Source organism: Bufo bufo, chromosome 5 (genome assembly GCF_905171765.1).
Source record: "Bufo bufo chromosome 5, aBufBuf1.1, whole genome shotgun sequence".
Taxonomy (NCBI): Eukaryota; Metazoa; Chordata; class Amphibia; order Anura; family Bufonidae; genus Bufo; species Bufo bufo.
In genome coordinates this window covers 265916409-266947741 of record NC_053393.1, presented here as the reverse complement: position 1 = coordinate 266947741, position 1031333 = coordinate 265916409, and the positions used below count along the sequence as shown (strand labels likewise).

At 44.1% G+C, this 1031333-nt stretch overlaps 2 protein-coding genes and 1 long non-coding RNA gene across 14 annotated transcripts; 1 reads left to right on the top strand and 2 right to left on the bottom strand.

Moving 5' to 3' along the window:
• Positions 1 to 184225: 184225 nt before the first annotated feature.
• LOC121001878 lies at positions 184226 to 192735 on the bottom strand. The gene is made up of 3 exons (XR_005779164.1): positions 192725 to 192735; positions 186908 to 186914; positions 184226 to 184425 (listed from the first exon to the last, which is right to left on the bottom strand). It is a non-coding gene; the product is annotated as an uncharacterized LOC121001878 (long non-coding RNA).
• A 77467-nt stretch (positions 192736 to 270202) lies between these two features.
• On the bottom strand, positions 270203 to 578332 carry BAG1 (BAG cochaperone 1). 7 transcript variants are annotated; one of them, XM_040433104.1, is made up of 8 exons: positions 578233 to 578332; positions 507867 to 507995; positions 469661 to 469743; positions 436996 to 437109; positions 435902 to 436009; positions 343447 to 343509; positions 272061 to 272091; positions 270203 to 270744 (listed from the first exon to the last, which is right to left on the bottom strand). In XM_040433104.1, the coding sequence occupies exons 1-8, from the start codon at positions 578270 to 578272 to the stop codon at positions 270728 to 270730; spliced, it is 585 nt and encodes a 194-aa protein (XP_040289038.1). In that variant the 5' UTR covers positions 578273 to 578332; the 3' UTR covers positions 270203 to 270727. The 7 variants fall into 7 exon arrangements, with proteins under 7 accessions (XP_040289038.1, XP_040289037.1, XP_040289044.1 ...); XM_040433103.1 differs by lacking the exon at positions 270203 to 270744 and having other exon boundaries at positions 271090 to 272091; XM_040433110.1 differs by lacking the exons at positions 270203 to 270744; positions 507867 to 507995 and adding an exon at positions 536712 to 536844 and having other exon boundaries at positions 271090 to 272091; positions 578233 to 578301.
• A 234-nt stretch (positions 578333 to 578566) lies between these two features.
• Positions 578567 to 956688, top strand: LOC121001875. Of its 6 annotated transcripts, none has more exons than XM_040433099.1 (17): positions 578567 to 578620; positions 591701 to 591769; positions 606869 to 606937; positions 647929 to 647959; positions 648867 to 648950; positions 709299 to 709429; positions 746922 to 747044; positions 780741 to 780780; positions 791142 to 791270; positions 793984 to 794029; positions 826908 to 826944; positions 854726 to 854830; positions 854905 to 854961; positions 860564 to 860683; positions 896338 to 896428; positions 943349 to 943579; positions 956471 to 956688. In XM_040433099.1, exons 2-17 carry the CDS (start codon positions 591716 to 591718, stop codon positions 956545 to 956547), a joined length of 1425 nt encoding a protein of 474 aa, XP_040289033.1. In that variant the 5' UTR covers positions 578567 to 578620; positions 591701 to 591715; the 3' UTR covers positions 956548 to 956688. The 6 variants fall into 6 exon arrangements, with proteins under 6 accessions (XP_040289033.1, XP_040289032.1, XP_040289036.1 ...); XM_040433098.1 differs by lacking the exon at positions 578567 to 578620 and adding an exon at positions 578839 to 579001 and having other exon boundaries at positions 956471 to 956687; XM_040433102.1 differs by lacking the exon at positions 578567 to 578620 and adding an exon at positions 578847 to 579005 and having other exon boundaries at positions 826911 to 826944; positions 854741 to 854830; positions 956471 to 956687.
• The last annotated feature ends 74645 nt before the right edge of the window (positions 956689 to 1031333 follow it).

Sequence of the window (1031333 nt, the reverse complement as noted above, 5' to 3'; positions counted from 1 at the left end):
AAAGGTACCCATTGGAATTTGGGCCCCTTTGCGCACCTAGCCTGCAAAAAAGTGTCACACATGTGGTATCGCCATACTCAGGAGAAGTAGGGCAATGTGTTTTGGGGTGTATTTTTACATATACCCATGCTGGGTGAGAGAAATATTTCTGTAAAATGACAACTTTGTATAAAAAAATGGGAAAAGTTGTCTTTTAGAGAGATATTTATCTCACCCAGCATGGGTATATGTAAAAATACACCCCAAAACTCATTGCCCTACTTCTCCTGAGTACGGCGATACCACATGTGTGACACTTTTTTTGCTGCCTAGGTGCGCAAAGGGGCCCAAATTACAATGAGTATCTTTACGATTTCACAGTGCATTTTTTACGCATTTGGATTCCAAACTACTTCTCACGCTTTAGGTCCCCTAAAATGCCAGGGCAGTATAAATACCCCACAAGTGACCCCATTTTGGAAAGAAGACACCCCAAGGTATTTCGTGAGGGGCATGGTGAGTTCATGTAAAAAAAAAAAATTTTGGTCACAAGTTAGTGGAATATGAGACTTTGTAAGAAAAGAATAAAAAATAAAAATCAGTTTCCGCTAACTTGTGACAAAAAATAAAAAGTTCCATGAACTCACTATGCCCATCAGCGAATACCTTAGGGTGTCTTCTTTCCGAAAAGGGGTCATTTGTGGGGTGTTTCTACTGTCTGGGCATTGTAGAACCTCAGGAAACATGACAGGTGCTCAGAAAGTCAAAGTGCATAAATTCACATTTTTGCACCATAGTTTGTAAACGCTATAACTTTTACCCAAACCAATAAATATACACTTATTGCATTTTTTTTTTGTCAAAGACATGTAGAACAATACATTTTTAGAAAAATTTATATAGAAATGTAGTTTTATTTGAAAAATTTTACAACAGAAAGTGAAAAATGTCATTTTTTTGCAAAAATTTCGGTCAATTTTGATTAATATCAAAAAAGTAAAAATGTCAGCAGCAATGAAATACCACCAAATGAAAGCTCTATTAGTGAGAAGAAAAGGAGGTAAAATTCATTTGGGTGGTCGGTTTTATGACCGAACAATAAACCGCGAAAGTAGTGTCGTGCAAAATTGTAAAAAGTGGTCTGGTCATTAAGGGGGTTTAAGCTAAGGGAGCTGAGGTGGTTAAAACAATTCTCCCATTAATAGAGAAATTCAAAGAAGGCATAGTAATTATGGGTGGAGACTTTAATATTTCACTTGAACCCCTATTAACCACCTCAGGACCGCCGTACGCAGGATTGCGTCCTGGCGGCGGCCCTGTTGTTCTGGGTGGACGCGATGGCGCGTCCTCTCGTGAGAGGCGAGATTTCCTGTGAACGCGCGCACACAGGCGCGCGCGTTCACAAGAACCGAAGGTAAGCGAGTGGATCTACAGCCTGCCAGCAGCGATCGTTTGCTGGCAGGCTGTAGATGCGATTTTTTTAACCCCTAAAAGGTATATTAGACGCTGTTTTGATAACAGCGTCTAATATACCTGCTACCTGGTCCTCTGGTAGTCCCTTTTGCTTGGATCGACCACCAGAGGACACAGGCAGCTCTGTAATAAGTAGCACCAAACACCACACTACACTCCACCCCCCCTGACACTTATTAACCCCTTATTAACCCCTGATCACCCCATATTAGACTCCCTGATCACCCCCTGTGAATGATCACCCCCCTGTCATTGATCACTCCCCTGTAAGGCTCCATTCAGACGTCTGTATGTGTTTTGCGGATCCGATCCGTGGATCCGCAAAACACATACGGACGTCTGAATGGAGCCTTACAGGGGGGTGATCACCCCATGTAGACTCCCTGATCACCCCCTGTCATTGATCACCCCCTTGTAAGGCTGGCTCCATTCAGAAGTCTGTATGTGTTTTGCGGATCCACGGATCGGATCCGCAAAACACATATGGACGTCTGAATGGAGCCTTACAGGGGGGTAATCAATGACAGGGGGGTGATCACCCCATATAGACTCCCTGATCTCCCCCCTGTCATTGATCACCCCCCTGTAAGGCTCCATTCAGACGTCCGTATGTGTTTTGCGGATCCGATCCGTGGATCCGCAAAACACATACGGACGTCTGAATGGAGCCTTACAGGGGGGTGATCACCCCATATAGACTTCCTGATCACCCCCTGTCATTGATCACCCCCTTGTAAGGCTGGCTCCATTCAGAGGTCCGTATGTGTTTTGCGGATCCGATCCGTGGATCCGCAAAACACATAAGGACCTCTGAATGGAGCCTTACATGGGGGTGATCAATGACATGGGGGTGATCACCCCATATAGACTCCCTGATCACCCCCCTGTCATTGATCACCCCCCTGTAAGGCTTCATTCAGACATTTTTTTGGCACAAGTTAGCGGAAATTAATATTTTTTTATTTCTTTATTTTTTTGTTTTTTCTTACAAAGTCTCATATTCCACTAACTTGTGACAAAAAATTAAATCTCACATGAACTCACAATACCCCTCACAGAATCCAAATGCGTAAAATTTTTTAGACATTTATATTCCAGACTTCTTCTCATGCTTTAGGGCCCCGAAAATGCCAGGGCAGTATAAATACCCCACATGTGACCCCATTTTGGAAAGAAGACACCTCAAGGTATTTTGTGAGGGGCATGGCGAGTTCATGTAAAATTTTATTTTTTGTCACAAGTTAGTGGAAAGGGAGACTTTGTGAGAAAAAAAAAAAAATAATCAATTTCCGCTAACTTGTGCCAAAAAAAATAAATTCTAGGAACTCGCCATGCCCCTCACGGAATACCTTGGGGTGTCTTCTTTCCAAAATGGGGTCACATGTGGGGTATTTATACTGCCCTGGCATTTTAGGAGCCCTAAAGCGTGAGAAGAAGTCTGGGATCCAAATGTCTAAAAATGCCCTCCTAAAAGGAATTTGGGCCCCTTTGCGCATCTAGGCTACAAAAAAGTGTCACACATGTGGTATCGCCGTACTCAGGAGAAGTTGGGCAATGTGTTTTGGGGTGTCATTTTACATATACCCATGCTGGGTGAGATAAATATCTCGGTCAAATGCCAACTTTGTATAAAAAAATGGGAAAAGTTGTCTTTTGCCGAGATATTTCTCTCACTCAGCATGAGTATATGTAAAAAGACACCCCAAAACACATTGCCCAACTTCTCCTGAGTACGGCGATACCACATGTGTGACACTTTTTTGCAGCCTAGGTGGGCAAAGGGGCCCACATTCCAAAGAGCACCTTTAGGATTTCACAGGGCATTTTTTACACATTTTGATTTCAAACTACTTGTCACGCATTAGGGCCCCTAAAATGCCAGGGCAGTATAACTACCCCACAAGTGACCCCATTTTGGAAAGAAGACACCCCAAGGTATTCCATGAGGGGCATGGCAAGTTCCTAGAATTTTTTATTTTTTGTCACAAGTTAGCGGAATATGATGATGATTTTTATTTTATTTTTTTCTTACAAAGTCTCATTTCAGTAACTTGTGACAAAAAATAAAAACTTCCATGAACTCACTATGCCCATCACGAAATACCTTGGGGTGTCTTCTTTCCAAAATGGGGTCACTTGTGGGGTAGTTATACTGCCCTGGCATTTTAGGGGCCCTAATGCGTGACAAGTAGTTTGAAATCAAAATGTGTAAAAAATGCCCTGTGAAATCCTAAAGGTGCTCTTTGGAATGTGGGCCCCTTTGCCCACCTAGGCTGCAAAAAAGTGTCACACATGTGGTATCGCCCTACTCAGGAGAAGTTGGGCATTGTGTTTTGGGGTGTCATTTTACATATACCCATGCTGGGTGAGATAAATATCTTGGTCAAATGCCAACTTTGCATAAAAAAATGGGAAAAGTTGTCTTTTGCCGAGATATTTCTCTCACTCAGCATGGGCATATGTAAAAAGACACCCCAAAACACATTGCCCAACTTCTCCTGAGTACGGCGATACCACATGTGTGACACTGTTTTGCAGCCTAGGTGGGCAAAGGGGCCCACATTCCAAAAAGCACCTTTAGGATTTCACAGGGCATTTTTTACACATTTTGATTTCAAACTACTTCTCACGCATTAGGGCCCCTAAAATGCCAGGGCAGTATAACTACCCCACAAGTGACCCCATTTTGGAAAGAAGACACCCCAAGGTATTCCATGAGGGGCATGGCAAGTTCCTAGAATTTTTTATTTTTTGTCACAAGTTAACGGAATATGATGATGATTTTTATTTTATTTTTTTCTTACAAAGTCTCATTTCAGTAACTTGTGACAAAAAATAAAAACTTCCATGAACTCACTATGCCCATCACGAAATACCTTGGGGTGTCTTCTTTCCAAAATGGGGTCACTTGTGGGGTAGTTATACTGCCCTGGCATTTTAGGGGCCCTAATGCGTGAGAAGTAGTTTGAAATCAAAATGTGTAAAAAATGCCCTGTGAAATCCTAAAGGTGCTCTTTGGAATGTGGGCCCCTTTGCCCACCTAGGCTGCAAAAAAGTGTCACACATGTGGTATCGCCCTACTCAGGAGAAGTTGGGCAATGTGTTTTGGGGTGTCATTTTACATATACCCATGCTGGGTGAGATAAATATCTCGGTCAAATGCCAACTTTGTATAAAAAAATGGGAAAAGTTGTCTTTTGCCGAGATATTTCTCTCACCCAGCATGGGTATATGTAAAAAGACACCCCAAAACACATTGCCCAACTTCTCCTGAGTACGGCGATACCACATATGTGACACTTTTTTGCAGCCTAGGTGGGCAAAGGGGCCCACATTCCAAAGAGCACCTTTAGGATTTCACAGGGCATTTTTTACACATTTTGATTTCAAACTACTTGTCACGCATTAGGGCCCCTAAAATGCCAGGGCAGTATAACTACCCCACAAATGACCCCATTTTGGAAAGAAGACACCCCAAGGTATTCCGTGAGGGGCATGGCGAGTTCCTAGAATTTTTTATTTTTTGTCACAAGTTAGCGGAAAATGAGACTTTGTAAGGAAAAAAAAATCATCATTTTCCGCTAACTTGTGACAAAAAATAAAAAGTTCTATGAACTCACTATGCCCATGAGTGAATACCTTAGGGTGTCTACTTTCCGAAATGGGGTCATTTGTGGGGTTTTTCTACTGTCTGGGCATTGTAGAACCTCTGGAAACATGACAGGTGCTCAGAAAGTCAGAGCTGCTTCAAATAGCGGAAATTCACATTTTTGTACCATAGTTTGTAAACGCTATAACTTTTACCCAAACCATTTTTTTTTTTTACCCAAACATTTTTTTTTTATCAAAGACATGTAGAACAATAAATTTAGAGAAAAAATTAAATAGAAATGTAGTTTTATTTGAAAAATGTTACAACTGAAAGTTAAAAATGTCATTTTGTTTGCAAAAAAATCGGTAAATTTCAATTAATAACAAAAAAAGTAAAAATGTCAGCAGCAATGAATTACCACCAAATGAAAGCTCTATTAGTGAGAAGAAAAGGAGGTAAAATTCATTTGGGTGGTAAGTTGCATGACCGAGCAATAAACCGTGAAAGTAGTGTAGTGCAGAATTATAAAAAGTGGTCTGGTCATTAAGGGTTTAAGCTAGGGGGGCTGAGGTGGTTAAACTCATCATCTCAAAAATCCTCCCTCTCCCAAAAAAAACTTAGGGTAATTCGAAAACTATTCCATAATTCCCAATTAATATATCCATGGAGACTCCTAAATCCACTTTGTAGGGATTACACCTTTTTACTCTAAGGCCTCTTTCACACTACAGTATGTCCATTTCAGTGTTTTGCGTTCCGTTTTTAACGGATCCGTTTTTTGGTTCCGTTGTGTTTCCGTTTCCGTTCCGTCGTTCCGTTCCGTTTTTCCGTATGGCATATACAGTATACAGTAATTACATTGAAAAAATTGGGCTGGCCATAACATTTTCAATAGATGGTTCAGAAAAAACGGAACGGAAACGAAACGGAAGACATACGGATGCATTTCCGTATGTGTTCTGTTTTTTTGCGGACCCATTGACTTTAATGGAGCCACGGAACGTGATTTGCGGCCAAATATAGGACATGTTCTATCTTTCAACGGAACGGAAAAATGGAAATACGGAAACGGAATGCATACGGAACACATTCAGTTTTTTTTGCGGAACCATTGAAATGAATGGTTCCGTATACGGACCGTATACGGACCGCAAAAAACGGACCGCAAAAAACGGACCGCAAAACGGAAAAAAAATACGGTAGTGTGAAAGAGGCCTAACTCACATCATTCCTATCATAGGATTGATTACCTATTTATATCCAGAGAACACCTTCAACTCTGCACTAAGGCTGAATTAGGGTCCATTCATCTTTCAGACCATGCCCCAATTCATTTATCTCTCAACTCCCCCCTTCACGCTCCCAAATCATTCAAATGGAGATTGAATGAACAATTAATCACCATACTAGAATTTAAAACCCAAGTACAAAACCTTCTGGATGAATATTTCCATCTAAATAATATTCCCAAAACATCCCCCCACTGGGATGCCCACAAAGCATTCATTAGAGGCCGATTTATTAAATTAGGAACATACTTAAAGAAGAAAAGAATGGCTCGGATGGAGATGCTCCTATCAGAAATCCAAAGGGTTGAGGGCCTTCACAAAAAAAACCCTATTAGAATCAAAGCTTTCCCAACTTAACGATCTCAGATCAGAACTAAAAAATCTTCTTAACTCCAAAATGGCCAAATACTTTCTACACTCTCAATTTAACAACTTCAGCCTCCCTAGCTTAAACCCCCTTAATGACCAGACCACTTTTTACAATTCTGAACTACACTACTTTCACAGTTTATTGCTCGGTCATACAACTTACCACCCAAATTAATTTTACCTCCTTTTCTTCTCACTAATAGAGCTTTCATTTGGTGGTATTCCATTGCTGCTGACATTTTTACTTTTTTTTATATTAATCGAAATTTACCAAAATTTTTGCAAAAAAATGTCTTTTTTCACTTTTGGTTGTAAAATTTTTAAAATAAAACTACATTTCTATATAAATTTTTCTCTAAATTTATTGTTCTACATGTCTTTGATAAAAAAAAATGCAATAAGTGTATATTTATTGGTTTGGGTAAAAGTTATAGCGTTTACAAACTATGGTACAAAAATGTGAATTTCCGCATTTTGAAGCAGCTGACTTTCTGAGCACCTGTCATGTTTCCTGAGGTTCTACAATGCCCAGACAGTAGGAACACCCCACAAATGACCCCATTTTGGAAAGTAGACACCCTAAGGTATTCACTGATGGGCATAGTGAGTTCATAGAAGTTTTTATCTTTTGTCACAAGTTAGCGGAAAAGGATGATTTTTTTTAATATTTTTTATTTTTTCTTATAAAGTCTCATATTCCACTAACTTGTGACAAAAAATAAAAACTTCCATGAACTCACTATGCCCATCAAGAAATACCTTGGGGTGTCTTCTTTCCAAAATGGGGTCACTTGTGGGGTAGTTATACTGCCCTGGCATTTTAGGGGACCTAAAGCGTGAGAAGTAATTTGGAATCCAAATGCGTAAAAAATGCCCTGTGAAATCCTAAAGGTGCTCTTTAAAATTTGGGCCCCTTTGGGCACCTAGGCTCTAAAAAAGTGTCACACATGTGGTATCGCCGTACTCAGTAGAAGTAGGGCAATGTGTTTTGGGGTGTATTTTTACATATACCCATGCTGGGTGAGAGAAATATCTCTCTAAAAGTCAACTTTTCCAATTTTTTTTATACAAAGTTGTCATTTGAGAGAGATATTTCTCTCACCCAGCATGGGTATATGTAAAAATACACCCCAAAACACATTGCCCAACTTCTCCTGAGTACGGCGATACCACATGTGTGACACTTTTTTGCAGCCTAGGTGCGCAAAGGGGCCCAAATTCCTTTTAGGAGGGCATTTTTAGACATTTGGATTCCAGACTTCTTCTCATGCTTTAGGGCCCCTAAAATGCCAGGGCAGTATAAATACCCCACATATGACCCCATTTTGGAAATAAGACACCTCAAGGTATTCCGTGAGGGGTATGGCGAGTTCATATAAGTTTTGTTTTTTTGGTACAAGTTAGCGGAAATTGATTTTTTATATTTTTTTCTCACAAAGTCTCCCTTTCCGCTAACTTGTGACAAAAAGTTCAATCTTTCATGGACTCAATGTGCCCCTCACAAAATACCTTGAGGTGTCTTCTTTCCAAAATGGGGTCACATGTGGGGTATTTATACTGCCCTGGCATTTTCGGACCCTAAAGCGTGAGAAGAAGTCTGGAATATAAATGTCTAAAAATTTTTACGCATTTGGATTCTGTGAGGGGTATGGTGAGTTCATGTGAGATTTTATTTTTTGTCGCAAGTTAGTGGAATATGAGACTTTGTAAGAAAAAACTAAAATCTATTTCCGCTAATTTGTGCCAAAAAAAAAAAAAAATCGATGAACTCGCCATGCCCCTCAAAAGTGATCTTTTTATAGCGCCACAGCGATTTTACGGTGTTTTTGCAGTGATCAGAAAAAAAAATTCGGTCACTGCGGTGGGGCGGACTGAACGCAAGTGTGTGCACATGATCAGGCCTGATCGGGGGAACACTGCGTTTTTTTGTAGAGCCTATAGAACATGTCCTTTCAAGAAAAGGCATTTTCTATATAGTTCTGGCAATGTGCGGATCCGCAAAATGCGGAATGCACATTGCCGGTGTCCGTGTTTTGCAGATCCGTGGTGTCCGTGTTTTGCAGATGCGTGGATCCGCGGCTCCGCAAAACACATACGGACGTCTGAATGGAGCCTTACAGGGGGGTGATCAATGACAGGGGGGTGATCAGGGAGTCTATATGGGGTGATCACCCCCTGTCATTGATCCCCCCCCTGTAAGGCTCCATTCAGACGTCCATATGTGTTTTGCGGATCCGTGGATCCGCAAAACACATACGGACGTCTGAATGGAGCCTTACAGGGGGGTGATCAATGACAGGGGGTGATCAGGGAGTCTATATGGGGTGATCAGGGGTTAATAAGGGGTTAATAAGTGACAGGGGGGGTGTAGTGTAGTGGTGTTTGGTGCTACTTTACAGAGCTGCCTGTGTCCTCTGGTGGTCGATCCAAGCAAAAGGGACCACCAGAGGACCAGGTAGCAGGTATATTAGACGCTGTTATCAAAACAGCGTCTAATATACCCTTCAGGGGTTAAAAACATCGCATCTACAGCCTGCCAGCGAACGATCACCGCTGGCAGGCTGTAGATCCACTCGTTTACCTTCGGTTCCTGTGAACGTGCACTCCTGTGTGCGTGCGTTCACAGGAAATCTCGCCTCTCGCGAGATGACGCGCCGGCGCGTCCAGGAGGAATAACACGACTGCCGCCAGGACGCAATCTTGCGTATGGCGGTCCTGAGGCGGTTAAATACTTCGCCCATGGCAGTAAAGCCTCCAAACTGATGATGAGTTTTATTAAAAAAAAGAGGAAACCCCAAAAAAATATTACTAGAATAGACAAACAAGAAGGTGGATCAGCCATAACATCCGTGGAGATTGCTATCCAATTTTAAAAATACTACCAGACACTTTACAATATCCCTCAACCTCCCCTTGAGAACACTAACCTAACAATCTCAGACCCGATTAACTCCTTTATTAGCTCAATCTCTCTCCCTAAGTTGGATGCTGCCCAAAAATTAGCCCTGATGAACTTGAAAAAACTATCCACAGACTCCCAAACGCCAAAACTCCAGGCCCTGATGGCCTCCCTGCTCTTTATTATCGTACCTTTAGTAAATCCATAATCCCCCACCTCATACCTTTATGTAACCAAGCCCTCCAGGGTTATCCCCTGTCAATGGATATGACCAGAGTGCATATCACCATCCTGCCCAAGGAAGGGAAAGATCCAGCCCAGTGTGCAAGTTACCGCCCCATATCGTTGTTGAACCTGGATTTGAAATTAATGGCCAAAATGCTTGCCAACCGCCTCTCACCTTTCCGTCCCTCTCTGATACACAGAGACCAGACGGGTTTCATCAAGGGTAGGGAGGGGAAAGATAACTCAACGAGAATTATTAATGCCCTCTACCACGCTAAAAAGAATTCCATCCCTCTTGCATTGCTGAGCACTGATGCAGAAAAGGCATTTGATAGGGTCAATTGGGACTTCATGCGCCATGCGATGATCAAATTTGACCTTCCAATGCCATTCATATACGCCACATTCACCATGTATACAAATGCTTCTGCATCAGTGCTGGTTAATGACTCTATTTCCCCTTCTTTCTGTATCCGTAATGGTACCAGACAGGGGTGTCCCCTATCCCCCCTATTATTTATTATGACTATGGAACCACTCCTCCGAACCATCAGGCAAGAACCTAAAATAAAAAGGAATTAAATTGGGAAAACAAGAACATAAGACAACCGCCTTTGCTGATGACTTGCTAATTCTAACTGTAAATCCGCAATCCTCCTTGGCTGTCATCTACAATTTGCTAGAAAAATTTAGCCCACTATCCAATCTCAAGATAAATATGAACAAATCTCAGGTCATGGGCGTGGGCCTCCGCCAATCCTTAACTAATTCTCTAAAAGACACTATCCCTTTAAGGCCTCATGCACACGACCGTTGTGTGCACCCATGGCCGTTGTGCCGTTTTCCGTTTTTTTTCGCGGACCCATTGACTTTCAATGGATCCGTGGAAAAATCGGAAAATGCACCGTCTTGCAGCCGCATCCGTGATCCGTGTTTCCTGGCCGTGAAATAAATATGACCTGTCCTATTTTTTTCACGGCCAACGGTTCACGGACCCATTCAAGTCAATGGGTCCGTGAAAGAACACGGATGCACACAAGATTGGCATCCGTGTCTGTGATCCATGGCCGTAGGTTAGTTTTTATACAGACGGATCCGAAGATCCGTCTGCATAAAAGCTTTTTCATAGCTGAGTTTTCACTTCATGAAAACTCAGAACCGACAGTATATTCTAACACAGAGGCGTTCCCATGGTGATGGGGACGCTTCAGGTTAGAATATACTAACAGAACTGTGTACATGACTGCCCCCTGCTGCCTGGAAGGTGCTGCCAGGCAGCAGGGGGCAGCCCCCCCCCCCTGTAGTTAACACATTGGTGGCCAGTGTGGCCGGCCCCCCCCCCTCCCTCCCCTGTAGTTAACTCATTGGTGGCCAGTGCGGCCGGCCCCCCCCTCCCCTGTAGTTAACTCGTTGGTGGCCAGTGGGCCTTCTCCCCTCCCTCCCCCTCCTAATTAAAATCTCCCCCCTATCATTGGTGGCAGCGGAGTGTACCGATCGGAGTCCCAGTTTAATCGCTGGGGCTCCGATCGGTAACCATGGCAACCAGGACGCTACTGCAGTCCCGGTTGCCATGGTTACTTAGCAATTTGTAGAACCATTATACTTACCTGAGAGCTGCGATCTCTGCGTCCGGCCGGGAGCTCCTCCTACTGGTAAGTGACAGGTCCGGCCGGGAGCTCCTCCTACTGGTAAGTGACATGACCTGTCACTTACCAGTAGGAGGAGCTCCCGGCCGGACCTGTCACTTACCAGTAGGAGGAGCTCCCGGCCGGACCTGTCACTTACCAGTAGGAGGAGCTCCCGGCCGGACGCAGAGATCGCAGCTCTCAGGTAAGTATAATGGTTCTACAAATTGCTAAGTAACCATGGCAACCGGGACTGCAGTAGCTTCCTGGTTGCCATGGTTACCGATCGGAGCCCCAGCGATTAAACTGGGACTCCGATCGGTACACTCCGCTGCCACCAATGATAGGGGGGAGATTTTAATTAGGAGGGGGAGGGAGGGGAGAAGGCCCACTGGCCACCAACGGAAAGGTGAGAGGCGGTTGGCAAGCATTTTGGCCATTAATTTCAAATCCAGGTTCAACAACGATATGGGGCGGTAACTTGCACACTGGGCTGGATCTTTTCCTTCCTTGGGCAGGATGGTGATATGCACTCTGGTCATATCCATTGACAGGGGATAACCCTGGAGGGCTTGGTTACATAAAGGTATGAGGTGGGGGATTAGGGATTTACTAAAGGTACGATAATAAAGAGCAGGGAGGCCATCAGGGCCTGGAATTTTGCCGTTTGGGAGTCTGTGGATAGTTTTTTCAAGTTCATCAGGGCTAATTTTTGGGCAGCATCCAACTTAGGGAGAGAGATTGAGCTAATAAAGGAGTTAATCGGGTCTGAGATTGTTAGGTTAGTGTTCTCAAGGGGAGGTTGAGGGATATTGTAAAGTGTCTGGTAGTATTTTTAAAATTGGATAGCAATCTCCACGGATGTTATGGCTGATCCACCTTCTTGTTTGTCTATTCTAGTAATATATTTTTGGGCTTTCCTCTTTTTTTAATAAAACTCATCATCAGTTTGGAGGCTTTACTGCCATGGGCAAAGTATTTAACCGCCTCAGGACCGCCGTACGCAAGATTGCGTCCTGGCGGCAGTCGTGTTATTCCTCCTATACTTACCTGCGATCTCTGCGTTCGGCCGGGAGCTCCTCCTACTGGTAAGTGACAGGTCCGGCCGGGAGCTCCTCCTACTGGTAAGTGACAGGTCATGTCACTTACCAGTAGGAGGAGCTCCCGGCCGGACGCAGAGATCGCAGCTCGCAGGTAAGTATAATGGTTCTACAAATTGCTAAGTAACCATGGCAACCGGGACTGCAGTAGCATCCTGGTTGCCATGGTTACCGATCGGAGCCCCAGCGATTAAACTGGGACTCCGATCGGTACACTCCGCTGCCACCAATGATAGGGGGGAGATTTTAATTAGAAGGGGGAGAAGGCCCACTGACCACCAACGAGTTAACTACAGGGGAGGGGGGGGGCCCACTGGCCACCAACGAGTTAACTACAGGGGAGGGAGGGGGGCCGGCCGCACTGGCCACCAATGAGTTAACTACAGGGGAGGGGGGGGCCCACTGGCCAACAATGAGTTAACTACAGGGGAGGGGGGGGCCGGCCGCACTGGCCACCAATGAGTTAACTACAGGGGAGGGAGGGGGGGCCGGCCACACTGGCCACCAATGTGTTAACTACAGGGGGGGGGCTGCCCCCTGCTGCCTGGCAGCACCTGCCAGGCAGCAGGGGGCAGTCATGTACACAGTTCTTTTAGTATATTCTAACCTGAAGCGTCCCCATCACCATGGGAACGCCTCTGTGTTAGAATATACTGTCGGATTTGAGTTTCACGATGTAACTCAAATCCGACAGTATATTCTAACATAGAGGCGTTCCCATGGTGATGGGGAAGCTTCAAGTTAAAATATACCATCGGATTGGAGAAAACTCCGATCCGATGGTATATTAACTCCTGACTTTACATTGAAAGTCAATGGGGGACGGATCCGTTTGAAATTGCACCATATTGTGTCAACGTCAAACGGATCCGTCCCCATTGACTTGCATTGTAATTCAGGACGGATCCGTTTGGCTCCGCACGGCCAGGCGGACACAAAAACGACTTTTTTTTCATGTCCGTGGATCCTCCAAAAATCAAGGAAGACCCACGGACGAAAAAACGGTCACGGATCACGGGAAAACGGAACCCCGTTTTGCGGACCGCAAAAAAATACGGTCGTGTGCATGAGGCCTAACTGGGATTCCCCACACATCACATATCTGGGAATTAAAATAGGCCCAGATCCCAATGATCTCTTCAGAATCAACTACACCCCTCTTCTCCAAGCTATAACAGAACAACTGACCCAAATTGATCTTCAGACTTTATCATGGTTTGGCAGGAAAAACTTAATTACATCCCTGGTCATTCCCAGACTTATTTACAACAAGTACTCCCTATCCCAATACCTAAAAATTTCTTCACTGCTTTAACAAAACATATCCGCAGGTTCATCTGGAAACAGAAAAACCCAAGATTAGCAACATCAACCCTAGGCCTAGAGATATGGGGGGTATTGGTCTGCCAAACCCCCAGCTATACAATAAGGCCATTCACCTGGCCAGAACACTAGATTGGTTTCGTAACCCCGCACACAAATCCTGGGTCGAGATGGAATCTTCGATCTTTCACTTTTCATTTAGCTCACTTTTAATTGGAGACTCCAATCATATCAATCTTCTCTCCAAACCCAACCCTGTGATAAAAGCTACACTTGAAGTTTGGAAATGGTTTCAAAACTCTGACTGGGGTTTCCCACTCCCTTCTACGCTAATCCAAGTAAGGGACCTGATAGACCTAGCTCCAGTAGAACTAAAACAAAGTCTCTCTCCTCAGCTAAAAATATCTCAAATTCCCATCCTGTCACTTTTTGACAAAGGCGATCTGATAAATAAAGGAGAAATCGCCAAACTGCTCTCCTATCCGAACGCTTTCCCCTCCCTAACTTCCTACCTCCATTCCTATATATCAAAGAATATCCCTTTCCAGGCCCTTCTCAGGCCTATTTTATGGTTTGAGAGCTGGATTTGCAATCAGTACAATTTCACATATATATACAAAAAACTTACTGTACCTATTATGATGCCGAAACCTGCTTTTATAGGTCACTGGGAAAGAGACTTGAATACATCTTTCTCATCTCAAGACCTAACAAAGCTTTTTAGCTCTCCACACAAATCATCAAGATGTGTATTTATTCAAGAGAATGGATATAAAATCCTCACAAGATGGTACAAAACTCCGGACATTACATCTAGATATGATAGCTCTAGTCTGGATAGGTGCTGGAGATGTGGAGAAGAAAGGGGTACTTTCTTCCATATTTGGTGGTCATGCCCCTCATTGCTCCCTTGGTGGGAAGAACTATTTAAGAATTGCAACAAAATTAGCAAAACCAATATCCCTCCTTCTCCACATCTAGCTCTTCTGAATCTTCCATCCTCAGATCTGGCTCACAATATCCCTCCCCTGTTCCACATTCTTCTTACGGCTGCGCGCCTCCTTATTCCACGTTTCTGGCTGTCAACTGGACTTCCTACCATAGTCCAGTGGACAGAGAAGGTAGATTCTATATACAGGTTTGAAGAGATCGCTGCAGCAGAATCTCGTAAACCACTGGTCTTCAGATCCAAATGGAAAAATTGGATAAATCACAGAAATATTACTTTTTGATGATTGTCATCGGTTTAACCAGTCAATCTCTATGATATAATATAATATACATTATATGCTTCTAATTGCTTTTGATTGCTGAAGGTTGACTGTTAACTATTATATTACCTGCTGTAATACTATTGCTCACTCACCTGACATATTCTGATTGATGTATTACTACACGCCTTTTCATAGTAAGTACCCATCTCTGTACATGTTAGGCTACTTTCACACTAGCGTTCAGAGCGGGTCCGTCTGATGTTTCATCAGACGGATCCGCTCCTATAATGCAGACGTTTGCATCCGTTCAGAACGGATCCGTCTGCATTATAACTTAGAAAAATTTCTAAGTGTGAAAGTAGCCTGAACGGATCCGTCCAGACTTTACATTGAAAGTCAATGGGGGACGGATCCGTTTGAAGATTGAGCCATATAGTGTCATCTTCAAACGGATCCGTCCCCATTGACTTACATTGTAAGTCTGGACGGATCCGCTTGCCTCCGCACGGCCAGGCGGACACCCGAACGCTGCAAGCAGCGTTCAGGTGTCCACTTGCTGAGCGGAGCGGAGGCTGAACGCTGCCAGACTGATGCATTCTGAGCGGATCCGCATCCACTCAGAATGCATTAGGGCTGGACGGATGCGTTCGGGGCAGCTTGTGAGCCCCTTCAAACGGAGCTCACAAGCGGAGCCCCGAACGCTAGTGTGAAAGTAGCCTTACAATTGTTGTACAAGTTACAATTGTTGAATCGGTAAGATTCTTCTTTCCTTTTAAATGTATGCATATTTACATTTAATAAAGCTTTTTAAAACTCAAAAAAAAAGAAAAGAAAAAAGAAGTGAAATCTGCCGGTTTTACTGTTTTCAATAACTTATTGTTGAACCAAAAAATTTTTCTATATATTTTTGTTGATTTTCTCATATATATTTTTTTTTTGTAAGTAACTATCTGCTGGCGTTCTTCTGTTTGCTAGGAGCTTGTAGCTGTACACTGAGAGGCACAGGGTTCCTCAACTCCAGTCCACAGGACCCACCTACTAGTCATGTTTTCAGGATTATCTTATTATTTAGCAGGTGATATAATTGGTGTCAGTGCATCAGGACTTACCACAGGTATTCATCCTTTGGGATATTCTCAAATCCTGACCGGTAGGTGGGTCCTGATGACCGGAGTTGAGGAACACTGGCCTAACAGACACACACACACACATTACACAGCCCTGCTGACTGCTGCTGGTGATTAGCAGCAGTTACCTCTATAAGGGTACTCGCTGCATTGTACAATGCTTTAACCACCTCCGGACCGCCTAACGCAGGATCGCGTTCCGGAGGTGGCAGCGCTGCGCACAATCACGCATCTACGCGTCATCTCGCGAGACGCGAGATTTCCTGTGAACGCGCGCACACAGGCGCGCACGCTCACAGGAACGGAAGGTAAGAGAGTTGATCTCCAGCCTGCCAGCGGCGATCGTTCGCTGGCAGGCTGGAGATGTGTTTTTTTTAACCCCTAACAGGTATATTAGACACTGTTTTGATAACAGCGTCTAATATACCTGCTACCTGGTCCTCTGGTGGTCCCCTTTGTTTGGATCGACCACCAGAGGACACAGGTAGCTCAGTAAAGTAGCACCAAGCACCACTACACTACACCCCCCCCGTCACTTATTAACCCCTTATTAGCCCCTGATCACCCCATATAGACTCCCTGATCACCCCCCTGTCATTGATTACCCCCCTGTCATTGATCAACCCCCTGTAAAGCTCCATTCAGATGTCCGCATGATTTTTACGGATCCACTGATAGATGGATCGGATCCGCAAAACGCATACGGACGTCTGAATGAAGCCTTACAGGGGCGTGATCAATGACTGTGGTGATCACCCCATATAGACTCCCTGATCACACCCCTGTCATTGATCAACCCCCTGTAAAGCTCCATTCAGATGTCCGCATGATTTTTACGGATCCACTGATAGATGGATCGGATCCGCAAAACGCATACGGACGTCTGAATGAAGCCTTACAGGGGCGTGATCAATGACTGTGGTGATCACCCCATATAGACTCCCTGATCACCCCCCTGTCATTGATTACACCCCTGTCATTGATCAACCCCCTGTAAAGCTCCATTCAGATGTCCGCATGATTTTTACGGATCCACTGATAGATGGATCGGATCCGCAAAACGCATACGGACGTCTGAATGAAGCCTTACAGGGGCGTGATCAATGACTGTGGTGATCACCCCATATAGACTCCCTGATCACCCCCCTGTCATTGATTACACCCCTGTCATTGATCAACCCCCTGTAAAGCTCCATTCAGATGTCCGCATGATTTTTACGGATCCACTGATAGATGGATCGGATCCGCAAAACGCATACGGACGTCTGAATGAAGCCTTACAGGGGCGTGATCAATGACTGTGGTGATCACCCCATATAGACTCCCTGATCACCCCCCTGTCATTGATTACACCCCTGTCATTGATCAACCCCCTGTAAAGCTCCATTCAGATGTCCGCATGATTTTTACGGATCCACTGATAGATGGATCGGATCCGCAAAACGCATACGGACGTCTGAATGAAGCCTTACAGGGGCGTGATCAATGACTGTGGTGATCACCCCATATAGACTCCCTGATCACCCCCCTGTCATTGATTACACCCCTGTCATTGATCAACCCCCTGTAAAGCTCCATTCAGATGTCCGCATGATTTTTACGGATCCACTGATAGATGGATCAGATCCGCAAAACGCATACGGACATCTGAATGAAGCCTTACAGGGGCGTGATCAATGACTGTGGTTATCACCCCATATAGACTCCCTGATCACCCCCCTGTCATTGATTACACCCCTGTCATTGATCAACCCCCTGTAAAGCTCCATTCAGATGTCCGCATGATTTTTACGGATCCACTGATAGATGGATCGGATCCGCAAAACGCATACGGACGTCTGAATGAAGCCTTACAGGGGCGTGATCAATGACTGTGGTGATCACCCCATATAGACTCCCTGATCACCCCCCTGTCATTGATTACACCCCTGTCATTGATCAACCCCCTGTAAAGCTCCATTCAGATGTCCGCATGATTTTTACGGATCCACTGATAGATGGATCGGATCCGCAAAACACATACAGGCGTCTCCCTGGAGCCTTCCAGGGGGGGTGATCACCCCATATAGACTCCCTGATCACCCCCCTGTCATTGATCACCCCCCCCCTGTCATTGATCACCCCTCCCTGTCATGCTGCATTCAGATGTCCGTATGATTTTTACGGATACATGGATCGGATCCGCAAAACACATACGGACATCTGAATGGAGCCTTACAGGGGGGTGATCAATGACAGGGGGGTGATCACCCCATATAGACTCTCTGATCACCCCCCTGTCATTGATCACCACCCCTGTCATTGATCACCCCCCCCTGTCATTGATCACCCCCCTGTCATTGATCACCCCCCTGTCATTGATCACCCCTCTGTAAGGCTCCATTCAGACATTTTTTTGGCCCAAGTTAGCGGAATTTTTTTTTTTTTTTCTTACAAAGTCTCATATTCCACTAACTTGTGTCAAAAACTAAAATCTCACATGAACTCACCATACCCCTCACGGAATCCAAACGCGTAAAATTTTTTAGACATTTATATTCCAGACTTCTTCTCACGCTTTAGGGCCCCTAGAATGCCAGGGCAGTATAAATACCCCACATGTGACCCTATTTCGGAAAGAAGACACCCCCAGGTATTCCGTGAGGGGCATATTGAGTCCATGAAAGATTGAAATTTTTGTCCCAAGTTAGCGGGAAGGGAGACTTTGTGAGAAAAAAATAAAAAATATCAATTTCCGCTAACTTGTGCCAAAAAAAAAAAAATTCTATGAACTCGCCATGCCCCTCATTGAATACCTTGGGGTGTCTTCTTTCCAAAATGGGGTCACATGTGGGGTATTTATACTGCCCTGGCATTCTAGGGGCCCCAAAGCGTGAGAAGAAGTCTGGTATCCAAATGTCTAAAAATACCCTCCTAAAAGGAATTTGGGCCCCTTTGCCCACCTAGGCTGCAAAAAAGTGTCACACATCTGGTATCGCCGTACTCAGGAGAAGTTGAGGAATGTGTTTTGGGGTGTCATTTTACATATACCCATGCTGGGTGAGATAAATATCTTGGTCAAATGCCAACTTTGTATAAAAAAATGGGAAAAGTTGTCTTTTGCCAAGATATTTCTCTCACCCAGCATGGGTATATGTAAAATGACACCCCAAAACACATTCCCCAACTTCTCCTGAGTACGGAGATACCAGATGTGTGACACTTTTTTGCAGCCTAGGTGGGCAAAGGGGCCCATATTCCAAAGAGCACCTTTCGGATTTCACAGGTCATTTACCTACTTACCACACATTAGGGCCCCTGGAAAATGCCAGGGCAGTATAACTACCCCACAAGTGACCCCATTTTGGAAAGAAGACACCCCAAGGTATTCCGTGAGGGGCATGGCGAGTTCCTAGAATTTTTTATTTTTTGTCACAAGTTAGTGGAAAATGATGATTTATTTTTTTTTTTTTTTTTTTCATACAAAGTCTCATATTCCACTAACTTGTGACAAAAAATAAAAACTTCCATGAACTCACTATGCCTATCAGCGAATACCTTGGGGTCTCTTCTTTCCAAAATGGGGTCACTTGTGGGGTAGTTATACTGCCCTGGCATTCTAGGGGCCCAAATGTGTGGTAAGGAGTTTGAAATCAAATTCTGTAAAAAATGACCAGTGAAATCCGAAAGGTGCTCTTTGGAATATGGGCCCCTTTGCCCACCTAGGCTGCAAAAAAGTGTCACACATCTGGTATCTCCGTACTCAGGAGAAGTTGGGGAATGTGTTTTGGGGTGTCATTTTACATATACCCATGCTGGGTGAGAGAAATATCTTGGCAAAAGACAACTTTTCCCATTTTTTTATTCAAAGTTGGCATTTGACCAAGATATTTATCTCACCCAGCATGGGTATATGTAAAAAGACACCCCAAAACACATTCCTCAACTTCTCCTGAATACGGAGATACCACATGTGTGACACTTTTTTGCAGCCTAGGTGGGCAAAGGGGCCCATATTCCAAAGAGAACCTTTCGGATTTCACTGGTCATTTTTTACAGAATTTGATTTCAAACTCCTTACCACACATTTGGGCCCCTAGAATGCCAGGGCAGTATAACTACCCCACAAGTGACCCCATTTTGGAAAGAAGAGACCCCAAGGTATTCGCTGATGGGCATAGTGAGTTCATGGAAGTTTTTATTTTTTGTCACAAGTTAGTGGAATATGAGACTTTGTATGAAAAAAAAAAAAAATCATCATTTTCCACTAACTTGTGACAAAAAATAAAAAATTCTAGGAACTCGCCATGCCCCTCACGGAATACCTTGGGGTGTCTTCTTTCCAAAATGGGGTCACTTGTGGGGTAGTTATACTGCCCTGGCATTTTCCAGGGGCCCTAATGTGTGGTAAGTAGGTAAATGACCTGTGAAATCCGAAAGGTGCTCTTTGGAATATGGGCCCCTTTGCACACCTAGGCTGCAAAAAAGTGTCACACATCTGGTATCTCCGTACTCAGGAGAAGTTGGGGAATGTGTTTTGGGGTGTCATTTTACATATACCCATGCTGGGTGAGAGAAATATCTTGGCAAAAGACAACTTTTCCCATTTTTTTAAACAAAGTTGGCATTTGACCAAGATATTTCTCTCACCCAGCATGGGTATATGTAAAAAGACACCCCAAAACACATTCCTCAACTTCTCCTGAATACAGAGATACCAGATGTGTGACACTTTTTTGCAGCCTAGGTGGGCAAAGGGGCCCATATTCCAAAGAGCACCTTTCGGATTTCACTGGTCATTTTTTACAGAATTTGATTTCAAACTCCCTACCACACATTTGGGCCCCTAGAATGCCAGGGCAGTATAACTACCCCACAAGTGACCCCATTTTGGAAAGAAGAGACCCAAGGTATTTCGTGATAGGCATAGTGAGTTCATAGAACTTTTTATTTTTTGTCACAAGTTAGTGGAATATGAGACTTTGTAAGAAAAAAAAAGAAAAAAATAAAAATCATCATTTTCCGCTAACTTGTGACAAAAAATAAAAAGTTCTATGAACTCACTATGCCCATCAGCGAATACCTTAGGGTGTGTACTTTCCGAAATGGGGTCATTTGTGGGGTGTTTGTACTGTCTGGCCATTGTAGAACCTCAGGAAACATGACAGGTGCTCAGAAAGTCAGAGCTGCTTCGAAAAGCGGAAATTCACATTTTTGTACCATAGTTTGTAAACACTATAACTTTTACCCAAACCATTTTTTTTTTACCCAAACATTTTTTTTTTATCAAAGACATGTAGAACAATAAATTTAGAGCAAAATTTATATATGGATCTCGTTTTTTTTGCAAAATTTTACAACTGAAAGTGAAAAATGTAATTTTTTGGCAAAAAAATCGTTAAATTTCGATTAATAACAAAAAAAGTAAAAATGTCAGCAGCAATGAAATAGCACCAAATGAAAGCTCTATTAGTGAGAAGAAAAGGAGGTAAAATTCATTTGGGTGGTAAGTTGCATGACTGAGCAATAAACGGTGAAAGTAGTGTAGGTCAGAAGTGTAAAAAGTGGCCTGGTCTTTCAGGGTGTTTAAGCACTGGGGGCTGAGGTGGTTAAAGGGAACCTGTCACCTCCTAAAAACATCCCAAGCCAGCAGCAGTACCTGAGAGTAGCCAGCAGCGTGTTTGTAACAATCATTTTTTTCCTGCAGTTAGTTGAAGCAAAAGCTGTAAAAACGATCTTTAATCCCTTGCTGGCGCACTTCTGTAGTCAGGCTTGAAGTCACAGAGGCAGCAGCCTTCTTGCTTCAAGTCACGGTAACCATGCCCCCCTCGCTGTGACTGACAGCCGGCAGTTCGGCAAAGTCAGCTGTCAATCACAACGAAGGGGCAGGCAAGGGGGGCGTGGTTACCGTGACTTGAAGCAATGAGGCCGCTGCCTCTGTGACTTCAAGCCTGACTAGAGAAGCGTGCCGGCAGGGGATTAAAGAACGTTTTTACAGCTTTTGCTTCAACTACCTGCAGGAATAAATCGATCGTTACAAACATGCTGCTGGCTACTCTACGGTACTGCTGCCGGCTTGGGATGTTTTTGGAGGTGACAGGTTCACTTTAACCCCTTCCTGACTGCCCAATGTAAATATACATCGTGGTTGGGTATTTAAATATGGCACCTGCTCAGGAGCACCATAGATGCTGGGTGCTGCTGTTTTAAACCTCAGACACCTGAGGCTAATGTATGCGATTGACAATAACGTCTATTGCACACATTAGGAAAGGTTAACCAAGTTCTATAATGCCTCTCCATATGCCCGGGCCCCTCACAGACATTGTACTTACCTCGCTCTCCAGCACCAGAGCCGTATCTCATACCAGCACGGCCACCGCTGCATCACCTCGTCGTGCGGATGAAAACATTGGGCGTCTTGGGCAGCCAATAGCAAGCTGCAACAGGTACGAGCCTCCTTAGCGAAACCCATAAAAGTATATAAATGTGGTATCCATAAAAACACAAGTGGTCATATATTAAGACCAGCGTTTTAGATGCCGGTTTTAATAAAGCCCCTGCGGTGGCAGTGGTTCCACCAAAGTTATGTAGAGGCGCAGACTTCTACATAAGTTTGGCATATCGTAAGACAATTTCCATGTTGGCTTACATTTAGACCATTTTGTACGCCTTGAACAGGCATAGAAAATAATGACTAAGATGGGCTACTGGCCCTCCCCACCCATGCCACTCCCACTTTTTTTTTTAGACCTGACGTGAGCCGGGAAAAGTTGCAGATTGCGTAGCAACTAACCATCGTGCCGCAATCTGTGCCTGAAATACACCGAAGGCTACTTTTACACTAGTGTTACTATTTTCTGGTATTGAGATCCGTCATAGGGTCTCAATACTGGAAAAAAAACGCTTCAGTTTTTTCCCCATTCATTGTAAATGGGGACAAAATGTAACTGAACAGAATGCTCCAAAATGCATTCCGTTCCGTTCTCATACGGGAAAGCAAACCACAGCATGCTGCGGTTTGCTTTCCGTCCTGGGATACGGAGCAAGATGGATTTGTCATGACCAACAATGCACGTCAATTGGGACAGATCTGTTTTCTCTGACACAATAGAAAACGGATCTGTCCCCCATTGACTTTCAATGGAGTTCATGACGGATCCGTCTTGGCTATGTTAAAGATAATACAACCGGATCCATTCATAATGAATGCAGATGGTTGTATTATCAGTAACGGAAGCGTTTTTCCTGAACCTTGTCATATCCAGCAAAAACGCTAGTGTGAAAATAGGCATATTTCAGGTTAACAAATGACCCACAAAACTGTATAGATGTGGTATCGCTGTAATCGTACTGACCCGGAAAATGAAGGGAAAAGTTCAGTTTTATCTCATTGGGAATGCTGTAAAAACAAAATTCATAAAACGATATAAATGTGTTATCACTGTAATCTTACTGACCCCGAGAATGAAGAGAATGGGTCAGTTTTATCTCATAGGGACCACCGTAGGAACAAAACCCATTAAACTATATATGTGTGGTATCACTGTAATCATACTGATCCTGAGAATAAAGAGAACAGGTCAGTTTTATCTCATAGGGAACGCTGTAAAAACAAAACCCATAAAACTATATAAATGTGGTATCACTAATCGTACTGACCCAGAAGAGAATGAAGAGAACAGGTCAGTGTTAGCTCATAGGGAATGCTGTAAAAACAAAACAGATAAAACTGTATAAATGTGGTATCGCTGTAATCGTACTGACTCCGAGAATGAAGGGAACAGGTCAGTGTTAGCTCATAGGGAATGCTGTAAAAACAAAACAGATAAAACTGTATAAATGTGGTATCGCTGTAATCGTACTGACTCCGAGAATGAAGGGAACAGGTCAGTTTTATCACATAGGGAACACTGTAGGAACAAAACCCATAAAACTATCTAAATGTGGTATTGTTGTAATCATATTGACCCAGAGAATGAAGGAAACAGGTCAGTTTTATCAAAGAACCAATCAAAACAAAACCCATAAAACTATTGTGGAACTGCCATTCAATTTTCCAATTTCATCTCATTTTGATATTTTTTTTTCCCCATATGGAATATAAAATTATTAGAAAGTACAACTTGTATTTCTTACAGTAATTTGGGGACATTAAAAAGAAAACAATCTGTATTAAAGGGGTTATCCCATCTTTGACAATGGGCGCATATCCTAGCGATATGCCCCCATTGTCTAAGATGGGATAACCCCTTTAATGATTGAAAGGTTTGTGCAGCGACACACCGCCTTGATAACTGAAAAAACAAAACTATGCTTTTGATAAGGGGCTCCTGAGGAGGTTTAGAATTAGGAAACGCATCGAGCCAAGGATGTATAAGCAATTAGCATAGTTAGATTATCTCAGCTTCTATATGAGCAGTTAGCGGTAGCAGTTAAGAGTCCCTGACTCAGTGCAAGTGTTTGTATGGGCTGACGCCAGCTGTGTGGAGTGTCAGCATGTGTGGTGTATTCAGCCTTCTGAATTCAAAGTGATTGAATATCACAGAAGATACATTGTAGCCAGTCAGGTATTTTAATTAAGTGGCATGCAGTGTTCAGCCTGTGTTTTTTCATCATACCAGGCTGATGCTGCGGCTTATGATTAATGGTGCAGATTGGATTGGTTTTTAGCTGTGGGGATGATCAGCTAGTTCAGGGATGGCCAACCTGAGGCTCTTCAGCTGTTGCAAAACTACAACTCCCAGCATGCCCAGACTGCCTACAGTTATCAGCCTACAGCAAAGCATGGTGTGAGTTGTAGTTTTACAACAGCTGGAGAGCCACAGGTTGGCTAACCCTGATTATAGTAGCTGTGAATTTGTGATGTAGTCCCACATCTACACCGCAATCCTGCACCATTGATTGACACACACACAAGAGTGAAAGTATTTATATCCCCTTCTGATTTTTATCTTTCAGTCATTAATAAAGATTTTTTTGTTTTCTTTTTAACGTCCCCAAATTACTGTAAGAAATACGAGCTTAAAGGTGACGTAAATCAGTGTTGGCGCAAATAGCCTTTTGTAAGCAAAGTACAACTTGTCTCACAAAAAGCAAGCTGTGTGAATGGAAAAATAAAAAAAGTTATGGCTCTGTGAAGTCTGGCAGTAAAAAACAAAATTAGAAAATGGTCCCGTCCTAATAGGTTTATCTGAGACCAAACCAGACCTGCACTGGTGATTAGGGATGATCGCATTTCATATTTTGAAGTTCTTGTGCTGGAGTAAACCGTAAACCGGACGGATTCGTTATGCAGGCCATGGACTTCTATTATGACGGAATGAATAACTGAATGCCTAACGGCATTTCGTCATGGAATTGTGTTATGGTCCGTGGTAACGGAATCCATAACGCAATTCAGTAAATACCACAACAAGAACCCGCGCACAAACTTCAAAATATGAAATTCGCTCATACCTACCTACTTATACTCACCCAGTCCCCCCACAGGATTTGGTCTGTGGCTCCCGAACCAGCACTTCCACTCACTTCTGTCCCAGCATCAACATGCGTCATTGCCAGTCACAGGCCTCAGTGGTGACCTGCTCCCCTTAGGCCTCTTTCACACTTGCGTTGTCCGGATCCGGCGTGTACTCCACTTGCCGGAATTACACTCCGGATCCGGAAAAACGCAAGTGTACTGAAAGCATTTGAAGACGGAACCGTCTTCCAAATGCTTTCAGTGTTACTATGGCACCCAGGACGCTATTAAAGTCCTGGTTGCCATAGTAGGAGCGGGGAGCGGGGGAGCGGTATACTTACAGTCCGTGCGGCTCCCGGGGCGCTCCAGAATGACGTCAGAGCGCCCCATGCGCATGGATGACGTGATCCATGCGATCACGTGATCCATGCGCTTGGGGCGCCCTGACGTCACTCTGGAGCGCCCGGGGAGCCGCACGGACGGTAAGTACACTGCTCCCCCGCTCCCCGCTACACTTACCATGGCTGTCAGGACTTTAGCGTCCCGGCAGCCATGGTAACCACTCTGAAAAAGCTAAATGTCGGCTCCGGCAATGCGCCGAAACGACGTTTAGCTTAAGGCCGGATCCGGATCAATGCCTTCCAATGGGCATTAATTCCGGATCCGGCCTTGCGGCAAGTGTTCCGGATTTTTGGCCGGAGCAAAAAGCGCAGCATGCTGCGGTATTTTCTCCGGCCAACAAACGTTCCGTACCGGAACTGAAGACATCCTGATGCATCCTGAACGGATTACTCTCCATTCAGAATGCATTAGGATAATCCTGATCAGGATTCTTCCGGCATAGAGCCCCGACGACGGAACTCTATGCCGGAAGACAATAACGCAGGTGTGAAAGAGCCCTAACATAATGTGTAACGTCACACAGACTGAATCCAGCGGTGGGGACTGGGTATGTATCATCACCAGTGTGGGACTGTTTTGGTCCCAGATAACCCATTTAATCATAATTGATTGCAGCATCAAATGTGCTTCCTGGTGGGATCGTCGATAACCAGAACGATGCCATTTTGTGCAGAAGGAAAAAAAGAGACCAGGCGTCATCATGTATGTGCTAATCTGCTAGCAGAGAAAGTGTAAAAATATTAATAATCAGTATAAAACATCCACAAAGCAGACAGAAATAATGTAAGAAGAGACCAGACACATCATGTATGTGCTAATCTGTCATGAGCGAAACTATAAAAACACTAATAATCAGTGTGGCGAAACCAACCTTGCCACTGGGTTTTGGAGGGGCCTGGCTACTAGCCTCTTGCCCCAGGATTATGCGCCCTCTCATCAGCCAGGCCTCATTTGTTCACAAAGGACTTGGACTAACTTGAACCCTGGTCTAATTCGTGCCATTTTGGGATGTTAAATGTCTATGTGTATTGAAAAGGGTGGGACATTGTATACGATGAGTAGGGAGGTCTGTTCCATTGTCTCTCTGTGTGTATTGGCGATATCCTTTGTCCTGAGAGATAATTGAATTACTTCTCGGTTGTCTCCAGGACAGAGGATATTGTGTATTCGCCTGCCTGTGATGATTGCATCAACCCAGTGTGAGGTAATTCTATCACGGGCAGAGGGAGGATTTTGTGTGGGAATGTCTGAGTGTATTGTACGTGGTTATTGGCTGTTTTTACAAAACCCTGTGGGTGGTAACCTTGTTGGAAGATGTGTATAAAATGCTTGTGTGTTAAAATAAAGAGTTCCTGTTTTTATACCTTTATGAAGTTTTGGCTCATGTTTGGGGAATAGGATAACTACACTCTTGGGGATTGCTATATCACAATACTCCCCTGAGTATAAGCTCTTGTAAGAGCTTGTTCATGGTTCCTGCTCTCTGCATTTAGGAGAGGTTCACCCACTGGAGCCTGGAGCCTTGTCGTAGGTCCAGGGTGGGTAGGAGACGGCGAGACCTCCACCAAGCTTCCGCGGTTCGTGGGGTCTGCAGTGCTGACGGTGTCAAGTGGAGTGCTTGGAGTCCTCTGGAAGCACTAGGAGCACCTATCAACGGAGGTACCCGGTCGGGGTGCTAGGCGTTCCGTTACATTGGTGGCAGCAGTTGGATGGCGTCCTAGTGTGAGGAGAAGCAGCTCAGAGACACCATTCGTGGAGTATATTGAGGGCAACGCTAGTATCCGTACAGCGCCCCTGGCTACAGCAATATGGATGCCGTTTGTTCCTGCACAGCATTCCATGAGGAAGATCACCCGGATTACAGGGATGCCGAGCGGAAAGGCGTATGGCACCAGGCCCTGGAGGACGTGCAGCGTCGGAGGGGTGAGAGTCTTCCCAGTGAGGAGCAGAGATTGCGAATGCGATTGGCGCTGCGACTACCTCTACTGGGAGAGTGTAAAGGGGGAATATTAATCACCAATATTTATGCAAATATCGGTAATTAATATTCATAAATAAGAGGAGGCGTCTAGTGATAACTCCGCCTATTTATGCCTTTATATAATAATAACAATATTTTCACTATGCCTTACACTGATCGCTACACTAGCTGCATGCGCCTTACTACCTAACTATCGCCAATAATTACACGTTACACAGATAGTTACAAGTAACAGTATTTATTACTAACAATACACTACGCACGCAATACTAACAATACAGCACTATAATATACAATCCTAAACTACACTACACATTCCCAAATTCCACCCACAAACTATCTATACGATACACACATTCAATATTAACAGCCCACCCACCTAGTACTATATACTATCCCTATGGGGTAGACGAAGGTTGACGGTGGTCTTACTAGGGTGTAAGCCGACCACAAAGCACAAATATACCGTGGGAGGTGATTAGGGCAAATCAGGGATCAGGGCAACAAGGAGTTTAAAGGGTTACCAGGGGTGTAGGATTACCAGGGGTAATGGGTAGGGATACAGAGGGTTACCAGGGGTATGTAGGGTAGGGTTACCAGGGGTATGTAGGTTTAGGGTAGGGTTACCAGGGGCAGGGGAGTAGCAGGGGGGTGTATATAGTGAGTGAGCAAGGGGGTATATAGTAGGGGGGTATATAGTGGGGTATATAGTAGGGGGGTATATAGTGGGGTGGTATATAGTGGGGTATATAGTAGGGGGGTATATAGTGGGGTATATAGTAGGAGGTATCAGAGGGGTACTTAGGTATAATGCGCGTTGTCCAGGGGTTGCTCGTTCGTCTAGGGGTGCTCGTTAGTCCAGGGGGTCTCCTTTCTTCAGGGTGGGCGGCCGGCTCTCTTCTACTTAGTGCAGGGCCTGCCGGACTTATATGTCCGGCCGCCCGCACTGCCGTACCGCCCACACAGCGGCGTGCGAGCGCGCACCACCGTGAAGGACACGTGGGCCGGCGCGGTGAGATGACGTCACCGCGCCTGCCATCGCCTCCCTGCACGCGCGCCGCAGGGCCGCGTGCACTTGCTGACAGGCGGGAGATCCTTTGATCTCCCGCCTGTAGCTCTCAGCATTCCGGACATCGCAATGGTAATTGCGATGCCAGAATGCACATAATAGAGTGAGCAGAGGTATCTCCTCTCTCTCTATTATGCTTAATTATCTCCAGCAGGGCCGCAGATAATTAGAACAAAAGGATTAAAATTCTATTGAATTTGAATACTTTTGAGTTCACCAGAATGACCGGACCTTGTCCGGTCATTCTTGTGCCTTCACCCAGATTACATCAATGTAAATGCTTGGGGCACATTTACATTGATGCATCTGTGTCCATGTAGGGGGGGGGATTCATATGGTATGGGGATATATATGATCATTATAGGATACAGGGGGCATTATAGGATACAGGGGGCATTATAGGATACAGGGGCATTATAGACATATATATCTATTAAAGGGGGCACATACATATATGAATTCCCACAGGGGCATGAATGAGCCCCTGGGGAATATTAGAGGCAGATGGGCGCAGGTGCTGGGCACATCTGCGCACATCGCCCTCTGAGTGGATTATGCACCTCTAATATATACATATATATATATGCATGCCCAGTAGGCATGCATATATATTTATGCATACCTGCCACCCTTCCTCAACAGAGAGCAACCATTGATGGAGTGGGTGTCAGAGCTTGAGACACTGGTATGGCAGGAAACCTGGCTGGATGACGCTTACCAAGCACTATGGTGGGACACAGTACGACAGTCTCCATGGATGGAGGAGTACGCCAAGCCTGAAGGTGAGGAATATAATTGCCCTGGTTTATTGTGGGAGTCTTTTGAAGACATTGACTTTGGGAGCACAGAAGAGTCTAGATTTTGGGACATTACTGACTACAGGTGGGACTTGCACAATTGGCCTACAACTAGTGGGGTGAGGGCAGATCTGACCTTTCTGGTCCAAAGGGAGTGGGAACTGGAGCAAGATTATCAACAGTTGTTTCGCTCCATTCAAGCCCAGCGCAAGATACAAGACAGTTGGATACCAGGCCCAGACCTGCAGCCCTACCCCTGGCAAGTCACAGCTGAGGTATCCTCTACTTCCTCACCAACTGTGGAGGTAGGGGACTTCATAGACTGGTACTAGGAGGAACCCCAGTCGGCAGGTGGAGATGGGACCGTAGTCACTCCACCGTCCCAACAGGGTGGCTGGGCAGGCGGCCCAGATCCCCAACTGCCACTGGAAGTACAGGGAGAGGAGATTGTCGGTCCCTCATCTCTGCAACAACCAGAATCACTGGTAGTGGAGACAGCCGGTCTCACTACCCAGCGGCAGTATACTCTACAGGGAGAGGAGACAGTTGGTCTCTCTCCCCAGCGGCAGATGGGGTATCCAGAGGAGGGGGTAAGTGATAGCCCCCCTCCACAGCTCTCTCCCAGCCCAATACTGAGGGTAGTGGGTAAGTCTTTAAACCCCACTGACCCCTCTCCAGCAGAAGAACTGGCATCAGAGCAGAGCGCCGCTGGCCTCTGCCCTAACCATTCATTTACTACCCAGCAGGAGTTGGCACCATGCACCCCAGCTGCAGTGCTGGCATCAGGGCAGAGCGCCGCTGGCCTCTGCCCTCCCCTATCCCCTTCTTCAGAGCTGGACTTCCCACAGGCTACCCCAGCGGAAGAGCTGGCATCTGGGCAGAGCGCAGTCGGCCTCTGCCCACCAAGTACCTACAGCTCCAAGCTAGAGAACCACAAGGAAGCAAGGAGTCGCAGATGCCCACTCAACAGCTGGGGACATACAGAACAGAGCCAGGCCCCAAAATTCAACAGGTCCAGTATTGGGTTGTGGTTGGACTGCCAGACTAACTCAGGTACTGACCGTGAGGTCAGGTATCTGGTTAGTCTTCCCTGGGAGGGGGAGATGTGTGGCGAAACCAACCTCGCCACTGGGTTTTGGAGGGGCCTGGCTACTAGCCTCTTGCCCCAGGATTATGGGCCCTCTCATCAGCCAGGCCTCATTTGTTCACAAAGGACTTGGACTAACTTGAACCCTGGTCTAATTCGTGCCATTTTGGGATGTTAAATGTCTATGTGTATTGAAAAGGGTGGGACATTGTATACGATGAGTAGGGAGGTCTGTTCCATTGTCTCTCTGTGTGTATTGGCGATGTCCTTTGTCCTGAGAGATAATTGAATTACTTCTCGGTTGTCTCCAGGACAGAGGATATTGTGTATTCGCCTGCCTGTGATGATTGCATCAACCCAGTGTGAGGTAATTCTATCACGGGCAGAGGGGAGGATTTTGTGTGGGAGTGTATTGTACGTGGTTATTGGCTGTTTTCACAAAACCCTGTGGGTGGTAACCTTGTTGGAAGATGTGTATAAAATGCTTGTGTGTTAAAATAAAAAGTTCCTGTTTTTATACCTTCATGAAGTTTTGGCTCATGTTTGGGGAATAGGATAACTACACTCTTGGGGATTGCTATATCACAATACTCCCCTGAGTATAAGCTCTTGTAAGAGCTTGTTCATGGTTCCTGCTCTCTGCATTTAGGAGAGGTTCACCCACTGGAGCCTGAAGCCTTGTCGTAGGTCCAGGGTGGGTAGGAGACGGCGAGAACCCCACCAAGCTTCGGCGGTTCGTGGGGTCTGCAGTGCTGACGGTGTTAAGTGGAGTGCTTGGAGTCCTCTGGAAGCACTAGGAGCACCTATCAACGGAGGTAACCGGTCGGGGTGCTAGGCGTTCCGTTACAATCAGTATAAAATATCCACAGAGCAGACAGACATAAGGCTCATGCACATGAAAATGTGCCGGGCGTTCCGAAATTTGCAGTCCCCAATGCACAAGCATCATCTGTGTGGCCGCCGCAAACGGATGCTAACCCATTCAACTTGAATGGGTCCATGAAGGTATGGAGAGAGACCCCAAGGTTCCGTGCCTCCATCCCTCACTTTTCCTTCCGGATTGTGGACCCATTCAAGTGATACGGTGTGCATGCGGCCGGTGCCTATATATATTGCTGATGTATATATTGCGGACCCGCTGTTTGTGGGCCGCCATACGGGCACGGCTGTGTGCATGAGTGCATAGTGTGAGAAGAGATAGTTATTAATAGCTAGATAGATTTAGGGAGTAAAAATAGTGTGCTTAGGGAGGGAGAGGAGTCTCAGCTCCTGCAGTTTCTGCACAGTGTGCCAGGCAGGGTCATAGCAGTCATTTACACAGGCTGTGTGTGTCACTGACTAGACTGCATCACTATCACAAATTCTCACACAATCCATCTGTGCAAAAGAAAACTGAATTTTGCGCCAAACCTGCATTTTATACAGGTAATCATCACACACTATTTTGGTGTGTATTTGAGAAAACTTACATTTCAATATAAAATTTTCAAGGACGTCCCCCATGACAGCACATGGGAGGATTTCCATTCCCATCTCTGTAGAGACAGGAAGTGAAACAAGTTTAAAAGCCCCCCCCACCCCCATTCACCAGTGTCTTCCTGTCCCTACAGGGATAGGGAGTGAGATCCCATAGCAGGGAGACGAAGATACAAAGATAAAGAAGAAGGAAACTTATATGGGCTCGAGCTGTGTTGGGGGATGTCCGGTCTACCCTCACAGCTCGGAAACAAGGAGCCCATCTAGCTACCCCTCTGGGGGTTATGTAGCACGCCTCATCATACCTTAAGGGCCGTGGTAGATGAGGGGCTGAGGCTGCTTCCCCTCTGGGGGCTCTCGGCTTGGAGGACAGCTTCTCCTTCACCCAGGCTGCGGCACACGTGACGGCCGCGCCTGACGTCACTTCCGGGGTTGTCGCGCGTACCATAAATGACGAAAAGAAAATGGCGGCGCACAGCTAGTACACTGGAGACCCGGCAAATGCGGTCTCGCGTATGGGTCGATTACCTCCCTTGGGGGGGGAGGTTGAGTCCCCTGAAGACGGAGGAGGAGCTTCACAGCTGCAGAGGGTGGGCAAGAAAAGTAAGCCCCATAAAAAGGGGGAACCGCTCCTAGACATGTCTGTAAACCCTACCATGGAGGTCCTTATGTCTTCTAAGGCTGAGACAGTCTCTGACACCTCTGCACAGGGGCATGTAAGTTTCTTACCTTCCCTTCTCATAAAACAGTAGACAGGTGTGCCTTTTTAACTAAAGATATGGCTTTGTCAGGAATCATCCTTCTATGTCTGTTTAGTCCAGATTGTCTTGCCCTCAAGTTCTCCCTCAGTTAAGATGGTGAATGGTGTCTCAGCTGGGTGCCATCTTACTTCCTGTTTCACATTTAAAACCTCTCAAGCCTGTTACTAATTGCTTGAGTATTGTGTTTTAGCTTCTGCTTGTGCAGCCCTCCTGCTTGGAACTTGCTCTCTGGTTTGTTCCTCCTCCTTGCAGTTTACCCTGGTACTCTGTGACATCCTGCTACCTGTTGCTGACTCGGATTGCCTTACTACGTTCCTGTGCCACCTGCCCTGACCCATTGCTCGTCTGACCTCGGCTCTACTGCATCCTTTGGTCCTGCACCATTGATACCAGTAACTGCTACGCCTGTCTGGCTCTGCTGCATCCTTGGGTTGTTCACTGTTGCTACCGGTAACGGCTCCGCCTGCCTAGCTCTGCTTCATCCTTCAGTCCTGCAACCTCCTGTTCAAGACTCCGGTGCTTCCTGTGTATAGTCCTTGCCATTGGATTCCAGCAGTATTCCACTAGTATCGTGACAGAATACTCAAGCCAAAAATGGAGTCCGCCGGGACTGGGAGTTCAGAGGTTCACATTAAGCAACTGCAGACTTCTATGTCTTATATGCGCACCCAGATGCAGACTTTAAAAAATAAATATGACGCCTTTGAAGGACAGACTTCCCACAATATCCAAATTAATGGACAAACGATTCACGAGCTACATGGTACAGTGCAGAGATTATCCGACCGGATAGTCCACTTGGAGAATCAAGTTTCTGTACCACCCGCTATAGTGCCTGCAATGACCCCTAAGTTACCACCCTTCAGATTTGGCGGAGACCGCGACAAGTTCCGGGGGTTCCTTAATCAATGTAGGCTATACTTTGATGCTAATTCAACTCAGTTTCCTACTGATAGATCTAAAGTCTAATGCATTATTATGCTGCTGACACATAAAGCCATTGCCTGGGCTAGTCCATTGATTTAGACTCAAGACGCCCGGCTAAATCACTTAGAGAACTTCATCAATGCCATGAGTCAAATTTTTGATGATCCCAATCGAGGTGCTACAGCTGAAGCAGCATTACTAGCATTGTGCCAGGGCAGACGCCCTGTCACAGAGTATGCAATGGAGTTCAAGAGGTGGGCTGTCGACACTGATTGGAACGATGCAGCGAAAATGTCTTTTTTTAGGAAAGGACTATGCAGCAAATTAAAAGATGAACTTGCTCGTGCAGAGGCCCCTTTAGGTATGGATGCTTTCATTAACCATTGCATTCAAATCGATACCCGACTGTCTGAATGACGACAAGAGAAATGGGCTACCTTGAATTATGATACTAAGCATCTCCCTCTTTTCCTGTCTCCACTTCCAAAGAACCCCAAGGAAAGATTTACAGAGAATCTGGAAGTGAGCCTATGCAAGTAGATTCCATACTAAGACGTGAAAGCGTTGATCGAAGGGAGCATAGGCTCTGGGAAAGTCTATACTTTTACTGTAGAAAGTCTGACCACTTCCTTATCAACTGCCCTAGCGGTCCGCGGAGGTTGGTGGCAGCCATTACAGATCCTGACTTTTCAGATGGAGAATCAATTGCTTTGGAAATAGAATTATCTGAGAAAGGAATCATCCATTCCATTTCATCTGTGGCCCCTCATATTAAGAAAGAGAATAAAGACTCCCATTGATTCCTTCCCATTAAGTTCTTAATTAACTCTCAGTGGATATCCCCCTCTGCTATTGTGGACTCTGGGGCTAGTGGCAATTTCATGGACCTATCTCTTGTGCAAAGGCATGAGGTTAAATTTCTGAAAAAACTCACCTTTGGTAATGGACACTGTAGATGGATCCCCACTGAGCTCAGGGCCGGTGGATCAAGAGACAGAACCACTTGAAATCATTATAACACCTCATCACCATGAAGTTCTATCGTTTCTATTGATCTCTTCTCCACATTTCCCTGTCATTCTTGGCCTACCCTGGTTTCAAGCACAGAACCCTGTTATCAACTGGGAGACCAAAGAAATAAGCTTCCCAGCCAAGGATGTTCTTTCGACAGCTCAGTCTGGACAAGGCTCGGAAAATCCGCCTCAAGATAATAAGGCAATAGAGTTACCCTCTGCATATAAGTAATTTGGGGACATTTGCGATAAACAAAATGCGGACAAGCTCCCCCCACACCGACCCTATGATTGTCCTATAGAATTACTTCCTGGTGCACCTATACCTTTTGGAAAACTCTACCCTTTGGCAGGCCCTGAACTAAAAGCCCTCAAGGACTAGATAGAAGAAAATCGGGCTAAGGGGTTTATCCGCCCATCTTCCTCACCGACCGGGGCTCCCATATTCTTTGTTAAGAAGAAGGACGGTTCTCTAAGACCTTGCATTGACTACCGAGAACTTAACAAAATTACAATCAAAAATCGTTATCCTTTACCATTGATCCCTGAGCTTTTTTGAGAGAGTGCGACATGCAAAAATGTTTACCAAGTTATACCTGCGAGGCGCCTATAACCTGGTCCATATCAGATCTGGAGACAAATGGAAGACAGCTTTTAGGTCACGATACAGACATTTCAAAGATCTTGTTCTGCCTTTTGTTCCTTGCAATGCCCCAGCCACTTTTCAACATATCGTCAATTATATCTTCAGAGATCCTCTGGACCAGTTCATAGTCATCTATTTGGACAATATCTTTATCTTCTCTAACTCTATGGAAGAACATCAAAGATATGTGAGACTTATTTTGGAACGTCTAAGGAAGAATCAACTTTAGATTCAGATTGAAAAATGTGAATTTCACCAGACTGAGATCCAATTCCTTGGCTATATAATTTCACCTCATGGTCTACACATGGACTCTAGCAAAATTAAAGCAATTGTAGACTGGCCTACCCCAAGGAGCATAAAACATGTTCAGCGTTTCATAGGTTTTGCCAAATTTTATACACACTCCATTAAAAACTTCTCAGAAATAATTACTCCTATTACACAGTTGACAGGAATCCTTTTGTCTTCTAAAGTCCAAGTTCACTACAACCCCTGTATAAGTTCATCCCGACCCAGAACTCGCCTTCATTGTGCAAGTAGATGCTTCAGACTGTGCTATAGGGGCTATTCTGCCCCTATAGAGAAGGGATTATTGCATCCGTGTGCTTTTTTCTCCCAACGTTTATCCCCTGCTGAGAAGAATTATGATGTGGGGAATAAAGAACTGTTAGCTATCATTGCAGCTTTTAAGGAATGGAGACATCATCTTCAAGGAACCTCACAGCAAATAATAATTCTAACTGATCACCGTAATTTGGAATTCGTTAGATCTGCCAAATGTGTATCCCCTCGCCAAGCTCATTGGAGTCTCTTCCTCAATCAATTCAACTTCGTAATCTCGTACAGGCCCGATTCCTGTAACGGCAAGGCAGATGCTCTATCTAGAATCTTTTCCAATGATTCCACTTCTACAATTCCGCCCAAGACCATTGTTCCGAAGTCTAATTTTGTGGGAGTAATCCATAATAAGGACTTGCTTGAAGAGATAAAACAGGCCTATGACACCGACTCCTTGCTGTCTCAACCACCTGATGATGTGCATTTGGTGCTTAAGAACAAGGTGTGGACCTATGGGCAGCAGCTATACACTGCGTGCAGAATTATTAGGCAAATGAGTTTTTTGACCACATCATCCTCTTTATGCATGTTGTCTTACTCCAAGCTGTATAGGCTCGAAAGCCTACTACCAATTAAGCATATTAGGTGATGTGCATCTCTGTAATGAGAAGGGGTGTGGTCTAATGACATCAACACCCTATATTAGGTGTGCATAATTATTAGGCAACTTCCTTTTCTTTGGCAAAATGGGTCAAAAGAAGGACTTGACAGGCTCAGAAAAGTCAAAAATAGTGAGATATCTTGCAGAGGGATGCAGCACTCTTAAAATTGCAAAGCTTCTGAAGCGTGATCATCGAACAATCAAGCGTTTCATTCAAAATAGTCAACAGGGTCGCAAGAAGCGTGTGGAAAAACCAAGGCGCAAAATAACTGCCCATGAACTGAGAAAAGTCAAGCGTGCAGCTGCCAAGATGCCACTTGCCATCAGTTTGGCCATATTTCAGAGCTGCAACATCACTGGAGTGCCCAAAAGCACAAGGTGTGCAATACTCAGAGACATGGCCAAGGTAAGAAAGGCTGAAAGACGACCACCACTGAACAAGACACACAAGCTGAAACGTCAAGACTGGGCCAAGAAATATCTCAAGACTGATTTTTCTAAGGTTTTATGGACTGATGAAATGAGAGTGAGTCTTGATGGGCCAGATGTATAGGCCCGTGGCTGGATTGGTAAAGGGCAGAGAGCTCCAGTCCGACTCAGACGCCAGCAAGGTGGAGGTGGAGTACTGGTTTGAGCTGGTATCATCAAAGATGAGCTTGTGGGGCCTTTTCGGTTTGAGGATGGAGTCAAGCTCAACTCCCAGTCCTACTGCCAGTTTCTGGAAGACACCTTCTTCAAGCAGTGGTACAGGAAGAAGTCTGCATCCTTCAAGAAAAACATGATTTTCATGCAGGACACACGCGTCCAAGTACTCCACAGCGTGGCTGGCAAGAAAGGGTATAAAAGAAGAAAATCTAATGACATGGCCTCCTTGTTCACCTGATCTGAACCCCATTGAGAACCTGTGGTCCATCATCAAATGTGAGATTTACAAGGAGGGAAAACAGTACACCTCTCTAAACAGTGTCTGGGAGGCTGTGGTTGCTGCTGCACGCAATGTTGATGGTGAACAGATCAAAACACTGACAGAATCCATGGATGGCAGGCTTTTGAGTGTCCTTGCAAAGAAAGGTGGCTATATTGGTCACTGATTTGTTTTTGTTTTGTTTTTGAATGTCAGAAATGTATATTTGTGAATGTTGAGATGTTATATTGGTTTCACTGGTAAAAATAAATAATTGAAATGGGTATATATTTGTTTTTTGTTAAGTTGCCTAATAATTATGCACAGTAATAGTCACCTGCACACACAGATATCCCCCTAAAATAGCTAAAACTAAAAACAAACTAAAAACTACTTCCAAAAATATTCAGCTTTGATATTAATGAGTTTTTTGGGTTCATTGAGAACATGGTTGTTGTTCAATAATAAAATTAATCCTCAAAAATACAACTTGCCTAATAATTCTGCACTCCCTGTATATACCCGAAACAATAAGACTGAAAATTCTAAAATTAGTCCATGATTCTAAGATCGCAGGTCACAAAGGAGTGCAGAAGACACAGGAATTTTTATCCCGTTTCTTTTGGTGTGATGTTTGTGCTAGATGCAAGACTCCACGTTCTTCACCCATGGGTTTATTACAGCCTTTGTCGGTCCCCTCTCGTCCCTGGAGTTCTATTTCCATGGACTTTATCGTAGCTCTACCTACCTCTAAAGGAAAAAACAAAATTTTGGTAGTACTTGACCGGCTCATTAAGGCTGCACATTTCATTTGATGTACCGGCCTACCCTCTGCTAAAGATACTGCTGACTTTGTTGTTCAGAATGTGTTTCGTTTTCATGGAGTCCCTGATTAAGTAATCCCGGATCGTGGTGTGCAGTTTACACAAACTTTTGGTGTTGTTTTTGCACAGCACTTGAGATCGATATTAATCTATCAACCACCTTTCACCCACAATCTAATGGAGAAACTGAACGCACAAATCAGACTCTGGAACAGTATCTTCGATGCTATATCTGCCATTTACAAGATGATTGGGTCGTTCTGCTTCCTGTGGCTGAGTTATTTTACAATAACTCCCAAAATGCCTCCACCAAGCAAACTCCTTTCTTTGCAAATTTAGGGTATCATCCAAATATTGTTCCCAAATTCCCCGCTGTTTCACCTATTCCAGCAGTCGCGGAAAGGATCTCTGCATTACAGCAAAATTTAGAGCTACTAAAAGGAGCATTAGGGAGGGCTCAAGAAAATTACAAGAAGGCGGTAAATGTCATAGACCAGCACCAATGTTTAAAATAGGGATAAAGTATAGCTTTCCACTAGGAATTTGAAACTTAAGGTTCCGTCACCAAAACTTGGACAGAAATTTATTGGGCCTTATAAGATCGGGATAATTAGTCTAGTAGCTGTTTGGCTCAAGGTCCCACGATCTATGAAGATTCATCCTGTTTTTCATGTGTCCCTACTTAAGCCTGCCATATCCAATCCTTTTCTTGAACGTATCCGTCCTCCTCCCGATGCGGTGGAGATAGATGGGCAAGAACAATTTGCTATAAAGAAAATCTTGGACTCTCCACAACTGATCAGTTTCATCAAAGACATGGATTGTGTCTCAGCTGGGTGCCATCTTACTTCCTGTTTCATAAATCCCTGCCAGATCCGAGGAAAAGAACAAGGAAATATGTGACTTGTGGCAAAAAATTACAAGAAGCACACAAAAAACAACTATGTACTGACTGCATAGCCAAACTGCTTAAAGAGGAACAACCGTCTTTTTTAATCGGATCAGATGTATGATTCAGGAAGAGGTACAGTTTCTTGTCTAACCCCTCCTCCTCCGGTCTCCCCTCCTGCACCCAAAAAGATGAGAATTCAAATAGAGCCGGATTCAGATGAGCATTTGGAAGGGCCGTATTTTTCTGAAGGTGAGGTAGAGGAAAATGAATGTCCGCCTTCATTGGCTTCGGAAGACTCAAAAAAATATATTTTTTCCTTAGAGGACTTAGACTCCTTGCTATCAGCAGTAAGAGAGACTATGGAGTTGGAAGAGGTGCAGCAAACTAAGTCAATACAAGATGAAATGTTTGGGGGCTTGAGGGCTAAGAGGAGGAAATTATTCCCTGTTTATTCCAATTTAAAAGAATTTTAAGAGAATTTGGAAGAGTGGGAAGATACAGAAAGAAAATTATCTATTCCAAGAAAATTCTAAAATCGTCTTTTATTCAATCCAAACTATACGAAGCTATGGGACGACATCCCAAAAATAGATGTTGAGGTGGCCAAAGTCGCAAAAAAGACATCTATTCCCTTTGAGGACTCCTCGCATTTGAAGGATCCTATGGATAGGAAAACCGAAGGCCTTCTTAAAAGAGCATGGGAATGTTCTTCAGCTCTGATAGCACTAATATTGCGGCTACATCTGTAGCCAGAGCGATGGGGCTGTAGTTAAATCAGTTGGAAAACCATCTTAGACTAAAAACACCCAGGGAAGATATTCTTGACTCTGTCCCCCTCTTAAACATGGCTACAACTTTCTTAGTGGATGCCTCAGCCGCGTCTATTCGGTTCGGGGCCAAAATGGTACATTAGCAAATACTTCCAGGAGGGCTCTATGGCGACATTGCTTCAAAAAACTAATTATGTTCCATTCCATTTTCGGGGTTCCTATGTATTTGGGCCAGTATTTGACACAATTCTAGAAAAGGCAGCTGATAGGAAGACCCAGTCCTTTCGGAAAACGCCAAGACAAGCGCAAAAATTTTTGGGACGAGGAAAGGGTAAGACCAGAAGATGGAGCTACCCTAAAGGTGGAAAGGGCAGAGGGTTCCTACTCAATCAGAATACCAAAAAACGCTGTGATTCTTCAGTCAGAAATGGACTCTGATCACACAAAACCCTTGGGTAATCTACAAATTAGAGTTCAGATCCCAAAAATTTGGTGTAACGATTCCGGTTACCCGGTAACTGACTTTTGCTCTGCTTAACCCTGTTGTACCTATATAACCTGTATCCATAACCTCAGACCACTGTATATATTCTCTGTGTATACTGTGTTATATCTAGTGTGCCCTTAGGGCGATTAAATATATAATTTAATCTTGTGCTATCTTGTCTCTCGATCACGAATCCCCACGTCCATGTTTTGGCCTAGTTATAAGCTACCGCGGGTTGGTTTCACACCCTATATAATCCCGTTAGCGGACCAGGCTTATATCAAACGAGAAGCTAGTGGCAGATATCCGGGCTGAGACAGCGCTGTTTTCACTGCGGCAGTGAAACGGCTCTCTCATCTTGATGCCTCTGTGCCCGCGTGGACAGGAGGTGTCTGTGTAAACTGTACGAAGCTGACCTTACCTGCTCCTCTGGAGGGCGTAACGTCACGCTTTGGTAACAAGTGACCATACTGCGTCTCATGAGCTTGACGTAGGTGACATCAAGCGGGCACGAGGCGTAGTATTCGTCACATATTGGTGGAAGCAAAGTGGGATCGAGATACTAGCGTGTGTGAGTGTGAGACCCATACTCCCAGACACTAAAGACGACCAGCAGTAGCTTTTGCCGCTGGAGTCTTAAGATCAGCTCAACACTAGACAGTCTGAGTGCAAATACAATAAGGTGTGGGTGCACCAGGTGGCAGTCTATGTCAATGACTATCCGTGGCAATGATGGCCAGTTACACACGGAGCTAAGCTAAGGAGATGGTCGATGCTTTGAATGGTGGTGGGGAGGACGCAGTCCAGATAATGGGCCCAGAGGTGGTGGAAGGCGAGGGGGAGCACAGCCAAAGCTCCCCAAGGAGCCAGTTGCCGGAAGTGAGGTCCGCGGTGGGCCTCACTCCACCTGTCTATCCCCCCAGCCAAGCTGGCCCAGCTGCTCTCCTACAAGCTGCCATGGACCGTCTCCAGGCCGGAGACCAGGCAGTCTCGGAGCTCCTCCTGGCGGCTGCAAAGCGTCGCGAGCAAGCAGAGCGTCACGACCGAGCAGAGGCTGCAGAACATCGTGAGCAAGCACAGGCCGAGCGTGAGCACCAGCTACAAATGCTTCAGCTGAAGCTCCAATTCCAGCAGCCCTCCCCTGCCCGATGTGAGTCTCTAGAGGTCCGGACTCCCAAACTGCGGGCAGAGGACTTTCCCCTACTGAACAAAGATGGGTACCTGGACACCTTTTTGTTGGCATTTGAGACGGCCTGCCATCAGTACCAGCTACCAGAGGACCAGTGGGTCAGATTCCTCATGCCACGGCTCAGGGGAAAAGCCCTTGAAATCTTCGGGTACCTGCCCAGCAAGACCATCCGGAGCTATGAGGACATCAAACAGGCTCTGGTCAGGCAGCATAACTTAACCCCTGAGTCGTACCAGAAAATGCTCAGGAATTTGCAGCAGGGTTATACCCAGAGCTGGGCCAATCACATGCGGGCCTTGCTGAGAACGGTCGACCAATGGACCACAGGATTGGAGCTCACCACCGTCCAGCAGCTGAAGGAGCTCATTGCCACAGAGCAGTTCTTGTGGAATTGCCCGGAGGATCTCCAGCAGTACCTCCATGACCGGAAGCCAAAGGGGGCCTCCGCAACAGAAGCCCTGGCCGATGAATACACCAACAACAGGACTTCAGAGGCCCGGAAACCTGTCGGGCGGAGAGTGGGTAAGATGCACGCTGCACCTGCTACCCCTGCCCCTACGCCCAAGTGGGCACCGGCCCCAGCTTCACTTTCCACGTCGGTGGGGGAACACAGATTTTGCCACCTGTGTAAACAGCCAGGACACTTCAAGGCCACGTGTCCACAGCGCCCGAGGGACCTGTCCCAGTCATGGGCCAGGCCGTGGCCATGGGACTTAGAGACACCGGCGCTGAGATGACACTGGTATGGCCTGAACTGGTGGCACCCCATGATTTACTGCCCGGGAGATCCCTTACTGTCTCCGGGATTGGAGGAGTAGACCTGGCGATGCTCGTCGCCAAGGTCTATATGGACTGGGGCGCCGGTCGAGGAGTAAGGGAGGTGGGGGTATAGGCAAATATCCCCGCCAGTATTTTTCCAGGGACGGACCTGGGGTGGCTTGTGTCTAAGTATGTGGCCGCTGACACCCCAAGGTCCAATTCCCCAGAATGTGATGTAACTCTTTTATTATGAAAATACAAAACTTTACAGAAGATAAAACAATATATATACCGCAATGTCCCCACTGGCCCAGCTACATTCATACCCCCAGTCATACCTTAATAACATACAAAACCTAATAATTAACCTTATTACCGCATTACTATAAACCCCCAAACTAAAACTTACCTGGCCGCCCGGCTGTAAAACCCAAACAAAAATAAGACTAATTTCGTCATAAACAATATACATAACAAATTATATGAACATAAAATAACAGAATAAACCATAAATATAAATGAATAAGGGCGACCTTTGCCAAAGGAAACAATAACAAGTCGACTTTGCCAAATTCTATAAATTTTTTTTTTTTTTTCACACCACCTTTTTATGAAAAGATCACCAAACATAACTTAGCCTAACCTATTCTAACCCTACCCACACTTTCTTACTGGTCACCCAACACCCAGGGCTGACCTCCGCCTCATGTTTCTATCATATCCGCATAGCCCGAGGCCAGCCTTACCTCCCCCACCCACATCTAGCCCCTCGCCCCATGTCCTCTCATGTCTGCATAGTCCAGGACTAGATGCAGGCCTCCTCACACAAAAACACAGGAAAACACCCCCCTTCCCTCGCCCACCCAACCTAACTAACCCCAACTCTCCCTCCTCTAACAAACATAGCAACTAACATACATAGCTGCAATTACTTAACTGTACAAACTCCCGAAGGCCCAAGTTCAGTCTTTGCAAGCCTCTTTTAAAAAAAATAATAATTCATTACAAAACAAAAATCGAAGGTGAAAGCATCAGCCCACCACCAGGAACAGTATGATTAGACTTACGGTATGTCGAAAGCAAAGCCTCTCCAGAGGAGAGAGGCCCTACTAGTACCCAGTCTCTCATACTCAAGAGAACGCACCTTCACCAGGTCACCCAGGATGTTCCTACAAACCTCGTCCACCGGGAGGACTTTCTGCTGCTGTAGAAACTAATCACCGTGCATTCCACGTGTAGAACCTAACCACTATACTGACTAGAAAAACTGTGCACGGGTCCCTCCTCCGCAGGTCTCTGAACACTCCATGTCATGGTCTTACCTTCTTGCTGTTCTCCTTCGTTTGACATGTGCTGGCGGCCATCTTGGTTTCTGGGTTTCTTGTAGCCTTCCACCCTGCGGCTCCTCCTTCCCACTGGGAGGAGCTGGATGCCTAGCTCATATATATAGGAGGTCTGTGGCTTCAGTTCCTTGCTTGGTCCTCCTGTGTTCACATGCTTCTTAGACTGCTGCTGCTTCTGGTTCCTGATCCTGGTTTCGTCTGACTACCCTGCTGGTTCCTGATCCTGGCTTCGTCTGACTACCCTGCTGGTTCCTGATCCTGGCTTCGTCTGACTACCCTTCTGGTTCCTGATCTCTGGCCTCTCTAAGACTCTGCTTCGGTTTCACCATTCGTTTGGACTTTTGCTTTACAGCTTTATTTTCAATAAAGCCTTCTTATTTTCACTTATCTCTTGTTGTACGTCTGGTTCATGGTTCCGTGACACTCCATAGGCCCATTCAGCATAGGAGAGGCTGGCTAGCCTAGGCCAGCCAATGAAAGCTCCCACCTGATTGTCCCTTTAATACAGAGGAGTACAATGAAGCAGGAAGTTCTCTATACTTTCCAGTATGGAGCCACACTCCTCCCGGGGACAACCCCTTTCATCAGAGTTACTGTACTTCAAGTTGTCCTTTACATATAGCCTCCCGTGAAAGCAGCGCCAAGCCAAGTCCCAAAACTTCAAGGGGATCCTTGCTGAATTTAGCAACTGTAACCCCTTGTCTAGATCCCGGCTTGGGCAATCCTTGGGGGCCAGGGGCTTCTGAAAGTGGGACAACAGGACCCTCTCGTCGAGGGATCTCCTCAACAGAGTCCTGATTTCCCTCACCTCCAAACCCCACCGGCGGATCACCTTCAGAATCGGGGTGACATAAGTCGGAAGATATACATGAGGCTTACGCAAGTCCTTCACTTGCCCTCCTGTCTTCCATTCCTGGAAGAAAGGCCGAAACCACCCCCTGCAGGAGACCATCCACGGAGGAGCCCTCTCCATCCAGAGGTTCACCAAATTTATCTTAACAAAGGTGTTCACAAGAAACACCACGGGGTTGACCATAGATAACCCCCTTAGTCTCCTTGTGCGATAAGTCACCTCTCTCTTGATCAGGTTCAGCCTATTCCCCCATAAGAGCTGGAAGAACAGGCTATAAACCCGAGTCCAGAGAAGCTCTGGCAAGATACACACACTACCCAAATAGATAAGCAAAGGGAGAAGGTAAGTCTTGATCAGGTTCACCCTTTCCCTGAGGGTCAAAGACAAACCCTTCCAATGGTCAACCTTCTGAGCGGCGATCTTAAGCCTGTCATCCCAATTTTGGGTGGGATAATCCCCATGGCCAAATTGGATGCCTATGACTTTTGCTGATGACTGGGGCCCTGGAAGGGTGTCTGGGAGATCGAAAACTGGATCACCCCCTCCCAGCCAGAGACTCTCACACTTATCCCAATTGATCATGGACCCGGATGCCTCCGAGTAGCGGTCCACCTCAGACATCACGTACTCCGCCTCCCCTCTCGATAGTGACATCGTCAGCGTACGCTACTGCCCTCAGAGAGGCTTCTGGTGCTGCCGGATCCATCCTGACTCCCGCCAACGGACCACGACCGATCCTCTTAAGAAAGTGATCAGTCGCGAACACATATAGAAGCGGGCTCAAAGGACAACCCTGACGAACGCCAGACCCAACCTCAAAAGAGCAGCCAGACCAACCGTTCACAAGCGGGAAACTCTCCGCCCCCGCATACAAGATCTTTAACCTATCAACAAACCCCCCTGGCAGGCCATCCTTCAGAAGGACCGACCAGAGGTACTCTTGGTTCACCCGATCAAACACCTTTGCCTGATCTAAGGATAGCATGTACCTCTTCCAGTGACCTGCTCTACTCTGTTCCACTGCCTCTCAGACACTGAGCACAGCACTAAAAGTGCTGCAGCCTGGAACCGAGCAATGCTGGGCCACCGAAAGGAGTTGTGGTGCAAACTTCACCAACCTGTTGAATAGTATCTTGGCCAGAATCTTTCTGGCCGTATTGAGAAGTGCTATGGGTCGCCAGTTCTCAATACGACTCGGATCTTTACCCTTTAACAGAAGGATCAGGGCTGACCTCATTGACTTCGCCAGAGTCTTCGGCCGAGGATAGACACTCATTGAACACCTCAGTCAAGAGGGGACTTAAAGAGTCCTTAAAGGTCTTATAAAACTCGGATGTTAAGCCATCCAGACCTGCCGACTCCTTCAGAGCAAACCATTCCATCGCCAGGATAACTTCCTCCTTTCTGATCTCTTCCACCAAAACGTCAAAAGAGAGGTGAGCTCCTGACTCAGGGGTGATTTTAGCCAGGAAAGCCGACATCTTGTCCCGATCTAGATCCTTCTTTCCCAAGAGGCACGAGTAGAAGGATCTGACGATTTCCATGACCCCTGATCTGGACCTGATCAGGGATCCTGTACTATCAACCAGTCCCGTCACCAACTTACTACTCACTGACATCTTGCAGTTTCTGTAAGGGTCCTGCGAGCGTTACTTCCTGAAATCCCAGTCGCCTTGAAGCCCATCCCAAGCAGGAGCTCTGCCACCCTCTTTCTTGTAGGGCAAGCTTCATCGCTACTCCACTTGAGACAGACAACATTCCGTCTGACTCCAGGGCCAGGGGTGGGTGACGAACAGGCGGTCTCGCCCCCATTCTGCTCTCGGAAAGCCCTCATGCCATGTCTGTCGAACCAGAATGACAGGTCAACCTTCTTTCCCTCTATAATGATGGAGCTCTCCCCCTTTTTGAGGAGCTCCAGCAGTCGCCACTGCAAGTCACCATCACCAGACCCTGAGAGCGAGGAAGCCAACGAAGACTGCCCCTCCCCCCTATGGCCACACTGGCATAACTTCTGCCAGGCGCCACGGACGCAGGAGGGGCAGCCGAGCTGGCCCCCTCCCCCCCTACTCTACCTACAGCCGGGGCAGGAGCCACCCCAGACCACCCTGAAGGGGGCACACGGGGAGCCCCTGCCACTTTTACAGCGGCTGACCGCTCCCCCGCATCCACCCCACCACCAGAGACCGGGCCAACAGCCCCCACACTCTTGCAGTCACTGACCGCAGGAGCCTGAGAGGCCACAGAGGCAACAGCTGGCTGAACAGGCGCACCAGCAGCCACCAGTGTCCTACCGACCACCACCTCCATAGCCCCCCCAGCCCCAGCGGCCAGCGACACATCACATGTTTGCCCGCTAGAGGCGACTCCTTGTCCAGGAGCCGCCTCCCGCGAACAAATCGCTGAGCCAGCTGACACTACAGTATTCATTTTCACTTTATTATTCAGGACTTCTTTTACTTTGCCATTACTGCCTGCCTCCTTCAATACCTGGGCACAGGTCGTGATTACCCTCCCCTCTCCAGCGCTTGACTCAGTGCTAGAGGAGGAGGCAGGGTCCTCAGCAATAAGCCCAGTTTTCACAGATTCTGCCACTGCATTGGGGGACACAAACCCAACTTTCCCAAGCCACTCTCCCCTCCCACAGGGGAACAGAGCCAGAGGCTCCCAACTGGCCAGCACCACAGCTGACCCCGCCTCCTCCATCGCCGGCAAGACCAGCGTCCTGTGCCATCTTTCCTCTCGAGCCCGCCATGACAGCGGGACCCAGGGAACCAGCCTGCAGCTCACCTCGCACGGACCCTTCAGCCCGCACATTCTCTCAGCTATGGGAAGCCTTTTCTTACTGAAAGTCATATTGGCTTTAACTCGCTCTGACTTCAGCTCAGTCCGCAGAGATTTTAGGTGTTGCCCCAGCTCCCCATACCTCTGCAGGTGGGACGTGATATGGGAGCTGTAGGTGGCGGTTGATTCTCCCAGCCACCGGGACCCCCAACCTTCCTGGGACGGCACCTCCATTGCCTCGACCTGAGCTTCTTCCTTCCTTCCAGGGTCCTCAGGGGGGACTCGGCTGTCTCCTTGTCCTGGTCTTCCTGCCCCTCACCTCCACTCTGGGCCAGGCACTGTGTCTTCTTGCTCCCCGTCGACCCAGAGGGTAGGCTAAAGGGGCCAAAAATAACAAACATAGCTCAGGGCAATAGTGTTATTAACAAAATTACAATACCAGATTCCTGAAAGCATTAAACATTTCACACTGCGGATTTGGTATATATCGTCATGACAAGCCGTCTGCTATCTGCCCAACTTCTTAATAACATGCACTGAGACATTGTGCTTGGAGGTGGCGACGCTGCACCAGTGCTAAAGGAATGCCCTGTGATGGAACTGGGACTGACCCCAACATTCCTCAATAATATTCGGATGAATTTGAGAAAGTTCTGACATCTCAAAGGAGCAGAGCCCAGCCTTAGCAGAAGAGCCTCCCCTGGGGTTGCTTCGATAAAGCGCGTCCAATCCTGCACTGCCATAACTGTGCACCACTTATTACCAGTGGGGAAGTATCTAACCTCTGTGAGCTGACCCGCTCGGGCCGTCTTTGTGGATGTTAAAGTAAGAAGTTAGCATGACCCATCCCATGAAAGCTGCTCCTTCCTCAGATAGCTCTTGCATGTTGTGGCGCAGGTGAACTCGCCTGGTCTGAGGAAGCCGTAGAAGGTTAGGTACATGGTGTCTTGATCAATAAACTAGTGTGCTTACTGAAGGGGTTTTGGAAAGTTTACCTGAAAGCAATCTGAACATTGACCCTGTAAATGGCTGTTGTGTAGGGCGGGCCACAGCGGACCCCTTCTGGATACCCTTCAGTAAGATTCTAATTGGATGGGCTGAAAACAAGGAGGGTTGATTAGGATGCCATAGATACAAATGATGTTGAATCCCAGCCGGGTATAACTTAATAATGCTAAATGACAGCTTGTGGTGAGAGTGGCCAAAAAATGCGGCAAAGGCCAGTAGGTGAGAGATGTTGCCCACTCCTGCCAAAGAATGGGTTCTCTTAAAATTACAGAACGAGGTCCATGCCTTCTTATATATCCTCAGGGTGTTACAGGACAGGGCTTTAGTCATAAGGGACCTGGCGGTGGCGAGATGAACCGTTAGTCCATCATTAGCTGGTCGAGTCTGGGCACTGGTGATGGTACTCGGTCTGCTTGAGGAGAGACCTGCAAAAAGAAAAGAGCCAATAGCCCTGTATGGAAACCTGCGGAAAGACCATTGATAACATACTGTACCCAGTCTGCATGTGGATGGGACCCGAACAGGATAAGACAACAACCTTGTACAGACTAAAGGCTAAGGCAAACTCTGGTATGCTGAGTTTCTATTCAACCTCACGTCCTTAGATTTGAGGACCACCGAGACCTCCCCACAGACTATGGTCTTGTTATCTGGCGCCTCATGAGCTGTTATGAGTAGGGACGCTAAGTTCACATCCTTGCCGTCAATTATTTCCTATCGATCGTTGGCTGGAACGAAGTGGAACGGTGCGATAGGGGGTACAGAACCTGACCCACCAGCAACACTAGCCTGGAGGCTAGAAGAACCTGCCGGACTTTGGCACACCAAACGGGCAGCTCTATCGCCTGCCTCGACCGACTCTAGCCTGGCCTGAAAGTTCAACATTGATGATGCCATGGAATTGATGGCCACGTGCAGTTGCGTAAGCGAGGTCTGAATAGTGTTCATGGACACCACCTGCGGATTTTGGACCTCCGGAACTGAAGACAGAAGACGGAACAGTTCCGCCTGCCTTGCAGAAGCTGGAAATAAAATGCCTATTTTGGATAACTCTGCCATCAACTTGGGCACAGTCCATGACCTAATGATGGTGTGGAGTCTCTTGCGGAATGTGATGATTATAGTGGATGGCACTCCTGGTTTGTGGTTGTCGGTGCTCAGTGGAGGAGGTCAATCAGAATATACATATAGAGACCACGGCACTCGATATGTTTCAAAGTTAGATTCTTTTATTTATTGTCCATCCCAAATGGATCTTTTGTAAATGCAATGGCCAACGTTTCGGTCTACTAGGACCTTGATCACGGCCTTGATGCAGGAGATCGGAGGTATCGGGAGGAATGTGACTCCCACGGGATGATGATGTATCGTCCATCAATGATTCTTGAGACATCCTACTAAAACACAACATGATTAATGCAGAAGATGAATACCCCACACCAGTTTGTGCCATTCACCTGTATCACGGACCACCGATGTGCCAAGAACCGCCGTACCAGCACGCGAGATGCCGTCCAGCATGCAGAGCACCCCTTCACCGAAGTGACTGAATATGGGAAGATGTGTACATAGCGGAATAGAATGTGAACTAAGTAACCTTGCAAGCCCCGAACGAGTGTAGACTGAGACATGAGAGTGGACGAGGCATACAGTGTAGGACCGTATCCTGTGGTCGTGACAGGACTCAATGTGACTGTAGACTTGACGGACGTATCAAATTCATGCCTGTAGTCGTGACAGGACTTAAGGTTTTATTTTATTTGAAATATTTTTTTTTTCCCTTTTTTTTTTTTTTTGGGCAACTGCTGTCTTGCTGAAATGACTGAACCTAGCTGAACATGTTAAAAACGGAGTATTAGCAACTGTACTAACCCCCTAGTCTTAAATCTACTCCCGTGATGCACCATAGCTTACTTTGACCCTGATGCTAAATGTGCCTACTAAGAATAGCTGCATCTGCTGGTATGAAGCCGTGCATCAGGTGAATAGAAGGAGTGTCACGACGGGGAGTGGGGGAAACCCCCATCGTGCAATGTCCTAGGCTACCGGGCTGCAATGCAGGGAAAAGGGAGCTGGCCAACTCCTTGCATTGCCCTACAACTGATGACAGGGCAGAGAACACCTGTTCATCCACGACACGGATGACAGATGTCTCCAGAGGCCCAGTAGCTGGCAGGGTGCAAGACTTTAAGAGAAACAGTACTGCAGTTAAAAAGCACAGCAACACACTAAATGCTACCAACACTTACCTGCTGCAGCCGAGATGGAAAGACGGCACAAACAACAACCCGGACCTCCCTGCGGCAACAAGATGCATGGAGGCTCCAGACTGGGAAGCACACAGTCTTGCTTTTGCTTAAACCACTCCGGGAAAGCAAGCCCCTTCCGGAGCAACATACACACACCAAAAGGAACACGTCAAGCAGCCATGCTGGTCACAACACCACAAATACCAGACATGGCACACCACACTAGACATACAACAAAACCAGAGAGGAAGGGTACAGGAAACAGACACTAAGGGGTAAGCAATGGACATAGATAACAACATTGACAACTAAGGGTGTCTCACACAAAAGTTAAACAAACAGACCAGGAGCAGAGCTTCACACCAAGCTGACAACAAACAAACTGACCTCAGGCTCCAATACATCAGAATATAAAGAAACCTGAGGCCACACCCAACACACTCTGACAAGTTTAACCCCGTGCAAACCAAAGCAAGGGAATACACCATTAAAAGGCAAAGACACGCACATGTAAACAACATGTTGACCAGGCAACCACATGCGCGACAACCGTGCCTCGGCCAAAACAACCAGCCGAGACATTTGTTGCCAATGGCAACCGCATGTGAGGCAAACATACATAATCCACACATGCAGCAACCATCAACCGTTGTCACAGGCAACAAGATGAAGCCACTACCTTAATACAAGGTCGTGACAAGGAGCCACGAACCTATGGACGCATATATGAAAGAAAAACCTGTAGACAATTGACCCAACAATTGATAAGTAACGCACTGCTTGAGATGACCCCACTGATGGTCAATCAACTTGCGACACACGCTGCGGAACCTTAAAGAGTCCCCTTGTATTTGATTTTATTTATTTTTTCTTCCAAACTGCCACTTTTTTTTTCTCAACCCAAACTCCCACTTTTTTTTACATATTTTTTTCCAACCCAAACTGCCACTTTTATTTTTATTTCTTTTTTTGAACCACTATCATCTGCTGTTTGGAGCATGCAGCAGACCAGATGAATCAAGAGCCTACCAGAAGCAAAACAGCCTTGCATGCACCCCTGCCTCACTACGATCACGGCGGCCCGTGCTATACATTACAATGTGTCGAGAGCGGAGTCGCGCTGACTCCTGCAACCTGAGAGACTGCCGCGTGGGGGGCCGATGCTGCCAGGCAGAAACGTTCCGGTGCGGTGGTGCTTCCTTACCTAAAGGAGCCGACATACCGCCGGCCAGACTGAGAGGACAAAAGACCGCAGTAAGTCACTTACATTTATGAATCAGGAAAAGCAATGCAACCAAGGTCCCTGTGCGGCCAGACATAAGCCTGATGGGACTGAATATAGCCTATGTACTGCACCGACCTATGATGTAACAATATCTGGTATACATAAAAAACACTCCTCATCATTTTTAGCCCCTTTAATTCATTATTATCCTCTTTTCCTGTAACACACCTTACCCCCCCTTTTTTTTTTATATCACTGTAATACTACACAACCATAACCAGAATGTATCAAGACATGACAGGCAAATGTAAGCTGTAATAACACCGCTGACCACAAGATGGCATGCTGGGACAACCTAAGGCAGTAGAGCGCGGCACTGAACACATGGAAGTCAGCTCTGCCGCCCGCCGAGACATGCAGGTAACAGCATGCAGCGTGACGGTGCCGATCCCTCTCCCCCTGCCCAGGAATTAAGCCGCAAGGCCCCGATCTTACCGCTGGAAGACGTGAACGCTGGGATGTAGACGTCGATGCCGATGAGAGGCGGAGACCGTATACTCACATGCGTACAGGCGCCCGGAAGGGACGCAGAAACGAGCCGCCGGTAAGGTGAGGAGGAGGCTGCGGCTTATAAGCAGTATAGCCCTGCCTCCCCTCACACAAATGCGGCAAATGGCAATTTGCCTATAACATATATATATATATATTTTTTTTTTCATCACAATTTAATATAAAAATACACAAGAAACAAAACAAGACCATTCTACATTGCCTAACCTAGCCCTAGCCCCAAACTACCTAACCCATCACCCTTCACCCAGGGATGACCTCCGCCTCATGTCTTTATCATGTCTGCATAGTCCGAGGCCAGCCCTTCCTCCACCACCCACATCTAGCCCCTCGCCCCATGTCCTCCCATGTCGGCATAGTCCAGGGCTAGATACAGGCCTCTCCACTCATATAAAACACCCCCCTCCCTTACCCCCCCCCCCAAACTAACTGGCCCCAACTCTCCCTATCTCTAACAGAAAAAAGCAACATGACTACATAACTTACAACTATACAAAACTACCCGAAGACCCAAGTTCGGTCTTTGCAAGCCTTTTTCCAAAACTCAACATATGCACAAAACAAAAATCTAAGGTGAAAGCATCAGCCCACCACCAGGAACGGTATGACTAGACTCGCGGTACGTCAAAAGGAGGCCCTACTGGTACCCAGTCTCTCATACTCAAGAGAACGCACCTTCACCAGGTCACCCAGGATGTTCCTACAAACCTCGTCCACCGGGAGGACTTTCTGCTGCGTAGAAACTAAGCACCGTGCATTCCACGTGTAGAACCTAACCACTGTACTGACTAGAAAAACTGTGCACAGGTCCCTCCTTCCCAGGTCTTTGAACACTCCATAGGCCCACTCCGCATAGGAGAGGCTGGCTAGCCTAGGCCAGCCAATGGAAGCTCCCACCCGTTTGTACACCTCTGTATAAAAGGGACAATGAAGCAGGAAGTGCTCCATACTTTCCAGTATGGAGCCACACTCCTCCCGGGGACAACCCCTTTCATCAGAGTTCCTGTACTTCAAGTTGTCCTTTACATACAGCCTCCCGTGAAAGCAGCGCCAAGCCAAGTCCCAAAACTTCAAGGGGATCCTTGCTGAATTTAGCAACTGTAACCCCTTGTCTAGATCCCGGCTTGGGCAATCCTTGAGTGCCAGGGGCTTTTGAAAGTGGGACAACAAGACCCTCTCCTTGACAGAGTCCTGATTTCCCTCACTTCCAAACCCCACCGGCGGATCACCTTCAGAATCGGGGTGACATAAACTGGAAGATATCCGTGAGGCGTACGCAAGTCCCTCACTTTCCCTCCTGTCTCCCATTCCTGGAAGAAAGGCTGAAACCACCCCCTGCAGGAGACTACCCACGGAGGACGCCTCTCCAACCAGAGGTTTGCCAAATTCACTTTAACAAAGGTGTTTACAAGAAACACCACAGGGTTAACCATAGAAAACCCTTGTGCAGTAAGTCACCTCCCTCTTGATCAAGTTCAGTCTATTCCCCCATAAGAGCTGGAAGAACAGACTATAAACCCAAGTCCAGAGAGGCTCTGGCAAGATACACACAATGCCCAAATAGATCAGCAAAGGGAGAAGGTAAGTCTTGATCAGATTCACCCTTTCCCTGAGGGTCAAAGACCAACCCTTCCACTGGTCAACCTTCTGAGCGGCGATCTTAAGCCTGTCATCTCAATTTTGGGTGGTATAATCCCCATGGCCGAAATGGATGCCTAGGACTTTGGCTGACGACTAGGGCCCTGGAAGGGTGTCTGGGAGATCGAAAACTGGATCACCCCCTCCCAGCCAGAGACTCTCACACTTGTCCTGATTGATCATGGACCCGGATGCCTCCACTTCAGACATCACATATTCCGCCTCCCCTCTCGAGGATACGAAAATGGTGACATCATCAGCGTATGCTACTGCCCTCAGAGTGGCTTCCGGCGCCGCCCGATCCATACCGATTCCCGCCAACGGTCCACGACCGATCCTCTTAAGAAAGGGATCAATCGCAAACACGTATAAAACCGGGCTCAAAGGACAACCCTAACGAACGCCAGACCCAACCTCAAAAGAGCAGCCAGACCAACCGTTCACAAGCGGGAAACTCTCCGCCCCCGCATACAAGATCTTTAGCCAATCAACAAACCCCCCCGGCAGACCATACTTCAGAAAGACCGACCAGAGGTACTCGTGGTTCACCCAATCAAACGCCTTTGCTTGGTCTAAGGACAGCATGTACCCCTTCCAGTGGCCTGCTCTACTCTGCTCCACTGCCTCCCGGACACCGAGCACAGCACTAAAAGTGCTGCGGCCTGGAACCGAGCAATGCTGTGCTACCGAAAGGAGTTGGGGTGCAAATTTCACCAACCTGTTGAACAGTATCTTGGCCAGAATCTTTCTGTCCGTATTGAGAAGTGCTATGGGACGCCAGTTCTCAATACGGCTCGGATCTTTACCCTTTGACAAAAGGATCAGGGCTGACCTCCTCATTGACTTCGGCAGAGTGTCCGAGCATAGACTCTAATTAAAAACCTCAGTCAAGAGGGGACTTAAAGTGTCCTTAAAGGTCTTATAAAACTCGGATATTAAGCCATCCGGGCCTGGTGACTTCTTCAGAGCTAACCCTTCCATCGCCAGGATTACTTCCTCCTTCCTGATCTCTTCCACCAAAACGTCAAAAGAGAAGTGAGCTCCTGACTCAGGGGTGATTTCAGCCAGGAAAGCCGACATCTTGTCCCGATCCTGATCCCTCTTTCCCAAGAGGCACGAGTAGAAGGATCTGACAATTTCCAGGATCCATGATCTGGACCTGCTCAGAGATCCTGTACCATCGACCAGTCCTGTCACCAACTTACTAATCACTGACATTTTGCAGTTTCTGTAGGGGTCGGGCGAGCGGTACTTCCCGAAATCCATCTCAGAAACCAAAGATGTGTGCCTATCATACTGGCACCTCTTGAACAAAGATTTCACCCTGGAGATATCCTCGCGGCTCCCTCCAGTCGAGACCATATGCTCGAGTTTCCTCCTCAGACCCTGGAAAAGGTGGTACCTGTCCAGGGACCTGAGGCTCGAGAGCTGGCAAAAGAACTTTGCCGCCCGATCTTTGAATATCTCCCACCACTCTGACTTAGTATCACAGAGATCCAGCAAAGTTACCTGACTCTGAAGGAAATCCTCAAAGGATTGTCTCACCTCTGCTTCCTCCAGGATTCCCGAATTCAACTTCCAGAAACCTCTTCGCATTTGGGGGACTCTGAAATATTTAAAGAAAACATAATCAGACAGTGATCGGAGAATTCTACCTCTACAACCCTTAAGGGCGAGAAAGTAGCCTCCTCCTTCAAATAAAATCTATCTATTCTAGACCTAATCTGACTACCTCTATAGAAAGTGAAACCCCCGTTGCCTGGGGTATGCCTGATGTGGACATCCACCAGACGAGCCTCACTAGCTACACTATTTAAAGCGATACTATCATAAGCCAGCCGGTCTCTGGCGCCTCCCCTATCTTGGGACCTCGTGGTGGTATTGAAGTCCCCTCCAAAGACCACCTGCCGGCTCGTAAAAAGAAAAGGCTTAATCCTCATAAAGAGACTTTTCCTGTCCCATCTGGACTGGGGCCCATAGATATTAATTAGGCGCAGTTCTTGTCCCTTCATGATGATATCCAGGATCAAACACCTCCCCATTTCCAACTCAATCACTCGTCGGCATTCTACCGGTGCGGTAAAAAGGACCGCCACTCCACTATACGGCTCAGCTGCAAGAGACCAGTAGGAGGGCCCTGATCCATCCTCTTCATCCAAACTTAAGTTAGCATCGTTGTTTTACCTCACATACAGTGCCTTGCAAAATTATTCACCCCTTGACTTTTTTCGTGTTTTGTTACATTACAGCCTTAAGTTCAATGTTTTGTTAATCTGAATTTTATGTGATGGATCAGAACACAATAGTCTAAGTTGGTGAAGTGAAATGAGAAAAATATATAAATAAAACTATTGTTCAGAAATAGAAAACAGAAAATTGGCATGTGTGCATGTATTCACCCCCTTTGTTAGGAAGCCCATTAAAAGTTCTGGTGCAACCAATTACCTTCAGAAGTCACATAATTAGTAAAATTATGTCCACCTGTGTGCAATCTAAGTGTCACAAGATCTGTCATTACATGTACACACCTTTTTTGAAAGGCCCCAGAGGCTGCAACACCTAAGCAAGAGGCATCACTAACCAAACACTACCATGAAGACCAAGGAACTCTCCAAACAAGTAAGGGACAATGTTGTTTAGAAGTACAAGTCAGAGTTAGGTTATAAAAAAATATCCAAATCTTTGATGATCCCCAGGAGCAACATCAAATCTATCATAACCAAATGGAAAGAACATGGCACAACAGCAAACCTGCCAAGAGAAGGCCACCCACCAAAACTCACGGACCGAGCAAGGAGGGCATAAATCCGAGAGGCAGCACAGGGACCTAAAGTAACCCTGGAGGGGCTGCAGAGTTCCACAGCAGAGACTGGAGTATCTGTACATAGGACGACAATAAACCGTACGCTCAATAGAGTTGGGCTTTTTAGCAGAGTGGCCAGAAGAAAGCCATGACATTCAGCAAAAAACAAAAAGGCACGTTGTGAGAAAAGGCATGTGGAAGACTCCCAAAATGTATGGAGGAATGTGCTATGGTCTGATGAGACTAAAATTGAACTTTTCGGCCATCAAAGAAAACGATATGTCTGGTGCACACCCAACACATCACATCACCCAAAGAACACCATTCAGCAGCCAGGACTGGGAAACTAGTCAGAGTTGAGGTAAAGATAGATGGTGCTAAATACAGGGATATTCTTGAGCAAAACCTGTACCATTATGTGCGTGATTTGAGGCTAGGACGGAGGTTCACCTTCCAGCAGGACAATGACCCCAAACACACTGCTAAAGCAACACTTGAGTGGTTTAAGGGGAAACATGTAAATGTGTTGGAATGGCCTAGTCAAAGCCCAGATCTCAATCCAATAGAAAATCTGTGGTCAGACTTAAAGATTGCTGTTCACAAGCGCAAACCATCCAACTTGAAGGAGCTGGAGCAGTTTTGCAAGGAGGAATGGGCAAAAATCCCAGTGGTAAGATGTGGCAAGCTCATAGAGACTTATCCAAAGCGACTTGGAGCTGTAATTTCCGCAAAAGGTGGCTCTACAAAGTATTGACTTTAGGGGGGTGAATAGTTATGCCCATTGACTTTTTCAGTTATTTTGTCCTATTTGTTGTTTGCTACAAAATAAAGAAAAAACAAACATCTTCAAAGTTGTGGGCATGTTCTGTAAATTAAATGATGCAAATCCTCAAACAATCCATGTTAATTCCAGGTTGTGAGGAACCAAAACACGAAAAAAGTCAGGGGGTTGAATACTTTTGCAAGGCGCTGTATCCTTTCAATAAAGTCAATGTCGTACGTTGCTCCTTTGTCGATTCATTGCTGGGAAAGGTTTAGCTGTCTGTCAAGCTATGTACTCTCACACATAAGGAGTACAGAACAGTGAAACAGCGGCTTCTTACAAGCTGGATAAGAGAAACTGCGACTCCTTAAATCCTGGCCGCAGTGAGTCAGCAACCTCTAACAGGCTGGACCACATAATACTGAACCCTACAAAGTTCTACGGTGCAGCATCGCCACCCGCAACAGTTGCAAGTGTGCAAACCTGTTCACAGTGTCATCATGTCAGCAAGAGAATCTGGACCGTTCGAGACAAGGTCTCGCATGTCAGTTAGCTCCAGAAGCTCAAAGAGATCAGTGAGCAGCTCCACTGTTGCCATTGCCTGTGCAAGGGCTGAAGCTGCCAAAATCCACGCAACATTTGCTGAACAAGAAAAACAATTAAAAATAGAGACAGCACGCATGGAAGCAGCTCTAGCTGAACAACAGGCAACACTGGAAAAGCTAACTGTGGAAATGGAAGCTGCAGCTGCTGTAGCAGAAGCAGAGGCTTTAGAGCAGGCATCTCAAACTCGCGGCCCTCCAGCTGTTGCAAAACTACAACTCCCAGCATGCCCGGACAGCCTACAGGTATCAGCCTACAGCAGGGCATTGTAGCAATTAAGGATAAATATCTAAATAATGGGTTAAAGGTCAGAATTATTGTGGTCCAGCTAAAGCATAACCCTTACAAAAAATATATTAAACTTTATTACAACTTTTACAACTACATGCCCTTATGTGTCCAGGCGCATACCAGACCACCCAGACAGTACTGCCAGGATGCGGGATAGATAACCCTACTATCGTGTCCTAAAACTAGGCCCTTAGCCCAGGGGCGACTCCTGATGGTGGAGCCCCCCTGTCCTCGAACCTGGCTAGCAACTCCTAGTTTACCCTAAGGTGATGGGTTAAAGGTAGTTACCAAAGTGGTGGGCTGGTGTGGGCGTCGACAGAGAGGATCAATAATAAAATGCACAGTGTATACAACCCTGATGATATAATATACCAACAGGTACACGGTGCAACCAATTACAGAATTAGAAGACACCTAATTACGATATCTATTGATGCTACAGGAATTAACTGTGGTAAACCCCAACGCGTTTCCCCCACGGTGTGGGATCATCAGGGGGTAAATGAATAAAGATAATTATATAGATACAAAAGAAAAACAATGTCGAGCGAAGGGAGGCCCAGATAAAATTGGCGCATCCGTATTGTAACCGTTCAACATATAGTGTCAATAGTGACATTCAGTAATAGGATTAGAACTTTGGACCAGATGACAATCCTGGGAGGGAAAAATTGAGAGACAAATACCAACAGTCTTAATGTATCAAACGCGTATACCATACGTAAGAAGAGTGGATTTTATGTTCTGAGGAAATTCAGTACACAGGCACAGCCAGGATAGGTAACATAGATAATGCAACTAGCAGCCTTATAGATAATGGAGTTTGCAGAGGCCAATCGTGTTAATGATGTACACAAGGGGCTTCACATGTGTCAATCGCAAGGGTAGACTTCGGATACATGCTGGATCACAGACATCAGCCACTTAGGGTAAGTTAGCCTGTTAAGTATAGGTCCACTATCTGACAAAAAAGTATGTGTCACAAAAACACCAGTGCAACCAGCTCATGTCTAGGGGTGATGCAGTCAAGTTACTTACTGTTGGTACTTCTAGATGATAAAGCCCTCCGATACCGCTGACGTATAACCCCTCCCAGGGTCCAGCTATAAGTCTCTCAAAGTAGCCCCCTCTTATAGTAATCACCTAAGGTACACTAATTGAGCATACCTGTGTCTGGGTGGAAACCCAGACCACTCCTCCTCAATTGTCCAGTACAGGTGCCGTGTTGAAAAGCATGTTAGCTCCGTTATGGTTAACGTGCGTTCCAGAGTGGAACGCACGCCGCACGACCTCTGGTACGGGCGCCCGGATGTGGCGTCATAAGGACATGCGTCCCAGCCCGGAGCGCACATCCACAGTTGACTGATCGCCTAGAAAGGCGTCCAGGTATGACGTCATCACCTAGGGCCTTGCGTTCCAGCGTGGAACGCATATGGCCGGATCAGGCAGGTCACTGTGGACCAAATGGGGGAGTGAAGGCTCCTATTAGGTATATGAGGTCCACATCATTAAAGCACCTAGCAGATATAGCACTCAATCGGACCATAGCTAATATAGATAAACAATAAGATCGCCATACAAAGGTAATAATACCATCAACCTCAATATTTCTTTTAATTTATATATAGAGGATAAAGGTACCTAAAAGAAGGGTAGGTGAACAGGGGGACAGACAAAAGGACAGAAAAATGTCGCAAAAATCCATAGAAAACGATAGACAAGTGTATAATTAAACCAGTGAAACCATTTATGATCACTGTTCAAGATAACTACAATTTAGGTGCTTCACGCACCAAGCCCAGTGAAGGGACACATATAACAACCGAGCCCATATGTTGCAGGGACAAGGGAATAGATTGGGATTGGGTGGAGGGGAGGGGGGGAAGGGAAGGGGGGAGGGGGGGATAGATGGAAAGGAGGGAAGATAAGGATAGAACAGGAACAGGCTAAAAGGCCAGACGGCAAAGCAGGTCACAAAAAGCATGAAAACGTCAGTCTTTCATTTAGACCATGGGGGGATTGGGACCGGAGTCTATGAATCCATTCACTTTCCTTTTGTAGGATCCTCCTCTCCCAATCCCCCCCACGTGGAGATGGATGTACCATTTCAAGTACAATGAAGCGAAGGCACCTGGGATCACCCCCATGGAACTCGTTCACATGTGTCGCAATCGGGGTAGCCTCCTTGTTTTTGACATCGTTAACGTGTTCAAGAATACGTCTTCTAAACTCTCTAATAGTCTTCCCGACATAGTCCAGAGGGCAGGTACACTGACATAGGTAGACAAGACCCTTAGATCTGCAATTAATAAAATCACGTATCTGAAAGGTCTGACCCGATACTGATCCAGTGATGGTTTTAGCTGTGTTCAAGAACGCACATGCCTTACAGCCACCGCATTTATGGATACCCACTGGCTTACGATCAAGCCAGGTACCCACCTTAGCGGGAGGTGTAAAATGACTGGCCACCAGCCGGTCCCTAAGACTTCTGCCCCGTCGGTAGGAGACAGATGGACGTTCAGTCACGACATCAGAGAGGTCGGGGTCCATTCTCAGGATAGGCCAATATTTGCTTAGGATTTTCTTGACATTCTGATTGGCATTGTCAAAGTTAGAGATGATTCTCATCGGTTGGGGGCTGTCTGTTCTCCTTGTTTTAGGGATAAGTAGATCATTACGTTCTCTAGTCTGTGCGTGCTTAAAGGCTTCCCTGAGTATCGGTTGTGGGTACCCCCTGGCTACAAATCTATCCTGAAGGACCCTCGCTTCTCTGAAGAAGGCCTCATCACTGGAGCAATAACTCCGCACCCGGAGGTATTGTCCCCTAGGGATACCCCGTTTGAGGGAGGTAGGGTGGTAACTTCTGCAGTGAAGGAGAGAGTTGGTAGCTGTAGTTTTCCTGTAGATATTAGTAGATAGCCGATCCCCCACTATTGTGACCTTAACGTCAAGAAATGTAATACTAGACGGATGTTGTTCAAAGGTAAAGTGGAGTCCAATCTCATTCGTATTGAGGTCAGATACGAATCGTTTAAGCTCAGTTAAACCTCCTTTCCAGACAACGAACACGTCGTCTATATAGCGAGTCCAGAACTGTATGTTCCTGGACCACCAGATGTCATGGTCGGGGAAGACAAGAGTATCCTCCCACCAGCCCAGGAAGAGGTTGGCGTAGGTGGGGGCACAAGGGCTGCCCATCGCCGTCCCCCTGAGCTGGTGGTAGAATTTGGAGTTAAATAAGAAAAAATTATGGGTAAGGGTATACTCAAGCAGCCTGATGATAAAGTTGTTATGTAAGTCATATTGAATACCCCTAGCGCATAAAAAATACTCAATGGCTTTGAGGCCATGCTGGTGTGGGATTGAGCTATACAGCGACTCAACGTCAATACTACATAATATACAGTCAGGATCAAGAGTTAGAGCGTCAATTTTGTTGAGGAAGTCCATTGTGTCCCTCGTATAGGCTGGGAGGGACACAACGAACTCCCTCAACACTTTATCCAGATATATCCCACAATTTTGAGTGAGTGAATTGACACCTGACACTATGGGGCGGCCCTTCAACGGGTTAGTCCCTTTATGGATCTTCGGGAGCCCGTAGAAGGTCGCTATCAGGGGTTTGGTGGGTAAGAGGAATTCAAACTCCGATGTTCCAATCACTTTATTCTCAAGGCCATACAGCAAAATATGTTTAAGCTCAGCCAAAAATGTCAAAGTAGGGTTAGAGGGTAAGATACTATAACCCTCCCGGTCCTTCAACAGTTCAAGGCACATACGCAAATAGGCCTCATTATCGAGCACAACCAGATTCCCGCCTTTATCCGAAGGTTTTATTATAATAGTGCGGTCTTTTTCAAGGGATTGTAATGCCTGCATCTCTGAGATAGAGAGATTGAAGGATTTAGGGACTAACCGGTCAAGTTCTTCGAGGTCATTTGTCACCTTCTGCAAGAAAACATCTACTTATTCGTAGTTAGCAGGAGGGGGCATTTTCTTACTTTTTGGTCTCAATGCAGTAAAAGGGCCTGATCCGGTGATGCGGGTATGATCCCTGTTTAGATCAGTGAGGGTTTGGAGGTCATCAAAGTCCTCTTCATCCAGGCCCAACCTACTGCATGTATCTCTATTTGAGACCCTAAAAGATTTTTGCCACTTAAGTCTCCTGCAGAAGATGTGAAGGTCCTTGGTCCATGAAAATAGACTAAAGTTAGAGGTAGGTACGAATGACAAACCTCTCTTAAGGACCTCCACCGGAGTGAGACCTCGTGTAGACAGATTAACAATTTGAAGATCTGTCACTGACCCTTGTCCAGACGGCCCCGGTCGCGTAGCTGATATGGCATCACTTTCTTCTCTAAAAAAGAATTAGCAGGCTGTGGTTAAGTTTGAGTATTGGAGTAACCAGAGGGAGGCGAGGAGGAGGAGGTATTCGGGTATCCTGATCCCCGCGTTCCCCGTCCCCTTCCTCTGTAACTGCCTCCCCTTTGCCATCCCCGACCACCGCGTCGTCTTGTTCCTTGGCGACCTGAGTAGGAAGAACTACCGTAAGATTTAGAATACGAGTCGGTATCTAAAGAATCGAACTCAGAGGAGGAAGGTTCTGGTCCCCCTACTGGTCCCTGTGTTACAGTATAAGCACGATTCTTGTCACGGGGTTCCGAAGGTGCACTCGGTCCCCCATTGCCCGCAGAACTGTTGCTTAGCTTTTGGAATGAGGTTCTGTGTTTGACCTCATTCCCAGGGCGGCTTTACTAGCTGGGTGGCTCCCTGCTCCTAGTCTGCCTTGAGCGCCGAGCTGATCACTCGGTGCTCGACTGGTTGGTCTGTCGGTCATGTGACGCTGGCCATGTCACATGACCCTCACTCCCCACTATAAATACAGGCAGCCTGCTGGCTACAGGTTGCCTGTTAATTTCTAGGTTCCTGGCTATTTGTTGGACTGCTGAATACTTACCTGATCCTGTTCCTGACCATCCTTTTGCCTGCTCCTCTTGTACTGCACTTCCGTCCTGGTATTGTGACCTCGGCTCCCACCTGACTACTCTCTTAGGACTCCTCTTGTACTTCTCTGCTCTCCTGGTATTTATGACCCCGGCTTCTCCTGACAATTCTCTGCTTGCTCCATTTGTACTTTGCAGCTTTCCTGGTATTGACTCGGTCCGTTCACGTCCTGTTGTTTGTCTGTCTGTCATCCCTGCACTTACTCCAAGTTAGGGATTGCCGTCCAGTTGTCCCCTGTCATTAGGACTCGCGAGGCAAGTAGGCAGGGCCAGGGGTAAGGGTGGAGCGCAGTGGTCACTTCCCTCCCCCCTGTGTGTGTGTGTACGCGACCGTTACAGATTAACAGGCCCAATAACCACTGTATTATGAATCCTCTGGTGACCCTGACTGACCATGTCTTTAATCTGACGCAGAGGGTGCAGGAGTTAGGGGAAAAACTCAGTTCTTTTGAGTTAGGGCAAGGTTCTTCCACTCCTCAGGCCTCCAGTCCGCATTTTGAACCCCAGATTAAGCTCCCAGAACCCTTTTCTGGAGACCGGAGGAAGTTTCTCTCTTTTAAGGAGAGTTGCAAACTTTACTTCCGTTTGCGCCCCGTGTCCTCTGGCCCCGAGAGTCAACGCGTGGGCTTTATCATTTCCCGATTACAGGGTGATCCCCAGGACTGGGCGTTCTCTTTACCTGCTGGCACCAGTTGTTTATATTCTGTGGAGGGGTTCTTTCAGGCCTTGGGTACCCTCTATGATGAACCAGACAGGGCTCTAGTAGCCGAGACGGCTCTAAAGGCACTGGTTCAGGGCAATTTACCAGCGGAGGATTATTGCACCCAATTCAGAAGGTGGTGTGTCCCCTCAGGATGGAACGAACCAGCCCTGAAGAGTCAGTTCAGGTCAGGTCTCTCTGATAAATTAAAGGATCTTCTGGTCAGTTATCAACTTCCAGAGACCTTAGAGGAGATGACGACCCTTGTTGTCCGACTTGACCGACGGGTTAGAGAGAGACGACAGGAACAACAGTTCTCTTCCCAGATGGTGGTCCAGCCAGAGGCCTATCCCAGAGACAATGCTGAAGTCTCCACCGAGAAACCCATGCAGGTTGGCATGACCCGAGGGAATCTTCGCCGCAGACGTGGAGAATGCTTTTACTGTGGAGATCCTGACCATTGGATCAACCAGTGTCCTAGGAAGGTCCTCTCTGTCAAGTCTCCTAAGACAAGGCAACCTAAAGACCAGGTACACCCTGAATTTTCTAAATGTAAGCTTTCGGTACCCATTACGATTTCTCTGGGAGTAGATAAATGGCCGGGTAAGGCCTTTATTGATTCTGGCTCAGCAGCTAGCTTTATTGACTCTGAGTATGCTGTAAGATTGGGTATTCCTATGTTTGCCTTACTAACTCCTATCCATGTCATGGCTATTGATGCTACTCCTCTTATTGGTGGTACGGTGAGCTTATGTACCTCGGAGATTTCTCTAACCATGGGTGTGTGCCACTCAGAGAGATGTTCGCTTCTAGTCCTGGAGAACCTACCTGCTGAGGTGGTACTAGGGTTGCCTTGGCTCCGACTACATAACCCCACTATAGATTGGCCCAATGGGGAGTTGGTGAGATGGGGGCCTAAGTGTGACTCGTGCTTGTCCGTGGTACAGGCTGGGGTCTCAGTAAAGTCTGATACTTTACCCTCTGTTGTTAAAGAATATTCTGATGTATTCTCATCACCAACCCCGGAGGTTCAACCCCCCCATAGACCTTATGATTGTACCATAGAGTTAGTAGAGGGGGCCAAGTTTCCTAAAGGACGAATTTATAATCTTTCTATGCCCGAACGCAAGGCCATGGAAGATTATATTAAGGAGAGCCTTGGTAAAGGGCATATTAGACCTTCTGTCTCTCCTATGGGGGCGGGGTTTTTCTTTGTTAAGAAAAAAGATGGTGGTCTTAGGCCATGTATCGATTACCAGAGATTAAATAAAATCACTGTCCAGAACAGATACTCCCTCCCATTGATTCCGGATTTATTTAACCAGGTTCTGGGGGCAACCTGGTTTTCCAAAATGGACCTGAAAGGGGCATACAATCTAATCCGAATCAAGGAGGGAGAGGAATGGAAGACATCGTTCAATACTCCGGTAGGACACTTTGAATATCAAGTGATGCCTTTTGGACTCAGCAATGCCCCAGCTGTGTTCCAAAACTTCATGAATGACATTCTTAGGGAGTACTTAGGTAAATTTGTTATTGTCTATCTTGACGACATTTTGATATTCTCTCCTGACTTCGAATCCCATGTGTCTCATGTTAAACAAGTATTAGAGGTGTTGAGGGAGAATCAGCTATCCGCTAAACAAGAGAAATGTGTCTTTGGTGTACAGGAGATTCTGTTTCTAGGGCATGTTCTGACTCCTCACGCCTTCAAGATGGATCCTGGTAAGGTACTAACAATTAAGGAATGGGTAAGACCTTCATCCTTAAAGGCCTTACAACGGTTCTTAGGTTTCGCCAATTACTATCGTAAATTTATTCTGAATTTTTCCGTAATTGCTAAACTGTTGACCGACCTTACTAAGAAAGGGGCGGATTTGGAGAATTGGTCTACTGAGGCCATTTCTTCATTTGAAAAATTAAAAGAGGCATTTAGTAGCGCTCCCATTCTGATCCAGCCTGATCAGGAGAGACCTTTTATTGTGGAGGTGGATGCGTCCGAGGACGGCGTAGGAGCAGTCCTTTCACAAGGTCCTGCTAGCCTCACTAATCTGAGACCATGTGCCTTCTTCTCCAGGAAATTCTCTCCCACGGAGAGAAACTACGACATAGGGAATAGGGGGCTGCTGGCCATTAAATGGGCATTTGAGGAGTGGAGGCATTTCCTGGAGGGGGCAAGACATTGTGTAACTGTTGTCACTGACCATAAAAACCTTATGTTTCTCGAGTCTGCTAAGAGGTTGAATCCCCGTCAAGCCAGATGGGCTCTGTTTTTTTACTCGTTTTGATTTTTCCATCACGTTCAGGCCGGGAAGTAAAAATGTGAAGGCGGACGCATTATCTCGGAGCTTCCAGGCTTTTCAACCTACTGAGGTACCACCTGAATCCATCCTACCAGCAAAAATCTTCTTAGCAGCTCTTACCCAGGATATCTCGGCTCGCATTAGGTCTGAACAACATCTGGCACCAGTATCCACCCCAACAGATAAGTTGTTTGTTCCCGTACAATTTCGTCTCCAGCTGTTGGGTGAGTGTCACGATTCTGCCTTTTGTGGACATCCGGGTGTTGAGGGCACTAAGGATCTGGTTTCTAGATCTTATTGGTGGCCCACTCTAACTAGGGATGTCAAGTCCTACGTGTCAGCCTGTGAGGTTTGTGCCAGGTCCAAGACACCTAGGACTCGCCCTGCTGGTAACCTACGACCCCTACCCATTCCCAGTAGACCCTGGTCCCATATCTCGATGGACTTTATAACTGACCTACCGCTGGCGGAGGGTAAGACTGTGGTTTGGGTAGTGGTCGATAGGTTTAGCAAGATGGTTCATTTCATTCCCCTGTCTAAACTTTCGAATGCTAAAACCCTGGCATCTATTTTTGTGAGAGAGATTGTTCGTTTACATGGCATCCCAGAAAATATTGTTTCTGACAGGGGTGTGCAGTTTGTGTCCAAATTCTGGAGGGCCTTCTGTCAAAGATGTAAAATTTCATTGTCTTTTTCTTCCGCCTACCATCCTGAGAGTAATGGGCAGACTGAACGCCTTAATCAGTCTGTGGAACAATTCTTGAGGTTGTATGTTGCTGATGACCAGCAATTATGGGTCAAATTCCTTCCGTTGGCTGAATTTGCTTTGAATAACCGTGTCAATTCTTCTGCTGGGGTCTCCCCTTTCTTTTGTAACCATGGTTTTCATCCCCGTTTTCATTCTGGGTCGTCCGTCTCCTCCTCTAACCCTGAAGCGGATAAACTCTCCTCCGAACTGTGCACAGTTTGGGCCCGGGTTCAATCGAACCTAGAAAAGGCTCAATGTTCTCAAAAACTCCGATAGGAGACGTTCAAGGGGGGTAAACTTTTAGGTTGGGGATAAAGTATGGTTGTCCTCCAAGAATCTATCTCTCAAGGTAACTTCTAAAAAATTTGCTCCTCGTTTTATTGGACCATATACAGGGAGTGCAGAATTATTAGGCAAGTTGTATTTTTGAGGATTAATTTTATTATTGAACAACAACCATGTTCTCTATGAACCCAAAAAACTCATTAATATCAAAGCTGAATATTTTTGGAAGTAGTTTTTAGTTTGTTTTTAGTTTTAGCTATTTTAGGGGGATATCTGTGTGTGCAGGTGACTATTACTGTGCATAATTATTAGGCAACTTAACAAAAAACTAATATATACCCATTTAAATTATTTATTTTTACCAGTGAAACCAATATAACATCTCAACATTCACAAATATACATTTCTGACATTCAAAAACAAAACAAAAACAAATCAGTGACCAATATAGCCACCTTTCTTTGCAAGGACACTCAAAAGCCTGCCATCCATGGATTCTGTCAGTGTTTTGATCTGTTCACCATCAACATTGCGTGCAGCAGCAACCACAGCCTCCCAGACACTGTTCAGAGAGGTGTACTGTTTTCCCTCCTTGTAAATCTCACATTTGATGATGGACCACAGGTTCTCAATGGGGTTCAGATCAGGTGAACAAGGAGGCCATGTCAATAGATTTTCTTCTTTTATACCCTTTCTTGCCAGCCACGCTGTGGAGTACTTGGACGCGTGTGATGGAGCATTGTCCTGCATGAAAATCATGTTTTTCTTGAAGGATGCAGACTTCTTCCTGTACCACTGCTTGAAGAAGGTGTCTTCCAGAAACTGGCAGTAGGACTGGGAGTTGAGCTTGACTCCATCCTCAACCCGAAAAGGCCCCACAAGCTCATCTTTGATGATACCAGCCCAAACCAGTACTCCACCTCCACCTTGCTGGCGTCTGAGTCGGACTGGAGCTCTCTGCCCTTTACCAATCCAGCCACGGGCCCATCCATCTGGCCCATCAAGACTCACTCTCATTTCATCAGTCCATAAAACCTTAGAAAAATCAGTCTTGAGATATTTCTTGGCCCAGTCTTGACGTTTCAGCTTGTGTGTCTTGTTCAGTGGTGGTCGTCTTTCAGCCTTTCTTACCTTGGCCATGTCTCTGAGTATTGCACACCTTGTGCTTTTGGGCACTCCAGTGATGTTGCAGCTCTGAAATATGGCCAAACTGGTGGCAAGTGGCATCTTGGCAGCTGCACGCTTGACTTTTCTCAGTTCATGGGCACTTATTTTGCGCCTTGGTTTTTCCACACGCTTCTTGCGACCCTGTTGACTATTTTGAATGAAACGCTTGATTGTTCGATGATCACGCTTCAGAAGCTTTGCAATTTTAAGAGTGCTGCATCCCTCTGCAAGATATCTCACTATTTTTGACTTTTCTGAGCCTGTCAAGTCCTTCTTTTGACCCATTTTGCCAAAGGAAAGGAAGTTGCCTAATAATTATGCACACCTAATATAGGGTGTTGATGTCATTAGACCACACCCCTTCTCATTACAGAGATGCACATCACCTAATATGCTTAATTGGTAGTAGGCTTTCGAGCCTATACAGCTTGGAGTAAGACAATATGCATAAAGAGGATGATGTGGTCAAAATACTCATTTGCCTAATAATTCTGCACGCAGTGTAAGATCACGGAAGTGATTAACCCAGTATCTTTTAGGTTGGAGCTGCCTGAGTCATTCCACATTCATAATGTGTTCCATAAATCTCTGCTTAAAAAATATTTTGAACCGGTAGTACCATCAAAAGCCTCGCCTCCGCCGGTTCTTGTTAATGATGCTGTCGAGTATGTGGTGTCTAAAATAGTGGATGTCAGGAAGGTGCGTAATTCCTTGCAGTACCTGATTCACTGGAAGGGGTATGGACCTGAAGAAAGATCTTGGGTACCTGCCAGGGAGGTTCATGCTCCTAGACTTGTTCGTAAATTTCATTTAGAACACCCTGAAAAGCCATCGCCTGAAGTCTTGGGTCCGGTGGCCCCTCGTAAAAGGGGGGGTACTGTCACGGGTTTCCGAAGGTGCACTCGGTCCCCCATTGCCCGCAGAACTGTTGCTTAGCTTTTGGAATGAGGTTCTGTGTTTGACCTCATTCCCAGGGCGGCTTTACTAGCTGGGTGGCTCCCTGCTCCTAGTCTGCCTTGAGCGCCGAGCTGATCACTCGGTGCTCGACTGGTTGGTCTGTCGGTCATGTGACGCTGGCCACATCACATGACCCTCACTCCCCACTATAAATACAGGCAGCCTGCTGGCTACAGGTTGCCTGTTAATTTCTAGGTTCCTGGCTATTTGTTGGACTGCTGAATACTTACCTGATCCTGTTCCTGACCATCCTTTTGCCTGCTCCTCTTGTACTGCACTTCCGTCCTGGTATTGTGACCTCGGCTCCCACCTGACTACTCTCTTAGGACTCCTCTTGTACTTCTCTGCTCTCCTGGTATTTATGACCCCGGCTTCTCCTGACAATTCTCTGCTTGCTCCATTTGTACTTTGCAGCTTTCCTGGTATTGACTCGGTCCGTTCACGTCCTGTTGTTTGTCTGTCTGTCATCCCTGCACTTACTCCAAGTTAGGGATTGCCGTCCAGTTGTCCCCTGTCATTAGGACTCGCGAGGCAAGTAGGCAGGGCCAGGGGTAAGGGTGGAGCGCAGTGGTCACTTCCCTCCCCCCTGTGTGTGTGTGTACAATTCTCCTTGAACTCACTCAGGTCCCTGACAAATTGTCTATGCTTGCGTTCTTTAATCAATCCCTGGAAGCGTTCGACGGCAGTTTGGAGGGACACCTCGCGCCTAGAGAAATCAGGGTCCTCTTTTAATTTAAGGGCATTCTCTATTTGCTCATGTAGTTTTTTAGAAGACTGCTCAAAGCCTTGCTTCTCTTCCTCAAGAAGTAAATTCATTAAATTAAGTGAGCTCTGTGTTAGTAACTCCTCCCACTTAACTAGAAGAGAAGGTGAAGATATTCTGTCTGCTGGTTTTACTCGAAGGTGTAGCCCTCGCGGGACAATTTTATGTTCAATGTAACTTTCCAGGGATTTAATCTCCCACCATGATTTGATATTTTCTTTATAACCATTGTACAATTAGTTAAAGACCTGCTTACTCGTGGCCTGCTGGCCTAGACCCGGTACATCCCTATCAGAAAATATATCCCTTGCTTCGATAGCTAGAGCCTCGGTGAAAAGAGTCCCTGAGAGAAAACTGGCCATAATTTGAAATAGAAAATCAACATCCAGCAATTAAGGATAAATATCTAAATAATGGGTTAAAGGTCAGAATTATTGTGGTCCAGCTAAAGCATAACCCTTACAAAAAATATATTAAACTTTATTACAACTTACAACTACATGCCCTTATGTGTCCAGGTGCATACCAGACCACCCAGACAGTACTGCCAGGATGCGGGATAGATAACCCTACTATCGTGTCCTAAAACTAGGCCCTTAGCCCAGGGGCGACTCCTGATGGTGGAGCCCCCCTGTCCTCGAACCTGGCTAGCAACTCCTAGTTTACCCTAAGGTGATGGGTTAAAGGTAGTTACCAAAGTGGTGGGCTGGTGTGGGCGTGGACAGAGAGGATCAATAATAAAATGCACAGTGTATACAACCCTGATGATATAATATACCAACAGGTACACGGTGCAACCAATTACAGAATTAGAAGACACCTAATTACGATATCTATTGATGCCACAGGAATTAACTGTGGTAAACCCCAACACGTTTCCCCCATGGTGTGGGATCATCAGGGGGTAAATGAATAAAGATAATTATATAGATACAAAAGAAAAACAATGTCGAGCGAAGGGAGGGCCGCGAGTTTGAGATGCCTGCTTTAGAGGAAGCAACAAACCCCACAAGTGATAGACTCAGCAACATAATTGGGCCTGAACCTGGTCTTCACAATAACTCGTAATGCACTACAGATTACGTACTGCAGCATGCTAAGTCAGATGACGGCCTAAATTTAGGTCCAAGAGCAGTGTCAACTCCTGCTAAAGAGCCCCAGCAGACTCCTGTCACACAACAAGCGACCTCAGCTAACCAAAAACCCTGCAATGAACGAGTCAACAGTTTCATAGGGCATTAGCCCTCAATCGCAGTATAGTCAAATCCTTTTAGAAAGAACAAGTAGATGGTAGCTATTACAGCAACAATCCATCAAACAGAGATCCAGGAATGTCAGATTTTCTAAAATGCTTTGCCCGACGTGAGTTAATAACCAAGGGGCTTTCCAAGTTTAATGACAGACCTGAAAGCTATAAGTCATGCCGATCATCATTCAGGAATAGTGATGGACGAACATCAGCCGGGACGATTCACGAACGCGATCAAATGTTCGCAAACTGCAAGTTCGCGGTGGGCCCCATTCACTTTAATGGCAGGCGAACCTGAAAAAACCTTCAGATCATTATTGCAGCCACCAAATAGTTACAAGAAGTTCACAAATCGTCCTACAACATGGACAGTGACATACCAGAGGGGGATCAATGGCAAGAAATTCCCACAAAAAAATATGTATTTTTATCAGGGGCCATTTTTATGTGTCTTAAAGGGAAACTGTCAAAAATGTGGCCTGCTGGAGCCTAGAAAGTACAGGCGCCAAACATTAGGCATTCAACGGAGAGAAAACATCAAGTGATTATGTGGCTGGAGGTATATTAGACTGTCATTGGCTAGCAATTTTACTGCAGGCCAGTACAAATAAATGTCAAATACATATGTTTAAAAGAAATAAAAATATTAAATTTGCTTAAAAACATGGCTAACGAAATCCCCCCCTATTTGAATAAACCCCAAATTATAGTAGGTGAAATTCGATAACACATGGCTGTCACAGGTGTTCAATTCCTCCGAGGCCCCAACAATTAGGCATTCTCCGTACAGAAAAGATCAAGTGATTATGTGGCTGGAGGTGTATTAGATTATGTGGCTGGAGGTATATTTACTGCATGTCAGTGGACTACAGGCCCCAAAAATGATTCATTCACCGGACAGAAAACATCAAGTGATTATGTGGCTGCAAGTATATTAGACGGTCAATGGATATCAATTTTACTGCAGGCCAGTGGACTACAGGCCACAAAAATGATTCATTCACAGTACAGAAAAGAAAAGAACAATTGATAATGTGGCTGGAGGTACATTAGGTGGTCACCTTATAACAATTTTACTTATGGCCAGTTAGATTACAGGCCCCAAAAATTATGCATTCACCGTACATAAAAGATCAAGTGATTATGTGGTCGGAGGTATATTAGACGGTCAATGGATATCAATTTTACTACAGGCCAATGGACTACAACCCCCAAAAATTATTCATTCACCGTGCAGAAAAGAACAATTGATAATGTGGCTGGAGGTACATTAGGCGGTGTAGGAAGGCACAAGGCTCCGTCATTGACGTAAGGTATGTGTCACCAAGGTTCCTGGCCTCGGTGAGGTAAGAGCCGGTAGTTTCGAGCGGCAGCGGCAGCTAGTTCTGACTGACACTGTTTGCTGTTAGTATGGCTGTAAAGCCAATCTGGGCCAGCTCTTATTGGGAGCAGCCAAAGTGCTGGGTGGGTGGCTGCTTCCCACGTTCCAGATCGGGTCTTTACTGGCCTATATCAAACCCGGCCAGCAGTCTCAGCTGGGTGTGGTTTTCTCCTCTCTGACAGTGGAGCGCTGTCAGTCTCTGTGTGTTTGGGAACTGAGAACTTTCCTGGGAGTGAAAGAAGCCACATCTCACTGAGAGACGCCTGCTGGGAAATGGGCCCTAAAGCCTCCTGTGGACTGCGGGTGGAAAGACTGCTGACCAGGTGAAGGCTTTTGTTCTGTGAACTTTTTAGGTGTGAACAATCTGCAAACTGTTACTTTTTGTTTTTCCTTATGTATGAATAAAACACTGAACTGTTTAAGTTAAAGACTTTGTGATTGCCTCTGTACTGCGTCCGCTAGCCTGTCTACCAGAGCAAATACACACAGTGATCACCATATAACAACTTTAAAGTTGGCCAGTTAGATTACAGGCCCCAAAAATTATGCATTCACCGTACATAAAAGATCAAGTGATTATGTGGCTGGAGGTATAGAGATGGCCTTTCTGTTCGCCCGGCGGTAGTTTCGATGTGAACAGGCAAGCATATGGCGATGTCCGCATATTGAGATGTTTCAGCACATGTACACACCCCCTACCCTATAAATAAACTTGATCTGACCGCCATTTTACATTCTGTTTTTTGCCAGTGTAGGGAGAAGTTGCTGTGTGGCGCAGGGACAGACTGTACAGAGTATAGAGACACCAAACGCTAGCTAATAGGGCCACAAATGTCCTTTTAAGGACTGGTATAGGTGTGCTATCGATAGGTGTGACATACTGAGGAATTTAATATACTTATAATATACTTTCTAACATAGAAAGTATATTATAGTGCATTTGTATTGTGCAGCAGTTGTGTGCGGTTCTGCTCTGATACTGCAGCTATACAGAGGGACAAACGCTATTGGAACAACTAATTGCAACTGGTGTGCTATACCAGTTGCTCCCCCAAAAATCTGATTGAGGCAGGGGTGTGATATACCTATAATATAATTTCTATATAGTGCATTTGTATTGTGCAGCAGTTATGTGCGGTTCTGCTGAGATACTGCAGCTTTACAGAGGGACAAACAATATTGGAACAACTAATTGCTACTAGTGTGATATACCAGTTGCCGCCAAAAATATCTGATTGAGGCCGGGGTGCGATTCACCTAGAATATAATTTCTATATAGTGCATTTGTATGGTGCAGCATTTGTGTGCGGATCTGTTGAGATACCGCAGCTATACAGAGGGACAAACGCCATTGGAACAACTAATTGCAACTGGTGTGATATATCAGTTGTGGTCAGGACCTAAACGAGTGGAAGATGCCCAACCACCACCCCCCTACCTAATTGGCCTGAGGTGTGCCTTGGCCTCACTAGGTCGGTATGCCTGAAAAAGGGGGCATACCCTGAATGTGATGGTTGAATGACTGAACGAAGAATGGGAATGGGTGGGCAGGGGACGTCCGAATGCCGACGTGCTGCCTGGGAGAGCCAGACTGCTTAAGACAGGTACCGGCCCCTCCCACAAATCCAGGCTGCCTGGGAGAGCCAGACTGCTTAAGACAGGTACCTACCCCTCCCACAAATCCAGGCTAGCCTGCGGCCAGCCTTAACACTTGTGGTCAGGACCTAAACGAGTGGAAGATGCCCAACCACCACCCCCCTACCTAATTGGCCTGAGGTGTGCCTTGGCCTCAATAGGTCGGTATGCCTGAAAAAGGGGGCAAAACCCACCAGTGAGGGAAGGATAGGCCTGAGGTGCTAGGTGCTGAATGCTTGGACCAGCTCCGCTTGTGGCTCCGGGATATACCGTACAAAGCACCCCGAGCGCCAGCGCCCCAAGTGTTTAATGATATGCACAGGGACTCCATGCTTGGACGCTGCGGATGCCGCACCGATGCGGAAAGAATGCCCCGAGAATTGAGCCGGATTCAATCCTACACTGGTCAACAGGATGCGAATATGTTTGATGAACTGGCTGGACGTCAGTGGACCAACAGGGAATGGAAGTAATGGGTCGGTGGGGCTGTGAAGACTAAGGGCCAGCAAGAGGTTGTCCAAGACTGTCACTGGACACCATGCGTTTGTGGTCTGGAAGAACTTAACTACATGGCCGGGACCTACCTGCCTTGTTTTGTTGTGAGGCAACTGCAATGAGTTACTGCCCATCCTGACTAAATCTCCCTTGCGGAGAGCCACCGCCCCTTGTCTGGCCTGTGTCACTTCACCTGGTCTTAAAACCCGTAAAACGCCAAGTACATTGCCGCCTTGATCACCAGGCTGGGAAGGACTCTGAATGGTGAGAATGTGAGAACTTCCGACAGGCTAAGAAACGTGTCCCCCTTAATAGGTCGACGGACCGACTTGACCGTGACCTGGCTCTTTTGAATGCCTCTGAGGATGGCCTTGATCGGGTGAGCTGAAAATATAGAGGGTCTGTCTGGCTCTTGAAGTGCCAAAAAATGCAGCACCCCAGCCAAATATAGCCAAATGGTGTTGTAGGATAAAGCCAATACCGAATGACAATAAGGCACGAAAGCCACCATATACTTGACCTGACCTGTGTCACCTCTAGGATATGCCAACTTAAAGTTCGAAAAAAACACCCACGCTCGGCGGTACGACCGCAACGTACTGGCCGACAAAGACTTGGTAATGAGTGAACTGGCGACCACCATCAGAGAGTCTAATCCAAGACCAGCAGCCGCCAGTCCGGTACCGGGGTGCCCACTGAGTCTGCTTCTGGGTTCTGTAAGAAAAAGCGAGAAAAATCAAAACGAGATAAAGCATCAGCTGCAACGTTGCTGACCCCGTCCAAAAACCGGGCATGAAAATGAAACCCCTGTTCCAGAGCTATCCAGGTCAATCTACGCATGAAAGACATGATAAGTAACGATTTAGATCTGCCCTTGTTAATGATCTCTGCGGTCGCCATGTTGTCAGTGTGGAAAACCACCGTGTGACCCGACCACCTATGCCCCCAGACTATAGCAGCTGCTACGATAGGATAGATCTCGAACAATGCCGACATCTGAGAAAACCCCGGCAACTGTAGCACGTGTGTGGGCCATGAGCCGGCGAACCAATGTGAGCAGATATGGCCGCGAAACCTACCGAGGCAGCTGCGTCTGAAAATACGTGAGGAGAATCAGAAGTGGCCCTCGGAATAAACATGGAAATGCCGTTCCACCCACTGAGAAATCTGTCCCACATGAACAGATCTTCTCGGGCGTTAGCATTAAGATGCACTGATGCGTCCAAATCACTGGTCTGTTGTAATAAGACTAGCAATCTTAAAATGAATGATCTACCCTGAGGAATGATCCTCATGGCAAAGTATAACATGCCCAACAGAGACTGCAATTCTCTCTTGGTGCAAACCTGAGACATGAGCAAGGAACGGACACCTGATTTGATTCTGTCGCGTTTGTCTTGTGGCAGACTGGCTGACATGGCACGTGAATCCAGAGAGATCCCCAAGAAAGTGACAACCTGCGCAGGCCCTTCTGTTTTGTGTTCGGCCACTGGAATGTTTAACTCCTTGAAGACCTGCAAGAGAACCTGCAAGTCAACAGGTGCCTGTGAGGGTTCTTCGATCAACAGAAAATCATCCAGGTAGTGAATGACACTCTGGCAACCCTGTTCCAACAAAATCCATTCCAGTGCCTGCGCTAACCTGTCAACAGACTGGGGCTGCTCTAGGAACCAAACGTCAACTTGGTGGTGAAATAGTACGCATCTCTCCATTTGATGCCATGCCACTGCCAGAGATATGGGCTAATGGGCAGCAGTTTGAACGCATCAGAGACATCTGCTTTGGACAGCCAAGCCCCCATGCCTGTCTTGAAGAATGACCTGGATAGCCTGGTCTACGGAAGTATACTTCAAGGAAAATTCCTCGGACGGAATCAACGAGTTGAGACTAGGAACGTGGGAAGAATGTGGAGCAGACAAATCATAAATCAAACGAAATTTATTGGAATATTTTCCCTGCACCACCAGGGCCGTCTTTTCCAACCTGTTAACCCTACGACCTGCTGCCCGTAAGCTGACAAACAAGATGACGGAATCTAAGCCCCTCCCCTTCCCCCCCCCCAGCAGCGTGAAACGATTGAACGAAAAGCCTGCGAGGCTGACAGGGAGTATGATAGTTGTTTCCACTGACGTATGAAGCGAGCCCGAGTTTGTGTGAATCTGTGACGTGGCAGATTAATTAAAAACGAATACTGCGGGCTAAAGAACCTACAGACGTGGTAGGTGATGTATGTAAGTATAGGATTTGTGGAAAACAGACCGTATGACGTATGACACTAGTCTACGAGATGAAACGGGGTGTGTATGTCGTGCGAGCGTGTAGCTGTATTGGCGGATGAACCTGTGCTAGAGGTGTATGGATGAAGCTTTGTGGATAAAGTTTTTTTTTTTTTTTTTTCTTTATTTGAACAACCCACTTTTTTTTTTTTTTTTTTACTTTATTTAACAATCCACTTGTACCCTTTTTTTTTTTTTTTTTCGTCAAACTGCCTGATGTGCGAACTATGTGTCTAAGGTATGTATGTAGTGTATGACGAGTGTCAAACATGTGCACAAGCAGCAACCTTGTAAGTAATCAACTCAGTAATGGCACCAGGACCCAGCTGACGGAATCTAAGCCCCTCCCCCCCCCCCCCCCCAGCAGCGTGAAACGATTGAACGAAAAGCCTGCGAGGCTGACAGGGAGTATGATAGTCGTTTCCACTGACGTATGAAGCGAGCCCGAGTTTGTGTGAATCTGTGACGTGGCAGATTAATTAAAAACGAATACTGCGGGCTAAAGAACCTACAGACGTGGTAGGTGATGTATGTAAGTATAGGATTTGTGGAAAACAGACCGTATGACGTATGACACTAGTCTACGAGATGAAACGGGGTGTGTATGTCGTGCGAGCGTGTAGCTGTATTGGCGGATGAACCTGTGCTAGAGGTGTATGGATGAAGCTTGGTGGATAAAGTTTTTTTTTTTTTTTTTTCTTTATTAGAACAACCCACTTTTTTTTTTTTTTTTTTTTACTTTATCTAACAATCCACTTGTACCCTTTTTTTTTTTTTTTTTTTTTCGTCAAACTGCCTGATGTGCGAACTATGTGTCTAAGGTATGTATGTAGTGTATGTGATGAGTGTCAAACATGTGCACAAGCAGCAACCTTGTAAGTAATCAACTCAGTAATGGCACCAGCACCCAGCTGCCAGAGTTTAACCTGCTGAGCCCAGATGACTCGCAGCCCCTGTATGAACTTAGATACAGGTTATGCTGAGACAGGCAATGAGCTCCAACTATGTGACAATGCTGCCCATTGGTGCCAAAACTTGAATTGCATGTGCCTGAACGCAGTGAGGAGAAGCGATCCTCCGGCACACTTCCCCCTCTCTACACACCCTCCTACCCTCCTCCACGTTGCCACGCTCCCCAAACAAAGCAGTTATCATGGAAAACGACCTGAACAGCTTGCAGACTGAAGTGAAAGGTACACCCGGCTTCTCTGAGATCCGACTCGTGCAGCACGCTTGCTGATGACGTCACACCCGGAAGTAGCAGACGTCCGAATGCCGACGTGCTGCCTGGGAGAGCCAGACTGCTTAAGACAGGTACCGGCCCCTCCCACAAATCCAGGCTGCCTGGGAGAGCCAGACTGCTTAAGACAGGTACCGGCCCCTCCCACAAATCCAGGCTAGCCTGCGGCCAGCCTTAACACTTGCCCCCCAAAAAATCTGATTGAGGCAGGGGTGCGATATACCTAGAATATAATTGCTATATACTGCATTTGTATTGTGCAGCATTTGTGTGTGGTTCTGCTGAGATACCGCAGCTATACAGAGAGACAAACGTCATTGTAACAACTAATTGCAACTGGTGTGATATACCAGTTGCCCCAAAAAAAATCTGATTGAGGCAGGGGTGTGATATACCTATAATATAATTTCTATATAGTGCATTTGTATTGTGCAGCATTTGTGTGCGGTTCTGTTGAGATACCACAGCTATACAGAGGGACAAATGCCATTGGAACAACTAATTGCAATTGGTGTGATATACCAGTTGCCCCCAAAAAAATCTGATTGAGGCAGGCATGCGATATACCTAGAATATAATTTCTATATACTGCATTTGTATTGTGCAGCATTTGTGTGCGGTTCTGCTGACATACCGCAGCTATACAGAGGGACAAACGTCATTGTAACAACTAATTGCAACTGGTATGATATACCAGTTGCCCCCAAAAAAATCTAAATGAGGCAGGGGTGTGATATACCTATAATATAATTTCTATATAGTGCATTTGTATTGTGCAGCATTTGTGTGTGGTTCTGTTGAGATACCACAGCTATACAGAGAGACAAAAGCAATTGGAACAACTAATTGCAACTGGTGTGATATACCAGTTGCCCCCCAAAGAAACTGATTAAGGGGTTCTATATACCTGCTTCCACAAATACTGCTCTTCTATAGGGACTTTGTCACAGGGTCATTTTGAAAATTACACGCAGAGGAAGATGCAGGCCATTCCGCAGGGGTGGTAGGGGTTGGGCAGGTGGTCCAGGCCGGAGCCTAAGTGGGAAGTTTGAGAAGGTGTGTGCAATTACGTCAAAGAACGCCCCAGAATTGGTTGAGTGGCTCACTCAGCATTCCGCTTCTGCACCCTCATCATCCTCTGTATCTTCACCCTCCTCACTCTCTGCTGTGTGCACCCCCAAATATACCACCACCACCATAGCCCCTCCACTCGAGTCAGAGGAATTATTTTACCATCCATTGCAAGACCTTACCGATGCGCAGCCATTCTTGGCATCGAATGAGGAAGAGGAGGTAGCAACGGCCGCCACCCAGCGGTCTGACAACCGTACCCAGATCAACCCAAGGAGGGTGGTCCCCACTGTTGCTGCCTACTCCGAGATCTCTAATGTCAGTGGTGGTGAAGGTGACGATGATGACGTGTCGATGGACGTCACGTGGTTGCCCACAAGAGAGGAAGAGGAGGGGAGTTCAGAGGGAGAGACAGAGCAGCAGGTAGGGAGGAGAAGGAGGAGAAGCAGGCAGAACTCCCAGTGCACAGGAGGCAAAAAGCAGACTGCAAATGTATCTGGAGCGAGCCATCCACCATGCACGGTCACATCTTGCGCTCGGCACATGGTTCCGCAGTGTTGGCTTTTTTTAATGTGTCAGCTGCTGATAATAGTGTTGTCATCTTCAACCTGTACTGTCAAAGCATAAGACGCGGTAAGCCCAACACTCACCTAGTGATGACCGCCTTAAGAAGACACCTGTTCTCCCATCACCGAGCCCAGTGGGAGCGATGCTATCAGAACCCACAAAGCTACACTTCCGGCGCTCCACGTCCTGCCTCTTCTCCTTCTCCTCCCATTTGTCCTCCACTCCACCTTCCACCGTGCCGTCGTCGCGTTCATCTGGCACAAGGCAGGCTTCCGTGGCCCAAATGTTCAAGCGTAAAAAAATGATGACGCCGGATAATCCTCTTGCCCAACAGCTGACCGCTGGCTTGTCGGAACTGCTAGCCCACCAACTACTGCCATATAAACTGGTGGACTTGGAGGGCTTTAGGAAATTTGTGTCCATTGGCACACCGCCATGGAAGGTCCCTGGAAGGAAATATTTCTCCCTGAAGGGCATCCCTGAACTATATGGCCACGTTCAGCGGCAAGTTAATATATCTCTGGCACACAGTGTCGGTGCCAAGATATATCTAACCAAAGATACGTGGTCTAGCAAACACGGCCAGGGAAGGTACATAACTTTTACTGCCCACTGGGTGAACCTTCTGACTGCCGTCAAGCATGTAACCCGTGGCACCCGTGTGGATTTGGTGTTACCACCCAAAAATTATTCATTCACCGTGCAGAAAAGAACAATTGATAATGTGGCTGGAGGTATATTAGGCGGTGTAGGAAGGCGCAAGGCTCCGTCATTGATGTAAGGTATGTGTCACCAAGGTTCCTGGCCTCGGTGAGGTAAGAGCCGGTAGTTTCGAGCGTCAGCGGCAGCTAGTTCTGACTGACACTGTTTGCTGTTAGTATGGCTGTAAAGCCAATCTGGGCCAGCTCGTACTGGGAGCAGCCAAAGTGCTGGGTGGGTGGCTGCTTCCCACGTTCCGGACCGGGTCTTTACTGGCCTATATCAAACCCGGCCAGCAGTCTCAGCTGGGTGTGGTTTTCTCCTCTCTGACAGTGGAGCGCTGTCAGTCTCTGTGTGTTTGGGAACTGAGAACTTTCCTGGGAGTGAAAGAAGCCACATCTCACTGAGAGACGCCTGCTGGGAAATGGGCCCTAAAGCCTGCTGTGGACTGTGGGTGGAAAGACTGCTGACCAGGTGAAGGCTTTTGTTCTGTGAACTTTTTAGGTGTGAGCAAACACCAAGACTGCAAACTGTAACTTTTTGTTTTTCCTTATGTATGAATAAAACACTGAACTGTTTAAGTTAAAGACTTTGTGATTGCCTCTGTACTGCGTCCGCTAGCCTGTCTACCAGAGCAAATACCCACAGCGATCACCGTATAACAACTTTAAAGTTGGCCAGTTAGATTACAGGCCCAAAAAGTATGCATTCACCGTACATAAAAGATCAAGTGATTATGTGGCTGGAGGTATAGAGATGGCCTTTCTGTTCGCCCGGCGGTAGTTTCGATGTGAACAGGCAAGCATATGGCGATGTCCGCCGGAGCCATATTGTTTGCATTGTGCAGAACTTTGACCCATGACACATCCATCAGGTGGGACAGGACAGCCAATTGAGATGTTTCAGCACATGTACACACCCCCTACCCTATAAATAAACTCGATCTGACCGCCATTTTACATTCTGTTTTTTGCCAGTGTAGGGAGAAGTTGCTGTGTGGAGCAGGGACAGACTGTACAGAGTATAGAGACACCAAACGCTAGCTAATAGGGCCACAAAAGTCCTTTTAAGGACTGGTATAGGTGTGCTATAGATAGGTGTGACATACTGAGGGATTTAATATACTTAAAATATACTTTCTAACATAGAAAGTATATTATAGTGCATTTGTATTGTGCAGCAGTTGTGTGCGGTTCTGCTGTGATACTGCAGCTATACAGAGGGGCAAACGCTATTGGAACAACTAATTGCAACTGGTGTGCTATACCAGTTGCTCCCCCAAAAATCTGATTGAGGCAGGGGTGTGATATAATATAATTTCTATATACTTCATTTGTATTGTGCAGCAGTTATGTGCGGTTCTGCTGAGATACTGCAGCTATACAGAGGGACAAACAATATTGGAACAACTAATTGCTACTGGTGTGATATACCAGTTGCCCCCAAAAAAATCTGATTAAGGCAGGCATGCGATATACCTAGAATATAATTTCTATATAGTGCATTTGTATTGTGCAGCATTTGTGTGTGGATCTGTTGAGATACCGCAGCTATACAGAGGGAGAAACGCCATTGGAACAACTAATTGCAACTGGTGTGATATATCAGTTGCCCCCCAAAAATCTGATTAAGGCAGGGGTTAGATATACCTATAATATAATTTCCATAGAGTGGATTTGTATTGTGCAGCATTTGTGTGCAGTTCTGCTGAGATACCACAGCTATAGAGAGGGACAAACAATATTGGAACAACTAATTGCAACTGGTGTGATATACCAGTTGCCCCCCAAAGAAACTGATTAAGGGGTTCTATATACCTGCTTCCACAAATACTGCTCTTCTATAGGGACTTTGTCACAGGGTCATTTTGAAAATGACATGCAGAGGAAGATGCAGGCCATTCCGCAGGGGTGGTAGAGGTTGGGCAGGTGGTCCAGGCCGGAGCCTAAGTGGGAAGTTTGAGAAGGTGTGTGCAATTACGTCAAAGAACGCCCCAGAATTGGTTGAGTGGCTCACTCAGCGTTCCGCTTCTGAACCCTCCTCATCCTCTGTATCTGCACCCTCCTCACTCTCTGCTGTGTGCACCCCCAAAGATACCACCACCACCACCATAGCCCCTCCACTCGAGTCAGAGGAATTATTTTACCATCCATTGCAAGACCTTACCGATGCACAGCCATTCTTGGCATCGAATGAGAAAAAGGAGGTAGCAACGGCCGCCACCCAGCGGTCTGACAACCGTACCCAGATCAACCCAAGGAGGGTGGTCCCCACTGTTGCTGCCTACTCCGAGATCTCTAATGTCAGTGGTGGTGAAGGTGACGATGATGACGTGTCGATGGACGTCACGTGGTTGCCCACAAGAGAGGAAGAGGAGGGGAGTTCAGAGGGAGAGACAGAGCAGCAGGTAGGGAGGAGAAGGGAGAGAAGCAGCAGAACTCCAGTGCACAGGAGGCAAAAATCAGACTGCAAATGTATCTGAGCGAGCCATCCACCATGCACGGTCACATCTTGCGCTCGGCACATGGTTCCGCAGTGTGGGCTTTTTATTAATGTTGTCAGCTGCTGATAATAGTGTTGTCATCTGCAACCTGTACTGTCAAAGCATAAGTCGCGGTAAGCCCAACACTCACCTAGGGATGACCGCCTTAAGAAGGCACCTGGTCTCCCATCACCGAGCCCAGTGGGAGCAATGCTATCAGAACCCACAAAGCTACACTCCCGGCGCTCCACGTCCTGCCTCTTCTCCTTCTCCTCCCATTTGTCCTCCACTCCACTCCACCTTCCACCGTGCCGTCGTCGCGTTCATCTGGCACAAGGCAGGCTTCCGTGGCCCAAATGTTCGAGCGTAAAAAAATGATGACGCCGGATAATCCTCTTGCCCAACGGCTCACCGCTGGCTTGTCGGAACTGCTAGCCCGCCAACTACTGCCATATAAACTTGTGGACTTGGAGGGCTTTAGGATATTTCTCCCTGAAGGGCATCCCTGAACTATATGGCCACGTTCAGCGGCAAGTTAATATATCTCTGTGTCACGGCTGAGGATGGGGGAAATCCTCAGCCGTGCGTGCCAGGTGATGTTATGGCTGCTCAGCCAGGAGAACAGGATAGGGAGCAGGTCACCTCCTAACAGCGTCCCTACCCTGACCCTAACTCCTAACTGCATGGGCCGACCTTAAAGGTAGGAGGACCCATGCGCAGGAACCTCGGATCCCTAACTCACCCTCCGTCCGGTCCCTGCGCTAGGAGTCAGGGTAAGACGACCTACTCCTCCTAGGCACGGAGGAGCAGGAGTCTCACTGGCCAAGCTGTTGGGAAAAGGGGAACAAATGCAAGCCTATGTATATGGCAGGTGCTGCACTAGTTCCAGCCACCTGCCACAGCCCTGCTGACTGGATCCGTGTGCAGGAAAGCTGAAGTCCACAAATAGCAAACAGAAGTCAGCACAAACTCATCCACACACCGGAACCCAGATACATTGCAGCACTGAATAATACAGGAAAACATAAACCGAACATCACACAGACTTAGCTAAACTTAAACTTAAACTTATGACCACAGTGGTGGCACTCACAGGCGGATAGAAAAGACAGGAGGCTGCTCCAGCTAGCAAGACTGAAACAACCTACTGAGCTCTGCTAAAGAGAGGGTCTATATAGGCCCAAGTGGCCACACCCAAGGGTTGGACACACCCAGTGACATCACACACACACTGGGAAGGAAGTTAACCCTTCCAGTACCACAGAAGGGAAAGACACATAAAGGGGAAGTGCACACAATACAAAATACACCATGCACACAACACACACACCTAACATAAAGAAAGTCAGGTGAGACCGCATGCCAGGGCAGCAAGCTGCCTAGCGACGCTCAGGCTGCTCTGCTGCTTAATACAACACTAGTTGCCCGCGGCAACCACAAGTGAGGCCACAAACAAGCGGCCCTCACCCGTGGTTGAAGACCCATACAAAACCGCAGGCAACTGCTTATGGTAAAGAAGTCACTGTCATGGGCATGGCCGTGACACTCTGGCACACAGTGTCGGTGCCAAGATATATCTAACCACAGATACGTGGTCTAGCAAACACGGCCTGGGAAGGTACATAACTTTTACTGCCCACTGGGTGAACCTTCTGACTGCCGTCAAGCATGTAACCCGTGGCACCCATGTGGATTTGGTGTTACCACCATGGATTGCATGCAGGCCTGCCTCTTCTTCTCCTCCTCCTACTCCATTCTCAGTCTCCTCCTCGGCTGACCTCCTCCTTTTCACTGCTACTGCCTCTTCCGCTGCACCCCCAAGCTCCCCAGAACCTATTTGACGTGCCAGGTGAGATGTTGACATGCTGTGCTGCGGGTGTTGTGCCTGGAAGCCAAGAGCCACACCGGTCCTGCACTGCTTTCAGCTCTGCGGTCACAGGCCGATCAGTGGCTAACCCCACTCAATTTGACAGTTGGTAAAGGGATGTGCGACAACTGTGCCAATCTGCTGAGCGCGCTGAAACAGATCAAAATGATACACGTGCCGTGCATGGCACATGTCATGAACTTAGTCGTGCACGGATTTGTTGCCAAACACCCTGGGGTCCAGGACGTCTTGCGGCAGGCCAGGAAAATCTCTGGCCATTTTAGAAGATCTTACATGGCCATGGCTCACCTTGCTGATGTTCAGCGGCGACACCACCTGCCCGTCATATGTCTGATTTGTGACTGCCTGACGCTCTGGAACTCCACCTTGTATCTGCTTGATAGGCTGCTCACGCAGAAACATGCCATTAACGACTACTTGTACGAACTCTGCAGCAGGACAGATTCTGGGGAGCTTGGTTTCTTTTCACCGCAAAAGGGGCTGCTCATGCGCAACGCATGCAGACTTCTGGGGCCATTTGATGTAGATAGAATGGCATAAAAGGCCTTTTATGTCAGGTGAATGCCTAATTTTTGGGGCCGACAGTTACATATTTATCCTGTGACCGCCTAATGCACCTCCAGCCACAGAATCCAAAGTTCTGTGCTGTCAGGTGAATGCCTATTGCATCATTTTTGGGGCCTGTACTGGCCGACAGTTGCATATTTATCCTGTGACCTCCTAATGTACCTCCAGCCACATAATCCAAAGTTCTTTGCTGTCAGGTGAATGCCTATTGCCTAATTTTTGGGGCCTGTACTGGCCGACAGTTAAATTTTTTATCTCTAGCCACATAATCACACCCCTGTCTCACTCCTCTACCTTTCATTATGGTGGCGTATGAACCACATTTACCATAAGGACCTTCTAATGTCACAGGGTCATATGACTGTGCCCCCCACCCCGTACTGTGCCCCCTTATACCCTGCATTGTGCCCTCTTACCATACCCTGTGCAGTGCCCCTGGTCATTCCCTGTACTGTGCCCTCTTATACCCTTTTATCCCATCACGGTATGGCGGTGTTATCCGGTCACTGTACAGAGGTGTTATCCAGTCAGTGTATGGCGATGGTATCCAATAACTGGATGGCCGTAACTGTATCCCTTTCCCTGACCACGCCATCCTATTTTTGACCTGGCATGAGTGGGAAAAATATGCAGATTGTGGTGCTAAGGACCTTTGTACCACAATCTGTGTCAGAAATACACCTAACTTAAGCGTATTTCTATATATTAAATGACCACCTAATTGTATTATTATTCGGGGTAGGGCTAATATCTTTATATTATATAGATTCTAGTGTATTATACTGTGCCCTGTATTTCTCATTAGAAAATGATCCTTGGGAAACACAGTCCTCATCCCTGACCACCAGGACCGGGTAACGCTCTGTCACTACATGCCGGCCTCCCCTCACCGCCATGCTGCTCCGCTGTGTACTGGTGCTTATTATTACACTAGGGCTGGGTTCACATCCTATTTTTGCCATCCATTTAATGCATACAAAAAATGTATACGTTATCAGATGCCTCAGACTGATGCCGTACAGTGCCGTTAGCCATACAGTTCCATGGTAGAAAAAAAAATTACGTTAACGTACGCTTTTTTTTAATGGACTCTGCAGGATACAAAAACATGGAGTGCTGCACATTTGTATACATCAAACCGATTCTAGGCTCCAGCAGGGCACATTTTTGAGAGTTTCCCTTTAAGATGCATAAAAATGGCCCTGATCAAAATACATATTTTTTTGTGGGAATTGATCCTAATGTTTCCCCTCTGGTATATCTCTGTCCATGTTGTGGGACTATTTGTGCACTGATAGTTTGTATTTGGTGGCTGCAAATATGACCTGAAGGTTTTTCAGGTTCGTCTGCTATTAAAGTAAATGGGCGCGATGCGATTTGATGTTCGGCCATCACTAATGGGAAAAAGTCACTTCTATGTAATCGACTAATCAACGAAATCCTGAAGGGTTAAATAGAATAAGCTATATGATCTGTATGAAGGTATCACGACCGGCGTGCCGATCACATATGTGACGCAAAGGGAGGGAAAAGGAAGGCCCTGTCCAAGGGAGAGGGAAAGATGGTGACCCCCTAACTCACCTTGAGGCTGGCACCTGACTGCCCTGACGTCCCTAGACGGGTTTCTCACCCGTACGCCGATCACGTTTCCTAAACCCCTGGCTTTCCCTAAGATGAGCCCTACGTAGTGAATAGGGCGGTGGGAACACTAGTCCTCACCACTAACACTAAAGGGAAACACTAGGGAGAAGACAGACAATACTGACAAAACTTATAAAACATATAGTCCCAGGTGGGCGACAACAAACAACCAACAGGGATCCGGAGGGCAACTCAGCTCCAGTGGGTCAGTATAGAAGTCCAGACAGGAAGCTCTATATCTGGCAACCAGAGAAGTGGGAGAGGGGAATATAAGGAGGTTGGGAGTGCTGGACAAGAAACAGCTGAGGAGAAGAAGTTATGATCCCTGAGTGAGACAAAAAGGATTGCAAGGCAAACCCAGAAAGCTACCATTAAGTAACAGCACTATCTTTAGACATAGAGTGCGCAGCCACCTGCTGCGACTTCCTGACCCCGGGTATAACGGAGTCAGACGTGGCTCTTGACACCCTCGTGACAGTACCCCCCCTTTCCACAAGGGGCCTCCGGACACTCAGGACTAGGTCTCTCAGGATGAGAGGCATGAAAAGCCCGAACTAACCTGTCTGCGTTTACCTCTGATGCTGGAACCCACATTCTTTCCTCGGGACCGGACACCCCTCCAATGCACCAGATATTGAAGAGAGCGGCGGGACCCGACGAGATCAACAATTTTGGATATTTGAAACTCTAGATTACCATCAACAACAACAGGAGGGGGTGGCAGCGGTGACGGTTCTAGAGGTGGAACATACTTTTTGAGTAACGACTTATGGAAGACGTTATGGATTTAAAAGTTTGAGGTAGCTCCAGGCGAAAAGCCACGGGGTTAATGATGGCTACTATTTGTAAGGACCAATGAACCTAGGACCCAGTTTCCAAGAGAGAACCTTTAACTTAATATTCCTAGTAGATAACCACACATAGTCATTCACTCCTAGGTCCGGACCTGGCGACCGTTTCTTATCAGCCATGCATTTATATTTACCTCCCATATTTTTCAAGCTAGCTTGCACTTTCTGCCATACAGATGAAAGAGATGAGGAAAACCGTTCCTCTTCGGAACCCCAGAAGAGCCCCCTCTTTGAAAGTACAGAATTGGGGATGAAAAACCATATGCACCAAGAAATGGTGACTTGCCAAGTGGATTCCTGATGGCGATTATTTATAGCAAACTCGGCTAACGGTAAATATGATGACCACACCTCTTGGTTTTCAGACACAAAACACCTTAGGTATGTCTCAAGGTTTTGGTTGGTACACTCAGTCTGTCCATTCGACTGAGGATTGAAAGCTGAGGAAAAGGACAAGTGTAACCCCAAACGGGAACAAAAAGCTTTCCAAAACTTAGAAATAAACTGGGTTTCCCGATACGAAACAACATCGGAAGGGACCCCGTGAAGCTTCACGATTTCACTGATGAATACCTGAGGAAGAGTCTTAGCATTAGGTAGTGTGGGTAACGCAATGAAGTGTACCATTTTGCTAAATCTATCTACTACTACCAAGATAACTGTTTTACCCGCAGACAAAGGTAAGTCAGTGATGAAATCCATTGACAGATGTGTCCATGGCCTATTGGGAATGACAAGTGGCAATAAAGACCCTGCAGGTCGTGTATGAGAGACTTTAGCGCGTGCACAAGTCGAACAAGTAGACACAAAATCCATTACATCCTGACGCAACCTTGGCCACCAAAAACGACGAGACAATAGCTCCAAGGTTGCTTTACTACCCGGGGTGCCCAGCAAGTGCCGAATTATGATGTTCCTTTAATAATTCGAGACGCAGGTTTAAACGGTACAAAAATTTCTCTGAGGGACAAGAGACCGGGGCGTCCCCCTGGGCCTCTAACACCTTCCCCTCCAGAACAGAGTGTACAGCGGAGACAACCACTCCTCTTTGTAGAATGGGTACCGGATCACCCACATTACCCCCTCCAGGGAAACTACGAGATAATGCGTCTGCCTTGGTATTTTTTGCCCCAGGACGATAGGTGATGAAAAAGTTAAACCTGGTAAAAAAATAGAGACCACCTAGCTTGTCTAGGGGTGAGACGCTTAGCTGATTCGAGGTACAGAAGGTTTTTGTGGTCCGTAATCACCGTGATGGGGTGGATTGCCCCCTCCAAAAAGGAACGCCATTCTTCAAACGCTAGTTTAATAGCTAATAGTTCTCTATTGCCAATATCATAGTTCTTCTCCGCTGCAGATAGTCTTTTAGAAAAGAAAGCACAAGGATGCCATTTGCCAGGAGACGGACCCTGAGACAGTACAGCCCCCACTCCCACCTCTGACGCATCTACTTCAACAATAAAAGGCTGGGAGACATCAGGTTGGATTAGTACCGGTGCCGAGGTAACCTCTCTTTTAGAGAGGAAAATGCCCATTTTGGCGGCGTCAGACCATATAAAAAAAATCAGTCCCCTTCCTAGTCATGTCAGTAAGGGGTTTGACAATCACAGAATAGTTTTTAATGAATTTTCTATAGAAATTTGCGAAACCCAAAAACCGTTGCAGTGCTTTAAGGTTCTTAGGAAGATCCCAATCTAGAATTGCCTCGACTTTCCTAGGATCCATACGGAAACCTGAAGCAGATAATAGATATCCCAGGAACTGTATTTCCTGAACGGCAAAAACACACTTCTCAATTTTCCCATATAATTTATACGTCCATAGGACCTGCAGTACCTGTCTGACATGTACCTCGTGTGTCTTTAGATCAGACGAGTAAATTAAAATATCATCTAGGTATATCACCACAAAGCTGCCGATAAGATGACTAAAAATGTTATTAACGAAATGTTGGAAGACAGCAGGAGCATTGGTCAGACCGAAAGGCATGACTAGATTTTCATAATGCCCCTCCGGGGTGTTAAAGGCTGTCTTCCACTCATCCCCTTCCTTGATACGAATCAGATTGTAGGCCCCCCTAAGATCAAGTTTGGAGAACCACTTAGAACCCGCAATCTAATTAACCGTTTCCGGACCGCCTAACGCAGGATTGCGTTCCGGAGGCGGTCGATTCATTCCGCCTGGACGCGCCGGCGCGTCATCTCGCGAGACGCGAGATTACGCTCACAGCCGGCCAGCGCATGCGCATCGCGGGCCGGCAAAAGTTAAAGGACAAGTTCGTCATCAGTCTGCCAGCCAATGATCATCGCAGGCAGGCTGATGATTTTCAAAAAAACAAATCACAAGCCAGTTAACACATTATATTTATAAATATAATGTGTTAAATGGCTTCTGTGCTCCTCTGCTGGTCCTTTTCGTCGGTTGGTCCCAGCAGAAGAGCACACATCACTGTGAGTACACACCAAACACTTCACTTAGCCCCAGATCACCCCCCATCACCCCAATTAACCCCTTGATCACCCCTTGATCGCCCCTGTCAATCACCTAGTGAAAGGGAAAAAAAGTGACAGTTTACACTGATCACTTTTTTCCCTTTCACTGGTATTGACTGTTAGGTTTTAGGATAGTTTAGGCCCCTTTGTTAGGTAGTTAGCGTCGGTTAGCGCCTAGCCCACCGCAGTCACTGATTCGCTGATTAGCGTATCGCTAATCAGCATTTGTACTTTTATAGTATCTGTAAGTGATCAGAACTGATCACAGTCAGATCTATAATAGTATTAGTGTCACCTTAGTTCGCCCTCCACCCAAAACGCAGTGTTTGCCCGATCAAGCCTGATCGGTCGCCCACACGTGCGTTCACCCACGCCCGCCCCGCCGCAGTGACAAAAAAATATATTTTTTTTGATCACTGCACAATCACTTTACAAGCGCTGCGGTGATAAAAAAAAAAATCTGTTTTGATATTTTTTATTAATCGCAGCGGATTCCGGTACTTCGCTAGCCTCCCATTTGTAAGACAGGCTTGCTTTTTTTCTTGGGTAGTCTCAGGGAATACCCCCTAAATTTAGTTGACCAAATGGCAAACAAGGGGTATTCTTCTGAAGAGGCCTACAGGATTCTGACCCAGTCGGATGAGGAATGGGAACCCTCATCTGATGAATCTAGCGGGTCAGAATATCAACCTGTAGAAAGCAGTGGCAGTCTGACCCAAAGTTCGGATGAGGAGGTTGAGGTCCCTGATAGCACCAGGCGTGCCAGGCCCCGTGTTGCTAGACCACAAGTTGCGCAGGATCCGCTTCAAGGGCAGCAGAGTGGGGCTGGCGCTTTCGGATTACGCGGTGAGGCATACACCAGCAGCGCAGCCCATCCTGGACCTAGTACCAGCACTGCCGTACAACATGGTGAAGTGGCAAGCACCAGAAGGGCAGTTGAAGCTGGTACGGTGGCACGTGCATTAGTTCCCCCGTCACAGCCACCGCACAGACAGGCCCGTAGAGCCCCTAGAGTCCCTGAGGTGCTGGCAAACCCTGATTGGCAGCCCCCAACTTCAGCCGCACCAGTAGTTCCCCCTTTCACCGCCCAGTCTGGAGTTCGGGTTGAGACAGCTAAGATCGGTTCGGCACCGGGATTTTTTGAGCTGTTCTTGACTGCGGAGCTCTTGAACTTAGTCGTGGCAGAAGAACAAATCGGTATGCCACTCAATTTATAGCCGCCAACCCGGGAAGCTTTTATGCCCAGTCTTTCCGGTGGAAACCTGGTCCAAGTTTCCAAAATTAAAATTTTTTCTGGGCCTTCTCCTCAACATGGGCCTGACAAAAAAGCATGAATTGCGGTCATATTGGTCCACGAACCCAATTAATCACATGCCCATGTTCTCTGCTGCCATGTCCAGGACACGATTTGAGACCATCCTGACGTTTCCTGCACTTTAGCGACAACAGCACTCTCGTCCCAGAGGCACCCAGCTTTTGACCGGCTCCACAAAATTCGGCCCCTCATAGACCACTTCAACCAGAAATTTGCAGATTTGTATACCCCTGAGCAAAACATCTGCGTAGACGAGTCCCTTATACATTTTACCTTGGCTTCAAACAAATACATCCCAAGCAAGCCTGCCCGGTATGGGGTCAAATTGTAATAAGCTCTGTGAAAGGGCCACAGGCTATACCCACAAATTTCGGATCTATGAGCGAAAAGATCAGACCCTGGAGTCGGTTGGTGCCCTGACTACCTGGGAGCAGGTGGGGAAGACAGTCTGGGACTTGGTGTCACCCTTATTTGGCAAGGGGTACCATCTTTATGTGGACAATTTTTTACTCAAGTGTGCCCTCTTCAGGCATTTGTTCCTAGAACAGATTGGCTGCTGTGGCACCGCGCGACCTAGTCACCTGGGCTTCCCCCAACGGCTCGTTACCACCCGTCTTGCAAGGGGGGGAGAGGGCTGCCTTGTGTAACGAAGAACTGCTCGCGGTGAAATGGAGAGACAAGCGTGACGTTTACATGCTCTCCTCCATTCACGCAGACACGACAATACAAATAGAATGGGCAACCAGTGTCATTGAAAAGCCCCTCTCAGTCCACGACTATAATTTGCTCATGGAAGGGGTGGACTTCAATGACCAGATGTTGGCTCCTTATTTAGTTTCCCGACGCACCAGACGCTGGTATAAGAAGGTGTCTGTATATTTAGAATTACGGAACTGATGATGCCTTATTATATTTAAATTAATATATAACTTTTATTTTGTCATATAAAATAAATGAGACAGTTAGGTGTAGTAGAACCTGCACTATAGAAGATAGGGGGCGCACTGGGTCTGTAATGGCAAATAAGGCCCAGTATCCTAGTCTATTGGGGGGATACTATGGAGGAGCCTATTAGTCAGGACCCTAACTCTCCGTAGATGCTCGCCCTACTTGGCCTAGTCTACTGAATGTGGTTACCTCAATGGCTGTAGTCGGGGTTATGTATATAGTCACGTATGGTATATTCTATATGTGTAGAGGAACTTGTAAAGTTCTTGGTTTTCAATATTTGACTACAGGCCGTGCACCTTCCGCATTTAAAGGTACCTGTCGGCCTCCTTGACAACCAGTTTCCAGGGTTCTGAGGGGGCTGGTAGTGACTGTTAACCAGTCTGTCCCTTAGGCTCCTACCCTTCCTATAAGTTATTAGGGGATAAGGTCCTATAATGTCTTCCAGGTCTGGGTCTGTTTTGAGTATGTCCCAGTGTCTGGATACCACCTGTCTGACTTGCTGGTGTGCGTCATCAAAGGTGCCAATGATTCGAGCAGAATTCTGCATCTTCATTGGTCCCCTCCTCTCCTTGTTTGGTATGAGCAGTGTGTCTCTATTTTCCGAGCATGCTGCCTCATAGGCCAGAGGCGGTACCTCATGATGTGTATCTCCGTCTGAAGAGGGGGAGGAGCGGCGCGTTTAAAAGGAGACGCAGGAGTATCAAAGATTGCCACTGCCATGAGAAGAGAACAGACGCACAGCCAGGGCCGGACTGGGGATAAAAACCAGCCCTGGAAAAAGTTGCACACCAGCCCCACAGCATTGCGTCATTATTTACTTGTTTATAATAGGAGAAAGCATTAATTTTAAAACACGTGTGTAAACATGAATATGAACTTTGCCCCACGATAGCTCTTTTGTAGAACCTCCATAAAAACTTACAGTTACTTGACTTGGCCCTTGGGGATCTCGGACGCCACTTCAACACTTGGCCGGGGGCTCGGCGGAGCTGATGTTGTGCTTTATCCTAATGAGAAAGATTTCATAATAAGGATTTGGAGAAAGGGCAGAGGGATAGCAGAGCAGGGAGAGGCTGGTGCTGCTACTAGGGGGTCATACCATGGGGGAGTAATAAAGCCCACCATAATGCCCCCCCCCCCCCAGTAGTAATAATTCTCCTTATAATATGCAAAACATACCCCTTTGTAATGCCCCCAGTTGAGCTAATGTTCCCATAATGTGCCAATATAAAATACCCCTTCTCAGTGCCCCCGTAGATGACCCCCATAGTGATCCCCCCTTCCCCATAGTACCAAAATGTGTCCCAGTATAAAATGCCCCTATACAGAGCCCCCATATAAAATATCTTCTTTTTAGCCTCAGTAGATGCCCCTATAGTGTCCCCCAATAATCTGCATTAAGATGTGCCCCCATAGATGCCCCCAATCATGTGCCAGTAATAAGAGCCCCCCCCACCATCATGTGCCAGTAGCCAGAGCCCCCCCATATCATGTGTCAGTAGCCAGAGCCCCCCATATCATGTTCCAGTAGCCAGAGTGCCCCCAATCATGTGCCAGAAATAAGAGCCCCCCCCACCATCATGTGCCAGTAGCCAGAGCCCCCCCATATCATGTGCCAGTAGCCAGAGCCCCCCATATCATGTGCCATTAGCCAGAGCCCCCCCATATCATGTGCCAGTAGCCAGAGCCCCCCCCATTATCATGAATGTGCCAGTAGCCAGAGCCCCCCCATTATCATGTGCCAGTAGCCAGAGCCCCCCCCATTATCATGTGCCAGTAGCCAGAGTGCCCCATATCATGTGCCAGTAGCCCCCCCATATAATGTGCCAATAGCCCCCTTATGGGCCAGTAGCCCCCCTTATGGGCCAGTAGCCCCTCTTATGGGCCAATAGCCCCCTTATGGGCCAGTAGCCCCCCTTATGGGCCAGTAGCCCCCCTTACCATGTGCCATTAGCCCCCCTTATGTGCCAGTAGTCCCCCTTATGTGCCAGTAGTCCCCCTTATGTGCCAGTAGCCCCCCTTATGGTCCAGTAGCCACCCTTATGGGCCAGTAGCCCCCCTTATCATGTGCCAGTAGCCCCCCTTATCATGTGCCAGTAGCCCCCCTTATCATGTGCCAGTAGCGCCCCTTATCATGTGCCAGAGCCCCCCACCATCATGTGCCAGTAGCCAGAGCCCCCCATATCATGTGCCAGTAACCAGAGCCCCCCATATCATGTGCCAGTAGCCAGAGCCCCCCCATATCATGTGCCAGTAGCCAGAGCCCCCCCATATCATGTGCCAGTAGCCAGAGCCCCCCCCATATCATGTGCCAGTAGCCAGAGTGCCCCCATATCATGTGCCAGTAGCCAGAGTGCCCCCATATCATGTGCCAGTAGCCCCCCCATATCATGTGCCAGTAGCCCCCCTTATATGCCAGTAGCCCCCTTATGTGCCAGCCCAGTAGTCCCCCCCTTATCATGTGCCAGCCCAGTAGTCCCCCCATATCATGTGCCAGCCCAGTAGTCCCCCCTTATCATGTGCCAGCCCAGTAGTCCCCCCTTATCATGTGCCAGCCCAGTAGTCCCCCCTTATCATGTGCCAGCCCAGTAGCCCCCCTTATGTGCCAGCCCAGACCAGTAGTCCCCCTTATCATGTGCCAGCCCAGTAGCCCCCCTTATCATGTGCCAGCCCAGCCCAGTAGTCCCCCCTTATGTGCCAGCCCAGTAGCCCCCCTTATCATGTGCCAGCCCAGCCCAGTAGTCCCCCCATTATCATGTGCCAGCCCAGTATTGTACCTATATAAAAAAAAAAAATAAGAAAACACTTATACTTACCTCCAGCGATGTGATGCGATGCAGGCCGCCTCTTCCGTCTGTGTCCCTCGCTATACGGCTCAGGCGACGCGATGACGTCATCGCGCCGCCTGCACCGGCTTCTGATAGGCTGCCAGCACTAGGCCGGCAGCCTATCAGAGGAACAGGAGGGGACACACCTCTCCCTCCTATGCCGCAGCACAGGCATCTGTATTGCCGTCCTGAGGACGGCAATACAGATGACTATGGAGATGAGCGCTTCCACAATGGAGGCGCTCATCTCCTGCTCTGCCCTGCCGCCGGCCGCGGCCGCCCCCACTTGTCACCAGGGCCGCGGCCTTGCGGCATTCAGGCTTGCCGGCCTACCGGGAAATTTCCCGGTATCCCGGCAGGCCAGTCCGGCCCTGCGCACAGCCACTGCATCCGGTGCTCTGTCAACCAATATCCGTGAAGAGCTGAGTCTACACTCGGTGAAACGAGTAGGATAAAGGTACAATCGACAATCATTAGGGAGGTAAGAGCACAGGGCTGCATAGCACAGGCCCCCTGAGGCTGGGGGTCGTCCTTATAAGGACGAGTGCCCCGACTACAGCCATTGAGGTAACCACATTCAGTAGACTAGGCCAAGTAGGGCGAGCATCTAGGGAGATTTAGGGTCCTGACTAATAGGCTCCTCCATAGTAACATAGTAACATAGTAACATAGTACATAAGGCCGAAAAAAGACATTTGTCCATCCAGTTCGGCCTGTTATCCTGCAAGTTGATCCAGAGGAAGGCAAAAAACCCTGTGAGGTAGAAGCCAATTTTCTCCACTTTAGGGGAATAAAAAATTCCTTCCCGACTCCAATCATGCAATCAGAATAACTCCCTGGATCAACGACCCCTCTCTAGTAGCTATAGCCTGTAATATTATTAAGCTCCAGAAATACGTCCAGGCCCCTCTTGAATTCCTTTATTGTACTCACCATCACCACCTCCTCAGGCAGAGAGTTCCATAGTCTCACTGCTCTTACCGTAAAGAATCCTCTTCTATGTTTGTGTACAAACCTTCTTTCCTCCAGACGCAGAGGATGTCCCCTCGTCACAGTCACAGTCCTGGGGATAAATAGCTGATGGGATAGATCTCTGTACTGATATATTTATACATATTAATTAGATCTCCCCTCAGTCGTCTTTTTTCTAAAGTGAATAACCCTAATTTTGATAATCTTTCAGGGTACTGTAGTTGCCCCATTCCAGTTATTAGTTTAGTAGCAGGAGTGGAATAAGGCGTGACCCCCGCTATTTCTGTCCTGACTGCCCTGACCACCCTACCCTATGCTTAGGGGAGTGTTTCCGGAAGTACCACACACAGGTACACTTAGCATAGGGATTGCGTTCCACAGGACAGGCACACAGGGCTATTAGGGCCCTTTCACTCACAGCTGCTGCAAACCTCTCCTTTCACCTGGGACAAAGTGCATAATGTACTTCACCACATCACTGGGCGATTTGCGCTTTGCACATTGTCCCATGGGGAAGGAGAGGTTTGTCCTAAAAAGGTAAAAAAATAAAAAATAAAAAAAATCACCGGTAAGCAAAAAAGTTAATGTTCCGTTCAAATGTTATAAAAACTTAATGTTAATAAATTTATTGCGTTGTGGCTTGTTTTTTTTTTATTATTTTTTTTTTTTTACCTTCTAGGTGGACCAACCGATGAACGAGCTGCAGCACTGATGTGCATTCTGACAGAAGCATTGCGCTGCTGTCAGATTACACAAAAGTCAGTGTATGCGGCGCTGCAAGACGAGATTTCTCCTCTGCAGTAAAAGATATGTTTGCCGAGGCATATGAGCTGAGGGGCGCGGTGTTCATATGCTTTGGCAAACACTTTGTATATAAAAAATAAATAAAAATCCCGGCAATGATTTATTCATCCACATCAATTGATGTGAATGGAGAAATCGGGTTTGCTAGGGCATACGAGCTGAGTGGGTTTGGATGTTGGGCGGAGCTCCTATGTCCTGGCAGACGCCTTTCCCCTCCTTTTTTTTTTTTGACAGAGATTTTTTCATCCACATTGATCGATGCGAATGAAGTAATCTGTGCCGTTCATTTTTTCTTTCAGCCCAGAGGCTGAACGAAAAAAAAAAATCTCATTACCCGTATGCTCAATATAAGGAGACTAGCAGAAACTCCTAATGCTGGCCATACACTTAATGATTGTGGAGACCCTCAAATGCCAGGGCAGTACAAACACCCCACAAATGACCCCATTTTGGAAAGAAGACACCCCAAGGTATTCGCTGAGGGGCATATTGAGTCCATAAAAGATTGAAATTTTTGTCCCAAGTTAGCGGAAAGGGAGACTTTGTGAGAAAAAAATAAAAATAAAAATTTCCGCTAACTTGTGCAAAAAAAAAAAAATCTTCTATGAACTCGCCATGCCCCTCATTGAATACCTTGGGGTGTCTTCTTTCCAAAATGGGGTCACATGTGGGGTATTTATACTGCCCTGGCATTTTAGGGGCCCTAAAGTGTGAGAAGAAGTCTGGGATCCAAATGTCTAAAAATGCCCTCCTAAAAGGAATTTGGGCCCCTTTGCGCATCTAGGCTGCAAAAAAGTGTCACACATGTGGTATCGCCGTACTCAGAAGAAGTTGGGCAATGTGTTTTGGGGTGTCATTTTACATATACCCATGCTGAGTGAGATAAATATCTCGGTCAAATGCCAACTTTGTATAATAAAATGGGAAAAGTTGTCTTTTGCCGAGATATTTATCTCACCCAGCATGGGTATATGTAAAAAGACACAGCAAAACACATTGCCCAACTTCTCATGAGTACGGCGATACCACATGTGTGACACTTTTTTGCAGCCTAGGTGGGCAAAGGGGCCCACATTCCAAAGAGCACCTTTAGGATTTCACAGGGCATTTTTTACACATTTTGATTTCAAACTACTTCTCACGCATTAGGGCCCCTAAAATGCCAGGGCAGTATAACTACCCCACAAGTGACCCCATTTTGGAAAGAAGACATCCCAAGGTATTTCGTGATGGGCATAGTGAGTTCATGGAAGTTTTTATTTTTTGTCACAAGTTAGTGGAATATGAGACTTTGTAAGGAAAAAAAAAATATAAAAAATCATCATTTTCCGCTAACTTGTGACAAAAAAATAAAAAGTTCTATGAACTCACTATGCCCATCAGCGAATACCTTAGGGTGTCTACTTTCCGAAATGGGGTCATTTGTGGGGGTTTTCTACTGTCTGGGCATTGTAGAACCTCAGGAAACATGACAGGTGCTCAGAAAGTCAGAGCTGCTTCAAAAAGCGGAAATTCACATTTTTGTACCATAGTTTGTAAACACTATAACTTTTACCCAAACCATTTTTTTTTTTTTTACCCAAACATTTTTTTTTATCAAAGACATGTAGAACAATAGATTTTTCGAAAATTTTTAATATAAATGTAGTTTTATTTGAAAAATTTTACAACTGAAAGTGAAAAATGTCATTTTTTTTGCAAAAAAATCGGTAGATTTCGATTAATAACAAAAAAAAGTAAAAGTGTCAGCAGCAATGAAATACCACCAAATGAAAGCTCTATTAGTGAGAAGAAAAGGAGGTAAAATTCATTTGGGTGGTAAGTTGCATGACCGAGCAATAAACCATGAAAGTAGTGTAGTGCAGAATTGTAAAAAGTGGTCTGGTCATTAAGGGTGTTTAACCCCTTAAGGACTTAGGACGTATCGGTACGGCATGGATCCCGAGTCCTTAAGGACCCATGACGTACCGGTACGTCATAACTTGAAATCTGTATTCCGGCGCCCGAGGGGTTAATCGGAACGGGATTTCGGCTGAAATCATTCAGCCGGCATCCCGTAACAATGCAGGGGGGGGTCATTTGACCCCCCCGCATCGGCGATCGCAGAAAACCGCAGGTCAATTCAGACCTGCGGTTTGCTGCGCTTTGTGCAGTTTCTGATCCCCGCGGGCCCTGACCGCGGGGATCAGAAGCTTTAGTGTCCCTAAAATATATATTTTACACCCCCCCCTGCACCCCTGCATGATTTTTTGCCGGCGGGTGGTGCAGGGGGGAGTTGTGGGCGGTGGGGGCGGTGCGGGAGGCGGGCGGTGCGGCAGGCGGGATCGCGATCCCCCGCCCGCCTCCCTTTGTATAATCGTTGGTCTCTAGTGGGTATACCAGGGTGCCAGCACATTGCTGGCACCCTGGTATAAACGGCTGACATCGATGATGCGATGTCAGCCGTTTAACCCTTTCCATACAGCGGTCCGTACAGACCGCTGTATGGAAAAAGTTAACAGTAAGAGGGAGCTCCCTCCCTCTCCCATCGGGGGGCTGCTGAGCCTTTGCAGGCCCCCGATAGAGAGGGAGAGAGCCCCCAGACAGCCCCCCGAGAGATCCCCTCCTTACCCTTCCCCGTCTGCGAAGTTCTGAGCAGACGGGGAAGGTTCCCATGGCAACAGGACGCCTCTCAGGCATCCTGCTGTCCATGGTGCTGAACAGATCTGTGCTAAAGGCAGAGATCTGTTCAGACAAAGTGTAAGTAAAATACAGTACTGTACAATATATATTGTTCTGTACTGTATTATACAGACATCAGACCCACTGGATCTTCAAGAACCAAGTGGGTCTGGGTCAAAAAAAAAGTGAAAAAAAAGTAAAAATCCAAAAACACATTTATCACTGATTAAAAATGAAAAAAATAAAATTCCCTACACATGTTTGGTATCGCCGCGTCCGTAACGACCTGATCTATAAAACGGTCATGTTACTTTCCTCGCACGGTGAACGCCATAAAAATAAAAAAATAAAAACTATTAGGAAATTGAAATTTTGCCCACCTTACTTCCCAAAAAAGGTAATAAAAGTGATCAAAAAAGTCGCATGTACGCCAAAATAGTACCAATCAAACCGTCATCTCATCCCGCAAAAATCATACCCTACCCAAGATAATCGCCCAAAAACTGAAAAAACTATGGCTCTTAGACTATGGAAACACTAAAACATGATTCTTTTGGTTTCAAAAATGAAATCATTGTGTAAAACTTAAATAAATAAATAAAAAGTATACATATTAGGTATTGCCGCGTCCGTATCGACCGGCTCTATAAAAATATCACATGACCTAACCCCTCAGGTGACCACCGTAAAAAAATAAAAATAAAAACGGTGTAAAAAAAGCTATTTTTTGTCATCTTACGTCACAAAAAGTGTAATAGCAAGTGATCAAAAAGTCATATGCACCCCAAAATAGTGCCACTCAAACCGTCATCTCATCCCGCAAAAAATGAGACCCTACTTAAGATAATCGCCCAAAAACTGAAAAAACTATGGCTCTTAGACTATGGAGACACTAAAACATTTTTTTTGTTTTAAAAATGAAATCATTGTGTAAAACTTACATAAATAAAAAAAATTGTATACATATTAGGTATCGCCGCGTCCGTGACAACCTGCTCTATAAAATTACCACATGATCTAACCTGTCAGATGAATGTTGTAAATAACAAAAAAAAAAACGTGCCAAAAAATCTATTTCTTGTTACCTTGCCGCACAAAAAAGTGTAATATAGAGCAACCAAAAATCATATGTACCCTAAACTAGTACCAACAAAACTGCCACCCTATCCCGTAGTTTCTAAAATGGGGTCACTTTTTTGGAGTTTCTACTCTAGGGGTGCATCAGGGGGGCTTCAAATGGGACATGGTGTCAAAAAAACCAGTCCAGCAAAATCTGCCTTCCAAAAACCGTATGGCATTCCTTTCCTTCTGCACCCTGCCGTGTGCCCGTACAGCGGTTTACGACCACATATGGGGTGTTTCTGTAAACTACAGAATCAGGGCCATAAATAATGAGTTTTGTTTGGCTGTTAACCCTTGCTTTGTAACTGGAAAAAAAATATTAAAATGGAAAATCTGCCAAAAAAGTGAAATTTTGAAATTGTATCTCTATTTTCCATTAAATCTTGTGCAACACCTAAAGGGTTAACAAAGTTTGTAAAATCTGTTTTGAATACCTTGAGGGGTGTAGTTTCTTAGATGTGGTCACTTTTATGGAGTTTCTACTCTAGGGGTGCATCAGGGGGGCTTCAAATGGGACATGGTGTCAAAAAACCAGTCCAGCAAAATCTGGCTTCCAAAAACCATACGGCGCACCTTTCACTCTGCGCCCTACTGTGTGCCCGTACAGCGGTTTACGACCACATATGGGGTGTTTCTGTAAACTACAGAATCAGGGCCATAAATAATGAGTTTTGTTTGGCTGTTAACCCTTGCTTTGTAACTGGAAAAAAAATATTAAAATGGAAAATCTGCCAAAAAAGTGAAATTTTGAAATTGTATCTCTATTTTCCATTAAATCTTGTGCATCACCTAAAGGGTTAACAAAGTTTGTAAAATCTGTTTTGAATACCTTGAGGGGTGTAGTTTCTTAGATGGGGTCACTTTTATGGAGTTTCTACTCTAGGGGTGCATCAGGGGGGCTTCAAATGGGACATGGTGTCAAAAAACCAGTCCAGCAAAATCTGGCTTCCAAAAACCATACGGCGCACCTTTCACTCTGCGCCCTACTGTGTGCCCGTACAGTAGTTTACGACCACATATGGGGTGTTTCTGTAAACTACAGAATCAGGGCCATAAATAATGAGTTTTGTTTGGCTGTTAACCCTTGCTTTGTAACTGGAAAAAAAAATATTAAAATGGAAAATCTGCCAAAAAAGTGAAATTTTGAAATTGTATCTCTATTTTCCATTAAATCTTGTGCAACACCTAAAGGGTTAACAAAGTTTGTAAAATCAGTTTTGAATACCTTGAGGGGTGTAGTTTCTTAGATGGGGTCACTTTTATGGAGTTTCTACTCTAGGGGTGCATCAGGGGGGGCTTCAAATGGGACATGGTGTCAAAAAAAACAGTCCAGCAAAATCTGGCTTCCAAAAACCATACGGCGCACCTTTCACTCTGCGCCCCGCTGTGTGCCCGTACAGTAGTTTACGGTCACATTTGGGGTGTTTCTGTAAACGGCAGAGTCAGGGCAATAAAGATACAGTCTTGTTTGGCTGTTAACCCTTGCTTTGTTAGTGGAAAAAATGGGTTAAAATGGAAAATTAGGCAAAAAAAAGAAATTCGCAAATTTCATCCCTATTTGCCAATAACTCTTGTGCAACACCTAAAGTGTTAACGAAGTTTGTAAAATCAGTTTTGAATACCTTGAGGGGTGTAGTTTATAGAATGGGGTCATTTTTGGGCGGTTTCTATTATGTAAGCCTCGCAAAGTGACTTCAGACCTGTAGTGGTCCCTAAAAATTGGGTTTTTGTAAATTTCTGAAAAATTTCAAGATTTGCTTCTAAACTTCTAAGCCTTATAACATCCCCAAAAAATAAAATATCAATCCCAAAATGCTACAAACATGAAGTAGACATATGGGGAATGTAAAGTAATCACAATTTTTGGGGGTATTACTATGTATTACTGAAGTAGAGAAACTGAAAGTTTGAAATTTGCTAATTTTTCTAAATTTTTGGTAAATATGGTATTTTTTTATGCAAAAAAAATTAACTTTTTTGACCCAATTTTAGCAGTGTCATGAAGTACAATATGTGACGAAAAAACAATCTCAGAACGGCCTGGATAAGTCAATGCGTTTTAAAGTTATGAGCATTTAAAGTGACACTGCTCCTTAAGGTGAAATAGGGCTGAGTCCTTAAGGGGTTAAGCTAGTGGAGCTGAGGTGGTTAAACAGGTCAGGAATGAGAGGAAGAGGGTATGGGTCTCGGATGGTTATCCGGTTTAGTTCACGGAAATCTAGGCAAGGACGTAGGCCCACATCTTTCTTTTTAACAAAGAAAAACCCTGCAGCCACGGGTGATGAAGAGAGTCTGATGTGTCCCTTAGCCAAGCTCTCGGAGATATAATCTTTCATGGCTTGTCTCTCGGGACCCGAAAGATTATATAACCTGGTCTTGGGTAATTTTGCAACGGGAATCAGGTTAACCGGGCAATCATAAGGACGGTGAGGTGGTAACTTCTGACACCCCTTTTCAGAGAAAACGTCCTCAAAGTCTGAAACAAAAGTAGGTAGAGTAGCTATGGAGGCGACTAAGGCTACTTTCACACCTGCGTTAGGTGCGGATCCGTCTGGTATCTGCACAGACGGATCCGCACCTATAATGCAAACGCTTAGATCCGTTCAGAACGGATCCGTTTGCATTACCATGAAAAAAAATAAAAAAAATAATAATTATTATTTTGTTTTTTTTGTTCATGATAATCCAAACGGATCCGTTTTGACTTTACATTGAAAGTCAATGGGGGACGGATCCGTTTGAAAATTGAGCCATATTGTGTCAACTTCAAACGGATCCGTCCCCATTGACTTACATTGTAAGTCTGGACGGATCCGTTTGCCTCCGCGCGGCCAGGCGGACACCCGAACGCTGCAAGCTGCGTTCAGGTGTCCGCTTGCTGAGGGGAGGACAAACGGTGCCAAACTGATGCATTCTGAGCGGATCCGCATCCACACAGAATGCATTAGGGCTGGACGGATCCGTTCGGGGCCGCTTGTGAGAGCCTTCAAACGGAACTCACAAGTGGAGCCCCGAACGCTAGTGTGAAAGGCGCTAAGCAATTGCTATTTAAGCAATTTTCTCTGCAATGCTCACTCCACTCCAATATCTCCCTGGCCTGCCAATCCACCACTGGATTGTGCACTACCAACCAGGGAAGACCCAATACCACAGGAGTGGGAAGACCCTCCAGAACATAACATGATAGACACTCGTTATGGTGGTCCCCTACCCGAAGTTGTAAGTTATGGACAATATGAGTAAGGTTTCTCTGAGACAGAGGAGCAGAGTCGATAGCGAAATTGGGAATAGGTCTCTGTAGCGTATAGAAAGACAAACCCATAGTCTGGGCAAACTGGGCATCTATCAAATTTACTCCTGCTCCACTCTTTAGGAAGAAAGAAATAGTCTCTGTCTTAACACCAACAACAACAACCGCTGGCAACACAAATTGAGATGTTCGTATGGAGGAAACGTATACCCCCGGCTGACAACCTCCACACAGCCTGGGGTTAGTAGTTTTCCGACGGTCTTTTGTTTTTGAGTATGGAAGGACAGACATTAATGAAATGACCCCTCCCCCCACAGAAAAAACAAACCCCACGCCTACGGCGAGCCTCAGTTGGACGGACCTGACGAGTAGTTCCTCCTAGCTGCATAGGCTCTTCTAGGTCCGTATAGATTAGCTGCTGCTTGGGAGGGGTTACTAATTGCTCAGGATCTTTCAATCTGTCCCTAAGAAGTCTATCTATTCTGATAGAAAGGGACATAACCGCATCAAGGGAAAAGGCGGTCTCATACAGCGCAAGCGCATCCTTAACACTTTCGGATAACCCAGAGCAAAACTGACTCCTGAGAACCGAATCGTTCCACTGGGTATCCGTAGCCCACCTACGGAACTCTGAGCAATACTCCTCTGCTGGCCGCTCTCCCTGTAGGAGTCTCCGTAATTTCGACTCAGCCAGGGCGACTCGGTCAGGGTCATCATATATGAGACCCAAAACCCCAAAAAATTCCTCCACAGACCGGAGAGCCGGAGAGCCGGAGAATCAGTGGGTAAAGAGAACGCCCAGGATTGCGGGTCCCCCTGAAGCAGGGAAATAACAATCCCCACCCGCTGTTCTTCATTACCAGAGGAGTAGGGGCGCAGCCTAAAATATAACTTACAGGCCTCACGGAACATTACAAATTTGTCCCTTCCCCCAGAAAATCTGTCAGGAAGAACAACCTTGGGTTCCGGAGCAACCTGGTTACCTATAGCAACTGCAGGACTTGTGGTCTGCTGCAATTGCTGCTGTTGCTGGAGGACCGACGCCTTCAATCCTGCCACCTCCAAAGACAGGCCTTGAAGTTGCTTTGTCAAAGCGGCAATAGGATCCATGCTGGATTCTAAATAGGCAGAAGAGAAAAAAAAAAAGATTTATTTTGTTTAAAAAAAAAAATAATTAAGGGCCAGATATAATATCACGACCGGCGTGCCGATCACATACGTGACGCAAAGGGAGGGAAAAGGAAGGCCCTGTCCAAGGGAGAGGGAAAGATGGTGACCCCCTAACTCACCTTGAGGCTGGCACCTGACTGCCCTGATGTCCCTAGACGTGTTTCTCACCCATACGCCGATCACGTTCCTAAACCCTGGCTTTCCCTAAGATGAGCCCTACGTAGTGAATAGAGCGGTGGGAACACTAGTATTCACCACTAACACTAAAGGGAAACACTAGGGAGAAGACAGACAATACTGACAAAACATATAAAACATATAGTCCCAGGTGGGCGACAACAAACAACCAACAGGGATCCGGAGGGTAATGCTCTGATACGACAACCAGGGATAACAGCAACTCAGCTCCAGTGGGTCAGTATAGAAGTCCAGGCAGGAAGCTCTATATCTGGCAACCAGAGAAGTGGGAGAGGGGAATATAAGGAGGTTGGGAGTGCTGGACAAGAAACAGCTGAGGAGAAGAAGCTACGGATCCCTGAGTGAGACAAAAAGGATTGCAAGGCAAACCCAGAAAGCTACCATTAAGTAACAGCACTATCTTTAGACATAGAGCGCGCAGCCACCCGCTGTGACTTCCTGACCCCGGGTATAACGGAGTCAGACGTGGCTCTTGACACCCTCGTGACAGGATGTTGGGTGACATCATACTAGAGGGTGAATATATATTTACATTGACCTTCTGTCTGTATAAGGAACTGTTCCTAGTCAGCACTATTGTAATGAGAGCCGCAGCTGTTCTTGTATGTATGGATGGATGTATAAAAGGCCCGTATGGTCAAGAATAAACTCAGAGCTGTTACTGACATCAGACTATGTGTCACTGATAGTTCTCCAGGCCTGTCTCCGGGGACAAAGAAAGGAATCAAGGTGCGTTGAGAAGGAAAGGATACTTTCAGCTGGGGGCTCTGTCCGGGTTAGTACAGTCGTGGCCAAAAGTTTTGAGAATGACAAAAATATTAGTTTTCACAAAGTTTGCTGCTAAACTGCTTTTAGATCTTTGTTTCAGTTGTTTCTGTGATGTAGTGAAATATAATTACACGCACTTCATACGTTTCAAAGGCTTTTATCGACAATTACATGACATTTATGTAAAGAGTCAGTATTTGCAGTGTTCGCCCTTTTTTTTCAGGACCTCTGCAATTCGACTGGGCATGCTCTCAATCAACTTCTGGGCCAATTCCTGACTCATAGCAACCCATTCTTTCATAATCACTTCTTGGAGTTTGTCAGAATTAGTGGGTTTTTGTTTGTCCACCCGCCTCTTGAGGATTGACCCCAAGTTCTCAATGGGATTAAGATCTGGGGAGTTTCCAGGCCATGGACCCAAAATGTCAAAGATTGGTACCCGAGCCACTTAGTTATCACTTTTGCCTTATGGCACAGTGCTCCATCGTGCTGGAAAATGCATTGTTCTTCACCAAACTGTTGTTGGATTGTTGGAAGAAGTTGCTGTTGGAGGGTGTTTTGGTACCATTCTTTATTCATGGCTGTGTTTTTGGGCAAAATTGTGAGTGAGCCCACTCCCTTGGATGAGAAGCAACCCCACACATGAATGGTCTCAGGATGCTTTACTGTTGGCATGACACAGGACTGATGGTAGCGCTCACCTTTTCTTCTCCGGACAAGCCTTTTTCCAGATGCCCCAAACAATCGGAAAGGGGCTTCATCGGAGAATATGACTTTGCCCCAGTCCTCAGCAGTCCATTCACCATACTTTCTGCAGAAGATCAATCTGTCCCTGATGTTTTTTTTTGGAGAGAAGTGGCTTCTTTGCTGGCCTTCTTGACACCAGGCCATCTTCCAAAAGTCTTCGCCTCACTGTGCGTGCAGATGCGCTCACACCTGCCTGCTGCCATTCCTGAGCAAGCTCTGCACTGGTGGCACTCCGATCCCGCAGCTGAATCCTCTTTAGGAGACAATCCTGGCGCTTGCTGGACTTTCTTGGACGCCCTGAAGCCTTCTTAACAAGAATTGAACCTCTTTCCTTGAAGTTCTTGATGATCCTATAAATTGCTGATTGAGGTGCAATCTTAGTAGCCACAATATCCTTGCCTGTGAAGCCATTTTTATGCAACGCAATGATGGCTGCACGCGTTTCTTTGCAGGTCACCATGGTTAATAATGGAAGAACAATGATTTCAAGCATCACCCTCCTTTTAACATGTCAAGTCTGCCATTTTAACCCAATCAGCCTGACATAATGATCTCCAGCCTTGTGCTCATCAACATTCTCACCTGAGTTAACAAGACGATTACTGAAATTATCTCAGCAGGTCCTTTAATGACAGCAATGAAATGCAGTGGAAAGGTTTTTGTGGGATTAAGTTAATTTTCATGGCAAATGCAACTATGCAATTCATCTGATCACTCTTCATAACATTCTGGAGTATATGCAAATTGCTATTATAAAAACTTAAGCAGCAACTTTTCCAATTTCCAATATTTATGTAATTCTCAAAACTTTTGGCCACGACTGTAAATACAGGAATTCGGTAAGTACGGAAGATTCCTGTCTTTAAAGACTTGGGACATTCCGATGCTTTCCGAATTTTTTTCTGTTGCTTCTATTTTGAATCCACTTTAGACACACTGAAAGGAATAGTATCTATCTTTAGACAAGATAGACTATAAATAGACTACTGGCCAAGTCTAACAGATAAATTCTTTAGGGAAGGATTTAAAAGAGGAATTCTTTTGGGAAGAATTCAAATAGTGTCTGCACCTTGATTTCTCTTGTCATCCAATTTCTATAGTAAGAAACGATAGAAATTGGGTGTCGCTTTCTTCTGCTTTTTGTTATGTTATGAAGCATTAAGTAATTTTTATGCTGAAGGTAAGCAGCAAATGATACTGTGAAAAGTGTATTAACTCTATTGTGTGTGTCCTGGATAACCGTAAGACGCCCCAATTTTCTGGCGAGGTTAAACCCGCTAACCCAGGAATTAGTGAACGCAAGTGACGGTTTGAAGGGATAATACTAACAGTCCGTTGAGAAGGAAGTTGAACATAGACATAAGTCCTCTGACCCAGTTGACAGGAATTGGCGGAGCCTTCACGGTTCAGTACAGCCAGTCCTGGGGAGAGTTTTGCTCTGCCTCCGTCTCAATTAAGTTATAATAAATGGGTGCAAAGCAAGGAAAGGTCTCTCCACCCCCTCCGAATGTAGGAGAAACATGTAAGGATTATGTAGCCTGGGTCTGTAGGACTGATTATTATTTAGTTACTCCCTGGGTGGATAATATGGCAGGATGGACAGAGGGGATGAAGAGTATAAATTCGTTCCCTCTGGAAGGGGCTAATGACACCTTCCATATGGATATGGTAAAAGGGTTATGTTTGGGTGACACTGAAGCTTACCCATATGATGGTCCAGACCTCCAGTGGGACATGCAGTATATGAAGTCGGGATGGGAAAATTGGCTTATTTATGCACCATATTGGTATGATAGACCAAATAAAAAGGTTAACAAACAGAAGGCAGAGAACCAGGAGGGATATAAAAAGAAACATGAGTTAGAAAAAGAATTGACAAGGGGTTCACTCCAGAAGCCCCCTCCTCCCTATTTAGGAAATATCCCACAGATCTATCCATCCCTTTCAAAAGATGACTTAGATTTACTGGCTGCATATACTGCTACCAACATCCAACCACCTACAGCTCCCCAGCTCCCGCAGCCACCTCTGCAGTTACCCCAACCTATGCCTGATCAGAGTGGTCAGGATCCAACGGCTGGTGCTGTTGGTGATGGGGATGCCATATCTCCCAGACGCCTTAGATCCCAAAAGTCTTTTCCCAAACCTGAACATATACCTGATCATGATGAGGACAGTGACCTTGAGGAACAGTTCCCTTTTATGACTGTAGGGGACACCTTGTTAAAGAAACCTATTGAAGTAAATGATATTAATAAGATTGTTAAACACTGCCCTAAACCCTCTTCATCTTCATCTGGGACATTTCATTATTTGAAGAGAGCTTGTAAAGGGAGATGTCTGACTCAGGGGGATATGCGCCTTATAATAGATGGGATAGTTGGACACAATTCCCCCTGGGATTGGAGTAAGGTCCCCTCTATAAGCACTGTAGAGCCTCCGAATACACCGGCTGGAAATTAAAAATTAAATACTGAGGCAGGCATAGACACAATGTGGGAAGAAATTAAGTGTGAAATGGAGAGGTGTTTTCAGACTAGGTCCTCATTGCCGACTGCTGTAGGAGAGTCTGTTATAGACATTTGGAAGAGGTTCAATGAAGTTTGGACTCTGGAGGCAGGAATTAATATTCAGGATAATATGCATTCTATGCTCATTCAGACTTTCCTTACCAATCTACAGCCACATCTCCAGCTTACTGTTAAACAAATGTTCGCTGAATGGCCTAGTCTTAATAAAGATCAATTCCAAAATAAGTTACTGGAGAAAGATACAGCGGGTTGTTTTGAAATAGTAAGACCTAAAGAGGCCCATTACCAAACTCAGGATAGGAATTGTCCCTCAAATCAGCTCAATAGGGGAAATAGCAGAAGAAGGGGTAGAGGGCCATGCTCTGGGAGAGGAGGGAATAATAGAAATCGTCCTGCAGGTTGCTTTAATTGTGGTAAGACTGACCACTGGATCAGTTGATGCCCTTACCCACTCAGGCAACATGCCCCAAATGATACCCAAGCTCAAGGCACCCAACCTTACCCACAAGCTCAGATCTGAGATCTTCCCCCACCACTGCCACAGCCCCAGAATAATACCCCTCGTTTTCCCCGTAGCCTGGGGGCAGCAGACATCACAATGAGGATGCCCGGGGGGACAGTATCCCAGCATTCACTCTCATCACAAACCACTATAAGGAATCACCACTGATGGTGTTAACCATAGAGGGACGTCCTCTCCCTTTTCTTGTGGATTCTGGTGCTACTAGTAGTACTATATGTGAGGATTATTATAGTGGTCCAAGAGAGAATGCTGAGCCCTCTGTGGGAATTAATGGGATACTGACCAGATCTTATAAAACTCCTCCCCTCTCGATCCAACACCCATACCAGCACCAGTCAATGTTCACACACAGTTTTAGGATTATTCCAAATTGTCCTGTGAATTTATTAGGGAGAGATTTGTTTGTTCTTTTAAAGTTGCAGTTGGGGATTAGCAAGACGGGACACCTACATGTCACATCCTCAGTTATGCCCATTCATGTTCCAAAGGATAATTGTTTTTTATATTTGGAATGCCAACCTCAGGATCTGCTACTTGTTCCAGTACCTCCTGAGGTTTGGGCAAATACTGACCAAGATGTTGGCCTTATCTCTTGTACACCATATAAGGCAATGCTTAAGCCCGGCGCTGCACCTGTTTACATTAAACAATAGCCCCTTTCACCAGAAAAAGAAAAGGGGATTGAGTCTATGTTGATGGAATTCCTAGAGGCAGGGGTTATTGAGGAAATTATCTCCCCCTATAATACACCTATCAACCTAGTGAGAAAGGCAGATAATACCTTTAGGTTTGTCCAGGATCTTAGAGCGGTAAATGCACAGATCATACCTATAGTCCCTGTTGTTCCAGACGTACCATCTCTGCTATGAGCTATTCCTGCCCATGCAGAGTTTTTCTCTGTTATTGATTTAAAGAATGCATTTTTTTCTGTCCCAGTTGACAAAGAGACACGGCCACTTTTTGCCTTCACATTTAAATTTCGCCAGTATACTTGGTGTAGAATGCCTCAGGGTTATGTAGACTCCCCAGTAGTCTACTCCATTGTCCTCCAAGTTACACTGCGCCCTTGGACTGCTCCTTATGGTTCTGTCCTTCTACAATATGTGGACGATCTCCTCATATGTAGTTCTACTCGAGAGGCCTGCCAGGCAGACTGTGTTAGTTTATTACTGTGGTTATGTGAAAGTGGTCACAAAGTTTCTAGGAAGAAATTACAATGGTGTATGGAAAGTGTTGAGTATTTGGGCTTTGTTCTCAGTAAAGGTGAGAGGAAAATCAGCCATGCCAGAATTACCGCCGTACTGGGTCTGCCCCGCCCACAAACCAAGAAAGACATGTTGACCTTTCTTGGCATTATTGGTTACTGCCGCCAATGGATTGCTGATTGTTCCTACTATGATAATAATCTGAGACAAGCCACTAATACTGAGATGCCTGACTTCATTAAATGGTCTGATGAAATGTTACAAGTTTTTAGTCATTTTAAATGTTCAATGGTTTCAAGTCCTGGTTGGGCCTACCCGACTATGGCATGATGTTTCACTTATTTGCCGGGGACAATTGTAAAACCATGGCGGGAGTCCTGGCGCAAGATCATGGAGACAAATTCTGCCCTGTTGCTTTTTCTCAAAAGTGGTTCCCGTACAGGTTCAGGGCATGCCTGCGTGTCTCAGGAGTTTGGCAGCCTGTGCTATGGTCGCTGAGATGGCCACGCCTATCACCCTAGGTCTTCCCACCACTCTGCATACCTCACACAATGTTCAGGCCCTATTGAGGAACATACATACGCAACATATGTCAGCACAAAGACTGAGTGGATATGAAGTTTTGTTGCTATCTAATCCTCAACTTCATATCAAATACTCAGCATCCACATTCGGTCCAATGGCTATACTGAATGCCGTCCTTGGCTACAAGCGAGAGCAGGATGATTTACCTCCTCCCCATGCATGTACTGAACTTATACATGAACATACCTCACCTAGGCCTGACTTACAGTCCACACCCATTGAAGGAGCACCTGATATTTTTGTGGATGGATCCTGTTCCCGCCCTAATGACAACACTTATGCAGGATACGCTGTGGTTCAGCTCCCTGTTGTTATACTGGAATCGAATCCTATACCTTTTCAGTCAGCCCAAGCAGCTGAACTGATTGCCCTCACTAGAGCTTGTTATCTTTTTGAGGGGAAAGATGTAAATGTATACACCGATTCCAAGTATGCCTTTGGGGTTGTACATGATCATGGGGTAATCTGGCAGAGGAGAGGCTTCATAGCTGCAGATGGGAGACAAATCTGACATTCCACCCTAGTACATGATCTCCTGGCCGCCATCCAATTACCAAGCAAAGTTGCTATTATCCATTGTAAGGCACATACTGGTCTCCAAACGCACATAGCTAAAGGGAATGGCCTAGCTGATCAGGCAGCAAAAGAGGCTGCTATTAGAATGGCAGCAACAGTTCAAATGCCCTCCCTAGTTCCAGACATTACCCTTACTGACAATCTATTGCTCAGCCTCCAGGATTTGGCTACCAGTAGTGACAAAATACAATGGCAGTTGGTAGGTGCAGTACAAGACCCTAATACAGGTCTTATCTGCAAAGAGGGGAAACCATGTATCCCAGTTGCAAGCGCCCCGATTTTAATTGCACAATATCTTGGCCATAGGGGAGCACAGGCAACCACTGACCTCATTCGGAGAGATTTGTTTATACCAGGTCTTAAAACAAAGGTACAATCTTACGTTTCACTGTGTATTATATGTCTTAGAAGCAACCCAAATAATTCAAAGAAGGCCCAACATCAGCATCTGAATTACCCGACTTCGCCATTCACTCACTTACAAATTGATTTCACACATATCCCAAAGACAGGAAGAAAGCAGGAGTATGCCCTTGTAATTGTGGATATGTTCTCTAGATGGCCGGAGGTCTTTCCTACCACCAATGAAACCACACAAATTGTGGTAAAAAATGTTGTTACAGGTGATCATCCCTAGATGGGGGTGTCCTGTTCAAATTGACTCAGATAATGGCCCAGCTTTTGCGTCCAGGGTATGTAAGGAGCTTTCCAAAGCCCTTAGGATTGACTGGAAGTTTCATCTTCCTTATCACCTGCAGAGTTCAGGGGTAGTAGAAAGAATGAATAGAGCAATTAAAGAGAAAATAAGGAAAATTACTGGAGGTACATTCACTAATTGGAAAAAGTTCTTGCCTATAGCCATAGCAGAAATTAGGATGCAGCCTAATAAGAATACTGGTTACTCACCATTTGAGGTCCTAATGGGAAGACCCTTCCCCACCCCTTGGGGTCCAAAGGCCCCTGTGATAGAAAAAGGAGATCTAGAAGTAGTACAGGCAGAATATGTGAGGAAACTTGTAGAAACTTTAGATCAAATTGAACGAGATGTTGCTCGTGCCTCTCCTTTCTCTCCACAGGAACCTACGCATCCTTTCCAACCAGGAGACGTGGTGATAGTCCAGCGCCTGGCAAAAGGACAAAAACAGACTGAGTTCCCGTTTGGACCACCCACCCGAGTTATAGCAGTCACCAGAACAGCGATTCTCACAGAAGAGGCTCCAATCTGGATTCACACTAGCAGAGTGAAAAGGGTCCCTGAGGCCTCTTCTCCGGTGACAGACAAAGAGGGTGAAGCAGGTGTGAATTCCCTGAACAAAGAGAGGAGCACAGAAGAAGTTTCCCTGAAAAGTGCCTTGCCACAGGCTGAAGATGATGACCCCACAATATTCTGGGAGATTTGTTTGTCTGCTGATAATTATTAATCTTTGTGTTTTCTTGCCAGTCTGGCTTATTACTTCATGTATTTATCACCCAGAGGAGATGAGTTTCTTCTGCGGTGCACCAAATAATCGGCCAGTATATAAAAGAGCTCAGGAGCAAGATCCCTTTGCTCCCGTCCCCTTTTATTCTGAACAGAATAGTATAGTCAGGATGGCAAATGCCATAAATGTTAGTTCATTGTGCCTTAAAGACTTACAGAGCCCACGGGATCTTATACAAACATGTGTTATTGCTGTGCCTACACCCGATGAATCCCTCCTTGAAGTCTGGTCAAAGGCTAACAATACACCATCTTTTATTCCCTTGTATGACTTCTGTGGGGAGTGTCAGAAATTAGGAAATAGCAGGGATAATATTAGAATAACTACTATTAACGTAACTGCAGCAGAGACTTGTTTCACCTTTTCCCAGGATATGACTTTATATTGTGATAATATTGACATAAAAAGTGGATTACCTAAGAATAGTGTATATGATTATATTGACAACACTTGTAAAAAGAATAGTAGGCTTGCTAGCTGGATAATTCCATGAGTTGTAATAAGACCATTGTGACTCCCAGTTTTATCTATAATATAATGCTCCCTAAGGGATGTTTTTTGTCTTGTGGTAACAACACTTACAATTACATTCCTGCTAATGCATTATCCAGGCTGACTTTGGCCCTTCCCAGTTAACCCCCTATCAGGAGAGCTTACAGATCATTTACCAAGACTTTATCAGAAGACTGTGACTCTACTTTACCCCTTCTCAGCCGTACAGAATATACAAGTTTGGGCGCCTCTATATTAGGAGTGCCTGGACTGGCTATATATAATACTCGTACTATAAATTCTATTGCATGTGACTTAGCTAAATCTCTGAATCATACCTCTATCGCCTTATCAGACATGCTTTTAGATATAAAAGGCGTAAGAGGAGCAGTGCTAGAAACTAGATTTGCTGTGGATTATCTGTTACTTAAACATAATATAGGATGTCAAGATTTTAAAGGAACGTGTTGCTTTAATTTATCTGACCATTCCAGATCAATCCAGTCCCATATTCAAGCATTACATGAAATTGCTAATAATATCAAGAAAGATGTTGATTCATCCTCTTGGTGGGACTGGTTATTGAGCTGGCTGCCGGATTTGAGTTGGTTAAGAACATTATTGATCAGTATTATAATTATAATTGCTTTCTTGCTTGTCATATGTTGTTGTATCCAATGTATCCCTTCCCTCATACAGATGTTTTGTGTAATGCGTCCAAAACACACAGACCCTGGACAATCATATGCTACTTACCTCTCTATGAGAGAAAAAAGATAAGTCATATTCATTACTTAAGAGGGGATTGAAGGGTTAAATAGAATAAGCTATATGATCTGTATGAAGGACAGGAAGTTGGGTGACATCATACTAGAGGGTGAATATATATTTACATTGACCTTCTGTCTGTATAAGGAACTGTTCCTAGTCAGCACTATTGTAATGAGAGCCGCAGCTGTTCTTGTTTGTATGGATGGATATAGAAAAGGCCCGTATGGTCAAGAATAAACTCAGAGCTGTTACTGACATCAAACTATGTGTCACTGATAGTTCTCCAGGCCTGTCTCCGGGGACAAAGAAAGGAATCAAGGTGCATTGAGAAGGAAAGGATACTTTCAAATCCCATCACAGAAGAGGACCTCACCGGCATGAAAACTTCTCAGTAGATAACATAAGGAAATCTTTATTTCCCATACCCCAGATAGACCTTTTCCATGTGTTATCTACAGAGAAGGTTTCAATCTGGTGAGGCCCTCTTCAGGCATGGGATTTAGCCTACTCACATAGAAATGTATATTTCCCAAACCCCAGATGGACATTTTCTATGTGAGCAGACTAAAACCTATGCCTGAAGATGACTGCACCAGCAGAAAAACTTCTCAGTAGATAACAAATGGAAAAGACCCATCTGGGGTATGGAAAATAGTACACTGTGAGCAAACTAAATCCCATGCCTGAAAAGGAGCTCACCAGCAGGAAAACTTCTCTGCAGTTAACATATAGAAATGGTCCATCAGTGGTGGCTGGCAAATTTTAGCCTGGGGGGCAAGCACACAGCACTGGCCCATGTGTAACGGCCTATCCCTAACCTGTTTAACTCCACCAATCATATAAAGGCGGTATAGGTAAATGGGCTTTAAATAGTTAAAAAGTGGCAGCTGGTTGTGTTTTCATGTTGGGATTGTACATGTGCAATCCCCAAAAAAGTACATGATTGAGCAGAAGGGACTCCGTTGACTATAATGGGGCCTGCTCAGGAACCTGCTTATTTACCAGACAAAAAAATCTTGCATGAAGGACTTTTCTGTTCGGTCTTTTTGACAGAATCTGTGACAGTGGCCCAAACTCAGCTGCAAATGGATGGTAGTAGATGAAAGTATAGCATCAGCTGCACTATTAACACACATATACAGTGCCAGAACCAAGATCGCTCTATATATGCAGCACCAGAACCAAGCCTATAATTCAAATACTGCAAAAAACCCAAGTTCACTTTATGACTACAGCACCAGAACCAAAACTAAGGCCTCATGCACACGACAGTACTTTTTCACGGTCCGCAAAACGGGGGTTCCATTGTTCCGTGATTCGTTTCCGTGTTTGTTTCCGTGTGTCTTCCTTTATTTTTGGAGGATCACCAGACATGAAGGAAAAAGTCGTTTTGGTGTCCGCCTGGCCGTGCGGAGCCAAACGGATCCGTCCTGACTTACAATGCAAGTCAATGGGGACGGATCCATTTGACGTTGACACAATATGGTGCAATTGCAAACGGATCCGTCCCCCATTGACTTTCAATGTAAAGTCAGGAGTCCCTATTATACCATCGGATCAGAGTTTTCTCCAATCCGATGATATATTTTAACTTGAAGCGTCCCCATCACCATGAGTTATATAGTGAAAACTCAGATCCGACAGTATATTCTAACACAGAGGTGTTCCCATAGTGATGGGGACGCTTCAAGTTAGAATATACTAAGAACTGTGTACATGCCTGGCAGCACCCGATCTATTACAGGGGGCTGTGATCCGCACAATTAACCCCTCAGGTGCCGCACCTGAGGGGTTAATTGTGCGGATCATAGCCCCCTGTAAGAGATCAGATGCTGCCAGGCAGGAGGGGAAGATCCCCCTCCCTCCCCAGTTTTAAATTCATTGGTGGCCAGTGTGGCCCCCCTCCCTCCCCTGTATTACATTCATTGGTGGCCAGTGCGGTCCCCCCTCCTTCCCTCCCCTGTATTACATTCATTGGTGGCCAGTACGGCCTCCCCTCTCCCCCTTTCCTAATTAAAATCCCCCCCCCCCATCATTGGTGGCAGCGGAGAGTTCCGATCGGAGTCCCAGTTTAATCGCTGGGGCTCTGATCGGCAACCATGGCAACCAGGATGCTACTGCAGTCCTGGCTGCCATGGTTACTTAGCAATTTTAGAAGCATTATACTTCCCTTCGCTGTCTGTGGCCGGCTGGGCGCTCCTCCTACTGGTAAGTGAAAGGTCTGTGCGGCGCATTGCTTATAGCACAGACCTCCTGCCTGGCACCTGAGGGGTTAATTATGCGGATCACAGCCCCCTGTAAGAGATCGGGGGCTGCCAGGCAGCAGGGGGCAGTCATGTACACATTTCTTAATATATTCTAACTTGAAGCGTCCCCATCACTATGGGAACTCCTCTGTGTTAGAATATACTGTCGGATAAGAGTTTTCATGAAGTTAAAACTCAGATCTGAAAAAGCTTTTATGCAGACGGATCTGCGATCCGTCTGTGTGAAAGTAGCCTATGGACACGGATCACGGACGCGGATGAACAATGGTGCATTTTCCGAGTTTTCAACGGACCCATTGAAAGTCAATGGGTCCGCAGAAAATCACGGAAAACGGAACAACGGACACGGATGCACACAACGGTCGTGTGCATGAGGCCTAAGTCAAATACAGTGAAAGGACCTCAAAATATCTAGATAGAGTATGGAATACAAAACTTTAGTATAAAAAATTACTATACAAGTTTATTGTTAAAAATTAGTACACACAATTAGTGACACATGGTTAATACACATAACACCTGCATAAAAACATCCTTATATATTAGGTAATCACTTCATGAATTTGTCCATAGGTGATTGAGGGTCCCGTTAATATTAGAAATTAGGTTAATACTTGTGATATGGTCATATAATCGAAAATACGCTTATAGCTATTTATTGAAGTTGTAACAAAAAAATCTTTGTTCATATGATCATAACGCGTTGTTGTAAAAAAGGACCGCGACATCAATCAGTCAATAAATCATGTTTACTACCTTCAGTCCATTATGACTATAAAGTGGCCACTTAAATCTTTCTTTAAAAAGTCACGAGATAATAAGTTTAAAAAAAAAAAGGTATTTTAAGCAAGCGGCATAGTTTACATTACCCCTCCTTCTGGCTGGGGTGCCCGTCTCTGCTTGGATATGTGGAGCGGTGCCTGTTTGCAATATCTCTCTTAGTTCAAATATGTGAGGCAGTGTAGGAGACGCTGGCGTCTCATGTGGTCTATCACACGGCGTCCCACATGATCAGAACTCCGGACCTGGAAGATGAAACGCACGGCGCCTTGCTTATTCCCGACACTTAAAAATTGCTTCTATTTGTAGAATTAAGCCTCTAGTTGTCTGGCATTTGCCGCATTGTCACACTGCTTATTTGAAACCAGACGCGTTTCATAGTGTCACACTCCTATTCACTGCATGAATACAGCACCAGAACCAAACCCATAAGTCAAATATAGTACCAGAACCAAGTTCACTACATAAGTACAGCACCAGAACCGTGTGTAGTACATACAGTGTATACATCACCAGATTTAAAAGCTCAATACAGATACCGTTTGAGTAGTCAGGTCAGCCCTCGCCATATAAGCTTGTACGGTGTGAAACTTCAGCTCCCAGTATGGCCTGAACAGCAGTAAAGGGATGCAGGGAGTTGTTTCACTAAACAGCATGCTACCACCCATCATCAGCTGTAGATCATCCAGGTGACTACAGCACTCATCATACACAGTCAGTAGCAGAATAATCATTTCCATTTAGTGACATACAGGTGACGTCTCCTCCTGAGTTCAACTCCATTTGGTTCAGTCCACCATGATGACATCTCCTGTATGGGTCCGGAAGCGTGTACAGTCGTGGCCAAAAGTTTTGAGAATGACACAAATATTCGTTTTCACAAAGTTTGCTGCTAAACTGCTTTTAGATCTTTGTTTCAGTTGTTTCTGTGATGTAGTGAAATATAATTACACGCACTTCATACGTTTCAAAGGCTTTTATCGACAATTACATGACATTATGCAAAGAGTCAGTATTTGCAGTGTTGGCCCTTCTTTTTCAGGACCTCTGCAATTCGACTGGGCATGCTCTCAATCAACTTCTGGGCCAATTCCTGACTGATAGCAACCCATTCTTTCATAATCACTTCTTGGAGTTTGTCAGAATTAGTGAGATTTTGTTTGTCCACCTGCCTCTTGAGGATTGACCACAAGATCTCAATGGGATTAAGATCTGGGGAGTTTCCAGGCCATGGACCCAAAATGTCAACGTTTTGGTCCCCGAGCCACTTAGTTATCACTTTTGCCTTATGGCACGGTGCTCCATCGTGCTGGAAATGTATTGTTCTTCACCAAACTGTTGTTGGATTGTTGGAAGAAGTTGCTGTTGGAGGGTGCTTTGGTACCATTCTTTATTCATGGCTGTGTTTTTGGGCAAAATTGTGAGTGAGCCCATTCCCTTGGATGAGAAGCAACCCCACACATGAATGGTCTCAGGATGCTTTACTGTTGGCATGACACAGGACTGATGGTAGCGCTCACCTTTTCTTCTCCGGACAAGCCTTTTTCTTTTTTCGGAAAGAGGCTTCATCGGAGAATATGACTTTGCCCCAGTCCTCAGCAGTCCATTCACCATACTTTCTGCAGAAGATCAATCTGTCCCTGATGTTCTTTTTGGAGACAAGTGGCTTCTTTGCTGCCCTTCTTGACACCAGGCCATCTTCCAAAAGTCTTTGCCTCACTGTGCGCGCAGATGCGCTCACACCTGCCTGCTGCCATTCCTGAGCAAGCTCTGCACTGGTGGCACTCCGATCCTGCAGCTGAATCCTCTTTAGGAGACGATCCTGGTGCTTGCTGGACTTTCTTGGACGCCCTGAAGCCTTCTTAACAAGAATTGAACCTCTTTCTTTGAAGTTCTTGATGATCCTATAAATTGTTGATGGAGGTGAAATCTTAGTAGCCACAATATCCTTGCCTGTGAAGCCATTTTTATGCAACGCAATGATGGCTGCACGCGTTTCTTTGCAGGTCACCATGGTTAACAATGGAAGAACAATGATTTCAAGCATCACCCTCCTTTTAACATGTCAAGTCTGCCATTTTAACCCAATCAGCCTGACATAATGATCTCCAGCCTTGTGCTCGACAACATTTTCACCTGAGTTAACAAGACGATTACTGAAATTACCTCAGCAGGTCCTTTAATGACAGCAATGAAATGCAGTGGAAAGTTTTTTTTGGGATTAAGTTAATTTTCATGGCAAAGAAGGACTATGCAATTCATCTGATCACTCTTCATAACATTCTGGAGTATATGCAAATTGCTATTATAAAAACTTAAGCAGCAACTTTTCCAATTTCCAATATTTATGTAATTCTCAAAACTTTTGGCCACGACTGTATACAATGAAGGGAACACATGATGGCATGGTTCCGTTCATTGTATAAGTGTATGTGGTGTATAATAAAGTTACTGATTTCTTACCTGGCAACAGGATTTGATTGGTAAAGTCATTGGCGAATGACGTCTGGGAAAAGTTGCAGGTGCCCTTGGAGAATGGTGATTGGTCCTTCTCTTCAACGGACGTTCCAGGTACCTGTAATAGAAGGAGATAACGGTCAGTGCGCATTCACAGCACTGGACAACAAACTGACAGGACCTATGTCATACTTACCTATCGAAGAACTTCTCATATAACTCATCTACAAAGCTGAATCTGAAGGAGGAGTCACCTGGCTACAAAAATGCTTATCCGATGAACTTACCTTTTCGGATGAAGCTCCAGGATCTTCTTCTCAGGTCTTCTGCGCAGCCCCGAGCACGAGCCCAGAGAGGATCGATATCTCAGACGTCACTGGTGCGCAGTGACAGCCCTAAAGAAAGCTTACCTTCAAAATGGAGTTGCCAGGAACCAAAGAACTTCTCTTCTCCACCTTCTCCAAAAAAATAAATAAAGATAAAACAAGAAAAGAAAAAAAAGACACCTAAGACACCTAATACCCCTTCGTTTCAGGAAGCAGGTGATACAGAGCTTCTGCATCCTTCCCTTGAGCCTTCTACAGTTGAACCTATTAACAAGGGCGAGATTAACAGTCAAAACAGTCAGGTTGGCACACAGATGCTGCGCAATTTTATTAACCAAATACCACAGAGTGATGACACATTATATTTACTTAATGTGTTAAGTTGTTATCAAACATAAATAAGGAGGATTCTGACTCCTTAACTCAGGTCTGGGTGGATAAGACATCTGTCAATCCTCAATCAGACAATTACAGATTTATGGGCATAAATAAAGATCTTATCTCTGTTTTTAACCCTCAAATGAATAATTTAGAGGGTATACATCATCAATCCTGCCTTAAATAGGTGTTGATTTGTCATATTTCACCTCTTGGATATCACCTGTCTTTCACAGTAAAAGAAAAAATATGGAACAGGGAATATATTGATTTATATTCCCTACTCCCATTTTACGGTAATAAAACCGAATTAAAGGACAATAAGGATCCGGAAATAAAAAACACAAAAAACAAATCTATTTTTAATTGGTTACAGGCTTTCACTATTTATGCGGCAGTGATGTGTGAACGTAAACCAGAGTTCTGCTGTGGATTATTTTATCACATGGATTTAATTTTGGAAGCCTATCGAAGTTTCTGTGGATTGGCTTGGAATTCATATGATGAATCTTTCAGTTTAGTCTAATATGCAATGGGGATTTAAGGACGTTGGCCTATGGCTAAATCTAATGTTACCACAAAAGAATACTAATTTTCACCAAAAAAGTAACAACAACAAGAGAGGCCTATGCTTTGCATTTATGAAAACATATGCAGATGGGATGCAAATTGCAAATATAGGCACGAATGTTCCTTTTGTGGCGGAGGCCACCCAGTCTTCAAGTGTTTCAAGAAGCTTGGTTCAGCTGGGGCCTCAACTTCAAAAGATACTCAAGGAAAAAGCAACAACTCCAGTGAAACTAACAAAGTAAGGGCTCTTTCACACTTGCGTTCTTTTCTTCCGGCATAGAGTTCCGTCGTCGGGGCTCTATGCCGGAAGAATCCTGAACAGTTTTATCCTAATGCATTCTGAATGGAGAGAAATCCGTTCAGGATGCATCAGGATGTCTTCAGTTCCGGACCGGAACGTTTTTTGGCCGGAGAAAATACCGCAGCATGCTGCGCTTTTTGCTCCGGCCAAAAATCCTGAACACTTGGCGCAAGGCTGGATCCGGAATTAATGCCCATTGAAAGGCATTAATCCGGATCCGGCCTCAAGCTAAACGTCGTTTCGGCGCATTGCCGGATCCGACGTTTAGCTTTTTCTGAATGGTTACCATGGCTGCCAAGACGCTAAAGTCCTGGCAGCCATGGTAAAGTGTAGTGGGGAGCGGGGAAGCAGTATACTTACCGTCCGTGCGGCTCCCCGGGCGCTTCAGAGTGACGTCAGGGCGCCCCACGCTCATGGATGATGTGATCGCATGGATCACATCATCCATGCGCATGGGGCGCTCTGACATCATTCTGGAGTGCCCCGGGAGCCGCACGGACTGTAACTATACTGCTCCCCCGCTCCCCACTACTACTATGGCAACCAGGACTTTAATAGCGTCCTGGCTGCCATAGTAACACTGAACGCATTTTGAAGATGGATCCGTCTTCAAATGCTTTCAGTTCACTTGCGTTTTTCCGGATCCGGACAACGCAAGTGTGAAAGAGCCCTTAACTCCCCGGTTGAATTGCTATCCAAACAAAGCGATGGCTAGGTTATTATTATCTGGTTATTCTTCCGGCTTCTATGTCCCTGAATTTTCAGGGACTTTCTGTTCCTGGGTGGAGAACCTCAAATCAATTAAATTATATCATTCCATAGTTAAAGATATTTTTTTTTTAAGAAATTGAAATAGGCCGTGTTGCTGGCCTTTTCTCTTCCCCTCTTTTTCAACATTTTCATTTGTCCTCTTTAGGACTAGTCCCTAAAAAAGAAACTAACTCTTTCCGTTTAATTCACAATCTTTCCTTCCCCAAGGACCAGTTATTAAATGATGAAATAGATAAAAGTCTCGCTTCTGTTTTTTATTTATCGTTTGATATGGCCATTGTCAAATTAAGGCAAGAATGCACTCCTAGCCAAAACAGATATTAAATCTGCATTCATATTTCTTTCTATTCACCCTAAAGGATTTAATTCTCTTGGATTTCAATTTGAGGGCCAATATTTCTTTGATAAGACTCTACCAAGGGGTTTTACCCTCTCATGTTTTTACTTTAAAGCCTTCTTATCTTTTCTACAATGGGTTATTGAACAATTTCACATAGATGGAGATATATTACATTACTTAGATGACTTCTTATTGATGGGAAGAGGAGATTCCAATAACTGTCAATTATTACTGGAATTTTCTTTCCAAATAACTAACGTTTTCAATATCCCATTAGCAGAAGAGAAAACAGTATTTCCAACTAACAAATTAATGTTTCTAGGTATAACTATTGGATAGGTTTAAAAGAAAAAAAGTGAACCTAATAAAAAGCGACGCTGCTGCAGACCACAGGACTCAGGTAGATAAAATAAAGTGGGTCTTTATTTATATTGGTCTACGCGTTTCATGGGCGGACTGCCCCCTTCATCAGGACAATATGTCAGTACATTGTGGGTGTGATCATTATGTCTTTTTATTCTGTTTGTTTGGGCGCGATAATTCCGGCCTCTGGGGGCGTGGGGGGGGCGTGGGTAGGGGGTGGGAGACGGAGACATGGATGCACGTGTTGTTCTTGTTGATATAACACCCACAAGAGGTCTGCTGGGTGCCTGCTAAGATGATGTGTTGGAGGACCTTGCTGACGTCTTTCTTGTGGGTGTGGTCTTCGTGATGTAATTCGTGGGCGGAGTTAAGTACTTCCAGTAGTGACTCTTATGGTTCTTCTTGATGTTTTGTGGGCGGTGTATTTCCTTGTGCCGCACTAGTTCGGCCACTCGAATATTTTCTTTTGCGGGCATGGTATGTTTAATCTTGTTGGTATGCCGGCCACAGATGGTCTGCTGAGTGCAGACTTGATGTTGTGTTTGAGGACCTTGCTGACGTCTCGCTTCTGGGTGCGGTCTTCGTGATGTAATTCAGGGGCGGAGCTATGCACTTCCAGCAATAAGTATTACGCTACGGTTACGATGTTTTTTGGGGTGTGTGTATTGTTTGTGCTGCGCTAGTTCAGCCACTACAGTGTGTTCTTGTGCGGGCATGGCCGTGTAAACGCAGGAGTATAAAAGAATACAATGGACTTCAATAAGAATTTATACATATCAATATATATGTAAAAAGTGCGGGACATACAAACTGCGGGGCATGTGAATGAATAAATAGATGTATATGTATATATATGTGTGTGTGTGTGAGTTAAGAAACCCACACGTACAGGTTCATATAAAAATGAGAGTGGGCATTAAATAAAAATGGTTAAAAAATGGAAAATATGAAAATACGAAATAAATTAATAAATAGTAATAGTGGACAGCCATCTAACGGGGATATTCCAATTGGCAATATGTGGGCCGTACCACACAGCCACTACATTTCAGAGTCAACCAACACAGATATAATATACGGAAACAGAATATAAAACATAGCATCTCCAGACACTGTATGACCACAACAGAAAAAGATAAACATGCAATAAAAATCACACCTATTGACTATATACCTGAAAATCCCTACAATAGGTTCAATAACCTCCAAAGAAGGGAGGTCTTCTGGATATTCCAACTGGATACTCTAACCCCCTTCGGACTAAATGAAATCAGCGAAACCATTCTGTAAAACTAAATACCCCACCCATACCCCACAGTAACTGATGGCTGCATTTGATGCCATCAGTCCATGCACAGCTGGAGGTGTACTCTACTGACCTTTATTTATAGCACTAGTACAAGAAAGTAGACTAACAGTTGAGCAGGAACCCACTGCCAGATGTAACAGCCGACTGTCAGGCAGGAAGCATTCCTTCCTGACAGTCAGCTGCTCGTTCAATGAAGGAGAAACATTTATATGCAGCGATCTCCTCCACAGTATAAGGTCATGTGATGGCTATTGCGATCCCTCGTCCTGCTATAGAATCATGGCCTCTGAGCAGCAGATCCCTGTTTAGACCGTACAGTCTGCTGCCCAGAAGTCATGATTGGTGGTGCCTGCATGAACGACAAGATCACCCGATGGGTGAGTGTTTTAGATGGGCAGATTGTCAGGAACGATCATTTGCAGGAACATTCCTACCCGATAATCTGCCTGACTATCGGGCAGTGTAAGTCCACCTTCAGAATAGTTGTTTTGTGCAGCAGCATTTTTCTGCCTGCAAAAATGCAGTGTAAACATACCTTTCCAGTGCCAGGAGCTCCAGGGTAAGTAGGTTGGGGTTATGCTCCCACCGTTAAAACCGTTCCCAGTTTCAGTAACGTTACATCTGGCATAAGTGCAATGCTTTGTCAATTTATCAAAAGTGTTCCAGAAAACATCATGGCTGAGCAATCCTATGAGTCACCTAAGAAAAGGGCAAAAAAGGCTCTCCCAGTTTAAGGATGCATGGATGAAAGAGCACCCATTTATAAAGAAATCACGGTGAGAATTATATGCTTTCTGTGAACTTTGTGCAGCCGATTTTTCAGTGAGCCATGGTGGTTATAATGATATAACCAGGCATATTAGCACTGACAAACATGTGGGATCAGCCAATGCTGTTGAACAGTCCAGACCAGTCTCTGCTTTCTTTCCTGCTTCTGATTCCATATTAGCAGAAAATACAATCAAAGTATTATTTACAGTTTTTTTTGGTTGAGCATAATATCTCAATAGAAACAAGTGACCATGTACGCCTTTAATCAAAAGGATGTTTCCTGATTCGAAGATTGTGGAAAGATATGCATGTGCATCAACTAAAACAACGCACAATATTCAGGGTGCTATTGCTCAAGAGGCTCTTAACAATGTCAGAGACATCATCCAAGGCCAGAGAAAATATTTTGGCATATCACTGGATGCGAGTTCTGATGAATTTGAAAAGTTCTTCCCTGTGCTTATTACGTATGAACATCCAGTTACAGGGCTAATTGTAATTGATTTTTAGACATGGTCTCATGCCCATCACGGAGAGCGCGGTTGAGGCGGCATGTTACAAAAACATAATGTGGCCTGGAATATGTGTGCTACATATTCCGCTGATAATGCATCCTACATGCAGGGAAAGCACAACAGTGTATTGTCAAGAATAAGGAGTGCTCAGAGCTCTGAACAAAAAATGTATGCTGTTGGTTGTCCCTGCCACTTAGTCCGTTTAATGCCTGAACATGCAGTAAAGCCTCTGTCCATAAATGTGGAAGACCTTATTATTGATATTTATTATAATTTTCAAAAAGTGGCAAAAGGGTAGACACTTTGCAGGAATACATGCCATTCTGCAACACTGGTATTAGAAAAATAGTGAAACATGTGAAAACCCGCTGGCTGTCACTTGAAAAGGCAGTTGAAAGGACATTGTTTAATTGGGACGCTCTCAAGGCTTATTTTTCAAGCATATTTGAAGACAGGAGTTCTCTTGGTGCTGGGGAAAAGAGCATTCTTGCAAGCGTCAATAATCCAATGACAAAAGTCTATCTTTTCTTTTTGCACTCTGCCCTACCAGTGTTCAATTATTTTAATGTACTGCTACAGACAGTAGCACCAATGGTCCATTACTTGTAGTAATGTCAAACCTGTACAGAGATCTGCTGGTCAGATTTGTCCAGCCAGCTGTAATATTTAGAGCTGAAAACATCATGGACATTGATTATTCTGATCCATCTGTACTTCTGGCCCAGGAAGTCGCACACAACAGCCAGGCCCAAATGTGTATGAGAGTGTAACTTCTGTCAGGAATACACTATATGCTATACAGGCCAGCAAAATTAATATTTTTTCTACAACACCTTGTCATAAGTGGCAGCCTTCCATGCAGCTGCTCAAAAAGGGCAAGTCCGCTACATCTGTTGCTTTAGCCAGCAGAATAATTTCTACAACAGGTCTTCAAGAAGAAGCCAGTAGTGCAGCTGGCTCTAGCAGGGAAGAAAGCCTAAGTGTTATTACTGAGTCCATAGTTGAACTGACATGTACAGAATCCTCAGGTGTACGACCAAAGCAGGTCCTTCAAGTGGATCAAGTTATCAGCAAGGAAGGAGCCTCCTTTCCTGGCAAGAGACCAGCACCTTTGTTTACTCAGTTTGCCTCCGTGCTATAAAGAAAGGGTTCCAGTAGTTCAGAAGCAAAGAGAAAGTCTACAACAGGACAAACGAAGGGACACAAAACTTCTGCTGAAATATCCACATCTGTGCCTAGTAGTGCACAAGCTGCTGATGATGATGATGACGATGATATTGTGATCCTTGATTAGAACAGGGATGGACAGCATAACTTTCCTTTATTGATGTTTTTGCACATTATTTCATTACTATACCAAAAAGTTATTTTTTTAAATATGTTTAAGAGATATAATATAACCACCTCAGCTCCCCTAGCTTAAACACCCTTAATGACCAGACCACTTTTTACACTTCCGCACTACACTACTTTCACCGTTTATTGCTCGGTCATGCAACTTACCACCCAAATGAATTTCACCTCCTTTTCTTCTCACTAATAGAGCTTTCATTTGGTGGTATTTCATTGCTGCTGACATTTTTACTTTTTTTGTTATTAATCGAAATTTAACGAAATTTTTGCAAAAAAATGACATTTTTCACTTTCAGTTGTAATTTTTTTTTTAAAAACGACATCCATATATACAGGGAGTGCAGAATTATTAGGCAAATGAGTATTTTGACCACATCATCCTCTTTATGCATGTTGTATTACTCCAAGCTGTATAGGCTCGAAAGCCTACTACCAATTAAGCATATTAGGTGATGTGCATCTCTGTAATGAGAAGGGGTGTGGTCTAATGACATCAACACCCTATATTAGGTGAGCATAATTATTAGGCAACTTCCTTTCCTTTGGCAAAATGGGTCAAAAGAAGGACTTGACAGGCTCAGAAAAGTCAAAAATAGTGAGATATCTTGCAGAGGGATGCAGCACTCTTAAAATTGCAAAGCTTCTGAAGCGTGATCATCGAACAATCAAGCGTTTCATTCAAAATTAGTCAACAGGGTCGCAAGAAGCGTGTGGAAAAACCAAGGCGCAAAATAACTGCCCATGAACTGAGAAAAGTCAAGCGTGCAGCTGCCAAGATGCCACTTGCCACCAGTTTGGCCATATTTCAGAGCTGCAACATCACTGGAGTGCCCAAAAGCACAAGGTGTGCAATACTCAGAGACATGGCCAAGGTAAGAAAGGCTGAAAGACGACCACCACTGAACAAGACACACAAGCTGAAACGTCAAGACTGGGCCAAGAAATATCTCAAGACTGATTTTTCTAAGGTTTTATGGACTGATGAAATGAGAGTGAGTCTTGATGGGCCAGATGGATGGGCCCGTGGCTGGATTGGTAAAGGGCAGAGAGCTCCAGTCCGACTCAGACGCCAGCAAGGTGGAGGTGGAGTACTGGTTTGGGCTGGTATCATCAAAGATGAGCTTGTGGGGCCTTTTCGGGTTGAGGATGGAGTCAAGCTCAACTCCCAGTCCTACTCCCAGTTTCTGGAAGACACCTTCTTCAAGCAGTGGTACAGGAAGAAGTCTGCATCCTTCAAGAAAAACATGATTTTCATGCAGGACAATGCTCCATCACACGCGTCCAAGTACTCCACAGCGTGGCTGGCAAGAAAGGGTATAAAAGAAGAAAATCTAATGACATGGCCTCCTTGTTCACCTGATCTGAACCCCATTGAGAACCTGTGGTCCATCATCAAATGTGAGATTTACAAGGAGGGAAAACAGTACACATCTCTGAACAGTATCTGGGAGGCTGTGGTTGCTGCTGCACGCAATGTTGATGGTGAACAGATCAAAACACTGACAGAATCCATGGATGGCAGGCTTTTGAGTGTAATTGCAAAGAAAGGTGGCTATATTGGTCACTGATTTGTTTTTGTTTTGTTTTTGAATGTCAGAAATGTATATTTGTGAATATTGAGATGTTATATTGGTTTCACTGGTAAAAAATAAATAATTGAAATGGGTATATATTTGTTTTTTGTTAAGTTGCCTAATAATTATGCACAGTAATAGTCACCTGCACACACAGATATCCCCCTAAAATAGCTAAAACTAAAAACAAACTAAAAACTACTTCCAAAAATATTCAGCTTTGATATTAATGAGTTTTTTGGGTTCATTGAGAACATGGTTGTTGTTCAATAATAAAATTAATCCTCAAAAATACAACTTGCCTAATAATTCTGCACTCCCTGTAAATTTTTCTCAAAATTTATTGTTCTACATGTCTTTGATAAAAAAAAATGTTTGAGTAAAAAAAAATGGTTTGGGTAAAAGTTATAGCGTTTACAAACTATGGTACAAAAATGTGAATTTCTGCTTTTTGAAGCAGCTCTGACTTTCTGAGCACCTGTCATGTTTCCTGAGGTTCTACAATGGCCAGACAGAAGAAAAACCCCACAAATGATCCCATTTCGGAAAGTAGACACCCTAAGGTATTCGCTGATGGGCATAGTGAGTTCAGAGAACTTTTTATTTTTTGTCACAAGTTAGCGGAAAATGATGATTTTTATGAGACTTTGGAATATGAGACTTTGTAAGAAAAAATAAATAAAATCATCATTTTCCGCTAACTTGTGACAAAAAATAAAAAATTCTAGGAACTCGCTATGCCCCTCACGGAATACCTTGGGGTGTCTTCTTTCCAAAATAGGGTCACTTGTGGGGTAGTTATACTGCCCTGGCATTCTAGGGGCCCTAATGTGTGGTAAGTAGTTTGAAATCAAAATGTGTAAAAAATGACCTGTGAAATCCTAAAGGTGCTCTTTGGAATGTGGGCCCCTTTGACCACCTAGGCTGCAAAAAAGTGTCACACATCTGGTATTGCCGTACCCAGGAGAAGTTGGGCAATGTGTTTTGGGATGTCATTTTACATATACCCATGCTGGGTGAGATAAATATTTTGGTCAAATGCCAATTTTGTATAAAAAAATGGGAAAAGTTGTCTTTTGCCAAGATATTTCTCTCACCCAGCATGGGTATATGTAAAATGACACCCCAAAACACATTCCCCAACTTCTCCTGAGTACGGCAATACCAGATGTGTGACACTTTTTTGCAGCCTAGGTGAGCAAAGGGGCCCACATTCCAAAGAGCACCTTTCGGATTTCCCTGGCCATTTTTTACAGATTTTGATTTCAAACTACTTCGCACGCATTAGGGCCCCTAGAATGCCAGGGCAGTATAACTACCCCACAAGTGACCCCATTTTGGAAAGAAGACATCCCAAGGTATTTCGTGATGGGCATAGTGAGTTCATGGAAGTTTTTAGTTTTTGTCACAAGTTAGTGGAATATAAGACTTTGTAAGAAAAAAAAAGAAAAAATCATCATTTTCCGCTAACTTGTGACAAAAAATAAAAAATTCTAGGAACTCGCCATGCCCCTCACGGAATACCTTGGGGTGTCTTCTTTCCAAAATGGGGTCACTTGTGGGGTAGTTCTACTGCCCTGGCATTCTAGGGGCCCTAATGTGTGGTAAGTAGTTTGAAATCAAAATGTGTAAAAAATGACCTGTGAAATCCTAAAGGTGCTCTTTGGAATGTGGGCCCCTTTGCCCAACTAGGCTGAAAAAAAGTGTCACACATCTGGTATTGCCATACTCAGGAGAAGTTGGGCAATGTGTTTTGGGGTGTCATTTTACATATACCCATGCTGGGTGAGATAAATATCTCGGCAAAAGACAACTTTTCCCATTTTTTTATACAAAGTTGGCATTTGACCGAGATATTTCTCTCACCCAGCATGGGTATATGTAAAATGACACCCCAAAACACATTCCCCAACTTCTCCTGAGTACGGCAATACCAGATGTGTGACAATTTTTTGCAGCCTAGATGCGCAAAGGGGCCCACATTCCTTTTAGGAGGTCCTTTTTAGACATTTGGATCCCAGACTTCTTCTCACGCTTTAGGGCCCCTAAAATGCCAGGGCAGCATAAATACCCCACATGTGACCCCATTTTGGAAAGCGGACACCCCAAGGTATTCAATGAGGGGCATGGCGAGTTCATAGAAATTTAATTTTTTTGCCACAAGTTAGCGGAAATTGATTTTTTTCTCACAAAGTCTCCCTTTCCGCTAACTTGGGACAAAAATTTCAATCTTTCATGGACTCAATATGCCCATCAGTGAATACCTTGGGGTGTCTTCTTTCCAAAATGGGGTCATTTGCGGGGTGTTTGTACTGCCCTGGCATTTGAGGGTCTCCGCAATCATTACATGTATGGCCAGCATTAGGAGTTTCTGCTATTCTCCTTATATTGAGCATACGGGTAATGAGATCTATTTTTTTCCGTTCAGCCTCTGGGCTGAAAGAAAAAATGAACGGCACAGATTTCTTCATTCGCATCGATCAATGTGGATGAAAAAATCTCTGCCAAAAAAAAAAAAAGGAGGGGAAAGGCGTCTGCCAGGACATAGGAGCTCAGCCCAACATCCATACCCACTTAGCCCGTATGCCCTGGCAAACCAGATTTCTCCATTCACATCAATCAATGTGAATGAATAAATCATTGCCGGGATTTATTTTTATTTTTTTATATACAAAGTGTTTGCCAAAGCATATGAACACCGCCGCCTCCTCAGCTCATATGCCTCGGCAAACGTATCTTTTGCTGCAGAGGAGAAATCTCATCTTGCAGCGCCGCATACCCTGACTTTTGTGTAATCTGACAGCAGCGCAATGCTTCTGTCAGAATGCACATCAGTGCTGCAGCTAGTCGATCGGTTGGTCCACCTGGAAGGTAAAAAAGACAAAACAAAAAAGAAAAAACCAGGCCGCAACGCAATAAATTTATTAACTTTATAATAACTTTTGAACAGAACATATAAACTTTATTTAACTTTTTGAACTGAACGTTAACTTTTTTGCTTACCAGTGTTTTTTTTTTTTTTTTTACCTTTATAGGACAAACCTCTCCTTCCCCATGGGACAATGTGCAAAGCGCAAATCGCCCAAAGATATGGCGAAGTACATTATGCACTTTATCCCAGGTGAAAGGAGAGGTTTGCAACAGCTGTGAGTAAAAGGGCCCTAATAGCCCTGTGTGCCTGTCCTGTGAGATGCAATCCCTATGCTAAGTGTACCTGTGTGTGGTACTTCCGGAAACACTCCCCTAAGCATAGGGCAGGGTGGTCAGGGCAGTCAGGACAGAAATAGCGGGTGTCACGCCTTATTCCACTCCTGCTACAGACACAACATTTTTTTCGGGGTGACGGTTGGGTTGAGGTACCAGCAACGACATTGGGGAAATGTCGCTCGTGTAGACGGCTCACTACACTGGTGGTTGGGGCCACGGAACCTCCTGGATACAGGAGGTTCTCGATGATCTCTTCCTGAAATTTGAGGAAGGATCCTGTTCTCCCAGCCTTACTGTAGAGAACAAAACTATTATATGCAGCCAATTGAATCAAATATACAGACACCTTCTTATACCAGCGTCTGGTGCATCGGGAAACTAAATAGGGAGCCAACATCTGGTCATTGAAGTCCACCCCTCCCATGAGCGCATTATAGTCGTGGACTGAGAGGGGCTTTTCAATAACACTGGTTGCCCGTTCACTTTGTATTGTCGTGTCTGCGTGAATGGAGGAGAGCATGTAAACGTCACGCTTGTCTCTCCATTTCACAGCGAGCAGTTCTTCGTTACACAAGGCAGCCTTCTCCCCCCTTGCAAGACGGGTGGTAACGAGCCATTGAGGGAAGCCCCGGCGACTAGGTCGCACGGTGCCACAGCAGCCAATCTGTTCTAGGAACAAATGCCTGAAGAGGGGCACACTTGTGTAAAAATTGTCCACATAAAGATGGTACCCCTTGCCAAATAAGGGTGACACCAAGTCCCAGACTGTCTTCCCACTGCTCCCCAGGTAGTCAGGGCAACCGACCAGCTCCAGGGTCTGATCTTTTCGCTCATAGATCCGAAATTTGTGGGTATAGCCTATGGCCCTTTCACAGAGCTTATACAATTTGACCCCATACCGGGCGCGCTTGCTTGGGATGTATTGTTTGAAGCCAAGGCGCCCGGTAAAATGTATTAGGGACTCGTCTACGCAGATGTTTTGCTCAGGGGTATACAAATCTGCAAATTTCTGGTTGAAGTTGTCTATGAGGGGCCGAATTTTGTGGAGCCGGTCAAAAGCTGGGTGGCCTCTGGGACGGGAGGTGCTGTTGTCGCTAAAGTGCAGGAAACGCAGGATGGTCTCAAAACGGGTCCTGGACATAGCAGCAGAGAACATGGGCATGTGATGAATTGGGTTCGTGGACCAATATGACCGCAATTCATGCTTTTTGGTTAGACCCATGTTCAGGAGAAGGCCCAGAAAAGTTTTAAATTCGGAAACTTGGACTGGTTTCCACCAGAAAGGCTGGGCATAAAAGCTTCCCGGGTTGGCGGCTATAAATTGAGTGGCATACCGATTTGTTTCTGCCACGACTAAGTCCAAGAGCTCCGCAGTCAAGAACAGCTCAAAAAATCCCAGTGCCGAACCGATCTGAGCTGTCTCAACCCGAACTCCAGACTGGGCGGTGAAAGGGGGAACTACAGGTGCGGCTGAAGTTGGGGACTGCCAATCAGGGTTTGCCAGCACCTCAGGGACTCTAGGGGCTCTACGGGCCTGTCTGTGCGGTGGCTGCGACGGGGTAACTACTGCACGTGCCACCGTACCAGCTTCAACTACCCTTCTGGTGCTCGCCACTTCACCATGTTGTACGGCAGTGCTGGTACTAGGTCCAGGATGGGCTACGCTGCTGGTGTATGCCTCACCACGTAATCCGACAGCGCCAGCCCCACTCTGCTGCCCTTGAAACGGATCCTGCACAACCTGTGTTCTAGCGACACGGGCCGGGTACGCCTGGTGCTATCATCGACCTCAACCTCCTCGTCCGAACTTTGGGTCAGACTGCCACTGCTTTCTACAGGTTCATATTCTGACCCGCTAGATTCATCAGATGAGGGTTCCCATTCCTCATCCGACTGGGTCAGAATCCTGTAGGCCTCTTCAGAAGAATACCCCCTGTTTGACATTTGGACTACTAAATTTAGGGGTATTATCCCTGAGACTACCCAAGAAAAAAAGCAAGCCTGTCTTACAAATGGGAGGCTAGCGAAGTACCGGAGGCCGCTGCGATTGATAAAAAATATCAAAACAGATTTTTTTATCGCCGCAGCGCTTGTAAAGTGATTGTGCAGTGATCAAAAAAATAATAATTTTTTGTCACTGCGTTGGGGCGGGCATGGGTGAACGCACGTGTGGGCGACCGATCAGGCCTGATCGGCAAACACTGCGTTTTGGGTGGAGGGCGAGCTATGGTGACACTAATACAATTATAGATCTGACTGTGATCAGTTTTGATCACTTACAGATACTACACTGCTCAAAAAAATAAAGGGAACACAAAAATAACACATCCTAGATCTGAATTAATTAAATATTCTTCTGAAATACTTTGTTCTTTACATAGTTGAATGTGCTGACAACAAAATCACACAAAAATTTAAAAATGGAAATCAAATTTTTCAACCCATGGAGGTCTGGATTTGGAGTCACACTCAAAATTAAAGTGGAAAAACACACTACAGGCTGATCCAACTTTGATGTAATGTCCTTAAAACAAGTCAAAATGAGGCTCAGTAGTGTGTGTGGCCTCCACGTGCCTGTATGACCTCCCTACAATGCCTGTGCATGCTCCTGATGAGGTGGCGTACGGTCTCCTGAGGGATCTCCTCCCAGACCTGGACTAAAGCATCTGCCAACTCCTGGACAGTCTGTGGTGCAACGTGACGTTGGTGGATAGAGCGAGACATGATGTCCCAGATGTGCTCAATTGGATTCAGGTCTGGGGAACGGGCGGACCAGTCCATAGCATCAATGCCTTCGTCTTGCAGGAACTGCTGACACACTCCAGCCACATGAGGTCTAGCATTGTCTTGCATTAGGAGGAACCCAGGGCCAACCGCACCAGCATATGGTCTCACAAAGGGTCTGAGGATCTCATCTCGGTACCTTATGGCACTTAGGCTACCTCTGGCGAGCACATGGAGGGCTGTGCGGCCCTCCAAAGAAATGCCACCCCACACCAATACTGACCCAATGCCAAACCGGTCATGCTGGAGGATGTTGCAGGCAGCAGAACATTCTCCACGGCATCTCAAGACTTTGTCACGTCTGTCACATGTGCTCAGTGTGAACCTGCTTTTATCTGTGAAGAGCACAGGGCGCCAGTGGCGAATTTGCCAATCTTGGTGTACTCTGGCAAATGCCAAACGTCCTTCACGGTGTTGGGCTGTAAGCACAACCCCCACCTGTGGACGTCGGGCCCTCATATCACCCTCATGGAGTCTGTTTCTGACCGTTTGAGCAGACACATGCACATTTGTGGCCTGCTGGAGGTCATTTTTCAGGGCTCTGGCAGTGCTCCTCCTGTTCCTCCTTGCACAAAGGCGGAGGTAGCGGTCCTGCTGCTGGGTTGTTGCCCTCCTACGGCCTCCTCCACGTCTCCTGATGTACTGGCCTGTCTCCTGGTAGCGCCTCCATGCTCTGGACACTACGCTGACAGACACAGCAAACCTTCTTGCCACAGCTCGCATTGATGTGCCATCCTAGATAAGCTGCACTACCTGAACCACTTGTGTGGGTTGTAGACTCCGTCTCATGCTATCACTAGAGTGAAAGCACCGCCAGCATTCAAAAGTGACCAAAACATCAGCCAGGAAGCATAGGAACTGAGAAGTGGTCTGTGTTCACCACCTGCAGAACCACTCCTTTATTGGGGGTGTTTGCTAATTGCCTATAATTTCCACCTGTTGTCTATCCCATTTGCACAACAGCATGTGAAATTGATTGTCACTCAGTGTTGCTTCCTAAGTGGACAGTTTGATTTCACAGAAGTGTGATTGACTTGGAGTTACATTGTGTTGTTTAAGTGTTCCCTTTATTTTTTTGAGCAGTGTATAAAAGTACAAATGCTGATTAGCGATACGCTAATCAGCGAATAAGTGACTGCGGTGCGGTGGGCTGGGCGCTAACGGACGCTAACTACCTAACCAAGGGGCCTAAACTATCCTAAAACTATCAGTCAATACCAGTGGGAAAAAAAAGTGACAGTTTACACTGATCACTTTTTTCCCTTTCACTAGGTGATTGACAGGGGGCGATCAAGGGGTTAATTGGGGTGATGGGGGTGATGGGGGGTGATCTGGGGCTAAATGTGGTGTTGGTGGGTACTCACTGTGATGTCTGCTCCTCTGCTGGAACCAACCGACCAAAAGGACCAGCAGAGGAGCAGAGAAGCCATTTAACACCTTATATTTATAAATATAAGGTGTTAGATGGCTTGTGATTAAATTTTTTAAAAATCAGCAACTTGCCAGCGACGATCATTGGCTGGCAGGTTGCTGACGAAATACTCCTTGAAGCTCTGACCGAAATCTCGCGTCTCGCGAGAGGACGCGTATATACGTCCAGGAGGAATGAATCGACCGCCTCCAGAACGCGTCCCTGTGTTCGGCGGTCCGGAGGCGGTTAAAGTGCATCTGTCACTTACACAATCTGCCTACAGAGACAGACCTACCCTCCTACTGTATATAAGGCTAGTGGATGACAGGGACAGGTCAGCACAAAAATATAGCAATAGAGTGGATCTGTCCCTGTAATATTCAGCTTTTACATAGGAAATCATCAGTTCCTGTTAGAGCTTATAGTGGAGTTATTATTTATAGTAGGTGAAAAACTGACTGTAACAAACTATTTTGGATAGTTTTCTACTATAAGAAATTCAAACTTGATAGTTATATTTTGAAGGCTGCTTTGATATTCTCATGCAGAACTTAATAAAATGTTGTTGTTGTTTTTTTTCCACTGAGAAGGTCATGTCATTAGCTGCAGCACTATACTCAATATGTTTCAAGAAGGCAGGGTGTGAATTTGTGTCAGTGGGTGGGGAAATGGGTGTGTATGGGGTGTGGCATGGACGTGCCCTAATTTTCAAATATTTTGCAGCGCGCTTCACGCAACACTACTTTTGTCCCTTTTTTTTTTTTTGGAATGTTGGGAGGTATGCTGTAGCAGTATACTGTCCACTTCTGTGTTAATTACTTTACACAGTTTAGTGTCATAAATTGATATTTTACTGTGCAAGCCTTCTACAATATCATTAATAACTATATTGAAGAAAATAGGGCCCAATACTGACTCATGAGGTACCCCACTAGTGACAGTGACCAATCTGAGTGTGTACCGTTAATAAACACCCTCTGTTTTATAGTACCTCTTATATGTGCCCCCTTAATGTATAGTGCCTCTTATATGTGCAACCTTTATGTATAGTGCCTCTTCTATGTGTCTCCTAAATACAGTGTACACACACTGTATTATAATACTTGGTAGAAGCTAGAATGCAATGGGTAACAGAAGGTGTGACGTCATCGGTTACATGTTTCTTATGGTCATGTGGTAAGAGGTATAATAGATGCAGTGGGTATATATAGTATTGTAAGCCATAGATCCAGGTTTGGGTCGGGGTTGACGCAATGATGTAGTGACGCTACGTTGAGCCCTCCTCCTTCCCCTTGCCACGCCGATCCATGCGTCTATGATCTCAGCGCTCCACCACCCTCAAGCTGTCACGAACCGGCAGGACAGGTAGTGAATCCTCTGGACCAGAGAGGCGATGGCGCGGGTAGTACTAGAGGACCGGTTCTAAGCAGTTACTGGTCTTCACCAGAGCCCGCCGCAAGGCGGGGTGGATTTGCCGCGGTGGTAACTACCAGGTCGTGTCCCCTAGTAACAACTCGACCTCTCTGGCAGCTGATAAGGCGTGGTACACAGGGAGAAGGTAAGAGCGTAGTTGGACGTAGCAGCGGTCAGGGCAGGCGGCAAAGGTTCAAAGGCGAGTGGACGGTAGCAACGGGTACGGCAACAGGTAAGGCAAACTAACATCGTAGGGAACGCTTTCTCTGAGGCACAAGGCACAAAGATCCGGCAGAAAGCTGTGGGAGGAGAAGGTATAAATGGGCAGTGCACAGGTGCAGCCTAATTAAGTCAGCACTGCCTCTCACAACCTTAACCCTTAATAACCCCTTTGGACCAGGCACCAATCACTGGTGCACTGGTCCTTTGAATCTAAGAGTCCCGGCGCGCGCGCGCCCTAGAGAGCGAGGACGCACACGCCGAGACGCTGGAGTGCTGCCTGGGGGCATACGCTGTGAGCGCTCCGAGGCCAGCAGGGGACCCGGAGCGCTCAGCGTAACAGTACCCCCCCCCCCCTTTGGTCTCCCTCCCTTTTGGGTACCGAAGAACTTGCGGATGAGACTGCGGTCCAGGATGTTCTCCTCCGACTCCCATGACCTCTCCTCAGGACCGCAGCTCTCCCAGTCGACCAAAAAAAATCTTTTCCCCCGGGAGATCTTGGTCGCCAAGATCTCCTTGACAGAGAATATATCGGAGGTACCGGCGACAGGGGTGGGAGAAACAAGCTTGGGAGAAAAACGGTTAAAGACAGCAGGTTTAAGAAGGGAGACATGGAAGGAGTTATGGATTCGGAGGGAGGGAGGAAGATGGAGCTGATAAGAAACTTGATTGATACGACTCTTGATTTTATAGGGTCCCAAGAAACGAGGGCCCAACTTGCAACTTGGGACCCTAAATCGGATGTACCTAGAGGAGAGCCACACCTTGTCACCCGGACGAAATTCCGGTGGAGATCTGCGTCTCTTGTCAGCTTGAACCTTCATACGGGCGGAAGCCCTGAGGAGAGCAGCGTGGGTTTCTCGCCAGATGGAGGAAAAATCCTGTACAAGACTGTCAACGGCAGGTACAGAAGAAGGAGTGGGAGACTGCGGCAGAGGTGGAAGAGGATGACGGCCAAAAACTACAAGGAAAGGATACTTGTTAGAGGCAGAGGATTGTTTGTAGTTGTAGGAGAACTCCGCCCAGAGAAGTAGATCAACCCAGTCATCATGGCGTGAGGATACAAAGTGACACAGATAGTCACCCAAAATCTGGTTCACCCGTTCTACTTGGCCGTTAGACTGAGGATGGTACGAAGAAGAAAAGTCCAATTTGATCCTGAGCTGAGCACATAGAGCCCTCCAGAATTTGGAGACGAATTGTACCCCACGATCCGAGACAATATGTTTGGGAAGGCCATGGAGACGGAAGATGTGTTGGAAAAATTGTTTTTCCAACATGGGTGCAGAGGGTAGACCGGGCAGGGGTACAAAGTGAGCCATCTTGGAGAAGCGATCCACCACGACCCAAATAACGGACTTGCCATGGGAGGAGGGAAGAGCTGTAATAAAGTCCATGGCGATGTGAGACCAGGGAACTTCAGGAACAGGTAGAGGCAAGAGGAGACCCGCTGGTTTCTGGCGAGGCGATTTATCCCGGGCGCAAATTGTACAGGCCTGGACGAAGTCCGAGACATCTTTCTTCAGAGAAGACCACCAATACCTTTGGGAGATTAGTTGGAGAGACTTTAGCACCCCTGGATGACCGGCAAAAGGGGAGGCGTGGCCCCACTTGAGAATTCGCAGCCGCTGACGTGGAGGTACGTAGGATTTGCCAGGAGGAAGAAGGCGCAGGTCCACGGGAGCGACTGTAATAATGCGTTCTGGAGGGATAATATATCGAGGTGTTAACTCGTCGCCCACCACATCAGAGGAGCGAGACAGAGCATCTGCCCTAATGTTCTTACAAGCCGGACGGAAATGGATCTCAAAGTTAAAGCGGGCGAAGAACAGAGACCAACGAGCCTGATGGGGATTTAATCTCATAGCAGACTGGAGATAAGCCAGGTTCTTGTGGTCCGTGAAGATGTACACAGGATGTGTGGCGCCCTCGAGTAAATGTCTCCATTCCTCCAGTGCCAATTTAATAGCCAGCAGTTCCCTGTCCCCAATGGAGTAATTTCTCTCTGCGGAAGAGAATGTTTTAGAAAAGAAGCCACAAGTTGAAGTCTTGCCCCGGGAAGACTTCTGGGTGAGGACAGCTCCTGCTCCCACCGAGGAGGCATCCACTTCAAGAGAGAAGGGCTTGGTGGAATCTGGTCTAGAGAGAATGGGTGCAGAGGCAAAGGCGGATTTCAGGGACTGGAAGGCTTCCTCGGCTTGGGAAGGCCAGGATTTGGGGTTAGCTCCTTTTCTAGTGAGGGCCACGATAGGAGCTACCAGAGTGGAATAGTGAGGGATGAATTGCCTGTAGTAATTCGCAAAGCCCAGAAATCTTTGTATGGCTCGGAGACCAGAGGGACGTGGCCAATCCAGAACCGCCGAGAGTTTGGCTGGGTCCATTTGAAGTCCTTGGGCTGAGATAATGTATCCCAGGAAAGGCAGGGAGGTCCGTTCAAAAAGACATTTTTCAAGTTTAGCGTACAGGCGATTTCTCCTAAGACGAGTAAGAACTTGTTGCACATGGACCCGGTGTTGATCCAAATTGGAGGAAAAGATGAGGATATCATCCAGGTATACGACCACGCAGGTGTAAAGTAAGTCCCTGAAAATATCATTGACGAATTCCTGAAAGACAGCAGGTGCGTTGCAGAGGCCGAAGGGCATCACCAAATACTCTAAATGCCCGTCCCTTGTGTTAAAGGCGGTCTTCCATTCGTCTCCCTCACGGATACGGATCAGATTATAGGCCCCTCGAAGGTCCAATTTAGTGAAGATCTTAGCCCCTCGGAGACGATCAAATAGCTCAGAGATGTAGGCAGAGGGTAACGGTTCTTGATGGTAATTTTATTAAGATCTCTGTAGTCAATGCAGGGGCGGAGGGAGCCGTCTTTTTTAGTCACGAAGAAAAAACCGGCCCCAGCAGGAGAAGAAGATTTTCTTATGAATCCTCTCTGTAGGTTCTCACGTATATAGTCGGACATGGCAAGAGTCTCAGGAGGTGAGAGAGGATAAATTCTGCCCCGAGGTGGAGTAGAACCGAGTATCAGGTCGATCGGGCAATCATAGGATCGGTGAGGAGGAAGAACCTCAGCTTGTTTCTTGCAGAAGACATCCGTGAAGGAATGGTATGGCTTGGGCAGCCCAGAAGGCGGAGAAACTTGCGGGTTCTGTTTGACCAGAGCAGGCTTGAGACAGCGGTCCGAACAGGAGGAGCCCCAACGCAGGATCTCACCGGTGGACCAATTCAGGACAGGGCTATGACGTTGAAGCCACGGCAGACCCAGGAGGAGTTCGGAGGAACAGAAGGGAAGGACAAAGAACTCTAAAGTCTCGGTATGAAATATTCCGCTGTCCATCTGCAGAGGCTGGGTACAGAACTGCACGGTGGCTGAGAGTCTCTCACCGTTAACAGTAGAGATGAAAAATGGCTTGGGTAGATGGATTACTGGAATACGGTACTTGTCAATCAAGAAGGCGTGAATGAAGTTGCCATCTGAACCGGAATCCAAGAAGGCGGCTGCGGAGAAAGAGGACTTGGAAGAGATGATCAACTGCACGGGTATGATGAGACGTGGAGAGGAAGAATCCACACCTAGCAACGCCTCTCCCACGCTTACTAGGTGCGAGCATTTCCCGAACGCGGTGGACGGAGAGGACAATCTCTAAGGAAGTGCTCGGTACTGGCACAGTACAGACACAGGTTCTCGTTTCTGCGGCGGCTTCGTTCTTGCGGAGTCAAGCGTGACCGATCCACCTGCATGGCTTCCATGGCGGAAAACCCAGTAGCGGGTTGAGGTGGATGCGGAAAAACGGGAGCCAGACGAGGAAAGCGTCTAGGACGAGCTTTTTCCTTTTCAAGGAGGAGTTCCTCTTGTCTTTCGGCGAAACGGTTGTCTATCCTAGTGGCCAGCAAGATGAGGTCACTAAGAGTGGAAGGAAGCTCACGTGCAGCCAGAACGTCCTTTACTTCACTGTTAAGTCCTTTCTTGAAGGTGGCGCAAAGGGCTTCATTGTTCCAGTTCAGCTCAGAGGCCAGGGTGCGGAACTGAATGGCATAGTCACCCACGGAAGAACCTCCTTGGGTCAAATTTAGTAAGGCAGTCTCTGCGGAGGTAACCCGGGCAGGCTCCTCGAAAACATTCCGGGAACTCTAGGCAGAAGCTCTGGACGGAAGCGGTGGCAGGATCTGCGCGGTCCCATAGTGGTGTAGCCCAGGCCAGGGCCTTCCCGGACAGTAAACTGAGTATAAAGGCTACCTTGGCTCGCTCAGAAGGAAACTGGTCGGACAGAAGCTCGAGGTGGAGAGAGCACTGCGACAAGAACCCACGGCACTGCTTAGAATCTCCATCGTATTTGTCTGGTAAGGACAAACGGATTCTGGAACCGGTGGTAACTGCAGGCGGAGGTGATGCAGCAGGAGCAGACGGAGGAGCTGGCTGTTGCAGAGAAGGCAGGAGCTGCTGCAACATAGCGGTCAACTGGGCCAGCTGTTGACCCTGCTGGGCCACAATGGTGGTGAGGTCCTCCAGGCTTGGCAGGGGAACATCAGCGGGATTCATGGCCGGATCTTACTGTCACGAACCGGCAGGACAGGTAGTGAATCCTCTGGACCAGAGAGGCGATGGCGCGGGTAGTACTAGATGACCGGTTCTAAGCAGTTACTGGTCTTCACCAGAGCCCGCCGCAAGGCGGGGTGGATTTGCCGCGGCGGTAACTACCAGGTCGTGTCCCCTAGTAACAACTCGACCTCTCTGGCAGCTGATAAGGCGTGGTACACAGGGAGAAGGTAAGAGCGTAGTCGGACGTAGCAGCGGTCAGGGCAGGCGGCAAAGGTTCAAAGGCGAGTGGACGGTAGCAACGGGTACGGCAACAGGTAAGGCAAACTAACATCGTAGGGAACGCTTTCTCTGAGGCACAAGGCACAAAGATCCGGCAGAAAGCTGTGGGAGAAGAAGGTATAAATGGGCAGTGCACAGGTGCAGCCTAATTAAGTCAGCACTGCCTCTCACAACCTTAACCCTTAATAACCCCTTTGGACCAGGCACCAATCACTGGTGCACTGGTCCTTTGAATCTAAGAGTCCCGGCGCGCGCGCGCCCTAGAGAGCGAGGACGCACACGCCGAGACGCTGGAGTGCTGCCTGGGGCATACGCTGTGAGCGCTCCGAGGCCAGCAGGGGACCCGGAGCGCTCAGCGTAACACAAGCCTTGCCGTACCTCCCGATCTCCCTTCCACCTGCCACACCGGGTCTGCTTGTTGCTACTTTCTCCCTGGTTCTGGATCACCCCTGCCCTTCATTACACCTCCGCCCTTGGTCTCTCCGCCTCCTCGCTCTCCATGCTCCTCAGTCTCTACCTGCTCTAGGATCCAGGTTTGAGAGACCGGTCCCGTCTCCTTCCTTGTGTCCCCTCTTGTTTGTTCGACTGTTTTATTCCTCGCTCCCTTTCCCTGTGTATACGCCTCGACACTTCTGGTTTTGCTCTGGTAATCAGAATTGCTGGATTTGTGATTGCTGTATGAACTAGATGAACAGTTTTTTATGTACTCTTTTCTTCGGGGTTTTATTTCCTCTCCTGGCAATTAGAGTGAGTAAAGTAAGGAGGGGAGGGAGAGGAATATAGATTAGAGAGTAGCAAGATAAAGGATGAAAGGATGAAAAAAAAAAAGTGAGGAGGAGAAAAGGAAAGTCACTATTAAAAGAGTAAAAGGAAGAAAGATAAATGGTGGAAAAAAAGGGAAAAATGGCCCCCAAGCAAAATAGGCATTCTGCTAACTATAGTCAAAACTGGTCAGAAATCGACAGAATCGGCTTGGTTTTCATCTAATGCTTCAACTATGTATACATAGTTTAGTCTTGTTGATAAGATTTAAAGCTATGAATATATCCTATACAAACAAAGAAATGGCTCAAGGTATGGGGAGAATGGAATATTTAAATTCTTTTGTTTTAATCTTCTCATTATCCCCCTATATTCCTCCTCTGCCATGGTAATGGGAGATGCATAGCAAAGGGGTGGGTTGGGAGAGAACTGGGGGGGGGGGGGGCGACATTAGGGGTATAGAAATTATAACTTTGATGTATTATTCTGTATGGAATTAAGAATGTTTAATAAAAAAAAAATTGTATTGTAAGCTGTGTACCGGGGTGGGCCCCCCAGGATACAGCGAAGTCACGAACAAGGAAAGCAACTGAAACAACAGTTTTGCCAAAACCGGATTTTTCACTGAAAAAATCAACCACAGATGCTGGTTACACACAAATAAATTTTACATACATCCAGACAGGGGCTGGAGCCCTTGTGCTGTACAGCACGGATACTCCGGTGGATGCTGGAGGTATTACTGTAACTGTAAATGTACCTGCTGGAGGGCTCAAATAGACCAGCCACGCCTTACCTGTTATTACCCTAGAGACAATTGTTGGGTGCGTAATGCAGGCTAGCTTGCGGTACAACACAACAGTAACAATTTTATTACACGCTATAATAATTCCCTCCCCCAACAACTGGTTAAACAGCATGTACTATAGTTTTTCTTCTGAATACACACCAGCCTTGCTTGAATTAGTTGTGAAGCTTCTCAGTTTTCCGGTGTGAACTGACACTTTAAACTTGTTATGAACAATTAACACTTGTGGCCTGACACAAACAGAAAACTTAACTAACTAACTAGGCCTGGTCTCAGTCTCCTGGATCCTAGGCGCCAACTCTGTATGAGATGCATGAACGACCCGGGTCTGCTTTGTGTAAGATGGTGACTGTGGATAGAACAAGGGTTCCGCAGAGTCTATAGCTTTACTCCTCACCTCTCATCCGAGTTCCTGGCAGCAATTCCCCTTCCTCTAGACAAGATCAGGGTAATAGACACAATCAGTTCCCCTTAGCTGCAGCTCTGATCCCTGGAGGATGCCCTCAGGGCCGTTTCTAGGACCGGGCGGGCCGGGCGACCGCCCTTGGCGCTGTCAGAAGGGGGGCGCCGGCAGGGGCGCCCTCTTGTTGTCGTTCTTCTGTTATTATTACACATTTACTCTTGTGCGCCCTGGCCCCCCCTCTGAGATCTCTCCTGCCGAGTCCTCTCTTACAGTGTCCGTACGTACCTCCTCCTCCAGTACGTGCGGACGGCGCTCACTTCTGACATCATGCGCCTGCTCCTCCCACTAGGCGGCGCAGGCGCGTGTGACGTACAGTGAGTAAGTGAGTGAGCGTCGGCGCCGCACTGCCTGCCAGCCTGTTACCGCCCTGAACAGTGCTGAAAAGAAGCACTGCTGTGAGAGTGACAGTCCAGAGGCGTTCAATGTTATGTGGTTACAACATAAATTCTATAATGGGGTATGGGGACACTGTGGTCTGTGGGTGGGTGGGCATTAATTACAATGGGGGGCGGGGGCCACTGTGGGAGATATCTGATTTATGAAAATGGGGGCCACTGTGGGGGACATTAAGTTTAATAAGGTAGGATCACTATGGACATTAGAATGGAGGCTGCTGTGGGTGTCATTACTGTATAATGTCTGATAGGCCTAGTCCTGAGCTGAGTTATATTACCCTGCCCATGCCCTGTATAATAATGTACCCATCCCTGATACCCCGTCCCCTTAGTTATATTACCCCTCTGGGGTAATATAACTAAGGGGTATCAGGGTGCATTATTATACAGGGCAGGGTAATATAACTCAGGACTAGTCTAGGCCTATCAGACATTATACAGTTATAATGACACCCACAGCAGCCTCCATTCTAAATAATGTCCATAGTGATCCTTATTAAAAATAATGTCCCCCCACAGGCAGGCTCTGCGGGCGGTGGCGCTCACTCACTGTACGTCACGCGCCACGTGACGTACAGTGAGTGAGGTGAGCACCGCCGCCCGCAGAACCTGCCTGTTACCGCACGCCCGGAGCAGTGCTGAGAAAGAAGCCTGCTGTGAGTGAGAGCCTGAGTCTGTGGGACAGTGGGTCACTGGGTGCGTCACTGTGACCGTCCGTGCAATGTGGTTACACATTTTTTACAATGGGGAGACACTGTGGGTGGGCATTAATTACAATGGGGTGCGGGGGCCGATGCGGGGTCATGAAAATGGGGGCCACTGTGGGGGACATTATTTTTAATAAGGATCACTATAGACATTATTTAGAATGGAGGCTGCTGTGGGTGTCATTTAGGGCTGCAACGATTAATCAATGTTATAGATAATATTCAATAACGGGATTCGTTGTCAACGGATCCCGTTATCGAATAATCGGCCGATTCGTTGCTATGCGGGCGGGAGCAGGCGGTCAGGCGCTATGCCTGCGGGTCCTTGAACTTTAGATCACTGCATCTTTATTACCTTACAATGAAGCTTCAGTAAAAGACAGAGCGGGCGGCGGCGTAACGTCACTTACTTCAGTAAAAGGCAGAGCGGGCGGCGGCGCAATGTCACTTACTCACGTGACGCGCATGCTCGCCTGCTTCATTCATAAAGTAGGTGGAGCAGGCGCGTCACGTGAGTAAGTGACGTTACGCCGCCGCCCGCTCTGCCTTTTACTGGAGCTTCATTGTAAGGTAAAAGCAGAAGTAAAGTAAAAGTAAAGTAAAGTAAAAGTTACTGCCGGTTAAGGAATACTGCTGTGAGCGGCGGGGCCAGGGCTGTTATGGGAAGGGTGATCTGTGCATGGCACTGTTATGGGGAGGGGGATCTGTGGATGGCACTGTTATGGGGAGGTGGACCTGTGGATAACAATGTTATGGGGAGGGGGATCTGTGGATGACACATATAGCATAAGATGCTATATAGTGTCATCCATAGATCCCCCCATAGCATAGTCATCCACAGGTCCCCCTCCCCATAACAGTGCCATCCACAGATCTCCCCATAATAGTGCCATCCACAGATCCTCCATAACAGTGCCATTCACAATTTGTTTTAATAATTTTTTAAGTAAGATTATATAAACCCCTTTTTTGTCATTTTTAGTTTTTTTCCCGATTAATCGATGAAATTATCGACAACTAATCGATTATTCAAATAATCGTTAGCTGCAGCCCTAGTGTCATTATAACTGTATGATGTCTGATAGGCCTAGTCCTGAGTTATATTACCCTGCCCTGTATAATAATGTACCCTGATACCCCTTAGTTATATTACCCCTTGTTACCTCATGTACAGAGTCTGAAGAGGAAGAACCAAAAAAACATACTGCCCAGTGGACGGCATGTTCTTAGACGTTGCCCCCCAGCCGAAGTGGTGTCCGAGATCCCCAAGGTCCAAGCCAAGTAACTGTAAGTTTTCATGTGGAGTATGTTTATGTTATACACATATAGCCTACACTGTGCCACACAATATACAGTATACCTCTACATTGTGTAGGGGTTATACTGTTTATTGTACAGCATGGCACAGAGGTTATATTGTTCGGCATGGTGTAACCTCCATACATTTTATGCACAGTATACAGTAATCCTTGCACTATGCCATACAATATACAGTATAATTCATACACCATGCTATACAATGTACATATAATCCATACACCATGCCAATATACAGCATAGTTCATACACCATGCTGTACAGCATATATTATAATCCTGTACATCCTGTATATACTGTACAGCATGGTGTATCAATAAAATAAATAAATGAATAAAAAGGTATCTCTGCATATCGCAATACTCTCGTATTTTATCTTATTTATATATACTTATTTAGTTTTTTTCAGTATGATTAACTGGTGAAAATTATTAGTGCCCCCCCATTTTTGACTGTGTATCTTCTGTGCCCCCCACCCTATATATTGCTCCTAGAGTTGCCGCTGCTCACTGCTGTAGGGTACCGGCTGGATAGGGAGCTCAGGGAGGAGGCGCCGCAGGCAGGAGGGAGGACGGGCGAGCGCAGGGTGACTCACTACGTCACACGCACGCTGCCGACTTTATGAATGAAGCAGGCGGCGCGGGCACGTTACATAGTAGTCACGCTGAGCCCGTTCTCCAGGCCTGCCTTCAACCTCCTACCTCACATGGGACTTGACTGTTGGCTGTCTGTGTGGCTGCTATAAATGCTAGCCTAAAGTAAAGTAATAAATAAGGAGGTAAGCCTACAGGGCCCAGCTGCCCAGGGCTGGATGAAAGATTTTTTTTTTTATTATGCCTAGCGCCTAGTTAGTGTACTGTGTTACACATTAGGCAAGTCATCAAGATTATACTAAGTGAGTGGGGCCCCATGTAGTAGAATAGTCACTGCTCGGGTCCCCGCGTTGTCATTATAAAAGCAGATGCGATGTATGCTGAGTACTCACTTCTTGGCGAGTTTAGCTATTTTGTTTACTATATTATATTTGATCTATTTTTAATGAAGTACCCTGGTGTCTCAGTACGACTATTGATGCACTGTGGGCCGAAGACTTCCAATGACAGCGTGGCTCCATGACTAAGATCCGATTTCTTTAAGGACTCTGTGATCACGAAAGTACATTTTGTACATGGAAGCGTCTTCTTTTCTTTATAATTTTGCAAGCAACAATAAACAAACATGACTGGATCTCCAAATTGGCATTATATTCTTGACAATAACACTGCAGATGAAGACAAACATAAGACGCAACCCTGTAACAGGCATTCACAAAATGCATGTCTATGGGCTTTTTGCATTCATTTTTTTTTTTTTTTTTAGTTTTTGAAATTCCTGTTTTCTCCATGGCCAAAATGTAATTCAATGATGAGGCAGTTTCTCTTCATTCAGTAACCTAAAAATGCAAACATAGGTAAAAAATGCAGAATCAAAGACGCGTCACGAAGTATGCGATTACGCATAGTTTGTGTGAAACCTACCCAAGTGCAGAAGTTGGTACAAGATGGAAAATAAGTAATGTTTTCACTACAATGGAGAAATCTGGAGTTCTTGTTAGGCTTCTGTATGGATCTTCATGGGACACTTACATTGGATGGTTCATAACTTCCCTTATCCTGTAATGTATGCTTCTGACCATCACTTCACTAAGAAAATTACATTTTTTCAGCAGCTACCCAGGTGGCAATACAGATTTAAATAGACTTCGAAAGGCTTTCCATCTGGACAAGGAAAGCTGGCGAATCTCGGTAGTCCTACCAGGCATACTACATTCTAAGTATGTAAGTAGCAACTACATTAGAACTTTACCTAAGTACCTAATTCTTTTATACAATTTTATTGTGTTTTTCTCTTTGCAAGACCATTCAAAATGCCACCGCCTAAGCCTTCAGGCGCACAATTCCGCAAAAGGAAACAGAAAGAGAAGAGTGAAGATGAGAAAGGTGCTAAATTCATGGCTATGTTCTTGCAGAAGGAAAGTCCAGCAGCTAATCAAAATCAACAGAATCTTTCTACTGAAACTGCACCAAAAGATTCTGAAGGTCAGACCACTTTGTCACTTCAAGAACATGGTACTTCATCTGGACATGTGCAGCAGACTTCAAGTAGTGTGCTCTCTACACCTGAACCTGAAATATGTGGCCCAGAATTTCCATCAGAAACTGAGCAATCTGAACCAGAAAACATAGATGCATTGTCCTGTCCTCAACCAGAAAGTAGTGTTGAAGAAAGGGATTCTGTAAAAGCACCTGAACTCCCACAAAGTTCACAAAATAAGACAGCTTTCCCCAAACAAGATATTTCATTATGGCCAAAATCAATGAACAGTCGTATGCGAGACCACATTGTCTTGCAAGGACCACAACCCTTACCTGCTTCAAATTTTGTGTACCCAAAAGACAGGGACAACCGTCATTTTTCATCATTCTATGGTTACGTTGTGCTACCAAACAAGGAGCAGGTACTTAGGCGATGGCTTCAGTACTCTGTTTCCGCAGACAGAGTTTACTGCTTTTGCTGTAAATTGTTTGATCCTAATCCAAAATCTAAACTTGGAACTGAAGGCATTAACAACTGGAAACATGTTGGTGATTACATTTAATCTCATGAATTATCTAGTGCACATATAAAAGCACGTCATTTGTGGATTGATGCAGAGAACAGCCTTAAAAAAAATGCAGGCATTAATACAGATTTGCAAGCCCAGATAACACAAGAACGTAATCGCTGGAGAGAAGTGTTGGAAAGAATTATAGCAGTAACTGTATATTTGGCAACTAATAATTTAGCTTTTCGGGGCTCATCAAATAAATTGTATACACCAAATAATGGACTTTTTCTTGGGCTTATCCAGCTTCTTGGCAAGTTTGAACCAGTAATGCGAGATCACTTAAAACGAGTTACCTCAAAAGAAGTCCATGCACATTACTGTGGAAATATAATCCAAAACGAAATAATCAACTTAATGGCCTCTCAGGTGAAAAACTGTATTTTAGAAAAAGCCAAAAAAGCTAAGTACTTTTCTGTGATGTTAGACTGCACACAGGATGCGAGTCATACAGAGCAACTATCGTACACCTTACGGTTTGTTGACATTGATAGTGAACATGTTTCAATAAGGGAGCACTTTATTGGCTATCGCCCTGCTAGTGACACATCTGGTAAAGGTCTTGCTAGCCTCCTTTTAGAGGAAATTTCTAAATGCAGCCTGGATATGAACAATTGCCGAGGACAAGGATACGACAACGGTGCCAACATGGTTGGCATGAACAAAGGAGTACAGTCAAGAATCTTACAACAGTACCCTCGAGCATTTTTCAACCCATGCGGTTGTCATAGTTGAAATTTAGTTACTGGTGATGCTTCAAAGTCATCAGTGAAATCTGTCAATCTGTTTGGTGTTTTGCAGAGACTTTACACACTATTTGCCTCATCTTCTAAACGGTGGTGTATTATTAGTGATCATGTCAAGCATCTCACCCTGAAGAAAGTGTGTGCTACACGTTGGGAATGTCGAGTCGAGAGCTTAAAAGCAGTAAGATATCAATATGTCGAAATTCATGATGCTCTCTTAGACTTAGAAGAAAATCTTGATGATCACACTCTTGCTTCAGAAGCAAGATCTCTTTCTGCAATGATGGAGGACTTCAGCTTCATTGTCACTCTTATCATATGGTATGATCTTCTCTTTCAGGTACACATTGTGAGTAAATCCATGCAGTCCAGAGACATGGAAATAACTTGTTGTAATAATTTGTTACAAAATTGTACTGCATTTGTCAAGAAATTTCGGGATTCTGGATACGAATCTGCAAAGATTGCTGCCATAGAAATAGCCTTGGCCTTGGGCATTGAAGCACAATTTATGACAAGAAAAAGACCTAGCAAGAAAAAAAGATTGTTTACCTATGAGAGTCAAGATGAAACTATTACTGATGCAGAAGAGCATTTCAAAATATCCGTTTTTTATCCCTTGATAGACAACATGACTGTTTCATTGGAAAGGCGTTTCTCCCAGCTATCTAAACACAATCAACTGTGGGGCTTTTTGTACACCATTATGAGTTTGCCAGAAAAAGAAACACTACAAAATATGTGCAAGACATTAGAAGACATTTTAACCCAGCCTACAGGGGTAGACCTTGAAGGGAAACAGAGTGACATCGATGGGCAACAATTGTTTGAAGAGCTGAAACAAATTCAGCCAATGATTTCCCAATCTTCAATTACACCTTTGGAAGTTTTGGAACTCATAAATTACACACAGTCACATGATCTTTACAGAAATATATGGATTGCAATGAGGATTTTGCTGACTATTCCCATTACCGTTGCAAGTAATGAAAGGAGCTTCAGCAAACTTAAATTGATAAAAACATATCTACGTACCACAATGACGGATGAAAGGTTATCATCACTTGCAATTCTTTAAATTGAAAGTGAACTAGCTGAAAAGCTAGACTATTCAGCAGCTATAGATGCTTTTGCAGCTGCAAAGTCTAGAAAGGTGGATTTTTTATAAAGCTTTTTCCATCTGGTTGGTCTGGTTGGTTAATGCCATTCTCCTGTATCACAAAGCACTTTATCAGGCAAGAGGTGTGCATCATTGGTTTCTCAAAATTCAGTCGGTTTTGAAGCATTCCCTGCATTCTTCCATATGAGCCTTGCCATCTATGCTTTGAAACTGGTTTTATATGTTACTTGGTTTTTGTACATTTACTTGCGTGTATTATTTGAGACCTGCTGTGATTGGGTTTTAGTTAGTTATTAAATGCTAACATGACAGTTTTTTGGTTTTGCACATTATTGATGATTGTATTTCATGACTACTGTTCTAAGGGCATTGCCTTCCTTTATACTGCAGTTCTTCTCTATCACTCTGCCTAGGACTTTTAGCAGTTTAAGCAGTAATTTATGATTTTCTTTTGCTCTAAATAAATCTTGTGTGCTCTAAAAAAATAAATATATGGTGAGACGGTGAGACGTTTTTTTGACACTCGCCCTGAGAGAAATTTTACCTAGAAACTGCACTGGATGCCCTCATGCCTGGTTGTCGAGGGATTCTCTTCACACACAGCTCCTGGATGCCTCATTCTAAGATGCATAGGTGTCGCATAGGCGCGCTGATTCCCCTTTAAAACGCTGTCCACCATTGCTAGTACAGCCAGGGCCGTCTTTAACAAGGGGCAGCTGCCCAAGGCCCAGTTGCTCCTGAGGGCAGCTGCCTCTTGAGCCCCACTGGCCACTGGTGACGTGAGGGGCAGTGGCAGGGCACAGAGAGATGAGCACTTCCATTGTGGAAGCGCTCATCTCCATAGTCATCTGTATCGCCGTCCTCAGGACAGCGATACAGATGGAAGTGCTGCGGCAGGGGAAGGAGAGGCATCTCCCTTCCCCGTTCCTCTGATAGGCTGCAGGCTATCAGAGACCGGTGCAGGCAGCGCGATGATGTCATTGCGCCGCCTGAGCCGTACAGCGTGGGACACAGGCCAAAAGAGGGCTGCATCGCATCGTTGTCAGCCTGATGGAGGTTTTATATGGTACTAACTACTACTGGCACATGATTGGGGCGCATCTATGGGGCACTTGTTATTGGCACATTATTGGGGGCATCTATGGTGGCACATATTACTGGCACATTATTGGGGGGCACTGTGGGGGCATCTATGCAGGCACTTCTTACTGGCACATTATTGGTGGCACTTTTTACTGGCACATTATTGGGTGGCACTATGGGGGCACTTCTTACTGGCACATTATTGGGGACACTATGGGGGGATCTACTGAGGCCACAAAGAAGGGGTATTTTATATGGGTGAAGGGGGAGAGGAACACTATGGGGGCTTCTACTGGGGCCACAAAGAATGGGTATTTTATATGGGGGGCTCTGTATAGGGGTATTTTATACTGGGGCACATTATGGTGGGTACTATGGGGAAGGGGAGAGAGGAGTACTATGGGCTCATCTATGGGGGCACTAAGAAGGGGGACACTGTACTTGCAAATTACGGGGGGCATCTACTGGGGCACTATATATGTGGGGCATCTTATACTGGTACATTATGGGGGGGACTAGGAAGAAGAGGGGAGAGGAGTACTATATAGGGGTATTTTATACTGGCAGATTATAGGGGCGCTATCGGGACATTAGCTCAACTGGGGGCATTAAAAGGGGGTATTTTTTGCACTGACACATTATAAGGATAATCATTACTACTGGGGGCATTATGATGGACTTTATTACTACTGGGGGTCTATGGGGAACATGATTACTAGAATGGGCACTATGGGAGCATTATTACTTCTGGGCACAGTGGGAACATGTTGGGGGCACTGTAGGATCACTATTACTACCATGTGTGCTCTAGCAGAGAATTATTCCTATTGGTGGGACTTTTGGTAGCACTATTACTGTGGGAGCGCCTTGGCACAGTATCAGCTTACCACAATTATTTTTGGGGGACGTTATGTTTACATTATTAGTGTCAGGAGCACTATTTGCTGGGCGCAGTTATTTTAGGACACTGTGTGTCAATAATTATTGAAGGGCACTATCTGCATGGTACTACTATTATCAGGGAGGTATCTGTTTCTGCAGTATAGTATTGGGGAGCACAGTGGCACAGTATTTGGGGTGGTAGGATGATTTGTCCAGAAGATGGGAGGATGATGGAAAATTAGTAAACTGAGATTTTGTTTGTCAAACTGCAGAGACGAGAAATGGCAGAAAAATGGTGGTCCGGTCTGAAGGTCTGAAAGGAGATGAGGAAAGAGAACATCTACATCAAAGAGACGTCACTAAATGTAAGAGGTATGTGGTGCTGTATTACCCTGTATGTAGGTATATTTGTGTCAGAAGTTGTGCTTTTTTAATTTTTAGAATAATGATACAGCCATTTTATTTGATACTTTTGTGCGGATTCTTTATTTTTTTTTCCTCTATATTAACCCCTTCAACCCCGGGCCTGTTTTCACCTTCCTGCCCAGGCCATTTTTTGCACTTTATGTGGTGATAACTTTAAAATGCTTTTACTTATACAGGCCATTCTAAGATTGTTTTCTCGTCACATATCATGCTTCATGACAGTGGTAAAAATGTTTAAAAAAAACAAACATTTTTATTCATGATAAAATATCAAATTTACCAAAAATTTAGAAAAATTAGCAAATTAGCAAATTTCCATTTCTCTACTTTTATAATAGATAGTAATACCTCCAAAAAAAGTAATTACTTAACATTCCCCATATGTCTACTTCATGTTTGGATCATTTTGAAAATGACATTTTATTTTTTGGGGACGTTAGAAGGTTTAGAAGTTTGGAAGCAAATCTTTAAATTTTTCGTAAAATTTCCAAAACCCACATTTTAAGGACCAGTTCAGGTCTACATAATAGAAACCACCCAAAAATGACCCCATTTTAGAAACTACACCCCTCAAGGTATACAAAACTGATTTTACAAACTTTATTAACCCTTTAGGTGTTCCACAAGAATTTATGGAAAATGGAGATGAAATTTCCGAATTTCACTTTTTTGGCAGATTTTACATTTTAATCAATTTTTTCCAGTAGCAAAGCAAGGGTTAACATCCAAAAAAACTCAATATTTATTACTCTGATTCTGCGGTTTACAGAAACAAACGGCAGGGCGCGGTAGGAAAGGAACGCCATATGGTTTTTGGAAGGCAAATTTAGCTGAACTGGTTTTTAGATGCCATGTCCCATTTGAAGCCCCCCTGATGCACCCCTACAGTAGAAACTCAAAAAAGTGACCACATTTTGGAAACTACGCCCAGTTTTATTGCTTTTTTATTTTTTGACCGATTCTCTTAGGTAGGGTCTAATTTTTTGCAGGATGAGGTGACGGTCTGATTGGTACTATTTTGGGGGGCATACACCTTTTTGATCGCTTGCTGTTGCAATTTTTGTGATATAATGTGACAAAAATGGCTTTTTTTTACCGTTTTTATTCAGTTTTCACCTGAGTGGTTATAGGTCATGTAATATTTTTATAGAGCTGGTTGTTACTGACGTGGCAATACCTATTATGTATACTTTTTTATTTATTTTTTCACTTTAGCACAATAATAGCAGTTTTTAAGCAGTTTTGAAGCATTGTCAGAGTGATAGCTTTATTATTTTTTGACCGATTCTCTTAGGTAGGGTCTCATTTTTTGCGGGATGAGGTGACGGTCTGATTGGTACTATTTTGGGGGCATGCGCTTCACTTGCTGTTGCAATTTTTGTGATGTAATATGCCAAAAATTGCATTTTTTTTACACAGTTTTTCTTTTCTTCTGTGTTCATCTGAGGTGGTAGGCCATGTGATATTTTTATAGAGCTGGTTGTTACGGACGTGGCGATACCTAATATGTATATATTTTTTTATGTATTTCACTTTAGCACAATAATAGCAGTTTTGAAACAAAAAAAAATGATGTTTTAGGGTCTCCATGTTCTGAGAGCTGTAGTTTTTTTTATATTTTTTGGGCAATTGTCTTAGGTAGGGGCTCATTTTTGCGGGATGAGGTGATGGTTTTATTGATACCATTTTGTGGGACATATGCCTTTTTGATGGTTTGGTGTTGCACTTTTTGTGATGTAAGTGTCACGAGTTGGAGGTCCCAGGAGAGACCGCTTCGTCAAGCAATAAACAAACATAAATCAGGTACAGATACACAAGAGTTTATTGCACAAACAAAAACAGGGAAGGCAGCACAAACAAAACAAGAGCTCTATGTACCGTCAGCACAGTGGGAGAAAACCCCCACTGCGCCACTGTCTAGTAATACTCCAGAGGGGCGTGACTAAGCAACTCCTGGTTTTCACTAGAGCCCTAGATGGTAGGGTTAGACTTTGCCGCAGGAAGTTGCCAGGATCCACTCTGGAGCGTGAACTAGACAGTGACAGCAGGAACGAATGGACAACAGGTACCAGAAGGTACCGACGGCACATAGGCAAACATAACAGACAGGCAAATACAAAACAGGGCAACTAATAACACAAGCAGAAATACATAGCAAGGAAACAGGAGTGGCAATGAGCAGAGAAGGACTTGCTCCACCAGTAGTAAGCTGCATGGCCTTGCGCATGCCACTCTGCTGCAAAGGCTTGCTGAACACAGACATATGAATACACACAAAGTAACTAAAACATAACTGACAGAACAGATAACAGAAAGACAGGAAAGAGGACGTCAAAGAGGAGGGGAAAGGACGTAAATGAACAAGTAGGGAAACCCACAGAGCACAGACAGACACGGATCCCATGGGTCAGCAGCATGGGAGAGAGAGTACAAACCAGGAGCAGGACAAGACAACACACACCAGGAGAGCTGACACAGAACTGAGGAAACCTCAGCCTTATATACAGGTTCCATGGGTGCAGCAGAGAAGCCACACCCATGGAGCAGACAGAGGATTAACTCCTAATATGAACACAGGGGAGTTAACCCATACAGAACCACAAATAACACACAGGAACGGAACTTCAGCGAGGAGCGCTGAACAAGCAAGGACGGAAGGTCACAGTCAGAGGTAGTGACTGTGACAGTAAGGTGACAAAAATGGCTTTTTTTACACTGTTTTTATTTTAATTTTTTTATGGTGTTTTTATTTTTTTCTGTTTTTTTAAACATTTTATTAAAAACACTTTTTTTTAACTTTATTTTCTTTACTTTATTTATGACATTTACTTTTGGGGGTCTGATCCCCTCTGCAATGCACTACAATACATCTGTATTGTAATGCATTGCCTGTTAGTGTATGACACTGAGTCATACACTAACAGGTTGCCTAGGAGACCCAGCCTGAGGCTGCATCTCCTTGGCACCCATATAAGGCAGTTCCTGTAGAAGACATTGGGCAGCCTCTGCACGGCATATGCCACTCCAGGGTTAATAAACAACCCTCTTTGATAGCCAGAGGAATAAAAGCCGGATATCCAGGCAGTTCTTACCAAAGCCACTGAGGAAGAAGGTAGTCCAACCTTCGAAACGCGTCTGGCGTGGACGGATAAGAAACTAATCCTGGCAGAAAACCGGCAGAACTAGATTTTCAATATGATGATTGATATCTAGAAAAAGCGCTTCCACCAAACTAATACCAGATCTACTGGCCATAGTCTGGTAACACATGGATAGCAGAAATCAGCTGGAGTAATTAAACCAACCACATGGAGCAGTGAGAAACGCCCAGTGCAGACGCATCCAGATTCTGCCCTTGATTCAATCAGAGTGAGACCTGGGAACCACGGTCGGCTCTGGACAACTGCGGTTAACAGCGAAAGCGGACCATAGAGTCAAGACATACCAGCAAGGTACCTCCTTATATCATACGTGAGGTAAGCCTTCTTACAGCCACGCTACAGATCGGACTATACCATCAAGCGTGAGTACTACTACAAGGTGCAGCGATTGTTAAATAATTGACATTTCATTTTCTCTGCATTTTTTCTGGTTGATTATGGAGAGCATTTAACACTGACCAGACCATTGGAACAAAATAGCTATACCCGGAGGTATTAGCTACAGTTGTGGAATAGCCACTACAAAATCTTGTTGAATACGGGCAGCATATGCACTTTAAATAGTGATTGACTATCACCTATTCATATACAGCAACATTGCACAATTCAAACTGACTTTTTTGTCTCTTTTTTCACGAAAAGTGATCACCAGCATCTTATAATTTTTATTTATTTCTATTTTACCCCCTTTTCCTGGTTTTATTTGTATTATATTGCACTTGGATTATTGCATTATATTGCACTTCACGTTTATATATTTCTTTGTGTAACACATCACTTGGGGATTATTTGCAGGTGCCTATTGAATACCCGCCCGACTCATTCAACCATTGTAACCGGAGATTGTTCTGGTGGCAGCTTATTACTAGTTTTATCTACCCCATCTATAGCGGCTATTAGAATTAATATAAGATTGTTCATATTTTGTTTGTAGGCCTATTTTAGATATTGGATTCATTGATTGTATTTTATGATATTGCTATTATTTGTTTTACTCTGATTAAATATTATGAACAAACTACTCGGTGGTTCTGGATATTAGAGTGCCCATCTACTATTGTTATAAAAGTTATAGAGATACACTCTATCTCCTACCTCATATTCCTTTTTGGTAGTTTTCAAATCGTAATAAGTTTTGTTACTTACGGCGGCTTTCTCAAGATTCTTCTGCTCGAAAGCAAACGAGTGTTGAAGATACTTACGAAGGTCCTCCACATACTGATGTGTCGTGGCTGCATTAATCAGGTTATGATCTGATGTGCGATACAACAGATGTTGAGGAAGTACCATTCTTCTCCCCGTCATCAGCTCAAAAGGTGACATCTGGGTAGCCGTGCTTGGAGTAGCTCTAATGGCCATGAGTACTAATGGTAACCTTATATCCCAGTCTTTACCCGACTCCTTAACATATTTCTTAAGGATGTTGACAATAGACTGGTTATAGCGCTCAACGGATCCGCTAGATGCTGGACGATAAGCAATGTGTAATTTTCTCTTCACACCCAACATCTTCCACATCTTCGCCATTACCTCACTTACAAAGTGTGATCCACGGTCTGAATCAATCCTTAACGGTAACCCAAATCTGGAAAATACATGGTTAATCAACAAAAATGCGCAGGTCTCGTCTGTGTTATTATGGGCCGGTAGACACTCTACCCATTTTGTAAACACACAAGTGACGGTCAACATGTATTTATTCCCTCGGGATGACCGGGTAACAGGACCAATAAAATCGATTTGGATGTCAGACCAGGGTAATGAAAAACCTTTCTTCTGAAGTGGAGCACGATGTTTAGGACCTTGAGGTTGAAATTGCGCACATACCAAACAACCTTGACAATAACTCTGGACATCCTTTAACATATGAGGCCAGTAGGCATAATCACGTAGTGACTCATATGTAATCTTCTCTCCACGATGGCCAGCTGTAGGAGCATCATGGGCATGCTGTAACATTAAACCTCTAAATGTAGTAGGAACTACCCACTGCTGAATACCATTTTTAGAGGTTCTCATTAATAACCCATCCTGAATACTAAATTGGGATTTGGATTTCATAAGTAATCTGAGGTCTTCTTTTTGGGTATAATTATCCTCCGATATGGGATTATTATTAGGATCCTCAATATGCTTATAGAAGATTCCCAATATAAGATCTTCCTTCTGGCTTTTGATCAGATCCTCACTAGAAGATTCTTGGCTCCATTGAACTACACTATTTTCAGTTTGGGCCTTAGCCTGTTGTCTAGTGATAGCGTCAACGGGAATCATCTCTAGTAAATTATCTATATTCACATGATCCCCATTTATGGCTCCTTGTTTGGCTAGTTTATCAGCTAGGTCATTACCCTCTTTATCTTTATTTTGGGTTTTGGAATGACCTTTAGTCTTTTTCCAATAAATGGTTAGATCATTATGTCGGACCAGCTCATCTATGGTACAAAACAACTTGGCGTGTTTCACTGGTTTGTTATTGGACCGTAACATGTGACTCCTCTTCCATGTAGGCATGTATTCTACAAAACTGTTCCGCACATAATTTGAATCAGTAACTATGACGAATTCCTTTATATTGTGCTCTATAGCAATTTTAACAGTTTGGTAGACAGCTGCTAATTCGGCTACCTGGCTACTCTTAGCACCAATACTGTAACCTATTGAAATACTCGGGCATTCATCTATCCAAGTAATGCCAATTCCTGCCACTAGTTTTCTTTCGTCCTCTATAGTGGTGTGGTAAGCACAACCATCTATGTACGCACAGGGGAGTAGAGAGCAAAAGTCTTCGTCATACACTTTGTAAGGGGAAGATTTTTGTTCCTCCAGAAAATCATCTATCAGCTCTTCTGAATGAGAAAGAGCTGCGCAATTATGCAGTTCAGCAAGTCCTTGGGCTACTGGACACTTTTTATTTTGCTTGTACCGAACCTCCAACGGCCATCCTTGTAAAGACAAGGTCCAAGCAGTGATCCTGCTGTTAGACAAGTTACCATCCCTAATTTTATCACTCTGTAGATATTGTAGGGGTTGATGGGCCGTTTCAACAATGATTCTCTCACCCTGTACAAAACTTCTAAAGTTTTGAAGTGCCCAGACTGTGGCTAGTAAAGCTTTTTCACAGTCACTAAACTTTATTTCGACTGGTGACAAGGATTTACTTGCATAAGCTATAACTTTATGCAATTTATCCTGTTTTTGGCATAGGACAGCACTAATACTAAGATTCGTAAAACCAGTTTCCAGATAAAAGGGTTTACCCCCCTCTGGATAAGCTAGACATGGGGCTTGGGTGAGTCTCCTTTTAAGCTCCGACATAGCTTGTTCCTGATCCTCCCCCCATGTCCAGGGTACACCTTTCTTTAACAATGTCAGCAACGGTTTACTGATCTCTGCATAGTTATCAATGAATTTACGGGAGTAATTCATCATTCCCAGGAATGACCTTAGTTCACTGATATTGGTGGGCATTTTAGATTTCATCACAGCCTCCACCTTTTTCTTCTGGGGATTCAGACCTTCACAGGTAACCTCATGTCCAAGGAAATTTACCTTGGTTCGACACCACTGGGCTTTCTGTAAAGAAATTTTCACACCTGCCTCTTTCAACTGATTCAGTACATGTCTAATTTCTTGGATATGCTGGTCAAATGAAGTACTTTTCATCAAAATGTCATCTACATAAGTTAAGTTTCCTCTTTCTGTGGCATCAGGCATAGCCTTATGTAAAAACACCGCAAATTCATGACCTGAATTTATGTACCCAAACGGTAGTCTAGTCCAGGCAAACTGTTCTTTACCAAAAGTAAAGGCCAATTTGTATTGGTCTTCAGGACTCACTTTGATGGTCCAATATCCCTGAGCGCAATCTAAGGTGGTAAAGATCCTAGCGCCTTGCATTTGTACCAAGCATTGGTCTATATATGGCACGGGCCAGCCGGACATATATACACATTTATTTAGCTGACGAAGATCAGCACATAAACGCCATTGACCATTCGGTTTAAGAATTCCAAGAATAGGATTATTATAAGAACTGTGCACTGGTCTTATAATACCTCTCTCTTTGAGATTACGAATTATTTCCGCTAGCGAGTCGTAACAAGCTAGTGGAAGACGATATTGCTTGATATAAACGGGAGGTGCCTCAGGATCAGTCTGAATCCTGGCAATGTGTATGTCAGTCAGACCACAATCAAAGGAATCTTTAGCAAAGATATCCTTGAATTCTAGGAGAACTTCCTTTAGTTGTTGTCGCTCTGGGTCATTGGAGCATCCATCAGCTAATGAGATTTGTTGCTGTACCATTTCCATAAACCCTGGGAAAACTTCTGGTTGACCTATTTCATAGGTTTCCTCCAACCTGTCAGTGAGGTCATGATTTGACTTACCTGCTTTTTCAGCAAACTCATGATATTCCTGGGCTTCCTGCTCATTGATTGTATGATCAAAGGTAAGGGAGGATTCCTCTACCTTGCACGTACATTCTTCAAGATTAAAAGGATATACTGAACTAATGGTGAACAATCCTTCAGGAGAAGAATAAAATGTTTGTTCAACCAATTGTTCTTCTGTCAGATACGATTCAGGTATTAGGCCAATAATTACATTCTGAAACCCAAACGTATAATAATCTGAATCTAATGCCATACCAATGATAGTGTCTTTAGACAAATGGACTTCATTTGGCATACCATTATTCACAATTATTTGGGTTTTGAAGGTTTGTAAATTCACCATAGGGGTATGATTTACTGAAATACCTAATTGTTGCATTCTGTTTGATAGGCATATCAATGCATCACAATTCTTTAATTTTTGGCCTTTTGACACCTGAATGGGTAACAGGAAATTACTAGTACCTGGAGGGATTATTTTATCTCGTGGCACTCATACATTAACTGCATAAGGCAGTATCTGGGATGACTTGAGTGCTTCAAGTTCATCCATAAAACCATCAGGATTCCCTTTTAATCTTGTCCACAACGTGGAATTCACTATATCCACATGGATAGCAAAACGATGTAAAATATCGTTGCCAATGTACATGGGATATCTGGGCTCATCAAGCACCAGGAATAAATGAGTAGCCGATTTTCCTGCAATAGAAATGGTTAATATACATTTTGCAATTATATTATGATTATCAGAATCATTATCCAAGTCATGTATCCAATTATCCTGTGGATTTGGATATCGAATCACTTTAGAATGGGCCACTTGATTTAGTAGACCCCTACTAATATAACTATTTTCATGGCGCAAATCTAATTTAGCCCTCTTAGTTCTTCCTAAGTCATTCACCTGTACTGGGAAGAACATCTCATCACCCACCTTTTCCATTCCCACTAGGAATTGTTCGTGACCATTAAACTCAGTAGGGTCAGTATTTTCTGGGTGTAGGTGGATTGTAAGAACATCCCCTTCTAAACAGACATCTTTTACTCGTTCAGGAGACACACATATGGTGTTATCTTCCTGTTCACCTATAGTGGAATTTGGAGAGGTTTGCAGGAAAGAGACATCAGGGACTTGGCTATTTCGGAAATGTACCTCAATGGAATCCGGCCTTTCCTCTATCACATGGCAGTTATGCCTATTGTGATAGGATTGTGATTGTTCATAATTAATGGGCATCCTCACTTGAGACCATATCACCTTATTAACAAAATCAATAACTGGGCTTAATCTTTTCAGGAAATCGATGCCAATAATTAATCTATCAATGGGCATATCCACAATCAATGTAGGATGGCTAATTACTTTGTTTCCTACTTTAAAATCCAGCCAAGCTTTACCTAAAACCTTGAGGGCATTGCCTGAGACACTTACCAGGTTAGCATTAAAACTTTTTAACTTATACCTGTTAGAAGATACATCCTGCAATTTTTGGAAGTACTTTAAAGATAATAAAGTTGCTTGGCTACCTGTATCTATCAAGGCTATAATTGGTGAGAAATTATCAAATAATTCAACTTTCATATAATATCTATTTTCTATTTCCTGTATGGAACAAAGATATTTGGAATGATTATTGAAATTATTTTCCTGCTTGGCATTTATACTTGTCCTTGACTCCACCTCCTTCCTTTTATTAGCAGGATCATATACCTTCATCTGTGCAGCTGAAGACTTTGTGTGCTGTAAGACAGAACAAACAGGTTTCCCCTCCCCCTTGCCATGTGGCTTTGTAAGGGTTAAATTCCTTTTATGGGGAAAGACAATTACATTAGATTGCTCCATTTCACATACATTTAAGTCATCAACCTCTGCAACATTTGACATACTTACCCGCTTCTCCCCCTTTATATTTGGGGAGGACTCTTTACAGGAGGGGTTACCCCTAAAAAAGGATTTTTAGGGTTAGCAGTGATGGTTTTAGATAATTCCTCCATCCGTTGCATTAACATACCAAACTGATTTTGGATTTGATCCATTCGATCATATAGGTTACTTTTCTTTCTCCCATAATCTTTGGGAGATTGATTTTGGGACCGATATGATTGTGACCTCCCAGAACCGTCTGACTCAGAACCACTTTGAGCTCTTTCTGGCCTACGCTGATATCCCCTATAATAATTATTTTGATATCGTTGAAAAGGAGGGAACCGTCTATTTCTAAACTCCTTCTGGTGGTTTGGGTTCTTTTCAGCAACATTTGGACCCTTATTCCCATCTGGCCTATGCTGAATTTTATTTGGCTGGGAAGGTCTAGGAGTTTTCAACACTTCAGCATAACTCCTTTTAGGGCTCTCAAATTTTCCCTGATCTCTTTTTATGTGAGTTTCTGCTATTTCCTCACTTGCTCTTTTGAATTTTCTATCAGGAGACTCATCACAATTTTGTATTGCAGCATACAGAGTTGTACTCTCGGTGAGTAACCAATCCAAAGTTTTTCTAGGATGGTAATCCCTGGCCAAAATAAATTTTATTTTATTGGGCAAAGCGTCATAAAATAACTGGATGAATTCACTACCTTCAAAATTGGGATCTTTTTCGGACAAACTATAGGCATTTTTGAGGACTGACAAAAATTCCCTGGGACTTTGATTAGGTCTACATTTCAGGGTAAATAAGGCCCTCCTTGCAGCAGTAGCAGACTTATAGGGACCAAATTCAGTTTTTATTTCTGCGACCACATCTGACCAAGAATTCCTACCCATATCTCTAAGGGAATTAAAGAAATACCGGTGTTTTGGTTCGAATACCCAGGTAATAAATTCAAGTTTCTGTATGTCCTGTTCTAAATGTAAAGTTTTCATGGCCTCCTCATATATTTCCAAATGATTTATTATGGATGGTGATCCCTATTTAGCAAATTGACCCACAGTTTCCTTGAGAAACTTGATCACTTTAGTAGTGTCTATCATGGGTTGAGAAGATCTCTGTACTGAACTTTTAGAGGACCTAGGAGGTGAAATTGGTTTTAATTTAGGAAGAGAATGTTCTCCCAAAGAAATTAGCTTTTCTCCATTAAAGGGGTTGTCATATTTACTTTCTGCATCTGATTCCCCCCTGGAATATTTTACCTTCAGTCTATTAGAATCCTTAGGCTGTCTGAATTGTAAATGATCAAGATCCCTGTTACCTAACTCTGTTTGTAAATGTCTATTGTCTTGATACAACTTTTTACATTCCTCATCTAGATCCACCATAGACAATTGACATTTAGACAGTTCATTAGTAGCTTGACTTAATTTCCATTCCAGAGTTCTTATTACTTCTTGCTCTTGATTGTCTCTGTCATTATATTCTGAGAATTTAGCAGACCATTGTGCTAATTCACTAGAAACCGTGGCCGCCTTAATTTCCATTTCAGATAGGTCTTTTTGAAATTTATCAATTTCATATGCCTGTTCAACATTTTTACATTTTGCTTTTTCTAATTGTTTTGCTATTTCAATAACTAAATATACAAATTCAGGCCAAGATTGAAGGATTAATGAATCCTTATCTTTCTTATGTTTAGCCTGGGAAATGTGACAGAGAAAATCAGCAAACCGGGATTTATCAGACCAGACATCATCTGCATATTCTATAGCTCTCCTTTCCAATTCAACCCTCCAATCCTTTAACTCTCTCTTAATATCCAACCTGTCATGCATATGACACATCACAATATATTCAATTAATTCTTGAGTCTTTTCATCATGCATATCAGTCTTTACTACTACAGCAGCAGCCTCACTGTTGTTCTCAGACATATTTTTACTTGTTGCACTACAAGTACCACAATAACTTTATCAAATATATATTTTGCACCCCAAAATTTAGTTTCTATTACAAGCAGATCTCGGTGGGACCTCCAGAATATGTCGGAATATTTATGCTGTCTCCGATTGACAGTCTATATTATTTATGTGAATAAATTAAAATCTATAATGAAGGAGATTATAATTTATTATCATAAATATCAAGCTAAAACAAGCTCGTGATCTGCGTTGAATTGAAGACAAAACCCAGTTACAAACAAAATATATATGTAATTTATTAATACAAATTTTAGTACAAAATAATATATAATAAAATTGGTGATAATAAAATTCAATCAATGATATGCAAAATAGTGAGAAAGTCAAAAATAATTAGGAATATATATCTACACAATTATGCCTTCTTATAATGATACCCCTCAATTATATTTTAAATCAATTTAGTACTTGATTTCTCTCAGCCGACAAATGTCCGATTAAACCCAAATCTGGTTTATCTTTTATCTATACAGATATTTATACATATATAATCAACCGTACCGGTCTAGAACTGAATTCAGTTCCTTGGAGATAATACCGTGTTTTCACCAGTATATTTTTAATCTCCCTGCATTGGATTTATTTTCAGGATGATGCTGCAGGTACACCCCAATCTTATTCCAAAACAGATACTATACGCAAGGTATGGTTAATTGAATATATATAGATATGTATTATATTAATTAATTATCCTATAAAATATAGGTAAGGTTATACTATACCCAAAATGTCAGCTAGCAGAAATCAGTTTCAATGGTTCTAAGATGGCTGCCTCCAATGACTGAAAAGGTGGTCAGGGTTGGATCTGGTCTTTTCCCTTGATGATCGTCCCTTGATGATGATAGTTAGAGAGAGAGCTCCAGAGATAGATTGATGGATGGATCGATGGATCCTTTCTGTCAGCTCAGACCATCTTTTTATCCTATCTTAGAAAGGGCTTGGCCAAGCTTTATCATTAACTAGTGACCTCACTTATAACCAATAGAACCTCCCTCTAGGGAAAATACACCCGAGATCTTTAGGTTACCCTAACACTAGATGGCACTAGTACTCCATACAAAATCAAGGCATATTATTAGTTCTCTTATTCATTTACTAATGATACACTTTAACTAAGGTTTCAGACACAACCTTGAGGAGATCTTGAATAGACAATGACTTTTGTATCTGGTCAAACACCTCGCATATCCCTTAATCTTTTGACCAGACCTAATTAAATCAAGATACACATGACTATACTCAAGTCATTGTTCTGGGGAAAAGACAAGGTTTGTTTATGGTCACCTGTGTACACATTTCTCCATACAAGAAAACCTCAAGCAAAGAAATAATTTACTTGAGTTTCACACTGAGAGAAATTCTACAAAAAAAATGACAGAGTAATTTCTAACCTTAAAACTGAATATATCTATGAGGACCACACTCTTATATATACAGTACAACACACGTATTTAAATTGATGATATAAAATCAATCTACTCATACATTGCTTAATATAAAAACCCCAAAGAAAGATTAGAGTCTTTCTATACACTGAAAATCATCAAGACTCAGCATATGTCTAATACATTGTCTTATCTATACAATTACTAAAAACAGACTTGGGTAAACACCTTGGTACAGATTGTTAATCTTAGGTTAGTAATTCTGAGTTAAAATCTTGAACTCACTCTGCCCTCTTAAAATAAGACAAAATGGTTGTTCTTTAGGCTCATGTTCAGACATCTTATATAGGCCTTATACTTTATTTATACCCAATAGTTCTGACAACTTTAAGTACCTTTTCTATCTGTGATGCACCCCTGACCAGCGCCCCCTGCGTTATATGCACCCCAGACCAGCACCCCCTGCGTTACATGCACCCCTGACCAGTGCCCCCTGCATTACATGCACCCCTGACCAGTGCCCCCTGTGTTACATGCACCCCTGACCAGAACCCCCTGCGTTACATGCACCCCTGACCAGCGCACCCTGCGTTACATGCACCCCTGACTAGCGCACTCTGCATTACAAGCAGAATAAGTAGCATTAGTTGCACACACCAACAACACCCAAAGGGTTATTTCACAAAAGGGTGAAGAGTTTGGAGAAGTCAGGAGACGTAAACAATATAGGACAACATAGTTGATTTGAAAAAAATTCTCTAATTTAGCTCACTTTCCTATTCAGTTATGTTTCCTAGATTGTTCCCTTCTCCAAACTCTACACCATTCTGTGAATAAGCCTGTGAGCGTATTCATTGGTCTTCTTTAGTGACATGTTTAACATATGGGATTATTTACACAGGCCTGGTGTTTGCTGAAACTGCTTTAAACTATAAAGAAAAGTTTGAGTGTGTTTCTCTCTTTCTCAGGTCTGAAGCAATACCGAGGAAGAAAGGAAAACTCTTGAAAGCTTGTCTTTCAAGTATTAGGTTAGTACAATAAAAAGGTATCCCTGCATACTGCAATACTCTCGTATTTTCTAATCTTATTTATATATACTTATTTAGTTTTTTCAGTAGTATGATTAAGTGGTGAAAATTATTAGTGCCCTCCATTTTTTACTGTGGTATTTTATGTGCCCCTCTATATATTGTTCCTAGAGTCACCACTGCTAAGATGGCTGCTGCCTTCCTCCTCAGGCTTTGTAACTCCACCCCCTGAGAGTTTTCAACATCACATAAATCTAGAAATGCAGTCCTTTTTAGCTATGCATAGGAAACAGCGGCCTCTTGTGGACAAAAAGCAAAATGTCAGTCCAAATCATTTAACCTAATTTACACAAATACGATCACAAAATGAGAGCTGTTTCCTCATCTCACATTATATAAGACAGTATTCTGTGCGGTACTAGGTAAAAATTACACCTTGTAATTCACAGTGTTCACAGTGCAGATGGAAAAAGTATGTGAACCCTTGGATTTAATAACTGGTTGGCAGCAATAACTTCAACCAAACGTTTCCTGTAGTTGCAGATCAGATGTGCACAATGGTCAGGAGTAATTCTTGACCATTCCTCTTTACAGAACTGTTTCAGTTCAGCAATATTCTTGGGATGTCTGGTGTGAATCGCTTTCTTGAGGTCATGCCACAGCATCTCAATCGGGTTGAGGTCAGGACTCTAACTGGGGCACTCCAGAAGGCGTATTTTATTCTGTTTAAGCCATTCTGTTGTTGATTTACTTCTATGCTTTGGGTCGTGGTCCTGTTGCAACACCCATCTTCTGTTGAGCTTCAGCTGGTGGACAGATGGCCTTAAGTTCTCCAGCAAAATGGCTTGATAAACTTAGGAATAAATTTTTCCTTTGATTATAGCAATCCGTCCAGGCCCCAACGCAGCAAAGCAGCCCCAAACCATGATGCCCCCACCACCATACTTCACAGTTGGGATGAGGTTTTGATGTTGGTGTGCTGTGCCTCTTTTTCTCCACACATAGTGTTGTGTGTTTCTTCCAAACAACTTAACTTTGGTTTTATCTGTCCACAGAATATTTTGCCAGTACTGCTGTGAAACATCCAGGTGCTCTTGTGCAAACTGTAAACATGCAGCAATGTTTTTTTTGGACAGCAGTGGCTTCCTCTGTGGTATCCTCCCATAAAATTCATTTTTGTTTAGTGTTTTACGTACCGTAGATTTGCTAACAGGGATGTTAGCATATGCCAGAGACTTTTCTAAGTCTTTAGCTGACACTCTAGGATTCTTCTTCACCTCATTGAGAAGTCTGCGCTGTGCTCTTGCAGTCATCTTTACAGGACAGCCACTCCTAGGGAGAGTAGCAGCAGTGCTAAACATTCTCCATCTATAGACAATTTGGACTGATGAAGAGCAAGGCTTTTGGAGATACTTTTATAACCCTTTCCAGCTTTATGCAAGTCAACAATTCTTAATCGTAGGTCTTCTGAGAGCTCTTTTGTGCGAGGCATCATTCACATCAGGCAATGCTTCTTGTGAAAAGCAAACCCAGAACTGGTATATATTTTTTATAGGGCAGGGCAGCTGTAACCAACACCTCCAATCTCATCTCATTGACTGTACTCCAGTTGGCTGATACCTCACTCTAATTAGCTCTTGGAGATGTCATTAGTCTAGGGGTTCACATACTTTTTCCACCTGCACTGTGAATGTTTACATGGCGTGTTCAATAAAAACATGGTAACATTTAATTCTTTGTGTGTTATTAGTTTAAACAGACTGTGATTGTCTATTGTTGTGACTTAGATGAAGATCAGATCACATTTTATGCCCAATTTGTGCAGAAATCCATATCATTCCAAAGGGTTCACATACTTTTTCTTGCAACTGTATATCTGTACATAGTGCATCTATTATACCTCATACTTCACATATCAGTACACTGCTGTGTATACTATAAACCTGTACCCGCTGCATCTATTATACTTTTATAATACATGCAGTATATACAGTGTGGGGATTCGCTCTGGTAGGCAGGGTGAGCAGACGCAGTACAGAGGCACATAAACAGTTCTTAAACACAAGCAGGTGCAAAAGCAAAAGTCACCTAAGGTTTTAAGTCCCGATGCTCAATTAACACTGTGCCGTGGGTACCGCTTAAGAAGTTCCAGTCCTGGTGTTTAAATCACACCGTGCTGCAGGTACCGTGGAAGAGGTGTTCGCCGACCTGTTATCCCAGACAGGCCACAAGCCGACATCCAGCTGGCCTATTAACCCCTTAGGGATACAGCCTTATTTCACCTTAAGGACCAGGCCATTTTTTGCAAATCTGACCAGTGTCACTTTAAGTGCTGATAACTTTAAAACGCTTTTACTTATCCAGGCCGTTCTGAGATTGTTATTTCGGCACATATTGTACTTCATGACACTGCTAAAAGGGGTCAAAAAAATAAAAAAAAATTCAGAAAAAAATACCAAATTTACCAAAAATTTAGAAAAATTAGCAAATTTCAAAGTTTCAGTTTCTCTACTTCTGTAATACATAGTAATACCCCCAAAAATTGTGATGACTTTACATTCCCCATATGTCTACTTCATGTTTGGATCATTTTGGGAATGATATTTTTTTTTTTTTGGGGATGTTACAAGGCTTAAAAGTTTAGAAGCAAATCTTGAAATTTATCTGAAATTTTCCAAAAACCTAATTTTTAGGCACCAGTACAGGTCTGAAGTCACTTTGCGAGGCTTACATAATAGAAACCACCCAAAAATGACCCCATTCTAGAAACTACACCCCTCAAGGTATTCAAAACAGATTTTACAAACTTTGTTAACCCTTTAGGTGTTGCACAAGAGTTATTGGCAAATGGGGATGAAAATTTTTTTTTTTTTTGCCACATATTCCATTTTAACAAATTTTTGGGGTGGTTTCTATTATAGAGGGAAAGGTGCGCCATTTGGTTTTTGGAGGGCTGATTTTTATGGACCGGTGTATTTACACCGTGTCCTGTTTCAACCCCCCTGATGCACCCCTGGAGTAGAAACTCCCTAAAAGTGACCCCATTTTGGAAACTACGGGATAAGGTGGCGTTTTTTTGGGACTATTTTTAGGGTACATATGATTTTTGGTTGCTCTATATTACATTTTTGTGAGGCAAGGTTACCAAAAATTGAAATTCTGAAATTTCATCTCCATTTGCCATTAACTGTTGAGGAACACCTAAAGGGTTAATAAAGTTTGTATAATCAGTTTTGAATACCTTGAGGGGTGTAGTTTCTTAGATGGGGTCACTTTTAGGGAGTTTTTACTCTAGGGGGGGCATCAGGGGAGCTTCAAAAGGGACATGGTGTCAATAAAAAAGGCCATCAAAATCGGCCTTCCAGAAACCGTCGGTCCTTTCCTTTTGCGGCCTCCCTTTTACTGATACAGCAGTTTACGACCACAAATGTGGCGTTTCTGTAAACTGCAGTATCAGGGTAATAAATATTAAGTTTTGTTTGGTTGTTAACCCTTGCTGTGTTACCGGAAAAAACGGATTGAAATGGAAAAGTGCCAAAAATAGCGGTTTTGGCACAGTTATTTTTTTTTGACCGTGTTAATCTGGGGGGTTAGGTCATGGGGTATTTTTATAGAGGAGATTCTTACGGACGCGGCGATATTTAATAAGTCAACTTTTTTTTACAATTATTTAGGTTTTAGACTATGTTATCCTTTTTGATACAAAATTTTATTTTTTTGTATCTCTAAAGTCTGAGTCATTTTTTATTAATTTTTTTGCCGATTATCTCATGTGGTGGCTCATTTTTTGCAGGGTGAGAGGACGGTTTAATTGGCACTATTTTGGGGGTATATGACTTTTTGATCGCTTGCTATTAAACTTTTTGTTATGTAAGGTGACAAAAAAAATTCTTTTTTTGCACCGTGTTAATCTCGGGGGTTGGGTCATGGGGTATTTTTATAGAGGAGATTCTTACGGACGCGGCGATACCTAATAAGTCTACTTTTTTTTACAATTATTTAGGTTTTAGACTATATTATCCTTTTTGATACAAAAACATTTTTTTTGTGTCTCTAAAGTCTAAGAGTCATTTTAAAAAAAAAAAATTTAGCCAATTATTTTATGTGGGGGGCTCATTTTTTGCGGGATGAGAGGACAGTTTTATTGGCACTATTTTGGGGGCTATATGACATTTTGATCGCTTGCTATTAAACTTTTTGTTATGTAAGGTGACAAAAAAAATATTTTTTTGCACCGTTTTTTTATATTTTTTTTGGACCGTGTTAATCTTGGGGGTTGGGTCATGGGGTATTTTTATAGAGGAGATTCTTCCCGACGCTGAGATACCTAATTTATATACTTTTAATAAATTATTTTAGTTTTTACAATTTTTTTGGGTGTCTCAAGTCTGAGAACCAGTTTTTTTATCCGATGTCAGTGCTAAATTGGGATATAAATTTAGTACTTCATGGAAGTGTGGTACTCCCTGAAGCAACCAATAATGCAGAGGCCCGGATGATCGGGGCACGTGTCACATTGAGTAGTGTCCTTCCGTATCCCCCTCCTGTGACACACTCTGCACCTTTTTTGGGTTCGTCCCTTCTTTCCAGTATGGGGGACCAAACCTGGAAAGTGTTGGCCAGGGACGATCCGGGCGCCAACAGTTCCCGAGGTACTCCGGCCTGCTCTTTCCCGGTCCGAAAAGATCAGGGCCTTGAGGACTGCCTCATAGAACTGAAGGAATGTCCCTGTGTTGCCAGCGCTCCGGGACAGCATAAAAGAGTTGTACATGGCAACCTGTACCAAGTAGACCGCAACTTTTTTGTACCATGCCCGGGTTTTGCGCATGGCATTATATGGCTTGAGGACTTGATCAGAGAGATCAACTCCTCCCATATACCGATTGTAGGCGACGATACAATCGGGCTTGAGGACCGTTACCGCGGTACCTCGCACAGGGACAGGGGTGATTCCATTACCATGAATTGTGGACAGTACAAGGACATCCCTCTTGTCCTTATACCTGACCAGCAACAGGTTTCCAGTGGTAAGGGCACGGGTCTCACCCCTGGGGAGGTACCTGGAGGGGGAGGGTAGGGAGGCCGCGTTGATTTTTCCGCACGGTCCCACAAGCGGACGTGGATCTGGCGGCAAGGGACTGGAACAAGGGGATACTAGTATAAAAGTTATCCACGTAAAGGTGGTAACCCTTATCTAGCAGTGGGTACATAAGGTCCCACACAAGATTCCCGCTAACACCCAGAGTGGGGGGATATTCTGGGGGTTGAATACGGGAATCTCGCCCCTCGTATACATGAAACTTGTAAGTGTACCCTGAGGTACTCTCACAAATTTTGTATAGCTTCACGCCATACCTCGCCTGCTTGGAGGACACATACTGGCGGAAAATGAGTCTCCCCTTGAACGCAATGAGCGACTCATCAACCGCGACCTCCCTTCCAGGTACATAGGCCTCCATGAATTTGGCCCCGAAGTGATCGATGACCGGCCGTATCTTATACAGACGGTCATGGACAGGATCACCTCGGGGGGACGACATGCTGCATTATCTGAATAATGCAGACATTTCCGGATGGCCTCAAACTGGGAGCCTGTCATGGCCCTACTGTAAAGTGGGGTCTGGTAGAGGATGTCCCCACTCCAGTACAGCCTGACACTGGGTTTCTTGACCAGGCCCATATGCAGCACGAGGGCCCAAAATATCCTCATCTCGGCTGCACTGACCGGCGTCCAGCCACTGGGCCTGGCCAAAAAGGAGCCCGGGTGTTGAGCAACGAACTGTTGGGCGTACAGGTTTGTCTGCTCCACCATCAGATTTACCAGTGGGTCACTGAAAAAATTACAAAAAAAGTCATATTCAGTGTAGCCCACTGTGGAAATCTGGATTCCTGATTGGCCTACAAAATCAGGAATCACAGGCTCGTATCCCTCTGGGGTACACCAGACAAGATCACCGGCAGGGTGCGCCAGTGGATTTAACTGGTGGGCCGGAAAACTAGTACGAGCCCCAGAGCTGCTCGTACTAGGGTGGGCCACAGGGTCCCTAACATGGCGGTCCCCTTGCTCTGCCTGGTGGCGTCTCCGCCGCCTTGGGGGCTCATCATCATCGCTAGATGATGAGGAGGACGCGGATGACAACAGGAAAGTGGGGTCATCCTCATCCTCACTGGGACTCATGGAGTCGTAGGCAAGCTGGCGTATGCCTCCTCGGCCGAGAACGTCCGGCGGGCCATAGGGGAGTGTGTGTCTGCGTGTGTATGTGCGTGTGTGTAAATCTTTATTTGGTGTGCGTGTGTGTGGGGGCACGGGTGTTCACGAACTCACCCTAAAACTAACAGAAAAAAAACTAACTAAAAAAAAGGGCAAAAAATGTAAAAAAAATAAATCAAAACCGCCAATCAACCGTCCGTCAGTTGATCAGCGGTGGGGTGTACGATGCGCTAACAGTGGCCGGACGCTAAGAGTCCCGGCCACAGTCAGCGTACACAAAAAAAAAAATCCTGCACCCCAAAAAAGTTGGGGGGGCAAGCGGCAGCAAACCTGAGGGGTCTAGGGTCACACAGCTGTGCTGTGGACCCCAGACACCCTAACTTAGGGTGATGCAATCAAAGTTTTTTAAACTAACTTTGCCTTTATTTTCCCTGCCTAGCCCAAACTTTCCCTATACTTTCCTGAAGTACCTGCTGTTCGGATGGGGGGTGCTGGGGCACATATCGGGTCCTGGGAGGCACAGATGGGGTGATGCTGGCACAGATCGACGACGTGCAGGCATCTCCTCTCTCCTCCGGCTCCGGAACACAAAAGGAGGAGGAGAGGAGCGCTGGCAACATTTGAATCTGCCGCCGGCCCACCCACCAACCAATTAGAGGCGATCCTGAGAGGTGATGTCACCATCACCTCTCAGGATCGCAGGATGGTGGTCTTCAGAGACCTGAATAACCCGGAAACGCAGAAAACCGCAGGTCTGAATTGACCTGCGGTTTTCTGCGATCGCCGACATGGGGGGGTCACAAGACCCCCCGGCGCATTTAGCCTAGGTGCCTGCTCAATGATTTGAGCAGACACCGGGTTCCGATCAGAACCATACATGACGTACCAGTACGTCATGTGTCCGGCGGCGATCGGAACCATACATGACGTACCGGTACGTCATGTGTCCTTAAGTACCAGGACAACATGACGTACCGGTACATCATGTGTCCTGAAGAGGTTAAGACAGTCAGCTGTCAGCAAAGCCCGACCGGAATATGAAATCCGGTCCGGTGCTTGACCTTACCTGGATGTCAATCAGTCCAGCGGCACATGCTAGGAGGAAGATACCTTGCTCTCCACACCAGACCTTTCACTGTGTGACATACTCCCCCCCCCCCTTTGTTCAACCTTAAGAGGGTGAACACTTGCCAAACAGTGCACCCGGAACAGGGCATCTGTGTTTCCCTGTAACCAGCCTGCTCTGTGCTCCACTGTGAACTTGAAGTTCTGCAATGACAAGAACCATCTGGTGACCCGGCATTCCTCTCTTTGGCTTGACTCATCCACTTGAGAGGGGAGTGGTTGGTCACCAGGCAGAACTTTCTCCCCAACAGATAATAGCGGAGAGACTCGGTTGCCCATTTGATGGCCAGGCACTCTCTCTCTCCACTATGCTGTATCTGGTCTCAGCTGGGGTTAGCTTGCGGCTCAGGAAAACAACGGGATGCTCCTCCCCATTGATATCCGGAGACAGTACAGCTCTGAGGCCTACTTCGGAGGCATCGGTCTGTACCACAAACTCCCTCTTGAAGTCGGGCGTCACCAAAACTGGTGACCCGCACATGGGTGACTTCAAAGCAGAAAAAGCCTCTTCCTCCTGATCATTCCAGTGAACTATTACGGACTTCCATCCCTTCAAGAGCCCTGTCAATGGAGCCACTAAGGTAGCAAAGTGGGGAACAAACCTCATGTAATACCCCACAGTCCCCAGCAACGACTTTATTTGCCTGGTGGTGACAGGTCGTGGCTAACTCCGTATCGCCTCTATCTTGCTCATCTGGGGTTTGATGACTCCATGCCCAATGACATACCCCAAGTTTCGTGCCTCCTCCAACCCTATGGCACACTTTTTTGGGTTAGCAGTTAGCCCAGCCCTTTGGAAGAAGTCCACTACGGCCTGTACATTTGCCAGTGACTAACCTAGTCAGTACTAAAAACAACAATATCTTTGAGGTAAACCAAGGCATACCGACGATGCGGATGAACTACCACGTCCATTAATTGCTGGAATGTGGTGGGGGCACCATGCAGGACAAAGGGTAACACCTTATACTGATATAGCTCCTCGGGTGTGATAAAGGCCGTTTTCTCTTTGGCAGCCTCCATTAAGGGCACTTGCGAGTACCCTTTTGTGAGGTCCAAGACAGAAAAATACAGCGCCTGCCCTAATCGCTCGATTATCTCATCCACCCGGGGCATGGGATGCGCATCAAATTTAGAGACCTCATTCAGTTTACGGAAATCGTTACAGAACCGTAACATCCCATCTGGCTTGGGAATCAGGATTATTGGGCTTGCCCACTCACTCTTGGACTCCTCAATGACATCTAGCCGCAGCATCAGCTGTACTTCCTCCGAGATGACTTGTCGCCGAGCCTCGGGCACCCGGTACAGCTTTAACGGGACTTTCGTCTGGGGCTCTGTAACTATATTATGGTGTATTACAGAAGTACGTCCAGGGAAGTCAGAGAACACATCCGTGTTCCGACTAACGAACTCCCTGGCTTCCTGAGCCTGCTTAGAGGAAAAGCTGTCAGCAATACGTACTGTGGTAGCCACTTCACCTGCAACAGACAGAGGTGCTGGAATCTCTTCCCCTAGACAAACAGGCCGCGGGTTTTTCTCCGTACAGGTCTCCCTATCCTTCCAAGGCTTCAGTAAATTGACATGGTAGACCTGCTCTTGCTTTTGCCAATCTGGCTAGCGTACCTTGTAATTTACGTTGCCTACTTTCTCTAGTATCTCATAGGGCCCCTGCCACCTAGCAAGGAACTTACTTCAACGGTCGGTACAAGAACCAAGACCTGATCTCCCGGGTTAAAGTTCCGGACCCGAGCCGCTCGATTATAGACCCCACTCTGGGCTGGCTGAGCTGCCTTCATATGCTCCCTAACAAGTGGCAACACTGCCTATCTGCTCTTGCATTTTGGTGATATAATCAATTACAGTCTTATGTGGAGTGGGCTGTTGTTCCAACAACCCCTGGGGATATCTGCCATAGCAGTTAGAAGGGCAAGAACCCAGTAGAGGCCTGGGGCAGCTATTGCACTGCGAACATTAGATAGGGCAGAAGGAGGCCCCAGTCCCTCCCATCTTTGGACACCACTCTTTTTATCATATTTTTTAACGTTTGGTTAAATCTCTCCACCAGATTGTCCGTTTGTGGATGGTAAATGGACATCCATAACTGTTTTATGCGCAGCAATTTACACAGTACCCTCATAACCTTCCACATGAAAGGTGTCCCCTGGTCTGTCAGAACCTCTTTAGGTATTCCTACTTGGGAAAACATCTCCATTAACTCCTTAGCTATGAGTTTGGCAGATGTATGACGCAGTGGCACAGCCTCCAGGTACTAGGTGGCGTAGTCAAGGATGACTAAGATGTGTTGGTGACCCCTAGCGGACTTAGGTACTGGTCCTACCAGGTCCATGGTGATTCTCTCAAAGGGTACCTCGATAATCGGGAGAGGTACTAGGGGACTACAGAAGTGTGGCTGGGGGCTATTTTTCTGGCACGTCGGGTAAGACCTACAAAATTCTTCCACCTCTCTGAACACACTGGGCCAGTAAAACCATTGCAGTATACAGTCCTGGGTTTTCTTTAGCCCCAGGTGTCCACCGAGAACATATTGGTGGGCCAGATCTAATACCAGCTTACGATATGCCTGGAGCACCAGCAACTGTTCAAGATTCTCACCTCGTAGTTGAGTGACCCGATACAACAAATCGGGGTTAACCACAAAATGTTGAAAAACCGACCAGACTCTGGGTTGTTGTGGTTCCCCATCAACTACTAACACATTCCCCAAGCTCGGGACAGAGTCTCATCCCAGTGTTAAGCCATGTCGAAGTTATCACCTGAGACATTTAGGTCTGCAAATTCAGGGCCCGGCAAGTCCTCCACCTCCCCAACCATCACATTCAGCAGGGTTGTCTCCCCCTCATCCACAGGAGTGGCGGTCACCCCTACCGCTGGCCCTTCTGCCTCCGGTTCCCAGGATTTTGGCACCTGGTTTGAGCAAGGTCAATCCGCTGGGGCTATACCTGACTCTTGTGGATTGGGAGGTCTAACTGCTGGCCATAGGGCCGGGAACAACAGGAATTCCTAGTATTAAATCATAGTGCATAGTGCAGACACCAGAGCAGTGGGGTAGTCTTTTAAGTCTCCATGTATACATAACACGCCAACTTTCCAGCCAGTAAACTCAGTGGGTCGCACCAAGGTATCCCTCACAAGGTCACCAGACTCCCCGAGTCCAGCAGAGCCACCACTGGAGTGACTCCTACTTCAACCTGACACAAATGTTTGTTATCGAGAGTCTCTGGGGTGCCTGTCGCACACACCTTTCTGGCATACAGCAACTGTCGGTATCCAAAGTTTGTGTCCATGGGCTCAGCAAGGTGGGGACAGTCGGCCCTTGCATGGCCAGGCTCATGACACCACCAGCAGGTTATCGGGGCCGGATCCCTCGTCGGTACGTCTCGAGCGGTCTTTCTCGGCTCTGGCCGCCGGGTCTGGTGCAGGGATTTTCTGGGTTTTATTGAAACCCTCCCCAGAGAGCCCCCTTATACGTTCTCGGTAGCCTCATACTGCTCTACCAGGTCCACCATCTCAAGGGCACTAGCAGGAGACACCTGGCCAACCCAGTGCTAGATGGGGTATGGCAAAGCCCTCCAGAACTTGTCTGCCACAATACGGTCCAGCATGGCAGTAGGATTCAGTACCTCAGGCTGAAGCCATTTTTGCAGCAGCTGCAGCAAATCATAATATTGAGGTCTCGCTGGCTCAGCCGGGTTAAACTCCAACTGATGCACACGCTGGGCTGGGACCAAACATTCACCCCAAGTCATGCCAGGATCTCACCCTTGACTTTATTGTAGTCCGCTGCTTACTCGTCTGGTAAATCAAAGTAAACCTGTTGGGGTCCTGATGCCAGGAATGGAGCAATCACCTCAGCCCACTGGTCTTGGGGACTCTACCTCATGGCCACCTTCTCAAACACCGCCAGCTAGGTCTCAACGTCATCTGAGCCATTTTGGGGATTGCAGTGCGAACTGCTTTCAGGGCATCATGGACCCCTTGTAATGCCCCTGCCGTCTGCAAGGCCATCACGTGTTGCATCAGCAGTTGGTTCATTTTTTGCTGTCGCTGATTAGGTCCTGCAAGGTATACGATGCAGTCCAACATGTCAGTAATTTTATTAATTTTAATATGTTTAAAAGTAAAATGATATTAAGCTTGTATTAAGCTTATATTAACCTCTTACTAAGCTATTATAAATATTGGCATCGGCTAATTGATCCTTCTATTAAAATCTAAAAGACCTTTGATGATGTCACCGAAACGCCCCATTTTCCGCCCATAACCCAACCCACTCTTAGCACAACCCCGCCCATCGTGATGTCATCAAAGGTCCTGCAAGGCAGCAGTCCATTTGTTAGTGGACCTGCGATCTTTGAAATTTGCTTTTAATTATATGGCATCATGTTTAATAAATCAAAGGCGTACGCGATTTTAGCATAAATATATCAACAGAATATGAAGTTATCTAGCTAATCTATCTATCCAGCATCTATATATTTATTAGCTAAAGGACCTTTGATGAGTCCCTTTCCCCACCCATAAACTGCCCCAAGCCTCCCACAAACCCACACAGCTCCGCCCAAAGCTGATGTCACCACCTACCAAATTTAGAAGCCAACAATTTTTATACATGTGTTACGAAACATAGTCATCCTAATGTTCGAGCAGCTACTACAATAGTAAACAGTAGTCAAAGCATTCAACGGACAAGTCCTGATATCTTTAAAAATAAAATGATATTAAGGCTCTATCAATCTCTTTATCAGGCTATTATAATTCTATTAATCACATCTATGAATCTTATAAAACCTAAGCTATCTATCTTTCTATATATCTATCTTTCTATAGATCTAACTGTCTATCTTTCTATCTCTCTATCTATCTCTTATCTATCTATCGCATATCTATCTTTCTATCTATTTATCTATCGATCTTTCTATCTATCTCATATCTATCAAATATCTATCTCATATCTAACTAACTTTCTATCTAACATTTTATCTATCTATCTATCTATCTATCTATCTTTCTATCCATCTATCTAACAATTTATCCATTTATCTATCAATTTATCTAGCTTCTAACAGCTATCAATTTATCTATCTATTTATCTGTCTATGTATCTATCTATATCTGTGTAAAGGGGGAATATTAATCACCAATATTTATGCAAATATCAATAATTAATATTCATAAATGGGAGGAGCCGTCTATTGATGACTTCGCCCATTTATACCTTTATATAATATAAAAAGCCTAACTAGGTTAACCTATTTAGCTATGTTAACTAACTAACTACCTCTGTTACCTCTACACTCCACTGAACTACACTACGTGCGACTTACTACTATACTACGGCGGCGACTACTAAAAACACCATACACTGTATTATGAACAATAAAGAATATTTATTACACAATACAATTATACAAGTCCAACAATACGCTATATCTATATACACTGCTCAAAAAAATAAAGGGAACACAAAAATAACACATCCTAGATCTGAGTTAATTAAATATTCTTCTGAAATACTTTGTTCTTTACATAGTTGAATGTGCTGACAACAAAATCACACAAAAAAAAAAAAAAATGGAAATCAAATTTTTCAACCCATGGAGGTCTGGATTTGGAGTCACACTCAAAATTAAAGTGGAAAAACACACTACAGGATGATCCAACTTTGATGTAATGTCCTTAAAACAAGTCAAAATGAGGCTCAGTAGTGTGTGTGGCCTCCACGTGCCTGTATGACCTCCCTACAACGCCTGTGCATGCTCCTGATGAGGTGGCGGATGGTCTCCTGAGAGATCTCCTCCCAGACCTGGACTAAAGCATCTGCCAACTCCTGGACAGTCTGTGGTGCAACGTGACGTTGGTGGATAGAGCGAGACATGATGTCCCAGATGTGCTCAATTGGATTCAGGTCTGGGGAACGGGCGGGCCAGTCCATAGCATCAATGCATTCGTCTTGCTGGAACTGCTGACACACTCCAGCCACATGAGGTCTAGCATTGTCTTGCATTAGGAGGAACCCAGGGCCAACCGCACCAGCATATGGTCTCACAAGGGGTCTGAGGATCTCATCTCGGTACCTAATGGTAGTCAGGCTACCTCTGGCGAGCACATGGAGGGCTGTGCGGCCCTCCAAAGAAATGCCACCCCACACTATTACTGACCCAATGCCAAACCGGTCATGCTGGAGGATGTTGCAGGCAGCAGAATGTTCTCCACGGCGTCTCCAGACTCTGTCACGTCTGTCACATGTGCTCAGTGTGAACCTGCTTTCATCTGTGAAGAGCACAGGGCGCCAGTGGCGAATTTTCCAATCTTGGTGTTCTCTGGCAAATTCCAAACGTCCTGCACGGTGTTGGGCTGTAAGCTCAACCCCCACCTGTGGACGTCGGGCCCTCATATCACCCTCATGGAGTCTGTTTATGACCGTTTGAGCAGACACATGCACATTTGAGGCCTGCTGGAGGTCATTTTGCAGGGCTCTGGCAGTGCTCCTCCTGTTCCTCCTTGCACAAAGGCAGAGGTAGCGGTCCTGCTGCTGGGTTGTTGCCCTCCTACGGCCTCCGCCACGTCTCCTGATGTACTGGCCTGTCTCCTGGTAGCGCCTCCATGCTCTGGACACTACGCTGACAGACACAGCAAACCTTCTTGCCACAGCTCGCATTGATGTGCCATCCTGGATAAGCTACACTACCTGAGCCACTTGTGTGGGTTGTAGACTCCGTCTCATGCTACCACTAGAGTGAAAGCACCGCCAGCATTCAAAAGTGACCAAAACATCAGCCAGGAAGCATAGGAACTGAGAAGTGGTCTGTGGTTACCACCTGCAGAACCACTCCTTTATTGGGGGTGTCTTGCTAATTGCCTATAATTTCCACCTGTTGTCTATCCCATTTGCACAACAGCATGTGAAATTGATTGTCACTTAGTGTTGCTTCCTAAGTGGACAGTTTGATTTCACAAAAGTGTGATTGGCTTGGAGTTACATTGTGTTGTTTAAGTGTTCCCTTTTTTTTTTTGAGCAGTGTATATTTATAGATCAATGGATATAAATATATATATACATATAGACGTACACACCGCAGTATAGAAACAGTACTACAATAAACACAATACAAACCTAACTACACTACACACAATTACCATTCCACCCACACACTTCTACATTGCAATAATACATTCATACACACAAATATCAGTAACCCACCCGCCTGACTAATCACTGTCCCTACGGGGTACAAGGGGTTAAACACAATGGTGGCTCTGCAGGGGTTAATACCTGCAGGCCAAGGAACACAGGGTTCTGGGAAAGGCAGGGCAAGGGGTCACTCAGTAAAGGGTTAACTCCTGGTATGGCAAGGGTTATTAGGGGTTAATGCTCTGCAGGGACAGGGGAGCAGAGCACTAAAAGGGTTGTTTGCAGAGCAGGGGAATGCTCTGCAGAGAACAGAGCACTGAAGAGGTTAATGCTCTGCAGAGACTTGCAGAGCAGGGGAACAGAGCATTGAAGGGGTTAATGTTCTTCAGAGACCTGCAGAGCAGATGCAGGGCAGCAGGCTGACTGTGGACTGGGGCAGCAGGGCAGGGGTTAAGGGCAGCAGCAATGCTGCTGGGATTACAGGGTCCACTGGGGGACTGCTGGGCACTGAAGGGGTTAATGGCAGGGGGCAGTGAGATCCCAGGGCAATGCAGGAAAGGATTAGGGGTTCAGGGCAGCAGGGGTTAAGGAGGAGGCAGGACAGGGAAAGCGATACTTAGTCTGTTCAACTTCTGCTCCGTCCTTCTGCTCTCCTCCTCTGGGCTGCTCTGGGCTCAACTACTCAGCCCTCTCCAACTCTCTTCTGAGCACTTGTTCCGGGTCAGGTATGTGCAGGGCTCAGTGCTGCCTGCGCTCTCTCTCCTCTCTGTGGGGGTGGTCGGTCATCTCTTCAGAGCGCAGCACATCGCTGCCTGCGCTGTCCTGTATGGAGGGGTCCCGTCCTGAGCACCGGATGCGCTCTCCTTCAGGGGGGGGGGGATCCCAATCTGCCCGAGCACAGTGCTGCTGGGGTATTTAAACCCTGCAGCGCTCGCGCCCGTTTTCCCGCCCTGCACCAGCCCGCGCTCCCAGGCAGGGGGATCCTTTGATCCTCCCGCCTGTGGAGATATCGCACATCTCTGGCGCTGTAATTACAGCGCTGGAGGTGAGCGGCACACAGGGGCATGGGAACTCTGTTCCCATGTCCCTGTTAGGCATACCATCTTCAGCGCTGCCGGAGATGGTGACAAAGGGCAGAGGATCTTTATTGATCATCTGTCTTTTGAAGAGGCCGAAACTGGACATAATTGTCCAGTTGTCAGTCTCTCCCCACCCACCAGGCAAATTCCAGAGGGGGGCATCCATGGGAGCTTCTGGGCACAGTTTAACTGTATATATATGGGGCACATCCATAAATATATATATACACTGCTCAAAAAAATAAAGGGAACACTTAAACAACACAATGTAACTCCAAGTCAATCACACTTCTGTGAAATCAAACTGTCCACTTAGGAAGCAACACTGAGTGACTATTCATTTCACATGCTGTTGTGAAAATGAGATAGACAACAGGTGGAAATTATAGGCAATTAGCAAGACACCCCCAATAAAGGAGTGGTTCTGCAGGTGGTGCCCACAGACCACTTCTCAGTTCCTATGCTTCCTGGCTGATGTTTTGGTCACTTTTGAATGCTGGCGGTGCTTTCATTCTAGTGGTAGCATGAGACGGAGTCTACAACCCACACAAGTGGCTCAGGTAGTGCAGCTTATCCAGGATGGCACATCAATGCGAGCTGTGGCAAGAAGGTTTGCTGTGTCTGTCAGCGTAGTGTCCAGAGCATGGAGGCGCTACCAGGAGACAGGCCAGTACATCAGGAGACGTGGAGGAGGCCGTAGGAGGGCAACAACCCAGCAGCAGGACCGCTACCTCCACCTTTGTGCAAGGAGGAACAGGAGGAGCACTGCCAGAGCCCTGCAAAATGACCTCCAGCAGGCCACAAATGTGAATGTGTCTGCTCAAACAGTCAGAAACAGACTCCATGAGGGTGATATGAGGGCCCGACGTCCACAGGTGGGGGTTGTGCTTACAGCCCAACACCGTGCAGGATGTTTGGCATTTGCCAGAGAACACCAAGATTGGCAAATTCTCCACTGGCGCCCTGTGCTCTTCACAGATGAAAGCAGGTTCACACTGAGCACATGTGACAGACGTGACAGAGTCTGGAGACGCCGTGGAGAACGTTCTGCTGCCTGCAACATCCTCCAGCATGACCGGTTTGGCATTGGGTCAGTAATGGTGTGGGGTGGCATTTCTTTGGAGGGCCGCACAGCCCTCCATGTGCTCGCCAGAGGTAGCCTGACTGCCATTAGGTACCGAGATGAGATCCTCAGACCCCTTGTGAGACCATATGCTGGTGCGGTTGGCCCTGGGTTCCTCCTAATGCAAGACAATTCTAGACCTCATGTGGCTGAAGTGTGTCAGCAGTTCCTGCAAGACGAAGGCATTGATGCTATGGACTGGCCCGCCCGTTCCCCAGACCTGAATCCAATTGAGCACATCTGGGACATCATGTCTCGCTCTATCCACCAAAGTCACGTTGCACCACAGACTGTCCAGGAGTTGGCAGATGCTTTAGTCCAGGTCTGGGAGGAGATCCCTCAGGAGATCGTCCGCCACCTCATCAGGAGCATGCACAGGCGTTGTAGGGAGGTCATACAGGCCACACACACTACTGAGCCTCATTTTGACTTGTTTTAAGGACATTACATCAAAGTTGGATCAGCCTGTAGTGTGTTTTTCCACTTTAATTTTGAGTGTGACTCCAAATCCAGACCTCCATGGGTTGAAAAATTTGATTTCCATTTTTATATTTTTGTGTGATTTTGTTGTCAGCACATTCAACTATGTAAAGAACAAAGTATTTCAGAAGAATATTTAATTAATTCAGATCTAGGATGTGTTATTTTTGTGTTCCCTTTATTTTTTCTGAGCAGTGTATATATACACATATATATATAAAACAGGGGGTCTGAATGGGCAGCAATAAGCCCACCCATACATATATTATATACATAGAGATGTATGCTGACAAGGGGCATACATACATCTCTATGTATACACCTACCACCTGGACTGGCCCATGCAAAAGGGCCAATATATATGCATATATGTAAGGGCATATATACATATATATTTAAATCCAACACTTCCCTCAAAAATCTGTTTATCTATTATATATCTATATATACACTGCTCAAAAAAATAAAGGGAACACTTAAACAACACAATGTAACTCCAAGTCAATGACACTTCTGTGAAATCAAACTGTCCACTTAGGAAGCAACACTGAGTGACAATCAATTTCACATGCTGTTGTGCAAATGGGATAGACAACAGGTGGAAATTATAGGCAATTAGCAAGACACCCCCAATAAAGGAGTGGTTCTGCAGGTGGTCACCACACACCACTTCTCAATTCCTATGCTTCCTGGCTGATGTTTTGGTCACTTTTGAATGCTGGCGGTGCTTTCACTCTAGTGGTAGCATGAGACGGAGTCTACAACCCACACAAGTGGCTCAGGTAGTGCAGCTTATCCAGGATGGCACATCAATGCGAGCTGTGGCAAGAAGGTTTGCTGTGTCTGTCAGCGTAGTGTCCAGAGCATGGAGGCGCTACCAGGAGACAGGCCAGTACATCAGGAGACGTGGAGGAGGCCATAGGAGGGCAACAACCCAGCAGCAGGACCGCTACCTCCACCTTTGTACAAAGAGGAATAGGAGGAGCACTGCCAGAGCCCTGCAAAATGACCTCCAGCAGGCCACAAATGTGCATGTGTCTGCTCAAATGGTCAGAAACAGACTCCATGAGGGTGATATGAGGGCCCGACGTCCACAGGTGGGGGTAGTGCTTACAGCCCAACACCGTGGAGGACGTTTGGCATTTGCCAGAGAACACCAAGATTGGCAAATTCGCCACTGACGCCCTGTGCTCTTCACAGATGAAAGCAGGTTCACACTGAGCACATGTGACAGACGTGACAGAGTCTGGAGACGCCGTGGAGAACGTTCTGCTGCCTACAACATCCTCCAGCATGACCGGTTTGGCATTGGGTCAGTAATGGTGTGGGGTGGCATTTCTTTGGAGGGCCGCACAGCCCTCCATGTGCTCGCCAGAGGTAGCCTGACTGCCATTAGGTACCGAGATGAGATCCTCAGACCCCTTGTGAGACCATATGCTGGTGCGGTTGGCCCTGGGTTCCTCCTAATGCAAGACAATGCTGGACCTCATGTGGCTGGAGTGTGTCAGCAGTTCCAGCAAGACGAAGGCATTGATGCTATGGACTGGCCCGCCCGTTCCCCAGACCTGAATCCAATTGAGCACATCTGGGACATCATGTCTCGCTCTATCCACCAACGTCACGTTGCACCACAGACTGTCCAGGAGTTGGCAGGTGCTTTAGTCCAGGTCTGGGAGGAGATCTCTCAGGAGACCGTCCGCCACCTCATCAGGAGCATGCACAGGCGTTGTAGGGAGGTCATACAGGCACGTGGTGGCCACACACGCTACTGAGCCTCATTTTGACTTGTTTTAAGGACATTACATCAAAGTTGGATCATCCTGTAGTGTGTTTTTCCACTTTAATTTTGAGTGTGACTCCAAATCCAGACCTCCATGGGTTGAAAAATTTGATTTCCATTTTTTTATTTTTGTGTGATTTTGTTGTCAGCACATTCAACTATGTAAAGAACAAAGTATTTCAGAAGAATATTTAATTAACTCAGATCTAGGATGTGTTATTTTTGTGTTCCCTTTATTTTTTTGAGCAGTGTATATATCTATCTATTTATCTAGACATCACATATCTATTTATCCATATATCTATCTATGTATACGCATATCTATTTATCAAGCTTCTAATATCTTTCTAACAACCTATCTTTCTATAACATGGCTATCTATCAAACATATATATATTTATCTTTCTATCTATCAAACATCTATTTATCTTTGTATCTAACTGTCTATCTTTCCATTATCTTTCTATCTATCTAACAATTTATCTATCTATTGCATATCTATTTAGCTATTATCTATCTATCTATCTATCTATCTATCTATCTATCACATATCTACTTATCTAGCCATCTATCTATTTATCCATATATCTATTCAAATCAAATCAAATAAGCTTCATTGGCAGGACTAAATAAATGTTATCATTGCCAAAGCAAGTGGGAAATAATTGGGTAGGGTTGGGGGGTGGGGACACGTCCAGGGTGGGGATAAAGGAGTCCATGGTATATCAGGCTCCTCTCATTCTACGGCAGGCAGTAATATATTGTGCTGCTGTGGCCGCTGTGTTCTCCTCTCCCCCCAGCAGTATGGAGAGTCTCTCTTCCTCCTCCATGGAGGTGATGTCTGGGCAGAGATTAGACAGTCTCCTGAAGTGAGTCTCCCTCACTGCTAAGTATTTGGGGCACCGCAGCAGGAAATGAGCCTCATCCTCCACGGCCTCCTGGTTGCACTGCTGGCACAGTCTGCTCTCCCTGGGCATGTACCTCTCTCGGTGATGCCCGGATTCAATGAGTAGGCTGTGGGTGCTCAGTCTGTACTGGCTAAGGATCTGTCAGTCTCTTGGATTGGGAAGTTTCTCCAGATATGGGGCCAGTTTGTACTCCCTCTGCAGGCTCTGGTATACTGTCAGCTTCTGGGATGTTCGTATGTTGTTCCTCAGAACGCTAATATACTCTTCTTTGCTCTTCTATTTATCTATGTATACATACACTCACCTAAAGAATTATTAGGAACACCATACTAATACGGTGTTGGACCCCCTTTTGCCTTCAGAACTGCCTTAATTCTACGTGGCATTGATTCAACAAGGTGCTGATAGCATTCTTTAGAAATGTTGGCCCATATTGAAAGGATAGCATCTTGCAGTTAATGGGATATTTGAGGGATGCACATCCAGGGCACGAAGCTCCCGTTCCACCACATCCCAAAGATGCTCTATTGGGTTGAGATCTGGTGACTGTGGGGGCCATTTTAGTACAGTGAACTCATTGTCATGTTCAAGAAACCAATTTGAAATGATTCGAGCTTTGTGACATGGTGCATTATCCTGCTGGAAGTAGCTATCAGAGGATGGATGCATGTTCTCATTCTGTTTACGCCAAATTCGGACTCTACCATTTGAATGTCTCAACAGAAATCGAGACTCATCAGACCAGGCAACATTTTTCCAGTCTTCAACAGTCCAATTTTGGTGAGCTCGTGCAAATGTAGCCTCTTTTTCCTATTTGTAGTGGAGATGAGTGGTACCCGGTGGGGTCTTCTGCTGTTGTAGCCCCTCCGCCTCAAGGTTGTGCATGTTGTGGCTTCACAAATGCTTTGCTGCATATCTCGGTTGTAACGAGTGGTTAATTCAGTCAACGTTGCTCTTCTATCAGCTTGAATCAGTCGGCCCATTCTCCTCTGACCTCTAGCATCCACAAGACATTTTTGCCCACAGGACTGCCGCATACTGGATGTTTTTCCCTTTTCACACCATTCTTTGTAAACCATAGAAATGGTTGTGCGTGAAAATCCCAGTAACTGAGCCGATTATGAAATACTCAGACCGGCCCGTCTGGCACCAACAACCATGCCACGCTCAAAATTGCTTAAATCACCTTTCTTTGCCATTCTGACATTCAGTTTGGAGTCCAGGAGATTGTCTTGACAAGGAGCACACTCCTAAATGCATTGAAGCAACTGCCATGTGATTGGTTGACTAGATAATTGCATTAATGAGAAATAGAACAGGTGTTCCTAATAATTCTTTAGGTGAGTGTATATCTATCAAGCTTCTAATATCTATCTAATGACTTATCTTTCCATCTAGCTATCTATCTTCTAATATCTATCTAGCTACCTATATTTCTATCTAGCTATCCATCTATAATATGGCTAACTATCAAACATCTACCTATATATCTGTCTATCTAAAACATATCTATTTATCTTTCCACGATCTATACATCTACATTTATCTATTTATCTAGCTATTTATCTATCTATCAATCCATCTATATATATATCTACCTATCTATCTATATATGTTTCTATCTAACTGTCTATCTTTCTACTTTCTTGCTAGATATCTATCTATCTAACAATCTATCTATCTATGAAGCTATCTATTTATCTATTATCTAGCAAGTTTCTTTGAAGTACCCAGCTTTCCCGAAGCTATTAAATCCCATCAAGCTAATAAAAGCCTATGAAGCTATTAATAAAAGTGTATGAATCACACAAACCTCTTAGAATCTTTAAAAGATCTATCTATCTTCCATCGTCTTTTTGCTGATGACACAAAGATTTGTAACAGGGTTGATGTTCGTGGAGGGATACACCAAATGGAAAAGGATTTAGGAAAACTAGAGGAATGGTCAAAAATCTGGCAACTAAAATTTTATGTTGATGTAATGACCGGCGTCACGCACAGGGAGGGAAAAGGGAAAGCCCTGCCCAAGGGAGAGGGAAAGGTGGTGACCCCTGACTCACCTTGCGGCTGGCACCTGACTGCCCTGACGTCCCTAGACGGGTTCCTCACCCGTGCGGCGATCACGTGCCTAAACCCTGGCTTTCCATAAAATGAGCCCTAGATAGTGAACGGGCTGGTGGGATCGCTAGTCCGCACCACTGACACTAAGAGGGAAACACCAGGGAGAGGACAGACAATACAGACAAACACATACACCCAGGTGGGCGACCACAGCAGACCAAAAAGGTCCAACAGGGATCCGGAGGGTAGCGTTCTGAACCAACAACCAGAGAACGCAGCAATACAGCTCCAGAGGGTCAGAATAGATGTCCAGGCAGGAAGGTCTATATCTGGCAACCAGAGAAGTGTGAGATGGGAATATAAGGAGGTTGGGAGTGCTGGACAAGGAACAGCTGAGGAGAAGGAGCTACGGATCCCTGAGTGAGCCAAAAGGGTTTGCAAAGCAAACCCAGAAAGCTACCATAAGGAAACAGCCCTATCTTACAAAGAGCGCACAGCCAACCGCTGTGACTTCCTGACCCCGGGTATAACGGAGTCAGGCGTGGTTCTTCTTGACACCCTCGTGACAGTACCCCCTTCTCTACGAGGGGCCTCTGGACACTCAGGACCAGGTCTCTCAGGATGAGAGGCATGAAAAACCCGAACTAGCCTGTCGGCGTTTACCTCAGACGCAGGAACCTACATTCTTTCCTCGGGACCGTAACCTCTCCAATGCACCAGATATTGAAGAGAGCGGCGGACCCGACGAGAATTAACAATTTTGGATATCTGAAATTCTAGATTACCATCCACAACAACAGGAGGGGGTGGCAGCGGTGACGGTTCTAGAGGTGGAACATATTTTTTGAGTAACGACTTATGAAAGACATTATGGATTTTAAAAGTCTGAGGTAACTCCAGGCGAAAAGCCACAGGGTTGATGATGGCTACAATTTTGTAAGGACCAATAAACCTAGGACCCAGTTTCCAAGAGGGAACCTTCAATGTAATATTCCTAGTAGACAACCACACATAGTCATTCACTCCTAGGTCCGGACCTGGCGACCGTCTCTTATCAGCCATGCATTTGTATTTACCTCCCATATTTTTCAAGTTAGCTTGCACCTTCTGCCATACCGATGAAAGAGATGACGAAAACCATTCGTCTTCGGGAACCCCAGAAGACCCCCCCTCTTTGAAAGTACAGAATTGGGGATGAAAACCATATGCACCAAGAAATGGTGACTTGCCAGTGGATTCCTGACGACGATTATTTATGGCAAACTCAGCTAACGGTAAATATGATGACCACAACTCTTGGTTTTCAGACACAAAACATCTTAGATATGTCTCCAGGTTTTGGTTGGTAAACTCAGTCTGTCCATTCGACTGAGGATGGAAAGCTGAGGAAAAGGACAAGTGTACCCCCAAACGGGAACAAAAAGCTTTCCAAAATTTAGAAATAAACTGGGTACCCCGATCCGAATCGGAGGGGACCCCGTGAAGCTTCACGATTTCACTGATGAATACCTGAGCAAGAGTCTTAGCATTAGGTAGTGCGGGTAACGCAATGAAGTGTACCATTTTGCTAAACCTGTCCACTACTACCAAAATAACTGTTTTACCCGCAGACAAAGGTAAGTCAGTGATAAAATCCATTGACAGATGTGTCCATGGTCTATTGGGAATGACGAGTGGTAATAGAGACCCTGCAGGACGTGTATGTGAAACTTTTGCGCGCGCACAGGTAGAACAAGAAGACACAAAATCCAATACATCCTGACGCAACCTTGGCCACCAAAAATGACGAGACAATAGCTCCAAGGTTGCCCAGCAAGTGCCGAATTATGATGTTCCTTTAATAATTCGAAACGCAGGTTCAACGGTACAAACAATTTCTCTGAGGGGCAAGAGACCGGGGCGTCCCCCTGGGCCTCTAACACCTTCCCCTCCAGAACAGAGTGTACCGCAGAAACAACCACTCCTCTTTGAAGAATGGGCACCGGATCGCTCACATTACCCCCTCCAGGGAAACAACGAGATAGTGCATCAGCCTTGGTATTCTTTGCCCCAGGACGATAGGTAATCACAAAGTTAAACCTGGTAAAAAATAGCGACCACCTAGCTTGTCTAGGGGTGAGACGCTTAGCTGATTCGAGGTACAGAAGATTTTTGTTGTCCGTAATCACAGTGACGGGGTGGACTGCCCCCTCTAAAAAGTAACGCCATTCTTCAAACGCTAGTTTAATAGCTAATAGTTCCTTATTGCCAATATCGTAGTTCTTTTCTGCTGCAGATAGTTTTTTAGAAAAGAAAGCACAAGGACGCCATTTGCCAGGAGACGGACCCTGAGACAGCACCGCCCCCACTCTCACCTCTGAAGTATCGACTTCAACAATAAAAGGCTGAGAGACATCAGGATGGACTAGAACAGGTGCTGAGGTAAACCTCTCTTTTAGAGAGGAAAAAGCAACTTTAGCGGCGTCAGACCATTTAGAAAAATCAGTCTCCTTCTTAGTCATGTCAGTAAGGGGTTTTACAATAAGTGAATAATTTTTAATGAATTTCCTATAGAAATTCGCGAAGCCCAAGAACCGTTGCAGTGCTTTGAGGTTCTCAGGAAGATCCCAATCTAAAATTGCCTGGACCTTCCTAGGATCCATACGGAAACCTGAAGCAGATAAAAAATAACCTAGGAATTGTATCTCCTGAACGGCGAAGACACATTTTTCAATTTTAGCATATAATTTATTCGTCCGTAGTACCTGCAGTACTTGTCTGACATGCACCTCATGTGTTCTCAGATCAGACGAATAAATTAAAATATCATCTAGGTATATTACCACAAACCTGCCGATTAGATGACTAAAAATGTAATTAACGAAATGTTGAAAGACAGCAGGAGCATTGGTCAGACCGAAAGGCATAACTAGATTTTCATAATGCCCCTCAGGGGTATTAAAAGCTGTCTTCCACTCATCCCCCTCCTTAATATGAATTAGATTGTAGGCCCCCCTAAGATCAAGTTTGGAGAACCACCTAGCACCCGCAATCTAGTTAAACAGGTCAGGAATGAGAGGAAGAGGGTATGGGTCTCGGATAGTTATCCGATTTAATGCGCGAAAATCTAGGCAAGGACGCAGGCCCCCATCTTTCTTTTTAACGAAGAAAAACCCTGCAGCCACGGGTGAAGAAGAGGGTCTGATGTGTCCCTTAGCCAAGCTCTCGGAGATATAATCTTTCATGGCTTGTCTCTCTGGACATGAAAGATTAAATAACCTGGTCTTGGGTAATTTTGCGCCGGGAATAAGGTTAACCGGGCAATCATAAGGACGATGAGGTGGTAACTTCTGACAACCCTTTTCAGAAAAAACGTCCTCAAAATCCGAAATAAATGTAGGTAGGGAAGTTATGGAGGCGACTAAGCAATTGCTATTTAACCACCTCAGCCCCCCTAGCTTAAACACCCTTAACCACTTCAGCCCCCAGTGCTTAAACACCCTGAAAGACCAGGCCACTTTTTACACTTCTGACCTACACTACTTTCACCATTTATTGCTCGGTCATGCAACTTACCACCCAAATGAATTTTACCTCCTTTTCTTCTCACTAATAGAGCTTTCATTTGGTGGTATTTCTTTGCTGCTGACATTTTTACTTTTTTTGTTATTAATCAAAATTTAACGATTTTTTTGCAAAAAAATGACATTTTTCACTTTCAGTTGTCAAATTTTGCAAAAAAAACTACATCCATATATAAATTTTGCTCTAAATTTATTGTTCTACATGTCTTTGATAAAAAAAAAATGTTTGGGTAAAAAAAAAATGGTTTGGGTAAAAGTTATAGCGTTTACAAACTATGGTACAAAAATGTGAATTTCCGCTTTTTGAAGCAGCTCTGACTTTCTGAGCACCTGTCATGTTTCCTGAGGTTCTACAATGCCCAGACAGTACAAACACCCCACAAATGACCCCATTTCGGAAAGTACACACCCTAAGGTATTCGCTGATGGGCATAGTGAGTTCATAGAATTTTTTTTTTTTTGTCACAAGTTAGCGGAAAATGATGATTTTTTTTTTTTTCTTACAAAGTCTCATATTCCACTAACTTGTGACAAAAAATAAAAAGTTCTATGAACTCACTATGCCCATCAGCGAATACCTTGGGGTCTCTTCTTTCCAAAATGGGGTCACTTGTGGGGTAGTTATACTGCCCTGGCATTCTAGGGGCCCAAATGTGTGGTAAGGAGTTTGAAATCAAATTCTGTAAAAAATGACCTGTGAAATCCAAAAGGTGCTCTTTGGAATATGGGCCCCTTTGCCCACCTAGGCTGCAAAAAAGTGTCACACATCTGGTATCTCCGTACTCAGGAGAAGGTGGGGAATGTGTTTTGGGGTGTCATTTTACATATACCCATGCTGGGTGAGAGAAATATCTTGGCAAAAGACAACTTTTCCCATTTTTTTATACAAAGTTGGCATTTGACCAAGATATTTATCTCACCCAGCATGGGTATATGTAAAAAGACACCCCAAAACACATTCCCCAACTTCTCCTGAGTACGGAGATACCAGATGTGTGACACTTTTTTGCAGCCTAGGTGGGCAAAGGGGCCCATATTCCAAAGAGCACCTTTCGGATTTCACAGGTCATTTTTTACAGAATTTGATTTCAAACTCCTTACCACACATTTGGGCCCCTAGAATGCCAGGGCAGTATAACTACCCCACAAGTGACCCCATTTTGGAAAGAAGACACCCCAAGGTATTCCGTGAGGGGCATGGCGAGTTCCTAGAATTTTTTATTTTTTGTCACAAGTTAGTGGAAAATGTTTTTTTTTTTTTTTCCATACAAAGTCTCATATTCCACTAACTTGTGACAAAAAATAAAAACTTCCATGAACTCACTATGCCCATCAGCGAATACCTTGGGGTCTCTTCTTTCCAAAATGGGGTCACTTGTGGGGTAGTTATACTGCCCTGGCATTCTAGGGGCCCAAATGTGTGGTAAGGAGTTTGAAATCAAATTCTGTAAAAAATGACCTGTGAAATCCGAAAGGTGCTCTTTGGAATGTGGGCCCCTTTGCCCACCTAGGCTGCAAAAAAGTGTCACACATCTGGTATCTCCGTACTCAGGAGAAGTTGAGGAATGTGTTTTGGGGTGTCTTTTTACATATACCCATGCTGGGTGAGATAAATATCTTGGTCAAATGCCAACTTTGTATAAAAAAATGGGAAAAGTTGTCTTTTGCCAAGATATTTCTCTCACCCAGCATGGGTATATGTAAAATGACACCCCAAAACACATTCCCCACCTTCTCCTGAGTACGGAGATACCAGATGTGTGACACTTTTTTGCAGCCTAGGTGGGCAAAGGGGCCCATATTCCAAAGAGCACCTTTCGGATTTCACAGGTCATTTTTTACAGAATTTGATTTCAAACTCCTTACTACACATTTGGGCCCCTAGAATGCCAGGGCAGTATAACTACCCCACAAGTGACCCCATTTTGGAAAGAAGACACCCCAAGGTATTCCGTGAGGGGCATGGCGAGTTCCTAGAATTTTTTATTTTTTGTCACAAGTTAGTGGAAAATGATGATTTTTTTTTTATTTTTTTTTCATACAAAGTCTCATATTCCACTAACTTGTGACAAAAAATAAAAACTTCCATGAACTCACTATGCCCATCAGCGAATACCTTGGGGTCTCTTCTTTCCAAAATGGGGTCACTTGTGGGGTAGTTATACTGCACTGGCATTCTAGGGGCCCAAATGTGTGGTAAGGAGTTTGAAATCAAATTCAGTAAAAAATGACCTGTGAAATCCGAAAGGTGCTCTTTGGAATGTGGGCCCCTTTGCCCACCTAGGCTGCAAAAAAGTGTCACACATCTGGTATCTCCGTACTCAGGAGAAGTTGAGGAATGTGTTTTGGGGTGTCTTTTTACATATACCCATGCTGGGTGAGATAAATATCTTGGTCAAATGCCAACTTTGTATAAAAAAATGGCAAAAGTTGTCTTTTGCCAAGATATTTCTCTCACCCAGCATGGGTATATGTAAAATGACACCCCAAAACACATTCCCCACCTTCACCTGAGTACGGAGATACCAGATGTGTGACACTTTTTTGCAGCCTAGGTGGGCAAAGGGGCCCATATTCCAAAGAGCACCTTTCGGATTTCACAGGTCATTTTTTACAGAATTTGATTTCAAACTCCTTACCACACATTTGGGCCCCTAGAATGCCAGGGCAGTATAACTACCCCACAAGTGACCCCATTTTGGAAAGAAGAGACCCCAAGGTATTCGCTGATGGGCATAGTGAGTTCATGGAAGTTTTTATTTTTTTTCACAAGTTAGTGGAATATGAGACTTTGTATGAAAAAAAAAAAAAAAATCATCATTTTCCACTAACTTGTGACAAAAAATAAAAAATTCTAGGAACTTGCCATGCCCCTCACGGAATACCTTGGGGTGTCTTCTTTCCAAAATGGGGTCACTTGTGTGGTAGTTATACTGCCCTGGCATTTTCCAGGGGCCCTAATGTGTGGTAAGTAGGTAAATGACCTGTGAAATCCGAAAGGTGCTCTTTGGAATGTGGGCCCCTTTGCCCACCTAGGCTGCAAAAAAGTGTCACACATCTGGTATCTCCGTACTCAGGAGAAGGTGGGGAATGTGTTTTGTGGTGTCATTTTACATATACCCATGCTGGGTGAGAGAAATATCTTGGCAAAAGACAACTTTTCCCATTTTTTTATACAAAGTTGGCATTTGACCAAGATATTTATCTCACCCAGCATGGGTATATGTAAAAAGACACCCCAAAACACATTCCTCAACTTCTCCTGAGTACGGAGATACCAGATGTGTGACACTTTTTTGCAGCCTAGGTGGGCAAAGGGGCCCAAATTCCTTTTAGGAGGGCATTTTTAGACATTTGGATACCAGACTTCTTCTCACGCTTTGGGGCCCCTAAAATACCAGGGCAGTATAAATACCCCACATGTGACCCCATTTTGGAAAGAAGACACCCCAAGGTATTCAATGAGGGGCATGGCGAGTTCATTGAAAAAAAAAAAATTTGGCACAAGTTAGCGGAAATTGATTTTTTTGATTTTGTTCTCACAAAGTCTCCCTTTCCGCTAACTTGGGACAAAAATTTCAATCTTTCATGGACTCAATATGCCCCTCAGCGAATACCTTGGGGTGTCTTCTTTCCAAAATGGTGTTATTTGTGGGGTGTTTGTACTGCCCTGGCATTTGAGGGTCTCCGCAATCATTACATGTATGCCCAGCATTAGGAGTTTCTGCTATTCTCCTTATATTGAGCATACGGGTAATGAGATTTTTTTTTTCCGTTCAGCCTCTGGGCTGAAAGAAAAAAATGAACGGCACAGATTTCTTCATTCGCATCGATCAATGTGGATGAAAAAATCTCTGCCAAAAAAAGAAAAAGGAGGGGAAAGGCGTCTGCCAGGACATAGGAGCTCCGCCCAACATCCATACCCACTTCAGCTCGTATGCCCTGGCAAACCAGATTTCTCCATTCACATCAATCGATGTGGATGAATAAATCATTGCCCGGATTTTTTTTTTTATATATACAAAGTGTTTGCCAAAGTATATGAACACCGCCACCTCCTCAGCTCATATGCCTCGGCAAACGCATCTTTTACTGCAGAGGAGAAATCTCGTCTTGCAGCGCCGCATACACCGACTTGCGTGTAATCTGACAGCAGCGCAATGCTTCTGTCCGAATGCACATCAGTGCTGCAGCTAGTCGATCGGTTGGTCCACCTGAAAGGTAAAAAAAACAAAACAAAAAAGAAAAAACCAGGCCGCAAAGCAATAACTTTATTAACTGTTGAACAGAACATAGAACCTTTTTTTAAACTTTTTTAACTGAACGTTTAACTTTTTTACTTACCGGTATTTTTTTTTTGGTTTAGTTTTTTTTACCTTTATAGAACAAACCTCTCCTTCCCCATGGGACAATGTGCAAAGCGCAAATCGCCCAAAGATGTGGCGAAGTACGTTATGCACTTTATCCCAGGTGAAAGGAGAGGTTTGCAGCAGCTGTGAGTGAATGGGCCCTAATGGCCCTGTGTGCCTGTCCTGGTGAGATGTGATCCCTATGCTAGGTGTACCTGTGTGTGGTACTTCCGGAAACACTCTCCATAGCATAGGGCAGGGTGGTCAGCACAGTCAGGACAGAAATAGCGGGTGTCACGCCTTATTCCACTCCTGCTACAGACACAACATCTTTTTCGGGGTGACGGTTGGGTTGAGGTACCAGGAACGACACTGGGGAAATGTCGCTCGTGTAGACGGCTAACTACACTGGTGGATGGGGCCACGGAACCTCCTGGGTAAAGGAGGTTCTCGATGATCTCTTCCTGGAATTTGAGGAAGGATCCTGTTCTCCCAGCCTTACTGTAGAGAACAAAACTATTGTACAGCGCCAATTGAATCAAATATACAGACACCTTCTTATACCAGCGTCTGGTTCTGCGGGAAACTAAATACGGAGACAACATCTGGTCATTGAAGTCCACCCCTCCCATGAGCGCATTATAGTCGTGGACACAGAGGGGCTTTTCAATGACACGGGTTGCTCGCTCAATTTGGATTGTCGTGTCTGCGTGAATGGAGGAGAGCATGTAAACGTCACGCTTGTCTCTCCATTTCACCGCGAGCAGTTCTTCGTTACACAAGGCAGCCCTCTGCCCCCTTGCAAGACGGGTGGTTACAAGCCGTTGGGGGAAGCCCACGCGACTAGTTCGCGCGGTGCCACAGGCGCAAATCCGTTCTAGAAACAAATGCCTAAAGAGGGCCACACTTGTGTAGAAATTGTCCACATAAAGATGGTACCCCTTGCCGAATAAGGGTGACACCAAGTCCCAGACTGTCTTCCCACTGCTCCCCAGGTAGTCAGGGCAACCGACCGGCTCCAGGGTCTGATCTTTTCCCTCATAGATCCGAAATTTGTGGGTATAGCCTGTGGCCCTTTCACAGAGCTTATACAATTTGACCCCATACCGGGCACGCTTGCTTGGGATGTATTGTTTGAAGCCAAGGTGCCTGGTAAAATGTATTAGGGACTCGTCTACGCAGATGTTTTGCTCAGGGGTATACAAATCTGCAAATTTCAGGTTGAAATGGTCTATGAGGGGCCGAATTTTGTGGAGCCGGTCAAAAGCAGGGTGGCCTCTGGGACGGGAGGTGGTGTTGTCGCTAAAATGCAGAAAACGGAGGATGGTCTCAAATCGTGTCCTGGACATAGCAGCAGAGAACATGGGCATGTGATGAATTGGGTGCGTTGACCAATATGACCGCAATTCATGCTTTTTTGTCAGGCCCATGTTGAGGAGAAGGCCCAAAAAAATTTTAAGTTCGGAAACTTGGACTGGTTTCCACCGGAAAGGCTGGGCATAATAGCTTCCCGGGTTTGCGGTTATAAATTGTGTGGCATACTGGTTGGTCTCTGCCACGACTAAGTCCAAGAGCTCCGCAGTCAAGAACAGCTCAAAAAATCCCAGGGCCGAACCGATTTGAGCCGTCTCAACCCGAACTCCAGACTGGGCGGTGAAAGGGGGAACTACTGGTGCGGCTGAAGTTGGTGACTGCCAATCAGGATTTGCCAGCACCTCAGGGACTCTAGGGGCTCTACGGGCCTGTCTGTGCGGTGGCTGCGACGGGGTAACTAGTGCACGTGCCACCGTACCAGCTTCAACTGCCCTTCTGGTGCTCGCTACTTCACCAGGTTGTACGGCAGTGCTGGTACTAGGTCCAGGAAGGGCTGCGCTGCTGGTGTATGCCTCACCACGTGATCCGGCAGCGACAGCCCCACTCTGCTGCTCTTGAAGCGGATCCTGCGTAACCTGTGGTCTAGCGATATGGGGCCGGGTACGCCTGGTGCTGCCAGGGACCTCCACCTCCTCGTCCGAACTTTGGGTCAGAGAGCCACTGCTTTCCACAGGTTCATATTCTGACCCGCTAGATTCGTCAGATGAGGGTTCCCACTCCTCATCCGACTGGGTCAGAATCCTGTAGGCCTCTTCAGAAGAATACCCCCTGTTTGACATTTTGGACTACTAAATTTAGGGGTATTCCCTGAGACTACCCAAGAAAAAAAGCAAACCTGTCTTACAAAGGGGAGGCTAGCGAAGTACCGGAGGCTGCTGCGGTTGATAAAAAATATCAAAACAGATTTTTTTATCGCCGCAGTGCGTGTAAAATGAATGTGCAGTGATCAAAAAATATATATTTTTTGTCACTGCGGTGGGGAGGGCGTGGGTGAACGCACGTGTGGGCGACCGATCAGGCCTGATCGGGCAAACACTGCGTTTTGGGTGGAGGGCGAGCTAAGGTGACACTAATACTATTATAGATCTGACCGTGATCAGTTTTGATCACTTACAGATACTATAAAAGTACAAATGCTGATTAGCGATACGCTAAACAGCGAATAAAAGTGACTGCGGTGCGGTGGGGTGGGCGCTAACTGACGCTAACTACCTAACCAAGGGGCCTAAACTATCCCTAAAACCTAACAGCCAATACGAGTGAAAAAAAAAAAGTGACAGTTTACACTAATCACTTTTTTTCCTTTCACTAGTGATTGACAGGGGCGATCAAAGGGTTAATTGGGGTGCAGGTGGGTGATCTGGGGCTAAGGTGTAGTGTTGGTGTACTCACAGTTCAGTCTGCTCCTGTGCTGGATCCAACCGACGAAAAGGACCAGCACAGGAGCAGACAAGCCATATAACAGATCATATTTACTAATATGATCTGTTATATGACTTTGGATTGGATTTTTTGAAAATCGCCAGCCTGCCAGCCAATGATCGTTGCTGGCAGGCTGGTGACGAAATACTTCTTTTAATTTTGCCGGCCCGCGATGCGCATGCGCGGGCCGGCTTTGAGCGAAATCTCGCGTCTCGCGAGATGACGCGTATATGCGTGACTCTGCGCAGCGCTGCCACCTCCGGAACGCAATCCTGCGTTAGGCGGTCCGGAGGTGGTTAATGACCAGACCACTTTTTACACTTCTGACCTACAGTACTTTCACCGTTTATTGCTCGGTCATGCAACTTAACACCCAAATGAATTTTACCTCCTTTTCTTCTCACTAATAGAGCTTTCATTTGGTGGTATTTTATTGCTGCTGACATTTTAACTTTTTTTTGTTATTAATCGAAATTTAACGATTTAAATGGCAAAAAAAATGAAATTTTTCACTTTCAGTTGTAAAATTTTGCAAAAAAAACGACATCCATATATAAATTTTTCTCTAAATTTATTGTTCTACATGTCTTTGATAAAAAAAAAATGTTTGGGTAAAAAAAAAAATGGTTTGGGTAAAAGTTATAGCGATTACAAACTATGGTACAAAAATGTGAATTTCCGCTTTTTGAAGCAGCTCTGACTTTCTGAGCACCTGTCATGTTTCCTGAGGTTCTACAATGGCCAGACAGTACAAACACCCCACAAATGACCCCATTTCGGAAAGTAGACACCCTAAGGTATTCGCTGATGGGCATAGTGAGTTCATAGAACTTTTTATTTTTTGTCACAAGTTAGCGACATCAGTGCTGCAGCTAGTCGATCGGTTGGTCCACCTGAAAGGTAAAAAAAACAAAACAAAAAAGAAAAAACCAGGCCGCAAAGCAATAACTTTATTAACTGTTGAACAGAACATAGAAACTTTTTTTAAACTTTTTTAACTGAACGTTTAACTTTTTTACTTACCGGTATTTTTTTTTTGGTTTAGTTTTTTTTACCTTTATAGAACAAACCTCTCCTTCCCCATGGGACAATGTGCAAAGCGCAAATCGCCCAAAGATGTGGCGAAGTACGTTATGCACTTTATCCCAGGTGAAAGGAGAGGTTTGCAGCAGCTGTGAGTGAATGGGCCCTAATAGCCCTGTGTGCCTGTCCTGGTGAGATGTGATCCCTATGCTAGGTGTACCTGTGTGTGGTACTTCCGGAAACACTCTCCATAGCATAGGGCAGGGTGGTCAGCACAGTCAGGACAGAAATAGCGGGTGTCACGCCTTATTCCACTCCTGCTACAGACACAACATCTTTTTCGGGGTGACGGTTGGGTTGAGGTACCAGGAACGACACTGGGGAAATGTCGCTCGTGTAGACGGCTAACTACACTGGTGGATGGGGCCACGGAACCTCCTGGGTAAAGGAGGTTCTCGATGATCTCTTCCTGGAATTTGAGGAAGGATCCTGTTCTCCCAGCCTTACTGTAGAGAACAAAACTATTGTACAGCGCCAATTGAATCAAATATACAGACACCTTCTTATACCAGCGTCTGGTTCTGCGGGAAACTAAATACGGAGACAACATCTGGTCATTGAAGTCCACCCCTCCCATGAGCGCATTATAGTCGTGGACACAGAGGGGCTTTTCAATGACACGGGTTGCTCGCTCAATTTGGATTGTCGTGTCTGCGTGAATGGAGGAGAGCATGTAAACGTCACGCTTGTCTCTCCATTTCACCGCGAGCAGTTCTTCGTTACACAAGGCAGCCCTCTGCCCCCTTGCAAGACGGGTGGTTACAAGCCGTTGGGGGAAGCCCACGCGACTAGTTCACGCGGTGCCACAGGCGCAAATCCGTTCTAGAAACAAATGCCTAAAGAGGGCCACACTTGTGTAGAAATTGTCCACATAAAGATGGTACCCCTTGCCGAATAAGGGTGACACCAAGTCCCAGACTGTCTTCCCACTGCTCCCCAGGTAGTCAGGGCAACCGACCGGCTCCAGGGTCTGATCTTTTCCCTCATAGATCCGAAATTTGTGGGTATAGCCTGTGGCCCTTTCACAGAGCTTATACAATTTGACCCCATACCGGGCACGCTTGCTTGGGATGTATTGTTTGAAGCCAAGGCGCCCGGTAAAATGTATTAGGGACTCGTCTACGCAGATGTTTTGCTCAGGGCTATACAAATCTGCAAATTTCAGGTTGAAATGGTCTATGAGGGGCCGAATTTTGTGGAGCCGGGTAAAAAAAAAATGGTTTGGGTAAAAGTTATAGCGATTACAAACTATGGTACAAAAATGTCAATTTCCGCTTTTTGAAGCAGCTCTGACTTTCTGAGCACCTGTCATGTTTCCTGAGGTTCTACAATGGCCAGACAGTACAAACACCCCACAAATGACCCCATTTCGGAAAGTAGACACCCTAAGGTATTCGCTGATGGGCATAGTGAGTTCATAGAACTTTTTATTTTTTGTCACAAGTTAGCGGAAAATGATGATTTTTTTTTTTCTCACAAAGTCTCATATTCCACTAACTTGTGACAAAAAATAAAAACTTCTATGAACTCACTATGCCCATCAGCGAATACCTTGGGGTGTCTTCTTTCCAAAATGGGGTCACTTGTGGGGTAGTTATACTGCCCTGGCATTCTAGGGGCCCTAATGTGTGGTAAGTAGTTTGAAATCAAAATCTGTAAAAAATGGCCGGTGAAATCCGAAAGGTGCTCTTTGGAATGTGGGCCCCTTTGCCCACCTAGGCTTAAAAAAAGTGTCACACATGTGGTATCTCCGTACTCAGAAGAAGTTGGGCAATGTGTTTTGGGGTGTCATTTTACATATACCCATGCTGGGTGAGATAAATATCTTGGTCAAATGCCAACTTTGTATAAAAAAATGGGAAAAGTTATCTTTTGACAAGATATTTCTCTCACCCAGCATGGGTATATGTAAAATAACACCCTAAAACACATTGCCCAATTTCTCCTGAGTACGGCGATACCACATGTGTGACACTTTTTTGCAGCCTAGGTGGGCAAAGGGGCCCACATTCCAAAGAGCACCTTTCGGATTTCACCGGCCATTTTTTACAGATTTTGATTTCAAACTACTTACCACAAATTAGGGCCCCTAGAATCCCAGGGCAGTATAACTATCCCACAAGTGACCCCCTTTTGGAAAGAAGACACCCCAAGGTATTCCGTGAGGGGCATGGCGAGTTCCTAGAATTTTTTATTTTTTGTCACAAGTTAGCGGAAAATGATGATTTTTTTTTTTTCTTACAAAGTCTCATATTCCACTAACTTGTGACAAAAAATAAAAACTTCCATGAACTCACTATGCCCATCAGCGAATACCTTGGGGTGTCTTCTTTCCAAAATGGGGTCACTTGTGGGGTAGTTATACTGCCCTGGGATTCTAGGGGCCCTAATGTGTGGTAAGTAGTTTGAAATCAAAATCTGTAAAAAATGGCCGGTGAAATCCGAAAGGTGCTCTTTGGAATGTGGGCCCCTTTGCCCAACTAGGCTGCAAAAAAGTGCCACACATGTGGTATCTCCGTACTCAGGAGAAGTTGGGAAATGTGTTTTGGGGTGTCATTTTACATATACCCATGCTGGGTGAGATAAATATCTTGGTCAAATGCCAACTTTGTATAAAAAAATGGGAAAAGTTGTCTTTTGCCAAGATATTTCTCTCACCCAGCATGGGTATATGTAAAATGACACCCCAAAACACATTGCCCAACTTCTCCTGAGTACGGAGATACCACATATGTGACACTTTTTTGCAGCCTAGGTGGGCAAAGGGGCCCACATTCCAAAGAGCACCTTTCGGATTTCACCGGCCATTTTTTACAGATTTTGATTTCAAACTACTTACCACACATTAGGGCCCCTAGAATCCCAGGGCAGTATAAATACCCCACAAGTGACCCCATTTTGGAAAGAAGACACCCCAAGGTATTCGCTGATGGGCATAGTGAGTTCATGGAAGTTTTTATTTTTTGTCACAAGTTAGTGGAATATGAGACTTTGTAAGAAAAAAATAAAAATAAAAAAATCATAATTTTCCGCTAACTTGTGACAAAAAAAAAAAATTCTACGAACTCGCCATGCCCCTCACGGAATACATTGGTGTGTCTTCTTTCCAAAATGGGGTCACTTGTGGGGTAGTTATACTGCCCTGGCATTCTAGGGGCCCTAATGTGTGGTAAGTAGGTAAATGACCTGTGAAATCCGAAAGGTGCTCTTTGGAATGTGGGCCCCTTTGCCTACCTAGGCTGCAAAAAAATGTCACACATGTGGTATCGCCGTATTCAGGAGAAGTTGGGCAATGTGTTTTGGGGTGTCTTTTTACATATACTCATGCTGGGTGAGAGAAATTTCTCGGCAAAAGACAACTTTTCCCATTTTTTATACAAAGTTGGCATTTGACCAAGATATTTATCTCACCCAGCATGGGTATATGTAAAATGACACCACAAAACACATTGCCCAACTTCTCCTGAGTACGGCGATACCAGATGTGTGACACTTTTTTGCAGCCTAGATGCGCAAAGGGGCCCAAATTCCTTTTATGAGGGCATTTTTAGACATTTGGATCCAATACTTCTTCTCACGCTTTAGGGCCCCTAAAAAGCCAGGGCAGTATAAATACCCCACATGTGACCCCATTTTGGAAAGAAGACACCCCAAGGTATTCAATGAGGGGCATGGCGAGTCCATAGAATTTTTTTTTTTTGGCACAAGTTAGCGGAAATAGATTTTTTTTTTTTTTCTCACAAAGTCTCCCTTTCCGCTAACTTGAGACAAAAATTTCGATCTTTCATGGACTCAATATGCCCCTCAGCGAATACCTTGGGGTGTCTTCTTTCCGAAATGGGGTCACATGTGGGGTATTTATACTGCCCTGGCATTCTAGGGGCCCTAAAGCGTGAGAAGAAGTCTGGAATATAAATGTCTAAAAATTTTTACGCATTTGGATTCCGTGAGGGGTATGGTGAGTTCATGTGAGATTTTATTTTTTGACACAAGTTAGTGGAATATGAGAGTTTGTAAGAAAAAAAAAAAAAAATCCGCTAACTTGGGCCAAAAAAATGTCTGAATGGAGCCTTACAGGGGGGTGATCAATTACAGGGGGGTGATCAGGGAGTCTATATGGGGTGATCACCCCCCTGTCATTGATCACCCCCCTATAAGGCTCCATTCAGATGTCCGTATGTGTTTTGCGGATCCGATCCATGTATCCGTGGATCCGTAAAAAACATACGGACATCTGAATGCAGCCTTACAGGGGGGTGATCAATGACAGGGGGGTGATCAATGACAGGGGGGTGATCAGGGAGTCTATATGGGGTGATCACCCCCTGTCATTGATCACCCCCCTGTAAGGCTCCATTCAGACGTCCGTATGTGTTTTGCGGATCCGATCCATGTATCAGTGGATCTGTAAAAATCATACGGACGTCTGAATGGAGCCTTACAAGGGGGTGATCAATGACAGGGGGGTGATCAGGGAGTCTATATGGGGTTATCATCCCCGTCATTGATCACCCCCTGTAAGGCTCCATTCAGACGTCCGTATGCGTTTTGCGGATCCGATCCATGTATCAGTGGATCCGTAAAAATCATATGGACGTCTGAATGGAGCCTTAAAGGGGGTGATCAATGACAGGGGGGTGATCAATGACAGGGGGGTGATCAGGGAGTCTATATGAGGTGATCAGGGGTTAATAAGGGGTTAATAAGTGACGGGGGGGTGGGGTGTAGTGTAGTGTGGTGCTTGGTGCTACTTATTACTGAGCTACCTGTGTCCTCTGGTGGTCGATCCAAACAAAAGGGACCACCAGAGGACCAGGTAGCAGGTATATTAGACGCGGTTATCAAAACAGCGTCTAATATACCTGTTAGGGGTTAAAAAAATCGCATCACCAGCCTGCCAGCGAACGATCGCCGCTGGCAGGCTGGAGATCCACTCGCTTACCTTCCGATCCTGTGAACGCGTACGCCTGTGTGCGCCCGCGTTCACAGGAAATCTCGCGTCTCGCGAGATGACGCGTAGATGCGTGACTGTGCGCAGGGCTGCCGCCTCCGGAACGCGATCCTGCGTTAGGCGGTCCGGAGGCGGTTAAGCAATTTTCTCTGCACTGCTCACTCCACTCCAATTTCTCCCTGGCCTGCCAATCCACCACTGGATTGTGCGCTACCAACCAGGGAAGACCCAGCACTACCGGAGTGGGAAGCCCCTCCAGAACATAACATGAAAGCATCTCGTTATGGTGGTCCCCTACCCGAAGGTGTAAATTATGAACAATGTGGATGAGGTTTCTCTGAGACAGAGGAGCAGAATCAATAGCGAATATGGGAATAGGTCTCTGTAGCGTACACAGAGACAAACCCATAGTGCGTGCAAAATGGGCATCTATCAAATTTACCCCTGCTCCACTGTCTAGAAAGAAAGAAATTGTCCCTGTCTTATCACCAAAAACAATAACCGCTGGCAACACAAATTGCAATGTACGTATGGAGGAAACGTATACCCCCCGGCTGACATCCTCCACACAGCCTGGGGTTAGTAGTTTTCCGACGGTCTTTTGTTTCTGAGGAAAGAAGGACAGACATTAATGAAATGACCCCTCTCCCCACAAAAAAAACAAACCCCACGCCTACGGCGAGCCTCAGGAGGACGGACCAGATGAGTAGTTCCTCCTAGCTGCATAGGCTCGTCTAAGTCCGTACAGACTAACTGCTGCTTGGGAGAGGTTACCAATGGCTCCGGTTTTTTCAACCTGTCCCTAAGGCGTCTATCTATTCGGATAGAAAGGGACATAACCGCATCAAGGGAAAAGTGGGTCTCATATAATGCAAGCGCATCCTTTACCCTTTCGGATAACCCAGAGCAGAACTGACTCCTGAGAGCCGGGTCGTTCCATTGGGTATCCGTAGCCCACCTACAGAAGTCAGAGCAATACTCCTCTACCGGCCGCTCTCCTTGTAGGAGTCTCCGTAATCTTGATTCAGCCAGTGCGACTCGGTCAGGGTCGTCATATATGAGACCCAAGGCCCCAAAAAACTCATCCACTGACCGAAGAGCCTGGGAATCAGTAGGTAAAGAGAACGCCCAGGACTGCGGGTCCCCCTGCAGCAGGGAAATAACAACCCCCACCCGCTGTTCTTCATTACCAGAGGAGTAAGGGCGCAGTTTAAAATATAATTTACAGGCCTCACAGAATGTCAAAAACTTGTCCCTTCCCCCAGAAAATCTGTCAGGGAGAGGGACCTTGGGTTCCGCAACAACCTGGTTACCAGTAGCAACCGCTGGGCTTGCGGTCAGTTGTAATTGCTGCTGTTGCTGGAGGACCGACGCCTTCAATCCTGCCACCTCCAAAGACAGGCCATGAAATTGTTTTGACAGAGCAGCAATTTGATCCATACTGGATTCTAAGTAGGTAAAAAAAATAATGTTTTTTTTTTTTTACCTACACAAAATAAGGGCCAGATATAATGTAATGACCGGCGTCAGGCACAGGGAGGGAAAAGGGAAAGCCCTGCCCAAGGGAGAGGGAAAGGTGGTGACCCCTGACTCACCTTGCGGCTGGCACCTGACTGCCCTGACGTCCCTAGACGGGTTCCTCACCTGTGCAGCGATCACGTGCCTAAACCCTGGCTTTCCCTAAAATCAGCCCTAGATAGTGAACGGGCCGGTGGGATCGCTAGTCCGCACCACTGACACTAAGAGGGAAACACCAGGGAGAGGACAGACAATACAGACAAACACATACACCCAGGTGGGCGACCACAGCAGACCAAAAAGGTCCAACAGGGATCCGGAGGGTAGCGTTCTGGACCAACAACCAGAGAACGCAGCAACACAGCTCCAGAGGGTCAGAATAGATGTCCAGGCAGGAAGCTCTATATCTGGCAACCAGAGAAGTGTGAGAGGGGAATATAAGGAGGTTGGGAGTGCTGGACAAGGAACAGCTGAGGAGAAGGAGCTACGGATCCCTGAGTGAGCCAAAAGGGTTTGCAAAGCAAACCCAGAAAGCCACCATAAGGAAACAGCCCTATCTTACATAGAGCGCGCAGCCAACCGCTGCGACTTCCTGACCCCGGGTATAACGGAGTCAGGCGTGGTTCTTGACACCCTTGTGACAGTTGATAAGTGCAAGATAATGCACCTGGGGCGTAAAAACCCAAGAGCAGAATATAAAATCAGTGATACAGTCCTAACCTCAGTATCTGAGGAAATGGATTTAGGGGTCATTATTTCAGAAGACTTAAAGGTAGGCAGACAATGTCATAGAGCAGCAGGAAATGCTAGCAGAATGCTTGGGTGTATATCGAGAGGAATTAACAGTAGAAAGAGGGAAGTGCTCATGCCGCTCTACAGAGCACTAGTGAGACCTCATTTGGAGTATTGTGCTCAGTACTGGAGACCATATCTCCAGAAGGATATTGATACTTTGGAGAGAGTTCAGAGAAGAGCTACTAAACTGGTACATGGATTGCAGGATAAAACTTACCAGGAAAGATTAACCCCTTAAGGACCTAGGACGTACCGGTACGCCCTATTTCCCGAGTCCTTAAGGACCCAGGACGTACCGGTACGTCCTGACTTAAAATCTGTATTCCGGCGCCCCAGGGGTTAATTGGAACGGGATTTCGGCTGAAATCATTCAGCCGGCATCCCGTAACAATGCAGGGGGGGGTCATTTGACCCCCCCGTATCGGCGATCGCAGCAAACCGCAGGTCAATTCAGACCTGCGGTTTGCTGCGCTTTTTGCAGTTTCTGATCGCCGCGGTCCCTGACCGCGGGGATCAGAAGCTTTAGAGTGGCTAAAATAAATATTTTTCACCCCCCCCTTCACCCCCTGCACGATTTTATGCCGGAGGGTGGTGCGGGGGGGGGTGTCGCAGGCGGTGGGGGCGTTGCGGGAGGCGGGCGGTGCGGCAGGCGGGATCGCGATCCCCCGCCCGCCTCCCCATGAACGATCGTTGGCTTCTAGTGGTTATACCAGGGTGCCAGCACATTGCTGGCACCCTGGTATAAACGGCTGACATCTGTGAAGATGTCAGCCGTTTAACCCTTTCCATACCGCGGTCCGTACGGACCGCTGTATGGAAAAAGTTAACTGTCATCGGTCAGGGAGCTCCCTCCCTCTCCATCGGGGGGCTGCTGTGCCTTTGCAGCCCCCCGATGGAGAGGGAGAGAGCCCCCAGAGAGCCCCCCTCAGCCCTGTGCTTACCCTTCCCCGTCTGCGAAGTTCTGCGCAGACGGGGAGGGTTCCCATGGCAACAGGACGCCTGCTCAGGCGTCCTGCTGTCCATGGTGCTGAACAGATCTATGCTGAAAGCACAGATCTGTTCAGTGTAAGTAAAATACAGTGCAGAGCCCTATATAGTGTACTGTACTGTATTATACAGACATCAGACCCACTGGATCTTCAAGAACCAAGTGGGTCTGGGTCACAAAAATGTAAAAAAAAGTGAAAAAAGTTAAGATAAAAAAAAAAACATTTATCACTGAATAAAAATTAAAAAAATAAAATAAACTACACATATTAGGTATCGCCGCGTCCGTAACGACCTGATCTATAAAATGGTCATGTTACTTTCCCCGCACGGTGAACGCCATAAAAATAAAAAAATAAAAACTATGAGAAAATTGAAATTTTGCCCACCTTACTTCCCAAAAAAGGTAATAAAAGTGATCAAAAAAGTCGCATGTACGCCAAAATAGTACCAATCAAACCGTCATCTCATCCCGCAAAAAATGAGACCCTACTCAAGATAATCGCCCAAAAGCTGAAAAAACTATGGCTCTTAGACTATGGAGACACTAAAACATGATTTTTTTTTTTTCAAAAATGAACTCATTCTGTAAAACTTACATAAATAAAAAAAAAGTATACATATTAGGTATCGCCGCGTCCGTATCGACCGGCTCTATAAAAATATCACATGACCTAACCCCTCAGATGACCACCGTAAAAAAATAAAAATAAAAACAGTGTAAAAAAAGCCATTTTTTGCCATCTTACGTCACAAAAAGTGTAATAGCAAGCGATCAAAAAGTCATATGCACCCCAAAATAGTGCCAATCAAACCGTCATCTCATCCCGCAAAAAATGAGACCCTACTCAAGATAATCGCCCAAAAACTGAAAAAACTATGGCTCTTAGAATATGGAGACACTAAAACATTTTTTTGGATTTAAAAATGAAGTTATTGTATAAAACTTACATAAATAAAAAAAAAAGTATACATATTAGGTATCGCCGCGTCCGCGACAACCTGCTCTATAAAAATACCACATGATCTAACCTGTCAGATGAATGTTGTAAATAACAAAAAAAAAAAACGTGCCAAAAAAGCTATTTCTTGTTACCTTGCTGCACAAAAAGTGTAATATAGAGCAACCAAAAATCATATGTACCCTAAACTAGTACCAACAAAACTGCCACCCTATCCCGTAGTTTCTAAAATGGAGTCACTTTTTTGGAGTTTTTACTCTAGGGGTGCATCAGGGGGGCTTCAAATGGGACATGGTGTCAAAAAAAACTGTCCAGCAAAACCTGCCTTCCAAAAACCGTATGGCATTCCTTTCCTTCTGCGCCCTGCCGTGTGCCCGTACAGCAGTTTACGACCACATATGGGGTGTTTCTGTAAACTACAGAATCAGGGCCATAAATAATGAGTTTTGTTTGGCTGTTAACCCTTGCTTTGTAACTGGAAAAAAAATATTAAAATGGAAAATCTGCCAAAAATGTGAAATTTTGAAATTGTGTCTCTATTTTCCATTAAATCTTGTGCAACACCTAAAGGGTTAACAAAGTTTGTAAAATCAGTTTTGAATAGCTTGAGGGGTGTAGTTTCTTAGATGGGGTCACTTTTATGGAGTTTCTACTCTAGGGGTGCATCAGGGGGGCTTCAAATGGGACATGGTGCCAAAAAAACAGTCCAGCAAAATCAGCCCTCCAAAAACCAAACGGCGCACCTTTCGCTCTACGCCCCGCTGTGTGGCCGTACAGTAGTTTACGGCCACATATGGGGTGTTTATGTAAACAGCAGAGTCAGGGCAATAAAGATACAATCTTGTTTGGCTGTTAACCCTTGCTTTGTTAGTGGAAAAAATGGGTTAAAATTGAAAATTAGGCAAAAAAATGAAATTCTCAAATTTCATCCCCATTTGCCAATAACTCTTGTGCAACACCTAAAGGGTTAACGACATATGTAAAATCAGTTTTGAATACCTTGAGGGGTGTAGTTTCTTAGATGGGGTCACTTTTAGGGAGTTTCTCCTCTAGGGGTGCATCAGGGGGCTTCAAATGGGACATGGTGTCAAAAAACCAGTCCATAAAAATCAGCCTTCCAAAAACCAAACGGCGCACCTTTCACTCTACGCCCCGCTGTGTGGCCGTACAGTAGTTTGCGGCCACATATTGGGTGTTTCTGTAAACGGCAGAGTCAGGGCAATAAAGATACAATCTTGTTTGGCTGTTAACCCTTGCTTTGTTAGTGGAAAAAATGGGTTAAAATGAAAAATTTGACAAAAATATGAAATTCTCAAATTTCCTCCCCATTTGCCAATAACTCTTGTGCAACACCTAAAGGGTTAACAATGTATGCAAAATCAGTTTTGAATACCTTGAGGGGTGTAGTTTCTTAGATGGGGTCATTTTTGGGTGGTTTCTATTATGTAAGCCTCGCAAAGTGACTTCAGACCTGAACTGGTCGCTAAAAATTGAGTTTTTGTAAATTTCTGAAAATTTCAAGATTTGCTTCTAAACTTCTAAGCCTTATAACATCCCCAAAAAATAAAATATCATTCCCAAAACAATTCAAACATGAAGTAGACATATGGGGAATGTAAAGTCATCACAATTTTTTGGGGTATTACTATGTATTACAGAAGTAGAGAAACTGAAACTTTGAAATTTGCTAATTTTTTTCAAATTTTTGGTAAATTAGGTATTTTTTTGTGCAAAAAAAATAATTTTTTTGACTTCATTTTACCAGTGTCATGAAGTACAATATGTGACGAAAAAACAATCTCAGAATGGCCTGGATAAGTCAAAGCGTTTTAAAGTTATGAGCACTTAAAGTGACACTGGTCAGATTTGCAAAAAATGGCCTGGTCCTTAAGGTGAAAATGAGCCCGGTCCTTAAGGGGTTAAAGGACCTTAACATGTATAGCTTGGAAGAAAGACGAGACAGAGGGGATATGATAGAAACTTTTAAATACATAAAGGGACTCAACAAGGTAAAAGAGGAGAGAATATTTAAAAGAAGAAAAACTGCTACAAGAGGACATAGTTTTAAATTAGAGGGGCAAAGGTTTAAAAGTAATATCAGGAAGTATTACTTTACTGAGAGAGTAGTGGATGCATGGAATAGCCTTCCATGCATGGTAGCTGCAAATACAGTGAAGGAGTTTAAGCATGCATGGGATAGGCATAAGGCCATCCTTCATATAAGATAGGGCCAGGGGCTATCCATAGTATTCAGTATATTGGGAAGACTAGATGGGCCACATTCTATATTTCTATGTTTCTAATAAGCCAGCTGGCAATCACTTTGTACAAACACCTGCCAAATTTAGAAGTCCACAATGTATAGTCAGCCTAATGCACGAGCAGCACCAATTTTTACAGCGTCTTTTCTTATTCCAATTTTTTGGACTTCTGTGAATAAGGTTCAACACCTCCATAAGAACTGATAGCTTTTGTCATGTAGTACTCTTATTCTCAATATTTTGGATATGTAAAACAAATACAAACCCGATTCCAAAAAAGTTGGGACACTATACAAATTGTGAATAAAAACTGAATGCAATAATGTGGAGGTGCCAACTTCTAATATTTTATTCAGAATAGAACATAAATCACGGAACAAAAGTTTAAACTGAGAAAATGTACAAACCGGATTCCAAAAAAGTTGGGACACTATACAAATCGTGAATAAAAACTGAATGCAATGATGTGGAGGTGCCAACTTCTAATATTTTATTCAGAATAGAACATAAATCACGGAACAAAAGTTTAAACTGAGAAAATTTACAATTTTAAGGGAAAAATATGTTGAATCAGAATTTCATGGTGTCAACAAATCCCCAAAAAGTTGGGACAAGGCCATTTTCACCACTGTGTGGCATCTCCCCTTCTTCTTACAACACTCAACAGACGTCTGGGGACCGAGGAGACCAGTTTCTCAAGTTTAGAAATAGTAATGCTCTCCCATTCTTGTCTAATACAGGCCTCTAACTGTTCAATCGTCTTGGGCCTTCTTTGTTGCACCTTCCTCTTTATGATGCGCCAAATGTTCTCTATAGGTGAAAGATCTGGACTGCAGACTGGCCATTTCAGTACCCGGATCCTTCTCCTACGCAGCCATGATGTTGTGATTGATGCAGAATGTGGTCTGGCATTATCTTGTTGAAAAATGCAGGGTCTTCCCTGAAAGAGATGACGTCTGGATGGGAGCATATGTTGTTCTAGAACCTGAATATATTTTTCTCCATTGATGGTGCCTTTCCAGACATGCAAGCTGCCCATGCCACACGCACTCATGCAACCCCATACCATCAGAGATGCAGGCTTCTGAACTGAGCGTTGATAACAACTTGGGTTGTCCTTGTCCTCTTTGGTCCGGATGACACGGCGTCCCAGATTTCCAAAAAGAACTTCGAATCGTGACTCGTCTGACCACAGAACAGTCCATTTTGCCACACTCCATTTTAAATGATCCCTGGCCCAGTGAAAAAACCTGAGCTTGTGGATCTTGCTTAGAAATGGCTTCTTCTTTGCACTGTAGAGTTTCAGCTGGCAACGGCGGATGGCACGGTGGATTGTGTTCACTGACAATGGTTTCTGGAAGTATTCCTGATCCCATTCTGTGATTTCCTTTACAGTAGCATTCCTGTTTGCACCATTCCTGTTTGTGGTGCAGTGTCGTTTAAGGGCCCGGAGATCACGGGCATCCAGTATGGTTTTACGGCCTTGACCCTTACGCACAGAGATTGTTCCAGATTCTCTGAATCTTCGGATGATGTTATGCACAGTTGATGATGATAGATGCAAAGTTTTTGCAATTTTTCGCTGGGTAACACCTTTCTGATATTGCTCCACTATCTTTCTGCGCAACATTGTGGGAATTGGTGATCCTCTACCCATCTTGGCTTCTGAGAGACACTGCCACTCTGAGAAGCTCTTTTTATACCCAATCATGTTGCCAATTGACCTAATTAGTGTTAATTGGTCTTCCAGCTCTTCGTTATGCTCAAATTTACTTTTTCCAGCCTCTTATTGCTACTTATCCCAACTTTTTGGGGATTTGTTGACACCGTGAAAATTGGAATCAACGTATTTTTCCTTTAAAATGATACATTTACTCGGATTAAACGTTTGATCTGTCATCGTCGTTCTATTACAAATAAAATATTGACATTTGCCATCTCCACATCATTGCATTCAGTTTTTATTCACAATTTGTTTAGTGTCCCAACTTTTTTGGAATCCGGTTTGTAAAAACATTATCAGACATTACATACAAATACATTTTTATATGCATTCAAAGTAAAAGTTACTACATTACCGAAACCTTCTGTAACAAAGTTATGTAAAACAAATAAAAACATTATCAGACACTACATACAATTACATTTTTACATACATTCAAAGTCAAAGTTACAACGTTAACCAAGACATCTGTAACAAAGTTATGTAAAACATTATCAGGCACTACATACAATTACATGTTTACATACATTCAAAGTAAAAGATACAACGTTAACCAATACGTCTGTAACAATGTTATGTAAAACATTATCAGACATTACATAAAAATGCATTTTTATATACAGTACAGACCAAAAGTTTGGACACACCTTCTCATTCAAAGAGTTTTCTTTATTTTCATGACTATGAAAATTGTAGATACACACTGAAGGCATCAAAACTATGAATTAACACATGTGGAATTATATACATAACAAACAAGTGTGAAACAACTGAAAATCTGTCATATTCTAGGTTCTTCAAAGTAGCCACCTTTTGCTTTGATTACTTCTTTGCACACTTTTGGCATTCTCTTGATGAGCTTCAAGAGGTAGTCCCCTGAAATGGTTTTCACTTCACAGGTGTGCCCTGTCAGGTTTAATGAGTGGGATTTCTTGCCTTATAAATGGGGTTGGGACCATCAGTTGCATTGAGGAGAAGTCAGGTGGATACACAGCTGATAGTCCTACTGAATAGACTGTTAGAATTGGTATTATGGCAAGAAAAAAGCAGCTAAGTAAAGAAAAACGAGTGGCCATCATTACTTTAAGAAATGAAGGTCAGTCAGTCAGCTGAAAAATTGGGAAAACTTTGAAAGTAAGGGCTATTTGACCATGAATAAGAGTGATGGGGTGCTGCGCCAGATGACCTGGCCTCCACAGTCACCGGACCTGAACTCAATCGAGATGGTTTGGGGTGAGCTGGACCGCAGAGTGAAGGCAAAAGGGCCAACAAGTGCTAAGCATCTCTGGGAACTCCTTCAAGACTGTTGGAAGACCATTTCAGGGGACTACCTCTTGAAGCTCATCAAGAGAATGCCAAGAGTGTGCAAAGCAGTAATCAAAGCAAAAGGTGGCTACTTTGAAGAACCTAGAATATGACATATTTTCAGTTGTTTCACACTTGTTTGTTATGTATATAATTCCACGTGTTAATTCATAGTTTTGATGCCTTCATAGTCATGAAAATAAAGAAAACTCTTTGAATGAGAAGGTGTGTCCAAACTTTTGGTCTGTACTGTATAGGCAAAGTAAAATTTACAACGTTAACTAAACTTTCTGTAACAAAGATATGTAAAACAAATAGAAATGTAGGCCGTTTTTCTTTTGACAATAAATACACCGCTAATTTGTGTTATAGAGGTTTTGTTATCTCTGATGAAGTGCCTTTTTTTACTGAATACTTGTATTCCTCATGAAATAACAAGGCTGTTTCCTTTTTTTCTTAGAACTCTATATTGTTCCTCTGTTATTTCTTCCTAGAAATTAAGATATAAATGAATAACTGACACATGGATATTTATGTCAGCTGTTTGTCCCTACAATTACATATTTATAAATAACTAGACATTATGCTGCGTTACAATAACTGCCGCTAGAATTGGCTGGCGCGCATAGCAATCATCACCCCCGCGCTCCGGCCGATCAACGCCGCCCCACATGCCGTCCGCACCGACCACACCCCGAGCTCCGGCTGATCAACGCCGCCCCACACGCCGTCCGCACCGACTACCGTCCGCACCGACCACTCAACTCCGCCCCACATGCCGTCCATGGAATACGGGGGTGATGATTGCTCTGCACCCCGGCCAATTCTAGCGCCAGTTATTGTAACAGGGATAATGTCTAGTTATTTATAAATATGTAATTGTAGGGACAAACAGCTGATATAAATATCCATGTGTCAGTTATTCATTTATATCTTAATTTTTAGGAATAAATAACAGAGGAACAATATAGAGTTCTAAGAAAAAAAAGCAAACAGCCTTGTTATTTCATGAGGAATACAAGTATTCAGTAAAAAAGGCACTTCATGAGAGATAACAAGACCTCTTAAACACAAATTAGCAGTGTATTTATTGTCAAAAGAAAAAGGGCCTATATTTTCTTTTGTTTTACATATCTTTGTTATATAAAGTTTGGTTAACGTTGTAAATTTTACTTTGCCTGTATATAAAAATGCATTAGTATGTAATGTCTGACAATGTTTTACATAACTTTGTTACAGACGTCTTGGTTAATGTTGTAACTTTTACTTTGAATGTATGTAAAAATTGAATTGTATGTAGTGCCTGATAATGTTTTACATAACGTTGTTACAGAAGGTTTGGTTAACGTTGTAACTTTTACTTTGAATGTACAGAAAAATGTATTTGTATGTAATGTTTGATAATGTTTTTATTTGTTTTACATATCCGAAATATTGAGAAAAACAGTACTACATGACAAAAGCTATCTGTTTTTATGGAGGCGTTGAACCTTATCTTATAGATAGATCTTTGAAAGATTCTAAGAGGTTTGTGCGATTCATATGCTTTTATTAATAGCTTCACAGGCTTTTATTAGCTTGATGGGATTTAATAGCTTCGGGAAAGCTGGGTACTTCAAAGAAACCTGCTAGATAATAGATAGCTTGATAGATAGATAAATTGTTAGATAGATGGATAGATAGAAAGAAAGTGGAAAGATAGACAGTTAGATAGAAACATACATAGATAGGCAGATATATAGACAGATTGATAGAAAGATAGATAGAAAGATAGATAAATTGCTAGATAGATAAATTATTAGATTTATGTATAGATAGATAGAAAGATCGTGGAAAGATAGGCATTTAGATAGTAAGATAAATAGATATGTTATAGATAGAAAGATAAATAGATAGATGTTTGATAGTTAGCCATGTTATAGATGAATAGCTAGATAGAAAGATAGGTAGCTAGATATTAGAATATAGATAGATAGTTAGATGGAAAGATAAGTCGTTAGATATTAGAAGCTTGATAAATACAGGGTGGGCCATTTATATGGATACACCTTAATAAAATGGGAATGGTTGGTGATATTAACTTCCTGTTTGTGGCACATTAGTATATATGAGGGGGGGAAACTTTTCAAGATGGGTGGTGACCATGGCGGCCATTTTGAAGTCGGCCATTTTGAATCCAACTTTTGTTTTTTCAATAGGAAGAGGGTCATGTGACACATCAAACTTATTGGGAATTTCACAATGGTGTGCTTGGTTTTAACGTAACTTTATTCTTTCATGAGTTATTTACAAGTTTTTGACCACTTATAAAATGTGTTCAATGTGCTGCCCATTGTGTTAAATTGCCCATTGTGTTGGATTGTCAATGTAACCCTCTTCTCCCACTCTTCACACACTGATAGCAACACCGCAGGAGAAATGCTAGCACAGGCTTCCAGTATCCATAGTTTCAGGTGCTGCACATCTTGTATCTTCACAGCATAGACAATTGCTTTCAGATGACCCCAAAGATAAAAGTCTAAGGGGGTCAGATCAGGAGACCTTGGGGGCCATTCAACTGGCCCACGACGACCAATCCACTTTCCAGGAAACTGTTCATCTAGGAATGCTCGGACCTGACACCCATAATGTGGTGGTGCACCATCTTGCTGGAAAAACTCAGGGAACGTGCCAGCTTCAGTGCATAAAGAGGGAAACACATCATCATGTAGCAATTTCGCATATCCAGTGGCCTTGAGGTTTCCATTGATGAAGAATGGCCCCACTATCTTTGTATCTTCACTATCTGTGAAGATACAAGATGTGCAGCACCTGAAACTACGGATACTGGAAGCCTGTGCTATCATTTTTCCTGCGGTGTTGCTATCAGTGTGTGAAGAGTGGGAGAAGAGGATTGCATTGACAATCCAACACAATGGGCAGCACATTGAACACATTTTATAAGTGGTCAGAAACTTGTAAATAACTCATGAAAGAATAAAGTTACGTTAAAACCAAGCACACCATTGTTTTTCTTGTGAAATTCCCAATAAGTTTGATGTGTCACATGACCCTCTTCCTATTGAAAAAACAAAAGTTGGATTCAAAATGGCCGACTTCAAAATGGCCACCATGGTCACCACCCATCTTGAAAAGTTTCCCCCCTCACATATACTAATGTGCCACAAACAGGAAGTTAATATCACCAACCATTCCCATTTTATTAAGGTGTATCCATATAAATGGCCCACCCTGTAGATAAAAGTATACATAGATAAATAGATATATGGATAAATAATTAGATGGCTAGATAAATATATATGTGATAGATATATAATAGCTAAATAGATAAATTGCTAGGTAGATGGATAGATAGAAAGATAGTCAGTTAGATAGAAACATAAAAGATAGATAGATAGATAGATAGATAGAGTCAAAGCGGCTGGGCAGCACTGCAAACAATAGTAGAACAAAGTAGAAAAAGGGGTGCCAGCAGCTGTGACGGTGATCCTCCCGTCAAACCATAAATGAAAAAGGAAATTCCACGGCACTTCCCAAAAATAGATACGTGTTTATTTCACCAGTTTCGGTTCTCCCTCTGGAACCTTTCTTAAGCAGTGACAAATTCATGGTGCAAATTACATATATTTATACCACACATGTGATTATTGGATAATTAAAACAACCAAGTACAAATATATTAAAAGTGCATGATTATAATATTAAAAATACATATAAAACAGTGTATAATATAATACATATAATGTGTATACATTCATATATGAAATATCCAAAATAATTGAATGTACAAAATCACTGAATTCATAAGTGATCCATAATTCATTAATTACAAACAAATGTGAATAACCCCTGGTTTGTGATTAAAAACATAATTGATGTGTGGGGGAAAGGAGGAAAAACCATACCTGTCAGCATAGAAACACCATCAGACACAGTGTCTCAATAGTATAAAACGCGCATGTCAGAAGGACCTATGATGATCATATGGGATGTGCAGTCATGTGACAAAACATGGCTACTTCCTGCCAGACGGTTATGTGAAAGGTGCAGTCGCATGACTGAACGTCACATGATGCATCCTGATCACATGGCCGCTTCCATCCACAGCCTCACACTATGCTGCTTTGCCTCAAGCACATGATAATAGTCACGGGATCAGACAAGATCATATGACCGTGTATTATGCAAATGTATTATGTCTTATTCAGCTATAATGGTCGTAGTAAGAATAAGAATTAATTGAAAATGAACCCCTCTTTTTCATTCACTACTCAGTTACAAATAAAAAATATATAAAAAAAATAAGTATACTAATAAACGACTGAGTGCCTTCCCTTCTCCGGGATAGTTCCCTCAGTGCATAAAATGAACAACAATCCACAAACATCAGCAGAATTCATGGAAGACATAAAAAAAAACTCAGCGAGGACCCTCCTGCAACTCTGGTACATAATAGGTCGCCACCAAGAGAATGTGTAGGATGTTTTTGTGGTGCATGTGGTCCACTGCCAGCATCCTCCATTGTATGCATTTTAGCTGGGGATTGCTGTTAGCAATGGATCACTTGCGGAGGAATTGCTCCCCCGATTATAAACATGCTACAGAATCCATATTCTTTTAGTCAGGATCAGCAGTCACACAAGGGGAAACAAGAAACATCCTTTCAAGTCTCCCGACTCAATACTTTCTTGAAATGACTCAAATAAGGCTTTCCTTCAAGCTTCACTGATGTGCTTGTGGTCAAGAACACTTGGAATGGATCATCAAACCAGGATTTGAGGACAGGGTTTTTGCAACCTGTCTTTTTACCACCACCCAATCTCCAGACACAAGTGGGTGGGTTCCTGGTGCTTTATCAACATCTGGAAGTGAAGCAAAAACTTGACAATGTATTTTAGTCAAATACTTATGCAAACTGATCACATAATCTGTCAGACAACCATGTTGCATCTGGAGCCACTGTGGGAAATACAATCCTGTCCTAGGGCCTGACCCACTAAGGACCTTATAGGGACGAAGGCCTGTCTCTAGAGATGGCCCGAATAGTTCGCCGGCGAATAGTTCCCGGCGAACATAGCTTGTTCGCGTTCGCCGCGGCGGGCGAACATATGCAATGTTCGGTCCGCCCCCTATACATCATCATTGAGTAAACTTTGACCCTGTACCTCACAGTCAGCAGACACATTCCAGCCAATCAGCAGCAGACCCTCCCTCCCAGACCCTCCCACCTCCCTCCCAGCATCCATTTTAGATTCATTCGGAATCTGCATTCTCAGTGAGAGGAGGGACAGTGCTGCTGCTGCTGATTCAATAGGGAAAGCGTTAGCTAGGGCATTGTTCTGTGTCCATAGACTCATCTGCTGTAAGGACAGCGTCCTGACAGCATCCCAAAAAGCCCTTTTCAGGGCTGGTACATCAGTCTGCTTTTTTTTTTTATATATACATATATTGCAGTTGCCTGCCCGTGTGTGAGAGGAGGGACAGTGCTGCTTGAGAGGCTGCAGGCAGTCGCCTGTGTGAGAGGCTGCAGGCTCAGTCACAGACAGTACTGTGTGCACACCATTCATACAGGGTGTGACAGAAAATACCTCGCAGATTAAAAAAAATTCTATTTAATATTTTTCTGTGATCTAATCCCATTTGCAGGCCCGTGTGTGTCAGGCCCACACAGACTGTATTGTGGCCACTGGCTAGTGGCTAGACTTCCACTTATACTGTTACAGGGTGTCATTTACTCACAAATACCTCGCAGATAAAAAAAAAATTCTATTTAATATTTTTCTGTGATCTAATCCCATTTGCAAGCCCGTGTGTGTCAGGCCCACACAGACTGTATTGTGGCCACTGGCTAGTGGCTAGACTTCCACTTATACCGTTACAGGGTGTCATTTACTCACAAATACCTCGCAGATAAAAAAAAATTATATTTAATATTTTTCTGTGATCTAATCCCATTTGCAAGCCCGTGTGTGTCAGGCCCACACAGATTGTATTGTGGCCACTGGCTAGTGGCTAAACTTCCACTTATACTGTTAGAGGGTGTCATTCACTCACAAATACCTCGCAGATAAAAAAAAAATTCTATTTAATATTTTTCTGTGATCTAATCCCATTTGCAAGCCCGTGTGTGTCAGGCCCACACAGACTGTATTGTGGCCACTGGCTAGTGGCTAGACTTCCACTTATACTGTTACAGGGTGTCATTCACTCACAAATACCTCGCAGATAAAAAAAATTATATTTTATATTTTTCTGTGATCTAAAACCATTTGCAAGCCCGTGTGTGTCAGGCCCACACAGACTGTATTGTGTCTGCTGGCTAGTGGCTAGACTTCCACTTATACTGTTACAGGGTGTCATTCACTCACAAATACCTTGCAGATAAATACAAATTCTATTTAATATTTTTCTGTGATATAATCACAGTTGCAAGCCAGTGTGTGTCAGGCCCACACAGACTGCACTGTGCCCACTGCCCACCACTTATATAGGGTGGCACAGTACCTTGCACGCATAGTAACACTTATCTAATAAAAAATAACAGGCAGAGGCAGGCCACACCGCAGGGGCTGTCGTGTTCGTGGTGCTGTGATTTCCACTGGCCCTGGAATAATGCCCAGTGTTCAGAGGCCACGTACCCTGAACCCAAAAAATTCTGAGAAAATAGTTGACTGGCTTACACAGGACACCCAATCTTCAACAGCTTCCGCTAAGAACCTTGACGCACCATCCTCCTCCAGCTCAGCTTTGGTCACCTGCTCTCAAGTTACCACTCTCCCGCCCGCCGCCACCACCACCAATACCACCACAGCCGCCTCACTTGATCCCTCAGAGGAGTTATTTACACATCATTTGGATGAAATTAGTGATGCACAACCATAATTGCCAGAGGATGGAGATAACAGGGATATGTCTCAGTCAGGCAGCATTACACACATCGACGTACAGTGTGATGATGATGATGATGTTGTACCCGCTGCTGCTTCCTTTGCTGAGGTGTCAGATACAAGTGAAGTGGTTGATGATGACGATGTGTCCGTGGATGCCACCTCGAAGAGAAGAAAAAGAGGGGGAAAGTTCAGAAGGGGAGACAGAGAGAAGGAGGAGACGAGCAGGAAGCAGGGGGAGGTCGTCGCAAGGAGCTAGTGGCACAGTCAGACAGCATGTATCGGCACCCGGGGTCAGCCAGACAGCACGCTAATCAACACATGCTGCTGCCACCACCAGAATGCCATCATTGCAAAGCTCAGCAGTGTGGCATTTTTTTTGTGTGTCTGCCTCTGACAACAGCGATGCCATTTACAACCTGTGCCAAAAGAAACTGAGTCATGGGAAATCCAACACCCACCTAGGTACAACTGCTTTGCGAAGGCACATGATCGCACATCACAAACGCCTATGGGATCAACACATGATGACGAGTAGAAGCAGCACACAACCTCAAAGCCACCATCCTCCTCCTGGTCCAGCATCTTCAGCCACGTCAACCACTGCTGTCCTCCTTGCCCCCTCTCAACCACCCGCCACTCAGCCTCTCACCTTCAGCAGTTCCATCTCATCTGCCCACAGTCAGGTGTCTGTAAAGGAAATGTTTGAGCGTAGGAAGCCAATGTCCCAGAGTCACCCCCTTGCCCGGCGTCTGACAGCTGGCTTGACGGAACTCTTAGGCCGCCAGCTTTTACCATACCAGCTGGTGGAGTCTGAGTCCTTCAAAAAATTTGTCGCTATTGGGACACCACAGTGGAAGGTACCCGGACAAATTTTTTTTTCAAAAAAGGCAATCCCAAACCTTTACTCAGTGATTGAAAAGGAAGTCATGGCATCTCTGGCATACAGTGTTGGGGCAAGGGTCCATCTGACCACTGATACCTGGTCTTCAAAGCACGGTCAGGACAGATATATCACCTACACTGCGCATTGGGTCAACCTGCTGACGGCTGACAAGCATGGAATGCGTGTCTCTGCAGCGGAGTTGGTGACACCGCCACGACTTGCAGGCAGGCCTACTGCCACCTCCTCTACTCCTCCTACTCCATCCTCTTCCATAACCTCCTCGGCTGAGTCCTCTTCTGCTGCGGCGTCTGGCTGCACATCAACTGAATCCCCCCAGCTCCCCAGGGGCTATTCCACATCCCGGATACGACAGTGTCACGCTGTCTTGGGGTTGACTTCCCTGAAAGCAGAGAGCCACACCGGACCAGCACTCCTGTCCGCCCTGAACGTACAGGTGGATCAGTGGCTGACCCCGCACCAACTGGAGATCGGCAAAGTGGTGTGTGACAATGGATGGCACACGTGTTGAATCTCATCGTACAACGCTTTGTGTCTAAGTACCCAGGCTTACAGGACGTCCTCAAGCAGGCCAGGAAGGTGTGTGGCCATTTCAGGCATTCCTACACGGCCATGGAGCACTTGTCAGACATTCAGCGCCGAAACAACATGCCAGTGAGGCGCTTGATTTGCGACAGCCCGACACGTTGGAATTCAACACTCCTAATGTTCGACCGCCTGCTCCAACAAGAAAAAGCCGCCAACGAGTATTTGTATGACCGGGGTGCTAGGACAGCCTCAGCGGAGCTGGGAATTTTTTTGCCACGTTACTGGACGCTCATGCGCAATGTCTGTAGGCTCATGCGTCCTTTTGAGGAGGTGACAAACCTAGTCAGTCGCACCGAAGGCACCATCAGCGACCTCATCCCATTTGTTTTCTTCCTGGAGCGTGCCCTGCGAAGAGTGCTGGATCAGGCTGTAGATGAGCGTGAAGAGGAAGAGTTGTGGTCACCATCACCACCAGAAACAGCCTTGTCATCATCGCTTGCTGGACCTGCGGCAACGCTGGAAGAGGAGTGTGAGGAAGAGGAGTCAGAGGAGGAATGTGGCTTTGAGGAGGAGGAAGACCAACCACAGCAGGCATCCCAGGGTGCTCGTTGTTGTCACCTATCTGGGACCCGTGGTGTTGTACGTGGCTGGGGTGAAGAACAGACCGTCAATGACATCAGTGAGGACGAGGAACGGGAAATGAGTAGCTCGGCATCCAACCTTGTGCAAATGGGGTCTTTCATGCTGTCATGTCTGTTGAGGGACCCTCGTATAAAAAGGATGAAGGAGAACGACCTGTATTGGGTGGCCATGCTACTAGACCCCCGGTATAAGCAGAAAGTGGAGGAAATGTTACCAACTTACCGAAAGTCAGAAAGGATGCAGCAGTTAAAAACAAAACTAAAAAATATGCTTTACACAGCTTATAAAGGGGATGTCACAGCACAACGGGAATCTAACAGGGGAAGAGGTGAAAGTAATCCTCCTCCTACCACGACCACGGCGGCAAGGACAGGATGCTTTACAGATGTGTTGTTGATGGAGGACATGCAGAGATTTTTCAGTCCTACACCTCGCCACAGCCCTTCGGGATCCAGCCTTAGAGAACGACTCGACCGACAGGTAGCAGACTACCTCGCCTTAACTGCAGATATCGACACTCTGAGGAGCAATAAACCCCTTGACTACTGGGTGTGCAGGCTTGACCTGTGGCCTGAGCTATCCCAGTTTGCGATAGAACTTCTGGCCTGCCCCGCTTCAAGTGTCCTGTCAGAAAGGACCTTCAGTGCAGCAGGAGGCATTGTCACTGACAAAAGAAGTCGCCTCGGTCAAAAAAGTGTTGATTACCTCACCTTTATTAAGATGAATGAGGCATGGATCCCGAAGGAACTGACAGTGGGGGATACGTTTGACTAACAAAGGGCCTGATGACATGCCTTGGCCTCAAAATGGTCCCCACGCTGCTGTATTTAATGTCTGCATACCGGATGACTTTCGTGAATTCTCCGCCACCAACTAGGGTTCAAGCCGCAATGTTTTAGTCACCTTTCTGCCTTGAAAACATCAATTTTTTCCGGCCGCTGCTACAACTGCGGCTGCAACAATAACATTATTTTTCAGGCATGTGTACATGCCTAATTTTTCTGGCCTCTGGTGCTGCACTGTGGCTGCAAAAACAAAACAAAAAAAAAAGGCACATACAAGTGTCAATTCCCCTTCGTGATCGTTACCTTGTTGTGATGAAGGGGCTTGCATATCACAATGAAGCGATCATCACCTCTATGAGTGTGTTGGCAATGTTGCCACACCCCAGATGATAAGGCCGTTGCTTTATTATGATCAGACCAAAAGCGATCGGCTGGATAATTTTTCATAGAAAAAACATACATTTTTTTTAAGTTGTATGGGTGGGTTTTTAATACATAAAATAAAAAAATCATAATAAAGTCTCTTAATAGTTTATTAGAAATAATGCAGACAATTTCAAAAATCTTCATCAATTCCAATACAAAGCAAGTACAAAGCTCAGAACAAAATTATTCCAGGATGTCGTAATGGTTCGTTAATTCGACAATGGTTAATCAATTCGACACACGTCCCCGGATAGGGGACGTAACAGGGATTAAACTGATAGGAATAGTACTAGTTAAGACACCACTCATATAGGGTGTCACAGCACATTGCTCCGTGCACGCGCAGTGCCCCAACTTGGGACTGAGTAAGAGGACCGACCAAGCTGCTTTTTCCATCTCCGAGTTCCTAAAATCAATTCATTTTGGTGTATCAGAGTTTGGTCTGTCACTGTGAAGGCAGTCGAAGGTACCCGGTCTAAATTTTTTTTCACAAAAGGCAATCCCACCCTGATATGGGACGTAACAGGGATTAAACTGATGAGAATAGTACTACAGAAAATACCACTCATATCCGGTGGGGCAGTAAATTGCACGGTGCAGACGCAGTGACCGTGGCGTGGGTTCAAACAAAGGGGAGGGAGCCAGCATTTTTTAACCATCTCCCCGTTCGAAAAATCTATTTAATAAATTGACCCTAGATTGGGGACGTAACAGGGATTAAACTGATGAGAATAGTACTACAGAAAATACCACTCATATCGGGTGGGGCAGTAAATTGCACGGTGCAGACGCAGTGACCGTGGCGTGGATTCAAACAAGGGGGAGGGAGCCAGCATTTTTTTTAACCATCTCCCCGTTCGAAAAATCTATTTAATAAATTGACCCCAGATTGGGGACGTAACAGGGATTAAACTGATGAGAAGAGAGAACTACAGAAAATACCACTCATATCGGGGTGGGGCAGTAAATTGCACGGCACAGACGCAGTGACCGTGGATTCAAACAAAGGGGAGGGAGCCAGCGTTTTTTTAACCATCTCCCCGTTCGAAAAATCAATTCAATTCACCTTTCGGGGACCCTTGGTGTTGTACGTGGCTGGGTGGAGGAAGAAACCTTCAATGACATCAACGGGACATGGCTAGCTTGGTATCCAACCTTGAACAAATGGGGAGTTTGCGATTGGGCAAATGGACTGTTTGCGGTTGTTTGCGGTGCATTAAAAGGGGAGTTTGGTCTGTCAATGTTTGTGAAGCGGGCGTAACCCTAACACTACCTGATCGATACAACATCATACCTGATCGTATATACACACTGGATGTTTTAAACCACGTTGTTCAAAAAAAAAAATTGGATTGTTAGGTGATTTATGCCCTTTATGGATTAAAATACAACTCTGCGTCAACTACATAATTTTCCATGGGAGTTTTGCCATGGATCCCCCTCCGGCATGCCACAGTCCAGGTGTTAGTCCCCTTGAAACAACTTTTCCATCACTACTGTGGCTAGAAAGAGTCCCTGTGGACTTTAAAATTCGCCTGCCTATTGAAGTCTATAGCAGTTCACCCGGTTCGCCCGTTCGCGAACATTTGCAGAAATTCGCGTTCGGCGTTCGCGAACGGAAAATTTTATGTTCGCGACATCACTACCTGTCTCATGGTTAGGGGTATACCTTACTGAAAATACGGCTAACAGCAGGCACTCTGTTCATGGCTTACCAGTCTCTGCCATGGCTTTTTTAATCTTTACCTTTATTGTCCCATTCAGTTCCTTTTTTCCCTACTCCACCGCTGCTTTGTGGATGGTATGAAGAATGTAAGGCCTGTTCTACACCCAAAACCTTCATTATCTTCTGCATCACTTCACCTGTGAAGTGAACACCTGTGTCACTTTCAATGGTCTCAGGTATCACATAACTGCATACAACTTCGGCCATAATCTTCTTTGCTGTGGTCTTAGCTACCGGGTATGCTTCTGGCCATCCTTAAAACAAGTCATCACACACCAATACATACTCATACATGCCCACCTTGGGTAGTTAAAGGTAGTCTGCAAGCGTTGAAACAGATACAAAGGGCAAGACGTGTGTTACTGGGGTACCTTAACCACCTTGTCTCACATTGTTCTAGGCAAAAATCATACATCCTTGAATATATATAACTGCTACAGTGCTAAACCCTGGGGCGTACCATGCTCTATGTACTAAATCACACACAGCAGCTTCTTAGTGGTGCGTCACTCCATGGGTTGCCTGTGCTATTGTGGATTAGAGGGACCTGGGAAGGCAGAGTTTCCCTTGGAACTGTGTTAAGCCTTCCTCATTTGTAGTCCTCCATTTTTCCATCCACCGGTCCCTTTCCTCCTTTGCCACCTGGTTCTGTAAGGTCTTAAGAACTTCCAGCGAGACAGAAGGAATTATTTCAGGGACCTGAGCGGTGTCCACTAAGGCAGGGGTCTGCCTTGGCAATTTGGCAGCCATTGTTGCCGCCTGATCTGCTTGGCTTTTTTCTTTGCATCATCTGAGTCTGTTTTACGGTAACCTTCGTTTTTTTATCACCGCCACTCAAGTTTGGCGACATGAGGGCTTCTATAAGAGACATAAGAGACCTCACTGCTTCCCCATTTTGATGGGTTTACCTGAAGCGGTCAGGAAGTCTCTGGCTTTCCAAATGGGCCCATAGTCATGGGCTGTACATGGAATCAGCGTAAATGTTGGCTGCTTTTCCATCTGCATATCTGCAAGCCATCTCTAGAGCCCTTAGCTCTGTTTCTTGGGCAGACATGTGTGGTGGTAAGGACTCTGCTTTTTAGTGTCATGTTTAATCATCACTGCCCAATCTGTGTAGTAACTGCCATCCTGGCCACACCTCAATCCATCCACAAAGAGCGCATGATCTGGATTATCGAATAGCTGATTTACCAAATCCCGCTGTCCCTTGTGACATTTATCTGCAAACAGTCATGAGCCTCTTCCTCTGGATCTGGAAGAAAAGTTTAAGTGCCCTAACTCTTCCCTCCTCCCTTTCTCCAGAGAGAACACAGGATGGCTGGATCCAAAATATTACATCTTTGAACATTTCAGGCTTCATATGAATACCCTTTGTAGAGTTGTTGCGATACCAAATTTTTGATTCAGTTTCGATACCATGAAAAAGTATTGCGATACTTGATACCATTCAATACCACGTGAAAAAAATAAACCAAAAAAGCCACGTGCATTCCGCATTTTAAAAAATGGCGAATCGCGCAGTTTTTATTTATTTTTTCTGTTCCGGTGTTCACCACATAGATTTTTTTAAAATATTTTAATAGTTTGGACTTTTCTGACGTGGCGATATGTAATATGTTTATTATTTTTTATTTTTATTTTTAATTATAATATTTTTTATTTTGAAAATATACAAAGTTAATACATAAACCAATTTAAAGTAAGTCAATATATAAAACAGACATACATATCCTTATTTCCCACCCCCCCCCCCCCCATTGGCTGTCGTTCTCCTTAATTCTTCACATACAACATAAGAGTAAATACATTCAAAAATATCTACCTACGTGGCTCTGCGTGCTACTCTCCGCTGCCTTTCCATATCCTCATACATTTTTATTTGCTGAAGGTATAGATCCCACTCCCTTGAAGAGGGCTGGGAGACTGAGCCCCAGTACTTCACCAATATAGCTTTCGCCACCATCAAACCCCTCATCCAAATCTGTCTAACCTGGGGGGGGACTTCTGCCTCAGAACCATAATCTCCTAAGATCACTGTCGATACTCCCGGGTTATATTTCATTGAAGATTCCTTTTGTAGAGCAAAGAATACCTCCTCCCAATATTTACTTATTTTATTGCAACTCCAGAGCATATGAACATAGTTCGCATTTACATGGCCGCATTTAGGACAACAGCAGTCCCGTCCCCTATTTTGGGGAAATTTTCCTTGGATTTGGGGCGTATAATAAAGCCTATGGAGGATCTTAAATTGTATTAGTCTATGTGCACCGGAGACTGTCGCCCTTCTCGCGTTCCTATAAATAGAAGACCAATGCAAAGGGGGGCAATTCAAGTCTTGCTCCCATTTACTTGGACTTTTGAAAGGCGTTACAGCCACCAGCGCCATACGGAGTTTAGAATATAATCTAGATATTTTCATCTTCTCATCCTTCTGGGCATAACAGTAATCCAGGAATATATTCTCTCGTAGGAGAATACACCCCCTATTCCTGTGGGCTTCAAATAAGTGTTTCAAACGTGTATACATAAATAAATCCAATGGTGAACAATAATTAAATCCAAATTCCGAAAGTGTTTTAAACCGACCTAAGTAAAAAAGGTGAGACACCATATAGATGCCTTTACGTGTCCAGTATCCAAAATCTGTAATTTTGAAGAACTCCTCCAGCGCCCCGTTCCCCCACAGAGGAGTGAAACCAAGCGGGCCGGAGACTTTAAGAATCTCCTTCAGCCTGTTCCATACCCTCTGCAGTGAGTAAGGGACCAACAAGGACCTCCTCATTCCCATAGTACCAGTTTCCAAACATACAAACATATTATCTATTGGTGTGTCAATCACTTTATTCAAATATCGTGATAATAAACTCTCTTTCCAATGACAACACCGCTGAATCTGTGCACAAAAATAGTAACCCTGAAAGAAGGGTAGTGCCAGCCCACCATCTGCCTCCGACAACCATAGATATCTCTGCTTTATACGAACTCTCTTCCTGCCCCAGATTAAATCATTAATCAGAGTCTCCAATCTATGAAAGAAGATGTCATCAATCCAGATAGGGGAAGCACACATCGGGAACAAGACTATAGGTAGAATAATCATCCTGATCAGTGCAATTCGGTCCTGTCTGTGCCAATCTTAGCTTCCGCCAAGCGCCAACTTTAGTTCTCACTTTATTCAAAACTGGGGCGAGATTCAGATCGTAAAATCTACTTATGGGACCCCGATCTTAAACCCCCAAATAATTCAGAGAATCGTTAGGGGCCAAAATACAGACTCGGCTCCCCACATCTACAGCTTTCCGGTTCAGAGGGAGGAGCGATGACTTTGTCCAGTTAATCATGTATCCTGATAGTTTACCGTAAGATTCTATTACCTCTATAACATACGGAAGGATTTTCCATCCCTGGTCCAGGAACAGAATCACATCGTCTGCATATAGGCTTATTTTATCGCTCACGTCCCGCCACTTCCGAAACCTTCTATACGATTCTCCAAACGGATCCTACAAGCCAATGGCTCGATGAAGAGAGCGAAAAGGAGGGGAGACAGAGGGCACCCCTGTCTCATCCCTCTAAACATCGGCACAGGAGAGGAGCTCATACCATTTATACTAATACGTGCAACTGGCTGTGCATATAACATCTGAGTCATTTCCAAAAATGGAATTCCGAAACCAAAGTGGGACATCGTAGCCCAGAGAAAAGACCACTCCATCCTGTCAAACGCCTTTGCGGCGTCTAGTGACAGGATGGAGTGGTCCACACCTCCCCCAACAGACAAGTTCAAATAGACCCTATATATGCTCGTCTGAATTGGCGGCTAGGGATAAAGCCCGTCTGGTCAGGGTGGACCAGACCGGCTATAACCCTCTTCAAGCGATTAGCCAAAATTTTGCAAAGATCTTATAGTCCATATTTAATAGCGATATGGGTCTATATGACCCCACATCGCAAGGGTCCTTGTCCTTTTTCAGGACCAGAATAATTACTGCCTCTTTGAATGATGATGGTAACGAGCCAGATATGCAGGATTCATTAAAGACCTGTAACAAAATTGGCAGGAGAGACCTAGCATGGAATCTATAAGTTTCAAACGGTAGCCCATCTGGGCCAGGCGAAGAACTATATTTTAATACCGGGAGAGTCTCTTGAAGTTCCTCCAAGAGGATAGGGGAGTCCAACATCGCTCTCTCCTGGATAGATAACTGGGGTAGCGCCAATTGTTGGAGATATTGATCCGTATCCGTACGTCCAGACATAGAGTCGGATTTATAGAGGGTAGAATAATATTTCACGAATTCCTCTCTTATCTCCTCTACGGATCTCACCCCAATTCCTTGGGAATTCCTGATTTCTTTTATATTAGTGACCTCTCTCTGGTTGGCCACCAAACGGGCCAAAAATCTACCTGTTTTACCAGACTCACAAAATCGATTCTGGCCTTGGAAGAAGAGCTTATGTTGTGCTTTTTTATATAGCATTGTCCTTAAGCTGAGAATTAGCCTCCTTTAATTGAGCAACAAGTGCTCCTCATGACAGTTAATCAATGCATCACGCAGACTCCTTATTGAGTCTGTCAACTGTTTTTCGCTCCGACGTATTTCAGTTCTAAATCTATGAATTTTATTAAAGTACAGGCCCCTAATATATGCCTTCAGCGCGTCCCACACAAAATGGATGTGTGTTGATCCTACGTTGAAGCCCCAGAATTCCTATATGTTTATTATTGATATATTTTATATGTGAAATTGGGAAAAGGGGGTGATTTAGACTTCATATTTGGTGGGGGTTTTTTACTTATTTTTTTTTTACACTTTTTATTTAATAACTATTTCCCCCCTTAGGGGCTAGAACCTGGGATCTTTCATCCCTTGTCCTATCACCCTGATAGAGCTCTATCAGGGTGAATAGGACTTCACACTGTCCCTGCTGCTCTGTGCACACAGCATCAGGGATGTTACCATGGCAGCCAGGGCTTCTGTAGCGTCCTGGCTGCCATGGTAACCGATCGGAGCCCCAGGCTTACACAGCTGGGGCTCCGATCAGAAGCTGTCAACTGCACCACCAATGAGGGGGGAGGGGAGAGGACCCTGTGACCACTGTGGTACTGTCACGACTGTGACTGATCCAGACAGGGTCTGGGAGGAGAAGGTCGCAGCGACTTGCTACTCGTGATAGCTTGTGAGTTTGCTCCGTGGTTCAGGGTATGTCATCTGGGTTTGCCTTGTGAACCTTTTTGTCCTGACTGGGAGTTTGTAGGCATCCTTCTCAGGTGAGTCCTGTCTGCCACTCCCAGCTACTATATTAGTTCAGTTTCACTTGCAGTCATTGCCAGATATAGTCCTTACTTCCAGTGATACCTTGGAAGGAGATCGTTTGATGGTGTTGGCTGTGGAGCTCTTGTCCGGCGTGGACTGTCGTGTTTGGGATCGCTTTCTCTGCTCGTGACTGGATAAGTCTATCTCTGCTGTTGTTTGTTTGTTGCTGTCTTCCCCTGTTGTTTTCCTAGACGTGAGTGATGGTGACTAGCGCTCCCATCAGCCTTCCCCAGTCCAGTCTTGTTAGGGCCACTGAGGGTTTAGGAATCCTGCTCGCCGCACGGGTTCACACCCCGTCTAGGGTATCAGGGCAGACAGGTGCCAGCTTAGGGTTAGTCAGGGGTGGCCATTCTACTTCCCATCCGTAGATAAGGGTCCCCCTTCCCCTCCATCTGGTGCGACACTACTTCTGCTGGGCTAGCGGTCGTGACAGTATATCTGGCCTTTTAAAAAAAAAAAGTGACATTTCTTTTTTTTTTTTTTTCTTTTTTGCTTGCTGTTTTGCTTTGTATTTTGTCTGTTCCACTATGGAACCGGTTTCGGTTTTGGCGAAACAATTACAAGGGTTATCCCTTGAAGTGGCAGGATTAAAAGCAACAGTGCTGCAGCAGCAATCCTTGGGTTCCACCGTTGCTACGGGAAAACAAGGTACTCCTGAGCCAAAAGTGGCTTTACCTGATAGGTTCTCAGGAGAGAGAGACCAATTTGTAACCTTCAGAGAAGCTTGCAGATTGTTCTTCAGTTACGCCCTAGATCCTCCGGCGGTGAGGAACAACGGGTGGGCATTGTAATTTTCTCTCCTGCAAGGAGATCCGCAGGCTTGGGCTTTCTCCCTACCATCAGACTCTCCGGCCTTACGATCAGTGGAGGAGTTTTTTGAAGCCCTGGGTCTCGTATATGATGACCCGGACAGGGTCTCACTGGCTGAGTCTAAACTACGTAGACTTCGGCAAGAGAACCGGTCTGCTGAACTATATTGTTCCGAATTCCGTAGGTGGGCTACTGATACGTTATGGAACGACTCGGCCCTTAGGATTCAGTTCTGCCAGGGTTGTCTGAAAAATGAAAAGACGCGCTGGCGGTATACGAGGTCCCTGGGTCTCTTGAGGCTGCTATGTCTCTGTCCATAAGAATCGACAGACGGCTCAGGGAGAGACTATAAAATTTTACGGAGGCCTCTATAGGGCAGGGATCGGTCTGTTATGGTCCAGTCGAACCAATGCAAATAGGGGGGCGCCACTAGACGAGTGAATCCTCCTAAGTTCCGCCGTAGGTCAGAGGTTTGTTTTCGTTGTGGGGGGAGGGGTCATTTTGTAAAGGTTTGTCCCTCAGAACCCAAGAGACCACAAAGGAGCCGCCGGAAAGCTAGAGTCCCCAGATTGTGCGGAGGAGAACAGTCTGGGCGTATTCGTTTCCTCCATACGCATGTCTCAGTTTTTGTTGTCCGCTACCGTTGAGGCGGGCAATAAAACTGAGATCTGTTCCGTCTTTTTGGACAGTGGGGCGGGGGTCAACTTGGTGGATTCACGGTTTGCTCAGGCTCTGGGTTTACTCCGGAACCGGTATGCAGAACTATTCCTGTTTTTTGCCATTGACTCCTCCCCTCTTACTCAGAGAGAGTTAACTCAGATCATCCATAATATCCATCTGCAGGTAGGGGACCTCCATAAAGAGCATATCTCTTGTTATGTCCTGGACGGTCTTCCGGCTCCTATGGTATTGGGGCTTTCCCTGCTGGTGACTCACAATCCAGTGGTGGATTGGCAGGCCGGGGAGATTGTGGAGTGGAGTGAACATTGTAAGGACAACTGCTTGAGTAGTAGGTGCTCTACACTCTCTGTAACATCTTTACCTGCCTTTCTGTCAGATTTTATGGATTGTTCTCTGAGAAGGGTTGTCAGGGGGTTACCACCTCATCGTCCATATGATTGCCCGATTAATCTACTACCTGGGGCAAAACTACCTAAAACCCGGTTATACAATCTTTCCGGCCCGGGGAGGAAGGCTATGAAAGATTATATTTCGGAGAGTTTGGCTAAGGGACACATCAGACCCTCTTCTTCACCTGTGCTGCAGGTTCTTTTCGTTAAAAAGAAAGATGGAGGCCTACAGTGGGGGAAATAATTATTTGACCCCTCACTGATTTTGTAAGTTTGTCCAATGACAAAGAAATGAAAAGTCTCAGAACAGTATCATTTCAATGGTAGGTTTATTGTAACAGTGGCAGATAGCACATCAAAAGGAAAATCGAAAAAATAACTTTAAATAAAAGATAGCAACTGATTTGCATTTCATTGAGTGAAATAAGTATTTGAACCCTCTAACAAAAAAAGACTTAATACTGGTGGAAAAACCCTTGTTTGCAAGCACAGAGGTCAAACGTTTCTTGTAATTGATGACCAAGTTTGCGCACATTTTAGGAGGAATGTTGGTCCACTCCTCTTTGCAGATCATCTCTAATCCCTAAGGTTTCGAGGCTGTCTCTGTGCAACTCTGAGCTTGAGCTCCCTCCATAGTTTTCGATTGGATTAAGGTCCGGAGACTGACTAGGCCACTCCATGACCTTAATGTGCTTCTTCTTGAGCCACACTTTGTTGCCTTTGCTGTATGTTTTGGTCATTGTCGTGCTGGAACACCCATCCACGACCCATTTTTCAGTTTCCTGGCAGAGGGAAGGAGGTTGGTCGCTCAGGATTTCACGATACATGGCTCCGTCCATTTCCCGTTTATGCGAATAAGTTGTCCTGTGCCCTTAGCAGAAAAACACCCCCAAAGCAAAATGTTTTCCCACCCCATGCTTGACGGTGGGGACGGTGTTTTGGGGTCATAGGCAGCATTTTTCTTCCCCAAACACAGCGAGTTGAGTTAATGCCAAAGAGCTCTATTTTGGTCTCATCAGACCACAGCACCTTCTCCCAGTCACTCTCTGAATCATTCAGGTGTTCATTGGCAAACTTCAGACGGGCCTGCACATGTGCCTTCCTGAGCAGGGGGACCTTGCGAGCCCTGCAGGATTTTAATCCATTGCGGTGTAATGTGTTTCCAATGGTTTTCTTGTGACTGTGGTCCCTGCTAATTTGAGGTCATTAACTAACTCCTCCCGTGTAGTTGGAGGATGCTTTTTCACCTTTCTCAGAACCATTGACACCCCACGAGGTGAGATCTTGCGTGGAGCCCCAGAGCGAGGTCGATTGATGGTCATTTTGTGCTCCTTCCATTTTCGAACAATCGCACCAACAGTTGTCACCTTCTCTCCCAGCTTCTTGCTAATGGTTTTGTAGCCCATTCCAGCCTTGTGCAGGTCTACAATTTTGTCTCTGACATCCTTGGACAGCTCTTTGGTCTTTCCCATGTTGGAGAGTTTGGAGTCTGCTTGATTGATTGATTCTGTGGACAGGTGTCTTTTATACAGGTGACTAGTTAAGACAGGTGTCCTTAATGAGGGTGACTAATTGAGTAGAAGTGTCTAACCACTCTGTGGGAGCCAGAACTCTTAATGGTTGGTAGGGGTTCAAATACTTATTTCACTCAATGAAATGCAAATCAGATGCTATCTTTTATTTAAAGTTATTTTTTTCGATTTTCCTTTTGATGTGCTATCTGCCACTGTTACAATAAACCTACCATTGAAATGATACTGTTCTGAGACTTTTCATTTCTTTGTCATTGGACAAACTTACAAAATCAGTGAGGGGTCAAATAATTAATTCCCCCACTGTACGTCCTTGCCTGGATTTCCGGGAATTAAACAGGATAACTATCCGAGATCCCTATCCTCTTCCTCTCATTCCCGACCTCTTTAACCAGGTTGCTGTGCTAAATTGTTCTCCAAAATGGATCTCAGAGGAGCCTATAACCTGGGTCGCATCAAAGAGGGGGATGAGTGGAAGACGGCTTTTAATACTCCGGAAGGGCATTATGAAAATCTGGTCATGCCATTTGGTCTTACTAATGCGCCTGCGGTATTCCAACATTTTGTCAACGATATTTTTAGTCACCTTATCGGGAGATTGTGTTGTGATATATCTTGATGACATCCTGGTCTATTCCCCGGATCTGGATACACATAAGATCCATGTGAGACAAGTGCTGCAGATATTAAGGGCCAACAAATTGTTTGCTAAGTTAGAAAAATGTGTCGTAAAAGAACTGCCATTTTCTGGGGTATGTGTTTGTCAGATTCAGGTTTCCGCATGGATCCAGAGAAAGTCCGGGCGATTATAGACTGGGATCTGCCTGAGAACCTGAAGGCATTGCAACGCTTCCTGGGTTTGCTAATTTTTATAGAAAGTTTATAAAGAACTATTCCTTGGTGGTCAAACCACTGACGGACATGACCCGAAAGGGATCCGATTTTTCCAAATGGTCACATGCAGCCAAAACTGCCTTTGCATCTCTGACGGAGAGATTCACCTCGGCCCCTATTCTCGTACAGCCAGATGTCTCGCTTCCTTTTATTGTAGAGGTTGAATGCATCAGAGGTGGGGGTGGGAGCGTACTATCTCATGGCCCGTCCCCTGGTGAATGGCGTCCGTGTGCTTTCTTTTCGAAGAAATTGTCTACTGCAGAAAGGAACTATTATATTGGCAACAGGGAACTTTTAGCTATTAAGTTGGCTTTTGAGGAGTGGCGTCATTTTTGGAGGGGGCGGTTCATCCCGTCACGGTGATTACTGATCACAAAAACTTATTATATCTGGGGTCTGCTAAACGTCACACCCCCTAGACAGGCTCGGTTGGTCGTTATTTTTTACTAGGTTTAATTTTGTAATAACCTATCGCCCGGGGCAAAAAATACTAAGGCGGATGCATTGTCTCGAAGTTTTCCTGGGAGGGGGGGACGTTGAGGTACCAAGCCCATAATGCAAAAAGGGGGGTGGTGTCTCTTGCATTACACTCAGGTTTGGAGGGGAAGGTGTTGGAAGCTCAGGGGGACGCCCCGGCCTCCTGCCCCTCGGGTAAACTGTTTGTGCCAGAAAATTTACGACTGGAGATACTAAAAGAACACCATAACTCCACACTGGCAGGACACCCAGGTAGTAGGGCAACCTCTGAGTTAGTGTCTCGTCGGTTCTGGTGGCTAAATGGCGCCAGGAGGTGTTGAAATTTGTGTCTGCATGTGCTACCTGTGCTCATTCTAAGGTAGATCATACTCGTCCGGCAGGGTGTCTTTTACCTCTGGCCATCCCCAACAGGCCGTGACGCACCTGTCAATGGATTTCATTACGATCTACCAGTATAGCGGGGGAAGACTGTTATTCTTGTAGTTGTTTGACAGATTCATAAAATGGTGCACTTTATTGCTCTTGCCGCATTGCCTAATGCTAACACACTGGCTTAGGTTTTTATTGACCACATCGTGAAGCTTCACGGGGTCCCTTCCGATATTGTTTCGGATCGTGGTACCCAATTCGTTTCTAAATTTTTGGAAAGCTTTTTGTTCTCGTTGAGGGGTTCATCCTGTCTTTTTCTTCATCTTTCCATCCACAGTCCAACGGTCAGACTGAACGTACCAATCAAAACCTAGAGACATATTTGAGATGCTTTGTTTCCGAAAATCAGGAGAATGGTCATCTTATTACCGTTAGCCGAGTTTGCCAATAATAATCGTCGTCAAGAACCACCGATAAGTCACTATTTTTTGGTGCGTATGGTTTCCATCCTCAGTTTTGTACGTTTTGTGAGGGGGGGGGGGCCGTCTGGGATTCCCGAGGAGGAACGATTTGCGTCTTCACTTTCTTCAGTGGTGTGCAGAGTGTGCAAGAAAGTTATGAAGAGAATTGGTGGTAGATACAAACGTGCGGCTGATAGGAAGCGCTCTGAAGGTCCGGACCTTGGGGTGAATGACTTGGTGTGGTTGTCTACCAGAAATATCAAGTTGAAGGTTCCCTCGTGGAAATTAGGTCCGAGAATTATTGGTCCTTATAGGGTAATTAAGATCAATAACCCGGTGGCTTTTCGTCTGGGAGCTACCTCAGACTCTAAGGATCCATAATGTCTTCCACAGATCTCTGCTTAAGAGATATGTAGAACCTCCTGAACCATTGCCACTACCAGCCTCCACCGGTGGTTGATGTGCAGTCTTGAGTTTCAGTAGAAAAGATTTGTTGATTCACGATATGTTCCCCACTCTCTTCAGTACCTGGTGCACTGGAAAGGTTATGGTTGCGAAGAGAGAATGTGGGTTCCAGCATCAGAGATAAAAGCGACAGATTCATTCGGGCTTTTCATAGCTCCCATCCGGAGAGGCCTGGTCTTGAGGGTTCCAGGGCCCCTCGTAGAAAGGGGGGTACTGTCACGACTGTGACTGATCCATACAGGTCTGGGAGGAGAAGGTCGCAGAGGCGACTTGCTACTCGCAATATCTTGTGAGTTTGCTCCGTGGTTCAGGGTATGTCATCTGGGTTTTGCCTTGTGAACCTTTTTGTCCTGACTGGGAGTTTGTAGGCATCCTTCTCAGGTGAGTCCTGTCTGCCACTCCCAGCTACTATATTAGTTTCAGTTTCACTTGCAGTCATTGCCAGATATAGTCCTTACTTCCAGTGCTACTCTGACCTTGGAAGGAGATCGTTTAATGGTGTTGCTGTGGAGCTCTGTCCGGCATGGACTGTCGTGTTTGGGATCGCCTTCTCTGCTCGTGACTGATAAGTCTATCTCTGGCTGTTGTTTGTTTGTTGCAGTCTTCCCCAGTTGTTTTCCTAGACGTGAGTGATGGTGACTAGCGCTCCCATCGGCCTTTCCCCAGTCCAGTCTTGTTAGGGCGACTGAGGGTTTAGGAATCCTGCTCGCCGCACGGGATCACACCCCGTCTAGGGTATCAGGGCAGACCGGTGCCAGCTTAGGGTTAGTCAGGGGTGGCCATTCTACTTCCCATCCGAAGATGAGGGTCCCCTTCCCCTCCATCTGGTGCGACACGACTGCTGCTGGCTAGCGGTCGTGACAGGTACTGGCAGATCAGTGGCACCTGAGGGGTTAACCTGCCGCTGAACGCAGCTCCCTGTCAGGGGCAGGGTGCCGGCAATGCGATTCGCTGCCGGCACCCGCCTCCTGTAATTATGTGTTAAAGACTGACTGACTACTTTCCTAGGTCCAGACTAAGTATCAGGCCACACAGAGCGGCACCCAGCGATGTCCCAGCACTCACCATTATTCCTGGGCGCCGCTCCGTTCGCCCGCCGTGCCCCATTAACTGTCTCCTCTCCTGCTCCATATGCTGATTTCTATCGGACCGATGGGGAGGAGTACATCAGCTTCACTAGTGGGCGTTCCTTCTCCCTGGCTGTAGCGCTGTCCAATCGCAGCGCAGGGAGAAGGAACGTCCACTAGTGAAGCTGATGTCTCCTCCCCATCGCTCCGATAGTAATCAGGCCATGGTTCAGGACTATCTCAGAACCTTTATCAAGCATGGCTTGTACAACTGCTACAGCTCTGATGCAGAAAGGGGCACCTCTGGCCACAGGGTCAAGTCTGGCTGAATAAGATGCCACAGGGCGTTGTTGCTGCTGGCCATGCAGTTGGGTGAGGACAGCTGAGGCATGGCCATTCACTTCTGTACCATACATCTAAATGTGGGTAATCTGATAGGCCCAGTGTGGGGGAGAACAAAACTGGTCATCTTTAGGCAAAAAAGGCATCTACCACCTCATCTGTAAGGTGGAAAGGACTAAAAGACAAACAATCATAAAAGAAAACTGCATCAAACGTGCGTATCTAAGGTCTGCAATAAGAAACAGGGCCTAAATATGATGTCCTCAGTACATTCATGTTTTTGGGCAAAGGGATGTCCTCCACAGTCTCTTACATTCAGGGATCAGATGTTCACCCCAGGAAGGCAACAGTAATGCAACAAAACTGACATTTTTCTATTTTTTTTCTCTCTCACTTGCAGCCATGTTGTAAAAAAGGACAGGAGTGGACATGGCTGCAAATATACATATTAGGTGAGTTCTAGGCTCCCTGTGGCAGCAACACCCAGGTATACTGTTTACCCTCATGTGTGAAGGCAAACAACTACCAACTGTCTGAATGTAGTGGAACTCAAATGAAAACATTTGTCAAATCAATCACAGTGGAGTGGGAAGGGTAGTGGGAACCTGAGCCAACAAGGTGTGTATTGGACACCATGGGCTGTTACAAACTGTGCTTCATTGACAGCAAGTAGGTCAAGTACCAACTGGTATCGGGTTGGTTTGCCCTTCTCACTTTCCTTTTTACAGGGTACAAAAGAGTGTTAGAAGGGGATACAATCTCCTTGATAACCCCTTTTTCAAAAAGTCTCGGGACTGTTTGAGATATGGCATCTGACTGTGCCATACTCAAGATAAACTGCATCTTCTGTGAAGTAGGGCACCAGGTTTCATCACCACTTCCTCAGGAGGAACTGGGAGCTTGCCAACATCCGTGGGTCCAATAGTCCACAGATGGCCCGACATTCCCGCAAGCAGTATATGGACCAGGGAGTTTTATCAAGCAAGCAAATCTGTACCCAGGAGGGCAACAGGGGAGGTTACCACTGACCAGCAACTGGGCAAGCACTTTTTGGGTAAGGACAAATCTAACACGGATGGGTTCTGTTGAAAGGGGAGTGTACTACTTTTCCATCCACTTCTACCCAAGGACTGGTGTTCTTGTAGATTTAAGTCAGGGGAGGCCCATATTTGCTGGACAATTAACTTGGCTGCTCCAGTATCAATCAAAACGGGACTATTTTTTATCACCCAGAATGAGGGATATCATTTGGACTAGACTTGAATCTGCTAAATGTTTAAAAAGCACAGCCGATATGAGGTACTGGATTGCCTGTTTCCTAATCTTTGTCTAAATTTCCCCCTTCACCTGTGTCATCCTAATGACAAAAACATGGGTGTCTGAGGGGGACAGACAGTGATCCAGGCAACACAGAATACTATCCTTTCATGTGGTGTGGACGAAGAGTGCCACACACAAGCACAACTCTCTCTCTCATCTGGGTTCTGTGTCCCGCAGTACTCTACCCAGGACCATTATAGGGTGGCAGACCTACTGTTTCCTTTCTCTGTTGGGGAGGTGGGTTTAACATTATCCTGATAACATTCACAACCCGACTTTCTCTGTCCTCTCCTACACCTCCTCCTCTCGCAGGAAGACTTCTGTCTGTTCTGCGAGCTTGTTATCTTTCAGCCACCCTATATCTCCCTACCTTGCTTTTTCTCTCTACTACTCTCAGATTTACCATCAGAGATGGGGGGGGGGGCATGTTTACACCTTTCATTAGCAGTGCTGATGTTTACATTCTTTAATAATTCTGCAGTATCTTATCTCACGGTAAGCATTTTCAGTAAACATCATAATAAAAGACAGAAAAAAACAGAATCTGTTCGGCTTAAATATACAGTTTACCACAGTTGAGACTCTCTCCATCACAATCCCCTCCTTCTGCGATTCTCGCAAATGAGCAGGAGGGGGGGACTTCACTTGAAAAACAGAAAACATAGAAGTTAAAACATTTCATCTGAATAAACAATGAAACAATACTACCGGTCATGACTAATTATAGGTGTATTGTGTATCCTTCATGTACTGACTCAAGTGAGTACCCCTTGTGGTGCTACTTGGATCTATGTGTATTGTTTCACGATTGTAGCCGTATCCGGAGAAATACTAGTAACTAAGATGGCTGCCTGGCAGGACGTTCCCTCAGTTAAGGATGGGCGCTGGGCCGGAAGTTAAGGAGTTAAAATGGCAGCCAGGCCGAAATCGGATTAATTAAGAGTCCGCTGGTGAGAAAGTTACCTCAGTAAAGAATGCTGCTGGGGGGGTGTGGAAGGGGTCTCACAGCGCCATCTTGGAGATTAGTGTCAGTGGCGTCAACATTCTGTCCAGCCTAATTTCTTATACTTAATTATTTTCATGTTGACGCTTGCATTCCGTTTTTTTATAATATCAAGAATATAAGTTTTTAAATTCAAGGCCGAATATCACTCCTTCACTCTGCGAGAAACTTTGTAATATTTCACTCCTTTTTGGCCTAAAGCCTGAACACACCCACCCTCCCTGTGTGATGAATCTTTTTCATTCTCGACTTAACTCTTAATTTGGGCCTCATCATCACATCAGTAGAGCGATTTCACTCACAGTAAACTTGGCTGCGTGACCTTCCCTACTATTTTTCTAGTTGGCAACAAACCAGGTCAGATTCCCAATCCACACAGACATAACATTTAGATGTCAAACAGACATATAGAACACTTTTCTCATACCCACGCACAATTGGGCTTTTGATTATAACCAATATATCTTAGTATAGAAGTGTTCTCGCTATCACACATTCCAATATGTCATGAAGTCACTCCCCCGTGCAGATACAGCCACCCTGTTTCTCCCTCTGTTCTTGATCTCAGCAAACAGAGATCCCTTCAAGAAAAACATGATTTTCATGCAGACAATGCTCACCATCACCACGCGTCCAAGTACTCCACAGCGTGGCTGGCAAGAAAGGGTATAAAAGAAGAAAATCAATGGACATGGCCTCCTTGTTCACCTGATCTGAACCCCATTGAGAACCTGTGGTCCATCATCAAATGTGATATTTACAAGAAGGGAAAACAGTACACCTCTCTGAACAGTGTCTGGGAGGCTGTGGTTGCTGCTGCACGCAATGTTGATGGTGAACAGATCAAAACACTGACAGAATCCATGGATGGCAGGCTTTTGAGTGTCCTTGCAAAGAAAGGTATATTGGTCACTGATTTGTTTTTGAATGTCAGAAATGTATATTTGGTGAATGTTGAGATGTTAATATTGGTTTCACTGGTTTCACTGGGTAAAAATAAATAATTGAAATGGAGTATATATTGTTTTTGTTAAGTTGCCTAATAATTATGCACAGTATAGTCACCTGCACACACAGATATCCCCCTAAAATAGCTTAACAAAAAACAAACTAAAAACTACTTCCAAAAATATTCAGCTTTGATATTAATGAGTTTTTTGGGTTCATTGAGAACATGGTTGTTGTTCAATAATAAAATTAATCCTCAAAAATACAACTTGCCTAATAATTCTGCACTCCCTGTACTTGGGGAAAGTGACAACCAGGAAAGAGCGGGCCTACTGCAGGCCCCAGCAGACAGCGGAACACAGATGTGCCTATTGCCAAGGGGGCACTAAACAAAACAAAAAAAAAACAGCAGCAAGGCATCTCAGTAGTATCGGAGTCTCAAGCGAAACCACAGGTCCGGCTCAGGAAACAAAGTCCGCGGCAACTTGAGATCTGCCAGCCCGTCCAGAGGGGGGTCGGTAAAGCTGTCATCGGCAATCTGGCAGAAGCTGACAGGAGTGGACGAGTCGGACCCTGCCGGGTCGGTGTAGGTTTTAGCACAGAGGGCCAGGGGCCTAACTCGACCATTGGGAGATCCAGGAGGCGCAGGAACTCAGGAAGGTCCGCGGGTTTGCGGAGCGTCACGGCTTGGTCTTTGAGACCCGCATAGAGAGCAAAGGGATAGCCCCACCGTAGGGGGATGCCTCGTTTCCCTGAGAAGATCCAGGAGGGTTGCAGGGCAGCTCTCTGGGCCAGGGTGTGGCGGGGAGAGATCCTGAAGAAGCCGGAGGGGGAGCAACCATCAAAAGACAAAGGCGAGGATTTCTGTCCCTGTTCAGGATCTGTTCTTTGACCACATAGAAGTGGATTCTGCAAATGACATCCCTCGGGTTGGAAGCCATCCGGTCCAGGGGGTCTAAGGGCCCTATGCGCCCGATCGATCTCGACGTGGGAGCCTGGCGATCGACCAAGGAGTCTGTTAAACAGTCCAGTGATTGTACTTAAAAGGTCAGGCGCCTTTACAGATTCCAGTAGGCCGCGTATTCGTATGTTATTACGGCGGTTACGGTTTTCAATGTCGTCCAAGTGCTGGTGTAGGATATATAGCTGGGTCTCGTGGGACTGGATCGTGTCCCGAAGGGCTGAGACCGTAGTCACCAGAGATGTGTGGTCTTGGGCGACAGAGTCAATTTTGGTATCCAGGACGGCCATTTCAGAGCGGACTTGTCAGAATTCGCGCTTGCATTCCTGCAATATGTTAGTGGCAAAACTGGACAAGTCCGCTTTGGTAGGGAGAGAACAGATGAGAGTTGCGCAAATCGGCCATCGTTGGCGGGCCTGGTGTCATCATTAAACAGGTCGGCTGAGGCAGAAGGGGCCCTTGATCAGGGAGAAGGATGTGTAAGGCCAGGTTTTTTGGGAGAAACCCCTGACGAGGGCTGATGGTGCCCGTCCCAAGAAGATCCAGTGGACCAGTGCGGGGAGGCAGCCAGGGAGGGCCCAGGGGAGCGTGATGGGGGCCGGAAGGGGTCCTGAGCAGCATGAGGGTCCTCAGTGAGATGGGGCTGCGCACCAACCGAAGAGGTCAAGGGGTCCCCCAGGGGATTAGGGGCGATCGGCCGGTTAGATGGCCAGAAGGGAGAGGCAAGGGGTCTCAGTGAGCATGTCAGCTGGGTGGGTGATTCCCCAGCATCAGATCCCCAGTTGAGGGCGTCCAGGTGGGTGCCCCTGTGACTGACCTGCTGGATTGGATGTTCATCAGTGCTTGCGCCCCCGGCCGGAGCTGGTCCAGGCTTGATAGAGTTGCGCGCTGGGAAGGTCCGATGGCGGCAGGGGAGTAAGGCAGCAATGGAAGCCGGGAGAAGGCCCGATCCGGAGCATGCGAGTCCGTGGCCGCGTCAGGTGAGGAGAAGAGCTGAGGGGGCCCCGAGGAGGAGCGGTGCCGAGAGAGCTGTGCGGTCTGGGCCTCCTGGGTTGCCGGCCGGTGAGCAGGTGAGCGCGCGGACTGAGCGCCGGCGCCATGTTGCGATCCGGCATGTGGGCCAGGTAGGCCGGAGTCCGGGGGAGAGATGAGCCGGGCGAAGAGCTGGGGCAGATCTCCTTGAGATGGCAGCTAGGGGAGCCGATGGACGGGCTTTACCCCACTTTTTAAGTGTTTTCCCCATCTTGAGCGGCTTGATTGAGGCGGATTCTGCCAGGGGTGCAGAGGAGCTCACAGAGAGCGCGTCCTCACTTGATCATGGCTGGCCACGCCCCCTTATTTTATCATTTTTTACGGTGTTCATCTGAGGGGTTAGGTCCATGAGGTATTTTTATAGAGCAGGTTGTCACGACGCGGTGATACCTAAATATGTTTACTTTTTTTTATTTGTTTTACATTTAACACAATAAAGCATCTTATTAAAACAAAAAGATTTTGTGTTTTAGTGTCTCCATAGTCTGAGAGCCATAGTTTATTTTTGGAGCGATAGTCTTAGGTAGTGGCAAAATTTTGCGGGATGAGGTACGGTTAGATTGGTGCTATTTTGGGGGGCATAGGCCTTTTTGTTCTTTTGGTGTTGCACTTTTAGTGATGTGTGATGTTCACCTGAGGGGTTAGGTCATGTGATATTATTATAGAGCCGGTCGATACGGACGCGGCGATACCAAATATGTTTTTATTTTCCCTTTTTTTTTACAATTTTTATTTACTTTATTTTGGGAAAAGGACGCTTTTTTTTTTTACCTGAAACTTTACATTTTTTTGTAAAACTATTTTTTTAACTTCTTTTTTCAACTTTTGGGGGGTCTGATCCCATTTTACAATCCATCACAATACTTCTGTATTGTAACACATTGGCTGTAAGTGTATTACACACTGTTATACACTTACAGCCTGGTTCCTGTGAGATCCAGGGGGCTGGATCTCACAGGCCGTCACGAAAGACAGCCACAATGCCTAATGAAAGCTTTGGGCTGCCTTCCCTGCCATCGGGTCCCCGTCACAGCAGCGCGGGGACCCGATGGACACCCCGCACCCGGCAGGATCCCGCCTGTGCCGCGGTCAGCACTGACCGCAGCAGTGCGAGGGTTAATGCGCCAGCATCTGTGTTTTCACCAATGCTGGCGCATAAAGCAGGGGTCCGGCTATCAGTGACTGCTGGACCCCTGAGCCCGCCCGATGAGCCCACCGTACATGTACGATGCTGGTCTTTAAGTCACGTCCACCAGCGCCGTACATGTATGGCGTGGGTCCTTATGGGGTTAACCAATGTTTACTACATTTTTATGATTAAAAAACAGTGAAGACAAACAATTGATCTCTGTAAAATTAAACTTAGTGTAAGGGCTCTTTCACACCTGCGTTCTTGTCTTCCGGCATAGAGTTCCGTCGTCGGGGCTCTATGCCGGAAGAATCCTGATCAGGATTATCCTAATGCATTCTGAATGGAGAGAAATCCGTTCAGGATGCTTTAGGATGTCTTCAGTTCCGGAATGGAACGTTTTTTGGCCGGAGAAAATACCGCAGCATGCTGCGCTTTTTGCTCCGGCCAAAAATCCGGAACACTTGCCGCAAGGCCGGATCCGGAATTAATGCCCATTGGAAGGCATTGATCCGGATCCAGCCTTAAGCTAAACGTCGTTTCGGCGCATTGCCGGAGCCGACATTTAGCTTTTTCAGAGTGGTTACCATGGCTGCCGGGACGCTAAAGTCCTGGCAGCCATGGTAAAGTGTAGCGGGGAGCGGGGAAGCAGCATACTTACCGTCCGTGCGGCTCCCCGGGCGCTCCAGAGTGACGTCAGGGCGCCCCAAGCGCATGGATCATGTGATCGCATGGATCACGTCATCCATGCGCATGGGGCGCTCTGACGTCATTCTGGAGCGCCCCGGGAGCCGCACGGACTGTAAGTATACCGCTCCCCCGCTCCTACTATGGCAACCAGGACTTTAATAGCGTCCTGGCTGCCATAGTAACACTGAAAGCATTTGGAAGACGGTTCCGTCTTCAAATGCTTTCAGTACACTTGCGTTTTTCCGGATCCGGCGGGCACCTCCGGCAACGGAAGTGCACGCCGGAAACCAACAACGCAAGTGTGAAAGAGGCCTTAACCTTTTCATAAAAGTACCAGGTAATGAATAAGTGATTCAAAACAGTTGTACTGTAACAGAGTTGTAGGTGTTTGATTCTGTGGACAGGTTGAATGATTGCAAATTAAATATAGCAGGGATTTTTTTTTACAAATTGTGCTAAAATGGCAAATGGGGTGGTAATGATGCAGTTTTGGGCTGCAGTGCAGCTACAGTAGCATGCAGTCGGTGGTTTTCAAATTAAATGTTAAAGGGGTATTCCGGTTACCATAAATGTAACTTAGGTTTTAGACCAGGGATGCTTAACCTGCGGGCCTCCAGCTGTTGTAAAACTACAACTCCCATCATGCTCTGCTGTAGGCTGATAGCTGTAGGCTGTCTGGGCATGCTGGGAGTTATAGTTTTGCAACAGCTGGGGGAGGGCCCCGCTGGTTGGGCATTCCTGTTTTAGACTAATTCATCATCAATAATTACCTAATATAATGTCATTTCCACTGATTTACCGTTCAGTAGTTATAAAAGTAGTTTTCTGCTACCCACTGTGTTTCCTCATAAATTACCATGATATCAACCTGTAGTTCTGAGCCTTTGTTAGGTCGAGCATGCTCAGTGTGTTGCTATCAATTCTCTAGCTAAATGTCTTGTGAAACAAAGGGAGTGTTAGTGTGCTGGTGATTACAGAGTAGAGGGGGCGTGACTGGACTGTATATCAGGCAGCCAATCAATAAACATCAACACTCACACCAGAAAGCTAGGGATTGTGGGGGGATTGTAGTTTTGTGAGGGAAGATCAGGCCGCCATGATACCCTCAAGTTGTGTTACAGCTCACACAGGAGCTAGACAAATCAAGTTGCAAGGTAAATTGGAAACTCTGGTTATATGTATAGGTATGGGTTCTGGTTGGGTCACAGCTTGCAGCCTTAAATGCAGTTTTTTAAAAATGAAGTTACTTTATCGGAATAACCCTTTAAGCGGATACTTCAGTCTAGTGTGAAACTATTTCACACATAAAACATGTGGTGGTTACAATCAACCAATTTCAATGGTTTTCAGCTCTTGTTGAGGCTGCATAAGTGCCCCTCTGTTTAGTCTTTTCCTCTATTTTGCTGTGCACCTAAGTTACATCCCCCATTGACTGCATACAGATGAAACTCTGCCCCCACCGCTGCACAATTTTGCAGGTAAAGCAGGTCAGTGGTCACTGCTTACAGGGTCAGTTTCATTCACATGCACCCCAATGAGATTTGACTGTTCTCAGGTGATTTAATTTAAATTTCTGGACTCATTCTGAGCGTGCTCATTTGGCTACTTACACTAAGAAGAGTTATAAATAAAATAAAAATAGGATAGGTCATCAATATCAGATTTACGGAGGTCCCACTCCCGGGACCCCCGAACAGCTGTTTGAAGAGGCCGCAACACCTCAGTGAGCACCATGGCCTCTTCCTAGGCCAGTGATGTGACATTCATCGGTAACATAGCCTAGGCACAGCTCAGTCCCATTCAAGTGAATGAGACTGAGCTGAGATACCAAGCACAGCCGCTATCCAATAGACAGTGCTGCGCTTGGTGGCATTCACAGGAGTGCTGCAGCTTTCTCAAACAGCTGATCGGTGGGGGTCACAAGGATAGGTCATCAATCAGAATCTTGGAAAACCTCTTTAAAGTTTATGTAAGCACTTTACTACTACTTTTTATTACCCTTTATAGTTCCTTGTAATTGAGGTAAATCGATAGCAAGATTAGAGTTTATCTTCGCTGCACAGTTTTGCATATGTATGAAAGACTACAGCGGGATAAATACTGTTGTGACAGATGTAAGCATGCTGCCCACCTCGAAGCCTGCACTAAGGATGACTGGCAAGGGGGCGTGGCTAACGGGCAAGGCAGCAGGACGCAGACTCTGAGCGCTCCGTACCGCCGCCCCCATCATCACCCATCCGGGCACCGGCTCACCCCCGTCGGACCCTCTCTGGTGTGGTGAATCCTGGGGGCTTAGTACTGCACCTCTTGTGGCCACCAGTCTGACGTTTCCAGCCCCTGGCAGGGCGAGGCCTAGTGGCATGGTGCGGTCCTTCCCTGCAGTGGTGGTGCGGCCTCCTGCCTATTTCCGGCTTGGCCGCCTCACTGCTTCCTAGGAGCACTCTTGAGGGGACGGAGTGGGAGGGGTGGGAAGGTGCCAGCCTGGCAATAAAGTGCCCAAGCCACCTGGACCTGCGGCCCTTGATTTCTACAGGCACGTTGCCGCCATTATCAGGAGGTACATCCCTGTCTCTGCAACCCCCAGTGGGGTACCCCTACATCTGGGACACACTTTCTACAGAAGGCACAACCTTCCAGCCATAGAGTCCTACACAACACCTACTGACCCAAGTGGACTTCCCTGTGCATCAAGGTACTGCCACTCTTTTTTCAGCCCTAATTGCCCTAAATGTGGCTTCCACCATTTCTGCTATCTATAGGACCTTGAGCTCGCAGCTGCTGGTCTTTATCTGAAATACTGGATACTTCCTATATTTTACACTACTCTAAACTGGTTACACCACTCTGGCTCCTTCTTTTTGTGAAATAATAATATGCGCCTAGCTCCTGCTGACATGCCCTGCCCCATCCACAGCAATGGTGATCTTTTGCGTTCTTACCTTTCTTTTCTCGCCTGCTGGATCCTTCTTCCTGTGGCCTAAATATAGAATCTATTCTAAGCACCCCGAGCGAAACAAAGCCTGCAAGTCACAAAAAAGAAGCTGCAAAGACAATCTTTCTCCTGGTAAACTTTTCCAGCGCTCTTTCACACTCCACAACCATCAGACATGGACCGCCCTGACTCCCCAACAGGCAGTACTAGTTTGCTGCTGCCATCTGAACCTGAACCCACAGTGGATTCTCCAGCCCCAGCATTTGATCCATCTGAACTTTACTCAAACATTAAACCCTTTTCTACCACGGAACTGTGCAAGGCAGTGGCGGACTTCAGCCGAACAAATTCAAGAACTGGACTCACATGTCTTTGACTTGGAGGAGATAATAGAATGAGGTAGTGGATGCCACGGAAGTGGATAACTCGCGCCTAGATGATCATGGACATAGACTGGAGGCACTGGGATATAAATTGGAAGATCTGGAAAACCGGAACCGCAGAGCCAACCTCAGAATCAGAGGTATGCCGGAGTCCATCACAGCTCTACAGCCCACAGTTCTTAATCTATTCCAGGCATTACTGCCCCAATTGGATCCTAAAATGTTTGGGATTGATCATGTTCATAGAGCTCTGGGACGTTCCGAGAAAACCCTAATGTTCTTCGAGACATCGTACCAAAGCTGCACTACCCTGAGATTCAGGAAAAACTTCTAGCGGCAGCACGCAATTTACAAGCTCTTCCAGGGGTTGACTCTTCCGTACAACTGTTCGCTGATCTGGCTCCGGTCAGATTGGAAATTTTGAAGAGCAATGCGACCAGTTACTATGGCCCTTCAAGGAGCACAAATACGCTACCACAGGGGATTTCCTTTCCATGTTGCCTGCAAGATTGGAAACCATGATTACATGATCAGGGATCCCAAGGAAGGTTTTGAAGTGCTGCAACCGGGAAGGGGGGCGGGGTATTTAATTTGACCAGTCTGCTGCTTCTGCTCCCCTACCACAACGTCCAACAAGATTGGGGCAAGTCCGTAGACGGTGCCCTCCTGCTCTACCAGCACCCCCCAGGCATGCCTAATTTTATGGATGATCCGAGGAGAAGGTGAACCCCTCTGCTACTACAAGAAGGACTTCTACCCGGTGGAACTGTATGTCTATACTAACTGACTAATTTGACTGATATTGTGGTTCAGAAACAGTCGGGGTCCTGTTTCATTATCCCGTGTTTTTTGTGTTGCTGTTAGGTTATGACGGTGCCCCCCTTTGCCACAAACTGCAGCTTGAGGTCATGATCCATTGTTGCTGGTTGGGCAGTGGGGTATACCGTATTATTTATACCTATTTATTTTGAGCTCTTTTGGTTCGGGTTACCAGGATGACGCCCTTGTCCAGTAGAGCAGGAAGTGTTTGCGTATATTTCTTGATACCCGATCTGGAACTGCCTCCTGGATGACTGGAGTCATCTGCGATTCCTATACAGAGGACTGTCCGATGTCATGGATGATCCAAAGAGAAGAGGAACCCCCTGATGCTACACAGAGGACTTTTACTCTGCAGAAACATATGTCTATACTGACTGACTATTTTGATTCTAATTTTATGGTTCAGACAATGTCAGGGTTTTGTTGCCTTATCGCGTGTTTTATGAGGTGATGTTAGGTTCTGACGGTGCCCCCCTTTGCCACAAACTTCAGCTTGTGGTCTTGATAAGTGTATATTTGACACCCGATCCACTGTTGATGGGGGACAATGGGGTATACTGTATTATTTAGGCCTTCCAATGGGCCTGGATCTCTTGAGCTCTTTTGGTTCCTATTAATGGGCTGGCCTCCTCGCCCAGTAGAGCAGGAAGGGCTTGTGATTGGTATTTTTATTGAAGCCCAAGCTGGGACTGCCTCCTGGAAGACTGGGGCCACCTCACGCTTTTCATTGTTTGAAGTCCTTAGAGGCTATATACCTGTTGTTGTCGATTTCATGTGTGGCTTTGTAGAGGTATGGGCGGGGTGGATGCCGGGACCCTCCTGGAATTGATAAGTTAACCATGATCTGGCTGTTATTCATCATTAGTGTATCACCTTTGGCTATATAATGAGGGGGGTCACGGCGCCCATCACACTTTTTATTATGGCATAACACGTTTTGCTCTGTCATATTAGAAGCTCTATTCTCAACTCTCAAAGTTGGCTGTGGGTGGGGCCTCTCGCCCCTTCTCCTCCCCCTTTTTATTTTATTTTCTACTTTCTTCTTCCTTCCCTCTTTTCCTGACCCTTCCCTAATCTGCCTCTTCTATTAATACCCCCTTTAACGATTGCCACAGATCTGGACTCCATGATCCTCCCACGCTTTAGGCGTTTCAGGATATAACATCAACGCATTTTGTTTGACAGGTAGTTCCTGACTGTTAATGTTCAAATAGTTCTGTTATGTTTATCCTTATGAGTTGCTGACTCCTTTCTTACGAAACTGCTGCGCGGCTCTCGATCGGCTCTCCTGGTCTTCTTCTCTCTCCTCTCCTATTACACTCCTTTTTCTCTTTTACTATGCTCTGGACATGACTCCCTGTTTCAGGGCCCATGTGCCACTTTATAGTCATGTGTAAAATCATATCTCATAATGTCAGGGGATTTAATTCTCCACATAAGAGACGTTTCCTTCAATATGATTGGCTTAAACCCAATATTATCTGTATTCAGGAATCTCACTTTACTACGACTACTTGTCCCAGGTACTTCAATAACCTATACACCCTGTTGACTCATGCACCATTCCCCACTAAAAGCAGGGGCGTTGCTATTTTTTATTAGGAACTCCTTGCCCTTCCAGATTGAGTCTACAATTGTAGACCCTGATGGACGATATATTATTGTAGTAGGCTCTTTATACAATATCTGGCAGTGGTGTGGTGTATAACTTGGGTCAGTATGTATTGTAACTTTTTAACCATATATATTATATTGTGGTATAATCTAATATAAAACTCTGATCCTGCAGTATCAAATGTTGCATGATACCAATTGGGCATCAATATAATAACCATTGTTTGATGCCCCATTGAAATACTTAATTGAAGCATTTTTTAGATTATCTGGTCATTTCACTTCCCCTATTTATTGCTGCTTACCCCTTCTAAGGGTGCGGTTTATATCTTCACTTTCTGGACTCTGGGCTAGCTGATTGTTGGATCTCGGTTGAGCTCCTGCCACTGCCTTTGCTCCACGTGAAGTTAAGTGTTGTCTTCCCTATTTGTATTTTGTTTGTTGTATTTCCCTGTTTTTTGGATCTAGGCCTGAGGGAGACTCCTGTTCGTCCTTCTGGTGGAGGAATAGCTTGTCTCAAGTCCTGTCACTATACCAGGGCCCTACAGAGTGTGTTAGGGCTCTAGGTTCCTGTGTATGAACTTTCCTACCATCGAGGGTTGTTCTAGGAGGTGACCTTCTCCTCTACCCTAGTTTCCAGGCCTTGTTCCTTTCCACTTTCCTCTTGTGCTCGGTGTCGAGTTTCCAACCCACAACGAAGCCATGACATTATAAACCGCCGAATAATCGTCAATTTTGTTGCATCAGTTCAGCCATGGATGCTATCGCTGCACTGGCCGCACAGCTGCAGGGGCTGTCTCTGGAGGTAACTGACCTCCGCACGACCGTCTCACAGATTCAGAGACCACAGGCGGCTGATCCTAGTGGTGGTTACCAGGCCTGTCCTGAACCTAAGGTTGACCTCCCCGCAGTGGCCTGCCCAGGAGGGGGCGGTCCACGCCGGGTGCAGGCTCTCAGGGGGGTGCCAGAACAGAAGCAATGAGCTCTTTCATCAATACAGATGGAAGCATCTTATAAAGGGAATACTAGTCTGCAGGAAGAGGGGGAGAGAAGCGCTGTGAGCGCTGTACAGTACTTACCCCTCCTCCTGCTTGCTCTTCTCAGGGCCGGCGCTGCTGTGTCCTGGCTGCCTGCAGCGTCAGGACGTACAGAGCGCACTCTGACCTAACACCGCAGGAGGTCAGGTGACTGCAGCGCCGGCCCTGAGAAGACAGCCAGGACAGGGAAAGTGGCGACAGAAGAGAAAAGTTACTTTATTATTTTACATTCTGATCTGAGGTCTGATATGGAGGTCTAATGGGGGGTCTAAAGAGGTCTAATGGGAGGTATAGAGGTCTGACTGGGGGGTCTGGAGGTCTGAATGGGGGGCTGGAGGTCTAATGGGGGTCAGATATGGGGGGCTGGAGGTCTAGTGGGAGTTTGGAGGTCTGAAATGGGGGTCTGGAGGTCTAAAGGGGGTCTTATCTGAGGTCTGATATTGGGTCGGGGTCTTACATGGAGGTCTAATGGGGGTCTGATCTAAGGTTTAAAACTGGGGTCTTATATGGGGTCTGACAGAGGTCTAAGGGGGTTTGGTCTGAGATGGGGGATCTCATTTAGGGTTTTATATGGGGGTCTGATCTGAAATGAAGGGGAGATTTTTTTGTACTACAATATAAAGGGGTGTTTTTGTACTGACGCATCTGTGTGGTACCAGTATTTTCAGGAAGACTGTTTTCTCTGCAGGAAATTACTGGGGAGCACGGTGGACACAGTATTGGGGGGGTGGCAGGATGGGGGTGTTGAGAAGGTGGGAGGATGATGAAAAAGTAGGAAAATAAGATGTCTGTTTGTTAAACTCTGCAGAGAGGAGGCGCGGCTGAAAGAAGTCACCATGGTGGTCTGGTCTAACAGGAGAAGAGGAGGAAAGAGAATATCTACAGTTGCAAGAAAAAGTATGTGAACCCTTTGGAATGATATGGATTTCTGCACAAATTGGTCCTAAAATGTGATCTGATCTTCATCTAAGTAAAATACAATAATCCGCAGCACTCGCCAGTATGGAAAATCAGGGTGGTGATTTATTCACAAATCAGCATGGTACAAGCGACATTTCGACCTTTATCGGTCTTTCTCAATCAGTGAGACAAGTTGTCAAACAAGTGCCTTAAATAATGCAAAAGTGGGTGGGGATGTCCCTCCCCAAAGTGGGATGATACACCAGAACCTATACACCTATGGATCTTCATATAAACATATAGAGGGTTATACCCAATCTAAACCAATGTGATGTATTAAAACATACGTGAATCATTCGATACAGTGAATGGTCTAATATAACTTAAAAATACCTCACAAACGGAGATCGTATCACTGAATCCTCGCTCCACGTCCATGTAATCCATGGAAAGCGCGGCAAGTATCGGCGTGCCTGTGTCCTGAATGCGCATGCGCCCGCATCTGTATTCAGCCAATAGGAAAAAGATGCCCCTGTGAAGTCAGCTGTTGCCAAAGTCCGGGTAGGCAGAAAGCTCCGCTCCACAGCACTGCATACAGCGGATTGTGCCGCATGGGGATGACGGCAGTGGTTGCCATGGGGACGCGGACGCCCACAGAGTAAGTTGTGAGCCATCCTCGTCACCAGGCAATCATCCGTAGCCCCAAGTTATGCGGCATGCGTCAGGGAGAGCGTTCTGCGGAGATCTATTGCTCTGAGTTTAGGAGGTGGGATACGGATACTGAGTGGAACAATCCGACTCTCCGTAGTCAGTTTATTATCAGGGATTATCTGAGAGGTTGAAGGACGCTTTGGCCTTTCATGAGAATCCTGAGTCTTTGGAAGCTGCTATGTCTCTTGCTGTACATATTGATAGACGCCTGAGAGAGAGATCAAAGGGCCCACTCTCTCAGGACATTCTATTACATAAAGTATCGTCTTCCTCTGACACTTTGGGTGAAGCTACTCCTGGGTTTGGGTCGGGAGACGAACCCATGCAGTAAGCGTGATCTCCCTTTAGATCCACTAGTAATAGGAAGGGAGTTTGTTTTTTCTGCGGAAAAAGGGGACATTTTATCAATGTATGTCCAGACATGCAACTGCAAAAGGAGAAAAAAATACATTTAACTCTCATTTGACTCTTGGAGGAGAGTCAAAAAAATTTCATTTCTCTTTTACTGGTAGTACCCGATTTCTCCTGACTGCCGAGGTGGCGCTAGAGGCCAAGACTGTGGGGATTCAGGTGTTTATCGACAGTGGGGCAGGGGTAAACCTGATTGATGCTTAGTTTGTCTGTATGCATGGTTGTCACCAAGTGTATTAGAAAAAAACATTCCCGTATTCGCCATTGTTTATGCACCTCTTGCTCAGAAGTTTTTGTCTCAAGTGGTGCATGATATCAGATTAAGAGTGGGTGACTTTTATCAAGAATTTATCTTGTGTTTTGTGTTGGAAGGTCTCCCTGCTCCGGTGGTTCTGGGTTTACTGTGGTTAAAGAGGACCTTTCATCAGTCCAAACATTGTGAACTAAGTATCATGACATATACAGCGGCGCCCAGGGATCTCACTGCAGTTACTATTATCCCTGGGCGCCGCTCCGTTCTCCCGTTATGTCCTCCGGTATGTTCGGGGACTTGGTTATAGTAGGAGGAGACTGCCCTTGTTCTGCTGGGCGTCTCCTTCTCCTAGGCTGTAGCGCTGGCCAATCGCAGAGCTCACAGCCTGGGAGAAAAAACCTAGAAAAAACTTAGTTCACAATGTTTGGACCGATGAAAGGTCCTCTTTAAGCAAGCACAATCCAACTATCGATTGGCAGGCTAGGCAGATTCTGGATTGGGGTGATTATTGCATTGACAATTGTCTTAATACATCTTTTTCTGTTGTAACTACCAAGAATTTACCCTCTTTTATATCTGAGTTTGCCGACGTGTTTTCTGAGAGTGGATGCCAGGAGTTACCTCCACCTCGGGAATATGATTGTCCTATCAATCTTATTCCCGGAGCTAAGTTGCCTAAATCTAGGGTGTATAACCTTTCTGAAACTGAAAGATAGGCTATGAGAGAGTATATTACCGTCAGTTTGGACAAAGGACATATAAGACCTTCTAAGTCTCCAGTGGCAGCAGGATTCTTTTTTGTTAAAAAGAAAGACTGAGGTCTTCGGCCATGTCTGGATTTCCGTGTAATTAATCAGATTACTGTCCGTGATCCTTACCCTCTTCCTTTGATTCCCGATTTATTTAACCAGATTATTAGCGCCATGGTGTTCTCCAAGTTGGGGGGCATATAATCTGGTTAGGGTCAAGGAAGGAGATGAATGGAATACCTCTTTTAATACTCCTGAAGGGCACTTTGGGAACCTGGTCATGCCTTTCAGGTTGACCAATGCTCCTGCAGTGTTCCAACACTTTGTGAATTACATTTTTCATCACCTGGTGGGGAGGTTTGTAGTCGTGTATTTAGATGACATTCTACAGACGAGGAAACACATCAGGATCATGTGAGATCAGGTGCTACAGATCCTAAGGGACAATAAATTGTACACAAAATTAGAGAAATGTGCTATTGCTGTACACGCGGTACAGTTTTTGGGTTACCTACTGTCATCTTTGGGTTTTCAAATGGCTCCAGAGAAAGTTTGTGCTGTATTGGACTGGGATCGACCCGAAAATCTGAAGGCTCTTATGCGGATTTTAGGGTTCACCAACTATTACCGAAAATGTATTCAGAATTATTCGACAATGGTAAAACCCTTAACTGACATGACTAAGAAAGGGACGGATGTCTCAGTGTGGTCTGATTCGGCGTTGCAAGCCTTTTCTGCGATTAAGGAATGCTTCTCTTCTGCCCCTATATTGGTGCAGCCGGATAGATCACAACCTTTCATTGTGGAAGTGGACGCATCCAAGCTGGGGGTAGGAGCAATTTTATCGCAAGGCCTGTCACCTGGTAAATGGGGACTATGTGTATTTTTTTCTAAAAAACTCTCTCTCTCGGAGAGAAATGATGATGTGGATAACAGAGAGTTATTGGCCATTAAATTGGCTTTTGAGGAGTGGCGTCATTGGTTGGGAGGGGTGATTCATCCGATTACGGTATTCACGGATCACAAAAATCTGACTTACCTGGAGTCAGCCAAACAACTGAACCCGAGACAAGCCAGATGGTCATTGTTTTTCACCAGATTAAATTTCATTGCCACCTAATGTCCTGGGGTTAAGAACGTCAAGGTGGATGCCTTGTCACATAGTTTTCCTGGAGGTGGCGATTTTGAAAATCCGAGACCCATACTGTCTAAAGGGGTGGTGCTATCTGCTCTTTACCCTGACCTAGAGGTGAAGGTGTTACAGGCTCAGGGAGACGCACCGGATTTGTGTCCCTCTGGGAACCTATTTGTGCCACCGGAATTGCATCACAAGTTGTTTGAGGAACATCATTGTATGGTTCATCATTGTACCCTGGAAGCAGATCCACTGCGAACCTCATATCTCGTAGATTCTGGTGGCCGGGGTGGCGTAAGTGTGTTAAGGACTATGTGTCAGCCTGTACCACCTGTGCACGTGCTAAGGTGACACATACTCTGCCTTCTGGATATTTACTTCCGTTACCTATCCCCTCCAGACCAGGAAACACAGTTATTCTGGTGGTAGTTGATCGCTTTAGTAAAATGGTGCACTTTATTGCTTTACTGGGACTACCTAAAGCTAAAACACTTGCCCAAGTATTTGTTGACAACATTGTGAAACTCCATGGCATTCCCTCTGACGTGGTTTCAGATCGTGGGACTCAGTTTGTTTCCAGATTCTGGAAAGCATTCTGTACTCTACTGGGTATACAACTGTCCTTTTCTTTGGCTTTTCATTCTCAGTCGAACAGACAGACGAAGCGCACTAATCAGAGTCTGGAGATTTACTTGAGAACCAGGAGGAGTGGTCTTCCATTTTGTCATTGGCAGAGTTTGTCATAAACAATTGTAGTCAGGAGTCCACTGGTGAGTCGCTGTTTGTTGTGGCATATGGGTTTCACCCACATTTTGGCACATTTTCTGGTTCTGATACTTCTGGTATCCCTGAGGAATAACGTTTTTCGTCATTATTGTCATCAATATGGCAAAAAATGCAAAATTATTTGAAGAATATGGGCAATAAGTATAAACATGTGGCTGACAGGAAACGTATGAATGGCCCGGACATAAGTGTGGGTGATTCTGTGTGACTGTCCACAAGAAACATTAAGTTGAAGGTACCTTCTTGGAAGTTGGGTCCAAGATTTATTGGTCCATATACGATCACTGTCATCATTAATCCTGTAGCTTTTCGTCTTGAACTTCCTCAGGCCCTGAAAATTCACAATGTGTTTCACAAATCTTTGTTGAAGAGATATGTTGAACCTTTGGAGCAGTCTTCCTTGCCAACCACTCCTGTCATGGTGGACGGTAGTTTGGAATTTCAGATCGCCAAGAGAGTCGACTCTCGAGTTCTCAGTAGATCTTTTCAGTATCTTGTCCATTGGAAGGGTTATGGCCCAGAAGAGAGGATGTGGATACCAGAATCCGACGTGAATGCCAGTCACTTGTCTCACCCGGATAAGGTAGGTCTTGGGTGCCCGGAGGTCACCCGTAGAATGGTGGGTACTGCCACGGACACTCCCGTGACAGGAAATCAGAGACAGGCAAACATGTGGGTTAATCTGACTGGTTCCTTGTGGATCATTTGCATCTGTTGTTTTGGTAATGACCACACCTCTTGCAGGTGTTGTTGATTTGGTCATTTAACTTCCCCTATTTATTACTGCTTACCCCTTCTGGGGGTGCGATTTATAGCTTTAGTTTCTGGACTCTGGGCTAGCTGGTTGTTGGATCTCGGTTGAGCTCCTGGCGCTGCCTTTGCTCCACGTGAAGTTACGTGTAGTCTTCCCTATTTGCATTTTGTTTGTTATTTCCCTGTCTTTTAGATCTAGGCCTGAGGGAGACTCCTGTTTATCCTATTAGTGGAGGAATAGTCTATCTTAAGTCCTGTCACTATACCAGGGCCCTACAGGGTGTGTTAGGGCTCTAAGTTCCTGTGTATGAACTTTCCTACCATCAAGGTCAGTTCATACTTATATTTAGTCAGGACTTGGATTAGGGTTGTTCTAGGAGGGGACCTTTTCCTCTACCCTAGTTTCCAGGCCTAGTTTCTGTCCCCTTCTCTCCTGTGCTCAGTGTGGAGTTTCCCACCCACACTGCATCCGTGACAGCGTTCCTTCACCTGGAGATTGACTGAATCACTTCTCGCAGACCCCTTTATAACCAACCGTATATCTGCAGCACTTAGGAACTACTTCAGTATTAATGTATCCCCTGATACCACCACTGCAGGGCTGCACATAAAGAGGTTATCCGGGGGGGGGGGGGGGGGGGGGGGGGGGGGTCATCATAGCTGAGGCATCCAAATTAAAGAAGGAACATTCTAGGGTTCAGTCGGACCTAGAGTCTAACCTGTTCCGTTTAGAACTACAGTGAGGAACAGAAGTATTTGAAACACCTGCAATTTTGCCCAGTTTTTTTTGCTAGCTGGCGAGTTCTCTCCACTAGAATTCATGGAGGGGTCTGAAATTCACATTGAGGTGCATTCCATCTTCAATGCTTCAATAATGGCCCCATTCATCCTCTCTTAAAGGGTTTTTCTACCCACTTCGTTTTCACATAATTAGCTTTCAGACACTAGCGATCCGCCAGTGTCTGCTCTACCGAACCATCCTTATATAATAGCTTTTGGGCAAGCCGTTTCGCATAAAAAAAGAACTTATATTGATATGGCTAATGAGCCTCTACGGTGCTATGGGGGCGTCATTAGCACCTAGAGGCTCCGGGACTACCTTCACAAATGCCGCCGCCAGCGCGTCCCTCCAGCCCGCCCATCTCCTCTGGAATGCGATCCTCCCTGTGAGCGTATGTATTCGGCGCATGCGCACGTGAATGTCTGACCGCTTCCCTGCTCAGACATCTCCACTACGCCTGCGCGATGACGTCATAGTGCTCCGAGGAACAGGCGCAGTCGAGATGTCTGTGCAGGGAATCGGTTCAGACATTCACTGCGCATGCGCCGATATACATACGCTCACAGGGAGGATCGCATTCCGGAGTAGATGGCAGGTTTGGAGGGACGCGCTGGGCGGCGCATTTTGTGAAGGTAGTCCGAGCCTCTAGGTGCTTAATGACGCCCCATAGCACTAGAGGCTCATTAGCATATCAATATAAGTTCTTTTTTTAGCGAAACGCTGCCCCCAAAAGCTATTATATTAGGATGGTTCGGTAGAGCAGACACTAGCGGATCGCTAGTGTCTGAAAGCTAATTATGTGAAAACGAAGTGGTAGAAACCCTTTAATACAGTGCAGTCGTCCTGTCCCCTTCGCAGAAAAGCACCCCCAAAGCATGATGTTACCACCCTCATGCTTCACAATAGGGATGGTGTTCTTGGGATGCAACTCATCCTTCTTTTTCCACGATGAGTGAAGTTTAGACCAAAAAGTTCTACTTTGGTCTCATCTGACCAAATGACTTTCTCCATGCCTCCTCTGGATCATTCAGATGGTCATTGGAAAACTTCAGACAGGCCTGGACATGTGATGACTTGAGCAGGGGGACCTTACGTGCAATGCATGATTTGAAACCATGACGGCGTAGTGTTCTACCGACAGTGACCTCTGAAATTGTGGTCCCAGCTCTCTTCATGTCATTGACCAGCTCCTCCTTGTAGTTTTGGGCTGATTCCTCACCTTACTTATCATTAGTGACACCCCACGAGGTGAGATCTTGCATGGAGCCCCAGTCCGAGGGAGACTGACAGTCGTCTTTAGCCTCTTCCATTTTCTAACAATTGCTCCAACAGTTGATCTATTTTCACCAAGCTGCTTGGCAATTGCCTCGTAGCCCTTTCCAGCCTTGTGGAGGTCCACAACTTTGTCTCTCTGTGTCTTTTGACAGCGTCTTTGGTCTTGCCCATGGTAGTAGTTGGCATCTGACTGACTGTTGGATGGACAGATGTCTTTAAAGAGCTCAGACAGGTGCTACTAAGTTAGATTAATGAGTGGAGTAGAGGTGGACTTTTAAAGGCACAGTAACAGGTCTTTGAGAGCCAGAATTTCTTGCTGTTTCTCAGGTGTTCAAAATACTGATGTTCAGCAGTGCAAGACAAATAAATTCTTTAAAAATCATACAATGTGATTTTCCTGATTTTATTTTATTTTATTCTGTCTCTCAGAGTGGAATGCACCTACAATGTGAATTTCAGACCCCTCCATGATTTCTAAGTCGGAGAACTTGCAAATCGCAGGGTGTTCAAATACTTCTGTTCCTCACTGTAGCTACTCAGAGGACAACCCTCCCTGTATCTTCATTAAAGCTATTAGAGTCACAAAGCTTCAGCTTGATGTAACCCTTCTACACAGCACTGAGAAGGCTGTGAGGTGGACTTAAGCAAGGTTTTATAAGTGAACTAATAAACTGGACAAAATGCTAGCAGCCAATTAAGAGACCGGCAACGTCTTAACACGGTATATCAAATAAAGATGCGAAGGGCAGGTCACTTCCAATTCCTGCTAAAATGTACTACAATTTAACGCTTTATATCAGAAGCTATACTCCCACCGACAGACGCTCATACTACTGACATCACGTCCCTCCTTACGACGTTAACTATTCCAGCCTTATCCCAGTCTGAAGTGGAATTTCTTAATCAAGATTTTATGGATGAGGAAATAGACTCAGCAATAATGTCCTTTAAAACTGTAAGTTGCCGGGAACCGGAGGATTTTCAGCATTATATTCAAAAGGTCAAAGATATTTGGCACGTCAATTTAAAAGCTTCTGCAATCATATCGTACAAGGGGGCACTGCCCTTGGATATGCTCACTGCTTTAATTTCAGTGATTCCTAAACCTGATAAGGACCCTTCAAGCCCGCCGAAATACCGTCCCATCTCCCTTCTCAACATAGACCTTAAGCTTTTTACTTCTATACTAGCAATACGCCTCAATCGCTACCTCCCTGCTTTTATACACTCTGATCAAGTAGGGTTTACTACCGGGCCAACAGGCACCTGATAATATTAAGGAAAATCTGTAATGTTTCCAGTGGCCTAATAGAAAATCACAGCCTTTCTCAATGCTGGCCTTAGACATTGAAAAGGCTTTTGACAGCCTTTCTTGGTCTTATCTTTACCAGGTTATGACCACTATGGGTATCTCAGGAGCCTTCTTACACTCTATACAAACCCATTATACGACTCCACCGCATTCCTTAAATTGCCCACAAGTCATCGATCCCTATTCACATTAGTCGAGGCCCACATCAGGGTTGCCCCCTTTCTTCTGCCCTTTTTGCTTTGGCTATTGAACCGCTGGTATAGTGATTTGTTCAATCCAAATATAACGGGGGTAAGATTGGTCCCCGTTTACACACAGTAAGTCTCTTTGCAGATGATATGCTTCAAACTATTACGCACCCTTAACTGCACCTACCTATTTACTGCACTATGTGTATTTGGTAGTTTCTCTGGCCTTGGATCAATGCTAAATCCGAGACTTAATCACACTCAACTTTGCTTTTAACAACAGGGAACATTATATTCTTTTATTTAGGGATTAATCTACCGAAAACTCTTGATACCACCTTCAGATGGAATTACATCTGTCCCATCCTAAACTCTGCCAAGAACTGCTTACGTGAACTTCCCTACTCTCTTGTGGATAGCAGAATACATACTATTAAAATAGTCCCCTACCCTCGGATATTGTAATTTGAGCCCTTCCTGTGCCAGTTACTGTTCTGCCCTTAAAACATTACAGAACAAAAATGTTTGCTTTTTGTGGGCATATAAGAGACTTCGAATAGCCAGGCACATTATGCACTTACATAAAAGGGTAGGTGGCCCTTTCAGTGCCCCATCTACATAAGTATTATCTTGCAGCTAGACTTTCACAATTAGTATCATTCCATGTGCTTTCTAAACCTCCACAGTGGGTGCTACTTGAATCTGATTTGTTGATGCCAGTTTCCCGCTAGCGCTGATTTGGTCACCTGATATCTCCTTAGGGACAGTTGACCCCTCAGCAAACATACCCTATCTTATGCTACAATTTTGGAGGAAAGTTAAATTTAAATATAAATTATAGAGCCCTATCTCGCCAATGCTCCCCATGTTCAGAATCCCCTGTTTCCACATAGATTATCACCAACAGCGTTTGGTGGAAACAAACGAAGCTACACTCTGTTGGTGACTTCATAATCAACTCTCAACTCATGTCCAGAGCACACTTCTTATTTCACTTTCTTACCCCCAAATTCTGAACTCTTAGAGTTACTCAAGTCTTCCATTTCCTATCTTCCAGATCTCAACAAATAGTACAAAAGACACCACAATGTTATGAAAGGCTCCCTTCTCTATTCTACCCTGAACGCACCTAACTTCTGAAACTAAGTTAGCCTTTATGCACGATTGAAGCAAAAATAAAAAATGGAAATGCTGGAACCACTTGTTTGGCGCTGTCAGGCACGATGTCACAGGCAGAGAATGTGCAATCACACAGATTTATTGAGGTTGACGCGTTTCAAGGGCATGTGGCCCCCCTTTATCCGGACAATATTTACATGTAGCACATTATAAAACACACTTGTATTTAAGCCCAGTTTGGGCACACTATTGCAGGAGGAGGAGGTGTGTTTATGGGCAGCTTACCTGATTGATGTACAGGGACGAGCTCTCCCCCGATGCTGATGCGCTCGGGATGCTTGGCTGACAGCGGGTTCAGACATGCCCGTTGACGTCAGGTGATGATGCGCTCATACTCGGAGAGTTCTCGCAGGGCTTGGCTGGTGAAAGAAAATCCTGAAGGTTCTATTATCTATATAATGTGACAGTACCCAGACTGTTAGATGGACAGCGTAAACCGTCTGGGGCCGATCCACATACTGGACTGAAATGTAGCACTTGTCTGGGGGTACTTAAAAAGTATACCTTGCAATAAAAAGAGCATATAAAGGAAACAAAGGTATCTAATCCACGCTCTAGCTGGTGGAGATGATACAAAGTTACAATTGCTTAAACACACAGTGTTATGGAGCACAGTGTATAAAAGGCTCTAAGGTCATATTAGTTGTGGATAGAAATAATATATACACATATATACAGGGATAGTATATGTCCATAGAGGGGGATCTCGTCCCTGTTCAGCAATCAGGGTAAGCCTGCCATAACCTACACCTCACTCCTCCTGCAATAGCGCGCCCAAACTGGGCTTAAATACAAGTGTGTTTTTATAATGTGTTACATGTAAATATTGTCCTGATGAAGGGGCCCACATGCCCTTGAACGCGTCGACCTCAATAAACCTGTGTGATAGCACATTCTATGCCTGTGACATCGTGCCTGACAGCATTTCCATTTTTATTTTTGCTTCTACTGTATCACTGCACTGAATCCAGAAAGTGCAGCTGGTAACCAAGGCTGCAGCCAGGCCCTCTCCCGGATCCTGGTCGCGATTTATCAACAGCAAGGCAATTTTAGTTATGATGTCATCACAACAATTTCGGTTATCGCAATTTTCGGTAAGCGCAATTTCTCCTTCCTTTGTCAGTGGTCTCGAGAGACTTTGGATCAGCGAACTACAGGTGCCAGGAGCGAGACTCCGGCAGTACCCCCGCGCCGCTCGTGTTTCCTCTTACGTCCCACAAAGACGCTTATATGGTATATACCAACGGAAGGTAGGAAGACTCTACTTGTGGAATCTTATGTGATGGGCATGAAACTAAAACCAGCATAAATAACCCACCCTATACATTTTGTGCTCAACGATACTGAGGTGCGAGACACCATATGAGCAGGAGTTTAGTTGGTGGATTCATATTGCCCACATTTGAACCCTCAGACGATATAAGCACCGGACTAGTGTGTAGGGCTGGGTGCCTCATTACCAACTTGTGCGTGCGCACTGGATATTGAAGTTCAGTAACTGTTAAGCAACCTATATGGTATAGATATACCTACATTCCAGCGTGTTGTGAATATAAGGGACTGATTTCATTTATTAAACTCCATTGTGTGTATCCTAGTACTATTATTGATTTTAATCTCATTGATTTTATTTGTATTTTAGGGAGCAATGCTAATTTTAGATTTTATATTATACACGTGTAGTATGATTGTGATTTAATTAAATTTTATTCACATTATTCAATATTGTGGTCTAAGTGTTGTGTGCCTCAGCCCTAACCTTGGTTATATATTTAATGTGCACATCACCACATCTGGTCCTGTCAATCAAAGTGCAGTAGGGTGCAGCAGTTGCAAAGAGATGAGAGCCTCTAGGAGTAACAGCAATGCCCCGTTGCTCCTAGAGACTAATTTTGCATATACTACGACTTGTTTATCTCTACAATGCGGGCACATATGAACATGAAACCAACACAGATGCCCTTCAGCTGCCAAGAATACATGCAACAGCCAGTTTGTTAGGTATAAATCTGCTAATAGATGCCCTTTAAAGCACTTGTCAAGGATTGCCTTTATTTATTTTTTTAAATACCACCCCTTCCCAACAGCCTGTGATTAGAAGCATACCTTACCTACTCCTGCCTCCGTCATTCCCTGTCTGTCTTCACTGCACTTCAGTTCATGCATGTAAATTCCCAGCATGGATGGAGGGTCCTGTGAACTATTACAGCCAATGACTGGCCCAACAGTGATGTGTCATATCACAATTGATGCCAGTCATTAGCCGCAGCCACGCACGTGACCTCTGTCCATGACAGTCGTTTATAAGGGGTGGGAATTGTATAGCTCCTTATTCCTAAATATGAAAAACTGACACCAAAACAAACTATTAAATTAGGTTCCCTATTTGAGTCAATCCTTTTGATATACAATACATTTGCAGAAAATGTAAAAAAATCTGCTAGAAAAATAAATGCGATTGAACTGAGATGGGACAACTTAACTTCTTTCATTTTCTGGTAGTGTATGTAAGTTTTGCATGAACAGATGATTATAGTGGCTACTGTATTTCAGTTGGCATGAGTGTTTTTATTTTTATTATTTGCATTAATTTATATTTTTTTTAATATATTTTTGCCGCATAATATGCCCTACAAGCGGTCCCTAAAAAAGACTTTTTATTTTGCCTTTTCTACTTTAAATCGGACATATAAAAGTGCATCCAGTTACAAGAGAAAACAGCCCCCTATTGGAGCCTTGTACATATGCATATCTGATCTGGGTCTGGATGACCCAGCATCTCTGCTCAAGAACACCTGGCAATCATGTGATCGTCTGGTCCAATAGATGAAGCTGCATACCGTATATGCGTCCTTTATTCTCATTGAGCATATGCACCAAGGAAAGAAGAAGACAGAAACAGTAAATCAATCATTTGTCATCTCCTTGGGTCCCTGTCTGTCAGTGCACAAGTAAGTGGAGGTCCCTTTAGTGTACTTAAAAGGGTTGTGTCACCCAATATATTTATTAACTATATAGATAATGTGTGCCCCCCTTTTAGTATTATAACTCTTTGCATTTTACTATGTTATTAAGATTTTTTCCTTTTTTTTTTCCATCTTTAAAAAATATTGGAATCACCAATCCGTTTTAAGAAAGAAAAAACTCCCAGTGGATCACAATGACTATAATACAGTTTATGTTGAGTTTCTGTCAGGAAAGTCGTGCATTGTACTGGACAAAGTAATGCAGTGTTCTGTCCAGCTTTTATTAGTGGCCTCAAGTGAGACGCCAACAGAGTTCTGAACAGAGCCTAATGGTACAGTTGATTCTAATTGTGTACCTTGTGACTTGTGGCAAGTTTTTCGCCCTGCCCTTCTATGTGCAAACTTAAAATTCTATGAGTAAAATCAGATCAAAGTTTTCTGAGGTAAATATGATTAGGTTACTAAGAATGAGGGGGCAAAGGATCCAACTGAGCCCTGTACCATGCTGCAGTAGCTACATCACTGTGGGACATATAGAAGTGTTTAAACCAAACTGAATATTTTGTTTCATTTTAGATACTTTAAATATAATTGTTGCAAAAGTCACATCGTGCCTTTTAAAAAACAGACTCTAATAGAACATCAACGTTAATTTACATTTTTCAGCCCATTGTCAAATTACAAAAACAGATGTATGAGTGCCTTGAATAAAATTCTATTATAAACACGCAATATTTTACAAAGAAATATACTGCAGAAGAAAAAAATTTACATTTACAGTACTTTTCATTTGAAAATAGAAATGAAGCCAGGTATAGCTAATGTTTACTATGACTTGTTTTAAGTCAGCTTTCACTGCATACCGTTTTTGATGTGAAAATTACATATATATCTTGTATTTAAGGAATTGAGTCTCACTACGATACATCTTGCACATACACATTGCATCAGCAGAGTGATCACTTTAATGAAGAAATCAGCCAAAATCTCATCACTGTCAGATCACATTGAAAAAGAACGTGATGTTAGACGGGCACCGATTCTAAACAAGTACAAGAATGTTGTGTTAAATTTTCAGTAACTGATACTCTGAACATTGTCAAAATGGTTTGGAATAATGTATCAGAAGATCACTGTGAGTTAACCTTAACTAATTTTTTGCCCCGCTAACACGATGTTTTGGGGTACAGCTTAAAGGGGTTTTACACCTTGGATAACACCTTTTAACATGTCCTATAGGGAATAAAAGAGTAAGACTATGTTAGGACTTCTCTCTATCAGGCAGTGCAAAGCTAGGCTGTCAATCTAGAGGTCTTTATATTTTTATGTGCACTGTTTAATTCTTCAGTTCCTCTGCACCAAAAAAACTGAATGCAGAGGGCCCCCATCAGTATAGAAGTAAACAGTGGTAGTCCTTCCTTACTACCATCTTTTATGTATAACATAAGCCAGATCCTAAATTTGCATGGTTCCCTACTCGTATATCAGCTGATGGTTTAGTGCATATACCTGAAAAAAAAATTCAAACGGCTAACAGTGTTGTTATTTAAAAAAGGGCTTACAGATTCCCCGTTGCTCTGGTTCCCAGATGCTCTCAGCTTCCTGGTCCAGTAATGATGTCCCGTCAAAAAGATCTGATTGCTGCAGTCCCTTTGTTGGGACGCAATTGCTGGACCAACATGCATAGAGTAGTGAGGGAATGAGTATCATCGGTAAGAATACAGCAAGTGATTTGTGAGCTGACATTTTTTAATGTTTAAACAGGAATGTTACCAGATTTAAATATACTTTTTTTTCTTCCAGAAATCACTTTAAATACTCTTACAAGTGTGTTTTTAAAGAAGTAAGCACAGTAAATTTAACAGGTACATCAGATACATTAGAAAAATGTGGTGCTGTTTCGCCATTATTCCTACTACATGTTTGTGAATAAATTTACAACTGTTACGGTTTGTCACGGACCATTGTGCAGGGGGCATACAAATCCAGTTATACATTTATTATAAAACTTCTAGCAGGAGTGGAACAACACAACATAGTTACGTAAAGAGATGCTCCAGAGTTCTTACTGCACTGGGGAACACAAGTACTCACCAACAGTCATTTCAGGATAGCAGACATGACTTAATTTAAATAAACAAATTGCAGCAGATCTCCACCAGGCAAAATATAGCAATACAGCTAACAGAAACTATAATGTAATGCAAACTAGGTATATACTGCAATGTAAAGAGTGAATCTCCTTAAAAATTGCTCACAGAGCAATTTCTCTGCTATTGTAATGCATTTCATCATAGCCTTTACTTTGATAAAGCAAAATTCTTGCACTGAAGCTTGTCCATCTCTTGGCTGATATACCTTCTACTGTGTCACATTGAGCAAGTAGACCTATAAAATAGAAAAAGTAATTGTTGTAGTTTAGTCAGACAGAAAACCTGATTATCATCATTGTATTTCCTTGAAAGTTCTTTATATTTAGACAAATACATAAACTGGACATACACATTATACAAGGATCCTATTATGTATAGGGGCAGCTCTTAAACTTCCCTTAAACCACTTACCCGTCACACTAACGCCGAAAGGCGTCATCTCTGCGGCGCTCCCAGGTCACACTAACGCCGATTGGCGTCATCTCGCGTGAGCCGAGATTTCCTGTGAACCGCGGCACACAGGCGCGACGCGCTCACAGGAACGGAAGGTAAGAGAGTTGTTCTCCAGCCTGCCAGCGGGCGATCGTTCGCTGGAAAGGCTGGAGATGTGATTTTTTTAACCCCTAACAGGTATATTAGACGCTGTTTTGATAACAGCGTCTAATATACCTGCTACCTGGTCCTCTGGTGGTCCCCTTTGTTTGGATCGACCACCAGAGGACACAGGTAGCTCAGTAAAGTAGCACCAAGCACCACTACACTAAACCCCCGCCCCTGTCACTTATTAACCCCTTATTAGCCCTGATCACCCCATATAGACTCCCTGATCACCCCCCTGTCATTGATTACCCCCCTGTCATTGATCACACCCTGTAAAGCTCCATTCAGACGTCCGCATGAATTTTACGGATCCACTGATAGATGGATCGGATCCGCAAAACGCACACGGACGTCTGAATGGAGCCTTACAGGGGCGTGATCAAAGACTGTGGTGATCACCCCATATAGACTCCCTCATCACCCCCCTGTCATTGATCACACCCCTGTAAAGCTCCATTCAGACGTCGCCATGATTTTTACGGATCCACTGATAGATGGATCGGATCCGCAAAACGCACACGGACGACTGAATGGAGCCTTACAGGGGCGTGATCAATGACTGTGGTGATCACCCCATATGAGACTCCCTGATAACCCCCCTGTCATTGATTACCCCCCTGTCATTGATCACCCCCCTGTAAAGCTCCATTCAGACGTCCGCATGATTTTTACGGATCCACTGATAGATGGATCGGATCCGCAAAACGCACTACGGACGTCTGAATGGAGCCTTACAGGGGGCGTGATCAATGACTGTGGTGATCACCCCATAGAGACTCCCTCATCACCCCCCTGTCATTGATCACACCCCTGTAAAGCTCCATTCAGACGTCCGCATGATTTTTACGGATCCACTGATAGATGGATCGGATCCGCAAAACACATACAGGCGTCTCCCTGGAGCCTTCCAGGGGGGGTGATCACCCCATATAGACTCCCTGATCACCCCCCTGTCATTGATCACCCCCCCTGTCATTGATCACCCCCCCTGTCAGGCTGCATTCAGATGTCCGTATGATTTTTACGGATCCACGGATACATGGATCGGATCCGCAAAACACATACGGACATCTGAATGGAGCCTTATAGGGGGGTGATCAATGACAGGGGGGTGATCACCCCATATAGACTCCCTGATCACCCCCCTGTCATTGATCACCCCCCTGTCATTGATCACCCCTCTGTAAGGCTCCATTCAGACATTTTTTTGGCCCAAGTTAGCGGAAATTATTATTTTTTTCTTACAAAGTCTCATATTCCACTAACTTGTGTCAAAAAATTTAATCTCACATGAACTCACCATACCCCTCACGGAATCCAAATGCGTAAAATTTTTTAGACATTTATATTCCAGACTTCTTCTCACGCTTTAGGGCCCCTAGAATGCCAGGGCAGTATAAATACCCCACATGTGACCCCATTTCGGAAAGAAGACACCCCCAGGTATTCCGTGAGGGACATATTGAGTCCATGAAAGATTGAAATTTTTGTCCCAAGTTAGCGGAAAGGGAGACTTTGTGAGAAAAAAATAAAAAATATCAATTTCCGCTAACTTGTGCCAAAAAAATAATAATTCTAGGAACTCGCCATGCCCCTCATTGAATACCTTGGGGTGTCTTCTTTCCAAAATGGGGTCACATGTGGGGTATTTATACTGCCCTGGCATTCTAGGGGCCCCAAAGCGTGAGAAGAAGTCTGGTAACCAAATGTCTAAAAATGCCCTCCTAAAAGGAATTTGGGCACCATTGCGCATCTAGGCTGCAAAAAAAGTGTCACACATCTGGTATCGCCGTACTCAGGAGAAGTTGGGGAATGTGTTTTGGGGTGTCATTTTTCATATACACATGCTGGGTGAGAGAAATATCTTGGTCAAATGCCAACTTTGTATAAAAAAATGGGAAAAGTTGTCTTTTGCCAAGATATTTCTCTCAACCCAGCATAGGTATATGTAAAATGACACCCCAAAACACATTCCCCAACTTCTCCTGAATACGGCGATTACCACATGTGTGACACTTTTTTGCAGCCTAGGTGGGCATAGGGGCCATATTCCAAAGAGCACCTTTAGGATTTCACAGGTCATTTACCTACTTACCACACATTAGGGCCCTGGAAAATGCCAGCGGCAGTATAACTACCCACAAGTGACCCCATTTTGGAAGGAGACACCCCAAGGTATTCCATGAGGGGCATGGCGAGTTCCTAGAATTTTTTTTTTTTTGTCACAAGTTAGTGGAATAATGAGGATTTTTTTTTTTTTTTTTTCTTACAAAGTCTCATATTCACTAACTTGTGACAAAAAATAAAAACTTCCATGAACTCTCTATGCCCATCAGCGAATACCTTGGGGTGTCTTCTTTCCAAAATGGGGTCACTTGTGGGGTTGTTATATCTGCCCCTGGCAATCTAGGGGCCCAAATGTGTGGTAAGGAGTTTGAAATCAAATTCTGTAAAAAATGACCAGTGAAATCGAAAGGTGCTCTTTGGAATATGGGCCCCTTTGCCACCTATGCTGCAAAAAAGTGTCACACATGTGGTATCTCGTATTTACGAGAGTTGGGGAATGTGTTTTGGGGTGTCATTTTACATATTCCCATGCTGGGTGAGAGAAATATCTTGGCAAAAGACAACTTTTTACCATTTTTTTATACAAAGTTGTCTTTTGCCAAGATATTTCTCTCACCCAGCATGGGACTATGTAAAATGAACCCCAAAACACATTCCCCAACTTCTCTGAATACGGAGATACACATGTGTGACACTTTTTTGCAGCCTAGGTGGGCAAAGGGGCCACATTCCAAAGAGCACCTTTCGGATTTCACAGCCATTTTTTACAGAATTTGATTTCAAACTCCTTACCACACATTTGGGCCCTAGAATGCCAGGGCAGTATAACTACCCACAAGTGGACCCCATTTTGGAAAGAGACATCCCAAGGTATTCGCTGATGGCATAGTGAGTTCATGGAAGCTTTTATTTTTTGTCACAAGTTAGTGGAATATAGACTTTGTAAGAAAAAAAAATCATCATTTTCCGCTAACTTGTGACAAAAAATAAAAAGTTCTATGAACTCACTATGCCTCAGCGAATACCTTAGGGTGTCTACTTTCTGAAATGGGGTCATTTGTGGGGTGTTTGTACTGTTGGGCATTGTAGAACCTCAGGAACATGACAGGTGCTCAGAAAGTCAGAGCTGCTTCAAAAAGCGGAAATTCACATTTTTGTACCATAGTTTGTAAACGCTATAACTTTTACCCCAAACAATTTTCTTTTTTACCCAAACATTTTTTTTTATCAAAGACATGTAGAAACAATAAATTTTTGAGCAAAATTTATATATGGATGTAGTTTTTTTTGCAAAATTTGACAACTGAAAGTGAAAAATGTCATTTTTTTTGCAAAAAAATCGTTTAAATTTCGATTAATAACAAAAAAGTAAAAATGTCAGCCGCAATGAAATACCACCAAATGAAAGCTCTATTAGTGAGAAGAAAAGGAGGTAAAATTCATTTGGGAGGTAAGTTGCATGACCGAGCAATAAACCGCTAAAGTTGTGGAGTGCCGATTTGTAAAAAAGGCCTGGTCTTTAGGGGGGTATAACCTGTGGTCCTTAAGTGGTTAAAGGACACTAAACATAGAATCCAAAGAAAAAGAAAGAAAACAATAAAACATAAAACACAACTCATTATTTGTCTTTTTTTTCAGTTTCACAATTACAGACCATGAAAAAATAAAGTAGAAGGGGGGCGTGGCCAACTGCCGACATGGACGCACGCATTTGAGAGCTGCTCCGGTCCCAGCTTACAATCCTGGCACACAAACCTACTGCCAACATAGAATGGACGGTAAACAGGGGTCGGAGGAGGCTCGGAGACAAGACATGGGTCCAAGTCAAGCCAGGCGGGTGCAGAGAAATTGAAGGACTACACAAGACACGAGGCCTAACATGGCGCCGCGGCCATCTTGTCATCGAGAGCCGCGACTACTCGTGGGCAGATGCGCAACAATCTGAAGCAGAGGAAACGGGGGAGCCCAAATTTACCTTAAAAGCTGCCCATGATCAGCTACTTTCTGCGATCTCAGAGTGTCAGACATCACTTACAACAAGATTGAGGAGATGAGAGTGGACCTAAGTCTGTTGAGGCTTGATATGCAGCAATTAAGAGAATGTGTGCGCCATACTCAAGACAGAGTATCAAACCCTAGAGGTGAGGGTCCAAGATATTGAGAGCTCAATGAATCTCTGGAAGCAAAAGTGTGATGATCTAAAGAATAGAGCTAGACAGAATAATGTAGTAAAAGAATAATGAGCGAGCACTCATACACTTGGCAACCAAATTGACATATGCAGAAAATATTTATTAAATCCCCATAAAATACAAGTAATAAAATTTATAAGAACAATGTAGCAATAATATACAACATTACAGTCACATATATTGTGGTAGATATGATCGACACTATATTCATATGACTCAATAGTGTCAATAAATTCAATAATATATATCACACCAAAAAAGTATTGTCCAGATCTTATATATGCTGTTATTTGGGAAGAGGGGGTATTATCTTCTAGCGCTCTATCCCAATTTGGGAAACTGAATGTCACTGAAAATGTTGTAGGTGTATTCACTGGGAGCGCAACATGTTAATAAAGTGTCCACAGGAATCCTGATAATGTGAAAAGTCTCTTATAGCATATCCTTTTAAGGTCGATATGAGCTTTGAATTGAAGAAAACTTTAAATCGATATTTGGCTTACCGTCTAGCGTCTGCTGTCTCCCTATTGCTATAATGGAGCTTTAAATATTTGCCGCTTATTCAGTCGCTCCAACAGCAAGCTGGTTTAAATTCGCGGGAGTTCCAAAGATCGCGGGAGTTGCCACTCTGTTCCGGCAATTTCCTTTGTGCAGCTTTCGACGATCAGAATAGTTAATCCTTTACTGTATGAAATTTCTTCTGTAATGGGCCATACCAGTATTAGCGGAGCTTTTCAATGCAGGTACATCACTTGTTTCACATACGCGTTACGGTAGATTCACTCTCCCTTCCTCTGTGGTCAAGTGTCTGCCTGCCTCTGCCTCCATTTTTATCCATTCCTTTAATTGCTTCCCAATCTCAGACACCTGTTGTTCATGCTACTCCAGTTGGCCAGGGGAATTCTCCCACATAATCAGGGGATAATTCTATACAACCTTAATTTTTATATATATATATTTTTTTCTATTTTTTTCTTATTTTACATGCGTTTTTTATGCGTTTTTTTGGGGACACATGCGTTTTTGGCCCAGATGTCCCAATTGGTGTGATATATCATTGTGTAAAAATATAACCTAATATCTGATTGCTAACACTTATAAAATGACTTTTTATAAATAAAATATTAAACAAATTTTCAAGATTAAAAATATCAATATAAAAATGTAAAAACAATAAATAATAAGGCTACTTTCACACTAGCGTTAGGGTGTCCGCTCGTGCGCACGTGTGAAGGGGCTCACGAGCGGCCCCCGAACGCATCCGTCTGGCCCCAATGCATTCTCAGTGGAGGCGGATCCACTGAGAACTGCATCCGCCTGCCAGCGTTCAGCCTCCGCTCCGCTCAGTGAGCGGACACCTGAACGGCTGCTTGCAGCGTTCGGGTGTCCGCCTGGCCGTGCGGAGGCGAGCGGATCGTCCACACTTCAATGTAAGTCAATGGGGACGGATCCGCTTGAAGATGACACAATATGGCTCAATCTTCAAGCGGATCCGTTCCCCATTGACTTTCAATGTAAAGTCTGAACGGATCCGCTCAGACAACTTTCACACTTAGAAATTTCTAAGTTTTAATGCAGACGCATCCGTTCTGAACGGATGCGACGCCTGCATTATCGGAGCGGATCCGTCTGATGAAACATCAGACGGATCCGCTCCCGAACGCTAGTGTGAAAGTAGCCTAAATGTGAGGAATCTTGAAAGTTTCATAGGAATCCTAGAGTTTGATACAATTATTCGGATTTGATAGAGAAAGAAGGGTCGGTATCTCGGAGCCAAGGACCCGTCGCAGCGCCGATAAACGGTCTAGCATGCGACGTGCCGTTGGCCACGAGACACCCAACCCTACATAAATCCAAGAATTTCCAACTCCGAATTAAGGCCTTTCGGTTGTAGAGATCCAAATTCATAAATGCGTCTGGATTCTATCCTAGACATTTGTCTGATAAAATCACCGCCTCTCCAGTGTTCTTCTCACCTTCTCCAGTGCCGTAAACACCAGGCTCGATGGATCCTGATTATGCATCTCTTTATAATGTTTAGATAGGGAATGTTTATCATAACCCTTCCTGATGTTGGCAATATGTTTGGCCACTCTTTTTTTGAATGGCCTCTTAGTACGTCCTATATAGTGTCTGTTACAGGGCACTGGAGAAGGTAGATAACTCCACTGAAGTCACATGTAAGACAATCTTCTATCTCCCAATAAAATTGTTCTGAGTCAAGGGGACATTAGTCGTCAGGCGGGGTTTTTTATTCATTCTACAACCATACACCTTCCACATTTATAAAAACCCTTCAAACTCAGCCAAGTTCCTGAAAAACTCAACTTATTCTGTTTCCCACGGTTTTACGGTAGGGGCCACCTTGATACCTAGATTGGGTGCCCTAGTGAAGGTAATCGTTGGAACAGTCGGGAGTAAGTGTCCCACAATTTGTCATTCAACACATGGTGCCAATGGATTTTAATAATTTTCTGAATCTTCCTATAATTCTCATTAAATGGAAGAACAACTCTCATGGGTTCTTTATTTTGTGTTTTATCTTTCTCATTATCCATCTCATTTTTTATCTTTATTGGTCCTCCTTATTAAAGAACTCTCTTTCTATCTAATTTCCTAATTTTGGTTGAGTGACTCCTCCACTAAGTTTTCAGGATATTCCTTCTCAATAAATTGTCTTTTCATCTCAATGGCTTCCATCTCAAAAGTATGTCCCTCTGTGCAGTTCCGCTTAATCCTACGGAACTGACCAGAGGGAACATTTGTCAGCCATTTCGGCAGGTGACAGCTAGAAAAATCAATATAACTATTTCTTAGCTGTGGATTTACAAAATGTCTCACATATATATTTATTACCAGATTGTGTGATTAATAAATCCAAGAATTCGGTGCTCTCCTGTATGTTTGAGGTAAAGACCAGATTTAAATTATTAATATTAATTGTTTCTAGGAATTTTTCCAATTCTTCTTTACTTTTTTTCCAGATGAAGATCACATCATCTATGTAACGGCGCCACAGGGCCAGATCCGTCCCCAGCCTTGGCTTGATGAGGTTGTACTCCCACTCAGCCAAGAACAAATTAGCATAGCTGGGGGCGAATCTGGTCCCCATGGCGGTACCCCGCTTCTGCAGGAAGAATTCCCCCTAAAAAAAAGAAGTAGTTGTGGCTCAGGATATACTCTATTCCTTTCGTTATAAATTCTTTTTTTATTGCTCCATACGAGCCATCTCTTATTAATTGCATTTTTACAGCATCAATTCCTTGCTGATGTTCAATCACAGTATAAAGTGACTGAACATCAAGTGTACCCATAATCCATCCAGACTGGACATCTAAGTTTTCCAGAATCTGTATGATTTGGGTGGTATCTTTAATATAGGAATTGGTTTTCTTGACTATTGGCTGTAACTGTACGTCTATATATTTGGACAGGTTGGATGTGATAGATCCAATCCCTGAGACGATAGGGCGTCCTGGGTGATCATTCGGATTTTTATGCACCTTGGGCAGGCAGTAGAAGCATGGTAGCCTCCTCTGCGTGCCCAAAATGAAACCCAGTTCCTGCTATGATATTGTACCACTATCCAATCTGTCCATACTGTATCTCCTGAGCTCCAACTCAAATCTCTCAAGGGTCTCCCCCCAATTTTTGATAGGACTCCCCATCTGAGAGTTGTCGGAGACATTCCCTATTATAATTAATTGTGTCCATCACCACTACCGCACCTCCCTTATCCGCGGGGCGTATAGTGATGGAGTGTTTTTTTTGTAGTTGTTTCAATGCCTCAAACTCTCCTCTGGTAAGATTGTTTGTGGCTCTTGGTCTAGCTTTTAGTTGCAAATATCTTCCTCTACACACTTCTGAAAGGCTCCTATTTCTTTGCTGATTTCACTCTGTGTAAGCCAAATATCGATTTAAAGTTTTCTTCAATTCAAAGCTCATATCGCCCTTAAAAGGATATGCTATAAGAGACTTTTCACATTATCAGGATTCCTGTGGACACTTTATTAACATGTTGCGCTCTCCAGTGAATACACCTACAACATTTTCAGTGACATTCAGTTTCCCAAATTGGATAGAGCGCTAGAAGATAATACCCCCTCTTCCCAAATAACAGCATATATAAGATCTGGACAATACTTTTTTGGTGTGATATATATTATTGAATTTATCGACACTATTGAGTCATATGAATATAGTGTCGATCATATCTACCACAATATATGTGACTGTAATGTTGTATATTATTGCTACATTGTTCTTATAAATTTATTACTTGTATTTATGGGGATTTAATAAATATTTTCTGCATATGTCAATTTGGTTGCCAAGTGTATGAGTGCTCGCTCATTATTCTATTACTACATTTGCCTTTAAGAGAGGGTGGGGTGATTCCCTCTATATGAGCTTGCAGCACCATACCTTAACTACTTGCTAGTGAGCCACCACAACCTACCACTATTTTTTTCTAGACAGAATAATGTCAGAATTCTTGGCATGCCAGAGAGGGTAGAAGGCTCTGGATCCAGCCACATTCATTGAACTATAGTTGAAATCCACATTCCCTGATGCGGCTTTCTCGGCAGCTTATACTGTGGAAAGGGCCCACAGAGTGCCTGCTCGTCCTCCACCACAGGAGCACCACCTAGGCCCTTATTTGGCACGCCTGCTTAATTGGAGAGACAGAGATCTCATTCTAAGCAAGCAAGAAGCAAACCAGGCATCACATATCAAAATGCGAGCTTCAAAAGAAACGGGCTACTTTGTCTCTGTAAAAAGGCGCCTAAGAGAGTTGAATTTGCAAAACTCAATGGCTTACCCTGCAAGGCTCCGTGTGATTGATGACGGGAAATCCTTCTTCTTTACAAGCCCAAAGGAAGCAGAAGAATGGGTCTCCAGGCGACCAGGTCGTGCGTCGCCTTAAGAAGATCAGTAATCTCCGAGAACTTCTTGGCATCTTGTTCCTTGAGCGGGATACTCCTGAAACTGGACTGATCGGTTAACCATAAGGGTCCATTCACACATCCGAACACGGAGAGCGGCAATGTGCATTCTGCATTTTGCGGACCGCACATTGCCGGCACTAGAGAATATGCCTATTCTTATCCGCTATTGCGGACAAGAATAGGACATGTTCTATTTTTTTCAGGATCGGAATTGCGGACCCGGAAGTGCGGGTCCGCATTCCGGATCGGGGCTGAACGTTGTGCGGCCCCATAGAAATGTATGGGTCCGCATTCCGTTCCGCTAAATGCGGAATGGAATTACAGATGTGTGAATGGAGCCTTACTCCGCGATCAGGTACTGTTGGTATAATATTTGTTATGGGTAATACCTACCTGATTGCTTATCCCCTAGTTATTGACAGTAGGTTGCCTTCACCCTTTATTAAGACTAAATGTTCATCGCCACACTTTAATGGGCAATGGGGACATGGGCGGATACCTGCATAGGAAGTCCAACTAGTTAAACTATGCAGGTCCCTGACCATATAGCCACAAAGCAAGATGGAGAGTTTTCCATCCTTACTATTTGGTTTTGGTTCTATATGTTTTGTATATTGTATTATACAAAGTTTTTCTTTGACAAGGTACGGTTTGTTATCACTATTGACCTGCAGTTGCTGATAAGTGGATATAAGGAGAGAGATGAGGAGGGCTCAGCTCAGATTTTAAGGTTGGAAGACATTTTGAGAGGTATCTACAGCTACAACTATGGCAGCTCTAAAAGTTCTGACGTGGAATGTGAGAGGATTAGGGGGCCCCAGAAAGAGAATAGCACTGTTCTCCCACATATGTCAATACATTAACCCACATATAGTGGGACTTCAGGAGACACATCTAACAGGTGAAACTGGAGGGAGGATTCAGAAACCCTGGGTCCAATGGTCTGTTAATGCATATCGGAACTCGTGTTCTAGGGGGGTAGCCCTATTGGTACATCGATGTCTCAGATGGGAAGTGCAGCAAACAGTAATAGATCCGGAAGACCGATACATTTTTATATATGCCTTTATCAATTGTGTTCCCTATAAAGTAATAAACATATATAATTCCCCTCCCGCTAATCCCCTGCAGACGGAATATGCTTGCTTTACCCCGGCTAGGGGGGCATTGTCCAGAATTGATTACATCCTGGGTAATGCCGATGTGTGTCTGGGTTTGGAGGACATACGGCATGGCCCGCAGGGAGTCTCAGATCACGCCTCTGTGTTAGCAAAAATCTGATTGCATGATAATATTAAACATGGAAATAAGATGCGTATACACCCATTTTGGTTATCTCTTATGTCCATCAAGGATAGAATTCCAGACCAACTTAGGATGTTTTTTGAAGTGCATGATGGGATGGCGGATGAGCTTTAATTTGGGAAACACTAAAGGCATACTTGCGGGGCTGCCTAAGGTCCTCCATATCATATATTAAAAAAGACTCACAGCGCAAAGAGATAGAACTGAGTATCAGCTGTAAAGAGGCTGAGAGCTCTTACACATCTGACCCCTCTAAAGGAGAATAGGAAAGAGTGGATGCGCAGAGGTAGATTGTATTTGATGCATCTTAAGGAAAAGAGTGAACGTAAATTATTCTTCCTTAAACAACAAACATTTGAGTTGGGTAATCAGGCGGGTAAACTGCTTGCTCATATACAGTACAGACCAAAAGTTTGGACACACCTTCTCATTCAAAGAGTTTTCTTTATTTTCATGACTATGAAAATTGTAGATTCACACTGAAGGCATCAAAACTATGAATTAACACATGTGGAATTATATACATAACAAACAAGTGTGAAACAACTGAAAATATGTCATATTCTAGGTTCTTCAAAGTAGCCATCTTTTGCTTTGATTACGGCTTTGCACACTCTTGACATTCTCTTGATGAGCTTCAAGAGGTAGTCCCCTGAAATGGTTTTCACTTCATAGGTGTGCCCGGTCAGGTTTAATAAGTTGGATTTCTTGCCTTATAAATGGGGTTGGGACCATCAGTTGCGTTGAGGAGAAGTCAGGTGGATACACAGCTGATAGTCCTACTGAATAGACTGTTAGAATTTGTATTATGGCAAGAAAAAAGCAGCTAAGTAAAGAAAAACGAGTGGCCATCATTACTTTAAGAAATGAAGGTCAGTCAGTCAGCCGAAAAATTGGGGAAAACTTTGAAAGTAAGGGCTATTTGACCATGAAGGAGAGTGATGGGGTGCTGCGCCAGATGACCTGGCCTCCACAGTCACCGGACCTGAACCCAATCGAGATGGTTTGGGGTGAGCTGGACCGCAGAGTGAAGGCAAAAGGGCCAACAAGTGCTAAGCATCACTGGGAACTCCTTCAAGACTGTTGGAAGACCATTTCAGGTGACTACCTCTTGACGCTCATCAAGAGAATGCCAAGAGTGTGCAAAGCAGTAATCAAAGCAAAAGGTGGCTACTTTGAAGAACCTAGAATATGACATATTTTCAGTTGTTTCACACTTGTTTGTTATGTATATAATTCCACATGTGTTAATTCAAAGTTTTGATGCCTTCATAGTCATGAAAATAAAGAAAACTCTTTGAATGAGAAGGTGTGTCCAAACTTTTGGTCTGTACTGTAGTTCGAGGTAATAATGTTGCTCCACCGGTTCTTCGTATAAAAAATGAGGCGGGGGCGATGGACACAGAAGAGGGCATTATCTCAGGTTTCCAAGGTTTCTATCAAGATGAGATGCAGTATTCTGATTATGAGTTGGAAATGTATCGTCAAGAAGTGTTATGTCCACAGTTAAGTAACCAAAGCAGGGAGCTCCTGGAAGAAGATATTATATTGGAAGAAATACAGACAGCTATTAAGGAGCTGACCCCTAGGAAGGCACCTGGCCCGGACGGTATCCCGCTGGAGGTATACTCAAAATATATAGATATACTAGGTCCCCAATTACATAAAATGTACAAGGTAGCTCAGCAAAGGGAACAACTCTCAGAGTCATTGTATGACGCCACCATAGTGGTGATATTGAAGTCTGGCAAAACTCCAATAGAGTGTGGATCCTATAGGCCAATCTCCTGTTGAATTTAGATTATAAAATAGTTACCAGGGTATTAGCTAGCAGATTAAATAAAGTTATCACAAACTATAGTGCATGCAGACCAAACCGGTTTTATTCCTGGAAGATCGACATCTAATAAATCAGACGAACACAAGTCATAGCACAGGATTGGAGTGGCTGAGAATAAGCAATGGGCTCTGGCATCATTAGACACGGCTAAAGCCTTTGATTCTGTGGAATAGCCATACCTTATAGGAGCATTACAAAGCTTCTGTTTTGGCCCAAAAATTTATTAAATGGATCCACATACTATATAAGAATCCCAGAGCAAATATATGAATCAATGGCACCCAATCATACTCATTCCAATTATATAGAGGTAAGAGGCAAGGGTGTCCTCTCTCGCCTTTATTATTTGCAGCAGCAATATAACATCTTGCTATAAGGTTACACCAAGACTCTGTGTTTAGAGGAATCGCAATAGGAGGGAGAGAGGACAGAGTAGGTCTTTACGCGGATGACTTCATATTATATATGGATAATGTAGAGATTACTCTTCCTAGAGCAATAGAACTTATAGAAAAATGTGGGTATTTCTCGGGGCTCCATATAAATTGGACTAAATCTGCAACAATAATAACCTCCCCGTAGTAGATCACTTCAAATATTTGGGTATAGTTATTACCAGAGACTCCCTCATGTCATTTATTAAAAAATATAGCACCATTGGAATCCCTTTTCACTGACAAATTTAAAACGTGGAAAAACCTTCCTTTATCAATTATGGGGGTACTGAATCTTATTAAAATGGTTTTATTACCCAAAGCATTATATTTATTAGCGCATGCCAGTACTCAAGTCCCGTGTAGTTGATTTGACCGCCTTCATGCCATGGTGGCGACCTTTGTGTTGGGGAAGTTAGAAGAAAACTTGCTCTGAGGAACACTGCAGAGGACAAAACAGCAAGGAGGTGCAGCTTTGCCTAACTTTTTCTGTACTTCCTAGCAGTGATGGCCAGTTCGCATTGTTCGCCCGCGAACATATGCGGGCTGCCATCTTTTTTCACAAGTCCGGCGAGGCACAGGTAATCCCTTACCAGTGCCTGTACCGCGAGCCGGTCTGAAAACAAATGCAGTCACCGGGAGCAGGCAGTTCCAAGAACAGCCCGATGAAGGCCCCGGTGGCTGTTCTCGGAACTGCCTGCTCCCGCTGACCGCACTTGTTTTCAGACCGGCTCGCGCACAGGCACAGGTAAGGGTTTACCTGTGCCTCGCTGGACTTGTGAAAAAAGATGGCAGCCCGCATATGTTCGCGGGCGAACAATGTGAACTGGCCATCACTGCTTCCTAGCAGGCCACTTGAAATATTTTTCTGCCTGGACATCACAAGCAGAACTCCCGAATGCTGAATATTATCTGCGGGAGTATTTACAATTATCTACCCTGTGGCTAGTATTAAAAGGCATACACTTATTTCCTAGACGTGCTCTTGAATTACACAGGTTGGCACACCAGGTATGGAAGGCGTCAAAGCTTCAGAATTATAACGACTTTGCAGATGTAATTCCATTATGGGATAACCCCATGTTTCCACATTTACAAAAGCATGAGGGGGCTGGCGCCTGGAGGGAATATGGAATACTCACCTTGAGAAAGCTATATCTTGAGGGAGTTTTGCGCTCATTCATTCAAATACAAGAGAAATTTGAAGTGCTACGAAGCTTCTTTTTCAGATACCTCCAGGTGAGGCATGCCCTTTGGGCATAATTCCGGAACACAAACCGTGTCATCTCGACATACCCACGGGTATTATTTCAGCTTTATATACACATCTTCTGGGTAACCAAATGAATATGAACCCTCTGGCTATTGAAAACAAGAGAAGAAATTCTATAGCAAACCTGACAGCAGAGGAATGGACAGAGGCTTTAGAGGCTCCCACGAGAGTTTCCCCCTCAACAAATAACAGATTAATACAGTTGTTTATACTGCATAGAAGCCATCTTACTCCTACTAGTCTGTATAAAATGGGAAGGATAGATGTTCACACGACAATGCAGATTTTTGGCACATGATGTGGGAGTGTAGATATCTGCAGTGTTTTTGGAGAGAGGTCACAGAGGTTCCATCAACTATGGTTCCAACTCCGGTACCTATATGCCCTAAGATGTGTATACTAGGAATATTGGATGATGAGATATGGTCTCACTATAATAGAATATTCCTGAGTGAAACTCTGTTTTTAGCCAGGAAAGCTGTAGCGATCAGATGGATGGCAGACAGATCGCCTACCTTGGGACAATGGAAGTCCTTAGTAAATCAAATTGTCCCCATGGAAAATATAGTCTTTGAGAATAGAGGCTGCTCACAAAAATTTCAGAGAGTATGGGGTGATTGGTGCTCATCCTTCTTGACATTGACCAACACTCACATGCACACCGTAGAGATATCTGGGTAATACATCACTCTATAATGGAGAAGAGTCTCATGCTATCTCTAAATATGTCTTTATTACAGTTGACCTGTGGATCTAATTCTCAGTCATGAATATGTACATCATTATGTCTGATAACTGTTCATTTGTCTTGTCCTGCAACAAGTCCTTTGTTATCTATTTGCTTCTGATAGCATAACTATGTACCGTACCTGAATTGTTAAACTTCAATAAAACGAGTAAAAAAAATAAAAAGTAGAAAAGCTTTCTTCTCTTAGGCCACAGCCATGTCTTTTCCCCTTCCCTCTCTGTTGCTAGTAGTGCACGAGCCAGAAAGTTCAGGAGATGCGGGCTGGGTTTAGTCTACTTCATTTTTGTCTACAGTCGTGGCCAAAAGTTTTGAGAATGACACAAATATTAGTTTTCACAAAGTTTGCTGCTAAACTGCTTTTAGATCTTTGTTTCAGTTGTTTCTGTGATATAGTGAAATATAATTACACACACTTCATACGTTTCAAAGGCTTTTATCGACAATTACATGACATTTATGCAAAGAGTCAGTATTTGCAGTGTTGGCCCTTCTTTTTCAGGACCTCTGCAATTCGACTGGGCATGCTCTCAATCAACTTCTGGGCCAATTCCTGACTGATAGTAACCCATTCTTTCATAATCACTTCTTGGAGTTTGTCAGAATTAGTGGGTTTTTGTTTGTCCACCCGCCTCTTGAGGATAGACCGCAAGTTCTCAATGGGATTAAGATCTGGGGAGTTTCCAGGCCATGGACTCAAAATGTCAACGTTTTGGTCCCCGAGCCACTTAGTTATCACTTTTGCCTTATGGCATGGTGCTCCATCGTGCTGGAAAATGAATTGTTCTTCACCAAACTGTTGTTGGATTGTTGAAAGAAGTTGCTGTTGGAGGGTGTTTTGGTACCATTCTTTATTCATGGCTGTGTTTTTGGGCAAAATTGTGACGGTGAAGAATTGAACCTCTTTCCTTGAAGTTCTTGATGATCCTATAAATTGTTGATTGAGGTGCAATCTTAGTAGCCACAATATCCTTGCCTGTGAAGCCATTTTTATGCAACGCAATGATGGCTGCACGCGTTTCTTTGCAGGTCACCATGGTTAACAATGGAAGAACAATGATTTCAAGCATCACCCTCCTTTTAACATGTCAAGTCTGCCATTTTAACCCAATCAGCCTGACATAATGATCTCCAGCCTTGTGCTCGTCAACATTCTCACCTGAGTTAACAAGACGATTACTGAAATTATCTCAGCAGGTCCTTTAACCACCTCAGCCCCCAGTGCTTAAACACCCTGAAAGACCAGGCCACTTTTTACACTTCTGACCTACACTACTTTCACCGTTTATTGCTCGGTCATGCAACTTACCACCCAAATGAATTTTACCTCCTTTTCTTCTCACTAATAGAGCTTTCATTTGGTGGTATTTCATTGCTGCTGACATTTTTACTTTTTTTGTTATTAATTGAAATTTAACGATTTTTTTGCAAAAAAATGACATTTTTCACTTTCAGTTGTAAAATTTTGCAAAAAAAAAACGACATCCATATATAAATTTTGCTCTAAATTTATTGTTCTACATGTCTTTGATAAAAATAAAATGTTTGGGTAAAAAAAAAATGGTTTGGGTAAAAGTTATAGCGTTTACAAACTATGGTACAAAAATGTGAATTTCCGCTTTTTGAAGCAGCTCTGACTTTCTGAGCACCTGTCATGTTTCCTGAGGTTCTACAATGGCCAGACAGTACAAACACCCCACAAATGACCCCATTTCGGAAAGTACACACCCTAAGGTATTCGCTGATGGGCATAGTGAGTTCATAGAACTTTTTATTTTTTGTCACAAGTTAGCGGAAAATGATGATTTTTTTCTTTTTTCTTACAAAGTCTCATATTCCACTAACTTGTGACAAAAAATAAAAACTTCCATGAACTCACTATGCCCATCACGAAATACCTTGGGGTCTCTTCTTTCCAAAATGGGGTCACTTGTGGGGTAGTTATACTGCCCTGGCATTCTAGGGGCCCAAATGTGTGGTAAGGAGTTTGAAATCAAATTCTGTAAAAAATGACGAGTGAAATCCGAAAGGTGCTCTTTGGAATGTGGGCCCCTTTGCCCACCTAGCCTGCAAAAAAGTGTCACACATCTGGTATCTCCGTATTCAGTAGAAGTTGGGGAATGTGTTTTGGGGTGTCTTTTTACATATACCCATGCTGGGTGAGATAAATATCTTGGTCAAATGCCAACTTTGTATAAAAAAATGGGAAAAGTTGTCTTTTGCCAAGATATTTCTCTCACCCAGCATGGGTATATGTAAAATGACACCCCAAAACACATTCCCCACCTTCTCCTGAGTACGGAGATACCAGATGTGTGACACTTTTTTGCAGCCTAGGTGGGCAAAGGGGCCCATATTCCAAAGAGCACCTTTCGGATTTCACTCGTCATTTTTTACAGAATTTGATTTCAAACTCCTTACCACACATTTGGGCCCCTAGAATGCCAGGGCAGTATAACTACCCCACAAGTGACCCCATTTTGGAAAGAAGAGACCCCAAGGTATTCGCTGATGGGCATAGTGAGTTCATGGAAGTTTTTATTTTTTGTCACAAGTTAGTGGAATATGAGACTTTGTATAAAAAAAAAAAATAAAAAAAAAAATCATCATTTTCCACTAACTTGTGACAAAAAATAAAAAATTCTAGGAACTCGCCATGCCCCTCACGGAATACCTTGGGGTGTCTTCTTTCCAAAATGGGGTCACTTGTGGGGTAGTTATACTGCCCTGGCATTTTCCAGGGGCCCTAATGTGTGGTAAGTAGGTAAATGACCAGTGAAATCCGAAAGGTGCTCTTTGGAATATGGGCCCCGTTGCCCACCTAGGCTGCAAAAAAGTGTCACACATCTGGTATCGCCGTATTCAGGAGACGTTGGGGAATGTGTTTTGGGGTGTCTTTTTACATATACCCATGCTGGGTGAGAGAAATATCTTGGCAAAAGACAACTTTTTCCATTTTTTTATACAAAGTTGGCATTTGACCAAGATATTTATCTTACCCAGCATGGGTATATGTAAAATGACACCCCAAAACACATTGCCCAACTTCTCCTGAGTACGGCGATACCAGATGTGTGACACTTTTTTGCAGCCTAGATGCGCAAAGGGGCCCAAATTCCTTTTAGGAGGGCATTTTTAAACATTTGGATACCAGACTTCTTCTCACGCTTTGGGGCCCCTAGAATGCCAGGGCAGTATAAATACCCCACATGTGACCCCATTTTGGAAAGAAGACACCCCAAGGTATTCAATGAGGGGCATGGCGAGTTCATAGAAATTTTTTTTTTTTGGCACAAGTTATCGGAAATTGATATTTTTTATTTTTTTCTCACAAAGTCTCCCGTTCCGCTAACTTGGGACAAAAATTTCAATCTTTCATGGACTCAATATGCCCCTCACGGAATACCTGGGGGTGTCTTCTTTCCGAAATGGGGTCACATGTGGGGTATTTATACTGCCCTGGCATTCTAGGGGCCCTAAAGCGTGAGAAGAAGTCTGGAATATAAATGTCTAAAAAATTTTACGCATTTGGATTCCGTGAGGGGTATGGTGAGTTCATGTGAGATTTTATTTTTTGTCACAAGTTAGTGGAATATGTGACTTTGTAAGAAAAAAAAAAAAATTCCGCTAACTTGGGCCAAAAAAAAGACTGAATGCAGCCTTACAGGGGGGGGGGGGGGATCAATGACAGGGGGGGTGATCAATGACAGGGGGGTGATCAGGGAGTCTATATGGGGTGATCACCCAACTGTCATTGATCACCCCCCTGTAAGGCTGCATTCAGACGTCCGTATGATTTTTACGGATCCGATCAGTCTATCAGTGGATCCGTAAAAATCATGCGGACATCTGAATGGAGCTTTACAGGGGGGTGATCAATGACAGAGGGGTAATCAATGACAGGGGGGTGATCAGGGAGTCTATATGGGGTGATCACCACAGTCATTGATCACTCCCCTGTAAGGCTGCATTCAGACGTCCGTATGATTTTTACGGATCCGATCAGTCTATCAGTGGATCCGTAAAAATCATGCGGACATCTGAATGGAGCTTTACAGGGGGGTGATCAATGACAGAGGGGTAATCAATGACAGGGGGGTGATCAGGGAGTCTATATGGGGTGATCACCAGTCATTGATCACGCCCCTGTAAGGCTGCATTCAGACGTCCGTATGATTTTTACGGATCCGATCAGTCTATCAGTGGATCCGTAAAAATCATGCGGACATCTGAATGGAGCTTTACAGGGGGGTGATCAATGACAGGGGGGTAATCAATGACAGGGGGGTAATCAGGGAGTCTATATGGGGTGATCACCACAGTCATTGATCACTCCCCTGTAAGGCTCCATTCAGACGTCCGTATGATTTTTACGGATCCGATCAGTCTATCAGTGGATCCGTAAAAATCATGCGGACATCTGAATGGAGCTTTACAGGGGGGTGATCAATGACAGAGGGGTAAACAATGACAGGGGGGTGATCAGGGAGTCTATATGGGGTGATCACCACAGTCATTGATCACTCCCCTGTAAGGCTGCATTCAGACGTCCGTATGATTTTTACGGATCCGATCAGTCTATCAGTGGATCCGTAAAAATCATGCGGACATCTGAATGGAGCTTTACAGGGGGGTGATCAATGACAGGGGAGTGATCAGGGAGTCTATATGGGGTGATCACCTCCGTCATTGATCACTCCCCTGTAAGGCTGCATTCAGACGTCCGTATGATTTTTACGGATCCGATCAGTCTATCAGTGGATCCGTAAAAATCATGCGGACATCTGAATGGAGCTTTACAGGGGGGTGATCAATGACAGGGGGGTAATCAATGACAGGGGGGTGATCAGGGAGTCTATATGGGGTGATCAGGGGTGATCAAGGGCTAATAAGGGGTTAATAAGTGACGGGGGGGGGGGGGGTGTAGTGTAGTGGTGCTTGGTGCAACATATTACTGAGCTGCCTGTGTCCTCTGGTGGTCGATCCAAACAAAGGGGACCACCAGAGGACCAGGTAGCAGGTATATTAGACGCTGTTATCAAAACAGCGTCTAATATACCTGTTAGGGGTTAAAAAAATCACATCTCCAGCGTGCCAGCGAACGATCGCCGCTGGCAGGCTGGAGATCAACTCGCTTACCTTCCGATCCTGTGAACGCGCGCGCCTGTGTGCGCGCGTTCACAGGAAATCTCGCGTCTCGCGAGAGGACGCACCGGCGCGTCCACCCAGAACAACAGGACCGCCGCAAAGACGCAATCCTGCGTACGGCGGTCCTGAGGAGGTTAATGACAGCAATGAAATGCAGTGGAAAGTTTTTTTTGGGATTAAGTTAATTTTCATGGCAAAGAAGGACTATGCAATTCATCTGATCACTCTTCATAACATTCTGGAGTATATGCAAATTGCTATTATAAAAACTTAAGCAGCAACTTTTCCAATATTTATGTAATTCTCAAAACTGTACACTGTGAGTGTGACCATTTTGACAAAAAGGAATCTCCTGGTTACTAATAGTACGAAATAGATTTGGTAATGACAGACATAGTACCAGCTGTAGTACACACATAGTAAAAGCCATAGTACATACAGGTGAATAGCTAGTCTACTTAGTTATGCAGTGATAATTTGGCCCTTCACTGCATAATTGGGAAGATTTGGAAAACTGGGTGGAATATGTAGTTATGCTAGAAAACAAACTACGCACATATACACACTAATGGAAGCTGAAAAAAGAACATTCGGAAAACTTAAAGGGCTTGTCCTATTTCTCTGTGACTAATGGTACTTTCACACTTGCGTTGTTGGATTCCGGCAGGCAGTTTCGTTGCCTGAACTGCCTGATCAGGAAAACTGTATGCAAACGCATGTCATTTGCAGACTGATCAGGATCCTTATCAGTCTGACAAATGCATTGAAATACCTGATCCGTCTTTCAAGTGTCATCCGGAAAAAACGGATCAGGTATTTATTTTTTTACATTTTTAAAGGTCTGCGCATGCGCAAACTGGAAATTCAGATCCATTTTACCGGAACACTTGATACCGGATCCGGCAGTAATACATTTCAATAGAAGTTTATGCCGGATATGGCATTCCGGCAAGTGTTCCAGAATTTTGGATGGAGAAAATACAGCAGCATGCTGCAGTTTTTTCTCCGGCCAAAAAACCTAAGAGCGACTGAACTCATGCATCCTGAACAGATTGCTCTCCATTCAGAATGCATTAGGATAAAACTGATCTTTTTTTTTCCAGTATTGAGCCCCTAGGATGGAACTCAATACCGGAAAAGAATAACGGTAGTGTGAAAGTACCCTGAGGCTGAAGGGGACTAAGTGCTGACCACCAGGTGGCTGGGAAACATGGGAGCGGGCTGGCGCTCAACGGTTTCAGATGCTCCTATTGCAGTGCTTGGGAGCTAAGGAACTTGCGTAGCACAGCAAGCTATATTGTTTCCAAGTCAGGGGAGGGAGCTGGCCTGCTCCCTGTTTCCCAGCCACCTGGTGATCAGTGGCTAGTCCTATCGTGCATTAGTAACAGTGAGATGGGACAACCACTTAAGTGTGATTGAGCTTGGATTAACAAAGTATAAACTGCTAGTGATGCTTGGTCAATGATCACACAATCAAATTGACCATTTATTTGGGGTTTTGCATCAGGGGATATGTTGAGGCAAGGTCACATTAATACTGGGTGGCATTTTCCCTTTTTGAAATACAGGCTATCACTCTGGCATGATAATGATCTTACAGTTGCTCGATATCCTCCTGTGGTACAGTATCATCAGTATGTCACTCCAAGCTCTTTCAACCTGGAATTCTAGTTCAGTCAAGGAAGTTGTTGGCTGCTGTGCATGGGAGATACATTGCACCTACCTAATTCTAGACATTGAGATAGCCAGGGGAGCTGCTGGATACCCAGAAGAGCATGTTGTGCAGCATGGGCAATATGTGGGTAAGCATTATTGGAACACCATGTCTCCAGAATTAAAAAAAGGCACTAGGACTGGTTCCACAATGTCCCGGACCTACCGAAAGTTGGTCAAGGTTCTCTCCCTGAATATCAGACAGGAACGGCAATGATCACTAATTGCTCCTGTGGGGATTCGCTCGGATAGGCAGGGTGAGCAGACGCAGTACAGAGGCACAAAAACAGTTCTTCACCAGAATTCAACTTCACAGTCACAGTTCACACCGTAGTGCGGGTACCGTGTATAGAGATCAAGTCCTGATGTTGGGTCCACACCGTGCTGCAGGTATGTGGTCACCATGGGTGTCCGCAGGGGGGGGGGGGGGGGGAAGTGCCCCCCCGGCGCCGCAACTAACCCAGGAATATTAAGTAAGAATAGAAAGTTACTAATTAGTTGCGAGGCACGGGCGGGCGGCGGCCGGCTAACAACAGCTGACAGCACACTGACTGAGCGCACGCCCGGCCTGAAAGAGTGAGCCGAGAGCTGCTCTGAGCTCCGCTGCCTGGCCTGCCTGTCTCTAGTCTCAGACAGTGGCGGAGATGAGTCCAGCGGAAAGGAGCCCAGCACCGCCCCGCGTCCTCCGAATCTCCTCCTTGCTGGCTGACGTCACAGAGCTGGAGCGCCGAAATATTGCGATGCGCGAGCTAGCGCATGCGCAGTGTAGGCATCATGTTCATTCCCTGTGCTGGCATCAGCACAGGGAACGAACTATGCATGCGCTAGGTCGCGCATCGCAAGATTTCAGCGCTCCAGCTCTGTGACGTCAGCCAGCAAGGAGGAGATTCGGAGGACGCGGGGCGGTGCTGGGCTCCTTTCCGCTGGACTCATCTCCGGACACAGGACACATATCAGGTTCATTTGCATATTGATCAAAACGTTTTTTTAACACAATAAAAGCGCAGAGAGCTATGGGGACTGGGTATTGCAGATGTGCTAGCGGCCATCTAGCAGCCCATGTCCCCAGCTCTATGCACAAAATCCTGGTGACAGGTTTCCTTTAAAGTCAGCAAGTGTCATGTGGGGGAGGGGGGGGGGGTGCCCTTATTGTTTTTCGCCCCAGGGCCCCATTTGACCTAGAACCGGCCCTGCCCCCTGGGGCCCTTCGAAATCTGTGAACTGAGTTCGGCCTCTGCTCTGCAGCTGCTGCACTGCGCAGCACCGCAAAGTGAGGAGCGGTACGCAGGTATCTATCAGGAGCATGCACGCGCCCTGATGAATCACCAGGGCCGGGCGCGCACGGCAGTACGAAGCTCCGTCCACCTTCCGGGTGGGAAAGACATTGCGGAGCCAGAGCAAGAAGAAGAGCCGCAGTGTGTCGGCTGCTTCAGGACTCCACAACCACAGGCAGCCTTAATGAATGAGCGAGAGCGACACTAACACAGTGAGTGACAGTCAGTGTCACAGACCAGTCAGTGTGACAGTACTCCCTGACTCCTGAGTGTTAGGTGTGGGGTGACCAGGCGGTATATGAAGGGGCAATACTGCCTGGTATTATATGGACAGCAGATATGGCATCCTCTGGGCAGTACTGTCTATGGTCAATTCATCCTTAACAAGCACCCTGACTGCCACCTGCTTGGCTATCAGTGAGTGATAGTCAGTCAGTGTCACAGTGTGACTACTGAGTCACTCACTGACCCTGAGTGTTATTACGTTGGTAAATCTCCATCCTCTCAAGGGTCTATTATATTATAAGGGGCTATTATAATAAAGAGGGGGCCATAATAATGCAGATGGGCCATTATAATACTACTGAGGGACTATTATAGAACCGAACACAGCCGGTCATGGCTGGTCCAGCAGTGTTCGGGAGTTTCAGTGTCTGAATATATATATATATATATATATATATATATATATACATACACACACAAAATTTGTGGATGTCCATTTCTAAAGAAAAAATGGGGTTCATTAAATACTCTGCTGTATTCAATAAATAGAGCATTGTAGGTGAATTATTTAAAATTTACAATCTCATTTTTCCAACAAAGCTATGTGTTATGCAAGGACAGGCTGGACAGCTTGATTCTAATGTACAACGTGTTACATACATGTTTATTGAATCCAGCAAAGTATTTTGATCCCCATTTCTTTTTAGAAATGGACATCCGCAAATTTTTTGCCAAAAGAAAATTGGATGATCTTGAATCTGATAAGGAAGCAAGAGAAGAATCCGGACTTGATGAACAAGAGGCAGTACCAAGCACAAGCAGTTCTGCAGATCCAGTTACAGCCGCAGCATCAACCGAATGTAGCCATCTCGATGCTCCGGTAAATGATATCGGATTGTATTTGAATTCATCCAAAAAGCTAACAGATGATCTGAAATACAATCTGTTAATACATACATACACCCCGCCAGAAAATTATGACTTCAAAAAGGATTCTAGTGGACCACGCTGTTTCCGTTGGGTATGGTTAAGTCAATATTCACCGTGGCTTAGCTACTCTCCACAACTAAAAGGTGCACTTTGCAAATATTGCACAGTTTTTCCTCAGCCGGTACATCGTGGGACACAAGGAGCTTTCATAACGACACCTTTCACCAAATATAAAGATTTCCATGAAAGTGCACGCAACCATATATCAACATCATGGCATAAAAATGCTCGTGTGAATGCAAATCACTTTCTGGAGATCAGAAAGAAACCGGAAACCAGTATTGTTTGCCAAATAGATAGCGCTGTGAAGCGTCAAGTTGAAGAAAATCGAAGAAAGTAATTTCCAATTCTGTCCACTATCTTATTTTGTGGCACTCATGACATAGCTTTGCGTGGGAAAAAAAGTACAAGCAGAAATGTTCAAAGTCTTTATCAATTTCGCATTGAAGCAGGAGATGTAGTCCTAAAGAACCATCTGGAGAATGCACTATTAAACGCACGGTATACATCAGTTTGAGTTGAAAATGAATTGATATCGTTGTGCGAAGAAACTTTAAGAGATGACCTAGTTAACCTAGTCAATAGGTCAAATGGTTTGTCATTTATTGCTGATGAAAGTGCTGACATATCTGGAAAAGAACAGATGTCAATTGGAGTACGTTTTGTAGACACAAGTAGCACCTTAGCTGTCATCAAAGAAGAATTCCTTGGATTTGCAACCTTAAAAGAAATGGATGCTGCCTCAATTGCAAATATGATTATGGATTAATGTTGTAAATTTGGATTAAACTTAGACAAACTCCATGGCTAAGGATATGATGGATGCTCTACAATGGCAGGAAAGGAAGGTGGCGTTCAAGCCATAATAAAAAGAAAATATCCTAAAGCTACTTTTGCTCACTGTGCTTCACATAAATTGAATTTGGTTGTGAATGACCTGAATGCTGTTCCTGATATACGGAATTCTGTTGGCACAGTGAAGGCCATCATCAAGTTTTTCCGTGAGAGTCCAAAAAGAAGATCTCTTATTTCCAATGTGCCATTGCTGAGTGAAACACGCTGGACAGCAAAATATAAGAGCATTAGAATTTTTTGCTCTAACTTTGAAAAAAAAATTCAACAACTAAGCTTTCTGGTCACTACAGCATGTGGTAAGACACGTCAGGACGCATATCAATAGCAATGTTCCTGTAGCACAGTGAGCTTCCTCTTTTGCTTGAATATCATTGCACAATACTCCTCAAGATTAGAAGCTGTAAGCCAGGCTTTCCAAGCTGTTCAGCTTGATATTCTCCAAGTATGTGATCATGTACAAGACCTCCTAACCGTGTTCCATGAACATAGAGAAAAAGCGGAAGAAAAATTCGCTGAAATATTTTCAAGCGTTCAAAGAATGGCAGAAAACTTGAACATCGAACTTTCTGTTCCCAGGCTGTGTGGCCGACAAGTATTTCGTTCTAACTTTATTTGCTCTTCAGTGGAAGAATATTATCGACAATCCATATATGTGCCATACATGGACTCTATCATTTCAGCATTAGAAAGTCGGTTTGGAAATGAAAGTAAGAAAAATTTCAGCCTGTTTTCACTTTACCCAAAACAAATGGCAAAAATGACACTTGAGCAATACAAATGCCAGATTGCAAACATCAGAGAAATTTACAACTTCGAAAATCTGGAAGCCGAAGCAATCACGTGGTATGAGATCTGGTCAACAAAGGTAGAACCGTTTGATAATGGATTTTTAGATTTGTTAAATCACACAGATTTATTTCCACTAGCAAAAATGTGGGTGGACAGCACTCCTAAGTGGTGATGTGTCGGGTGCTCGTCTCCAGGAGGGGTGGTAAAAGGCCCCTAGTAAAGCAATTTGTAGAAATCCAGAAAAATAAAAAAATGGAGACAGCACGTCCAAAAAAGGTGCAAAAGGTGGAATTTATTCCGGGTGCAACGTTTCGGCTGTGTTAGCCTTTTTTTGCTTGAAAAAGGCTAACACAGCCGAAACGTTGCACCCGGAATAAATTCCACCTTTTGCACCTTTTTTGGACGTGCTGTCTCCATTTTTTTATTTTTCCATTTTTTTATTTTTCTGGATTTCTACAGATTTATTTCCATCACTCCGGCAAGCAATTCTTGTTGCTCTCACATTGCCAGTGACCACCTGTACAGTGGAATAGTCATTCAGCACTATGAGGAGGGTGAAAACCTGGTTGAGGTCAACCATGGCAGATGATCGCTTATCGGGTTTGTGCATGATGAGCATACATTGAGCAAAAATTGAAGAAAACAAACAGCAGATGATTAGAAAAGTAATTGATAAATTTGCACAAGACCACAGACGTTTGCAGTACCTTTTTCGAGATCATTAACCAGTGAACAAAAACTGTTCAAACGTACTCATTGAAAAATGGCTTGTGTTGGCTCTGCCCCTGATCTGTCTTCTTGACAGTCTCAGCAAATCCTATGCTTTTCTATGGGAAAACATTGTGATTGGCTTTTGATCAACATGTCTGAATCTGATGATGTCAGCCAGGCAGGCAGATTAGAGGCCGAGCCAGCAGCAGCTGACTTTAATAAAGTTAATATTTTATTATATTAAAGGCTTAGCAGGGGTGGGACTAGGGGATGTTTTTAACACTATAAGTTCATCAGGAATACATGTTTGTGTTCCTGACCCTATAGTGATCCTTTAAATTTGAGAGTAGGTGTTTACAGTTCCTAATCTACAACCGTTATACTGTTAAAGTTTATATGTTTATTTTCCAATTTGGAAGACAATGGTTATCTCTAGTCCAGTCAAGTTCATCCTAAAAGGTGTTCAATGGGGTTGAAATCAGGGCTCTATGGGGCTGGGCCAGTCAAGTTCTTCCACACCAAACAAATCTAACCATGTCTTTGAGGACCTTGCTTTGTACTCTGGGGCACAGTCATGCTAGTTAAAGGGAACCTGTCACCGGGATTTTGTGTATAGAGCTGAGGACATGGGTTGCTAGATGGCCGCTAGTATATCCGCAATACCCAGTCCCCATAGCTCTGTGTGCTTTTATTATGTAAAAAAAAAAGATTTGTTACATGTGCAAATTAACCTGAGATGAGTCCTGTCCCTGACTCATCTCACCTACAGGACTCATCTCAGGGTAATTTGCATATGTATCAAATTGGTTTTTTTACACAATAAAAGCACACAGAGCTATGGGGACTGGGTATTGCGGATGTGCTATCGGCCATCTAGGAACTCATGTCCTCAGCTCTATACACAAAATCCCGGCGACAGGTTCCTTTTAAAGTGAAAACAGACTTCCTCAAATTATTCCCACATCATGGCTGGAAGCATAGCATTTTCTTGGTATGCTGAAGTATTAAAATGTCCCTCCAATAGAAGTAGCCCAATCCCTGAAAAACAGCCACATACCAGTATCCATCTTCCATCAAACTTTACAGTTGGCACTTGGCACAATGCAGTCAGAAGTAACATTCTTCTTGCATCTGCCACACCTAGACCCACCTATCAGACTGCCAAATGGAGATGTGCATGCACTGTGTATATGTATATACAATTAGTATATTTAATGTTATTTATTTTAATACATTTCAAAATAAATACAGTTGTCAATATTTTAGTTGTCATATTTTTTGTTTACGTTAACACCAAATGCAGTTTCTACATTTTTTATTCGGTTATAGTGCCTTGATCATGGGTGTATGACTAATGAGGTGCATTGAATAATGTTTACATTAAAGGCGCACTATAGTCACCAGGTCCAGAACAACTACAGCTTATTATATTAGTTCTGGTGAGTATAATCAGCGCCTTCAAGCTTTTTGCAGTAAACCCTGTGTTTTCAGAGAAAATCCAGTGTTTACATTACTGCCTAGGAATACATCCACTGACCACTCCTCATATGGCAGTTAGAGGTACTTCCTAGGGCAGTGCTGCCCACTGTGACTGCAGACTAGAATAAAAGTACGATTTTATTATATATGAGGGAGCAAGGAGGGAGAGGGAGGCAGAGGGAGCTATAGAACCAGGGATGCAACTTTGTATTCCTGGCACTTATAATATACATTTAAGCTTTTCAATCACGTTGCACAGCTCATGCGTTATTAGACTTTGTGATAATGAATATGCCCCTCCCCTTCATTACATTCTCAGAAACAAGCAGAGCATGGATGTCAATAAAATTATGCCCCCCCCCTGGAAAAATTTCTGCGGACGCCCATGGTGGTCACACCTTGCAATGGATCTGCTTAAAGGGTTCAAGTGCTGAACATCGTCGACTAGGGGTGCAGCTATCGACTATTTTTGTAATTGAGTATTCTATAGATTAATCCAACGATTAATCGAGTACTTTAATAACAAAAACTAATTAAAATTATGTTTTTCTTTATAAAAACTCATCAGCCCACCTGTGCCACCAGCTTGCCCCCCCAGTGCCATCATCTTTCCCTCCTAGCCATGTCCCCCAGTGGCAATGAAATAAAATACTTACCTCTCCTGTAGGGGCGCTGCTCCACAGCTCCTCCATCTTCTTCTCCGCGCGCTGCACTGTTGTCCCGACGTCAGACAGCGTCGGGTCATAGTGCACGCTTACGTGCACTATGACCTGACGATGTGTCAGGATACAGTGCAGCGTGGTGCGGGCCGGCGGTGAGTAATAGCAAGCGCTTCACTCCCGCTCCGTGGTGACATGACACAAACGCATCCTCGATGCAAAAAATTAGCATCGAGGATTGTTTTGTGTTGAATTACTTGATTCAATCGAGTAATCGTTTCAGCCCTATTGTCGACTTGTCCTGCCAGACAGGTTGCAAACATCCATCCAGGCGCAATCACCTTAACACAGACAGGCCTGCTGCACTCCAGCTGGCTTTTAAGACAGTTACTGTAGGTGTCTGCAAAGCCCGGGCCGCCACGCAAGATCCAGTCCGGTGCTTGACCTCACCTACCTGTCAATCAGTCTCAGCAGCACATGCTGGGAGGAAAATATCTCCTTTCTAGCAAGCAAACTTGAGGGGGTGAACACTCGCCAAACAGTGCACACAGGACAGAGCATCCGCATTCCCCTGTAACAGGCCTGCTCCACAGTGAATTTGAAGTTCCGTAAAGACAAGAACCATCTGGTGAACTGGGAATTCCTCTTTTTGGCTTGACTCATCCACTTGAGGGGAGTGGTCAGTCACTAGGTGTAACTTTCTCCCCAACAGATAATAGCAGAAAGATTTGAGTGCCCATTTGATGGTCAGGCACTCTCTCTCCACTATACTGTACCTGGTCTCGGCTGGGATGAGCTTGCTGCTAAGGAAAACAGCAGGATGCTCCTCCCTGTTAATTTACTGAGACAGTACAGCCCCGAGGTCTACTTCGGAGGCATCGGTCTGCACCACATACTCCCTTTTGCAGTCGGGTGTCACCAGGACCAGTGACCCACACAGGGCCGACTTCAAAGCGGAATAAAAATATCACATGATCCACCCTGTCAGGTGAATGTAGTAAAAAAAACTAACAAAAAAAATAAACTGTGCAAAAACAGCCATTTTTGGTCACCTTCCCTGTGTAATACCAAGCAATCAAAAAGGCGTATTTATCCCAAAATGGTACCAATCAAACCGTCATCTCATCCGCAAAATATAAGATCCTACCTAAGACAATCGCCCAAAAAATAAAAGGCTCTCAGAAAATGGCAACACAAAAACGAGATTTAATTCTGTTCAAAAATGCATTTACTGTGTAAAACGTAACAAAAATAAAAATAACCCATATAGCGCTCCTTCCATTCTGAATCCTGCCATGTGCCACCCCGCAGCAGTTTACCACCACATACAGGGAGTGCAGAATTATTAGGCAAGTTGTATATTTGAGGATTAATTTTATTATTGAACAACAACCATGTTCTCAATGAACCCAAAAAACTCATTAATATCAAAGCTGAATATTTTTGGAAGTAGTTTTTAGTTTGTTTTTAGTTTTAGCTATTTTAGGGGGATATCTGTGTGTGCAGGTGACTATTACTGTGCATAATTATTAGGCAACTTAACAAAAAACAAATATATACCCATTTCAATTATTTATTTTTACCAGTGAAACCAATATAACATCTCAACATTCACAAATATACATTTCTGACATTCAAAAACAAAACAAAAACAAATCAGTGACCAATATAGCCACCTTTCTTTGCAAGGACACTCAAAAGCCTGCCATCCATGGATTCTGTCAGTGTTTTGATCTGTTCACCATCAACATTGCGTGCAGCAGCAACCACAGCCTCCCAGACACTGTTCAGAGAGGTGTACTGTTTTCCCTCCTTGTAAATCTCACATTTGATGATGGACCACAGGTTCTCAATGGGGTTCAGATCAGGTGAACAAGGAAGCCATGTCATTAGATTTTCTTCTTTTATACCCTTTCTTGCCAGCCACGCTGTGGAGTACTTGGACGCGTGTGATGGAGCATTGTCCTCTATGAAAATCATGTTTTTCTTGAAGGATGCAGACTTCTTCCTGTACCACTGCTTGAAGAAGGTGTCTTCCAGAAACTGGCAGTAGGACTGGGAGTTGAGCTTGACTCCATCCTCAACCCGAAAAGGCCCCACAAGCTCATCTTTGATGATACCAGCCCAAAGCAGTACTCCACCTCCACCTTGCTGGCGTCTGAGTCGGACTGGAGCTCTCTGCCCTTTACCAATCCAGCCACGGGCCCATCCATCTGGCCCATCAAGACTCACTCTCATTTCATCAGTCCATAAAACCTTAGAAAAATCAGTCTTGAGATATTTCTTGGCCCAGTCTTGACGTTTCAGCTTGTGTGTCTTGTTCAGTGGTGGTCGTCTTTCAGCCTTTCTTACCTTGGCCATGTCTCTGAGTATTGCACACCTTGTGCTTTTGGGCACTCCAGTGATGTTGCAGCTCTGAAATATGGCCAAACTGGTGGCAAGTGGCATCTTGGCAGCTGCACGCTTGACTTTTCTCAGTTCATGGGCAGTTATTTTGCGCCTTGGTTTTTCCACACGCTTCTTGCGACCCTGTTGACTATTTTGAATGAAACGCTTGATTGTTCGATGATCACGCTTCAGAAGCTTTGCAATTTTAAGAGTGCTGCATCCCTCTGCAAGATATCTCACTATTTTTGACTTTTCTGAGCCTGTCAAGTCCTTCTTTTGACCCATTTTGCCAAAGGAAAGGAAGTTGCCTAATAATTATGCACACCTAATATAGGGTGTTGATGTCATTAGACCACAACCCTTCTCATTACAGAGATGCACATCACCTAATATGCTTAATTGGTAGTAGGCTTTCGAGCCTATACAGCTTGGAGTAAGACAACATGCATAAAGAGGATGATGTGGTCAAAATACTCATTTGCCTAAAAATTCTGCACGCAGTGTATGTGGTGTTGCCGTATTCAGGAGAAAATGGGTTACAAATTATGGGGTGCTTTTTCTCCTGTTACCCCTTGTGAAAATGAAAAATTTTATAGGAAGAAATGAAACTTTTCATTTTCACAGCCAAGTGTTTCCAAATTCTGTAAAACACTTAGGGGGTCAAAGTGCTCAGTACCCCCCCTTAATATATTATTTGAAGGGTGTAGTTTCCAAAATGGGGTCACTTTTTGAGGGTTTCCACGGTAGGGGTATGTCAGGGTCTCTTCAAATACAAAATGGTGCCCAAAAACCATTTGAGCAAAATCTGCCTGCAAAATCCATATGGCGCTCCTTTCCTTCTGACCCCCGCCACGTGCCCATAGAGCAGTTTACCACCACATATGGGGTATTTCTGTAAACTGCAGATACAGAGTAATGCATATTGAGGTTTAGTTTGCTGTTGACCATTGCTGTGTTGCAAGAACAAATTGAGTAATATGAAAAATCTACATAAAATGTTTTCCATTTTCCTTTAATTCTTGTGGAACACCTAAACGGTTAACAACGTTTGTAACATCAGTTTTGAATAATTTGAGGGGTGTCATTTATGGGTGGTTTCCATTATGTAAGCTCCTAAAAATCACTTTATAACTGAATTGGTGCTTACAAAATGGTTTTGGAAATTTTGTTGAAAATTTGAAAAATGGCTTCTGAACTTCTAAGCCTTCTAACGTCCTAAAAAAATAAAATGACATTTACAAAATGATGCCAACATAAAGCAGACATATGGGAAATTTTGACTGATAACTATTTAATGAGGCATTACTATCTGTCTTAAAATTTATATTTAGAAAATTGAGAATTTTCCCAATTTTTGGTACATTTTGGATTTTTTTTTATAAATAAAGGAAAAATATATTGACTCAAATTTAGCACTGCCGTGAAGTACAATGTGTCACAAGAAAAGTGCAACACCAAGGTGTATGTCCGACAAAATAGCACCAATAAAACTGTTACCTCATCCCGCAAAAAAATGAGCCCCTACATAAGAAAATCGCTCAAAAAATAAAAACTATAGCTCTCAGAACATGGAGACATTAAAACATCATTTTTTTGTTTCAAAAATGCTATTATTGTGTAAAAAATAAGAAAAAGTATACATATTATGTATTGCCATGTCCGTAATGATCTGCTCTATAAAAATGTCACATGACCTAACCCCTCAGGTGAACTCTGTAAAAATAAATAAAAACTGTGCTAAAACCACCAGTTTTTTGGTCACCTTGCCCCATAAAGTGTAATAATGAAGGATCAAAAAAAGTCATATGTACCCAAAAATGGTACCAACAAAAATGAGCCACTGCATAAGACGATAGGCAGAAAAATAAAAAAAATATGGCCAAACAAAGAAAGTAGACATATTTGATATCATTGCGTCCGTAACAACCTGCTCAATAAAAATAGCACATGATCTACCCTGTCAGATGAATGTTGTAAAAAATAAACAGTGCCAAAACAGCAATTTTTTGGCTACCTTGCCTCACAAAGAACGTAATATAGAGCAATTAAAAATCATATGTACCCCAAAATAGTACCAGTGAAACTGCACCTTATCCCCTAGTTTCCAAAATGGGGTCACTTTTCGGGAGTTTCTACTGTAAGGTTGCATCAGGGGGGCTTTAAATGGGACATGGCATCTAAAAACCAGTTCAGCAAAATCTGCCTTACAAAAACCATTTTTCTTCTGCGCCCTGCCGTGTTCCCTTACATCAGTTTACATCCACATGTGGGTTGTTTCTGTAAACCGCAGAATCAGGGTAATAAATATTGAGTTTTATTTGGCTGTAAACCCTCCATGTGGGTTAATGGATTAAAATGTAAAATCTGCCAAAAAAGTGAAATTTAGAAATTTCATCTCCATTTTCCTTTAATTCTTGTGGAACACCTAAAGGGTTAACAAAGTTTTTAAAATCAGTTTTGAGTAACTTGAGGGGTGTAGTTTCTACAATGGGGTCATTTATGGGGGGTTTCCACTATGTAACCCCACAAAGTGATTTCAGACCTGAACGAGTCCTAAAAACTGGGTTTTGGAAATTTTCTTAAAAATTTTAAGAATTGCTTCAAAAATTCTAAGCCTTCTAAAGACCTAAAAAAATTAAATGACATTTACAAAATGATGCTAACATTAAGTAGACATATGGGGAATGTTAAATAATAAAGATTTTATGAGATATCCCTTTCTGTTTTAAAAGCAGAGACAAAAATATTTGGTAAATTTTGGATTATTTTATAAATAAAGGTGAAATATATAAACTCAAATTTACCACTGTCATGAACTACAATGTGTCACGAGAAAACTATCTCAGAATGGCTTGGATAAGTAAAAGCATCCCAAAGTTATTAACACAAAGTGACATATCAGATTTGCTAAATTAGGCTTTGTCGGGAAGGGGGTAAATGGCCCGGATGTGAAGTGGTTAAGGACTCTATACTGACAGGGAGTGTTCCACAGGATTGGTGCATAGCAAATGTGGTGCCAATATTCAAATAGGGTAAAAAACAGAGCCCGAGACTATAGGCCGGTAAGTTTAACATCTGGCGTGGGTAAACTGTTTGAAGATTTTCTAAGAGATGCTATCTTGGAGTACCTCAATGAAAATAAAAAAACAATGCCATATCAGCATGCCTTCATGAGGGATCGGTCATGTCAAACTAATTTTATCAATTTCTATGAGGAGGTAAGTTCTAGACTTCTGAGCATTATCTCCCATTTAGGCTACTTTATTCAGTGATTTGTCTCTATATGTATGGAATGTGCAATTTTTTTTATCTTTGGTGACATTCTGGTGCACCTGGTAGCCTGTGTCACACTAGCCTGTTAGAGGTGGGGCTCACAGCCTCCTCCCTCCTCCCATTGTATTTGTGATCTCACTTTGGAAGTTTGTGGAAGCTTGGCTGTGAGTCGGACCTCAGCACCTATCAGACAGTGCTTACACACTATAGAACGGTTTAGCGGTAGGTCCGGCGCCAACTGAGATACCTTGATGGGGTGCGCGGGCTCTGATATGTTCTTGAATGGAATATATTGGCTGAAGTCTCATTTTAATATCTAGCGTGAGGCTTTAGCCTTGCATTTTAATTTGCATATATTGTAGTGCACCTTTGCAGTGATTTATTTATTCTCATAGTCTAATCCACACATTATTCCATCTTGTGTAGGATTTTTTTGTGGCACATGCCAGCATCCTTCATTGTATGCATTAATTGCTGGGGATTGCCGTTAGCAGCGGATCACATGTGGAAGTTTTGATCCCCCGGTTATAAATACGCTACAGTATTTGGGGTTCTGAGCATTTCCTCCCATTTAGGCCACTCTATTCAGTGATAAGTTCTAGACTTGACAGCAGCGAATAAATGGATGTATATCTGGACTACTCCAAAGAATTTGACACTGTACTGCATGAAAGGTTAGTATATAAAATGAGAATGCTTGGACTGGGAGAAAATGTCTGTATGTGGATAAGTAACTGGCTCAGTGATAGAAAACATAGGGTGGCTATTAATGGTACTGCTACAGAGGGATCCGGAAAGATTGGAGGCTTGGGCAGATAAGGTTTAACAGTGACAAATGCAAGGTTATGCACATGGGAAGGAATAATGCAAGTCCCCCGTACCTACTAAATGGTAAAACTGCAGGTAACACGGACATGGAAAAGGACCTAGGAATTTTAGTTAACAGCAAACTAAGCTGTAGAAACCAGTGTCAGGCAGCTGCTGCCAAGGCCAATAAGGGTATGGGTTGCATCAAAAGGGGCATAGATGACTGTGATGAGAACATAGTCCACAGACCACACATGGAGTACTGTGTACAGTTCTGGGCTCCAATGAACAAGGCAGGCATAGCAGAGCTAGAGAGGGTTCAGAGGAGGGCAACTAAAGTAATAACTGGAATGGGGGGAGTACAGTACCCTGAAAGACGACTGAGGGGAGATCTAATAACTATGTATAAATATATCAGGGGTCAGTACAGAGATCTCTCCCATCATCTATTTATTCCCAGCACTGGGTCAAGGGGACATCCTCTGCGTCTGGAGGAAAGAAAGTTTGTACACAAACTTTCTAGAAGATGATTCTTTACGGTAAGAGCAGTGAGACTATGGAACTCTCTGCCTGAGGAGGTGGTGATGATGAGTATACTATAAAGAGTTCAAGAGGGGACTGGATGTATTTCTGGAGTGTAATAATATTACAGGCTCTAACTACTAGAGATGGGTCGTTGATGCAGGGAGTTATATTGATTGCCTGATTGGTCGGGAAGGAATTTTTTTTCCCCTAAGTGGCGAAAATTGGGTTCTACCTCACATTTTTTTTTTTTGCCTTCCTCTGGATCAACTTGCAGGATAACAGGCCGAACTGGATCGACAGCCTTATAAACTATGTTACTATATAAATCTCTCCACCAGACCGTCCGTTTGCAGATGGTAAATGGACGTCCATAATTGTTTTATGCCCAGCAAGTTACACAGTTCCCTCATGTCCCCTGGTCTGTCAGAACCTCTTTAGATATTCCCACTCCCAAACATCTCCATTCACTCCTAAGCTATGAGCTTGGCAGATGTATGACTCGGTGGCACAGCCTCCAGGTACAGGGTGGCGTAGTCAAGGACGACTAAGATGTGTTGGTGTCGCCTGGCACTGGTAGTGATGTTCGGGTGTGGGAGTGAATGGTCCCCTGCAAACAAATGTGGATAGGGAAATTAATTAATTTTTTTTTTTTTTACTAATATCAATTGGAAAGAGGTCCCATAGCAGAGAATCAGGCTTCATGTCACCCACCAGGCCTGGAAACTAGGGAAGAAGATGGACACCTCCTAGTAAAACCCTAATCAAAGTCCTGACTAACTACTAAAGTTGAGCGAACACCTGGATGTTCGGGTTCGAGAAGTTCGGCCGAACTTTATGAAAATGTTCAGGTTCGGGATCCGAACTTAGCCCCGAACCCGAAACCCATTGAAGTCAATGGGGACCCAAACTTTTCGGCACTAAAAAGGCTGTAAAATAGCCCAGGAAAGGGCTAGAGGGCTGCAAAAGGCAGCAAAATGTAGGTAAATCCCCTGCAAACAAATGTGTATAGGGAAATGAATTAAAAAAAAAATAATTAACCAATATCAATTGGAGAGAGGTCCTATAGCAGAGAATCAGGCTTCATGTCACCCACCACTGTAACAGGCCACTGTGAGATATTTAGGGCCCGGCACCCAGACAGAGGAGAGAGGTCCCATAGCAGAGAATCAGGCTTCATGTCACCCACCACTGGAACAGGCCACTGTCAGATATTTTTAGGCCCCGGCACCCAGGCAGAGGAGAGAGGTCCCATAGCAGAGAATCAGTCTTCAAGTCATAGCAGAGAATCAGGCTTCATGTCACCCACCACTGGAACAGGCCACTGTCAGATATTTTTAGGCCCCGGCACCCAGACAGAGGAGAGAGGTCCCATAGCAGAGAATCAGGCTTCATGTCATAGCAGAGAATCAGGCTTCATGTCACCCACCACTGGAACAGGCCACTGTCAGATATTTTTAGGCCCCGGCACCCAGACAGAGGAGAGAGGTCCCATAGCAGAGAATCAGGCTTCATGTCATATCAGAGAATCAGGCTTCATGTCACCCACCACTGGAGCAGGCCACTGTCAGATATTTTTAGGCCCCGACACCCAGACAGAGGAGAGAGGTCCCATAGCAGAGAATCAGGCATGGGCGTGTCTGTTTCCTGCAGCTGAAGTGGAAAGGTGTGTGTGCAGCAGCTTCTGAGAACTTCCACCTCGTTAAGGCCCCAGGGAGATTTTTCATCATCTTAATCCCCTGGGAGGGACCAGGCTTGTGGGGAGATTTTCCACCTTTCTCCCCAGCCCAGGCCCTGCCTCTCCCTAGGGAGCTGGTAAGGGCCTGGGCCATGCGCTCAGGCAAGGCCCAGGATCCTGCTTCCCGGGGTAGGCCGGCGGGGAGTAGGGGATGTGAGTTACCGGCCTCTGCTACATCTCCCGCCCCGGAGGTCAGAAGATCCAGCAGGGGTCATGTGGATGTGTCCCCTGTGGCCCCCAGGGGCGAAGCCGTGAAGATCACCGGCAATTCCAGGAGAATGGAGTCTCCAAAAGGTACGCGGGGTGCTCCTGGAGATGGGTTGGGAGCGGTGGAGGCCGACTGGAGCTGCATATATATATAGCTCCCGTATAGCAGCCTACCTCCAGGAGTACGAGGAGGCTGGAAAAGTCTTAAAGAGGCTCAGCAGCGAGCTAAAGTGTGAAAGGCGGAAAGCGGACAAAGCCTCTAAGGTGAAGAGGCCAGAAATATCGACTAAGATTAGAGCTCTGAAAAATGAGATATGTATATTGGAGGACAGGAGGGCCGCTATCCTCAAGAATAGTGGTCCTTTTGAGGAAAAACTGAGAAACGAGAAAAGGTTTAAAGGAGAACTGGAGGAGAAAGTATTGGACCTCTCAGATAATGAGGAGGAAAGGTCTGTGGTGAGCCTGGGGGGCCAGTCTGCAGGGCCTGCGGACTCAGGGATCCGGCCTGAGCAGGTCTGTCTCCCCCCCACGAGCTCAGAGGAGGAGGAGGATAGTGAGAGCAGTGGGGTAAAGGGGCAATTAATGGAGCAGATAAGCCACCTGGAATCCCCCCGGGCTCACCTTGAAGACTTTGTTTTCGGGAATGAGCTCCTGGAGGATGAGCCTGCAAGAAAAAAGAAAAGGAAAAAGGCAAAGCAACAAGAACAGAACAAAGAAATTAAATTGGTTTATGTTTCTCACCCACTGCCCTCTGGGCTGGCTGCAAAGTCAGTCCAGGGGGCTAATCCCACTACCCCCCCTAGCCTGGTTTCTGAAGTGAGACCAGAGCGTGGGAGTGGGGAGAATATAGCTATTAAAAAGATGGCGCAGGACGCCGTCCTTGTTTGCAGTAACAAGGGCGGTTTGATGTTTATGGGTGGAGCGGCTGAAAAGCCGAACAGTGAGGAGTCAATGACGGGGGGGAGGCGTGGCTACATCCGGTGTGGCTCCGCCCACCGTCGCATCACCTATAGCACTGGAAAAGTGCTCGGTTGAATTGCGGCGTTGTGGTGGGGTTACCTCCTCCTCCCCTGTGTCTGCCCGCAAATTGGAGGGTGGTCCCGCTGGTTCTGCAGCTCCCATTGCCCCCTCTGCTCCTGGGGTCCCCGGTACCCCTCTCCCTGCTGTGGGGGGGGGGGGATGGAGCGGGGTGTCGGGGGTGCATTGGGGGAGATCGCGCCGCCGGGGGGCGTGGCCAAGAGCGGCGTCCCGGCTGGAGCAAACATGGAGCACTTGCTCACAAGAACTGTCAAGGACATGATAAAAAGTGCTGATAATATTGAGTTAAGTGAAAAAAAGCTGGCTAAGCTAGTAAAACACCAGAGGTACAAGGTTCTCAGGGCTGTGGACGCCCCTGCATCCTCTCTGTCCTCCTCTGAAGAGGGGGGGAGGGGGGTGATAGTGGCGGAGGCCATGGTCCACCACAATATAAATGATGTTAATGAAGCCAAGGAAGTGGCGACAAGGGCCACTGAGGCTGAGGCAAAGAATAAGAATGAGAATGTTAATATTAATAAGAATGTTATGGTCCCTGCTGGCCCAGCGGAGTGCTTGGGGGTGGGAGAGGAGATTGAGGTGACCACTGAAAAAGTGGTTACCCAAAAGAGTGGTTACAGAAGGAGTGTTAGGTTAGGGGTCGCTCCGGATCCTGATGGAGGGGTGGATGCCGGGGGTTGTCCTGCTGCTGGGAGAGTGGCAGGGTCCCCCCGTGTGGCCCCCTCTGAGGGGTCTGGCGTGACAGTTGGGGGGGGGGGCGGTTCTGCTGCCCCTCCTACGTCCGTGGCGCCTGGCAGAAGTTATGCAAGTGTGGCTGCGGCTGTAGGGGGGGAGGGGCTGACTTCCTTGGCTTCCTCGCTCTCAGGGTCTGGTAATGGTGACTTGCAGCGGCGACTGCTGGAGGCCCTCAAAAAGGGGGAGAGCTCCTTTTCCGTAGAGAGGAAGAAGGTGGATTGTTCATTCTGGTTCAACAGACATGGCGTTCAGGCCTTCCGAGAACAGAACGGGGGCGAGACCACCTGGTCTTCACCCACAACTGGCCCTGGAGCCAGACGGAATGTGGTCTGTCTCAAGTGGAGTAGCGATGAAGCTTGCCCTACTAGAAAGAGGGTAGTGGAGCTCCTGCTTGGGATGGGTTTCAAGGCAACCGACATCTTTGCCTTGATCCATCCTTTTGGCTCCAAGGAGTTTGACATCAGCTTTGTCCGGCCAGAGGGGCTTGAGCTGTTCTGGTCTGGGTATGAGCTGGTGAAGAACATGCCAGACTGGCGTGGTTTCATTGCAAAAGCGATAACCCGCCAGAGTGAGGTCAAGAGAGTGACCGTGCTGACCCGTAACGAGTCGCTCTCTTGTATTGACATCATGACCTGGCTGGGAAGGTACGGAGAGGTCCAGGGAATACCAGCTAAAAACCTGGACGAGTTTGGCATTTGATCGGGAACCTGGACGTTTAATATCAAGCTTAAAGGGTTTCTATCACTTCGTTTCACCTATTTAGCTTTCAGACACTAGCGATCCGCTAGTGTCTGCTTTATCTAACCATCCTAATATAAGAGCTTATTGTCCTGCCGTTTAGCTAAAAAAATAACTTATATAGATATGCAAATGAGCCTCTAGGTGCTATGGGGGCGTGATTAGCACCTAGAGGCTCCGTCTACCTTAACAAACTGCCGCCGCCCAGCGCGTCCCTCCAGCCCGCCCATCTCCTCCGGAATGCGATGCTCCTCGTATTCGGCGCATGCGCAGTGAATGTCTGATCGCTTCCCTGCTCAGACATCTCCACTGCGCCTGCGCCGATGACGTCATAGTGCTCCGAGGAACAGGCGCAGTGGAGATGTCTGAGCAGGGAAGCATCAGACATTCACTGCGCATGCGCAGAACAGAGACGCGCACGGAGAGGATCGCTTCAGCTGGAGATGGGCGGGCTGGAGGGACGCGCTGGGCGGCGGCAGTTTGTTAAGGTAGACGGAGCCTCTAGGTGCTAATCACGCCCCCATAGCACCTAGAGGCTCATTTGCATATCTATATAAGTTATTTTTTTAGCTAAACGGCAGGACAATAAGCTCTTATATTAGGATGGTTAGATAAAGCAGACACTAGCGGATCGCTAGTGTCTGAAAGCTAAATAGGTGAAACAAAGTGATAGAAACCCTTTAAAGGGCTTCTGTCACCCCACAAAAGTCATTATTTTTTTTTTGGATAGTTACATTCCTTATAGCGCGATATAGGAGAATATAATCTTGTCACTTACTTTCATGCGGCCGTTTCTTTAGAAAACAAAGTTTTATAATATGTAAATCCGGTCTCTACCAGCAAGTAGGGCGTCTACTTGCTGGTAGCCGCAGCAGAAAACCGCCCCCTCGCCGTGTTGATTCACAGGGCCAGCCGTGATCTCCTCCTCCGGCCGGCCCTGTCAGTATTTCAAAAATCGCGCGCCTCTGTTCATTCGGCGCAGGCGCTCTGAGATGAGGAGGCTCGTCTCCTCAGAACTTCCTCAGTGCGCCTGCGCCGATGACATCACCGAAAGAGAAGACCGGATTTACATATTATAAAACTTCGTTTTCTAAAGAAACGGCCGCATGAAAGTAGATGACAAGATTATATTCTCCTATATCGCGCTATAAGGAATGTAACTATCCAAAAAAAAAAAGAAGACTTTTGTGGGGTGACAGAAGCCCTTTAAGCGTCTGGGTAGTACAGTTTCCCACATTCCATCATCTGCCTTTATCGGCCGAGACAAGATCTTGGTTTTCTACAGGGGGCAGCCTAAGCTCTGTCACAAGTGCGGCAGCCCCACACACATCAGCGCCAGCTGCCAAGTGCAGAAGTGCGCGTTGTGTGGGGGGACAGGTCATCTTGCTGCATCTTGTGAGGAGATTAGATGCAACCTGTGTGGGGAACTCGGGCACCCCTTCAGTCGCTGTCCTCTCTCTGAGGCCAATGCGGCCCGAGCTCATGCAGGAGCGGGCCGGGAGGACCCTTCGGCTGAGGCGGATACTGGCAAAGGCAGTGGAGTTAAGGGGTCAGTGAGGAACCGAAACAACCCGTCCCGGCAGAGGCGGAGAGAGAGGCGTCAGGCGGAGAGGGAGGGGGAGGAACCCCGTCCTGGGGTGATGCCCGCTCCTTCCCAAACGACCGCCCCTCCTGAATCCGAGACCCTAGGGGGCAGCGAGCTGGAGGAGGAGATTGAGAGACTGGATTGGGCCGAAGAGACTCTGTCCTCGCACTACGAAAGTTCTGCAGAGGGTAGTGGGGCAGAGTCCCAAAGTAGACGGAAATGGCGTACTAAAAAAAGATCTAGCCTGACCAAAGTTGCCAGGGAAGGTGTAACCGGCTCCCCTCTGGAGCTCTCCAACCGGTACCTCATCTTGGATGAGACCTCTGCCTCCTCTGCTGAGGAGGAGGTTGAAGGTGAGGGGCCGGGGGCAAAGGAGGGAGGGCCTTCAGGGGGCCCCGCGCCCCCCTCTGGTGGGGATGCAAGGTCCTCAGGAGGGGTGGCAAAACTGGGCCCTGAGACTGAGAAAGCCAGGAGTGGTGCGCAAAGAGAGGTGGTGGTGGCAGAGATGGATACCACCATCTCCCTCAAGAGAGGTCGTGCTGCTCTAGAAGGCAGCCCCGGGAGGGGGGGAGAAGGACGGGAAGAAGGCCGTCTAATTTAACTACTCTTTATGGCGGTACCCGCTCTGCTGACTCTGGTGACCATTAATGTCGCCAGCATTAAGTCGGATGCGGCTTGTTTCACAGTCTTCGATTTTCTCAGCCGTGTTGAAGCTGACAGTTTGTTTTTGCAAGAGACCAGGCTGCCAGATTTGGCAGCGATTTATAAAGCCAAGAGGGAGTGGAGACCAGGGCCCTCCTACTGGTCTCTTGCGGCTGAGCCGTATAGCGGAGTGGCAGTCCTTTTCACCGCACCGGTAGAATGCAGACGAGTAATTGAATTAGAAATGGGGAGGTGTTTGATCTTGGATGTCCTCATGAAGGGACAGGAACTGCGCCTGATTAATATCTACGGGCCCCAGTCCAGGTGGGACAGGAAATGTCTCTTTATGAGGATTAAGCCTTTCCTTTTTACAAGCCGGCAGGTGGTTTTTGGTGGGGACTTTAATACTGTCACAAGGCCCCAAGACAGGGGAGGCACCAGAAACCGGCTGACTTATGATAGTATTTTTCTGAATAGAGTAGCTAGTGAGGCTCGTCTGGAGGATGTCCACATTAGGCATACCCCAGGCCACTGGGGTTTCACTTTCTATAGAGGTAGCCAGATCAGGTCTAGAATAGATGGGTTTTATTTGAAGGAGGAGGCTACCTTTTCGCCCTTAAGGGTTGTGGAGGTGGAATTCTCCGATCACTGTTTGATTATGTTTTCTCTGAATATTTCAGAATCCCCCCAAATGGGAAGAGGTTATTGGAAGCTGAATTCGGGTGTCTTGGAGGAAGCAGAGGTGAGACAATCCTTTGAGGACTTCCTTCAGAGTCAGGTACCTTTACTGGATCTCTGTGATACTAAGTCAGAGTGGTGGGAGATATTCAAAGATCGGGCTGCAAAGTTCTTCCGCCGGCTCTCGAGCCTCAGGTCCCTGGACAGCTACCACCTGTATCAGAGTCTGAGGAGGAAACTCGAGCATCTGGTCTCGACTGGTGGTAGCCGCGAGGATATCTCCAGGGTGAAATCTTTGCTCAAGAGGTGCCAGTATGATAGGCACACATCTTTAAATTTTGAGAGGGACTTCGGGAGGTACCGCTCGCCCGACCCCTACAGAAATTGTAAGATGTCAGTGAAGAGTAAGTTAATAACAGGACTGGTCGATAGTACGGGGTCCCTGAACAGGTCCAGATCAGGGATCCTGGAAGTCATTAGATCCTTTTACTCGTGCCTCTTGGGGAGGAGGGATCTGGATCAGGACAGGATGTCGGCTTTCCTGGCTGGGGTCACCCCTGAGTCAGGAGCTCACCTCTCTTTTGACGGTTTGGTAGAAGAGATCAGGAAGGAGGAAGTTATCCTGGCGGTGGAAGGGTTAGCTCTGAAGAAGTCGCCAGGCCCGGATGGCTTAACATCCGAGTTTTATAAGGCCTTTAAGGACTCTTTATGTCCCCTCTTGACTGAGGTATTCAATGAGTGTTTATCCTCGGGCACTCTGCCTCGGTCAATGAGGAGGTCAGCTCTGATCCTTCTATCAAAGGGTAAGGATCCGAGCCGTATTGAGAACTGGCGTCCCATAGCACTTCTTAATACGGACAGAAAGATTCTGGCCAAGATACTTTTTAATAGGCTGGTGAAATTTGCACCCCAGCTCCTTTCGGTGGCTCAGCATTGCTTGGTTCCAGGCCGCAGCACTTTTAGTGCTGTACTCTGTGTCCGAGAGGCAGTGGAACAGAGTAGAGCAGGCTACTGGAGGGGGTACATGCTGTCCTTAGATCAAGCAAAGGCGTTTGATCGGATGAACCATGAGTACTTCTGGTCGGTCCTTCTGAAGTATGGCCTGCCGGGGGGGTTTGTCGATTGCTTAAAGATCTTGTATGCAGGGGCAGAGAGTTTCCCGCTCGTGAACGGTTGGTCTGGCTGCTCTTTTGAGGTTGGGTCTGGCGTCCGCCAGGGTTGTCCTTTGAGCCCGCTTTTATACGTGTTCGCGATTAATCCCTTTCTTAAGCGGATCGATCGTGGACCGTTGGCGGGAGTCGGGATGGATCGGGCGGCGCCGGAAGCCACTCTGAGGGCAGTAGCGTACGCTGACGATGTCACCATTTTCGTATCCTCAAGAGGGGAGGCGGAGTATGTGATGTCTGAAGTGGATCGCTACTCGGAGGCATCCGGGTCCATGATCAATCGGGATAAGTGTGAGAGTCTCTGGCTGGGAGGGGGTGATCCAGTTTTTGATCTCCCGGACACCCTCCCAGGGCCCCAGTCGTCAGCCAAAGTCCTAGGCATCCATTTTGGCCATGGGGACTATCCCACTAAAAATTGGGATGACAGGCTTAAGATCGCCGCTCAGAAGGTCGACCAGTGGAATGGTTGGTCTTTGACCCTCAGGGAAAGGGTAAACCTGATCAAGGCCTACTTACTCCCTTTGCTTGTCTATTTGGGTAGCGTATGTATCTTGCCAGAGCCTCTCTGGACTCAGGTTTATAGTCTGTTCTTCCAGCTCTTATGGGGGAATAGACTGAACCTGATCAAGAGAGAAGTGACTTACCGCACGAGGAGACTAGGGGGGTTATCTATGGTCAACCCCGTGGTGTTTCTTGTAAACACCTTTGCTAAAGCGAATCTGGCAAACCTCTGGATGGAGAGGGCTTCTCCGTGGGTAGTCTCCTGCCGGGGGTGGTTTTGGCCTTTCTTCCAGGAATGGGAGACAGGAGGGCAAGTGAAGGACTTACGTACGCCTCACGGATATCTTCCGACTTATGTCACCCCGATTCTGAAGGTGATCCGCCGGTGGGGTTTGGAGGTGAGGGAGATCAGGACTCTGTCAAGGAGGTCCCTTGACGAGAGGGTCTTGTTGTCCCACTTCCAGAAGCCCCTGGCCCTCAGGGATTGCCCAAGCCGGGATCTAGACAGGGGGTTACAGTTGCTAAATTCTGCAAGGATCCCCTTGAAGTTTTGGGACTTGGCTTGGCGCTGCTTTCACGGGAGGCTGTATGTGAGGGACAACTTGAAGTACAGGAACTCTGATGAAAGGGGTTGTCCCCGGGAGGAGTGTGGCTCCATACTGGAAAGTATGGATCACTTCCTGCTTCAGTGTCCCTTTAATACAGAGGTATACCAACGGGTGGGAGCTTCCATTGGCTGGCCTAGGCTAGCCAGCCTCTCCTACGCGGAGTGGGCCTATGGAGTGCTCAGAGACATTGGTAGAAGGGACCTGTGCACATGTTTTTTAGTTAGTATAGTGGTTAGGTTCTACACGTGGAATGCACGGTGCTTAGTTTCAACGCAGCAGAAAGTCCTCCCAGTGGACGAGGTATGTAGGAACATTCTTGGTGACCTGGTGAAGGTGCGTTCTTTGGAGTATGAGAGACTGGGCACCAGTAGGGCCTCTCTCCTCTGGAGAGGCTTTGCTTTTAGCGTACCCTAGCCTAGTCATACGTTTCCTGGTGGTGGGCTGACGCTTTCACCGTAGATTTTTGTTTTGTGGGATCTTGAGCTTTGAAGAAAGGCTTACAGAGACCGAGCTTGGGCCTTCGGGTAGTACTGAATATTAGAATATTTTGCAGTGTGTGTTAAATAGTTATGTTGTTTATGTTGTTTATTAGGATAGGATGAGTTGGGGCTAGTTAGGTTGGGTGGGTGAGGGAAGGGGCCTTTTATTTGTGCTTTTATGTGTTTTATGTGTGTTTTGAAGTGGGGAGGCCTGCATCTAGCCCTGGACTATGCGGACATGGGAGGACATGGGGCGAGGGGCTAGATGGGGGTGGTGGAGGTAGGGCTGGCCTCGGACTATGCGGACACGAAAGAGACGTGAGGCGGAGGTCAGCCTTGGGTGATAGGGGAAGGGTGATGGAGTAGGTAGTGGGGGTTAGGGCTAGATTAGGGAGGTAAAAAGATTTGTTTTGCTTTATGTGTTATATTAGTAAAAAGGTAATATATATAAAAAAATAATTAAAAAAAAATTGTTTGTTTTGTATTATTATTATTATTATTATTATTGTTATTGTTTTATTAGTCTTATTTGCGTTTTCGTTTTATTGACGAGTAGTCAAGTTTTTCTTTTTGGGTTTTACAGCTGAACCGGCTAAGTAAGTTTCATTTCTTTTTTAGCATTTGTATATAGTTTGTATATAGTTTTTATAGGGTATTGGTATGAATGTGAGTATGAGTGAGGCAGGGCCAGCTGAGAAGCTGTTCTGTTTGTTTTCTCGTCTGTAAAGTTTTGTATTTTTCTAATAAAAAAGAGTTCTCATAGCAGAGAATCAGGCTTCATGTCATAGCAGAGAAACAGGCCACTGTCAGATATTTTTAGGCCCCGGCACCCAGACAGAGGAGAGGTTCATTCAACTTTGGGTTGCCCCGCAATATAATGGTCAAATTAAAAAAAGAGGATTGAATGAAGAAGTGCCCTGGAGTACAAGAATATATGGTTAAGGGGAGGTAGTTATAAATGTCTAATCTGCACAAGGGATGGACAGGTCCTGTGGGATCCATGCCTGGTTAATTTTTATGAACGTCAGCTTGTCCACATTGGCTGTAGACAGGCGACTGCATTTGTCTGTAATGACGCCCCCTGCCGTGCTGAATACACGTTCAGACAAAACGCTGGCCGCCAGGCAGGCCAGCACCTCCAAGGCATAAAAGGCTAGCTCTGGCCACGTGGACAATTTGGAGACCCAGAAGTTGAATGGGGCCGAACCATCAGTCAGTACGTGGAGGGGTGTGCACACGTACTGTTCCACCATGTTAGTGAAATGCTGCCTCCTGCTAACACGTTCCGTATCAGGTGGTGGTGCAGTTAGCTGTGGCGTGGTGACAAAACTTTTCCACATCTCTGCCATGCTAACCCTGCCCTCAGAGGAGCTGGCCGTGACACAGCTGCGTTGGCGACCTCTTGCTCCTCCTCTGCCTTCGCCTTGGGCTTCCACTTGTTCCCCTTAGACATTTGGGAATGCTCTCAGTAGCGCGTCTACCAACGTGCGCTTGTACTCGCGCATCTTCCTATCACGCTCCAGTACAGGAAGTAAGGTGGGCACATTGTCTTTGTACCGGGGATCCAGCAGGGTGGCAACCCAGTAGTCCGCACACGTTAAAATGTGGGCAACTTTGCTATCGTTGCGCAGGCACTGCAGCATGTAGTCGCTCATGTGTGCCAGGCTGCCCAGAGGTAAGGACAAGCTGTCCTCTGTGCCGAGGCGTATCGTCATCGTCCTCCGTTTCTCCCCAGCCACGCACCAGTGATGGGCCCGAGCTGCTTTAGGTGCCACCCCGCTGTGAACATGCTTCATCCTCCTCCACCTCGTCCTCCAGTAGTGGGCCCTGGCTTGCCACATTTGTACCTGGCCTCTGCTGTTGCAAAAAGCCTCCCTCTGAGTCACTTCTAAGAGACTGGCCTGAAAGTGCTAAAAATAACCCCTCTTCCTCCTCCTCCTGGGCCACCTCCCCTTCCATCATCGCCCTAAGTGTTTTCTCAAGGAGACATAGAAGTGGTATTGTAACGCTGATAACGGCGTCATCGCCACTGGCCATGTTGGTGGAGTACTCGAAACAGCGCAACAGGGCACACAGGTCTCGCATGGAGGCCCAGTCATTGGTGGTGAAGTGGTGCTGTTCCGCAGTGCGACTGACCCGTGCGTGCTGCAGCTGAAACTCCACTATGGCCTTCTGCTGCTCGCACAGTCTGTCCAGCATGTGCAAGGTGGAGTTCCACCTGGTGGGCACGTCGCATATGAGGCGGTGAGCGGGAAGGCCGAAGTTACGCTGTAGCGCAGACAGGCGAGCAGCGGCAGGATGTGAACGCCGGAAGCGCGCGCAGACGGCCTGCACTTTATGCAGCAGCTCTGACATGTCGGGGTAGTTGTGAATGAACTTCTGCACCACCAAATTCAGCACATGCGCCAGTCAAGGGATGTGCGTCAAACCGGCTAGTCCCAGAGCTGCGACGAGATTTCGCCCAGTATCGCACACCACCAGGCCGGGCTTGAGGCTCACCGGCAGCAACCACTCGTCGGTCTGTTGTTCTATACCCAACCACAACTCCTGTGCGGTGTGGGGCCTGTCCCCCAAACATATGAGTTTCAGAATGGCCTGCTGACGTTTACCCCGGGCTGTGCTGAAGTTGGTGGTGAAGGTGTGTGGCTGACTGGATGAGCAGGTGGAAGAAGAGGAGGAGGAAGCCGAGTAGGCTACAGGAGGCAAAGAATGTTGCCCTGCGATCCTTGGCGGCGGAAGGACGTGCGCCAAAGAACTCTCCGCCTGGGGCCCAGCCGCCACTACATTTACCCAGTGTGCAGTTAGGGAGATATAGCGTCCCTGGCCGTGCTTACTGGTCCACGTATCTGTGGTTAGGTGGACCTTGCCACAGATGGCGTTGCGCAGTGCACACTTGATTTTATCGGATACTTGGTTGTGCAGGGAAGGCACGGCTCTCTTGGAGAAGTAGTGGCGGCTGGGAACAACATACTGTGGGACAGCAAGCGACATGAGCTGTTTGAAGCTGTCTGTGTCCACCAGCCTGAATGACAGCAATTCATAGGCCAGTAGTTTAGAAATGCTGGCATTCAGGGCCAGGGATCGAGGGTGGCTAGGTGGGAATTTACGCTTTCTCTCAAATGTTTGTGAAATGGAGAGCTGAACGCTGCCGTGTGACATGGTGGAGATGCTTGGTGACGGAGGTGGTGGTGGTACATCCTCTTTGCTGGGCGGCAGGTGCCAACGTTCCTCCAGAGGCGGAGGAAGAGGCCGAGGCGGCAGCAGCAGAAGAGGTAGCAGGGGGAGCCTGAGTGAGTTCCTTGTTTTCAAGGTGTTTACTCCACTGCAGTTCATGCTTTGCATGCAGGTGCCTGGTCATGCAGGTTGTGCTAAGGTTCAGAACGTTAATGCCTCGCTTCAGGCTCTGATGGCACAGCGTGCAAACCACTCGGGTCTTGTCGTCAGCACATTGTTTGAAGAACTGCCACGCCAGGGAACTCCTTGAAGCTGCCTTTGGGGTGCTCGGTCCCAGGTGGCGGTGGCCAGTAGTAGGCGAACTCTCTTGGCAGCGGGTGTTCTGCTTTTGCCCCCTGCTCCCTCTTTTACTACGCTGTTGGCTCGGTCTCACCACTGCCTCTTCCTCTGAACTCTGAAAGTCAGTGGCACGACCTTCATTTCATGTGGGGTCTATGACCTCATCGTCCCCTGCATCGTCTTCCACCCAGTCTTCCTCCCTGACCTCCTGTTCAGTCTGCACACTACAGAAAGACGCAGCAGTTGGTACCTGTGTTTCGTCATCATCAGAGACGTGCTGAGGTGGTATTCCCATATTCTCATCATCAGGAAACATAAGTGGTTGTGCGTTAGTGCATTCTATTTCTTCCACCGCTGGGGAAGGGCTAGGTGGATGCCCTTGGGAAACCCTGCCAGCAGAGTCTTCAAACAGCATAAGAGACTGCTGCATAACTTGAGGCTCAGACAGTTTCCCTGATATGCATGGGGGTGATGTGACAGACTGATGGGCTTGGTTTTCAGGCGCCATCTGTGCGCTTTCTGCAGAAGACTGGGTGGGAGATAATGTGAACGTGCTGGATCCACTGTCGGCCACCCAATTGACTAATGCCTGTACCTGCTCAGGCCTTACCATCCTTAGAACGGCATTGGGCCCCACCAAATATCGCTGTAAATTCTGGTGGCTACTGGGACCTGAGGTAGTTGGTTCACTAGGACGTGTGGCTGTGGCAGAACGGCCACGTCCTCTGCCAGCACCAGAGGGTCCACTAACACCACCACGATCATGTCCGCGTCCGCTACTAGATATTTTCCTCATTGTTACCGTTCACCACAATAAGAAAAAAATTATTTGGCCCAATGTATTGAATTCAAATTCAGGCCTTTTTTTACAGGCACCTAACACTATCTGGCTATCTATTTAAGTACGGTATTACACTAATACAGGCACAGCAGTAACCACAGATTTAGCTGAATATAAATTGTAGGCCTAGTATTTAGGCCCTGGATGAAAGGTATCCTTTTACGGACAGAATTAGACTTGGAGATGCACGGTAGCGTGTGAATTTATTGAGGATGACCCTATCTGCACCTTCAATCTAATATACCCTTTTATGGATAGATTTAAAGTAGGCCTGATACAGCAGAAACCACCTTAACCACCTCCGGACCGCCGAACGCAGCGACGTGTCCTGGAGGTGGTTGATTCATTCCTCCTGGACGCATATACGCGTCCTCTCGCGAGACGCGAGATTTCCTGTGAACGCGCGCACACAGGCGCGCGCGTTCACAGGATCGGAAGGTAAGCGAGTGGATCTCCAGCCTGCCAGCGGCGATCGTTCGCTGGCAGGCTGGAGATGCGATTTTTTTAACCCCTAACAGGTATATTAGACGCTGTTTTGATAACAGCGTCTAATATACCTGCTACCTGGTCCTCTGGTGGTCCCTTTTGCTTGGATCGACCACCAGAGGACACAGGTAGCTCAGTAATAAGTAGCACCAAACACCACACTACACTACACCCCCCCTGTCACTTATTAACCCCTTATTAACCCCTGATCACCCCATATAGACTCCCTGATCACCCCCCTGTCATTGATCACCCCCCTGTAAGGCTCCATTCAGACGTCCGTATGATTTTTACGGATCCACTGATACATGGATCGGATTCGCAAAACACATACGAACGTCTGAATGGAGCCTTACAGGGGAGTGATCAATGACAGGGGTGATCACCCCATATAGACTCCCTGATCACCCCCCTGTCATTGATCACCCCCCCTGTAAGGCTGCATTCAGATGTCCGTATGTTTTTTACGGATCCACGGATACATGGATCGGATCCGCAAAACACATACAGGCGTCTGAATGGAGCCTTACAGGGGGGTGATCACCCCATATAGACTCCCTGATCACCCCCCTGTCATTGATCACCCCCTTGTAAGGCTCCATTCAGACGTCCAAATGATTTTTACGGATCCACTGATACATGGATCGGATCCGCAAAACACATATGGACATCTGAATGGAGCCTTACAGGGGGGTTGTCAATGACGGGGGTGATCACCCCATATAGACTCCCTGATCACCCCCCTGTCATTGATCACCCCCCTGTAAGGCTGCATTCAGATGTCCGTATGCTTTTTACGGATCCACGGATACATGGATCGGATCCGCAAAACACATACAGGCGTCTGAATGGAGCCTTACAGGGGGGTGATCACCCCATATAGACTCCCTGATCACCCCCTGTCATTGATCACCCCCCTGTCATTGATCACCCCCCCTGTAAGGCTGCATTCAGATGTCCGTATGACTTTTACGGATCCACTGATACATGGATCGGATCCGCAAAACACATACGGACATCTGAATGGAGCCTTATAGGGGGGTGATCAATGACAGGGGGGTGATCACCCCATATAGACTCCCTGATCACCCCCCTGTCATTGATCACCCCCCTGACATTGATCACCCCCTTGTAAGGCTGCATTCCGATGTCCGTATGATTTTTACGGATCCACTGATACATGGATCAAATCCGCAAAACACATACGGACATCTGAATGGAGCCTTATAGGGGGGTGATCAATGACAGGGGGGTGATCACCCCATATAGACTCCCTGATCACCCCCCTGTCATTGATCACCCCCCTGTCATTGATCACCCCCCTGTAAGGCTGCATTCAGATGTCCGTATGATTTTTCGGGATCCACTGATACATTGATCGGATCCGCAAAACACATACGGACGTCTGAATGGAGCCTTACAGGGGGGTGATCAATGACAGGGGGGTGATCACCCCATATAGACTCCCTGATCACCCCCCTGTCATTGATCACCCCCTGTAAGGCTCCATTCAGACATTTTTTTGGCCCAAGTTAGCGGAAATTATATATTTTTTTCTTACAAAGCCTCATATTCCACTAACTTGTGTCAAAAAATAGACATTTATATTCCAGACTTCTTCTCACGCTTTAGGGCCCCTAGAATGCCAGGGCAGTATAAATACCCCACATGTGACCCCATTTCGGAAAGAAGACACCCCAAGGTATTCCATGAGGGGCATATTGAGTCCATGAAAGATTGAAATTTTTGTCCCAAGTTAGCAGAAAGGGAGACTTTGTGAGAAAAAATAAATAAATATAAATTTCCGCTAACTTGTGCCAAAAAAAAAAAAATTCTATGAACTCGCCATGCCCCTCATTGAATACCTTGGGGTGTCTTCTTTCCAAAATGGGGTCACATGTGGGGTATTTATACTGCCCTGGCATTCTAGGGGCCCTAAAGCGTGAGAAGGAGTCTGGGATCCAAATGTCTAAAAATGCCCTCATAAAAGGAATGTGGGCCCCTTTGCGCATCTAGGCTGCAAAAAAGTGTCACACATCTGGTATCGCCGTACTCAGGAGAAGTTGGGCAATGTGTTTTGGGGTGTCATTTTACATATACCCATGCTGGGTGAGATAAATATCTTGGTCAAATGCCAACTTTGTATAAAAAATGGGAAAAGTTGTCTTTTGCCGAGATATTTCTCTCACTCAGCATGAGTATATGTAAAAAGACACCCCAAAACACATTGCCCAACTTCTCCTAAATACGGCGATACCACATGTGTGACACTTTTTTGCAGCCTAGGTGGGCAAAGGGGCCCACATTCCAAAGAGCACCTTTCGGATTTCACAGGTCATTTACCTACTTACCACACATTAGGGCCCCTAGAATGCCAGGGCAGTAAAACTACCCCACAAGTGACCCCATTTTGGAAAGAAGACACCCCAAGGTATTCCGTGAGGGGCATGGCGAGTTCCTAGAATTTTTTATTTTTTTGTCACAAGTTAGCGGAAAATGATTATTTATTTATTTTATTTTTTTCTTACAAAGTCTCATATTCCACTAACTTGTGACAAAAAATAAAAACTTCCATGAACTCACTATGCCCATCACGAAATACCTTGGGGTGTTTTCTTTCCAAAATGGGGTCACTTGTGGGGTAGTTATACTGCCCTGGCATTTTAGGGGCCAAATGCGTGAGAAGTGGTTTGAAATCAAAATCTGTAAAAAATGGCCGGTGAAATCCGAAAGGTGCTCTTTGGAATGTGGGCCCCTTTGCCCACCTAGGCTGCAAAAAAGTGTCACACATCTGGTATCGCCGTACTCAGGAGAAGTTGGGCAATGTGTTTTGGGGTGTCTTTTTACATATACCCATGTTGGGTGAGAGAAATATCTTGGCAAAAGACAACTTTTCCCATTTTTTTTTATACAAAGTTGGCATTTGACCAGCATGGTATATGTAAAATGACACCCCAAAACACATTGCCCAACTTCTCCTGAGTACGGGGATACCAGATGTGTGACACTTTTTTGCAGCCTACGTGGACAAAGGGGCCCACATTCCAAAGAGCACCTTTCGGATTTCACCGGCCATTTTTTACAGATTTTGATTTCAAACTACTTACCACACATTAGGGCCCCTAGAATCCCAGGGCAGTATAACTACCCCACAAGTGACCCCATTTTGGAAAGAAGACACCCCAAGGTATTCGCTGATGGGCATAGTGAGTTCATGGAAGTTTTTATTTTTTGTCACAAGTTAGCGGAATATGAGACTTTGTAAGGAAAAAAAAAATAAAAAATCATCATTTTCCACTAACCTGTGACAAAAAATAAAAAGTTCTATGAACTCACTATGCCTATCAGCGAATACCTTAGGGTGTCTACTTTCCGAAATGGGGTCATTTGTGGGGTGTTTGTACTGTCTGGCCATTGTAGAACCTCAGGAAACATGACAGGTGCTCAGAAAGTCAGAGCTGCTTCAAAAAGCGGAAATTCACATTTTTGTACCATAGTTTGTAAACGCTATAACTTTTAACCAAACCATTTTTTTTTTTACCCAAACATTTTTTTTTAGCAAAGACATGTAGAACAATACATTTAGAGAAAAATTTATATATGGATGTCGTTTTTTTTTGCAAAATTTTACAACTGAAAGTGAAAAATGTAATTTTTTTGCAAAAAAATCGTTAAATTTCGATTAATAACATAAAAAGTAAAAATGTCAGCAGCAATGAAATACCACCAAATGAAAGCTCTATTAGTGAGAAGAAAAGGAAGTAAAATTCATTTGGGTGGTAAGTTGCATGACCGAGCAATAAACGGTTAAAGTAGTGTAGGTCAGAAGTGTAAAAAGTGGCCTGGTCATTAAGGGTGTTTAAGCTAGGGGGGCTGAGGTGGTTAAATCTAATATACCCTTTTATGGATCGATTTAAACTTGGCCTGATACAGCAGAAAAAAATTATTTTGGGAATTGCTAAGTTGGGAATTGTATTCAACCCAGAACAAAAACTGTGCTTTGGCGGACACTAAATGAATTGACCAGCCTCAGCAATAAACACAGATTTAGCTGAATATAAATTTTAGGCCTATTATTTAGGCGCTGGGTGACAGGTATACGTTTACGGACAGAATTAAACTTGGAAATGCACGGTAGCGTGTGAAGTTATTGAGGATGACACTATCCGCACCTTAAATCTAATATACCCTTTTATGGATCGATTTAAACTTGGCCTGATACAGCAGAATAAAATTATTTAGGGAATTGCTAAGTTGGGAATTGTATTCAACCCAGAACAAAAACTGTGCTTCGGCAGACAGCAGACAGTATTACAATTGGCTAGCCACAGCTGAAACACCAGATTTAGGGTACTGCTATTTTGGCAATTGTATTTTACCCCTCAATAAAATAGCAAGCACAGCCAAGCCCCTGATGTAGGATATAGCAAAAAAATAACCACACTATTGATGGTTAAATAGACTTGGTGGCAGCTTGTGCTGGCGCACCACAAGACACAAAATGGCCGCCGATCACCCCAGAAAAAAGTGACATAAAACGCTCTGGGCAGCCTAAAAACAGTGAGCAATTAAATAGCAGCAGTTCAATGATCACAGCTGTAGATCGATCACTGAATTAAGTGTTTTTGCAGAGTTAATCACTGTCTAATCTGGCCCTAACAGCAGCTGCAACCTCTCCCTACACTGATCAGAGCAGAGTGACGTGCGGCGCTACGTGACTCCAGCTTAAATAGAGGCTGGGTCACAAGTTGCACTGGCCAATCACAGCCATGCCAATAGTAGGCATGGCTTTGATGGCCTCTTGGGGCAAGTAGTATGACGCTTGTTGATTGGCTGCTTTGCAGCCTTTCAAAAAGCGCCAAGAAAGCGCCGAACACCGAACCCGAAACCGGACTTTTACGAAAATGTTCGGGTTCGCTCATCCCTATATATGAGCCATAATCCTGAGGCAAAAGGCTGGCAAACAGGCCTCTCCAGAACCCAGTGGCGAGGTTATTTCCACCACAATCTATATGGAGTGGAGAAGTGAGCTGCTAGAGACAGGAAAAATGTATTTTGTAATATATACTACAAAGTTTCTTATATTTATTTGTGCCATTCTTTATGCAAAGTTTGTTGAATTGTTACTGACCATTTAAACAAAAAGTCCTTTTGTGATGACATATTCCTTTTAATATTTGTTGTCTAGAGGTTTCATCATGCTTAATGCTTTGTTCTCGTGGTAGATAAGTGCTACCACAGATGCCACACAGCAAGTTCTCCTCCTGTACCTATGACAGTAAACATGAATGTTTAACCCCTTCATGACTTACACGGTACATGTACGAGAGTGAACGGCTCCCCTACACCAAGATCGAGGGAGCTATTCAGTTGCTATGACAGACTTGGGCCTTCTCAAGGTTCTGAGGGCTGTCATAGAAAACTTCCTATAATGCATAATATCCTGTATTGGAAATGGGGGGAAAATCTATAAGGGGTGATATTAAAAATGTGCCCTAAAAATGACAAGACAACCATATTCTGACAGTATAATTACGGAGATAAATTTAATCACTGAATATGTCCCACTGACACAGGTGCATACACTGTAGAGCTGAAACAATTACTCAATTGAGTAAAGTAATTAGACAAAAAAAAATCCTTGATGCAAATTTTTGCATCGAGGATTTGTTTGTGTCATGTGACCACGGAGCGGGAATGAAGCACTTGCTGTTACTTACCGCTCTGTGGTCACCAACCGGCCCGTACCGCTCTGCACTGGATCCTGACACATCGTCAGGTCATAGTGCACGTAAGCACGCACTATGACCCGACGCTGTGTGACGTCAGGATCCAGTGCAGCGTGCGGAGAAGAAGAGAAAGAAGCTGTGGAGCTGCGCCCCTACAGGAAAGATAAGTATTTTATTTCACTGGCACGGGGGACATGACACTGAAGGGGGACAGCCGGTAATGGATGGCATGGAGGGGCAGATAGGAGTGGGGGACATGGAGGGGCTGACTGATGGCACTGGGGGACATGGAGGGGCTAATCTGATGGCACGTGGGGAGTGGGGGACATGGAGAGGCTGATCTAGTGGCACTGGGGGAGTGGGGGACATGGAGACGCTGATCTGGTGGCACTGGGGACATGGAGGGGCTGATCTGATGGCACTGGGGAGTGGGGGACATGGAGGGGCTGATCTGATGGCACTGGGGAGTGGGGGACATGGAGGGGCTGATTTGATGGCACTGGGGGAGTGGGGGACATGGAGGGGCTAATCTGATGGCACTGGGGGATATAGAGGGGCTGATCTGATGGCACTGGGGATATGGAGGGGCTGATCTGATGGCACTGGGGGAGTGGGGGGACATGGCAATGTATGGGATGGAGGGGCTGTTGGCACTGGGGGAGTGGAGCTGAAGGCACTGGGGTGGTAGAGAGCTGAAGGCACTGGGGGAACGGAACTGATGGCACTGGGGTGGGGGGGGAGCTGATGGCACTGGGGGAGCTGATGCACTTGGGCTGATCACACAATCACAAGTGGGGGAATGAAGGGTGTTGGGGGCTGATGGCAGGGGGTCTGCTGAGTTTTTATAAAGGAAAACAGCCTATTAATTCATTTTTTCTTATTAGATTACTCGATTAATAGTAAAAAAATAATCAATAGAATACTAGATTACTGAAATAATCGTTTACTGCAGCCCTAATACACTGTGAGCACAATTATTAGGCAAGTTGTATTTTTAAGGATTAATTTTATTATTGAACAAAACCTCAAACCTGAATATTTACGAAAGTTCAAGTGTCTTTAGGCTGATAGTTGTACACTAGCGTTTACTGATCCGGCATTGCCGAAAGCTGCCAGGAGGCCATCTTGCCCCAATAAAGGCGTTATCCAACCCCTAAAATGCCTCCCCATATTCCTGGGACCCACACACAGGTTGTGCTTACCTCAATCGTTGGCACTCGCATAGCTTCTGACGCCCGCTGCTGAATCTCCACGTCACGCAGATGAAAACTTCCGGCCTGCTATTGACTGCCCTCTCCCGGATGCCGGATCGACGGGGAGATGTAGTGGCGGCCATGCCGCCATCAAAAGCAATGTGGGTGCCAGGGAGCCAAGTAAGCACACCCTCTGTGAGGGGCCAGAGCGTATGGGAAGACATTTTAGTGGTTGGATAACCCCTTTAACTATAATTGGATCCGGTGGTGATCCAGCTGCAATCTGGCAAATACACAACTCACAGAAAGTTAGGGATATTTGACTTGTGGGTGAAATTTTAGGATGAACCTAAAATGCACTCTAACCTTTACAGGTGAACTTAATGTTACCCTCTCTAAACTTTTGAATGCGCATGTCCAACTGTTGAGTGTTTCAGTACTTTTTGCACAACTTGCTGTTCTCTAACAAGGAGCTTAACGTCAAAATTCAAGTGTTTAATCCATGAATAGCCCCCAATAAATTTCCAGGCTAGTCCTCCTTATCATGCTGTTTAGATTTTGACATCATGAGACCAAGACAACACCTAACAATTGATCAACAGTACCTCACCATTGCGAATCTTCAAGCAGGATGTTCTCAGACGCAAGTGGCCACTGAGCTTAGAAAGTCACTGTGTGTCATCAGCAGGTTGCAACAGAGATAAAGAGTGTCTCGAAGAGTCACAGAAAAGCATAGAAGTGGAGAGTTTGGGCACATCCCACACTCATGACCATTTCATTGTGAACAATGCCTTGTGGAACCGGATGATGAATGCCACACAACTTCAGGCACATTTAGGGGGTGCAAGAGGCACCCACTGTCACGTCAGACCATTTAAAACAGTTTACATCAGCGTGGTCTGCGTGCTAGATGACCTGAAAGGGTACCTGACCATACAACCAGGTACAGGCCTCATCGAGAGCATCTATGCTGGACGAGGGCGCTCCGGGGGCTGCTACGCAGAGAGGACAGGGCTAAATAACGGTCGCTGTGCTCCGGAGGCTGCTGCACAAAGAGGCCAGGCCGGGGACTGAGCTAACAGTCGCTGTGCTCCGGGGGCTGCTAAGCAGAGAGGCCAGGGCTGGAAAACGGTCACTGCACTCAGGGGGCTGCTGTGTGGAGAGGCCGGTGTTGAGGTAATATGGCTGCAGTGTGTAGGGACTAAGACCCATATGTGAAGCGCTGGTCTTTAGTAAATGACCCCCAATGTTTCATTTGACTGAAAGGCATGTTTATGATGCCAAAGTGCCCTTCCTGACAATGTGCAGCTGTGATGGGCACACTCTGAACAACCCACTTATCAGGGTTTTCAGCTAGCGTGTCTATGGGAGCACTGAAGATGGCTGATTGCTGCTATCTCCAGTATTCCCATAGAGAATGAATATAACAGCAGGGCGCATGTTCGACTGGCGACTCCATCAGACTGGCGGGGAACGGTGACCCCCCCGTTCTTGGTAGGAAAACTAAGAGAAATTACTGTATGGGGGCATCAAGGAGACATTATAATGTAGGGGGCGAGAAGGAAACACCAGTACATGTTTTGAGTGCTATTTTATTCTAAATGGGTATTTATCGCGATAAATTTCTTAATATCGTTATCGTGGGAATATTTTTGATATCGCCCAACCCTTGCTGAGCCTCATAGGTCTCCGTAGATGCCGGGCCCTAAGGCTTTTGAAAGGCTTGGGGCTGCCATGGCAACTATCGTGTCCCTGTCACCGCAGATGAAGGACCTGATGGATCAGGAGAGGAAGCGCGAACCTCCCACATGCCATGGTCAGCGCTGACCGCAGCATATGAGGGGTTAATCCACTGGCATCGGTATTGTTATCATGGCAGAGGAAGGACCACAGGACAAGAATGCTCGTCCTGGGGTGCCAAGTACCGGAAATTTAGGAAAAGCATTCTTGTCCTAGATCCATAAGGTGCATAGGTCCTTTACTTGCTAGCAATACAGTGTGTACTTTGCTGCAAGTGATAGAGCATGGTCCTGCATAAAAAAAATATGGTTTTCTTGAAAGATGCAGACTTTTTCCTGTATCACTGCTTGAAGAAAGTGTCTACTAAAAACTGGCAATAGGTTTGGGAGTTGATTTTGAGTCCATCTTGAATACGAAAAGGTCCAACTAGCTCATCTTTAATAATACAAGCCCATAGCAGTTAAAGTGAAGCTCTGTGCCCATTACTGAATTAGTCACAGGTTGATCCATCTGGTCTGTCAAGAGTCACTCTCACCTCATCAGTTCATAAATATGCAGTTTTAGAATATTACAGCACTGGTGGATAATGGGTTCCTGGTCACCTCACATTAGATTTTTCTCAATTATTTGGCAGTTAATTTGTGTGTATTTTCTCAACATGTTTATTGCGACCCTGTTAACTATTTGCAACAAAATATTTGTTGGTCCCGTGATCATGTCCCAATATCTTAGGATTTTCTAGAATACTGCATCCCTTTTAACAATATTTGTCTTTTCAGTCAGTAAAATCAATTTTTTTGTCCCATTTTGCCTATGGAAAGCTGCCTAATAATTATGCACACCTTAACCCCTTAAGGACACGGCCATATTTCACCTTAAGGACCAGGCCATTTTTTGCAAATCTGACCAGGGTCACTTTATGTGTGAATAACTTTAAAACGCTTTTACTTATACAGGCCATTCTGAGATTCTTTTTTCGTCACATATTGTTCCTCATGACACTGGTAAAATGGGAGTCAAAAAAATTCATTTTTATTTATAAAAAAATACCAAATTTACCAAACATTTTGAAAAATTAGCAAATTTCCAAGTTTCAATTCCTCTACTTCTATAATACATAGTAATACCTCCAAAAATAGTTATTACTTTACATTCCCCATATGTCTACTTCATGTTTGGATCATTTTGGGAATGCCATTTTATTTGTTGGGGCTGTTAAAAGGCTTATAAGTTTAGAAGCAAATCTTGAAAATTTTCAGAAATTTTCCAAAACCCACTTTTTAAGGACCAGTTCAGGTCTGAAGTCACTTTGTGAGCCTTACATAATAGAAACCACCCACAAACTAGAAACTACACCCCTGAAGGTATTCAAAACTTATTTTACAAACGTCGTTAATCCTTTAGTTGTTCCACAAGAGTTATTGGCAAATGGAGATAAAAAATTTTGGCAAATTTTCCATTTTAATCAATTTTTTCCAGTAACAAAGCAACGGTTAACGGCCAAACAAAACTCAATATTTATTGCCCTGATTCTGTAGTTTTTAGAATCAGCCCATATGTAGTCGTAAACTACTGTATGTGCAAATGGTAGGGCGTAGAGGGCCGTGTGGTTTTTGGAAGGCAGATTTAGTTGGAATGGTTTATTTACACCATGTCCCATTTGAAGCCCCCCTGATGGACCCCTAGAGTAGAAACTCCATAAAAGTAACCCCATTTTGGAAACTACGGGATAAGGTGGCAGTTTTGTTGGGACTATTTTTAGGGTACATATGATTTTTGGTTGCTCTATATTACATTTTTGCGAGGCAAGGTTACTAAAAATTGAAATTCTGAAATTTCGTCTCCATTTGCCATAATCTGTTGAGGAACACCTAAAGGGTTAATATAGTTTGTAAAATCAGTTTTAAATACCTTGAGGGGTGTAGTTTCCTAGATGGGGTCACTTTTATGGAGTTTCTACTCTAGGGGTGCATCAGGGGTTCTTCAAATGGGACATGGTGCCCAAAATAAAAGGCCATCAAAATCTGCCTTCCAGAAACCATACGTCGTTCTTTTCCTTCTGCCGTTTGGTCATACAGCAGTTTACGACCACATATGGGGTGTTTCTGCAAACTGCAGACTCAGGGTAATAAATATAAAGTTTTGTTTGGCTGTTAACCCTTGCTTTGTTACTGGAAAAAATGGATTAAAATGGAAAATTTGTCAAAAAATTGCTGTTTTGGCACCGTTTTTATTTTATTTTTTTGACCGTGTTCATCTGAGGTTAGGTCATGGAGTATTTTTATGGAGCAGATTCTTACAGACGCGACGATACCTAATAGGTCTACTTATTTAAAATTTATTTCAGTTTTACACTATATTATCCTTTTTTAAACAAAAAAAAACATTTTATTATCTCCATATTGTAAGAGTCAGCTTTTTTTTTTTTTAGCCGATTGTCTTAGGTAGGGGTTCATTTTTTTGCGGGATGAAAGGACGGTTTTATTCGCACTATTTTGGGGGGCATATGACTTTTTCATTGCTTGCTATTATACTTTTTGTGATGTAAGGTGACAAAAAATTGCCTTTTTTGCATTGTTTTTATTTGATTTTTTTTGACAGTGTTTATTTGAGGGGCTAGGTCATGGGGTATTTTTATAGAGCAGATTCTTACGGATGCGCCGACACCTAATATGTCTACTTTTTTATTTATTTTAGTTTTACAAAATATAATTTTTTTTTATTTTTTTTTGGTGTCTCAAGTCTGAGAACCATATATTTTTTTTTCGATTGTCAGTGGCTAAATGGAATTAAAGTTGGGGAAGCGGATTATAAATTTAGTACTCCATGGAACTGTGGTACCCCCTGAAGCAACCAATAATGCAGAGGCCTGGATGATCGGGGCACGTGTCATACTGAGTGGTGGTGTCCTTCCGTATCCCACTCCTGTGACACACTATGCACCTTTTTTGGATCTGTCCCTTCTTTCCAGTATGGGGGACCACACCTGGAAAGTGTTGGCCAGGGACGATCCGGGCGCCTCCAGTTCCCGATCCGGCCTGCTCTTTACCGGTCAGAAAAGATCAGGTCTTTGAGGACTGCCTCAAAGAACTGCAGGAATTTCCCTGTGTTGCCAGCGCTCTGGGACAGCACAAAAGAGTTGTACAAGGCAACCTGTACCAAGTATACCGCAACTTTTTTGTACCATGCCCGGATTTTGCGCATGGCGTTATATGGCTTGAGGACTTGATCAGAGAGATCAACTCCTCCCATACACCGATTGTAGTCCACGATACAATCAGGCTTGAGGACCGTTGCTGCGGTACCTCGCACAGGGACAGGGGTGATGCCGTTACCGTGAATTATGGACAGTACAAGGACATCCCTCTTGTCCTTATATCTGACCAGCAACAGGTTTCCACTGGTAAGGGCACGGGTCTCACCCCTGGGGATAGGTACCTAGAGGGGGAGGGTAGGGAGGCCGCGTTGATTTTTCCGCACAGTCCCACAAGCGGACGTGGATCTGGCGGCGAGGGACTGGAGCAAGGGGATACTAGTATAAAAGTTATCCACGTACAGGTGGTAACCCTTATCTAGCAGTGGGTGCATAAGGTCCCACACAAGTTTCCCGCTAACACCCAGAGTGGGGGGACATTCTGGGGGTTCAATACGGGAATCTCGCCCCTCGTACACAAGAAACTTGTAAGTTTACCCTGAGGTACTCTCACAAAGTTTGTACAGCTTCACAACATACCTGGCCCGCTTAGAGGGAACATACTGGCGGAAAATGAGTCTCCCCTTGAAAGCAATGAGAGACTCATCAACCGCGACCTCCCTTCCAGGTACATAGGCCTCCCAAAATTTGGCCCCAAAGTGATCGATGACCGGTCTGATTTTGGACGGTCATGGGCAGGATCACCTTGGGGGAAAACATGCTGTATTATCTGCATAATGCAGGCATTTCCGAATGGCCTCAAAACGGGAGCGTGATTGGCGGTGTATTATCACATCACCGATTGCCATCCTATTCCAGGTTATCGGGTCACCAGAGACCCGAATAACATGGAAACGCAAGAAAACCACAGGTAAATACACATGATGCACTGGTATGTCATGTGTCCTTAAGTACCAGGGCATCATGACGTACCGGTAAGTCATGTGTCCCCCAACAGGTTAATAGGCCACACCCTCCCTCATTACACAAATACATATCAGATGATGTACTTCAATCCAATAAGAATTCAAGTTTATACAGCTTGGCGTTGGAAAATGTTCATAAAATTATGATATGGTCAAAATACTCACTTGTCTAATAAGAGTGCACACAGTGTAAAATCAAACATCTAGCCATGCAATCTCCCTTTCTGAACATTTGTGAAAAAATAGGTTGAGTTAACTGAATTTTGTAATAGTATGTCACCACTGCAAAAAGTCTGAACTTTCTTCCCTCCTAGATATTCCATGATCAGCTGTGAGTGGTATTACTGTAATTTGGAAGCTCTGCTGACTTAACTTCAGGGTTCCAAAACTCAACTAGAATTAACATTGGGAAAAAAACTAGGCGCCTGGTGCTTTATGGCATGGGTTTTCATTGCCACTGCACTCTGGAGCAGTGGAAATGTGTTTTGTGGAGTGATGAATAGCGCTCCTCCATCTGGTAGTCGGTAGATGAGTATGGATATGGAAAACGCCAGGAGAACATAATCTGGCTGACTGAATTGTGCCAACTGTCAAGTTTGGTGGAGGGGGACAATATTATGGGGTTGTTTTTCAGGGGTTGGACTACTCCCCTTAATTTCGGTGAAGAGAAACCTTAAAGAAGCACTCCCACAAGCATTTGTATTCTCTGACCTGTTAGACAGGTACATGATGTAAACTGTAGTGAAAGTAATCTTATCAGTGACTATATTTGAGAGTTATAACCTCCCTTCTGATCGTCAGCTGTGTCATGTGACTCTCCACATAACAGAATATCTTACGTGTAGACAGGAAGCCAGTTTCACCTTGTATTCCTATGGGAGGCATCGGAATTTTATTTTTTTCAATCCCAACATTATCGACCGCTGAACCGCACTAAGGATGTCTGTCAGCTTCTTATCCACTAATTCTATCTTCTCATCTGTTGCAACGTTCTTATCTCTCTCTCCTTCTGCACTATCACTAATTTCCTCTATATTTGGTGGATCTATTGGGTCAACTTTATTCTCCCTATTGCCCTTCTGATTTGTCCTAGTCTTATATTGCGGAGATTTCAAAAATGTATCCATTTTTGAAATTGGGCTACCTCCGCTTGCGCCCAAAGACTTCCTATTCTGGACTTTTGCTGGCATTGTATAGTCAAACACACATCGACGACAAGGATCCAGAAAGAAAAAGCCCAAAAAAAAAAAAAGAACCTTTCTGGGTGCCAGAAAATTATATAACATAACAGTCCAGCAAATATATACACTGCTCAAAAAAATAAAGGGAACACTTAAACAACACAATGTAACTCCAAGTCAATCACACTTCTGTGAAATAAAACTGTCCACTTAGGTAGCAACACTGAGTGACAATCAATTTCACATGCTGTTGTGCAAATGGGATAGACAACAGGTGGAAATTATAGGCAATTAGCAAGACACCCCCAATAAAGGAGTGGTTCTGCAGGTGGTGACCAAAGACCACTTCTCAGTTCCTATGCTTCCTGGCTGATGTTTTGGTCACTTTTGAATGCTGGCGGTGCTTTCACTCTAGTGGTAGCATGAGACGGAGTCTACAACCCACACAAGTGGCTCAGGTAGTGCAGCTTATCCAGGATGGCACATCAATGCGAGCTGTGGCAAGAAGGTTTGCTGTGTCTGTCAGCGTAGTGTCCAGAGCATGGAGGCGCTACCAGGAGACAGGCCAGTACATCAGGAGACGTGGAGAAGGCCGTAGGAGGGCAACAACCCAGCAGCAGGACCGCTACCTCTGCCTTTGTGCAAGGAGGAACAGGAGGAGCACTGCCAGAGCCCTGCAAAATGACCTCCAGCAGGCCACAAATGTGCATGTGTCTGCTCAAACGGTCAGAAACAGACTCCATGAGGGTGATATGAGGGCCCGACGTCCACAGGTGGGGGTTGTGCTTACAGCCCAACACCGTGCAGGACGTTTGGCAATTGCTAGAGAACACCAAGATTGGCAAATTTGCCACTGGCGCCCTGTGCTCTTCACAGATGAAAGCAGGTTTACACTGAGCACATGTGACAGACGTGACAGAGTCTGGAGACGCCGTGGAGAACGTTCTGCTGCCTGCAACATCCTCCAGCATGACCGGTTTGGCATTGGGTCAGTAATGGTGTGGGGTGGCATTTCTTTGGAGGGCCACACAGCCCTCCATGTGCTCGCCAGAGGTAGCCTGACTGCCATTAGGTACCGAGATGAGATCCTCAGACCCCTTGTGAGACCATATGCTGGTGCGGTTGGCCCTGGGTTCCTCCTAATGCAAGACAATGCTAGACCTCATGTGGCTGGAGTGTGTCAGCAGTTCCTGCAAGACGAAGGCATTGATGCTATGGACTGGCCCGCCCGTTCCCCAGACCTGAATCCAATTGAGCACATCTGGGACATCATGTCTCGCTCTATCCACCAACGTCACGTTGCACCACAGACTTTCCAGGAGTTGGCAGATGCTTTAGTCCAGGACTGGGAGGAGATCCCTCAGGAGACCGTCCGCCACCTCATCAGGAGCATGCACAGGAGTTGTAGGGAGGTCATACAGGCACGTGGAGGCCACACACACTACTGAGCCTCATTTTGACTTGTTTTAAGGACATTACATCAAAGTTGGATCATCCTGTAGTGTGTTTTTCCACTTTAATTTTGAGTGTGACTCCAAATCCAGACCTTCATGGGTTGAAAAATTAGATTTCCATTTTTAAATTTGTGTGTGATTTTGTTGTCAGCACATTCAACTATGTAAAGAACAAAGTATTTCATAAGAATATTTAATTAACTCAGATCTAGGATGTGTTATTTTTGTGTTCCCTTTATTTTTTTGAGCAGTGTATAATGATATGATATTAATTTGAACATATATAACATAAATAATTAAAAAAGCAAAATTCAGCAGCCCAGAAAAAAATAAAAATATAAACGCCGCCCAGAGTCACAACTGATTATATAGCATTGTAGTCCACCGAGCAGATATAATGGTCCGCCAGGGAGGTTAATATCCCAAATAGCAGCAGATGTTAACAGGTGCTTATTTTAACTTTCTGTATTGTTTCACTGCCGTACTTAAATAACATGGTACACTAAATCGACCCTCAAATAGCTCACATAGTCCAGACCATAGACCATGAGGATCTATAGGATGACTGTATTAGGCAGCAAGTGTTAATTAACCAGAGAGGGTTTGTTAGCATTTTCTGATAAATTCTCTGCCGTACATGCAAACAATCCAGCAGACATATATAGCAGGGATATAGCAGGGATATAACAGACTTATATAACATACACTCACCTAAAGAATTATTAGGAACACCATACTAATACGGTGTTTGACCCCCTTTTGCCTTCAGAACTGCCTTAATTCTACGTGGCATTGATTCAACAAGGTGCTGATAGCATTCTTTAGAAATGTTGGCCCATATTGATAGGATAGCATCTTGCAGTTGATGGAGATTTGATGGATGCACATCCAGGGCACGAAGCTCCCATTCCACCACATCCCAAAGATGCTCTATTGGGTTGGGATCTGGTGACTGTGGGGGCCATTTTAGTACAGTGAACTCATTGTCATGTTCAAGAAACCAATTTGAAATGATTCGAGCTTTGTGAAATGGTGCATTATCCTGCTGGAAGTAGCCATCAGAGGATGGATACATGTTCTCATTCTGTTTACGCCAAATTCGGACTCTACCATTTGAATGTCTCAACAGAAATCGAGACTCATCAAACCAGGCAACATTTTTCCAGTCTTCAACAGTCCAATTTTGGTGAGCTCTTGCAAATTGTAGCCTCTTTTTTCCTATTTCTAGTTGAGATGAGTGGTACCCGGTGGGGTCTTCTGCTGTTGTAGCCCATCCGCCTCAAGGTTGTGCGTGTTGTGGCTTCACAAATGCTTTGCTGCAAACCTCGGTTGTAACGAGTGGTTATTTCAGTCAACGTTGCTCTTCTATCAGCTTGAATTAGTCGGCCCATTCTCCTCTGACCTCTAGCATCCACAAGGCATTTTTGCCCACAGCACTGCCGCATACTGGATGTTTTTCCCTTTTCACACCATTCTTTGTAAACCCTAGAAATGGTTGTGCGTGAAAATCCCAGTAACTGAGCAGATTGTGAAATACTCAGACCGGCCCGTATGGCACAAACAACCATGCCTCGCTCAAAATAGCTTAAATCACCTTTCTTTCCCATTCTGACATACAGTTTGGAATTCAGGAGATTGTCTTGACCAGGACCACACCCCTAAATGCATTGAAACAACTGCCATGTGATTGGTTGACTAGATAATTGCATTAATGAGAAATAGAACAGGTGTTCCTAATAATTCTTTAGGTAAGTGTAGATGATTAGTGGTTAGTCTTCGTATGTTAATCAGCCGGAAGCTGATCAGGCGCCCAGCACTCCCTTTAACAGTAGGTCAGCAGTCCGCAGTATTGGCAGGTATTCATTTTGCTTACTTAGCATTCTTGTATTTTCCCTGCCCTGCATTCCAAAAAACTGGTGCTCGGGGATCACCCCTCAAGCTACTCACGTGCCTCAGGACAGCCACATTGGTCAGTAAGGATATGTCCACGAGACGCCTGGCACGCACCCAGCCACCTTCAGCATAGCGTGTGTGCTCTCCACGGAAACTCCGATATCCAAGCAGGCCAATAGGGGCCGCAAAGCGCAAGAGAATTCGGCAGCCACGACGCTGACCTCATTGCTGGTTCAGAAGACCGTCATGCTGCCAGCCCCATCAGCGCCATTCGGACATCAAGACTGCAGCCGGGACTCTTCTCGCAGTGGCAGGCTGAGAGCGATCCCCAGCGTCTCCGATTCTCACCAGTCAGGGCCGAGGTAGAGGAAAGCGCCAGGGAATAGCAGGTGCAGGGGATCCACGCACATGAGCCGGGTAAGAGGGGGAAGGTGGGAGGGATCGCGGCAAGCCCACGTCATGCCGCTACGCCATCCTGTCGGAGGCATTGGAATTCATAGAAATGAATAGAGAAGTACTGCACTTCCTGTCTTTTGTCATTAGAGTGCTGGTAACCTGATTTAGCTGAGGATCAGAAGGGAGGTTATACCTCACAAATACAGTCACTGGTAGAAATATTACCTGCACTACAGTTTACATCATGTACCTTCCTAACAGGTCAGAGAATAAACATTTTTGTGCGAGTGCTTCTTTAATGCTTCAGCATACCAAGACATTTTAGAGAAATGTATGCTTTCAACAGTCTGGAGAATTAGGGCTCTTTCACACTTGCGTTGTTCTGTTCCGGCATAGAGTTCCGTCGTCGGGGCTCTATGCCGGAAGAATCCTGATCAGGATTATCCACATGCATTCTGAATGGAGAGAAATCCGTTCAGGATGCATCAGGATGTCTTCAGTTCCGGACCGGAACGTTTTTTGGCCGGAGAAAATACCGCAGCATGCTGCGCTTTTTGCTCCGGTCAAAAATCCTGAACACTTGCCGCAAGGCCAGATCCGGAATTAATGCCCATTGAAAGGCATTAATCCGGATCCGGCCTTAAGCTAAACGTCGTTTCGGTGCATTACCGGATCCGACGTTTAGCTTTTTCTGAATGGTTACCATGGCTGCCAGGACGCTAAAGTCCTGTTTGCCATGGTAAAGTGTAGTGGGGAGCAGTATACTTACCATCCGTGCGGCTCCCAGGACGCTTCAGAGTGACGTCAGGGCGCCCCACGCGCATGGATGACGTGATCGCATGGATCACGTCATCCATGCGCATGGGGCGCTCTGAAGTCATTCTGGAGCGCCCCGGGAGCCGCACGGACGGTAAGTATACTGCTGCCCCGCTCCCCACTACTACTATGGCAACCAGGACTTTAATAGCGTCCTGGCTGCCATAGTAACACTGAACGCATTTTGAAGACGGATCAGTCTTCAAATGCTTTCAGTTCACTTGCGGTGTTACGGATCCAGCGGGCACTTCTGGCAAATGGAGTACACGACGGATCCGGACAACGCAAGTGTGAAAGAGGCCTTACTTTTTCTGTTCCAGCATGAAGTGATACAAAAATGATATAATTATGTTATACTTCTTTAAAAAAAATAAGTTCCCTTTTGCATCTGCATATTCTGACATCCAAAACTTCTTTTTTTTTTATACTTTCTTCTACAGAGCTGTGTCAGGGCTTGATTTTTGTGGGGTAAGATCTATGGTAGTTTTGATTGGTACCATTTGATTGCTTTTTATTAAATTCTTTGGGGGGGGCAAGGGGACCAAAAAAATGTTGAATCACACATTTTTTTTCATTACGGAATTCACTGCACGGGATAACTATTTTTATATCTTAATATAGTTCTGATATTTTCAGATGTGCCAACAGTTACGTTTTTATATGTAAAATTGGAAAAAGAGGTTGAGTTGAATTTAAAGTTCTTTTTTAAATACTTTTAAAACATTATTAAAAATCTTTTTACTGTAATTTTCAGTTTCCTTAAAGGGTTTCTATCACTTCGTTTCACATATTTAGCTCTCAGACACTAGCGATCCGCTAGTGTCTGCTCTGCCAAACCATCCTAATATAATTGCTTTTGGGGCAGCCGTTTTGCTAAAAAAAAGAACTTTAATTAATATGCTAATGATCCTCTAGGTGCTATGGGGGCGTCATTAGCACCTAGAGGCTCCGTCTACCTTCAGAAACTGCCGCCGCCCAGCGCGTCCCTCCAGCCCGCCCATCTCCTCCTGAATGCGATCCTCCCCGTGCGCGTCTGTATTCGGCGCATGCGCAGTGAATGTCTGACCGCTTCCCTGCTCAGACATCTCCACTGCGCCTGTTCCTCGGAACACTATGACGTCATTGCGCAGGCGCAGTGGAGATGTCTGAGCAGGGAAGCGGTCAGACATTCACTGCGCATGCGCCGAATACAGGCGCTCGCAGGGAGGATCGCATTCAGGAGGAGATGGGCGGGCTGGAGGGACGCGCTGGGCGGCGGCAGTTTCTGAAGGTAGACGGAGCCTCTAGATGCTAATGACGCCCCCATAGCACCTAGAGGCTCATTAGCATATTAATAAAAGTTCTTTTTTTAGCAAAACAGCTGCCCCAAAAGCAATTATATTAGGATGGTTGGGCAGAGCAGACACTAGCGGATCGCTAGTGTCTGACAGCTAAATATGTGAAACAAAGTGATAGAAACCCTTTAAGGAACTTGAACATGTGATCTTCGATTGCTTAAACCAGGGATGCCCATCCTGTGGCCCTCCAGCATTTGCAAAACTACAACTCCCAGTATGCCTGGACAGCCTACAGCTATTAGGGCATGCTGGGGATTGTTGTTTTGCAACAGCTGGAGGGCCACAGGTTGAGCATCCCTGGCTTAAACCATGGACTGCAATAGTTATCTCTGATCCCGATAATAGCAGTCGGATGTCAGTTGTATTACACAGCCTGCACCAGTCATGAGTGTGCTCAGCTTGTGAGCCTTCTCCACAAATTCCCCACAAACAAATCAAGTTTATGCATGTCATTCTGCATTAAGGGGTTAATTCATGAATGCCAGATTCAAGACCATCCAATATTAGAGCAATACAATAATTTTCTTTTTCCTTGCTTCTCACCTGAACTTTTTGTACCAGTCCTTTTCTTTTCATCTTACAGTCACAGAAATTTTCTGGCATAGTCTATGAGGCAACACAAGAATGATTATTATTTTAAAAAAAAATTCTGCACTGAAGAAGGAAACAAAATTTTTTTACATTTTATTAAAAGGCATAATATGAAAATACAAACAATTATATAAAAAAAGGAACAATAAAGACAAAAATAAAGGAACGCATGTAATACTAAAATAGGCATTTTGGTAATTTCAAGCTACCTCCTATCCACAGAATAGGGAATAACTATTTCATTGATGGGGACCTACCAATGGGACTGCACCAATCATGAGAACAGTGACCATGTACCCTGCAAGGCCTCCTAAAATGAATGGAGTAGCTTTTTGAACATGCGCACTACTGATACATTCATCTCTATAGGACTGCTGGAGTCAGGCCTAATGTGAAAATTAGGCCTATCAGAAACATATTTTTATTTGTTTCTTAGCATTCCAGCAGTATCGTTATGACTTTTTTGTATAATGCCCTTTTTTGAAGGACAGATTGTACTTTTTGTGCTATTTTGTGGTACATGCACTACAAGGCCACAAATATTAGGAGACACTTCCATCACTAAACTCATGTGTCTCATTTAGTCCCATTGTCACTTCAACTATGATCTGAGTGGCTACACAGTGCGGGTCTCCCTTTGTCACCCATAGTCATGCAGAACCTGACTGGCCCACCCAGAGCTCTGACCTCAACCTCACTGAACACCTTTGGGATGAACTAGAATGGAGACTGCGAGGCAGGCCCTCTTGTCCAACATCAGTGTCTGATCTCACAAATACTTTTCTTGATTAATGGGCAAAAATTACCACCACAAATTCCCATAGACACACTCTAAAATCTTGTAGAAAGCCTTCCCAGAAAAGTGGAAGCTGTTTCAGCTGCAAAGGGGTTACCAACTCCATAACAAGGCCTATACATTTAGAATATAAAGTGATAAAAGCATCTATAAGTGTAATGTGTAGGTGTCCCTACTGCTTGCCAATTACCCTTAATAATGTTATAGATAAATAAGAATAGGTGTTTATGGCGTGTAGGAAGGCGCAAGGGTCCGTCATTGACGGAAGGTACGTGTCACCGAGGTTCCTGGCCTCAGTGAAATAAGAACCGGGAATTTTGTGTGTCAGCGGCAGCTAGTGCTCTCTGACACAGTTTTTTCTTAGTGTGGCTGTAAAGCCAATTCGGGGCAATTCTTATTGGGAGCAGCCAAAGAGCAGGGTGGGTGGCTGTTCCCCACGTCCAGGCCAGGTTTTGGGCTGGGGTTTAAAAACCCAGCCAGCAGCTCAGCTGGGTGTGGAATGAACCTCCAGGTGATAGTGGAGCTCTGTGTTTTGGGAGCTGAGGAGTTCTGCCATACTGCAAGGCTGAGAGCCACATGAGAGCTGTCAGCTGGAAGCCAGGCGCCCTAAAGCCTGCTGTGGACTGCCAGGTGACGTGTTTTTGAGTTCTGTGGACCTTTGCTGTATGAATTAACACGAGGATTCCTGCAGTGTGAATTAACACCAGGGCCCTGCCAAGTATTGTGTTTCTTTTCTGCCTTTTTGTGTGAATAAACACTGACTTTTGCTTTTCAACCGTGGTTATGCCTCTGTATTCCGTCCGCTTACCCTGCCTACCAGAGCAAATCCCTACAGGCGATACTAAATGGATGGCTGCAATATGTAATAAAAAAAAAGTTGTTCGCATTCATGTCATCTGTATTATGTATTGTGTTATTTGCATTTGCAGTACAAAAAGAAATTTAGATGAAATATAATAGAGTAGAACAAAACAATACAAAATAATGAACTAGACACAATAAACATCCCCAGATTTTATTTTGCATTTACATTTTAACTACTTAACCACTTACGGCATATGGACGTAACTGTACGTCCTGATTGCATGTAACTGCAATTGGGCATGCAGTTACGCCCTAACTGTTGCTGTGACACTATAAAGTGTCACAGCCTCGGAGTCTCCGCTGTAAGGGACCAATCCGAGTGGTCCCATGCAGGCGATCATTCTTGTTGATTGGAGAGTCTGTACAGGCTAACCAATCAGAGCGTAATGGTTCTGATTTCAGGATCTGAGTGCCACAGTTTGTGACTGCAGTGTGCCTCTCCCCCCCCCCCATCAGCAGCGGGTGTCGGCTGTAACATACACATGTCCCTTATCAGCCAATAGAAGCTCGCAGGCCTTTACTCTCCACATAGGGCACAACTACACTGCTATATGGATGGATTTTTTGCAACTGTCATGTCTCAGTGCAACACCATAGCCTATCATTATAAAAAAAGTTGTGCGACACATGTAGTCATGTAGCTCTAGCCTTAAAGGGGCAGGGCGCTGTGGAGGACACTGTTAAGTTGGCAGGGGCCACAATTAAAGGGGCAGGCCGCTGTGGAGATCACTCTTAAAGGGGCGGACACTGTGGAGTTCACTGTTAAGGGGGCAGGGGCCACTATTAAAGGGGCAGCTGCTGTGGAGGTCACTGTTAAAGGGGCAGGCCGCTGTGGAGGTCACTGATAAAGGTGCGGGCACTATTGAGATCACTGTTAAGGGGGCAGGCCGCTGTGAAGGTCACTGTTAAAGGGGCGGGCACTGTGGAGGTCACTGTTAAGGGGGCAGGCATCACTGTGGAGGTCACCGTTAAGGGGGTGGGCACTGTGGAGGCCACTGTTAAGGGGGCGGGCACTGTGGAAGCCACTGTTAAGGGGGCGGGCACTGTGGAGGCCACTGTTAAGGTGGCGGGCACTGTGGAGGTCACTGTTAAGGTGGCGGGCACTGTGGAGGTCACTGTTAAGGGGGCGGACACTGTGGAGGTCACTGTTAAGGGCGGGCACTGTGGAGGTCACTGTTAAAGGGACGGGGTACTGTGGGGGGGTCAGTGTTAAGAGGCGAGGGGCTGTGGAGTTCACTGTTAAAGGGGCGGGGTGTTGTAGAGGTCACTGTTATGGGGATACTGTCGATATCTTTTAAAGACACACACAAATATAAGTGAAATAGATGAAATATACCCGTGTGAAACCTGGTCCCTCTGCTAGTATCATATATACTGCATGAAGAACTGTATCTAATATATAAAGCTGAGTGTATGTGTGTATGTCTGCTAAAGGAATCCGCAACATCGCATTTACAATCACAAAATTTGGCACACAGCTATACCAGGTGTCCAGGAAGGCATGTACTGTTCCTGAGAAATTCCCAAAAAATGCTAATATGGCACATCACATAGCCAATAGAAGCCTGCAGTTCTTTCTCTTCATATCCCAACTGCCATACACACAGTCACATGTCCCTTATCAGCCAATAGAAGCTTGCAGGTCCTTTGTCCTCACATACACACAGATTCACATCAGGTTTTCCATAACAACCCAGCAATCTTTCTTCACTGCTGTAGGTCAGCTTTAAAAAGGGCAGGGCACTGTTGATGACACCTTTAAGAAAGCCGAGTGCTGTGGAGGTCACAGTTAAGGGGGCAAGTAGGGTGGCCATTCAGGCCATCCTCAAAAGATGGATTTAAAAACCCCGCCCCCAGGTTTGCTAAGCCACGCCTAGACCAGATTAAGCCACGCCCCCTCCCACTCTGCAGCCCCTCTGCAGGGGTGGAAGGGAATGTGACTTTCTCCCTGTAGCTAACGCTCAGACAGGACAGTGCTGTTGTCTAAGAGTGAGCTGTTCAAAAGGACATCCCTGTGTCCGTCCAGGCCCTGCGAGGGACGGAGGACAGGGAGTCTGAAAGCCGGACAGTCTGGCTCAAAACTGGACCTCTGGCCACCCTAGGGGCAGGCTGCTGTGGAGGTCACAGTTAAAGGCTATGAACACCTTTGGGCATTAAAATTAATAATCCCATATCTTACTGTAATGCAGCACATAATAAAATTGCACTTGTTAGTTTACTGGTATCGGCCTTTGCTTCACATGCACTCAGAAATGCTCTGATATGAGATTCACTCACCGTTCTCATCTGCTCTGAGAGTCTGTGGGCGTTCCTGTAGATTTCACATGCACAAGCACAGCTCTGCTGCCCAACCCCAATATCCTGTTACATAGCACAGCTAGCAGCTAATTACATACAGACTGCCTGTAATCAGCAGATCTATTTCTCACTTTACATTCTGTAGAAAGACCATTATTTGTAGACAGCAATAGATAATTCTGCTGATAACGTTAGTACAGCGATTTACAGTCAGAACCATGGCGTTATTGTAACGGGGCGCCGAAGGCGCACTCGGTCTCCCGTCAGCCACAGACCTGCTGCTTAGCTTCGGGAGCAAGGATCTGTGTTTGGCCTTGTTCCCAGGGCGGCTTTGCTAGCTGGGAGGCTCCCTGCTCCTAGGTCTGCCTTGAGCTTCGATCTGATCACTCGGCGCTCGACTTGTCTGTCGGTCATGTGACGCTGGACATGTCACATGACCCCACTCTAAATACAGGCGTCCTGCTGGCTACAGGTTGCCTGTGATTTTAGGCTCTTAGGCTGTGTGTATTGTTAGCTACTCTATTGATTGACCTCTGGAATTTGACCTTGACAGTTTCCTGACCTCCCTTTGCCTGCTCCCTTGGTTTTGACGCTACATCTCGGATTCTGACCTCGGCTCGTTTTTGGATTTGACACCTGCCTCTTCCCTTGTATTGTCGTGACCTCCTGGACTGACCTCGGCTAGCTGACCCGCCTTTGCCTTCTCCTTCACAGGGTACCTCTCTCTTGTCCACTTCCTTGTCCATTTGTCTGCCTGCATCTCGCGTACCGTTCTCTGCCTAGCTGTCCGGTACCCTCTCAGTTCCTTCCTCCCCTACACGGCACTTACGGAGGTTAGGGACCGTCGCCCAGTTGCGCCCCGTCAGATAGGGTGGGTGGTGCAAGTAGGCAGGGACAAGGTTGAGGGTGGCAGTCTAGGGGGTGCACTTCCTTCTACCTTCCCTTCCCGTGACAGAATCACAGGCCTAATTAGCATGGACCCTCTACAGAGTCTTACCGAGCATGTGCAGGGTCTTGCTCAAATTGTGCAAGAATTAGGGGAAAGGTTACAGGCACAGGAGACCGCCTGTACACCCCCGTTCTCACTCCCGCCGCCATTTAGGTGGAACCGCATATTAAATTACCCAATCGGTTCACGGGTGACCGAAGGAGTTTTTTAACTTTCAAAGAAAGTTGCAAGCAATATTTCCAACTACGACCTCACTCCTCTGGTCCTGACCAACAAAGGGTTGGGATAATCATCTCTCTACTTCAAGGGGACCCCCAGGAATGGGCCTTTTCCTTGCCGCCAGATTTCCCGTGTCTTAATTCTGTTGACCTCTTTTTCCAGGCCCTAGGGGTCCTTTACGATGAGCCTGACCGAGCGTCTGTGGCTGAGTCTAATCTAAAGGTCCTTACCCAGGTGGATCGTCCCGTGGAGATTTATTGTACCCAGTTCCGCAAGTGGTGCGTTCCTTCGGGTTGGAACGAAGCAGCCCTTAAAAGCCAGTTTAGGGCAGGGTTGACAGAAAGGTTAAAGCAGGGGTGTCCAAACTTTTTTCGAGGAGGGCCAGATTTGATGAAGTGAACATGTGCGAGGGCCGACCATTTTGCCCAACATTCTTTGAACCATTAAAATTACATGCAAATTAACTATTTTATGGAAATTTTATTGCAAACGGCATACCTTTCATTTTGTGACTTGGATGACAAATCTAAACAGGTGTTAAATCACTCTGCCTTCAATATAAAAAACAGGAGGCAGAAATATGTTGGAAACAGTACATTACAAGGTTGTCTGTTAACTTTTAAATTCCAAATATGTGAACAGGAACATAACACCAAGTATACACATATGTTCAAATATATTTATAACTGATTGACCAACTGACATTAAAGAGGACCTTTCACTACTCTACAAACTAAAAACTAACTATATCAGTGGGCAGAGTGATTTCTTGTATGAGGAGTGTCCCTTGCTGGAGCGCTGGCCAATCGCAGCGCACAGCTCATAGCCAGGCTATGAGCTATGCGCTGCGATTGGCCAGCGCTGCAGCAAGGGACACGCCTCATACAAAAAATCACTCCAGTACAGCAGAGGGAGCGCAGACACCGGAGCCTATACCGGGCGAACGGAGCGGCGCCCAGACATACTAGTAAGTGCAGGGGGACCCCTGGGCGCCGCTCTGCCCACTGATATAGTTAGTTTTTAGTTTGTAGAGTAGTGAAAGGTCCTCTTTAAAGGGAACCTGTCATCAACTTTATTCCGCCCATACTATACTAAAGGCAGAATAAAGCAGAGACAGGTGAGTTGATTTCAGCGGTCTGTCATTTATAAGTTAAAAGTAAGTGGTTGCCGAGAACCAACATTACAATCATTCCAGACTGGGCCTGGAAAAGAGTCACGGCCACCTGAGAAGAGTCCTGGTTATTCATAGATTCCTGCTCTCCCGCCCTCCTGCTGATGACTGACAGTCTTCTACCAAGTTCCCTCTCTCTAGGAGAGGACTGCCAATCAGCAGACGGGTGAGAGAGCAGGACAATATGAATAACCAGGATTCTTCTCAGGTAGATTTGACTCTTTTCCAGGCTCAGTCTGCAATGATTATGATGGTGGTTCTCAGCAACCACTTACATTTAGCTCATGAGGGGCACACTGCTGAAATCAGCATTTCTGTCACTAATTTATGCTGCCCTCAGTGAGATTAGCATAAAGTTGATGACAGGTTCCCTTTAACTGAGATTTTACAACGTATTCATGTCAACTGAAAAAAATCTTGCCTGCACTAATGTGAAGGGTGAAACTGAGATCTGGACTGTAGCAGATAGGCTAGATCTGGTTCAAAGGCTGTGGTTTTGATGCGCAAAATATCGCGCAAGTGAGAGTCACTTAGTCTTGTCCGCATGCGATTCTTGTTAAGGTTCATAACAGAGAATGTCTTCTTACACAAATATGTTGAGCCAAACAAGCTCAGCATTTTCTTTGCCAATGTTCGAATCTCTTTAAAACGGCTCTTATCCAGTTGGCTGTAAAATTTCACAAGAGAGAGCTGTTGGTGCCGACTGCGTAACTCACTGTCACAATGCAGGTCAATGAGCTCGAGCTGCAGCTGATCTGGAGCATTGTCGGGGTCAACAGAGAATGGAGAGGAGAAAAGGGTGATCTCCTTTTCAATAGCTGCAAAATCTTGAAAGCGCTGTCTAAACTCCCCAGCAAGAGATACAATGTCTGCTGCATACCTGCTAGTTTGCACACTGATATCATCCTGTGGAAAACTGTTCATTATTTCCTGCAACGCTGAAAAATGAATGGTATTGGGCGGTGTTTGTGACAAATGCTTTTGGAAAAGTTGCAGCTTTGTTCCAAAGGCTTTGAGGTGTGAATAAAGCTGGTTCACCGCTGCATCTTTGCCCTGAAGACTCATGTTCAGTACATTCAGATGCTTTGTTATGTCGACTAGAAAACCTAAATCAGCCAGCCAAATAGGATCAGATAGTTCTCGCATCGGTTGTCCCTTTGTTTCCAAGAATTCTCCAATTTCTTTTCTGAGAGAGTAGAAACGCTGCAGTGCAGACCCTCGACTGAGCCATCTTATATCGTTATGATATAAAACATCTTCGTATTTAGCCTGGATATCCAGTAGAAACTGTTTAAACTGGCGGTGGCACAGGGCTCTAGAGCGAATAAAATTAATGGTCTTTAGCACCGGTTTCATAACATGGTCATATTTGAGATGTTTAGCACAGAGAACTTGTTGATGAATGATACAATGCAGTTTAATAGCTTTGCCTCCTTCTTCGATCACCTTGTTACAGATTAGGGTTGATAATCCACTTCGTTCACCAGCCATGGCAGGTGCCCCATCAGTAATTATCCCAGTAACTTTGTTCCAAGGCAGTTTCATGTCATCTATGGCAGAACTAACAGAAACAAATAAATCTGTTCCTCCTGTTTGGTCCTTAAGGCTCTGGAGGTCAAGTAGCTCTTCAGTCACATTCATTTCATCGTCCTCCCCTCTCAGAAAAATCAGCAACTGAGCTGTGTCGGAGAGGTCCGTGCTTTCATCACAGGCTATTGAAAAGAAGTCAAAATCAACTCCTTTTGACGTTAACTGTCTCTTAATATCTGATGAAATTTCTTCTACTCTCCGTGCTAGTGTTACGAGCCAGGCAAATGTTGGAAAACTCTGACTTCTTCTCGGGACAGATATTCTGCACCATTTTCATAACGCATTCCTTAATAAAGTCACCCTCAGCAAAAGATTTGCAATTTTTAGCAATTAACGTTGCTATCTCATAGCTAGCCCTTGTGGCATTTTCATTTGACTCACAAGCTCTTGTAAAAAATCGCTGTTGTGACATTAAAACAGCTTCAAGTTGCTTCACCTTGTCACTGCGGTCGCGCCCTGTTAGCTTGACGTATGTGCTGTGTCTCGACTGGTAGTGTATCTTGACATTAAATTCCTTATTAACAGCCACAGTCTCTTGGCATATTGGACAAACACAGTGATTCAGTATTTCAGTGAAAAAATATTCCACTTTCCACCTGTCCTGGAAGCGGCATCCCTCACTGTCAACTTTTCGTTTCTTATTTGTAGTTGCCATTATAAAAATTGGCCAGATGGGGAGAAGTTATTTGTAGAGAGTACTAGGAGCACAATCAGATAATCAGATTCTAGCCCAGTGACGTACAGTGAGGGGTTAATGAAGGGTATGACAGCTTGCTACCACTGATTCGGATTGCCCCCTTTTCTGCTTTAGTTCACAGCCCAGCCTGCAAGTGTGTGTTTTTTTCCTCAATAGACTCAAATAGGCTCAATAGCCCTTATGGTTGCCCTAATTGGTGATGACTTTGATTATGATGTTTGGACCTGGAACTCAGCGCTAGAACGCAGCCAGAAACGTTTTAATACATTTTTTCTTCTACATTTGTGACCTTCACACTGAATAAATGTCCTCTGGGGGTAATGTGATCCGTGGAGGTAGGAGACCTCAACAAACTGCTACTTAACCGATCACAATTATGTTTTATGTGCAGTAAGATAATTTGGGCCGATATTCTGGCCTTACAAGAGAAGAAAAGCCGAGATCTCGTGACATCTGAGATTTGGGCTTTCCTTCTCCCTGAGCCCAAATCCCGCGAGATCTCGGACGTTGTGAGATCTCGGCTTTCCTTCTCTGTGAAGGCAAAGACCAAATCTTGCGTGATCTTGGACGTCACCGTGAGATTTGGCCTTTGCTGATGCAGCCTCTTCCTGTGAAGCTGTGGGCTCCTGGTGAGTAGCTGGCGGTGACTGGTGAGAGGGGCCGGAATACCCATGATTTAATCAAACCTCTGGGGGGCCCTTTTACTCCGGACTTTGGACATGCCTGGGTTAAAGGTTTGCTGGTCTGTTACCCTAGTCGTGACTCCTTAGAGGAAACCATGATGTTAGCCATCAGACTAGACAGACGAATTAGAGAGAGATAGCGGGAGCATTTGTTTTCTCCTCATAGCCTTCCGAGGTCTGAGGTTTCTCCTATCGAACCCAAGGTGGAGACTTAGATGGATGAACCAATGCAGCTCGGGATGACACGAAGAGAAATAAGCCGTCGCCGGGGCTCTTGTTTTTATTGTGGCGAATCCAACCACTGGGTCCGTCAGTGTCCCAAGGCTCCTCCTTCCCGAAGATCTTCCAAGTCAGAGGGATCCAAGGACAAGGTACTCCCGGAGGTGGTAAGAAGCAAACTATGGCTGCCTGTCTCAATTGCCTTTGGGGTCCTAAAGGTGTCAGGAAGTGCTTTTGTGGATTCAGGGTCAGCATTTAGTTTTTTTGATCTCAAATTTGTTGAACGGTTAGGGATCCCAATACTAAAATTGTCCACCCCGTTTCAGGTGGTCGCCATCGACTTTACCCCCCTGCTGGGGGGCACGGTAAAGCTCCGTACTCCTGAGATAATCCTGTCTGTTGGGGTCTGCCACTCAGAGAAATGTTCCTTTTTTTGTTCTAGAGAATCGTCCTGTTCAAGTAGTACTAGGCATGCCCTGGATTGAGCAACAAAACCTGGTCATCAACTGGAGTTCGGGCGAGTTAGAGAAATGGGGTTCCAAATGTACTTCTTGCTTAACTGTAATTCAAGCTGGGGTTTCTTTAGATGTCATTCCTCACTTTATTGTTGACTTTCAGGATGTTTTTCCACTGCTGAGACAGATATTCTCCCTCCCATAGGTCTTATGACTGTGCCATTGAGTTGGTTCCTGAGTCTAAATTTCCTAGGGGGCGGATTTACAATCTTTCTGGACCTGAACGCAGTGCCATGAGAGATTATATCCAGGAAAGTCTTAAAAAGGGGCATATTAGGCCCTCCACCTCTCCTCTGGGAGCAGGGTTCTTTTTCGTTAAGAAGAAGGACGGTGGTCTCAGACCCTGCATTGATTATAGAAACTTGAATAAAATCACTATTAAGAATCAATATTCCATCCCGTTGATTCCTGATTTATTCAACCAGGTATTGGGTACTTCTTGGTTTTCTAAACTCAATCTGAGGGGGGCTTATAACCTGATTCGTATTAAGGAGGGTGATGAATGGAAGACTGCCTTTGAGTATCTTGTTATGCCATTTGGTCTCTGCAATGCCCCAGCTGTGTTTCAGAACTTTATGAACGACATTTTCAGAGAGCTTATCAGCAAGGTTTTGATTGTTTATCTTGATGATATTCTTGTCTTTTCATCGGATTGGAAGACCCATGTTTCGCATGTCAGATTGGTTCTTAAAATCCACAGAGAGAATCATCTATCTGTTAAATTGGAAAAATGTGTATTTGGAGTTCAAGAGATTCCCTATCTCGGGTATATTCTTACTCCTCATTCATTTAAAAAGGATCCCAGTAAGGTTCAGGCTATCCAAGACTGGGTAAGACCATCCTCCTTAAAGGCACTTCAATGCTTTTTAGGATTCTCCAACTTTTATCGTAAATTCATTAAAAAAATTTCGGTCATTGCCAAACCCCTTACTAATTTGACTAAGAAAGGGTCTGACCTTGTGAACTGGTCGTTGGATGCCTGCCAAGCCTTTGAGACTCTAAAAATTTGTTTTCAAAAGGCCCCAGTCCTGGTTCAGCCTAATCCAGAGAAACCTTTTGTGGTGGAGGTGGATGCCTCGGAGGATAGTGTAGGGGCCCTCCTCTCCCAGGGGTCTTCCAGCTTCACAAATTTAAGACCATGTGCCTTCTTTTCTCACAAGTTCTCTCCCTCAGAGAGAAATTACGATATTGGAAACCGTGAGTTACTGGCCATTAAGTGGGCATTCGAGGAATGGAGACATTTTTTAGAAGGGGCTAAACACTGTGTTTCTGTTCTCACAGATCATAAGAATTTAGTGTTTCTGGAGGCGGCCAAACACCTTAATCCAAGACAAGCTAGGTGGGCCCTGTTTTTTTTTTTTTTTTTTACTCGTTTTAACTTCTCTGTTACTTTCAGACCAGGAAGTAAAAATATTAAAGCAGATGCCTTGTCCCGAAGTTTTAATGCCGTCCAACCTCCTGAACCCATCTTGCCGGCAAGCATCTTTGTGGCAGCGATTTCTTTGGATCTTTCCTCGGAGATTCAACGGGCTCAGCAACTTGCTCCTCCACAAACACCTTCAGATAAGTTGTTCGTTCCCGAGCATTATCGTTTTCGACTATTGGGTGAGTGTCATGACTCCGTTCTGTGTGGTCATCCAGGCATCGATGCCACTAAAGAATTACTCTTGAGGTCTTTCTGGTGGCCCACTTTATCTAAGGATGTGCGATCTTATGTTTTGGCTTGTGAGGTATGTGCCAGATCTAAAACCCAGAGGTCACATCCCGCTGGTGAACTACAACCATTACTATTCCCTGAAGTCCATGGTCACACATTTCCATGGATTTTATCTCTGACCTGCCCTACTCTGAGGAGAGGTCAGTGGTTTGGGTGGTGGTTGACCGTTTTAGCAACATGGTGCACTTTGTTCTCTTAAGTAAGCTCCCTGATGCGAAACCCTTAGCATCCTTGTTTATTGAACACGTGGTACGCCTGCATGGTGTTCCTGAAAATAATGTCTCTGATAGGGGGGTTCAGTTTGTCTCTGGATTTTGGAGAGCCTTTTGCCAAAGATGCGACATCACTTTATCCTTTTCGTCCGCCTTCTATCCAGAGACTACTAATGGACAGACGGAACGGTTAAACCAGGCAGTGGAGCTTTTTCTAAGGTGTTATGTATCGCACAATCAGCTCTTGTGGGTGAGACACCTCCCGTTGGCAGAGTTTGCCATCAACAATCGGGTTAATTCAACCACGGGGGTATCTCCTTTTTTTTGTAATGGTGGTTTTCATCCTCATTTTTGCTCTAATTCTTCTGTGTTCTCACTCAACCCGCAGGCAGATTCTTTTACCTCTAGACTGTGCACAGTCTGGGCACAGGTTCAAGCGAACCTGGAAAAGGCCCAGGAGATTCAGCGTAGACAGGCCAATAAGAAACGCTCTAAGGGAGTTTTGTACTCGACGATAAAGTGTGGTTATCGACAAAAAATCTTTCTTTAAAACATTGTTCTAGGAAATTCTCTCCGCGTTTCATAGGACCATATAATATTATTGAGGTTATTAACCCGGTGTCTTTTAGAGTGAAACTAACCGACTCCCTTCGTATACATAATGTGTTCCATAAATCGTTACTCAAGAAATATGTGTCACCAGTGGCTCCTTCCAAAAAACCTCCCCCACCTGTGGAGGTTGAAGGTCAGGAGGAATTCATCATCTCCAGAATTATTGATGTTAGAAAGGTTAGGAACTCCTTTCAATACCTGGTCCAATGGAAAGGTTTTGGACCTAAAGAGAGGTCGTAGGTTCCTGTGTCTAGTATGCATGCCTCCAAGTTATTTGCTAAATTTCACCGGGAACACCCTGAGAAGCCCTCTCCATTATTGTTGAGTCCAGAGGCCCCTCGTGGAAGGGGGGGGTACTGTAACGGGGCGCCGAAGGCGCACTTGGTCTCCCATCAGCCGCAGACCTGCTGCTTAGCTTCGGGAAGGGAAGGGGGATCTGTGTTTGGCCTCATTCCCAGGGCAGCTTTGCTAGCAACCTGCTCCTAGGTCTGCCTTGAGCGCCGAGCTGATCACTCGGCGCTCGACTTGTCTGTCTGTCGGTCATGTGACGCTGGCCACGTCACATGACCCTCACTCCCCACCATAAATACAGGCGGCCTGCTGGCTACAGGTTGCCTGTGATTTTAGTCTCTTAGGCTGTGTGTATTGTTAGCTACTCTATTGATTGACCTCTGGAATTTGACCTTAACTGTCTCCTTTTGCCTGCTCCCTTGGTTTTGACGCTACATCTCGGATTCTGACCTCGGCTCTTTCTCGGATTTGACACCTGCCTCTTCCCTTGTATTGTCGTGACCTCCCGGACTGATCTCGGCTAGCTGACCTGCCTTTGCCTTCTCCTTCACAGGGTACCTGTCACGAGGGTATCTAGAGCCACGTCTGACTCCGTTATACCCGGGGTCAGGAGGTCGCAGCGGGTGGCTGCGCGCTCTATATCTAAAGATCACGTTGTTTCTTAGTGATTGTTTTCTGTGTTTGCCTTGCTATCCTTTTTGTCTTAATCAGGGATCCGTAGCTTCTCCTCCTCAGCTGTTTCTTGTCTGCCACTCCCAACCTCCTTATATTCTCCCCTCACACTTCTCTAGTTGCCAGTTATAGAGCTTCCTGCCTGGACATCTATACTGACCCACTGGAGTTGTGAATCCTGGTTGTCGTTCCAGAGTGCTACCCTCCGGATCCCTGTTGGGCTTCTTGTTGTCTCCTGTTGTCGCACACCTGGGATTATATGTTGAGTTTGTATTGTCTGTCCTTCCCTTGGTGTTTTCCTTTAGAGCTAGTGGTGCGGACTAGTGTTCCCACCGCCCTGTTCACTATCTAGGGCTCAGCTTAGGGAAAGCCAGGGCTTTAGGCACGTGATCGGCGTACGGGTGAGGAACCCGTCTAGGGACGTCAGGGCAGCCAGGTGCCAGCCGCTAGGTGAGTCAGGGGTCACCACCTTCCCTCTCACTTGGTCAGGGCCTTCCTTATTCCCTCCCTCTGTGTCACGTATGTGATAGTCACGCCGACCGTGATATTATAACTGGCCTTTACTTTTTGAGAAAAAAAAAAATTTTTTTTTCTTTTTGTTGTTTTTTTTTTTTTTCTCTACTTAGAATCCAATATGGATCCTATTGCTGCCTTGGCAAAACAGCTTCAAGGCCTGTCTTTGGAGGTGGCAGGATTGAAGGCGTCTGTCCTCCAACAACAGCAGCAAATGCAGCAGACCGCACCCCCAGCGGTTGCTATGGGTAACCAGGTTGTTACAGAACCCAAGGTTGTTCTTCCTGACAGATTTTCTGGGGGAAGGGACAAATTTGCAACGTTCCGTGAGGCCTGCAAATTATACTTTAAGTTGCGCCCTTACTCCTCAGGTAATGAAGAACAGCGGGTTGGGATTGTCATTTCCCTGCTTCCCTGTTCTCGTTACCCCCTGGTTCCCAGGCTCTCCGGTCAGTGGAGGGATTTTTTGGGGCTTTGGGTCTCATATATGATGACCCTGAACGAGTCGCCCTGGCTGAGTCGAAGTTACGGAGACTCCTACAGTGAGATCGGTCAGCAGAGGAATATTGCTCAGAGTTCCGTAGGTGGGCTACGGATACTCAGTGGAACGACCCGGCTCTCAGGAGTCAGTTCTGCTCTGGGTTATCTGAAAGGGTTAAGGATGCACTGGCGCTGTATGAGACCCCCCTTTCCCTTGATGCTGTTATGTCCCTCTCTATCAGAATAGATAGGCGTCTTAGGGAGAGATCGAAAATTCCTGAGCAATTGGTTACCTCTCCCAAGCAACAATTAGTCTGTACTGACTTAGATGAGCCTATGCAGCTAGGCGGAACTTCTCTTCAGGTCCGTCCTCCTGAGGTTCGCCGTAGGGGGGGGGGCTTGTTTTTTCTGTGGGGGGAAGGGTCATTTCATTAATGTCTGTCCCTCCTTTCTCAAAAACAAAAGACCGTCGGAAAACTACTAACCCCAGGCTGTGCGGAGGATGTCAGCCCGGGGGTATACGTTTCCTCCATACGAACATCTCAATTTGTGTTACCAGCGGTTATTGTTTTTGGTGTTAAGACGGAGTCTATTTCTTTTTTTCTAGACAGTGGAGCAGGGGTAAATTTTATTGATGCCCATTTTGCCCGCACTATGGGTTTGTCTCTCTGTACGCTGCAGAGACCTATTCCCGTATTCGCTATAGATTCGGCTCCTCTGTCTCAGAGAAACCTCACCCACATTGTTCATAATTTACACCTTCGGGTAGGGGACCACCATAATGAGTGTCTTTCATGTTACGTTCTGGAGGGCCTTCCCTCTCCTGTGGTATTGGGTCTTCCCTGGTTGGTAGCGCACAATCCAGTGGTGGATTGGCAGGCCAGGGAGATATTGGAGTGGAGTGAGCATTGCAGAGAGAATTGCTTAAATAACAATTGCTTAATCGCCTCCATAGCTTCCCTACCTACATTTATTTCGGACTTTGAGGACGTTTTTTCTGAAAAGGGTTGTCAGAAGCTACCACCTCATCGTCCTTATGATTGCCCGGTTAACCTGATTCCCGGTGCAAAATTACCCAAGTCCAGGTTGTATAATCTTTCGGGTCCCGAGAGACAAGCCATGAAAGATTATATCTCCGAGAGTCTGGCTAAGGGACACATCAGACCCTCTTCTTCACCCGTGGCTGCAGGGTTTTTTCTTTGTTAAAAAGAAAGATGGGGGCCTGCGTCCTTGCCTAGATTTTCGTGAGCTAAACCAGATAACCATCCGAGACCCATACCCTCTTTCTCTCATTCCTGACCTTTTTAATCAGATTGCGGGTGCTAGGTGGTTCTCCAAACTTGATCTTAGGGGGGGGCCTACAATCTGATTCGTATCAGGGAAGGGGATGAGTGGAAGACAGCTTTTAACACCCCTGAGGGGCATTATGAAAATCTAGTTATGCCTTTCGGTCTGACCAATGCCCCCGCTGTCTTCCAACATTTCGTTAAGGATATTTTTAGTCATCTCATCGGCAGGTTTGTTGTCATATACCTAGATGATATCTTAATTTATTCGGCTGATCTGAAAACACATGAGGTGCATGTCAGGCAAGTACTGCAGGTCCTACGGACGAATAAATTATATGCGAAAATTGAAAAATGTGTCTTCGCCGTTCAGGAAATACAGTTCCTGGGATATCTATTATCTGCTTCAGGTTTCCGTATGGATCCTGGGAAGGTCCAGGCAATTTTAGATTGGGATCTTCCTGAGAACCTTAAAGCCCTACAACGGTTTTTGGGTTTCGCAAATTTCTATAGAAAGTTCATTAAAAATTATTCAGTGATCGTTAAACCCCTTACCGACATGACTAGGAAGGGGACTGATTTTTCTAAATGGTCTGACACCGCTAAAAATGCATTTTCCTCTCTAAAAGAGAGGTTTACCTTGGCACCTGTTCTAATTCAACCTGATGTCTCCCAGCCTTTTATTGTTGAGGTAGATGCGTCAGAGGTGGGAGTGGGGGCTGTATTGTCTCAGGGTCCGTCTCCTGGCAAATGGCGCCCTTGCGCTTTCTTTTCCAAAAATTATCTTCTGCAGAGAAGAACTATGATGTTGGAAATAGGGAACTGTTGGCGATTAAGCTGGCGCTTGAAGAGTGGCGTCACTTCTTAGAGGGAGCAATCCACCCCGTCACGGTGATTACGGATCACAAAAACCTTCTGTACCTAGAATCGGCTAAGCGTCTCACCCCTAGACAAGCTAGGTGGTCGCTATTCTTTACCAGATTTAACTTTGTAATCACCTATCGTCCTGGGGCAAAAAATACCAAGGCAGACGCGTTATCTCGTAGTTTCCCTGGAGGGGGTAATGCTAGTGATCCGGTACCTATTTTACAAAGAGGAGTGGTTGTCTCTGCTGTACACTCTGTTCTAGAGGGAAAGGTGTTAGAGGCCCAGGGGGACGCCCCGGCCTCTTGCCCCTCAGAGAAATTGTTTGTACCGTTAAACCTGCGTCTTGAATTATTAAAAGAACATCATAATTCGGCACTTGCTGGGCACCCGGGTAGTAGAGCAACTTTGGAGCTATTATCTCGTCGTTTTTAGTGGCCAAGGTTGCGTCAGGATGTAATGGATTTCGTGTCTACTTGCTCTACTTGTGCACGCGCGAAAGTCTCTCATACACGTCCAGCAGGGTCTTTATTGCCTCTTTTTATCCCCAATAGGCCATGGACACATCTGTCAATGGATTTCATCACTGACTTACCGTTGTCTGCGGGTAAAACTGTTATTTTGGTAGTAGTAGACAGGTTTAGCAAAATGGTACACTTTATTGCGCTACCCGCACTTCCTAATGCTAAAACTCTTGCTCAGGTGTTTATCAGTGAAATCGTGAAGCTTCACGGGGTCCCTTCCGATGTGGTTTCGGATCGGGGAACCCAGTTTATTTCTAAGTTTTGGAAAGCTTTTTGTTCCCGTTTGGGGGTACACTTGTCCTTTTCCTCAGCTTTCCATCCTCAGTCGAATGGACAGACTGAGCGTACCAACCAAAACCTAGAAACATATTTAAGGTGTTTTGTGTCTGAAAACCAAGAGTTGTGGTCATCATATTTACCGTTAGCTAAGTTTGCCATAAATAATCATTATCAGGAGTCCACTGGCAAGTCACCATTCCTTGGTGCATACGGTTTTCATCCCCAATTTTGTACTTTCAAAGAGGGGGGGTCTTCTGGGGTACCCGAAGAGGAAAGGTTTTCTTCAAAATGAGTGGTAAATATAAATGCATGGCCGATAAGAAACGGTCGCCAGGTCCGGACCTAGGGGTGAATGACTATGTGTGGTTGTCTACTAGGAATATTAAGTTGAAGGTTCCCTCTTGGAAACTGGGCCCTAGGTTCATTGGTCCTTATAAAATAGTAGCCGTCATTAACCCTGTGGCTTTTCGCCTGGAGCTACCTCAGACTTTTAAGATCCATAACGTCTTCCATAAATCGTTACTCAAGAAGTATGTTCCACCTCTAGAACCATCACCGCTGCCACCTCCTCCTGTTATTGTGGATGGTAATCTGGAGTTTCAAATAGCCAGAATTGTTGATTCTCGTCGGGTCCGCCGCTCTCTTCAGTATCTTGTGCATTGGAGGGGTTACGGTCCCGAGGAAAGAATGTGGGTTCCAGCGTCAGAGGTAAACGCCAACAGGTTAATTCAGGCTTTCCATACCTCTCATCCGGAGAGACCTGGTCCTGAGTGTCCGGAGGCCCCTCGTGAAAGGGGGGGTACTGTCACGAGGGTATCTAGAGCCACGTCTGACTCCGTTATACCCGGGGTCAGGAGGTCGCAGCGGGTGGCTGCGCGCTCTATATCTAAAGATCACGTTGTTTCTTAGTGACTGTTTTCTGTGTTTGCCTTGCTATCCTTTTTGTCTCAATCAGGGATCCGTAGCTTCTCCTCCTCAGCTGTTTCTTGTCTGCCACTCCCAACCTCCTTATATTCTCCCCTCACACTTCTCTAGTTGCCAGTTATAGAGCTTCCTGCCTGGGGACATCTATACTGACCCACTGGAGTTGTGAATCCTGGTTGTCGTTCCAGAGTGCTACCCTCCGGATCCCTGTTGGGCTTCTTGTTGTCTCCTGTTGTCGCACACCTGGGATTATATGTTGAGTTTGTATTGTCTGTCCTTCCCTTGGTGTTTTCCTTTAGAGCTAGTGGTGCGGACTAGTGTTCCCACCGCCCTGTTCACTATCTAGGGCTCAGCTTAGGGAAAGCCAGGGCTTTAGGCAAGTGATCGGCGTACGGGTGAGGAACCCGTCTAGGGACGTCAGGGCAGCCAGGTGCCAGCCGCTAGGTGAGTCAGGGGTCACCACCTTCCCTCTCACTTGGTCAGGGCCTTCCTTGTTCCCTCCCTCTGTGTCACGTATGTGATAGTCACGCCGACCGTGATAGTACCTCTCTCTTGTCCACTTCCTTGTCCATTTGTCTGCCTGCATCTCACGTACCGTTCTCTGCCTAGCTGTCCAGTACCCTCTCTGTTCCTTCCTCCCCTACCCGGCACTTACGGAGGTTAGGGACCGTCGCCTAGTTGCGCCCCGTCACCTAGGGCGGGTGGTGCAAGTAGGCAGGGACAAGGTTGAGGGTGGCAGTCTGGGGGGTGCACTTCCTTCTACCTTCCCTTCCCGTGACAGTTATAAGCAGGATACAGATCTCATTACCGACAGCTCTCACTACATGCACTCTCTTCTGAACACAGTAGTGTGTGCAGTCCGCACAGTGAGCGGTCACTTGTCCCACACAGATTAGTACAGTGTGACGATACACAATGCTATATATACACTCACCTAAAGAATTATTAGGAACACCATACTAATACGGTGTTGGACCACCTTGTGCCTTCAGAACTGCCTTAATTCTACGTGGCATTGATTCAACAAGGTGCTGATAGCTTTCTTTAGAAATGTTGGCCCTTATTGATAGGATAGTATCTTGTAGTTGATGGAGATTTGAGGTATGCACATCCAGGGCACGAAGCTCCCGTTCCACCACATCCCAAAGATGCTCTATTGGGTTGAGATCTGGTGACTGTGGGGGCCATTTTAGTACAGTGAACTCATTGTCATGTTCAAGAAACCAATTTAAAATGATTCGAGCTTTGTGATATGGTGCATTATCCTGCTGGAAGTAGCCATCAGAGGATGGATACATGTTCTCATTCTGTTTACGCCAAATTCGGACTCTACCATTTGAATGTCTCAACATTAATCGAGACTCATCAGACCAGGCAACATTTTTCCAGTCTTCAACAGTCCAATTTTGGTGAGCTCGTGCAAATTGTAGCCTCTTTTTCCTATTTGTAGTGGGAATGAGTGGTACCCGGTGGGGTCTTCTGCTGTTGTAGCCCATCCGCCTCAAGGTTGTGCGTGTTGTGGCTTCATAAATGCTTTGCAGCATACCTCGGTTGTAACGAGTGGTTATTTCAGTCAACGTTGCTCTTCTATCAGCTTGAATCAGTCGGCCCATTCTCCTCTGATCTCTAGCATCCACAAGGCATTTTTGCCCACAGGACTGCCGCATACTGGATGTTTTTCCTTTTTCACACTATTCTTTGTAAACCCTAGAAATGGTTGTGCGTGAAAATCCCAGTAACTAAGCAGATTGTAAAATACTCAGACAGGCCCGCCTGGCACCAACAACCATGCCACGCTCAAAATTGCTTAAATCCCCTTTCTTTCCCATTCCGACATTCAGTTTGGTGTTCAGGAGATTGCCTTGACCAGGACCACACCCCTAAATGCATTGAAGCAACTGCCATGTGATTGGTTGACTAGATAATTGCATTAATGAGAAATAGAACAGGTGCTCCTAATAATTCTTTAGGTGAGTGTGTATATATATATATATATATATATATATATATATATACACACACACACACAGCTCTGTATATATACCCCCAGCAATATATATACCCCAGCTCTGTATATACCCCCACCCTCCTCCTCATGCTCAGAACTTTTTTACAGGCATGGGCCAGGTGGGCACAGGCATGGGCCAGAGGGGAGCAGGCAGCAGGCGCATACCTGAAAAAGTGAGCGATGTGTGCTGCTCATCTTCACTGCTGCTTCTCCTGCCTGCAGCTCCATCTGGTCTTCAGGAACTTGGTGAGCATAGCGCGCTGCCAGCTAGTACTGTTCGCTAGCTGGGGGCACGTGGCAGGCACTGGCTGACGAATAATGAAGGTAAAATGGGCGGCCTTCTTTTATTAATTGTGTGCGAGTGGGAGGATGAACAAGGGGTAGGGAGCGGTCCCCCAATGTGACCGCACTGTATGTTAAGGGGGAGGGGTCAGGGGCACTGACACATGACAGGCCAGAGAGCTGTAATTATCATACAATGGGTATGCTAATGACAGCACTGGCCTGGGATGTGTTTTTACAGCCCCTAAGGCCTCATGCACACGACCGTAGTTCTGGTCCACATCCGAGCCCAGTTTATGCGGCTCGGGGTGCGGACCCATTAACTTCAATGGGGCCGCAAATGATGCGGACAGCACTCCGTGTTGCTGTCCACATCTGTTGCTCCGTTCCATGGCCCCGCAAAAAAATATATAAGATGTCCTATTCTTGGCCGTTTTGCGGACAAGAATAGCCATTTCTACAATGGGCCACAAAATAATGGAACGGTCGTGTGCATGAGACCTAATAGAGATGGCAAAGTGCCGACGCCTGGGGTGTGTATTGGGAGCTGTAAAACACATCGCAGACTGGGGCTGTCATCAGCATTGAGAAAGATACAGTGTGCGCTCCCGTCTGGAGCAAGGAGGAGTTACAGAGAATCCATCAGATGATGGATTCTCTGTAAATCCACTGAGAGCAGCCTGCTGTGCATAGGAAGCACAGCAGGCTGTAAAAGGAAAATGAAAAAAATAAAAAACACAACAAATTGGAGAAATTATTTTCTCTACAAAATAAATATAGTACAAAGGTGTCCATATCCTTTAAGGGGATGGTCCGCTATGGAGGTCAGTGTTAAGGGGCAGATTGCTGTAGAGGCCACTGTTAAGGGGAAAGGGGGGTGTTGTGGAAATCACTGTTAAGGAGATGGGGTACTGTGGAGGTCACTAATAAAGGGGCGGCCTCTGTGGAGTTCACTGTTAAGGGGACGGGATGCTGTGAAAGTCACTGTTAAAGTGGCGGGCACTGTTAAGGGGGCAGGGAACGGTGGAGGTAACAGTTAAGGGGATGATCAGCTATGGAGGTCAGTTTTAAGGGGCAGGGTGCTGTAGAGGTCACTGTTAAGGTGGATGGGGTGTTGTGGAAGTCACATTTTAAGGGAACGGAGCTCTGTGGAGGTCACTGGGGTGGGTTATTGTGGAAATCAATGTTAAGGAGACGGGGTACTGTGGCGGCCGCTGTGGAGGACACTGTTAAGTGAGGAAGGGGTTTTGAAGGCCATTATTAAAGGGGCAGCGGGGTACTGTGAGGTCACTGCTAAGGGAAAGGGGTACTGTGGCAGTCACTGTTAAAGGGGAAGTCGCTGTGGAGGTCTCTGTTAAGGGGGCTGGGAATGGTGGAGATCAGTTAAGGGGACTTTAAGCTATGGTCAGTGTTAGGGGGCTGGTGCTGTAGAGGTCACTGTCAAGGGGGTGGGCTGCTGTGGAACTCACTGCTAAAGGGGCATGCTGCTGTGAAGGTCAAAGTAAAGAGGGTGGACTGCAGTGGAGGTCCCATTTTAAGGAGATAGGGCCCTGTTGGTGGTTGTGGAGTTCACTGTTAAGGGGACGGGATGCTGTGAAAGTCACTGTTACAGTGGATACTGTCGATATCTTTTAACGACAAACACAAACATTAAATGAAATACAGGGAGTGCAGAATTATTAGGCAAGTTGTATTTTTGAGGATTAATTTTATTATTGAACAACAACCATGTTCTGAATGAACCCAAAAAACTCATTAATATCAAAGCTGAATATTTTTGGAAGTAGTTTTTAGTTTGTTTTTAGTTTTAGCTATTTTAGGGGTATATCTGTGTGTGCAGGTGACTATTACTGTGCATAATTATTAGGCAACTTAACTAAAAACAAATATATACCCATTTCAATTATTTATTTTTACCAGTGAAACCAATATAACATCTCAACATTCACAAATATACATTTCTGACATTCAAAACAAAACAAAAACAAATCAGTGACCAATATAGCCACCTTTCTTTGCAAGGACACTCAAAAGCCTGCCATCCATGGATTCTGTCAGTGTTTTGATCTGTTCACCATCAACATTGCGTGCAGCAGCAACCACAGCCTCCCAGACACTGTTCAGAGGGTGTACTGTTTTCCCTCCTTGTAAATCTCACATTTGATGAGGACCACAGGTTCTCAATGGGGTTCAGATCAGGTGAACAAGGAGGCCATGTCATAGATTTTCTTCTTTTATACCCTTTCTTGCCAGCCACGCTGTGGAGTACTTGGACGCGTGTGATGGAGCATTGTCCTGCATGAAAATCATGTTTTTCTTGAAGGATGCAGACTTCTTCCTGTACCACTGCTTGAAGAAGGTGTCTTCCAGAAACTGGCAGTAGGACTGTGAGTTGAGCTTGACTCCATCCTCAACCCGAAAAGGCCCCACAAGCTCATCTTTGATGATACCAGCCCAAACCAGTACTCCACCTCCACCTTGCTGGCGTCTGAGTCGGACTGAAGCTCTCTGCCCTTTACCAATCCAGCCACGGGCCCATCCATCTGGCCCATCAAGACTCACTCTCATTTCATCAGTCCATAAAACCTTAGAAAAATCAGTCTTGAGATATTTTTTTGGCCCAGTCTTGACGTTTCAGCTTGTGTGTCTTGTTCAGTGGTGGTCGTCTTTCAGCCTTTCTTACCTTGGCCATGTCTCTGAGTATTGCACACCTTGTGCTTTTGGGCACTCCAGTGATGTTGCAGCTCTGAAATATGGCCAAACTGGTGGCAAGTGGCATCTTGGCAGCTGCACGCTTGACTTTTCTCAGTTCATGGGCAGTTATTTTGCGCCTTGGTTTTTCCACACGCTTCTTGCGACCCTGTTGACTATTTTGAATGAAACGCTTGATTGTTCGATGATCACGCTTCAGAAGCTTTGCAATTTTAAGAGTTCTGCATCCCTCTGCAAGATATCTCACTATTTTTGACTTTTCTGAGCCTGTCAAGTCCTTCTTTTGACCCATTTTGCCAAAGGAAAGGAAGTTGCCTAATAATTATGCACACCTAATATAGGGTGTTGATGTCATTAGACCACACCCTTTCTCATTACAGAGATGCACATCACCTAATATGCTTAATTGGTAGTAGGCTTTCGAGCCTATACAGCTTGGAGTAAGACAACAAGCATAAAGAGGATGATGTGGTCAAAATACTAATTTGCCTAATAATTCTGCACGCAGTGTAGATGAAATATACCCGTGCAAAGTCGGGTCCTTCAGCTAGTAAAAAATAAAAAGCACTGACAAAATTGCAATTTTTACCCACTCCACCTCCCAAAAAATATATATAAAAAGTGATCAAAAAGACAAAAGTACCCCCAAATGGTACCAATAAAAACTATAGCCCGTCCAGCAAACAACAAGCCATCACACAGTTACCAAAGTTTACGTTTTATAAGACGCACTTTTATGCAAGAAAAAAATCTAGCCAAAAGTACCTGCGTCTTTTAAAAAGCAGTCACGGAGATCCCACATGGCCAGAACCTCTGACTGCTTCCTTAATGATCCAGAAGAGTGCAAATACCGCGTTTTGTTGGATCAGTCAGGGAGCTGTGCATCTGCACACAATTCTCTCTTCCTGGCTGACACTGATCTGTGTGATCAGCGGCAGACAGCAGAGTAGGCTGAAAGATTAGTTCAGCGAATAGGGAGGAAGGTCCTACATGCTGTACTGAATGTAAATTAAAACTTGAAGTACAGCTTAACCCCTTAAGGACCCTGCCATTTTTCACCTTAAGGACTAGGCCATTTTTAGCAAATCTGACGTGTCACTTTATGTGGTAATAACATTAAAGGGTTTCTATCACTTGGTATCACATATTTAGGTGTCAGACACTAGCGATCCGCTAGTGTCTGCTCTAACAAACCATCCTAATATGATAGGTTTTAGGGCAGCCGTTTTGCTAAAATAACAACTTATATCTATATGCTAATGAGCCTCTAGGTGCTATGGGGGCGTCATTAGCACCTAGAGGCTCCGTCTACTTTCCTAAACTGCCGCCGCCCAGCGCGTCCCTCCAGCCCGCCCATCTCCTGCTGAATGCAATCCTCTCCGTGCGCGTCTCTGTTCTGCGCATGCGCAGTGAATGTCTGACCGCTTCCCTGCTCAGACATCTCCACTGCGCCTGCGCCGATGACATCATAGTGCTCCGAGGAACAGGCGCAGTGGAGATGTCTGAGCAGGGAAGCGGTCAGACATTCACTGCGCATGCGCAGAACAGAGACGCGCACGGAGAGGATCGCATTCAGCAGGAGATGGGCGGGCTGGAGGGACGCGCTGGGCGGCGGCAGTTTAGGAAGGTAGACGGAGCCTCTAGGTGCTAATGACGCCCCCATAGCACCTAGAGGCTCATTAGCATATAGATATAAGTTGTTATTTTAGCAAAACGGCTGCCCCAAAACCTATCATATTAGGATGGTTTGTTAGAGCAGACACTAGCGGATCGCTAGTGTCTGACACCTAAATATGTGATACCAAGTGATAGAAACCCTTTAAAACGCCATTCTGACAGTAATACCTTTTAAAAATAGTAATTACTTTACATTCCCCATATGTCTAATTCATGTATGAATCATTTTGAAAATTATATATATTTTTTTTGGGGGGGACGTTAGACGGCTTAGAAGTTTAGAAGCAAATCTTAAAATTTTTAACAACATTTCCAAACCCCAATTTTTTCATGACCAGTTCAGTTATGAAGTCACTTTTAAGGGGCTTATATATTAGAAACCACCCATAAATCACCCCATTTTAGAAACTACACCATTTAAGCTATTCAAAACTGATTTAAAAAACTTTGTTAACCCTTTAGGTGCCCCACGAGAATTAGTGAGGTGTGTAGTGAGTGAGCACTTTGACCCATCAGGCGTTTCACAGAATTAGGAAACACTTGGCTGTGAAAAAAAAATAAAAAAATGCACATTTTTCACGTTCACAAGGGGTAACAGGACAAATTGCACCCCACATTTTGTTACCCATTACCCCCCGAATACACCTAGACCCCATATGTGCTCAAAAAATTATGTATGGCCGCACGGCAGGCTTCATAGTGGAAGGAGAACCATATGGCGCTTAGGAGAGAAGTTTTAGCTAGAATGGTAATTGGGAGCTATGTCGCATATGAAGACACCCTGAGGTGGCCCTATAGTGGAAACCGCCCGTACGAACATTTTAAGTGATAGAAAGGGTACTTTTTACCAAACAGGTGTCTCACAGAAGGAAAAATTACTAGCAGACCCCAATTTTTCACTTTCACAAGGGGTTAAAGAAGAAATTGCACCCCAGTATATGTTCCCCATTTTGCGAACACCCCATATGTACTCGTAGCCTGCTGTATTGGCGCACAGCAGGCCTCTAAAGGCAAAGTGCAAAATATGGTTTTTGCAGGCCTGAATTGGCAGACATGGATTTTAGCTGCCATATCGCATTTAAAAAATTTCCTGAGGTCCCCAGAAATGAAAAACCCCAAGAGGTGACCCCACTTCGGAAACAGCACCCCCGTACGAACATTTTAAGTGGTGGTAACGGGTACTTTTTTCCAATCAGGTGTCTCACAGAAAAGAATATGTAGTGGTTGTTGGAAAGTGGATATTAAAGTGAGGTGGACTAAATCAGATATAAAGTGGAAATATTTCAGGGAGCATAAAAATTTATATTCCATGGAAGAATGGTAGATTCTGAAGCAGTCCTGCATGCACAGGCCAGGTTTTTCAGGGCAGGTTTCACATTGGTAAATGGTGTCTTTCCTTATCCCTCTTTTGTGACACACCCTGCATCTTTTTTGGGTCCTTCCCTTCCTTGCTGTCTGGGGGACTTGACCTGGAAAATGTTGCCCTGGTACAACTCGGGCACCATGACTTCCTGAAATACTGGAACCCTCACTGGCCTGGGTTTGAAAAATTAGGGCCTTGATTACCACCTCTTGGAACTGAAGTAAATAAAGTTCCTCTGTGGCCTGAAGATTGAAATAAGATGTACGCATTGCACATTGCCATCTGTACAATGTCTATGGCCAGATTTTTGTACCACACTTTTGTTTCTCGTGTGGCACTGTAGGGCTTCAGAACTTGATCTGCAAGATCCACCCCTCCCATGTGCCTGTTGTAATCAAGGATGCAGTCTGGTTTGGGGACAGTGGTAGTGGTGCCTCGTACAGCGGTAGGGGAGCTGGCGTTAGTGTGAATGGTGGTCAGTACAAGGACGTCCCTCTTGTCCTTGTTCTTAACCACCAGCATATTCTCATTGCGGAGAGACCTACTTTCGCCCATTCTCAGTGGTTGCCCTGAATAGGGGGATACTGGTATAATAGTTATCCACATAGAGGTGGTAACGCTTATCCAGCAGTGGGTGCAGTAATTCCCACACAATCTTCCCACTAACTACTAGGATGGGGGGGCATTCTGGGGGTTCTATTCTAGAATCTTTCCCTTCGTAAACACAGAATTTGTGGGTGTACCCGGATCTACTCTCACAGAGTTTGTATATTTTTATGCCATACCTTGCCCGTTTGCTAGGGCAAATCCTCCCTTTGAACAATAATAGGGACTCATCTACACTGACATTTTTCTCTGGGTTGTGCACCTCAGCAAACTTGTTGCTGAAGTGGTCAATGACAGGCCTAACCTTGAACAGTCGGTCAAATGTTGGGTCATTTTGGGGTGGGCACTGTGTATTGTCATTGTAGTGTAGGAATTTTCGGATTGATTCAAATCGCTTCCGGATCATGGTATGACTGTAAATTGGAGTCTGGTAGAAAATATCAGAACTCCAATATTGCCTAATGTTTGGCTTCTTCCATATGCAGTACGAGTCCCCAAAACTTCTTAATCTCTGCAGCATCTACTGGGGTCCAACCTAGGGGTCTAGCGTATGGCGAACTAGGGTTCTGAGCAATGAATTGTTGGGCGTACAAATTGGTTTGTGCCACCATTTTGAAAAAATCTAGCTTAGTGAAGTCCGCACAATCTATCAGAATTCAACACAAACTCAGGAATTTGGGGCTGATAATTGTCAGGGGGTGGGGTCCATGTGGGCTCACTCTGGGGGGGGCTACCTCTGCTGCTACCCTGGGGTGCCCTCAGTGGATGATGATGATGAGATGGGAGAGAAATAGAGGAAAGTGGCATCCTCTTCTCTCTCACTGGCAGACTCAGTATCGGAGGCAAGTTTGGCGCATGGCTCATCAGCTGAGTACACACATTGGAATGAATTGGACATTTATAATTTTATTGGTATGTGATGTGTGAAACGTGTAAACCTTTATTTAGTGTGAGGGGTGTGTATGTAGTGTTTCTTACATGTGAAGGGGCTTGTAATAAACATAAAATAAAATTTTGAAGAAAAGTTGTAAAAAAAAAAGTATTTTCTGCACAAAAAGTCTTCGGCAAAAAGTATTTTCTGCAGAAAAAAAAAACTTGCAGCGCAAACTGAGCAGACACGATCAGTAATGGACACTACTGATCGGTGCTCAGTGGTTGCAAAATGCACGTACGCTGATGGTGCGTTCGTACAGAAATCTAAACTGACACTAACTGAAATTGAAATATATATATCTATACATACACATATATATACAGTCAGGTCCATAAATATTGGGACATAGACACAATTCTAACATTTTTGGCTCTATACACCACCACAATGGATTTGAAATGATACGAACAAGATGTGCTATAACTGCAGACTGTCATCTTTAATTTGAGGGTATTTACATCCAAATGAGGTGAATGGTGTAGGAATTACAACATTTTTGCATATGTGCCTTCGACTTGTTAAGGGACCAAAAGTAATGGGACAATTGGCTTCTCAGCTGTTCCATGGTCAGGTGTGTGTTATTCCCTCATTATCCGAATTACAATGCGCAGAAAAAAGGTCCAGAGTTAATTTCAAGTGTGCTATTTGCATTTGGAATCTGTTGCTGTCAACTCTCAAGATGAGATCCAAAGAGCGATGTCCCAATATTTATAGACCTGACTGTATATCAATGTGTGTGTATATATATATATATATATATATATATATATATATATATATATATATAAAAAACTATCACTAACTGCAGTTATTTTTTCACACACAAACAATGTGGAAAAAAAAAACTCAAAAATGTGCAGATGCTACGGAGCACACTACTGATTGTGCGCGCAAAAACTGTAGTATAAAACTTTACTACACTGGCTAAAAATTTAACTTATATCTATATACACTGCTCAAGCAACACTGAGTGACAATCAATTTCACATGCTGTTGTGCAAATGGGATAGACAACAGGTGGAAATTATAGGAAATTAGCAAGACACCCCCAATAAAGGAGTGGTTCTTCAGGTGGTGACCACAGACCACTTCTCAGTTCCTATGCTTTCTGGCTGATGTTTTGGTCACTTTTGAATGCTGGCGGTGCTTTCACTCTAGTGGTAGCATGAGACGGAGTCTACAACCCACACAAGTGGCTCAGGTAGTGCAGCTTATCCAGGATGGCACATCAACGCGAGCTGTGGCAAGAAGGTTTGCTGTGTCTGTCAGCGTAGTGTCCAGAGCATGGAGGCCCTACCAGGAGACAGGCCAGTACATCAGGAGACGTGGAGGAGGCCGTAGGAGGGCAACAACCCAGCAGCAGGACCGCTACCTCCGCCTTTGTGCAAGGAGGAACAGGAGGAGCACTGCCAGAGCCCTGCAAAATTACCTCCAGCAGGCCACAAATGTGCATGTGTCTGCTCAAACGGTCAGAAACAGACTCCATGAGGGTGATATGAGGGCCCGACGTCCACAGGTGGGGGTTGTGCTTACAGCCCAACACCGTGCAGGACGTTTGGCATTTGCCAGTGAACACCAAGATTGGCAAATTCGCCACTGGCGCCCTGTGCTCTTCACAGATGAAAGCAGGTTCACACTGAGCACATGTGACAGACGTGACAGATTCTGGAGATGCAGTGGAGAACGTTCTGCTGCCTGCAACATCCTCCAGCATGACCGGTTTGGCATTGGGTCAGTAATGGTGTGGGGTGGCATTTCTTTGGAGGGCCGCACAGCCCTCCATGTGCTCGCCAGAGGTAGCCTGACTGCCATTAGGTACCGAGATGAGATCCTCAGACCCCTTGTGAGACCATATGCTGGTGCGGTTGGCCCTGGGTTCCTCCTAATGCAAGACAATGCTAGACCTCATGTGGCTGAAGTGTGTCAGCAGTTCCTGCAAGACGAAGGCATTGATGCTATGGACTGGCCCGCCCGTTCCCCAGACCTGAATCCAATTGAGCACATCTGGGACATCATGTCTCGCTCTATCCACCAACGTCACGTTGCACCACAGACTGTCCAGGAGTTGGCAGATGCTTTAGTCCAGGTCTGGGAGGAGATCCCTCAGGAGACCGTCCGCCACCTCATCAGGAGCATGCACAGGCGATGTAGGGAGGTCATACAGGCAAATAGAGGCCACACACACTACTGAGCCTAATTTTGACTTGTTTTAAGGACATTACATTAAAGTTGGATCAGCCTGTAGTGTGTTTTTCCACTTTAATTTTGAGTGTGACTCCAAATCCAGACCTCCATGGGTTGAAAAATTTGATTTCCATTTTTTTATTTTTGTGTGATTTTGTTGTCAGCACATTCAACTATGTAAAGAACAAAGTATTTCAGAAGAATATTTAATTAATTCAGATCTAGGATGTGTTATTTTTGTGTTCCCTTTATTTTTTTGAGCAGTGTATATAGAACTCTATATATATTTATAGAAAGCCCTAACTACCAGTTCTTTTTTAACCCCCAAAAAATGAAAAAAGTTGGCAAAAAAATTAGCCCAAATAATCCGCAGGTGCTGATCAAGCAGGTAAGCACTGAAAAGCACTTGGCGGTCACAGCTCACACACAGAAAAAGTGATGCAGAGCTGGAAAATACTAAAAACATAAAAATAAATACCAAAAAAAGTGCACGGATTAAATGGCATCCGTAAAAAAAGGATGGAGGGGGGACAGAGGGTGGAAAGGGACAGGGATGGAGGGATCTAGAACAGCTGCAAATGAAAAAAAAAATCTGTGCAGCTATTCCAGATGTTGTTGTTGTTCTTTCCAGCAGCAAAGGGGTTAAATTCACAGTGGTGGTGCACCACAAGTCCCAGCAAGCCACAGCAGCACAGAAAATCTCTGCAAGCAGTCACCAGCTAAAATGGCTGCTTGCAGGGTAGTTCTGCCTCTTCCTGTGTAGCTAATAGTGCTGCCATTGGCTGGAGCGTTGTTCCAGCCAATCGCAGCGCTGGCAGGGGACCCAAAACACTGGTGTCCCCTGCCTCACCTCGGATGTGAGCGGTGCTGACCAGTTCAGCACTGGCCACCGTCCACTGATCTCCTCCTGACCCTCCCCGCAGCTGCTGACAGCTTCCTATGCTGCGATGTGACCGACACATTGATCGGCCAATCCCAGCGCTTGGAGCTGCAGGGGGGTGGATCGGCCCCATGCTGCTCTTGTGCAGTATCCTGAAGTGCATTTCTCTCCACGTCTCGCTACTAATCGCTTGTCTCACCCTCTCCATCCCCTAATTTGGCTGTCACTGATTCCTCCCCTAGTTCCACTTCCCACCATTTGAACATAGATTCTGCCAAAGGGGTCGAATGAACATCTTGGATCCTCCTATATAAGTCGGATAAGGAGGACTGTGGAGATCCCACCAAGGCATCAAACCAGGATAATCTTTCCGACTCTCCTAGTGTCGTGGCTTGTGCTAAACAAAAGGATTTTATTTGACAGTATGGGAGAAAATGAGAGCTGGGTAACCCATATTTGGCCTGGGTGTCAGGCCATGACAGGAGTTCAGTTCCCGTCGACGATAGTAGGTGTTTCATCAGGGTGATCCCTTTATTCTTCCACAGAGCAAACATCTGGGAATGTCTGCCCTCTGGAAAAGCAGGTAATAACCATAGAGGCATATATGGTGTAATATACAAACCGGATTTCAAAAAAGTTGGGACACTAAACAAATTGTGAATAAAAACTGAATGCAATGATGTGGAGATGGCAAATGTCAATATTTTATTTGTAATAGAACGTAGATGACAGATCAAACGTTTAATCCGAGTAAATGTATCATTTTAAAGGAAAAATACGTTGATTCCAATTTTCACGGGGTCAACAAATCCCAAAAAAGTTGGGACAAGTAGCAATAAGAGGCTGGAAAAAGTAAATTTGAGCATAACGAAGAGCTGGAAGACCAATTAACACTAATTAGGTCAATTGGCAACATGATTGGGTATAAAAAGAGCTTCTCAGAGTGGCAGTGTCTCTCAGAAGCCAAGATGGGTAGAGGATCACCAATTCCCACAATGTTGCGCAGAAAGATAGTGGAGCAATATAAGAAAGGTGTTACCCAGCGAAAAATTGCAAAGACTTTGCATCTATCATCATCAACTGTGCATAACATCATCCGAAGATTCAGAGAATCTGGAACAATCTCTGTGCGTAAGGGTCAAGGACGTAAAACCATACTGGATGCCCGTGATCTCCGGGCCCTTAAACGACACTGCACCACAAACAGGAATGCTACTGTAAAGGAAATCACAGAATGGGCTCAGGAATACTTCCAGAAACCATTGTCAGTGAACACAATCCACCGTGCCATCCGCCGTTGCCAGCTGAAACTGTACAGTGCAAAGAAGAAGCCATTTCTAAGCAAGATCCACAAGCTCAGGCGTTTTCACTGGGCCAGGGATCATTTAAAATGGAGTGTGGCAAAATGGAAGACTGTTCTGTGGTCAGACGAGTCACGATTCGAAGTTCTTTTTGGAAATCTGGGACGCCATGTCATCCGGACCAAAGAGGACAAGGACAACCCAAGTTGTTATCAACGCTCAGTTCAGAAGCCTGCATCTCTGATGGTATGGGGTTGCATGAGTGCGTGTGGCATGGGCAGCTTGCATGTCTGGAAAGGCACCATCAATGCAGAAAAATATATTCAGGTTCTAGAACAACATATGCTCCCATCCAGACGTCATCTCTTTCAGGGAAGACCCTGCATTTTTCAACAAGATAATACCAGACCACATTCTGCATCAATCACAACATCATGGCTGCGTAGGAGAAGGATCCGGGTACTGAAATGGCCAGTCTGCACTTTTCAGATCTTTCACCTATAGAGAACATTTGGAGCATCATAAAGAGGAAGGTGCAACAAAGAAGGCCCAAGACGATTGAACAGTTAGAGGCCTTTATTAGACAAGAATGGGAGAGCATTCCTATTTCTAAACTTGAGAAACTGGTCTCCTCGGTCCCCAGACGTCTGTTGAGTGTTGTAAGAAGGGGAGATGCCACACAGTGGTGAAAATGGCCTTGTCCCAACTTTTTGGGGATTTGTTGACACCATGAAATTCTGATTCAACATATTTTTCCCTTAAAATGGTAAATTTTCTCAGTTTAAACTTTTGTTCCGTGATTTATGTTGTATTCTGAATAAAATATTAGAAGTTGGCACCTCCACATCATTGCATTCAGTTTTTATTCACGATTTGTATAGTGTCCCAACTTTTTTGGAATCCGGTTTGTACATCGGTAACTTGTATAATTTCCGTATTCCCCTCTACGCCGCCATAGTATCCCTAATCAGGGTATAATGCTTAGTAGTCGGGGGGGCGTCACGTATTCTAGTATGCATAATTGCCACCAGGTCCCAAGGAGCCACAAGTTCCTTTTTTAATGGGGTGTTTGAAAAATGTGATGTTCCTTTGATCCAATCCCTCACATGCCTAAATATGGAGGCTAAATTATATCTCCTTACACTTGGCATTTGTAGCTCACCTTCCCACTTCGTCAAGCAAAGTTTATCATAGGCAATTCTCGGCAGCTTCCCTTGCCATAAACAACGGGTGAAGGCCCTCTGAACCCTATTTACGTCTACATGCGTTATTAATAAAGGGATGGTCTGCATTGGATATAATAATCTGGCAAAACTAACCATCTTTATCAGATGGGCCCTACCAAACAGAGAAAGCGGCAATTTAGACCACCTTTCCGTTTCTACCTCTATTTTCCTTATTAGTGATTTATAGTTCAGCTTATATAAGGAAGATGGTAGTCGTCCTATTTTAATCCCTAGATACGTCAAGTAGTAGGACATCACTTCAACTTTATTAGAATCCGCAGGCGCTATCGGACCCTGAGGTGGGCCGCGGAGATAAAGAAGCTGGCTCTTATTCTCATTTACCCGATAACCCGTAGCCTCCCCATAATATGATATAGTATCCAGGACTTTTCGAAGATGTCTAGCTGGGGAGTCCATAAATATCAAAATGTCATCTGCAAAGCAAATGAGCTTAATTTCCTTCTTCCCTACTGTTATCCCTTGAAACGTGTCCGTTTGAAACAAAAAGCGAACAAGTGGCTCCACAGTCAAATTAACCACCTCAGCTCCCCTAGCTTAAACACCCTTAATGACCAGACCACTTTTTACACTTCTGCACTACACTACTTTCACCGTTTATTGCTCGGTCATGCAACTTACCACCCAAATGAATTTTACCTCCTTTTCTTCTCACCAATAGAGCTTTCATTTGGTGGTATTTCATTGCTGCTGACATTTTTACTTTTTTTGTTATTAATCAAAATTTAACGAAATTTTTGCAAAAAAAATGAAATTTTTCACTTTCAGTTGTAATTTTTTTTAAAAAAAACGACATCTATATATAAATTTTTCTCAAAATTTATTGTTCTACATGTCTTTGATAAAAAAAAAATGTTTGGGTAAAAGTTATAACGTTTACAAACTATGGTACAAAAATGTGAATTTCCGCTTTTTGAAGCAGCTCTGACTTTCTGAGCACCTGTCATGTTTCCTGAGGTTCTACAATGCCCAGACAGTAGAAAAACCCCACAAATAACCCAATTTCGGAAAGTAGACACCCTAAGGTATTCGCTGATGGGCATAGTGAGTTCATAGAACTTTTTATTTTTTGTCACAAGTTAGCGGAAAATGATGATTTTTTTATATTTTTTTTTTTCCTTACAAAGTCTCATATTCCACTAAATTGTGACAAAAAATAAAAACTTCCATGAACTCACTATGCCCATCACGAAATACCTTGGGGTGTCTTCTTTCAAAAATGGGGTCACTTGTGGGGTAGTTATACTGCCCTGGCATTTTAGGGGCCCTAATGTGTGAGAAGTAGTTTGAAATCAAAATGTGTAAAAAATGCCCTGTGAAATCCGAAAGGTGCTCTTTGGAATGTGGGCCCCTTTGCCCACCTAGGCTGCAAAAAAATGTCACACATCTGGTATCGCCATACTCAGAAGAAGTAGGGCAATGTGTTTTGGGGTGTCTTTTTACATATAACCATGCTGGGTGAGAGAAATATTTCGGCAAAAGACAACTTTTCCCATTTTTTTATACAAAAATGGCATTTGACAAAGATATTTATCTCACCCAGCATGGGTATATGTAAAATGACACCCCAAAACACATTCCCCAACTTCTCCTCAGTACGGTGATACCACATGTGTGACAGTTTTTTGCAGCCTAGGTGGGCAAAGGGGCCCACATTTCAAAGAGCACCTTTAGGATTTCACAGGGCATTTTTTACACATTTTGATTTCAAACTACTTCTCACACATTTGGGCCCCTAAAATGCCAGGGCAGTATAACTACCCCACAAGTGACCTCATTTTGGAAAGAAGACACCCCAAGGTATTTTCGTGATGGGCATAGTGAGTTCATGGAAGTTTTTATTTTTTGTCACAAGTTAGTGGAATATGAGACTTTGTAAAAAAAAAAATCAAAAAAAAAACAAAACATCATTTTCCGCTAACTTGTGACAAAAAAATAAAAAATTCTAGGAACTCGCCATGCCCCTCACGGAATACCTTGTGGTGTCTTCTTTACAAAATGGGGTCACTTGTGGGGTAGTTATACTGCCCTGGCATTTTAGGGGCCCTAATGCGTGAGAAGTAGTTTGAAATCAAAATGTGTAAAAAATGCCCTGTGAAATCCGAAAGGTGCTCTTTGGAATGTGGGCCCATTTGTCCACCTAGGCTGCAAAAAAGTGTCACACATCTGGTATTGCCGTACTCAGAAGATGTAGGGCAATGTGTTTTGGGGTGTTTTTTTTACATATACCCATGCTGGGTGAGAGAAATATCTCGGCAAAAGACAACTTTTCCCATTTTTTTATACAAAGTTGGCATTTGACCAAGATATTTATCTCACCCAGCATGGGTATATGTAAAATGACACCCCAAAACACATTCCCCAACTTCTCCTGAGTACGGCGATACCACATGTGTGACACTTTTTTGCAGCCTAGATGCGCAAAGGGGCCCAAATTCCTTTTAGGAAGGCATTTTTTTTTAGAAATTTGGATACCAGACTTCTTCTCACGCTTTAGGGCCCCTAAAATGCCAGGGCAGTATAAATACCCCACATGTGACCCCATTTTGGAAAGAAGACACCCCAAGGTATTCAAGGAGAGGCATGGCGAGTTCATAGAAAAAATTTTTTTTTGCCACAAGTTAGCGGAAATTGATTTTTTTTTGTTTTTTCTCACAAAGTCTCCCTTTCCGCTAACTTGGGACAAAAATTTCAATCTTTCATGGACTCAATATGCCCCTCAGTGAATACCTTGGGGTGTCTTCTTTCCAAAATGGGGTCATTTGTGGGGTGTTTGTACTGCCCTGGCATTTGAGGGTCTCCGCAATCATTACATGTATGGCCAGCATTAGGAGTTTCTGCTATTCTCCTTTTATTGAGCATACGGGTAATGAGATATTTTTTTTTTCGTTCAGCCTCTGGGCTGAAAGAAAAAATGAACGGCACAGATTTCTTCATTCGCATCGATCAATGTGGATGAAAAAATCTCTGCCAAAAAAAAATAAAATGAAGGGAAAGGCGTCTGCCAGGACATAGGAGTTCCGCCCCCAACATCCATACCCACTCAGCTCGTATGCCCTGGCAAACCCGATTTCTCCATTCACATCAATCGATGTGGATGAATAAATCATTGCCAGGATTTTTTTTATTTATTTTTTTATATACAAAGTGTTTGCCAAAGCATATGAACACCGCCGCCCCCTCAGCTCATATGGCTCGGCAAACGTATCTTTTACTGCAGAGGAGAAATCTCGTCTTGCAGCGCCGCATACACCGACTTTTGTGTAATCTGACAGCAGCGCAATGCTTCTGTCAGAATGCACATCAGTGCTGCAGCTAGTCGATCGGTTGGTCCACCTGGAAGGTAAAAAAAATAAGAAAAAACCAGGCCGCAACGCAATACATTTTTTAACTTTATAATAACATTTGAACGGAACATATAAACTTTATTTAACTTTTTGAACAGAACGTTAACTTTTTTGCTTACCGGTGATTTATTTTATTTTTTATTTTTTCTTTATAGGACAAACCTCTCCTTCCCCATGGGACAATGTGCAAAGAGCAAATCGCCCAAAGATGTGGCGAAGTACATTATGTACTTTGTCCCAGGTGAAAGGAGAGGTTTGCAGCAGCTGTGACTGAAAGGGCCCTAATAGCCCTGTGTGCCTGTCCTGTGAGATGCAATCCCTATGCTAAGTGTACCTGTGTGTGGTACTTCCGGAAACACTCCCCTAAGCATAGGGCAGGGTGGTCAGGGCAGTCAGGACAGAAATAGCGGGTGTCACGCCTTATTCCACTCCTGCTACAGACACAACATCTTTTTCGGGGTGACGGTTGGGTTGAGGTACCAGCAACGACATTGGGAAAATGTCGCTCGTGTAGATGGCTCACTACACTGGTGGATGGGGCCACGGAACCTCCTGGATACAGGAGGTTCTCGATGATCTCTTCCTGAAATTTGAGGAAGGATCCTGTTCTCCCAGCCTTACTGTAGAAAACAAAACTATTATATGCAGCCAATTGAATCAAATATACAGACACCTTCTTATACCAGCGTCTGGTGCGTCGGGAAACTAAATAAGGAGCCAACATCTGGTCATTGAAGTCCACCCCTCCCATGAGCAAATTATAGTCGTGGACCGAGAGGGGCTTTTCAATGACACTGGTTGCTCGTTCTATTTGTATTGTCGTGTCTGCATGAATGGAGGAGAGCATGTAAACCTCACACTTGTCTCTCCATTTCACCGCGAGCAGTTCTTCGTTACACAAGGCAGCCCTCTCCCCCCTTGCAAGACGGGTGGTAACGAGCCGTTGGGGGAAGCCCCGGCGACTAGGTCGCACGGTGCCAAAGCAGCCAATCTGTTCTAGGAACAAATGCCTGAAGAGGGGCACACTTGTGTAAAAATTGTCCACATAAAGATGGTACCCCTTGCCAAATAAGGGTGACACCAAGTCCCAGACTGTCTTCCTACTGCTCCCCAGGTAGTCAGGGCAACCGACCGGATCCAGGGTCTGATCTTTACCCTCATAGATCCGAAATTTGTGCGTATAGCCTGTGGCCCTTTCACAGAGCTTATACAATTTGACCCCATACCGGGCGCGTTTGCTTGGGATGTATTGTTTGAAGCCAAGGCGCCCGGTAAAATGTATAAGGGACTCGTCTACGCAGATGTTTTGCTCAGGGGTATACAAATCTGCAAATTTGGTGTTGAAGTGGTCTATGAGGGGCCGAATTTTGTGGAGCCGGTCAAAAGCTGGGTGGCATCTGGGACGAGAGGTGCCGTTGTCGCTAAAGTGCAGGAAACGCAGGATGGTCTCAAATCGTGTCCTGGACATAGCAGCAGAGAACATGGGCATGTGATGAATTGAGTTTGTGGACCAATATGACCGCAATTCATGCTTTTTGGTTAGACCCATGTTGAGGAGAAGGCCCAGAAATTTTTTAATTTCGGAAACTTGGACGGGTTTCCACCGGAAAGACTGGGCATAAAAGCTTCCCGGGTTGGTGGCTATAAATTGAGTGGCATACCGATTTGTTTCTGCCACGACTAAGTCCAACAGCTCCGCAGTCAAGAACAGCTCAAAAAATCCCAGTGCCGAACCGATCTGAGCTGTCCCAACCCGAACTCCAGACTGGGCGGTGAAAGGGGGAACTATTGGTGCGGCTGAAGTTGGGGGCTGCCAATCAGGGTTTGCCAGCACCTCAGGGACTCTAGGGGCTTTACGGGCCTGTCTGTGCGGTGGCTGCGACGGGGGAACTAATGCACGTGCCACCGTACCAGCTTCAACTGCCCTTCTGGTGCTCGCCACTTCACCATATTGTACGGCAGTGCTGGTACTAGGTCCAGGATGGGCTGCGCTGCTGGTGTATGCCTCACCACATAATCCGACAGCGCCAGCCCCACTCTGCTGCCCTTGAAGCGGATCCTGCACAACCTGTGGTCTAGCAACACAGGGCCGGGTACGCCTGGTGCTTTCAGGGACCTCAACCTCCTCGTCCGAACTTTGGGTCAGACTGCCACTGCTTTCTACAAGTTTGTATTCTGACCCGCTAGATTCGTCAGATGAGGGTTCCCATTCCTCATCCGACTGGGTCAGAATCCTGTAGGCCTCTTCAGAAGAATACCCCTTGTTTGCCATTTGGTCAACTAAATTTAGGGGGTATTCCCTGAGACTACCCAAGAAAAAAAGCAAGCCTGTCTTACAAATGGGAGGCTAGCGAAGTACCGGAGACCGCTGCGATTGATAAAAGATATCAAAACTGATTTTTTTATCGCCGCAGCGCTTGTAAAGTGATTGTGCAGTGATCAAAAAATAATAATTTTTTTGTCACTGCGGCGGGGCGGGCGTGGGTGAACGCACGTGTGGGCGACCGATCAGGCCTGATCGGGCAAACACTGCGTTTTGGGTGGAGGGCGAACTAAGGTGACACTAATACTATTATAGATCTGACTGTGATCAGTTCTGATCACTTACAGATACTATAAAAGTACAAATGCTGATTAGCGATACGCTAATCAGCGAATCAGTGACTGCGGTGCGGTGGGCTGGGCACTAAACGATCGCTAACTACATACCAAAGGGGCCTAAACTATCCTAAAACTATCAGTCAATACCAGTGGGAAAAAAAAGTGACAGTTTACACTGATCTCTTTTTTCCCTTTCACTAGGTGATTGACAGGGGCGATCAAGGGGTGATCAAGAGGTTAATTGGGGTGATGGGGGGTGATCTGGGGCTAAGTGAAGTGTTTGGTGGCTAGTCACTGTGATGTGTGCTCCTCTGCTGGGACCAACCGACGAAAAGGACCAGCAGAGGAGGACAGAAGCCATTTAACACCTTATATTTATAAATATAAGGTGTTAGATGGCTTCTGATTCGATTTTTTGAAAATCGCCAGCCTGCCAGCGATGATCATTGGCTGGCAGGCTGGTGACGAAACGCTCCTTTAACTTTTGCCGGCCCGCAATGCGCGGGCCGGCTGTGAGTGCAATCTCGCGTCTCGCGAGATGACGCGTATATGCGTCCAGGAGGAATGAATCGACCACCGCCAGGACGCATCCCGGGAAGCAGTTAAAGAGGAGGGGGGATAAGGGGCAACCCTGCCTCGTGCCTTTACCAAGCCCAAAGGTCTCTGACAAAAAACCTGGTGTGCTCACCCTCGCCTGGGGATATCTATACAAACTACTCAAGAAGGATCTGAACAGTCCTGTGAGACCAAAGGCATCCAGGGCTCTCTGGAGCCACCGCCAGTTCACATTATCGAATGCCTTCTCGGCATCGACAGACAAAAAGATACAAAAGATAAAAACGAAAACATAGTCTTGGACTGCTAGCACCGTCCGGATATTTGTCACCGAGGCACGCCCCTTTGTGAACACTACTTGGTGGGGACCTATTAACTCTATTGATACCATTTTGGAGTGTGTGTGACTTTTTGATTTTATAAAAAATAATAATAATTTGGGTAAGAGAAGCAATGAAAAAATGGCAAATCAGCTATTTCAACCCTTTTTTCAGTTATTGGAAAAATATTTTTATATTTTAATAGTACTGGCGTTTTCAGATTCAGTGATTTTTTAATGGAAAGGAGGGATGATTTAATATTTTTTTTAATGATTTTGTAGCTCGTGTTTGAGGATACAAGATCTGACTGTGTCACTTTATGTGGTGATAACTTTAAAACACTTTTACTTATCCAAGCCATTCTAAGACTGTTTTCTCGTCACACATTTTACTTCATGACAGCGGTAAATTTGAGTCAAAATATTAAATTTGCAACTTTCAAAATTTCAGTTTCTCTACTTTTAAAACAGGTAGTAATACCTCCTAAAATTGTTATTAGTTTACATTTCCTATATGCCTACTTCATGTTTGGATCATTTTGTAAATGGCATTTAATGTTTTGGGGACATTGGAAGGCTTAGAAGTTTAGAAGCAAATCTTAAAATTCGAATGGATAGGTAAGCACTCAACTACCATGGAGCAGGCACAATATTTAATATAAGATATAGGTACAATAAAATTGGAATAAAATACACTCTAAAATTGCTAAAATAGTATAAAACTAGAATATAACTATAACACACTATATAGAAATAAGATGCAGATTAAATTCACATTCCAACAGATAATGTCCTTTTCAACTGATATCAATGTTGAATGGCCGGCACCTGTATCCTTTGGTGTAACGTTACATCCAAAAAATCGCGAAAAGATTCGCGAGAAAAATCGAGAAAAAAATTTGCGAATAAATCACAAGTAGCAATAGTCCTATATTCGATTGATATAGCAAGTCAGTGGTTGCCACTGCACACTCACCTAACCTATGGATAAGGGATCTTCACATTAGCTAGTGTGCATTCGAATATATTTTCAAGTAAATTGTTACTTTTATTGGTAGCAACCTTTGCGTTTGGATATAACGTTGCATCCATCACAATCGCATCCAAAAGAGGTACAAATGATTATGTTGCCGCACTATACTGGTAACATGCGGATAATCGATTGCTCACTGAGCACTCACCCAACCTACTGATGTGTAGTCCTCACACTGGCTGGTGTGCGCTCAGATGTATATTCTCAGGGTGGGTTTGAACCTGTGTTCCGGTGAAAACTTTCAGGTTGCCTTCACTGTCTCTCTGTCCCAATCTGCATGCAGTTCTCACGAGAGTTGAAGTGCAGGTTCACCTGATTCAGGTCTCTCCTTGTCTTTGCTGTTCCAGATTATTGAAAGATTATATTCGGATAATCGTAGAGTTAAAATCGCATGGCCATGCTTCAATTGTTTGTGGAATCTTTCATAGCATCGGTATCCAGCACCAGACGCGTTTCGAAGTCTAGCTGACCTCTTCCTCAGTGGTTATACTCTGTATGCTTAGATCCCACTCTTTATACTCTACTAGGTGGTAAGTAAATTATGGAAAACAGATTCCAAGGAGAGCCATTTGATCATAAATAAATCCCGGATTAGTAGATTTAAAAAAAGGGCAAAATCGATTTTAATGCGATTTTTCAAATACATGCGATTTTTTCGACAGAGGCATTTTAATCGCCAACACTTCTAAATCCAACTAGTGTTCTTTCTCATGTGTCAGGTGTTCTATTTTTGATTTATTTATTTTTTTTATATTTCTTTGAATATTATTTTCGAATCGATTTTTCTTGCGATTTTCTTCAATGCGTTTTTTCGATGTGTTTTTTTTTCCCTATACTCTGGTTTGGTCATCGGATTCATTCTAATGCACCAAAATAATTAAAAATACTTTTATTCCTACAATATGTATAAAAATATATAAAATATATATTAAAAAACCACACAATTTGGGATATGGACTCAATTGATGAGCGATCGACATCCGGGATCCTGCTGGTGTAATGGGATGGAGGCCTTCCTCCGAGGGGACCGCAGTGCCAACTTAATATCCACACCGCGGTCTTACGTCAAAAGCAGGCGCCCACCCCCTCACAGAAAACCGAAGATCTCTAGCTCAGCATTAAGACCTGCTGGAAATAAAGTCCCGAACTCATAGATTCGTCTAGATTCAATCCTGGACATCCGATGGATATGATCACCTCCCCTCCAGTGTGGATCTATCTTCTCCAGCGCCGCAAATGTCAGTTTAGTGGGGTCTTTGTTATGAAATTCTTTAAAATATCTCAACAAAGAGTGTTTGTCGAACCCATTTTTAATCTTAGTTATATGTTCGGATATCCTTGTTTTTAGTAACCGTTTTATTCGTCCAATATATTGTTTCTGACATGGGCACTGGATAATGTAGATGACACTGGAGGAGTTGCAGGATAGACTGTCCCTAATTTTCCAAGAGAACTGATTTTGTGTGGATGTCACTTCTAATGTTTTTTTTAGGGAATACTGTGTGTTTACATGCAATGCATCTCCCACATCTAAAGAAACCATTAATGTTTGTCCAATTTTGGAATATAGAGGTTTTCTTTACTTTTTGTTGCTTGACGGAGGGCGCTATTTTTAGGCCAAGATTAGGCACCTTCGTAAAAGATATCAGAGGGACCTTTGGAATCAAATGGCCTATTGTTTTGTCGTCCAATATATAATGCCAATGTTGTTTTAAAATATGTTGGACTTTCTTATAATGTGCATTGAATGGTAGAATAACTCTCAATTCCGTTTCTTTCGATGTTGTATTTATATTCTCATTTTTATCCGAGAAGAAAGTTTTTCTCTCTAACTTCTTTACCCGATCCAATGCACTATTAACTATTTCTTCAGCGTATTTTTTATAAATAAATTGGTCTTTCATTCTTATTGCCTCTTCATCAAATTTGCTCTCATCTGTGCAGTTTCTTTTAATCCGACGGAACTGCCCCACTGGAATATTAATTAACCAGTTTGGCAGATGACAGCTAGAAAAAAGTATAAAACTATTCTTGGACGTTGGTTTCTGAAATGTGCTACATGTAAACTTATTATCTCGTCTAGCAATTTGTAAATCTAAGAATTCTGTATTTGTATTATTCACATTTGATGTGAAGATCAAATTCCTTGTATTATTATTTATTTCTTTTAAAAAAATCCCCCAAAGTGTTTTCTGTGCCTTTCCAGATGAATATTACATAATCTATGTAGCGCCGCCATAGGGCCAGGTCCGCCCCCGGCCCTATAGTAACACGTTCCCAGTCGGCCAGAAATAAGTTAGCATAACTGGGGGCGAAACTGGTCCCCATGGTGGTACCGCGTTTCTGGAGGACGTAATCCCCCTCAAAGAAAGAATAATTATGGTTTAAAATGTACCCTATACCTTCCACTATAAAATCTATTTGGAGGAGATCTAATCTTAAAATTTGTAAGAGAATTTCCAAAACCCACTTTTTTAAAGACCAGTTCAGTTATGAATAGAGTTGAGCGGACACCTGGATGTTCGGGTTCGACGGATTCGGCCGAACATCGGAAAAAAGTTTGAGTTCGGGACCCGAACTTGAACCGAACTTGACCCCGAAAACGAACCCCATTGATGTCAATGGGGAACCGAACTTTTGAGCACTAAAATGGCTGTAAAAATGTCATGGAAAGGGCTAGAGGGCTGCAAATGGCGTCACAATGTGGTTAAGAGCATGGCAAGTGCTCTGCAAACAAATGTGGATAGGGAAATAACTTTAAATAACATAAACATAAAAATAAAAAATAATAATCCACCGTCAGCAACCCAATCTACCTACTATCGCCTATACTTGTTCAGGCCTCACCATTCGTAGAGCAGCATTAGGCCCGACCAAATACCGCTGCAGGTTTTGTCGCCTACTCGCACCTGAGGAAGGGGTTTCACTTGTGCGTGTAACTGGCACAGATCAACCACGTCCTCTCACTGCAACAGGAGCTCCACCAGCAGCACCACGACCTGGGCCACGTCCCTTATTTGACACACTCCTCATATTTTTTGAATTTAGGATCTTGCCCTAAATGGGTGTTTAATTATTAGTAGAATAGAATGACAGTATGTAAAAGGGGGTATCACACAGGGCCTGAACCACTGTAGGCCTGAAGCAAATATATCTTTGCACAAAATGGCTGTATTTCAAATGCCTAATTCAAACCCCCGTATGTAGAGGGGGTATCTCACAGGGCCTGAACCTCTGTAGGCCTGAAGTAAATATATCTTTGCACAAAATGGCTGTATTTCAAATCCCTGAATCAAACCCCTGTATGTAGAGGTGGTATCTCACAGGGTGTGAACCTCTGTAAGCCTGAAGTAAATATATATATTTGCACAAAATGGCTGTATTTCAAATGCCTAATTCAAACCCCTGTATGTAGAGGGGGTATCTCACAGGGCCTGAACCTCTCTAGGCCTGAAGTAAATATATCTTTGCACAAAATGGCTGTATTTCAAATGGCTGTTTTTCAAATCCCTGAATCAAACTCCTGTATGTAGAGGTGGTATCTATCAGGGCCTGAACCTCTGTAGGCCTGAAGTAAATATATCTTTGCACAAAATGGCTGTATTTCAAATCCCTGAATCAAACCCCTGTATATAGAGGGGGTATCTCACAGGGCCTGAACCAGTGTAGGCCTGAATTCAATATTGGTGCATCAAATGGCGGTATTTAAAATCTCTGAATGTAACCCAAATTTATTAAGGGTGTATCTCACAATGACATCTGCATCAAAGGCTGCCAACTAAAATTTTAGTGCTCAAACGAGTGTTTGTTTAACAACTGAATTTGACAGCAGTATATAAGCCTGTAATTTCACACGTGCTGATGCTGCAAGGCCTGAATATAGTGTTTTTTTGTCAAAAAAATGTTTTTCAAACCCCAGAAAATGATGGGTATATTTCTACTTTAAATTGCACACTGACTAATCCAGATGTTGTAGATTGCCAAAAAAGTATTTTTTTGGTAACAGAATATAATAGCTGTATATATTAAACTTGAATTTAACACTTGCAGATCTGGAAAATACTGTTTTTTGAAAAAAATAAGTGTGTTTTTCAAAACCCAGAAAATGATCGGTGTATTTCTACCTTAAATTGCACACTGACTAATACAGATGTTGTAGATTACCAAAAAAGTATTTATTTGGTAACAGAATATGAAAGCTGTATATATTAAACTTGAATTTAACACTTGCAGATCTGGAAAATACTGTTTTTGTGAAAAAAATGTGTGTTTTTCAAACCCCAGAAAATGATGGGTGTATTTCTAGCTTAAATTGCACACTGACTAATACAGATGTTGTAGATTGCAGATCTGGAAAATACTGAGTTAGATTCTCTCCTATTCTCTCCCTGAAATCACAAGTCCAGTAGCATCCTCTCCCTACACTTTTAACAGCAGAGTGATGTGCAGTGCTATGTGACTCAAGCTTATATAAAGCCTGGGTCACATGCTGCTCTGGCCAATCACAGCCATGCCATTAGTAGACATGGCTGTGATGGCCTCTTGGGGCAAGTAGTATGACGCTTGTTGATTGGCTGCTGTGCAGCCTTTCAAAAAGCGTGAAGAAACCGCTCAACACCGAACCCTAACTTTTACGGAAATGATCGGGTCCGGGGTCCAAAAATCCTAAAGTTCGGTACGAACCCGAACTTTACAGTTCGGGTTCGCTCAACCCTAGTTATGAAGTCACTTTTAAGGGGCTTACATATTAGAAACCACCCATAAATGACCCCATTTTAGAAACTTCACTCCTCAAGGTATTCAAAACTGATTTTTACAAACTTAGTTAACCCTTTAAGTGTTCCACAAGAATTAAAGGAAAATGGAGATTAAGTTTTTTGGCAGATTTTCCATTTGAATCAATTTTTCCTGTAACACAACAAGGGATAACAGCCAAACAAAATTCAATGTTTATTACCCTGATTTTGTAGTTTACAGAAAAACCCCATATGTGGTCAGAAACTGATGTATGGGAGTACAGCAGGGTTCAAAATGGAAGGAGCACCATATAGCTTTTGGAGAGCGGATTTAGCTAAAATAATTGGGAGCTATGTCGCATATGAAAACACCCTGAGGCAGCCCAACAGTGGAAACCCCAAAAAAGTTACCCAAATTTGGAAATTACACCCCTCAAGGAATCTTTCAAGGTGTGTAGTGAGCACTTTGAGCTCAAAGGTGTTTCCTAGATTAGGAAACACCTGGCAGTGAAAATGAAAAGTTTAAATTTTTTCAAGAAAAAGTTGCTTTACACCCACATTTTTCACTTTCACAAAGGGTAACCAGACTAAATGCACCCCACATTTTCCCCTGAATACTGCAACACCCCCATATGTGGTCAAAACCTGATGTATGTGTTACCCATTTTCTCCCCATTATGGAAACACCCCATATGTGCTTGTAGCCTGCTGTATGGGCGCACAACAGGCAAACTGCAAAATATGGATTTTGCTAGCCTGAATTGGCAGACATGGATTTTAGGTACCATGTCACATTTAAAAAATTCCTGAGGTCCCCAAGTCCCCAAAAATTAAAAACCCTAAGAAGTGACCCCATTTTGGAAAGTGCACCCCTGTACAAACATTTTAAAGGGATGGAAAGGGCACTTTTGACCTAACAGGTGTTTCTCAGAAAACAGAAACTATTGTCAAAGGATTTAAAAGCACACAGCTGTAAAAATGAAAAATGACTAGCAGACCCCAATTTTTCAGTTTCACAAGGGTTAACAGGAGAAAATGCACCCCAGTATGTTAGTTATTTTCCCCATTATGGAAACACCCCATATGTGCTTGTAGCCTGCTAGATCGGCGCACAGCAGGCAAACCGCAAAATATGGATTTTGCCGGCCTGAATTGGCAGACATGGATTTTAGGTGCCATGTCGCATGTGAAGAATTCCTGAGGTCCCCGGAAATTGAAAACACCAAGAAGTGACCCCATTTTGGAAAGTGCACTCCCGTACGAACATTTTAAGGGGTGGAAAACACATCTCTGAACTAACAGGCATTTTTTGGTTGGTGAAAAGTGGATATGTAAACTATTCAGACTAAATCAGAGACATAAGAAGGTAAAATTACAGGTTACATAAAGAATGAAATTAAATTAATACTCCATGTATGTGCGGTAGATTTTGAAACAATCCTGCATCCACAGGCCCAGTTTTTCATAGCAGGTATCGCAGTGGTAAATGGTGTCCTTACTTATCCCCCTTTTGGAACACACCCTGCATCTTTTTTGGGTCCTTCCCTTCCCTTGCTGTCTGGGGGACTTGACCTGGAAAATGTTGCCCTGGTACAACACGGACACCATGACTTCCTGAAGTACCGGGGCCTTCCCTGGCCTGGCTTTGAAAAATTAGGGCATTGATAACCACCTTTGGAACTGAAGGAAAGTCCAGTTGTGGCCTGCAGATTGAAATCGCACATACGCATTGTACATTGCTGTCTGTACGAGGTGCATGGCCAGCTTTTTACACCACACTTTCGTTTTTCGTGTGGCACTGTAAGGCTTCAGAACTTGATCTGAAAGATCAACCCCTCCCATGTGCCTGTTGTAATCAAGGATGCAAACTGGTTTGGGGACAGTGGTAGTGGTACCACGTACAGAAGCAGGGGGAGCTGGTGTTAGTGTGAATGGTGGTCAGTAAAAAGACATCCCTTTTGTCCTTGTACTTAACCGTCAGCTTGTTCTCATGGAGTATAGCCCTGCTTTCACCCATTCTCAGTGGTTGCCCTACCAGGGATCTGAGGAGGATTCTCTGTGCCGCAAGCCACAGTACCTCTGGCAGTTAGGAACATGAATAGGGGGATGCTGGTATAATAGTTATGCACATAGAGGTGGTAACCCTTATCCAGCAGTGGGTGCAGTAAGTCCCACACTATCTTTCCACTAACTCCTAGGACGGAGGGGCATTCTGGGGGTTCTATCCGGTAATCTTTTCCTTCGTAAATGCGGAACTTGTGGGTGTAACCAGAGCTACTATCACAAAGTTTGTAAATCTTAATGCCATACTTGCCCGTTTGCTAGGCAGGTACTGGCACAATCTAACCCTCGCCTTGAAAAGATGGTTAAATGTAGGGTTGTTATGGTGTGGGCATCCTGGAATAATTTAGTTCTGAGCTTTGTACTTGCTTTGTATTGGAATTGATGGGGATTTTTTAAATTGTCTGCATTATTTCTAATAAACTATTAAGAGACTTTATTATGATTTTTTTATTTTATGTATTAAAAACCCACCCATACAACTTAAAAAAATGAATAAAAAAATGTAAGTTTTTTCTATGAAAAATTATCCAGCCGATCGCTTTTGGTCTGATCATAATGAAGCAACGGCCTTATCATCTGGGGTGTGGCAACATTGCCAACACACTCATAGAGGTGATGATCGCTTCATTGTGATACGCAAGCCCCTTCACCACAACAAGGTAACGATCACGAAAGGGAATTGACACTTGTATGTGCCTTTTTTTTTGTTTTGTTTTTGCAGCCACAGTGCAGCACCAGAGGCCAGAAAAATTAGGCATGTACACATGCCTGAAAAATAATGTTATTGTTGCAGCCGCTGTTGTAGCAGTGGCCGGAAAATTTGATGTTTCCAAGGCAGAAAGGTGACTAAAACATTGCGGCTTGAACCCTAGTTGGTGGCGGAGAATTCACGAAAGTCATCCGGTATGCAGACATTAAATACAGCAGCGTGGGGACCATTTTGAGGCCAAAGCATGTCATCAGGCCTTTTGTTAGTCAAACGTATCCCCCACTGTCAGTCCCTTCGGGATCCATGCCTCATTCATCTTAATGAAGGTGAGGTAATCAAAACTTTTTTGATCGAGGCGACTTCTTTTGTCAGTGACAATGCCTCCTGCTGCACTGAAGGTCCTTTCTGACAGGACACTTGAAGCGGGGCAGGCCAGAAGTTCTATCGCAAACTGGGATAGCTCAGGCCACAGGTCAAGCCTGCACACCCAGTAGTCAAGGGGTTCATCGCTCCTCAGAGTGCCGATATCTGCAGTTAAGGCGAGGTAGTCTGCTACCTGTCAGTCAAGTCGTTCTCTAAGGCTGGATCCCGAAGGGCTGTGGCGATGTGTAGGACTGAAAAAGCTCTGCATGTCCTCCATCAACAACACATCTGTAAAGCGTCCTGTCCTTGCCGCCATGGTAGGAGGAGGATTACTTTCACCTCTTCCCCTGTTAGATTCCCGTTGTGCTGTGACATCTCCCTTATAAGCTGTGTAAAGCATATTTTTTAGTTTTGTTTTGAACTGCTGCATCCTTTATGACTTTCGGTAAGTTGGTAACATTTCCGCCACTTTCTGCATATACCGGGGGTCTAGTAGCGTGGCCACCCAGTACAGGTCGTTCTCCTTCATCCTTTTTAAACGAGGGTGCCTGCTGTGGTTGATCTTCCTCCTCCTCAAAGCCACATTCCTCCTCTGACTCCTCTTCCTCATACTCCTCTTGCAGCGTTGCTGCAGGTCCGGCAATCGATGATGACAAGGCTGTTTCTGGTGGTGATTGTGACCACAACTCTTCCTCTTCACGCTCATCTACAGCCTGATCCAGCACTCTTCGCAGGGCACGCTCCAGGAAAAAAATCAAATGGGATGAGGTCGCTGATGGTGCCTTCGGTGCGACTGACTAGGTTTGTCACCTCCTCAAAAGGACGCATGAGCCTACAGGCATTGCGCATGAGCGTCCAGTAACCTGGCAAAAAAATTCCCAGCTCCGCAGAGGCTTTCCTAGCACCCCGGTCATACAAATACTCGTTGATGGCTTTTTCTTGTTGGAGCAGGCGGTCGAACATTAGGAGTGTTGAATTCCAATGTGTCGGGCTGTCGCAATTCAAACGCCTCACTGGCATGTTGTTTCGGCGCTGAATGTCTGAAAAGTGCGCCATGGCTGTGTGGGAACGCCTGAAATGGCCACACACCTTCCTGGCCTGCTTGAGGACGTCCTGTAAGCCTGGGTACTTAGACACAAAGCGTTGTACGATGAGATTCAACACATGTGCCATGCACGGCACATGTGACAACTTGCCCAAATTCAATGCCGCCAACAAATTGCTTCCATTGTCACACACCACTTTGCCGATCTCCAGTTGGTGCGGGGTCAGCCACTGATCCACCTGTGCGTTCAGGGCGGACAGGAGTGCTGGTCCGGTCTGGCTCTCTGCTTTCAGGCAAGTCAACCCCAAGACAGCGTGACACTGTTGTATCTGGGATGTGGAATAGCCACTGGGGAGCTGGGGGGATTCAGTTGATGTGAAGCCAGACACCGCAGCAGAAGAGGACTCAGCCGAGGAGGTTATGGAAGAGGATGGAGTAGAGGAGGTGGCAGTAGGCCTGCCTGCAAGTCGTGGCGGTGTCACCAACTCCGCTGCAGAGCCACACATTCCATGCTTGTCAGCCATCAGCAGGTTGACCCAATGCGCATTGTAGGTGATATAACTGCCCTGGCCGTGCTTTGAAGACCAGGTATCAGTGGTCAGATGGACCCTTGCCCCAACACTGTATGCCAGAGATGCCATGACTTCCTTTTCAATCACTGAGTAGAGGTTTGGGATTGCCTTTTTTGAAAAAAAAATTCGCCCGGGTACCTTCCACTGAGGTGTCCCAATTGCGACAAATTTTTTGAAGGCCTCAGACTCCACCAGCTGGTATGGTAAAAGTTCCGTCAAGCCAGCTGTCAGACGCCGGGCAAGGGGGTGACTCTGTGACATTGGCTTCTTACGCTCAAACATTTCCTTTACAGACACCTGACTGTGGACAGATGAGATGGAACTGCTGAAGGTGAGAGGCGGAGTGGCGGGTGGTTGAGAGGGGGCAAGGAGGACAGCAGTGGTTGATGTGGCTGAAAATGCTGGACCAGGAGGAGGATGGCGGCTTTGAGCTTGTGTGCTGCTTCTACTCGTCATCATGTGTTGATCCCATAGGCGTTTGTGATGTGCGATCATGTGCCTTCGCAAAGCAGTTGTACCTAGGTGGGTGTTGGATTTCCCACGACTCAGTTTCTTTGGCACAGGTTGCAAATGGCATTGCTGTTGTCAGAGGCAGACACACCAAAAAAATGCCACACTGCTGAGCTTTGCAATGACGGCATTCTGGTGGTGGCAACATTCTGGCTGACCCCGGGTGCCGATACATGCTGTCTGACTGTGCCACTAGCTCCTTGCGACGACCTCCCCCTGCTTCCAACTCGTCTACTCCTTCTCTCTGTCTCCCCTTCTGAACTTTCCCCCTCTTCTTCTTCTCTTCGAGCAGGCACCCACGTGGCATCCACGGACACATCATCATCATCAACCACTTCACTTGTATCTGACACCTCAGCAAAGGAAGCAGCAGCGGGTACAACATCATCATCATCATCACACTGTACGTCCATGTGTGTAATGCTGCCTGACTGAGACATATCCCTGTTATCTCCATCCTCTGGCAATAATGGTTGCGAATCACTAATTTCATCCAACTGATGTGTAAATAACTCCTCTGAGGGATCAAGTGAAGCGGCTGTGGTGGTAGTGGTGGCGGGCGGGAGAATGGTAACTTGAGAGCAGGTGACCAAAGCTGAGCTGGAGGAGGATGGTGCGTCAAGGTTCTTAGCGGAAGCTGTTAAAGATTGGGTGTCCTGTGTAAGCCAGTCAACTATTTTCTCAGAATTTTTTGGGTTCAGGGTACGTGGCCTCTGAACACTGGGCATTATTCCAGGGCCAGTGGAAATCACAGCACCACGAACACGACAGCCCCTGCAGCGTGGCCTGCCTCTGCCTGTCATTGTTTATTAGATAAGTGTTACTATGCGTGCAAGGTACTGTGCCACCCTATAAAAGTGGTGGGCAGTGGGCACAGTAAAGTCTGTGTTGGCCTGACACACACTGGCTTGCAACTGTGATTATATCACAGAAAAATCTTAAATATAATTTTTTTTTTTATCTGCGAGGTATTTGTGAGTGAGTGACACCCTGTAACGGTATAAGTGGAGGCCTAGCCACTAGCCACAATACAGTCTGTGTGGGCCTGAGACACACTGGCTTGCAACTGTGATTATATCACAGAAAAATATTAAATATAATTTTTATTTATCTGCGAGGTATTTGTGAGTGAGTGACACCATGTAACGGTATAAGTGGAGGCCTAGCCAGTGGCCACAATACAGTCTGTGTGGGCCTGACACACACTGGCTTGCAACTGTGATTATATCACAAAAAAATATTAAATAGAATTTTTTTTATCTGCAAGGTATTTGTGAGTGAGTGACACCCTGTAACAGTATAAGTGGAAGTCTAGCCACTAGCCAGTGGCCACAATACAGTCTGTGTGGGCCTGACACACACGGGCCTGCAAATGGGATTAGATCACAGAAAAATATTAAATAGAATTTTTTTTATCTGCAAGGTATTTGTGAGTGAATGACACCCTGTAACGGTATAAGTGGAGGCCTAGCCACTAGCCAGTGGCCACAATACAGTCTGTGTGGGCCTGACACACACTGGCTTGCAACTGTGATTATATCACAGAAAAATATTAAATAGAATTTTTATTTATCTGCGAGGTATTTGTGAGTGAGTGACACCCTGTAACGGTATAAGTGGAGGCCTAGCCACTAGCCAGTGGCCACAATACAGTCCGTGTGGGCCTGACACACACTGGCTTGCAACTGTGATTATATCACAGAAAAATATTAAATAGAATTTTTTTTTTGATCTGCGAGGTATTTGTGAGTGAGTGACAACCTGTAACGGTATAAGTGGAGGCCTAGCCACTAGCCAGTGGCCACAATACAGTCTGTGTGGGACTGACACACACTGGCTTGCAAATGTGATTAGATCACAGAAAAATATAAAATATAATTTTTTTTATCTGAAAGGTATTTGAGTAAATGACACCCTGTAATGGTATAAGTGGAGGCCTAGCCACTAGCCAGTGGCCACAATACAGTCTGTGTGGGCCTGACACACACTGGCTTGCAACTGTGATTATATCACAGAAAAATATTAAATATAATTTTTATTTATCTGCGAGGTATTTGTGAGTGAGTGACACCCTGTAACGGTATAAGTGGAGGCCTAGCCACTGGCCAGTGGCCACAATACAGTCTGTGTGGGACTGACACACACTGGCTTGCAACTGTGATTATATCACAGAAAAATATTAAATAGATTTTTTTTTATCTGCAAGGTATTTGTGAGTGAGTGACACCCTGTAATGGTATAAGTGGAGGCCTAGCCACCAGCCAGTGGCCACAATACAGTCTGTGTGGGCCTGACACACACGGGCTTGCAACTGTGATTATATCACAGAAAAATATTAAATAGAATTTTTATTTATCTGCGAGGTATTTGTGAGTGAGTGACTCCCGGTAATGGTATCAGTGGAGGCCTAGCCAGTGGCCACAATATAGTCTGTGTGGGCCTGACACACACGGGCTTGCAACTGTGATTATATCACATAAAAATATTAAATAGAATTTTTATCTATCTGCGAGGTATTTGTGAGTGAGTGACACCATGTAACGGTATAAGTGGAGGTCTAGCCACTAGCCAGTGGCCACAATACAGTCTGTGTGGGCCTGACACACACTGGCTTGCAACTGTGATTATATCACAGAAAAATATTAAATAGAATTTTTATCTATCTGCGAGGTATTTGTGAGTGAGTGACACCCTGTAACTGTATAAGTGGAGGTCTAGCCACTAGCCAGTGGACACAATACAGTCTGTGTGGGCCTGACACACACTGGCTTGCAACTGTGATTATATCACAGAAAAATATTAAATAGAATTTTTTTTATCTGCGAGGTATTTGTGAGTGAGTGACACCATGTAACGGTATAAGTGGAGGTCTAGCCACTAGCCAGTGGCCACAATACAGTCTGTGTGGGCCTGACACACACTGGCTTGCAACTGTGATTATATCACAGAAAAATATTACATAGAATTTTTTTTTTCATCTGCGAGGTATTTGTGAGTGAGTGACACCCTGTAACGGTATAAGTGGAGGCCTAGCCAGTGGCCACAATACAGTCTGTGTGGGCCTGACACACACTGGCTTGCAACTGTGATTATATCACAGAAAAATATTAAATGGAATTTTTATTTATCTGCGAGGTATTTGTGAGTGAGTGACACCCTGTAATGGTATAAGTGGAGGCCTAGCCAGTGGCCACAATACAGTCTGTGTGGGCCTGACACACACTGGCTTGCAACTGTGATTATATCACAGAAATATATTAAATATAATTATTAAATAGAATTTTTTTTATCTGCAAGGTATTTGTGAGTGAGTGACACCCTGTAACGGTACAAGTGGAGGCCTAGCCACTAGCCAGTGGCCACAATACAGTCTGTGTGGGCCTGACACACACTGGTTTGCAACTGTGATTATATCACAGAAAAAGATTAAATAGAATTTTTATTTATCTGCGAGGTATTTGTGAGTGAGTGACACCCTGTAACGGTATAAGTGGAGGCCTAGCCACTAGCCAGTGGCCACAATACAGTCTGTGTGGACCTGACACACACGGACTTGCAACTGTGATTATATCACAGAAAAATATTAAATAGAATTTTTATTTATCTGCGAGGTATTTGTGAGTGAGTGACACCCGGTAATGGTATAAGTGGAGGCCTAGCCACTAGCCAGTGGCCACAATACAGTCTGTGTGGGCCTGACACACACTGGCTTGCAACTGTGATTATATCACAGAAAAATATTAAATATAATTTTTATCTATCTGCGAGGTATTTGTGAGTGAGTGACACCCTGTAACGGTATAAGTGGAGGCCTAGCCACTAGCCAGTGGCCACAATATAGTCTGTGTGGGCCTGACACACACGGACTTGCAACTGTGATTATATCACAGAAAAATATTAAATATAATTTTTATCTATCTGCGAGGTATTTGTGAGTGAGTGACACCCTGTAACGGTATAAGTGGAGGCCTAGCCACTAGCCAGTGGCCACAATACAGTCTGTGTGGGCCTGACACACACTGGCTTGCAAATGTGATTAGATCACAGAAAAATATTAAATATAAAAATTTTTTTATCTGAAAGGTATTTGAGTGAGTGACACCCTGTAACGGCTTAAGTGGAGGCCTAGCCAGTGGCCACAATACAGTCTGTGTGGGCCTGACACACACGGGCTTGCAACTGTGATTATATCACAGAAAAATATTAAATAGAATTTTTTTTATCTGCGAGGCATTTGTGAGTGAGTGACACCCTGTAATGGTATAAGTGGAGGCCTAGCCAGTGGCCACAATACAGTCTGTGTGGGCCTGACACACACTGGCTTGCAACTGTGATTATATCACAGAAAAATATTAAATATAATTTTTTTTATCTGCGAGGTATTTGTGAGTGAGTGACACCCTGTAATGGTATAAGTGGAGGCCTAGCCAGTGGCCACAATACAGTCTGTGTGGGCCTGACACACACGGACTTGCAACTGTGATTATATCACAGAAAAATATTAAATAGAATTTTTATTTATCTGCGAGGTATTTGTGAGTGAGTGACACCCGGTAATGGTATAAGTGGAGGCCTAGCCAGTGGCCACAATATAGTCTGTGTGGGCCTGACACACACGGGCTTGCAACTGTGATTATATCACAGAAAAATATTAAATAGAATTTTTATCTATCTGCGAGGTATTTGTGAGTGAGTGACACCCTGTAACGGTATAAGTGGAGGCCTAGCCACTAGCCAGTGGCCACAATACAGTCTGTGTGGGCCTGACACACACTGGCTTGCAAATGTGATTAGATCACAGAAAAATATTAAATAGAATTTTTTTTATCTGAAAGGTATTTGAGTGAGTGACACCCTGTAACGGCTTAAGTGGAGGCCTAGCCAGTGGCCACAATACAGTCTGGTGGGCCTGACACACACGGGCTTGCAACTGTGATTATATCACAGAAAAATATTAAATAGAATTTTTTTTATCTGCGAGGTATTTGTGAGTGAGTGACACCCTGTAATGGTATAAGTGGAGGCCTAGCCACTAGCCAGTGGCCACAATACAGTCTGTGTGGGCCTGACACACACGGGCTTGCAACTGTGATTATATCACAGAAAAATATTAAATAGAATTTTTTTTTTATCTGCGAGGTATTTGTGAGTGATTGACACCCTGTAACGGTATAAGTGGAGGCCTAGCCACTAGCCAGTGGCCACAATACAGTCTGTGTGGGCCTGACACACACTGGCTTGCAAATGTGATTAGATCACAGAAAAATATTAAATATAATTTTTTTTTATCTGCAAGGTATTTTCTGTCACACCCTGTATGAATGGTGTGCACACAGTACTGTCTGTGACTGAGCCTGCAGCCTCTCACACACTGGCAGGCAACTGCAATATACACTGCTCAAAAAAATAAAGGGAACACTTAAACAACACAATAGAACTCCAAGTCAATCACACTTCTGTGAAATCCAACTGTCCACTTAGGAAGCAACACTGAGTGACAATCAATTTCACATGCTGTTGTGCAAATGGGATAGACAACAGGTGGAAATTATAGGCAATTAGCAAGACACCCCCAATAAAGGAGTGGTTCTGCAGGTGGTGACCACAGACCACTTCTCAGTTCCTATGCTTCCTGGCTGATGTTTTGGTCACTTTTGAATGCTGGCAGTGCTTTCACTCTAGTGGTAGCATGAGACTGAGTCTACAACCAACACAAGTGGCTCAGGTAGTGGAGCTTATCCAGGATGGCACATTAATGCGAGCTGTGGCAAGAAGGTTTGCTGTGTCTGTCAGCGTAGTGTCCAGAGCATGGAGGCGCTACCAGGAGACAGGCCAGTACATCAGGAAACGTGGAGGAGGCCGTAGGAGGGCAACAACCCAGCAGCAGGACCACTACCTCTGCCTTTGTGCAAGGAGGAACAGGAGATGCACTGCCAGAGCCCTGCAAAATGACCTCCAGCAGGCCACAAATGTGCATGTGTCTGCTCAAACGGTCAGAAACAGACTCTATGAGGGTGATATGAGGGCCCGACGTCCACAGGTGGGGGTTGTGCTTACAGCCCAACACCGTGCAGGACGTTTGGCATTTGCCAGAGAACACCAAGAATGGCAAATTCGCCACTGGCGCCCTGTGCTCTTCACAGATGAAAGCAGGTTCACACTGAGCACATGTGACAGACGTGACAGAGTCTGCAGACGCCGTGGAGAACGTTCTGCTGCCTGCAACATACTCCAGCATGACCTGTTTGGCATTGGGTCAGTAATGGTGTGGGGTGGCATTTCTTTGGAGGGCCGCACAGCCCTCCATGTGCTCGCCAGAGGTAGACTGACTGCCATTAGGTACCGAGATGAGATCCTCAGACCCCTTGTGAGACCATATGCTGGTGCGGTTGGCCCTGGGTTCCTCCTAATGCAAGACAATGCTAGACCTCATGTGGCTGGAGTGTGTCAGCAGTGTCTGCAAGACGAAGGCATTGATGCTATGGACTTGCCCGCCCGTTCCCCAGACCTGAATCCAATTGAGCACATCTGGGACATCATGTCTCGCTCTATCCACCAACGTCACGTTTCACCACAGACTGTCCAGGAGTTGGCAGATGCTTTAGTCCAGGTCTGGGAGGAGATCTCTCAGGAGACCGTCCGCCACCTCATCAGGAGCATGTACAGGCAATGTAGGGAGGTCATACAGGCACGTGGAGGCCACACACACTACTGAGACTCATTTTGACTTGTTTTAAGGACATTACATCAAAGTTGGATCAGCCTGTAGTGTGTTTTTCCACTTTAATTTTGAGTGTGACTCCAAATCCAGACCTCCATGGGTTGAAAAATTTGATTTCCATTTTTGTATTTTTGTGTGATTTTGTTGTCAGCACATTCAACTGTAAAGAACAAAGTATTTCAGAAGAATATTTAATTAATTCAGATCTAGGATGTGTTATTTTTGTGTTCCCTTTATTTTTTTGAGCAGTGTATATATATATATATAAAAAAAAAGCAGACTGATGTACCAGCCCTGTGGTGCTGTCAGGACGCTGTTCTTACAGCAGATGAGTCTGTGGACACAGAACACTGCCCTAGCTAACGCTTTCCCTATTGAATCAGCAGCAGCAGCAGCACTCTCCCTCCTCTCACTGAGAATGCAGATTCCGAATGAATCTAAAATGGATGCTGTCCAGGAGGTGGGAGGGTCTGGGAGGGAGGGTCTGATGCTGATTGGCTGGAATGTGTCTGCTGACTGTGAGGTACAGGGTCAAAGTTTACTCAATGATGATGTATAGGGGGCGGACCGAACATCGCATATGTTTGCCCGCCGCGGCGAACGCGAACAAGCTATGTTCGCCGGGAACTATTCGCCGTCGAACTATTCGGGCCATCACTACCTGACAGTGCTAGAAGTTCAGGGCGGGAGCTGTGTTATACTCACGCTCCAAGTCCGAGTGTACAACTCGCTTGTGTGAAAGCAGCCTTTGTCTTAAAAGAAGAGAAATTCAAACTTAGAAAATTGCACATTTTAAAAAAATTTCTGTAAATTTTAGGTTGTTTTTTTTTTATACATAAAGGAAAACTTATCAACTCAAATTCACCACTCTCATGAAGTATGATGAGTCACAGGAAAATCTAAGAATCACTTGGATAAGTAAAAGCATTCCAAAGTTTTTACCAGATAAAGTGACATGTCAGATTTGAAAAATTGGGCTTTGGCATTTGGTTAAAACTGACTTTTGTCTGTTGATCATGTTTATTAAAACGATAACGGGGGGATGTGCAAAGCACAGGGTTGTTACAAAAGCACTGCTCCAAGGATTTGGCCCAGCCCCCTGGTTCTCATTTGCAGCATATTTGGTTAAATGGGGTTGATAATGCTAACAGAGGCTCTTTCATTACCGGATAGTTTACCCTACCCCGTCTCAAGATTTATTTATTTTTTACATTTATTTATTTTTTGACTTGCCACATTGAGAGAGTCAAAAAAGCAATTCTGGAGGGGGGCGGAGCCAACTGAGCATGGTGGAAGACGTGTGAGCTCTGAGCTCCTCACCATACCACCCAATCTAAAGCTTTTTTACAGCCCTGACCGATCTAAATATGGGCAAAATCAACAAGGAGAGAGGGGGAAATGTCACCCAGGTGACAAAAGCAAAGAAATCGCACGCAGATCTGGATAAATACCGTTACAAGAAGACGGCGTCTCCAGCAGTCAGGGGGAAGATGGCGGCGGCTGAGGAAAACGCCGCAGCCCTGGATATAGATTCGGATGACGCAAGCTCCTGCGCTCCTTCAGAGCTGCCTGACGAGCCAGACCCTGCTCCGATCACCAGAGCCTTTCTGCAGCATTCTCTACAGCAGTCCCTAGCTCAAGCCTTATCTCCAGTGTTGTCGGAGCTGGCGGTCATCAGAACGGAAGTAACTCATGTGGGGCAGAGAGTGGAAGCGCTAGAGGAATTTCAAGCTGCTGTGGTACAACATAGCAAGGGCTTACAAAGCCATGTGAGATCACTAGGCTCCCAAGTGGATAGTATATACCTCCACTTAGAAGATCAAGAGAATAGGGGGAGAAGGAAAAATGTGAGGATAAGATGTGTCCCAGAATCGGTGGCGGCAGAAGCATTGCTGGACAGTGTTAAGCAAATATTCGCCATACTTGTGGGAGCAGAGCGGGCTGAAAAATTCATCATTGAAAGGGCGCATAGAGCGCTTAGGCCTAAGCCTGCTGCAAGTGAACCGCCCAGAGATATCATTTGTGCCCTCCTGAACTACCTCAATACAGCTGCAGTGCTCAAAGCGGCAAGAGAAAGTGGAGAGGTCGCCTTTGAGGGGAACAAAATCTTGTTCTTTCAGGACTTGGCAGCAAGCACTCTAGCTAAAAGAAAGGCACTGAAACCCCTCACGGCCGAATTAAGGGAGAGGAGGCTGCCCATGAGGTGGTTTTTTCTGTTTGGTTTGAGTACCACTATTAACGGCCGGCAAATTGTAGTGCGTCATCCAGATGAACTTTCCAAGATATGGGAGGCCCTGGAGATTTCTCCCCTGGATATCCCTTCATGGCTCCCTTCGGCTAATATGGAGAAGTTGCCTAAGCTTTCTGGCCCGTTACCCTGGCGTGATACGCCTAAGCACAAGCATCCGAAGAAGAAACCGCTGACAGGGGACTGAGTTGCTGTCTTCTGATGTTGGAGGTTGAGATTTAGCTTCCCTCATGGCGGTCATTTGCCCCAGAGAGAGACGTTGTTTATCTACTTACTATGAGTGTGCTCCTTAGTAATAGGTATTTAAAGTTGTCACTGTTGAGAATTGTTCGGGTTCAGCTATTACTTGCAATCTAATCAAATGTTCAGTTTGATATGCCTTGGTACTGAGAGAGAGGCTTAGCTATTTTAATACCACCATAGGCCTTAGGGGTCGTGGGATAGCAATTTCTTGGTCCATACATTTTGCTTTATCACAGATTGAACATAATCCTGTTCAGGGAATTCTATAGTAGAACGTGATCATAGACACAAGAATTCACAGTAGTATCATCATTCTAAAATATAACTTTTAATATTAACGTATAATAAGATCAATACACCCTTCATATATAGTAAATAGTAGATGATGAAAAGGAAACGAAAATAATAACCTCGGGGCAGGTAAGATGTTAAGTAGTGCGATGTTAGTAATCCGGTTAGTAGATGTTAAAAAACCTGCTAGGGGCAGTAGCCCTAGTCCTAGCCCTATTGTAGCAGCCATGCCTAATTACGGAATAGCCGCCCCGATAGGGGCGACCCCGTCTCTCGTGCCTCCTGGTGTCCCTAATAGACCCTAAAACGGGATGTGTAGCTATCTAGTAGGGAACCCTGCATGAAGGCCTGGGCTAATCTACACAAAAGAAAATAATAAATGTATAAAGATACAAAAAATAGGTGACTACGACACCCAATTACCAAATGTGATATACAAAAATAATAAATCAAAATAGTCAATTGTCCAATAGCGTCCCTACGCGTTTCGCCTGGTTGGTGTCAGGCTCATCAGGGGACATATTTGACAAGCAGTACCTATCACCGTGAAATACTACAATTATTATTAAACATATATAAATTTATTTTCTTTTTGATATATTTTATATATTTCTCTATAGAGATATTCAGAGAAATCTTGAAACATATAATAAAAAGGCCAATAGCAGGAACGTGCTGATCAATCAATTTGATACAATGATCCGGTCAGTTAGTATTAGCAAGAAGATAATGAATAAGTAAATGAGTAGAGTAGGTCTCAATATTATTATAAGAGACCCAAAGACCCCCTCACATCTCCTGCTAGTACATTATGGCCAGACTGAAGTATACCACACCAAATATCCAGGTATATAACCCTCAGTCAATTATAGTGCAACTGTGCCTCAATAATCATACCAGGCCAAAAGTTATACCGATAAGTAAATGACATATAGAATGCAAGTCCATATTAATGATGCAACGATATGGACTGTTCAAGTCATAACCATCAATCCACGTCACAATGATATAGAGTCACTGATGAATATGCGATACTGTGTGGTATCAGATAGTTTTTATCATTACTACTTGCGTGCCCCTTAAAGGTAGAAGCGGCTGATAGTGCTCCCCATGGGTCAAGATGTTTGTTGCACTGGCAGCATCCTGTATGACCGGCGTTCGGTGGTGAAGCGGCCGTAATGTCTTATTATTTCACATTTTTGAGTCGAGTCACTAGGTTCACTGCTATCAATTGGAAGGTTGGTCTGGATACCAAGTCTTATTGATATGAAACACATTACACTTTATTCACTTAATGTGAATGGAATGAACATTCCACAGAAACGTAGCCAAGTTTACCACACACTTAGGAAGGAAAACCCTGATATTGTGTTTTTACAAGAAACACATTACAGACATGATCATGTCCCCAATAAGTCCAGTAAGCATTTCCCAGATTGGCTCCACGCCACCCACTCCTCGGCATCTAGAGCTGTCTCTATTGGTTTTTAGTAAGAATATCCCTTTTCAGTTAACACCGAAATTAATCGACCCCAACGGCAGGTACCTATTTATTAAGGGGAAAGTCTTAAACTCAATGGTCACCTTCGCGGTTATATACGCCCCAAACAAGGGACAGATTAAATGGCTCATACAGGTTTTGGATTCTTTGAAAATATTCACTGAAGGGATTTTGGTACTAGGGGGGGATTTCAATCTTGCACTAGATCATGGGATGGACTCCACATTTGCCACGCCCCAGTTATCGGGAAGACAGAAGCGTAGATTTCAGATAGCTCTGGCAGATATGGGTCTATCTGATGTGTGGAGGTTGATTCACCCTGAGGTGAAGGATTTTACCTTTTTCTCTAAGGTTCATGGCTCTTACCAGCGCATAGATTATATATTTTTATCTAACAATGTTATTCCCATGGTTAAGGAAGCCTCTATAGGGTCGATAATGATATCAGATCATGCCCCGGTGAGCTTGAAGTTATTGTTGAAAGCAGGGCTGGGACAAGGCCATTTGGTGCCCAGGGCGAAGATGGCAAACTGCGCCCCCCCCCCCCCCCCCGTTTTTAAGAAAGAATCAATGTTGTTTCAAAACAAGAATATACTTAAAGCAATAGAACAAAGGACTGTGGGACCTTGAAAGTCACAGACACTATAAAGTTCCCCCCCATCATCATGTGCCAGTATAAAGTCCCCCCCATCATCATGTGCCAGTTTTGTAATAAGCCCCCCCAATGTGCCAGTAACACTATTGTAAAAAAAAACAAAAAAAAAACACTTATACTTACCTAAGTGTCAGCGATGCGATGCAGCCTCTTCCTGTGTCCCACGCTGTAATGTAAGGCTCAGGCGGCACGATGACGTCATTGCGCCGGCCTCTGATAGGCTGCCGGCCTAGTGCCTGCAGCCAGGGGCGTACATAAAAATCACTGGGCCCCATAGCAGGAATCTAAATTGGGCCCCCATTCCCCTTTTATAGCCCCTCCCTTTGTTCCATAAACTATTCTTGCTGCTGCGTTTTATAATTTATGCCATCAGGGCCGGAATGGGATTACAAAACAGCCCTGGCACACAAAAGAGGTATAATAGATGCAGATGTATATTATATACAGCAGTGTACAGTTATGTGAGGTACGCGGTATAATAGATGCAGTGTGTACAGGTATATAGTATATTCCCTAGTGTTCTGATATGTGAGGTACAGGGTATAATAGATGCAGTGTGTACAGGTATATAGTATATACAGCAGTGTACTGATATGTGAGGTACGGGGTATAATATATGCAGTGTATACAGTATATACAGTAGTGTAATATGTGAGGTACGAGGTATAATAGATGCAGTGTGTACAGGTATATAGTAAATACAGCAGTGTATTGACACCTCGTACCTCACATATCAGTACACTGCTGTATATACTATATATCTGTACACACTGCATCTATTATACCTCGTACCTCACATATATAGTATATACAGAAGTGTACTGATATCTGTACACACAGCATCTATTATACCTCATACCTCACATATCAGTGCACTGCGGTATATACTATATATCTGTACATATTGCATGTATAATACTGTGTAATATATGCAGTGTGTGTGCATGTATGTGTGTGTATATATATATATATATATATATATATACAGAGCAGTGTATTGATGTGACACATAGAAGGTATAATACTGTAGATGCAGTGTTTATAGAAATATGTGGTCAGTTATGCATTATAGTCACTGTGAGGTACATGAGGTAGTGGTAACTGTCTGAAGTAGTATACATGAGTGAGCAATGAGTAAAATCAGGGCATGGAGGGGGGGGGGGGGTAAATGATGAAAAGTGGAGGACCTCCTCTTACCTCTCCATTCCAGTCTGTATGGATCAATACAGAGCTGCTTGTGAACTTTTAATACTTGCTGTTAGGGGTTGAAGGACCTGTGATGATGTCATCACAGGTCCTGGCAGATGTACCTTTGAAACCTAGGAACTACACCATTTTTGGTGCAGTTCCTTTGCTAGATTCTGCAGGACCTGTGATGTTGAAGATGATGTCATCACAGGTCCTGGCAGATGCACTGTTCTAACCTGGGAACTACACTTTACACTGTGCAGTTCCCTTACAGGACCTGTGATGACATCATCAAAGGTCCTTTAGCTTTAGAAAGGTAAACAGGAGTAATTAGGGGGCGGGGCCTCTCCTCCACTTCGGTGCCTGCCTGCAGCCTATCAGAGGAAAGGGAAACGACACGCCTCTCCCTCCCCTGCACCTCCGCTGGCACAGACAGTTTACAATGGAGATGAGCGCAATGGAAGCGCTCATCTCCCTGTGCCCGGCGGCGGCTGCTCACTTGGGGGGGGGGGGTCATTTTAGTTGGGGGGGCACAGCATGATGTAGGGGGGGCCATGGCCCCCTCTGGCCCCCCCCTGGCGACGCCACTGCTGCTGGCACTTCACCTGCGCCCCCCTCCTGTCCGCAAATGGTAGCGCCCAGGGCACCCGCTCCTTCGGCCCCTGCCTTGTACCGGCCCTGGTTGAAAGGCATGCCTGAGAGGTCCTGGTCATGGAGGCTCAATTCAACCCTTATGGAGGAGAATGATCATAAAGATAGGGTTAAGAAGGTACTGTTAGACTATTTTAGCTTAAATGAAACCCCTCAGATGTCACGCCCAATATTGTGGGAGGCCCACAAGGCTGTAGTAAGGGGGTAATTTATTAGCCTAGGTTCCAAAGTTAAAAGACAAAGAACACAGTTAATAAATTCTCTGCTCTTGCAAATATCCACTCTGGAAAAGCTGCATAAAAAGTCTCAGACAGATGAGGTGTTAAATCAACTAAAATCCCTAAGGTCTCAGCTAAAGGACAAACTGAACATTAAATCGGCTAAAATACTCCAAGCTCTGCGTTTTAAATACTATTCGCATGGCAATAAGGGCTCTAAATTGATGTCGAATCTGTTAAAGACCCAGAGGAATAAGTCCTTTATTCAAGTAATTAAATCTAAAGAAGGGCACAGGTTAACTGCTACACCAGCTATAGCGAAAGAATTCTGTAAGTTCTACACCTCGCTATATAACCTGGAAGGAGAAGGGGGGCCCGAAAGCAGAAATAATACATCACTGCAAAACAACATAGATGATTTCCTGAAATCTATTGATTTGCCTGCCTTGTCTGCCGGAGACAGGACAGATCTATTAAAGCCGTTCACTAGAGAGGAAGTTGCTAAGGTTCTCCATAGCATCCCATCTGGGAAAAGCCCTGGACCAGACGGTTTCCCTATAGTGTATTATAAGAAATTTGCGGAAATACTGAGTCCACATTTCACCAACCTGTGCAACTCCCTCCTCGGTGGCTCGGTTCTCCCTCCGCAGGCCCAGGAGGCGACTATCACTATCATTCCCAAGGAAGAGAAAGACCCTGAAGCATGTGGTAGCTATCGCCCAATTTCACTCCTTAACACAGATTTAAAATGGTGGGCTAAATTGCTAAGTCATCGTATAGCGGGTCTGCTGCCTGGGTTGGTGGGGGAGGAGCAAGTGGGGTTTGTGCCTGGCAGAGAAGGCAGGCATAACGTTAGCCGAGTGGTAAACGCGGTTTGCTACGCTAAGAAGAAAAACATGCCTTTAATATTGCTAGGGACAGATGCGGAAAAGGCATTTGATAGGGTTGGCTGGCCTTTCATGCGTAGTACTTTATTGGCGTTTGGCTTCCCTGATACATTTGTCAGAGTGATTTTCTCCCTGTACACAGCTCCCACAGCCCGTATTTTAGTGAACGGTACATTGTCTGATCCCTTCATTATTAAAAATGGCACTAGGCAGGGGTGTCCCCTCTCCCCATCTTTATTTATATTAGTCCTAGAAACGCTTCTGCTAAAGTTCAGGCAGGATCCTAGTATTAGAGGAATTAAATTTAGAGGTGATACACAGAAAATGGCAGCATTTGCTGACGATTTGCTACTAATGGTCACCAACCCTATTGAAGCAATGAAGCAAATATTAGACACCTTTAAAGCCTTTGGAGAGATTTCCAATTTTAAAATTAACATGGATAAGTCTGAAGCCATTGGAGTTTCTCTAACCCCTTCCCAATTGAAAAAAGATAAGAGGTATGTCCCCTTTTAAATGGCCCTCCTCAGCGATTAAATACTTGGGAGTTATGATACCAGCCAACCCTACCCAGCTGTTCCATCTTAATTACTCTCCTTTATTAACAAAAGTTCAAACGTTTCTGAATAAATCCTTGTCACCCAGGATTTCATGGTTAGGATGGAAAAACGTATTAACCTCATACATCCTCCCCCAAATACTAGGGGTGCACCGAAATTCCGGCAGCCGAAAATATCGGCCGAAAATGTACCTAATCCATTTCGGCCGATATTGTTACATATCGGCCGAAAATATGGGGTGTGGGATTTGTCACCCACCAAGAAGCTCACCATCTGCGGGCGGGCGGTTTACTTTAAGTCACTGCATCTTTATTTTACCTTACAATCGTGACGCTCCAGTAACAACTCTGCAGGCAGAGCGGAGGGCGGCGTAACGTCACTTACTCACGTGACGCGCCTGCTCCGCCTCCTTCATTCATAAAGTGGGCGGAGCAGGTGCGACACGTGAGTAAGTGACGTTACGCCGCCCTCCGCTCTGCCTGCACAGTTGTTACTGGAGCGTCACGATTGTAAGGTAAAATAAAGATTCAGTGAGTGATTAGTCTGCTGTGAGCAGCAGGGCCGGCGCTGTTATGGGTAGGGGGATCGGTCTATGGCACTGCTATGGGGAGGGGGGATCTGTGGGTGGCACTGCTATGGGGAGGGGGGATCTGTGCACTGTTATGCCCATAACAGTGCACATATCCCCCCCTCCATAACAGCGCCACCCACAGATCCCCCTCTCCATAACAGCGCCACCCACAGATCCCCCTCTCCATAACAGAGCCACCCACAGATCCCCCTCACCATAACAGAGCCACCCACAGATCCCCCCCTCCATAACAGCGCCACCCACAGATCCCCCTCTCCATAACAGAGCCACCCACAGATCCCCCCCTCCATTACAGAGCCACCCACAGATCCCCCTCTCCATAACAGCGCCACCCACAGATCCCCCTCTCCATAACAGCGCCACCCACAGATCCCCCTCTCCATAACAGAGCCACCCACAGATCCACCTCTCCATAACAGCGCCACCCACAGATCCCCCTCTCCATAACAGAGCCACCCACAGATCCCTCTCTCCATAACAGAGCCACCCACAGATCCCCATCTCCATATATAATATGATTTATTAAATTCATGAAAAATAATTATTAATAAAATCATTAAAAAAAAAGTATTTTAAAAGTATTTGGGCAAAAAGGCAGTTTCGGTTTTCGGTCAAGGGCATCCAGAATTTTCGGTTTCGGACCAGAATTTTCATTTCGGTGCACCCCTACCAAATACTATATATGTTTCGTTCCCTTCCAATAGCAAAACCCAGATCATTCCTGAATAGATTGAGATCTATTATGGGGAAATTTTTATGGGGTAACAAAAAAGCCAGATTACCTTACTCCCTACTTATAAGGAAGAAGAGGCATGGGGGAATCTCTTTGCCAGATATTTCTGCCTATGTCCAGGCTATTCATCTAGAGAGATGGTTAACTTTAACTAGATCTGGAGGTACTCCCCTACATGTACGCTTTGAAAGAGAAGTTTTAGGAAAAAAAAGTTCGCACTTTCTATGGCACAAGCCTCCAACTCTAAGCTCTCTGGAACTTATAAGCGTTATAACTAAAAGCACTATTAACTGCCTCCGGACCGCCTAACGCAGGATCGCGTTCCGGAGGCGGCAGCCCTGCGCACAGTCACGCATCTACGCGTCATCTCGCGAGACGCGAGATTTCCTGTGAAAGCGCGCACACAGGCGCGCGCGTTCACAGGATCGGAAAGTAAGCAAGTGGATCTCCAGCCTGCCAGCGGCGATCGTTCGCTGGCAGGCTGGAGATGCGATTTTTTTTAACCCCTAACAGGTATATTAGACGCTGTTTTGATAACAGCGTCTAATATACCTGCTACCTGGTCCTCTGGTGGTCCCTTTTGTTTGGATCGACCACCAGATGACACAGGTAGCTCAGTAAAGTAGCGCCAAACACCACTACACTACACTACACCCCCCCTGTCACTTATTAACCCCTTATGAACCCCTGATCACCCCATATAGACTCCCTGATCACCCCCCTGTCATTGATCACCCCCCTGTCATTGATCACCCCCCTGTAAGGCTCCATTCAGATGTCCGTATGATTTTTATGGATCCACCGATACATGGATCGGATCCGCAAAACGCATACGGACGTCTGAATGGAGCCTTACAGGGGGGTGATCAATGACGGGGGTGATCACCCCATATAGACTCCCTGATCACCCCCCTGTCATTGATCACCCCCCTGTAAGGCTGCATTCAGATGTCCGTATGTTTTTTACGGATCCACGGATACATGGATCGGATCCGCAAAACACATACAGGCGTCTGAATGGAGCCTTACAGGGGGGTGATCACCCCATATAGACTCCCTGATCACACCCTGTCATTGATCACCCCCTTGTAAGGCTCCATTCAGACGTCCGTATGATTTTTACGGATCCACTGATACATGGATCGGATCCGCAAAACACATACGGACATCTGAATGGAGCCTCATAGGGGGGTGATCAATGACAGGGGGTTGATCACCCCATATAGACCCCCTGATCACCCTCCTGTGTAAGGCTCCATTCAGACATTTTTTTGGCCCAAGTTAGCGGAATCACGGAATCCAAATGCGTAAAATTTTTTAGACATTTAGATTCCAGACTTCTTCTCACGCTTTAGGGCCCCTAGAATGCCAGGGCAGTATAAATACTCCACATGTGACCCCATTTCGGAAAGAAGACACCCCAAGGTATTCCGTGAGGGGCATATTGAGTCCATGAAAGATTGAAATTTTTTTCCCAAGTTATCAATTTCCGCTAACTAAAAAAAAAATTCGATGAACTCGCCATGCCCCTCATTGAATACCTTGGGGTGTCTTCTTTCCAAAATGGGGTCACATGTGGGGTATTTATACTGCCCTGGCATTCTAGGGGCCCTAAAGCGTGAGAAGAAGTCTGGGATCCAAATGTCTAAAAATGCCCTCATAAAAGGAATGTGGGCCCCTTTGCGCATCTAGGCTGCAAAAAAGTGTCACACATCTGGTATCGCCATACTCAGGAGAAGTTGGGCAATGTGTTTTGGGGTGTCATTTTACATATACCCATGCTGGGTGAGATAAATATCTTGGTCAAATGCCAACTTTGTATAAAAAATGTAAAAAGTTGTCTTTTGCCGAGATATTTCTCTCACCCAGCATGAGTATATGTAAAAAGACACCCCAAAACACATTGCCCAACTTCTCCTGAATACAGCGATACCACATGTGTGACACTTTTTTGCAGCCTAGGTGGGCAAAGGGGCCCACATTCCAAAGAGCACCTTTCGGATTTCACAGGTCATTTACCTACTTACCACACATTAGGGCCCCTAGAATGCCAGGGCAGTATAACTACCCCACAAGTGACCCCATTTTGGAAAGATGACACCCCAAGGTATTCCGTGAGGGGCATGGCGAGTTCCTAGAATTTTATAGTTTTTGTCATAAGTTAGCGGAAAATGATGATTTTTTTTTTTTTCCCTTACAAAGTCTCAGATTCCACTAAAATAAAAACTTCCATGAACTCACTATGCCCATCACAAAATACCTTGGGGTGTCTTCTTTCCAAAATGGGGTCACTTGTGGGGTAGTTATACTGCCCTGGCATTTTAGGGGCCGAATGCGTGAGAAGTGGTTTGAAATCAAAATCTGTAAAAAATGGCCGGTGAAATCCGAAAGGTGCTCTTTGGAATGTGGACCCCTTTGCCCACCTAGGCTGCAAAAAAGTGTCACACATCTGGTATCCCCGTACTCAGGAGAAGTTGGGCCCTGTGTTTTGGGGTGTCTTTTTACATATACCCATGCTGGGTGAGAGAAATATCTTGGCAAAAGACAACTTTTCCCATTTTTTTATACAAAGTTGGCATTTGACAGAGATATTTATCTCACCCAGCATGGGTATATGTAAAATGACACCCCAAAACACATTGCCCAACTTCTCCTGAGTACGGGGATACCAGATGTGTGACACTTTTTTGCAGCCTAGGTGGGCAAAGGGGCCCACATTCCAAAGAGCACCTTTCGGATTTCACCGGCCATTTTTTACAGATTTTGATTTTAAACTACTTACCACACATTAGGGCCCCTAGAATCCCAGGGCAGTATAACTACCCCACAAGTGACCCCATTTTGGAAAGAAGACACCCCAAGGTATTCGCTGATGGGCATAGTGAGTTCATGGAAGTTTTTATTTTTTGTCACAAGTTAGTGGAATATGATACTTTGTAAGAAAAAAAAATTAAAAAAAATCATCATTTTCCGCTAACTTGTGACAAAAAATAAAAAGTTCTATGAACTCACTATGCCCATCAGCGAATACCTTAGGGTGTCTACTTTCCAAAATGGGGTCATTTGTGGGGTGTTTATACTGTCTGGCCATTGTGGAACCTCAGGAAACATGACAGGTGCTCAGAAAGTCAGAGCTGCTTCAAAAAGCGGAATTCACATTTTTGTACCATAGTTTGTAAACGCTATAACTTTTACCCAAACCATTTTTTTTTTACCAAAACATTTTTTTTTAATCAAAGACATGTAGAACAATAAATTTAGAGAAAAATCTATATATGGATGTCGTTTTTTTTGCAAAATTTTACAACTGAAAGTGAAAAATGTCATTTTTTTGCAAAAAAATCATTAAATTTCGATTAATAACAAAAAAAGTAAAAATGTCAGCAGCAATGAAATACCACCAAATGAAAGCTCTATTAGTGAGAAGAAAAGGAGGTAAAATTCATTTGGGTGGTAAGTTGCATGACCGAGCAATAAATGGTTAAAGTAGTGTAGGTCAGAAGTGTAAAAAGTGGCCTGGTCATTAAGGGTGTTTAAGCTAGGGGGGCTGAGGTGGTTAAAGAGTGTCAGAGGTCGTCAGCGTTAAACCTTAGCAAAGGATGTCTATCCCCTGTCACCCCCCTTAATATACTGCCTTGTGTCCTTTCAGATAGAGTTATAGAGACCAATCCAGTGTGGAATTCTGTATCTGAGCTCAGAGTGGGGGACCTTTTAAAACTGCCTCTCTCCACTGATATCTATGAATCTCTCAGAGGGGAACCACCGAGACTAGGGTCAGATATACAAAAATGGGACTTTGAAGTCACATGTAAGAAGTTTAAGGTATCTAAACAACACCACTCGAGGGTAGATCCATCTTGGTTAGAGACCATGGTCTTATTGCCAAAATTGCCAACTAAAACTTTATCTTTAATATACAGACAGATTCTGGAAAAAAGAGGGGATAACCCGCCCACTTACCTTAAGGATTGGGAGAGAGAACTGGAGATAAATCTTGATGAACCTAGTAGAGCCTTTATTTTGTCACACTCGCATGGGTTCTCCAGATGTGTCAGAGTGCAGGAGAATTCACTTAAAACCTTAACCCGATGGTACCGTACACCTGAATTCCTCCAAAAAATCCACTTAATCAACTCAAGTGAGTGCTGGAGATGTTTGGAGGGAGTGGGTAGCATCTCCCATATATGGTGGCATTGTCATAAAATTAGACAGTCTTGGGACTCAGTGGAGTGTATTATGAATAAGATCTGTATTGGAAACTTGTCACTTACTGCCCCCCTAGTACTGTTATGGAAACCCGAGGGCAAATTTACTCCTCATAAAAATAATCTTCAGACACATATGATAACGGCAGCCAAGTTGCTGGTTCCAGCGTTGTGGAGAACTACAGAACCGCCTAGTATTTCCATGTGGTATGAGAAAATGAATCACCTCTGCAGAATGGAGGAATTAGCAAGTTGGGAGTCTCATAACAGACAAAGTTTTCTGAAAACTTGGCAACCTTGGCTGTCACACATAGAAACTCAACAGGAACAGAGATCCTGAGATCCCTCCATCTGGAAAGGTGATTGAGGAATGGAGGTACCTATCAACCCTGGGGGGAACAGGCCAGAGAGCAATGATAGGTATCCATCTTAACTTGTGTCTCACGATTAAGCTACTAGTTCAAGTGGAAGATAAATAGGTTTAAAACACACACTACTTAGCATACAGATTTCAGATCACTGCTGATCAGGTTAGGGAGTGAACCGACTCGACTTTTAGGTTTTGTTCCATGATTATGTTTTTTGTCCAATTTTTGGTATGTGAATTATTTTCTGTGCTACAAAGTGGGAAATCTAGTGTATAAAACTTGCAATATCACAATGCATGATAAGTTAGGTTTGTAAACCACTTGTTGTCTTTTGATAGAGGTTATACTTGTGACTTGTAATATTCTGCTATATAGACCAGTTGCACTGGTCCTGTCTTTTTCCCAAATACTCAAAAAGCATATGTGATATTATGCTTTTATTGATGATTATTATAATAAAAAGAGAATGTTTTAAAAAAAAAAGCAATTCTGTATTTCAATTTAATGTTTTTAAGGTAAACCCTCTTTTTCATAAACTTTATTTAATTCTTTTATTTTGTCCCACTAGGGGATTTCACAATATGATCACTAGATCGCCCCTGTAATGTGTTATTGTACAGCCTAATAAGCATGTCGTTAAGGCAGGTTTAGGGTCTTTGTCGGGACCTCAGTTGTTATGGACAACCATAAGCACCCCATCATCATGTTTCTAAGGGGATGATGGGTCACAAAGGGAGCCCTGTACTTGGTAGTCACATGGTGGGGTGATATAGGCTGTGGCATCTAGGCAGGGCCATCTTTAATATTGATTGGACCCTGGGCAAGAATTTACTTGGGCCCCCTGGATCCCACGCCCCAACCTCCCCCCCGCTCCCCCGCACTTTGCTGTACTTGCTATACAGCAGGACACACCTGTCACGTCCAGGGCCTCCAGGTGATGTCTCCTCTCGGTCATCATCTTCTCTGTAGATCTTCTCTCTCATCATCTTCTCCACTCGGTCTGGACAACTTCTCTCAGCCGCCTCGTCTCTGCAGAGTGTGACACACAGACATCTTAGCTTCCTCACATTCTATCATTATCCCCCAACTGGTGTCCCCACAGTGTTATCCTGCTGCTTGCTGTGCCACCCCCCCCCCCCAGGGGTGTAGCTATAGGGGGTGCAGAGGTAGCAGTCGCTACCGGGCCCAGGAGCATGAAGGGGCCCAAAGACACTTGTGCCACATAAGAAGACACACAAAGCACTGAGGGAAGGGTGGCCCAAGCTGAACTCTTGCACCGGAGCCCATGAGCCTTTAGTTACGCCCCTGCCCCCCCCCCCCAATACCCCCAAATACTATCCTGAAGAAACATTACTGCCCCCATAGTAATAGTGCTCCTCATAGTCCCACCAATAGTAATTCCCTTCTAGAATGCCCTCATTAGTAACACTGCCCCAACCGTGATAATGCTCCTCAACAATGCCCCCATTATTAGAAGAGCCCTCCCATAATAATACCCTCACAGAGTCCCCAGTAGAAATAAGGCCCCCTATTGTTCCCCCAGTGGTAATAAAGCTCCCTACAGACCCCTCAGTAGTAATAAGGCCCCCATAGTGCGCTTAGTAGAAAAAAGGCGGATCTATAAGACCCTCCTATAGAGCCCCCAGTAGTAATAAGACCACCTATAATGTCCCCTGGATCTGCAGTGCCCCTTGCAGCTATAATCCTCCCTCCACCATACAGTCCCATGTAAATAACATCACCTCCTCCCCAGCCGCCTCCAACGCACAATCCCATGTAAACATCACCCCCTAAGGCTACTTTCACACTTGCGTTCGTGCGGATCTGTCCTGTACTTGTACAGGACAGATCCGCACTGATAATACAAACAAATGCATCCGTTCAGGACCGATTCGTTTGTATTAGATTTGAATTTCTAAGTCCCAATACGGATCCGTCCTGACTTACATTGAAAGTCAATGGGGGACGGATCCGTTTACAATTACACCATTTTGAGTCCATGCAAAGGGATCCGTCCCCATTTACTTACATTATAAGTCAGGACGGATCCGTTTGGCTCCGCAAGGCGATGCGGACACAAAAACGCTGCTTGCAGCATTTTGGAGTCCGCCTCCAAAACGGAACGGGAGGCTGTATGGAGCCAAACGAATGCATTCTGAATGGATCCGCATCCATTCAGAATGCATTGGGGTTAAACTGATGCATTTGGGGCTGCTTGTGAGAGCCTTGAAACGGATCTCACAAGCGGATCCCCAAACCCAAGTGTGAACGTAGCCTAAACATTAAGTCCCATGTACATAAACATCATTCCCCCCCACCATCCACTTTCAACATACAGTCCCATGTAAATAACATCACTCCCTCCCCAGCCACCTCAAGCACACAGTTCCATGTCAATAACATCCCTCCCTTCAGCCCTAACATACATCCTAGTTAAATAACTACAACTCCCAGCATTGCTCTGCCTCTCACTTCACTTACCTCTCCAGTCCTCATATACAGACATCAGCATTAGGCTCCTCCTCCTCTTCACTCCGGTCCAATCCTGCACTGGTCACATGATGGTGACATCATCCAGGTCATCCTATCACAGCCTGCTTTGCTGATCACATGACCTGTGATGTCACCACAGGTCCTTCACCTCTACACCCAGTGTATTAGATTCAATTGTATTGCCGTTCTGTCTACGGCAATACAGTTGTATCTAGCAGGCAGGCAGGACATTCGGGGCCTGGGACAAAACATCAGGGGCCCAGGCCCCGAATGTTTTAACCTAGCGACGCAGTCACTAATGAATGGGAGTCGGGAAACAGAGCTCCCTTGGGCCCCCAGGAGCAACTGGGCCTGGGGCAGCTGCCCCTTTTGCCCTGCGGCAAAGACGGCCCTGCATCTAGGGGGTTACATATTGATGACCTACCCTCTGGTGCCAGAAACTATTGCGTAATGGCCATACCAGGGTAATACAGCTCAGCAGTAAATGGGAGATGAGCTGCAGCACTCCAAAACCTATGCAGTGGACAGAACCTTCTGTAAACTGTATAGTATCCAGCTCCTGCCCAAAATAGCTGTTGGGGATGTTGTTGGGGATGTCTGTATCCTTATAGTTAGAGCTGAGGGAGGAAGAGATGCTGTCCGTGATTTCTGGGAAACAGCTATATGTAGTGATTATGTCAAGTCTGCAAAGAGTAATTTTTCAAAAGGGCAAGTGGATGAGAGTGATGAGGGATCCGGAAATGTGTCAATGTGAGTTATCTAGTAGCAACAGCTATCCGTTACTATGTGCGAAAAAAGAGAAGCCAAAATGTTGGTTGTTAACGTTGCCTTATGGGGAAGGTTCTTGTTTGTTTACGGGAAGGGCTAGGGAGGGGGAAAAGGTGATTCTGACATTGAGGAGAGCTATAGGTTCCGTGATTCGGGATGGGACGTATTTAGTAAGGGGTAAATTTACAAATCCGGGCCTGTCTTGCTTGGGTGTGCCTCCTGCAGTTACCCTTTTATTCTTAACATCATGCGTGTAGTGACCTAAAATGTGAAGGGACTGAGATCCCAATCTAAACGCACCACTATTCTAAGGCACCTTAAAAAATTGGATGCTGGTGTAGCCTTGCTGCAGGAGACACATCTAGAGGAACCAGATTTCTGGAGACTTCGAAAATTATGGGTGGGTCAGGTAGTAGGTTCCCCATCATTGGGGAGAAAGGCAGGGGTTATTATCCTTTTGCACAAACGCTTACAATATACTGTAACAATCGTCACATCAGTTGAGGAGGGTAGACTACTGAAACTGTTGTTAGAATCACCAGCAGGTCCTATCACAATTTATAATGTGTATGCTCCAAACTCCTTTATCCCCACTATTATTCAACATAGCTTTGGAACCACTTGTTTTATACCTAAAAAAATCCGACCTGTTTAAGGGAATTGAAGTAGGGTAGAGAGAGATCTAATTAGCATGTTTTGCTGATGATCTTTTACTTTATATAGATTCCCTGGACTCATACCTTAAAGTGATATTAGATGGCTTTATTTATTACGGTTCGGTAACGGGTTATAAAATAAATGTTTCAGAAAGCCAGATCCTTTTTCTCAATCACAAAAAAAAAGACAAGCGGCAATAACAATGTAGAGGTCAGAAAAGATTATATGAAATATTTAGGGATAAAGATTGGTCGCTCCTCGAAAGCACTTTACTCCCTGAACTATCCTGCCTTGATTTAAAAGATAATACATGACTTGATTAAATGGAAAGATCTTCCCCTCTCATTAAGTGGAACTGGTTAAAATGTCATGTTTCTCTAAGCTCCTATATCCCTTACAGACAATCCCTCTACTATTGCAACACAACGATGTCAGAAAACGCCAATCAGTATTTAGTGCCTTTCTGTGGAAGCACAAAAGACCACGTATAGCTTATGAGAAACTTACTATGTTAAAATGGGAAAGTGGCCTCCAGTTGCCAAATGTCAGGCACTAAAACTTGGCTGCTTTGTTTCGGCACGTTAGGGACTGGATATGAGACACCTCCTTTTTCTCAGCTACTTCCCTGGAACAAGAATTGGCCCACCCGTGGCATCTGGCAGCGTTACTGCACACGAAAAAACGTGACATTCCACCTCAGATCAAACAAAATGTAGTCCTGAGAGATACGATTATGTCATGGAAAGCCATTAGGAAGATTTATAGGCTTCCATTCTATGTGTCACCACAGATGCCACTGTGGTCTTTGCCATCTTTTCCCCAGGGAAGGAAAAACAAGATGTTTTAGGTTTGGAGAGATAAAGGTATACATAGGTTACACCATATGTTGGACACCTCTCTGTCAGCCATATATTACAAAATCCACAGTACACAAATGTTGGGTCGGTAGATAGAGCCTTCCATGCCTGGGAAAGGGAGCTGGAGGATCAAAGCGTATGCAAAAAGCTGAGGGAGGGTTTTGAATTTATCAGGAAAGCAATCCTAAATGAACAATGGAGAGAAACACAACTGCAAATACTGCATAGGGCTACTTATGCATTCGACTTGTCTTACAGAGAGGCCCCAGACCATTACCTGGGACACTGTCCTAAATGTGCTTTGCCAAAGGTGGGACTTTTTCAGTTTATTGACTTGCCCAAAATTGCAACACTATGGTCCCTGAACGTTGATTATATTCGGAGGGTGTGGGAGATAGAGGTGAAGTCTAACCCTTAACAGTGTATTTTCCAGTACATCCTGAGGGATCAATCTGAGGAGCAAGGCCTGGGAGTAGCAGAAGGCAGTATGCACATTTTACTCATGTCTGTTAAAAAAAAAATCAATCTTGAGAAAATGGCTGCAACCGGAGGCGCCAGAATGGGAAGAGGTCATGGGAACGATGAAGCATATGCTTTATATGGAGAGACTGGAGATAGAAAGACATAAGGAAAAGACAGTAGGCAGGTTCACAAAAAAAAAAATTGAAGAAATTTATTTCAGACAAAGAAATACAGGAACTAATGTCCCCTTTCAAACAAACGAAATGGTACCTTGTTTCCCAATTAAGAGGCAACTTGGGAAGGTTAGCAATTTAAAAGAACGTTTGGATAGGTTAATAGAGATTATTTTCGAAACCTTATTGGCACATCTTCACAGTGCGATCTTTGAATCATAATAATACGGGTTGTCAGAATCACCTTTGGGGTCAAGGGACTTTGGGGATAATGGGGGGGAAAGGGGTTGGGGGGAAAATAAAAATGTATCAAGATGTTTTAACATAATTTGTACTGACATGCCACATATATTGTATCAGGTTATAAATGTTGTGAAATGTCAAAGGCTTTTAAATTGATCAAAATCTATCAGTTCGCAATGCACAACAGGTAGAAATATATTGTTTGGATTAGGGTTGTTACGATAGCAAAATTTTCATTCGGTTTCGAAACCATAAAAAAGTATTGCGATACTCGATAAAACGCGAAAATAATAAAACACCAAAGAAAGCTGCGTGATCACGAGCGCAAATGGGAGATGTAAAGCAATGTCAATTATTAAGTTGTACTTTAACTTTTCTATTATTATGACAAGACATCTGAAAATGTCCAAAAAGGCATGTGGTATGACTAAATCTGTATGTTTAACATGCTATGAAAATGTGTAAAACAGATTTATAGAAAAAAAAAAAAAAAAGCTGTGTGCATTCCGCATTTCATGGAACGTCCGGCCCATAATAGAACAGTCCTATCCTATTTTTTGGGGGGAGGGGGGGTCAAGGTGCCAAAAAATGGCGAATCGCGTCTTTTATTATTTTTCAGTTACGGCGTTCACCGAATAGGAGATATATTTAAATATTTTAATAGTTTGGACTTTGGACTTTTTTGGACGAGCGATACTGAATGTTTTTTTTATTGTTTAAATATTTTATATGTAAAATTGGGAAAGGGGGTGATTTAAACTTAATATTTTGGTGTTTTGTTTTAAGATTATTTTTTTTTAAACTTTTTATCTACCGTATTTTTTGCCCTGTAAGACGCACTCCCCTTCCCCCCAAAAGTGGGGGGGAAATTATAATGCGTCTTAAAGGACGAATACAGGAAGAAAAAAAAATGGCTGCCGTATTGCATGTGCCCGGTACATCGCAGGCTGTACTGTATGAGGATAGCAGCCTGCGATGTACCGGACATCGATCCAGACATGTAGGGTACCTGTGTGCTGGGGAGAGATGGGCGCTTCAATGTGCAGGGGAAAGCTCAGCCGGCAGCGCTCTATGCTTAGAATATGTGCAGGCAGTGCGCTGAAGCAGGGAGACGATGGACGGGAGCAGGTTTTCCTTTCATACTTGCCTGCTCCACCTCTACGCCGTCCCATGTGACAGTTTGTCAGTGCTGTGCTCTCCGGAGAAACAAAGGTCAGCGGGAGCAGCCGCCTGAGGAGCAAGGGCTGGTGTTTAGGTACAGAAGAGGCGCTACATAAAAGGTTATGTGCAAATCCTCCACATCTTTCCTATATGATCAGGCCTGGGACAAAACTGAAAGATTTAACCCCATAACAACCACAAGATTTTGTTCTTAAACTGCAGCGTAACTGGGAAGTAATGTGCAAACTTCTGCAAGCCCCATTCAATTACTGGGTCATGTTACCTCTACTATATAAAATATTTGCACCCATTACTTACATTTTACCCCAATAGACCGCTTAAATAATACAGCCATATAGTGCACCAGAATATTAAAGGAGCTGTCCCAGTATGAAAACAGCCCTCATCTACAAGATACCTCTATCCAATGTTAATAATGTCCATCTCTTATGAATTTGCATCTGTAAACTCTACCAGATTATTATATACTGTAAGGAGGAGGGGGGGGGGGGGGGGGGGGGGGGGGGGGACTCTTCACAACTGCTCCTCACTTCTATAGATAATTCCAGTGCTGTAGTCCACAGTATCTACAGTGCTGTTTACACTGTACAGTCACAAAAAGGTACCAATAGTGTTATAAAGGGCCCCCCATAAGTGTGTCACTGAACACCCCACCAATAAGTTTCAGCCACCCCATAAGTGTGTCACATCAGATCCCCCATAACATTGTCAGCAGCAGATCCCCCCATAATATTATCTCAGCAGCAGATCCCCCCCTTAACATTGTGTCAGCAGAAGATTCTCCCCATAAATTTGAACACACCTTTATTTCAAAATATATTTTTTCTTATTTTCCTCCTCTAAAACCTAGGTACATCTAATGGGCAGGTGTGTCTTAGAGCGAAAAATACGGTAATTACTATTAGCCCCCTTAAGGGGCTAGAACCTGGGATATTTTAATCCCTTGTCCTATTCAGCTCTATTAGGGTTGAATAGGACTTTACACTGTCCCTGCTACCCTGAGCTTTGTGCACACAGCAGCAGGGAGCTTACCATGGCAGCCAAGGCTTCACTAGCGTCCTGGCTGCCATGGTAACCGATCAGAGCCCCGCGATTTCACTGCTAAGGCTCTGATCGGAGGCTGCCACTGCGTCACCAATGAATAGGAGGAATGAGGAGGGGAGGGGACCCTGTGGCCACTGTGCCACCAATGAATACAATATTTGGATTGTGGGGGGGCACTGCGCCACCAATTATTACAATACTGTCGTGTGGAGGAGCGCACTGCCACCAATGAAGATAATTTACCGCTAAATAAAAATATAGGCTATGGGTGCCAGACATATCACATACCCCGCCTCAATGACAGGGCGCTGGTGATCAGCCATACCGCGGCAATTAACCCCTCATGTACGGCGTCGAGATGTCACGGCGCAGTGTGGTAAATACACTCCACACTGAACACAGAAGGGAAGGAAAAAGGTATTAGGCCTGGAACCTAGGGAAGGGAAATGGTCACACATAGTGAGCCCTGACTGCTATCAGTATGAACAGACCTTGATGGTAGGAATGTTCATATGCAGGAACCTAAGCCCAATCTCACCCTGACAGGGCCCTGCAGATAATGTCAGGACACGGATGGCCTATTCCTTCTCAGATAAAGAAATAAGAGACCCCCTCAGGCTTAATATCAGGAGGTAGGGGAAAACAACAAACAACAAAGTAGATACACTTAACTTCCAGAAGAATGCGGACGAGCAGGAACTCAGAGAGAACTAATGTAGCTCTAGTCAGGAATGCGTCCCCTTCATAGTCTACAAGGTACAACACAGTACTTTTAGTAGCTGCTGTGCCTGGTATTACCAGTTGAGTCAGATTCAAAACTCTAATACTAGACACATCCGCAACTAAAAGTACAGATCTGTGCTGGATAAACAATGAAGGAGCTCAAGCCAGCTCAATGAACCCGTCAAACAGTTGATCGTGTGGTTGCAGAGTTGGACTTCCCCCTCCAATTGAAGGCTACATACACACAACAAAAACTTGAAAAAAAGGTCTGTTAAAAAACGGGGACAACGGTCAGCTTTTCATGGCCATTTTGCATCAGTTATTTTTTTACTGTCCCCAGCTTTAATAATGTCCCCCATGTAGGCCCCATGGTAAAATAATGTCCCCATAGTGTGATTTATTTATTTTTTACGCCCCCAGCTTTAACTCCTTCAGGACACAGCCTTATTTCAGCTTCGGACCAGGCCATTTTTTGCAAATCTGACCAGTGTCACTTAAAGTGCTGATAACTTTAAAACGCTTTGACTCATCCAGGCTGTTCTGAGATTGTTTTTTCGTCACATATTGTACTTCATGACACCGGTAAAATGAAGTAAAAAAAATAAAGTTTCAGTTTCTCTACTTCTGTAATACATAGTAATACCCCCAAAAATTGTGATGACTTTACATTCCCCATATGTCTACTTCATGTTTGAATTATTTTGGGAATGATATTTTATTTTTCGGGGATGTTACAAGGCTTAGAAGTTTAGAAGCAAATCTTGAAATTTTTCAGAAATTTACAAAAAAACAATTTTTAGGGACCTCTACAGGTCTGAAGTCACTTTGCGAGGCTTACATAATAGAAACCACCCAAAAATGACCCCATTCTATAAACTACACCCCTCAAGGTATTCAAAACTGATTTAACAAACTTCGTTAACCCTTTAGGTGTTGCACAAGAGTTATTGGCAAATGGGGATGAAATTTGAGAATTTAATTTTTTTGCCTAATTTTCCATTTTAACCCATTTTTCCCACTAACAAAGCAAGGGTTAACAGCCAAACAAGACTGTATTTTTATTGCCCTGACTCTTCCGTTTACAGAAACACCCCATATGTGGCCATAAACTACTGTACGGCCACACAGCGGGGCGTAGAGTGAAAGGTGCGCCGTTTGGTTTTTGGAAGGCAGATTTTGCTGGACTGGTTTATTTACACCATGTCCCATTTGAAGCCCCCCTGATGCACCCCTAGAGTAGAAACTCCATATTTTTTTTCCAATTACAAAGCAAGGGTTAACAGCCAAACAAAACTCATTATTTATGGCCCTGATTCTGTAGTTTACAGAAACACCCCATATGTGGTCGTAAACTGCTGTACGCGCACACGGCAGGGCGCAGAAGGAAAGGAATGCCATACGGTTTTTGGAAGGCAGATTTTGCTGGACTGTTTTTTTTGACACCATGTCCCATTTGAAGCCCCCCTGATGCACCCCTAGAGTAGAAACTCCATAAAAGTGACCCCATATAAGAAACTACACCCCTCAAGGTATTCAAAACTGATTTTACAAACTTTGATAACCCTTTAGGTGTTGCACAAGATTTAACGGGAAATAGAGATACAATTTCAAAATTTCACTTTCTTGGCAGATTTTCCATTTTAATATTTTTTTTCCAGTTACAAAGCAAGGGTTAACAGCCAAACAAAACTCATTATTTATGGCCCTGATTCTGTAGTTTACAGAAACACCCCATATGTGGTCATAAACTGCTGTACGGGCACACGGCAGGGCGCAGAAGGAAAGGAATGCCACACGGTTTTTGGAAGGCAGATTTTGCTGGACTTGTTTTTTTGACACCATGTCCCATTTGAAGCCCCCCTGATGCACCCCTAGAGTAGAAACTCCAAAAAAGTGACCCCATTTTAGAAACTATGGGATAGGGTGGCAGTTTTGTTGGTACTAGTTTAGGGTACATATGATTTTTGGTTGCTATATATTACACTTTTTGTGCGGCAAGGTAACAAGAAATAGCTTTTTTGGCACCGTTTTTTTTTGGTTATTTACAACATTCATCTGACAGGTTAGATCATGTGGTAATTTTTAATAGCAGGTTGTCACGGACGCGGCGATACCTAAAATGTATAAAAAAAAAATAATTTATGTAAGTTTTACACAATGATTTCATTTTTAAAACAAAAAAAATGTTTTAGTGTCTCCATAGTCTAAGAGCCATAGTTTTTTCAGTTTTTGGGTGATTATCTTAAGTAGGGTCTCATTTTTTGCGGGATGAGATGACGGTTTGATTAGCACTATTTTGTGGTGCATATGACTTTTTGATCGCTTGCTATTACACTTTTTGTGACGTAAAATGACAAAAATTGCTTTTTTTACACCGTTTTTATTTTTTTTTACGGTGGTCACCTGAGGGATTAGTTCATGTGATATTTTTATAGAGCCGGTCGATACGGACGCGGCGATACCTAATATGTATACTTTTTTTTATTTATGTAAGTTTTACACAATGATTTCATTTTTGAAACAAAAAAAATCATGTTTTAGTGTTTCCATAGTCTAAGAGCCATAGTTTTTTCAGTTTTTGGGCGATTATCTTGGGTAGGGTATGATTTTTGCGGGATGGGATGACGGTTTGATTGTTACAATTTTGCCGTACATGCGACTTTTTTGATCACTTTTATTACCTTTTTTGGGAAGTAAGGTGGGCAAAATTTCTATTTCATCATAGTTTTTTATTTTTTATTTTTATGGCGTTCACCGTTCGGGTAAAGTAACATGACCGTTTTATAGTTCAGGTCGTTACGGATGCGGCGATACCAAACATGTGTAGGAATTTTTTTTTTTTTTTTTTTTAAATCAGTGATAAATGTGTTTTTTGATTTTTACTTTTTTCCCACTTTTTTTCCCACTTTTTTTTGACCCAGACCCACTTGGTTCTTGAAGATCCAGTGGATCTGATGTCTGTATAATACAGTACAGTACACTATATAGTGTTTTGTACTGTATTTTACTTACACTTTGTCTGAACAGATCTATGCCTTTAGCACAGATCTGTTCAGCACCATGGACAGCAGGATGCCTGGGAAGGCGTCCTGTTGCCATGGGAACCTTCCCCGTCTGCTCAGTTGTGGCCACAACTGCGCAGACGGGGAAGGGTAAGGAGGGAGGCTCCCTCCCTCTGTCACCCCATCCTGTCCGGGGGCTGCAAAGGCACAGCAGCCACCCGATGGGAGCTCCCGACTGTTAACCTCTGCTCTTCCATACCGCGGTCCGTACGACCGTGGTATGGAAAGGGTTAAACGGCTGACATCGCATCACAGATGTCAGCCGTTTATACCAGGGTAAATCACAAGAAAAATAGTCGGCACTCACTCTGTTTGCACGTTGCACGGGATAGGAATCAAATCCACATATGTTCAAAGAAGAATCCCAGCAATCGTGTCTTCAGTCAATAGGATATTTATTTCATCAAATTAGAAATGTCCACAATCCTGGACGCGTTTCGGCTAGCATGCCTTCATCAACAGATACAGGTATATAAAATGACCTAGTTTATATAAAGGAATACACTCCTCCCCTTATGACAACATCACCTACTCCCATTACCTGCACAGGTGATGGGAGGGGTGTATGACTAACAAAGAAAATACGCCCATTAGTAAATCACTAGAAATGGGTCTGTGCCTCAGATTATGCTTCACAATCACATATATGCAAAAAATAATTGCAAAAAATATGCAAAAAATAATTCCAAATCATGTATACATTTCCAGGTATATAAGATCCCTCACCGAATATTAGATGTCTGAAAAATAAAACATAAATATAATGTTAGCTTATTAGATATGCATGATCTCATAATCCCTATTAAGGCCTCTGGGATGTAAAGTATCCAACGTATGGATCCAATACGCCTCTCTGCGCAATAACAGCTTCTTCAGATCACCTCCTCTCCGAGGTCTTTTGACCTGTTCCAAAACTTGGAACCTCAACTGAGCTATCCCATGTTTGCACTGTTCAAAATGAAATGGAATAGGTAACAATAAATTTTTTGTACGAATGGTAGATTTATGTTTCCCAATGCGATCCCTAATCGCTTGTGTAGTCTCCCCAATATATAATAGGCCACAGGGACACTTTATCAAATATATCACATTAGTAGATTCACATGTGAAAAAACCTTCAATGGAAAAAGGGCGCCCACTATGGGGATGAAAGAATGTAGAACCTCTGATTATATGGGAACATTGGAAACAGTGCAAACATGGGAACGTGCCCTTACGTTGCGTCGCTAATACCGATTGTTTTAAGATCTTCTTTGTACTTACAATATCCGAATGTACCAATTTATCCCTAAAACTAGAATTCCTCTTATTGCATATCAAGGGTGGATTTTTAAACTCCTCAATAATAGGATAAGCCTTCTGCAACAGAGGCCAGTGTTTCCGGATGATATTATCCAATTTCTGGTTATAGGGATGAAATTTGTGTACTAATGCTACCCTAGATGATGTATTTCTGGATAATTTACCAGATTCAATGAGTTTTGTTTGTGTTTGACTCAGGATGGAACGGGGATAACCCCTTTGTTCAAATCGCTGAGTCATCTCATTCATCCTGATTATATAGGTTTATAGGGATAAATTGGTACATTCGGATATTGGAAGTACAAAGAAGATCTTAAAACAATCGGTATTAGCGACGCAACGTAAGGGCACGTTCCTATGTTTGCACTGTTCCCAATGTTCCCATATAATCAGAGGTTCTACATTCCTTCATCCCCATAGTGGGCGCCCTTTTTCCATTGAAGGTTTTTTCACATGTGAATCTACTAATGTGATATATTTGATAAAGTGTCCCTGTGGCCTATTATATATTGGGGAGACTACACAAGCGATTAGGGATCGCATTGGGAAACATAAATCTACCATTCGTACAAAAAATTTATTGTTACCTATTCCATTTCATTTTGAACAGTGCAAACATGGGATAGCTCAGTTGAGGTTCCAAGTTTTGGAACAGGTCAAAAGACCTAGGAGAGGAGGTGATCTGAAGAAGCTGTTATTGCGCAGAGAGGCGTATTGGATCCATACGTTGGATACTTTACATCCCAGAGGCCTTAATAGGGATTATGAGATCATGCATATCTAATAAGCTAACATTATATTTATGTTTTATTTTTCAGACATCTAATATTCGGTGAGGGATCTTATATACCTGGAAATGTATACATGATTTGGAATTATTTTTTGCATATTTTTTGCAATTATTTTTTGCATATATGTGATTGTGAAGCATAATCTGAGGCACAGACCCATTTCTAGTGATTTACTAATGGGCGTATTTTCTTTGTTAGTCATACACCCCTCCCATCACCTGTGCGGGTAATGGGAGTAGGTGATGTTGTCATAAGGGGAGGAGTGTATTCCTTTATATAAACTAGGTCATTTTATATACCTGTATCTGTTGATGAAGGCATGCTAGCCGAAACGCGTCCAGGATTGTGGACATTTCTAATTTGATGAAATAAATATCCTATTGACTGAAGACACGGTTTATACCAGGGTGTCAGCAATGTGCTGACACCCTGGTATACCAACTGGCCACCAATGAATATTCAAGAGGAGGCGGGCGGGGGAAAGCGATCCCGCCTGACGCACCGCCCGCCTCCCGCACCGCCTTCAATCCACCCTGCACCTCCCGCCGCCGTAAAATCATTCAGGGGTGCAGGGGGGGTGAAACATATATATTTTAGGCATATCAGAAACTGGGGATCATAAACTGCAGAGAGTGCAGCAAACCGCAGGTCTGAATTGACCTGCGGTTTGTTGAGATCGCCGACATGGGGGGGGGGGTCACGGGACCCCCCCGGGCATTTAGCCGAGGTGCCTGCTCAATGATTTGAGCAGGCACCGGCTTCCGATCACCGCCCGCTGTGCGGCGGTTATCAGAAATACACAGGGCATACAGGTACGCCCTGTGTCCTGAAGAGGTTAACCGCCTCCGGACCGCCTAACGCAGGATTGCGTTCCAGAGGCGGTCGATTCATTCCTCAACGATTACGCGCACAGCCGGCCCACGCATGCGCATTGCGGGCCGGCAAAAGTTAAAGGAGTATTTCGTCACCAGCCTGCCAGCCAATGATCATCGCTGGCAGGCTGGTGATTTTCAAAAAATCGAATCACAAGCCAGTTAACACATTATATTTATAAATATAATGTGTTAAATGGCTTCTGTGCTCCTCTGCTGGTCCTTTTTGTTGGTTGGTCCCAGCAGAGGAGCACACATCACTGTGAGTACACACCAAACACTACACTTAGCCCCAGATCACCCCCCATCACCCCAATTAACCCCTTGATCACCCCTGTCAATCACTAGTGAAAGGGAAAAAAGTGATCAGTGTAAACTGTCACTTTTTTTCCCCCCACTAGTATTGACAGTTAGGTTTAGGATAGTATAGGCCCCTTTGTTAGGTAGTTAGCGTCGGTTAGCGCCCAGCCCACCGCACTGACAAAATTTTATTTCTTTTTTTATCACTGCACAATCACTTTACAAGCGCTGCGGCGATAAAAAAAATCAGTTTTGATATTTTTTATCAATCGCAGCGGCTTCCGGTACTTCGCTAGCTTCTCATTTGTAAGACAGGCTTGCTTTTTTTCTTGGGTAGTCTCAGGGAATACCCCCTAAATTTAGTTGACCAAATGGCAAGTAAGGGGTATTCTTCTGAAGAGGCCTACAGGATTCTGACCCAGTCGGATGAGGAATGGGAACCCTCATCTGACGAATCCAGCGGGTCAGAATACGAACCTGTAGAAAGCAGTGGCAGTCTGACCCAAAGTTCGGACGAGGAGGTTGAGGTCCCTGATACCACCAGGCGTACCCGGCACCGTGTTGCTAGACCACAGGTTGCGCAGGATCCGCTTCAAGGGCAGCAGAGTGGGGCTGGCGCTGTCGGATTACGTGGTGAGGCATACACCAGCAGCGCAGCCCATCCTGGACCTAGTACCAGCACTGCCGTAGAACATGGTGAAGTGGTGAGCACCAGAAGGGCAGTTGAAGCTGGTACGGTGGCACGTGCATTAGTTCCCCCGTCGCAGCCACCGCACAGACAGGCCCGTAGAGCCCCTAGAGTCCCTGAGGTGCTGGCAAACCCTGATTGGCAGCCCCCAACTTCAGCCGCACCAGTAGTTCCCCCTTTCACCGCCCAGTCTGGAGTTCGGGTTGAGACAGCTCAGATCGGATCGGCACTGGGGTTTTTTGAGCTGTTCTTGACTGCGGAGCTCTTGGACTTAGTAGTGGCAGAAACAAATCGGTATGCCACTCAATTTATAGCCGCCAACCCGGGAAGCTTTTATGCCCAGTCTTTCCAGTGGAAACCAGTCCAAGTTTCCGAATTTAAAACTTTTCTGGGCCTTCTCCTCAACATGGGCCTGACAAAAAAGCATGAATTGCGGTCATATTGGTCCACGAACCCAATTCATCACATGCCCATGTTCTCTGCTGCCATGTCCAGGACACGATTTGAGGCCATCCTGCGTTTCCTGCACTTTATTGACAACAGCACCACTCGTCCCAGAGGCCACCCAGCTTTTGACCGGCTCCACAAAATTCGGCCCCTCATAGACCACTTTAACACCAAATTTGCAGATTTGTATACCCCTGAGCAAAACATCGGCATAGACGAGTCCCTTATACATTTTACCGGGCGCCTTGGTTTCAAACAATACATCCCAAGCAAGCGCGCCCGGTATGGGGTCATATTGTATAAGCTCTGTGAAAGGGCCACAGGCTATACCCACAAATTTCGAGTCTATGAGGGTAAAGGTCAGACCCTGGAGTCAGTCGGTTGCCCTGACTACCTGGGGAGCAGTGGGAAGACAGTCTGGGACTTGGTGTCACCATTATTTGGCAAGGGGTACCATCTTTATGTAACAATGTTTACACAAGTGTGCCCCTCTTCAGGCATTTGTTTCTAGAACAGATTAGCTGCTGTGGCACCGCGCGAACTAGTTGCCGGGGCTTCCCCCAACGGCTCGTTACCACCCGTCTTGCAAGGGGGGGAGAGGGCTGCCTTGTGTAACGAAGAACTGCTCGCGGTGAAATGGAGAGACAAGCGTGACGTTTACATGCTCTCCTCCATTCACGCGACACGAGCAACCAGTGTCATTGAAAAGCCCCTCTCGGTCCACGACTATAATTTGCTCATGGGAGGGGTGGACTTCAATGACCAGATGTTGGCTCCTTATTTAGTGTCCCGCCGCACCAGACGCTGGTATAAGAAGGTGTCTGTATATTTGATTCAATTGGCTATGTACAATAGTTTTGTTCTCTACAGTAAGGCTGGGAGAAAAGGATCCTTCCTCAAATTTCAGGAAGACATCATCGAGAACCTCCTGTATCCAGGAGGTTCCGTGGCCCCATCCACCAGTGTAGTGAGCCGTCTACACGAGCGACATTTCCCCAATGTCGTTGCTGGTACCTCAACCCAAGCGCCACCCCGAAAAAGATGTTGTGTCTGTAGCAGGAGTGGAATAAGGCGTGACTCCCGCTATTTCTGTCCAGACTGCCCTGACCACCCTGCCCTATGCTTAGGGGAGTGTTTCCGGAAGTACCACACTCAGGTACACAATTAGCATAGGGATTGCGTTACACAGGACAGGCACACAGGGCTGTTAGGGCCCTTTCACTCACAGCTGCTGCAAACCTCTCCTTTCACCTGGGACAAAATGCATAATATACTTCGCCACATCTCTGGGCGATTTGCGCTTTGCACACTTTATAGGAGAGGTTTGTCCTATAAAGCTAAAAAAAAAAAAAAATCACCGGTAAGCAGAAAAGTTAATGTTCTGTTCCAAAAGTTCAATAAAGTTTATAAAAGTTTATGTTCTGTTCAAATGTTATATAAAGTTAATGTTAATACATTTATTGCGTTGCGGCCTCTTTTTTTTTTTTTTACCTTCTAGGTGGACCAACCGATGAACCAGCTGCAGCACTGATGTGCATTCTGACAGAAGCATTGCGCTGCTGTCAGATTACACAAAAGTCGGTGTATGCGGCGCTGCAAGACGAGATTTATCCTCTGCAGTAAAAAAGATACGTTTGCCGAGGCTTATGAGCTGAGGGGCGGTGTTCATATGCTTTGGCAAACACTTTGTATATAACAAAAAAAAATAAAAAATTAAAATCCCGGCAATGATTTATTCATCCACATCGATTGATGTGAATGGAGAAATCGGGTTTGCCAAGGCATACGGGCTGAGTGGGTTTGGATGTTGGGCGGAGCTCCTATGTCCTGGCAGACGCCTTTCCCCTCCTTTCTTTTTTTGGGCAGAGATTTTTTCATCCACATTGATCGATGCGAATGACGAAATCTGTGCCGTTCATTTTTTCTTTCAGCCCAGAGGCTGAACGAAAAAAAAAAATCTCATTACCCGTATGCTCAATATAAGGAGAATAGCAGAAACTCCTAATGCTGGCCATACATGTAATGATTGCGGAGACCCTCAAATGCCAGGGCAGTACAAACACCCCACAAATGACCCCATTTTGGAAAGAAGATACCCAAGGTATTCGCTGAGGGGCATATTGAGTCCATGAAAGATTGAACTTTTTGTCCCAAGTTAGCGGAAAGGGTGACTTTGTGAGAAAAAATAAATAAATATCAATTTCCGCTAACTTGTGCCAAAAAAAAAAAATCTTATGAAATACCTTGGGGTGTCTTATTTCCAAAATGGGGTCACATGTGGGGTATTTATACTGCCCTGGCATTTTAGGGGCCCTAAAGCGTGAGAAGAAGTCTGGAATCCAAATGTCTAAAAATGCCCTCCTAAAAGGAATTTGGGCCCCTTTGCGCACCTAGGCTGCAAAAAAGTGTCACACATGTAGTATCGCCGTACTCAGGAGAAGTTGGGCAATGTGTTTTGGGGTGTCTTATTACATATACCCATGCTGGGTGAGAGAAATATCTCTCTAAAATGACAACTTTGTATAAAAAAATGGGAAAAGTTTACTTTTAGAGAGATATTTCTCTCACCCAGCATGGGTATATGTAAAAATACAACCCAAAACACATTGCCCTACTTCTACATGTGTGACACTTTTTTGCAGCCTAGGTGGGCAAAGGGGCCCAAATTCTAAAGAGCACCTTTAGGATTTCACAGGGCATTTTTTACACATTTGGATTTCAAACTACTTCTCACGCATTAGGGCCCCTAAAATGCCAGGGCAGTATAAATACCCCACAAGTGACCCCATTTTGGAAAGAAGACACCCCAAGGTATTTCGTGAGGGGCATGGCGAGTTCATGTGAAATTTTCTTTTTTGTCACAAGTTAGTTGAATATGATACTTTGTAGGAAAAAAATAAAAAATAAAATCATTTTCCGCTAACTTGTGCCAAAAAATAAAAAATTCTAGGAACTCGCCATGTGGGGTATTTATACTGCCCTGGCATTTTAGGGGCCCTAATGCGTGAGAAGTAGTTTGAAATCCAAATGTGTTAAAAATGCCCTGTGAAATCCTAAAGGTGCTCTTTAGAATTTGGGCCCCTTTGCCCACCTAGGCTGCAAAAAAGTGTCACACATGTGGTATCGCCGTACTCAGGAGAAGCAGGGCAATGTGTTTTGGGGTGTCTTTTTACATATACTCATGCTGGGTGAGATAAATATCTCTGTCAAATGAAAACTTTGTATAAAAAAAATGGGAAAAGTTGTCTTTTAGAGAGATATTTCTCTCACCCAGCATGGGTATATGTAAAAATGTTGATTTTACAAAAAAAAAAAACTCCCCTTATCCACTTGCTCACGTTGCAGCAGTCTCTTCTCTCTTCCCTGAACAGGACCTGCGATGTGCATGATGACGTCACTGAGCGCTCCCACGTGGTTACGTCACCATGCATATCGCAGGTCCTTCGGCAGGTCCTGCTCAATGAAGAGAGAAGAGAGCCCGAGCAAGTGGATGAGGTGAGTTGTTTTTTTTAACCGCTAAATGGCCATATAGATAAGGTGTACCCATTTTTAATGGCCGTTAGACGGGTGTACTCCTGTCAATCGGCCATTAAAAACGGTCCCATTGATTCCAATGGGGTCCGTCTGGCCGTGGAAACGGCCAAAAATAGGACATGTCCTATTTTTGGACTGACGCTATTCACTGGCCATTAAAAGAACGGCCATGTGAATAGCCCCATAGACTTTCATTGGTGCTAAAAATATCTGTGTGATGGCAGTTACTTAAACGGCCATCACACGACCATTATTCACAGTCATGTGCATGAGGCCTAATCCTAAGGAAAACTAGTGAATTTTTGTCTCAGACCAGTTAAAGCCTTACCATTGAGTCTATCTGTTCCAGGACCTTCATGAACTGCTCCACAGTGGTCTTTATTCTTTTGTCAAGCTTGCCAAGAGCTTCCACTTGAAGACTTTTAGTGAGAAAACCCTGCACAGAAAATTTAAATAATTGTCAAGTTGACGGTTTACATTTACACACTCAGATGAGCAGCAGACTGGTCATGAAGGAAGCATTTCTTCCCAACTGTCGGCTACTTGTTTAGTGGAGGTGAAGCACTGCAGTTACATGCAGAAATCACCTCCACAGTATGAGTATGAGGGATCGCTATTGCTTGTTCTCATACAGCTGCACTGTTTCTGGGCAGCAGATCACTGTTTAGACAGCAGGATCTGCAGCCCACAAACAATAATTTAGGTGCCTGCCCTAATGACAGTTTCACCCGATGAACAAGTGTTTTGCTGATTCATCAGGTGATCTGCTGCACCTTTACACGGGCAGATTTCCATGAACGAGCTTTCGCAGGAACGTTTATTCACGATTATTGCAAAGTGTAAATCTAACTTGAAAAAACAAATGCATAGCACCTCACCTTAAGTAACCAAATATCTTCATCTGCACTTTTTATAAGTCTAAAAGATAGCTTTATTGTACAGTACAATTAATAGGAACATAAATGTCACTAATATAACTACCAGCATTGGACATCAGAAGACTGTAAAAGCATTATACCTTTATGTCATCTGGGTGTTCATTTCATAAATGAAACACTTTTATTCTGATGAAAGACAGCTCCAGTGTCCAGCTGGGTGGGCATTCAATTTCAAAGTGCCCAAGCCTGCCACCTTTTCTGTCTGCTGTGCCACTAACCTCCAAAGGCTTCCTCCTCTCTCCCCTGACATCACAACAATGTCGGGGAGGAAGCTTTGGGAGGTTAGGGAAGGAGCAAACAACTGGTAGGTATACAAGTAAAACTTATGTGACAGATTCCCTTTAAGTGAAAATCTTTCAATGCAACAGACTAATACTTATTCTGCTTCATATAAAGTTTAATTCATGCTGCTACAGCACAGTGCTTTACATACTACATGATTCTAGTAAACCAAGAAATATAAATGTATAAGTTAACATATAACCTTCTGGATTGCCAATAGTTCCTTGTTAACATCTTCTACTTTGTTTGCTATCTGTTCCACAGATCTTTCAAAATCTTTTAGCTTCTTTAATTCAGATTCCTCCTCTGGACAGTTCTGTTGGTCACATGTATGTATGAATAGTTAAGGATAAAACAGCACATGAAATTTACTGGGGAGCTTCAAACAATCAACCTCTTTACTGGGAGCTACTGCAAAATGGACAACCACTTTAACCCCTTAACCTCTTAAGGACATAGGGCGTACAGGTACGCCCTTGTGCCCTGGTACTTAAGGACACAGGGCGTACATGTACGCCCTGTGTATTTTCGATCACTGCCGTGCGGCTGGCAGTGATCGGAACCCGGTGCCTGCTCAAATCATTGAGCAGGCACCTAGGCTAAATGCGCGGGGGGGGTCCCGTGACCCCCCCATGTCGGCGATCGCGGCAAACCGCAGGTCAATTCAGACCTGCGGTTTGCTGCGATTTCTGAAGTTTCTGGTCCCCGCAGTCCCTGACCGCAGGGATCAGAAACTTTATATGCCAAAAAAAAAGTTTTATTTACCCCCCCCCCTGCACCCCCGAATGATTTTTATGGTGGCGGGAGGTGCAGGGGGAGGGTTGCGGGCGGTGTGGGCGGTGCGGGAGGTGCGGCAGGCGGGATCGCGATCCCCCGCCCGCCTCCCCTTGTATAATCGTTGGTGTCTAGTGGGGATACCAGGGTGCCAGCACATTGCTGGCACCCTGGTATAAACGGCTGACATCTGCGATGCGATGTCAGCCGTTTAACCCTTTCCATACAGCGGTCCGTACGGACCGCTGTATGGAAAAGGTTAACAGCGCAGGGAGCTCCCTCCCTCTCCCATCGGGGGGCTGCTGTGCCTTTGCAGCCCCCCGATGGGGAGGGAGAGAGCCCCCAGAGAGCCCCCCGAGAGATCCCCTCCTTACCCTTCCCCGTCTGCGAAGTTCTGAGCAGTACTGAGCAGACGGGGAAGGTTCCCATGGCAACAGGACGCCTCTCAGGCGTCCTGCTGTCCATGGTGCTGAACAGATCTGTGCTGAATGGCATAGATCTGTTCAGTGTAAGTAAAATACAGTACAGAACAATATATATTGTACTGTACTGTATTATTCAGACATCAGACCCACTGGATCTTCAAGAACCAAGTGGGTCTGGGTCAAAAAAAAGTGAATAAAAGTGAAAAAAAAGTAAAAATCAAAAAACACATTTATCACTGATAAAAAATGAAAAAAATAAAATTCCCTACACATGTTTGGTATCGCCGCGTCCCTAACGACCTGATATATAAAACGGTCATGTTACTTTACCCGAACGGTGAACACCATAAAAATAAAAAATAAAAAACTATGATGAAATTGAAATTTTGCCCACCTTACTTCCCAAAAAAGGTAATAAAAGTGATCAAAAAAGTCGCATGTACGCCAAAATTGTAACAATCAAACCGTCATCTCATCCCGCAAAAATCATACCCTACCCAAGATAATCGCCCAAAAACTGAAAAAACTATGGCTCTTAGACTATGGAAACACTAAAACATGATTTTTTTTGTTTCAAAAATGAAATCATTGTGTAAAACTTACATAAATAAAAAAAAAGTATACATATTAGGTATCGCCGCGTCCGTATCGCCCGGCTCTATAAAAATATCACATGATCTAACCCCTCAGATGACCACCGTAAAAAAATAAAAATAAAAACGGTGTAAAAAAAGCCATTTTTTGTCATCTTACGTCACAAAAAGTGTAATAGCAAGCAATCAAAAAGTCATATGCACCCCAAAATAGATGCCAATCAAACCGTCATCTCCTCCCGCAAAAAATGAGACCCTACTTAAGATAATCGCCAAAAAACTGAAAAAACTATGGCTCTTAGACTATGGAGACACTAAAACATTTTTTTGGTTTTAAAAATGAAATCATTGTGTAAAACTTACATAAATAAAAAAAATTGTATACATATTAGGTATCTCCGCGTCCGTGACAACCTGCTCTATAAAATTACCACATGATCTAACCTGTCAGATGAATGTTGTAAATAACAAAAAAAAAAACGGTGCCAAAAAAGCTATTTCTTGTTACCTTGCCGCACAAAAAGTGTAATATAGAGCAACCAAAAATCATATGTACCCTAAACTAGTACCAACAAAACTGCCACCCTATCCCGTAGTTTCTAAAATGGGGTCACTTTTTTGGAGTTTCTACTCTAGGGGTGCATCAGGGGGGCTTCAAATGGGACATGGTGTCAAAAAAACCAGTCCAGCAAAATATGCCTTCCAAAAACCATATGGTGTTCCTTTCCTTCTGCGCCCTGCCATGTGCCCGTACAGCTGTTTACGACCACATATGGGGTGTTTCTGTAAACTACAGAATTAGGGCCATAAATAATGAGTTTTGTTTGGCTGTTAACCCTTGCTTTGTAACTGGAAAAAAAATATTAAAATGGAAAATCTGCCAAAAAAGTGAAATTTTGAAATTGTATCTCTATTTTCCATTAAATCTTGTGCAACACCTAAAGGGTTAACAAAGTTTGTAAAATCAGTTTTGAATACCTTGAGGGGTGTAGTTTCTTAGATGGGGTCACGTTTATGGAGTTTATAATCTAGGGGTGCATCAGGGGGGCTTCAAATGGGACATGGTGCCAAAAAAACAGTCCAGCAAAATCAGCCCTCCAAAAACCAAACGGCGCACCTTTCACTCTACGCCCCGCTGTGTGCCCGTACAGTAGTTTACGGCCACATATGGGGTGTTTCTGTAAACAGCAGAGTCAGGGCAATAAAGATACAGTCTTGTTTGGCTGTTAACCCTTGCTTTGTTAGTGGAAAAAATGGGTTAAAATGGAAAATTAGGCAAAAAAATGAAATTCTCAAATTTCATCGCCATTTGCCAATAACTCTTGTGCAACACCTAAAGGGTTAACGACGTATGTAAAATCAGTTTTGAATACCTTGAGGGGTGTAGTTTCTTAGATGGGGTCACTTTTAGGGAGTTTCTCCTCTAGGGGTGCATCAGGGGGCTTCAAATGGGACATGGTGTAAATAAACCAGTCCAGAAAAATCAGCCTTCCAAAAACCAAACGGCGCACCTTTCACTCTACGCCCCGCTGTGTGGCCGTACAGTAGTTTACGGCCACATATTGGGTGTTTCTGTAAATGGCAGAGTCAGGGCAATAAAGATACAGTCTTGTTTGGCTGTTAACCCTTGGTTTGTTAGTGGAAAAAATGGGTTAAAATGAAAAATTAGACAAAAAAAATGAAATTCTCAAATTTCCTCCCTATTTGCCAATAACTCTTGTGCAACACCTAAAGGGTTAACAACGTATGCAAAATCAGTTTTGAATACCTTGAGGGGTGTAGTTTCTTAGATGGGGTCATTTTTGGGTGGTTTCTATAATGTAAGCCTCGCAAAGTGACTTGAGACCTGAACTGGTCCCTAGAAATTGAGTTTTTGTAAATTTCGGAAAAATTTCAAGATTTGCTTCTAAACTTCTAAGCCTTATAACATCCCCAAAAAATAAAATATCATTCCCAAAACAATTCAAACATGAAGTAGACATATGGGGAATGTAAAGTCATCACAATTTTTTGGGGGTATTACTATGTATTACAGAAGTAGAGAAACTGAAACTTTGAAATTTGCTAATTTTTTTCAAATATTTGTTAAATTAGGTATTTTTTGGTGCAAAAAAAATTTTTTTTTTGACTCCATTTTACCAGTGTCATGAAGTACAATATGTGACGAAAAAACAATCTCAGAACGGCCTGGATAAGTCAAACCGTTTTAAAGTTATCAGCACTTAAAGGGACTCTGGTCAGATTTTCAAAAAATGGCCTGGTCCTAAGGTGTAAAAAGGCTGTGTCCTTAAGGGGTTAAGGACCAGGGCTGTGGAGTCGGAGTTGAGGAGTCAGAGTCAATTTTGGGTACCTGGAGTCGGCAAAAAATGAACCGACTCCGACGAAATTTAAATTGAAATAAAAAAAAAAAAAAAGAAGCAAGTTTAAATGTCCCAATTCACAAAAAGTTATAATTAATTACTTCTCTACTGTAAGAATAAAGACCAATGCATGCAGTGCGTCACGTTACCGCAAAACGAACACGTTAAGTGACCGTGAAGAAGCATGCTTTTCATATGCTTCACTATATGGCATGCAACGCACAGTTAAGGAGCGGCAATACTTATACTTTCCATTGTGTTGTGTTCCGCTGTTACAGGGAAAGCAACGCCCATCGTTAACCTAGCCTCTCACTGATAACTGATTAAGTAAATATGTTTTTTAAAGTACTAAAAGAAGTTGAAAAGTATGATCGCTCATCAAAACTTACTGTAGAAGAAGGCATCCTTGTTTATCCAGAGATCATTAGTGATGTGGCCAGAATTGTTACTGCAATGTCACCCACCCAAGTCAGTGTTGAAAGATTACCGTATTTTTCACCCTATAAGACGCACCGGCCCATAAGACGCAGCGGCCCATAAGACGCACCTATGTTTTTGAGGAGGAAAATAAGCAAAAAAATATTTTGAACCAAAAGGTGTGCTTTTGGTGGGCTTTGAACTAATGGTAGCCTGTGAATGACACTGTTATGGGGGTCTGTGGATGGCACTGTTATGGGGGTCTGTGGATGGCACTTTTATGGGGGTCTGTGGATAGCACTGCTATGGGGGTCTGTGGCTGACACTGTTATGGGGGTCTGTGGCTGACACTGTTATGGGGGTCTGTGGATGACACTGTTATGGGGGTCCGTGGATGGCACTGTTATGAGGATCTGTGAATGGCACTGTTATGGGGGTCTGTGGCTGACACTGTTATAGGGGTCTGTGGCTGACACTGTTATAGGGGGTCTGTGGCTGACACTGTTATGGGGGCATCTGTGTGTAAGCCGTGTACCGGGCTGGGCTCCCCAGGATACAGCGAAGTCACAGACAAGAAAAGCGACACTGACACCAGCTTTATATGCAAGAACGGAAACTTTACTTTGACAATAGTAATAACACAAGTATAAACAGACAGAGTAATACCCCAGGCCCACAGTCACCGTCCCTGTCTGAGGGACAGGCCTAGCCCATTGGCGCACACAGCAGAGCCTGCAAGTCGTGCTGTGCCGCTACAGAGGACACACCTAACTGGTGGCAGACGCAGCAAGTCAATTACTGCGCTGCAGTCCAGTACAGTAAGGCCTAACAAAAGATATTACCCTAACTATCTAACTAAAACAAGGCCTAGGCTAGTCTCTGTTACTTCAGGCGCAACACAATATAATGCAATCAGTAATTAGGTGTACTGACCTGCGTCCGTTCTGGGCCCGAGGATACCGCTTCCCGGGATGGCCACCAACCTCTCAGCAACCATGCGGCCTTGCTTGATAATATGGCTTCTTTTCCACACACTGAAAATGGTGTTCCTGGGACAATCTCTCTTTCAAAGAGCTGGATCCAGTAAGGGGACGACAGCTACTCTTCTTCCTCTGCATGTCCACTCACTGCCGGACATCCACAAGCCAGGATGGAATCGGATTCAGTCCCTCACAGCACACTCCTTTCCCCATGTCAGATCAACACTTCCTGGTTCACACAGAAGCATGAGTCATCATCTGCTTTGCATATGCAGATCCCAGAGTGTGCTGACTGTGCTGCAAAATGGTGGCCTCAAGTGCCCGGAAAGCCAAATGACAGCTCCAATACAATTTAAACATAAATATCATACAGGCAGAGCTTATCCACAATCTCACATGCCACCCCACTAGAAGTTGTCGTCCTCGGCAACTCTCCCCATAGAAACTCATCCTGGGCATAGCGCTGTGGAGGCACACCAGCTTTGGGCCTCGCTGACCTTCTCAAATTGGGGGTTTCAGAAATACTGGGGGCATCAGGCATGTTTGACAAGAGAGGAGCTGTTGATTGCTCATTATTGGATCTGGGTGGCAAACCTGCCATGGCCGGAACCTCTGTGGACACTTGGGCGGGGATGACCCACCATCCCTCCTCTTCCTCATCTGAGGGACTTTCCTCCATACCCTGAGCGTGAGAAGGCACCCCCTCCACGCACACTGGCTCATCAAAATTGCAACGTCTCAACATATTACGGTGTAAGTTCCATGAGGGTCCCCCTGTCCCTACTGGCTCCACCTCATAGACCGGAATAGCGGGGTCTACCCTTCTCTTCACCATGTATGGAACTGCCTCCCACCGTCCATCCAACTTCCCAGACGGCCGTTTGGCTTTGACCATCACCCGGGACATACCCATCTTTCTGCACTGGTCTTGGGTTAGGGTGTACCACCTGTCCCAGGCGCTCCCCCACAACCTTGTGGACCGCTCTCAGCTGGCGGCGGTGCTCCTGCACCCATGCGGTGGTACTTCTCGTGGGGGATCCATCGGGTTGGGCATGTGGAGATCTTCAATCTCCTGTCCGGCTCGTCCAAACATGAGCATATGTGGAGAGTATCCGGTGGTACTGTGTACGCTGTTGTTATAGGCCCACATCAACTCAGGAAGGTACGCAGGCCACTGGGCTTTTTGACTGTCTTCCAGAGTCCGCAGCATCTGAAGCAAGGTGCGATTGAAGCGTTCACACGCCCCGTTTCCTTGTGGGTGATACGGAGTGGTGTGGGAGCGTTCAATCCCATACAGTTGTACAGTTCATTCATTAGAGTACCCTGAAAGCATGCTCCCTGGTCAGAATGTATCCTCCGTGGACACCCGAACACCTGTATAAAGTGTTTACAAACAGCTTCGGCGGCCGACTCTAAGGTTTGTTCTCTGGTGGGAACAGCCACCGCATACTTGGTAAAGTGATCTGTCATAACTAGACAGTACGAGTGTTTAGAGGTAGAGTATCCAATCTGCACATAATCGATCATCAGAAGTTCTAGGGGCGCTGAGGTGCAGATGGTCTGCACAGGAGCCCGCTGTTCAGTACTCTTACTCAACCCACAGGATCGACACTTAAGACATGCCACGGCCACCATGTCGGCCAGATCTGGACAGTATACCAGCCGTTGGAGCCACTTGAACGTTTTGTCGCTCCCAAAATGAGCTCCCTTTTCATGAGCTTCCCTGGAGGCCTCCGGTCCCAACGACATGGGAATGACAATCTGTTGCCGGTACTGCAGCTCTGACTGTAAGTATATGATCCGGCACAGGAGGCCCTGGGTAATTGTCAGCTTATCCCACTGCCTCAACAACTTCTGACCCTCTGGGGTCAGACGGGCTCGTTCTTCTGGCCGAGGCCAGATCTTGCTCCGAACCCATTCTTTCACTTTCCACAAGTCTCGGCAGCTATCCTGGACTCTCTCCCAATCAGTCAACGTTTTCCCCAGCACCAGCGTCATTCCAGACGCCACCCCACTTGAATGTGCCACATCCAGGAACAGAGGTAAGCGACCAAGGTCAGAAGTTTCTGTATCCTCCAACTCCTCATCAGCTCTCTGAGTCGACTGTCCTACTGGAACTCGAGAGAGTGCATCGGCGTTGCCATTCTCCCTACCGGACCGGAACTTGATGTGGTATTGGTACTTAGAAAGGCGGGCCAACCATCTTTGCTCGAGTGCACCGAGCTTGGCATTCTCCAGGTGTGCCAACGGGTTGTTGTCCATCATCACGGTCACTTCTGCACCAGTCAGGTATTCTGCATACCTTTCGGTCATGGCCCACACCAGTGCCAGTAGTTCCAGTTGGGTATCAAACCACACGTAAGCCAAGATCGGCGCATTTATCAGAGCCTCTTTTACAGCTTCAAAGGCCTCTTGTTGTCGGGGTCCCCAGTCGACGGGGCGTTTCTTCGGGCCCCCAGCTGTGCCTCTTAGCAACTCGTTCAACGGGCCCACTAGATGAGCGAATTTGGGTATAAACCTCCTGTAGTAGCCGGTCAGTCCCATGAAGGCCCGTACCTCCAGTAGCGTACTTGGCCGGGGCCACTTCTGAACAGCCTCCACCTTGCTGGGGGCCGGTTTTACCCCCTCCTGGGTGACCACATGTCCTAAGTACTCTATCTGCTGTCGGAACAGCTGGCATTTTTTTGGCTTGATCTTGAGCCTATGGTCTCGTAGCCGTCCCAAGACTTGTTGCAGCTTCTGGAGGTGATCTTCAAAGGAAACCCCAAACACTACTATGTCATCCAGGTATATCAATACTGATTCGAAGTTGAGGTCCCCCAGACAGTGTTCCATCAATCGCTGGAATGTCCCTGGAGCATTGGAGAGGCCGAAGGGCATCCGGTTGAACTCGTAGAGTCCCATAGGTAGAATGAAGGCCGTCTTGGCTTTGTCCTTCTTGGCCACCGGCACCTGCCAGTACCCACTAGCCAGGTCAAGAGTTGAGAAAAACTTTGCTTGGCTTAGGGCTGATAATGACTCCTCAATCCGTGGAAGGGGGTAGGCATCCCGGACGGTCTGAGCATTCAGCTTCAGATAATCCACGCAGAACCGGAGACTCCCGTCTTTCTTCCGCACCAAGACTACCGGAGCCGCCCAGGGACTTTGACTCTCCTGGAGTGGCCACCATGTCTTTCACCTCCTGATACATCTTAGGTGGGATCTGCCGGCAACGCTCCCTGATTGGCGCGGCATCGCCGGTTGGGATTTCATGTTCGATGGCAGTATCACACCCAAAGTCCTCATCATGTCTTGAGAAGGCCTCCTGAAGTTCCCAGAGGGTGTCTTCCAGCAGCTTTTGTTCCCCCGGGGTCAGGGTTCTGCAGTCCACCCCCATACGGGCCATGATCACTCGACCGTTCTACTCTGCTGTCGGGGTTTCCCTTGAATGGATCTCCACAGCATAGGTCCAGGCTGATCTCCTATCCGGCTGCAGCGTGAAGCCCCTTCGTTGAGCGATACCCCCTTCGGACACATAAACTTTGGCCAACAGGGTGTTTGCGGGGACGGTTAATTCGCAGTCCTCAACATTACAGCAGCGTATAGGCACACATCCGTCCTTCACAACTGCGAGGGCCCCGGCTACCAGTGGGCGAATCTGCGTTTCTTCTTGATAAGCGGGCTCGATCAGGACCTCCAGTTCATTCAGTCGTCTTCCAGCCCCCACTGGCAGCATCAATATTCACTCCTGTCGAGGTGGAATCTTTAACGGAGTCCTCCGTAGCACCCTCACGTCTCCAATGGCCCGTCTGGACAGGTTACTCTTTTGCAGGCTACAGCTCCTCACCATTTGTTGTAAGACCTTCTGGGTAAGCCGGTGTGCCGTGGCCCGTTGCCAGTACTTCGGAACTTCCTTGGCATAGAGATGATGGTCTAGGTCTCTCAGTATATTCATGCCCAGGGTCACGTCCATTCCTTTCCGGGACGAATGGTCCACCAGCACGACCCCTTTCTTGCCGATGTCTTGCCCAAACAGTCGGACCCGCATCCAGACTATCGCTCGAACATCCATCTCTCTATTATGGGCAGCCGTCAGCCTGATGACGCTCCCGTCTTTGGGCTCCATCATATGCCCTAAGTGTCTCTCGAAGAACTCTAGAGGCATTAGGGTACACTCTGACCCTGTATCAACTAGGCAGCAGACCTTTCGGCCTTCCAACTCAGCTTCTAATACGGGCTGCTGGCATACAGATCACATTCTTCACGCAGAGGGCTTAACTTCTGTTGCACCGCCGCAGGACGCCCAGCTACTGCAGCGGTCGGAAGTTTAAAGAGGACCTTTTACTACTGTACAAACGAAAAACTAACTATATCAGTGGGCAGAGCGGCGCCCAGGGGTCCCCCTGCACTTACTAGTATGTCTGGGCGCAGCTCCGTTCGCCCGGTATAGGCTCCGGTGTCTGCGCTCCCTCTGACTGATTTTTTGTATGAGGCGTGTCCCTTGCTGCAGCGCTGGCCAATCGCAGCGCACAGCTCATAGCCAGGCTTTAACGTCGACTCAGACGCTTCCTGTTCTGGGCACTCTCTGGCCATATGGCCGTACTTTCGGCAGTCATTGTATTCCATTACACCGGGCCCCGCTCACTGTACTAATGGTATCTACTGTAACTGCAGGCAGGCAATGGTTAACTATAGATATGTTCGATCCAGCACTGAGCCGCCTGTACTTACGATCATAGCAGGCTGGAGGCAGGAAGCTGGGTGGGCGGGCACTGGCAACGTAACTTCCTACGTCACGTGCCTGCTCTGCCCACTTTATGGATGAAGCCGGCGGCGCAGGCACGTGACGTAGGAAGTTACGCTGCCAGTGCCCGCCCGCCCAGCATCCTGCCTGCTATGATAGTAAGTACAGGCTGCTCAGCGCTGGATCGAACATATCTATAGTTAACCATTGCATGCCTGCAGTTACAGTAGATACCATTAGTACAGTGAGCGGGGCCCGATGCAATAGAATACAGTGACTGCACCGGGCCCCGCTGCCATTACAAAACTAAAGGCCGGCCCCCAGCCCCTCCTCGCTGATACACACACCGGCCGCGCTGTGCAGCTTGCGGTCGGCGGTGTATCAGTGTAAAAATGGCAGCCTTCGCCCCATAAGATGCACTGCCATTTTCCTCCCACTTTTTTTTTGGGGGGGGGGGGGGGGGGGGGGGGGGGGGGGGAGTGTGTCTTATAGGGCAAAAAATATAGTATTTTCAGCTCTAAAAATAATAAAGTCTGATTTAAGAGCCTCTATGAAAGAGGATCTGGCAGAGGCAATTCTCTTCCTTAGAACTCTACATTGAATTGATTTTAAACTGCATTTGCTATAACTACATAACAAGATTAATATAAACCATTTCTAGGTTTTACAGATTTAGTTTTTGGTTCATATAGATAAGCTTTGTTTTTGTTCTAAAACAACCAAATAATGTGGTTTGCATTTTTGAACTGGTAAAGTTCCTGTTCCTGATGTTTATGCCTGCTGCTACTATCCAGCCACTTGATAAAAAAATTAAATAAAACTTAGTTGTTTTCATTGTGTTTGTCTTTTGCTTAAACTGTTTAATACAGTAGACTGTTGGCTTCCTAGCCAGTAGTTCTGTGGTAATGACATATATGTTGCCTTTCTTTCCTTCAAGGAATGTATAAAATACATTCGCATGTTAAATACAGGGTCGGAGTCAGAAGTACCAAAAACTGAGTCGTCGGAGCATTTATCTACCGACTCCACAGCCCTGTTAAGGACAAAACCTATTTTAGCCTTAAATAGGTTAGCTCATCTGGAACAGTGGTGGCATATCTGAAACAGTGGTGGCATATCTAGAACGGGGCCCCAAAAGCAAATCAAGGCGAAATGCTCATGCGCAGCGAACCCCATTCACTTCAAAGGGAGTTCTGAAAATAGTCGAGCAGTCCCATAGATGTGATGTGCATGCGTGGTACTCTCTTGTTCACTTTGGAGGCTCCATTCTAGAGACAGGTGCAGGTCCCAGAGGTGGCAGCCCACAAAACAGTTAATAATTATTTACCATGTGTCTACATAATGTTGGTATCATTATTCAATTGTACTTTTGTTGAAGAAGTTAACCTCTTCACGCATGATCATGTATATGATAGTGTGTGGGGGAATGTATGGAGAGGGCTGCTGCCGTTAGTCTGCTCCATAGGCGGCAGGTGCAGGCTGTATAATACACCAGGCACCCTTCCGCAATGAAGAGGAACGGCGATCACACCGAACACTGTAATTTAATAAGAACTATGTGGACGGAAAATGAAAGAAGTTATGGCTCTTGGAATGTGGGAGGAAAAAATAAAAATGGGCTTTGTCTTGAATGGGTTAAAAGGCTTATAAGCTCAGCAGCAATTTTACAAGTTTTCAAGAAAATTTCCAAATCCTATTTTATTAGGGACCAACTCAGCTCTAAAGTGTCTTTAAGAGCCCTATACTATAACTCCCCCAGAATTCACCACATTTTCAAAAATTCTAATGGCATTTAGGAAGCTTGTTAACCTATTGGGTGTTTCACAAGAAATCATGCAAAATAGAGATAATATTTAAAAACGTAATTTTTTTTCAAAAGTTCAATTTTAATCCTTTTTTGGAACACAGCGGCTAATAAAATAGAACAAATACTCCAAATTTATTACCCTGATTTTAAAGATTTTAGAATTATCCCATGTATAATCTTAGAGTGCTACTTGACTCAAAATTGAAGAAGCACCTTGTGGATTTTGGAGTCTCTATTTTTCTAGGACGTTTTACAGGCACCATTTTAGGTTGTAGAGGCCTTGAGGTGCTAAAACAAACACCAACAAAAGTCCCCATTTTGGAAACTACACCTCCCAAGGATTAACATAGGGGTGCAGTGAGCATTATGACCCCACAGGTGTTTCACAGAATTCGTTACAATTGCGGCATGAAAATAAAAAAATGCATGGTAACAATTTGCAGTTTTACAAGGGTTAAAAAGGAGAAAAAGCACAGAGTATGAAAATACCCCATATGTGGTCGTAACCTGCTGGTTGGGTACACAACAGGGCACAGAAAGAAAGGAGCATTATTTGGCTTTTGAAGTGCAGATTTTACTGGAATGGGTTTGAGCACAATGTCAAACGTGCAGGACCCCTGAGGTACCAGTAGAGGGAAAAAACTAAGAAATGACCTAATTTTTTAAACTACACCCCCAAGAAATTCAGCTAGGGTTGTGCTGATGGTTTCTGCCCCACAGGCATTTCATAGAATGTATTAAAAGAATGTCTTGTATTAAAAGACAAAACAATATACAATAGAAAGTATTCTGGTGCAAATGCTACGCTAATAAATTTGAGATGCTTGGCAAATAATTTTGTACAAAATTATTTGGGCCCGTCTGACAAACGTCAAGGCGATCTCGGTAAGACGGAAACCCGACACTGCCATTTGGCACCATAAGAGGCATAATATAATATGGGTTTCCGTCTTACTGAGATCGCCTTGACGTTTGGCAGACGGGCCCAAATAATTTCGTACAAAATGATTTGCAAGGCTGTGGCAGGTTGGTTGAGCTACTGAGTTCACCTGCCATTTCCGTTAGTCTGTTTATGTTTCCCCTTTTTCCCAACAGCTTGGCCGTTGAGACTCCTGCTCCTCCGTGCCTAGGAGGAGTGGGTCGTCTTACCCTGACTCCTAGCGCAGGGACCGGACGGAGGATGAGTTAGGGATCCGAGGTTCCTGCGCATGGGTCCTCCTACCTTTAAGGTCGGCCCATGCAGTTAGGAGTTAGGGTCAGGGTAGGGACGCTGTTAGGAGGTGACCTGCTCCCTATCCTGTTCTCCTGGCCGAGTAGGCCATAACATCACCTGGCTGCACACGGCTGAGGATTTCCCCCATCCTCAGCCGTGACAGAGGCCTTAGTTGTGTACTCCACAATTCTGGCCTGTTTGCCACAAGCCATGTAGAGGACACAAGTGCTCTAGTCAGATGAGACCAAAGTTAAACTTTTTGGCCCAAATGCAAAAGGTTATGTGTGGCAGAACACTAACACTGTACATCACCCTAAACACACCGACCCCATCATGAAACTTGTTGGTGGCAGCATCACACTGTGGCGATGCTTCTCTTCAACAGGGACATGATGTGATGGATGCATATAAACACAGGGCAATTCTGGAGGAAAACCTGGGAGTGGCTGCAAAAGACTTGACATTGTGGAAGAGGTTCGCCTTCGAACAGGACAACTACCCTGAACATACAGCCAGAGCTACAATGGAATGGTTTAGATCAATGGTTTAGAATGGCCCTGACAAAGTCCAGACTTAAATCCTATTGAGAATCTGTGGCAAGACTTGAAAGACTTGTTGTTCACAGACACTCTGCATGCAATCTGACTGAGTTTGAGCTATTTTGCAAAGAATGGGAAAAGATAGTCCTACAACATACTGTATACAATTTCTCCTGAGTACGGAAATTTCCCAAATGTGGTCATAAACTGCTGTATGGGGACACCGAAGTGCTCAAGAGGAAAGGAGCAGCATTTGGATTTTTTTTAACATGGAATTTGCTGAGGTTTTAAAAGCCATAACTTTATTTTATTGTTGGCTGGGTGAGGGCTAATTTTTTTGTGGGACAAGTTCTAGTTTTTACTGGTAGCACTTTGGGTATATATATATATTTTTTTTAGCACTTTTTATTTCATTTTTTTGGAGGTGAGAAAAAAATTGCATCTTGTAAGCCATGGGGTGTACAGTCGTGGCCAAATGTTTTGAGAATGACACAAATATTAGTTTTCACAAAGTTTGCTGCTAAACTGCTTTTAGATCTTTGTTTCAGTTGTTTCTGTGATGTAGTGAAATATAATTACACGCACTTCATACGTTTCAAAGGCTTTTATTGACAATTACATGACATTTATGCAAAGAGTCAGTATTTGCAGTGTTGGCCCTTCTTTTTCAGGACCTCTGCAATTCGACTGGGCATGCTCTCAATCAACTTCTGGGCAAATTCCTGACTGATAGCAACCCATTCTTTCATAATCACTTCTTGGAGTTTGTCAAAATGAGTGGGTTTTTGTTTGTCCACCCGCCTCTTGAGGATTGACCACAAGTTCTCAATGGGATTAAGATCTGGGGAGTTTCCAGGCCATGGACCCAAAATGTCAACGTTTTGGTCCCCGAGCCACTTAGTTATCACTTTTGCCTTATGGCACGGTGCTCCATCGTGCTGGAAAATGCATTGTTCTTCACCAAACTGTTGTTGGATTGTTGGAAGAAGTTGCTGTTGGAGGGTGTTTTGGTACCATTCTTTATTCATGGCTGTGTTTTTGGGCAAAATTGTGAGTGAGCCCACTCCCTTGGATGAGAAGCAACCCCACACATGAATGGTCTCAGGATGCTTTACTGTTGGCATGACACAGGATTGATGGTAGCGCTCACCTTTTCTTCTCCGGACAAGCCTTTTTCCAGATGCCCCAAACAATCGGAAAGAGGCTTCATCGGAGAATATGACTTTGCCCCAGTCCTCAGCAGTCCATTCACCAAACTTTCTGCAGAAGATCAATCTGTCCCTGATGTTTTGTTTGGAGAGAAGTGGCTTCTTTGCTGCCCTTCTTGACACCAGGCCGTCTTCCAAAAGTCTTTGCCTCACTGTGCGTGCAGATGCGCTCACACCTGCCTGCTGCCATTCCTGAGCAAGCTCTGCACTGGTGGTACTCCGATCCCGCAGCTGAATCCTCTTTAGGAGACGATCCTGGCGCTTGCTGGACTTTCTTGAACGCCCTGAAGCCTTCTTAAGAAGAATTGAACCTCTTTCCTTGAAGTTCTTGATGATCCTATAAATTGTTGATTGAGGTGCAATCTTAGTAGCCACAATATCCACATTCTAACTTTATTCTAGAGGTTGATTTTTTTTTTGTCAATGTATCTGTATGAGGGCTTGTTTTTTGTGGGACAACTGGTAGTTTTTATTGGTACCATTTTTGGGGTACAAATAGCTTTTTGTTCACTTTATGTAATTTTTTTGTGAGTTGAGGTGGGCAAAAATTGCAATATATGATATGTTAACTTTATTCTGCTGGTTCATACGAATATGGCAATACCAAATTTATATAGGTTTATTTTGTGTTTTACTACTTTTGAATTATAAATTCACCTTCTTATTAAAAATGATTTTTTCTTTGCATCACCATGGACTTGTCGCTTGCGGGATGGGCTGTAATCAGATTTTATTTTTAACATCCCACTAGGGGACTTGAACATACAGTTTCCAATCACTGGCACAATACTCCACAATAGCTATCTATTGCAGAGTAATGTAATTGTCAGTTTAACATTAACAATTAGCTTACGAGACCCTGCGTCTAGCAAGGCCTGGCAGGCTTCTGTACATCGCAGACCCAGAGTCCTTTGTAAGGCCTCTTTCACATGGGCGTCATGTTTTTGGCCCGGATAAGAGGCGGGTGCGTTGCGGGAAAATGCACGATTTTTCCGCGCGAGAGCAAAACATTGTAATGCTTTTTGCACGCGCCTGAGAAAAATCGTCATGTTTGGTACCCAAACCTGAACTTCTTCACAGAAGTTCGCGTTTGGGATCAGGGTTGTGTAGATTGTATTATTTTCCCTTATCGACATTTTAATAAGCATTATGCATTAAGAATGCAATTTTTTATAATAAAAAATAATAAAATCTACAGAATACCTAACCCAAACCCGAACTTCAGTGAAGAAGTCCGGGTTCGGGTCTGGGTACCACATTCAGTTTTTATCACGCGTGTGCAAAACGCATTGTACCCATGCGGTAAAAACTGAACAACTCAATGGAATCGCAGTCAAAACTGACTGAAATTGCACACTCTACGCATCCGGAGCAAATCCTGGACAAGTGAAAAGAGGCCTTACAGGTACAGGATGTGGTGTAGGCATGCAGGCAACAGCCGTTTGCACCTTGAGGAAGCACAAGCCACGCAAAATGGCTGTTGCCTGCATTCCTACACCGCGTCCTGTAACTGTTTGATTTTTAATGAAGACAAGTGGTGGTCGTGCTTGCACAATATAGGAAAAAGCACCAGCTATGTGCACTCCCATGGTCCCGGCCAGCAGAGAGGCTGTTGCTTTTTCCTATATTGTGTAAGCACGACCACCACTGATGGATTGCAGGGTGGTCTGTAACCATGGAAACAACATGGTTGCTAGGAGATGATCGGGATGGGGACCCGATCATTATTATTTTCCCTTATAAGATGGTTATAAGGGAAAATAATAGCATTCTTAATACAGAATGATTAGTAAAATAGGGCTGGAGGGGTTAAAAAAATAATTTAACTCACCTTAATCCACTTGTTCGCGCAGCCCGGCTTCTCTTCTGTCTTCTTCTTTGCTGTCCAGGAGGAAAAGGACCTGTGGTGACATCACTGCGCTCATCACATGGTCCATCACCATGGTGATGGATCATTTGACGGACCATGTGATGAGTGCAGTGACTTCACCACAGGTCCTTTTCCTCAAAGAAGAAGAAAGAAGAAAAGCTGGGCTTAAGGTGAGTAAAATTATTTTTTATTATTTTTTAACCCCTTCAGCCCTATTTTACTGAGCATTCTGTATTAAGAATGATATTATTTTCCCTTATAACCATGTTATAAGAGAAAATAATAAAATCTATACAACACCTAACCCGAACTTCTGTGAAGGAAGTTCGGGTTTGGGTACCAAACATGCGATTTTTCTCCCGATTTTTCTCAAAACGCATTAAAATGTTTTGCACTTGCGCGGAAAAATCACGCATTTTCCTGCGACGCACCCGCATCTTATCCGGCCCAAATCCATGACGACCGTGTGAAAGAGGCCTTACTTGAACTTTAAATCAGCGCATCTTTATTACCTTACAATGAAGCTCCAGTAACAGGCAGAGCGGGAGCGGTGGCGTAACGTCACTTACTCACGTGACGCGCCTGCTCCGCCTTCTTCATTCATAAAGTGGGTGGAGCAGGCGCGTCATGTGAGTGAGTGACGTTACGCCGCCACCCGCTCTGCTTGTTACTGCAGCTTCATTGTTAGGTAATAAAGATGCGCTGATTTAAAGTTCAAGTAAAAGTTACTGCCAGTTAAGGAATAGTCTACTGCTGTGAGCGGCGGGGCCGGGGCTGTTATGGGGATCTGTGGATGGCACTGTTATGGGGAGGGGGATCTGTGGATGGCACTGTTATGGGGAGTGGGATCTGTGGATGGCACTGTTATGGGGAGTGGGATCTCTGGATGGCACTGTTATGGGAAGGGGGATCTGTGCACTGTTATGGGAAGGGGGATCTATGCACTGTTATGGGAGGGGGATCTATGCACTGTTATGGGGAGGGGGATCTGTGGATGGCACTGTTATGGGGGAGATCTGTGGATGACACATATAGCATAAGATGCTATATAGTGTCATCCATAGATCCCCCCATAGCAGTGTTATTCACAGATCCCCCTCCCCATTACAGTGCCATCCACAGATCCCCCTCCCCATAACAGTGCCATCCACAGATCCCCCTCCCATAACAGTGCACAGATGCCCCTCCACATAACCGTGCACAGATCCCCCTCCTCATAACAGTGCCATCCACAGATCCCCCCTCCAAAACTGCGCCATTCACAGATCCCCCATAATAGTGTCATCCACAGAACCCCCATAACAGTGTCATCCATATTTTTTTTTAATATGGCCTTTGAACATAACTTTTCAGATAAAATCACATAAACCCATTTTTTTGTCATTTTGGTGTTTTTTCCCGATTAACCACCTCAGCCCCCCTAGCTTAAACACCCTTAATGACCAGGCCACTTTTTACACTTCTGACCTACACTACTTTCATCATTTATTGCTCGGTCATGCAACTTACCACCCAGATGAATTTTACCTCCTTTTCTTCTCACTAATAGAGCTTTCATTTGGTGGTATTTCATTGCTGCTGACATTTTTACTTTTTGTGTTATTAATCGATATTTAACGATTTTTTTTGCAAAAAAATGAAATTTTTCACTTTCAGTTGTAAAATTTTGCAAAAAAAAAAACGACATCCATATATAAATTTTTCTCTAAATTTATTGTTCTACATGTCTTTGATAAAAAAAAAATGTTTGGGTAAAAAAAAAAAATGGTTTGGGTAAAAACTATGGTACAAAAATGTGAATTTCCGCTTTTTGAAGCAGCTCTGACTTTCCTGAGGTTCTACAATGGCCAGACAGTACAAACACCCCACAAATGACCTCATTTTGGAAAGTAGACACCCTAAGGTATTCGCTGATGGGCATAGTGAGTTCATAGAACTTTTTATTTTTTGTCACAAGTTTTTTTTTCTTACAAAGTCTCATATTCCACTAACTTGTGACAAAAAATAAAAACTTCTATGAACTCACTATGCCCAGCAGCGAATACCTTGGGGTGTCTTCTTTCCAAAATGGGGTCACTTGTGGGGTAGTTATACTGCCCTGACATTCTAGGGGCCCAAATGTGTGGTAAGTAGTTTGAAATCAAAATGTGTAAAAAATGGCGGTGAAATCCGAAAGGTGCTCTTTGGAATGTGGGCCCCTTTGCCCACCTAGGCTGCAAAAAAGTGTCACACATGTGGCAGGGCTCCAGCTGGCGACCAAAATGGTCGCCAATGCGACTTAGAATTTACAAATGGCGACAAGACTTTTTAGTCTTGTCGCCATTTGCGACTAGTGCCGCAGCTCTGAATACAGCGGCGGGCACAGAAGCTGAACTATCATGTTCTTATCAGCAGCGCAGTGGAAGAGTCTCTCCCTCCCCCTGTGCTGCCGCCGCGGCCAATAAGAAGAGGGACAGGGAGAGGGGCTGTGGCCACTGCGCCACCAATGAAGATACCTGAGCTGTTAATACAAATACAAGAGGCGGGTGCCGGAATCAAATAGCGGCACCCGACCTCTATGACACTGGGAGTGGCACTTGAGGGGTTAACTGCCGCTGATCGCAGCTCCCTGTCATAGAGGTCGGGTGCCGGCTATTTGATTCCGTCACCCGTCTCCTGTATTTGTATTAACAGGTCAGTCATCTTCATTGGTGGCGCAGTGCGCCCCCCCCCAACACCCCAGTATAATAAACATTGAGTGCGCCCCCCCCAGTATAATAAACATTGAGTGCGCCCCCCCCCCAGTATAATAAACATTGAGTGCGCCGCACCCCCCCCCCCCCAGTATAATAAACATTGGTGGCACAGTGGGAAGTGCCAATGAGGGTTAAAAAAAAAAAAAAAAAAAAATTAACTCACCTTCTCCAATTGATCGCGCAGCTGCCGGTCTCCTGTTCTTTCTTCAGGACCTGTGGTGACGTCACTGAGCTCCATCACATGGTCCATTACCATGGTGATGGATCATGTGATGACAGGTCCTGAAGAAAGAACAGGAGACCGGCTGCTACGTGATCAATTGGAGGAGGTGAGTTAATTTTTATTTAATTTTTTTAACCCTCATTGGCACTGCCCACCAATGTTTATATGTTTATTATACTAGGGAGGGGGTGGGGCGCACTGCGCCACCAATGTTTATTATACTGGGGTGTTGGGGGGGGGGGCACACTGCGCCACCAATGTTTATATGTTTATTATACTAGGGAGGGGGGGGGGGCGCACTGCGCCACCAATGTTTATTATACTGGGGTGTTGGGGGGGGGCACACTGCGCCACCAATGTTTATATGTTTATTATACTAGGGAGGGGGGGCGCACTGCGCCACCAATGTTTATTATGTTGGGGGGGCGCACTGCGCCACCAATGTTTATTATACTGGGGTGTTGGGGGGCGCACTGCGCCACCAATGTTTATTATATTGGGGTGTATATAATGTTTATTATATTGACCTTCTACTACGCAATCTGCATTAAAGAATGCTATTATTTTCCCTTATAACCATGTTGTTATAAGGGAAAGTAATACAGTGAATAGACTTTCATCCTAGCAACCATGCGTGAAAATCGCACGGTTCAACCGGAAGGATGGATCCGGCATTCCGGTATTTTAAATGCCAGATACAGCACTTATACATTCCTATGGGGAAAAATGGCGAATCCGGCATTCAGGCAAATCTTCAGTTTTTTTCACCAGAGATAAAACCGTAGAATGCTGCAGTTTTATCTTTTGCCTGATCAGTCAAAAAGACTGACCTGAAGACATCTTTTCCGGTATAGAGCCCCTGTGACGGAACTCTATGCCGGAAATGAAAAACACTAGTGTGAAAGTACCCTAAAATATTAAGTTTAAATCCCCCCTTTCCCAATTTTACATATAAAATATATAAACAATAAATAAACATATTACATATCGCTGTGTCCGAAAAGTCCAAACTATTAAATTTTAAAACAATTCTCCTATGCGGTGAGCATTCGCCATTTTTAGTCACCTTGTCACCCCAAAAAATAGGATCGGACTGTTCTATTATGGGCCGAACGTTTCATAAAATGCAAAATGCACGCGGCTTTTTTTGGTGTTTTCTTTTTTTTTGCACGGTATTGAGTATCGCAATACTTTTTTAGGGTGACGAAAGCGAATCAAAACTTTGGTATCGAAACAACCCTACGCCAATCTGACCGGCGTAGCGTTGTCACGATACCAACATTTTGATTCGATTTTGATTTGGCGACTAAAAATTTTATTTGGCTCCTAAATTTTTCAGTTCAGGAGCCAATGGCTACTAGGAATTTTTTTTAGTCTGGAGCACTGTGTGGTATCTCCGTACTCAGGAGAAGTTGGGCAATGTGTTTTGGGGTGTCATTTTACATATACCCATGCTGGGTGAGATAAATATCTTGGTCAAATGCCAACTTTGTATAAAAAAATGGGAAAAGTTGTCTTTTGCCAAGATATTTCTCTCACCCAGCATGGGTATATGTAAAATGACACCCCAAAACACATTGCCCAACTTCTCCTGAGTACGGCGATACCACATGTGTGACACCTTTTTGCAGCCTAGGTGGGCAAAGGGGCCCACATTCCAAAGAGCACCTTTCCGATTTCACCGGCCATTTTTTACAGATTTTGATTTCAAACTACTTACCACACATTTGGGCCCCTAGAATGCCAGGGCAGTATAACTACCCCACAAGTGACCCTATTTTAAAAATAAGACAAACCAAGGTATTCCGTGAGGGGCATGGCGAGTTCCTAGAATTTTTTATTTTTTGTCACAAGTTAGCGGAAAATGATGATTTTTTTTTCTTTTTTTTTTTCTTACAAAGTCTCATATTCCACTAACTTGTGACAAAAAATAAAAACTTCCATGAACTCACTATGCCAATCACGAAATACCTGGGGGTGTCTTCTTTCCAAAATGGGGTCACTTGTGGGGTATTTATACTGCCCTGGCATTCTAGGGGCCCAAATGTGTGGTAAGTAGTTTGAAATCAAAATCTGTAAAAAATGGCCGGTGAAATCCGAAAGGTGCTCTTTGGAATGTGGGCCCCTTTGCCCACCTAGGCTGCAAAAAAGTGTCACACATGTGGTATCGCCGTACTCAGGAGAAGTTGGGCAATGTGTTTTGGGGTGTCATTTTACATATACCCATGCTGGGTGAGATACGACTATTGCACGTGCCACCGTACCAGCTTCAACTGCCCTTCTGGTGCTCGCCACTTCACTATGTTGTACGGCAGTGCTGGTACTAGGTCCAGGATGGGCTGCACTGCTGGTGTATGCCTCACCACGTAATCCGACAGCACCAGCCCCACTCTGCCGCCCTTGAAGCGGATCCTGCGCAACCTGTGGTCTAGCAACACGGGGCCGGGTACGCCTGGTGCTATCAGGGACCTCAACCTCCTCGTCCGAACTTTGGGTCAGACTGCCACTGCTTTCTACAGGTTCATATTCTGACCCGCTGGATTCGTCAGATGAGGGTTCCCATTCCTCATCTGACTGGGTCAGAAGCCTGTAGGCCTCTTCAGAAGAATACTCCCTGTTTGACATTTGGACTACTAAATTTAGGGGGTATTCCCTGAGACTACCCAAGAAAAAAAGCAAGCCTGTCTTACAAATGGGAGGCTAGTGAAGTACAGGAGGCCGCTGCGATTGATAAAAATATCAAAACTGATTTTTTTTAATCGCCGCAGCGCTTGTAAAGTGATTGTGCAGTGATCAAAAAAATATTTTTTTTTTGTCACTGCGGCGGGGCGGGTGTGGGTGAACGCACGTGTGGGGGCGACCGATCAGGCCTGATCGGGCAAACACTGCGTTTTGGGTGGAGGGCGAGCTAAGGTGACACTAATACTATTATAGATCTGACTGTGATCAGTTTTGATCACTTACAGATACTATAAAAGTACAAAAGCTGATTAGCCATACGCTAATCAGCGAATCAGTGACTGAGGTGCGGTGGGCTGGGCGCTAACCGACGCTAACTACCTAACCAAGGGGCCTAAACTATCCTAAAACCTATCAGTCAATACCAGTGAAAAAAAAATGTGACAGTTTACACTGATCACTTTTTCCCTTTCACTAGGTGATTGACAGGGGCGATCAAGGGGTTAATTGGGGTGATCTGGGGCTAAGTGTGGTGTTTGGTGGCTACTCACTGTGATGTGTGCTCCTCTGCTGGGACCAACCGACAAAGGACCAGCAGAGGAGCACAGAAGCCATTTAACACCTTATATTTATAAATATAAGGTGTTAGATGGCTTCTGATTTGATTTTTTGAAAATCGCCAGCCTGCCAGCAACGATCTTTGGCTGGCAGGCTGGTGACGAAATACTCTTCTAACTTTTGCCGGCCCGCAATACACATGCGCGGGCCGGCTCAGACCGAAATCTCTCGTCTCGCGAGATGACGCACGGATGCGTCCAGGAGGAATGAATCGACCGCCGCCAGGATGCATCTGTGCGTTAGGTGGTCGGAAAGGAGTTAAATGCAGCTTTCTTTTGGTTTGCAGTGTTAGACTGTTCTGATGTCTCATCATTGGGTCTTTCTCCCTTTTCAAAGAAACTCTGCAGCAATGTTTGTTTTTTACTCATTTTACAAGGGTTAATTAGCTTGTGGCTTTATTTTTTTGGTGCGTGGAGTGCACAAGGGAGAAAAAATGTAATCTAAAATGTCCATTTGTTACGGTTCCTCCCCTGAACATAGTTCTGTTTTTCTTTCTTCTGCTACAGCCCCTGTTCCTTTTTCACGGCACTATTCTTGTTCTCCTATCTAGCGCATGGCCCTCCTAATTAATCCTGCAATTAAGAATTTATTTTATTGGAGAACCACCACATATGTATATTCACATATTGCTGTAACGTTTTGGGCAACAGTGGATACGCCCTTTGTCAAGCTTTGATTGGCATGTAGTGTAGCATGATATAGGACGGTATAGGCAACGCCGTATATTTAAAAATCTGTATTTCTACAGTCGTGGCCAAAAGGTTTGAGAATTACATAAATATTGGAAATTGGAAAAGTTGCTGCTTAAGTTTTTATAATAGCAATTTGCATATACTCCAGAATGTTATGAAGAGTGATCAGATGAATTGCATAGTCCTTTTTTGCCATGAAAATTAACTTAATCCCAAAAAAAACTTTCCACTGAATTTCATTGCTGTCATTAAAGGACCTGCTGAGATCATTTCAGTAATCATCTTGTTAACTCAGGTGAGAATGTTGACGAGCACAAGGCTGGAGATCATTATGTCAGGCTGATTGGGTTAAAATGGCAGACTTGACATGTTAAAAGGAGGGTGATGCTTGAAATCATTGTTCTTCCATTGTTAACCATGGTGACCTGCAAAGAAACGCGTGCAGCCATCATTGCGTTGCATAAAAATGGCTTCACAGGCAAGGATATTGTGGCTAAGATTGCACCTCAATCAACAATTTATAGGATCATCAAGAACTTCAAGGAAAGAGGTTCAATTCTTGTTAAGAAGGCTTCAGGGCGTCCAAGAAAGTCCAGCAAGCGCCAGGATCGTCTCCTAAAGAGGATTCAGCTGCGGGATCGGAGTGCCACCAGTGCAGAGCTTGTTCAGGAATGGCAGCAGGCAGGTGTGAGTGCATCTGCACGCACTGTGAGGCAAAGACTTTTGGAAGATGGCCTGGTGTCAAGAAGGCCAGCAAAGAAGCCACTTCTCTCCAAAAAAAACCATCAGGGACAGATTGATCTTCTGCAGAAAGTATGGTGAATGGACTGCTGAGGACTGGGGCAAAGTCATATTCTCCGATGAAGCCTCTTTCCGATTGTTTGGGGCATCTGGAAAAAGGCTTCTCCGGAGAAGAAAAGGTGAGCGCTACCATCAGTCCTGTGTCATGCCAACAGTAAAGCATCCTGAGACCATTCATGTGTGGGGTTGCTTCTCATCCAAGGGAGTGGGCTCACTCACAATTTTGCCCAAAAACACAGCCATGAATAAAGAATGGTACCAAAACACCCTCCAACAGCAACTTTTTCCAACAATCCAACAACAGTTTGGTGAAGAACAATGCATTTTCCAGCACGATGGAGCACCGTGCCATAAGGCAAAAGTGATAACTAAGTGGCTCGGGGACCAAAACGTTGACATTTTGGGTCCATGGCCTGGAAACTCCCCAGATCTTAATCCCATTGAGAACTTGTGGTCAATCCTCAAGAGGCGGGTGGACAAACAAAAACCCACTAATTCTGACAAACTCCAAGAAGTGATAATGAAAGAATGGGTTGCTATCAGTCAGGAATTTGCCCAGAAGTTGATTGAGAGCATGCCCAGTCGAATTGCAGAGGTCCTGAAAAAGAAGGGCCAACACTGCAAATACTGACTCTTTGCATAAATGTCATGTAATTGTCGATAAAAGCCTTTGAAACGTATGAAGTGCGTGTAATTATATTTCACTACATCACAGAAACAACTGAAACAAAGATCTAAAAGCAGTTTAGCAGCAAACTTTGTGAAAACTAATATTTGTGTCATTCTCAAAACTTTTGGCCACGACTGTAGGTTCAGGGAGGAAGAAACTTCATCCCTGCTCAGTGGACATTGTAATTGGCAAAGTATTGCAACACTCAATACCAATTCGATACCATGTAAAAAATAAAAATACTCACACGATAACCCCAGGTTGCATGGTGTTAACGTGTGAGTATTTTTTATTTTTTTGCAAAGTATCAATTACTTGATGGGGTCACTTACTATTAATGTGAAGCAAATAGAGGTCTAAATTCATAGAGCCATGTGCCTCATATTAATAGTAACATCAGCAAGTACTTCCTGATATAATGGACATTGAGCAACATGGGGCTAATGTGTGGGTTGGTGTTGGGTACTACGGTATGATAAGGTTACTGGCTATTAATGTGAGGCACATGGAGCCTAAATTGATAAAACCATGTGCCACATATTAATAGCAACCTCGTCAAGTACCCCGCTTAACATAATGGACAACATTGGGTTAATGGAATCAGGTACATGCTGGAGTAACTTGCTGTTAATATGAGGCACATTGTTTTATCAATTTGGACCTGCATGTGCCTCATATTAATAGTAAGTAACCTCATCATGTGTACCTCACATTAAGTTGCCCATTATTTGATAAGGGGCAGGCGGTATATGAAGGGGTAATACTGGTAGGCCTAGTATATGGACAGCAGAGATGGCATCCTCTGGGCATTACTGTCTCTGGTCATCCTTCACCAGCAGCCTGACTCACCCCAAACCTAACACTCAGGGAGTGACTCACTGTGACACTGACTGTCACTCACTGCTGATAGCCAAGCAGGTGGCAGTCAGGGTGCTGGTGAAGGATGACCAGAGACAGTAATGCCCAGAGGATGCCATCTCTGCTGTCCAGCCCTGCTACCAGTATTACCCTTACTTAATATACTGCCTGGTCACCCCACACCTCTCAGGGAGCTGTTACACTGACAGTCTGACTGACTCACTATCAGTGTCGCTGGACCCTCATTCAAGCTGCTTGTGGAGTCCTGAAGCGGCACACTGCGGCAGCCATTTTCTTCTTGGCCTCCGGCTCCGCAGTGTCTTTCCCGCCGGGAAGGTGGGCGGGGCTTCCTACTGCCATGCGTGCCCTGGTGATTCATCAGGGCGCGCTCGTTCTGTTGTCAGACTCTGGACATGAGCCTTCTCTCTGTAGGCTGGCGTCTCCGCTCCCATATTGCCGCGGCCCGGCAAACAATCCTCCAGGGCCCTGCCCCTGGGCCACGGCCCGGCGGTTGGGGACCGCTGAGCTAGAGGATTTACATTTTATTCCTCAGCACACAATTCTCATACTCGAATTTACTTAATTCTGTCCTCAGCCAATACACTCCCTCTTCTCCTTTACAGTGGACATATTGTCTCAGCTTGGTCTGAATACGATATTGTTTTTTCTGTTTTTAACTTAACACCTAGAAGGTCACTTCCTTTTTCTTGGCGCCTTAATGAAGCCTTGCTTACAGACCCTGCAGTCCAAACTCAAATTGCCACTGATCTGACCAATTTCTTTACCGAGAACACAACCACAGACTCCTCTCCTCACTGGGTATGGCTAGCCCATAAGGCATTTATCAGAGGTAAAGTAATAGCTATTGGGTCAAAGAGGAAAAAGGATAGAGAACAGGCACAGTCCCATTTAGAGTCTAAGCTAGCTAGACTAGTCCATGCTCATCAACAACATCCATCTTTATACCTCCAACAGGCCATCAAAACCTTTAAGTTACAATTGGACTCTATCCTGTCAAACTGAACTGAAAAAGCCCTATGCTGGACCAAAGCTAAGTACTATAAATGGGCCAACAAACCTGATAAACTATTGTTAGAAGGCTTAAATCCCAGCAACGCATTAAATAAGTCCTGCAGATTCAAACTCAAGAAGGCCAAGTCACGAGTAACCCTAACCATATCTATAATACTTTTCATGATTTTTATCAAGCCCTGTATAAACATTGAAAGCCCCAAATGTCTACAATTCTCCCAAATTCTCGCTCCACACATTAGAACATACTGTAACCATCTCCTCCAGATAAATGCAATGCCTAATGAATTCCTTGATGCTCTTATTACAGTTATCCCCAAATCTAATAGGAATCCTCTCTCTCCAGCTAATTATAGACTGATCTCTTTATTAAACCTTGATGCTAAGATCTTCACATCTATTCTAGCCCGCAGATTAAACCATTTACTTCCCCTCCTGATCCACCCTGATCAAGTTGGATTTATCCCTCAAAGACAAGCCCTGGATAATGAGCACAAAATTCTTAATGTAATCTCATGGTCACATCAACACCAACATCCCCTTACATTGCTTTCATTGGAACTGGAGAAAGCCTTTGATTGTCTTTCTAAGGCTGGGTTCACACCTGAGCGTATTCGATAAGCGCTTTTTACAGGCGTTTTTGTATTTTGGAAACGCGCGTAGTACGCGCGTTTGTGTGATTGACCACAGAGGCATCCAATGAATCTATGGGCGGGAACGCGCGACAATACGCTCCTGTACTTCTTGGGGCGTAGGGCGTTTTACAGCGCGTTCGTACGCGCTGTAAAACGCTCAGGTGAGAACCATGCCCATAGGGAAACATTGGTTTTTGCCTGTTGAGCGTTTTACAGCGCATAGGAACGCGCTGTAAAACGCTCAGCTGTGAACCTAGCCTTAGGAATACATGCTATCAGTCCTTAGAATTATGGGTTTCCATGGACCCTTTACTCACACCCCACAGCTTTTCTAAAATTACCCTCTACTTCCCCCTCTCCTGTCATTATTGGAAGTGGCACGAGGCAGGGATGTCCTTTATCCCCAGCCCTCTTTGCCTTGGCAATGGAACCGTTAGCTGCCCTTATACGTCAGGATCCTAATATCACTGGCATTACTATTACTGCCCCCCGCCCCAACCTTACTGCCCTCTTACAAGAGTTCTCTGGGGCTTCTGGTTTGAAAATTAACCCTTCTAAATCTGAGGTCCTCCATTGTAACACCCCTTCCAGTGTTATCGCCCTGATGGAAAGGGAATTTGGATTCTGCACCTGCCCTAGCAAGTTATCCTATCTAGGAATATATATCACTTCACAACTGTCCAATATGTACAAAGTAAATTACACTACCCTCTTCAGAGAGATTAGGTCTCACCTTTATTATCTTGGCTAGGTAGAATTTATACCATTAAGATGGTGGTATTACCACGTGTGTTGTATCTACTTAGAACCTTACCCATCCCCGTTCCCTTAGCAGACCTACATCGGCTACATAGAAATCTCTCTTCTTTCATCTGGGCTTATCGAAGACCGAGGATTAAACTTGAAGTTAAGTTTCTTCATAAACGAATGGGAGGTCTCTCAGTCCCCAATTTCATCAAATATTAAGAAGCAGCTCGTTTAGCACAGCTTCTTTTGGTCCATGGTCGTCAACGCCCTCCGATGTGGGTGGCCCTGGAGGCACACGATTGCCCCATTTTCCTGGTCTGCATTATTCTGGGATACAAATCCCCTCCCTATTGACCTCAAATCTAAGGCCCTACTACCTTTCTACGCTATTAAACTATGGAGGTCAGTCCGTTTTAAGGCAGGTCTCCAATCCAGACCCGCTCCCCTTACTCCTCTATTCGCTAATCCGGCCTTTCCACGTGGAATGGACTTGAGTGAATTCTCATGGTGGTCCGCCAAACGTCTGACAAGACTACATGACTTTCTTCTTGCTGGTAAACTATCATCTGCATGCCCTGTAGCAAGCTTTTTTTGGTCAGTAGTATGCACAATTTTATCAAATGTTCTGGGCACTACTTTTCATAAGACCCCTAATCGAGCCTATAAGCTTAAAATACGCCCCATTTAAGCTGGCCCAATACATTTTGCTCACGGCACGTATACACATCGCGGCCAAATGGCGAACCAACGCCCTTGGTCTTGCTGAGGTTGTGCAACAGATGGATAGAATGGCTATATACGAAAAGATTACAGCTACAGATACGGTTGAATCATACTTAAAGGGAACCTGTCACCGGGATTTTGTGTATAGAGCTGAGGACATGGGTTGCTAGATCGCTGCTAGCACATCCGCAATATCCAGTCCCCATAGCTCTGTGTGCTTTTATTGTGTAAAAAAAAAACGATTTGATACATATGCAAATTAACCTGAGATGAGTCCTGTATGTGAGATGAGTCAGGGACAGGACTCATCTCAGGTTAATTTGCATATGTATCAAATCGGTTTTTTTTACACAATAAAAGCCCACAGAGCTATGGGGACTGGATATTGCGGATGTGCTAGCAGCGATCTAGAAGCCCATGTCCTCAGCTCTATACCCAAAATCCAGGTGACAGGTTCCCTTTAAAACTCTGGCAGCCGTGGCTGGCCCCCTCCCACACATCTCATAGGATATCCTACTTGTCAATGTAACTTTGGTGAGAGGTTATTGGCTTCTTCTACAGTCTATTTTGGGATGCATGAGACATTCTATGTCCGTAACACCTGCCCTCTACCTTTATCTGAGAAATCCAAAGCTTTGCACTCTATGCTATGTTTTTGTTCCTTGATGTATATGGATTTTTTTCTTTTACTTGTTTCTGTTTGTTAGATGTTATGATCATTAAACTTTGTATCTATCATTAACCACCTGCTGCGTGAGATGCACTTCTATGATAATGTTTTTGGTTTCTGCAACCTTGCCTTATTATATACCTTAATAAAATCAACTATTTGAAACTAAAATGGGGTGATTTATGGGTGGTTTCTAATATGTAAGCCCCACAAAGTGACTTCATACCTGAACCGGTCCTTAAAAATTTGGGTTAAAAATTGGGTTTTGGAAATTCAAACGTCCCCAAAAAATTAAATGTAATTTTCAAAATGATCCAAACATGAAGTAGACATATGGGAAATGTAAATTAATAACTATTTTTGAAGGTATTACTATCTAATATATAAAGCTGTGTGTGTGTATGTCTCAGCTCTCTAGGACTTACCGTTCCTGAGATATTCCTCAAAAAAATACATTAGCCAATAGAAGCCTGGTCACATGACCCTTTTTATCAGCCACTAGAAGCTCGGAAGTCCTCCAGCCTCCACATACACAGTTTTACTCCAGGTTTCCATAACAACCCAGCCATTTTTCTTCACTGCTGTAGGAGAGCTTTAAAAGGAAATCGGTCACCAGGATAATCGCTATTGAAGTAAAGCCATGGCCTAATAGCACTTAGTACCTTATTTCAAGATGTGCCTTTGTTCCAGCAATAGATGTTTTTATCCTCTGAAAATCCAGTTTATTTGGTATGCAAATGAGCCAGTAAGGTGCCCAGAGGGGCGTCACTCTTGCAGGAAGGTGCCCAGACACGCCCCCTGCCACAACGTGTCCACACTCAAAAGACTTAAAACCTCTCCCCCAGATCCAGCTAAACCACGCCCTGATTTGTTTAGGCCACGCCCCCTCCCACTCCTGAGCCAACAGGGGTTAAAAAAATGAAGGTAAAAATCAACTTCTATCATTTGCAGGGGTGGGAGGAAGGGTGACTTTCTCCCTGCAGCTTACACTCAGACAGCACAGTGCTGCTGTCTTAGAGTGAGCTGGTCAAATGGACATGCCCCCAATCCGGTTAGGCCACGCCCCCCCCCCCACTCCTCACCCGAATGAGATTGAAAAAATGAAGTGAAAAATCAACTTCTAGGTCCCACTAAGCTACGCCCAATCTGGTTAGGCCACGCCCCCTCCATTCCTCAGCCGACAGGGATTGAAAAAATGAAGGTAAAAATCAACTTCTGTCTAAAATCTTGCGATTTATTTCACATAAAGTCTAAAATCATGCGATAAATTTGACATAAAATAAAATTACATAAAACAATGGATAAAAGAAAGAATAGATGAGGATAAATTACGTTAGATTGTCCAATATCACCAAAAAAACTGCAGCTGAAGAAATGTGAGTCAATAGCACATCCAATCTTAGGTCATTATTAATCCATAAATCGTGTGTGCACAAGGACTTTCGATGTACAGTATCGTTAGCTAAAATTTCGATATATAGTACGTATAATATCGTGAGCTACAATTCAGTCCATGCTACAATAATTCGTGGCGTCCAACGTTTACGTATAGTAGCAATAATCGACAAAGCAGCAATAATCGACACAGTAAAGTGTTGAAATCTGTACTTCGCTTTCTACGTGTGGTCTTTTATTCAGCCATCCGCTTATAGTCTCTGAATCAGCAATAGGGCTGTGGAATGCGGAATGTGGTAAGTTTGTGTACGGCATCCCACGTGTCTCCGCCTTCGATTAGGAATTCGGTAAGCTCTTCAACCCAGACACTACGAATTTGGAATCCCACATATTAAACTGATCTTTTTTCGCGTACAGCAAACCACCGTTTACCTCTTTCTTGATCCTATGGGTATTATTCTCCAGAATCTGTGTCTTTCGGGTGTTTCTAAATAGCGATTTTTTTTTTTTGTCATTTTATTTGATGTCAAATTTATGGGTATTATTCACCAGAATCTGTGTCTTTCGGGTGTTTCTAAATAGCGATTTTGTTTTTTGTCATTTTATTTGATGTCAAATTTATCGTACCCGAAAAAAGATCAGTTTAATATGTGGGATTCCAAATTTGTAGTGTCTGGGTTGAAGAGCTTACCGAATTCCTAATCGATTTTAGACTTTATGTGAAATAAATCGCAAGATTTTAGACTTTACTATATTTCAGTGTGATTCTGACTGCTGAGTGCCCTCCTACATTTTTACATAACTTCTTATGATTCTATTGATTTGGGCACATCAATTTTAGTTGGAGCACCGAAAGATCCCTAATATATGTTGAGCCGTCCCATATACCTACTACCTTAAAAAAAATAAACTTCTGTCAGCTGCCTGCAGAGGTAGGAAGGTGGGTGACTTTCTCCCTGCAGTTCACACTCAGACAGTACTATGCTGCTGTCTTAGAGTGAGCTGTTCAAAAGGACACACCCCCAGTAAAGGCCACTGTTAAGGGGGAGGGCCCCTGTGGAGGTCACTGTCAAGGGGGTGGTATGCTGTGAAAGTCACTGTTAAAGGGTAAGGCTGCTGTAAAGGTCAAAGTTAAGGGGGTGGGGTGCTGTGGAGGTACAATTTTAAGGGACGGGGCACTGTGGGGGAAATATGTTGACTCAAATTTACCACTGTCATGAAGTACAATATGCGATGAGAAAACATTCTCAGAATGGCCTGGATAAGTAAAAGCGTTTTAAAGTTATTACCACATAAAGTCACATGCCAGATTTTCTAAAAATGGCCTGGTCCTTAAGGTGAAAAATGTCAGGGTCCTGAAGGGACATATTTATTGCCTATTGTTATGTACTTCTACAACAATACTCACTATTTAACACAGATAACCAGACAACAAATACAGAGATGCAAGTAACAAGAAAAATTAAATATCAAACCTTACCTTTTTTCCAATTAGCATTACTTTACAGCCATTCTTGATACCCAACACTGAAAGTTTCTGTTGCATTTCCTTAAGTGACTTTCCTTAAATGCAGAAAATAAAATAAAAAAATAACAAAACTAGCTTAACAAAAGGAAAATTGGTTAATTTTCAAGATATAGATAGATTGCAGGCTTCCTCACTGCACCTGCGACGAATACGTCGCAGTGAAAAAGCCAGCGAGAGCGTCCTTCCCTCACTGCGCCTACGCCGTATAACGGACAGGACGGCGCAGGCGCAAGATTTCCCCGGCAAACAGGGCCGGCAGGAGGAGATCAACGCTGGCCTGGTCCTGTCAATCAAGAGTAGAAGAGAGTGGAAAGAGCCTCTAGGAGCAGGTGCAACGCTTCCCCCTGTTCCTAGAGGGTAATTCGCATATCATAAATATTATAATTGCACAAAAACAGGGGCACACTGAAAAAAAAGAAAAGCAGAGTTAAATGCAGGTGACATTTGCTCATGTATAGTGTCAGCCTGTTTAATAGTGAAAAGTGTGGTAACAAAAAACCCTTTAAGCTGACAGCTTAGGGGATGTGTCCTTTCTGTTGCAGCTGGTGGCAATTTAAGGATGGAACTGAACATGTGCATCCACCTTAGGAGTTGGACAGAGGAATTAGAAAAACTGCAAACAACAGGTGGTGCTATAGAGATTTCACTGCGGGGGCTAATACGAAATCTCAGTCACTATCCCTTTTGGCTTAGGACATAGAGAAGGCTTTTGATAGCATCTCTTGGTCATATCTATATAGAGTTTTAACTACCATGGGTATCACGGAGGATTTTTTGCTTTCTATCCAAACTCTCTACTCAAACACTGTTGCGTACCTTAAAGAGGTTGTCCGGGCTTTTTAATATTGATGACCTATCCTCGGGATATTTCAGGTCTGTGGGGGTCTGACACCCGGCAGACCAGCTGATCAGCTTTATGGGGGAGACTGGGAGCGCAGTGTGCACATGCCGTCTCCCGTCTCTCTTCCTGTCCGCTGCTGCAGTCCCATAGACATGCATACACCAGCAAAGCAGGAAGACAGAAGGGAGAAGACGCGTGCCATCTCATCATACAGCTGACCGGCAGGGGTGCCGGGTGTCGGACTCCCACAAATCTGTTATTGATGAACTATCCTGAGGATAGATCATCAATATTAAAAAGCCTGGACATCCCCATACCTATTAACATTTACTGTGGAATGAGATAGAGTGGCTCCCTTTTCCCTGCCTTATTTACTTTAGTTATCAAACCACTGGCTATTTTAATATGTCGATATAGGGTCCTACGAATACAAAGTCAATTTTTTTGCAGATGACATGCTGCTTACCATTACTGACCGTTTTTAGTCATATGGGGTTTAAATATAAATACTTCAAAAGCTGAAATTTTTCACTGTAATACTCCATCCTTGACATGAGGGTTAACTGCCCCTAATTCTGGATTTAAAACTTAAGATGATTACCTTCCATATATGGGAGTAAATATACTCAAATCTCTTGACTCCATTTTGAAATTTAATTATGCACACCTTATTCCTAAACTACATCAGGAATGGCTTTCCTGGAACTTTCCTTATCTTATCCTGGCTGGGCAGAATCCATACTATGAAGATGGTTACACTACTACATATTTATATTATTTTAGTACCCTTCCTGCTTCAGGATCTGCACTTAAGCCCTACAAAATGAGAATTTACTGATTATATGGGCATATAAATGCCCCCGAATATAAGGAGCCAAGGGGCTGCACTAACCTTCTTGGAGCCCAGCCACGCCCCGTTGTGAAGAAGCCCAGCACCGCCTGCGTCCCCTGAATCTCCTCCTTGCTCACAGTTAGATCGCTGTAATCTCGCGATTGTGGAACAATTTTTTTTTCAATTTCACATGTTAAATTAAACCCTTGACTACCAGAGGAGTTTTCATTTTTGCGTTTTTATTTTCCCTCCTTGCTTTCCCAGAGCCATAACTTTATTTTTCCATTCAGATAGCTGTATGAGGGCTTGTTTTTTGCAGGTCAAGTTGTACTTTCTAACGGCATCATTTATTATTGCATACGATGTAGTGGAAAGTGGCAAAAAAAAAATTCAAATGGTGTGGAATTGGAAAAAAATGCTATAATGTCAAAGTTTTGGGTTCTGACTCTATGCTATTCCCTATGCAGTAAAACTGACCTGTACCCTTCATTCTCTGGGTCAGTATGATTATAAATATCACATTTATATGCTTCTTCTTGTATTTTAATACTGAAAAAATATAAATATCTTAGCGATATGCCCCCATTGTATGTGATGGGAAAACCCCTTTAAGATGGCCATGCACATTCAATAGCTGTTAGCTGAATGATTGTTCAGTCAACACCTGTCTCTCCCAACTCCTCCATGCATACACTACTGGGTGAAATTTGAGGATAAACCTAAAATGCACTCTAACCTATACAGGTAAACTTAATGTGACCTTCTCTAAACTTTTGAATGCACATGTCCAACTCTTCAATGTTTCAGTACTTTTTGCACAACTTGTTGTTCTCTAACAAGGAGCTTACCGGCAAAATTCACAACAGATTTTTGATTCATGAATCACCCAATAAATTTCCTGGTTCTATTAGAATTGATATTTCAACAGTCGTCCTCGTCATGCTGTTCACATTTTTAAATCATGAGACCAAGACGACACCTAACAAATGATCAACAGTACCTAGTCATTGCGAGGACTCAAGCAGCATTTTCTCAGATGGAAGTGGCCACTGAGCTTAGAGTGTCATCAGCAGGTTGCAACAGGGATACAGAGAGACTGGAAGAGTCACAAAAACGCATAGAAGTGGACGTCCTTTGGCCACACCACACACTGATGACTGCTTCATTTTGAACAATGCCCTAAGGAACAGGAGGATGATTGCCACACAACTCCAGGCACATTTAAGGGAGGCGAGAGGCACCCCAGTATCACATCAGACCATTTCAAACCATTTACATCAGCATGGTGTGCGTGCTAAACAACCTGCAAGGGTACATGACCACAACACCAGGCACAGGCGTCATCGTCTTGCATGGGGCAGGGAGCATGGGAACAGTGGGCCTCAGTGCTGCTTACTGATGAGTCTATTCACGCTGAGCAGAAATGAAGGCTGCCAACGATTTTGGACATGTGAAGGAGAACGCTATGCATCAGCCACTGTCGTCACTATATGAGCCTATGTTGGTGGTGTTAGTGTGGGCAAGTGTGTCTAGTCAATACAGAACTGTCCTACACTTTGTGACAAGCCCATGCTACTTTAACAACATTATTAATCCAGTTATTGTGCCTTTGCATGAACAACACAGGCCTAATTTCATCTTCATGAATGACAATGTGCTATCTTATTGAGGCTGCATCATTAGGGAACAGTGTCGCCAAAAAATTGAACCATAATCTTCACAAAGTGAAAATCGATAAGCTTTATTGATCACACATAACAATTACATACATGATGGTAAAAGGCAGCACAAAGGTGGAACACAAAGATGAGGAACAGGACCCAAGGGGGGGCCGAGAGGTCAGCACACCAAAAAGCAGGGAAAAGAATACAAGATGGTAAACACCAAGACACCTCAGAATAATAAGCCCCAAACAATGCTACAATGGAGGCAAATATGAGGATAAAAAGACTTGGTGATTAAAAAAGATAATAAGCATTCCCTGAATGGTGTGTCGATCTCTCAGCCACCTCCTGACCCAACGCCGTTTCGCCAGTAAACTGGCTTCTTCTGGGAATATGGAACAATGGACAAACCCTCCCCTATTATAGTGCTCACACAGGTGTGTAGAGAGATAATTAAAAACCTAAATAACACCTCCACCAATGGATATGGAGCTTGAAGTATTGTGGACCAATCAGCAGTATCACATGCTCTGGTAAAAAGGGCCAATGCAGTTGAACTGTAGGTGATGCAAACATGCCAATAGGTGGCAGCAGCCCAGCCTAAGGCCTTGCACCCTCTATATCTTTTATATACTGAAATGAGTATTAAACTTACTGGTAATCCTGGATATCTCCATGACACCACATCCTGAGACTGACTTCCTCCTCTGATAGGACAGGAAAAGCACAGAGGTTTAAATCCCACCCATCCCCTCCATCAATAGTGTATTTTCAACGTAAACCAGGATAAAGGGATAATAAGTAATTTAGATGAAGAAAAAACATAACACAGGTCTGCAAAAAAAAAAAATTTCAAGAGCTGTTTTGGTTATTCCACATAATCTATGTTTTTTTGGTGCGCTGAATCCGAAAATGACCTCCATTTTGTCATAGGAAATCACATTTCCTGACAATTTAGGTAACTATGTTAAATAAGGCAATACCTCAAAATAAATGGAAATATAATTATAAAATTAAAGTTTTATTACAAATTTTTCATGAAAATCCTTTTTTGAACTGAAATTAGCTCACCTACACACACTAAACTCAATTCTTCTTCCCTGTGAGGCTCCTTTTGGTGCATTTACACTTGCGAGTAGCAACTGGAATGTCTCTCTGAAGCATCCAACAGTAGTCTGCGATCATTGTAATGCTCCATTTTCCCTGGTATCTCCTTTCCATCTCTTTAATGTTTTGGTGGAGTCGTTCACCTTGTTCCTCACTCACAGCTCCCAAATTTTCAGGAAAGTAGTTAAGGTGGGACTGAAGGAAATGCACTTTCAAACTCACCAGGCAACCTAAAGCTTGAAATGCTTTCAGCATTTATCTGACAATCTTTTTGTAGTGAGGAGCTTTGTTATTGCCTAAAGATTTCTGAACAACTTCTTTAAATGCAATCCACCCTTTTTTTGAGGATCCATCTTGGTATTGACAAACTCTTAATCAACTATAAGCCTTCTAATGTCTGGTCTCACAAACACACCTTCCTTCAATTTTGCCTCTGACAGGACTGGAAATTTGGTGACAAAGTATTTGAAACATTCTCCAACTCTTGGAAGTGATTTTACGAATTGCTTCATCAATCCCAATTTTATGTGGAGAGGCAGTAGAAGAACTTTATGGGAAGGTACCAAAGCTTCTCAGAGAACGTTTTTTTTCACCGACTGTTAGCACCCTTGTCTGCCAACTCCTCTTGGTCCAGTGATTTTTTCGGTCTCGACTGTCCCATAGACACAGAAAACAAGGGTATTTGGTATATCCAGCTTGTTGCCCGAGCAGCATGCACAAGACCTTCAAGTCCCCACACACTTGCCAACCATGATCTTCATATTTAAGTTTACGAAGAACTGATTCCAAGTTCTCAAAGGTTTTCTTCAAGTGTACAGAATGACCTACAGGTATCGAAGCGTAAAAACCACCGTTGTGGAGTAAAACTGCTTTGAGACTTCTTTTTGAAGAATCTATAAAAAGACACCATTGCTCTTAATCATATTGGATTTTAAATTGACCCATCAGACCTTTGACATCGATGCCATAAACCAACTTGTCTTCCTAGGCGAAGTAAGGAACAAACTCTTTTTCACGATGTCTGAACCATGAAGATGACACTCCTGGCAACAATAAATTCCTGCTTTTCAGCCTTGATCCGAGTAAGGCCTATTGCACACGACCGTATGGCTTTTTCAGTGTTTTGCGGTCCGTTTTTCACGGATCCGTTGTTCCGTTTTTTGTTTTGTGCTTCCGTTTCTGTTCCGTTTTTCCGTATGGCATATACAGTATACAGTAATTACATAGATAAAATTGGGCTGGGCATAACATTTTCAATAGATGGTTCAGCAAAAAACGGAACGGAAACGGAAGACATACGGATGCATTTCCGTATGTGTTCCGTTTTTTTTGCGGACCCATTGACTTGAATGGAGCCACGGACCGTGATTTGCGGGCAATAATAGGACATGTTCTATGTTAAAACGGAACAGAAAAACGGAAATACGGAAACGGAATGCATACGGAGTACATTCCGTTTTTTTTTGCGGAACTATTGAAATTAATTAAATACGGGCCGTATACGGAATGCAAAAAACGTCCAGTAAACGGGAAAAAAAAAACGGCCGTGTGCAGGAGGCCTAACTCAGCGGCCTCTTTGGGAAGATTCAAGTCTCTTACCAAATCATTCATCTCCTCCTGAGAAAACAATTTTGGTCTTGTATCATCTTCAAAGTCCGAAGGCTTACACATACAGCATTGCTGCTGAGTATCCCAGTAGTCAGACATGTCACTCAGAGCAGCACTTATATTCACCCTCTTTGCAGAGGGGGAGGGGCAGATATTGTTTACCTGCAAATAACAACAAAGGGGTAGAAGAGAACTAGGGAAATGAGGAAATAGAATTTTTCCCCCTAAAACTTGCTTAGCCTATGTATATATTGCTGACCATCAGATTTACAGTGCTATATTTTTTTTTACACAACTCGGACAACCTCTAAGTTTTTTTTTTGGCATTTTATATCTTAAATGCACTTATGTGAATTAATTAATAGTAATTTGGACTTTAAATTTGGTTCAAAACCCAGCTCAGCTATTTCCGTCGGCCCCACAGAAATAAATGGGAGCATGCGTGGTCCGCTCCCATTCACTTGTATGGGAGCAGCGGAGAGCTGCGCTTGATGGAGGCCGGACCCCAGAAAACCCGGGGTCCTCCATCCACAACTCTCCCCGATCTGTTCTCGTTGTAGGTGTGGGTTCCAGAGGTGGGACCCGCACCCATCAGACAATGGGGGCATATCCTAGCCATATGCCCCCATTGTTTGTAATGGGAATACGCCTTTAACTTCCACTTTATAGGATTCTAATCCAGCGGGAAATAGAACTTTTCGCCACTCTTACCTTTATTTAGCCCACAAAATTGGATAACAAGATTTTTGTCAATCCTCCAATCCTTTGTTGCTTCTAAATACCTTAGAAATACCCGTCTAAGGTATGGAAAATGGCCTCTTGTTCATTTTTGGGGTTGGTACAAAACTATATCTTGAGATCTATGAAAAGTAGAAACAACTTTTGGCAAAAAAACTGGGATCTAACTTAAACACTAATTTGTCTTGAAAAATACTAAGGAAAGGATCCTGAATACACAAGCCTGGAGTTCAGACTCATCTCGCTGATGTTATTGCTATAAAAAAAAATAGTTTTTACGGTAAGCCATTTTATGGAAATAGATTTTAAGGGTTCAAAAGTGTCGGAAGTTAACCCTGACAAAACTGTTAAGATTCCAAGGGGCTACAATATTCCTGATTGTTGGTCTGAGCCTGTCTGCTGCTTTCAGGAACCTGGCTATCCAAGAAAATTCTGCCAGACTGGTATTATATAATGCCCCTAATGCTGAAACCTGAACCCTGAGGGTATTAGGAGAAAGTCCCAGGTCTAATCCGTCCTAGATAATCTAAGATCGCTGATATATTGGGCTTAAACTGATCAAAAGTATCTCCACACCAAGAGACGAATTTCCTCCAGACTTTAACATACGCCTTGTGACGAACCAATGTAACGGATCCCGTTCCGTTAATGGACGCTTCCTAGCTTGCGCTGAGGACCACAAGCACCGCACTGGACACCACAAGCACCGCAGACTCCACAACCGCCGTAGCTTAACTGGAGCCGCGCCGTCTTCCTTCCACCCTGAATGAACCTCCAGCATTCAGGACCGTGTGGGAAAGATCTCTCCTCCAGGGAATATGCAGAGCATAGCAATCCCCAGCATGACAAAGCAACTCCCTCCAATAACGAGACGAGGCTGCGTTTTCAAGGGTTAGCAAAACATGAACTGAACTGAACTCTTTATTGAGGGCTACCCGCCCGTATTTATGCAGGTCCCCACAATGCATCATGGTTTCCTCCTCTCTGCCCTGGAGACACCCGAAGAGCAATTCAATTATCTCCCAGGACAAAGGGAAATCACGAATACACATGTGGGAACAATAGGGCAGGAATTTCCACCCAAATACACAAAATTCTCCCTTCTGTCTGGGATATAATTATGGATTAACATAACTATCACAGACAGTAAAAATACAGTTTTTAAACATACAATGTAACTTTAAAACCATACATTCCATCTCCATAAAAAATACATATTTAAACTCAGCATACATCAAACATAAACACTTTCAAAAATCACACAAATCCCTCCAGCGGATCAAAAGTTAAGCGGAAGTCCTTTATGACCGACCGCAAGCACAATTTCCTGCCCAAAACAGTTCCATAGATTTGGGCTGTGCGGTCGGTCAATTTCATGCAGAAAAACGACTAAGTCCCATCTTCGAACGGGACTTAGTCTCTGGAGCTGAAAGTTCAGTATGGAAGAAGGTAAGGGTCAGCGGTGTTCGTGTATTTGCGCATCCGATTTTAGTTCCACAGAATCTTTAGTATACACCGCTGACCGCGTTCGGTCCTATTAACAGTGCAGACATGCGGCATAGTTCTGTTCTTGAAGGGTAATATGTCCCGGGGCCATAGTCGTAGGGCAGGAGGCTAGCCATAAGTTTTCTACAATGCCCAGTGGCAAATGGCAGTTTGTCACACGCCTTATTTGAATTCGGTTTCCTGCTAAGAAGTAAGGTGTTAACCACCTTCTTAGATCATCCCAATTTTAAAAGGATGGATTCCTCAGAATCCAAGCCAACATCTTAAGGATTTTTAAGTTTTTTGTACCAAAATCAAGGTACATCTTTCTCGTAAAAATTTCTGAATGACATTGGGAATTAGGGGAATGGGCGGGAATCCGTAAACTAGGCGAGATGTCCAGTCCTGATTGAAGGCATCCACCGCAGTTGGGAAATCTCTCGGGTTGAGGGAAAAAAAAAACTGATTTATTTGATAATTTTTCCGGGAAACAAAAAAAATCTATTGACGGCTTGCCCTACATTTCTATTATCATCTGAAATACTTCTGGACATAATGTCCATTTCCCATTGTCCAGAACATGACAGCATAGTTAATCTTCTTTCGTATTTAAAGATCTCTTGAGGTGAACCACAGAGATAAAGATTATTTTGCTCCGCCCAAGAAAATATTTTGTTTGTTAAACCTTGAAGCAGATGGTGTCTCGTTCCTCCCTGATGCTGAATGAAGGACACTGCTGTTGAATTGTCCAAATAAATTAGAACACAACGGTGATGCCCTGGTAGGTTTCTTGTTGAACCACAGCCCCCCATCCATGAAGAATGGCATCCGTCGTGATTTGAGGGGTCGTTCCTGATTCCAGTATACCCCATTCTTTAGGTTGCTGTCTATGAGCCACCATTTTAGAGAATTTTTTACATTTCCATCTAGGAATATCTGTTTGTCTAGGGTTGTTCGTTACCTGTTCCACCTGGATAGAATGAGTTTCTGAAGGGGTTTTAAATGAAATTGAGCCCATGCTACCGCCAGGATACATGATGAGACTTATTCATCACTGTCTTGATGGAGCAGAATCTCTTCTTTTTGAATTCTCTTATCTGGTCTTGCAACTTCATTAAACTTGTGAGACAGAAGAAATGCTCTCTGAGAAATGAACGCTAAGGATATCCCTACAAACGTTTTACGGTTGCATGGGGATAGGTTTGATTTCTCCCAGTTGATGATCCAGCCTAACGATTAGAGTTGGTTCAGTACTATCTGTAAATGGCTCTCTAATAAACCCTTGCTGTCCGCTATCACTAAAAGATCGTCCAGATATGGGATGACACCAATTGTTTCTTGTCTCAGTGCTGCCCCTACCTCCACTATGATCTTGGTGCTGAGGAGATTCCGAAAGAGAGACAGACAAATTGATAATGGTGAATGTAACCCTTCATCTGGATTGCAAATCTTAGGAATTTCCTTGATGTTTTGTGTATCGGGATATGGTAATAAGTAGGGCTGCACGATATGGGAATTTTGTGCGATTGCGATTAGGGCCCTAAAAATTGCGATAACGGTATGCGATGCGATATTTTAAGGGAATTGTGCTAGAGATCTATTTGCTTGGATTTTCCCATATGAGCCGCTGACGCGGCTGGGTATGACATAGTTATGGGGGATCTGTGGATGGAGCTGTTATGTGGGGGATCTGTGGATGACGCTGTTATGTGGGGGATCTGTGGATGACGCTGTTATGTGGGGGATCTGTGGAGGTGTAGATCTGTGGATGACACTGTTATGTGGGGGATCTGTGGATGACGCTGTTATGTGGGGGATCTGTGGATGACGCTGTTATGTGGGGGATCTGTGGATGACGCTGTTATGTGGGGGATCTGTGGATGACACTGTTATGGGGGATCTGCGGATGACGCTGTTATGTGGGGGATCTGTGGAGGTGTAGATCTGTGGAGGACGCTGTTATGGGGGATCTGTGGAGGACGCTGTTATGTGGGAGATCTGTGGAGGACGCTGTTATGTGGGGGATCTGTGGAGGACGCTGTTGTGGGGATCTGCGGAGGACACTGTTATAGGGGATCTGCGGAGGACACTGTTATGGGGGATCTGCGGAGGACACTGTTATGGGGGATCTGCGGAGGACACTGTTATGGGGGATCTGCGGAGGACACTGTTATGGGGGATCTGCGGCGGACACTATTATGGGGGATCTGCGGCGGACACTGTTATAGGGGATCTGCGGAGGACACTGTTATGGGGGATCTGCGGAGGACACTGTTATGGGGGATCTGCAGGGGACACTGTTATGGGGGATCTGCGGAGGACACTGTTATGGGGGATCTGCGGAGGACACTGTTATGGGGGATCTGCGGAGGACACTGTTATGGGGGATCTGCGGAGGACACTGTTATGGGGGATCTGCGGAGGACACTATTATGGGGGATCTGCGGCGGACACTATTATGGGGGATCTGCGGCGGACACTGTTATGGGGGACCTGTGGAGGACACTGTTATGGGGGATGTGTGCTATGACACATGGGGCCACGAGGGGGGCCAGCATAAGACACACATATAGCATCTTATGCTGGTCCCCCTCATGGCCCTATGTGTCCTAAACTGCGCACATAACTCTCCTATTCATAAAATAGCCAGCCTCTGTACTTTCACTATGAATGCACTGCAGAGAGCGGCAGCGAGCGAGCCGGCCGGCGCGTGACTGACGTCACTGTCACGCTCCTCCCACTTAATTCAGGAAGCAGGAGCGTGACTAAGTGACGTCAGTCACGCGCCGGCCGCCTCGCTAGCTCCCGCGTGACTGACGTCACTGTCACGCTCCTCCCACTTAATTCAGGAAGCAGGAGCGTGACTAAGTGACGTCAGTCACGCGCCGGCCGCCTCGCTCGCTGCAGTGCATTCATCGTGAAAGTAAGTACAGCGGCTGGCCATTTTATCAATAGGACAGAGGTCATTTTATCAATAGGGGCCCCTTCATATATAATCGCAGCATTTTCGGGTCGGCCGAATCGCCAAATCGCATTTGCCGATTATCGCGATTCGATTATTTTTGTGATATATCGTGCAGCCCTAGTAATAAGCATTCTTTAAACTGATGGAGGCCATTACCACTTTCCTTTTTATTAACTTTACTGCTGTTTTTAGAGTTTCCATCTTGAACTTTTGATATGTAACATGTTTGTACAAGGGTTTTAGATTCATAATAATCCTGGACTTACCTCGTGTTATTTTTTTTGTTTTTTATAATTGTATTTTTATTGAAATACAACAAAACATTTCAGTTTCTGTATGAACAATTGTACAAGGTAAAGTGAGCAAAGCAATATACATGACAAACAGCAGATGAACATGTACTATAACTTCACATTTTATGTGAAATGTAAATTAGACAAGAACCTATAAAGGTTACGTGAGAAACCTGCGATTTGTCGCATTCATTTCTTAGATAAGTATAGATATTAAGAAACAAGAAGGACAAATGCAAAGTAAATTAAAGAAATAATCAGTGGTATCCTAGCATATGAGGGGCTCTTGTGAGAGAGTAGCTACGGTAATCTGATCTTGGGGTGTTTGTGGTCTAAGCCAGATCTTATATGAATAACCCTATAAATCACTTTTTTTTTTTTTTATTATTATTATTAAAAATAGGCGAGAGTAGTGGCCCTCTCCTAGTTGACCGGTTCTATTGCTCCTAAATTTTAGTAGATGATCTATGACTATTCTCAAGGTACCTTGTTGAGAGGGAGGAAGAGTGGTCATAACAAACTTTTGTGGAGGGAAGACTATATGATAACCCTCTCTTATAAGGTTTAGAATCCACAAATTTGATGTTACTTGTTCCCAGGTGTTTAAAAAGGAGCTAAGTCTTCCCCCTACCTGTATGGTGTCATTGTTTCGGATTAGGGGAGGTTTCCCCTCTGTTAAGGTTGAAAAGGAAATTTTTTCCCCTACCCCTTTCTGCATAACTTCACCTTCCCGTTTTTCCCTCATCTTTCCTCTGTTCAGACTGGTACGGACGGCCTTGAAAATTCTGTCTTTATGATTTATATCTTTCTTCAGGGAACCCTTTCTTCCTGTTGGTGGAATTTTTCAAGATCTTGTCTAGATCTAGACCAGAAATCTATTGGCCATGAAAGGGAAGGGAAATGAGCTTGTTTTTGGATGTTATATTCCCCGCCCATGGCTTGAGCCATAGAACATGTCTGACTGGATAACAATGCAGTGCATGCTGCATCTTCAGTAATGGAATTTGTTGATTAAATGAGTCTCCAATTGCTCTAACCATTGATTAAGGGTTCTAAGAACACAAGTAAAAGCCACCCCTGGCTTAAGAAGAGCTGCCGTGTCAGGTCTTTCTTAATAGGCTCTGCCTTCCTATCCATGGGTTATTTAAGTTGCGCTGAATCTTCAAAGGGCAGGACGGTATGTTTTGCTATCTTTGCCACGCGTGCGTCCACTCTGGGAATGGATTCCCAATCGGCACAATCCTCATCATTAAAAGGATAGCGCCTCTGGAGCATGTGTGCGGACTCACTCAGGTGACGTGGGCACCTTCCTTCTGGCCGCTGATCCCCAGCCTGATGTGAGACAAACTATCCGCCGCCCTGCCTGTGGGACACTGCCCAGCAGACCTGCCGATTTTGGAGAGATAACTGGAGCCGTTCGATTATAGAAGGCCAGGGGTTGTATGCGGGTGGCTGTCCCGGAAGCGCAATGTGCCTGCCTCTCCTCCCCCCTCCTGCTACGATTCAGCATCAAAGTGAGAGGAACTGTCGCTGTTGTTTGGACTGAGTCCCGACTGTTAAGTAGGATGCTACAGCGGTTGAGGTGAGGCGAGACCGTCTAAAGTGGTGGGTGATCATTGAGGGGAGTTGAGGCGGCCAGGATAACTGGACCCTGAGTTTACATCCGTGAAGCGGGTGGCGCCCCCCGACAGCCCATATCCAGAGGAAAGAGAGCGGTCTTGAAGGGGGGGCATCTGGAGAAGAGAGAGTCGTAATACAGACTTTCCAAGCATGTGACAAGGTGGTATTGAGCCTGTCTTTGGAAACAGGGGAAGGGGGGAAAAATAAAGAGGGAAAGGAGGAAGGAAAGAGAAAAATAGAGGGGGAAAAAAAAAAAAAAAAGGAGGGTGGTAAAGCAAATGAAAATAAACGGGGCTGGAAAGGTCCATATATATCCTCCTCCTGCTTCCATACCTGGATGCTGCAGCAGTCTCACTCTCTATTGGGGGGGGCCTCAGAGTGCGAAGCAGAGTCGCCCCTTTGAATGTGAGATGTTCGGGAATTTGTTGTCTGTCCTGTAACTGGAGGGTCAGTGGTTTGGATGTATTCTCCCCTCCTCATGCCAATAATGTTGACCTTCTGGCCACGCAATATGTGGAAAATTGTTTGTTTGCCTTATCACTGAAAGACTCTTCTCTTAATATTCCCCTACTAACTGTGGACATAAAATTAAGGTGGTTCAACCACTCTAACCATATTAACTTGAACGTTAGTTTGCCATAACAGGTTTGGACCGTTATATCTATATAGCGGGTAAAGAGGAGTTGGTTTGAGGAATTGACACTTTGTGCATGAATTAACTGAACTAATCGATTACTCCTATTGCGGGCTGTGTTACTAACTTCTTGGGAGTGTAATTTGGACTCTTCGTTTGGCCGTTCCTCCTGTTTGCGTGTTTGAGCTCCGGCTATATATCTGGGGCGAGGACAGAACGAAAAAAGATTTAAAAAAAAAGGGAAAGGAGAGAAGGGGGAAGAAAAAATAATATTTTTGGAAATGTCTAGGCAGGGGGTAGGGAAAAAGGGGAAGGGGCAACTAGATTTAAATACCTCAATTTCCCCAATGTTTAAAAAAGCAGAAAGATCTAAGCAACAATTTGTGTGTCTAATATGAGCAGACAGACTAGCCCCCTAAAGAAAAGAAAAGATGACATATCTCAAGATCAGGAGGTCATGTCTTTCTGCTCGGTAGATAATGCAAACCCGAAACTACTTGAGGAAGATTCCTAGGCTGGAGAGAGAGGTAGCAAACATCTAAAAGATGCAGAGAAAAACACTCTCACTAAAGAGGAGCAGGTACCTAGCCTGCAGGATATATTTATAAAAACTGTACTTCGGCAATACAAGACCTCTCTCTCTCCAGATGTTAGGGAGTCTGTAGGCTCTTCAGAGCGGATTTACAAAAATATAAAAGATAGATTGATAGAAGTAGAGAAAAGAACATCAGACTCTGAGGACCTCATGCAGACAATGATTAAAGAAAAAAATATATTAAAGGAAGAAAATGGGAAACTAAAAAAAAAAAAGAAAAAAAAAAATAGGTCCAGAAGGGCTAATCTGACATGTTTGGGAATTCGGGAAGGTGCAGAGGGCCAAGAATTCTGTGCCTTTATAGAAACCTGGCTTATGGAACAATTGGGACACGATATTTCAAATCCTAAAAATTTTGTGGAACGGGCCCATAGAATGCCGGCAAAGTTTCCTCCCCCGGGAACAAGACCTAGACCAATAATCTTTAATTTACTATCGCTCAGGGATAAAGATGAGATACTATGTAGGTTAAGGAAGAAAGGAAAGCTGGAGAATAAAGGAGCAGCAGTAAAGGGAAAGAAGCCAGTTTATTGATGTAAAAAAGATTTTGTGTTTAAAAACAATGTAAAGTACTCAATGATGTTTCTGGCTAAGTTAAGGATTGATTGGGAACAAAAAAATCTTTTTTTTTTTTTGTTAACACCTTGGAGGCAGTTGGGAGAATGGATTAAAGAAAAGATAAAGACCTGATGTGTAAGAGGGCTGGGTGTGGGCCGGGAGGGGGCAATGCTAAGGTAGAGAGCCAGGGCTAGATGCTATTCTGGGTCATTCAGAAAGGGATGGGTAGGGTAGGATACTTGCTGGACTGCTCTTCCTCTGGTTTTGTGCTTCCTTCTCCATTCTCCTTTCTCCTTTTCTTTGGGACCTCTGTTACATTCTGGAGATGGATAGTACAGATCGGTTTTATGACAATAATTTCATGGACTATTAGGGGTTTGAGTAGGGGAGTAAAGAGAGTCGCTCTTTTTGATGCAATACAAAGGTCTCTTCCTGCTATAGTTTGCCTGCAAGAAACATATCTGACAGGTGAGACTGCAGTTGGGGTGAGCAGACTGTGGGTGCAGGACTCCTTCCGTTAAGTCTACTGATCATATGCAAGAGGGGAGTGAGTATATTAATACGCCGAGATCTACTGTAGATCTAAAAATATTAAAAATAGTTACAGATAAAGAAGGTTGCTATGTGCTGATGGACTGTATATTGGAAGGAAGAGCATGGGTAACAGCAAATGTTTACATACCCCCACCTTTTAAAATAGATGTTTTCTAAAAAATGTATGATTTTGTGCTTAAGGGGGGCACAAATCACTCTTAATCACAGGAGATTTTAATAACGTAATGTCCGGCAAATTAGATAGATGTAGAATAGGAAACACTCCGAATTTTTGCACTTGATCCAAACTAAAAAGCATTACAGAAGAATTGGGTTGGATCGATATTTGGAGGGTAAGTAAAAAAAATACTCGATATTGAAGGACACCGTGGGATTTCGGATCACAATCCAATCATTATTAATATAAAAAAAGTAACAATAAAAATAGAGGGATGCAAATAAAAATAGGGTGGATAAATATAATGGGTATACAGTCGTGGCCAAAAGTTTTGAGAATTACATAAATATTGGAAATTGGAAAAGTCGCTGCTTAAGTTTTTATAATAGAAATTTGCATATACTCCAGAATGTTATGAAGAGTTTTCAGATGAATTGCATAGTCCTTCTTTGCCATGAAAATTAACTTAATCTCAAAAAAACCTTCCCACTGCATTTCATTGCTGTCATTAAAGGACCTGCTGAGATAATTTCAGTAATTGTCTTGTTAACTCAGGTGAGAATGTTGACGAGCACAAGGCTGGAGATCATTATGTCAGGCTGATTTGGTTAAAATGGCAGACTTCACATGTTAAAAGGAGGGTGATGCTTGAAATCATTGTTCTTCCATTGTTAACCATGGTGACCTGCAAAGAAACGCGTGCAGCCATCATTGCGTTGCATAAAAATGGCTTCACCGGTAAGGATATTGTGGCTACTAAGATTGCACCTCAATCAACAATTTATAGGATCATCAAGAACTTCAAGGAAAGAGGTTCAATTCTTGTTAAGAAGGCTTCAGGGCGTCCAAGAAAGTCCAGCAAGCGCCAGGATCGTCTCCTAAAGAGGATTCAGCTGCGGGATTGGAGTGCCACCAGTGCAGAGCTTGCTCAGGAATGGCAGCAGGCAGGTGTGAGCGCATCTGCACGCACAGTGAGACGAAGACCTTTGGAAGATGGCCTGGTGTCAAGAAGGGCAGCAAAGAAGCCACTTCTCTCCAAGAAAAAACATCAGGGACAGATTGATCTTCTGCAGAAAGTATGGTGAATGGACTGCTGAGGACTGGGGCAAAGTCATATTCTCCGATGAAGCCTCTTTCCGATTGTTTGGGGCATCTGAAAAAAGGCTTGTCCGGAGAAGAAAAGGTGAGCGCTACCATCAGTCCTGTGTCATGCCAACAGTAAAGCATCCTGAGACCATTCATGTGTGGGGTTGTTTCTCATCCAAGGGAGTGGGCTCACTCACAATTTTGCCCAAAAACACAGCCATGAATAAAGAATGGTACCAAAACACCCTCCAACAGCAACTTCTTCCAACAACAGTTTGGTGAAGAACAATGCATTTTCCAGCACGATGGAGCACCGTGCCATAAGGCAAAAGTGATGACTAAGTGGCTCGGGGACCAAAACGTTGACATTTTGGGTCCATGGCCTGGAAACTCACCAGATCTTAATCCCATTGAGAACTTGTGGTCAATCCTCAAGAGGCGGGTGGACAAACAAAAACCCACTAATTCTGACAAACTCCAAAAAATGATTATGAAAGAATGGGTTGCTATCAGTCAGGAATTGGCCCAGAAGTTGATTGAGAGCATGCCAAGTCAAATTGCAGAGGTCCTGAAAAAGAAGGGCCAACACTGCAAATACTGACTCTCTGCATAAATGTCATGTAATTGTCGATAAAAGCCTTTGAAACGTATGAAGTGCGTGTAATTATATTTCACTACATCACAGAAACAACTGAAACAAAGATCTAAAAGCAGTTTAGCAGCAAACTTTGTGAAAACTAATATTTGTGTCATTCTCAAAACTTTTGGCCACGACTGTACATGATAAAGTTTTGAAAGAGATAAGGGAATATTTTGATATAAACGATGGTTCAGCGGAAATTAACACGGTATAGGAGGCCGCAAAGGCCTTTATTAGAGGGATTTTTAAAAAGCACACAGCAACATACAAGAAAGGAAAAAGGAAAAAAAATGTGGAATTAGAACAAGAGGTTGGAAAATATGAAAAAAAGTATACTGAAAACCCCACAGAGCAAAACTACCAAGAGTGGACAGATAAGCTATCCAAATTGGAAGACGATCTGTTCTTGCTGGCGGAACAACAAAAACAAAATTATGTTAGGGATAATTACATCTATGCACATATACCCAGTAAAAAGCTAGCGGCGTTAATAGTAGCCCAGACAATAAAAAAAATCATATCCATTGTTTAGTGGATAAATTAGGCCATAATATTGTTGAACAAGCTGCCAAGATAAACTTGCTCAAGGAATACTATGAGGACATATATAGCAGTAAGATAAATAAAAATATGGCACAAATACAACAGTTTTTGGATAGAATCACTATTAGTCTGTTATTGCCAGACCAGAGGGAAAGTTTGGAAAACCACCTAAATTTCGCAGAAGTGGATACAATTTTATCATAGATCACTAAGAACATGACCACAGGAATTGACGGTATTCCGTTTGAAGTCTATGCCCAATATAAAGAAATATTAATAAAAAATTGCTTGCAATGTGGACTGCTTCAAGGGAGTCTGGGAGATTTCCAGATTCCTTGAGAGAATCCCTAGTTCACACTTATTTTAAAACCTGGAAAAGATTCAAGTCTCACGGATTCATATTGCCCCATTTCATTAAAGGGGTCCTGCACTTTGTTTTAACTGATGATCTATCATCAGCTTCTGATCGGCGGGGGTCTGACACCCGGGTCCCCCGCCGATCAGCTGTTTGAGAAGGCAGCGGCGCTCCAGCAACGCAGCGGCCTTCTCACTGTTTACCGCCGGCCCACTGATGTCACAACTAGTATCCACTAGCGTGGGCGGGGCTAAGCTCTGTTCACTTGAATGGAGCTTAGCCGCGCCCACGCTAGTTGATACTAGTCGTGACGTCAGTGGGACGGCGGTAAACAGTGAGAAGGCCGCAGCGCTGCTAGAGCGCCGCTGCCTTCTCAAACAGCTGTTCGGCGGGGGTCCCGGGTGTCGGACCCCGGCCGATCAGAAGCTGATAATCTATACAGAGGATAGATCATCAGTTAAAACAAAGTGCAGAACCCCTTTAATTAATGCTGACAATAAAATATTAGCAAAGAGCTTGGCAGCCAGACTTAAGAATGTAATCTCGGTACTTATACATGAGGATTAATCGGGATTTATCCCAGGCAAAACTACAACTGATAACATTATGAGATACTTTGTGAACACCCAGCTTGAACCCACAAATTGCGGTGAACGAATGATTGTAACCATAGATGCTTCAAAGGCATTTGATACTATAGAATGGCCCTTTTTAATTTTAGCATTGAAGAAAATAGGGTTTGGTGATAGCTTTGTCTCTTGGGTTAAGCTATTATATCCGGATATTTCTGCAAGGGTAATGGTGAATGGTGAATATTCAGACAACATACAAATAGGCAGAGGGGTCAGATAGGCTGCCCCCTCTCTCCTCTGCTTTTTGCTATAGCCATTGAGCCTTTAGCCGATATGATTAGGCAAGATAAAGGAATAGTGGGTTTCAGGTTGGGGGCTCACGAGGAAAAAATGGCTCTATATGCAGATGACATTTAGTTGTTTGTGGGCTCTCACAAGTCACTCATTAGGATTTTTCAGGTTTTTGATTATTGTAGTGAGTATCCTGGACTTAATTCAAACTGGTCCAAATCGGCCTATATCCTGATTGACCCTCTAAACAACTTTATACCGGGGCCTTTGGAAATTAAGAGCGAGAAAGAACCTGTTAAATATTATGTTCAGTTGAATGTGGTCCCCAAAATAAAAGAAATAAGGAAGAAAATAGATGTATGGAAAACATTATATATCTCGATGGCAGGCCGTACTTCATTAGTGAAAATGTGCCTACCTTCTTTGAACTATACCGTATTTTTCGCCCTATAAGACGCACCTAGGTTTTTGAGGAGGACCGCCCCTAGTTCCGAACTTCAGCCCCTCCTCTCTCCCGGCTCATACATCGCAGTCTGCGATGCTGCAGCATCGCAGACTGCGATGTAAAATGGAAGCATTCGCCCCATAAGACGCATAAGTGCGTCTTATGGGGCGAAAAATACGGTATTTTATGGAATGCACCTGTAATAATTCCCAAAATAATTTTTAAAATAATAGCCAGCATCCTAGAGGACCCGATATGGTGAGGTAAAAAAACAAGAATAAGAGCACAAATACTGTATATCCATGAGAGGGGAGGTGGACTATCAGTTCCGGACTTGGAACTTTATTTTATTTCTGGTCATATTAAAAATATGATAAGATGGAGTAACTCGCAAAGATATAAGACTATAATAGCAGAGATTTATAAAAGGTTGGATAAATGTAGTATCTTCCAATTAGTTTAAGCTGGCATTCTAGCACAACAGCAATCTAGTAAAATACAGATAATTGAGCTGCTGTCCAAAGAATGGAAAGAAGCCAGAGAGTTATGGTCCCAAAATATAGTACATACGGACACCTTATTGTGGGATAACACTCATCTTACAGGATTAAAGTCAATTGAACAGAAAATTTGGAGGAAATATGGAATTTTTAAACTGGGTCAGGTATGGAAAGAGGGGGATATAATTCCATATCAAGAGCTAAAAAATGGGTACGGACTGGGAAATAAAGATCTGAGGTTCTTTTATTTACAACTGAAACAAGCGACGCTAGGAAAAGGAACATAGATTGCTACCCTCCCTCGACCACTAGTTAATATTTCCAAATTAACAGCAGGGGGAAAACTGGTTTCTAAAATATATAAGTGTCTGTTACACCCAAAAAAAAAAAAAAGAGCAGTTAATAGTTTAATTTATAAATGGAAGGATGTCTTAACCCCCCAAAGGGAAGAGTTTTGGGAATTGGCTATACAGGCAAAATAGGGTTTCAAATAACTTTTCCCACAGAACTACTCAATTCAATATATTATACCGTCTATACTACTCCCCTAAGATTCTAATGAAATTTTACAAATCTAAAGAATTTAGTTGCCAAAAATGTGAGGAGGTAGGAGTGGATGATGTTCATATACTCTGGACGTGTATAAATATTCAAGAGTTTTGGAAGAAGGTAATTGCAAGAATAGAGAAGTATCATCTTTTTAACCTGTTGGGGACACATGACGTACCAGTATGTCATGATGTCCCGGTACTTAAGGACACATGCGATCCTGAGAGGTGATGGTGGACATAACCTCTCAGCATCACTTCTGATTGGCTGCACGGGCGGGCAGGAGCTTTAACTTGATGCAGCTCTGCTCTCCTCCTCCTTTTTGTGTCCGGGAGCGAGGAGAGAGGAGCCAGACCAGATCCTTCACTCCAGATCTTATCTTACATGCATCTTGAAAGGGATATAAAAAGAATCACAGGAAGTTGGGATGTCACCACTGAGGAAGGAGAAAGGAGATCCCTGAAACGCGTTTGGTGCATTTCAAAGACATCCCCAACAAGAGACCCCCACTGGAAGTTCGTTTATTAATATCCGGATACATATAAAAGAATCGTAGCGCTCCAAAGACAAAGATCCGAAATTTCAGCTATTCAAACTGGTCAGTACAAGTATAAGTTTACCTCTCGCGATATTACACCCTGATCGTATGACCAGATCCGAGATTTGTGGATAACGATCGAGAGAGACCAGTGACGAACGAACCAGGTGGGACGCTAAACAATGAGAACCACGGGAATATGAACAAATACCGTGAGTAAAAATCAAAAGGATCGAATATTGTGACTGCAGGATAATCGACACTCACCTGTGAGTAAAAACTTTGTGTCCGATTGGATACTCTATTGAATATTTATATTGGACAATTCCGAATATTTGAAAAAGTGCCTTGCATGGATTTTCATGTTATATTGCATATAATAAAGAAATGCCAATACTATTATAAGGAATAGACTGACACTTTTGGCTTGCGATATTTTGCACATCCAGGACGTATGGTCCCCTTCTTTTTGGACTTTTTTTTTTTAGTTTTTATTGAAGTTTTAGATTTTAGGTATTTTTAGGGATTGATATTGTCATTGTATATCCGCTGCAGTGACTGTTAAAGGGTTTCTACCACCAGAAATACTGTTATGTAGCTGACTGACATTAGCGATGCGCTAATGTCAGCACTACATAACAGTATGTTTCTAACGTTAGTCCCTGCAGCCGTTTTTATTAAAAAAGCACTTTTATAGATATGCTAATGAGCCTCTAGGTGCTATGTGGGTGTCATTAGCACCTAGAGGGCTCCGTCCACTAACCATTTCAGCCGCCCATCGCGTCCCTCCAGCCCGCCCCGCTCCTGTTGATTGACGTGAAACTTCTCAGTATCTCGTACCAATTCCCGCGCCTGCGCCGTGCGCTTCTGTATTCTCCCGGCGCCGGCTTCCTCACTGCTTAGTACAAAAATAGATTACAAAGGAATGGAGTGAAAAAACAATAAAGCCCCTGACTGGAGCTTAACTCAGAAGATAACTAAATAACCTATAGAGAGACACTGAGAACTACTAAGCTAAAAAATATTATTTTATTGAGTATATATATATATATATATATATATATATATATATGCGCCTGCGCCAACTACGTTACAATGAGGAAGCAGGCACCAGGAGCGCGGCATTCACTCACTGCGTTTGCGCCAAACACAGAAGCGCACGGGGCAGGCGCGGGAATTGGTACGAGATACTGAGAAGTTTCACGTCAATCAACAGGAGTGGGGCGGGCTGGAGGGACGCGATGGGCGGCTGAAATGGTTAGTGGACGGAGCCCTCTAGGTGCTAATGACGTCCACATAGCACCTAGAGGCTCATTAGCATATCTATAAAAGTGCTTTTTTAACAAAAACGGCTGCAGGGACTAACGTTAGAAACATACTGATATGTAGTGCTGACATTAGCGCATCGCTAATGTCAGTCAGCTACATAACAGTATTTCTGGTAGTAGAAACCCTTTAAGTATTTTAACATTGTATTGTAACATTGCATTTTAATATATTGTGCCAATTAAATATTGTGTATCAACACCACTATTATTGCTCTATTTCCATGCGAGTGCCAGTCTCATAATATATATTTTCCATTACGCTTTTGTTGATTTCAGTGAATCAATTTGAGACTAGAGCACCCAATCCAGAATTGCAAGGGGAGTGAGTGGTTTGTCTATACTACTTTTTCCATTATGCAGATAATGCAGCATGTCCCCCACAAGGTGATCCTGCCTATGACCGCCTGTACAAAATCAGGCCGGTCATCGATCACTTTGGGGCCAAATTTTTGGAGGCCTATGGACCTGGAAGGGAGGTCGCGGTTGATGAGTCTCTCATTTCTTTCAAGAGGAGACTCATTTTCCGCCAGTATGTTCCCTCTAAGCGGGCGAGGTATGGCGTGAAGCTGTACAAACTTTGTGAGAGTACCTCAGGGTACACTTACAAGTTTTGTGTGTACGAGGGGCGAGATTCCCATATTCAACCCCCAGAATGTCCCCCCACTCTGGGTGTTAGCGGGAAACTTGTGTGGGACCTTATGCACCCACTGCTAGATAAAGGTTACCACCTGTACGTGGATAACTTTTTGATGAGGGAATTTTTGCTTCTTGGAAATTGGAGATTTATGTCTATCTCCGTTTTCCATCCCTTCTATTCTATTCCTAGCATGTTGCCCTTGTTTCCCATATAACCCGATTATTCTGTGTATAATTACACCTCTTCCAGTCCTTCATATACCCCAGGAGCAACAAACAACCCTCGCAGATACTTATATATATATAAATAGTTTACTGATAACATAGAGATGACAAAGCAATGGACATTATACATAAAGATACAGATAACACAATACATGAAAGACACCACCACACACAGACACCTCAGTCCCTGCCCACCCTGGATGCTAAGCAAATGTGGCCAATAATGTGTATGTATATACAGTATATCCAGAGTCCACCAATATACAGTCTACTGGATCTACTCTTCTAACCAACTCACATCCAGTACCTGACCATTAGTACATGTACATATAGAGACTCATGCATAAACAGCATATATAATCTATTGGTAATACAATTGCAGACTACAAATATCTATATGTACACATATAAAGTCTACTGAGATATTATACTTAGATACATGCCCACATAAGCACACATATAACTTAGCTTGCTCTTGAAATGCTGTTCATCCATGGGTGTCCAGGAAGAGAAGAGAGAGCCCCACTCACAACTTTCACCTATATGTTCCTGTGTCCCAGCCCCCCCACCATAGACTCCACCCTGTGACCACCAAAATATCTTCCCCCATCTCTTGGACAAGAGAATGTTGTTCAACTGCTTTTACAATGTGCCCTTCCTGCCTTAAATATGCTATCAAGGGACACAATGCTACTGGCCATACTGAATGGGTGAATACCACTGGGTCCAATTATTAGGCATATTTGTGTGGTCATCAGGATGAGGTTCTGGCTGAAAGTCATATTTCCCTTAACACTTTTATACTAGTATCCCCTTGTTCCAGTCCCTCGCCGCCAGATCCACGTCCACTTATGGAAAAATCAACGCGGCCTCCCTACCCAGCCCCTCCAGGTACCTATCCCCAGGGGTGAGACCCGTGCCCTTCCTTACCAGTGGAAACTTGTTGCTGGTCAAATATAAGGACAAGAGGGATGTCCTTGTACTGTCCAACCCCTGTCCCTGTGCGAGGTACTACGGCAACGGTCCTCAAGCCCGATTGTATCGTCGACTACAATCAATATATAAGAGGAGTTGATCTCTGATCAAGTCCTCAAGCCATATAATGCAATGTGCAAAACCCAGGCATTGTACAAAAAAGTTGTGGTGTACTTGGTAAAGGCTGCCTTGTATAACTCTTTTGTGCTGTCCCGGAGTGCTGGCAACACAGGGAAATTCCTCCAGTTCTATGAGGCAGTCCTGAAGGCCCTGATATTTTCTGACTGGGAAAGAGCAGGCCGGAGTACCTTGGGAACTGGAGGCGCCCCGGATAGTCCCTGGCCAACACGTTCCAGGTGTGGTCCCCCATACTGGAAAGAAGGGACGGACCCAAAAAAGGTGCAGAGTGGGTACAAAAGGACACCACCACTCAGTGTAACACGTGCCCCGATCATCCGGGCCTCTGCATTATTGGTTGCTTCAGGGAGTACCACACTTCCATGGAGTACTAAAATAATAATCCCCTTCCCCAATTTTAATTCCATTTAGCCACTGACAATCGGAAAAAAAAAACTATGGTTCTCAGACTTGAGACAGTAAAACAAAAAATATTTTTTTTTCAAAAAAATTTTTGGACATTAGACATATTAGGTATTGCCGTGTCCGTAAGAATCTGCTCTATAAAAATACCCCATGACCTAAATCCTCAGATGAACGCAGTCGAAAAAATAAAATAAAAACTGTGCAAAATTTTTTTATTTTTTTTGTCACCTTACATCACAAACAGTGTAATAGCAAGCGATCAAAAAGTCATATGCCCCCCAAAATAGTGCCAATAAAACCGTCCTCTCATCTCTCATTTTGGTCTATAAACGGATAATATAGTGTAAAACATAAATAAATAAAAAAAGTATACATATTAGGTATCACCGCGTCTATAAGAATCTGCTCTATAAAAATACCCCATGACCTAACCCCTCAGATGAACACGGTAAAAAATAAAAACGGTGCCAAAACAGCTATTTTTTGGCAAATTTTTCATTTTAATACGTTTTTTCCAGTAACAAAGCAAGGGTTAACAGCCAAACAAAACTTAATATTTATTACCCTGATTCTGCAGTTTACAGAAACACCCCATATGTGGTTGTAAACTGCTGTATCAACAAAACGGCAGAGCGCAGAAGGAAAGGAACGACGTATGGTTTCTGGAAGGCAGATTTTGATGGCCTCTTTTTTTGGCACCATGTCCCATTTGAAGAACCCCGGATGCACCCCTAGAGTAGAAACTCCATAAAAGTGACCCCATCTAAGAAACTGCACCCCTCAAGGTATTCAAAACTGATTTTACAAACTTTATTAACCTTTTAGGTGTTCCTCAACAGTTTATGGCAAATGAAGATGAAATTTCAGAATTTCTATTTTTGGTAACCTTGCCTCACAAAAATGTAATATAGGGCAACCAAAAATCATATGTACCCTAAAAATTGTTCCAACAAAACTGCCACCTTATCCCGTAGTTTCCAAAATGGGGTAACTTCTATGGAGTTTCTACTCTAGGGGTGCATCAGGGGGGATTCAAATGGAACATGGTGTAAATAAACCAGTCCAGCAAAATCTGCCTTCCAAAAACCCCACGGCGCACCTTTCCCTCTACGCCCTACCGTGTGCCCGTACAGTAGTTTATGGCCACATATGGGGTGTTTCTGCAAACGACAGAATCGGCAATAAATATTGAGTTTTGTTTGGCTGTTAACCCTTGCTTTGTTACTGGAAAAAATGTATTAAAATGGAAAATTTGAATTCTGAAATTTTATCTCCATTTGCCATTAACTGTTGTGGAACACCTAAAGGGTTAACGACGTTCATAAAATCAGTTTTGAATACCTTGAGGGGTGTAGTTTCTAGAATGGGGTCATTTTTGGGTGGTTTCTATTATGTAAGCCTCACAAAGTGACTTAAGACCTGAACTGGTCCTTAAAAAATGGGTTATTGAAAATTTCTGAATAATTTCAAGATTTGCCTCTAAACTTCTAAGACTTGTAACATCCCCAAAAAATAAAATGTCATTCCCAAAATGATCCTAACATGAAGTAGACATATGGGGAATGTAAAGTCATAACTATTTTTTGAGGTATTACTATGTATTATAAAAGTAGGGAAATTTTGGTATTTTTTATAAATAAAAATGAATCTTTTTGACTCCATTTTACCAGTGTCATAAAGTACAATATGTGACGAAAAAACAATCTCAGAATGGCCTTGATAAGTAAAAGCATTTTAAAATGTTATTCACACATAAAGCAAATTTGGCTAAATAAACGGTAAACAAGGCGCTCATAGGGTAGTAAGTTTTGGGTACCAGATTTAGAGAGTATGCTGTGTCAAATGTTAAACTCACCTTCTGGTGTTGTGCGTGCGTCAGTACAACACTTGCAAAGGCGGGGGGAGGGAGGGGGGGTTATGCTGTCGGTATCTTCTCAGTCCTTGGAGTTGCCAGCACTCCAAAGGAATGATGTAGAGTACTGTGAAAAGCTGTTGACTGGGTCGTACACGATGTGATACCTCTTAGCGCAAAACCACAATTGCGAGTGACGTCTTTTTAAAAAAGGTATTTATTAAGGTGACAGCGCGTTTCGGAGTAAGGGTACTCCTTTTTCAAGTCTAAAAGAAATACTAGTATGTGATATAGTAGTGCTAACAGGCAAAACATGAATGAATAAAATGAAGTAAAAAATATAACATAAAACGAATAGACTTGTATTATTTATCAGCAAGGTGCGAGGGTAATAGACAATATAATATTCACATAAAATAATCACATAAATGTAAAGGACATAGTCAGAAGGATCCGATATAATCTTAAATTGGGTATCTATATAGTAATAAGAATTTCCTTCGCAATTAGGGAATATTAATAATCTTGATAATAATAATAACATGATAATAATAATGATGGTAAAAATTATGTTAAAAGTGGTGGCCTTGATACAAAAAACGGGACCCAAAAAAAGAGGGCGACTGATAAAATTTAAGTACCAGGGGAATCAAAATTATCACTGATAGGATTATAATTGCACTAATAAAAATGATACTCACAGCAATAATGACAATCATAGCGATAATGAATAACAATAATCACAATAATATAATGACATAATAATTCCGGCAGGATTAAATGAGATGATGTGAAAACAAACACATCTATATATATATATATATATATATATATATATATATATACATATACACTGCGTGCAGAATTATTAGGCAAATGAGTATTTTGACCACATCATCCTCTTCATGCATGTTGTCTTACTCCAAGCTGTATAGGCTCGAAAGCCTACTACCAATTAAGCATATTAGGCAAAATGGGTCAAAAGAAGGTCTTGACAGGCTCAGAAAAGTCAAAAATAGTGAGATATCTTGCAGAGGGATGCAGCACTCTTAAAATTGCAAAGCTTCTGAAGCGTGATCATCGAACAATCAAGCGTTTCATTCAAAATAGTCAACAGGGTCGCAAGAAGCGTGTGGAAAAACCAAGGCGCAAAATAACTGCCCATGAACTGAGAAAAGTCAAGCGTGCAGCTGCCAAGATGCCACTTGCCACCAGTTTGGCCATATTTCAGAGCTGCAACATCACTGGAGTGCCCAAAAGCACAAGGTGTGCAATACTCAGAGACATGGCCAAGGTAAGAAAGGCTGAAAGACGACCACCACTGAACAAGACACACAAGCTGAAACGTCAAGACTGGGCCAAGAAATATCTCAAGACTGATTTTTCTAAGGTTTTATGGACTGATGAAATGAGAGTGAGTCTTGATGGGCCAGATGGATGGGCCCGTGGCTGAATTGGTAAAGGGCAGAGAGCTCCAGTCCGACTCAGACGCCAGCAAGGTGGAGGTGGAGTACTGGTTTGGGCTGGTATCATCAAAGATGAGCTTGTGGGGCCTTTTCGGGTTGAGGATGAAGTCAAGCTCAACTCCCAGTCCTACTGCCAGTTTCTGGAAGACACCTTCTTCAAGCAGTGGTACAGGAAGAAGTCTGCATCCTTCAAGAAAAACATGATTTTCATGCAGGACAATGCTCCATCACACGCGTCCAAGTACTCCACAGCGTGGCTGGCAAGAAAGGGTATAAAAGAAGAAAATCTAATGACATGGCCTCCTTGTTCACCTGATCTGAACCCCATTGAGAACCTGTGGTCCATCATCAAATGTGAGATTTACAAGGGAAAACAGTACACCTCTCTGAACAGTGTCTGGGAGGCTGTGGTTGCGGCTGCACGCAATGTTGATGGTGAACAGATCAAAACACTGACAGAATCCATGGATGGCAGGCTTTTGAGTGTCCTTGCAAAGAAAGGTGGCTATATTGGTCACTGATTTGTTTTTGTTTTGTTTTTGAATGTCAGAAATGTATATTTGTGAATGTTGAGATGTTATATTGGTTTCACTGGTAAAAATAAATAATTGAAATGGGTATATATTTGTTTTTTGTTAAGTTGCCTAATAATTATGCACAGTAATAGTCACCTGCACACACAGATATCCCCCTAAAATAGCTAAAACTAAAAACAAACTAAAAACTACTTCCAAAAATATTCAGCTTTGATATTAATGAGTTTTTTGGGTTCATTGAGAACATGGTTGTTGTTCAATAATAAAATTAATCCTCAAAAATACAACTTGCCTAATAATTCTGCACTCCCTGTATATATATATATATATACATACATACACACAGTACAGACCAAAAGTTTGGACACACCTTCTCATTCAAAGAGTTTTCTTTATTTTCATGACTATGAAGGCATCAAAATTATGAATTAACACATGTGGAATTATATACATAACAAACAAGTGTGAAACAACGGAAAATATGTCATATTCTAGGCTCTTCAAAGTAGCCACCTTTTGCTTTGATTACTGCTTTGCACACTCTTGGCATTCTCTTGATGAGCTTCAAGAGGTAGTCCCCTGAAATGGTCTTCCAACAGTCTTGAAGGAGTTCCCAGTGATGCTTAGCACTTGTTGGCCCTTTTGCCTTCACTCTGCGGTCCAGCTCACCCCAAACCATCTCAATTGGGTTCAGGTCCGGTGACTGTGGAGGCCAGGTCATCTGGCGCAGCACCCCATCACTCTCCTTCATGGTCAAATAGCCCTTACTTTCAAAGTTTTCCCAATTTTTCGGCTGACTGACTGACCTTCATTTCTTAAAGTAATGATGGCCACTCGTTTTTCTTTACTTAGCTGCTTTTTTCTTGCCATAATACAAATTCTAACAGTCTATTCAGTAGGACTATCAGCTGTGTATCCACCTGACTTCTCCTCAACGCAACTGATGGTCCCAACCCCATTTATAAGGCAAGAAATCCCACTTATTAAACCTGACAGGGCACACTTGTGAAGTGAAAACCATTTCAGGGGACTACCTCTTGAAGCTCATCAAGAGAATGCCAAGAGCGTGCAAAGCAGTAATCAAAGCAAAAGGTGGCTACTTTGAAGAACCTAGAATATGACATATTTTCATTATCATTTGTTATGTATATAATTCCACATGTGTTAATTCATAGTTTTGATGCCTTCAGTGTGAATCTACAATTTTCATAGTCATGAAAATAAAGAAAACTCTTTGAATGAGAAGGTCTGTCCAAACTTTTGGTCTGTACTGTATATATATACACATAGGAGAGGGAGAGAGACATCGTACAAATGAGTGTGTAGATAGTTAATTGATGAAGGTGGCTGATATTGGGTAGATGTAATAGTGATGATGATTGTGATAAGAAGCACAGGTGAGGGGGTGGTGGGGGTAGTTACCTTTGGAGCCGGGCACATAATTTTTTTTAAAAGACGTCACTCGCAATTGTGGTTTTGCGCCAAGAGGTATCACATCGTGTACGACCCAGTACACAGCTTTTCTAAGTATTCACACATAAAGTGACACTGGTCAGAATTGCAAAAAGTGGCCTGGTCCTTAAAGTGAAAATGAGCCCGGTCCTTAAGGGGTTAAAGTCTCTAGGCACTTTGAAATATGTATTTTGGGGGGTTATGGATAAAATAGATAGCCCCAAACATCGTGATATAGCATCTAAACTTTTATTTCAGGCTAGGAAGTGCATTATTGGACATTGGGGGGATAGTGCTGCTCCCACGGTTAAGGAGTGGGAGAATCTCACTAGAGTTTCGCTTGCCAGAGAGGAATGACATTTAGTAGCTATTAAGAAAAAACATAGATTTGCCAGAACATGGCATAAATGGCTAAAATAGTTGCTGTTTGTGGTGTTGAAAGGTTTTTGTAAGCAGAGGTCCATGGGCGGGAAGGAAAGAAATGTATTTATTTTATTTTTTTCTAGGGGAGTAGCAGGCAGCAAGTAAAGGGAGGGCGGGTTGGTAAGAAATTAAGTTGTTTATATATTGTTTTATAGTTAAAAACAAAATTAACTGTTTGTTAATGATTATGTAAGAATTTTATAAGCTTTAGGCATCATGCACACGACCGTTGTGTGCATCCGTGGCCGTTGTTCCGTTTTCTGTGATTTTCTGCGAACCCATTGACTTTTAATGGGTCCGTTGAAAACTCGGAAAAAATGCACCGTTGTTCATCCGCGGCCGTGATCCGTGTTTCCTGTCCGTCCAAAAAATAGGACCTGTCCTATTTTTTTGACGGACAACGGTTCACGGACCCATTCAAGTCAATGGGTCCGTGAAAAAACACGGATGCACACAAGATTGGCATCCGCGTCCGTGATCCCTGGCCGTAGGCTACTTTCACACAGACGGATCGCAGATCCGTCTGCATAAAAGCTTTTTCAGAGCTGAGTTTTCACTTTGTGAAAACTCAAATCCGACCGTATATTCTAACACAGAGGCGTTCCCATAGTGATGGGGACGTTTCAAGTGAGAATATACTAAGAACTTTGTACATGACTGACCCCTGCTGCCTGGCAGCACCCGATCTCTTACAGGGGGCTGTGATCAGCACAATTAACTCCTCAGGTGCCGCACCTGAGGTGTTAATTGTGCGTATCATAGCCCCCTCTAAGAGATCAGGTGCTGCCAGGCAGGAGGGGGCAGACCCCTTCCCTCCCCAGTTTTAAATTCATTGGTGGCCAGTGCGGCCTCCCCTCTCCCCCCCCCCTAGTTAAAATCACCTTCCCCCATCACTGGTGGCCAGTGCGGCCTCCCCTCTCCCCCCCCCCCTAGTTAAAATCACCTTCCCCCATCATTGGTGCCCAGTGCGGCCTCCCCTCTCCCCCCCCACCCTAGTTAAAATCATCTTCCCCCATCATTGGTGGCCAGTGCGGCCTCCCCTCTCCCCCCCCCCTAGTTAAAATCACCTTCCCCCATCATTGGTGGCAGCGGAGAGTTCCGATCGGAGTCCCAGTTTAATCGCTGGGGCTCCGATCGGTAACCATGGCAACCAGGACGCTACTGCAGTCCTGGTTGCCATGGTTACTTAGCAATTTTAGAAGCATTATACTTACCTGCGATGTCTGTGACCGGCCGGGCGCTCCTCCTACTGGTAAGTGAAAGGTCTGTGCTATAGGCAATGCGCCGCAAAGACCTTTCACTTACCAGTAGGAGGAACGCCCGGCCGGTCACAGACATCGCAGGTAAGGCTACTTTCACACTAGCGTTCAGAGCGGGTCCGTCTGATGTCTGCTCAGACGGATCCGCTCCTATAATGCAGACGTTTGTATCCGTTCAGAACGGATCCGTCTGCATTATAGTTTGAAAAAAAACTAAGTCTGAAAGTAGCCTGAACGGATCCGTCCAGACTTTACATTGAAAGTCAATGGGGGACGGATCCATTTGAAGATTGAGTCATAGGTGTCATCTTCAAGCGGATCCGTCCCCATTGACTTCAATTGTAAGTCTGGACGGATCCGCTTGCCTCCGCACGGCCAGGCGGACACCCGAACGCTGCAAGCAGTGTTCAGGTGTCCGCTCACTGAGCGGAGCGGAGGCTGAACGCTGGCAGACTGATGCAGTCTCAGCGGATCCGCGTCCACTGAGAATGCATTAGGGCTGGACGGTTGCGTTCGGGGCCGCTTGTGAGCCCCTTCAAACGGAGCTCACGAGCGGACACCCGAACGCAGGTGTGAAAGTAGCCTAAGTATAATGCTTCTAAAGTTGCTAAGTAAAAATGGCAACCAGGACTGCAGTAGCGTCCTGGTTGCCATGGTTACCGATCGGAGCCCCAGCGATTAAACTGGGACTCCGATCGGAACTCTCCGCTGCCACCAATAATGGGAGAAGGTGATTTTAACTAGGGGGGAGGGGGGAGAGGGGAGGCCGCACTGGCCACCAATGAAGTGAGAAGGTGATTTTAACTGGGAAGGGGGGAGAGGGGAGGCCGCACTGGCCACCAATGATGGGGGAAGGTGATTTTAATTAGGGGGGGGGGGAGAGGGGAGTCCGCACTGGCCACCAATGAATATAATATTGGGGAGGGAGGGGGGCCGCACTGGGCACCAATGAATATAAAACTGGGGAGGGAGGGGGTCTACCCCCTCCTGCCTGGCAGCACCTGATCTCTTACAGGGGGCTATTATCCGCACAATTAACCCCTCAGGTGCGGCACCTGAGGGGTTAATTGTGCGGATCACAGCCCCCTGTAAGAGATCGGGTGCTGCCAGGCAGCAGTCATGTACACAGTTCGTAGGATATTCTAACTTGAAGCGTCCCCATCACTATGGGAACGCCTCTGTGTTAGAATATACTGTCGGATCTGAGTTTCACGATTTAACTCAAATCCAATGGTATATTCTAACATAGAGGCGTTCCCATGGTGATGGGGACGCTTCAAGTTAAAATATACCATCGATTTGGAGAAAACTCCGATCCGATGGTATAATAGGGACTCCTGACTTTACATTGAAAGTCAATGGGGGACGGTTATGTTTGCAATTGCACCATATTGTGTCAACGTCAAACGGATCCGTCCCTATTGACTTGCATTGTAAGTCAGGACGGATCCGTTTGGGTCCGCACGGGCAGGCGGACAGCAAAACTATTTTTTTTTTACTTTCCTTCATGTCCGTGGAGCCTCCAAAAATCAAGGGAGACCCACGGAAGAAAAAACGAACACAGATCACGGACCCCGTTTTTGCGGACCTTAAAAAAAACGGCCGTGAGCATGAGGCCTAATAAAGATATAAAAAAAAAAAAAAAGGATAGCCTCTTAATACCCCTAGGAATTAACAATCCTTTATCTTTTTTTTCCCATTCTGATTTGATTAACTTTTGACTAATATCTGAAACTGGGAACACAGATTTCCTTTTTCCCCCAAAAAATCTCTTTCTGCACCAACTTTCAACTTTTTAGGCACCTCCATCTGTATTGTGGCTCTAATCACTTTTATGAGCGCATCAATGTCATCCGGATTGAATAAGAAACGTTTATATTCGTTATTTTCATCAGAAGATGCATATGTTTCAAAGTCAAAAATCAAAATCCATTGCTGAATAGAAATGACAATCTAAAGTCTGCTTGTTATAGTTACCTAGGGTGACTTAAAAAAGTAAAAAATATGAAAATATTACAAATTTTTAAAAAAATTAAGTTTAAATCATTCCCTCTTTTCTCAAAATAAAAAAAAAATATTAAATTATAGACATTGCTGTGTCTGAAAACGCCAATACTATAAATAAATATTTATCCGTTTCAGCAAAAGGATTGTCAGAAAAAAATTCAAAAAGGCCAATTCGCCATTCCCTTCATCTTCCCCAAAAAATATCAATAAAAAGTGCAGATCTTCACGCTAAAAATGAGCCTTCACAAAATTTGGAAGATGTAAATATAAAAAAGTTATACGGGTAAGAATATGGCAATGAAAAGAAAAAAAAAAGAGAGAAGGAAGGGAACTGGTGTGATTTATCGCATAGTGAACGCTATAAAAACAAAACCCATAAAAACCCATAAAACTGTGATAGAATTGCATTTTCTTCCCTATTCCACCCCAACTGGAATTTTTTTTCTAGCTTCCCACATTATATGTTGTATTAAATGGTGCCATAAGAAATTACAACTTGTCCCGCAAAAAAACAAGCTAGTTCTAAAGCAGCTATAAGAAGAGAAAAGTAAAACAGGAAGTAAAAAATTAAATAAAAAAATTTGAAAATCAATGCATCCTGAAAGGGTTAAATGACGTTCTCCCACCTTTCTAGCAGCTAGAAGCAGAGGTTGCAATAACGCCTGTACAAGCGTCATTGACGCCTGTTCGGGCCATATTAGTCCCTGGAAAAAGTCTAAGGCGTACCAAAATGTCTTAGACTTTTCCCCCACATTCATCAGCGCAGGGAATGGCACAGGCAGCGCAGCGATGCTGCCTATGCCTGAAATGACCAATAGCAAAGCTCCATACAGTAAGGAGCTTTGCTATTGGTTGGTTTGGGCGGGGGCTGGAGCGATTCAGCGCCAAGCAGCAGTGGAAGCCAGCGAGAACTGGAAGGAGGAGGGGCTGGCTCCCCAGAGTTTCTACAGTAAGGAGAGCAGGCACGCTGGACAAGGACCCCGGGAAACATGGCGGTGGAGGAGCGTTAGAGTACTTCTCAGTGTTGACAAACAGCCACAGACATCAATGTAACAGCAGTTTGTAGTGCAGTGTGTGATCATCACTGCACCACATGCACCATACAGTCGTGGCCAAAAGTTTTGAGAATTACATAAATATTGGAAATTGGAAAAGTTGCTGCTTAAGTTTTTATAATAGAAATTTGCATATACTCCAGAATGTTATGAAGAGTGATCAGATGAATTGCATAGTCCTTCTTTGCCATGAAAATTAACTTAATCCCAAAAAAAAATTTCTACTGCATTTCATTGCTGTCATTAAAGGACCTGCTGAGATCATTTCAGTAATCGTCTTGTTAACTCAGGTGAGAATGTTGTCGAGCACAAGGCTGGAGATCAGTATGTCAGGCTGATTGGGTTAAAATGGCAGACTTCACATGTTAAAAGTAGGGTGATGCTTGAAATCATTGTTCTTCCATTGTTAACCATGGTGACCTGCAAAGAAACGCGTGCAGCCATCATTGCGTTGCATAAAAATGGCTTCACAGGCAAGGATATTGTGGCTACTAAGATTGCACCTCAATCAACAATTTATAGGATTATCAAGAACTTCAAGGAAAGAGGTTCAATTCTTGTTAAGAAGGCTTCAGGGCGTCCAAGAAAGTCCAGCAAGCGCCAGGATCGTCTCCTAAAGAGGATTCAGCTGCGGGATCAGAGTGCCACCAGTGCAGAGCTTGCTCAGGAATGGCAGCAGGCAGGTGTGAGCGCATCTGCACGCACAGTGAGGCGAAGACTTTTGGAAGATGGCCTGGTGTCAAGAAGGGCCACAAAGAAGCCACTTCTCTCCAAAAAAAACATCAGGGACAGATTGATCTTCTGCAGAAAGTTTGGTGAATGGACTGCTGAGGACTGGGGCAAAGTCATATTCTCCGATGAAGCCTCTTTCCAATTGTTTGGGGCATCTGGAAAAAGGCTTGTCCAGAGAAGAAAAGGTGAGCGCTACCATCAGTCCTGTGTCATGCCAACAGTAAAGCATCCTGAGACCATTCATGTGTGGGGTGGCTTCTCATCCAAGGGAGTGGGCTCACTCACAATTTTGCCCAAAAACACAGCCATGAATAAAGAATGGTACCAAAACACCCTCCAACAGCAACTTCTTCCAACAATCCAACAACAGTTTGGTGAAGAACAATGCATTTTCCAGCACGATGGAGCACCGTGCCATAAGGCAAAAGTGATAACTAAGTGGCTCGGGGACAAAAACGTTGACATTTTGGGTCCATGGCCTGGAAACTCCCCAGACATTTTGGGTCCATGGTCCATGGCCTGGAAACTCCCCAGATCTTAATCCCATTGAGAACTTGTGGTCAATCCTCAAGAGGCGGGTGGATAACAAAAACCCACTAATTCTGACAAACTACAAGAAGTGATTATGAAAGAATGGGTTGCTATCAGTCAGGAATTGGCCCAGAAGTTGATTGAGAGCATGCCCAGTCGAATTGCAGAGGTCCTGAAAAAGAAGGGCCAACACTGCAAATACTGACTCTTTGCATAAATGTCATGTAATTGTCGATTAAAGCCTTTGAAACGTATGAAGTGCGTGTAATTATATTTCACTACATCACAGAAACAACTGAAACAAAGATCTAAAAGAAGTTTAGCAGCAAACTTTGTGAAAACGAATATTTGTGTCATTCTCTAAACTTTTGGCCACGACTGTACACTGCACCACATACATCACACACTACACCACATGCACCACACACACACATCACACACTGATGCATGTAGTGTAGTGTAGTGTGTGTGATGTGTGTAGTGAATGCAGGCAGGCTATTATAGCCAAGTGATAAAGTGCAGGGTTAAATATGCTATATTGGACTGGACTTTATCACTTGGCTATAATTGCCTGATGTTATTTAGATTAGTAATGGTTCCCCCGCATAAATAACCACCTCTTAGTCCACGTTCACACCAGTGCTATTTATTTCTGTTGTTCTGCATTAACAGATGCCTCAGACATATGCCATACTGTAGCATACGTCACTATAGAGTTCCATCGTAAAAAAAATAAAAAATTAAACTTTTTTGCAAAAAAAAAATGTAGGCCTAACTGACAGGGGAAAAGCTGAACAGACTCTGCCGACTATGATGGGATCCGTTCAGGATCTGTCTTTTTACCAGACAAAAAATTCCTGCATATAAGGCTTTTTTGTGTGGTCTTTCGACAGAATCTGTAACAGAGCCTCCAACGTAGATGTGAAAATGTTCAGAGGAGTATTTTTGCTCTTCTGGAAAAAACGTAGTGCGACTTCTGGCTACAAGCAAGGGACAGTAACTCTTGTCACTGATAATATGTACAGTAGGAACAACATAACACATCACTAATATTCACATGAGGTAATGAAAGTACAGCAGTCTGTTGCAATGCTCTAATAAATGTTTCAAGAAAAAGGACAATGGATGGCAGCATTGCTCCAACGTTTAGTACTTTATTGAGCTATAAATCTTGCTCCCACAGACGTTTTAGCTTCAGAGGCAAATGTGCCAGTACTGTGGAGCGAAGAGCCAGAACAGCATAGAGGAGGGAGGAGACGGCCTGTAAAGTGTCTCATCCTCACTGAGAGCAAGAACTTTGGGCAGTTAGCTGACAGCAGTGCTGGAGCGTGCTGCACTCTTGAGAATATCAGGATCCTGTCAAGTAGTAAGTAGCGTCAGCACTGCCAGAATATTTTAAAAAATGCAGGACCGTGTCCGGAACACTGCTTCTTGCCGGTTCTGTGATCCAGATTACAGAACCTAAGAGAATAGACAATCTCATCCCTGGCTGCGATGTTACAATCTGTAATACACATTGCAGGCCATTAACCCTGCGTTACTGTTCTTCCAGTGTATGATAATGACAGCACAGGTCCGCCAGTGGCTTGCCATCTGTATAAGAGAGAGGATGGCGGACCCCGGTGCAGTAAAAGGCAAGCGGCCCGCCGGGAATTTTCCCTGTGGATTACATTCCCTTCCGCCCTTGATGGAAAGATAAGAGAACCGTTGCCAGACATCTCTGGTGGAGGACTCTCTTGGTAAAAAAAAAAGGATGAAGTGAAAAACACAATCATTCTCTCCTACATCATCATATGTTGGGGGAGGGTAGGTAGATATCCATACACATAACACTGTCAGCTGAAGAAGATGGCGGGTACGGCCAACAATACAATAAGTGTATGGGGGACTTTATCCACTCTTCTGCAATCCTAATATCCACACATGCAGTTCTAGCAAACAAACCATATTGCATATTAGCAATTTACCTTTGTATATAAGTTTCTGTGAAGCAAGTGGTACCCCAGTGACTTTCTCCACAGACAATGCCATGTCCTGAAGAGTGGGCTCATTGTGATCCTCTTCAGCCTCAACTTGCAGTTTGTGCTTTTCACTTCCTGGGGAAAAAAAATGCTGAGATTTGTAGCCATAAAGGACATAAATCTAGGGTGTCACACTGAACAGTATGTTTTCTAGCCATAAATGGCAGCGGATGCAATCACAGTAAAGCAAGAAAGGGGTTTTCCAGTGAATTGATTTTTAACAAGTTCTTGCAGCATGGTCCCTGAAACAGAAGATTCATACTTGCCTGCTCCTTTCTGGTCCCGGCACTGTTTACATCTGGCTCGCTATGGGCATGGTCACATGCTCCCTTCAACCAATAACTCAGTGTTTCCCAACCAGTGTGCCTCTAGCTGTTGAAAAACTACAACTCCCAGCATGCCCGGACAGCCTTTGGCTGTGCAGGCATGCTGGGAGTTGTATTTTTGCAACACCTCGAGGCACACTGGTTGGGAAACACTGCAATAACTTACTTCAACGGTGATGTGCTGCTTGTGGCCACATCACCGCTGAAACCAGTCACTTACTGGAGCGGTGCATGCGACCATGCCTTTAGTCAGCCGGATATAAACAGTACAGAGATGGAGAAAACACAGCGGCACGGACCAGGTAAGTATGAATCTTCTGTGTCAGGGGCCATGCTGCAGGAACTTATTAAAAAAATAATTTTTACAGAAAAAAGACCCTCATCACGTACATCATTAGCGTCAAGTGGTTGAATTAAGCAAGCTCGCTTGCTCAATCTGCATGGGGTGAAGGCTCCCGCCTGCAGGGATGCCAAACCTGGTCATTTAACCCCTTAGATACTGCTCTCAATAGCTCCCTCTGTCGTCTCACAGAAAAATCATGGGGCTCCAAACAGTTGCCAAGACAGCCTGGGGCCTAGTAAAGGTTCCCAGGGCTGCAATGGCTAAATGAATGAAAAGCCGTGGCTGTGAAAATCCCAAAAATAGCAATAGTATTCTACTATCTAAACTATACTGTAACGGACCGTTTCAGCAGACAAGGGGTTAAAATCTGTTTAGGCGATAAGCCCCTTTCTGAGAGACAGGCACAGCTACTGCAGGATACACCAAAACTCCCGAACTGGATACAAAGTAGCACTCCAAACTGGAACCTCACGAATAGCTGCTAGCAGACGAACAGGGATCAGCTTACAATCCTGGCAATCGGTCCTCTAACAGCATACAGTGAATCCCCCCAATAACGAGACAAGGCTCCGTGTTGAGGGTCAAACAGTGGTCTGACTGTACTTCACGTACAGCCTCTTTTATTCATAAACCACAAACATAGTACTGCCCACAGGGGTTTGAAATACAACCAATCAGTAATTTACAACACATACAATGTAACTACAGCAACTAATCGTTCACGCCCCCAGAGGACCAGAATGAAGACTGTGACATAGGACAGATACAACATATCCCCACAATGCATCATGGTCTCCTCCCCTCTGTCTCGAGACAACCTGAGGAGCAATCCAATTATCTCTCAGAACAAAGGGAGATCGCCAATACACATGTAGATACAACAGGACAGACATCACCATTTAAACACACAATGGGACAATGGCACAATAGAAACACACCCAGCATTTTCCTCCCAAGCTGACAAGTTACAATTATTATAGATTGTTACAACTTTGTGAGTTTACATTGGCCATACATATAACTTACATCAATTTAAACAGTATAACTTGGGGACAAACCTATCCAAAATTCACTTGAATCGGTTCAGGGGTTTAAAAGTTAGTATATGGCCCATAATCCTGGGGCAAGAGGCCAGCAGCCAGTCCTCTCCAAAACCCAGTGGCGAGGTCGGTTTCGCCACATATACATTTTTGGTATTGCTCTAATTGTGCTGACACACAGAATAATGAAGTCATGTCTTATTTAGCACACAGTGAACGCTGTAATATCAAAACAAAAACACCATGGCAAAATTGTTTTTTTATTTTATTTTTAATTTCACCCCAAATTTCAATACAAGATATGGTAAATTCAATGCTGCTATTACAAACTACAACTTGTCATGCAAACACTAAGACCTTATATGTGAACGAAAAAAAAAAAAAAAAAAAATTGGCCTGTCCTTATGGCGTTAAATAATGCTTAGGTAGACAATCTATCTGTTTTTCTAATTCTGCACAACCGCTTTAAGAACAAGACATTATGAAAAAACCATATTACTTACCAGTAATTTCCTTTTCATGAATCCTCCATGACGGCATACCATGAGATGACCTGCCTCCAACCAGGTAGGGACAGGAAGTATAAAATAGACCCTCCTCCAGCATATCCTCAGTGTCTTCTGGACCGACAGCCTAGAGAATCTATTCTTCCAAGTCATATATATAATTTAATTTTATTTTTTTGCACACACACATACCTAATACCTACTTTTTATACAGTTTTTGTTTATATATATATATATATATATATATATATATATATATATAATTATTATTTTTTTTTGGGGGGGGGGGGAAGAAATCCCTGCCATCATGGAGGATTCATGAAAAGGAAATTACAGGTAAGTAATATGGTTTTTCATCCTCCATGACGGCATACCATGAGATATATCAGATTAATACTATTCTAGGGAGGGACAATGGCTTCTAAAACTCTCCTACCGGAGGAAAGCTCCTGCTTTGACCGAGTGTCTACCCTATAATGCTTTATAAAGGTATGAGGGTTGGACCATGTTGCTGCCCTACAAATCTGTTCTATTGAAACATTTGCCTTTTCTGCCCATGAAGTGGAAATCGATCTTGTGGAATGGGCTTTGAAATTTTTGGGCGGAGAGACCCGCATAGAGTAGTAAGTTTCTAATATTGCCGACTTAATCCACCTGGCTAAGGAGTCTTTTGTGGCTCTATGACCTTTTCAATTTTCCCTGGAATTGGACAAACAAATAGTCAGATTTTCTGAAATCCTTAGTGGCCTCTAAATAAACTAAGATGGCTCTGCACACATCAAGTTTGTGAAATTGTTATTCACCTTCGCATTTTGAATTGGGACAAAAGGAAGGAACCACAATCTCCTCCTGTCTATGAAAATTGGTAACCACTTTAGGTAGGAAGGAAGCATCCAACCTAAACACCATTCTGTCTGGAAATATCATGAGAAAGGGTTCCACTATCTTCAGTGCCTGGATCTCACATATTCTGCGAGCTGATGTGAGACCTTCAGTGTGATATATTTTAAGGACACATCTGACAATGGTTCAAAGGGGGCTACCGTTAACCCTGAAAGGACCAACTTAAGGTCCCAAGGAGAGACATAAGGTCTAAAAAAGGGTTTCAATCTATCTGCTCTTTTCAAAAACCTGATGATCCAAGGGTGGTCTGCGATTTTTATATAAAAAACTGAACTCGGTGCTGATACATGCACCCTTAAAGTATTAGGACGTAACCCTTTGTCAAAACCAGATTGTAAGAATCCTAATCCTGTCTGAATGGAAAAAATCTGGCATGAATTTTTAGATTGAGAACACCAGGCACAACATTTTGACCAGACTCTGGAATAAATCTTTGAGTTCACTACCTTTCTGCTAGCCGCCATTGTATTTATTATATCATCTGAAAGTCCCTTGGCTTTTAAAGTTAACCTTTCAGATTCCAGGCAGCCAGATGTAGTTTCTCTACCCGGGGGTGACAGATTGGACCTTGGACTAGTAGGTTTTTTGTCCAGGGAAGAATCCATGAACTCTCTAATGACAGAATTTTTAACAGAGGGAACTATGATTTTTTTGGCCATAGTGGGGCTATCAGTATTACATGAGCCCTTTCTTGTCGGATCTTCCTCAATGCTCTGGGAATTAACGCTAGGGGAGGAAAAGCATATGCTAGGCAGAATTCCCACTTTTGTGCCAGCGCATCCACCACTATGTTTCCGTCAAAGGGATTTAAAGAGAAGAACTTTTCGAGTTTTGTATTTTGTGCTGTAGCAAAAAGGTCTACTTGCGGAGTCCCCCACATTGAGGTTATTTGTGTAAAGACCTGCTTCTCCAGGCTCCATTCTGTTGATTTTAGAGGTACCCGACTTAAGAAGTCCGCTTTCACGTTTAAAGATCTCTTGAGATGTACTGCTGATAGGGAATTTACGTGACTTTCTGCCCACGAGAAAAAAAATTCCGCCAATTGGCCCAGACTTTCGCTCCTTGTTCCTCCTTGATGATTTAGGTAGGCTACTACCGTTGTATTGTCGGATCTTATTTGTATATCTTAATCTATTATATCCTGAGACAGAGCTTTTAATGCTTCCCAAACCGCCCAGAGTTCCCTCTGATTTGATGATTGACTCATCTGATCCATGGACCATCGTCCTTGGCAGGTATGGAGGGAGCAATAAGCTCCCCACCCCCACTTGCGTCGGTGGTGATCGTTTGAATCTGATCGGGAAACCAATCTACTCCTTCTTTTAGGTGGTCCGGGTTTAACCACCACTGGAGTGAGTTTTTTTTACCCAAGGAGGAATGGGGATTATTTGATCTAGGGCCTCTTGCTTTCTGTTCCAACATCCTAGTAACCACTGTTGCAGGGTAAGAGTGTGAAATTGGGCCCATTTTACTGAAGGAATGCACGATGTTAGGGAGCCTAACAGTCTCATGCTTTCCCTGACTGAACAACTTGCCATTTCTGTAAATCTTGATACTCTTTTTATTGTTTCCGATACTTTCTCGGCCGGGAGATAGTCTTTTGAAGTATGGATTCCAGACATACGCCTAAAAAGAATAGTCTCTGTGAAGGGGAGAGTTTTGACTTTTCCCAGTTTACGATCCACCCTAATTGGGACAGAATCTGACATGTTTTTGATATATTTGTCTCTAGATTTTCCTCTGAGTTCTCTACCACAAGAATGTCCTCTAAGTAGGGTATTATTAAGATATTTTGTCTTCTTAAATGTGACCTCTGTCATCACCTTCGTGAACACTCTCGGCGCAGAGGTGATCCCGAAGGGAAGAACCTGGAATTGAAAATGATACAACCTTTTCCCCAGAAATACCGCAAACCGCAGATATCTCTGAGCTTCTTTGCATATTGGTACATGGTAATAGGTAATAAGTCTCTTAAATCTATGGATGCTGAGAAATCGCCTTTTTTTAATAAGTTTATGATTGACCTTAGGGATTCCATCTTGAACCTTTCCTATTTTATGAATTTGTTCAATTTTTTTAGATTTAGGATCAACTGGAACTTCCCACTGGGTTTTTTCACCAAAAACACTGTTGAGTAGTATCCTTTTTCTTGTTGAGAATAGGGTACTGGAATAATGGCTCTTTGAGATAGAAGATTCCAGACACCCTCTTCGAGAGATTCCTGAAGGAGGGATGTCTTTTGAATGGGTGTTACCCTGAAATAATTTTCTGGGGGAGGAAGACAGAAAGAAATATCAAGACGTTCTGCTGTGATGTTTAGCACCCATGCATTTTGAGTGATATTTTCACCAGTTTTTTAGAAAAAATTGTAGCCTTCCCCCCCACTTGAATCTTGGCGTCATTGTTTAGAAGTTTACGCATTTTTGGGGGTGAACATGAAACCTTTGTTCCTTCCCATATTTTGATTTTTCCCTTTTGACCACTGTCTGTTCTTTTAGAATGAAATGGACCCCTTTTCTTTGCCTTAGAAAACGGAAATTTTCTTTTATTTGTTTCTTTTGGAAAGGATTTTTTAGAATCCGCTGCTTTTTCTAATATAGTTTCTAAATCCTGCCTGAACATCAAGCTGCCATGAAAGGGCAAATTACACCATTTTATTTTTGATGCAACATCCCCCGTCCAGGATTTTAACTTTAGGGCCCTCCTTGCTACTACCGATAGACTAGAGGTTCTGGCGGCTATTCTAACCGACTCCGCTGTCACATCAGATAAGAAGTCTACCGCTTTAATAAAAGAGGTTAACAATCTTCTAGGGGTATCATAAGGTCTACCTAAGCAGGACTTCTAACTGCTGTAACCATTTTTTCAGATATCGTGATACTGAAGTTGCAGCTAAATTGGGCTTAAATATGGCCGTAGCAGCTTCGCAGGCTTTTTTTTAGAGTGGAATCTACTTTCTTGTCCCTAGGATCTTTTAATGATCCCATATCTTCAAAAGGGAAGAGAATTGGATCCCTTAACTAATTATGAAAGGGAAACATCGACTTTGGGGCAAGAGGTTAACAGCGTTTCATCCTCATCATTAAAGGGAAATCTACGACTCATGGTTCTGGAAATAAATAATTTCCTATCTGGAGATTTCTATTCTCTTTTAATAATTTCTAACATATTTTTATGTACTGGGAAGACCCGTTTTTTCTGTGCTCGAGACCCCCGTACATTATATCTTGAACAGACCTATGAAATTTTTCATCAGAAAGATCCATAGTCGTCCTAATTGCTTTTATCAACTCATTTGTATCTGAAGAAAATAGAAAGCTTCTAAATTCTGTGTCTGAGCCTGAAGAATCAATAGAATCATCACTGTCTGAAACTGAATCCTGATCTGGGTTTGATGAAAAAGATTTGTAATTTTTACCCCGCGACTAAGTTTTATGCATTGTCGGGTCAGGGTTAGATGTGGACTGTTCCGAAAAAACTGACCGCATCTCCTCTCTAATCACATCCCTTAGTTCCTCTCTAATGGATGGGACTAAGTCCTTGGCCATGTTAGCAGTGCAAGATTTGATTTAGGCCTCATGCACACGACCGTTGTGTGCATCCGTGGCCGTTGTTCCGTTTTCTGTGATTTTCTGTGGACCCATTGACTTAAAATGGGTCAGTTGAAAACTAGGAAAATGCACCGTTGTTCATCCGCGGCCGTGATCCGTGTTTCCTGTCCATCAAAAAAATATGACCTGTCCTATTTTATTGACGGACAACGGTTCACGGACCCATTTAAGTCAATGGGTTTGTGAAAAAACACGGATGCACACAAGATTGGCATCCGCGTCCTTGATCCGAGGCCGTAGGCTACTTTCACACAGACGGATCGCAGATCCGTCTGCATAAAAGCTTTTTCAGAGCTGAGTTTTCACTTCGTGAAAACTCATATCCGACAGTATATTATAACACAGAGGTGTTCCCATAGTGATGGGGACGCTTCAAGTTAGAATATACTGAGAACTGTGTAAATGACTGCCCCCTGCTGCCTGGCAGCACCCGATCTCTTACAGGGGGCTGTGATCGGCACAATTAACCCCTCAGGTGCCGCACCTGAGGGGTTAATTGTGCCGATCATAGCCCCCTGTAAGGGATCAGGTGCTGCCAGGCAGGAGGGGGCAGACCTCCCTCCCCTGTATTTAACTCATTGGTGGCCAGTGCGGCCCCCCTCTCTCCCTCCCCTGTATTAAATTCATTGGTGGCCGGTGCGTCAGCCCCTCCCTCCCCAGTATTATATTCATTGGTGGCCAGTGCAGCCTCCCCTCTCCCCCCCCCCTAATTAAAATCACCCCCCCTATCATTGGTGGCCAGTGCGACCTCCCCTCTCCCCCCCCCTAATTAAAATCACCTTCCCCCATCATTGGCGGCAGCGGAGAGTTCCGATCGGAGTCCCAGTTTAATCGCTGGGGCTCCGATCGGTTACCATGGCAGCCAAGATGCTATTGCAGTCCTGGTTGCCATGGATACTTAGCAATAGAAGCATTATACTTACCTGCGATGTCTGTGACCGGCCGGGCGCTCCTCCTACTGGTAAGTGACAGGTCTGTGCTATAAGCAATGTGCCGCACAGACCTTTCACTTACCAGTAGGAGGAGCGCCCGGCCGGTCACAGACATCGCAGGTAAGAATAATGCTTCTATTGCTAAGTAATCATGGCAACCAGGACTGCAATAGCGTCTTGGCTGCCATGGTAACCGATCGGAGCCCCAGCAATTAAACTGGGACTCCGATCGGAACTCTCCGCTGCCACCAATGATGGGGGAAGGTGATTTTAATTAGGGGGGGGGGGGAGAGGGTAGGCCGCACTGGCCACCAATGATGAGGGGGTGATTTTAATTAGGGAGGGGGGGGGAGAGGGGAGGCCGCACTGGCCACCAATGATGGGGGGGTGATTTTAATTAGGGGGGGGGGGAAGAGGGGAGGCCGCACTGGCCACCAATGATGGGGAAGGTGATTTTAATTAGGGGGGGAGAGGGTAGGCCGCACTGGCCACCAAAGAATATAATACAGGGGAGGGAGGGGGGCCGCACTGGCCACCAATGAGTTAAATACAGGGGAGGGGGGTCTGCCCCCTCCTGCCTGGCAGCACCTGATCTCTTACAGGGGGCTATGATCCGCACAATTAACTCCTCAGGTGAGGCACCTGAGGGGTTAATTGTGCTGATCACAGCCCCCTGTAAGAGATCGGGTGCTGCCAGGCAGCAGGGGGCAGTCATGTACACAGTTCTTAGTATATTTTAACTTGAAGCGTCCCCATCACTATGGGAACGCCTCTATGTTAGAATATACTGTCGGATCTGAGTTTCACGATCTAACTCAAATCCGATGGTATATTCTAACATAGAGGCGTTCCCAGGGTGATGGGGACGCTTCAAGTTAAAATATACCATCGGATTGGAGAAAACTCTGATCCGATGGTATAATAGGGACTCCTGACTTTACATTGAAAGTCAATGGAGGACGGATCCGTTTCCAATTGCACCATATTGTGTCAATATGGCTCCGCACGGCCAGGCAGACACCAAAACGACTTTTTCTTCATGTCCGTGGATCCTCCAAAAGACCCACGGAAGAAAAAAACGGACACGGATCACGGACCCCGTTTTTGCGGACCTTAAAAAAAAACGGTCGTGTGCATGAGGCCTTACAGAGTTTCTTGGACCCTTCTGACAGTTTTGTCAAACAACTCACACATTTTTTAGTATTAACGGCGCCAAATTGAGCTCCGCCCCCTTACGGCCGTCACGCAAACTGGAAGTCCATGTGGAACGCATCACACTTCCTGTGACGTCATCACTATGCACCGGAGAAAGCGCTGTGATGAGGAACATCTTCCAAGACCGGAGGGACTAAGTAAGTGTCCGGTCAGCACATGGCCCTTCCAAGCCGGCGCAAGCAAGGAGGTAAGGAGCAGGTTTACATATTTAGACTTTCAGCACCAAAACCTACTCCAATATAGGAGGTTGGTGCTGCCTGCCCCCTCATGTGCAATAAGGCATCCTCAAATTTTCCCCCACCTCTGCCTGCCTACACAGAAGTGGACCCATGGCAAATGCCATGAGTGTTAACCCATCTCCCACCTGGAGGGACAGGAAGACACTGAGGATATGCTGGAGAAGGGTCTATTTTATACTTCCTGTCCCTACCTGGTTGGAGGCGGGTCATCTCATGGTATGCCGTCATGGAGGATGAAAGGGAAAACAATGGATTCTATTATGAAATTCTGCATCCAGCAGCCAGGTCATAACTATCACACAGCATGATTTCTGATTTTAATACAAGTATATTAGAAAACTGCATATACAGTTTTTACACAATATCCTTGGGTCCTCATTCCCTACTATTGTGGCGCATCAATCAGTTTGTTTTGTGTTGCCGGCAACCCCATAGAGCTGCCTATTCTTATCCGCAATTGCGGACAAGAAAAGAATATGTTCTATTTTTTTCGAGAGCCGCGGACCGGAAGATCAGGGCTGCGCTCCGGAAATGCGGATGCGGACAGAACACTGTGTGCTCTCCGATGTCTTCTGGCCCCATAAAGAATGAATGGGTCCGGATTAGTTCCGCAAAGTTGCGGAACGGATCCGGGCCCATTCTAAGAACGTGTGAATGGACCCTAAAGGGAATGTGCCATCTATACTTTTTCTACTAGTTAAAGGGGTATTCCCATCTCAGATATTAATGGCATATTGCTAGGATATGCCACCAATGTCAGATAGGTGCAAGTCCCACCTCTGGGATCTGCTCGTATATCCAGTAAGGTCCCCCGAAGGTAGAGTTGCATTGGGTATGGAACTATCAATACTTTTGTACCCGGATCGATACGATACCGGGATTTGCTAGATACTAGAGCGCGCAGTCTAGTATCCCTTACAGCACATAGCACACGCCGCTCTCAGAGCGCACTATGTTCTCCTCAGCCAGCACACTGGAGAAGATGGAGTCTCGCCCTCCCCACTGTGACGCAGCTGCAGCTGGCCACCAATGAAAAGGGCAGTGAGGAGGAGGGGAGGGACTGCGAAGCTGCCGCTGCCACCAATGCATATAATTAACATGATTTTATAATGCTGAGGAAGGGGGGGGGGGGGCACTGCACCACCAATGCATATGATTAACCCTTAAATACAAATGTAGGCTGCGGGTGCCTGCGGTATCACATACCCAGCACTCGGCCTCTATGACAGGGCGCAGTGATCCTCATCAATTAACCCCTTAGGTGCCGCATCTGAGGGGTTAATTGATGCGGCTTGGGCTGATTGCTGCGCCTTGTCAGAGGCCAGGTATGTGATATGGCCAACAGCCTACATTTCTATTTAAGGGTTAGGCCTCTTTCACACTGGCGTGTACGGCCCGCTGCCGTATTGCGGCCCGCAAAATGAGAGCCGCAATACACGGGCGCCATTCCGTGGGCATTCCGCATCACGGATGCGGACCCATTCACTTGAATGGGTCTGCAAATCCGGAGACGCGGAATGGTGCGTTACTGAACCACGGAACGGAACCCTACAGAAGCACTACGGAGTGCTTCCGTGGGGTTTCGTCCCGTATCTCTGTTCCGCAAAAAGATAGAACATGTCCTATCTTTTTGCGCAACACCCGGATCGCGGACCCATTCAAGTGAATGGGTCCGCAATCCGCTGCGGCTGCCCCACGGACTGTGCTCATGCATTGCGGCCCGCATTTTGCGGGCCGCAGCACGACCATGGGCCGCACACGCCAGTGTGAAAGAGGCCTTAATTATATGCATTAGTGGCGCAGTGCACGCCCATCCAGTATTCTAATTATTGGTGGCAGTGGCCACAGTTGCCCCCAACATTGTTATATACATTGGTGGCAGTGACCACAGGCCACCCCCCTCCCCCCAGCCTTCCCTGGCTGCCATGTGCACAAAGCACAGGGACAATGTAAAGTCCTATTTACCTTAAAATATCTTTATTAGGGTGAACACGACTAGGGATTAAAATATCCCAGGTTCTAGTTCTAAAAATTAAAATAAAAAAAAGTTTGAAAAACCTAAAAAAATATTAAAATGTTAAATTACCCCTTTCCCAATTTTACATATAAAAATATATATAAAAAAAAAAGCATAGTAGTTATCACATCATCTGAAAAAGTCTGAACTTTGCGGTGAACGCCTTAACAGAAAATAAAAAACAAACAAACAAAAAACATGGTTTGTCATTTTTTTTGTCACCATGTCCCAAAAATAGGATAGGATTGTTCTATTATGGGCCGGATGTTCCATAAAATATGGGTTGCACACCGCTTTTTTGGGGGTTTTATTTTTTTCCGTGTGGTATCGCAATACTTTTTTATGGTATTGAAATTGAATCAAAATTTTGGTATTGTGACAACCCTACCCCAAAGTGAAAGAGTGCATACTGAGCAAGCGTGACTGCCCTTCACATTCACTGCTATGGGAGTTCTGAAAATAGCAGACCCAGGGCCAGTAGTCTCATATAGATAAATGGAGAGAGGTCTGGGCATGCGCAGTGTGCCCTCTAATCACGCTCGCGCGGCCATTTTCAGAACTCTCATGAATGGAGAGCATGCCTGCTTGTGCAGTGCATAATCCTTCACTTCAGAGAGCCTGTTATGGAGATAGCAGCAGGTCCCTCATAGCGATATGCCACCAATGTATGATGGGGAGAAAGCAAAGCTATTAAATATTTTTCTCTCCACTGTATTCACTAAAAAATAATAAGGCTACTTTCACACTAGCGTTCAGAGCGGGTCCGTCTGATGTCTGCTCAGAGGGATCCGCTCCTATAATGCAGACATTTGTATCCGTTCAGAACGGATCCGTCTGCATTATAGTTTGAAAAAAATTCAAAGTCTGAAAGAAGCCTGAACGGATCCGTCCAGACTTTACATTGAAAGTCAATGGGGGACGGATCCGTTTGAAGATTGAGCTATATTGTGTCATCTTCAAACGGATCCGTCCACATTGACTTACATTGTAAGTCTGGACGGATCCGCTTGGCTCCGCAGGGCCAGGCGGACACCCGAACGCTGCAAGCAGCGTTCGGTGTCCGCCTGCTGAGCGGAGCGGAGGCTGAACGCCGCGAGACTGATGCATTCTGAGCGGATCCGCGTCCACTCAGAATGCATTAGGGCTGGACGGATGCGTTCAGGGCCGCTTGTGAGCCCCTTCAAACGGAGCTCACGAGCGGACACCCGAACGCAGGTGTGAAAGTAGCTTAAACTGTCAGATGAAATGCAGAATGTAAATTGCCCATTAAAAGTAACCTGTTGGACCCAGGAAGAAGTACAGTAGCATCTTAACCACCTCAGCCCCTATAGCTTAAACACCCTTAATGACCAGGCCACTTTTTACACTTCTGACCTACACTACTTTGACCGTTTATTGCTCGGTCATGCAACTTACCACCCAAATTAATTTTACCTCCTTTTCTTCTCACTAATAGAGCTTTAATTTGGTGGTATTTCATTGCTGCTGACATTTTTACTTTTTTTGTTATTAATCGAAATTTAACGATTTTTTTGCAAAAAAATGACATTTTTCACTTTCAGTTGTAAAATTTTGCCAAAAAAAACGACATCCATATATAAATTTTTCTCTAAATTTACTGTTCTACATGTCTTTGATAAAAAAAAATGTTTGGGTAAAAAAAAAAATGGTTTGGGTAAAAGTTATAGCGTTTACAAACTATGGTACAAAAATGTGAATTTCCGCTTTTTGAAGCAGCTCTGACTTTCTGAGCACCTGTCATGTTTCCTGAGGTTCTACAATGGCCAGACAGTACAAACACCCCACAAATGACCCCATTTCGGAAAGTGAACACCCTAAGGTATTCGCTGATGGGCATAGTGAGTTCATAGAATTTTTTTTTTTTTGTCACAAGTTAGTGGAAAATGATGATTTTTTTTTTTTTTTCTTACAAAGTCTCATATTCCACTAACTTGTGACAAAAAATAAAAAACTTCCATGAACTCACTATGCCCATCAGCGAATACCTTGGGGTGTCTTCTTTCCAAAATGGGGTCACTTGTGGGGTAGTTATACTGCCCTGGCATTCTAGGGGCCCTAATGTGTGGTAAGTAGGTAAATGACCTGTGAAATTCGAAAAGGTGCTCTTTGGAATGTGGGCCCCTTTGCCCACCTAGGCTGCAAAAAAGTGTCACACATCTGGTATCTCCGTACTCGGGAGAAGTTGGACAATGTGTTTTGGGGTGTCATTTTACATATACCCATGCTGGGTGAGAGAAATATCTTGGTCAAATGCCAACTTTGTATAAAAAAAATGGGAAAAGTTGTCTTTTGCCAAGATATTTCTCTCACCCAGCATGGGTATATGTAAAATGACACCCCAAAACACATTGCCCAACTTCTCCTGAGTACGGAGATACCACATGTGTGACACTTTTTTGCAGCCTAGGTGTGCAAAGGGGCCCACATTCCAAAGAGCACCTTTCGGATTTCACCGGCCATTTTTTACAGATTTTGATTTCAAACTACTTACCACACATTTGGGCCCCTAGAATGCCAGGGCAGTATAACTACCCCACAAGTGACCCCATTTTGGAAAGAAGACACCCCAAGGTATTCGCTGATGGGCATAGTGAGTTCATAGAAGTTTTTTTTTTTTTGTCACAAGTTAGTGGAATATGAGACTTTGTAAGAAAAAAAATAAAATAAATAAAATCATCATTTTCCACTAACTTGTGACAAAAAAAAAAAATTCGAGGAACTCGCCATGCCCCTCACGGAATACCTTGGGGTGTCTTCTTTCCAAAATGGGGTCACTTGTGGGGTAGTTATTCTGCCCTGGCATTCTAGGGGCCCTAATGTGTGGTAAGTAGGTAAATGACCTGTGAAATCCGAAAGGTGCTCTTTGGAATGTGGGCACCTATGCCCACCTAGGCTGCAAAAAAGTGTCACACATCTGGTATCCCCGTACTCAGGAGAAGTTGGGCAATGTGTTTTGTGGTGTCTTTTTACATATACCCATGCTGGGTGAGAGAAATATCTTGGCAAAAGACAACTTTTCCCATTTTTTATACAAAGTTGGCATTTGACCAAGATATTTATCTCACCCAGCATGGGTATATGTAAAATGACACCCCGAAACACATTGCCCAACTTCTCCTGAGTACCGCGATACCAGATGTGTGACACTTTTTTGCAGCCTAGATGCGCAAAGGGGCCCACATTCCTTTTAAGAGGGCATTTTTAGACATTTGGATCCCAGACTTCTTCTCACGCTTTAGGGCCCCTAGAATGCCAGGGCAGTATAAATACACCACATGTGACCCCATTTTGGAAAGAAGACACCCCAAGGTATTCAATGAGGGGCATGGCGAGTTGATAGAATTTTTTTTTTTTTGGCACAAGTTAGCGGAAATTGATATATATTTTTTTTCTCACAAAGTCTCCCTTTCCGCTAACTTGGGACAAAAATTTCAATCTTTCATGGACTCAATATTCCCCTCAGCAAATACCTTGGGGTGTCTTCTTTCCGAAATGGGGTCACATGTGGGGTTTTTCTACTGCCCTGGCATTCTAGGGGCCCTAAAGCATGAGAAGAAGTCTGGAATATAAATGTCTAAAAATTTTTACGCATTTGGATTCCGTGAGGGGTATGGTGAGTTCATGTGAGATTTTATTTTTTGACACAAGTTAGTGGAATATGAGACTTTGTAAGAAAAAAAAAAAAATTCCGCTAACTTGGGCCAAAAAAATGTCTGAATGGAGCTATCAATGACAGGGGGGTGATCAGGGAGTCTATATGGGGTGATCACCCCCCTGTCATTGATCACCCCCCTATAAGGCTCCATTCAGATGTGTTTTGCGGATCCGATCCATGTATCAGTGGATCCGTAAAAAACATACGGACATCTGAATGCAGCCTTACAGGGGGGTGAGCAATGACAGGGGGGTGATCAATGACAGGGGGGTGATCAGGGAGTCTATATGGGATGATCACCCCCCTGTAAGGCTCCATTCAGACGTCCGTATGTGTTTTGCGGATCCGATCCATGTATCCGTGGATCAGTAAAAAACATACGGACATCTGAATGCAGCCTTACAGGGGGGTGATCAATGACAGGGGGGTGATCAGGTTGTCTATATGGGGTGATCACCCCCTGTCATTGATCACCCCCCTGTAAGACTCCATTCAGACGTCCGTATGTGTTTTGCGGATCCGATCCATGTATCAGTGGATCCGTTAAAAATCATACGGACGTCTGAATGGAGCCTTACAGGGGGGTGATCAATGACAGGGGGGTGATCAATGACAGGGGGTGATCAGGGAGTGTATATGAGGTGATCACCCAGTCATTGATCACCCCCCTGTAAGGCTCCATTCGGACGTCCGTATGTGTTTTGCGGATCCGATCCATGTATCAGTGGATCCATAAAAATCATACGGACGTCCGAATGGAGCCTTACAGGAGGGTGATCAATGACAGGGGGTTGATCAATGACAGGGGGTGATCAGGGAGTGTATATGAGGTGATCACCCCCGTCATTGATCACCCCCCTGTAAGGCTCCATTCGGACGTCCGTATGTGTTTTGCGGATGCGATCCATGTATCAGTGGATCCGTAAAAATCATACGGACGTCCGAATGGAGCCTTACAGGGGGGTGATCAATAACAGGGGGGGTGATCAATGACAGGGGGGTGATCAGGGAGTCTATATGGGGTGATCAGTGGTTCATAAGGGGTTAATAAGTGACAGGGGGGGTGTAGTGTAGTGTAGTGGTGTTTGGTGCTACTTTACTGAGCTACCTGTGTCCTCTGGTGGTCGATCCAAACAAAAGGGACCACCAGAGGACCAGGTAGCAGGTATATTAGACGCTGTTATCAAAACAGTGTCTAATATACCTGTTAGGGGTTAAAAAAAATCGCATCTCCAGCCTGCCAGCGAACGATCGCCGCTGGCAGGCTGGAGATCCACTCTCTTACCTTCCGATCCTGTGAACACGCGCGCCTGTGTGCGCGCGTTCACAGGAAATACCGGCTCACGCGAGATGACGCGTATATGCGTCGCTGAGAGCAGGGCTGCCGCCTCCAGACCGCAATCCTGCGTTAGGCGGTCCGGAGGCGGTTAAAATGTTTAAAACAGACAAATTGTCGGAACCAAATGGCATACACCCCCACATCCTAAAAGAATTAAATAATGTCAGCCAGACCCTTATTTCTGATAGTCAAGGACTCTATATTGACAGAGAGTCTTCCACAGAACAGTTTGAAGGTTTTCTAAGAGATGCTATCTTGGATTACCTCAATGAAAATAAGCAAATAACACCATATCAGCATGGCTTCATGAGGAATCGGTCATGTCAATCTAACATGGTGAGTTCTAGACTAGACCACGGCGAATCAATGGAAGTCGTATATCTTGACTTCTCTAAAGCATTTGATACTGTACCACATAAAAGGTTAGTATATAAAATGAGAATGCTTGGACTGGGAGAAAACGTGTGCAAGTAGCTGGCTCAGTGACAGAAAACAGAGGGTGGTTATTAACCATACACACTCAGATTGGGTCACTGTCATTAGTGGGGTAGAAGGCTTGCACAGTAAAATATACATTTTTGCAGATGACACTAAACTGTGCAAAGTAATTAACACGGAAAAGGACAGTATACAGCTACAGATGGATCTGTATAGAGTGGAGGCTTGGGCATAGAAGTGGCAGAGGAGGCTTAACACTGACAAATGTAAGGTTATGCACATGGGAAGGATAAATACATGTCACCAGTACATACTAAATGGTAAAACACTGGGTAACACTGACATGGAAAAAGACTTAGGAATTTTAGTGGACAGCAAACTAAGCTGTAGAAACCAGTGTCAGACAGCTGCTGCCAAGGCTAATAAGATAATGTTTGACGTGGAAGGTAGATAAAATGATGCGCGGCACTCACCAGGATCGAGTCTTCAAAGGAGCTTTATTGCTGACTAGCAGGGTAACATCAGCTGCACAGGCTGGGGAGCGGGACGGCCCAGGTGTGGACAGGCGGTGACGGCCGCTTCGCGCAGGATCGCGCTTCCTCGGACCGCGGAAGCGCGATCCTGCGCGAAACGGCCGTCCCGCTCCCCAGCCTGTGCAGCTGATGTTACCCTGCTAGTCAGCAATAAAGCTCATTTGAAGACTCGATCCTGGTGAGTGCCGCGCATCTTTTTATCTACCTTCCACGTCAAGTGTTATTCTTGTTACGCTGAGCACCACACTGTCTGGGTCCGCTTGTGCAGCCGCGGGTCTAGGAGTTCCGGAGTTCAAGGAGCCGTGGGTGACTTTCTTAAAGGAGCAGTGCCGCTGTTTTCCTTTTGCTCTTGCTTCTCCACCATTTATTTTAATAAGATAATGTGTTGGCATAGATGCCCGTGATGAGAACAGTCCTGCCACTTTACAAATCACTAGTCAGACCACACATGGAGGACTGTGTACAGTTCTGGACTCCAGTGAACAATGCAGACATAGCAGAGCTGGAGAGGGTTCAGAGAAGGGCAACTAAAGTAATAACTGTAATGAGTGGACTACAGTACTCTGAAAGATGATTAAAATTAGGGTTAGGCCTCATGCAGACGACCGTTGTGTGCATCCGTGGCCGTTGTGCCGTTTTCTTTCGCGGACCCATTGACTTTCAATGGGTCCGTGGAAAAATCTGAAAATGCACCGTTTTGCAGCCGCATCCGTGATCCGTGTTTCCTGTCCGTCAAAAAAATATGCCCTGTTCTATATTTTGGACGGACAACGGTTCACGGACCCATTCAAGTCAATGGGTCCGTGGAAGAACACGGATGCACACAAGATAGGCATCCGCGTCCGTGATCCGTAGGTTACTTTCATACAGACAGATCCGAAGATCTGTCTGCATAAAAGCTTTTTCAGAGATGAGTTTTCACTTCGTGAAAACTCAGATCCGACAGTATATTCTAACACAGAGGCGTTCCCATAGTGATGGGGACGCTTCTAGTTAGAATATACTACGAACTGTGTACATGACTGCCCCCTGCTGCCTGGCAGCACCCGATCTCTTACAGGGGGCTGTGATCCGCACAATTAACCCCTCAGGTGCTGCACCTGAGGGGTTAATTGTGCATATCATAGCCCCCTATAAGAGATCAGGGGCTGCCAGGCAGCAGGGGGCAGACCCCCCTCCCTCCCCAGTTTAATTTTCATTGGTGGCCAGTGCGGCCCCACCCTCTATTGTAATATCATTGGTGGCCAGTGAGCGGCCTCCGTCGGCCCCCTCTCTCTCCCTTTATTGTAATATCATTGGTGGCCAGCATGCGGCCCCCCCCCTCTATTGTAATATCATTGGTGGCCAGCGTGCGCCCCCCCCCGGCCCCCCTTCTATTGTATTAATATCATTGGTGGCCAGTGTGCGGCCTCCCCTCTCCCCCCCCCCTCGATCATTGGTGGCAGCGGAGATTCCGATCGGAGTCCCAGTTTAATCGCTCTAGGGCTCTGATTGGTAACCATGGCAACCAGGACGCTACTGCAGGCCTGGTTGCCATGGTTACTTAGCAATATTACAATATTAGAAGCATCATACTTACCTGCTGCGCTGTCTGTGACCGGCCGGGAGCTCCTCCTACTGGTAAGTGACAGATCATTAAGCAATGCGCCGCACAGACCTGTCACTTACCAGTAGGAGGAGCTCCCGGCCGGTCACAGACAGCGCAGCAGGTAAGTATGATGCTTCTAATATTGTAATATTGCTAAGTAACCATGGCAACCAGGCCTGCAGTAGCGTCCTGGTTGCCATGGTTACCGATCGGAGCCCCAGCGATTAAACTGGGACTCCGAGCGGATCTCTCCGCTGCCACCAATGATCGGGCGGAGGGGGGGGGGGGGGGGAAGAGGGGAGGCCGCACACTGGCCACCAATGATATTACAATAGAGGGGTGGCCGCACACTGGCCACCAATGATATTACAATAGAGGGGAGGGAGGGGGGTCTGCCCCCTGCTGCCTGGCAGCCCCTGATCTCTTACAGGGGGCTATGATACGCACAATTAACCCTTTCAGGTGTGGCACCTGAAAGGGTTAATTGTGCTGATCACAGCCCCCTGTAAAAGATCGGGTGCTGCCAGGCAGCAGTCATGTACACAGTTAGTAGTATATTCTAACTAGAAGCGTCCCCATCACTATGGGAACGCCTCTGTGTTAGAATATACTGTCGGATCTGAGTTTCACGATGTAACTCAAATCCGATGGTATATTCTAACATAGAGGCGTTCCCATGGTGATGGGGACGCTTCAAGTTAAAATATACCATCGGATTGGAGAAAACTCAGATCCTATGGTATATTAACTCCTGACTTTACATTGAAAGTCAATGGGGATGGATCCGTTTGAAATTGCACCATATTGTGTCAACGTCAAATGGATCCGTCCCCATTGACTTGCATTGTAATTCAGGACGGATCCGTTTGGCTCCGCACGGCCAGGCGGACACCAAAACGACATTTTTTTCATGTCCGTGGATCCTCCAAAAATCAAGGAAGACCCACGGACGAAAAAACGGTCACGGAAAAACGGAACCCGTTTTTGCGGACCGCAAAAGAAAACGGTCGTGTGCATGAGGCCTTATTCACTTTAGAAAAAAGATGACTAAGGGGAGATCCAATAACTATGTATAAAGGGTACTACAGAGATCTCTCCCGTCATCTATTTATTCCCACGACTGTGACGAGGGGACATCCTCTGCGTCTGGAGGAAAGAAGGTTTGTACACAAATAGGTCTGCAATGATTCATCGATTAAAAAAATCCTCGATGCAGATTCGTTCAGCCCACAGAGTGTGAGTGAAGAGAAGCCTCTCACTCACCACTCAGTGGCCTCACGTCCACACCACGCTGCCAGGGCCAGGGCCTTACGTGCACACATCGTCAGCACACTGGCTGACGCTGTGTGTGACGTCAGGTCCCGCAAAGTGCATCCCAGGAAGTGGGAAAAATATGCGGTCTGTCTTCTGCAGACTCCATGTCAGTGCACTGCCAGGAAAGTTAAGTATAAGTTCAAATCTACCGTGGGGAAGAGGGTTGGGTTGGGAGGCACCTGTGATTTGAAGGAGCTGATGACGCTGGGGGACATGGTGGATGGCACGGAGGCACTGGGGGAGGGGGACAGATGGCAATGGAGGGGCAGATCTGATGGCTCCGGGGGACATGGTGGATGGCACTGGGAGAGGGGGACAGATGGCAATGCAGGCACTGGGGGAAGGGGACATGGCAATGGATGGCATGGAGGGGCAGATGGCATGGAGGCACTGTGGGAGGGAGACAGATGTCAATGGATGGCATGGAGGCACTAGGGGAGGGGGACATGGAAATGGATGGCATGGAGGGGCAGATGGCACTGGGGGAGTGGGGGACATGGCATGGAGGGGCAGATCTGATGGCAGTGGGGGACATCACATGGCAATGGATAGCATGGAGGCACTGGGGGAGTGGGGGACATGGCAATGGATGGCATGGAGGGGCTGATGGCACTGGGGGAGTGGAGCTGAAGGCACTGGGGTGGGGGAGAGCTGAAGGCACTGGGGAAACAGAGCTGATGGCACAGGGGGAAAGCTGATGGCACTGGGAGATAGTGGAGCTGATGGCACTGGGGAATAGTGGAGCTGATGGCACTGGGGGGAACATAGCTGATGGCACTAGGGTGAAATGATGCACTTGGGCTGATCACACAGGGAGGAACGAAGGATGTTGGGGACTGATGGCAGGAGGTCTGATGAGTTTTTATAAAGGAAAACAGTCAATTAATTTATTAAATCATAAAAATAATTCATAAAAATAAATCAGAATACTCGATTGCTAAAATAATTGTTTGCTGCAGCCCCTATACACAAACATAGAAGAGGATTCTTTACGGTAAGAGCAGTGAGACTATGTAACTCTCTGCCTGAGGAGGTGGTAATGGTGAATTCACTAAAGAGGGGCCTGGATGTATTTCTGGAGTGCAATAATATTACAGGTTATAGCTACTAGAGAGGGGTTATTGATCCAGGGAGTTATTCTGATTGCCTGATTGGAGTCAGCAAGGAATTTTTCCCAGAAAGTGAGGAAAATTGGCTTCTACCTTACAGGCTTTTTTTTTTTGCCTTCCTCTGGATCAACTTGCAGGATAACAGGCTGAACTGGATGGACATGTCTTTTCAGCCTTATAAACCAGCGGTCCCCAACCGCCGGGCCGCGGCCCAGGACCGGGCCGTGGAGGATTGTTAGCCGGGCCGCGGTGATCAGGGCAGTCTTTAACTCTGTACTAATGAAGCGCTTCCATTATGGAAGCGCTTCATTAGTACAGAAGGACCAGGGAGCGGTGAAGGATCTGTACTCACCGCTTCCTGGTCCTCGGCTCGGCTGTGCATGGCTGCGCACAGCGTGAGGTCTCTCTGTGACCTCATGCTGTGCGCCGCTATACACAGCCAGCCGACAGCAGAATGAAGAGGATCGCGATGGTGACCAGGAGCAGGAGAGGTAAGTGTTTTTTTATTTTATTTGCACTGGGGGTTGATGGCTGACCTGGGGCTGACATGAGGGACATGGGGCTGACATAAAGGGGCTAATGGGGCTGGGGGGCTAACGGCTGACATGAGGGGCTAATCATGGCTGACATGAGGGGCTAATGGGGGGCTTATGGCTGACAGGAGGGCTAATGGGGGGCTTATGGCTGACATGAGGGGCTAATGGGGGGCTTATGGGCTAATGGCTGACATGAGGGGCTAATGGGGGGCTTATGGCTGACATTGGGGGGGTTAATGGCTGACATTGGGGGGGTTTATGGATGACATTGGGGGGGTTTATGGATGACATTGAGGGGGGGTTTATGGCTGACATTGGGGGGGGGGGTTTATGGCTGACATTGGGGGGGGGGTTTATGGCTGACATTGGGGGGGGTTTATGGCTGACATTGGGGGGGTTTATGGCTGACATTGGGGGCTGATAGATGGCTAAAGGTTTGGGGGTTGATCTGAGCCATTAGGGGTCTGATCTGGTTTGGGGGTTGATCTGAGCCATTGGGGGTCTGATTGCTGGTCTGACCTGAGGTGTAATGAAAAATATTTTTTTCTTATTGTTCTCCTCTAAAACTAGGTGCATCTTATAGGGCGAAAAATACGGTACAGTGCAGCAGAGACCAGTGCAGCAGAGACCATAGTCAGTTTATATAGTCATTATATAGTGTTATATATTTTAATATGCACCTTGTGTTTTGTTATGCGCGTGAATCAGTCAGCCCCGCCCACCCCCTAAGCCCCGCCCCAGATCATATCGCGGTCCGGCGATATGGCGAAAATCCATATCGTGGCCCAAATTTATATCGCATATCGCCTATACCGCCCACCCCTACCCTACAGTATCATCCATCCCTCCGGAGGTGCTCACGGATCTGCTGCAAAAGGTCTAAAGAGCCCCTTGGACCCTTCAGGCCTCTTAGGGTGCACACTGCCTGAACTAACGCACGGAGGACCCCAGGAGACAAACGCCGACCCTGCAGGGACTGCCTGGGACTTCCAGATCAGTGGCAAGGATTTATAGGGTTTTGCTGGTACGCCATAACTCCTGTAGGCTGACCAGACTATATAGTCGAGCTTATCTTTTTACTATCAATCACAAGCCTTATAGGGTATGTTGGTGTGGCATACCTCCTGTAGGCCATCCAAACAATACAGTCCAGCCCATCTTCTTATTCCCAACCAGGAGCCTTATAAGGCTATGTTGGTGTGCAATACCTCCAGTAGGCCATCCAAACAATACAGTCCAGCCCATATTTTCACTCCTAACCAGGAGCCTTATAGGACTTTGCTGGTATGACATACCTGCTGTGGGCCTTTCAGACAATATCATCCAGCCCATCTTCTCACTCACACTATAGGGCTTTGCTGGTGCGCGTTGCTTTCTGTAGACCAATAAACTTGAAATTGTCAACCAGGCATAGACACAGAATTAGTTCATCATGCATGCGACCACGCCGTCCAGACATGGCGGCACTTCAGACACAGCAAGTCACGTAGACACTCAGAGCTCAAGTACACCATCTAGACACGGCCGCAGAAGGCGCCAGACATCCAGACACGGCTGCCCAAGTAGGCAGCCAATCAAACACAACTGCACCACACATGCCCAGCAGTAGAAGCAGACAGCTACAATGCACAGCTGCAGGAGCAGTCATTTCAGCAAGCATAAACACAGATGCAATCAGCTACACAGGTGTAGAGGCACATGGAATTAGTCACCCTGACACAAAGTCCGAAAGTTTTTACCCCCAGGCCGCCCAGGCTCAAAGGCAGCTAGGCAGACAGGCTCGGCTCACAGGCAGCCAGCAGGGCACGGACCAAATGGCAGCCAGCCACGGACTCAAAGGCAACCAAGCCAGCCAGGCACGGACTCAAAGGTAGTCATGCAGACAGGCAGAGGTCGTGCTACATTTTTTCTGGAAGAGTAAAAATACTCCTCTTACAATTTTTGAGGAGTATTTTCAGCCGATGAGTACGAAAGCTACAGTAATTCAAATAGTTAATACGAAGGACTACATAACATTAAGAGGTTGCTATTTATGCAGGGAAACCATTACTAGTACTCTAGAGCTGTCTTCCATGCATAAATAGCAAATTTAGACAATTTTGAATTTAGCTGAGGTCACTGTTGCTCTGAGGGGGTCGGCACCACTGAGGTCACTGTTGCAGTGATTTTATGAGGTTTAAAGGGTTTGTCCTAAGATCGATATTTATCACCTGTCGTTAAAGAGGACCCCTCACCTCTCTGGATTTGTCTGTTTTGGAAACTACTTGCACCCCCATGTAATAACAATCCTGGTGCATCTATTCTTATGACTTTATGTTGCACCATTCCTCTTATTTCTGCCATTAGTTATGAATGACTTGCTAGCATTTTGCAGTGAAGGTCCAGATGGGGGTGTCACTGCACAGCCTGATATCATTCAATCAGTGCTGTCAACTGGTAACCCCTCACTGAACCTTTATTGCAGACTACTAGCAATTTGCTCATAAGTTCTAGCAGGAATAATAAAGGAATGGTACAAAATAGAGTCACAAGAATTGATTCCCCAGAATTGTTATTGCATGGGAAATGCAAGTCATTACTAAAACAGACATATCCCTCAAGTACATGATCGCTGAGGGTCCCACCTTGGTTACCAGGTTCTAGTGTTCTCTGGGTCAAGTTTGGATAGGTAAATAGTGTTGATCTTGGCACAATCCCTTAAATTTTTGCTGCCGTTTGTGCCGCTGGTCACTCGGGATTGCTATCCATCACTTGGCCATTGCTGCCCACCAAAGTTACGTCCTTGTAGATGAGCTCTCAGGTGGGTATGTCGGTGCCACCGGGGCTGTTGATAGACTCTGAAGAGACCTGAGGCACTGGCAGAGCAGGACACAAGCACAATGGATGGTGGTACATGCTGGTGCCAAGGGCACAAGCAAAAGACCTAGGCACATACCTCTGGTGCCAGGTGCTCGCTCCGCCACACGCTACTGTCACTTGTTGTGGATCTGGATGATGACATCACGCAATGATAACCACCAGGCTCACCTGTAGATCTAGGGTGCAGCAACCTTCGGCGCTCCAGCTGCTGTGAAACTACAACACCCAGCATGCACACTTGCTCAGCTGTTCTTGTAACTCCTAAATAAGTGAAAGGAGGATACTGGGAGTTGTAGTTTCAGAACAGCTGGAGTGCCGGAGGTTGCTGATCCCTGATCTAGAGGCTGTCATTTTGTGTTATGCTTAATCTTGCTATAAAGGGGAGTTCATCTTCCATGGCCCATTGCCCTATCTCATGCCACCAGATAATGCCACAAAATTGCCACCGCTGTGGTTATTGGATTATACAGTCTTACAGCGAAGACTTCATGCACTTGGCAGAGGGACTGTACATCCTGGAGGCTGTAAATGGCCACATGCAGTCCTTGTATCACCATGTGCCGCCATGCGGCTCCACATTACAGAAGAAATCCTTATAGCACACAATATGTCAAGTTCAGCATCTGATGGAACATGCTTCAATTATCCTTGATGGATTCATAGGAAAGCTGATAGGTGACATAGATAGAGGTCTACGTGTGACAGGTCTGTCCGTTATGGTGGTTGAATGGAGCAGTGACGCACCCTTGTGCATGAAGCCTCGCTGACTTCTATAAGCAGAAGTCTGAAGCGCTCAGCCACTTTTCCTCACTGCTGAGCGCGGTAGTGAAGACAGTCCCCTAGACCTTCTATTGAGGCTGTCTTCAGTACCGCACTTAGCAGGGAGGAGAGACAGCGCTCGGCTGAGCGCTTAAGACTCATCATTATAGAGAAAAACGAGGCGCTCCAGGACCCCCACTATATTTCACAGCAAGGCCCCTTACCCCGCCAGTGAGGGTCGCGTGCCTCCTTCCTCACTTCAGAGTGGTGTGTGTGCCATAAGCTCCAGCAGCCCACTCAAACGGACCAATAACAAAGCTCCTCACTGTAAGGAGCCTTGTTATTGGTTGTTTCAGGCAACAGCAGCATCGCTGCGCTGCCTTTGCCGTTCACAGCGCTGATGAATGGCAAGGAAAAGTCTAAGGCGTATCGGTACGCCTTAGACTTTTTCCAGGGAGTAGAATTGCTTTAACAGGCGTCTATGCTGCTTATAGAGGAGTTATTGCGACCTTTGCAGACAGGCAAAGGCGGTCAGCCAAGCAGGCATAGACGCAAAGGCGGTCAGCCAAGCAGGCATAGACGCAAAGGCGGTCAGCCAAGCAGGCATAGACGCAAAGGCGGTCAGCCAAGCAGGCATAGACGCAAAGGCGGTCAGCCAAGCAGGCATAGACGCAAAGACGGTCAGCCAAGCAGGCATAGACGCAAAGGCGGTCAGCCAAGCAGGCATAGACGCAAAGGCGGTCAGCCAAGCAGGCATAGACGCAAAGGCGGTCAGCCAAGCAGGCATAGACGCAAAAGCGGTCAGCCAAGCAGGCATAGACGCAAAAGCGTTCAGCAAAGCAGGCATAGATGCAAAGGCATTCAGCCAAGCAGGCATAAACGCACAGGCATTCAGCCAAGCAGGCATAAACACACAGGCATTCAGCCAAGCAGGCATAGACACAAAGGCTTTCTGCCAAGCAGGCATAGATACAAAGGCATTCAGCCAGAAAGGCTGAATTCAATCATCAGTCCCTGAAGCCATGATTTAGCTAACCAGGCCCTAAACCAAGGGACAGGAAACCAGGCCCTTAAGCCATAAGGCAGCCATCGAGGCCCTGAAGCAGCCATTTAGACCTTAAAGCCATGAGGCATGTTTTTCTTGCATTTTAATACTTAAAAAATAAAAACTTTGGAAAGAACTACTTTTTTTTTTATTTGCATCGCCATATTCTGAGCCCCATAGCTTTTTTAGTTTTATGTGTACGAAGCAAATTTTTTTACGGGGCGATCTGTACTTTCAATAACATTTTGGGTTGTGTAGGACTTTTTATTCAATATTTTGTGGGAGGGGAAAGAGACCAAAAAAATGGTGCATCAGTCATTTTCACTTTTTTTCCATTTCGCTATTTGCTGTATGGGATAAATATTTTTATATTTTAATAGTACAGGCATTTTCTCACACGGCAATGCATATGATGTTTAATTTTTTTATTATCTATTTTGAGGATAGGGGAGTGATTAGAATTTTCATATTTCCCCAAACTTTTTTTTTTTAACTCTTTTTATTAGTTCCCATAGGGAATTATATCAAGCAATTATTAGATTTTTACTTTCATAGATTGTATGAATACTATGTTCCTATGGAGCAGATTTTCCAAAATGGGGCCACTTCTCGGAGGTTCCATTCATTATGCTACCCCAAAGCCTCTACAGTTTTCAGCACAAGCTGTGTACAGTCGTGGCCAAAAGTTTTGAGAATGACACAAATATTTGTTTTCACAAAGTTTGCTGCTAAACTTCTTTTAGATCTTTGTTTCAGTTGTTTCTGTGATGTAGTGAAATATAATTAAACACACTTCATACGTTTCAAAGGCTTTTATCGACAATTACATGACATTTATGCAAAGTGTCAGTCTTTGCAGTGTTGGCCCTTCTTTTTCAGGACCTCTGCAATTCGACTGGGCGTGCTCTCAATCAACTTCTGGGCCAATTCCTGACTGATAGCAACCCATTCTTTCATAATCACTTCTTGGAGTTTGTCAGAATTAGTGGGTTTTTGTTTGTCCACCCGCCTCTTGAGGATTGACCACAAGTTCTCAATGGGATTAAGATCTGGGAAGTTTCCAGGCCATGGACCCAAAATGTCAACGTTTTGGTCCCCGAGCCACTTAGTTATCACTTTTGCCTTATGGCACGGTGCTCCATCGTGCTGGAAAATGCATTGTTCTTCACCAAACTGTTGTTGGATTGTTGGAAGAAGTTGCTGTTGGAGGGTGTTTTGGTACCATTCTTTATTCATGGCTGTGTTTTTGGGCAAAATTGTGAGTGAGCTCACTCCCTTGGATGAGAAGCAACCCCACACATGAATGGTCTCAGGATGCTTTACTGTTGGCATGACACAGGACTGATGGTAGCGCTCACCTTTTCTTCTCCGGACAAGCCTTTTTCCAGATGCCCCAAACAATCGGAAAGAGGCTTCATCGGAGAATATGACTTTGCCCCAGTCATCAGCAGTCCATTCACCAAACTTTCTGCAGAAGATCAATCTGTCCCTGGTGATTTTTTTTGGAGAGAAGTGGCTTCTTTGCTGCCCTTCTTGATACCAGGCCATCTTCCAAAAGTCTTTGCCTCACTGTGCGTGCAGATGCGCTCACACCTGCCTGCTGCCATTCCTGAGCAAGCTCTGCACTGGTGGCACTCCGATCCCGCAGCTGAATCCTCTTTAGGAGACGATCCTGGCGCTTGCTGGACTTTCTTGGACGCCCTGAAGTCTTCTTAACAAGAATTGAACCTCTTTCCTTGAAGTTCTTGATGATCCTATAAATTGTTGATTGAGGTGCAATCTTAGTAGCCACAATATCCTTACCGGTGAAGCCATTTCTATGCAATGATGGCTGCACGCGTTTCTTTGCAGGTCACCATGGTTAACAATTGAAGAACAATGATTTCAAGCATCACCCTCCTTTTAACATGTCAAGTCTGCCATTTTAACCAAATCAGCCTGACATAATGATCTCCAGCCTTGTGCTCGTCAACATTCTCATCTGAGTTAACAAGACTATTACTGAAATGATCTCAGCAGGTCCTTTAATGACAGCAATAAAATGCAGTGGAAAGTTTTTTGGGGGATTAAGTTAATTTTCATGGCAAAGAAGGACTATGCAATTCATCTGATCACTCTTCATAACATTCTGGAGTATATGCAAATTGCTATTATAAAAACTTAAGCAACTTTTCCAATTTCCAAATATTTATGTAATTCTCAAAACTTTTGGCCACGACTGTAAATGACCAGATTGGTCCTCAAAATGAACATGGTGCTCTTTTACTCCTGAGCCCTCTCATGTTTAGAATAGGGCCACATATAACCAGGAAATACAGCATCATAATAATAAGAGGGCTGACTTTTCACTGGAACACAACAGGCAGAACATGTTGGGCACTGAAAAGGCATATTTCATATTGAAATGTTTTACTTTGCACCATCTGCTGTGCCAAAATGCTCACTACACTCCTTATTAAATACCTTGAGGAGTATAGTTTCCAAAGTGGGGTAACTTTTATTATTTTATCCCAGAGCCTCCACAGTTGTCACAACAAGATTCATAAATAACCACATTGGGCCTCAAATTAGCATGGTGCTCTTTTACTCCTGGGCACTGTTGTACATCCAGGCAAATGATTAAAGGGGTTGTCCGAGTTATGGGAAAAAAAAAATAGCACTGTAAATCTGATGGTCAGCGATATATAACTAAGCTAAACAAGATTTACGCAAAAAAAAAATATCTATTTCCTAATTTCCTTGGTTCTCTTCTGGCCCTTTGTTTACCTGCAATAAAAACAATATCAGCCCCTCCCCCTGCACTTCTAAGGGAGTGAATACAAGTACTGCCCTGACTGACATGTCTGCCTGCTGGGAGACTCAGCAGCATGTTGCATATGTAGAACTACAAGTCCCAGCTGTATAATGACACTGCTAAGGGAGTGAATACAAGTGCTGCCCTGAGTGACATGTCTGCCTGCTGGGAGACTCAGCAGCATGTTGTATGTATAGAATTACAAGTCCTAGCTGTACAATGACACTGCTAATGCACACAGGATCTCCCCCCTACCTGCAATGCTCTGCAGAACTTCTCTTTCAGCTCCTGTGCCCAGCATTTGTCTCCTCACTGCCTGCAGCTACTGGGTTAAGAATCCTGGGAGAGGGCAATAAGCAGCAGCTGGCAGTGCAGGGGGGCGTGGCCAGCACAGTGTCTCCTGTACAGATCTCTCAGGCTTGTGCACAAACATTATCAGAGCAGGGAGAGAAGCTGACATCACAGGTCATGTGACCCTCAGTGAAATCTGAGAAACCAGCCACTGGAGATAAAGTGAGTTAATTGGAAAGCTGTTACATTTGCCTAGTTAGAAACATAGAAAGAATAAAAAAATAACTCAGACAACCCCTTTAAGGTTACCTGCAGGGTGTTTATAAAACCAGGCGACAGAGCACAATAGTAATAAGAGGCTTACTTTTCCCACTGGCATATGCTGGGCACAACATATTGGGCACTGAAATAATATAAATGTGTAAAAATTGCAATTTTCACTTAGCACAATCTTCTGTAAATTAAAAGGGCTTTCCGAGATTTAAATACTGATAACCTATCCTCTCTATAGGTGACCAGTATCCGATTAGTGGGGGTTCGACAACTAGAACCCCCACGATCAGTAGTTTGATAAGGCATCAGCGCTCCTATGAATGCCGCAGCCTACTCTGTGCTCACCAAGAACAGTGCCATACATTGTAGTACAGCTGTGCTTGGTATCGCAGCTCAGCCCCATTCACTTCTGAGGGGAATATATCATCAGTATTTAAACCTCGCAAAAACCCTTTAATTTTAGGTGGAGGGAAGAAAAATAGGTTTCTAAAATGGGGTCACATCTTTTCTTATTTTAATTTAACTTCAGAGACCCTGCAGTTGCCAGCCAGTACTGTATAAATCACCAAACTAGGTGTCACGAACCGGCAGGACAGGTAGTGAATCCTCTGGACCAGAGAGGCGATGGCGCGGGTAGTACTAGAGGACCGGTTCTAAGCAGTTACTGGTCTTCACCAGAGCCCGCCGCAGGTGAAGACCAGGTTGTGTCCCCTAGTAACAACTCGACCTCTCTGGCAGCTGATAAGGCGTGGTACACAGGGAGAAGGTAAGAGCGTAGTCGGATGTAGCAGCGGTCAGGGCAGACGGCAAAGGTTCAAAGGCGATTGGACGGTAGCAACGGGTACGGCAACAGGTAAGGCAAACTAACATCGTAGGGAACGCTTTCTCTGAGGCACAAGGCACAAAGATCCGGCAGAAAGCTGTGGGAGGAGAAGGTATAAATGGGCAGTGCACAGGTGCAGCCTAATTAAGTCAGCACTGCCTCTCACAACCTTAACCCTTAATAACCCCTCTCGACCAGGCACCAATCACTGGTGCACTGGTCCTTTGAATCTAAGAGTCCCGGCGCGCGCGCGCCCTAGAGAGCGAGGACGCACACGCCGAGACGCTGGAGTGCTGCCTGGGGGCATACGCTGTGAGAGCTCCGAGGCCAGCAGGGGACCCGGAGCGCTCAGCGTAACAGTACCCCCCCCCCCCCCCTTTGGTCTCCCTCCCTTTTTGGTACCGAAGAACTTGCGGATGAGACTCTCCCAGTCGACCAAAAAAAATCTTTTTCCACGGGAGATCTTGAACCTTCATACGGGCGGAAGCCCTGAGGAGAGCAGCGTGGGTTTCTCGCCAGATGGAGGAAAAATCCTGTACAAGACTGTCAACGGCAGGTACAGAAGAAGGAGTGGGAGACTGCGGCAGAGGTGGAAGAGGATGACGGCCAAAAACTACAAGGAAAGGAGACTTGTTAGAGGCAGAGGATTGTTTATAGTTGTAGGAGAACTCCGCCCAGGGAAGTAGATCAGCCCAGTCGTCATGGCGTGAGGATACAAAGTGACGCAGATAGTCACCCAAAATCTGGTTCACCCGTTCTACTTGGCCGTTAGACTGAGGATGGTACGAAAAAGAAAAGTCCAATTTGATCCCGAGCGGAGCACATAGAGCCCTCCAGAATTTGGAGACGAATTGTACCCCACGATCCGAGACAATATGTTTGGGAAGGCCATGGAGACGGAAGATGTGTTGGAAAAATTGTTGGCTAACATGGGTGCAGAGGGTAGACCGGGCAGGGGTACAAAGTGAGCCATCTTGGAGAAGCGATCCACCATGACCCAAATAACGGACTTGCCATGGGAGGAGGGAAGATCTGTAATAAAGTCCATGGCGATGTGAGACCAGGGAACTTCAGGAACAGGTAGAGGCAAGAGGAGACCCGCTGGTTTCTGGCGAGGCGATTTATCCCGGGCGCAAATCTTACAGGCCTGGACGAAGTCCGAGACATCTTTCTCCAGAGAAGACCACCAATACCTTTGGGAGATTAGTTGGAGAGACTTTAACACCCCTGGATGACCGGCAAAAGGGGAGGCGTGGCCCCACTTGAGAATTCGCAGCCGCTGACGTGGAGGTACGTAGGATTTGCCAGGAGGAAGAAGGCGCAGGTCCACGGGAGCGACTGTAATAAGGCGTTCTGGAGGGATAATATATTGAGGTGTTAACTCGTCGCCCACCACATCAGAGGAGCGAGACAGAGCATCTGCCCTAATGTTCTTACAAGTCGGACGGAAATGGATCTCAAAGTTAAAGCGGGCGAAGAACAGAGACCAACGAGCCTGACGGGGATTTAATCTCTGAGCAGACTGGAGATAAGCCAGATTCTTGTGGTCCGTGAAGATGTACACAGGATGTGTGGCGCCCTCGAGTAAATGTTTCCATTCCTCCAGTGCCAATTTAATAGCCAGCAGTTGCCTGTCCCCAATGGAGTAATTTCTCTCTGCGGAAGAGAATGTTTTAGAAAAGAAGCCACAAGTTGAAGTCTTGCCCCGGGAAGACTTCTGGGTGAGGACAGCTCCGGCTCCCACCGAAGAGGCATCCACTTCAAGAGAGAAGGGCTTGGTGGAATCTGGTCTAGAGAGAACGGGTGCAGAGGCAAAGGCGGATTTCAGGGACTGGAAGGCTTCCTCGGCTTGGGAAGGCCAGGATTTGGGGTTAGTTCCTTTTCTAGTGAGGGCCACGATAGGAGCTATCAGAGTGGAATAGTGAGGGATGAATTGCCTGTAGTAATTCGCAAAGCCCAGAAATCTTTGTATGGCTCGGAGACCAGAGGGACGTGGCCAATCCAGAACCGCCGAGAGTTTGGCTGGGTCCATTTGAAGTCCTTGGGCTGAGATAATGTATCCCAGGAAAGGCAGGGAGGTCCGTTCAAAAAGACATTTTTCAAGTTTAGCGTACAGGCGATTTCTCCTAAGACGAGTAAGAACTTGTTGCACATGGACCCGATGTTGATCCAAATTGGAGGAAAAGATGAGGATATCATCCAGGTATACGACCACGCAGGTGTAAAGTAAGTCCCTGAAAATATCATTGACGAATTCCTGAAAGACAGCAGGTGCGTTGCAGAGGCCGAAGGGCATCACCAAATACTCGAAATGGCCGTCCCTTGTGTTAAAGGCGGTCTTCCATTCGTCTCCCTCACGGATACGGATCAGATTATAGGCCCCTCGAAGGTCCAATTTAGTGAAGATCTTAGCCCCTCGGAGACGATCAAATAGCTCAGAGATGTAGGCAGAGGGTAACGGTTCTTGATGGTAATTTTATTAAGACCTCTGTAGTCAATGCAGGGGCGGAGGGAGCCGTCTTTTTTAGTCACGAAGAAAAAACCGGCCCCAGCAGGAGAAGAAGATTTTCTTATGATTCCTCTCTGTAGGTTCTCACGTATATAGTCGGACATGGCAAGAGTCTCAGGAGGTGAGAGAGGATAAATTCTGCCCTGAGGTGGAGTAGCACCGAGTATCAGGTCGATCGTGCAATCATAGGATCGGTGAGGAGGAAGAACCTCAGCTTGTTTCTTGCAGAAGACATCCGTGAAGGAATGGTATGGCTTGGGCAGCCCAGAAGGCGGAGAAACTTGCGGGTTCTGTTTGACCAGAGCAGGCTTGAGACAGCGGTCCGAACAGGAGGAGCCCCAACGCAGGATCTCACCGGTGGACCAATTCAGGACAGGGCTATGACGTTGAAGCCACGGCAGACCCAGGAGGAGTTCGGAGGAACAGAAGGGAAGGACAAAGAACTCTAAAGTCTTGGTATGAAATATTCCGCTGTCCATCTGCAGAGGCTGGGTACGGAACTGCACGGTGGCTGAGAGTCTCTCACCGTTAACAGTAGAGATGAAAAACGGCTTGGGTAGACGGATTACTGGAATACGGTACTTGTCAACCAAGGAGGCGTGAATGAAGTTGCCAGCTGAACCGGAATCCAAGAAGGCGGCTGCGGAGAAAGAGGACTTGGAAGAGATGATCAACTGCACGGGTATGATGAGACGTGGAGAGGAAGAATCCACACCTAGCAACGCCTCTCCCACGCTTACTAGGTGCGAGCGTTTCCCGAACCCGGTGGACGGAGAGGACAATCTCTAAGGAAGTGCTCGGTACTGGCACAGTACAGACACAGGTTCTCGTTTCTGCGGCGGCTTCGTTCTTGCGGAGTCAAGCGTGACCGATCCACCTGCATGGCTTCCATGGCGGAAAACCCAGTAGCGGGTTGAGGTGGATGCGGAAAAACGGGAGCCAGACTAGGAAAGCGTCTAGGACGAGCTTTTTCCTTTTCAAGGAGGAGTTCCTCTTGTCTTTCGGCGAAACGTTTGTCTATCCTATTGGCCAGCAAGATGAGGTCACTAAGAGTGGAAGGAAGCTCACGTGCAGCCAGAACGTCCTTTACTTCACTGTTAAGTCCTTTCTTGAAGGTGGCGCAAAGGGCTTCATTGTTCCAGTTCAGCTCAGAGGCCAGGGTGCGGAACTGAATGGCATAGTCACCCATGGAAGAACCTCCTTGGGTCAAATTTAGTAAGGCAGTCTCTGCGGAGGTAACCCGGGCAGGCTCCTCAAAAACATTCCGGAACTCTAGGCAGAAGCTCTGGACGGAAGCGGTGGCAGGATCTGCGCGGTCCTGCCACCGCTTCCGTCCAGAGCTTCTGCCTAGAGTTCCGGAATGTTTTTGAGGAGCCTGCCCGGGTTACCTCCGCAGAGAGGCCAGGGCCTTCCCGGACAGTAAACTGAGTATAAAGGCTACCTTGGCTCGCTCAGAAGGAAACTGGTCGGACAGAAGCTCGAGGTGGAGAGAGCACTGCGACAAGAACCCACGGCACTGCTTAGGATCTCCGTCATATTTGTCTGGTAAGGACAAACGGATTCTGGAACCGGTGGTAACTGCAGGCGGAGGTGATGCAGCAGGAGCAGACAGAGGAGCTGGCTGTTGCAGAGAAGGCAGGAGCTGCTGCAACATAGCGGTCAACTGGGCCAGCTGTTGACCCTGCTGGGCCACAATGGTGGTGAGGTCCTCCAGGCTCGGCAGGGGAACATCAGCGGGATTCATGGCCGGATCTTACTGTCACGAACCGGCAGGACAGGTAGTGAATCCTCTGGACCAGAGAGGCGATGGCGCGGGTAGTACTAGAGGACCGGTTCTAAGCAGTTACTGGTCTTCACCAGAGCCCGCCGCAAGGCGGGGTGGATTTGCCGCGGCGGTAACTACCAGGTTGTGTCCCCTAGTAACAACTCGACCTCTCTGGCAGCTGATAAGGCGTGGTACACAGGGAGAAGGTAAGAGCGTAGTCGGACGTAGCAGCGGTCAGGGCAGGCGGCAAAGGTTCAAAGGCGAGTGGACGGTAGCAACGGGTATGGCAACAGGTAAGGCAAACTAACATCGTAGGGAACGCTTTCTCTGAGGCACAAGGCAAGAAGATCCGGCAGAAAGCTGTGGGAGGAGAAGGTATAAATGGGCAGTGCACAGGTGCAGCCTAATTAAGTCAGCACTGCCTCTCACAACCTTAACCCTTAATAACCCCTCTGGACCAGGCACCAATCACTGGCCCTAGAGAGCGTGGACGCACATGCCGAGACGCTGGAGACCCGGAGCGCTCAGCGTAACACTAGGCTTCAAATCCACATGGTGCTCTCTCTCTTCTGAACCCTGCATTGTGCCCATACAGCAGTTTACAACCACATATGGGGTGCATCTCTAAACTGCAAACTCTAATAAATGTAGGCTTGAAAAATTTATTAAAATAGAAACTATGCTAAAAAATGTAATTTTGAAACTTTTACCTCCATTTTGGTTTAATTCCTGGAACACTTTTACCTCCATTTTCGTTTAATTCCTGGAACACCTAAAGTGACTTCATAACTGAATTGGTCCTTAAAAAAATGGTTTTGGAAATTTTTCTAAAAATTTTAAAAATTGCTTCTAAAATTCTAAGCCTTCTAATGTCCTAAAAGAAAATGATATTTACAAAATGATACCAACATAAAGTAGACATATGGTAAATGTTAGTGCTACCTCACAAAATAATTATTACCTGTCTTAAAAGCAGAGAAATTCAAATTTAGAATTTCTCCAAATTTTCTGTAAATAAAAGGAAAAACATATAGACAAATTTAGTGTTTATAAGCTCTTGGGAGTGCAGAGATAAAGACTACAGACCAAGCCATCAGTGACCGTTTACTTTTATTTTTTTTGACCAGAATAAGTATAAAGAAATAATAAAATATGCACTTAAAAGGTGCCAAGAGCCTTAATGAACTCAAATAACAGATTAGGAAACATATACCGTATTTTTTACTTTATAAGACGCACTTTTTTCCCCCCAAAAGTGGGGGGGAAATGGCTGTGAGTCTTATAAAGCGGATACTTCGCTGGCCGCTATGCTGCACAGCACGGCCAGCGAAGTATCAGTGTGGAGGGAGGAGGCGGGGACACTCATGGCGGGGCCCGGTGCATTGACTCTAATACACCGGGCCCCACAACTGTAAAATACATTCAATCTGATCTATATCTAAATGTATACGCTCTGTTCGGTACTTACTGTAGTACCAAAAGTATAGCATTAAGACGGCGCAGACCGGCATCTCGGGTGGAGTATGCAATATAAAAAAGGAGGTAGAAAAAAGGAGTACAGTACCTCACTGATTTCTGTATGTATAACTGCAACCACAGTTATTAGTATAGGGGCAAAAAAAAATTTGAAAATGCTAAAGTGCAAGTGCTAAATGGCAAAACACCATATCAATAAGTGGTTGCAGATTACACCGCGACATGTGGATGTGTAATGGTTCCAAAATTTGGGACCAAAAAACAGCCAGCAAAAAGTTAAAATGCAAGTGCATAAGAAGTCACCATATCAATGGTCAAATACCACAATTATAGCTGTGGTGACAGCTTAAACCTCCATATACATACAAATCTGGCTCAGGTGCACAGTGAACATCCACCTGTGGATAACCCAAGTGGGTATAGCTGAGCACCTAGAGCCAATGAACACATCCCTCAAAGTCTACAACAATATAGCATATCTACATATCCATGATATGGAGATATACACCTCAGGAGAGCCACGTAACCCCGACGCGCGTTTCGGCGGATACCTTCTTCTGGGGGTGAGGTGTATTAGAGTAGAGTCACTGCACCGGGCCCCACCATGAGTGTCTCCGCCTCCTCCCTCCACACTGATGCATCTGATGGGGGATCTGTAGATGACACTTATGGGGATCTGTGGATGACATAAGTGTCATCCATGGAGCCCCATCAGTGTCACCCACAGAGCCCCCATCAATGTCATCCACAGAGCCCCCATCAGTGTCATCCACAGAGCCCCCATCAGTGTCATCCACAGAGCCCCCATCAGTGTCATCCACAGAGCCCCCCATCAGTGTCATCCACAGTGCCCCCCATCAGTGTCATCCACAGAGCCCCCCATCAGTGTCATCCACAGAGCCCCCATCAGTGTCATCCACAGGTTGCCAGTGATTTTTGTCCCTTAGGCTGTGTATTATTATTGTCTCTGGAATTGACCCTTGATCTGCTTCCTGACACCTCTTCTGCCTGCTCCCTGAACCTTGACGCTACCTCTCGGATTTTGACCTCGGCTAGCTTTTGGATTTTGTCTTTGCCTCTTCCCTTGTACTGACATGACGTCCCGGATTTTAACCTCAGCACGCTCTCGGATCTGTCTCTGTCTCCTCCCTAGTACTGACGTGACCTCCTGGACTGACCCCGGCTAGTTGACCCGCCTCGCCCTTTCATTTTTGGTGGTATCTTGCTTGTTCCACCTCTCTGTCCGCTCGAGTGCTACCTCTCATTGGCTGTCCGCTTCCCTGCTGTCTCTATCTCTCTGCTTGCACTTACACAGGTCAGGGACTGTCGCCCAGTTGCGCCCCGTCACCTAGAGCGGGTGGTGCAAGTAGGCAGGGACAAGGGACCAGGTGGCAGCTCAGGGGGTGCACCTCCGCTCTATCTTTATACCCGTGACACTACCCCGTGACAGCAACTGAGTGATCAACTGAGTGATCACATGTTAAAGTCCCCTAGGGAAACTATAAATTTTATTAAAAATGCAAAAAGAAAAAACCAAAAAAATTCTATTCACCCCACTTACCATATTGAAAATTATTGTTATTGTTGCAATCAAACTACTAAAATAAAGTGTTCTTCTCAATCTTCTCACCTCCCTCAAAAAATAGAATAAATATTTCAAATAATTGCATATTCCTCAAAATACCTATAAAAACTACAGCTCACCCTGCAAAAAAGAACCTTCACACATCTATTTTAATCGAAAAAGTTATAGGTGTCCGAATTTAGCAAGACAAAGCAACTTTGAAAAAAAAAAAAAAAAATTTTAAAAGGTTTTTCATTTTTCAAAACATCATAAAAAAACAATTCATCACTGTAATCATACTGACCTGCATGTCATTTTTACCACACAGTGAATGCTACCGTTAAAGTAATTTGTCTGCCAAAATTTCAATACTTCCCGTCTATATGAATATTTACAACAGCCCATAGAATACTTGATTACTCTCTTTTACCCTCCCCTCCCTACGCATTTAACCTGTTCCTGACAGTGTGGCCTTTAAAGATGGCGCCTGCTCCGGAGCAGAGCGAGCACCGTAGCCGCCAGGTTTCATACAACGGGCAACTGCAGCTAAGGTCAGCGATCAGCGGTAATGCCGACCACGGACATTTAACCCATCAGTTGCCATGGTCAAATGTGACCACAGCGTCAGAGAGGGCCAACACCCGTTAATGCGCGCTTCTAGGTCAGGTGCCCTGTTCTAATAATGAGCCGAGCCTTGTACTAGGCTTACAGGCTCATTATTAGTATACCCCAGTTCAGGCCAGCAGGTGGCAGCTCTGGACTGGGATATAACGATTGTTTTTTTCCATTTGTGCACAATACTGGGGACACTGAAGGGGAGCGGTATATATACAGAGGACATTAGCTGTAAAGAGGCCACAACTGGGGGGCACTATATGTAAGAAGGACACTACTGGGGGAGCATTATATGTAAATAGGACACTACAGGGGAGTATTAATTAGATCTACTGGGGCCAACATGGAAATTACTACTGAGTGTGACTGGGGCCTAAATAGGGATGATTATTAACCACCTCGCGACCGCCTAACGCAGGGATGCGTCCTGCAGGCGGCCGGGTTATTCCTCCTGGATCCATCGGCGCCTAATATACCTGCTACCTGGTCCTCTGGTGGTCCCTTTTGCTTGGATCGACCACCAGAGGACACAGGCAGCTCTGTAAGTAGCACCAATCACCACACTACACTACACCCCCCCCTGTCACTTATTAACCCCTGATCACCCCATATAGACTCCCTGATCACCCCCCTGTCATTGATCACCCCCCCATAAGGCTCCATTCAGACTTCCGTATGTGTTTTGCGGATCCGCAAAACACGGACACCGGCAATGTGCTTTCCGCATTTTGCGGATCCGCACATTGCCAGAACTATATAGAAAATAACGTTTCTTGTCCGCAATTGCGGACAAGAATAGGACATGTTCTATAGGCTCTACAAAAGACGCAGTGTTCGCCCGATCAGGCCTGATCTTGTGCGCACATTTGCGTTCAGTCCGCCCCACCGCAGTGACAGAATTTTTTTTTCTTCTGATCACTGCAAAAACACAGTCAAATCGCTGGGGCGCTATAAAGATCACTTTTGAGGGGCATGGCGAGTTCATAGAAGATTTATTTATTTTTGGCACAAGTTAGCGGAAATTGATTTTTTTTGTTTTTTCTTACAAAGTCTCATATTCCACTAACTTGTGACAAAAAAGAAAATCTTACATGAACTCACCATACCCCTCACGGAATCCAAATGCGTAAAAATGTCCTGTGAAATCCTAAAGGTACTCATTAGAATTTGGGCCCCTTTGCGCATCTTGGCTGCAAAAAAGTGTCACACATGTGGTATCGCCGTACTCAGGAGAAGTAGGGCAATGTGTTTTGGGATTTCTTTTTACATATACCCATGCTGGGTGAGAGAAATATCTCTGTAAAATGACAACTTTGTATAAAAAAATGGGAAAAGATATTTATCTCACCCAGCATGGGTATATGTAAAAATACACCCCAAAACACATTGCCCTACTTCTCCTGAGTACGGCGATACCACATGTGTGACACTTTTTTGCAGCCAAGATGCGCAAAGGGGCCGAAAGTCCAACGAGTACCTTTAGGCTTTACAGGGTTTCTCACAATTTTGCCCCGCCCAAAATGCCAGAACAGTAAACACACCCCACAAATGACCCCATTTCGGAAAGTTGACACCCCAAGGTATTCACTGAGGGGCATAGTGAGTCCGTGGGAGATTTTTATTTTTTTTGCCAGAAGTTAGCAGAAATGGAAACTTTATTATTATTTGTTTTCCTCAGAAAGTGTCATTTTCCGCTAACTTGTGGAAAAAAATTAAATCATACATGAACTCACCATGCCCCTCTGCGAATACTTTGGGGTGTCTTCTTTCTAAAATGGGGTCATTTGGGGGGTATTTATACTATCCTGGCATTCTAGCACCTCAAGAAACATGACAGGTGCTCAGAAAGTCAGAGCTGCTTCAAAATGCGGAAATTCACATTTTTGCACCATAGTTTGTAAACGCTATAACTTTTGCGCAAACCAATAAATATACACTTATTGGATTTTTTTTTTAATCAAAGACATGTAGCACAATAAATTCTGACACAAACTTGTATAGAAATGTAATTATATTTGAACAATTTTACCAGAAAAAGTTAAAAATACACTTTTTTTTAGAAAATTGCAGACTATTTTGATTAATATCAGAAAAACGAGAAATGTCAGCAGCAATGAAATACCACCAAATGAAAGCTCTATTAGTGGGAAGAAAAGGAGGTAAAATTCATTTGGGTGGTAAGTTGTATGACCGAGCAATAAACCGTGAAAATAGTGTAGTGCAGAAGTGTAAAAAGTGGTCTGGTCATTAAGGGGGTTTAAGCTAAGGGAGCTGAGGGTAGGGGCATACAGGGAGGCATTATTACTAAATAGATGTGTTCTGTCTGTCCAGTCATGCAGAAACAAGTTGCGGCCAGGAGAAGTCATTAGAGTGATCTTAAACAAAGAGGTATCATTGGCCATTAATATATGTCCATCAATCTAATCTCCTGACTCATCTTACATCACAAGTGTTCATTGGTAACAGCAACTGTCACTCACAGCTTACGGACACACATTGGGCATTAGACAGATGGAGAATATTTACAGAGTTAATAAAAGAGGGTGTTTGGCGTCCCTCGCGTTAGTAAACCCTCTTACCCTGGCAAAGCTACATTGCAGCAGTGAAACATGTTGGGAGGGTGAATGCTTGTTATTTTAGGCTAGCTGACAAATATGTAAAAGACTAGGTGTGGATGCTAGGAAGAGGGACAGTTCTGGTGAGGCAGGGATAGCCTGCATAATACCTCCTGTATGAATGGAATACAGGGAAAGAACTCTCTAGGTAGGGAAAGTGATTGTCTCTCGAGCAGCTTGCAATCCCTTGCAGAGCAGCCAATCAGCATATATAAAATGGTGTTATTAGTAAGACAGATAGTGTTCTGGTTATTAGAAGAGCAGAGAAGCGTTAGGCAGGGAAAGTCATTACCTGTACGTATCTTCTACTGCTCCTAACTTTCTCACTGCACAGCAAGAAAGTACATGTGCTATTAGGCCCCTTTCACACGGGCGAGTATTCCACGCGGATGCGATGCGTGAGGTGAACGCATTGCATCCGCACTGAATCCTGACCCATTCATTTCTATGGGGCTGTTCAGATGAGCGGTGATTTTCACGCATCACTTGTCCGTTGCGTGAAAATCGCAGCATGCTCTATATTCTGCGTTTTTCACACAACGAAGGCCCCATAGAAGTTAATGGGGTTGCGTGAAAATCGCAAGCATCCGCAATCAAGTGCGGATGCGGTGCGATTTTCACGCACGGTTGCTAGGAGATGATCGGGATGGAGACCCGATCATTATTATTTTCCCTTATAACATGGTTATAAGGGAAAATAATAGCATTCTGAATACAGAATGCATAGTAAAACAGCGCTGGAGGGGTTAAAAAAATAAACATTTAACTCACCTTAGTCCACTTGATCGCGTAGCCCGGCATCTCCTTCTGTCTCCTTTGTTGAACAGGACCTGTGGTGAGCATTCTTTACAGGTCAAGGACCTTTGATGACGTCACTCCGTTCATCACATGATCTTTTAACATGGTGATGGATCATGTGATGACCGGAGTGACGTCATCAAAGGTCCTTGACCTGTAATAGACGCTCACCACAGGTCCTGTTCAGCAAAGGGGACAGAAGGAGATGCCGGCATCGCGATTAAGTGGACTAAGGGGAGTTTAATTTTTTTTTATTTTTTTTTAACCCCTCCAGCGCAGTTTTACTAAGCATTCTGTATTCACCATGTTATAAGGGAAAATAATACAATCTACAGCAGGGCTCGACAAATCCCAGGCGCCAGAATTTAGTCCTGGCGCTTGGGTATTTGTCAGCCCGTTTTCAAAGGTGCCCGGGCGATGGGTGCGGAGCTGCCGTTCTGTCCGGAGGCAGCACCGTTTGAAACAGCTCAGTCACAGCACACAATAGCAGAGACGCTGGCAGCAGGGAGGGGAGGGGCTCGGGAGGAGTGTAATCTGATCCTAGAGTGGAAGCTGCTTCTGCCAGCCCCTCCCCTCCCCGCCCACCAACCAATCAGAGCTGAGGCAAGGCAAGCACTAGCAGTTCTGAGTCCGAGTCACTGACACAAGTACAGGAGGGAGTCTAAGGCCTCTTTCACACTTGCGTTGTTGGGATCCGGCATGCACTTCCGTTGCCGGAGGTGCCTGCCGGATCCGGAAAAACGCAAGTGTACTGAAAGCATTTGAAGACGGAACCGTCTTCCAAATGCTTTCAGTGTTACTATGGCACCCAGGACGCTATTAAGGTCCTGGTTGCCATAGTAGGAGCGGGGAGCGGGGGAGCGGTATACTTACAGTCCGTGCGGCTCCCGGGGCGCTCCAGAATGACGTCAGAGCGCCCCATGCGCATGGATGACGTGATTACATGGATCACGTGATCCATGCGCTTGGGGCGCCCTGACGTCACTCTGGAGCGCCCGGGGAGCCGCACGGACGGTAAGTACACTGCTCCCCCGCTCCCCACTACACTTACCATGGCTGTCAGGACTTTAGCGTCCCGGCAGCCATGGTAACCACTCTGAAAAAGCTAAATGTCGGCTCCGGCAATGCGCCGAAACGACGTTTAGCTTAAGGCCGGATCCGGATCAATGCCTTCCAATGGGCATTAATTCCGGATCCGGCCTTGCGGCAAGTGTTCCGGATTTTTGGCCGGAGCAAAAAGCGCAGCATGCTGCGGTATTTTCTCCGGCCAACAAACGTTCCGTACCGGAACTGAAGACATCCTGATGCATCCTGAACGGATTACTCTCCATTCAGAATGCATTAGGATAATCCTGATCAGGATTCTTCCGGCATAGAGCCCCGACGACGGAACTCTATGCCGGAAGACAAGAACGCAGGTGTGAAAGAGCCCTCAGTAAGAAAGAATCGAATGAGTCTCAGGTTAAAAGAATCTAAAGATCCTACAGTTAGTGACTCATTCGATTCTTTGAGTTAAAAGAACAGTCAGTCAGACTCTAGAACAGGTTACACTGAAGCTGTCGGCTGATGCTTTTGCAGCAGTGATAAGGTTAAGGGATAAAAGCAGAGAGATAAGAGAAGTGACAGGACAGTTTAGATTACAGTGTGAATTAACCCTTTAGGATCAAATTGGCTTCTCAAGGAGATCTATATGTTAAAGGCATCCCTTCTTCTGTCTCATTCAGTAGCTATAGAACTAAGGGCCCTTTCACACTTGCGTTCTTTTCTTCCGGCATAGAGTTCCGTCGTCGGGGCTCCTATGCCGGAAGAATCCTGATCAGGATTATCCCCATGCATTCTGAATGGAGAGAAATCCGTTCAGGATGCATCAGGATGTCTTCAGTTCCGGACCGTCACGTTTTTTGGCCGGAGAAAATACCGCAGCATGCTGCGCTTTTTGCTCCGGCCAAAAATCCGGAATTAATGCCCATTGAAAGGCATTAATCCGGATCCGGCCTTAAGCTAAACGTCGTTTCGGCGCATTGCCGGATCCGACGTTTAGCTTTTTCTGAATGGTTACCATGGCTCCCAGTCCTGGCAGCCATGGTAAAGTGTAGTGGGGAGCAGTATACTTACCGTCCGTGCGGCTCCCCGGGCGCTCCAGAGTGACGTCAGGGCGCCCCACGCTCATGGATGACGTGATCGCATGGACACATCATCCATGCGCATGGGGCGCTCTGACGTCATTCTGGAGCGCCCCGGGAGCCGCACGGACTGTAAGTATACTGCTCCCCGCTCCTACTATGGCAACCAGGACTTTAATAGCATCCTGGGTGCCATAGTAACACTGAACGCATTTTGAAGACGGATCCGTCTTCAAATGCTTTCAGTTCACTTGCGTTTTTCCGGATCCGGCGTGTAATTCCGGCAAATGGAGTACACGCCGGATCCGGACAACGCAAGTGTGAAAGAGCCCTTAGGCTACTTTCACACTTGCGGCAGGATGGATCTGGCAGGCGGTTCACCCTGTCGGATCCGTCCTTCCGCTGTTTCGCCGGACCGCAGCTCTGTCCCCATTGACTATAATGGGGGCAGAGCTCTGGCGCAGCACGGCAGTGCATGGTAAAAGTACTGCATGTCCAACTTTTTAGTCCGGCGGCCTCTCACCGTGAACTGCCATGCTGCGCCGGAGCTCCACCCCCGTCCCCATTATAGTCAATAGGGTTCGGGGACGGAGCGGCGGTATATGTAACATGGTATACAGCATTATTGGGGGGGCTCTATGGAGAAGTTGGGGGGCACCTACTGGGGGCTTTATGACGCGGCTCCGCCTGGCTCCTAACTTTTTTAGCTGGCTCCTAGATTCCAAGGAAATTTGTCAAGCCCTGATCTACAGAACACCGATCCCAAGCCCGAACTTCTGTGAAGAAGTTCGGGTTTGGGTACCAAACATGCGTGATTTTTCTCACGCGAGTGCAAAACGCATTACAATGTTTTGCACTCGCGCGGAAAAATCACGGGTGTTACCGCAACGCACCCGCACATTTTCCCGCAACACCCGTGTGAAAGAGGCCTAAGTGTGTGCTGTAAGTGGTACAAGCAACTGTCACGGGGTTCCGAAGGTGCACTCGGTCCCCCATTGCCCGCAGAACTGTTGCTTAGCTTTTGGAATGAGGTTCTGTGTTTGACCTCATTCCCAGGGCGGCTTTACTAGCTGGGTGGCTCCTTGCTCCTAAGTCTGCCTTGAGCGCCGAGCTGATCACTCGGTGCTCGACTGGTTGGTCTGTCGGTCATGTGACGCTGGCCACGTCACATGACCCTCACTCCCCACTATAAATACAGGCAGCCTGCTGGCTACAGGTTGCCTGTTAATGTCTAGGTTCCTGGCTATTTGTTGGACTGCTGAATACTTACCTGATCCTGTTCCTTGACCATCCTTTTGCCTGATCCTCCTGTACTGCGCATCCGTCCTGGTATTGTGACCTCGGCTCCCACCTGACTACTCTCTTAGGACTCCTCTTGTACTTCTCTGCTCTCCTGGTATTTATGACCCCGGCTTCTCCTGACAATTCTCTGCTTGCTCCATTTGTACTTTGCAGCTTTCCTGGTATTGACTCGGTCCGTTCACGTCCTGTTGTTTGTCTGTCTGTCATCCCTGCACTTACTCCAAGTTAGGGATTGCCGTCCAGTTGTCCCCTGTCATTAGGACTCGCGAGGCAAGTAGGCAGGGCCAGGGGTAAGGGTGGAGCGCAGTGGTCACTTCCCTCCCCCCTGTGTGTGTGTGTGTACGTGACCGTTACAGATTAACAGGCCCAATAACCACTGTATTATGAATCCTCTGGTGACCCTGACTGACTATGTCTCTAATCTGACGCAGATGGTGCAGGAGTTAGCGGAAAAACTCAGCTCTTTTGAGTTAGGGCAAGGCTCTTCCACTCCTCAGGCCTCCAGTCCGCATTTTGAGCCCCAGATTAAGCTCCCAGAAACCTTTTCTGGAGACCGGAAGAAGTTTCTCTCTTTTAAGGAGAGTTGCAAACTTTACTTCCGTTTGCGCCCAGTGTCCTCTGGCCCCGAGAGTCAACGCGTGGGCATTATCATTTCCCGATTACAGGGTGATCCCCAGGACTGGGCGTTCTCTTTACCTGCTGGCGCCAGTTGTTTATATTCTGTGGAGGGGTTCTTTCAGGCCCTAGGTACCCTCTATGATGAACCAGACAGGGCTCTAGTAGCCGAGACGGCTCTAAAGGCACTGGTTCAGGGCAATTTACCAGCGGAGGATTATTGCACCCAATTCAGAAGGTGGTGTGTCCCCTCAGGATGGAACGAACCAGCCCTGAAGAGTCAGTTCAGGTCAGGTCTGTCTGGTAAATTAAAGGATCTTCTGGTCAGTTATCAACTTCCAGAGACCTTAGAGGAGATGATGACCCTTGTTGTCCGACTTGACCGACGGGTTAGAGAGAGACGACAGGAACAACAGTTCTCTTCCCAGATGGTGGTCCAGCCAGAGGCCTATCCCAGAGACAATGCTGAGGTCTCCACCGAGGAACCCATGCAGGTTGGCATGACCCGAGGGAATCTTCGCCGCAGACGTGGAGAATGCTTTTACTGTGGAGATTCTGACCATTGGATCAACCAGTGTCCTAAGAAGGTCCTCTCTGTCAAGTCTCCTAAGGCAAGGCAACCTAAAGACCAGGTACACCCTGAATTTTCTAAATGTAAGCTTTCGGTACCCATTACGATTTCTCTGGGAGTAGATAAATGGCCGGGTAAGGCCTTTATTGATTCTGGCTCAGCGGCTAGCTTTATTGACTCTGAGTATGCTGTTAGATTGGGTATTCCTATGTTTGCCTTACCAACTCCTATCCATGTCATGGCTATTGATGCTACTCCTCTTATTGGTGGTACGGTGAGCTTATGTACCTCGGAGATTTCTCTAACCGTGGGTGTGTGCCACTCAGAGAGATGTTCGCTTCTAGTCCTGGAGAACCTACCTGCTGAGGTGGTACTAGGGTTGCCTTGGCTCCGACTACATAACCCCACTATAGATTGGTCCAATGGGGAGTTGGTGAGATGGGGGCCTAAGTGTGACTCGTGCCTGTCCGTGGTACAGGCTGGGGTCTCAGTAAAGTCTGATACTTTACCCTCTGTTGTTAGAGAATATTCTGATGTATTCTCATCACCAACCCCAGAGGTTCTACCCCCCCATAGACCTTATGATTGTACCATAGAGCTAGTAGAGGGAGCCAAGTTTCCTAAAGGACGAATTTATAATCTTTCTATGCCCGAACGCAAGGCCATGGAAGATTATATTAAGGAGAGCCTTGCTAAAGGGCATATTAGACCTTCTGTCTCTCCTATGGGGGCGGGGTTTTTCTTCGTTAAGAAAAAAGATGGTGGTCTTAGGCCATGTATCGATTACCGGAGATTAAATAAAATCACTGTCCAGAATAGATACTCCCTCCCATTGATTCCGGATTTATTTAACCAGGTCCTGGGGGCAACCTGGTTTTCCAAAATTGACCTGAAAGGGGCATACAATCTAATCCGAATCAAGGAGGGAGACGACTGGAAGACGGCGTTCAATACTCCGGTAGGACACTTTGAATATCAGGTGATGCCTTTTGGACTCAGCAATGCCCCAGCTGTGTTCCAGAACTTCATGAATGACATTCTTAGGGAGTTCTTAGGTAAATTTGTTATTGTCTATCTTGACGACATTTTGATATTCTCTCCTGACTTCGAATCCCATGTGTCTCATGTTAGACAAGTATTGGAGGTGTTGAGGGAGAATCAGCTATCCGTTAAACAAGAGAAATGTGTCTTTGGTGTGCAGGAGATTCTGTTTCTAGGGCATGTTCTGACTCCTCACGCCTTCAAGATGGATCCTGGTAAGGTACTAGCAATTAAGGAATGGGTAAGACCTTCATCCTTAAAGGCCTTACAACGGTTCTAAGGTTTCGCCAATTACTATCGTAAATTTATTATGAATTTTTCCGTAATTGCTAAACCGTTGACCGACCTTACTAAGAAAGGGGCGGATTTGGAGAATTGGTCTACTGAGGCCATTTCTTCATTTGAAAAATTAAAAAAGGCATTCAGTAGCGCTCCTATTCTGATCCAGCCTGATCAGGAGAGACCTTTTATTGTGGAGGTGGATGCGTCCGAGGACGGCGCAGGAGCAGTCCTTTCACAAGGTCCTGCCAGCCTCACTAATCTGAGACCATGTGCCTTCTTCTCCAGGAAATTCTCTCCCACGGAGAGAAACTACGACATAGGGAATAGGGAGCTGCTGGCCATTAAATGGGCATTTGAGGAGTGGAGGCATTTTCTGGAGGGGGCAAGGCATTGTGTAACTGTTGTCACTGACCATAAAAACCTTATGTTTCTCAAGTCTGCTAAGAGGTTGAATCCCCGTCAAGCCAGATGGGCTTTGTTTTTTACTCGTTTTGATTTTTCCATCACGTTCAGGCCGGGAAGTAAAAATGTGAAGGCGGACGCATTATCTCGGAGCTTCCAGGCTTTTCAACCTACTGAGGTACCACCTGAATCCATCCTACCAGCAAAAATCTTCTTAGCAGCTCTTACCCAGGATATCTCGGCTCGCATTAGGTCGGAACAACATCTGGCACCGGTATCCACCCCAACAGATAAGTTGTTTGTTCCCGTACAATTTCGTCTCCAGCTGTTGGGTGAGTGTCACGATTCTGCCTTTTGTGGACATCCGGGTGTTGAGGGCACTAAGGATCTGGTTTCTAGATCTTATTGGTGGCCCACTCTAACTAGGGATGTCAAGTCCTATGTGTCAGCCTGTGAGGTTTGTGCCAGGTCCAAGACACCTAGGATTCGCCCTGCTGGTATCCTACGACCCCTACCCATTCCCAGTAGACCCTGGTCCCATATCTCGATGGACTTTATAACTGACCTACCGCTGGCGGAGGGTAAGACTGTAGTGTGGGTAGTGGTGGATAGGTTTAGCAAGATGGTCCATTTCATTCCCCTGTCTAAACTCCCGAATGCCAAAACCCTGGCGTCTATTTTTGTGAAAGAAATTGTTCGATTGCATGGTATCCCAGAAAATATTGTTTCGGACAGGGGTGTGCAGTTTGTGTCCAAATTCTGGAGGGCCTTCTGTCAAAGATGTAAAATTTTGTTGTCTTTTTCTTCCGCCTACCATCCTGAGAGTAATGGGCAGACTGAACGCCTTAATCAGTCTGTGGAACAATTCCTGAGGTTGTATGTTGCTGATGACCAGCAATTATGGGTCAAATTCCTTCCGTTGGCTGAATTTGCTCTGAATAACCGTGTCAATTCTTCTGCTGGGGTCTCCCCTTTCTTTTGTAACCATGGTTTTCATCCCCGTTTTCATTCTGGGTCGTCCGTCTCCTCCTCTAACCCTGAAGCTGATAAACTCTCCTCCGAACTGTGCACAGTTTGGGCCCGGGTTCAATCGAACCTAGAAAAGGCTCAATGTTTTTAAAAAACTCAAGGCCGATAGGAGACGTTCAAGGGGGGTAAACTTTTAGGTTGGGGATAAAGTATGGTTGTCCTCCAAGAATCTATCTCTCAAGGTAACTTCTAAAAAATTTGCTCCTCGTTTTATTGGACCATATAAGATCACGGAAGTGATTAACCCGGTATCTTTTAGGTTGGAGCTGCCTGAGTCATTCCACATTCATAATGTGTTCCATAAATCTCTGCTTAAAAAATATTTTGAACCGGTAGTACCATCAAAAGCCTCGCCTCCGCCAGTTCTTGTTAATGATGCTGTCGAGTATGTGGTGTCTAAAATAGTGGATGTCAGGAAGGTGCGTAATTCCTTGCAGTACCTGATTCACTGGAAGGGGTATGGACCTGAAGAGAGATCTTGGGTACCTGCCAGGGAGGTTCATGCTCCTAGACTTGTTCATAAATTTCATTTAGAACACCCTGAAAAGCCATCGCCTGAAGTCTTGGGTCCGGTGGCCCCTCGTAAAAGGGGGGGTACTGTCACGGGGTTCTGAAGGTGCACTCGGTCCCCCATTGCCCGCAGAACTGTTGCTTAGCTTTTGGAATGAGGTTCTGTGTTTGACCTCATTCCCAGGGCGGCTTTACTAGCTGGGTGGCTCCTTGCTCCTAAGTCTGCCTTGAGCGCCGAGCTGATCACTCGGTGCTCGACTGGTTGGTCTGTCGGTCATGTGACGCTGGCCACGTCACATGACCCTCACTCCCCACTATAAATACAGGCAGCCTGCTGGCTACAGGTTGCCTGTTAATTTCTAGGTTCCTGGCTATTTGTTGGACTGCTGAATACTTACCTGATCCTGTTCCTTGACCATCCTTTTGCCTGATCCTCCTGTACTGCGCATCCGTCCTGGTATTGTGACCTCGGCTCCCACCTGACTACTCTCTTAGGACTCCTCTTGTACTTCTCTGCTCTCCTGGTATTTATGACCCCGGCTTCTCCTGACAATTCTCTGCTTGCTCCATTTGTACTTTGCAGCTTTCCTGGTATTGACTCGGTCCGTTCACGTCCTGTTGTTTGTCTGTCTGTCATCCCTGCACTTACTCCAAGTTAGGGATTGCCGTCCAGTTGTCCCCTGTCATTAGGACCCGCGAGGCAAGTAGGCAGGGCCAGGGGTAAGGGTGGAGCGCAGTGGTCACTTCCCTCCCCCCTGTGTGTGTGTGTACGCGACCGTTACAGCAACGTTCTCATCAATATAAGAGCATAGAAGTATCAGGTCACTGAAACAGTGTAGGAACAACAGCGCAACATAATAACAAAGTAGTGGATGAGCTATACCTAGTGGCTGATCTAGTGCAGAGAGAGAACAGTTAATGATGCTGTGTTTGTTAAACCTTATTATTTACTAAATATCTACAATACATCGCTAAAAGCATCTAGAGACACTGAATTGCTTATCCCAGACCTATTTGACTCCCTGGCACCACACGGTCACAAAGACCCATAAAGGACGTATTATTTCTAGACAAAAAGTCAGCGGACAGTTTTAATATATTTCTCTCTATAAGCATGTATCTTAGAAATCAAAAATAAAAGTTATGTTTTAATTTTTTTAAAGTAAGAGGGTCCCTAGTGGGATTTTTTGGTGATCAAAGGATTTTGATTACAGAGGATTTAAAGCGAACCTTTCACCTGATTTTCACTTAATAAACTATCAAAAGTACCTTATAGATCATCCTCATTGTGTTATCATACAGTCTTGTCCCGCTTTTCTGCCATGTATATGCATGAAAAAATCGCCTTATAAAGTACTCTTCTCCAGCTCCACAAGTCACGTTAGAAGTCAAGGGGGTAGCCCTTCCCTCACTCCAGGCTGTAACTCCCCTGCCCTAACCCCACATCTATGCAGTCTAATTGACACCCGGCTCAGTCGCCGGGACCGCGCTTGTACAGGCGGCACATGCGCCGTCGGACTCAAGCGCGATCCTGTAACTGAATCACGTGGACGCATGGAGCGTGAAGATCGGGGCGCGCGTGAGGAAGAGAAGACAGGCAGGCATCGGGGACGGCGCATGCGCGTTTCAGTTACAGGATCGCGCTTGAGTCCGACGGCGCATGCACCGCCTGTACAAGCGCGGTCCCGGCGACTGAGCCAGGTGTCAATTAGACTGCATAGAGGCGAGGTTAGGGCAGGGGAGTTACAGCCTGGAGTGAGGGAAGGGCTACCCCCTTGACTTCTAACGTGACTTGTGGAGCTGGAGAAGAGTACTTTATAAGGCGATTTTTTCATGCATATACATGGCAGAAAAGCGGGACAAGACTGTATGATAACACAATGATCTATAAGGTACTTTTGATAGTTTATTAAGTGAAATGCAGGTGAAAGGTTCGCTTTAAATCCTCTGTAATCAAAATCAAAACACATGCTTTATCCCCTGAAGACGCTGGTTACACAGCGAAACATGTCGGGATGCAGAGTGTAGGAGTGTTCAGATTTTAGGCAGTGAAATAGCGGCAGCATGCTCAAATATACGGGCATATCTACAGAGCGATACAGCAGGCAATAGAAATAAAAACAATATAGGACAAGAGACATATCAGCTGAGAGAGAGGAGGACAACAATGAATAGCAGTTGAATAGGAGGCGGCGAAATAGGAGCAGCAGAGGCTGCGATAACTACAAACAGAAGTGAAGTTTATCTATTACATAATAGACCAACGCTCCAGAATATATAGGAGCGCTTAATAAAGCTACTAAGTAGTAACATCACCTCTAACCTACCCCTATATTACCCCACATATCCTCACTACCCCTGACCCATTCCCCTCCTCTCCACCAACTTTTCCCTCTGCTGATCAGTCCAATGACACAAGCCAGCTATAACGGTGATACACTGAGTATATAGGTAGAAAAAATTGAGTAAGACCGCATCACTGATAGTTTTAACGTCTATGATTTACTGATACTGTTATAAGTGAATAAATATCATATATATATATATATATATATATATATATTATAAATAAGAGATAAAAGTGAAGTTTTAATTTAACAAACAGTACATGATCCTAAAACATAAATAGGTCCTGAGTGACCACCAGTTAGTAATATAAAATACTAAAACGTTAAGATGTACTGTGAGGTCAAAAAGTAAAAGCAATGTAAAAAGACTGTATGATAACACAATGAGGATGATCTATAAGGTACTTTTGATAGTTTATTAAGTGAAATGCAGGTGAAAGGTTCGCTTTAAGTATTAATCATCCCAAGGACAAATAAAAAATTTAATGTAAAGAGGCCACAAGTGGGGGCACTATATGTAAGAAGGACACTACTGGGGGGCATTATATGTGAATAGGATACATCTATATCCTGATGAAGTACTCAGAATCCATGAAGTATACCTGTAAAGTAAAAAAAAAAAAAAGTGACAGGTCTGTGCTATAAGCAATGCGCCGCACAGACCTGTCACTTACCAGTAGGAGGAGCGCCCGGCCGGTCACAGACATTGCAGGTAAGTATAATGCTTCTATTGCTAAGTAACCATGGCAGCCAGGACTGCAGTAGCGTCTTGGCTGCCATGGTAACCGATCGGAGCCCCAGCGATTAAACTGGGAGTCCGATCGGAACTCTCCGCTGCCACCAATGATGGGGGAAGGTGATTTTAACTGGGGAAGGGGGAGGGGAGGCCGCACTGGCCACCAAAGATGGGGGAAGGTGATTTTAATTATGGGGGGGGAGAGGGGAGGCCGCACTGGCCACCAATGAATATAATATTGGGGAGGAAGGGAGGGAGGCCGCACTGGCCCCCAATGAATGTAATACAGGGGAGGGAGGGGGGTCTGCCCCCTCCTGTCGGGCAGCACCTGATCTCTTACAGGGGGCTATGATTCGCACATTTAACCCCTATGCACTATGACCTGACGATGTGTCAGGAAGAAAGTGCAGCGCGGTGCGGGGCCGTCGGGTGACCACGGAGAGGTAAGTAATAGCAAGCGCTTTACTCCCGCTCCGTGGTTACATGAAACTTTGCATCAAAAAATTGGCATCAAGGATTTTTTTGTGTCAAATTACTCGATTCAATCGAGTAATTGTTTCAGCCCTAAAATGCATCAATAACGCAGGTGCGTTAGTTGATGATTATACCTTCTTATGGGCTCTAGAGATGGGTAGGCTATATACTAAGCTTTATTTGATGTTCACCTTTGTCGTATTTATGTACGCTCACAGTTTTTATATATGTATATGTAAGATTATATGCTCACGTTTCCTTTCAATCTGAAGATTGACATACGAGGCATTAAATCATCATCTGTACAACTAAGAAAACTCAGTTCACATTTTTATGTGAACCTGGATTATGACAAACACTGGTGACAGTGAACATGTGTCATGACCATGGTTATGGTCGTGACTCCTGATCCGCATGCAGTTGCCTGCGGTTTGGTTTTTGTCAATCACATGGTGAGGGCGGCTGGATTGTTGCCTCACATGTGGTTGCCGCTGGCAACATGTTTGTGCTTGGCAGCTTGCTGCAATCTGCATGCGGTTACACCTGGCAACCTGTCTTTGTAGGTGTGCCGTTTTATATGTTTGGTGTGCACGAAGTTTAGGTGTGTGCACTGTGATAAGGGTTTGTACACTTCCCCTGTATGTGGCTGTTTTCCCTTGCCTGGTCTAGGAAGGGTTAACTCCCTTCTGTGTGTGTGAACACTGGGTGTGTCTGTGTGGGTGTGGCTACTTGGGCCTATATAGCCTCTGCTGAGAGCAGTAGTCAGAGGGGTACTTCAGCCATGGTCTGCTGGAGTCATCCTCCTACTTTGATACCACCTGCCAGTGAGGGCCACCCTTGTGGTCATAAGCAAATGTTGTTATGTGATGTTTAGTTTATGTTTATGTGGTGTCTGTTATTAGTGCAGCTATGGTTCTGGTTTCCTGTGTGTTTATGTGTGCTGTGTCCTTTTATGTCTGTGTGTGGACTTCAGCACTTGTGTCCAGGGATCCAGTCAGTGTGCAGGTAGGGGTGGAAGTCTTTCACTCTCCTGCCATATCCATAGTCTGTTTATATCCCCTTGCAGCTCAGCCAGTTTTAGACTCCTGTTTCTCCACATCCAGGAGGAACAGGTGGTCTACCCAGCTCCTAGTTCAGGGATCGGCGGAGGGTGAGTAGGGATCCGAGCAGGGGCATAGCTAAAGGCTCATGGGCCCTGGTGCAAGAGTTCAGCTTGGGCTGAAGGGGGTTCCCTCCAACCTTCGTGCTGCATGAGGCAAAAATTGAAACTGTAGCCCCCCTCCTCCATACCAAATTCTTAACTTAACCCCTTCTATCCAGCCAGAGGTGTAACGTGCATACACTTTCTATAATGCCAGTGTCTTCTTATGTGGGACAATGGTCTTTGGGCCCCTCAGGCTCCTGGGCCCGGTAGCGACTGCTACCTCTGCACCCCCTATAGCTACGCCTCTGGATCCAAGGTTCCTGAGCATGAGCTCTCCTACCATCAAGGTCGGCTCATGCAGCTAAGAGTCAGGGTCAGATTAGGGATGCCATAGGAGGTGACCTGCTCCCTAATTCTGTCTTCCTGGCCGAGCAGCCACTTACATCTCGTGGCATCGCACGGCTGAGGGTGTTCCCCATCCTCAGCCGTGACAACATGAGAGCGACCATAACCTGCTTATAGACTATTACATGACGGAGATGAACTGGTTGTTCTTTTACAATTGAACTCTTTGACAATTCAATTTTCGATAGCAAGAGGATCGATCCACGCCAACTACTTATTTGCCGGCTACTAGCGGCCGATCAAACTAACAGCCTCCAGACACGTGGGATGCCGAAACAGCTGAGCCGGCACAGCCTAGTGACCACATCATCACAGCTCCACTCCGGACGCAGAGTTTCCAGGCCATACAAAGGATTGGTAACATAATTGCAAGTTTATGTTACACTAACTACAAAAAACAATTAAAGGGGTTGGCCCCCCTAAGTAGCAAAACTTCAAAGTGCCCTAGAAAATAGCCAAAAGCAGTATTTATATCATGCGACATGTAATGGCTAAAAATAATTTTTCTAACCTGTTCATCATGACACACTTCCCTGGAGGAGCTCCTCAGACTAGCTGTGTGGGAGAAGCAGCTGTAAAGTGAAAGCAAAAATCCCAGCATGCATTGCAGCAAGCATGTTCAGAGGAGCAGTCACATGACATCTCCGCCCACCTGTGTTTCCATAGAGACAAGAGCCCCTCAGATAATATCAATAACTCAGTCATCAGTGAATAACTGCTGTACAGATATAGCAATAGGAAATACGCCCTAGTGCCAGCAACACACAAGAATATGATGCTAATGTATCATACATATGTTACGGAGGGGCTGGGGGCCCTGTTCAAACTTGCTGTAGGGCCTCATTTCTAGTTGCACCATTGGACTTAAAGGGAACCTGTCACCAGTTTTATGGTGTCCTAACTAAGGGCAACATAAATAAGTGACTGATTCTCTTAGCACAATGCTGGGTCACTTTCTTTAATTGACCCAGTCAATCTGCCAACATCTTGTATTGAAAAGCTCCAGCTGATAATGATGAGTCCTGAATATTCATGAGCTCCTGACTCTCCCCGCCCACCTGCTGCTGAATGACAGTTTGTTTCCATATGAATCAGCAGCAGGTGGGCAGATGAGTGGCTATAGCTCAGAATTAAAAATACGCTGGACTCAATGACATCACGCTGGACTCAAATCAGCTCATTAGCATGCGGCATCTTTTTGTGTATTTTATGAGGTAACCATCTGTCACACCAGTAAGTGAATACATCTAAGGCACTTTTTAGTAGTTAATGATTATATATATTTAGTTAGATTATAATCAAATATCCACATGACAGGTTTCCTTTAAGCCATGAACAGAATGAATAGAGGGGGAGATTTATCATTTCCCTTGTTTCTAAAAAGTGGCGTTAAAAAGTCGCAAATACATAGTTTACAACTTTTTAACTGTGCCGTTAAAAAAAAAAAAAAAAAGAGGGGGGCGGGCGTGACCAGTCGCCCCAACAAATTTCTGTTCCTTTTCGCCAGTTTTCTTACTCAAATGAAGCCAGAAATCTATGGCAGCTCTTAGCTGTCAGAGATTTTTGTTTAGGTGCACGGACTGCCGGAGGAGAGGGATCTTTTGAGTGGGGGGGACAACTCTTTGTTGCACAAGAACTGTCTATCATCACACAACTAAGGCTACTTTCACACTAGCATTAGCAGGGTCTGGCAGGCTGTTCCCCTGCCGGATCCGTGCTAACGCTAGCCCACGGTGCCGTCGGAAGTCCGCTCCGGCCCCATTTACTGATGCCCAGCACGCTAACTTTTTTGTCCGGCCGCCTCTCAGCATGTTTGCCGTGCTGTGGCAGCATCATCGACCTGTCCCCATTAAAGCACGTTTCACTGTATACAGTGTATGCTGTATACCACTACTACTGCTGTAGCACCACTGTATATGCAGTGGTGGGGGTCACATCACCATATACAGAGTGCAGGAAGGAGAGGGCACACATTTATAGATGGTGAGACCAGTGACTGCTGCTGATATCACTCTCAGCCTTAGGCCTCATGCACACAACCGCTTTTCGGGTCCGCATCCGAGCCGCAGTTTTTGCAGCTCGGGTGCGGACCCATTCACTTCAATGGGGCCGCAAAAGATGTGGACAGCACTCCGTGTGCTGTCCGCATCCGTTGCTCCGTTCCGAGGCCCCGCATTGTCCGTTTTGCGGACAAGAATAGGCATGTCTACAATGAGCCCCCGTTCCGCAAATTGCGGAGGGCACACGGACGGCATCCATTTTTTGCGGATCCGCGGTTTGCGGACTGCAAAAAACTGCACGGTCGTGTGCATATAGCCTTACTGACAGCTCACAAGGGGTTAAAGCTCCTGAACTGTTGGTCTGCCTGTAATATCAAGTCTGTGATAAGAACACGGTGCAGAGGAGCCATAAAAAGCATTGCTCACAGTTTGTGGTCCAGAGCGCTGCCCTGGCCTGCTACATCCTCACATGTTGGCAGGATCCTCTCAGTACAGGGGAAACAGAGCAGCCATCACAGCTTACCATCAGACTCCCTTCCTCCTACAAACATTTATTTATTTTAGCTTTTTTAAGTGTCCCTGCCAGCCCTGCACAGCCAGGAGTGCCAGTCACAAAGAAGGGTGCTTTAGGACCCAGATAGCAGCACACTCCTTCAGGCATGAACAAGGTTGCTCCTCCATGGCACCTGCAGGGATGGACGAGACAGGCAGCTTTGAGAGCAGGACAGGAGGGGGCATGGTGAAAGCAGGACAGGAGGGAGCGTGGTGAGAGCAGGACAGGAGGGGGCGTGGTGAGAGCAGAACAGGAGGGGGCATGGTGAGAGCAGGACAGGAGGGGGCATGGTGAGAGCAGGACAGGAGGGGGCGTGGTTTCAAATAGCAGGAAAACCAGGCAGATCTTCTTAAGGCTACATGCACACGACCGTTCCGTTTTTTGCCGTCTGCAAACCGCGGATCCGCAAAAAATGGAAGCCATCCGTGTGCCTTCCGCAATTTGCAGAACGAAACGGGCGGGCCATTGTAGAAATGCCTATTCTTATCTCCGTTTTTTTTTTTTTTTGCGGGACAACGAAACGGAGCAACGGATGCGGACAGCACACAGAGTGCTGTCCGCATCTTTTGCGGCCCCATTGAAATGAATGGGTCCGCATCCGATGCGGACCAAAACAACGGCCATGTGCATGAGGTCTAAAGGGAATCTGTCACCTGGTTTTATCATATTAAGCGGTCACCATTGCCATGTTCACTAAACTACCTTATTTCCTGCAGTGGTCTTCTATCTTCATTTCGTGTTGTCATTTTGATAAAAAAAAAGCTCTTTTCCTGTTTTGCAACTGAACCTCCAAGGTGCCCAGAGGGGCGTTTTTTCATCTCTGGAGCCCAGTAACGCCCCCCTGCAGTGCCCAGTCCGCCTTAATTTGAAGTCCAAGCACTCCTCCTGATTCAGAAATATCCTCCCACAGCCGAGGCAAAGGGCGCCTCCCCTTCCGCTACGTCATCTTTAACCTTCCGTTATTCTTCATGTTGGCTGCCGGAAATCTGGCGCAGTGCCGCCGACTGCCTGCGCGATCATAAAGCTCCTGAGGCAACAGCGCTCAGATTACGTCACTGGGCTCGGTGCAGGCCCAGTGACACTTTTGAGGCTGTTTCCCTCAGGAGCTTTATGATCGCGCAGTCAGTCTGCGCCAGATTTCCGGCCGTCATGAAGAATAACGGGGCGTATCTGGAAGGTTAAAGATGACGTAGCGGAGGGGGCGGCGCCCTTTGCCTCGGCTGTGGGAGGATATTTCTGGATCAGGAGGCGTGCTTGGACTTCAAATTAAGGCGGGCTGGACACTGCAGGGGGGCGTTACTGGGCTCCAGAGATGAAAAAACGCCCCTCTGGGCACCTTGGAGGTTAATTTGCATAACAGAAAAAGATTTTTTTTTAATATCAAAATGACAACAGGAAAATGACAACAGGAAGAAATAAGACCACTGCAGGAAATAAGGTAGTTTAGTGAACATGGCAATGGTGACCGCTTAAAATGATAAAACCAGGTGACAGATTCCCTTTAAGAAGAAATATTAATAAGTGTAATATCTCCCTACTTTCTTTCCAGTTTTAATAAGTGCTAACAGAGTGGCCAACCCCTTTAATAACTGTTCAAATAACTAAATGATAGTTATTAAAAAACAAAGAATACAGAGCTGCCTCTACAGAGGGGATATCAATTACTTTGAAATACAGGGTGGGCCATTTATATGGATACACCTTAATAAAATGGGAATGGTTGGTGATATTAACTTCCTGTTTGTGGCACATTAGTATATGTGAGGGGGGAAACTTTTCAAGATGGGTAGTGACCATCGCGGCCATTTTGAATCCAACTTTAGTTTTTTCAATAGGAAGAGGGTCATGTGACACATCAAACTTATTGGGAATTTCACAAGAAAAACAATGGTGTGCTTGGTTTTAACGTAACTTTATTCTTTCATGAGTTATTTACAAGTTTCTCTTTGTTTACAGCCATTGACATGTCGCCGAGGTTAACACGTGAGGAGCGGATAGAAATTGTGTTGATGTCTGGTGACAATCCAACACAATGGGCAGCACATTGAACACATTTTATAAGTGGTCATAAACTTGTAAATAACTCATGAAAGAATAAAGTTATATGAAAACCAACTAAAACGTTCTATATATTTAGCCATATGTTCATAGTGGTGTTTGAATAATTGTCACTTGAGTTATTTCATTTATTTGAGAATATCACTGGTTTGCTTTTTACGACATTACCTACATCACGTGATAATATAAATGATTAATCATACCATGGAATCATGAAATTGCAAATCATGGGATTCTATTAGCATATTTACTATGTATTTATAAATACAATAATTATGGTTTTTCAATTTGATATAGGTCTAAATGGTGTAATCAAACATATATAGCATCCCATCGATATTGTTACTAGTACAACTGTACTTTTTATCATTTTTTATGATATTGTATTTTATTTATTCATTGATATTGCTATTATGTATTATTTTTTATAGGAACTGTTTACTGATTTTTTTTATGCATGTACTGGAATAAATGGTTTATGTACATTTAAGCATCTGATAGTTCCTTGCAACAACAGATAGTTGAGTGCCCTCCAAACTATTGTTAATTATATTTAAAACATGCTGGAGGAGACCTAACTACACATATGAATGGCTCTATAGGTACAATCCTGGTGACAGAATCCCTTTAACCCTTTGAGGACAAAGCTATTTTCCGTTTTTCACTCCTGCCTTCCCAGAGCCATAACATTTTTATTTTACCAGTCACATAGCTGCATGGGGGCTTCTTTTTTGCAAGACTAGTTGTACTTTCTAATGTCACCATTTCCTGTTGCATACAATGTAGTGGGAAGCTAGAAAAAAAAAATCCAAATAGGGTGAAATTGAGGCAAAAAGCAAATTCTGCCACAGTTTTATGGGTTTTGCATTTGTGGCATTTCCTATGCTGTAAAACTGACCCGCGCTCTTCAGAGGTCTCAATGATGCCTGTACAAGCGTCATAGACGCCTGTTCAGGCCATTGTACGCTCTGAAAAAAGTCTAAGGTGTACCAATACGCCGTAGACTTTTCCAAGCCATTCATCAGTGCAGGAAGCGCTGTGAACAGCGCAGGAAATAACCAATATCAAAGCTTCTCACAGCAAGGAGCCTTGTTATTGGTTGATTCGGGCAGGCTGACGGAGCGATAGTGTCTTACAGCATTGGAAGCTGACGGGAGCTGTAAGGAGGAGTGGTTAGCTCCTGGGCAGGCGCTGAAAAGTAGTGGGACACCAGAGAAGATGGCAGCAGTGGAGCTGAAGAGGAGTGGTGGAAAATTACAGCCCAGACATCCAATGCAGAAAAAGGTGACAAGGATGGGTGTAATTTATCAGTGCATAATGTATGTAGTGCACTGTGTGATCATCGCACACTTCACTATATAGACCACACACTGCATAACATACATCACACAATGCACTACATACAGTGCCTTGGAAAAGTATTCACCACCCCTGACTTTATCGTGTTTTGGTGCCTCACAACCTGGAATCAACATGTATTGTTTGAGGATTTGCATCATTTAATTTACAGAACATGCCCACAACTTTGAAGATTATTATTTTATATATTGTGAAGCAAACAACAAATAGGACACAATAACAGAAAAAGTCAATGTGCATAACTATTCACTCCCCTAAAGTCAATATTTTGTAGAGCCACCTTTTATGGCAATCACAGCTCCAAGTCGCTTTCGATAAGTCTCTATGAGCTTGCCACATCTTACCACTGGGATTTTTGCCCATTCCTCCTTGCAAAACTGCTCCAGCTCCTTAAAGGGAACCCGTCACCAGGATTTTGTGTATAGAGCTGAGGACATGGGTTGCTGGATGGCCGCTAGCACATCCGCAATATCCAGTCCCCATAGCTTTGTGTGCTTTTATTGTGTAAATTTTTATTTTATTTGATTCACATGCAAATTAACCTGAGATGAGTCCTGTCCCTGAGATGAGTCCAGCATCGCTCCGCATCCTCAGAATCTCCTCCTTGCTCCCCGAAAGCTAGTGCACGGTAATCTCGCGATGCTCAAGCTAGCGCATGCGCAGTGTCATCATAGTGTTCCTTCCTTGTGCTGGCATCAGCCTCAGGGAAGGAACTGTGCATGCGCTAGCTCGCGCATGGCGAAATTACGACGCTCTAGCTTTGTGACGTTCAGGAGCAATGAGGAGATTCTGAGGATGCGGGGCGGTGCTGGGCTCCTTCACACTGGACTCATCTCAGGGACAGGACACATCAGGCTAATTTGCATATGGATCAAATCGTTTTTTTTACACCATAAAAGCACACAGATCTATGGGGACTGGGTATTACGGATATGCCAGCGGCCATCTAGAAAGCCATGTCCTCAGCTCTATACATCAAATCCCAGTGACAGGTTCCCTTTAAAGTTGGACAGCAATCTATTAAGTCTGACCACAGATTTTCTATTGGATTGAGACTAGGGCTTTGACTAGGCCAGTGATGGGCACACGGCAGCTCTCCAGCTGTTGTAAAACTACAAATCCAATAATGCCCTGCTGTAGGCAGACTAGGCATACTGGGATTTGTACTTTTACAACAGCTGGAGAGCCACAGTTTGCCCATCCCTGGACTAGGCTATTCCAACACATTTACATGTTTCCCCTTAAACCAGTCAAGTGTTGCTTTAGCAGTGTGTTTGGGGTCATTGTCCTGCTGGAAGGGGAACCTCCATCTTGGCCTCAAATCACACACAAAGTGGTATAGGTTTTGCTCAAGAATATCCCTGTATTTAGCACCATCCATCTTTCCCTCAACTCTGACCAGTTTCCCAGTCCCGGCTGCTGAAAAACATCCCCACAGCATGATGCTGCCACCACCATGTTTCAGTGTGGGGATGGTGTTCTTTGGGTGATGTGATGTGTTGGGTTTGCTCCAGACAACATTTTCTTTAATCTCTGAAAAGTTAAATTTTAGGCTTAGTTCACATCAGCGTTCAGCCTTTCCGTTCTCCTACTCGGTTATAGGGGCAGAAAAAATGGAAAGGACACATTCGTCACATAACTGAGCTGAACGGAGCCTACGGACCCCATAGACTATAATGGTCCGTTAGGTTTACGCTCAGAAGATGATTTTGGAGCGGAGACAAAAGTAGTGCATGCAGGATTTTTATCTCCGCTTCAAAAATCTTCTTCTGGACGGAAACCTAACAGACCCCCATTATAGTTTATGGGGGTCTATGGGGTCCGTAGGCTCTGTTCGGCTAAGTTATGTGCCGAATCAGTCCTTTCCCTATAACGGAGTAAGAGAGCGGAAAGGCTGAACGCTGATGCGAACTTAGCCTTAGTCTCATCAGACCATAGCACCTTCCTCCGTACATTTTGGGAGTCTCCCACATGTCCTTTCGCAAACTCACAACGTGCCTTTTTGTTTTTAGCTGAAAGTAATGGCTTTCTTCTGGCCACTCTGCCATAAAGTCCAACTCTATGGAGCGTACGGCTTATTGTCGTCCAATGTACAGATACTCCAGTCTCTGCAGCTCCTCCAGGGTTACCTGGAGCTGCCTCTCTGATTAATGCCCTCCTTGCCCAGTCCGTGAGTTTTGGTGGGCAGCCGTCTCTTGGCAGGTTTGCTGTTGTGCCATGTTCTTTCCATTTGGTTATGATAGATTTGATGGTGCTCCTGGGGATCATCAAAGATTTGGATATCTTTTTATAACCTAAACCTGACTTGTACTTCTCAACAACATTGTCCCTTACTTGTTTGGAGAGTTCCTTGGTCTTCATGGCAGTGTTTGGTTAGTGATGCCTCTTGCTTAGGTGTTGCAGCCTCTGGGGCCTTTCCAAAAAGGTGTGTATATGTAAGGACAGATGATGTGACACTTAGATTGGACACAGGTGACATCATGTCACTAATTCTGTGACTTCTGAAGGTAATTGGTTGCACCAGAGCTTTTTATGGGCTTCCTAACAAAGGGGGTGAATACATACGCACATGCCAATTTTCTGTTTTCTATTTCTAAACAATAGTTTTATTTATATATTTTTCTCATTTCACTTCGCCAACTTAAACTATTGTGTTCTCATCCATCACATAAAATTCAGATTAACAAAACATTGAACTTAAGGCTGTAACGTAACAAAACAAAAGTCAAGGGGGGTGAATACTTTTGCAAGGCACTGTACATCATGATGCATTTAGTGCAGTGCGTAGTGAATGCAAAGCAGGATATTATAGCCAAGTGATAAAGTACAGGGAAGACTAGTAATGGTTCATAAATACCAACATCTTAGGTCATGTTCACACCACCGCTGTTTATTTCTGCTGTTCTGCTCTGTTAGATGAGCAGAACAACAAAAATAACAGCAGTGCTGGATAAGGCACGTATGGCTGGGTTTTTGTCATACTTTTAAGGCTACTTTCACGCTAGCGTTTTAGCTGGAACCGGCAGGGTTCAGCAAAAAGGCTTCCGTTACTGATAATATAACCATCTGCATCTGTTATGAACGGATCCGGTTGTATTAACTTTAACATAGCCAAGACGGATCCGTCATGAACTACACTGAAAGTGAATGGGGGACGGATCCGTTTTCTATTGTGTCAGAGAAAACTGATCCGTCCCCCATTGACTTGCATTATGGGTCATGACGGATCCGTCTTGCTCCGCATCCCAGGATGGAAAGCAAACCGCAGCATGCTGCGGTTTGCTATACGGTATGAGAACGGAACGCATTTTGTAGCATTCCATTCTGTTCAGTTACGTTTTGTCCCCATTGACAATGAATGGGGACAAAACGGAAGCGTTTTTTTTCCGGTATTGAGACCCTATGGCGGATCTCAATACCAAAAAATATTAACGCTAGTGTGAAAGTAGCCTTACGGACACAAAAAAAATGTATACATTAACCTGTTGCGGACACATGATGTACCGGTGCGTCATGTATAGTTCCGCTCGGCGGGCGGTGATCGGAACTCGGTACCTGCTCAAATCATTGAGCAGGGACCTTGGCTAAATCTGCCACGGGGTCCTGTGACCCCCGCCATGTCGGCGATTGCAGCAAACCACAGGTCAATTCAGACCTGCGGTTTGCTGCGTTTCAGGGTTATTCGAGTCTCTGTGGACCAGATAACCCGGAACAGGATGGTGATCGGTGGTGTGATAATCGACCCAAAAAAGGTGCAGTGTGTGTCACAGGAGGGGGATACGGAAGGACACCACTACTCAGTGTGACACGTGCCCCGATCATCTGGGCCTCTGCATTATTGGTTGCTTCAGGGAGTACTAAATTTATATCCCAATTTAGCCACTGATAATCGGATAAAAAAACTGGTTCTCAGACTTGAGACACAAACTAAAAAAAATGTTCTTTTCAAAAATATTATTTAGTAAAAAAAAAAAAAAAGTAGACATATTAGGTATCGCCGCGTCCGTAAGAATCTGCTCTATAAAAATACCCACCCCTAACCCTTCAGATGAACACAGTAAAAAAATAAAATAAAAACGGTGCAAAAAAAAGATATTTTTTGTCACCTTACATCACAAAAATTGTAATAGCAACCGATCAAAAAGTCATATGCCCCCCAAAATAGTGCCAATAAAACCGTCCTCTCATCCCGCAAAAAATGAGCCCCTACCTAAGATAATCGGCTAAAAACTAAAGAAGAAATGACCCAGACTATGGAGATACTAAATTTTAATTTTAATTTTTCATAAAAAGATAGAATAGTGTAAAACATAAATAAATTTAGAAAAAGTAGATGAAAAGTGTAAAAAAATAAAAACGGTGCTAAAAAAGAAATTTTTGGGCAAATTTTCAATTTTAATCCGTTTTTTTTCGATAACAAAGCAAGGGTTAACAGCCAAACAAAACTTAATATAAATTACCCTCATACTGCAGTTTACAGAAACACCCCATAGGTGGTCGTAAACTGCTGTGTGACCAAACGGCAGGGCGCAGAAGGAAAGGAACGCCGTATGGCTTCTGGAAGGCAGATTTTGATGGCCTTTTTTTTTGGCACCATGTCCTATTTGAAGCCCCCCTGACGCACCCCTAGAGTAAAAAATCCATAAAAAGCGACCCCATCTAAGAAACTACACCCCTCAATGTATCCAAAACAGATTTTACAAACGTCATTAACCCTTTAGGTGTTCCACAAGAGTTATTGGCAAATGGAGATGAAATTTCTGAATTTCTATTTATGGTAACCTTGCCTCACAAAAATGTAATATAGATAAACCAAAAATCATATGTACCCTAAAAATAGTTAAAAAAAAAAACTGCCACCTTATCCCATAGTTTCCAAAATGGGGTCACTTTTATGGAGTTTCTACTCTAGGGGTGCATCAGGGGGGCTTCAAATGGGACATGGTGTAAATAAACCAGTCCAGCAAAATCTGCATTCCAAAAACCATACGGCGCACCTTTCTCTCTACGCCCTACTGTGTGCCCGTACAGTAGTTTACGGACACATATGGGGTGTTTCTGCAAACTACAGAATCGGGGCAATAAATATAGCATTTTGTTTGGCTGTTAACCCTTGGAAAAAATGGAAAAAAATGGAAAATTTGCCAAAAAATCTAAATTCTAAAATTTTATCTCCATTTGCCATTAACTCTTGTGGAACACCTAAAGGGTTAACGACGTTTGTAAAATCAGTTTTTGGGTGGTTTCTATTATGTAAGCCTCACAACGTGACTTCAGACCTGAACTGGTCCCTAAAAATTGGGTTTTTAAATATTTCTGAAAAATTTCAAGATTTGCTTAAACTTCTAAGCCTTGTAACAACCCCAAAAAATAAAATATCATTCCCAAAATGATCCAAACATGAAGTAGACATATGGGGAATGTAAAGTAATAACTATTTTTGGAGGTATTACTATGTATTATAGAAGTAGAGAAATTGAAACTTGGATATTTGCAATTTTTTCCAAATTTTTGGTAAATTTGGTATTTTTTTTATAAATAAAAATTAATTTTTTTGACTTCATTTTACCAGTGTCATGAAGTACAATATGTGACGAAAAAACAATCTCAGAATGGCCTGGATAAGTCAAAGCGTTTTAAAGTTATCACCACTCAAAGTGATTCTGGTTAGATTTGCAAAAAATGGCTTGGTCCTTAAGGTGAAATAAGGCTGTGTCCTTAAGGAGTTAAGATACCTCAGACAGATCCCATACTGTACCATCCTTCACCATAGAGTTCCATTGTAAGGAAAAAAATAAAAAGTATACTTTTTTGCAGGACTCTGCAGGATCGAAATGTATAGTGTACCATGCAAAAAATGTCATTTTATTTTTTACAATATGACTATGGTGACGTCTTTTAAATGTGTGACAAAAATGTGTTGTGAACCCATGATAACTGACAGGAACAGAGCTGAGCAGACCACATTGACTATGATGGAGTCTATTCAGTTTCCGTTAGGGATCCTGCTTTTTTTTAACACAACAGTGCTGCATGCAAGGCTTTTTTGTCTGGACTTTTTGACAGAATCTGCAAAAGAGGCCCCAAACTGAGCCTTAAATGCAGATTTGAACAAGTGTAGGCCTACGTATTATCTATCTAAATTACTGCAACTTTCGTATGCCTCCTTGGCTAAAAATACTCATCAAAAATGGTAAAAGGAATATTTTTACTCTTCTAGAAAAATTTAAATGTGACCGATGGTGCCCTTCATTCTGTGGGTCAGTACTATTACAACAATGCCACATTAGTACAGTTTTTCTTCTGGAGTTTTAATACTGAAAAAAACTGTTTAGAGTTTAATCTATGAAGCTGTGTGAGGGCTTATTTTTTATGGGGCAATGTGTAATTTTGATTGATAACATTTTGGGATGTGAATGACTTTTGGTCACTTTTTCTTCAATTTTTTGGGGTAGATGAAGTGATGAAAAAACAGCGATTCACCAATTTAGATTTTTTTCCTGCATTTTGGGATGCAGCAGTGCTTATGTTTATTTTCATTTTGGGGAAAGGAGGGGTTATTAGAAATTTTTTTCTTTTCTTTTTTTTATATATATCAAAAATACCAAACTTCAAAAAAGCTAATTTTAGCCAACTAAGAGAGGTCATAGGCCTAACTAACAGGGACAAAGTCCTCAAAAATAAAAATACAGCCACAAAATGGGATATTTTTAAAAGCATCCTAAAATCTAATTGTGAGAGGTACATACATTATGGGAATAAAAGATTAAGGAACAAGAAAAAAAACAAAAAACTATGTGGATAAATAGAACTGTAAAGAAAGCAATAAACAGTGCTCCAGACTAAAAATAAATACCTAGTAGCCATTGGCTCCTGAACTGAAAAATTTAGGAGCCAAATTGAATTTTTAGTCGCCAAATCGAAACCGAATAAAAAATTTGGGATCGTGACAACGCTACCCCGATCAGATCGGCATAGGGTTGTTTCGATACCAAAATTTTGATTCGCTTTCGTCACCATAAAAAAGTATTGCGATACTCAATACCGCGCAAAAAGAAAAAACACCAAAAAAAAAGCTGCGTGCATTTTGTATTTTATGAAACGTTCGGCCCATAATAGAACAGTCCTATCCTATTTTTTGGGGTAACAAGGTGACTAAAAAATGGCGAATGCTCACCGCATAGGAGATATTTTTTAATAATTTAATAGTTTGGACTTTTCGGAAGCAGAGCTATGTAATATGTTTATTTATTTATTGTTTATATATTTTATATGTAAAATTGGGAAAGGGGGGATTTAAACTTAATATTTTAGGGTACTTTCACACTAGCGTTTTTCATTTCCGGCGTAGAGTTCCGTCCTAGGGGCTCTATACCAGAAAATAACTGCTCAGACATATCCCCATGCATTCTGAATGGAGAGTAATCCGTTCTGGATGCATCAGGATGTCTTCAGTTCAGTCATTTTGACTGATCAGGCAAAAGATAAAACCGCAGCATGCTATGATTTTATCTCCGGCGAAAAAAAAACTGAAGACTTGCCTGAATGCCGGATCCAGCATTTTTGCCCATAGGAATGTATTAGTGCCAGATAGGGCATTCAAAATACAGGAATGCAAATGTGTAAAAAGATACAAGACGGATCCGTCTGTCCGCATGACAAGCGGAGAGATGGATTCGTTCTTGCAATGCATTTGTGAGACGGATCCGCATCCGGATGCGTCTCACAAATGCTTTCAGTCACATCCAGATCGGCGGATCCGGCGGGTAGTTCCAACGACAGAACTGCTTGCCGGATCACACTGCCGCAAGTGTGATAGTAGCCTTAGGCCCCTTTCACACGGGCGAGATTTCCGCGCGGGGGCAATGCGTGACGTGAACACATAGCACCCGCACTGAATCCTGACCTATTCATTTCAATGAGTCCGTGTACATGAGCGTTTTTTTTCACGCATCAGTTTTGCGTTGCGTGAAAAACGCAGCATGTTCTATATACTGCGTTTTCCACGCCGCCCTGGCCCCATAGAAGTGAATGGGGCTTCAGTGAAAAACGCATTGCATCCGCAAGCAAGTCCGGGTGCGATGCATTTTTCACTGATGGTTGCTAAGAGATGTTCTTTGTAAACCTTCAGTTTTTTTATCACGCGAGTGAAAAACGCATCAAAACGCATTGCACCTGCGCGGAAAAAACTGAACAACTGAATGTAATCGCAGACAAAACTGACTGAACTTACTTGCAAAGTGGTGCAAGTTGTCACTGTGATTTCGTAGTAAAGAGATCACAGAGAGGCACGGAGCATTATCAGTCATGTTAATGCGCCGTGCTTCTGCAGTGTGCATCAGGTCTTGGCACTCTTTCACGGAGCGGATGCCACGCACGGCATCCGCTCGTGTGAACCCAACCTAAGTGTTTGTGTTTTTTTTTTACTTACTATTAGCACCATTAGGGGCTGGAACCCTTGTCCTATTCACCCTTAGGCCCCTTTCACATGGGCGAGATTTCTGCGCGGGTGCAATGCGTGAGGTGAACGCATTGCACCCGCACCGAATCCGGACCCATTTACTTCTATGGGGCTGTGCACATGAGCGGTGATTTTCACGCATCACTTGTGCGTTGTGTGAAAATCGCAGCATGCTCTATGTTGTGCGTTTTTCATGCAACGCAGGCCCCATAGAAGTTAATGGGGCTGCATGAAAATCGCAAGCATCCGCAAGCAAGTGCGAATGCGGTGCGATTTTCACGCATGGTTGCTAGAATGAAAGTCTATTCACTGTATTATTTTCCCTTATAACATGGCCCCTTCTCCAAATCTTTATTATGAAATCTTTCTCAGCCCCCCATGTGATGAGCTCAGTGACGTCACCACAGGTCCTGAAGAAAGAACAGGAGACCGGCAGCTACGCGACCAATTGGAGGAGGTGAGTTAATTTTTTATTTCTTTTTAACCCTCATTGGCACTTACCACTGCGCCACTTTCTCTTTTTAAATCCTTCAACCCCCAGCCAGTAGGACCTATGAAGAGAAACATACTTACTGGCTGCTCCCTGACACTTGCTTCCAGTTCCAGTCTGTCAACATGCAAACAGACGGATTCCAGATTTCACGTACTGCTGTCTGGATTTAAATAAAATCTCAGGAAAATTCTTTTAAGACTGATTACGAAATTACATCTGTATGGGAATGGACTGGCAGTGCACATGCGTGACCATCTATCCATTCATTGTTTTGGGACTGATTGATACCTGCAAAGCGCTGTGCTCTGTCAGGCCCTTGGAGAGTGACAGCATGCACACCACACACGAAATCCTTTATTCACGTGAATCTGATCTGTGGGAGGCCCAGTAGCGGGATCCCCCTGATAAAGTGGTTAATGATATCTGACTTACTCGTCTCATAACGCGACCACATTTCACACACAGTTCTGAACAATGACATAACGTGCAATGAGTAACATGGATGGATTTATTACAGGCAGTTTCTGGGCAGTGAGATATATATATATATATTACCATGTGTGATGGTGACGACGAAGTCGCTGTTGGAACACATGCCTGTCACTGCACGATGCACTCTCCTTGATAGAATCACTATCACAACAATTACTTCCTACCCGGGGTAAAAGCTTTTCCGGCTGTGTTCCCTTTCCGGTCGCTCAAACGCGCCATGTTTGATGAGGGCAAGTCTCACTGTTGCCTTGCTTTGTATTATATAGATTGCGGGAAAAGGACAGAACGGGCTTTCTATACGTATTTCTAATATAGAATTTATTTCTATTACACTATACATCACAAGGCGAAATGTAAGCACAATATCCCCACAGATGCCCGGGACCAGTAGAAATCCAACACAGGAACATCGTCATCATAAAGTACTGGCCACAAGAGATTGCGCTGTCAGGTAACGTGTTCCTGGACTGAACAACTTCCTTGCTGGCTCATAACAAACTATGACTAGCGATCGTCAGAAAAATGGCGACTCTGTTTTCCTAGCTAGAGACATAAATGTAGGTACTTTGAAGTTGAAGCTAATTTTCTCGCAATGAAAAAGATGGAGCCACAATGTGATTCTCTGCATACAATATTACCCGCTGCACCACCCTTCCATTCAGGAGCCTGATTTAGAGTCATGTGACCCAGTGACGTCACAAAGTACGTTTTATGCGTGGAGTTTAGTTGCTACCAATGTGATTTTCGGCTGCGGGACGAACGATAATGCAAGCAGCGAAGGTCCCATAGGGTAACTCGCCTCTGTTCCGTGCATTGGTCATCTTTTTGATAGGCAGGTATTTAAAATGCTTGGTTTTCCTTATTTTCCTTGGGTTTATCCAGAATGCAGGGGTTTCTGGGGCCTAACGACATGGAGGTTGTGGGCTACTGGGAGTCTATTCTTTATGAGAGGAACAATATAATACTGTTTATGTAAATATCCAGCATTTCTTTGGTAACGTGTAGTCCAGTGACTTTTACTTAATTTACTTCCCTACTGAAAGCGTTCTTGAAATATATTCAGAAGGTCCCTGTTTTGTACCTTTTACTATGGCTCTATCAAAGGTGTTTTCTGGGACTCGGCAGGTCCTGCAAACCCATAACATGCCTGTAGAAAACAATTTGTAATACACTTACCGGTCCAAAGTTGCATGACTTGGCCTCTCAGGAACCTACTCACTTAACATGCCTGTACAAGAAAGTTTGTAATATACTTACCATTCTAAACTTGTGTGGTTCTGCCTTTCGGGAACCTGGTCACATAACACTCATCTTCTGAAAATCCTGCTTCTGCCAGTTATATGCTTTACCAGGTGTGCAGCCAGGGCTATGTACAGATGGGGTGGTTTCACTAGTTTATGCATGTGCCAAGCGAAGAATTGTTATGTAAATGAGTTTCAGAGAGGCCAATCCATAGAACTTAAGAACGTTTTCTCCTACAGGGGTGTTATGTGTAATCAAGATGTGTTTGTGGGACCCGCTGAACTTCTGCACAAATTGGTCATAAAATGTGATCTGATCTTCATCTAAGTCGCAACAATAGACCATCACAGTCTGCTTAAACTAATAACACACAAAGAATTAAATGTTACCATGTTTTTATTGAACACACCATGTAAACATTCACAGTGCAGATGGAAAAAGTATGTGAACCCTTGGCTTTAACCACCTCAGCTCCCCTAGCTTAAAGGGAACCTGTCACCAAAAAATCGGTTATTAAAGAGGACCTTTCACCTATTCTTACCCTATGAACTAAGTATACAGCCATGTGGAGCGGCGCCCGGGGATCTCACTGCACTTACTATTATCCCCAGGCGCCGCTCCGTTCTGCCGCTATGCCCTCCGGTATCTCCGTTCCCTAAGTTATAGTAGGCGGAGATACCAGTCCCTAAGTTATGGTAGGCGGAGTCTGCCCTAGCGCTGGCCAATCGCAGCGCAGAGCTCACAGCCTGTGAGGTTATTTTCTCCCAGGCTGTGAGCTCTGCAATGCGATTGGCCAGCGCTAGGGCAGACTCCGCCTACCATAACTTAGGGAACGGAGATACCGGAGGGCATAGCAGGAGAACGGAGCGGCGCCTGGGGATAATAGTAAGTGCAGAGAGATCCCCGGGCGCCGCTCCACATGTATGTATACTTAGTTCATAGAGTAAGAATAGGTGAAAGGTCCTCTTTAAGCTGTTAACAGTACCTTTATAGTGCTACATACTAGTGTCCTATAGCACTTTTTCGTCGGTTTCCTGCATTTATCGTCATTGTGAAATCGATCTTTTATTCAGCCGCTGCCCCGTGTTTCAAGTCAGGCTTGAAGTCAAGGGGGCAGCGGCCTAGGCATCTCCAATCCTGCTTTTCCGGCCTCTCGCCGCCTTGATTGACACACCGCATCTCGGTGCCGGGACAGCGCTCTCAGCCCGCATGCGCAGTTAAGGGCTGCTGTAGCGCGATCCCGGCTCCGGCTCGTACACTCAGCCGGCTTCAGTCTCGCTACTGCGCATGCGCCCGCCAGCATTACATGCCCGCGCCCAGCATCTTCTCTTCCTGTGCATACAGAGTGCGAGTATGTAAGGCTGGCGGGTGCATGCGCAGTAGTGAGACTGAAGCCGGCTGAGTACGACCCGGAGCCGGGATCGCGCTACAGCAGCCCTTTACTGCGCATGCGGGCTGAGAGCGTGGTCCCGGCACTGAGATGCGGCGTGTCAATCAAGGCGGCGAGAGGCCGGAAAAGCAGTATTGGAGACGCCTAGGCCGCTGTCCCCTTGACTTCAAGCCTGACTTGAAACACGGGGCAGCGGCTGAATAAAAGAACGATTTCACAATGACGATAAATGCAGGAAGCCGACGAAAAAGTGCTATAAGACACTAGTATGTAGCACTATAAGGTACTGTTAGTAGCTTAATAGGCGATATTTTGGTGACAGGTTCCCTTTAAACCCCCTTAAAGGGATTTTGTCATGAGAAATTAGTCCTATAAGCTAAACATATGGCGATGTCCCTTGTAAAACACTGAATCCTAAAGTGAGTTTATCAAATGCCCCTGTGGCTCTATATTCATAAAAAAGAGGTTTATATCACCTGTCAATCACTTCAAAATGTGTCCAAGGGGACGTCTCATGGTGAAAGGTGCCCGGCTGCAGCCATCTCGTTTAGGTGCCCATCGCCGCCCTCCCTTTGATTCGATCCACCTACCTCAGTTCATCGCCGCCTCTCTTGCGTCCGCTCGCTTCAGCCAGATCCCGCGCGTGCGCATTGGGTATAACCTGATTCGCCCGTGCGGACTACTGGCAGCGGCCTCGTTTAGCGAAGTGCGCATGCGCCGGCCGGCGCACTTCGCTCGAACCTCCACTGACCGCCCTATTACAGCCCATCCCAGCCATCCAACCTCCTACAGCCGGGTTCAAAGCTGTTCGGAGGTTTGGATCGCACAGGTTGGATTTCTTCAGAGGCTCCCTTTATATCTTATTCAATTATATAAGGTATATTAGAATTAAGATAGAACATTGTTGAATAATTAGACTTTATAGATTTATATAGATATCTATCGAGTTTGGAGGGCAATACTGTCAAAGCTACAAAGATATTTATATAAATCAAATGGACACAATGGTGAGACTATTCACAATAAGCAATAGTGGCAGTTGAAAAGATATTGGCACATATATATGCCAAGAATATGTATATAATAAACTATAAATATGTATAAACACAGCACCAAGGGAACAATTTTTATTATATATTCAATCAATTTATATTATTATATTGGTATTTATAAGGATGTGTGTGTGTGTGTGTGTGTGTGTGTATGTATGTATGTATGTATGTATATATATTTCCTTATAAATACTATGCCCATGGTGAACTGAATATAATAATATAAATTGATAGAATATATAATAAAAATTGTCCCCTTGGTGCTGTGTTTATACTAGGGATGTCCCGATACCATTTTTTTAAGACTGAGTACGAGTACCGATACTTTTATTTAAGTACTCACCGATACTAATTTTAACAATAAAATACACACACATGTATTTTCTGACCTCTGACCAACCAAAAGACCCAAAAACAGAACTATAACATTCCAAGGAGACGTTATACTGTATGGGGGCAGCCACAAGGAGACGTTATACTGTATGGGGGCAGCCACAAGGAGACGTTATACTGTATGGGGGCAGCCACAAGGAGACGTTATACTGTATGGGGGCAGCCACAAGGAGACGTTATACTGTATGGGGGCAGCCACAAGGAGACGTTACACTGTATGGGACGGCCACAAGGAGACGTTACACTGTATGGGACGGCCACAAGGAGACGTTACACTGTATGGGACGGCCACAAGGAGACATACTGTAAGGAGTCAGGACAACAATTTTTGAAGCCCCCCTCCTCAGTATAATAGTCTTGTGGCCATCATACAGTAATGTATATTTCTTCTTGCCCTAATGCCTGCTTTTAGAGATCAATGTGCAGCTTGCAGGCAGGAAGGGAAGGACCAGGGCCATAGAAGACAGACACTATCACCTTTAGAGGGACTCGCTCCTGGCAAACACCGCTCTGCTGCAGTGAATGCAGTGGAGCAGACTGATGTAATTACAATGTATAGTTATTGCAGGGACTCAGAGAATCGTCTGACAGTTTATTAGTTAAAAGAATCTAATGAGTCAGAGACTGTGTCACCCCAGACTTCCTGCTCTGCTACATGCACCCTGTACACACACAGCTCCACTACATGCTATGCTAATAAGGCCCCACCCCCTTCCCCCGGAAGGACTTACAGGGAGCCGCAGAGCAGGAAGCCTGGCAGGGACTCGGTGACAGGTCTGTGACTCATTCCATTCTTTTAACTAATAAACTGTCAGACGATTCTCTGAGTCCCTGTGAGTCAGTGCTGGTTGCCTCTGATTGGTTAGAGGGCGGGGCGGGGCGGGGCGGAGCTAGCTTCCACTGTAGGCTCCTATTACATACACTGCCTCTGAAGCTGTTAGCTGTGCGAGGTGCAGGGGCAGGCTGCGGACAGACACGGAAGCGGCGCACAGGTATCGGCAGTGGTATCGGGGACATTTGCACGAGTACATTTACTCGTGCAAATGCCCGGTATCGGGACATCCCTAGTTTATACATATTTATAGTTTATTATATACATATTCTTGGCATATATATGTGCCAATATCTTTTCAACTGCCACTATTGCTTATTGTGAATAGTCTCACCATTGTGTCCATTTGATTTATATAAATATCTTTGTAGTTTTGACAGTATTGCCCTCCAAACTCGATAGATATCTATAAAGTCTAATTATTCAACAATGTTCTATCTTGATTCTAATATACCTAATATACCTTATATAATTGAATAAGATATAAAGGGAGCGTCTGAAGAAATTCAACCTGTGCGATCCAAACCTCCGAACAGCTTTGAACCCGGCTGTAGGAGGTTGGATGGCTGGGATGGGCTGTAATGTGGAGGTTCGAGCGAAGTGCGCCGGCCGGCGCATGCGCACTTCGCTAAACGAGGCCGCTGCCAGTAGTCCACACGGGCGAATCAGGTTATACCTAATGCGCACGCGCGGGATCTGGCTGAAGCGAGCGGACGCAAGAGAGGCGGCGATGAACTGAGGTAGGTGGATCGAATCAAAGGGAGGGCGGCGCTGGGTACCTAGACGAGATGGCTGCAGCCGGGCACCTTTCACCATGAGACGTCCCCTTGGACACATTTTGAAGTGATTGACAGGTGATATAAACCTCTTTTTTTATGAATATAGAGCCACAGAGGCATTTGATAAACTCACTTTAGGATTTAGTGTTTTACAAGGGACATCGCCATATGTTTAGCTTATAGGACTAATTTCTCATGACAGAATCCCTTTAATTACCAGACCACTTTTTACAAATCTGCACTACACTAATTTCATGGTTTATTGCTCGGTCATACAACTTAACACCCAAATGAATTTTACCTCCTTTTCTTCTCACTAATAGAGATTTCATTTGGTGGTATTTCATTGCTGCTGACATTTTTCGTTTTTCTGATATTAATCAAAATAGTCCGCAATTTTCTCAAAAAAAAGTGTATTTTTAATTTTTTCTGGGCATATTGTTAAAATATAATTACATTTCTATACAAGTTTAAGTCAGAATTTATTGTGCTACATGTCTTTGATAAAAAAAAATCCAGTAAGTGTATATTTATTGGTTTGCTCCAAAGTTATAGCGTTTACAAACTATGGTGCAAAAATGTGACTTTCCAAATTTTGAAGCAGCTCTGACTTTCTGAGCACCTGTCATGTTTCTTGAGGTGCTAGAATGCCAGGATAGTATAAATACCCCCCAAGTGACCCCATTTTGGAAAGAAGACACCCCAAGGTATTCCGTGAGGGGCATGTTAGTAAATACAATTTTACATGAACTTGCCATGCCCCTCACTAAATACCTTGGGGTGTCTTCTTTCCAAAATGGGGTCACATGTGGGGTATTTATACTGCCCTGGCATTTTAGGGGACCTAAAGCGTGAGAAGTAGTCTGGAATCCAAATGCGTAAAAAATGCCCTGTGAAATCGTAAGGGTACTCATTGGAATTTGGGGCCGCTTTGCACACCTAGGCTGCAAAAAAGTGTCACACATGTGGTATCGCCATACTCACAAGAAGTAGGGCAATGTGTTTTGGGGTGTATTTTTACATATACCCATGTTGGGTGAGAGAAATATCTCTGTAAATTGACAACTTTGTATAAATTTTTTTTAAAAAGTTGTCATTTACAGAGATATATTTCTCACACACAGTATGGGTATATGTAAAAATACACCCCAAAACACATTGCCCTACTTCTTCTGAGTACGGCGATACCACTTGTGTGACACTTTTTTGCTGCCTAGGTGCGCAAATGGGCCCAAATTCCAATGAGTACCTTTACGATTTCACAGGGCATTTTTACGCATTTGGATTCCAAACTACTTCTCACGCTTTAGGGCCTCTAAAATGCCAGGGCAGTATAAAAACCCCACAAGTGACCCCATTTTGGAAAGAAGACACCCCAAGGTATTCTGTGAGGGGCATGGCGAGTTCATAGAATTTTTGCGGCAATGCCCTAACAATACGATTCGAAGAAAGCAGGACTGCACTCCAAGTAAAGTGAAAAATCAGTGGAGCTTTATTCACCTATAACTTTGGCAACTTTGCGACGTTTCGGCTCACAAGAGCCTTCTTCTATATATTAATAATAATATTTTTTCTTACAAAGTCTCATATTCCATGAACTTGTGAAAAAAAAAAAAAAATTACATGAACTCGTCATGCCCCTCACGGAATACCTTGGGGTATCTTCTTTCCAAAATGGGGTCACATGTAGGGTATTTATACTGCCCTGGCATTTTAGGGGCCCTAAAGCGTGAAGTCTGGAATTCAAATGTCTAAAAATGCCCTCCTAAGGCCCCTTTCACACGGGCGAGTATTCCGCGCGGATGCGATGTGTGAGTTGAAAGCATTGCACCCGCACTGAATACCGACCCATTCATTTCTATGGGGCTGTTCACATGAGCGGTGATTTTCACACATCACTTGTGCGTTGCATGAAAATCGCAGCATGCTCTATATTCTGCGTTTTTCACGCAACGCATGCACCATAGAAGTGAATGGGGGTTGCGTGAAAATCGCAAGCATGCGCAAGCAAGTGCGGATGAGGTGCGATTTTCACGCACGTTGCTAGGAGACGATCGGGATGGAGACCTGATCATTATTATTTTCCCTTATAACATGGTTATAAGAGAAAATAATAGCATTCTGAATACAGAATGCATAGTAAAATAGTGCTGGAGGGGTTAAAAAAATAAAATAAAAATTTAACTCACCTTAATCCACTTGCTCGCGCTGCCGGCATCTCGTCGGTCTCCTTCTTTGCTGAACAGGACCTGTGGTGACGTCACTCTGGTCATCACATGATCTTTTACCATGGTGATCGGTCATGTGATGGATCATGTGATGACCGGAGTGACGTCACCACAGGTCCTGGAATGAATGCTCACCACAGGTCCTGTTCAGCAAAGATGGAGACAGACGAGATGTCGGCAGCGCCAGCAAGTGGATTAAGGTGAGTTACATTTTTTTTTTTTTTTTTTTTTAACCCCTCCAGCGCTATTTTACTATGCATTCTATATTCAGAATGCTATTATTTTCCCTTATAACCATGTTATAAGGGAAAATAATACAATCTACAGAACACCGATCCCAAGCAGTTCGGGTTTGGGTACCAAACATGTACGATTTTTCTCACGCGAGTGCAAAACGCATTACAATGTTTTGCACTCGCGCGGAAAAATCGCAGGTGTTCCCGTAACGCACTCGCACATTTTCCCGCAACGCCCGTCTGAAAGAGGCCTAAAAGGTACTCATTGCAATTTGGGCCCATTTGCGCACCTAGGCTGCAAAAGTGTCACACGTGGTATCGCTGTACTCAGGAGAAGTAGGGCAATGTGTTTTGGGGTGTATTTTTACATATACCCATACTGTGTGTGAGAAATATATCTCTGTAAATGACAACTTTAAAAAAAAAAAATTATACAAAGTTGTCAATTTACAGAGATATTTCTCTCACCCAGCATGGGTATATGTAAAAATACACCCCAAAACACATTGCCCTACTTCTCCACATGTGTGACACTTTTTTGCAGCCAAGATGCGCAAAGGGGCCCAAATTCCAATGAGTACCTTTAGGATTTCACAGGGGATTTTTACGCATTTGGATTCCGTGAGGGGTATGGTGAGTTCATATAAGATTTTATTTTTTGTCACAAGTTAGTGGAATATGAGACTTTGTAAGAAAAAAAAAAAAAAAAACAATTTCCGCTAACTTATGCAAAAAAAAATATCTTCTATGAACTCGCCATGCCCCTCAAAAGTGATCTTTATAGCTCCGCAGCGATTTTACGGTGTTTTTGCAGTGATCAGAAAAAATAATAATTCTGACACTGCGGTGGGGCGGACTGAACGCAAGTGTGCGCACAAGATCTGGCCTGATCGGGCGAACACTGCGTTTTTTGTAGAGCCTATAGAACATGTCCTATCCTTGTCCGCAATTGCGGACAAGAAAAGGCATTTTCTATATAGTTCTGCCAATGTGCGGATCCGCAAAATGCGGAAAGCACATTGCCGGTGTTCGTGTTTTGCGGATCCGTAAAACACAAACAGGTGTCTGAATGGAGCCTTACAGGGGAGTGACCGGGGGGGGGGGGGGGGGGGGGTAGTGTAGTGTGGTGATTGGTGCTACTTACAGAGCTGCCTGTGTCCTCTGGTGGTCGATCCAAGCAAAAGGGACCACCAGAGGACCAGGTAGAAGGTATATTAGACGCTGTTAACAAGACAGTTAAGTTGGAGTTTAAAAAAATCGCATCTACAGCCTGCCAGCAGCGATCAATCAACTTCTTAGCTGCGCGTCACTGTGAACGTTCACGCGTAATCTCGCCTCTCGCGAGATGACGTGTAGATGCGTCAAAGAGGAATAACCCGGCCGCCCGCAGGACGCATCCCTGCGGTAGGCGGTCGGGAGGTGGTTAATAACTGGTTGAACCTCCTTTGGCAGCAATAACTTCCACCAAACATTTCATGTAGTTGCGGATCAGACATGCAGAACGGTCAGAAGGAATTCTTGACCATTCCTCTTTACAGAACTGTCTCAGTTCAGCAATATTCTTGGGATGTCTGGTGTATTTTTTCTTCTGTTTTAAGCCATTCTGTTGTTGATTTACTTCTATGCTTTGGGTCGTTGTCCTGTTGCAAAACCCATCTTCTGTTGAGCTTCAGCTGGTGGACAGATGGCCTTAAGTTCTCCTGCAAAATGTCTTGATAAACTTGGGAATTCATTTTTTCCTTCGATGATGGCAATCCGTCCAGGCCCTGACGCAGCAAAGCAGCCCCAAACCATGATGCCCCCACCACCATACGTCACAGTTGGGATGAGGTTTTGATGTTGGTGTGCTGTGCCTCTTTTTCTCCACACAGTGTTGTGTTTCTTCCAAACAACTCAACTTTGGTTTCACCTGTCCACAGAATATTTTGCCAGTACTGCTGTGGAACATCCAGGTGCTCTTATGCAAACTGTAAACGTGCAGCAATGTTTTTTTTTTTGGACAGCAGTGGCTTCCTCTGTGGTATCCTCCCATGAAATCCATTCTTGTTTAGTGTTTTACGTATCGTAGATTCGCTAACAGGGATGTTAGCATATGCCAGAGACTTTTAAGTCTATAGCTGACACTCTAGGATTCTTCTTCACCTCATTGAGCAGTCTGCGCTGTGCTCTTGCAGTCATCTTTACAGGACGGCCACTCCTAGGGATAGTAGCAGCAGTGCTGAACTTTCTCCATTTATAGACAATTTGTCTTACCGTGGACTAATGAACAGCAAGGCTTTTGGAGATACTTTTATAACCCTTTCCAGCTTTATGCAAGTCAACATTTCTTAATCGTAGGTCTTCTGAGAGCTCTTTTATGCGAGGCATCATTCACATCAGGCAATACTTCTTGTAAAAAGCAAACCCAGCACTGGTGTGTGTGGTGTTTTTTTTTTTTTTTTTTTTTTTTTTTTTTTTTTTTTTATAGGGCAAGGCAGCTGTAACCAACACCTCCAATCTCATCTCATTGATTGGACTCCAGTTGACTGACACCTCACTCCTATTAGCTCTTGGAGATGTCATTAGTCTAGGGGTTCACATACTTTTTCCACCTGCACTGTGAATGTTTACATGGTGTGTTCAATAAAAACATGGTAACATTTAATTGTTTGTGTTATTAGTTTAGGCAGACTGTGATTGTCTATTGTGACTTAGATGAAGATCAGATCACATTTTATGACAAATTTGTGCAGGAATCCATATCATTGCAAAGGGTTCACATACTTTTTCTTGCAACCGTAAGTGGGTAAAATTAAATATGTTTAAGAATTTTGTGCGGTGTTGCTCTTTTTTGAGGTTGTTTAATTGAATTAACAACACAACTGTGATAGTTGGAGTACTTAGGCTACTTTCACACCTGCGTTCGGGTGTCCGCTTGTGAGCTCCGTTTGAAGGGGCTCACAAGCGGCCCCGAACGCATCTGTACTGCCCTAATGCATTCTGAGTGGACGCGGATCCGCTCAGAATGCATCAGTCTGGCAGCGTTCAGCCTAACTCCACTCAGCAAGCGGACACTTGAACGCTGCTTGCAGCGTTCGGGTGTCCGCCTGGCCGTGCGGAGGCAAGCGGATCCGTCCAGACTTACAATGTAAGTCAATGGGGACGGATCCGTTTCAAGATGACACCATATGGCTCAATCTTCAAACTGATCCGTCCCCCATTGACTATTAATGTAAAGTCTGGACGGATCCGTTCAGGCTACTTTCACACTTAGAAATTTTTTTCAACTATAATGCAGACGGATCCGTTCTGAACGGATCCAAACGTCTGCATTATAGGAGCGGATCCGTCTGAGCAGACATCAGACGGACCCGCTCTGAACGGTAGTGTGAAAGTAGCCTTATACTGCATTATGTAGGTTGTACTGTCGTGTGAATGTAGACTTAGTCGGATCCAAGATCATGGTGCAGTGAATGATAAAGTGCCCCTAGTTTTCTGTCGTGTTTTGTGTAATATTCACACTAAAACTGATGAGAAAAGCTCCACATAAGGTATGTTTTCCTGCTCTCCCCAGCCCCTACTTATTGCAGTGAGCTTGGTCTTAACTGCTGACAGACTGGCTAAACAGGCACACTCTTCTAAACTGAGCATGGATGTTCACATCTGTGGGAACAGGGTAGCAATATTAATGATAATAATTCAAAGCGGTCCATTAGCCTTTCAGTGGAACATAGTGCCGTATAAGGTATGGCCATTTTTTAAAGGGAACCTGTCGCCTCCCAAAGGGATATAAAACTGCCATAATTTCCTTATAGCAGCCCCCAGTCTGTTATTGATCGTGTGTGTGTGTGTGTGTGAGCCAGAAATTAGATAATCCATACTTGAGAAAAACACTTTTTTAATCTCCATGAGCGCTCTGTTTCCTGTCAGCTTGAAGTCAAGGGGCAGTGGCCTTCTTGCTTCAAATCAAGCAAAGCCTGCCTCTTACCTGTCCCCTCTTGACTGTGATCTACATATTTTCTATTCCTTGGGAACGCTGAAGTCTGGCGCCTGCGCGGTGCGCCCCTTGTGACTGCACGACCCAGTCTCTGGCTCCCGCAGTCAGCCGGGCATAATTTTCTCACTGTGCATGTGCCGGCTAGATTCGGCATGCGTGTGCCGGAGACAATCGGCGTGCTCACTCGCGCCGGCGAGGTATATTCACAGCGCGAGCATGATCACTGGATCAATGGAGATTAAAAAAGCATTTTTCTCATGTATGGATTATCGAATTTCTGACTCACACACATGATCAATAACAACAGACTGGGGGCTGCTATAAGGTAATGCTGGCAGTTTTATATCACTTTTGGAGGTGACACGTCCCCTTTAACAGTGAAACAGTGTCAGACAATCTTTCTATTCCAGAGATTGAAGGGTACTATCTCTGCTTGGAGAGAGTGCTTGGTTGGTATGACGCCGTGCGCTTCATGCCGCTGCTGCACTACAGTAATACACTCATATGATCTACACGTGAAACACGGCCGTGTGCATTCGTCTTTAAAGAGGACCTTTCACTTGTAAAAACAATGTGAACTAAGTATGCTGACATATAGAGCGGCGCCCGGGGATCTCACTGCACTTACTATTATCCCCGGGTGCCGCTCCGTTCTCCCGTTATGCCCTCCGGTATCTTCACTCACTAAGTTATAGTAGGCGGTGTCTTCCCTTGTCCTGTGGGCGTCTCCCCCTCCTAGGCTGTAGCGCTGGCCAATCGCAGCGCACAGCTCACAGCCTGGGAGTTTTTTTTCTCCCAGGCTGTGAGCTGTGCGTTGCGATTGGCCAGCGCTACAGCCTAAGAGAAGGAGACGCCCACAGGACAAGGGAAGACACCGCCTACTATAACTTACAGAGCAAAAGTACCGGAGGGCATAACGGGAGAACGGAGCAGCGCCCGGGGATAATAGTAAGTGCAGTGAGATCCCCGGGCGCCGCTCTATATGTCAGCATACTTAGTTCACATTGTTTTTACAAGTGAAAGGTCCTCTTTAATCAGCGTGAGGAGATTTATAGGGATGCAAATGAGCTCTTGACAAGCTCTGTCTCTAATGCCACTGGATGTAAGGTAGATATCTTATAAGTTAACGTTCAACCTTTAAATAAGCCTTGAGACATGAGTCAGATATTAAATTGCACCTTTATCTGCAGACTGATGGTTCAGGGTGCTTGCCCCTCATCAATGCAGAGCAGAGAGTATTGGCTTATTTAATATCCAAGTCATGTCTCAAGGCCTTTTTAAAGGGTCGAACATTGACTTATAGGATAGCTGCTTTACATCTAGTGGCATTAAAGGCAGAGCTTTTCAAAAAGGTAAATGTCAGATTTGTGATTAACTCTTTATTTATTTATTTTTTTTTTCAGGATCATAAAATAAGGATGGAGAAATCTTTATCAAGTCAAAATGAACCTGAAACACCTTTTTTTTGCCATGTAAGAATTAATGAGTTGCTACATATCAAGTACTTCAGCCATACAACTTTTTCTACTGATGAATTTCAGTATATCCTAAAAAAAATTCTGTTTCTTTTGCTATGTAATTCTATTAATATTTCTAACCCTAGTACACACTAAAGTAACTAACGGAATTAATTTTCCGACACAGTCTTAGGCTACATGCACTCGACTGTATGTGTTTTGCGGTACTCAAATTGAGGATCCACCAAAAAAAGGATGACGTTCCGTATGGCATCCGTGTGTTTTTTTTTTTTTTTGCAGATTTTTTATTTTTTTTTGCGGATTCATTGTAATAATGCCTATCCTTGTCCGCAAACTAGAAAAAAATAGGACACGCACAATAATTTTTATTTTTTTGTGGGACAACGGAACGGACATACCGATGTGGACACCACACGATGTTCTGTCCGCGCTTTTTGCGGACCCATTGAAATGAATGGGTCCGCATCCTGTCCGGAAAAAAAACCTGAACGGAAACAAACAACGTTCATGTGCATGTAGCTTCAAAGGGGTTTTCCAACCCCCAAGGTAAAATCAATTAAGTGTGATGTGCTGCCTATCGTAATGTGCAGGTGAAGAGCTTTCTTTTTTTTTCATGCCGATCTGCTGTTTTAGGGTGCCTCTATGCACACTGGAGCTTTCGAAGGACAGTGCTGTACATCGTATAGTAGCTGTACCTGGTATTGAAGCTTAGCCCCATTGAGTTGAATTGGGCTGAGAACAACTAGATCATGTGACCAATGTACAGTGATGTCACTGGCCACTGTGGTGGGAAGTGGGAAAAAATTCAAATTGGGATGAAATTACGGTTCGTTTTATTCTCCAGGTCGGTACAATTACAGCAATACTAGAGATGTATATTTTTCTCTTGCATTTTAATACAAAAAAAAACAAACTTTAAATTTGCAGGGTGAAATGCATGACTGCTAATGCAAATTACTAGGGGCAGTCGGGGAGGAGTTAAAAGGGTTGTCCGAGCTGTGTGTAAATCTTATGGTCAGCAATATATGCAGTACATAAGCTATTGTTAGGCAAACATTTTTTACTCCTTTCCTTAGTTCTGTTCTGGCCCTTTAATGACATACAGCTGCAGAGCTGTGAGGGCGTGTAGCAACAATCTGAGGTTTTTCTCATGAATATTTGTAGTTGTCACCAAATAATGCCTTTCCCCTCCTCCTGCTATGCAAAAGGAGCAAATAAAATTGCAGTCTGACTGCTATAATTTTCATGGTGTATGTGTGGGACTACAAGTCCCAGCTATACAGTACAATGACATTGCTGATACACACAGTATCTTTCCCCTACCTGTTCTTGTGCAATTGAGAACTCCTCCAGTCTTTGTCAGCTCTGTGTTTGCAGGGTGAGGAGTGAGAGAGAATCATGTGCACAGCATTTATCTCTTTGGTGTCTGTAGAAAAGGAAACCCTGCAGCTACTCAGTACCTGAGGCAGAGCATCCAACCCGGAGACTTTGCTGCTGGTGGTAGAAGGGTTTAAACTTTTCTGAAGAATCCATTGTCAGGGAAGACACAGTGCTGGGCTAAGCTAGCAGATCGGGCAGTACAGGGAGTGTGACTTGTTGACTCAACCAGCACAGCCTTCACGGTGATGTTTCATACACAAAGTCATACCTGCACCTCCTCCTCCCTCAGACTTGTGCACGGCACGTCATCAGAGCAGGGAAAGAAGCTGACTTCGAAGGTCATACGTTTTTCAGTTAACTAGGAGAACAGGGTCACTGTACATAAAGTAAGTAAATTGAAACCCTCTTTCATTTGCTTAGTTAAAAACATACAAAGAATAGAAAAATAACTGACACCCCTTTAAAGAGGACCTTTCACTTGTATAATCTATGTGAACTAAGTATGCTGCCATGTAAAGCGGCGCCCGGGGATCTCACTGCACTTACTATTATCCCCGGGCGCCGCTCCGTTCTCCCGTTATAGGCTCCGGTACCTTTGCTCCTTAAGTTATAGTAGGCGGTGTCTTCCCTTGTCCTGTGGGCGTCTCCTTCTCCTAGGCTGCAGCGCTGGCCAATCGCAGCGCACAGCTCACAGCCTGGGAGAAAAAAACCTCCCAGGCTGTGAGCGGCCAGCGCTGCAGCCTAGGAGAAGTAGACGCCCATAGGACAAGGGAAGACACCGCCTACTATAACTTAAGGAGCAAAGGTACCAGAGGGCATAACTGGAGAACAGAGCGGCGCCCGGGGTAATAGTAAGTGCAGTGAGATCCCCGGGCGCCGCTCTACATGTCAGCATACTTGGTTCACATAGTTTATACAAGTGAAAGGTCCTCTTTAAGCAAATACACTCAACTGACAGCGTATTACACTGAGATGCTGGCATTAGTACAAATTTGTGAATACATAATAATTATGATAGAAGTAAAAAGCGGCAAAGAGATGTCTCTCATGGGTCAATGTGGTGGTTCACATTTTGACGTTTTCACTGAGCTTAATAAAATTGGTAATAAAATACTAAATGAACAGCAGGTGGCCAAAGACATCAAAGCAAATTCCCAAAGAAATCTTTAAATAAATGGTAAATAAAAACCAAGTTCAGAGCATGTATTTCACCTAAAGCGGTGTTCTTCAACTCCAGTCCTCAGGGCCCACCTGCTGCTCATGATTTGAGAATATTCCACAGAATGAATAAGGCCCCTTTCACACAGGCGGGATTTCCGTGCAGGTGCAATGCGTGAGTTGAACGCATTGCACCCGCCCTGAATCCGGACCCATTCATTTCTATGGGGCTGTGCAGATGAGCAGTGATTTTCACCCATCACTTGTGCGTTGTGTGAAAATCGCAGCATGTTCCTCTTTGTGCGTTTTCCACGCAACGCAGGTCCCATATAAGTGAATGGCGCTGCGTGAAAATCGCAAGCATCTGCAAGCAAGTGTGGATGCGGTGCGATTTTCACGCACTGTTGCTAGGAGTCGATCGGGATGGGGACCCGTTCATTATTATTTTCCCTTATAACATGGTTATAAGCGAAAATAATAGCATTCTTAATACAGAATGCATAGTACAATAGGGCTGGAGGGGTTAAAAAATAATGTAACTCTCCTTAATCCTCTTGTTGGCGCAGCCCGGCTTCTCTTCTGTCTTCATCTTTGCTGTACACAGGAAAAGGACCTGTGGTGACGTCACTACGCTCATCACATGGTCCGTCACATGATCCATCACCATGGTAAAATATCATGTGATGAGCGCAGTGACGTCATCAAAGGTCCTATTCCTCAAAGAAGACAGAAGAGAAGCCGGGCTGCGCGATCAAGTGGATTAACATGAGTTAAATTGTTTTTATTTTAGTTTTTTAACCCCTCCAGCCCTATTGTACTATGCATTCTGTATTAAGAATGCTATTATTTTCCCTTATAACCATGTTTATAAGGGAAAATAATACAATCTACACAACCCCGATCCCAAACATGGCGATTTTTCTCACTCGCGTGCAAAACGCATTACAATGTTTTGCACTCGCGCGGAAAAATCGCGCATTTTCCTGCAACGCACCCGCATCTTATCCGGTCCAAAAACATGATGCCCGTGTGAAAGAGGCCTACGTGGTAAGTATTGATGCTAATTTATCACCTGCTCAACATTAAGGAAATCCTGAAAACATGACCGGCAGGTGGGCCCAGAGGACTGGAGTTCAGGACCACTGCCCTAAATAATGGGATCATGTATATGTATATATGTGTGTGTATGTGTGTATATATATGTGTGTGTGTGTGTGTATGTATATATATATATATATATATATATATATATATATTACACACCCCAATAAAATAAGAAAAACATATTTTTCATCAGGCCAGCCCTTCATGTCAGAACCCCATCAGCCCTCAAATCAGCCCTTTGTTTCTGACCCCCATCAGACCTCAGATCAGAATAAAATTTTAAACTCCTCTTAACTCTGCTGCGCCATCACTCCTCTTCATCTCGGGCAGAAGTCACTCTCCCCTGTCTTCTCCGGCCCGCGCTGCACTGTCCCCTGAGCGTCAGCGTGCAGCGTCAGGTCATAGTGCGTGCACTACATCCTGATGCATACTAGTGAGCGCTTCCATAATTGAATCGCTCACTAGTATTCGCTTTATAAGATGCACGGCCATTTTCCCCCCACTTTTGCGAAAAATTCCAGAATATGTTTTTTTATTTTAGATTATTTAAATTAGCCTCGTTTGTTTGACAGCTTTAAACAGTCTTGACATTCTCGGTCATCTTCATGAGGTAGTTGCCTGGAAAGGTTTTCAATTATAACAGGTTTGGCTTGTCAAGAGTTAATTTGTGAAATCTCTCGCCTTTATAAATTGTTTTAGACTTTAAAGGGGTATTCTGATCACAATGATGACAGTTTAATATGTTAATAGGGTGCCAATGATCATTTTTGTAAATATATTGTATAAGCAAATTCCCACCCTTCTTGATCAAATTCTTTCTCCCCTACCTCACTGTTGTCCTATGGTCTCCCATAGTTACAGCCACAGCTGCCCGACGATTCCATGGGCCGCGCCTGCGCAGATGAACCATATCCATTCAGTGGCCGGCCTCTCAATTCATTCATGAACGAGCACGTCCTCCTACAGAGCCGCGCATGCTCTGTTTGCAGGGCAGACTTCAGAGACTCTGTAAGGACCTAGGTCTCGTGGGTCGGCAGCCGGAGCGCTCTGTTATCACAGGCATCGGCCGAATGTTTACACAGTAGGAAGGTCTGCAGCACTGAGAGGAGAGAGCGTCTGACAGTGCTGGAGAGGTGGCTGTAACTACTGGGGAGGGGCTGAGAATTCTATGTAGTGGGGGGGATTCTGTGTGGGACTGTATGCTTGGGGGATGGGGCTGTGTGAGATTATATACTGGGGGGGGAGGCTGCTGTGTGAGATTATATACTGGGGGGGGAGGCTGCTGTGTGAGATTATATACTGGGGGGGGAGGCTGCTGTGTGAGATTATATACTGGGGGGGAGGCTGCTGTGTGAGATTATATACTGGGGGGGGAGGCTGCTGTGTGAGATTATATACTGGGGGGGGAGGCTGCTGTGTGAGATTATATACTGGGGGGGGGGGGGTGCTGTGTGAGATTATATACTGGGGGGGGGAGGCTGCTGTGTGAGATTATATACTGGGGGGGGGAGGCTGCTGTGTGAGATTATATACTGGGGGGGGGGAGGCTGCTGTGTGAGATTATATACTGGGGGGGGGAGGCTGCTGTGTGAGATTATATACTGGGGGGGGGAGGCTGCTGTGTGAGAAAATATACTGGGGGTGGAGGGCTGCTGTGTGAGATTATATACTGGGGGGGGAGGGCTGCTGTGTGAGATTATATACTGGGGGGGGAGGGCTGCTGTGTGAGATTATATACTGGGGGAGGGCTGCTGTGTGTATGCACCCTTACCCATAGTAAACTAACTACACAGATTGGATGCACAGAAATCCAGCATTTTATTAATATGCAAATAAGGGTCCATTTACACGTCCGCAACGTGTTTTACGGATCCGCAAAACGCGGACAGTGGCAATGTGCGTTCCGTATATTGCCGGCACTAATAGAATATGCCTGTTCTTGTCCACAATTGCGGACAAGAATAGGACATGTTCTATTTTTTTCGGGAACGAATTGCGGACCCGGAAGTGCGGGTCCGCAATTCAGTATCCGGACAGCACATCCTGCCCCATAGAAATGAATGGGTCCGCAATTTTTGCGGACGTGTGAATGGACCCTAATCAGCAGAACAAAATTGCGGACGTGTGAATGGACCCTAAGGCCTCATGCACACAACCGTGCTGTTTTTTGCAGTCTGCAAACCGCGGATCCGGAAAAAACGGAAGCCGACCGTGATGCCTTTCCCAATTTGCGGAACGGAACGGGAACTGGCAATATAAATGCCTATTCTTGTCCACAAAGCGCGGATAAGAATAGGATGTTATATTTTTTTTTAGCGGGGCCACGGAACATAGCAACGGAGTGCTGTCCTCATCTTTTGCGGCATCATTGAAGTGAATGGGTCCGCATCCGAGCCGCCAAAACGGCAGCTCGGTTGTGGACCAAAACAACGGCCGTGTGCATGAGGCCTAAATCTCAGCATACAATCCCACACACAACTCTCTCTCCCCCCCCCCCCCTTCAGTATAATTCCACAAGACACCACCCCTTCATACAATCTCACACAGCAGCCCCCACCCCCTACAATACCACATATTTTAGCACCCCAGAAGCAGTTCAGAAAAGACAGATGTAGCAGAGCTGTATTTGAAGTGATTCAAGCTCAGTGCTGGTAGTAGAGAGGAAGACAGATGTAGCAGAGCTGTATTTGAAGTGATTCAAGCTCAGTGCTGGTAGTAGAGAGGAAGACAGATGTAGCCGAGCTATATTTGAAGTGATTTAAACTCGGTGCTGGTGGTAGAGAGGAAGACAGATGTAGCAGAGCTGTATAAGAAGCTGTTCAGAAAAGACAGATGTCGCAGAGCTGCATTTGAAGTGATTCAAACTCAGTGCTGGTAGTAGAGAGGAAGACGATTCTGCAATTGCGGACTAGAAAAGGCATTTTCTATTATAGTGTCTGTGATGTGCAGTCCGCAAATTGCGGATCGCACATTGCAGGTGTCTGTGTTTTGTGGATCTGCAATTTACGGATCCGCAAAACACTTATAGACGTGTGAATAGACACTAATAGAAAATGCCTTTTCTGGTCCGCAATTGCGGACAAGAATAGGACATGTTCTATTTTTTTTCAGGAACGGAATAGCGGATCCCGAAAAAACTGATCCCGAAAAAACAGATGCGGATCCCGGAAATGCGGATTCGCATCCGTTCCAGCCCCATTGAAAGTAAATGGGTCTGCAAATTGCGCAACGAATGCAGACCCAAATTACGGACGTGTGAATGGACCCTTAGGCCTCTTTCAGACGGGCATTGTGGGAAAATGTGCAGGTGCGTTACGGGAACACCCGCGCGAGTGCAAAACATTGTAATGCGTTTTGCACTCGCGTGAGAAAAATCGCGCATGTTTGGTACCCAAACCCGAACTTCTTCACAGAAGTTCGGGCTTGGGATCGGTGTTCTGTAGATTGTATTATTTTCCCTTATAACATGGTTATAAGGGAAAATAATAGCATTCTGAATACAGAATGCATAGTACAATAGTGCTGAAGGGGTTAAAAAAATAAATAAAAATTTAACTCGCCTTAGTACACTTGATCACGCAGCCCGGCATCTCCTTCTGTCTCCTTTGCTGAACAGGACCTGTGGTGAGCATTCATTACAGGAACAGGACCTGTGGTGACGGCACTCCGGTCATCACATGATCCATCACCATGGTAAAAGATCATGTGATGACCGAAGTGACGTCACCACAGGTCCTGTTCAGCAAAGGAGATGCCGGGCTGCGCAATCAAGTGGACTAAGGTGAGTTAAATTTTTATTTATTTTTTTTAACCCCTCCAGCGCTATTTTACTATGCATTCTGTATTCAGAATGCTATTATTTTCCCTTATAACCATGTTATAAGGGAAAATAATAATGATCGGGTCTCCATCCCGATCGTCTCCTAGCAACCGTGCATGAAAATCGCACCGCACTTGCTTGCGGATGCTTGCGATTTTCACGCAACCCCATTCACTTCTATGGGGCCTGCGTTGCGTGAAAAACGCAGAATATAGAGCAAGTGATGCGTGAAAATCACCGCTCATGTGAACAGCCCCATAGAAATGAATGGGTCGGTATTCAGTGCGGGTGCAATGCGTTCAACTCGAGCATCGCATCCACGCGGAATACTTGCCCGTGTGAAAGGGGCCTTAGACTGCAGGACAGAACATGTTCCTGTACAGTCGTGGCCAAAAGTTTTGAGAATTACATAAATATTGGAAAAGTTGCTGCTTAAGTTTTTATAATAGCAATTTGCATATACTCCAGGATGTTATGAAGAGTGATCAGATGAATTGCATAGTCCTTCTTTGCCATGAAAATTAACTTAATCCCAAAAAAAACTTTCCACTGCATTTCATTGCTGTCGTTAAAGGACCTGCTGAGATCATTTCAGTAATCGTCTTGTTAACTCAGGTGAGAATGTTGACGAGCACAAGGCTGGAGATCATTATGTCAGGCTGATTGGGTTAAAATGGCAGACTTGACATGTTAAAAGGAGGGTGATGTTTGAAAAAATTGTTCTTCGATTGTTAACCATGGTGACCTGCAAAGAAACGCGTGCAGCCATCATTGCGTTGCATAAAAATGGCTTCACAGGCAAGGATATTGTGGCTACTAAGATTGCACCTCAATCAACAATTTATAGGATCATCAAGAACTTCAAGGAAAGAGGTTCAATTCTTGTTAAGAAGGCTTCAGGGCGTCCAAGAAAGTCCAGCAAGCGCCAGGATCGTCTCCTAAAGTGGATTCAGCTGCGGGATCGGAGTGCCACCAGTGCAGAGCTTGCTCAGGAATGGCAGCAGGCAGGTGTGAGCGCATCTGCACGCACAGTGAGGCGAAGACTTTTAGAAGATGGCCTGGTGTCAAGAAGGGCAGCAAAGAAGCCACTTCTCTCCAAAAAAAACATCAGGGACAGATTGATCTTCTGCAGAAAGTATGGTGAATGGACTGCTGAGGACTGGGGCAAAGTCATATTCTCCGATGAAGCCTCTTTCCGATTGTTTGGGGCATCTGGAAAAAGGCTTGTCCGGAGAAGAAAAGGTGAGCGCTACCATCAGTCCTGTGTCATGCCAACAGTAAAGCATCCTGAAACCATTCATGTGTGGGGTTGCTTCTCATCCAAGGGAGTGGGCTCACTCACAATTTTGCCCAAAAACACAGCCATGAATAAAGATTGGTACCAAAACACCCTCCAACAGCAACTTCTTCCAACAACAGTTTGGTGAAGAACAATGCATTTTCCAGCACGATGGAGCACCATGCCATAAGGCAAAAGTGATAACTAAGTGGCTCGGGGACCAAAACGTTGATATTTTGGGTCCATGGCCTGGAAACTGCCCAGATCTTAATCCTATTGAGAACTTGTGGTCAATCCTCAAGAGGCGGGTGGACAAACAAAAACCCACTAATTCTGACAAACTCCAAGAAGTGATTATGAAAGAATGGGTTGCTATCAGTCAGGAATTGGCCCAGAAGTTGATTGAGAGCATGCCCAGTCGAATTGCAAAGGTCCTGAAAAAGAAGGGCCAACACTGCAAATACTGACACTTTGCATAAATGTCATGTAATTGGCGATAAAAGCCTTTGAAACGTATGAAGTGTGTGTAATTATATTTCACTACATCACAGAAACAACTGAAACAAAGATCTAAAAGCAGTTTAGCAGCAATCTTTTGGCCACGACGGTACACTGAGCTCACTTCACATGGCTCTCTGATTCCCAAGCAAGGGGGAGGGGCCTCAGACACTGCAGGCTGCCAGACTGATGAGTCATACTTTTCACATGAACTAGCACGCAGGACTCTGCTCTCAGTGTGATGTCATAAGGAGGCATGGCCGGCCTTCACTCTAGCTGCCTAAGCCCGCCCAGCCTTAGCTGCAGAAAACCAGGAAGTGAACAGCTAGCTGGCAGCAATTGAGAATGAAGTAGCAAGATGAGAATACCCCTTTAAGTTTCCCTGTGCAGCGGTAGAATGGTGCACAGTTCCATAGAGTGCTTTCTACTACTGTTCTAATAGAGATTATGGCAAGAACCACTCAACTAAGTAAAAATAATAGTTTTATAATTACTGTAAAGTGGCTCTGTCACCAGGATCAACCCTATTAACCCCTTCCCGCATAATCGATTACATGTACGTGAGGGAATGCAGTCTTTTGCCGCATCCTTATGTGCATGTACGTGATGTGATCGGGCGGGTGCAGGAGCTGCACCTGCCCGATCAGCAGCACTGGCTTGGCTGTTACTGATAAGTAACAGCCGGGCCCCTGCTGCATTCGCCATCCCTGCTGTATGTGGCGATGCCAGCGGATTAACCATTTCACATACCGTGCTGATCGCGGAACGTGCAGAGTTTACAGGGGGAGGGGACTCCTTTGACTCTTTCCCCAACTGTCAGCGTCTTAGGCTACTTTCACACTAGCGTTTTTGCGGATCCGTCATGGTTCTGCAAAAACAGTTCCGTTAAAATAATGCAACCGCATGCATCCATCATGAACGGATCCGGTTGTATTATGTCTTCTATAACATCATTGAAAGTCAATTTTCTATTGTGCCAGATTGTGTCACAGAAAACGGATTCGTCCCCATTGACTTACATTGAGTGCCAGGACGAATGGGCTCCTCTTCGTCAGGCGGACAGCAAAATGATGCAGGCAGCGTTTTGGTGTCCGCCTCCAAAGCGGAACGGTGACTGAACGGAGGCAAACTGATGCATTCTGAGCAGATCCTTTTCCATTCGGAATGCATTAGGGCAAAACTGATCCGTTTTGGACCGCTTGTGAGAGCCCTGAACAGATCTCGCAACCGGAAAGCCAAAACACTAGTGTGAAAGTAGGCTTAGGCCTCATGCACACAACCGTTCTGTGTTTTGCGGTCCGCGTGCATTCTGCAATTTGCGGAATGGCACGGACAGCCATTGATATAACTGCCTATTGTCCGCAAAACGGACAAGAATAGGACAGGTTATATTTTTGCGGCGGACCACGGAACGGAGCAACGGATGCTGACAGCACAAAGAGTGCTGTCTGCATCTTTTGCGGCCCCATTGAAGTGAATGGGTCCGCATCCAAGCCGCAAAAAATGCGGCTCGGATGCGGACTAAAACAACGGTCGTGTGCATGAGGCCTTACTGTGTAAGATAGTGACAGTTTAATTCCGTACAATACAGAATATATTATACTCAATAGTGATCAAACCCTGGAAAGTTGAAGTCCCACAGTGGGACAAATATTAAAAGTTAAAAAAAATAAAAATAAAATTAAAGATATATTTTTTTATAATAAAAAAAATAAAGTTTCAGGTAAAGAAAAAAAAAAAGACCCCTCACCACAAAATTGTGTTAAAAATAAATTAATAAATAACAGACCTATTGGGTATCGTCACGTCCTTTACGACCTACTCTATAAAAATATAACATGATGTAAAAAGTGTAAAACTGAAGAAAATAAAAATATATATATATACATACTAGGTATTTCCACGTCCTTAATGACCTGCTCTATACAAATATCACATGATCTACCCCCTCAGGTGTACCCCATAAAAAAAACTGTTCCAAAAATGCAATTTTTTTTTTTGTCACCTTGATCACAAAAAGTGTAATTCCAAGTGATCAAAAGGACGTATGCACCCCAAAATAGTACAAATCAAAGCGTCATCTCTTCCTGCAAAAAATGAGCCCTTACATAAGACAATCGCCCAAAAAAAAAAAAAATATGGCTTTCATAAAATGGAGATCCTAAAACTTTTTTTATATATATTTTTTCAAAAGTGCTTTTATTGTGTAAAACTTAAATAAATAAATAAAAAAGAACTATTAGGTATTGCTGCGTCTGTAACAACCTACTCTATCAAAATATCACCTGATCTAACCCCTAAGGTGCCGAGAGGCGGCCGGACAAAAACTGCAGCATGCCCTTATATAAAGTTTTTTTTTCCCCTCTTTTGTTTAACCCTTAGGATACTGGAGGTTTTTTTTTTTCGTTTTAGCATGCTGCAGTTTTTGTCCGGCTGCCTCTAAGCATGTTTGCCGTGCTGTGGCCGAACCTCTGGCCCGTCCCCATTATAGTGAATGGGGCCAGAGCGGACTTATGGCTGCTCACATTGGCTAGTGTTAGTACGAACAAACAGCCTGCTGGAACCTGCTAATGTGAAAGTAGCCTTTTTTTTAGTTAGCGATATATCTACTGAGCCGTGTTTGGACAGCAATGAAAAAATGAAAAATTGGCGATTTTGACCCTTTTTTCCGTTACGCTATTCACTGTATTGTATGTTTTAGTACGGGCGTTTTCAGTGGCGGTGATACTTTTTATTATACAGAAAGGGAGCAGATAAAAAAAAAAAAAAAAAGCTGATCTCAACCACTTCAGCGAGGCTGAGTCCACTCAAATCAAATACCGCCGTCCCCATTGGCCGCAGGGGACGCCAGCAACTTTCCCGCGAGCTTCCAGTTTTTGCGCATTTAGATGCTGTGATCTCACTTGATCACTGCATCTTATGCCTTTAATTACCGCAGTCATGTGAGCAGGCACCATGTTTTCCTATCGCTCCAGTGCCGTACATGTTTGAGGTTTGGGTTGCATTTTGTAGTGAGAGATTCTCTTTAAGGCTGCCATTTCTGAAGCCAGACTTAAAGGGGTTATCCTATGACTAATGTAAAAAATGAAAATGAGCTATCATATAGTACATGACACTCTCTCTTTCTAACAAAGCTAGAACGAGCCCTGTACCTCACATGGGTCCAGAGATCACCCCATTCATTGCTCTGCTAGATGTATATCAAGCTGGCAGCTCTAGGCGAGTGTCTGTTCTGCTTCAGCTCAGGGGGCGTGTCTCAGCTCTCCCTATCACAGCTCAGGAGGCAGTTGCAGGATGAAACTGAGCATGTGCGGCCATCTCAGTGAGCCGGAGAAGGAAATAAAAAAGAGAACAAAGAGCAGGTGGCGCTATACAGATACATTTTATTGAATAACTCAGAGGATATGCAACATTTTTAATTACATGCAATTACAAAAGTATTCAGATCCAGGTGCTGGTTTGAAAACTTGAGAACATTTTTCGTGGGACAACCCCTTTTAAAGTCAGTGAGCCTTCCCTCTGCACTCCCGGCGTGCTGACTAATGAACCAGCCGCCGGGAGCGATGCCTGTGTAAGTGGTAGGCTCTCATTACAGGCAGTGCAAGGAGGGGGGGAAGCTGCTATACAGTTTATAAGTACATAACTGTCCCTATATATTCCACTTCGTGAAAACTCAGATCCGACAGTATATTCTAACACAGAGGCGTTCCCATGGTGATGGGGACGCTTCAAGTTAGAATATACTAAAAGAACTGTACATGACTGCTGCCTGGCAGCACCCGATCTCTTACAGGGGGCTGTGATCCGCACAATTATTGTGTGAATCATAGCCCCCTGTAAGAGATCAGGTGCTGCCAGGCAGGAGGGGGCAGACCCCCTCCCTCCCCTGTATTAAATGTGACCAGTGCGGCCCCCCGATCCTATGGTATATTAATAGGGGACTTCTGACTTTACATTGAAAGTCAATGGGGGACGGATCCGTTTGAAATTGCACCATACTGTGTCAACGTCAAACGGATCCGTCCCCATTGACTTGCATTGTAAGTCTGAACGGATCCGTTTGGCTCTGCAAGGCCAGGCGGACACAAAAACCCTGCAAGCTGCGTTCAGGTGTCCGCCTGCTGAGGCCAAACGGTGCCAAATTGATGCATTCTGAGCGGATCCGCATCCACTCATAATGCATTGGGGCTGTACGGATCCGTTCGGGGACGCTTGAGAGCCTTCAAACGGAGCTCACAAGCGGAACCCCGAACCCAAGTGTGAAAGTAGCCTAAAACAAACACACAAATAAAATGGCAGTTACTCTTTAATAGTCATTAAAAGCCAATAATTCTGCCGCATTGTCCAGTTCCTTGTGCCAGAAAAGGAAATCTATGCCAGCTAGGGATTTGGTGTAAGTTTCTGGTGCACATGTTAACCCCTTCCCAGTCAACACTGTATATGTACGGCACTAGTTGTGTCTTCTTAAGCTCCAATAGCTGCCGGGCTTCTGGTGTTTCACCCAGCAGAGACCTGGGGCTAATGTCTGTGATAAAAGTTGGAATATTTGCACTTAGCCTGTTACTAAGTAATGAACGTTTGATGGGAGTGTCCCCTTAAATAAAAAAGACTAGGTACAGAATAGCACAACTTGTTCAGCAAAGGTTTGAGGACAGTTTAAGTTGTTGACTTAGTTTCCTGATACTCCAGATCTTAATAATTTTGATTAGACCGGAGGAGGTTGTTCAAGCTATAAAAAAAAAAAAAAATTCTAAATACTCTGATCTTTCGCTATGGTGTAGTTGTGACAGCATCTTCTTGGCTGCAGCGATGACCTGTAACCGTTTGGCTGCAGTGGTGTCCAAGGTAATCACTGGTCTTAGCAGTACACGGCACATGACCACTAATGCCCATGGTTGGCTGAAGTGGCTTCTTGGAATATATGGACTTGTAAAAGCTGTAGCCATAGTCTGGCAGGGAAGATTGGAAAGTAGGTGCTGTCTTTTGAGGGATGAAAGATGTAAGTACAGTATTTTTCGCCCTATAAGATGCGCCTAAGTTTTAGAGGAGGACAATAAGAAAAAAAATATTTTTCATTAGACCTCAGGTCATACCACCAGTCAGATCCCCAATGTTAATCAGATGACAGCGCCAATCAGACCCCCAATGTTAATAAGACCTCAGATTAGACTCCCAATCAGACCTTAGCTCAGACCCCAATGTGAATGACCCCTGGCCATATTTCAGCCCTCATTATCAGGCCCTATTGCCATATTTCAGCCCTCATTACCACCACTTTTGGGTGGGGGGGGGTGTCTTAAGGGGCGAAAAATACGGTATATGTGGACTTCTTGTAGACTATAAACATTTGGCGCTCACTTCCTGAACCTCCTTGCTGATTTGACAACTACATGGAGATCGTGCAGTTGTGGGGATATGCTGTTAGTGATAAAGAAGGGAGAGACTTTTTTTTTTTTTTAACGTACCTGCCTTCTCCATCACAGTCTATACAACGCTGTGTTGTATATACAGTTAAGGAAGTGGTGGTGCCACTTCCTGTTCCAGTACTAGCAATCATGTGATCACTGCAGACCAGGTATTGCACAAGCTGCTGGGTCTTAGCTCTGCAGCAAAGCTGAATAGTCTTGCTAAAAGGTCTAGGTGCTGTATTCCTTCTGTAATGGGGGCTAATATGTTAAGTCAGAAATTTAAGAAAAAATAAGTAATTTTTTTTCCTGCCAAAACAAAAAAATACTAAAAAAATAACCTAAAAATTATATCCCATGTATCGCTGAAAAAGCACAAATTATTTAAATACTGTATTGATGAATATACTTTAAATATAACTAATTTTTCTTTTTTTTTTCTTTTATAGTTGTGCAGTGTTTCTTGTGCTTCAGCTCTCAATCTTCAGAGTCACTTTTTGGGCATCAAGCACAGGAGGGTGAGAACCTTTTTGTTAACAAGTTAATTGGTTGTTATTCCCTTTTTTTTTTTTTTTTTTTTTTTTTTTTTTTTTTTTCAGTGTCATACGCATTAAGGCCCCTATTCACATTAGTGTATTGTCAGCCCACTCCTCTTGTTCTCCTGGGAAATAATAAGCCACTGCCAGAAGTTTCTAGCAGCAACTTTCTCTCCTCTACCCATCGAATATACAGTTGTGTTCCAAATTATTCAACCCCCAATGCTGTAAAGGGTTTTAGGGAATTTAGTGTACATTTGTAATTGTGTTTGGAATGAAATCTTACAAGGACTTTTTAAAGAACTAAATGCAACTAAAATGACATCAATTGTTTTTGTAATACAGTATTAAATGTTTTTTTGTGATTTCTTCATTGACACAATTATTCAACCCCTTAAAGACTACCACTCTTAAGAACAGAGGTTCATTCAAGTGTTTTCGATCAGGTATTGAAAATACCTGTGGATGTCAAGGAGCAGCAATCAAGCATAATAAGTACCAATTAGGCAGATTTAAAAGGACTGTGATACTCAGCTCCTTCTAAACATTTACTGGTGTGTTTATAAACATGGTGAAGTCAAGTTTTGGGATAGTGTTCCGTGGACTGATGAAACAAAATTAGAACTGTTTGGGCCCATGGATCAACGCTATGTTTGGAGGAGGAAGATCAAGGCCTATGAAGAAAAGAACACCTTGCCTACTGTGAAGCATGGCGGGGGGTCAATCATGCTTTGGGGCTGTTTTGCTTCTACAGGTACAGGGAAGCTTCAGCGTGTGCAAGGTACCATGAATTCTCTTCAGTACCAGGAGACATTGGATGAAAATGTGATGCAGTCCGTCACAAACCTGACGCTTGGGAGACGTTGGACCTTTCAACAGGACAATGATCCCAAGCATACCTCCAAGTCCACTAGAGCATGGTTGCAGATTAAAGGCTGGAACATTTTGAAGTGTCCATCGCAGTCACCAGACTTAAATCCGATTGAGAACCTCTGGTGGGACTTAAAGAAAGCAGTTGCAGAGCGCAAGCTTAAGAATGTGACTGAACTGGAGGCTTTTGCCCATGAAGAATGGGCGAAGATACCCGTAGATCACTGCAAGACACTTGTGTCAAGCTATGCTTCACGTTTAAAAGCTGTTATAACTGGAAAAGGATGTTGTACTAAGTACTAAGATTGAATGTCACTTGGGGGTTGAATAAAACTGATAATGATGTGAGCACAGAAAAGACATTTGTGGTTATTTCATTATAAATGTTATGTTATATTTGTCTGACTTACAAGTGCCTCTTTGATTTAAAGCGAACCTTTCACCTCATTTTCACTTTATAAACTAGCAACAGTACCTTATAGATTATCTTGAGTGTGTTGTTATCCATGTTAGTGCCGCTTTCCTGGGCTCTTTATACTTCAAAAAATCGTCTTATAAACTTCACATAAGACGAGGGAGAGCAGACAGGCCGGCATCGCGTAAGGCGCATGCGCGATTCTCTTACATGATCGCGCTTTTGTCAGCAAGAAAGACGGGATCGCGCGGCAAATCAGGAGGACGGCGCATGCGCAGGTTTCGGAAGCGCCGTCCCGGCGACTGAGCCGGCTGTCAGTTAAGGAGCATAGAGGAGGGGTTAGGGCAGGGGCGGTACGGCCAGAGGAGATGGAAGGGCTACCCCCTTGACTGGTTGCATGACTGTTGGAGCACCGAATGTGAAGTTTATAAGACGATTTTTTGAAGTATAAAGAGCCCAGGAAAGCGGCACTAACATGGATAACAACACACTCAAGATAATCTATAAGGTACTGTTGCTAGTTTATAAAGTGAAAATGAGGTGAAAGGTTCGCTTTAATTGTAAACAAGATGACTGAAATGATCAAAATCAATGTCAAACTGGCCAAAACACTCCAATTTCAGTGGGGGTTGAATAATTTTGAACACAACTGTACATATGCATTAGTTAAGCTTGGTTTCTTAACCGCCTAACGCAGGATTGCGTTCCAGGGGCGGTCCATTTATTCCTCCTTGACGCGCCGGAGCATCATCTCACGAGATTACGCGCACAGCCGGCCCGTGCATGCGCATTGCGGGCCGGCAAAAGTTAAAGGAGGAGTTCGTCACCAGCCTGCCAGCCAATGATCATCGCTGGCAGGCTGGTGTTTTTCAAAAAATTGAATCACAAGCCAGTTAACACATTATATTTATAAATATAATGTGTTAAATGGCTTCTGTGCTCCTCTGTTGGTCCTTTTCGTCGGTTGGTCCCAGCAGAGGAGCACACATCACTGTGAGTACACCAAACACTACACTTAGCCCCAGATGACCCCCTATCACCCCAATTACCCCCTTTGATCACCCCTGTCAATCACTAGTGAAAGGGAAAAAAGTGATCAGTGTAAACTGTCACTTTTTTTTATCACTAGTATTGACGGTTAGGTTTTAGGTTAGTTTAGGCCCTTTTGTTAGGTAGTTAGCGTCGGTTAGCGCCCAGCCCACCGCAGTCACTGATTTGCTGATTAGCGTATCGCTAATCAGCATTGGTACTTTTATAGTATCTGTAAGTGATCAGAACTGATCAGTCAGATCTATAATAGTATTAGTGTCACCTTAGTTCGCCCTCCACCCAAAACGCAGTGTTTGCCCGATCAGGCCTGATCGGTCGCCCACACGTGCGTTCACCCATGCCCGCCCCGCCGCAGTGACAACATTTTTTATTTTTTTTTGATCACTGCACAATCACTTTACAAGCGCTTTGGCGATAAAAAAATCAGTTTTGATATTTTTTATCAATCGCAGCGGCTTCCGGTACTTCGCTAGCCTCCCATTTGTAAGACAGGCTTGCTTTTTTTCTTGGGTAGTCTCAGGGAATACCCCCTAAATTTAGTTGACCAAATGGCAAGTAAGGGGTTTTCTTCTGGAGAGGCCTACAGGTTCTGACCCAGTCGGATGAGGAATGGGAACCCTCATCTGACGAATCCAGCGGGTCAGAATACGAACCTGTAGAAAGCAGTAGCAGTCTGAACCAAAGTTCGGACAATGAGGTTGAGGTCCCTGATACCACCAGGCGTACCCGGCCCCGTGTTGCTAGACCACAGGTTGCGCAGGATCCGCTTCAAGGGCAGCAGAGTGGGGCTGGCGCTGTCGGATTACGTGGTGAGGTATACACCAGCAGCGCAGCCCATCCTGGACCTAGTACCAGTACTGCTGTACAACATGGTGAAGTGGCGAGCACCAAAAGGGCAGTTGAAGCTGGTATGGTGGCACGTGCATTAGTTTCCCCGTCGCAGCCACCGTTCAAACAGGCCCGTAGAGTCCCTGAGGTGCTGGCAAACCCTGATTGGCAGCCCCCAACTTCAGCCGCACCAGTAGTTCCCCCTTTCACCGCCCAGTCTGGAGTTCGGGTTGAGACAGCTCAGATCGGATCAGCACTGTTTTTTTTTTTTTTTGTTTGTTTTTTTTTTGTTTTTTTTAGCTGTTTTTGACTGCGGAGCTCTTGGACTTAGTCGTGGCAGAAACAAATCGGTATGCCACTCTATTTATAGCCGCCAACCCGGGAAGCTTTTATGCCCAGTCTTTCCGGTGGAAACCCGTCTAAGTTTCCGAATTTAAAACTTTTCTGGGCCTTCTCCTCAACATGGGCCTGACAAAAAAGCATGAATTGCGGTCATATTGGTCCACGAACCCAATTCATCACATGCCCATGTTCTCTGCTGCCATGTCCAGGACACGATTTGAGGCCATCCTGCGTTTCCTGCACTTTAGTGACAACAGCACCTCTCGTCCCAGAGGCCACCCAGCTTTTGACCGGCTCCACAAAATTCGGCCACTCATAGACCACCTTAACTCCAAATTTGCAGATTTGTATACCCCTGAGCAAAACATTTGCATAGACGAGTCCCTTATACATTTTACCGGGCGCCTTGGCTTCAAACAATACATCCCAAGCAAGCGCGCCCGGTATGGGGTCAAATTATATAAGTTCTGTGAAAGGGCCACAGGCTATACGCACAAATTTCGCATCTATGAGGGTAAAGATCAGACCCTGGAGCCGGTCGGTTGCCCTGACTACCTGGGGAGCAGTGGGAAGACAGTCTAGGACTTGGTGTCACCCTTATTTGGCAAGGGGTACCATCTTTATGTGGACAATTTCTACACAAGTGTGCCCCTCTTCAGGCATTTGCTTCTAGAACAGATTGGCTGCTGTGGCACCGCGTGACCTAGTCGCCGGGGCTTCCCCCAACGGCTCGTTACCACCCGTCTTGCAAGGGGGGGGGGGGGGGGGCTGCCTTGTGTAATGAAGAACTGCTCGCGGTGAAATGGAGAGACAAGCGTTACGTTTACATGCTCTCCTCCATTCACGCAGACACGACAATCCAAATAGAACGAGCAACTAGTGTCATTGAAAAGCCCCTCTCGGTCCACGACTATAATTTGCTCATGGGAGTGGTGGACTTCAATGACCAGATGTTGGCTCCTTATTTAGTGTCCCGCCGCACCAGACGCTGGTATAAGAAGGTGTCTGTATATTTGATTCAATTGGCGATGTACAATAGTTTTGTTCTCTACAGTAAGGCTGGGAGAACAGGATCCTTCCTCAAATTTCAGGAAGAGATCATCAAGAACCTCCTGTATCCAGGAGGTTCCGTGGCCCCATCCACCAGTGTAGTGAGCCGTCTACACGAGCAACATTTTCCCAATGTCGTTGCTGGTACCTCAACTCAAGCGCCACCCCGAAAAAGATGTTGTGTCTGTAGCAGGAGTGGAATAAGGCGTGACACCCGCTATTTCTGTCCTGACTGCCCTGACCACCCTGCCCTATGCTTAGGGGAGTGTTTCCGGAAGTACCACACTTAGGTACACAATCAGCATAGGGATTGCGTTACACAGGACAGGCACACAGGGCTGTTAGGGCCCTTTCACTCACAGCTGCTGCAAACCTCTCCTTTCACCTGGGACAAAGTGCATAATGTACTTCGCCACATCTCTGGGCAATTTGCACATTGTGCCATGGGGAAGGAGAGGAAGGAGAGGTTTGTCCTATAAAGGTAAAAAAAAAAAAAAAAAAAAAAAATCACCGGTAAGCAGAAAAGTTAATGTTCTGTTCAAATGTTATATAAAGTTAATGTTAATAAATTAATTGCGTTGCGACACTTTGTATATAAAAATAAAATAAAAATCCCGGCAATGATTTTTTCATCCACATTGATCGATGCGAATGAAGAAATCTTTGCCGTTCATTTTTTCTTTCAGCCCAGAGGCTGAACGAAAAAAAAAATCTCATTACCCGTATGCTCAATATAAGGAGAATAGCAGAAACTCCTAATGCTGGCCATACAAGTAATGATTGCAGAGACCCTCAAATGCCAGGGCAGTGCAAACACCCCACAAATGACCCCGTTTTGGAAAGAAGACACCCCAAGGTATTCGCTGAGGGGCATATTGAGTCCATGAAAGATTGAACTTTTTGTCCCAAGTTAGCGGAAAGGGATACTTTGTAGGAAAAAAAATCAATTTCCGCTAACTTGTGCCAAAAAAAAAATTCTATGAACTCGCCATGCCCCTCATGGAATACCTTGGGGTGTCTTCTTTCCAAAATGGCGTCACATGTGGGGTATTTATACTGCCCTGGCATTTTAGGGGCCCTAAAGCGTGAGAAGAAGTCTGGAATCCAAATGTCTAAAAATGCCCTCCTAAAAGGAATTTGGGCCCCTTTGCGCACCTAGGCTGCAAAAAAGTGTCACACATGTGGTATCGCCATACTCAGGAGAAGTTGGGCAATGTGTTTTGGGGTGTCTTTTTACATATACCCATGCTGGGTGAGAGAATTATCTCTCTAAAATGACAACTTTGTATAAAGAAAATGGGAAAAGTTAACTTTTAGAGAGATTTTTCTCACCCAGCATGGGTATATGTAAAAATACACCCCAAAACACATTGCCCTACTTCTTCTGAGTACGGCAATACCACATGTGTGACACTTTGCCTAGGTGGGTAAAGGGGCCCAAATTCTAAAGAGCACCTTTAGGATTTCACAGGGCATTTTTTACACATTTGGATTTCAAACTACTTCTCACGCATTAGGGCCCCTAAAATGGCCAGGGCAGTATAAATACCCCACAAGTGATTCCAATTTGGAAAGAAGACACCCCAAGGTATTTCGTGATGGGCATAGTGAGTTCATGTAAGTTTTTTTTTTTTTTTTTTTTTTTTTTTTTTTTTCACAAGTTAGTGGAATATGAGACTTTGTAAGAAAAAAAAAAAATCATCATTTTCCCTTAACTTGTTACAAAAAATAAAAAGTTCCATGAACTCGCTATGCCCATCAGCGAATACCTTAGGGTGTCTACTTTCCGAAATGGAGTCATTTGTGGGGTGTTTCTACTGTCTGGACATTGTAGAACCTCAGGAAACATGACAGGTGCTTCAAAATGCGGAAATTCACATTTTTGTACCATAGTTTGTAAACGCTATAACTTGCGCAAACCAATAAATATACACTTATTGCATTTTTTTTCATCAAAGCCATGTAGAACAATAAATTTAGAGAAAAATGTATATAGAAATGTAGTTTTATTTGAAAAATATTACAACTGAAAGTGAAAAATGTCTTTTTTGCAAAAACAATCGGTAAATTTCGATTAATAACAAAAAAGTAAAAATGTCAGCAGCAATGAAATGCCACCAAATGAAAGCTCTATTAGTGAGAAGAAAAGGAGGTAAAATTCAATTGGGTGGTAAGTTGTATGACCAAGCAATAAACCGTGCAAGTAGTGTAGTGCAGAATTGTAAAAAGTGGTTTGGTCATTAAGGGGGTTTAAGCTAGGGGAGCTGAGGTGGTTAAGAAAGAAGCCCCATACTTACACCTTTTCATGGTTCTGTTATTGCTGTGTTTACATGCTGAGGGGGCGTATAAAAACAATGCCTGACCTCTGCCTCATGAATATTTGTGGGCGTGAACAATCTGACCTTCCCCTCACCCTGCTCTGCACATCCTAACTTTGCATAAACCAGTCACATGATCATCTCCTAGCAGATAGATCATCCTGTCACATTGAAGAAACACAGGCTCTGTGTATCTAAGCTCTATGGCAGCTCTGTGCATCTAAGCTCTATGGCAGCTCTGTGTATCTAAGCTGTGTATGTAAGCCCTGTGGCAGCGCTGTGTATGTAAGCCCTGTGGATCTAATATAGCTTAGATACATAAAGGTGTCATATGACACATATCTATCTAAGCTATATTACAGCCTTATCTATGTTGACTAGACACTATGTAGTCACAGTCCCCCCTCCCCCCCATACACACAATGCAGTCTCCCCCACCCCCACCCCATACACACAATGCAGTCTCCCCCACCCCATACACACAATGCAGTCTCCCCCACCCCATACACACAATGCAGTCTTCCCCACCCCCACCCCATACACACAATGCAGTCTCCCCCTCCCCCACCCCATACACACAATGCAGTCTCCCCCACCCCATACACACAATGCAGTCTCCCCCACCCCCACCCCATACACACAATGCAGTCTCCCCCACCCCATACACACAATGCAGTCTCCCCCCCCCCCACCCCATACACACAATGCAGTCTCCCCTCCCCCCCCCACCCCATACACACAATGCAGTCTCCCCTCCCCCCCCACCCCATACACACAATGCAGTCTCCCCTCCCCCCCCCACCCCATACACACAATGCAGTCTCCCCTCCCCCCCCCCACCCCATACACACAATGCAGTCTCCCCTCCCCCCCCCCCACCCCATACACACAATGCAGTCTCCCCTCCCCCCCACCCCATACACACAATGCAGTCTCCCCTCCCCCCCCCCACCCCATACACACAATGCAGTCTCCCCCCCCCCCACCCACCCCATACACACAATGCAGTCTCCCCTCCCCCCCCCCCCCACCCCATACACACAATGCAGTCTCCCCTCCCCCCCCCACCCCCATACACTGACGTCAGGAGAGATGTATCTCAGTTGGCAATAATAGACACACACATCACTGAGAAACACTCTCATTTTATTATCCTATTGCTTGGCCTCATATAAGCAGCAGAAAAGTTTGCACAACAACAGTGTTAAACCGATCATAAAATGATAAACATTGACGCCCATACAGATATTACCGGAACATCCTTTTTATGGGTATGTAATACGTCACATATAAGAATGCACGCAGTTGTGCCGAATGACCCTGAGTGAATTAGAACATTTGTTCTAATTCTGGGAGATTCCTAGAATCTGTCCTGAGACAGATAAGTGAACCTAACTCACAGCGGGGAGGGAAGTGAAGTGCGTAGGTGAGATAATATAACAATTCTGTACATCATAGAGAAGACAAGATGGAGTCACATTTGCCTTCAATCCCCTCTTAGAACCAAATTTCTTAGATAATATGGTTCTTACCATTGCCCTTTTCCCTGTATACCGCCAGATATTTTCTATATCCTTCATGTGAGTTGTCTTCAGGATTAGGCAGCAGAGTCTCATAAAATGACATATTTGATACTCCTTTTATTATCAGTTTCCGTACACATGGTATGATACATGTTGCAACTAATGCTATTACTATAATGATTATCAGGATAATGATTCCCAACTGTACAAGTGCCTGTTTCCAGGTAGTGAACCAGCCAAAATACTGATCCCAAGGGTTATCGATACCTGAGTTTCTTTTGAGCTCGATTGATCGATTTGAGCTCGATTGAGTTTCTTTATTTACAGTGTGACCTTACCATTAGGGCCGGTGTTGTTGGGTATGAACGTGCAGCAGGATGAGGGGTCCGTGTCACGGAACCATGAACCAGACGTACAACAAGAGATAAGTGAAAATAAGAAGGCTTTATTGAAAATAAAGCTGTAAAGCAAAAGTCCAAACGGATGGTGAAACCGAAGCAGAGTCTTTGAGAGGCCAGGGGTCAGGAACCAGAAGGGTAGTCAGACGAAGCCAGGATCAGGAACCAGCAGGGTAGTCAGACGAAGCCAGGATCAGGAACCAGAAGCAGCAGCAGTCTTAGAAGCATGTGAACACAGGAGGACCAAGCAAGGAACTGAAGCCACAGACCTCCTATATATATGAGCTAGGCATCCAGCTCCTCCCAGTGGGAAGGAGGAGCCGCAGGGTGGAAGGCTACAAGAAACCCAGAAACCAAGATGGCCGCCAGCACATGTCAAACGAAGGAGAACAGCAAGAAGGTAAGACCATGACAGTCCGTCAACACCTTACAGACACCACCTCTTTCTGCAAGTATCATATTGAGTACCATGCGGTTTTGAAATGTCCTAATGGAATCTGCCTGTAACTGTTCTGCTACACCCTGTAACGCATCCCTGGTGTAGTTTACAAACCTTTGTTGATTATAGTAAATATAGTTGATCCAGTCTACATTTTTGTTGATTATGTGGGGAAGTTGGTTCCTGTGGAAGACAAGGAGACTTACAAGCAACTTTTTTCCTCAATTTCACTTAGGGTTTTAATCAATCTGGTTACATTGGTGCTTGGGTTGTTCCTCAAACATGTGATACACCTTCCCACATAATATGACACTAACTGTTTAATGCCTGTAATATAGAAATTCTGTGCTAGCAGCACGTGTGTTGTTTGAATGGTGTTGTGTCCTACTCCATGAAAATGTGCAATGAACAGAGGGAAGCTGTGCTGTGGTATGCATGTTTCCCCCTCTTTGTAGAATAATCCTGTCCTAGGATTCTTCTGCAAGATTGGATAACACCAATTGGCCATTTCATCGTCAGTAGCTGAGGACAGGAGATCCACAAGAATCTAATTGAAGGAGGTACTAATTTCACCATTTGCAATGTGGCCGGGGCCATCAGTGCAGCCTTTTTGGCCTCCGCGTCTGCCAGGGCTTTGCCTTGGGACACATGATCTTTACCACCAGTATGCGCCCTGCAGTGGACAATTGCAATCTGTGGGGGAAATCTTATGGCTTCTAAAAGTTGTATGACAAGTTGTGAATGTGAGATGTGCTTACCATCAGCTGCAATGAATCGTCTCCTTTGCCAAATGACCCCGTGGTCCCAGACCACTTCATGTGCGTACCTGCTGTCAGTGTAAATGGTGACTGGCTTGCCTTCATGTAGTATGCATGCTCTTGTGAGTGCAATTAATTCTGCTGCTTGTGCAGATTGGTATGTGATGGGTCTGGCTTCCAGGACGATATCGGGTGTCATGTTGTATGGCGTGTATACAATCATGTGCCTCTGTCAAGTGATCCTCAGGTCCTTTAAGTCCTAATAGGGCATTCAAGATGGGTGCTGGACCTGAGGTTTGTGTTGCATATGTGATTTGAAGGGAGGGATTGCTGAGGAGTAGAATCTCACATCCAGATAGTCTTTGTCCAGACATGTGCTGTGTGTGCATGCCTTTGAGAAGGCCTACTACATCATGTGTGGTGTACAGGATAGTGGCGTTGCAAGCTCAACCATTATAGCACAGGCTGCAAGAGATCTCAGACAGGCCGGCATTCCTTGGACGGATGCCAGAACCACCTTTGAGAAAAAAGCACAAGGACGTAACTTGCCTCCGTGATATTGTGTCGGCACACCCGCCATGGTTTTACAATTTTGTCGAGCATATACGTGGAATGTGAGTTTGTAGTCAGGGAGGCCCAAACCCAGACTTGTCATTAAAAGAACATTTCAAATAATCAAATGCATTAAACATTTCCTCAGACCACCTGATGAGATCTGGCATGTCTGCCAGAGTGGCTTGTCTCATTACATTGTCATAGTAGGAGCAATCAGGAATCCATTGTCTGCAGTAGTTTATCATACCAAGGAAAGATAACATTTCCTTCTTGGTGTGCGGGGTGACCAGGCCCGCAACAGACTGGAATCTTTCTGTGCTGATTCTCCTTTCTCCCTTTGTGATAACAAAGCCCAAGTATTTCACTTGCTTTTTAAACCATCTGTTACATTGGCCTCCTCTGACATACTGTACAAATAACAAATAATCCACGTATTGCAAGAGCACAGAACCCTGGGGAGGGGGGGGGGGGGGGGTGCCAGTGTTTTAAACTGGCTTGGAGGACAATGCTGTACACTACAGGTGAATCATCAAATCAGGTGAGTTGACGACCCTCAAAGGAAAAAGCTAAATTAGTCTGGTCTCCTTATCCACCGGAATAGAGAAGAAAGCATTTTTCAAGTCTATCAAGCTGAAACAGACAGCATCTGCAGTAAATGGCTGACAGCAACTGAGAAATGTGTCAGCTGTCTGTTTACTCACGGTTGGCTCCTGAACGTTTGTAACTATGTGTGGGGGTCTGTATCTTGATCTCAAAGCATCTCGCTGCCTCCTTCTCATATAAATGTTTCTCAAAGTCTTGTATTTTGTCTGAGATCCATGAGAAAACACGCTGCTTTACATTCAACATGAGATTAGGAAGGAGAATTTGGCTGTCAGTATTTGCAGCCTTCAGTCCCTGGTTGGGAGGGGGAAAACTCACACTTGCATTTTTTTACTATGGGTGGAGGAAAATCTATCAAATGACAGAGTGATAATATTACAGTGAGATATGTTCTTACACTTACCACCAGAAAAATAGCTCTCACACAAGCAGATTAATCTTAACACTCTTATGTATCTTATACTCTAAATATAGGTATGCGTCAAACCAAGGTCGGTCAGTGTTCTTTTACATGTACCCCTAGTACTAAAAATATCTGTCGACAGTTAGATAAAGTAAATAGATCTCCCGGAGAATCTATGATGTGTCCCTGACACAAAACAAATCTCCCTGAGATTTTTTTCTGTGCGTGGCACTCCAAGTGTCGGCCTTATTCATGAAAGTACTCCAAGTACTTATGATAAACTCCTGGAGTTTATTTTTAAGGTTTAACAATGTATCCCGGATACATAATAAAAACTTACGGGTAGAGATGTGGCTAGTGCCCTCGGACCGGGCAGTGGACAAAAGGGATGTCTCTTACCGGACACGTGGATGGCCTTCTCTATCCCGGATGGAGCCCCCAAACTGAAAGGATGTGAAGTGCGTAGGTGAGATATTATAACAATTGTGTACATCATAGAGAAGACAAGATGGAGTCACATTTGCCTTCACACACAATATACACAATGCAGTGTCCCCCACCCCTCCATACACACAATGCAGTGTCCCCCACCCCTCCATACACACAATGCAGTGTCCCCCACCTTCCTCTTCCTGGGAAACCTAAGAGCCCAGGCAGAAGCACATGTCTTTACTCTCCGATGTAAACTGCAGGGAGGGCGGGTCTTTCATCTGATTGGCTGTCCTGACTTGCATTCTCTCTTTTATTGGCTGAGCTGCTTGTCCTTCATTCCTGCTCCTGGATCACAGAAATACAGTGAGTGGCAGCGCCTGGGTAACCCTTTCCTTATCATAGCTCTCCTGTTAACTTTTTCAGTGCAACATAGGAGCTTCTGTTTTGCACAGTACTATTGACCATGTGTATGGTAATGACAGCCCTGCTGCTCTATTGTTATGATAATGAGATTGCAGCAGCCAGATACAGAGAGAAAGGGGGCGGGCACAAAAGGCTCTGACGTCTCGTTTACAGAGCTGGGCCACTCCCTCAAGCAGGGAGAAGCTTGTAAACAAGACGTCAGTGCCAGAGAAGGGTTGATGATGTCGGGGGTCACATGACCCAAATCAGCAGTGTGGAAACAGCGCAAAATCAATAAAGTGAGTACATTAGAAATGTATCTTTAATGATTTATAAAGCAGCCCTAACACATTTTTTTTAAGTCGGATAACCCCTTTAATGCTGTAATGTAACAAAACACGAAAAAAAGGGTGAACACTTTTGCAAGGCGCTATACATGTGTATGGAGGAGTTGTTATGGAGGCTGTTGAGATAGCTGTCGGCTAAAAGATCGTATAGCTGGCAGCTATTGGATGTGTATGCGCAGCCTAAGACTAGTGTACATCTTAAGTGGATGAAATGTTTGACCAACTTTCGTTGGGCATATATTGGGCACGTTGAATTTCATGATGTCCAGTCTTTTTTTTTTTTTTTTTTTTTTTTTTTTTTTTCTTCTTTCTCAAGGGAGATAAGTCACCTCCAGAGTTTTGTTGCAGCAGCTTATTCTCCTTTCTTCATTGCAAACACATGCATACTCCTCCACGCCAATGAATGAGTGTTTGGTCGACAGTAGTTTGAAAGTTTTATGGATCCTTTTGAGTTATCTTGGTAGTATGGGTCTGGTTTACAAATAAAATTCCATCAGGACCAGGTCATGATCAGACCAGGTGCAGGGGGCATGTCTAGCGTATAGAACATGTGGGAGCAGACATGTTGAGGTTAATATCCAATCAATCCTAGTGTAATGTTGGTGTGCTGGGGAAAAGTACATATAACCACGTTGTGGCCCACTAAACTCTCTCCAGCAATCAGCTATGTCTAATGTCCACATAACTTGGCGTATACAATCCTTCGACTTGGAAGATGATTTATCCACTACTGGAGATGATTTGTCCAGCCTTGCATTGAAAGACCTTTAAATCACCGCACCAAACAATTGTTGAAGAATTATACTGCTTGAACAATCTCCCCAGGATATAAAAGAAAGAGACAGGCTGATTATCGGGTGCATAAGAGTTCACTAGTCATATGGGTTGTTATAGAGAAAGTGAACAACAATAATATGGGGTCCATCAGGATCTGGAGTTAGTAAACTCTAACTGGAATGGCAAAGAGTTTTTAATGAAAATAGCAACACCCTTGCTTTTAGTAAAGAGTGGCGCATGGGCTAATAAAATGGGGTTCTTGAATGCATGGGCTAGTAAAATTTGGATTCTTGAATACAAATATCAGGCTTAAAGGGGTATTCTCATCTCGCTTATTCATCCTCACCTGCAGTCACTCTGCTGTAAACTTCCTGGTTTTCTGCAGATAAGGCTGGGCGGGCTTAGGCAGCTAGATTGAAGGCCGGCCACGCCTCCCTATGACATCACACTGAGCATTGAGTACTTACCTGCTAGTTCATGTGAAGAGAATGAGTCATCAGTCTGGCAGCCTGCAGTGTCTGAGTCCCCTCCCCCCCCCCCCTTCTGTGGAATCAGAGAGCTGTGATAAGTGAGCTCAGTGTACAGTAACATGTGGCTCTTCTGCAAAGTTTTACACACAATCTCAGTCTGATCTTTTACAAACCCATTCTGTGCAGCAAACACTATAATTCCATATTATACCTTAGCTCTAAAGATTGTCAGCCAGTAGACTTATAATCTGTGCATTTGATTCACATAAAACATGACCATCCCCCACTGATGCAGATTTCTTTCTATCACAGCTGTACTACAATTGTGTATAAACCTTACACTATGTATATGTATAGATGCATATATAGCTCAGGAACATGTTTCTTCTCCAGTCTCCTATCATAAGTTTGTCCCAAGGGCTTCCTATACAGCTCAGCTACATCTTTATTATACTCTCCCACCATCCTTGAGGTTGGCGGTCCGCATATAAAGCTCTGCTACAACTCTTTATTCCACCATCACTGAGGCTGACCATCCGCTTATACAGCTCTGCTACATAAATATAGTCAATTCCACACTAGCACTGTTGCTGAACAACTTTTTATACAGCTTTGATACATCCGTCTCCCCCTCCACCGCTAGCATTTTTGATGAAATGCTTCCTATACAGCTCTGCTACATCTGTCTATACCACTAGCACTTTGGCTGATCAACTTCATATACAGCTCTGCTACATCTGTCTTTACCACTAGCACTGTGGCTGATACACTTCATATACAGCTCTGCTACATCTGTCTCCCCCTCCAGCACTAGCATTTTGGATGAAAAGCTGCCTATATAGCTCTGCTACATCTGTCTATACCACTAGCACTGTGGCTGATCAACTTCATATACAGCACTGCTACATCTGTCTCTAGCACTGTGGCTGATCAACTTCATATACAGCTTTTCTACATCTGTCTCTACCACTACCACTAGCCTCCAGTTGTGCCAGGTAAAATAATGCCCCCTTTAGTGCCTCAGAATAGTAGATAGAGGTAAAAAATGAACCTTATATAAAGCGGCGCTGCTGCAGAAGACAGGACTCAAGTGGGTAAAATAAAGCGGGTCTTTATTTGTAAAAGGTCTACGCGTTTCTGGGACGGACTACCCCCTTCATCAGGACAATAGGTCTGTACATTGTGGGTGTGATTTCTGTCCCTCTTATTCTGTCTTTTTGGCGCAATAATTCGGGCTTCTGTGGGCGTGGTGGGGACGGGGGCGTGTAAGCATGTGTTTAGTTCTTGTTGCCATGACGCTCCCAGCCGGCATGTTGCGTGTGCCGGCTTGATGTTATGTGGGCGGGCCTTGCTGCCGTGCTGTATGGGCGGAGTGGTGTCCCTTGTACTCCGATGTTTGTGGGCGGTGTGCTGCGCTCAATGGTGGGTCTGGCCTTGGCGGGGTTAACTTTAGATGCCTCGGGTCTCGATCGCATACACTTATCTGGTATTGGTTCATGCGGTATCTACACCAGGTCGTTTTTTTCAGAGTAAATGGTGTCACTCGTATTCAGTTTCAGGACCGGGGTGGATTGATGCACTAGACTCGGATGAAAAATTATATAACATAACATATATATTAGGATTTTTGGGGCTCATAAAAGTGAGGGATACAAGCAAGTGTATATGTATATATAAACGTGTGGGGTGGAAATCCCACATATGCATGAAGATGAGAGTGGACTTTAATAAGTGGAGAAAAAATATATTAAAATAAATTAGAGTAAAGAATAATAAATGATAATAATAATAATAAATATAAATAATAAATATAAATATCAAATAATAGAAATAGATAAAAAATAAAAATAAATAATAATAATAGTAGTAGGAAAACAAAATTTAAGAAGCAAAAATAAACAAATAGTATGAACAAGTAATAAATGAAAGGACATATATAGATATAAAAGTTGTAAAAGAGAGGCCATATATAGGGATGCCATTCTGAGGGTCTATCAGGGTTTTTTGGCATAGATATATGTTGGAGTGAAGTGATATATATTGGATCGGGCTAGGATCTATATTTGAAGATAAATTTTCAGGGGAGTTGATAATGTCGATGGCCTTGTATAAGGATCTTAACAATGGGAGTGTGTCAAAGGGTTTGGGTAGGGTGGAGGTTTGTATCTAAAAATTGTAGATTATAGGAGGGATTACACACTGAGAACTACAAGTGGAGGGGGGGAGACAAGGGGTTAACTTCACACTGTACACATCAGTGTATATAAAATTGTTTGTCTACTGGTAGGGATTCCAAGTGTGTAAGGGCACTCATAAAGGCCCTGCGTTAAAAAAGGAGAGAGGTTAGGGGTCCTGAGCAGAAACTTTGGGTCCATGAAAAAAACACAAATGTATTGGTTAAAATATATACTATAAAGGTCAATGTTAATGCACACCCCTATATGTGCACAACATATAAAAGGAGCGTACTGTACGCTTATACGTGTGGGCGCACGCATGTATATCTGTAGGTACTGTGGGGTATATGTGAGGTATTCGGATTTATAAGATGGTTTCGCTGATCTCGTTTAATCCAAAGGGGGTTAAAGTGTCCAGTTGGAATATCCAAAAAACCTCCCTTCTCTGAAGGCTGTTGAACCTATTGTAGGGATTTATAGGTATATAGTCGATAGGTGTGATTTTTATCGCATGTTTATCTTTTTCTGCTGTGGTCATACAATGTCTGGAGATGCTATGTTTTACACTCTGTTTCCGTATATTATATCTATGTTGGTTTAACCACTTGCCATCTGGGCCATTTGCCCCCTTCCTGACCAGGCCTAATTTAGCAAAACTGACATATCTCACTTTATGTGGTAATAACTTTGGAACGCCTTTACTTATCCAAGTCATTCAGAGATTGTTTTCTCGTGACACATTGTACTTCATGATAGTCATAAATTTGAGTCAAAATATTTCACCTTTATTTATGAAAAAATCCCAAATTTACCCAAAATTTTGAAAAATTTTCAATTTTCTAAATTTCTATTTCTCTGCTTTTAAAACAGTGATACCTCATAAAATATTTATTACTTAACATTCCCCATATGTCTACTTTATGTTGGCATCATTTTGGAAATGTCATTTAATTTTTTTAGGACGTTAGAAGGCTTAGAAGTTTAGAAGCAATTCTTCAAATTTTTAAGAAAATTGCCAAAACCCACTTTTTAAGGACCAGTTCAGGTCTGAAGTCACTTTGTGGGGCCTACATAGTGGATACCCCCATAAATGACCCCATTGTAAAAACTACACCCCTCAAGGTATTCAAAACTGATTTTACAAACTTTGTTAACCCTTTAGGCGTTCCACAAGAATTAATGGAAAATAGAGACAATTTCAAAATTTCACTTTTTTGGCAGATTTTCCATTTTAATATTTTTTTTTCCAGTTACAAAGCAAGGGTTAACAGCCAAACCAAACTCAATATTTATGGCCCTTATTCTGTAGTTTACAGAAACACCCCACATGTGGTCATAAACTGCTGTATGGGCACACGGCAGGGCGCAGAAGAAAAGGAACTCCACATGGTTTTTAGATGCCATGTCCCATTTGAAGCCCCCTGATGTACCCTTAGAGTAGAAACTCCCAAGAAGTGATCCCATTCTGGAAACTAGGGGATAAGGTGCCAGTTTAATTGCTACTATTTTTGGGTACATATGATTTTTTGATCATTCATTATAACACTTTATGGGGCAAGGTGACCAAAAAATTGCTTGTTTTAGCACAGTTTTTATTTATTTATTTTTACAGCGTTCACCTGAAGGGTTCAGTCAAGTGACATTTTTATAGAGCATATTGTTACGGACGTGGCGATACCTAATATGTATTATTTTTCTTATTTATTGAAGTTACAAAAACAAACAAAAAAATTATGTTTTAATGTGTCCATGTTCTGAGAGCTATAGTGTTTTTTTTATTTTTTGAGAGATTTTCTTATGTAGGGGCTCATTTTTTGCCGGATGAGGTGACGGTTTTATTGGTACCATTTTGTGGGACCTACGTGTTTTTGATCACTTGGTGTTGCACTTTTTGTGATGTAAGGTGACAAAAATTGCTTGTTTTGACTTTTTTTCTTATGGTGTTCACCCGAGGGGTTAGGTCATGTGATATTTTTATAGAGCTGGTTTTTACGGACGCGGCAATACCAAATATGTCTATTTTATTTTAATTTTTCTATTTTTAAATTTTTTTTTTTTTTTTATTCCTTACTTGGGGAATTTTTTTTTTTTTTTTACATGTGAAACCTTTTTTTTATTTTTATTTTTTCAACCCTTTTATTTTTTTATTTTTTTATTTTACACTATTTGTCCCCCATAAGGTCATACAAGACCTCTGGGGGACATTTACTTCACTTTTTCATTTTTTTTTTTTTTCATTGTTGATTTCTCCTGTAACTGGGGCTGACATAGGAGCCCTAGTTACAGGAGAAATACACCCCCCAGAGAGGCTGTACAGCACAATACTGCACTGTACAGCCTCGGTGCAGGGCTGATCGAGGTCTCTGAAAGTCCTTACACAGCTCCTGCACTCTCCGATCCCGGCGGTCACATGACCGCCGGGCCGGAACAGGAAGCGCATAGCGCTTCCTGCTCTGCATACACAGCGCTCGGTGAGCGCTGTGTATGCAGCGATCCAGAAGGCAGGGACACCTGGGCACTGTCCCTGCCTTCTCTCTGGATTGCCCTGCTGTCACTGACAGCGGGCAACCCGATCAGCAGCTGTACGATTAGCGTGCAGCTGCAATTTCTGAACGGACGTTCTGGAACGTCCATTCAGAAATAGAGATCCACCTCCTGGACGTTTATATCCTATGGGCGGACGGGAGGTGGTTAATCTGCAATGTAGTGGCTGTGTGGTACGGCCCACATATTGGAGGCCGCATTGGCATTCGATCAGATAGATGACATAGCTGCTCTGACATGTGAGGTGTTTGATTTTGAAAGTGGCACCATTCTTTGTTGATGTGAAGGTTGTGCTTCTATGTGTGATGGTATTACAACAGAGGCAGCGTTTTTCTCCACATTTATAGCTGCCCATTACCTTCTGTGTAGTGCACTTTTTTTCTCCATTATTTTGGTTTGTTTGGGGCCACGGTGCTCTTGATTGTGGGGGCTCTAGACAATTGCCTTCAGATGACCCCAAAGATAAAAGTCTAAGGGGGTCAGATCAGGAGACCTTGGGGGCCATTCAACTGGCCCACGACGACCAATCCACTTTCCAGGAAACTGTTCATCTAGGAATGCTCGGACCTGACACCCATAATGTGGTGGTGCACCATCTTGCTGGAAAAACTCGGAACGTGCCAGCTTCAGTGCATAAAGAGGGAAACACATCATCATGTAGCAATTTCGCATATCCAGTGGCCTTGATGTTTCTGACCCCCTTAGACTTTTATCTTTGGGGTCATCTGAAGGCAATTGTCTATGCTGTGAAGATACGAGATGTGCAGCACCTGAAACTACGGATACTGGAAGCCTGTGCTAGCATTTCTCCTGCGGTGTTGCTATCAGTGTGTGAAGAGTGGGAGAAGAGGGTTGCATTGACAATCCAACACAATGGGCAGCACATTGAAAACATTTTACAAGTGGTCAGAAACTTGTAAATAACTCATGAAAGAATAAAGTTACGTTAAAACCAAGCACACCATTGTTTTTCTTGTGAAATTCCCAATTAGTTGTCACATGACCCTCTTCCTATTGAAATAACAAAAGTTGGATTCAAAATGTCCGACTTCAAAATGGCCGCCATGGTCATCTTGAAAACTTTCCCCCCTCACATATACTAATGTGCCACAAACAGGAAGTTAATATCACCAACCATTCCCATTTTATTAAGGTGTATCTATATAAATGGCCCACCCTGTAGTATAGTGCCTGGCTATCAAGTCGGCACTCGAGTCTCTTCGCTATTATTTATTGGGGAGAAAATTCTACCTGGTGACTGACCACTCCCCTCTCAAGTGGATGAACCAGGCCAAGGACAGAAATGCCCGGTTCACCCGATGGTCTGTCTCCCTATAAAACTAAGTTTTCGGTGGAAAACAGGGCAAGCCTGTTACAGGGCAACGCGGGTGCTCTGTCCCGGGTACACTGTCTGGCGTATGTTCACCTCCTCAGGATTGAACAAAGGGGGAGGTGGGATATGTGACACAGTGAGAGGTTTGGTCTGGGAAAACAGGTATTTTCCTCCCAGCATGTGTTGCTGGGCTGATTTTACAGCCAGATAAGGTCAAATACTGGACCGGATTTTAAGTGCCAGTCCGGGTTTTGGCAGCACCTGGCTTTACTTAAATAGGCAGCTGGGCTCAGAAGCCATGTCTGTGTGCTGGGATCTGAGGCCTGTGCTGGGCTGGAGAGCTGAGACCCGTATTTCAGGGGAACAGGCCGCCTAAAGCCTGTATTTGGACTTTCTGAGGCAGAACTGCCACCAACTTGACTTTTTGTTATATTAACTTGCCATTGGGTGTGAAGTAACACCAACACTGTAAAAGTGCCGTTTTTGTTTTTGGAACCATGTGTGAATAAAGTTTCACACATGGTGCCAAAAACAAAAACGTCACTTTTATTCAATAAACACAGGTTTTAATTACGAACTACCTCTGTACTGCGCCCGCTTATCCGAACTACCAGAGCAAATCCCCACCAAAAAAAAAATAATATATTACACTTTTTGTGAGGCAAGGTAACCCAAAAATGCATTTTTGGGCAGTTTTTGTTTTTTGTCTTTTACAATGTTCACCTGACAGGGTAGATTGTTATTTTTTTAATATAGATCAGGTCGTTACGTACGTGGTGATGGCTAATATGTCTTTTTTTTTATGTTTTGGTTTTACACACAAGAATTAAAAAAATATATATAAATTATGTTTTTTGTGTCTCATTTTTTTAAAAGCCATTTTTTTGGAGGATTCTCTTAGGTAGGGTCTCATTTTTGCGGGATGAGATGATGGTTTGATACCATTTTGGGGCACATATGACTTTTTGATCGCTTGGTTTTTCACCAGACAGGTTAGCTCATGTGATATTTTTATAGAGCGGGTTGTTACAGGCGCGGCGATACCCAATATGTCTGGTAGATAGATAGATAGATAGATATCTATATCTCTATCCATAGAAAAGGTCAGGCAGCACTCCTTCACAGTTATGCGGTGCCCACGGTGGTCCCTTGATACAGGACGGATAAACAACAAAGAAAGTCCGCAGCACTCCTTGAAGTAAAAAAATGTGTAGTTTATTCACACATGTCAGAAAATTGACAATGTTTCGGTTCTCTCACAGAACCTTTCTCAAGTCAGGTGAACATAAAGTGCATACGTGCATGTTTAAATACATTTTCACATTGTGACCAATTAATTCATTAACCAATACAACAACAGTGCACTCCCCTCATAGGATAAGTTACAATCCACATAGTTGACTCCACATGTTAACATAGGTACCGATAGGTCTAGGTATATTTACTAATACATTCAATAGTGATTATTCATAATTATGACTAGTGTATAAAAGTATATAAATACAGAGTAATGTCGCACTCGAATAAGGTGGAGATCCAACAGAGGTGCTCCCACTAACAGACCACACCCAGTCTGATAATGGTAAGTGTAATAAAGAAATAGAAGTGGGGCACTCTCTAAAAGTAAAGGGATCTTTAATATACGTGAAATACAATAAATTGACAATATGCAATAAAATTCAATAATATTTAAAATAGCGGAGGATAAGTTCAGCAATAGATAAAACCTAAAATAATAAAATATAAGATAAAAGAATATATAGATCCCAATAAATATAAGACAATAAATTCGAATATATAAGAATCCCAAAAATTCGGATAAATAATCTTGAGAATATTATTTTCCACTGATGGTGAATGGATACGTTTTCCACATATGCTGTATGAGTGGATAAATGAATAGTCGTTTATATCTTGGTGATAATAAGCTTGTGACCAGTCTCTTATACACATAAGCAAATTAATAGTCAATACGTGATTTTCATCATGTAAAAAGTCGCTGACTACCTAATATTATATTCGATTTGCGAACAGTCTTGGTAGTGGCCAGAGCTCCAAGTAATTGTAGCTTTCAATAGTTTAAACAGACAATGTTACAGCTGCTTGCTAGCACAGTGGCGTCCCGCTGTATTTGATTAAGAAGCGATCGCTTATATCGGATATGCGTTGTCTTACCAGAAGGTGTTTTCACTAGACGAATAAGCCCTCGACTCGGTGTGTTTTTTCTTTAGAATTCCGGTCTCAAGGGCTGTATGTTCAAATTCGAATTTTCCCGCCAGTTGAATTGTTTGCTGCACATGGTTTTGTCTCTTCCATATAATAGTGCTTTCTTTGGCAATTCTTTATCATAAAGTTCAGACCTCCTGAATGTCGCAGTATCCTTGCTTTCCTTAGTGGTGCTAATCCCCCCACTAAGGAAAGCAAGGATACTGCGACATTCAGGAGGTCTGGACGTATCTATTCACCATCAGTGGAAAATAATATTCTCAAGATTATTTATCCGAATTTTTTTGATTCTTATATATTCAAATTTATTGTCTTATATTTATTGGGATCTATATGTTCTTTTATCTTAGTGTATAAAAGTGCAGATAATAAAGTGCAAGGTGCGCTAAAAAAACGTAACAATTATAATACCTTGCTGGGAGTTTATGCAGAGGGATATAAGGAGAAGGCGTCTTTGCTTCAATGGAGGCACGCCACTCTTTCGCGTCTATACCTCCTCAATGCGCATGTGTCGATCCTTCCCCCCCCTTGTGACCAGGGCTGTGGAGTCGGTAGATAAATGTTCCGACTCCGACTCCTCAGTTTTATGTACCCCCGACTCCGACTCCTCTGTATTAATATGCGAATGTATTTTATACATTCCTTGAGGGAAAGAAACGCAACCTACCACAGGACTACTGGCTGGGAAGCCAACAGTCTACTGTATTGCACAGTTTAAGCAAAAGACAAACACAATGAAAACAAAGGAGGATCCAGGAAGGGGCATTTATTCTAAAACATGATTTCCCTAGGAAAATCCCATAGTCATGTTTAAAGTTTAAGCTAACAATCAGAGTTTACAATTTTTTTATAGCCTTAGCTGAATGACAGCAGTTTTTCCAATGGTTTACAGCTTCAGTCTTCAACTATTGGCCCTCCATTCCCTTCACTTATACAAGTGTCTCACTCTCTAGTCCTGCAAAAAACATATTTATTTAATCCCTTATCAGTGAGAGGCTAGGTTACACATGGACGCTGCGTTCCCTGTAAAAGCAGAACACAACACTATGGAAAGTATAAGTATTGCAGCTCCTAATTGTGCGTTGCGTGCCATATAGTGAAGCACATGAAAAGCATGCTTCTTCACGGTCACTTAACGTGTTCGTTTTGCGGTTACGTGAGGCACTGCATGCATTGGTCTTTATTCTTACAGTAGAGAAGTCATTAATTATAACTTTTTGTGAATTGGGACATTTAAACTTGCTTTTTAATTTTTTTTATTCCAATCTAAATTTAGTAGGAGTCGGAGTCTGAGTCGGTGCATTGTTTGCCGACTCCGACTCCAGGTACCCAAAATTTCCCTCGACTCCGACTCCACAGCCCTGCTTGTGACTCTGTACTTAACCTTCATGCGTCACCAATAGGTGAAAACCCAGCGTAGTGACGCCCGATCCACCGTGTCAGCGCTCGCCACGCACGTCATGCATGCGCCAGTGCGCTACATCAGTCGTCCGCGCCACATCACCAGTCTATTCTGCCATTTTACATTAGGGCACTCATTAGGGCAATACCTTGCGCCTCTGTTTCTCCCTATGATCCCTACTACAGACCACATCACCCAGCACAAGTAAAAGTCTGAATAACAATTCAAACGGTACACACATGTAAATACATCACATTTTGACGTGGACACATCCCTGTAACTTCCATTGGATCCACCCCATACAGCATGCTGAAATACATCGGAACACAGACAATACGAACGGATATTAGCTGACCATTCCTCCTGTTACCCTGAATTCAACGTTTAACCCTTTAGGCTTCAGAGTATCCAGCCGGAAGATCCATCTGAGCTCAGTTTTCTTTAAAATATTGAGTCGATCCCCTCCTCTATCCAGTGGTTTAACATGATCTAAGATCATAAATCTCAGGTCATTTTCTTTATGATTTTTTTTCCACAAAATGTTTTGACACGGGCAAATCCCTTCTTTTATTCCTAATAGATTGTCTATGGTTATTTAACCTGGTTTTCATATCGCATGTGGTTTCTCCCACATAGAGCTTTTTGCAAGGGCACCACAATACATATATCACCCATGACAAATCACAGGTGAGATAATGCCTTATATTAAAGATCTCTCCCGTGTCTGGATGTGCGAACACCGATCCTTTATCCATCAGTTTACAGTTCACACATCCCAGACACTGGAAGGAGCACGTGCGCCTTGTCTTAATAAACGTCTGTCTAAGTTGATCCTTTTCGGGCAATCTGGAATGCACAACCTTATCCCTGATGTTCCCTACTCTTTTATATGCCCTCATGGGTGGATTTTTAAAAGCAGCTATATTGGGGTGACCACTACTGAGTAGCCCCCAATGTCGCCTCACTATCCTTTCAATACTTGGACTCAACTCGCTATACGATGACACAAAAGGTAATCGGTCGCTAGCCTGTCTACTTTTTGAGGTCAACAACTCCTCTCTAGGGGTTTCTCTTGGTTTATATCAGCATGTTTTTTCACCAACCTTTTAGGGTAACCCCTATTTAAAAAGGCTTGTTCCATGTTACTCAATGCCTCTTTCATATTCTCATCCTTATCAACTATTCTCCGTACTCTGGTCAGCTAATATCCGTTCGTATTGTCTGTGTTCCGATGTATTTCAGCATGCTGTATGGGGTGGATCCAATGGAAGTTACAGGGATGTGTCCACGTCAAAATGTGATGTATTTACATGTGTGTACCGTTTGAATTGTTATTCAGACTTTTACCTGTGCTGGGTGATGTGGTCTGTAGTAGGGATCATAGGGAGAAACAGAGGCGCAAGGTATTGCCCTAATGAGTGCCCTAATGTAAAATGGCAGAATAGACTGGTGATGTGGCGCGGACGACTGATGTAGCGCACTGGCGCATGCATGACGTGCGTGGCGAGCGCTGACACGGTGCATCGGGCGTCACTACGCTGGGTCTTCACCTATTGGTGACGCATGAAGGTTAAGTACAGCGTCACAAGGGGGGAAGGATCGACACATGCGCATTGAGGAGGTATAGACGCGAAAGAGTGGCGTGCCTCCATTGAAGCAAAGACGCCTTCTCCTTTATATCCCTCTGCATAAACTCCCAGCAAGGTATTATAATAGTTACGGTTTTTTAGCGCACCTTGCACTTTATTATCTGCACTTTTATACACTAGTCATAATTATGAATAATCACTATTGAATGTATTAGTAAATATACCTAGACCTATCGGTACCTATGTTAACATGTGGATTCAACTATGTGGATTGTAACTTATCCTATGAGGGGAGTTCACTGTTGTTGTATTGGTTAATGAATTAATTGGTCACAATGTGAAAATGTATTTAAACATGCACGTATGCACTTTATGTTCACCTGACTTGAGAAAGTTTGTCTAGGAGGGGAGGTGATAGGACATTGGCTCTCAAACAGAGAAAGCTACGATGGATCCATCGCCTTAACACTCAGAAACCAGTAGGACTTAATGTCGATTTTAAATGGAGTGTGATATAAGATGGGGCTCCTCAGTATTCTCTGTTTTCTTTGCTCGCTGTGCCCTTGATGTGTGAATTCAACTGGTCTCATCTACCTTTTAACTAATTATGACAACTGGATGTACAGTCATTCTTACTTATCTCTCTTTTTTCCCTCTTTCTAGAGTTTTTCTATCAATGCTTTTGCGGCGGTGTTGATGGATGGCGGACGCAGAATTCTACGTCTCTCCTTCTATATCTTGGGATAGAGGGTATTCATGGGGCGCAAATACTAATTACTATTGTTAATTATGCTGGTCGACTGTATAGGGTTCCTTGTTTAATGAGTGGTGGTCCTAACTTATCTAATTTTAGAGTTTAGGGGAGATATTGGGTTTTGAGGTGTTTGGGCATGGACGTGTCCTTGACCTCGGACCCGTTGTGGGCCTATGGTGGTGATCATGGAATTGATATAAGCATTGGCCTTTCCCCCCCCTTTTTCTCTTTATTCGTATGGCACTCATCTTGAAAGGTTCTTTTCTGGGTGCCTATATACTTCAAGTACCACGATCGCTCTGGTTTTTAACCTGAATACAGCGACCAGTTGGGTGTCTTTATGCATTCATTTGTGTGTATTTTAATTTTGATATCCATTCCACTGGTCTTTGACCTTTCTTTCATAATGTTGTGCCCCCTGTTTCTCCCTCTCCCTGTCTATTCTGGCTGCGCTGGCGCTTTTTCTCTGGCTTGGACTCGTTCTGCCTGCGGTGGGTGGCTTGTGGTTGCTGGGGCAACGACGCCAGTATTACTAACGCTGTTGGCCCTCCAGCGCTTGCCCCTCCCCGTCGGCGTGACAGTGTTTGGCGCCGCTCCCGGACTGGTCTTGCGATGGTTGCATGGGTCATGTGGGTGATCAGGTGATCGTACACGTGACCCGTGTGACGTCTCTTGGCTTTGTCTGTTTGGGCGGCGTTGCTAGGTTTTTGGGCATGCGCAGTCGGATTTTGAGGACGCTGACTTAGGCGCCGTAATCCCGTCACCGCTGAGTGAGTTTTTAACCTTATTAATCATGATTACTGTTAACACGTATACACAGGTGGTGTTACACTGTCATAATAAGTCCTATTTACACAATTTAGGGTATAGTTATGTGATGATTATGGATATTATTGATTTGCACAATGGAACACGCTATGTAAACCACTAGTGATATGTGATTCACATTGTGGAGATATTGTCTATTTTTAGACTGGTTTTTATGTTTATATATTTCTTTAATTGAACGATTATCACTTGATTTGTTATGTATTCTGGGTATATATACCCTTGTATGACACCTTGTTTTATGCTTGATAAAGACCGCATTGAGCGGTTGAAACGTTGCAGAGGGGAATAAAAGATCCATTATTTTTTCACTTTACGCCTGGAGTGCTGCCTCATCCTTTTGAATCTATATCTACAGTTAGCTGTTGGAGCCTGCGGCTGTGAGGATCCTTGCACCCTTATCCTTAGTCTTGTGCTGCTGTGTATTTTTTTTTTTTTTAGATATGGAGGCAGCACTTCCAGCTTTAGGTGGTAGGGTGAAGACCCCAAAACTTTAATCCCAGCTATATACACTCACCTAAAGAATTATTAGGAACACCTGTTCTATTTCTCATTAATGCAATTATCTAGTCAACCAATCACATGGCAGTTGCTTCAATGCATTTAGGGGTGTGGTCCTGGTCAAGACAATCTCCTGAACTCCAAACTGAATGTCAGAATGGGAAAGAAAGGTGATTTAAGCAATTTTGAGCGTGGCATGGTTGTTTGTGCCAGACCGGCCGGTCTGAGTATTTCACAATCTGCTCAGTTACTGGGATTTTCACGCACAACCATTTCTAGGGTTTACAAAGAATGGTGTGAAAAGGGAAAAACATCCAGTATGCGGCAGTCCTGTGGGCAAAAATGCCTTGTGGATGCTAGAGGTCAGAGGAGAATGGGCCGACTGATTCAAGCTGATAGAAGAGCAACGTTGACTGAAATAACCACTCGTTACAACCGAGGTATGCAGCAAAGCATTTATGAAGCCACAACACGCACAACCTTGAGGCGGATGGGCTACAACAGCAGAAGACCCCACCGGGTACCACTCATCTCCACTACAAATAGGAAAAAGAGGCTACAATTTGCACAAGCTCACCAAAATTGGACTGTTGAAGACTGGAAAAATGGTTTCTTGAACATGACAATGAGTTGACTGTACTAAAATGGCCCCCACAGTCACCAGATCTCAACCCAATAGAGCATCTTTGGGATGTGGTGGAACGGGAGCTTCGTGCCCTGGATGTGCATCCCTCAAATCTCCATCAACTGCAAGATGCTATCCTATCAATATGGGCCAACATTTCTAAAGAATGCTATCAGCACCTTGTTGAATCAATGTCACGTAGAATTAAGGCAGTTCTGAAGGCAAAAGGGGTCCAACACCGTATTAGTATGGTGTTCCTAATAATTCTTTAGGGGTGTGTGTGTGTGTGTGTATATATATATATATATATATATATATATATATATATATATATATATATATTATATACTGCTCAAAAAAATAAAGGGAACACTTAAACAACACAATGTAACTCTAGGTCAATCACACTTCTGTGAAATCAAACAGTTCACTTAGGAAGCAACACTGAGTGAATCAATTTCACATGCTGTTGTGCAAATGGGATAGACAACAGGGGGAAATTATAGGCAATTAGCAAGACACCCCCAATAAAGGAGTGGTTCTACAGGTGGTGACCACAGATCACTTCTCAGTTCCTATGCTTCCTGGCTGATGTTTTGGTCACTTTTGAATGCTGGCGGTGCTTTCACTCTAGTGGTAGCATGAGACGGAGTCTACAACCCACACAAGTGGCTCAGGTAGTGCAGCTTATTCAGGATGGCACATCAATGCGAGCTGTGGCAAGAAGGTTTGCTGTGTCTGTCAGCGTAGTGTCCAGAGCATGGAGGCGCTACCAGGAGACAGGCCAGTACATCAGGAGACGTGGAGGAGGCCGTAGGAGGGCGACAACCCAGCAGCAGGACCGCTACCTCCGCCTTTGTGCAAGGAGGAACAGGAGGAGCACTGCCAGAGCCCTGCAAAATGACCTCCAGCAGGCCACAAATGTTCATGTGTCTGCTCAAACGGTGAGAAACAGACTCCATGAGGGTGATATGAGGGCCCGACGTCCACAGGTGGGGGTTGTGCTTACAGCCCAACACCGTGCAGGACGTTTGGCATTTGCCAGAGAACACCAAGATTGGCAAATTCGCCACTGGCGCCCTGTGCTCTTCACAGATGAAAGCAGGTTCACACTGAGCACATGTGACAGAGTCTTGAGACGCCGTGGAGAACGTTCTGCTGCCTGCAACATCCTCCAGAATGACCGGTTTGGCATTGGGTCAGTAATGGTGTGGGGTGGCATTTCTTTGGAGGGCCGCACAGCCCTACTTGTGCTCGCCAGAGGTAGCCTGACTGCCATTAGGTACCGAGATGAGATCCTCAGACCCCTTGTGAGACCATATGCTGGTGCGGTTGGCCCTGGGTTCCTCCTAATGCAAGACAATGCTAGACCTCATGTGGCTGGAGTGTGTCAGCAGTTCCTGCAAGACGAAGGCATTGATGCTATGGACTGGCCCGCCCGTTCCCCAGACCTGAATCCAATTGAGCACATCTGGGACATCACGTCTCGCTCTATCCACCAATGTCACGTTGCACCACAGACTGTCCAGGAGTTGGCAGATTCTTTAGTCCAGGTCTGGGAGGAGATCCCTCAGGAGACCTTCCGCCACCTCATCAGGAGCATGCTCAGGTGTTGTAGGGAGGTCATACAGGCACGTGGAGGCCACACACACTACTGAGCCTCATTTTGACTTGTTTTAAGGACATTACATCAAAGTTGGATCAGCCTGTAGTGTGTTTTTCCACTTTAATTTTGAGTGTGACTCCAAATCCAGACCTCCATGGGTTGAAAAATTTGATTTCCATTTTTAATTTTTGTGATTTTTGTTGTCGGCACATTCAACTATGTAAAGAACAAAGTATTTCAGAAGAATATTTAATTTATTCAGATCTAGGATGTGTTATTTTTGTGTTCCCTTTATTTTTTTGAGCAGTGTGTATAATATATAATATAATATAAAATATATATATATATATATATATATATATAATATATATATATATACACACACACACAGTACAGTCCAAAAGTATATATATATATATATATATATACCGTATTTATCGGCGTATAACACGCACTGGCGTATAACACGCACCCTTCATTTTAAGGGAAATTTCAGGAAAAATAAATAAATTTCAAATTGTACTGCTATGGGGTGGGGGGATCTGTGGATGGAACTGTTATGGGGGGGATCTGTGGATGACACTGCTATATGTCATCCACAGATCCCCCTCATAACAGTGTCCATTTCAAATTGTACTGCTATGGGGTGGGGGGATCTGTGGATGGAACTGTTATGGGGGGGATCTGTGGATGACACTGCTATATGTCATCCACAGATCCCCCTCATAACAGTGTCCCCCAATACACCGGGCCCCGCCGCTCACCGAAGTATTTATAAACGTGAATCCTTATCCTGTTATTAGGCTGCCCTCTCCCATGTTCCCATGTCCCCCCTGTATCCCCACAGCACTTACGATTCACACGCTTCCATAGCAGGCAGAGCGGACGGCACCAGTAACGTCACTCACTGACGTCGCGCGTCTGCTCCGCCTGCTTCATTCATAAAGGGGGCGGAGCAGGTGCTCGACGTCAGTGAGTGACGTTACTGCTGCCGTCTGCTCTGCCTGCTATTGAAGCTTAAGTAAGTGCTGTGGGGATACAGGGGGGACATGGGAACATGGGAGAGGGCAGCCTAATAACAGGATAAGGATTCACGTTTATAAATACTTCGGTGAGCGGCGGGGCCCGGTGTAAGAGTACAGTGACTGCACCGGGCCCCGCCCCTAGTTACGGACTCCAGCCCCTCCTCTCTCCCGGCTCATACAGCGCAGTGAATATCGGCGTATAACACGCATACATGATTTGCCCCCTATTTTCAGGGGGAAAAAGTGCGTGTTATACGCCGATAAATACGGTATATATACATACACACATACACACACACACACACACACACACACACACATACATACATACATACATACATACATACATACATACATACACAGACCAAAAGTTTGGACACACCTTCTCAAAGAGTTTTCTTTATTTTCATGACTATGAAGGCATCAAAACTATGAATTAACACATGTGGAATTATATACATAACAAACAAGTGTGAAACAACTGAAAATATGTCATATTCTAGGTTCTTCAAAGTAGCCACCTTTTGCTTTGATTTACTGCTTTGCACACTCTTGGCATTCTCTTGATAAGCTTCAAAAGGTAGTCCCCTGAAATGGTTTTCACTACATAGGTGTGCCCTGTCAGGTTTAATAAGTGGGATTTCTTGCCTTATAAATGGGGTTGGGACCATCAGTTGCGTTGAGGAGAAGTCAGGTGGATACACAGCTGATAGTCCTACTGAATAGACTGTTAGCTGCTTTTTTCTTGCCATAATACAAATTCTAAGTAAAGAAAAATGAGTGGCCATCATTACTTTAAGAAATGAAGGTCAGTCAGTCAGCCGAAAAATTGGTTACACTTTGAAAGTAAGGGCTATTTGACCATGAAGGAGAGTGATGGGGTGCTGCGCCAGATGACCTGGCCTCCACAGTCACCGGACCTGAACCCAATCGAGATGGTTTGGGGTGAGCTGGACCGCAGAGTGAAGGCAAAAGGGCCAACAAGTGCTAAGCATCTCTGGGAACTCCTTCAAGACTGTTGGAAGACCATTTCAGGGGACTACCTCTTGAAGCTCATTAAGAGAATGCCAAGAATGTGCAAAGCAGTAATCAAAGCAAAAGGTGGCTACTTTGAATAACCTAGAATATGACATATTTTCAGTTGTTTTACACTTGTTTATTATGTATATAATTCCACATGTGTTAATTCATAGTTTTGATGCCTTCATAGTCATGAAAATAAAGAAAACTCTTTGAGAAGGTGTGTCCAAACTTTTGGTCTGTGTGTGTGTGTATATGTGTATATATATATATATATATAATATATATATATATACACTGCACTCCAGTTGTATCTTCAGTGAAAAAAGGTTTATTCACCCATAGGTGGCACAAGCGACGTTTCGGCTCGCAATGAGCCTTTCTCAAGCATTGATAAGATGTGAACAGGTTACATATAAAGGGGTGTCAATCATAACACTTAGTGCTTAAACTTAATTGATACTTAAAGTCATATCTGCAGAAAAATATTACAAATAAAACAACATACTGCCAATTCAATATAATTAAATAAAGTGAAAGGTACAGTGAGTGCATAATGTATCAAAATTACATCTGAATTCATCCAAAACCATAATTAATCACAGCTGTATTCTACTCAGAACATGATGACTACAGAAATCATAATGATACACATGTGTGGGAGTAGAAAACAAGTTAATTGATACCTGGAATAGTGCTAGCGACCACGCTGTCCATCACGCTGTACAGCGCGTCCTTGCAGTGTCTATGCTCATGTCCCGACCAGCTACTGCGTCATACTACGGCGCCCTCCATGGGACGGACGCGCGTAGTCCAGTCACATATCAGTGACGTGGGCGACGTATGCTGCAATAGATACACGGGATGACGTGAGCTATCTAGAGAGGAAGCGCATGCGCATAACTAGTCCCCGGTATACTAACCACCATATTGGATAAGGGAATACTGCCCTATTGTTGATATATACTGTATACTATGTAAGTTGCCGTTTTTCGTTCCACATTACGTCACTAAATATATGAGCAGGTTGGAAGAGTCCCCTCCTTTTCCAAGAAAGAGGCTCAATTCCAATCGTTACCCCAGTCCTGCAAGTACGTCAGTACCATCAGTGCTGTGGTTTCCAAACCTGCTGAAATACGTGACCAAGAGGGATTCTCCTCATTTTCATGTATCAGAACGTTACTTATTAGCAGGTCGGCAGCATAAAAAGATATAAACCTAAATTCCATCCTAATAAAGATTGGAAAAAATGGAGCAAATGACAGGAAAATTCCCTATACTACACCTTCGGGACGTGTGCAAGACACCACAAGAGAACAATATATAAATAGAAAGAAAACTATTTTTTTCAACGTAGGTCTCTCATCCACTGTCCAGGTCCATCAACTTTGCAAGATACCTTCTCCAAAAGTATAAGTGTGCCTAAAATAATGAAATATATATATATATATATATATATATATATATATATATATATATATATATATATATATATATATTTACATTTTTCTAACTGGTATAAAATAGAACTGGCTATGTTGCCCCTAGCAACCAATCAGATTCCACCTTTTTATTTTTCACAGCTCCTTTGGAAAAAAGGAGTAATCTGGTTGCTTTGGGCGACTAAACCAGTTTTCCTTTGCACTAGTTTTGATAAATTATACCCCCCTGTGTACTTATATGTGTACATAGCATTGCTTGTCATCACACTATACTGATTTGTGTGGGAAAAGTGACCGCTCACTGTGTGGACTGCACACAATACTGTAATCAGAAGAGAGTGCATGTAGTGAGAGCTGTCTAATGAAATCTATATCCTGCTTATAACACCATGGTTCATGTTCGCTGTACTAACGTTATCAGCAGGAATATCTATTGTGTCTACAAATGGACTTTCTACAGAATGGAAAGTGAGAAACAGATCTGCTGATTACAGGCAGTCTGTATGTAGATGGTTGCTAGCGGTGCTGTGTAACAGGATCTGGGGGCGGGGCAGCAGAGTTGTGCTCGTGCATGTGAAATCCACAGGAATACCCACAGAGCTGAGGAGATATGAGAAACAGTGAGTGAGTCGCATAGAAGAGCATTTCTGAGTGCATGTGAAGCAAACCTAATAACAGTAAACGAACGAGTGCAACTTTATTATGTGCTGCTTTACTGTAAGATATGGGATTATTGATTTTGTGTACAGAGGTGTCCATAGCCTTTTAATTATGCCCTCCTTTGGTCACAGCTGAGATTCCCCTTTTGGATCAGCGCTGATGCTGCTGTAATCGCGTTCCTACTAGTCATGAGCGAGCATGCTCGGCCAAGTACTGGTTCGGCTCGAGCATCACTATGCTCAACACGTGGCGGTACTCGGCCGAATACCACGTGTGCTCATCGCATTGCTCGAAGTCTCCGCCCTGCACGTTTGGCACCTCCTGAAGCATCCAATCAGTCTTCAGTTAAGTAATTCCCTCCAGTGTAATGCCGTTGCCATGTAGGCTATAAGCCTTACACTAGTTGGCTGGCCGGAACACGTGGTACTAGTTTATATAGGAGCCGATGTCCCGCGCTCGGATCATTCAGCGTCAGAGAGAGCTGACCGTAGGCAGGGACATATAGCGTTTTGCTGAAATTACAACAATTGAACTCCCAAAAAGCTCTAGAAAGACAAAACAAACAGTCATCTTCAGGACTAAAGTGTGTGTTTGACAGCAGTGCAGCATTTTATAATTTTTTTTTTAAATAAGGGTTAAATTCAGCAGTATTAGAGACTGGCGTTTGCAGGAAGGGACAGATAGTGCAGCGCTGGAAAATCGCTGTGTTCAGTACCAAAAAGCTTTCAAAAGAAATAAATATTACATGTCAGTGAGATCTACAGTATACCATCAGAAAGCAGTGTGTTAAGCAGAAATTCTAAAAAGGGGCTTATTCACTAGAGTGTGCCTGCTAGTGAGATACACACCGCTCCATCATAGAAATGTTTTTTTTCTGGGGAAATTAACCTAATTTGTGCCACATCTGTGTGCACGCTCAATCCACAAACGTTATATACAGTATTCCAGCCTAGAATCATTTCTATTTGGGACAAATTTCACTAGTTTGGGTGACTTCTGTGTGTGAATTTAGTCCGCAACTATATATAGTTAGAAATAATTCTCTGACTATTTGTGACGAGTTTCACTGGTTTTGGTCACATCTGTGCGTAAATTTAGCCGGCACCAGTTATATACAGTAATTCATCTGAGAATTATTTATATTTGTGACAAATTTCACTGGTTAAGGTAAAATCTGTGTGTGCATTTAGACTGCAACCATATGTACAGTAATCCAGCAGAGAAGAAATTTTTCTGGTGGCAAATTTAATAAAGTTGTCCAACATCTATGCAATAAAACTTTTAATATGAAGAAGGCGAGCACTAAGGGACGGGGAAGTGGGCGTGTTGTTGACGGTTCAGGCAGAGGCCGTGGCCCTGGCCGCAATGAAACGGTGCCAGCTGCCTGGCATCGCAGGACAACAGTGTCCAAGTCGGACCAGTGTGACCAGGTGGTCGGTTGGATGACAGAAGATTATTATACCACCCCCTCTTCCACCAAGACCAGTCTGATTAGCAAAGAGTATGGTTCCACAGAATCCTCACCCTCATCCCTCCCACCATGTACAGTCAGGAGTCGGACAAACCGTTAATAACTCACTCGGACATTCCCAGGACCTATTTTCATCGTCTTCACTAGATTTGGCCCTCTTGCCAAGCACGCTTGAAGAAGCACAGATCTTGTGCCCTGATTCATAACCTCTTGACCTATCACAGGGTCAAGAAGTTGAGGGTGGTGAACGTCAATTATTTGTTCACGAGGTGGATGAGCATGAGACACAGTTGTCAATCACTGAGGTTGTGCTTAGGTCAAGTCAGGAGGATGGGGATGGGGATGAGGAAGTGGAAGAGGAGGTGGTGGACGATGAGGTCACTGACCCAATTTGGGAAGGTGAAAAGCCGAGCGAGGAAAGCAGTACAGACTGGGAGGGATCTGCAGCACCGCAACAAGCTGTAAGATGCAGTGGGGTGGCAAAAGGGAGATGTCGGCCCATACCAAACAGGCACATAACCGTTACACCGGGCACCCACATGCGTAAATCTCCCTTGCTAAGGGTTAGGTGTTCCGCAGTATGGCACTTTGCAGAAAGTGCAAACGACAAAAGAGTAGTAGTTTGCAACCTGTGCCGTGCCAAAATGAGCCGGGGCGCGAAAACCAGCAACCTCACCACCATCACCAGCATGATCTGCCACATGGCATCCAAGCACCTTAATCAGTGTGCCGAACGCCTGGGTCCACAGTGTGGGTCTGCCGGCCACCCCACTGCCTCCTCTTCCTCTGTGTTACGCACTGCTGGCCTATCCCCTGTCAAAGGCGCAGGTCCGGATGCCCCTTGCCCTGCACCTGTGCCTTCGCATGCACCATCAGCAAATACATCCACTTCCCTGTTCCACTACAGCATCCAGTTGTCCTTACCCCAGGCATTTGAACGCAAGCGGAAATGCCCAGCCACTCGCCCACTGTCCATAGCTCTAAATGCGCAACTTTCAAAATTACTGGCCCTTGAAATGTTGCCATATAGGCTTGTGAAGACTGAGGCCTTCCGCAGCCTGATGTCAGCGGCCATCCCTCGGTATGCGGTCCCCAGCCGCCACTATTTTTCATGGTGTGCCGTGCCCGCCTTAGACCAATATGTGTCCCAGAACATCACCTGTGCCCTGACCAATGCAGTTACTGGGAAGGTCCACTTCACCACAGACACATGGACAAGTGCTGGTGGTCAGGGACGCTACATTTTCCTGACTGCACACTGGGTGAATGTTGTACCCTGGGATGGCACAGGTGCTACCAACGCCCAGGATTGCGGGCCCTACGTCCATCAGGCTCTCAGCCACCAGCTATGTTACTGGCTTCCTCCTTCCTTCCTCCCTCCTTCTTCCTCCCTCCTTCTTCCTCCCTCTCCTTAGTGGTTTAGCGCTTTATTAAAACATACCCAAATTTGACAGAGCTACTAGTAAAGGCGCGCCGCGTGGGTGCCCATTTCAGCAAGTCGTACACAGCTTCAGCCGCTCTGTCAACGCTGCAGCAGCGCTTGGGGCTTCCACGTCGCTCACCGACTGTTGTGCGCTGGAACTCTGTTTTACATGTTGTCCAGGCTTTGTGAGCAGCAGAGGGCAGTTTTGGAATACCAGCTGCAACATGGTCGTCGCCTTTCGAGTCAAGTTCCACTATTCACAAGCGAGTAGTGGGCATTGATGGCAGACCTCTGTGAGGTATCAAGAATCCGCACAGATGGTTAGTGGCGATAACACTATAATCAACGTAAGCACCCCACTTCTGTGTCTACTAAAACGATCGCTGTTCACAATCAAGGACGACGCTCTGAATGTGGCAGACGTGGAAATGGGGGAGGACTTAAGTGAGGGTGATAGCCAGATCACCCACATTTCGTCTTCTCAGCGTGATTTAGACCATGAGGAGGAGCTGGAGAATGTTGCCTCTGCTACAGAGGGTATTACCGACGGAAGTTTAATTCCACTGGTTCGACGTGGATGGGCACAAGGGGAGGATATGGAGAGCAGGGCCGGTGCAAGGATTTTTTGCCGCCCTAGGCAAAGATCCATTTTGCCGCCCCCTCATGTCACTCACTGACACACATACACTAACTGACACACATACACCTACCCACTGAAACGCACACACACCTATATATACTCACTGACAGACATCCACACTCACTGACATACACACACTCACTCACTGACTTACACACACAGACACTCAATGACAGACACACATACATTTACAGACAGACAGACACTCACTGACATGAATACACAGGCAGACACTCACTCAGTCAAACACTTAAACACTCACCTCCTTGGGGTCCAGTGTGGTGCAGCTCCTCAGTCCTCCAGCGCGCTGTTTAGTATGCCGTGGCCGGAATGACATCATATTCCGGCATCACCGAGGGCGGACGAGGGAGGAGCTGCTAGAACAGCCTCCCTTGCCGCCCGCCTCCTCTCCTCCGGTAATTTACTGGCAAGAGCAGGCACCTGCCATCAGGGTAAGCAGATGCCTGCTCTGCCATATTTAAGAAGGACCTCCACCTCCTTGCCCCCCTGTAACTGCGCTGGGGGCGGCTGAAGGCCCGCTCGCCCAGGGCTGCAGCCCCAGTCAGGGGGAGCCCACCAGGGTGCCCCCAGCAGGCCGGTGCCCTAGGCGAACGCCTAGTTCGCCTATATGGTTGCATCGGCCCTGATGGAGAGTCATGCTGACGTCGACAGACGTCTTGCCTGTTGGTACTTTGGCACACATGGCTGACTTCACGTTAGGCTGCCTTTCCCGTGACCCTCTCGTTATACGCATTTTAGACATCACGGATTACTGTGTTCACCCTTCTCGACCCCCGCTGCAAAGAGAACTTCTCATCTCTCATTCCTGTGGTGGAGAGGGCAAATAAAATGGTGCAATACCAGAAGGTCCTTGTTGAGAAATTGCTCCAAACATTTACATCTGACAATGCTGGCGGCAGAGTCCGTACTTCCTTTGGCAACCGAGGAAGGGAGACAAGGGGAACACACACCAGTTCCAACAAATGCAGGGCAACACTGGCCAAGGCATGGGACACTTTTATGACACCCCGCCAGCAACCTCACCCTGAAGAGCGGCCTAGTGGCTCACGAAGGGACAAGTTTTGAAAGATATACATAGCAGACCGTGTCAGCGTCCTGAATGATCCCTCGGTGCCTTACAACTACTGGGTGTCCAAGCTGGACACGTGGACCGAACTTGCACTCTGTGCCTTGGAGGTGCTGGCCTGCCCTGCCGCCAGCGTATTCTCTGAGCGTGTATTTAGTGCTGCTGGTGGCATTATAACAGATAAGCGTATCCGCTTGTCCACTGGCAATGCTGACAGGCTGACTCAGATAAAAATGAACAAGGCCTGGATTGCCCCTGACTTCTCCACTCCACCAGAGGAACGGTGAGCTAATGAGGAACAAACACGCAATTTAAATGTATGTTTTACAATGTACACAATCCACAAGATTCAGATGCACCCTTTTCACCTCTAAAAAAGGGTATATGTTTGAATCTTGTTTTCTCATCATCCTCCTCCTTCTGTTCCATACAGTATATATGCCCTCAGTACAATGTTTTATAGGGTTTGTCACCTTCAGGCCCTCACCTCCAATGTTTTCCAGGGTCAGCTCAGCAGCAGGCCCTCACCCGTAATGTTTTAGAGGGTATCCAGCAGGCCCTTGCTCATAATGTTTTTTGAGGGTCACCAGCAGGCAATTAATTATAATTTTTAAAGGGTGTGTATGATGCCCTCCTTTTATGTGTAATAAAAGGTGCATTGGAGTGTTGCTTCCTTGTAATTTTTGGCAGCCCTTTCACTTGGTGCATAGGCTGTATGAGTGTAGGAGTCCCACTACCTGAACAATTGTACCACGATGTGAATAAGGCCCTTCTCTAGGTGAAATACAGGATGTTTCGGAGTGCTTCTTCCTTGTAATTTTTGGCAGCACTTACACTGTATACAATTGAATCTACAGGTAAGAAAGTTTCCTAACAATTTTTCCTCCTAAAAAGATTATTATTTTTTTTTTTTGTGGGGGCAAGGTTTTGGGCATTTTTTGGTGAGTTTGTAAAAGTGGTGTACAACTTGGACAACATGGTTCCCAGCAGCGACATTGGTGTCCAAGATGCATCCAGACATGGTCCCCCTGCTGTTCCTGATCGATTTCAGAGGTGTTTCCATCACTTTCAGACCTTTTCCTATGGTCCAGGCACCCTCCCCTCATCCGAGCAGGGGGTGCTTGGTTGTCTCCCATTGACTTACATTATACTCGAGTGCTCAGCCGAGCGCACTAATATCGCAATGTGTTCTGACCGAACACCCGAACACTTTGGTGCTCGCTCATCACTAGTTCCTACTACAGACAAACAACTACCTTGCAATTCCCTTTGTGGGTAGCATCCAGCTTATTTTTGCTCTATCTTGTCTATTTTGCCATCAGTCTATTTGCTCTTTACTGAAATAAGTGTGTAGCCTGCAAGGAAGACAACGAGGCAACATATACCTCTCAACCCTCAAATGTATTAACTGAGGTACATTCTAAAGGTTTACATGTTGTGTTTTTTGTTGTGGTGGAAAAAAAAAAAACAACAAAAACCGCATTGTTAAAACTGCTTTTATTAGGATATGGCCACGTGATCAGGTTTCCCGAATCCTTTTGGAAGTCAAAATCGGGAGTGGATCATAAAAGGGGAGAAAGTATAAAGGGCACATACAACATTTTTTATTTATTTTTTGGCTTCCAAACTGCATCAGGAAATCTGACCATATGGCCATACCCTAAGCCATCTGCACACGAGTGTGTGTGATTGCACATAAGATCCACACAAATTTTCGTGCAGATTTGTTAGTTTCTGCAGCAAATCAGCTACAAAATCAGTAATTTCTAATTTCTGCTAAAACCGCAAACATAATTGATATGCTGCCTATTTGGAAATCCATATGGCAGGTCAATTTCTGCACAGAAAATAAATCTGCAAAGTGTACATGAAGTTTGTGTAATCTCATACACTTAGTTGGTACTGTACTACGCTGCATTTTTTTGCAGCAGAATCCCTGTGGAAAAACTGTACATATTCTGAAACCTGTGCAGGTATCCTAAGGTGCAGCAAAATAAAAATAAAAACACATGCAGTTGAATAATACATACACTGCTTTCATAGTCTGCTGGGTTATATTGATCCTTTCGGAAAAGAACCATAACCACTGGTATGTTATTGCAAAGATCTCATGCGTTTTTTGGTGCGTGTTTTTGCCGCGCCAAAAACGCAGGACTGCCACAATGTGTGCCGACACCCTCCTGTTTAACAAAAAAAAAAAAAAAAAAACACCTTTTAGAGCTCATGCACACAACCACATGTATTTTGCAGCCTGCAAAAATCAGATCCACAAAAAATACTGATGACGTCCATGTGCATTCCGTATTTTGCGGAACGGAACAGCTGTACCCTAATAAAACAGTACTATCCTTGTCTGTAATGCGGACAATAATAGGGCATGTTTTATCATTTTGCGGAATGGACAAACGGAATGCACACTGAGTAACTTCCATTTTTCTTTTTGCCGTCCCATTGAAATGAATGGTTCTGTATACGGTCCACAAAAAAAACTGAATAGACATGGAAAGAAAATACGTTTGTGTGCATGAGCCTTTAGGTAAAGTTTCTGTTTTACGCATGTCAACATTTTATTTTCCTTTGCTGATTCGTATTTTATACTTTCGACTATAATAGTTTCTTTTTCTTCTCTCACACTGTTAGGCAGAAGAGGCTCTCAGAGATGATAAACCAGGTAAGTACAAACTGCTCTTTTCAGTACTGTGTACATGAGTGATCCCTAATACCATGGAAAAAAACTGTGTGGTTATGGCAGAGCTTCAGAATTGCAGTAGCTAGAGATGTACCGTACTTCTAACAGTAGTTTGTAGCCTTCCAATGGCTGCTACTGAATTTATCTTTGCCTGTAGCTCACATATTCGGTATCGCCACGTCAGAAAATGTCTGAACTATATAAAAAAAAAAAAATTCGATTCCTGTCCAGTAAACGCCGTAACAGAAAAAAAAAATTCCCCCACCTCCCCCCCCCCCAAAAAAAAATAACTCATCAAAAAGTCGTATGTACCTCAAAAATGTTACCAATAAAAACGACAGTTCGTTATGCCAAAAACAAGCCCTCATACAGCTCTGTAAACCAAAATCTAAAAAGTAATGTTTCTCAGTGTTTTATTAAGGTGTATCCATATAAATGGCCCACCCTGTATAGTTAGTTCATGTTGTAACGTAATACCAACAGAGTGTGCCTAAGGTGCTTGGTGTATAGCTGGGGTACCAAATTAATTCCACTCTGTCCCAGGTTTAGGGCGCCCCTTTCTTTTTAGCCCCCTCTGTTAGGTTAGGGCTTTTTTTTTAGAGCGAGATCCGAAGACTGTTATCAGGGCGGGTGTTCCGTTTTAGGTAAGGACAGAATAGGGCTAGATCCCCTGTCATAGGACTGAGTGGATTGGTGAAGCACTACACCACCATAGGTTCCCAGTAATATATTACATTTTTATTTATTTCATATTTTGTTTTGGGATTTTATTTAATAAAGGTTATGTTTTTAGGGGAGGTTATTATTTTTGCTGTGATCCTTTGGAGACTGTATCTCAAGCATTTGTGACCTTAGGCATCGTTCTCAATTTCTTTTTTTTTTTTTATAGACAAGGAGGAGCCTATTGACATAAAGCCCGAAGCAACATTACAAGAGCAACTTGATGCATGCAAAAATTCTGAACCTGCTTTAGGTAAGGGAATTTATAGCATCATAAATTATTATAATGTTGCAAGTTAATTTCGCAGGAGCAGCATTGAAGTCGGGGAATATCACTCACACTTCCTGGAATAAACACACACTTATGAAACTAGCTTAAGATGCACATGCATATAAGACGCACACCAGGGTTAGACAACAGAAAATAAGAAAGAGTATTAAATCTTCCCTGGTGGTTTAAAGGGGTTCTGCAGTTTGTTTAAACTGATGATCTATCCTCTGGATAGAGCATCAGCATCTGCTCGGCGGGGGTCCGACACCTGGGACCCCCACCGATCAGCGGTTTGAGAAGGCAGCAGTGCTCCAGGAGCCTTTTCACTGTTTACCGCAGGCCGTGACATCACGACTAGTATCAACTGGCCTGGGTGGGGCTAAGCTCCATTCAAGTGAACAGAGCTTTGCCCCGCCCAGGCGGTAAACAGTGAGAACGCCACGGCGCTACTGGAGCGCCGCTGCCTTTTCAAACAGCTGATCGGCGGGGGTCCCAGGTGTCGGATTCCCGCCAATCAGATGCTGATGATCTATCCAGAGGATAGATCATCAGTTTAAACAAACTGCAGAACCCCTTTAATGAAGTGGGAGGGGTCAAGGTCACTAACTTTGGGGTCGAGGTTAGTGGGGGTAATAGTTTTGGTCAGCTCCTGTTAACCTTAGTGTGTGTCATCTCCTGACCATTAAAACGGCAATGTCTCATCTGGTCACACTTTTAAAGAGGTTGTCCAGGAAGAGATAGACATTGATGCTTTTTTCCAAAAACCTCCCCATCCCTGTCTACAGGTTGTAATACTCAACACAACCCATGGACAAGAGTGGTGCTGTTTTTTTAAATAAAGCAGTAATGTTTTTCTAACCCTGGACAATTCCATTAAATGCACTTTTCCAAGTAAATGTCTCTTGTCATTGCTCTGTAGTGATTGTTCTGCTAGATTATTATTATTATTATTTTTTTACTCTCCATGATCATGACATTTTTCCAATACTCACACGGCTCTGTAGTACTGACATTGACACACACAGCTCTGCTGCATATAAAGAACACAAACAGCTCTGCTGCCCACACAAAGCTATGCTACATGCACAACACACACAATTCTTTCGCACACACAGATTTTTCTCACAGTCCCTTTACACGGAATGATATTACAGCAGATAGTCGAGAAGGAAGTGTTCCTTCCCAACAATCTGCTGAACACTAGTGGAAGAGACTACTGCATTTACATATAGAAACCTCCTCCAGAGTATCATTTACTACTATAAATGCACGTTAGCGATAATTTATCTTCACTAAAGATTTCAGCCCTTCACACATGCGCACACACACTGTTATCTTCAAAACGACACTAAAACTTAAAAAAAAGCATGGCCTACTAAGGAAAGTTTGTCTTTAATTCTTCATGGGCATTTGCAAGCTGCTGCTGAAAGCAGTTAAAAAGATGTTTTTTGCACTTCCTGCTACTCCATCTTCAGCTGGGGACAGGCTCTGTGCACTAGCATTAGCTCCCAGGCAAACAGGAAGTTCAGGAGAAGAACGGGACTTAACACTGCATTTTCTTTAATAGACACTCAGAGCACTGTGAATAAAAGAGGTGGAAGCTGCAAGACTTCAGCAACTTCATAGAAAACCTCCTCCTGTATGTGTGCAGGGATACTAGACAGTACCCGGCCACTGACACTAAAAGTGCTGCACAGATTTCCCAGATGCCTGAATGTCAAGTTTTCCTATATAGCCAGGAGGAATTTCTCACTGTTTGTCTAAGCAAAATGGGACATTCATTGGTGTTGGAGACCTTGCTTACTAGTCCCTTACATTGTGCAAGTAATTCAGCTTTCCCATGACCCTGAAAGACAAATCTGCCTGGCTGTGGGCACTATTTGGTAGTGAAGAGGGGGGCGTTATCTTGATATATTTGGGCAGCACGGTGGCTCAGTGGTTAGCACTGTTGCCTTGCAGCGCTGCGGTCCTGGGTACGAATCTGACCAAGGGCAACATCTGCATGGAGTTTGTATGTTCTCCCCGTGTTTGCGTGGGTTTCCTCTGGGTACTCCGGTTTCCTCCCACACTCCAAAGACATACATAGGGACCTTAGATTGTGAGCCCCATTGGGGACAGTTGGATGATAATGTCTGTAAAGCGCTGCGGAATATAGTAGCGCTATATAAAATGCATAAAATAAATAACTATATTTACTAGTATTCTGCAGACTGTTACAGCTCCACATGGTAGTAACCCAGCTTTCCCAGGAACTGGAAAGGCAAATTTCCCTAGCAATGGCACTTTTTAGCAATGACAATACCTATGGGGCATAATGGTTATATAAGCCAATGCAAATGCTCATTGTCACCCAGCTTTTCCAGAACCCTGAATGGCAAGCTGGACTAGCTATATGAAGGGTTTTATCACTACATAACTGGGTAAATTTGGAATTCAGAAGTGTAGGAGAGCTGGGTGACAACCTCTGCAGAGATGTAATGGAGGCCCCACTTGGTACATACCTTCTGTATGTTCTATATCCATAAGTATAATATCAGGGCAACATGAGTATTTGCTGTTTATGTAGTTTCATCTCCATCTTGCTACCACATGCTAAATAGCTTTTCAAAGCTGCTGAAAGGCTTATCTGCAGAAGTCTGCTGTGAAGGCAGGAATTATAACTGCATAACTAAACTGTTCAGCTGTATGTTCTTTTGATTGGTACTATGTATATCCTACAGCTGGTGCTGTTACTAAATCTATTTTCCAAACGCCCCCACAGCGGCATGTAACAGGAGGATACCCTGCCTCCCTAGGGACAGGAAACAACATGGAGATCTTTAAATAGTCCCCTCCCCTTACCTGCTCTAGTTGTTTCCTGTCCCTTCTTGGAGTACCTGGAGATCCTCCTGTGGGAGAATGTCTGGTCCTTTGTAAGCAGTGCCCGGTCAGCAAGAGGAACTCCGGGCGGGACGCAGTACGGCCCTTCCTGACTCCTAGGCATAAGTCCTCCGGTGGGGGCGGCGTGTCCGTGCGAAGTCTTGCGAGAGGACGCGCGGGTCACGTGAGCTTTGACTCACATGCAGGCGATATCCCCTAGACAACGAGCGTGGAGATTTGCTTGGCGTCCTCGGTGCAGCAGACGATTCAGCTATGTCGGCACCAGGAGAGGACACGATTCGCAGGCCTGCAGACCCAGCAAAAATCTGCAGCCCGGTAAGACAGCCTCCTTGGGAGGTTAAAACGATTGCTCTCCTTTCTTATCTGTGCACCCCTTTTTGGTCAGAAACAATCTTTTACTTGCACCAGGGTGTGGGTCTAACTTATTATGTTCTGGGGCGGCCCCCTTTTCTGAATGAGCACTCTAATGTATCTCCTAGGTCAGGGAGGCTCAGAAATCTGTGGAATCTTCCCAGCGGGTCAAAAAATGTTCCAGCTGTAAAAAGGGTTTGCCCTCTGGATATAAAAAAAAAACTCTGTTCAAGGTGTTTTGAAAAGATTGTTTCTGAGGAGTCTCCTTCCCTGTTGGATAACATCAGACACATTATAAAGGAGTAAGTGAGCAGTGCGGTGGATCAAAAATTAGCTTCCACGTCTCAAAGACCCTCTACTTCCATGACAGAGTTGTCTGTTTCCTCAGAGACTGACGGTCAGGAATATGAATTGGATGAAGGCGAACTTCCCTCGGGTCTGAGTTGGATTCCTCAGAGGATGAGGACACCGACTCATTATTAAAAACTATTAGAGCGGCCCTAAACTTAGAAGAATCTAAACAACCAAAGACGGTGCAGGACCTTATGTTCAAGGGCATAGGCGAAAAAAGGAAGATCATTTTTCCCTTTCACTCCAATATAACGGGATTAATTAATAAGGAATGGGTCAACCTAGAAAAAAGATCTGAGGTTTCTAGAGTCCTAAAAAGAAAATACCCTTTTGCAGAGGAAGATACAGCCTTTTGGGATAAGTGTCCAAAGGTAGATGCCCCAGTTGAAAAAAATTACAAAAAAAAAATCAGCGTTACCCTTTGAACATTTAGGTCTGCTGAAAGACCCTATGGACAAAAAAGGTGAGGCGTTACTGAAAAAATCCTGGGAAGCCTCTATGTCCATCCTAAGGCCTTGTGTAGCTTCCACTTACATGGCCAGATCCAGCCAGTTAGAGGAACACCTAGTGGCAGGGACCCCCAGAGAACATATTGTGGCCTCCTTACCAATGCTTAAGCAGGCGGCTAAGTTTTTACCGGATGCTTCGGTAGATACGGTTAAACTGGCAGCCAGATCAGCGGCCCTCTCAAATGCCACCAGAAGAGCAGTGTGGCTGAGGTCATGGGCAGGGGACACTGCATCTAAAAATAAGTTGTGCGGCATCCCTTGTGAAGGAGATAGATTGTTCGGATCGGTCCCGGATGACATTTTAGAAAAGGCCACGGATAAAAAGAAGTATTTTCCCTCAGACCCGAGAAATTTTCGTCAAAAACGAAACTTTCCTGTGGCATCAAGAGGCAGGCAGGATCAGAAAAAGAGATTTCTCGTCCCGATGGCGTTTGGGGAGGGGAAGAGGAAATGGGTTTTTATTCAACCCCTCAGATTCTTCCCAAAAATCATCTAAACAATGACGCCAGAGGCAAGGTAGGAGGAAGGTTAAAAGATTTTGTCCAGGCATGGAGAAATATTTCCAGCTCTCTGAATATTTCCAGCTCTAGAATTTTCCTCTCTACCCCAGGATGTTTTTCGGATTACCGAAAAAACCAGATCGGTCCAATCTTTGATCCTAGACCCGGTGAAGGTCCTATTTCAGAAACAAGCCATAGTTCCAGTTCCCCCGGGGGAAGAAGGAACAGGATATTATTCCCCTATATTCCTTGTTAAAAAGCCGAAAGAGAGCCATTATAAATCTAAAAAGGCTGAACCATCATCTGCTTTACAAGCGTTTCAAGATGGAGAGTATAAAATCCACAATCAGTCTGTTAAAAAGAAACATCTTTTTAGCAACTCTGGATCTCACCGATGCATATTACCACATTCCAATTTGCAGAGATCACCAAAAATACCTCAGATTTGCAGTTAGGTCAGAGACGGTAGTACATCACTTCCAGTTCTAGGTCCTCCCATTTGGCCTTACGTCAGAACCAAGAGTCTTCTCCAAGGTAATGGCAGATGCGGTAGCGGTCCTACATCTGAAGGGAATATTAGTTGTCCCTTATTTAGACAACTTCCTTGCCGCAGAATCAGAACATCTACTTCTGGAACACATAGAATTTGTAAAGCGGAATCTAACAGATCTAGGATGGTTAATAAATACGGAAAAGTCAGATCTCCGTCCAGAAAAGAAAAAAATCTTTTTAGGGATGTTGTTGGACTCGGAACTCATGAAGACTTTTCTTCCACAAGAAAAGATCCAGAAGATCAGTCAGGAATTAACCATGCTCTGCAGCAAATAAAAGGTAACAATCCGATTGATAATGAAGATCTTGGGTCTGATGTCCTCAACTATCCCAGCAGTAAAGTGGACCCAAGCTCACTCTCGGACCCTCCAGTCATTCATGCTCAGAGCATGGAACAAGAGGGTAGACTCTCTGGAGATGAAAGTGAGAATTCCTCAATACGTAAAGGACTCCTTAAGCTGGTGGCTGATCAGAAAACATTTAAGCAGGGGCGTTCCTTGGCAGCAAACAAACGTTGTGACAATAACTACAGACGCCAGCAGAAGCGGCTGGGGAGCCTTTTCAGATCAGTCCATAGTGCAAGGTACATGGCAGAAACACCTAAGCTTAGCTTCTTCCAACCTAAGGGAGTTAACCGCAGTTTGGGAAGCATTAAAAGCCCTTCACCCAAAACTCAAAAAAGTGGTTCTTTCCAGATCTATTTGCAACGCGTCTAAACAGACAGAAAAGTTTGGTTCTCTATCCTACACGGATCACCCATTCATAGTCGACGCCCTCTCCCAACCATGGCCGGACGAAAACTTGTATGCCTTTCCTCCATTTGTGCTAATCCCCAAAGTTCTACTAAGAGTGTTACTGGGAAACCACAGGTTGCTTCTGATCGCACCTAATTGGCCCAGGAGATAATGGTTCCTACTACTACTGAAGATGTCACCAGGGGACTTTTATCTACTACTGGATGTTCCTGATCTCCTTCACCAGTGCCCAGTTTGGCATCCCAGGACAGCCCGACTTCAGCTAGCAGCGTGGAACCTGAACGGGAATTATTAAGAGAGAAAGGCCTCTCCGATGCGGTAATTTCCACGATTCTCTATAGCCGCAAAAATGTGACATCAAAGAGCTATAACAGAATCTGGCAGTTATTTTTTAAATTTACATATGGTGATACCAGGGGCCCCTTTATGATCGCTAAGGTTCTGAAGTTTCTCCAGTCAGGTCTACAAAAGGGTCTTAGAGTTAGCACAATTAAAGTCCAGATATCTGCCCTAAGTGCCTTTCTGGACATTAAACTGGCAGAAGTGGATCTCATCAAAAGATTTGTGAAAGGGGCCCGAATAAAACAACCCATGGTTAGGCCCACTGTTCCCCCTTGGGATTTAAACCTGGTACTATCTGCCTTAACAGACAGTCCCTTTTTAGCCCTTACCGGAGATATCCTTTAAAATTGCTTACTTTCAAAACCGTTTTTCTGATAGCTATTACCACTGCTAGACAGGTGGGGGAAATACAAGCCTTTTCGTGCAGACCTCCTTATCTAACCATCAGAGATGATAGAATAGTATTAAAACACTCTCCTTTTTTGCCCATGGTGGTCTCTAAGTTCCACTGTCCACAGGAAGTGTCTCTTCCATCCTTTGGGTCTCCATCTGGCAGTCCAGAACAAAGACTCTTTCATAACCTACATGTGAGAAGAGCAGTACTGACCTATCTTAAAGCCACGGAGGATTTCAGAAAAATGGACAGACTGTTTGTTCAATTTTTTAGGCCCGAACAGGAGTAACGCGGCAAGCAAAGCATCTATTAGCCGATGGATCAGATCGGCAATCTTGTGGTGTTATGACTCAAAAAAAGGTTCCCCCCCCCCCCCAGCAGGTCTTAAAGCCCATTCAACTCGGTCAGTAGCAGCATCATCTTGGGCTGAATCAACAGATGTTCCATTAGAGCAGATTTGCCAGGCAGCCACCTGGTCCTCACCTTCCACTTTTTTTAGGCATTATCAGTTGGATGTGTTAAGGAATAGAGAGTTATCCTTTGCTCGCAGAGTGTTTATCTGCGGTAGTCCCACCCTAATTTAGAGCTTCTCTGTTATTCCTCCTGTTACGTGCCGCTGTGGTGGCGTTTGGAAAGATTTCAATTACTTACTGGTAATTGTTTTTCCTCTAGCCCCCACAGCGGCACAGGGAATTTCCCCCCATTATATTTTGCCTTTTTTCTATATTTAAAATTTTATTTTTGGAAAATATCCTTGTTCATGTTTTGTTCAATTTGGATAATACATAAATATTATGTTGCATCCTTTCCAGAGTTTCTCGGTTATTTACTGGAGCAGGTAAGGGGAGGGGACTATTTAAAGATCTCCATGTTTCCTGTCCCTGGGGGGCGGAGTATCCTCCTGTTACGTGCCGCTGTGGGGGCTAGAGGAAAAACCAATTACTGGTAAGTAATTGAAATCTTTGTACTATTAGAAACTAGGAGATTCCTTCCAACAAAATGGCCACATTCACTGTGTAGACAAAAATTATGCAACCTAAACCCAGCCCCCTTATCCTAAACTACCGGGCTCATGTGCATTAGCATATGTGGGGAAGAAGACATGGCTGCAGCCTGAGAAAACAATGCACTGATTTTCTGTTGTATTTTTTATGATCTGCAATTGTAATATCTTATGAAGCAAGATCAAATAACAATGACAAAGATTGTTTGTTAGTTACTAATTTTTTTTGTTTTGTTTGAATTCTCAGTTTACTGTCACGCTTAATGAAAAAGAATACTGTGGTTTTTTTTTTTATAAGGCCTGGCCCCTTCTACTCTTTGCATCCTCAGGGTCCTCAAGCTGCTGTTAGCCAGATTGCGCAGCCTCCTCTCCTGCCTGGACTGAGCACACAGGCCTTTGTCAGACAACAAGAGAGATAAGTGTGCAAATGCATACCTGTCTCGCTGATCTAGCAAAGCTCTTCTGCCAGATAATCATCAGATCATTAACCCTTTCATGACCAAGGGTCATTGATACCCCCGTGACCACGTCTAATTTTGCACTTTATGTGGTAATAACTTTGGCTTTTACTTATCCAAACCATTCTGAGATTTTCTCGTGACATATTGTACTTCATGAGTCATAAATTTGAGTCAATATATTTCACCTTTTATTTATGAAAAAATCCTAAATTTACCTAAAAGTTTGAAAATTTTTTTAATTTTCTAAATTTCAATTTCTTTGCTTTTTTAACAGAAAGTGATACCTCATAAAATATTTGTTACTTAACATTCCCCATATGTCTACTTTATGTTGGCATCATTTTGTAAATGTAATTTTATTTTTTTAGGACGTTAGAAGGCTTAGAAGTTTAGAAGCAATTCCTAAAATTTTTAAGAATTTCCAAAACCCAATTTTTAAGGACCGGTTCAGGCTGAAGTCAGTTTGTAGGGCTTACATAGTGGAAACCCCCCCCCCCCCCCGCCCCATAAATGACCCCATTTCAGAAACTACATCCCTCAAGTTACTAAAAACTGATATTGCAAACTTTTTAATCCTTTAGGTGTTGCACAAGAATTAACTTGTTGGGGACACAGGGCGCCCTGATGTCCCGGTACTTAAAGGGGTTGTCCAGGTTCAGAGCTGAACCCGGACATACCCTTTTTTTTACCCAGGCAGCCCCCCTGAGGCTAGCATCTCATACTCCGATGCGCTTTCTTGACCTGCGCTAGATCGCGCAGGGCAAGGTCTATTTTGTTTTAAATGACAGTGTGTTTGGTGACATCACCGGCTCTGATGGGCAGGCTTTATCGCTGCTTTAGCCATTTTACTGTCTAGGGCAGAGCTAAATCCCGCCCATCAGTGCCGGTGACGTCACCGGGGTTCCTGGCATCATCATGGAGAGTCAGAGACAGGAAAAGGAAAAAAAGAGGGTTAGTCACTGGGCCTTCAGAATGATGGTCCAGGGGTAACTTCGCAGGGCGCCAAAGGTGGGGCAGAATAAGTGTCTTTTCATTTCACCTGAATATTAGGGGAAAAAAATGTGAAATGAAGATAGTAGAACGAGTGAGGGCGGGCTTCTAAATGGTCTCAACCCACCTAGAGGGCCTCAAGGTGGGTGATTGGAAAGAAAGGAGTGGGGTAGCGTGGGGACGCTAAAAAAAGTACCACAAAAAGGCGCCAATATCCCTAGTATCATGGCTTGTGGGGGTATATAACCCAAGGATAGCAGTTTATGTTAGGTATAGATAAAACAAATACTAAAAGCAATGGTAAATTGCAAGTATAAAATTGAAATATAAAATCAAAATTTTAGTGACTCACTTCACCCAGGAGGGTAAAGTGGGATAAAGCTCAAGACACCCACATCACACCTCCTGCACCTGGATCGCCAGTAGAGTCTTTAGAGATGAACAAAGATCACTCTCGAGTCCTTGTTCTTTCTTTTATTCTTTTATTCCAAAAGCCAGGGTTGGGGGAGTGAGCAGCTCAACGCGTTTCGGGGCCTCTTAGTGGGTCCCCTTCATCAGGAGCATATACATTCAACATACAGTGAAATGGGGTTTAAATAGCATGGGGAATAGCCAAAAAGACCGCCAAAAAACGACTTCAAATTGTGTCACTTCCGGTTTCTGCATGCGTTCCTGTGGAACGCACCGGAAGTGACGACCTCTGTCTCAAAAACATTAGTTTAGTGAATAAATAAGATCTACGGTACATAGGTAGCCAATATATACATGTGGGGTTGGTTGGGGGTACCTCCTCACCACTTTCGGGTGTGAAAAAAAGTGTGTGTCCCTCTTTCATAGTGCGCCCTCGGAGTGCATACCGGACTTCGGCCTAATCCAACGTGGAGCGCACCTGAACCGGAAGTCCCAGGTGCTCCTATGAGTCTGTGTCTCCCTTGTGTAGTATCCACGGTGGAACACATAACCGACTTCCGGTGCGCTCCACCGTGGAACGCACCAGAACCGGAAATGCGCCTCAAGAACAAAGTGTATATATTTATAATGTGCGAGAGATATGGAAAAGAAAAAAAAAGAAAGTGTGGGGGGGGGGGGGGGGGGGGGGTCCTTGGTGATGGGTTTGCACTAAGCCTAAAGACGTACATAAGTGTGGATTTTGAGAAATGGTATCATTAGTATGGGTGGAGTCATATGGTTGGCTCCCTTGTCAAGTGGTTAGGATTTCAAGGGGATGGTACTGTATAAATAGTTCATACAAGGGGAACCGTTCATACAGGGGGCAGTGTTTTAAATGGTTCATACAAGGGGAACTATAGCAGGTACCCACAGTCATCTAGCGATGATTGGTAGTAATAAAAAAGATAATAATTAATAGCATAAACAATGGTGATAATGATAATCAATATATAAAGATCACTCATATATAAAACTAGATAAAAAAATAATATATATAGATAGAGAGATATATATATATATATATATATATATATATATATATATATATATATATATATATATATATATATATATATATATATATATATATATATATATATATAATCTCTATCTGTGTATAGATAAAAGATAAAAAAATACATACATAAAAATATATAAATATATATATATATCTCTAGATCCAAAAATATATATAGAGAAAAAAAAAAAAAAAAAAAAAAAAAAAAAAATATATATATATATATATATATATATATATATATATATACACACACTGCTCAAAAAAATAAAGGGAACACAAAAATAACACATCCTAGATCTGAGTTAATTAAATATTCTTCTGAAATACTTTGTTCTTTACATAGTTGAATGTGCTGACAACAAAATCACACAAAAATTAAAAATGGAAATCAAATTTTTCAACCCATGGAGGTCTGGATTTGGAGTCACACTCAAAATTAAAGTGGAAAAACACACTACAGGCTGATCCAACTTTGATGTAATGTCCTTAAAACAAGTCAAAATGAGGCTCGGTAGTGTGTGTGGCCTCCACGTGCCTGTATGACCTCCCTACAACGCCTGTGCATGCTCCTGATGAGGTGGCGGACGGTCTCCTGAGGGATCTCCTCCCTGACCTGGACTAAAGCATCTGCCAACTCCTGGACAGTCTGCGGTGCAACGTGACGTTGGTGGATAGAGCGAGACATGATGTCCCAGATGTGCTCAATTGGATTCAGGTCTGGGGAACGGGCGGGCCAGTCCATAGCATCAATGCCTTCGTCTTGCAGGAACTGCTGACACACTCCAGCCACATGAGGTCTAGCATTGTCTTGCATTAGGAGGAACCCAGGGCCAACCGCACCAGCATATGGTCTCACAAGGGGCCTGAGGATCTCATCTCGGTACCTAATGGCAGTCAGGCTACCTCTGGCGAGCACATGGAGGGCTGTGCGGCCCTCCAAAGAAATGCCACCCCACACCATTACTGACCCAATGCCAAACCGGCCATGCTGGAGGATGTTGCAGGCAGCAGAACGTTCTCCACGGCGTCTCCAGACTCTGTCACATGTGCTCAGTGTGAACCTGCTTTCATCTGTGAAGAGCACAGGGCGCCAGTGGCGAATTTGCCAATCTTGGTGTTCTTTGGCAAATGCCAAACGTCCTGCACGGTGTTGGGCTGTAAGCACAACCCCCACCTGTGGACGTCGGGCCCTCATATCACCCTCATGGAGTCTGTTTCTGACTGTTTGAGCAGACAGATGCACATTTGTGGCCTGCTGGAGGTCATTTTGCAGGGCTCTGGAAGTGCTCCTCCTGTTTCTCCTTGCACAAAGGCAGAGGTAGCGGTCCTGCTGCTGGGTTGTTGCCCTCCTACAGCCTCCTCCACGTCTCCTGATGTACTGGCCTGTCTCCTGGTAGCGCCTCCATGCTCTGGACACTACGCTGACAGACACAGCAAACCTTCTTGCCACAGCTCGCATTGATGTGCCATCCTGGATAAGCTGCACTACCTGAGCCACTTGTGTCGGTTGTAGACTCCGTCTCATGCTACCACTACAGGGAGTGCAGAATTATTAGGCAAGTTGTATTTTTGAGGATTAATTTTATTATTAAACAACCACCATGTTCTCAATGAACCCAAAAAACTCATTAATATCAAAGCTGAATATTTTTGGAAGTAGTTTTTAGTTTGTTTTTAGTTTTAGCTATTTTAGGTGGATATCTGTGTGTGCAGGTGACTATTACTGTGCATAATTATTAGGCAACTTAACAAAAAACAAATATATACCCATTTCAATTATTTATTTTTACCAGTGAAACCAATATAACATCTCAACATTCACAAATATACATTTCTGACATTCAAAAACAAATCAGTGACCAATATAGCCACCTTTCTTTGCAAGGACACTCAAAAGCCTGCCATCCATGGATTCTGTCAGTGTTTTGATCTGTTCACCATCAACATTGCGTGCATCAGTAACCACAGCCTCCCAGACACTGTTCAGAGAGGTGTACTGTTTTCCCTCCTTGTAAATCTCACATTTGATGATGGACCACAGGTTCTCAATGGGGTTCTGATCAGGTGAACAAGGAGGCCATGTCATTAGATTTTCTTCTTTTATACCCTTTCTTGCCAGCCACGCTGTGGAGTACTTGGACGCGTGTGATGGAGCATTGTCCTGCATGAAAATCATGTTTTTCTTGAAGGATGCAGACTTCTTCCTGTACCACTGCTTGAAGAAGGTGTCTTCCAGAAACTGGCAGTAGGACTGGGAGTTGAGCTTGACTCCATCCTCAACCCAAAAAGGCCCCACAAGCTCATCTTTGATGATACCAGCCCAAACCAGTACTCCACCTCCACCTCCACCTTGCTGGCGTCTGAGTCGGACTGGAGCTCTCTGCCCTTTACCAATCCAGCCACGGGCCCATCCATCTGGCCCATCAAGACTCACTCTCATTTCATCAGTCCATAAAACCTTAGAAAAATCAGTCTTGAGATATTTCTTGGCCCAGTCTTGACGTTTCAGCTTGTGTGTCTTGTTCAGTGGTGGTCGTCTTTCAGCCTTTCTTACCTTGGCCATGTCTCTGAGTATTGCACACCTTGTGCTTTTGGGCACTCCAGTGATGTTGCAGCTCTGAAATATGGCCAAACTGGTGGCAAGTGGCATCTTGGCAGCTGCACGCTTGACTTTTCTCAGTTCATGGGCAGTTATTTTGCGCCTTGGTTTTTCCACACGCTTCTTGCGACCCTGTTGACTATTTTGAATGAAACGCTTGATTGTTCGATGATCACGCTTCAGAAGCTTTGCAATTTTAAGAGTGCTGCATCCCTCTGCAAGATATCTCACTATTTTTGACTTTTCTGAGCCTGTCAAGTCCTTCTTTTGACCCATTTTGCCAAAGGAAAGGAAGTTGCCTAATAATTATGCACACCTAATATAGGGTGTTGATGTCATTAGACCACACCCCTTCTCATTACAGAGATGCACATCACCTAATATGCTTAATTGGTAGTAGGCTTTCGAGCCTATACAGCTTGGAGTAAGACAACATGCATAAAGAGGATGATGTGGTCAAAATACTCATTTGCCTAATAATTCTGCACTCCCTATAGAGTGAAAGCACCGCCAGCATTCAAAAGTGACCAAAACATCAGCCAGGAAGCATAGGAACTGAGAAGTGATCTGTGGTCACCACCTGCAGAACCACTCCTTTATTGGGGGGTGTCTTGCTAATTGCCTATAATTTCCACCTGTTGTCTATCCCATTTGCACAACAGCATGTGAAATTGATTATCACTCAGTGTTGCTTCCTAAGTGGACAGTTTGATTTCACAGAAGTGTGATTTACTTGGAGTTACATTGTGTTGTTTAAGTGTTCCCTTTATTTTTTTGAGCAGTGTATATATGCATATATACACAGGACATAATTTTATTTTATTTTATATACACACACACACACATTTGTTAGGTAAAGAGACACGAAAAAATTGGAGTGGATGATGATATACATCAATATAAATAAATATATTGTTAATGCGCATAAAAATCAGGACGTATGGATGATGATGAGATTGTACCAAAGGTGGCAAATACAGGATTTAGGCAGTGGTATTTTTTTAGTAGTTGGAATATTCTAGACATTCATTCAGACCGAAAGAGGATAGAGTGTTTAGTGTAAACATCCAGAACATTTCCTTCCGGCATAGCTGTTGGTATGATGAGGTGATGGTTTCTAGGGGTGTGACTGTGAGACCGATTATGGAGCCCTCATGCCTTTCGGAGAAATGTCGTGATACGCTGTGTGTCGGGACTTTACGTTTGATGTTAGACCTATGCTCGCACATTCTTTCTCTGAGGGTTTGCGTGGTCCTACCGATGTATTGTAAACCGCAGGGGCATTTTAGGAGGTATATGACGTTTCTGGTTCCGCAGTTTAAATCTTGTTTTATAGTCCAAAGGCCCGAGGGACCTCTGTTTCGATGGCCTTGGTGTCGTGTGTAATCATTGCACAGCATTTGCATTTTTTGATGCCACATTTTAAACACCCTTTTCTTATTGGCAGTGGAAAGATTGTCTTCGTGGGGGCTTTATGTTTGGGGCAGGATGGGGCGATAATATTTTTGATGGTTTGCGCCCTTCTAAAGGTTATAGACGGTAATTGGGGTAGTATGTTTTTGAGGATGGGATCTTTTAGCAGGATGTTCCAATGCTTTGTAACTACCTTTCTGATGTTTTTATGATCTCTGTTGTATCTGGTGATAAGATTGTATTGGTATCCTTTCTCGTTGGTAGTTTTTAGGAGTGGTGGTTTCAAAGCATCTCTTTGGTCTATTTTTAGGATCCTCTGAGTTGACGCTTTAATTCGACTTTTTGGGTAGCCCTTTTCCAAGAAAAGGTCTTTAAGAATTGCTAGTTGTGTTTTAAGGGTCTTTTCATTGGAACAGTTTCTCCGTATTCTTTTCATTTGCCCGTACGGTATATTTTTCTTCCATTTGGTGTGGTGGCAGCTAGAGTATTCTAGGTAGCTGTTGGCGTCTACTTTTTAAAAATGGGTACTGGTGGTGATCTTGTTGTTGATGATTTCGATCTTTAAATCTAAAAATGTTGAGTTCTTGGAGTCAGATTCATGTGTAAATTGAAGGCCCCAGTCGTTCTTGTTTAGCATCGATTTGAAAGAAGTTAGGTCCTCAGTGCTACCCCCCCCAGATAAAGATAATGTCGTCAATATATCGGCGATTAAAAATGCACATCCTTATGGGATTGGAGACCTAGAGACTCTTCAAAGAGGCCTACGAACAAATTTGCATATGAAGGTGCGAATTTTGTACCCATAGCGGTACCCCTTGTTTGGATGTAAAAGGTATCGTTAAAGGTGAAAAAATTATGTTCCAAAATAAATTGTATTGAGTTTAGAATGAATTCTTTCTGAGGGGAGGACATGGAGAGCCCCGGTACGTCACCGAATCTAATCGCGCAGGGCAAAGGAGAGCATCGGAGCATGAACTGCTCCGATGCTCATGTCAGGGGGGCTGCCGGGGTGAAAATGGAGGTATGTCCGGGTTCAGCTGTGAATCCGGACAACCCCTTTAAGGACACAGGGCGTACAGGTACGTTCTGTGTAGTTCCGATCACCGCCATACAGTGATCGGAGCTGGGTGCCTGCTGAAATCAATCAGCATGCACCCTGGGTCAATGCCAAGGGGGGGTCCTGTGACCCCTCCCACCGTATCAGCAAGCACTGTGAATTCCGACCTGCGCTTTTCGGAAGTTTCCTATCCCCGCGTTCTTTGACCGCGGGGATCAGAATCTTCAAAATTCCGGGCGCGGGCAGGCGGGCGGGCAGTTAGTTAGGTGGGCGATCATCCGCCTGCCCCGTCTCTCAGGATGGTCGAGCGGTTTTAGCAGATTGTCAGCACATTGCTGACACTCTGCTTGAAACGGCTGGCACAGATGTCAGCCATTTAACCCCTTCCATGCCGTGGTCCGTAGGGGCCGCTGTATGGAAGAGTTTAACAGAGAGGGAGCACCCTCCCTCTCCCATCGGGGGCTGCTGTGCCTTTTCAGCCCCCGACACCTGTGCTGCTGTGCCTTTTCTGTCCCCAACACCCGCTGCTCTGTTGTGGCAGCGAGTGGTGGTTACCATGGCAACCGGACGCTTTCACAGGCTTCCTGTTGTCCATGGTGCTGATTAGACTTCTGCTAAAGGCAGAAGTCTGATCAGACTTTTTAAAGTGAAAATTCAGTACACTATATAGTGTACTATACTTTATTATACAGATATCAGACCTACTGGATCTTCAAGAACCAAGTGGGTCTGGGTCAAATAAATGTAAAAAAAAGTGAAAAAAATGAAACACATTTATCACTGAATCTATGCCTGATCTATAAAACAGTCATGTTACTTTCCCCGAACGGTGAACGCCATAAACAAAATAAAAACTATGATGAAATTGAAATTTTGCCCACCTTACCTCCCAAAAAAGGTGGTAAAAGTGATCAAAAAAGTCGTATGTACGCCAAAATAGTACCAATCAGATAGTCACCTCATCCCGCAAAAAATGAGCCCTTACATGAGACAATGGTTTAAAAATTTTAAAAAAACTATGGCTTTCAGACTAAAACATGATTTATTTATTATTGTTTCAAAAATGCTTTGTTAAACGTTACAAAAAATAAAAAAAATACATATTAGGTATTGCCGCATCCGTAGGAACCTGCTCTATAAAAATACCACATGACCTAAACCCTGAGGTGAACACGGTTTAAAAAAAAACTGTAAAAGTTACGACCCATATGTGGTCGTAAACTGCTGTATGATCACATGGCAGTGCGCAGAAGGTAGAAATGCCATATGGTTTTTGGAAGAAAGTTTTTGCTGGACTGGTTTTTTGACACCATGTCCATTTGATGCCCCCCTGATGCACCCCTAGAGTAGAAACTCCAAAATGTGACGCCATTTAAGAAACTACACCCCTCAAGGTATTCAAAACAGATTTTACAAACTTTGGTAACCCTTTAAGTGTTGGTGTCTAAAAACCAATCCAGCAAAATCTGCCTTCCAAAATCTAAATGGCGTTCCTTTCCTTCTGCGCCCTGCTGTGTGCCCGTACAGTAGTTTTTGACCACATATGGGATGTTTCTGTAAACTGCAGAATCAAAATAATAAATGTTGAGTTTTGTTTGGCTCTTAAGCCTTGCTTTGTTACTGGAAAAAAGATTATTAAAATAGAAATTCTTCCAAAAGAGTGAAATTCTGAAATTTTATCTCCATTTTCCATTAAATCTTATGGAGCGCGTAAAGGGTTAATAAAGCTTGTAAAATCTGTTTTGAATACCTTGAGTGTAGTTTCTTAGATGTGGTCACTTTTATGGAATTTCTACAGTCGTGGCCAAAAGTTTTGAGAATAACACAAATATTAGTTTTCACAAAGTTTGCTGCTAAACTGCTTTTAGATCTTTGTTTCAGTTGTTTCTGTGATGTAGTGAAATATAATTACACGCACTTCATACGTTTCAAAGGATATTGACAATTACATGACATTTATGCAAAGAGTCAGTATTTGCAGTGTTGGCCCATCTTTTTCAGGACCTCTGCAATTCCACTGGGCATGCTCTCAATCAACTTCTGGGCCAATTCCTGACTGATAGCAACCCATTCTTTCATAATCGCTTCTTGGTGTTTGTCAGAATTATTGGGTTTTTGTTTGTCCATTCGCCTCTTGAGGATTGACCACAAGTTCTCAATGGGATTAAGATCTGGGGAGTTTCCAGGCAATGGACCCAAAATGTCAACGTTTTGGTCCCCGAGCCACTTAGTTATGACTTTTGCTTTATGGCACGGTGCTCCATCGTGCTGGAAAATGCATTGTTCTTCACCAAACTGTTGTTGGATTGTTGGAAGAAGTTGCTGTTGGAGGGTGTTTTGGTACCATTCTTTATTCATGGCTGTGTTTTTGGGCAAAATTGTGAGTGAGCCCACTCCCTGGGATGAGAAGCAACCCCACACATGAATGGTTTCAGGATACTTTACTGTTGGCATAGATACGAGGGAAAAATGAGAGGGGATTAGTCACAGACTCCTTTTGGTGAAAAGAGTCTGGGATATCCAGGCAGGCCAAAAAGGACAGTTAGTGTATGGTTTTAAAATTCGGGTATAATACGGGTGTGTTTAATTACTGGAGAGGTGGTAGGCAGCCACAGGTCTAGTGTCCAGACAGGGGTAAACCTGATGTGGACATAGTGCAAGGATAGGACAAAAAACGTAACAAAAATGACCTGTATAGGTATAGGGCGCCAATTGCCTCAAAAGTTATGGCCTACTTGTGGTAAAAATGGTTAATTAAGTGGTAACTTTGATAAGATTGTTTAAAAACACAACGTTTATGAAAACATGCAGAATAACCATTTTAAAACAGTAATTGTAGTTAATTAAAATCGCAATGGGAATATATAAAAAAAGTTTTTTGTAAAACTCACTTCACCCAGGAGGGGCAGGGTGGGATAAAGCACATAACACCCACTCAGCTTCCTCCTGCGCCTGGTCTCCCTGTAAGATCGTCCAGAAATAACGGCAGTCACACTTGGAACATCTGGTTATTTTCTTTTTATTGTTTAGCACAGGGTAGGGGTAGGAGTAGGCTCAACGCATTTCGGGGTCACTGGGATCCCCTTCATCAGGAGCATAAGTGTATCATACATAATGGCAGGTATTTATACAGTGAAAAGGCGCCAAATAACTAGGTAGTGGCGTCACTTCTGGTTTGTGTTCCAAGGTTGAACACATTGTAGTCGGCTTAGCTTGGAGTTGTTTCCGGTTTGCGTTCCAGCGTGCAACGCATCGGAACACATCTCGGCTCATAGATTGGATGTGTGGGCCGGGAGGGGAAGCGACGTCACTTCCGGTATGCGTTCCAGCTTGGAACGCATCGGGACCGAGGCGGCTGAGGGATCGGCACAAAAGTACATGGACTTGTTGTCGGATAATGTGGGTAGGTGTAAGGACATTTTGGAGGGGTATCCAGGGGTTTTAATAATGGCCAGGGAGAGGGAATTGTGTGTGGAATAGACCGGAAGTGATAAGGGTTCCTGTGTGCGTTCCAGGGTGGAACGCACCACAGCTTCTCTCAAGGATCATAGTGGAGAATGTCTGTATACAAGGGGGGGGGGGGGGGGATAGGGGTTGGCGATTTGTTAATCTACAAGAAATGACAAAAAATCACGTCATGCATACTGATATATATTTTGATATATTTTGACCTGGGTCTTTGGACCGGAAATGGCTGGTTTCTCTTACCCCATATAGACATGGGGAGAATCGGGAGATTTGTGATGTTTTTTTAGATCAGCAGGTAACATCTCCCTAAGTGTATATGTATATGCACACATATATGTGCACAGGGAGGGGGAGAGGTGTTCTATATGTGGGGAAAAAATGAGTGACATAAAAGTGAATAAAAATTATTTGTAAAGAACATTTAACCACCTCAGGACCGCCGTACGCAGGATTGCGTCTTTGCGGCGGTCCTGTTGTTCTGGGTGGACGCGCCGGTGCGTCCTCTCGCGAGACGCGAGATTTCCTGTGAACGCGCGCACACAGGCGCGCGCGTTCACAGGATCGGAAGGTAAGCAAGTGGATCTCCAGCCTGCCAGCGGCGATCGTTCGCTGGCAGGCTGGAGATGTGATTTTTTTAACCCCTAACAGGTATATTAGACGCTGTTTTGATAACAGCGTCTAATATACCTGCTACCTGGTCCTCTGGTGGTCCCCTTTGTTTGGATCGACCACCAGAGGACACAGGCAGCTCAGTAATATGTTGCACCAAGCACCACTACACTACACCCCCCCCCCCCGTCACTTATTAACCCCTTATTAGCCCTTGATCACCCCTGATCACCCCATATAGACTCCCTGATCACCCCCCTGTCATTGATTACCCCCCTGTCATTGATCACCCCCCTGTAAAGCTCCATTCAGATGTCCGCATGATTTTTACGGATCCACTGATAGACTGATCGGATCCGTAAAAATCATACGGACGTCTGAATGCAGCCTTACAGGGGAGTGATAAATGACGGAGGTGATCACCCCATATAGACTCCCTGATCACCCCCCTGTCATTGATCACCCCCCTGTAAAGCTCCATTCAGATGTCCGCATGATTTTTACGGATCCACTGATAGACTGATCGGATCCGTAAAAATCATACGGACGTCTGAATGCAGCCTTACAGGGGAGTGATCAAGGACTGTGGTGATCACCCCATATAGACTCCCTGATCACCCCCCTGTCATTGATTACCCCTCTGTCATTGATCACCCCCCTGTAAAGCTCCATTCAGATGTCCGCATGATTTTTACGGATCCACTGATAGACTGATCGGATCCGTAAAAATCATACGGACGTCTGAATGGAGCCTTACAGGGGAGTGATCAATGACTGTGGTGATCACCCCATATAGACTCCCTGATCACCCCCCTGTCATTGATTACCCCTCTGTCATTGATCACCCCCCTGTAAAGCTCCATTCAGATGTCCGCATGATTTTTACGGATCCACTGATAGACTGATCGGATCCGTAAAAATCATACGGACGTCTGAATGCAGCCTTACAGGGGAGTGATCAATGACTGTGGTGATCACCCCATATAGACTCCCTGATCACCCCCCTGTCATTGATTACCCCTCTGTCATTGATCACCCCCCTGTAAAGCTCCATTCAGATGTCCGCATGATTTTTACGGATCCACTGATAGACTGATCGGATCCGTAAAAATCATACGGACGTCTGAATGCAGCCTTACAGGGGGGTGATCAATGACAGTTGGGTGATCACCCCATATAGACTCCCTGATCACCCCCCTGTCATTGATCACCCCCCCTGTCATTGATCCCCCCCCTGTCATTGATCCCCCCCCCCCTCTGTAAGGCTGCATTCAGTCTTTTTTTTGGCCCAAGTTAGCGGAATTTTTTTTTTTTTCTTACAAAGTCACATATTCCACTAACTTGTGACAAAAAATAAAATCTCACATGAACTCACCATACCCCTCACGGAATCCAAATGCGTAAAATTTTTTAGACATTTATATTCCAGACTTCTTCTCACGCTTTAGGGCCCCTAGAATGCCAGGGCAGTATAAATACCCCACATGTGACCCCATTTCGGAAAGAAGACACCCCCAGGTATTCCGTGAGGGGCATATTGAGTCCATGAAAGATTGAAATTTTTGTCCCAAGTTAGCGGAACGGGAGACTTTGTGAGAAAAAAATAAAAAATATCAATTTCCGCTAACTTGTGCCAAAAAAAAAAAATTTCTATGAACTCGCCATGCCCCTCATTGAATACCTTGGGGTGTCTTCTTTCCAAAATGGGGTCACATGTGGGGTATTTATACTGCCCTGGCATTCTAGGGGCCCCAAAGCGTGAGAAGAAGTCTGGTATCCAAATGTCTAAAAATGCCCTCCTAAAAGGAATTTGGGCCCCTTTGCGCATCTAGGCTGCAAAAAAGTGTCACACATCTGGTATCGCCGTACTCAAAAGAAGTTGGGGAATGTGTTTTGGGGTGTCATTTTACATATACCCATGCTGGGTGAGATAAATATCTTGGTCAAATGCCAACTTTGTATAAAAAAAATGGAAAAAGTTGTCTTTTGCCAAGATATTTCTCTCACCCAGCATGGGTATATGTAAAAAGACACCCCAAAACACATTCCCCAACGTCTCCTGAATACGGCGATACCAGATGTGTGACACTTTTTTGCAGCCTAGGTGGGCAAAGGGGCCCATATTCCAAAGAGCACCTTTAGGATTTCACTGGTCATTTACCTACTTACCACACATTAGGGCCCCTGGAAAATGCCAGGGCAGTATAACTACCCCACAAGTGACCCCATTTTGGAAAGAAGACACCCCAAGGTATTCCGTGAGGGGCATGGCGAGTTCCTAGAATTTTTTATTTTTTGTCACAAGTTAGTGGAAAATGATGATTTTTTTTTTTTTTTTTTTTTTCATACAAAGTCTCATATTCCACTAACTTGTGACAAAAAATAAAAACTTCCATGAACTCACTATGCCCATCAGCGAATACCCTGGGGTCTCTTCTTTCCAAAATGGGGTCACTTGTGGGGTAGTTATACTGCCCTGGCATTCTAGGGGCCCAAATGTGTGGTAAGGAGTTTGAAATCAAATTCTGTAAAAAATGACGAGTGAAATCCGAAAGGTGCTCTTTGGAATATGGGCCCCTTTGCCCACCTAGGCTGCAAAAAAGTGTCACACATCTGGTATCTCCGTACTCAGGAGAAGGTGGAGAATGTGTTTTGGGGTGTCATTTTACATATACCCATGCTGGGTGAGAGAAATATCTTGGCAAAAGACAACTTTTCCCATTTTTTTATACAAAGTTGGCATTTGACCAAGATATTTATCTCACCCAGCATGGGTATATGTAAAAAGACACCCCAAAACACATTCCCCAACGTCTCCTGAATACGGCGATACCAGATGTGTGACACTTTTTTGCAGCCTAGGTGGGCAAAGGGGCCCACATTCCAAAGAGCACCTTTCGGATTTCACTGGTCATTTACCTACTTACCACACATTAGGGCCCCTGGAAAATGCCAGGGCAGTATAACTACCCCACAAGTGACCCCATTTTGGAAAGAAGAGACCCCAAGGTATTTCGTGATGGGCATAGTGAGTTCATGGAAGTTTTTATTTTTTGTCACAAGTTAGTGGAATATGAGACTTTGTAAGAAAAAAAAAAAAAAAGAAAAAAATCATCATTTTCCGCTAACTTGTGACAAAAAATAAAAAGTTCTATGAACTCACTATGCCCATCAGCGAATACCTTAGGGTGTGTATTTTCCGAAATGGGGTCATTTGTGGGGTGTTTGTACTGTCTGGCCATTGTAGAACCTCAGGAAACATGACAGGTGCTCAGAAAGTCAGAGCTGCTTCAAAAAGCGGAAATTCACATTTTTGTACCATAGTTTGTAAACGCTATAACTTTTACCCAAACCATTTTTTTTTTACCCAAACATTTTTTTTTAATCAAAGACATGTAGAACAATAAATTTAGAGCAAAATTTATATATGGATGTCGTTTTTTTTTCCAAAATTTTACAACTGAAAGTGAAAAATGTCATTTTTTTGCAAAAAAATCGTTAAATTTCGATTAATAACAAAAAAAGTAAAAATGTCAGCAGCAATGAAATACCACCAAATGAAAGCTCTATTAGTGAGAAGAAAAGGAGGTAAAATTCATTTGGGTGGTAAGTTGCATGACCGAGCAATAAACGGTGAAAGTAGTGTAGGTCAGAAGTGTAAAAAGTGGCCTGGTCTTTCAGGGTGTTTAAGCACTGGGGGCTGAGGTGGTTAAAGGAGATGAAGTGGGCAAAAAATACGGTGGAAATAAAAATAGAATAAAATGAAGGTATGATGAATAAAATGTGTAAATTTTGCGGGATAGGGGAAGGAGAGTTGCATAGATTATATAAAGATCGTACAAAAAACTTCTTTTTTTTTTTATATTCTAATTGCGATTTTAATTAACTACTATTACTGTTTTAAAAAGGTTATTCTGCACGTTTTCATAAACATTGTGTTTTTAAACAATCTTATCAAAGTTACCACTTAATTAACCATTTTTACCACAAGTAGGCCATTACTTTTGAGGCAATTTGCGCCCTATACAGGTCATTTTTCTTACGTTTTTTGTCCTATTCTTACTGTTGGCATGACACAGGACTGATGGTAACGCTCACCTTTTCTTCTCCGGACAAGCCTTTTTCCTGAAGCCCCAAACAATTGGAAAAAGGCTTCATCGGAGAATATGACTTTGCCCCAGTCCTCATCAGTCCATTCACCATATTTTCTGCAGAAGATCAAACTGTCCCTGATGTTTTTTTTGGAGAGAAGTGGCTTCTTTGCTGCCCTTCTTGACACCAAGCCATCTTCCAAAAGTCTTCGCCTCACTTTGTGTGCAGATTCGCTCACACCTGCCTGCTGCCATTCCTGAGCAAGCTCTGCACTGGTGGCACTCCGATCCCGCAGCTGAATCCTCTTTAGGAGACTATCCTGGTGCTTGCTGGACTTTCTTGGACGCCCTGAAGTCTTCTTAACAAGAATTGAACCTTTTTCCTTGAAGTTCTTGATGATCCTATAAATTGTTGATTGAGGTGCAATCTTAGTAGCCACAATATCCTTTCCTGTGAAGCCATTTTTATGCAACGCAATGATGGCTGCACGCGTTTCTTTGCAGGTCACCATGGTTAACAATGGAAGAACAATGATTTGAAGCATCACCCTCCTTTTAACATGTCAAGTCTGCCATTTTCACCCAATCAGCCTGACCTGATAATGATCTCCAGCCTTGTGCTCGTCAACATTCTCACTTGAGTTAACAAGATGATTACTGAAATGATCTCAGCAGGTCCTTTAATGACAGCAATGAAATGCAGTGGAAAGTTTTTTTTTGGATTAAGTTAATTTTCATGGCAAAGAAGGACTATGCAATTCATCTGATCACTCTTCATAAAATTCTGGAGTATATGCAAATTGCTATTATAAAAACTTAAGCAGCAACTTTTCCAATTTCCAATATTTATGTAATTCTCAAAACTTTTGGCCACGACTGTACTCTAGGGGTGCATCAGGGGTTTTTCAAATGGGACCAGGTGTCAAAAAAAAAAGGCCATCAAAATCTGCCTTCCAGAAACCATATGGCGTTCCTTTCCTTGTTCGCCCTGCCGTGTAACCGTACAGCAGTTTACGACCACATATGGGGTGTTTCTATAAACTACAGATACAGGGAAATCCATATTTAGTTTTGTTTGGCTGTTACCCCTTGCGTTGTTACTGGAAAAAATTGATTAAAATAAAAAATTTGCTCAATTTGCCATTAACTGTTGTGGAACACCTAAATGGTTAACTACATTTCTAAAATCTGTTTTGAATACCTTTTTAGGGGTGTAATTTTAGATGTAGTTTGTTGACTTTTATGGAGTTTCTACTCTAGGGGTGCATCCGGGTGGCTTTAAATGGGACATGGTGTAAATAAACCAGTCCAGCAAAATCTGCCTTTCAAAAACCACACGGCGCACCTTTCCCTCTACACCCTACCGTGTGCCCGTACAGTAGTTTACTGCCACATATGGGTTGTTTCTGCAAACTACAGAATCGGGGCAGTAAGTATTGAGTTTTGTTTGGCTGTTAAGCCTTGCTTTGTTACTGAAAAAAATTGATTAAAATTGAAAATTTGCCAAAAAATCGAAATTCTAAATTTTATCTCCATTTGCCATTAACTATTGTGGAAAACCTAAAGGGTTAACGACGTTTGTAAAATCAGTTTTAAATACCTTGAGGGGTGTAGTTTCTATTATGTAAGCCTCACAATGTGACTTCAGACCTGAACTAGTCCTTAAAAAGTGGGTTTTTGAAAATGTCTGTCTGAAAAATTTCAAGATTTGCTTCTAAACTTCTAAGCATTGTAATGTCCCCAAAAAATAAAATTTCATTCCCAAAATGATCCTAACATGAAGTAGACATATGAGGAATGTAAAGTAATACCTATTTTGTAGGTATTACTATGTATTATAGAAGTAGAAATTTTTTTTTTTGTAAATTTGGTATTTTTTATAAATAAAAATGAGTTTTTTTTACTCCATTTTACCAGTGTCATGAAGTACAATATGTGACGAAAAAACTCTCCGAATGGCTTGGATAAGTCAAAGCGTTTTAAAGTTTACACCACATAAAGTGACACTGGTCAGATTTGCAAAAAATTCCCTGGTCTTTAAGGTGAAAATGAGCCCGTTCCCTAAGGGGTTAAAGGAAAATGGAAATGCTGACCTATACCATTGTGTTTGGGATTGTAGGAAGGTGAGAGTTGTGGAACCAGATAGTACTGACGTTAAATGACAAATTACATGCTAAACTAGGTTGCACCCTAGAAGAAACTTTCATTTAACAGCTCCGCAGACACCAATAGTGACACATGGTATATTATTAGCTACCAAGAGATGTATCCTCAAACATTGGTTAGTTCCATCGGTGCCAAGTATAAGAGAGGTGATAGATCATTCAACATTTTGTCTTCTAGCAGACAGATGGGAGACAGAGGTTTGTAAGGACGAGACTTCTAAAAGTTACCATGAGAAATGGTTGGCTTTTATCCAGGCATTTTATCTTCCTGAGTAAGTGAAAGATCTTATTTGAGAGGGTAGAACGGAGTATTTATCTAGATCGATTACTTCCTGGAATAAGGTTTTCTTTATATATTTTTTTATTTTTTTAGATCCTCTTGAAATTGAGGAGTTAAGTTATCACATTTGTGTACTTTGTACCTGCTAAAGCAGGGTTGGCCAACCCGTGTCTCTTCAGCCACCTGTGGCTCTTTGCTTTGTCAAGTGCGGCTCTAGCTGTGGAGCTGGGAAGCAGTCAGGCCGGCTCACTCTCCACCCCATGCTCAGATCTCTTTTCCTGATGGGGCACTGTTGCTACTTTGCAGCTCCAGCTCACTCTTCACTATGTCCTGATGCACAAAGTGTGAGAGCTTAGTATGTGGGGACACGTTGTGCTCATCAGGTCACAGTGGAGTGTCAGACCTGCAGAGCAGGAGCCCAGTGCCTGATCAGGAGAGGGAAGAGATTTTTAAAAATTATAGAACTGAGCATAGGGGTCTGATCTAAGCATGGTTACAGCACCTTTGTGTGCTGTACCCATTCATCTTGAGATGTAACGTGTACAGGTGCACGCTCCGTCACTTTGACAGATTTCTTATTGAGCAGTGTATCCTGTCTGCACTGCTCAATAATCATAGCAGCATCCGTGAGGGATGGCTCCCTAGCTGCACTGAACCGGATTGCAGTGTCAAGGTATGGTAATTTTTCCACAAACATACATATCATACCCTGTGGAATTCTGATACCGTGATCCTTTGTAACCCTTCTGTACATTGCTGCAAACCGACTACACATAGGTTCGTCATGTATATTGGGTCTGAACTTGGACAGGATATCTGGAGTGACATCCCAATGGCCCGTTCCTCCTTATCATAAAACTGTATATTCATGGGTTGCGTCCTCCCCGTTACCTTATACCTTTGGTTTAGGTGTGTAGGCAACCATAACTTGAAGAACTCCATGCGATATTCGGGAGCCACTGAATACTTGTTACAGTGACCCTCGAAGATATCACATGAAGTAAACGGATCGCATTTTGGGATCTCCTTGCAAATCCGTAACAGGAAGTTTATCCTTTCCATACTGGAATGGTTAGGATAAAAGTCTTCCTGTCTTTCTGGACGTGTTGGCATATTGGAAGTGGTAAATGGCCAACCACTTTCCTCTCCCCAATTGTTGTCCTGTTCCTGGAATCGGTTGCTATACCTGTTCTCCCTGGGTGTTTGGGTGAAATGTAGCGTCCATTCCATCTGTCCCCTAGTGTCTACTGCATTGGATGTTTGATCAGTGGGGGACCTTGGCGCCGTTGCCGCTGTCTCACCCTGTGCCGTTCTCGAAACACAAACCTGTTTCGTGGGCAACATGCTGATGGAGTTGTATGTGCTATGTTTGCTGTGTGGAGAAGTTCATACTCCCTTTTTGACGATAGACCATCTTCTTTGGTGACCTTGTTTGTTGTACTGTGTTGCTGCGTGGAGGAAGGCCTTCAATATTCGGAACGCCTTCTCCCGACCAACCCGACGACTTCTGTTCGGTTTCAATGATGATGGTTCTCTCTTCAGTGGTGTAGGTGATGACTTCTCTCCAGTCTTCAGTGGGCGTGTAAGGGAATCGGAAAATATTAATATACAAAAATTAGAAAAGATTTTAGATTCTCTGCTGTAGATTGTTCTGTGTTTGGTTCTGATTGAACAAAACGCTTTACCAGTCCGAACTATCAGGCTATAGACGCTCAGAATCCACTGACAATGTCCCTCTGGCCTGACTAGTTCACAGCGTAAGCGATCTTTCACACCAAAACCAAATACAAATTCCTAGCAGTGGGCCTGGCTCGCCAATGTTAAAGGGATATTAATTATTGGTATTCATGCAAATCTCAATAATTAATATTCATAAATAGGCGTGAGTCGTCTAGTGATGCCTCCGCCTATTTATACCAATTAAACAATCACTACTGATTACCTTACTCTACACTGAACTGCCTGCGTCTATTGCTGCGGCACCTATTACAATAAAAGACCACACACGGTAATTAAATAAAAGGTATTTATTAAAACACTATACGTTATAGTCTAATATCTGCTTATAATTTTATATATATATATATATATATATATATATATATATATATATATATAACGAATTCCAGCTCTTCACAATAAAAAGGCTTCTTTATTTCACTTCTTTAAAAACAGACATCAAGAGCAGAGTAGTATGCTGTGACGCGTTTCGGGCTGTTATATCTTAGCCCTTCATCAAGACAACTAAACAAACTTAAAATCTCCTTTTTATACACAGTGAGGAACAACCCCTCCCATTTGATTGGTTAGTTTCCATGCTCTAGAACAGCATCAGGTGTTCCTGACCTGTTAATCACTAGGAGAAACAATTCCAATCGGGTGGGAAGTGATCCACAGTTTCAGAAAATACAAAAAACACTGTCTCCTCCTCTGACTGGAGCTGTGACTCTCTCAATTCCTTGCACACAAAACGCAGAGTTCCAATCACGGAGTTCCAATTTTTTACTTAAACATAACTATTTTATGTTTAATGGTTTATATTACCTACAGATATCCGGAGTTTCAATGGGTGCCAAATTTTCGCCTTCAGTGGCAAATGTGTTCATGTCATGGTGGGAGATGAATTTTTTATTTTCAGACCATAACCCATATTTAACATCTCTGAAATGGTATGGGCGTTTCATTGACGACATGTTGTGGATTTGGCGGGGTGATGCAGAAGATTTGATATCATTTGTGGACTTTCTGAATGGTTGTATTCCATTGATCAAACTGACTATGATCAGCGATCCTACCTCAATTGTCTTTTTGGACCTAGTATTATCGGCTGATCATATGACCAAAAAAGTTAGTACCTGTACACATCGTAAGTTTACAGCTGGGAATACATTGCTTCATGCATCATCCTGCCATCCCCCACATGTGGCCAAAAATATACCCAAAGGGGAAATGTTGAGGGCACGTCGAAATTGCTCATCTTTTGATCTATTTGTGAAAGAGGCATCTGATATTTCGACCAGGTTGCAGATCAGGGGATATTCGAGAGGAAATATTCGAAAAGCCAAGGAATATGCAACTTCGGTGGATAGGGAGTCGCTTATATTTGCTCAAGTTAAGAATGCAAACAAAAAGAGAAAAAATCGAAATAAGAATGTTCAGGTCCGCAGTCGAAATTCGAGCAACCCTGCGACTTTTGTCACTAATTTTAGTGTAGAATACCCCCTTATCTGCAACATTTTACGTAGACCTTTTCCGGTTATAGGTTTTGATGAAGGTTGGGGGGACATCGCGGAGGCAGGCATTAAATGTATCGCGAAAAAAGCACCAACTGTAGGACAAAAATTCAGTCCTAGTCTGTATATGGAAAACGCAAGGTGTGAACCCGTCTGGCTGAACACTAAAGGAAACTTCAAATGTGGAAGTAAAAAATGTATATGTTGCACGTACATATCAGTGAGTAAAGATATTGCATCTACATCGAACAACAGCATACACAAAATGCGGCAATATATCAATTGCAATACAGAGTATGTAGTTTATGTCATCACATGCCGTGCCTGTATGCTGCAATATGTGGGATGTACAATCAACCAGCTCAAAGTGAGAATTCGGAAGCATCTGAGCGACATCCCACATATCGCAACATGCAATGTTTCAGTGGCCACATCACACTTTGCGGTAGTACATAAGGGCGATACCTCTGCGTTTTGTGTGCAAGGAATTGAGAAAGTCACGGCTCCAGTCAGATGAGGAGACCGTAGGCAAAAATTATACAGTCGTGAAACATACTGGATGTTTAATTTAGGAACATGTATGCCTAAAGGATTGAATAGGAAACATGACATAACTTTACAATATAAATGAAGTGTTTTTTGTCTTTTCTAAAACTGTGGATCACTTCCCACCCGATTGGAATCGTTTCTCCTAGTGATTAACAGGTCAGGAACACCTGATGCTGTTCTAGAGCATGGAAACTAACCAATCAAATGGGAGGGGTTGTTCCTCACTGTGTATAAAAAGGAGATTTTAAGTTTGTTTAGTTGTCTTGATGAAGGGCTAAGATATAACAGCCCGAAACGCGTCACAGCATACTACTCTGCTCTTGATGTCCGTTTTTAAAGAAGTGGAATAAAGAAGCCTTTTATTGTGAAGAGCTGGAATTTGTTTTCTTTTTCACATTTTGCTCCAGACTGAGTCCAGGTTTGTACATCCGTGCTCTGCTTGGTGTGAGGTGAGAGCTGCAGCAATCTCTATATTTGTCTATATTTGTCTAGATAGATAGATATAGTAAAAAATCGGACTGCACTCCAAGCGTTTCTTCAAAGAAGTTTGTTTTTATTCACCCATATGGTGGCAAAAGCGACGTTTCGGCTCAAGCATGAGCCTTTTTCAAGCATTGGTGAACAGTGAACAGCAGGTATATAAAGGTGTGCCAATACATACATTCAATCAAACAACATAATTGATACTTTAACCACCTCAGCCCCACTAGCTTAAACACCCTTAATGACCAGGCCACTTTTTACAGTTCTGACCTACACTACTTTAACCGTTTATTGCTCGGTCATGCAACTTACCACCCAAATGAATTTGACCTCCTTTTCTTCTCACTAATAGAGCTTTCATTTGGTGGTATTTCATTGCTGCTGATATTTTTACTTTTTTTTGTTATTAATCGAAATTTAACGATTTTTTTGCAAAAAAAAGAAATTTTTCACTTTCAGTTGTAAAATTTTGCAAAAAAAACGACATCCATATATAATTTTTTTTCTAAATTTATTCTACATGTCTTTGATAAAAAGTTTGGGTAAAAAAAAAATGGTTTCGGTAAAAGTTATAGCGTTTACAATCTATGGTACAAAAATGTGAATTTCCGCTTTTTGAAGCAGCTCTGACTTTCTGAGCACCTGACATGTTTCTTGAGGTTCTACAATGGCCATACAGTACAAACACCCCACAAATGACCCCATTTCGAAAAGTAGGCACCCTAAGGTATTCACTGATGGGCATAGTGAGTTCATAGAACTTTTTATTTTTTGTCACAAGTTAGCGGAAAATGATGATTTTTTTTTATTTATTTATTTATTTATTTTTTTTTCTTACAAAGTCTCATATTCCACTAACTTGTGACAAAAAATAAAACTTCCATGAACTCACTATGCCCATCACGAAATACCTTAGGGTGTCTTCTTTCCAAAATGGGGTCACTTGTGGGGTAGTTATACTGCCCAGGCATTTTAGGGGCCCAAATGCGTGCGAAGTAGTTTGAAATCAAAATCTGTAAAAAATGGCCGGTGAAATCCGAAAGGTGCTCTTTGGAATGTGGGCCCCTTTGCCCACCTAGGCTGCAAAAAAGTGTCACACATGTGGTATTGCCGTACTCAGGAGAAGTTGGGCAATGTGTTTTGGGGTGTCATTTTACATATACCCATGCTGGGTGAGAGAAATATCTTGGCAAAAGAAAACTTTTCCCATTTTTTTTTTATACAAAGTTGGCATTTGACCAAGATATTTCTCTCACCCAGCATGGGTATATGTAAAAAGACACCCCAAACACATTGCCCAACTTCTCCTGAGTACGGTGATACCAGATGTGTGACACTTTTTTGCAGTCTAGGTGGGCAAAGGGGCCCACATTCCAAAGAGCACCTTTGGGCAATGTGTTTTGTGGTGTCTTTTTACATATACTCATGCTGGGTGAGAGAAATATCTCGGCAAAAGACAACTTTTCCCATCAATATGTTACAGATGTAACCAATTATGTCTTATGGTGTTTTCATATGTATTATGGAGTTTTACTTTATGTAATGCACTAGTCACTTTAATAATCATGATCATCATGCGGTTTATGCACATATTTATATATTGTACACATGTATCATTTTTAAAGTATCAATTATGTTGTTTGATTGTATGTATTGGCACACCTTTATATACCTGCTGTTCACTGTTCACCAATGCTTGAAAAAGGCTCATGCTTGAGCCGAAACGTTGCTTTTGCCACCATATGGTTGAATAAAAACAAACTTCTTTGAAGAAACGCTTGGAGTGCAGTCCGATTTTTTACTTTCTATAAGTGGGTAAGCACCTTTTACCATACTTGGATATTGCACCCGTCTATTTTCCATACTTTTTTAGGGTGGTGCTGCCAGTGGTTTTATATATATATATATATATATATATATATATATATATATATATATATATATATATATATATATATATATATATATACTCGCCTAAAGAATTATTAGGAACACCTGTTCTATTTCTCTTCTCAATAATGCAATTATCTAGTCAACCAATCACATGGCAGTTGCTTCAATGCATTTAGGGGGGTGGTATATATATATATATATATATATATATATATATATATATATACCACCCCCCTAAATGCATTGAAGCAACTGCCATGTGATTGGTTGACTAGATAATTGCATTATTGAGAAGAGAAATAGAACAGGTGTTCCTAATAATTCTTTAGGCGAGTATATATATATATATATATATATATATATATATATATATATATCAGCACACAACAATATTGTCATGGTTTGAATCTCTGTGACAATGGCCCTACCCATCTGCCTCCCAGCCAAGCTTTTGAACTAACCACTGCTTACCTCATTTGCATAGCCGATCGGGGGGGAGGGGGGGGGGGGTTACAATTTACCAATTGAAAGAGGTGTTCCAACTGTCAATATAAATATATGTGGGGCATTCAATAAAGAATTTTGGCAGTTTGAGCTCACATACAGCCTGACTGGTGTTAGTTCGTGAGAATGAAAACGACACGAGCGGTCGTTTGAGGCTGGATCATCAACGGCGGAACCAGCAGATATTGTGGTCACATCAAGGAGTGCCGTGAGAGCAGAATGATTACTTACTAACAAGGACCCTATCTGGGAAGGTTTTAATTATTACTTAAACACTATTGCCTACTCTGCTATCTAACAACTCTTGTCCCAGACTAATAAAACGTAACTTTTACTTGTTCATGTTTAAAAAAACAAAAATTATTGTGGGCTTCCTATAGAGTTAAAAACACTGTACCCCATGTGAATTACTGTATATGAAGAATCACCGGGTAAATGAGTTGGTGGGAGTGCACTAACACCGCTCAGTCATACATCATATTCCCTGTTATATAAACATGTTCAAAACATGCCTGATAGCTGCTTGGCCCCCATGTCTGGGGAATAGCACACCAAGGTTAAATGTACTTAGAAGTAACATATATTGTGGTATAAGGTACACAAAAGCACTGTAAGGTCACAATAGGGTCAGCAAGTTAAAAAACCTAAAATCCGCCCCCCAACATGTTTCGCCAGCTAATCTGGCTTCATCAGGGGTGTCGGGCAGACTTGAGTATCTGACGCTGGTGGAGGAATTTAACCTCTCAACTTTCATTTCCTGTGCGGATAATGCACCAATCCGCAAGCTGTTTGGATCATGTTCGTTACTTTTAGCCTATCATTGCACACATTGTTGCAAAGACAGGTTTTGTGGCGTCACTTAGGAGGCGGGACGAGGGAGACCCGATGCGCAGAACGGGCCGCCGCACACACTTACCTTTCCTGCAGGTCCCATATATATCGTTCTGCGCATGCGTTGAAACTTAGACAGTAAACAACACACCTCTATGCGCTGTGCCGTTCCCCGCATTGACCCCTCTTCGGATTGTACTGATTTTCTGCGCATGCGCACGGACTTGGGAAGGGAGAGGCACAATATTCCTTAAATGCCTCTATCCTCATAGCTACATTTACGCAAATCATAAGAGACCAGAGAGAGAGATATAAATAGCAAGCCTATACTCTGCCTATGAGTGTCATTACTAGTTGTTGGTGCGCATACTAACGAATCTGAGAGGGTACTTGGACTAAATAGGGTACTACCTCTGCTCAGATACTACATTCCTATTGCCACCACATCATATCTATTTGCATTCAAAGGGCAGGGACAATGATGTACTCTACCAGAGATATTTATATTATTAATGCACATATATATATTGCAAAATCCTGCTAATTTACCAGTATAAATGATCCTGCGGATTATACACCCTCCCACACTCCTTATCCTATAGTGATAGTTATTCCACTGCTACTTTTAGTTATATTGTTTTTAAATTATTATTATTTTTTTTTTTTTAAGAAACATCCTGACAATCAACTTATCACTTTCAAGAGTGACCTCCATATATTATGAGGTTTATTGGCTATATAACTAGTAGCTCCTATTATCACTATTGTCAGACCATTTGATATGAGAAGGCATTAGCCCATCTGGGAATGACTATATCCAGCTCTATTTCCCACTTCACACAGGGGAGGAATTATATATTCCACGTAAGTTTTTAGTATCCAATTTTGGAACTGTTATTATCAGATTTAATAAACCAGCGTCTGTATCTGCTCACATAAACTTCTATTCATTTCAAAAAATTATATAGTATTGTGTTCTGTCCTCATTTTACAAAAAAGATGTATAGGTGAAGCCTTCGTTTAAGCCATTTGGGCTCAGGCTATTCAGGCGGTAAATCCACCTTGTTTCTTCTTTTAGCAGGATTTGATCTAAATTCCCTCTCCTTGGCCCCAAAGTCCTTTTACAGACACCCCAAAACTTTAGGGATTTTGGGTCAGCATTGTGAAAAGTTCTGACGTGTCGTGATATTGCTGTGTCAGACTTAGTATTTATGCTGCTTATGTGTTGGCAAATTCGTCGTCGGAATTCTTAGGATGTTTTGCCCACATACAATTTGGGACACTGGCATTGTGCGATGTAGATAATGCCTATTGTTTGACAATTAATAAATTCCCTAATCTCGTATTTTCTGTCATCCAGGGGGTTCGTAAGAATCTTAAGTTTTTGTATATATGGGCAGAAACTACATCTACCACATGGGTAGGTTCCCACTATATACTGGACTTAAGCCAGGTGGTTTTTGGTGGGTCCGTGCTATGGAAACTATGCACTAAAAAGTCCTTTAGATTTTTACCCCTTCGATACGTAATCTTAGGTTTGGATGACACAACCTCCTTTAAGTCATTATCACTACTTAGCACATGCCAGTGTTTGCCCAAAATTTGGAAAACCTTCCAGTGTTGTGCATCAAACGTACCAATACATCTTATTGGTGACGTCTCAACCGTCATTTGTTTATTTGCTAGGAGATCTACTCTATTGGTACTCTTAGCCCTACTAAACGCTTTATGTAGGGTCTTTTTTGGGTACCCTCGTTGGTGAAAACGGTCCAAAAGGGTATTGCATTCACGAGCAAAACCCACATCATCCGAACAGTTTCGGCGAGCACGTAAATATTGGCCTGTGGGAATTCCTCTTTTTAGAGGTAGGGGATGGTAGCTCTGCCAATGTAAGAGGGTGTTAGTTGAGGTTGGTTTTAGGTAGACCTCTGTCCTGATGCGGCCGCCAGATTCCAAAGAGATTCTAAGGTCAAGAAAAGTCAGCGTATTCTGATGAATTTCTGAGGTAAATTTCATACCTACATCATTTTGATTAAGGCTGGCAACAAAATTGTGAAAGTGTTGTTGTGCCATCCCACAGAATCAGAACATCGTCGATATAACGACCCCAAAAAATAATGTGCTTGGTGTATTGTGTAAACTCATCTGTGAAAACTAAAGTGTCCTCCCACCAGCCTAAAAATAAGTTTGCAAAATTTGGTGCGCATTTACTCCCCATAGCAGTCCCAACTAACTGTAAATAAAAGTGCCCATTAAATAAGAAATAATCATGTGTGAGGAGAAAACGTAAGAGTGTGAGTATTAACTTATTGTGCGCGTGAAATTGTGTGCCTTTGGTAGAGAGAAACAATTCTACTGCATTGATTCCCAAGTCATGTTTAATGTTAGTGTAGAGAGCTTCAATGTCCAAGCTAGCAAGTTGGGTATGTTCTGTGACCTGAATTTTCTGTAATCTGGCGACCGCATCCTTTGTGTCTCTGACATAAGACGCTAAGGAGGGAACAAACGGCGAGATGAATTTATCCACATATTCACTGATATTTTCCATAAGGCTGTTATTACCCGAAATAATCGGTCTCCCTGGTATCGGATATCTCTGCTTATGGATCTTGGGAATCGCATATATGGTTGCTATAGTTGGTCGCAAATTTAAGAGAAATTTGTACTCATCCTTAGAGATGAGGTTGTCATTTTTTGCCACCCCTAAAATCACCTTCAGTTCCTCTACATATTTTACCGTAGGGTTTGAGTCTAATTTTTTATATGTCCGTATGTCCTTCAACAAATCCATCACCATACTTTCATACATTTTTCTTCCCATGGCCACGATGTTTCCACCCTTATCGGACGGTTTAAGTACTAGATCTGAATTTCCCATCAATTCCCTCAGGGCTAATTTTTCCTCTGGTTCTAGATTATCATTGCCCATGGACCGTGATGTTTGGATCCCTTTCAGGTCATTGGTCACCAAATTGACAAACGTTTCAATATTTCCATATTGGGAAAAAGGGGGGGTGAACTTAGAAAGTGGTTTCAATGTTGAGAAGGGGGGTCAATCTTTTCCTCATTTGTTTGATTGTTACAATCTAGGGATTCCAAAATCTCTATGGCTGTCTTTTCCCTTTCTTGTAAAACTCTGCAATCTCGCTCTTGCTGTTTGTGTGTCTTATGCAAAGCCAGTTTCCTGGCAAACAGGTTCACATCTTTCACCCAGTTGAAACATTCAAAATTGGGTGTCGGAGTGAAGGAAAAACCCTTTCCAAGTAATTTGAGATGTCTCTCCTCAAAATTGAAATCCGAAAGGTTTACAATCTGGAAACTGTTTGTGCTGTTTAAGTTCTGGGGCTGTATGCCCATTTGTCCCTGTCCCTCAACAGCACACCCTGGGCTAAAAAAGAAGAGGAAGGTGTCAATTCCATCATAGGGTTTGTTGTGGTGGCTATATTGGCTCCTGACGCAGAGGATATAGATACAGAGGCAGAGGGTAATGATTGTCCCCCCGTTGTTCCTATCATCATGTTGCTCACTGACTGCAGCACTTTGTTGGACATACAGCGTCTGCCTCTCCAATTCTTGATGGGTTCACCCATCCTAGATTGTCACTGCCTGCTTGTGACACTATTTGGGGTGCAGAGGCTTTTCTTTGTGGAAAAGGAGGCCGGTATTTGTTTTTTCACGTTTAGTGCCTGGTTGTTTATTATAGTTGGGTCTAGATATGACGTCCTCTGGCCCTGAAATATCTGATTCAGAGATGTCACTATTAGATGTCTGTGTATTGCCCTGATTGGTTCTATTTTTGTTATTGTAAGGCTGGAAATTCCTGCTTCTTATTGAGTACACTTGCCCTGTGTCAAAGTCACGCCAATCTCTGATATATTTTCGGTGTTTCCTTTCCTTTATTTATTTGTAGCCTCTTCTCATGTGTAGGGAAGTCAGCTACTGCTTTAAAGCCCTGTATTTGTGCTATTTCTTGTTCTAGCCGTGTGCCTACCTTACCAAGTACACTTTTTTCATAGCTTAGGAGATATTGCTGCATTCGCAGTGAATTTTCAGTTAACAGTTGTTGCCACTTTTTGATGAAATCAGCGTCTTCCTGATGTGTATTAGGGACTATATTTATCCTCATGCCCCTGTACACCAGCCCCTGCTGTACATAAGTCTCCAAACTAGTAACTTCCCATAGGGACCTAGTTCTATTCAATTCCTTAAAACCTGTATTTATATCACACAGATTTATTGGTAGATCCTCCCTTGAAAAGACATTTGCCGCCTCAGCCGTAAAGATACTTGGGGTCAGTTTGTGGGATAGAAAACCTGCCATTAAGTGATGAGAGGAGACCTACACTATAAATGTGGGTCCAAAAAAGGGGCTGTTTGGCCCTATTTACTGATTACTTACTAACAAGGACCCTATCTGGGAAGGGTTTAATTGTTACTTAAACACTATTGCCTACTCGGCTATCTAACCACTCTTGTCCCAGACTAATAAAACTTAACTTTTTTGAGAGCAGAATAGAGCGAGCAGGGGCTCGTTACGTTGGTGACTGCGGTGGGATTGGCTCTTCAGTTACTGGGACACTGCAAATCACAACTAGGAATGACCAGCTACGCAGCCTGCAGGAGAGACACGCTGAAAGATTTACTTGAGAGCCGAGGAAGGTTCGCTGGGACAAAGGACAAGGCCACCTTGATCAGTGAGTCAGCTGAGATGGATCAGAGGGATGGTGATGCTGGACCTCTGTCCGTGGAAGACTTGTTTCAGCAACGAGTTAGAGAGCGGTTGGCATAATATGGTGCCAATCCATCCGAGACCGCCATACAGAATGCCATCAGAGACATCCAGCTGCAGGATAAGCGGCAAGAGAGAACTAGAGCGACGAGAGAGAATTGGAGCGACAACATGAGTGAAGAATGGCGGAAATACGGCGATCAGAGACAACACCTAGAGATACAGCACCTGTCTGTAAGTTGCCCTTTCGGAAATAAGTGTTCCTCCAGGACTTTCAGAGACTGTGCCAGATACATAAAGTGCCGTCCCAAGATCGGGTCGCCTTACTGGCGAGTAACCTAACTTGCAAAGCTGCGGATGCGTATCAGGCCATGGAGGATGAGGGCGCCATAGATTATGACCAGGTAAAAGAAGCCCTGCTAGCCCGATTTGCCATTACCCCTGAAGCCAGCCAGATTAAGTTTCGAGAATCCCGGAAACAAGGCAACCTAACCTATGTGGAGTGGGTACATCGTCTGCAGCTGAACCTCAAGGGCTGGTTCCAGGGAAGCCATGCTCATACCATAGAGGACATCACTAAGCTAGTTCTCTTAGAGCAGTTCTTTGACCACACCCCTCCGATAGTACGGGATTGGGCGCGAGATAAGCAGCCACAGACGGTACATCTAGCTGCGACTTTGGCCGATTTAATATCTGGAGACTCTGAGATACATTGGAGGCCAGCGCTATCCACTACCGCGGCCCAGTGTACCGACATCGAGCCCAACTCCAGTATCTCAGTGGGCTGCCTCTAGACCCTTAGCCCGATCAAAACCTTCTACCGGACCTAAGTGGTATACATGTAATCAGATGGGTCATCTGCAGCGTTATTGCCCTAACCAATCCCCGAGGTACCAAGAGACTGCCCAGTCATCCAGGTCGGTGACTTATTGCCTCCAGAATAAGGCCAACCCTCTAGATGTTCAGGTAGAATTTGGTGAGCTGTTCGAGGCTGATCCCGTCCAGGCCGCAGCTGAAGATAATCGGCAGCACCATCGTCAGGCGGTATGGGTTAATGGGCAGCCGGTCCAGGGACTTTGTGATTTCGGGGCTACGATTACCCTTATTCAGCCTCACATGGTTCCTCAGTCGGCCCGGACCGGCCAGACTGTGGCAGTCAGGGTAGCAGGGGGCAAGGTGCTGTGTTTATCCACCATAAGAGTTCACCTGGATTGTGGCTCAGGGAAGCGACAAGTGCGAGTAGGGATACTCTGAGTTACCCGTGGAAGTACTTTTGGGGAACGACTTGGGGCATTTGACTTCTTTATTTGCACCAGAGACCGCATGGCCGTGACCACCCGACAACAAAGCCACCTACAAGGCAACTCCACTCCTATGGGGACCCAGGTAAGACCAAATCCTCCCAGGTTACCCCGACTTAACAACCCCATGTCCTGGGATTCTCATTCCGACGTTAGGCAAGAAACCCGAAGAGACCCTACTTTAGCTTGTTATCGGGACAGGGTGGGCAAGGATCCAGGGGTGTTAGGGGAAGACACCATAGAGTGGTAGGGAGGGCTTCTTTATCGTTACACTGAAGGGGTGGGCAACGGGAAGCGCGAGGGCTCCCACAAGCAGCTAGTCGTGCCCTAGAAGTACAGACAGGAGCTATTGAGGCTGGCTCACGATATCCCCTTGGCCGGGCATTTAGGGATAGCTAAGACCCGGAGTCGGTTGTCGTATGCTTTCTTCTGGCCTAGGTTACATGCAGAGGTATGAGAATACTGCCGGACCTGTGAGACCTGCCAGAGGGTAGGAAAGGCGGGGGATCATCCAAAAGCTTCTCTGCACCCCATGCCGATAATTAGGGAACCGTTTAGCCGGATAGCAGTAGATATTCTTGGCCCACTGGCCCGCTCAAATGCCACTGGGAAGAAGTATATTCTTACAGTGGTGGATTACGCCACCCGCTACCCGGAAGCCATTCCCCTATCCAATAACCAGGCTGACACTGTAGCTGATGCCTTACTGCGGGTGTTCACTAGGGTAGGATTTGCCCAGGAGATATTGTCTGATCAAGGAAATCATTTCACCGCAGAGCTGACCCAGCAGCTCTGGCGCCTCTTGTATTAAAAACCCTCCAGAGTGCACCCTACCACCCCCAAACGAACTGGCTGTGCGAGAGATTTAACGGGACCCTAAAGCAGCTACTTCGGGCCTTCTTGGAGAGTAGAAAGGATTGGGAGAAATATCTTCCCCACCTACTGTTCGCCTACAGGGAGGTACCTCAAGAGTCCACTGGGTTTTCACCATTTGAGCTGTTGTATGGGCGAAGGGTTAGGGGACCCTTAGACTTAGTGAGGGCCCAGTGGGAAGGGGGAGAGGATCCGGAAGGCCTCCCCATCCTTAGTTACGTCTTGGAACTCAGGGAGCGACTGCGGGAACTTACCGAGCTAGTCCATGAGAATATGCAATCAGCCTAGAGTCAGCAGAAGGTTTGGTATGATCGATCTGCTCGGAATCGCACTTTGTGTCGGACAGAAGGGTACTAAAACCCTTAAAGCAAAATAAATTACAGGCCTCCTGGCAGAGCCCCGATCAGGTGGTAAAACAGCTGTGCGACACCACCTACGTGGTCGCCAGCTGTCCAGACACAAGAATTAAGAGGACATTTCACATCAATATGATGATGGCCTATCACGAGAGGGCTGAGGAAGTAGCCGCCATATGCGCTCCTGCCACCAGGGACTCTGAATACCTGCCGATGCTGGAGCTTCCTGCAATCAGTAACCGTTCTGGGGGGGTGGAAGATGTTCAGTTAGGAGATGGGTTAGGACCCCAGGAACAAGAACAGGTCAGGGAATTACTCCAGGACCGGAAAGAGATGTTCTCTTTACTCCCTGGATACACTCTCTTGGCAGTGCACAAGGTGGAGACCCTCGGGCAGGAGCCCGAGACAATCAGCCTATAGGATTCCCGGAGCTGTGCAAGAAGCGATTAGAGCAGAGATTAGGGAGATGCTTGAGTTAGGGGTGATCGAACCATCAGCAAGCCGCTGGGCTTCCCCTGTAGTATTATTCCCAAAACAGGATGGCACGACCCAATTTTGTGTTGTCTATAGGCAACTGACTGTACTGTGACAGACGCCTACCCCATGCCCCGAGTGGACGAATTGTTGGACAAAATAGCTCAGTGTTCTGTCCCCACATGAAGGCGAATGAAGGTGTAACTGATAATGACTTTGTGACTGTCCTACCTTGTATCCAAGCAGTGGAGCAGACCGGACCGGCAGATGCTCAGGTTAGATGGATCCAGACGTGGACATGAGGATGCAATCAAACGTGGGTTTATTTGATCCAGAGCAGTGACATACAGTGATGGAATGCAGTAGATGCTGTCATGTGGATGTCTTTTCTGAAGCTAACTGCTGAGGCAACTGCTGGTCAAAAACTGATGCCTTCACAAGCCGAGGTGTGTGTCTCCAGTCACAAAGGATGCAGCACTGAAAAAGGCTACAGGAAGTGACCAGGCCCAAGGCTGCTAAAACCACGCCCAGAGAAAACTTTATAGACAACGAACGAAGCGTGCAGCATACAAATTCCGGCCAGCAGATGGCAGCAGAGAACAATAGATTTAAACAACATAGGTAAAAACAAGAAATACAGTGCAGAAATTCAGTATGAAAGGAACAGCACACTCAGGGACATTATCTGATGACTATTGACCTGTGTAAGGGCTACTGGCAGATTCCCCTGGAGGCGGACGCCTTTCCAAAGTCTGCCTTCATCACCCCGTTTGGCCTTTACCAGTTCCGGGTAATGCCATTCGGGATGAAAAATGCTCCGGCTACCATCCAACGAATGATAGATCAACTCCTCGGTGGTCTGCAGGATTTTGCATGCGCATATCTTGATGACATCGCAATCTTTAGCCAGACATGGGAGGAGCATCTCAGACACCTGGGCATAGTGCTAGACAGAATCAGAGTTGCAGGCCTGACCCTGAAGCCAGACAAGTGTAATATCGGGATGTCTGAGGTACAATATCTGGGACCTAGAGTGGGATGTGGGAAGCAGAGGCCGGAGCCTGCAAAAATCGAGGCCATCCTAAACTGGCCGGTTCCCAGAACCAAGGCCCAGGTATTTGCATTTTTAGGGACAGCCGGGTACTACAGAAAGTTTGTACCCCACTATAGTGACATAGCCAAACCACTGACGGACCTGACCAAAAAATAATCTCCCTAGACAGGTCCTGTGGTCCCCATAGTGCAAAACAGCATTTCAACATTTAAAAAACACCCTAACACAAGCTCTCATACTGGCGGCACCCGATCCTAACAAACGCTTTGTCGTACATACAGACTCCTCCATGTTCAAACTGGGAGCCGTACTAAGTCAAGTTGGCGACGACGGGAAGGAGCACCCGGTGGCGTATCTCAGCCTACGTCTATGGACGCTCTTTTACCGTCATGACTGACCACAATCCCTTGATATGGCTAAACCGGGTGGCTGGAGAGAATGGCCGATTACTAAGGTGGAGCCTGTCTTTGAAACCCTACAATTTCACCATACAATATCGGCCAGGGCTTCAAAACGGGAATGCCGATGGATTATCCTGGCAAATGGACCTGGAATCTTAGGACTACTTTTCCAACATCCTCGAGTTGACCCGGTGAGGGTCCCACTGTGGCTTTTGGACTGTTTCCCGGGAGGGGGGGTAATGTCATGGTTTGAATCTCTCTGTGACAATGGCCACACCCATCTGCCTCCCAGCCAAGCTCTTGAACTAATCCCTGCTTACCTTATTTGCATAGCCAATCAGAGGGGGTTTTACAATTTACCAATTGAAAGAGGGGTTCCAACTGTCAATATAAATATATGTGGGGCATTCAATAAAGCATTTTTTTCAGTTTGAACTCTCATACTGCCTGACTGGTGTTAGTTCTGTGAGAATTAAAAACGACACGAGCTGTCATTTAAGGCCGGATCATCAACGGCGGAACCAGCAGATATTGTGGTCACATCAGGGAGTGCCGTGAGAGCAGAATAGAGCGAGCAGGGGCTCGTTACAAATATAATATGTAAACAACTATAACCGACTAATACGTTACTAACTACACTCGACACAATCCCACTTCCAATACTCACCCCCAAAATCTAACTATACCTAACACTTACTTACACGTTAACAGCCCACCCAACCTGGCTCTAAGCTGTCCCTAAGGGAGTAACAAGGGGTTAGTAAAGACTCAGCTGCTGCTGGGGTATGCAGGGCAGCCGTGAAGGGGTATCAAGGGGTACCAGGTGTAACAGATGGGGTGATATATGGCAGGGGAGTTATAAGGGTTGATTAACAGGGGTGAAACCAGGGGAGCAGGGTTATATGGGAATTAGTGCTATGTGATGTAGGGGGGATACAGGCAAATTATGAATTGGGGTACGTTGGTGGTATAGGGCAGGGGAATAAATAAGGGTTAAATCGTTGGTGGTATAGGGAGGGTTAATGCAGGGGAATAAGGGTACGTTGGTGGTATAGGGGGAGTAAGGGTTAATGCAGGGGAATCGTTGGTGGTATAGGGGGAATAATAATACTCAGCCGGTATGCTTGTTGTCCAGGGGGTGCCCGTTTTCCTAGGGGATGATCCTCTCCGGCTGGGGGCTGGTCCAACAGTGCCTCAGCGTAGCGCCGCCGGACTATTTAAGTTCGGCGGAGCTCGCTTCCGAGGCAGCCCGTGCTGTGGCGCGCATGCGCGGCACTGGCAAGAACATGTGGGACGGCGCGGTGATATGACGTCACCGCACCGGCCCGCACATCCGAGAGCGTGCTTCCAGGCGGAGGGATCTTTTGATCCTCCGCCTGTAGAACATCTGCATACTTTGCGGCGTGATAATTATCGCGCCGGAGGTATGCAGATAACAGAGGGAGCATGTATACACACATATCCCACCTGGACGGGCCCATAAAAAGGGCCAATATATATGCATATATGTCAGGGCATATATACATATATATATTTAAATATGACACTTCCCTCAACAGGCTCTTTGTGTCTGTAAGGTTGGCCACCCCTGTGCTAAGGGAAAGCAATATTTATTCAATGGTATAAAGGGTGTCAGCTACAGCATCTGGGGTGGGAGGGAGGAGGGGGAGGGAAAGATTGGGGTTATTTGTTTTAAGTGCACTGACTATCAATGCCTTCACATGTATTGTACTTGGATAATCGGCAATGTGTTCAGATAACTGAAATGATCTTGTAGAACATCCACAGTTATATTGTACAATGGGCTTTTATGACGATTGATTCAGTATTTAGATGTATTTGGGAAAAAAAAATTAATAAACATGTTTTAAAAAAAGTGAAAATGGAGATAAAATTACTAAATCTCACTTTTTTTTTTATATATTTTCCATTTTAATAAATTTTTTCTTTAACACTTCAAGGGTTAACAGCCAAACAAAACTCAATATTTATTACCCTGATTCTGCGGTTTACAGATGCACCCCACATGTGGTCATAAACTGATGTAAGGGCACACGGCAGGGCGCTGAAGAAAAGGAGCGCCATATGATTTTTGGAAGGTGGATTTTGCTGGACTGGTTATTAGATACCATGTCCCATTTGAAGCCCCCCTGATGCACCCTTACAGTAGGAACTCCCAAAAAGTGAGCCCATTTTGGAAACTAGGGGATAAGGTGCCAGTTTTATTGATACTATTTTGGGTACATATTATTAATTGCTCTATATTACGTTTTTTGTGAGGCAAGGTAACCAAACAATGGCTGTTTTGGCACTTTTTAGAAGATTCATCTGACAGGGTAGATGTGCCTTTTTTTATAGAGCAGGTTGTTACGGACGCAATGATATCAAATATGTCTACTTTCTTTGTTTCAGTTTTACATAATAAAGCATTTTTGAAAAAAAATACGATTTTGTCTCCATTTTCTGAACGCCTTATTTTTTATATTTTTCTACCGATCGTCTTGTGCAGGGGTTCGTTTTTTACAGAAAGAGTTGGTTTTTATTGGTACTATTTTTGGTTACATATGATTTTATTTTCATCATTCATGATTACACTTTATGGGGCAATGTGACCAAAAAATTGGTTGTTTTTGGAAGTGTTTATTTTTACAGCTTTCACCTGAGGAGTTAGATCATGTGAAATTTTTATAGAGAAGATTGTTACGGACGTGGCAATACCTAATATGTATACGTTTAATTATAAATTTCCCATATCATCACCATGACGGCCATAAGGAGATTGACCCATGACCTCTGTGGGGGCAGGAAACAGAGGAGGTTAAATTGCCCCCTCCCACCACCACACCTCAGTGGTCCTGTCCCCACTGTGGCCAGGGTCAGAGAAGAGTCTCCCTGCGTGGTCAGGGAGATGAAGATGGGAAATCGGCTACATCCTTTTTTTTTTTTTTTTTTTTCCTTCTCCAGGAGGGTCCGAGGACGGTCTCCTGGTTACCTGAAGCTCATCGGAGCTCCCCCAGTCCGCCGCGTGCCTATGCTGGGCTGGGGGGGTATCGGGAGGGCTCGCTCTGGCTGGTCTGGAGCCTGCTCCCGGGCCGCAAACTTCCTCCTCCTCCTCCCCAGTGGGTCGGGCTCGTAGCGGCCGGCGTGTACGCATGCCGACGTCTGTGACGTCACTTCCGGGTTCAGGTCATGTGACGCAACCCGGAAGTAAAGCGCAGAAGGCAGAGCAGTTTGAATAAAAGGCGGGACGGCCATGGAACGCTGATCTGAGGTCTGTAAGTACTGTGTATGCGGTTCTACTACCAGAATATGTCAGGTCCCAAATTACAAACTGTTATGGAGCCTGATGCTCCCTCTCTGCCTCCTGTAAGTTTCCCTCTGGGGGTCCACTTATTTATAGTACTGAACTTCCTGCTAGGCATATTTTCTGATGCCTTTATTCCATATTTTTCAGGCTAAAGAGGCTCAAAAAAAGGTTAAAAAACCTCCTCGTTGCATCTCTTGTGCTAAGATTGCCTGATGAATATGGAAAGAAGCTTTGTAAGGAATGTATTTCTGATGTGATCCAGCAGGAACAATCCTCTTTTATGGATAGTATCAGATCTGTGGTCCAGGAAGAACTTAGGGCCGCCAGAGCTGCTCCATCTGATTCCCAGGGCGAGCCCTCTCGCAAGCGTCCGCGTTCTAGGATCATTAGCTCGGGGTCTGATGACGCTGACGACAAAGCTTCCACTTACATGCAATGGGAGGATGATCTCTCTCTCTCTCTCTGAAGGAGAAATCCAAGAAAGTAATAGAAAATTTTATTTTTCCTCAGAAGAAATGGGTGACTTATTAAAAGCAATCAGAGCGACAATGGGGATTGAAGAGGCCCCTAGGTCATTATCTATTCAGGATGAAATTTTCGGGGGACTTATGGTGAAGAAATCCAGAGTCTTCCCCATAAACGAACATATAAGAGAGATGATTTTGGAAGAGTGGTCAGAACCAGAAAAACGACTTGGAGTATCCAAGGAATTTAAAAATCGACTATTGTTCGACCCTTCTCAGTCTAAATTGTTTGACGAGACCCCTAAGATAGACGTGCAGGTGGCGAAAGTTAATAAAAAAACTGCCCTGCCGTTTGAGGATGCCGCTCAATTGAGAGATGCTATGGAGCGGAAGGCAGATGCTCTTTTAAGAAAATCTTGGGAGGCCTCAATGTATTTCATTAAGATCAACATTGCAGCAACATCTGTTGCTAGGTCTATGTACTTATGGTTAGGAGAGCTTGAAGACCACCTAAGTAGTAAGACTTCTAGGGAAGAGATCCTGCAGTCCATCCCGCTACTTAAGTCAGCTACAGGATTCCTGGCAGACGCCTCGGCTGAATCTATTAGATTCTGTGCTAAGGAGGCTGGACTTTCCAATGCGGCTCGTCGGGCTTTATGGATGAAGTCATGGTCGGGTGATAGAATTTCTAAACAGAAGTTAGTATCTATCCCCTTTTCAGGAGTGTATGTATTCGGGCCGGTCCTAGACAAGATACTTGAGAAAGCGGCTGATAAGAAAAAAGGATTCCCTGAGGAAAAGTCTTTTAGAAGGAACCAGTCCTTTCGGTCATACGGTGGACAAAATAAGGCTGTTAGGGTGAAAGGCAAGTCAGGCCGCTGGGCCTATCCCAAGGGGGGTAGAGGAAGAGGTTTCCTTCTTAAGCCCCAATCTAAATTTGAAGATAAACAATGATACCATTGTAGGGGGGAGACTGAAGGATTTCCTAGGTCCATGGGCACTAACATCAAAAAATCCTAGGCCTTGGATATCATTCGGCAAGGTTACAAGATCGAGTTCACCTCTCTCCCCCCTCCAAGATTTGCCGTCACAAGGATGCCTGCCAGATCCTCCAACATGAATATTTTCCAGGGGGTCCAGGATCTGGTGAAGAAGGGAGCAGTAATCCCAGTTCCCGCGTCTCAAAGAGGTCGATGGTACTATTCAACCCTATTTTTAGTAAGAAAGAAGGAAGGAGACTTTCGGACTATTATAAACCTGAAACAACTGAACAAGTTTATTCTTTACAGGAAGTTCAAGATGGAGTCTCTGAAATCCATAGTACCTTTAATAAAGCTAGGAGCATTTATGTGCTCTGTCGACCTGAAAGACTATTATCTGCATGTCCCCATTCACCCAGATCACCAGAAATACCTAAGGTTTGCAATCCTAGACCCTTCCAATCGGATTCTCCATTTCCAATTCATAGCGTTACCCTTCGGGATTTCAGCCGCACCAAGGCTGTTCACCAAACTGGTGATAGAAATGATAGCCCCACTCAGACAGGAAGGGTTAAATATAGTGCCATACCTTGACGACTTTTTAATTATAGCAGACTCGAGAGCTCCTACTGTCGGACTTGGAAATATTTTTATCCCGCCTGTCACAGCTAGGATGGATAGTGAACGAACCCAAGTCAATGTTAGTACCATCCACGAAGGTGAGGTTCCTAGGGGTTACACTAGACTCCCTAACACAGTCGACCTTCCTACCACAGATCAAGATCCAGTCCCTGGTAAACAAAGTGAGACACTTCCAACACCGGATTAATGCTCAGTGAGGGAAGCAATGAGCCTTCTCGGCCTCCTAACCTCCTGTATACCTTCTGTCGAGTGGGCGCAGGCTCACTGTCGAGTAATACAAAACTGGCTATTGTCCCACTGGAACAAGAAGGGCTCTCTGGACTCCAAGCTTTGGATTCCAGGGTCAGTAAATATATCTCTCTCATGGTGGACGAAGGAGAAGAATCTTTCCCAGGGGGTTCCATGGATAAAATCGCCTTCAATTACGATCTTCACGGATGCCAGCAGATCTGGATGGGGAGCGAAAATCGACAGAGCTTATTTCCAGGAAACTTGAAAGCATCTCATAGCCGTCCAATCTTCAAATTTCAGGGAGCTGTATGCGGTAAGGGAAGCTCCACTTTCAGCCAAACTGCTGATAAGAAAACCGCACGTGAATATCCTATCAGACAACACGACCGTGGTCTCCTACTTGAAACAACAGGGAGGTACTCGATCAAGGAGACTCCAAAACATCTCAGAGGAAATTTTCTCCTTTGCAGAGAAAGAGCTAAGATCCATCTCAGCAATGCACCTGAAGGGATCCCAAAATCTAGAAGCGGACTTTTTAAGCAGACAGGTAATAAATAGATCATACAGAGTGGGCTCTGAATCGAGAGGTCTTCAATATGCTAACCCAGAAATGGGGGCTTCCTACAATAGACCTGTTTGCATCAAAAAGGAATACGAAGGTACAAACATTCTGCTCCCTAAATGCGGGAGATCATCCCTGGAGAATAGATGCCTTCTCCCTAAGATGGTGTTGGGATCTAGTGTATGCATTCCCTCCATTGCCTCTCATCCCGAGGGTCATTCAGAAGATTTTGGAAGGAAGAACCACAGTAATATTTATCACCCCGTTTTGGCCAAAAAGGAGTTGGTTCGCTCCACTCCTAAAACTGGCAATAGACGAACCAGTGAGACTCCCACTCAGAAGGGACATCCTATACCAGGGTCCTTTGCTTCATCATCATCCGGAGTTCCTGAAACTCACTGCTTGGATCCTGAGGTCTCCCTCTTAAAATCTCAAGTCCTGTCGGACAAGGTTATAGCCACCCTGAGATGCTCTAGGAAAAAAAGTGACATCTGCGATATACTTGAAGATCTGGAAAAGGTTCTGTTCATGGTCAGGTGAAAAGAATCCAAATCTTGAAGGGCCTAACATTCAAAAGATTCTGGAATTTCTACAGAAGGGTCTGGATATAGGCCTCTCTGTCTACCTTTTTAAAGGTTCAAATTTCTGCATTAAGCGCCTTCTTTGATGCCGACCTAGCAGACCATAGATGGATCAAACGATTTATAAGAGCTGCCCTTAGACTTAGACCCACCTTGAGATCCTGCACCCCGACCTGGGACTTAAATCTAGTACTCAACAACCTTATGTGTTCCCCATTTGAGCCGTTGGAAAACTGTTCAATTAAATTGCTTTCATTCAAGACCGCTTTTCTTATAGCAATCACATCTGCTAAAAGATTAGGAGAGATCCAAGCCCTCTCTATTCGGGAACCATACCTTGCCATCACTGATGATAAGATTGTACTTAAATTAGATCCAGGTTTCCTGCCAAAGGTAGCCTCAGACCACAACAGAGGCCAAGAGATCTTCCTTCCATCCTTTTTCAACAATCCTAAGGATCAGGAAGAGGAGAAATTTAATTCCCTTGATGTTAGGCGTACAGTCCTTAGATACTTAGAAGCCACTAGGGACTTCAGGAAGTCTGACAGCCTACTTGTCCAATTTGCTGGAAAAAAATAAGGGATCCAGGGTCTCAAAATCCTCCATTGCAAGATGGATAAAGGACACCATTACCCTATGCTATAAGAATCAAAATTTGGATCCTCCTTCCAATATTAGGGCACATTCTACCAGAGCTGTCTCCACTACTTTTGCTGAAAGAGCAGGGGCCTCCCTGGATGATATATGCAGGGGCCGCCTCCTGGTCTAGTATTCACACATTTGTGAAACATTACCGTTTAGATTTATCTGGAACCTCTAGCCTCTCCTTTGGTCGGAAGGTTCTTCAAGCGGTTGCCCCTACCCATAAAAAATAATTTTATAACTCTCTTTGTGGCCGTCATGGTGATGATATGGGAAAAACCGGAATTAGACTTACCGGTAATTCAGTTTCCATGAAATCACCATAACGGCCCATATATTCCCTCCCTTTCTTTTGTTTGAAGTTCTTTCACCCGGTATTTTCTGGTATGATGTAATACTGGGAAATACTAATACACTTCTGGCACTTGATATCTTTGGAACACTGAGGTGTGGTGGGAGGGGGCAATTTAACCTCTTCTCTGTTTCCTGCCCCCACAGAGGTCATGGGTCAATCTCCTTGTGGCCGTCATGGTGATTTCATGGAAACTGAATTACCGGTAAGGTCTAATTCCGTTTTTTTTTTTTTTACACATTAGTAGCATTTTTGAAACCAAAAAAAAAGTTTTTAGTGTCTCCATAGTCTGAGAGCCATAGCTTTTTTTTATTTTTTTGACCAATCGTCTTAGTAGGGTTTAATTTTTTGTGGGATGAGGCGACTTAGATTGGTACTATTTTGGGGGGCATACGCCTTTTTGATCGCTTGGTGTTGCAATTTTTGTGAAGTAAGGTGACAAACTGACTTTTTTGGCACTGTTTTAATTTTTTTACGGTGTTCGCCTGAGGGGTTAGATCATGTGATATTTTTATAGAGCTGGTTGTTACGGACGTGGCGATACCTAACACCGTATGTATACTTTTTAAAATTTTTCTCTTACAATAATAGCATATTTGAAACAAAAAAAAAAGATGTTTTAGTGTCTCCATGTTCTAAGAGCTATAGTTTTTTTTTATTTTTTAAGCGATTTTCTTATGTAGGGGCTAATTTTGTGCGGGATGAGGCGACTGTTTTATTGGTACCATTATGTGGTACATACGCCTTTTTGATTGCTTAGTGTTGCACTTTTTGTGATGTAAGGTGACAAGTGACTTTTTTTGACTTTTTTTTATGGTGTCTATCGGACAGGGTGGGTCATATGTTAAATTTAGAGAGCCGGTCGTTACGGACGCTGTGATACCTAACGTGTATGTTACGTTTTTTTTATTTTTTATCTCTTATAAATGAGCGGATATAGGAAAGGCACTTTATTTGAATTTAAATTTTTATTATTTTATTATTTTATTATTTTAATATATATATTATACTTTTTTTTTTCATTTTCACATTTTTTTTATCAAGTCCCACTTGGATCTTGAAGATCCAGTGGGGCTTAATTGCTGTGTACTATACTTTGCAATGCTCTTGCATTGCAAAGTATAAGACTATCAGTTTTATACTGATAGATGGCAACACTGGACATATTTGCAAGGCGTCTGGTTGCCATGGCAACCATCGGGCCGCTGCCATCGCAGCACTCAGCCCGATGGTTGAGAGAGGGAGCCCCCTCACTGTTAACACCTTGGATGCTGCTGAAAGCGGCATCTAAGGGGTTACATCAGAGTGTCAGTGTACAGCTTAGGATCAGAGCCGCTGCCATCAGATGCAGAAGGGGGACTGCATAGGGGGGGCACAGACGAGGGCTGGGTAGGGGACATGGATGGGGGCAATCGCCGAGGCCATGGATGGGGGCAGGCCGGCCGGCACATACAGTGCACGGCCGGCAAAGCTGGAGGCAGGGGGCTCACATATTGGGGGCACAGATTAGGGGGACGGAGCATATAGTACCTGATTTCAGGCTCTGCTTAAAACATTATTAAAAATACATTTCTAATGTACATTTATTATTTATTCTGCTGTGTTTCCACACGCCTGATGCGGGTCACGTGACCCTTGACGTCACTCACCAGGCTCCGGCGGTGACGTCTCGTTTACAGGCTTCTTCCTGCTTGAGGGAGGGGCCCGGCTCTGTAAATGAAACATCAGAGCCTTTGGTGCCCGCCCCCCTCTCTCTCTCTATCTGGCTGCCGCGGCTCCTGTGAGGGATTGCTCATGCACGATCCTTATCAGTGCCAGCAGCCGTGAAGAAAGATTCCATGGATTCCAAAGCTCCCTCCCTCTGGTCCACCAGTGTGCCCGTTGTCCTGCGTCTGGCCATCTTTAATAGCCTCAGCTGGTAGCTCAAAACCACCCCTTAGGAACATCACAAAGTAAATCATTGTCCATAATATACAGTTGTGTTCAAAATTATTCAACCCCCACTGAAATTTAGTGTTTTGGCCAGTTTGACATTGATTTTGATCATTTCAGTCATCTTGTTTACAATTAAATCAAAGAGGCACTTGTAAGTCAGACAAATATAACATAACACTTATAATGAAATAACCACAAATGTATTTTCTGTGCTCACATCATTATCAGTTTTCTTCAACCCCCAAGTGACATTCAATCTTAGTACTTAGTACAACATCCTTTTCTAGTTACAGTGGCGGAAATAATTATTTGACCCCTCACTGATTTTGTAAGTTTGTCCAATGACAAAGAAATGAAAAGTCTCAGAACAGTATCATTTCAATGGTAGGTTTATTGTAACAGTGGCAGATAGCACATCAAAAGGAAAATCGAAAAAATAACTTTAAATAAAAGATAGCAACTGATTTGCATTTCATTGAGTGAAATAAGTATTTGAACCCTCTAACAAAAAAAGACTTAATACTTGGTGGAAAAAACCCTTGTTTGCAAGCACAGAGGTCAAACGTTTCTTGTAATTGATGACCAAGTTTGCGCACATTTTAGGAGGAATGTTGGTCCACTCCTCTTTGCAGATCATCTCTAAATCCCTAAGGTTTCGAGGCTGTCTCTGTGCAACTCTGAGCTTGAGCTCCCTCCATAGGTTTTCGATTGGATTAAGGTCCGGAGGACTGACTAGGCCACTCCATGACCTTAATGTGCTTCTTCTTGAGCCACTCCTTTGTTGCCTTTGCTGTATGTTTTGGGTCATTGTCGTGCTGGAACACCCATCCACGACCCATTTTCAGTTTCCTGGCAGAGGGAAGGAGGTTGTCGCTCAGGATTTCACGATACATGGCTCCGTCCATTTTCCCGTTTATGCGAATAAGTTGTCCTGTGCCCTTAGCAGAAAAACACCCCCAAAGCAAAATGTTTCCACCCCCATGCTTGACGGTGGGGACGGTGTTTTGGGGGTCATAGGCAGCATTTTTCTTCCTCCAAACACAGCGAGTTGAGTTAATGCCAAAGAGCTCTATTTTGGTCTCATCAGACCACAGCACCTTCTCCCAGTCACTCTCTGAATCATTCAGTGTTCATTGGCAAACTTCAGACGGGCCTGCACATGTGCCTTCCTGAGCAGGGGGACCTTGCGAGCCCTGCAGGATTTTAATCCATTGCGGTGTAATGTGTTTCCAATGGTTTTCTTGGTGACTGTGGTCCCTGCTAATTTGAGGTCATTAACTAACTCCTCCCGTGTAGTTCTAGGATGCTTTTTCACCTTTCTCAGAACCATTGACACCCCACGAGGTGAGATCTTGCGTGGAGCCCCAGAGCGAGGTCGATTGATGGTCATTTTGTGCTCCTTCCATTTTCGAACAATCGCACCAACAGTTGTCACCTTCTCTCCCAGCTTCTTGCTAATGGTTTTGTAGCCCATTCCAGCCTTGTGCAGGTCTACAATTTTGTCTCTGACATCCTTGGACAGCTCTTTGGTCTTTCCCATGTTGGAGAGTTTGGAGTCTGCTTGATTGATTGATTCTGTGGACAGGTGTCTTTTATACAGGTGACTAGTTAAGACAGGTGTCCTTAATGAGGGTGACTAATTGAGTAGAAGTGTCTAACCACTCTGTGGGAGCCAGAACTCTTAATGGTTGGTAGGGGTTCAAATACTTATTTCACTCAATGAAATGCAAATCAGTTGCTATCTTTTATTTAAAGTTATTTTTTCGATTTTCCTTTTGATGTGCTATCTGCCACTGTTACAATAAACCTACCATTGAAATGATACTGTTCTGAGACTTTTCATTTCTTTGTCATTGGACAAACTTACAAAATCAGTGAGGGGTCAAATAATTATTTCCGCCACTGTATAACAGCTTTTAAACGTGAAGCATAGCTTGACACAAGTGTCTTGCAGCGATCTACGGGTATCTTCGCCCATTCTTCATGGGCAAAAGCCTCCAGTTCAGTCACATTCTTAAGCTTGCGCGCTGCAACTGCTTTCTTTAAGTCCCACCAGAGGTTCTCAATCGGATTTAAGTCTGGTGACTGCGATGGTCACTTCAAAATGTTCCAGCCTTTAATCTGCAACCATGCTCTAGTGGACTTGGAGGTATGCTTGGGATCATTGTCCTGTTGAAAGGTCCAACGTCTCCCAAGCCTCAGGTTTGTGACGGACTGCATCACATTTTCATCCAATGTCTCCTGGTACTGAAGAGAATTTATGGTACCTTGCACACGCTGAAGCTTCCCTGTACCTGTAGAAGCAAAACAGCCCCAAAGCATGATTGACCCCCCGCCATGCTTCACAGTAGGCAAGGTATTCTTTTCTTCATAGGCCTTGTTCTTCCTCCTCCAAACATAACGTTGATCCATGGGCCCAAACAGTTCTAATTTTGTTTCATCAGTCCACAGAACACTATCCCAAAACTTATGTGGTTTGTCCACATGACTTTTGGCATACTGCAGTTGACTCTTCTTATTCTTTGGAGACAGCAAGGGGGTGCGCCTGGGAGTTCTGGCATGGAGGCCTTCATTACGCAGTGTGCGCCTTATTGTCTGAGCTGAAACTTCAGTACCCACATCTGACAAATCTTTTTTCAGTTCCTCAGCAGTCACACGGGGACTTTTCTCCACTTTGCGCTTCAGGTAGCGCACAGCAGTCGAAGTCAGCATCTTCTTTCTGCCACGACCAGGTAGCGTTTCAACAGTGCCCTTTGCCTTGAATTTGCGAATGATGCTTCCTATGGTATCTCTTGGTATGTTTAACATCTTTGCAATCTTCTTATAGCCATTACCCTTCCTGTGAAGAGAAATCACCTCTTCTCTTGTCTTCCTGGACCATTCTCTTGACTTTACCATGTTTGTAAACACACCAGTAAATGTCTAGAAGGAGCTGAGTATCACAGTCCTTTAAAATCTGCCTAATTGGTGCTTATGCTTGATTGCTGCTCCTTGACATCCACAGGTGTTTTCAATACCTGATCGAAAACACTTGAATGAACCTCTGTTCTTAAGAGTGGTAGTCTTTTTAAGGGGTTGAATAATTGTGTCAATGAAGAAATCACAAAAAAAACATTTAATACTGTATTACAAAAACAATTGATGTCATTTTAGTTGCATTTGGTTCTTTAAAAAGTCCTTGTAAGATTTCATTCTGAACACAATTATAAATATACAATTAATTCCCTAAAACCCTTTACAGCATTGGGGGTTGAATAATTTTGAACACAACTGTAGATATTGCTGTGATATAGGGGTCATATGACACCTATATGTATCTAAGCTATATGACGGCTGTATGGATCTTAGCTATATGATGGCTCTATGGATCTAAGCTATATGACGGCTATATGTATTTAACTTATATTCGATAGATATAGCTGCCATAAAGCTTAGAGAGATATAGCTGCCATAAAGCTTAGAGAGATATAGCTGCCATAAAGCTTAGAGACATATAGCTGCCATAAAGCTTAGAGACATATAGCTGCCATAAAGCTTAGAGACATATAGCTGCCATAAAGCTTAGAGACTATAGCTGCCATAAAGCTTAGAGACATATAGCTGCCATAAAGCTTAGAGACATATAGCTGCCATAAAGCTTAGAGACATATAGCTGCCATAAAGCTTAGAGACATATAGCTGCCATAAAGCTTAGAGACATATAGCTGCCATAAAGCTTAGAGACATATAGCTTAGGTACATATACAGGTTAAACTCGAAAAATTAGACTATTGTGCAAAGTTCATTTATTTCAGTAATGCAACTTAAAGGGCTTCTGTCACCCCACTAAACTCTTTTTTTTGATTGACAGGGCGAGCAGCGATCTCCTCCTCCGGCTGGCCCTGTCTTCATTTCAAAAATCGCGCGCCTGTCTTGATTCGGCGCAGGCGCTCGCAGGGAAGGAGGCTCGCCTCCTCAGCACTCCCTCAGTGCGCCTGCGCTGATGACGTCTTCTCTTTCGGTGACATCATCGGCGCAGGCGCACTGAGGGAGTACTGAGGAGGCGAGCCTCCTTCTCTCAGAGCGCCTGCGCCGAATCAAGACAGGCGCGCAATTTTTGAAATGCAGACAGGGCCAGCTGGAGGAGGAGATCGCTGCTGGCCCTGTTAATCAACAGGAGAAGGGGGCGGTTTTTTGCGGCTGCTACCAGCAAGTAGACGCCCTACTTTGCTGGTAGACAGGTAATTGGCATATTAAAAAAGTATGTTTTTTGCATTATCTACTGAACGAAAATGATTAATAACATAATGTATAGATATATCGCAGTATAGGGATTATAAGTACCCCCAAAAAAAAAAAGTTTAGTGGGGTGACAGAAGCCCTTTAAAAGGTGAAACTAACATATGAGATAGTCTCAATACATGCAAAGCGAGATATTTCAAGCCTTTATTTGTTATAATTTGGATGATTATGGCTTACAGCTTATGAAACCCCAAAGTCATAATTTTGAGGTACCCTTTGCTCAGGGGATATGGATTAATTAGCTGACTAGGTAAAATACAGTACATACTGCCCGCCGCTCTCCCCGCCTACTACAGACCCTCCTTCCCTCATACATCGCAGACTGCAATGAAAAATTTCCAGCATTCGCCCCATAAGACGCAGGGGCACTTTCCCCCCACTCTTATGAGGTGAAAAATACGGCATTTTCTTTGAATCCCATCATCTGGAGGTTTGTAGCTTTCATCTGTTATCCTGTCTTCATAAACACTTCATATTCTTATCATTGTTATTAGAATTGAGCTATAATGAGCATTTATTAGAAATGGCTGAACATTTTTAACCCTTTCTGAACCTCTGCCGTATATGTACAGTGGAAGTCTGTCTTTAACCACTTCCTGACCAGGCCTAATTTTGAAAATCTGACATGTCATTTTATGTTGTTATAGAGTAATCCAAGGTGATCACAGCACTCAATCTATTCTGGCTGATGTGGGTGCTCGTCAAGGGTGTGTTCCTGGCTCCACCTCTTGGAACTCAATTTGTATTAAACAATTCAGACAGCACACCAATTTTTGTTATGCTTGATTAGTCTTTATTTAGCCGGACATGGTGGTACACTGAACAACGTTTCGGACAAATTGAATGCCCTTCATCAGGCAAGCCTGCGTTCACTTGCTTACCCGAAGGTACGCCGTCTCCCTGCTGTCAAGTGGACACACTCCTGCCTGATAAAGGGCATTCAATTTGCCTGAAACGTTGTTCAGTGTACCACCATGTCCGGCTAAATAGACTAATCAAGCATAACATAAATTGGTGTGCTGTCTGAATTGTTTAATACTTTGTGGTAATAACTTTGGAACGCTTTTACTTGTCCAAGCCATTCAGAGAATGTTTTCTCGTGACACATTGTACTTCATGTTAATAGTAAATTTGAGTCAATATGTTTTACCTTGATCTGTGAAAAAATCCAAAAGTTAATGGAAATGTGAAAAAATTCACTGTTTTCTAAACTTGAATCTCTCTGCCTCATAAAATATTTATTAACATTCCCCGTATGTCTACTTTATGTTAGCATCATCTTAGTAATGTAATTTTTAATTTTTATTTTTTAGGACGCTAGAAGGTTTAGAATTTTAGAAGCAATTTTTAGTCAACTTTTTTAAGGACCTGGCTCGTCCGAGCGCTCACCGCAGTATAGCTCTGCCTGCTATACCACCTAGCACTTACGAATAAATAATTGACCTGCTGCTAAATTAAAATACTAAAATCAAACACTTTTAATCATAAAATACACTGTAACATACACATAAAAATACCATCTGCATAATATAGTTATATAGTCACAGTCCCTCCTTTCATACACATGCGGAGCTCACGCATGAATAATATAAATGTCAATGATGTCCCGTAGCGGTATTTAAATATATAAAATTCTCTTTAATAAAGCTTTCATGTATAACAATTTGTCTAGAAATCGCTGTTTTAAACCATACTTTCTTGCAAGTGTGCGGCTATGCATATACTGGTACCTCTCTCATATCGCATCCGACATCAGTGTAACAGACTCGCATAGATGCTGCTTACCAGTATGACGTCTCGGTCCGCTCTACAAATAGATGTAATTCCACGAATCTTACAAACGTGTTGAAATCTGTTATTTCCTCCAGCTGTTGGTGTCTGTACTTGTGATTCGGGCCTCGCGCTAGTGCCGGCACTATGATTTTCTGCACATGTGAAGTATTGATAGTCGCCCAGTGTATTTGGTACAATGGTCATATAAAGCTCCAATATTCCAAGTATGTCCTGTTTTGCAGACAATATGGATATCTCGTATCGCGATCTTGCTCACCAGACGCCTTTCGAAACGGAATTAGTTTCTTCCTCAGTGGTGTACCATTGTGGTCGTAAACTGTTATTTGGGGATACGCCAGGGCTCAGAAGCTGCAAACTTTTAATTTTTTGTTGAACGAGCTGCATGAGGGCTTATTTTGTGCAAGACAAGCTGTAGTTTTTATTTGCACCATTTTCATCACCCCCATTCCCAATAATAATAATAATGATAATAAAAAAACAAATGTCATACTATAAAATATAAAAATATTTATCCCACATGTTAAACCGTTTAATTGTAAAAAATAAAAATGGCTGATTAGCCATTTTTTATTACTTCACCTCTTACAAAATGTATTAAAAAGTAATCAAAGAATCATAAACACTCCCAAATGATATTTATAAAAGCTACATCATATCCTGCAAAAAATAATCTGTAGACATAGCTGTAAAAATTTTATGGGGGGTCTTAATATGGCATTGCTAAGAATTTTTATTTATTTTTTTCCAGTATTAAAACACAAGAAAATGTATACAAATGTGATATCATTGTAATCGTACTGACCCAAAGAACGAAGGGCAGATCAGTCAATCAGTTTACCACATAGGGAATGCTGTTAATATAAAACCTTAAAACTGTGGCAGAACAGCATTTTTTTTTTAAACTCCATTTAGATTTTCTTTTCCTGCTTACCACTACATTGTATGCAACAGTAACTGGTGCCATTAGAAAGCATAACTTGTCCCGAAGAAAACCAAACCCTCGTACGGCTACTTGAACTGGAGAAATAAAGTTATGGCTCCAAGAAGGCAGGGAGTAACAAAAAAAAAAAAAATGGAAAATCGCAGGGTCTTGAAGAGGTTAATAAAGTCCAATTGGAAAAATGATATTTAGCCCAAAATGAATAAAATGCAATCATATAAAAATTGCTTCAAAGGTGTCCATAGCCTTTAAAGGGTTTATCCCATGACTAATGAAAAAAGTACCCATGTACCTCACATGGGTCCAGAGATCTCCCCATTCATTGCTCTGCTAGATGTATATCAATCTGGCAGCTCAAGGCGAGTGTCTGTTCTGCTTCAATTCAGGGGGCGTGTCTCAGCTCTCCGTATCACAGCTCAGGAGGCAGTTGCAGGATGAAACTGAGCATGTGCGGCCATCTCAGTGAGCTCGACAAAGGATTAAGTACCGGTAAAAACAAAAAAAAAAACAGCAGGGGGGTGCTATACACATATATCTTATTGAATAACTCAGTGGCTATGCAGAATTTTTAATTACAAGCAATTACGAAAGAATTCAGGCCCAGGAGCTGATTTGAAAACTGTTGAATATTTATTTATTTATTTTACGTGGATCGAACCATTTAATGTTTAATTCTTCTCTCCATTTTTTCCCCTAGGTCTTGAGTACATTTATCAGTACCAAAAACGTGGCTATAACACATATGAGTGCAAACTGTGTGAATGTCGGTCGGGACTCACACACATGTTCATGCATATTGTTGGCGCTAAGCACAGAATTTATTATTTGGTAAGATAATTCTATGATGTATAAAATGTAGCTTTTTTGGCAATTTTTAAAATTCTTACACTTGATCTGAAACATTTTTTTATTTATTTTTTAACAGCAGTCTGAAGTATTTGTTCACTTAATGGGTTGTGCCACCTTTTTAATTTTCCACGTCAACATCTATATTTAAACAAAAATAATAAACTCTGCAGTTTTGGTCACTAAGTCTAATAATTGGTTCCTATTCCGGCCAACTGTCGTTTGAAAAACTAGCACGAACGAGTGTTCCTGATTGCCAAAGGCGGACTCTCGTCTGCCGAAAATGATACGTCTTGTTTGAACCCTCGGCCGTTCATCGGTCGAAACTGCATGTTGATGGTATGATTGGCCGAATTCAACGCAGCTGATTATTATCTCAAATCTATGGCCAGCTTGAATCCGCTTGTAATGATAGGTAGATTTCAGCCCTGTGCATAGAAAAGTCAGGATCCACCACTCACAGTAGTTGATTGCCAAAGCTGATCTATTCTTTCCTTATACAGTGACCTCTGCACAGGTCAGGCTGCGCTGTGAACTCCTGCAGTCTGTTTCAGTGGAGTAACAGACTGCCGGAGTTCACCATATCCGTCATAACTGGATACCACTGTGCACCGCCAGATCGCCATTCACTGTAATGGGAGACGGCTGTAATCTGACCGTTTTCCGGTATATATGCCAGCTTTCGGCCGGAGAAAAAATGTTGCGTATAATGTTTTTTGTCTGGCTGAAAGCTGGCATGTACGCCTGATACAGTGACCGGATTACAGTGCCAGAATTCACAATGCAGATGTGACCCCGTCTTCACAGAACCTGCCTAGAAAACCCTCCCGTAGAAGGTCTCCTCCTTATCATTGTGTCCATGGACCACGGGGCTGCCGTAAATATTTTTTTATTTTTTTTTATGCTTTGTAAATGCTGTTAACCCCTTAAGGACTCAGCCCTATTTCATCTTAAGGACTTGGCCATTTTTTGCAAATCTGACCAGTGTCACTTTTAAGTGGTGATAACTTTAAAACGCTTTGACTTATCCAGGCCATGCTGAGATTGTTTTTTCGTCACATATTGTACTTCATGACACTGGTAAAATGAAGTCAAGCAAATTATTTTTTTTGCATAAAAAAATACCTAATTTACCAAAAATTTTTGAAAAATTAGCGAATTTCAAGTTTCAGTTTCTCTACTCTGTAATACATAGTAATGAACCCCAAAACTTGTGATGACTTTACATTTCCCATATGTCTACTTAAGTTTGAATTATTTTGGGAATGATATTTTATTTTTTGGGGATGTTACAAGGCTTAGAAGTTTAGAAGCAAATCTTGAAATTTTCTGAAATTTACAAAAACCCAATTTTAGGGACCACTACAGCTCTGAAGTCACTTTGCGAGGCTTACATAATAGAAACCACCCAAAAATGACCCCATTCTATAAACTACACCCCTCAAGGTATTCAAAACTGATTTTTCAAACTTCGTTAACCCTTTAGGTGTTGCACAAGAGTTATTGGCAAATAGGGGATGAAATATGAGAATTTTGCCTAATTTTCCATTTTAACCCAATTTTTTCCACTAACAAAGCAAGGGTTAACAGCCAAACAAGACTGTATCTTTATTGCCCTGACTCTGCCGTTTACGGCCACATATGGGGTGTTTCTGTAAACTACTGTACGGCCACACAGCGGGGTATTACACTTGGTATTACACTTTTTGTGAGGCAAAGGTGACCAGAAAATGTCTGTTTTGGCACAGTTTTTATTTTTTATTTTTTTACAGCGTTCACCTGACAGAGTATTTCATATGATCTTTTATAGAGCAGGTTATTATGGACTCGGCGATTCCTAATGTGTCTATTAGGTGCCAGAACAGCCAGAAAATGGCTGTTTTGCACTGTTTTTTTATTTGTTTTTATTATTTTTTACGGCGTTCACCTGTTGGGGCGATCATGTGATATATTTTTATACAGCCGGTCGATACAGACATGGTGATGCCTATTATGTGTTCTTTCCTATTTTTATTTTATTTTTTTTTACTATTTTTTTTTATAACTTCATTTTGGGAAAAGGAGATTTTTCTTTTAACTTTATGTAAAGCATTTTTATTTTCTTTTAAACTTTATTTTTTTCCCACTCTGAGAGTTCAAGTTTTGGGGGTCTGATCCCCTCAACAATGCATTACAATACATCTGTATTGTAATCCATTGGCTGTAAGTGTTTTACACAGGGAATTACACTTATAGCCTCCTTGCCTGTGAGACCCAGGGGGCTGGGTCTCAAAGGCTTCCATGGAAAGCATAAGGCTGCCTTCCCAACCATGGGCCCGTCTCCGCAGTGTTGGGACCCGAATGGAAGGGAGCTCCTTCAACGCACCCCGCACATGCCACGGTCAAGCATAGCTCCTGAACTTGCCCGATCAGCGCGCCATAGCAGTACGGCTTCACTTTCCACATAATACGGCACTGGTCAGGAAGGGGTTAATCCACCCTCTGGTGGGAGGTGCAGGTTCTCACTCTACTGCAATGTATTTTGACATAGCAGCAGAGGCGGATTGGCCATAGACCTTACAGGGAAATTTCCTGTTGAGCCGATGCCCATGGGGCCGCCCAAGCCTTCATCTCTGCCACTGGCCAGGTAGCGTATCTTTCGCCCCATAAGATGCACTTTCCCCCCCAAAAAAATTGAGGGAAAATGCCCCTGCGTCTTATGGGGCGAATGCTGACATTTTTACATCGCAGGCTGCGATGTATGAGCAAGTTGGGAGGGACTGGGAGGAGGAGCTGGGGGCCGGCAATTGCGGCGGGGCGGTGCAGTCACTGTACTCTTGCCCCGCCGCTCCAGTGCTGCACTATACAGATATAAAATGCCTCATTCAATTAAAAGTGATTAAACATGCACCCTCACTCCTAATATTACCGTACACACTAACAGCTTCTGTAGAATGCAAGCAGGCAGGGCGGGCGGCAGCGTAACTCCCTGATGTCACGCGCCTACGCCGCCTACATTATGAATGAAGCAGGCGGTGCAGGCAAGTGAAGTCAGTGAGTGACGCGCCGGCCGCCCGGCCTTCCTGCGTTGTACAGAAGCTGTTAGTGTGTACTGTAATATTAGGAGTGAGGGGGCATGTTTAATCACTTTTAATTGAATGAGACATTTTATGTTTGTATACTGCAGAACTGGAGCGGTGGGGGGGAAATCTGTTGATGACTGTTTTATGGGGGACATCTGTGGATGGCACTGTTAAGGGGTGGGGGGTCTGTGGATGGCACTGTTATGGGCTGGGGGGTCTGTGGATGGGACATATATAATAGTGCCATCCACAGATCCCCCATAACAGTGCCTTCCACAGATCCCCCCCATAACAGTGCCATCCACAGATCCCCCCCCCATAACAGTGCCATCCACAGATCCCCCCCCCGTAACAGTGCCATCCACAGATCCCCGCCTCTAACAGTGCCATCCACAGATCCCCCCCATAACAGTGCCATCCACAGATCCCCCCCATAACAGTGCCATCCACAGATCCCCCCCATAACAGTGCCATCCACAGATCCCCCCCATAACAGTGCCATCCACAGATCCCCCATAACAGTGCCATCCACAGATCCCCCATAACAGTGCCATCCACAGATCCCCCCTATAACAGTATACTTCACGGGTTCCCCCCATAACAGTATACTTCACGGGTTCCCCCCCCGTAACAGTATACTTCACAGATCCCCCCCCCCCCCGTAACAGTATACTTCACAGATCCCCCCCCCGTAACAGTATACTTCACAGATCCCCCCCCCCCCCCGTAACAGTATACTTCACAGATCCCCACCCCCCCCTAACCGTATACTTCACCGATCCCCCCCCCCCCATAACAATGCATCATCCACAGATCCCCCATAACAGTGCGTCATCCACAGATCCCCCACATAATAGTGCCATCCACAGATCCCCAGTAATAGTGCCATCCACAGACCACCATTAGTTCTAAACCCACCAAAAGCACACCTTTTGGTTAAAAATTTTTTTTTCTTATTTCCCTTCCCAAAAACCTAGGTGCGTCTTATAGGGCGAAAAAAACGGTACATAATGAGCTCTCAGCGGTAATTAATGCTGGAGAATCAAGTACTCATGTACCCAGCCATTGAGTGCACATGTTTTTCCTGAATTCAACTATGTCTGTCTCTCACCTGCTAATACCCCTGCTCCGTATCCTAAGGGGAGGAAAGAAAATGGCAGCTATTGACGGCCGGTCACAGAGGGACAGCTTTTTGCGGCAGTATATTGTGCTGCACTGTGGTATATAGTATTTTGTGCTATGGTATTGCTGACCCCTCCTACTTATGTTGCCCTGCCTGCTGTCAATTTAGACACTCCTACAACATGGGACCACTTTTAGGTTTTATTTCCAGGGCCACTTCAATCTGCCCCTGCATAGCAGCACTAGAGGGGTTTAGCAGCTCCCAGTGCAGTTCAGTTTTGGGCATCGGCCCTGTTTTTGTTTTTTTTTTTGTCTCCTGATCTTGTGTTCTCTGATAGCCATTAACATCATTCACTTGCAATTGTTGTAAACAGAGCCAGTTTGAATCCGCAAACTAACAGCAAAGTGCTAATACTGTTTTAATGAATGTGATCAGGAGCCAATTGTAATGTTCCTGATCATGTGATCACTGTAAAAAGCCAATTACTTAAGCATAATTTTATTTATTTTTTTACCTTCTCACCTTCTTAAAGTTATAACTTAATGCAGTAGATGAAAGACATCATGCTTATGCTCTTCAAAATCAGATGATGTCCAGCAGTGGCATCAGCTCACAACAGAACATGGAGCTCAAAGCGAAGGAGAACGCACCCGCTCTTCATTCACTTCTATAAGAGTTCCGTAAATAGTGGAGCAGCAATGTTTGCTTTTTCCGGAAATCCCATAGAAGTGGATAGAGGGCATACCTCACAAGCGCAGCTGCTTCTTCATTCACCTCTGTTAGAGTTCCATAAATGGCTAAATAGCCAAGCCGGTGCCCCGGCTGTTTTTGACACTCTTAGACTTGAATGAAGATGGTAGCAATTGCACAGTGCACCCTCGTTCACTTTGGGGACCCAGTTTTAGAGATACTATAGATTCTGGTCCAAGTGATGGACCATATCAGACGTCGGTGGCATATCCTAGTGATATGCCGCCAAAGTGCTGGATGGGCAAACCCCTTTAAAACCAGTTATTACTTCACTCATTTGTATTTTTTTTTTGTAAATTCTTTATTTCTGAAGAATTTTCAATAGGTAACAAACATGAAAAGATCTATACAGAGTAATAAAGCACATGAGATACATGAAATGCCATAGGCGCAGTAGAATAGTCATGTCACCGTTTGGTTGATACAAGCATGAATCTGAATGCAGTGAAGGAGAGCAGTAAAAGGATGTGATAGATAAATTGACTATTTTCTCATAGATCCTATCCTGTAAGGCACGATGTGAGTCTGGATGCCAAACCATATCTTGATCATATAGGGAGCATCACTTGATTTGGCTAACAGTGAGTATCTGTATAGTCTATCCAAAACATAACATATAGAACTTAACTTAACTTATGGGTTGTTTCACCTCAGAATATAAGGCATGGGAGCACTCTTGTATCAAATGCATAAGGTAAATTGTAGGTCAAGTTAATCAAAGTCACATTAGAGTGTGTTTGTTGAAGCACGTATAAGTAGGAGGAGGTACACTAAACGTAATACTTTGAGGTAGAGAAAGGAAGTTCCATTGTGTATAGATACTTGTAGGTCTAAATATTGGACCAGCGAGAGGGTGTTTATTAATGTACCCATGAAGGGAGGAAGCATTCGATCTAACTATAGTTCTTATAGAAGTCCAGCCATGGTTGCCATGTTTTCAGAAAATTTTCCTGTTTCCCCTTTCCCAACCAACCATCTCCTCCATAAGGCAGATCTGGTGCACTTTTTCTAACCATTCTTTAATGGTAGGTGGATCAGTATTTTTCCATTTGGTGGGGACAATAAATTTAGCTGCTCCTATCATATGCGTAATTAAATTGTTGGAGGAGGGTTTGAAGCCTCCGTGTGGCAGCCACAGAAGTATGAGTGCTGGTGCCAAAGAGATACGGGAACTACAGACTCTGTTAATGATTTGTTCCACTTCTATCCAGAAGTTAGAAATATCTTTACAGGACCACCAGATGTGTGAAATGGTTCCACACTCATCTTGACAGCGCCAACACTTATCTGAGGGCGACAGGTGGGCTCTATATAGAAAGTCTGGAGTTCTGTACCACCTAGATACAATTTTAAAGGATTTCTCCCGGATACGGATACACTTTGAAAATCCGTGAGAGTGCTTCAAAACTGTATTGACGTCTTCGTCTGAGAGAGTCAACTGCAGCTCCCATTCCCAAGCTTTTAAGTATGTGGGTTTTTCACTTGAAGAGTCTAATATAAGTTGGGAGTACAGCTTGGAGAGGGTTTTTGTGGGAGGATAGGGAAGTAGAGTGTAATTTTCAAGCCAAGTGGGATCTACATGGGTCTCCACATGTATCTTCCTATATTTTTTGTAGCTGAGTTCTAGGTCTAATTCAACTAGTCTAGAACGATGGGGCTCAGGAATGTAAGTTTGAGTTTTAGTGAGGAACTCCTGGAGATTTTTGGCTTTAACCAGGTCAGATATTTTAAGTTCTGAAAGATACGACCAGGCTTTATGAAAGTCGCTTCCACTTCTGTTAAGAAAAAACGGAAGGACGGAAAGTGGGGCTACAGGGGATAGCTTGTTAGCAGACCTTGATAGGGCCGCCGAGCTGTTACAGTATTGGAGCATGCAATACGTTAGGGCACTAAAAGGATATTTTTTCTTCTTAGTTGGGGAGGCAACCCAAAAGTTATTTGCAACGTCCTCACCTAATAAAGCTTTCTCCAAAGCTACATGTAATGAACAGTTATGGGGTCTGGCCAATTCAATCCATCTCTCCAACTGGATAGCATGTAGATAGGTCTTAAGATCTGGTAAGGATAAGCCTCCTCTATTTGTTTTTCCTAACAAGTAAGGGGTATGCTAGTCGTGGCTTTTTATTGGACCAGAGGAAATTACTGAAAAGGGACCGGAAATCAGAGAAGAACTTGTTTGTCAGCGGAATGGTAGACCTCTCAGGATATAAAGAATCTGCGGGAGGACATAGGTAGCCAATAGATTTTTCCTGCCCAACCATGAGAGAAAGGGTAACTTGATAGAGGCCAGGAAGGTTTTGATTTTACTAAATAAGGGGCATAGTTATGTCTAAATAAATGTGAGGGGTTTGCCGGGATCATGATACCCAAATGTTTAATAGCTTCTTTGGGCCATTGGAAAGAAGTGTGCTTTTTAATTTCTATCATGTGTTTTTCCGTGCTGAAATATTAAGTATCTCGGATTTGTCATAGTTGACCTTGAAATTAGAAACTTTTCCAAAGTCCGTGAATATTTTATCACCTCTAGGATTGCAACTGCTGGGTTTGTAATAAAGAGGAGCAAATCGTCCGCAAAGGCTGCCAATGAATGTGTTTTCCCCTTCACTTGGAGTCCATTTGATGATCTCAGAAGATCTTAATTTGTAAAGGAGAAGCTCAAGGGTTAAAATGAACAGAGCCGGAGAGAGAGGGCAGCCCTGCCTTGTTCCATTGGAGATGTTGAAGGGCGGAGATAAAGTGCCATTAATTAGGACTCTGGCTGAGGGATGTGAGTAAAGCGAGAAAACGGCAGAAACAAACAGGGGGGGGAAACCAAAATGGCGCAAGGTACTTTCGATAAAAGTCCAATTGACCCTGTCAAATGCTTTTTCAGCATCAGTTCCTAACAGGGTCAATGGGATCTTGTGTTTTTTCGCGTAGTATATGGTATGTAAAACTCTGCTAACATTATGTTTGCCCTCCCGTCCCTTTACAAAACCCACTTGTTCCTCGCCAATTAGTTTGGGGAGTAGCTTTGCTATTCTACAACTTTAAAAGTTTGGCCCATAGTTTAACATCTACGTTAAGTAGGGATATTGGTCTGTAGCTGCTGCATTTTGCGGGGTCCTTCCCTTCTTTGGGAATCACTGTTATGTGAGCGATTAGTGGTTGCGGAGGGAGGGAAGTGCCTTTTAATAAGGAATTGCATAAATCTGCTAACTGTGGAGCAAGAGTTTTCTTAAACTTTTGTAGTATACTACAGGTAGCCCATCTGGACCTGGGATTTCCCTGATGGAGTGCTTGCTAAGACCTCTAATATCTCCTCTACCGTAACCGGAGTCAATAACATTTATTTTTCTATTGAGTCTAGGGTCGGAACTTTGGTTGTCTCAAGGAAGGACTTAATATTGGCCAATGTAAGTTCTGGGCTATTGGATTCTAGGTTATAGAGGGAGGAATAAAATTTAGTGAATTCCTCTGCAATCGCAGGTGTGTTGGTAAGCTGATGTCCCTTTTCGGACTTGATTCCCTGTATAAAGGTTTTCTCCCTTTGTCCTTTTGATCATTTGGGAGAGTAGCTTAGAGCCTCTATCACCGTGCATATATATCTTGTATTTAGCAGCCCTGAGGGCCTTGGCTGATTTAATGTTTAATAAATCTTTCAGCTGCGTTCTTAGCTTTGTGAGTTCCTTGTAATGGGCATCTGTGGCATCTCTCTTAGAAATGTTCTCCAAAACAGAGATTTGGGTCAGAACAGAGTCCACTTGAAGCATCCTTTGTTTGCGCACCCATGTGCCTAAGGATATAAGCTCTCCTCTCATATACGCCTTATGTGCCTCCCATATCATGGCCTTATCCATAAGAGGGGTGCAGTTCAGTTCAAAGAAGGCCTCAAGTTTTCCCTCTAGCTTAAGTCTGTCTCTGTCATTTTCCAGGAGGGTCTCATTAAGTCTCCATGACCATGCTTTAGGAGGGAGGCCTTTCAACTGGAACACCAGAGAGACAGGGGCGTGGTCAGACACTGTAATCTGCCCAATAGATGAGGATTTAATCCTCTCCAGGACATGATTAGAGAGAAAGAGGTAGTCAAGGCGCTGAAAAGACCCATGAACAGCGCGGAAAAACGAAGTCTCTGTCACTAGGGTGAGCCAATCTCCAAGCATCTGTAATTTGATGATCTCAGAGTGACCTCCGCAATTTACAGAGTTGTGCAGCAGAGTATTTGGGGGCCCCCGAGGTAGAGTCCAAGGGGTGATCTAACGCCAGGTTCAAGTCACCTCCCAGAATCAATATTCCCTCTCTGAAGTCTTTAAGTAGCTTTAATACTCTAAGTAACCAGGGAATTTGCTTGGCGTTAGGGGCATACACGTTGACTAAGGTCAGCTTATTACCAAAGAGCGTACCCTTCAGGAATAAAAATCTGCTCTCAGGATCTACGCACTGTGCCTGGATTTGAAAAGGGATATTGGCACTAATACCAATGGACACCCCTCTGGAGGCAGAAGAATGGGAGCTGTGAATCCATTTTGGGTATTGTTTAGTGAAAAGGGTTGGGATATGGTTATGTCTGAAATGTGTCTCCTGCAAGAACAGGAGGTCTGCCCTCTCTCTCTTAAGCATCTGATAGACCTGGCTTCTCTTTTGGGGAATATTAAGCCCATTTACGTTTAGTGAAGTTACCTTCAAGGAATCCATGAGGTGTGATAGGTTATGCGACCATGCCAGAAGTTGCATCCCAGAGGATCAAAAATTGCTGAGAACAATACCCATCTTGGAAAACTATAAACAAAACACATAAAATCGAGATTAAGCATGTTAATACTCAGAGAGAGCAGGCAATTGGTGGCCTCCTGTAGGGGAGGATACTCAGAAGAGAAGGTGAGCAGGGAGGGGGAGGGAGTGATTAGCAAGAAATAAGTATTGAGTATTCAATGTAAGAAAAGAATAAAGAGAACGTTAGGAAAAGGAGGTAGGGGGGAGAGAACTGTGAAATACACAAAGCCTGTATGGACCTCTCACAGCACAGGCAAATTGTCAAGGCAGTGGGGTTCCACAGAAATATAAGCTGGGTGGCCCGTTTTAACCCCTTAAGGACACAGCCTTTTTACACCTGAGGACCAGGCCATTTTTTGAAAATCTGACCAGAGTCCCTTTAAGTGCTGATAACTTTCAAACGCTTTGACTTATCCAGGCCGTTCTGAGATTGTTTTTTCGTCACATATTGTACTTCATGACACTGGTAAAATGGAGTCCAAAAAAAAATTTTTTTTGCACCAAAAAATACCTAATTTAACAAAACTTTGGAAACATTTGCAAATTTCAAAGTTTCAGTTTCTCTACTTCTGTAATACATAGTAATACCCCCAAAAATTGTGATGACTTTACATTCCCCATATGTCTACTTCATGTTTGAATTGTTTTGGGAATGATATTTTATTTTTTGGGGATGTTATAAGGATTAGAAGTTTAGAAGCAAATCTTGAAATTTTTCAGAAATTTACAAAAACTCAATTTTTAGGGACCAGTTCAGGTCTCAAGTCACTTTGCGAGGCTTGCATTATAGAAACCACCCTAAAATGACCCATCTAAGAAACTACACCCCTCAAGGTATTCAAAACTGATTTTGCATACGTTGTTAACCCTTTAGGTGTTGCACAAGAGTTATTGGCAAATGGGGAGGAAATTTGAGAATTTCATTTTTTTTGTCTAATTTTTCATTTTAACCCATTTTTTTCCACTAACAAACCAAGGGTTAACAGCCAAACAAGACTGTATCTTTATTGCCCTGACTCTGCCGTTTACAGAAACACCCAATATGTGGCCGTAAACTACTGTACGGCCACACAGCGGGGCGTAGAGGGAAAGGTGCGCCGTATGGTTTTTGGAAGGCTGATTTTTATGGACTGGTTTATTTACACCATGTCCCATTTGAAGCCCCCTGATGCACCCCTAGAGGAGAAACTCCCTAAAAGTGACCCCATCTAAGAAACTACACCCCTCAAGGTATTCAAAACTGATTTTACAAACTTTGTTAACCCTTTAGGTGTTGCACAAGATTTAATGGAAAATAGAGATACAATTTCAAAATTTCACTTTTTTGGCAGATTTTCCATTTTAATATTTTTTTTCAAGTTACAAAGCAAGGGTTAACAGCCAAACAAAACTTATTATTTATGGCCCTAATTCTGTAGTTTACAGAAACACCCCATATGTGGTCGTAAACAGCTGTATGGGCACACGGCAGGGCGCAGAAGGAAAGGAACACCATATGGTTTTTGGAAGGCAGGTTTTGCTGGACTGTTTTTTTTTTACACCATGTCCCATTTGAAGCCCCCCTGATGCACCCCTAGAGTAGAAACTCCAAAAAAGTGACCCCATTTTAGAAACTACGGGATAGGGTGGCAGTTTTGTTGGTACTAGTTTAGGGTACATATGATTTTTGGTTGCTCTATATTACACTTTTTGTGCGGCAAGGTAACAAGAAATAGCTTTTTTGGCACCGTTTTTTTTTTTTGTTATTTACAACATTCATCTGACAGGTTAGATCATGTGGTAATTTTATAGAGCAGGTTGTCACGGACGCGGCGATACCTAATATGTATACAATTTTTTTTATTTATGTAAGTTTTACACAATGATTTCATTTTTAAAACCCAAAAATTTTTTAGTGTCTCCATAGTCTAAGAGCCATAGTTTTTTCAGTTTTTGGGCGATTATCTTAAGTAGGGTCTCATTTTCTGCGGGATGAGATGACGGTTTTGATTGGCATCTATTTTGGGGTGCATATGACTTTTTGATTGCTTGCTATTACACTTTTTGTGACGTAAGATGACAAAAAATGGCTTTTTTTTACACAGTTTTTATTTTTATTTTTTTACGGTGGTCATCTGAGGGGTTAGATCATGTGATATTTTTATAGAGCCGGGCGATACGGACGCGGCGATACCTAATATGTATACTTTTTATTTATTTATGTGAGTTTTACACAATGATTTCATTTTTGAAACATAAAAAATCATGTTTTAGTGTCTCCATAGTCTAAGAGCCATAGTTTTTTCAGTTTTTGGGCGATTATCTTGGGTAGGGTATGATTTTTGCGGGATGAGATGACGGTTTGATTGTTACAATTTTGGCGTACATGCGACTTTTTTGATTACTTTTATTACCTTTTTTGGGAAGTAAGGTGGGCAAAATTTCAATTTCATCATAGTTTTTAGTTTTTTATTTTTTATTTTTATGGTGTTCACCGTTCGGGTAAAGTAATATGACCGTTTTATAGATCAGGTCGTTACGGACGCGGCGATACCAAACATGTGTAGGGAATTTTTTTTTTTTATCAGTGATAAATGTGTTTTTTGATTTTTACTTTTTTTTCACTTTTATTCACTTTTTTTTGACCCAGACCCACTTGGTTCTTGATGTCTGTTTAATACAGTACAGAACAATATATATTGTACTGCACTATATTTTACTTACACTGAACAGATCTATGCTTTTCAGCACAGATCTGTTCAGCACCATGGACAGCAGGACGCCTGAGAGGCGTCCTGTTGCCATGGGAACCTTCCCCGTCTGCTCAGAACTTCGCAGACGGGGAAGGGTAAGGAGGGGATCTCTCGGGGGGCTGTCTGGGGGCTCTCTCCCTCTCCATCGGGGGGCTGCAAAGGCACAGCAGACCCCCGATGGGAGAGGGAGGGAGCTCCCTGCGCTGTTAACCTTTTCCATACAGCGGTCCGTACGGACCGCTGTATGGAAAGGGTTAAACGGCTGACATCGCATCGCAGATGTCAGCAGTTTATACCAGGGTGCCAGCAATGTGCTGGCACCCTGGTATACCCACTGAACACCAATGAATTTTCAAGGGGAGGCGGGCGGGGGATCGCGATCCCGCCTGCCGCACCGCCCGCAACCCTCCCCCTGCACCTCCCGCCACCATAAAAATCATTCGGGGGTGCAGGGGGGGGGGGTGAATAAAACTTTTTTTAGGCATATAAAGTTTCTGATCCCCGCGGTCAGGGACCGCGGGGACCAGAAACTGCAGAAATCGCAGCAAACCGCAGGTCTGAATTGACCTGCGGTTTGCCGCGATCGCCGACATGGGGGGTCACGGGACCCCCCCGCGCATTTAGCCTAGGTGCCTGCTCAATGATTTGAGCAGGCACCGGGTTCCGATCACTGCCAGCCGCACGGCAGTGATCGAAAATACACAGGGCGTACATGTACGCCCTGTGTCCTTAAGTACCAGGGCACAAGGGCGTACCTGTACGCCCTATGTCCTTAAGAGGTTAAATACGGGTCTCCCCCGCAATTCTTAGGCAATGGGGTATAAACATAAGGAAAAAACATTCCTAAAACGAGTAAAGTGCTGTTATACAGAGACATATTAATGTGGTATACTGAGGTCCTTAGAAGAGCAGAAATATGCAACGTACCATTACCTCCTCACTAGGATTGAGATGTGCCTTAACGAAGATCTAATGAGGTTGTCGCTTCAGGGGGCACTATACCATAGGAGGTAGGTATTAGGTGAGAAGGCAATGGTAGTGTTAGGGACCGTAATACAACAACTTAAAACAAGAAAATACAGACGATACTTGAAAGTCTATTTAACTGCTCTTGGGACTAGTGTAGATGCCGGCTTAACCTCTGGACATCTCCTGAGGGAAGTTAGATATTAACTAATGGTGAGAACATTCAAGTGTCCCGAAGTTCCGCTTGTCGTTTCTTCGCTTGCAGCGTTTTGAATTTTTTAGCTAGTTTCCATTCTTCAAGTGCGGGAAGCGAAGGCACCTTTTAAGTCCCCTGTCATTGGTAGCCAGAGACAGGAGGGGATATCCAGAGGATCAATCTGCAAAGCGTCCCACATTTTGGTGAGGTCCGCTGGGTGCCGGACCGTGACCTGCTTTCCATTTATGGTAGCACAAAGACCAAAAGGAAAGAGCCAGCGCAGAGGGTGTCTTCTCTCCCTAAGGAGGTCAGTGAGTGGCTTGAGTTGCCAGGGTACTTGCTGCAAGATCCTGGTATAGCTGTATTTTGGCGTTTTCAATTGTTAGATCGCCTTTATGTCTGGCGGCAGCTAAGATGGCGGCTGTGTCGACAAAACTTAGTAGGCCGCATACAATGTCTCGTGGCTGTGCTTCTGGCGGTGGCTTGGGTCTGAGGGCCCTATGGGCTCTCTCTATAACTATTTTCTCTGCCCTTTCCTGTCCCAGTAAGGAGGAGAAGAGTTGACTGACCGTGTCTAAGATGTCCTCTCTTTGCACGCTTTCAGGAACACCCCTGATGCGCACGTTCTTTCTACGACTCCTGTTCTCCTGGTCTTCCAGGTACAGGTAAGTGGTATTCAAATGCTCACGGATCTCTTCCACTGACGACTTCATCGCACGGCTGTGTTTAGTTATAGCGAGCTGGGAGTCTTCTAGGGCTGCCACTCTGTGTCCTGTCTGTTTAAACTCCGTTTTGATAGCGGATAGTTCTCTCAGGACTGGTTCAAAAGCGAGGGCCAGTGACTCCTTAAGGAAAGCTCTGGTGATGGGTGTCGAGCCACGCTCGCTGCGTGTCTCGGACATAGCGCAGGAGCCTTCATCATCTGAGTCTTCAGTGCATGTAGCGGCGGCGACGGCGGCATCCAGCGCCATCTTGGATCTGACTGCCGGAGAAGATAACTTCTTTTTTAGGAACTTATCCAGGTCGGATTGTCCTCTGGCGTGTTTGGGCGTCATCTGTGTCTCCTTTAGGCTTGTCTCTGTTGGGTTCCCACCCTGCTTTATTATGGGGAAACCTGTCAGATAGCTTTAAACAGAGTGCTGCTGTGAGGAGCTCTCAGCTCAGGCGGCCATTTCCTTCCGCGGCTAGCTCCGCCCACTCATTTGTATTTTGAGTCACTATATTCTTTGATTCTTAATGTTGCTATTTTAAGATCAAGGTAGTTATGTAATGGCTTGTTTTTTGCATGACAAAGTACCATTTTAGGGTACATATGAATTTGCAATCCGTTTTAAACTTTTTTTTTTTGGGAAGGTGACGTGACCAACTGCAGCAATTCTGGTATAGCTTTTTATTTTTTGTATGCTTTATTAGTAACATGTAGTTACAAAAGCGGTGATGCCAATAATGTGTAGTGTGTATATATATTTTGTTTTACTCTCACTAGGGAGCAAGAACTTACTATCAGGGTCGGGGCAAAGTATTTTTGGTGCCCTAGGCAGAGCAGGCAAATTGGGTCCCCGCAGCCCCCCTTGCACCTGCTTTTGGCTCACAATCCATGATGGAAATTGCTGACCAAAACACAGATTAATACAGATCAGCCCACAAATTTATTCAGACCTCCAAATCATCCCTAAAATTTATATAGACCCACAGATCATACCCCAGTCGCCCTCTATAACCCCAACCTCACTCCTCTGTCTACTAAATACAGGCCTCAGTCAAGAAAAAAATATATACTTACCTCTGTGCTCCTCTTCTCCACTGCTCTTGGTTTAGCTCTGTGTCCTAGTGTCAGTGCTGCACTATGTCCTCACTAGAGATCAGTGAATTTCCGCTTATGAAATTCGTTCACACTTTTTTTGGTGGTAAAAGGTGAATTGAGTTATGGATTCAGTTACCACAGACCATAACGCAATTCTATGACGGCATGCATAACTGAATGCCTTTAGAAGCATTCCGTTATAAAAGAGGTCTATGGGCTGCAAAACGAATCCGTCACGTTTCCGTTATGCAGGAGAGGACTCTCCTGCATAACGGAAACGGGACTGATCCGTTTTGCAGCCCATAGACCTCTATTATGACGGAATGAATAACGGAATGCTTCTAAAGGCATTCCGTTATGCATGCCGTCATAGAGTTGCGTTATGGTCGATGGTAACGGAATCTATAACGCAATTCACCTTTAACACCAAACGAAGTGTGAACGAATTTCAAAATATGAAATTCGCTCATCTCTAGTCCTGACGTCACACAGCGCCAGATCACAGTTTACTGACTGATTTACTCAGTAAGAAGGATGAAATGTGGTGTTATGAGCCCCAAAAAATTACTTTGTCACTGACACAATTAACAGACTGATTCTGTTATTACAGCAAGACAGATGCAAAAGCAGTGTGATGAACCACAAAAAATTGCTGTTACCGACACAATTAACAGACTGATTTACCCTGCTATTACAGTAATATGGATGCAAAGGCGGTGTGATGAACCCCCAAAAATTACTTTCTCACTGGCACAATTAAGACTGATAAACTGACTTATAACACTAAGACAGATGAAAATGCAGAGTTTTGAACCCCAATAATGTGTCAACCACAGAAGTAGCATGATTTCTGTTTCACTGGTGCAAAGATGTTGTATTGCACTGACCAAAAATGCCTACAGGTCACCCACGGACTCGTTAAAAAAAAGGCATAATGCTGTCCCTCACTGTAGCAGGGTCCTCTCCCTACACTACTAAGAGCAGAATGGCGGCGCACCACATAATCCGGCATTTATGCATGCAGGGTCACATAGTGTGCCTGCCAATCGCAGCCGTACCAATACTAGGCATGACTGTGATGGCTTCCAAGGGCCTTTCAACAAGCTTTATTTTAACTCCGAACAACGAGCACAGACTTTCAATGTCCAGGTTCGGGGACATCGTAATGTTCGGTATGATTCCAAACAGTGTGGTCCGGATTTGCTCATCCCTAATAAAGTGTAAAAAAAATATATATATATATATATATATATATATATATATATATATATATATATATTATATGTACAGACCAAAAGTTTGGACACACCTTCTCATTCAAAGAGTTTTCTTTATTTTCATGACTATGAAGGCATCAAAACTATGAATTAACACATGTGGCATTATATACATAACAAACAAGTGTGAAACAACTGAAAATTTTTCATATTCTAGGTTTTTCAAAGTAGCCACCTTTTGCTTTGATTACTGCTTTGCACACTCTTGGCATTCTCTTGATGAGTTTCAAGAGGTAGTCCCCTGAAATGGTCTTCCAACAGTCTTGAAGGAGTTCCCAGAGATGCTTAGCACTTGTTGGCCCTTTTGCCTTCACTCTGCGGTCCAGCTCACCCCAAACCATCTTGATTGGGTTCAGGTCCGGTGACTGTGGAGGCCAGGTCATCTGGCGCAGCACCCCATCACTCTCCTTCATGGTCAAATAGCCCTTACTTTCAAAGTTTTCCCAATTTTTCGGCTGACTAACTGACCTTTATTTCTTAAAGTAATGATGGCCACTCGTTTTTCTTTACTTAGCTGCTTTTTTCTTGCCATAATACAAATTCTAACAGTCTATTCAGTAGGACTATCAGCTGTGTATCCACCTGACTTCTCCTCAACACCACTGATGGTCCCAACCCCATTTATAAAGCAAGAAATCCCACTTATTAAACCTGACAGGGCACACCTGTGAAGTGAAAACCATTTCAGGGGACTACCTCTTGAAGCTCATCAAGAGAATGCCAAGAGTGTGCAAAGCAGTAATCAAAGCAAAAGGTGGCTACTTTGAAGAACCTAGAATATGCCATATTTTCAGTTGTTTGACACTTGTTTATGTATATAATTCCACATGTGTTAATTCAAAGTTTTGATGCCTTCAGTGTGAATCTACAATTGTCAGTCATGAAAATAAAGAAAACTCTTTGAATGAGAATGTGTGTCCAAACTTTTGGTCTGTACTGCATGTATATGTATATATATATGTGTGTGTGTGTGTATATATATATATATATATATATATATGTGTGTGTATATATGTATATATATATATATATATATATATATATAAAGAAAGGTGTACAATATAGGAACTGCTACTTCCGGGACGCCACTTACATGCGGCGCATCACGCTACAGCTTATCCTCCCACCATCGAGCACGCCCTTCTCCATGTTTGGTCCTGTCAACTACACATATTCACAGGTGATAATGATTCACTATTAATTGTCACTTCTGTATTTTTATTGTATTTATGACTAATATGTATACCTGGAAGCTTCATGTATGCCGATCACGGCTTTGATCTTAACTACCTTCCGGGCCTGTCACATTTGTATTCTTTTGATATTTACTATATCTTTTGTATTTTGTATATTTTATTTATTGTCACTTGTGTATGCTAATTGACTATGACTGCATAGAATGGTCCCAGTAAGCGGACCGAAACGTCGCACAGGTGAATAAAGGGTCCCACTTTTTTCACCAAACGGATGTGCTGCGGTGTCTTTCTTTTATCATATATATATATATATATATATATATATATATACACTCACCTAAAGAATTATTAGGAACACCTGTTATATTTCTCATTAATGCAATTATCTAGTCAACCAATCACATGGCAGTTGCTTCAATGCATTTAGGGGTGTGGCCCTGGTCAAGACAATCTCCTGAACTCCAAACTGAATGTCAGAATGGGAAAGAAAGGTGATTTAAGCAATTTTTAGCGTGGCATGGTTGTTGGTGCCAGACGGGCCGGGCTGAGTATTTCACAATCTGCTCAGTTACTGGGATTTTCACGCACAACCATTTCTAGGGTTTACAAAGAATGGTGTGAAAAGGGAAAAACATCCAGTATGCGGCAGTCCTGTGGGCGAAAATGCCTTGTGGATGCTAGAGGTCAGAGGAGAATGGGCCAACTGATTCAAGCTGATAGAAGAGCATTGTTGACTGAAATAACCACTCGTTACAACCGAGGTATGCAGCAAAGCATTTGTGAAGCCACAACACTCACAACCTTGAGGCGGATGGGCTACAACAGCAGAAGACCCCACCGGGTACCATTCATCTCCACTACAAATAGGAAAAAGAGGCTACAATTTGCACGAGCTCACCAAAATTGGACTGTTGAAGACTGGAAAAAATGTTGCCTGGTCTGATGAGTCTCGATTTCTGTTGAGACATTCAAATGGTAGAATCTGAATTTGGCGTAAACAGAATGAGAACATGTATCCATCATGCCTTGTTACCACTGTGCAGGCTGGTGGTGTAATGGTGTGGGGGATGTTTTCTGCGCACACTTTAGGCCCCTTAGGCCATCGTTTAAATGCCACGGGCTACCTGAGCATTGTTTCTGACCATGTCCATCCCTTCATGACCACCATGTACCCATCCTCTGATGGCTACTTCCAGCAGGATAATACACCATGTCACAAAGCTCGAATCATTTCAAATTAGTTTCTTAAACATGACAATGAGTTCACTGTACTAAAATGGCCCCCACAGTCACCAGATCTCAACCCAATAGAGCATCTTTGGGATGTGGTGGAACGGGAGCTTCGTGCGCTGGATGTGCATCCCTCAAATCTCCATCAACTGCAAGATGCTATCCTATCAATATGGGCCAACATTTCTAAAGAATGCTATCAGCACCTTGTTGAATCAATGCCACGTAGAATTAAGGCAGTTCTGAAGGCAAAAGGGGGTCTAATACCGTATTAGTATGGTGTTCCTAATAATTCTTTAGGTGAGTGTGTGTGTGTGTGTGTGTATGTATGTGTATATATATATATATATATATATATATATATATATATATATATATATATATATATATTTGGTATCCCTGTAATCGTACTGAAAAGCAGAATAAAGATAACTTCTTTTTTCCCACATGATGTACGCTGCAATAACAAAACCCCAAAAGCAATGGCAGAGTTGCTGCCTTTCATCATGCTTCCCAAAAGGCAAAATAAAATGTGGTCAAAAAGTCATATGTACCCCAAAATAGAACCAATGATGATGGCAACTCATCCCACAAGAAAATAAGCCCTCACACAGCCCCATAAAGAGAAAAATAAAGGTATGGTTCTGAGAAAATGGCTGAACTGGTACCCAAGAGGCTGTTCAAAAGCAACTTGGCACTCATAAACAAAACCTTCACAATCGGCGCTGCAAAAGTCAAATGGTGGTCTTTCCCTTCTGAATCCTGCAGAGTACCGATACAGCAGTTTATGTCCACATTTATGCCATTTCAGTTCCCAGTAGAACCCACCTAACGTTTTAAAAGGGTGTTGTTTGTCTCGGATGGTACCAGCTGGACACAGCATATTAGGCACTAAAATGCCATGTCTGTGGAAAACTTTCATTTCTCACAGTCCCTCACTCATTCATTTCTTCAAAACACCAGTGGGGTCAAAATACTCACTCCACTCCTCCACCTTTAGGCCCCTTTCACACGGGCGTTGCGGGAAAATATGCAGGTGCGTTGCGGGAACACCCGTGATTTTTCCGCGCGAGTGCAAAACATTGTAATGCGTTTTGCACGCGCGGGAGAAAAATCGCACATGTTTGGTACCCAAACCCGAACTTCTTCACAGAAGTTCGGGCTTGGGATCGGTGTTCTGTAAATAGTATTATTTTTCCTTATAACATGGTTATAAGGGAAAATAATAGCATTCTGAATACAGAATGCAAAGTAAAATAGCGCTGGAGGGGTTAAAAAATAAATAAATACATGTTTTAACTCACCTTAGTCCACTTGATAGCGCAGCCGGCATCTGCTTCTGTATTCTTTCTTTAGGACCTGGGTAAAGGACCTTTGACGTCACTCCGGTCATCACATGGTACGTCACATGATCTTTTACCATGGTGAATCACCATGGTAAAAGATCATGTGACGTACCATGTGATGACCGGAGTGACGTCATCAAAGGTCCTGTAACTGTATTTAACGCTCACCATAGGTCCTTCAACAAAGGAGACACAAGGAGATGCTGGGCTACGCGAGCAAGTGGATTAAGGTGAGTTAAATATTTTTTTATTTTTTTTTTAACCCCTCCAGCGCTATTTTACTTTGCATTCTGTATTCAGAATGCTATTATTTTCCCTTATAACCATGTTATAAGGGAAAATAATAATGATCGGGTCTCCATCCCGATCGTCTCCTAGCAACCGTGCGTGAAAATCGCACTGCATCCGCACTTGCTTGCGGATGCTTGCGATTTTCACGAAACCCCATTCACTTCTATGGGGCCTGCGTTGCGTGAAAAACGCAGAATATAGAGCATGCTGCGATTTTCACGCAACGCATAAGTGATGCGTGAAAATCACCGCTCATGTGAACAGCCTTATAGAAATGAATGGGTCGGTATTCAGTGCGGGTGCAATGCGTTCAACTCACGCATCGCATCCGCGCGGAATACTCGCCCGTGTGAAAGGGGCCTTAGGGGTGTAGTTTGCAATATAGGATCAGTTCTCATTTATTATTTCACCCCAGAGCCTCTAGAGATGTTAGCACAAAATGCATGTAAATCGCCACACATGGTGCTCATACTCCTCTAAGACCTGATGTGTGCCCATACAGCACTTAAGGACCAAATATGAGGTGTTGCTGTATTCAGTAGAAAATTGGAGGGGTGATTTTCTTCTGTTACCACTTGTAAAAATGAAAAACTTGGACTTAAAGCAACATTGTGTTGTAAAAAAATAAATTAATGTTTAATTTTCACAGCGAATGGTTTCTAAATTCGATGAAATGCCTGTTCGGCTTCCTGCACCCCCTTAAAATTACTTGTGGGGTGTAGTTTTTAAAATGGGGTCATTTTTTGCAGGTTTCCCTGTAGGAGTACCTCCGAATCTCTACAGATGCAACATTTCTAAAGCCATATGACGGCTTGGTTTCGGGAAGGAATTTAATTTACCCTAAAGTGAGAAAGATTGCTTTTACTTCTCAGTGTTTTGGTTTTTTTTGCCTTCCTTTGGCACAGTTTACAGGATAACAGGCTGAACTAGATGTGACTATGTTTATGTTTTTGTTTTTTACATTTTCATGGTGTTCATATTCGTAAAATATACCAGATTTATATGGTTTTACTAGTAACATAGTTTATAAGACTGAAAAAAGACAACTGTCCATCCAGTTCAGCCTTTTATTCTGCAAGTTGATCCAGAGGAAGGCAAAAAAAACAAACTGTGAAGTGGAAGCCAATTTTGGGATAAAAATTCCTTCCTGACTCCAATCAGGCAATCAGAATAACTCCCTGGATCAACAATCTATCTCTAGTAACTATAACCTGTAATATTATTACACTACAGAAATACATCCTCTTGAACACTTTTAGTGAATTCACCATCACCACTTCCTAAGGCAGAGTGTTCTATAGTCTAACTGCTCTTACCGTAAAGAATCCTCTTCTATGTTTGTGTACAAAGCTTCTTTCCTCCAGACACAGATGATGTCCCCTTGTCACAGTCCTGGGAATAAATAGATGATGGGAGAGATCTCTGTCCCCCCCCCCCCCTCATTCCAGTTATTACTTTAGTTGCCCTCTTCCGAACCCACCATGTGTGGTCTGACTAGTGATTTGTAAAGTGGTAGGACTATGTTCTCATCATGTGATGAGGCCCATTATTTTATTGGGCTTGGCAGCAGCTGCCTGACGCTGGTTTCTACAGCTTAGTTTGCTATTCACTAAAATTCCTGTGTCCTTTTCCATATCAGTGTTACCCAGTGTTTTATCATTTAGTATGTACGGGTGACTTGCATTATTCCTTCCCATGTGCATAACTTTACATTTGTCAGTGTTAAACCTCATCTGCCACTTATCTGCCCAAGCCTCCAATCTATCCAGATCCCTCTGTAGCAGTGTACTGTCCTCTTCCGTGTTAATTACTTTACACAGTTTAGTGTCATCTGCAAAAATTAATATTTTACTGTGCAAGCCTTCTATAAGATAATTAATAAATATATTAAAGAGAATAGGGCCCAATACTGACCCCTGAGGTACTCCACTAGTGACTGTCACCCAATCTGAGTGTGTACCATTAATAACCACCCTCTGTTTTCTATTACTGAGCCAACTACTTACCCACATACAGATGTTTTCTCCCAGTCCAATCATTCTCATTTTATATACTAACCTTTCATACAGTACAGTGTCAAATGCTTTGGAGAAGTCCAGATATACGACAGCCATTTATTTGCCGCTGTCAAGTCTAGAACTTACCTCCTCATAGAAACTGATTTAAATTAGTTTGACATGACCGATCCCTCAAGAAGCCATGCTGATATGGCATTATTTGCTTATTTTCATTGAGGTACTCCAAGATAGCATCTCTTTCAACCTTCAAACTGTTTACCCACGACGGATGTTAAACTTACCGGGGTCTGTTTTTGGACCCTTTTTGAATATTGGCACCTTATTTGCTATGCACCAATCCTGTGGAACACTCCCTGTCAGTATAGAGTCCTTAACCCCTTAGGGACCAGGCTCATTTTCACCTTAAGGACCAGGCAATTTTTTTCAAATCTGACCAGTGTCGCTTTATGTGGTGATAACTTTAAAACGCTTTGACTTATCCAGGCCATTCTGAGATAGTTTTTTCGTCACATATTGTACTTCATGACACTGGTAAAATGGATTTAAAAAATTCATTTTTATTTATAAATAAAATACCAAACTTGCCAAAAATTTGGAAAAATCTGCAAATTTTTAAGTTTCAATTTCTCTACTTCTATAATACATAGTAATACCTCCAAAAATAGTTATTACTTTACATTCCCCATATGTCTACTTCATGTTTGGATCATTTTGGGAATTATATTTAATTTTTTGGGGGATGTTACAAGGCTTAGAAGTTTAGAAACAAATCTTGAGATTTTTCAGAAATTTTCAGAAACCCAGTTCAGGTCTTAAATCACTTTGTGAGGCTTACATAATAGAAACCACCCAAAAATGACCCCATTCTAGAAACTACACCCCTCAAGGTATTCAAAACTATCGTTGTTAACCCTTTAGGTGTTCCACAAGAATTAATGGAAAATAGAGCTACAATTTTAAAATTTCACTTTTTTGGCAGTATTTTTATTTCCCTGATTCTGTAGTTTACAGAAACACCCCATATGTGGTCGTAAACTGCTGTACGGGCACACTGCAGGGCACAGAAGGAAAGGCAATCCATACGGTTTTTGGAAGGCAGATTTTTCTGAACTATTTTTTTGATACCCTGTCCCATTTGAAGCCCCCCTGATGCACCCTTAGATTAGAAACTCCAAAAAAGTGACCCCATCTAAGAAACTACATCCCTCAAGGTATTCAAAACTGATTTTACAAACGTTGTTAACCCTTTAGGTGTTTCACAAGAGTTATTGGCAAATAGAGATGAAATTTCAGAATTTAAATTTTTTGGCAAATTTTCCATTTTAATCCATTTTTTCCATAATCAAATGAAGGGTTAACAGCCAAACAAAACTCAATATTTATGGACCTGATTCTGTTGTTTACAGAAACACCCCATGTGTGGTCGTAAACTGCTGTAAGGGCAAACGGCAGGGCACAGAATTAAAGAAATGCCATACGGTTTTTGGAAGGCAGATTTTGCTAGACTGGTTTTTTTTGACACCATGTCCCATTTAAAGCCCCCCTGATGCACCCCTAGAGTAGAAACTCCAAAAAAGTGACCCCATTTTAGAAACTACGGGATAGGGTGGAAGTTTTGTTGGTACTAGTTTAGGGTACATATGATTTTTGGTTGCTCTATATTACACTTTTTGTGAGGCAAGGTAACAAGAAATAGCTTTTTTGGCACAGTTTTTTTATTTCATTTACAACATTCATCTGACAGGTTAGATCATGTGGTATTTTTATAGAGTCGGTTGTCACAGACGTGGCCATACCTAATATGTATACATTTTTTTTATTTATGTAAGTTTTACACAATGATTTCATTTTTTAAACAAAAAAAATCATGTTTTAGTGTCTCCATAGTCTGAGAGCCATAGTTTTTTCAGTTTTTGGGCGATTATCTTAGGTAGGGTCTCATTTTTTGCGGGATGAGATGACTGTTTGATTGGCACTATTTTGGTGGGCGTACGCCTTTTTGATTGCTTGCTGTTGTACTTTTTGTGATGTAAGGTGACAAAAAAAATTTGTTTATTTAGCACAGTTTTTATTTTAAATTTTTTACAGTGTTCATCTGAGGGTCATGTGATATGTATATAGAGACGACGCGACGCGACGATACCTAAAATGTCTGTCTTTTTCCCTATTTTTTTTTTTTTTTTACAATTTTTTTTTACTTTATTTCTGGGAAAGGACGCTTTATTTTTTTTTTATTTTTTTTTTAACTTGAAACTTTTAACTTTTTTTTGTATAACTTAAATTTTATGAACTTTTTTTTTTTTTTTCAATTTATTTTTTGTCCCATTATGGTACAGGGTCTGATCCTTGTTTCAATACAGCACAATACATCTTTATTGTGCTGTATTGAACTTTTAGACTGTAAGACTAAGGCCCCTTTAGGCTTCCGTACATGACAGGCCTTAAGCCTTGGAATGGCTTGGGGCTGCCATGGCAACCATCGAGTCCCCGCCACAGCAGCGTGGGGACCAGATGTATGAAGTGAGGGAGCGCAAACCTCGCATATGCCGCGGTCAGCGCTGACCGCAGCATATGAGGGTTTAATCCATCGGCATGTGAGTTATCGCCGATGCTGGTGGATACAGCAAGGCATCCGGCTGTCAGTAACCGCCGGAACTGTGTTGCTAACCGGGGGACCGCACGCGGGGGGAGGAACGACTGCAGGACGAGAACGCTCGTCCTTTAGCGCTAAGTGCCGGCGATTGAGGACGAGCATTCTCGTCCTGGGTCGTTAAGGGGTTAAACTAATAACACACACAGAATTAAATGTTACCATGTTTTTATTGAACACCATTTAAACATTCACAGTGCAGGTGGAAAAAGTAGGTGAACCCTTGGATTTAATAACTGGTTGAACCTCCTTTGGCAGAAATAACTTCAACCAAACGTTTCCTGTAGTTGCAGATCAGACGTGCACAACGGTCAGAAGTAATTCTTGACGATTCCTCTTTACAGAACTGTTTCAGTTCAGCAATATTCTTGGGATGTCTGGTGTGAATCGCTTTCTTGAGGTCATGCCACAGCATCTCAATCGGGTTGAAGTCAGGACTCTGACTGGGCCACTCCAGAAGGCGTATTTTCTTCTGTTTAAGCCATTCTGTTGTTGATTTACTTCTATGCTTTGGGTCATTATCCTGTTGCAACACCCATCTTTTGTTGAGCTTCAGCTGGTGGACAGATGGCCTTAAATTCTCCTGCAAAATGTCTTGATAAACTTGGGAATTAATTTTTCCTTCGATGATAGCAATCCGTCCAGGCCCTGACGCAGCAAAGCAGCACCAAACCATGATGCCCCCACCACCATACATCGTTGTGTGTTTCTTCCAAACAACTCAACTTTGGTCCACAGAATATTTTGCCAGTACTGCTGTGGAACATCCAGGTGCTCTTGTGCAAACCTTCAGCAATGTTTTTTTTTTTACAGCAGTGGCTTCCCCTGTGGTATCCTCCTATGAAATCCATTCTTGTTTAGTGTTTTACGTATGTAGATTTGCTAACAGGGATGTTTGCATATGCCAGAGACTTTTGTAAGTCTTTAGCTGACACTCTAGGATTCTTCTTCACCTCATTGAACAGTCTGCGCTGTGCTCTTGCAGTCATCTTTACAGGACGGCCACTCCTAGGGAGAGTACCAGCAGTGCTGAACTTTCTCCATTTATAGACCATTTGTCTTACCGTGGGCTGATGAACACCAAGGCTTTTGGAGATAGTTTAATAACCCTTTCCAGCTTCATGCAAGTCAACAATTCTTAATCGTAGGTCTTCTGAGAGCTCTTTTGTGCGAGGCATCATTCACATCAGGCAATGCTTCTTGTGAAAAGCAAACCCAGAACTGGTGTGTGTTTTTTATAGGGCAGGGCAGCTGTAACCAACACCTCCAATCTCATCTAATTTATTGTACTCCAGTTGGCTGACATCTCACTCCAATTAGCTTTTGGAGATGTCATTAGTCTAGGGGTTCACATACTTTTTCCACCTGCACTGTGAATGTGTGTTATTAGTTTAAGCAGACTGTGAATGTCTATTGTGACTTAGAAGATCAGATAAAATTTTTGACCAATTTGTGCAGAAATCCATATAATTCCAAAGGGTTCACATACTTTTTCTTGCAACTGTATGTACCTCTCACAATTAGATTTTTGTATGCTTTTTAAAATATCCCATTTTGTGGCTGTATTTTTATTTTTGAGGACTTTGCCCCTGCAAGTTAGGCCTATTGCCTCTCTTAGTTGGCTAAATTTAGATTTTTTGAAGTTTGGTATTTTTGTTCCTTCCTGAAGAAACGCTCTTTTGAATGAAAATTGGAAGATTATTACTTTATGGTCACTATTTCCCAGGTGTCCCCCGACCTGCACATCTATTGTTTTGTCAGGTCTATTGGTTAATACTAAGTCCAGTATAGCTGTCCCTCTAGTCGGGTGCTGAACCAGTTGGGAAAGTTAATGGTCTGGTTATTGCCAAGAACCTGTTTCCTTTGAGATATACAAGTTTGTTTCCCAGTCTATATCTTGGTAGTTGAAGTCCCCCATAATAATGACCTCATTATGATCTGCCGCCTCGTCTAAATCATTTAGTAGCAGAATTTCTGTGGACTCTGGTATATTAAGTGGTTTATAATAAACTCATATTAGTATTTTTTATTATTTTTGCCTCCATGTAGTCTAACCACAGTGACTCCACATGTTCATGTCCCTGACCTTATATCTTCCCGTAGTGTGAAATTTAGACAGGACTTTACATAAAGGCAGACCCCTTTTCCCTCTCCGGTTTTGGCAATCCTTTCTAAACAGACTGTAACCCTGTACATTAACTGCCCAGTCATAGCTATCATCCAGCCATGTCTCAGTTTTTCTCACTATGTCATAGTCCTCCTCACACATCACTAATTCCAGTTTACCAGGATTATTATTCAGGCTTCTGACATTAGTATATGTATATTTTTTTACCCTACACCTTTCCTTTTGAACTGTTTTATTCACTCCTTCCATTCCTCCCCTACTCCCATTACCTTGCCCCCGGTCTCTATCCTCACTATCTTCCCATCCAGTAACGTAACTACTCTCCTCTAGTCCCTAATTTAAAAACTCCTCCAACCTTCTAGCCATCTTCTCCCCCAACACAGCTGCTCCTTCCCCATTGAGGTGCAGCCCATCTCTACGATAGAGCATGTAGCCGACAGAGAAGTCGGCCCAGTTCTCCAGGAACCCAAACCCCTCCTTCCTACACCAGTTCTTGAGCCACTTGTTAACCTGCCTAATCTCCCGCTGCCTTTCTTGTGTGGCTTGTGGTATAGGTAGTATTTCGGAAAACACTACCTTTTTTAGGTTCTTGCCTTAAGCTTGTGACCTAAATCCCTATAATAATTTTTAAGGACGCTTCCGTTACATTTTTACTTTGTCATTGGTTCCAATATGGACCATGACTGCTGGATCTTCTCCAGCCCCTCCCAGAAATCTGTCAACTCAATCCGCGATGTGTCGAACTTGAGCGCCAGGAAGACAACACACCGTTCGACGATCCCAGTCTTTGTGACAGATTGTCCTACCTGTACCACTAATAATTGAGTTTCCCACTACCAGCACCTGTCTGGCCTGCCCTGCTCTCCTGGTGTCCTGCTTACTGGAGCTGACATTCCCCTGACTGGCAGAGGAAGGTCCGGCTGCAGCAATGCTCTCCCTGAACTGACATCCCCCTCGTCTGTCAACCTTGCAAACTTGTTGGGGTGTGTCAGATCATGGCTGGCCTCCCTGGCACTCTTCCCTCTACACCGCTTTCTAACTTTCCCTCTATTATCTTTACTTCTCCTATCCCTTTCTGTGTAAGGACTATATTGCACTTTCCTTTCTTCCTTTTCATTTTCTTTTTTAAAAAGTGTTGTTAAAGAGGACCGGTCTCCTGTCCTGGCATGTCTGTTGTAGTATCTACTTGCATTCCCAATGTAATGCAAATTCTGCAGTATCTATTCTTATGGCTCTATTCTCTACCATTCCTTTGTTGTTATTACTAGGTTTTGAAAGAATTGCCAGCAGTTTACAGTAAAGATGCAGCTGAGTGTTGCCAGTCAGGGGTGTGTCTCTGCACAGTCTAACATCAGCAGCACAGGACCGTTTCAGACACACCCACTACTGGTAACACCCAGCAATATCTTTACAGCAGATTGCTGGCAAGTTAGGCTACTTTCACACTTGCGGCAGGACGGATCCGACAGGCTGTTCATCCTGTCGGATCCATCCTTCCGCTGTTTCGCCGGACCGCCGCTCCGTTCCCTATGACTATAATGGGGACGGGGGCGGTGCACCGGCGCAGTACGGCAGTGCACGGCGAAAGTCCACAGGACTAAAAGTCCTGCATGTCCGACTTTTTAGTCCGGCGGCCTCTGACCGCTAACTGCCGTACTGCACCGGAGCGCAGACCCGTCCCCATCATAGTCAATGGGGACGGAGCGGCGGCACGGCGAAACAGCGGAAGGACGGATCCGACAAGGTGAACAGCCTGTCGGATCCGTCCTGCCGCAAGTGTGAAAGTACCCATATTTACCCATATCAACTTCTAGCAGGAATAATACAGGAATGGCACAACATAGAGTTGTAAAACTAGATGCTCAAGAAATATTACATGGGGAATGTACGTGGTTTACAAAACAGACATGTCAGGAGAGGGGATAGGTCTTGACATGTTTTAATGAATACTTGCATTCTACATGAAATAACAATAACCATTCCAAATCGGGTGGAATTGGAAAAAAAAAAAAACGCTATTCCCCCACCGTTTTACGGGTTTTGTTCGCTTTGTGTCAGTATGATTACAACGATACCCCATATGTAGGTTTTTTTACTTCTAAATAGTGTGGGAAAAAAATTGGCCAATTGGCCCTTTTTCCCGTTTTGACATTCGCCATATTGGAAAAATATTTTAATAGTATGGGCGTTTTCGGTCGCGGCGATACCCATAATGTTTATTTTTTTTGTTGTTTTAGTTCTTTTTTTATTATACAGAAAGGGGGGCGATTTAAACTTATATTTAAAAAAAATATATACTTTTTTTTAAGTTTTACATTTTTTTTTTTTTAGGATTTTGAAGCTCATATAAAATGAATTTTTTTTATTTTTTTTATTTTGAACAATCATGTATTTTTAATCTGGACTTATTACTGAGAATTGCTCATTTCTTATGTTACGTGGTGGCCAAAATAAGAATTGCAGTTTGAATGTTCTTAGAGGCTGAGCGCATTCAAACCAATTACCGGCATCCCCTTTGGCCACAGGGGATGCCGGTAACACTCTTGGAAGCGCGAGCACGTGCGAGTGGGCGCCATGTTTTGCCTATTGCTTTCAGCAAAAGGGTTAAGGGTAGGGGTGGACGATATACGATATTATCGTCATAAATTCGGGCAACGATATAGATTTTAGTTATATTGCGATAGATGACCACAGAGCGGTAATGAATTGAAGAAGCTTCTCACTCAACGCTGCGTAGCCTCCAGACTCTGCACCGTGCTGCAGGGCATTGCATTCAAAATTGTCAGTGCATGCAGGGAAGAAGGCGCGGTCCGTCTCCTGCGGACTCCATCAGCCAGCGGTGCACCCTACAGGAAAGGCAAGTATATTAGCAGGGGCCCGAATCTACCGAGGGGTGGGGGTGGGGGGGGGAATTGGCTAATGCCACTGGCTGTGGGACAACATGATGATGGTGGCAATGGCATGGTGCTGGCTGGGGGACATGATGATGGTCGCAATGGCCTGGGGCTGATGTCGCTTGTTAGGGGACATTATGATGGTGGCAATGGCATGGGCTGATAGCGCTGGCTTGGGGACATTGATTATGATGGTCATTTAATTTCTATACTTACAGAAGAAAAAAATATATCACGATATATCATATCGCACATGCTTCAAATTATATTCAGATATAGATTTTAGGCCATATTGCCCAGCCCTAGTTAAGGGTTTTAAAAAAAAAAAAAAAACTGTCTCCACAAAGTGCAATGCAATCTGTGGACATTTTACAGTGCTGGATGAGCTGAACAGATTGTTATAAAGTTTGTTGGAAAATATGGTAATTTAACATTTACATATCAGCTTTTTATGACTTCTACATGAGGGAGGTCTTAAATTGGTTTTCCCATCTTGCTAATTCATCCTCGCCTGCTGCCAGCTCTGCTGTTCACTTCCTGGTTACCTGCTTCTTAGGCTGGGAGGGCTTAGGCGGTTTGAGTGAAGGCCTGCCACGCCTCTTTGACATCACACTAAGAACTCAGTCCTTGCGTGCTCGTTCATGTGGATAGTATTCCCACTCCATAGTGTCCTGCCCCAGTGTCCATTAACTCCATAGCATCCTCCCTCCACTGCATAGTGTCCTGCATCAGCGTCGGATAACCCCCTTGATTGTCATAAAATATAAAATCATTGGTGGATTTGGGGATGAATTAATTAGTACACCTACCACTCATAAGCTTTTTGTTCTCCCGGTCCTCAGATGCAGGGCATGTACTCCAAGTCCTATCTCTGCCGCTCCTGCGGCCGCACTGCATACAGAGCATGCGCGTCTCTGTATGAGATGCAGCACTGAAGAAATAAGCTTTGAGCATGTGCAGCAGCGTGTGCTTTCAGGACTGCATTGAGCTGCTGGCTGGGTGAAAATAAAGTGTCTTCTGCGCAAGTGTGACCCCTGGATTCGGGAGAGAAGCGGTGGCCGTATCTAATGGTTACCTTCATACACTAATGGGTTAGGAGGGAAGGAATTTTGTCAAAAAGGGTGGGAATGACCAAGCAACATAATTACAAAAATTATCCATGGCACCTAAGTAAAAGCTTGCACTATGATCAGTGATATGGGAATACCCCTTTAACAGTGATTGATTGCATTCATTATGAAAGTGTGCATGCAGAAATAGCTGTCACTGCTAACTATCTAATAGTACACGGGCGGTCTTAATTACATGTTTCACTGAATCTTTTACCACAAAACTATGAATCAATCTGCTCAGTTTATCCTGCTCTGAATCATGCTCTACAAAGATTGCATTGCATTTTGTGGTGACAGGTTCTCTTTAACCCCTGCACGCATTTGGATGTAACTGTATGTCCAAATCGCAAGTAACTTAGCACATTTGGAAGTACAGTCACATCCAAACTGTTTACCGGTACTGTGACACTATGAGGTGTCACAGCCCCGGAGTCGTCACTCTCCCCGAGAGCAGAGACACCAGAGAAGCCGGCAAGGGACCGTTCAGAGTGGCCCCTTGCCGGCAAGCGCTACGATTGGTTAGTCTCTGCAGACTAAGGCTACTTTTACACTGCCGTTTCGGGGTCCGCCTGTGAAATCCGTTTCAAGGATCTCACAAGCAGCCCCAAACGGATCAGTTTAGCCCCCAATGCATTCTGAATGGATGCGGATCCATTCAGAATGCATCAGTTTGGCTCCGTTCTGCCTCCATTCCGCTCTGGAGGCGGACACCAAAACACTGCTTGCAGCGTTTTGGTGTCCGCCTGGCGGTGCGGAGCCAAACGGATCCGTCCTGACTTACAATGTAAGTCAATGAGGACGGATCAGTTTACATTGACACAATATTGGTGCAATTGTAAACGGATCCGTCCCCCATTGACTTTCAATGCAAAGTCAGGATGGATCAGTCTGCATACACTTAGACTTAGAATTTTTTTTAACTAAGTGTATGCAGACGGATCCGTACTGAACGCATCCATCTTTTGCATTTATAGGTGCAGATAACAGACGGATCCGCACCTAACGCATATGTGAAAGTAGCCTAACCAAATCAGAGCGGTTCCTTGTGAAAATCTCTATTTCGGGCTGTGATGTCCACACTGGAGATCACAGCCTGTCTGCCGCCAGTGTCCCTAATTCCTTTATTCTACCCCTGATGCCCCCATTGTCCCCTATATACCGCCTGATGCCCCCTGCAGCAGCTTCTGTTTTGCAGGCTATGATGGTGGCGGTTCAGGAACACAGCTGCCGCCATCAGCAGAGAGTGTCAGCTGTAACTTACAGCTGACAATCTGCTGCAACGGTTGAAATCTGTGCTGGCACCGATCTCGGCCGTTTAACCCCATAGATAATGCGGTTAGTAGCCACTCACGGTATCCATGGGTTTGAGCGGGGCGGAGCTCCCTCTCTCTTCTATTGGAATGCCGCTACTGTGATTGCAGTAACCCAATGGTTACCAGTACAACCAGACGCTGAGGGTCTGATCAGCGTTTAGTGTAAGGCCTCCTGCACACGAATGTGTTTTTTTTTTCCCTCCGTTTTTTGCGTTACGTATACGGTCCGTATATGTGTAACCCTCTTTTCCTTGCACCATCTGCGACACCTCCAGCTTTCACACTCACTCGGTCACCAGCTCCTCCAGGCATAAACTCTAAGTTGACTCTAAGGGACGACACTCAGGTCTTCTGTGGGTTAAAGCTTTATTGAGGTGGAGTGCACTTGGCTGGAGCCTGTAATACAACAGGAAAACACTGCCACTATTTGGTATACAGCCAGGTCACCAGCCCACCTCCTTCACAGTAAATGTCTGCACTCCAAATATATTATAAAACAGTGATCGTATAGTGGATTTTGCATTGAACAAGTATATGAAGATAACAGCAACATACCTGTAATACAACAGGGAAACACTGCCACTATGTGGTATACAGCCAGGTCACCAGCCCACCTATATCATAACAGGCAGTCATTATATTACATTCCCACATACGTGTTACAGGATATAACGAAGCATACAGAAAAATGAACAAGAGAAAATCATTTACAAAGATATTGCAGCAGGGTGACCTGGAATACAGCATGTCTCACAGCCATTTTAGGAAGAGCACATGGCTCTCTAACTCTACATCATTTACTCAGCCTAGCATGTGCTGCAGGGTTTAAAGGCTGCTAAAAAAACATACAGTCACCTCTTTACATTCTACAGAACTATTATGGGTATATATCATAACTTTTTACAACAGATAAATGAACTTTAGCTTTAGAGAACTTAGACAGAGATCCTACCTCCTTCACAGTAAATGTCTGCACTGAGGAGACCAAACCAAGTAGCAGAATACACAGGGGGCTTTCTGGAAGAGTCCACTGTAAAGACTCTGTTAAAACTTTCCTCAGTTATCTAATAGCACATTTGAAGAGGTTTATTTAGCATGTCCTGACTCTCTGTTAGCAGCTTATGAATATATGGAACTATATTTAACAAGTGCTCATTGCTGCAGCTCCTGTATATTGGTATGACCCTATTGCAAACCTGCAGACTGGATATTTGGTGAAAACGTCATGTGGTTCATATCGACTGTACTACATTTGGAACCATTCATTTCAATGGATCCGCAAAAAAATGAAAGGTACTTTGTATGCCTTCCGTTTTCGTATTTCCGTTCCGTTCAAACATAGAACATGTCCTATTCTTGTCCGCATTACGGCCAAGGAAAGTACTGTTCCATTAGGAGCCAGCTGTTCCATTTCGTAATATACGGGAAGCACAAGGAGGTCATCCGTATTTTTTGCAGATGCGTTTTTTTTTACGGACTGCAAAACCACACGGTTGTGTGCAGGAAGCCGAAGTGTAGCACTGACAATACAGTACATTGCAATAGATGACACTCTATAGCCATCAGGCCCACTGGATCTTGAAGAGCCAAATGGGTCTTGATAAAAAAAAAAGTGTAAAAAAAATTATTAAAAATAAAATAAAAATTTTCTTTTCTCATATCCGTTCATTTATAAGTCATTAAAAAATAAATAAATAAAAATACACATAATTGGTATCGCTGTGTCCCTAATGACCTGATCTATAAAAGTTATCATGTTACTAATTCCATGCGGTGAGCGCCGTGAAAAACATTTACGGAATTGCTGTTTTTGTCACCTCGCCTGCACAAAAATTAATGACATGATCAAAAAGTCATATGTACCCCAAAATGATACAAATAAAAACGTTATTGACTTTAGTATATGATGACAAGGCAAACTATCATTTATTTTTAACACAAAAGTGATGTTATGCTCAAAAAGTAGTAAAACATAAAAAAAAACTATATACATTTGGTATCACCATAACAGTCTCAACCCACAGAATAAAATTCATATCATATTTACTGCAGGAGGAACCCCATAAAAAATAAAACTAAAAAATACTGACAGGATTGCCATTTTTACCCACTTCACAATTTTTTTTATAAAAAGCAATCAAAAAGACATATGTACCCCAAAATGATACCAATAAAAACTACAGCCCGTCCCACAAAAAACTACCTCTCACACAGCTACATTGGTGAAAAAATAAAAATGTTATGCCCTCTAAAAACAATTTCATCAAACTACGTTAGAAAATCCTGATGCCACTGCTTCCCTTCTGAATGCTGCCGTGTCACCAAACAGCGGTTTACGACCACATATATGGTGTTGCCCTATTCCGGTAAAATGCATAACAAATTGTGGGGTGCATTTTCTCCTGTTAGCCCTTGTGAAAATAAAAAATTTGGGGCTAAAGCACCATTATATTGGAAATATTGGAAAGTACATTTTTTTTCATTTTCACAGCCATGCGTTTCTAAGTTCTATAGGGTCACTTTGTGGGGTTTTCTTTCTAGGGGTACCTCGGGGTCTCTTCAAATGTGACATGGCACCTGAAAACCATTCCAGCAAAATCTGCCCTCCATTAACAATATGGCGCTCCTTTCCTTCTGCATCCTGCCGTGTGCCCATACAGCAGGTTACAGTGTTCCTGTAAACTGCAGAATCAGGGTAATAAATATTGAGGTTTGTTTGGCTGTTAACCCTTGCTGTGTTACAGGAAAAATTATTAAAATGAAAAATCTGCCCATAAAAATAAAAAAAAAATATTTCCCTTCCATTTTGCTTTTAATTTTTGTGGAACATCTAAAGGGTTAACAAAGTCTGTAAAATCATGTTTAAATAACTTGAGGGGTGTACTTTCTAAAATGGGGTCATTTATGCGTTGTTTCTACTATGTAAGCCACACAAAGTGACTTCATGACTGAACTGCTCCTTAAAAAAGTGGGTTTTGGCAATAAAAAATTTAAAAATTTGCTTCTAAACTTTTTAAGTCATCTTCTAACTTCCTGAAAAAAATAAAATGACATTTACAAAATGATGCAAACTAAATTAGACATATGGGGAATGTAAAGTAATAACTATTTTATGTAGTATCACTATCTGTCTTAAAGGCGGAGAAATTCTAATGTTGAAGATAGCGAATTTTTCTAAATTTCGGATTTTTTTTTATGCATAAAGGTAAAACGTATTAACTCAAATTCACCACTAACATGAAGTATGATGTGTCACGGGAAAACAATCTCAGAATGGCTTAGATAAGTAAGGCCCCTTTTACACAGGCGAGAATTCTGTGCGGGTGCAATGCGTGAGGTGAACGCATTGCACCTGCACTGAATCCGGACCCTTTCCCTTCAGTTGGGCTGTTCAGATGAGCTGTGATTTTCATGCATCACTTGTGCATTGCGCGTAAATCGCAGCATGTTCTATATTCCGCGTTTTAAACGCAACGCAGGCCCCATAGAAATTAATGGGTCTGCGTGAAAATCGCAAGCATCTGCAAGCAAGTGCGAATGCAGTGTGATTTTCACGTATCGTTGCTAGGAGATATTAACATAGTACATAAGGCCGAAAAAAGACATTTGTCCATCCAGTTCGGCCTGTTATCCTGCAAGTTGATCCAGAGGAAGGCAAAAAAAAAAACACCCTGTGAGGTAGAAGCCAATTTTCCCCACTTTAGGGGAATAAAAAATTCCTTCCCGACTCCAATCAGCCAGACATGATGTAAGTAAATTGATAAGTCAATTTACTGTATTATTTTCAGTTATAACATGGTTATAAGGGAAAATAATAGCATTCTTAATACAGAATGCTTACTAAAATGTGGCTTTAGGGGTTAAGAAAATAAAATAAAAATTAACTCGCCTCATCCTGTTGTTCACGCAGCCGGCATCATCTTCTTTTAGGACCTGCCAAAGGAACTTTTAATGACGTCATTAAAGGTCCTTTGGCAGGTCCTAAAAGAAGATGCCGGCTGCGCGAAGAACAGGATGAGGCGAGTAAATTTTTTATTTTTTAACCCCTAAAGCAACATTTTAGTAAGCATTCTGTATTAAGAATGCTATTATTTTCCCTTATAACCATGTTATAAGGGAAAATAATAAAAATCTACAGAACACCTAACCCAAACCCGAACTTCAGTGAAGAAGTCCGGGTTCGGGTCTGGGTACAACAGTCAGTTTTTTATCACGAGCGTGCAAAACGCATTGCACCCGCATGATAAAAAATTAACATCGGAAGCAATCGCAGTACCTACTTGCATGATTTTCCCTAATTGCAGACGCAACGTATCCAGACACACTCGTCTGCAAGGGTCCTAAAAGCATTCTAAAGTAATCGCCAGATAAACTGACACATGTCAGATTAGAAAAATGGGGCTTTGGCATTTTGTCCATACTGGCTGCCTCTTGAATGGGTTAATCATCACTATTTGCAAAGTTGATATTTCTTTATTTATGTTAACACGCTGAGCTGGGTGGACGTATGTCTTTTTTCAGTTACTATGTTACATTGAAGCATTAAAATAATTACAAAGGTGTGCATATTGTTTTTACTCATGTAAAATGCAATTATGACTATATATGTCACTATTTGTATTATTTGTTTGCAGAGTAAACATCATCCTTCACTTGGTATTTCTGGTCCATACATAATGAAAGGCCCAAAAAAGCTTAAGAAGTTAAGAGAAATCTGCCTTACAGTTGAAAAGGAATTTGGAAGGAAAAACATAAATGTAAGTTTTTATGTTTAATTACCTTTTAAGTGGTGATCCAGGCTCAGGCTCGAACTAACACTTTGAACGGATCTGGAAGCACTGCTCCTTTCAAAATGTAGTGGCTGTGATGCTGGCAGATGCAGGAATCAGCGGATCAGTGGTGGCCCGGGTATTGGACCCACATTGATTTGATATTAATGATTTGGCTTGAGCGAATCTACTTCAGATGGTACATTTGAAGTTAAATCGCTAAAAACTTTGTTGTAATACTGTACGGAATTCCTGTACGGAATGGAAATACTGTACGGAATGGCGGTCCCTTCCTTCTCTGATTCCGAGTATGAAATGGATGAAGCCGAGCCTGCTAGGCGGAGGGAGGACAACTATCCCCTTTTGAAGGGGGAAATTGTGGAGGATGCGAAAAAATTCTACTTCTCCTCTGAAAGCAGTTAGGGCCACAATGGGCATCGAAGAGGTGCAGAAACCTCATTCTATACAGTAAGAGATGTTCGGGGGGGTTAAGAACCAAAAGGTCAAAGGTGTTCCCCATAAACGAAAATATAAAAGAATTTATTCTGGACGAATGGTCTGAGTTCACATTTTTACACCTTCCTACATATACAATTTTACTTTTAATAAATACCACTAAAAGCTGAGAATACATTAGAGACAGGCCCTGCAGTCTCAAAGGCACAGGTCAGACACCAGTCTGATGCAATTAGTAAACTGTCAACACATAGATCATATATTAGATATAAACAAGCACATATTCTCAAAAGCTCATAATTTCTCTGTTACTCACGGTTTGTAGAACTATTGATGAATCTACGATAATGTTGATCATTATAGATCTTTGACGATTGGTGTAGGTTTTACTACTCTATCCCTATTCCACCCTGACTAACCCTCAGCCCAGGGACACCCCCTAATCGTGTAGGTTCCCTGTCCTCGTACCTATTCTAGTAATCGCCTATACAAACCCTAGTGATTTTTACATCAAGGAAGGAAATCTCCCGTTCACTGATTTCACAGGTAAACCGAAGGCTTATAGGATTAGGATTCAAAGACTTCACAAAGGAATTGAAGGCATCCACTGGACCATCCCATAAGATGAAGATATCATCAATATATCTTCCCCAGAAGAGGATATGGGTGGTCAAGGGATCCTCCACTTCTCCAAAGACAACACGGTCTTCCCACCAGCTGTAAGAACTTTTCTGGAGACAAGAGGAATGCAATTTAGGCCACACAATTGATTTGTTCTCTCCCTTCTGGACTACATATTGACTCGTAACTTTTCTTTTTGAGTCTAGCTTCTACCACCAGCTCAGGCGCACGGCCATGGGGAGCCCCTGTGCGCCCACCTATGCCAACCTGCTCCTGGGCTGGTGGAAAGACCACCTCTCCTCCCCCCCCTTTACTCCACTTTATTTTTATAAGTGGTTTACTCCTTAACCTCCTCCGGACCGCCTAACGCAGGATCGCGTTCCGGAGGTGGCAGCGCTGCGCAGAGTCACGCATATACGCGTCATGTCGCGAGACGCGAGATTTCGCTCCAAGCCGGCCCGCGCATGCGCATCGCGGGCCGGCAAAAGTTAAAGAACAAGTTCGTCACCAGCCTGCCAGCAACAATCATTGGCTGGCAGGCTGGCGATTTTCAAAAAATCCAATCACAAGCCATATAACAGATCATATTAGTAAATAATGATCTGTTATATGGCTTCTCTGCTGGTCCTTTTCGTCGGTTGGATCCAGCAGAGAAGCAGACTGAACTGTGAGTAGCACCAAACACTTCACTGTAGCCCCTGATCACCCCCCTGCACCCCAATTAACCATTTGATCACCCCTTTGATCGCCCCTGTCGTCACTAGTGAAAGACAAAAAGTGATCAGTGTAAACTGTCACTTTTTTTTTTCACTAGTATTGGCTGTTAGGTTTTAGGGATAGTTTAGGCCCCTTGGTTAGGTAGTTAGCGTCAGTTAGCGCCCACCCCACCGCACCGCAGTCACTTTTATTCGCTGATTAGCGGATCGCTAATCAGCATTTGTACTTTTATAGTATCTGTAAGTGATCACTGCACATTCACTTTACACGCACTGCGGCGATAAAAAAATCAGTTTTTATATTTTTTATCAACCGCAGCGGCCTCCGGTACTTCGCTAGCCTCCCCTTTGTAAGACAGGCTTGCTTTTTTTCTTGGGTAGTCTCAGGGAATACCCCTAAATTTAGTAGTCCAAAATGTCAAACAGGGGGTATTCTTCTGAAGAGGCCTACAGGATTCAGACCCAGTCGGATGAGGAGTGGGAACCCTCATCTGACGAATCTAGCGGGTCAGAATATGAACCTGTGGAAAGCAGTGGCTCTCTGACCCAAAGTTCGGACGAGGAGGTGGAGGTCCCTGGCAGCACCAGGCGTACCCGGCCCCGTGTCGCTAGACCACAGGTTGCGCAGGATCCGCTTCAAGAGCAGTGGGGCTGTCGCTGCCGGATCACGTGGTGAGGCATACACCAGCAGCGCAGCCCTTCCTGGACCTAGTACCAGCACTGCCGTACAACCTGGTGAAGTAGCGAGCACCAGAAGGGCAGTTGAAGCTGGTACGGTGGCACGTGCAATAGTTACCCCGTCGCAGCCACCGCACAGACAGGCCCGTAGAGCCCCTAGAATCCCTGAGGTGCTGGCAAACCCTGATTGGCAGTCACCAACTTCAACCGCACCAGTAGTTCCCCCTTTCACCGCCCAGTCTGGAGTTCGGGTTGAGACGGCTCAAATCTGTTCGGCCCTGGGATTTTTTGAGCTGTTCTTGACTGCGGAGCTCTTGGACTTAGTCGTGGCAGAGACGAACCGGTATGCCACACAATTTATAACCGCAAACCCGGAAAGCTATTATGCCCAGCCTTTCCGGTGGAAACCAGTCCAAGTTTCCGAACTTAAAATTTTTCTGGGCCTTCTCCTCAACATGGGCCTGACAAAAAAGCATGAATTGCGGTCATATTGGTCCACGCACCCGATTCATCACATGCCCATGTTCTCTGCTGCTATGTCCAGGACACGATTTGAGACCATCCTGCGTTTCCTGCATTTTAGCGACAACACCACCTCCCGTCCCAGAAGCCACCCTGCTTTTGACCGGCTCCACAAAATTCGGCCCCTCATAGACCATTTCAACCAGAAATTTGCAGATTTGTATACCCCTGAGCAAAACATCTGCGTAGACGAGTCCCTAATACATTTTACCGGGCGCCTTGGCTTCAAGCAATACATCCCAAGCAAGCGTGCCCGGTATGGGGTCAAATTGTATAAGCTCTGTGAAAGGGCCACAGGCTATACCCACAAATTTCGGATCTATGAGGGAAAAGATCAGACCCTGGAGCCGGTCGGTTGCCCTGACTACCTGGGGAGCAGTGGGAAGACAGTCTGGGACTTGGTGTCACCCTTATTTGGCAAGGGGTACCATCTTTATGTGGACAATTTCTACACAAGTGTGGCCCTCTTTAGGCATTTGTTTCTAGAACGGATTTGCGCCTGTGGCACTGCGCGAACTAGTCGCGTGGGCTTCCCCCAACGGCTTGTAACCACCCGTCTTGCAAGGGGGGAGAGGGCTGCCTTGCGTAACGAAGAACTGCTCGCGGTGAAATGGAGAGACAAGCGTGACGTTTACATGCTCTCCTCCATTCACGCAGACACGACAATCCAAATTGAGCGAGCAACCCGTGTCATTGAAAAGCCCCTCTGTGTCCACGACTATAATGCGCTCATGGGAGGGGTGGACTTCAATGACCAGATGTTGTCTCCGTATTTAGTTTCCCGCAGAACCAGACGCTGGTATAAGAAGGTGTCTGTATATTTAATTCAATTGGCGCTGTACAATAGTTTTGTTCTCTACAGTAAGGCTGGGAGAACACGATCTTTCCTCAAATTCCAGGAAGAGATCATCGAGAACCTCCTTTACCCAGGAGGTTCCGTGGCCCCATCCACCAGTGTAGTTAGCCGTCTACACGAGCGACATTTCCCCAGTGTCGTTCCTGGTACCTCAACCCAATCGTCACCCCGAAAAAGATGTTGTGTCTGTAGCAGGAGTGGAATAAGGCGTGACACCCGCTTTTTCTGTCCTGACTGTGCTGACCACCCTGCCCTATGCTATGGAGAGTGTTTCCGGAAGTACCACACACAGGTACACTTAGCATAAGGATTGCATCTCACAGGACAGGCACACAGGGCTATTAGGGCCCTTTTACTCTCAGCTGCTGCAAACCTCTCCTTTCACCTGGGATAAAGTGCATAACGCACTTCGCCACATCTTTGGGCGATTTGCGCTTTGCACATTGTCCCATGGGGAAGAAGAGGTTTGTTCTATAAAGGTAAAAAAAACTAAACAAAAAAACAAATTACCGGTAAGTAAAAAAGTTTAAAAAGTTTAAAAAAGTTAATATGTTCTGTTCTAAAGTTAATAAAGTTATTGCTTTGCGGCCTGGTTTTTTCTTTTTTGTTTTGTTTTTTTTACCTTCCAGGTGGACCAACCGATCGACTAGCTGCAGCACTGATGTGCATTCGGACAGAAGCATTGCGCTGCTGTCAGATTACACGCAAGTCGGTGTATGCGGCGCTGCAAGACGAGATTTCTCCTCTGCAGTAAAAGATACGTTTGCCGAGGCATATGAGCTGAGGAGGTGGCGTGTTCATATACTTTGGCAAACACTTTGTATATATAAAAAAAAGAAAATCCCGGCAATGATTTATTCATCCACATCGATTGATGTGAATGGAGAAATCTGGTTTGCCAGGGCATACGAGCTAAGTGGGTATGGATGTTGGGCGGAGCTCCTATGTCCTGGCAGACGCCTTTCCCCTCCTTTTTCTTTTTTTGGCAGAGATTTTTTCATCCACATTGATCGATGCGAATGAAGAAATCTGTGCCGTTCATTTTTTTCTTTCAGCCCAGAGGCTGAACGGAAAAAAAAAATCTCATTACCTGTATGCTCAATATAAGGAGAATAGCAGAAACTCCTAATGCTGGGCATACATGTAATGATTGCGGAGACCCTCAAATGCCAGGGCAGTACAAACACCCCACAAATAACACCATTTTGGAAAGAAGACACCCCAAGGTATTCGCTGAGGGGCATATTGAGTCCATGAAAGATTGAAATTTTTGTCCCAAGTTAGCGGAAAGGGAGACTTTGTGAGAACAAAATCAAAAAAATAAATTTCCGCTAACTTGTGCCAAATTTATTTTTTTCTATGAACTCGCCATGCCCCTCATTGAATACCTTGGGGTGTCTTCTTTCCAAAATGGGGTCACATGTGGGGTATTTATACTGCCCTGGCATTTTAGGGGCCCCAAAGCGTGAGAAGAAGTCTGGTATCCAAATGTCTAAAAATGCCCTCCTAAAAGGAATTTGGGCACCTTTGCCCACCTAGGCTGCAAAAAAGTGTCACACATGTGGTATCGCCGTATTCAGGAGAAGTTGGGGAATGTGTTTTGGGGTGTCATTTTACATATACCCATGCTGGGTGAGATAAATATCTTGGTCAAATGCCAACTTTGTATAAAAAAATGGGAAAAGTTGTCTTTTGCCAAGATATTTCTCTCACCCAGCATGGGTATATGTAAAATGACACCACAAAACACATTCCCCAACTTCTCCTGAATACGGCGATACCACATGTGACACTTTTTTGCAGCCTAGGTGGGCAAAGGGGCCCACATTCCATAGAGCACCTTTCGGATTTCACAGGTCATTTACCTACTTACCACACATTAGGGCCCCTGGAAAATGCCAGGGCAGTATAACTACCCCACAAGTGACCCCATTTTGGAAAGAAGACACCCCAAGGTATTCCGTGAGGGGCATGGCAAGTTCCTAGAATTTTTTATTTTTTGTCACAAGTTAGTGGAAAATGATGATATTTTTTTTTTTTTTTTTCATACAAAGTCTCATATTCCACTAACTTGTGACAAAAAATAAAAACTTCCATGAACTCACTATGCCCATCAGCGAATACCTTGGGGTCTCTTCTTTCCAAAATGGGGTCACTTGTGGGGTAGTTATACTGCCCTGGCATTCTAGGGCCCAAATGTGTGGTAAGGAGTTTGAAATCAAATTCTGTAAAAACTGACCAGTGAAATCCGAAAGGTGCTCTTTGGAATATGGGCCCCTTTGCCCACCTAGGCTGCAAAAAAGTGTCACACATCTGGTATCTCTGTATTCAGGAGAAGTTGAGGAATGTGTTTTGGGGTGTCTTTTTACATATACCCATGTTGGGTGAGATAAATATCTTGGTCAAATGCCAACTTTGTATAAAAAAATAGGAAAAGTTGTCTTTTGCCAAGATATGTCTCACCCAGCATGGGTATATGTAAAATGACACCCCAAAACACATTCCCCAACTTCTCCTGAGTACGGAGATACCAGATGTGTGACACTTTTTTGCAGCCTAGGTGGGCAAAGGGGCCCATATTACAAAGAGCACCTTTCGTATTTCACTGGTCAGTTTTTACAGAATTTGATTTCAAACTCCTTACCACACATTTGGGCCCCTACAATGCCAGGGCAGTATAACTACCCCACAAGTGACCCCATTTTGGAAAGAAGAGACCCCAAGGTATTTCGTGATGGGCATAGTGAGTTCATAGAACTTTTTATTTTTTGTCACAAGTTAGTGGAATATGAGACTTTGTAAGAAAAAAAAAAAAAATCATACTTTTCCGCTTACTTGTGACAAAAAATAAAAAGTTCTATGAACTCACTATGCCCATCAGCGAATACCTTAGGGTGTGTACTTTCCGAAATGGGGTCATTTGTGGGGTGTTTGTACTGTCTGGGGATTGTAGAACCTCAGGAAACATGACAGGTGCTCAGAAAGTCAGAGCTGCTTCAAAAAGCGGAAATTCACATTTTTGTACCATAGTTTGTAAACGCTATAACTTTTACCCAAACCATTTTTTTTTTTTTATCAAAGACATGTAGAACAATAAATTTAGAGCAAAATGTATATATGGATCTCGTTTTGTTTGCAAAATTTTACAACTGAAAGTGAAAAATGTCATTTTTTTGCAAAAAAATCGTTAAATTTCGATTAATAACAAAAAAAGTAAAAATGTCAGCAGCAATGAAATACCACCAAATGAAAGCTCTATTAGTGAGAAGAAAAGGAGGTAAAATTCATTTGGGTGGTAAGTTGCATGACCGAGCAATAAACGGTGAAAGTAGTGTAGGTCAGAAGTGTAAAAAGTGGCCTGGTCTTTCAGGGTGTTTAAGCACTGGGGGCTGAGGTGGGTAAAAGGGCAAGGTTTATCAGTACCCTAATAGTATGTTTTTCCTATTATACGACCTTCTTCTTAGCTCAATTAGAATCTTTTCATTAGTAAGAGCTTAACTGTAGTGGCATGTGTATTAGTAAAGCGCACTGTAGTGCGCTATCATACCTTATATTCATGTAATGTGGGGTTGCGCTGTGGAACGCATTTGCGTTCCACAGCGGACTTCCGATTTCAGCTACTTCCGGTCTATGGCACGGCGAGTGCGATACGATGGAACACCCTTCTGGTCCGGCCTGTGGAACGCATATGCATTCCACGGCGGCGTTTGGAGCGGATTTTTACATTAAAAAGGAATAATAAAGGAGTTACTACACAGCGATCTTGGACCCCAACCTAAGGGGGGGAAATATCGAGGTACTGGGAGTAATGGGAGGTATAAATACCAAGTTTTCTATAGTACTTGTCTGGGTTGAGGAAAGGGAAGTGAGGGGGCGTGTATAGTGGAAGAGGTCACATATAAGGTGCCAGGTTTGAATCGAATACTGAGATGCCTTTCATCCTAGAGCCTACATCAAAGTCCAAGTCTCCTTGAGGGTCCCTATCTCAGGGACTACAGATGTCCTGATTTTGGAGGTCTATCCATCTGGATAAGCATCTATATCAGAAGATCCCGTTTTAGTTTAATATCTTTTTGTCCCCTGATGAACCAGTATTTGATTGCTGGGAAAACGCTGCGTTGGGACGTTGTTTTCTTTTACAACACAATTATCTTTGTGCAACTGTCACACTTATCTAGCACAATATGCTTGTTTTTTGTATGATCCTGCATTTATTTATTTTGCCTCAGTGTAGGGTTTGTATAGGTGATTACTAGAATAGGTACGAGAACAGGGAACCGCCACGATTAGGGGGTGACTCTGGGCTGAGGGTTAGTCAGGGTGGAATAGGGATAGAGTAGTAAAACCTACACCAATCGTCTACACCAATATCTATAGACTACCCTCGGTGATCAACATTATCGTAGATTCATCAATGGTTCTACAAACCGTGAGTAACACATAGAAATTATGAGCTTTTGAGAATATGTGCTTGTTTATATCTTATATATGATCTATGCGTTGACAGTTTACTAATTTCATCAGACTGTTGTCTGACCTGTGCCTTTGAGACTGCAGGGCCTGTCTTTAATGTATGCTCAGCTTTTATTGGTATTTATTAAAAGTAAAATTTTATATGTAGAAAGGTGTCAAAATGTGGATCTAGCCTTTATACTTCCTCACAGTGCTATTTTGCTGTTCTTGGCGGTTTTATATAAGTTGGACGAATGGTGTGAACCAGAAAAACACCTGAGCATTTCAAGGGAATTTTGAAACAGGCTCTTGTTTGATCCCTCCGAATCAAAACTATTCAACTATATTCCGAAGATGGAAGTGCAGGTAGCGAAGGTAAACAAAAAGACCTTCCTAACCATTTGAAGATTCTTGCCAGCTGAGGGACCCGATGGAAAGGAAGGCAGATAGTCTCCTTCGTAAAGCTTGGGAAGCGGCTATGTACAGTATTAAAACCAATATTACCACAATGTCGGTAACGAGATCTATGTACTTGTGGTTAAACGAGCTAGAAAGTCACTTAAAAAATAAAACCCAGAGGGAGGAAATAATGGATTCTTTACCCCTACTGCCACAGCTTTCCTAGCAGATGCCACGGCTGAGATGGTTAGATTCTCTGCCAAGGACGCAGCACTTTCTAATTCAGTTAGTAAGGGCTTTATGGATGAAGTCATGGTCAGGCAACAAGGCCTCAAACATGAAGCTCTGCTCCATCACTTTTTCTGGGGAGTATGTCTTTGGGCCAGTTTTGGGCAAAATCCTGGAAAAAGCGACAGATAAGAAAAAAGGGTTTCCTGAAGAGATACCTCAGAGGAAAAGTTTTCCTTTCGTCCCTATGGGAGTAGAGAGAGAGCCTACAGGGGGAAAAGGAAAAACCGGGAGATGGAGCTACCCAAAGGGTGGTCGAGGAAAGGGGTTCCTCCTTAATCCTCAAAATAAGACCAACGATAAACAATGACGCCAGGATTGGCGGAAGATTAAGAGGGTTCCTCTCTGTGGGAGAAAATTACCTCAAATCCCTGGGTCTTAGATATAGTAGCAAAGGGATACAAGATAGTTTTCCTCTCTTCCTCCAAACAAATATGTGACCGCCTCCCCATGGTCCATACTACTTAGAGAAAGACTCTGGAAGGGCGTCCTCGAAATGTTAAATCTGGGGGCAATTACACAAGTCCCCCCCCCTCTCAAGAGAAGGAGGGTTTCTACTCCACTCTTTTCTTAGTAGACAAACCGGACGGGGATGTTCAGAACAATAATAAATCTAAAGGGACTAAACAAGAACATCCTATACAGAACTTTCAAGATGGAATCTTTGGCGTCCACAATTCCGTTAATAAGACAGAATGTGTTAATGTGCACAGTAGATCTGAACGACACATATTGTCATGTACTAATCAGACAGCAGTCTCAAAAATTCTTAAGATTCACGCTAAAAGACAGTACAAGGAAGGTCATTTCCAGTTCTCGGCCCTCCCTTTTGGTATTTCCGCGGCCCCCAGGGTTTTCACCAAAATCGTATTAGAGACGGTAGCTCATCTAAGGAACCAAGGTCTAATGATAATACCCTACTTGAACCACTTACTATTACTGGCGAAAAACGGATGGAAAGAGACCTAAAATCCGTCTTAAACTTACTGGAGAATTTGGGATGGATCGTAAATTTAAAAAAATCATGCCTTCTTCTCCAAGCAAAAAATAATTTTTTGGGGAATTATCCTGGATTCGCAAAAACAATCCTCATTCCTTACGGAATAAAAGACAGTGGGCCTAAGAGGAAAGGTCCAAAGGTTCTGGAAAAGGAATTTGTGCTCCATTAGAGAGGCGATGAGCCTTCTAGGGGTGTTAACGTCTTGCATAGCATCAGTCCCCTGGGCTCAGTTCCACTTCAGGACCCCTCAGCTATGGTTACTGACATGTTGGTTCAAGAGACAGACTTCCTTAGACATGAAGGTACGAATCCCACAAAGTGTAAAGTAATCACTCGCATGGTGGACCTAGTCAAAAAACCAAGTGAAGAAAGTGGCTTGGCAGATGGCTCAGTTTGTCCAGATTCATACAGGCTCCAGCAAAACAGGCTGGGGAGCAAACATAGAAGGAAGACCCTTATACGGTCTTTGGCCCGGAAAGCTGTATCAGACCACTCGTCAAACTACAGGGAATTAAGAGCTGTATGGGAGACAATAGAAGCCGGATCGTATCTCATAAAGGGACATCACATAAAAATCTTATCCGACAACATAACAACGATGTCCTACTTAAAGGGCTTCTGTCACCCCCCAAAATTCATTTTTTATTTTTGTGTTAATTAAAATCCTTATAGTGCGATTATTCAATATATAGTGCTCTTACCTTTTTCTGTGGCTTAGTTTCTTTAAAAACCACACTTTTATAATATGTTAATTACCTCGCTACCAGCAAGTAGGGTGGTTACTTGCTGGTAGCCGCTGCATCCTCCTTTCAAAAAAATGCCCCCTCCTCCTGTTGATTGACAGGGCCAGCGAGCGCTCTCCTCCTCTGGCTGGCCCTGTCTGCAATTCAAATCCTGTGACTGCGCCTTACGTGTCTTCATTCGGCGCAGGCGCCATCTTAGAGAGGGACACTCTCTTCCTCAGCACTCCCTCAGTGCGCCTGCGCCGATGACGTCACCTCTAAACCCGAAAGAGAAGACATCATCGGCGCAGGAGCAATGAGAAAGTGCTGAGGAAGCGAGCGTCCTTCTCTCAGAGCGCCTGCGCCGAATGAAGACACGTAAGGCGCAGGCGCGGGATTTGAATTGCAGACAGGGCCAGCCGGAGGAGGAGAGCGCTCACTGGCCCTGTCAATCAACAGGAGGAGGGGGCGTTTTTTTGAAAGGAGGATGCGGCAGCTACCAGCAAGTAACCGCCCTACTTGCTGGTAGCGAGGTAATTAACATATTATAAAAGTGCGGTTTTTAAAGAAACTAAGCCACAGAAAAAGGTAAGAGCACTATATATTGAATAATCACACTATAAGGATTTTAATTAGTCCAAAAATGACTTTTGGGGGGTGACAGAAGCCCTTTAAGGCAACAAGGGAGAACAAGATCGAAACAACAAATGAATCTGTCAGTGAAAATGTTTTCATGGGCCGAAGAAAGCCTAAAATCGGCATCTGCAGTGCATCTAACAGGCTCCCAGAATCAGGTGGCGAATGTTTTGAGCCAAAAAACCCTAAATCCAGTGGTCACTAAATCCAGTAACAGTCAGCCCAATAGAAGAAAGATGGGGCTCTCCAGTAATATACCGATTTGCCTCAGTGTTAAACGCGAAAGTGAGAAAATTCTGCTCCCTAAACCCTAGAGACAACCCGTGGGCAGTAGACGCTTTCTCCCTGAGTTGGGATTGGACTCTAGCTTATGCATTTCCCCCGTTTCAGCTGATTCCAAAAGTAATCCAGAAGATTATGCAGGACAGACCAAACCTTATTTTAATAACTCCATTTTGGCCCAAACGAAGTTGGTTCTCGATCCTCAAAAATATAACTGTCAGATCCGTGGGTACTTCCTCGCAGAAGAGATATCATGACTCTGGGTCCAGTAATTCACCCACGCCCAGAGTTTTTCAGGTTGACAGCCTGGATCCTGAGTCGTAAATCCTAAAGAGCCAGGGGTTTTCAGAGAGGGTCATTTCCATTCTCAAAGCCAGTAGAAAAAAGTGACTTCTGCGATTTTATCTAAAAATCTGAAAGAGGTTCTGCTCCTTGTGGGGACAGGGCGAGTTAAATCAATCTGCTCCAAACATACAGAAAATTCAAGATTTTCTGCAACAGGGGCTAGATTTAGGCTACTTTCACACTTGTAGCAGAGTGATCCGGCAAGCAGTTCCATTGCCGGTACTGCCTGCCGGATCCGGCAAAACGTATGCTAACTGATGGCATTTGTAAGACTGATCAGGATCCTGATCGGTCTTAAAAATGCCTGATTAGTCAGAAAAATGCATTGAAATGCTGGCTCCGTCTTTCCGGTGTCATCCGGAAAAACGGATCTGGCATTAATCTTTTTCACTTTTTTTTTGGTATGTGCAGACCGGAAAGACTGATCTGGCATTCCGGTATTTAGATTGCCGGATCTGGCATTCAGGCAAGTCATTGTTTTTTTTGGCCTGAGATAAAACCGTAGCATGCTGCGGTTTTATCTGTGTCCTGTTCAGTCAAAAAGACTGAACTGAAGACCTCCTGATGCATCCTGAACAGAATGCTCTCCATTCAGAATGCATAGGGATAAAACTGATCAGTTCTTTTCCGGTATAGAGCTCCTAGAACGGAACTCTATGCCGGAAAAGAAAAACGCAAGTGTGAAAGTAACCTTAGGCCTGTGTCCGACCCTTAAGGTGCAGCTTTCAGCTCTAAGTGTCGTCTTTGACTCAGATTTAGCTGAGCACAGGTGGATTAGGAGATTTTTCAGGGCAGGTTAAGACCTTTTGTTAGACCTAGAATCCAAACTTGGGATCTAAACATAGTACTAAAGGGTCTAACAAAAAGTCCTTTTGTGCTTTTAGAGGACGTGTCAGTTAAAATGCTATCATTTCCTTATAGCAATCATGTCGGCCAGGAGAATAAGGGAAATTCTGTCCCTTTCTATCAGACATCCATATTTAACAATCATTGACGACAAGGTAATTCTAAAACCAGATCCAGGATTTCTTCTAAAGGTAAATAGTGCTGGAAATAGTGCTGCCATCATTTTGCAAAAAACCCAAAATCATAAGGGAAGAGGAATTCCATTCCTTAGATCAGGGATACTCAACCTGCGGCCCTCCAGCTGTTGTAAAACTACAACTCCCACAATACCCTGCTGTAGGTTGATAGCTGTAGGCTGTCCGAGAATGCTGGGAGTTGTAGTTTTGCAACAGCTGGAGGGCCACAGGTTGAGCATGCCTGCCTTAGATGTTAGACGAGTTGTGCTGAGATATATCTGGAAGTATCTAAATAATTTAGAAGGGTTGACAATCTGCTTGTCCAGTTTGGAGGGAAAAAAATTAGCGGAAAGCAGCCTCTAGGGCTTCTATCGCCAGGTGGATAAAGCAGACGATCCACGATTGTTACAGTCTTCAAAATCTTCCTTGCCCTGTGAAAGTTAGGGCCCATTCCACCAGGGCAGTCTCTTCTTCCTATGCAGAAAAAGCGGGTGCTTCGTTGGACCAAATATGTAAGGCTGCAACTTGGTCCAACATTCATACCCTTATAAAGCACTACAGACTTGACTTGTCAGGATCTTCAGAACTATCCTTTGGTAGGAAGGTCCTACAAGCAATAGCCCCCCTCTAATTAGGTAATCTGGTAGGTCTCCTATATTGGCGTCATGGTGGTGAAATGGGAAAAACTGAATTAGACTTACCGGTAATTACGTTTCCATGATTCCACGATGACTGCACAGAATTCCCACCCGAAAAAGTATAGTGTACTTAATTTTGAGTATAAAGAAATACTCAAAAAAAATAAAAATAAAATATATATATGTGTGTGAGTGTACATAAGAATGGACACTATAGTAATCTGTTAAACACTAAAGAGGGTAAGGGGCAGGGGCAATTTAACCTTTTCCTGTCCCTACAGAGGTCAGGGATCAATCTCCTATATTGCCGTCATGGTGGATTCATGGAAAATGAATTACCGGTAAGTCTAATTCAGTTTTTTCCCCCCCAAAAAAATACTTATTAGGTATCGCAGCATCTGTAATGACCAGCTGTATTAATCCTTTCACTACCAGCACCGTACATGTGCACTGGAGCAATGGGTAAACATGGCACCCACTCACACGTGCAGTGGATGACCTGGCCGGCGGGTCTCCACTGTTTTAAACAGCAGAGACCCGCGGCTAATGACCGCAGCTGGTAATAATGCCAATCCCGGTTCTTAAAGCATTTAGATGCCATGATCAAATGCGCTTCTCCAGGTTCTTACCAGCATCCCCTGCAACCAAAGGGGATGCCAGTAATTGATTGGAGCTGGAAATTTTTATGTTGGCCAGCAGGTGGTAGGCTATCATAAGAAATGAATAATTCAGCTATTACCGTGCTTCTGTATGAAACATGGTAATACTGGAATTTAAAAAAATGTATAAACATCATGGGCATCACCGCGTCTGAAAGCGGCTGTACTACTGATACTGAAGTTATCTGATTGGATAAAGCGGGACATAAGGGGACATTTTATATATAGCTCGTTAGTACTACAAGTCCAAGCCTGAGGGCTAGGATATTGAACATTAAATACATCTTATGTGGATATTAACCCCTTCACTACCGAGTTACTTTTCACCTTAAATCCCAGGCCGATTTTTGCAAATCTGACGGGTCACTTTATCTGGTAATAACTTTGGAACGCTTTTACTTATCTAAGCCATTCTGAGATTGTTTTCTCGTCACATATTGTACTTCGTAACAGTGGTAAAATTGAGTCAAAATATTTCATTTTTATTTATAAAAAAATACCAAATTTACCAAAATTATAGAAAAATTAGCACATTTCTAAATTTCTCTTTTTCTACTTTTATAATAAATATTAATACCTCCAAAAATAGTTATTACTTTACATTCCCCATATGTCTACTTTATGTTTGGATCATTTTGAAAATGACATTTTATTTTTGTGACATTAGAAGGCTTAGAGGTTTAGAAGCAAATCTTGAAATTTTCCTGAAAATTTCCAAAACCCATGTTTTAAGGACCAGTTCAGGTCTGAAGTCACTTTGTGAGGCTTACATAATAGAATCCACCCATAAATGGCCCCATTTTAGAAACTACTCTCCTCAAGGTATTCAAAACTGATTTTACATACTTTAACCCTTTAGGTGTTCCACAAGAATTAAAGGAAAATGTAGATGTAATTTCAGAATTTCACTTTTTTGGCAGATTTTCAATTTTGATCCATTTTTTCCCCGCTAACAAAGGGTTAACAGCCAAACAAATCTCAATATTTATTACCCTGATACTGTAGTTTACAGAAACGCCCCATATGTGGTCGTAAACTGCTGTACAGGCACACGGCAGGGCGCAGAAGGAAAGGAACGCCATACGGTTTTTGGAAGGCAGATTTCACTGGGATAATCGTTAATTTCTAACGATAATTTGTTTTCCCTTAGTCCTAACAGCAGCACAGATGGGGTTAACCACCCCCCATGGACTGGTAGGACCAGCGGAATTTTAATGAGCCCAAGTAATAATTAAACACTTAAACCTCCCCTATAAAGGAGGGAATCGCCTCCAGCCCATTGTGTTATAGCAAGAAAAAACTAGTCTTACTAGGGTGGGAAATTTGTGTGCTGCTGTTAGGACTAAGGGAAAACAAATTATCGTTAGAAATTAACGATTCCCTTACGTCCTACCAGCAGCACAGATAGGGAGATAGCAAGAAGAACCCCTAGGGAGGGCCATCATGCCTGGCAGAACTAAGAATAGTCTGCCCAAAGGCCGAGTACTCAGCTAATCTGGCATCTAGTCTATAATGGGAGATGAATGTTGATTCAGAGCTCCAGGAGGCAGATTTACAAATCATGTCGAGCGGAAGAAGACTCCTCTCGGCAAAAGAAGTAGCTACAGCCCTCGTAGAATGGGTCTAGAGATTGGGAAACAAATGGGTCTAGAGATTGGGAAACAAAGGATTCCCCATTAGCCTCCTTTATCCATCGACTGATGGATGGTTTAGACGCCTTACTGCCTTTAAACTTACCGGCAAACAGGATTAGAAGATTTTCATCTTTCCTGAACTCCTTGATCTATCCACATACAGTCGTGGCCAAAAGTTTTGAGAATGACACAAATATTAGTTTTCACAAAGTTTGCTGCTAAACTGCTTTTAGACCTTTGTTTCAGTTGTTTCTGTGATGTAGTGAAATATAATTACACGCACTTCATATGTTTCAAAGTTTTTTATCGACAAGTACATGACATTTATGCAAAGAGTCAGTATTTGCAGTGTTGGCCCTTATTTTTCAGGACCTCTGCAATTTGACTGGGCATGCTCTCAATCAACTTCTGGGCCAATTCCTGACTGATAGCAACCCATTCTTTCATAATCACTTCTTGGAGTTTGTCCGAATTAGTGGGTTTTTGTTTGTCCACCCGCCTCTTCAGGATTGACCACAAGTTCTCAATGGGATTAAGATCTGGGCAGTTTCCAGGCCATGGACCCAAAATATCAACGTTTTGGTCCCCGAGCCACTTAGTTATCACTTTTGCCTTATGGCACGGTGCTCCATCGTGCTGGAAAATGCATTGTTCTTCACCAAACTGTTGTTGAATTGTTGGAAGAAGTTGCTGTTGGAGGGTGTTTTGGTACCAATCTTTATTCATGGCTGTGTTTTTGGGCAAAATTGTGAGTGAGCCCACTCCCTTGGATGAGAAGCAACCCCACACATGAATGGTCTCAGGATGCTTTACTGTTGGCATGACACAGGACTGATGGTAGCGCTCACCTTTTCTTCTCCGGACAAGCCTTTTTCCAGATGCCCCAAACAATCGGAAAGGCTTCATCGGAGAATATAACTTTGCCCCAGTCCTCAGCAGTCCATTCACCATACTTTCTGCAGAAGATCAACCTGTCCCTGATGTTTTTTTTTGGAGAGAAGTTGCTTCTTTGTGGCCCTTCTTGACACCAGGCCATCTTCCAAAAGTCTTCGCCTCACTGTGCGTGCAGATGCGCTCACACCTGCCTGCTGCCATTCCTGAGCAAGCTCTGCACTGGTGGCACTCCGATCCCGCAGCTGAATCCTCTTTAGGAGACGATCCTGGCGCTTGCTGGAATTTCTTGGACGCCCTGAAGCCTTCTTAACAAGACTTGAACCTCTTTCCTTGAAGTTCTTGATGATTCTATAAATTGTTGATTGAGGAGCAATCTTAGTAGCCACAATATCTTTGCCCGTGAAGCCATTTTTATGCAATGATGGCTGCACGCGTTTCTTTGCAGGTCACCATGGTTAACAATGGAAGAACAATGATTTCAAGCATCACCCTCCTTTTAACATGTCAAGTCTGCCATTTTAACCCAATCAGTCTGACATAATGATCTCCAGCCTTGTGCTCGTCAACATTCTCACCTGAGTTAACAAGACGATTACTGAAATGATCTCAGCAGGTCCTTTAATGACAGCAATGAAATGCAGTGGAAAGATTTTTTGGGGATTAAGTTAATTTTCATGGCAAAGAAGGACTATGCAGTTCATCTGATCACTCTTCATAACATTCTGGAGTATATGCAAATTGCTATTATAAAAACTTAAGCAGCAACATTTCCAATTTCCAATATTTATGTAATTCTCAAAACTTTTGGCCACAACTGTAGATCCGGAGGCAACTCGAGACAGCCAAAGGATGTATAGCAGGTTCCTCGGAGGAGGTAGAAGGTCTAGAAAGAACCGGGAGGGATATCACCTGGTTGATATTCTGGAAAGAAGGAACCTTAGGCCTAGAGTATGGGAGAAATCTTAAAAGGACCCGATCTTGCAAAAAATGGTATAGGGCTCGTGCGCTGATAGAGCTTGAAGCTCAGAGACCCTCTTGGCTGAAGTCACAGCAAGAAGAAAAAACAAGTTTTCATGTGACAAACTTGAAATCTACCTCCTCCAAAGGCTCAAAGGGGGGAGATGCTAACCTCCTGAGAACTACTGATAAATCCCATTGAGGGATGGGTTTCAGTACTGTAGGCTTTAATCTTTCAGCTCCTTTAAGGAACCATTTAATGAGCGGGTCCTGAGAAAAAGACTTGTTGAAACAAGCTGAAATGGCTGAAACTTGACTCCTCAAGGTAGATGGAGCAAGGCCTTTGTCACGGCCATCTTGCAGAAACTGAAGTATGATAGGGAGGGGCGGATCTGCAGACGCCACCTCCTTTTGAGGAACACCAAGAAGAGAATATCCTCATAATCTGTGAGTAGGCTCTCTTAGTAGAGTCTGCTCTTGAATGAGACTGCGTTCTCAGGACCGACTCTGAAAGCCCTTCTATTCTGGGAAGGGACTGATCAACCTCCAGGCTGTCAGGTTGAACCTGTGCAGATCTGGGCAGAGGTGAGTGTACCATGACACCAGGGTCTGCCATGGGGGGAGCCTCCACTAATGTCCCCGACTCATCTGAATGAGCTGGGTAAACCAAGATCTCTTGCGCCAAAACAGTATGATGGCTATTACCGAGGCCTGATCCTGACTAATTTTCATCAATACCCTCGGTATCATGGAAAAGGGAGGGAAGATGTAAGCCAGCCTGAACCTCCAGGATATTGACAGAACATCTATCGCCAGGGGGTTGTCCTCCCTGTAAAGGGAGCAAAACCTCTCCACCTTGGCGTTGAACCTTGTTGCCATAAGATCCTCCTCTGGCATTCCACACTTGAGGACTATCTGCTTGAATATCTCCAGATGTAAAGACCACTTCACTGTTGGAAGACCGCGGCTCAACCGATCCGCTATCATATTGAGGGAGCCTCGAATGTGGATCGCAGATAAGTGTGAAAGGTTCAATTCTGCCCAATCCAGAATCACCCGGATCTCTTATAAGAGGGTAAGTGATCTTGTGCCTCCCTGCTTGTTGATGTAAAGTACCGCAATCATATTGTCTGACTGGACTTTAACCGCTATGCCCCGGATCTGAGGGACGAAGTGAAAGAGGGTTAGCTGGTTAGCTTGAATCTCGCGGAGATTGGATGAGAGGAGCCGCTCCTGAGGAGACCAGGATCTGTGCACTGGAGAATAGTCTAGATGAGCACCCCAGCCTACTTGGGACGCATCTGTTGTCAATATGACCCAGGTTGGCTGAGTCATAGACTTCCCGTCTAAAAGATGGCTCCATCATCTGAGGGAATGCCGAGTTTGCCAAAACAGGGAGCACAGGGAGTTCAGCCCGGCGGGGCTGCCATTCCATTTGGAGAGAACCTCCGACTGCAGCGGCCGGAGGTGCCATAAAGCCCAAGGGACTGCTTACGCAGACGCTGACATGAGCCCCAACATCTTCATGAGAGTCCAAATTGGAACTCGCCAAGGCACGGATAGGAATTCTGCCATGTTCTGTATTCGGGATCTTCTTTCTGGAGTCAACTGGAGAGATCTCCCAACGGAGTCGATTATGAAGCCTAAATATCTTACTGAAGTCGACGGGCTCACGTTCGAATTCTGCCAGTTGATGATCCACCTTAGGCGGGACAGAAAGGAAATCGCTACATGAAGATGGTGGGTCAGGACCACAAAGGAAGAGGGTTTTAAAAGCCAATTGTCCAGATAAGGAATGATGGTCAGTCCTTGGAGTGCTAGCCGCCACCACAGAAACTACCACCTTGGTGAAAGTGTGAGGGGCAGAAGAAATGCCGAAGGGAAGGGCAACGAACTAAAGGTGTCTGTGGACACCTGACACCCGGACCGCGATCCTGAGATATTTCCTGGAAGCAGGATGAATCGGGATGTGCAAATATGCATCCTTGAGGTCCAGGGTTGCCGTCACATCTCCAGGATTGAGAACGTGGACCACTGACCTGATGGTTTCCATACGGAACCTTACTTTCCTTACGTATTGATTGAAGAATCTCAAATTGATAATCATCCGGAGATCCCCTGACGCCTTGGTAACCAGAAACACTGGTGAGTAAATCCCTAAGCCCGTTCCCCTGCCGGAACCTCCTCTAGAGCCCCCTTGTGGATGTAATCCTGAATGTTAGCATCCAGAACCGACTGCCTTGCGGCCTGTGGAAGTTTAGTTCTGATGAACCTGTCCGGAGACAGAGAAAGAAGATTGATTTGAGTACCCCTCTGATATGACATTCAGGACCCAGGGATCCGAAATCTCTCGGATCCAGATTTCCTTGAAGTGGGAGAGTTGACCTCCAATGGGAAGATGAGGCAGGGGAGTGGGGAAGTCTTCTGGCAGGAGTCACGGGAGTCATCCAAGAGACTTGAGGAGGCCCGTAGTCAGGAGGTGGATTTTTTATCCTTGGCTCCTTCACGAGAGCGCCTCGAACCTCTTCGCTGCGCTCCCCAGTCCCTCCGGGCTCTTGACTGCTGGTCAGACCTACCACCACGGTTTTGTCTGCCCCGCCCCCGAAAGGACTGTTGGGGAAGACTCATCCCCTTTTAATCTGACAGGTCTTCCATAATCTTATCCAACTCTGAGTCGAACAAATGGTTGGGCTCAAAGGGAAGGCTACATGGAATTGTCAGCGACCCAAGGCTTAAGCCACAAAGGCCTGCGGGCCGCTGACACCAGGGTTATGGTTTTGGCCGCCAACTTCAGCTGTTGTTGTTCTGTATCAGACAGTAAATTCATCGCCAGTTTGACAGTCTTGAAAGCCGCCAGAATGTCATCCCGAGACACCTTCTGATCCACATCCATCTGGATCTGGTTTAATCGAGACCGGAGGAAGGTAGAAACTTCTGTAGCAGCGATGGCCGTAGACGCGGAAGCTGCAGCTGCCGTATAACTTCTCCTGAGTGTGCACTCTGCTCTCCTGTCAAGTGGATCCTGCAGACTCGACCCATCGTCCCCAGGAACCAGAGTGCGCTTGGACAGTTTGGCAATTGCCATGTCCACCTTGGGAATGGAACCCCACAATTCCACCAAGGGTTTAGCCATCGGAAACATGGTTCTGAATCTTTAGTTAGAATCGGACCCCTTTCAGGTTTCTTCCACTCTGTGCGCATGACAGAGAGGAGGGTCTCATCCGATTTAAAGACACGAAGTGCCCGACTAGCGGGATCAGAGGGCTCCCCCAGGTCAACATCATGGCCCCCCGACCTGATGGACTTAAGTAACTGTTGCGTCTTATCAGGAGGAAAGAAGCATGAAGTAAGCTCCTCCTCATCCTAGGAGGAGGAACTCAAGGAGACTACGGACGGTCTCTCTACTGCAGTCGAAGACTCCATAGGAGTTTGAGTAGGAAGCCTCTCATCCAGCAGTCTTATAACCCCTTTGATGGATCCATCAACATAGGTCTTTACCCACTGATGCATATCCTGCATCGTAGGTTCGGTGGAAGGTTGAACCCTCGGACGGCAGCCGTCACACCTGGAGTAGGGACAGCTATCCTCCAAAAGCGCGCTACAATCATAGCACGAAAAATGTTTCCGCTTGGAAACCGCCTTTCTGCCATTCGAATCCCGTGCAGGCTTTTTTTTTTCTTAAAGTCAACGGAACAAGGGATTCCCAACCAGTCTCCCAAGCTGATTCCTACCAAGCCCCAAGTTGCTTATCTTCTGCGATCTGACGAGTGCAGGTAAATTCAGCTTAGAATAACCGTTGACCGACCTCACTGCGGGAAAAAATAAAATAAAATAAGTAAAACATTTGTAAACAACCAATAAATGTTTCAGGAGAAAGGTAAAAGAAAAGGCAGACTGGCGGATAGCTGAAAATGAGGACCAGAAATAAGGCACCAATAAGTGGAGGAACACCAGCTTATGGGACTCTGGGAGCTAGCTTAAAAGGCATGTGCAGCCAGAGAACGACCTGGTTCACAATGTTTCCTTAAATAGGGGAGGGAGTGGGCTCAGAGCCGAGTCCCCGCCCCCAGAGGAGAAAACACATAACGGTAAATAAAAAGGTTTCCCCTCAGGAAGGGAAAATCGCGGATTATATAAAAAAACAAAATCGCAATAATGACGCAAAATCGCGTGGCAAGGAAAAAATTCCGGAAGTGACGTCAGATTCAGAAGATGACGGCGGCCGCAAGGAAAAGGACGCCGAAAAATGCACCGCAGCGAAGCAGCGCCGGCAGCAGGTAAGCTGCCGGACAAGCCATAGTAGTAAAAGCAGAGGCAAAGCCCGCAGATAACATGAAAAAAAGATTCCCCCCTAAGAGAGGGGGAATCACCGCCCAGTCCACCTGTCCGGAGGACAGAAAAAAACACAATGGGCTGGAGGTGATTCACTCCTTTATAGGGGAGGTTTAAGTGTTTAATTGTTACTTGGGCTCATTAAAATTCCGCCCATCCTACCAGTCCATGGGGGGTGGTTAACCCCATCTGTGCTGCTGGTCGTAAGGGAATTTTAATTTGCCATGTCACATTTGAAGACCCCCCCCCCCCCCCCCCAATGCACCCCTAGAGTAGAAACTCAAAGACCCCATTTTGGAAACTACGGGATAAGTTGGTAGTTTTGTTGGTACTATTTTAGGGTACATATGATATTTGGTTGCTCTATTACACTTTTTGTGAGGCAAGGTAACAAAAAATAGCTGTTTTTGACACCGTTTTTATTTTTTGTTATTTACAATGTTCATCTGACAGGTTAGATCATGTGCTATTTTTTAGAAGGTTGTTACGGATGCGACAATACCAAATATGACAACTTTTCTTGTTTGTTTCAGTTTTACATAAAGCATTTTTGAATTTTTTTTATTCTTTTTAGTGTCTCCATATTCTGAAAGCCATAGTTTATTTTTATTTTTTGGGCGACTGTCTTATGTAGGGGCTTATTTCTTTAGGTATAAGATGACTGTTTGATTAGTACTATTTTAGGGTGCATATGGCTTTTTGATCGCTTGGTATTACACTTTTTGTGATGTAAGGTGACAAAAAAATTGCTTTTGGTTATGTGGTATTTTTATAGAGCAGGTTGTTACAGAAACGGCGATATCTAATATGCCTACTTTTTTATATTATTTTTTTTATATTTAATACAGTAAAAGCATTTTTGAAACAAAACAATCATGTTTTAGTGTCTCCATAGTCTGAGAGTCATATTTTTTTTTTATTTTTTGGGCGATTGTCTTGGGTAGGGGCAAATTTTTTGCGGGATGAGGTGATGGTTAGATTGGTAATATTTTGGGGGGCATAAGCCTTTTTGATCGCTTGGTGTTGCACTTTTAGTGATGTATGGTGACAAAAAAAAAGATGTTTTTAGCATAGTTTTTGTTTTATTTTTTTAACGGTGTTCACCTGAGGGGTTAGGTCATGTGATATTTTTATAGAGCCAGTCTATGTGGACGCGGCGATACCTAATGCCTACTTTTTTTTTCCCTATATTTACATTTTTTTTTTTTTTTACTTTATTTTGGTAAAAGGACAATTTTATTTTATTTTTTACTTTTTGCACTTTATTTTTTGTCTCACTCTGGGACTTCAACTTTTGAGGTCTGATCCCCTTTACAATGCATCACAATAGTTCTGTATTGTGATGCATTGGCTGTAAGTGTGATATACTTCACCCAGCTTGCCTGTGAGATCCAGGGGGCTGGATCTCACAGGCTGTCACAGAAGGCAGCCACGATGCCTAAGGAAGGCATCAGGCTGCCATCGGGTCCCCGTCACAGCAGCGTGGGTGTCCCGATGGCCATCCCGCACGTTCCGTGGTCAGCGCTGACTGTGGCAGTGCGAGGGTTATTGTGCCGGCATCGTTTTCACCGATGCCGGCGCTTAAAGCAGGGGTCCGGCTATCAGTGACTGCTGATCCCTACAGCTGATCATGTACATGTACGGCGCTGGTATTTGTGTCCCACATTTCTGCGCCGTTGTGACACTCTATACTATTCGATACCACGCAAAAAAAAATAAAACGCCAATTTCCATTTTGTTGAATGTCCGGCCCTTAATCGAACAGTCCGATTTTATTTTTTGGGGGTACAAGTTGACAAAAAAATGCTGAATTTATTCATTAATTTTTTTTCCTGTTACGGCGTTCACCACATAGGAGATATTTTTTTATATTTTAATAGTTCGCACTTTTTTGGGTGTGGCTATATATATATATATATATATATATATATATATATATATATATATATATATATACACAAATTACATATGTGTGTGTGTATATATGTATGCATGTGTGTATATGTGTGTGTATATATATATATATATATATATATATATATATATACACACACATATACAATTTTTTTTATTTTATTTTACTTTTTATTTAATAACTATTAGCCCCCTTAGGGGCTAGAATTTGGGTTCTTTTCATCCCTTGTCCTATTCACCCTAATAGAGATCTATTGGGTTGAATGGGACTTCACACTCTCCCAGCTGTCCTGTGAATAGTACGCAGAGCAGCAGGAAGATTACCATGGCAGCCAGGGCTTCAGTAGCGTCCTGGCTGCCATGGTAGCCGATTGGAGCCCCAGCATTACACTGCTGGGGCTCCGTTCCGAACCTGCCACTGCACCACCAATGAATGGAGAGGAGGGGACCCGGTGGCCACTGCCACAAATGATTTCTAATACTGGGTGGGGGAATGCACTGCGCCACCAATGTTTTTAGTATTGGGGGTGGCGGCAGAATCACATAGCCGGCCACAGCCCCTCCCCTCCTCTGCCCCTCTCTCTTATTGGCAGAAGCGGCACAGGGGGGAGGGAGCGCGCGCATATGTTCTCTGATGCCTAGTATCGGTAAATGTCACATCCTGGTACCTAATCGATACCGGTACAAAAGTATCGATTAGGTGTCGATAATTCGATAACCGCTAATATATATATATTTGCTTGAGAATTGTCCCAGTAAGCGGACCGAAACGTCGCACAGGTGAATAAAGGGTCCCACTTTCTTCACCTAACGGATGTGCTGCGGTGTCTTTCTTTATTCTACATTGTACACCTTGGTAAGGTGTTTATCGCCGCTGGCACCCACACCTGACCACCAGGAGTGCTGCCCTGATTTTTTTTCATATATATATACACTGATTAAGGGTATTTTCACACTTGCGGCAGGACGGATCCGACAGGCTGTTCACCATGTCGGATCCGTCCTGCGGCTGTTTCGCCGTGCCCCCGGGCCGCCGCTCCGTCCCCATTGACTATAATGGGGATGGGGGCGGAGCTCCGGCGCAGCATGGCGGTGCACGGCTTAAGGCCGCCGGACTAAAATTGCTGCATGTCAGGTTTTTTAGTCCGGCGGCTTTCTCCGTGCACCGCCGTGCTGCGCCGGAGCTCCGCCCCATCCCCATTATAGTCAATGGGGACGGAGCGGGGGCACGGCGAACAGCCACAGGACGGATCCGACATGGTAAACAGCATGTCGGATCCGTCCTGCCGCAAGTGTGAAACTAGCCTTAGTAAAGTGTATGTTCATTATATCATTTTCCATATTTCCATTGAATTTTTTTTATTATTTTTTTTATGTATAAAAGTAAAACTGATCAACTCAAAATTACCTTTACCAGAAAGTACAGTGTGCCGCAAAAATGCAGTCTCAGATTTGCTTGGATAAGTAAAAGCATTCCAAAGTTATTACTACATAAAATTACGCTTGTCAGATTTGCAAAAATAATCCCTGTCAGGAAGGTGAAAAATGTCCTGAAGGGATTAAACCTAGTGTTTTCTTTCATGCAAACTTAATCCCCTGATATGGTATGCTATTTAGGTGGGTCAGCTGGATGCACCATTCACATCATACCAGCCACTCGAGGGGTTTTTATTCTGATTAAAAGGGCACTCTGGTTGGTGAGCAGCATGGTAGCGTGTGATGCTAAGCTCCGCCCCTGCCCTCCCCACGCTGTCTGCTGTGGAGTAGCGCCAAGCTGTAGGAGATGCTGCTAAATCGCGCAGGGCAAGGGCTCTTTTGTTTTCAATAATTTGTTCGGTGACATCACTGGCTCTGATGGGCGGGCTTTAGTGCTGCCCTAGCCGTTTTACTGGCTAAATCCACGGTCACTGGGGTTCCTGGCAGCCCCATGGAGGGCCCCGGTACGTCACCGGATCTCCAAAAAATGCCTTCGCCCTGCACAATTTTGCTCAGGGCAAAGGAGAGCATCGGAACATGAACTGCTCCGATGCTCATGTCAGGGCGGCTGCCGGGGTAAAAATGGGAAGACCCTTTAAGTTGCTATCTATAAAGAAATTATGCCGCAGAAAAAAAGGGAAGACCAGGGATCTACCAATAGGAGGTCTGGAGCTTGGTCGGAAACAAAATGCCTTGAGCAAATATCTAACACCTGTAACCCCCCCTCTAGCATCCATCAAATCTAGAAGAGAGAAAGAAATAATGGAAGGTTTGGATATCCAGTTGGAAGAAAACTCCAACTAAAGTGAGCTAGAGGGGAGATGTCACAATGGTTAAAGAGATTTTACACACCGTAACCAGGCTTGAGAGTATAATGGGGAAATTTGTAACTCAAATTGGAATGGTACAAACATATGTCTGGTAAAAATTAGAAAATGGCTTCAAGAAGTGGAGAGTAGAACATCAGTAGCAAAAGATTTATTATGCAAATTGGAGAAAGATGTAGCATCTCTTAAGCAAATAAATGTTGCCATGGAGTAAAAAACTAGTAGACCTAGAAGATAGGTCAAGGAGAACCAATTGGAGATGCCTGGGAATACCGGAGTGGATGGAGGAATCTAAATGTGTTGAATTTATGGGAAAAAAAAATTCTGAGTACTGTAGACCTGGTTTGCTTTCTAGTTGTTTTGCTATAGAAAGATCTCATAGAGACAGGCTGGATTAAAGTATAGTTTGCTGTTTCCTGCAAAACTTCAGGTGATTTCCCAGGATAAGACTTATTTATTTTTTCCAGTCACCTGAGGAAGCAAATGGATGTACAGAATGAAATAGCGTATGAAGAAAGGACTATACTATGTTAAAAAAAAAAATTAAGACATTATTATATTATGACTGTCCTTTTTCTGAGTAGAGGGGTGGTGGTTATGTGGAGTGAGATGCATAGTTTAGGTCCGGAGCTCTGTTTTTTTTTTAGGAAATGGGAGCTAACTTGGGGGGAGGGGGGGGAGATGTCATTTTTTTTCCTTTTTTTTTCCTTTGGTAGAGAAAGGGGGATACAGAGTTGAGATACAGAGTTTTTTTTTTTCTTGTCCTTTGAATGCTAAGGGTAGCATCCTTTAATGTATGTGGCTTAAGAGAAAGTTTAAAAAGATTTGCTATTTTTGACTGGATAAAGGGATATATGCACGCTATCATCTGCCTACATTAAACACATTTGGATAGAGATTCAATAGGGTGGGTGGAAAAAAGATGGATAGATGATGATAGCGCTATATATATATATATATATATATATATATACACAACATATTCAAGGGGAGTATCCATCTTTATACATAATAAAATAAAGTATGAATTTGTGACATATGGGAGGTATCTCTTCCTACAGTGTAAGGTAGAGGGTGTTCCATTAGTAATAGCAAACATTTATATTCTGCTGCCATATAAACCTGATGTACTATATGAATTGGAGAAATATATGCTTGATAAACAAGATTGTGTGTTGCTCGCAGTAGGGGATTATAACACTGTGTTGGACCCAAATAAGGATAGATTATCTAATAGTAAAACCTTGTTTAATATTACTAACTTCCCTAATTTAATATCTGAATTTGACTAGTTAGATGTTTGGCGTTTGTTTAATGCAGAGTTTATTCTTGTTAGGGCTCGTTCACACGACCGTTGGTGTCCTGTTACTGTATTGCGGACTGCTTTTGCGGATCCGCAATACACTGGCACCGTTCCGTTGTCATTCTGCATCATAGATGCGGACCCATTCATTTCAATGGGTCTGCAAATCCGGAGATGCGGAATGGAAGCACAGAACGGAAAACTACGGAAGATCTACGGAGTGCTTTCTGGGGTTCCGTTCCGTGCCTCCGCACCACAAAAAGATATAACATGCTCTATCTTTTTGTGGAACGGAGGGATCACGGACCCATTCAAGTGATTCCCATGCGCCTGCCCCGCGGAAGGTGCCCGTGCATTGCGGACTGCAATTTGAGTTTCCAAGCACGAGACACCAACGGTCGTGTAAACGAGCCCTTACTCAAAGACGCATCAAACTTTGTCAAGGGTAGATATGATTTTGGGGACTACAAAGATGTGGGGAAAAAACATAGTAAAAGTAAAATATATCCCTATGGCCTTGTCAGATCACTGTTCTTTAGTTACAGAGATGGAGTTTACGGCCAAATGAGGAACCTTATTGTTCAAGTTTAACCCTCATTGGCTTACTTTGTTAAAGGATAAGGAAGATATTAAAGAAAAATGTACTGTAAGTTCTTTTTTTCCATGAATAAAGACTCAACTAATAAGCAAGTCGTTTGGGATGCAGCAAAGGCCTTCTTGAGAGGACTTTTATTTAACAACTTGAACCATTGGAAAAAAGAGGTAAAAGATAAGACTAAGATCGCAGAAAAAAACCTACAGGAAGCAAAAAAGAATTGTGTGGTTGATCCTTCACAAGAAAACATAAAAAAATGGGAAGAGGAACAACAGATGGTAAAAGAAATATATCTTGAAAAAGCTCAAACAATACTGTTCTTTCAAGGGTCTAAGTTTCTTGCTGAGGGTGAAAAAATTGGGATGACCCTATCTAATATCGTTAAGTCAACAGAAGACGCCTTGGATAAGGGCAAAAAAAAAAATAAGGGTCAGGTCCTAAAAGCTCCGGATCAGATATTAGAAGCATTTGGGGTCTATTATCAAGAGTTATACAGGTCAAAAATAACTATAAAAAGGAGGAATTAAATCAATACCTAAATAGTATTTAATTTAGGAAATTGTCATTAGACTAAAGAGAAAGTCTAGGGAAAAAAATACAATTGGAAGAACTAGAAAGGGCTTTGAGATTTGTTAGATAGGAAAGCCCCAGGAGGTAATGGATTACCCTTTAAGATATACAAGGAATTTTAAAAAATATTGCTTCCAGAATTAAATAAGACTTTGTGAGGCCATGAGAGTGAAAAAGCTGACTCAATGGAAGAAGCTGTTATTATTTTAATTCATAAAACTGAAAAGGATCAATTAGAACCAGAATCATATAGACCTATATCATTATTGAATATTGATATAAAAATGTTAGCTAAGGTATTAGCGGATAGATTAGCGAAAATAATAAAAACAATAATAAAGGAAGATCAAACGGCTTTTATTCCAGGGAGAATGATATACTCCAATATCAGAAGAGTGTTTACAAATATAGAAGAAGGGAGAGATAAAAGTATTGAGAAAGGTATATATTGTCCTTAGATGCATCTAAAGCCTTCGATTGTATGGAATGGGAATATTTGTGGGAGGTCCTTAGATAATTTTTTTTTTGGTTTCGGAGACAGTTTTATAAATTGGGTTAAATTACTATATTCGAACCCTAGGTTCAGGGTAGTGGTGGATGGGGTAACGTCCCTGCCCTTTGCCCTTTTTAGGGGCACTAGGCAGGGTTGTCCCCTATCCCCGCTGCTCTTTGCTATTGCATTAGAGTCGTTAGCTATAATAATTTAAGAAAGTGATATGCATATGCAGATGATATTTTATTGTTTTTGGGGAAAACTGAGGTGGATTTGGATTTGGATAAAGTAATGGATATTTTTAAAAAGTGATTGCGGAAAGTCGCACTTAATGTTATTAGGTGAGGGGGATTTAAATGGTAATATTCAAGATGTACATATAGTAGATAAGAAAGGACGTTTTACATACCTAGGAATAAATATTTATTTGATCTTGAAAGAGTATATTAAATTGTCATTTTGGGTTGAAGTGATTACATAGAAACATAGAATGTGTCGGCAGATAAGAACCATTTGGCCCATCTAGTCTGCCCAATATACTGAATACTATGAATAGCCCTTGGCCCTATCTTATATGAAGGATGGCCGTATGCCTATCCCATGCATGCTTAAACTCCTTCATTGTATTTGTAGCTACCACTTCTGCAGGAAGGCTATTCTATGCATCCACTACTCTCAGTAAAGTAATACTTCCTGATATTACTTTTAAACCTTTGCCCCTCTAATTTAAAACTATGTCCTCTTGTAGCAATTTTTCTTCTTTTAAATATTCTCTCCTCTTTTACCTTGTTGATTCCCTTTATGTATTTCAAAGTTTTTGTCATATCCCCTCTGTCTCGTCTTTCTTCCAAGCTATCCATGTTAAGGTCCTTTAATCTTTCCTGGTAAGTTTTATCCTGCAATCCATGTACTAGTTTAGTAGCTCTTCTCTGAGCTCTCTGTAAAGTATCAATATTCTTCTGGAGATATGGTCTCCAGTACTGAGCACAATACTCCAAATGAGGTCTCACTAGTGCTCTGTAGAGCGGCATGAGCACCTCCCTCTTTTTACTGGTAATGCCTCTCCCTATACACCCAAGCATTCTGCTAGCATTTCCTGCTGCTCTATGACATTGTCTGGCTACCTTTAAGTCTTCTGAAATAATGACCCCTAAATCGCTTTCCTCAGATACTGAGGTTAGGACTGTATCACTGATTTTATATTCTGCTCTTGGGTTTTTACGTCCCAAGTGCATTTTTGACCATTCCTCTAGTTTTCCTAAATCCTTTTTCATTTGGTGTATCCCTCCAGGAACATCAACCCTGTTACAAATCTTTGTGTCATCAGCAAAAAGACACACCTTACCATCGAGGGCTTCTGCAATTTCGCTGATGAAGATATTAAACAATATTGGTCCCAGAACAGATCCCTGAGGTACCCCACTGGTAACAAGACCATGGTGTATCCCATCAGGCCCCTGTGACTTATTTGTATTAAGTTTAGACAGCTGACTTAGAACCTCTTCCTCTGTAAAGACACACGCATCAAAAGATTCATTAGTCTTCCTTCCTAACAGGTCCTTTTCCTTCATTTTCCTTTGTAAAAACTGAACAGAAGTATTCATTGAGGCAGTCAGCTAGTTCTTTATCTTCTTCCATATACCTACCTTCCTTTTGTTTTTAATTTAATTCCTTGTTTTAGTTTCCTTTTTTCGTTTATGTACCTGAAGAATGTCTTATCGCCTTTTTTCACTGACTGAGCTAATTTCTCTTCTGCCTGTGCTTTAAAAGCTCTTATAACTTGTTTGGCCTCTCTGCCTAATCTTATAAATTTGCCTGTCATCCTCGTTTTTTTTTATATATAATTACTAAATGCTATCTTTTTGTTTTTAATGATTTTGGCCACTTCTGTTGAGTACCACAGTGGACTCTTCCCAGGGGCGTAACTAGAAGTGACTGGGCCCCACAGCCAATATTTGTAAAGGCCCCTCCAGCACGCTTCGCACCTCCCTCCTCCTGTGTAAACCCCACTCCTTTGGCACAGTGTAGCGGTATACTGTATATTGTGTGGCACAGTGGATGCTATATGTGTATAACATAAACATATTTCATATGAAAACTTAGTTACTTGACCCTTGGGGATCTCGGACTCAACTTCAACACTTGGCCGGGGGCTCGGCGGAGCTGATGTTGTGCTTTATCCTAATGAGAAAGATTTCATAATAAGGATTTGGAGAAGGGGCAGAGGGATAGCAGAGCAGGGAGAGGCTGGTGCTGCTACTAGGGGGTCATACCATGGGGGAGTAATAAAGCCCACTATAATGCCCCCCACCCCCCAGTAGTAATAATTCTCCTTATAATGTGACAGTGCAAAAATTCCCCCTTGTAATGCCCCCAGTTGAGCTAATGTCCCCATGGTGCCCCCATAATGTCCCAGTATAAAATACCCCTATATAGTGCCCCCAGTAAATTCCCCCATAGTGCTCCTCTCCCCCCTTCCCGCTAGTGCCCCCCATAATGTACCAGTATAAATTGCCCCATATATAGTGCCCCAGTAGATGCCCCTCAGTTTCCGGCCTCTGATAGACTGCCGGCCTAATGTCCCCCATAATGCCCCCCAATAATGTGCCAGTAAGTGTCCCCATAGATGACCCCCATCATGTGCCAGTATCAAGTGCCTCTCTCCTCCCCCCCACATGTCCCAGTATCATAGTGCCATCTCCCCCCCCCCCCCCCCCCCACATGTCCCAGTATCATAGTGCCATAGTGACTTCTACTGTTATAGCTGGCTAAGTGTACATCTATACACATGACAGCTGCTCATATATAGAGATATAGCAGAGCGGAGTGTGCTGGGACAGCTGTCATATAGAGATATAGCAGTGCTGGGTGTGTTGGGGCAGCTGTCATGTGTATAGATGTACACTTAGCCAGCTATAACAGTAGAAGTCTCAAATTTTTTCAATCAATTGCAATGCAGTCTTTATGGCTGTGAGGGTAAATGCTTTGCCTCTGATACACTGATACATTGGAGATTGTGGGTTCGAATCCCAGACACATCAGTAGACTTTAGGAGACAGTAAGATTAGATCACATTAGCGAGGGGGCCTGGTCAGCCGCTGCTGCTGTGAAGGGGCCCTGAACATTAAGACAAGAATCGATATTTAACTAACTTGAAAATAAACTGTCACACACGCTGCCGGGGCGCCGGGCCCCCTTGGCAGCCCGGGCCCCGAAGCAGCTGCTTCCCCGGTAGTTACGCCACTGACTCTTCCTTTTTTTGCTTTTACTGACAAGCCAAATGCAATTATCTGTTGCTTTAAATAGTGCCACTTTTAAGTAGTCCCATTTCTTCTGGACTCCATTGAAACTGTTCCAATCTGATAGGGACTCGTATACCACTAATCAAATTTTAGAAAAGTCTGTTTTTTTTTAAATCTAATACTTTTGTTTTTGTGTGGTGTGACTCAGTCACTGTCCTTATAGTAAACCACACTGATTGGTGATCACTAGATCCCAAGCTTTCCCTACAGTAATATCAGATACCAAATTCCCGTTTGTGAATACTAAATCTAAAATGGCCTCCTTCCGAGTTGGCTCCTCAACTACTTGCTGTAGAGTTAATCCCAGTAGGGAATTTAGAATATCTGTACTCCTGGCAGAACTAGCTATTTTCGTATTCCAGTTTACATCAGGAAGATTAAAGTCTCCCATAATGATAACACTAAATGTTGTCATGCCCTCTTCCTTAATAATGGATCTTAAATTGTGCTTGTTTGGCATAGTGGCAGATACTGCGAGATTAATCTGAATTTGTGAATCATTATTTCTGGCATGTATAGCTATCGCGCGGAGGTAGATCGTGCTGGCTTCTTTTAGTAAATCTCAGGGGTTACAGCTTGTTAATGATATTTTGCCATTTGAAAGATCATAGTATTATCACTAAGTGTCCATGTACACTTTCTTCTCCGAGGACTATTGCCCACACCTAGCTCCCAGGGTCCATGGCATTGAACAGTCGACATATCATATCTGCTAGTCTCTTTAACATAACCAAGTCTTCTCAGCATATAATTTTCTGTACTGTTAATTTATATGCTTGTTTTCATGTGCATGTGATATGTCTTGTTAAGGAGACTTTGAAATAAACCGTTTATTAAAAAAAAGTCCCCCTTTAGTGCCCCCAAACAGTAAAATCCCCCTTTAGTGCCCCCCATAGAGTTCTTGGAAGAGTGTGAGGTATGTTAGCAGTGTAACATGAGTGGGGCTTATGGGTGCAGCAGGGGCCCCCAGAGAAATCCCAAATCTGTTATGTGCTGTTTTATAAGCCTGTTTTTTTGTCTCTCTTCACTTTTTCAATTGTTCTAGTTTTTGACTGTACAGCATATTTATTTAAATTCATTCTTTTTTTTGGTTAGGTTATTGAAGGAAAAGAAAATCCCTGGTCTTTCAATACTGGTTGGTAGTTATCATTAAATTTATGTATTTTGTAATGTCTGTCTTTTTCTATACTTGGCTTTTAATGATATGTATTTAATCCATTCAATACCATTGTGTTTTTTCTAAAGGTACACTTTTTTCTGTTTCTCACTCTACCCCAAAATGTTGTAATTTCTTTATTTGTAAGACACATGAGGCCTTCTTACTATTTTACACTTTCCTGCAAAGAACATGTCATATGTCCTTGTGGTACTTCAGTAGCCAAGCATGTATTTCATAGATCCTTTATACTGATCGTGGTGCCAGCCAAGATACAGCCCTAGCTAGATACAGCCTTTTGAAATGGGTTGGAAATGAGTGCTGCATTTACAGCTCTCACTTCCCTTAGGGTTTTATTACATTAAAAGATTGGGCACACGATTGTTGGGAAGGAAGTGTTCCTTCCTGGCAATCGCCTGCTCGTTAAAGGTGGAGACCGCTGCTATTACATGCAGTGATCTTCACTGTATGAGGAGAAATGATCACTAATCCCCATACTGACTAGGTGTTTGCCGGCAGCAGATCATAAGACAGCATGATCTGCCGCCGGCAAACAATGATTTTTAAGCCTGCTTAAAAATCTGGATTGGCTGATGAGCGAGCGTTTGCTAGTTCATCGAGTAATTGGCGGCAGTATTAAACTGCCATATCATCGCTAACAAGCGTTACTACGAACTACCTTAAAGGATACTATCTCTGATTGTATGGCAGCTATGATTTCTATTAGATTTAGTATAGATGATGTTCAGCTATAAAACAGTACATAGCTTTGTAGGCTAAAGCCTGTGTATTAGGCAGTGAAATACTACCGCCGATTACCCGATGAACAAGCAAACATTCATCGAGCAATCCAAATTTTTTAACTCGTTTAGAATTCTTTGTAGGTGGTAGATCATGCTGTGTAAACAGTATGGAGACGAGACCTGGCACTGCTCGTCCATTTCTTGAGTTAAAATAGGGAATCGCACTGCGTCCTCCTTGCTTTTGATGAGGTGTTCTCTACTGAACTGAAAGAAACGCTTATCTAATGAGCAGTTCCTACTCGCTACAATATCTCCTTATGTTCAGGACTTTTGGCGCACTCATGGCGGTCAGTCCCTGATACATAACAATACACCGCTACATAGTGTTTAATGATACTAGGGAGCAAATGTTTGATTCTTATATCTTATCAGCACGCTGCTAGTCAATTCTATACCTTCTATTAGGGGACTTGGTCTGCTGCAGTCTGCCCTGTGTCTCCCTTCCCACTAGATTCTTCAGGAAAGTTTAACCCCTTCTACCATCTGCAGCACAGACTCGGGGCTGGATGCTTTGCTAAGCAGCTGCAGCTAGTGAAGACACAGATGCTCAGGATCTTCCCTCCTCATCCTGCTGACGCAGGAGGAGTTCTGCAGAGCATTACAAAAGAACAGGTAGGGGGAAGTTCCTGTGTGTATCGGCAGTGTCATTGTACAGCTGGGACTTGTAGTCCTACACATACAACATGCTGCTGAGTATCCCAGCCGTCAGACATATCACTCAGGACAGCACTTTTATTCACTCGCTTTGCAGAGCAGAGGGAGGGGCTGTCTTTTTTGACACCGACAAATATTCATGTGGAAAACCTCAGAGATTGATTTTACTGCCTGTAAACAAAGGGCCCAGAAGAGAACTAGGGAAATTAGGAAATAGATAAAAAAAATTATTGCCTAAAACATGCTTAGCTTATGTATATATTGCTGACCATCAGATTTACAGTTCTATATTTTGTTTTTTGTTTACATAACTCGGACAGCTACTTTAACCCCTTAAGGACCCACGCCGTACATGTACAGCGCAAGGTCAGGGGGGAATCATGGCACCATGCCTGCTCTTACCAGCAGGCAGCCATGCCAAGGGCAGCATGGTGCTGCACTGCCCCCCAGCAGCTCCAAGTGCTGCGATTGGCCGATCAATGAAACCAGCACATCGCAGCACAGAAAGATGTCACAGGCATCGGGGAGGGTGGGGAGGAGGTCAGGAGGAGATGGCAGGTGCTGAACAAGTCACCTCCGAGGTGAGGCAGGAAGAGTCAGAACTTCCCTGCATGCAGCCATTCTAGCTGGTGACTGCATGCAGAAAGGTTCTGCTTGTAGCTCGCTGTAACTTATGGAGCACCGCTGCAGCGTTTTAACCCCTTTCCTGCTGAAAAGAAGAAGAAAGAAGAACATCTGCAATAGCTGCACAGATTTTGTTTTCATTTGCAGCTGGTCCAAATATTTCTTCTTTTTTGGGGGGTTAAAAAAGAAGAAAGTAGTAGTTAGGGCTTTATATAAAAAATATATATATATATATATATATATATATATATATATATATATATATACACACTGCTCAAAAAAATAAAGGGAACACTTAAACAACACAATGTAACTCCAAGTCAATCACACTTCTGTGAAATCAAACTGTCCACTTAGGAAGCAACACTGAGTGACAATCAATTTCACATGCTGTTGTGCAAATGGGATAGACAACAGGTGGAAATTATAGGCAATTAGCAAGACACCCCCAATAAAGGAATGGTTCTGCAGGTTGTAACCACAGACCACTTCTCAGTTCCTATGCTTCCTGGCTGATGTTTTGGTCACTTTTGAATGCTGGCGGTGCTTTCACTCTAGTGGTAGCATGAGACTGAGTCTACAACCCACACAAGTGGCTCAGGTAGTGCAGCTTATCCAGGATGGCACATCAATGCGAGCTGTGGCAAGAAGGTTTGCTGTGTCTGTCAGCGTAGTGTCCAGAGCATGGAGGCGCTACCAGGTGACAGGCCAGTACATCAGGAGACGTGGAGGAGGCCGTAGGAGGGCAACAACCCAGCAGCAGGACCGCTACCTCCGCCTTTGTGCAAGGAGGAACAGGAGGAGCACTGCCAGAGCCCTGCAAAATGACCTCCAGCAGGCCACAAATGTGCATGTGTCTGCTCAAACGGTCAGAAACAGACTCCATGAGGGTGATATGAGGGCCCGACGTCCACAGGTGGGGGTTGTGCTTACAGCCCAACACCGTGCAGGACGTTTGGCATTTACCAGAGAGCACCAAGATTGGCAAATTCGCCACTGGCGCCCTGTGCTCTTCACAGATGAAAGCAGGTTCACACTGAGCACATGTGACAGACGTGACAGAGTCTGGAGACGCCGTGGAGAACGTTCTGCTGCCTTCAACATCCTCCAGCATGACCGGTTTGGCATTGGGTCAGTAATGGTGTGGGGTGGCATTTCTTTGGAGGGCCGCACAGCCCTCCATGTGCTCGCCAGAGGTAGCCTGACTGCTATTAGGTACCGAGATGAGATCCTCAGACCCCTTGTGAGACCATATGCTGGTGCGGTTGGCCCTGGGTTCCTCCTAATGCAAGACAATGCTAGACCTCGTGTGGCTGGAGTGTGTCAGCAGTTCCTGTAAGACGAAGGCATTGATGCTATTGACTGGCCCGCCCGTTCCCAAGAACTGAATCCAATTGAGCACATCTGGGACATCATGTCTCGCTCTATCCAACAACGTCACGTTGCACCACAGACTGTCCAGGAGTTGGCAGATGCTTTAGTCCAGGTCTGGGAGGAGATCCCTCAGGAGACCGTCCGCCACCTCATCAGGAGCATGCACAGGCATTGTAGGGAGGTCATACAGGCACGTGGAGGCCACACACACTACTGAGCCTCATTTTGACTTGTTTTAAGGACATTACATCAAAGTTTAATCAGCCTGTAGTGTGTTTTTCCACTTTAATTTTGAGTGTGACTCCAAATCCAGACCTCCATGGGTTAGAAAATTTTAATACCATTTTTTTTATTTTTGTGTGATTTTGTTGTCAGCACATTCAACTATGTAAAGAACAAAGTATTTCAGAAAAATATTTAATTAATTCAGATCTACACATATACACACACACACACACACAGTACAGGCCAAAAGTTTGGACACACCTAGTTCTCATTCAAAGAGTTTTCTTTATTTTCATGACTATGAAAATTGTAGATTCACACTGAAGGCATCAAAACTATGAATTAACACATGTGGAATTATATACATAATAAACAAGTGTGAAACAACTGAAAATGTCATATTCTAGGTTCTTCAAAGTAGCCACCTTTTGCTTTGATTACTGCTTTGCACACTCTTGGCATTCTCTTGATGAGCTTCAAGAGGGAAATGGTTTTCACTTCACAGGTGTGCCCTGTCAGGTTTAATAACTGGGATTTCTTGCCTTATAAATGGGGTTGGGACCATCAGTTGCGTTGAGGAGAAGTCAGGTGGATACACAGCTGATAGTCCTACTGAATAGACTGTTAGACTGTTAGAATGTATTATGGCAAGAAAAAAGCAGCTAAGTAAAGAAAAACGAGTTGCCATCATTACTTTAAGAAATGAAGGTCAGCCAGTCAGCCGAAAAACTGGGAAAACTTTGAAAGTAAGGGCTATTTGACCATGAAGGAGAGTGATGGGGTGCTGCACCAGATGACCTGGCCTCCACAGTCACCAGACCTGAACCCAATCGAGATGGTTTGGGCTGAGCTGGACCGCAGAGTGAAGGCAAAAGGGCCAACAAGTGCTAAGCATCTCTGGGAACTCCTTCAAGACTGTTGGAAGACCATTTCAGGTGACTACCTCTTGAAGCTCATCAAGAGAATGCCAAGAGTGTGCCAAGCAGTAATCAAAGCAAAAGGTGGCTACTTTGAAGAACCTAGAATATGACATATTTTCAGTTGTTTGACACTTGTTTATTATGTATATAATTCCACATGTGTTAATTCATAGTTTTGATGCCTTCATAGTCATGAAAATAAAGAAAACTCTTTGAATGAGAATGTGTGTCCAAACTTTTGGTCTGTACTATATATATATATATATATATATATATATATATATATATATATATATATATATAATAAAGCCCTAACTACTTCTTTCTTCTTTTTTAACCCCAAAAGAAAATAAATATTTGGACCAGCTGCAAATGAAAACAGCTGCTTAAACTAATAACAAACAAAAAATGTAATGTTACCATGTTTTTATTGAACACACCATGTAAACATTCACAGTGCAGGTGGAAAAAGTATGTGAACTCTTGTATTTAATAACTGGTTGAACCTCCTTTGGCAGCAATAACTTCAGCCAAACATTTCCTGTAGTTGCAGATCAGACGTCCACAACGGTCAGGAGTAATTCTTGTTCAGTTCAGCAATATTCTTGGGTTGTCTGGTGTGAATCCCTTTCTTGTGGCCACAGCATCTCCATCTGGTTGAGGTCAGGACTCTGACTGGGCCACTCCAGAAGGCGTATTTTCTTCTGTTTAAGCCATTCTGTTGTTGATTTGGGTCATTGTCCTGTTGCAACACCCATCTTTTGTTGAGCTTCAGCTGGTGGACAGATGGCCTTAAGTTCTCCTGCAAAATGTCTTGATAAACTTGGGAATTCATTTTTCCTTCGATGATAGCAATCCGTCCAGACCCTAACGCAGCAAAGCAGCCCCAAACCATGAGGCTCCCACCACCATTCTTTACAGTTGGGATGAGGTTTTGATGTTGGTGTGCTGTGCCTCTTTTTATCCACACATAGTGTTGTGTGTTTCTTCCAAACAACTCAACTTTGGTTTCATCTGTCCACAGAATATTTTGCCAGTACTGCTGTGGAACATCCAGGTGCTCTTGTGCAAACTGTAAACGTGCAGCAATGTATTTTTTGGACAGCAGTGGCTTCCTCTGTGGTATCCTCCCATGAAATCCATTATTTAGTGTTTTACGTATCGTAGATTCGCTAACAGGGATGTTCGCATATGCCAGAGACTTTTGTAAGTCTTTAGCTGACTCTCTAGGATTCTTCTTCACCCCATTGAGCAGTCTGCGCTGTGCTCTTGCAGTCATCTTTACAGGACGGCCACTCCTAGGGAGAGTAGCACCAGTGCTGAACTTTCTCCATTTATAGACAATTTGTCTTACTGTGGACAGATGAATAGCAAGGCTTTTTTAGATACTTTTATAACCCTTTCCAGCTTTATGCAAGTCAACAATTCTTAATCGTAGGTCTTTTAAGAGCTCTTTTGTGCGAGGCATCATTCACATCAGGCAATGCTTCTTGCGAAAAGCAAACCCAGAACTGGTGTGTGTTTTTTATAGGGCAGGGCAGCTGTAACCAACACCTCGAATCTCATCTAATTTATTGGACTCCAGTTGGCTGACACCTCGCTCCAATTAGCTCTTGGAGATGTCATTAGTCTAGGGGTTCACATACTTTTTCCACCTGCACTGTGAATGTTTACATGGTGTGTTCAATAAAAACATGGTAACATTTAATTCTTTGTGTGTTATTAGTTTAAGCAGACTGTGATTGTCTATTGTTGTGACTTAGATGAAGATCAGCTCACATTTTATGACCAATTTGTGCAGAAAGCCATATAATTCCAAAGGGTTCACATACTTTTTCTTGCAACTGTTTGTATATATATATATATATATATATGTATATATATAATTAAATTGTTAGCCAGTGTTCACTGTATTTATACTACAGTTTTTGCACACACGTGCAGTTAGTAGTAGTGTGTGTATGTATATGTGTGTGTGTGTGTGTGTGTGTATACACTCACCTAAAGAATTATTAGGAACACCTGTTCTATTTCTCATTAATGCAATTATCTAGTCAACCAATCACATGGCAGTTGCTTCAATGCATTTAGGGGGGTGGTCCTGGTTAAGACAATCTCCTGAACTCCAAACTGAATGTCAGAATGGGAAAGAAAGGTGATTTAAGCAATTTTGAGCGTGGCATGGTTGTTGGTGCCAGACGGGCCGGTCTGAGTATTTCACAATCTGCTCAGTTACTGGGATTTTCACGCACAACCATTTCTAGGGTTTACAAAGAATGGTTTGAAAAGGGAAAAACATCCAGTATGCGGCAGTCCTGTGGGCAAAAATGCCTTGTGGATGCTAGAGGTCAGAGGAGAATGGGCCGACTGATTCAAGCTGATAGAAGAGCATCACCAGATCTCAACCCAATAGAGCATCTTTGGGATGTGGTGGAACGGGAGCTTCGTGCCCTGGATGTGCATCCCTCAAATCTCCATCAACTGCAAGATGCTATCCTATCAATATGGGCCAACATTTCTAAAGAATGCTATCAGCACCTTGTTGAATCAATGCCACGTAGAATTAAGGCAGTTCTGAAGGCAAAAGGGGGTCCAACACCATATTAGTATGGTGTTCGTAATAATTCTTTACTTGAGAGAGAGTGTGTGTGTGTGTGTGTATATATATATATATATATATATTATAGAAGAATGGTGGCACTGACAAAAATAGTTAGAAAGGTTGGGTGCACGTTCACTGGGGAATGAGCTGCTTGCCCCTTGGTGTGTGTGTATGTATGTGTGTGTGTGTGTGTATATATATATATATATATATATATATATATATATATATATCTTGAGAGAAATAGGACTGCACTCCAGATAAAAGTGAAAAATAAGTGAAGCTTTATTTACCCATAACTTTGGCAACTTTGCAAAGTTGCCAAAGTTATGGGTGAATAAAGCTTTACTTATTTTTCACTTTTATCTGGAGTGCAGTCCTATTTCTCTCAAGCCGTATTATTGGGGCATTGCCACTGCCCTTGTGGATTTTGCACCCGTTTCTTTCATGTCAGAGCCTTTTTCAAGCTCTGACATGAGCTGAAACGTTGCCATCCACATGGGTGAATAAACACCACTACTTTTACTTGGAGTGCTGTCCGTTTTTCATCTTTATTATATGGGCTAAGCTGCTACATCCCTGGACCTAGCACCCACATTGCTTTTTCCAGTGCCGCCATTTGTCTTTCTATCTATCTATCTATCTATCTATCTATCTATATATATATATCTATATATATATATATATATATATATATATATATAGATAGAGATATATATATATATATATATATATATATATATATATAGATAGAGATATATATATATAGATAGAGATATATATATAGATAGATATATAGATATATAGATATAGATATATATATATATATATATATATATATATATTAATATATTATACGAACAGCACTCCTGGAATCCACAGAAAAGGTTTTTCTTTTTTCTATCATGTGATGCTACGTTTCGACTCTTAACTCTTAACTAGAGCCTTTCTCAAGGCTGTGGATTCTAGGAGTGCTGTTCGTTTTTCTTTATATATATATATATATATATATATATATATATATATATATATATATATATATATATATATACATATTTTGTACTTTGCCTCTAGAGCCCTGCTGTGCGCCCATACAGCAGGCTACAAGCACATATCGGGTGTTTGCAAAAAGGGTAGAAAATGGGGAACATATACTGGGGTGCATTTTCTCCTTTAACCCCTTGTGAAAGTAAAAAATTTGGTTCTGCTAGTAATTTTTCATTTTTACAAATGTGTGCTTTGAAATGCTTCCACAAGTGTTTGTCTTCTGTGAGACACCTGTTTGCTGAAAAGTACCCTTTCCACCACTTATTTTTCGTACGGGGGTGCTCTTTCCGAAATGGGGTCACTTGTTGGGGTTTTTCATTTCTGGGGACCTCAGGAATTTATTGAATGTGACATGGCACCTAAAATCCATGTCTGCCAATTCAGGTCGGCAAATCCATATTTAGCTGTTTGACTCTAGAGCCCTGCCATGCGCCCATACATCATTTTTTGAGTACATATGGGGTGTTGGCGTATTCTGGGGGAAATGGTGAACAAAATGTGGGGTGCATGTTGTCCTGTTACCCCTTGTGAAAGTGAAAAATGTGGGTGTAAAGCAACTTTTTCTGGAAATTTTTTTTTATTTTCACAGCCAATAATTTCCTAATTCTGTGAAACGCCTGATGGTTCAAAGTGCTTACTACACACCTTCAAATATTCCTTGAGGGGTGTAGTTTTCAGAGTGGGGTCACTTTTTGGGGGTTTCCACTGTAGGGCCACCTCAGGGTGTCTTCATATGCGACAAAGCTCCCAATTACCATTCCAGCAAAATCCGCTCTCCAAAAGCTATATGGTGCTCCTTCCACTTTGAAGCCTGCTGTGCGCCCATACATCACTTTTTGAGCACACATTGGGTGTTTCTGTAAACTCCTGATTCAGAGTAATAGATTTTGAGTTTTGTTTGGCTGTTAAAACTTAAAATCTGCAAAAAAAAAATTGAAATTTTATTTCCATTTTCCTTTAATTCTCGAGGGGAACCTAAAAGGTTAACAAAGTTTGTAAAATCAGTTTTGAATACCTTGAGGGGTGTAGTTAAAAAAAATTGGGTAATTTATGGGTGGTTTCTAATATGTAAGGCCCCCAGAAAGTGACTTCATAACTGAACTGGTCCTGAAAAAAATTGGGATTTGGAAATGTTCTTTTAAGATTTACTTCTCAACTTCTAAGCCTTCTAACGTCCCAAAAAAAAAATGTCATTTTCAAAATTTGTTATTTTTTTTATAAATAAAAATGGATTTTTTTTTACTCCATTTTACCACTGTCATGAAGTACAATATGTGACGAAAAGACAATCTCAGAATAGCCCGGATAAGTAAAAGCGTTTTAAAGTTATTACCACATAAAGCAACACATATCAGATTTGCAAAAAATGGCCTGGTCCTTAAGGTGAAAAATTGCAGGGTCCTTAAGGGGTTAAGTGTGTTCATGCTGACGTACACTCATTGACACAATTCCCATCTCCCTGTTTCTAATGAATTAGAGAGGGTGTACCTTATTTTAATATGATTTACATTAAAGTTTTTTGGTGTTACCGTCCTACACAGGCAGTGAGCTAATCCTAATTCGTTACAGAAATTCTTTATGCTTATCTGTAAATTGGAATAGCAAGCCTACACCTAGTGAAGCTGACCTTCGCCAGTCTGCTATTGATGATCTATCCGGATAGGCCATCAATATCAAGTTTTTGGATAACCCCTTTAAGGACTACCTCCTTCTCCCCCACCCCAAGTACATTCTTAACCTATTTATTTATTTTCCATATGTCCATTTGTTTGTTCATGTTATACTATGCTTAATGAAGAGACCTAAGTTGTTTTAAAGGCAGACTATGTAATGTCATTGTTTTTATCATTGTTAGCCACTAAAAGTTATCATACCTGTAAGACTGTTATTTTATTTCTCTTAATGAGAACAAGATAAATTACTTTTAGTCATTGAATGGTAACCATCATTATTTACTTTCTGAACATTTAATTTCTACTGCTCTTTACACAAATGAGTGAATTGTTACAGTTATGAGAGCTCCCTCTCTTGCACATACTATTCATACTGAATATAATATTTTGTGAAGGATGTGTTCTGATTACCTCTTAGATATTACTGGTGCGTCAAGTGTATATTACACTCCAGACAGCGAACTTGAAAAGATGGACTTCACTTCAGATGATTTTTTTGACACAGATGTCAAACCTGCAGCTTCTGAACATGTTGTAACGTTTCTAGGTAAACACTGATAGATTGTGTCTAAGGCTTTGTTTCCGCTTAGGTGTTTCCTTTTTCACATTGTTATTCAGTCTATAACTGAAGCATAGATTTAACTGTTAAAGTGTTTTTTTCAGGAGTACAATATTGATGATCTGATATTATTAAACTATCATAAGGATAGATCAGTGGTGGTCTGACTCCCAGCACCCCTGCTAATCAGCTGTTCGAAGAGACTGCTGTGCTCCGGTGAGGTGAGCCTTGCAGCCTCTTCCTGTGACATCACTTTAATAAGTCACATGACCTATTTGCAGCTCTGCCCCATTCAAGTGGGCTGCAAAGCCTCTATACAACTCTAGAAGCTGTGCTTGATATGCTATGAGACTGCAGCACTTACAGCGCGGAAGTCTTGTCAAACAGCTGATTGATTGGAGATCTAGGGTCCTGGGGGATAGGCCATCAATATCAAATTTCGCTTTAAATAGATAGCTTGGCAACTTCAAGAATCTTCTTAGGTCTCTATATACCGATCAGCCATAACATTAAAACCCACTGACAAAGAAAATAAGTATTTTTTTCTTATGGCAATGCAACTGTAAAGCGGTGGGATATACAGGGAGATTAACTCGAAAGAGGCCCTGAATATTCTGTTGCAACAACTGTTAGGATAAAGCAAGCTGAAAAAAACAAAAATAAGCTACATACCTTGACGTATGGGTAATTTTCTCTGAGAAGTTTTCTCCATTTTCTGCCAGACACGTTTTGACGTAGCTCTCCACGTTCCTTAATGTATCAGCCAGCATATCTGGGGGAATAGCAGCAATTTCACATTGTATATTTATCTTCCACAGTACAAGGCCTGTTCCGATAGACTTTTCCTTTTGAGTGTAGCCCAAAGGAAGAAGTCTGGTGTTGACCAAAGGCCCTTTGAAATGACCTTATTGCTGAAAAAGGACTCAATTTCTGCCATGCTCCTTGCCGATGTGTGACACGTTGCTCCATCTTGTTGGAAGTAACTCACAAGTAGCTCTCCTTTAACTCACAAGTATCCATTTAATTTATGAATTGTTCACAAATGTTCAGGTACATATTAGTGTTGCTTTTTGATCATGGATCAGTTTTGTCAAGTGACTAAGAGATTTTCAGTGGCCCATATCTTGATGATTTACGAGTTAACATAACCCAACAAATGGAACCACACCTCATCGAAGAATCATGTGATGTCCATTATTCCTTCTTTCGTTTTCCTTCACAAATGCCTAGAACCAGTGACATTATATGACTTTTCTCCATATCAATCGCTTCAAGCTCCTGAATGACTGTGACATGATATGCATGCAATTTTGCATGTTTTGTAGCTCTTTGACATGTGGAATAAGATCTCCCACCTCGCAACTAACAGGTCACTAAGGCTCTATTGCCAATGTCTTGTTGCCAGATGTCCCTGCAGGACAAATTCAGTTATGTGGACTGTGGAGTCCATCCTAGGATGGGTTAGAGCTGTTTTAGTGGTTCAAGTGAATCCCACACAGTATTGAGCAGGTTGGTTAAAGGGGTTATCCTGGAAAAGGTAATGTTGACATCCTCAGGATAGGTCATCATTATCACATCAGCGGGGGTCTGAGTCCCAGCTTCCCCACCAATCCGCTGTTTCAGGGAGCCGCTGTCCATTCCACGGACAGCGTCGTACATTGTATAGTGGCAGTGTTTGGTATTGCAGCTCAGTCCCATCAACTTGAATGGGGCTAAGCTGCAACTAGGCCATGTATCCAATGTGCAGTGATGCGGCACTTAAGAGCACGTCTAACAGCAGATCAGGTGGGGATCCTGGGTAACTCACCCCTGCAGATCTGATACTGATGACCTATCCTGAGGATAAGTCAAAACTATATTTTCCTAGATAACCCCTTTAAATGTTATGGCTATGGTATATACTTGGTTATGAACTGCGTTACTGCAAAGCTACATATATATTGCATAATGCTATTGAAGAGGTATTGCAGTTTTAATGATTAGTTATTTATTTAGAAAACAATTTGAACAATTTTCCAATATACATCTATTTAAAATTTTTCTTGCAAACCTTTATTATATCCATACAGTAGCCTCTATCTACAGAAAAAAAAATGGTATGGCCCATTTTAGTCCTGTAAAATGCATCCATAGTAGAGCTGGATAGGACTAAACATGATGCCAGTCATGTAACCCTCACAAGTATCATGTGATCTGACTGACGGTTAAATGCCCAGGTATCTAACAGATGAATAGTAGTGTACAATGTTAGACTGGCCCACCAGAGGATCCTTCGGTGGGCCCAAGCTATAATAACATAGTGGGCCCCAAAGATCCAGGAGAAAAAACACATGTATGTCATGTAACACTGCTGCTTACTGATTATCAGGGATTACATGATGTCAAGAGTGTCACATGACTGATGCCATGTTTCAGTTAGGTCATGGATACATTACACACAGCTGATAGTTGGGCCATACCTTTCTACTGCACATAGGAGTTAACTGCCTGATATAAGAAAGGTATATATGCAGAATTGTAAAGAAAATTTTATGATTTGCTGTTATATAAACACAGTAAAAAATAAAAATGGAATATCTCTTTAAAGCTAATGTCGGCTAATGAAAATTGCACAATGGTTAGTGACAGAAGCCCTTTAACCATATTTTGAATTATGTTATATGTGAATGTGTAAATGAACATACATTGCTTATATTTGTAGAATTAAAAGCATCATACGAATCAGATCAGAAGTCATCAGAATCTAGGTAAATACAAATAATGATATAACAGTTATTTACCATTTTAACATACAGTACAGTATTTTATTGCATGTTTATTTTGTTAGCCCATGAAAATGAGAGATCGAAGTTATCTGAACTGTGTACGCATACTTAAAACCACCAAAGAAGGCCTACTTAAAGGGGTTAATGAAAGTGGACAATACTTGGGAATAATATCTATTGCAGGCTACTGTACAGTATTGTCCAGTTTCCACAATGACTCCTTTAGGCAATGATGTGATTGAAGCATTAGAAATGACATCTCTCTTATAAATTGTCTCTTAGGCTAGGTTCACATATTTGGCTAGATTCTGGTATTGTGTCCCAGAGGAACACAGGAGGGAAGTAACAGCAAAGCAGAGATGAGAAATAATAAGGCAACTCAAGCAGATACAGGAGTACCAGCAGGTTTTATATAACAGATATGCTAGTGGTAAAGAAGCGCAGTCAGAAACCATCATGTATCAAGATAAATTCTCAACTGACAGGCAGTGTCAGAGCAACCGTAATAATTCCAGTACAACCAGGTAAAGCTACAACCAAAAGCAGCTCAGTAAACATCCGCTGAAATGATTAGTAAGGAACCAAGTGTCACTGATCTATCATAAGGTAGCTTGCCCCCCCCCCCCCAAAAAAAAAAAATCTTCTAAAGAGAGGGATAGATGAATAAGACACCATAGGCAACACAATGTTTAGACCAGTGTCTCTGAATAGAAAATATTTAGTCCTTAGTTAGGTACTCGGTGAAAAAACAAAACCTAATCAAGGCCTCCCTGTGACCCTATAGGAATCCTCTGAATCTCAGGAGTTTGTGACAAGTTCCTTTATCTTCTGCAAATGGAGGATTTCCTTGAACCACTCTGCTATAGTAGGAGGGCGAGGGCTCTTCGATAGGCGAGGGATAACTGTTCTAGCTGCTAGAAACAAGAACCTAATTTTTATCCCTTGACCGATACCTTTTTTGCACCAAGACAATTTGCAAGACAATTTTCCCAGGGATCGGGGAGGGAGGCGGGGGTTCTGGGGCGGGGCTTAGGGGGTGGGCGGGGCTGACTGATTCACGCGCATAATAAAACACAAGGTGCATATTAAAATATATAACACTATATAATGACTATATAAACTTACTATGGACTCTGCTGCACTGGTCTCTGCTGCACTGTACCGTATTTTTCACCCTATAAGATGCACCTAGTTTTAGAGGAGAACAATAAGAAAAAAATATTTTTCATTACACCTCAGGTCAGACCCCCAATGTTAATCAGACCTCAGATCAGACCCCCAATGGCTCAGATCAACCCCCTCAATGTCAGCCATAAACCCCCTCAATGTCAGCCATAAACCCCCTCAATGTCAGCCATAAACCCCCTCAATGTCAGCCATAAACCCCCTCAATGTCAGCCATAAACCCCCTCAATGTCAGCCATAAACCCCCTCAATGTCAGCCATAAACCCCCTCAATGTCAGCCATAAACCCCCTCAATGTCAGCCATAAACCCCCTCAATGTCAGCCATAAGCCCCCCAATGTCAGCCATAAGCCCCCATTAGCCCCTCATGTCAGCCATAAGCCCCCCATTAGCCCCTTATGTCAGCCATAAGCCCCCCATTAGCCCCTCATGTCAGCCATAAGCCCCCCATTAGCCCCTCATGTCAGCCATTAGCCCCCCATTAGCCCCTCATGTCAGCCATAAGCCTCCCATTAGCCCCTCAGGTCAGCCATAAGCCCCCCATTAGCCCTTCATGTCAGCCATAAGCCCCCATTAGCCCCTCAATGTCAGCCATAAGCCCCCCATTAGCCCCTCAATGTCAGCCATAAGCCCCCCATTAGCCCCTCAATGTCAGCCATAAGCCCCCCCCATTAGCCCCTCAATGTCAGCCATAAGCCCCCCCATTAGCCCCTCAATGTCAGCCATAAGCCCCCCATTAGCCCCTCATGTCAGCCATAAGCCCCCCATGTCAGCCTAGCCCCTCATGTCAGCCATAAGCCCCCATTAGCCCCTCATGTCAGCCATAAGCCCCCCATTAGCCCCTCATGTCAGCCATAAGCCCCCCATTAGCCCCTCATGTCAGCCATAAGCCCCCATTAGCCCCTCATGTCAGCCCCATTTCCCTCATGTCAGCCATCAGCCCTCTGTGCAAATAAAATAAAAAAAACACTTACCTCTCCTGCTCCTGGTCACCATCGCAATCCTCTTCATTCTGCTGTCGGCTGGCTGTGTATAGCGACGCACAGCATGAGGTCACAGAGAGACCTCACGCTGTGCGCAGCCATGCACAGCCGATAGCCGAGCCGAGGACCAGGAAGTGGTGAGTACAGATCCTTCACTGCTCCCTGGTCCTTCTGTACTAATGAAGCGCTTCCATAATGGTTAGGGTTAGGGTGGCCCCCACAGGCAGATGGTATATCACGGGAGGATGCCTCCAGCTAGCCATGGCTGAAGTACCCCTCAGACTACGGATCTTAACTGAGGCTTTATAGCCCATGTAGCCACACCCACACACAGACACACCCAGTGCACACACACTAGGAAGGAAGTTAACCCTTCCAACACAAGGCAAGGGAAGACGGCCACTTAAAGGGGAAGTACACACATAAACACACACTTCACCTGTTGCCGCGGGCAACGGCATGCCTGACAACCATGTCCTGGGGATCAGCCAGAAGGCCGAGACACTGCCACCACATGCATACAACACCAAACGTAGTCACGGGCAACCAAGTGAAGAAAAATGTCACTACGCACACCATAGGCCGTGACAACCTCTTGGATAGGGGTATAGTATAGTCGATGTATGATCTTGAATTGTATTAACCGGTATTTAGTAGAGATGGAGGATTCTTTTATATTTTTATATATTATTCCCCAATTAAGTGCCATATTACCCAAATCCTTTTCCCTTCTAGTCACGCTGTTGAATTTTTACTGTCGCCAACTCTACCTGTATCTTCTGGTATATTTGTGCAATAGTGAGAGGTCTCGTTCTTTTTGAAGAAAAAGTCCCAAAAATTCTGTCCCTGGACAAAAAACTTTTTTTTTCCCTTAGTGCAGGCAAATGCGTGTTTAATTTTGGTATATCTAAACTTATCCAATAGTGAAGGTTCTATTCCCAAAAGTAGTTTCTCTAAGGGGTTTAGCTTTCCTTGTGTAACTAAGTGCGATAGTGTTAAAACTCCTTTTGATATCCGGTAATTTTGCTCAGGTATTACTGAAAATTCACCTAGGTGTGTATTGTGCCAGATTGGAGTAAAGTGTAAACCGTGAGTTACTTCCAAAATTATTTTAATTTTATACCAACATTTATGTAGCATATCACTAATGGGGCAATATTTGCTCATTATACCCAGATAGCCCAACTCCAATATACTAAAGATGTCTCTTAGGCCTCATGCACACGACCGTGGTGTGTTTTGCGGTCCGCAAATCACGGATCCGCAAAACACTGATGCCGTCCGTGCACGTTCTGCAATCTGCGGAACGGCACGGACAGCCTTCAATATAAATGCCTATTCTTGTCCGCAAAGCGCGGACAAGAATAGGACATGTTATATTTTTTTTGTGGGGCCACAGAACGGAGCAACGGATGCGGACAGCACACACAGTGCTGTCCACATCTTTTGCGGCCCCGTTGAAGTGAATGGGTCCACATCCAAAACGGCGGCTCAGATGCGGACCCTAACAACGGCCGTGTGCATGAGGCATTAAAGTGCCTTTATATCCTCGGGTGAGCAGCTGGAAAGGGCGCCCCCCCCCCTCCCCACTCATGCACCACTGAATTTGCACTGCAATATAATATCCCTGAAAAAAGGGGAGTGAGAGACCACCATCTCCCTCCGCCAACCACAAGTATTGTTGCTTTATTCTTACGCGTTTCCTGCCCCGTATTAGATCATTTAATAATTTCTCCAATAATAAGAGACTCCTCAATCCATACTGGGCAATTAGTCAATACATAAAGCTCTATTGGGAGCAAAACCATTTTTTACAAGGGCTATCCTGTCAGCCTGTGATGGCGGCAATTTCTGCCATGCCCTTTTCCTATCTTTGATTCTGTTAACCATTGGGAGTGTGTTGAGCATATTAAATCCCTGTAAATCGGCACTGATCTTAATTCCAAGATATTCTATAAAATCTGTGGTTGAAAGCACCCGTACTTTGATAACATCTTCGGGCACTGATCGATTAAGAGGGAGAAGTACAGATTTCTCCCAATTGATCTTATACCCTGACAGGGATCCATAGTCGTCAATAGTTTCAATAACGGAGGATAGACCCTTCCATCCCGATTTCAAAGAAATAATATCGTCCGCATATAGACAAATCTTGTCCTCCATCCCTTTACCTCCAAATCCTTCAATGGCTTTGCCACCCTGATTTTACGGGCTAAAGGTTCCAGGAAGAACAAATAACAATGGGGACAAAGGGCATCCCTGCCCGGTACCATGATGTAAATAAATGGTCTCCGAACTAAATCCATTGATACTAATGCTGGCCGAAGGGAGCTGATAGAGCATATGGGCCCATTTATTAAAATTGGTCCCTAATTTCATCCTCTCCATTACCCGCCACAGGAAGGATGGAGCGGTTCTCCCCCTCACCATACTGAATATTAGCGAATACTCTGCAAATATTAGATTTTGACTGTCTCCCAGGGATAAAGCCTGTCTGGTCAGGATGGACCAATTTATGTGTCACCTTTTTAAGCCTATTAGCCTAAAGTTTAGCTAGGATTTTATAGTCAGTGTTTAATAACGAAATTGGACGGTAGGAGCCAACCTCCATACCGTCCTTATCTTTTTTTTAGAATGAGGGTGATTGAGGCTTCCATAAATGACGAGGGAAGGCTGCCTGAATTCAAAGAAGCATTTAGTACCTGTAACAAGACTGGGAGAATCTTGTCCCCAAAACATCTCTAAATTTCAAATGGCAGTCCATCTCTACCGGGAGCAGAATTCCCCTTAATACTCTTTTAATGCCTCCTGTAATTCAATGAGAGAAATGGGATTATTTAATACAGCCCTGTCCCATTCGGAGAGCTCAGGGCATACCATCGAAATAGGGACCTATTCTATCCTCCTCATTCAATTCTGACTGATATACAGCTGAGAAATGTCTAGAGAATTCAAGTTTAATGATATCTTGATTATATGTTATATTCCCGTTTCTTAATCTAAGACATCTGATTTTATTGTGCCCTCGTTGATTTGATATCATAGATGACAGCAGTCTACCAGGCTTCCCTGTTTCACAAAAAGCTTTTTGACTGGAGAATATGATCTTATGGTGGGCTTTCTGGAATAAATAGTTTTGTAGTTTTTCCCGGGCTTCCATTAACCATTGTTAGTAGTAAGGTTTGGTGGCTCACTCACTAATTACTGATGGAGTAGGTGCACTGCCACTCAGCACTCCCTGTTGCTGATGAAGTGAACAGTATAAAAACAAGGTTGGGCGTCACTCAGTATCGGGCATCAAACAGACAAGGACAAAATTGATGTCTGAAAGTTATCTTATATTTGCAACATGTTATATAAAATTGCACATAAAATACATAAAATGCTCTAAAACACACATGTAACCTCCTGGGGATCGCTCATATAACCTCCTGGGGATCGCTATGCTGGACCGCTATATAAGTTACCAAAGTCCATATTATAACAATGTCCTTGAAAGTTCATGTAGCGATCAGCAAAGTGGAGAAAAAAGGTAATTGTATAGTTCACAAGAGGTACTTTACCGCTCCTTCAGGCCGCTTGTTATCAATACCCAGTGAACGGGGAACTTCCTATGTAAAAGACTGAACTCACAGGTCCTTACAGCTCAAAGCAGAGCAGTCGCACTTCTGATAACAAGCGGTTGTGTGTGTTTTAGAGCATTTTATGTATTTTATGTGCAATTTTATATAACATGTTGCAAATATAAGATAACTTTCAGACATCAATTTTGTCCTTGTCTGTTTGATGCCCGATACTGAGTGACGCCCAACCTTGTTTTTATACCATTAACTATTGTTGCCTATCCACACCATTGTTTTATAGACTTCTGCCTCTAGTCTCTTTACATTTCCCTCCAGAGCTTTCTCCGTTTTACAACGCTTTCTTTTCCTTAATTTTTACCCAGTATAGCCCTCGCAAAAATGCCTTAAAAGCATCCCAGACATAGTGAATATGGGCAGAACCAATATTTCATCCAGGAAGTCTGAGATTTCTCTCCCCATACTTTCCTGATCAACTATTACTTGAATCCAATGAGGATTAAGTCTAAACACTCTCGAAAAATTCCTAGGACCAGGCGTTTTGATTAAAAGTAATACTGGTGAATGATCAGAGATCCCATGGGCTTCATATGTCATCTTTTTAGTCATGTCTAAAAAATCTATGCTAGCTAAAGCTAGATCTATTCGGGACATAGCCTTGTATGATTTGCTATAACAGGAATAGGCAATTTTGTATCCGTATAAGAAACGCTAGATGTCAACCAAGGACATCTCCTGCCAAATCCTATACAGGAGAGAAGTGGTTCTGGTTATTGCATTACCTTGGGGAGAGGAAGACACTCCGTCTTTTTCCTTATTTAAAACACACTTGAAATCTCCCATAATCAAGACAGGACATTTATCTCTGTGGCCAATGTATTCAGCCAATTTAATAAGAACATATGATGAATATGGAGGGGGGGATATATACAAAATCTAGAATACATGTCATTTGATTCCAGCGGCAATATAAGAAAATAAACCTGCCTTCTTGATCTATAAGCTGGACTAGAGGTTCATACTCAACGTTTCTGTGGATATAAACACTAACCCCTCGTGAAAAGGACGAATGGCAAGAATGGTATTCATATTGAGCCCATTTTTTTTCTTATGAAGAACAATTTTTTCGGGAATAAAGTGTGTTTCTAGCAACCCTAATATAGCGGGGAGATGCCTTGCCACTAAATCATAGATAACTTTTTTTTTTGTATTTATCTTGTCCGCCATTCCCCGCACATTCCATGTATCCGTGTAATAACTCTGTGACATGAAAGATAAATATTGGAGTAGCCTGATTTATCATAGGTTTTATAGCTGTCCGGTTGAGTCCACCGACGATGACACTCCCACCACCCCCCTACTTGGTTCACATGGAAAAATACTCCTCATAAACCTCTTACATAACACCAATCCTACCCCCCTGACCCCACCACCCACACCCTAGCATAGTCAATTAAGGTAAGCAATATATCTCAAATACATCAACCAACTCCGATGCCCCCAGCGCCTCCGCTGAATCAGAGAAAAAACATACAGAATCTTTGTATATAATCCTCAATTTAGCTGGGTATAACATGGCATATTTAATATTAGCTCGTGCTAACCGTTTTTTTATTATCCCTGTACTCCTTTTTGTTTGTTTTTTTGTTTTGTTTTTTGTTTCTCTTGTGTAGCTTTGGAAATGTCTGGATAAATTTCAATCCCGTTACCATTATATAATATTTCTCCTATTTCTCTCTTACGTCTCATCACTAGATCTCTTTCTTTTGTACAGAGCATTTTTGCTAACAAGGCCTGAGGGGGGCCGCCAGCTGGATTTTTTATTTTACCAGAGATCCTAAGGGCGCCTTCCACTGTAAAAAGCGGAGAGAAATGTTCTTTGCCTAACGGGTCTGTTAACCATCTATACTAATAAAAGCCCTGTGTACGTGGTGTCCGTGCGTGTGTGCCGATTTAAGTGCGCATGCCCGGCGCACAAACCAATCAGCACACACTCCACATACACACAGCAGGGACTGTCCAAAGCACCGCGCCGCTGGCCAATAAAAACACGGCGCATCACATGCAGCCCAGACAGCCCACAGCAGCGCGGCCGTCCAATCAAAGTCGCCGCCCGGACCACCCACAATTGCGCCAGCCAATAAACACACGGCGCACCACACACTGTACGTACCGCCCACAGCATGGAGCCGTCCAATCACACCATCCCCATAACTGCGCCGCTGGCCAATAACTGCCTCTTATGGTGTGTGGTGTCAGTTGGAGCCAATCAGCACACACTCCACACACACACAGCAGGGACTGCCCAAAGCACCGCGCCGCTGGCCAATAAAAACACGGCGCATCACATGCAGCCCAGACCGTCCAATCAAAGTCGCCGCCCGGACCACCCACAATTGCGCCAGCCAATAAACACACGGCGCACCACACACTGTCGCCGCCTGGACCGCCCACAATTGCGCCAGCCAATAAACACACGGCGCACCACACGCTGTACGGACCGCCCACAGCAATACTGCCCACAGCATGGAGCTGTCCAATCACACCATCCCCACAATGTACGCGTGCGTCAGTGCGTGTGTGCCGATTTGTTAAGTGCGCATGCGTGGCGCACAAACCAATCAGCACACACTCCACACACACACAGCAGGGACTGCCCAAAGCACCGCGCCGCTGGCCAATAAAAACACGGCATCACATGCAGCCCAGACCGTCCAATCAAAGTCGCCGCCCGGACCACCCACAATTGCGCCAGCCAATAAACACACGGCGCACCACACACTGGACGGACCGCCCACAGCATGGAGCCGTCCAATCACACCATCCCTATAACTGCGCCGCTGGCCAATAACTGCCTCTTATGGTGTGTGGTGTCAGTTGGAGCCGAGTGCATAAGAAGCGCCGCTATTACATGCACAGTGACAGAAATTGCTCTCAGATACACACTGCAGCTGCTGCCAGCAGTATTAGCCAGCACCACCAATCAGTGCCATCAATCATTGCCACCAGTCACTGTAACAGCAGTCAGTATCAGCCACCAGTCACAGTGCCAGTGGTCTCAGCACCACCAGTTAGTGCCAGCTCTATCAGCCACCAGTCACAGTGCCCGCCGTCACAGTGACAGCAGTCTCAGCATCAACAGTCAGTGCCAAGCGTATTAGCCACCAGTCACAGTGACAGTGGTTTCTGCACCACCAGTTAGTGCCAGTGGTCTCAGCACCACCAGTCAGTGCCAGCCGTATCAGCCACCAGTCACAGTGACAGCAGTCTCAGCACCACCAGTCAGTGCCAAGCGTATTAGCCACCAGTCACATTGACAGTGGTTTCAGCACCACCAGTCAGTGCCAGCCCTATCAGCCACCAGTCACAGTGCCCGCCGTCTCAGCACCACCAGTCAGTGCCAGCAGTCAGTGCGAGCTGTATCAGCCACCAGTCACAGTGCCAGTGGTCTCAGCACCACCAGTCAGTGCCAGCCATATCAGCCACCAGTCACAGTGTCAGCAGTCTCAGCACCACGTGGCACTGCCAGTCTCAGCCACCAGTCAGCACCTGCTGTTTCAGCCATCAGCTGCAGTCTCAGCACCACCAGTCAGTGACAGCAGTTCGTGCCAGCCATCTGAGGCACCAGTCAGTGCCCACAGTCTCAGCACGACCAGTCAGTCCTAGCAGTCAGTGCCAGCTGTATCAGCCACCAGTCACAGTGCCAGTGGTCTCAGCACCACCAGTCAGTGCCAGCCGTATCAGCCACCAGTCACAGTGACAGCAGTCTCAGCACCACGTGGCACTGCCGTCGTCTCAGCCACCAGTCAGTGCCAGCTGTTTCAGCCATCAGCTACAGTCTCAGCACCACCAGTCCGTGCCAGCCATCTCAGGCACCAGTCACAGTGCCCACAGTCTCAGCACCACCAGTCAGTCCTAGCAGTCAGTGCCAGCTGTATCAGCCACCAGTCACAGTGCCAGTGGTCTCAGCACCACCAGTCAGTGCCAGCCGTATCAGCCACCAGTCACAGTGACAGCAGTCTCAGCACCACGTGGCACTGCCGTCGTCTCAGCCACCAGTGCCAGCTGTTTCAGCCATCAGCTACAGTCTCAGCACCACCAGTCCGTGCCAGCCATCTCAGGCACCAGTCACAGTGCCCACAGTCTCAGCACCACCAGTCATTCCTAGCAGTCAGTGCCAGCTGTATCAGCCACCAGTCACAGTGCCAGTGCTCTCAGCACCACCAGTCAGTGCCAGCCGTATCAGCCACCAGTTACAGTGCAAGTGGTCTCAGCACTACCAGTCAGTGGCAGTCATATCAGCCACCAGTCACAGTGCCTGCAGTCTCAGCCAAAAGTCAGTGCCAGTGACACATATTACAGCTACATATGTCAGTATTACAGTAAGAGAAAATATTATAAAATTATAAAAGTACAAGCCTATATTACTTGGACTTTTTACTAACAACATGTCACCCAAAAAAAAGGACACATCAAGTAGGACAAAAGACACAGACAATGAAACCATACATAACCAAATTCTCCTGGAGAAACACTCAAGTCAGCAAGTAAAAATCAAAAAAAGAAAGAAAAAAACGAGCAAATAGATCAATTCAAGAAAAAGAAAATGAGTGTCACAAAAACGCTAAGAGAAAGATTCAGAAGAGCAAATAGATCTATAGAAGAACAGGAAAATCAGCGTAAAAAACTATCTCTAAGAGAAAGACAAAGACGAGCAAATGGATCTACTGAAGAAAAGGAAAATGAGCGTCAGAAAAATGTGAAAGCACACAGAGCTAGGAGAGCAACACTACGTCAGCAACAAGCAATAAAAAGAAGCAGGATAACAGATCTACAAACAGACACAAGACATTTATCAACAGCCGCACAGGAGAGCATAAATGATATAAGAGAGAGACAAAAACGTAAGAGAAATGCTGAAACAGAAAAAGCTAGGAGAGCAATTCTTACATCAGAAGAACGACAATTACAATGTTTGTGGCAAGCACAATTACAGAGACTGGCCCGAAGTAAACAAGTGGAAAATAACGAATCCTGGGCAACAATAGAAAGAATGGCAATGATAAATGATATAGTTAATATTAATGAGGGTAACAACATACCCCACACATGTGGAGATTTAAATCAGATATGCAATTTTTGTCAAGCAAAACATTTTGAAGGACAAAGACCATCTGATCAAAAATTTACACAGTGTTGCTCAAAAGGAAAAGTAAATCTTCAACCAATTCGAACAAATCAGTTTATACAGCAGCTCATGACGGGTCAGCATCATTACAGCAAAAATTTCATGCAAAATATAAGGTCAATAAATAGTGCTCTAGCATTTGCATCTATGAGAGCTAACATCAGTCTGCCTTCTGGCTATGGGCCATACTGTTTTCGAATCTATGGTTTGATTTGTCACAGAGCAGGAACACTGCATCCTCAGCAGGGTGAAAACAGACAGTTTGTACAATTATACATTTTAGATCCATCTGAAGCTGCAGAACAAAGAATGCAAATTTCAGCCAACTCAGGAATAAATACAGAGCTTATGCAAACATTAAGTAAATTTATGGCACAATTCAATCCTGTTGCCGAGGCTTGCAAAATGTTGTACCAAGTTGAAAAAGAATATGAAGAGAATGCCGCCAAAAATGACAGTTATTAAGGAAGTGTCCATGACAATAATACAAGATCGCAAAAATGACCAAAGGCGCTATAACGCACCAAAATATAATGAGTTTGCTTTTATTTTTCAAAATGATGGAGAACCACCACTTGAAAGAGATCTTCTTATACACTGCAAACAAAGTGAAGATTATACAAATAAAACACTAAAACACAAAGAATTAGTGTCCTTGATCCTAATTTAGAACCCATGGTTTATCCATTGTTATTCCCCTATGGGGATCAAAGCTGGGGAATTGACATTCCATTGCAAAACAGACCACAAGCTTTATTAAATTTACCAAACCAGTCACACAATCCTAGAGTTAGTCGCTCAAATGCAATACTACGGTTACCGTCTTTCCATTAGAGAGGATTTTAATCCCTTTTTAAATGCAGGCCGCCTTACACAGCAATATATAGTTGATGCATATGTAAAAACAGAAGCCAACAGACTAAATTATATACGTCAAAATCAGCCTAAATTGCGTGTGGAAAAATACTCTGGATTAATGGATCATTTGTTTAATGAAGCCAATGAAGCAGGCCTGAGTCCTGGAAAAATGTATATTTTGCCGCCTTCATTTCTGGTAGCCCCAGAAACATGCAACAAAATTATCAAGATGCTATGGCAATTGTCAGAAAATATGGAAAACCAGATCTTTTTATTACAATGACATGCAATCCCAAATGGGAAGAGATTGTAGATAACCTACAACATGGACAACCACATTTAGTTGCAAGAGTATTTTCTCCTAAAACTCAAAGCTCTAATTGATGACTTCAGTAAAAAAACATATTTTTGGAGTCCCAAAAGCAATGGTCTACGTGATAGAATTTCAAAAGAGGTTTACCAAATGCTCACATACTTCTCATTCTTAAAGCTGTAAACCAAAAAATGAAGAACTGATAGATAAAATTGTCTCTGCTGAAATCCCTAACATTTCAGCATATGATTCATGGACCATGCGGAGCACTCAATCCTAATTCTCCATGTATGACAAATGCTGTAAGGATTTTCCGAAGGAATTCCAACAAAATACTATTGCTAATAGCAATGGCTATCCAAAGTACAAGAGAAGAAATACAGGCCAAACTATAATTCTTAATGGAAAGAATATTGATAATTCTTGGGTTGTACCATATAATCCTTACTTAGCGTTGAAGTACAATTGCCATATTAATGTGGAAGTTTGTGCATCAGTGAAAAGTGTCAAATACCTTTTTACATATGTGTACAAAGGTCATGATTGTGCAAATGTTGTCATTCAAGAACAAGGTAATTTGAATCACAATGAAATAAACACCTTTATTAATTCTAGGTATGTCAGTGCTCCAGAAGCAGCATGGCGTTTGAATGGGTTTGAAATGCATTATCAATCCCATACCATCCATAGATTAGCAGTGCATCTGCCTGAAGAACAATCAGTATTTTTCAACCCAAATGACATTACCACAGCGGTACAGAGAGCTTTAAACCGTGATACTCAATTGACAGCTTGGTTCAAATTGAATCAACAAAAAGAGGAAGCAAAGAATATATTATATTCGGACATTCCTTTGCATTATGTTTGACTCTCAAAATTGTTGTTGGAAATTGCGTCAACGTGGTGCAGAAAAAATTATTGGACGAATGTATTCTGTCAACTTAATATCAGATGCAGAGCGTTACTGTCTGCGTCTACTATTGCTGCATGTGGCTTGTGCAGTATCCTTTGAAGATCTGAGGACAGTACATGGTAATGTATATCCCACTTTCCAAGAGGCTGCAAAAGCAAAAGGACTTATTACTGATGACGATGTGTGGGAGAACACTCTGGAAGATGCTGTCCACTTTACAATGCCTAAACAACTTAGGGAATTATTTGCATATGTCTGCGTTTTTGCATCATTACAAAATATGAATGCACTTTTTCTAAAATATGAGCAATATCTCATTGAAGATTTAGTTCACAAACCTAAACAACACAATGATGATTGTACAATTTGTCGTAAGATCGCACTTAAAGAAATGGCCAACATTCTGGTACTACATGGCAAAAACTGTGAAGATTTTGGATTGCCTTCTACAATGCCAAATACTGATCAACTTTGGAATATGTATGACAAGGAATTACAAAAATACACAGCTGAAGAAATGGAGAAAACATTAAACAGAGAACAAAAAAGAGCTTCAGAAAAAATATTGTCTGCAAGCAAAAATGACAACCTTTGCAACCGTTTTTTTCTTGGCTGGTCCAGGAGGTAGTGGTAAAACGTATCTTTACAAAACCCTTCTCAGCACAGTTTGTGGAGAAGGTAACATTGCACTCCCTGTAGCCTCAACAGGTATAGCAGCCAATCTTCTTGAGGGTGGAATAACATACCACTCTCAGTTCAATTTACCTGTTCCGATAGTTGAGAACTCAATATCAAATATGCGTCTCTATTCTGCTGATGCTGAAAATTTGAGATCTACAGTGCTCATTTGGGATGAGTGTACAATGGCCCCGTCTATTGCTCTTACAGTGGTTGACAAACTGCTAAAAGAAATAATGGATAACCAGAAACCCTTTGGAGAAAAAGTTTTATTACTTGGTGGAGATTTTCGGCAAACACTTCCAGTGGTTCCTCATGGTGACCGGACAAAAATTGTTGAAGCATGTATAAAGTATAATAAACTGTGGCAAAACTTCCAAATACTTAACCTTACAAACAATATCCGTTCAGTTGATACTGAATTCAGCAATTGGTTGATCCAAGTTGGCAATGGTGATACACCACACATTGACGGTTTGCCTGAAGACATAATTGAAATCCCTTCAAAAATTTTATGTACAGGAAATATTGTCAACAACTTTTTTGGAGAAAGAATTTTAGTTGCTGATGTCTCACCGATAACAAAAAAATGTATTCTTTGCCCAAAGAACTCGAAGATGTTGATAGCATAAATGAAGAGGTGCTAAACATTTTGGAAGGAGATACTGTGACATTCCTTAGCTCAAACTCAATTGATGACTCAACTGAGGAAGATATGCAGAACTATCCTATTAAGTTTCTTAATGAGTTAACTCCAACAGGAATGCCGAGGCATAAACTAATCCTTTAAAAAGGGAGAAATAATTATGCTCCTCAGAAATATAAACACTAAAAGAGGATTGTGCAATGGAACCCGCCACTTTGTTAAAGACTTGAAAAGAAACCTCATTATTGCTCAAGTAATAACAGGTTCAGCAGAAGGGGACATGGTCTTTATTCCACGTATTGATTTAGCTCCATCCTCTATTAGCCTTTGCCATGACAATTAATAAAGCTCAGGGGCAAACCTTAGAAAAATTTGGCATTTACTTGCCAGAACCAGTATTCTGCCACGGTCAGTTATATGTTGCATTATCTAGAGTTAGAACTTTTTCAGATGTGGTTGTAAAGGTTGTACATGGTCCTGAACAAGGCAAACTGTTGCCAAATTCAGGTAGAATATTTCCAAGAAATGTTGTGTATAAAGAAATTTTATAGAAAAATTATTAAATATCTGATTCAGGTATCGTATATTGCAGATTGTTACAAACTATACTTACTGTATCGTGATATATACGTTTCCATTTTATTTTTATTATTAATTTACTTTTGACTTCTTTCCAAAATATTTTTGACAAAAGAAAATAAAACAAGAAATACAATGTGGTTAAATTATCTTATTATTTAATATAGACTGTTTCTAATAATGTTTATACACTACTGTTCTAGCGCCCGTTATTATAACGGGCTTAATGTCTAGTTTCTGAATAAAGCCTCCAGGATCTTTCTCTTCTACCCCTTCTGGGAAACCTATGAATCAGAGATTCCCTCTTCTAGATCTGTCTTCCAGATCTTTGAGTTTGTCCCTTAGCATTTTATGCTCCGTATCCATCTCCACTACCTTATTTTTCAGCTTTCTCAATTCTATTTTTGTTTCTACAATATTGGATTCCGTATCTTTAACTCGAGACCGTATTTTACACATATCATCCTTTTATTAGGGATATATCAGACTGTAGAGCGGCTACTGTAACAGTTAAAGAGCCTAAGGCTTGATTGGAAGATTTTTTAGCCTCCAATGTATCTTCTAGTTTCCTGTATATGGTTTCCATGTGACTATTGGGACCTTAGTTACTACTGGGTTCCCCAGCCTCGGGGTCCTCTCTATCCTTCCTCCAAGCTAGAGCCCTCTGCATCCCTTTAGTCTGGGGGGTGGGATTTAAGATATTTCTCTAGTTTAGTTTAAGGACTGTCCACCCCTTTCTCTTTTGGTGACACTGTCCCACCCGACCTTATGCTGTATGATTTGGATGGCATGTTGCCGAAATTTACCCGTTTCTGGCTACTTGTTTCAGTTTACACCCACAAAGCAAAAAAAAAAAAAAGTACTTTATTTAGCACCGCAACCTATAGGCTTCCATAGGAACATCGCTGTGGCAGGCCTTGGAGTCTTCCAAAGGCCCAACACTGCCATAGCAAACCTGATCTCAGCACAGGGGATCCGTTAGGGCCCTGGAAGCGCAGAGCTCCAGGGGAAAGATGCCACATGTGTCGTGGTCACAATTGACCATGGCACATGAGGGGTTAAATGCCCATGATTGTCGTTATTGCAGATCGCAGACAATGCTTCTGGGTGTCTACTGTGTAAAGCAGCAGGCACCCAGCAGCTATGACACCAACTCAGCTTCTGAGCAGGCGCCATGTTTAAAGTTCCGACTTCCACTGTACATGTATAGTGGAGGTTGGGAACAGGTTAAAAGAAGTCATTGCCCCACATAATTAGTGCCTCCAGCTTTATAATAGTGCTTGAGAACATCCCTGTGTATTTAAAGGGCATCTGTCGGCAGATTTGTACCTACAGGGAGTGCAGAATTATTAGGCAAGTTGTATTTTTGAGGATTAATTTTATTATTGAACAACAACCATGTTCTCAATGAACCCAAAAAACTCATTAATAACAAAGCTGAATATTTTTGGAAGTAGTTTTTAGTTTGTTTTTAGTTTTAGCTATTTTAGGGGGATATCTGTGTGTGCAGGTGACTATTACTGTGCATAATTATTAGGCAACTTAACAAAAAAAAAAAATATACCCATTTCAATTATTTATTTTTACCAGTGAAACCAATATAACATCTCAACATTCACAAATATACATTTCTGACATTCAAAAACAAAACAAAAACAAATCAGTGACCAATATAGCCACCTTTCTTTGCAAGGACACTCAAAAGCCTGCCATCCATGGATTCTGTCAGTGTTTTGATCTGTTCACCATCAACATTACGTGCAGCAGCAACCACAGCCTCCCAGACACTGTTCAGAGAGGTGTACTGTTTTCCCTCCTTGTAAATCTCACATTTGATGATGGACCACAGGTTCTCAATGGGGTTCAGATCAGGTGAACAAGGAGGCCATGTCATTAGATTTTCTTCTTTTATACCCTTTCTTGCCAGCCACGCTGTGGAGTACTTGGACGCGTGTGATGGAGCATTGTCCTGCATGAAAATCATTGTTTTTCTTGAAGGATGCAGACTTCTTCCTGTACCACTGCTTGAAGAAGGTGTCTTCCAGAAACTGGCAGTAGGACTGGGAGTTGAGCTTGACTCCATCCTCAACCCGAAAAGGCCCCACAAGCTCATCTTTGAGGATACCAGCCCAAACCAGTACTCCACCTCCACCTTGCTGGCGTCTGAGTCGGACTGGAGCTCTCTGCCCTTTACCAATCCAGCCACGGGCCCATCCATCTGGCCCATCAAGACTCACTCTCATTTCATCAGTCCATAAAACCTTAGAAAAATCAGTCTTGAGATATTTCTTGGCCCAGTCTTGACGTTTCAGCTTGTGTGTCTTGTTCAGTGGTGGTCGTCTTTCAGCCTTTCTTACCTTGGCCATGTCTCTGAGTATTGCACACCTTGTGCTTTTGGGCACTCCAGTGATGTTGCAGCTCTGAAATATGGCCAAACTGGTGGCAAGTGGCATCTTGGCAGCTGCATGCTTGACTTTTCTCAGTTCATGGGCAGTTATTTTGCGCCTTGGTTTTTCCACACGCTTCTTGCGACCCTGTTGACTATTTTGAATGAAACGCTTGATTGTTCGATGATCACGCTTCAGAAGCTTTGCAATTTTAAGAGTGCTGCATCCCTCTGCAAGATATCTCACTATTTTTGACTTTTCTGAGCCTGTCAAGTCCTTCTTTTGACCCATTTTGCCAAAGGAAAGGAAGTTGCCTAATAATTATGCACACCTAATATAGGGTGTTGATGTCATTAGACCACACCCCTTCTCATTACAGAGATGCACATCACCTAATATGCTTAATTGGTAGTAGGCTTTCGAGCCTATACAGCTTGGAGTAAGACAACATGTATAAAGAGGATGATGTGGTCAAAATACTCATTTGCCTAATAATTCTGCACTCCCTGTATGAAACTGACTGACCTGTTGCATGTGCACTTGACAGCTGAAGGCTGTCGAACCATGTTCTTATGTGCCAGCATTTCTGAGAAGAGTATGAAAATGAGTTCTTAGCAAGCTCTATCCTCTGAATCCTGCATTGCTTGACAAGGCAGATGCCTTCAGCTGCCAAGTGCACATGCAACAAGTCAGCCAGTTTCATAGGTACAAACCTGCTGACAGATGCCCATTAAAAACTTTTATTCTCCTTTTATCCAAATTGTCACTGGCGTGTCTCGAACCGAAGACTTTCTATATTGGATGCAAAAATCATACCAGCTGACCCACAGGCTTGACAGCACTGAGTTCAAAGAATTTCTTTAACTAACAACTTTTACTAGTATTCATGTACAATGTTACACTGGTATCTACACATACGTCTGTGTATAACAGGACATTGTGATAATAGCAAACGTCTAATGTATTTAATGTTCGCAAAAATATAATAGAGCAAGATTAATTACAATGAACACATTTTAGCTCTCTGATCATTTTCTACCTAAAATATCCTGGTATATAAAGATGTTTCTGTAGACATCAGTGTACATGAATACTAATGAAGGTTTTCAGTTAGATAAATTATTTTCCTAAATAAGTGTGTCCTGTAGTACACTGGTAAGGCATCAGCATTGCATATAGAGGGTTGTTAGCTTGAATCCTGAGATAACCACAAATGCCAAGCTTATTTAATAATCACCAAAATGTAATGGAGCAAAATAAATTACAATAAACACGCATAAATAGATAATAAAGAAACAACACACATATTAGGTATCGCCACGTCAGTAACGACCGGCTCTATAAATATATCACATGATCCACCCTATCCGATAGACGCCATAAAAAATAAATAAAAAAAAACTGTCAAAAAAAGGCATTTTTGTCACCTTGCATCACTAAAAGTGCAACACTAAGCAATCAAAAAGTACTATGCCCCCCAAAATAGTACCAATCTAACCTCATCCCGCAAAAAATTTGCCCCTACATAGGACAATCGCCAAAAAAATATATAAACTATGGCTCTGACTATAAAGACACTAAAACATGATTTATTTTTTTTTGTTTCAAAAATGCTTTTGTGTTAAATGTAAAATAAAATAAAAAAGTATACATATTAGGTGTCGCCACGTCCATAACATCCTGCTCTATAAAAATACCACATGACCTAACCCCTCAGGTGAACACCATAAAAAAAAGTGACAAAAAGCCATTTTTTTTTGTCACTTTACATCACAAAAAGTGTAATGGCAAGCGATCAAAAAGTCATACGCACCCCAAAATTGTACCAATAAAACATCTCATCCCTCAAAAATGATACTCTACGTAAGACAATGGCCCAAAAAAAAACTATGGAGACATTAAAACATGATTTATTTATTTTTTGTTCCAAAAATATTAGTTTATAAAACTTAAAGTATACATATTAGGTATCGCCGCTTCCGTAACGACCTGCTCTATAAAAATATCACATGATTTAACCGCTCAGGTGAGCACCGTAAAAAATCTAATAAAAACTGTGTCAAAAAGCTTTTTTGTCACCTTACATCACAAAAAGTGTAATGGCAATTGATCAAAAAGTCATACGCACCCCAAAATAGTGGCAATTAAACAGTCATCTCATACCGAAAAAAATGAGCCCCTACATAAGACAGTCGCCCAAAAAATAAAAAAAAATATGGCTTTCAGAATATGGAGATACAAAAAAATATTTTGTTTCAAAAATGCTTTATTATGTAAAACTGAAGCAAACAAGAAAGTCATATTTGGTATGGTCGCGTCCGTAACAACCTGCTCTATAAAAATAGCTTATGATCTAACCTGTCTGATGAACATTGTAAATAACAAAAATTAAAACAATATGAAAACAGCTATTTTTTGTTACCTTGCCCCTCAAAAAGTGTAATTTAGAGCAGCCAAAAATCATTGGTACCCTAAAATAGTACCAACAAAGCTGCCACCTTATCCCGTAGTTTCCAAGATGGTGTAATTTTTTGGGAGTTTCTACTCTAGGTAGGGGTGCATCAGAGAGACTTCAAATGGGACATGGGCACAATAAAACTGTCAAAAACCAGTCAAAATCTGCCTTCCAAAAACCATATGGCGTTACTTTCCTTCTGCGCCCTGCCGTGTGGCCATACAGCAGTTTATGACCACATATGTGGTGTTTCTGTAAACTACAGAATCGGGGCAAAAAATGATTGAAATATAAAATTTGCTAAAAAAGTTAAATTTTGAAATTTCATCTCCGATTTCCATTAATTCTTGTGGAACACCTAAAGGGTTGACAACGTTTCTAAAAAAAAATAAAAAAATGTTTTTAATACCTTGAGGGGTGTAGTTTCTAAAATGGGGTCATTTGTTGGTGGTATCTATTATGTAAACCTCACAAAGTGACTTCATACCTGAACCTGGTCCTTAAAGTTTTTTTTTATTTATTTTATTTAATTTTCGGAAAAATTTCAAGATTTGCTTCTAAGCCTTCTAACGTCCCCAAAAAATAAAATGTAACATAGTAACATAGTACATAAGGCCGAAAAAAGACATTTTTCCATCCAGTTCGGCCTGTTATCCTGCAAGTTGATCCAGAGGAAGGCAAAAAAACCCTGTGAGGTAGAAGCCAATTTTCCTCACTTTAGGGGATTAAAAATTCCTTCCCGACTCCAATCAGGCAATCAGAATAACTCCCTGGATCAACGACCCCTCTCTAGTAGCTATAGCCTGTAATATTATTACACTCTAGAAATACATCCAGGCCCCTCTTGAATTCCTTTATTGTACTCACCATCACCACCTCCTCAGGCAGAGAGTTCCATAGTCTCACTGCTCTTACCGTAAAGAACCCTTTTCTATGTTTGTGTACAAACCTTCTTTCCTCCAGACGCAGAGGATGTCCCCTTGTCACAGTTACAGTCCTGGGGATAAATAGATGATGGGATAGATCTCTGTACTGACCCCTGATATATTTATACATAGTAATTAGATCTCCCCTCAGTCGTCTTTTTTCTAACGTGAATAACCCTAATTTTGATAATCTTTCAGGGTACTGTAGTTGCCCCATTCCAGTTATTACTTTAGTTGCCCTCCTCTGGACCCTCTCCAGCTCTGCTATGTCTGCCTTGTTCCCTGGAGCCCAGAACTGTACACAGTACTCCATGTGTGGTCTGACTAATGATTTGTAAAGTAGTAGGAATATGTTCTCATCACGGGCATCTATGCCCCTTCTGATGCAACCCATTATCTTATTGGCCTTGGCAGCAGCTGCCTGACACTGTTTTTTGCAGCTTAGTTTGCTGTTTATTAAAATTCCTAGATCCTTTTCCATGTCAGTATTACCGAGTGTTTTACAATTTAGTATGTACGGGTGACTTGCATTATTTCTTCCCATGTGCATAACCTTACATTTGTCAGTGTTAAACCTCATCTGCCACGTATCTGCCCAAGCCTCCAATCTATCCAGATCCCTCTGTAGTAGTATACTGTCCTCTTCAGTGTTAATTACTTTACACAGTTTAGTGTCATCTGCGAAAATTGATATTTTACTATGCAAGCCTTCTACAAGATCATTAATAAATATATTGAAGAGAATAGGGCCCAATACTGACCCCTGAGGTACTCCACTAGTGACAGTGACCCAATCTGAGTATGTACCGTTAATAACCACCCTCTGTTTTCTATCATTGAGCCAGTTACTTACCCACTTACAGATGTTTTCTCCCAGTCCGAGCATTCTCATTTTATATACTAACCTTTTATGTGGTACAGTGTCAAATGCTTTGGAGAAGTCCAGATACACGACATCCATTGATTCGCCGCTGTCAAGTCTAGAACTTACCTCCTCATAGAAACTGATTAAATTAGTTTGACATGACCGATCCCTCACGAAGCCATGCTGATATGGCGTTATTTGCTTATTTCCGTTAAGATGTTCTAAGATAGCATCTCTCAGAAAACCTTCAAACAGTTTACCCACAACAGATGTTAAACTCACCGGCCTATAGTTTCCAGGCTCTGTTTTTGGACCCTTTTTGAATATTGGCACCACATTTGCTATGCGCCACCCTGTCAGTATAGAGTCCGCAAATATCAGAAATAAGGGTCTGGCTATGACATTACTTAATTCCCTTAGGATACGGGGGTGTATGCCATCCGGTCCTGGCGATTTGTCTATTTTGATCTTTTTAAGTCACTGTTGTACTTCTTCCTGGGTCAGACAGGACACTTTTAATGGGGAATTTATTTCAACATTCAGCATTTTATCTGACAGTTTATATTCCTCAGTGAATACACTTGAGAAAAAAATATTTAACAGCTTTGCTTTCTCCTCGTCGCTCTCTGCGACTCCCCCCTCCTTACTCTTTAAAGGGCCGACACCTTCAGATTTATACTTTTTAACATTTATATAATTGAAGAACATTTTAGGGTTAGTTTTACTCTCTTTGGCAATTAATCTCTCGGTCTCTAGTTTGGCCGCTTTTATTTGTTTTTTACATGTTCTATTTTTTTCCTTATAGTTTTTCAGTGCTTCCGTGCCACCCTCCTGTTTTAGTGTTTTATATGCTTTATTTTTGTCATTTATTGCTTTCTTTACAGTTCTGTTTATCCACATTGGTTTCTTTTTGTTCCTTAACCTTTTATTCCCATACGGTATGTACCTCTCACAATGAGATTTTAGGATGTTTTTAAAGATATCCCATTTTGTGGCTGTATTTTTATTTTTGAGGACTTTGTCCCAGTTAGTTAGGCCTATGGCCTCTCTTAGTTGGCTAAATTTAGCTTTTTTGAAGTTTGGTATTTTTGTTCCTCCCTGTAGAAACGCTCTTTTGAATGATAATTGGAAGGTTATTACTTTATGGTCACTATTTCCCAGGTGTCCCCCAACCTGCAAGTCTGTTGTTCTGTCAGGTCTATTGGTTAATACTAAGTCCAGTATGGCCGTCCCTCTAGTCGGGTCCTGAACCAGTTGGGAGAGGTAATTGTCTTTAGTTATTGCCAAGAATCTGTTTCCTTTATGAGATATACAAGTTTCCGTTTCCCAGTCTATATCTGGGTAGTTGAAGTCCCCCATAATAAGCACCTCATTATGATTTGCCGCCTTGTCTATCTCATTTAGTAATAGATTTTCTGTGGACTCTGGTATATTAGGTGGTTTATAGTAAACTCCTATTAGTAATTTATTGTTGTTTTTAGCTCCATGTATCTCTACCCACAGTGACTCCACATGTTCATGTCCCTCACTTTTATCTTCACGGTATGTGGGCTTTAGACAGGACTTTACATAAAGACAAACCCCTCCCCCTCTCCGGTTTTGACGATCCTTTCTAAACAGACTGTAACCTTGTACATTAACCGCCCAGTCATAGCTATCATCCAGCCATGTCTCAGTTATTCCCACTATGTCATAGTCCTCCTCACACATCACTAATTCCAGTTCACCAGTTTTATTAGTCAGGCTTCTGGCATTAGTATACATACATTTGAGAGGTTTATGTATATTTTATGTATATTTTTTACCCTACACCTTTCCTTCTGAACTGTTCTAATCCCTCCTATAAGACAGAGATATAGGGAAAAAAGAAGAGGGGATTAGTCACAAACTCTCTGGTGTCTAGAGAGTCTGGGATATCCAGGCAGGGCGCCAAGAGGAACGGACCGTTAGGTGGTGATATGATGTATCTAGGGTCCAAAATATATTTCGGATGAATACTTATTGATTTTTATTATTGTTGTTGTTCTTTTTTGTATATATTTAATAATATATTTTTTTGTGTGTAGGATGTTAGAGGCTGCCACAGGTGTTATGTCCAGATAGAATTAATCTAAAGTGGACATGGTGCATGAAGGAAAAAACAAAACAAAAGAAAAAAGGAACCTGTATACGGCGCCAAATCCCTCAGAGGTAGTCAGCTGCTTAATTTAGAATGGTAGAACAGTGGGTAATGGAGTGTCAAAACCAGCCGTCGTCTCATTCACTATTGAAAAATCCCAGATGCTTGTACAACCCAGCAGGGTTACTTTTAGGATTAAATAGTGATGGTGAAATGAAGGTGGTATATTAGAAATACTATATTAAAAGTAGTATATTAAAAATAGTATATTAAAAATGCCTCAGTGGGAATTTTTCATTCAAGGTATTCCCTCTAGAAAAGAGTTTTCTAAAATGCAATATTTAGAAATGGAAATTTTCAAGTAAAAAACTTTAGAGTAAGAAAACTCACTTCACCCAGGAGGGGCAGGGTGGGATAAAACACATAACACCCACTCTGCTTCCTCCTGCGCCTGGGTCGCCTAAACGATCGTCTGGAAATGAACGGCAGTCACAGCTGGAACGTCTGCTCCTGATGAAGGGGATCCTTGGTGACCCCGAAACGCGTTGAGCCTACTTTTACCTTTACCCTACCCTGTGCTAATAAAGAGGAAATTTACCAGACGTTCCAGCTGTGACTGCCGATCGTCTGGAAATGAACGGCAGTCACAGCTGGAACGTCTGGTAAATTTCCTCTTTATTAGCACAGGGTAGGGTAAAGGTAAAAGTAGGCTCAACGCGTTTCGGGGTCACCAAGGATCCCCTTCATCAGGAGCAGACGTTCCAGCTGTGACTGCCGTTCATTTCCAGACGATCGTTTAGGCGACCCAGGCGCAGGAGGAAGCAGAGTGGGTGTTATGTGTTTTATCCCACCCTGCCCCTCCTGGGTGAAGTGAGTTTTCTTACTCTAAAGTTTTTTACTTGAAAATTTCCATTTCTAAATATTGCATTTTAGAAAACTCTTTTCTAGAGGGAATACCTTGAATGAAAAATTCCCACTGAGGCATTTTTAATATACTATTTTTAATATACTACTTTTAATATAGTATTTCTAATATACCACCTTCATTTCACCATCACTATTTAATCCTAAAAGTAACCCTGCTGGGTTGTACAAGCATCTGGCACTAATCCCTCCTTCCATTCCTCCCCCAGTCCCACTACCTTGCCCCCGGTCTCTATCTGCACTATCTTCCCCTTCTATAGTGTAATTACCCTCCCCCCCAGTCCCTAGTTTAAACACTCCTCCAACCTTCTAGCCATCTTCTTCCCCAACACAGCTGCCCCTTCCCCATTGAGGTGCAGCCCGTCCCGACGATAGAGCCTGCAACCGACAGAGAAGTCGGCTCAGTTCTCCAGGAACCCAAACCCCTCCATCCTACACCAGTTCTTGAGCCACTTGTTAATTTCCCTAATCTCCAGCTGCCTTTCTAGTGTGGCCCGTGGTACAGGTAGTATTTTGGAAAATACTACCTTTGAGGTCCTTGCCCTAAGCTTTTGACCTAAATCCCTGAAATCATTTTTAAGGACTCTCCACCTACCCCTAACTTTGTCATTGGTTCCGATATGGACCGATATGGACCATGACCGCTGGATCTTCTCCAGCCCTTCCCAGTAATCTGTCAACCCGATCCGCGAACTCTAGCGCCAGGAAGACAGCACACTGTTCGGCGATCACGGTCTTTGTAACAGATTTCCCTATCTGTCCCCCTAATAATTGAGTCCCCCACTACCAGCACCTGTCTGGCCTGCCCTGCTCTCCTGGTATCCTGCTTACCGGAGCTGACATTCCCCTGACTGGCAGAGGAAGTGTCCGGCTGCGGCAGTGCCGTCCCTGGACTGATATGCCCCTCATCTGCCAAACGTGCAAACTTGTTGGGGTGTGTCAGATCAGGGCTAGCCTCCCTGGCACTCTTCCCTCTACCCCGCTTTCTAACTGTTACCCAGCTAGCTACCTCACTTTCCTCAGCCTCCTCTCTGTCACCCTCCCCCTCATCTACCCCAAAGAGTGCTTGCTCGGTGAGAAGCAAACTCTTTTGCAAATTGTCAATGCCTCTCAGTGTTGCAACTTGCCCGTTTAGAGACTCGATTAGTGATTCCAAACGGGTAATTTGCTCACATCTTGAACAAAGAAATACACCCTGGAACGGCTGTTCCAGGACTGCATACATCATGCAAGATGTGCACTGGACTGCGTTGTCAATTGTGCAACTCATACTAAATGGGGATTACACCACAAAAGCAAAAAATACAATACAATGTAGTAATAAGAAACAGGTTAATTGCAGTCCCCCACTGAAGTCCCTGAATCTAAAGTCACTTAATCTTAAGTTACACACTTACGCAACCACACTTAATCAACCACGCGTCGCGGTCAAACTCGCGTTATATATCTCCTTATATAAATATAAATGCAGCTCACTACACCAGCCTGGTTTGTTTCCCTCTGGATTCAAAAAGTAAAAATGTAGTTTACAAAATGATACGAACATGAAGTAGACATATGGGAAATGTAAAGTAATAACTATTATATTAAGTATCACTATCTGTTTTAAAAGTGAGAGAAATAGAAGTTTGGAACGTTGCGAGTTTTTTAAAAATTTTTGTTAAATATTTTTTTTATAAATAAAAATGAAATACTGTATTTTTCGCCCTATAAGACTCCCCAACCCATAAGACGCACCTAGGTTTTTGAGGAGGAAAATAATAAGAAAAAAAATTTAACCAAAAGGTGTGCTTTTGGTGGATTTTGAACTAATGGTGGTCTATGGATGACACTATTATGGGGGATCTGTGGATGACGCACTGTTATGGGGGCATCTGGGGATGGCATGACACTGCTATGGAGGCATCTGGGGATGGCATGACACTGCTATGGGGGCATCTGGGGATGGTATGACACTGCAATGGGGGGGTTCTGTGGATGATACATAGCATCTTATGCTATGTGTGATCCACAGATCCCCACCATAAGTGTCCCTGTGTAGTGAATGACCCCCAATACAGGGGGTAGGAGTCTGCATCTTGTTTTGTAATGGCAGCGGGGCCCGGTGCAGTCACTGTAGTAATCATATAGGCAATGTTAAACTGTAGAATTCCTCTCCAATCCAGGCTGTAGTACTTACTACTAACTCCCGTAGCAGGCAGGAGGCAGGGCGGCGGCAGCATAACTCACTATGTCACGTGACGTAGTGAGTTCTGCTGCCGCCTCCTGCCTGCTACGGAAGATTGTAGTAAGTACTGCAGGCTGGATTCGAGAGGAATTCAGTTTAACATTGCCTATATGATTACTACAGTGAATGGGCCCGGTGTAATAGAATATAGCGACTGCACCGAGCCCCGCTGCCATTACAAAACAAGATGTCTGCCCCCAGCAACTCCTCCCCGTTCACTGTAGTAATCATATAGGCAATGTGAAACTGTAGAATTCCTCTCCAATCCAGGCTGTAGTGCTTACTACTAACTTCCGTAGCAGGCAGGAGGTCGGGCGGCGGCAGCGTAACTAACTACATCACGCACCTGCGCCGCCTGCTTCATTCATAACATTGCCTATATCAGGGGTGGCCAACCTGAGGCTCTCCAGCTGTTGCAAAACTACAACTCCCATCATGCCTGAACAGTCTACAGCTATCAGCCTACAGCAGGGCATGGTGGGAGTTGTAGTTTCACAACAGCTGGAGAGCCGCAGGTTGGCCATGCCTGGCCTATATGATTACTACAGTGAACGGGGCCCGGTGTAATAGAATACAGTGACTGCATTGGGCCCCGCTGCCATTACAAAACAAGATGTCGTCCCCCAGCCCCTCCTCCCTCCCTGCTGATACACACGCCGGCCGTGCTGGGGGGGGGGGGTGTATCTTATACGGCGAAAAAATACGGTATTTTGATTCAAATTTACCACTGTCATAAAGTATAATATGTGACGAGAAAACAATCTCAGAATGGCTTGGATAAGTAAGAGTTTTAAAGTCATCACCGCATAAAGTGACACATTACAGTTTGCCCCATACATTGGTGGCTAATAGTTAATAAATAAAAAGAGAAAAAATAAAAAAGAAATACTAAAAGTTTAAATCGCCCGCTTTCCCAATTTTACATATAAAATATATAAACAATAAAAAATAAACATATTACATATCTCCACGCCCAAAAAAGTGTGAACTATTAAAATATTTAAAAATATCTCCTGTTCAGTGAACGTCGTAACAGAAAAAAAAAAAATATAAAAAATTAGGATCAGACTGTTCTATTATGGTCCAGACGTTCCATAAAATGCGGAATGCACACTGCTTTTTTGGCGTTTTATTTTTTTGTCACGTGGTATTGAGTATCGCAATCCTTTTTTATGGTATTGAAATAGTCAACATTTTGGTATCGTGACAACCCTAGGTAAGACCTGTTGTTGTTTTGTTTTTTTTTGTTTTTTTTTATTATTATTATACCGTAATTATATGTTTTTTAAATTTGGCGACTAAAAATTTAAATTTGTCTCCTAAATTTTTCAGGTTAGGAGCCAATGGCTCCTTGATATTTTTTTTTTGTCTGGATTTGCAAAAATCAGTCTGGTCCTTAAGGTGAAAAATTGCCCAGTCCTTAAGGGGTTAAAAGGGTCTGATTTATTTATTATTGTCCACCAGTGTGAATTTGGTGGAGTGAACAGAAGTCCAGTATAGCCTACTGCCTGCCCTACAGCACCATGTTCTGAGGAGGCTGATGGGGAGCCTGTGATCGTTGTCACAATACCAACATTTTGATTCCGTTTCAATACCAAGAAAAAGTATTGCAATACTTGATACCATGCAAAAAAATTAAAACCTATGAAAAAAAAAAATCAACATTTTCTTTGCATCGCCATTTATTTTTGGTCTACAGAGCTGTTTGAGAGCTTGTTTTTTGTGGGACAAATTGTAGTTTTTATTGCTACCATTTTTGGGGTACATACAACTTTTGATCAACTTTTTGGGGGGGACAAAGTGACAAAAAAAAATTGTATTGCATGTTTGTATTTTTTTCCTACGGCGTTCATCACACAGGAACATTTTTAAAATATTATAATAGTTGTAATTTTTGGACATGGCCGTGTCTGATAATTTTTTTTCTTTTTTTTTTATAAAATTGGGAACGGGGGGTGATTTAAAAACTTTAATATTTTTGATCGGAAGTCTGAGAGAGCCGCATCCCTCTGTCTTGCGTCACAGATGCCACTATCACTGTTAAATACGCCATCTGAGCGGTTAATTGACCGGTTTTGGAGTGATAGCCGATCCCAGTCATTGCGCCTGGGTGTCGGCTGTATTATACAGCCAGCATCTGCTGCATATGGAGCGGGCTCATCGCAACAGCCTGCTCCATACAATTCCCTGCGCATAATGCCGTGCATGTACGGCATCGTGCGTTAAAGGGTTAATGTGAGGCACATTGTGGAGTTCATTTTTTAACCTCCATGTGCTTCATATTAATAGTGACACTATCATTAACCTCATGTTACCCATTATATGAGGAGATGATGGGGTCACTTGCTATTAATGTGATGCACATGGAGGTACATTTCATGCTCTGATGCTCTCCCCTAGCAGTCCCAATGGAGAGCCCGGTACTTGTCCAGAAAATGCCTTTGCCCTGTGCGATTCAGTGCAGGGCAAAGGAGAACATCGGAGCTCATATTAGGGGGGCTGTGGGTATGTCCGGGTTCAACTCTGAACCCGGACAACCCCTATATGTAATAAGACCATATGCCTCACATTAATACAGGCATATAACATAAAGCACATACTTACAAAACTGAAACCTCCTGCAGCAAGATCTTCCTAGATGCTGAGAAGTAAAAGGACCTCTGATGATGTCAACACCTTGTGACCATTAACCAGTGGATTTTACTGGTCACATGGTGATGACATCATCAAAGGTCTTTTAACTTATCAACCTCCAGCACCACGAGGATGCGGTGAGTTTCTCTCTCCCCTGCCCTCCTTTTCTCCCCTCTCTCTTTCCCTGACACTCCCCCATCTGGTGTTTCAGCTTTTTCATTGGTGGCAGTGGCCAGACACACGCACTGGGGAGAGAGGGACGCTCTCCCTCCTTCTCCACTGTGCGGGCATTTATGAGAACACAGCACATTCTGCGCTTTGAGCACACCATCTTTTCTGATGGGGACTGATTCTAAGTGATATCGCAGTTTACAATAGAAAAACCGCCAATCCCGGTATCGTATCGAACTAGGTATCAGAGTATCAAAAAAGTATCATTGCAACCCTAATCTATAGTAGTTCAGGTCCACTGACTCATAATGAGTTTGAGAGAGCTGAAAAGGCTGGGATTTTATCACAAATCAGGGGAGTTTTATGAACCTACACACACACAACGTAGACTCGCATTCTCTTAGGGTCCATTCAGATGTCCGTTGAATGGGTTCTGGATCCATTCCACAATTATATGGAACGGGTACGGACTCATTCATTTTTAATGGGGACGGAAAAGATGTGGACAGCACACCCGAACTTCCTGTCCATGGCTCCGGAAAAAAATAGAGCGTGTCCTATTCTTGTCCGCAGCTGCTGGCAAGAATAGGAATTTATCTATTAAGTGCCGGCGATGTGCAGCGTCAGTGTTTTGCATACCGCAAAACACTACGGACGTCTGAATGGACCCTTACTCACACAGTCTACACTGTGTAATTTCAAAGTTTTATTTGTTTTGTATTTGCAGGTCTATATTGTGTTTTCTTTTCTAGTAGTAGGAACTATAAATCAAGGAAATGATCCTGCTGGAGCTGCTGTGTCATCACTGTCTACTCCTCTCAGTTCTTTAGTTCCTGGTGAACTGAACTTTGTAAGGAATGTGAACTAGATGAGAAGATCAGTTCATTTTGAACTACCACATGAACTCCATCACTACTGTGAGCTGAGCATAGGGAGATTTGTGACAAGCGCTCATGCACTATGGACAGTGTTGATGCAAACTGTTAATAGGACAATTTTAGAGAGAGCGGCTGCAGGAAGACTATCACCATGTGCATCACTGTTCAGTACACTGACATTTATAGTTAATCCGTTCTGTTATGGATACAGTCAGTGTGCCTCAGTATTAAAAGCAGATGTAATATATCACTATGTGCATCACCGTGCAGGGCACCAATATTGAGTTAATCTGTTATTTTAGTGATACAGTTAATGTGCCTCAGTATTAAAGGCAGGTGTCATATATCACCATCTGCATCGCTGCTGCTGACACCCTCCCTACTGTGTCATGGGGCCACTACTGTCGCTGTTACTGCTGTGTATGAAGCAGGCTAACTGCAGCAGCCCGCTCCATACATTCCCTCAGCCACCATGACATACAGGTATACCTGATTTATAGCGAATCGTGACAAATTCATTTATAACAATTCAAATTTCTTGGCAATCTTCAACGAATCAGCCAAATTGAATTTTTCTAAACTTCGCTCATCTCTAGTATTGACCCATAGAATAACAATAACACTCTGGTTATGCCGCTTCATGAACATTGTAAATTTAAAGTGAAAGAAAATTACAGAATAGCTTTTTTTACAATTACAACTCCCCAAAAAGTAATTAAAGTTAATAGATGTTATATGTACCCCAAAATTAGGTCACTAAAATGTAATTTGTCCTGCCAAAAACAAGATCTGATAAGGCTACATCAGCAGAAAAATAGGTTATTACCAAAAAGAAATTGATAATCATCCTTAGATTAAAAATAGATATTTTTTTTGTCAAAATCGCCCAGCCTTACTTTTATTTCATAATCATTGTTACAATCACAATTTACCCTAAGCTGTAATATGAAAAGTTCTGATGTACATTTGCTTACTCTGTAACCTCGATGCAATATCAATTTCTTGTATTATATTAAAAACTTTGGTTATGCAACCAGAAATAGTGAGAGAACAGCTACGGTTTATAAATATTTATTAGCTAATGATTAAACTTGACTTTCACTTTAATGCATGCACCTTGATATTTTTACATAAGATGAATTGAACTAGTGTTTTCCAAGGCTAGATTAAAAATTAATTTGAAAATGCTCTTAAATGGGTTGTCTCTCTTCAGCAAATAGCATTTATCATGTTGACAAAGTTAATACACGGCACTTACTAATGTATTGATTGTCCATATTGCTTTCTTTGCTGGCTTGATTCATTTTCCACTTGTGTTATACACTGCCTGTTTCAGACTCCGTTATGTGCTGCAGGTTGTAATCTCAGCCTGGGATCACCTGCAGAATGTAAAGCATGTGATCCCGGAAGTGGCGACCGTATCTTGGATAACCCCTTTAAATTTGTCTATGTGATAAATGCGATGTGCTGAAGTGAGACAACCCCTTTAATATTTCTTGTGCTTGTCTTTTGCCATACAGGTTATATGTAAACATCCGTTTTTTTATTTGCATGTTGATATAAAAAAATAAAAAATTAAACTGCACTGCAGTTTTCACTTTGGCCACTAAGCCTACTAGGCTGATGAAATGACTTTTCAGCAGCCCACTCATTGTCACAGGCAGGTTTACAATGAATGCTATCACCCATGTATAGGTAACACAGCATCATGAGATTTAGAAAAGATAGTCATAACTCACCTCCTCCCCCTCCTTGCACAAATCACAGAGCAGTCTTCCATAGAACTCAGTGAATCCTCTCCAGACTACAATGGTTTTTTTTGTTTTGTTTTTTGTGTTTTTTTTTGTGGTACACTTAGATTCTGTAAACCAAATCTGTGAACTCTTTTAACAAAGCTTCAGTTCAGGCAGATTTGAAATTAAGTTTTTATTAGAATCTGTTTTTAAAGGGGTTGTTCAGGCTTTACTAAATGAAGTCCTACATACTCTTCATTATTTCCGATCTGCTGTTTGGGTGTAACTCTGTTGCTGGAAGTCTGATCCAGACCTGCACAGCTCCGTCAGCCTTGCAGTGGACAGCGGTCATCACTGCAGTGCTACTGCCATTGAGAGTCGTATAGTGTGTAGGCGTGGTTTGTCAATCATTGACAATTAGGTTACCCGGAGTATAGGCTATCACTATCTCTTAGTAATGCCTGAACAACCCTTTTAATTAGTAAAAAAATATATATATTTGTGATGTGGGTTCATAACCATCTAAACTTATTTGTGTGGTTTTTTTTATGTAATATTGATATAAATGTTGTTTGTCATGAAGAATTCATTGCATTATATTTTTTTTATTTTGCAAGCAGCAACAGTATTGCACATAAGGCAGAAGAATCAGAGGTAAGTCTTTGGACATAACAGTATATGAAAACAACTGTATAGCATCACCAATCGATTTTAATATGAAATATGTTGTCTGACAGAAGTACAAAATTAAAGATCTGCAGAAAAGTGTTTTTCCATTCTTTCCCCCCCCCCCCAGTACTAAAACATAAATAAAACGCTTCCACATCATTCCAGCACTGTTGCTCCCATCTCAAAAGTTTTGGGTCGCATCCTGTAAGCAATGAGTCCCCATGACCTTGCTGCCATTCACTGACCTCATCAGTGACACGCTGTTCTTGCACATGTGACAGGAGCTGAAAAGGCAAATGGGGAGGGAGAAAAGGAAGAGTTCACATCACCATTATTTTTCCGTTCTTCTGATCTGGATTGGGCCTAAAGAATACTTTCTGTTGGTGGGTCCAAGGAAACTGGATCACTTGATCACCAGATCCAGTAGAACAAACACTGACCTAATACGGCACTTGCTGATGAGTGGGTTAGTCCATTTAATCCAAATAATAAGGTTATCATGTTACTTACCCCAAAAATTAGGGATCGACCGATTATCAGTTTTACCGATATTATCGGCCGATATTCAGGATTTTGAACGTTATCGGTATCGGCATCTATTTTGCCGATATACCGATAATGTATGGGGAACAAGGATCGCGCTGCTGACAGTGCTCTCCGTGTTCCCTCAGCAGCACAGGGGAGAAGGAAGCAGTGTCTTCCTCCCCCCTGTGCTGCTGCTGCCACCAATGAGAGTAGGGAGGACTAGAGAAGGGGAGGGGCTGTGACCACTGCGCCACCAATGAAGATACCTCTCTCATTAATTCATATACAGGAGGCGGGAGCTGGCTGCAGAATCACATAGCCGGCTCCCGACCTCTATGACAAGTAGCTGTGATCTGCGGTAGTTAACCCCTCAGTGCCGCGGATCGCAGCTAACGGTCATGGAGGTCGGGAGCCGGCTATGTCATTCTGCAGCCAGCTCCTGCCTCCTGTATATGAATGAATGAGAGTTATCTTCATTAGTGGCGCAGTGCGCCCCCCCCCCCCCCCCCCCAAGCCCCAGTATTAAAACTGGTGCGCCCCCACCACCACCCAAGCCCAGTATTAAAACATTGGTGGCGCAGTGCGCCCCCTCTGATTTATTTTATTTTTTTAGAAAGTGATTTTATGGTATAAAAGTAATAAAACTATATATTTTTTTTATTACAAAAATAAAATTTTCAATAAAATTTTGTATGGTCATAATATCAACTATTATAATAAAGTTATATACATGTTATATATCCTACATGGTAAACTCAATAAAAAAACACTGCAGAGATGGGTTCCATGATGAGGTTGGATCAAGCGCTGGTAATGACCACCTTTAGGTCCTCAGCGACTCCTACTCATATTTCTCATTGGAGACTTAAAGAGGACTTCAGTAATATATTATACCCTTTAGCCCATGTAATGGCATATTCCTTTGGAGTTTAATTACATTTAGTCAACTGACTATTAAAGAGGATCTTTCACCGATTATTACACACCGATTATTACACACAACTAAGTATACAGATATGTAGAGCGGCGCCCGGGGATCTCACTGCACTTACTATTATCCCCGGGCGCTGCTCCTTTCTCCTGCTATCCCCTCCGGAATCTCCGCCCACTAAGTTATAGTAGGCGGAGATTTCAGTCCCTAAGTTATGGTAGGCGGAGTCTGCCCTTGTTCTGCTCTAGCGCTGGCCAATCACAGCGCAGAGCTCACAGCCTAGGAGGTTATTTTCTCCCAGGCTGTGAGCTCTGCAATGCGATTGGCCAGCACTACAGAAGAACAAGGGCAGACTCCGCCTACCATAACTTAGTGAACGGAGATACCGGAGGGCATAACGGGAGAACGGAGCGGCGCCCAGGGATAATAGTAAGTGCAGTGAGAACCCCGGGCGCCGCTCTACATGTCTGTATACTTAGTTCATAGTGTAATAATCGGTGAAAGGTCCTCTTTAAACGCCTTTATTTTACGTGTGCTTTCTTCAGTTAAAACTTAACTTTTATTTCCCTTACGCCCATGACAGCACCCTTGAGAGACCGCCTCCATCCAGGACAGGAAACAGGAACTTTCGTGGAGAGCTCATAAGGAGGAGCATGGCCCCAATACCACCAGTTCCTGTTTCCTGTCCTAGACAGAGGACGGTTCGTGGAGAGCAAAAAGATTTAGGCTGCAGGGCCCCTGAGAGTCGGTTTGGAGAGGGGTTACCTCTCCCGGCGTAAGTCTCCTCTAGGATTATGCCGCGCTGCCGCTACTCTGCAGTCCCGGCCGCACTGGGAAGTGCGTCTGGCACGCCGGTTCCTCCTGGCAGTGTTCAGGCGGGCCGGGGCCTCCCTCTCCGATAATCGGCATCGCTGGGGGACAAAATCTCGCAAGACAAGCGAGATCCGGGTCTCGGCTGCGGGACTTCCGGTATTTGGAACGCACGCAACGTGCGTTCCGGAAGTAGGAAGTAGATTTCCTATCAATGGCCGCAGATAGCTCCAGCAGGACCCGACCGAGGGAATCTCACCCACAGGAGGCGCGCGGTCAGCAGCAGCCCAGCCAGCCTCATAGGAAGCCAGATTTGGTTTCCTGGAAATCACTCTACCCCACAGTACCATGGAGGAGGAGAGTGCCCAACGCGCCGATCAGCAGGAGGGTCATGAGAGCAGACCGGTACTCCTGGTGGGGTAAGGGGGATCATTCCCCATCATTTTTTTCCTTTAGTTATGCTAAATCTCCTTTCCCTTTGTCTTGCTTTTTAGACTATAAAAGAGGGGCCTAGAAAGGCGGTCTCAAAAACCAGAGGGAAAGAATGTGCCGTCTGTAAAAAGAAACTTGCACCCTCTTAGTCAAAATTGCCATGTCAATGTTGCATTGAGAAAGTAGTGGAGGAAGAGTCCCCATCCCTTCTGCAGAATATTAGGGATATGGTGAAGACAGAGGTTTCTGATTCTTTGAAAAATTTCAAAAAGAGCCTCCCTTCTGTAGCCTCGGGATCAGACATGACTAATAAGACATCTGGCTCAGATCCATTAGAAAGTGAACCAGGGGAAATCCTAGATAGCCCAGACTCGTCCCTGGATGAAGAATCCACTGGCAGACCACTTTTTTTTCCTGGATGATACGGAAGCTTTACTAAAAGCAATCCGTGCTACCATGAAGGTAGATTAATCCAGAGACCCGTGGTCCGTTCAGGATATCCTGTTTGGCGACCTAGGGCAGAAAAAAAATCCAGAGTTTTTCCCGTATAAAATTTTTTGATACAAAAGGAATGGAAAAAACTTGATAAAAATTATTTATTTTTTTGTCCATAAAAATGTGAAGAGGAAGTATCCTTTTAACGAGGCGGACTCATTTAATTGGGACAGGCCTCCTAAGTTGGATGCACCTGTTGCAAAGATTTTTAAAAAAAAGAAAGAAATCTGCTCTACTGTTTGAAGGCTTGGGTACTTTTAAAGACCCTATGGATAAGCGAGCGGAAGTTTACCTCAAAAAAGTTTGGGAGACCTCAGCTCAAGCTTTTAATCCGAGTATTGCCGCCACATCCACTGCTAGATCTTTAAAGTTATGGCTACAGGATTTGGAATCTCACATTCAGAATAAAACCCTGAGAGATAAATTATTAGCCGTTTTTTCCCACTATTCTTAAAGCGGTAGATTTTATTTCTGACGCCTCAGCGGATGCATTGAAATTAAACGCTAGGTCAGCTGCAATCTCTAATTCAGCCAGACGAGCTATTTGACTTAAAGGGTGGTCAGCAGACACTGAATCAAAAAATAAGCTTTGCGCAAACAGCGTTTTTTTCGCAAAAACAAGAAGGTTTTTTATAAGAGACAGAGAAAAGACTTTAAGTCAATAAGAATAGGAAAGGCAAGGGCTTCCTGCTCGGTTACCAATCGTCCTCAGCCTCTGAACCCTCTTACTTGCAATGACTGTTTCTCTCCCGTGGGCAGCAGACTTACTCACTTTCTTCACGCTTGGGAAAAAATCTCCTCAAGCCCCTGGATTTTAAACATCATAAGGGAAGGTTTTTGCCTAGAGTTTGTCTCTCACCCACCGGACAGATTCAAAATCACAAATTTCCTAGGAAATTCGGAAAATAATCTAGCTTTACAACAGGAGATTGCATCTTTACTTAAAAAAATAAAAAAAAATAAAAAATTCTAATTTCAGTGCCACAGTCGGAGAAAGGAAGGGGTTTCTACTCTTTCCTTTTTTCTGGTTCACAAACCGGATGGAACATTCAGAACTATCATAAATTTAAAAGATCTAAATCAGTCTCTCTCTTACAAAAAATTCAGAATGGAGTCGATCCAGTCGGTTTTAAAACATCTTTTTGGGGGCTGTTTTATGGCTACAATAGACATAAGAGATGCATACTATCACATCCCTATTCATGTAGACTATCAAAAATTTCTCAGAGTCGCTGTTTCAATAGGAGGTCACATTCATCACCTACAATATACGGCCCTTCCTTTCGGGATTTCTCAGGCTCCCAGACTATTCACGAAAGTCATGGCAGAGGTCATGGCTCATATAAGAGAGAGACATTCTAGTAATTCCTTACCTAGACTATCTCTTGGTAGTAGCGGAGTCAGAAATCCTTCTCGAGTTACACCTCAAAGAAGTAGCAGATCCTAGAAGATCTCGGCTGGCAAATAAATTGGGAAAAATCACATTTAATACCTTCCCAAATACGTGTCTTTCTTGGAAAGATTCTGGACTCGCAAAATCTACTCTGTATCCTCCCCCAAGCAATGGCGGTCTTGGGCAGAATGACTTCCACTATACCAGCAGTCAGTTGGAGCCAACTTCACTGCAGACCCCTTCAGAGGCAAATCCTGAAGGAATGGCAAGGTACCCTCCGCCCATTAGATATGCCCCTCACACTCACCCCCCAGGTGATTCACTCTTTTTGCTGGTGGCTGAATACGGTAAACCCTGTCCCAGGGGCTCCCTTGGAACCAACAGAATTGTTACCCTTACCACCGACGCAAGTCCTTTCGGTTGGGGGGGGCCAGTTGCCAAGGGTACCTAAGGCAAGGCGTTTGGAAAAGAGAGAAGAGTTTAGACTCTCAAAACATGAGGGAGCTGTGAGCGGGTTTTCTCGCCTTAAAAGAGTTTCTTCCTCTTTCAGGGAAAGGCTATAAAAGTTTTTTCGGACAGTGCCACAATTGTCTCCTGTTTGAACAGACAAGGAGGAACCAAATCAGAAAATCTTATGCAGTTGGCAGCAGACATTTTTTCCCTTAGAATTCCTTGTGTTCCGTCCCTTATGGCAGTACATCTAAGGGGTATGGAAAACAAGGTGGCAGATTTCCTAAGCAGAAACACGCTAGACCAGGGGGAATGGTGTCTAAACCAAATGGTCTTCAATCAAATAATTCAGCTTTGGGTCGCCCACATCTGGACTTATTTGCTACCAGGGAAAACAAAGTGTCGTCTTTTCTTTTCCCTCAGCGCGAGAGATTCTCCAACGGGGATAGATGCCTTCTCCCTCCATTGGCCGAACCAGCTCCTCTACGCCTTTCCTCCCTTGAGACTTCTTCCAAGATTCCTCCATAAGTTAAGACAAGAATGAACGAGCGTGATCCTGATTGATCCATTCTGGCCCCGAAGAACCTGGTTCACCTGGTTGAGGAAGCTATCCCTGACAGACCCTTGGATTCTCCCGGAGAGGCAAGCTCTTCTGTCTCAAGGACCTGTTAACCATCCGAGCGTGAGGCAGCTACTCTTAACAGCATAGCTCTTGAGGGGGAAATCCTAGAAAGGAAGCCTCTCCAAGAAAGTAGTTTCCACTTCCTTCCATGTGTCAAAATCCGAGCAATGGAAAGGAGAAGAAGCTCCATTGCTTGGATGTAAAAAGATGCTTATCTCATTACCTGGAGGTTACTAGTCAGTGAAGGAAAACCTCAAAGCTGTTCATTCAATTTATTAGGAAGAATAATGTTCTCGCAGCCTCTACTAAATTTCTTTCCAGATGGATTGTGAGCGCCATTACTTTGGCCTATTCTTCAGCTGGAAAGACTCCCTACTAAGGGTTTTGGTGCTCATTCCACTAGTTCAGTTTCCACCTCTTGGGCAGAAAGGGCTGACGCTAACTTAGGACAGATTTGTAGAGCAGCCACATGGCAGTCACCCTGTAACTTCCTTCGTCACTACAGATTAGACCTAAGCTCCAGAGAACAACTAGCGTTCGGTAGGAAAGTCCTCCAGGCAGTAGTTCCCCCCCCTAAAAGGATTTCTATTCTAGTAGTCTCTCAAGGGTGCTGTCATAGGCGTAAGGGAAATTTAAGATTACACTCACCGGTAATCACTTTTCCATAAGCCCATGACAGCACCCGGGTTTATTCCCACCCTATATGGAGATAATATTAGATTCCGAAAAAAAATATATATATATATTTTATATATATTTATATATATATATATATATATATATATGTATAAAATAAAATAAAAAAAATTGTATAAAATATATATAAAATGTGTAAGAGTGTGTTCTAGGACAAGTTCTTGCAGTTAACTGGTGGTTTGGGGCCATGCTCCTCCTTATGAGCTCTCCATGAAAGTACCTGTTTCCTGTCCTGGATGGAGGCGGTCTCTCAAGGGTGCTGTCATGGGCTTATGGAAAAGTGATTACCGGTGAGTGTAATCTTAAATTTCTTTAATTTTAAGTGAATACATAAAAAGAAAAATGTGAAACGATTCAAACTTCTCAGTATTTGACGCAGTTATACACATGCACCAGTATGTATATATAGAATGCTAGATCACTGCTCCTGTCTCTGCAGCGATATAGAACTTAGGCATAAATAGAGCTAGCTGGGTGCACTCTCTCTGGCATGTATGCCCGATCCCCTGAAGACGCCGATTTGCCGGCGAAACATCTCGGGAGACATGGTGTTTGTGTGTCAATCTTAGGTTCCGCTTAGGGACGCAGTGCACCATTAAGATATTTAAAAGATACAATCTGCAACATAGTAGGCAATATTTGACCATAGGGAGTGTGCAGAAAGAAAGGAGAAAGCACATGTAAAATAAAGGCGTTTAATAGTCCGTTGATTAAAGAGGACCTATCACCACTCCTGACATGCCCGTTTTAATAGCTACATGCATTCCCCATGTAATAACAATTCTGTGGCATCTATTTTTATGGCTCTATGTTGTGCCTTTACATTATTATTTCTCCTAGAAGTTAGGAATGAATTGCTTGCAGTCTCCAGTAAGGGTACAAAGGGGTGGTAACAAGTTGGGGGGGGGGGGGGGGTCCCTGCACAGTCTGAAAATGGCAGCACTGATTGGATAAAGTGAGTCTGTGCAGACACACACCCCTAACTGGTTATCACCCCTCTGTACCCTTACTACAGACTGCTTGCAATTCATTCATAACTTCTAGAAAGAATAATAAAGGGATGGCACAACGTAGAGCCATAAGAATAGATGCTCCAGAATGGTTATTACATGGAGAATGCATAAAGCTATTAAAACAGGCATTTCAGGAGTGGTGACAGGTCCTCTTTAAAGGCGTTATCTGAGTTACGTAAAAAAAATAAAGCACTGTAAATCTGATGGTCATCTCCCTAGTTCTGTTCTGGCGCTTTGTTGCAGTTGCATAGCTGTGGGTGCTTGTACAATAACAAGTACAGTGACATTGCTGATACACACAGGATCTTCCCCCTTCCTGTTCTTATGCTGGCTGTGAAGACTCTTCTTCACAGCCAGCATAAGAATATAGATGAGAGAACTTTACCAGTCTTTGTCAGCTCTGTGGATGAGGAGGGAGGGAGGATCCTGTGCACAGCATCTGTGTCTCCAGTGCCTGGAGAAGAGGAAACCCTGCAGCTGCTCAACACCCGAGGCAGAGCCTGCAACCCTGAGCCTGTGCTGCTTATGGTAGAAGGGTTGAATGGTTCTAAAGAATCCAGTGGGAGGGGAGACACTGGGCAGACAGCTAAAACAGCAGATTGGGCAGTACAGGGGGCGTGACTTATCACTGTAACCAGCACAAACACAAACCTGCTCCCTCGGGCTTGTGCATAGAACAACATCAGAGCAGGGAAAGAAGCTGACATCACAGGTCATGTGATGCTCAGCTAATTAGAACAGGGCCACTATAGATGAAGTAAGTGAAAACCCCTTACATTTGGTTAGTTAGAAACACAAAAAGAACAAAAATAAAAACTTGGACAAACCCTTTAATGAATTCCTGCTTCAAAAGTTGTTGTGTAAGGGGTGAACTATGCATAAATTGAAGTCCTATATTGATGCCAACGTTGACTAAATGGACTCGGAGGCTATGCTGTGGAAAGCTCATAAGGAAGGTCTGAAAGGCCACTTAATTGCACTTAGCTCCGGAATCCAGAACGATTTCAAAATGAGAATCCCTAAATTGATCTGTAGACTGTGGCTTCTTAAATCCACCATGACTTCTAATGTCGTCTTCAGCAATAAGTTGATGTTGGAGCACAAGTTAAAGATACTCCACCTTATAGGCTGAAAAAAAAACTCTTGTTGTACATTATTACTAATTTTGTAGTATTGATTTCTAAACATCATGCATACTCTTTTTGGGAAAACAACTGAGGGATCAATCAGAGCAGACGATCCCAAATCTCCTTAAATGTGAGGACGGCAATGTTATTTATGATCCTAATACGATCTCTGAATTCTTCCATAACTGTTATTTTTATTTGAGCTTAGTTTTTAGATTTGAGTTGCTATGTGCACCTGCGCCAAATTTACGTAAATGACGCGCAGTAATAATAATTTGATGCAACTGCAATGTGGCTGTGGCTATTTGAGTAAAAGTTTGCCTGGATGATGCCTGACGTTGATTTGTGACTTTTTCCAACTTTTTTAAAAAAAAAATCGCACTTCATAAATGTGTCACAAAAGTGATCTACTCGGAAATTCTGACCCAAGTTTTCAGGTGGCACAGTGCTTAAAAATTTGCAATGTTTTCGCACATTTGATGCTAAACCAAAAATCTGTCGCGCATGGCTTGATAAATTCTACCTCATAGTGCATAAATCAGAGGAACCTGTATTGTTTCTAAGTTTAGATGCTTAAGTCTTTCAACTGAAAAGAGGGGGGGGGGGGGTCTTGCCAACTGGCAGGATGGCCACATAGTTGCAGAGCTCCAGAACCTCAGTAGCAACTAAGCAAGCAATCCTCAACTAAACCCACACTTACCTGACTCTGCCTGTCAGATTTACTGTCCAGATGATGGCAAGAAGCAAATGGTCCATGAAAAAACAGGGCAAATTGGACTTTTGTCTTCGCCTGGGACAAAGATAAAGATGGGGCCGAGTCCAGCCTTTGTCCCGTCCATCTTCTCCAGAGCAGTCCTCTGGTGAGAGACAACAAAACCCTTTAACAGGGAGATCCTCTCCACAAACCACCTCTGCTTACAGCACTATACAAAGCAACAGACACACTGGTGGATTGCAGATCACTCTCCGTATGCCTGATCGCCTGATACTTCCCCGCTGACTAGCCCAGCGAAGCAAAGCCCTAAGTTATAGGATCCTGCAGATGCTCAGTCTAGAAACAGGGAGTCTGCACATAGTTTGCTACCTTGGGCTGCAATGTCTTCCTTATATGGTTTTCAGACATCTGATGCACCCGCTTTAGGAAACCACCTCAACGAGATGTTGCTGTCTTTTGGGTCCTCCATGTCGAACAACTTTGCAACCCTTATGAAACCCATTCAGGCCTTAGTGACTCAATTGGAAGGTAGAATCTCCCATGTGGAGGATAACATTAGTAAGTTTGCTAATTCCCATAATCAATTGATTGACGCATACAGTGTCATGGCGGAAGTGTTAGATTTATTAAAAGCCAAGGTAGTAGACCTCAGGATCTACAGTCATGGCCAAAAGTTTTGAGAATGACACAAATATTAGTTTTCATAAAGTTTTCTGCTAAACTGCTTTTAGATCTTTGTTTCAGTTATTTCTGTGATGTAGTGAAATATAATTACACGCACTTCATACGTTTCAAAGGCTTTTATCGACAATTACATGACATTTATGCAAAGAGTCAGTATTTGCAGTGTTGGCCCTTCTTTTTCAGGACCTCTGCAATTCGACTGGGCATGCTCTCAATCAACTTCAGGGCCAATTCCTGACTGATAGCAACCCATTCTTTCATAATCACTTCTTGGAGTTTGTCAGAATTAGTGGGTTTTTGTTTTTCCACCCGCCTCTTGAGGATTGACAACAAGTTCTCAATGGGATTAAGATCTGGGGAGTTTCCAGGCCATGGACCCAAAATGTCAACGTTTTGGTCCCCGAGCCACTTAGTTATCACTTTTGCCTTATGGCACGGTGCTCCATCGTGCTGGAAAATGCATTGTTCTTCACCAAACTGTTGTTGGATTGTTGGAAGAAGTTGCTGTTGGAGGGTGTTTTGGTACCATTCTTTATTCATGGCTGTGTTTTTGGGCAAAATTGTGAGTGAGCCCACTCCCTTGGATGAGAAGCAACCCCACACATGAATGGTCTCAGGATGCTTTACTGTTGGCATGACACAGGACTGATGGTAGTGCTCACCTTTTCTTCTCCGGACAAGCCTTTTTCCAGATGCCCCAAACAATCGGAAAGAGGCTTCATCGGAGAATATGACTTTGCCCCAGTCCTCAGCAGTCCATTCACTATACTTTCTGCAGAAGATCAATCTGTCCCTGATGTTTTTTTTGGAGACAAGTGGCTTCTTTGCTGCCCTTCTTGACACCAGGCGATCTTCCAAAAGTCTTCGCCTCACTGTGCGTGCAGATGCGCTCACACCTGCCTGCTGCCATTCCTGAGCAAGCTCTGCACTCGTGGCACTCCGATCCCGCAGCTGAATCCTCTTTAGGAGACTATCATGGCGCTTGCTGGACTTTCTTGGACGCCCTGAAGCCTTCTTAACAAGAATTGAACCTCTTTCCTTGAAGTTCTTGATGATCCTATAAATTGTTGATTGAGGTGCAATCTTAGTAGCCACAATATCCTTGCCTGTGAAGCCATTTTTATGCAACGCAATGATGGCTGCACGCGTTTCTTTGCAGGTCACCATGTTTAACAATGGAAGAACAATGATTTCAAGCATCACCCTCCTTTTAACATGTCAAGTCTGCCATTTTAACCCAATCAGCCTGACATAATGATCTCCAGCCTTGTGCTCGTCAACATTCTCACCTGAGTTAACAAGACGATTACTGAAATGATCTCAGCAGGTCCTTTAATGACAGCAATGAAATACAGTGGAAAGGTTTTTTTGGGATTAAGTTAATTTTCATGGCAAAGGAGGACTATGCAATTCATCTGATCACTCTTCATAACATTCTGGAGTATATGCAAATTGCTATTATAAAAACTTAAGCAGCAACTTTTCCAATTTCCAATATTTATGTAATTCTCAAAACTTTTGGCCACGACTGTACATTCTTATATCCAGGACTTGATGAAATTACAGTTGCCCTCAAGCTCTATAGGAGACTTTTATTGATAGTGGCGTGCCCTCAACACCTTCAGGAGTTGGCACCTAAGGATGTTTTGGTGCGCATCCACTTCCTCCATGTAAAGGAGTCCTTCATGGCTACCTCCAGAAAAGCAGGAGATCTACCGGCTCCATATGAAGGCGTAAAACTGTATGCTGACTTGTCAGCAGCAAACTTATAGCAATGCAGGCTCCTTACCCCAATTACAACAGCTCTACAAGATGATGCTATCGCGTATAGAAAGGGTTTTATGAAAAAGATCTTGAATCACCGCAATGGCTCTTCGCACTCTATATTATCCGTGGAGGACGGGAAGAAATTGCTGCAGTCCTGAAACATTGCACTCTTGACCACATCAGATCATCTAAGGCCGCCTCCATCGAGGATAGACTGTGAATAAGCATCTGGTTACCTCTAAACGTAAAAGGGAGCGTTGAGGTTCCTTACCTAACTAGCTAAATGGTGCTCTTGTTGTTTTGCCTAGGGGCTTGTTTAATTAACATTTTTATATCTGCAGTGATATTGACATACAGTGAGGAATAGAAGTATTTGAGCACCCTGCGATTTCTCCCACTTAGAAATCATGGAGTGGTCTGAAATTCACATTGTAGGTGCATTCCCACTCAGACAGAATAAGAGAAAAAAAAATATATAACATTGTATGATTTTTAAAGAATTTATTTGTCTTGCACTGCTGAACATAAGTATTTGAACACCTGAGAAACAGCAAGAATTCTGGCTCTCAAAGAACTGTTACTGTGCCTTTTAAAAAGTCCACCTCTACTCCACTCATTAATCTAACTTCGCACCTGTCTGAGCTCTTTAAAGACTGTCCACCCTACTGTCAGTCAGACACCAACTACTACCATGGGCAAGACCAAAGAGCTGTCAAAAGACACCAGAGACAATATTGTGGACCTCCACAAGGCTGGAAAGGGCTACGGGGCAATTGCCAAGCAACTATTGGAGCAACTGTTAAAAAATAGAAGAGGCTAAAGACTACTGTCAGTCTCCCTCGGACTGGGGCTCCATGCAAGATCTCACCTCGTGAGGTATCACTGATGATGAGAAAGGTGTGGAATCAGCCCAGAACTACAAGGGATGAGCTGGTTAATGACATGAAGAGAGCTGGAACCACAGTTTCAAAGGTCACTGTCAGTAGAACACTACGCCGTCATGGTTTCAAATCATACATTGGACGGAAGGTTCTCTTGCTCAAGTCATCACATCTCCAGGCCTGTCTGGAGTTTGCCAATGACCATCTGGATGATCCAGAGGAGGTATGGGAGAAAGTCATGTGGTTAGATGAGACCAAAGTAGAACTTTTTGGTCTAAACTTCACTAGTCGTGTTTGGAGGAAAAGAAGGATGAGTTGCATCCCAAGAACCCCATCCCTACTGTGAAGCATGTGTGTGGTAACATCATGCTTTGGGGATGCTTTTCTGCAAAGGGGACAGGGTGACTGCACTGTATTTAGGGAGAGGTTGAATGTGGTAATTTATTGTGAGATTTGGAGCAACAACCTCCTTCCCTCAGAGCATTGAAGATGGGTCGTGGCTGGGTCTTCCAACATGACAATGACCTGAAGCACACAGCAGGATAACCAAGGAGTGGCTCCGTAAGAAGCATATCAAGGTTTTGGAGTGGCCTAGTCAGTCTCCAGACCTAAATCCAATAGAACATCTTTGAAGGGAGCTGAAACTGTGTTGCTCAGCGACAGCCACGAAATCTGACAGATCTAGAGATCTGTGTAAAGGAGTGGGCCAAAATCCCTGTTGCAGTGTGTGCAAACCTGGTCAAGAACTACAGGAAACGTTTGACCTCTGTAATTGCAAAAAAAAAAAGGCTTCTGTACCAAATATTTTCTCAGGTGTTCAAATACTTATGTTCAGCAGTGCAAGACAAATTCTTTAAAAATGTGATTTCCAGAATTTTTTATTTTATTTTTATTCTGTCTCTGCGTGGGAATGCACCTACAATGTGAATTTCAGACCACTCCATGATTTATAAGTGGAAGAACTTGCAAAATCGCAGGGTGTTCAAATACTTATGTTCCTCACTCTATTTGCTATTATGCATAAGTCTGCCAGTTAACTGACCATGTTTTTTTTTTTTTTTTTTTTTCAATATTGATATAATTCATCCTTCTGGCACCTATTCTTTCCATATCTTATTACAAGTTCTCAAGGAGTAAATTTCTTACCATTCTCCCTCATGGCTCCTACATTTGCGGCCTTAAACGTTAAAGGGTTTAATAGTCCATATAAACGCCCTTATGTGTCATGAGGTGAAGAATATTACATTTTCTGTGTGCAGGAGACCCACCTCCTTGGCTCTGATGTACATAGAATCAGACACTCACTCTTTCCCTATATTGTACATTTTCATTATTCTAAGGAAAGGAGGAGTCATGTTGCCTTCGCCCCATTGGCTTCTTCTCTAGACCCGAAGGGCAGGTTTATCAATCAAGTCAGCTGATTTAATAATACTATTTATATAATAGTGGTCATGTATGCCCTGAATAGATGTCCCATTTCCTTTTTACGTTTCCTTTTTAAGAAAGTTAATGCCATCAAGCAAGGTTTGGTTATATGGGGTGGGATTTTAATACTATCCTCGACCCTTTGTTAGACTTCACCTCTTCTATGAGCCGGGGCTTCTCTTCTCTAGAACCACTATTGCTCCAGGAAGACATGTATGACATATATTGAATGCATCATTACACAGATGGTCTACTCCTTCTATTTTCCAGTCCATAATTCCTATTCTCGGATTGATTGATTGATTTTTTTCTCATTAGTAAACCTGTATTAGACATTGTTTTTGACTAGAGGACATTACTTAATCTGATCATGCAGCTATTACTCTTGTGCTGTCTGATTCCCATTCCAGTTCTCTTAACCCTCTATGGCGTAATAACACTTATCTCCTGAAACACAGTAAATACAGAGAAGAGATTCATAAAGCCTTGGTTTTACTACTAATGTAGGTTCCGTTACTAACCATTTTTCACTCTGGACTACCCACAGGGCCTTTATTAAGGCCTTCCCTTCCTCTCTGCATTCTGACTCTATCCGTTATTCCGTATCAAGCTTATAGAATGTCTACTCTGCAAATACGAGAAGAACCTGAAGAGAGTTACAGTAGCTCACAAAAGTGAGTACACGCCTCACATTTTTGTAAATATTTTATTAAATCTTTTCATGGGACAACACTGAAAATATGACACTTTTATATAAAGTAAAGTAGTCAGTGTACAGCTTGTATAACAGTGTAAATTTGGTGTTCCCTCACAATAAGGCTTATTGCACTTGACCGTATGGCTTTTTCAGAGTTATGGGGTCCATTTTTCATGGAACCCTTCTGTTTTTTGTTTCCGTTCCGTTTTTCCATATACAGTAATTACATAGAAAAAATTGGGCTGGGCATAAAATTTTCAATAGATGGTTCCGCAAAAATGGAACGGATACGGAAGACATACAGATGCATTTCCGTATGTGTTCCTTTTTTTGCAAACCCATTGACTTGAATGGAGCCACGGAACGTAATTTGCGGGCAATAATAGGACATGTTCTATCTTTCAACGGAAATATGGAAACGGAATGCATACCGAGTACATTCCTTTTTTTTTTTTTTGCGGAACCATTGAAATGAATGGTTCCGTATATGGAATGTAAAAAACGGCCCGTAAACGGAAGTAAAAAAAAACTTTGTGTGCATGAGGCCTAACTCAACACAAAGCCATTAATGTCTAAACCACTGGCAACAAAAGTGAATATACCCCTAGGTGGAAATTGCCAAATTGTGCCCAAAGTGTCAATATTTTGTGTGGCCACTAGGGATGAGCGAATCGACTTCGGATGAAACATCCGAAGTCGATTCACATAAAACTTAGTTCTAATACTGTACGGAGCAGGAGCAAAATGGGAATTATGGGAACCATACTTTCCTCGATAAGAGCCTTGTTCTCCTGTCCCTCTGCGCTAGTCTTTGTGAATGGCACAGTATCAGATACCTTCTCCATCTCCAATGGATCGAGTCAGGGGGACCCGCTCTCCCCACTGATTTTCATACTCTCAATAGAGCCCCTTGCCCAGGCAAACCACTCTGACAAGAGGATTAGTGGCATCCTTATTGGAGACTGCTCCCTTTGCAGTGACTGCTTACCCAGATGTTTTCAACTTCTGCTCATGACCTCCCTTGCAGGGATCTTCCCTTAAAGGGGTTGGCCACTTTGCTACATGTTATGCCTACTTACATATATTCTGTGGCAGCTTCTGTTATCCTGTGGTGTTTTGCATCCCTGTTTTTTTTTTGGGCTGGAGCTTCTGCTCCTGTATACAGTGTCTGTGCCCTGTGTTGGCAGCGCTGGCCCACCTTAGACGTCATTCAAAATAGTTCCTGTTCCAAACCCTTATCTTCACGGCTGTGCACACTCCTATTATCTGCTCTAATGTGCAGACTCGATGTCTGGAGTGCTGTGCCTACGCTGTTGAATTTTTCATGCTGCAGATATCCCCCTACTATGGATCTCGTTCGGCTTCAGACTGCAGCATCCAAGCTGGTATTCAGTGCACCAGTGCGGTTGTACTGTGTAGGCAGCTATTCCCAGCGTCTCCTTTTCCCTAGGCAGTACAACCCCATTGGCCAGCATTCTAAGTAAGAGGATAACGATATATATAATAACTATAAATAGGGGGACATCTGTGGCATGAAAAAATATCAAAAGCACTTCGGACTTGTAGTCTGCGCATTAGAGCAGATAAGGGGAGCATGCACAGCCGTGAAATCGGGGGTTTGGGACAGGAACCATTTTGAATGATGTCTATAAGAGGGACCAAGGCTGCCAACACAGTGCTCAGACACTGTATACAGGAGCAGCACCCCCAGCCAAATAAAGACAAAGATGCAAAACAGAATAACAGTAGCTGCCACCGACTATATGTAAGTAAGCATAACATGTAACAAAGTAGCCAACCTTTTTAAACCTCTCTACTTGGGAACAAGGAACAATTTACTAAATCAACTCATTTCCTCAAGTGGGAAAAGGAATTATGCCTCATGCACATGACAGTATGTATTTTGCGGTCCGCAAAAAACTGATCCGCAAAAAATACAGATGACGTTCGTGTGCATTCCTTATTTTACAGAGCGGAACAGCTGGCCCCTAATAGAACAGTCTTATCCTTGTCCGTAATGCGAACAATAATAGGACATGTTCTATTTTTTTTGCGGAACGGAAATCCGGACATACGGAAACGGAATACACATGGAGTACCTTCCGTTTTTTTTTTTTTTAGTTTTTTTTTGTGGACCCTTTGAAATAAATGATTCCACATACGGTCCACCAAAAAAACGCAATGGACACTGAAAGAAAATACGTTCGTGTGCTTGAGCCATTAGACTGTTTTACACCCTCACAATGGGGCCACTACATTGAGGTTTAGATCTACTAACTTGATATGTACTTCCCACTTTGAGTCCTTGATGAAGACCACATTATGATGATAATACACCCTAGGAAGATTGTCATATGTTTGCAGGCGCTTCCCATCTTTGTTGGAGAAATTGCGGCTACTGAGGTACGTTACTTCATATCTTGTTATATATAAAGAAAAGGAAAGTTCAGCAGCTCTCACCTGCCCCTCCTTCAGCTGTGAGCATGGATAACCCATGTCAGGTAACGGGCAGCTGTATGCAAAAAGGGGTTTGAAGAAATCCAGCTGCACTTTGATAAAGGAATAAAAATTTATTTTGCTTGCGGTGAATCTCATCCATCAGTTACAAAAATAGCAGTCTTGTCACACGTTTCGGGCTACCAGAGACAATTCCAGCCCTTCCTCATGACACAGTAAGACATTAAAAATGAGACCTTTTAAAGGGGAAGCTGCACCTGTATTCACTAATTGTCTTCACAGGCCTGTAACCGCCCCCAAGAAAAGGTGCCACACCTTCAAATAGCTCTTCTCATGAAAAATAAAAGAAAAAACAAAAGAACATTGAACCATACATATACATAGTGGAAAATAACTATGCAAAAAGAAAAAAGGATACGCATAAGGTGTATGCTGGATGTACACATTATTTTGCTAGAATATGGTGGAATGTAATAGAAGTCAAATTAGCAAAAAAGGAGAAAAATAAATCTCCTAAAATGCTCCCAAGAAAAGCGGACGATTTTGTTGCACTTGGATTATAGTACATAAATTATTGCTGAAGGATCAGATCTAGACGTTTATTTAAACCATCTGGTTGGCGCGTATTCAATGAGAAAATCCAACCGCAATCGCAACCAGTCTGGCTTAGGACCAAGGGGAGCTATAGGTGTGGACATCACAGGTGCATTTGCTACACAGGTCAAACATCCAGATCTCCGGATTTGTTACATATGCTGTGGTCTTGTCCAGTAATTGGTAGTTATTGGGAGGATGTAAGAAATATGATTAATAGCAGAATGACATTGAGAATTCAAAAAGACCCTAAGGTGTGTATACTGGGATATGTGTCTGAGATTGGAGGGACTGAATCGGTCAAGGTAGCTGTGGGGAGGTTGCTATATGTGGCCAGGAAACTGATTGCAATGAGGTGGATCTAGGGAAGTCCGCCTACACTGGGTGAGTTTGAACGGAAGGTGCATGACATGATGATACTTGAAAAAGGGGTGTATGTGAAGAGAGGGTGTCCTCAAAAGTTTGATAAAATGTGGAGTGATTGGTTATCTCGTACTCACGTGGTTATATAAGCTTGTGAAGGTCAAGACTAGTTGTCAGGGAGGGGGGTGTTAGGGCAAGGGGGGGGGAGGGGTTTTGGGGGGGTCAAGATATTTATAATTCTTTGTTTCAAATATTTGTTTTAACATGTATACACGTCATGTACAGATACTGGATAAAACTGTGTGTTGATATTTTTACGGTTACTGTTGTACTCTGACTCCACATGGTGGATAAAGAAAGAAAAAACTAAGTATTGATTTTTGTAATACTCTGTATTTATTGATTCAATAAAAACGATTTGATTTAAAAAAAAAAAACATCCAGACCTCATAACAAACAGGACACTGCCCTGGGCCTACTTGCCACCGGCTAGCTGTCTTTTCAGCCTCCATTGCCGCCCCTAACATTGCAGGGCGTTACCTGATCGGAGAGCACAATCACCCTTACGTCCTCCGGATCTGCTTCCTCGTACCTCCCTAAGACAAAATGGGTGCCATTTGTACTGCCTCCAGCACTCAGGTCTGCCAGCCTAGCTGCTTCATATGTTGCTGTAGTTGCCCAGCTTACCCTCATTTAACATCACAGGTGCCTGGGAGCCTCTCTTCCCCCTCCCCCCCCCATTTCCAAGGAGCCTCCAAGAAGAGTTTCCTGACATCATTTTCAATACTTGGGTTGCCCCGAAGAACAGACCTTATTTTCTTATCTTTTGAATCATCGGGCATCTTTCCTGACTGTTTTTCAGAGTTTATTTCTCTGGCTTTAAAGCACTATCTAGTGGACACATCCACACACTGCTGTTAATTTCTTCTACTACTTAGCTATGTAGTCTTAATATTACCATATTGTATGCTCCACCTGACCTACTTATCTTTACGCGTTACGCATACAGCTAAATACTCGGCTTCCAAAGGGGAACTAGATAAGTTTATTCAAAAACTTCCCTCAACTGAACCCCCTGCTATGCCAAAACAGTTCCAGAAGGGCGCGTCTCCCCCACGAGAGACTGTACTGACATCAGAAGAAGATAGTTGTGAGTCGGGTAATCTATGCTTGGCGTCTACTTACAGGAAGCCTTATCTAAATCACTAGCCCCACTGGAAACTGACCTTCAAATCTTTAAACAGAAGATTAAACAAATGGGGCACAGATTAGAGTCCATAGAAAGTACTGAAGAATCGCTGTGTGAATCCCCCTGCCTGACCCTAGGTTTCAAGTTCAAGGAGGTGCTCAGGTAGATGCTCCTATCACGGAGGCTACAATGAAGGTCCTGCACCTTGAGGTCACTCTGCAAAATGACCTGCATTCTGCTTTTCATCAACTGCTTCATCACTAACTCGCATGACGAAGAAATAGCCGCTCTTAAGATGAAAATTGCTGACATGGAAGACAGTTCCCGCAGGAACAATATCTGCTTCCATGGGATCCCTGAAGCGATCAGAAACGATGAACTAGTATCTTTCCTTACAGGTTTCTTTGCCTGTCTTTTACCTCAAGTGACTACTAGTGACTTTCTTATTGATAGAGTGCACAGGCTACCCAAGCCTAAATTACTGCCCCCATCGACTCCCTGTGACGCCATCCCTCATATACATTTTTTTCACATTGAAAAAAATGACCGCTTCAAAGATACAGTGGAATGCGAAAGTTTGGGCAACCTTGTTAATCGTCATGATTTTCCTGTATAAATCGTTTGTTGTTACGATAAAAAATGTCAGTTAAATATATCATATAGGAGACACACACAGTGATATTTGAGAAGTGAAATAAAGTTTATTGGATTTACAGAAAGTGTGCTATAATTGTTTAAACAAAATTAGGCAGGTGCATAAATTTGGGCACTGTTGTCATTTTATTGATTCCAAAACCTTTAGAACTAATTATTGGAACTCAAATTGGCTTGGTAAGCTCAGTGACCCCTGACCTACATACACAGGTGAATCCAATTATGAGAGAGTATTTAAGGGGGTCATTTGTAAGTTTCCCTCCTCTTTTAATTTTCTCTGAAGAGTAGCAACATGGGGGTCTCAAAACAACTCTCAAATGACCTGAAGACAAAGATTGTTCACCATCATGGTTTAGGGGAAGGATACAGAAAGCTGTCTCAGAGATTTCAGCTGTCTGTTTTCACAGTTAGGAACATATTGAGGAAATGGAAGACCACAGGCTCAGTTCAAGTTAAGGCTCGAAGTGGCAGACCAAGAATAATCTCGGATAGACAGAAGCGACGAATGGTGAGAACAGTCAGAGTCAACCTACAGACCAGCACCAAAGACCTACAACTCATCTTGCTGCAGATGGAGTCACTGTGCATCGTTCAACCATTCGGCGCACTTTACACAAGGAGATGCTGTATGCGAGAGTGATGCAGTGATGCCTTTTTCTCCGCCCACAGCACAAAAAGTGCCGCTTGAGGTGGGCTAAAACACATTTGGACAAGCCAGCTTCATTTTGGAGTAAGGTGCTGTGGACTGATGAAACAAAAATTGAGTTATTTGGCCATAACAAGGGGCGTTATGCATGGAGGAAAAAGTACACAGCATTCCAAGAAAAACACCTGCTACCTACAGTAAAATATGGTGGTGGTTCCATCATGCTGTGGGGCTAGTGCAGGGACTGGGAATCTTGTCAAAGTTGAGGGACGCATGGATTCCACTCAGTATCAGCAGATTCTGGAGACCAATGTCCAGGAATCAGTTACAAAGCTGAAGCTGCGCCGTGGCTGGATCTTTCAACAAGACAACGACTCTAAACACTGCTCAAAATCCACTAAGGCATTTATGCAGAGGAACAAGTACAACGTTCTGGAATGGCCATCTCAGTCCCCAGACCTGAATATAATTGAAAATCTGTGGTGTGTCTTAAAGAGAGCTGTCCATGCTCGGAAGCCATCAAACCTGAATGAACTAAAGATATTTTATAAAGAGGAATGGTCCAAAATACCTTCAACCAGAATCCAGACTCTCATTGGAACCTACAGGAAGCGTTTAGAGGCTGTAATTTCTGCAAAAGGAGGATCTACTAAATATTGATTTCATTTCTTTTTTGTGGTGCCCAAATTTATGCACCTGCCTAATTTTGTTTAAACAATTATAGCACACTTTCTGTAAATCCAATAAACTTCATTTCACTTCTCAAATATTACTGTGTGTGTCTCCTATATGATATATTTAACTGACATTTTTTATCGTAACAACCAACGATTGTTGCAATTTTTTGGGCTGTCCCTATCTCATGGCTGACTCAATATTAATATATGCTAACCCCACTGTTCTACTGTACTCCTTGCATTTTAGGTTCCTTATCTCTTTATATACACTCACCTAAAGAATTATTAGGAACACCTAGCTAATACGGTGTTGGACCCCCTTTTGCCTTCAGAACTGCCTTAATTCTACGTGGCATTGATTCAACAAGGTGCTGATAGCATTCTTTAGAAATGTTGGCCCATATTGATAGGATAGCATCTTGCAGTTGATGGAGATTTGAGTGATGCACATCCAGGGCACGAAGCTCCCTTTCCACCACATCCCAAAGATGCACTATTGGGTTGAGATCTGGTGACTGTGGGGGCCATTTTAGTACAGTGAACTCATTGTCATGTTCAAGAAACCATTTTTCCAGTCTTCAATAGTCCAATTTTGGTGAACTCATGCAAATTGTAGCCTCTTTTTCCTATTTGTAGTGGAGATATGTGGTACCCGGTGGGGTCTTCTGCTGTTGTAGCCCATCCGCCTCAAGGTTGTGCGTGTTGTGGCTTCACATATGCTTTGGTGCATACCTCAGTTGTAACGAGTGGTTATTTGAGTCAACATTGCTCTTCTATCAGCTTGAATCAGTCGGCCCATTCTCCTCTGACCTTTAGCATCAACAAGGCATTTTCGCCCACAGGACTGTCAGCCATACTGGATGTTTTTCCCTTTTCACACCATTCTTTGTAAACCCTAGAAATGGTTGTGTGTGAAAATCCCAGTAACTGAGCAGATTGTGAAATACTCAGAGCGGCCCGTCTGGCACCAACAACCATGCCACTCTTAAAATTGCTTAAATCACCTTTCTTTCCCATTCTGACATTCAGTTTGGAGTTCAGGAGATTGTCTTGACCAGGACCACAACCCTACATGCATTGAAGCAACTGCCATGTGATTGGTTGACTAGATAATCGCATTAATGAGAAATAGAACAGGTGTTCCTAATAATTCTTTAGGTGAGTTTATTTAAAAATGAGTTTCTGTCTGTCTAGTAGTCTGTCCTTTATGCGCGACCTAAAGACTGGACCGATCTTCACCAAATTTGGCACACGGGTACATCTGGTGTCCAGGAAGGTTTTAGACGGGGTCTCAGCTCTCTAGGACTGAGATGTTCCCAAAAAATGACATGCATTAGCCAATAGAAGCCTGCTAGTCTATCTATATCCCAACTGCCATATACACGGTCACATGTCCCTTATCAGCCAATAGAAGCTCGCAGGTCCTACTCCAGGTTGCCATAACAACTGATCACCGGTTTCAGTAGGTTGTAGGTCCTTAAATATTCAGTGATATGACGTATGACGGCACAACTACACTGCTACATGCATGGGGGGGGGCAGGGGCCACTATTAAACAGACGGGCGCTGTAGAGTTCACTGTTAGGGCTGTTTCACACGAGCGAGTCCATTGCAGGAATCACGCTCCGTGTGTGAGTGTGATCCTCTGCTCTGGACTTGCAGGAGCGCATGGCAGGAGCGCATGACCTAAAGCTGTCACTATGATTCTGTGGAAAAAAGGTCAAGCAGAGACACACAGTATTATAAATCATGATAATGCCGTGCGCTCTTGCGATTCCAGGGCGGAGGATCACACTCTCACACGGAACATGATTCCCGCAATGGACTCACTCATGTGAAACAGCCCTTAAAGGAACGGGTGCTGTGGGGGTCACTGTTATTAAGGGGGCGGGCACTGTGAAGGTCACTGTTAAAGGGGTGGGCACTGTGGAGGTCACTGTTAGTAAAGGCTCAGGCACTGTGGAGGTCACTGTTATTAAAGGGGTGGGCACTGTGGCGGTCACTGTTGTTAAAGGGGCGGGCGCTGTGGAGGTCACTGTTATTAAAGGGGTGGGCGCTGTGGATGTCACTGTTATTAAAGGGGCGGGCGCTGTGGAGGTCACTGTTATTAAAGGGCGGGTGCTGTGGAGGTCACTGTTATTAAAGGGGCGGGCACTGTGGAGGTCACTGTTATAGAGGATACTGTCAATATCTTTTAGCGATAAACATTAAATGAAATGGATAAAATATACCCATGCGAAGCCGTGTCCTTCTTCTAGTTCCTTATATTATAAAAATGAGTTTCTCTCTGTCTGGACGTTCTTTAGGCGCGACCAAACGACTGGACCGATCTTTACCAAATTTGGCACACGGGTACATCAGGTGTCCGGGAAGGTTTTAGATCAGGTCTCAGCTCTCTAGGACTTACCGTTTCTGAGAGATTCCCAAAAAATGGCCCACATTAGCCAATAGAAGCCAGCAAGCATTTCACTTAAATCTGAACTGAAGCGGATCCGTTCCCCATTGACTTTCAATGTAAAGTCTGAACGGATCCGCTCAGACAACTTTCACACTTAGAAAATTTTCTAAGTTTTAATGCAGACGCATCCGTTCTGAACGGATGCGAACGTCTGCATTATCGGAGCGGATCCGTCTGATGAAACATCAGACGGATCCGCTCCGAACGCTAGTGTGAAAGTAGCCTAATCGGCCGGATGCGGAGCAGCGCTCAGACGCGTCCGGCCATGTCGGCAGTTGGCCACGCCCCGAATAAAAGTAACTTTAAGTCAAAATTTGCCTGGGGTATGAATAATTATGGGCAGCACTGTAACTCCTGTAGGTGTGATATATAGACCACCTAGCCAAGTCAAAGAATTAGATGATCTACTAGTTGAGGAAAATGCTAAAATGACATTGAAGGGGGAAGTTATCATTATGGGAGACTTTAATCTTCCTGATGTAAACTGGAAAACTAAAATGGCTAGTTCTGCCAGGAGTACAGATATTCTAAATTCCCTACTGGGATTATCTCTACAGCAAGTAGTTGAGGAGCCAACCCGGAAGGATGCCATTTTAGATTTAGTATTCACAAATGGAAATTTGGTATCTGATATTACTGTAGGGGAAAGCTTGGGATCTAGTGATCACCAGTCAGTGTGGTTTACTTACTATAAGTACAATGACTGAGTCACACCACACAAAAACAAAAGTTTTAGTTTTTAGAAAAACTGATGTGGTATACGAGTCCCTATCAGATTGGAACAGTTTCAATGGAGTCCAGGAGAAATGGGACTACTTAAAAGTGGCACTATTGAAGGCAACAGAAAATTGCATTAGACTTGTCAGTAAAAGCAAAAAAAAGCAAGAGACCACTGTGGTACTCAGCAGAAGTGGCCAAAATCATTAAAAACAAAAAGATATCATTTAGTAATTATAAAAAAACAAAAAACTGAGGATGACAGGCAAATTTATAAGATTAGGCAGAGAGAGGCCAAACAAGTTATAAGAGCTTCTAAAGCACAGACAGAAGATGAAGATAAATTAGCTCAGTCAGTGGAAAAAGGCGATAAGACTTTCTTCAGATACATAAATGAAAAAATGAAACTAAAACAAGGAATTACCAAATTAAAAACAAAAAAAAGGAAGGTATATGGAAGAAGATAAAGAACTAGCTGACTGCCTCAATGAATACTTCTGTTCAGTTTTTACAAAGGAAAATGAAGGAAAAGGACCTCAGTTAGGAAAGAAGACTAATGAATCTTTTGATGCATGTGTCTTTACAGAGGAAGAGGTTCTAAGTCGGCTGTCTAAAATGAATACAAATAAGTCACAGGGGCCTTATGGGATACACCCAAAGCTATTAAAAGAGCTCAGCGGCGAACTAGCAAAACCATTAACAGATTTATTTAACCAATCACTGGCAACAGGAGTCGTCCCAGAAGATTGGAAATTGGCAAATGTTGTGCCCATTCACAATTAAGGTAGTAGGGAGGAATCGGGAAACTATAGGCCAGTAAGCCTGACATCAATAGTGGGGAAATTCATGGAAACCATACTTAAGTAGAGGATTGTGGAACATTTAAAATCCCATGGATTGAAAGATGAAAAACAGCATGGGTTTACTTCAGGGAGATCATGTCAAACTAATCTTATTGATTTTTTTGATTGGGTGACTAATATAATAGATGGCGGAGGTGCAGTAGACATCGCTTATCTGGACTTTAGTAAGGCTTTTGATACTGTCCCACATAGAAGGCTTATCAATAAATTGCAGTCTTTGTGCATGGACTCCCATATTGTTGAATGGATTAGGCAGTGGCTGAGGGACAAACAGAGGGTTGTAGTCAATGGAGTATATTCAGACCATGGTCTTGTTACCAGTGGGGTACCTCAGGGATCTGTTCTGGGACCCATATTGTTTAATATCTTTTTCAACGAAATTGCAGAAGGCCTCGATGATAAGGTGTGTCTTTTTGCTGATGACACAAAGATTTGTAACAGGGTTGATGTTCCTGGAGGGATACACAAAATGGAAAAGGATTTAGGAAAACTAGAGGAATGATCAAAAATCTGGCAACTAAAATTTAATGTTGATAAGTGCAAGATAATGCACCTGGGGCGTAAAAACCCAAGAGCAGAATATAAAAGCAGTGATACAGTCCTAACCTCAGTATCTGAGGAAAGGGATTTAGGGGTCATTATTTCAGAAGACTTAAAGGTAGCCAGACAATGTCATAGAGCAGCAGGAAATGCTAGCAGAATGCTTGGGTGTATAGGGAGAGGCATTACCAGTAGAAAGAGGGAGGTGCTCATGCCGCTCTTCAGAGCACTAGTGAGACCTCATTTGGAGTATTGTGCTCAGTACTGGAGACCATATCTCCAGAAGGATATTGATACTTTGGAGAGAGTTCAGAGAAGAGCTACTAAACTAGTACATGGATTGCAGGATAAAACTTACCAGGAAAGATTAAAGGACCTTCACGTGTATAGCTTGGAAGAAAGACGAGACAGAGGGTATATGATAGAAACTTTTAAATACATAAAGAAGAAAAACTCCTACAAGAGGACATAGTTTTAAATTGGAGGTGCAAAGATTTAAAAGCAATATCAGGAAGTATTACTTTACAGAGAGAGTAGTGGATGCATGGAATTGCCTTCCTGCAGAAGTCGTAGCTGCAAATACAGTGAAGGAGTTTAAGCATGCATGGGGTAGTCATAAGGCCATCCTTCATATAAGATAGGGCCAAGGGCTATTCATAGTATTCAGTATATTGGGCAGACTAGATGGGCCAAATGGTTCTTATCTGCCGACACATTCTATGTTTCTATGTAATAGTATCACAACAGCACACCATTTTGGCAGAGACATTTTCATGTATTTTGATTTAATCATATAGGTTAACTTATGTTCATCTGACAGTTTCAACGTAAGACCCATTCTTTGAAATGAATATAACAGAAAGCATTCAAAGGGGTGTAAGAAGCCTCATTGACTGCCAAAGTCTTTGATAGCCGAAAGGAGACTGTGATAAAGTTCCCCTAGGGGCGGTTCATATTTGTCGCTGATTTGGGAAAGGGTGAGGGCAAATCAGACTTTCAGAAATCTAACAGGTAAAAGAGACCTTCATTCCTAGAGGAAACGAGGGGTTAACCAAGAGTGGAGTTAAAGGGGTTGTCCACTTTTTACTATTGATGACCTAGGTCATCAATATCAGTTTGGCGGGGGTCACCCCTGCCAATCATCTGTTTGAAGAGACAGTAGCTCTCATTCAAGCGCTGCCTTCTCTGATCTGTTTATCTGCTTGCCACAGCAATTGCTTGTAATTACAAGTATAGTGCACACATTCACTTCTATGGAACAGCTCTGTTCAAGTGAATAAAAAAGAGCCGTCCCATAGAAGTGAATGGGGACGCCATACTTTTAATTACACCTGCCCACCACAGCAATTTGGTATTGATGACCTTCCTGAATATAAGTAATCAGTAGTAAAAAGCGGACAACCCCTTTTAAAGGGGCAAGTTTTGACTGCAAACTTTACTTGAACTTGAATCACTGTCCACATCTAAATGAAGTAGAACATGAGAATTAATCTTATCTTAAAGGGGTTGTATGTTGCAAGTTATAGTTTCACAGCAGCTGGATTGCTGAATGTTGCTGACACCTGCCTTAAAGGACTTGAACATGTGATCTTCTGTCTGCTTGTCCAATACTATTGCTGTCTATGGTATTCTGAAAGGCTGCCTGCAAAGCTGTACCTTGTTCCATCCTGGACCTTGTTAATGGCCAGTATTGACCTCATGGAGCAGTGAAACTGTAGCAAAAGCATGGCAGAACATCACACAGGATTATTTTTCTGCCCACTCTCTATAGTAATCAGAATAATCAAGACTCACTCTCTTCTAGTAGTCCTATCAGCTTCTCACCCTCTGTCATATCCCCTGATAGGTTTGCCATGATACCGATACACCCTATGTAATGTTTGCCTACTATAGGCTTGTAAGATTATTGTAAATATGACACCGCTGAAAGTATCCATCAGAATTGTTTTCTGCTCTACAGGAATTAAAAAATGATGAGAAAGATGCACAGGAGATGGTAAAAGATGGCGAAAGTAGAAAGGATGCCCATGAGAAAGAAGAGCACATAACGGTAAATTCCAGTTTTAATCTTTGTGCCATTTGTTCAGGTTGGCTTCTATGATACAGATTTATGTTTTTTTGCAGGAGCTGTGTGAGTCTGACCAAGATTTTATAAATAATAAGGATCTATTAGATTTCTTGGTAAGTATTTTTTTTTGTCGGTGCACTGAGTGAAATCATTTCTTGGGTCATGTGTCTGTGCAGTGGATAATTTCAGCTATTGAATAGCTTAAAGTAGTTGGAATACATTATTCTGTACAGCAAAAATAAAATAGTACGTTAACTCAAACCAGCTTGGTTTATGCAAAAACGACACCGTTTTGGTATTCAGCATATGTGCTGCAAAATTTGAAAGCCTTTTTTATTATTATTTTTTTTTATTTTATTGTAACATTGCTAAAGATATTTCTCCAGTTGATTTTGACCATAGTGATTATATAGTCGTCTGTTTTATGTTTGTCAGTCCGGTTGCCTTTCTTTTTTATAACTGTGGCAATGACACATCTTTTTTTCCTCACCACAACGGCATTGATAGGAGCTTGATCCCACATCCCAGGGACAGGAAACGACAGCTGAAGCCAAATAAAAAGACACCTTCTCCAACCCCAGTTATTTCCTGTCCCTCAGGATGGGTGGAAGCCTGGCCGGTGTGCTGGCTGAAGATCTAGTGCACTCAGCCTAGGATCCTTCCCCTTCTTGGGAGGGCTGAGCAGGGGACAGAGCCTCCGGGTGAGGCGTGGACTCTCCTTCTCTGTCCCTAGGTGTAAGTCCCACGCTGGCATCCCGATGCTGTACCTACCGCGAGTAGAGGGGATCGACGCCTTGCGCGTCTCACAGAAGGAATCCTCTGTGGGCAGGAGGATTCCTAAGATACGGCATTGCCCTTCCGGGTTCGCGCCTCCGGCAGTGGCTGACGTCATCGCGCATGTCTCGCCGACCGTAGGGGCGTGGCCAGGATAAAGCAGCGTGCTATCGGAGTCGGTCTGGGGGCGGAGCCTATAAGAGCAGGATGAAGAGTTTAAAAATGGCTCTGCTATCCCAAGAAGAGGGGTTTTGGCTACAAGGTATCCAGGATGTCCTCTGCTGATGCTGACACCCCACGCAGATCTGCTGATTCCCGCAAGGCCCTCATCCCGGTAAGAGACCACCTCTGTTTGCAACAGGGGTGCAGTGGGGTTGATGGATGATATTTCACTTATCCCAAGATCACCACCCGGGTGCTGGTGTCTGTTCTTCCTTTGGGTCTAGTTGTATCCTAATGTATATACCCTTTAGGTAAAAAAGGCTGGCCCTGCAAAGTCCATGGGGAATTACAAAAAAGAAATGTGTGATGTGCAGAAAGAGTCTCTCACCTCCCCCCCCAACTAATATATATGGAAAACCTTAAAACCCTTATTAGGGACGAGGTCAATTCGGCAATAGACCAACGTATGGCTCCCACCCTCCCCCCAGCCATCTACCTCAAAATCCGTGGATCCTTCCTCGGACGTATTCGAGTCGGATGAAAGAACTTTTCTCTGGGGACTCTGATTCCTCTTATGACGGCTCTGGCCGTCTGTTATGTTCCCCTGATGATACAGATTTTTTATTAAAAACTATACGGCAACTGTGAAATTAGAAAAATTAGAAGACATTAAAGAACCCCATATCTATCCCTGACCAAATGTTTCAAGGCTTGGGAGAAAAGAAAAGACTGGTATTTCCTATTCTTGATAATATAAAGGATATTATATTTAGGAGCATGGGAAAAAAACTCCTAGGATTGATGCCCTGATGGCTAAAATTTTTAAAAAAATCTCCCTCACCTTTGAGGTCATGGCGTTCCTGAAGAAATCTTGGGAGACGGGGTCTGCCATGTTTTGACTGCTATCGCGACCACCTGCGCGGCTAGGTTCCTTTGTCTGGATCAATCAATGGAAGTTATTTAGCAGCTGGTACCTCCCGGGAAGAAATTATATCCTCTCTTCCGGTTTTAAAAAACAGGCTTCAATTTTTTTGGATGATGCTTCTGCGGATTTAGTGAGGCTCTCGCCCGGTTCTACTGCTCTATCAAACGCCACCCGTAGAACCATATGGTTAACATCCTGGTCACAGTCGCCTTTGTGCTATTCCCTGTGAGGGGGATAGACTCTTTGGATCCGCATTAGATGATATTTTAGAAAAATCTTCAGACAAAAAAGTGTTTTCCATCTCATTCCCGTTTTTTTCAGCAGAGAATTTTTTTTCCGGTACCATGCCAGGTTTAAGCAGACTCAAAACAAAAAGGAGTCTTAAAGTAAGTGGCAACCCTCTAGGGGTCGGGGTAGGGGATTCTTATTCAATCCCGACTCCTCTACCAAGAAGTCCCAATGATGCCAGAAGTCCGGTAGGGGGCAGGCTTCCAATGTTGAGCCAAATCTGGGATACTATAGGAGTCTCCCCCTGGGTCCAAAAGCTAATTAGATCAGGTCACAAATTAGAGTTCCGTTCCTTGCCTTCCTGTAAGATTCTTTACAAACAAGGTTTTATCAGATCCTCTCAAACAAGAGGCACTAGAATCAGAAGTCTCTTCCCTGCTAGAAAAACGCGTCATTACAAAGGTTCCAATAGACCAGCATGGTCAGGGGGTTTACTCTCCCTTATTCCTTATAAAAAATAAAAAAAACAAGCGGGAAGTTCAGAACAATCTTCAATCTGAAAGACCTTAATCACTTTGTCATTTACAAGAAGTTCAAAATGGAATCAATAAAGTCGGCAGTAAATCCCCTGTTTCAAGATTACTACATGGTAACAGTCGATCTGGCAGATGCCTATTATCATGTTCCCATCCACAGCGAGAGTCAAAAATATCTCTGGTTCGCGGTCTACATAAAAGGCACGCTCGGTCACTCCAGTGCGCCACGGCTTTTCACGAAGATTATGGCAGATGTAGTGGGTTACTTTCATCTAAAAGGAATAGTTGTGCCCCCCTATCTGGACGACCTTCTAATTGCCACAGATTCTTATTCTCGTCTGCTGGACCATCTCAGAATTGTGAAAGAGACCCTGGCTTCCTTAAGGTGGATCATCAACCAAGAGAAGTCGAGACTAATTCCAAGTCAACAGAAATTATTTTTTGGGTTCCCCTGGATACCACCATCTATCATCCTTTCTACCACAAGAGAAGAAATCGACCTGGTGGCTCGGGTAAAATTTATATTCCGGAAAACACCATCAATAAGAGACATCATGCGTTTGCTGGAACTTTTAACATCAACGATATCCTCTGTGGGTTGGGCTAAGGCCCAACACCAGGATCCTGCAGTCTTTCCTCCTTTATCTTGGGACAAAAAGCAAAGGGCCCTAGAAAAAGATTACAAAATTCCAGGGCCAAGCAAAAAAAAAATCCCTAAGTTGGTGGAGGGTGGAGAAACATCTACAAACAGGGGTGCAGTGGCGACCGAAGGATCAGATTACGGTAACCACCAACGCAAGCAGCAAGGATTGGGGGGCCCATGCTCTGCAGAAGATGGTACAGGGGACATGGAGTCCTCAGATGTCTTTAGCTTCCTCAAACCTGAGAGAATTGACAGCTGTCTTCCAAGCCTTCCTAAGCTTTAAACCAACTATCCAACACCACCATGTCAAGGTATTTTTGGACATTGCAACAACGGTGGCATATCTGAACCGTCATGGAGGGATGAGGAGCAAGGAGCAAGTCCTTAACGGCTGTCTCCAGGAAAATATTCAAATGGGGAGAGGAGAACCTAAAGTCCATTTCAGCGGTTCACTTAAGAGGAGAAGAAAATATCTTAGCAGATTTTCTCAGCAGACAATTTCTCTTGAAGGAGATATGGTTTGTTAAATCAGAAGATTTTCAGGCAAATCACAGAAGTGGGGGCTTCCAGTATTAGATCTGTTCACATCCAGACCGAACAGGAAGGTAGAAGATTTCTACTCCATCTACCCCAGGAGAATCTAAATCAGATACCATGGCCCAGAGGTCTGCTCTACGCATTTCCACCATTCTCTCTGATTGCATGGACTCTGATGAAAATACAGGAAGAAGAGGCGCAAGTTAACATGATTGCCCCCAAAGGTCTTGGTTCCCTCTGCTTCAAAACCTTGCGACAGGGGAACCTTGGGTTCTGCTTCAGATTCTGGATCTCCTCCATCAGGGTCCTGCTCTTCATCCCATCATACAGCATCTGCATTTAGCAGTTTGGAGGCTAAACGGAACTGACTAAAAGAAAAGGGGTTTTCTGAGGCTGTCATATCTACCCTTCTGCATAGTAGAAAGCAGATCACTTCAAAAATGTATCTGTGTACTTGGTTTTTTTTTAATCACAGTGGGCCGTTGGAATCCTCAGAATAGTTTGGATATAAACCTGATTTTAGAGTTCTTGGAAGCAGGATTTGATAAGTGGCTTAGAACCAGTACCTTTTTAAAAGTTCAAGTTTCATCCCTTAGTGCCTTTCTGGATATCAAAGTATCAAAATTCCCCTGGTTGGTAGGTTCCTTAAAGGTACAAGCAGGTTACGTCCTTCCTTTTTTGTAGAAGTTCTCCCATGGGATCTAAACTTGGTCCTGTCAGCTCTAATGTCCATGCCCTTTGAGCCTCTTTCAGACTTATCCCTAAGGTTGTTTATGCTAAAAAACATCTTTCTTATCGCTATAACAATGGCCAGGAGGGTGGGGGAGAACAAGGCTTTTTCCTGTAAACAACCTTACCTCATGGTTTTGGACGATAGGGTGATTCTTAGACTCTCCCCAGCCTTCTTACCAAAGGTGGTCTCTAGTTTTCATTGCCAGCAGGAGATAGTTTTACCATCCTTTTGTGCTTCTCCAGCCTCAGATCAGGAAAAGATGTTTCACCATCTAGATGTCAGGCATGGTCTTCTAGAGTACCTTAGGGCTACAGATTCTTTTAGTAAGTCTGATCATCATCTTGTCCAGTTTCAAGGGGAAAAAAGGGGTATTGGAGCCTCTAAGGCTTCTATAGCCAGGTGGATTAAGCTGACTCCCATCCTTTGTTATAAAGAAAAGGTTTCTCCTCCTGTAGTATTGAAGGCCCATTCTACGGGGGCTCTGTCCAACTCTTGGGCTGAAAGCGGGGCTGCCTCTGTGGATCAGATATGTAGGGCTGCCACATGGTCTAACCCTATGACTTTTTTCAGGCATTATAAACTTGATGTTATGGCTTACCAGGATCTGGCGTTTGGACGGAAAGTCCTTTCAGCTGGGGGTCCCCCAGTCCCCCCCCTTCCCCCCGAAAAAAAAACAAAAAAAAAACTCTTCTCTGTTAATCTCCTATCAGTGCCGGTGTGGAGGCGTTAGGGAAAGATGACAAATACTCTTACCGGTAATTTGATTTCCCGCAGCCTCCCCAACGGCACTGTGGTCCCGCCCCCCTCCCAAAAACAAAGGAAAAAGAATTTTTTATATATATCTCACATATATAGTTTGGTACTACTCACAATTTATTGTATGATGTTCTTTTTGTTATGAATTAGATTCGGTTCTCTGTTATTAACTGGAGTAGTTTTGCGGAGGTGTCTTTTTATTTGGCTTCCGCTGTTGTTTCCTCTCCCTGGGAGGCGGGATCAAGCTCCTATCAGTGCCATTGTGGAGGCTACGGGAAATCTAATTACCGGTAAGAGTAATTGTCATCTTTCTTCTCCCCTGTGAAAATAAAGCAATGGTCAGATGGTAATAAGTGCTATGGTAGAAAATAAAATCATATTTTTGTATATATTGTTGATGAAAATTATACTTCACCTGCAGGAACATTTTAGAATTCTGCAAGATGAAGATGCCAAATTTGTCAACACTGTTGTCGAAATGTTGTCAATCGCGTTAATGCGACACAAGAGAGTCTCTAAAGAAAATGAAGAGCAGAAATTGGTGGGTTATCTTTTATGTTATAATCAAGTAGAAATTCAAGTGTGATAGTGGTTGCTTAGCTTTATTAGTTGTGAATGGTGGATTTAAAGGGGTTTTCCGAGATGTTAATACTGATGATCTTTCCTCTGGGGGTCCGTCACCTGGGACCTCGCTGTTCAGTTGTTTGAGAATGCAGCAGCACTCTCAGCTTTCCATAAGCCAGTGACGACATGTTCATCAGTCTAGGCGTTCAGTGGCCTAGGCACAGCTCAGCACCTAGAACTGAATGGGGCTGAGCTACAATACCAAGCACAGCCGCTGTACAATGTATGGCGCTGTGCTTGTTGCGCAAGGAGAAGGCCATGGTGGTCACAGGATCAGTGGTGCCTTCTCAAACAGCTGATCGGCAGGGGTCCTGGGTTTTGGACCCCCACCGGAGGATAGGTCATCAGTATAAAAATCTCAGAAAACCCTTTTAACCACTTCCTGACCGCCTATTGATTATAAGCGTCCTGGGCGGTTGGGTTTACCTCTGAATGGACGTTTTGAAACGTCCTTTCAGGGATGGCAGCTGCACACTAATCGGCCTCCTGACATCGGCCTCACAGAACTCATTGTGCATGCACCAGCTGCACAAATGGGCACTGCTCAAGCATTACGTCGGCGCTGAGCAGTGATTAAATTAGCAGTGGGGTGGTGCTGGGCTCCGAAGTAATGGGAGCGGCTGGGCTCCAACTGCCGGAGGGACATCCCCTTGGGCTCCTTATTGAGGTACTTTTACATATTAATAAAACCGACTTTATAGACCAAATAAAAGACACAGGGCAGTAATACTAGTATATTTTAATGTAAATCGTGGAGACTAATGTGGTGATGTTATTAGCTCAGTAAGTAAAATCCAGTTTTTGGGCGATTATCTTAGGTAGTGTCTCATTTATTTGTGGGATGAGATGAATGTTTGGCACTATCTTGGGGTGCATATGACTTTTTGATTGCTTGCTATTACACTTTTTGTGATGCAAGATGAATAAAAATGGCTTTTTTTACACCGTTTTTATTTTTATTTTTTTACGGTGTTCACCTGAGGGGTTAGATCATGTGATATTTTTATAGAACCGGTCGATACGGACACGGCAATACCTAATATGTATACTTTTTTTTTTTATTTATGTAAGTTTTACACATGGATTTCATTTTTGAAACAAAAAAATCATTTTTGAAACCAAAAAAAAAGAGCCATAGTTTTTTCAGTTTTTGGGCGAATATCTTGGGTAGGGTATGATTTTTTGCGGGATGAGATGACGGTTTGATTGGTACTATTTTGCCGTACATGCAACTTTTTTGATCACTTTTATTACCTTTTTTGGGAAGTAAGGTGGGCAAAATAAAAATTTCCTCATAGTATAAATTTTTTTTTATTTTTATAGTGTTCACCGTGCGGGGAAAGTAACATGACCGTTTTATAGATCAGGTCGTTATGGACGTGGCGATACCTAATATGTGTAGTGTATTATTTATATATTTTTTTTTTATTCAGTGATAAATGTGTTTTTTTTTATCTTTACTTTTTTCACTTTTTAAAAAAAAATAATTTACCCAGACCCACTTGGTTCTTGAAGATCCTGCGGGTCTGATGTCTGTATAATACAGTACAGTACACTATATAGTGTATTGTACTGTATTTTACTTACACTTTGAACAGATCTATGCCTTTAGCACGCACCATGGACAGCAGGATGCCTGAGAAGGCGTCCTGTTGCCATGGGAACCTTCCCCGTCTGCCACAACTGAGCAGAAGGGGAAGGAGGGGAGCTCCCTCCCTCTGTGACCCCATCCTGTGGGGCTGCAAAGGCACAACAGCCCCCCGATGGGAGAGGGAGGGAGCTCCCTGACTGTTAACCCTTTCCATACAGCGGTCCGTACAGACCGCGGTAATGAAAGGGTTAAACGGCTGACATCACAGCACAGATGTCAGCCGTTTATACCAGAGTGTCAGCAATGTGCTGACACTCTGGTATACCCACTGGACACCAATGAATATTCAAGAGGAGGCGGGCGGGGGATCGCCATCCCGCCCCGCCTGCAACACCCCCCCTGCACCAGGGAGGTGAAAAAACTGTAGAAAGCGCTGCAAACCGCAGGTCTGAATTGACCTGCGGTTTGCTGCGATAGCCGATACGTGGGGATCATATGACCCCCCCTCCCAGTGCTGTGACAGGATGCCCGCTGAATGATTTCAGCGGGCATCCTGTTCCGATTAACCCCCGCAGCGCCGCAATCCTGTTTTAAACTTATGATGTACCGGTACGTCATGTGTCCTTAATGACTCGGGAAACATGCCGTACCGGTACGTCATGTGTCCTTAAGGGGTTAAGGAAACTAAACAAATACATGACCTACAAAATATTCAAAATGGAATCAATCAGATCCACTGTGAATCTCCTATCTTGCAACTGTTACATGGTAATTATAGACCTGTCGGACGCGTAATACAACATTCCCATACACAGAGCATACCAAAAGTACCTCAGGATTGCAATACCCCTAGGAGGTCAGGAGTACCACTTTCAGTTCCAGGCACTCACTTTCGAGCTATCAGCCCCAAGAATATTTTCTAAAATGATGGCCGAGGTGACGGGATATTTACATCTCCAGGGAATAATAGTGGTCCCATATCTAAACAACCTTTTGATAGCAGGTTCATCTCTTCAGGACCTCCAGGGACATCTAGTGACGGTGCAAAAAAAGTTGGTCAAGTTAGGCTGGCTAATAAATACCCAAAAATCAGACCTGTTTCCCAGTCAGCACAAGAAATTCTTAGGAATCTTGCTAGATTCGCACAACCTTATGTCCTTTTTACCTCCAGAAAAGCAGATGGTTGTAAGTCAAAAAATCTCCCAATTCTGAGAATCCAGAAGCGTGGCCATCAGGGACATCATGAGACTGTTGGGACATCTAACATCCACTATTCCTGCAGTCCGATGGGCCCAGCATCATACAAGGACACTGCAAAGGTTCCTTCTGGAATCCTGGGACGGAAATCAGAATTCTCTGAACAGGAGAGTGAAAATTCCAGAAAAAGTGAAGATGTCTATCTTCTGGTGGAAGATAAAGAAACATCTCCAAAGAGGAGTTTTTTGGCGACTGGCAGATCAGATCATTATAACAGACGCCAGCAGCCGAGCATGGGGAGGCCACACAGGAAATCAGGTGGTCCAGGGCACCTGGAGCCCAGGGATGTCTGCTGTCTCTTAGAACATGAGAGAACTGGTGGCAGTCTTGAAGGTACTTATGTGTCTTCATCCATCTGTAAAATCCCAGCACATAAAGATATTGTCCGACAAGGCTACCACAGTAGCCTACTTAAACCGGCAGGGGGGTACAAGAAGCAGAGAACTACAACAACTGTCAGAGAAGATTTTTGGTTGGGCAGAGAAAAATAAAAAATCCCTGGTAGCTGTCCATCTAAAAGGCGAGGAAAACAGAGTGGCTGATTATCTCAGCAGAGAAGATCTGAGTGGAAGAGTTGTCATTGGACCCCAATATGTTCAGACAGATATCTCTCAGATGGGGGTTACCAATAGTGGATCTCTTTGCAAATCAGAAGAACAAACAACTCTATTCGGTTCCCCCTCCAGCAGGGATCAGCCACTAATAGTGGATGCCCTGTCATGTCCGTGGCCAAAAGATCTCCTGTATGGTTTCCCCCCTTATAGTATGATTCCAAAGGTATTAGTAAAGACAATGGAGGAAGAGGCACAGTTAATACTGATTGCACCTTTTTGGCCAAAAAGATCCTGGTTTCCCCTCCTCTACAATCTATTGACAGGTCAATTCTGGTCTCTCCCAACGTATCCCGGACTACTACGTCAGGGTCCGGTGTTCCATCCAGATGTAGCGAGACTACATTTAACAGCCTGGAGAGTGAATGAGTCCACTTAAAACAAAGGGAGCTTTCGGAATCTGTAATATCCACTCTGCTTTTTAGTAAAAAGGACACTACCTCCCGGATCTACAGGAGAACATGGAAGGCATTTTTGGAGTTTGCAGGTGACAGACTGTACTGCAGCCAGGATCCCAATTTTCCACTCATGCTGGACTTTCTGCAGGCAGGTAATGACAAAGGTCTCAAGCCAAATACCCTCAAAGTGAAAGTCTCAGCATTGAGTAGTTTTCTTGAAGTAAAGCTGGCAGACTTGCCGTTGATTAAGCGGTTCATAAAAGGAGCATTCAGAATATGCCCATTTGTCCATTCTACCATTCCTCCTTGGGACCTGAATCTAGTATTAGAAGTATTAATGGACGCACCTTTTGAGCCTTTGCAGGAGATCCCACTTAAGCTCCTGACTCTAAAAAACAACTTTTTACTAGCAATAGCATCAGCTAGAAGAGTGTGTGGGAAGGGGGGGGGTCCAGGCCTTCTCCTGCAGAGCATCCTATCTCAGTGTTGGAAGACAGTATTATCCTTAAACACACCCCGATGTTCCTACCTAAGGTGGCCTCAAAATTCCATCGCCAACAGGAGGTGTCTCTTCCATCCTTCTGTGAGAATCCAGCTTCTGAGTTAGAAAGGAGATACCATAATTTGGATGTAAGAAGATGCCTGTTAACTTACCTGGAGGTCTCAAAAGTATTCAGAAGATCGAACCATCTCCTTCTCCAGTATCCTTTCTTAAAGGACCCCGTGGACAAAAAAGTAGATACTTGTCTAAAAAAATCATGGGAAGCAGCTTCAGCTTTATTTAAACATAATTTAGCCGCTACTTCAGTTGCTAGATCCCTTAATAGATGGCTGGGACTCCTTATGATTCTTAAAAATATTATTTTCCTTTATTACCCGAAGCGGTAGATTTTTTATTTTATTTTATCAGATGCTACTGCAGAGTCTGTAAGGATGACTGCAAAAACCATCTGTTGCTGCTAGAAGGGCTCTATGGTTAAAATCTTGGTCTGGAGATGTCAGTTCTAAGATAAAACTATGTAGCCTCCCCTTTCATGGGAACTTGTTTGGTCAGGATTTAGAGTAAATCCTGGAAAAAGCCTCTGATAATAATAATTAAAAAAAAACCGCTTTCCCTTTCGAAAAATTAAAAGGTGCTTTTTCCTAATCAAAGAGAATGGATAGGGGGAAAACACAAAAAAAAAGTGCCAGAGGATTCTTGTTTGCGTCCAAAATTTCTGAAACCCCCTAAACTATGAATTCAGGTGGGAGGGAGACTAACCTTTTTTTCAGAGAAATGGGAAAAAATTACAACAAATCTGTGGGTATTTAATATAATTCGAAACAGTTACAACATCATATTTCGTCTTCCTCCCCCCCATAAATATTTTCTAAATTACTCCCATTCAAAAGTTGGTTTTCTTGCAACAAAAATTGGAAGAGGGAGTTTCAGAGCTTCTTTCCCTAAATGCCATTGTTCCCGTTCCCTCAGATCAGGCAGAAACAGGTTATTACTCAACGTTTTTTCTTGTAAAAAAGCCAAACAGGATATACTGACTAATAATAAACCTGAAATTTCTAAATGGTTATATAAAATACGAAAAAGTCAAAATGGAGACGCTATGGTCTACCACAAATCTACTAAAAAGAGGACTTCATGGCCTCTAGATCTGAAGAATGCACACTATCATATCCCAGTTTGCAAAAGAGAACAGAAATTCCTTAGCTTAGCTGTTTACATCAAGGAAACTCTCCGGCACTTTCAGTTTCAGGTTCTGCGCTTCAGAATTACTTCTGCTCCAAGAGTTTTTACCAAGGTTATGGTGGTGGTAGTGGCTCATCTGAGGACATTAAATGTGATCATGGTTCCATATCTGGTAATTCGGTGGAAACTCTAGAGAAAAGTCTATTCCGAACTTGTCAGATCCTCTATCAGTTAGGTTGGATCATAAATTGGGAAAAATCAAATCCAATCTCTTCTCAGAACCTGGTCTTTTGTTTTTCAGAGTCTAGAAAAAAATTTAATAAAGACCTTTCTGCCACATCAGAAAGTTTCAAAGGTGTTGAACAGAGTTTCGGACTTTCTGACCCATCCCTTTTGTACCATCCAGGAGGCTATAAATCTACTAGGTACCCTGACAGCTTGTATCCCTGCGGTGAGGAGAGTGACTATTCTAGCATTGGTTGTTGGAGAACTGGAACAGGGACCAAGATTCTCTAGAGAACAGGATTGCACTCTCTCAAGCCGTGATTCATTCTTTCCTCTGGTGGCAGGATCCAAACTATCTTCAGAAAGGAGTTCCCTGGGGCTCCAGGGATTTGGTAATAATCACATTGCTCATAACTCTGTTTTTCAGGATCAGTGGTCGACAGTTAATTCAAAGGGCTCCTCAAACCTGAGAGAATTGCAGGCAGTTTGGGAAGCAATCAATGCTCTTTCTCAAGACATTCTAGGGGAAGGACTTGCAAATAAGATCAGAAAATACAACAGTATCTATCCACTATCCACAACCTGTCCCCTTCCTACATCTCTGAGCTACTTTTCCGATACATCCCCACACGTAATCTCCGATCCTCACAAGACCTCCTCTTCTCCTCTTATCACCTCTTCCCACAATCGCCTCCAAGATTTCTCCCGTGCATCCCCCACACTCTGGAACTTGCTACCCCAACATATCAGACTCTCCCCTACAGTGGAATCCTTCAAAAGAAACCTAAAAACCCACCTCTTCAGACAAGCATACAACCAGTGACCCTCCTGCCTCTATACTGTCATGACCAACTTTACTTCTCCTACTGTGTCCTTCTCCCATACCATGTTGATTGTAAGCCCTCACGGGCAGGGCCCTCTCTCCTTCTGTACCAGTTTGTAACTCGTCCTTGTTCATGCTTGGTGCAATTGTTTGTATTATGTATGTATACCCCTTTTCATATGTAGAGTGCTATGGAATGAGTGGCGCTTTAATAATAAATAATAATAAAAATCTATACCATCAGGGTGGTACAAAAAGCATAGTTTTAAATCAGGTCGCAGAAATGTTGTTCTGCCTAGGAGAAAATTATGTTAGAACCCTCTCGGCAGTTCATTTTAAAGAAACATAAAATGTAAAAGCAGACCTTTTGAGCCGTTTTCAGTTAGATCTGTTTGCCTCAGCAAAAAACGCAAAATGCCAGAAGTTCTTTTTCCCTAAATCCAAAAGATGGAAACGTGGGTTTAGATGCTCTGCCTCCAAGATGGGATTTTCCTCTTGTTTGTGTTTCCTTCCTTACCACTGTGGGGATTCGCTCTGGTAGACAGGGTATGTGGACGCAGTACAGAGGCAAATTACCAGTTCTTAAATCAAACTTCCGTGTTTATTCACATATAAGGCAAAAAACAAAATGTCACTTTGCAGTCTTGGTGTTAGTTCACACACAATGGAAAGTCAACATGGCAAAAATCAATTCTACCTCCAGCAGTCCATAGCAGGCTTTTAGGGGGCCCGTTTCCCCTAAACACAGGTCTCAGCCCTCCAGCACGGCACAAGCCTCAGATCCCAGCACACACACACCTTGCTACTGAGCCCAGCTGTCTTTTAAGGACAGCTAGGTGCTGTCAAAACCCGGATCGGCACTTAAAATCCAGTCCGGTGTTTGACCCCACCTGGCTGCAAATCAGCCCAGCAGCACACGCTGGGAGGAAAATACCTGTTTTCCCAGAGCATACCCTTCACTGTGTCACATACCCCCCCCCCCCCCCCTTTTGTTCAACCCTGAGGGGGTGAACACTCGCCAGACAATGTACTCAGGACAGGGCATCTGCATTTCCCTGTAACCGGCCTGCCCTGTGTTCCACTGTAAATTTAAAGTTCTGTAGGGAAAGGAACCATCGGGTGACCCGAGCATTTCTGTCTTTGGCCTGGCTCATCCACTTGAGAGGGGAGTGGTCGGTCACCAAGCGGAATTTTCTCCCCAACAAATAATAGTGGAGATACTCGTGTGCCCACTTGATAGCCAGGCACACTCTCTCTACTATACTGTACCTGGTCTCTGCTGGGGTGAGCTTGCGGCTTAGGAAGATAACTGGATGCTCCTCCCAGTTGACTTCCTGAGACAGTACAGCACAGAGTCCTACTTCGGAGGCATCTGTTTGTACCACAAACTACCTGTTGAAGTCGGGCATCACCAAACCGGGGACCCACACAGGGCCGACTTCAAAGCGGAGAACTCATCTTCCGCCTGATCATCCCAGTGAACCATCACGGACTTGTCCCTTCAAGGGTCCATTCAAACGTCCGTATGTGTTTTGTTGATCTGCAAAACACGGACACCGGCAATGTGCATTCCGCATTTTGCGTACCACACATCGCCGGCACACTCATAGAAAATGCCTTTTCTTGTCCGCAATTGCGGGCAAGAATAGGACATGTTTTATTTTTTTGCGGAACGGAAGTGCGGATCCGCAAATGCGGATGCGGACACCACATTCCAGCCCCATTGAAAATTAATGGGTCCGCACCTGTTCCGCAAAATTGCGGAACAGATGCAGACCCATTTTGCGGACGTGTGACTGGACCCTAAGAGTCCTGTCAGTGGCGCAGCTATCGTAGCAAAGTGGGGGACAAACCTCATGTAATAGCCCACCATCCCCAGGAATGACTGTACTTGCCTAGAGGTGACAGGCAGTGATGGCCAGTTCGCATTGTTCGCCCGCGAACATATGCGGGCTGCCATCTTTTTTCACAAGTCCGGCGAGGCGCAGGTAAGCCCTTACCTATGCCTGTGCCGCGAGCCGGTCTGAAAAAAGTGCGGTCACCGGCAGCAGGCAGTTTCGATAAAACAGCTACTGACGTCCGTTTATCATCCGCAAACGGACGTCTGTAGCTGTTTTATCGAAATTGCCGTCTCCCGTTGACCGCACTTGTTTTCAGACCGGCTCGCGCACAGGCACAAGTAAGGACTTACCTGCGCCTCGCCGGACTTGTGAAAAAACATGGCAGCCCGCATATGTTCGCAGGCGAACAATGCCAACTGGCCATCACTGGTGACAGGTTGGGGCCAATTCCGTATCGCCTCTATTTTATTTACTTGGGGTTTGATGACTCCGCGCCCAATGACTTAACCTAGGTATTTAGTCTCCTCTGACCCTATCGCACATTGGAGTCCACTATGGCCCGTACTTTGGGCAGGTGACTTTCCCAGTCGGTACTGTAAATTACAATATCATCCAGGTAAGCCGAGGTGTACCGCCGATGTGGACAAAGCACAATGTCCATTAGACGTTGAAAAGTGGCGGGGGCGCCTTGCAGACCAAAGGGTAACACCCTATACTGATATATCCCCTCAGGCAGTTTTCTCTTTGGCAGCCTCCATTAAGGGAACCTGCCAGTACCCTTTCGTGAGGTCCAAAACAGAAAAATACCGTGCTTGTCCTAACTTCTCGATTAGCTCATCCACCCGGGGCATGGGATATTCATCGAATTTAGATATCTCATTCAGCTTACGAAAATCGTTACAAGACTGTAACGTCTCGTCCGGCTTGGGTATTACGACTATAGGACTGGGCCACTCACTTTTAGACTCCTTTATGACGTCTAGCCGCAGCATTAGCTGCACTTCCTCCGAGATGGCTTGCCGCCGAGCCTCGTGTACCCGGTATGGCTTTAACTGGACTTTTGCCTGAGGCTCAGTGACCATGTCATGCTGGATTGCGGAAGTGCGTCCAGGGAGTTCCGAGAACCCATCCGTGTTCCGACTAACGAACTCTCTGGCCTCCTGAGTCTGTTTAGTGGAGAGGCTGTCAGCAATTTTTACTGTGGCAACCGCTTCCCTTGCATCAGACAGATGGGCCGGAACCTCTCCCCCTAGAAAACCCGGTCACGGGCTGTCTTCAGTACAGGTCTCCCTATCTTTCCAAGGTTTTAGTAAATTAACATGGTGAACCTGCTCCGGCTTTCACCGCCCTGGCTGTTGTACTTTGTAATTTACCTCTCCAACTTTCTCAAGTACCTGGTTGGGCCCCTGTTATCTAGCCAGGAACTTACTGTCCACGGTCGATACCAGAACCAAAACCTGATGACCCGGGTTAAAGATCCGGACACGGGCCTGCCGATTATAGATCCGACTTTGTGCTTGCTAAGCTACCTCCATATGCTCCCTAACAAGAGGTAACATTGTCTCTATCCTTTCTTGCATCTGGGTAACATAGTCAAGGACACTTTTGTGCAGAGTAGGTTGCTGTTCCCACGCTTTTTTGGCTATGTCCAACAAACCACGAGCATGTGTGTCATATAGCAGTTCGAAGGGCGAGAACCCAGTAGAGGCCTGGGGTACCTCTCACACAGCGAACATGAGATAGGGCAGAAGGAGGTCCCTGTCCTTCCCATCTTTAGACACCACCCTTTTTAATGTTTTGTTAAACCTCTGTACCAGACCGTCCGTTTGCGGATGATAAACGGATGTCCGTAGCTGTTTTATGTGCAGTAACTTACAGAGTTTCCTCATGACCTTGGACATAAAAGGGGTCCCCTGGTCGGTCAGAACCTCTTTAGGTAGTCCTATTCGGGAAAACATCTCCATTAACTCCTTAGCTATGAGTTTGGCCGATGTATGTTGCAGTGGCACTGCCTCTGGGTACCGAGTGACGTAGTCTAGGATGAGCAAGATATGTTGGTGCCTCTAGCTGACTTGGGTACTTGGCCTATAAGATCCATAGCAATTCTCTCAAACTGTACCTCGATGATCTGGAGAGGTACTAAGGGATTGCGGAAAAGGTGCTAGGGGCTAGTTGTCTGGCAGGTCGGGCAAGACTTAAAAAAATATTCCACCTCTCTAAACACACTGGGCCAGTAAAACCGCGGTAGTATACGGTCCTGTGTTTTCTGCATTCCCAGATGACCCCGGAGAACGTGTTGGTAGGCAAGATCTAACACGAGTTTGCGATCAGCCTTGGGCACCATGTTAGCGCAATTCATGCGCTTTCCTTCTTCTTTGTGTGGTGCCAAATCAATTAGAAGTATAAGTATGTACGTATCATACTGCTTTCATAATGAGACCAGACACACTAGGTGGTTTCATGAAAGCATCTTCTCATCCCCTTTGAGCCATGGTAGAAGAGACGCTTTATTCACATTACATTGACTTAAATAGCAGACATGACATCACAAAAGGGGTGTTCCTTAAGAAGAGACTATTGGCTCCTTAACCTGATAGGAGTGGTTTCAGCAACTTCAACTGAGTTTATAGTATATTTGAAAACTGTAATGTTATCCCCTCTTCCCCCTCCCTTATTGACTTTCTCATACATATGGTTTGCGGCCATCTAGTTGACAAAAATGTGTACTACAGAATGTTCGCATTATATATGTATAGAATAATAAATCCATCTCTCACAAATCCCTCCTTTTGCGGGAAATATACCAGAGGTGAATAGACAAAGTGAGGTACTCTCCCAACGCCCTAAACAGCGAAAAGCTGGACTTTCCTTATTGCTTCACCAGGTCCCCTCAACTCCCTTTCAGGTTTGGCTTCACCTTGTCCTATTTACCCCGCAACCATCAACAAGGTTTTATTTCAGGATGGAATAATTTTTGTCTTTGACAGGGACACAGCATATTATATATATATATATATATATATATATATATATATATATATATATATATACATACACTGCTCAAAAAAATAAAGGGAACACAAAAATAACACATCCTAGATCTGAATTAATTAAATATTCTTCTGAAATACTTTGTTCTTTACATAGTTGAATGTGCTGACAACAAAATCACACAAAAATAAAAAAATGGAAATCAAGTTTTTCAACCCATGGAGGTCTGGATTTGGAGTCACACTCGAAATTAAAGTGGAAAAACACACTACAGGCTGATGTAATGTCCTTAAAACAAGTCAAAATGAGGCTCAGTAGTGTGTGTGGCCTCCACGTGCCTGTATGACCTCCCTACAACGCCTGTGCATGCTCCTGATGAGGTGGCGAACGGTCTCCTGAGGGATCTCCTCCCAGACCTGGACTAAAGCATCTGCCAACTCCTGGACAGTCTGTGGTGCAACGTGACGTTGGATAGAGCGAGACATGATGTCCCAGATGTGCTCAATTGGATTCAGGTCTGGGGAACGGGCGGGCCAGTCCATAGCATCAATGCCTTTGTCTTGCAGGAACTGCTGACACACTCCAGCCACATGAGGTCTAGCATTGTCTTGCATTAGGAGGAACCCAGGGCCAACCGCACCAGCATATGGTCTCACAAGGGGTCTGAGGATCTCATCTCGGTACCTAATAGCAGTCAGGCTATCTCTGGCGAGCACATGGAGGGCTGTGCGGCCCTCCAAAGAAATGCCACCCCACACCATTACTGACCCAATGCCAAACCGGTCATGCTGGAGGATGTTGCAGGCAGCAGAACGTTCTCCACGGCGTCTCAAGACTCTGTCACGTCTGTCACATGTGCTCAGTGTGAACCTGCTTTCATCTGTGAAGAGCACAGGGCGCCAGTGGCGAATTTTCCAATCTTGGTGTTCTCTGGCAAATGCCAAACGTCCTGCACGGTGTTGGGCTGTAAGCACAAGCCCCACCTGTGGACGTCGGGCCCTCATATCACCCTCATGGAGTCTGTTTCTGACCGTTTGAGCAGACACATGCACATTTGTGGCCTGCTGGAGCTCATTTTGCAGGGCTCTGGCAGTGCTCCTCCTGTTCCTCCTTGCACAAAGGCGGAGGTAGCGGTCCTGCTGCTGGGTTGTTGCCCTCCTATGGCCTCCTCCACGTCTCCTGATGTACTGGCCTGTCTCCTGGTACTGGTAGCGCCTCCATGCTCTGGACACTACGCTGACAGACACAGCAAACCTTCTTGCCACAGCTCGCATTGATGTGCCATCCTGGATAAGCTGCACTACCTGAGCCACTTGTGTGGGTTGTAGACTCTGTCTCATGCTACCACTAGAGTGAAAGCACTGCCAGCATTCAAAAGTGACCAAAACATCAGCCAGGAAGCATAGGAACTGAGAAGTGGTCTGTGGTCACCACCTGCAGAACCACTCCTTTATTGGGGGTGTCTTGCTAATTGCCTATAATTTCCACCTGTTGTCTATCCCATTTGCACAACAGCATGTGAAATTGATTGTCACTCAGTGTTGCTTCCTAAGTGGACAGTTTGATTTCACAGAAGTGTGATTGACTTGGAGTTACATTGTGTTGTTTAAGTGTTCCCTTTATTTTTTTGAGCAGTGTATATTAGTGTGGGCATGGATGTATTATACATTCTTAAAAATAATTTTCCTAAAATGGAGAACTGTATAATATCCTGTTAAAACCAAATGCTAAAAACATTGTCGTTGCTAAACCAGTTCCCAAAATATTATTCTGGCCATGATATTTTTAATTTCAGAATTTTTCCCATCAGTTAATTTGATAAAGTCCATCAGTTTCCTCAGTAAATTTGGCCAAATATTTAATGTCAATTATAGGTAAGGATGTAGGAGCCACAGATGCTACTGAACTTTGAGGTTTCTCCCTCACCAACATTCTAGATTTGCCTAGGGGACCTTTGTCACTTACAAATGCTCCTAAACATATATCCCCGAATCCTGTTGGATAGGATTTTTAATGGACAGGAACAGAGGATTACACTCATTATGTTTACAACTGTTTGGTGGTGTTCCCTTCAGGACAGTCATTCTTTGCAACAAACCTTCAGCTTTATTTACTCTAGAGGTAGTTTCCACTGGTTTATATTCCCAACACTTCAGACTAGTACTCCATTCTGTTAATCTCCAATATCCACAGTTGGTATGGTCATATTTAAAGGGGTTCTGCACTTTCATTTAACTGATGATCTATCCTCTGGATAGATCATCAGCTTCTGATCGGCGGGGGTCCGACACCCGGGACCCCCGCCGATCAGCTGTTTGAGAAGGCAGCAGTGCTCCAGCAGCGCCGCGGTCTTCTCACTGTTTGCCGCCGGCCCACTGACGTCATGACTAGTATCAACTAGCGTGGGAGCGGATAAGCTCCATTCAAGTGAACAGAGCTTAGCCCCGCCCACGCTAGTTGATACTAGTCGTGATGTCAGTGGGCCGGCGGTAAACAGTGAGAAGGCCGCGGCACTGCTGAAGCGCTGCTGCCTTCTCAAAATGCTGATCGGCGGGGGTCCTGGGTGTCGGACCCCCGCCGATCAGATGCTGATGATCTATCCAGAGGATAGATCTATCCATAGCTGCAATAAACACGAGACAGGGGAATGTCTAGCAAACATGACACCAAACACCACCAGACATGTAACACCAAACTAGACATACAAACACCCTGAACATAACCCACTCCATACAAATAGGGACAGGAAGGGTAGGAGACACCGTGATAACATTGATGACAACAAGGGTGGCCCTCACTGCTGCCACCGCATGCTCTCGCAGCAACATGTTGCCGCGGGCAACCACAAGTGTGGCAACAGTGTCACAGCGCAAACCAAAGGCCATGACAATAACACCGTTGGAATTTGATTTGACTGTGATTTCCCCTTTGTACAATATGGAACAAACAATAAGGCATGAAACAAAACATTATGGCTCTTATAGTCCTGGCACTTGATTGCAATACGATCAGTTTATCCTTGCAATTCGACAGCAGTGGCGGCAGTTATCAGGACTTGATGTAGATCTTCAAACTGTAGCTCTAGGACTTTCCACCCGTCTCTTGCTTCACCACTACCCAATTTCCTGATTGTAAAGAATGAATTGCTTCTATACAGTCTGGATTCTAGGAAACAACTAAAACTTAGAAATACACATTAGACAATAATTTGTGCAACAGACAACATATTTTGGAAAACTACTATGCTGCATCTGGAACTATTGGGGAAATAGACACCTAATCCAGGAGCATTCCCAAAGAGTACTTCATAAGGACTTAGGCCTATCTTCCGGTTAGATGTATATCGGAGGGAGAAAAACTCCAGGGATAGGTACTCTCACCTCAGTCAGTATCTTTTAGCTGTAGCCTTTGCTACAGGCCAAATCTCCGAATATCCTTGAAAGAGATCAATATAGACACAGACATATTCACACTGTTCCACCTTTGTTCTGAATGTAGTCAATCCGCAGTCTCTGAAATGGGTAAGATGACCTTGGCATATGCCTTCCTGGAACTCCCATAGTTCTCCTATCATTATTACAGCAATCACCTTCAACTAACCTAGTGGCAGCATTGTTGAACCCAGGAGCCACCCACTACAGAACCCAATCACACCTTCTCTCTCTTGAATTGCCCATGTTCTAAATCCATCCTCTTTAGGTAGAGTGCCCTCTGAAGGAAGAGTTTCTTACCAACTCTCCAGAGTCCTATCATCACTTCTACCTTTATCCTTTGATGTTTCCTTTCAGCCTCTGTAGCCTGTATCTGAAAAAGACAAACTTTTTGGAAGTCCACTGGCCATAAGCCATCCTGTATCACACAGACTTCCACTTAACGTAGACTTCAGGTAATAGTTTAGTCTCTACATTCTCAGGCAGCATCAGGGCATCAAACATCTTTCATACACTCAGCATTCATTATTGATGGGCTTACCCATGGATCAAACAAAATCTCTGCTTCACTAGATTAGACCATAATAATGAGTGATACCGAAGGCATACCTGGATGTTAGTAGTCTTACCCTCAGCCATCTTACCAACCTCAGCGAGTGTCTTCAGCTCAGTCTCCTGCACTACCATTGCTGGACGGAGTGGTTCTTTCTTGACAACATCAGATTAAGTAGGAACAGCATATCCTGTCCGAAATGATCCATCTTCCAGGAACCTGAAATGATCTACCAGGAACTCAAAAATGTGGTTATTAATTGGAGACATTCATGTAAATTTGAATTTTTATATTTTTATTTACTACTCCCAGAAAGCACTCTATTTACAGAGGTGGGGAAAAGTATTTTTATTTCCTACGCCCAGCCTCCCCCCCTCCAGATGCAGCAGAGTAATCGGATCTAAATTTGCACACCCTTAAATGGCTTCTGTCACCCCACTAAAGTGTTTTTTTTTTTTTTTGGGCTAGTTAAATTAGTTATATTGCGATATATGAAAATATAATGGTGTTACTTACTTTGATCTAGCAGTTTCTTCCAAAAACGAAGTTTTATAATATGTAAATTAGGTCTCTACCAGCAAGTAGGGCGGCTACTTGCTGGTAGCTGCTGCAGAAAACCGCCCCCTCATCGTGTTGATTAACAGGGCCAGCCGGGATCTCCTCCTCCGGCCGGCCCTGTCGGCATTTCAAAAATCGCGCGCCTGTGTTCATTCGGCGCAGGCGCTCTGAGATGAGGAGGCTCGTCTCCTCAGCACTCCCTCAGTGCGCCTGCGCCGATGACATCACCGAAATAAAAGACGTCATCGGCGCAGGCGCACTGAGGGAGTGCTGAGGAGACGAGCCTCCTCATCTCAGAGCGCCTGCGCCGAATGAACACAGGCGCGCGATTTTTTAAATGCCGACAGGGCCGGCCGGAGGAGGAGATCCCGGCTGGCCCTGTTAATCAACACGATGAGGGGGAGGTTTTCTGCAGCAGCTACCAGCAAGTAGCCGCCCTACTTGCTGGTAGAGACCTAATTTACATATTATAAAACTTAGTTTTTGGAAGAAACTGCTGGATCAAAGTAAGTAACACCATTATATTTTCATATATCGCAATATAACAAATTTAACTAGCCCAAAAAAAAAAAAATCACTTTAGTGGGGTGACAGAAGCCCTTTAAGACGGTGATTAATTGGTGAGAGGAGTAGGAATTGCATTACTAGATGCTCCTACACATGTGATACTACCCTTAGCCATGAGAGATCATGGAACATGTTTGCTATGAGGCAATGGAATTAGATCCTAAGGATTGTATAGATAATAGGGATCCTGCATTTGATTCTGGATTGTCAATTCCCTATGGGCTTTTCATTTGAAGGGGCTGAACATTTGTAGCTCCTTCCACGGGCGAGGAAGTGGGCAAGTACAAAGTCTTCCTTTCCCCCTTGTGGGGAGGACTGATAGGCAGCCACACCCGCCTTAGGTCTTTGTTTGATTTAACTTTAACAATATGGAGGGACAAAATGAGCTTCTCTCAAGCCTAGCCAACATTAGACCTTTCTAGATGATTCTTAAGACCATTCACAAAGGCAGCACTTAGGATTTTCTCATGCATAGCTAAAGCAAGCTCAAAAATCCAAATCCACCCAACTTTCCTGGAGTCTAGTGAAAACTTTCTCCACACTCTCTGTCCTGATGACAATGTGACTGACTGATGACCTAAACACTTCCTCCCAGACTCAATGATCTTCACTATGCATTAAATCCACAGCTTTACATTGGACTAAATTTTTCAAATCTCATAAATAATATGAGAAAACTCTCCATATTTTAACTAATTTTCTATAAAGCAGCATAAGTAAGTTCTCTGTATTGGGAATTCTATTCATCATGGCAAAATTGATGTTACTACTGGGTGTGGTAGATGTCATACATCATACAATGATGCAGATATCGCTACACTTTCACTCATATCTGAATAAGGACTTAAAATAGGTGCAACCTTAGATTGATAGGATTGAACACTTCCAATTAGCATCATGGGGCAATCATTGCGGGCACTTTCTAAACCATCGGAACATACAATTTGGAAAGGTTTTTTTTTGCAAACATCATTGGATCTAATCCAATACTGGAGCCCTGTCTGGAAGATCTATAGATAACACACATTAGTATCTTCACAGTCTGCAGATGCATTACCAATTACCAGCCCCCCTCCCCCTAACCCCCATATGAAGGGGGGTTGATTCCTCAGGGGGGTTTCAGTAAGAGCACATTCCAGAGAGAAAACAGAAAAAGTTCTTGTGGAACTACAAGTCACATTTTGGAATTTACAGCAGATGTGGTAGGGGAAGGGATGCCACATGGCAACTTCTTTGTTCTCTGTAGGATTCAAAATCCTCCATCTTGTAATAAGAAATGCTGCTCATTTCATTTCTCCAACTTACTTGAATTTCTCTCAGTCACTTCCATATACACTTTTCCACCATAACTCAGCTTGCACCAGCCTATTATCATCCTTCAACCAACTTCTCTTTTCCTTCAATACACTTATCCACAAACTTTCATTTAATCTACAGTTTTCTGGCATACCAATTGCACACATAAACGATTTTAACTTCATAACTGAAACTTTAGATTCGATATGCAGCCTCTAGGGGGAACTCTTACACAATACTACGTATTTCCGGATAATACCGGAAATCGCTGCTACTTAGTATGACAATGCTTTCATCTTTTTAACTGAAACATTTGCTTTTTTTCTTGCATTTGCTGAGCTGCTGTTAACATCTCCTCATTATATCCTGTAACATTAGAATTACCCATCATTGTAGGGCACCAACTTAACAATATCTGGTTGCTATTAAACTCACTAACTTAATAATAGCTAAACAGTATTGATCCCACAATTTCTCTTGTGCAGGGCACCAACTTAATAACCTCCAATTGCTTATTACTACTATGCAATTGGTGTTAATCCTACACACTCATGAGGACCCCTGGTCACTACTCATGAGTCTTCAAACACTCTCGTCAGAGCATTGGTCCAAGACTCTCTTATCAGAACTTGGCTGGGATCTAATTCTATGTCACGGATATCCGACTCGGCTATCTACCAGTTTCCGCTTAGTTCCAGCATGTCCTACCACATGAAAAGCCACACAAAGAAGGAATATTTCAACAGGTTCTTTCTAACGGACAGATCAGCTATAATTTTAACCCTTTTATCGCGATAACACTAATTCAACTCTTGAGAACCCACAAAAGCGGAAGTTTCAGAGGAGATTCGTAAGAAATAAAGCTTTCTTACCTTGCCGGCATGTGATCTCGTCTGATGGTTCCGTTTAAGTCGCTCTCGTGGCGTTTGAATCGGAAGTTACGCAAGCTGTCTGCCCACCCATGGGGACGCCATTTTGTTAGCGCAATTCATGCGCTTTCCTTCTTCTTTGTGTGGTGCCAAATCAATTAGAAGTATAAGTATGTACGTATCATACTGCTTTCATAATGAGACCAGACACACTAGGTGGTTTCATGAAAGCATCTTCTCATCCCCTTTGAGCCATGGTAGAAGAGACGCTTTATTCACATTACATTGACTTAAATAGCAGACATGACATCACAAAAGGGGTGTTCCTTAAGAAGAGACTATTGGCTCCTTAACCAGATAGGAGTGGTTTCAACAACTTCAACTGAGTTTATAGGTATATTTGAAAACTGTAATGTAATCCCCTCTTCCCCCTCCCTTATTGACCTTCTCATACATATGGTTTGCGGCCATCTAGTTGACAAAAATGTGTACTACAGAATGTTCGCATTATATATGTATAGAATAATAAATCCATCTCTCACACACCACCAACTGTTCAATATGCGCGGTGTAGTTGGTTTACCCGATACAACATATTCTGTTGAACCACAAAACGGGAAAACACCATCTCAGCCCCAGGTTGTTGTGGTTCACCATCAACTATTAATACATTTTCCCAGGCTCGAGATAGGGTTGGGTTCCGGTGTTGTGCGTTACCAAAATTATCCCCTGAGACATTGAAGTCTGCCAATTCAGGACTCTGCGGCAAGTCCTCGACATCTCCCACCATTACACTCAGCGGGGTTGTCTCCCCCTCTTCCACCGAAGTGGCGGTCACCCCTACCGCTGGCCCTTCGGCCTCGGGTTCCCAGGATTCTGGCCTTTCTCCTGAACAAGGCCATTCTACTGGGCTTACCCCTGACTCATGGGTATCAGTAACTCTCACAGCAGGCCACAGGGCCGGGAAGTCTCTCCCTATTATGAGGGCATAGCGGGTCCACCTACCGGCTACCGTGGTTAGAGATACCAGTGCAGTGGGGTAGTCTTTTAAGTCTCTGTGGATGCACATCACCCCGACTTTCCAACTAGGATGACCAGACTCCCTTAGTCCAGTAGAGCCTCCGCTGGAGTGTCTCCCACTTCCACCTGGCACAAGTGATCTAGAGATTCTGGTGTACCTGTTGCACACAGCTTCCTGGCGCATATAGCGACTGACGGTAGCCATAGTTAGTGTCCATGGGCTCAACCCGATGGGGACAGTCAGCCCTTACATGGCCAGGCTCCTGACACCGCCAGCAGACTATCGGAGCCAGGTCCGCAGTGGGTACATCCTGGGCTCAAACCTCCCGCCCTGGGGTGGAGATTTCCGGGGTTTGACTGGCCCCCTCCCGAAAGAACCCCCCTTTAGATTCCTGGTAGCCTCATAGCGTTCCAGCAGGTCCGCCATCTCAAGGGCATTGCCAGGCGACACCTGGCCGATCCAGTGCTGGAGAGGGGGTGGCAAAGCCATCCAGAAAATATCAGCTAACAGACGATCCAGCATAGCAGTGTGGCTCAGCACGTCAGGCTGTAGCCACTTTTGCAAGAGGTGAAGTAAGCTATAATACTGAGGTCTCCCGGGCTCAGCCGAGTTGAACCCCCACTGATGCACCCGCTGGGCCCGGACCAACACATTCACCCCCAGTCTTGCCAGAATCTCGCCCTTGACTTTCTGGAGGGTGGCCTCTTGATCGTCCTGCAAGTCGAAATACACCAGCTGGGAATTGGATGCCAGAAACGGAGCAACGGAGCTTACTGATCTCGGAGTAGATTCTCCCTTTTGGCCATCTTCTCTTACATCGCCAGCTAGGTTTCGATGTCATCTGAGGGTGTCATCTTGGGGATCGCCACACGGACCGCTTTCCGGACATCATGGACACTCTGGAACGCTCCTGCCTTCTGTAAAGCCATCATGTGTTCTAACAGCCGCTGGTTTGTTTCTTGCTGGTGTTGGTTAGCTTCCACGAGAGCTTTCAAAACAGCCTCCATTTTTCACGTGACACAGATTTAAATTCAGCTGGTTTAACCCAGGACATCCAGCCGTACCCGAAAACAAAAATATTTAGGCATTTACGCCAGACTTTCTACGCGTGCCCGTATCCTCCACTAATTGTGGGGATTCGCTCTGGTAGACAGGGTATGCGGATGCAGTACAGAGGTAAATTACCAGTTCTTAAATCAAACTTCCGTGTTTATTCACACATAAGGCAAAAAGAAAACTTCACTTTGCGGTCTTGGTGTCAGTTCACACACAATGGAAAGTCCACATGGCAAAAACCACCTTGTTGGCAGTTCTACCTCCAGCAGTCAATAGCAGGCTTTTAGGGGGCCTGTTTCCCCTAAACACGGGTCTCAGTCCTTCAGCACGGCACAAACCTCAGATCCCAGCACACATACACACACCTTGCTGCTGAGCCCAGCACTTAAAATCCAGTCCAGTGTTTGACCCTACCTGGCTGCAAATCAGCCCAGCAGCACACGCTGGGAGGAAAATAAATTTTTTTCCCAGACCATACCGTTCACTGTGTCGCACCGCTTACTGCCAGAGTACTGAAAAAGATAACAAAGAGAGGCTTACGTAATCCTAATACTGCCATTTTGGCCAAAAATATCTTTGCTCCCACTATTGAAACTACTTTCAGTTCAAATCCATGGATTCTTCCTTGGACTCAGGACCTGTTATCCAACGGGCTCACTAGTTCTGCATGGAATCTGAAAGGATAAAGTTAACTTCCAGAGCCTTTCAGATACTGTTATCAACACCATGGCAACGAGTAGAAAACCAGTAACCTCTGAGATTTATTCTAAAATTTGTATGTTTTGCCTGTGGTGTAAAGAATCTCTATTGTCTGCTGACATTTAATCTATTCAGACAGTACTCCGTTTTCTGCAATCCGGGTTTGAGAAAGGACTTCTTCCAAACGCATAGCAAGTCCATATCTCAGCCTTAAGTGCAGTTTTTGACAATAAGATTGCAGATCATCCCTGGGTTATCAGATTTCTTAAAGGTGCAGACAGACTGAGACCTATTTTAATACAGGTAGTGTCTCTGTGGGATCTAAATGTGGTTCTCAGGATCAACAGAATCCCCCTTTGAACCTTTGTCAGAATCTTTTCTAAGAATTTTATATATGAAAACTTGCATTCTTGGTAGCTATAACAGCAACTCCTAGAATTTGTGAAATTCAGGCCCTAAAAATTAGTGAACCTTTCTTTAGGGATTGATTTCAGACTCAATAATTCTTTCTTACCAAAAGTAGTGACAACTTTTCATAGACAGGAGGAGATTTCTGTTCCTTCTGTGAAAACCCAAGTTAACAAAAAGAAGAAAAATTCCACAGATTGGAAGTTGGGAGAGCTGCTGTTCTATACCTGGAGTCTACTAAGACATTCAGAAAGTCAGATTTTCTGTTTATTCAGTATTTGGGAAAAAATAAGGGTCGTAAAGTAACAAAAAGTTCCCTGGCCAGATGGATAAAAGCAACAATATCTGAAGCCTACAGGGTATTTCACAAAGTTGCTCCCAAATTTATTAAAGCTCATTCGACACGTTCCATTTCCACATCTTGGGCAGTAAGAGCAGATGGTTCGATTGAGCAGATATGTAAAGCGGCAACATGGTTTAGTCCTCATACTCTCATTAAACTTTACAGGGTAGACATCAATACTAGTAAGGACTTAGCCTGCAGAACCTTTCTGCCAAATGCTATCGTCCCACCCTAAGTTCTTGTTATCTGGTATATCTCATGGTAATGCCATCATGAAGGATTAAAGGAAAAAACTATTACTTCCGGTAATTTCCTTTTCATGAATCCTCCACGACGGCATGGGATATCCCTCCCTAAAAAAAAAAAAAAAGCTAAACATTTCTATTTATTGTAGTAGTTGTTTGCATGATAAAGACTCTCTAGGCTGTCGGTCCAGAAAGACACTGGATAACTGGAGGAGGGTCACATTTATTCTTCCTTTCCCTACCTGGTTAGAAGCGGGTCTCTCTAATGGTAATGCCTTTGTGGAGGATTCATGAAATGGAAATAAGTAATACAGTTTTCCCAAAGATTACAGCTGAATGCTGGGGGCCCAACAGCCAGTCACCTGCATCTTGTAAAGTTACCATTTTAACAGACATTTGCTAAATAACTTTTAAAGATGAACCCTTTGAGATCAGCATCCATATAAATATGGTGCATGCATGCCATGCTCTCTATTCACAGTGGATCCCCATTCTTCAGATAGAAGTTGGTCACATAGATAAGACAAACATTGCTTATCCTTTCGATATACCATAAATGCCTAGGATAGAACAAGAACAACCCATTTAACAGTAACAGTTTACATGTGACGCAAAAATGAACAAATACACAGTTCCGAGTAATGGATTTTTTTTTCATTTGGTTAAAAAACTTTGGTTTTTGTTGTATCGCCTAGTTGGTTTGTGAACATTAATTTCCACAATAATTAGCGCCCTATCACACAACGTTTTTTGGCTCTGTTTTTCACACTTTTTTTTTCTGCACAGAATCTGTGTTTAAAAAAACGCCTCTACCAAGCCTCTCATTAATTTCAGTGGGAGGTAGAACTTGATTTTTTTTTATCAGCGTGGAATAAAGAAGTAGCATGCTCTATCTTGGAACGGAATCTACGCTAGTTGTCACATTGAAATTACTGGGAACCTGAAAAAATGGGCCAAAACCATGCAGAAAATCAGCGCAAATAAAATATATAAATGAATGTATAACAGTCCCAGATATGTCACAGGCTGTGGGCCCAGCAGCTAATTGATGGATCCATATAATAAAAAAGAATTGATAATAAAACATTTGTTCCTGAAACAATGTTGCTGATGGTGGTTAGTTTCATATATAGTATATCAATTTCAAATGATGTAGAGCTGTTGGAATAAGCTCTCGGTAATATCAGCGGTAATCCATAATTTGTTTTAATATGGCCTTTGAACATAATTTTTCAAGTAAAATCATATAAACCCCTTTTTTTTGTCATTTTGGTGTTTTTTCCCGATTTTATGGATGAAATTATCGACAACTAATCGATTATTCAAATAATCGTTAGCTGCAGCCCTACCCACAAGAGATATTTCCTTAGTCAGGGGAAATATGTAGTATTCATTAGTGTATAGTGGTTAGCAGGATACCAGCACTCAACCCAGAGCTGGGGAGCACTCGTGATGGTAGTTCACTTACCACTCACTGATGCGGCGTAGAGGCATCCTTGTAATCACACATGGGTGCTGAATCCACATTGTACATGCATGCATGCGCTTTGACGGCCAAACTGGCTGCTGTATCTTGTAGTGTCACACCTGTAGAGCTGCTCCCAAACACAGCGTGATAGTACTTTTGGGCAACTGCAGGTACGCAAAGTCGACAGTAAAGGAGCAGTCATGCACCCTGATGAACTAGCTGTCTTTCGCCGAAGTCCAAGATGAACAAATACAAAAATAAATGCTTCAGGAAAAAAAAAATTTCAGGGAGTTTTCATAATTGTTGTGCAAACCTACCCTTATTGTTGTGTGAAACATTGTTTTATGCACTGCTGCACAAACTGAAAAGGCCACATTGATGCAGTCTTTTAATTCTCAGGATCTGTGATTCTGGTTCCCCCAACAAAGGAATGCCATAATTAATAGATAGAAAGGCTCACTTAAACCACAAGATGGACAATGCCTGGTAATATGCAGTGTCTACACCTGTGCCTACAGATAAAGAAAATCAAGCATAATAAAAAAAAAATATGGTGAGATGCTCAAGGAATATGATACCAATATGCATTTAATAAAAATTACGATTAAGTCACAATATTAAGTAATCTGAAATTAAATACACAAATAAAATATATAAATGAATGTATAACAATCCAGATATGTCACAGGCTGTGGCCCCAGCAGCTAATTGATGGATCCATATAATAAAAAATAATTAATAATAAAACATTTGTTCCTGAAACAATGTTGCTGATGGTGGTTAGTTTCATATGTAGTATATCAATTTCAAATTATGTAGAGCTGTTTGAATAAGCTCTCAGTAATATCAGCGGTGGAAAATGTTAACAGTTGATTAAATATGCTGCGGTATATAGAAAACGTGCATGTCCCACAAGTAGGGCTGCAACGATTAACCAAAGTTATTGATAATATTCGATAACAGGATTCGTTGTCGACGAATCCCGTTATCGAATAATCGGCCGATTCGTTGCTATGCGGACGGGAGCGGGCAGTTTACTTTAACTTTTAAATCAGCGCATCTTTATTACCTTACAATGAAGCTCCAGTAACAGGCAGAGCGGGCAGCGGCGTAACGTCACTTACTCACCTGACATGCCTGCTCCGCCTGCTTCATTCATAAAGTGGGCGCAGCAGGCGCATTAAGTGAGTGAGTGAGTGACGTTACGCCGCCGCCCGCTCTGCCTGTTACCGGAGCTTCATTGTAAGGTAATAAAGAAGCGCTGATTTAAAGTTCAAGAAAGTTACGGCCGGGGCTGTTATGGGCAAGGGGATCTGGGGATGGCGCTGTTATTGGGAGGGGGATCTGTGGATGGCGCTGTTATGGGGGGGATCTGTGAATGACACATAGCATAAGATGCTATATAGTGTCATCCATAGATCCCCCCCCCCCCATAGCATGGTCATTCACAGATCCCCCTCCATAACAGTGTCATCCACAGGTCCCCATAACAGTGCAATCTACAGATCCCCCTCCCCATAACCGTGTCATCCACAGATCCCCCCCCATAACCGTGTCATCCACAGATCCCCCCCATAACCGTGTCATCCACAGATCCCCCCCATAACCGTGTCATCCACAGATTCCCCATAACAGTGCGTCATCCACAGATCCCCCATAACAGTGTGTCATCCACAGATCCCCCATAACAGTGTCATCCACAATTTGCTTTAATATGGCCTTTGAACATAATTTTTCAAGTAAAATCATATAAACACCTTTTTTTGTCATTTTGGTGTTTTTTCCCAATTTAATCAATGAAATTATCGACAACTAATCAGTTATTCAAATAATTATTAGCTTCAGCCATACCACAAGAGATATTTCCTTATAGTCAGGGGAAATATGTAGTATTCATTAGTGTTTATTGGTTAGCTGGATACCAGCACTCAACCCAAAACTGGGGAGCGCTCGTGATGGTAGTTCACTTACCACTCACTGATGCGGTGTGGAGGCAACCTTGTACTCACACATGGGTGCTGAATCCACATTCTAGATGCATGCCTGCGCTTTGGCGGCCAAACTGGCTGCTATATCTTGTAGTGTCACACCTGTAGAGCTGCTCCCAAACACGTTTAGGCAACTGCAGGTATGCAAAGTCTGACAGTAAAGGAGCAGCCATGCACCCTGATGAACAGTGATGGCCAGTTCGCCGTGTTCGCCCGCGAACACATGCAAGCTGCCATCTTAACTCACAAGTCCAGCGATGCACAGGTAAGTCCTTACCTGTGCCGGGAGCCGGTCTGTAACAAATGCGGTTACCGGGAGCAGGCAGTTCAGAGAACAGCCCGATGAAGGCCCCCGGCGGCTGTTCTCGGAACTGCCTGCTCCCGGTGACCGCATTTGTTTCAGACCGGCTCGCGCACAGGACTTACCTGTGCATCGCCGGACTTGTGAGTTAAGATGGCAGCCCACATGTGTTCGCCGGCGAACTGGCCATCACTGCCAAGATGAACCAATACAAAAATAGAAAAAAATGTTTCAGGAAAAAGACTGGACACGTTTTAGTGCTCCTAGCCCCCTCTTCAGTAGCCACAATTATAAATAAATTCATCAAACATCACAATTTCCTTTATAGATTGTAGAAAAATCTGGACCGGATTACTGATATAAAACATGGATTGAATTATAGTACACAGTAAATAAAACCCAAAACAATAAAAACTTAATATTCACCCCTTCACGACCTCCGTCGTACATGTACGGCGGTAGTCGTGTCTTTAAACATGGCGCCTGCTCACGCAGGCAGCGGGCGCCATAGCCGCCGGGTTTCTGCCGTTTAAAACAGAGACCCACCCTCAGATGCCGTGGTCACATTTGCAGCCGCACGCTCCCGGTCCTGTAACAACATTTCTTGGCTGAGATCGGGGAACCTGTTACAGTACACCAATAGCCTGAGCCTCAAGCAGGCTTCGGCGGCAATTAGAGGAGTATGCTAATACAGGCCACTAGGTGGCAGCACTGTATTGTTATATTGAAAATTACGTGTTCAATGATGGCTATATGATTGCCAGTTATAGTCACCAAGGGTGACTTAAAAAAAAGTAAAAAAAATATATATATATATATATATAAAAAATATAAAAGTTCAAATCACCCCTTTCTCCTTAAAATTAAAGTACTTAAAGGGAACCTGTCACCAGTTTTATGGTGTCCTAACTAAGGGCAACATAAATAAGTGACTGATTCTCTTAGCACAATGCTGGGTCACTTTCTTTAATTGACCCAGTCAATCTGCCAACATCTTGTATTGAAAAGCTCCAGCTGATAATGATGAGTCCTGAATATTCATGAGCTCCTGACTCTCCCTGCCTACCTGCTGCTGAATGACAGTTTTTTTCCATATGAATCAGCAGCAGGTGGGCAGGGGAGTGGCTATAGCTCTGGATTAAATATACGCTGGACTCAATGACATCACGCTGGACTCAAATCAGCTCATTAGCATGCGGCATGTGGCATCTTTGTGTGTGTATATTATGAGGTAACCATCTGTCACACCAGTAAGTGAATACATCTAAGGTTCTTTTTAGTAGTTAATGATTGTATATAATTAGTTAGATTATAATCAAATATCCACATGACAGGTTCCCTTTAACAAATAAAAAAAATAAACATCATGGGCATCGGTATGTGCAAAAATGCCCATACAATTAAAATATAACAATATTAATACCATTACGACAAATGGAGTAACGGGGGGGGGGACGCCAATTCGCCGTTTTTTGTCACTTCAACTCCCCAAGATTATATATATATATATTTTTTAAAGTGATCAAAAAGTCACACACACTTCAAAATGGTATCACTGAAAAGTACAGATCACCCCTCAAAAAATTAGCCCTCACACAGCTCCTTACACATATAGGGGTCAGAATAATGAAGAAGAAATTTTTTCTCAAGGCTTTTAATTTGTTTTCAGTATTAAAACACAAGAAAAACTATACAAGTGTCGTATTGTTGTGATCGTACTGACCTGGAGAATGTAGGTAACATAACGTACATGACCTGGAGAATGTAGGTAACATAGATAATAATAAAATAAAAAACTGAATTGCGTTTTTTCCCAGTTCCACCACATTTGGAATTTTATTCCCACTACATTGTATGCAACTGTAAATGGTGCCATTAGAAAGTACAACTTGTCCTGCCTCATAAGGCTTTGTGAACGGAAAAATAAAAAAGTTATCAAGGTGGGGAGTGAAAAACAAAAAAGCAAAAATCTAAAATCTTAAGGTCCTCTAAGGGTTAAACTATTGTGTTTTCTTGATTGAACAGACTAACGGGAATTTAAGATTTCTGGTGAGTCTTCTAAATACTTGTAATGGATGTTCTAGATAATAATAACTTTGCAGGATGTAATTGTTGAGGGTTTAGTGGGTCGCAGGGGCATTTGTGCACTGGAAAATAACCAGACACAGATGGCCATGGGGCCCACCAAAAACCAACAAGAGGGAGAAACTAGAGGAATCCAAATAACAACATGTCGGCGTTCAAACCTTTTGGTACAAGGGTTTCAAAACTGTATATCATTCTAGATTTGGCCCTCAACATCTTGATAATATAATCTCACCCTCGCCAATCTTTCTTTACAGACTGGAGCGGCGTAAACTTCATTTTGCTAGGATTGCTACAGTGAAAATGTTGAAAGTGAGCTGATCAAGTGTGTTTTCTATAACCTGAACATATATTGCGTATGTGTTGAGAAATCCTTGTTTTTAAGGCTCTGGATATCCTACCTATATACGGTTTGCGACATTCACATTCTATCTTAAATATGACACCTAGGCTATTACATGTAAGGACTTCTCGAATTGTATGCTGATAATTATAAACCATAGATTTACATGTAAGTTTTTGGTGGAAACATCCTCCACATCCCACATCTAAAAAAACAAAACTTGTATATCTATCCATGATGATAATAGGGAGGGGTGGGGCTCTGAATGTAGGAGCTAGTTGTATGGATAAGTTTCGGGCTTTAGTATATATACAGTGGGAAGCTTAGTGGGTATGTCTACCCCTATTTTTTTTATCGTCTTTAATCAGGTGCCAATGTTTGTGGATAATTTTAGCAATATATTTATATCCCGTTGGAAAAGGTAATATAAGTTTAGATCAAAGGAATGCCATAAACTAGTGATATATTATCATTTTCTGTGACAGGAAGACCCCTTTAACCCCTTAGTGACCACCCATATGCCTTTTTACGGCGGTCACTAAGGGGCCTTAGGCTGGGCCGCCGCGTTTTTACTGCGGCCCAGTCTAAGCGCTGCACGGCTCCCCCGTGCAGCGGGGAGCGCGGACCTTGCTCTCACATGAGAGCCGGGGCCCTGCTCTAACAGCCCTGACCTGCAGAAGTGCCGATCCGGGCTATTTAACCATTTACATGCCGGGCGCAATGGCGCCCACTGCATGTAAAGTGGTGACAGAGGGAGCGGACTCCCTCTGTCTCCCATCAGCACCCCGAAAATGCGATTGCGGGGTGCTGATGTGTTGTGAAGCTTACTTTGCTTCCGATCAGGGCCCCGAGCCTGTCTGCAGTTCTCTCCAGCAGGCTGTGCCTCTCTGGCGCAGCCTGCTCGTCAATCTTTGAATATTATTGCTATTGAAATGTAATGCATTATAGAGATAATGCATTACATTTTAAAAGCAATCAAAATACTGTATATTATAGTCCCCTTGTGGGACTTTTAAGTAGTAAAAAAAATATAAAAAATTCCATAAAATAAAAAAAATATGCTTTTTTTTCCCATTGAAAATACGCTTTTCAATGAAAAAAATTGCAAAAAGAAAATATCCCCCATATGTTTGGTATTGCTGCGTCCGTAACGACCCGGACTACATAAATATTACATAAATTATCCCCTATGGTGAATGCCGTAAAAAAAATAAAAAAAGACAGAATTTCAAATTTATTCTTAGTTTCCACCGAAAAAAACGTAATAACAAGCGATCAAAAAGCGGCATTTACTCCAAACTGATACCAATGAAAAAGACAAGTTGTCCCTCAAATATCAAGCCCTCACACAACTCCATAGAAAAGAAAAAAAAAAAAGTTATGGGTTTTGTGAAGTGGCAATGCAAAATAATTTTTGGGGTTAATAAAAGGGGTTTTATTGGAAAAAAAAGTAGTAAAACTTAAAAAAAAATTATAAGTATTTAGTATCACTGTAATCGTACTGACCCAGAGAATAAAGATATTATGTTATTTGTACCGAAAAATGAACGCCGTAAAGTTTATAATGTAAAAACGCAGTGGCAGTAGTGCTATTTTTCCCCTTCTCCCTCCCAGAAAGAGTTAATAAAAGTTAATCAGAAAGTTATGTGTACCCCAAAATGGTGCCATTAAAAACTGCAACTAAACAAGCCCTAATAAAGCTATATAGACGAAAAAATAAAAAAGTTATAGCTCTTGGAGCGCTGTGGGTTCAACCCTTGGGACTTCCATCCCACATCAGAGTGGAAGTGTTGGTGTAAAGTCCATTAATCATGTGACTGCTCAGCCAGTAACTGGCCTCAGTGGTCACTTCCCATTCATGCACAATGGTTCCGCTGAGGCCAGTGATTGATTGCCTGTGCATTCAGAAATAGCTGTCAGTCACCTAGTAGTATTGCCTCCATAACTTCTATGTGTATTCTAAACGTAGAAAGAGCAGGGATTTAAATGAACAAAGTACAGGTTGTACTAAATCTTTTCCCACAAAACTACCGTATTTTTCACACTATAAGAAAGACTTCTAGGCAAGAAAAAAATCTTGCTAAACAGTGCCTGCATACTATAGTCTACAGTGAGGGGGGTCCAGAAGTACTAGATAGTAATCAATAGTACAAGCAACCACAAGAAACTTTGTAATATGTCTTAACATAAGAATTAGACATTTCTCTCTAATATCAGCTGTTTAAGACCCCACCCCTCAACAGCCCTTTTTTGCTAAATGCTTCTCTATTTGGAAAATGCTGATCTATCTAGTAAGTGGCTCACCTGTTTACGGACACGGGATTTGGTGCTCGTACCTCTATGACCCACCCTATCATGCAGTATATTTATTAAAGAGAAATTAGATAGGCACTCATTATCTGAGTTCACTATGTACAACAAGCATTTATTGAAATATATTCTATTAAAAATATGATATAAAATAAAAATATATATAATAGTGAAATTGATGGTTATGATGTCTCCTATAGTTGGGGTCTCCTAATTGGATGAATGAGGTGAGACGCAATATGTATACTTCTTCTATGGAGACTCCAGCTATATAGACCCAATCAAATGATTGCAATTATAGTATTAATTATTTTGATAAAACTTCATTCTCTGGATAGAGTATCAAAAATATACATGTTAAAAGAAACAACAAATATCCATTACAACATATAACACCACAGGGATTTTATTTCCTTTTTAAAATACTGTTAAGAGTATCTACTCCTTTAATGGATATTGTCCACTGGTGGTTATTTGTTGTGCTTAGTTTGGATTGCACTGCATTACCTAATATTGCAAAAGTGAGTTGTAAAATAGTATCCCGATATTCGTGGATGTAGGAATATAATGGATCCAATGTCAATAATAGTGTTTTTAATTTCCAATATCAATATTAGAAACTTTGCCTTGTGACTAGTTCAGATTGTGCACTGTTAGGCTGCGATATCGCAAATCAACTTGCGCCTTCTTAATTGTCTCAATAGTGTAGACAAATGTTGCTGTTCATTAGTATATAGATGTGAAGGAGGTGCTGCATTGTTAGTCAGTCTTTATACTATTAGTTAATATCAGCAGGGTTACTCACTGTTTGGTGGATTGGAGCGGAGATAGGTGCCTGCCATGGCGTTCCACGTGGTAGTCGGCACTTTCAATCTTACCTCCCTATGTCTCCTCCAGCGGTGCTGCGTTCACTATTTGTATTATGAGTGTTATCGGCATCCCATGTGTTGAGACCTCTATGTATCTGCGTCCTCCCAGCTGAATACAGATCCTCAGGTTTGGATCGATATTGAATACCGGCCAGTAGATACATGGAGCGCTCCCTTTTAACAATCAAATAACCGTGGATACTTGGGCATAGATTCGGTCATACCAGACGCATTTCGGAGTATTGAGGCTTAATCCTTCTTCAGTAGATAAGTTTACTAAGACCCATGTACCTTTTAAGTCCTTACTGCAAGGTTTAATTAGGGTTGGTCTAAAATGTGGACCACATCGGTACAAGTCTACTGAGAGGCGAGGGGGATGAAGTGCTAAATGAAATAAGACTTCAGCAGAGACACTGCTGCATAAGAAGTTTATATCTCGGCACAAGTGCTTTAGTCACACCCATACAGATTAGTACTTCTCTTTAATGTCCTCCATGATCCTGGGGCTTCTTCTAAATGAGTAAGAGGAGGTTAGGAAGCCAGTTCTCTACTTTCTGTGTGCAGTAGATAGAATCTAGTCTCCACCCACCTTCCTGGCGAAATTGCAAACTAGACGTTACATAGGTAATACGGTTGAAAAAAAGACATGAGTCCATCAAGTTCAACAGTAACATTTCCAACAAGCTCTGCCTCATTAGAAATTACCAGATCCAACAGAGCATTGCCCCTAGTGGGAGCTTCTACAAACTGGCCCATAAAGTGGTCCTGCAACAAGTTGAGGAATCTTCTACCCTATTCGGTTGAGGCAGAACCATGACCCCAGTCAATGTCTGGGAAGTTAAAATCTCCCATTATGACCACTGTACTAGCCTGTGGAGCCCACTCTATTTGGTTATACAGTTGCGTTTCTATCTCCTCTGTGATGTTATTTGGTGTAATCTATAGACCCCCTATTATTTTTTCAGTGTTTATATACCTTTGAAATTCCAACTATATGGTTTCCACATCCTCACCCACAATTGCCTCTTTCACACTTGTCTTCATATCACTCCTCACATACAGGCACATGCCACCGCCTTTTGTATTAACCCTGTCTTTCCTAAATACTGTAAAACGTTTAATATTAACAGCCCAGTCATGCGAAGAGTCCAACCATGTCTCAGCCACACCAACTACATCTATGTGGTCTTCTAGTATCATAGCCTCCAGCTCCCCCATTTTGCTAGCTAGACTTCTGGCATTTGTCAAAATACATTTTAAATTACGATTACCTGAAAAGTGAATATCTGGGATTTTTTTGTTACCTTGGTTGATGTATGTATGTATGTATGTTTGTAGGTTCTTGTTACCAGCAGTTCTATTTTTCATCGGTGTATAGTACTGCCCAGTCTTCTCCCTGCTTTCCTCACTAACCCCAGCCCTCACTAAATCCCTACTGTTCCCTCCTATATCCCACTCTCTATCTACACGATCTACCCCCTTATTAGTATGACCCCCACCCTCCCCCCCAGATCCTAGTTCATTCTGCAAATTAGAAAACTAATGAAAATAATAATAATAATATGCCAGATATAAGTCATATAGCACTGTACTATTGATTAATGCAAAATTTGTTGAAAGGTTAGGTATGCTTTAATGATCTGGCAGTGTGCTCATATAAGGGATGCCACATTTCTTAACAAAAAATACCGACCAAGTTTACATGGGTGAAAAGGGAGTGTTGTTTTAGGGGAGGAGTCAAACTCAGCATAACTGATACTTATATAACACCATTCAGATCAGTAGTAATAATAGTAACATAGTTTATAAGGCTGAGAAAAAAAATCCTTCCAATACAGTTCAGCCTTTTATCTTGCAGGTTGATCCAGAGGAAGGCAGAAAAACTTAATGTGTTGGAAGCCAATTTTTCTCATTTGAGAGGAAATAAAATCCTTCCAGACTCCAATCTGGTAATAAAAATAATTCCCTGGATCAATGATGTTTTCAGAAATCTAGTAACTATAACCTGTAATATTATTACAATCCAGAAATGCATTCAGCCCCCTCTTGAACTCTTTTAGTGAACTCACCATCACCACCTCCTCAGGCAGAGAGTTCCATAGTCTCACTGCTCTTACCGTAAAGAATCCTCTTCTATATTTTTTGTACAAACCTTCTTTCCTCTAGGCGCAGAGGATGTCCCCTCGTCATAGTCCTGGGAATAAATAGATGATGGGAGAGATCTCTGTACTGACCCCTGATATATTTATACATAGTTATTAGATCTCCCCTTAGTCGTGTTTTTTTTTTAAATGGTGAATAACCCTAATTTTGATCATCTTTCTGGGTACTGTAGTCCACCCATTCCAGTTATTACTTTAGTGGCCTTCCTCTTGTCAGGAGCCCAGAACTATACACAGTATTTCATGTGTGGTGTGACTAGTGATTTGTAAAGTGGCAGGACTATGTTCTCATCACGGGCATCTATGCCCTTTTTGATGCACCACATAATCTTATTGGTCTTGACACTGGTTTCTACAGTTAAGTTTGCTACCCACTAAAATTCCTTTTCCATGTCAGTGTTAGGGCTCATGCACATGACCGCGTAGTGTTATGATGTCTGCAAATTGCAGATCTACAAAACAACGATGTCGCCCACGTGCGTTCTGCAGTTTGCAGAACGGAACGGGTCACCCATAATAGAAATGCCTATTCTTGTCTGCAAAAAATGTACACGGCCAGTGTCCGTGTATTGCGGGCACGCTGTATGCGGGCCGCAATACGGCCACGGGGGGCACACGGTCGTGTGCATTTGGCCTAAGAGACGAGCTTGTACAAGCCGATATAGGCAGCTCATTCAATAGATTGGGACAAACTGCTTTGATACCTAAAATGAATAGCACCTTTCGATGCCTCCATTGTATCCAATGTTCTCATATAATTAGAGGACCAGAATTCTCTAATCCACACACTACCTAGCCTTTTAAAATCAAGGGTTATTATACATGTAATACTACCAACGTCATTTATTTAGTAAAATGTCCCCATGGTCTGTTATACATAGGAGAAACAATGCAAGCTATTAAAGACAGAATATGCAAGCATAAACCGATTCGCACGGAGAATCTTCTGTTGCCAATACCCCACCATTTCTGCACTTTGTTGTTTATAACCACTGAGTCTTTTTGTATTTAATGCTGCTTGTAGTTGAAGTAACATGCATCTCCTGAGAGTTTTCCTTTAAGCCTAATATCTGCAGTTTATAGAAAGAAATGGTTTTTTTTTTCTATTTTCCTGTCCACTGCCTGTTGTGAAACTATCTCTAGCAGCAGAGATTCTGACGGGTTATAGGAAGTGGAGTGGGTCTTTGCAGGTTCTTCACTCATTCATGCAGCCTATTCATATTCAGAGAGGAGTAGTTCACATCAGGATTGGTAGACCGTTGATAATGTATGGATGTGTTGCTTAGGGAGGCACTGTTCCCGCATGTGTAGTGTTCACAGACCCCTCGGCAGAGAAACTACCCACTCAAAACAGGTGGATTGCAGGAATGAGTGCATCAGCTTCAGGGAAATTTTTGGTCAAGTAATAAGGATATTGGTAAAGGCTGTTTCATTGTTACATGTTGTTGGCATGATTGTAAGCCCATACTTTTTAATTTGAGGTATTAAAAGGTATTAATCTTTAAATGTGTATATTTTGACATTGTATCAACTGTGTTTGATAGTTTTTTAAGCACTTTTAAATGTTTTTTTTAACAGCCTGTTTCCAAATATGATGCCGTGTCTGAACAAGTAAAATTGAAGCAGCAGGATCCAGCGTCATGTGTTGTGCCACCCAATGCAAATCAAGGTTAGTCAGCTATAATATAAATACATACATCAATGAATGAATAAATAAAGGACAAAGGTGTCTTCTGACTACCTGTTTGTGTCTGAAGAATGAAAGAAAACCGGCACTCCCAAAAATCTTTGCTGGTGATAGATTTATTGGTCACTCATATGACGCGCGGCGTTTCGGCACTCACAGGTGCCTTTTTCAAACAAGAAGTGAGCAGCAGTATCACTCATACTGGTGCTCACTTCTTGTTTGAAAAAGGCACCTGTGAGTGCCGAAATGCCGCGCGTCATATGAGTGACCAATAAATCTATCACCAGCAAAGATTTTTGGGAGTGCCGGTTTTCTTTCATTCTTCTGATTTTGGGATTACCTCCACACAAACCGAGCACCCCTCAACCAGTACGCTGTGCAGCCTGACTTCATTACACAGTATACCTGTTTGTGTCTCACTGCTCACCAGATGACGCCACCAAATCTCAAAAGTAGTTATTTCCATTTTGTCCCTCATGACGACACCTGGAATTTGACAATTGACTTCTGTAGGGACAGGAACATGGTGAGCCTTCCACAACTTCTCACAAGTGTACTGTTACTATAGTAATCAGGCCAGAGAGGAACATTTCATAGGGGAGAAAAGAAGTAAACTTCAGGATCTTGTCCATATTAACGGCAGAATGTTCTGATTCATATTGGTCGCCACACTGTTGCTGCCTACAGTCTTGAGTGTTTGTTACAGTGTGGCGCTGCTCTGGTTCTTTTTCAGTGCATCAAGTCTCTACTGGGTCTGAAGGGGCAGAGTGTGCATTCTTATGGGACAGAGCTAAATATAGCCTTCTTTATAGTAGAAAAATCTGGAGCTCAAACTTAAATCTGAGAACAAGAACATTTGCAAATGCACTAGGTGCGCATAGAAGCTTGTGATTAATGAATGGATGAATCCCATGTCAAGTTAAATCTTGTTGGTCTTTTTTCTGGATTGGCTATGATGTAGATTTTAATCTGCATCAAAACCTGAGTAAGATATATGTCTAAAGTTCCTGAGAAAGAAGAATTAAGTTTACCTGAATGTGAGGACAATGACAAAAAATACAATTTCTTTATCAGAGGATGTGGATTCCTCCATATTGAATGAAAGGGACTTAAGGGCTTTGGGTACTTTTGGGGGCAATTTTTAAAAATTACTGCATTGTAGTCATTTCTAAAAATTATTTTTTCAATTGGTCTTTATAAAAAAATTTAGCCCCTTTCTCTGTATAGGGTTGAGATTTTCTATTAGCAGGCTATTTGTTACACTGTGTCCCATCAAGGATCTCAGCTGACGGCTCATGTGAAGCCCCTAATCTCCTGAGAGCTCATAAACACTCATTATAGCTCACTTCTTACTGATAAGAATGTGGCTCAAATAAGTGTTTATGAACTGTTAGTAATTTAGGAATAAGGGTTATCAGATGACAGCACAAAGTGAGGGTGAAAGTAAGATGCTCACAGTTAGGCGCAAACTTAACCCTTTATGACAAAAACTGCTGAACATATTTAATAAAGACAAATTGAAAATGTATTTTAGCCCAAAATTATTAAAACGCAATCATAAAAAATTGCCACTAAATGTGACGCTAGGGAGGCTCGTCCCCGTCGCGGCCTGCTATTGGCTGCTCCCAATTTCACCCCCCCAAATTTCAGACACCAGATTTTTAAGACTCACGGAAAAGGGAGGGGGGTGTAATGCTAGACTTTATTTCACAAGACAACATTATTGACCTGTTTTTTGGATCTGATCCATATTCCCTCTACCAGGTTGGTGGTTAGGCTAGCAGATGCTTTGGATGATTGCTCATTTGCCTAACTGATGTGGTTGGCTTTTGTTCTTTGTCCTTCCCATTTAAAGGGTATGGACACTCACTATTCATTTTCCAATTGTTCTTTATCGGTGCCTGTACATGGTGCAGATTTGTATGCAGAAAATTTGCATTAAAACCACACAACAAAATGCACATAAATCCGCACTATTTATTGCGGTTTTGGCCGGTTTTTATGTGGTTTTTAGTATGGATTTGATGCATGTTTGCTGCAGATCTCACCCTTCATTTGAAAAGTGGGAAATCCACATAAAAAAAAAAAAAATAGGCATGCTGCAGATTTCAAATCCTGCACAGCAAGTCAATTTCCACACCTTAGAAAAAAAGCAAAATCTAAGCTTATAGATTTTGCTGTTACTGTATTACGCTGCGTTTGTTCCCTCACAAAATGCGTACAGAAAAACTGCACGGAATCCGCACAGTCTGCAGTCACCCTTAGGCCCCTTTCACACAAGCGAGTATTCCGCGTGGATGCAATGCGTGATGCTAACAAATTGCACCTGCACGGAATCCGGACCCATTCATTTCAATGGGGCTGTGTACATGTGCGTTGGTGTTCTATATTCTGCGATTTTCACACAACGCTGGCCTCATAGAAGTAAATGGAGCTGCGTGAAAATCGCATCCGCAAGCAAGTGCAGATGCGATGCGTTTTTCACGGAAGAGATGTTGTTTGTAGTTTGTATTAAATCACATTGCACCCACGCGATAAAAACTGAATGCGATCGCAGACAAAACTGTATTTGTTTGCGAAATCACACATTTTTCACTGAACACATTCGCAACGCATCCGGACCTAATCCGCACACGCTTGTCTGCAAGGGGCCTAAAGCATTTTCAATAGGTTTTTTTTCTTCTTCGGATTTCACTTTCAGTGCATTTGCAGAGTATCAGGCTCTCCACTTCACACTGAATCTGTCAGGGTACTGTTTTGGTGACTGGATGTGTAGCCCTTATCGCTGAACTCCTGACAGCTCATAGCTGCTCATTTAAAGGGTCTTTGTCACTAATATAAATGTATCCCGCCCAACAGATACCGCTGTTATATTACTTTCCCCATAAACAACCATTCATCAAAACTGCCTTATTCTAAAGTTATTAGCCTACCATTATGCACTGTGGCAAATCAGTTTCGATTTTAGTTGCTGTTGGTTATGTCCTGTAGTGGAACCCTGTAACAGAGGACACACAAGCTCGCGATGCGGATTTTCTTTCCCTTCAATAACCATTCCATGTCAGTTACAGTGTCAGTTATGGATTGATAGATGGATGGCTAGATGAACTTAACCTCTTCCTGAATTATGACGTAATATGACGTAATAGTACTTCATGGCCGCATTTTGACGTACTATTACGTCATGGTTATAGTGCGCGCCCGATCACTGCAGGGGCCCGGCAGTCCCTGGTAGCCGGGCCCTTGCTGTATCCGCCGGCATCGCTGTACAAGCCGATGCCACTGGATTAACCCCTTCTATGCCGCTGACCACGGCATAGAAGGGATTTGCGACGGGTGAGGTAGCCCATCGGGTCCCCCCGCTGCTGTGGCGGGAACCAGTTTGGTGAGAAGGCAGCCCGATGCCGTGCAGAGGCTGCCCAATGCCTTGCACGGCATCGGGACCTGCCTTCTACGGGTGCCCAGGAGATCCAGCCTCAGGCTGGGTCTCCTAGGCAATCTGTTAGTGTATTACTCAGTATAACAGGCAATGCATTACAATACAGATGTATTGTAATGCATTGCAGAGGGGATCAGACCCCCAAAAGTTAAGTCCCAGAGTGAGACAGAAATAAAGTTTAAAAAAAAAGTTTTTCAGAAAAAAAGACGTTTTAAGTAAAAAAAAAAAAAAGAAAACACACACGTATTAGGTATCCGCCGCGTCCGTAACGACCGGTTCTATAAATACATCACATGACCCACCCCGTCCGATAAACACCGTAAAAAATTAAAAATGTTTAAAAAAAGCTTTTTTCGTCACCTTACATCACAAAAAATGCAACACCAAGCGATCAAAAAGTATGCCCCTCAAAATGCTACCAATAAAACGGTCACCTCATCCCGCAAAAAAAGAGCCCTTACATAAGATTATCGTCCAAAAAATAAACTATAGCTCTCAGAACATGCAGACACTAAAACATAATTTCTTTTGTTTAAAAAATGCAATTATTGTGTTAATGTGAAATAAAAAAAGTATACATATTAGGTATCACCGCGTCCGTAACAACCAGGTCTATAAAAATATCACATGACCTAACTCCTCAGGTGAGCACCGTAAAAATAAATAAATAAAAACTGTGCCCAAAAAAAAAAATTTTTGTCACCTAACATTTAAAGTCCAACACCAAGCGATCAAAAAGGGCGGATTCCCCTCAAAATAGAACCAATCAAACCATCATCTCATCCTGCAAAAAATGAGCCCCTACCTAAAACAATTGGTCAAAAAATAAATAAACAAACTATGGCTCTCAGACTATGGAGACACTAAAACATCATTTTTTTGTTTCAAAAATGCTATTATTGTGTAAAACTTAAATAAATAAGAAAAAGTATACATATTAGGTATTTTCCACGTCCGTAACGACCTGCTCTATAAAAATATCACGTGACCTAACCTCTCAGGTGAACGCTGTAAAAATAAAGCGTTTAATTCTTGTGTAACGCCTAAAGGGTTAACAAAGTTTGTAAAATCTGTTTTGAGTAACTTGAGGGGTGTCGTTTCTGCAATGGGGTCATTTATGGGGGGTTTCTATTATGTAAGCCCGACAAAGTGACTTCAGACCTGAACTGGTCCTTAAAAGGTGGGTTTTGGAAATTTTCTAAGATTTTTTTTAGAATTGCTTCTAAAATCCTAAGCCTTCTAACGTCCCCAAAAAATAAAATAACATTTACAAATTTAGAAAATTGCAAATTTTTCTAAATATTTGGTCAATTAGGGATTTTTTCATAAATAAAGGTGAAATATATTGACTCAAATTTATGAATGTGTCACGAGAAAACATTCTCAGAATGGCTTGGATAAATAAAAGCGTTCCAAAGTTATTACCACATAAAGTGACACGTCAGATTTGCAAAAAATGGCCTGGACAGAAAGGTGAAAACTGGCCTGGGGTCAAAGGGGTTAAATTTGTAAAAAAAATTAAATTTAATAAAAAAGGAGGAATGGGAGCTAGGGTAACTGATGAAAATAAAAGTTAAAGTGCGTGCTGCCGTGCTCCTCCTCCTCTGTGCTGAACAAGGCTACTGCAGCATACTTCGCACGCCAAGTAACCAGGAGCTAAATACCAGAGGTCCTAGTTGCCCGCAGTCTGGGGTGAGCGCAACCAGAGCAGCGGGAGCGGGAGGAGCTGTATGTTTGGCGGGTTTTTGGTGCAAATTTGTGGGCAGTGCGGCACATATCATTTAGGGATGTGCGACTTGAAGCTGTTGTGGTGTTGCGTCATTTGCTTAGGAGGCGGTCAGACCCTGGTCGAGAGGGTGCCTTGGGTGTCTGCATCAGCACAGCCGTGAAAGAGTGAGGCAGTGCGGCCATAGTCCTTGGGGCCTGACAACCATTTTATTTCTTATCTCATTTTATGAAGATCTGATGCCCATTAAAGAAGACTGAGAGATGCTGACAAGCGCTTAAGCAGAGTCTATGGATATCGTGACTGACGAAACTTTGGCTTAATATAGAGTTGTTTGTAAGATGGCCCCCAAGAATAGTAGAAATTCTGTTAGGCTCTCATCTCCTAAAGCTTGGCCTGGTCTTAGGGTACTTTCACACTAGTGTCGCTGGATTCCAGCAGACAATTCCATCGCCCGTACTGCCTGCCGGATCCGGCAATCTGTATGCAAACGGATACCATTTGTAGACTGATCCGGATGCGGATCTGTCTCACAAATGTATTGCAATACTGGATCCGTCTCCGGTTGTCATCCAGAAAAACGGATCCAGTATTTATCTTTATCACATTTTTAAAGGTCTGCACATGTGCAGACCGCATAACCGGATCAGTTTTTCTGGAAAACTTTGGGCCGGATCCGGCATTAATGCATTTCAATGTAAAATAGTGCCGGATCCGGCATTCCGGCAAGTGTTCCGGAATTTTGGATGGAGAAAATACAGCAGCATGCTGCGGTATTTTCTCCGTCCAAAAAACATACAGTGATTGAACTGAAGACTGAACTGATGCATACTGAATGGATTGCTCTCCATTAAGAATGCATTAGGATAAAACTGATCAGTTTTTTTCTGGTATTGAGCCCCTAGGACGGAACTCAATACCGGAAAAGAAAAACGCTAGTGTGAAAGTACCCTTAGGCTTGAGAGTTCTCAAAATTAAGAAGTACCTAAAATGCTACTAGATCTTTTCCTAAGAATGCTCTCACGAATAGTTCGAAGGTTCCCCTACCTGACCCCTTGAATGATGTTTCTGATATGGACCATCACCTCTTAGAGAATTTATAGGGGGTCTTAATGAACCGATCGATTACAAATAAAGAGGACTCCTCTATCTTGAGGGAAATATTGAATGTCAAGAAATCCAATAAAGCCTTGCAGGTTCTCACTTCCCAGAAGGGCTCAGTACAATCCGACATTTCTTTGATTAGAGATTACCTAAATAAAATGCACTCAGGACTTAAAGGAAATGTCTTGTCTAAGATTTTATCTGCCAGTTAAAATCAGATAGTAGCACATATCCTTTTTACTATTAAAATCACCGCACAATAATACCTAAACACATATGTAAAGGAACCCATATAATACAGATGAGCCCTTATGCAGCTTACTCCCGAACAAACTGCCGATAATCCGTAATAAATCGAATAGAAGATCCCAGTCCCCCAAACATGCGCCGAGACTACATGAAGGGGTAAAATCAGTGACTTTTATTAGCAGGTGAATCATTTCTTTTATGCCCTGCTCCCATGCAAGGGAGACACCCACAACAAATATACATTAACCAATAACACAAAGGTTACAACCCACATAGAATCCTCCCCTCTACCTGTGATATAATCATGGTACACCATGGTTAACATAATCATCACAGGCAGGAGAATACACAATGTCCTCTGTCCTGAGTTGGACCGAGTTGTAATTCAATTATCTCTCAGGACAGAGGGCAATCGTCAATACACACAGAGAGACAATGGAACAGACCTCACTTCTTAACGTATACAATGTCCCACCTTTTACAATACACATAGACATTTAACATCCCAACACGGCACAAATTAGTTAGTAAAACTCTCTTGGGCCTGACTGTACTCATGGCTTTTCTGTCCAAAACCAGTTCTACACAGTCTTTTGTTCTGGAGACCATTGAGAAGTGATCCACTTATCTCCCAAGGACAGAGGCAAGACTCCATTAGCCACATGGTAGCAAAAGACAGCAAAATACATGAACCCACATAACTATGCAGCCATTGCACAAAACCGGTGCATTCAACATGGAACCATAATCACATGGTTTAGTGGCAACTGGGTGGTCAATAGGAACATTCGCCACTTCATTCGTGTGTTTTTGGGCTCCGTTCATCTGGATGAGTGGTTGGCAATAGCAGGGCAGGAACTCATGAACAGAGTTAAATTCGCATAGTAAAAGTAAGCAGAAACCTCCTTTTCTCCACATAGCTCCCCCTTAGTTCCATGGGACGGCATACCCGCCTAGACCCTAATGGGTTGGCTTGGGGATGTCCGGTGTTAAACGTAGTTTTTCCAGTTCTGTTTGCCGAGATAGCCCATCTGCATTGGCATTCTGCTTCCCTGGCCGGTAGTGCATTTCAAAATTATAGGGCATCTCCGGCCACCCTGTTGAGCCGGATGAGGAGGTTATGATCCGTCATAACGGTGAAACATCGTCCGTATAAATAAGGCGGTAATTTCTTGAGGGCCCAGACCAATGCTAAACATTCTTTCTCAACGGTGGCAAAACTGACCTCTCTGGGTATAAATTTTCTGCTCAGATATGCCACCGGATGCTCCAGTTCATCATCCCCCACTTGGCTTAGCACGGCTCCCAGTCCAAACATTGAGGCATCTGTGTGAACGAGAAATCTTTTAGCGTGATCCGGTGCCGCCAATACAGGGGTTTTACTTGATGCAAGCTTGAGTTTCTGGAAAGCTTCCTCACACTCTGGAGACCATACTACCTGCCTAGATAAGGACTTTTTGGTAAGGTCGGTCAGGGGTTTGGCTATGGTGCTATAATCTGACACAAATTTCCTATAATAGCCAGCGGTCCCTAAGAAAGCCATAACCTGAGTCTTGGTGCGTGGTTGAGGCCACTGAGTGATAACCTCAATTTTAGTGGGTTCAGGCCTCTGCTTGCCTGACCCTACCCTATGGCCTAGATATTGGACCTCCGCCATGCCCACATGACACTTTTCTGGTTTCAAGGTTAATCCGGCCTCTCAAATTCTCTTGAGTACTACCGAAATGTGCTCCAGGTGGGCCTCCCACGTGCTGCTGTAGATGGCTATGTCATCTAAATAAGCACAGGCGAAGCCATGAAATCCCTCTAGGAGCAGGTCTGCCATCCTTTGAAAAGTGGCGGGGGCATTCTTCATCCCAAATGGCATGACCTTAAATTGGTACAAGCCAAAAGGGGTGACGAATGCCGACTTAGGAATAGCATCAGGCTCCAAGGGGATTTGCCAATAACCCTTGCACAAGTCAATAGTGGTCAAGTAATTCCCTCCTGCCATACAGTCTAATAGTTCATCTACCCTGGGCATGGGGTAGGCATCCGTAACTGTTCGGTCATTAAGCCTGCGGTAATCCACGCAAAACCGCGTGGTACAGTCTTTCTTTGGTACTAACACCACTGGGGAGACCCAGGGGCTCTGAGAGGGTTCTATAACCCTTAGGTCTAGCATCTCCTGAATTTCCTTTAACATACTATCTCTAACTGCCTCAGGAATTCTGTACGGTTGCTGTCTCAAAGGTACCTGACCTGGGGTCTCTACCCGGTGTACAGCCAGGGTGGTGTAGCCTGGAAGAGCAGAGAACATATCTCGAAATTCCTGCAATAGCTGGGTAGCCTGTGCCCTTTCCTCTGGCTTTAACTCTGGCCCTAATCCAACCTGCTCCACCCCCGTGGGTTCTTTGTGGAGCAAATTGGGTAAGGGTATACCCTCACTATCCTCAAACGCCGGAGCGCATACTGCAGTGACCTCCTCTGGTCTCTCTAAGTAGGGTTTTAACATATTGACATGAAATGACCTGCGAATCCTTTCATTGTTACAATCTGTTACTATATACGTTGTATCGCTGACCCTGGCTAATACTTTGTAGGGCCCTTGCCAAGAGGCCTGCAACTTATCGGTTTTTGTCGGTTTGAGGACTAGCACCTTTTGATCTATCTCTAGGATACAATCTCTAGCTCCCCTGTCGTACCAGTGTTTTTGTCGCTGTTGAGCCGCCTGCAGGTTTTCTCTCACCGATTGAGTAAGAGCCTGCAGTCGGTCTCTCAACTCCAAAACAAATGGTACTATAGGCGTGCCCGTTTCCCCCATATCCCCTTCCTAGTGTTCGCGGACCAGGTCCAGAGGTCCTCGGACTCTCCTTCCATATAATAGTTCGAAAGGAGAGAATCCGGTGGATGCCTGGGGTACTTCCCGGTAGGCGAACAGTAGGTGGGGAAGGAATTTTTCCCACTTCCGACAGGTCTCTGCGAACGTGATTAGCATCTGTTTCAGAGTGCCATTAAAACATTCGCAGAGCCGGTTCGTTTGGGGATGATATGGAGGACTTAGTATGGGTTTTACTCCGCAGCTCTGCCAGAGCTGCTGAGTAACTACCGCCGTGAATTGGGTCCCTTGGTCAGATACTATTTCCCTAGGGAACCCCACTCTAGTGAATACCTGGATGAGAGCTTCAGCTACGGTTTCAGCAGTGATATTAGGTAGGGCTATAGCTTCCGGGTAGCGAGTAGCATAGTCCACCACTGTAAGAATATACTTCTTACCTGATGGACTAGGCTTACTAAGGGGTCCTACCAAATCTACTGCTACTCTGAAGAAAGGTTCCTCTATTATGGGTAGTGGGCGTAGTTTCGCTCTGGGGTGGTCACCCCTCTTTCCTACTTTCTGACATACGTCGCAGGTTCTACAATAATTTTGCAAATCTCGGGTAACACCTGGCCACTCCTTAATAGCTCTGCCCTATATTTGCAAGGTACCACTAACTGCTTCTTTATTACCTGTCGGGCTCCTCCCCCCTCTGTTAACCGATATAGTAAACCTTTCTCACACTGGAACTTTTCCTGTCCTATGTCTCCCTGGGGATTATCCGCCTCCCTCCTGTACCCACTTAACATGCTATCCTCCCTGTGCGCTTGCCCAAAGTCTGTGGGGGTGCCCCAATATATGTTAGGACTAGAATTTACAGCAGCATTATCAGTGCCTACCTGGTCATCCGAGGAGTGTGAGGTACCCATAGCGCGTGCCTGTTGTCTGGTTGAGACTGGGAGTGCTCCTGCTGTAGTCGGCTGTACAAATTAAGATGTCAAGCACCCCAAGTCGTTTCCCAGCAAAACCTCTGCTGGTAACTCTGGCATGATGGCCACCTCCACAGCCTTAGCCCCAGTACCCCAGACCATGTGTACCATGGCGGTGGGTAACTTGTGAATAGCCCCTCCCGCAACCCTTACAGCCACACACCGCCCGGTATGTTGGGACAGCTTAACACAGTGAGGTTGTACTAGGGTGATCGTAGCTCCAGTGTCTCTCAGTCCTCTGGCTTTCTGCCCATTAAGGGTCACGGTCTGTCGATGGTGTGCCCGGTTGTCATCTGCTGCTTGCAGTGGATTGACCTCATGTAGCATGGACCAATTCTCAGACGGATTGCGATCCTCCCCTTGTGTAGAATAGTTGTAATCCTCTTGTACACAATGAGCAGCTGCTCTCGTTGGACGGGTTGGTGCTTGCCCCCTTCGATCATTATTACGGTGGGGACAATTAAGTCTGATGTGTCCCGCTTGCTTACACCCAAAACACATCGGTGCAGTTTTCTGAACCCCAGTGGCGGTAGGTTGACTCACCGGTGGTACTGGTTTCGGGTGCTGTGTTGGGGGCAGGAGTGTGATACTGTGGTCGAAATCCTGAGGCTCCCCGGTTGTTATCTGCCCGTCTGCTTTTGTGAAATTCGTCTGCTAAACGTGCGGCTTCTTCTACTGACGGTGGTTTTCTGTCCTTGACCCAATCCCTGGTATCTGTAGGAGTGTGGTCAAAAAACTGCTCCAACAATATTAACTGTAATGCATCCTCCAGTGTAGTCGCCTGGCATCCCTGCATCCAATCACTCACAGTGCGGTGCATGCGGAATGCCCACTCTGTGTAAGAGTCTTTGCCCTGTTTCCGGAGGGACCGAAATTTTTTCCGGTATGCCTCTGGGGTAACTGCATAACGGGCCAGCAATATCTCCTTCACTTTCTCATAATTTTGCATGTCTGCATCAGGTACCGCTCTAAAGGCTTCTGCTGCTCTGCCTGAAAGCTTGCTGCTCAGTATCGCAGCCCAATTAGTGTTATCCACATCTTCTAATACACATTGTCTTTCAAAGTCCTGCAGATAATTGTCAATATCCATTTCACTTTCTATGAAACTTTTAAAAGCAGCATAATTTATCTTACGTGACCGCCCCATAGATGATCCTGGTAGTGACAATATATCCATTTGTGGTGATCTTTCTCTGGCCTCCCGTGCTTCTCGGCGGCTTTCTGCTTCCGAAGCTTGTGCCATAATCTGTACCACAATTTCTGGTGTAGGATTCGGTCCTTCCAAACGGAGTCTCCATCTCACATCTTTCTGAAACTCCGTTTCCTCTGTGTTCGCCATTTGCACCTCGCTGTTTCGGTCGCTCTCCAGTAATTCGGCTATTATCGTGGCTTTCGGCTTGTTGCTTGCCACTATGCCTCGAGCTTCCAGCAGTTCTTTAAGTGTTGTTTGTTTCAGCAGTTCTTATCTATGCGCCATTCACTTTCTTTTCGGTTAAATGAAGTAAATCCATTCGGGAGAAATCCCGCTGCTGCCACCAGTGTAAAGAAACCCATATAATACAGATGAGCCCTTATGCAGCTTACTCCCGAACAAACCGCCGATAATCCGTAATTGAGCGAATAGAAGATCCCAGTCCCCCAAACATGCGCCGAGACTACATGAAGGGGTAAAAATCAGTGATTTTTATTAGCAGGTGAAGAATAATTTCTTTTATGCCCTGCTCCCATGCAAGGGAGACGCCCACAACAAATATACATTAACCAATAACACAAAGGTTACAACCCACATAGAATTCTCCCCTCTGCCTGTGATATAGTCATGGTACAACATGGTTAACCTAATCATCACAGGCAGGAGAATACACAATGTCCTCTGTCCTGGAGACCGAGTTGTAATTCAATTATCTCTCAGGACAGAGGGCAATCGTCAATACACACAGAGAGACAATGGAACAGACCTCACTTAACGTATACAATGTCCCACCCTTTATAATACACATAGACATTTAACATCCCAACACGGCACAAATTAGTTAGTAAAAGTCTCTTGGGCCTGGATGTACTCATGGCTTTTCTGTCCAAAACCGGTTCTACACAGTCTTTTGTCCTGGAGACAATTGAGAAGTGATCCACTTATCTCCCAAGGACAGAGGCAAGACTCCATTAGCCACATGGTAGCAAAAGACAGCAAAATACATGAACCCACATAACTATGCAGCCATTGCACAAAACCGGTGCATTCAACATGGGACCGTAATCACATGGTTTAGTGGCAACTGGGTGGTCAATAGGAACATTCGCCACTTCATTCGTGTGTTTTTTGGCTCCGTTCGTCTGGATGAGTGGTTGGCAATAGCAGGGCAGGAACTCACGGAGTTAAATTCGCATAGAACAAGTAAGTAGAAACCTCCCTTTCTCCACAACAGAAACCTCCCTTTCTCCACAACATATATGCTATAAAGTTTCCTTTATGCCCCAGTGACATGTTAACTATGTACTACGCTACTATGTATAGCGCCCGCTCGTGCTGCGAGGATATGTCTGGTAAAGGCATCGCAGCGCAGCAAACACACCACAGGCTCCGGACACCAACTGGAGGTGTGTCCATGACGTCACCACTGGAAAGGACTTCTACCAATAGTGCTCTCCCAGAAGAGATGCCGGACTCGAAACCACGCCCCCTCCATCGGCCGAGCACACCAGCCTAATACAGGAGAAGCCGGCCTGACACCACGCCCCGCTCCCACACTCCGAGCGCCGTGGAGCTTGGACGTATGTAAACAAAACCATCAATAGAGCCGTGATGCGATCTGCATCAGGAATTCTTCCATTAGTAGTGTTACTACTGAGATGCCCCTCCTGTGGACACACCTTCTCCAAAATTATAACCCCCCCCCCCCACAGTTGGTGGCGCCAAAATACAACCAGGAAAGCATATATATGTGTTCTGTTGGTTTTAAACTTGTATTACTGTCCTGATGAAGGGGGTAATTCACCCCTGAAACGCGTAGACGAATTAAAGCCATTTTAAACTACACGCCTTATTTAAATGGTATCCTTGGCAGCGCCCACAGAAGAGGTTAATCTGTTTTTATTCGGTACAAGTTTTACTTCCACTCCAGCACCCGTACGATTTTTGGGCGCAGGCAGGAACCCAGGCTGCAGCCAAGCACCCGTTTGCTGGTCGGGATATATACCAGCAAGAGCCTATACAGCTGTTGTGACTATCTCACAACAACCTCTGGTAAGCAAATTTTATACGCATTTGCATTAATATTGTCAGCAAGACCACACATGAGGCGCCGCCCTCTCTCTCTCTCTCTCTCTCTCTCTCTCTTTCTCTCTCTCTCTCTCTTTTCTCTCTTATTTCATTAATAAAGAGAGTGAGGGAGGGATCAGATTTGTGCTATAATGGCAGTAGGATTACTATTTTGCCTTATTTTCCAAAATCTACTCAGGAAAAAAGGTGCAGTTAAATAAAGGCTGATACATGCCAATACTGGTTTAATTTTACAGCAAAATTGCAGGTGGTGCATGAAAATGTGGTTAATATCTTTGATTCCCCATTTGCTGTTGTAGATTGGTTGGATGCAAAGGGCCTTTAGTAGCACAACTAGTCTTGGAAGCTGCAAATTACATTTTGTGACATGTGATGGAGGGGGGTCGTTCAAGGTTGAACAAGTTTGGCTAAACTAGGGAGCAATAGGTGGGGGTTTTGAGGGGGACGGCTGGTGGTTGAGAAAGGAGTTTGGGAGGCAAGGGGACGGGAGAAAGATTGATTTTTTTTTATTTATTTTTTTATTTCTGACCCGGTATGTCGGTTAGAATTTAATTTTTGAATGTTCGGGTTATAGGGGATAGAATTAAGATGTGCTATTTTTTATTTTGTCCATGGACATCTACCTGCTATTGGACTAATGGAGGAAACGCATTTGACCAAGGATACGGTCAGCTTTATTGAGAGGGGTTGGGCTGGACAAAATGACCATTCCTTGTTGACCAATTATTCCAGGGAGGGTCTCAGTCGTAATCCATAAGAAGCTAGACTTTGACTGTACAGCAGTATCTGTTGATAGGGAGGGGAGGTACTGTATGTTCTCTTTTATAGTAAATTACAGGAAGTGATCTGTATTTTGGCATTTGTATATATTCCACCCCCATACTCGCAGTACATTCTGGGTCAGCTATTGTTATTTATGGATCAGAAAGAAGGATGTATAACTATTATCATTGGTGATTTTAACTGTGTGATGGATGTAAAAATGGATTGGGTCCGGGCTCATGGGGAAAGCAAGACACCCCAGAATTATTTTACACTTGTTCCAAAATTTTGTAGAGAAACAGGTTTTGTTGATATTTGGAGGAGCAGGAATCGTAATTGTAAAGCTTATTCCTGTTTTGGGAGTTCGGGGGGTTGTATGTCACGTATTGACTTAGCCTTGATTAACAGTCGTTACTTGAGTAGTGTCAAAATTGCTTATGACCCCTGAACCCAGGGGGATCATTCTCCGTTGGTGTTGATCACCCTGGGCCTGGGCAGTGGAGGTGAACTCACATTGGTTATCCATTATTAAGAATCATGATTCCATCCAACATGAAATTTCAGTTTTTTGACAAATCAATTTTGGTTCAACACAGATGAATTATGTCTGGGATGCACTGAAAGTGTTTATCTGGGGGATTCTAATCAACCAGATTGCCTCTGATAAAATCTTTTCCAAAAAAGGAATGAGATTTTTTTCCTCAGAATCACTGAAAAAATGTCTCCTAACAATTAGCAACAGTATACATCCCTAAACGATTAGTGAACAGAGCGATTAATCTCTAGCATTGTTTTAGATGGGTCCGTTTTATGTCGGGGCAAAGTTAAGGCCCGGAATAAAACAGACAGACAAATTAATAACAGTCTTGCTGTGAAAGACATTGCCCTGGCAGACATTACTCTTAACAGTGCATATCCTAATGGGTTAAATCTCAGAACTAATTTGTTACACTATTAATGATTAGATTCACCATTAGTGATTTTTATGTTGTCATGTATGTTTTTAAATGACGAATCTGCATATTAGCTATATATTTTGGTGGAACTAACAATGGACTGGGGGAGGAGTTTTTCTCTCATATGAGTATTTATCTCCCTATGTACGACAGGTTATGAGTAGTGATGAGCCAAGCAAGCTTCGGATGTTTCATCTGAAGTCGCTACATTCATATCTTCGGATTAATACTGTACGGAGATTCGTCTTTGTACAATATTAGAATGTATGGGCTCCAATCAGCCGAAGTTAGTTATTTGTGAAGTCGCGCATGACTTAATTGAATAACTTTGGTAATTGATTTTTAGGGTGGAAAACCTCTTTAAAACTTTGAACCGAACTCTGGTTCAGTTCCAACTGGTACAGTATTAATGTAACATCCAAAGCTCGCTTCGCTCATCACTAGTTAGGAGTAAGGATCAGAACCAGATCCGAAACGCGTCAACCTGAGTGCAGTTTCTACATCAGTACTGCAGTGCTGCTGTTTTCATTTTACTACTGGTTATATGATTTGTTTAATGATGGAGTAATAAAGAACTTTCTTTTATGCACATGACTTATTATGCTGACTCTCCGTTACAACCTGTTGATCACTTCCTTGCGGTGGACTCTCCATTTGATTGGTCAGTTCAGCAAATTACATATTTAGCTATTAAAATTAGTAATAATCTTTCAGAGTTACACCATCTTAATTATAACCCCTCTCTGCAGCCTATAATTGGCCAATTTCTTTTTTTAAACTCTCCTTATCACTTTTGGTTTGGGAAGAATAATATACAGGTTCTTCTAAAAAAATTAGCATATTGTGATAAAGTTCATTATTTTCTGTAATGTACTGATAAACATTAGACTTTCATAAATTTTAGATTCATTACACACAACTGAAGTAGTTCAAGCCTTTTCTTGTTTTAATATTGATGATTTTGGCATACAGCTCATGAAAACCCCAAATTCCTATCTCAAAAAATTTGCATATCATGAAAAGGTTCTCTAAACGAGCTATTAACCTAATCATCTGAATCAACTAATTAACTCTAAACACCTGCAAAAGATTCCTGAGGCTTTTAAAAACTCCCAGCCTGGTTCATTACTCAAAACCGCAATCATGGATAAGACTGCCGACCTGACTGCTGTCCAGAAGGCCATCATTGACACCCTCAAGCAAGAGGGTAAGACACAGAAAGAAATTTCTGAACGAATAGGCTGTTCCCAGAGTGCTGTATCAACGCACCTCAGTGGGAAGTCTGTGGGAAGGAAAAAGTGTGGCAGAAAACGCTGCACAGCGAGAAGAGGTGACCGGACCCTGAGGAAGATTGTGGAGAAGGACCGATTCCAGACCTTGGGGGGACCTGCGGAAGCAGTGGACTGAGTCTGGAGTAGAAACATCCAGAGCCGGCGTGTGCAGGAAATGGGCTACAGGTGCCGCATTCCCCAGGTCAAGCCACTTTTGAACCAGAAACAGCGGCAGAGGCGCCTGACCTGGGCTACAGAGAAGCAGCACTGGACTGTTGCTCAGTGGTCCAAAGTACTTTTTTCGGATGAAAGCAAATTTTGCAAGTCATTCGGAAATCAAGGTGCCAGAGTCTGGAGGAAGACTGGGGAGAGGGAAATGCCAAAATGCCTGAAGTCCAGTGTCAAGTACCCACAGTCAGTGATGGTCTGGGGTGCCATGTCAGCTGCTGGTGTTGGTCCACTGTGTTTTATCAAGGGCAGGGTCAATGCAGCTAGCTATCAGGAGATTTTGGAGCACTTCATGCTTCCATCTGCTGAAAAGCTTTATGGAGATGAAGATTTCATTTTTCAGCACGACCTGGCACCTGCTCACAGTGCCAAAACCACTGGTAAATGGTTTACTGACCATGGTATTACTGTGCTCAATTGGCCTGCCAACTCTCCTGACCTGAACCCCATAGAGAATCTGTGGGATATTGGGAAGAGAAAGTTGAGAGACGCAAGACCCAACACTCTGGATGAGCTTAAGGCCGCTATTGAAGCATCCTGGGCCTCCATAACACCTCAGCAGTGCCACAGGCTGAAATATGCTAATTTTTTGAGATAGGAATTTTGGGTTTTCATGAGCTGTATGCCAAAATCATCAATATTAAAACAAGAAAAGGCTTGAACTACTTCAGTTGTGTGTAATGAATCTAAAATATATGAAAGTCTAATGTTTATCAGTACATTACAGAAAATAATGAACTTTATCACAATATGCTAATTTTTTTTAGAAGAACCTGTAGTCACTGATCATTCCTAGATTTACTTATTTGTTTAAAATTCTGCCCATCATATCTCCAGGATGACTGTTTCATTAGGAATAGAAAATAAAATAAAGCATATTAGAAAAATAGTTTTTTGCACATTTAGAACAGGTTTAAATAATTATGAACATTATGTACACTTTTTAGTAATTTTATGTTTAGAAACAAAACGTTAGCCTTCTATGTTATAAATACTTTTACAGACAGTTCAGCCACTGACAACCAAAAGAAGATTTCTGCCTGGGATAAAAAGTCAACCAGCGAATCACATCCTTCCTCTTTACTGGCATCAGGTACAATACAGTGGTTCTGTTGATAAAAGGGGTTCTCAGGAACATAAACTGTGATAACAAAACTATCAACGTCTCATTAGTAGACCGGCTTGTGGAACCACCATTATGCACAATGACTGGTCTAGTACAGTAGTACTGCGGGGTTGTACGCATCATACTTTAAACAAAGTTTTTTTAAATTCAGTTTTGTCAGATGGATTGCATTTTCAGCTTTTCATTATGTTCCTGAGATGTCTCCCTCACCTCTCTTTTAGTTAATTTGCCCTACTTGCCCATTTACAAAAACTTTACTGTACGCTTTCAATGTGATGTTTACCATTCGGTATACATTACTTTTTCTTAAAGGGGTTGGCCACTTTTTGGTTACAAGTTGACAAGTGTGTTTTTACTATATAGCCTTTGTTGAAATTCTGCACCATTTTCTATATTTTATAAGATATGCCCTTGTTTGCCAAGTCTTTTGTGCTGTCCACACAGAGGTCTTGTCCATAAAATGGCTGTTGATGGAGGATCATGTGGCCTGGCAAATCACCTCCATGTGATGCCTCCTATATTCAAATACACTACACCTGCCATATGTACTTGCACTGTTGGCAAGTTTAGTGTAAGGCAAGTGTGTTTGAATTGAGGATAGGGCTGCAGCTATCGATTATTTTAGTAATTAAGTATTCTCGATTAATCGAGTACTCTAATAGAAAAAAACTAATTAAAATAACGTTTTCTATAAAAACTCATCAGCCTCCCTGCCATCAGTCTCCCCCCAGTGCCATCAGCTCTCCCTCCAGTGCCATTAGTTCCTTCCAGTGCCATCAGCTTTCCCCCCCCCCCAGTGTCATCAGCTGCTCCCCCCAGTTCCCCTTCTAATGCAATTAGTTCATCCAGCAGTGCCACCAGTTCCCCCTCCAATGCCACCAGCTCCTCCCCCAATGCCACCAGATCCCCCACTCCCCCTCCTAGCCATGAGTGCCCAGCCGCAGCGCCAGTGAGCTAAAAGACTTAACTTTCCTGTAGGGGTGATTCATCCGGTGGATCATGTGATATTTTTATAGAGCTGGTCGATACGGACGAGGCGATACCTAATGTATATTTTTCTATTTATTTATTTTTTCTATTGTTTACAATTTTATGACTTAACCACTTCCCGCCACACTAACGCCGAAAGGCGTCATTTCTGCGGCGCTCCCAGGTCACACTAACGCCGATTGGCGTCATCTCGCGTGGATCTCCAGCCTGCCAGCCTGCCAGCGGCGATCGTTCGCTGGCAGGCTGGAGATGTGATTTTTTTTTAACCCCTAACAGGTATATTAGACGCTGTTTTGATAACAGCGTCTAATACACCTGCTACCTGGTCCTCTGGTGGTCCCCTTTGTTTGGATCGACCACCAGAGGACACAGGTAGCTCAGTAATATGTTGCACCAAGCACCACTACACTACACCCCCCCCTGTCACTTATTAACCCCTTATTCACCCTTGATCACCCCATATAGACTCCCTGATCACCCCCCTGTCATTGATTACCCCCCTGTCATTGATCACGCCCCTGTAAAGCTCCATTCAGATGTCCGCATGATTTTTACGGATCCACTGATAGATGGATCGGATCCGCAAAACGCATACGGACGTCTGAATGGAGCCTTACAGGGGCGTGATCAATGACTGTGGTGATCACCCCATATAGACTCCCTGATCACCCCCCTGTCATTGATCAACCCCTGTAAGGCTCCATTCAGATGTCCACATGATTTTTACAGATCCACTGATAGATGGATCGGATCCGCAAAACACATACAGGCGTCTCCCTGGAGCCTTCCAGGGGGGGTGATCACCCCATATATACTCCCTGATCACCCCCCTGTCATTGATCACCCCCCCCTGTCATTGATCACCCCCCTGTCAGGCTGCATTCAGATGTCCGTATGATTTTTACGGATCCACGGATACATGGATCGGATCCGCAAAACACATACAGGCGTCTCCCTGGAGCCTTCCAGGGGGGGTGATCACCCCATATAGACTCTCTGATCACCCCCCTGTCATTGATCACCCCCCTGTCATTGATCACCCCCCTGTAAGGCTCCATTCAGACATTTTTTTGGCCCAAGTTAGCGGAAATTTATTATTTTTTTTCTTACAAAGTCTCATATTCCACTAACTTGTGTCAAAAAATAAAATCTCACATGAACTCACCATACCCCTCACGGAATCCAAATGCGTAAAATTTTTTAGACATTTATATTCCAGACTTCTTCTCACGCTTTAGGGCCCCTAGAATGCCAGGGCAGTATAAATACCCACATGTGACCCCATTTCGGAAAGAAGACACCCCAAGGTATTCCGTGAGGGGCATATTGAGTCCATGAAAGATTTAAATTTTTGTCCCAAGTTAGCGGAAAGGGAGACTTTGTGAGAGAAAAATAAAAAATATCATTTTCCGCTAACTTGTGCCAAAAAAAAAAAATTTTTAGGAACTCGCCATGCCCCTCATTGAATACCTTGGGGTGTCTTCTTTCCAAAATGGGGTCACATGTGGGGTATTTATACTGCCCTGGCATTCTAGGGGCCCCAAAGCGTGAGAAGAAGTCTGGTATCCAAATGTCTAAAAATGCCCTCCTAAAAGGAATTTGGGCACCTTTGCGCATCTAGGCTGCAAAAAAGTGTCACACATCTGGTATCGCCGTACTCAGGAGAAGTTGGGGAATGTGTTTTGGGGTGTCATTTTACATATACCCATGCTGGGTGAGAGAAATATCTTGGTCAAATGCCAACTTTGTATAAAAAAATGGGAAAAGTTGTTTTTTGCCAAGATATTTCTCTCACCCAGCATGGGTATATGTAAAATGACACCCCAAAACACATTCCCCAACTTCTCCTGAATACGGCAATACCACACGTGTGACACTTTTTTGCAGCCTAGGTTGGCAAAGGGGCCCATATTCCAAAGAGCACCTTTAGGATTTCACAGGTCATTTACCTACTTACCACACATTAGGGCCCCTGGAAAATGCCAGGGCATTATAACTACCCCACAAGTGACCCCATTTTGGAAAGAAGACACCCCAAGGTATTCCGTGAGGGGCATGGCGAGTTCCTAGAATTTTTTATTTTTTGTCACAAGTTAGTGGAAAATGATGATTTTTTTTTTTTTTTTTTTCTCTTACAAAGTCTCATATTCCACTAACTTGTGACAAAAAATAAAAACTTCCATGAACTCAATATGCCCATCAGCGAATACCTTGGGGTGTCTTCTTTCCAAAATGGGGTCACTTGTGGGGTAGTTATACTGCCCTGGCATTCTAGGGGCCCAAATGTGTGGTAAGGAGTTTGAAATCAAATTCTGTAAAAAATGACCAGTGAAATCCGAAAGGTGCTCTTTGGAATATGGGCCCCTTTGCCCACCTAGGCTGCAAAAAAGTGTCACACGTGTGGTATTGCCGTATTCAGGAGAAGTTGGGGAATGTGTTTTGGGGTGTCATTTTACATATACCCATGCTGGGTGAGAGAAATATCTTGGCAAAAGACAACTTTTACCATTTTTTTATACAAAGTTGTCTTTTGCCAAGATATTTCTCTCACCCAGCATGGGTATATGTAAAATGACACCCCAAAACACATTCCCCAACTTCTCCTGAATACGGAGATACCAGATGTGTGACACTTTTTTGCAGCCTAGGTGGGCAAAGGGGCCCACATTCCAAAGAGCACCTTTCAGATTTCACCAGCCATTTTTTACAGAATTTGATTTCAAACTCCTTACCACACATTTGGGCCCCTAGAATGCCAGGGCAGTATAACTACCCCACAAGTGACCCCATTTTGGAAAGAAGACATCCCAAGGTATTCGCTGATGGGCATAGTGAGTTCATGGAAGTTTTTATTTTTTGTCACAAGTTAGTGGAATATGAGACTTTGTAAGAAAAAAAAAGAAAAAAATCATCATTTTCCGCTAACTTGTGACAAAAAATAAAAAGTTCTATGAACTCACTATGCCCATCAGCGAATACCTTAGGGTGTCTACTTTCCGAAATGGGGTCATTTGTGGGGTGTTTGTACTGTCTGGGCATTGTAGAACCTCAGGAAACATGACAGGTGCTCAGAAAGTCAGAGCTGCTTCAAAAAGCGGAAATTCACATTTTTGTACCATAGTTTGTAAACGCTATAACTTTTACCCAAACCATTTTTTTTTTACCTAAACATTTTTTTTTATCAAAGACATGTAGAACAATAAATTTTTTTGTAAAATTTTACAACTGAAAGTGAAAAATGTCATTTTTTTGCAAAAAAATTGTTAAATTTCGATTAATAACAAAAAAGTAAAAATGTCAGCAGCAATGAAATACCACCAAATGAAAGCTCTATTAGTGAGAAGAAAAGGAGGTAAAATTCATTTGGGTGGTAAGTTGCATGACCGAGCAATAAACCGCTAAAGTTGTGGAGTGCCGATTTGTAAAAAAGGACCTGGTCTTTAGGGGGGTATAAACCTGTGGTCCTTAAGTGGTTAATTATGGGAAAGGGGCACTATATTTTTTATATAAACTTAAAAAAAAAAATTGTTCCACTGTGGGACTTTTGGGGGTCTGATCCCCCCTACAATGCATTACAATACATGTGCATTGTAATGCACTGGCTGTCAGTGTATTACCATTGTAATGCACTGGCTGTCAGTGTATTACCAATGTAATACACTGACCTGCTTGCCTGTGATACCCAGGGGGCTGGGTCTCACATGCTTTCGTAGAAGGCAGCCCTGATGCCTGTGGAAGGAATTGGGCTGCTTTCACAGCCATTGGGTTCCCATCACCATAGTGCGCGGACCCAATGGGGTTGGAGAGGGACCCTTCCTCTGATCCATCAGAACAATAACCTCCCAAAAAACAGATCCTGTCTGTTAAGCATCTGCCTTCACTCGGTCAGCATTTGGTCAGTAATCCGTCAGTATTGCTAAAGCCCAAAAAAACAGGAGTGGATCCAAAACACAGATGACACGTAAATGGAATATTTGCATGTCTTCTGTGTTTTGTACCCACTCCTGCTTTTGGCTACCAAATCATAAGCCAATAATAAAGCAAAATAGTGACCATGTCATACAAGCCTTACAGCTGCTACATAGACAGGATCCATTGTGTGTCTCATTTTTCCTTCCTTCTGACAGATCAGAAGTAGGGTCAAATAAATTATGTCAACCAGGCCAAAAAGGCAAAATAGTGGCCCAGTCATGAAGTGCGGAGGGTGGGGACTGCATGAAAAGTCCACAGAGTGGTCCTATGACATAGTGGTGAAGTGGAAGCAGCATGAGGAGACCACAGAATGGCCCAATGACATAGTGGTGAGATGGCAGCAGCATGAGGAGACTACAGAGTGGTGAGGTGGCATCAGCATGAGAAGACCACAGAGTGGCCCAGTTACAGAGTGGGGATGTCACCAGCTGAAGATGGTGGGTGGCAGTATGAGCACCTGGCAGCAGGTGTGGCATCAGGCGGGTGGCAGCATCAGAATAGTAGCTGCAGCAGGTAGCCAGAAGAAACAGGTCTCTTTTGTGAAAGTGTAGGTGTGGCACCATGGATGATCTAGTCTGATGGATCAAGCATCGTGTTTTGAAAATCATGGCTGATCCACACCCGATTCATCTTCACAAAGGTCAGTTTCTCCACATTTTGGGTGGACAGGTTAGTTCTCCTTGGGGTAACTATGGCTCTCGCTGCACTAAACACCCGCTCTGGTGCCAAACTGCTGGCCGGGCAGAAAAGCTTATCCAGGGCAAACTCGGCCAGTTGCACCCACAAATCAAGTTTGGCTGCCCAGTAGTCCATGGGATCTTCGATGTGGGGTAGCAGGGTGCACTCCAAGTATGCCACAACCTGCTGGTTCAGGTTCTGCTTTGCTGCTGGTGAGTAGATTCTTCAGAAAGCGGGTCAAGCAAACTGCTCATCAGTGACTCTAGACTTAAGTTTCTGCTGATAGAGCTGGTACTGCTCCTGCCCCCCCACATTCTCCCAGCAGTTATGGCCGTGGAACGTGAGTGCAGAGGGTCCCCCGGTCAGACCTGCATGAGGATGGGCGATGGCGCACATAGGCAGCGGCCAACTGACTACATAGAAAGTCTCAATAGTAGTTCAGTTTGTCATCCCTCTCAGGCCCCCATTTTGGACTACTAGCAAGGGTCTAACATTGTGGAGAGCCAGTAGTCATCCCTCTGCTGAATGGTGACAATTCGGCTGTCACTACGCAAGCAAGTGAGCATGCAACGGGCCATTTGCGCAAGTGACTTGGAGCTACTATCAGTCTCCATCTCCACTGCATAGTGCCACGGTGTGTCTGGGTCCTCTGCCTTGTCTTCCGCAGCACCCTGTAGCTTCTCTGGCTGCTCCTGCTCCTCTCCTGTCACCTGTGTAGAAAAACCACCAATTTATCTACGCATTGCTTGTGCTCAAATGTGCTCCTCCTCCTCCTCTAGTTCAGCCCCCACAGTGCTCATCTGGCCATGATATGTAGTCGGCACATCTCACCTCCCCTGGCTAGCCAGATTTAGCAGCATGTGCTCCAGGACATGAATCAGTGCAATGACGTTGTTCATCCCATAGTCCTGGCGACTGATAAATAAAGTGTCCTCCTCAAAGGACCAGAGCAAATGGCAGGTGTCACGCATGAGCTGACACTGGCTAACATCGAACTTACACAGAGGAATACCTCTGTCCGCCTGTATCATCAAGAAATCGTTTATGGCCTTTCTCCGTTAATATGATCGGTCCAACATCTGGAGGGTGGAAACGTCGCATATCCGCCTATGTTGGGGGATGCCGTTCTGCCAGTGCAGCTCAAGGAGAGTGTGCTTTGCGGTGTACGAGTGGCTGAAATGCATGCACAGTTTCCTGGCCATTTTCAGGATGTCTTGCAGATAGGGCGAAGACTTCAGGAACCACTTTACAACCAGATTGAACACGTGTGCCATGCAGGGCGCATGGATCAGCCCTCCTTGACGCAGCGCCGACACCATGTTCTTCCCGTTGTCGGTTACCATGGTTCCGATTTTGAGTTGTCAAGATGAAAGCCAGGATTCGATTTCTTGATGAAAAATGCGGAGCAGTTCGTGGCGTGTGTGACTCCATTCGCCCAGACAAAGTAGGTGCAGAACAGTGTGACACCGCCATGCCCTGTACATGTGGTATGCTGGTGGAGCACTGTGAATTGTCCCTGCAGTGGAGGCTGAGGACATGGTGGAGGATGAAGAGGCAGAGGCGGACATTGTCGCAGGACCAATGGTGTGAGAATATGGAGGTGGAAGCAGCGTCACTGTCATGGCTGTGTCATGGTCTGGTATCGTGGACCATGACACTTTTGCCGTGCATGCTTGTTGCTGGTGGCAACATGTTGTTTTTGCATGTTTTGACACTTCCCCTTTTAGTTGTGTGTCCCTTCCCATCCTGGTGTGCACGGGGTTAAGGTGTGTTTACTAGGTGTGGTGGAACATGAGGTCAGTTTGATTTTGCTGGTCAGTCTGTGTTGGAGCTCTGCTCCCTGGCTGTATGTTTTAGTCTGTGTGAGCCACTCTTATTTGTTATATTGTTTCCCTTGCTTTGTCTGTGTGTACCCTCCGGCGTGTTTCTGTTCTCCCTCTCCCACCTGGTGTATGTTATGGTGTGGGCCTTGTTTGGAGGTTGTGTTAGTGGTGTGTTTCCTCCAAAAGGGGGTTGCTTTCCCGGAGGGGTTTAAGCAAACATCTAGACAGTGCGTTTCCGGTCCATCTCGTCGGAGGCAGGTAAGTTCTGGTAACCTAGGTTGTCTGTTGCCTTTTGTTACTTACCTGTCGTTCGGCTGTGAACCCTGTTTAGTTAGTGGCCAGCTGCTGGGCTTCTGGAGACACCATGCATCCGTGGTGTAGGATGAATGGTTGGTCTCTTCCCTGTCTTCAGGCTTAGGGCATAGTAGGGATACCTAAGGTTCTAGGTTGGTGAGCATGAGCCCCCTTACCTTCTGAGGCGGCTCATGCATTAGGAGTTTAGGGAGATCTTCAGGGTCGCGTTAGGAGGTGACCTGTTCCCTGATATCCGGTGTAGCAGCGACTGATATTGCACGGTGGGGGGTTTCCCCCATTCCCCGCCGTGACAGTCACCAGTCAGTTGCTGGTGTGGCTGGGCAGGAGCCACATTTACCCAGTGGGCCATAAAGGACATATATTGTCCTTGACCGTAGTTACAGCTCCACACCTCGGCACTGCCTTGCACTTTGGCAGACACTGACAGGCTCAAGGACTGGCCCACCTTCTGTTATACATATGTGTGCAGGGCTGGTACTGCCTTTTTCGCAAAGAAATGACGGCTTGGGACTCTCCACCTCGGCTCGGCACAAGCAATCAGTTGTCCGAAAGGTGCCACCAAGAGCACATATATCCCGAAACGCGTCGAACTGAATTAATAAAGACTTCCACTTCACCTCGGAGCCCCAGTGTCATCTCTTTGGGGACCAGGAAGCTTTTGGTACATCTTGCAAGGCGATCTCGGCTGGGGAGGTGAAGGTATAGGTGTCTTGAGCTTTATCCTATACCCTTCTCCCTGTTGAAGTAAGAGTGATACTCTGTTACTACCTAATAGAGATATCATTTATTATCTATTGAATATTGGAGACTATTTATTGGATATCACATCAAACAAAGTTATACAAACACAGACTTCTCCCTGTGGTGCCTCCTGGGTATTATCAGGAATCCTGAGATACTCTGCCGACCTATGTATTCTTATTAACTAAACATCGTGTCAGAGGAACCCACCGACGCTTGGCTGGGGGTGTCTGATGTCACTTGCAACGAAGTCGTAGACTGAGTCAACCATTCAAGTACCGCTGGGTTGCTGGTCAAGACACGACAGCTAGATGACACGGGGAGTTCAGGCCTCTCACTGCAACTCCTGCTGTCTGCGACAGAAACTTATTGGCCACTGCCCGTTCCTTTTGAAGGGCCCGTCTGTCTGTCATATTGTATAATAAAAGAATTAAAATAATAACCCCCAAAAATGGCTGTAGTACAATGTAACCACTGCAGAACGGCAATTAAGACGTATTCTTTTTCCTTTTAACACCTTAAAGTATAACTGTCGTATTTTTTTATTTTTTTTGGGAGTATTTGATTGTGGTGATTAATATCTCTTTGGTGGCCCTATTTCAACTTTTCACTGTGTATTCAATTACCCCTTAATTCCACAGTTTTGTTCCCTGTACTGCCTACTTTTACCTGTGCTTAAAATAGGGTTGGTAGACGGACCATGCCTATCTGTTGAAGGACGTAGAAGCAGACAGCGTGCAAGGTCATATTACTGACAGCCAGGGACTGTAAGTAAATGATTAAAGCCAGTTCCTCCCCAGCAGCTGATAACAGTGCCTGGGCTGTGTGCACTTCTCCCTGTCCCTGCGCTTGGCAGAAGCTCCCTCACTCAGCAGAGCTGGAGAAGTAGCGTTGAATCAGCGCAGACCAGGGAAGGGAGATCTGCCGTCTGCTCAGTGTATAAATGAAAGCAACATGTGGTAAGATGACCCCTTTGTGCTGCAGGAGATTAACCCTTTAGGGGGAGGGCTCTGGTTACTGACACTTTTGGGGGGCTATTGTTACTGGCTAGTGAGGGCAGGCGGGATTAGCCTCAGGGTGAGGGCAGTGGCGGCCATCTTAACTGAATAGTGAAATTGCAGAAGCAAAACCCACGTTTTAAGGACCAGTTCAGGTCTGAAGTCGCTTTGTGAGGCTTACATACCACCCAAAAATTACCCCATTTTAGAAACTACACCCCTCAAGGTATTCAAAATGGATTTTACAAACTTTCTTAACCCTTTAGGTGTTCCTCAAGAATTAATGGAAAATGGAGATGAAATTTCAGAATTTCACTTTTTTGGCGTATTTTCCATTTTAATCAATTTTTTTCTGCTAACAATGCAAGGGTTAACAGCCAAACAAAACTCAATATTTATTGCCCTGATTCTGTAGTTTACAGAAACACCCCATATGTGGTCGTAAACTGCTGTACGGGAATATGGCAGGGCTCAGAAGGAAAGGAACACCATATGGTTTTTGGAAGGCAGATTTCACTGGTATAATTTTAAGCTGCCATTTCACATTTGATGCACCCCTAGAGTAGAAACTCCAAAAAAAAAACATTTTGGAAACTATGGGATAAGGTGGCAGTTTTGTTGGTACTATTTTAGGGTACATATGAATTTTGGTTGCTCTATATTACACTTTTTGTGAGACCAGGTAACAAAAAAAGTTGTTTTGGCACCGTTTTTATTTTTTGGCATTTACAATATTCATCTGAACAGGTTAGATCATGTGCTATTTTTATAGAGCAGGTAAGGCTACTTTCACACGAGCGTTCGGGTGTCTGCTCGTGCGCTCCGTTTGAAGGGGCTCACGAGCGGCCCCGAACGCATCCGTCTGGCCCTAATGCATTCTCAGTGGAGGCGGATCCACTGAGAATGCATCCGCCTGCCAGCGCTCAGCCTCCGCTCCGCTCAGTGAGCGGACACCTGAACGCTGCTTGCAGCGTTCGGGTGTCCGCCTGGCCGTGCGGAGGCGAGCGGATCCGTCCAGACTTATAATGGAAGTCAATGGGGACGGATCCGCTTGAAGATGACACCATATGGCTCAATCTTCAAGCGGATTCGTTCCCCATTGACTTTCAATGTAAAGTCTGAACGGATCCGCTCAGGCTACTTTCTGACTTAGAAAATTTTCTAAGTAATAATGCAGACGGATCCGTTCTGAACGGATGCAAACGTCTGCATTATCGGAGCGGATCCGTCTGATGAAACATCAGACGGATCCGCTCCGAACGCTCGTGTGAAAGTAGCCTTAGTATGGACGTGACAATACCAAATATGACAATTTTCTCCATATTCTGAAAGCCAGTTTTTTTTTTTGTTGTTTTTTTTTGGGCGACTGTCTTATGTAGGGTCAAATTTTTTTTCCGGTATGAGTTGACTATTTGGTACTATTTTGGGGTGCGTATGACTTTTTGATCACTTGGTATTACACTTTTTGTGATGTAAGGTGACAAAAAATTGCTTTTTTGACAGTTTTTTTACGGTGTTCATCTGAGGGGTTAGGTCATGTGGTATTTTTATAGACCAGGTTCTTACGGATGCAGCAAAGCCTAATATGTCAACTTTTTACATTTAACACAATAAAAGAATTTTTGAAACCAAAAAAAAATCATGTTTTAGTGTCTTCATACTCTGAGCCACAATTGTTTTATTTTTTGGGAGATTGTCTTAGGTAGGGGCTAATTTTTTTTGCGGGATGAGGAGACTGTTAGATTGGTACTATTTTGGGGTGCATACACTTTTTTGATCGCCTGGTGTTGCACTTTTTGTGATGTAAGGTGACAAAAAAAAGTTTTTTTAGCACAGTTTTAATTTCTTGACAGTGTTCACCTGAGGGGTTAGATCATGTGATATTTTTATAGAGCCGGTCGATACCGACACGGCGATACCTAATGTCTACTTATTCCCCTATTCTTTACAATTTATTTTTTTACTTTATTTTGGGAAAAGGACGCTTTTTTTTTTTTTACTTCAAACTTTTAATTTTTTTTATTATAAAAAACACTTTTTTTTTTACTTTTTCTATTTGTCCCACTGTTTGACTTCACCTTTTCAGGGTTTGATCCCTGTTTCAATTCAGTACTATACATTCTGTATTGTATTGAATTGAACTGTGTAAGATGCTGACAGTTGCCTAGGAGACCCAGCCCTCAGCGCGGGGACCCGATGGGGCAGAGGGAGCACATACCTCCCATATGCCGCGGCATATGAGGGGTTAATCCACCGCCATCGGCGTTATCACCGATGCTGGTGGATTTAGCAGGTATCCGGCTGTCAGTAACAGCTGATGGCAGCAGCGCACAGAATGCTCGTCCTGGGGCGCAAAATACCGGCCTTTTAGGGCAAGTATTCTCACCCTGGGTCGTTAAGCTGTTAATACACCCCAAAAAAAGAAATATAACAGTCACAATTCACCACAGAACAGCTACATATCTTTCCTATTAATACACTTTGTAAATGGCTGTAGTACAAGGCAACTTTTTTTTTTTTTATTTAACAACTTTATAGGTATATAAAACAAATACACATGAAAAAGGATTCGAGTAATAATTCAATATAAATAAAAAAAAATTTTCCCCAACCCCCTATCTCCCCCCCACCCCACCCCTGAGATCCGTCCGCCCCCCCCCCCCCCCCCCTCAGAGAAAGAGAGGAGAAGGAGAAAGGAGGAGAGGGGGAAAAAAAAAAGTACAATCAGATCAAATCTTCCAACAGTCCCATATCCTAGTCCATTTCTCATATGTGTCTCTCTGCCTATAAAGGATCCGTTCATAATTTTTTACCTTTATTAACTAGGTTTATCCAGGTGTTTAACTCTGGAGTATGGCGAGCGAACCAACTCCGGCTGATCAAGAGTCTGGCCAGTAATAGTATTCTACCTAATAGGATCTTTTGGTATTTATGGCTACTTATTGTGGAGAAGTCATTCAGCAAGAACAATTGTGGCACAAAAGGGATCCGTATTTTCAATTTATGAATAAGAAAATTGTTGATATCATTCCAATATTCTCTAAGTTCTGGGCAGGCCCAGATCATGTGCAAGTAATCCGCACCTAAGGTATCACATCTAGGGCACTTGGAGGTATCTTTTAACCCACATTTATTTAGCCATATAGGGGTAACATATAGTCTATGACAGATATTGAACTGTACTAAAATATGGTTAAAATTATGAGATAATAAACCGAAATTATAAAAAATATTCCCCCACCCTTCTAATTGTATATTTGGGCAATCCAACTCCCAGGCCCTTTGTCCTGGCGATTGTGTCTCACAAAATCGTGCCTTAAGTAATAGTTTATATATATTTGTGATCTTCATTCTTAAAGGGGTCGTCCCTATCCATTCATTTAAAAGACAGGAGTTATCTATATCCAATAGTGGTTTATCATCCAAACTAAATAGTGCCGAGCGCAACTGAAGATACCTAAACCAAGAAAGGTTTTCTACATTATGTGATAGATCCAGAAACAACTTAATCTCTCTATTCTTAACTATTTGTGTGATATAAAGAATCCCATTCTTTTGCCAAAATTGATCCATTGCTATACCATCTAGAATATGTAAGTAAACATTATGCCAAAGAGGTGTGAATATAAGTGATCCTTTTACCCCCAACCATCTTCTAGTAGTAACCCACACTTTAGCAAGTAATTTTGTAGTCTCTTTGTAGTCCCGGTCTTGATTAGTCAGTTGTCCTGATTCCAAAAGAGTAAATATGTTATTATATGAAGAACTCCCTACTAAGCTCCCTAAAAGTGCACTGTTATGCCATTCATAGCACATCCATAACTGAGCAGCAATAAAGTAACCTTTGAAGTAGGGGAGATTTAGACCCCCATACGCTAATGGTTTGTATAGGTATTCCAATTTGAGCCTCACTCGTTTTCTTCCCCAAACTAGGTCATTAATTATTCTTTCCATAAGTTTAAAATATTTGTCTTCTATACAAATAGGTGTATTCCTGAGAACGTACAGGAATTGCGGTAGAATCACTATCTTAACCAATGAGACTTGGTCAGCTCTAGATAGGGGGAGTTTCAACCAAATCCCTATTTTTGCCCTAATTTTCGTTATCAATGGGATCAGATTGAGTTGTACAAAATTTTCAACCTTGGGCGATATCACCATACCCAAGTATTGAAAGGTGTCAGCAACCTCCAACTGGGTTATCAAAGCCTCCTTTTGAGATACCGGGTCTATTGGCATCAAACTGGTCTTCGACCAGTTTATATGTAGACCGGATACCTCACCAAACAATTTAACCAATCGGATAATTCTTGGGAGAGTTATTTCCATATGATCTATAAAAAAGAGGACATCGTCCGCATATAGGGAAATACGATCTTCCACTCCTAGTGTTCCATATCCTTTTTGATCGTCCTGCCTAATGGCCAAAGCTAAGGGCTCAATGTAAATATCAAATAACAATGGGGATAGTGGACAGCCCTGGCGAGTTCCTCTATTTAGATCAAAGCTAGTAGTCAAGTTCCCATTGAGACTCAACTTCGCCGTAGGGGATCTATACAGTAATTTAAGGATATTTATAAATTTCTCCCCAAAGCCCATCCTGGCCAGAATTCTCCACAGGAATCGCCACTCCACCCTGTCAAAGGCCTTAGAGGCATCCAGTGACAGGATGGAGCGGTCGGTTCCCCCAGGGGCCTGTATATTGGCAAAAAGCTGATGAAGATTGTGATGAGTGCCCTTATTTTGGATGAAGCCATTCTGGTCCGGATGGATAATGGAGGGAATGACCCTGGAGAGCCTTGTGGCCAAGATCCTTGCCAGGAGCTTTACGTCTGCATTTAGCAGTGAAATCGGTCTATAAGATCTCAAGTCTGTGGGGTCCTTGCCTTTTTTTGGAGTAGTACAATGTAACTTCACAACTGAACGGCAATTATGACATATATATATATTTTTTCCTGTTAATACACCCCTCAAAAAATGTAAAACAATATAAAATAAACACAGAATGGCTAATAGGACATACGTATCTCTCCTTTTAATACACCCCGTAATTCGCTGTGTCACACAGAATTTGCACCCCAATCACAAGCAAGGTTTGCTGGAATTACTAATGTATCATATAGTGCAAACAACCTAAAAGCAGCAGTATAACTGCAATTAGGATTCCCAATTAGTGCAGCAGGGTGTAATAGTAATCGCTCATATTACCCAGACTATACACTCTTCTATTGCACCCTGTTCTCCTTTTATAGTGTAGATTATTCCTCCCTATCCTTTCCCTACACCTCGAACAATCTTTCCCTTAAAGGGTTTCTGTCACCCCGCAAAACTCTTTTTTTTTTTTTTGGATAGTTAGATTGCTCATAGTGCGATATAGCAGAATATAATGCTCTTACTTACTTTCATGCGGCCGATTCTTTATAAAACGAACTTTTATAATATGTAAATGAGGGCTCTACCAGCAAGTAGGGCGTCTACTTGCTGGTAGCTGCTGCAGAAATCCGCCCCCTCGCCGTGTTGATTGACAGGGCCAGCCGTGATCTCCTCCTCCGGCCGGCCCTGTCAGTATTCAAAAATCGCGCGCCTCGCGTCATTCGGCGCAGGCGCTCTGAGATGAGGAGGCTCGTATCCTCAGCACTCCCTCAGTGCGCCTGCGCCGATGACGTCTTCTCTTTCGGTGATGTCATCGGCGCAGGCGCACTGAGGGAGTGCTGGGGATACGAGCCTCCTCATCTCAGAGCGCCTGCGCCGAATGACGCGAGGCGCGCGATTTTTGAATTACTGACAGGGCCGGCCGGAGGAGGAGATCACGGCTGGCCCTGTCAATCAACACGGCGAGGGGGCGGATTTCTGCAGCAGCTACCAGCAAGTAGACGCCCTACTTGCTGGTAGAGCCCTCATTTACATATTATAAAAGTTCGTTTTATAAAGAATCGGCCGCATGAAAGTAAGTAAGAGCATTATATTCTACTATATCGCACTATGAGCAATCTAACTATCCAAAAAAAAAAAAATGAGTTTTGCAGGGTGACAGAAACCCTTTAAGTTGTAAATCGTTTTTTCAGCACAATAAAGTCTCCCTGCACTAAGCACACTGGAAAATGGCAGAATCTAAAATGGCTGAGGCTATTTATAGGGCTGTGACATCACAGAGACTGATTGGCTGCATGCATGGCATTGTGGGTGATCCCTCATTCCCAGAGTTCCTTGCTCCATGTCCTAACACGTGCAGCAGCCATTTTAAGAAAAAATGAGATTTGTTACCACGAAGATTAAGGAAATTCAGAGCGAATCACATTTTCCCTGAAATTCAGATTTAATTCCACCTCGTCAACTTTGATTCGCTTATCTCTAGCTGTAGCAGTGAGTCCACCCATCCGCCCAATTTTTCACACACCAATTCCCAAAACAATCGGTCTCATAGGAGGATTTTTATTTTTATTTTTTTTAATACATTTATGTATTTTGGGCAGTGCGTGAAGTATTGGGACGGTAGGATGATCCACACAAATTAATCCCGTTTGTCATTAAGTCCTACCAGGGCTACATCCTCTGCAACAAATTGATGAACCTTCTGCTGGATCTCACTAGTTGGATTATAATCAATTTTTCAGTATTTGGAGGTATCATCCAGCATAGCGTTGACACTAGATTTATAATGTTCTAAGTTTATAACTACTATCATCCCCCCTTGTCTGCCATTCTGATAGTGATATTAGACATTTTTTGAAGTGCCACCAATTGTTTGAAATTCAGATTAGAGACCAGGGCGTTCAATTGCACATTATCCGCCAGGACTTTAAGGTCCCAGATTACTAAATCTAGGAATTTTTCCGTAGAATCCGCTCTGGGCGTTTACCATAATGTATATAATCTCTTTTTCAAACATGGGGATTTCTGTAGATATCTTTCCTAAATGGATTTTAACCCAACTGGTATGAATGATTGTTTTTATAAGTTCTTGCGAGTTGTAAGGGTTAAATGCAGGCAATATGTTTTAATTATAATCCCCTATATGGTAGTAACAGCCCCTACTTTATTGATGTGGGTCGTGCCTTATTTTGATATATAAACCCAATATGCCTATATCTAATTTATACCATGACTAAGATCTCTTAGATTGAAACTCATTGGTTGCGTTACAGTTTTTCTTGTGGAGATGTATTTTTATATGAAGCCAAATAAATCTCTGTGCTTGACAACCATTCCTTTTTTCCTGGTTCATTATAGGCTACATTCAAACTAGCGTTAATATTTTCCGGTATTGAGATCAGTCATAGGGTCTCAACACCGCAAAAAAAAAGTGCTTCAGTGTTGTCCCCATTCATTGTCAATGGAGACAAAACGTAACTGAACAGAACGGAGTGCTCCAAAATGCATTCCGTTCCGTTCTGTTCTCATACCAGAGAGCAAATCGCAGCATGCTGCGGTTTGCTTTCCGTCCTGGGATGCGGAGCAAGACTGATCCGTCATGACCTACAATGCAAGTCAATGGGGATGGATCTCTTTTCTGACACAATAGAAAACGGATCCGTCCCCCATTGACTTTCAATGGAGTTCATGACTGATCCATCTTGGCTATGTTAAATACAACCGAATCCGTTCATAACAGGTGAAGGTGGTTGTATTATCAGTAACGGAAGCATTTTTGCTGAACCCTGCCAGATCCAGCAAAAATGCTAGTGTGAAAGTAGCCTTAAACTCCGGACCCCTGCTGTATGCACCGAAAACACCGATGCCGTCACATTAACCCTCGCACTGCCACTGTCAGCACTGACCGCGGCACTTGTGGTATCCTGCCGGGTGTCCATCGGGTCCCCACGCTGCTGTGACGGGGACCCAATGGCTGGGAAGGCAGCCCGATGCCTTCCTTAGACATTGTGGCTGTCTTCCATGTGAGTCTCACAGAATGAACATAACCCTGTTCACGGGAATATAGTAGAATATGGTCAATTAGAATAAACTTCACAGAAATACCATTAATTCTAAAACATAACTTTTAATGAGTAATAATAAAAGCCAGAAGGGTTAACTGCCGGCATGAGCGCACGCACTTGTGAGCGGCTCCGGTCCCTGAAACTTATCCTGACTAATCCTGCCAAGCTGCATTCCTCAAACACAGAGTGGCAAGTGCAGAGGAGAAGGAGGAAACCCAGGCACCACGATATGGGTCCCAGCAAGGCACAGTCCGCGGCTGATAAACTCAAAGAATATGCCCGCCAGGAAAACCAACATGGCGCCGCGGCTCCCTCTACTCCACGTGCAGCGGTGACGCGTGGGCAGGCCGCACAGCAGACGGAGATCGAAGATGCTGGGGAACCTGAGATCACGCTGAAAGCGGTTTCTGAGCAGCTCCTCACAGCGATATCCTCCTGCCAATCCTCCCTTTCGTGCAAGATAGAGGAGGTGCGTGTCGACCTGGGTCTGCTGAGACAGGACGTGCAACAGTTGAGGGAGAGAGTCAAGCAAACAGAGGACCGGGTGTCGGAGCTGGAGGACTACACCAGGCCGCTGGACTCGAGACTGACTGAGGTGGAGAGAGCTGTCGGACTATGGCGGCAGAAGTGCAACGATCTGGAGAATCGGGCCTGACGCAACAATGTGAGGATTCTGGGGATGCCAGAGAGGGCGGAGGGGAGAGATCCTGCCGGCTTCCTAGAATTGTGGTTCAAGGCCCAGTTTCCTGGTGCTGCGTTCTCTACGGCCTATGCAGTGGAAAGAGCGCACAGAGTCCCGGCCAGACCACCGCCTCCGGGCGCACCACTGAGGCCCCTGCTCGCCCGTCTATTAAACTGGAAGGATCGGGATTTAATTCTCAGCCAAGCGAGGAGCAAGGGTGCATTGACGCACGATAATGCCAATGTGTCGCTTTTCCCAGACTTTTCTGCGGATCTACAGAAGAAGAGGGCCACCTTAGTCTTGGTTAAGAGGCGCCTCAGGGAATTGAATTTGCAGTATTAGATTGCTTATTCGGCGCGACTCCGTGTAGTGGATGGTGATCGGCCTATATTTTTCACTAATCCGAAGGAAGCTGAGGACTGGGTCGCTAGACGTCCAAGGCCGCGCTGACCTGAGACATCGTTACTGAGTTGCAAGTATTGTTGGGCCCTTAGAAAGGCATGATATGGGCGCCTTGTCACTGAGTTAATTATCCTTGTTTTACGGTGCAATCTTCTGCCTAACCTGCATGAAATGTGATGTATTCTTGGATACCAGATCATTGTGACCATTGATCTAGTTCTGTTGTCGATATTGATTCATGGGTGGTCTGGATATACATATATGCACCTATTGAGGCTTAGTTGCACCTGCAGCTGCATTATTTTACATTCAACGGGGAGTGATCGGCTACCTGTGCGGGCATAACATCTTCTTCCCGCACTGGTCCCCGAATATATTGCCACGTTACTAACACTATGATGCATACATTGGATGTCTGTTTAGAGGTGTTAGGTGTTCACCTGTTATGTTATATGTTTATTAAGTTACTGAAGGCATGGTCGCATCAATTTCTCAATGGGAGTGTGGTTGGGAGGCAAATTATTATACTGAGTGAGGTTTCTTCTCACTTGCCAGATAGTATCCTGCACTACTGGAGGGATAACCCTATGCTTGAACTATGGGATCTCTAGCGGTGATGTCCTGGAACGTGAGAGGCTTGGGGGATCCGAACAAAAGGATAGCGGTATTTTCGCATGTGCGACGCTATTGCCCTCACGTTCTGGGACTTCAAGAGACTCATCTGACGGCTGACACTGGGCACAGAATTGTTAAACAATGGGTGCAGTGGTCACTTCAGTCATATGGTACATCAAATTCTAGAGGTACGGCCATATTAGTGCGCAAAGGACTCCTGTGGGAACCGCAGCAGTCTGTTGCTGATCCAGAGGGACAATACTTACTAGTGTATGGCTTTATTAACCACATCCCTTATGTTATAATCAACCTATATAACCACCTCCCCCCCCCCCCCCCCCCCCCCCCCCCCCCAAGGCTAGTCTTTCACTTCTTCATGTTATTCTGGTGTTCGCGGCGCAATATCCCTCGGCGCGGCTGATCTGTATGGGAGACTTTAATATGGTCATGCAGGAGGAGCTGGACAGATATCGACCGTCTGATGGGAGGGGGACTGGGGTCCATTCGACAACCACACTGTTTAGAATTGCTGCAGAAATGGGATGGGTGGATTTGTGGAGACTTAGGAACCCGCAGCTGAGGGAATACTCCTGTTTCACTCCCGCTAGGGGGGCACTTTGGAGAATCGACTACGTCCTGGGCAACGCTGCTTTTTATACGGATTTGGTAGCAATTACCTATGAGCCGCAGGGCCCCTCAGATCATGCTGCGGTTGTGGCACGTTTTGATATTCCCGGGGTTGCATCTAGAGGGGGGAAGATGAGAATCCATCCCTTTTGGCTTTCCCTATTGACACAAAATGATAGGATTCCTGATCAGTTGAGAGTTTTTTTAGATGTGCAGGGAGATGAGACGGAGGGTTTATTATTGTGGGACACCCTGAAGGCCTACCTGAGGGGATGTTTAAAGTCCTCAATATCTTATGTAAAAAGGGACGCGTCTCGCCAGGAATTGGACTTGCACACTAAATGTAGGGAGGCTGAGGCCTCTTTTTGCTCTGACCCCACAGAGGGGAATAGGATAGAGTGGATGACTAGGGGTAGGTCATATATGCTGTATCTCAAGGAGAAAAGTGAACGTAAAATGTTCTTCATGAAGCAGCAGTCATTTGAATCGGGAGATAGAGCGGGTAAGCTTTTGGCTCAAATTGCAAGAACCAATCAATCGTCCCCCCCGGTACTACGAATTTTGAACCCGGAGGGAAAATTGGTGGAATCCGGTGAGGGAATACTTGATGGATTCAAGCGGTTCTACCAATCACTGTACAGTTCAGCAGCTCACTACACGGAGAGGGAACTGAATGACTATATTTCTGAGGTGGAACACCCTAGGCTAAATGCGGCGGATATAGCCCTCCTAGATAAGGACATAACCCTGGAAGAAATCCAGTTAGCCATCCATGATATACCAGCTGGGAAGGCACCGGGCCCGGACGGGATTCCGATAGAAGTTTACTCAAGGTACAGTGAGATTCTTAGCCCCCAACTCCGCAATATCCAAGTAGCATTTCAGTACAACCAGGAATAGAATAGTAATAGAGTAAGGGGCGCTCAAAATAGCCCCTGTTTATGTATTTCATATATTTCAGTGCCCAGTCGCTAGATACAAATAAACGCTATATAGAAACATAAGCAAAAAATCCTTTGTGAGCATCTTATATGATGTATAAATTCAAATAGAGATGTACATAGGGGCTAATGGCTGTCAAACAAAAGGTATACGTGAATGCTGTGGCAGATATAATAGTCAATCATCTGAGTCTCCTTGATATGGAGATAGGCTGGTTCAACCAGCAATACTTGCGTATCCCTGACAGCATCTCGTGTAGCTAAGCCCATTAGACGCCCACAGGTGGGGAAGATGAGGCGGTGTTCAGATGCAGACACATGCTGGCCCGGAGTCTCCACGGTATGAGGCAGATAGAAGCAGCAATCAGTGGATCCCGCTTGCACTATTTAAACCCTAATTCCGGGAGTGGCGTCGGTCGGCACCTGATTCCGCTGTTGGTCACATGACCGCAATAGCCTGCTGACGTAAATGGTCACGTGCCTCGTTCCGATCACTTGACCCAGCCAACCCGTTAGGCCCCTTTCACACGGGCGAGTATTCCGCGCGGATGCGATGCGTGAGGTGAACGCATTGCACCCGCACTGAATACCGACCCAGTCATTTCTATGGGGCTGTTCACATGAGCGGTGATTTTCACGCATCACTTGTGCGTTGCGTGAAAATCGCAACATGCTCTATATTCTTTGTTTTTCACGCAATGGGGTTGCGTGAAAATCACAAGCATCCGCAAGCAAGTGCGGATGCGGTGCGATTTTCACGCACGGTTGCTAGGAGACGATCGGGATGGAGACCCGATCATTATTATTTTCCCTTATAACATGGTTATAAGGGAAAATAATAGCATTCTGAATACAGAATGCATAGTAAAACCGGTCATCACATGGTACGTCACATGATCTTTTACCATGGTGATGGATCATGTGATGACCGGAGTGACGTCATCAAAGGTCCTGTTCCTGTAATTAATGCTCACCACAGGTCCTGTTCAACAAAGGAGACAGAAGGAGATGCCGGGCTACGCGATCAAGTGGACTAAGGTGAGTTAAATTATTTTATTTATTTTTTTAAGCCCTCCAGCGCTGTTTTACTATGCATTCTGTATTCAGAATGCAATTATTTTCCCTTATAACCATCTTATAAGGGAAAATAATACAATCTACAGAACACCGATCCCAAGGTTTGGGTACCAAACATGCGCGATTTTTCTCACGCGAGTGCAAAACGCATTACAATGTTTTGCACTCGCGCGGAAAGATCGTGGGTGTTCCCACAACGCACCCGCACATTTTCCCGCAACGCCTGTGTGAAAGAGGCCTTAGTCCTACTTACGGCAGTGGCGTCAGTAGGCACCTGACCCTGCTGCCGATCACATGACCGCTCTAGCCGGCTGACGTGTATGGTCACGTGTCTATTTCTGATCACGTGACCCGGTCATCTCGTTTAGTGCATCGGTTATTATGAACTTAGATGAGGTATTAGTGCTGCAGTGAAGAAGGAGTAGATGCGCTAAGGTGTCATCTTTATAGATAAGATAGACACTTGCACTATATATTATATATTTATCTATTTATTCACTGCCCTCATTTGATATCCAAGGTGTTCCCTTTGTGAATAGAAACACCGCTCAATGTAGCCTATTGATATCTGTGTATACTAATATCACGGCCAGACACTAGATATATCAGATGTTTAATTTTACTGAAATAACTTGGAAAAAAATGGATATTATTATATTGTCCTATAAATGTGGACTCACTATACGGCCAGACATTGCCAATGACTAGTCTGCCAATTGATTACTATCAATGTAATAATGCAATTAACATAGTCTGGTAAGGGAGTGATTGGCTATAAGAGATTTGAGGATAAGTGTCAAGAGATTCCTCCCTACACTAATTATATAAACATGATACCAATGATGCACTAATCCCCAAATCAACGAAAGATATGGGAGACCTATTCATAAAAAGCACACAAAATCAATATATTCATTAAGTCCAGCAGGTGTAACGGTATTAAGCATAAAGATCCATCTGGACTCCTTCTGTCTGAGGAATTTATCTAAATACCCCCTCTATTTGTGGATTTCAGTACTTCAATCGTAGACAATTGGATGACATTCGTAGCCCCAGCATGACTAGCCAATACGGGAGATGGGTTTGTCCCGTCTATTACGAATGTCTCCAATATGTTCAAGAATTCTTTTCTTGAATATCCTCTTGGTTTTCCCTACATATTTAAGCCCGCAGACGCATTTAGCCAGATAGACCATTCCCGAGGTATTGCAGTTTGCAAAGCTCCGGATATAGAAAATTCTATCTTCAGAGCTATTCTTGAACGTATTTCCTGGAGATATGAAATTGCATGCCTTACATTTACCACATTTGAAGGTACTTGCATGTCTTTTGGACAGCCATGTGCTGGTTTCAGGCGGATCTAGATGGCTGTGAACCAGCGCATCCCCTATGCTTCGGCCACGTCTAAAAGTGATAGACGGATTTTCAGGTAGAACCATAGTTAAGTCAGGATCCGTTTTAATTAATGACCAATAACGACTCAGGAGATCGCGGACCTGCTGTGACTCAGAGTCAAAGGTCCCAATAATCCTTATGGGTCCTTGTGAATTTGTTCTTTTCATTTGTGGTCGTAATAGGGAGGAACGATCTCTAGATTTAGCCCAATTCCATGCCTCATAGAGGCATGGATTAGGGTACCCCCTTTCCTTAAAGCGATGAAATAGCTTGGATGCCTCACGTGTAAAGGTCTCCGATTCAGAACAGTTACGTCGTACCCTCAAAAACTGTCCTTTAGGGATACCCTTTTTGAGGGACCTAGGGTGGAAGCTATCCCATCGTAGGAGGCTATTAGTTGAGGTCTTCTTCCGAAATAACGTTGTTTTAATGTAATTATCATCCCTCTCCAAGGCTACGTTTAGGAAGGTGATCGTGTCCCGGTGAATTTCTGAGGTGAAATATAGGCCTATGTGGTTGGAATTCAATTTGTCTATGAATTGTTGGAACTCCCTCTCAGTCCCTGACCACAGCAGTAGAACGTTGTCTATGAATCTGGACCAGAGAGATATGTCTGGTCCATTCCATCATAGATTCAGAGAAGACATCTGTGTCTTCCCACCAGCCCAGGAGCAAATTAGCATATGTCGGTGCGCATGGGCTACCCGTAGCAGTGCCCCTGAGCTGGTGGTAGACACGGTCCTCAAACATGAAATAATTATGTGTTAGAACAAAGTTAAGAAGTTGTAAGACAAATCGGTTATGGTGACACATATCTTTAGATCTAGAATCTAGGAAATATTTAGCTGTTAAGAGGCCTTTATCGTGGGGATTGAGGCAAACCAACGATCTGGTTCCAACAGGGGCTATTTTGAACGCCCCTTACTCTATTACTATTCTATTCCTGGTTGTACTGAAATGCTACTTGGATATTGCCAATATAGTGGTTTTTAACAACGACCACTCGGCCATTGCTTTTGACTAGGTTTTGAACCTGTTGTTTCAAGAAGCTATATAGCAATGTACTAAATGGTGTTTTTTTTATAGTAACGACCACTGATCTATGGGAGAAGCAATATCTTGGCCTCTCTATACTCTGGTGATAAACCTCTGGTGATGGACACCCTGTTGTCATGATATATATGTTTTGTCCCCTGAGGAACCTGTAACCAACTAGGCGAAACACGTAGGGACGGTCAGGAGTGTCAATCTGACACATGACCTGTATACTTGCTACATTACTTACTATTTTTTGCACTGTTTATTATTGGGTGGATTCTTGCCACTTCACTGGGGGGCTATTCATGCACTTTGTTTTTGTTTTTTTGGCATCTATATTAGCCTAGGTCTCATCATAGGGCCAGCATTTTATATTGCTGAATTTATTCCCCGTGCTAGGGTTATCTAGGGGTTAATAGGAGGCACGAGACACGGGATCGCCCCTATCGGGGCGGCTATTCCGTTTGCAGGCAGGGCAACAATAATAGGGCTAGTATCAGGGACATTGCCCTAATAGCCTATTAAACACTTGTCTCCCATCCTGCAAACGTAGGCTAGTGGAAAGATAATTTCCACATTTTGGTTTTTTGATTTATTTTCTGATTTATATTTTCTTTCTGTACTATAAGGGTTCATTGGCTTTTAATATTGACTCATTAAAAGTTATGTTTTAGAATTAATGGTATTTCTGTGAAGTCTATTCTAATTGACCATATTCTACTATATTCCCGTGAACAGGGTTATGTTCATTCTGTGAGACTCGGAAGACAGCCACAATGCCTAATTAATGGTATTTCTGTGATGTCTTCCATGTGAGCCTGTGAGATTCACCCCCCCTTGATCTCACAGGCAAGCAGGCTGTAAGTGTATTACACTGATAATACACTTACAGCCAATGCATTAAAATACAGATGTATTGTAATGCCTTGTAAAGGGGATCAGACCACCAAAAGTCCCAGAGTGTAACAAAAAAAAAAAAGTTAAAAAAGATGTAACAAAAATAGTAAATAAAAAAATAAAAAGTGTCCTTTTCCCAAAATAAACAAAAAAAAAATTGTAAAAAGAAAAGTATACATATTAGGGTACTTTCACACTTGCGGCAGAGGATTCCGGCAGGAAGTTTCGTCGCCGGAACTGCCTGCCAGATCCGGCAATCCGGACGCAAACGCATGGCATTTGTCAGACGGATCCGGATCAGTCTGACACATGCATTGAAATACCGAATATGTTTCTCCAGTGTCATCCGGAAAAACGGATCCGGTATAAATTTTTTTAGCATTTTTAAAGGTCTGCGCATGCTGAAATGATGCTTTCCATTCAGAATGCTGATCAGTTTTGTTTTTTTCCGGCATTGAGCTCCTGTGACGGAACTCAATACCGGAAAACAAAAAGGCTAGTGTGAAAGTACTCTTAGGTATCGCTGAGTCCTTATTGACAGGCTCTATAAAAATATCACATGATCCACCCTGTCAGGTGAACGCCGTTAAAAAAAATAAATTATAAAAACGGTGCCAAAACTGACATTTTCTGGTTACCTTGCCTCACAAAAAGTGTAATTCCAACCGATCAAAAAGGCGTATTTGGCCCAAAATGGTACATATCAGTCATATCATCCTGCAAAAAATGAGCCCCTACCTAAGACAGTCATTTAAAAAATAAAAAAACTATGGCTCTCAGAAAATACAACACAAAAACAAGATTTTATTCTGTTCAAAAAGGCTTTCACTGTGTAAAACTTAACAAAAATAAAAATGATAGACATATTAGGTATTGCCACATCTGTAACAACATGTTCTATAAAAATATCACATTATATGCCCCCTCAGGTGAATGCTATAAAAAAAACTATGCCAATACAACCATTTTTTTCACCTTGCCTCACAAAACGTGTAATACCAAGCGATCAAAAAGTCTTATGTACCCCAAAATGGTACCAATGAAATCATCACCTCATCCCGCATAAAAATGAGCCCCCACATAAGACAATCACGTAAAAAATAAAACATTCAGTGTAAACAGGCTTTGTTTGACAATTTACACCCCAATCGTGTGGGGGGCTAATAGCTGTCAGGCATAGCGCAATACCCTAGCGGATAGAGAGGGATTTTGGTGAAAGGCAGTGCGGGTCAGTGCACCCCCGCCTGCACATATACGCTATATACCAGTCCTTAAAAGCACCTTTATTTGGGGTACAGTCATTTTTAATCTTTCAGCTAGCTCATTTGTCACACTTTTTTTCACTTGTTTTAATAAAGAAGTAAAAGTTAAGTTTTAGTGTCTGGGACAAGAGTGGTTAGTAGCCGTTTAGGCTTGGATAGGTAAAAGCGTTCCAAAGTTATCTATACTAATAAAAGCCCTGTGTACGTGGTGTCCGTGCGTGTGTGCCGATTTGTTAAGTGCGCATGCGCGGTGCACAAACCAATCAGCACACACTCCACACACACACAGCAGGGACCGCCCAAACCACCGTGCCGCCGGCCAATAAAAACACGGCGCATCATATGCAGCCCGGACAGCCCACAGCATGGAGCTGTCCAATCACACCATCCCCACAATGTACATGTGCGTTCGTGCCGATTTGTTAAGTGCGCATGCGCGGTGCACAAACCAATCAGCACACACTCCACACACACACACAGCAGGGACTGCCCAAAGCACCGCGCCGCCGGCCAATAAAAACACGGCGCATCACATGCAGCCCGGACAGCCCACAGCAGCGCTGCCGTCAATATCAAATATGCGTCTCAATTCTGCTGATGCTGAAAATTTGAGATCATCTACAGTGCTAATTTGGGATGAGTGTACAATGGCCCCGTCTTGCTCTTACACTGGTTGACAAACTGCTAAAAGAAATAATGGATAACCAGAAACCCTTTGGAGGAAAAGTTTTATTACTTGGTGGAGATTTTCGGCAAACACTTCCAGTGGTTCCTCATGGTGACCGGACAAAAATTGTTGAAGCATGTATAAAGTATAATAAACTGTGGCAAAACTTCCAAATACTTAACCTTACAAACAATATCCGTTCAGTTGATACTGAATTCAGCAATTGGTTGATCCAAGTTGGCAATGGTGATACACCACACATTGACGGTTTGCCTGAAGACATAATTGAAATCCCTTCAAAAATTTTATGTACAGGAAATATTGTCAACAACTTTTTGGAGAAAGAATTTTAGTTGCTGATGTCTCACCGATAACAAAAAAATGTATTCTTTGCCCAAAGAACTCGAAGATGTTGATAGCATAAATGAAGAGGTGCTAAACATTTTGGAAGGAGATACTGTGACATTCCTTAGCTCAAACTCAATTGATGACTCAACTGAGGAAGATATGCAGAACTATCCTATTGAGTTTCTTAATGAGTTAACTCCAACAGGAATGCCGAGGCATAAACTGAACCTTAAAAAGGGAGCAATAATTATGCTCCTCAGAAATATAAACACTAAAAGAGGATTGTGCAATGGAACCCGTTTCTTTGTTAAAGACTTGAAAAGAAACCTAATTATTGCTCAAGTAATAACAGGTTCAGCGGAAGGGGACATGGTCTTTATTCCACTTATTGACTTAGCTCCATCCTCTACTAATTTGCCGTTTACCTTAAGAAGACGACAATTTCCAGTTGCATTAGCCTTTGCCATGACAATTAATAAAGCTCAGGGGCAAACCTTAGAAAAAGTTGGCATTTACTTGCCAGAACCAGTATTCTGCCACGGTCAGTTATATGTTGCATTATCTACAGTTAGAACTTTTTCAGATGTGGTTGTAAAGGTTGTAGATGGTCCTGAACAAGGCAAACTGTTGCCAAATTCAGATAGAATATTTACAAGAAATGTTGTGTATAAAGAAATTTTATAGAAAAATTTCAAGAGGTTAAAAATACCTTTTTACTGAATATCTGATTCAGGTATCGTATATTGCAGATTGTTCCAAACTATACTTACTGTAACGTGATATATACGTTTCCATTTTATTTTTATTATTAATTTACTTTTGACTTCTTTCCAAAATATTTTTGACAAAAGACAATACAACAAGAAATACAATGTGGTTAAATTATCTTATTATTTAGAAAAAATGTGGGTGATTGGGTCAGCACAACCTGTATGTAGGTGCATATCACTATGGCGAAATACATATACAAACGGAAAATACTAATGTGATCGCACTCTGCATCCAGCATTCTGCCCTGCCTCCATGCTGGATGAGGCATTGGTGTACATTTTGGCCAAAGCGTAATAAGCCACTCGCCACGTCAAGGTCGCCTCTATTGAGTGGTTTCTAACACTAGTTCCTACCTGTTTATGGGCCATGACAGCCACACAAAGTCCAGGGAATGCAGGTCAGCATGCAAGCCAAGCACACTCTGCTTTTAACCCCGGTGAGTGGCTTATTACGCTTTGGCCAAAATGTACACCAATGCCTCATCCAGCATGGAGGCAGGGCAGAATGCTGGATGCAGAGTGCGATCACATTTGTATTTTCCTATCTTATTATTTAATATAGACTGTTTCTAATAATGTTTATACACTACTGTTCTAGCGCCCGTTATTATAACGGGCTTAATGTCTAGTTACCACATAAAGTGACACCTGTCAGATTTGCAAAAATCAGCCTGGGATTTAAGGTGAACAGTGGCTTGGTACTGAATGGGGTTAAAGTGATTTATTTTTATTTGTGTAAGTTACACTTGTTTAGATTTTTCAGTGTACTTTTATGTATCTTTTTATTTATTGTTTTACAGCACTTCAAAACTCAGTCTCCTCAGCTCCCCAGGTAAACAGAGATGCTTGTTTTTCACAGACCAGTTTTTCCCACTCTCACACTTCATCTCCTTCAAGAGCTGCACCACCACTCTTCCCTATAGCAAAGGATGATATTGTGAATAAATTCTTTGAAAGTATCAAGAATATGGAAGTTGCTGAAGTAATATCAACATTGACCACAATAACTACTACAAATCCTGCTTTCAAAGGTAATGTCTTTTTGTAATTGTATATACATTTTGAGCAATGAGCTTGACTAAAAAGGAAATTAGTCTCCTTAACTCTTTAATGCCTGGAGGTCTATTAAAGGGGTTGTCTCACTTCAGCAAATATAAATTACTAGCAGGATCACCCGGCTTCGCACGGGTATACTTCATCTATTTCATTTAATGTTTGTGTGTCAGGTTAAAATATATCCACAGTGACCTCTAAAGCACCCCTCCCCCTTAATAGTGACCACCACAGCAGCCCACCCCCCTAACTTTGACCTCCACACACCCCACCCCCCTATCTGTGACCTCCACAGTGCCCTGCCCCCTGAACACTGACCTCCACAGCGTCTGCCCCTTTAACAGTGACTTCCGCAGTACCCCTCTGCCTTAACAGCGGCCCGTCCCCTTAACAGAGACCTCCACAGTGCCCTACCCCCTTAACAGTAATCTCCACAGCGCCCACCCCTTTAACAGTAACTTCCTCAGTACCCCACTGCCTTAAGTGACCTCCACAGCCCCCCTCCCTTTAACAGTGACGTCCACAGCACTCCTTTCCCTTAAAATGTGACCTCCATAACAGCCCACCTTCTTAACAGTGACCTCTACAGCACCCCGCTCCTTAACACTGACCTCCATTGCGGACCGTCCCCTTAAATGTGACCTCCACAGCAGCCTGCCTGCCTTAACTGTGACCTCCACAGCACTCCGCTCCCTTAAGTGTCATCAAAAACGCCCATCCTCTTTAAAGGTGACCTACAGGAATAAAGAAAAATTTCTGGGTTGTTATGGAAACCTGGTGTAAAACTATGTGTATGTTGAGATTGGAGGACCTGCAAGCTTCAATTGGCTGATAAGGGTCATGTGACCATGTGTATGGCAGTTGGGATATGAGTGAAAGACCTGCCGGCTTCTATTGGCTAATGCATATTTGGCACCAATATATTTTTTGGGATTAACTCAGGAACGGGACATCCCTGTCAGCTGAGACCCGGTCTAAAACCTTCCCGGACACCTGATGTACCTGTATGCCAAATTTGGTGAAGATCAGACAGACAGAAAAACTAATTTATATATATATATATATATATATATATATATATAGCTCCAAAGGATGGCAGGGCAGCACTCCTCACTTCAAGTGATGCAAATGATTCAGGTGCCAGCGTTTTCCCCTGGGTCCTGGGGTCCAGACACAATCCAAATAAATGTAACGCAGCACTTCTTAGATAAAAAGTGAAAAAATACAAAATTTATTCAACACATGTTGATACAGGCAACGTTTCAGCTCTCTCACAGAGCCATTATCAAGCCAAGTGAAACACATAATAAAGTGACTGTGCATATATAGGAACATTTCAGGAAGTAATCAGTGCTAATTTCCTATTTAATTCCATACTGGTGCATATAAAAACTCCATACAAAACAATTCATTCTCTTGTGACAATTCATAGTGCAGCAATCATCGGATCCCCTCAGGTATAGTGTATCACATTTTCGTGATTGTCTTCAATTTCATAGTGCTTCATGTACTGTATACTCGTGTTTTCCCAAATGGTGATAGTGATAGTGATTAAAACATCCATGGCTTGCTCCAACATAATTCACACCTGTAAGAAAACCGCAACACAGGAATCCCTAAAATTCAGTTACCTTATGCTCTCACGGCACTATATCACAGATGGAGTGTTCCCCCATCTCGGCATGTCTCTCTGTACACTGCGACTGCACTGCCCTCATACCGCCGTGCGTCATCACCCGGTGTTAGAGGCAGGCCAATCTCGCAGGATGCTCTCACAGCGCTACATTAAAGATGGAGCGTTCCCCCAACTCGGCATGTCTCCCTGTTCACTACGCCTGCGCCACCATCGCAGCGCATCACAAACCTGACACCCAGGGCGGACCAACACTGCAACACGCGCATGCCCTGCACCCCACGCCTGCAACAGGACGAACACCGAAGGAGCACCAAAGTTACCAAGTCTGGAAACCTGGTCAACCATCAGTATTACATCGTGCAGCATCTTCATGTCGCCCAAGATTCTCTATACATTAAAGCGCTGTAATCACTAGAAGCAGCAATAAAACCTTGTATTGACCCCAGCCTAAATTACATAATCATTATAATCGTTACCTGTATTTATTGAGGACTATATTAGATATGGTATTGACCACAATCTATGTGACCTCCTGGGAATACTACCCAGTATATTCAACACATGAACATTTGCATATGGTTCCTCTTGCAGGAGCATTATGGAACGCGCGCTCTGTCTGTAACAAACTGTCGTACATTCACAAACTTTTCATCTCTCAAAACCTTTCCTTTCTGGGTCTCACAGAAACATGGCTGACATCCTCAGACACCTCCTCCCCTGCTGCACTCTCTTATAGTGGATTTCAATTCACTCACACCCCCCGCCCCGGCTGCAAACATGGTGGAGGAGTTGGTCTTCTCCTATCAGACACCTGCTCCTATAGCCCAATTCCACTGCCACCCTCCATTATGCTCACCTCATTTGAAGTACACTCTGTTCGCATCTACTCTCCCTCCAACCTTCAAGTAGCCGTCATTTACCGCCCTCCAGGCCCAGCCACCATCTTTCTTGACCACTTTAACACCTGGCTACTACACTTTCTTTCTGCCGACATCCCCACTATCATCATGGGTGACTTCAACATCCCTATTGACACCTGCCACTCGGCCGCCTCTAAACTCCTGTCACTCTCTTCCTCCTTCGGCCTATCACAGTGGTCTTCAGTTCCCACCCACAGAGATGGTCACACTCTGGATCTGATCTTTACCCGCCTCTGCTCCCTATCTAACCTTTCTAATTCGCCTCTCCCCCTATCCGACCACAACCTACTCACCTTCTGTTCACTGGTCTCTTCCGCTGCTCCCCCGGTCCACACACTAACACACCCCCGCAGGAACCTTGAACATCTCGACCTTCGCTTGCTTTCTGACTCTCTTCTCTCACTCTCTACCATATGCTCCCTCCAAGACCCAGAAGCTGCTACCACCCTATATAACAACACAATAAGTACAGCTCTGGACACTGTTGCCCCCCTCACATACAACAAAACCCGAAAAATCAACAGACAACCCTGGCACACCAACCTGACCAAAAAACTCAGACAAGCTTCCAGGGCTGCTGAGCGGCAATGGAAGAAATCCCATTCTAAAGAACATTTCACCGCATACAAGCAATCCCTCCTCATATTTAAATCCTCACTCGCTGATGCAAAACAGGCCTACTTCTCATCTCTCATATCTTCCCTGTCACACAGCCCTAAACAACTTTTTAGCACTTTTAACTCCCTTCTCCGTCCCCCAGCGCCCCCACCCTCTCCTCTCTTCTCAGCTGAGGACTTTGCCAAATATTTCAAACAAAAGATAGTCAACATCAGGGAAAGCTTCACTACACAGTCCCCACATACCCTCTACACAACTGCTCGGTCCTCTTCTCCCAAAACCTGCTTCTCCACCATTACAGAAGAAAAACTCTCCACTCTACTCTCCAAATCTCATCTGACCACCTGTGCACTTGACCCAATCCCATCCCACCTCATCCCTAACCTCACCACAGTGTTTATCCCAACCCTAACTCATCTCTTCAACCTATCACTAAACTCTGGTGTCTTCCCCTCTGCTTTTAAACATGCTACCATTACACCCATCCTCAAAAAGCCTTCACTTGACCCATCTTCCTTGTCCAGTTATCGCCCCATATCACTTCTTCCGTATGCCTCAAAGCTACTTGAACAACATGTCCATTCAGAACTGTCCTCCCACCTGCTCCCTCTTCGACCGCCTACAATCTGGCTTCCGACCCCACCACTCGACCGAGACTGCCCTTACCAAAGTCACCGATGACCTACTGACAGCCAAAACCAAGAAACAATACTCTGTCCTCCTTCTCCTTGACCTGTCCTCTGCCTTTGACACTGTTGACCACTCCCTTCTGTTGCAAACTCTCTCATCTCTTGGCATCACCGACCTCGCCCTCTTCTGGATCACATCATACCTCACAGACCGGACGTTTAGCGTCTCCCACTCTCGCACCACCTTCTCGTCTCATTCCCTCTCTGTTGGTGTTCCGCAAGGCTCTGTCCTAGGACCCCTGCTCTTCTCTATCTACACTTTTGGCCTGGGACAGCTCATAGTCACATGGCTTTCAGTATCACTCCTACGCTGACGACACACAAATCTACCTCTCTGGTCCAGACATCACCACCTTACTATCACGAACCCCACAATGTCTATCTTCTATATCATCCTTCTTCGCCTCTCGCTTTCTAAAACTTAACATGGATAAGACAGAATTTATAATCTCTTCCCCATCTTGTTCAACCCCCTCAACAGACCTATCTATCATGATCAATGGCTGCACACTCTCCCCGGTCAACAAAGTCCGCTGCCTTGGAGTGACCTTGGATTCTGCACTTTCCTTCCGACCGCAAATCCAAGCTCTTTCCACCACCTGCCGCCTCCAACTCAAAAACATCTCCCGCATCCGTGCTTTCCTTAACTTTGAATCTGCGAAAATTCTTGTACATGCCCTCATTATCTCCCGCCTAGACTACTGCAACATTCTCCTCTGTGGCCTTCCATCTAGCACTCTCGCACCACTCCAATCTATCCTCAACTCTGCTGCCCGACTAATCCACCTCTCACCCTATTACTCCTCTGCCTCTCCTTTCTGCCAATCCCTTCACTGGCTCCCCATTGCCCAGCGAATTCACTTCAAAGTACTAACAAATACATACAAGGCCGTCCATAACCTGTCCCCTCCCTACATCTCTGAGCTACTTTCCCGATACATCCCCACACGCACTCTCCGATCCTCACAAGACCTCCTTCTCTCCTCTCCTCTTATCGCCTCTTCCCACAATTGACTCCAAGATTTCTCCCGTGCATCCCCCATACTCTGGAACTCTCTACCCCAACATATCAGACTCTCACCTACATTGGAATCCTTCAAAAGAAACCTGAAAACCCACCTCTTCAGACAAGCCTACAACCAGTGACCCTGCTGCCTCTATACCGCCATGACCAACTTAACTTGCACCTACTGTGTCCTTCTCCCATACTATGTAGATTGTAAGCCCTCACGGGCAGGGCCCTCTCTCCTTCTGTACCAGTTTGTAACTTGTTTTGTTTATGATTAGTGCAATTGTGCTTTAATAATAATAATAATAATACGTATACTCACATATTAAAGTCCCTCTGTAATAATGGTAACGATTAATATTATACGGTAACTGAAATGGATAAAACCTGGGTAAGCGATCTCTCCCACGGGTGTCCACAACTCTCAATAAGTAACTGCGGAATATAAAAAAATATCATAAATAAGTTGCACAATCCTTATATCATAATGTATCCTCTATAATGACTCGAGTGTCGCCAGACACCAGGGTAGCAGCAATTTGTGCGCCATCCACTACATACCTCAGTTGATCATTCCTGAGGTCACTCTAAATTCTATGTTTATCCAAGCGATGGATCCACCTCAATTCGTATTTTTTTTAGGAGGGACACTCTGTTCCCCCCCCCCCCCCTCCTCTTTGGCATGGCCACATGATCAAGTATCATAAACCTAAGTTCCTGTTCTTTATGTTTGTACTCACTGATGTTTTTAGATACCGGGAGGTCTTTCCTCTCATTTCTAATACAAAACCTGTGATTGTTCAAACGTGTCTTCACGTCTGTGGTTGTCTCACCCACATACAGCAGCTTTCAGGGGCACCACAAGACGTAAACCACCCACGAAGAATCACAGGTTAAATAATGTCTAATTACGCACTTCTCTCCTGTTGCTGGATGTATAAACTCCTTCCCTTTTTGCATCAATTTACAATTTACACAGTTCAGGCAGGGATAACTGCCATTGTTTTTAGTTTTGAAAAAAGTCTGTCGTAAGCGTACTTGTTCTGGAACACTCGTCCTCACCACTCTATCTTTGATGTTTCGTCTCCTTCTATAGGACATCAGTAGGGCCTCTTTAAAAGCCAACATGTTCGGGTACCCACTCTGTAGTATACCCCAGTGTCGCCTAATGATATGTTGCACTTTGTTTGAGACTGTCTTCATTGTATGTGGATACAAACGGTACCCGGGTTAGGACTTTTCTTGGGGCATGCTTTTTTCACCTCCTCCCGAGGGATCGATTTTACTTTATTAACCACCTCCGGACCGCTGTACGCACAGACGCGTCCTGGAGGTGGTTGATTCATTCCTCCTGGACGCGCCGGCGCGTCCTCTCGCGAGACGCGAGATTTCCTGTGAACGCGCGCACACAGGCGCGCGCGCTCACAGGAACGGAAGGTAAGAGAGTTGATCTCCAGCCTGCCAGCGGCGATCGTTCGCTGGCAGGCTGGAGATGTGTTTTTTTTAACCCCTAACAGGTATATTAGACGCTGTTTTGATAACAGCGTCTAATATACCTGCTACCTGGTCCTCTGGTGGTCCCCTTTGTTTGGATCGACCACCAGAGGACACAGGTAGCTCAGTAAAGTAGCACCAAGCACCACTACACTACACTACACCCCCCCCCCCCCCGTCACTTATTAACCCCTTATTAGCCCCTGATCACCCCATATAGACTCCCTGATCACCCCCCTGTCATTGATTACCCCCCTGTCATTGATTACCCCCCTGTCATTGATTACCCCCCTGTCATTGATCACCCCCCTGTCATTGATCACCCCCCTGTAAAGCTCCATTCAGACGTCCGCATGATTTTTACGGATCCACTGATAGATGGATCGGATCCGCAAAACGCATCCGGACGTCTGAATGAAGCCTTACAGGGGCGTGATCAATGACTGTGGTGATCACCCCATATAGACTCCCTGATCACTCCCCTGTCATTGATTACCCCCCTGTCATTGATCATCCCCCTGTAAAGCTCCATTCAGACGTCCGCATGATTTTTACGGATGCACTGATAGATGGATCGGATCCGCAAAACGCATCCGGACGTCTGAATGAAGCCTTACAGGGGCATGATCAATGACTGTGGTTATCACCCCATATAGACTCCCTGATCACCCCCCTGTCATTGATTACCCCCCTGTCATTGATCATCCCCCTGTAAAGCTCCATTCAGACGTCCGCATGATTTTTACGGATCCACTGATAGATGGATCGGATCCGCAAAACGCATCCGGACGTCTGAATGAAGCCTTACAGGGGCATGATCAATGACTGTGGTGATCACCCCATATAGACTCCCTGATCACCCCCCTGTCATTGATTACACCCCTGTCATTGATCAACCCCCTGTAAAGCTCCATTCAGATGTCCGCATGATTTTTACGGATGCACTGATAGATGGATCGGATCCGCAAAACGCATCCGGACGTCTGAATGAAGCCTTACAGGGGCGTGATCAATGACTGTGGTGATCACCCCATATAGACTCCCTGATCACTCCCCTGTCATTGATTACACCCCTGTCATTGATCACCCCCCTGTAAAGCTCCATTCAGATGTCCGCATGATTTTTACGGATGCACTGATAGATGGATCGGATCCGCAAAACGCATCCGGACGTCTGAATGAAGCCTTACAGGGGCGTGATCAATGACTGTGGTGATCACCCCATATAGACTCCCTGATCACCCCCATGTCATTGATTACCCCCCTGTCATTGATTACCCCCCTGTCATTGATTACCCCCCTGTAAAGCTCCATTCAGACGTCCGCATGATTTTTACGGATCCACTGATAGATGGATCGGATCCGCAAAACGCATCCGGACGTCTGAATGAAGCCTTACAGGGGCATGATCAATGACTGTGGTTATCACCCCATATAGACTCCCTGATCACCCCCCTGTCATTGATCACCCCCCTGTCATTGATCACCCCCCTGTCATTGATCACCCCCCTGTCATTGATCACCCCCCTGTCATTGATCACACCCCTGTCATTGATCACCCCCCTGTCATTGATCACCCCCCCTGTCATTGATCACCCCCCTGTCATTGATCACCCCCCCTGTCATTGATCACCCCCCCTGTCATTGATCACACCCCTGTCATTGATCACCCCCCCTGTCATTGATCACCCCTCTGTAAGGCTCCATTCAGACATTTTTTGGCCCAAGTTAGCGGAATTATTATTTTTTTTTCTTACAAAGTCTCATATTCCACTAACTTGTGTCAAAAAATAAAATCTCACATGAACTCACCATACCCCTCACGGAATCCAAATGCGTAAAATTTTTTAGACATTTATATTCCAGACTTCTTCTCACGCTTTAGGGCCCCTAGAATGCCAGGGCAGTATAAATACCCACATGTGACCCCATTTCGGAAAGAAGACACCCCCAGGTATTCCGTGAGGGGCATATTGAGTCCATGAAAGATTGAAATTTTTGTCCCAAGTCAGCGGAACGGGAGACTTTGTGAGAAAAAAATTAAAAATATCAATTTCCGCTAACTTGTGCCAAAAAAAAAAAATTTCGATGAACTCGCCATGCCCCTCATTGAATACCTTGGGGTGTCTTCTTTCCAAAATGTGGTCACATGTGGGGTATTTATACTGCCCTGGCATTCTAGGGGCCCCAAAGCGTGAGAAGAAGTCTGGTATCCAAATGTCTAAAAATGCCCTCCTAAAAGGAATTTGGGCACCTTTGCGCATCTAGGCTGCAAAAAAGTGTCACACATCTGGTATCGCCGTACTCAGGAGAAGTTGGGGAATGTGTTTTGGGGTGTCATTTTACATATACCCATGCTGGGTGAGAGAAATATCTTGGTCAAATGCCAACTTTGTATAAAAAAATGGGAAAAGTTGTCTTTTGTCAAGATATTTCTCTCACCCAGCATGAGTATATGTAAAAAGACACCCCAAAACACATTCCCCAACTTCTCCTGAATACGGCGATACCACATGTGTGACACTTTTTTGCAGCCTAGGTGGGCAAAGGGGCCCATATTCCAAAGAGCACCTTTAGGATTTCACAGGTCATTTACCTACTTACCACACATTAGGGCCCCTGGAAAATGCCAGGGCAGTATAACTACCCCACAAGTGACCCCATTTTGGAAAGAAGACACCCCAAGGTATTCCGTGAGGGGCATGGCGAGTTCCTAGAATTTTTTATTTTTTGTCACAAGTTAGTGGAAAATGCTGATTTTTTTTTTTTTTTTTTTTCATACAAAGTCTCATATTCCACTAACTTGTGACAAAAAATAAAAACTTCCATGAACTCACTATGCTCATCAGCGAATACCTTGGGGTCTCTTCTTTCCAAAATGGGGTCACTTGTGGGGTAGTTATACTGCCCTGGCATTCTAGGGGCCCAAATGTGTGGTAAGGAGTTTGAAATCAAATTCTGTAAAAAATGACCTGTGAAATCCGAAAGGTGCTCTTTGGAATATGGGCCCCTTTGCCCACCTAGGCTGCAAAAAAGTGTCACACATCTGGTATCTCCGTACTCAGGAGAAGTTGGGGAATGTGTTTTGGGGTGTCATTTTACATATACCCATGCTGGGTGAGAGAAATATCTTGGCAAAAGACAACTTTTCCCATTTTTTTATACAAAGTTGGCATTTGACCAAGATATTTCTCTCACCCAGCATGGGTATATATAAAATGACACCCCAAAACACATTCCCCACCTTCTCCTGAGTACGGAGATACCAGATGTGTGACACTTTTTTGCAGCCTAGGTGGGCAAAGGGGCCCATATTCCAAAGAGCACCTTTCGGATTTCACAGGTCATTTTTTACAGAATTTGATTTCAAACTCCTTACCACACATTTGGGCCCCTAGAATGCCAGGGCAGTATAACCACCCCACAAGTGACCCCATTTTGGAAAGAAGAGACCCCAAGGTATTTCGTGATGGGCATAGTGAGTTCATAGAAGTTTTTATTTTTTGTCACAAGTTAGTGGAATATGAGACTTTGTAAGAAAAGAAAAAAAAAAAAAAAAAATCATCATTTTCCACTAACTTGTGACAAAAAAATAAAAGTTCTATGAACTCACTATGCCCATCAGCGAATACCTTAGGGTGTGTACTTTCCGAAATGGGGTCATTTGTGGGGTGTTTGTACTGTCTGGCCATTGTAGAACCTCAGGAAACATGACAGGTGCTCAGAAAGTCAGAGCTGCTTCAAAAAGCGGAAATTCACATTTTTGTACCATAGTTTGTAAACGCTATAACTTTTACCCAAACCATTTTTTTTTTACCCAAACATTTTTTTTTTATCAAAGACATGTAGAACAATAAATTTAGAGCAAAATTTATATATGGATGTCGTTTTTTTTGCAAAATTTTACAACTGAAAGTGAAAAATGTCATTTTTTTGCAAAAAAATCGTTAAATTTTGATTAATAACAAAAAAAGTAAAAATGTCAGCAGCAATGAAATACCACCAAATGAAAGCTCTATTAGTGAGAAGAAAAGGAGGTATAATTCATTTGGGTGGTAAGTTGCATGACCGAGCAATAAACGGTGAAAGTAATGTAGTGCAGAAGTGTAAAAAGTGGCCTGGTCTTTCAGGGTGTTTAAGCACTGGGGGCTGAGGTGGTTAATATACCCCTTCACTAATGTTGAGGGATATCCCTTTTCTAGGAACGTGTCCCCCATTTTTTCCAAGGCTTTATTTAAATGGTCTTCCTCATCTACGATCCTTTTAACCCGTAACATCTGACTATATGGGAGCGATTTAATCATCCTGGTCGGATGACAGCTTGTATATTGTAACAGAGTATTTTTATCAGTTTCCTTAACATGCAAATCTGTGTGCAACTGCCCATTCTTTATATACACCTGTGTATCCAGAAATTGTACTCTTTCACTGGATGCCACTAATGTGAACTTGATATGTTCATCCATATTATTAAGGAACACATGAAACTCAAATAAAGCATCTTGGGTTCCAGTCCAGATGAGGAACACGTCGTCTATGTACCTCCACCACATAAGCACATGTCTATAGTGGGGAGATACATAGACAAGGCGCTCCTCAAGAGAACGAACAAAGATATTTACATAAGTGGGCGCGACATTAGAGCCCATAGCCACGCCCACCCGCTGCAAATAAAATCTGTCCTGGAACCCAAAATAATTGCACCTTAGTGTAAGTTCCAAGAGATCCAGAAGAAAGTGTTTACTCTGTACAGAATACGTAGATCCTTCTAGTGCCCTACCCACAGCTTGCAATCCCTCTCCATGGTCAATGGATGTATAGAGGGACACTATATCAAATGACGCCAAAATACTACCATCTGGTACTTTAACTGTTGATATCTTCTCCAAAAAATCGCCTGTGTCCCTGACATATGATTTTGTTTTGTATGGCGTTTTTATATGCACCAGTATGGAATTAAACAGGAAATTAGCACTGATTACTTCCTGAAATGTTCCTATATATGCACAGTCACTTTATTATGTGTTTCACTTGGCTTGATAATGGCTCTGTGAGAGAGCTGAAACGTTGCCTGTATCAACATGTGTTGAATAAATTTAGTATTTTTTCACTTTTTATCTAAGGAGTGCTGCGTTACATTTATTTGGAATATATATATATATATATATATATATATGATGTAGAGGAAGTCAATACAAGCCACTTACTAATGTATTGTTATTGTCCACATTAATCCAGCCAGCAAAGGAAGCAATTTTTCTATCACATTACACACTGCTCATACCCAGGGTTTACTACCACCGTGCAATCCAGCAGCAGTGGTTGTGGTTGTACTTGCACTAGCCTATGTGCGGTCCCATGGACCCGGCCACCAGAGAGGCCGGCGCTTTTTCCTCTAGTGTGTAAGCATGACCACCGCTGATAGATTACAGGGTGGTTGTAACCATGGAAACGAGCAGTGTATAATGTGTTGGAAACATGAATCCAGCCAGCAAAGGAAGCAATATGAATAACAACAATATATTAGTAAGCACCTTGTATTAACTTCCTCTACCTGATAAATGCCATTTGCTGAAGTGAGACAACTCGTTCAAGCCTTAATGCTCACAACTAATTATCACCTTTTGAAACACTGAATTCTGAATTAGGTGTGCTTTATTTTTTATTTCTTAGTCTTCGAATTATCTTTGTTTGTAGGACAATTTGGGTTGATAGCTTTTATTTAGTTACATTTTTGTGTTAACAAAATGGGCAGGAAAAGGACATGTTTTTCTACTTATCATTCTGCTCTTAGGTAATTGGTTTAATAAAAAATATTTCAGAGATGGGTGGGAAGAAGTATGTCATGTAGTTTTGAAGATGTTTATTCTATGGACTCATTTTGAATCCGTCCACTGCAGCAAGGATAGAGTGCAATATCTGAGCACTTCTCTCTCCTTGTTCTAATGTTCGATGGGGATCTCAGTCTCTATGACATATCATAAGTTTTTGAAAAATCTGTGACCCTTTAACATGAACCAAATTAATTAAATTAGATCCCTGAGGTTTATTTCCAGATTAGATTAGAACAAATGGATTTCATATATGTATCTCTTTCAACTTCAATTTTCATTCCCCCTTAGCATGCCTTCAGACAGGAAGCCTTCCTAGTCCTCTCACCAGTTGCATGAAATGAAAAATCTGGTCAAAACTGATTTGATGTGTATTGTCTTGTCCAGAGCCTAAAACTGGGATACATGACCTAAGGATACCTTTTATTTTTTCATTTATTTATTTCTCCAGAAATCATTGTCTTGAGGTGCAGGCATAGTATTAGGTATAATACAATGAATCAGTTTTGCACCAAGGGTCCCTACATGCATTGAATTTACTAATAATCATTTGTGTTAAATAAACTTTGTAGATTAAATTTTTTCAGTTTTTCTTTTTTTTTTTTTTTTTTTTTTTAAAACAAGGAGGACTTGCACATATAATTCATTTTTCATAACTTATTTTTATTTTAGGCATCCATGTCCCAAGTCTTATACGCTACTTAACAGAGATGGGGAAACTGAAGTCAGAAGAAGCATGCAACAGCTAAATAAATGAAAGGGAGCTGTGGGGCTTATATATATATATTTTTTTTTTATTGCTTGTATAATTTTCATTCTACATTTATTTGTTCAGTTTGAAATGATTAAAATAAACCTGTTTTGTAAGTGTAAATATACATGTTTATATAAAACTGAATGACTCATGTAAGCAGTGTATTTAATTTAAAGAGTAGCTGTGCTTTCACACAATTTAATTTAATAGAGAATGGTGTAATTAGCAAATTTCTAAATTCATTTAAAAAAAGCTGCCTGCATCCACCTGAAGAAAAAAAAGCTGTAAAGTCATTGCCACTAGGAGTCTCATTACCTCCGTTGCAGTCCACCTTCTGTTGTTAGGCAAGGTCCATCTCTAGCAACAGAGAGATAAGAGACAGCTAAAAGAAAATGGGGGCATGTCAGCTGAACTTGTGAGCCCAGATAGAAACACAGTTTTTTCAAAGCTGTTCAAGAGCAGAGGAGCATCCTGTCTGAAAGTGTGTTCTTCCTCCGATCATCTTCTATGCGCACTCTCTAGATGAAAACAAGAATAGTGAGAATGGAAGTTGCTGCCAGTATAGTAGTAGCAGACTTCAAAAGAAGGGAGATGACCACTGCTTCTGAGAGAAATGCATCTAGCTGTCATGTGAAGCAGGAAATAAGGGCTCATGCACACGGCCGTTACCCGTATTGTGGCCCGCAAACAGCAGGTCCGCAATACACGGGCACCAGCCGTGTGCACACCGCATTGCAAATGCGGACGCATTTACTTGCATGGGTCCGCAATCCAGGAGATGCGGTGCAGGAAGGAGGCACGGATCGGAAACACTACTAATTACTTCTGTGGGTTTTCTGTCCGTGCCTCCATACCGCAAAAAAAAGTAGTGCATGTACTACTTTTTTGCGGGGCGAACAGTTGGATGCGGGGGCCCCACGGTCGGTTCCCGTGTATTGCGGGCACACGTTCATGTGCTAAGGCTGAGGAAGACGTTAGGAAAGCCAAAAAAAGACCACCTCTTTCAGTTATGATTGTACAATAAAGCACAGCCATTATGCATACTTTTTTTTTTTATAAATATACACTGCTCAAAAAAATAAAGGGAACACAAAAATAACACATCCTAGATCTGAATTAATTAAATATTCTTCTGAAATACTTTGTTCTTTACATAGTTGAATGTGCTGACAACAAAATCACACAAAAATAAAAAAATGGAAATCAAATTTTTTAACCCATGGAGGTCTGGATTTGGAGTCACACTCAAAATTAAAGTGGAAAAACACGCTACAGGCTGATCCAACTTTGATGTAATGTTCTTAAAACAAGTCAAAATGAGGCTCAGTAGTGTGTGTGGCCTCCACGTGCCTGTATGACCTCCCTACAACGCCTGTGCATGCTCCTGATGAGGTGGCAGACGGTCTCCTCCCAGACCTGGACTAAAGCATCTGCCAACTCCTGGACAGTCTGTGGTGCAACGTGACGTTGGTGGATAGAGCGAGACATGATGTCCCAGATGTGCTCAATTGGATTCAGGTCTGGGGAACAGGCGGGCCAGTCCATAGCATCAATGCCTTCGTCTTGCAGGAACTGCTGACACACTCCAGCCACATGAGGTCTAGCATTGTCTTGCATTAGGAGGAACCCAGGGCCAACCGCACCAGCATATGGTCTCACAAGGGGTCTGAGGATCTCATCTCGGTACCTAATGGCAGCCAGGCTACCTCTGGCGAGCACATGGAGGGCTGTGCGGCCCTCCAAAGAAATGCCACCCCACACCATTACTGACCCAATGCCAAACCGGTCATGCTGGAGGATGTTGCAGGCAGCAGAACATTCTCCACGGCGTCTCCAGACTCTATCACGTCTGTCACATGTGCTCAGTGTGAACCTGCTTTCATCTGTGAAGAGCACAGGGCGCCAGTGGCGAATTTGCCAATCTTGGTGTTCTCTGCCAAATGCCAAACGTCCTGCACGGTGTTGGGCTGTAAGCCCAACCCCCACCTGTGGACGTCGGGCCCTCATATCACCCTCATGGAGTCTGTTTCTGACCGTTTGAGCAGACACATGCACATTTGTGGCCTGCTGGAGGTCATTTTGCAGGGCTCTGGCAGTGCTCCTCCTGTTCCTCCTTGCACAAAGGCGGAGGTAGCGGTGCTGCTGCTGGATTGTTGCCCTCCTACGGCCTCCTCCACGTCTCCTGATGTACTGGCCTGTCTCCTGGTAGCGCCTCCATGCTCTGGACACTACGCTGACAGACACAGCAAACCTTCTTGCCACAGCTCGCATTGATGTGCCATCCTGGATAAGCTGCACTACCTGAGCCACTTGTGTGGGTTGTAGACTCCGTCTCATGCTACCACTAGAGTGAAAGCACCACCAGCATTCAAAAGTGACCAAAACATCAGCCAGGAAGCATAGGAACTGAGAAGTGGTCTGTGCTCACCACCTACAGAACCACTCCTTTATTGGGGGTGTCTTGCTAATTGCCTATAATTTCCACCTGTTGTCTATCCCATTTGCACAACAGCATGTGAAATTGATTGTCACTCAGTGCTGCTTCCTAAGTGGACAGTTTTATTTCACAGAAGTGTGATTGACTTGGAGTTACATTGTGTTGTTTAAGTGTTCCCTTTATTTTTTTGAGCAGTGTATATATGTATATATATTTTGTGGGGGGATAAGCTCGGGATCGCCTTTGCTGGGGTCAAAGGACACTTGTCTGTTTCACACAATTCCAACCTGCCACCAAGGTATAAGTTTTCAGCTGGCCTGGAGCCAGGTTTATTGAGCAGGTTGCATAAATAAAATAAAACAACAAAAAGAAAAGTCTTGCCTGTCCGGCACTTACTAAACATTAAAGGTTCCTATCTATCCGCTGGAGGGCTTCTGCCAGCCAGCTCACAAAACAAAGCTTCAGCAACCTAGTACTCACAGTTTGCTCATACACACAGAAATGCTTTCTGTGTCCCCAGGCAGAGAGAGAGAGACTGACCCCCTAGCTCTGTTATATCCCCACCCTCAGTGCTGCTTCATGAATTACCTCACAGGTGAGATTCTTTCACCTGCTACCTACATAGGAGAGGAATCTTTGGGAAATATACCTCCCTTCCACTACCAATCCAGCATTGGTATCACTATATATATATATATATATATATATACACAGTTGCAAGAAAAAGTATGTGAACCCTTTGGAATGATATGGATTTCTGCACAAATTGGTCATAAAATGTGATCTGATCTTCATCTAAGTCACAACAATAGACAATCCTAGTCTGCTTAAACTAATAACACACAAAGAATTAAATGTTACCATGTTTTTATTGAACACACCATGTAAACATTCACAGTGCAGGTGGAAAAAGTATGTGAACCCCTAGACTAATGACATCTCCAAAAGCTAATTGGAGTGAGGTTTAAGCCAACTGGAGTCCAAGCAATGAGATGAGATTGGAGGTGTGGGTTACAGTTGCCCTGCCCTTTAAAAAACACACACCAGTTCTGGGTTTGCTTTTCACAAGAAGCATTGCCTGATGTGAATGATGCCTCGCACAAAAGAGCTCTCAGAAGACCTACGATTAAGAATTGTTATGCATAAAGCTGAAAAGGGTTATAAAAGTATCTCTAAAAGCCTTGCTGTTCATCAATCCACAGTGAGACAAATTGTCTATAAATGGAGAAAGTTCAGCACTGCTGCTACTCTCCCTAGGAGTGGCTGTCCTGTAAAGATGACTGCAAGAGCACAGCGCAGACTGCTCAATGAGGTGAAGAAGAATCCTAGAGTGTCAGCTAAAGACTTAGAAAAGTCTCTGGCATATGCTAACATCCCTGTTAGCGAATATATGATATGTAAAACACTAAACAAGAATGGATTTCATGGGAGGATACCACAGAGGAAGCCACTGCTGTCCCAAAAAAACATTTGTGCACGTTTACGGTTTGCACAAGAGCACCTGGATGTTCCACAGCAGTACTGGCAAAATATTCTGTGGACAGATGAAACCAAAGTTGAGTTGTTTGGAAGAAACACACAACACTATGTGTGGAGAAAAAGAGGCACAGCACACCAACATCAAAACCTCATCCCAACTGTGAAGTACTGTGATGGGGGCATCATGGTTTGGGGCTGCTTTGCTGTGTCATGGTCTGGACGGATTGCTATCATCAAAGGAAAAATGAATTCCCAAGTTTATCAAGACATTTTGCAGGAGAACTTAAGGCCATCTGCCCACCAGCTGAAGCTCAACAGAAGATGGGTGTTGCAACAGGACAACGACCCAAAGCATAGAAGTAAATCAACAACAGAATGGCTTAAACAGAAGAAAATACGCCTCCTGGAGTGGCCCAGTCAGAGTTCTGACCTCAACCCGATTGAGATGATGTGGCATGACCTCAAGAAAGCGATTCACACCAGACATCCCAAGAATATTGCTGAACTGAAACAGTTCTGGAAAGAGGAATGGTCAAGAATTACTCCTGACCGTTGTGCACGTCTGATCTGCAACTACAGGAAACGTTTGGCTGAAGTTATTGCTGCCAAAGGAGGCTCAACCAGTTATTAAATCCAAGGGTTCACATACTTTTTCCACCTGCACTGTAAATGTTTACATGGTGTTTTCATAAAAAAAACATGGTAACATTTAATTCTTTGTGTGTTATTAGTTTAAGCAGACTGTGATTGTCTATTGTTGTGACTTGTATGAAGATCAGATCACATTTTATGTCCAATTCGTGCAGAAATCCATATAATTACAAAGGGTTCACATACTTTTTCTTGCAACTGTATATATATATATATATATACTTAAAGGGCATCTGTCAGCAGATTTGTACCTATGAAACTGGCTGAATTGTTACATGGGTACTTGACAGCTTACTCCTAGGGTCTCTTTCTACAACTGTTGCACCCTTTGCACTGTGATTGACAGGGAGTGAACATCTTAATCACAATGCCTGGCCCTCCCAATCAAAGTGCAGAGGGTGCTGCAGTTGCAGAGAGAGCTGAGCCTCTAGGAGTAATGGCACCCTACCCCCCCCCCCCCTTTCCCATTCTCAGCAATGCGAGCACAAATGAACATTGAACCAACACAGATGCCTTAATCTGCCAAGCACACATGCAACAAATCAGCCTGTTTCTTAGGTACAAATCTGCTGTTTTAATACCAGTTTATTTAAATGAGTTATTTTGAGCATCAGTAATGCTCAGTTTGTGTCAGTACCATTAGATTTCAGTTATTTTTGAATGGGAGAAGGAGTCCAGTCATACTGGTTTTCCCTTTTGAAGAAGAAGAGGGAACAGCACTCCAAGCAGTTTCAATAATTCGCCTGGATGCCTGCCACCACGAGGTTTGGTCCAACTCACCCCAAAGAACATGTATCCACAAAAAATTGTACGGTGGAAGCGGCACTTAGTGTAGATGAAATTATAATGCTTTATACCAGATGCAACGTTTTGGTAATTACAATATACAATGAACTGAACTAATATATATACCAAGACACCCATCATCATTGTAAGACAGAAGTGTGCACAAACTTTCTGTGCCAATAAAATAGTTATACGTATATGAACAACAGACCTGAAAATGATAAATGTGTAAAAGGAAAAAGTACCTGGGGGTGTTGTTGTAGACAATAACTTCGGGCATGCAGCTTAAGGCTACTTTCACACTAGCGTTCGGAGCGGATCCGTCTGATGTTTCATCAGACGGATCCGCTCCGATAATGCAGACGTTTGCATCCGTTCAGAACGGATCCGTCTGCATTATTACTTAGAAAATTTTCTAAGTCTGAAAGTAGCCTGAGCGGATCCGTTCAGACTTTACATTGAAAGTCAATGGGGAACGGATCCGCTTGAAGATTGAGCCATATGGTGTCATCTTCAAGCGGATCCGTCCCCATTGACTTCCATTATAAGTCTGGACGGATCCGCTCGCCTCCGCACGGCCAGGCGGACACCCGAACGCTGCAAGCAGCGTTCAGGTGTCCGCTCACTGAGCGGAGGCTGAGCGCTGGCAGGCGGATGCATTCTCAGTGGATCCGCCTCCACTGAGAATGCATTAGGGCCGGACGGCTGCGTTCAGGACCGCTCGTGAGCCCCTTCAAACGGAGCTCACGAGCGGACACCTGAACGCAGGTGTGAAAGTAGCCTCAGTTGGCGTCACAAAGGGTGCATTTGTCACCAGTGTCACCCTGGAGGAGCGCCAAGGCCAAACACTCATACGTGCATGTGTTGAATACCCTGGCATCACAAGGCAGGGCGAAAAGCCAGGCATGTGTAGTGGGATAGAAAGTGTGGCCATTGCTCTCTAGCCACATAGACAGTAGCAAGGCAAAAGCAGAAAGCCACATGTGCATAGTGGAGGCAATGAGAAGCGTGGCCATTGCTAGGAAGTGCTATGCACGTGAACTCTAGTCACAAAGGCTTGGTATGACTGCTGCCAAGAATGCACAGGTAGGGGGTGTATCTAGCATAAGCGTTAAGATATAGTATCATGCATGTGTAGAATAAATTCAGTCTCTCTAGGTACAACAGAAAATAAACTATAGGTACTGTATAATGTGATGTACTAGGAACAGGCACATAATGTCAAATAATAGAGTCAAAAAGACAAAGGTAATGCTCATAGCAAAAGGACAGCACCCTGTAGATGAATTGTATACAGGGTCGGCCATTTATATGGATACACCTTAATAAAATGGGAATGGTTGGTGATATTAACTTCCTGTTTGTGGCACATTAGTATATGTGAGGGGGGAAACTTTTCAAGATTGGTGGTGACCATGGCGGCCATTTTGAATCCAACTTTTGTTTTTTCAATAGGAAGAGGGTCATGTGACACATCAAACTTATTGGGAATTTCACAAGAATGGTGTGCTTGGTTTTAACGTAACTTTATTCTTTCATGAGTTATTTACAAGTTTCTGACCACTTATAAAATGTGTTCAATGTGCTGCCCATTGTGTTGGATTGTCAATGCAACTCTCTTCTCCCACTCTTCACACACTGATAGCAACACCGCAGTAGAAATGCTAGCACAGGCTTCCAGTATCCGTAGTTTCAGGTGCTGCACATCTCGTATCATGTGAAGGCAATCGTCTATGCTGTGAAGATACGAGATGTGCAGCACCTGAAAACTGAAACTACGGATACTGGAAGCCTGTGCTAGCATTTCTCCTGCGGTGTTGCTATCAGTGTCTGAAGAGTGGTAGAAGAGGGTTGCATTGACAATCCAACACAATGGGCAGCACATTGAACACATTTTATAAGTGGTCAGAAACTTGTAAATAACTCATGAAAGAATAAAGTTACGTTAAAACCAAGCACACCATTGTTTTTCTTGGGAAATTCCCAATAAGTTTGATGTGTCACATGACCCTCTTCCTATTGAAAAAACTAAAGTTGGATTCAAAATAGCTGACTTCAAAATGGCCGCCATGGTCACCACCCATCTTGAAAAGTTTCCCCCCTCACATATACTAATGTGCCACAAACAGGAAGTTAATATCACCAACCATTCCCATTTTATTAAGGTGTATCCATATAAATGGCCCACCCTGTATATTAAACAAAGCAAGTCGCATAATGTATGTTACCCCCGCCCCAAAGTATGTCCGAGTGTGAATTGTTCAACCAAGAAAGTCCAAAATGATGTTCCATGTACCAACATAGTTTATAAGGCTGAAAAAAGACATCTGAATACTGAGTGAAGAAAAAGTACCACGGCACTCACCACCAATCTCAAATTGCAGTTGCAGTTTATTCCATTGTTGCACAATATTAGTGGACACGGACGATACACAGGTGCATGAATCGGCTACAGCTGTTTCGCGCTGTCTTGCGTTTTTGTCAAGCCTCCCGTGATGCAGAGGTGAGGGGGCTATAAATACCTCCACCCAGTATACATCACAGGTATACATTTATGTGAAATACAAATAACCTATATACTTAAAACCAAATCAAATATAAACAGCCAAATCATTTTTATCATTTAACCCTAAAGGTCCCATGGCTTGCGTTCTAATTATCCATGCGGCTTCTCTATGCGTTTCCTATCCCCTCCTCTCATGGGGGACTGGACTATTTCGATACCTGCACATTTTAAAACTTCACTCCTCCCCCCATGTTCAGTATGTATATGTTCAATTAACCTAGTTGCTCCGTACTTAGTTATTGATTTCTTGTGCTCCCTAAAACGCATGTATAAGCACCTGTGTGTCTTCCTAATGTAAAACCTGCCACAAGGGCAAAAAAAATCACGTATACAGTCGTGGCCAAAAGTTTTGAGAATTACATAAATATTGGAAATGGGAAAAGTTGCTGCTTACGTTTTTATAATAGCAATTTGCATATACTCCAGAATGTTATGAAGAGTGATCAGATGAATTGCATAGTCCTTCTTTGCCATGAAAATTAACTTAATCCCAAAAAAAACTTTCCACTGCATTTCATTGCTGTCATTAAAGGACCTGCTGAGATCATTTCAGTAATCGTCTTGTTAACTCAGTTGAGAATGTTGAAGAGCAAAAGGCTGGAGATCATTATGTCAGGCTGATTGGGTTAAAATGGCAGACTTGACATGTTAAAAGGAGGGTGATGCTTGAAATCATTGTTCTTCCATTGTTAACCATGGTGACCTGCAAAGAAACGCGTGCAGCCATCATTGCGTTGCATCAAAATGGCTTCACAGGCAAGGATATTCTTGGCTACTAAGATTGCACCTCATTTAACAATTTATAGGATCATCAAGAACTTCAAGGAAAGAGGTTCAATTCTTGTTAAGAAGGCTTCAGGGCGTCCAAGAAAGTCCAGCAAGCGCCAGGATCGTCTCCTAAAGAGGATTCAGCTGCGGGATCGGAGTGCCACCAGTGCAGAGCTTGCTCAGAAATGGCAGCAGGCAGGTGTGAGCGCATCTGCACGCACAGTGAGGCAAAGACTTTTGGAAGATGGCCTGGTGTCAAGAAGGGCAGCAAAGAAGCCACTTCTCTCCAAAAAAAACCATCAGGGACAGATTGATCTTCTGCAGAAAGTTTGGTGAATGGACTGCTGAGGACTGGGGCAAAGTCATATTCTCCGATGAAGCCTCTTTCCGATTGTTTGGGGCATCTGGAAAAAGGCTTGTCCGGAGAAGAAAAGGTGAGCGCTACCATCAGTCCTGTGTCGTGCCAACAGTAAAGCATCCTGCGACCATTCATGTGTGGGGTTGCTTCTCATCCATGGGAGTGGGCTCACTCACAATTTTGCCCAAAAACACATCCATGAATAAAGAATGGTTCCAAAACACCCTCCAACAGCAACTTCTTCCAACAATCCAACAACAGTTTGGTGAAGAACAATGCATTTTCCAGCACGATGGAGCACCGTGCCATAAGGCAAAAGTGATAACTAAGTGGCTCGGGGACCAAAACATTGACATTTTGGGTCCATGGCCTGGAACCTCCCCAGATCTTAATCCCATTGAGAACTTGTGGTCAATCCTCAAGAGGCGGGTGGACAAACAAAAACCCACTAATTCTGACAAACTCCAAGAAATGATTATGAAAGAATGGGTTACCATCAGTCAGGAATTGGCCCGGAAGTTGATTTTGAGCATGCCCAGTCGAATTGCAGAGGTCCTGAAAAAGAAGGGCAAACACTGCAAATACTGACTCTTTGCATAAATGTCATGTAATTGTCGATAAAAGCCTTTGAAACGTATGAAGTGCGTGTAATTATATTTCACTACATCACAGAAAAAACTGAAACAAAGATCTAAAAGCAGTTTAGCAGCAAACTTTGTGAAAACTAATATTTGTGTCATTCTCAAAACTTTTGGCCACGACTGTACTACATACTGGGTCTTACAATATATGAATTGTTTAACTATGTGTCCTACATTGCCTATCTGCAGATATTTCTGTTTATGTACATGTTCACACATGGAGCAGTGTCCACATGTGTAGTTTCCTTTAGTTATCCACTGGACGGGGAAGGTTGCTCCTATCAATGGCATCCCCTATAGTCTTACTCCTCCGGAAGCTAACAATAGGGGTAGCTCTCTACTTTGGCTGCCAGAGACTCATCCCTCTGTACCATTTGCCAATTGTTTAAAATGACTTTTTTAATAGTGGAGGCCATCGGGGAATAATCAAATGTGAACACTGCTCTATCTCCATCACCTGTGTAGAGGGCTCTGGTTCCTCTATATCACCCTGTGCCTCTGAATCCCCACTACTAGGTAAATCTAACAGTGTGAGAACCACCTGTCTATCCTGCTCCTCCACCCCATATCCTAAATGAAAACCCAAGGGACCTATGGACGTGGATTGTGTTGTTTGGGCATGTTCCACTTTGTTATATTTATTTGTCTGAAAATGTTTGAACAAATTCAGTTTTCTTATAGCTTTGAACATGTCTACTTCAAAATGTACCACATGGAATTCCGATACCAGTCCATAGTTTAGACCCTTTGATAGTAATGAGACACAGTCGTGGAACGGTTCCTTGACCGAATCCCTTTCCCAATATTTGGATTGGATGCTGCGCCCGGTGTTAAAAGGGGTTCCTTCATATTTGGAGGATACCACCGATTTTTTTTGGAAGCTTTGGGAGAAATACTGTACAATGGCAGGACGGCTTTTATTTAGCTGCGGTGGATGTGGAAAGCCTATATACCAGGATTCCACAAGAACTGGGGGTAGAGACGGTCCGTGGCATTTTGCAGAAGATAGGAAAAAGTGATCCATTTGTTGATTTTGTCACAGAGTCTGTCATTCATACTGACACACAACGCCTTTCGTTTTAACCAGGAATGGTTTAAACAATTGTCGGGAACCGCAATGGGGACACCAGTCTCATGCACCTTCGCAAATTTATTTTTGGCCATGTTTGAAGAGAGGTATGTTTACACTGTCCAGAACCCTTTTATACGGTACATCCGTATATATTCATTGTCTGGACGGGGGAGGAACATATGTTTAGTGCATTTGTGGATTATTTAACCACCTCAGCCCCCCCTAGCTTAAACACCCTTAATGATCAGGCCACTTTTTACACTTCTGACCTACAGTACTTTCACCGTTTATTGCTCGGTCATGCAACTTACCACCCAAATGAATTTTACCTCCTTTTCTTCTCACTAATAGAGCTTTCATTTGGTGGTATTTCATTGCTGCTGACATTTTTACTTTTTTTGTTATTAATCGAAACTTAACGATTTTTTTGCAAAAAAATAACATTTTTCACTTTCAATTGTAAAATTTTGCAAAAAAAAACGACATCCATATATAAATTTTTCTCTAAATTTATTGTTCTACATGTCTTTGATAAAAAAAAAAATGTTTGGGTAAAAAAAAATGGTTTGGGTAAAAGTTATAGCGTTTACAAACTATGGTACAAAAATGTGAATTTCCGCTTTTTGAAGCAGCTCTGACTTTCTGAGCACATGTCATGTTTCCTGAGGTTCTACAATGGTCAGACAGTACAAACACCCCACAAATGACCCCATTTCGGAAAGTAGACACCCTAAGGTATTCGCTGATGGGCATAGTGAGTTCATAGAACTTTTTATATTTTGTCACAAGTTAGCGGAAAATGATAAAAAAAAATATATTTTTATTTTTTCTTACAAAAATTTGGCACAGGTTAGCGAAAATTGATTTTTTGGGGGTTTTTTCTCACAAAGTCTCCCTTTCCGCTAACTTGAGACAAAAATTTCAATCTTTCATGGACTCAATATGCCCCTCAGCAAATACCTTGGGGTGTCTTCTTCCAAAAAAAAAACGCGTTTCGGGAACTCTCCTTCCCTTCCCACTGATGAAGGGAAGGAGAGTTCCCGAAACGTGTCTGGTCTGGATCGCTGTAATAAAGAAGAAAATATCTCCGCAATAATTTGCATGGCCATGCGAGAAATTTAATAACCTGGAAAAGAACGACTCTTTGTTGTGCTTGTTGCGCTGGATACAAGTCACGTGAACGGACTAAGCCGGAAGAGAGCTTCAACTCCCGCGAGAAGCCGGTGAGTTTACGAAGCAGAGCCACGCCAATTGTGTCCTGCGTTGCCCTCGCTGGATTAGAGGAAAACTTTGGACAGACAAGAGGAAGGTAAGATTCAGCTACCTCCGTAATCTGCCCTAATACCGGCACCACAAAATTTGAATCAGCAAGCGCAAAGCCGAACACAAATATATATGATATTGGGTGATATTACCGAAGACATATTAACTATTTATTATCAACCATCATATGACTGCTGAACGAGACGTTCTAGTAGGATAATCCATACAGGATATTTATTATATTCTACAATCATATATAATAACATATTGTCCTACAAAGAGACTGCGTATACCGAATGGGACTAATGCATATCTATGCGAAGTGTGAATATATGCGAATTGTTAATGTATGAAATTTTTTATACATATTTATCCTTATTTTAGTATTTTAACATTATTTTAACATTATTTTAGTGTTTAATTAAACTTTTAATGCTTTAATTGCTAAGTGTACCTGTGTGTGGTACTTCCGGAAACACTCTCCAAAGCATAGGGCAGGGTAGTCAGGACAGAAATAGCGGGTGTCACGCCTTATTCCACTCCTGCTACAGACACGACATCTTTTTCGGGGTGACGGTTGGGTTGAGGTACCAGGAACGACACTGGGGAAATGTCGTTCGTGTAGACGGCTAACTACACTGGTGGATGGGGCCACGGAACCTTCTGGATACAGGAGGTTCTCGATGATCTCTTCCTGAAATTTGAGGAAGGATTGTGTTCTCCCAGCCTTACTGTAGAGAACAAAACTATTGTACATCGCCAAATGAATTAAATATACAGACACCTTCTTATACCAGCGTCTGGTGCGTCGGGAAGCTAAATACGGAGACAACATTTGGTCAATGAAGTCCACCCCTCCCATGAGCAAATTATAGTCGTGGACACAGAGGGGCTTTTCAATGACACGTGTTGCTCGCTCAATTTGTATTGTCGTGTCTGCGTGAATGGAGGAGAGCATGTAAACGTCACGCTTGTCTCTCCATTTCACCGCGAGCAGTTCTTCGTTACACAAGGCAGCGCTCTCCCCCCTTGCAAGACGGGTGGTAACGAGCCATTGGGGGAAGCCCACGTGACTAGTTCGCGCGGTGCCACAGCAGCCAATCTGTTCTAGGAACAAATGCCTGAAGAGGGCCACACTTGTGTAGAAATTGTCCAAATAAAGATGGTACCCCTTGCCAAATATGGGCGACACCAAGTCCCAGACTGTCTTCCCACTGCTCCCCAGGTAGTCTGGGCAACCGACCGGCTCCAGGGTCTGATCTTTTCCCTCATAGATCTGAAATTGGTGGGTATAGTCTGTGGCCCTTTCACAGAGCTTATACAATTTGACCCCATACCGGGCGCGCTTGCTTGGGATGTATTGTTTGAAGCCAAGGCGCCCGGTAAAATGTATTAGGGACTCGTCTACGCAGATGTTTTGCTCTGGGGTATTCAAATCTGCAAATTTATAGTTGAAGTGGTCTATGAGGGGCCGAATTTTGTGGAGCCGGTCAAAAGCTGGGTGGCCTCTGGGACGGGAGGTGGTGTTGTCGCTAAAGTGCAGGAAACGCAGGATGGCCTCAAATCGTGCCCTGGACATAGCAGCAGAGAACATGGGCATGTGATGAATCGGGTTCGTGGACCAATATGACCGCAATTCATGCTTTTTGGTTAGACCCATGTTGAGGAGAAGGCCCAGAAAAATTTTAATTTTGGAAACTTGGACTGGTTTCCACCGGAAAGGCTGGGCATAAAAGCTTCCCGGGTTGGCGGATATAAATTGAGTGGCATACCGATTTGTTTCTGCCACGACTAAGTCCAAGAGCTCCGCAGTCAAGAACAGCTCAAAAAATCCCAGGGCCGAACCGATCTGAGCTGTCTCAACCCGAACTCCAGACTGGGCGGTGAAAGGGGGAACTAATGGTGCGGCTGAAGTTTGTGACTGCCAATCAGGATTTGCCAGCACCTCAGGGACTCTAGGGGGTCTACGGGCCTGTCTGTGCGGTGGCTGCGACGGGGTAACTACTGCACGTGCCACCGTAGCAGCTTCAACTGCCCTTCTGGTGCTCGCCACTTCACCATGTTGTACGGCAGTGCTGGTACTAGGTCCAGGGAGGGCTGCGCTGCTGGTGTATGCCTCACCACGTCATCCGACAGCGCCAGCCCCACTCTGCTGCTCTTGAAGCGGATCCTGCGCAACCTGTGGTCTAGCGACACGGGGCCGGGTACGCCTGGTTCTATCAGGGACCTCAACCTCCTCGTCCGAACTTTGGGTCAGACTGCCACTGCTTTCTACAGGTGCATATTCTGACCCGCTAGATTCGTCAGATGAGGGTTCCCATTCCTCATCCGAATGGGTCAGAATCCTGTAGGCCTCTTCAGAAGAATAACCCCATGTTTGACATTTGGACTACTAAAATTAGGTGTATTCCCTGAGACTACCCAAGAAAAAAAGCAAGCCTGTCTTACAAAGGGGAGGCTAGCGAAGTACCGGAGGCCGCTGCGGTTGATAAAAAATATCAAAACTGATTTTTTTATCGCTGCAGAGCTTGGAAAGTGATTGTGCAGTGATCAAAAAAATATATATTTTTTGTCACTGCGGCGGGGCGGGTGTGGGTGCACGCACGTGTGGGCGACCGTTCAGGCCTGATCGGGCAAACACTGCGTTTTGGGTGGAGGGCGAGCTAAGGTGACACTAATACAATTTTAGATCTGACTGTGATCAGTTTTGATCACTTACAGATACTATAAAAGTACAAATGCTGATTAGCGATACGCTAATCAGCGAATTGGTGACTGGCTGATTGGGCTGGGCGCTAACTGACGCTAAACTACCTAACCAAGGGGCCTAAACTATCCTAAAACCTAACAGTCAATACCAGTGGAAAAAAAAGGGACAGTTTACACTGATCACTTTTTTCCTTTCACTAGGTGATTGACAGGGGTGATCAAGGGGTTAATTCGGGTGATGGGGGGTGATCTGGGGCTAAGTGTGGTGTTTGGTGCTACTCACTGTGATGTCTGCTCCTCTGCTGGAACCAACCGACGAAAAGGACCAGCAGAGGAGCAGACAAGCCATTTAACACATCATATTTACAAATATAATGTGTTAGATGGCTTTTGATTTGATTTTTGAAAATCGCCAGCCTGCCAGCCACGATCATTGGCTGGCAGGCTGGTGACGAAATACTTCTTTAACTTTTGCCGGCCCGCGATGCGCATGCGCGGGCCGACTTTGAGCGAAGTCTCGCGAGATGACGCATATATGCGTGACTGTGCGCAGGGCTGCCGCCTCCGGAACGCGATCCTGCGTTAAGCGGTCCGGAGGCGGTTAAATAACACAAATAAGATGAACATGCTGTTCACCAGCACTTTGAGTGCGGATGAATTGGATTTTCTTGATGTTAAAATAAGGGTGAGAGATGGTCAGTTACATCCCACCATTTATAGAAAAATAACATCCACGAATGCACTGTTAAATTACACAAGATACCACCCGCCGCATATTAAAACCGCAATCCCATACGGTCAATTTATGCGTCTGGCCAGAATTGTCAAAGATGATGATGAATTCACAGAGCAGTGTATAGATCTGAAGAAACGCTTCCTTCAAAGGGGCTACCCAGAGAAAATAGTGGACAATGCATATACAAAAATCATACAAAAAAGACAGACTTTAGGTAAGAGCATCAACATAAAGAGGAGACAGAGCAGTGTTCACATTTGATTATTCCTCGATGGCCTCCACTATTAAAAAAGTCATTTTAAACAATTGGCAAATGGTACAGAGGGATTCGTCTCTGGCAGCCAAAGTAGAGAACTACCCTATTGTTAGCTTCCGGAGGAGTAAGACTATAGGGGATGCCATTGTTAGGAGCAACCTTCCCTGTCCAGTGGATAACTGGCTGGGAAGGAGTCCTCTTAAAGGAAACTACGCATGTGGACGTTGCTCCATGTGTGAACATGTACATAAACAGAAATATCTGCAGATGGGCAATGTAGGACACATAGTTAAACAATTCATATATTGTAAGACCCAGTATGTAGTATACGTGATTTTTTGCCCTTGTGGCAGGTTTTACATTGGGAAGACACACAGGTGCTTATACATACGTTTTAGGGAGCACAAGAAATCAATAACTAAGTACGGAGCAACTAGGTTAATTGAACATATACATACTGAACATGGGGGGGAGGAGTGAAGTTTTAAAATGTGCAGGTATCGAAATAGTCCAGTCCCCCATGAGAGGAGGGGATAGGAAACGCATCCTTTTGCAGCGAGAAGCCGCATGGATAATTAGAACGCAAGCCATGGGACCTTTAGGGTTAAATGATAAAAATGATTTGGCTGTTTCCACCTCATCACCACGACGGCCACTAGGAGATTGACCCCTGACCTCTGTAGGGGCAGGAACAGAGAGAGGGTTTAAATCCCACCACCATCACCAGTGTTTCCTGTCCCTACAAAGGACAGGGGCAGAAAGAGTCTCCCTGTGGGGAGATGAAGATGATGAATGTCGTAACACCTTACCTGGTTTTCCCCCTGCCCTCCTGCGGTCTTTGTACTAATGCTGGGCAGGGGTGAAGGAGGGAGGCCTCGCTTTATTATGATATGTGAGCCTGCTCCCGGGCTGCGATCTCCCGCCGGGCCTCCATGGCTGTAGCCGGGTGCGCGCCTAAGCGCTTCAGGTAAAGCGGCAGACGTCCCTTCCGGTGGACGGAGGAAGTGACGTCGTTTAGGATGCGTCTCCATTTAAAACTTCGGCGCCAGCAATGCAAGTGCCGAACGTCTCAGCGGTGTGTGTGAGTGAGCGTGCCGACATGTCGACCGAGCCCCGCGCTCCTGGAGACCCTTCCGTGCCGCCTGCCGTAAGTTCCCCTGTGGGGAAGCGCTTATTGCCCTGTTACTACTTTTTTAAAGACACTGTACCAGGTTGCTTGTTTCCTCCTCCTCCACCTCTCTGGCTTGGGGCTTTCAGGCTCTATATCCCCACGTATGTTTAACATAGCTGATTGGGGTTATTCTTCCCACGTCCCTAAGGAGGCTCAGAAAAAAGTCAGGAAGCCGGCTAAGTGTGTGTCCTGTCTTAAACAACTTCCAGACGACTACCGCAAGAGATTATGCAAAGACTGTATCTCTAGCGTTATTTGTGAAGAACAGCCCTCCTTTTTTGACGAGTTGAGATCCATGAGACACAAGGAAGTAAAATCCTCCTTATCCCAAATTTCCTCCTTACCCAGGGACCCGCCTCCACCTAAAAAATGGAGGGGACCATCTCCTTTATCAGATTCAGAGGAGATAGCGGAAAATGCTTCATTCTCCAGAGCCTGGGAGGACGAGGAGGCATCCTCTGATATTGAGACTTCCGAATCAGATAGGAAATTTTGTTTTTCCTTGGACGAAATGCCAGACCTACTAAGGGCAGTCTGGGCCACTATGGGGGTAGAAGAAACCCCAAAAGCCCACTCCGTACAGGATGAGATGTTCGGGAGACTCCGGGTTAAAAAAAAAACGGGTTTTCCCGATCAACGAAAACATACGAGATATGGTGCTTGATGAATGGTCCAATCCAGAGAAGCGCTTGGGGGTGTCCAGGTCCTTCAGGAATAGTCTATTGTTTGACCCTAACGAAGGCAAAATTTTCAATTAAACACCAAAAATCAATGTTCAAGTGGCAAAAGTCAATAAAAAGACTGCCTTACCCTTCGAGGACGCCTCCCAGATACGCGACCCCATGGATAGGAAGGCGGATAGTCTTTTAAAAAAATCTTGGGAAGCCGATATGTTTAATTTAAAAGCGAATATCGCTGCCACCTCGGTGGCAAGGTGCATGGGGTTGTGGCTAAACGAATTGGAGTCTCACATTAGGGACAACACCCCTAGGGAAGAAATCTTAAGGTCCCTCCCCTTACTGAAGTCCGCCACAGCATTCATGGCAGATGCCTCGGCAGAATCTGTCAGATTTGCTGCTAAAGACGCCGGCCTCTCCAACGCGGCACGCCGGGCTCTGTGGATGAAGAGCTGGTCAGGAGACAACACTTCAAAAATGAAGTTATGCTCCATTCCGTTCTCAGGAGAATAGGTCTTCGGCCCTGTCCTGGACCGTATCTTAGAGAAGGCTGCGGACAAGAAAAAGGGCTTCCCAGAGGAAAGACCCTATAAAAGGAAATGTCCCTTTCGTGCCCCCATCAGCCAGAACAAATGTTATAGGGATAAGGGGAAGTCAGGACGCTGGAGCTATCAGAAAGGGGGCAGTGGTAGAAATACCCCTTCCTCCTCTCAAAACAAATCCTCGGATAAGCAATGACGTCAGAGTCGGGGGGAGATTGAAGAATTTTCTGGCTCCTTGGGAGTCCATTACCCCGAACCCTTGGATCCGGGACATCCTAAAATTTGGATACCGAATCGAACTTTCTTCATCTCCCCCAGACCGCTTCATTGTTACCAACCCAAGCTCTTCCAACATACGCAAGAAGATCCTGCAGGGAATTCAGGGCCTTCTGGAAATGGACGTGATAGTACAGGTTCCATCAACACAGCTAGGACAGGGGTTCTACTCAAATCTTTTCCTGGTAGAGAAGAAAGAAGGCTCATTCCGGAATATTATAAATCTAAAGGCCCTGAAAAAATTCATAATATATCAAAAATTCAGGATGGAATCCCTAGAATCCCTGATTCCTTTAATAGGGAGAGATGCTCTGATGTGTTCAGTAGATCTACGGGACGCTTACTACCACGTCCCAATCCATCCAGACTCTTAAAAGTTTTTAAGATTTGCCGTCCAAGACCACAGGGGGGTAACCTGTCACTTCCAGTTTTTGGCCCTTCCCTTTGGGATATCATCTGCTCCCAGAGTCATCACGAAACTGGTGGTCGAAATGGTGGCCTTCCTGAGCTGCAAGGGACTGGTGATTATACCATACCTGGACGATTTTCTCCTGATTGTAAATTCAGAGAGCAAACTCAGAACAGACTTACTAACCTTCCTGTCTCTCATCCAAGATCTAGGGTGGTTGGTGAACCAGAAGAAATCAAATCTTCTACCTTCCAGCACAATCCAGTTTTTAGGGGTCGTCCTGGATTCCCGGGTTCAACATACCTTTCTCCCACCAGACAAGGTCAGAAACCTCCAGTTGAAGGTCCGACGGTTTCAGAACAGGAGGTCTTGTCCCATAAGGGAAGCCATGAGTCTTCTAGGTCTTCTCTCGTCCTACATTCCGTCTGTCCCATGGAGCCAATCCCACTTCCGATATATCCTGTCATGGATTCTCAGAATTTGGAACAGGCAGCAGTCTTCTTTGGATCACAAAGTTCTGATCCCTCCAGCGGTGAAGACCTCCTTAGACTGGTGGAAGAGCACAAACAACCTGTCCTTAGGAGTTCCCTGGGAGAAGACTCCCTACATTCAAGTGCTTACAGACGCAAGCGAAAAAGGATGGGGAGCGAAAGTGGGAGATAATTTCTTTCAGGGTTCCTGGATGCCAACAACCCGCTCTCAATCTTCCAACTTCAGAGAACTGGAAGCGGTTTGGAAAGCTCTGAAAGCCGCAGAGTTCCTACTCGAGGGCCGGCATGTAAAAATTCTTTCCGACAATACTACGACGGTAGCCTACCTCTCTGACCAAGGAGGGATGAGATCGGAGAAGCTGATGTCCGTGGCAAGGAAGATCTTCAATTGGGCGGAGTCCCACGTAAGATCCATCTCCGCGATTCACTTGAAAGGAGTACTGAACATGGAAGCAGACTATCTCAGTCGCCAGTTAATAGACCACACGGAATTGTCTCTAAATCAGGACGTGTTTCAGATTCTAGTAGAAAGATGGGGCACCCCACAAGTGGACCTTTTCGCCTCCAAGAGGAACACAAAGGTATTAACGTTCTGTTCATTGAAACCACGGGACAATCCTTGGGCGCTGGACGCGCTCACGATACAATGGGACTGGGACCTCTGTTATGCGTTTCCACCCCTGCCTCTACTTCCCAGGATAATTCAGAAGCTCAACCGAGAGGATACAACTCTAATACTAATAGCCTCTTATTGGCCGAAGAGGAGCTGGTTCCCTTCCTTAAAAAACCTGTCAATAGAGGACCCATGGCCTCTTCCTTCCAGGAGGGACCTGCTTCATCAAGGGCCAATCTTACACCCAAACCCGAGTTTCCTCAAGTTATCAGCTTGGATCCTGAGGTTGAAATCACAGGGGCTTTCCGAGTAATATCTACCCTGAAAGCGAGTAGGAAGAAGGTTACTTTCTCGATCTATCTGAAGATTTGGAAGAGGTTCTGATCCTGGATCGGTAATACTGCCCCAAACTTAGAGCCACCCAATTTTCAGAAAATCCTGGACTTCCTCCAGCAGGGTCTCGAATTAGGTCTTAGAACTTCTACCTTGAAGGTACAAGTCTCGGCCCTAGCTTGTTTCTTCGATCAAGATCTAGCCAATCACCGCTGGATCAGAAGATTTATGAAAGCAGCTTCTCGGCTATGCCCTTCTCTAAAATCCCGGATTTCCAACTGGGACCTCAATACAGTGCTCACAGGCCTAACACTTGCCCCTTTTGAGCCCCTGTCAAGTTGTTCCACCAAACATCTATCTCTAAAGACCGCGTTTTTGGTCGCCATCACGTCCGCAAGAAGGCTAGGCGAAATTCAAGCTTTATCAATACAAGAACCCTAAATCCGTATCACCGATGATAGAATTATTCTTAAGTTAGATCCCGGGTTTCTTCCTAAAGTAGTATCCGATTTCCACCAAAACCAGGAGATAGTTTTGCCTTCCTTTTGGGGTAATCCCTCTGATAGTGAATCTAGTTTCCACTCACTAGATGTAAGAAGCTCGGTCTTACGGTATCTTCAAAAGGATTCCGTAAAACCAACAATCTGTTTGTCTTGTTCTCAGGTAAGAATAAGGGTCTAAAAGCTTCTAGGTCTTCCCTAGCACGATGGATTAAAGATTCCATTTCTATTTGTCATGAGATCCAGGGCCTTCCTTGCCCCCCAAATCTAAGAGCTCATTCTACCCGAGCTATGTCCTCCTCCCAGGCCAAGCGGGCCGGAGCTTCTCTTGAGGACATCTGTAAAGCTGCTACTTGGTCCAACATTCACACCTTTACGAAACATTATAGACTAGACCTATCTAGTTCAGACTTGTCTTTTGGACGTAAAGTCCTTCAGGCGGTCGTCTCCCCCTAAATTATAATTTTTTATATCTCCTAGTGGCCGTCGTGGTGATGAGGTGGAAAGCCGGAATTAGACTTACCGGTAATTCAGTTTCCACGAGATCACCACAACGGCACATATATTCCCTACCCTTTATTTAGTCCTTAGTTGGGAGGTTATGAAATAATACCCTCTTGATTTATTTAATTTTTTCTCACCACCTATTTTCTGTCTCTGTAATTTTGGACACACTGGTGCTGGTGGTGGGAGGGGGGGGATTTAAACCCTCTCTCTGTTCCTGCCCCTACAGAGGTCAGGGGTCAATCTCCTAGTGGCCGTCGTGGTGATCTCGTGGAAACTGAATTACCGGTAAGTCTAATTCCGGCTTTTCATTTGATTTGGTTTTAAGTATATATGTTTTTTGTATTTCACATAAATGTATACCTGTGACGTATACTGGGTAGAGGTATTTATAGCCCCCTCCCCTCTGCATCATGGGAGGCTTGACAAAGCGCAAGACAGCGCGAAACAGCTGTAGCCGATTCATGCACCTGTGTATCGTCCGCGTCCACTAATATTGTGCAACAATGGAATAAACCAACTGTAATTTGAGATTGGTGGTGAGTGCCGCGGTACTTTTTCTTCACTCAGTATTCATTATTATAAGGACTATATAAGGCCTCATGCACACGACTGTATTTTTTCACGGTCCGCAATACGGGGTTTCGTTGGTCCGTGATCCGTGACCGTTTTTTCGTCTGTGGGTCTTCCTTGATTTTTGGAGGATCCACAGACATGAAAAAAAAGTCGTTTTGGTGTCCGCCTGGCCGTGCGGAGCCAAACGGATCCGTCCTGAATTACAATGCAAGTCAATGGGGACGGATCCGTTTGACGTTGACACAATATGGTGCAATTTCAAACGGATCCGTCCCCCATTGACTTTCAATGGAAAGTCAGGAGTCCCTATTATACCATCGGATCGGAGTTTTCTCCAATCCGATGGTATATTTTAACTTGAATCGTCCCCATCACCATGGGAACGCCTCTATGTTAGAATATACTGTCGGATACGAGTTAGATCGTGAAACTCATATCCGACCGTATATTCTAACACAGAGGCGTTCCCATAGTGATGGGGACGCTTCTAGTTAGAATATACTACGAACTGTGTACATGACTGCCCCCTGCTGCCTGGCAGCACCCGATCTCTTACAGGGGGCTGTGATCCGCACAATTAACTCCTCAGGTGCTGCACCTGAGGGGTTAATTGTGCATATCATAGCCCCCTATGAGAGATCAGGGGCTGCCAGGCAGCAGGGGGCAGACCCCCCTCCCTCCCCAGTTTTAATTTCATTGGTGGCCAGTGCGGCCCCCCCCCGGCCCCCCTCCCTCTATTGTAATATCATTGGTGGCCAGTGTGCGGCCTCCCCCAGCCCCCCCTCCCTCCCTTTATTGTATTATCATTGGTGGCCAGTGTGCGCCCCCCCCGGCCCCCCCTCTATTGTATTAATATCATTGGTGGCCAGTGTGCGGCCTCCCCTCTCCCCCCCCCCCCGATCATTGGTGGCAGCGGAGATTCCGATCGGAGTCCCAGTTTAATCGCTCTGGGGCTCTGATTGGTAACCATGGCAACTAGGACGCTACTGCAGGCCTGGCCACCAATGATATTTAAACTGGGGAGGGAGGGGGGTCTGCCCCCTGCTGCTTGGCAGCCCCTGATTTCTTATAGGGGGCTATGATATGCACAATTAACCCCTGGGGGGGGGGGAGAGGGGAGGCCGCACACTGGCCACCAATGATATTTGTGGAATTCCAATCCTCTTACCCCACTGTTGCAGAACTCCAGAACCCTCCCATGATCTGCTACAAAAGGGCAAGAAACATCAGGGACATGGTGATTAGGGCCGACATAGGCAGCAATAAACTAAACATTAGACAAAGGACACTTGCCACTGTCAGAAAGGGCACCTTCCCTTGTCTGAATTGCGTCCACTGCTCTAGTGTCATTAAAGGGGCATGTATCTCACATCCCCACACAGGTGAGCAGATCCCAGTGAGAGGACACTTCACATGTGACAGCTCTTTTGTTGTCTACCTGCTGAAGTGCCCCTGCGGTCTGTGTTATGTGGGTGAGACCAGCATGCGCATGAAGGAACGTTTTGGTAAACACAAATCTACCATACGCAATGAGAATTTATTACTCCCCATTCCTCAACACTTTCACCAGCAGCGACACAATGCCTCACAACTCCGGTTTCAGATCATTGAAGAAGTCACTTTACCTAGACGGGGTGGGAACCGTATAGAAATGTTACTCAGACGCGAGGCTTTTTGGATCCATCGGCTACAGACACTGGCTCCTAAAGGGTTAAACCGGGACTATGCGATTAACAGCTTCTTATAAGATTTTTTATAAGACCGCTTAGTCCTCTTTTTTGCCTCTCTCTCTCTGTTGGTTGCACACTGTTGCAATATATAGCAATTAATGAATGTTGCTATTAGGATATGTTCATATGCACAATTTGTGTCACTTACTTGCAACAATGTTTCTCTTCACAGTGCAACTGAAATTTACTGTTGGTTGCACAATTTTGCAATATATAACAATTAGTGAATGTTGTTACCATGATATGTTTATATGCACAATTTGTGTCACTTACTTGCAACAATGTTTCTCTTCACAGTGCAACTGAAATTTACTTTCCAGGGTGTGACCTCTGTGAAGACTCAACAGGAGGCGTTCACTCACATTGTTGTTTATGTGTCTCCCCGGCAACGTGATGTCATCATCACATGACCAGGGGCGGGTTATTTAAACCTGTTTTGTTTGTATGTTCTTCCACTCATACTGCTGCTCACTTCTTGTTTGAAAAAGGCACCTCTGAGTGCCGAAACGCCGCGCGTCATATGAGTGACCAATAAATCTATCATCAGCAAAGATTTTTGGGAGTGCCGGTTTTCTTTCATTCTTCTGATTTTGGGATTACCTCCACACAAACCGAGCACCCCTCAACAAGTACGCTGTGCCGCCTGACTTCATTACACGGATCTTCGGATCCGTCTGTATGAAAGTAACCTACGGCCACGGATCACGGACGCGGATGCCAATCTTGTGTGCATCCGTGTTCTTTCATGGACCCATTGACTTGAATGGGTCCGTGAACCGTTGTCCGTCAAAAAAATAGGACAGGTCATATTTTTTGGACGGACAGGAAACACGGATCACGGATGCTGCTGCAAAACGGTGCATTTTCCGATTTTCCGAAAGTCAATGGGTCCGCGAAAAAAAAACTGAAAACGGCACAACGGCCACGGATGCACACAACGGTCGTGTGCATGAGGCCTTACCGACAAAGCACAACCGTGATTTTCTTGGATGCCAGTGCAAATGGTTATTATAGTGATCGCATAGACACATGTGGCAGTGCCGGCCGCGATATTTCTATCCCTCATACATATTTTGAAAAAAGACATCTGTCCATCTAGTTGGGCCTGTAAGTTTATGCAGAGGAAGGCAAAAAACAAAAACTGTGAGGTAGAATCCAATTTTCCCCACTTTAGAGGAAAAAGTTCCTTCCCGACTCCAATCAGGCAATCAGAAGAACTCCCTGGATCAACGACCTATCTCTAGTAGCTATAGCCTGCAATATTACACTCCAGAAATACATCCAGGCCCATCTTGAACTCTTTTAGTGAACTCACCATCGCCACCTCCTTAGGCAGAGAGTTCCATAGTCTCACTGCTCTTAACAGGAATACTCTTCTATGATTGTGTACAAACCTTCTTTCCTCCAGTCGCAGTGGATGTCCCCTCGTCATAGTCACAGTCCTGGGGATAAATAGATAATAATAATGATATTTTTATAGCGCTTTTCTTCCTGGGGGCTCAAAGCGCTGTGATCCTGCATTCTGCAGTATCAAAGGCTTGGGAAAAGAGGTGGGTTTTTAGCCTTATCTTAAAGCTGTCCACAGAAGGGGCCTCTCGCACTGATTGTGGTAGTGAGTTCCACAGAGTAGGGGCTGCATAGGAAAATGCCCATGCACCATATGATTTTAAGTGGATCCTGGGAATAACCAAATTCATCTTATTGGCAGAGTGGAGGGGCTGTGTAGGGGCATCAAGTTCCAATAGATCCGCTATGTACTTGGGTCCCCTGTGGTTTAGTGCCTTGAATGTCATCAGGCAGATCTTAAAATGGATTCTCCATTTTACTGGCAACCAGTGAAGAGTTTGCAGTACTGGGGAGATGTGTGAGCCACGTGGGGCTGCTGTATTCTGTACTAGTTGTAATGGGCGCAGAACTTTATCCGGGGATCCGATGAATAGGGCATTGCAGTAGTCCAGGCGGGAGGATACAAATGCATGAATTAGTGTAGGCAGGTCTTCTGCTGGGATAAGGTGTTTAATTCTCGCTATATTTCTCAGATGGAAGAAAGAGGATTTGACGACCGCTGATGCCTGCTGTCTGAGTGTTAGCTTTCAATCCAGGATCACCCCCAGGTTTCGCACAGAGTCTTTATATTGCACGGTATCTCCCCCAATTGCTAGTTTAAAGTGTGAGGACTTTTGGACTTTATCCACGATGTGAGGACCGCCTACTACCAACAACTATGTTTTGTCAGAGTTCCGCCTCAGCCAGCTGGTGTTCATCCAGTTTTGTAATTCCACTAGACAGGCATTGATGGATGCTGATGGGTCTTGAGTGCCAGGCTTGAAGGACAGATACAGTTGTGTGTCGTCTGCGTAACAATGGTAACCTAGGCCATAGTTCTGGACAATTTTGCCCACTGGGGGCATGTAGACTGCAAAGAGTAACAGCGATAACACCGACCCATGTGGGACTCCATAAGTAAGTGGCACAGGATTAGAGTAGAGGGTGCCCAGGCACAGTTGCTGTGACCTGCCAGATAGGAAGGATTGAAACCAGCTGAGAACAGCACCCCCTAGGCCACAGTAATTCTTCAATCGCTGGATTAATAGAAGCATAGAATGTATCGGCAGATAAGAATCATTTGGCCCATCTAGTCTGCCCAATGTACTGAATACTATGAATAGCCCCTGGCCCTATCTTATATTAAGGATGGCCTTATGCCTATCCCATGCATGCTTAAACTCCTTCACTGTATTTGCAGATACCACTTCTGCAGGAAGGCTATTCCATGCATCCACCACTTCCTGATATTACTTTTAAACCTTTGCCCCTCTAATTTAAAACACTGTCCTCTTGTAGCAATTTTTCTTCTTTTAAATATTCTCTCCTCTTTCACCTTGTTGATTCCCTTTATGTATTTAAAAGTTTCTATCATATCCCCTCTGTCTCGTCTTTCTTCCAAGCTATACATGTTAAGGTCCTTTAATCTTTCCTGGTAAGTTTTATCCTGCAATCCATGTACTAGTTTAGTAGCTCTTCTCTGAACGCTCTCCAAAGTATCAATAGCCTTCTGGAGATATGGTCTCCAGTAACGCGCACAATACTCCAAATGAGGTCTCACTAGTGCTCTGTAGAGCGGCATGAGCACCTCCCTCTTTCTACTGTTAATGCCTCTTCCTATACACCCAAGCATTCTGCTAGCATTTTCTGCTGCTCTATGACATTGTCTGCCTACCTTTTAGTCTTCTGAAATAATGACCCCTAAATCCCTTTCCTCAGATACTGAGGTTAGGACTGCATCATTGATTTTATATTCTGCTCTTGGGTTTTTACGCCCCAGGTGCATTATCTTGCACTTATCAACATTAAATTTTAGTTGTCATATTTTTGACAATTCCTCTAGTTTTCCTAAATCCTTTTTCATTTGGTGTATCACTCCAGGAACATCAACCCTGTTACAAATCTTTGTGTCATCAGCAAAAAGACACACCTTATCATCGAGGCCTTCTGCAATTTCGCTGATAAAGATATTAAACAATATGGGTCCCAGAACAGATCCCTGAGGTACCCCACTGGTAACAAGACCATGGTCTAAATATACTCCATTGACTACAACCCTCTGTTGTCTGTCCCTCAGCCACTGCCTAATCCATTCAACAATATGGGAGTTCAAGCACAAAGACCTGAATTTATTGATAAGCCTTCAATGTGGGACAGTATCAAAAGCCTTACTAAAGTCTAGATAAGCGATGTCTACTGCACCTCTGCCATCTATTATTTTAGTCACCCAATCATAAAAAAATCAATAAGATTAGTTTGACATGATCTCCCTGAAGTAAACCATGCTGTTTTTCATCTTTTCAATCCATGGGATTTTAGATGTTCCGCAATTCTCTCCTTAAGTATGGTTTCCATTAATTTCCCCACTATTGATGTCAGGCTTACTGGCCTATAGTTGCCCGGTTCCTCCCTACTACCTTTCTTGTGAATGGGCACAACATTTGCTAATTTCCAATCTTTTGGGACGATTCCTGTTACCAGTGATTGGTTAAATAAATCTGTTAATGGTTTTGCTAGTTCACCGCTAAGCTCTTTTAGTTTCAAAGTATTTTATTCAAAATGAATGTAATTGTGCACATCACATAAAATACATACAATGGTACATGAATAAAATGCACCATGATAAGCATGACCTATATGTAGAGCAGGTATCATTACATCCAAGTGGAATATGATGAGAAGTAGACAATGAAAATAATAGAAATAATACAAAAAATAAAGCCAAATTAAATAACATAAAATAAATCAACATATGGAGATCACATCGAAGAGCCAATTTAGACCAATACAATGTTATAAAATATTTAGATACACACATCTCCCCTATAATGTAAAAATATCATGACATGTGCTCTAAGGATTGTGTTCAGTAATGAGTCAAGCTATGTGAAGCCGTAGAATATGAGGAGGATATCCAGGGTTCCCACAATTTTTCAAAGGCCTCGTATGTGTCTTGACGAATAGCGTTCAATCTCTCGTATAGTAATAATTTGTTGATTCTATCAATTACGGCTTGAAAGCTAAGGTCTGCTGACCGCCACTTATATGCAATGTGGATCCTGGCTGCTAATAACATATGTTGAGATAACTTAAATTTGGGATAAGGCATTCTAGAGAGTTTATCGCCTAGAATGCATAAGGTAGGTATCATGGGAAGGGCACAGCCCAGCACAGAGGAGATCAGGTCACAAATCTTACTCCAAAATCTCTGTACCACTGGGCAAGACCACCAAATGTGAAAGACCTCGCCATTCACCTCGCACCCCCTGAAACATAGAGGAGAAACCTCCGGGTAGATTCGGCGAAGTCTATAAGGGACTAAATATGTCCTATGAAGAACCTTGATGGAGGTTTCCGCTAATGTAATTTGCCAAGAGGTCTTATTTAAAGTCTGTGAGCATTGACGCCACTTCGCAATCGAAAGGTCTTCCTGGATATCCCCCTCCCACTCCAACATATATGGCAATTTAAGTCCCTCTGGTAAAGTATTAACTAAACCATACATCCTAGATAACAACCCCTGTTTATATAGTGAATAAGTAATAGATCTTTCAAAAGGAGTAAATTCCACATTTGTGTCGTTGATCTTCAGGGATTGGAGACACGAAAAAATCTGTAATGCATTAAATGATTCACACTCTGGCAAGTTGTATTTGTTTTTAAAGTCAGTTATGGACATAAGCTTTCCCCTAGCTAGGAACCTATAAAGGGTAGTGAAATTATTGGAAATCCACCATCTAAAAGTTTCCAACCGGAGGCCAGGCTGAAATACTGGATTCCCAAATAGGTGAAAAAGTGGTGTATGTTTAGATTGAAGGCCTGCCTTAAATCTAACAGACCGCCAAAGGATCAGAGAATGATATGACAATGGTGAAGCTGTACGAATAGCTGAAGGCAGGGGGATAGTATTCCAGAGGAGGGATCTCCAAGTCCAGGGTGCACACAGGGTTTGTTCCAGAGAAACCCATAAGGGGAAGGATTATGGCTTTAAGTGTGTCAAAAATAATTGAGCTAAACCAGCTGATTTGTAATATTTGATAAAATCAGGAACAGACAGACCTCCCTGGGATTTGTGTCTACACATTGTGGACCTGGAGATCCTAGCCCTCTTTCCCGCCCAAATAAATTTCATGGTGTCTGCCTGTAAATTTCGGAGGTCCCTAATGGGGATCCGAACTGGAAGGGTTCTGAATAAGTATAGGATGCGGGGTAGTACTACCATCCTAACAATATGTATTCTCCCTACCCATGAGACTGGTAGTGAGCTCCAAGTTTTGTAGTCCTCCCTGATTCTACGGTAAAGTGGAATATAGTTGAGTTTGTAGATTGAAGACAACTTCTTAGCTAGTAGGGTTCCTAGATATTGGATGTGATTGGTTTGTTGGGTAAAAGGAAAGTTTTGAGCGATTGAAGTTTGAAGGGACAATGGGGAATTGCACAACAAAAGCTCTGACTTTTTTTGGTTAATTTTGAGCCCTGAAGCTAAGGAGAAGGTGTTTAATAGCTGTAAGAGGTTCGGGAGTGAGATGAGGGGATTAGTCAGGGATAATAGGAGGTCATCGGCAAATAAGCTCAATTTATATTCAGTGTTTTTCCTAATTTAATGCCTGATAGATTGGGGTCGTTCCTGATAGAGATTGCGAGGGGTTCCATGGCCAAGGCGAAAAATGCAGGGGAAAGTGGGCAGCCCTGTCTAGTGCCTCTAGAAATATGAATTGGTGAGGGATGAGTTCTTGGAAGTTTGAGGTAAGCCACTGGAGCCGAGTAAATTGCCTGAATCGCTTTTACAAAAGGACCAGTAATGCCCATGTTGTGTAACACTTTGTATAAATAATCCCAGCTAATAGAGTCAAAGGCCTTTTCTATATCTAATGCCAGAATGGCCAGGGGAATTTTATTAGTGTTGGCTATCTGTATTACGTTGAGTACCTTTCTGATGTTATCTGGTGCCTCTCTGTCTGGTATAAAACCTACCTGATCTTTATGGATAAGTCCAGGGAGGAGTATATTAAGATGCCTTGCTAGTATAGATGTAAAAAGTTTAGTATCCAAATTTAACAGGGAAATCGGTCTATAGTTAGTGGTAGACAAGGGATCCTTTTTAGGCTTGGGCAGTACGGTGATGTTAGCAAAAAGAAAATCGGGATGAGGAGTATGGCCTGATAGCAAATGGTTGCAGAATTGAACTATGTGAGGAGTTAAAATCGTGGCATATTTTTTATAATACAAGGCAGATAGCTCGTCAGGACCCGGGGCCTTCCCCAGTTTCAGTGAGTTAATTGTATAAATTACTTTCTCCGAACTGATAGCTCTACTCAGGTCCCGTAAGGCATCAGGAGACACCTGTGGGAGTGATATAGATGACAGAAAGTTATCTCTTGGTTTTGCTTGCTCATCCTCTGATCCCCTGTAAAGCTGCCGATAAAAAGCATGAAACGTATCATAGATGATTTTAGGGTTGGATGTTATATGGCCAGTGTGTGAATGGATTTGGAAAACCTGGTTGATCTTCTGTTTAGCCTTCAGTTGTCGAGCTAACATTTTATCAGGTTTATTAGCGTATCTATAGAAATACGATGCGGTCCATCTTAAGGCCTTTTCTGTATTATTTGATAATATAATGTTTATTTGCATCTTGGTGTCCTTGACCGCTTTAAGCAGATATAGTGAGGGTGACCGCTGGTGCGCCTGTACCAATCTATTCAGTTTAGCTTCAAGCGCCAAAAGGGCCGCCTGTCTCCCCTTCTTTAATTGAGATGCTTCCCTAATTAATCTTCCCCTCATGTAGGCCTTATGTGTGATCCATGTGAGCAAAGGGTCTACATCCGGCTGTACATTCTCTGCAAAAAAGCATTTCATGTCCTCCTGAAGCCTATCACGAACAGCTGGTCTTGTCAAAAGGGACTCATTAAGTCTCCAAGAGAACAGACGGTTCGTAGGTGTGTTTGAGGCCAACTCAATCATCACCATGTCATGGTCCGACCAAGAAGACACTATATGTCTGCTATATGCCATATAGGGGAACATAGAGTTGGACAACAGAATGTGGTCAATACGTGAGTATACATTATGAGCTGGAGAATAATATGTATATCCCCTCTGTCCACCGTTGTGCTCCCTCCACGAGTCCGCTATTGAAAGGGATTCTAGTACCTTCCTAATAGTGACCTTACAAGAAGCCGTGCGTGACGTAGTGGGTGGAGCAGAAGGGTCCAATACAGGATCCATCACAAAGTTAAAATCTCCGCACCAGATTACTTTGTCATAAGTGAGAGAGTCAAGTATATGTTGCATATGAGAGAAAAATGAGATTGACTCAATATTAGGGGCATATGTACTGACTATACACCACATTTCACCGCAGTAGTCACCTAGTAAAATGACGTAACGTCCCTCTCTATCCACAATGGAGCGGGTAACCTGAAATGGAAAATTATTCTTGAGCAGGATTATGGTCCCTCTACACTTGGATTGAAAAGTGGACGAGAAAAATCTAGTGTATTGGGGATGAAAGTATTTAGGGTGGGAAACTGCAGTGAAATGGGTCTCCTGAAGACATATTATATCGGGTTTATTTCTGCAATAAGCAGAGAATGCTGTTTTACGTTTTCTGAGGGAATTAAAACCCCCAACATTATGTGTTGAAACCTTACACATGACTGATTGTAAAGCATGATGTGGTTAAGGCAAGTCACAATGTGCAATACCAAATATCTTATTCGGCTCAAAGTAGGATCTCCAATAACGAAAATAATAAAAAATAACATAACAGATAATAAGATAAATGCATCATGAGATGCAATATAATGCAGTTTAAACGGGTGAATTGCGACCATCAGGTAAAACAGGAATAAACCTGATTCCGCAATAAACAATTGTCCCCTATGGACGAGCAACAAGCATGTCCGATCCACCGCGTCCCATTAAGTAAACGCGTGCGTCATGAGGGGCAGTTAAGTGCAAAATACAAGGTTAGGAAAAACGGGATATATCATGAGTTACCCAAATTTAATGAGTCTCTGCTAATCCGGTACTTCAGAAACCAACTAAAATGGATCCTTCAGGTCGTCGATTGCCTGGTTCCTGAGGATGGAGTTGAAACGACTCTGGTCCATTCCCTTGTCGGGCGTTGCGGCCTAGGGTGCGCGGATGGCCCTTCTGGGCGATCTAACTCAATGCCGGCCTTCTGTAGAACCTCAATTCCTTCAGCCGGTGTGCGGATAGTGTGGCTACGAGTGTTCAACTGGAAGGAGAGGGCGAAGGGAAATCCCCATCTGTATTTCACCTGCGCTTGTTGGAGAGCCTGGGTCACAGGCCTCATTTCCCTACGTTTCCGTAGTGTGGACGGAGCCAAGTCGGCATAAAGATGGACCGACGAAGGAAGTCCAGGTAAGTTGGACAGGTTCCGGGCAGCATTAAGGATCCTATCTCTCATGTCAGGATGGTGCATACGAAGCACCACATCTCTCGGTATATCAGGTAACCTCGGTTTCCCCAGGGATCTGTGGACTCTGTCCATCTTTAGATATTCGGGCTCGGTGTCCGGCAATAACTCTGCAAACAGATTCGCCATTGTCGCAGGCAGATCTTGAAAAAGCTCAGGTAGCCCTCGGACCCGTAGGTTGCCTCTCCTGGATCTATTTTCTAGATCCTCAATTTTAAGTTCGAGCTCCTGTAGCTGAGCCGTATGTGAGTCGATGTCTGTTCTGTCTGCTCCGATGGCGTCAGCTAAGTCATCAGCTCTGGACTCCATGTCAGACACCCTGTTGCCCAGGTCTTGTAATTGCCGGGTAAATTCAGCCACCGCTTGAGTCAGCTCGGTGCGGAATAGCGTAGCTATGTTGTTATAGAGGTCAGACGGATTCGGCTGAACCTCTTTTGGAGCTGGTCTCTGTTCACTTTCCGTGGATGAGGCAGGGCTTTCCGGCATTGCGGCCTGGTCCGCCATGATGGATTGGCGCGTAGCTCTGAAAATCTCCGGTATTGTCTGGGACGAAGCGGGTGTAGCCGGCAATTTGGACTTCCCTTTGCCACAAGATGTTTTCTGCGTCCCCTGCATGAGAGCACTAATGTAGTGGAGCCGTGATGACGGCGATTATCATGGGATTGAGGCGGTGGACGGTGCGGAGCTCACACAGGCATGTCCTCCCAGCAAGCCGCGCGCATGCGCTCCGCTAAGCTCTTTTAATAGCTTTGGGTGTATCCCATCAGGCCCCTGTGACTTATTTCTATTCATTTTAGACAGCTGACATCTCTTCCTCTATAAAGACACATGCATCAAAAGATTCATTAGTCTTCCTCCCTAACTGAGGTCCTTTTCCTTCATTTTCCTTTGTAAAAACTGAACAGAAGTATTCATTGAGACAGTCAGCTAGTTCTTTATCTTCTTCCATATACCTTCCTTCTTTTGTTTTTAATTTGGTAATTCCTTGTTTTAGTTTCCTTTTTTCATTTATCTATCTGAAGAATGTCTTATCGCCTTTTTTCACTGACTGAGCTAATTTATCTTCTGCCTGTGCTTTAGAGGCTCTTATAACTTGCTTGGCCTCTCTCTGCCTAATCTTATAAATTTGCCTGTCATCCTTGTTTTTTTTTTTTTATAATTACTAAATGCTATCTTTTTGTTTTTAATGATTTTGGCCACTTCTGCTGAGTACCACAGTGGTCTCTTCCTTTTTTTTGCTTTTACTGACAAGCCTAATGCAATTATCTGTTGCCTTCAATAGTGCCACTTTTAAGTAGTTCCATTTCTCCTGGACTCCATTGAAACTGTTCCAATCTGATAGGGACTTGTATACCACTAATCTAATTTTAGAAAAGTCAGTTTTTCTAAAACTTTTGTTTTTGTGTGGTGTGACTCAGTCACTGTACTTATAGTAAACCACACTGACTGGTCATCATTAGATCCCAAGCTTTCCCCTACAGTAATATCAGATACCAAATTCCCATTTGTGAATACTAAATCTAAAATGGCCTCCTTCCGGGTTGGCTCCTCAACTACTTGCTGTAGAGATAATCCCAGTAGGGAATTTAGAATATCTGTACTCCTGGCAGAACTAGCTATTTTGGTTTTCCAGTTTACATCAGGAAGATTAAAGTCTCCCATAATGATAACTTCCCCCTTCAATGTCATTTTACTATTTCCTCAACTAGTAGATCATCTAATTCTTTGACTTGGCTAGGTGGTCTGTATATCACACCTACACGAGTTAATTTAGGATTATCAAGCTGCAGCGTAACCCAAACTAATTCTAAATTGGTCTCACTAACTTGTATTAATTTATGCTATCTTTTTATGCTATACATACAGGGTCACCCCTCCCCCTTTCTTGCCTTCTCTGTCTTTCCTATATAGAGAGAACCCTGGTATTGTTATATCCCAGTCATTACTCCCATTGAACCATGTCTCCGTAACAGCCACTAAATCTATATTCTCAGATGCCATTATAGACTCAATTTCATTGATCTTATTCCCTTAACTGTGAGCATTTGTAGACAAGATTCTGAGCTTGTCATTTCTTAACCTATGTGCTACTGGCATCTTCTGGCATTGTTCCGGGGGGCAGTCGGATTGCTGGATTATCACTCTTTTTTTCCCCCCTTTCCTAGTTTAAATGCTCCTTAGCAAATACTTGGAACTGTTCACTGAGGACATTTGTTCCCTTGAGAGAAAGATGCAAAACGTCTTTCTTGTGCAGTTCTTTTCCATTCCAACGAGAGCTAACATGAGACACAAAGCCAAACCCTTGGTTCAGACACCATTCACCAAGCCATACATTGAATTCCTTAATGCGCATCTTCCTGTCATCATGAAGGTTATGCCCAGGCAAAACTGCAGAGAATGAAACAGTTGATGCAACCTCCCATATATCATTTCCAAGTGTGTGAAAAGCTTCCTTCACCTTTGAAACCTCATTGCAAGCCAGATCATTTGTCCCAAGATGGACAATAACATCCACCTCCCTTTCCTGCTTTGCTTGCCTAACAATATTAAGGATACGTCATCTGTCCCTGCTGGCAGTAGCACCAGGGAGACATCTCACAAAACCATTTTCCTCAAACTTCACACATCTTATGATGGAATTGCCCACCAACAGCTGCTTACTATCAGTCCTCACCTTATCCTCTGTGTCTTTAGCTGCAGTCTTGCATACTTTAGGCATAGGAGATGATTGTTCCTCACCCACTGTGCCTGAGCAATCCTCCATGTTGCTCTTGCGCTCTGAAAGTGCTGCAAATGAATTATGGAGAGCCACAGACTGTGGGACATGTCTTCTATCCACAACTCTCTAAGTCTTTCAGAACCTGCAGTAACCCATCTTCCATTTCTAGGGAGCCTCTGTGGCAGTGACATTGCAACATTCCCAGCCTGAGTTTAACAGCTAATTTACAAATCTCAGATTTCAAAAATGCAATTTCCTGCTGCATTATGGAGAGCTGTCTACAGATCAGACAGCATCCAAACCTCCGAAGAGTGGAACCTGAAATAAAAGCACAACAATTCCTGCACAGAACCAGGTCTGACATTTTAAAGAGGGGAAAGATTTTAAACAAACAAATCTTACTTTTTTGTTGTTGTATCCACCTCCAGATTACCTCCTGAATATCATGAAGATGAACTTAGTAATGCTGCACTTTGAGAATGCTGCAAGCTATAATTAGGCAAGCTAATACTATGTTGCTATATATACACACACTCGCACAAAAGCTCATCATCCTGTGCTCATTTGCAATCAGACAATAGCAACAAATCTAACAAATTCCTTACCTGTTTTTGATTCACAGTATCTGAGTAGCCACCAAAAACACAGCTGAAGTTCTGCTACAGTGGAAAAGCTCTAAGTTAGTCTCCTGAATATCTCGGATACACTTAGTAATACTGCACTTTGAGAATGCTGAAAGCTATAAATATTTCATGTTCCATGGTATCGAAAGCTGCAGACAAGTCAAGAAGAATCAGAATTGAGCACTTACCTTTGTCTCTTGCTGTAAGTAGATCATTCATTACTCGGACTAGTGCCGCTTCAGTGCTGTGCCTTTTCCTGAATCCTGACTGAAAGGTATCAAATATGTGGTTATCTGTAAGCCTGGCATCTAGCTGTTTGGTGACTGCCTTCTCTATAACTTTTGTTAGGAATGGTAAGTTTGCCACAGGTCTGTAGTTGGCCACAGAATCAGGATCCAGTGATGGTTTCTTCAAGAGGGGTTTTATGATTGCTGTTTTTTAGTTCCTCTGGGAATAGTCCCCTTTGCAAGGAGCACTGGGTTATTTTGTGTAGTGCTGGTCTGATCAGTTCTGGGCACTGCATTAAGGGACCAGTTGGGCCAGGATCCAGGTCACAGGTAGTAGGGTGGATACTTTGGATGAGAACACCAAAATCTTCTTCGCTCAGAGTGTCAAAGACTTGCCATGGTCATATGGCAATAGGCACATGCGAGGACCAAGGGTCAATTGATGTTGCTCACCCGTAAGCCGATCACGTGCCTAAACCCTGGCTTTCCCTAAGATGAGCCCTATGTAGTGAACGGGGCGGTGGGATCACTAGTCCGCACCACTGACACTAAGAGGAAAACACCAAGGAGAGGACAGACAACACAGACAAAAATATAATCCCAGGTGGGCGACAACAGCAGACCACCAAGGCCCAACAGGGATCCGGAGGGTAACGTTCTGGAACAACAACCAGGGAACACAGCTACACAGCTCCAGTGGGTCAGTATAGAAGTCCAGGCAGGAAGCTCTATATCTGGCAACCAGAGAAGTGAGAGATGGGAATATAAGGAGGTTGGGATTGCTGGACAAGAAACAGCTGAGGAGGAGAAGCTACGGATCCCTGAGTGAGCCAAAAAGGATTGCATTAACCATTAATAAACAGCACTGTCTTTAGACATAGAGCGCGCAGCCACCCGCTGCGACTTCCTGACCTCGGTAATAACGGAGTCAGGCGTGGCTCTTGACACCCTCGTGACAGTACCCCCCTCTCTACGAGGGGCCTCCGGACACTCAGGACTAGGTCTCTCAGGATGAGAGGCATGAAAAGCCCGAACTAACCTGTCGGCGTTTACCTCAGACGCTGGAACCCACATTCTTTCCTCGGGACCGTAACCCCTCCAATGCACCAGATATTTAAGAGAGTGGCGGACCTGACGAGAATCAACAATTTTGGATATTTGAAACTCTAGATTACCATCCACAACAACAGGAGGAGGTGACGGTTCTAGAGGTGGAACATACTTCTTGAGTAACGACTTATGGAAGACGTTATGGATTTTAAAAGTCTGAGGTAGCTCCAGGCGAAAAGCCACGGGGTTAATGATGGCTACTATTTTGTAAGGGCCAATGAACCTAGGACCCAGTTTCCAAGAGGGAACCTTTAATTTAATATTCCTAGTAGACAACCACACATAGTCATTCACTCCTAGGTCCGGACCTGGCGACCGTCTCTTATCAGCCATGCATTTATATTTACCTCCCATATTTTCAAATTAGCTTGCACTTTCTGCCATACAGAAGAAAGAGATGACGAAAACCGTTCCTCTTCGGGAACCCCAGAAGACCCCCCCTCTTTGAAAGTACAGAATTGGGGATGAAAACCATATGCACCAAGAAATGGTGACTTGCCAGTAGATTCCTGACGGCGATTATTTATGGCAAACTCGGCTAACGGTAAATATGATGACCACACCTCTTGGTTTTCAGACACAAAACATCTTAGATATGTCTCAAGGTTTTGGTTGGTACGCTCAGTCTGTCCATTCGACTGAGGATGGAAAAGCTGAGGAAAAGGGACAAGTGTACCCCCAAACGGGAACAAAAAGCTTTCCAAAATTTTAAAATAAACTGGGTTCCCCGATCCGAAACAACATCGGAAGGGACCCCGTGAAGCTTTACGATTTCACTGATGAATACCTGAGCAAGAGTCTTAGCATTAGGTAGTGCGGGTAATGCAATGAAGTGTACCATTTTGCTAAACCTGTCCACTACTACCAAGATAACGGTTTTACCCGCAGACAAGGTAAGTCAGTGATAAAAATCCATTGACAGATGTGTCCATGGCCTATTGGGAATGACAAGTGGCAATAAAGACCCTGCAGGACGTGTATGAGAGACTTTCGCGTGCGCACAAGTAGAACAGGAAGACCCAAAATCCATTACATCCTGACGCAACCTTGGCCACCAAAAACGACGAGACAATAGCTCCAAAGTTGCTTTACTACCCGGGTGCCCGGCAAGTGTCGAATTATGATGTTCCTTTAATAATTCGAGACGCAGGTTTAACGGTACAAACTATTTCTCTGAGGGGCAAGAGACCGGGGCGTCCCCCTGGGCCTCTAACACCTTCCCCTCCAGAACAGAGTGTACCGCAGAGACAACCACTCCTCTTTGTAGAATAGGTACCGGATCACTCACATTACCCCCTCCAGGGAAACAACGAGAGAGTGCATCTGCCTTGGTATTTTTTGCCCCAGGACGATAGGTAATAACAAAGTTAAACCTGGTAAAAAATAGCTACCACCTAGCTTGTCTAGGGGTGAGACGCTTAGCTGATTCGAGGTACAGAAGGTTTTTGTGGTCCGTAATCACAGTGACGGAGTGGATTGCCCCCTCTAAAAAGTGACGCCATTCTTCAAACGCTAGTTTAATAGCTAATAGTTCCCTATTGCCAATATCATAGTTCTTCTCTGCTGCAGATAGTTTTTTTTAGAAAAGAACGCACAAGGACGCCATTTGCCAGGAGACGGATTCTGAGACAGCACAGCCCCCACTCCCACCTCTGACGCATCAACTTCAACAATAAAAGGCTGGGAGACATCAGGTTGGATTAGTACAGGTGCCGAGGTAAACCTCTCTTTTAGAGAGGAAAAAGCAATTTTAGCGGCGTCAGACCATTTAGAAAAATCAGTCCCCTTCCTAGTCATGTCAGTAAGGGGTTTTACAATCACCGAATAATTTTTAATGAACTTTCTATAGAAATTTGCGAAGCCCAAGAACCGTTGCAGTGCTTTGAGGTTCTCAGGAAGATCCCAATCTAAAATTGCCTGGACCTTCCTAGGATCCATACGGAAACCTGAAGCAGATAATAAATAACCTAGGAACTGTATTTCCTGAATGGCGAAGACACACTTTTCAATTTTAGCATATAATTTATTTGTCCGTAGGACCTGCAGTACCTGTCTGACATGCACCTCATGTGTTTTCAGATCAGACGAATAAATAAAAATATCATCTAGGTATATCACCACAAACCTGCCGATAAGATGACTAAAAATGTCATTAACGAAATGTTGGAAGACAGCAGGAGCATTGGTCAGACCGAAAGGCATGACTAGATTTTCATAATGCCCCTCAGGGGTGTTAAAAGCTGTCTTCCACTCATCCCCTTCCTTGATACGAATCAGATTGGAGGCCCCCCTAAGATCAAGTTTGGACAACCACCTAGCACCCGCAATCTGATTGAACAGGTCAGGAATGAGAGGAAGAGGGTATGGGTCTCGGATGGTTATCCGGTTTAGTTCGCGGAAATCTAGGCAAGGACACAGGCCCCCATCTTTCTTTTTAACGAAGAAAAACCCTGCAGCCACGGGTGAAGAAGAGGGTCTGATGTGTCCCTTAGCCAAGCTCTCGTAGATATAATCTTTCATGGCTTGTCTCTCCGGACCCGAAAGATTATATAACCTGGTCTTGGGTAATTTTGCACCGGGAATCAGGTTAACCGGGCAATCATAAGGACGGTGAGGTGGTAACTTCTGGCAACCCTTTTCAGAAAAAACGTCCTCAAAGTCCGAAACAAATGTAGGTAGGGTAGCTATGGAAGCAACTAAGCAATTGCTATTTAAGCAATTTTCTCTGCAATGCTCACTCCACTCCAATATCACCCTGGCCTGCCAATCCACCACTGGATTGTATGCTACCAACCAGGGAAGACCCAACACCACAGGAGTGGGAAGCCCCTCCAGAACATAACATGAAAGCAACTCGTTATGGTGGTCCCCTACCCGAAGGTGTAAGTTATGGACAATGTGAGTGAGGTTTCTCTGAGACAGAGGAGCAGAATCAATAGCGAATATGGGAATAGGTCTCTGTAGCGTACAGAGAGACAAACCCATAGTGTGGGCAAAATGGGCATCTATCAAATTTACTCCTGCTCCACTGTCTAGAAAAAAAGAAATAGTCTCCGTCTTAACACCAAAAACAACAACCGCTGGCAACACAAATTGCGATGTTCGTATGGAGGAAACGTATACCCCCCGGCTGACATCCTCCACACAGCCTGGGGTTAGTAGTTTTCCGACGGTCTTTTGTTTTTGAGAAAGGAAGGACAGACATTAATAAAATGACCCCTCTCCCCACAGAAAAAACAAACCCCACGCCTACGGCGAGCCTCAGGAGGACGGACCTGACGAGTAGTTCCTTCTAGCTGCATAGGCTCGTCTAAGTCCGTACAGACTAACTGCTGCTTGGGAGGGGTTACCAGTTGCTCTGGATTTTTCAATCTGTCCCTAAGACGTCTATCTATCCTGATAGAAAGGGACATAACCGCATCAAGGGAAAAGGGAGTCTCATACAGCGCAAGCGCATCCTTAATCCTTTTGGATAACCCAGAGCAGAACTGACTCCTGAGAGCCGGGTCGTTCCACTGGGTATCCGTAGCCCACCTACGGAACTCTGAGCAATACTCCTCTACTGGCCGCTCTCCCTGTAGGAGTCTCCGTAACTTTGATTCAGCCAGTGCGATTCGATCATCATATATGAGACCCAAGGCCCCCAAAAAATTCTTCCACTGACCGGAGAGCCTGGGAATCAGTGGGTAAAGAGAACGCCCAGGATTGCGGGTCCCCCTGAAGCAGGGAAATAACAGCCCCCACCCGCTGTTCTTCATTACCAGAGGAGTAAGGGCGCAGTTTAAAAAATAATTTACAGGCCTCACGGAACGTCACAAATTTGTCCCTTCCCCCAGAAAATCTGTCAGGAAGAGCAACCTTGGGTTCCGCAACAACCTGGTTACCTGTAGCAACCACTGGGCTTGCGGTCTGTAGCAATTGCTGCTGTTGCTGGAGGACCGACGCCTTCAATCCTGCCACCTCCAAAGACAGGCCTTGAAGTTGCTTTGACGAAGCAGCAATTGGATCCATACTGGATTCTAAATAGGCAGAAAGAAATTTTTTTTTTTTCTTTTTACCTCCACAAAATAAGGGCCAGATATAATGTAATGACCGGCGTCACGCAAAGGGAGGGAAATGGGAAGGCCCTGTCCAAGGGAGAGGGAAAGATGGTGACCCCTGACTCACCTTGCGGCTGGCACCTGACTGCCCTGACGTCCCTAGACGGGTTCCTCACCCGTATACCGATCACGTGCCTAAACCCTGGCTTTCCCTAAGATGAACCCTATGTAGTGAACGGGGCGGTGGGATCACTAGTCTGCACCACTGACACTAAGAGGAAAACACCAAGGAGAGGACAGACAACACAGACAAACATATAATCCCAGGTGGGCGACAACAGCAGACCACCAAGGCCCAACAGGGATCCGGAGGGTAACGTTCTGGAACAACAACCAGGGAACACAGCTACACAGCTCCAGTGGGTCAGTATAGAAGTCCAGGCAGGAAGCTCTATATCTGGCAACCAGAGAAGTGAGAGATGGGAATATAAGGAGGTTGGGATTGCTGGACAAGAAACAGCTGAGGAGGAGAAGCTACGGATCCCTGAGTGAGCCAAAAAGGATTGCAAGGCAAACCCAGAAAGCTACCATTAATAAACAGCACTGTCTTTAGACATAGAGCGCGCAGCCACCCGCTGCGACTTCCTGACCCTGGGTATAACGGAGTCAGGCGTGGCTCTTGACACCCTCGTGACAATAATGCTGGCCCGGATGGTAGACACTTTGTTCGTTAAGAAGGCAGAGAATTCTTAACATCTTTCCCTGGAGACTGTAGCTGGGGGTTTTAGGCATGAAGGATTGCAGTGTTTCAACTGTGTGAAAGAGTTGAGCAGCTCTGTTCTTGGCCACAGATATTTTGTGCGAGAGGAAGTCTGATTTTTTTTCTTGGTTATTGCTTCTTGATATTGTTTGAGGTGAAGGACTAGGCTAGATATTAGCTCATTTTAAATGATGAGAGAGATATCTGTACTGACCCCTAATATATTTATACATAGTTATTAGATCTCCCCTTTTGGCAGGGGCAGCACTATGAAGTGCATTTTGCGCTGTGGCATTAGAAGAATTGTGATATCTCTGAGTTTTAGTCTAACCAGACTGTTTTAGTCTAATTACTCTGTAATTCCTCTAGCACCGTTCTATGTACACAGTAGGTTTAAAGAGCACACCAAATGCTTGAAATAACTTCTTTATTAACTTTAACTTTTCTTCATATATAACACTGCCACATCTGGAGCAGATAGTCCATGTACAAAACACGTGTTGAAAAGATATCACAAAATGGCGGTATGCATAAGATAGTGGTTCAACTGTTCAATCTTGTCATTCAACATAAAATGGTGGATCTATTTCTTTCTTGAGTATCTGTACTCTCACTTTAAGTTATTTAAGCACTTTATGATCTCTATGAGAGGTATATCTGAGGTCTAACTAATAGTTCACTTGCAGTATGTAGTTAGCAGTGACTATTTGCAGATTGGTTGAGTATGAACTGGTATGGTTGTATGCAATTTGGATTGCAATATGAAATCAGAATACTTGCAATTTGGTGGAACTGTAAGTAAACACACATATAACTGGTTCAGTATACAGTTCTATTCACTATACTAACAGTAGGAACATTATATAACTGATTTAAATACCTATTTTGGCCTCTTGTTTCCATAAAACTGGACTCTGACTGGAACTGTGTGTCTGTTCAGTTCCTTTCTCTGGTGAGTAATGATTCTAGCAGCTCCTGCTAGGAGAATTCACAGACAGGCTGTGTGTGAGGCTGGCTGTGATTGGTGAAAACGCTTGCTTGTGAGAAGCTGGCTGTGATTGGTCTAGACTTCTGCCCAGCAACAACAGATTAACACTATTCTTTCTGTTGTTTCTGCTGTGTCACTGAGCTTACCTTACATTACAAATTGAATCTTAAAGGTATATTATCTTTTTCTGCTTCTGTGAACACAAAATATAACAGTTATATGACATCCAGATGTCACAGTAAATAACTCTGCTTTTGTCTCTAACACATAAACATCGGAAATGTATTAAGGTTATTGGCAGGTCCAGCTGCATAAACATACAAGCTATACTAGCAAACTAGGACAAGTCTTAGCTGGCCAGCTACACCCCTCAGCTGTCTTTTTTTTCTAAAGTGAATAACTCTAATTTTGATAATCTATCAGGGTACTGTAGTCCACCCATTCCAGTTATTATTTTAGTAGCCCTCCTCTGAACCCTCTCCAGCTCTGCTATGTCTGTCTTGTTCACAGGAGACCAGAACTGTACACAGTACTCCATGTATTATCTGTAAAGTGGCAGGTTTATGTTTTAATCACAGGCATTTATGCCACTTTTGATGCAACCCTTTATCTTATTGGCCTTGGCAGCAGCTGCCTGACACAGATTTCTACAGCTTATTTGGTGTTCACTAAAATTTTCAAGTCCTTTTCCATGTCAGTGTTACCCAGTGTTTTACCATTTAGTATGTACTTACATTTGTCAGTGTTAAACCTCATCTGCCACTTATCTGCCCAAGACTCCTTGGTTGAATTTGATGGACTTATGTCTTTTTTCAGCTGTATTAACTATGTAAGCCTCCAATCTATCTAGATCCATCTGTAGCAGTATACTGAACTCTTCCGTGTTAATTACTTTACACAGTTTACTATCATCTGCAAACATTGATATTTTACTGTGCAAGCCTTCTACAAGATCATTAATACATATATTAGAGTATAGGGCCCAATACTGGCCCATGTGGTACCCCATTAGTGAAAGTGATCCAATCTGAGTGTGTACCATTAATAACCACCCTCTGTTTTCTGTCACTAAGGCAGTTATTTACCTGCATACAGACATTTTCCTCCAGTTCAAGCATTCTCATTTTATATACTAACCTTTTATGTGGTACAGTGTCAAACGCTTTGGAGAAGTCCATATATACAACATCAATTGATTCGCAGTGGTGAAGTCTAGAACTTACCACCTCATAGAAACTGATTAAATTAGTGGAGTACCTTAATGAAAAAAAGCAAATAACGTCATATCAGCATGGCTTCATGAGGGATCGGTCATGTCAGATATGGCATTATTTGCTTATTTTCATTGAGGTACTCCAAGATAGCATCTCTTAGAAAACCTTCAAACAGTTTACCCACAACAAATGTTAAACTTACCAGCCTGTAGTTTTTGGGCTCTGTTTTTGGGCTTTTTTAGAATCTTGGCACCGCATTTGCTATGCGCCAATCCTGTGAATACCTGAAGAAAAAAAAGTGAGAACGTTAAAACCAGGCAAAATATGTAAATAAATCTAGTGCCTCTACACATGACAGTTGCTACGTTACTACTGTATGCTCCTCCAGGGTTCACATATAAGAGTGTAAGTGCATAGTCAATAATAAGGCCCTTTGGGGCCAAAGTGTCTAACTCATAGATCCATTTGTTTGTTTTGCTACAACCTTCTTTCACTGTTACCACCTCTATGCAGTTTTGGGACATGATCTAGAATACAAAATCTAATTTGACTGTCCTGTCTCTATAAAGTGTTTTGATACTGGGAAGTCTAATCATCCTGTCCTTATGGTGGATTTGTGCTTGGTTATCCTTTCCTTACATTCTCCTGTAGTCTCTCCCACATATGGTAAACCACATGGGCATTGGAGGATGTAAACAACATATCTTGACAAATAAGTAAATAACCCTTAATTTAATATTTCTTGACAGTTCTCAGATGGGTAAATAAGTTGCCTTTTGATTATTGCGTTGCAATAATTCAGTCAGGAAAAACTTCTCTTGTTAGCAGGTATCAGGTATGTTTGTTTTGAAACAGTTTTGGGACCCGCATCTGATTTTGTAAGCATGTACTTGAGATTGCATGTCTTCTTATAAGGCTATAATGGGTGGTTTCTGGAAGGTCTGTAATGATGCCCACTGACTGCCAAGCATGCATGTGTAGCTGTTATTGTGGGAAGTAGGATAAAAATTCTACCATACCTGGCTCAGTAACAACAGATCAGTCACTGCACTGGCTGACATTAGATGTACTGAATCGCTTACTTAACTTGTGGGAGTCTTTCACAGTGGGTATTTTCGGCTGAGCTGCTATGAAAACTGCAATTTTGGCACTTTGTTGCACCAGATCCATCTATACTGTTGTCTTCATACCCTATTTACCCTGTCTACTTCTTTTTGCTCTCTGACGTTTAGACAAGCCTCTAAGGCTACTTTTTTCCTGGTCCCTAGGGAAGGGGGTTTCTATATAAAAGGATAAAAAAAATATAAAAAGCTCAAATTATTTAGTTTAGGTACTGTCTACTGCACATATAACATATAGTATAGTTAGGTTAGTCTGGGGATTTAGAGTCAAGTACTGTAGTGTTTTATAATTTTTGGTGTCTATATGCATCTTCCTAATTTTTAGTATACATATACATAATTTTGTCCTCTGTATGTTTCTTCCTATGTTTTAGTGTATATATACACTTACCTAAAGAATTATTAGGAACACTTGTTCTATTTCTCATTAATGCAATTATCTAGTCAACCAATCACACGGCAGTTGCTTCAATGCATTTAGGGGTGTGGTCCTGGTCAAGACAATCTCCTGAACTCCAAACTGAATGTCAGAATGGGAAAGAAAGGTGATTTAAGCAATTTTGAGCGTGGCATGGTTGTTGGTGCCAGATGGGCCGGTCTGAGTATTTCACAATCTGCTCAGTTACTGGGATTTTCATGCACAACCATTTCTAGGGTTTACAAAGAATGGTGTGAAAAGGGAAAAACATCCAGTATGCGGCAGTCCTGTGGGCAAAAATGCCTTGTTGATGCTAGAGGTCAGAGTAGAATGGGCCGACTGATTCAAGCTGATAGAAGAGCAACGTTGACTGAAATAACCACTCGTTACAACCGAGGTATGCAGCAAAGCATTTGTGAAGCCACAACATGTACAACCTTGAGGCGGATGGGCTACAACAGCAGAAGACCCCACCGGATACCACTCATCTCCACTACAAATAGGAAAAAGAGGCTACAATTTGCACGAGCTCACCAAAATTGGACTGTTGAAGACTGGAAAAATGTTGCCTGGTCTGATGAGTCTCGATTTCTGTTGAGACATTCAAATGGTAGAGTCCGAATTTGGGGTAAACAGAATGAGAACATGTATCCATCATGCATTGTTACCACTGTGCAGGCTGGTGGTTGTGGTGTAATGGTGTGGGGGATGTCTTCTGGGCACACTTTAGGCCCCTTAGTGCCAATTGGGCATCGTTTAAATGCCACGGGCTACCTGAGCATTGTTTCTGACCATGTCCTTCCCTTCATGACCACCATGTACCCATCCTCTGATGGCTACTTCCAGCAGGATAATGCACCATGTCACAAAGCTTGAATAATTTCAAATTGGTTTCTTGAACATGACAATGAGTTCACTGTACTAAAATGGACCCCACAGTCACCAGATCTCAACCCAATAGAGCATCTTTGGGATGTGGTGGAACGGGAGCTTCGTGCCCTGGATGTGCATCCCTCAAATCTCCATCAACTGCAAGATGCTATCCTGTCAATATGGGCCAACATTTCTAAAGAATGCTATCAGCACCTTGTTGAATCAATGCCATGTAGAATTAAGGCAGTTCTGAAGGCAAAAGGGGGTCCAACACCGTATTAGTATGGTGTTCCTAATAATTCTTTAGGTGAGTGTATATACATACCTAATTTTTGACATCTATATGAATCTACCTAAGTTTTGGTAATCAAAGAGAAATTGGATACCTGAAACTCGCCACTCCAGCTGTATCTATATTCAGTTGTTTTTATAGACATTAATACATACAACAGCACATGATGCATAGACTCCTCCAGGCTTCTATTCCCTGATCAGACACAACGGCCATTTCATGTCACATGACGCTTCTTATAGGTGCCTCACATGATCACGTGTTTGAGGCCATTTATATAGCCCTTAACATACCCTCAACAATAGTTTAGCATGAAATACAATTAAAAACACTTTAGATCAACCACTTTAACCCCTTAAGGACCAGGCTCATTTTCACCTTAAGGACCAGGCCATTTTTTGCAAATCTGACCAGTATCACTTTATGTGTGAATAACTTTAAAACGATTTTACTTATCCAGGCCATTCTGAGACAGTTTTTTCATCACATTTTGTACTTCATGACACTGGTAAAGTGGAGTCAAAAAAATTATTTTTTATTTATAAAAAAATACCAAATATACCAAAAATTTGGAAAAATTAGCAAATTTCCAAGTTTCAATTTCTCTACTTCTATAATACATAGTAATACTTCCAAAAATAGTTATTAATGTACATTCCCCATATGTCTACTTCATGTTTGGATCATTTTGGGAATGCCATTTTATTTGTTGGGGATGTTACAAGGCTTAGAAGTTTAGAAGCAAATCTTGAAATTTTTCAGAAATTTTCCAAAACCCACTTTTTAAGGACCAGTTCAAGTCTGAAGTCACTTTGTGAGGCTTACATAATAGAAACCACCTAAAAGTGACCCCATCTAAGAAACTACACCCAAGGTATTCAAAACTGATTTTACAAACTTTGTTAACCCTTTAGGTGTTCCACAAGAGTTATTGGCAAATGGAGATGAAATTTCAGAATTTAAATTTCTGGGCAAATTTTCCATTTTAATCCATTTTTTCCAGTAACAAAGCAAGGGTTAACAGCCAAAACAAAACTTAATATTTATTGCCCTGATTCTGTAGTTTATAGAAACACCCCATATGTGGTCGTACACTACTGTATGGGCACACGGCAGGGCACAGAAGGAAAGGAACACCATATGGTTTCTGGAAGGCAGATTTTGCTGGACTGGTTTATTTATACCATGTCCCATTTGAAGCCCCTGATGCACCCCTAGAGTAGAAACTCCAAAAAAGTGACCCCATTTTGGAAACTACGGGATAAGGTGGCAGTTTTGTTGGGACTATATTTAAGGTACATATGATTTTTGTGAGGCAAGGTTACAAAAATTTTAAATTCAGAAATTTCATCTCCATAATAACTCTTGTGGAACACCTAAAAAGTTAACAAAGTTTGTAAAATCAGTTTTGAATACCTTGGTGTAGTTTCTTAGATGGGGTCACTTTTATGGAGTTTCTACTCTAGGGGTGCATCAGGGGGGGCTTCAAATGGGACATGGTGTCAAAAAACCAGTCCAGCAAAATCTGCCTTCCAAATACCATATGGCGCTCCATTCCTTGTGCGCCCTGCTGTTTGGCCATACAGCATTTTACGACCACATATGGTGTGTTTCTGAAAACTACAGAATCAGGGCAATAAATATAGAGTTTTGTTTGACTGTTAACCCTTGCTTTGTTAACGGAAAAAATGTATTAAAATGGAAAATTTGGCAAAAAATAGCTGTCTTAAATTTTTATTTGATTTTTTTGACTATTCATCTGAGGGGTTAGGTCATGTGGTATTTTTATAGTTCAGGTTCTTACGAAGAATACCTAATATGTATGCTTTTTTAAATTTATTTTAGTTTTGCAAAATATTAAAAAAAAATTCTGGGCGATTGTCTGTGGCCAAATAGAATTAAAATTGGGGAAGGGGATTATAAATTTAGCACTCCATGGAAGTGTGGTACTCCCAGAAGCAACCGTCAATGCAGAGGCCTGGATGATCAGGGCAATTGTCACACTGAGTGGTGGTGTCCTTCCGTATCCCCTTCCTGTGACACACTCTGCACTTTTTTTGGGACCGTCCCTTCTTGCCAGTATGAGGGACCACACCTGGAAAGTGTTGGCCAGGGACAATCCGGGCGCCTTCAGTTCCCAAGGTACTCCGGCATGCTCTTTCCTGATCAGAAAAGATCAGGGTCTTGAAGACTGCCTCATAGAACTGCAGGAATTTCCCTGTGTTGCCAGCACTCCGGGACAGCACAAAAGAGTTGTACAAGGCAACCTGTACCAAGTAGACCAACTTTTTTGTACCATGCCTGGGTTTTGCACATGGCTTTATATAGCTTGAGGACTTGATCAGAGAGATAAACTCCTCCCATATACCGATTGTAGTCCACCGTGCAATCGGGCTTGAGGACAGTTGCTGCGGTACCTCGCACAGGGGTAATGCCGTTACCGTGAATTGTGGACAGTACAAGTACATCCCTCTTGTCCTTATATCTGACCAGCAACAGGTTTCCACTGGTAAGGGCACGGGTATCACCCCTGAGGATAGGTACCTGGAGGATAGGGAGGCCGCGCCGATTTTTCCGCACGGTCCCACAAGCGGACGTGGATCTAGCGACGAGGTACTGGAACAAGGGGATACTAGTATAAAATGTATCCACATACAGGTGGTAACCCTTATCTAGCAGTGGGTGCATAAGGTCCCACACAAGTTTCCTGCTAACACCCACAGTGGAGGGACATTCTGGGGGAATCTCGCCCCTCGTACACATGAAACTTGTAAGTGTACCCTGAGGTACTCTCACAAAGTTTGTACAGCTTCACGCCATACCTCGCCCGTTTAGAGGGAACATACTGGCGGAAAATGAGTCTCCCCTTGAAAGCAAAGAGAGACTCATCTACAGCGACCTCCTTTCCAGGTACATAGGCCTCCAAAAATTTGGCCCTGAAGTGATCGATGACTGGCCTGATTTTCTACAGACGGTCATAGGCAGGATCACCTCGTGGGGGACATGCTGCATTATCTGCATAATGCAGGCATTTCCGAATGGCCTCAAAACGGGAACGTGTCATGGCCATACAGTAGAGTGGGGTCTGGTAGAGGACGTCCCCACTCCAGTACTGCCTGACACTGTTTTTTTTTACTAGGCCCATGTGCAGCACGAGGCCCCAAAACGTCCTCATCTCTGCTGCACTGACCGGAGTCCAGCCACCTGACCTAGCCAAAAAGGAGCCCGGGTGTTAATCAATGAACTGTTGGGCGAATAAGTTTGTTTGCTCCACCATCAGATTCACAAAGTGGTCACTGAAAAAAAAAAAAAAAAAAGTCATATTCAGTGAAGCCCACTGTGGGAATCTGGATTCCTGGTTGGCCAACAAAGTCAGGAATCACGGGCTCAAAATCCTCTGGGTGTACACCAGACAATTTCACCGGTAGGAGGCTCAGGTGGACTTCTCTGGTGGGCCAGAAAACTAGTACGAGCGCCAGGGCAGCTCATACTAGTGTGGGCCACAGGGTCCCAGGCTTGGGGGTCCCCTGGCTCCGCCTGGCGGTGTTTCCGCCGCCTTGGGGGATCATCATCATCACTAGATGATGAGGAGGATGCGGATGACAAGAGGGAAGTGGGGTCATCCTCGTTCTCACTGGGGCTCTCTGAGTCGGAGACAAGCAGGGCGTATGACTCCTCGGCCGAGAACGTCTGGCGGGCCATTGGGGAGTGTGCGTGTGTGTAAAACTTTATTTAGTTTGTGGGGGGACGGGTGTTCACATTCACTACACTAACTCATCCTAAACCTAACAGAAAAAATAAATAAAACTAAATTAAAAAAATGAAAGCCTAAAAAATGTGAAAAAAAAAAATGATTCAAACTCGCTAATCAGTGGTGGGGTGGGCGATGGCTAACAGTGGCTGGACGATAAGAGTGCCAGCCACAGTCAGCGCACGCACAAATTTTTTTTTTTAAAAAGCGCTTGCGCTCAAAAAGATTTGGGGGGGGGGTGTCAGGGGGGGCAAGCTGCAGCACCCCTGGGGGTTCTAGGGTCACACAGCTTAATGTGTGCTGTGGACCCCAGACACCCGATCAGGGTGAAGCCCAAAAATACAACTTTTTTTTTCCCTAAAACTATCCCTCAGTCTCCCTGCCTAATCTAACCTTTCCCAAAACCTGTCCCTGCGAACTTTGGTGGCTCACGTGGGGGTGCTGGGCTCAGAGGTGGACGGACGGGCTCCTCTCCACGGAAGCAGTGTGGAGGAGGAGAGCAGAGCTGGGGGAAGTTAACCCTCGCCCGCCCGTCCAGCCAATAGGATGCGATCCTAAGAGGTGATGTCACAGCCACCTCTCAGGATCTAAGGATGGTGATTGGTGGTGTATTATCAAACCACCGATCACCATCCTATTCCGGGTTATCGGGTCACTGGAAATACACAGGGTGTACCTGTACGCCCTGTGTCCTTAAGAGGTTAACCAGGGATTCCCAGCCAGACTCGCATGCTGGTACTTACCAGCCCTTAAGCTGCACAACATCTGCAATCAGACCAGTGCAGGCACACCCAGCTTAGAATGGCAATACAATGTGAACTGAAGCGTGTAGTGCCAATTGTTATCTATTGGAATAAGTATCTTTGCTGCTTGTGATCTGAGCACACACCTGGTGGTTTTGGAGAAAACTAATGCAGAGTGCAATAAAAGTGATCCCACAATAGAAATGGAAGTGCAGGCCAATTTTGAATCAGTGACATTAGGTTGTGGATATTGAAATGCAGGCTCATTTTTCTCAAAATTTTATAATGGGGATGGCATGACCACTTTATTTACAAAACTGCTTGAGAGTCCTATTCAGTATTTAGCCAAGAAAGAATTACCGCTATTATGGACAATTAATTCTTTACAGTCCTATAGTGATTGCAACTGCACCCCAATAGCTAAGAAATTTTGAGAAATCTCACAACATAAAGAAGATAATGAGTTTATGAAGAAATGGAAAAAGCTAAATTTACAACATTCTTGGTTCTTAAACCAGGCAACATTCTTGCCTCGTTCTTAAACAGTCTGAGAAGGAATATGTGACAACTGATTTGAAGTGATTTAAAATAGAATTGGAATCCCACCTAACAGATACAATATACTGGTTTTCTGAAGAAAGTTTAGTGATTACAGTACAGAAAGATACAAAAGAACAGAAAATAGAAAAATTCATGAGAGAGAAAAAGGATTCTTTGTTTCAATACTTTTTATTGGGTTTTTCAGTAGTACATACAGTCGCAAGAAAAAGTATGTGAACCCTTTGGAATGATATAGATTGCCTGTTAATTTCTAGGTTCCTGGCTATTTGTTGGACTACTGAATATTTACCTGATCCTGTTCCCTGACGATCCTCTGCCTGCTCCTCCTGTACTGCGCATACATCCTGGTATTGTGACCTCGGCTCCCACCTGACTACTCTCTTTGGACTCCTCTTGTACTTCGCTACTCTCCTGGTATTTGACCCCGGCTTCTCCTGACCATTCTTTGCTTAATCCGTTGTACTGCGTAGCTCTCTTGGTTCTGACCCGGTCCGTTCATGTTCCGTATTTTGTCTTGTCTGTCTTCCCTGCACATATCCTAAGTTAGGGACTGCCGTCCAGTTGTCCCCTGTCATCAGGACTCGTGAGGCAAGTAGGCAGGGCCAGGGGTGAGGGTGGAGCGCAGTGGTCACTACCCTTCCCCCTGTGTGTGTGTGGACGTGACCGTTACAGATTAACAGGCCCAATAACCACTGTATCATGAATCCTCTTACTACCCTGACTGACCATGTCTCTAATTTGACACAGAGGGTGCAGGAGCTAGGAGAGAAACTCCGTTCTTGTGAGTTAGGGCAAGGTACTTCCACTCCTCTGTCCTCCAGTCCATATTTTGAACCCCAGATCAAGCTCCCAGAACCCTTTTCTGGAGACCGGAAGAGGTTTCTCTCCTTTAAGGAGAATTGCAAACTCTACTTCCGTTTGCGCCCCGTGTCCTCCGGTCCCGAGAGCCAACGCGTGGGGATTATCATTTCTCTACTACAGGGTGATCCCCAGGACTGGGCATTTTCGTTACCTCCTGGGGCCAGTTGTCTAACTTCTGTGGAGGGTTTTTTTCAGGTCCTGGGTACCCTCTATGACGAACCAGACAGGGCCCTGGTAGCTGAGACAGCTCTTAGGGCACTGGTTCAGGGCCATCTTCCTGCGGAGGAGTATTGCACCCAATTCAGACGGTGGTGTGTCCCCTCAGGATGGAATGAACCAGCCCTGAAGAGTCAGTTTAGGTCTGGTCTATCTGATAATTTAAAAGATCTATTGGTCAATTACCAAATTCCTGAGACCTTAGAGGAGATGATGACCCTAGTTGTCCGACTTGACAGACGAGTTAGAGAAAGACGACAAGAACGACAGTTCTGTTCTCAGATGGTGGTCCAGCCAGAGGCCTTTTCCAGGGACAACACTGAGGTCTCCACCGAGGAACCCATGCAGGTTGGCATGACCCGGGGTAATCTTCGTCGCAGACGCGGAGAGTGCTTCTACTGTGGAGATCCTGGCCATTGGATCAACAAGTGTCCTAAGAGGGTTCTCTCTGACAAGTCTTCTAAGGCAAGACAACCTAAAGACCAGGTACACCCTGATTTTTCTAAAGGTAAGCTTTTGGTACCCATAACAATTTCTCTGGGGGTTAATAAGTGGCCGGATAAGGCCTTTATTGACTCCGGTTCAGCGGCCAGCTTTATTGACTTTGAATTTGCTTGTAAATTGGGTATTCCAATGTTTGCTTTACCTACACCTATCCATGTCATGGCTATTGATGCTACTCCCCTGATTGGTGGTACGGTGAGGTCATGTACCTCTGAGATTTCTCTGTCCGTGGGTGTGTGCCACTCTGAGAGATGTTCTCTTCTAGTCCTGGAGAACCTTTTACTTCCATGTCTGCTCTAATAAATGCTGCTAATGGTTCCATACGCATTATGAATATTAGCGTAGAAAGGGGGAAACCCTGGCGAGTGCCATTAGTGATATTAAAACTGTCTGGCAACGTTCCATTTGTTAGCACCTTAGCTGAGGGGGCCGAGTGTAAAGCCTTTTACAGCCTGTAATGTACCACCCTTGAGGCCAAATCGTTCCAGGACCGAGAAGGCATAGGACCATCCAATGCGGTCAAACGCCTTCTCGGCGTCCAAGGATACCAACAAAGCTGGCAATTTATGGAGATTAACATAATGCAGCATATTTATCACCTTTCTGGTATTATTAAAAGATTGCCTGTTTTTAATGAAACCCATTTGATCAGTTCCGTTAGGATAGGGGCTAGTCTATTGGCTATTGTTTTGGCATACATTTTTAAATTAGTGCTAAGGAGTGATATAGGGCAGAAGTTTTGGGGTCTGTCCGGGTTTTTACCAGGTTTGGTTAGTGTGACGATCAAGGCTTCCTGATTTTCTCTTGGTAATGAACCCTCAACCATATCTTTTTGACATATTTGCTGCAGGGCAAGAGATAGAAGATGCATGTATGTCTTATAATCTCCAGGAATGCCATCTGGTCCTGGGGATTTGTTGGAAGGGAGGGCTCATATGGCTACTGTGATCTCAATTATGGAGATGTCTGTGTTTAATTCCTCTAGTGAGAGATGGGAGATTGGCTTTTCTTTTTATTTATTTTTCTTCACTTTCTTCTCTTCTATTGATTTATGCAAAGTAGTTTGTTGAATTGCCAGTGGCCATTTAAACATTGACAAGCAAAACTGATAGTTCAATACACCTGATGACATACATGATCCATTTACGTAGATCTAAAAAAGTGGAACAGTTCACATTATTTATTAAAAGTGAAATTGTGACAACAAGGAGATTGGCTTTTTGCAAAAAAGGGTTGTGACGTAAGGGGGTCAGATTGCAAATTATATAACGATGCATAATATCGTTGGAATTGGCCCCATATTTTGGTTGGGTGTGTAATTTTTGCTGAGTTAGTTGGGTCAAGGAGGTAAGGTATGCGAGATTTCAGCATTTGCGTTTTTAGTCACATTGCCAACAGTTTGCCTGCCCTATTATTCTGTGAGTAGTATCTCACTTTAGTATAGAACAAACGTTTATTGTGCTAGTAAGTGATCCCTTAGCTGGATTCGGAGAGTATGGAGCTATGTTTTATATAACTGAGTTTGAGAGGTTTTGCTCTGGGATTCAAGTCTTTGTAGATCTTGAAGTAGAGATTGCATTTTTTTTGGTCCTTTTTTTATTCACTACATGGCTGAGTTTTAGAGTTGAGCCTCTGATAACCGCTTTATGAGCGTTCCAAAGGCAGGACGGGTTATTAACTGAGCCTGTATTCAGGTCAAAATATGTTTTTATGTCTTGTTCAATAGTTTGTTTATGGACTGGGTGGGAGAAAAGATGTGAATTACATCTCCAGATTGAGGCTGGGGAGTATTTGAATGATTCTTCTAGTGTTATAGTGACCGGAGCATGGTCTGACCATGATATGGTGCCAATTGAGGTCGCACTAGTAATCAAGAGAGCATCACTGTCAACCAGTATAAAGTCAATTCTAGAGTAACTGTTATGAGGTGCTGAAAAGAATGAGTAGTCTCGTTCTGACTCGTGCAGTGTTCTCCATGCATCGTATAGGCCCTCTGTCCACAAAAGTTTCCCTCGTGCTGATGTAGATGTACCTCAGGAAGGAGTGGTTGTGTCCAGACTTGGGTTCAGTATGCAATTAAAGTCTCCAAAGACTAAAAGCTTGCCTTGCTTCACTTTGTGTATATGTTTGAGCAGCTTTTTACAGAACCGGACTTGTCGTTTGTTTGGGGCATAAATCGCAGCTAAAGTGTACACTGCATTATTACTGGAGCATACTAATATCATGTATGTACCCTGGACATCAATATGATGTTCTATCACAGTGATGGCGAACCTATCGCACAGGTGCCAGAGGCGGCACTCAGAGCCCTCTCTGTGGGCACCTGCACCCTAGAAAAATCTATGGTGTACCTTAGACTTTTCCTGCCATTCATCAGCACAGGGCGCACTATGAACAGTACAGGCCGCGCACTGAATGTAGGCCGGCTATTATGGCTACATAATAAAGTACATGGAAGATATACTATATCGGACTATAGTATTCAGGTTACGTTGCCGTGTTGGCACTTTGCGATAAATAAGTGGGTTTTGGGCTGCAGTTTCAGCATGCGGTCTCGAAAAGGTTTGCCATCACTGTTCTATCAATTGAAAGGCTACTGTGTTTTTAACTGCAATTAGGATCCCTCTGGCTTTAGATACAAAGTGGGACTGGAACACTTATGGAAATCCACGGTGTTTGATGTGGTGTGCATCTTTAGGAATATTATGGGTTTCTAGAGCGCAAAAAATATCGCACTTCAGGTTAAGAGCTTCAGACCACATCTGCGCCCTTTTATAAGTACTATTAAGTCCATCGACATTTAGTGACGCCATGCGCAATTTCATGGTGGTTCAATGAGGGGGTGAGGGCTCATCAGGATTTCCAGTGTGACCAGTCCCACTTCAGTGGTCTCTCTTGGCTCCTTATCCTCCACATATCACATCTTAGACATCTGGCATAATAACAAGACATGAAAATAAACAGTGTTAAAATGGTAAGAAAAACTACTATGTCACCTGTTTGTCAAGCGGGTTTTAGGTCCGTCTTGCCAAAGTAGCGGTTTGTCAGAACTTATCTTGTAACTCGGATGGTTTGAGTCTCTTTGTTCAGTCTCCATCCCGTAGGGTTGGGGGAAAAGTTCTACCTGTACTGTGTTAGGGTCGCACTGACCAGCACCTAAAAGGAAAGAAGATAGAACAACTGCGTATGCCAGTCCGGAGTTGCGTGCTGGGGAGAGGGTCTCCATCTTGGGTCCGGTGTAATCTTGATTTGCAGCTTTTAAAGAAAGATGGCTCCTTCTGCTGGGGACTTGATCACATGCAGGCTGTTGTTGTGCTTGATAAGTAGACGTGTGGGAAAACCCCATCGGTACAAAATGTGATGCTCTTTTAATGCTGAAGTGATCTGTGTAAATTCTGTTCGCAGTTGTAGGGTCATTGCGGACAGATCAGAGTAGAGTGTGACTGCCTGATGTGGTGCAGGCAATTGGGCATTTTTCCTTGCTGCTTGGAGCAGCCGTTCCTTGATATGAAAAAAGTGTATTCGAGCAAGTACATCTCTTGGCACCGATTCATCAGGGTGTTTTGGGTTTTGCCACTCTATGGATTCTATCGATAATGAAGTCTGCTGGTTGAGACTGTGGCTGGAGGGCTTTGATAATTGACTGTTAGTAAGTCGGAAGGTCCGTTAGTAGTACAGATTCAATAAAAGAATGGACAATGCTTTGGTATAAGGGTATAACCCACTAAAGTCAATGTAAATGAAACCATGCACTCTCAGAATTGATGCTGCACAAAATTTTTTTTATATAATGTTCCTTTTTACAATACTAGGTGTGTCAAAACTTAAACAAAAAAGAAAGTAAAAAAAAAAATATATATATCTCAAAATGCGAAATCCAAAAAAGGCAAAGAAGAAAAAATCTAATAAATCTCCGTCTGCAATATTTTAGATTGCGATGACTAGGGGAGACGTTTCAGTCGGTTAGACCTTTTTCAAAGCATCGCTGAAAAAAACAGAACGTATACAAATATATTAGTTGTAAGATGTAGTAATAATTCGTAGTAAGTAACAATTGGGAAGATTGAAAATGTAGTAGGTAAAAAGGAAAATATAGTTGGTAAAAGAGAAAAATATATAATATACCTAGCAAAAGGACCCGGCTTAGCACGGGTATATTTCATCCCTTTCATTTTATGTTTCCGTGTGTCGTAAAAAGATATCGACAGTTTCCCCATAACAGTGACCTCTACAGTACCTGCCCCTTTAACAATCACCTCCACAGTGCCTGCCCCTTTAACATTGACCTCCACAGTGGCCGCCCCTTTAACATTGACCTCCACAGTGCCCGCCCCTTTAACAATGACCTTCACAGTGCCCGCCCCTTTAACAGTGACATCCACAGTGCCCGCCCCTTTAACATTGACCACCCCTTTAACAGTGATCTTCACAGTGCCCGCCCCTTTAACAGTGACCTCCACAGTGCCCTCCCCTTTAACATTTACCTCCACAGTGGCCGCCCCTTTAACATTGACCTTTACAGTGCCCGTCCCTTTAACAATGACCTTCACAGTGCCTGTCCCTTTAACAATGACCTTCACAGTGCCTGCCCCTTTAGCATTGACCACCCCTTTAACAGTGACCTTTATAGTGCCTGCCCCTTTAACAGTGACTTCAACAGTGCCCGCCCCTATAACATTGACCTCCACAGGGGCTGCCCCTTTAACATTGACCTCCACAGTGGCTGCCCCTTTAACATTGACCTTCACAGTGCCTGCCCCTTTAACAGTGACCGCCCTGTAGCATTGACCACCCCTTTAACCTCTTCCGGACACAGGGCGTACAGGGAAAATCTGCCCAAAAAGTGAAATTTTGAAATTGTATCTCTATTTTCCATTAATACTTGTGGAACACCTAAAGGGTTAACAAAGTTTGTAAAATCAGTTTTGAATACTTTGAGGGGGTGTAGTTTCTAAAACGGGGTCACTATTTTGGAGTTTCTACTCTAGGAGATGCATCAGGGGGGCTTTAAATGGGACATGGTGTCAAAAAAACAGTCCAGCAAAATCTGCCTTCCAAAAACCGTATGGCATTCCTTTCCTTCTGCGCCCTGCCGTGTGCCCGTATAGCGGTTTACGACCACATATGGGGTGTTTCTGTAAATTACAGAATCAGAGCCATAAATATTGAGTTTTTTTTGGCTGTCAACCCTTGCTTTGTAAGTGGAAAAAAATTATTAAAATGGAAAATCTGCCAAAAAAGTTACATTTTGAAATTGTATCTCTATTTTCCATTAATTCTTGTGGAACACCTAAAGGGTTAACAAAGTTTGTAACATCAGTTTGGAATACCTTGAGGGGTGTACTTTCTAGAATGGGGTCATTTTTGGGTGGTTTCTATTATGTAAGCCTCACAAAGTGACTTCAGACCTGAACTGGTCCTTAAAAAGCAGGTTTTTGAAAATTTCTGAGAAATTTCAAGATTTGCTTCTAAACTTGTTACGTCCCCCAAAAATAAAAATAAATTGACTCCGTTTTACCAGTGTCATGAAGTACAATATGTGACGAAAAAACTATCTCAAATGGCCTGGATAAGTCAAAGCTTTTTAAAGTTATCACCACATAAAGTGACACTGGTCAGATTTGCAAAAAATGCCCTGGTCATTACGGTGAAAATGAGCCCAGTCCTTAAGGAGTCCTTCACAGTGCCCGCCCCTTTAACAGTGACTTTCACAGTGCCCACCCCTTTTAACAGAGACCTCCACAGTGCCCGCCCCTTTAACAAAGACCTCCACAGTGCCCGCCCCTTTAACAGAGACCTCCACAGTGGCCGTGACTTTCACAGTGACCGCCCCTTTAATAGTGACTTTCACAGTGGTCGCTCCTTTAACAGTGACTTTCACAGTGGTCGCTCCTTTAACAGTGACTTTCACAGTGGTCGCCCCTTTAACAGTGACTATCACAGTGGCCACCCCTTTAACAGTGACCGCCCCCTTAACAGTGACTTTAACAGTGACCGCCCCCTTAACAGTGACTTTCACAGTGACCACCCCTTTAACAGTGACTTTCACAGTGACCGCCCTTTTAACAGTGACTTTCACAGTGACCACCCCTTTAACAGTGACTTTCACAGTGCCGCCCCTTTAACAGTCAGTTTCACAGTGACCACCCCTTTCACAGTGACCGCCCCCTTAACAGTGACTTTCACAGTGACCACCCCTTTAACAGTGACTTTCACAGTGACCGCCCCTTTAACAGTGACTTTCACAGTGACCGCCCCTTTAACCGCCTCACGTCCGCCCATAGGATATAAACGTCCTATGGGTGGACGTCTATTTCTGACAGCACGTTTTAAAACGTCCTGTCAGAAATAGCAGCTGCACGCTAATCGTGCAGCTGCTGATCGGGTTGCCCGCTGTCAGTGACAGCAGGGCAACCCTAAGACAAGGCAGGGACAGTGCCCAGGTGTCCCTGCCTTCACGATCGCTGCAGACACAGCGCTCACCGAGCGCTGTGTCTGCAGAGCAGGAAGCGCTGTGCGCTTCCTGTTCCGGCCCGGCGGTCATGTGACCGCCGTGACCGGAGAGTGCAGGGGCTGTGTGAGGTCTCTCAGAGACCTCGATCAGCCCTGCTGTGAGGCTGTACAGCGCAGGATTGCTGCTGTACAGCCTCTCTAGGGGTGCATTTGTCCTGTAACTGGGGCTACTATGTCAGCCCCAGTTACAGGAGAAATCAACTGTGAAAAAAAAAAGAAAAAGTGAAGCAAATGTCCCCCAGAGGTCTTGTATGACCTTATGGGGGACGAAAAGTGTAAAAAAAAATAAAAAAAATAAAGGGTTGAAAAAATAAAATAAAATAAAGTTTCACATGTAAAAAAAAAAAAAGTTCCCAAGTTAGGAATAAAAAAAAAAAAAATTAAAATAGAAAAAATAAAGTAAAATAGACATATTTAGTATTGCCGCGTCCGTAAAAAACAGCTCTATAAAAATATCACATGACCTAACCCCTCGGGTGAACACCGTAAAAAAAAAAAAAAAAAAACTATGTCAAAACAAGCAATTTTTGTCACCTTGCATCACAAAAGGTGCAACACCAAGTGATCAAAAACGCGTATGTCCCACAAAATAGTACCAATAAAACCGTCACCTCATCCCGCAAAAAATGAGCCCCTACATAAGAAAATCTCTCAAAAAATAAAAAAAACTATAGCTCTCAGAACATGGACACATTAAAACATAATTTTTTGGTTTCAAAAATGCTATTATTGTGTAAAACTTTAATAAATGAGAAAAAGTATACATATTAGGTATCGCCACGTCCGTAACAATCTGCTCTATAAAAATGTCACTTGACTGAACCCCTAAGGTGAACGCTGTAAAAATAAATAAATAGAAACTGTGCTAAAACAACCAATTTTTTGGTCACCTTGCCCATAAAGTGTTATATTGAATGATCAAAAAATCATATGTACCCAAAAATAGTACTAATAAAACTGGCACCTTATCCCCTAGTTTCCAAAATGGGGTCACTTCTTGGGAGTTTCTACTGTAAGGGTGCATCAGGGGGCTTCAAATGGGACATGGCATCTAAAAACCATGTGGAGTTCCTTTTCTTCTGCGCCCTGCCGTGTGCCCATACAGCAGTTTACGACCACATGTGGGGTGTTTCTGTAAACCGCAGAATCTGGGTAATAAATATTGAGTTTTGTTTGGCTGTTAACCATCGATGTGTTAGAGAAAAAAATTGATTAAAATGGAAAATCTGCCAAAAAAGTGAAATTTAAAAATTTGATCTCCATTTTCCTTTAATTCTTGTGGAACGCCTAAAGGGTAAACAAAGTTTGTAAAATCGGTTTTGAATACCTTGAGGGGTGTAGTTTCTACAATGGGGTCATTTATGGGGGTATCCACTATGTAGGCCCCACAAAGTGACTTCAGACCTGAACTGGTCCTTATAAAGTGGGTTTTGGCAATTTTCTTAAAAATTTGAAGAATTGCTTCTAAACTTCTAAGCCTTCTAACGTCCTAAAAAAATAAAATGACATTTCCAAAATGATGCCAACATAAAGTAGACATATGGGGAATGTTAAATAATAAATATTTTATGAGGTATCACTTTCTGTTTTAAAAGCAGAGAAATTGAAATTTAGAAAATTGCGATTTTTTTTAAATTTTTGGGTAAATTTGGGATTTTTTCATAAATAAAGGTGAAATATTTTGACTCAAATTTATGACTATCATGAAGTACAATGTGTCACGAGAAAACAATCTCTGAATGACTTGGATAAATAAAGGCGTTCCAAAGTTATTACCACATAAAGTGAGATATGTCCGTTTTGCAAAATTTGGCCTGGTCAGGAAGGGGGCAAAGGGCCCAGATGGGAAGTGGTTAACAGTGACTTTCACAGTGCCGCCCCTTTAACAGACAGTTTCACAGTGACCACCCCTTTCACAGTGACCGCCCCTTTAACAGGGACCTTCATAGCGCCTGCCCCTTTAATAACAGTGACCTCCACAGTGCCAGCCCCTTTAATAACAGTGACCTCCACAGTGCCCGCCCCTTTAATAACAGTGACCTCCACTGTGTCCACGCCTTTAAGCAGTAAAGAAAAATGGCTGGGTTGTTATGGAAACCTGGAGTAAAACTGTGTTTATAGCAGTTGGGATTTGAAGAGAAAGACTTGCAGGCTTGTATTGGCTAATGTGGGTAATTTTTTGGGAATATCTCAGGAACGGTATGTACTAGAGAGCCGAGACATGATCTAAAACCTTCTCAGTGAAGATCGGTCCAGTTGTTTGTTCGCGCATAAAGAACAGACAGACAGATGGACAGAAACTCATTTTTATATATGTAAGAGACTAGCAGAAGGACCCGGCTTTGCACGGGTATATTTAATCTATTTCATTTCATGTTTCCGTGTGTCGTAAAAAGATATTGACAGTTTCCCTCATAACAGTGACCTCCACAGTGCCCGGACCATTTAACAATGACCTTCACATTGCCCGGCCATTTAACAGTGACTTTCACAGTGACCGCCACTTTAACCTTGACTGCCCCTTTAACAGTGACTTTCACAGTGACTGCCCCTTTAACAGTGACTTTCACAGTGACTGCCCCCTTAACAGTGACTTTCACAGTGACCACCCCTTTAACCTTGACTGCCCCTTTAACAGTGACTTTCACAGTGACTGCCCCCTTAACAGTGACTTTCATAGTGTCTGCCCATTTAACTGTGACTTTTACAGTAACCGCCCTTTAACAGTGACCACCCCTTTAACAGGGACCTTCATAGCACCTGCCCTTTTAATAACAGTGACCTCCACTGTGCCCGCCTCTTTAAAAACAGTGACCTCCAGAGTGCCCGCCCCTTTCAGCAGTAAAGAAAAATGGCTGGGTTGTTATGGAAACCTGGAGTAAAACTGTGTTTATGGCAGTTGGGATTTGAAGAGAAAGATTTGCAGGCTTGTATTGGCTAATTGGGAATATCTCAGGAACATTATCTCCTAGAGAGCTGAGACCCGTTCTATAACTTTGCCGGACACCTGATGTACCTGTGTGCCAAATTTGGTGAAGATCGGTCCAGTCGTTTGGTCGCGCATAAAGAACAGACAGACAGACAGAAACTTATTTTAATATATATAAGAGACTAGCAGAAGGACCCGGGTTCGCACGGGTATATTTAATGTATTTCATTTTATGTTTCCGTGTGGCGTAAAAAGATATCAACATTTTCCCCCATAACAGTGATCTCTACAGTATCCACCCCTTTAACAATGCCCTCCACAGTGCCCGTCCCTTTAACAGTGACCTCCACACTGGCCACTCATTTAACATTGACCTCCACAGTGGCTGCCCCTTTAACATTGACCTCCACATTGCCCGTCCCTTTAATAGTGACCGCCCCTTTAACAGTGACAATAGGAAGGAAAAACAAGCGAACCAGCACCTCCATAATAAGTAAATTTGAGAATGCAGGTGCACGCTACCATGGCTGAAACACAATGGGATTAGTAGAACTACAGGTAACAGCACACTGCTAGTCAATTGCACAAAGATATACGTAAATATTGAATAAAAGTAGCGGTTTGGTGGCCATACTTACTGCAAAAGCAGCTAGAAGCTCTTTGCGCATATAATTGATCCTTTAACAGTGACCTCTGCACTTCCTGCCCTTTAACAGTGACCTCCACAGTGCCTGCTCCTATCACAGTAGCCGCCCTTTTAACAGTGACTCTCACAGTGGCTGCCCCTTTAACAGTGATCTTCACAGTGCCCACCCCTTTAACAGTGACTTCCACATGCCTGCCCCTTTAACAGTGACTTCCACAGTGCCCGCCGCTTTTAACAGTGAGCCTCCCTTTAAAGGGAACCTGTCACCTGAAAAACACATATTAAACCAACCACAGTACCTTACAGTATCCCCCAGTGTGTTGCTAATCATGTTTTTCTTGCCTCTTTGTGTTACTTCATACTTGTTAAAAACAATGTTTTAATGTCGGTTGGCGCTGTCTCCGAGTCAGGCTTAGAGTCAAGGGGGGCAGCGGCCTAGGCGTCTCCAATCCTGCTTTCCCCGTCTCCCGCTGGCTTGATTGACACGCCGCATCTCAGTGCCGGGACCGCGCTCTCAGCCCGCATGCGCAGTAAAGGGCTGCTGTAGTGCGATCCCGGCTCCGGCTCGTACACTAAGCCGGCTTCAGTATCGCTACAGCGCATGCGCCCGCCAGCCTTACATACTTGCGAGTATGTAAGGCTGGCGGGCGCATGAGCTGTAGCGAGACGGAAGCCGGCTGAGTGTACGAGCCAGAGCCGGGATCGCGCTACAGCAACCCTTTACTGCGCATGCGGGCTGAGAGCGCGGTCCCGGCACTGAGATGTGGCGTGTCAATCAAGGCGGCGGGAGACGGGCAGAGCAGGATTGGAGACGCCTAGGCCGCTGCCCCCCTTGACTCCAAGCCTGACTCGGAGAAAGCGCCAACCGACATTAAAACATCGTTTTAAGAAGAAACACAAAGAGGCAAGAAAAACATGATTAGCAACACACTGGGGGATACTGTAAGGTACTGTGGTCGGTTTAATATGCGTTTTTCAGGTGACAGGTTCCCTTTAAGAGTGACTTTCACAGTGACTGCCCCTTTAACAGTGACTGCCCCTTTAACAGTGACTGCCCCTTTAACAGTGACTGCCCCTTTAACAGTGACCGCCCCTTTAACAGTGACTTTCACAGTGACTGCCCCTTTAACAATGACTTTCACAGTGACCGCCCCTTTAGCAGAGACTTTCACAGTGCCCACCCCTTTAACAGGGACCTTCATAGCGCCCGCCCCTTTAAAACCAGTGACCTCCATAGTGCCCGCCCCTTTCAGCAGTAAGGAAAAATGGCTGGGTTGTTATGGAAACCTGGAGTAAAACTGTGTTTATGGCAGTTGGAATTTGAAGAGAAAGATTTGCAGGCTTGTATTGGCTAATTGGGAATATCTCAGGAACGTTACCTCCTAGAGATCTGACACCCATTCTATAACTTTCCCGGACTCCTGACGTACCTGTGTGCCAAATTTGGTGAAGATCGGTCCAGTCGTTTGGTCGCGCATAAAGAACAGACAGACAGAAACTCATTTATATATATATATATATATATATATATATATATGAGACTAGCAGAAGGACCCGGCTTCGCACGGGTATATTTCATGTATTTCATTTTATGTTTCTGTGTGTCGTAAAAAGATATCAACAGTTTCCCCTCATAACAGTGACCTCTACAGTATCCGCCCTTTCAACAAAGTCTTCCCATGTCCCTTTAACAGTGATCGCCACAGTGCCCACCCCTTTAACAGTGACCTCCACAGTGGCCACTCATTTAACATTGATCTCCACAGTGCCCGCTCCTTTAACAGTGACTTCCACAGTGCCCACCCCTTTTAACAGTGACCCCCCTTTTAGAGTGACTTTCACAGTGACTGCCCCTTTAACAGTGACTTTCACAGTGACTGCTCCTATAACAGTGACTTTCAGTGACCGACCCTTTAACAGTGACCTCCACAGTGCCTGCCCTTTAAAAGTGACTTCCACAGCAGTATCTGCCCCTTTATCAATTACCTCAACAGTGCCCGCCCCTTCAACAGTGACCTTCATAGTGGCCGCCTCTTTAACAGTGATCTTCACAGTGCCCGCCCCTTTAACAGTGACTTCCACAGTGCTTACTCCTTTAACAGTGACTTCCACAGTGCCCGCCCCTTTTAACAGTGTCCCCCCTTTTAGAGTGACTTTCACAGTGACTGCCCCTTTAACAGTGACTTTCACAGTGACTGCTCCTATAACAGTGACTTTCAGTGACCGACCCTTTAACAGTGACCTCCACAGTGCCTGCCCTTTAAAAGTGACTTCCACAGCAGTATCTGCCCCTTTATCAATTACCTCAACAGTGCCCGCCCCTTTAACAGTGACCTTCATAGTGGCCGCCTCTTTAACAGTGATCTTCACAGTGCCCGCCCCTTTAACAGTGACTTCCACAGTGCTTACTCCTTTAACAGTGACTTCCACAGTGCCCGCCCCTTTTAACAGTGTCCCCCCCTTTAAGAGTGACTTTCACAGTGACCGCCCCTTTAACAGTAACCGCCCCTTTATCAGTGACTTTCACAGTGACTGCTCTTATAACAGTGACTTTCAATGACCGCCCCTTTAACAGTGACTTTCACAGTGGCCGCCACTTTGACAGTGACTTTCACAGTGACCGCCCCTTTAACAGTGACTTTCACAGTGAACGCCCATTTATCAGTGACTTTCACAGTGACCGCCCCTTTAACAGTGACTTTTACCGTGACCACCGCTTTAACAGTGACTTTCACCTTGACCACCCCTTTAACAGGGACTTTCACAGTGATCGCTTCTTTAACAGTGACCTCCACAGTGCCTGCCCCTTTAACATTGACCACCCCTTAGCAGTGATCTTGATAGTGGTTGCCTCTTTAACAGTGACTTTCACAGTGACTGCCTCTTTAACAGTGACCGCCCTTTAACAGTGACTTTCACAGTGACCGCCCCTTTAACAGTGACTTTCACAGTGACCGCCCCTTTAACGGTGACCTCCACAGTGCCTGCCTCTTTAACATTGACCACCCCTTTAACAGTGATCTTGATAGTGGTTGTCTCTTTAACAGTGACCTTCACAGTGCCCGCCCCTTTAACATTGACCACCCCTTTAACAGTGACCTCCACAGTACCTGCCCCTTTAACAGTGACCTCCACAGTGCCAGTCCCTTTAATAGTGTCCTCTACAGTGCCCCCCCTTTATCAGTGACCTCCACAGTGCCCGCCACTTTAACATTGAACTCCTCAGCTCCGTTTAATAGTGGCCCCTGCATGTATCAGTGTAGTTGTGCCGTCATACGACTGAATATTTAAGGACCTGCGAACTGTTAAAACCTGTGTTCAGTTGTTATGACATCCTGGCGTAGGACCTGCAAGCTTCTATTGGCTGATAAGGGACATGTGACTGTGTAAATGGCAGTTCGAATTTAAGTGAAAAGCTTGCTGGCTTCTATTGGCCAATGCAGGTCTTTTTTTGTGAATATCTCAGTAACGGTAAGTCCTAGAGAGCTGAGAACCGGTCTAAAACCTTCCCGGACACCTGATGTACCTGTTTGCCAAGATTGGTGAAGATCGGTCCAGTTGTTTGGTCGCGGATAAAGAACGTTTAGACAGACAGACAGACAAACTCATTTTTATAATATGAGATATAATATAGTCCCATGAGCAAAGGGATAGAGGTAGTTTATAGCCTGGAGGCTGGAAGACTTTAAAAAGGAATGAGAAATTGGTAATCAAGATAAAAGCCCAAAATGTGGGCAGACGTAGTGTTGAACTACAGATAATAAAGGGGGGGAAATGTAGCATCGAATACAGTGGAGGATGAGAATATGTAGTGGTGAAGTGGCTGAAAATGTATTTTAGAAAAGATAGAGTGGCGGCCAGGTAGGGGTAAAAAAAGGGAGGCAATACACATTAGGATATGCTGGTGCATAAGTTGTACATAGGATGTAACAGGTATAAAGGATGTAACAGGTATATGGCACCCAGGGTGGGAAGCATGGAAAAGCGGCTTACCTTAATAGTGGAGAGGTGGACCGGAGATGGCGTCCCACGTGGAGGACGCTAAGCAGGGAGCAGGAGAATTTTCGTGTCGGCCACGGAAGAAAAGGGATGCGGGAGGCCGGAAGTTCGGCCGAAGCTAGGGGATCACGCATGCGCATGGTATGATGGAGGCTGGCGGTGGCCATTTTGGATAGGGGCAAATGTGGTAAAGGCAGACAAATGAAGGGAAGTGGCCATATTGTAATAGGGAATAGATGGCAAAAAGAGAGGAATGGGCGGAAAGAAAAAGATACATAGAGTGGGAAAATTGTAGTGAGACGGCTAAAGATAAAGTTAGAGAAACTGAGAAATAAGAAAGAGAATAAAGAGTAAGAAGCAGGGTGGGTATGGAGAGATGAAAAAAGGAATGTGAGATGTGGATGGATATGTTGAAAATAGGGGGAGGGGTTAGAAAATGGAGCTGAAACAGGCCGGGGAGCCTGTGTTAAATGAATGTCATATATATATGATGGAGATATAGAAATATAGCAGGTAAGGACAAATAGAGTGAAAAGTGGAGTGTAGGGGGCAAGAAGTGTAAATGTGTGATGTACAAGATAGAAAAAATAAGAATGGAAACAAATGATAAAAGTAAAAATAAGATAAAAATCAGGAAAATGGGAAAAACAGGGGACCACATACTACCTGGCAAAAAGGGGGCCGAGAAAAAATATAATTCAGCGCATCTGAAAAAAAGAAGAGGTGATTAAGTGTGTGATTCATGGAATAGCATAGTAAATTCAGGCTACTAATACAAAATGTTATATTCTCGGTTGAGTCCACGGGGTGCCAAAGTGCTGAGCGTATGAATCCAATAGGATTCTCGTCTTTTAAGTAATACGATATGGTTCCCCCCTTGTCTGAGTCTTGGTACTTGTTTGAATATTTGGTATTTGAGTTGTGATACATTGTGTCCCGCAGTCTTAAAATGCTCTGGTAAAGGTAGTACAGATTCAGGCACCCCTCTCAATTTAACATTATTGCGACGCAACCTGTCCTCAAGGTCCGCCATCTTTGTTTGTAGTGCTTTCAATTCAGACTCTGAGTCTAGACCATGATGTGCTTCGATTAAATTATTATGTGAGGAGATCATTTCTCCCATCTTTGTTTCCACATGCTCTACTCTATTTTCCAATTCCTTTACTGCTTCACTAATCGGTGTAATGATCTCCTTCATTGTTGCTTGTAAGGAGTGTCTAAGGGCCTGAAGCATGGTTTTAAGGGAAAGCTCTGTGACTGCCTTCTCTGACACTGGCAGTTTGTTAAACATATTAGAGGGGTCAGGTTCGAGGCTAGCAATGTCAGAGGATTCGCTACCTGAAGCCCCGGCTGATTCTGTCATGTTATACAGCTCTTTTGGCCTGCGAGTTACTTATTTGTTTGCTCCCCACCCGTTGTGAGTGGCCACTGCCTCGTGCTGTGAACTCACCCGGAGAGCTGTACGCTGGGCTCCTCAGGGATTTTCCCCCACTGCAGGTGTCTAGAGGTTCTGATAAGCTGCGGCGCCTAAGTGGGATGTGTATTTCACCTCCTTCCACTGTTGAAGCTGGTTCCGATGCCAGAGATGAAGTCGGTGATGCTGCGTTCATGGACTCCGAATCTTGGTGCTGAGAAAAGTAGAAGTCCCATATCTTCTTCGGACCTATGATGGTTTTCCTCCGTTTAGGCATCTTAGACGGTAAGGAGGTCTAAAATATATGTGGTATTATCTGCAGTTTGCGGGTATTCAGTCGCTTTAAAGGGGCTCGTCTGGGAGAGCTGCAAGCTCAGACAGCCATCTCCTTCTCGTGCAGGCCACGCAACCCCCCGAGAAAAAGGATTTTGAGACCAATTAGATTTTCAATTGGTCGCAAACAAGGATTTGTGGTCCTTGTTTGCGCCAGAGGAAATACAGACTACTGGACTAAGATTTGGCATCTGACTAGTCCAGCAAAGGACAGCGCAATTTATTCAGGAATATTCTCCAGTGAATTAATAAGTACCCATTTAGATCACAGATAAGAAGGGGGAGAAAGAAGAATGTCTTGGGATCTGAGGAGGGGAGACCAAAGGAGAAAACAGGTCTCTTGGTGCATACAGTAGTAGCTCCAATAAGAGCATTACCACAGGTCGATGTTACCCCTCTGAATGATTCTAATGTGGCTGTAAATAAATCAGATGTGCCTCTTCCTGAGGAATTTTATGATTTTTTGTTGAATGGCCTTAATTATTGTATAACTAATAAGTTTGATTTCTCTAGGTTTGAGATGCAGTTATATCTGTGTGTAAGTTACAATTTATGTTTCAAAGTATTTTATTTATTCAAATGATATAAATCATGTACATGTTGCTGTGTACAAAAATGGTACAAAAGTATAATGCTTCATACAAATCAGTTCGTACATGTAGAATGAATATCATTATATCCATAAGAAGTACAATAGAACATAAATAATGAATAAAGCAAAAAAAATAAAAAAAATAAAATAAAATAAAATTAACATGCGGTGATCATGTCAAAAAGCAAAAGTTAGCAGATTTAGTACCTACAATTACTTAATAAGCACACAAATACCCTTAAATAAGAATTCCCAAAGAGCGTACCCTAAAAATCGTAATTTCTAATAGGTCATCCCACATTGCACATTCACTGAATATGAGGAGGACACCCAAGGCTCCCACAGCTTCTCAAAGGCTTCATAGGTATCCTTGCGGATAGCAGTAAGTCTCTCATAAAGGAATATTTTGTTAATTCTGTCCACTACTGCTTGAAAGCTAAGTTCCGCCGTTCTCCATTTATAAGCAATATGAATCCTGGCAGCTAATAACATGTGCTGGGACAATTTACATTTGGAATATGATAGCCTTGTAGATTTGTCACCAAGAAGGCATAAGATAGGTGATAGTGGGAAGGCACAATCCAGCACAGAGGAAATCAAGTCACGAATCCTACTCCAAAATCTCTGTACTATTGGACAGGACCACCAAATGTGGTAGACCGTGCCATCCACTCCACATCCCCTGAAACATAAAGGAGAGACTTCCGGATAAATGCGGTGCAGTCTATATGGGACTAAATATGTCCTATGAAGAACCTTGATTGAAGTCTCTGCTAGAGTAATTTGCCAAGAGGTCTTAGTCAAGGTCTGTGAACATTGATGCCATTTAGCTATAGAGAGATCTTCCTGGATGTCCTTCTCCCACTCCAACATATACGGCAGTTTAGTTCCTTTCGGCATAGTATTTAACAAACCATAAATCCTGGAAAGTAACCCCTGTTTATACAATGAATAAGTGATAAATCTCTCAAAGGGTGTAAAATCCAGTGTCATATTACTAATCTTCAGGGAGTGGAGGCATGAGAAGATTCGTAAGGCATTAAATGACTCACTATCTGGGAGATCGTATTTATCCTTAAAGTCGGCTAGGGACATAAGTTTCCCTCTAGTCAGAAACCTGTAAAGGGTAGTAAAGTTATTGGAAGTCAACCACCTAAATGACCCCATCTGGAGACCAGGGGGGAACACTGAGTTACCAAATAAGTGAAAGAGCGGAGAATATTTGGATTGGAAACCCGCTTTAAATCTAACAGACCGCCACAGAATCAGTGAGTGATGTGACAATGGTGAAGTTGCTCGAATGGTTGATGGTAAGGGAGTGGTGTTCTAGAGCAAGGATCTCCAGGTCCAGGGTGCACAGAGGGTTTGTTCCAGGGATACCCACAGGGGGAAGACCTCTGGTTTTAAGTGGGTTAAGAATAATTGAGCCAAACCTGCTGCTTTATAGTACTTGATGAAATCTGGTACAGATAGACCTCCCTGAGATTTGTGTTTACACATTGTGGACCTGGAGATTCTGGCCCGCTTTCCGGCCCATATAAATTTCATAGTATCTGCCTGTAAGATTCGAAGATCTTTGATAGGGACCTGAACCGGGAGGGTCCGAAATAAATAAAGGATGCGGGGCAAAACCACCATCCTGACTATATGTATTCTCCCAATCCATGAGACTGGTAGGGAGCTCCAAGTTTTGTAATCTTCTCTAATCCTGCGGTAAAGCGGAAGGTAATTGAGTTTGTATGTCATGGACAATTTCGCAGGTATTGAGGTTCCCAAATACTGAATATCGGTGGCTAATTAAGAGAAAGGAAAGTTTTGCGAAAGTGAGGATTGAAGGGATGGGGGGGAGTTACATAATAAGAGTTCAAACTTCTTGTGGTTAATTTTAAGCCCAGAGGCTATGGAAAAGGTCTTCAACAGCTTTAGTAAATTTGGAAGCGAGATAAGAGGGTTGGTCAGGGATAGTAGGAGATCATCAGCAAACAAACTCAGTTTATATTCAGTGTTTCCTATCTTAAGGCCTGACAAGTTAGGGTCATTCCTAATAGAAATAGCGAGGGGTTCCATGGCTAGGGCGAATAAGGCAGGAGAGAGAGGACAACCTTGTCGGGTGCCTCTGAGAATTTGGATTGGGGTGTGATGGGTTGTTGGGAGTTTGAGGTATGCAACAGGTGTAGAATATATAGCCTGAACCGCCTGTAAAAAAGGGCCCTTAATGCCCATATTGAGTAACACTTTATACAGGTATTCCCAACGGAATCAAAGGCCTTTTCTATATCTAAAGCCAAAATGGCCAAGGGGGTCTTCCTTGTGTTGGCCACTTGAATCACGTTAAGCACTTTTCTGATATTGTCCGGCGCTTCCCTGTCGGGGATGAATCCTACCTGATCTTTATGTATAAGACCGGGGAGGATGATATTAAGGCGTCTCGCTAAAATCGATGTAAATATTTTGGTATCTTAGTTCAACAGGGATATTGGTCTGTAATTTGTAGGCGATAAGGGGTCCTTTTTAGGTTTGGGTAGTACAGTAATGTTGGCACGAAGGAAATCAGAATGAGGAGTATGGCCAGTTAGTAAATGGTTGCAGAATTGTGTAATATGGGGCATTAAAATTGTAGAATACTTTTTGTAATACAAAGCTGACAATCCGTCTGGACCCGGGGCTTTGCCTAATTTCAAAGAGCTAATCGCATAGACTACCTCTTCAGAACTAATGGCCCTACCCAAATCATGCAATGCATCGGGAGTCACCTGAGGTAGCGGGGTCGAGGATAGAAAGTCGTCTCTAGCTGAGACACGTCCATCGTCCGATCCTTTATAGAGCTGTTGATAAAAAGCATGGAACGTATCGTAGATGGTATTAGGGTTAGAAGTTATATGGCCGGAACGCGAGCGGATTTGGAAAACCTGGTTAATTTTCTGTTTGGCCTTCAGTTGTCGTGCTAACATTTTATCAGGTTTATTAGCATACCTGTAGAAATACGACGCGGTCCATCTTAGAGCTTTTTCCGTATTGTTTGACAAAATTAGGTTTATTTGGATTTTGGTGTCCTTGACTGCTTTAAGTAGGTATAATGAGGGTGACCTCTGATGTGCCTGTACTAGTCTGCTCAATTTAGATTGGAGGGCCGTCTGTCTCCCCTTCTTCAGATGAGATGCCTCTCTAATCAGCCTACCCCGTATGTATGCCTTATGTGTAAGCCATATTAACATGGGATCTATATCCGGGTGAACATTTTCCGCAAAAAAACACTTCATGTCCTCCTGAATCCTATCACGAACGGCTGGCCGAGTCAAAAGTGACTCATTAAGTCTCCAGGAGAATAATCGATTTGTAGGTGTGTTTGGAGTCATATCAATCATTACCATGTCATGATCGGACCAGGAGGACAAGATATGCCTGCTATATACCAAAAAGGGGAGCATAGATGTAGACAGCAAAATATGATCGATACGGGAATACAAATTATGAGCCGGTGAGTAATAAGTATATCCCCTTTGCGTACCGTTATGCTCCCTCCACGAGTCCGCCACAGAAAGAGATTCCAAGACTATCCTGATAGCAACCTTACATGAAGTCGGACGTGGTGTAGTGGGTGGAGCAGAACGGTCCAACACAGGATCCATTACAAAATTAAAATCCCCACACCAAATTATTTTGTCATAGTTAAGGGACTCAAGCTTGCGCTGCATATGGGAGAAGAACATAAGTGATTCAACATTAGGGACATATATGCTGACTATACACCACACCTCACCGCAAAGATCACCCAATAGAATGACATAACGCCCATCCTGATCTACTATGGAACGGGAAACCTGAAGTGGAAAGTTATTTTTAAGTAGTATCATGGTCCCTCTGCTCTTAGATTGAAAAGAGGAGGAGTAAAATCTGGTGTACTGAGGGTGGAAGTACTTAGGGTGTGAAGTTGCGGTGAAATGGGTCTCCTGTAAACATATGATATCAGGTTTATGCCTACAGTAGGATAAAAAAGCTGTTTTACGTTTTCTCGGGGAATTAAAACCCCTTACATTGTGTGTTAAAACCTTACACATGTCTTAATACAATACAAGATATAGTTAGAGCAGGTCATAGTGTGCAGTAATACATATCTCACTAGGTACAATATATGATCTCCAACAGAACTAAAGAAAGTTATAACGGTCATAGAAACTGATGCACTAGAGCGTGCAACAAAGTACAGTATAAATGGGTGAATTGTGGTCATTAGGAAAAGAAAAAATAATCCCGATTCCACAAAAATCAAATGTCCCATAAAGACGGGCAACAAATACGTCCGATCCACCGTGTCCCTTCATAAAAACATGTGAACCATGAAGGGAAACGATAATGATAAGAATAAAGCAGAAAAGAAAAGAAAAAAGGAAAAAGCTGCGAGTTACCCAAACTCAACGAGATCCCACAGGTCCCGCATGGCAACTACAAACTGAGGTGTATCATTCAGGTCGCCGGCGATCTGTAAGTTACAATTTAACAGTGTTCTCGCAAAAAAGCAACGAGGAATACTGCAGTTCAGAATAATATTTCTGAGGGTGAATTCTAGTTTATTTGGGTCCCTCGATTTCAGCCTACATAAAAACGTCATTCATAGTGAGTCTTCAGCGCTCCAAGATCTGGATGATGTTTTTTGGTTGTGAATATTTTAGGGGGACAGTTTAGACCACCTTATGTGCAATTTAGAGAACGTAGGAATCCTGTTAAGATGGGAAGCGGTTTCCTAGATTGACTTGGCACATTAAAACAATGCATGATAGTAGGGTTGTTTGCTTGAAATTTG

Coding starts and splice junctions, on each gene's coding strand:
- BAG1 (XM_040433103.1), bottom strand. CDS start 578,272: ATGTGTTCCAACAGCGACTTCGTCGTCACCATCACACATG. Junction 469,744..507,866: donor ACAGAAACTTATATACAAAG/GTAAATTGCTAA, acceptor TCTGCATTTAAG/GAAAGTCACTTAAGGAAATG. Junction 437,110..469,660: donor TAATGCTAATTGGAAAAAAG/GTAAGGTTTGAT, acceptor TGTGACCAACAG/AACTGTCCAGAGGAGGAATC.
- LOC121001875 (XM_040433099.1), top strand. CDS start 591,716: ATGGAGAAATCTTTATCAAGTCAAAATGAACCTGAAACACCTTTTTTT. Junction 780,781..791,141: donor TCCCTGGTCTTTCAATACTG/GTTGGTAGTTAT, acceptor ATTACCTCTTAG/ATATTACTGGTGCGTCAAGT. Junction 826,945..854,725: donor ATAAGGCAGAAGAATCAGAG/GTAAGTCTTTGG, acceptor CCATCAGAATTG/TTTTCTGCTCTACAGGAATT.